This window comes from Culex quinquefasciatus, chromosome 1 (assembly GCF_015732765.1).
Source record: "Culex quinquefasciatus strain JHB chromosome 1, VPISU_Cqui_1.0_pri_paternal, whole genome shotgun sequence".
NCBI lineage: Eukaryota > Metazoa > Arthropoda > Insecta > Diptera > Culicidae > Culex > Culex quinquefasciatus.
Genome location: NC_051861.1, coordinates 125,901,194 through 126,841,083, shown reverse-complemented (window position 1 = coordinate 126,841,083; position 939,890 = coordinate 125,901,194). Strand labels below are relative to the sequence as shown.

Here is a 939,890-nt window from a genome sequence, read left to right as displayed (position 1 = left end):
CCCAATTCCGCTATGAAAGCATTTTTGGCAATTTTCATATGTTAGGTCAGATTTTAAAAATCTGAAAATATTTTTATCGTAAAGATCAGACAATTTTACATAAGAAAGACGATTTGCACTTGATAGTTTGACACATTATGTTGATATAGAATTAAACTAAATAAAAGATTGAAGAATCAATTTTGGGCCAATTTTGTCAAACGCAGAATAAACTGCCTTTACATAATTTTTATTTTATCAACATAAATGTGTCAAGCTATCAAGTACAAATCGTCATTCTATGTAAATTGTGTGATCTTTACGATAAAATATTTTCAGGTACAAATCTGACCTAACATATGAAAATGCTTTTCTGCTTGGAATTAGTAATTGGACCTAGATGATTTTGCGGTGCAAGTGGATATTTTACTGGATTTCTGGGACATTTTCACATAAGTTAAGTGCATTTTGGATGTGCATAAAGCCTCGCTCTAAATACAGACCGATTTTCAAGAAAAAATGTAAAAATGGGGAATTTGGGCAAATGGACCCTTTGCCGTTTCGTGCGGTGGATGAAACCATCACCAATCGATTACCCGGATTTTTTTACATAAGAAACACTATTTTTCATACCAGGGAATCAGCCGCGTTCAATTAAGTCCGATTTTGGGTTCCATTTCGCCCACTGTGCATTGTTTTTATGCAATTTTTTCTTCTTTAATATTCATCCTTAATAAGGGATGTACATTTTTTCTTTCTTTAAATATTTGACAAATGAGTTATTAAATTTTCCCTTCTTTTATTTTAAATTCAACTTTTAGAAGGGAAAATCTCTAAAAACAATACTTTTCGAATATTTGACAATAAACTTCGATTATGAATTTTTTTATAAAATTTATATTTATTTATATAAAATTCAACTTATGGAAGGAAAAGTAAATTTAAAGATTCACATTTTGACACTCTTTAAATGTTTGACTATCGCAATATTTTTATGTTTTTCACCTACCTCTCTTAAAAATAACATTTAATCAACATTTTATTTAGGCAGTTGTCCCTTCTTTAAGATTAGTATTGAATAAATTAAAGAAGGGAAAATTCCATAAACAACTTCATTGCAAAAATTAAACCAACAGAGAAAAAATGTGCAGAAATTATATAAATGTTTAAAGACAACATCTATAAGAGAATTTCCCTTCTTCAAGTTAAATATAAAAAATGATGGGAAAATCGAATAAAAAAACTTAATTGCAAAATATTTAAAGAAAAGCAACATCGACATCCATTCACCCAAAATACAGGATCGAGAGTATAATTCCATCAAAATTTATAGAGAGCTCAATGCTAAACTCGTTAGAATAATGGTACCAACTCACACCTGCAAAACAATTAATTAAATTAATTAATTGAAACAGTAAATCTGCAACAAGAGTCATACATCGAAATCTTACTACTCTTGTGTCACCAAGCTGCTGTGGCCAAGGCAGTTTAGTCATTGAGTTAGTCTATTATTAGTCTCTGGTTCAGTTCCCGTAGAGAACACTTTTCGTTTTGAAGGATGAACTTTTTCTTGAAAATGGACTCGAGGGCATAATTCTCTCGGTCATGTAGAACTGTGTTCTCTGTGTCAGTGAATCTTTCCGCTAGTCTCGTGTCGGATGAGTGCTGCCCAGTTCTGGGGTTTCTTTAGATTAAATTCGAAAAAGAAGGGAAAAATGTGAATTTATTTAGAAATTTCCTTCTTCATGTAAAATTTTGATCAAAAGAAGGAAAATTGCATTATAAAGCTCAATTGTCGATGATTTGAAGAGGTTTCTCATCATGAATTTCATATAAAGAAGGAAAATTTCATTTAAAAATTACTCCTAATTATATTGAAAGGAAAAATCTTAAGCTAACAAGAGATATGTTAATTATTTAATAAAAATATCAAAATTTCATTGAAAAGATTTATTGTGAATTATTCAAAATGGAAAGAATTTACTATTGGGGAAAAATATAGAAATACCTAATTTTTTATAGAAAAAAATGATAATCTCTTAAAGTAATATAAAAAAGGTAAAAAATATACATTTTCATTCGTGAAAATGACAAATAATTAACAAAAAAAAAACAAGCTAGTAATAATCATGCCAAACGTCAATTATGCCAAACGTCCATTATGCCAAACGTCCTTGATGGTTTTTGAACGAATTATGCCAAACGTCCATTATGCCAAATGTCCATTATGCCAAACGTCCCTGATGTCTTGGACCAATTATGCCAAACGTCCATTATGCCAAACGTCCATCTTGAAAACCCGTTATGCCAAATGTCCATTATGCCAAATAGGGTACACCTTTTGCCGAAAGTTCGGCGCGTCGTTTCGAGGCTGGTTTGTCGCGTGTTTTCTCGGGAATACGCGCAATACACGCTTGAGTAAGATAGGTTAGAATTGATTTGAGTATTAATCAAAATTGTTTTCAGCATTGTTTCTAGAATCATGGCCTGCTTAGAATCGGTAGGATCAACGTCGGCCTACTCGATTAGAATTACGAGCAAAGTGGATTCCCTCGATAACGATCGCTAACGAGCGTTCCGTTTTCAAGCCGATTTGCCGTATTCGCTTAAAAATGTTTGACAGAAGAAAAAACGCTCCGACAAAAAAGCGCCTTCTCCAGACATCATTATCCTTTCATCAGCGCGCTGCAAAAATGTTGTTGCGTGCCATCGCTACTTTCCCGAAACCCGAACCTCTTGCCCAACAACGTGCATAAATTTTCCTCCCCGGGAACGAACCCGAAACAAGTGCGGAAAAGTCAGCCTTCTGTGACGCCATCCAAGTTGGCGTCTCGTCACTCGGCTGGCGTGATCATCGTCCCCGAGCCAAGGAAGCCGGAATCCAACCCAGAAGAGCGTGACCGGAATCAGTTATTGACTTATGGCGACGAAGGCCTACTGCGACTGTCATGTTTGCGGAGGTTAGGGTGGCCGAACGATCGAAGCCGGCCACATATGAATTTATCTAAAATCAACAATTTAATTGAATTTTATGGTTCCCGAATTTTACAACGCGGACTGTGTGTGTGTGTGTGTGCGGGGTCCGGCAAAGTATATAGAATCTAGATAAAGCGGAGCGGACACGGAATATACCTTGCTCTTGGGGATGGTCCCGCAGGAGGAAGCAATTGTTGCTTTATCACGTCTTATAAAAATCGGGCTGCCCGGTTTACGACGTTGGGAAGGAGGGACGGGTTTGATTCAGAACCGACAAGACTTGCAGACTTGAAGTTGTCAAATTGCTTCGACGGTGGCGCCACCATCGCACTTCAAACTGACCGTTACCTTTGCAGTTTCACGTCCACTTGTATGTGGCCGGCCCAGCCGTCTGGGGGGTATCGGTTCGAATTTCAGCCCCCGTTGATGGATTGGAGTGGGGCGGTTTGGGTACGATAACGACGCGAGACGTAAGTCGTCGGATGAGTTCAACGTTCTTATTGGATTTGGTCCGTCGTGTCCGGCCGGCTCCTGCGGCCGACCGTTAGAATATGACCATGTTTTCGTGGAGGGATTAAAGGGGAGCGATTAAAAATTTTGACAGCTCAATTGAGGGTTGGTTGCGCGAATTTCGGTGAACCAGTTTTTGACTCAGATTTGATTTGTGGATTAAAAGAATGTTTTTTTTACAAGTTTACTTTTAAATCAATTTGGGTAAACACGATATTTGTTTTGAGCTCAAATTATTCAGAAGTGAATTGTTTCCGATATGCGTGCAGAGAGCTGTCACAATTTTATACTTCAGTAAGTTTACTCAGATTTGAGTTTCTCTGGTTTGACGAAAACTGGTTAAATTATACTCAAACATATTTTTTTTCAAATCATCCTGTTGTGTGTAGCTAAAATTTGGGTATTTTTCACTCATTGAGTTATGAAGGGTAAAATTTACCCGAAATTTGACATTAACCTTCTAATTTAAGTAAAAAATTGTTTTTTACAGTTTTCACATTGTAAATTGACATAATTTATGTCACATCAAAATTAAGCTTCTGAAACGATAAGTTTTTACGCTCTGTCCGCATTAAAGTCACATAAAGTGCAAATTTTATATCGTCCACCGGGATTAGCACTCCTGGGTCCGTGTGAAAAATTAAGCTCCGATACGCGTTCCATTTTGCCTGCGTTTGAGCAAAGTGGCCACAAATCTTCCTCAACGGCTTGCCGCACCTGCGATAATCTGAAATCTCCTGAAAATTTTAAATCTCCCCATTCCACAACAAAAAAAAAATGCGTTCGAAAAGGCTACTTGGATCCAGATCCAACCAGTTTCCGAAATCCAAGTAGTCTGCGTCACGCAGACACACTCACATCGCCTTATCTCGACCACTGCAGAAACTGCAATAAAATAAAGATTTATGCCAGCCGGACCACGGAACCTCTGGGACATCCGGAAGGAGTCTCCTTTCCTCCCGTCCCCCCACCCCCTTATGGCAAACATGGCCTGATAACCAGGGGAAAAAGGATTGTTTGGTTGTTTTTGTTTACCTCTTTTTGTCGCTTTGCAGTCGCTTGTCACTGCGACAAGACCAAGGGAATGATGGAAAGAGAGGAATCACAAATCCGTATAAATAATTCAAGATTTTTCAGGTGTAAACCGAAAACGCGATAAAAAATTCAAGTGGAAGAATAAGGCTTTTAATTGCTTATTGAATTGTCGATGTACAGGACGCCGCACTGTTTAATGATTTTCTGACGTACATTCAATTTTGCAGTCCAAATCCAGTCATTGAATTGGAAAAATAAAATTATTTTTCAAATTTTCTTTTCTTGATTTGTGTGCACCTACGTCGAAGACCAAGATTGTTTACTTTTTGCTCTTTGGTCTGACAGTCTTGGTCTGACACATTTGGTCTGACAGCTTTATCATGGATTTTGGTCTGGTCTAGGCGAGGGATAGGACACAGCACCTTCCTGGACAAGACTTGCTTGGATCCAGAAGTTGGAAACGCACTTCGCAGAAAAATGTATGTTTTTGAAGCGATTTGACAGCTTGACGTTTTGGCGTACAGGCAAATCTAAAATAACTCAAATTTGGTCAAAACTGAACCTACTCAAAAATGGGTAAGAGGGGGCAAATGTCAAATTTGGGCGGATTACACTCAAAATTTAAATCTGACATTTGCTTTATGAACTCATTTCTAAGTAACTTAAGTATTGAATAAAAGTGAGTAATTTTGAATGAGTGTGCAGCGAGGTGCGTAGTCAACTTTGTGCGCAAAAAAACAAACCCAAAAAAAACGCAGCCTGCAGAACAAGTTCGGACCAGTGCACTTTTGAAAGTGCACTTCTGAGGTGACGGGGTCATTAAATTTGGGTACCGAAAAACCGGTGTGTGGCGGTGAAAAAAAATGTGGAGCACGCAAAAAATGTTGGGCGGTGGCCACTTTTTAGTCGGCCGCTAAGCGGATAAGCATAGACCGAAACGGAAGACACGTCACGCCTTGGAGCTGTCAGGTTGACGTCTGTCAAATGATGCAAAAGATGTGTTGAGTTTTTAGGATTCCTCTATGTGCCAAAATGATCGTGAGATCGCATAACAAACGGGTTAATCGCGTTTGTAGCAGCTGACATTTCACTCAATACTGCGCGAGATAAATATGCAAAAATCAATCCTTTTTTTTTGTTTACACGAAAGCCGATATCTTTATTGCTTTATCTATCAGTAATAAGGATATACGTCTAAGCGCCAAATGCCACTTTTAATGGGTTGTCAAAAGTGACGTTTCAATGAAATGTCATTTTATGTTGCAACGCCGTAGGCGTCGCTGGAAACTTGGGCTACTTGATTCGCACCAAAAGTTCATTTTGTGAAAAGACAAGAAGATTGAGGAGGAGTAGGAGGGAGAAGCAGGAAACAATGCGAAAATTTTCGACACACTCAACATAACCTTGAAGCAGTTCGTGTACAGACACGCAGAAACCGCGCATCTTCTGACAGTTGCTCGGCGGAACGGCTGCACGAATTCCGCGGGGAGGAGGAGGAAAAGTTTCGCGAATAGTTTTGGCGGCGAGAGCGAGCGAGACGGGAGAGATTCAAACTTGGCAGACGTCTGACAGTTTGAACCAAATTTGGGCTTCGGTTTGGGCGACGGAATTTCGTTGACAGTTGCGCTAGCGAAATCGCAACCCATCGCCTACTTCGGCCTGCAACTGCCAGCGTAAGTTGATATCCCGGAATGAGGAGCTGGCTGGGCATTCAACGGTCGTTTACTTTTCCTTGAACTCCGAGTCTCGGAATGACCACACCGGGCCAGGTCTGAAACCAGCAACGGTCATTCGCTTGTGCGGCGGCGGCGGCTTTGTTGACTGGTTCTGTGGCATCTAGTAGGCCGTGCATTCTTCAGGAAATGTATGTACAAAGAGAGTGTATGAACCCCGGGACGAGAAGAAGCCTGCCAAGTTCTGCAATGAGGATTGAATGTGCAAGGTAAGTGTGCAGAATGGTGGAACACTTGAATCGCAATGTTACAATGTTGCAACAGGGGAATTTATTAGGTTCAGAATATTGAAATTTAAAGAAAAAGTGTTTAAATTTTAATCAAAATTCATTTATCGCAATTCACAGTGTAGCAAACTGACGTTTGCGAACGCAAGCGATTTTTGACAGCTACACGGCGAAAAAAATACACCAAATTTTGAATTTAATCTACTTTTGCTGCATGGGTGACCAAAATCTGACCAGCATGACGTTCCTCCCAGCGCAGGACCACCAATTTCGTGCCATATAATGAAGCCACTTGAAAGAGCACCAATAACCGCTTGAAAGTGCTGGAACTCCCGGATCGGTAGCGCATGTACGAGGAGGGCCTTAAGGTGAGAGGTACAGTGGCGGCGGTGGCACTTCTCGGTGCTGTTATGCTTTCGAATTATCATTATGATAATAAATAAACAAAATATGAGTAAAAAGAGTGAAAGAGAGAGAGAGAAGCCTGGAATAACAGACCAGCGGATCGGATCGGAATGGACCAGACAGACAGACAAACAAGGAAGGGGAAACCAAGAAGAAAAAGGGAGAGAAAAAAACTTGAACTGAATGAAATATATAGATCATAAACCTTGGGTAAACATATCGCGTGGAAAAGTGGAATCGGTTAAGGGTCCAACCCGGGCGGGTCGTATAATATGTAAGTCATTATAATGCTCTTAGGGCGCTCTTCACTCCAAGTTGCTGTTGTTGTTGTCGTTTTATTATCATTATATTGCCTGGTTGGCTTGTTTATTTTTGCTTCCCGCGAGACGACACGATACGACACGGCGACTGACAGTCGATGATCGCGGAGCAGGCCCTGGAAAAAAAACTGGTGGACGCATCATATCGAACATCGCACAACATCATTCATCCGAGCAGGCCGCGCGGAAGTGGAAGGCCGGCGTTATGGTTGTGTTTGACAGTTTTATGGAGTTTCAAACAATGCGTTAATCGCTGTCAAATTAATAATCGGGGCCCATAATGAAGGCAAACGAGAGGATTTGTGATTTTTTAATGGGTGACAACCGTGGTGACAACAGAAACAAAGCGAGAATTAGGATTTGTTTGATCGGCTGAAGTTATGTGTCAAAATACAACTCACTGTCAATTTGCAATGGGGCATAACGTTGAATGTAATATCTCGTTTGTACCCGATTTTAAAAATGACAACAGTTAGCGGGATTAATTATTTGTCAATAACCAAGGTTACTCCCTTTCTAAAAGTTACCTTACAAATTCGTGTCAAATAAATTATTTTCACTAAATGTCAAAATTGTCAAAATTGTCAAAATTGTCAAAATTGTCAAAATTGTCAAAATTGTCAAAATTGTCAAAATTGTCAAAATTGTCAAAATTGTCAAAATTGTCAAAATTGTCAAAATTGTCAACATTGTCAAAATTGTCAACATTGTCAAAATTGTCAACATTGTCAAAATTGTCAAAATTGTCAAAATTGTCAAAATTGTCAAAATTGTCAAAATTGTCAAAATTGTCAAAATTGTCAAAATTGTCAAAATTGTCAAAATTGTCAAAATTGTCAAAATTGTCAAAATTGACAAAATTGACAAAATTGTCAAAATTGTCAAAATTTTCAAAATTGTCAAAATTATCAAAATTGCCAAAATTGTCGAAATTGTCAAAATTGTCAAAATTGACAAAATTGTCAAAATTGTCAAAATTGTCAAAATTGTCAAATTGTCAAAATTGACAAAATTGACAAAGTTGTCAAAATTTTCAAAATTGTCAAATTGTCAAAGAATTTTCAAAATTGTCAAAATTGACAAAATTGACAAAATTCTCAAAATTGTCAAAATTGCCAAAATTAACAAAATTGACAAAATTGACAAAGTTGTCAAAATTTTCAAAATTGTCAAATTGTCAAAGAATTGTCAAAATTGTCAAAATTGTCAAAATTGTCAAAATTGTCAAAATTGACAAAATTCTCAAAATTGTCAAAATTGTCAAATTGTCAAAATTGACAAAATTGACAAAGTTGTCAAAATTTTCAAAATTGTCAAATTGTCAAAGAATTTTCAAAATTGTCAAAATTGACAAAATTGACAAAATTCTCAAAATTATCAAAATTGCCAAAATTTGCCAAAATTGACAAAATTGACAAAATTGACAAAGTTGTCAAAATTTTCAAAATTGTCAAATTGTCAAAGAATTGTCAAAATTGTCAAAATTGTCAAAATTGACAAAATTCTCAAAATTGTCAAAATTGTCAAAATTGCCGAAATTGTCAAAATTGTCAAAATTGCCAAAATTGTCAAAATTGTCAAAATTGACAAAATTGAAAAAGTAGTCAAAATTTTCAAAATTGTCAAATTGTAAAAGAATTGTCAAAATTGTCAAAGAATTGTCAAAATTGTCAAAATTGTAAAAATTGTCAAAATTGTCAGAATTGTCAGAATTGTCAAAATTGTCAAAATTGTCAAAATTGCCAAAATTGTCAAAATTGTCAAAATTGTCAAAATTGTCAAAATTGTCAAAATTGTCAAAATTGTTAAAATTGTCAAAATTGTCAAAATTGTCAAATTGTCAAAATTGACAAAATTGACAAAATTGACAAAATTGACAAAGTTGTCAAAATTTTCAAAATTGTCAAATTGTCAAAGAATTTTCAAAATTGTCAATATTGACAAAATTGACAAAATTCTCAAAATTGTCAAAATTGCCAAAATTGACAAAATTGACAAAGTTGTCAAAATTTTCAAAATTGTCAAATTGTCAAAGAATTGTCAAAATTGTCAAAATTGACAAAATTGACAAAATTCTCAAAATTGTCAAAATTGTCAAAATTGCCAAAATTGCCAAAATTGTCAAAATTGTCAAAATTGTCAAAATTGTCAAAATTGTCAAAATTGTCAAAATTGTCAAAATTGTCAAAATTGTCAAAATTGTCAAAATTGTCAAAATTGTCAAAATTGTCAAAATTGTCAAAATTGTCAAAATTGTAAAAATTGTAAAAATTGTCAAAATTGTCAAAATTGTCAAAATTGACAAAATTGTCAAAATTGTCAAAATTGTCAAAATTTTCAAAATTGTCAAAATGGTCAAAATTGTCAAAATTGTCAAAATTGTCTAAATTGTCAAAATTGTTAAAATTGTCAAAATTGTCAAAATTGTCAAAATTGTCAAAATTGTCTAAATTTTCAAAATTTGAAAATTGTCAAAATTGTCAAAATTGTCAAAATTGTCAAAATTGTCAAAATTGTCAAAATTGTCAAAATTGTCAAAATTGTCAAAATTGTCAAAATTGTCAAAATTGTCAAAATTGTCAAAATTGTCAAAATTGTCAAAATTGTCAAAATTGTCAAAATTGTCAAAATTGTCAAAATTGTCAAAATTGTCAAAATTGTCAAAATTGTCAAAATTGTCAAAATTGTCAAAATTGTCAAAATTGTCAAAATTGTTAAAATTGTCAAAATTGTCAAAATTGTCAAAATTGTCATAATTGTCAAAATTGTCAACATTGCAAAAGTTTACAAAATAGAAAAAAATACTGATAAAATTGACGAAATTGATAAAATTACAAAATTGACAGAAAATACAAAAATGACAAAAAAAAAACATAATTCTTCTCCAAAAAGGTTCTTTTAAGGAGAAATTTCCAGCAACAACCATCATCACTCGGTCTTGGCCGTGTCACGGCCAAAAGGAGATTATGATTTCCGAGGTTGACAGCTAGAATGGATGTTTTCCTATGGTAATTCCGCTTCACCACACAAATGTTTGACGGGAGAGTGAGACCCTTCTTCGGAGATGTTTTCGTACAAGCTGTTAAACACGGGATTAAATCACCACCAGAACACGAAGAAGTCGATCGTTAACCGCGGCACCTATTTAAGGGTTAATGACTCTGTTTTCAAAAACGAACCGGGAGGGACCCAAGCTGTCATTCCACGAATCATTAGCGCACCCGAAGCCTCTTACCTCTGAAATTTTCATAAATAAATCAAACTGAAAATGACGGTGAGTGCATTAAACGCTCTCCAGACATCTAAATTGGGAAATTATTTAAAAAGCTGCCGCCGCTACGCGGCGCAGCCGTCGCCTTTTAAGGTTATGTCGAGGGCGGGGTGGTCAAACCGCAAATAACGACATAGTTGGCGAGGTCCGATTAAGATTACCGGGCTATAATTGACTGGAAGTGAACCGCGGCACGAACTTTTTTTTTCAGTGTAGTCTGTTAAGGTGAAACTCACTAAAGGACTAGAAACTCGGCGCAAAAGTACTTTCACTTGGCGTGTTGTTATCAAAGTTCCTGGAAGTGAGTGCGCGCCACCGAGCGGAGGAATTGATCAATAAAATTGATTTCCTTGGAAAACCGTTTTCACTCTGACAGCTGGGCTGCATTATTCAGTGGAGTTTTTCTTCGCACCTTTCGCGCCAGCGAAATGTCACCGGGCACGCTAAATTTATTCACCACATTAGCAGCGTTATCATAACGAACATAATCCAAGCAACCGGTGGTCAGCGGTCCCTTAACCCTCAACTGACAGGTCAACGAGAAAAATTCGAAAACATTTGCCAGCAAATGTCACCGAGGTCGGTAATGCACCTGTCAAAGCGCGCGCACCAGACGTCACCTTCCTACGGGATTGACGTTTCAAGGTAAACAAGCCAGGCCCCCATCCGCGTGTTCTGACGTACGTCTGGCGTGCGCGGCCCGCGCACTGTTTACATGAATCTGAAACATGCATTTTTTTTTGCGTTTCCTCCTCCGACCTCTTTCCGCTCGCTCACTCAACTCAGATTGCAAACATCAACAATGATCATAGGTTAGGTTCGCGCAGTAGGCTACGTCGCACGCGATGATGACGGCCGCCGCACGAAATTCCCTTCGCGTAGAGAGCATTTCCTGCGCGAGCCGTCATAGCCTACTGGGTCTTGTGTTTTTGTTTTGAACGCGATTTTTTTTTCTGTTTCGCCTTAAGGTGCAACTCCCTATCGCGAGCGCGCAATTAATTTGCACTCCAAAGTTGATCGTTTCATTAATGTGTATGATCCCCGCCGCAGTCTGCGAGCACCTTCTTGGAAATCCTCTTGGCGCGCAGAATGCGCTGCGATTGAGTAATTCTGCAACGCTGCTGTCACTTGAGCGTCCAAACGTCAAACGGTGGCGCATGCGTCGCTTGGTCATATTTGGAAAAATGACGCAGCGTAAACACCTCAGTTGATGTTTACATTAGGAATCTGTCATTTTTGACACTTTTTCAGCGTCAGCGGACGCTCAAGTGACGTTTCATACATTTTTATTGGGATTTGTTTTTGCTGCACGCTGCGCTCGCTGCAATTACGACGCCGGTCGCACGACTCTGTCAGTTTTATTGTGATGACAAGAGTGGCACGCGGCGGCTACTACGATCGCCGCTAGGATTTCTGGTTTGGTAGATTTTCAACAGGGCGTAACCTTGGATGTAAACAAGCAGCGATCAACCTTAACTGTCACTTGAGCAAGCGGGATAAACTGTTTGTTTACATCCAAGCGCCCTTTTGAAAAGTTAGTACGGACTTGATCAATGAAAAAGTGCAACCGCGTCCGAGTGAATGGAACAATTTTACGGCACCGCGGCGACGACAACTGCAGTTTCATCGCAGCAGGCTAGACGGCGTAACGGTGGTTTGTTGATGTTTTGTTTTTTGCAGCGAATGGGACAATAACAATATCCGCTTAGTAGTACACGGAATCTTGTTGATTGAGGAGAGTTTTTCCCGAGAAGTTTGTGTGACCTAGTGCGGTAAATTTATGCTAAATGAATAAGTAATTCACAAGTTCACGAAAACTGACGTATCCGCCAAGATCAAAACAGCTAGATTTGTTTATACTTTTAACAAAAACTCTTAGAGGAAAACCAGTCAAACAATTTTTGAATGTGGCGTATATGCCATTAAACACAAAAATTGCAAAAAAAAAGAACGTTTCTTATGAGGTAATTTTAAATGTAAACAAACAGTTAACTGTCAAGATATGTTTGCATGTTGCAAAACGACTCATCTGACGTTTTTTGCAAAACGACGCATCCACCGAAAACAAACGCTTCTCAAGCTGTTGTTTTGGTCAAGCAAGGACCACACCGCAGCTTGCGCTCTTATTTTCCCTTAATCGGTAGGCCAGTAGGCCATGAACTCCTTATAGGTTACACCTTTGAAATAATCGGGCCTCGGCAACAACAATTCATCGGAACCTAATGTGTGGCGGTATTATTTGTGTGTCACCGGAATCCCAAGGGCAACACAGGCAACAAAGGGCACACGGAAGAGTTCCAAGGTGGGACAAATTCCGAAGCCAACACCAGAGCAGCCTGCTAAGATCGAACAAAAATAAAAAATAAAAGGGGGAAAACCCCGAATAACCCCTTTTCTTCGTGACTAATGTCCCTTGAACGTGCGAAGAATTGCTCATGGGCACACACATGCTTTTTCCTTAAAATTTGCATATTCAGAAAAGGAAGAAAAAAAAGCAAACTTCCTTGCGGCCAGGATCTTCGGCAAACATAACCCCTCTTTTTTTGTTTGCGTAATTTGCTAGCCAGACGGTCTGATTTAATTTCTTAGGGACGAGTCCTTTTTCTGTACCAGGAAGAAATTTCTGGTTAATTTTATAGCATTGTTCAACAAGAAGAGGAGAGTCCAATCGAAGAGAGTGCGACAGGGGGTTGCTAAGTGAATTTTAACCCCTCAAATGTTATGGATCTACCGGGCGGTAGGTAAACAAAAGAAACGAGCAGGACTCAAAAAAAAAAAAACAACACAGAATTCGGTCTTTGTGCAAAATTTTCCAGGTAAAAAGAAATCGGGAGGGAAAAAAATTAGAATACGCAACAAGACAAGACAGGAAAGCAACAGCAGAAAAACTATTCAAATTCAAATTTTATGTTTTGTTTTGTTCCGATTTCGGAACAACTCGCACGGAGAACTCGAAACGTCGTCGTCGTCTACGCGTATGAAAGGGATAACGACGAGGACGACGCAGATTAGTGTCAGACCCGGGGTGAGTTATGGCCGTTCCGGGTTTGGCCACACCAGATTGAAAGTGGCTCTCTTCTGACAAATTGAAAAAAAGATTAAATTTTGTGCGCAAATTTAAAAAATCCACAAAGCTGGGAAAATAAAACAAAATATCTATTTTGAGAATTTTCAAGCTCGCCTATTTTTTTTTATTTCTGTAAATTTCAAAAGATTTTTTATGATTTTTTTTTTATTCAAAAAAATTAAAAGAATTTTAAATATTTTAAATTTTAAAAATTTTGAAAATTTTAAGAATTTTAAGAATTTTAAGAATTTTAAGAAATTTAAAAATTTTAAGAATTTTAAGAATTTTAAGAATTTTAAGAATTTTAAGAATTTTAAGAATTTTAAGAATTTTAAGAATTTTAAAATTTTAAAATTTTAAGAATTTTAAAATTTTAAAATTTTAAAATTTTAAGAATTTTAAAATTTTAAAATTTTAAAATTTTAAATTTTAAAATTTTAAGAATTTTAAAATTTTAAAATTTTAAAATTTTAAGAATTTTAAAATTTTAAAATTTTAAAATTTTAAGAATTTTAAAATTTTAAAATTTTAAAATTTTAAAATTTTAAGAATTTTAAGAATATTAAGAATTTTAAAATTTTAAAATTTTAAGAATTTTAAGAATTTTAAGAATTTTAAAATTTTAAAATTTTAAAATTTTAAAATTTTAAAATTTTAAAATTTTAAAATTTTAAAATTTTAAGAATTTTAAAATTTTAAAATTTTAAAATTTTAAAATTTTAAAATTTTAAGAATTTTAAAATTTTAAAATTTTAAGAATTTTAAAATTTTAAAATTTTAAAATTTTAAAATTTTAAAATTTTAAATTTTAGAATTTTAAATTTTAAGAATTTTAAAATTTTAAAATTTTAAAATTTTAAAATTTTAAATTTTAAGAATTTTAAGAATTTTAAAATTTTAAAATTTTAAAATTTTAAAATTTTAAAATTTTAAAATTTTAAAATTTTAAGAATTTTAAATTTTAAAATTTAAGAAATTTTAAAATTTTAAGAATTTTAAATTTTAAGAATTTTAAAATTTTAAAATTTTAAATTTTAAAATTTTAAGAATTTAAAATTTTAAAATTTTAAAATTTTAAAATTTTAAAATTTTAAAATTTTAAATTTTAAAATTTTAAAATTTTAAAATTTTAAAATTTTAAAATTTTAAAATTTTAAGAATTTTCAGAATTTTAAATTTTAAATTTTAAAATTTTAAGAATTTTAAAATTTTAAGAATCTTAAGAATTTTAAAATTTTAAAATTTTAAAATTTTAAAATTTTAAGAATTTTAAATTTTAAGAATTTTAAAATTTTAAAATTTTAAGAATTTTGAGAATTTAAAATTTTAAAATTTTAAGAATTTTAAAATTTTAAAATTTTAAAAATTTTAAAATTTTAAGAATTTTAAAATTTTAAAATTTTAAGAATTTTAAAATTTTAAGAATTTTAAAATTTTAAAATTTTAAAATTTTAAAATTTTAAGAATTTTAAAATTTTAAGAATTTTAAAATTTTAAAATTTTAAAATTTTAAAATTTTAAAATTTTAAAATTTTAAAAATTTTAAAATTTTAAAATTTTAAAATTTTAAGAATTTTAAATTTTAAAATTTTAAAATTTTAAAATTTTAAGAATTTTAAAATTTTAAGAATTTTAAAATTTTAAGAATTTTAAATTTTAAGAATTTTAAAATTTTAAAATTTTAAAATTTTAAAATTTTAAAATTTTAAAATTTTAAAAATTTTAAAATTTTAAAATTTTAAGAATTTTAAAATTTTAAAAATTTTAAAATTTTAAAATTTTAAGAATTTTAAAATTTTAAGAATTTTAAAATTTTAAAATTTTAAGAATTTTAAGAATTTTAAATTTTAAGAATTTTAAAATTTTAAGAATTTTAAAATTTTAAAATTTTAAGAATTTTAAAATTTTAAAATTTTAAAATTTTAAAATTTTAAGAATTTTAAAATTTTAAAATTTTAAAATTTTAAAATTTTAAAATTTTAAAATTTTAAAATTTTAAAATTTTAAAATTTTAAAATTTTAAAATTTTAAAATTTTAAAATTTTAAGAATTTTAGGAATTTTAAAATTTTAAGAATTTTAAGAATTTTAGAATTTTAAATTTTAAAATTTTAAATTTTAAATTTTAAAATTTTAAAATTTTAAGAATTTTAAGAATTTTAAAATTTTAAATTTTAAAATTTTAAGAATTTTAAGAATTTTAAAATTTTAAGAATTTTAAAATTTTAAAATTTTAAAATTTTAAAATTTTAAAATTTTAAAATTTTAAAATTTTAAAATTTTAAAATTTTAAAATTTTAAAATTTTAAAATTTTAAAATTTTAAAATTTTAAGAATTTTAAAATTTTAAAATTTTAAATTTTAAAATTTTAAAATTTTAGAATTTTAAATTTTAAAATTTTAAGAATTTTAAAATTTTAAGAATTTTAAAATTTTAAGAATTTTAAGAATATTAGAATTTTAAGAATTTTAAATTTTAAAATTTTAAAATTTTAAAATTTTGAGAATTTTAAGAATTTTAAAATTTTAAATTTTAAGAATTTTAAAATTTTAAAATTTTAAAATTTTAAAATTTTAAAATTTTAAAATTTTAAGAATTTTAAAATTTTAAAATTTTAAAATTTTAAAATTTTAAAATTTTAAAATTTTAAAATTTTAAAATTTTAAAATTTTAAAATTTTAAAATTTTAAGAATTTTAAAATTTTAAAATTTTAAAATTTTAAAATTTTAAGAATTTTAAAATTTTAAAATTTTAAAATTTTAAGAATTTTAAGAATTTTAAATTTTAAGAATTTTAAAATTTTAAATTTTAAAATTTTAAAATTTTAAAATTTTAAAATTTTAAAATTTTAAGAATTTTAAGAATTTTAGAATTTTAAATTTTAAAATTTTAAAATTTTAAGAATTTTAAAATTTTAAGAATTTTAAAATTTTAAAATTTTAAAATTTTAAAATTTTAAGAATTTTAAAATTTTAAAATTTTAAATTTTAAGAATTTTAAAATTTTAAAATTTTAAAATTTTAAAATTTTAAAATTTTAAAATTTTAAAATTTTAAGAATTTTAAAATTTTAAGAATTTTAAAATTTTAAAATTTTAAGAATTTTAAAATTTTAAAATTTTAAGAATTTTAAGAAATTTAAAATTTTAAGAATTTTAAAATTTTTAAAATTTAAATTTTAAGAATTTTAAAATTTTTAAAAAATTTAAAATTTTAAAATTTTAAGAATTTTAAAATTTTAAAATTTTAAGAATTTTAAAATTTTAAAATTTTAAAATTTTAAAATTTTAAAATTTTAAGAATTTTAAAATTTTAAAATTTTAAGAATTTTAAAATTTTAAAATTTTAAAATTTTAAGAATTTTAAAATTTTAAAATTTTAAAATTTTAAAATTTTAAGAATTTTAAAATTTTAAGAATTTTAAAATTTTAAAATTTTAAGAATTTTAAGAATTTTAAGAATTTTAAGAATTTTAAGAATTTTAAGAATTTTAAGAATTTTAAGAATTTTAAGAATTTTAAGAATTTTAAGAATTTTAAGAATTTTAAGAATTTTAAGAATTTTAAGAATTTTTGATAAATTAAACAAATTGTACTGGAAAGGTGATTTGTCATTTCCAACTGTCATTCTTTGCTGTTAGTTGGATAATTTGTTTTAATGTTTTTACGTTGTGCAAGATATTTTCTTTTGGATGTTAACATTCACTGGAGTGAGTGGAATTAACTGTTTTTTTCCCTCCAAAAATTATCGTTTTGAAGAGAAAATATCTTGAACAACACAAATCAATAAAAATCTATTTATTCAACATGCAGCAAAGAGTGACAACCGGAAATGTCAAATCACCTTTCCAGGACATCAAAAAAAACCAGAAAGTGCATTCTTTCCTCGTCATTTCTTTCTCATCAAAGATTGCTTTGACCGCTATTTCACCCAAAAGTCCGAGAACCTCAAAATTCCCGGAAATTGGACATCTATTATCAACACAAAAAAACCAGGACAGGTCACCCCCGCAAGAGGTCAGACCGATTGTTTTGTTTTGTGTTATGTTTTTGTTGTCCGTTTCCGGAGAAAGGTGTCCGGAGCCGCCGGCTTTTGTTTTGACGGGTTTCCACTTTATCGGAAAGCGATTTTGTTTTGCTTGATTTTTCGGGTCTGATCTCTTTTGTTTTTCGAAAAAAGAACCTCCCGCAATCTAGTGCTCGACAGGAAGTAATTTTTAAGGAGTCCGGACATCAAGGTAGGCCGCAACAATCGTGTCATGGGAAGCGGACGTCAGCCGAATGCCGAGGTTAGGTTAGGTGTCATCGCGTTGATTAGACGTCATGGGAAAACGGGAAAAAGATGCGGTTGCTTGGATCTGATTAGATAACGTTTGTTTACATTTCTTATTTTTTCGGGTGAAAGCATTTCTTGGCGTTCTTTTTCCAGAATTTTGGTGCCCAAAAACGGGATTAAGCGAGGAGTAGTTCACACGGCAACCTTGTTGCGAGCGTATCGAGGGTACAAATTTGGTTCATTTTTTTGGAAACTCCCCTCCTTCTTCTGCCCTTGAAATTTGATCCGTTTTCTGAACCCAAAGTGCAGCAAGCCCAGCTGCAACTTCAGCACTTGACACGTCCTCACCAAAGAGAGTGTCTAAATATGGGCGAATTTTGCTTGTTGTGAAAACAAGTGTAATTTACTGCCACCAAGGCCTTCTCAAGCCGAGATTAGGCTAAAATTTCACGAGAACTATGGATTTCGTCTTTTTTAGGGGAATTTTTAGGGTGTCCTTTTGCCTCAGTGTATGCGCGTATTTTGGAGGGATTTGGCGCAGTTACTTGACACTTTTTCGGGCGCAATAAAAAATAAGGGTCGATTTTCGGCAATGTTTACACTGCAGGTGCATTCTGTCACAAGTGCGTTTGTTTAGATTTTTGAAATTTGGCTTCTGAGGCTGCCATCGGATTTTGAGAGGATTTCCAACTCGAATTTAGTAGGATTCACATGATTTGGTTGTTTAATTGTATCAAACAACATGTAACCTTTCTCAGCCCAGATAATCGCGTAATTTGACAGCTCTACATCGGGCAGCATGGTGGCCGACGCGTTGGGCCGTCTGAATTATGGGCGTTGAGAATGATCCATCTGTCAAGGTGATAAAACTTGTGACGACTGTTTCAAAATAGAACAACGAACCCGGGTCGTAAAACCCGGCCCTGCATAACCAACTGTCACAGGGCCGTGTAAACAAACCCTTTCCCCGGTCATGCTTGCTGGTGGTGGCCGCTACCGCATACCAATTCGAACCCATAAAATCTTAAATTTTCTCTAGAAAATAAAAAGCACATCAAAATGCACCCATTTTGACGAGGAAAAAATAAAAACAAAGCGCATTTGACGTTTGTCAGGCGGGGTAGGCGGCGGCCGACCGGTCAAATGTTTAAGCACGGAAAAAAGTGTTTCAGAAATTGACTTTTTTTTCTCTTTTTTTTGTATTTTTGAAATGTTTTGTATTTCTTGTTTACTTTAAGTATTTTTGTAATTTTTGTTCTTTTTGTATTTTTTGTATTTTTTGTAATTTTTGTAATTTTTGTAATTTTTGTAATTTTTGTAATTTTTGTAATTTTTGTAATTTTTGTAATTTTTGTAATTTTTGTAATTTTTGTAGTTTTAGTATTTTTTGTAATTTTTGTAATTTTTGTAATTTTTGTAATTTTTGTAATTTTTGTAATTTTTGTAATTTTTGTTGTTTTTGTAATTTTTGTAATTTTTGTATTTTTTGTAATTTTTGTAATTTTTGAAGTTTTGTAATTTTTGTAATTTTGTAATTTTGTAATTTTGTAATTTTTGTAATTTTGTAATTTTTGTAATTTTGTAATTTTGTAATTTTGTAATTTTTGTTATTTTTGTAATTTTGTAATTTTGTAATTTTGTAATTTTGTAATTTTGTAATTTTGTAATTTTTGTAATTTTTGTAATTTTGTAATTTTGTAATTTTGTAATTTTGTAATTTTGTAATTTTGTAATTTTTGTAATTTTTGTAATTTTTGTAATTTTGTAATTTTTGTAATTTTTAATTTTTTAATTTTTGTCATTTTGTAATTTTTGTAATTTTGTAATTTTTGTAATTTTTGTAATTTTGTAATTTTGTAATTTTGTAATTTTTGTAATTTTTGTAATTTTGTAATTTTATAATTTTTGTAGTTTTGTAATTTTTGTAATTTTTTGTTAATTTTTGTAATTTTTGTAATTTTTGTAATTTTTGTAATTTTTGTAATTTTTGTAATTTTTGTAATTTTTGTAATTTTTGTAATTTTTGTAATTTTTGTAATTTTTGTAATTTTTGTAATTTTTGTAATTTTTTTATTTTTGGTGTTTTTTTGCAATTTTTGTATTTTATTTTTATTTTTGTAATTTTTGCGATTTTTGTATTTTTTGTAATTTTTGTATTTTTTGTAATTTTTGTAATTTTTTTATTTTTGGTGTTTTTTTGCAATTTTTGTATTTTATTTTTATTTTTGTAATTTTTGCGATTTTTGTATTTATTGTTATAATTGTTTTTATTGTAAATTTTGTTTTTTTTTTTTTGTAATTTTTGTTTATATATATTTTTTTGCCCGAAATTTCTCAATTTCTGAAACCCTTTTTCTTTCCGTGTCCAGGGAACGCTGCAACTGCGGCGCGTTTAACGACTCGCTGCCGTGTTGCCTAATCAAGTGAATCGAAATCCGTAAAACGCACTACGCAAAGACACACATTCCACCTCGAAATGTTGATGAAATTAAACAATGCACCGTCGGGCATTTTTAACGACCGCAACCCCTTTTCTGGGACAGATGGAAAAGTTTAAGACTTGCGTTACCTTGCGCGTTACGCGCCGATTCGCCGCGGTCGCAATTTTACCGTGAAACGCGCAATAGCTGTCAAAGTTGCGACGAGAATCCTTGAAGCAAGAAAAGTGTGAGAAAGTTTGTTCGTTAATCCAACAAGAATGAACAGAGAAAAAAAAAGACAATTGGAAAAAGGAACGATTTTTTCATGAATGAACAAGTTTCATCATGCAAAACTATGCTTGAAGATTTTTTTTTGTGTGTGCGTTCTTTCAAGTCCCATCCTTCGAGTTTGCGTCGTTTCTTGGTCGTTTCCCATTGATCGTGAAATTCCAGTTTAGATTTTTTTTGTGCGTTTGCTCCTTTTGCCGAGTATGTGCTCTCCTTTTTTGTTGTTTCCCTCAATTCCTTAATTCTCGGAAGTGTACTGCGCGATTGTTTAGTTTTTTTTTGTTGTTGCTTCTTTCTTTCAGTAAAGTGTGTGAAGATGAGCCGAAACACTCGAGGACGGAATAAAAAATGAGGAAAAAATGGTTGAATTCTTTTCATCTTTTTCCCATGGGCATCATCCTTTTTTTTTTCAAGGAAGAATATGTGCGCAATGCTGTCACATCATTAGCTGTTTTTTTTAGTTTGAGTGAAAAAAAAGGGGAACGAATTTAAAATTTGGAAATGATTAAAAAAATGCGATGAGATCAGAAATTGTCAAATTGATCCTTAAAGCTTAAGTGTTAATTTATCCGAGTGTTTTAAGTCGTAAACATCACAGCTGTCAAAATTACACACTTTAATGAGGTTATACGTTTTAAAGGTTTAGATGCACATTTAAGCAAAGTAGTCCTATATCAAGCAAAACCAACTAGATGGGTCAAAGACGAACTGACGTAAGCAGGAAGGATTGTTTGTTTACACTTCGGTGAAATCATAAAATTTTTCATGAAAAAGTGTAAGTGACAATTTTGCCGAGTGTTTCAAGTTGAACTCAATTCAGCTGTCAAAATTGCACGCTAAAATAAGGTTTGGAACAAGATACACTGTTCAGCACGACAGCGCAATTTAAGGTCAGAAAACCCGCTCATCAAAGCAAGCGGCACTCGTTCAAAAGCCCATAAGACATAGGTAAACACTATCATAGCAACCCGTCGTACAATGAAACAATAACGCATCACAGACTCATATAAAGGTAAACACATTTCCCATGCATTATTAATTTCACCGCCTACTACAACCCGTTATGTAGCCCCGGTTGCTCATCACCCTGCCGTATTTATTATTTTTTTCCGAAAACAAAGTAACACATTGTAGGTGCACATATTTTAACCAAACACTAAATGACAGTTTTGTTCCATAACCTCACTTCCTCTGCGAGCGCTAGAGAAGTAAGGAGAGTGCACGTTTAATGAAAATGATACTCGGTAATTACACGCTTGTCAACGGTGCCGGTGCTGCGTTCCGATATTGATCTGCAGGGGCCAACCCATTCATGAAGAGGCCCTTTTTAGCCCACTTCTTCAAGGAAGACTTGCGCTATTTGCATTTGTTTTTAAGCCCTTTTCTGTTCCTGTCAATCCCAAGAAAAGGAATAAAAATAGATAAATGAAAATGCATTCTTTGATGGGTTTGACAAAAGAAAGGAGAGTATTCTGGGAAGAAAAGGGTTACCGAATCGGAATACCTAATGTCGGCGGACTGGACGCCTACTGTGTGATGATCGCGCGCGTGGGGTTCGTCTTTTTTGTTTGATCTAGAGACCGGAGTGAAAGTGTCAGAAAAGGATCGGGCGGTGAGCAACAGAAGGGCGGGTGCAATGTGACACCTGGATTAATATCGGCGGCGAAGAATGGAGCTTTTGATTGAGTTAGAGGCACTTTACGGTGGGAACTTCCGGGAGATGGTTTGGAAAATTTGAAATGCAAAGGTTTTGTTCGGCGTGTAACGTGAAGTTCAATTTTCTTCCTCTTTGTTGGTTTTTGGAATCTACTTTGGGTCAGGGCAACTTTTGAAGTTAGTACAAAAAAATACAAAAATAAAACTCAAAAATAAAACATTCATCAGCTTTGTTTTCAAACATATATTTAGTAAGGCTTGCCAGCCCCAGTGAATAAAACTTAATTTAACCCACAAAATGCCGAACTCTTTGTCACAGTGTCCTGATGCAAACAACGATCGAGCTCGAGCTGTCACAGCCCTGCGAAGTATGTTGGCTGACATATCGGGCAGTCAGTCAAAAAAAAAACAGCTAGAAGCCACCAGACAAAAAACGTTTGCTAGAAAGAGATAGGAAATCTGATGCAAACAAACTTCCAGCTGTAATGTTAACATACTTTGAATGTGTTGGTAAATTTGTGACTAGAAAGCCTTATAAAGCTTTTGGATATTTGTTTACTATATTTTTAGATACATTCTCAAAATATTACAGTACTTGTTCGGTAACTGGGCGTTGTTTATCTAGCCCAGTGAAAAAACAGATAAACGTCAACAAACTAAAACAAACCGAAATGCTCGAGGGCCAGTGGATCCAAAAGCAAGTCCAACAATCCTGTTTGAGGTTTTATAAAAATTCAAGTCAAAATTACAGTTAAATTGAAAGATGAGCTCTGGTAAAAAATTTAAGCAATCTTTATTTTTACATTTTATACACAAAATTAGATGCATTGGTGGTCCCCTCGTCATTTTTTGTTCAGCCCAGTTAGCGAGCAGCATTCGATTACAGGGCTACGTTTTCAGACTAGTTTCCGAATTAGTACTATTTTTTTATAAATCTAAAAACTAGGCTAAAATAAAAACATTCTTCATTCACCATTAAGGCTCTGGAAGGCATCATCCCCAATCGGCCATTTGGCGGCCATGTTTGTTTTAGAAAAAAACGTTACTTAATCCACCTTTAGGTGGTTGGTGCCTTCCTCATATTCATAAAGTCAATACATTCAGTAAAAATAGCAACATTCCCCCTTAACATGTTTAACAAATCAACTTTATTACTCATTTCTTTTGATATGGTTCGCAGACCATCAATATTTCTGGCTCATCGGCAAGGTCTGATAAAAAAAAAACCTATCCAACGATAGTTCGCATGGAAGATTCAGACAATATTTTTATCACAATATCTGAAATCAAACCTCTAAAAAGTGCATAAATAACACTTAAGTGCCAATAACTTTTAATAGGGTTGTCAGATCCTTGATGTTTTAGGCTCATTTGAAAGGTCTTTCGATTATCTAACTAACGATGGGTCGCATGATAGACCCGGACATCATTTTTACTGAAATATCTGAGATCCGGCCTCCAAAAAGTGTATAAATAACACTTAAGTGCCAATAACTTTTGATAGGATTGTCAGATCCTTGATGTTTTAGGCTCATTTGAAAGGTCTTTCGATTATCTAACTAACGATGGGTCGCATGATGGATCCGGAAATCATTTTTACTGAAATATCTGAGATCCGGCCTCCAAAAAGTGTATAAATAACACTTAAGTGTCAATAACTTTTGATAGGTTTGTCAGATCCTTGATGTTTTAGGCTCATTTGAAAGGTCTTTCGATTATCTAACTAACGATGGGTCGCATGATAGACCCGGACATCATTTTTACTGAAATATCTGAGATCCGGCCTCCAAAAAGTGTATAAATAACACTTAAGTGCCAATAACTTTTGATAGGATTGTCAGATCCTTGATGTTTTAGGCTCATTTGAAAGGTCTTTCGATTATCTAACTAACGATGGGTCGCATGATGGACCCGGACATCATTTTCATTGAAATATCTGAGATCCGGCCTCCAAAAAGTGTATAAATAACACTTAAGTGCTAATAACTTTTGATAGGATTGTCAGATCCTTGATGTTTTAGGCTCATTTGAAAGGTCTTTCGATTATCTAACTAACGATGGGTCGCATGATAGACCCGGACATCATTTTTACTGAAATATCTGAGATCCGGCCTCCAAAAAGTGTATAAATAACACTTAAGTGCCAATAACTTTTAATAGGGTTGTCAGATCCTTGATGTTTTAGGCTCATTTGAAAGGTATTTCGATTATCTAACTAACGATGGGTCGCATGATAGACCCGGACATCATTTTACTGAAATATCTGAGATCCGGCCTCCAAAAGTGTATAAATAACACTTAAGTGTCAATAACTTTTGATAGGATTGTCAGATCCTTGATGTTTTAGGCTCATTTGAAAGGTCTTTCGATTATCTAACTAACGATGGGTCGCATGATGGACCCGGACATCATTGTCATTGAAATATCTGAGATCCGGCCTCCAAAAGTGTATAAATAACACTTAAGTGCTAATAACTTTTGATAGGATTGTCAGATCCTTGATGTTTTAGGCTCATTGGAAAGGTCTTTTTAATACCTTTCTGAAAATGTATAACATGACAGGGTTTCTTACAAAAACCACCCTTTTACAATCTTCCGGACATACGCCAAAATCGTTTTTTAGCATAACTTTTGAAGTACTTTACTAAACTTCATAATTTTCAATAGGGACTTATGGGACCCCAAGACGAATCGAATGAGACCAAAACGGTCCAAATCGGTTAAGCCAGTGCTGAGATAATCGAGTGCATATTTTTGGTGCACAGACCCACATCCCTACACACACACACACACACAGACATTTGCTCAGAATTTGATTCTGAGTCGATAGGTATACGTGAAGGTGGGTCTACGAGGTCAAATTAAGAAGTTCATTTTTCGAGTGATTTTATAGCCTTTCCTCAGTAAGGTGAGGAAGGCAAAAACATTCAAATCTTGATTCAGTATGTTTCAATCAAAAAAAGGTTTTCTTTGTGTTGTTTGTAGAAGCATTTTAAATATAGTGATTATTTTTTCATTTCAATTTACTATTTCTGGACCCTGAATCCAGAACCATCATTGACAGTCATTGCCCCAAAATTGAAGGACACTATCTACCTCCTTAAATTTGTGCCACTTCTGAACCACCAAAATAAATAAAATCACCTTTTGTCGCAGATAGGGCAGCAATGTTGGTAGAATTTGAATAATTCGCAAATGAGCACCAAAATGTTGTAGAGAAATTGGTTGTGACCATTCGAAATATTAGTGCAGTTATTCGAATGTTTCCAGATTCTCCGTTAGACAACGAAGATGCACACGAAGCGAGAGCAACCTCGTGTGCAATGAAATGAGCTAGCTGCGCGTGTGCAAGTGTATATGTATGAGCGCGTCGACTGGAAAAAGAAATCTGCGAAACGCGCACGTTGTGAGAGAAAAAGAGAGAGCGAAAACGACCGAAGACTACGATCGCTGTGGAAGTGGCGTGAGAGTGTAGCTGATGAACTTCGGGATGAACACGCGCGGCGTGGTTGAAATTGAGAGACACACGTAAGTGTGTTTGTGCGCTTGTGGACCGATTGTGTCGGGACTGGCCTTCGGGTTCCGGGGATTCTTCAGTCTGGCGTTTAATGCTGTAGCGAGCGGTTGTGTTTTATGCGGCGGGTGGTGGGACCAGAAACAAACCGAAGTTTCGCTTCCGAGAGTTTAAAAAAAATGAAGACCTGGCCTGAGTTACGACAATGGCGCAGTTGTAAGGATTATTAAAAAGTTTAAGAATTTCTTCAAAAATGTTTGTTTTGATGGTCCCACAAGAAGTGAACGTAGTAACAGTGGAAATAGTGTTGTGATATAATGAGTGCCCCGAAAGGTTGGTTTGGTAAGCAGTTGGAAACCGGTAAGTTGTTTTCGTTACACAAAAGTTTAGGAAGAGACGCCATGTTTAATGGCATTAATTTGTGGCCCGTTGAGTCTCGAGTAGGAACCTCGCAATAGAGAGCGCCAAGGTGGTGCTGTTGAGCGGGCATGTTGATTTAATTTGATTGTTTGTGGCTCGCTGAGTAGGTTGGAGTCGAGTCAGTTAAAGGTTGGGTCGGCAAGGTGTAGTGAGGTTGCACAATCCTGACCTATGTTGGGCCGATGGTGATCAGACATCGTGCCGGGGGTTGTGTTGTCAGGTGGAAGTTGAGTCGACGAGTTATCCTGATGATATGCATTCCTGCTCTATTTCAGGCCGATGATGATTAAATTTCATGCCGAAAAATTGTAATTGGGAAATTGCGTGTGTTTTTTTTTGGCGTAATTTGTTGACATATATATTGTAACTATTTTGTTATGGATTATGGAAACAAAAATGAGAATTGTTGGAAGATTATTCAAGCTATATTGCATATGACACAGCACACAAGAATTTAACTACAGTTATCCTAGTTTAGTAATGAGGCTTTCGTTACAAGCAAGATTTTTCACTGTCTGGTTCAAGAAATTTCTGACGAACAGTATATTGAATTGCGCTGTATTTTTAATTTGAAGTCGAATTGTTTGCGAGCAGTAATTTTTGTGATTTAGCTTTTTGACTACATGTTGTGGCTGATATCGATTCGATATCATGCGTTCAGTGCTAACATAAAAAAATGCGTTTTGTGTGTGAAAATCTTAAGTGAGTCACTACGAAATATAACGGAATACGCTAGGTTTATTAAATGAAATTGCAAGCAAGGTGCAATGGATATAATTGTTGGTACGATACTTAAAAAAAAAAGAAACATGAAGGTAATATTGGATACAAATATAATTAATCGATGCTGGGCAAAGATAATGAAACCGTGGCCACTTAGAAGGAAAATGTTTAAGATGAGCGTTGCTCGTTGGCCACTAAGCATAATTCGTGAGACTAGCGTGACTTGTTGGTCACTTAGAGAAATTGGTGACTAATAAAAAAATTGTGAGACGAGCGTTGCTCGTTGGCCACTTGGAGGAAATTTGTGAGACGAGCGTTGCTCGTTGGCCACTAAGCATGATTTCGTGAGACTAGCATGACTTGTTGGTCACTTAGAGGAAATTGGTGACTAATAAAAAAATGTGAGACGAGCGTTGCTCGTTGGCCACTAGGCCTAATCTCGTGAGACGAGCATTGCTCGTTGGCCACTTGAGGAAACTTGTGAGACGAGCGTTGCTCGTTGGCCATTTGGAGGAAAATGTATGAGACGAGTGTTGCTCGTTGGCTACTGAGAGTGAATCTTGTGAGACGAGCGTTGCTCGTTGGCCACTGAGAGTAAAATTTGTGAGACGAGCGTTGGTCACTAGAAATAATCTCGTGAGACGAGCATTGCTCGTTGGCCACTTGGAAGGGAAATTTGTGAGACAAGCGTTGCTCGTTGGCCACTAAGCATGATTTCGTGAGACTAGCATGACTTGTTGGTCACTTAGATGGAAATTGGTGACTAATAAGAGAAAATTGCGAGACGAGTGTTGCTCGTTGGCCGCTATGCATAATCTCGTGAGACGAGCATTGCTCGTTGGCCACTTGGAAGCAAATTTGTGAGACGAGCGTTGCTCGTTGGCCACTTGGAAGCAAATTTGTGAGACGAGCGTTGCTCGTTGGCCACTAAGCATAATTTCGTGAGACTAGCGTGGCTTGTTGGTCACTTACAGGAAATTGGTGAAAAAAATGTGAGACAAGCGTTGCTCGATGGCCACTAAACATAATCTCGTGAGACGAGCATTGCTCGTTGGCCACTTGGAAGCAAAGTTGTGAAACGAGCGTTGCTCGTTGGCCACTGAGAGTGAAACGCGTTGCTCGTTGATCACTAAAGGCTAGTATGCATATTGGAAGGAACGGGGTCAAGAAACAGCTTTACGAACAGCAGAACAAAGGAGAGGGAACGATTTCTTGGGGCTTTTCTTCAGCCTCTCTGGCTTGCTTTCGCTGCCGCTGCGGCCCATTTGATTGTTTTCTTGACCGGTTCCTTCCGAAGTGCGTATACCGCTTAATAAGGAAAATGTGTGAGACGAGCGTTGTTCGTTGGCATCTTGGAAGGAAATTTGTGAGACGAGTGTTGCTCGACTTATGTTGGAGCTATTGATTGAATTCTAGGGAGAAATTATTATGGAGATTTTGAGTGAGAACATGCGTTGGTTTTGAGAACCTCAGTCAGTTTGGAGCGAAGATCTAAGAAACGGTAGCCTGAAACCCTACACGACTTATGTTGGAGCTATTGATTGAATTCTAGGAGAATTTATTATGGAGATTTTGAGTGAGAACATGCGTTGGTTTGAGAACCTCAGTCAGTTTAGAGCGAAAATTTAAGAAACGGTAGCCTGAAACCCTACACGACTTATGTTGGAGCTATTGATTGAATTCTAGGAGAATTTATTATGGAGATTTTGAGTGAGAACATGCGTTGGTTTTGAGAACCTCAGTCAGTTTGGAGCGAAGATCTAAGAAACGGTAGCCTGAAACCCTACACGACTTATGTTGGAGCTATTGATTGAATTCTAGGGAGAAATTATTATGGAGATTTTGAGTGAGAACATGCGTTGGTTTTGAGAACCTCAGTCAGTTTGGAGCGAAGATCTAAGAAACGGTAGCCTGAAACCCTACACGACTTATGTTGGAGCTATTGATTGAATTCTAGGGAGAATTTATTATGGAGATTTTGAGTGAGAACATGCGTTGGTTTGAGAACCTCAGTCAGTTTAGAGCGAAGATCTAAGAAACGGTAGCCTGAAACCCTACACGACTTATGTTGGAGCTATTGATTGAATTCAAGGGAGAATTTATTATGGAGATTTTGAGTGAGAGCATGCGTTGGTTTGAGAACCTCAGTCAGTTTGGAGCGAAAATTTAAGAAACGGTAGCCTGAAACCCTACACGACTTATGTTGGAGCTATTGATTGAATTCTAGGGAGAAATTATTATGGAGATTTTGAGTGAGAACATGCGTTGGTTTTGAGAACCTCAGTCAGTTTGGAGCGAAGATCTAAGAAACGGTAGCCTGAAACCCTACACGACTTATGTTGGAGCTATTGATTGAATTCTAGGGAGAATTTATTATGGAGATTTTGAGTGAGAACATGCGTTGGTTTGAGAACCTCAGTCAGTTTGGAGCGAAAATTTAAGAAACGGTAGCCTGAAACCCTACACGACTTATGTTGGAGCTATTGATTGAATTCTAGGGAGAAATTATTATGGAGATTTTGAGTGAGAACATGCGTTGGTTTTGAGAACCTCAGTCAGTTTGGAGCGAAGATCTAAGAAACGGTAGCCTGAAACCCTACACGACTTATGTTGGAGCTATTGATTGAATTCTAGGGAGAATTTATTATGGAGATTTTGAGTGAGAACATGCGTTGGTTTGAGAACCTCAGTCAGTTTAGAGCGAAGATCTAAGAAACGGTAGCCTGAAACCCTACACGACTTATGTTGGAGCTATTGATTGAATTCAAGGGAGAATTTATTATGGAGATTTTGAGTGAGCATGCGTTGGTTTGAGAACCTCAGTCAGTTTGGAGCGAAAATTTAAGAAACGGTAGCCTGAAACCCTACACGACTTATGTTGGAGCTATTGATTGAATTCTAGGGAGAAATTATTATGGAGATTTTGAGTGAGAACATGCGTTGGTTTTGAGAACCTCAGTCAGTTTGGAGCGAAGATCTAAGAAACGGTAGCCTGAAACCCTACACGACTTATGTTGGAGCTATTGATTGAATTCTAGGGAGAATTTATTATGGAGATTTTGAGTGAGAACATGCGTTGGTTTGAGAACCTCAGTCAGTTTGGAGCGAAAATTTAAGAAACGGTAGCCTGAAACCCTACACGACTTATGTTGGAGCTATTGATTGAATTCTAGGGAGAAATTATTATGGAGATTTTGAGTGAGAACATGCGTTGGTTTTGAGAACCTCAGTCAGTTTGGAGCGAAGATCTAAGAAACGGTAGCCTGAAACCCTACACGACTTATGTTGGAGCTATTGATTGAATTCTAGGGAGAATTTATTATGGAGATTTTGAGTGAGAGCATGCGTTGGTTTGAGAACCTCAGTCAGTTTGGAGCGAAAATTTAAGAAACGGTAGCCTGAAACCCTACACGACTTATGTTGGAGCTATTGATTGAATTCTAGGGAGAAATTATTATGGAGATTTTGAGTGAGAACATGCGTTGGTTTTGAGAACCTCAGTCAGTTTGGAGCGAAGATCTAAGAAACGGTAGCCTGAAACCCTACACGACTTATGTTGGAGCTATTGATTGAATTCTAGGGAGAATTTATTATGGAGATTTTGAGTGAGAACATGCGTTGGTTTGAGAACCTCAGTCAGTTTAGAGCGAAAATTTAAGAAACGGTAGCCTGAAACCCTACACGACTTATGTTGGAGCTATTAATTGAATTCTAGGGAGAATTTATTATGAAGATTTTGAGTGAGAACATGCGTTGGTTTGAGAACCTCAGTCAGTTTGGAGCGAAAATTTAAGAAACGGTAGCCTGAAACCCTACACGACTTATGTTGGAGCTATTGATTGAATTCTAGGGAGAAATTATTATGGAGATTTTGAGTGAGAACATGCGTTGGTTTTGAGAACCTCAGTCAGTTTGGAGCGAAGATCTAAGAAACGGTAGCCTGAAACCCTACACGACTTATGTTGGAGCTATTGATTGAATTCAAGGGAGAATTTATTATGGAGATTTTGAGTGAGAACATGCGTTGGTTTGAGAACCTCAGTCAGTTTGGAGCGAAAATTTAAGAAACGGTAGCCTGAAACCCTACACGACTTATGTTGGAGCTATTGATTGAATTCTAGGGAGAATTTATTATGGAGATTTTGAGTGAGAACATGCGTTGGTTTTGAGAACCTCAGTCAGTTTGGAGCGAAGATCTAAGAAACGGTAGCCTGAAACCCTACACGACTTATGTTGGAGCTATTGATTGAATTCTAGGGAGAAATTATTATGGAGATTTTGAGTGAGAACATGCGTTGGTTTGAGAACCTCAGTCAGTTTGGAGCGAAGATCTAAGAAACGGTAGCCTGAAACCCTACACGACTTATGTTGGAGCTATTGATTGAATTCTAGGGAGAAATTATTATGGAGATTTTGAGTGAGAACATGCGTTGGTTTTGAGAACCTCAGTCAGTTTGGAGCGAAGATCTAAGAAACGGTAGCCTGAAACCCTACACGACTTATGTTGGAGCTATTGATTGTATTCCAGGGAGAAATTATTATGGAGATTTTGAGTGAGAACATGCGTTGGTTTTGAGAACCTCAGTCAGTTTGGAGCGAAGATCTAAGAAACGGTAGCCTGAAACCCTACACGACTTATGTTGGAGCTATTGATTGAATTCTAGGGAGAATTTATTATGGAGATTTTGAGTGAGAACATGCGTTGGTTTTGAGAACCTCAGTCAGTTTGGAGCAAAGATCTAAGAAACGGTAGCCTGAAACCCTACACGACTTATGTTGGAGCTATTGATTGAATTCTAGGGAGAAATTATTATGGAGATTTTGAGTGAGAACATGCGTTGGTTTTGAGAACCTCAGTCAGTTTGGAGCGAAGATCTAAGAAACGGTAGCCTGAAACCCTACACGACTTATGTTGGAGCTATTGATTGTATTCCAGGGAGAAATTATTATGGAGATTTTGAGTGAGAACATGCGTTGGTTTGAGAACCTCAGTCAGTTTGGAGCGAAAATTTAAGAAACGGTAGCCTGAAACCCTACACGACTTATGTTGGAGCTATTGATTGAATTCTAGGGAGAATTTATTATGGAGATTTTGAGTGAGAACATGCGTTGGTTTTGAGAACCTCAGTCAGTTTGGAGCAAAGATCTAAGAAACGGTAGCCTGAAACCCTACACGACTTATGTTGGAGCTATTGATTGAATTCTAGGGAGAAATTATTATGGAGATTTTGAGTGAGAACATGCGTTGGTTTTGAGAACCTCAGTCAGTTTAGAGCGAAGATCTAAGAAACGGTAGCCTGAAACCCTACACGACTTATGTTGGAGCTATTGATTGAATTCCAGGGAGAAATTATTATGGAGATTTTGAGTGAGAACATGCGTTGGTTTGAGAACCTCAGTCAGTTTGGAGCGAAAATTTAAGAAACGGTAGCCTGAAACCCTACACGACTTATGTTGGAGCTATTGATTGAATTCTAGGAGAAATTATTATGGAGATTTTGAGTGAGAACATGCGTTGGTTTTGAGAACCTCAGTCAGTTTGGAGCGAAGATCTAAGAAACGGTAGCCTGAAACCCTACACGACTTATGTTGGAGCTATTGATTGAGTTCTAGGGTAAATTTATTATAGAAATTATGAGTGAGAACAAGCGTTGGTTTTTAGAACGTCAGTCAGTTTGGAGCTAAGATCTAAGAAACGGTAACCTGAAAACCTACAAGACTTATGTTGAAGAATGATTAAATTTGTAGAAAAAAAAAATATTGCTATACGCAAAGTTTTGAGTTATTTTTTTTTCCTTTATTGAAATTAAAAATTGGTTTGAATTTAGAGTACAGGAGAAGGAAAATGTCGCAGATAGGGCAGCAATGTTGGTAGAATTTGAATAATTCGCAAATGAGCACCAAAATGTTGTAGAGAAATTGGTTGTGACCATTCGAAATATTAGTGCAGTTATTCGAATGTTTCCAGATTCTCCGTTAGACAACGAAGATGCACACGAAGCGAGAGCAACCTCGTGTGCAATGAAATGAGCTAGCTGCGCGTGTGCAAGTGTATATGTATGAGCGCGTCGACTGGAAAAAAGAAATCTGCGAAACGCGCACGTTGTGAGAAAAAGAGAGAGCGAAAACGACCGAAGACTACGATCGCTGTGGAAGTGGCGTGAGAGTGTAGCTGATGAACTTCGGGATGAACACGCGCGGCGTGGTTGAGGGAGAGACACACGTAAGTGTGTTTGTGCGCTTGTGGACCGATTGTGTCGGGACTGGCCTTCGGGTTCGGGGATTCTTCAGTCTGGCGTTTAATGCTGTAGCGAGCGGTTGTGTTTTATGCGGCGGGTGGTGGGACCAGAAACAAACCGAAGTTTCGCTTCCGAGAGTTTAAAAAAAATGAAGACCTGGCCTGAGTTACGACACCTTTTTCCTTATCGGTTCCATTATAAATTTTGCAGTTTTATGAAATTTTTTCCCCTGATTTTTCAGGCTGATTTTGAATGGGGATGAAATATGAAAATAATCAGTTTTTTTTTTAATTTCAGCAAGCACTTTAAAAATATTTTATAAAGAAAAAGTCACCCTGCAATAAATTTTGTTTGGACAAGCTGAGAATTTACGAGCTGTCAAATAAAATACTTTTTGTCATGGAATGCTGCGAACTTAATTTGTCATAATTGATTTATAATTCAATTTTTAATCCTCTTGTGATGGACAAAAAAAGACAATTGACTGAATACTAATATATTAAACAAGGTTGTACAAAGGTTGATTGCACTCAGAAAAATACGCTTTGTGAACAATAATATCAGCAATTTTAGCTTAATTTTAGGATCATATTGCAGTCCAGACTCGATTATCCAAAGTTTCGATTATCCGGAACTGGGGATTCGATATATATGTATTTATTTCTCACTTTTAATATCAAATTCGAGTTCTGTGACCCCGCTTTAGTCAAATTGAAGTGGTTGATTGCGTTTTAAATTATCAAATGCATTTTCAAAATATTAAATCCCCGCCGTCTTGGATGTAAAAATTGCCAAATCTCAGCAACAACTAAAACCCTCTAAAACAGTTTGTGATTTGATTATTTAGTTATTATTTCCGATGACTTCGGATAATCTGAGCTAGACTCTTCATTGCCTCTCTCATTTTACTCAGGCTAAACATACAAATTGGGTCCTAAAATGAAGCTTAGATTGCTGATATTATTGAGTACAGCGATAGAGCTTATTTTTATGAGTACAATGACGTTTTAAGCGACCGCAAAGGATTTAAAATGGATTTTTAATTCAATTTTGAAAATTTATTTCACGGCCCTTCTTGACAGAAAAGGTCCTACTTGACAGTTCGTTCCAAGGAGACCATAGTTGATCCATCGAAAAATGTTGTCTTGCCAATATTTTTTTGCGTTAAAATGAAAAAAGTGATCAGAAATGGTTTTTAATCTTGTTTTTACCGCTGTACATAATTTTTTTATAGGGGTTTAGTAAGGAACAGCGTGCTCCTAATGTTGGCGCGTGCCTCTAATGTTGGCAGGTCAGAAGTTTGACATTCAATTAAGGCTCATTAAAAGCGTTTTCAACTGAAATCGAGTGATAAATAGAAGTGAGCAAGCAAGTTTCTATCAAAAGTTATGCAGAATTAGTTGTTTACATAATTAAAAACGGCAAATTTGATGGATTTAGAAGCGAGTGCTTAACCTGCCAACCATAAGGCCGATGCAAATATTTAAAAAAGTTTTTGTCCCTCGGCCCTGGCTGAGTTCAAGGGGGAACAAGCCATAGTCTTCACATTTAAATGAAAAAAGTGGTTTAAAATGCATTTTACACTAGTTCAGTTGTTTTGCAATCTCTAGTTTTCAAAAAATCTAAGATCTGACAAAAATAAAAATTGTATCGAAAAAAAAAGATGTTGCATCGAAAATTTTCAAAAAAATTTAAGATTTTTTAATAAACCCAAACATGCTAAAAATGATTTTAAACGCAGAAGAATGTATTTTAATTTGATTTTAGCTGGTTGCACTTGAATTTTCATTGAAATTTTGAAGTTTTTTGTAAAAATATTTTTTTTGCCCCCTGATTTTTCGGGCCAATTTTGAAGGGGTGGTGGCAAAAACTTTTAAAAATATTTGTACCAGCCTAAGAGAATTTCCCATACCCAATTTAGAAAAATAATTCAATAAAAAAAATCTCCTTTTCAATTAATCAGCAAAAGCAAAGCAAACGAAAAACAAATTCCAACACTTGTTTTTAACTAACACTAACATTTTTAAAAAATTATCAAATCAAACTAAAACTATAATTAATAAATTTTTAATAACTTAAAATAATCACAATCGCAGCAAGCCCACGTGCATTTCGCGCCTTCTATTTTGATTCCCGACCTTCTTCCCGCGATGCAAATGCAATGCTGTCAGTTTTGTTTCGCCGGCCGGCTTGCTTCGTCTGTATTGGTGTCACCTCGCGCAGCCAAACCGAAGACGACGACACCACCACAACCGCACGCGCACCCACCAGAATCAAAACAAAACAGCGAGCTGTCAGTCGAATGTTGCGTTTGCCGCGTGGTTTGGCCGCGAGTGTTTTTCGGGCGGTGTTTTCTCGGGCCTGTTCCGTCGTCGCGATGGCCACCGGAGGGGAATCCGCGGGTGTGAGTGCTAGTGACCGCCGGAAGAACGAGGGTCCACCGCCGTTGGTGGTGATTCTCGGTTCCACCGGGGTGGGGAAGACGAAACTTTCGATCGAGCTGGCTAGGCGTTTTGATGGGGAAATTATCAGCGCCGACTCGATGCAAGTGAGTACCGAGACGCACGTGGTTGTTTGGTGGTGGTGTTGGTGGTAGGCTGTGAGCGGGTGGGTGGTGAAAGGGAGTTGTTTAGATTGATTTGAATTTTGAACTGAAAAGTGGTGTTTTGATAAAAATAAAATCCAATATTAAATTAATCAGATGAACATGGAAAGTCGGATCGGAGCGCTCTTTGCCGAAAGGCTTTTACGCTAGTAAGTTGACACTTTGGCGACTCTGAGACCGATTCCGGAACACCTGCCGTTTGTTTGGGAAAAGTTACGTTAAATCAAGCTTCGATCACAGGTTGCTAAATAAGCAAACAAGCTAAAATCGTCAAGAAACGAAAACAGACAAGACGAAAGTTGTCGGGTTTGGCTTGTTAAATATAAATGGCGCCTAACATTTCAAAAGGGCACATAACTTTTGTAAACAATAGTGTATCCCTTTCCCTCAAAAGACAGTTTACATAAGGTGTGAAAGGGACACACTCTTGCCTAAAAAAGTTATGTGCCCTAATGAAATGGCAAGCACGAACTATCAAAATATGTACTAGAGATTTACTTTTATAAGATCTTTTTCCAAAAGAAAACTCTAGATCTAGATCGTTTTAAGGCAGGTTACGTCCTTTTGAAAAATTACCTTAGAAATAATGCACGACTTAATATTCAAAACAAACATATTTATCTAGAGCAACATTTGAAAAGGGCGCCTAAGCATTTTTACAGCCAGCACTACTTTGCAAATTCCAAGTCAACAGGTTACTATTTAACAAAACCCGCAGTGCTAAAAGGTAGCTAACAAGGCCAGCTAATGTTAGTTTGATTTACTTTAGTTGCCGCATATATTTTTTTAATGAACCATCGTTGCTCCAAGAATACTTATTTTTAGCTAAGGAATCGAGCCAGGCAGTGACCGTGAATTCCGAAAAATATCTTCTAACCCTTGAATAATTTGTAATATGTTATACAATTTTCAAATAAACCTTACCATCATCTGGGACAAATCGGGAATACAGTCTAAATAGGGATTTTTTTTTCAAAATTATTAAATATTTAAATTTCAATATTTGAATGAAAAAAGTTTAAAGAAATGCACTTTTTTTGCGGTCCAATTTTTTTTGCTAGCATTAGTTTTCAAATATCTAAGTATTGACGAAATTTGCGGTACTGTACATCGGAATTTAACAAAACATTAAAATATTTTAAAACTTGCCCAAACATCTAAAATATGATTATCAACGCAGGAAAATGCATTCCAAAGTAGTGTTTATAGATAAGACCTCATTTTCCATTAAAATTTTTTAGTTAACTGTAAACTATGAAAAATATTTGTATCGGCACTATAATCGATTGGACACAGGACAATGGTCAATATGGAGACTTTAATGTAAAATTGTCTGGAGAATTGATTCCCACTACCGGTTTTCAAAAATGTGACGTTTAGACCACTTAAAAAAAAAAACAGTTTTAGTAAATGATTTTTGTATTTTTTTTGGAGAGATATACCACCTGCATTTTTCGTCAGTCTTTTGGTAATATTTTAGGCTATTTCCTCAAAAATTTTTAACGAACAAAAATCGTGACATCACCTTTAAATTTAAGTTTTAGACTTAAAAATCAAAAAATCTCATATATGTGGCTTGTATTTTTGTTTCAGTGTATTTTTTTCAGAAAGCCTGTCCAATTTCCTACAAGTTTGTCTTCGACCACTTTTTGATACAACGCAACGGCTTCGAGATACAGTAATTTTTAAATTACAAAATACAAAAATATTTAAATACCTTACGCCCTTCTCAAATGTTATTTTCGAGTACTATTGGCTCCATATACACAAAAATGGCTTATATAGGCCTAGGATAATATGTCTACAAAGTTTCATTGAAATCGGAGAGGGTCGGGTACAAAAGTACCAGAAAAAATCCTGATTTGAGCTGGAATTGCTCTATTTTGAAAAATCAGTATTGATTAAATAAATCATAACTCGGTCAAAGATTTTTTGCACAACCTGGAAATTTTTGAAAAGTTGGCATTTAATGTCCTCTAAAATATATCAAATGATTAAAAAAAAATATTTTTTTACCGTGTATCATTTTTTTCAGTGTAGTCCGTATCCATACCTACAACTTTGCCGAAGACACCAAATCGATCCAAAAATTCCTTCACAAGATAAAGATGCATTTTCATGCATCGTTTTTGTGTGGACAGCTTCCAAATTTGTATGGAAAATTATATGGACAAACTAATGATGCAAAATGGCTTCTTTGGGCATACCGAAGGCACCAAAAATGTTTCAGCCGGATTAAAAAAATACAAAAAATTAAAATTCTTAAAAAAGACCGATTTCGTAGAGAATTGTTTAGCTAAAAAAGTCACAAAAATTCATATAATTATTGTAAAACAGGAGTTAGAAAACATTTTAAGCTTTCTTATTAATGCACTTTTTAGAAGTTAAATTTTATGGAAACTTATTTGTTACTTAGATCAGCTAAAATGTAAGTTTACGAGATAATGCTGTCAGAATACTTCCGTCGATTGCTCCTTGCTGACAGCATTTGACTGCCTTAATTTAACTGACAGTGAATTTTCACTAGCTTGGCTGTTATTTCAACCAAGTTTTCAGTAAAGTTTACAGATAAATTAGCTAACTAAAACTAAAAAAAAAACGTCAGAAAGCAGACAAGAGTTTTGGTTATTTTGGTGATTTGCAGCAACATTTTTTTCAAAACATTATCTAAAAAATGCTGGAATAGCTGGAAAATTAGTTGGTTTTACCTAAATTTACCGAAAAAATTGGTTAACTTAGCTTGAATTCGAATTTCTACCCCCAATTTGGAATAACAAACGTTTTTAAACGTTTCCAGGGCAATTTCCTCAACAAATCTTACCTATTCTACCAGCAATTTCCCAGAATCACCTCCGGATCACATCATCCGGACATCCGGACCTTGGTTCGTGCCCCGGTGAAAACGAACCAAATCGAATGGCTAAATGTCTGGCGGTGGCAAATTTTACCACCGTCGTCAATTGACCAAAATCAAATCGATAACCAGCATCGAGCGTACGTGGGAGCTCGGTAAAGCTCACCACCATTAGTTATGGGGCTTTACGAGCTGTGCGAAAAAATGCGCAAATTCCGCACATATGTTGCACATTTCTGAAGGGGGATCGATTCCCACACTGAAATAAAAAGTAACCGCAGATTTCTTAATCAATCAGAACAAAGATTAGTGTTTTTTTTACGTTTTTTTCTAGAAGGAAGTGCGTTCCCGCAGCAAACCCAACAACCCGCACATCTATTTATTATCTTTATGCCCGACGACTCCAGAAGATTTTTGGGTAAACCTAACCTCGTTTCGGTCCCGCTCTCCCATAAGAAGCTCAATTGTTTCCTGTCTCTCAAGAGGGTCCGCTCTCCCTCTCTCCCTACCCTCAAAATTAACTGAAACGAATCTCCCAATCAAGTTCTAATCAAACGTATTAAGCCCAATTTAGCCGGCCGTCCCGCCACCACCACGCACACCCTTCTCCCACCCTCGAGATGCCGCGCCGAAACGTCGACCCGTTTAATTCCGGAACTTGATCGATCTAGGGAAGGCCTTGAGCCCTCTCTTTCTCCACTATCACAGCAGCAGGCCTTGGGAATTTGTTGGCCCAGTACGGCACGACGCCGGGAGGAAAAAAATCATGGCCTGCTGGGAACGCGCGAGGGGTCATCCCGCGATGACGTGACAATTTAGTTTTGCTTTGTTGAACAAATTTGTCTAACTGTTAAACTTTGAATTTGAAAAAGTCAAAATTAACAGAAAAAAACAATCTTCGTGACGTAATTTATTCCAGTCAAGATCGTGACGTTTCGGATTGTGTTTTGTTTTGAGTGTGGATCTCTTTCGTCGTGGGCAAACCAAACCAAATCAACCCCCTCCGCTGAAAATCCCAGATAGATAAGATGACGTCTGCAGGTTTTTGCCGGTCGCGCACCTGTTTCTTGGCTTGTTTTAACCGTTTTTGGGCAGGTTTCTCGTAACGATCTAGGAGGGTTTCTTAATGTTTTTGTGTTGCTTCGTTCTTAGCGTTTCATTTTTTTTTTAAGAGTGAAGTTTTGAAATGCCGTTTCGGGTTTGCGCTCGCTTGATGGGTCTTGCGCCTTACTGCTGTTTTTTGGGACCTGTTTGTAACTTGAGTGCCATATGGTTAGAGTTCTCTGTAGTCATGCTGGAGTTTTTGGTGAAAAAAATCAGATAAGTTTGTGGCGAAACAGGTTGCATTTGCCAAAACTTCCTTTACAATGCAAAAAAATAATTTATTTTTTCCACCAAATTACCAAATTACCAAATCCCAAATTACAAAACAACCAAATTATCAAATTACCAAATAATCAAATAACCAAATTTCCAAATTCCCAAATCACCAAATTACCAAATACCAAATTCCTAAATTACAAAATTTCCAAATAACCAAATAACCAAATAACCAAATTATCAAATTACCAAATAACCAAATTACCAAATAACCAAATTTCCGAATTTCCAAATTACCAAATTACCAAATTACCAAATTACCAAATTACCAAATTACCATATACTAAATGCCCAAATTACCAAATTACCAAATTACCAAATTACCAAATTACCAAATTACCAAATTACCATATACTAAATGCCCAAATTTCCAAATTTCCAAATTACTAAATTTCCGAATTTCCAAATTTCCAAATTTCCAAATTTCCAAATTTCCAAATTTCCAAATTTCCAAATTTCCAATTTTCCAAATTTCCAAATTTCCAAATTTCCAAATTCCTAATTTCCAAATTTCCAAATCCTAAAATTTCCAAATTTCCAAATTCCAAATTTCCAAATTTCCAAATTCCAAATTCCAAATTTTCAAATTCCAAATTCCAAATTCCAAATTTCCAATTTCCAAATTTCCAAATTCCAAATTCCAAATTTCCAAATTCCAATTCCAAATTCCAAATTTCCAAATTTCCAACTCCAAATTCCAAATTCCAATTCCAACTCCAACTCCAAATTCCAATTCCAAATTCCAAATTTCCAAATTTCCAATTTCCAACTCCAAATTTCCAAATTCCTCCAAATTCCAAATTCCAAACTCCAAATTTCCAAATTCCAATTCCAAATTTCCAATTTCCAAATTCCAACTCCCAATTTCCAAATTTCCCTTCAATTCCAAATTTCCAATTCCAATTCCAATTCCAAATTCCAACTCCAAATTCCATTCCAAATCTCCAAATTCCAAATTTCCAAATTCCAAATTCCAAATTTCCAAACCAGGTTTCCAATTTCCAAATTTCCAAATTTCCACCAAATTCCAAATTTCCAAATTTCCAAATTTCCAAATTTCCAAATTTCCAAATTTACAAATTTCCAAATTTCCAAATTTCCAAATTTCCAAATTTCCAAATTTCCAAATTTCCAAATTTCCAGATTTCCAAATTTCCAAATTTTCAAATTTCCAAATTCCCAAATTCCTAAATTACAAAATTACCAAATTACCGAATTACCAAATCACCAAATTACCAAATTACCAAATTACCAAATTACCAGATTCACAAATTACCAAGTTACCAAACTCACAAATTCCCAATTTCTCAAATTTTCAAATTCTCAATTTTCCAAATTCTCAAATAAAAAAAAAATCTGTTTTTTTAATTGAATTTGTTACGATATTCCATTTTGAATTTGCTAACGTAGTCCTACGTCAGATTTAATTTCTTTTTCATATTTAAATTTATAAATTTAATTTTAAAAGTCAAGCAAAAAATTATTTCGTGCGTTTTGAGTAAAGAAAGTTATATTCAAAATATTTTTAAATGATTTCAACGTTATTTGTAACGTAGGACTACTCATTTGATAATTGCTTGTCAGCAATTTCATTCAAATTTTAAATTCTGGTTCTTTTCCTAATCCACTTCAAACTGCCAAATTGCCCAATCTTGAGTCCTGTAATTTTCCCCGAAATTATTGTTTACCCAAAATTAGCCACCCAAAATTCCTCCTCGCAACCTTTCGATTCCGGGTTCCTAGTTTGTTTTAATGAAAGTCACGTTCTGCCGCCACTCTTCGAGTTTCGAAATCATCTAAATTTTCCACTCGTTGTCTTCAAATCTCGTCCATCCGCGCGACCGTTAAGTCGAAGAGTTCCATTCTCGAATGCTAATCAAAGTGGGGCGGTGTCCACGAAACGTTCTTAAGAAGGTGGATTGTTGAAATTCTTGCGGGCTGACGAAGGAGTCCGTCCCCGGTATAGGCCCTCGGAGCATATGATAGGCCAGACCATGGGTCTAGGCAGTAGTAGGCTGTCGGGGCTAATGGACGCGCCCGTAACAAGTACGAGCTATCAATCATCCTGGTGGCGAGTAGCTTTAGGAGGTGGAGGGCAGCGTAGAGCGTGATTTTTTTTAGGTTAGGTTTGTGAAAGGGCAAAAAAAAACAGAAATTTTAGTTGATTTGAACTGTAAATTTATCTCAGCGTAGACACAAAATTAACAAAATTTAGCCAAATTAACAAAGAAACAAAATCTCAAAATTTAAAAATTTTAGACAATTTTGATAATTTTGACAATTTTGAAAATTTTGACAATTTTGACAATTTAGAAAATTTTGTCAATTTTGACAATTTTGACAATTTTGACAATTTTGACAACTTTGACAATTTTGACAATTTTGACAATTTTGATAATTTTGACAATTTTGATAATTTTGACAATTTTGACAATTTTGACAATTTTGACAATTTTGACAATTTTGACAATTTTGACAATTTTGACAATTTTGACAATTTTGACAATTTTGACAATTTTGACAATTTTGACAATTTTGACAATTTTGACAATTTTGACAATTTTGACAATTTTGACAGTTTTGACAATTTTGACAATTTTGACAATTTTGACAATTTTGACAATTTTGACAATTTTGACAATTTTGACAATTTTGACAATTTTCCTAATTTTTCTTATTTCGGATTTTTTGATTTAGTTAAATTTGATATTAAAACGGAAGATTTTCATACGCCCTTTTGAAACCCTTACTCCTTATTTCATATCGCAGACCATCGCTGGACAACCGTTGACGACGAACTCGTCGACGAGATGAAATGATTATAATCACTAGGCTCTGGTGTGTTGTCTGTTTGGATAATGCTTATGACCACACTACCGCTCAAGGCATGGCTAGGATTGCTTCCTAGATAGAGAGAGCCCAGATCGAAGACCAATCGAAGACGGCCATGGCGCGAGGAGGTGGGGTAGGGCTGACAGATAATGACGATGACGAGTTCATAAATTGATTATGGGAAGCGGCGCGCAGCAGGCCGATTTCCAGGAATTTCTCACGTTTCGTGGAACGTTCGTAGGTGGCCGCGCACCGAACTGGAATTCCGTTACGCGGAGCAGGTTGAGGTTGAAATTTTGGAAATGGATGTTTTAATTGATAAAAAAAACTATTTGAAATCGAGACCAACGGGATTCGAACTCGCGTCCTTCCTATTATCAGCACAAAACCTGCGGCTTTACCAACTGAGCTATAGCTGCTTTTTGAACAAGCAAGGATAGAAGGAAAGACGTTAGATAATCAAGCAAAAGCTCAAAATGAACATTTCTAACCTCAATTTCAACGGTTTCATTTCTGGGCCAAGTTTGCGATTTCGGACCCGCGCCTTTTAATAACCCATTATCAACAATGTCTCCCGGATACACATGAATGTGCGCCATGTTTTTTTACCCAGAGTGATAACCGCGCTCGTACCCGCGTACAAGTCGCGCAAATTGATATCGCGTTTTGCCCCCCAGTTTCCCCCCCCTCCCAACAACTACTGCTGATGATGGGCCAATCATCAGTTTTGTCGTTGAGCCTCGACGTTTTGTAAACGATGGAAATGAAGGAAATTAAAAATTAATATCATATTAATAAGGGCCCGGCGGGTTTCATCGGCGTCACTGGTCGAACCTTAAACCACAGATATAGAGACAACTTTAATTCAACTAAAATAAGTTCAAATCTGAAAAAAAGTCTCTCAAATTTGACCAAATTTACCAAATTTTTGAAATTTTTCTTAAAACTAATGTTTGAGTATTTTTTTAAATTTTAGCAAAAAAAAAATATAGGTTCGTCGTCTACGACTCCGTGCTCAACATTGTTTTCCTGTGTGTGGCCTATGGTTCCGGGCAGGAAACCGGCAGACGCCACATCGATCCGATGAATGGTGGCCATTAGCCCACGGTGGTTCCCACGGTAGTCGGGCACAGCTGAATCTAGAATGGGCAGGGAGGCCACCACAATTGGATCCTAATGGGAAATAGAATGGTCGCGGAAAAATTATGAAACCCTTGTTTTCAGACTGATTGGGCGGTTGATAACGATTTTGGTGGGAGAATGACTTTGGTAAGAGATTTAATTTTAACCAAAACGTAGTCCCACGTTATCACAATTGAAATCTAGATATTTTTAGGTTGTTTAACATTTCTTGCCAGCTTATGTCAAAATAATTGTTCTAAAACACAAAAACATAAATAAAAAAATGCCAAAATTGTCAAAATTGTCAAAATTGTCATAATTGTCAAAATTGTCAAAATTGTCAAAATTGACAAAATTGACAAAATTGACAAAATTTTCAAAATTGACAAAATTGACAAAATTTTCAAAATTGACAAAATTTTCAAAATTGACAAAATTGACAAAATTGACAAAATTGTCAAAATTGTCAAAATTGTCAAAATTGTCAAAATTGTTAAATTTGTCAAATTTGCCAAAATTGTCAAAATTGTCAAAATTGTCAAAATTGTCAAAATTGTCAAAATTGTCAAAATTGTCAAAATTGTCAAAATTGCCAAAATTGTCAAAATTGTCAAAATTGTCAAAATTGTCAAAATTGTCAAAATTGTCAAAATTGTCAAAATTGTCAAAATTGTCAAAATTGTCAAAATTGTCAAAATTGTCAAAATTGTCAAAATTGTCAAAATTGTCAAAATTGTCAAAATTGTCAAAATTGTCAACATTGTCAAAATTGTCAAAATTGTCAACATTGTCAAAATTGTCAAATTTGTCAAAATTGTTAAAATTTTCCAAATTGTCAAAATTGTCTAAATTGTCTAAATTTTCAAAATTGTCAAAATTGAATGAAAAATTGCTTGTACTACAAAAAAGCTTCTGTAACCTAAGAGCATCCCTACCGGTACTTTAGGTAGCGTAGTCCTACGTTATTGAAGTTTTTTTGTTAATTTGAAAATAATCACATTTGTTTACAAATTTACCAACCTACTGCTTTGTATTTCTCAACAGAATACAAACATAAATATTAAGGAAAAATCGTATTAAGAAAATAAGGGCGTATCCGCCGGATGTCATCATTTTTTTTAGAAACGCTTAGTTTTCTATTTCCAACTTTTAAAAATGTTGTCTATCTATCTATCAATTTGAAAGAAATTTTAATCAAAATTTTGCCTTTGATTATTTCTTGAAATAAGGGCATCTCTACCAGTACTTCATTTTTTTAACATCCGTTTTGTTTGTTAATTTCAACCAATTAAAAATCAAACTAAAAAAATCCTCATACTTGATCTCAGAACCTAACCTCAAAAATATCAAACGTCAAGCTGAGACCCTCACGTTCGCTCATAAAAATAATTTTCCACTCATAAAAAAAAGACGAAACCCTTTAGAGAACGATTTTCAACAAAAAAAAGGTAGCCCACTAATCAAAGTAGGCGCACGTCCTCTGCGCGATTGAATCAAAAATAGATTAAAACCACGAGAAAGAACCGCATTTTATTAACCATTTCTCACGCTTTAAGGGTCCACCGTCACCGATTTGTGAGACGCTGAGGTGTCGATTAGAGTGACGTCTGGGACTGGGAACACTGGTCGAAATTAAGTTTAATTTCAATGGCGAAGTCGGCTTGATTTTGGGTGATGATTTTTCACAGTGCTTTCGGTGTAAATTACTACCGCGATCGAATTCGGTCCCCGTTCCGCGGGCTATGAATTTGTAATAAAATGGGTAAATATTCTAATCGAAGTTGGCTTCGGTTACCAAGGTGATACCGATCACGTCGTCGTCGTCGTTCTGCGCCATTATTGAGGCGTTCAACTTTATTTTTTCGAAGGGGGCACACGGAACGAGTTTGGAAATATGTTATTTGGATTCCAAAAATGGCCCTATTAAATCTGTGGTGGTGGTCGTTGATTGATTCGATTCTGGGAACCGGGTGTCATGTTTCAAAAAAGTTTGATTCGTTCTTTTTTCTGGTTCTCTTCTTCGCAGGTGTACCGTGGGCTGGACATTGTGACGGCGAAAGCCACCCGGGAGGAGCAGGCCCAGGCCCGGCACCACCTGCTGGACGTGGCCACGCCGGACCAGGCCTTCACGGTGATCCACTTCCGCGAGGCGGCGCTCCCGATTGTATCCTTTTGAGCGCGTAAGGTTAAGGGCATCTCCATCTGCAGATTTTGGGTTGTTTAGCAACGTTGCTAAAAAATTGTCGATTTCTAAAATCATTCATAAAGAGTTTGCAAATAAGTATTTGCCCTTGATCTCCACTGCAAAAATACAAAAACAAAGTTTTTTTCTTTTTCTTCTTCAAAAAGTGACAACGTAGTTCTACGTCAATTATAGTTATTAAAAGATTTAGCAAAAAAAAAAATTTTAAATAAATTTCATCCTCAAGCAGACAGACAACGATAAAGTTTGTAAAAGCTACTTTAAAACCAAGACATCAAAATGCCAAATGACGTAGGTCTACTCAAGTCACCAATTTATTTCAATAAATGGATTTTCCCCAAAATTTCAAAAACTTTCAACAACTCATTACTTCAACCACCTGCAGTGGCTCCAATTCTTCACGGATGGTTGCTCGTGGAATTGGATTTTTGCAACAAAAAAAAATCACCTAATTCTCTATTGTTCCTCCACGTGACCACGTGAGCGTGTGTGTCTGTGTGTGATCCGCTTTAATTTTTAATTTGCGAATTTTTGGCCAAACTCTGGTCCGGTGCGAAATAGGAAACTGTCTGTAAATTCGCGCAAATTTTCGCGCATCATTTAACCAAACACAATCTTCTTCTCGACGCGCGGCGCGAAGGAGGGGAAAATTCGGCGCAACAAGTGAGCGGAACTGAGTTTATTTAGTTTTTTTTTCTTTTGCGAATTTGTATCGCGAACTGCCGGAATTGGTTTTACGCTTCGGTGGGTGGTGATTCACCTGCTTAATTTTGCGAACAATTAAAGAAAATTGGGGAGGGAAAGGGGGGTAGTCCTACGTCATTCTAGCCTCGTTTTTTTTGTAAGTGAGAATTTCGTTTGATTCAATGTTTTTTTTTCGATGTGTACAGATATTTAAAAAATATTTTACAATTTTTTTTATAAGATAATTAAAATTGCAACCTACAAGCACTTAAACACTAAGGTGGAGATGCTCTAAAACATTTTAGATTTACAATGCATAGTAACGATTGAAACTTTAGGGTTGGAACGTACAGAGGAAGTTTTTGATAACATTTTTTCCAACACCATTCTACCGCCGGTAGTAATGCCCTAAAATTACTCAAAATAATCGAGTTGTACCCAGTCTGAACTTATTCTATTGTTTAACTTTAAATTTATTTTTTCTAAGGAAATGCTTGAAAAAGATACTTTTGCACCGTTAAAACTGCACGGTAAAGATGCTCTTAGACGTTCAAATTCACATTTTAGTAGCAGCAATAGAAATTTTAGGGGATTTGCAGAATTTTTACATTTTGTTCTAGCAATATTCTATTTCAGAACCATGAACTACATTTCAAAAGTGAATTTTCAAGATGCATAGCGCTGCTTTTTTTCCATTGGTGGAGATGCCCTTGATTAACTTAAAAGAATATAATCCTTTAATTTTTTTATTGTTATTTTACCTCTTAGATTTGTTTAAAATAAATACTACTGGAGATTATCTTTTCAGTGGTGTATGACAACTTTTACGGACGGCTTGATCACTTCATTGAATCAAGTTTTGTGCAACCGAAATATATTTTTTAGTTGTTTAAAGTTCAATTTCCATTATAAAAATGTATATTTTTCGATACATTTTTGAAATACTGCCCATGTATACATAAATGAGCAAAAGCAGTAAACTGAAAAAATGCAAGGCAAGCTTTTTTTCAAGCTGACACTTAATTTTTTAGACATTTTTTGTTGGCCTTAAAAAAATTGCTACCTGCGGTAGAGATGCCCTTAATCCACTTAAATGAATCAAATTTCATTAAATCATGTGTAGTATTTTTTTAAAATTGGTTGTCCTATAGCAAATTTAACATTCTTTTTTTATTTATCTCGATACATTTCCTGTTCATTTTTACAATTTTGCTGAAAATAGCTCGGAGTCGCAAATTAGACACTTCGGTGGAAATGCTCTAAGATTTCGGAGAAAAAAAAATTTACCAGTTGACCATTTCTGGCCCAAAACCACCCACTATATCAAACTTCTTAAATTTTCTGAAAAGTGATTTTGTATTAAAATAAAACCAATTCAGTAAACCGGTTATTCCAACCGGTTTAATCGTTTCAATCGGTTGTAAATATCTGGCAAAAAATCTAACTTAATATCTAACTTCTTCAAATTTACTGAAAAATGATTTTGTATCAAAATTAAACCAAAATAGCCAGACCGGTTCATCTAACCGGTTTAATCGTTTCAACCGGTTGTAAATTTCTGGCACAAAATGACTTATCCGACAAATGTAACTTTTTCAAATTTCCGGAAAAAGGATTTTGTATTAAAATTAAATCAATTCAGTCAAACCGGTTCATCCAACCGGTTTAATCATTTCAACCGGTTGTAAATTTCTGGCACAAAATGCATCATTCGACATATTTAATTTCTTAAAATTTCCTTAAAATTATTTAGTTTCAAAATTAAACCAATTCAGTCAAACCGGTTCATCCAACCGGTTTAATCGTTCCAACCGGTTGTAAATTTCTGGCACAAAAAGAATCATCCAACAAATGTGGCTTCTTCAAATTTACTGAAAAATGATTTTGTATCAAAATTAAACCAATTCAGTCAAACCGGTTCATCCAACCGGTTTAATCGTTTCAACCGGTTGTAAATTTCTGGCACAAAATTACTTATCTGACAAATGACTTTTTCAAATTTACTGAAAAATGATTTTGTATCAAAATTAAACCAATTCAGTCAAACCGGTTGTAAATTTCTTTCACAAAATGAATCATCCAACAAATGTTACTTCTTCAAATTTCTTTAAAAGTAACTCTATCTCAAAATTGAACCGATTCAGTCAAACCGGTTTAATCGTTTCAACCGGTTGATAATTTTTGCTACAAAACACATTTTTTGGCATATCGAATTTGTTAAAATTTCCTGAAAGGTTATTTTGAAAAAATTTGAACCGGTTCAGCTGAAACGGTTGATTCAACTGGTTCAATTGTTTATCCAGGTGCCGTTACTTGCTCAAAATGATAAATGTAACTTCTTCAAGTTTCTTCAAAAGTAACTCTGTCTCAAAATTGAACCGATTCGACTGAACCGGTTCACCCAACCAGTTTAATAGTTGCATCGGGTGATAGTTTCTGGTACGAAACACATTTTCTGGCATCTCGAACTTCTTAAAATATCCTGAAGAGTTATTTTGTAACAAAATTGAACCGGTTCAGCTGAACCGGCTGATCCAACTGGTTGAATTGTTTTACCGGTAGGATTAAGTTAAACCGGTTCATCGAACCAGATTTGTAGCCATATTGGGTAAACAGTTCTGCAACAAAATACATTTCCGACATGTTAGCTTCTTTAAATACTATGAAATGACATTTTGTAAAAAGTTGAACCGATTTAGTCGAACCGGTTGATCTAACATATTAAATAGTTTAACCGGTTGGCCGTTTCTTGCAGAAAACGTATAATCCGACATATTTAATTTCTTCAAATTTCCAGAAATGTCTTCTTGCTTCAATAAGAAACCACTTCAGCTGAACCGGTTCATCAAACCGGTTCAAAAGTTGTTTAACGATTAAACATTTTTGGTGCAAAATATATCATTCGACATATCCAACTTCTTCAAATTTCTTGAAAAGTCGGTTTGTTTCAAAATTGAACCGGTTCAGTCAAACCGGTTGTGCAACTGGATCAATGGTTGTACCAATTGACCGTTTCTTGCATAAAATGTATAATCTGACTTATCCAACTTCTTCAAATTTCCAGAATTGCCATCTGGTACCAATATTAAACCACTTCATCTGAACCGGTTCATGCAACCGGTTCAATATTTGTACCGAATGAGCATTTCTGGCACAAAATGTATCATCTAACTCTTTTAAATTTCGTGAAAAGTATTTTTGTTGATCATATTGAACATTGTTTGCACAAATTGTTTTGAAGTGTACCAAAAACCGTAAAATTTTGACGAGGTATAAAAACACCATCTCTAGGTGTAAAAACCTAAAGGCCACACGCGACAACGCCCAAAGGTTCAGATGACCCATCGCCGGTGGGTGATCAAACCGGACTGAAATGTGCCCAACCAGTCAGCGCACCGAGCAATAATTCATAAAACTCAAGGCCGCTCGCACCCCACCACCACTGAGTTGGGGAGGGCTCACGCAACGAAACCAAGAGTAAAATATAAATTTATTAGCGTGTGATGCTCCTTAATGCGTTTATGCAAATAAATACCTGAACACACTTTCGAGCAACAACAAGAGGAAGAAGAAAAAGGAACATCTCGTGTACTCACTTTCCTTGAAAAAAATTTCAATTTCATTTAACGCGATTCGTTCCACCTTCCAGAACACGAAGTGCAGCGAAAAAAACAGAAGAGCAGAGAGATCGTTAAACGTCCGCACCTTCAGAACCCCTATTATCGATGCTTCTCCCTTTCTTCAAGGGGTTCTTATGAAATTTGAGAAGAGAAAAAAAAAAACGAAAAACCACTCATAATGTTTGCCAGACCAAATGTATCGTAAAGAACCAATAACACTTCAAATTAAACCATCTTCAGGCCCTACCTGCTGCGATCTCGACTCAACTCGAGAAATAAAGAAAAGAGGGGATATTGCACCGGATCACGCGACCGAGGCCAGAAATGTTCCGGTCCGGAATCGTTCATGAATGAAATGAGCGCCATTTTTGCGGGGTTATTTTCTGTGAAATTTGCCCCAACCCCTCACCCCCGTAATTGGGCTGGGGAAATTTGCGGTATGGCACAGCGTAGAGCTGCTGCGGGAAATGTGGGTTTTAAAAAAATGGCAACCGTGTCATTAAAATGGACACCACGGTAGAGATGCCCTTAAACGTTCTCTTTTAAACATATTTTCTAGTTTCACATTGAACGACATTTGACCAACCTGCGGTGGAGATGCCCTTAAAGGGCATCAAAATTATCAAAATTGTCAAAATTGTCAAAATTGTCAAAATTGTCAAAATTGTCAAAATTGTCAAAATTGTCAAAATTGTCAAAATTGTCAAAATTGTCAAAATTGTCAAAATTGTCAAAATTGTCAAAATTGTCAAAATTGACAAAATTGTCAAAATTGTCAAAATTGTCAAAATTGTCAAAATTGTCAAAATTGTCAAAATTGTCAAAATTGTCAAATTTGTCAAATTTGTAAAAATTGTAAAAATTATCAAAATTGTCAAAATTGTCAAAATTGTCAAAATTGTCAAAATTGTCAAAATTGTCAAAATTGTCAAAATTGTCAAAATTGTCAAAATTGTCAAAATTGTCAAAATTGTCAAAATTGTCAAAATTGTCAAAATTGTCAAAATTGTCAAAATTGTCAAAATTGTCAAAATTGACAAAATTGTCAAAATAGTCAAAATTGTCAAAATTGTCAAAATTGTCAAAATTGTGAAAATGGTCAATGTTGTCAATGTTGTCAAAATTGTCAAAATTGTCAAAATTGTCAAAATTGTCAAAATTGTCAAAATTGTCAAAATTGTCAAAATTGTCAAAATTGTCAAAATTGTCAAAATTGTCAAAATTGTCAAAATTGCCAACATTTTCAAAATTGTCAAAATTGTCAAAATTGTCAAAATTGTCAAAATTGTCAAAATTGTCAAAATTGTCAAAATTGTCAAAATTGTCAAAATTGTCAAAATTGTCACAATTGTCAAAATTGTCAAAATTGTCAAAATTGTCAAAATTGTCAAAATTGTCAAAATTGTCAAAATTGTCAAAATTGTCAAAATTGTCAAAATTGTCAACATTGCCAAAATTGTCAAAATTGTCAAAATTGTCTAAATTGTCAAAATTGTCAAAATTGTCAAAATTGTCAAAATTGTCAAAATTGTCAAAATTGTCAAAATTGTCAAAATTGTCAACATTGTCAACATTGTCAAAATTGTCAAAATTGTCAACATTGTCAACATTGTCAAAATTGTCAAAATTGTCAAAATTGTCAAAATTGTCAAAATTGTCAAAATTGTCAAAATTGTCAAAATTGTCAAAATTGTCAAAATTGTCAAAATTGTCAAAATTGTCAAAATTGTCAAAATTGTCAAAATTGTCAAAATTGTCAAAATTGTCAAAATTGTCAAAATTGTCAAAATTGTCAAAATTGTCAAAATTGTCAAAATTGTCAAAATTGTCAAAATTGGTCAAAATTGGTCAAAATTGTCAAAAATGTCAAAATTGTCAAAATTGTCAAAATTGTCAAAATTGTCAAAATTGTCAAAATTGTCAAAATTGTCAAAATTGTCAAAATTGTCAAAATTGTCAAAATTGTCAAAATTGTCAAAATTGTCAAAATTGTCAAAATTGTCAAAATTGTCAAAATTGTCAAAATTGTCAAAATTGTCAAAATTGTCAAAATTGTCAAAATTGTCAAAATTGTCAAAATTGTCAAAATTGTCAAAATTGTCAAAATTGTCAAAATTGTCAAAATTGTCCAAATTGTCCAAATTGTCCAAATTGTCCAAATTGTCCAAATTGTCCAAATTGTCCAAATTGTCCAAATTGTCAAAATTGTAAAAAATGTAAAAATTGTCAAAATTGTCAAAATTGTCAAAATTGTCAAAATTGTCAAAATTGTCAAAATTGTGAAAGTTGTCAAAATTGTCAAAATTGTCAAAATTGTCAAAATTGTCAAAATTGTCAGAATTGTCAAAATTGTCAAAATTGTCAAAATTGTCAAAATTGCCTTTAATGAGTTCAAAGTTTTTACTTCGACAGTTTTGAAAAAATAATCAACAGCCAAAAAAATTACGTTTCGGGACCACCTTCTACATCAATTTATTATCGTTGCTAAACACCGACGGTGGAGATGCGCTTAACTCACCGTTAAAGCTTAGTTCAAGGTGTCAGTCCTACGTCAATTCAATGTTTTATTCAGATTGCAGATTGCAATGCATTGCTTTATTATCATTTATATATTTATATAATATGAATAATTACAATTTATTCGGGAAGATTTATTTCAAAAAAATGTTCTTTCAACCTTGTCACTCGAAGATTAGTCCAACTTCATTCAAAATGATTAAAAGATATGTTCTGAAATTTTTAAGTCTATTTGTGAACTGTGTTTTGACTATAATGAATTACATCGCAAAACCAAAAATTATGTTCATGAAGCAAACCTGAAACACATTAATAACTTGGGATTACTGGGCATTGAATGAAACAATTTTTACAAACTTTTTTGACTCAAAAAATTAGAAAAAAAATAATCTAAATTTCAAAATCAAAACAAATATTTAATTGACGTGGGACTACTAAACACGTTATTTTCTTTATGTCTTCCAAGTTTGTTATAACAAATTTAAAATTGATAGAAAAAAGTTTTGACCCTTAAAGTGCAAAACATAAACATTATTCATTGCAATAATCTGAAAAAAAATAATATAAAATTGATTCACTGAGCCATGTCTTCTTGCTTTGGCTAGTCCTACGTTATAAGTAAATTTGTTTATGTTTTTCAAGCTTGCTATTAAATCTCTAGCCTATTTATTTTTAAATGAAAATGAAATGCATGTAAAATAGTACCTCAAATTGTCTTTGAAAATGGTACCAAATTATTCAACCATGCTGAATGACGTAGGACTACTCTACAAATGACAAATCTGAAATAAAAATTGAGATGAAATCTGAAATAAAACTTGAAATATCAAAAGAAAATTTTTGCAACGTTAATAAAGTAAACAAATTTGACGATGACGCCATTATTTTTACTAACCTCAAAAATCAAATTATGTGTTGACGTACGACTACCGAAATTCTCAACAATGTCACCTCCGATCAACTTGTAAGCGCCAAAATTTACGACTCTTTCCTCGTTTCAACCACCACAAAAGATTTGCCAAACTCGCAACCAAAGAGAAAAAAAAAAGCCGGCCGGCTTCTCGCGCGTCGGTGCAACGACCTGTCGGTTCGGGATTTTTGAGTCAGCTCCAAAGGAAGCACCAACAAACGCTCCAACTCTCAAACCAAAAGCAAAAAAAAAAAAACGTTGTTGCATTAATTCCGCCAAAAAAGCCTTTTTTTGCGCACAAAGTAAACCAAACAGTCCAAATACTCTCTTCCCGTCTTCACAAATACACTTTCAGGTTATTTTTAGATGTTTAACGTACTTTTTTTTCTCTGGTTGCTTCGTTTCTTCCAAATCATTTGCCTGTATGAGAGAGACGCTCGCAAAAAAAAAAAAAACGTATTGGAAAAATCCAAAAGGAAAGATGCAAAATTGATTGATTACAAAGCTATGCGATTAATTGCGCCGATTTTGGCCGGTGGTTAGTTTTGGGCGCGAAACAAAGCTGGGATCGCAGCAGGCGGAACAACCTGTTCGTTTTGGCTTGATGAAAGCATAAATAAGAATTAATGTAGTTCAAAACTTTTAATATCTTTCAAAACATTCAATCTGGCAGCACTGGCAAATTTAAATTTGATATATTTTTAAGGCTTTTAGGTGACACAAACATTCATTTTACAAAATTTAACGCCGATTTGGATGTTTAAAAGTTTTGTTAATATGACGTAGGACTACACAAGAAAACTGGCAACACTGAAATCAAGACTATCTGTCAAAAAATATATCTAGCACTGGAAACAAGGAAAATTTTGTTTTGCAGTTTTTCATTGCTCCGAGCAATTATTCCAAGATATTTTGAACCTTCTGAAAAAAATACGGTTGAGAATGACGTGGGACTACTCATTACAAAGTGATATTATTTTAAATTTTGTTTTCATTTCTTCAATTGTCTTCAAATTTCTTACCAGTTCCGGCCCCACAAACTTGTCCCCGTGATCTCATGCCGAAATTCGCACAAATTTCGCAGAAGTTCGACCCACAATGGCCCACATTTGGCCGGGGCCACCGTGATCCGAGATTCGTTCCACCGTTCAAAGTAAAAGCAACCAAAAGAAGGAGTTCAACGAATGGGGAATTCCAGAAATATTTCTCCGTGCACTGATCGCCATCAATCGCTGGGAACGAACGTTAAAAAGAAGGCAGAAGAAAAAAACAGAGACACCGAGGGGTGCAAATCAATCTCAGCGATAGAAAAAAGTACACATTCGCGAAAAAAACCGAGTCAAATTCGCAACAGCAAAAAAAAAAGCAAGGTGGAAAAGAACCAAAACAAACAAATCCCCAAGACGGTGTGCAAAGTGAGCTTCGTTTGCATTCCGCGAGAGTGCGCACGTGTGCACACGCGCAGGAATGTCACTTGCGTCACTTGCGCCCGAAAGTTGAGCGCTTTTGTTCTGGGTGGTAATGGGTTTTGATAGTTTGCGGGAAGGAATATGGTGGCAATTGCTTTTGGGGATTTATTTGAACTTCTGGGAATTCAAATTAGCAGAACCTTCGAAAAGTTGTTTGAAGTGGATTAGTGGCAAATATTTTTGTTTAATTTAATCAATTAATTTAAATGTTTAAAACGTTGAATTCAAGTCAAATTTGTAAAAAAAATCAAAAAACTATTTACCGTAGACCTACGTCAATTGCAAAATTATTTGTTACAAAAATTTTAATTTAAGACCATTATTCGGTTTAGTTTTTGAGAAAGTTTGGCCAAGGCTTGAAAGTTGATACATAAAATATAAGTTTTTTTTATGAAAACTTTTAAAATGTCACTCCAACTAACAAAAATATTTTAAGCGTAATCATACGTTATTGTGAAATGATTTGATAACAAAAACCAAGAGTTAATTTATATTTCTAACCTCGACTTTGAAGTGAAATTTTATCAAGTGACGATCCATTTTTTCCCTTATTTCTGAAATGTAATTCTACGTCATTTTTGTGTTGCATTAAAATTACTTGAATTAAGAGCCCCAATTTGATTTTTGTTCCTTGCGAATAGCATTCAGAGAGTATGCATATTAAGAGTTAAACGTTGTCTTACGTCAATGTACTAGTTGTTTGTTTTTCAGATTCTTATTTTTTAGAACAATATTTTAACTAAGGGTCTAAAATAAACCTTTCAGGCAAACAAAATTTCAAAGTTTAATAAATGAAAACATTTTTGATCGTAATTTAAAGAACAATTTAACTTTTTTTTAAATTGACTTAAAATTTAATTCAACGTCAACCATACAATTATTCGTTTATGTTGGTGTGTTAACATTGTTGTAATATTTCTATTTTTCATTATTTTAACATATCGAAAAAAAAATGACACAACATTTTTGGACACAATTTCAGTCCGAACGATTTTCAAAAAAGTTCATTCAAAAAATTTGTACGTCGTCCTACGTCAACTATGCAATGATTCGTTGATGACGAGAGTGACTTTTTAAATAATGATCTCGATGATAAATCATAGCCAGTTGGTTAGAATTAATCAAATGGAAGATCCTACAAATTATACGTCAATCTGGCAATGCTTCAATTATTTTATTTTTATTTTGAAGCTTAAAGTTTTTATTACGATTGAAAAACATTTATAAATTATGCTTTTTTAAGATGGAAGTTGTTCTACGTCATTTTATTATTCTTTTTTTTTCAGATTCTTATATTTTAGGTATAAGATAAATCGTTTTTAAATCAAAAATAAGTCTTTTTAGCATGTTATTTTTAAAATAACTTTTCATCAAAACAAACATATTCAATCCGGCGTTTATCATCAATGATTCGTTGATGACGATAAATTAAATAAAAATAATAATTTAATTTGTATGTCCAGAAAAGATAAACTTCAAAAGTAGTCGTACGTCAATATTGGTATCTTCATTTTCAGATTTATCTGCGTTTAACTTCAAATGCTTAAAATGAATGTAAACTATCTAAGAAAAATTACACAAATTCATCTCGAAAGAATTCTATTCCAAAACTAGACGTAGTTCTACGTCAAACTGAGATTATTTGGTTTCCAATTTAATTCAAGATGCCCATTGTAGCGTTGTTTCGTAACGAATTGTTACTAACAATATTTTTATTAAGTTCTTTTTGATGTAAAATACAAGATTTAACAAAATACTTAGTCCTACGTCAATTTTCGGTTACGTTCTTTTTCGTCAAAACCTAATTAAATTTGTCTTAAAATCAATGTAGAATTTTCATTTCGATCTCGATTAAAAAGCATTCACAAGGCGTATGATTAAGATAAAAAAAACGCAATAAATCACAACTTTTGTCGATAATTAGCAAGTGCAAAAAATCTGAAAGTTTCCTTCCCAAACTTAGGTTAGGTTTAGACCTATCAATTCAAAATCGATCGGTCCTAAAATTATCGTTTCCGATCGTTTTTTTCTCTTCCAGTTCTTTCAAGTCTATCACGGAACCCTTCAACCCGAAAAATTACCATAATTTAGTTTCACACCTTGTGATTTGCGTTCTGCTGATCCAAGCTGGAGCTAAAAAGCGTTCCCGGACGTGGTCTAAATCCTATAGTTTAGTTCAACTAAAAAATGTTTCAAATTTGCGGTAGAAGAGGGCGTTTACGGTTGAGTTTAATCAACTTTTCCAGGAATTGAAATTATCAAAATTTAATTTTTGTTGAACAAGAAGTAGTCCTGCGTCAAAATAAGGGTTTTTTTTTTAAATAAAAATAATGCTCGAACTTCAATGCGTTTCGCTAAAATAATTTTCCATGTATCAGGCTGAAAAAATTGAATTTAAATTATATTTTCACAAAACGTAGTCCTACGTCAATCTGCACACAATTGTCAAATAAATGTCATCTTATGTTAATTTTTTTTTATTTCGATCTTTTTTCGCAATTGAAGTCAGTAAATTTCTAAAAGATCATAAATTTAAAATGACGTTTCGATTCTAAAATTACGTCATCCTCAGGGTTAAGTGTTTCTCTAAAAACCGTTAGAAAGTTTTACTTCGATTGCTTTACAGTCAGAATTAACTCTCAAAAAAACCGTTGACAGGGCCAACCCAATCTCCACAGCAACGCTTCTTATCCCACCTTACACTACACCCTGTGTTCTAAACACGCGCGCGCAGTGCGTTCTCCGAAACAGGTAACAACAGGCAAGAAACGCTCCGATTTCCGCCGACTCACCGCCCCCTCTACGTTTGTCCGTTGGTTGGCCGGATTTTCGGGAATCCAAGAGTGCGCTCGACGCCAAGTGGCCAACTTTGATACTTTGAAAACTTCTCGTTTCAAACGCGCACTCACTCACACAAGATAAATAAATACTCCCGATCGGGCGATCGATCGATCCAAGTAGGCACAGGTGGCAGCACCGTCGCCAACCCGCGAGCCCCTCTCGCAAAGTGGCGTTGAATTTGGACGGTAATCAAATTTGATGAGCTGCCTGCCCTCCTCCCTCGCCACCCTCCCACCGCGAAATTCCCACCTTTTTATGCTCGCTGGAAACGCTGTTCGCTGTTGTTGTGGTTCATGAATGAATGAACTCTTCGCACTGGATGGCCTTGAATTTGGATGATCTCGCGGGCTCGCGTGGAAGAGTTTTTGTTTTGATTTGGGATTGTTTTGACGCAAAAATAAAAAGTAAAGGTGACCGGGGAACTTTAAAACCTGTGCGAAATGGGCTGTTTTCTATTGAAGTTTTAAATGTCATTTGAGGGCAAGGTTGGTAAAAGTAGGGGTGACAAAATCGTTTAAATACTTGTAATCCAAAAAAAATACTGGATTCAAGTAAACACTTTTGATAAAAACCGATTAGGGGGTGAAAATTTTGTCACTAAGCTCCTAAACTCATTGGTAGGAACAGCTCGTTGATCATATTTTTTTCCACCAAAATTTAGTAAGCCTATTTAACCGATTTTGACACAAAATAAGCAATCAAAATGGAAACATTAAAAGCACCTGGTTTCATGGAGGTCGTTTTAAGCCAAGGTATGTAGAAAAAGGTGGGACAAAAACAAATTTATTATTATTATTCCAAGTAGGGGAAATTCTCGTATGTTTGGCAGGTTAAGCACTCGCTCCTAATTCCGTCCAATTTGCTGGTTTTCACTATTTAAACAACTGATTTTGCAAAACTTTTGATAGAAACTTGCTTGCTCACTTCTTATTGAGCTATTTATCACTCGACTTCAGTTTAAAACGCTTTTAATTAGCGTTAATTGACTGTCAAAGTTCTGACCTGCCAACATTAGAGGCACGCTGGAATTAGATGCTGTTCCCCTAATTTACTAGGTTTTAGTCGACGCTGTTAACGTAAAATTGCATGTGCAAACATTCCAAGATTCTTAAGTCCAAGGTGGGAACATTGAGTTAATTTTAGCGTTTATGACGCAAAATAAGCAAGCAAAGTGGCTGCTCCAAAATAACCTCCACTAAACATTAAAATCACCTGATTAAATCAAAATCGAAATGGCTAGGTTGCTAGATAATGGTGGGACAAAACTCGTTAAATCATTTGTATTTCAGAGAATGTGCTGGACTTCAGTCGAAATCGTTGATCAAATAAAATTTAAAAAACAAAACTTCATTTTCATTTTAGCATTCAATCCTTTATTAATTCGAAAGATCATTAAGGTTTATATATCGCCTTCCAGATTCGAAAAGAATCGTCTTAAAAGAGATAAAGGACATTGCAAAGAGAGAAGTTAATATAAAAAGGTGGGACATATCTGTCAAACTGCTTGTCCTTTTTTCCAACCTATATAAGTCAAAATCTCAATTAAAAAATTGTTGAAGGTGTAAATGCCATCAGCAAGGTTCTCAACATATAGGTGGGAACAACTTCCTTCGAAACAAAAAAATCCTGAACCAATTCAGCTTTTCATACGTACAGATTTGCTGTGTTTTTAGATAAGGTTGCTAAAGTAATGCGGGACATAGCGTTCAAAATCCTAGTTATTTTGCAGATTAATTTACAAGGTTCTTGGCTAACAGTTGGGATTTACAAGGTTCTTGGCTAACAGATGGGAACTCGCTTCTTTTCGCAAAAAAAAAATCCCAAATAATTTTCTAGAATTGGACTTAACTTGGTCAATTAAATTACATTGGAGGGAAAGGTTGCTGGATAAAGGTGGAACATAAGCTGTCAAATTACTCATAATTCGTGTATTTTAAAATGTCTCAAAATTGGGAACTTCTTTCTAACTAGTTTCTGTTATGTGCATGGTACTTGACAAAAAGTTAGAAACTCGATTCAGTTATTGTTCGCGCAGAAAATTACATTGTCTTAAAATGAATTATAAAATAAAATTTTAAAGCAAGTTTACTAAGAAAAGGTGGGAAATAAACCGTCAAATTACCTACTCTTTTAGAATTTTAACAGTTATACATTAAAATTTCCTCACAAGCCTGTAAAAGGTATAAATGTCATTATCAAGGTTCTTAATTCAAAGGTGGGAACTAATTGCCTTCCAACGAAGTTTCGACAATTTTTTTTAACAAATTCAGCTTTTTGTCCATGCAAAAGAGCTGTCTCCAATAAGCGAATAAAATGTTTTTAAGTTAGGTTATTTCACTAAGGTGGGACAAAACCTGTCAAAATCATAGTTTTCAAGATAATTTGAAGCTTGTGGTAAAGTCATTTGCAAGCTTCTTGACTCAAAATTAAGAATTATTGTTAACTTTTTCATCAACAAAAAATCTTGAATCAATTTCTTGATTTTGAAAAAATGCACAGAATTGTAATATTCACTTATGATTTTGACATTTTAGAGCGAGGTTACTAAGTAAAGGTAGGACGTAAGAAATCGAATTACGTATTCTTTGAATATTCTAATAGTTATGAATTGAAATTGCAAATAAAACAATGTTAAAGGTGGAAATTTCTTCAGTAAGGTTCCTAAATAAATGGTGGGAACGACTTACTGACATCCGCTCAAATTCCTGAACAATTTTCAACCTGTCGTGCGTACAAGTGAGCTCAACGTATTTATTACATTTTTATTTGAGGTTGTAAAAATTAGTTGGGACAATAGCTGTCAAAATCTTAACTATTAATTCGAAGCTTGTGATAATGTCATTTGCAAGGTTCTCAACTCAAAAATGGGAACTACTTCTGAAATACTCATCGCCAAAAATATCTAACCACTTTCTTGGTCGTGAAAAATTGCACGTAATTTGGTTGTTCACTTTTGAAATGACATTTGATAGCAATATGACTGAGAAAAGGTGGGAAAAAGTTGTCAAACTACCTATCCTTCCAATTTTCTGACAATTTTGAGTCAAAATTAAGAAAAGAATATTTAAATGGTCATCAGCAAAGTTCTTAATAAAAAGGTGGGAACAAATTTTTGGCATCCTCTAAAATTCCTAGCTGCTTTGCAATTAAAAAATTGTAAAGGTGGTAATGTCTTAACCCTTTCATGCCCGAATTTGCAAAAAAATATTTTTTTAGTTAATGATGGGAAAATGATTCTTACGACCATGTGAAAATTATAGGCTAGTTTTGGAAATTTTCATTTTTGGGTCATATATGACCCATCAGCCCTTAAAGGGTTAAGCAAATTTCTTAATTCAAAGGTGGGAACTTAAAATGATTTTTTTTATAGAAAGGTTTTTAAATTAAGGTGAGATGATTTAATTGATTGGAATTGATGATAGAAAAAATCGTCATGTCACTTTCAAGATTCTCAACGCAAAGGTGGGAACAACCCCGCTTCCTAACCACTCTCCGCAAAAATTCCCTCACCAATTTCAGGCGTTTATGACGCCAAGTAATCTGCCATAATGGCGCCTGCCGCTCCAGAGTGGGGCTGCTCTCTCTCTCATTCTCAAGCGTAACGAGCCCGGGCTAGAACTCGTAATCGTGCGCAAATCGCTTCCTGTCTAAATTTCAACGCCAATCTGCTCGCCAATCCCCGGCTCGTTTTTGGACCGCTTTGGCGTTTAACACTTTCCAATTTGAGGATGGTTTCACACGTGTGCGAAATTTTCTCGGAAATTATATCGATCGCTGCTCGTGCAGCTTCCGGGACCGATTATGGCACAGCGCACACCTTGCTCGACGATCGACTCGGGACGAAAATTAGACCGGTTTTGAGTTGGGAAATTGGGCTAAATGAGTTGGGAGAATCGAATTATTTTGAAGACTGTAAAAAAATAAAAAGATATTTTTTTATGGCGATGATTTATGGCAAACTAGTGCTAGTTACGATTTCTGGGCTCAACTGTCAAAATTGCTATAATGACGCCATAATGGCGTATTTTAAAGCTGTCAAACGTCAACATTTTATGGCAACCTTGAGTGACGTGTTGCATGACGTCATAATGACAGTTCGACAAATTAAATTTCACAATCTGCCACAATCTGATTCAGAGCTCAACTGTCAAAGGCCGCCATTATGGCACCACCAGACTCACATCACATTAGTGGCAGGAATTCTTTTAACCACGAACCTTCCGCGAAATTTTATTATTCAACCGCTCTCCATTCCTTCCTCTTTACTCGGATGATTCTTTTTACGACCCAAAGCCGAGTAACCTACTACAACAGTCGTCTCGCGAAACTGGTTCAGAAGAACCTTCCCACCCCATCCCATGCTCCAGAGATCTCCAAAAAAATAAAAGAAAAAGACAACCCAAACCACTTGACAATATTATACGCAGCTCGCATGAAAGAGTAATCTTCCGCCTTTTCGCCACGAGAACCACTTTTTTATTCGCGTTGAAAGAATTCCGCGACGACGCGTCAGGTTTTGTCTTCCCTCACCCCCTTCTTAATCCCACCCTTTTTAGACGTGGTGCCATACGCTTTTGACAGCCGGTGGTTTGTTGTTGCCATGCGACGAAATGAGCGGCTTTCGCGGAATCAAAAGCAAAAAAAAAGAAGAGCAATTAATTGCGCGTGCAGCAAACAGACGCAAAACGGTGGATCGGATCGGGTATCGGATTGCAAAAGTGGTTCGGTTTGACAGCAGGTAGGCAGATTTGTAGGTGGGAAGGAACGGGGTTCGGAATGTTTGGGGGTTAGTTTTGGGAGGTACTTGAAGTTGAAGATTTTGAGGAATGTGCGAACGAGTGCTGCTTCTAGCAAGTTGGCAATGAGTTGACAAGAATGGAAGCGTTCGAAAGCACAAGATAGTTGGAAAAAGGTGGGACAAGCATTAAGTCGTCTTGTTGGAGCATTATTATATTTTTTGAATTAAAATTTAAATCAGATTTAGAACCGTTCAAACCATATGATTCATGTACACCAAGATCGTTCAAAGGTGGGACCATTTTGAATTCTTCTTTATTTTTGTTTAAAAATATCAATTACAAATTTTACGTTGACAGCAGCGTGCTGGCAGTTTTTTCCTGTAATACCAAGATCTATTAACAAAGGTGGGATTTTTTTAACCCGTTTTTTTGAAAGCCAAATTTTTTTTGTCTTAGCCTTGTTAATCAATCTTAGTATTCCATAAATTACCTTTAAAACTGTTTTTCTTAGATTTATAAACTTCCTACTGACAAAGTAAAATTTGTTGTTATAAGAAATCAACTTAATGAAGGCTTTAAACTTTTGTCCCACCTTTGACAATCTATCTTGGCCTTGAGTATGAGAAAGAACAGTGTTTTGTTTAGTTTTTGGTAGGAGTGTGCGAACAAGGTTGGCCATGAATTGACGAGAATGAGAGCATTTGAAAGAGCATTCAAGATTGTTCAACAAAGGTGGGATGAGTTAGTGTGTATTCAGTTAATTGTACTTTTCATCTGTAACATTGAAATTTCTGGTAAAAAAAAATAAAACGAATAGTAACGTTATTAATACAATGCCAAGATCGATTAAACAAGGTGGGATGAAATATTTAAACCTTCGTTTACTGTTTTTAGAAAGCAACAATAACAATTTTCCAATGCACAGATCGCAAAGTAATGTTTGCATTTTATATTGAAAATTATGCAGCTTGGTTTTTGAAAATAAGGGTGTTTAATTTTTTAAAGGCATTCTAAAAAATCTAACAATTTAGGAATATTTTTGGGATTGCTTTACTTCTAGAATGTTGTTGGCATGCCAACCCAAGCAACGCTGTCGAAGTCTCTAAAATTTTATCTCACAACTTACGCCTTGTGTGCAAGCAAATTTAGTAAAATATTAGACAAAATATTAACATAATAAGTTTTTTGAGCGAAGCAATTCAGGGTTAAATTTAAGGGCAAAGTTAAGTTTGGAGCTTTTTAAGAATTCTAAAAATTCATTAAAATGTTTTTTTGCTTGATACACATTTTTCGCATAGAAACCTTAAATATTAAAAAACACACAATTTAACGTTTTGGCTTAGCAAGAAATTTTTAATTGTAAATTAAAGAAAACAAAAAGTTATTTATTAAGATAATTTGATATCCTTAAAAGTGTACAAAATACAGAATTCCACAAAATAAAATTATTTTTTTATTTTGTAATTTCATTTAATTTTTGTAATCTGTAATTTTTATTATAAAGATGTTTATATAATTATATTCATGTTTTATATATTTTTAAACTTGAAAACAAAATATCCCATAAAAAACCTTAAAATGTAAAAAAACATAAAAGCTCTGCGATTTGGCTGAATTTAAAAAATATTGATAAATGAAGAAAAATACCTCAGTTTTTAAAAGCTTATTTAGTAACCTTTAAAGTGTATAAATTAAAATATTAAAATATTTTTGAGTAAAAAAAAATGATAAAAAAATTATTTTTTCCATAAAATATTGCATTGAAAAAAAAATGATCTGCGTTAAGTAAAACGACGGGAAATTTGGACAGGATTGCAAAAAAGTAAATAAAATTTTTAGAATGATAAAAATTTTGGTTTAGATCAAATTTGAAAAATATATTTTCAAAATTTCCTGTGTAAATGTTTTTTCTTAAACGCGTACTCAAATTTTCCCAATTTTAGTAGAGGTGAGAAACGACTGATTTTTTTATTTATTTTTCACAACATAATTCATATTTTTCCACATTTCCTAAATTTGACACTCATATTGAGAATTAGGGAAATTTTTTGATTTTCCACAAAAACTCGAACGTTTTATTAAAATTGGTTTATAATTTCGCATATGTATTGAAAAACTTGAAAATTATTTAAATATTTAAATTTAAACGAATTTTTTTACCGGTCTCAAGATTACTCAATAAAAGGTGGGACGATGCTCTAATGCCGAACGTAGAGCAATAGAAAGATTTATGAAGAAGTGTCAAATGTCGAAAAGACATATCCACAATAAAGTGAAAATTAGGTTTAAATTTTCAGTCATGTCAATTGCAACAAATATTTGGATCAATTTAAAAAGATGGGACAAAACTTTGCTGCCTTGGTTCAGCATTTTTTGAATGATAAAAATTATTGAGTTTGGTTACAACTTATTATATTTTTTCCGCAAGATTAGTCATCAAACGGTGGCTCAAAATGGATTTCAAACAAATCGTAGTTAGATGTTTTTTTTAAATTGATTTAAAATTTTCAAAAAAGCAGCAGGGCAAAGCCAAGATTGATTTTAAAAGGTGAGACAAGATTAGATATCTTTTGATACTATTTTATTAACAACAGCAATTACAAGTTGAGTTATGACTGATGATATTTAGCAGTTTTAAATTTATTTTACCATTCCCAAGATTAATAATGAAAAGGTGGGACGCTGATCAATTGTCAAACCTTAGACGGGAGCTGTTTTTTGCAAACAGAGTCGAACGTTAATTGGAAACATTCTTTTGTGAGAAACATTAAACCCAAGATCAGTCATCAACAGGTGGGACCAAATCATCGCAACGCCTAGAACGATTTATCGCAGGTAACGCGATCTCCCCTCACTCCGATTCGCCGCTCAATCTCGCCCGTTCCCGAAACGGTGTCCGGTAAATGGTTTCTCGCAAATCTTCGCAATGATTAGCAAAAAAACTACTTTTTCTTCTTCTTGCTTCTACAAAAAAAAATCCCTCTTCTCAAATTTCGCCCGTGTGCTCGCTCGCTCGGGACGAGAGAGCTGAGAAAATGCGCGAAAATTAGCCCCAAATTGGGGCCTGTTTAGGCCCCGAACCGACCGAGCGCGATCGCCAAGTTTGAGGTTAGGTTTGACCGTTTGGCTACCGCTAAGTGATCGGGTTGGAAGCTGGCCACCAAGCAAACTGCGGCAGTTAATTTCGGAAGATTCCGGCGATTTTTTCGGAGGGGGGTTTTGGGAAGTGGTGAGGGGGGCAATTACACCCATTAGTGTGTGAATTTTATTAGTTGGATGTGGCCCGGCTCTGATTTTGATAAGATATGACGGAAGATTTGTAGTAATTGTGCTAATTTGTACTAATGTGGGCTGCGCATCAAGATGTACACCTGACTTGGGCGAGAATTGACGCTAACTGATGGTTCCCACCTTGGTTGAGTCACCTTGGCGTTCAATCATTTATAAATCAAACTTTAAGAAATGCGCCAGTGTTTTATCCCGCCTCTCTTCCGCAAGTGCTGCCACCTTTCGTCGACCTGTGAACGCCAGGCACGCAGAAATACCGCCCTAATTACACGCTTGAAATATGGTGACAGAGTGCGCCGCGCGCACCGCTCCAGAAACGGATCAAGTAGGCTGGTTTGGCCATCTTGGATGCTCAACTCGCGATTTGTCAACGTTTTACGTCGAAATTTTTGACAGTTCATCGCCCCCAGTGACCAATCAAATTCCCGTTCAGAAATTGACATTTCGCCCTATTTTAAGCGTCCCGCCTTCAGACCAGGATAATTTCGGAATTTATAATGACAGCGATCGCGAGCACTGGGTTTTACTTGCGATGCGATTCGGTGACACTTTCGAAAAACGGGTCACAGTTTTAAGCTGTGCGCGGGATTGGAAAGCGATCGGCCATAAATTTCACACTTCAATCAACGCGCGCGTCGAGTCGCGGTTGGTCGTGGGAAGAGTGTTGTCAAAATTGGGAGTAATTTCCTCTAAAAAAAGTTTTTCAAAGTTTTGTCCCACCTTTTTGAAGCGATCTTGATATTGCATCAATGAAGAAAGTAATTAAAAGCCCACCTTTTTAACAATCTTGTTTTTTTTTTTTCAAGTATCATCTCAAGCTAGATTTTGTCGCTAATGACAGGAAGTTGGGACAAATTTGACATTTGACACCCCTTGTGTGGCACGCACACTGCAAATTGGCGGCAGTAGGCGAGGTCAGGTTAGGCATTATTGCACTTGGCAGGTTTCTTCTTGTTCTCTAATGCAGAGCGTCATCCTGCTCATTTTTATTTTTTTGGGTGAGAAAACAGCAATACCTCATCCAGGGCAGACGACGCCTGTGCGATGCGGTTGGGCTTTACTGTTAGATGTCACACTTTTTAGTTGTTGCTCGTTAAAAAAATATCTGAACGCTTAAATTGAAGAAAATATTCAATAAACCTTGGAAAGGCGCCTTAAAAAGTTCAACAAAATTTACAAAAATCGAAGCGAGCAAAATGTTCTGAAAAAAAGTTGCTCAAAAGTTGCATAAAAAGTATAAACTCTTTAAAAAAATTTGTAAAGGCGCCTAAAGTTATAAGAAAAATGAAAATCATTTTCATCGATTACAATAGTCTTAAAAACCGTTACCCATCATAAATTTAGTTGTATAATAGAGAAAATCGTTCTGAACTTGGAAGGCGCCTTAAAAAAACACCATACATTTACAAAACTCTAAAAAAAGCAGTTCTAAAAGGCGTTTTCAAATTTGATAAGAAATCTTTAAAAAAAATGCGGTATCACGATGAAGCGCCTTACGAATCGAGTTGAATATACCGAAAAAAACGGTAATCCCCAGGCGCCTTTAGGTTATAAGACAGTTTGTAGTGAAGACCAGCATTTGGAAACTTTATAAATTTTATGAGTAGTCTCAAAAAATAACTGTATCAAAAAGAAGCGCTGTCAAACCAATGTAGTCAAACCAAAAGGCGCCTTAAACAAATGTTTGGCCTTCAACGTCTTCAAGATGACATTACAGATGCCGGAAACTAATATTCAAGACATTTCATTTGAAAATCATAAGAAAAGGCATTTAAAAGTAAAATAAACTTAGGCGCCTTTAGGCATCATTAAAAGTTTGCTCTGAAAACCACTTTTGTGCAACGCTTTAAATTGGATAATAAGTCTGAAAAATTGCTGTTGCAAAAAAAAATGTCAAAAACTCATCAACAAGATTGCGAGAAGGCGCCTTAAAAAACACAATATTCATGACAAATTCGAAGCAAACATAGAAAAATGCCATCAAAATTAGAAAAAAATTAAGGCGCCTTAACCTTTTGAAAAATTGTATTGAAGACCAGTCACTTGCCACACTTGCCAAGAGCTTAAAAATTTCGATGAGTAGTCTAAAAAAATGCCTTTTCATGAAGAAGCGCTGTCAAATCACGGTTTTAAAAAGGCGCCTAAAATATTGAAAAGTTTGTTTACAAAGATTTAAACAGTCTTAGCAGAGTAAAAATTTTAAGAAAAGCATAAATAAGTACAATAAACTAAGGCGCAATTTTTGCTGAGCAGTTTCAATTTTCAGATTTTGATAATTAGTCAAAAAATCGCTGTTGCAAGAAAAAGCAGAAAACTCGCAAATAAACATACAAAAGGTGCCTTTTAAAATGAAAATGCCCTAACCCAATATTCACAAACCCGAAGTAAACGCAGACAAACGGTATCAATTTAACAAAAATCTTAGGTGCCTTAATGCCTTTTAAAAAATTGTATTGAATTGTTCAAAAATTTTGAAGAACCACGGTCTCAAAAACATGCGCCTAAAACATTTTAATAGCAGTAAACTTAGGCGCCTTGATGCTTAAAATTTTATTGAAAATCAAGCGTTGTTAAGTTTGGAAAATTAAAAAAATCTACTTCTCAAGTAGCACAGCGATTCTGTTTGAAGAAACATTTAAAGGCGCCTTCTATAGGCTTTAAACCGTATTGAATCATTAGAGATGTCTTAGAAAACCAAACTTTTAGGCTAAATAAACGTTACAAACGTGAGAAAGGGTCTTCAACGGCACGTCAAACTAAGGCGCCTTTCGGCTTTGCCTAAGTTTGTTTGGGAAATCAGCTCAAGACAGGTTTTTTTCAGATTCAGATCTAAACAATTAAAGTCTCAATAAAATCAAATTTTATGCTTCAAAAAGGCCATTTTACTCAAAAAGCGCCTTTTGGGTTGCTTGTTATGATTCAACTAATCAAAATGTAAATGGAGCTTTTAATAAGTCCGCAAGTATTCTGCTCCTCTTCAGTAATTTCTTCGAGGTGTAAATGCTTTTCGACTTACTGTTGCATGATTCAACCGTTGGCGCCTTTCCTCAGCAAATCAGAACAATTTGAGCATGAATCAAGACGAATTCTCGTTAAAGGCTCCCAAATCGTCTACCAAATTTCAGTTGCCAAATTATCAGAAAGCCACAAGATTGATAGTATGAGGATGAGGATATTAAATTTTTAAAAGAAGCGCCTTTGAGATAACCTTATTCAAAGGCGCCTTTAAATTTAATGATTTGTCTTTAAAAAGTGAATATTTTGCAAGAAAAAGGCGCCTTCAAAAGATTGAATGATCATATTGCAGAAATTTCGAAAGTACTATAAGTATCAGTGTCAGTGTAAACTAGTCGACTTCTGGTTGCCTTCTTTTGGGACTTAAGTCGCCTGCTTTCATCGCCTTCTTCATCATTGACGAATCCATTATTGGTTAACCCCTGCGAATAAGATTTATTGCAGCATATAAATTGTGGAATATTATCTGAAAGTAACAAAATCGCTTACAAAAATAGTAAAGGCGCCTTAGCATTGAAAAAGATTAAAAGGCGCCTGTCAAGTTTGAAAAAATCTTAGTTAACTACCGGTCAAGATAGATTCATACTAACTATAAGAGTATGATCAATTTAGTGAAAAGCGCCTTTAAGATTACCAAAAAAAAAGGCGCCTTTTAGAGTTTCAAAGATCAGTTTGTAGATTTTCGATTTCGAAAGAACGTACGTCAGTTCCATCCCTTTTGATTCCTCTTCCGCAATCTCTCCGGCGTCTCTCCCAACGAGGTCAATCCCCGTAATCGACTTCCGGTCGCCTTCTTCACGGAATTGCGAAACCATTTACACCAAATCCCAGGCAGCATCGTGCGTAACCCTTATCAGCGGGGCTACACGCAACGCTTGCGAAACGGCTCATAGCAGGCTATGAGTTATGACCGCGAAAAAAACGCTCGTGAATGGGACTGGTCGACTTTTGTTTGGTTATGACCGGTTCGTGCGTGTTACTCTCGCGCGGCTACGGTTCTTATCAATTGACGGCAAATACAGCTGCGGCGGCGTCCAAGACGCCTGACCTCGACATCTCAATTCTAGCGCTAGGGCAGGGCGTTCCCCTCCTTCCGAACGACGCGGGCTGGTTGGATGGGCCTAATCTAGGGCAATAAATGAGAATTAGTGGGGCGCTACGCAAAATCAATTGACCGCCGCCATTAAAGTCGCGGTAATTGAGTGAAAATTTCCGCCTTTTACAAAAATTGGTAAGAGTGGGGAACAGTAAAAAGACCTTTTAAGTTTGAAAAGAATGTTGATAGGCGCCTTAAGTGTTTAAAACCTAAAGGCGCCTGCAAAAAATGGTAGGCGCCTTTGTCAAAAAAGATCTAGGAATGCGCAAAATTCCAAAAAAATTAACAAAACGCCTTTTAAATTTGAGTTCTGACTCAATCTTTTAAGGCGCCTTTCTTAAAGTCGCCTGCAACACCTCATCAAGCACACTTTTGACAGCTGCGTTGATCCGATCAAAGCTTAAACTACACGCACGCACTATTGATTGATGATCCCCTCCTCCCAAAGTCAAGGCCTGCTTGGTAACGCGCCGCTCCAGATCTATCCGCCCTCAACTGTCAACGTGTGGTGATGGCATTTCGAAAACCTGGCACGTCGCACGCTAATCCTCTAGCAATGCCCTTCTCCGAACTTGTCTCCAGCAAAGCCGCGTTCCTTATTCCTTTTGAGGTACAGTAAACCCTGGTTGGTTTGACAGCTCTGGTTGGTCAAATGTCAAACTGATTGTTTGTAAACAACGTTTCTCGCTAAAATCATGATCGTTTGTTTTTGTTTTGAGTTGACAGCTTCTTTGCTGTCAAACTATCACCTTCCTACTGTACCGGCCAAGTGCGTGTCGAGAAATAAGAACCTGTCACGATGGTCGTCCACCATCATCCGCCCCCCCTCCCTCCTCCGCAGGAATTCGACGAAAAATCAATAAATTAGCATAATCCATAGAGGGCCCCCGCGGTGATGTCAACGCCCTCTTCGCCTCGCTGGAACTGTCATCCAAGTAAGCGCGTGTGTGTGAATTCGCCGAAAATCAATTAACAACCGATTGCTTGGACGACACAGGAAGAAGAACAAGACAAAAGGGCGTAACACGCGCGGAATGTCAGATTGGCACTTGCGTGCAATGTTTTGCGCGAAATTTGCATGGAATTCTTCGGAAAAGTCATTGTTTACAAACTTTGTTGGCCCTTTTGTTTCGCACATGCGACAAATATGCGTCTATAGTTTCGTGCGTGCGTGCGTGCGTGCGCGAGTGTGTTCCTTATTGGCTCTTCCTGCCGCGGCAGAAAGTAAATAAATCGGCAGATTGCTGGAATTTTTGCGCCAGAACGACGACGACGACACGTCGTAAATTATTGCATAACTGCTTTCTTCCTCTTTCAGTTTTCTTTTGCTTCGAGTTGTTTGACACAGATTTCGGGTGGTTTATTTGACGCAAGTTCAAAAAAGTCAAAGGAATCGAGACTGAAAAAATGTTAATGTTTTTTGTAGATCTTTACTTTTTAAATAAATTTTTATATTTGAATTTTGAGATATCAAAACATTCTGGAAACTTTTTTAAAAGGGCGTAACCTTGTATGTTAAGAAAAAATTGCCTATTTACACTATGATATGATATGATTGTAAAATTGAGTGTAATTTAAATTTTTATAATCGCGCAAAGTTTTCAAAAAGGAGTTCATAGTAGTATTTTTTAACAATTTTCTTTCATAATTCAATGAAATCAATAGAACTAACTAGCACTTTGAATAATTATTGAATAAACTTTAAAAACAATATATAGTCTCAAAAAACAACCCAAATTTGAGAAAAGACAACATCACTTTTGAAATACTTTAAATTTGGTTGCCAACATTTTTGAATCAACAGTTAAAAATATTTGATTTGAAAAGTGAAGTCTTGATTTCCTAAAATGTTGATCAAAAAATGATAAAAGATTTTCTTGAGCTTTTCAATTGCTGAAAATTGTTTGAAAGGATGAAATTACAATTTTAACAGTAGAAAAAATTTCAAAACAGTGAAATAAAAGAAATGAGATATTTATTGCCTAAAAATTTAACAAAACCCTAAAATTGTTATATAATTTTTTGGATGTGTGACAAAAGGTCGAATTCGGAAAAAGTGAAACAAAATTCGGTATTTTTTTTGTTGGAAATAATCAGATTTTTTTTTATTTCTCACAACAATTCCGTATTTTTCTGTGTTCTTTTCCATTCATTCAATAATGAGCAGTTCATTAACAGAATTAGATAAAAATAAAATTTTACCCCTTAAATGCCCACTGATATTATATTTTAACGTTTTAAGTATAAAAATTCAGTTTTGACCAATTCCTTATAATTTTATTTGTTTTATTTTATCGCCATCGTGTTCCCCGGGCAATTTTACATAATAATCAATGTAGACCTCAAACTAAAATGAACTATTGGCGAGATACAGCGATTTTACTGAAAAAAAGTTTGATTTTGCGCTGCACTCTGTCCTATGAAATCAAATCCGAAATAAGTTTCTCACATATAAAAACCGAACTTTGCGGGATTCATCCCTTTTTGTTAAAAAGTACATGGTTCTGAGTGCTGCATAAAATCAAACTTTTTTGAGTAAAAGCGCTTTATCTTGCCAATAGTTCATTTTAGTTTGAGGTCTACATTGATTATGATGTAAAAATGTCCGGGAAACACGATGGTGATAAAATAAAACAAATAAAAATATATGGAATTGGTCAAAACTGAACTTTAATACTTAAAACGTTCAAATATAGTATTAGTGGGCATTAGGGTGGTCCAAATCCGGACTTTTTTGGGGCTACCCCCTGAAATCAAAGATTGACCCATCACTAGGCTAAATTCCAAATTTGAGCTCATTCTGACCACGGGAACCCCTCCCTCCAATCGCTTAAAGTTTGTATGGGAAAAATCGTCAAAATGTATGGAGAAAAGCAACTGTTTTACTTTTTTACCTGTGGAAGGCGCCATAATTATCCGATTCTTACCATTTCTCAAATGTAGAACCTTCATTAAATTTAGAACAACTTTCCCGAAGACACCATATTTTTAGGATTTTTTCCCGCGAAGTTATTAGCGCCCAAAACTGACCCTTTTTGCGCGGACAGCTGTAAGGGGCTACCTAACAACGATGTTTATTTCCAATTCGTACACGCACGTGCTCTCTCTCAGGTTCAAACTCTCTCACGAGCTTGCTCTCCTGCCTGCCCGCCCTACCAACAAGCACGCGCTGTTTCTCTGCTTGAACTTTTGTCGTCGTCGTCGTTTTCGTTTGCTATCCGCTGTGCTGCGTTCTTGACATGTTCATTATAATGTTGAACTAAAATACCAGGTTTGTTTTGATATATAAAATTTAATGTAATATGTGATCAACAAAATATATCATATTATAAGAGCGTGTGAGAGAGAATACAAATTTGATGAATTAGTTCATCCATGAATCGTCATCTGTTCTGATCCAAACCTAATTGAAAACGTTTTGGATTTTAATTTATCTGCTTTTGTTACAAGAAATACCATGCAGTTTTTTTAGATAAAAAAGGAAGGAATTTTCTTTAGATTTTTTTTAAACTGAATCCAAATGAGTATCTTAAAGGAAGGCCGCAACTGCAAGATCTGAAGGTAGTTAACGATTGTGCAGAAAGAGTTGTTTCCTGAATCGAAAAATTTACAGGTAAACTGACAAAAAATGATAAACAGTTGCAATATTTGTTGCAGGTGGTCTAGGAACACAGAAAGAAATTTCCAGAAAGAATAAAAAAATAATTTTAGAGAGTATGAATGAAAATTTGCAGCAATAATTGTAAAATTGCCTTGATTTGTACTAAGTATATTTTTGTTAATGCAAACTACCTAAAGGAACAACATTTATATTACCTGAAGATTTTTTTTAAATAATTGAATCATTATCATGTTTCTTTAGCATATATGAAAAACTGCGTGTAGTGCTTGGAAAAACAAACAAACCCTGTTCTCATGACATTTGCTGTAATTTTTTAATCGAGCCTAAGCTGTCTTTTCTTTAAACTATTTTTTTCAGTGCAGTTTTTTTAAATTTTTGTCATAATTTAAGAATTTATATCCTAAATATATCTCAAAACAATCCAGCTATTTTAGTTGAAAATTACAATAAACATGCCAGAAACGCAGCGCAGCGGATAGCAAACGAAAACGACGACGAGAAAAGTCCAAGCAGAGAAACAGCGCGCGCTTGTTGGTAAACAGGCAGGCAGGCAGGCAAGCAAACTCGTGAGAGAGTTTGAACCTGAGAGAGAGCACGTGCGTGTACGAATTGGAAATAAATAGGGTACGTTATCCATTAGTGGACCCCTTTCCTATAGTGGACCCTCTGAAGGGTTTTTAATGGAAAATTCAATAAAATCACAATTTCAAGCGTGTTGTTGTCTACAAATCTTTTATTTGGCATGTTCAGCATCATTTAGAACAATGTTGACTGACATTGAATTGTCCTTTTCACCAAAATAAGTGTTTTGAGTTCGACATCTGAAATCAGCCATGGCCACTAGCATTTTCACAACAAAACTGCATTTATATTTTATGATTGAATTAACCATCCAATCATTTTTTGACTGATTATTTAACTTCAGCAAGTCGAAGTAATGTAAGTTTAAGGATATTTACTAAAATAAAGCGAAGAAATGCAATTTTCTAGCAAAAATTAGGGGGGTCCAATATAGGACAACGAAAATCCAAACTTTTCCAAAAGTGGACCCCTGTTAATAAAACCTTCAAAAATGATGAATACTGTGTATTCAAGCAAAAGTTTCTCTAAAACATACAATAAATGCTTGTTGTTATCAACCTAAACGCATATTTTTTCAATTATGAGTATAAATATAGCTGTTTTCATGTTAAAAGTACCAATAATGCTGAAGCCGTAAGAATTTATAATTAATCAAAACTATAGTTAATTGTACTTAACTGAGGCACCATAATTGCAGTTTGAAATGATATTTTATAATAATAAATCAATAATGTTCGATAGCTCGTTGTGGTCGCTCCGGATTGGCTGGTCGTTTGGGGAATCGCAGGTCCTTCTGCGGTTCGGGTTGGAGGGTTTGCCGTGGGTTGGCACTAGTGATCGTCGGACCCGTTTGGTGTAGCACAAAAACTCGCGATGTTTAATTGAAACCACACAACTAGTAAAACTAGTACTTTATTTAAAGAGACGTATCACTAATTTAAGTTTTATTAATTCTAGTCAAATAATTTTCCTTTTCGCACTGCTCGTAAGATGGGTCAATTTGGAATGGGGGGAATCATACAATCTTCGGCTTGAAGCCACTTCTTGCCGCGCTAGTCGCTTTTGTTTTAGAACTACAAGAACTTTTCGTTTAGATTTACAATTCGTACAACTCGTTGGTAGCCATGCCCGTCAGCACAAGCTATATGGAAGATGTGATCGGATTGGTCTCCAACATCCTCCCCCCCCCTCTGGAACAGCCGGAGTTCCAGCATTCTCACCTGTCTCCGCCTCCGCCGGATTCTCCACTGGATCCGCGACCGTACTCTCCACCGGCAGGATACAGATCTTCGTTACCGGTCGCTTGATGACACCGTCCGCCGTCTTCAGCGAGACGACTCGAACCACGCCATCGTCCCCCCGGAAACACCTCCAGGATGCGCGCCATCCGCCAGCGTGTCGGTGGTTGATTGTCGTCCCGTATGATCACCAGACTCCCAGGCTTGATCTCCTTCGGCGGCTTCCACCACTTGGTTCTTCCCTGCAGCTGTGTGAGGTACTCCGACCTCCACCGTTTCCAGTAGAGCTGCACACACTGTTGGATCTGCTGCCGATGGTCCAATCGGCCCGTTGCAATGTTGGTCAGGTCCTCCTCGGGTAGCGCTTGCAACGATGTGGTGACCAAAAAGTGCCCTGGGGTCAGGGGCTCCAGGTCATTGGGGTCGTCCGAGAGTTGAGTCAGCGGCCTTGAATTGAGACAACACTCCACTTGGCAGAGAAGCGTCGCCATATCTTCGTACGACACAGCTGTGTCGCCTAGCACCTTCAATAGATGAACTTTCGCCGCCCGTACCGCACTCTCCCAAAGCCCACCAAAATGGGGGGCCCCAGGGGGAATAAAACTCCACTGCATACCGTCGTCCGCACACCACCTCGACACCGCCTCCCGGTGTTCCTTGGATCGCAACAGCTTGAAAAATCCTCCAGTTGATTCCGCGCACCCACGAAATTTGTGCCGTTGTCCGAAAACAGCTTGGCACACTTTCCACGACGCGAAATAAACCGCCGCAACGCTTGGATAAAACACGCCGTCGATAGGTCGGTCACCAACTCCAGATGAACCGCCTTCGTGGAGAAACAGACGAATACTGCCACGTACGCCTTCACTGCTGCCCGTCGGTACCCTGGTCGTACGTAGATCGGTCCAAAATAGTCGACACCAGTTGTAGAAAAGGGTTTGGATGGTACGACTCTTGGTGTTGGTAGTTCAGCCATGAACTGGTGTATGTTTGCTGGCTTGGTCCTGTAGCAAACAATACATTGGTGGCAGACTTCTCTGGCTAGGTTGCGTCCACCAAGTGGCCAAAATCGAAGTCGGATTGTGCTCAGCATTAGTTGTGGTCCAGCGTGCAGAAGATTCAAGTGGTAGTGCCGCATCAACAGCTTGGTCAGCGTGTGACGTGCTGGCAATACGATCGGGTGCTTCACACTCTCACACTCTCCCGAATTCCCAAGTCTACCCCCTACCCTCAAGAGACCATCCCGCGACAGAAATGGATTGTACCATCGCAGGGGCGATGACCGCGAAACACAATCTCGCTTGCCGATTGCCATCAGCTCGCGAGCGAAACACTCCCCTTGCACCAGCTGTAGAATGTAGGTCTCTGCTTGTAGTAGTTCAGCTGAAGTTAACGGTCCAATGTAGCGATCATCCTTAGGGGTTCGTAGGTTGTGTGTACAGCGCTGCCACCAGGCCGTGTGGCGCACCATCTGTGTGTAGGTTGAGTAGTGTGCTATGTACTTGTCGATGAAGCTGGGCTCATCAGCTGTTGTCGCTGCTACCACTTTCCGCCTCTCCTCCTCCAGTCCATCAGCCGTGAAGACTGTCCGCCTCGGCCAGTGATCCATGCTCAGCAGTAACCATTCGCCTTCCCACCACAGCGGCTCGTCCAGTAGGTCCTCTGGTGCCACTCCGCGGGAGATGAGGTCTGCAGGGTTCTTCTTCCCAGAAATATGGTTCCAGTGGCAGTTCTCGGTCAAACGCTGGATCTTAGCAACTCGGTTGGCGACAAACGTTGTCCAGGTCGCCGGAACACCAGCCAGCCAGCGCAAAACTATTTCTGAATCGGTCCAAAAGAAGATTTCAGGAGAGAGATGGCAAAGTTCGAGGGATTCCATGACCTCGACGTACATTTCGGCCGCCAGGGTTGTACCACGGAGCTCAAGTTTTGGAATGCTTTGGGTTTTGAGGGGTGCCACTCTAGATTTGGACATCAGTGGGGCGACAAGGATGTGACCGATCGAATCTTCCGACCTGACGTAGGCAACCGCTCCGAGGGCCTTTTCCGAAGCGTCAGAGAAGAAATGTAGTTGGATTACCACAGCCCCAGGGATTACTACCACACGCTTAATCCGCAATTCGTTCAGTCGGGGAATTTGTTCGTAGAACTTTCTGAACTCTGCTTCGACCCTTGTTGGTAGTGGTGACGTCCATGTCAGTTTGTGACCATTTGCATCCAACAGCGACCAAGAAAGCTGCATCATTATCTTTGCTCGGGTTATCACGGGGCCAATAAAACCAAGGGGATCGAACAAACTAGCAACGATCGAGAAGAGTTTCTGCTTCGTCAGCGGAGTGTCGGGCAAGAGTGGTGCTTTGAACTGGAACCTGAAGACGTCAGTGTGGGGCATCCAAATCAGTCCAAGAGTTTTCACCATGGGATCGGGGTCAAGGTGGATTCCGTCCGCTGATTGGATCGAGAAGTCTTCGTTGGGTAGGCCTTCCAGCACCTCTGGGCAGTTCGACGCAAACTTCCTCAGCTTGAATCCTCCACTGTTCAGCATGTCTTGCAGCTCAACACGTAGTTGTTTGGCGGTGATTGGATCGTCCGCCCCCGTAATCGCATCGTCCATATAGAAGTCTTCCTTCACAGCAGCTGACGCCAGTGGGTAGCGTTCGGCCTCGTCATCAGCTAGCTGCACCAGGGTTCTCGTCGCGAGGAATGGGGCAGGTTTGGTTCCATAGGTTACAGTTGACATTTCGTAGGTTGCCAAGGGTTGGTCTGGGGTTGGGCGCCACAGGATCGACTGGAACCGCCTGTCTTCCGGGCAGACATCCACCTGCCGAAACATTTTTTCAATGTCGGCTACCACCATAATGGGACGGAAACGACTGCGTAGGATGATGGACCGTAGGCTTCGCTGGATGATCGGTCCGGACAGCAGGCAATCGTTGACGGACAGGTTGGTGGATGTTTTGGCTGAAGCGTCGAACACTACTCGGACCCGTGTGGTAGTGCTCGCTTCTCGCACGACTGGGTGGTGAGGGAGGTAGAATCGGTCCACACCATCCTCTTCGGGTGAGACACGCCGCATGTGTCCCAAGGCCTCGTATTCCTCCATAAAGGCCACGTACTGATCGCGCAACGACGAGTCCCGGTTAAGTCGCCGCTCGATCTGGAAAACCTCCGTTCCGCAGTCACCTTGGAATCGCCTAGACTACGGATGAGTTCCTCATTCCTTGGCAGAGAAACTTGGTACCGTCCAGATGGTTGTCTTTGGGTGGTCTTGACAAAATGGTCCTCACATCTGGCTTCATCGGGTGAGTAATTGTTCTCCAAACCAACCTCTTCGTACTCCCAAAACTTCTCGATCAGCTCGTCTAGTCGACTCGAAACAACAGCATCGCACAGGACAGACGTAATAGGGCCATCCACCGGGTATCTGCCTGCGACTACCCATCCAAAAACAGAGTCGACCAAAAGGGTAAATTGTCGCCCAACTGCATGCGACGTCCAGTAACGAAATAATCGAAAAAGTGTTCTGCGCCTAGTACGAGATCAATGGGGTGGGATTCCAGAAACCTTGGGTCTGCTAACTCTATTCCAGCTGGTAGGTTCCAAGCAGAAGTGTTAACAGCAGCCGTAGTAGATTGGGACGAGAGTTTGGGCATAACGTAAACTTCCATGGGTTGGGAAAATTGGGAGTTACGTGACCGGACAGTCACGTTGACCTTAGCTTGGACCTTGGAAGCTATGCCTTGGATGCCTACCACCTGAATTGTGCTCCGAGCCTCCCGGAGCATCAGCTGTTTCCTCATGTGTCTGCTCATCAGATTGCATTCCGCTGCACTATCTAGAAGAGCCCTTGCCTGCACTCGATGACCCTGGTCGTCCTCCAATACAACCATCGCTGTGAGCAATAAAACTCCCGCAGTCGATCCAGTTGCTGTGTTGCAGGTCACGGTGCTAGTGGTTGCCGAGTTAACCACCTTGGTGTTGGTGTCGTCAACAGCTGTTTCCATGGGTGTGTGGGTTGGTTCAGTGGTGGTGGTGTTGGTCATTGGTCTTGGGTCGCTTGACTTCCCCTTGAAGCAAACGAGTGTGTGGTGCTTTCCTCTACAGTTCCTACATGTAAACCTCGATCTGCAGTCCCGAGCTAGGTGATCGCTGCGAAAACAGTTTCGGCACAGTGAGTTAGTCCGCAGTAGGCCGTCTCGTTCCTGCACAGACATCTTGAGAAAGCGTGGGCATGTGTAGAGCAGATGGTTATCCGAACACGCAACACACTTAGGGCCTAATTGGGTAGTGGTTTTACAGCTTCTGACCGTGGAGACCTTCTTGACCGGTTTAGCTGCTACAGTCTCGTTTCTCTGCTCGGCCGGCCGGGTGGGAAGTGACTTTAGAACGCAAACGCGCCGGTGTAGGAAGTCGGTTAAGTCCTTCGCGCTGTCGGTGTCCTTAGGTGCAGAATGTTCCTCCCAACTCCTTCTGGTGGAACTATCCAAGCGCGAGCTGAGCAGGTGCACGAGCAGCAAATCCTTGTACTGCGAGGGTTGGGTTACCTGGTCCAGCGACTTCACGATCCTCTCGAAGGCATCCAACAAATCGGTCAACTCGGATGCGGACTCCTTCCGCAGGACAGGGAGATCAAAAAGAGCCTGAACCTGTTGTCTGTGGAGGGATTTGGTGTTGGAGTATTCTTTGCACAGGAGTTCCCATGCCAACGAGTAGTTAGCCTTCGTGAATCGGACACTTTCAACAATGGTGAGCGGCCTGCCCAACAGCTGACTACGAAGGTAGTGGAATTTTTCGATGTCGGGTAAGTCAGGTTGAAAGTGGATGAGAGAAGTGTACAAGTCGCGAAATGTGTGCCATTCATCGATGTTACCCGTGAACTTGGGGAGTGCGATTTGGGGTAGCTTGACATGGGGGGTGGAACCGGGTAGAGTGTTTTGGTGTGAGAGTGAGGTGGTATTGAGCACAGAATCTTCAGTATTCTCCCGAATCGTGTCCATAAGGAACGACTTGAGTTCAAAGTATTTGTTCTCAAACGTTACCCGATCTTGGACACCAGCAAGTGCTTCAGGGGTGTACTCTTCGTGAGACTCCACTTCTTCTCGGCATTCGTTAATCCGGTCCCAGAGACGGTCGAGCCTCTCCAGTCGCACTTTGACCTCGGTTAGGTTTACTGCTTCGGTCCAGTCCTTCATGAACTGGTAGATGTTGTCGAACGTCGTTTGGTGCCCTTTCATCCGCGTCTGCAGGACTTTCAGCGACGTTTTCGCTTTCGGCGGCATTGTTCCTCGAAAAATGAGACCAAAGTAGCACAACTTGGGGGAGTGAATTTATTGGAGCGCTAATTACCTGCTGGCTCTAGGATTTGAGCCTTGTAAAATCTTTAAAGATGATCCTCGTTCGCAGCAGAGCCAGCGGTCGCTTCGCAACGCATCAGCTGGACCACAGGTGATTCAGTGCCGACCATGTGCTTCGGCCTGAGACAATAGGGCGTCTCGAACACAATGGGATGGGCAATAGTCGATGTGGCACGGCGTTTCAGCAGTTCGGTTCGAACGAATGAACGAATTACGCTCCGTGCACTCGCCACCGACGATGTGGGTGGGATGGTGATCGCGATCAATTAGCAGCCGTGCTAACCGATCCTCAGCCAGTGTGGTGATGAATGGGTTGGGTGTGTCGAGGGTACCTGAGACACAGAGACCACGAGCAGTACTGGATTTTTGGGTGTAAGGTTTTGAAACCGCACTCACCTAGATTTCCATAGGAAATATGCCTTGTAGGATGACTACGCTGAATTTCCTCGAACAGGTGAGCCGTACCGACGCCGTCCAAAATGGCGTTCTCCTTGCCGTTTCGTGAATGGGCTTGGAATTTCACGATGGCGATTTTGGCTCCTTCCGTCCTTCGACCAGACCAATCCGGTTCGAAGGACCAATGTTCGATAGCTCGTTGTGGTCGCTCCGGATTGGCTGGTCGTTTGGGGAATCGCAGGTCCTTCTGCGGTTCGGGTTGGAGGGTTTGCCGTGGGTTGGCACTAGTGATCGTCGGACCCGTTTGGTGTAGCACAAAAACTCGCGATGTTTAATTGAAACCACACAACTAGTAAAACTAGTACTTTATTTAAAGAGACGTATCACTAATTTAAGTTTTATTAATTCTAGTCAAATAATTTTCCTTTTCGCACTGCTCGTAAGATGGGTCAATTTGGAATGGGGGGGAATCATACAATCTTCGGCTTGAAGCCACTTCTTGCCGCGCTAGTCGCTTTTGTTTTAGAACTACAAGAACTTTTCGTTTAGATTTACAATTCGTACAACTCGTTGGTAGCCATGCCCGTCAGCACAAGCTATATGGAAGATGTGATCGGATTGGTCTCCAACAAATAACAAAACATTTTTTTCCAATAAACATGCGTGGTTTTATCAGCAACTGTAAACAATTCTATTGTTTAGTTTCGGTCAACCATTTATGTAATTAATATGGAAAAATTTGCATCAAGATTACTTTTTTAAAATTATTTTTATGTTTACAGTGGTTTTTGAGACGTTTTCTCTGATCTTTTTCGGAAATAAATGTGTTTAAATGTCTGTTTGGTTTTTTGTTGTTTAAAGCCAAATTTGTTAACAAAAAATATTTTTTTATGATGAAAAGTGATCAAAATCCATCTTTTATTCATTATATCTATCATTAGACCTACACCGTGCATCAAAACATCAAATATCGGTTAAATTTGATATAAAAATAACAGTTTGCCTATAGTGGACCCGGGTCCACAATCGGATTATGGACCCGGGTCCACTATAGGAAAAGGGGGTCCACAACAGGCAAAAAAACTTTTTTTTTCAATTGGCTATTTTTCTGCTCAAAAACAAATAACTGATAAAACAAATAGTCAAAATTGTTCAAAAGACTTCAGTTTTCATTGTTTTGTACAAAGGGTTATGAAAAAGTGCTTAAAATAATGAAAATTTGTGAAAAATGTGCTTCGGCTCTACTAGGGGGTCCACTAATGGTTAAAATACCCTATCGTTGTTAGGTAGCCCCTTACAGCTGGCCGCGCAAAAAGGGTCAGTTTTGGGCGCTAATAACTTCGCGGGAAAAAATCCTAAAAATATGGTGTCTTCGGGAAAGTTGTTCTAAATTTAATGAAGGTTCTACATTTGAGAAATGGTAAGAATCGGATAATTATGGCGCCTTCCACAGGTAAAAAAGTAAAACAGTTGCTTTTCTCCATACATTTTGACGATTTTTCCCATACAAACTTTAAGCGATTGGAGGGAGGGGTTCCCGTGGTCAGAATGAGCTCAAATTTGGAATTTAGCCTAGTGATGGGTCAATCTTTGATTTCAGGGAGTAGCCCCAAAAAAGTCCGGATTTGGACCACCCTAGTGGGCATTTAAGGGTTAAAATTTAATTTTTATCTAATTCTTGGGACAATTTTCTATAAAATGCAACCAGTAGAAAGTCGCGACTAACATTTCAAAAGGGCGTAATATTGAAAAAAAATATTGTAAATATTGTTTTCGAAAGGATCGGAAAATTTCACGAATAGTTCATCGCTAAAAAAACCGAACGATTAGTCGCTGAGATAACGACATTAGAAAATTGCGGGTTGTTTGGGTGAGACTTAGAAAACATCAATTTTCCTGTTTTTAAATCTTTGCATGGCAATATCTCAGCAACTAAGGGTCGTATCAACAAAGTTCATTTGATGTCCCCTAAAACATATCTGAAAATAAAAATTTGTTTTTTTTTGCAAATCAAGTTTTAGTGACAAAAAGTAACATTACAAATCAAATCACCAATTTTTTTACCGTGTATATTTATTTTTTTCAATATACATTCCTACAACTTTGCCGAAGACACCAAATCGATCAAAAAATTCCTTCAAAATATACAGATTTTTGAATTTTCATACATCATTTTTGTATGGACAGCTGCCAAATTTGTATGGAAAATTATATGGACAAACTAATGATGCAAACTGGCTTCTTTGGGCATAGCAAAAGCACCAAAAAAGTTTCAGTCGGATTAAAAAATACAAAAAAAAACTAAATAACCGAAATCTCAGAGAATTGCTCAACATTGAAAAAATAGCTCCTCGTTCTTTCTTGACAGAAAGCCTCTTCTTTGACAGCTAGTTTCAAGGTGACCATAGTTGATCCATCGTAAAATGTTGTCTTGTCAATTTCATTTGTAAGGTGATGTTAGCCCTTGCGATGCTTTAAATGACCAATTTAAGAATACATGAAATGTTTTCTTTAATTTTAAATAGAAAGGCCTTTTCGCTGTCCCTCGTATTAAAAAATCACCAATTTTCATTTTTCCCATCACATAATCACACCCCCACGACGCCCCGTCTCTAGGTCAGGATCGACCCAATTTTCTCGAGGTTTCCTCCACCCCAATCAATAACACATTTAATTACCCCCGGGAGGGAGGAGAAGAGGGGAGGGGAGCCCTTTCGGAGGGGGCACACGCACCTTTCCCAAGCAAGAGAGAGGCCTTTTCGCGCGCGTGCTACAGAAATAAACGCACTTTTTTTTTTCCTCTGTTGAGAAACGACGGAGTAGGCTCAGAATCCGGCCAAAAACAAGCCACGAGTAGGCTTTGACTTTTGGGAAGTGGGGGCGCCTCCAGGGGGGAGAGAGGAGGAAAATTGCTTCCTTCTACTTCTTGACATGCTTGGATTTCAAGCAAGGCGTCCATTACTGAAGCATACACACACACGCCGGTACGGATCGAGGAGGCTCATGGCCTACTAGAAGCTAGCAAAAGGTGAGAAGGGTTCCGGACCGTGAAAGGAGGAGGTTGAAAGGGATGAGAGGGAGGGGGGCAGGAAGCTAAAAGGTGCTTATGTAAACATTAGCTTATTGACGGACGCGTTGCGCGCTGGAATTACCCTAAGGTTGGGGAAGGTTCTTCTTTTCTTCTTAACTTTTTTTTATTGTGTTACTACAGCATACGTTGATGATGATAATAACGAGAGGCGCGAGAGAACAGCCATGATGATTATGATTATTTATTCATCTACACGACCGGTATGGGCAGATTGCGGATTGTGAGGATTCCCCCCAAGCGACCCGATGGTAATTTTTAAATTTGAAAGAAGCTGTTCATCTTCTTTCCCATCATGCAAAATTAAATAATATGGCGCAATAACTCAAACTCGTCATTTTGACCATCAAAAATTAAAAAAAAAACTAAAATCCTTCCTTGTCTAACCATGTCTAGGAAAAACTTATTTTGTCAGAACAATATTGATGAAATTTTGAAACCAGCACTTACCTTTGTGTAGAACATATTTTTAAAATATTCCAACTAAACTCAAATTTGCGAATGAACTATGTTCCGTGAATAATAGTTATCATTTTAATTATTCATTAATTGCCCCGTTTCCCTTTTCGATTTGCGTAAAACTTTGTCCTAAGGGGTAACTTTTGTCCCTGATCACGAATCCGGGGTCCGTTTTTTGATATCTCGTGACGGAGGGGCGGTACGGCCCCTTTTATTTTTTTGAACATGCAAAAAAAGAGGTGTTTTTCAAGCATTTGCTGCCTGAAATGAAGATGAGATAGAAATTTGGTGTCAAAAAGATTTTTATGTAAAATGGAACGCCCAATTTGATGGCGTACTCAGAATTCTTTTAAAAAAAACGTATTTTTCATCGAAAAAACACTAAATTATAAAAAAAACTCTGCATTTTCCGCTACTCGATTGCAATTTTTTTTGGAACATGTCATTTTAAGAGAAATTTAATGTACTTTTTGAATCTGAAAAAAAAAATTCGTGTTTTTTTCCAATTTTGCAAGGTTATTTTTTAGAGTGATTTTCAATCTCATCATCGTTTCAGGCAGCAAATTATTGAAAAGCAAATCTTTTTTCGCATGTTTAAAAATAAAAGGGATCGTACCGCCCCTCCGTCACGAGATATCAAAAAACGGACCCCGGATTCGTGATCAGGGACAAAAGTTACCCCTTAGGACAAAGTTTAACGCAAATCAAAGACAGGTTGGGGCAACTTTTCCCGATTTCGTGCGATTTTAAAGTTTATAAAAAGGTTGAGGGATTAGAGATTAAAGGCATGTTGCGATAGTAGTATATTTTTTTAAAGGGAATATTCGCTTTAAAAAATTAAATTGTTTTTTTTTTTTTAATTTCAACTATGCATTTCGGACATGAAAGGGGATCAAATTTCATTAGGGGACGATTTCTTTATTTTTTTTTGAAATTAAAATCGGCCCAAAAAATCTCGGGGACAATTTTTTAAAGCAAACTTCACTTTTGAAATTTCGTCAATATTTTGAAATGATGCAAAATGACTGGGTGGTTGTTAAATGCATCTTCAAACAGTTTTTTTTTATCGAATTGATTTAATTTTTATTTTTTATTTAAATTGCTGAAATCTGAAATTTTATTATTCGCATTTTTAGTATATTTTATGAATTTTTAAATCAATCGTTATTTAAATGCACAAAAAATCCATCTCTTAAGTAAAGAATGTCAAATAAATATGAATATGTTTTGAAACCCATCAGTCTACAATTTCACAAGAATTAAAATATTTTCAATGTGTTCATATTATACAAAAATTATAAGAAGAATGAAATTACTCAAGAACTAATATTTTGTTGCCACCATTTATTTTTATGATCGAATCTTGACCAAAATTAGGGTTTTAATAACTTCGTGATGAAAGAATAAAAATTCTTTCCAATTTCTAAAGAAGCTTCGTTTATTTAGGTATTCTTTTTAGATATTTTGCAATAAAGAAGGCAAATCTTTTTAAAAGCGCTAAAAGAAGGAACTTAAAAAAATTCGTGCTAAAAGAATAAAAATATAATTAAAATTTTATATTATATAAAGAAAAGACTATTTTCCTCAGATTTAAATTCAAAAACAAGCTTGACTTTTGAAAAGGGTTAACAATCGAGATTAAAACTAGGATTAAAGGCATTTTCGGTAAATGAATGTTCTACTAGTTTTTAAACAAGCCAACCTGTTTAAAAAATATTTTTTTAGGGAACCTTTTTTTCAATTTTTTAATTTGGCCGACTTAAATCTGTTTTTAAAAACAAGCATGTTTTTGAATAGAATAAAATCTGGAAAACATGTTGGATAAAAAATAAAAATATTTTCTTATTTTTAAAACAAGCCTTACACAGCAAAAAATCCGATGGTAAAATCGCATGCAAAAGCATGCGCATCACCTTCGTCAAAATAAACACTTAATATTACACACTGCATGTACAATTTTTGCAAATACAAAAAAAAGTTGCCACCGACGGGATACAAACCCAGCACCAACAGTAAGGACTGGCGCCTTAGCCCACTCGGCCATCAGATCGATGAAGAATGGTAAGGATAAACGCATATATGAGCTTGACATTTCGGTCAAGTAGGTTTCCCATACCGATGGGCTACATAATTCAGGGTGTAAAATCACATAGAGTTTCATAAAATAATACAATATTTATTTTACACCCAGGCTTTTTACAGGCAGCTGGAGTACTACTTTTTTAGCTGTGTATATTTGAAAAGGGCAAAAATGAGGGATAAAATGTTGCGATGAAAATAAAATAATTATTAAAGCCATGCAGCAAATTTTTTAAAGGGTCAAAACTTGGTGCAAGACATTTCCCGATGAAATAATAAAAATAAAATCCAATTTCAAAAACAAGCTTAACTTATGCAAAAGTCAACAAATCAATAGAATAAAAATATTTTCCTAGCGAGTTTACGAGCAATTTTTGTATTGTATTACTAGATTACTTGGGGATTGAGAACATTTGCGATGAAAGAATAAATATATTTTCCAACTTTTAAACAAGTTTTTTTTAATAAATGCCGAAAAGTAGGTATCATCTTGGATATTTTTTTATTTTAAAGCTTGCATTTTTTTGAAACTAAGAAATAAAGACAAATTGCGATAAAAGAATATGAATATTTTCTGATTTTCAGAACAAGCATAACTTTTAAAAAGGTAAATATAAGAGAATACTGAAATTTTTTCCTATTTTTCAAAATAGGTTATAATACATAAACAATGAAAAATATTTGAAATGGCCTAATACAAATATATTCCAAATTTAAAACAGGTCAAGGGATAAAAGAAAATATGATATAAGAATAAAACTAATTTTAGACCATGCAAAACGTCAAAGTTGTTAACGATAAAATTATCGAGGCTCGATAAAATAACGATAGATTATCGTCATTTCGATAATTCTATCGGCGATAATCTTATCGCCGATAGTGTACGATAACTCATTTTTTAAATCTTTATAAAAACCATCTTAATTCAACCATATCATGTTATATTTTCAATGCTTTCACTAAGAATATATTTGAAAAAAAAATTAGCAGGGTTGTTCACAAAATACCGTTTTTTGTTTGATTTTTTCGATTCGATTTTTTTCAAAATTTGCAATTTGCGCCAAACAAATCGCCATTTTGTGTGCTCTTTCACGTTTTTAGTAGTTTTTTTGAAAAATACTGAAATTGTCACAATTTACATATTTTTTTATTTTTTCACCTTTAAATTTTTTTTAAATACTAGAATTTTCCCAAAAAAAACGTATTTTTTGAAAATACTCCAATTTTCAAAATTTGGTGAAAATATTAGTTTTCAGCCAAAAACTCTTATAAAGTGAAAAAGCGTAAAATTTTTTGCAAAACATCTAAAGAGGACGTCAATTTGGGATTCAAGAGACATTCGCGCGATACAACACCAAAAATATTCACAGATTTGTGTTCAAAGTGCAGGGAACATTTTGCGATGAAATCATAGAAATATTTGCCTAGGAGCGGCCGTGGCTGACTGGTTACGGTGTTCGCTTTGTAAGCGAATGATCCTGGGTTCGACTCCCATCTGCTCCCAACGAGAAATTATAGGAAATATAAATCTTGAAACTCTGAACACTCGAGTCGGGGTTCGATCCCCCGTCCTTTGGATTGGTAAGCAAAAATGCTAACCACTAGGCCATCGCGACTTGGTTGGTAGGCTATGACTGGAATTAGGAATACTGTTACTGTTACTATATACGCGCTGGGTCCTTGTCCATTTGACAAGGGTTCGGAAGTTCTAAATAACGTTTGAATCCGATTGATGCAAACGTTCTTCAGGGCGGGGCTTGTCGACTCAAGCTGAGGGACCTCGCGCTCGGCTAGCCAGCGTAGAAATGGGTCACCGAAGCTCGGCAGAGCTAAGACCATCCAAATGCCTATGCGAGTTATTTGCATGTATAGAATGCAGATCTGAAAAATACATGGAAACAACTCAATTTGTAAGAAGCGACCGCGTGGTCCCGTTTGGTTGGTTGCACACACACACACAAATCATAGAAATATTTGCCAATTTAAAACAAGCTTAAAATTTGGATAGGTTTAAATTAAAATTAGGAAATGTGATAAATTAAGATCTAAATATTTTCCAATTTTGAAATTTCAAGGAGTCCTGCAAAATGTCTAGAAGGGTCGCTACGAGTTCGCTACAGGTGCCGAGCATCGGGCAGTTTCCTCTTCTTTTACTACTCATCTCGCTGTTGGCTTCTCTTCTTCTAGGAAGTCGTAGAACGCTCCACAAACTCAACTCAAGCGTAAAACGACCATAAGGAAGCCTCATAAATCCGGGTGCGTCGTCGTCGCCGTCGTCCTTCACTGTACGCGATTGTTTAGAAAAAGGGCAACAAAGTAGGCGCGAAGGCGCCTACCTGTCAAACAGGTTGCATCACGAACTCATAGTAGGCGAGTTCGTTCTCATAGGAATTGTCTCACGCCGGTTCCAACTGGAAAGCCCAAAGAATGAGAATCCGTTTTCGGCGATTCCTCTTTCGGCCCGAAATTCTACACCAAGTTTGCGCAATTGCAACCGGACAAAAAATCGCCTTTTTCGCCATATCATTGCGGCGTTTCCCGTAGGAAACGCCAATAAACTTTGCGCGGGAAACGACTCGAACCAAGGTTATTAAAATTTTAAAATATTCGTGTTGCTTTGGATTGGGGTTTTTTTTCGTTAAGACGCGCACACAATTGCATGTGATTCGCGCGCGTAGAATTGCGCTAGTGTGCGTGAGAATCGCAAAATTACGCCGGCTTTTCGTAACCGAGTGCGAGATTAGCAATTCCGATGGGTTTTTTTCTCCGCAATTGCCTTTCTTATTAGAATAGTCGAAATAGGCGTGCGTGTGAATTACACTTGTGTGAGTGAGTGGTGCCGGAAAGATTTTCCACTTCCGCAAACAAATTTCGCACCGCACACACACGGCTACACGATACGAAATGATATTTTCGCGTTTCTTCGTTTTTGCGAAGCAAGCGGCCGATAGAAGTACTTCTTACTGCGCGCCTTTTTCTTTTTTCGGCCGAAAAACCAGTTCTGAACGTGTCCAAACTTGTTCTTGCCTGTCGGGAACGGGCGCGCGTTTGTTGCTGTTGCTACGCAACAGAATCGCTGACGCAGTAGGCAATTTTTTGGGGGTTTTGAGCAATTGACAGGTTGCCGGGGGATGCATTTTCGCCTTAAAACCTTTGTTTTTCGACATTGTTTTCGTCTGACAAATCACCTTTGAGGAATTTGTTTTCGACACAATTGAAGCGGCCAAATAAAAACATTGCCGACGACTTCGTCGTCGTCGTCTTCGTTAGCTTAATGACTTTACCTAATGTTCCTCGGGGTTTTTATCGACTTCGCGAGGCAGTCAAAACATTGAAAGGTTATGTTTTTGTTTTTCATCACCTCTTTTGCGCTCAGATTTCATAATAAGATTATTTTTCTCCAAGCTATTTTGCGATCGCAGCAACCTACGCAAACAAAGGAATTTCCTTAACTTAAAACTAACCTACTAGATCGACCGCTTGCTGGAGCAAAACCGGATGCCGATCGTAGTAGGCGGCACGAACTACTACATCGAGAGCGTCCTGTGGCAGGTTCTGGTCGGGACCGGAATCCACGAGGAACGCACCCGTCGGCGAACAACCTCCTCCTCCTCGTCGCAAGAAGAAGACGCGAAGCGTCCGAAGCTGTCATCGACGTTGGAAGAAAGCGAAAGTGGTGGAAACAGGGAAAGTGCGAAAGAAGATGATGCGAAGAAAGTGGTGGGAAGTGAGAATGAAAGTGGTGAACAAGTGGAGAAGATCGCAGCAAGCGGCGACGACGCCGACGAAGAAGAGTCGGAGCTGGTCGCACGAGTGTTGCCAATGGCAACCGAACAGCTGGAGCAGCTGGAGTCGCCGGTTTTGCACCGCGTGCTGCGACGCGTCGATCCCGTTAGCGCGGACCGGCTACACCCGAACAACAAGCGGAAGATTGTCAGGTGAGTTCTTCGTTGACGTTTGTTAAATGTTATGAAAATCAACCTTGAGGATGACCAGATCGAAACGTCGGCAACTTTCTTTTGTTGTGGTTCTTCAACCAAAAAGCGGCAGAACTTTCTTAAAAGGGCGTATTGAAGGTAGAAAGGGAGCGCGGCACGCCAGCCGCAATAATAATTACAATTGTGCAACTCTGTGAAGGGTGAAAAATTGAAATCATCATCCATCCTTTCGTTTTTCACCGTCACGAAGGGGGTCGGCGCAGTCAAGTGTGGCCGACCTCAGAAAGAAATACAGCACAACATCAACAAAAACAACATGTTACAGGAACAGGTCCAGGAGGTCTAGACTGGCAAATGGGTGCACCAGACTGACTTTGGGCGCAACAGGTGGTTTAGTAGTTGCATAAATTTGTCTGGAAATTTACAAAAATACACCAAAAAAATTACAAAAATTACAAAAATTACAAAAATTACAAAAATTACAAAAATTACAAAAATTACAAAAAATACAAAAATTACAAAAATTACAAAAATTACAAAAATTACAAAAATTACAAAAATTACAAAAATTACAAAAATTACAAAAATTACAAAAATTACAAAAATTACAAAAATTACAAAATTACAAAATTACAAAATTACAAAAATTACAAAAATTACAAAAAACAAAAATTACAAAAATTACAAAATTACAAAATTACAAAAATTATAAAATTACAAAAATTACAAAAATTACAAAATTACAAAATTACAAAATTACAAAAATTACAAAAATTACAAAAATTACAAAAATTACAAAAATTACAAAAATTACAAAAATTACAAAAATTACAAAAATTACAAAAATTACAAAAATTACAAAAATTACAAAAATTACAAAAATTACAAAAAAAACAAAAATTACAAAAATTACAAAAATTACAAAAATTACAAAAATTACAAAAAATACAAAAATTACAAAAATTACAAAAATTACAAAAATTACAAAATTACAAAATTACAAAATTACAAAAATTACAAAAGTTACAAAAATTACAAAATTACAAAATTACAAAATTACAAAATTACAAAAATTACAAAATTACAAAAATTACAAAATTACAAAATTACAAAATTACAAAAATTACAAAATTACAAAATTACAAAATTACAAAAATTACAAAAATTACAAAAATTACAAAAATTACAAAAATTACAAAATTACAAAATTACAAAAATTACAAAATTACAAAATTACAAAATTACAAAAATTACAAAATTACAAAATTACAAAATTACAAAATTACAAAAATTACAAAATTACAAAATTACAAAATTACAAAAATTACAAAATTACAAAATTACAAAAATACAAAAAACAAAATTACAAAATTACAAAATTACAAAAATTACAAAAATTACAAAATTACAAAATTATAAAATTACAAAATTACAAAAATTACAAAATTACAAAAATTACAAAATTACAAAATTACAAAATTACAAAAATAACAAAATTACAAAATTACAAAAATTACAAAATTACAAAATTACAAAAATTACAAAAATTACAAAATTACAAAAATTACAAAATTACAAAATTACAAAATTACAAAATTACAAAATTACAAAAATTACAAAATTACAAAAATACAAAAATACAAAATTACAAAATTACAAAATTACAAAATTACAAAATTACAAAATTACAAAATTACAAAATTACAAAAATTACAAAATTACAAAATTACAAAATTACAAAATTACAAAATTACAAAAATTACAAAATTACAAAATTACAAAATTACAAAATTACAAAAATTACAAAAATTACAAAATTACAAAATTACAAAATTACAAAAATTACAAAATTACAAAATTACAAAAATTACAAAATTACAAAATTACAAAATTACAAAAATTACAAAATTACAAAAATTACAAAATTACAAAATTACAAAATTACAAAATTACAAAATTACAAAATTACAAAATTACAAAATTACAAAAATTACAAAAATTACAAAATTACAAAATTACAAAAATTACAAAAATTACAAAAATTACAAAATTACAAAATTACAAAATTACAAAATTACAAAATTACAAAATTACAAAATTACAAAATTACAAAATTACAAAAATTACAAAAATTACAAAATTACAAAATTACAAAATTACAAAAATTACAAAAATACAAAAATACAAAAATACAAAAATACAAAAATACAAAAATTAAAAATTACAAAATTACAAAAATTACAAAAATTACAAAAATTACAAAATTACAAAAATTACAAAAATTACAAAAATACAAAATTACAAAATTAAAAATTACAAAAATTACAAAATTACAAAAATTACAAAAATACAAAAATACAAAAATACAAAAATACAAAAATTACAAAATTACAAAAATTACAAAATTACAAAAATTACAAAAATTACAAAATTACAAAATTACAAAATTACAAAAATTACAAAAATTACAAAAATTACAAAAATTACAAAATTACAAAAATTACAAAATTACAAAAATTACAAAAATTACAAAATTACAAAATTACAAAATTACAAAAATTACAAAATTACAAAATTACAAAATTACAAAATTACAAAAATTACAAAAATTACAAAATTACAAAAATTACAAAAATTACAAAAATAGAAAAATACAAAAATTACAAAAAATACAAAAATTACAAAAATTACAAAATTACAAAATTACAAAAATTACAAAATTACAAAATTACAAAAATTACAAAATTACAAAATTACAAAATTACAAAATTACAAAAATTACAAAATTACAAAATTACAAAAATTACAAAATTACAAAATTACAAAATTACAAAAATTACAAAATTACAAAATTACAAAATTACAAAATTACAAAATTACAAAATTACAAAATTACAAAAATTACAAAATTACAAAATTACAAAATTACAAAATTACAAAATTACAAAAATTACAAAATTACAAAATTACAAAAATTACAAAATTACAAAAATTACAAAATTACAAAATTACAAAATTACAAAATTACAAAAATTACAAAATTACAAAATTACATAAATTACAAAAATACAAAAATACAAAAATTACAAAAATACAAAAATTACAAAAATACAAAAATTACAAAATTACCAAAATTACAAAATTACAAAAATTACAAAAATTACAAAATTACAAAATTACAAAAATACAAAAATTACAAAATTACAAAATTACAAAATTACAAAATTACAAAATTACAAAAATTACAAAAATTACAAAATTACAAAATTACAAAATTACAAAATTACAAAATTACAAAATTACAAAAAAAAAAATTACAAAATTACAAAATTACAAAAATTACAAAAATTACAAAAATTACAAAAATTACAAAAATTACAAAAATTACAAAAATTACAAAAATTACAAAAATTACAAAAATTACAAAAATTACAAAAATTACAAAAATTACAAAAATTACAAAAATTACAAAAATTACAAAAATTACAAAAATTACAAAAATTACAAAAATTACAAAAAAATCTAAAATTATCATATTATCAATGTGACGTAAACACCGCTAGGCTGAATTTAGTCCTTTTAGGATGTTTATCTAGTTTTTCAGTTTTATGGTTTGAAAATCAACGAAAATGCATTGGAAGTAGAACCCTAACTAGTGATTTTTTTATTATGATGCAAAGTGACGTAAGCGCCTATGAATAGCATGATTTAATTTTGGTCAAGAATCTAGAAGTGATTCGAATGATGTTGAAGCTAAATTTGGTTTGAAACTAATTTTTTGACAAATTTGGATAAAAGAATAGTTTGAAATAAATTGAAGATATTTTTTTTTTTGTAAATTTAAGAAGCTGTCAAATTAAATTTTAATTAATTTGAAACAATTCAGAGACAACATCAAATAAAATGAAAATAAATAATTTTTTAAGCTGAAAGCAATAAAGCATAACTCTGCACCACGACAGCATAAATACTCAGTTAAAAATTATGCGAAACTCGTGCAAGAACTGCACGCTAACCGAAGAAACAGACTTTAATTGCTAGCCAAGGACTCTCTCACTCTCTCTTGAGGAAAAATGGAAAAGTTGGCATGACTACCAAGTTGTGGCAGCTGAAGTTGAGTTGTGAGACTCATCACATGCAAAGCACTTCCTTCCTTCCTGCTGAGGAACTGACCGTGGCTAACTAATGGGGTTCTAAAAGGGTGGGGCACATCAACACAAAAAATAACCTCTTACAATGTTGCAAGCAAAACCAGACGGGAAGATGCGGAGTGCTCCCTAATTAGCAATCAGCACAGTTTTCACGCTCGCAGTTTGCATGCGTTGGTAGTCGGCACATAATTTAATGGGGTCCTAAAGTGTTTGGAAAAAAGAACATTGCGCGCCTCGAAGACTGCATGAATTATGAAAGACTTTTAATTAAAGTTAATCAAGTTTTTAAGGTCTCTGGCTGTCTTCCCTGCGATATGCAACGTAGCGCTTCAAGAGTTGTAGGCAGGCTTGACGCGGATAAAAATTTATATTAATGCCACGGCGGTTAAAAATTTATGCTCATGTGAAACCGATCTCACCGACTTGCTGGACCTTCCTCCTTAACGCCCTCATCATGGTAAAGGTGAGGAGTCGAAGTAGTAGGCTGTGCTCGTGAGTACTTTAGCAACTTTAGAATTCATTTTTAATCACCACTTAAAAATATCAACTTATTTGGGAATACCGTGGAGATTTTCCCTTATCCTCTTAATAAAGTGAAACGTCACACGAAATAACTGCAATAACATGCCAAGATAAGCATATTTTCCGCCAACCCTCTCGAAAAGAATCCTTCTTCTCCACCCTCTCAATAATCATCCCATTAGCAAACCAACACTGCAGTTTGCACACTTAAGTCGGCATCTTTCTTGACGACAACGAAAAACTCACGTCGCATCGCAACGTCAAAAAAAAAGCAAGTCAAAAACTTCCTACCAAGTTCTTTTTTTTTTTGAAATTAAATATGTCTTTATTGAACATTCTTATAATAATTACATTTCTTTTACATGATAAGTGGTATGGCCTAATGCTCTTCATCTTTGTTGTATTTTTCGTTTTATTATTAACTGATCACATTTATTTATTTGCTTCAAATTGTTTTACATTATTGCATTGAATTGAATACATTTGGGTAAAAAGAAAAAAATCACTTTAACAACTAATCCTAACCTAAAACTAAAAAAATAAATCCATTGAAATATTCAAAATCACTAGAACGAGTAAACTACGAACTGTATTTCAAGATGAATGCTCCAAGAGTTCTTACTTGTTCCTGGCGAGTTTTGCAACCACGCAGTGTTGTTGTCATCTCGATGAAAATGTTCAGAAGTTCTTGTGGTGAAAACAGGTCACTACTGCCTTCACCCGTTGATGTTGGTTGGTTTCCCTCGGTTGCTGACTGAAGCCTGGAGGTGTTGTATGCTCTGCAACTCTTTGCCGCTGATTCAACGGCAATGGCTGCAGATTTGGAACCACTCGAGTAGATCCTGCTCCTGGTGACGCCAAAGCAGGAAAATCCACGTCCGTGTATGCTGGTGGTGTTTTGCGACGATTTGGTTGGTGCCTCGTCGTCGCTTGCTGCCGAATTTTTACAAACTCAGCTCGTTTTGGGCAGCTTCGATTCTTGGTAGAATGGTCGCCGCCGCAATTGAAGCATTTCGCTTCGATGTTCTCGTTGATTGTTTCGCAAGCTTGAGTTTTGTGCTCACCTCCGCAGGTTGCACAACGACTCTTGATGAAACAGTTCCTTCCACCATGCCCAAACTGCAAGCAGTTCGAACATTGTGTCACGTCACGGTGCACTGGACGATAACGTTCCCAAGTCACGATGATATTGAAAATTGCCCGAACTGCTTTCAGCTCAGACGGCGTTGTCGATCCTTTCTCGAGATGAACCAGGTACAGTTGATCACGATACTTGATGTCCTTGTTGTGTCTCGTCATCTTGAAGACTTCGATCACGTTCAACTTAAGAGTTTTGAGCTCTTCTTTCAGCACACTCACATCCATGTCGTACAGACCTCGGAGGACCTGTTTCATGGGGCGTTTACCTGGATCGTCATGACTGTAGTATTCGATCTTTGTGTTGTTCAAGAAATCCCGAACGTAGTTGTAATCCTTTCGTGTAGGTAGCAGAATTTTGAGTCCATCAGCACACAAGCGAATGGAAGCTCGTAAAGCACCAGATTTGATAAACCCGGTCAGCCACTTTCGCACCGAATCCGATGACGATGTTTTCACAAAAATGGGTGGCAACTTTTCCCGTCGTTCAAATTCTTCCTTCTCGCTCACGTCCACAGGGAGGGTAGCGAACTGGTTTCCAGACAATTTTTGAGCGTCCTTGCTCAAACTGCCTGGCTTTGCAGGTAGCGCTTCGGCATTCTTTAGCTTCTTCAAATCTGCCGATCCTGCTGGTGAGGACCGCCTCTTTTTCTTGCCCTGAGGCATTTTTGCACTTTTGAAGCACTTTTCAGGAGCTAAAATCCAGGAGTACCTCACTGAATGATGGTCCACAAAGGAATGAACCAAGTTCTTAGTTCTATAGCACCTTAAAAAAATGGCCAAGAATGTCTAGCAAAAGGTGGTCGACGATTTCTTTATTGTTTTCTTGCTCCCTCACACAGACTCTGCGAGAAATTTCATCTGACAAACCACTTTCAAATTCATAACATTTAGCTGCCAGCGCAGTGTTTGCCGTGTTCTTGTTTTGCTCTTTTTGTTGTTGTTGTTATTCTCTCTTTCACTGCATGCAAACTGCACATCAAGTTGCGAACCTGAACAGTGGTTGAAAGTGTCGAAAAATGCGGTCAAAATTGTTGCTTTGCAATTTTTAAATGATTTCCAACGTCTATTTTATGGTTTATCATAACCAGGTAGTGATTTTTGAACACTTTTTCAAATGGGGAAAATAGCTCTGTTGGTTAAGTCGCCGGTACCGAATGTCAATTCTTGTGTTCTGGGTTCGATTCCCGCCCCCAAATATTTTTTTATTCGTAAAGTCGACTTTTGCTTCAATTTTAAATTACTTTTATGGGTTTTCAAGCTCAATCGCGACCTTCACACTGACGACCCAGGTTCGAATCCCGTCGCAAGCAATTTTTTTTTGCGAAAAACTTTTTTTCTCCAACTATCTAACGCGGTGGGGCCATCGCCATCGCATCGCAGACTCCGACGACGCTGGTTCTTCCTCCCCCGCGCTGGGGGGTGAGAAACGAACTAAAAAAAAAACGCCGTTCACTACGCCACCAAAGTCATTTCTCCGGACTTTGAGAAATTCAGCGAGACACCGGTTCTAGCGCTCTTTGGAGTGCAAGCAGCAGCCGGGCAGACGGCGACGATCTTCTTCCATTATTTTTTGCTGGGTGTTTGCTGGATTGAGGAGGGGGTAAAGTGACGTAAGCGACGATTAAAGGTCTCAAAAATTTATTTTTTTTTCAATTAATTTTCTAAAAATTCTAAAATTAAACTTAAATAATTTAAATGAAATAAAAATAAATGAGTTTTATTTATTTTATTTATAAGATTATTTAATGATTTAAAATAGAGTTTCATTAAATATTTTCATTTTTTTTTTAGAAAATTAATGGATTTGAAAAAAAAAAATTAATTTATATCTAAATAAATTATCAAACAAAAAAAAATTATTACAAATAAATCGAATAAATAAAACAAATTCAAACTAGTTTTAATGAAATTCATAATTTATTTTTTAAAAAGAAAAATTACAAAATATTTTTTTAAAATATAAATAAAACTCAAAAACAGAAAAAGTGTTGCTTACGTCACATTTCAGAATCAGAGTCGCGCTTGATATATATATCAAGTGTATATTCCGGAAGAATCTGCTAATGTTTTCTAGTGTTTCTGGTGGAAAGCTTTCGAGAAAGAAAGAGAGGTCTCAGACCGGGGCAGGGTTAATAGCATTTCCCTTTTGTTTCGAGCATATCTTTGCTTTTTTGCAATAAGAGCACACGGAAGGATTTTAGAAAAAGAAGTGCAAAAATAGAATTTAATCAATTAGATCAAAGTCATGACTGAAAAAACTGGTTGAATTTTTCTAAACCTGTAAACCTTTAACTTTTAAACTTTTAAACTTTTAAACTTTTAAACTTTTAAACTTTTAAACTTTTAAACTTTTAAACTTTTAAACTTTTAAACTTTTAAACTTTTAAACTTTTAAACTTTTAAACTTTTAAACTTTTAAACTTTTAAACTTTTAAACTTTTAAACTTTTAAACTTTTAAACTTTTAAACTTTTAAACTTTTAAACTTTTAAACTTTTAAACTTTTAAACTTTTAAACTTTTAAACTTTTAAACTTTTAAACTTTTTTTAAACTTTTAAACTTTTAAACTTTTAAACTTTTAAACTTTTAAACTTTTAAACTTTTAAACTTTTAAACTTTTAAACTTTTAAACTTTTAAACTTTTAAACTTTTAAACTTTTAAACTTTTAAACTTTTAAACTTTTAAACTTTTAAACTTTTAAACTTTTAAACTTTTAAACTTTTAAACTTTTAAACTTTTAAACTTTTAAACTTTTAAACTTAAACTTTTAAACTTTTAAACTTTTAAACTTTTAAACTTTTAAACTTTTAAACTTTTAAACTTTTAAACTTTTAAACTTTTAAACTTTTAAACTTTTAAACTTTTAAACTTTTAAACTTTTAAACTTTTAAACTTTTAAACTTTTAAACTTTTAAACTTTTAAACTTTTAAACTTTTAAACTTTTAAACTTTTAAACTTTTAAACTTTTAAACTTTTAAACTTTTAAACTTTTAAACTTTTTAAACTTTTAAACTTTTAAACTTTTAAACTTTTAAACTTTTAAACTTTTAAACTTTTAAACTTTTAAACTTTTAAACTTTTAAACTTTTAAACTTTTAAACTTTTAAACTTTTAAACTTTTAAACTTTTAAACTTTTAAACTTTTAAACTTTTAAACTTTTAAACTTTTAAACTTTTAAACTTTTAAACTTTTAAACTTTTAAACTTTTAAACTTTTAAACTTTTAAACTTTTAAACTTTTAAACTTTTAAACTTTTAAACTTTTAAACTTTTAAACTTTTAAACTTTTAAACTTTTAAACTTTTAAACTTTTAAACTTTTAAACTTTTAAACTTTTAAACTTTTAAACTTTTAAACTTTTAAACTTTTAAACTTTTAAACTTTTAAACTTTTAAACTTTTAAACTTTTAAACTTTTAAACTTTTAAACTTTTAAACTTTTAAACTTTTAAACTTTTAAACTTTTAAACTTTTAAACTTTTAAACTTTTAAACTTTTAAACTTTTAAACTTTTAAACTTTTAAACTTTTAAACTTTTAAACTTTTAAACTTTTAAACTTTTAAACTTTTAAACTTTTAAACTTTTAAACTTTTAAACTTTTAAACTTTTAAACTTTTAAACTTTTAAACTTTTAAACTTTTAAACTTTTAAACTTTTAAACTTTTAAACTTTTAAACTTTTAAACTTTTAAACTTTTAAACTTTTAAACTTTTAAACTTTTAAACTTTTAAACTTTTAAACTTTTAAACTTTTAAACTTTTAAACTTTTAAACTTTTAAACTTTTAAACTTTTAAACTTTTAAACTTTTAAACTTTTAAACTTTTAAACTTTTAAACTTTTAAACTTTTAAACTTAAACTTTTAAACTTTTAAACTTTTAAACTTTTAAACTTTTAAACTTTTAAACTTTTAAACTTTTAAACTTTTAAACTTTAAACTTTTAAACTTTTAAACTTTTAAACTTTTAAACTTTTAAACTTTTAAACTTTTAAACTTTTAAACTTTTAAACTTTTAAACTTTTAAACTTTTAAACTTTTAAACTTTTAAACTTTTAAACTTTTAAACTTTTAAACTTAAACTTTTTTAAACTTTTAACTTTTAAACTTTTAAACTTTTAAACTTAAACTTTTAAACTTTTAAACTTTTAAACTTTTAAACTTTTAAACTTTTAAACTTTTAAACTTTTAAACTTTTAAACTTTTAAACTTTTAAACTTTTAAACTTTTAAACTTTTAAACTTTTAAACTTTTAAACTTTTAAACTTTTAAACTTTTAAACTTTTAAACTTTTAAACTTTTAAACTTTTAAACTTTTAAACTTTTAAACTTTTAAACTTTTAAACTTTTAAACTTTTAAACTTTTGAACTTTTAAACTTTTAAACTTTTAAACTTTTAAACTTTTTAACTTTTTAACTTTTTAACTTTTTTACTTTTTTACTTTTTTACTTTTTAACTTTCTTTTCTTTTTTTATTTTTCTACCTTTTAACTTTTTCTTTTTTAATTTTCTACATTTTTACTTTTTATCTTTTTTAGTTTTTTTTTCCCTATTTAACTTTTTACCTTTTTAAAGTTTTAATTTTTTAACTTTTTTACTTTTTTATGTTTTACTTTTTCACCTTTTTGCTTTTCAACTTTTTTACTTATTTTTTACTTTTTAACTTTTTATCTTTTTTGTTTTTTTTTTTCTTTTTTACTTTTTATGTTTTATTTTTTGACTTTTAGACTTTTTGGCTCTTTGCATTTTTGACTTTTTTGCGTTTTTACATTTTTACTGTTTAACTGTTTTACTGTTTTACTTTTTCTTTTTTTACTTTTTTACTCTTTTACTTTTTTACTCTTTTCCTTTTTTTGTTTTACTTTTTTTTACATTTTCCTTTTTTACTTTTTTTTACATTTTTACTGTTTTTCTTTTTTGCTTTTTTTACTTTTTTAGGCAGTTGCAAATAATTTTCTAAGTTTATGTCGCTTTTTTTTGCTTTTTTTACTTTTTTAGGCTGTTGCAAATAATTTTCTAAGTTTATGTCGCCACCCTCCCCCCCCCCCCTTTCAAAATTGGCCTGAAAAAAAAATTTGTTTGGGCAAAAAAATTTTTTTTTGAAAAACTTCTACATTTTAATGAAAATTAAAGTTTAACCAACTGAAAACCAGTTAAAATTCATTTTCCCCCGTTTATAATCATATTTAGCATGTGTGAACTCCTTTGAAAACACTTTAAATTTTCATGAAATACCAATGTACAGTCCCACAAAAAAAATTGTTTGGGTAAAAAAAAATTCCGTCAATACCTCGATATTTCTAAAACTAATGATTGGAAAGCAACTGTACGCCTGTAAAAAGCATTTTTAAACACTGTTTTCATCCAAATGTTAAAACCTAGGCTTGTAATTTCAATTTTTATATTTTTTTATTTTTTTGCCCCCCACCCCCTCGACTTTGCTCAGAGCCGAGAGACATAAATTTTGTAAATTATTTGCAACGGCCTTACTGTTTTTACTTTTTTACATTTTTCTTTTTTACTTTTTTACCTTTTTACTTTTTACTGTGCCTTTTTACCTTTTAAATTTTTTTCTTGTTAACCTTTTTACTTTTTCTTTTTTTCTTTACTTTTTATCTTTTCTACTTTTTGACTTTTTGACTTTTTATTTTTTTTACATTTCAACTTTTTTACTTTTAATTTTTTAATTTTTTTTGATTTTTTTTTATTTTTTACTTTTTAACTTTTAATTTTTTACTTTTTTATTTTTTTTCTTTTTACAATATTTTTCTATTTTATTTTTGCTTTTTACTTTTTTTATTATGTTTTCGTATGATTTTTGAATACTTTATTTCAGCTTTTTGTTTTTTTTTATTATGTTTTCGTATAATTATTCTTTTGAATATTTTTTTTTACTTTTTACTTGTTACGTTTTTTATGTTTTTTTTTTTAGTTTTTACTTTTTAGTTATTTTAATTTCCTCCTTCATCGCGCTAATCTTATTGCAAGCAAAAAAAAAATGACAAATTCCCTTCGAACCACCCACAAAGACGTTGTCATTGTCGTCTGCGCGAGACCCACCAAAGCCGCCAAGTAGTAGGCCGTGTGACAATGTTAAGGGAGAACCCAGCCAGCCGTCGTAACAAATATTTATTAATGTCAATCATAATTCCCTTTGCCCCGTCTCACCCCGCCTACTCTTGCAAAGTCTGGGTATTTTTTTTCTTCTCGAGTGTGTGTGTGTGTGTGTTTTGTATGTAAACAGTTAATTACCGGCCGACAGACTGTCTCGCCCTCCTTTGCGTCACTGTCACCAAGCTGTCAAAGAATGTTAAGACAAAGAGGATGAAGAAGCAAAAGCTTTTTTTTTTTGCTTGAAAAGTTTGCGAAACTTGGATTTTCTTAAGAGTTAATACGGTCGTCTACCTTATTCTGATTAGCGTCAAAATATATTATTTTTAAACATTTTTATAGGAGTCTTAAAGATCGATCCAAAAAGAACTTAACAAAAAAATCGAAACAATTAGCTCGCGCTCGGAGCTATAAAGATCGTAGCAAGCCGATATCCATCTGCTGCTTAGTTCGGCTTGGTTCGGCTCGACTCGGCCTACTCCGATTCTTTTCCAAACAAAACGAAATGAAATAATTTAAAAAAAAAAACGAGTTAATTAATCCGTCCGGCTCACCATAAATCAGGGTTCGTCACCTGACCACCATCATTTTCAGTTATATTTTTGAAAAAAAAAACACATTTTTTAAGTTCAATTTTCTTCGTAACACTATTTCCTTCTTTCCTAACTAATTTATTACTGCTTCGTTGATCCCGGTGCAGTTTTAGTTAACGAAAAAGCACTGCTCACCTAATAACACGTTTAGAGCGTTTCTAATTTTTGGATCAGCTCTCGAAATTTTCAAGGGGTCGATTCCGCAACCGTAGTTTTACAACCCGGCAATTAAACACCAATATTTTTTATTTTAACTTTCGGGGGAGCGAACCCCCTAACGGACGCGTGCTGCTCCCGAGCGAAGGGAAGAACAAAGGTGATAAATTAATTAACCTGTTTTATTTTACGTATTTTTTTCCAAGGGAGAGAAATAGGGGTGCTTCTCTGGAGGCGGTGTTTGTTATTGGAGTGGCAAATCATTAATTTTAGATTTTCGGACATGGGCACGGTCGGTGGTCAACCCTATTAAGGTTGTTTTAGAAAGGAAGGTGTAGTGAAAATTGGGCTTTGGGATGTTCGAAAGAAAATTTTATGATTTTTACAAATAAAAAGTAATATAAAGTTCAAACTACTGAACAAAAAAAAGACAAAAAAAAAAACACAAACAAATTCTTGGAACTGATTGCGCATGCGTTTGAAACTTTCAATTTCAAGTTAACCTTGCGCTCAATATTTGCACTGGTTTGTTTTTGCATGTGCACTATTTTTATGTTCGATTTCGTGATAAGACAGAGGCCCACTCTCGCCAGAAAGCTGGAGTTTATTGCAATAGGGTGACCAACTGAATATTTATTAAACCTTGAATAGTTTAAATTTGTCATCAGATTTACAAAGACTTTTACAAAAACAAAGTGACATGATTTATGTCCCAGAACTTCTTTTAAAATTTGAAATTATATTCGAATAAAAATACTTTCTTTTCTTGAATGTCACGTTATAATTAAAATAATTCATATCTGTCTAAATTTAAAATTATTAAAAAATTTTTGGGTTTAATACTATTTAAAAAAAAACAACATTTTTTGAATTAGAACTTATGAGGTATGTGTATGTGACGCTATAACATAAAATTTAAAATTTATTCAAACTTGATTTGAGCACGTTTTTGCCATAAACCCAAAAATGGAATAATTTAAAAATTCACGAGCCCAATAAAAATTTGAAAAAAAAAACGCTTTTGATATTCAGTTCAGTTTTCCATTCAATTTTGTGGGCTGGTCAATGAAAATTCGAAAATCTGTATCTTAAGAAAGAATTGGGATTTGGTGTCTTGGACAAAATTGTAGGATATTACAAGGATTATCAGAAAAAAATTCACTTGAATGAAAAATATGTTGTTTTTTGTCATTTGAAAGTTGAATTCAACAAAATCTTATTTTTATCATATATTTAAGGGAACTAAAAAGTCAGTTCTGACACCAAAAAAATGATTTTTGTAAAAAAAATGATTCTTGAAAACAAAAATAATAAAAATATTATCTGACATAATTTCTAAAAAAAAACAAGTTGGATGCGCAATCAAATTTGCAATTTAAATTGGCTTTACATTTTTTTATAAAAAAAAAAAACAAATTAAAATGGATGGTCTCTCAAATTCAAGCTAACTTTACTCTACAATTTTTGATAAAGTGCACGTTGTTAATTTATAGGCATTCAGAAGTGATTTATCTTTCGAAATATGTACTTTTTTTCAATTTTTTCAATTTATCATCTTATTTTGGTTGACGAGCTTTGTTATGGTTCCTAAACTACTCTAAAATATGCATTTTTTAATTAAATAGACAATCAATCATCCTCATTTATCAACTTCGCGTTAACTCGGAAAATAAGCTTAAGTTTTCAATGTTAAAAATATATTCTCTATAAAAAAATAAATCAAAAATTTTAAAATCAAGATCAAAATTTCAAATCGTTTCAGCCCATTTCAAATGTAACTCTTGATTGCGAAAATTTGAAATTATTTTTAATGAAATGATCAGAAAATTTGACAAAAGTTTATTTTTTTTTCACATTGACAATCGAATCAACAGTTTTCGAGAGATCGCAAGTTTAGAAAATAGTGCTGATTTGATGACAGTGAATTTTCACAAAAAAAATGTATGGGGCTGTATCCTGTCTCAATAACCTGCTTGATGAAATAATAAAAAAATAGTTTGTAAATTTCCTCAGCTTCATGAAACAATTTTCTTCAGGGGTTCGTTTCCTGCAAAAAGTTATTTTCAAAACGGAAATAAAAAAAACGGAACATTGTCGGAAAATGGCGTTTTTAAACACAATTAACTAATAACGGTGAATTTTATTCAAAAAAAAATTAAAAACATTTTCAATTTAAAAAATCCAAAACATTTTTTTTCCTTTCAAAAGTTAAAAACTTCGGTATCAGGTTTTGCACCACCCTAAACCCCTTACGCATAAGCTGCCCTTTTTAAATCTCCTATAAAATACTGAAAATTTGAAAATATGTATTTTGGGAATTCAACTTTTAGTGCAAAAAAGTAAAAAAAATGGTTTTTCCGTTTATTGCATATAATTTTTGAAGTTTATGTCCCTCGACTCTAACCAAAGTCGAGGGGGAGGCATGTTTTCAACATTTTAATGAAAAATGTGTTGAAAAATGCATTATACACCTGTCCAGTCGTTTTGCCAACATTAATTTCCAAAATATCAAAGTATTGACGAAAATTTTAATTCTTTCGAAAAATAAAATTTTTGCGGTGCTGTACATTGGGATTTCACAAAAATTCCAAACATTTTTAAACAAGCCCAAACATGCTAAATATGATTATCAATGCAGAAAAATGCATTTTAGATTGTTTTAAGTTGATTAGACTTCTATTTTCATGGATATTTTGAAGTTTTTTGGGATTTTTTTTTTCTGCCCCCTGATTTTTCACACCAATTTTCTAGGGAAGGGGGGGGGGGGCGACATAAACGGCCTAATCATAACCTAAAAATTCACCGAAAACACCAAAACGAGAAAGTAAACCCTTCCTTAGATACAGATTTTCGAACTCAAATTTTCATAATTTGCAATATGGATAACAAACGAAGCGAATTTGCATACTTTTTCACCTTATTAGATTTTTTTTGAAAATACAAAAAATTGCACAAAATACCGTACTGATTGGAAAGTACTCAAATTTTCAATATATGCAATATGGGTATCAAACGTAGCACAATTTTGGAATGGTTTTCCACTTTATTCAAGTTTTTTTTGGGTAAAGACTAAAATTTTCGTAAAATACCATATTTAAAAAAAAAGTTACTCAAATTTAAAAAAAAAAAAAAATTGCTTTGAGTATGAACTCATATTGAATATTTTGAAAATGTTGAGTACTTAAAAAAACGTTAATTTGTGAAAATTTTAGTATTTTCAAAAAACACTAATATAATAAAAAGCATACAAAATTTTGTGAAAAAATTGTACTTTCCAAAAAAAAATTCTAATAAATTGAAAAAGTATACAAAATTTCAATTCGTTTAATACCCATATCGCAAATTTTGAAAATTTTAGTATTTTCGATAAAATACGGTAATTTGTGAACAATTTTGAGTACATATTTTTCTTTGAAACTTAGGCCGTTGCAGATATTTTTTGAAACTTATGTCCCTCGGCTCTGAACAAAGTTGATTTGGGGAGGAGGGAGGTTGGGGCAAAAAATATAAACATTGAAATTACAAGCCTAGGTATCAACATTTGGATAAAAAAACTTGTTTTCCAATCACTGGTTTTCAAAATATTGTGGTATGGATGGAATTTTTTTTTCGCGAAAAATTAAACATTTCGTCGTACTGTACATTGGCAATTCATGAAAATTAAAAATGTGTTCAAAGGAGTTTAACCATGCTAAATATGATTATACAGCAATTCCATTTGAAAAGAGCCTAAACCGAAAAAAAAAGTTCTCCGATCGGGCTCAAAATTTTAAATTAGACCCGTATTTTTTGTTTGGCCATTAGGGTGACCTACATTGTGCTAGGGTGGTTCGAAAAATAGGCATTTTCGTCATTTTTCGCAAAAAGCACTTTTTTCAAAAAATCATATCTCCGCGACATTTTATCCGATTTTAGCTGTCTTAGACGCAAAAGGTGATAAGTTTGGCTATTTGAGAAAAATAGTAAGAAGTTTCAAAAATCTACCTTAACATTTGAAAAAGTCGTATGAAAACTTAAAATGGCATTTTGACCGTGTCTGGGCCATAGAGCCTATGTCTAAAAATATGTTTTTCGGATTTCTCGGAAATTTTCACATAATGTATCAAAAAATTGGCGATGTTGAACCGTACGTTTCCGAGTTATGATTTTTTGAAAATAAAAACTGAGTTTTTCGACGCGCTTCGCGCAAAAACAGGAAAATGAAGAAATCGGCAAAAAAACAACATTTTTCACTAAAACTGCGATAACTTAAAAAAATCAGCGATGAAAAAAGTGGTTTTTGCGAAAAATGACGAAAATGGCCATTTTTCGAACCACCCTAGCACAATGTATGTAGGTCACCCTAATGGCCAAACAAAAAAATACGGGTCTTATTATTTTGGCCAGGGAACCCCCAGAAAAGTTTTGAGCCCGATCGGAGAACTTTTTTTTCGGTTTAGGCTCTTTTCAAATGGAATTGCTGTATAAATGTAGGAAGATGCATTTTAACTGGTTTTCAGTTGATTAAACTTTAATTTGCATAATTTTTTTTAAGCTTTTCGAAAAAAAAAATTTGTTTGTCCGCTAATATAAAATATTTGCAACGGCCTAACTAGATTTTCAAAAAATATATTCATAATGGAAGCATGAAAATTTAACATGATATGATTGAATTAAGCGATTTTAGAAAAAAATCCAAAATAAGTTATCGTCGATTATAGCCGATAGAATTTTTCAAAACAGCGATATCGTTCCGTCATTTTAGGCTATTTTTTTAATTGATCAGTGTTATTATTTTTTTTTGCGTGGAGCTTTAACTTTACCCGTCCAAACAAAACTGAGCTAATTTCTGGCAGTTATAATTTTTTGACGTATTTGGTAATTATTTGGTGGTTGCTGAAAAAAGTTATAAAATTATTTGTGAAAAATTAGTGTTTCTCCTTGTCACCTGATTAGCCTAAATTTTCCCACTGACGATACCTTGGAAACTTTTGTTTTAAGTTTCAATGTTAACAAACATTGTGAAATTTGTGCTCTAAAATCTCAAAAAAACTTAAATGCTAAAATAAATGTCAAAAATTAATGTTTCAAGCTCATTTCAAATGAGGAGTTCTCTACCAAAACCGGAAATGGATTTTATTTGTATTTTTTGATTTGGTTCAAACTTTGTGGGGGCCTTCCCTATGACCAAATATGCTATTTTGTGTCATTGGTTCACCCATACAAGTCTCCATACAATTTTGGCAGCTGTCCATACAATAAATGGTATGAAAATATTCAAACAGCTGTAACTTTTAAGTGAATTTTCTGATCAATTTGGTGTCTTCGGCAAAGTTGTAGGTATTGTTGAGGACTTTTGAGAAAAAAATAGGTACAGAGAAATAAAATTGCAGATTTTTTAATCAGCTTTTTTTCACTAAAACTCAATTTCCCAAAATACGTATTTTTTGATTTTCGAGATTTTTTGATGTTTTAGGGGACAAAAATCCGCAACTTTTGAGCCATAGAGAAACATGGTCAAAAAATCTGCCGCCGAGTTATAAATTTTTGAAAAAACTGATTTTTGGAAAAAATCGAAATTTCATGCAAAAACAAGTTTGACATTATTTCTGGAGTTTTTTTTCGAAAAGGACCTATAAACCAAATTTTAAATTTTTGCTTTTTGGGTGTTTTTAGAACCGCCTTGAGTCAGGGGTATTCAAAAACACCCAAAAAGCAAAAAAATGAAAATTTGGTTGATAGGACCTTTTCAAAAAAAAAAACTCCAGATTTTTTAATGCAAAATTGAATTTGCAATCGAAAAGTTCCTTAAAGATTTTTTGATAATGGGCTCCGTTTTCAAGATATAGCCACCGAAAGTTTGATTTAAGCGAAATATTTGCAGTTTTTCAATTTTATAAAAATAGTGACCATGAGTGAACATTTCTCATAATATTTTTTTGAGAAGTTCAGAAAATTTGCTATAAAATTGTCTAAGAGGCATTGAAGATTGGACCTCGGGTTCCTGAGAACCGCTTTAAGAAAAAGAAACACGAAAATTGAAGTTTTCTAAGTCTCACCAAAATAACCCACCATTTTCTAATGACCATATCTCAGCAAATAATGGTCCGATTTTCAATTTTAATACATGAAAAAATCGTGAAATTTTTTGATCTTTTCGAAAAAAATATTTTGAAATTTTTTAAATCAAGTCTGGCATTTTAAATGGGCGTAATATTCAATGTTTGGCCCTTTTAAAATGTTAGTCTTGATTTAAAAAATTTCTAAATATTTTTTTCGAAAATATCGGAAAATTTTACGAATGTTTCATGTATTATTATTGATAATTGGGCCATTAGTTGCTGAGATATCGTCATGAGAGAATGGTGGGTTATTTTGGTGAGATTAAGAAAACTTCAATTTTCGTGTTTCTTTTTCTTAAAGCGGCTCTATCTCAGCAACCCGAGGTCCAATCTTCAATGTCTCTTAGACAATTTTATAGCAAATTTTCTGAACTTCAAAAAAAATTTTTTTGGAAATGGTCACTTATGGTCACTATTTAAAAAAATTGAAAAACTGCAAATATTTCGCTAAAATCAAACTTTCGGTGGCTATATCTTGAAAACGGAGCCCTTTATCAAAAAATCTGTAGAGTACTTTTCGATTGCAAATTCAATTTTGCATTAAAAAATAATGTCAAACTTGTTTTTGCATGAAACTTCGATTTTTCCAAAAATCAGTGTTTTTTCAAAAATTCATAACTTGGCGGCAGATTTTTTGACAATGTTTCTCTCTGGCTCAAAAGTTGCGGATTTTTGTCCCCTAAAACATCAAAAAATCTCGAAAATCAAAAAAATACGTATTTTGGTAAATTGAGATTTAGTGAAAAAAAGTTGATAAAAAAATCTGCAAATTTTTTTTCCGTGTACCTATTTTTTTCTCAAAAGTCCTCAACAATACCTACAACTTTGCCCAAAACACCAAATTGATCAGAAAATTCACTCAAAAGTTACAGCTGTTTGAATATTTACATACCATTTTTGTACGGACAGCAGCCGAAATTGTATGGAGACTTGTATGGATGAACCAATCACACAAAGTTTGAGTCAAATCAAAAAATAAAACTGGTCGAAATCGGCCGATTTCGTAGAGAGTTGGTCAAATGTTAGGCTGATCTTGGAAAAAATAGAAAAAAGCATGAAATTTCAAAAGTTCTGTAAAAAGGCAAATTTTTTTTCTGTGTTACTTTCGAACTCGTGAAATAATAATTAAAGGTAAAGAATGTGGACAACTTAGTACAACTTAGTTGGAGTGTAAGTGTCACGCTATAATTACGTTTACGAACAAATGATCACCCTAATGAAATTTGTTTTAGAATCGATTTCCAAAGAACCAAACATTCCATCGATCAATCGATTTAAACGGTATAAAATGTGCTGCAGCCATCAAAGTCCTGCATCAGTAAACGATCTGTGATTAATTAGTGGCAATCGCGATGAAGTTCACATTAGGTTTGACGATTCCAGTTCTGGCTTTGATGACAGTAGTGAGTTGTGAAAATTTCGACCACGAAGATGAACATCGGATGCACTATTTTCAGAATAGGTTAGCCATAAATTTTCTTGAAAATTTTTTGTTCTGATTTTTTTATTTTTTTAACAGCTTGTTCAACATCTTTCAACGCATGAGCAACACCCTGAATCGAAACCAAACGCTGACAGAGGATAGTTCCGGCAACTTGTACATGTTGAACATCGTTAAGAGGTAGTTTGCTGTGCTTTTATTGTTTCAACTAATTTGCCAATATTTAACTCTCGCAGCCTCTCACTGAACGCTCCCACAAGCAATTTAACGTCTTCTGAGCAACACTCTTTGGAACTCCGGATGGCCAAGCTGGAATCGCTAACAACAACTTTGCTCCAAAATCAAAAATCGCTCCAAGATCAACTTGCCATCTTGAAGCAATCGGGAGACACCAGTGGTGACAAAGTGCACCCGCTGGATCCCTGCCAAAGTGCCAACTCCTCCGGGATCGTCCACTTGAAGGATCTGCGCAAAGAGGCGTACTGCGAGATGGACTTCCTCGAAGGTGGTTGGATCGTTTTTCAGCAGCAGGTGAGCTCGGCCCTGAGCTTCAACCTTAACTGGGCCCAGTATCGGCTTGGGTTCGGAACCGTCGGGAAGGACGAGAATTACTGGCTCGGGCTGGAACCGGTGCATCAGATCACAAACAGTGGCGACTACGAGCTGGCGGTGGAGTTTACGTTCGGTGGCAATAAGGGCTTTGCGCGGTATTCGCAGTTTAAGCTTGCTGGAGAAGTGGACAAGTATCGGCTGTTGATTGGCGGATATTCGGGAACTCTGGCCGATGGGTTGAGCAACCGAAACTATGCGAAATTTTCGACCTACGACAGTGACAACGAAAATTACAAGGAAAACTGTGCGAGCTATTGGTCGTCGGGCTGGTGGTTTGACACTTGCAGTGGAGAAAGGTGAGAAATTTTGGACCTAAAGTTGTATTCAAGCTATTAATTATCATTTTTTGCAGTGCCCTGAATTACAAAACGCCGTACTGGTCTCCGATGGGCTATGGAACCTTCAGTAGAATGATGATTCGTCGCAAGAAATGAGATAATAAAATTGTGTGAAAAAAATGTTGGTTTACGAGATCATCTTTAAGGGGAAACTAACTATAATAATTTTCAACCCAAAAAAAAATCAGCAAATTTGGAGGTCAGAGTCAAAAAAAAAAAATTAAAAAAAAACAATAAAAAAAATAAATAAGAAAAATTAAAAAAAAAAAAACAATAAAAAAATAAATAAATAAAATAAATAAAAAAATAAATGAAAAATAACAACAAATATTACAACAGATATCACACCAAATATTAAAAAAAATACAGCAAAAAGTATTAAAAATTACAAAAATTACAAAAATTACAAAAATTACAAAAATTACAAAAATTACAAAAATTACAAAAATTACAAAAATTACAAAAATTACAAAAATTACAAAAATTACAAAAATTACAAAAATTACAAAAATTACAAAAATTACAAAAATTACAAAATTACAAAATTACAAAATTACAAAATTACAAAATTACAAAATTTACAAAAATTACAAAAATTACAAAAATTACAAAAACTACAAAAATTACAAAATTACAAAAATTACAAAATTACAAAATTACAAAATTACAAATGTTACAAAATTACAAAAATTACAAAATTACAAAATTACAAAATTACAAAATTACAAAAATTACAAAAATTACAAAAATTACAAAAATACAAAATTACAAAATTTACAAAATTACAAAAATTACAAAATTACAAAAACTACAAAAATACAAAAATTACAAAAATTACAAAAATTACAAAAATTACAAAACTTTAAAATTTAAAAATTACAAAAATTACAAAAATTACAAAATTACAAAATTACAAAAATTACAAAATTACAAAAATTACAAAATTACAAAATTACAAAATTACAAAATTACAAAATTACAAAAATTACAAAATTACAAAAATTACAAAATTACAAAAATTACAAAAATTACAAAATTACAAAATTACAAAAATTACAAAATTACAAAATTACAAAATTACAAAAATTACAAAATTACAAAATTACAAAATTACAAAATTACAAAATTACAAAATTACAAAATTACAAAATTACAAAATTACAAAATTTCAAAAATTACAAAATTACAAAATTACAAAATTTCAAAAATTACAAAATTACAAAATTACAAAATTACAAAATTACAAAATTACAAAAAAACAAAAATTACAAAATTTACAAAAATTACAAAAATTACAAAATTACAAAAACTACAAAATTACAAAATAACAAAATTACAAAAATTACAAAACTTTAAAAATTACAAAAATTACAAAATTACAAAATTACAAAATTACAAAAATTACAAAATTACAAAATTACAAAATTACAAAATTACAAAAATTACAAAAATTACAAAATTACAAAATTACAAAATTACAAAATTACAAAATTACAAAAATTACAAAATTACAAAATTACAAAATTACAAAAATTACAAAAATTACAAAAATTACAAAAATTACAAAAATTACAAAATTACAAAATTACAAAATTACAAAATTACAAAAATTACAAAAATTACAAAAATTACAAAAATTACAAAAATTTCAAAAAATTACAAAAATTACAAAAATTTCAAAAAATTAAAAAAATTACAAAAAATTACAAAAATTACAAAAATTACAAAAATTACAAAAATTACAAAAATTACAACAATTACAAAAATTACAAAAATTACAAAAATTACAAAAATTACAAAAATTACAAAAATTACAAAAATTATGAAAATTACAAAAATTACAAAAATTACAAAAATTACAAAAATTACAAAAATTACAAAAATTACAAAAATTACAAAAATTACAAAAATTACAAAAATTACAAAAATTACAAAAATTACAAAAAATACAAATAAAAGGTAAAATTGACAATACGACGAATTGCCATGATCTGACAACCGGAAAATAACGAACTACCCTTGCTTGCAAATGACTTGCCCAAAGCTGGTTTGCAACGGAGCATAACGTCAACAAGCCACCTTTTCGCAAGTTTTATTTGCCAACAAAAAGTCATCTCAATCAAACAAGGTTGCACTCTCTCTCTCTCTCCCTTTGTTTTCGCCCACCTTGACTGTGCAGAGTGTAATTCCAAAGGAAAACAATGCATCTGCAGCAGGATTCTGGCCAGCAGTGTTGTTTGCCTGTTTGACACCCATTGTCGGGTCCGGCGGCAAATGTGTTTGTTTACCAGCGCAACATTGTTGACAGTCTTGTTAACAAGCGGTGACCGCTGCTGCGGGTAAGGATACGTCAGTCATGTGAGGGGGTCTCTTCGTAATTGAAGCCCTCCTGACATTGTTGCGGCGATGAGGAAGCTGCGCGATCCAAGATGGCGGCGGCGACAGCTGTCACTTTGCTTGCAAACTCTCGCGCTCGCGTTCTAAAAAAAGCTGACCCGCTTTTCACGCATCCGTCAGCGGCTCGTCAAACTCACCTATTTCTGGGTTCATCACACGGTCCAAAGCGAGTCTTCTTTCTCTAAACATTTTCTGACAGCATCATCATCATTTCCCGGCCCGGAGGTTTGTCTAAACAGACAAAACGCGCGCCCGTCTGTCTTTTTTCGGTCTAGTTCGAGTTCATCGGCACGGGACAAGTAGGCGATCGTGTGTTCAAACAGAACCTGTGCGAAGAAACGCACTCGTCGTCGGCCATCGGTGAAACGCAGTAGGCTGGGCTGGGCAGCAGAAGTCGTCGGGCGACAGTGAAAGCTATTTTTGGCGGTTTGGCAACCGCAAAAGTCAGAAGTTCGACTAAACTAAAAAAAAAGTACTGCGGGGCCGGTTGCCAAGCGGAACGATGCCGCCAGTAACGGATTTTGGCCAGAGTGGAAAAGTACTGGTTCTGGCGGCAACACTTGGCAACTTTCAATTAAGTGGTAGTGGAAAGCTGGCAACACTTGGTGTTTTGCAACATGCAACAATGCCATCTTACTTGCAACACTTGGTAAACTGCAACCCTTGGAAATTTAAAATTATTAGCAATTAGCAAATCTTAAGAAATTTTCAACACTTGGCAACTCTTGGGATCTTGCAACACTTGGAAAATTGCGACTCTTGCAAACTTGGTCAACACTTGGCAACAATCGACAACTTTGCCTTTCTTTCGATAATTTCTCAATTACCTTCCCAAACCCTTCCATAATTCCTCTCGAAACCGCAGAAGGCCATGAGAAACTCCCTTCAGCCATCTTCAGATGAGTCAACCCTTTGGCACCGGATGTCTGCTGCGGCCGCGCGCCTCCTTCGATCGTCAGATCGATCTTACAAAAATGACACTTTAAATGGGTGGACCCTAAGAAAAAAAAAAAACCCAAAAACATAATTAAACCAACTAGCAGTGTAACGGCTTCGTGCCGGGTCTTCACGGTTCCCTTGATCTTCCTGCCAGGGTGGGAGGGAGGAGGTGAGGGGTGCGAGAAAAGTCATTTCCAAGTCGGCACAAAATGAGCTGGAAGTTGTTTGCGGTTGATAAATCACGGAAATTGTGGGCAGGTGAAAACAACCAGCAACAACGAAAAAGAAACGCTGAGATCTTTATGAGAAATGGTGGTTTCCTTCGGGGTTCGTTTCCTGAACATTGGAGAGAGAAGAAGGCTTCGTCCAAAAGAGTTTTACGACAGGAAATTTTTAAAATATTTTCCAACATTACAATTTTTGGTATAAAATGTATAAAAAAATAACGTAATTTTTATGTAAATACTCAAATGTACTCTTACAATATAGGTGAGCAGTTCTCTTAGATTTCGGTCATTCGATTTTATTGTATTTTCTAATCCGACTGAAGCTTTTTTGGTGCCTTCAGTATGCCCAAAGAAGCCATTTCGCATCATTAGATTGTCCATATAATTTTCCATACAAATTTGGTAGCTGTCCATACAAAAATGATGCATGAAAAAAAAATGAATGAAAATGCTAGTATTTAAAATTGAGGTGAAAAGTCATCGTTTGTGATTGGACACTCAATAATATTTTAACACAATTTTTTTTACATGGAAAAGAAATTTGAATAAATATAAATAAAAAAAACTGAAAAAATTATAAAAGGTTAAAAAAATTGGTGATTTTTTTTTTATTTTTTTTTAATAATAATACAAAAATTACAAAAATTACAAAAATTACAAAAAATACAAAAATTACAAAAATTGCAAAAATACGAAAATTACAAAAAATTCAAAAATTTCTACAATGATAAAAACATAATTTTTTAAATGTGTTATTTTTGTCTTTTATTGTTTTTATTTTATTTTCATCGTTCTTGTTTTCTCTTTTTTTTTAAACAATTTGTAATTTTTGAGTTAAAAAAGTTTGGATTAATCCTGTCTTTGCCTGTTCAATTAAACAATTTGACAGTTAAATTTCAGGATTTCTGACAGCCAAGAACCTTCACTGGTCAACGCGTCGCTTCCTTTCCATCACAATTATCTCAAAATTTGAAGAAAACTCCAAACAAACCATAAACAATATGCCAAATTATTAATAATTCATAAGTATTCGAGCAGAACAGCGCAACGTCCGTGCCTGACTTGGCTCCCTTTCCTACTCCCCAGACCGGAAAAGGGCAGTCCCCACCTTTTCTTCCCTGGAAGGTGACTTGATCGAAATCATCTGGACACGAAAACCCCGACTCAACGAATAATTACTTCCACCGAAGTTCTGATCGATTTCGGGCGATAAGAACGCCATCTTTGCTTAGGACAACTTCCAACCGGGCGGGTTCAACGGTTTTGGTCTGTTTTCGGTTCTTCCGAACCGGAACCGAAGTAGGCTGAAATATTTATGGAATTGGTTACTCCGAAGAGGAAAGAAAAAGAAGAAAAGTGAGATTTATGGTCGTCTTGCCTCAGGTGCGGCACCTGAGGGTTAATTAGAGTGCGATGCGTTGCCTGAACAACCATGTCACGAATTTTAAGATTTTGACAGTGCGATAAGAGGAGAACGCACAATTAGTAGAGGTGTGCTAAACTATCGGGGTTTTGGCAAATTGCGCCGCCAGCTTATGTGAGTAAGTTATTAGCGGAGCAGGTCGAAAAAAAAAGAAGTCGCCAAGTATGGCTAATTTGGTGCGTAGTCCGAGCGCCCACTTGGTTGCGAAACGAAACGTTTACGCATTGTATTTGTGGAAATTTGTTACAGCCGTTTAATTAGGGGCCGATTTCAGTAATTTATTGCTGCCTTGAAGATTGTTATCAGTCGATTAGTTTCAAATAATTTGACATAAAATAGGAGAAAAATATCTTTTTCTCTGCCCATTAGTGTAAAAATGTCTCACCTCGATTTTAATCACTTTTGAAATATTCAATCCAAATCTTTTAATTTAATTTCTTATTTTGTATTTTTGTATTTTTGTATTTTTGTATTTTTGTATTTTTGAATTTTTGTATTTTTGTATTTTTGTATTTTTGTATTTTCGTATTTTTGTATTTTTGTATTTTTGTATTTTTGTATTTTTGGCAAAGGTTTAGAAAGTGTTGATGCTCCACACTTTTTAAGAAGATAAGGCAAATTCTCCACGGTATCCCAAAGTGAGTTTCGTTTGGAGTTATGCTTTGTCAAAATTTATTTAATGTCTTATTCCTTCCACACTCAATCAAAACCTAAACAATGCGTAATTTAATACACGTGTTTCCCCTTTGTCCCCCCGATGAACAGGTTTTCCATCTTGCATCTTAATTTGGTACGTTCGATGTGACATATGAGTACCGGCCTTTTCGTCGTCCTTTTATCGCGTTTTGTGTAGTTTTTCAGCGTGCCAAAAAGTGACAGCGAAAACGAAAAAACCTCCCAGACTACTGCGATCAACCCAGGACCGGAAATCGCCCAGACGAGCGCTCGGCAGTCGTGAGCTGCGTTCGATTTCTACTCGAATCGCGAGTAGCCAACCCTCGTTGACAGTTGTGAAACGTCACTGGGTGACGGCTCGAGCCTGCTTGACTGGGATTTCGGTTCAAGGTTTTGACGTACTCAAAGGGTTCTCGGTGGAGAAGCCCTCCTCGAAGGGAGGTCAAAGTGGCGATAATGGCGCTCCAATCGACACTAAAATTGTGCGTATTAACAAAAGGGTTTAAGGTGCGACCGCGGCTCGCACCAATTACCCAAAGGGGCTCCCTCTAAAGCGAACCCAATTGACAGCTCATAAGTGATAGTCGAATAATGGATCAACAAAAAAAGTCAAATCATTTAGCCCAAAATGGGAGACCCTCTAATGATGGGTTTCCTCTCGGCGCTGCTCGTTGAACAGGCTCGTCTCATCTCTCAGGTCGGCACGAAGGCGAAGGCCGTGGCTTGTTAAGTCAACTTACTCAATCGCAACAACAACAACAAAAACGCTTAACATTTAAACCTCAAGTTCAATTCCTTCAAATCAAAGATGGCGGCGGCGGCGAAGCCGCGCAAATTGAAACGTCATGCAAATGAAAAGTGACAGCCCGGAAAATGCCCCCCTCTTCAAATCGCGTAAACAAAGCAGGCTATTGTGGACTGCCCAAGCCTGCCTGGCTGGTGCAATAATAAACCAGGTAGGAACAGCATAATAATTCGAGCAAGGGTGTCGGACCATAATGACGATCTAATTAGCCGCACCACCGCCTACTGTTTTGTTGACAGTGGATAGCGAGAAATGGGAAGGGAAGAGGGAGGGCGGCGCGCACTTAACAGGAGTGACAGGTCGCGGTTTTTGTTTTGTTTTCATTGTTTGGTTTGGGAAAATACGAGAAAGGGGGAACGAATGATGCAACAGGTGGAATAGGGATAGTTGTTTTGATGGTTGATATGATGACGAAATTCTGGAAAGTTAGATCTCGAAATTTGGGTAAGTATTAGCAGCACAAAAACAATGTTGAAATAAAATTTAAAAAAGTTAACTTCCAAATGAATTTAAAAAAAATGTGTCTCTACCTTTTTAAGTTTCTGTATGATGGAAAATCAAAAAGTACCATAAATTTCCCATAAAATGGTATACATCACGATTTTTTACAGTTGATTTACGAATAATGGAACAGATTTTCAATTTTAAAAAATCCCTATGAAACCAAATTTCTATCTGATCACCGTTTTTAGAGCTATGAAATCAATAATAATGTGTCCTAGACCAATTCTCCACCAAAATTGGACATGATTTTTATTTATTTATTTCGCTTTGGTTCAAACTTGGTGGGGTCCTTCCCTATGACCAAAGAAGCCATTTTGTGTCATTGGTTCACCCATACCTAAGGTTCCATTCAATGTTGGCAACTGTCCATACAAAAGTGGTAAGTAAATATTAGAAAATCTGTATCTTTTCAAGAAATTTTCTGATCGGTTTGGTGTCTTCGGCAAAGTTGCAGGTATTATTAAAAAATAGGTACACGGAAAAAATGCCGTTTTTTAAACCAAGATTCCCAAAATCAGTATTTTTTTTATTTTAGAAGACTTAATTTTACTTTTTTTCTAAATTTCATTTATTTTTTATTTTTTGTGTTTTAGATCTCAATATTTTTTCCATTAAGGGGTTACATACATGTATAAAATCACAAAATTTCATATTAAAGACTATTTATTAAATCAACTTAAAAGGTGTATTTTAATCACTCTTGAAAGTTTCATGAATATATTTTATGATAAAGTGAGTTACAGACAATTTAAGCTAAAAATTTTACCATGCTCAAAACGAACTGTCAAACGTTGCGAGCGTTTTTCTCTGAACACCGAGTTGATTTACGGGTGCCACAATATTTCGAGATGGGATCGACCAAATTGGCTGAAATGTGGGGTAAAGACTCGCAACACATATCCCGTGTGCATGACGAAGCCCGATTTTGTCATTTTGCATTTTTTGAAAATGCAGAAATTAAAAACTTTCGATTTTTATATGAAAAACTTAAATTTTTAGATTTTGAGATTTTGAGATTTTTAGATTTTTAGATTTTTAGATTTTTAGATTTTTAGATTTTAAGATTTTAAGATTTTAAGATTTTTAGATTTTTAGATTTTTCGATTTTTAGATTTTTAGATTTTTAGATTTTTAGATTTTTAGATTTTCAGATTTTTAGATTTTTAGATTTTTAGATTTTTAGATTTTTAGATTTTTAGATTTTTAGATTTTTGGATTTTTAGATTTTTAGATTTTAAGATTTTAAGATTTTTAGATTTTTAGATTTTTAGATTTTTAGATCTTAAGATTTTTAGATTTTCAGATTTTTAGATTTTTAAATTTTTAGATTTTTAGATTTTTAGATTTTTGGATTTTGATATTCTTAAATTTTTAGATTTTTTAATTTTTAGATTTATAGATTTTTAGATTTTTAGATTTTTAGATTTTTAGATTTTTAGATTTTTAGATTTTAAGATTTTTAGATTTTTAGATTTTTAGATTTTTAGATTTTTAGATTTTTAGATTTTTAGATTTTTAGATTTTTAGATTTTTAGTTTTTTAGATTTTTAGATTTTTAGATTTTTAGATTTTTAGATTTTTAGATTTTCAGATTTTTGGATTTTTAGATTTTTAGATTTTTAGATTTTTAGATTTTTAGATTTTTAGGTTTTTAGATTTTTAGATTTTTAGATTTTTAGATTTTTAGATTTTTAGATTTTTAGATTTTTAGATTTTTAGATTTTTAGATTCCTAGATTATTAGATTTTTAGATTTTTAGATTTTTAGATTTTTAGATTTTTAGATTTTTAGATTTTTAGATTTTTAGATGTTTAGATTTTTAGATTTTTAGATTTTTAGATTTTTAGATTTTTAGATTTTTAGATTTTTAGATTTTTAGATTTTTAGATTTTTAGATGTTTAGATTTTTAGATTTTTAGATTTTTAGATTTTTAGATTTTTAGATTTTTAGGTTTTTAGATTTTTAGATTTTTAGATTTTTAGATTTTTAGATTTTTAGATTTTCAGATTTTCAGATTTTTAGATTTTTAGATTTTTAGATTTTTAGATTTTTAGATTTTTAGATTCTTAGATTTTTAGAATTTTAGATTTTTGGATATTAAGATTTTTAGAAAATTGGATTTTTAGATTCTTAGATTTTTAGATTTTTAAATTTTGATATTCTTAGATTTTTTGATTTTTTGATTTTTTGATTTTTTGATTTTTAGATTTTTAGATTTTTAGATTTTTAGATTTTTAAATTTTTAGATTTTGATTTTTAGATTTTTCAATTTTATTTAATTTTTAACTTAATTTTTGTTAAATTTTTATTTGAATTTTGAATTTAAGTTTTTATTTATAATTGTTTAAAAATCTTAAAGCCTTAGAGATTTTCAAATTTTCAGATTTTGAATTTTTAAACTAAAATGTGAAAAATTCCCATCAAGTAGGCGTCACGTAACACCACCGGCGCAGGAAACTTGAACCTTGATTTCCCATGGCCTGCTACTACTTCGAAGGGTACTGTAGAGGGCGGTGGCAGCGCGCGGTCACACGTGTGTCAATTATTGTTGTAAATATGGAAATTCGACCGAACGACGACGGCGCTGGTTTCGTCACGATCGATTTCAGATTCAAATCGGCTTCCATGAATGAAGGTTGCTGTTGGGAAATGACGTTTGATTGCTCGCAAATGCATACCAATGTGGAAATTACGAAGGTACGTAACTGTCAAAGGGGGGTGTTCAAAAAGTGTGACGCGCCTCTCGCATCACAAATAATTGAGGTTATCCTCCCAAAGTTAACGATACACTTCCTGCCTACGGAACGTGGAACGTGCGTGCCATGTGCTGATATCGCGGACAGACATAAATCTTCATTCAAGTAAGTAATCGACGCAAAAAAGACCGCGAGAAGCCACAGTATGAGAGGTCACTTTCGGGCCGGAAGAAAGGATCACGACCAGCTGTCAAAACGCGAAAAAAAACAGAAGAAAACATCGCAAACTTAATAACAGAGTAGCGTCGCGAACCGGAAATGGCCAACTTGGACCGAGCCTCCGGATGTCACTCAGCACAGAGACCGTGTCGCCGTGGACAACGGATCTTCGTTGACGCGAGCGGATGTGCAAGGGTCGGTGCACCGATTGTCGCCCCAGAAGCAAACCAACGTGTTGCGCTAGCGATGCACAAGTGCGCAAAACGGAGCTGTGTACCCTTTTCGCGCTCCTCCTCTCTCGCGTTGTTGCAGCCGAAGAAAGTAATACATAATAATCACAGCAGCGTGGCTGCCTGCTACGACGACCACGTTTGACGTTTGGCGGGAAGTGGTCAGTGGCAAGTTCAAGGTTATCAACAAGTGCGCCACTACTCGGCTTTTCTTTTTTTTTTTTTGAGGTTAGAAAGTCGTCGGTCGCCGTAGCAACCGTAGCCAACTGCGATGACGTTTGGGGATGTGGTTCAGTCGGTTTTGTTTTATAAACAGACGAAAACGTGTTAATTTGTGCGCCGGCAATTGAGTGCAACTTTGCAGTCTGAATGGAGCTCGCGTGGGTTTGCATTTTTTTTTTGTTGTAAACAAAGACGCGACTGGTGGTCATAATTCACACAAATAGAACCCGTCTGGGTCAGTGGAGGAAAGCAGGCGAATGCGTTTTTATTTTGCTGACTTGTTTTAGGTTTTTGTTTGGATAAACAATTGACACACGCGATAGGGTGCCAAAGCCTGTAATAGAAGGTTGGAAGGAGTTGAGATTTGCACTTTTTGGGATTACGGTATCGATTTGGTGTTTTCAGCAATGTTTTAGGTATGGATGAGGAAAAAATATTTGATGATTATGATGGCTTGCATGTGAGATGTAATATTTTTTTCATTGAAAGATTTTTATTTATTTTTGACTATGTTTATCAAACAAAAGAAAACATTTAACTTGTAACACAACTAGGCCAATGCAAATCCAATATTCTGAGATTCCACAAAAAGTGTCCACGGGGTTTTTGGATGGTCCCTTGTCCCATTTTTTCAAACATAAGTAGTTCTTCATAAACAGCCGACTTCTCAAATATTTTTTTTATTTTTAAAACTGTTGTATTCTTTCACTTTTTTAAAAAAAAAAAACGACTACTATTTTTTTCCAAACAACCTTTTTTAACTGTCGTAATGCTTTTGTAATATTTTTAAATCGAATATTTCTCCAAAAAAAAATTACTTTCAAGATATTTTTTGAAGTTTTCTGTGAGGTTTCTCACTCTTGTCTAAATATTTTTGTGAGTTTTTCCATTCTTTCAAATATGAGTCGTTCTTAAAAAAAAAAAGTTCGACTTCTCATAGTAGTTTATGCAACAAGTTGCAAAAAGAAGATTTTTTTAAAGAACTTTTCAGCATTTATTTTGAAAAGTGTAACTATTCGATGCTGTTATTTTTGGTATATGAAAGTAGGCTTTTTCGTCGTTCAAAAATGACAAGTAAAGTAAGTAGTTTCACGACGGAATTGCAAAAAGTTTTTTTAAAGTTTTTATTTTATTTTTAAAAACCTGTTCTTGACTGTTGTAATATTTTTGTGATATTTCATTCATTCTTTCAAACGTGAGCAATTTTTCTAAAATATTTTGAAAGTTTTTATTTTTTTTTATCAAAAAAAAATGTTGAAATATCTTAGTGACTTTTCCATTCTTTCAAATATAAACAGTTAGGAAAAAAAGTCTCCCTTCCTAAATATTGTTGCAAGATTTCTTTTCCATGAGTCTCTTCTAAATAAAAAAAATATGAATATTTTTTAAGACCCACACCAAAAGTGTCTTATTGTAAAAAAAATATTAATAAAAATCGACTTTTTTCCTTCCTGCATTTTGTCCATTCGACCTTTTGGCATTTGACCTTATGTGACTTTTTCATATTTTTACAAATTTTTAAAAAGATTTTTTGAACTACAGACGAAAAAGTTTTAGAAAATTACTGTTTCCATGAATTCATTTATACACCCAAACGGTGGTTGCATCATTTTGCTACAAATCTGCACGGAAGTGCAGTCATGCCCCGGTTAGGCACGGCCTAGTGCTTAACTGAAGCACATTTGCTATAATCGTGTGAAAAATCATACTAATATATAAAAAAAAAGTAAAGTGTTTTGGAATCGGGATGATCTCAGCTATCGATTGCACTTATGATTGCATGAAAATTTCACAAAAATACATATTTTTCTCGTATTTGCAATGTTTTTCGAAAAAATACTCAAAATTATTCTTATTCCAATATGGGTATCAAATGATCGGAATTTTTCATGAATTTTGAGTGTAATATTTTTTTTATTTAATATACTAAAGTTTTTCACAAAACTACGTATTTTTGAAAAAAAAACTAAATTTTTAGTTTTTAGTATGAGTATAAAACGATCAAGATTTTTTCATACATTTCGAAAGTTATAAGACACATTTCTGAAAATACTATTTTTTTTACAAAAACAAGTATTTTTATTTTTTTAATACTCAAAATTTCATTTTGCCACAATATCGGTATAAAATGACCGTTTGTTTTTAGTGTATTTCGAATGTAATAACAACATTTTTTTGAAAATACTAAAAAAATCACAAAACTGCGTATTTTCGAAAAAAAATAAAATTTCAGTTTTTTCAATATGGATTTTAAATGATTGGGATTTTTGCAAAAAATTCTAATATAGCATAATTTTGTTGAAAATACTCAAAATTTTCACAAAATTACGTATTTTCGAAAAAAAAATCAATATTTCAGTTTTTCAGAATATGGGTATCAAATGATCGAGATAATTTAACGATTTTTTTTTAAAATACTCAAAATTTTCACAAAACTACGTATTCAGCAATTCCTCATGAAAACAGCATAGAAAAAACAAAAGTGCTCGGATCGGGCTCACAATTTTTCTGGGGGTTCCCTGGCCGAAATAATTAGACCAGTATTTTTTTTTTGTTTGGCCATTAGGGTGACCTACGCCTACATGTCTGGGTACCAAAATTTTCGTAATCAAAAGACGCAACTTTTTGGTACCCAGACATGTATAGGTAATTGCAGAAATTTTAAAGTTATCGCAGTTTTAGTGAAAAAAGTTGATTTTTTGCCGATTTCGTCATTTTCCGTTTTTGCGTGTGGCGCGTCGAAAACCACGGATTTTATTTTCAAAAAATCATATTTCGGAATCCTGTTAATGAACTCCTCCAATTTTTAAGTGTTTTACGTAAAAATGTCCGGGGAATCCGATAAAAATATTTCCAGACATAGGCTCTTTGGTCCAGACACCGTCAAAACGGCATTTTAAAGTTTCATACGCCCTTTGCATATGTTAGGCTGAGTTTTTGAAACTTCTTGTTATTTTTCTTTGAAATGCCAACTCATCACCTTTCATTTGCGTATAAGACAATTGAAATTGTTTAAAATGGCGAGGAGTTATAATTTTTCGAAAAAGTGGTTTTTGCTAAAATCGACGAAAATGGTCATTTTTCACTTTTAACACGGCGTAGGTCACCCTAATGGCCAAACAAAAAAATACGTACGTAAAAAAAACTTAAATTTTGAGTATTTTTTTCAAAAATACGCAGTTTTGTGAAATTTTTGTGAAAACTTCGGATAATCGAAGGTGGCAATTTGGGAAGCATAACCTTAACTACTCTTAAAGCAGCGCTTGAAACGCTTCCAGGTCATCATCGATGTGATATTTTGTTCTATTATTCAAGTTCCAACTGAACTTCAATGACGTGCTATCCCAATACGAAAAAAAAATCCACTTTCGATGAAGATGTTGAGTTTTTTCCACAAGATCCGAACGAACATCCAGAAGGTCAGAAGAACCAACAGTTTCCACCTAATCGCGGCCATCGTTGAAGGACAAAAAAAGCGTTTTTGCCTTCCTCACTTTACTGAGGAAAGGCTATAAAATCACTCGAAAAACGAACTTTTTAGTTAGAACTCCTAGACCTACCTTCATTTGTACATATCGACTCAGAATCACCAGCTGAGCAAATGTCTGTGTGTTTGGCTGTATGTAGACATGTGTACCAAATCAATGTCACTGGAATATCTCGTCACAGACTTAACCGATTTTAGCCGGAATGGTTTTAATCGATCCGTCTTAACGTTTCCTAAGTTGCTATTTAAATTCATGCAATTTTATCTTGTATTTAAAAAGTTATGTTAAAAAAACTGTTTCATATAAAATTAAAATTATGGTAAAAAGGGTGGTTGTTTCATGAAACCCTCACATGTTATATATTTTTAGATAGCATATGAGAATACCTTTCTTGTGGATTAAGAATTTTCAAGATCTGACTTACCTATCTAAAATTACAGGCAGTTTAAAAAATGGTCTGAATTCACATAACCTCAAATGGTCCCGTCTGATCGCCATGAAAAAAGCCTCGTAGAAGGATGCCATTTTCCTGAAAGGCGGTGTCTGTATAATCGTCACAAAAGTCTGTAAGAAGTCTATTTTTTTACTCGTCACTTATTTTTATTAGGACCTCTTAGGTGCTGCGATCACGTAAGGGGAGATCCATAAACCATGTGGACACTTTAGGGGATTGTAATCACTCTATAAATGAGAGGAAGGCACCAACCACCTAAAGGTGGATAAAGTAACGTTTTTTTTGTTGTTGCTGCCACGTGTATTCTAAATTGCAGTAACTCTGATGAAACCCTCCAACTGGAGCGCACACGCGCCCCACTCGGTATGAGCGATTCAGCCAAGGGTCATGGTTTGCTGCGATTGGCACGTGTGGCAAACCATCAACATTCGTCCTTCCGCGATGAACTCGATCAGCTCGAAACTGCTGGTTCTTCTGACCTTCGGATGTTCCTTCGGGTCTTCGGGGAGACACTCGGATACGCTGGACTACGTCGTGTCGATCGTGCTGGAACTGGCCAAATCAGAGCGCGGAGTTCCGAACTGTGTGTTCTACGATGAAAATATTGCATCGTTTCACGATGGATTTTTGGGACAAGTTTTGCGGGATGAAAGGTTGGAATTTGTGACCAAGACGGTGTTTAGGAGATCGAATTTTTCGGTTGAGAAGGTTACGTTGCTCGCCGAACCAATGGTGGTCATCATTCAGGAAGGTTTGTGGTATGGATTTTCTCGAAATCTCCTGCGGAAGTTTAGGCCAAGTACCAAAGTGATAGTGACGTATTTCTATGAAGTAGGACTGGCAAGCAGTTTGTTGTGTTTGACAAATCTTTCGTTCTACAATACGGTTTACATTAGTGGTTTCAATCTCTCGGTTACTGTTGGAGACATTGTATCCAGTAAGCACTTGGACTATCGGCCACCTCCAAAGGAGCTGTTTAGAACAACGCCAAGACGTAACTTGGCTGGACGTCCAATCACTTTTATCACAATAAACAATTCAGTAGAAAGGTTTAAGTTACTCCTTGAATGGCTTGAAGAAGCGGCACTCTTCATGAACACCACGACTCTACAATCGTACCATCTCTGTAAAAAGGGCAATGCACATGAAAAAAGTGATTGTTTTTACCGTCATTTTTATGCTGAAAATGTGGATCTGGATCTGTTCTCGATTCGCATTTTGCCATATTATGACGATCAGTTTCAGTTCTTGTACACAAACATACAATTTGACGTAGGACTACTCGTGCCGAGGTTTCCATTAAGCTACTTTCAATTGTTCACGATGCCGTTCAGCTGGGAAATTTGGACTCTTCTTTTGGTTCTTTTCATGCTGGTTGAAGTGTTGCATTTGACTTGGCCAGCAGTTTACAAAAATGAACCAATTCTGACGGTCATTTGCGGGTTCGAAAGGTACGATCTTCACAAAGCTGGACGTTGGGAAAAAATGGTCCTCCTTTCCATGATCGTTCTGACGTTCTTCGCAATCAACGCCTATGAAACAATTCTGATTTCGATGATGACCAGCAAACCGGCGGCTAAAGAAATCAGAACCTTGGCAGATTTTCACGAATCGGGCATCGAAATCAAAAGCGATCGCCAGATAAACCGGCTCGTTGATCAAATTGGCTTTGCAAAATCGTACGACAACTTCTCAGAACAAGGATTGGACATGGCTTACAAAATGGACCTGGAACATGCCTACGTTTTCAGGAGAGACATTGAGCGGGAAATTCTGCCAAGGTACTACGACTCAGCGAACCGTATGTTCCGATACAAGTGCCTGGAACAATCGCTTGGACGATATCCCCAAATTTTGATAACCAAGAAACGAACCCCGCTGATGGATGCGTTCGCTTACACGCTAAACTGCTTGATCGAGGGTGGAATCTACCACTTTTGGGCCAACACGCTAGCAAATCTAGTAACGAAAGTTAATAACCTCGCGGAATTTGACCTGGAAGTGCTGCACTTTTCGGATCTTGCACCAGCTTTGCTGGCGTGGTTGGTTGGAAACGTTGCAGGTGGCGCCATTTTCTGGATTGAGAAATTGCACTGTAAAATTTCCCTGAAAATGTCTGCCCTCAAGCGGAGGTAAATAAGCTGGATAAATGCTGTAAGTTGGTTAAGCTTGTTTTTCGCAATTATATATAAGCATACAAAAAACTTGCAAAAAACGCTCCGACGGGGTCATAGACGGCCGGATTCCGGGGTGGGTGGTACGGGGACACTTGTCCAACGTCGGTGCACACGTCCGCTGGCATGGTGTCTCGATTTGCCCCGACGGGGCTCGACGGACCGTTTTTTGCCATATCACTCGCGGGTCGACTGTTGAGCGACGCGCTGCTTTCTCGTACCTATAGGGAAGTCAAGTTTGGCGATGAGCTCGTCGATGGGCGTATATGAAAATTCAATCACCGAACCGGGAACGCCGTACGCCGGTCTGCGGAGAGCGGTGCGCACTCGGAGATGCATGCACGTATCTACCACCGAGAGCTGGGCATCGGCGTACGAGAGGACAAAGAACATGGCCTGGTAGCAAAATTGCACTGTGAACGGACGTGGAGGATAAATCCCGAAATAACCATCAGTACTTTACTCGTGGGTTAAATTTCCCAAAAAAATCACCCTTCAAAAAAAAGTGTCGATACCGAGACTCGAACCCGAGACCTTTCGCATATTGGACTGCGTCTTTGCCGTTTCGGCCACCACAGTGATGGGATGAACTGTTTTAATGAACGAATGAACACGATTTGTTGTTGTTGTAGCGCGAGAGGTCTTTACTCTCGGCAAATAGTTCTTTCCTCTCGTTTCTTTTCGAAAGGACTATCCGCATGGACTTTAACTTTGGGTGTATGGTTTAAAAAATGGCCAAAATGATAAAAAATAAATAAAATGACAAAAATAACTAAAAAATGCTTACAAATGTTTGGTTGATGGTGTGAGTGTGATAATAGTATATAAAAAATTGCCATCAACTTCAATACATGTGGTGTAATTTTGATAAATCTGATAGTATCACTTCTGCCCACAAAATTGCCAGCTCGAATACACGTGACAGCCACAAAGCGCTTCACTCGTCCTTCGACGATGACCTCAACCGGGTGGAAATTGTTGGTTCTTCTGAAAGTTAATAACCTCGCCGAATTCAACCTGGAAGTGCTGTACTTTTCGGATCTTGCACCAGCTTTGCTGGCGTGGTCGGTTGGAAACGTTGCAGGTGGCGTCCTGAAAATGTCCGCACTCAAGCGGAGGTTAGCGAATGTCGGAGCAAAACGAAGACAAAGACAAAGCTAACAAAAATACACGGAAAAATGACTGAATCAGCTTTTGAAAAATAATTTCTTAATAATTAAATAAAAATTAGTTTGTTTCAGTTTTGTTACCCGTAATTTCAAAATCAAATCAATCAAAACGTAGCCCCACGCCATCGGCATGTAAACAAACCCTGCGCACCCCAAAAAAACACTCAAATTGGGTAAAAGATGCCGCCAAAGTACTCTAAATAGGGTACAGAAAGAGAGAGAGAGAGAGAGAGAGAGAGAGAGAGAGAGAGAGAGAGAGAGAGAGAGAGAGAGCAGATCGTCTGCTAGTCTTCTTCCTCCTAATCAGATTGGCAAATAAAATAAGAAGAAGAACGAACGAATTAGATTCCGCGGCGAGGAGAGAAACTGCCACATTGTGTGAGAAGAGGTCGGGGTCGGTTCGCACAAATTTTTATCAAGAGTCAAGGACAGACACATAATTTAGAACACAATGTAGGCGCATATTTGAATGCGCAAGTAGGCCGTGCGCGGACTTGAGAGAAGAAGAAGAGCGTGCTTCCGAGTAGGAAAAAAAAGCGGTCGTTTTGTTGATTATGGGAAGCCAATTTCGAGGGCGCTGGTTCAGCAATTTCGAATTCTAACGGAGTGTCACACTAAATGGATTTGCACTGTTCGTCGTAGTATGTCATGAAAGGTTTTTTTTCTGGTAGCTTTATTGGAAGGAAGCAATCTTTCCAGGAACGAACGACGTTGTGGACCCAAGTGGACTTATATTTATTTTTTATTTTTTTAATTTTTTGTCACAACTTATTTTTAAAGTGGACTTACATTCTTGAATGTGAACTTGCTTTTTTCTTGTTAAAGGTTCTTAAAAAAAACTGCAAAAAGATCCGGGATCGCCATTTCTAGACCGGCAGCTCACAGCAAAAAAAAATCGATGGTAAAATTGCATGCACCGCATGTAAATTTTTAGTGAACACAAAAAAAAGTTGCATCCGACGGGATGCAAACCCAGCACCAACAGAAGGGACTGCCGCCTTAGCCCGCTCGGTCATCGGACCATCAGAATTGAAAGGCTAAACAGGTAGGTTTCCCATACTGATGGGCTACATATTTCACGGTGTAATATTACATGATTCTTCGTACAATAAGGCATTTTTTTTATTATTAATGCAGAAATTTTCTGATTATTTTCATGTTGCACAGTTGTGTTCAAATCCATTTTTTGCCAAGTTAACGTTGATTTTTATCAGATTTTTTCAACTGCTGATTTTCTTGATTTGACGTGGGACTACGCTCCTGCCATTTTTATTTTTGAATCGTTTCAAATCATTGAGTTTGATGTAGAACGCTCTAGCTTTCATCTGTGGAATTCCTTTCTTAAGCTTGGATACTACCAAGATTGGGCATCAAAACTACCTGCCACACTTTAAAGACCTTAAATCCAAAATGTAAACATAGTCGATGAATTTTACTTGACTAACTGTGATTCATTTTGGTGTTGATTTCAAAGCAGATTTGTTTTCTTTTGCAGACATCAAATCCATTTTGTGCACACATAGCGATTTTTTCAACTGCTGATTTTTCTTGATTTGACGTGGGACAACGCTCTTGCCATTTTTATTTTTGAATCGTTTCAAATCATTGAGTTTGATTTTGAGCGCTCGCATTCTAGCTTTCACTTGTGAAATTCCTTTCTTAAGCTTAGATACTACCAAGATCGTCTTGAGTATCATCAGTTCAACTCCGAACATGGTTAAACTGGCAACACTGCCAACCAGGTACGCCAGCCAAGCCGGGGCAAGATCCGAAAAGTTCAAAACATTCTCAAAACTGGCACTTTTACGCACCGCCTTAAAACGCTTCAGCGTGTCTTCCCAAAAGTGGTAGATTCCACTTTCGATGCAGCAGTTTAGCGTGTACGAGAACGCATCCATGAGCGGGGTTCGCGGTTTGGTCACTCTTATTAGCGGAGATTGCCCAAGCGATTGGTCCATCATGCCGTACCGATTCATCCGGTGGACCGGATCGTAGTACAGCGGAAGAACTTTCCAAGCCTCGTTCCGATTGCAAACGTAAGCATGTTGCTGGTCCATTTCCAAAGCCATACTGAAAGATTTTGCCGACTCGTTGTCGAACGTTCTGGCGAAGGTGTTGCCCAGACCGATGACGAGGTTCATCGAATCGTCGACCTTTACTTTGATGCCAGATTGGTGGAAATCTGCCAAAGTTTGGATCTCTTTCGAGGCCGGTCTTCTGGTCATCATCGAAACTAGCTTCGTTTCGTAGGCGTGTATTGCGAAGAATGTCAGCACAACCATAGCCAGGAGAATCATCTTTTCCCAGCGTCCAGCTTTGTGAAGAGCGAACTTTTCGTACCCACAGATAACCATCAAAATGGGTTCGTTTGTGAAAACTGCCGGCAAAGCCAAGTGTAACGCTTCCATCAGCATGAACAGGACAACCAGCGTGATCCAAACTTGCCAGCTGAACGGCAGTGTAACCAGCTGAAGAACTGTCAACGGATACCTTGGCACGAGTAGTCCCACGTCAATTTGTAGGTTTGTGTAGAAATTGTCAAAACGTTCGATGCCATCAGGCAAAATGCGAAGCACGGAAAGATTGATGTCAATGTTGTTATCATAAAAATATTTTAGAAAATACGTTGTACTGTCGTAGGAATTGTCGCGATCACATGGAACGCTGGATTCCAAAGCTGTTGTGTTCAGAAATGACGCCGTCATCTCAAGCCATTTGAAAAGCGCTAATAGGACTGTAACAACGCTATCGCTCGCGACAAATGTGATTGGTTTCCCATGCATGTTACGTCTGGATGTAGGTTTGAAGAGATCGCTCGGAGGGGGTCGGTAGTTGAGATGTACGTTTTCCTCAATATCACCTAATGTAACTTTGTTGTTTAATCCATTAATAAAAACTGTATTGTAAAATGAGAGAACCTTCAAAAACTTCAAACTGCTCACCAGTCCTGCTTCATAGAAATACGTCACAATAACTCTAGTGCTTGGCTTAAACTTCCACAGGAGATCTCGAGAAAACTCATACCACAAACCTTCCTGAATGATGACCACCGTTGGTTCTGCGTGCAACGTAACATTCTCAACTGAATAATTCGTTCTCCTAAACACCGTCTTGGTCACAAACTTCAACCGTGGATCCCTCAAAAGCTTTTCCAGGAATCCATCTTTGTTCGATACATTTGATTCCTTATAGAACACACAGTTCGGAACTCCGGACTCAGCTTTGGCCAACTCCAGCACGATCGACACGACGTAGTCCAGCGTTTCGGAGATTATCCCACAACATCCGAACGAACATCCCAGGGTCAGAAGAACCAACAATTTCCACCCGGTTGAGGTCATCGTCGAAGGACAAATGAAGCGCTTTGAGGCTGCCACGTGGATTCGAGCTGGCAATTTTGTGGGCAGAAGTGATACTATCAGATTTATCCAAATTACTCCACATGTATTGATGTTGATGGCAATTTGTATTATTATCACACTCACACCAACAGCTCTCCGCAGACCGGCGTACGGCGTTCCCGGTTCGGTGATTGAATTTTCATATACGCCCATCGACGACCTCATCACCAAACTTGACTTCCCTATAGGTACGAGAAAGCAGCGCGTCGCTCAACAGTCGACCCGCGAGTGATATGGCAAAATACAGTCCGTCGAGCCCCGTCGGGGCAAATCGGGGCACCATGCCAGCGGACGTGTGCAATGACGTTGGACAAGTGTCCCCGCACCACCCAACCCGGAATCTGGCCGTCTATGGCCCCTTCGGGGCGGGGTGTAGCCTTTTTTTTGTATGTTTATATATAATTGCGAGAAACAAGCTTAACCAACTTACAGCATTTATCCAGCTGATAATTTAGAAAAAATATACTAACTTTTTGCTAGATTTCCGACTGTTACTTACATCCGCTTCAGTGCGGACATTTTCAGGGAAATTTTACCGTGCAACATTTCAATGCAAAAGATGGCGCCACCTGCAACGTTTCCAACCAACCACGCCAGCAAAGCTGGTGCAAGATCCGAAAAGTACAGCACGCTCAGGTCAAATTCCGCAAGATGGTTACCTTTCGTTACTAGATTTGCTAGCGTGTTGTCCCAAAAGTGGTAGATTCCACCCTCGATTAAGCAGTTTAGCGTGTAAGCGAACGCATCCATCAGCGGGGATCGTGTCTTGGTTATCAAAATTTGAGGATATCGTCCAAGCGATAGGTCCAGGCACTTGTATCGGTACATTCGATTCGCTGGGTCGTAGTACCTCGGTAGAATATTCTTTCCAAGGTCTCTCCTGTAAATGTAAGCATGTTTCTGGTCCATATCATGAGCCATGTCCAATCCTTGTTCCGAGACGTTGTTGTACGATTTCGCAAAGCAGCCAATTTGATCAACGAGCATGTTTATCTGACGATCGCTTTTGATTTTGATGCCCGATTCGTGAAAATCAGCCAAGGTTTTGATTTCTTTAGCCGCCGGTTTGCTGGTCATCATCGAAATCAGAATTGTTTCATAGGCGTTGATGGCGAAGAACGTCAGAACGATCATGGAAAGGAGGACCATTTTTTCCCAACGTCCAGCTTTGTGGAGATCGTACCTTTCGAACCCACAAATGACCGTCAGAATTGGTTCATTTTTGTAAACTGCTGGCCAAGTCAAATGCAACACTTCAACCAGCATGAAAAGAATCAACAGAAGAGTCCAAATTTCCCAGCTGAACGGCATCGTGAACAATTGAAAGTAGCTTAATGGAAACCTCGGCACGAGTAGTCCTACGTCAAATTGTAAATTTGTTTTCAAATACTGAAACCGATTGTCATAAAATGGCAAAACTCGAATCGAGTACAGATTGATGTCTACTTTTTCAACCGAAAAGTGTATGTAAAAACATTCAATTTGGTTTACTTCATTGCCCTTTTCGCAGAGATGGTACGATTGAAGAACTGTGGTGTTCATGAAGAGTGCCGCTTCTCCAAGCCATTCAAGCAGTAACTTAAACCTTTCTACTGAATTGTTTATTGTGATAAAAGTGATTGGACGTCCAGCCAAGTTACGTCTTGGTGTTGTTCTAAACAGCTCCTTTGGAGGTGGCCGATAGTCCAAGTGCTTACTGGATACAATGTCTCCAATAATAACCGAGAGATTGAAACCACTAACGTAAACCGTATTGTAGAACGAAAGATTTGTCAAACACAACAAACTGCTCGTCAGTCCTACTTCATAGAAATACGTCACTATCACTTTGGTACTTGGCCTAAACTTCTGCAAGAGGTCTCGGGAAAATTCATACCACAAACCTTCCTGAATGATGACCACCATTGGTTCGACCGGCAACGTAACGTTCTCGATTGAAGAAATCCATCTCCTTATCACCGTCTTGGTCACAAATTTCAACCTTGCATCCCGCAAAACTTGTCCCAAAAATCCTTCGTGAAACGATGCATTATTTTCTTCGTAGAACACACAGTTCGGAACTCCGCGCTCTGCTTTGGCCAGTTCCAGCACGATCGACACGACGTAGTCCAGCGTATCCGAGTGTCTCCCCGAAGACCCGAAGGAACATCCGAAGGTCAGAAGAACCAGCAGTTTCCATCCGATCGTTTCCATCGCTGAAGGACGAATGTTGATGGTTTGCGACACGTGCCAATCGCAGCAAACCATGACCCTGGCTGAATCGCTCACGCACGTGTCAAATTTATGTATGGTACTGCAATGTAATTCAGTTCCGAATAACATGTTTGCTGAAAGCTTTCGAAATGGACCATGAATATGCATACGTTTTCAATCGTATCGAAATTCTCCCTTTGTACTACGATCCGGTCAACCGGGTAAACCGCTACGGCTTGATGGACCAATCTCTCGGACAACATCCGGTCAAAAAGCTGAACTATTTGGTCCTCTCCCCGGTTTTTGGCGTTGGAAGTGTTGCCAGTGTTACTATCCTTAAGTATCAACCTTTCAGAAAACAGTCCGACAAACAATCCCGACAATTACGAGCACCTACGAGCTTTTAAAACTACACACAAACGTAGCCCCACGTCAAATCAATAAGATTCAGCAACTAAAGAATTCATGATCTTTTCTATAAAATCGGATTTCAAATTACGTATTTTTTACTAGGACGAAATTTTGTCTATCGACTTATTAATAAGCCAATTTGTTTCCATACTAACATGGAAGTTTCCATACAAAAGTGCCATGAAAACGTACGAGACCCGTAACAGGAGAAGGGATTTTATGATCGATTTGGTGTGTTTGGCAAAGTTATAGGTAGAGCGTCCGGAACGGAATCGACGTAACACCTTATAATGTGGCCCTCTTAAACCTTGCGGTTTCGTCAACGGATCCACAGGCGTGTATCTTTCTTTTTGCGACAAGACTCCGCCTCCCGGGTCTCCTTAGTGTGAAGGTATGGCACGGGGAGAGGGCACCGAATACCTATATTTACACTAAGAATTTTTTGCGTCCGCCTCGGGATTCGATCCGGCGACCTCTGGATTGTGAGTCCAGTGCGCGGTCCGATTGATCCACACAGGCAGACTAGAGGTAGAGCGTCCGATTCCCCGGAAATCTTGGGAATCTGATTAAGATTATGCAAGTAAAGTGTATAGAAGCGACTTCAATGGTTAAAATAAGTGTGGAGATCAATTAACAGTTTGACTGCATGTCAAAAATCATACAACTACAAGAAAAAATTGTTTAGAAAGTAAATAAAATCAATCCATACTCCACAATCATAAAAAAGGTTGCCTCTGTGACAAATTGGAGATTGTTTTGCTTCAAACAATATCTAATCTATATTTTCAAATATTTGGAGCGAGTTTTAATTTTATGTTCGCATTTTTTTAGCAGCTCTCAAACAAAACAAGTTATTTTTTCAATGTATTTTCGTTGGCTTTATTATACCACATGGGTTTCAGGTTTATAATTATATAAACACAAATCATGATTTAAATAATCATACGATAAATTATCAACATTCAATGATAAGTCTTACATTTCACATGTGCTCCATAATTATTTTACTTCAAATTGAAATTTCTTAAATACTAGGTATTAAACGAGTAGAAGTAATTCTTCTTGCTCAAAACTATTTGACAAATTAAACGATGCTGTATTGATTTTCGTTTGATCACTAAACGTAAAAAAACTCAATTTTATTTTTGCAGTATCTGGAGTTTTTGCCTTCCTCACTTTATTGAGGAAAGGCTATAAAATCACTCGAAAAACGAACTTTTTAGTTAGACCTCCTAGACCTACCTTCATTTGTACATATCGACTCAGAATTATCAGCTGAGCAAATGTCTGTGTGTTTGGCTGTATGTAGTCATGTGTACCAAATCAATGTCACTGGAATATCTCGTCACAGGCTCAACCGATTTTGGCCGGAATGGTTTTAATCGATCCGTCTTAACGTCCCCTAAGTTGCTATTTAAATTCATGCAGTTTTATCTTGTATTTAAAAAGTTATGTTAAAAAAACTGTTTCATATTAAATTAAAATTATGGTAAAAAGGGTGGTTTTTTCATGAAACCCTCACATGTTATATATTTTTAGAAAGCATACGAGAAGACCTTTCTTGTGGATTGAGAATTTTCAAGATCTGACTTACTTATCTAAAATTACAAGCAGTTTAAAAAATGGTCTGAATTTACATAACCTCAAATGGTCTTGTCAGATCGCCACGTAAAAAGCCTTGTAGAGGGATGCCATTTTCCTGAAAGGCGGTTTCTGTATAATCTTGACAAAAAGTCTGTAGGAAGTAATTTTTTTTTTACTCGTCACTTATTTTTATTAGGACCTCTTAGGTGCTGCGATCACTTTAGGGGAGATCCATAAGCCATGTGGACACTTTAGGGGATTGTAATCACTCTATAAATGAGAGGAAGGCACCAACCACCTAAAGGTGGATTAAGTAACGTTTTTAATGAAAAAGGTCCAATAAAACGAATTTCCAGTTTTTGCTTTTGGGTGATTTTGAAACCGCCTTGAGTCAGGGGTATTAAAAACACCCAAAAAGCAAAAACTGAAAATTTGGTTTATTGTACTTTTTCAAAATAAAAATTCCAGATATATAATTTTTAGATGAAATTGCACCAATAATTCTTTAAAAAGTTTATCTAAATTGTGAGAGCATGATTTATTTTCAACAGCTTCAGAAATTAATATTATCATAAATAAATTTTGATATAAAAATTACTGATAATCTGATTGATTCTATATGAATTGAACAACTAAATCATGTTGATTGTCTTAATTTATTTATTTTTTTCAGAATATAAAAAAAATGATTTTTAAAAAAGTTAAGAAAATGTTAACTTCCGCTTGAATTTCGGGAATACCCGTGAAATCTACAAATTTTCCGGGAAACGGAAATAAAATTCTGGAAATTCCGGTTTTTTTTTCCAAGGGTGGGAAATTGGATACTCTAGTCATGAGTAAAGTTATGTTTTAAAATCTAAAATCTAAAATCTAAAATCTAAAATCTAAAATCTAAAATCTAAAATCTAAAATCTAAAATCTAAAATCTAAAATCTAAAATCTAAAATCTAAAATCTAAAATCTAAAATCTAAAATCTAAAATCTAAAATCTAAAATCTAAAATCTAAAATCTAAAATCTAAAATCTAAAATCTAAAATCTAAAATCTAAAATCTAAAATCTAAAATCTAAAATCTAAAATCTAAAATCTAAAATCTAAAATCTAAAATCTAAAATCTAAAATCTAAAATCTAAAATCTAAAATCTAAAATCTAAAATCTAAAATCTAAAATCTAAAATCTAAAATCTAAAATCTAAAATCTAAAATCTAAAATCTAAAATCTAAAATCTAAAATCTAAAATCTAAAATCTAAAATCTAAAATCTAAAATCTAAAATCTAAAATCTAAAATCTAAAATCTAAAATCTAAAATCTAAAATCTAAAATCTAAAATCTAAAATCTAAAATCTAAAATCTAAAATCTAAAATCTAAAATCTAAAATCTAAAATCTAAAATCTAAAATCTAAAATCTAAAATCTAAAATCTAAAATCTAAAATCTAAAATCTAAAATCTAAAATCTAAAATCTAAAATCTAAAATCTAAAATCTAAAATCTAAAATCTAAAATCTAAAATCTAAAATCTAAAATCTAAAATCTAAAATCTAAAATCTAAAATCTAAAATCTAAAATCTAAAATCTAAAATCTAAAATCTAAAATCTAAAATCTAAAATCTAAAATCTAAAATCTAAAATCTAAAATCTAAAATCTAAAATCTAAAATCTAAAATCTAAAATCTAAAATCTAAAATCTAAAATCTAAAATCTAAAATCTAAAATCTAAAATCTAAAATCTAAAATCTAAAATCTAAAATCTAAAATCTAAAATCTAAAATCTAAAATCTAAAATCTAAAATCTAAAATCTAAAATCTAAAATCTAAAATCTAAAATCTAAAATCTAAAATCTAAAATCTAAAATCTAAAATCTAAAATCTAAAATCTAAAATCTAAAATCTAAAATCTAAAATCTAAAATCTAAAATCTAAAATCTAAAATCTAAAATCTAAAATCTAAAATCTAAAATCTAAAATCTAAAATCTAAAATCTAAAATCTAAAATCTAAAATCTAAAATCTAAAATCTAAAATCTAAAATCTAAAATCTAAAATCTAAAATCTAAAATCTAAAATCTAAAATCTAAAATCTAAAATCTAAAATCTAAAATCTAAAATCTAAAATCTAAAATCTAAAATCTAAAATCTAAAATCTAAAATCTAAAATCTAAAATCTAAAATCTAAAATCTAAAATCTAAAATCTAAAATCTAAAATCTAAAATCTAAAATCTAAAATCTAAAATCTAAAATCTAAAATCTAAAATCTAAAATCTAAAATCTAAAATCTAAAATCTAAAATCTAAAATCTAAAATCTAAAATCTAAAATCTAAAATCTAAAATCTAAAATCTAAAATCTAAAATCTAAAATCTAAAATCTAAAATCTAAAATCTAAAATCTAAAATCTAAAATCTAAAATCTAAAATCTAAAATCTAAAATCTAAAATCTAAAATCTAAAATCTAAAATCTAAAATCTAAAATCTAAAATCTAAAATCTAAAATCTAAAATCTAAAATCTAAAATCTAAAATCTAAAATCTAAAATCTAAAATCTAAAATCTAAAATCTAAAATCTAAAATCTAAAATCTAAAATCTAAAATCTAAAATCTAAAATCTAAAATCTAAAATCTAAAATCTAAAATCTAAAATCTAAAATCTAAAATCTAAAATCTAAAATCTAAAATCTAAAATCTAAAATCTAAAATCTAAAATCTAAAATCTAAAATCTAAAATCTAAAATCTAAAATCTAAAATCTAAAATCTAAAATCTAAAATCTAAAATCTAAAATCTAAAATCTAAAATCTAAAATCTAAAATCTAAAATCTAAAATCTAAAATCTAAAATCTAAAATCTAAAATCTAAAATCTAAAATCTAAAATCTAAAATCTAAAATCTAAAATCTAAAATCTAAAATCTAAAATCTAAAATCTAAAATCTAAAATCTAAAATCTAAAATCTAAAATCTAAAATCTAAAATCTAAAATCTAAAATCTAAAATCTAAAATCTAAAATCTAAAATCTAAAATCTAAAATCTAAAATCTAAAATCTAAAATCTAAAATCTAAAATCTAAAATCTAAAATCTAAAATCTAAAATCTAAAATCTAAAATCTAAAATCTAAAATCTAAAATCTAAAATCTAAAATCTAAAATCTAAAATCTAAAATCTAAAATCTAAAATCTAAAATCTAAAATCTAAAATCTAAAATCTAAAATCTAAAATCTAAAATCTAAAATCTAAAATCTAAAATCTAAAATCTAAAATCTAAAATCTAAAATCTAAAATCTAAAATCTAAAATCTAAAATCTAAAATCTAAAATCTAAAATCTAAAATCTAAAATCTAAAATCTAAAATCTAAAATCTAAAATCTAAAATCTAAAATCTAAAATCTAAAATCTAAAATCTAAAATCTAAAATCTAAAATCTAAAATCTAAAATCTAAAATCTAAAATCTAAAATCTAAAATCTAAAATCTAAAATCTAAAATCTAAAATCTAAAATCTAAAATCTAAAATCTAAAATCTAAAATCTAAAATCTAAAATCTAAAATCTAAAATCTAAAATCTAAAATCTAAAATCTAAAATCTAAAATCTAAAATCTAAAATCTAAAATCTAAAATCTAAAATCTAAAATCTAAAATCTAAAATCTAAAATCTAAAATCTAAAATCTAAAATCTAAAATCTAAAATCTAAAATCTAAAATCTAAAATCTAAAATCTAAAATCTAAAATCTAAAATCTAAAATCTAAAATCTAAAATCTAAAATCTAAAATCTAAAATCTAAAATCTAAAATCTAAAATCTAAAATCTAAAATCTAAAATCTAAAATCTAAAATCTAAAATCTAAAATCTAAAATCTAAAATCTAAAATCTAAAATCTAAAATCTAAAATCTAAAATCTAAAATCTAAAATCTAAAATCTAAAATCTAAAATCTAAAATCTAAAATCTAAAATCTAACATCTAAAATCTAAAATCTAAAATCTAAAATCTAAAATCTAAAATCTAAAATCTAAAATCTAAAATCTAAAATCTAAAATCTAAAATCCAAAATCTAAAATCTAAAATCTAAAATCTAAAATTTAAAATCTAAAATCTAAAATCTAAAATCTAAAATCTAAAATCTAAAATCTAAAATCTAAAATCTAAAATCTAAAATCTAAAATCTAAAATCTAAAATCTAAAATCTAAAATCTAAAATCTAAAATCTAAAATCTAAAATCTAAAATCTAAAATCTAAAATCTAAAATCTAAAATCTAAAATCTAAAATCTAAAATCTAAAATCTAAAATCTAAAATCTAAAATCTAAAATCTAAAATCTAAAATCTAAAATCTAAAATCTAAAATCTAAAATCTAAAATCTAAAATCTAAAATCTAAAATCTAAAATCTAAAATCTAAAATCTAAAATCTAAAATCTAAAATCTAAAATTTAAAATCTAAAATCTAAAATCTAAAATCTAAAATTTAACATCTAAAATCTAAAATCTAAAATCTAAAATCTAAAATCTAAAATCTAAAATCTAAAATCTAAAATCTAAAATCTAAAATCTAAAATCTAAAATCTAAAATCTAAAATCTAAAATCTAAAATCTAAAATCTAAAATCTAAAATCTAAAATCTAAAATCTAAAATCTAAAATCTAAAATCTAAAATCTAAAATCTAAAATCTAAAATCTAAAATCTAAAATCTAAAATCTAAAATATAAAATATAAAATCTAAAATCTAAAATCTAAAATCTAAAATCTAAAATCTAAAATCTAAAATGTAAAATCTAAAATCTAAAATCTAAAATCTAAAATCTAAAATCTAAAATCTAAAATCTAAAATCTAAAATCTAAAATCTAAAATCTAAAATCTAAAATCTAAAATCTAAAATCTAAAATCTAAAATCTAAAATCTAAAATCTAAAATCTAAAATCTAAAATCTAAAATCTAAAATCTAAAATCTAAAATCTAAAATCTAAAATCTAAAATCTAAAATCTAAAATCTAAAATCTAAAATCTAAAATCTAAAATCTAAAATCTAAAATCTAAAATCTAAAATCTAAAATCTAAAATCTAAAATCTAAAATCTAAAATCTAAAATCTAAAATCCAAAATCTAAAATCTAAAATCTAAAATCTAAAATCTAAAATCTAAAATCTAAAATCTAAAATCTAAAATCTAAAATCTAAAATCTAAAATCTAAAATCTAAAATCTAAAATCTAAAATCTAAAATCTAAAATCTAAAATCTAAAATCTAAAATCTAAAATCTAAAATCTAAAATCTAAAATCTAAAATCTAAAATCTAAAATCTAAAATCTAAAATCTAAAATCTAAAATCTAAAATCTAAAATCTAAAATCTAAAATCTAAAATCTAAAATCTAAAATCTAAAATCTAAAATCCAAAATCTAAAATCTAAAATCTAAAATCTAAAATCTAAAATCTAAAATCTAAAATCTAAAATCTAAAATCTAAAATCTAAAATCTAAAATCTAAAATCTAAAATCTAAAATCTAAAATCTAAAATCTAAAATCTAAAATCTAAAATCTAAAATCTAAAATCTAAAATCTAAAATCTAAAATCTAAAATCTAAAATCTAAAATCTAAAATCTAAAATCTAAAATCTAAAATCTAAAATCTAAAATCTAAAATCTAAAATCTAAAATCTAAAATCTAAAATCTAAAATCTAAAATCTAAAATCTAAAATCTAAAATCTAAAATCTAAAATCTAAAATCTAAAATCTAAAATCTAAAATCTAAAATCTAAAATCTAAAATCTAAAATCTAAAATCTAAAATCTAAAATCTAAAATCTAAAATCTAAAATCTAAAATCTAAAATCTAAAATCTAAAATCTAAAATCTAAAATCCAAAATCTAAAATCTAAAATCTAAAATCTAAAATCTAAAATCTAAAATCTAAAATCTAAAATCTAAAATCTAAAATCTAAAATCTAAAATCTAAAATCTAAAATCTAAAATCTAAAATCTAAAATCTAAAATCTAAAATCTAAAATCTAAAATCTAAAATCTAAAATCTAAAATCTAAAATCTAAAATCTAAAATCTAAAATCTAAAATCTAAAATCTAAAATCTAAAATCTAAAATCTAAAATCTAAAATCTAAAATCTAAAATCTAAAATCTAAAATCTAAAATCTAAAATCTAAAATCTAAAATCTAAAATCTAAAATCTAAAATCTAAAATCTAAAATCTAAAATCCAAAATCTAAAATCTAAAATCTAAAATCTAAAATCTAAAATCTAAAATCTAAAATCTAAAATCTAAAATCTAAAATCTAAAATCTAAAATCTAAAATCTAAAATCTAAAATCTAAAATCTAAAATCTAAAATCTAAAATCTAAAATCTAAAATCTAAAATCTAAAATCTAAAATCTAAAATCTAAAATCTAAAATCTAAAATCTAAAATCTAAAATCTAAAATCTAAAATCTAAAATCTAAAATCTAAAATCTAAAATCTAAAATCTAAAATCTAAAATCTAAAATCTAAAATCTAAAATCTAAAATCTAAAATCTAAAATCTAAAATCTAAAATCTAAAATCTAAAATCTAAAATCTAAAATCTAAAATCTAAAATCTAAAATCTAAAATCTAAAATCTAAAATCTAAAATCTAAAATCTAAAATCTAAAATCTAAAATCTAAAATCTAAAATCTGCTTGGTTAGGTTCTAAGTGATTCTTTCCTCTTGTTCGAAATGTTTTTTTAAACTCCAAACCACTGAAATAATTAAAAGACCAATGAACTTAATTTTGTCTTTCTCTTATTTTATTACAGGTACGTTTTTCGAACTTAAAAAAATGCGAGAGTGCTCATTTAACAAGGTACGTGAAAACACAGTGAGAAAAGTCAGAGTAAAAGTTGTACGAGGGTAGAGGCTGGGTGCTAGCCGAATTGATAACGCCAAAGTTCCGCTTGTCGCTTGTCACGGGTTCAAATCCCACTAATGTCGCGTTAGTTCAATTTTTAATTTGGGTCACAAAACCTTGGCAATTTATGAAAGGCCAATGCTAATAATCATGCGAAAAATGTAAGCAAATTTTGCTGATTTGTCTAGAAAAGATTCAGTTGAGATTCAAATTATAGGTTTGAAAACATCTCGTTTTCACCACAAAACCTTTTAATATTTTTTTTGCCCAAAAAACGCACAATCCTTACCCCTTATTTTGTTTGACAAATGCGTTTCGCTAAAGTTCCATCTCCGGCGATAATTACACGTCGTCGCAAAAATTCGCAATATCTGAGCTCGAGTTCGCACAAAAAAAAAATGGGTTCCCGTCTAGTCTGGGTCGCGCACGTTTTTCTTCCGCGGCGTCTGGGTCAACGGATTTCAGGTAGAAAACGCGCCATCAAAGGCGGCGCTGAGAAATCGACTTTGACAGCGACGGCGGCGGCGGTTATTGCGAATTTGGTTTTAAAGTGCGCGCTCGCAAATCCTTCGAAGAAGGTCGGCGCGCGATTTGCGAAAACTTTTCCAGACTGTTTTTTTTTTTGGTCTTCTTAGGTTGCATATTATCTATTACAAATGAAGATAGGGGTTTGTGTCTAGCCAATAAAGAGCGTCATGAATCACTTTTTTTTTGTTGTTGCCGTTCAAACTTGACGTTTTTGGGACTTTAAGATTTCTACTGCGGGTTGCACCCAAATTATAGAGTCGCGGTCCGCGAAATTCGACCAGTTAAAAAAACCAAACCCTAACCTAGCAACGAGCGAGTGGCCGACCTCCGCCGAAAAAAAAGAGCGTCTGGAGGCCATAAATTACGAGCTGAGTCGCGCTATCAACCTATGCTAATTTTCTAAAGCAGTTAACCGATAACCGTCACACACACACCCGAAACTATTCCGGTTTTAGATCAAATGTCGTCTGGCCACCCGGCAACGGAAAAGGCCAACCAAATATAGTTTACATAAAATATATTTCGTTTATTACGAGCTAATTTCGGCGCGCAGATAAGCTGGCAGCACTGCCACCCTGCTCTGGTGCCTTAAGACCGCTTTGGCTGATAAGAGGCACACTTGTCAAGTGTCAGCGCCTGCTGCGCGTTGGATCACCCTTCTAATCGATCCTCTTGAAAAAAACAAAAAAGAAGAGGATAGTTTGCGCCACCAATTAACGATTCACGCGGGACGCGACAAAGTTGTCTAATTGCGCGCACCTGTTCGATTGTTCACCACCTTTGCTGGTGGTTTGCAATCAATCACCAGAAGCAGGGGTGTAATTTTAGTTTTTTTTAATGCTATAAAATAAGGAAAATATCGTAAATAAATATTCTAAAATTATAGATCAACACAACTATTTGAATGGTGAAAAAGAATAATTTCAAATTACATTTTGGAAGCATCTTAAAAATTTCAAATTTCTCTTTAATTTAAACGAAGCGTTTGTTAAGGTATGTCCACGCAGCCTTCCTCACCTGTAGATTCTGTGAAATTTGTTCCGTTCTCAGAATTCTCTCTTTGGTAAAAGTAATGCAGTAGGGCTGGCCGCCTTGATTTTTGAATTATTAGATTAGATTAGATTATATAAAATTAGATTCAACAAGATTTGACGGGACTAGATTAGATTATATTAGATAAGATTAGAAAAACTGGCCACACTGCCGACTGAATCTTGACTTTTATAGCTTAATAGATGGCATTGAAATTGCATTTTATAGATTTTTGTTGTCATCTTAAGCACATTCAGTTTTATCATAATTAATATTTCGTGCAATTTTTTTCGTGAAAAAGTGAAATAAAAAAAAAATATTTAAAATTTAATAGTTTACTGTCTATCTTTAATTTTTCACATTAATACCTACAATTTCGCCGAAGACACCATATCGATCAGGAAACTCACTTGAAGATACAGATTTTTTTTGATTGATTTAAATGCATAACAAAGTATGATTAGATTCCAAAAAATATGACGATTTTTAGAAACAACATAGTGATGCGATTCAATTTCTTTTTTTTTTTTTGTTCAAATGTTGATGATGAGAATTTCTGACATAATTTTCTGTTTCAGCCAAAATATCAACCATAAATTTGAATTTGAAAAAAATAGCGAAAATATCTCAATATTTTTCAAGTAATCTGGCATCACTTGCTTTATGAAAACTTCATTGCAAAAAAACAGTTAAATTTTGGAATGTTGAAAATTTGGTAGCTTGAATATAACCTCTTTTTTGAGTAATATTACTAAGAAATATGTAAAAATGTGAACCTCATTTTTTGATGTAATATTACACATTTTTTGCTACAACATCGCTCACCATTTCCTGATGCATATTACCATAATTTTTTTCTGTGTTGTGTAAAATTTAGAGATTTCATTATTTTTTATTTAAATGTCATCTTAGTAGTTTTTTGTGCATCGGTTAGGATAACATTTTGTTAAAAAAATTGAGTTTAATATAAATATTGCAGATCTGGCAACACTGGCTGGAAGCATAAAAACATAAGTTTCATAATTTTATACATCGTTACATACGACTTCAAGGAACATTCACGATAGTTAAAAAATAATGACCTGGCAACCCTGCTGGTGCAATTCAAAAAGACTATTTTCAATTGCTATGATTTTTCCAGGCGTGAATATTGTAATTTTAGGAAAAATATTTTTGCAACTGTATAGAAAAACACAAATAATACAATGGAATTCCAAGTTAAAAATTTAAAAAAATTGGCAGGGTTGCCAACTTGCCGGAATAATAAAAAAAATACCGATGCTTGAATCGACGCTCAATTAAATAAATACTTATGCAATTTTATTTTATGCAAATGTATGAATTGAAAATTGTAACACATTTTTGCCCATTGCTTCTAAAAGTATCTCAATGTTACCATAGTAACTGAAGGTCTGGCAACCCTGTTATAGTTTTGGGGCCCTTAAGTGTTTTGAACGAAAATTTTACACGTGAAATGTTGAGGAATTTTATGCAATTTTTTTCCGAAAGTATTTGTAGTGCTTCGTTAGATTAGAATTTAACATAAAATATTTTGTCCTGGCAACACTGTCAAATGTTTTTTTAACTTCAGTTGAGTTAACTCAACTGACTGGTTGAAGAAAAAATGACTGAAAGAAAATATTTTCAGTAATTTTCAGATGTACCGAAAATTTAACAGTACACAAGAACAAAACAAAGAAGAAAAGAAAAACATACAAAATCTTGAAGAAAAGATGGTCTGGCAACTCTGCCGTAAATTGAAATTTAATTGATTTTATTTTTTTAATTAAAATGCTTTCAAAAGCTTTTCTAACATTGTTCGCCTTTTTAAAATTTTCTTGACACAATAAATAACAAATTTATTTATTTTTATTCAACACTTTATGTAGTTTTTTTTAATATAAATCGATATTTGGCAATTTCCATGCTCCGCAAGAAATTTATTTGAAGATTGTTACGATGAGTGAATATTATAGAATATCTGGCAACCCTGGCCTAAATATATATGCTCTTTGGTTAAATGTTTGAAATTTTCGAGACTGAATGTGGATAAGAATCAATTTTGGAATCAGCTTTTTAAATCTCGCTAGATTTTCATTTGAACTACCTATACGATGAGACCTGGCAACACTGCCATTAGCTATGGAAATTTCCACCAACAAAAAATCATTATAATATTAACTGAAGATCTGGCAGCTCTGCCTTAAGAATTGATCACTTAAATAAAATTAATGTTTTTTTTAAACAAAAATGACATCCAACACTTTTTATTACTTAAGAAAAAAATCATCGCAAAATCCTTTTATTTTTTTTTTAATGTAGATTTGGCAACCCTGTTGGAAATTATTTGCATTTAGTTGAAATTTGAAGTAACCGCAACCTCAATTGTTTCTAATTCTACAAACTACATCCCTTCACCATTGGACCAAAAATAATTCAAATTCCACACCCGTTTCTGGTTTTTGATGCTGTCAGGCAATAGTTTTTCGCCGTGCCGTACCATTACGACGACTATTACAGAACCCGGGCGGCGAGAGAATCTAGAATTGCGCGGCCAGGGTCATCGCCCTTTGGCCGGGGGATGTCCTTGAAAAACTCCGCAGAACTATCTATTTGGCCGCGCTCGAATAAAGAGATAGCACCAACGACACCAAACCAAAAAAAAAATGCTAATCGAAATCCATTATCAGTGCTAGTTTTCGGACCGGACTATCAAAATTCTTCGGCGCTGTTGTCAATTAAATTAGCTTGCTGCGAACGAATCAAAGATGGCGCTGTGACGTGTTGGGGAAGCGCGCGCGCGCGCTCGTGTCAAAACTTGTCAAAGCTGGCTGCGGTTGGGAAATTTTCCTGATTAAAAGTGCGTATTTGAATGTCAAATCAGCGGGTTCGAACCAGATTGCTTGGATGCTTTGAAAAATATCAACCCTGTGACATTCCAACAACAATTCAAAAGAAACTATAAATCTGGAGTTTTTTTTGAAAAGGTCCAATAAACCAAATTTTCAGTTTTTGCTTTTTGGGTGTTTTTGAAACCGCCTTGAGTCAGGGGTATTAAAAAACACCAAAAAAGCAAAAACTGAAAATTTGGTTTATTGGACCTTTTCAAAAAAACTCCAGAAATCACCTTAAATTGTCCTGTCGTTTTTTTTCCTTCCTCTTTTTATTTTAGTCCTGGAAAGAGAACCCTATCCTTCAATTGCAACAACCAAAAAAGGTAGTCAAAACTCAATGTACTAGAAAGTGCTTAATGCGTTTTAGTTTGGCCATAAAAATGTGTAATTCCAGCGATAAAATTATCATAAAAATGACTACCCTTCCGCAAAAGTGTTTTTTTTTTTTCGTTCTGTTTGTTATTGCTTTGCTAGTTTCGACTGATTTTATGGGATCGTTTTATTTCAGTGTTTTTGTGCTGTTGTGCAGTGACAGGTGTACGAAAACAGCTTAATTTTACGTACTTTTTGCGTTGGCAGTTGCAGTTTGATGGTGATTAGAGAGCAGCAAAAAATATAAATTTGTGCAAACAAGTTGTAATGTTTTTCGATATAGATATTCGATTAAAAAATACCAAAATAACAAAATTCAAAAATTGAGAAAATTAATAAAATTAACAAAATAAACAAAATTAACAAATTGACATAATTAGCAAAATTAACAAAATTAACAAAATTAACAAAATAAACAAAATTAACAAAATAACCGGAATTAACAGAACTAACAAAATCAACAAAATTAACAAAATTAACAAAATTAACAAAATTAACAAAATTAACAAAATTAACAAAATTAACAAAATTAACAAAATCAACAAAATTAACAAAATTTACAAAATTTACAAAATTTACAATATTTACAAAATTTACAAAATTTACAAAATTTACAAAATTTACAAAATTTACAAAATTTACAAAATTAACAAAATTAACAAAATTAACAAAATTAACAAAATTTACAAAATTTACAAAATTAACAAAATAAACAAAATTAACAAAATTAACAAAATTAACAAAATTAACAAAATTAACAAAATTAACAAAATCAACAAAATTAACAAAATTAACAAAATCAACAAAATTAACAAAATTAACAAAATTAACAAAATTTACTGAATTTACAAAATAACCAGAATTTACAGAATTAACAAAATTAACAAAATTATCAAAAAAAAATTTACAGAATTAACAAAATTAACAAAATTAACAAAATTAGCAAAATTAACAAAATAAACAAAATCAACAAAATTAACAAAATAAACAGAATTAACAGAATTAACAAAATTAACAAAATTATCAAAATTTACAAAATTTGCAAAATTTACAAAATTTACAAAATTTACAAAATTTACAAAATTTACAAAATTTACAAAATTTACAAAATTTACAAAATTTACAAAATTTACAAATTTTACAAAATCTACAAAATTTACAAAATTTACAAAATTTTCAAAATTTACAAAATTTACAAAATTTACAAAATTTACAAAATTTACAAAATTTACAAAATTTACAAAATTTACAAAATTTACAAAATTTACAAAATTTACAAAATTTACAAAATTTACAAAATTTACAAAATTTACAAAATTTACAAAATTTACAAAATTTACAAAATTTACAAAATTTACAAAATTTACAAAATTTACAAAATTTACAAAATTTACAAAATTTACAAAATTTACAAAATTAACAAAATTAACAAAATTAACAAAATTAACAAAATTATAAAATTTACAAAATTTACAAAATTTACAAAATTTACAAAATTAACAAAATTAACAAAATTAACAAAATTAACAAAATTAACAAAATTAACAAAATTAACAAAATTAACAAAATTAACAAAATTAACAAAATTAATAAAATTAACAAAATTAACAAAATTAACAAAATTAACAAAATTAACAAAATTAACAAAATTAACAAAATTAACAAAATTAACAAAATTAACAAAATTAACAAAATTAACAAAATTAACAAAATTAACAAAATTAACAAAATTAACAAAATTAACAAAATTAACAAAATTAACAAAATTAACAAAATTAACAAAATTAACAAAATTAACAAAATTAACAAAATTAACAAAATTAACAAAATTAACAAAATTAACAAAATTAACAACATTAACAAAATTTACAAAATTTACAAAATTAACAAAATAAACAAAATTAACAAAATTAACAAAATTAACAAAATTAACAAAATTAACAAAATTAACAAAATTAACAAAATTAACAAAATTAACAAAATTAACAAAATTAACAAAATTAACAAAATTAACAAAATTAACAAAATTAACAAAATTAACAAAATTAACAAAATTAACAAAATTAACAAAATTGACAAAAATGACAAAAATGACAAAAATGACAAAAATGACAAAAATGACAAAAATGACAAAAATGACAAAAATGACAAAAATGACAAAAATGACAAAAATGACAAAAATGACAAAAATGACAAAAATGACAAAAATGACAAAAATGACAAAAATGACAAAAATGACAAAAATGACAAAAATGACAAAAATGACAAAAATGACAAAAATTACAAAAATTACAAAAATGACAAAAATGACAAAAATGACACAATTGACAAAATTGACAAAAAATGACAAAATGACAAAATGACAAAAATGACCAAAATGACCAAAATGATCAAAATGACCAAAATGACCAAAATGACCAAAATGACCAAAATGACCAAAATGACCAAAATGACCAAAATGACCAAAATGACAAAAATGACAAAAATGACAAAAATGACAAAAATGACCAAAATTACAAAAATGACAAAAATGACCAAAATGACAAAAATGACCAAAATGACCAAAATGACCATAATGACCAAAATGACCAAAATGACCAAAATGACCAAAATGACCAAAATGACCAAAATGACCAAAATGACAAAAGTGACAAAGTTACAAAAATGACCAAAATGACAAAAGTGACAAAAATGACAAAAATGACCAAAATTACCAAAATTACCATATTACAGAAATTATCAAAATTACCAAAATTGCCAAAATCACCAAAATTACCAAAATTACCAAAATTACCAAATTACCAAAATGACCAAAAAGACCAAAATGGTAAAAATTACATAAATTACCAAAATGATCTTTAAAAGAAAAATCTGAGATGAGTTTTAGGTATCCATAATTATAATTTTTTTTTTCAAAAACATTTTATTTGCAACAAAAAAACCCAGACAGATTCCGCCACAGCTTACTCCGTCTCGAGGCCGTGGGAAAATTATAAAAAATACCCACTTTGCTCTTTCATTGTCGCAATTTTACGTAGTCTTTTTTTTTGTTTTCTTTTTTTTTTTTGCTGCTCCTAGTGTCTTCCAAGACGCTTTCAAACAAAATATTTCACTCGATTTTTTTTTTTCTGGTTGTTGTTTCGTTTTTCATCCGCAAGATGCGACGCGTCTTATTTACATTTTAATTTATACTCTTCATATGTTTTCGGATGTTGTTCCGTTTGTCGAGACATTTGTTTCTCTTTTTTTTTTTGCACTCTCTGAATGCACTAATTAAGTTTTTTTTCTGCCTTTTCGCATTCATTCTGAATCCTCGCGACGCGACCCAAGCAGGCTGTGAAAAATTCTTCCTTGGTTAATGCTTGGCAACCACCGCGCGAGACACTGTCACTTTGACGTTAAGTAATTTCCGTTCTCAGCCGCGATTGCGTCACGTTACGTCTGTATTTGCCCAACACATTGTGTGTTTCCAAGCGCTCGCAAAGTTGACTCGTTTTTGTTTACCGTGTGTGTGTGTGTGCGTGTGGATGCTGCGGAATTTCGCCCGTACACGTCAAACTTTGCTTGGGCAAGTTTGAGATTTTTTTTTCGGTTTGAACTTCCTAACGACTAGCGTTACTCGCTAATTGTACGTCTCATAAAAGAGTGGTCTGTGAATGGTGTGAAATGAGCGCGGGGAGAAAAATCATCTTTCAAATCGGATGTCAATATTTGCGTCCCAACTTTAGCTGGAAACACTATTTGATGGCTTTTTGGACCGGTCAGAGATTCGCGCGTGGGATCGCCGGGGAATTACCGCCTGTTTGCTCACTGTTTTGGCTGGGTCAACAGTCATAAAAGTGTAATTGGTTGCCTTCTCGGTGCTGGGAATTGTAACCTTTACGACCGGAAATCGGTAACGCTCGTTTGAAGTGTAAATCACTGTTTGTTGTGTTGCCCTTGAACGAAATTGTTTAATTTTAACGGCTTTGTAATTTTGTTTCATCAATTTAAACAAGGGCGTCTATAGGAGAAGAGTTTTCGCTATTCGTCACCAGAGGCGCTTCAATTACTCTGATTTACGGACATCCCGCTGGTGACGAGTTGCGGGACCGCATAGACGCCCTTGGTCATATTCAGAGGCGTGTCTTGGTTCGCCAACAAGCTTTCTTCTACGGTCATAAATCATCAACTTATGTCGCCTGTCCAAAATTCAAACTCTTAAATCCCACCTTGGAAAATAAAAACATATCACGCTGAGAATCGGTAATCAAAACAAAACGCACCAAAAACATCGAGAGAAAAAAAAGAACGCGTTACGCCAAAAACAGTTAAAAGACCCTGAAAAAGGTGCGTGAAGCCATCCATTCAGAACAAAAAAAAAAAGACCAAAATTGGGATGAAAGAGTGAGAAAGAGTAAACATGAGGTTGTCGAAAAAGAATAAAAGAGATGCGTAGGCTTCATCATAACATCATCGCGCCTCGCCACCATCAGAATATTCCATAATAAACAAAGCAACCTGTGTGCGTCTTCCGCGGTGAGTTTCTTTTTTTTGTTCTCCCGACGAAAACGAAGTTGGCCATAAACATGTTAGTTTTTTTTTGTTGTTCTCAAGCCGTTTATCTCGCGCTCCGCTTTTCCATAATGGACCTTTTCACTTTTTATTTTACTTTAAATTCAGTTTATTTTCTGAACCCAGAGCAAGACCACTTTTCGCTGGAATTCTTCTTCCAAGACAAACAGAAAAAAAGTGCGTAGGTTGCCACCACTAACACAGATTCTTCTAAATCCAACTCCGTCAGGCAAAACCATTAAAGGCCGACGACATCATCAACAGTGACGAATTAGACGAAATTTTGTGTTGGTCCCCCCCCCCTTTAACTAAAGAAGGAGACACATCGCAGATGGCCCTGACTTGAGCGGCGTGGGCAGCGACTAACTAAACTGAAGGTCCCACCTTTTTTAATTAATCGCGGTAGGCGTTGATTGCGGTTTGTTTTTTTTTTTTTAAGTTAGGCTAGCAAACATTTCAAACAAAGATCATTTTTGTAATTTTTGTCTTTTTGTCATTTTTGTCATTTTTGTCATTTTTGTCATTTTTGTCATTTTTGTCATTTTTGTCATTTTTGTCATTTTTGTCATTTTTGTCATTTTTGTCATTTTTGTCATTTTTATCATTTTTGTCATTTTTGTCATTTTTGTCATTTTGTCATTTTGTCATTTTGTCATTTTTGTCATTTTGTCATTTTGTCATTTTTGTCATTTTTGTCATTTTGTCATTTTTGTCATTTTGTCATTTTTGTCATTTTTGTCATTTTGTCATTTTTGTCATATTTGTCATTTTGTCATTTTTGTCATTTTGTCATTTTGTCATTTTTGTCATTTTTGTCATTTTTGTCATTTTTGTCCTTTGTGTCATTTTTGTCATTTTGTCATTTTTGTCATTTTTGTCATTTTGTCATTTTTGTCATTTTGTCATTTTGTCATTTTTGTCATTTTGTCATTTTTGTCATTTTTGTCATTTTTGTCATTTTGTCATTTTGTCATTTTTGTCATTTTTGTCATTTTTGTTATTTTTGTCATTTTGTCATTTTGTCATTTTTGTCATTTTGTCATTTTGTCATTTTGTCATTTTTGTCATTTTTGTCATTTTGTCATTTTGTCATTTTTGTCATTTTTGTCATTTTTGTCATTTTGTATTTTTGTAATTTTGTAATTTTGTCATTTTGTAATTTTGTAATTTTGTAATTTTATAATTTTTGTAATTTTGTAATTTTGTAATTTTGTAATTTTGTAATTTCTGTAATTTTGTAATTTTGTAATTTTGTAATTTTGTAATTTTGTAATTTTGTAATTTTGTAATTTTGTAATTTTTGTAATTTTGTAATTTTGTAATTTTGTAATTTTGTAATTTTGTAATTTTGTATTTTTGTAATTTTTGTAATTTTTGTAATTTTTGTAATTTTTGTCATTTTTGTCATTTTTGTCATTTTTGTCATTTTTGTCATTTTTGTTATTTTTGTCATTTTTGTCATTTTTGTCATTTTTGTCATTTTTGTCATTTTTGTCATTTTTGCCTTTTTTGTCATTTTTGGAGCTTGAGATTTCAAAAGTGTGTCCCATTACGCACCTCAGTATCAAGGAACGTTGAAAAACGAATTCGAGCAAGGGCGTCTATGTCAAAGTTTGATTCTTTTTAGGAAGTTGAAAACTTAAAGATTAAACTGCATTATTTTTTTTGTTCATTGGGAAATTTATCCCTGGCAGCATTGCCACACTTGCATTTAGCATTGTTTGGATTTGCTAAAATTAATCAATTCTGAGGATATTGCACCTTGACCGTGATGCCAAAACGATTATTACTTTTTTTTCTTTAAATTTACATGCCATAGTGAGGCCCAAAAAGTATTATTAGGGTGTTTTCGAAGATAGAATGAAATTTTTCAAAAAATCAAAATTATGGATGAAGTTATGTGACAGTGTTGCCAGTTAGAAGGTTATTTTATTATTTTCTTAAAATGCAAAGCAAGTTCTACGATAATGGGCTTAATTGTAACTCAAAACTAGTAAAACTAAAAAACAACAACATAATTATCATTAGTCAGTGTTGCCACGTTTTTTTTTGTGTTTAATTAAAAAGACAGAGTCAAATGCATCCCCCAAAACCGTCAAAATCATTAACCTCGTCTGGACGTCAAACGGAATATAAATGACCACTAATGTTGTGCAAACTTTTTAAACGCTCGCCATCAAAGTGCATTTTCTAGTCCGTGTCCATTTTGTTTTGTTTTTTTGTTTAATTATCCTAAACAGTGATGATTTTTTTGCGTTTCTCGTTTTTGTTGCACCCGCTAAAAAACCCAATTTCAGACGTTTTTTTCAGACCTCAAAACTCTTTCGGTTTTTTGTTTGTTCGCCGCCGCCGCCACAATTTTTAAAATATATATTTTGACATTTGCCATTAAGCCTTTGAAGAGTAAGCAAACGAAGAAGAAATCGCCCCCCGAAAAAGGCGAATGCTAGACTCGTCGTCGTTTTTCTGTCGGACTAATCGAATTAATTTAGCCGGTTTTTTTTTCTTCTGCTGCTCGCGTCATGAATAATAATTTCACCATTCAGACGGGTTTTATTGCCCTGTTAACTATACCTTTATGCACACTATTTATCATGCCACGGGGCTCGAACCCAGTAGGCCTTCCGCAACCAGAAGAAGAAGGGTCGCTTGGCAACCGTCGTCGAGAGATGAGACGCAAAGTTACGCAACGGAAGTGCCCCTCCCCCTCGCCACCCAAAAATGAAACGCCACTGGCCACACTGTCATAAATTCAGCCAAAGTGCTCTTCGATTGAGCACTCGCACATTTTAAATTCATATCATAAAAAAATAAAATTCCCAATAAATCACACTCACTTTTTGTCCCGGGGCCTGCTGCTGCTGCTGCGTCTTCCGGTTTTTGTCCCGGCCCCTTGGCCCCCATCCATACGTGATAAAGTTTTTCGATTTGCGCGTACCGGAGAGTGAGTCAACGAAGTAAGAGCACAGACAAGTAGACGCTAATCATCTTCAATCATCATTTTAACGGTCAATTTGAATAATCGGAAACTCACCACGACAATCATGAATTCACCACAGCTCATTTACTGTTCTTTGACAGCTGCTTGAAAAACTTTTTCACCACTAGATGACACTAGTGATACGTAAACAAATTAAATTTCCTTAAAAATATTCAATAATTTCCATCTATTTGTCTGTGGTAAACAAGAGTGGGACGGAAAAAAGGAAGACACGTCCGGAAGGAGCTCGCGCAATACCTTCGATTTTCAATTATTATTATTTTTTCGCTTTCAACCACGGCATTCGCGGAACTGTCTAAATCAAAGTAGGCACGGAACCCACATTATCTACCTCTCTCTCGCTTATTTTTATTTGCGAAATCGGAAGAAGTTTGTCAAATGGGTTGGAAAGCGCCACCACCGCCTCCATGAGAAGGAAGCAATAAAAATTAAAATTACTGCAAGAACTATTGCGAGTTGTGATAAGTTACAAATTTTGCAGTGTTGCCGGAAATTGAATTTCGTTCAATCTTCATTTTGACCATAAAAATTATCAAATATATGCATTTTTTGGCAACACTGTCGCTTTGTGCATTTTAATTGCAAGTAAGGATTTGTATGAAATTATGACAATCTAGAAAGAGATCTTAATTAAATTGTTACAATTTTTTTAAATTTCTATTAATTTAAAAACAAGTTTTCTGGCAACACTTTCTCAGTTTTTAAAACTTTGATCGAAAACCGGAACAATTCAAAAAGTATAAAATATATAAATTGTCAAAGTATAAAACAAATAAACAATTAAACAATTAAACAATTAAACAATTAAACAATTAAACAATTAAACAATTAAACAATTAAACAATTAAACAATTAAACAATTAAACAATTAAACAATTAAACAATTAAACAATTAAACAATTAAACAATTAAACAATTAAACAATTAAACAATTAAACAATTAAACAATTAAACAATTAAACAATTAAACAATTAAACAATTAAACAATTAAACAATTAAACAATTAAACAATTAAACAATTAAACAATTAAACAATTTAACAATTAAACAACTTAACAAAGTAAGATTTGACAATAACAAAAAAAATAGCGAACAAAAAACTTATTGCGATACTAAACATCGAAAATTTTTCAAAAATTCAAAAGATGTTTAAATCAACCCAAACATCAGGGGTGTGCTTATGGGTAGATTTGAAAAGATGACATCTACCCAGCTGTTTGCTCTAATTTTTTTATGTTTATAAGGAAAAATATTCAAGTTTAACAGGCGAAAAGTTTGGGTTGGTGTGGTTAGGTCGGCCAAAACGGTTCGCGAATTGGGATGCGTTTTTTCGGTGAAATTTAAAAGTTACTGCCGCAAAAAGTGTTTTAATCGTCGCGAGTGTATTATTTGTGTGGAAATAAGTTGGAGTTTGTCCAATTTCCCAAGTAGAAAAGTAGATTTTCGTGGAAATAAATTTGGTTGACGAACGACTTCAAGATGGCTACTTGAGTTTGAAACGGCAGCAAAAGCGAAGAGTTTTAATGTGTGTGTGGCACGGAGATTCAGTGTTGGTGCGTCCCAAGTCTGCCACTCGGTGTTTGGGTGGTGTGTGTGCGTCGTTTTGGGCACCTTGCTTTCGGTTTAGGTGGCCTTCCGGTGGCATTATATTGAGTGGTCGCTGCCGCACAACCGGCCCGGAAGTGCTCACTTTGGTGCAAAGATGACACGTTCCAGTCTCCTTCGGTTTTTGGAGAACCGAGAAAGCGGAGCTGCATGGAATGTGCTGGTGCCCTAACGGCCGAAATGCTGGCCACGAAGAGGAGAAAGTGGTCAGGTTATCAGCGGGAACCGTCATATTTCTTGAATCCGGTGAGTCCGTTCTTTGTTGGATGTGTGTGTATGATTTTGAATGCCAATAGTGTGCGTGAGTTTTGTTGCGAGAGGGAGTAGGAGTGTTTGTGCTCATTTGGCGATAACCCTGCATCGGTGTTGGTGACTTCACCAGTAGAGAGTGGACACATACGGGAGTAGAAAAAGCGCTCTTTCGGCGGACAAGTTGCGTGGCGTGTGATGGGGGCAACAACGAAGCGTAGATGAGGGAATGTGTTCTTCTCGGTAGAGGCTCTCGAGCAGCGGTGGGGTCAAATTTTTAGTATCGGTTCGCGCGTTCCTTTTGTGCTCTTTTTGTGCGAGTCAGTGTGCTTGAGTGTTTGAATATGTGTGTAAGATGGAGAGGTTGAGAGAGTGATTGTAAGAGATCGAAAGAAAGACAATTCTGCAGTGTTGCCAGACGAACAGACGAAAGTTCACGATAAGCTTCCGTATTTATTTATTTATTTTTCTCGATTTTGGTACACTGTATGTTCCGCGGATCAGGGTAAATCAACTTTTTATTTTTGCTGCGTAAACGCGTTCTTTTATCATATAACATAGATGCGGTAGTTGATATTTTGATTTGTACGCATCGCGAGACCGAATTTGTCGGTACAATATCTAATCATTTATAAGCAGGAAATGCGCCAAATCATTTAACTTAAAGTTGTATTTAGTTGGATCTGATACTGTAGAAATCCCATTTTGTTTTTGGTTCAATCTTTCCACAGCCGGCTGTCTAAGAAAGAACTTTTAGTGTCGTCGACGGAATACGAGTTCGAAATAATATGATTCTCGTTTCAATCATATCAAAACAATAATAATTTCACCTGACTCTCAAAACTAAACTTAATATCATTTAACTCAAAAGCAAAATACACGATGTTTTTGTGATATGATATTTCTTAAATGTATTCAAAAGTATTTAGGTAAGAAAGTATTTTGGATTTTATTGGTGTCATAGGTGGTATGTAAGCGTTTGTATGAATGAGTTCGTTTAATGTTTATCAATTTATTTTCCAGGTTTTTCGAATTGAGTCAATTTTTGTTGGTGGGGCAGCGCGCACGCCTTGCAGGATTATTCGTGTTTCGTGCGTCATTTTTTCTTTCAGTGATTTTTTTGTGCTTTAATTAAGATTACATTAATTGTCAATGGGTCTCGTGGCGCAGGGTAGCGGCTTCGGCTGCCGATCCCGATGATGCTATGAGACGCGGGTTCGATTCCCGCCTTATCCACTGAGCTTCTATCGGATGGTGAAGTAAAACGTCGGTCCCGGTTTCTCCTGTCTCGTCAGAGGCGCTGGAGCAGAAATCCCACGTTAGAGGAAGGCCATGCCCCGGGGGGCGTAGTGCCAATAGTTTCGTTTTTTAATTGTTTTGTGATTTTAAAAGCCCTTCCTATATCATCGTTGATCAGAAGGCACGGCGTCGGGTAAATTGTGCATAAATTTTCAAATAATGTATTAAATTTTCACGGTGCAAAAGACATTTGTATAGAATCGGTTTATTTTCATAAGTCCTTCTTTTATCATCGTTGATCGGAAGGCACGCCACCGGTTTAGTTCGTGTCAGTTATTGTTTTAATTTCATCACAATCGTTTACGCGATGTAGTATTTCTCCTACACGATTGCCAAGCTCTTCTTGTAGCTTCGTAACTCATCAGTTATCGGTCGCTATTCTTATAATTATTCAAAACTTGAAATCGTCTATGATCCACTCGAACTAAACATTTTACGAGGAGTTTAATATCTTACCTGCTAAATACATTTTTTGTGGTTTTATCTTTCCACAGCCGGCTGCCTAAGATAATCCATCTAATCGTAAATAAATCACAAATAAACGGGAATAGTCTCAACAGCAGCATCCGATTGCTTGCCTTGGGAATAATACATCACCCCATTAAACAAAACTTATCGATTATTTGGGTCACATCATCATCTTCTATGATGAATCCTGACCATTACCCTTCCCTACTAACAAAATCCCAAGTAGAAGTAGTTTTCCGGTACACGCGGGGGTGTGGATATCGTATAGAACCCACCCTTGGTAGCAGCCTGTGCTAACTAACATTCCCGTCCCATCCCCTCGAGATCTACAAACTGACATGGCGGGCGCCGTTGGTGGCCAACGACTGTTACCTTTCTGCAGCAGTTCTAGTTTTGATGATCTTGATGTTTTATCTTTTCAGCGCATTCATGCATGCTGTTGATAAGAGAAACATCACCAGATCGTTGAAGCGTATGATCGGTTGTGCTGACAGGTTATTACGGTCCTGTTCAGCAACGGAGAAGGACAACCATGGGTGGTCTCTCATGCTCATGCTCATGCTCATAAGGAAAAATATTCAAGTTTAACATTATTTTTGACCAAAATAGGGCTTTAATCAAGTTTCACCAATTTCTTGGCTCAATTTTGAAGCGCCCTTTAGTTTTTTTCGAGTCATTTTCACTTTTTCTGAAAAGTCAACCGAACATTTCAGTGTCCCGGTGAAGTGCTGTCGCAGTTAGTCGCAAAGTCGCCAAGTCGAGGATCGATTTTTTTTTTTGAAGATTTGACTGGAGGCGCCCCTACGACTTAAAAAAAATGTATTAAAATTCTCAATATGAAAGTTTGACTAGAGGCGCCCTTTCGACCTTAAAAAAATGTATTAAAATTCTCAATATGAAAATTTGACTGAAGGCGCCCTTTCGACTTTGAAAAAAAAAGTATTTATTCTCAATATTAAAATTTGACTAGAAGCGCCCCTACGGCTTGAAAATATGTATTAAAATTCCAATATGAAAATTTGACTAAAGGCGCCCTTTAGACCTTGAAAAAAAAAGTATTTAAATTCTCAATATGAAAATTTGACTGGAGGCGCCCTTTCGACTCAAAAAATTGTATACAAATTCTCAATATACAAATTTGACTGGAGGCGCCCCTACGACTTAAAAAAATGTATTTAAATTCTCAATATGAAAATTTTACTAGAAGCGCCCCTACGGCTTGAAAATATGTATTAAAATTCTCAACATGAAAATTTGACCTTTCGACCTTAAATAATAATACATTTTGTATTAAAATTCTCAATATGAAAATTTGACTGGAAGCGCCCTTGCGACCTTAAAAAAATGTATTAAAATTCTCAATATGAAAATTTGACTGGAGGCGCCCCTACGACTTAAAAAATTGTATACAAATTCTTAATGTGAAAATTTGACTGGAGGCGCCCCTACTACTTAAAAAAATGTATGAAAATTCTCAATATGAAAATTTGACTGAAGGCGCCCTTTTGACCTTAAAAAAATGTATTAAAATTCTCAATATGAAAATTTGACTAGAGGCGCCCCTACGACTTGAAAATATGTATTAAAATTCCAATATGTAAATTTGACTAAAGGCGCCCTTTCGACTAAAAAAAATGTATACAAATTCTTAATATACAAATATGACTGGACTGCCTACGACTTAAAAAAATATTTTTAAATGTATTCAAATTCTCAATATACAAATTTGACTGGAGCCGCCCCTACGACTTAAAAAAATGTATAAAAATTCTCAATATGAAAATTTGATTGAAGGTGCCCTTTTGACCTTAAAAAAATGTATTAAAATTCTCAATATGAAAATTTGACTAGAAGCGCCCCTACGACTTGAAAATATGTATTAAAATTCCAATATGAAAATTTGACTAAAGGCGCCCTTTCGACCTTGAAAAAAAAGTATTAAAATTCTCAATATGAAAATTTGACTAGAAGCGCCCCTACGGCTTGAAAATATGTATTAAAATTCTCAATACACTCAAACCCCGATGGTTTGACACCAACTGTTGTCAAACGAACGGGGTCACTTTTTAGTTTGACACCCCTTTTACACGGTGTTCACACACACTACCAAACATTTGTTTTGATAGTGTTCGTGAGCGCCGTGTAAAAAGTGACAGTTCGTCACTTTTTAGTTTGACTTTGACCAACCAACGGGGTACAAACTAAAAAAGTGTCAAACGAAAAAGTGACCAACCACCGGGGGTTGAGTGTATGAAAATTTGACTGAAGGCGCCCTCTCGACCTTAAAAAAATGTATTAAAATTCTCAATATGAAAATTTGACTGGAGGCGCCCTTTCGACTAAAAAAATTGTATACAAATTCTTAATGTGAAAATTTTACTGGAGGCGCCCCTACGACTTAAAAAAATGTATTAAAATTCTCAATATGAAAATTTGACTGGAGGCGCCCTTTTGACTAAAAAAAATGTATACAAATTCTCAATATACAAATTTGAATGGAGGCGCCATTTTGGCCTAAAAAAAATGTATTAAAATTCTTAATATGAAAATTTGACTGTAGGCGCCCTTTCGACTAAAAAAATTGTATCCAGGTTTTTAAGCGAAAATGAACGCCCGAAATGTCAAAATCACGCAGTAGCACCAACATTAGACAAAAAATGTGGCTGTCATGCCATGGCACAATTTTTTCGCAATGTTGGTACCACTGCGCGATTTTGACAATTCGGGCGTTCACCACTCGAACGCCATTTTCGCTTAAAAAGCTGGATACAAATTCTCAATATACAAATTTGACTCGAGGCGCCCCTACGACTTAAAAAATGTATTAAAATTCTTAATATGAAAATTTGACTAGGGGCGCCACTACGACTTACAAAAACATATTAAAATTCTCAATATGAAAATTTGACTGGAGGCGTCCTTTCGACTAAAAAAAATGTATACAAATTCTCAATATACAAATTAGACTGGAGGCGCCCCTACGACTTAAAAAAAATTATTAAGATTCTCAATATGAAAATTTGACTGAAGGCGCCCTTTCGACCTTAAAAAATGTATTAAAATTCTCAATATGAAAATTTGACTAGAGGCGCCCCTTCGACATAAAAAAAATGTATTAAAATTCTCAATATGAAAATTTGACTGAAAGCGCCCTTTTGACCTTAAAAAATGTATTAAAATTCTCAATATGAAAATTTGACTGGAGGCGCCCTTTTGACTAAAAAAATTGTATACAAATTCTCAATATACAAATTTGACTGGAGGCGCCCTACGACTTAAAAAAATGTATTCAAATTCTCATTATGAAAAGTTGACTAGAGGCGCCCCTTCGACATAAAAAAAATGTATTAAAATTCTCAATATGAAAATTTGACTGAAAGCGCCCTTTCGACCTTAAAAAATGTATTAAAATTCTCAATATGAAAATTTTACTGGAGGCGCCCTTTCGACTAAAAAAATTGTATACAAATTCTCAGTATACAAATTTGACTGGAGGCGCCCCTACGACTTGAAAATATGTATTAAAATTCCAATATGAAAATTTGACTGAAGGCGCCCTTTCGACCTTGAAAAAAAAGTATTTAAATTCTCAATATGAAAATTTTACTAGAAGCGCCCCTACGGCTTGAAAATATGTATTAAAATTCTCAACATGAAAATTTGACTGAAGGCGCCCTTTCGACCTTAAAAAAACGTATTAAAATTCTCAATATGAAAATTTGACTAGAAGCGCCCCTACGGCTTGAAAATATGTATTAAAATTCTCAATATGAAAATTTTACTGAAGGCGCCCTTTCGACCTTAAAAAAAATGTATTAAAATTCTCAATATTAAAATTTGACTGGAGGCGCCCTTTCGACTAAAAAAATTGTATACAAATTCTCAATATACAAATTTGACTGGAGGCGCCCCTACGACTTAAAAAAATGGATAAAAATTCTTAATATGAAAATTTGACTGAAGGCGCCCTTTTGACCTTACAAAAATGTATTAAAATTCTCAATATGAAAATTTGACTAGAGGCGCCCCTACGACTTGAAAATATGTATTAAAATTCCAATATGAAAATTTGACTAGAGGCGCCCTTATGGCAGAAAAAAAAATTTAGAAACATGCTAAAAATGATTTTAAACACAGGGAAATGTATTTGCACTTAAATTTCTATTGCAATTTTGAAATCTTTTTGAAATTTTTTTTGGCCTCCTGTTTTTTCGGGCCACCTTTGAAGAGGGGGAACGCTCCCAAAGCTGCAAAAAAAAACTAAATATTTAAACAAAATAAAAAAAAAGAAAATTCAACAACAAAAAAAAACATTTTGAAGCATTGTGATTTCGTCATGAATTGATTTATTCTTGATTCACGAGTTAATGAATTCCAGTTCACGATTTTAGTAATCTTAAAGATAAAAAAAAAACAATGTGAAGTTGACAAATTTCTTCATCGAAACTAGTGACTTTTGGAATCATTGATAAACGAATTGAGTCAGGTTGATCTAATCATTGAGGTAAGAATATGACAAAAATATTAAAAACTATAGAGAATAACTTCTGAGTTTTGAAGCACAAATTAGATCTAAATTTCAACCTGTAGAAATTTTCAAAAAGGCGACCCATGCATAATCCGCGGCTTGCGCGGACCGATCTCAAATGCCGTAAATTGTACAATGTTTATTAAAACGACTTTGCTCATCCGAGATAGAGGCAGTAAAAATCCTTTCGCCGATTGTAATTGGAATGAGCGTGGGTGGGTGGGCAAAAGAACAAAACCACAAACGCTACAGCAGCGCCATCTTGAACGAGTAGTTAAGGGTTCTAACCCTTGGCCTGGGGCGTTGGCTTTGGTAATTTTCGCGGCTCATCTACCTTGAAGTGATTTGTTTACCAAATTAACCATGCGGACATTGACAGCATAGTAGGCGGCTGGTCAGCCAAGGGTCACCCGAATTACCCATCTTCCCTTGGCGTGTGTGTTTTACGACCCAATAGATTTTTTTTGAAAAAGACCGCCGCCTTCGTCTCCACCGTTACGATCGTAGTTGGCGGTGATTTTTACGAGCACAAACTCTCGTTGCGGCGGCGTTAACCAGCCTACTATTACAACTTGGCTGGCAACACTTCCTCACCTTCTTCCTCTCCGCCGTAAGAATTTCTCCCTTGCCCAAGTTTGCTCAATTTCATTGACGTGCTTTCTTCATCTTCTTCACGAAATCGCAGTTGGCGCTGGGTTCGCGATTATGACAGTGCTGCCAGACGGCCGACCTGTCAAAACGGCAAGATGTCGTCTGAGTCGCGCCGGCGAGAAAGTTATTCGCGACCGACATATAAATTTAATTAGTGCTGAAAGGCGATAATGTTTATTTTTGACGGACCCCCAGACGGTGGCGATTCCGAACTTTGTGCCATGTTAACATCGCGGATTAATGACGGAGGAGGAGTGGGAATATAAAAGCAGACCGCGAACGAGTGTTGGGAACCGGATTTTTTGTCTTGTTCCGACGGGATTTAATCGGCACTTGTCCCGGAGGGACGCAGACAGTGACAAGAGGTCAAAGACTTTGTCACTTGAAATCTGATTTTAAGATTAGAGCAAACTTGGGTCTTGCCAAATTGATAAACAAAACTTTACTAGACACAGTGTTGCCAGAAACAGGGCGAATTCTGGTTAAAAACATTGTCGTCAAAATCTTATTCCGGATGGATTCAAGTTTTTAGTCAATTTGAGCGTTTGGTACGGTATGTCCACGCATCCTTCCTTCCCTGTAGATGCTGTGAAATGTGATCCGTTCACAGAATCCTCTCTACGGCAAACACAACGTAGGATGGCTGGCCACTTTAATTTTGTATTACTTTTTTATCGGTATTGACAAGAAAAGAACTTGTAAATTTGTAAATTTGTAAATTTGTAAATTTGTAAATTTGTAAATTTGTAAATTTGTAAATTTGTAAATTTGTAAATTTGTAAATTTGTAAATTTGTAAATTTGTAAATTTGTAAATTTGTAAATTTGTAAATTTGTAAATTTGTAAATTTGTAAATTTGTAAATTTGTAAATTTGTAAATTTGTAAATTTGTAAATTTGTAAATTTGTAAATTTGTAAATTTGTAAATTTGTAAATTTGTAAATTTGTAAATTTGTAAATTTGTAAATTTGTAAATTTGTAAATTTGTAAATTTGTAAATTTGTAAATTTGTAAATTTGTAAATTTGTAAATTTGTAAATTTGTAAATTTGTAAATTTGTAAATTTGTAAATTTGTAAATTTGTAAATTTGTAAATTTGTAAATTTGTAAATTTGTAAATTTGTAAATTTGTAAATTTGTAAATTTGTAAATTTGTAAATTTGTAAATTTGTAAATTTGTAAATTTGTAAATTTGTAAATTTGTAAATTTGTAAATTTGTAAATTTGTAAATTTGTAAATTTGTAAATTTGTAAATTTGTAAATTTGTAAATTTGTAAATTTGTAAATTTGTAAATTTGTAAATTTGTAAATTTGTAAATTTGTAAATTTGTAAATTTGTAAATTTGTAAATTTGTAAATTTGTAAATTTGTAAATTTGTAAATTTGTAAATTTGTAAATTTGTAAATTTGTAAATTTGTAAATTTGTAAATTTGTAAATTTGTAAATTTGTAAATTTGTAAATTTGTAAATTTGTAAATTTGTAAATTTGTAAATTTGTAAATTTGTAAATTTGTAAATTTGTAAATTTGTAAATTTGTAAATTTGTAAATTTGTAAATTTGTAAATTTGTAAATTTGTAAATTTGTAAATTTGTAAATTTGTAAATTTGTAAATTTGTAAATTTGTAAATTTGTAAATTTGTAAATTTGTAAATTTGTAAATTTGTAAATTTGTAAATTTGTAAATTTGTAAATTTGTAAATTTGTAAATTTGTAAATTTGTAAATTTGTAAATTTGTAAATTTGTAAATTTGTAAATTTGTAAATTTGTAAATTTGTAAATTGTAAATTTGTAAATTTGTAAATTTGTAAATTTGTAAATTTGTAAATTTGTAAATTTGTAAATTTGTAAATTTGTAAATTTGTAAATTTGTAAATTTGTAAATTTGTAAATTTGTAAATTTGTAAATTTGTAAATTTGTAAATTTGTAAATTTGTAAATTTGTAAATTTGTAAATTTGTAAATTTGTAAATTTGTAAATTTGTAAATTTGTAAATTTGTAAATTTGTAAATTTGTAAATTTGTAAATTTGTAAATTTGTAAATTTGTAAATTTGTAAATTTGTAAATTTGTAAATTTGTAAATTTGTAAATTTGTAAATTTGTAAATTTGTAAATTTGTAAATTTGTAAATTTGTAAATTTGTAAATTTGTAAATTTGTAAATTTGTAAATTTGTAAATTTGTAAATTTGTAAATTTGTAAATTTGTAAATTTGTAAATTTGTAAATTTGTAAATTTGTAAATTTGTAATTTGTAAATTTGTAAATTTGTAAATTTGTAAATTTGTAAATTTGTAAATTTGTAAATTTGTAAATTTGTAAATTTGTAAATTTGTAAATTTGTAAATTTGTAAATTTGTAAATTTGTAAATTTGTAAATTTGTAAATTTGTAAATTTGTAAATTTGTAAATTTGTAAATTTGTAAATTTGTAAATTTGTAAATTTGTAAATTTGTAAATTTGTAAATTTGTAAATTTGTAAATTTGTAAATTTGTAAATTTGTAAATTTGTAAATTTGTAAATTTGTAAATTTGTAAATTTGTAAATTTGTAAATTTGTAAATTTGTAAATTTGTAAATTTGTAAATTTGTAAATTTGTAAATTTGTAAATTTGTAAATTTGTAAATTTGTAAATTTGTAAATTTGTAAATTTGTAAATTTGTAAATTTGTAAATTTGTAAATTTGTAAATTTGTAAATTTGTAAATTTGTAAATTTGTAAATTTGTAAATTTGTAAATTTGTAAATTTGTAAATTTGTAAATTTGTAAATTTGTAAATTTGTAAATTTGTAAATTTGTAAATTTGTAAATTTGTAAATTTGTAATTTGTAAATTTGTAAATTGTAAATTTGTAAATTTGTAAATTTGTAAATTTGTAAATTTGTAAATTTGTAAATTTGTAAATTTGTAAATTTGTAAATTTGTAAATTTGTAAATTTGTAAATTTGTAAATTTGTAAATTTGTAAATTTGTAAATTTGTAAATTTGTAAATTTGTAAATTTGTAAATTTGTAAATTTGTAAATTTGTAAATTTGTAAATTTGTAAATTTGTAAATTTGTAAATTTGTAAATTTGTAAATTTGTAAATTTGTAAATTTGTAAATTTGTAAATTTGTAAATTTGTAAATTTGTAAATTTGTAAATTTGTAAATTTGTAAATTTGTAAATTTGTAAATTTGTAAATTTGTAAATTTGTAAATTTGTAAATTTGTAAATTTGTAAATTTGTAAATTTGTAAATTTGTAAATTTGTAAATTTGTAAATTTGTAATTTGTAAATTGTAAATTTGTAAATTTGTAAATTTGTAAATTTGTAAATTTGTAAATTTGTAAATTTGTAAATTTGTAAATTTGTAAATTTGTAAATTTGTAAATTTGTAAATTTGTAAATTTGTAAATTTGTAAATTTGTAAATTTGTAAATTTGTAAATTTGTAAATTTGTAAATTTGTAAATTTGTAAATTTGTAAATTTGTAAATTTGTAAATTTGTAAATTTGTAAATTTGTAAATTTGTAAATTTGTAAATTTGTAAATTTGTAAATTTGTAAATTTGTAAATTTGTAAATTTGTAAATTTGTAAATTTGTAAATTTGTAAATTTGTAAATTTGTAAATTTGTAAATTTGTAAATTTGTAAATTTGTAAATTTGTAAATTTGTAAATTTGTAAATTTGTAAATTTGTAAATTTATAAATTTGTAAATTTGTAATTGCGTTTTTCATCGATTTTAGTTTTATTTTGATTGTTAGGCCAGTGTTGCCAAAGTAATAAATTTAGAATTTTATCATTTTTCAATCCCCAAATAAACTGTATCATTTGACGATCCACTTATTCCGCCAAACTCAACTCTCTTGCAGTATTGTTGACGGTAAAATTAGAGTCTCGAACCCACAGCTGAGAAGTTTACATTTCTTCTACTTTCGTTTGCTCGAGAAACTCCCCCCAAAACTATTTCGGTCCGTCGCCGTCCAACATCCATCTTCCGAGACCGGCAATACAAACTGTCAAACTGAGCACCCGTCAGAGTAGGCTTGGCCGTCGTGTCTTATTTTGAGTGATAAGAAAGTGAGTGAGTTTCCATTGTTGGGGGGTTTGTGTTTGTTTACACCGCCGCGCACTACCGGACAAATTTAAACCAAGTCGAGGCTTTTTCTCGTTAGCGTGTCTTCTTCTTCTGTTTTGAGTCGTTTTTACTCGTTTTTTGACAATGATACCACACGGATTACTGGCTTTCTACACGCGTGTAAACATTTAGTGACGAGAGCGAGAGAGAGAGAGATCGATGAACTCGGCCCCAAATGACAACACGCGCGCGGCTTATTTACACACGAGTGCGAGGTTTGTGACAGTTGGTTTCGTAACCCGGCTGGCAGCACTGTCATTGCGCGTAGCTTAGCAACAGCCAGAGTCAACCAGGCCTACTTCGCTCCATCTGTCATGGCGTCGCGGCGCGACATTTGTGGTTGGATATCGCGCTGGTATAAAACAAGATTAGATTATCCGACGTATAAATTTTTTGTTGTCTTTTTCACAAGAAGAAGAAGAAGAGAACAAAAAATCGCCGAAGCTAACAGCAGATATTCATCAGGCGCGTTTCTTATTATGGTTTCGCGCCTAAACGATCGGCAATAAATTAGACGCCATTTTGACACTAAACTAGATCGTCCACTCTTCTTACTCTCTTGGGAGTGAGTGTGAAACGAATTAAAAAGCATTGCGACATTTGTACGCAACATTGTGGCAACATTGTTTCGAGAGCGAGTTTGATCAGCCTTGAACCCGCCGCCAAGCGGTCAAGCACTTAATTAGAAGCAGATCATTGCCATTCGGGAAGTTTGTGCACGCGCAGATAAGCATCTTTTACGATCAAGTAATTGGGGCCCTTTTGACAAGAAGAAAAACCCAAAAAAACCAAAAATAAATAATTCAATTCCGTTTGTTTGGAACACTTTAACGCTCCACGGACAACACTACCCATAAATCATAGCAGGCCCAGGCGTAATATTTCCGGCCATTAATGTCACTCGGACTGCTTCGATTGGAGGTTAGGCCCTTTTGGAAAACGTAACCTTTTCTCGAGCGGACTTGATCGATGATTACCGGCGAGATAAGATCTACACCGCTTCTTCGAAGGTTCTCGCGCGATCGCGCGCGCGGTGAAGGGCTCAATTTCGATAGAATTGATCACAAATTAGCACTTTATGGCTTCCTCTTTGGTTGTGAGGTTTGACAAGTGGCGTTGTTGCCAGTGATGGATTTCACAATAGGGATCAACAAAGCTAGAGTTTAATCTTTAAGTATTGATCTTCTTATAAACATTCTTACTTTGGCATAGACGCCCTTGCTTGAATATAACAAAATCTTCAGATCTCAAGTTCCTAATAGACAGTCTTGCTCAAATTCATTTTTCGTTAGCGATGCCAAGGAAATTTGTACTGAAGCTCTGAAAATTCAGACTTAGACATAGACGACCTTGCTCAAATTCGGTTTCCGGGTAGATTTCACAAAAAAATACAAAAATTACAAAAATTACAACAATTACAAAAAATACTAAATTTACAAAAAAACAAAAATTACAAAAATTACATAAAATTACAAAGATTACAAAAATTACAAAAAATACAAAAATTACAAAAATTACAAAAATTACTAAAATTACAAAAATTACAAAAATTACAAAAATTACAAAAATTACAAAAATTACAAAAACTACAAAAATTACAAAAAATACAAAAATTACAAAAATTACAAAAAATACAAAAATTACAAAAATTACAAAAATTACAAAAATTACAAAATTACAAAATTACAAAATTACAAAATTACAAAAGTTACAAAAATTACAAAATTACAAAAATTACAAAAATACAAAAATTACAAAAATTTAAAAATTACAAAATTACAAAATTAAAAAATTGCAAAATTACAAAAATTACAAAATTACAAACATTACAAAAATTACAAAATTACAAAAATTACAAAAATTACAAAAATTACAAAAATTACAAAAATTACAAAAAATACAAAAATTACAAAAAATACAAAAATTACAAAAATTACAAAAATTACAAAAATTACAAAAAATACAAAAGTTACAAAAATTACAAAAATTACAAAAAATACAAAAATTACAAAAATTTAAAAAATTACAAAAATAACAAAAATTACAAAAATTGCAAAAATTACAAAAATTACAAAAATTACAAAAATTACAAAAATTACAAACATTACAAAAATTACAAAAATTACAAAAATTACAAAAATTACAAAAATTACAAAAATTACAAAGATTACAAAAATTACAAAAATTACAACTATTACAAAAATTACAGAAATTTTAAAAATCACAGAAATTACAAAATGTATAAAAATTACATAAATTACAAAAATCGCTTCGTTTACTAAATTACAAAAAAAACAAACAAACAAACAAACAAAGTACAAATACGACAAAAGTGACAAAAATTACAAATATTAAAAAAATAACAAAAATTGCAAAAAAAATACAAAAATTACAAAAAAATACAAAAATTACAAAAAATACAAAATTTACAAAAAATACAATAATTACAAAATTACAAAAATCACTAAAATAACAAAAAAAAATCAAAATCACAAAAAAATACAAATGAACGTAATCTGCTTTAATCTTCCATCATGGAAAATAAAGAAACGACATCGAACTAAATTGAACAAGATATTTCCAAGCAATTCTTCGAATTGCTCGTTTGCTCACGGCCTTTCAACAACGCTCTAAAATTTCAAGGGTTTTCGACCCTGCCCAAGCCAGATAGCCGACTGTCAAAACGCGAGGTGGCACCAGATGTCTAATTGACCGGCCAGGCGGCCGGCCCAAACCCGGAACGGGTAAGCTGGCAAAGTGCTCCGAAGCAATTAGCGTAGGCGTATTAATCTTTCCCCGGCTGAGAGCATAACTACATCACGAACTGCGTCGAACGGCAAAAGGTTTGAACTAAATTAGGAACTTAGCGCTAACCTTTTAGTGACCAAATGTCAAAAAAGGTACCTTTTCAACGCACTGAGGTTTGTTCTAACGTTTCGCGTCCCAGCAGGCGAGTTCAGCAGAGTTCAACCAGAAATAAAAGCCTGGAACATTCGCCGCCTACTTAAATCTTTGCTTCCGTTAAAGTTTATAACTTTTCACGCGAAAAAAGTAAACAATCCTGCTCCGGTCGCTCCAATTTGTCGCACTTTTCCTGGGAAATCCATCACGCGTTTGACAAGATGCTTTTGACAGCTTTGGGGGGGGGGGGAGCGCGACGACGAGGGGTGCGACACTGTGTCCACCACACTGGACGCCACCTTCCGTAACCACCAGACAGACACCGTCGCCGCGGCGGACATTTCGGGGGAGGCAGGCCAGAACCAGCCAGAAATGTCGCTAAAAATAGCGTCCGCGTCGGACGATCTTGGGGCTGATGACATTCGTGTCGCGTCGTGCTGCCCCTCGCCCTCCCGATTGAGCTGTCATGTAGAATTTGTCATAGCCTGCTGCTGCTGCTGCTGCGGCCTGAGTGCTAGAGGAGATATCTTCCCAATTAGGTGCGAGTTAAAGGGAAAGTACACACACTCGTGAAGTTCGTTCTTACGCAATCACGCGCCGACTTTGCGGCAAAGAACTGTCAAAACGAGGGGTCGAACTTCATGCAACCCATAAATGAAGTTCGATTGATAGGGCGATGTGTGCAGTACTTGGCAAGTCGTCGGAAAAACAAAGCAGGAAATTTATTACCAGCGACGTTTATTGGCAGTAAAAGCGAGTAAAACTTGTTCGGTGTCTTCTTCCCGGGGGTCGAACCCCTCGGTGCGCCCAGCTGCGTCGATTTCCCGGTATTGATTCCGAAGCTCTGGTCAGGCCGGGGCGCAGTCACGTCCATGACGTAATTTGATTTAATGCGAATAACCGCAGTTCATCGCCAACCGCAAACTTGTAATGTTTACTGGCCCAAAACCCCATTTGCGAGCTGTCAGTCATCCGGAAGGGCGTAGAACGTAGAGTGTGCGCCCCCTCGGCACTGACAGTTCTGTGGGGAAAAGGTGAAATTGTTTATTTTCCGAATTCTTGGAAGCGATCCAGTTAAACTAGTGCAGTGTGGCCAGTTTTCAAACTGTTTGACAGCTGCGCAAAAACCAGTGCTGCCAGTTTCACCAAATTGCATTCCCAAATGAGATATGCGCACAGCAATGCTCCCTTTCGTCAATCTTAATTACAATCATTTCGAATCCAGCCGTTGATTACTTTTCGGCTAATCAAATGTGTTTAGTTTTTTGTTTCCCCTCCCGTTGGCACCGCAACCTGTCAGTCTGCATCAGTGACCAACCCCTCGAAAAGGCAAAAGCAACAAAAAAAGTTCGCCCGAGGGCCCCGACGACGGCTAGGCATGGCCCTCTTGGACCCCGTCTGTCAGCCGAGCGAGGGCACCTTTGTTTATTGTTGTTTTGCGCGGCCAAATTCCGATCTTGACGACGACTCGGACAAATCAACGCCGCCTCCGTCTGGCCGCTGTCTGGCCGCGGCGGCATGTCAAACGAGATGGCTCCCTCCCCTGAAATTAGCTGGTTCTGCTGGATCTGTCAGATGGGACCGATATCAGGTAGCGCGCGCGCGATGAGTGGTCGAAAAAGTGAGGTTAGGGCTTTGAATAGAGTTTGCCAACGCGATTTCCAGGAAGAAATTGGAGTCTTTTTTATGCAAAATAGGATGGAATCATGAATGTTTAATGGTTGGATTAGCAAATAAATGGAATTTCTAAGGAAAAGTATCATATTTTGGACTTGTGTATTGTCCTCTGTCAAAAGTGACAGATCGATTTGTTGAAAAAGCACAAATAAAAAAACGACATTGAGTTTCTAAATATATTTTTTTATGTTGAATTTCTACGGTATTTGTTGCAAAAATGTAAATCATAAGAAAATTAAGACTTTTCAACTGTGTTTTTGAAATTATTTAAGTTGGCGAATTAAAACAATAAGATTTTTTTTAAACTACCATTTTTTAAAGAATTATTTTTTTTTTTGATTTGAATTATTTAAGAATTTTGAAATTTTTGTATATTTTAAGAATTTTATAAAATTTAAAATTTTTTAGTATTTTTAAAAATTTAGGAATTTCAAGAATTTTAATTTTGCAAGGATTTTAAGCATTTTTTGAATTTCAAGAATTTTAAGAATGTTAAGAATTTTAAGAATGTAAAAAATGTTAAGAATTTTAAGAATTTTAAGAATTTTAAGAAATTTTTAAATTTTAAGAATTTTAAGAATTTTAAGAATTTTAAGAATTTTAAGAATTTTAAGAATTTTAAGAATTTTAAGAATTTTAAGAATTTTAAGAATTTTAAGAATTTTAAGAATTTTAAGAATTTTAAGAATTTTAAGAATTTTAAGAATTTTAAAATTTTAAGAATTTTAAGAATTTTAAGAATTTTAAGAATTTTAAAATTTTAAGAATTTTAAGAATTTTAAGAATTTTAAAATTTTAAGAATTTTAAGAATTTTAAGAATTTTAAGAATTTTAAGAATTTTAAGAATTTTAAGAATTTTAAGAATTTTAAGAATTTTAAGAATTTTAAGAATTTTAAGAATTTTAAGAATTTTAAAATTTTAAAATTTTAAGAATTTTAAGAATTTTAAGAATTTTAAGAATTTTAAGAATTTTAAGAATTTTAAGAATTTTAAGAATTTTAAGAATTTTAAGAATTTTAAGAATTTTAAGAATTTTAAGAATTTTAAGAATTTTAAGAATTTTAAGAATTTTAAAATTTTAAAATTTTAAGAATTTTAAGAATTTTAAGAATTTTAAGAATTTTAAAATTTTAAGAATTTTAAGAATTTTAAGAATTTTAAGAATTTTAAGAATTTTAAGAATTTTAAGAATTTTAAGAATTTTAAAATTTTAAGAATTTTAAGAATTTTAAGAATTTTAAGAATTTTAAGAATTTTAAGAATTTTAAGAATTTTAAGAATTTTAAGAATTTTAAGAATTTTAAGAATTTTAAGAATTTTAAGAATTTTAAGAATTTTAAGAATTTTAAGAATTTTAAGAATTTTAAGAATTTTAAGAATTTTAAGAATTTTAAGAATTTTAAGAATTTTAAGAATTTTAAGAATTTTAAAATTTTAAGAATTTTAAAATTTTAAGAATTTTAAGAATTTTAAGAATTTTAAGAATTTTAAAATTTTAAGAATTTTAAAATTTTAAGAATTTTAAGAATTTTAAAATTTTAAGAATTTTAAAATTTTAAGAATTTTAAAATTTTAAGAATTTTAAGAATTTTAAGAATTTTAAGAATTTTAAGAATTTTAAAAATTTTAAGAATTTTAAGAATTTTAAGAATTTTAAGAATTTTAAGAATTTTAAGAATTTTAAGAATGTTAAGAATTTTAAGAATTTTAAGAATTTTAAGAATTTTAAAAATTTTAAGAATTTTAAGAATTTTAAGAATTTTAAAATTTTAAGAATTTTAAGAATTTTAAGAATTTTAAGAATTTTAAGAATTTTAAAATTTTAAGAATTTTAAGAATTTTAAGAATTTTAAGAATTTTAAGAATTTTAAGAATTTTAAGAATTTTAAGAATTTTAAGAATTTTAAGAATTTTAAGAATTTTAAGAATTTTAAGAATTTTAAGAATTTTAAAATTTTAAGAATTTTAAGAATTTTAAGAATTTTAAGAATTTTAAGAATTTTAAGAATTTTAAGAATTTTAAGAATTTTAAGAATTTTAGAATTTTAAGAATTTTAAGAATTTTAAGAATTTTAAGAATTTTAAGAATTTTAAGAATTTTAAGAATTTTAAATTTTAAGAATTTTAAGAATTTTAAGAATTTTAAGAATTTTAAGAATTTTAAGAATTTTAAGAATTTTAAGAATTTTAAGAATTTTAAGAATTTTAAGAATTTTAAGAATTTTAAGAATTTTAAGAATTTTAAGAATTTTAAGAATTTTAAGAATTTTAAGAATTTTAAGAATTTTAAGAATTTTAAGAATTTTAAGAATTTTAAGAATTTTAAGAATTTTAAGAATTTTAAGAATTTTAAGAATTTTAAGAATTTTAAGAATTTTAAATTTTAAGAATTTTAAGAATTTTAAGAATTTTAAGAATTTTAAGAATTTTAAGAATTTTAAGAATTTTAAGAATTTTAAGAATTTTAAGAATTTTAAGAATTTTAAGAATTTTAAGAATTTTAAGAATTTTAAGAATTTTAAGAATTTTAAGAATTTTAAGAATTTTAAGAATTTTAAGAATTTTAAGAATTTTAAGAATTTTAAGAATTTTAAGAATTTTAAGAATTTTAAGAATTTTAAGAATTTTAAGAATTTTAAGAATTTTAAAGAATTTTAAGAATTTTAAGAATTTTAAGAATTTTAAGAATTTTAAGAATTTTAAGAATTTTAAGAATTTTAAGAATTTTAAGAATTTTAAGAATTTTAAAATTTTAAGAATTTTAAGAATTTTAAGAATTTTAAGAATTTTAAGAATTTTAAGAATTTTAAGAATTTTAAGAATTTTAAGAATTTTAAGAATTTTAAGAATTTTAAGAATTTTAAGAATTTTAAGAATTTTAAGAATTTTAAGAATTTTAAGAATTTTAAAATTTTAAGAATTTTAAGAATTTTAAGAATTTTAAAATTTTAAGAATTTTAAGAATTTTAAGAATTTTAAGAATTTTAAGAATTTTAAGAATTTTAAGAATTTTAAGAATTTTAAGAATTTTAAGAATTTTAAGAATTTTAAGAATTTTAAGAATTTTAAGAATTTTAAGAATTTTAAGAATTTTAAGAATTTTAAGAATTTTAAGAATTTTAAGAATTTTAAGAATTTTAAGAATTTTAAGAATTTTAAGAATTTTAAGAATTTTAAGAATTTTAAGAATTTTAAGAATTTTAAGAATTTTAAGAATTTTAAGAATTTTAAGAATTTTAAGAATTTTAAGAATTTTAAGAATTTTAAGAATTTTAAAATTTTAAGAATTTTAGAATTTTAAGAATTTTAAGAATTTTAAGAATTTTAAGAATTTTAAGAATTTTAAGAATTTTAAGAATTTTAAGAATTTTAAGAATTTTAAGAATTTTAAGAATTTTAAGAATTTTAAGAATTTTAAGAATTTTAAGAATTTTAAGAATTTTAAGAATTTTAAGAATTTTAAGAATTTTAAGAATTTTAAGAATTTTAAGAATTTTAAGAATTTTAAGAATTTTAAGAATTTTAAAATTTTAAGAATTTTAAGAATTTTAAGAATTTTAAGAATTTTAAGAATTTTAAGAATTTTAAGAATTTTAAGAATTTTAAGAATTTTAAGAATTTTAAGAATTTTAAGAATTTTAAAAATTTTAAGAATTTTAAGAATTTTAAGAATTTTAAGAATTTTAAGAATTTTAAGAATTTTAAGAATTTTAAGAATTTTAAGAATTTTAAGAATTTTAAGAATTTTAAGAATTTTAAGAATTTTAAAAATTTTAAGAATTTTAAGAATTTTAACAATTTTAACAATTTTAACAATTTTAACAATTTTAAGAATTTTAAGAATTTTAAAAATTTTAAGAATTTTAAGAATTTTAAGAATTTTAAAAAATTTAAGAATTTTAAGAATTTTAAAAATTTTAAGAATTTTAAGAATTTTAAGAATTTTAAGAATTTTAAGAACTTTAAGAATTTTAAGAATTTTAAGAATTTTAAGAATTTTAAGAATTTTAAGAATTTTAAGAATTTTAAGAATTTTAAGAATTTTAAGAATTTTAATTTTTTTTAGTTTTGTATGTTTTGTATGCACTGTGATATGTTTTTTTTCTGTGATGGTTTTGGGAAAATATATTTTAAATTTTGAATGAAGGAGTTCTTCTCAAGATGGTGAACAAACGGCAAATTGAAACATTTCCGAAACACAGAAAATCTCCCAACCTCAATTATCTAAACCATCTGATCGCGCACTCGTCGTCGTCGTTTTTGGATCGCCAAAAATACCACTCTTTCTAGGTCAACCGTCGTCGGTGTACCGGCAGGCATTCCCGGATGACGCCCGTCGGACCCCGCGTGAGCCATTAGACATTGTTTCTTCTTCATTTTTGTTTTGTCATCATCCCCTGTGTTTGTGAGTTTATTATTTTTGTTGACGAAAAACAAATCACAGCAGCAGTGGCGGTCAAAGAGCAGAGGGCGGGCAACACTGCTGCTGTGCTCCCATTTCCCGCAAACCGGCAACAAATTTTGACAGATGGACTTTTATTTTGAAAGTAACAATAAATAAAGCTTGCAGTCACAGTCTGGTGACGGGTTAGAATGTAAACAAAGGGTTTCGAAAGGGTCAATCTTTAAGATTGTTGACAACACTGACCATTTTGACGTTTATGAAAAAGGCAGTGTTGCCAATTGATTTCTTATATCGAAATACTCCGATGGACCCTTTTGAAAAAAGGAAACTTTCGGCGCTCGGTGACCTAATTTGGGGTCAGCAAGTGACATTCCCGATGGTGTCATGTTTCGTCTGGTCTCTCAAGTGCAACAGCAGTAGTAGGCGATGATCGAAAACTGCGGAAGCCGAAATTTTGCACCATTTTTTGTGTGTGTTAGTGTACGGTGTGGGAGGCTGTGTGACTCTTTCACTAATCGCAGTAGGCGAGCGCAGTTATACGAGCATCAATAAATCACTTCTCTCTCTGGCGAGTCTGGTGCGTTGCACCCACGCAGCCATTTTTTTCGGTCACATTTTCAAATTTTTCGCACCAATTTTTTCCCACCGTGACCTTCAGACGGGTCTGGCCGGCGAATATTACGACAGATTTATCAAGTGGGCATTTCTTGAGGGTGTTTTTTAAATTTAGAACTCGGATCCAAGTTGGCCCCCCTCTGGCGACTGTCACCATGACAACCGATCGCGTCATTTTGCGATTAGTGGAATGATTTAAGATTGCGGAAGCGCGACAAAAAAAAACGACGTTCCAGCTAGTCGCCAATAGATGGCGCAATTCTGACAGCTGTCAAACGAGCAAAAAAAGGGCTCGCGCAAACCTCGGCGATCCACGGTGTAATTTGACACAATACAAACTAATGTCAGCTTGTCGTAAATAAATCGTCACTTTATTACCATGGCGATGCCGCCGCGAGAGGGCGATCTTAGTAGGCGCGTTCTGTTTTCTAGAGCGTTCGTTTAGTAATTTACGCAAACATAACGATCGGTCGGTTTAGCAGTTTGGCAATCGCTTTCCCCTCTGCCTATGAAGCAGAAAAAGAGGGGGAGGAATGTGCTGAAATAAATATGGCGCGCTGTGACGATAGTTTCATGCGGAACTAATTGTGACACTTGTAACGCGAGCGCTGTGAACTTGGATTTTTGTGTGACAAATGGAGGAGTGATTTATCCTCGGTGTTGTTTGGAGTGCGACAACTTGCTCTTGAAAGTTAATGAGTTGGATCGGCCGCGGCTGATGAGTCAACCTTCTTTTCGAAAAAAAAGTGTTGTTTGAAAAGATTGATCAGAAACATTCGAAAAACTGTGTATTGTTTCAAAATTTGCATCGAAAAATCAATTGATACATCTAGAATTTTTTTGTAAAGGGCCTATAAGCTATTGTATTTTGTATGTTTAAAACTCTATACATGATATAATAATATGAAATTAGCATGCACACATCCCACAAAATGGGATATTTTATTTTTAAACTTTGTCGTAAAAACATAGTTCTAAGTTATTTCTAAATAGAAATTGGTGTAGGGCTAAGATTTTAAACGTGATTTTTTTAAATACACAAATTTTGAAGAATGATTCAAATTCTGCGATGCTTTTTTATTATGCATAACATTTTAATATTTTTTTTATAATTTACGTACTTTTCACATATTTAAATCGTAGAACATAAATGAAATAAAATATATGTGGTTTTTTTTATAAATATATTTTAAGCTTTTATTCATAAAATGTAGTCCTACGATATTTGTTTATAAATATTTAGCATTGTTATACAATCTACTTGACTAACTCAAACTCAAAAATGGTATATATTTCAAGAAACAAAGCAATCTAAGCTTCATTTGAATCTGTTTCAATAAATTTTAACGTAGAGTCACATAAAAATATTTTAAAATTTCAAATTTTTAAAACTGATCCGTTAGTTTTTTTAAATTGAAATCGCTGAGAAAATATACATATTAGAAACATATTTTGTCAATTGACACAAATTTTAATTTTTTCATAGATTTTTCAAAATGTTTCAAATAATTCAATTTAAAAAGAACATAGCACTAAAAAATTTCGTTGATTTTATGACCAACTCAAACTTAGAGAAAAAAAAACAATTCAATATTTAGCATAAATTTTAATTGCTAATTTTTTAAATTAATATGTGTATGAAATAATATTTTGTCGAATGCGCATTTTATTCAACGCAAACGTAGTCCTACGTTATTAATTAAGAAATATGATCAGTTCTCTACGGAATCGGTCTTTTTTCTTCAATTTTAATTTTTGTATTTTTTAATCCGGCTGAAACTTTTTTGGTGCCTTCGGTATGCCCAAAGAAGCCATTTTTCACCATTAGTTTTTCAATATAATTTTCCATACAAATTTGGCAGCTGTCCATACAAAAATGATATGTGAAAATTCAAAAATCTGTATCTTTTGAAGGAATTTTTGGATCGATTTGGTGTCTTCTGCAAAGTTGTAGGTATGGATATGGACTACACTGAAAAAAAAATGATAAACGGTAATTTTTTTTTGTGATTTTTATTTAACTTTTTGTCACGGTGCACTTTTCTAAAATTTCACTAAAGTAAGTTTTGATTGCAAATTCAATTTTACATCGAAAAATGAAATTGAAAAATTTTTGCGACCAACATTTCGATTTTTTGAAAAAAATTGTATTGATTCAAAAATTCATAACTTGGTCAAAGATTTTTTGCCCATCCTGGAAATTTCTGATAAGTTGGCATTTTATGTACTCTAAACTATATCAAAAAAAAAAAATTAAAACAAGTGTTTTTTTGCAAATCAAGTTTTAGTGACAAAAGTTAAAAAAAAAATCACCAAAAATTTTTTTACCTTGTATCATTTATTTTTCAGTATAGTCCATATCCATACCTACTACTTTGCCGAAGACACCAGATTTTTGAATATTCACATATCATTTTTGTATGGACAGCTGCCAAATTTGTATGGAAAATTATATGGACAAACTAATGATGCAAAATGGCTTCTTTGGGCATACCGAAGGCACCAAAAAAGTTTCAGCCGGATTAAAAAATACAGAAAAAATCGAATGACCGAAATCTCAGAGAATTGCTCATATTCAGTATTATCATGGAATCTATGTGACCAATTGTAACTTGAAAGTTTTATAAAAATTATATCAATCAAGGGGATCGTGCCTAAACCACGTGGCCTTAAAATTTGATATTTTCCAATATTATAATAACGTAGTTTTGCTTTATCCAATAGAACATATTTTTTTTCGATTGATGCTTTCAAAACTATTAAAATTCGGGAACTGTGGATTTTCAAAGTTTTTTTTTTATAATTCACAGGGTTAATTAATTTTTAATTATTTTTCTAAAAAAATGCTAAAATTTTCCTGATAGCTTAAATTTGAACATGTAACTTGTGCAAGAAATTTCTATTCATTTAACTTCTCATTAAAAAATTAAAAATTTATATGACAAAACTTGAAAGTTAACGTAGGACTTCGCTTTTCGAAAAAAAAAACAAAGAATCAAATTATCTTGAATTTTTTTTTTCGTTCGAATTGAATTCAAACCATTTTTGTGCACATCGTAGTTTTACGTTTACTTTTATTTTAATAATATTCGAATGCCTATTTTTTTCGTTTTTTTGTAAAAAAAAAACCTTTTTGAATTGAAAACAACTGCAAGTTTACTTGGATTTCAAGAAAATACGAATCAAAATATTGTCGAACTATTTTCTTGAACTATGTTTCAAATCCTGGCTAACATGAAAATTTATACTTTTATCAATTATTATAAATTATATATTGTTGAAATTTGCCTTAAGCAGGTAACAAAGCAATACGTTGAAAATCCGTTTTAAAGAACATTTTTTCAGCAACATTCAATCGCTCTAACATTTACGCGACTCCAAGCTCGCCAACCTCTCCTCTCTTTTGAGGTTATGTGGCAGGGAATGAATTTTTAATCAAATTTTTCACTTTCTTTTGTTCTTCTGGCAGCCCAGCCAGGGTTCCTTTCTTTGTGTCTGGTCAGGTGCATCGCCTTCCAAACAAGACTGTTCACCCCCTTGGACATATCCGCAAAAAGTAAACAATGATTTCACTGAATATTTACATTTCGCTCTTCTTCTTTATTTATTCCAGGTAATAATTTGCACACTCCTTCTTGGCACGGTGACTTCACAAATCAGGCCCCGCGGAAGCTCATCAATCATGGCCGGTGGTGGCCGCGGCCTGCTGCAACTTGACTTCTCGAAAACAAAAACAAAGATGGCAACGCTACTCTTCCTGTGTCATCCGTTCGGCAGTGCCTTCTTGATCGCCACCTTCTTGGTGCATGGTTTGCTGCGATCACGCGTGCATCCGGCTTTCTTCCGAGAGGATGTTCAGCAGGGTTGAACTCGCTTGGTGATGGCAACACTGATAAACGTCAAAATTGCTTCGGTTTGAGGTTAGGTTCCAGCTCATAAACGTCATTTGCTCAACCCAATTAGGGGGGGTTCGACCCTGCTGCCAGTTTTTTTTTTCTGTGATGCGATCGCAAAGCAGAGCCCAGAACAATTAATCGTACATAAATTCAATGTATGAAATCGTTGCGCCCAGCGTCTTCAAGCCCCCCCCCCAGCTCTTTAATGGCGTCGTAAAAGGAGTGCAAATGTGATTATTATTGTTTCAACTCCCAGCCCAGCCCAGCTTGATTTCGCGTGAACTACCGAGCAGATCATGCTCCACTCCCGGGCTGGTCAAAGTAGGCGGTCGTTGGTCGGAGGTAATTAAAATTTAATAAATATTTCATTAGGTGTTTCTTTATTTTAATTTAATAAACGCAATTACCTCTTCACCGCGTTGGACCTGAGTTAGCCACTGGTTTCCGAGAATTTCAATTTATTTGTGGTTAGTCGAAGTAGTTAAATTGTTCCGCAAATAGTTTGGAGTTTGTGCTGGCAGCACTGTAAATTTTTGAAATTTATATTTTATGTTTTAAATTTGCTAAACATTCTGGGAGCACTGATTTTTTCAATGTTACTTAAATGTTTTTGTTTATAATTTATTTATTTTTCAAAGTTATTTTTTTGACCTGTGCTAAAAGTTGGCAACACTGCGAAAATTCAAACTGAAATTATTCAGTATTCTTAGATTGTTGGCAAATGCTGTTTAAAGTTTTGTTTATTTTGTTATTGCTTAGCAAAATATCTTTAAAAAAATGGTTAATTATTGACGTAGAACTACGCAATAATTTGCGTGTCATTTTCTGTGTAATTTATTAAAATTTTAGTTTTAATAATAAGCCAAACACTGTTTAACAAACTGCGTTAATTATTTCAAATTTCTTAATTGTTCTTGCAAGTATATTTTGATTATTAAGGTTCGGATTTTCTCTGGCAACACTGGGAGTTATCAGCATCACAATTGTACCGATCACCGTCGACTGCAAATTGTGATTGATTAGCTAATTGAAACACCTTTTTTTCTTTTTTCAATTTTTTTGATAAACTCCAGGAAGCACTCCCAGTTTTGATAACCGAGTTATGCAATTGAGATAGCGAAAACCAAAAAAACTGTTGCACAATTTTGGCACAATCTTATCACCTTGACTAACATTCAAAAATGGCTGATTTTTTTTTTTTTTTTTTTTCAAGGGGACATTATACTGCGCTTTGACGTTGGACTACGCTGTTTACAAGTTATTCGAAAGCATTTGGAAATTTACAGCAAAGCAATTTTTCTTCCATCTAACCGTGATTTCTGCAAAACTTCCAATCGCTTGATAGCGCTTGACATTCCCCGCCGAGGCGTCACCGGCCGCGATGACAATCAAAGATGGCGGCGACGCGCCTTCGGCGCCCGATAAGCCAGTCTGTAAAATCCCCACAGAACGCTCTTTCTGCAAAGCAGTTACGGAATTCAATGCATTTCTAGTTTACATAAATTTGTTGTAAATTTGTTTACCAACTCCAGCCTGCTTCCGCTTTCGACAGATCAAACAGCAAACAATTTCGAGCGAGCGAGCGCGCTCGCGTTAGCAAAGCCGACTTTGATCGATTTCCTGGAAGCGAAGCGTAGTCACTCGGAAACTTTATGAATGAAGTATTGTTCATCTCGGCGAAATGTGCGACGGGTGCGCGTGCGTGACCATGATTACCGCACGCGCCATAAACGTCATCTTTGTCGTCTGTGCTGTCAAAAATCGTTTGTCGCGACGACACCTCGCCCCTCAAACCCCCGTCCATTTTTTGTGGTCAGTTTTTCATTCCCTTTTTGACAGATTGTTATTGTTATCGTCGCGCTTAGAAAAAAAAGACCCTTTTGCGCGCCGTCTCCTGTCATGCATATAAATGACAGCCACCGGTCGGTCGGTGGTTCCTGGTTGGTTTCGATTCGTTAACCATGGCCTGCTTGGACCCAACAAAATTTCGACCAAATGTTTGGCGATGAATAAAAAACGAGCGCAGATTTGATAATTGATTTGCGCATGAGTGAGTCGCGCGCGGCCAGACATAACCTCAACAACAACAAAAAAACCTCAAATGAATCCGAAATTTTCGAAGGGAGGAGGTGCCGCCTAGAATTATGAATGAAAAATGTAAATTAAAACCTTTTTTCTTTCAATTGATGGGGCCGGCGCTGGCCTAATTTGGTCATTATTTTTCAGTTAGTGGCTGTGCGGTTAACGCGGTCCGGTCCAAGTGTGCCATGACCGCGTGTGTGTCGACAGCTCTAGAGCTGTCAAAAGGGTTGTCACTGGCGGCGGAGCGACAGCTTGTGCACTGTCATTGTCACTGCTGCTAATTTTGCGATCCAGTGATTTCTAGGGCAGATTTTGGGGCCGGATGTGACAGATTGAAAAGCAGTTTTAGGTTAGAATTAATGGCGATGCGGGATTTTTTTTTTTGCGGGCCAGGGAATTAGTTTCGATGACATTAAATTACTCTTTTACTAGGTTTATCCAATAATAACAACAATAAAAAATAAAACTAGATTATAGAGAAGATAACCTGCAAAATAAGACGTAGTTCTACGTTATGAATTTGATATGATTATTATGTTAATCTCTCAGGTATTTTTCCAAGCTTTACAAAAAGGATTCCTAAAAACATTTTTTGCAGTGATGCCAGCGTATTTACAGACAAAGAAAATTTCCAGTATAGATTTATTATTATAAGAATAATTCAGTGTTGCATGTGCTATTTAATTAAAATGGTATATTTTTAAATGGAAAATACAAATACATTGCTAGAAAAAGATTTTCTTTGAATTGAAGTTTTTCAGTGCTATTAAACAAAATTTATTCTGATAAAATGAAGAAAAACAATTTAAAAATGACTTTTTTATGTTTTAAAAAGAATAATTTAAGTTACAGCTTATTTAGTGGTTGTTGGACCTGCCCAATACAAATATAATTGTGTTATTGTTTATTTTATTTGAAACACGTTTTTACATGAATAAAAGACAGCATTTTCAATACAAAATACCTTAATACAGTCATGCCTCGGTTTTGCACCGCATATAGGGGATGCTAAACCGAGGCGTGCATAACTGAAGCACAGATCTTATGATTTTTTGGCTATATGAGAGACATGTAAAAAAACATCCAAACTTTTAAAAAATGTAGTGTTTTAGAATCGGGATGATGTCGGCATCCATTGCAATTATAATTACATGAAAATTTTCACAAAGGTACGTATTTTTCCTGTATTTCAAAAATGCAGTTTTCTTCTCGAAAAAAATCTCAAGATCATTTTTTTTGCATTATGGGTATAAATGATCGGGATTTTTTCATACATTAAAAAAAAAATAACACACATTTTTGAAAATACTCATTTTTTCCAAAACTACGAATTTTCGAAAAATATTAAAAATTTCAGTTATTTGCAATATGTTTATCAAATGATCGAGATTATTTTATACATTTTGAAAATAGTTACACAAATTTTTGAAAATAATCAAATTCTCATAAAATATCGTATTTTTGAAAATACTTTTTTCAGTTTTTTTACAATATGGATATCAAATAATCAGGATCTTTTCAAACATTTCGAAAAAAATAACACACATTTTTGAAAATACTATTTTTTTCCAAAACTACTGAAAAAAATTCAAAATTTCAATTATTTGCAATATGTCTATCAAATGACGAGATTATACATTTCGAAAAAAGTTACATAAACTTTTGAAAATACTCAAAATTCTCAGAAAACAACTTAGTTTTGAAAATACTTTTTTCAGTTTTATTTTTAAATATGCGTATCAAATGATCGGGATTTTTTCATACATTTCAAAAAAAAATAACCCACATTTTTGAAAATACTCATTTTTTTCAAAACTACTGAAAAATATTCAAAATTTAGTTATTTGCAATATGTTTATCAATTGACGAGATTATACATTTCAAAAAAAGTTACATAAACTTTTGAAAATATTCAAAATTCTCAGAAAACAACTTAGTTTTGAAAATATTTTTTCAGTTTTTTTACAATATGCGTATCAAATGATCGGTATCTTTTCATACATTTCGAATGGAACTACACAAACTTTTGAAAATACTCAAAATTTGCCTAATGAAAAAAAAAATAAAATTTTTAGTATTTTTGCAAAAATATGTAGATTTGTGAAAATTGTGAGAATTAAAAAAAAAGTTTCATTACTTTCAAAATTTATGCAAAAATCCCGATCATTTGATACCCATATTGTGAAAACAGAAATTTTCAGTTTTTTCGAAAACACGTAGTTTTGTGAAATTTTGAGTATTTTCAAAAAAAATGTAAAATACTGATGTTTGAGTATTTTTTAAAAAATGTGAGTTTTGTTCAAATTTTGAGTATTTTCCAAAATGTGGAGTACTTTTTCGAAAATACGTAGCTATATGAGAAATTTTGAGTATTTTCAAAAAATTGTGTTATAACTTTCGAAATGTATGGAAAAAGCCTGATCAATTGCTACCCATATTGTAAATATCTGAAATTTGGAGTACTTTTTCGAAAATACGTAGTTTTAGGAAAATTTTGAGTATTTTAAAAAATGTTATTACTTTCGAAATGTATGAAAAATTCCCGATCATTTCATATCCATTTTGAAATACCAATAATTTAGAGTATATTTTCGAGAAACATAACATTTTCAAAACACAGGAAAAATACGTATTTTTTTGCAAAAAAAAATCATATAATTATAACTGCAATTGATAGCTGATTCTAAAGCACTATAATTTTGAAAAGTTTGGAAGATTTTTCATAGAATTATATTCAATGTCTCCCATATATCCAAAATCACATAAGCTATGTGCTTCAGTTAAGCACAAAACCGGGGCATGACTGTACTATATTTTTAGGTCTGGTTTCAACTTGAAAAAAATATTGAATTTTATTTAAATTTATTCAATTTTACTCAACTTTCTTTGAGTCAATTAATAATTTATTTAATTTTATTTTATAATGGTTTGAACTTGCTCGTAACCCTGAAAGATTTCGAAAATAAATAACAATTTAACCAAGAAAAAAATAAGTCTGTGATTTCAGAATTTTTATTATGACATTAAGTCATAGCAAATTCTACTTCAAGGATTTTACGGAAAGAAAGGTACACGGAAAAAAACGTTTTTTTAATATAATTTGTATCTCGAAAAGTTATATTCCCATTTTTTTTTTTGGTAAAAGATATCTTTTAAGCCATAGTGCGTGTTGGTGCGAAATCTTGTTTATGATTTTTTTGGAAAAAATCGTGGCTTTTTGGAAACTTTGAAAAATCTGGACAAAAACAAACATAAAAATAACGTTTTGAAGCAAAGTTAGGAGCGAACAAAATCTGAAAGAACTTTATTTTTGTTGATAAAATTTTCCGTTTTCAAGTTAAAGCAACTTTAAGATTCGTACATTCCGATTTTTATAAGGTAATGAGTTCTAACAAAAGTAAGAAGTTTATAATTTGGTTTAACATATGAAAAAAGGAAAATTATCTATTTGTTTCACCTTTTCAAAAGATAAAGTTGGTTTTTAATCTCTGAAATTATATTCATTGTTAAGATCAAAAAATTGAAATAAGTAAATTTTTGAATATTGAATGTTGGAACAATAGTTTCCGAGATTACAGGCTAATTAGAAGGCACTTAGATTAATTCATTTGCATTGATTAGAATTGAGTCCGTTTCGCGGTGCCTGTCCGTCGGGACGCATTTTTTTTTCGCGTTCCGGTTTCGGCGATCGTCGTCGGTGTGTATTTCGGGTGAGTGCGTGCGTGTGTGTGTGAAGGTGCGGCTAGCTCTGGTTGTCACGATGACAGCAGAGCTGAGCCAGTCCGTTTCGCGGTGCCTGTCCGTCGGGACGCATTTTTTTTCGCGTTCCGGTTTCGTCGATCGTCGTCAGTGTGTTTTTCTCGTTAGTGATGTATTTGATACACATCACAGCCGGGTTTCTTTGTTCTATGATTTGTAATTGTTTTACGGGAAGATTCGTTTTAAATTGCGTTAGCCAAATATAAATTATCATTCAATTCGACTATTCGTTTTTCGCGAATCGTGGCGACAAATCTTGTTTCAACGTGATTGTTCAAGTCCTTCAGATAACATCATAACTTATCAGTCATTTATTGGTCGCTCATATTATAATAATTTAAAAGTATAAATAGTCTCAGGTCAACTCTACGTAAATATGTAACGCTGAGTTTAATATTTCACCTTTTAAACACACATAATTTTGATTCTATCTTTCCACAGCCGGCTGTCTAAGATTGAATCATTTATGCTAAACTCAACACCAAATAACCGGGAATGGTCTCATCCGCATTGTTTGCCTTGAGAATACATAATACATCACCTTATTTAACGAAATTCATTGATTATTGGGCCACATCATCATCCTCTATGATGAATCCTGGCCATTACCCTTTCCCACTAACAAAATCCCAAGTAGAAGTAGTTTTCCGGCACACGCGGGGTGTGGATATCGTATAGAACCCACCCTTGGTAGCAGCCTGTGCTAACTAACATTCCCGTCCCATCCCCTCGAGATCTACAAACTGACATGGCGGGCGCCGTTGGTGGCCAACGACTGTTTCCTGTTCGCACCGACTCTAGTTTTGATGATCGTGATGTTTTATCTTTTCAGCGCATTCATGCATGCTGTTGATAAGGGAAACATCATTTGATCGTTGAAGCGTGTGACCGGTTGTGCTGATGGGATATTACGGTCCTGTTCAGCAACGGAGAAGGACAACCATGGGTGGTCTCTCATGCTCATGCTCATGCTCATTTGCATTGATTAGAATTCTTTGTAAGGATCTAGCTCAGAGACTAACTGCTCGATTTTCAAACTTCTAGAGAGGAGCTATTAATTATCTGTTAGAGGTGTGCTCTTAACAAAAAATATGCAAAAAAATTAAAATAATTCAATTTTTTTAAACAAATAGTAGCTTTAACTTGAAAACGGTTTTGAAAATGATTTTTAATATTGATTTTGTCCAGTTTTTTTATATTTTCCAAAAAAAACATGTTTTTTCCAGAAAATCATATCTCTTAAACAAGATTTTTCCGTAACGCACTGTGGCTATTTTTATAATCCAATTTCTTGTGATAAAAAGATAAACAAAAAGTCGTTTTTTCCGTGTGCCTATTTTTTTATAAGTCTTAATCATTACCTACAACTTTGACGAAGACACCAAATCGATCAGAAACCCGTCTCAAAATACAGAATTTCATGTACAGTTCAGACTCGATTATCCAAAGTTTCGATCATCCGAATCACGAAAAAAATTACCGTATTTTGCCATTTTCTTATTTTAACATAAAATTTGAGTTCTACGACCCCATTTTAGTCAAATTTGAGTTGTTGATTATCTATTAAAAACTAAAATGCATTTTTTCAAAATTGCATCACCGCCATTTTGGCCGCCATCTTGGATTGAAAAATTCATAATCATTTTAGCAACGAAAACGACAACGAAAAAAAAATCCAAGGGTTCGGATAATCGAAAAAAAATGTGGTATTGAAACCAAAAAAAAATATTTCGTTTAAATTTATATTTTTTATCGAATATTACCGTTTTTGGTTTCTATCTAAAAAAAAAACTAATAGTTTGAATTTTTTGCAAACATTGTAAAATTTACTTACTTTTAGTTGATTTTGTGATTTTTTTTTATGTTCATTTTAATAATAAGCTATAACAAGTTTTTCTTGAATTTTATTTAACCCTCGAGTTCATTAATTTTCTTTAGGGACCATCCATAAACCACGTGGACACTTTTTTGTGAATCTGTACCCCCCCCCCTTGTAGACAATTGTCCATACAAAAAAACTTTTTTGTATAGATCGTGGACAATCGCCATACCCCCTCGCCTAAAGTGTCCACGTGGTTTATGGATGGTCCCTTAGTTAATACCTTATGATGAGAAAGATGAGAAATCCCAATAATAATGAGTCTGAAAAAACACATTAATGTTCCTAAAAATCGCGAAAAAAAATGCAAAATCGAGTTTTATTTATGTTACTTTTTCTTCAATTTAACTCAACTGGATCACATGAAATTCCTCCCTTTTTTAAATAATGTTTTCATTTTATTTTTCTTAAAATCTACAATTTCTAAAGAAATCCCAATAATAATGTGTCTGAAAAACATTAGGGATCGTTCTTTTATTACGTAACGCAAAAATTTGGATTTTGGACCCCCTCCTACCCCCCGTAACAAAATTTCCATTCAAATAAAAAAATGTATGGAGCTCAACACGGCCGCCGACAACACCCCTTCCCCCTCCATCTGCTTAACGTAATAAAAGAACGCTCCCTTAAAATAAATTAGTGTTCCTTAAAAACGCTAATGATATTGCTCATTCACACCGGTAAGCACCTGTCCAAACGCAATTAATTAGCTCGGCCGGCTAAATGCAATTCCATCACGTAATAATATAAAAAAAAACAGCAATCACGAGAAAATCAAGTGCAGCCCGCCGGCCGGCCGGCATCTTTTTATTTTTGTTTTGCTCTCCTTATTTCAAGTCTAGCCGCCGCCGTCGTCGTGCATCGCTAGTGCAACAACCCCTCTTGACGTTTTTTTTCATTTTCTTCCTCCGATCGTAGCAGGCTAATGGAATTACACCAACAAAAAATGCACCACCCCCGCACAAAAAAAAATTAAAACAAAAACAAACACCAATGCACTTCCCCTTAACCCGCTGCACACAATCCAATTAGTCGAGCAAGAAGAAACGAAGAACGCAAATAAAAACAAACAAACCAATCAACCCCTCAAAGTAGGCCGCAAAACGTCAGTTGCAATTTTTCGGCAGTCAGAGTGGGTGCATCCAAGCAGGCTGCGGTGATGACTCGACTGCAGGCCGGCCGGCGAAGGAATAAAATTGTGTAAAAATAAAATTTATGAATGAAAATACGCGCGTCGTCGCCGCCGCCGCCGCCTGCTTGGACGGGGGGAGCAATCAGAGTTTGCTCGGGGGAGGGGGTGAGCGGTGAGGAGTCCGAGTCTAGCCCGATGAATGCGCTGCAAAAAAGCATTTTTCGAGAGTGGGGTTTGAAAGTGGCGTAATTTTCTGAAATTTTTAAGCAAAATAATTTTTTTAAAATAAATTTAACACTTTTTAAATTTTATCCAAGAGAAATTGTGAGACGATTTCAAAATTCACCAAATTCGGTGAGGAGTGAGAGAGGGAGGGAACGGTGTCTCGAGAGTGCAACAGACGAAAATATGGCGAGCGCGCGCTCGTGCATTCAGAATGCGGAATCACGCGAGTGTGGGAGAATCGCGAACCGGTGAGAAGCAAGATGTGAAAGGGAGGGTGAGAGGTGAGAAGTGAGGAGGTGAGAGGAACCACATCGCACAAAGTGCATTCGCATTTCGTGTGTTGTATGGCTGAGAATGTTTAGCTGTTTGGGGGGGGTGGTAATCGGAAAAGTGGCTTATGCGACATTTTAAAAACAGTTTTTTAAATTTAAAAAAAAAAAAACGAAAAAAAGAAAAGTGAATCTACCGAGGGCCCAAGCTTCATAACAGTATATCGAGAGCTTCGAGCTCATATAAAGTATTGAGATTCGATTTTCTAATTATTTTTTTTCGAGCTCGGAACTGACTTGCAAGCTCGGAAATGAGCTTCGAGCTCTGGAATGAGCTTCTTTCTTTGAAAAGAGCTTCTAGTTTAGAAATTAACTCAGCACATCGAAATGAGCATCAAGCTCAGAAACGAGCATCGATTTTCAAAATGAGCTTCTAGCTCGGGGATGAGCTTCTTCCTCTGTAATGAGCTTATAGTTGGGAAATGAGTTTATAGTTGGGATATGAGCTCAGGACATCGAATGCGCCTCGAGCTCGGAAACGAGCTTCGATTTTGAAAATGAGCTCGTGCTCGGGGAAATGAGCTTTACACTCAGAAATGAGCCACTAGTTGGAAAATAGGCTTAGAGCATGAAAATGAGCCTCGAGCTGAGGAATGAGCTTCGAGCTCGCAGCTGATCTTCGATTTTGAAAATGAGCTTCAAACTCGGAAATGAGCTTCTAGTTGGAAAATAAGCTCGGAAATGAGCATCGATTTTGAAAATGAGCTCGAGCTCGGGTATGAGCTTCTTCCTCAGTAATGAGCTTATAGCTGGGAATTGAACTTTTAGTTGAGAAATGAGATCAGGACATCGAATGAGTCTCGAGCTCGGAAACGAGCTTTGATTTTGAAAATGAGTGTCGAGCTCGGGGATGAGCTTATAGTTGGGAAATGAGTTTATAGATGAGCTCAAGACATGGAATGAGCCTCGAGCTCGGAAACGAGCTTCGATTTTGAAAATAAGCTCGTGCTCGGGGAAATGAGCTTTACACTCAGAAATGAGCCACTAGTTGGAAAATAGGCTTAGAGCATGGAAATGAGCCTCGAGCTGAGGAATGATCTTCGAGCTCGCAACTGATCTTCGATTTTGAAAATGAGCTTCAAACTCGGAAATGAGCTTCTAGTTGGAAAATAAGCTCGGAAATGAGCATCGATTTTGAAAATGAGCTCGAGCTCGGGTATGAGCTTCTTCCTCAGTAATGAGCTTATAGCTGGGAATTGAACTTTTAGTTGAGAAATGAGATCAGGACATCGAATGAGTCTCGAGCTCGGAAACGAGCTTTGATTTTGAAAATGAGTGTCGAGCTCGGGGATGAGCTTATAGTTGGGAAATGAGTTTATAGATGAGCTCAAGACATGGAATGAGCCTCGAGCTCGGAAACGAGCTTCGATTTTGAAAATGAGCTCGTGCTCGGGGAAATGAGCTTTACACTCAGAAATGAGCCACTTGTTGGAAAATAGGCTTAGAGCATGGAAATGAGCCTCGAGCTGAGGAATAAGCTTCGAGCTCGCAACTGATCTTCGATTTTGAAAATGAGCTTCAAACTCGGAAATGAGCTTCTAGTTGGAAAATAAGCTCGGAAATGAGCATCGATTTTGAAAATGAGCTCGAGCTCGGGTATGAGCTTCTTCCTCAGTAATGAGCTTATAGCTGGGAATTGAACTTTTAGTTGAGAAATGAGATCAGGACATCGAATGAGTCTCGAGCTCGGAAACGAGCTTTGATTTTGAAAATGAGTGTCGAGCTCGGGGATGAGCTTATAGTTGGGAAATGAGTTTATAGATGAGCTCAAGACATGGAATGAGCCTCGAGCTCGGAAACGAGCTTCGATTTTGAAAATGAGCTCGTGCTCGGGGAAATGAGCTTTACACTCAGAAATGAGCCACTAGTTGGAAAATAGGCTTAGAGCATGAAAATGAGCCTCGAGCTGAGGAATGAGCTTCGAGCTCGCAACTGATCTTCGATTTTAACAATTTGCTTCGAACTGAGAAATGAGGTTCTTCCTCAGAAATAAGCTTCTAGTTTAGAAATGAGCTAAGAACATCGAAATGAGCCTCGAGCTCGGAACTGAGCTTCGATTTTGAAAATGAGCTCAAACTCCGAAATGAACTTTATCCTCAGAAATGAGCTTCTAGTCGGAAATAACCTTAGAATATGGAAATGAGCCACGAGCTCGGAAATGAGCTTCAAACTCGGAAATGAGCTTTAATTTTGTAAATGAGCTTTGAACTCAGAAATGAGCTTCTTGCTGAGAAATTGGCTTCTTGTTTTGAAATGAGCCTAGAACATATAAATGAGCTTCGAGCTCGGAAATGAGCTTCGACCTCGGAAATGAGCTTCAATTTTGAAAATGAGCTTTGAGCTCGAAAATAGCTTTGAGCTCGAAAAAAGCTTTGAGCTCGAGATTGAGTTTTGAGCTCTGCAATGAGTTTCGAGTTAGGAAATGAGCTTTGAACATCGAAATCGGCCTCGAGCTCTGAAATGAACATCGAGCTCGGAAATGAGCTGACATGGAAGACATGGAAAAAAGCCTCGAGTTTGAGAACGAGCATCGCACTCGGAAATTAGCAAAAATTTGAAAATGAGCTTTGAGCTCGAAAATAAGTTTAAAGTTTGGAAATGAGCTTAGAACATCAAAATCAGTCTCGAGCTCGAGACCGAACTTCGAGCTCGGAAATAAGCGTCTAGTTGGGAAATGAGCTTCAAACTCGGAAATAAGCTTCTAGTTTGGAAGTGAGCTCACAATAAGAAAAGAGCCTCGAGCTCGGGAAAGAGCATCGAGCTCGGAAATGTGTTTCGCTTATGGAAATTATCTTTGAGCTCGTGAATGAGCTTGAGCTCGAAAATGAGCTTTGAGCTCGGGAATGAGCTTTGAGCTCCGGAATGACCTTCGATTTTGAATATAATCTTCAAACTCGGAAATGAGCTGTATCCTCAGAAATGAGCTCCTCGTTCGAAAATAAGCTCAGGATATAGAAATGAGCCACGAGGTCGTAAATGAGCTTCAAGCTCCAAATTGAGCTTCTAGTTGGGAAATGAGCTTCGAACTCGGAAAAGTGATTTTGGAAATGAGCTTTTTCCTGAAAAATTGGCTTCTAGTTCGGAAATGAGCTTTAAACATCAAAATCAGCCTCGAGCTCGGGAATGAACTTTGAGCTCGGAAATGAGCTTCTAGTTTGGAAGTAAGCTCAAAACATGGAAAAGATTCGCGAGCTCGGGAAAGAACTTCGCTTTTGGAAACAAACTTTGAGCTCGAAAAAAGCTTTGCGCTTGGAAATGAGAATTGAGCTCGGGAATGAGTTTTAAGCACGGCGATGAGCTTTGAGCTCCGAAATGAGCATCGGGCTTGGAAATGGCCTCTGAGCTCGGAGCTTAAAAATGAACTATGAGATAGGAAATGAGCATCCAGTTTGAAAATTATTTTTGATTTTTGAAACAAGTTCTGAAACGAGTTTTGAAACTGAGCAACAAGCTCGTAAATGAGCTTCTTGCTCGGAAATGAGCTTCAAGCTTGAAAATGTGCATCAAAGTCAAAAATGAGCTTCGAGTTTCGAAACGAGCCTCAAACTTATAAATCAGCTTCGAATGTGTTAATGAGCCTTAACCCTGAAAATGAGCATCGAACTAGGAAATGAGCATCAAGCTCGGAAATGAGCTGCGAGCTAAAGAGTGAGCTTCAAGCTCGAAAATGAGTTTCAAGCTCAGAAGTGAGTACCAAGCTCGGAAATGAACTCAGAATACTGAATGCAGCTTTTATTTTATTTTTATTTTTAATCTTTTTTAAAATATCATTCAAATGAGCCACTTTTGTGCCCAACCGGTCCAAGTGCACCGACCAGTGCAACTCGCGGTGCGGAAAACCGCGAAGAAGAAGCCCCGACTGTGAAGTTCGAGTAGAATGACTGAATTATGATGGCATGCCGGCCGGCCGGCCGGCACAAAACCGCACAAGTTGGCGGTGCCGGGTTCGTTGACAGCTTTAGCGGGGATGCGCTCATCGGTTGCTTCGATTTGACAAGCTTTTTTTTGAAATTGCTGATTTTTTTTTAAAGAGACACGTTCGTCTTCTTTAAAAATTAAGGCCACCATATTTGCATTATTTATTTACGTCTGAGTTTCGCTAAGCTTGGTTCGGAGAAATTACTTATTTATATTCGATAAAGATCCTTCCTAGAGCGTCCAATTTCCCGTCCCGGGAAAAAATTTCCCGGGAATTCCCGGGATTTCCCGAAAAAAAATATTTCCCGTTTCCCGGGAAATTTGTAAATTTCCCGGGAATTCCCGAAATTCAAGCGGAAATATACATTTTCTTAAATTTGTGAAACTGTTTTTTTTAAATGCTCTGAAAAAAAAATAAATGAACAAACTCAACATGATTTTGTTCAATTTAATGTATTGTTTGGTTTATATATAATTAATCAGATTATCAGAAATTATGTTATCAGAATAATTTCTGATAATATTTATTTTTGAAGCAACTGGGAATAGATCTTGCTTTATAAGTATTAAATTATAACAATTAGGTAAGCTTAACAGATTGATGTTATTTTATCAAAACAAATTAATATTGAGATATTTTACGTTTGTGTTTACCATGATCAAATTAGATGAAAATCGAATTTGTGCAAAAAGAATTAATTCATTTGGTTGAATACCTAGTACTGAAGAAATTACAATTTGAAGTAAAAGAATTATGGAGCACTGGTGCAACTACAGGTCGTCGCCATCGTGCTAACTTGTCGTACGTGCATTTTGGGCCAAATTGAGTTAAGAACGCCATTTTGTGCAGCTCACAATGCCTCACCTTTTGACCTTCACAGATCCCCAAAATTCGATTTCAATCCTGAGATATTCAACAAAAACCGAAAAAACTCCGCGCATTTTTGTCACTTTACATATGAAAGTAGTTTCAATCTTGTCGTGCTATCTTGTCACTCCATGGAAATTGATGTAAATGCGACAAAAGACCAAAGGGATTTCGGGCCAGGAAAGTCAGGATGCGTTTGTCGCACGTATAAGCTAGACTACCGTAAACATTTGTAATTAAAACTCGGGACTCCAGCAACCAACTTCAACCAAACTTTGGGACAATGCACAGAATGGTGAGCCAAACAAAACGTGATTGTTATTGTTTACATTCGTTTTTGAATATTCAAGGTCAAACATTAAAACGCGTTTTTCTCGGAACGTCAAAATGGCGGTTGCGACAAGATAGCACGACGACGTCGAGGTGTTAGAGGGTTAAATGTGAAAAAATTGAAGACTTTTTGTGGAATGATGTTAATTCATCGTATAATTTAAATCATATTGCATATTAATACAAAAAAAAATCATTGAAAAATTACTTTCTATTGTTTGTTCTCCAGAATTGCAAAAATATCTTCAAAGCTTGCTTCAAATATTTGAAAATTGGGTTTTTTGGAGTAAAACCAACACTAAAAAGCTTTACCATTTGTTCAAGAGCTGAAACCAGTATTTTTCATGAAAAAGATAATTTCTGCATGTTTTTTTTCTCAATTCAATAAAATGATCACAGTGGCAAATTTAAAATTTCTCACCAAAAAATACCAAAATACATTTTCTTGTAGTTGAATGATTTTTTACATGCAGTCAAGCTGTTAATTGATCTTCACACTTTTTTAAACCATTGATGTTGATGTCCTATACAATTCTGTTGCATAATATTAATCAAAACCAAGATCATAACAATTTTTACTAAATTTAAAATTTCCCGGGAATTCCCGGGATTTCCCGGGAAATTGACTGAAAATTTCCCGTTTCCCGGGAAATTTGTAACTCCGGGAAATTGGACGCTCTAATCCTTCCCCGAAGTCAAGTGAAATTTTCGGTGTTTTCCTGCTACTGCTGTTTCGTCCGACATATCCATGCTGCTCTTGTTTCAGATCTAAACCTTTTCGGATCATAGATACTTTTTCATAATTTCGCTTTCGGCCAGCGAGTATTGGATTTGAAACAAAATTTGTATTTGCAATAATAGTACAACACTTTTAACTAAATTTTTATCACAAAATACGACAAATTGACGTCATACTAAACCGTAACGGGGAACCACTCAAGATTGCAAATCAAACATGCATCTAGTAGTCTAAGCGCCATTTGCATTCCTATTCCCAAAGTGAACTTTGCTCGATTGTTACTCACAGCGCCAGTTTGTCAGCACCAACTATTCTCGTAACAGGAATTTCCCGTCACTATGACTCTGTAGAGCTCTCGAGTCCGCACAAACCGGATTTGAATATTAATTCTGCGATTTTCCAATAAAGTATGTTCTTACTGTAATTGAATATTGTGCGTGTTTTTTTTTTTTCTCCTCCGAGAAAGGGAAAATAAATTCACCCTAGAAGAAGAAAATCCGCCTCGCACGAGCTGAGAATATAAAAATAGTTTAATTTAAATATGGCTTTTCTTCTAGAAGTTGTTGCCCACGACAGCGGATTGTTTAGATTTTACTCTGGGAAAAAGAGGGGGAAATGGGAAGAGCAATTGAATTCCGGACATAGCTCGACTTATAGTTGACACGGCCATTAATACGACCCCCTCACCCCGCTTTGCGTACAGCTTTCCGTGAAAAACTATCGTTTTGTGTAGAGCAAAGAGAAAAATACGCACACGTTAAAACAGTTTGCGGCAAATGAAGCGATAAATTTCCCCTCCCTCCCAGGAGCGAGCAGGGCTGTGGAAATAAAAGCAGCGGAACGTGATCTCTGGGCGTCCCCCGCCATCATCCCCTTTCATTTGATATCGTTTTGGGGGACAGTTCCTGACGAGCATCGCCAAGTTTTGACACTTGGTTTTGTTTTGGTTCGAACTGGGAAAAAAGTGACACTTTTCGGTCAATCTTTATTTTTTTTTTAATTTGGTTTTCTTTCAACAAATTTTGCGCTGAAATCTAAACCAATGTTTTGTCATTCTGGTCATGTCTATGACATAGCTTCTGAAATCTTTTTTATTTATTTTTTCAAATTTGATGTCAAGATTTTGTCGGCAACACAAATTTGAATGGAAGTTGTTATCTTCCTTCCTGCAGAATTGTTGCAAAAATATTATTATTTATATAATGGATATTTTTAACTGCAGAAGTTTATAAAATTTAATTATGGAACAAAAATCGAGAAAAGAATTCAAATTTTAAAGCAAAACATTTTTTATGAATTCATTGATATGTAGCTAATTTTGGATTGAAGCATAGCTGTCCTAAGGTATAACGCAAAAATTTGAAATGGTCTTAAAACGAAAAACATCACAGATTCTAGTACAAAACACTTTTCTATTTTTTATCACATTCTTTTTAAATATTGGACTTATATGAAAATCTAACCATTTAAAAAAAGTTATTTTTAATTATGTAAAGAAAATTAACATAAATAGTTTTTTTTCATACAAGATACCATACAAATTTGCGGGGGCTGGTCATGAAAAAAATAAAATTTCAAAAGGGACCATCGCAGTAACTCAGTTCGGGGGGAGGGGGTTGGAAACCGTGTTACGCGCCATACAAAGTTTTTTTTTTTTAATTTGTATGGACATTATGTTACGAGGGGGGAGGGGGTCTAAAAATCCGATTTTTTTGCGTTACGTAATAAAAGAACGCTCCCTTAGGATTTAAAAAATAGGTAGGGTAGAGTAGTCATCAATGAGACACGGGGAACAATGATAAAATGGCTCTCACAAGTCGTAGTTTCAACCAATCAGGCTCATATTTGGAGGAAAGGTGTGTCTACGGGATACACGTCTGCCATATTAGTGGATTTGGTTATGGACGCTCCCTTGAAAAGTTATTCATAAATGTTTGATTCTGGGGTGTAAAAGTAAATTATCGACAAAAAATACTTTTTCGCTCGTAGGCTGCCATTTACACCAAAACTAATATTTCTTCAAATTTCTTTCGACGTTCCATAGGGATTGAGTTGGGCTACAATGTCCTTTCATTAGATTTGACCAAAATTTAGAATATACCCAGAATCCAGGGCTGTCTCATTGTTCCCCCACTCATGTTAGCCAATGGGTAACAATGAGACACTTTGATTTTTCTTCATTAAACATTTCAAAATCCATGTAAATCTTTCAAAACATGAATTGAAAGTGATTTTTGGCATATTTATAGAATCTTAACTTTATTTAACCAGACATACAAAGTTATTTGGTATAAATATATGGATTTTACAAAATTTAAATACTTTTTAGTATAACTTTTGTTAATTAAAGTTTCATGTTGGCAAAATTGCTCTAAAATGTTCAAGGTAAGTCACCAGTAATGGAACAATACAAAAACATGATGTTTTACTAGAAAAGTATTGACTTTCGTAGAGTGTCTCATTGTTCCTGCCAAGTGCGTCTACAATGAGACAGTTGAATAACTCTGGCTGTAGATGTCGTATCGATCTCATACTTTGGTCAATGTTTGAACACACTAAAAGAAAGAAAATGCAACAAAAAGCTCATTAAAACATGCTGATTAAAAAATTTGAAAAATCGTTGAAAGTTGAAAACCAAAAGTGTCTCATTGATGACTACCCTACCCTACACGGAAAATATCCCGATATTAAATTTAATTTATTGTCGCTAAAAAAATACTAAAATAGGTCTTTTTTATTTTTGAAATTTTTCGATATTCTTTAGGAAACTAAAAGTAACAGGGTAATTCTCCGCCAACTCACACAGCAGTTGCCCCGACCCCTCTTCGATTTGCGTGAAACTTTGTCCTAAGGGGTAACTTTTGTCCCTGATCACGAATCCGAGGTCCGTTTTTTGATATCTCGTGACGGAGGGGCGGTACGACCCCTTCCATTTTGAACATGTGAAAAAGAGGTGTTTTTCAATAATTTGCAGTCTGAAACGGTGATGAGATAGAAATTTGGTGTCAAAGGGACTTTTGTGTAAAATTAGACGCCCGATTTGATGGCGTACTCAGAATTCCGAATAAACGTATTTTCATCGAAAAAACACTAAAAAGTTTTAAAATTCTCCCATTTTCCGTTACTCGACTGTAAAATTTTGGAACATGTCATTTTATGGGAAATTTAATGTACTTTTCGAATCTATATTGTCCCAGAAGGGTCATTTTTTCATTTAGAACAAAATTTTTCATTTTAAAATTTCGTGTTTTTTCTAACTTTGCAGGGTTATTTTTTAGAGTGTAACAATGTTCTACAAAGTTGTAGAGCAGACAATTACAAAATTTTTGATATATAGACATAAGGGGTTTGCTTACAAACATCACGAGTTATCGCGATTTTACGAAAAAAAGTTTTGAAAAAGTTGGTCGTCATCGATCATGGCCATTCATGGTCATCCGCGAAAGACACGGACGACGAAACAAAGAGAAACGCAAAAAGTAACTTTTTCAAAACTTTTTTTCGTAAAATCGCGATAACTCGTGATGTTTATAAGCAAACCCCTTATATCTATATATCAAAATTTTTGTAATTGTCTGTTCTACAACTTTGTAGAACATTGTTACACTCTAAAAAATAACCCTGCAAAGTTAGAAAAAACACGAAATTTTAAAATGAAAAATTTTGTTCTAAATGAAAAAATGACCCTTCTGGGACAATGTAGATTCGAAAAGTACATTAAATTTCCCATAAAATGACATGTTCCAAAATTTTTTACAGTCGAGTAACGGAAAATGGGAGAATTTTTAAAACTTTTTTAATGTTTTTTTCGATGAAAAATACGTTTTTTCGGAATTCTGAGTACACCATCAAATCGGGCGTCTAATTTTACATAAAAGTCGCTTTGACACCAAATTTCTATCTCATCACCGTTTCAGGCTGCAAATTATTGAAAAACACCTCTTTTTTCACATGTTCAAAAATGGAAGGGGTCGTACCGCCCCTCCGTCACGAGATATCAAAAAACGGACCTCGGTTTCGTGATCAGGGACAAAAGTTACCCCTTAGGACAAAGTTTCACGCAAATCGAAGAGGGGTCGGGGCAACTTTTCCCGATTTTGTGTGAGTTGGTAGAGAATTACCCAACACTTTTCAAAAAAAAATTGATTTAAACGATTTATTGACAAAATACATGAAAATTCGACTTAAAATTTCACTCAATGGGTGTTTTTCGAAATTGCAAAAAATGCTGTATGGAACTTGTTGCAAAACTTGATTTTTTCAGCACTCGTCGTATTTATCCAACTCGGTGAACCTCGTTGGATAAATGTACGACTCGTGCTGAAAAAATTCTCTTTTTGCAACTTGTTGCATAAACTACTATTTTATTTGTACACACACTGAGTGAAATTTCATGTCAAATTTTCAAGTATTTTGTCAATAAATCGCTTAAATCAATTTTTTTTTGAAAAGTGTTACTTTTTGCAATTCCGTCGTGAAACTACTTACTTTTCCTGTCATTCTTGAACGACGAAACAGCCTACTTTTCTGTACCAAAAATTACAGAATCGAATAGTAACCCATTTCAAAACAAATGCTGAAAAGTTCTACTTTTCAGCACTGAAATGAGTGCTGAAAAGTTGAACTTTTCAGCACTTGTTAGGAAAAGTTATACTTTTCAACATTTTTTTGATTTGAACGATTCATTGACTCAATGCATGGACATTTGTCCTATAATTTTGTCCAAAGGGTGTTTTTCGGAATTGCAAACAACGTTGTATGGAACTCGTTGCAAAACTTGATTTTTCATCACTCGTCGTATTTATCTAACTCGGTAAACCTCGTTAGATAAATGTACGACTCGTGCTGAAAAAATCCTCTTTTTGCAACTTGTTGCATAAACTACTATTTCGAAACAAGTGCTGAAAAGTTCAACTTTTCAGCACCCATTTCAGTGCTGAAAAGTAGAACTTTTCAGCATTTATTTTGAAAAGTGTTGCTATTCGATTCTGTTATTTTTGTCACAGAAAAGTAGGCTATTTCGTCGTTCAAGAATGACAGGAAAAGTAAGTAGTTTCACGACGGAATTGCAAAAAAGAATTCTTTAGCGCTAGAGTTGCGCTAGGATGTTTCAAAATCTGATACCGGAAATCTGGTTTTTTATGATATTTTTTGTAAAAAAATAATCTAAAATATTGTAAAATATTGTTTTTAAATCATAGGCATTTTCAGGTACATTTTTAGAAAATATTTCAGTTTTTATCAATTTTGAACCGCTAGAAAAATTTTTTTTTGAAGAGATGAGATTTTTTTTGCATATTTTCACTTTTTTTACTGTTTTTCTTATCGTGCTGCGGGTTGCTTAGGTACCGCCACCCATTTTTTCTTTTTTTTTTGAAAATTGAGTTTTTCTCAGTGTCACCTAATTTTTTAACTCGCGATATTTTGCATTGGTTCGATTGTCAATGTTAAAAAATTAAACCTTTGCATTTTTTTTTTTGTTATTTTCAATTTTTTTTTAATTTTAGTATCAAGTATAACCTTTTAAAAGGTGTCTATAATTACTTATTTCAGACTTTTGAAATGTTGGTCCAAAGGCAATCTCTTACCAACCAGTTCTGCTGTCAACACAGTTAAAGAGTAAAAATCTATTTGAAAAATTTCATTTAAAAAAGCCTCCAATAGAAAACTGTGCAATTTATGAAAAAATATTTGACACGCACTAAAAGGTAAAAAGTACAATATTTGTGATTTAATGGATTGTCATGAGAATCTTTAAATATTGCGATAGTTTATTAAAAATTGCGTTATTTCAAATTAAAATAATTCATGTGTTTCAGAAAAATCACGGTACTTCATGAAAACAATTTTTTTATATAAATGCACAAGAAATTCAAAAAATCTTCAAAAATTGAACACAGTTTTCTTTTTTGGTGAAAAAAAAAATTTTTAGAACTTTAAGGTTGTGAAAATCTTTGGAAACCCCATTCAAAATTTTGCGTCGTTTAACGTCCATATAAATTACAAAATAATGATAAAAAACATGATACTTTGAGAAAAAAGATTTTTTTTGTTATAAAAATAGCTATAATGTTTTGAAACACAATTTAAAATAATGAAATGAATTAAAATTTGATACCCACTTTTCAAATTTAATGTTAATTTTAGTATTTTCAAAATACGGAATCAAAAAATTAGGTTTCCTCCAAAAACTTAAATTTTATGGAAATCTGTTCAAAATTTGGCGTCTTTTGATAACCTTGTTTTGAAAATCGTTTTTTTTAACAAAAAAAAACACGGGAAAGTTGTTCAAGCGAATTACATTCTTATAAAATATTTTGTTCTCGCTTTTCATTTACGTAGATATTTTTATTATTTTTTTCAATTTAAATCACCCGAACAGCACGTTTTTAAATATTTTTCACTCCAACTTGGTCGGTTTAAGTGAAAATTAATTCGTGACCGCAGTGTTTCACGAAATAATAAAAACCCAACAATAAGACCAGCCCCCCCTCTTCTCACTGACAGCTGATGAAGGGGTGTGGCCGCGCGAAGGCGCGGGGGATCGTCTTCATGATCATTCGGCGTAGTTTCGAAGTTTCTAGACACCAACAGAATGGCTCTGCTCTATCGCGGTGACGAGATGGCAACAATAAAATCCAAACGCAACCGCTTACTACGCGATGCTGCGACGTTATTTATAGGGTGACAGATTGACGCCCGTGCTGCGACACTTTTAAGTCGAATCTGCTGCGTCATACGAGGGCTTTGACCTTTGAATGTGTTGGTCCCGTTCGAGGGCCGCCCCGAAGGTTTATTGGCTGTGATAAATGCGCGAGTCAATTTGGAAGGAATTTCGATAACATAGACCCTTTCGGAAGAACCAACTGTCAACAGAGCGTTGACAGTTTGCAAAGGGTCTAGTCCAACGCAGACCGGTTCGCAATTAAGGCTCAGTCCCCTTAAGCTGTTGCAGAACTGACCGATCTTATCGTTTTCATAGGTCACAGCCTGCTGAGACGATCTAAAGTGAAACTTTTCGCACATAAATAACAATAAAATTTCACAGATTTTATTGCAGTCAGCGAGAGAAGGTGAGTCCCACGGGGATTTCCGAACCTTACCTAAGTCCAGTCAAGTGGGGGGGGGGATCGCAGCTTAATGGCTTGTAACGATCAGTTTGTTATTCTCTTATTTGATGAGAGGAGGGAGATCGTGATGCAGATTTGCACCGGTGATATTCCGATGAAGTTGCATTCCGTGCTGGGTGGAGGGTGTAAATTAGGCGGGTAAATACCAATTGCTTTCGTAGTTGGCGGCTGAGAACCGGTTTCGTTAGGTGACAGCTGAGTTTCAGCGATTGTCGATAAATTGGCACTTTGTTGCAAATTCCAGCTGATTGTGAGTTGTTGTATTCTTTGAATATTTCAATTTGATAAATTTATCAAGTTTAATTAAGAAAAAAACCCGAAAACGATAAAAACGATAACTTCATTTAAACAGCTTCTATATGCTTTCCTTCCAACGAAACTCAACCAAAGTTACGCAACTTTTTCTTCTTGCCAAGTCCCTTTTGTGATGACGCAACTGGTTACAAACCCGGAGCTCATTTGTCTTCTTTCTCGCCGAATTTGCATGCACAAATCGTCAAAGTACCTCGGCGGAACGACCTCCGGTAGGGAAGAGAGATGCCAAAATCGACGGAAGGAAGCCAGGAAGGAAAATGAGTCGTCTTCAAAGTCCCGGAATAGAACGGCCGCTTCTTCTTCGTCATCATTTTTGTTTAGCGTCATGTTTACGCCCTTTTGAGAAATGACTAATCGACTCCGGAGAGAGAGCACAAATATGTGCACACTTTCTGGGCGAAAAGGGCAAAACGAACGTTACGCAACGCTGACGGTGGTGGCGCCCACCTCCCCATCGCAACTACTTCCAGGAAGTCGGTGGCAAAAGAGGAGTAGGCGTTGATGACGACTTTTTCCCAGCAACTTGTGGTGAAGCTGCAGCTACTCACGCCGTCGTCGTCGTAGTTGGCCTTGGAAAAATTGTTCGCTTTTCCTGCGGTGTGGGGTTTCCACACCTTTAGGACTTTAGTCTTAGTAGGCGGCATGGAAAAGCAGGACAATAAAAATCGATTTTCCGGCTTCGAATGACGTAAGTCGGGATCGGGTGGAGAGTTGCAAGCTTGGAAGGATTTATTGTAAGGTTGTTTTTCTATGGCAGCGCAACTGTCATTTATTGAAATTTTAATTTAACGATTAAAAATTAATTTGTCATTTTTGTCATTTTTGTCATTTTTGTCATTTTTGTCATTTTTGTCATTTTTGTCATTTTTGTCATTTTTGTCATTTTTGTCATTTTTGTCATTTTTGTCATTTTTGTCATTTTTGTCATTTTTGTCATTTTTGTCATTTTTGTCATTTTTGTCATTTTTGTCATTTTTGTCATTTTTGTCATTTTTGTCATTTTTGTCATTTTTGTCATTTTTGTCATTTTTGTCATTTTTGTCATTTTTGTCATTTTTGTCATTTTTGTCATTTTTGTCATTTTTGTCATTTTTGTCATTTTTGTCATTTTTGTCATTTTTGTCATTTTTGTCATTTTTGCCATTTTTGCCATTTTTGTCATTTTTGTCATTTTTGTCATTTTGGTCATTTTTGTCATTTTTGTCATTTTTGTCATTTTTGTCATTTTGGTCATTTTGGTCATTTAGGTCATTTAGGTCATTTAGGTCATTTAGGTCATTTAGGTCATTTAGGTCATTTAGGTCATGTAGGTCATTAAGGTCATTTAGGTCATTTAGATCATTTAGGTCATTTAGGTCATTTTGGTCATTTTTGTCATTTTTGTCATTTTGGTCATTTTTGTCATTTTTGTCATTTTTGTCATTTTTGTCATTTTTGTCATTTTTGTCATTTTTGTCATTTTTGTCATTTTTGTCATTTTTGTCATTTTTGTCATTTTTGTCATTTTTGTCATTTTTGTCATTTTTGTCATTTTTGTCATTTTTGTCATTTTTGTCATTTTTGTCATTTTTGTCATTTTTGTCATTTTTGTCATTTTTGTCATTTTTGTCATTTAGGTCATTTCTCGGGTTAGTTTTCAAAAAGCCGTAAGAGCCATTGGTAAACAAAGTCCTTTTAACATCGGTATTCGACCTACTTATGAAAAATTAATATCAAAAACGCTCGAGATTGTTCATCTACACGTCCTTCAAGTGCCCCAAATTAAAAATAAATGAAATTTTGCCTCATTTTCGAGAAAAAGGAAAATTAGTGTAAGAGGTCACGGTGGATCTTACGGCTTTTTGAAAACTCACCCGAGATTTAGGTTATTTAGATCATTTAGGTCATTTAGGTCATTTAGGTCATTTAGGTCATTTAGGTCATTTAGGTCATTTAGGTCATTTAGGTCATGTAGGTCATTTAGGTCATTTAAGTCATAACTTCCGATAACACATTTTCAATCGTTAAATTTAAATTTCAATAAATGACAGTTGCGCTGTCATAGAAAAACAACGGATGTTTCGAAATGTGAGGCTAGAAATTGCTTAATTTTTTGTAAATTTTATAAGTTTTCAAGTTTACATACGCTGATTGCTTCTTAGCAAACCAATCCTTAAAAGCAAACCGAAAAAAAACTATAGAGAATCATTTAGGCCATCGATTATTTAAATAGGTAAGAGTCCAAAAAAGTTATTTTGTTTTGTAATTATTTTTTTTAATGTTTAGTTTCACTGGAAATATTATTTTTATGTTTACTCATACAATTTGCAATAATAACACTCAGATATTAACATATTTTGTATTCTTTTCAGAGCAATTAAAGAATTAAATAGATTGTGTTTTTTAAATGTTTTTTTTTCGATTTTTTAATTTTTTCCGTGTTCAAGAGGAGGTCATTTTGCTTCTCTTGTTTAATGTTTTTCTTGTTCCATTTTTAGTATTTTCCACGGTTGTTAATCGATAGAATTATCGTCGATAATATTATCGTCTAACGATAACGATAATGTCTATCGTTATCGTTATTTCGATAATTCTATCGACGATAATCTTATCGCTGATAACGGATGACAGCTCATTTTTTTTTAATTTCTTTGGGTGCGACTTGTACAACATTAATTTTCCTGTTTTTAAACCTTTGCATTGCAATATCTCAGCAACTAAAGGTCGTATCAACAAAGTCCGAAAAAGCAAAATATAGAGAGATTTTCAAAAATATTTTTTCCAAAAGTGTGCAAACATGTGCACTACTTTAAAAAAAATGAAAAAAAGCGACAATTTTCAAAAAAGTTACCTAAAAATGGATTTATCTTGAAAACGGTGCACTTTATCAAAATTTCACTAAAGTACTTTTTGATTGCAAATTTGATTTTACATCGAAAAATGAAGTTGAAGTTTTTTTGCGACCAATATTTCGATTTTTTGAAAAAATCAGTAATATTTAAAAAAATCATAACTCGGTCAAAGATTTTTTGCACAACCTGGAAATTTCTGAAAAGTTGGCATTTTATGTCCTCTAAAACATATCAAAAAATAAAAAAAATTAAAAATAGTGTTTTTTTGCAAATCAAGTTTTAGTGATAAAAAGTTAAATAAAAAAATCACCAATTTTTTTTACAGTGTATCATTTTTTTTCAGAGTAGTCTGTATCCATACCTACAACTTTGCCGAAGACACCAAATCGATCAAAAAATTCCTTCAAAAGATACAGATTTTTGAATTTTCATACATCATTTTTGTATGGACAGCTGCCAAATTTGTATGGAAAATTTTATGGACAAACTAATGATGCAAAATGGCTTCTTTAGGCATACCGAAGGCACCAAAAAAGTTTCAGTCGGATTAAAAAATACAAAAAAAAAATCGAATGACCGAAATCCTAGAGAACTGCTCACATACTAGATATTATTTCTATTGAATGAAAAAAAGTGTTTAAACTGCATTTTACACCTGATCAGTTGTTTTGCAATCATTAGTTTTTAAAAAAACCAAGTTATGAATAGATTTTTTTGTTTGCTGTACATCGGAATTCCACAAAAATTGAAAATAATTTTGATCGATCCCAGACATGCTAAATATGATTTTAACGGTACACATCAACCATAGCTTTTGCACCCAGATTTCTGTTCCAGACATTTTAGTATCTTCAAAACTACGGGATCTATCGATATAATTTTTTATTCATCCCCTAAATTACTGTCTTCATAGTTATATACAACAAAGTTTGACTATTTTTACAATCAGATTCTTGCTGAATTGGGTCCGTAAGTTTGACAATTTTGGAATAAGAAGAAAACAACTTCTTTGGTTGCTGTGCAGCCTTAAACGTAGGAAAATGCATTTCTAATTGTTTTCAGTTGGTTAGACTTATATTTCCTTTCAAATTTTGAAGTTTCTTGAAAAAAAAATTTGCCCCGGTTTTTCGAACCAATTTTGAAGGGAGGGGGGAGGGGGCGACAAAAACTTTTAAAAATATTTCCAACGGCCTAATACTCAAATTTACACAAAATTACAGTATTTTCTCTAAAATACTATTTTTTAATGATTCGCAATATCGGTATCAAACAATTCGAAATTTTGCATGCATTTTTACTGTTTTAGAGTATTTTGAATTAAATACCAATTTTTTTTCAAATTTCGAGATAAATATGAAAATTTGAGTATTTTCTAGAAAATGCGGTATTTTGTGAAAATTTTATCACTTCGTTCAAAAAACTCTAAAACAGTTAAAATACATGCAAAATTTCGAATCGTTTTATACCCATATTGCGAATTATACAAATTTTAGTATTTTTGAGAAAATACGGTATTTTGTGAAAATTTGAGCATTTCATTAAAAAAAAACTCTAAAACAATTAAAAAACATGCAAAATTTCGAATCGTTTGATGCCCATATTGCAGATTACACTAAAACCCCGATGGTTTGACACAAACTGTTGTCAAACGAACGGGGTCACTTTTTAGTTTGATGCAAAATTTCGAATCGTTTGATACCCATATTGCAAATTATAAAAATTTGAGTACTTTAAAAAAATACGGTATTTTGTGATTATTTTTGTGTTTAAACTTTGAAACTTACCATATTATCAAAAAATATTTACTAAGAGGAAGCTTGAAAATTCAACATAATTTGGACGATTTTAATCAATTTTAGAAATATATTAAACATAAGTTATCGTCCGTTATTGTCGGTAAAATTATCTTATCGCCGATTTTTTGCAATTCCGCAAAACGCTTTTTGAATTGAATTTAATGTCAAAATGTGTTAAGTAAATTCATCGTTCAAATCAAAAACATATTGAAAAATGTTACATTTCAATACAAGTGCTGAAAAGTAGATTTATTTTTGTGGTAATAATTTTCCATTCTGTTATTTTTGGTTGGTTCCTTTGTTCAAATTTTATGCCCTTTAGATTTCCCCAGAATCTCCCACGCAAAATTTTACACCCAAATCAATTAAACATTTTGTAACACACGGCGTAACGTTACAAATGCCCCGCGTCATTCCCCGAAAAAAAAAAACAAAAAACATTTCAAACCTCAGTCGCGACTTGCCGAACGTTGCGATCCCCAATATCATCTGTCACGGCCTGCTTTGATCGTCGCGATCGTCATCACACACACGCACACAATTTCGCTTCCGTCACTCCCGTTTCGTAAACACACAGAGAGCCGACGGCTCCCCGGGGGGTGACGTCCAACAAGCCGAAGCGACGTCTGGTGGGCAAAAAATAAACTACAAAATAAAAGAATGCGTCCATTTTTTTCGATCGGTTTCTATCTCAATATCTAATTTATTTACAATTTATTTATACATAATCTAATATGCGAAACCGACTGCCTTGGCAAGCAGCCTGCTTCGACGATCCTGGACGACGACGACGACGACGAAGTCAATCAGCCAACTTGGCTGCTGGGCAAGGCAGTTGGTTTGTAAGGTTCAAGACCTGAAAAAGACGGAATAATATGGAAATCTTCCAACCTTCTTTGCACAAGCTTGAGCTTAAGGACCGCGGACTGGTTCGCGAGGTGGCGTGTAATAAATAAATTAGCGTTGAAAGCGGAGAAGGCTTTCGATATCTGCCCGGAGGGTCCGACGATGGTCACACACACACACGAAGGCGCGGGGGGTCGCCCCTTTTTGCGTAATCGGTCCCGCGCCGCGACCTTATCGCGGTCCACAAATCGCGAATCGAAAATGCCACCCAATCATAACTTGTGGAAACGAGTTTTCACTAGTTTTGCGGAAGCCTACTGCGATCCCTTCCCCTAATGTCGACCCGAAATCAGCTGATGTCGACCCTGCCGCGCTAATCCATTTCGGTTTGAATTAGCATTAATTGAGTTTCGAGTTTCGGCCGCCGATGGCGCAGCAGCTGTGGTGCGCCCTTTGGAAATGTCGGCTGGACCAAATTTGACAGTTTGAGTTGTGCGACCCACCTGCCGCTCCGAGAGTTATCGACCTTTGCTGAGTTACAACCAGAAATCGCCGAAGGTCGACTGCCCCATCAAGAAGTTATTGACCGTTACATCGATCCCAGCAGGCTGCTTGGATTGATTCTCACGTAGTTTCACCGCCGCCGAAAACTTTGCCTTGTTCCGCATAAATTAACCCGCCATGGCCAACTCCGCCATAACTCTCAATTTGTCACAACGTCCACTCGAATAAATCAACGCGACGCGATGTAACGCGAATGCTAGATCTACCGAAACGTCAACGCTATCGCGTTACAGCGCAGCTGTCAAAAGCGCAAACGTCCAATTTGGTCGAGGTCCCAAAAACCGCAAACACCGATTTCACGGCCTACCGAGCAACGCGGTGCCGATTTCGGTTTCGGTGGCTTATCGGCCATCTTGGACACTCATTGACGGCGGAAGCCCGAGATTAAATCGGCAACAACTTATGCTTCTGGGCAAGTTTCGGCTAATGGCTCAATTAGTGCCTTTGTAGTGCGCGCCCGGGCTAGGGGCTCAAGGTTTGGGGCCTAATCCGCGCGCGCGCTCTCTTCTGGCATCAATGAACAGAAGCATAAATTGAGATAAGACATGGCGGTGATATATTGGTCGGGGCTTGCGCGGAGTAGTGCCCGACCCTGCGCGTCGAGTTATGAGACCCAATTTATCATAATTAGGTTTGCTGGGTCAGTGCCCAGGGCTGGGTTCTGCAATTAAATTTAGCAGTTAAAGTCACTCATTTGGCGCAACGCTGCCTTGGGCTGTCAAAAGTATTAAATTGCGTACTAAAGTTGGGTTAAAGTCGCTCCAATTAAGTTCTACAAAGCCTAAGACGCATTACCAACTTTATTAGCAATTCAATTTATAAAAAAGTGTGTCAAAATTTAGTGCTCATCCAGCATTTATTTGTGCCCATAAGCTCGGAATTTGTGCCCTTAAGGATTCCCTTCAAATTACGTCACACAATGTAACACTCAAGTCAGTTTTTTGTGTGATTTCAAAAAATGTGTCAAAATTTAGTGCTCATTCAGCGTTAAATTGTGCCCATCAGGATTCTATTCAAGCTGCCCTCAAAAGTTCTACTTTCAAGATTTTTTGTTAAAGCGCTTGACATGACGCCATATTTAGAATGTGTTAAAATTAAGTGTTCACAAATTCTGTACTTAAAGGTAAAACATAAGTTATTTTTTGCCTTTAAATTCAGAATTTGTGCCCTGAAGGATTCCAATAAAAATATCTTCCAAGTTTCTCTATTCAAGCCTAAAAATTTCGTAATTTTTGAAGTTTGTTAATATTGAGTGCTCATTTATCATTTTGTTGCGCCTTTTAGTTCAAAATGGGTGCCCTTAAGGATTCCATTCAAATTACAGTATAAAATTATATATACAAGACATTTACTAAAAACTTCACTTTCACATGTAATCATTTTCAAGGTGTAAAAAATAGTGCTCATTTAGTTCTATTTTGTGCCCTAATGTTAAGAATTTGTGCCTACATGACAAAATTATTTTTTCTAGTATCTTAAAAAAATGTACTGTCACATATCCCATTCAAGAATATATATCAAAATTTGGTGCCCATTTATAGCTTTTTTGTGTCCTGGTGGATTCCACACATATTTTCTTACAAAAAAAATTAACATGACACCATTTAAAAAATCAAAATTTTGTGCTCATTTAAAGCTATTTTGTGCCCTTTAATTCAGAATTTGTGCTCTTTAGGATTCCATATAAACCCTCCTACAAGATTTTATGTTCAAGTCAGTTTACATAAAAAAAACAAATTGAGTACTTTCACATGTCACAATTTTGAACAGAGCTGCTTCAATTTTTACGATCATTATTTTCGCCAAAAAACATTTAATGTTGAGCTCATTTGATACAATTTTGTGCCCCAATACTCAGATATTGTGCCCTTAATGTTTCTCTGCGATCCATCAACTATTTTTGAAAGAAATCTACGTTTGCTAGTTTAGTTTCCACTTATCGCCAGTTTGAATAAAAGAGCTCCATTTTGGTGCCCATTTTGGTACTATTTGGTGCCCTTATTGTCAGATTTAGCGCCCTTATGATTTCCTCTCAATCTTCCAAATATTTATTCGTAAAATTACGGCGCTCTTTTACCAAAATAATCAATTATTGATTATTTTTAATAAAAAGCGTTGCATTTTGAGCTCACATGGTACAGTTTTGTGCCCTTTTACTCAGATTTAATGCCCTTAATATTTCTTTGTTTTCTTGTACTTTTTTAAAGAGTCAAAGTTCGTTACTTCAGTTTTCACTCATCGCCAGTTTGAATAAAGGTAAAAACTCTACAATGTTGTGCCCATTTGATACTATTTAGTGCCCTTTTGTGAGATTTAGTGCCTTTAGGATTCCCTTTCAACCTCCCAGATATCTGTTGAAAAAAATGTCGGTGCTTTAGTTTTCATAATAAATTATTTTCGATTAAAAAAATCACGAAAAACCCGTTGTTAAGTTGTGTGCCCAAATTCTCAAATTTAGGAGCCTTGCTGTACCATTTATACAGTTTTTGTGGCCTCCTTGTGCCCTCCTTGTTCCTTGTAATATGCCAAATATTTTTCTTAGCATCAAAACTCTCTGCTTAATATTTTAAAAGCCGCCAATTTGATTCAAAAAACGCATATCTTTTGTGCCCATCTAGAACTATTTAGTGCCCTTTTTGTTAGTTTTTAAAAATATTTGTTGAAAGATTATTGAAATTATTTGTTTGATAAAAATCCGGTGGTTTTGTTTTATTAGACATTATTTTTAATAATAATTCTCTAATTAAGTGCCCTTAAACTTTTCCTGTGATTTTTTTTAATTTTGTTTTCATTTTGGTCAAAATTGTGCCGTCCTCATTCTTAGATTTCCATACAATTTCCTAAATATTTGTTTGGTAAAATGTCAGTGCTTTATCTTCCAAATGGCATTATTTTGAATATAAAAAAATGCTTAAATTTTGTGCTCACATTGTGCCCGTATTCTCAGATTTTGTGCCCCAGCGGTTCCTTGTTATTTAAGAATCAAAATTCGTTGCTTTGGTTTGCACATGTTGCCAATTTGAATATAAAAGCGCATATTTTGTGTGCCCCTTTGGTACTAATTTGTGCCCTTACTGACCAATCAAGTGCAATTAAGATTTCCTAACAATATCCCTACTGTTTGTCTGATTAAATATCGTTGTTTTAGTTTTCATAAGTTATTATTATTAATAAAACAATTTGAAAATTTTGGGATCATTTGATAATATTTTGTGCTCAAATTCTAAGATTTAGTACTTTTGATTTTTGTGCACATTTGGTACTGTTTGGTGCCCCAATTGTCAGATTTAGTGCCCTTAAGATTCCCTTACAAAACTTTTTATATTTGTTTTGTCGAATTTCGGTGCTTTAATGTGCTTAAGTTATTGTTGATTTGCTCATTGCTTATATGTTGTAATTTGTGACCTTTTTCTCAGATTGAATGCCCTCATTTTTATTGCACATTTGGTACTATTTTGTATCCATGACAGATTTTGCAATAGTTTTCAAAGTCATTAGTTTTAATTTAAAATAAACGTGATTTTTTGGGCCCATTTGGTACAATGATGTGCCCTTATTGTCAAATTCAGTGCCCTTAATATTTTCTCAAATCTTCAAAAAAATGTTTGGTAAAATTTCGGTGTTTTATTTTTCTATAAGTCATTGTTTTAAACAATAAATGTGGGCACAAATACACTGTTTGAGCCTTAATTTTCTGATCTTGTGCCCTTAAGTTTTCCTTGAGATCTATCAAACCATTTTTTTAGGAAACTAAATTTATTGCTTTAGTTTCACAAGCCATTGAGTTGATTTAAACCCGCTTACCGTTTGTGCCCATTTGATACTATTTCGTGCCCTTATCCTTACATTATGTGCCCTTATCATTCGATTTTTGTGCTCTTTGCTTGGAAAAAAAAATTTTGTTCAATTTGTATAGGTCTGTGCCCTAATTCCCAAGTCACCATTTCAAGTTAATACATTTTTAATTGTGTGCTCTTTCAGTACTAGTTTGTGACCTGTTTCCAAATTTTGTGCTCTTAGAAATTCTCTACAGTTGCCCCATTTGGGTAATTAAAAACTCAGTTCTGCGGTTGAAATTTCAGATTTTGTGTTGACATGAACTTCAAAAAGCATTTATAACTACCTCGTTTGAAAAACAAATGTCAAAATTAAGTGCTCATGTGCTAGCAATTTGTGCCCACATTTTCAGATTTTGTGCTCTTAACCGTTTGTTACGAACTATCAAACATGTTCAGGGCTCAAATTTCGACCCTTTAGTTTGCTCAAATGTCAATTTCAAGTGTGCCCAAATTTAGTGCTCATTTCGTGCCTTTTAGTGCCACAATGATCAGAATTAGTGCTGTCGATGTTTTATTCGCAATCTTCCAAGACACTTTCTGGTCAAGCTCAAACCCAACTCCCACCTATCGCTGTTGCCAGGCCAGCAAACGCAGCAACGCCTACTTCGCAGCTGTCAACTCGTTACGGTCATCGGCCTCGCAAATCTCACCTGTGCCGCGGCGCTCTTGACGTCCACGTAACAAAACCGAAAAAAATCAATTTCTCACCCAGGTCCATCAATTTTTCGTGCAGGTCTGTTTCCAAGCACGGGTCGTCCCGCCGTTATCACGCTCGTGGACGCCCGTCAATTTCGCAAAAATTTACACCTAAACGCTAAGCGGGCGCCATCTTGCGTCTGATAAGGTGTGCGGCGACTATTTCTAGACCATATCAACCGGGGCAATATCTGCGTGTGCGCGCACTTGTGCCCCAAGTCGGCAAGTGGGCACCAGATATTTTTAAATTAGCGACTGACCTACTTTCGGCCCCGACAATCATATGTCGCTGATGGTGTTTTTTTGCACAGTCGACATAGTCGACGTTCAATCTCTCTGATGTCATTATCGCGCGCGGGAGTAGTCACCGGTCGTAGTAGGCCGCGCAGCATCATCTGACCGCAACCAAACTGTCAATCATCGTCGAGGGAGTCGCTCTAGACTAATCCGGCGTGAAATGAAAACGAAAGTCAAAGGATAGAAAAGCAAAAAGTGTCGCCTCATTATTGCATCATTAATTTTGTCCCGTGACCGACATTGTCCGGACATGACAACGGCGGCATGATCTGAGGAGCTGTCAAATGATGTTTTGACAGCTCTGTTTGGGGGGGTTTCAGGCCTCGTTAGGTCCTAATTGGGAGGGTAGGGCGCGAAAAAGTGCACGATTGACAGATGGCTGCGTTCTTTGTTTTGTTTACAGTTTTTATTTTGGAGGAGTTCTTAACCGCTTCGTGGTCTTCTTGTCGTGGTCGTAGTGCTGGGTCGCTTCGTCGTCGTCGTAACCGGATCATCGTCTACGACGGTTCCCAGCGAATTCCGCGAGGTGTCCCGGGGAATGCACTCGAACACGACGTGGGCAGCCCGCTCGCAAGGATCCCGGTACCGAGCCCAGATGCTGGCCACGCAGTCCCGTAACTCGCGCTGGAAGATTTCCTCCGTGTCGCCGTAACCGCCGCACTGGATGTACGTTCGGTGCGCGTCCGGACCGTTCTTGTCCGAGTACAGACCCTCCCGGATCAGCAGACACCGGAGCAGGCAGCGAGCCTTTGGAGGATACTGGAAGAGGACGGCCCGGTAGTCCGCGAGTTCCTCCTCGGATATCTTCAAGATCTGGGCGCACTGCTCGAGGTTGCTCCGCAAGCGGAGCTTCGGCATGTGCAGGATTTGCGGAGCTGTCGGCTCCAGGTGACCATAGTTCTCCAAGTAACATCTCTTCGAGACGGAAGATCGACAGCAGAAGTCGTCCCGCGGACCCGTTCCCCGCTGAATGCAGTTCACGGTCCGGTTGTAGTAATCGTAATCGTCACAGTTCGGTCGGTAATGGCGTCCGTAACGGGCCTGCAACACCCCGTACTCGTCGTTCCAGCTGCGCAGAACCAGCTGTTCGCAGTAGGCTGCGCAATCGTGGTCCGACCCCAGATACCGCCCACACTCGAACTCCGCCTGTCGGACGCTTTTGAACGCGGCATTGTGGTCAGACCCTTGGGTAACCCCGCAGGCTACCAGCAAAACCAACAATACCCGCATTGTTCTGCAGACTACCCTCCGGGATCACCTCCGGATCGTTTTTATACCCCCAAGTCCGGACGTGCCCAATCAGCTCCACGGCACGCAGCCCAATTGGGCACGTTGCTATCTGCATCGCTTCGGAAGGTAAACAAAACCAAGTAGGCTATGAACAAGTGCCCAACTGTCAACGCTGCACGGAAAGAAACGAGCTGTTTGATTACGCTTGTTTGACAAAACGATTCCCGAACCGGGAATCAATCATCATTTAAGGCTTAGCGCGTACACACTTCCGGGTAAACACAGTTCAGGTTATCTAATTGAGCTCATTCCCCCCTCCCCCTCCCGTTCATCGGACTTCCAACCATTGGAGATACCATTTTATTAGCTTTGTTCTGCGCAATCATCGAACGCTAGATTGGTATTTAATACTTTGATATTTGACTGACGGCGGCCCTCTTCATCCAGGCAGGCCAGGTGCGTGAAGGACCCCACGCTCACCCTTAGCTCACCAAGAGCTAACCGCAACCTCGAGTGCGCAGTTCGACAAAGGAGAACAGGATCGTGAGATCGCACCACAGCCTACTTCGCGTCAAATTATAGGCCCCCTTCGTCGTTCGGGCACCGCGGTTCAAGGGGCCAACCGCACTGACATAACCTAACAATTATCGATCAATAGACGGCCTACCCTTAAAGACTCTTCGGCGGAACATTAAAATATATTTCACGCATCGTAATCGGGCAATTTGGACAAGGACAGCGAGCGTAGATCTCTTTTTTTTTGCTTCTTTTTAGAGAGGTCGAGGATGGAACTGAGACTGAGACTGTGGAAGTTGCCACCGAAAAAGAGCCTTCGCGCGGTTAGCAATTCAATTTTGGTCTGTTCATCGCGGGGCTTGTTTGTTCGTCGGGGTGCGTAAAGATCGGGCCGGCCGGCGAACAAAGAGGATGAAGAAGAAGCCGACCGGGCACGGAGGGAATTTCAATGAGGTTAGGTTCGAAGTTTGTTATCGAGACTTCTAGAATGGTGATTCTATCAAATTGTTTGATGTTATCGTTGTCATTGACTTCGAGCCATGTCAAAATGCGTTTGACGTTTTAAAACAAGGTCTACAACGCTAAAGGTAAGCAACTGTCAAACGCAGTGTTGGATTCGCTTGCTTGCAAACCCTGCTTATTTAAAATCAAATTTCTCTTCAACTATCAAAATTTCCCGCTTAATTTCCAAAATATCCACTCAATGCTAAATGGTTGGCAAGTTTCGCGCCGTGCCAAAATCAGACGGGGGCTCCATTGTTCGCGCACAAACCAAACCAAACGGTAAGAGCCTGCGTTAAGCGCTATTGATCACAAAGGACCATAGCCAGCCAGCAGAAGCAATCGTTTGTCGTGATTGGTCATTTAAGGGTAGACCTCGGTTTGGCTTTCAACGCACCTCACACACGCAGTGTAGAGATGGTAGGGGTTTGCAGTTGTAAATTGGAAAAAATAATGCAAATATAAAATACATAAATTAAATACAAAAATTAAATACAAAAATTAAAAACAAAAATTGAATACAAAAATGCAAAAAACTCAAGAGAGAAAAAATACAAAAATACCAAAATACACAAAAAACTAAAATACTAAAATACCAAAATACCAAAATACCAAAATACCAAAATACCAAAATACCAAAATACCAAAAATACCAAAATACCAAAATACCAATATACCTAAATACCTAAATACCAAAATACCTAAATACCAAAATACCAAAATACTAAAATACCAAAATACCAAAATACCAAAATACCAAAATACAAAAATATCAAAATATCAAAATACCAAAATACCAAAATACCAAAATACCAAAATACCAAAATACCAAAATACCAAAATACCAAAATAACTAAATACCAAAATACCAAAATACCAAAATATCAAAATACCAAAATACCAAAATACCAAAATACCAAAATACCAAAATACCAAAATACCATAATACCATAATACCAAAATACCAAAATACCAAAATATCATAATACCAAAATATCAAAATACCAAAAAACCAAAATACCAAAATACCAAAATACCAAAATACCAAAATACAAAAATATCAAAATATCAAAATACCAAAATACCAAAATACCAAAATACCAAAATACCAAAATAACTAAATACCAAAATACCAAAATAACTAAATACCAAAATACCAAAATACCATAATACCATAATACCAAAATACCAAAATACCAAAATACCATAATACCAAAATATCAAAATACCAAAAAACCAAAATACCAAAATACCAAAATACCAAAATACCAAAATACCAAATACCAAAATACCATAATACCAAAATACCAAAATACCAAAATACCAAAATACCAAAATACCAAAATACCATAATACCAAAATATCAAAATACCAAAAAACCAAAATACCAAAATACCAAAATACCAAATACCAAAATACCAAAATACCAAAAAACCAAAATACCAAAATACCAAAATACCAAAATACCAAAATACCAAAATACCAAAATACCAAATACCAAAATACCAAAATACCAAAATACCAAAATACCAACATAACAAAAGATTGTTTTGTTCCAAGTTTCAACATTCAAAAACGTAAAAAAATCCTAATTCCTGAAGGGACCATCGTGGAAACTTTTTTGAAATTTCGGATCTTAAAAAAAGTATAAATTCTAAAATTCGAAAAAATATTTCAAGCAACATCCAGAAGTTGAAACAAATAACAACAACATAACAAACATAACAATAACCAGATTTTTTAAAATTCAAAAATTATCAAAATTTTCATATTATGTTTCGCTCTGAAAAAAAAAACAAAAATTTATAAAAAAAATCTAAATTTAGAAAAAAAACAAAATTCTAAATTTGAAAGAAATTGCAATTGAGCTCTAAAATTCTAAAAATAAATTCGAAAATTCCACAAATCTCTTTATTCAACATACGGAAATTCAGAATTAAAAAAACAATCAAAAATGTTTACGTGCCAGAATTTTCACATTCAAATAAGCATAAATTTTAGAATGCAAAAATTGTAAAATTCATAATATTTTTATTTTAAGAGTACAAAAATTATACAATTTCAAAAATCAAAATTATAAAAAAGCAACATTTTAAAATTCGAAAACAAATCATTCTTAGGTTCTAGAATACTAAAATTTCAAAAATATGAATCCTAAAACTCGAAAGGTGTTTTCATAAATCAAAAGTCCTCATTTGAAAATTTTGGCATTTTTAAATTTGGTTTATGAATTTTCAAACAAATTTAAAAATCATAGCTTAAAGCTTTGAAAAATCAAAAAATGCAAAAAAATACGAAATTCTTAATTTAAAAACTTTAAAAAAATTATAAATTCGAAACTGACAATATATATTTAAAAAAAAATTACAAATTCAGAAATACAACAATTTAAAAATAAAATCTGTAGATTCAAGAATTTTAAACTATAAAAAGAAATGCAATTGAAGAATTTAAAAATTCATAAATTTTTAACTTGAAAATTCACAAAATAGTCTGAAATTTCAAATTTTTATTTAAAAACTAAATATAAAATTAGTAAAAATAAAATAATAAAAAAATTAAAAGGCCGGAATAAAAAAGATATAAGTTCTTAGCTCTAAAATAAATAAAAAATTAAATTCTATAATAAATAAAATTCTATGATCTCAAAAAATATAGATTTTACAATTTAGAATTTAGGAATTAAGTAAAAATGGAAAAATTCCAAATTTGAATTCTTGAAATCTTGGAATTTTTAAATTCGAACATTTTCAAATTATTATACGAATTTGAAAATCATATCTTGAAGCTTTTCTAAAATTCAAAAATGCTGATAAAAACAAAATTCTTAATTTATAAACATTGAAATTCCAAAACTCAGAATATAAACATAAGAAATTTAAGAAATTCAAAAATTTAACAATTTTAAAATAAAAAATTGTAGTTTCCAGAATTTCAAACTTCAAAAATCAATGTATTGCATAATTGCAGAATTCAAGAATTCATGCATTTTTTACTTGAAAAAATGTTACAAAAAAAATCTGAAACTTTAAAGTTTAATTTTATAACATAATATTACATCAAAAAAAATTTATAATAAAAAATTTAAAATGCCGAAATAAAAAAATCTGAAGTTCTAAAACTCTAAAATGAAAAAAATCAAAAATCTTTAAACATATAAATTTGAAAATTAAAAAATCTAATAACTCAAAAATAAAAACATAAATGTTCCAATTTGAAGAATCTTGAAGCTGAAAAAAAAATAAAAAATGTAAAAAACAAAACCAAAACAACACAGATCAAATAAGTCGTCCAAAAATTCAAAATATTTAAGACCAAGAGATTAAAAACTAAAATATTGAAAGATCGAAAGATCAACTACCAAAAGACCAAATGATACAAACATTTCAAATCACCCTACCACCTCTAAACTGCGTGTACCTTACCCGCGCACATATTGAGACATTCGGCCGGTCAATTGACAGCCAAAGCCACAATACAGGACAGAGCTGACGGACAGACGGACAAACGGATGGACACCACTTATGACCCTGATTTCGCCAGCCAGCCAGCCAGTACGTGCGTGTGTCTTTCTGTTGTAACGATCAGCCGTTTTTAACCCCCACTGTCTCTCTCGCTACCATTTTTTTTTTCACACGGATTACGACTTTTGTCTGGGGGGTGGTCACGGGAAGATGGTGGCGGGGGCGCAGAGCCCCAATAAAATACGAAACAATTGAAACAAAAAACCTAACAGCTTACCGATCGGAATACGGATTAGCTGCCCCCGAACATAGACAAGTGGGTTCGGACAAGTTGGAAGTTACGTTTGGGCGTTTGAATGCTAAATTTTTCGTTAAATGCTTATATAGTGCTGATTTAAATTCGATATAATGCTATTTAAGTGTTGTTCTAGTGCTTGTTTTGATATTTTAATGGAATTTCCGTTTATTTCTTCAAATTAATTTCTATTTTTGGTCTAAAGCTATTCTAGTGCCATTCTCCGTCCACTTGTCTCTGGTCCAACCCAGGTGAAACCGCTCTTTAGCGCAAAAAGCCCACCATTTAGTGGTGGCACTCGTGTAAAGTGCGTGCGTGCGTGTGTGTGCGTTACGCGCGTGTGTTACATTGAGTTTTTTCCTCTTTTTCTTCTGCTTCATTGGCCGACGTCAGGTCGAGAGAGTGGGTCCATGTCTGGCCTGATGTCTGACCAGCAAAAAAAAAAGGTTGCGTGAAGATTTCCTTTATTGTTTCGTCGTCGTCGTCGTCTCTAGCGGATTTCGCACCCTCGAAAACCCCTCGTCAAGTCGCCTTAGCAACACGATCCGCGACGACGCACTCTTGGACGTGACTGCCGATAGGCCTACTGCGATCAGTCGCGGAGGCCGTTTTGGTTTTGAGAGACGTTGCAGACTTGGGTTGATTGTGGCGATTGTCTGATTTTAATTGATTTGAGATTATCATTTTTTTAGAAATTCGATATTTTTTCGCCACGAACTGTCAAAATTGGTTTTCGAGGGGAGGTAATTCGATACCAATCAATTGCTGAATAACCTCTCTTGTCAGGGTCTCTGCCTCGGTCTGTCTTATCGCGGGCACGCAGATTAGGGAGTTCAAGAAAGGCGCTCCCTCACGATGACCGAGGGGCGGCTCGCTTATCTAACTGGGTTATCTGCGCGACACCATCAGGAAAAACCAACAAAAGTTATTTAATTTAAAGCCTTCGAAGAAGGAAAAAAAATGGAATTTCGGTGTTTTATGATGACAATTGTTCTGCTCACCGGTCGTCAGCGACTTTCAACCACTTTTTACGGCGACAGCCGAGGGGTCCACACGCACCAAACACGCAAGATAAGGCGCCTTATCGGGACCCGCTGAATGACAACAAAATGCATTTTTGTTCCTCATCCTCAAAAAAAATGTTGATGTTTACAGTGGAAGATAAGAACTCCGCGTTGCGTCATTTCAATTTCGGAAAATGATTGACTTATCTCAAACCCAAGCGAGATGCGTGACCAACCGGGCAAGATTTACGGCACATCCGGCGCCCCCTCGGTTTTTTGTTGACACTTGTTTCGAAATCCCAGTAGGCCCTGATTTGGACGGGGGCGCCTTTTGACCCGCGATTGTGGCGCGTCAGCCTTCGATTTGACAGCTGATGAGGAGTCTTTTTATTCGGGCCGTTAATCGCAGCAGTCGGCGTTGAACTCCTCAAGGCTCTTTTGCGTGGCGGGGCTTTGTTATCAAATCCTGAACAGAATTTGACGATGGACGGGGAATAGCGAATCTAAACAAATCAATTGATTGTAAAAGTACAACTCACCGTCGCGCGTCAGGTTCCGACAGTGTAATCACGAGCTTTTTGCGTTCTTTTTCTAGGGTGGCATTGTCTCTATCTTCGAGCTGTCAAAATTTTTAAATTTAATTTGAAAAATCTTAAAAACAAATCTAAAAATCTAAAAATCTAAAAATCTAAAAATCTAAAAATCTAAAAATCTAAAAATCTAAAAATCTAAAAATCTAAAAAACTAAAAATCTAAAATCTAAAAATCTAAAAATCTAAAAATCTAAAAATCTAAAAATCTAGAAATCTAAAAATCTAAAAATCTAAAAGTCTAAAAATCTAAAAATCTAAAAATCTAAAAATCTAAAAATCTAAAAATCTAAAAATCTAAAAATCTAAAAATCTAAAAATCTAAAAATCTAAAAATCTAAAAATCTAAAAATCTAAAAATCTAAAAATCTAAAATCTAAAAATCTAAAAATCTAAAAATCTAAAAATCTAAAAATCTAAAAATCTAAAAATCTAAAAATTTAAAAATCTGAAAATCTAAAAATCTAAAAATCTAAAAATCTAAAAATCTAAAAATCTAAAAATCTAAAAATCTAAAAATCTAAAAATCTAAGAATCTAAAAATCTAAAACTCTAAAAATCTAAAAATCTAAGAATCTAAAAATCTAAAAATCTAAAAATCTAAAAATCTAAAAATCTAAAAATCTAAAAATCTAAAAATCTAAAATCTAAAAATCTAAAAATCTAAAAATCTAAAAATCTAAAAATCTAAAAATCTAAAAATCTAAAATCTAAAAATCTAAAAATCTAAAAATCTAAAAATCTAAAAATCTAAAATCTAAAAATCTAAAAATCTAAAAATCTAAAAATCTAAAAATCTAAAAATCTAAAAATCTAAAAATCTAAAAATCTAAAAATCTAAAAATCTAAAAATCTAAAAATCTAAAAATCTAAAAATCTAAAAATCTAAAAATCTAAAAATCTAAAAATCTAAAAATCTGAAAATCTAAAAATCTAAAAATCTAAAAATCTAAAAACCTAAAAATCTAAAAATCTAAAAATTTAAAAATCTAAAAATCTAAATATCTAAAAATCTAAAAATCTAAAAATCTAAATATCTAAAAATCTAAAAATCTATAAATCTAAAAATCTAAAAATCTAAAAATCTAAAAATCTAAAAATCTAAAAATCTAAAAATCTAAAAATCTAAAAATCTAAAAATCTAAAAATCTAAAAATCTAAAAATCTAAAAATCTAAAAATCTAAAAATCTAAAATTCTAAAAATCTAAAAATCAGAAAAAAAAATAAATGAAATAATTTGACCTTTTGACATTTTATCATTTTGACATTTTGACATTTTGACATTTTGACATTTTGACATTTTGACATTTTGACATTTTGACATTTTGACATTTTGACATTTTGACATTTTGACATTTTGACATTTTGACATTTTGACATTTTGACATTTTGACATTTGACATTTTGACATTTTGACATTTTGACATTTTGACATTTTGACATTTTGACATTTTGACATTTTGACATTTTGACATTTTGACATTTTGACATTTTGACATTTTGACATTTTGACATTTTGACATTTTGACATTTTGACATTTTGACATTTGACATTTGACATTTTGACATTTTGACATTTGACATTTTGACATTTGACATTTGACATTTTGACATTTTGACATTTTGACATTTGACATTTTGACATTTTGACATTTTGACATTTTGACATTTTGACATTTTGACATTTTGACATTTTGACATTTTGACATTTTGACATTTTGACATTTTGACATTTTGACATTTTGACATTTTGACATTTTGACATTTTGACATTTTGACATTTTGACATTTTGACATTTTGACATTTTGACATTTTGACATTTTAACACTTTGACATTTTGACATTTTGACATTTTAACACTTTGACATTTTGACATTTTGCCAATTTTCCTTGAATTTTTAAAAATTTGAGCAAGTTAGGGAGCGTTCTTTTATTACGTAACGCAGTAGGGAAGGAGGGGGGTTCGGAGGCCGTGTTACGCTCCATACAAAATTTTTAAAATTTGTATGGAAATTTTGTTACGGGGCGGGAGGGGGTCTAAAAGTCCGATTTTTCGCGTTACGTATTAAAAGAACGCTCCCTTATAAGTTAAAGAAAAAATGTAACAGAGTCGAAATCCACACCTCTTACCCTTGGTCTTTCAATTATCGCCCCCGAAAAGAAGGTGCCGTAAACGTCCAGGAATCATCCTAGTAGCCAAGGCCATCACGAAGAGCTGCGCAACTCAAAACGCCTTATCGCAGTCAGAGCCTACTAGGCGTCGCCAACAGGGCGGCCTCCTGCTTAATTACGCAAGATTTGGCAAACGAAATAAGCGAAATAAGACCTACGCGAAACGTGACCTTCGCGCGCCTTCTTGATCAAAACGCCACCTTTGTTTTACGCTAGCTGTCAAAAATCCCGCCACCTGGTGGCGAAAGGGTTAAATTTTGCGCGGCCCCAAACGCGGAAGAACAATCGGTGCGAATTTGGTGTATTATTTGCACGATAAGATAACGCAATTTTAGACAGCGAGCGTGTTGCGGCGCGCGTGAAACAGGGAAGACATTTTTGCACTGTAAATTGTGATGATAAGAAAGTCCACCCGAGTTGCGCGTGCTTACCGAAATTAAAGATCCTTATCGGAGCCCGGCAGGTTTAAGGCCGGCCCGCGCCCCTCTGGCGGCGGCGATGACACCGCTGACGAGAAATGTCACTTTGTGGTGAAATTTTGATGATTACCGGGTGGAACGTGTGCGTCTGACAGCTGTCAAAATTAAATTAGGTTTATCTTTGAACAATTTAATTTGAAATTTTTGGTCTACCACAAAATTGTCTAAAAATTAAAAATCAACAATATTTGACACTAAGACCAAGATTTGTCAATGCAAGGTTGAGATGATCCCTCTTTTTGGCTACACTTTAAGTAAACCTTGATTTTTTGACAGTTTGTTCAAGGTTTATCTGCGCAAGGTTGAGTTAATTGAATGAGAAAAACTTTTTTTCAACTTTTTTTAACAGCCAAGATTTGTCATCAAAACGTTTGTTTTTATTTGTTTAAGTGTTGCCAGCCTACGATCATCATTTCCAGGTAAAGCTATGGAAAGAAAAAAGTTCAACCTAATAATTCGTCTTGATTCATTCCACTTAAAAGAAGGGTTCTCACCTCGAGCTGCTCCGCAGGAAGGTGAACCCATAAACCAGAACGTGCCCGACATGTTTATTTACAACTGTCAAACAAAGACGCGCTCTGTGTTTGAAAAGTGTAATTAAAAATTTCAGCTGATTTATGGAACCCACTCGCGTCGCGTCCACAAATCCGCTGATCTTGCTCCCCTTTCCCGTTCCCGTCCCGTCTGGGCTTTGTTTGGCTGTCAAAAAAGGGAAAACTCGACTCTACGCGTAGGTCTTCCCCTGCTGGAGAACCTCTTTCATTCATAATTCCATCCAAGTAGGCGCGGGAGCACTAAAGTCAACAGAAGCAGGTTCGGTTCGTGCAGGAATTTTGAAGTCGCGAACGCACAGCCTACTCTGATCTGTCAAACGAGTCGCGTTGCCACACGCACCGTGTAATCATCGCGTTGATCGCCACGATGATGCGATGATCGCGCGTTTTCCTTTTCTCTCATTCTTTTTGACAAGAAGATCTAATTTCTGCGCAGTTGACACCGCCGATTAGCGAATCTGTGCAGATTTTCTAAGCTGACAGCTTAGCAGTGTTGCCAAAAACCGTACACGCACACCGCTTTGGTGGCAGGGAACCTGTTTGGCAAAAAAATCAAACAAATTATTCAATCACACACCAGTACCAGTAGCGCGAGTTTACAACAACAGCGACACGGCGAATCGCGCCGAAAACTATACAGTAAATTGTGTGTAATCGTGTGTGCGATATTATGTGCCTTTGGTCTAAAAAATTCTCAAGGCTACCGCCGACCTGCCGGTTATTGCTCCTGCCGCGGTGCCATTTTTTTATTTGTTCTTCTTCCGCCTTCTCGCCGACTTCTTCGTCTTCTTCCCTCTATACTGCGCACTTTGAAATCGCTCGACGAAAAGTTCTTAAATCCAAGCCGGCCGGTCAAAGTTTTGCGCAATCGCCGTGTCGTCATAGCCATGACTTACAGCTGTCAGTGCGCGGCGCGCAGCGGTGATGAGTCATGACAGTTCTCCAGCGCGCCAATGTTATTAAACGGTGGTGTCAATTAGATCTAGTGAACATAAGGCCTACTGCGATCGCCAATAAAATATATTTCAGCTAATTGGTCGGCTCAGCTAACACGGTTCGGTGGGTTTTGAGGAACAGCTCAATCGCGCAAAAGGTGTCGATTCACCCTCGCTCTGGTAGCGATTCTGGAGGTTCTAGTCACGACCCGCGGGGTCCGTCCCCTCGAACATGGATGTTGCGACCTTGCGAATCACTCAGGATCTCCTCCTCTATTTATAGACACAAATGGGAACCGAGCTGAGGAATTTTATGTCAATTACTTATTACCAATCAGAGCACAAATTCAGAGAAGTTAAAAAACCTTTCATTTCAGCAAAAATCAACATATATAACCAGAGCACAAATTCATGGAAGCCGAAAAATCGGTAATTTAGGTATAAATCAAGATATATATTCGATTTCAAGTCGATTGCTCTTCATAGGCATGAGCACAAATTCGAAAAAGTTGACAAATCTTTAATTTAGGTCCAAATCGAGATATATTTTCAATTTCAAGTCGATTGTTCAACTCAAGCCAGAGCACAAATTCATAGAAGATGAAAAATTATTTGTTTTGATTAAAATCATAACATATTTTCAATATAAGTCGATTTTCCAGTCACCAGCCTGAGCACAAATTCATAGACGTTGAAAATTCGTTAATTTAACTCAGAATCGAAGCAGATTTTCAATTTCAAGCCGATTGTTCTTCAACAGCATGAGCACAAATTCGATGATGTTGAAAAATCTTTATTAAGATCCAAATCAAGATATATTTTTATTTTCAAGTTGATTTGACAATCACCAACCTGAGCACAAATTCATAGAAGTTGAAAATTCATTGATTTAGGTCAAAATCAAAGCAGATTCTCATTGCTCTTCACCAGCAAGAGCACAAATTCGATTAAGTTGAAAAATGTTTAATTTAGGTCCAAATCAAGATATATTTTCAATTTCAAGTCGATTGGCCAATCACCAGCCTTAGCACAAATTCATAGAATTTGAACATTCATTAATTTGGGTCAAAATCAAAATCTTCTTTAAATTTCAAGTCGATTACTCAACACCAGCAAGAGCACAAATTAGATGAAGTTGAAAAATCTTTAATTTAGGTCCAGATCAAGATTTATTTTTAATTTCAGGTCGATTGCTCTTCACCAGCCAGAGCATAAATTCATAGAAGTTGAGAAATTGATAGTTTTGATGAAAAACAAAACATATCTTCAATGTCATGCCGATTTGCCAATCACCAGCCTAAGCACAAATTCAAAGAATTTAAAAATTCGTTAATTTAGCTCAGAATCAAAGCAGGTTTTCAATTTCTTCACCAGCAAGAGCACAAATTCGATGAAGTTGAAAACTCATTTTTTATTAGTGTTTGGAGGACCACATTTTTCTCTAAATCTCGACCACAAAAAAAATCCGAAACGACTCCAAAGTGGTTCACAACAAATGGTTCAAGTTGTCAAAAATTGTAGTCCGATGCAGTATTTTTCGACACCTATTCAGCATTCCTTTAAAAAAAAAAAAAAAAAAAGTTGACTAAACAGTACAAATTGCAATATTTTTACAAATTTAGGATGCTGCAAACAAATGTAAAAAATGTCAAAATGCAAACAGCTGTGAAAATCAATCGAAGAGAACATTTCCAAAGGGCCTAACCGCAACTAATTCTAGTTTCCGCCGAAAAACGTCAAATTTACTCGCCGTTACCAAATTAGTGACTAATTACCGCAGGAATGCCGTTTATGTATCATCCCGCAAATTTCAGGGAATTTCCGGCCGGACCAGTTCGGTCCACAAATGTGCCACCTCATCTCTGCCAGGGCGCAAAAGGAGAGCCATAAAAAAACGGGACCAAAATACCAATCTCCTCCAACAAGAGCGGGTGCCCTTTTTAGCATAGCGTCCCCAGACATTGCTTACTCTTTCGCTGGTGGTTGGTGTTATTAGTGCTTCGCTTAGCAACATTCCACGGGTTTCCGATTGTGTCTAGACCTGTTTGAACATGTTTCAATTCTCCCTTTCACACACGAGCGGGCGGCGACGCCCGGCTAGGTCCGTCCAAGTCGCCTTAAGCTCCCCTCTCACCCTCGAGATTGAGAGAGAGAGAGAGAGAAATGTCAGCCGTGGTGAACGTGGCGCTTTTCGCCCTTTGCGTCGGTAATTAGCCAACCCAAAGTAGGCCCTGATCGGGCGCCTTCTCGCTGGCGCGATCTGTCAAATCAAAACAAAGCAGGCTGCGTGTGGGCGCCTAAACTGCGACCAATTTTTGTTGTGGTAAACAACAATATTATTGTTGGCGATTTCTCCACCCGAAAAACTTTGTTTAGAACGTGCGACCAAGAGATACGGCGCAAATGAGAGCCCCCCGACGTCCCGAACCGCAAAAAAATGGCGCCTCAACTTGCCTATTTTTCGGGACGACGAGTCATTGTGGCCACCTTGAACCCACCACCACAAACTCTTTTCACGGGATCGCCGCGCGTACAAATTTATTCACACAAAAGCGGCCGAAATTTTCATTCAGCGAAAAGAAACGAACGAAATGAAAAAAAAACGCTCAGATTCATTGCAAGTTGCTGTGTGTTAACATTTTAATTTTATTGCTCAATAAGAATCACGCGAGCTCCACCAATACAAACGCACGCGCGCGCGATCGGTGGGGGCCTAAACGATGCGTCATCATCGCAGTAGACTTTGTCTGTATTGGTGACTGTATTGCTACGCCGCGCTTTTTTCCCGCCAAAACCGAACGCGTCACGTCGGCCATGTTTAAGTCGCCGCTCTCCGAGAGTCGAAAAGTCGCTCTCAATCAAAGCTGGCTGCGTCCTGCGCTCGCTCGAGACCGGTTTCATTCATGAGCGCAGTCCACGTTTGCAGAAATTTATTGATCATAGTGTGCGGTGCGGCGAGCTGATCTGTGTTTGTGTGTACTTACAAGCGAACACGGGAGAATAATAAAACATGAATAAAAAAAATGGTTTATGGTCTTCACCTTAACGAACGCGCATACTCGACTCAACGAGCGTCGACTCGTTCAACTTAAGCGATTTAAATTCCTATGCTGGAGTGGAAAAAAAAACAAGCTAACCAAGAACAGACCGACCAAGAAGCAACGTAAACAAATTTCGCTTCCTACACCGTAGTAGGCGAGCTTCCCACTAATCTAGTAGCCCTCCGAGTTGTTTTCCGGTTTCATGCTTTTCGGGAAGAACCCCAATCTTACACGGAGAAAAATCCGTTTCAATTTTGTTACAACATTCCTTTACACCTTGACTTGAAAAAAAATCTTATGAACCATTAAAATCAAATAAATAAAAAATGGAGTGAACTAAATAAAAAAAACAAGACCATAGAATTTTTAAAAATTTGAGACCTACAATTCCAAACATCACAATATTTTAAAATCTTAAAAAAAAAACATAAAATATAAAAATAAATCTGAAAAGCACTGCATCTCAAAATCTAACAATCTAAAAAAATCTGAAAGTTCCAAAAAATAATTCAGAGATCTAAAAACTAAATGTAACACTAAAAAAAAACTTCAAAACCTCAAAATACCTCTCAAAACCTTAAAAAAATGTACAATCCAAGAAACCCAAAAAAAAGGGTTTTGATAAAAAAAAAATAAAAATCTGAAAACTATACGTCGTAACAGCCGTCTCGACCTCCGATACTCATTTGATTTTTTTTTCTAAAACCAATTTTCATTATTTTTTAGTAAAGAGCATTTGGAGGACGTGCAGATGAACAATTAAAAAAACTAAAAATCTAAAAATCTAAAAATCCGAAAATCTAAAAATCTAAAAATTTAAAAATCTAAAAATCTAAAAATCTAAAAATCTAAAAATCTAAAAATCTAAAAATTTCAAAATCTAAAAATCTAAATATCTAAAAATCTAAAAATCTAAAAATCTAAAAATTTAAAAATCTAAAAATCTAAAAATCTCAAGATTTAAAAATCTAAAAATCTTAAAATCTTAAAATCAAAATATCTAAAAATCTAAAAATCCAAAAATCCAAAAATCTAAAAATCTAAAAATCTAAAAATCTAAAAATCTGAATATCTAGAAAATTTAAAAATTTAAAAATCTTAATTAAAAACATAACAATCTTAAAATCTGCAAATTTTAAAATCTTAAAATATAATAATCATTCCAAAATTTCTACAAAACCTTAAGAAATCCTCTATGAAAATGCAAAGATCTATAAAATCGGAGATCTAAGCCTTAAGCCTTTAAAAAAATCATTTAGGACTGAAAATCCAAACATCTTAAAAATCTAAGATATTAAACATTTTGAACATCTTTTAAAATCAAAAAGTAAATAAAAATATTTATAAAAATCCTAAAAATTTCACTTATAAAACTCTAAAATCTTGGAAGCCTACAACATTTGAAATCTTAAAATCACAAAATCTAAATGTCGAAAATTCTAAATCTGCGAAACTACAAATTAAAGAATCTTAGTTTCTTAAAATCCAACAATTCTACAAATCTTAAAATCCTATAAAAGAGTACAGCGATCTAAAAATCCCAAAATATGGAAATCTTAAAAACAAAAAACATTAAAATAAAAAAAATGGGGACAAAAGACTATCTAAATCCAAAAAAAAAATTCTTGGATATCTAAAAAATTACACGTTATTTTTTTCTGAATATCTATTAAAAAAACTTAGATATTAAAAAAAACTAAAGATCTAAATTTTAAAATAAACAAATCAAAATAACACAGAAAATATAAAAATCAAAAATTATCGAAATCTAAATAATTAAAATTCCACAAATCTAGAAATCTTTAAACATAAAAATCCAAAAATCAGCTAATTATATAAAAAAAAACATAAATATAAAAAAATTAAAACAAATCTTTAAATCTAAAAAAAAACTCTAAAATCTAAAATACTTTGTAACATAAAAATTAAAAAAACTGAAGACATTATTACAATACGATCATATTTCATGATAACAACATTCAAAAATTATTTTTATATTTATATATGCTTGGTGTGAACTTTTCACCATGAACATGTTCATGACTAAATCTAAGTGAAAACATGAACATATGTTCACGAAATTCGGAACAGTTATTTCTCCGTGTAGTTAGACCGCCAAACTTTGACGAACGTGCCTAAGACCCACGGCCTACTATCGCGCTCCGCTGGATATAAATGAGAGCGTTTCTTTCCCCTCAACGCCTCAACCAAGATGAAACTCCCGTCCAAGCTAGCCTTTCTCATCACTTTCACCCTCGCCGTTTCGGGCGAGTTCCCAAACCACAAGGTCGTCCTCAAGTCCCTCCAGGAGGTGGAATTTGAGTGTAAACAATACCTCCGGATACCGGCGGACGCCGAAGGCGACTGCGAACCCCGCTGCGAGCAGATCCTGCTCCGAGTGTGGACCGACTGTCACGGCTTTCGCAGCGTCCCCTTCGGCCGCCACTTCCACCCAGACCAGGCCGATGGGGACTTCCTGAACCGCACCCAGCTCTGCCTGGACGCGGCCCTGGAAGACGTGCTCGAGGAGGAGGTCTGCTGTCAAAGTTCGCTCGCGTGGCAGTGCTACCGCGATCAGTACGGTAACCCGCGGCACGTGCCGCAGCTGGCACCGATGCCGGACATCCTCGTGCGGAGTACCGTCGAAGACTGCGCCCGCCTTCTCCAGATCAACGACCTTGAGCTGACGCTGTACGCGCTGACGCGCTTTGACGTGAACGACCGGTCGCACCGCCTACTGCGCTGCATCGTGATCCGGCAGGGACTGTACGGGGACGTCGAGGGGCCGAATGTGGACCGGATGTACGTGCAGGGCGGTGGGGAAGAGATTGACGAGAACAGTTTTAGGGAGAACGCTCGCGAGTGCGTCGAATATCTACGTCGTGAATGTCACGACAACAGCACGTTGGCCACCCGAATCGTAAATAACTGCTTCCCACCTGGATCCGGCCCTGGAACGGTCGCGCTGGTCAACACTGTCTTTCCGGTAGTGAGTTCCCTGATAGGTTCCGTCCACGATCTAGTCCGCACCCTAAGAAATCTCGATCCGTTGCTGAAACCGTTGGTTCCAGTCCTAGCCGGGCCACATTACGCTCTGAACCCTGAAATTCACAATAACCTGCTCGACCTTCAAGTCGAGTCACTCATCCCCTAATTCGGTTAAATATATTCAGAATAAAGCATTTGTTGTTACTCAAGTAGGCGTTGACTTTTTATCGCTGGTTGCGTGCGCACCGCCAACTTTGTTTACTTCCGCAGCCAAATCTGTGTTGACGTGCGTAAGCACGTACGCGACCCGGAATCAGCACGGAACGATTCGACACTTTACAGCTATAAATTGGTGTCCTGTGTAACAGGTTCTGCAGTCCTCATCATGGAGTTTCTCCAAGGCTTCCTAGTTGTCCTCCTCCTGGTCGGCTTGTCCGCCGGAGCCTCTCCGGATCACAAGATCGTCCTGAAAACGCTACAGCAAGCGGAGTACGAGTGCAAGCAAATCCTGCGGGTACCTTCCAGCGAAGAAGCGCCATGCGAGCCCCGCTGCGAGGAGATTCTGCTCCGAACCTGGACCGACTGCAACGGTCTCGGCAGCATCCCGTACGGGCGGCACTTCCAGCCGGATCCCACCGATTCGGACTTCATAAACCGTACGCAGCACTGTCTGGACTCGGCCCTGGCGGGCGTTCCCGGCCACGATGTCTGCTGCCAGGGCCGGATCGCGTTCCAGTGCTACCGCGATCAGTACGGCAATCCGGTCCGGGTTCCGCAGCTCGCGCCCATGTCGGATATTCTGGTGCGGAGTACCATTGAGGACTGCGCAAGGTTGCTCCAGATCGACGATCTGGAACTGATGCTCTACGGGCTGACCCACTTTGACATGTCTGCCAAGTCGCGCAGCCTGCTGCGTTGCATCGTGATCCGGCAGGGTCTGTACAGCGACGAGCACGGTCCGGATCTGGACCGGATGTTCGTCCAGTGCGGCGGTTACGACATCGACGAGCAGGTCTTCCGTGAGAATGCTGAGTACTGCATTGAGAGCTTGCGCTCGCAGTGTCTGGACAATGCTACGTTGGCTACCCGTATCACGAATTACTGCTTCCCACCCGGAGTCGGTCCCGGAACGATCCCCCTGATCGGAACGGTTCTTCCAACGGTGGGATCTCTGGTTGGTGGCGTCCTCGGAACCGTGCGTGGGTTGAAGATTTTGGATTCGCTGCTGAAACCGCTGGCACCACTGCTCATCGGTCTGCCGTACTCGCTGAATCCAGGCCTCCAGAAGAACCTGCTGGATCTGGTGGACGACCCGCACGCGCTTGCCGCAGCTATCGCTGCGCTGGAGAAGGGACCTCTGGATCCTAAAATTGCTGCTTTAGGATAAGATCTCACTTGGTTGATTTGAATAAAAGCCTGTTTACAGCAAGCGTTGAAACGTTATCGTCCATGCGTGAGCACCGCCGCCTTTGTTCCTTCCGCTGTCAAATCATTGTTTACGTGCGTGGCACGTCCAACCCCCGAAAATCTACTCGACATTTTTTGGTTAAATAGGTGTCCTGCGCCGCAGGCGTTCCAGTCTTAACAATGGAACTGCTTCAAACATTCCTGCTCATCTTCTGCGTCGGCTGTTCCGCCGGAACCTCTCCGGATCACAAAATCGTGCTGAAATCGCTTCAGCAAGCGGAGCTCGAATGTAAACAGTACCTGCGAGCCGCTCCCACCGAGGAGGCACCCTGCGAACCGCGCTGCGAACAGATCCTGCTCCGGTCGTGGACGGACTGTCGCGGGCTCGGCAGCATCCCGTACGGGCGGCACTTCCGGCCGGATCCCACCGACGTGGACTACATCAACCGTACGCAGCTGTGCGTGGACGCAGCCATGCAGGGCGCAACCGACGTCTGCTGTCAGGGACGGGTCGTGTACCAGTGCTACCGGGAGCAGTACGGCAATTCGGCCGGAACTCCGCAACTCGCGCCCATGTCGGATATTCTGATCCGGAGCACGATCGAAGATTGTGCGAAGTTGTTGCAGGTCGAAAGCTTGGAACTGATGCTGTACGGGTTGACACGATTCGACCTTTCGGAGAAAGCACGCAGCCTGATGCGGTGCGTCGTGATCCGACAAGGTCTGTACAGTGACGAGTTCGGGCCGGATCTGGACCGGATGTACGTTCAGTACGGTGGTTACGACGTCGAACAGAAGGTCTTCGCGGCGAATGCCCAATCCTGCGTTGACTGGCTTCGCGGTCAGTGTCTGGACAACGCCACGCTGGCCATCCGGATCGTGACCCAATGCTTCCCACCCGGAAGCGGTCCGGACACACTGATCATCCCTCAGACGGTCCTGCCGTTGGTGGGAACGCTCGTAGATGGCGTTCTCGGAACCATGCGCGGGCTCAAGGTGTTGGACGCGGTGTTGAAGCCGCTGGCACCACTGCTCATCGGCGTTCCGTACTCGCTGAATGCGCCCCTACAGAAGGCGCTGCTGAACCTGCTGGTCGATCCTCGAGGTTTTGCCCGGGCGATCGTAGCGCTGGAAAAGCCCCCGCTGAAGGATAAAATTGATGCCATTCGCTAGTTTGTCAATAAACCAGTTTAAAAACAAGCACTGCCAGTTTTTCCTCCGAACGCAGCCCAATTTTTGACAGTTGAACAACAATTCAATGTTTTCTTTTCATCTTCGTTTCTTCCAGGGCGCTCGAGGTGCTGCGGCAGGACGGTCAACCGCTGAGCCGGATCTTGGCGGAGCAGCGCGGCCAAGCCGGTGGAAGCCGGCTGGGCGGTCCGCTGCGGTACCGTAACGTGGTCATCTTCTGGCTGCGCTGCGAGCAGGTAAGTTCCGACAAAACTAGTTTGAGGACCCACCACCGGGCGGAGTCGATCAAATCGAGTAGAAGAAAGTCAATTAGCGTTTGTTGTGACATTTATGGCGCAGATTGAAATGTCAACCTTCCGGGCCATCTCAATCCAGAATCATTCCAGGTCGTTTGGGCAAACTGGTTTTGCGAAGAAAAAAAAGCGTCACAATCGAAGCACTCCGTGACAGGTTTGGCGAAAGAAAACATTTTGAAAGTTGTTTTCAAATGGGGGCCGCCCTCGGCCTGCTTCGATTTGACTACCCTCCTCTGGTCGACATCTTTCTCCCCGGGGAAGGACAACTTTTACCGCGTAAAGTCGTTTTTTGTAAGTTTGACATTTTGGCTGCACTTGAAGAAACTGCACCAGCGTGTACCGCTTATTTTTTTTGACAGCTGATTGATGCACGCCAATAAATCGCTACCTCAATTTCAAAACAAAAACAAAGCAACTTTTTCTTGGGCGCAAGGTTTTGCATAACAAGGTGAACCAGTAAGGTCCAGTTTTCGGGCGTGTCGGGTGTGAAATTTGATAACAAAACAAAAAAAAACACGAACATCGAGAAACGAGGTTGTTGCCAGCCGAAAATCGAGTCCCGCGGGGCATTTTTTTTTTTTGTTGGTCTGTCCACGTCCGAGTCGCGTTATCAATCCGGCTGGACCACTTTTGCGCCAGCGTTTGAGTGAAAGGAGTCGGGCGAGTGACATTTCGCCGTTTCTCAGGTGATCCCATTGCGGGCGACCAGGCGTGAAATGCATATTTTTCGATTATTCCGATGGAAATAATTGGCACCGCACGGAGAAACATTTGCGTAACAAACACGCGTGCATTGCGATTTGAAAGTTCGTCATACCTCTTCACACAAACCTAACTTAGTCACGCGACCAACAAAAACGGGACCGCTTGTTGAGTGTGGGTTTTCCGGACTAATAAAAGTGAAATTAATCTCGCCATAAGTCGCGGAGCAGCAGCGGAGCGTACGTGAAAGCTAACGTTGAACGATTTAAGGAACCGCTGTAATATCCCATAGGTATATGCACAGATCCAAGCAACCCACGAACCGACCCGGGAGTGTGGCAGTGCACTGAGAACTGAGTTTGTAATGTTGTGCGGGGATTAGCATTTGGAAATGGTCTAATTTCAAAGAAATCGTCAAAATGATTTAATAAAATATTCTTAAATGCCAATTTTTTCAGTTTTTTTTTAGGTTAAAACAGTAAAATTTAATTAGGTTTGAAATTGGACAACCAGTTGCACTAAAAAAATCGGAAGTGTTTCAAATATCACTTTTCAGCAATTCTCCACGAAAACTGGAAATTGATTGCATCCGTATTTTATTTTTATTTGAATAACATTTAATTTGCAGAGGGCTTTAAGAGGGCTTCCCCATGACCAAAGAAGCCATTTTGGCTAATTAGTTTACCCCTTACAAGTCTCAATACAATTTTGGCAGCTAACCATACAACAATTGGTATGTAAATATGTTTTGAAAATAGTTGTATGTATTGGTTAGGACCATTCAGAACAAAAAAGTTGCACCTGAAAAATAAGGTTTGTTAACTTTTTATCACGCAAAATTGAATTGCCAAAACCCGTATTTTTTTTATTTTCCAAGTATTTTTGTTTTATGTTTTGGAGACCAAAAAGGGCGTCTTTTGAGCCATAAAGAAGTTTGAGAGGAAAAAATCGCCGAGAAATAATTTTTTTGAAGAAAAAATATTTAAAAAAAATCAATTTGCGAGTAAAAAATCAACACGATTAAAATAATTAAAACTTTCAAGAAAGAGTACTAAACAATTTTCAGTGCACAATATAGAGTTATATCCAATTTTAGTTCGATTTTTGAAAAAATAATACATTTTTCATTTAAGCAACTCTCTACCAAAACCGGAAATGGATTTTAATTATGTTCCGCCGAGTTATGATTTTTTTTCAAACAGTGATTTTTGGAAAAAATCGAAATTTTATTCAAAAAAAAAATGACCTCAATCTTTTATGTAAAATTGAATTTGCAATCGAAAAGTACTTTGACAGATTTTTTGATAAAGATCTCCGTTTTCAAGATATAGCCACCGAAAGTTTGATTTTAACGAAATATTTGCAGTTTTTCGTTTTTTTTTAAACAGTGATTTTTTTTAAGAGTTCAGAAAATTTGCTATGAAATTGTCTAAGAGATATTGAAGATTGGTCCTCTGGTTGCTGAGATACAGCTGCTTAAAGAAAAAGAAACATGAAAATTGAAGTTTTGTAAGTCTTACCCCTCATTAGCTAATTGTACGATTTTCAATGTTAAAACATGAAACATTCGTGAAACTTTCCGATCTTTTCGAAAACAATATTTTGATTTTTTTTATCAAGTCTAACATTTTAAAAGGGCAAAACTTCAAAATTACGTCCTTTTGAAATGTTAGTTCTTGATTGTATGGGTGAACCAATAACACAAAATAGCTTCTTTGGTCATGGGGAAGGCCCTCACAAAGTTTGAGCCAAATAAAAAAATACAAAAAAAAAATAAAAATGGTCGAAATCGCCCGATTTGCGTAGAGAATTGCTCATTTAAAAAAACATAAATTTCTGAAAGTATTTAGTCGGAAATCTGACAAAAATTCTTATAAAATCTTCTAAGAAACATTCAAGATTGGTAATTTCGTTCATGAGAAATAGCCCCTCTAACACAAAAAAAAATATTGTAGGTTTCACCCAAAAAGCACTCAATATTCAAATGCCGATATTTCTGAAAATAATGGTTGGATTTTCTATGACAATAAATGAAACATTTGTGAAACTTTTCATTCTCTTCTAAAAAAAATTAAAAAAAAGCAAGACTGACATTTCAGAAATTCTTGCTATTGAATTTTGCTTTCCATTTGAAATGTAAGTTTTGAATTTATTATTTTCTGGATATTTTTTTCACAGAGAATATTTCATGCATGATATTTAGATGTATGGATTTACGAAAAATAATTCTGGAGTGTTACAAAGCGTACGAGTCCCTTATTTTATTAAAACAAAATTAAGAGAAAAATAGTTGGAGTTAGTCAAGTTTTGTTGTTTGCTTGAGTTTTACCTATTTTAAATTCGACCTTTTGTCTTTCGACCTTGTTGATCGACCTTTTTTAATTTGACGTTTTTCAAGTTCGAATACAGCCCGAGTTGACCCTGAAAAAAATACATTATTCAAAATGTTGGCAAAATGACCTAGAACAAGGCAATTTCCCAACCTTGATTTTTGAAAAGATTTTTGGCAAATTTTTAGATCCGAAATTCCAGTTCGGATGATCGAATACTCGGATATCGAATCGCGATTTTATTTTAGCGTTGGGCTTAAATATGACTCCGAAAATGGGGTAGAGCGTTTAAAAAATGGCGGTGATGAAATATTGACGCATTTGGTAATGTTTCAACCAAATAAATTTGACTAATTTGATGTTAAGAGTTGATGTGTATCAAACCCTATTTGAGTCGTTGCTGTAACGTTGACAGTGCATTGTAAGTCAACGCCTTAAGCTGTCAGGAAGTAGTAGTTATACCAACGTTAACAATTGTAAAACTACCTTATAAAAGCGCCCTGCGCTAGTAGTTCGTCCTCTTTCGTCAACGGACTCTGGACGAGTCGGATTAACCAAGAAGTCGTCGGAAATACAAGTCTGGTAAAGTATTTCATACAAAGTGTCTTTTATTCCCTCGTATCACAATACAGCAAGAGTGAGAAAATAAAAAAAAAAACACGAAAATTGTTGTTTACCTATTATTTGAATATCTGAAGTTTCAAAGAAACCTTTAAAAAATCGAGTTTCGAATAGTCTAGTCTGGATCTGCAATATTATTAATTTTTGAAACCATCAATTATTTGTGTCGCGAAAATAATATGTTTTGCTCAGGCATGGTCATGACTTCTACCGGTTTTAGCCCTTTTTGTTCTAAATTTAAGTCAATTTTTGTTATAATTTTTGACAATAAAACAATTATTGATAACAAACTAGCAACACTGTCAAAAGAACAGTGTAAAAAAGTTTAAAAAATATGAACAAAAAAATTAAAAAAAAAACATCAATTTTTGAATATTTTGATAGCATTTCTGTTTGAACAGCTGCCAAAATAATATTATGATTTGTAGGGACGTCTAAACATACAGTTTAAATTAAAAAAAAATCGTTGTTTCAGGGAATCCAAAAGTTTCTTTTTACAGCTGTGTAACAATTTACTTAGGTCGATTGTGTGTTTCATATTTCTAATGGGTAATTCTCCGCCAACAGCAGTTGCCCCGACCTCTCTTCGATTTGCGTAAAACTTTATCCTTAGAAAAGATCCTTTATCCTTAAAAAAGAGATGTTTTTCAATAATTTGCAGCCTGAAACGGTGATGAGATAGAAATTTGGTGTCAAAGGGACTTTTATGTAAAATTAGACGCCCGATTTGATGGCGTACTCAGAATTCCGAGAAAAACGTATTTTTCATCGAAAAAAACACTAAACAAGTTTTGAAAACTCTGCCATTTTTCGTTGCTAGACTGTAAAAGTTTTTGGAACATGTAATTTATAAGAAATTTAATGGACTTTTCGAATCTACATTGACCCAGAAGGGTCATTTTTTCATTTAGAACAAAGTATTTCATTTTAATTTTTTTTCTAACTTTGCAGGGTTATTTTTTAGAGTGTAACAATGTTCTACAAAATTGCAGAACAGACAATTACGAACATTTTTGATGTATCAACAGCTTATAAAAATCACGGAAAAACAGAATCGACGTAACACCTTATAATGTGGCCCTCTTAAACTTTGCGGTTTCGTCAACGGATCCACAGGCGTGTATCGTTCTTTTTGCGACAAGACTCCGCCTCCCGGGTCTCCTAAGTGTGAAGGTATGGCACGGGGAGAGGGCACCGAATACCTATATTTACACTTAGAATTTTTTGCGTCCGCCTCGGGATTCGAACCGGCGACCTCTGGATTGTGAGTCCAGTGCGCGGTTCGATTGATCCACACAGGCAGACACGAGTTATCGCGATATTACGAAAAAAAGTTTGAGTTGGTCGAGAATTACCCTAATATATTTTCTTTTAAAAATCAATGAAATGAAACTAAAAACACAAGACGCAATTTTTTAGTTCAAAAAAAAAACAAAATAAATTTCAATTCTATTCCATTTCCAAATGTTACCTCCCATCCCATTTACCCCACTGACTGACTGCTGCCGCTGCCTGACTGTCACACGACCCGGCGCGTCACAGCCTCCTACGCTGCCGGTGAATCTCGTTTAAACGACGACACTGGCGATGACGACTAGATCTGTCGTCTACGCGATGCATTGCACTTTTCCTCAAAAGGAAGGGGGCAAGAAAGGGCGGCGCATTTCCGACTGCAAAACTGAATGAATTTTGTTCCGAAAATGTGTGGGCGACGACGGCGGCGTGTGAGTAATTGGTAAATAGTGGCTTGACTGTAGCTTGAATGATTCATTCATGAAAAAATAAAGCCGCCGGCAGAAAAACTATTGAAACCGTTTCGTGCAGCGTGTTGTGTAGTACTACCAAAGTACAACCGCCTCCTATGATGGCAATAGTGTGGACGCCCCCGCGCCAAGTTTTAAATTGTTCATGAATGGGATGAAAAAGAAGAAAAAAAAAACAACAACATCATTGAATCAACGCGATTTCCACCTCCGCACAATCGACAATCAGCTGGAGCTTGAAGAGACGAATGAGGAAAAAAGGTCATTGTTTTCTGCTTTGAGGTTAAGCGTCGTATGGCCCTGCAACAAAGCATGCGACCGGACCTGAACCTACGACAACATCGCGCGCAGTAGGCTGCGATGCGACTCCACCTTTGACAGACAGGGTGAGGACTCGGGATTAAAAACACTTTTTTTATTACTTTATTCTGTAACTATTTGCGATGAATCATCATTCTGCTGTAAATTCCATTAGCGGTGTTTTCCGTGTATGTGAATCTAAACCAGTAAGGTCCAACGCCGAAGTTGGGAGCACTGCAAAGAAAATTGAAAGAATATCAAAATCAATAAATTGTCATAGAAAAGTTGGTAAAATTCCATTTCCAGCCATTTCACAAACAGTGGCCAGAAGAAAAAATAAAAAAGGGCAGGTGTTTATGTTCCAGACATGACCAATATGACAAAGAGCATTGTTTCTGACAACTGATAGCCGAATAATGATTTTCGAACAGTTGGGCTACGTTATCGAGCAACTTACCACAGCCGATCGCATGTGTTAAACCACCAGCCACCATCCCAGTAATTCTCACACTCCGGACTATAGTTTCTCCTATCGTAAGTCGAAAAAGGCATACTATTCGATGTTCCTAATGCATCGCCTGCACTTCCCGAGTAACCTCCGACCGTGAGCCGGTACTTGTCGCCTTCGCCAGCGACCTTAAACTGAGAATATCTCGCATATCCGTACTTTTCATTTTTATCCTTCAACTCAATGACCAGCTCGTACTCGTCACTATTCGTGATCTGATGCAGGGCCTCGAGGCCGAGCCAGAATTCCGTGTCGCTCCCAACGGTGCCAAATCCAGTACGGTACTTGTCCCAGCCTTGGTTGAAGATCAGCTGAGATCTGTCTTCCTTGATGATTCGCTGCTGAAACACCAGCCAGCCACCACCAAAAGTCGTCATTTCACAGTAAACAGTTCGATTCAGAGGGACAGCTTTGAACAATCCCGATGTGGTGGCCGTTTTGCATGGATCCAATTCGAACTTCTCCGGGACAGTTTCAACGTTTGATGTTGAGACACTGATGCCTTCTACCATCGGTTTTTGGTTCTGCTGCAGAATAGATTCCAATTTGGTAATTCTTTCGAAAAGCCTGCGAAAGGTTAGGATAATTTTTTACTGCCCTTTTTTAAAGTTTTGAAAACATACTCGGAAATGTTGGCAACGATATTTGGTGTCAAATCAGCAGATTTCGCCTCAGCCACCTCCTCCGAACCATTATCATTTGAATCGATGTTAAAAGAAACTTGCAGCGATAGACTGTTGAATTAAATAAAAATCAATTTAAAACACTTAACAGCATGCTTTACCTAGGAAAATCCTACTTTTTAATTACGTATAGATTTTTGCCAGATCCATCCTCCGTCTTTGTTTTGTTTCTATTCAGAGCACTTCCAAGTCGGTCAAAAATCTTGAACAGGCTGATGAATAGTGTTAAAAATTAAATTTAAACAATTTCCACTTTTTTTTCCAAATTTCAACATGCCTGTTCATTTGCTGTTCACTGAGGTGATTTCCTTGCGTTTCCATCAAACACATCAATAAAACCGCAAAAATTGCAAACTTCATCGTTACTTCACGAAATTTATAAAACCGTCTGCTCTAACAAGTCAACAAACTATGACTGCTAGCTTCAAAAATAATTTATGCGCACTTTATACTCGCCAAATTTTGATAACAAAATTATCATCATTCAACGAAGTCTAAACAAAGGTCAAAGTGGTCGCATTTGTTTTTGATCAAATTTCTACATCCTGAAATTTTCAACCCAAAATCATTCCCAAACAAATCAAACAGCGTGGAATCCTTTTTATTTATTTGGCTTATTTTCCCGTAATTGATAAAATTATACCAATGCACAGTGGGCGAAATGGAACCCAAAATCGGACTTAATTGAACGCGGCTGGTTCTCTGGTATGAATAATAGTGTTTCTTATGTAAAAAAATCCGAGGAATCGATTGGTGATGGTTTCATCCACCGCACGAAACGGCAAAGGGTCCATTTTGCCCCAATTCCCCATTTTTTTACATTTTTTCTTGAAAATCGGTCTATATTTAGAGCGGAGGCTTTATGCGGCCTTCCAAAATGCACTTAACTTATGTGAAAATGTCCCAGGAATCCAGTAAAAATAACCACGTGCACCGCAAAAATCATCTAGGGTCCATTTAACCCCAATTCCGCTATAAAAGCATTTTTGGCCATTTTCAAATGTTAGGTCAGATTTTAAAAATCTGAAAATATTTTTATCGTAAAGATCAGACAATTTTACATAAGAATGACGATTTGCACTTGATAGTTTGACACATTTATGTTGATAAAAATAAAATGTATGTGAAAGGCAGTTTATTCTGCGTTGGGGAAAATTGGCCCAAAAGTTATTCTTCAATCTTTTTATTTAGTTTAATTTCTATATCAACATAAATGTTACAAACTTTCAAGTGCAAATCGTCATTCTTATGTAAAATTGTCTGATCTTTACGATAAAAATATTTTCAGATTTTTAAAATCTGACCTAACATTTGAAAACGGCCAAAAATGCTTTTATAGCGGAATTGGGGTTAAATGGACCCTAGATGATTTTTGCGGTGCAAGTGGTTATTTTACTGGATTCCTGGGACATTTTCACATAAATTAAGTGCATTTTGGAAGGCCGCATAAAGCCTCCGCTCTAAATACAGACCGATTTTCAAGAAAAAATGTTAAAAAATGGGGAATTTGGGCAAAATGGACCCTTTGCCGTTTCGTGCGGTGGATGAAACCATCACCAATCGATTCCCTGGATTTTTTACATTAGAAACAGTTTTATTCATACCAGGGAACCAGCCGCGTTCAATTAAGTCCGATTTTGGGTTCCATTTTGCCCACTGTGCAATGTTTTGCTGGAAAAACTGGTATAAAAACAAAGCATCAAAATTAATCCAAAATCTAAAACGAAAATTAACGGAATATAAGAAATCTTGGAGATCTTTAAATTTTGTAACAAAATTTAAATTAAAAAAAATTACAATTCTCTAATATTACAAAGCCACATTTTAGTTTTTCAGTTTTTTAGTTTTTTATTTTATTTTTTATTTTTAGTTTTTAAGTTTTTTAATTTTTTTTTTTGTTTTTGTTTTTTAACTGTTTTAGTTTTTTATTTTTTTAGTTTTTTAAGCTTATTTTTTTATTTTTTTAGTTTTCTAGTTATTTTAGTTTTTTAGTTTTTTAGTTTTTTAGTTTTTTAGTGTTTTAGTTTATTTTTTTAATTTTTTAGTTTTTTAGTTTTTTAGTTTTTTAGTTTTTAGTTTTTAGTTTTTAGTTTTTAGTTTTTAGTTTTTAGTTTTTAGTTTTTAGTTTTTAGTTTTTAGTTTTTAGTTTTTAGTTTTTAGTTTTTAGTTTTTAAGTTTTTAGTTTTTAGTTTTTAGTTTTTAGTTTTTAGTTTTTAGTTTTTAGTTTTTAGTTTTTAGTTTTTAGTTTTTAGTTTTTAGTTTTTAGTTTTTAGTTTTTAGTTTTTAGTTTTTAGTTTTTAGTTTTTAGTTTTTAGTTTTTAGTTTTTAGTTTTTAGTTTTTAGTTTTTAGTTTTTAGTTTTTAGTTTTTAGTTTTTAGTTTTTAGTTTTTAGTTTTTAGTTTTTAGTTTTTAGTTTTTTAGTTTTTTAGTTTTTTGGTTTTTTAGTTTTTATTTTTTTTGTTTTTTTGTTTTTTTTTTTTTTGTTATATACATCTTATTACTTATTACTACTTAAAACCAAGCACCTATTTGCGACGAATCATCATTCTAATGTGAGCTAAATAATTTTGATGATGACGGTCGGCGAAATTATGCCAATATGGTCAACCACCACCAAGATCGCCGTTTTCATTTTTGCCATTTTTGTAATTTTTGTAATTTTTGTAATTTTTGTAATTTTTGTAATTTTTGTAATTTTTGTAATTTTTGTAATTTTTGTAATTTTTGTAATTTTTGTAATTTTTGTAATTTTTGTAATTTTTGTAATTTTTGTAATTTTTGTAATTTTTGTAATTTTGTAATTTTTGTAATTTTTGTTATTTTTGTAATTTTTGTAATTTTGTAATTTTGTAATTTTATAATTTTGTAATTTTGTAATTTTGTAATTTTGTAATTTTGTAATTTTGTAATTTTGTAATTTTGTAATTTTGTAATTTTTGTAATTTTGTAATTTTGTAATTTTGTAATTTTGTAATTTTGTAATTTTGTAATTTTGTAATTTTTGTAATTTTTGTAATTTTGTAATTTTGTAATTTTGTAATTTTGTAATTTTTGTAATTTTGTAATTTTGTAATTTTTGTAATTTTGTAATTTTGTAATTTTTGTAATTTTGTAATTTTGTAATTTTGTAATTTTGTAATTTTGTAATTTTGTAATTTTTGTAATTTTGTAATTTTGTCATTTTGTAATTTTGTAATTTTATAATTTTTGTAATTTTGTAATTTTGTAATTTTTGTCTTTTGTGTCATTTTTGTAATTTTGTAATTTTGTAATTTTTGTAATTTTGTAATTTTGTAATTTTGTAATTTTGTAATTTTTGTAATTTTGTAATTTTGTAATTTTTGTAATTTTGTAATTTTGTAATTTTTGTAATTTTGTAATTTTTGTAATTTTGTAATTTTGTAATTTTGTAATTTTTGTAATTTTGTAATTTTGTAATTTTGTAATTTTTGTAATTTTGTAATTTTTGTAATTTTGTAATTTTGTAATTTTTGTCATTTTGTAATTTTTGTCATTTTGTCATTTTTGTCATTTTGTCATTTTGTCATTTTGTCATTTTGTCATTTTGTCATTTTGTCATTTTGTCATTTTTGTCATTTTTGTCATTTTTGTCATTTTTGTCATTTTTGTCATTTTTGTCATTTTTGTCATTTTTGTAATTTTTGTCATTTTTGTCATTTTTGTCATTTTTGTCATTTTTGTCATTTTTGTCATTTTTGTCATTTTTGTCATTTTTGTCATTTTTGTCATTTTTGTCATTTTTGTCATTTTTGTCATTTTTGTCATTTTTGTCATTTTTGTCATTTTTGTCATTTTTGTCATTTTTGTCATTTTTGTCAAAATTATTTCTTTTTCTTGCTATGGAGTCGTCACCGTGTAGCACCGTTACTGACAGCTGTCAAAATTGATTACCGTCGCGGCACTTTCATGCACGCCGCGCCCACTGTTCTAATCCAAGTTGGCCTGTACGTAGCACGAATGCACTGGCAAGCTGCAGTGTGTCACTGTGTCATGGCGGCGACTTGCCGACTTGGACGATGATTGGCCCCTCGTGCGTGACTACAAAAGATAAACAGTTGCAATTTTCTGCACAACAACAACAAAAAGAGTGAATGAATAACCGACGGCGGCTGATGGCGCGGGAAACCTAATCAGACGCAATCACGTGGCTTGCTGCTGGTGCGTTGGGTCTGACAAAAAAAGCAATATGGCCGCCAAGCGGAAATTGCACAACGCTTCTAGTTGGTCAAATTGACCGGTTTGAAGCACTTTTTGTAGCATTTCCGGCGTGCTCACTCTTGTAGAGTGAGTCGCGCAAGTTTCAAGCAATATCATCAAGAGTTCGACGAGAACGAACGGTTCAAAAACTCCAATTGAACATCACCTGTACTTTCCCCATGAGCTCAATTGAAGCATTAAACACGGTTGGAGATCTATTCTGCGGTTTTGTGGTCCGTCGCGAAAGCGAAAGCCCTTTTAGTCATTGATCGTGGGATGACCTTCGTCTCCTTTCTTTTTTTCCAGGAAACCCTGAACGCCCGACTGAACTCCCGGGTGGACTCGATGGTCGCGCAAGGCCTACTGGCGGAGATCCGTCAGTTCTACGAGCGCTTCGTGAAGCCGTACGAGTGAGTTGTGTCAACCATCTCTGTTAATCGCCTACTACGATCTTAAATATTTATTTTTTTCGTCAAGTGACAACGACTTCCACCGTGGAATTCTGCAGAGCATCGGCTTCAAGGAGTTTGTGCGGTATCTGGAAAAGTACGACCGCGACCACGACCGGCTCATCGAGGAGGCCATGGCCACCACCGGTGAAGGCGTGGCCAACCCTCCGGAAGGTCTGCCGCTGCTCCGCAGCTGTCTGGACAACCTGAAGCTGGTGACGCAACGCTACTCTAAGAAGCAGCTCAAGTGGATCAACCATCGCTTCCTGGTGGACGGCCCTCGGGAGGTGAGTCGTAAAGTTTTACGATGGAGAGAAAGAGGGAATCGGAAACAGCTGGTGCACACACCCCTCGTTTTGGCTTTCACTTCTGCACGTCACGTGTCCCTCGTTTCATCAATAAAATTATCTTGTTAGCGTCTAATGAATAATTAAATCACTCAAATTTGAAGATTTTTTTATATTGTGAAGCGATTGGGAACCGCGTGACAGCTGGGTTAGAGCGGGGGGAAATGTCCCTTGTGGCGCATTTTTCGGCACGATACCCTATAATTTACCAATTTTAAAGCGTGTTCATAATGGCTCCGGTATCGATTTGGCACTCAATTTGGGTTGAGGAATTATTCAGCTGAAAACACACGAGGGGGACGTAGTGTAAGATATATTTATTCAAGTATTTATTACATTCTCGAATTATGTATTAAGAATTGAAAAGCTACGAGTGTAATCCCCCTAGGAATTCATCTGAATCAGATTCTCACCACCATTTTGAAGGCGGAAAGTGTTTCTACTCCCCTTTTTAAAATGAATAAGAGAAAATCTCCACGGTATCCCCAAATATGTTTTTTATTTCTTTAGTTAAATTTTCCAGCAAAAGGAATCATTTTAAAGCAAGAACAAAGCATGTTTATTTTATATAAAAATTTCGAAATTTTCAAAAAGTATTCTAAATTTGTTTATTAAAACACAATTGTTTATTTATAAATAAAAAAATATTGAAAAAAATTAGCAATTTCTTTGAATAAACTGAAAAAATATCGTTAGGAAATCTTGATAAAATTTTCAAAAAATCCTATCTGCATAGCATGCATGATCTGCATGTTTTGGAAATTTACGCTAGAAATAATTATAATAATTTAAAAAAACATAACTTGTTCAAGTGCAAACTACATTACAGCGTTTCCACGTCAGACTATATAAATAATTCATCGGATTTAGGTACAATTATTATACTTGGAGTAGCACGGTTTTCCTTATTTTATGTGGATGAAAGAAATTGAAAGTCAATCAAGTTGGGCGTAAAAAAAAACAAAATTTTATAACGAAAGTCTTATGAAAACAAAATTTGATAAATTCTAACTAAAAATTCAAATTTTAGAGATGATTGTTTATTTAATCTGATATGCATTTTCTGTTTATTTTAATTTGTATATTTTACACATTAAATTTTTTTTTCTTCAAAAACACAACTTGATGCGTCAACAAAAATATCGGCATAATTTTGTTTGATTCATAATATAATTGTTAGCATTTTATGTTATTTACATTGTGTCTTGATTTCTTTTTTTTTTTTCAAGAATAAAGCCTTTTTGAAAAAGAACGCCATGTTTGAATCATTGTTTCGTATAAAACATGATCGGAGAAAAGATTTGAAAAAAAAAATATCTTAGCAAGATATGTTTTCTTTTACAAATTTCATATAGCTTCAAGTTTGAAGATTCCAGCTTTTGCCGAAAAAGGAATTTCCAGTTAACAAGCAATTATATTCTTATATTTTTTTTATTGAAGTTTTTTGAGCATGTTTTCTTTTGACTGCTTGGAATGTTTGAATTGTTTAAAAAATTGGGTTGGAAAAGTACACAAAGTTTGATGATTTTTTTATTTAAAAATCAAAGATTGAATAATAAAAAAACTGAGCTTGATGAATCTCAAACTAAGAAACTAAGAATCTATTTAGAAGCTTGAGACTTAAAAATGAATATCGAATCGATTTTTTGAGCCATTACTTCATGAAATCTTAGTTGAAACAAAAAAAAGTTTTGGTTGATTTTAAAACGTCAAATTTAGTCGTGCAACCGGATATTTTCTTCACAATTTTCCGGAAAACTTCGAGAATATTAAAAATTATAAAACTGTTGGATATTGTTCCGAAAATTGAATTGGATTGAACCAATGAATGATTTTTTACCAGGTCTGATTTTTTTTTAAATTTTTTTTTGTGGATATTCCTGGAATTTCCTAGATTTTTTTCTCGGGAATCTCTTATTAAAAATAAATACAAAAAAATATTTAGAAAATGTAAACTTCCCAAATTTGTAAATTTCTCGGGAAACCAAAAATAAAAAAGATACGGACATTTTCGGTATTTTTTTCCGGGACGCTCTAGTTAAAATTAATCACAAAAAAGTTGAACAAAATGCATACATCCGCTTTTATGGCGGAAAATTTGTAAATTTCCCGGGAAACTGACAATATGATTTACGGGAATATGCGGTATTTTTTCCGGAGACGTTCTAGTTAAAATTAATTACAAAAAATGTTTAAGGAAATGTATACTAGGGTGGTCCAAATCCGGACTTTTTTGGGGCTACCCCCTGAAATCAAAGATTGACCCATCACTAGGCTAAATTCCAAATTTGAGCTCATTCTGACCACGGGAACCCCTCCCTCCAATCGCTTAAAGTTTGTATGGGAAAAATCGTCAAAATGTATGGAGAAAAGCAACTGTTTTACTTTTTTACCTGTGGAAGGCGCCATAATTATCCGATTCTTACCATTTCTAAAATGTAGAACCTTCATTACATTTAGGACAACTTTCCCGAAGACACAATATTTTTAGGATTTTTTTCCCGCGAAGTTATTAGCGCCCAAAACTGGCCATTTTTGCGCGGCCAGCTGTAAGGGGCTACCTAACAACGATGTTTATTTCCAATTCGTACACGCACGTGCTCTCTCTCAGGTTCAAACTCTCTCAAGAGCTTGCTCGCCTGCCTGCCTGCCTGCCTGTTTACCAACAAGCGCGCGCTGTTTCTCTGCTTGGACTTTTGTCGTCGTCGTCGTTTTCGTTTGCTATCCGCTGCGCTGCTTTTCTGGCATGTTTATTATAATTTTCAACTAAAATAGCAGGATTGTTTTGAGATATATTTAGCATATAATTTCTTAAATTATGTCAAAAATAAAAAAAACTGCTCTGAAAAAAATAGTTTAAAGAAAAGACAGCTTAGGCTCAATTAAAACAATACAGCAAATGTCATGAGAACAGGGTTTGTTTGTTTTTCCAAGCACTCACGCAGTTTTTCGTATATGCTAAAGAAACATGATAATGATTCAATTATTTGAAAAAAATCTTCAGGTAATACAAATGTTGTTCCTTTAGGTAGTTTGCTTTAACAAAAATATACTTTAGTACAAATCAGAACAAATCAAGGCAATTTTACAATTATTGCTGCAAATTTTCATTCATACTCTCTAAAATTATTTTTTATTCTTTCTGGAAATTTCTTTCTGTGTTCCTAGACCACCTGCAACAAATATTGCAACTGTTTATCATTTTTTGTCAGTTTACCTGTAAATTTTTCGTTTCAGGAAACATCTCTTTCTGCACAATCGTTAACAACCTTCAGATCTTGCAGTTGCGGCCTTCCTTTAAGATACTCTTTTGGATTCAGTTTTTAAAAAAATCTAAAGAAAATTCCTTCCTTTTTTATCTAAAAAAAACTTCATGGTATTTCTTGTAAAAAAGCAAAGCAATCCACTTTAACGACCCCCGGGCTCTTGTTGCAAGTTTCTGCTCATTTCTAGGCGTCCGAAGGATTTGTGTGGTGAGTCACCCAAATCCTCTTTTACGCAAATGAACCGACGTTTTACTTCCCCATCCGATAGAAGGCATGGTACTTCTTGTAACAAAAGCAGATAAATTAAAATCCAAAACGTTTGCAATTAGGTTTGGATCAGAACAGATGACGATTCATGGATGAACTAATTCATCAAATTTGTATTCTCTCTCACACGATCTTATAATATGATATCTATTGTTGTGTTTTTTTTCGTTTTGTTGTTCACATATAACATTTGATTTTATATCTCAATACAAACAAACTATTTTTGTTGAAAATTATAATTGACATGCCAGGAACGCAGCGTAGCAGATAGCAAACGGAAACGACGACGACGACAAAAGTCCAAGCAGAGAAACAGCGCGCGCTTGTTGGTAAACAGGCAGGCAGGCAGGCAGGCAGGCGAGCAAGCTCGTGAGAGAGTTTGAACCTGAGAGAGAGCACGTGCGTGTACGAATTGGAAATAAACATCGTTGTTAGGTAGCCCCTTACAGCTGGCCGCGCAAAAATGGCCAGTTTTGGGCGCTAATAACTTCGCGGGAAAAAATCCTAAAAATATGGTGTCTTCGGGAAAGTTGTTCAAAATTTAATGAAGGTTCTACATTTGAGAAATGGTAAGAATCGGGTAATTATGTCATCTTCCACAGGTAAAAAAGTAAAACAGTTGCTTTTCTCCATACATTTTGACGATTTTTCCCATACAAACTTTAAGCGATTGGAGGGAGGGGTTCCCGTGGTCAGAATGAGCTCAAATTTGGAATTTAGCCTAGTGATGGGTCAATCTTTGATTTCAGGGGGTAGCCCCAAAAAAGTCCGGATTTGGACCACCCTAATGTATACCTCCACTGTTATTGCGGAAAATTTGAAAATTTCCCGGGAAACTGAAAATATTTTTTTACGGGAATTTTCAGTATTTCTCCCCGAGACGAAAATTAATTTCAAAACAGTTTAAGAAAAGTATACGAGCAATTCTCTACGAAATCGGTCTTTTTTCTTCAATTTTAATTTTTGTATTTTTTAATCCGGCTGAAACTTTTTTGGTGCCTTCGGTATGCCCAAAGAAGCCATTTTGCATCATTAGTTTGTCCATATAATTTTCCATACAAATTCGGCAGCTGTCCATACAAAAATGATGTATGAAAATTCAAAAATCTGTATCTTTTGAAGGAATTTTTGATCGATTTGGTGTCTTCGGCAAAGTTGTAGGTATGGATACGGACTACACTGGAAAAAATAATACACGGTAAAAAAATTTGGTGATTTTTTATTTAACTTTTATCACTAAAACTTGATTTACAAAAAACACTATTTTTAATTTTTTTATTTTTGATATGTTTTAGAAGACATAAAATGCCAACTTTTCAGAAATTTCCAGGTTGTGCAAAAATCACTGACCGAGTTATGAATTTTTAATCAATACTGATTTTTCAAAAAATCGAAATTTTGGTCGTAAAATTTTTCAACTTCATTTTCGATGTAAAATCAAATTTGCAATCAAAAGTACTTTACTAAAATTTTGATAAAGTGCACCGTTTTCAAGTTATAGCCATATTTAAGTGACTTTTTGAAAATAGTCGCAGTTTTCATTTTTAAATTAGTGCACATGTTTGCCCAGTTTTGAAAAAATATTTTTGAAAAGCTGAGAAAATTCTCTATATTTTGCTTATTCGGACTATGTTGATACGACCTTTAGTTGCTGAGATATTGCAATGCAAAGGTTTAAAAACAGGAAAATTGATGTTTTCTAAGTTTCACCCAAACAACCCACCATTTTCTATCGTCAATATCTCAGCAACTAATGGTCCGATTTTCAATGTTAATATATGAAACAATTGTGAAATTTTCCGATCTTTTCGAAAAAATATTTTGGAATTTTCAAATCAAGACAAACATTTTAAAAGGGCGTAATATTGAATGTTTGGCCTTTGTGAAATGTTAGTCTTGATTTGAAAATTCCAAAATATTTTTCGAAGAGATCGGAAAATTTCACAAATGTTTCATATATTAACATTGAAAATCGGACCATTAGTTGCTGAGATATTGACGATAGAAAATGGTGGGTTGTTTGGGTGAAACTTAGAAAACATCAATTTTCCTGTTTTTAAACCTTTGCATTGCAATATCTCAGCAACTAAAGGTCGTATCAACATAGTCGAATAAGCAAAATATAGAGAATTTTCTCAGCTTTTCAAAATATTTTTCAAAACTGGGCAAACATGTGCACTAATTTAAAAATGAAAACTGCGACTATTTTCAAAAAGTCACTTAAATATGGCTATAACTTGAAAACGGTGCACTTTATCAAAATTTCAGTAAAGTACTTTTTGATTGCAAATTTGATTTTACATCGAAAAATGAAGTTGAAAATTTTACGACAAAATTTCGATTTTTGAAAAATCAGTATTGATTAAAAATTCATAACTCGGTCAGTGAAACACAACCTGAAATTTCTGAAAAGTTGGCATTTATGCCTTCTAAAACATATCAAAAATAAAAAAATTAAAAATAGTGTTTTTGTAAATCAAGTTTTAGTGATAAAAGTTAAATAAAAATCACCAAATTTTACCGTATTATTTTTTCCAGTGTAGTCCGTATCCATACCTACAACTTTGCCGAAGACACCAAATCGATCAAAAATTCCTTCAAAAGATACAGATTTTGAATTTTCATACATCATTTTGTATGGACAGCTGCCGAATTTGTATGGAAAATTATATGGACAAACTAATGATGCAAAATGGCTTCTTTGGGCATACCGAAGGCACCAAAAAAGTTTCAGTCGGATTAAAAAATACAAAAAAAATCGAATGACCGAAATCCTAGAGAACTGCTCATACATCCTTTTTTATTGCGAAAAATTTGTAAATTTTCTGGGAAAAAGAATTTTTTATTACGGAAATTCCCGAAAATTTTCCGGATTTTTTCCCGAGACACCCTACTTAAAATAAATTTTCAAAAAAAAGTTTAAGAAAATTATTCTTTCTTTCTGAAAAATTTCCCGCAATTAAATTTGTGAATTTTCCGGGAAAAAGATTTTTTTATTACGGAAATTTCCGAAAATTTTCCGGATTTTTTCCCGGGACGCCCAAGTTAAAATAAATTTTCGAAAAAAAAAGTTTAAGAAAATTATTTTTCCTTTTTTATTGCGGAAAATTTGTAAACTTCCTTTTAATTGCGGAAAATTTGTAAATTTCCCGGGAAACTGAAACATTTCCCGAAATTAAATTTGTAAATTTTCCGGGAAAAAGAATTTTTTATTACGCAAATTCCCGAAAATTTTCCGGATTTTTTCCCGGGACGCCCTAGTTAAAATAAATTTTCAAAAAAAAGTTTAAGAAAATTATTTTTCCTTTTTTATTGCGGAAAATTTGTGAATTTCCCGAGACGAAAATTAACTTCAAAAAAGTTTATGATAAGTAAACTTCCTTTTTTATTGCGGAAAATTTGTAAATTTCCCGGGAAACTGAAACATTTCCCGAAATTAAATTTGTAAATTTTCCGGGAACAAGAATTTTTTATTACGGAAATTCCCGAAAATTTTCCGGATTTTTTCCCGGGACACCCTAGCTAAAACAAATTTTCAAAAAAAAAGTTTAAGAAAATTATTCTTCTATATTGTGGAAAATTTGTAAATTTCCTAGGAAACTGAAAATTTGTTCGCAATTAAATTTGTAAATTTTTCGGGAAAAAGATTTTTTTATTACGGAAATTCCCGAAAATTTTCCGGATTTTTTTCCGGGACGCTCAAGTTAAAATAAATTTTCAAAAAAAAGTTTAAGAAAATTATTCTTCCTTTTTATTGCGAAAAATTTGTAAATTTCCCAAGAAACTGAAAAATTTCCCGCAATGAAATTTGTAAATTTTCCGGGAAAAATAATTTTTTATTACGTTTAAGTTTAAGAAGTTTAAGAAAGTTTAAGAAAATTATTCTTCCTTTTTTATTGCTGAAAATTTGTAAATTTTCCGGGAAACTGAAACATTTCTCGCAATTAAATTTGTAAATTTTCCGGGAAAAAAAATTATTACGGAAATTCCCGAAAATTTTCAGATTTTTTTCGGGACGCCCTAGCTAAAATAAATTACAAAAAAGTTTAAGAAAATTTATACATCCGCTTTTATTGCAGAAAAAATATGGATTTCCCGGGATTTTTTTTTCATAACAAAAAAAATTAAAAAAAAATGTATGCTTTCACTTGTATTGCGGAAAATTTGTAAACTTCCCGGGAAACTGAAAAAAATCATTTACGGGAATTCCCGGGAATTTTCCGGATTAATTTCCCGGGACGCTCTAGATAAAAAAAATACAATTGCTAAATTTTACATTTTCTAAATAAAGCCAATATCCGGATAAAAAAGTTTAAAAACAATGAACATGAGTTTCGAAAAATTGTCATATTTGTAAAAAAAAAAAGAATTTAAAGCAAGGTTTAAAGACAAACTCGCTCTTTTCTTCCATCTTCTTTCCCACCAGGTCCCCCCGATCTACGCGCTGGACACGACGGACGTGTCCCGCTGGGACGAGATCGTTTCCGGTCCGGCCGTGCGCCTGATCGAGGCGCACCTTGCCGGAACCAACGAGTCCAATCTGAGCACCATCCTGGCGCCCCTTCCCAAACACGCCAGCCCGCGGGCCGGCCTCAACGAGGAAACGTCATTCCACTGTGACATCTGTCAGCGCACCATAGTAGGCGAGTACCAGTGGGCGGACCACCTGAAATCGAACCGCCACAAAAAGTGCCTCCAGAGTAAGCACAAGAAGGAGAAGGTGGGCTGTTGATCTTTTATTGAGGTTAGTTTTAATAGACGTTTTGACAGGTGTCAAAACATTTGGGATTGTGACATTTGTGCCGAAACTCCTTGACGCTGCTCGATAGTACAGGTTTATTGTTCTTTAATGGTTTTTGATTTACACGTTAAAACAAATGTGCCAACATAAATAGTACACCGATTACTTTCTATTAAGGTTGTAAACAAAAAACTTAACGGAAAACAAAGTTTTCTCTCACCGCCTGCTTCGATTGCTTAACATAACCTAACTTGCTGGCTGACTTTAACTTCATTAATGCTTGCTTTCGTTTATTTGTTCTTTTAGTTGTTGTGGTAAACCCAAACAATATCACGCTTTTTTTGACACCTAATAACTGTCACTTTTGTTTTCACAACGTCAAGATGATAACTTTGCGGTGTGAAGAAATTTGAAAGATGTCGGTTCCCACCTTTTTGTAACCACTAAATGTCGTCAACAAGATTCTTAATCTTCCTCCCTTCCTTCCCACTCCTAATGTTGGCATTGTTGTGTAAATAATGGCTGTCTGTTACATGATTACATGTGTTCTTTTGATTTCCCCTCTCCCAGCTTCTGTGTCTAATCGCCAATTTTACAACACTTTCGCTTGTGCGCTCGCGCTATTTGTTTACATATTAGTTTGACTCTTCCCCCCTTCGCTCCTTCTCATCCTCTTTCAATTCTTCCCCATTGTTCGGTGTAGAGTATAGGTGTGTAATAGTAACTAGTTAATTGTCATTGTTTTGTTTTTGCGCTCTCTCTCGCTCTCTGCTTTTCTCCCACGATTTGACTAATTATTGTTTTGTTTTTTTTTTCATTGTTTGCGCGGGCTCGCCTCAAGTGGCGCCCGCAACTGTCAGTTTTGTTTTGATTAATATTTCCCTCCGATAAATCAGTTGTAGTTAAGGGTGTAAACACACTTACACACATTGTTATTGTCACGCGTTAGTTTGCTCGCTAAATGCAAGCCGGCTGGTTTGGTTTTGTTTACAACTTTGTTTTCCTTTTGCTGATGGCGTTGACGTTTTGTTCGATGAAACTTAACGAATGAGAAAATCTGTGTGATACTTGTATGTTTACGTCAAACTTGTGAAAGTTTTCACATCAAGTCGATGCAAATAATTTAAATCTTGTTAGTAAGATTCAATGTGAGATGTAAGATTCAATTTCAAAAACAAAATTTGATTAAAAAAAAGAAAATCTGTTGCATACAATTTAAATATAACAAGGTTTGCTAAATATTAATTTAAAAACAATTTTCTTAAAATAAAAAAGCTTAACTTGCTACATTCTTATTGAAAACCAAATTTGTTGATAAAACATTGCTTGTTGATAAAAAATTAAAAAGAACAGAGTTTGTTAAAACAATCAAAAAACATAATTTGCTCAATAAAAAAAATCCGGTTGAAAAAAACGAAAAATATACATCAAAATCAAAAAGATCATAGTTTGCTAAATTTAATATTCAAGCAAATTTTGTTCAATTGTTCAATATTTCAAATAAAAATACATAGTTTTTTGAACTTTTTTATTTTATTTATTTGCGTTTAAGGACCTTGACTTAACATAACTCAATAGTCATTCGGGTCCGAATCTTTTTGAGCTTAACTATTTAAAAAACAAAGCTTGCTAAATTTTAATTTAAAAACAATTTTTAAATAAAAAAAAACAAATTAAAGCTACAGTTTGTTAATTCCAAATTAAATATAAAAATTGTTGAATAAAAACTAAGCTTTTTGATAACAATTTAAAACGAACATTGTTTAATAAATTTTAATCCAATGACGTATTTTGTTCAATGAAAAAAAAACTGTTGAAAAAAAAAAACTAAGAAAAAAGAAGGTTTCCTCAATTTAAATTCAGCAATATTTTTAAAATTTAAAAAAAAACTAGGCTTGCGGAAAAAAATAAACAAACAAAACTTGTTAAATTCTAAAAAAAACAGAAATTTAAAAGGAAATTGCCTTTTGGTAGAGGGGCGTCTTGCAAATGCCGATGCTAAATAAATTAAAAGGAACTAGGTTTGCTAAATTTTGATTTTAAAACTAAATTTGTTCAATTTTTAAAAAACATTTTTTTTAAATAATGCTATTAAAAATAACAAATTTTGCTAAATTTTAGAAAAAAAATTAAAAAAACTAAACTTGCTGAACAGAATAAAAATCTTTGTTAAATTGGGTCCTAAATCCCTGTGACCATTTTTATGGACAACGGTAAAAAGCACGATAGAAAACCATTTCTGATCACTTTTTTTTTATTTGAATGCAAAAAATAAATAAATTTTAAATTCTTTGCCGTCATACAAAGGGTCATTGTACTCAGGAAAATTAGCTTTGTCGTTGTGAACAACAATACCCCCAATTTAAGCTTCTAAGCTAGCACCCAATTCAAACAAAAAAAAGCTTAAAAAGCTAATCAAAGCTTGTTGATAATTTTTTTAAAAGAACAGAGTTTGCAAAATTTTAATTAAAAAACATAATTTGTTCATTCAAAAAACAAAACTTATTGAAAAAAACAAAAGAAAACAAAAAACAAAAATTGCTAAATTTTAATTGCAAACATTTTTTAAAAATGAAAATCTAAACCAGCTGAATAAAAAATAAGGTTTGCTAAATTTAAATAACAAAATTAAATTTGCTTAGTTGAAAAAAAAACAGAGCTTATTAATCAAAACTAAAAAAAGAACTCAGTTTGCTAAATTTGAATTTTTAAAACAAAATTTGTTCAATTCTTCTATTTGTTTAAAAAAACAAAACTTTGTGATTAAAACTAGTTTAAAAAAATAAAGTTTGCTAGATTTTAATTTAACAACATTTTTTCTAAGAAAAAAAAACAAAGTTTGGCTAAATTCAAATAAAATACAAAATTTATTAAATAAAATAAAGTTTTTTATGACAATTTAAAATTAACAGAATTTGCTAAATTGTAATTTAATAACATTATTTGTTTAATAAAAAATCTGTTGAAAAAAAAACTAAGAAAAAACAAAGTTTGTTCAATTATAATTTAAAACATTTTTTAGTAAAAAAAAAACTAGACTTACTCAACAAAAAATGGTTAGTTGAAAAAAACAAAGCTTATTGATCAAAATTTAAAGAAGAACTCAGTTTGCTAAATTTTAGTTTTAAAAACAAAATTTGTTCAATTCTTCTATTTGTTAAAAAAAAATACAAAACTTTGTTATTAAAACTAGTTTAAAAAATAAAGTTTGCTATATTTTAATTTAACATTTTTTTTCTAGGAAAATAAAACAAAATTTGGCTAAATTCAAATTAAATACAAGTTTTTTTATGACAATTTTAAACGAGCAGAGTTTGCTAAATTTTAATTTAATAACATTATTTGTTCAATAAAAAACCTGTTAAAAAAAAACTAAGAAAAAACAAACGTGGTTCAATTATAATTTAAAACATTTTTTATAAAAAAATTAGACTTACTCAACAAAAAAAGGTTTGTTAAATTCTAATTAAGAAAAAAAAATTAAAAGAACTGAGTTTACTAAATTTTAATTTAGAAACAAAATTTGTTCAATAAAAAATACAACACTTGTTGAATAAAACTATTAATAATAACAAAGTTTGCTGAATTTATGCACTTTTTTTATGAAAATAAAGCTAAACTTGCTGAATAAAATAAAAACTAAGGTTTGCCAATTTCAGATTTGAGACAAAAAAAAATAATTTTAATATTTAAACATTTTTAAAATGAAAAGCTTATCTGGTAAACTATATAAAAAACATGGTTTGCTAAATTCTAATAAATAACAAAATTTGTTAAATTACAAAATAAAGTTAAAATTAAAAATCAAAGAGAACGGAGTTTAATAAATGTTGATGTAAAATCAAAATTTGTTGAATTAAACTGTTTAGAAAACAAAGTTTGTTAAATTTAATATAGAAAAACAACTGAACAAAATAAGGTTTACTCAATTCAAATTAAATTCGAAATTTGATAACAAAACTGGCTGATCATAATTTAAAAATAACAAAGTTTGCCAAATTTAAATTCAAAAACCAACTTTGTTAAGCTATAATGACGGAAAAAATAGAAAGCAAAACTTGTAAAAACAATACGTAAATAAAACAAAACTTGTTAAATTAAAACAATAAAATATATTTTTTATAGTTTAAATTAAATTAATGCTAATATTTTTAATGAGATTCAAAGTTGACTACCGATACGAAAGTGCGATGAAGTTAACAATCTTGACATAACCTATAATTTTGCGACATAATCACGAGCAATGCGTTGGGAAAGTAATCCGATTAACACCGCCGCAGCAAGCCGCGAACCAAAACGTCAACCAGAAATCCCGTTGCTTAACAACTAGGTAGTAAGCAGGCAACTTCCTTTTCGTTTCCATCTCTTTCACGCGCAAACACACACACACATGTAACACAGTCGGTATAGTAGAGAAGAGAGTACTTAACAAGATATTATGCACTAACGTAAAAATTACTGTAATCAAAAATGCCAGCGGCCAACAATCACGATAATCACAGAAGAAGAAAAAGTGCGCGACAGCTTGGCAGACGGACGGTGGTGCAGGTTTCACGTAACGAACTTTTAACTATAAATTAACAATTAGCGTTAAAACCGAGATCGGTGGTCAAAGTTGGCGCCGGATGGTGCCGATATGGTGCAAATTCAAACTCTTCCCAGGTTGTTTGGCAACGATTAAGGGGGGTTAAAACAGCCACGTTTGTTCGAGTAACATCTAATATTTGCGTTAATTCTAAGGTTTTTTTTGTTAATGGTAAATGTATATTTTTTTACAGTTTTATATTGCCCTTTTCGGTCGGTCAACCCTTAAAATGTACTGTAAATACGTATCGGTGCCACAACTAGATATTCTGGTAAGATTTTGCAGTGTGCAAACAACTTTTGTTTTTTTTTTTTCTCGCAGTCACAGCTTTTGCTCGGGTCTCAAAACAATACGGCGAATGGTTGATTTCGGTTTAAAATGACTTCCTGGTGCGAACACGGTATACTTGGATGATTTGTTTTGACTGGTGTAGCCTACTTGGATCGGGCCGGGAAACCTAAACTCGCGCCAGTCAAAGTTTTCTACACTATATAATATAGGTAAATTCCTATTGTAGTTCTATGGTATTGTGTGTTTTCCTTTGTATAATCGTCGAGAGAGCTGCATTGATTTACGTGTGGTTTTTACTCTTCCGCATCAACGGGTTTTAATGATATGAGAGGGGCACTTTGCAAGTTTAACCCGTCCGGTATAAATAACTATTTGCTTTAAGGTAAGTATATATATTGTATAATTCTTGTTGTTTTCCTCACGATAGATTATTAGTTTTTTTTATAGTCTTGTTGTTGTTTTTTTTTTAATGTCACTTTTAATATTACCGATCAAAACTACGACCAACATTTACAAGGTTTTTTCCCTTTTATTGGAATGTGTTTATTGTTTTGTTATTCTCACTTAACGACGCTTATTAGTGACCTTAACTATAGTTGCTGTTTGTTTTCACTTTTATTTACGTGCGCTTCTGTGTCGTGCTTTTGCTTAACAGTTCGTTTCTAAAATTAAAATCAATTTGTTTTTTTTTTAATGTAGTTTCAAATTAATAGGACAATAATAGTCCTAAATGAGTTAATCTTTTTGAACGTATAAATAACTTTGACAGCTCGTTCTGACAGCTGAATTGAATGTTTGGTAAATTTATGAACAAAAAACGTGGACTGTCAAATTAAACTTCAACAGCTCTTGTTTACCTTCCCGTCATAATTTGAATATGTTTTGTTTACTTTCCTCCCCTAACTAACCCCTTTCCTTATTGTCATCTGTCACTCTTCGTTTTCCTGTCCCCCTCGCCCTCCCACCTTACTCTTCCTCCTCGTCCAGCGGCTGCTCCCTCGTTCCGTAAGTCGGACAGCAAAGCCCCTCCGACCCATCCGGCCGGATGCAAAACAGCGAAATCTCAATATCCGTCGGCTCGTGCGGCACAATCCCGTGCGAGTCCCGCAGTTCCGCCGACGGGAACCAGGCCGGTTCCGTATCCTCAATTATGTTAATGCCACATAACCTAGAAAAAAATCAACAGTAGGAGCCGCCCTCTGTTTTGACAGCTGCGAGTTGCTGCTACTCACCGACAGATGGCCACGCCGGGAATCCACAGGATGGACACGCAAACGAGCAGAATCGCGACCACCACGCACCAGTGAGGCCACTCGAGGTTGTCCGTGTTGCCGGTCAGCGGGTTCCAGCCCGGATAGCTGCTTCCCTCGGAGGCCAGCTCGATAAAGGACGCCACCAGGATCGTCAGCATGGCAATGGGGGAGATGTACTTCCAGCACAGCATCCAGTAGAGATGGGGTCGCGAACCGGTCATCAGCTCGATGTCGTCGGCGAACCTGAAAGAGGAACATTTAACCCAGAAATAAGTCTTTTGGTTTGAGTGGTTTGGTTGTTTTTGCAAAGTAAACAAACAGCTGTCAATTTTGAGACACTTCCATCACAGATAAACATATGATAGCTAATGACAAAAAATACAAAAAAAATCACAAAAATTACAAAAATAATGAAAATTGTCAAAATTGTCAAAATTGTAAAAATTGTAAAAATTGTCAAAATTGTAAAAAATGTCAAAATTGTCAAAATTGTCAAAATTGTCAAAATTGTCAAAATTGTCAAAATTGTCAAAATTGTCAAAATTGTCAAAATTTTCAAAATTGTCAAAATTGTCAAAATTGTCAAAATTGACAAAATTGTCAAAATCGTCAAAATTGTCAAAATTGTCAAAATTGTCAAAATTGTCAAAATTGTCAAAATTGTCAAAATTGTCAAAATTGACAAAATTGACAAAATTGTCAAAATTGTCAAAATTGTCAAAATTGTCAAAATTGTCAAAATTGTCAAAATTGTCAAAATCGTCAAAATTGTCAAAATTGTCAAAATTGTCAAAATTGCCAAAATTGTCAAAATTGTCAAAATTGTCAAAATTGTCAAAATTGTCAAAATTGTCAAAATTGTCAAAATTGACAAAATTGACAAAATTGACAAAATTGTCAAAAATTGTCAAAATTGTCAAAATTGTCAAAATTGTCAAAATTGTCAAAATTGTCAAAATTGTCAAAATTGTCAAAATTGTCAAAATTGCCAAAATTGTCAAAATTGTCAAAATTGTCAAAATTGTCAAAATTGTCAAAATTGTCAAAATTGTCAAAATTGTCAAAATTGTCAAAATTGTCAAAATTGTCAAAATTGTCAAAATTGTCAAAATTGTCAAAATTGTCATAATTGTCAAAATTGTCAAAATTGTCAAAATTGTCAAAATTGCCAAAATTGTCAAAATTGTCAAAATTGTCAAAATTGTCAAAATTGTCAAAATTGTCAAAATTGTCAAAATTGCCAAAATTGTCAAAATTGTCAAAATTGTCAAAATTGTCAAAATTGTCAAAATTGTCAAAATTGTCAAAATTGACAAAATTGACAAAATTGACAAAATTGTCAAAATTGTCAAAATTGTCAAAATTGTCAAAATTGTCAAAATTGTCAAAATTGTCAAAATTGTCAAAATTGTCAAAATTGTCAAAATTGTCAAAATTGTCAAAATTGTCAAAATTGTCATAATTGTCAAAATTGTCAAAATTGTCAAAATTGTCAAAATTGCCAAAATTGTCAAAATTGTCAAAATTGTCAAAATTGTCAAAATTGTCAAAATTGTCAAAATTGTCAAAATTGTCAAAATTGTCAAAATTGCCAAAAGTGTACTTTTATGTATATTTTGGGTAATAAATTTTACCTAAAATTTATTCCAATCCTACCTCTTAATCCCGTAAATATAGCTAACCCCGATGCACTCAAAGAACGCTATGATCAGCAGCGTGTAACTTCCGGCGAAGCTGTCCATCAGCTGGAAGATGTAACTTCCAGCGCCGTTCGCAAAGCACATCGACAGAATGCTGCACGACAGGCAGAGACCCTAAAAGAAAAGCGTATTAGTACGTACGATCACCCATAACCTTGAAGGGTTACTTACCCCCGTGATGACCTCCTTGGGCACGTTCGGAAAGAGCTTCATGTCCACGAGCGAGGTGGTCACGCCCTCGAGCGTCCCAAACTGCGAATCGATGCCGAGCGTGAACAGCATCAGGAAGAACAGGACGGCCCACAGCTGGGCCGCCGGAAACTGGTTGATCGCCTCGGTGAAGATGATGAACGCCAGACCGGTTCCGGAGGCACTCTGTCGTTAAGATTAGGGTTAGTAAGGTGGAGATCACAAGCTACGATCGAAAATCTACTAAGAAAAAGGTAGCTACTAAGCGAGAGGATTGAAGCGATCGCGGAAGAAAGTGAGGTTAGCTCTTGGTTATAGGACAGAACAACAAACCGGTTGGCAACAACATTGAACACGACTACACGATCGACGATCAAGAGGAGGAGGGGCTTTACGTTTTCGAGTTCCTTCTGAAGATCGCAAACGGGGAGGTCGGCTTCGGCCGTCTTGTTCAGCGCCATCAGCGCGGTTCGTTCCTCCACGCACGAGTCGAAGATCGAGTGGGCCTGAAAAGGAGTACGCGATCAGTTGGGATCTTCACTAGCTCGACGATCTTACCTTGAATCCGATCACGGAAAAGACCACCACTCCGGCGAACATGCTGGTGCTGCAGTTCGTGAAGGACACCACCAGCGCGTCCCGGTAGCAGTTGTTGTTGGCCGGATTGTACGAGCTGAACGCGATCAGTCCGCCGAAGGCCAGCCCCAGCGAGAAGAAGATCTGCGTGCCGGCCTCCAGCCACACCACCGGCTCCAGGATCGACTCCCAGCGCGGTGTAAAGAGGTGCATTACGCCGTCCGAGGCACCTGCAAAGTGTTGAAGATCATGATTTATCGCAGGTTACGAGAGGGCTAACTTCACTCACCCTTCAGCGTAATCCCGCGGAAGAAGAAGATGATCAGCACCACGTACGGGAAGATCGCCGTAATGTACACAATCTTGCTGGACTCCGTGATGCCCTGGACCATGCACATGTACACCAGGAACCAGGCCGTGATCAGCGCGATCGCCACGTTGTAGTTGATATCCTCCGGCTCGTTCACGCTCGGCGACGCCTTCAACGTCTCCCTGTACCAGTAGTACTTGGTCGGCGACGACACCACGCACTCCGGCTCAATGTCGTAGGTAAAGTTCTTGTACAACCGCTTCGGGCACTCGGCCCACGGCAGCGGCGACTCGACGCTGTGCACCAGGTAGATCAGGCACCACGCGATGATCGTGTTGTAGTACAGCGCCACAATGTAGCTCACAAAGGCGGACGAAATGCCGATCCCCCCGAGATACGGGGACACCTGGTGCCACACCCCGATCGCGCCCTTCCGCAGCCGTTGGCCGATCGCCAGCTCCAGGTAGAAGATCGGAATGCCCTGCAGCAGCAGCATCACAAAGTACGGCACCAGAAAGGCTCCGCCGCCATTTTTCTGCGCCAGATACGGGAAGCGCCACACGTTGCCGAGGCCGACGGCGTAACTAAGGGGAGAAAGGATATTTGATGACATGGGAACCGGTATCCGGAACATCTGGTGTGACCACCATACTGAAGGCGATTTCAGGTCTAATTTAAACATAACCGAAACCAAAACAATAATCCGCCACCTTACCCTATGGTCGCCAACAGGAACGTCCACTTGCTGTCCCAGGCTTCCCGATCATCCTCGGGCCTTTCCGCCGCGGCCTGCTCGGCCGCCACAATCTGCTCGTGCACGGACATTTGCGCTGCCAACTTTCCCCCAGCTCCCTTCGGTCCCGTCGGTGGCGCCGACGCCGGCCCCATGTCCAGGTCCAAAATCCGTGCCATCGGTGGGTCATCGTCCGAAATGAAGGCCTGGTTGGTGGCCCCGTAGGCCACGCTCCGGCCCCCACCCGGTCCGCCACTGCCATTTTCCGCCCGCACCAGTCGACTTCGGAGTTCCTTTGTTCGAAATCAAAACAAAAACAAAACAACAGAGAAACGTCAAATTTTGTCAACAAAAACAATGATTTATTTATGCGTTCATTTGGTATGCGTCACGGGCCACTTGCTGAAATGTCCCGGCCTCGGGTGGACCACCGCGGCCCGCTCCAGCGGCCTCCAAGCGAACCGTCCAACGGTGCCGGTGGAAGTGCGCGGGACTCCGCCCGACGGCCACTCCGGGGAAATGTTCAGCTCGGCCAGTCGGGACAAATTGTCCACCGGGCGGCGTCCGTAACCGGTGGATTCGTAGACGGCGGAAATCCGGCTTCGGGTTGCGTCCTGGAGGGCGTGCACTTCGTGCCACTGGGCGCGGTCGGACAGACGTGCTCGACGGGCGGCCTCCATCCGTTCCCGGCACCAGCGGTCCGCCTGGAAGAAGGTCGGCTGGTGCTGGGGCATTTTTGACGGGGAAGTGAGATGAGTTTGCTCTCGGAATGTGGAGCGGAGAAATGTCAAGGGGGATTCGGAGAGCGAAGCCTGCTGCGTTTTTCGTTGTTTTATATCTTATTTACGATTAGTTATTTAATAATTATCAATTCTCGCTAACTTTATCAAAAGGTCCTATGTACATAGGAAACCCGTGGCGCATTGGTTGTTTTGTAACCTAGAGTTATTGATTTCTAGAGCTTTTTTTTAATCAAAAAAAATATTTTTGTTAGAACATTTTTTTGTATTATTTGTAATTTTTGTATTTTTTTTGTAATTTTTGTATTTTGTGTTTTTGTAATTTTTGTTATTTTTGATATTTTTGTAATTTTTGTAATTTTTGTAATTTTTGTAATTTTTGTAATTTTTGTAATTTTTGTAATTTTTGTAATTTTTGTAATTTTTGTAATTTTTGTAATTTTTGTAATTTTTGTAATTTTGTAATTTTGTAATTTTGTAATTTTTGTAATTTTTGTAATTTTTGTAATTTTGTAATTTTTGTAATTTTTGTAATTTTGTAATTTTGTATTTTTGTAATTTTGTAATTTTGTAATTTTTGTAATTTTGTAATTTTTGTAATCTTTGTAATTTTTGTAACTTTTGTAATTTTTGTAATTTTGTAATTTTGTAATTTTGTAATTTTGTAATTTTGTAATTTTTGTAATTTTGTAATTTTTGTAATTTTGTAATTTTTGTAATTTTGTAATTTTTGTAATTTTTGTAATTTTTGTAATTTTTGTAATTTTTGTAATTTTTGTAATTTTTGTAATTATTGTAATTTTTGTAATTTTTGTAATGTTTGTAGTTTTTGATTTTTGTAATTTTTGTAATTTTTGTATTTTTTGTCATTTTTGTCATTTTTGTCATCTTTGTCATTTTTGTCATTTTTGTCATTTTTGTCATTTTTGTCATTTTTGTCATTTTTGTCATTTTTGTCATTTTTGTAATTTTTGTAATTTTTGTCATTTTTGTCATTTTTGTCATTTTTGTCATTTTGTCATTTTGTCATTTTTGTCATTTTTGTCATTTTTGTCATTTTGTCATTTTTGTCATCTTTGTCATTTTTGTCATTTTTGTCATTTTTGTCATTTTGTCATTTTTGTCATTTTTGTCATTTTTGTCATTTTTGTCATTTTTGTAATTTTGTCATTTTGTCATTTTTGTCATTTTGTCATTTTTGTCATTTTTGTCATTTTTGTCATTTTTGTCATTTTGTTTTTGTCATTTTTGTCATTTTTGTCATTTTCTCATTTTTCTCATTTTTGTCATTTTTGTCATTTTGTCATTTTTGTCATTTTTGTCATTTTTGTCATTTTTGTCATTTTTGTCATTTTGTCATTTTTGTCATTTTGTCATTTTTGTCATTTTGTCATTTTTGTCATTTTTGTCATTTTGTCATTTTGTCATTTTTGTCATTTTTGTCATTTTTGTCATTTTTGTCATTTTGTCATTTTGTCATTTTTGTCATTTTTGTCATTTTGTCATTTTTGTCATTTTTGTCATTTTGTCATTTTTGTCATTTTGTCATTTTTGTCATTTTGTCATTTTTGTCATTTTGTCATTTTTGTCATTTTTGTCATTTTGTCATTTTTGTCATTTTTGTCATTTTTGTCATTTTTGTCATTTTGTCATTTTTGTCATTTTTGTCATTTTGTCATTTTTGTCATTTTTGTCATTTTTGTCATTTTTGTCATTTTGTCATTTTGTCATTTTTGTCATTTTGTCATTTTGTCATTTTTGTCATTTTGTCATTTTTGTCATTTTTGTCATTTTTGTCATTTTTGTCATTTTTGTCATTTTGTCATTTTTGTCATTTTTGTCATTTTTGTCATTTTTGTCATTTTTGTCATTTTTGTCATTTTTGTCATTTTTGTCATTTTTGTCATTTTTGTCATTTTTGTCATTTTTGTCATTTTTGTCATTTTTGTCATTTTGTCATTTTTGTCATTTTGTCATTTTTGTCATTTTGTCATTTTTGTCATTTTTGTCATTTTGTCATTTTTGTCATTTTTGTCATTTTGTCATTTTTGTCATTTTGTCATTTTTGTCATTTTTGTCATTTTTGTCATTTTTGTCATTTTGTCATTTTGTCATTTTTGTCATTTTGTCATTTTTGTCATTTTTGTCATTTTTGTCATTTTTGTCATTTTGTCATTTTTGTCATTTTGTCATTTTTGTCATTTTGTCATTTTTGTCATTTTTGTCATTTTTGTCATTTTTGTCATTTTTGTCATTTTTGTCATTTTTGTCATTTTGTCATTTTTGTCATTTTTGTCATTTTTCATTTTCATTTTTGTCATTTTGTCATTTTTGTCATTTTTGTCATTTTTGTCATTTTTGTCATTTTGTCATTTTTGTCATTTTTGTCATTTTTGTCATTTTTGTCATTTTTGTCATTTTTGTCATTTTTGTCATTTTTGTCATTTTTGTCATTTTGTCATTTTTGTCATTTTTGTCATTTTGTCATTTTGTCATTTTTGTCATTTTTGTCATTTTGTCATTTTTGTCATTTTGTCATTTTTGTCATTTTTGTCATTTTGTCATTTTGTCATTTTTGTCATTTTTGTCATTTTTGTCATTTTTGTCATTTTTGTCATTTTTGTCATTTTGTCATTTTGTCATTTTTGTCATTTTTGTCATTTTGTCATTTTGTCATTTTGTCATTTTTGTCATTTTTGTCATTTTTTCATTTTTGTCATTTTTGTCATTTTGTCATTTTGTCATTTTTGTCATTTTTGTCATTTTTGTCATTTTTGTCATTTTGTCATTTTGTCATTTTTGTCATTTTTGTCATTTTTGTCATTTTTGTCATTTTTGTCATTTTTGTCATTTTGTCATTTTTGTCATTTTTGTCATTTTGTCATTTTTGTCATTTTTGTCATTTTTGTCATTTTTGTCATTTTTGTCATTTTTTTGTCATTTTGTCATTTTTGTTTTTGTCATTTTTGTCATTTTTGTCATTTTTGTCATTTTTGTCATTTTTGTCATTTTGTCATTTTTGTCATTTTTGTCATTTTGTCATTTTGTCATTTTTGTCATTTTGTCATTTTTGTCATTTTTGTCATTTTGTCATTTTTGTCATTTTTGTCATTTTGTCATTTTGTCATTTTTGTCATTTTTGTCATTTTTGTCATTTTTGTCATTTTGTCATTTTGTCATTTTTGTCATTTTGTCATTTTTGTCATTTTGTCATTTTTGTCATTTTTGTCATTTTTGTCATTTTTGTCATTTTTGTCATTTTTGTCATTTTTGTCATTTTTGTCATTTTGTCATTTTGTCATTTTTGTCATTTTGTCATTTTTGTCATTTTTGTCATTTTGTCATTTTTGTCATTTTGTCATTTTTGTCATTTTGTCATTTTGTCATTTTTGTCATTTTTGTCATTTTTGTCATTTTGTCATTTTTGTCATTTTTGTCATTTTTGTCATTTTTGTCATTTTGTCATTTTTGTCATTTTTGTCATTTTGTCATTTTTGTCATTTTTGTCATTTTGTCATTTTTGTCATTTTGTCATTTTTGTCATTTTTGTCATTTTTGTCATTTTTGTCATTTTGTCATTTTTGTCATTTTTGTCATTTTTGTCATTTTGTCATTTTTGTCATTTTGTCATTTTTGTCATTTTTGTCATTTTTGTCATTTTTGTCATTTTTGTCATTTTTGTCATTTTGTCATTTTTGTCATTTTTGTCATTTTGTCATTTTTGTCATTTTTGTCATTTTTGTCATTTTGTCATTTTGTCATTTTTGTCATTTTGTCATTTTTGTCATTTTGTCATTTTTGTCATTTTGTCATTTTTGTCATTTTTGTCATTTTGTCATTTTGTCATTTTTGTCATTTTTGTCATTTTGTCATTTTTGTCATTTTGTCATTTTTGTCATTTTTGTCATTTTTGTCATTTTTGTCATTTTTGTCATTTTTGTCATTTTGTCATTTTTGTCATTTTTGTCATTTTTGTCATTTTGTCATTTTTGTCATTTTGTCATTTTGTCATTTTTGTCATTTTTGTCATTTTTGTCATTTTGTCATTTTTGTCATTTTTGTCATTTTTGTCATTTTTGTCATTTTGTCATTTTTGTCATTTTTGTCATTTTGTCATTTTTGTCATTTTGTCATTTTTGTCATTTTTGTCATTTTTGTCATTTTGTCATTTTTGTCATTTTTGTCATTTTGTCATTTTTGTCATTTTTGTCATTTTTGTCATTTTGTCATTTTGTCATTTTTGTCATTTTGTCATTTTGTCATTTTTGTCATTTTGTCATTTTTGTCATTTTGTCATTTTTGTCATTTTTGTCATTTTTGTCATTTTGTCATTTTTGTCATTTTGTCATTTTTGTCATTTTGTCATTTTGTCATTTTTGTCATTTTGTCATTTTTGTCATTTTTGTCATTTTGTCATTTTGTCATTTTTGTCATTTTGTCATTTTTGTCATTTTTGTCATTTTTGTCATTTTGTCATTTTGTCATTTTTGTCATTTTTGTCATTTTTGTCATTTTTGTCATTTTGTCATTTTTGTCATTTTTGTCATTTTTGTCATTTTTGTCATTTTTGTCATTTTGTCATTTTTGTCATTTTGTCATTTTGTCATTTTGTCATTTTTGTCATTTTTGTCATTTTTGTCATTTTGTCATTTTTGTCATTTTGTCATTTTTGTCATTTTTGTCATTTTGTCATTTTGTCATTTTTGTCATTTTTGTCATTTTTGTCATTTTTGTCATTTTTGTCATTTTGTCATTTTTGTCATTTTTGTCATTTTTGTCATTTTTGTCATTTTTGTCATTTTGTCATTTTTGTCATTTTTGTCATTTTTGTCATTTTGTCATTTTTGTCATTTTTGTCATTTTTGTCATTTTTGTCATTTTTGTCATTTTTGTCATTTTGTCATTTTGTCATTTTTGTCATTTTTGTCATTTTTGTCATTTTTGTCATTTTTGTCATTTTTGTCATTTTTGTCATTTTTGTCATTTTTGTCATTTTTGTCATTTTTGTCATTTTGTCATTTTTGTCATTTTTGTCATTTTTGTCATTTTTGTCATTTTTGTCATTTTTGTCATTTTGTCATTTTTGTCATTTTTGTCATTTTGTCATTTTGTCATTTTTGTCATTTTTGTCATTTTGTCATTTTTGTCATTTTGTCATTTTTGTCATTTTTGTCATTTTTGTCATTTTTGTCATTTTTGTCATTTTGTCATTTTTGTCATTTTGTCATTTTTGTCATTTTTGTCATTTTTGTCATTTTTGTCATTTTTGTCATTTTTGTCATTTTGTCATTTTTGTCATTTTTGTCATTTTTGTCATTTTGTCATTTTTGTCATTTTTGTCATTTTTGTCATTTTGTCATTTTTGTCATTTTTGTCATTTTTGTCATTTTTGTCATTTTTGTCATTTTTGTCATTTTGTCATTTTTGTCATTTTTGTCATTTTTGTCATTTTTGTCATTTTTGTCATTTTTGTCATTTTGTCATTTTTGTCATTTTTGTCATTTTGTCATTTTTGTCATTTTGTCATTTTTGTCATTTTTGTCATTTTTGTCATTTTTGTCATTTTTGTCATTTTTGTCATTTTTGTCATTTTTGTCATTTTGTCATTTTGTCATTTTGTCATTTTTGTCATTTTTGTCATTTTTGTCATTTTGTCATTTTTGTCATTTTTGTCATTTTTGTCATTTTTGTCATTTTTGTCATTTTTGTCATTTTGTCATTTTTGTCATTTTTGTCATTTTGTCATTTTTGTCATTTTTGTCATTTTTGTCATTTTTGTCATTTTTGTCATTTTTGTCATTTTGTCATTTTTGTCATTTTGTCATTTTTGTCATTTTTGTCATTTTTGTCATTTTTGTCATTTTGTCATTTTTGTCATTTTTGTCATTTTTGTCATTTTGTCATTTTTGTCATTTTTGTCATTTTTGTCATTTTTGTCATTTTTGTCATTTTTGTCATTTTTGTCATTTTTGTCATTTTTGTCATTTTTGTCATTTTTGTCATTTTTGTCATTTTTGTCATTTTGTCATTTTTGTCATTTTTGTCATTTTTGTCATTTTTGTCATTTTTGTCATTTTGTCATTTTTGTCATTTTTGTCATTTTTGTCATTTTTGTCATTTTGTCATTTTTGTCATTTTTGTCATTTTTGTCATTTTTGTCATTTTGTCATTTTTGTCATTTTTGTCATTTTTGTCATTTTTGTCATTTTTGTCATTTTGTCATTTTGTCATTTTTGTCATTTTTGTCATTTTTGTCATTTTTGTCATTTTTGTCATTTTTGTCATTTTGTCATTTTTGTCATTTTTGTCATTTTGTCATTTTGTCATTTTTGTCATTTTTGTCATTTTGTCATTTTTGTCATTTTTGTCATTTTTGTCATTTTGTCATTTTGTCATTTTTGTCATTTTTGTCATTTTTGTCATTTTTGTCATTTTGTCATTTTGTCATTTTTGTCATTTTTGTCATTTTTGTCATTTTTGTCATTTTTGTCATTTTTGTCATTTTTGTCATTTTTGTCATTTTTGTCATTTTTGTCATTTTTGTCATTTTTGTCATTTTTGTCATTTTTGTCATTTTTGTCATTTTTGTCATTTTTGTCATTTTTGTCATTTTTGTCATTTTTGTCATTTTGTCATTTTTGTCATTTTGTCATTTTGTCATTTTGTCATTTTTGTCATTTTTGTCATTTTTGTCATTTTTGTCATTTTTGTCATTTTTGTCATTTTTGTCATTTTTGTCATTTTGTCATTTTTGTCATTTTTGTCATTTTGTCATTTTTGTCATTTTTGTCATTTTTGTCATTTTTGTCATTTTTGTCATTTTTGTCATTTTTGTCATTTTTGTCATTTTTGTCATTTTTGTCATTTTTGTCATTTTGTCATTTTTGTCATTTTGTCATTTTTGTCATTTTTGTCATTTTTGTCATTTTTGTCATTTTTGTCATTTTTGTCATTTTTGTCATTTTTGTCATTTTTGTCATTTTTGTCATTTTTGTCATTTTGTCATTTTTGTCATTTTTGTCATTTTTGTCATTTTTGTCATTTTTGTCATTTTTGTCATTTTTGTCATTTTTGTCATTTTTGTCATTTTTGTCATTTTTGTCATTTTTGTCATTTTTGTCATTTTTGTCATTTTTGTCATTTTTGTCATTTTTGTCATCTTTGTCATTTTTGTCATTTTTGTCATTTTTGTCATTTTTGTCATTTTTGTCATTTTTGTCATTTTTGTCATTTTTGTCATTTTGTCATTTTTGTCATTTTTGTCATTTTTGTCATTTTTGTCATTTTTGTCATTTTTGTCATTTTTGTCATTTTTGTCATTTTTGTCATTTTTGTCATTTTTGTCATTTTTGTCATTTTTGTCATTTTTGTCATTTTTGTCATTTTTGTCATTTTTGTCATTTTTGTCATTTTTGTCATTTTTGTCTTTTTTGGCATTTTAGATTTTCGTTTTATAGTTGAGTTTTTTTTAGTTGCTTTTACACATTTTTTAATTTATTGTGAGTATTTTCATTTCCATTTTTGCTGTTAGTTTTGAAATTACTATCCAAAACCTCATTATTTTTATTTGACTAAATGTATGGCTTTTTTTCTTTTCTGGTAGTAAAACCAAAATGAAGCATTTATTTTGGTGTAAAAAAAATTAAAGATTCCTTTTAAATTAAAAAAAATGACCATTCTCGTGACGCACACCTAATATTTCCAAAATTCATGTATTTTTGATAAATCTCAAGCTATACTAACCCTTAGCTCTAGCTCATCCAAGCTGCGCACCGTCGCCTGCTGGATCAAATCGCGCGAGCTTTGTCTACGAAATAAATGCGCCGTGTTGGCCATGTTTTTTTGTTTGTAAGATGACGGGAAGTTTGCAGAGATTTAGGCTAAAAACTCTTTCGTCTGTTGCTGTTTTGATGTGAAGGTGGTGGCTGGTGCTCACGTGCACAAACTTCGGTGTGTGTGGGTGATTTTTGTAACTTTTTTTTTGGTTGTGATTTTTTTTTCGCAGGCAGGCAGGCAGGAATGGATTTGTTTTGAAACAACTCTTTTTACGGGATTTTATGGTAAACACACACACTCAAACAAAACACTCATAACACACGGATTGGTTGGTGCTAGTGGTACTCTCTTTTTGTTAGTGCTTTTTTGGTGGTAGGTGCTAACGGTGGTGCTCATTGAGTGCTGATGTCATCTTGTTTTGAAATCTTTTACACTATTATTGAAACGTTTGAAATTTGATTATTTTGTTGTGCTTGGTGCTAGTGATTCGATAGCTGGTGCTGCCGGTGCAAATGTGCTAGTGAGTCAAAGTTTAAAAAACACCATGCGTCTCCATGGTAATGTCAGTTCAACCCCAAACGAACCCCCTTCTCAATCGCAGTCAGGTCAAGTCAAGTCAAGTCAGAGGGTGCTATGATCCCACTTTACAAGACGAAATGGCTGGGTGTTTATTTATTCACTTTCCTCCCTGTTATCTCCTTTTTGAATATCTTTCCATTCAACAGATGGGGAGCGGCGCTACAAAGTGGCAACATTGCCGAAGGATCAACGAACCTTCTTCAGTGGGAACGGAAAAGCTCCTAAATTGATTCAATTGGATCTGCGCCATTCTTTGCAACCAAGAGGGGTCCACATCCGGTTGTCACCATCAACGATGGAGACAACAAAACAAGACAAAAAATAAAAAGAACCTTGACAGGATTTAAAAGCCATCCAATTAATCAGAACGTCAACATCCGGTGGAAGACTTTCTTCCCTCGTCGAAAAAAGAAAAAAAAACACCTAAGTAGCCCGTGTGCGGTTCTGAATTTGATGGTTTTTCCACCCTCCCCACCAAGATATGATGGTCATGGCCAGCTGTGATGAAAGCTCGGATGTTGCCCCAAAAGTGCGTAAATCACGCCGCTCACGGCACAGCCCGTGAAATTGCCTTAGACGACTTGGGTGGCTCCTGAATTTTATGACACTCGTTGCGACCCGATGGAATTGTTTCTGATATGCTATGAATTTTAAAATACTGCAGAAATTCTGCAAAATTGTCCAAATTGTCAAAGATTAATAAAATTTAGAAAATTATCATGATTTTGAAATTTAACAAAATTTAGAAAGCTAAAGAAAATATGAAAATTAACAGATTTTAAAAAAACTTACAAAATTTAGAAAATAAACAAAATTTAAAAAAATCCTAATTAAAAAAAAAGTTGGAATAATTGAAAAAAAAGGTAAAAAAATTACAAAATTTAGAAACCTAACAAAATTTTAAAAATTAACAGATTTTAGAAAATAAACAAAATTTAGAAAATAAAAAATTAACAAAATTTAGAAAATTTGCATAATTTAAAAAATATCAAATTTCAAAAAAATCAAAAATTTCAAAATAAAAAAAAAGTTAGAACAATTACAAAAAATGGCAAAATTACCACTATTACAAAATTAAAAAGGTGAATTTTTTTTTTGAAAATTAGCACACATTTTTTTTTAAATTTAACAAAATTTAGAAAACTTAGGAAAATATAAAAATTACCAGATTTAGAAAATTAACATTTCCAAACAACAGAATTTAGAAAATTATCAAAATTAGCAAATAAAAAATTAAAAAAAAAGAAAAATAAACAAAATTTGAAAAAAAAAATCTTAATTTTAAAAATTAAAAAAAAAGTATGAAAAATTACAAAAATTGGCAAAATTAACACAATTGTCAAAATTTACTAAATTTAAAAGGTTAACAATTTTTTTAAAATTAACCAGATTTTAAAAATTAACATCATTTAGAAAATTTTGAAAATCAACAAAATTTTGAAAATTTACATCATTAAGAAAATTAACATCATGTAAAAAATTAGAAAATTTCCAAAATTTAAAAAAAAATCAAAATTTAAAACAAAAAAGTTAGAACAATTACAAAAAATGGCAAAATTACGACAATTTTCAAAATTTAGAAAATTTAAAAGGTTAACAAAGTTTTTAATTAACGAGATTTTGAAATTTAACCAAATTTAGAAAACATAGGAAAAAATAAAAATGACCAGATTTAGAAAATTAACATCATTTAGAAAATTCGGAAAATTAACAGAATATAGAAAAATAACGAAATTAGAAAATGAACAAAATTTAAAAAATTTGGAAAAATAACAAAATTTGAAAAAAAAATCAAAGTAAAAAAAATATGAAAAATAACAAAAGTTGGCAAAATTATCACAATTGTCAAAATTTACTAAATTTAAAAGGTTATTAAAATTTAAAAAATTAACGAGATTTTAAAATTTAACAAAATTTAGAAAACTAAGGAAATTATAAAAATTAACAAAATTTAGCAAATTTACAAAATAAGAAAATTTACTAAACTTAGATTATTTGGAAAATTTACAAAATTTACAAAATATTTTTTTTTCTAGATTAAATAAATATTCAAAGCTGGAAAAATTACAAAAATTGGCAAAATTATCACAATTGTAAAAATTTAGAAAATTTGCAAAATTTTGAAATTCATCAAAATTTAGAAAACTAAAGATAATATAAAAATTCACTAATTTTAGAAAATTAACAAAATTTAGGAAATAAGCAAAATTAAAAAAATTAACATAATTTAGAAAATTTGGAAAATTTACTAAATTCAAAAAAAAAATACAAAGCTTTCTAAAATTGATAAATATAAAAAGTTGGAAAAATTGCAAAAAATGGCAAAATTATCACAATTGTTAAAAATTACAAAAAAAAAACAGAAAATTTACAAGATTAAGAAATTTAAAAAAAAAATCAGCAAAACTAACGAAATTTCAAAAAAATCACAGATTATAGAATATTAAAATTAACAAAATTTAGCAAATTAACAAAATTAAAAAATAAACAATATTAAGAAAATTTGGAAAATTATCAAAATTTAAAAAAAAAAACACAAAATTTTCAAAATTAAAAATTAAGTTGGAAAAATTACAAAAATTGGCAAGATAATCACAATTCTCAAAATTTAGAAGGTTAACAAGATTTAGAAAAATGACATGACTTTAAAATTCAACAAAATTTAAAAAACTTAAGAAAATATAAAAATTAACAGATTTTAGAAAATTTACAAAATTTAGAAAATTAACAAAATTTAGAAAATTAATATCATTTAAACAATTTGCAAAATTAACAAAATTTAAAAATACATTTTTTTTAAATTAAAAAAAATACAAGGATGGAAAAATTGCAAAAATTGGCAAAATTATCACAATAATCAATATTTTAAAAATTAAAAAAAAATCAGAAAATTAACAAGATTTTGAAATTAAACGAAATTTAGAAAACTGAAGAAAATAAATAAATTGACAGATTTTAGAAAATTTAAAAAAAAAAATAGAACATAAACAATTTTTTTTAAATTAAAATAATTTAAAAATTTGGACAATTAACAAAATTAAAAAAAAAAACAAAGTTTTCTAAATTTAAATAAAAAAGTTGAAAAAATTGCAAAAAGTTTGCAAAAGTTATCAAAATGATCAATTATCAAAATTAACAAAATTAAAAAAAATCAGAAAATTAACAAGATTTTGAAACTAAACAAAATGAAGAAAACTAACAAAATTTCTAAAATGAACAGATTTTAGAAAATTAACAAAATTTTAAAAAATAACAAGATTTAGAAAATTAACAAAATTTAAAAAATAAACAAAATTAGAAAATTTGCAAAATTTAGATAATTTTGAAAATTAGAAAATTATCAACATTAAGAAAATTAACGTTATTTAGAAAATTAACAAAATTTAAAAATTAGCAAAATTTAGAAAATTACCAAATTAAGAAAATCAAAATTTAGAAAATTTCCCAGATTTATAAAATTTACAAAATTTAGAAAACAAATAAAATTTAAAAAATAAGCAAAATTTAGGAAATTTTTCAAATTTTAAAACAAAATATAGAAAATAAGGAAAATTTGAAAAATTTACAAAATTTTACAAAATCACATTTTTTGATATTTAAAGAATTTTAAAAAAGTTTACAAAATTGGAAAACTTGTCAAAATTGGCAGAATTTACAAAATTAAAAAAAAAAAACAGAATATTAACAAGATTTTGCAAATTAACTAAAAAAAATTTACAAGATTTAAAAAATTAACAAAATTTAGACACTAAGGCCGTTGCAAATATTTTTCCAAGTTTTATAACAAAGTTTGTTAACAAAATTATGAAAATTAACAAATTTATGAAAAATAACAAATTTAAGAAAATTAACAAAATTAACAAAATTAATAAAATTAACAATATTTAGAAAATAAACATAATTAGTAAAATTTACAAAATTTATAAAATTAACATAATTTAGAAAATAAACAAAATTTTGAAAATTATCAAAATTTATAAAATTAACAAAATTTACAAAATTTAGAAAATAAAAAAAATATTTAGGAAATTACCAAAAATTAGAAAATTTGGAAAATTTACACAGTTTCAAAAAAAATCAAACCATCCACATTAACGACCCCCGGGTCTTTTGTGGTCTCTATTGCAAGTTTCTGCTCGAACCTAGGAGTCCGAAGGCTTGAATGGGGAGAGCACCCAAACCTCTTTTTACTCCAAGGAACCTTCCACCCCAGTGTTTGAACTGACGACCTTCGGATTGCGAGTCCAACCGCCGCCAGCGATTCCACCGGAGTAGGCTTGGTTTGGTGTGTTGTTTGTACTTATGGCATGGAGACAACTCCTACACCTGGAATGACTTAACGGCCTAACAACCAAGGCCGGGACCGACATTTTACTTCCTCATCCGATGGAAGTAGGCAGCAGATGGGAATCGAACTCAGAATCATCCGCTTACAAAGCGGACAGCGTAACCATTCGGCCACGCACTGCGCACTACACAGTTTACAAATTATAAACTGTCCAATTTTTGTGTAAGTTACAAAAAATCCTGATTTTTCTTACCTGTTAAAATCATCAAAATTGTTTTAGCGGCGTTTTATTATTCAAAAAATGTCTCTTCTTTCACAAATCTCAAATTTTACAAAATTTAAATCGCTTAAATAGTTTACTTCAAAAATCAGTTTATTTATCAAAATTGTCAATATTAATAAAACTGTCAAAATCTAAAATTGTTTAAAAATATATTCAGTAAATTGTATTAATTGAGCTGAGACAATTTTAGGTAAACTATCTTATTTGACAGTTCCAGCAATTTCATTTTTGGTATTAAAAATAATTGTGAAAGTTGGAAATGTTCTAAAAATAGTTTGGTACAAATATTCTAAATTCTAGAACAGAAAGAAATTCATGAAAATAGGTTGCTGAAGTTTGTATTTTATTGCGCCAAAATGCAAGCAAAAAAACGTTCCCGATATTTACGCAAACAGTGGAAAGCCATTTTTTTTTCATCTGTCAAACTATTTTTGTGTCTATAACTCATAAAGCACATTTCCGAACATAATAATTTTCAATAGGGACACACGGGGGACGCAATTGGACCGAATGTATTGAGATATTAGATATAATATCATTTTTACTTCTGTACTCAGATTCATTTTTTTTTTTTTCATAAATGTAGGTTCAGGAGGTGAATTGAAAAAATAATAATCGAGTGATTCCCTGAGTGAAGAAGACAAACCCCCATTTTCTTGGATCGCTACAAGTCCATTCTTTGTAATTTATCGTCCACACATTTTCATTCCCACTCTCTCTCTTTTCTGGTCTTTTCCTTTTCTTTTGTCATCCCCACCATTATTCCATCCCTGTCCTGCTTCTGAGGGTCATTATTTGTCTCGTCGCTTTCGTCGTCGGGGGTGTTGGAAGAACTTTGCGGGACAAACAAAAATCAATACTCGCGATTGACGGGGGACGAGTTATAAATAAAACGAATAAATTTAAACAGTTGAGTTGCATTGTTAAAAATAGAAATTAAAGCAAACCCCCAAAAACGTCAAAATCCCAACCGATTACCAACCCCAATCGAGAGTTCTTTGAGGGAGGAGGACCGCCTACTACGATGGAGAAACTAGCCACTTGCTTGCTTTCTTTAATCACACAATTTCACGCCAATTTTCCTCAATCCTCAATCATCGGACGGCTACTGCTGTGATATATCTTTCCTCTGGATGTTTTCCGCGCGAATCTCTGCGTGCGCTTCTGCCCCCGAAATTATGTAACACTCGTAGCACCAGAATTTCCCAGCAGCACAGAACTTTTCGTTTCGTTTTTTCGATCCGCGCCCACTCAATTTTAAGTTTTCACACCAATTTTCCGACTCGTTTTCAACGCGCAACAATTTTCCCTCGAAAAAATAAAAACCCGAAAAACTACTGGAAGAACTTGAAGTTTTCGACGATCGCAGCAAGCCACTACTACTCTGTGGTGTGTGGGGGAAAAACTCGCCTACGACATTTTCTCGACACGACGGAAAAGCTCTCACTGACAGTCCAAGCAGGAGGGCCAAGCAGTCTGGGTGGCTCCTCTGTCATTCGATGACACTTTGAATGAATTTCGAATATTGTGAGTGAATGAATTTAGCTTCTTCCTCGCACGTTGCGCCACAGTAGGCTCTGATGTTTCAGAATGGCTCCAGCCAGCAGCAGAAGACAACAGGTTCTTGTTCAAAGAGAGAGAGAATGAGCGAACTGGTCTGCGTGTTGTGAGGGTTGCCTACTGTTTGGCGTTTGTGTGTTGTTTTCTCTCCCCCTTTGAAAGCATGGCCAACTCTGGTGCTTTAATTGAGGGGGAGGGAAAGCTCTCTCTCTCTGTCTCTGCGAGGGCAAATCATCTGGGTGGGTGACTTTCGATCAAGAGCTTTTGAAGGGAAAACTTCAACGGGGGTGCGTTTAGTAGAGGATTTCTGGATTAGTTTGTGTTTGGAAGTATTTTGCTAGATTTTAGAATTTATTTTTGTTGGGCATGAGTAAGATGAACCAAATTTTTGTTTGCAAATCACAAATTATTCCGAATCAGCTGCTTTGGATTTATTCTTCCGAATACAGATGTATTAAAATAATTGAATCTACTCTTTTTTTATTCAGACTTTTTATCGATTTTTTTTTGTATTTTTAATCCCGCTGAAATTTCTTTGGTGCCTTTGGTGTGCCCAAAGAAGCTATTTTGCACCATTAATTTGTCCATATAATTTTACATACAAATTTGGCAGCTGTCCATAAAAAAATGATGTATGAAAGTTCAAAAATCTGTAACTTTTGAAGGATTTTTTGATCGATTTGGTGTATTCGGCAAAGTTGTAGGTTGTAGGGATTATGGGTTGCAGGATTGAATATGTAATAAATTATTAAATGAGTATTTATTATAACATTGATATAAATCATAAATAATAGTTAAGAGCGCAACAAAAAGTGCGCACCTTCATGAATATTGCCTTGTTAGCTGATTGCGGATGGAGTGCGAGAGCGCGCTAGCGAGCTGCGAGAGAGAACAACAAGCGAGAAAACAACGAGATTCGCGCGGCTGGCGAAAGAGAGAATGAAGATTGTCAAATCAGTTTTGTGGTTAATTTCTGTGGAATAAGACGTGTTGTTTGTTAATTGCAAAATATCTGTGTTTTTATTATAAAAGAAAGTCCCCGATCACGACAATGGCACAGTCCGGTAAGTCGAACCATTTGATTCATGAAAGATCATTTGTTTTGCTTGAATTGTTGTGTTGTGAAATCCAACAGTTTTGTTTACCTGCCAGGATGCAGGTCCAAAGTTTCGCTTTGTTGTTTTGCCTGTGTTTTGAAACAGGTAGATGTTTGCTTGAACTTGTTATTTGAAATTGATAAAAGGCATAAAACTATCTGCGATAATTGACGGTCTTGAATTTAATGAATGATTTGCTTGTTGTTGTGATATTGGGAATGAATGTTTTGTTTTGAAGTAGTAAGTTTGGCTTTTCGTTGTGATAATTGAAAACCAATGTTTTATTCTAAGTTAATGGTGGAATTTGAAGGCAAATAATTTGCTCGAAATTTGATTGTTTTTGTTCAATCACATTTTTGCTTTAGATTTGATTGTTGTTGTTTTGATTGACGACCAATGTTTTGTTTTAATTTGATGCAATGTTTAATTGTTGTTGTGGAAATTGAACTCCAATGTTTTGTTACGAATTAGACTTCAATTTTTTTTCTTATTTTTGTGATTGATGAAAATCAATATTTTGTTTATAATTTGACAAAAGATTTGACAAGATTGTGGAAATTGAAAATCAATATTTCTTTTTGAATTTGATGGAGGATTAGTTTGCGATTGAAGGTAGATAATTTGTTTTTAATTTAGTTGTTGTATTGGTAATTGAAATCAAATTTGTTGTTTGAATTTTATAGTTGTTATTATAATTGACGACCAATGTTTTGTTTTGAATTTGATGCAAAATTTGATTGTTATGGATTGTTGTTATTATTGATGATATATGCTTGTTGTGGCAATAACTTGATGCAAAGTCCAATAAAATCACAAATTACAAAATTTACAGGTTTAATTTTGATTGAAAGAGTTGATTGTTGATGAGGGAATTAAAGACCAATGTTTTGTTATGATAAGATGACAAATTTGCTTATTTTTGCGAAAATGAAAACCAATATTTTGTTTCGATTAAGATACGAGGTTTGATTGATATTGTGGTAATCGAAAACCAGTTATTACTTTGAATATGATGATAGATTTGCTTTTTGTTGTGGCAATCGAAGGCCAAGATTTGTTTTCAGAATTTGAGTTTTGTTATTATAGAAAGGTATTTTTTTCGGTTTTAAATTTCATGCAATATTTGATTGTGGTTTTATGATGGGCAATTTTGAGTTTTAAATTTGACGCAATATTTGATTGTTCATATGGTAATTGATGACCAATGTTTTGTTTTGAAGTTGATGCTAAATTTGATTATTAATTTTATGGTTAATGAAAAAATGTATAGTTCTCATTTGAATGAAGATTTGATTGTTGTTATTATTGACGATAAATTTTTTGATGTGAATTTGATGCAATATTAGATTGTTGCTTGATGCTGTGGAAATTGAAAATTATCGTTTTAGAAATCTAATGAAAATTTTATAGATTTATGCAGAAATTGACAATCAATGTTTTGCTTTGAAATTTGATTTGAGCAACGTTTTTTGCCGTTATAATTGATTAGTCATAGTTAATTTTGAAGTCTCTTCTGTGTTGGAGCCTGACAGACCTCTGCGATGGTAGTCAGAAAAAAGTCTCCTCTGTGTTGGAGCCTGACAGACCTCTGCGATGGTAGTCAGAAAAAAGTCTCCTCTGTGTTGGAGCCTGACAGACCTCTGCGATGGTAGTCAGAAAAAAGTCTCCTCTGTGTTGGAGCCTGACAGACCTCTGCGATGGTAGTCAGAAAAAGTCTCCTCTGTGTTGGAGCCTGACAGACCTCTGCGATGGTAGTCAGAAAAAGTCTCCTCTGTGTTGGAGCCTGACAGACCTCTGCGATGGTAGTCAGAAAAAAGTCTCCTCTGTGTTGGAGCCTGACAGACCTCTGCGATGGTAGTCAGAAAAAAGTCTCCTCTGTGTTGGAGCCTGACAGACCTCTGCGATGGTAGTCAGAAAAAAGTCTCCTCTGTGTTGGAGCCTGACAGACCTCTGCGATGGTAGTCAGAAAAAGTCTCCTCTGTGTTGGAGCCTGACAGACCTCTGCGATGGTAGTCAGAAAAAGTCTCCTCTGTGTTGGAGCCTGACAGACCTCTGCGATGGTAGTCAGAAAAAAGTCTCCTCTGTGTTGGAGCCTGACAGACCTCTGCGATGGTAGTCAGAAAAAGTCTCCTCTGTGTTGGAGCCTGACAGACCTCTGCAATGGTAGTCAGAAAAAAGTCTCCTCTGTGTTGGAGCCTGACAGACCTCTGCGATGGTAGTCAGAAAAAAGTCTCCTCTGTGTTGGAGCCTGACAGACCTCTGCGATGGTAGTCAGAAAAAAGTCTCCTCTGTGTTGGAGCCTGACAGACCTCTGCGATGGTAGTCAGAAAAAAGTCTCCTCTGTGTTGGAGCCTGACAGACCTCTGCGATGGTAGTCAGAAAAAGTCTCCTCTGTGTTGGAGCCTGACAGACCTCTGCGATGGTAGTCAGAAAAAGTCTCCTCTGTGTTGGAGCCTGACAGACCTCTGCGATGGTAGTCAGAAAAAAGTCTCCTCTGTGTTGGAGCCTGACAGACCTCTGCGATGGTAGTCAGAAAAAGTCTCCTCTGTGTTGGAGCCTGACAGACCTCTGCAATGGTAGTCAGAAAAAAGTCTCCTCTGTGTTGGAGCCTGACAGACCTCTGCGATGGTAGTCAGAAAAAAGTCTCCTCTGTGTTGGAGCCTGACAGACCTCTGCGATGGTAGTCAGAAAAAAGTCTCCTCTGTGTTGGAGCCTGACAGACCTCTGCGATGGTAGTCAGAAAAAGTCTCCTCTGTGTTGGAGCCTGACAGACCTCTGCGATGGTAGTCAGAAAAAAGTCTCCTCTGTGTTGGAGCCTGACAGACCTCTGCGATGGTAGTCAGAAAAAGTCTCCTCTGTGTTGGAGCCTGACAGACCTCTGCGATGGTAGTCAGAAAAAAGTCTCCTCTGTGTTGGAGCCTGACAGACCTCTGCGATGGTAGTCAGAAAAAGTCTCCTCTGTGTTGGAGCCTGACAGACCTCTGCAATGGTAGTCAGAAAAAGTCTCCTCTGTGTTGGAGCCTGACAGACCTCTGCGATGGTAGTCAGAAAAAGTCTCCTCTGTGTTGGAGCCTGACAGACCTCTGCGATGGTAGTCAGAAAAAAGTCTCCTCTGTGTTGGAGCCTGACAGACCTCTGCGATGGTAGTCAGAAAAAAGTCTCCTCTGTGTTGGAGCCTGACAGACCTCTGCGATGGTAGTCAGAAAAAGTCTCCTCTGTGTTGGAGCCTGACAGACTTCTGCGATGGTAGTCAGAAAAAAGTCTCCTCTGTGTTGGAGCCTGACAGACCTCTGCGATGGTAGTCAGAAAAAAGTCTCCTCTGTGTTGGAGCCTGACAGACCTCTGCGATGGTAGTCAGAAAAAAGTCTCCTCTGTGTTGGAGCCTGACAGACCTCTGCGATGGTAGTCAGAAAAAAGTCTCCTCTGTGTTGGAGCCTGACAGACCTCTGCGATGGTAGTCAGAAAAAAGTCTCCTCTGTGTTGGAGCCTGACAGACCTCTGCGATGGTAGTCAGAAAAAAGTCTCCTCTGTGTTGGAGCCTGACAGACCTCTGCGATGGTAGTCAGAAAAAGTCTCCTCTGTGTTGGAGCCTGACAGACCTCTGCAATGGTAGTCAGAAAAAAGTCTCCTCTGTGTTGGAGCCTGACAGACCTCTGCGATGGTAGTCAGAAAAAAGTCTCCTCTGTGTTGGAGCCTGACAGACCTCTGCGATGGTAGTCAGAAAAAAGTCTCCTCTGTGTTGGAGCCTGACAGACCTCTGCGATGGTAGTCAGAAAAAAGTCTCCTCTGTGTTGGAGCCTGACAGACCTCTGCGATGGTAGTCAGAAAAAGTCTCCTCTGTGTTGGAGCCTGACAGACCTCTGCGATGGTAGTCAGAAAAAGTCTCCTCTGTGTTGGAGCCTGACAGACCTCTGCGATGGTAGTCAGAAAAAAGTCTCCTCTGTGTTGGAGCCTGACAGACCTCTGCGATGGTAGTCAGAAAAAGTCTCCTCTGTGTTGGAGCCTGACAGACCTCTGCAATGGTAGTCAGAAAAAGTCTCCTCTGTGTTGGAGCCTGACAGACCTCTGCGATGGTAGTCAGAAAAAGTCTCCTCTGTGTTGGAGCCTGACAGACCTCTGCGATGGTAGTCAGAAAAAAGTCTCCTCTGTGTTGGAGCCTGACAGACCTCTGCGATGGTAGTCAGAAAAAAGTCTCCTCTGTGTTGGAGCCTGACAGACCTCTGCGATGGTAGTCAGAAAAAGTCTCCTCTGTGTTGGAGCCTGACAGACTTCTGCGATGGTAGTCAGAAAAAAGTCTCCTCTGTGTTGGATCCTGACAGACTTCTGCGATGGTAGTCAGAAAAAAGTCTTCTCTGTGTTAGAGCCTGACAGACAGACCTCTGTGATGGTAGTCAGATTAAAAAAATGAATAATCTGTGCTGGAGTTCTTTGCAAAAGCAGTCAGATAACAATCTCCTCGATAAAGGAACCCGACAGACTTTTGCGATGATTTTTTTAAATAACTTCGCAGAAGGAGCCTTATGGATTTTAGAAATATATTGTTCAGCAAATCTTTTCATTCAATTAAGGACCGTCTTTAACATCACAAAAGAAATTGACATAAGAAAATGAATAAATAAATTTAAATGTGAAAGTGAGCACTTTTTGGTATCCACAAATAAAGCAATATGTATTTTGGCGTTATGTCTGTGAACTACCTAAAAAATGATTTTAAATTCATCGAATAGGACTAAAACGGTTGTCACTTTATCTAACACTGGAGTGTCCTCTCTTGAAAGATAAACCTCTAAATTGAAAGACGTTAATGATTAAGTATTCCATATTGATAGTAGTTATGGTTAATTGTTACTTAAATCGATTTACTCAGCTGTGATACAAAAGTTGCTTGAAACCCAACATTATTTCACAGGGAAGTAAAAATTTAAGTAATCGTTAACATGAACATTACATTATTAGTTAAAAAAGGTAAAATAATTCACTTAATAATTAATTTGATGCATTTTTAAATAATAAATAAAGGAATGATCAATCATCAGAAATTCTTAAAATATAATTTAAAGTGTGAGAGCGTTGCGTCACAAGAGAAAATAATACAAATATTTAAATATTAATTTTGAATTCTCGATTAAATTTTCAAAAGGCCCTATCTGCATAGGAAACCTATGAGGGATAGGTTGTTTTGAAAATTTAATCTAGAATTTAGAAGTATGAGTGACAATTTGAGCAACGAAAAAAACATAATTTTAAAAAAACTAGGAAATATTTATATTTATTATATTAATTTTTATTTTTCAATGCAATATCTGTGATTTGTATCAAAATAGTTCAAAATCATTCATTAATTTCGATAGAAATTATATTTTAACAATGTATCATTTTATTGAGTTAATAAAACACTTTCAGAATTTTAGTAAAGTAAATATATCAAAATTAAATTAAAAGAAACATTATTTTAAAATAAATTATAGACACTTTGGGGTTCTTTAATCGATTGTACTTAATTATGAAACCAAACATTTTCAAATTACATAACAGGAGTTTATCAGCAAAGAAAAAGTTAAAATTTTAAATAAGAAAAGAAACCATTGACAGGGATCGTAAAGATCGTGATTATAAAAAATAAGTTTCTGTGAACAATCTACTCAAGTAATATATCAAAGTTGCTTGGAACCCATTTTACATTACGAGAAAAATAAAACCAAATATTTAAAAATAAAACATTAAAAAAATCTTTCAGCTGTTTTTAGGTAAGCAAGATACGTTTTGAAGGAATTTATGGTTAGGATATTGTCTCCACCGTGTTGGAGCCTGACAGACCTCTGCGGTGGTAGTTTGAAAAATGTTTCGCCTGAGCTGGAACCCTTTGAGAAAGTAGTCAGATTGCAATCTATACATCTATGCATTACAAGAATAATTGAACAAAATATTTTTTTTGTTGTTATCTGATAAGCACAGTAAATTTTGAAGGTATTTATAAATAAAATGACCTTAAACATTGTTTGGATCATGATTAAATGTAACATTAAATAATCTAATCTACGGTAATATCAAAAGTGCTTGAATCCATTCCTTTAGCTACTTTAAATACAATTTGAAGAGAAAATTAATTTGACATATAATAGAAATCGAATATAGTGGAACGGCATTTATTTCAATTTATATATTTTATTTTTATTGCAACAATTTACCACATGATTTTGTTTTATTCATTAGAATAATATTTTCTGAACTATGTTTTGTTTCAAGATAAACAAAAATATTATTAAGTAGACACAACAGAGAAAAAAACTATTCGGTAAAAACTATCGTTTGTTTGGTTAAAAGATCGCGTAAGTGAATATTAATAGAAAGTTCAAAATTTTTAATATAAAAGTTGAAAAATCTTGATACTACCATGCATTTACAGAACAAAATCGTTAAATCGGTAAAAAAAAATTAAGAAAGCTTTTGTGGCAAGAATAAACAACATTTGATTTTATTTTTTTATAAAAAAATGTATTTTGTGCAGCAAAGCACATTTTGAGCATTAATTGAATTATTTATCTTATTTTTGCAATTTGCTTCATTTATTGAGATTGCTTTTTAAGAAATCATCCTAAACTGAAATACGGACTATTTTTTATTTTATGAAAGTGTACCGGTACTGATGAAAACAAATTCTTTAAAAATATTACTGATTTTGCATTTTAGTAATTTTTGCCATGATTTATTAACAGTTTCAAAATTAGTTAAAATGCGGTAATTTTTGATACAATGTTAAGCGGTGTGTGTACATCAGAAGGAACCGGTCAAGAAAAAAATCAAATGGGCAGCAGTAGAAGCGAAAGCAAGCCAGATAGGGTGAAGAAAAGCCCCAAGAAAACGCTCCCTCTCCTTTGTTCTGCTGTTCGTAAAGCCTTCCTTTCCTTCCGATTTCCATATTAGCCTTTATATAAAAAAAAAAAGTTGTTTGTTTTAGCTGTACAGCTTGGTTGGGAATAAATTACAGAAAAGTACAGATAAAAATATTGAAAATGAGGAAGGAATAAGCTTGCTTGTAGATCCATTTTGGGTGTTTTTGGGTATTAATTACAAACATATACTTTTCGTCTCGACTGCATTTAATATTAAAATCAGTTTATGTTTAACTTCAAGTCCCGTCTGGTGGATCAATCGGACGTGGCACTGGGCTGATCGATTTGAACTCCGTGGCGGGCGCACATAAATTCAAAGTGTAAATTTGAGTAAAAACAATATCTGTGCCTGTCATAGTTTTTGTTTCAGATTTTTTTTAAAATAAATTAAATATATTACCACATTGGATATATTTTTAGAAATATTTATTCTTTGTTTTATATGGTACACATGAATTTAAAACTTTAAAAACGCCAGGATTATGCTTCATTTGTTATTTAAGTCAGCAACATGTTAGATTTTTGAATTTAGAACACATTGTTTTATATTTCATATTCACAAAATGAGCATGAGCATGAGCATGAGAGACCACCCATGGTTGTCCTTCTCCGTTGCTGAACAGGACCGTAATAACCTGTCAGCACAACCGATCATACGCTTCAACGATCTGGTGATGTTTCTCTTATCAACAGCATGCATGAATGCGCTGAAAAGATAAAACATCAAGATCATCAAAACTAGAACTGCTGCAGAAAGGTAACAGTCGTTGGCCACCAACGGCGCCCGCCATGTCAGTTTGTAGATCTCGAGGGGATGGGACGGGAATGTTAGTTAGCACAGGCTGCTACCAAGGGTGGGTTCTATACGATATCCACACCCCCGCGTGTACCGGAAAACTACTTCTACTTGGGATTTTGTTAGTAGGGAAGGGTAATGGTCAGGATTCATCATAGAAGATGATGATGTGACCCAAATAATCGATAAGTTTTGTTTAATGGGGTGATGTATTATTCCCAAGGCAAGCAATCGGATGCTGCTGTTGAGACTATTCCCGTTTATTTGTGATTTATTTACGATTAGATGGATTATCTTAGGCAGCCGGCTGTGGAAAGATAAAACCACAAAAAATGTATTTAGCAGGTAAGATATTAAACTCCTCGTAAAATGTTTAGTTCGAGTGGATCATAGACGATTTCAAGTTTTGAATAATTATAAGAATAGCGACCGATAACTGATGAGTTACGAAGCTACAAGAAGAGCTTGGCAATCGTGTAGGAGAAATACTACATCGCGTAAACGATTGTGATGAAATTAAAACAATAACTGACACGAACTAAACCGGTGGCGTGCCTTCCGATCAACGATGATAAAAGAAGGACTTATGAAAATAAACCGATTCTATACAAATGTCTTTTGCACCGTGAAAATTTAATACATTATTTGAAAATTTATGCACAATTTACCCGACGCCGTGCCTTCTGATCAACGATGATATAGGAAGGGCTTTTAAAATCACAAAACAATTAAAAAACGAAACTATTGGCACTACGCCCCCCGGGGCATGGCCTTCCTCTAACGTGGGATTTCTGCTCCAGCGCCTCTGACGAGACAGGAGAAACCGGGACCGACGTTTTACTTCACCATCCGATAGAAGCTCAGTGGATAAGGCGGGAATCGAACCCGCGTCTCATAGCATCATCGGGATCGGCAGCCGAAGCCGCTACCCCTGCGCCACGAGACCCATTGACAATTAATGTAATCTTAATTAAAGCACAAAAAAAATCACTGAAAGAAAAAAAAAATGACGCACGAAACACGAATAATCCTGCAAGGCGTGCGCGCTGCCCCACCAACAAAAATTGACTCAATTCGAAAAACCTGGAAAATAAATTGATAAACATTAAACGAACTCATTCATACAAACGCTTACATACCACCTATGACACCAATAAAATCCAAAATACTTTCTTACCTAAATACTTTTGAATACATTTAAGAAATATCATATCACAAAAACATCGTGTATTTTGCTTTTGAGTTAAATGATATTAAGTTTAGTTTTGAGAGTCAGGTGAAATTATTATTGTTTTGATATGATTGAAACGAGAATCATATTATTTCGAACTCGTATTCCGTCGACGACACTAAAAGTTCTTTCTTAGACAGCCGGCTGTGGAAAGATTGAACCAAAAACAAAATGGGATTTCTACAGTATCAGATCCAACTAAATACAACTTTAAGTTAAATGATTTGGCGCATTTCCTGCTTATAAATGATTAGATATTGTACCGACAAATTCGGTCTCGCGATGCGTACAAATCAAAATATCAACTACCGCATCTATGTTATATGATAAAAGAACGCGTTTACGCAGCAAAAATAAAAAAGTTGATTTACCCTGATCCGCGGAACATACAGTGTACCAAAATCGAGAAAAAATAAATAAATAAATACGGAAGCTTATCGTGAACTTTCGTCTGTTCGTCTGGCAACACTGCAGAATTGTCTTTCTTTCGATCTCTTACAATCACTCTCTCAACCTCTCCATCTTACACACATATTCAAACACTCAAGCACACTGACTCGCACAAAAAGAGCACAAAAGGAACGCGCGAACCGATACTAAAAATTTGACCCCACCGCTGCTCGAGAGCCTCTACCGAGAAGAACACATTCCCTCATCTACGCTTCGTTGTTGCCCCCATCACACGCCACGCAACTTGTCCGCCGAAAGAGCGCTTTTCTACTCCCGTATGTGTCCACTCTCTACTGGTGAAGTCACCAACACCGATGCAGGGTTATCGCCAAATGAGCACAAACACTCCTACTCCCTCTCGCAACAAAACTCACGCACACTATTGGCATTCAAAATCATACACACACATCCAACAAAGAACGGACTCACCGGATTCAAGAAATATGACGGTTCCCGCTGATAACCTGACCACTTTCTCCTCTTCGTGGCCAGCATTTCGGCCGTTAGGGCACCAGCACATTCCATGCAGCTCCGCTTTCTCGGTTCTCCAAAAACCGAAGGAGACTGGAACGTGTCATCTTTGCACCAAAGTGAGCACTTCCGGGCCGGTTGTGCGGCAGCGACCACTCAATATAATGCCACCGGAAGGCCACCTAAACCGAAAGCAAGGTGCCCAAAACGACGCACACACACCACCCAAACACCGAGTGGCAGACTTGGGACGCACCAACACTGAATCTCCGTGCCACACACACATTAAAACTCTTCGCTTTTGCTGCCGTTTCAAACTCAAGTAGCCATCTTGAAGTCGTTCGTCAACCAAATTTATTTCCACGAAAATCTACTTTTCTACTTGGGAAATTGGACAAACTCCAACTTATTTCCACACAAATAATACACTCGCGACGATTAAAACACTTTTTGCGGCAGTAACTTTTAAATTTCACCGAAAAAACGCATCCCAATTCGCGAACCGTTTTGGCCGACCTAACCACACCAACCCAAACTTTTCGCCTCTTTATATTTCATATTCACAAAATGATAATAAAGAAAAATAATTTGATTCCATTTAATACGAAATGTTTAAAAAAAAATGCTTTTGAATTTGAATTATTATTTTTTTAAATCGTGTTGTGTTGTTTCAGCAATGTTTGTAAAATTTGCTTTTTAATTTTAAATTACATAAAATTTAAAGAAAATCAGGTAAACAATCACTAATCTCGTATTGCATAAAAAAATTGATAAACCTGCGTTTATTTGAGAAATATTTGTGGTTTTTGTTTTTCTCCTCGTTTTTTTTCTTTTTCTTATATTTTCAGGTGTTTTAAATTTTCAACCTCATCAGTGCATTCCATTTTCTACAACTCCTGCGATCGGATGTCAGTCTCTTGGACAACATAGATGAAACATTTCGAAGACTGCGCTTTCGTATTTAGATCAGCATGAAAACAAAGTCGAGGAATCCGACGAAAATCTTTTAGGAAATAAAAAAAAAACATTGATTAATTTAGCATTCATGCAATTTTTCTGTTAGGAATTATGATTGATATTCGTCATCTTGAGAGTAGAAAAGAGGGAGAATGTAGGGATTATGGGTTGCAGGATTGAATATGTAATAAATTATTAAATGAGTATTTATTATAACATTGATATAAATCATAAATAATAGTTAAGAGCGCAACAAAAAGTGCGCACCTTCATGAATATTGCCTTGTTAGCTGATTGCGGATGGAGTGCGAGAGCGCGCTAGCGAGCTGCGAGAGAGAACAACAAGCGAGAAAACAACGAGATTCGCGCGGCTGGCGAAAGAGAGAATGAAGATTGTCAAATCAGTTTTGTGGTTAATTTCTGTGGAATAAGACGTGTTGTTTGTTAATTGCAAAATATCTGTGTTTTTATTATAAAAGAAAGTCCCCGATCACGACATAGGTATCTAATCTAATCTAATCTAATCTAATACAAACGTAGCCAGTCCGATGAAAGCATGCTGGAAAGTCTTGTGATTAGATTACGCCGCAAGCACTTTTCTTGTCAATATTAATAATTGAAGTACATCCGAGAACACCCGAAAATGTATTACAAAAATTAAAGCGGCCAGCCCTACTACGTTGTGTTTACCGCAGAGAGGATTCTGAGAACGGATCACATTTCAGAGAATCTACAGGGGAGGAAGGATGCGTGGACATACCGTACCAAACGCTCCGATTTATGATTGCATGTTTTGTATGGTGTGTCTAGTGTGCGGTTAAACAATAATATATAATACAAATATAATATAAAATAGAATATAATGTAATTGGAAAGTCCTCACCAAGTTCCTCGATGATGCTGCTTTTCCTATTTGAGTCGTTCCTCTCTAGACTCAAAGATAAGATGAAGCGACGTTTCCAGTGCTATCTTGCGTCACCGGAAAATTAGCGCAACAGCTACACCCTTCGATCACGCTAATTTCGCTATTTTTCACGTTTTTCAACCCGTTTCGTATACACCGTCGTCCAATCAACCAAACCAAATTTCCAAAACTATTATTACACTCATCTCCCCTAAACAGCAGAAGTCTGCCACGAATACAAAAAAGTCTGCAAATCGACGGTAAACACACTGGTCAAAGTGACGCTTGTGACGTTCGTTCGTTTTGACATTTTGGCTCTTTTTTCCGCACACGTTCCCAGAATCAAGATGGGACGGGAAAATTACGAAACCGAATGATCGGTGCAGTACAAAAACCAAGAACATATTTGGACACATTCTAAACAACAACGAAACGCCTTTTTTTAACTCATGCAAATTTCCAGCCTGCGGTGTCATCGTCCAACCAAATATGCACTCCGTATTCGGCAAAGTTGTAGGTATGGATAAGAACTACACTGAAAAAAATTATACAAGGTCAAAAATTTGTTGGTGATTTTTAAGAGCGAGTTTTCACCAATGTGTAACAGGTCGTATCGATGTGCTCCGATTTGGATGAAACTTTCAGCGTTTGTATGTCTATACATGAGATGAACTCATGCCAAATATGAGCCCTTTACGACAAAGGGAAGTAGGGTAAAACGGGCTTTGAAGTTTGAGGCCCAAAACACATGAAAAATCTTAAAATTGCTCGAAATTCCGTAAAACTTCAACAATTTCCTCTCTCTCTCTTTTGCATTCGAAAGGTCTTTTGAAGCACTTCAAAATGTGTCATAGACATCCAGGATTGGTTTAACTTTTTCTCATAGGTTTTGCAAATTACTGTTAAATTGGATTTTTTTAAAACCTTAATATCTTTTTGCAACAGCCTCCAACACCCATACTCCCATAGGTCAAAAGTTAGGAAATTTCATGGACTATACGCATACGGTAATAACTTTTTGGCCAATCGCTGTAAGTTTGAAGTATTGGAGTTGCAAATTTGATTTGAAAAATAACTAAATAAAACATTTTTTAAAAAGGAAAAAGATCTTATTGCTTATTGCGAGATAAAATCACGTTTCTCCATTGCTGTGAATGACAGGAGATTATTGCCGCCTAACTACCGCAGTGTAAAAATCAGCAAGTTGAACTGAAATTCTGCGTTGATTTGGCTGTCAATTTGATTTGTTTTGAATATTTTCCAAAAAGTCAGCTGAAAACTCAAGGCAACCTTTGACAACAGCCAAAAATTTGTTCTGCGGTTGTCATGCGGCTGTCATGCGACCATTATCTTGCGGTCGTATCACCCCTGACTGAAAAGTCCGTCGGACGTCCGTCGTTTGTCGTCCGTGCATTCGTACGACGTCGCACAACAATGTCGTGCGACTGTCGCGCAAATGTCATACGTTTTTGCACCAAAATGTCGTATTTGTCGTGCGATCGATAATCGAAAATGTACGACATTGTCGTACGACATTCGACCGACGTCGCACGGTTTTGTTATTTAGGATGTCGTGCCATTGTCGTGTGCTGTCAATTCTAATTTTTAGGTTATGTTGCAGTTAAAAACATGTGGTTTTGTTTTTATTTATTTTTTTTATTCAGACGCACAAAATTTCACAATAATATTAGCTTTTTCACTCAATTAAACTTTCGGATCGCAGATTCTTCTCAAAATTCCTTGATTTTCCTTGACCGCAGCTTCGGGCTTGGATTGGTGTTCTCCTGGCAGCATTTTGGTGCTGGACTTTTGATCCCCGACGAGCTGATCAAAGTTGTACAGGGATGCGAAGACAATCTTGGATCTCCGACGAATTGATCGTCGAATTGATGGCCACCGGAGTACGAGACAATGTGGGTTTGTGGAGTATGCGTACGAAACAACGTGGCTGCTTCCGTGGGTTCTACGGATGCAACGCGGGACCACACGTGGACGGCAGGATCTGATTGGAATACGTTTGTTGCCTGAAAAAAAGATGCGTCAATCATAAATTGGCAAGCATTTATAATTAAAATTCAGATTTGAATAATAATAACATGAAAATTTCAAGATACTAAATTTCAAAAAAAATCCTCAAAAATAAAAATTGCATGACTTTTTAAAAGTTTAAACATCTATAAAAAAATAATAATGAATGTATCTTAAAATTTTAAAATGCATAAAACGTGTTTGAAAATTTTAAGAAATTTAAAAATGCTAAAAAAAATAATGTTCTTATGCTTGAATTTCAAGATTTCAATTTTTTTGAAATTCAAAATTCTTTGAAATAGTTTATGAACCGTCATCAGAGGAGACATTCTGTCATCAGGGGTGAGATTGGGTCAAACAAAAATGCTGAAATTTGTATGACCCAATCTCGCACCCCACACTCAATGGAACTATATAACTTTAATTTTTTAGGATTACAGAATGTTAAAATTTTAGAAAATATCAAATGTTACGAATTTTCAAAATATTCTAAAATTCTTAAAGTTAACAAATATCAAAACATAAAAAATGTAATAAAAATAATCTAATCAAAAATTTCAAAATTCTAAAATTCTAAAATTTCAAAAATCTAAAATTCTAAAATTCTAAAATTCTAAAATTCTAAAATTCTAAGATTCTAAAATTCTAAAATTCTAAAATTCTAAAATTCTAAGATTCTAAAATTCTAAAAAACTAAAATTCTAAAATTCTAAAATTCTAAAATTCTAAAATTCTAAAATTTTAAAGTTCTAAAATTCTAAAATTCTAAAATTCTAAAATTCTAAAATTCTAAAATTCTAAAATTCTAAAATTCTTAAGTTCTAAAATTCTTTAACCTTAAAATTCTGAAATCCATAAATCATCCAATGCAGTTCACGTAATTTAAAATTCTTAATATTTGACAGACCAAATTTCAAAAAAATTAACATTGTATAAACCTTAAAATACTGCAAAAGTTAATAGTTCTTAGAGTTATTCAAAGATTTCTGGAGTTTTAAGAAGTCTTAGAATTTTTAGGATTCTAGAATTTTTAGACTTTTGAAATTGCTAATTTTATAATTAATAGAGTTTTTCGAATTTTTAAAATTTTAGAAATTCAAAATATAAAGCTATAAAAAAATTTGATTGTTATTTTATTTTTGAATTTTTTGAATTTCAAACTCATAATATTTAGAATTTTGGATTTTGTTTTTATTTCAAGTATTTTAGGAATATAAGAATTTTAATTATGTTAAAATTTTACAATTAAAGTAATTTAGAATTAAAGAATTTCAGTATTTGAGGTTTTTTTTTTCAATTGCAAAATTTAAATATTTTAGATTTTCAGATTTTTAAAGGGAAATGTTTTGAGAACTTTAAGATTTCGAAAATTTTATGAATTATTAGATTCTATAATTTAAGAATATTAAAAATTTACACAATTCCATGAAGTAATAATTTTTCGATTGAATTACGATGTAAAACACAGCTGAAAGGAACACCAAAACACTGTTGTGAACCTAAATGATCTCACTGTAACTTGATTATTTACAAATATAACAGAATTGAATTAAATTGAACACTATTCCATGAATTTAAAGAAATTTTTACTCTTCGAATTCTTGCATTCTATAATTCTGAAATACTAGAGTTTTAAAATTGAGAATGAAAAACTTTAGAATTTTACAGTTTTAGTGTTTAAGATTTTTAAATTCTGGTAATTTAGATTTTTCTTTGGTTTGGAATTATTGGGTAAAAACGTGGATTAGATAACAATTTTGATGTTTTGAGGTTTTGAATTTAATACAATTTCACACAAACACACACTTCGTTTCTAAAACATGACTCACCAGTTTCATCAGGTATGTGCCCCAACCTCCCGCGGAAAGTAAAACACCAACCGCTACCTCGATCGCAAACCGGTTCCTTCCCATCTCGTCTTCCGCCACGAAGACCGAAATCTGGAATAGAAGATACTTTGATTCGGTCACTCGCGCACCCCGGCCGGAACATTTCGGCAGCAAAATATCACAATCTAGAATTAAACTTACCTATTATCCGTCGAAAATCGTCCAAAATCTTCGAAGCTCGTAAACCAAATCCCAAAAGGAACGACAGCTGGTTCGATTCGGTTGCAATCAAGTCCGAACAAGACACGGAACAAGATCAACTGAAGAGAACTGTCAAACTATTTGCGTCGACGAAAATCGTGACGTCCCTGTTTGAAAAATGTCGCACGTCGTACGAGTTGTCGCACGGTTTTGATTTTACCGTTTCGATATCGATTGGTCGAAAGGACGACAAACGTACGACAAACACTCGACATGCCCGACGTTGTTTTTTCCATCGATTTACCTTCAATTCGACGTCGATTATCGTCGACGCAAACAGTTTGACAGTTCTCTTCAGTTGAACTTGTTCGGACTTGATTGCAACCGAGTCGAACAAATTGTTGTTGGTTTTAGGCTTTGGGAGGATTTTGGCCAGTTTAAAGGTAAGTTGTGTTCTAGATTGAATTTTTTCTGCCGGAAAGTTCCGGCCGGAGTGGGCGACAACCGAATCAAATTGTCTTGTATTCCAGATTGCGGTCTTCGTGGCGGTATAGGAGGAAGAGGAGGACGGGAAATATGGATTACTCGGCGAGCCATTCCGGAAGACGGGACGGGAAGGAACCAGTTTGCGATCGAGGAAGCCGTTAGTGTTTGGTGTTTTACTTTCCGCGGGAGGTTGCCTCCATATCTAATGGAACTGGTGAGTCATGTTTTAGAAACGATGGAGGAGGTGTGCTGGGAGTGCGATTGGATGATCGAAATTAAAAATTAGATGAACATCAGAAATTCTTAACTTTTTAATCCAATAATGCTTAAAAAAACTTCAACGCTGATTTGATTTGATAATTGTAAAATTAAATTATAAAGTTTTTTATTCTTAATTTAAAATTCTAGCATTCCAGAACTTAAGAATGCAAGAAATTGAAAATTCTTAATTCATTTAATTTCTTGATATTGTGCAAATTGTTAATATTCTTGAATTATACAATTCATTAATTTAAAATTCTCAAAGTCTTCAAATATTAAAAAAAATGAACTCTAAAATATGAAAATTTTAAAATTGACAATAATTTAAATATTAAAATTCCCTAATTCTTAAATACAAAATTTTTCAATTCATAAATACTAAAAATCTAACATTATAAAGTTCATAAATTCCCAAAACGTTAGTCGCGCGAGTTGAAATTTTGAATTCTAAAAATTATATGTTCTAAAATTCCAAAATTGTAAATTCTAAAAATGCTAAAATTCAAATAATTTATATTTTTAAATAAAAATTATCAAAAATTCTATTTGTTATAAATTCTACGCATTTTAAAAATAAGTAAGTTTCTTAAAATTCTAAAAATTAAAAAAATCTCTTTTTTTTGCACATCTTAAATTTTTGATAATTTTAAATAAAACAAATTTCAAAAATTCTAAAAATTTAAAAAAATAAAAAAAAAATACAGAAATTTTACAAAATATATTTTTTAAATTTTAAAAATGTTCAAGTTTTTATTTCTTTTAAATATTTTAAACTTTTAAAAATTCTTTTAAAAAAATCTAAAAAATCTTAAATTTTAAAATTGGAAAAATTTAAAATCTATTAACTTTTGAAATTTTTTTTGGTCTAATGAAAAATAGGAGTTAAAAATATCACGAATTGAAGTAAATGATTTTGGTATTGAGGTACTCTCCAATTTTAATATTCAGAAAATTAGAATTTTCGAATTTTCGAATTTTCGAATTTTCGAATTTTAGAATTTTAGAATTTTGGAATTTTGGAATTTTAGAATTTTCGAATTTTAGAATTTTAGAATTTTGGAATTTTGGAATTTTAGAATTTTCGAATTTTCGAATTTTAGAATTTTAGAATTTTAGAATTTTAGAATTTTAGAATTTTAGAATTTTAGAATTTTAGAATTTTAGAATTTTAGAATTTTGGAATTTTAGAATTTTGGAATTTTAGAATTTTGGAATTTTAGAATTTTAGAATTTTAGAATTAGGAGGAATTTTAGAATTTTAGAATTTTAGAATTAGGAGGAATTTTAGAATTTCAGAATTTTAGAATTTTAGAATTTTAGAATTTTAGAATTTTAGAATTTCAGAATTTTAGAATTTTAGAATTTTAGAATTTTAGAATTTTGGAATTTTAGAATTTTAGAATACTAGAATTTTAGAATTTTAGAATTTTGGAATTTTAGAATTTTAGAATTTTAGAATTTTAGAATTTTAGAATTTTAGAATTTTAGAATTTTAGAATTTTAGAATTTTAGAATTTTAGAATTTTAGAATTTTAGAATTTTAGAATTTTAGAATTTTAGAATTTTGGAATTTTAGAATTTTGGAATTTTAGAATTTTGGAATTTTAGAATTTTAGAATTTTAGAATTAGGAGGAATTTTAGAATTTTAGAATTTTAGAATTAGGAGGAATTTTAGAATTTCAGAATTTTAGAATTTTAGAATTTTAGAATTTTAGAATTTTAGAATTTCAGAATTTTAGAATTTTAGAATTTTAGAATTTTGGAATTTTAGAATTTTAGAATACTAGAATTTTAGAATTTTAGAATTTTGGAATTTTAGAATTTTAGAATTTTAGAATTTTAGAATTTTAGAATTTTAGAATTTTAGAATTTTAGAATTTTAGAATTTCAGAATTTTAGAATTTTAGAATTTTAGAATTTTGGAATTTTAGAATTTTAGAATACTAGAATTTTAGAATTTTAGAATTTTGGAATTTTAGAATTTTAGAATTTTAGAATTTTAGAATTTTAGAATTTTAGAATTTTAGAATTTTAGAATTTTAGAATTTTAGAATTTTAGAATTTTAGAATTTTAGAATTTTAGAATTTTAGAATTTTAGAATTTTAGAATTTTAGAATTTTAGAATTTTAGAATTTTTGAATTTTTGAATTTTAGAATTTTAGAATTTTAGAATTTTAGAATTTGATGATGAGATGATGATGCTGAAATTTGTAAACGTTTGATCATTAAATATTTTTAGAATTCTCAAATTTGGTACAATTTTTAAATAATAATAATATTGTCGGATTTTTTAATTATTTGCAGTAATTTGAGTTTTATACGTTTTTAAATTTAAATTTTTAAGATGTCTTCAATTAGAATTCTTTTTAAAAAAAACCAATTGATGCGCCATGGGTTTTCTATGTACATAGGACATTTTGTAAAAGTAAGCGAGAATAAATAAATTTAGTTTTTCTTTTATAGTTACAAAATATTTGAATATTACATATTTGAAATTGTATTGTTTTGAAATTTTATTATTATTATTATTGAATTCTGAATTTAATTTAGAAAATTCTTGCCAATTGTTGATTGATGTTATATTTTTTCAGGCAACAAACATATTCTGATCTGATCCTGCCGGAAACCATGCGTCCCCGTGTGGTCCCGCGTGGCTTCCGTAGAACCCAAGGAAGCTGCCTCTCGTACTCCGGTAAACATCAATCCGTCGGAGGTTCAAGATCGTCGCCAAGGTGTCGCATCCGGGTTTTGATCAGCGCGTCGAGGAGCAAAAGTCCAACACGGCCAAGATGCTGCCACGGCCGCCTCCAACATCAAGCCGGAAGCTGCGGTCAAGGCAAATCCCGAAGGAAGCAAAGTTGGAGAAGAATCGGCGATCCGCAAGTGAAATTAAGTGAACAAGTAAATATTTTTGTGAAATTTTGACAGTTGAAATAAAAAAAACAATAAAAACAAAACAACAGTTTTTTTCAACTGCAACATAACCTAAAAATCCGAACTGACAGCACACGACAATAGCACGACATTCTAAATAACAAAACCGTGCGACGTCGGTCGAATGTCGTACGACAATGTCGTACAATTTCGATCATCGATCGCACGACAAATACGACATTTTGGTGCAAAAACGTATGACGTTCGCGCGAAAGTCGCACGACATTGTCGAGCGACGTCGTACAATTGCACGGACGACAAACGACAGACGTCTGACGGACTTTTCAGTCAGGGGTCGAATTGAAAGAAAATCGATGGAAAAAACAATGTCGGGCATGTCGAGTGTTTGGCGTACGTTTGTCGTCCTTTCGACCAATCGATATCGAAACGGTAAAATCAAAACCGTGCGACAACTCGTACGACGTGCGACATTTTTCAAACAGGGACCGCGCGTGGACTCTAATTATAAACGCCCGCAGTAATATTTACCCTGTGATCAATACGTCAAATGCTGTATCAAGTAGGCGAAAACCTGTTTTACCCCTAATCCAACAAATTGTTAAAAAATATTTTAATTCATTCTAAACGGCATTTTTCCCAATCAAATTTACAACTCCCATACTTCTAACTAACGTGAAATTTTCCGAGGATTCCGAATATGACAAAATTGAGACCAAAAAGTGCCGCTATGGAAGCCTACAGGGCAAGAACTAATGTTGTAAAAAGTTTGTTATAGAAAAATCGAAAAACTATGAGAAAAACTGCGTTTGGCCAAAAAGTTATTACCGTAGGCTTATAGTCCATGAAATTCCCTAACTTTTGACCAATAGGAGTATGGTTGTTGGAGGCTGTTGCAAAAAGATATTAAGGTTTTAAAAAAATCCATTTTTAACAGTAATTTGCAAAAGCTATAAGAAAAAGTCAAACCAATCCTGGATGTCTATGGCACATTTTAAAGTGCTTTCGAATGCATCTAAGAGAGTTGGAATTGATGGAATTTTACGAAAATGCAAACAATTTTAAGATTTTTTTATGTTTTTTGGACCTCAAACTTAAATGTCCGTTTTACCCAACTTCCCTTTGTCGTAGAGGGCTCATATTTGGTATGAGTTCATCTCATGTATAGACAAACAAACGCTAAAAGTTTCATCCAAATCGGAGCACCTCGATACGACCTCTAGAACAAACCGAGCAATATTTACAAATACTTCCTCTTAAGTCAAGTGAGATACAAATGTAGCGTGACGGGACAACATCGTACAATGTGATCCTTTTGATTTTTATATACAAAAGTGAAGAACTCTGCTCTTCTAGTAAGTTTTTGGAAAAAAAAAAAACAATTTCTACAGTTGTTTCTAAAATGAAAAACAAAGATTTTGCTTCCTGGATCACCCAATTTCGTCAAATTTTGTTTATTTGACAGGTACTTCATTTCGTGACGGGACAACGCAGATATTTTGCAAAAGAGGGTTTTGCTCGCGTTGTCCCGTCACGAAATGAAGCAGTCTTGAAAATCTCTACTGACCGGCCAACTTTAACTAATTTGGGGTCGCTGAGCTCGAACATGACTCCTAGAATATTCCAAAATACTCAGGGAATGTGCAATCCAATATGGCAAAGCTAAAAAATGGAATTGCATTCCATGAGTACTTTAGAATATTATAAGGCTTATATTCGAGTTCAGCATCCCCAAATTAATTATATTTGACCTGTTGACTGCCTGTTACATTTCTGTAAAAAAAAAACCAATATTCTAGGTTCGCCATCTTGGCCGCCATCTTGAATTTCACATTTTCCGCATACTTTGAAGTATTCAAGAGGTCGTATCCGAGTTCAGCGATCCAAAATTAGTTAAATTTGACTAGTTGATTGAACTTAAAAATCCTTTTATGGTATTTTTTCCGCCATATTAGACGCCATGTTGAATATCTCGCTTCTCTTTGAGACCCAGGAAATCAACAGGCAAATTCGGATTCAGGAGGGTCGATTTAGTCTAGATTGATCAAAAACTGGCCTGTTACACGATTTGCTTCTAGACACGAGAAATGAGCACCTTTTTTTTCAACGCAAACTTGCGTCAGTCGTAACTCTGGTTCCTTTTGACCAATTTGCGATTTCTAATAAGCATTTTAAAGGGTTTTTCGAGTACGAAGGGAATCCAAAATATGATGCAAATCCGATTTCACGAACCTTTGCAAACTAAACAATTGTAATTTTTCGTGACGGTGAAATTTTGATAAAGTGCACCATTAATTTTTTTTAAATTAATGCCCATATTTGCCCACCTTTGAAAAAAAATATTTTTGAAAAGCTGAGAAAATTCTCTATATTTTGCTTATTGGAACTTTGTTGATACGACCCTTCGTTGCTGAGATATTGCCATGCAAAATTTAAAAACAGAAAAATCGATATTTCAGCAACTAATGGTCCGATTTTCAATGAAATATTCGTGAAATTTTCCGATTTTTTCGAACACAATATTTTCATATGTTTTTTTAAATCAAGACTAACAATTCAAAAGGGCGTAATATTGAATGTTTGGCCCGTGTTGTTGAATTTTTTGAATTTTCAGATATCATTTTTGACAGCTGCCAAATTTGTATGGAAATTTGTTTGAACAAATTTATTATGCAAAATGGCTTCTTTGGGCTTACCCTGGGTGCTGGTTCGCAAAACGGCCTCAACTTTGAACTGTCAATGTGGAACCAATTTACTGTTCGCCAAAAGTAGAGAGTATTGTTATCGATCATTAAAAACTGTTTTTTTTTTTTGCAAGCATGGAAAATTTGTGGCTTTTGGGGATCTAGAGTTGAAGTTAAGAAATCTAAGAAATTTGAGGCGAGATCGTCATTTTTACATCTAAGCATACATTTTGTCGATTTTTCCCATACAAACTTTACCTTCGAGTATAAAAAAGGGTAAATGTGGAGTCAAGTTTTGAGGCAAAGTCTCATATTTTGGGCACCCTAATGCAGGCTGATCCGAGGGCTGATCTGCTAACAAATGCAGGCAAACAAACAAAGTAGGCAAACTGTCAAAAAGTTTGTTCGCTTGTCATAGTCTGATACCTCCTTTAAAGATACTTTTTTTTTTTATTCACAAATGTAACCAATCAACTTTTTTTTTTGTTTTAATTTCAGAATCAACATTTGACGAGCGAGAGCATATCCAGCAGACCTTCATCGAATCGCTATTCGAATGTGACTTTCAAGCATCTTTGAAATCGTGAGAAACCAAAATTTAAAAGAATAAAAAGTGTATCAGAAACGGTGTGATAACAAAATGAATAAAAGATAAAAGTTACGTGTTTTGTTTGTTTTTATTAGACAATCCTTTATTTAAATATCGCACATTACTATCTAACGACCTAAACCTAGTGCAAGCTCTTTGAGTTTTCTTGTTGTATCATCCTTTATTTGAGTTTATTTTTGCTTCTTGATGAGTAAATTGGCAGTATTGGTTACTTTATTGGCTTCTATTGTGTCTTTCGTGTTATGGCAGTGTGTGTTAGATATCATCTGTAAATCGCTTTCCCCCTCATTCAGTCTCTGTATCACAAACAAATGCTAAACCTAACGCGGCATGAAAGGATGCTTTGAATAAAACTAAATTTCACTAAAACTAAAAAGAATTATTTTTCTCCTAGCAAAAAAAATGACAAAACTAACAAAAAAGCATTAATTCGGTGGCAACTGCACCTCCCCCAGCTTGCTCAAGTTGAGCAAACTTCTCCGATGCCTGGGGGATGCCGCAGGCATCGCCTGCCCCGCGCTCTGCCACCCGTTCGCGCCAAGATTCACGTGCGATCGGCTCGCGGGAAAGAAGCTGCTGCTCCGCTCAAACGACGCACCTCCCGCCTCGAACAACCCCCGTTCGCCAAACAGATTCCGGCGGGGCGATGGCGGCGGAACGGCTGGGAGGGTCAACGTTTGGTTGAGTCGCGCCGACACGCCGACGGGTTCGGAGAAGAGCGAGACGCGATCGAGGTCGATCGCGGGCATGGCGGCCGGTTCTTCCGGGGTGGGACGGCGCGTCATCGGGGCCGACTCGAAGCCGGAGCTTTGCGAGGAGGTGCGGGAGAGGAAGGGGTTGTTGTTGTTGTTGCTGGGGTGGGGTTCGGGGTCTTTGGACGGGGATTGCCAGTAGCCGCCGGCGATCCAGGACTCGGACGGGGTCGCGGTGAACTGGGGCGGGGAGATGGTTGAGGTGCGCTGGCGGAGGATGGAGGAAGCGGAGGAGGCGAAGCTTTCGTTGAGCTGGTCGACGTGGTGGGTGGCGAAGGGGTTGTTGACCATGGTGGGGTAGTCCTTGCGGGTGGTGGACATGCGGCCGCTGATGCTGAGCCGGTCGATGTCGTCGAAGGCTTCGCGGTCGTCCTCGGCGAGGAGGAGCTGGGTGGATTGGTTGATGGCGTTCATGGAGAAGCCGGTGAGCCGGCTGGAGGTGGTTCCGGGGAAGGCCGTGGTGAAGTTGTCGACGGAGAAGGAGGGGGCTTTGAGGAGGGAACCGAAGCCGGTTTGGTGGCTGGCGTAGGATTTTACGGAGGGGGCTGGTGGTGGGATTAGGGACGAGTCTTGATGGTGCATTGCGTAGACGCTGGCCATGGAGCCGCCGTAGTGAGAGCGCGGAGAGGTCGCGAAGGAGTCGAGCTCCAGGAAGGGTCGCATTGTGGACGCGGTTAGGACGGAGGGGCTGATCGATTTGGTTGTGTTTATGGAGCGGATCGAGTGGTCGATTCCTTTGTGCGAGCAGCGTGACGATTCTTGAGGAGGAATGGTTGAGGTTTCGTCCAGCTCGGACTGCGCCAACGATTCGTCCCCTTTCTGCTGCGAGTAGATCTTGTGGAAGCTTGAGTTGACGTTGTCTGTGGGGTCGATCCGGGGTTCCGTTTGCCCGACGCAACTCAACGCGGTCAGCAGGGCGATTGACGACAGGAACAGTTCTACCGTGGCCATCGTGGTTCCCTTGGTCAGTAGGAGTGTCGCTCCGGCTTCCGTTCGCAGGATCATCTCCAAAGCTCCGCAGCAAATCAGCACGATCAGTTTGACCTTCGGCACGCGAGACCGCACAGCAATAAGCATTCCAGCGAGCGAGATCAATGCCAAATTAGACAGGGCGTTCTGCTGACCATCGATGAGTTCCTCAACCTTGGCGGACGCCACCAGCATCTCCTCCAGCAAACTATCCGGGACTTCAGCCCTTCTGTAAGAACCGAACTTCTCCTGAATCACATTCCGAGCGCTCTCCAACTGGTCCAACCCATCCACCACAACCGGATGCTTCAGCGTGGCATTCCACTGGTCCACCAGCGTGTCCTTCATCGCCACCGCGTAAGAAACCACAATCAACGCCACATTCGCCACCACCGTTCCAAACACCGCCTCCAACCGATCCCGGCTCAACTCCATCCCCACTCCCCTCTCCCAAAGCCGCATCCCCAACAGCAAAATAATCCCCCCCAAGCAAACATTCCCCACCGTCCTCCTCTTCCGCAACCCATCCCGCTTCCCGTTCACCTCCATGTGCAAATCCAACACCTTCAACCCGCGGTTCCCGATCTGGGCCAGCTTCGCCCCCAGCACATTCCGCTTCACATCGTTCAGCGTCCGCTTCACAACCCGCTCGCACCGCCCACACAACTTGTACGCCTGCTCCAGCTGCCGCTGGTACTCCTCGACCTCCGCGTCGTAATTCTCCTCCACCTCCGGCACGAACGACGCCAGCTGGTGAATCTTCAGCTCCTGGTTCCGGTTGCACCCGAAGCACAACCCGTTCTGCGCCGGAAGGCGCGCCCGCCCCCCGATCATCTTGTCGTCGTCGGTGGCGTTCGAGCGCGGACGCGCCTCCCGGTACTGCTCCGGAATCTCGCGGTTGTAATCGCCGTCCTGCAAAAGCACTAAGTCAGTAAAAAAAAAGCTAAAATTCAAAGCAAAATCTCACCTCATTGAATCCGTTGTACTGCGTACAACTGGGACAGTGCCAGCAGTTGCCGCTGGCGTACGGCACGGAGGTGTCCGTGTTGCAGAACCAGCAGTTGACGCGCAGCGGAAAGCGTTTTCTAAAATTGAAAAAAAAAAAAACAAAAGTGTTAATTTCCGTCACAGAAGCCCTTTTCACCCCGCAGTCCCCAGCTCTAAAATGTCGATGCCGCCTTCGATTGGTGCACTTTTTGACAACCCCCTCACAAACTTGCAGGTACAGAATAAGCAAGGTTATGTTTACCTTTTTGGATTAGCTGAAAACAGGTTTTCAACTGCAAATTTCAAAGATATTCGCAATTTTCAAAAATAACCCTCTTACTTACCTCACGCTGAAAAACAGATTGACGAGAGCGATGGCGGCGACGAAGCCGAGGGCCAGCACCGGCACCACCATTCCGGTGACCAGCTCGAGCGAGTTCATTGTTTGTGTGGGAAGCACTGCAAATATTTCACCACCGTTCGCACATTTGGCAGTTTCGAGTTTTCGCGCACGAAATTATCACGGATTTTTCCGATTTTTCCAAACTTATTCTTCGGCGGAGCAAAACGCGCGTTCTGCTGCGATTTTTGCTCTTTTTGACCTTTTCGCGTGCGGCAAACGGCTGTCACTTTGACACTTGACGGCAAGGTTACTGTAAGGTTACTGTCTTACAGTAACCTTGACTTGACGGAGGGAGATAGCAGTACTGCCAGCGGTTGCGGTTGCAGATCTTTTGGATACGTGGCGCAGACATTATGATTGAATTCAACGACGGCGACATTTCAAATAGCGTCATGGTGATACTAACCATGCGATTTGAGGGATTTGAGAAAGAATTTGAATCTGCCTTCTGAATCGAGCAAAACTGGGATGGGATAAACAAAGAGATAAAAAACCTATTGTCAAACTAATGGTACGTTCGTTTGAACAGCCAGTGCGGCACTGAGTGCCACACTCGTCGGTGTTCAAACGAACATTCTTTTTCAGTGTGCATGGAACTCGCATGAAACTGAAAAAATATCGAGTGCGGCACTAGAGTTTCAGTTCCAAGATGGCGGCGAAACTCGTGCGGAACTAGCGCGAGTTTCTTCAAACAAACACTTTGACAGCTCTGAGTGCGGCACTCAGTGCGGAACTAGCCCTCAAACGAACGTACCATAAGCCGCTTTCAACATGGCCGCTTCTGTCAACCTCAACCAGTCCTTTCTTATGAGGAGAAAATGAGAAATATTGTAATTTGAGTTGAAAAAAATAAAAAAAAATTAAATCAATTTCACAAATGATTGTGAATTGCATTAAAACATTGATTATTATATTAATTGACTTATCAGAATTTTCATTTTAAAAAACAATACATTTCATGAATTGACTATTCTTTTGCCCATTTAAAACCATTGTTATTTTTTTGCGCGTTACATAGAAATGTCATCTAAACTGAACAATATTAAACCTGTGCTTCCCATGAAATTAAAATGTGGCGTGAAGAAACAACATCGTAGAACTGGATTTAAAAAGCATACAAAAATAATGGCCACAGTTTAGCCTATTTGATTTTTTCGCACTTTTTTATTTCAACACATTGCCACAAATTGAAAAGCAAATGGTACAAATTTGAATTTTTGCCAGCCATTTCTTTCGATTCTGACACCTTAGGACGTGCGACATATGGAATGTTAACTTTCTTTTTTCTTTGCCGTTGAATTCAACGTGCTCCTCTTTGGGGAACTGGGAAAGATTTATTTACTTTCTTTGCGTAGCGGGACAACGACAGGAGCAGATCTAAGAAAAAAACTCCCCTCCCATTTAATGACTTGAAGGGTTTTTAGGATTTTTTTTAGATCGAAGTAAGAAAACGCATTTAAATCGTATTGCATTTTTCACATCTAAATAAAAATTAAAAATCCTTCATATAAAAAAACACATTGAAAATTAAAGAAGTGAACATTTTTTGACTCATCTTTGATTTGCCAACCATTTCAAGTAGTTTGTATCCGGCAGCTCCTTTTGAACGGATCCACCGTAAAACGATGGAACATACACTCAGGATTCTCCACCCACGTCCAACCGCAAATTTTAACAGCCAAATTCAAAAAAAAAATCTGCGAGGAAAAACTAAACAACATTTCAACCAAAGAAAAAGTCATCCGCATGCTTGAGCACTGAGTTGAAAAACATCATCAAGAAAATTTGAATTGTCAAGCTATCTGAATCACAGATTGCTTGATATTTGTTTTCGAACACGAATTTTCTTGCAAAAAAAAACAGAAGAAGAATACAAACGTAAACACTCAAAAAGAAGACTCTATCCAGCCGTCCCGTCCCAGGTGGTGAACTCCAATAGAGTAATCTACGTGCGTATGTATTGCGTGTACGTACACGAAAAAAAAAGTGAGGTTAAATTTTGTCCGGCCAGCAAAATCAAATGGTGCGCTAGTGTGTGTACGCGAAACGTCATAAAGCTCTATATCAGTGTCTTGAGTTTGTTTATCTTTAGCTCTTTGGTCTGACAGGAGGATTGGCAGCCAAACCCACTTTGATAGTTTTGATCTAACACCTTTCTGCTGGATTTTGGCAGCCACACCCCCTTGGTTTTTCTCAGATGCACTTTTTTGAACATGGAAAAATATGCGTAAAACGGCAGTTAAATGTCGCAAAAAATTCGAATTATTTTAATTATTTTTGCTGGACAAGATTGTTAAATTTTGCTTTGATTGAAATTCAAAAAATATAGTAAAACAGCATTTTTTTTGTGTCAAAGATTTTTTTATAGTTTATTAAAGAATAATATTTAATGAAGCATAAAAAGTAGTTTCTGTGATTTTAACATACGATTTTCAGAGTTATTTTAACATTTTTTACGTTCCGCGAAATTTGCGTAAAAATTGTTGCTTTGAAATTGAGGTCCCCGTGAAATTTACAATTTTCGAGCGTGAAAATTTACTAAGCCTTATTACAATTTTTTTAAATCTGATTTTTGTAGGAGATATTTTAATTCTGAAATCCTTTAGAAATCTTAACTTCTTGGCAAATAAGGCTGGTACAAATTTTATTTAAAGTTTTTGTCCCCCCCCCTTCCCCCCCCCCTTCAGAGTTGGCGAGAAAAATCAGGGAGCAACATTTTTTTTTCAATAAACTTCAATATTTTTATGAAAATTTAAGTGCAATTAGTTAAAATCAATTTAAAATGAATTCCCCTGCATTTAGAATCATTTTTAGCATGTTTGGGTTGATTTAAAAATCTCTTGAATTTTTGAAAATTTTCTGTGTCTACTATCGCTAAAGTTTTTTTTCGCAAAAATTTTTGTTTTCGTCAAATTTTAAATTTTTTGAAAACTTTTATTGCAAAACAACTGAACTAGTGAAAAATACATTTTAAAATACTTTTTCCATGCAAATGTTGAAACTATGGCATGTTATTTTAATATTTATATTTTTTTTATTTTTTTGCCTTCGGGTTTTAGACGCATTTTTTATTTTTAACACGCACACACAAGAAGACAATAATCAGAAAAGCCCTTATCATGATACAGGTTCTCATATACATTTTAACATTCCCTTTTTTTATTACCAACCCGTTAAGTTGTTTGAAAAATTGGCTTCTTTTTAACGTAGAGAATGTAGGAACAACGTTGCATCGACGACGTTGCATCCGATAAAAATGAAGAAAAGTTTATTTGCGAAAAAAAAAATCGAGTGTCTTATAATTTGCGATGGATCATCATCCTGCTGTAATATTTGCCCATTTTATTCCAATGTGGTGAGAGGGCATTTAGAACGCTAAACAATAGAGTGAGAAAAAAAGAAAATATCACACATTCGCCGCAATTGCTCAAGTTCTAATTAATCACCTGTTTCCACAATGATTAAACCACCAGCCACCAGTCCAGACATCCTTTGCACAGTTGTCCTCGTAGTTGTCGTTGTCACTGTCGAAGGTCGTAAATTGCATATGATTGGCCTCTTGGTTTAATCCATCGCCAGCAGTTCCCGAGTAATCCCCAACCGCAAGCCGGTACTTGTCACTTTCGCTGGCAACGTGAATTCGTGAATATCGTGCAAATGCGTAGTTTTTATCGTTGACATCCTTCACCTCAACAACCAGTTCATAATCTCCACTTTTTGTAAGCTGATGAATGGGCTCGAGGCCAAGCCAGAATTCCGTGTCTTTCCCAACGGTGCCAAATCCCGCCCGGTATTCCGTCCAACTGCGATTAAAGGATTCTTCGTCGTAGTAGTAACTTCGCTGCTGAAGCACCATCCAACCGCCGCCAAATTTCGTATTCATTTCGCAGTAAACATCTCGATTTGATTGCTCGATTTTGAACACACCGGACGAGCTGGCCGATTGGCAAGGATCCTCCGGGACCGCCTTCTCAAGGTCTCTGTGGAGGAGGAAATGTACTCGAAAATTTGGTTCCAGCACCACAAATTTTACTTATCCAACCTTGCACAGGTCACCGTCAGCAAACTTGTTGCTAGAATCGAAAAAACTAAAAAAATTCTCTTCATCGTTACTCTACAGACTGCTTCCTAATCACTCTGCACTAGTTGTGCGCAAAACATCAACTGAGCGCATAGCTCGTTAAACTTCCTGATAAAGGAAGCGATGCTTGCCAATCTGTTTAATTAACGAAAAATGGACCGAATTTAAATAAGAAAACATTGATAACACTGAACGCATTTCATTTCTATTTCTAAAAAGAGAAAACGTTGATAACAGCTCTAAGGCTTTCTAGGCCCAGTGCAAAAAATATAATTTAACCCAAAAATTACGAACTCCTCGTCACAGTGCCCTGATGCAAACAATGGTCGAGCTGTAGCTGTCACAGTCCTGTTAGGTATGTTGGTTGACATATCGGGCGGTCAGTCAAAAAAACCAGCTAGAAGTCGCCTGACAAAAAAAATTGATAGAAAGAGATAGAAGATTTGATGCAAACAAACGTCCAGCTGCCATGTAAACATACTTTGAGTGTGTTAGTGAATTTCTGACTAGAAAGCCTTCTAGAGAGCTTCCAAATTCACATGGTCCTAACCAAATAACATTGTGCATTTTCGCTATGAGTAGCACATAAAAAATGTCAATAACAACCTGAAATTAAATATTCAAGGCTGCATTTCAAAATATTTAATAAAAACTAAATTTTAATCACATCATTGAAAATCACTCGAAAATTTTCGATTTTATATTAAAATTGATTTAATATTTAAAAATAATGTAAAATAAATTTCGACCTTATTTTTAAATGTTTTCAACAAATCATATTTTCCCACAGAACTGGCAACACTGCCAATTGAAGTCAACTCAATCGGAATTTTGAAACGGAATTCAAATTCGTTTACGAATTCCGTTTCAGTTCACAACAACCGGTTCCGTGTTTGTATCGGTTCTGGCGTTTGAAACGATTCGAACTGAATTCCGTTTCAGAATAGGGTCCTAAAGCCCTATGTAAATTTTTATGTACAACGGTAAGAAACACGACTATTTCCGATCACGTTTTTTTTTTCATTTTAACGCAAACAAATAAATTGACAACACGATTGATCAACTGTCAACTTGGAACATGCTGTCAAGAAGGTTCATGAAGTTAATTTTTCAAAATTGATTTAAAAACCCATATTTGCTCGATTTGTACCTCCGTTTGACAGTTCTCGTGCTTCGATTGGTACTTTTGGTTTGAGATGTCCGTTCTCTAATGAGCTGCCGGCTCTTTAGGAAAGAGGACAATTTTTTTGCTTTGTTTTTCTTTGTTGGGGCATCAAAGCGAATTTTTAGATTTATAAAAAAATAAATGTTTAAGATGATTAAAAATAAATCTAAAGATGCAAAGGTTTTCATAGAAATCGAAAAAAAGGGGAGGACCTTATTTGGCATAATGGAAATTTGTCATAACGCAATTGCGTTGGAAAACTGAACATTAATAATGCTAGAAACTGGTAATGTTTCGAGTTATTTTAAAACTTACATGAAAATATTGCAAAATAAGGAAAGATTTGAGCTCGGATTTTAGCGAATTTTTAAAAATATCTGCCCACTTAAGAGGCAAGAGTGAGCGAACAGTTTGTTTTGCTTTTTCCCTCTCTCTCTCACTCACTCTTCAATCGTTACCAGAATCGTGTTGCCAGTTTTATAAAAAAAAATCTGGAAGGTGTTACCAGTCGTGGCTTTAAATCGGCACTATAGCAGCTTTTGACTGTGCTGTTAAATAAGTGCTGATTCGCATCAACCAATGCTCTTGAATGGCTAATCAGCAATAGAGGTGAAAATTTACTGCTGATTTGTGACTTTTGTTAGTGCTGGATGGTTACTTGGGTATTCTCTCGACCCTGTGTTTTGGTTTTAGGGGAGTGTAGATTTAGCTTTTCTTTAAATATTTTGCAATTTTTTATGCAATTTTCCCCCAATTTTTCAAAGAAAGGCAAAATGTACATATCTTTTTTAGCAGTGATGGAAAAGTCGCAAAAAAAAATCCTTTTCGCTTGCGAACTTTCTTCGTCCGCGAAAGAGAGAGGAAGCGAATCGCGCAAAGGAAATCGCTCCCAAACTTCTCGAGTAAAGTCGATCAGTTGATGATTTTTGGTGATTTTCCTTGCTGGAACCACTCAAAATTATTTATTTCGTTTTGTTTACACACATTGCCCATCTACAAAAAGTGACAGATCATTTTTTGACGCCGAATAATCAATTTGAGTTTTAATTTTTTTTTTAGATTCCTTTTCAGGGTTACCAGGTCAAAATTTTAAAAATCTGGCAAAGTATTGATTATAAATCTGAAAAAATCTGCCAGACGAAAATCTAACATTTCTGAACGGTGAATGGGAGAGGGGATATGAATTAATTCAAAAGTTTTTAGAATTTAGATGGTTTAACTGATTTTATATTCTACAAAATGATGCATTTATATTTTCTTTTAAGAAAATCACAATCTATTTTTTGTTTTTCAATAAAATTCGTTAATTTTAGATTAAAAGTTGTACAAAATCTGGCAAAATTTATCAATATCTGGCACAGAGAAGGGTGAATCTTTATTCTGGCTGACACTTGAAAAATCTGGCATTTCCAAGTTTATCTGGCAACCCTGTTCCTTTTGCCGATCTTTCGTGCGCGAGAGAGGAGAGCCATGTTCCCTTCTGATTTTTTCGATTTTTGCTCTTGATGAGCGTCAAATAATTTTCTTTTGATGCTGATTCTTCCATCGCCGTTTTTTTGTTTTAGAAAAGAAGGGAAAAAGCATAACATCCTTATTGCAAAATATTTAAAGGAGGGCAAAACTTGCATAACTTTCTTGGGCTGAATTTGAATTAAAAGAATGAAAAGTTGAACACAAAAAATAGTTATAGTTATTTTAAAACAAGAAAAATGTTTAGAGACTTTTCTTTTATTTTTTTCAATAAATTTATGAAAAATTGAGATACATTCAAAAAAGAGGAAAAACACATCTTCTGGGGAAAAATGACAGAGATACTTGACCTCTTAAAAAAAATATCATCTTTAAAAGTAAAATGACCTGTTGAAAAAAAAGAAAAAAAAACTATAATTGATTATTCTTTAAAAATAAATACTAATTAAACAAAACAAAAAGAGCTAATAATAATTATGTCAAACGTCCTTCTGGAAAACCTGTTATAAGTTTAGCTTTAGAAATTCCAAAAGTAATATTGTAATTAGGCAAAAAACCAAATCATTGAGCCGACATCATTGATTGAGAAATGAGAAAAAATGTGTTTAACTGTTTATCATTTTTATTGCATTCGCCTACAACTCAATTCTCATTAATAAACACTCTGTTCACGGGCTCCAACTTGCTCAGAAATCCGTTGTAGAACTCCTGCCCGCTCATCACTTTCTTCCCACCGATGGACAGCTGCTCGACGCACACCATGTTCCCGTCCCCACATCGAACCCTCAACCGTTTACTTTTCCGACAAAATCGAATTTCTCCCGGCACGAAATCCTCCTCTCCGCCACCAACCTCACCCTCACCGTCACAGCTCACCCGGAAGATCTTAACCAGCTCCGCGCCCAACCTCGTCGTCAGCGGTCGATACGAGTACAGCGCCCGGAACCGATCGTAAACCTCCCGCGCGCCCATCCCAGCCCACCGAATGTCCGCAAATTGTGGCACAATTTTCGGCGCATAAGTCGCTTCCCCGTCGTCCTGCGTGCGCAAGCACCGGTAGTACCGATCCAGATTCTCCACGCAGTGGAGCAACGCGGCCGCCCCCACATTCGCAAGCTGACCGTGCAGTTCCGGCATCAGCGTGTGCGGTCCGATGGGCACGTGCCGCTGGGCCAGGATTTCCCCCACGTCAAAGTGCCGCGGCCGGATGCGCATGATGGTCACGCCCGTTTCCGCGTGGCCTGCGGCAATGGCGTGCACGATGGGAGCGGCTCCGCGCAGCTTCGGAAGGAGGCTCGCGTGGACGTTGAGCATTCCTCTGGAAGGTTTGAGTTTGTAATTACTAATTTTGAGGAGAAATGTTAATAACTTACAATCGAAAGGACGAAATCAGCGCCTCCGGAATCAAATGTCCAAACGAAACGACCACACCGAGATCAAAGTTCCGGTGAACTTCTGGTCCAGTTTGCTGAAGGGGCCAATCGTGCAGCCGGAGGTTTTCGCCGTCGGCAAACCGCTTCAGCGGATTTTTGGTTGCTTTGAATGAAGTCACCACCTCCAGAGAGGTAACGGTTCCGTTGGATTTGCTGTTTTTATGAAAATTTTCTTAATTAAAATAACTAGAAAATTAAGAAATGCAAAGACTCACAAACTGTCGTTAAGAATCCGCAAACTGGGCAGTGAGAAGTTATCCGTTCCGAAAAACAGAACCCTCAAGCGGCTATTATCACGAGGAGAGTTACAGTAAAATCGCCCACAAGAAAGCGACACTTTTCTTCGATATTCAAACACGTTTCGGCACATATTCTGTAGGATTTTCATTAAAATATTCTAATTCAAAAATTTAACAGCAGCCGCCGGAAAGATTGTGCAAACAAAACAGCTGATTTTGGGGCATAATCAAAACAAACGAGCGCGGCTCTTGAAAAAATGACCCGGTAAAAGACGTCGCGACGCCTGCTGTCAAAGTGACGCTTCAGAGAATTAGGGATGCCCACTTGATTATTTTTGTTTTTTTTTTTGTAATTGTAATTTCTAGAGTTTTTTTTTATTAGGTCCTATAAACATATGAAAGACAATAGTTCTCGCAATAGTTTATTGGTCCTTTTCAAAAAAATCTGAATATGTTGTTGTATTGGTTACGATAGCCTGTTTTTGACAGTTCGCTCCATAAGAAATACATTGTAGAAAAAAGCAAAAACTGCTCGAATGGAAATGCTCCATTATTGCAGCAATAATCGCAATTTTAAAATTAAGAAGCAATTTTTCCAGCATCCTAGATATAAGTTTGGATGCCATTCAATTACTCGAATATTTAGATTCAAGTAGAAATCTAGACAAAGAGACCACCAAGACCATGGTTTTCAAGGGTATCTTCTAGTTTTCAGCTTAAATTTTTTAATTCCGCTATATATTTTTAATATCTTGACAGAAAGGATTTTTTCTACTACTTGCAGACTTCATCAGTGTTCTGTTCTCGACTATTAAAAATATATAGCGGAATTAAAAGGAACAACTCGTCTCTTTGTATTCATAGTAATGCATTCTGCTAAAACGCTCAACCAAACCACAATTTATTTTTTTATCGAATAATTTATAATGTGAAATAACTTATAAAATCACAAGATTCTTTAAAAAAAACACTTTGCATCTAAATTTTGGAAAAGAGCGAAAGAGCCGTTCAAAAGAGCGGCTCTTTTTAATGAGCAAGCGAAAATGAGCGGCTCCTAAAAAAGAGCGGTTTTGCCCACCTCCAGTACATATAAACTGTAAAAACTTGACGATCAGTTTTCATAATCTGTGTAGTTACTTTATTGATTAAAATTTTACAAATATTATCTGTGTAATTTTTTTCGTGATACACATATTGCTTCTCAAAAAATTGCACAGGTTTGACAGCCAACGGCTGATTTGTGTACAAAGCTTTTACACAGATTATGTGTATTCCCAGTTTTAGGTAATCTGTGTCAAATTTACACATATCTGGGAAAATTTGGATTTGCGTGGCAGGCAGAGATTGCATCCCGTGATTTCTAATGCGATGGCAAATTGTCGACTAGAAAGCCTAATCGAGCTGTAAAATTTGCAACATGGAGTTATACTTTTCGTTCAGCTTCTGTGAAGTTTGCCATGGCACTTCGGAAAGAATAACTCTCACATTTAATTTCTTGATAGGGCCGATTAAGGTCTGATCCTCAAGATGATTAGACCTACATCGGGCCAACAATTCTTGCTGTGGTGTGACAGGCACTTACACTTACTCTGTTCTTTTCTGAGTTCTGACATCAAACTTGAGGATGCCGATATATCCGACAATTATGGTAAATAAAATTGTTAATGAAAAATAAGCTAAAAGGCTAAATCCAGAGTGACCACTTAAAGCCCATTTTTCAAATTCCCGACTTTTCCAGAATGCTCAAATAATAGGCATTTCTTACCTAAAGAAAAAAAAACATAACGCTTTCTATAAGAAAAGTCAATACTAATCACCGCGAGAAAAAATTCTAAATGAATTTAAAAAAAATCCAGCTACAGGCAATTTTTGTAAATACAGAAACGTTCAGTTTCTCAAATAAAAAATACTTCAAAAATGAAAATTCATTATTATGAAGAAACGTAGAAAAGAAACAACAAGTCATTGAAATATAATCGAAAGATCAACAATACTTATAACTTCCATGTTATTTTTTAAATTGGCAAACGTATACTTTTTGATATTTCGTTTCAACTGGAAATGACAAACAGTTAAGATAACTGAACTTAAAATTTCGTTTCTATTTATAAACAAACATTTTCTAAACATAATTGCTGTTATTATTCTTTCTAAGGATTTAGAAAAATGCCAAGGAATTCATAAAAAAATGTTTTTGCCAAGTTTTTTAATCAATCTTAATTTATCTAGAGGCCAGTATTAATTTAACTCTTTTTTTTTCAAAGAAAATTCAGTTTGATATGATTTGTGTTTTCCCACTCATTTTAAACAAAACATTTGAATAGCCAATTTTTTAAACAATTTTGCAAAAAACTATTTTTTTCAATTTCAATATTTTCTTCATGGTTTAAAAACGTAAAAAAGTTTTACAATTTTGGATTTTATTCGATATTTAAGTTTTCTGAAAAAGGAAAATCAAGCTTTATTTATAGTAGGTAATTTTTCCATACTCTCAAAAAAAGTTCAAGGGAAATATTTGCAAAAAAAAAACATATCATAAATTACCTAATGAATTAAAAATATTTACAAAAAAAAAAAACATTGCCAAACTCAAGTTGTCATTACTCTAAGCTAGCCATTAGGCTCTATTTTTATATTATTTTTTCATTAACTTTACCTCTTAATTGATAATACATTAATGAATAAAGATCATTGGATTCATAAAAAAAAAAACATCAGGATAATCTGTGTCAAAGGCATCCAATATTCCAATATTAAGAGTTTGAATGTCTTAAACAGCTTTTCCATACTCAAATATATCGAAATAGTGGAAAGAATCATATATTTAAAGCAAGTTACTAAAGCAGAATTCAGTGTATTCAATTGGAAAATTGTACAAACAAAAAAAAAACAAAATTATTCTAGAGTTGAAAAATAAATTTTAAATAGGTATGCCTAGAACTCCCGACTTTTTGACAAATTGAAATTTCCGACTTTTTCCCGATTTTTTGCGGATTTTGGCGAATTTTCGACTTTTCCGACTTGTGTGGCCACCCTGTAAATCCCAATTTTGAAATCCAGCCATTTTTGTCGGTGGATACGACAGTCAAAAAAACCAGCTAGAAGTCGCTGACAAAAAAAAAACTTTTGCTAGAAAGGGATAGCAAATTTGATGCGAACAAATTTGTCATGTAAACATACATTGAATTTGTTGGTAAATTTCTGACCAGAAAGCCTTATAAAGCGGCAGGCAGAGAATTTGGTGCAAATTTTGCAATTAAAAATAATGTGCTTGCTTAATTTAATTCTAAGACTTTTAGTTGATATTTTTTAATCAATTCGAATAAATGAAAAAAGTGAAAATATGATGCCTGAGAGCAGTTCTCTAGGATTTCGGTCATTCGATTTTTTTTTTGTATTTTTTAATCCGGCTGAAACTTTTTTGGTGCCTTCGGTATGCCCAAAGAAGCCATTTTGCATCATTAGTTTGTCCATATAATTTTCCATACAAATTTGGCAGCTGTCCATACAAAAATGATGTATGAAAAATCAAAAATCTGTATCTTTTGAAGGAATTTTTTGATCGATTTGGTGTCTTCGGCAAAGTTGTAGGTATGGATATGAACTACACTGGAAAATAATAATACACGGTAAAAAAAATTTGGTGATTTTTTTATATAACTTTTTATCACTAAAACTTGATTTACAAAAAAACACTATTTTTAATTTTTTTTTATTTTTTGATATGTTTTAGAGGACATAAAATGCCAACTTTTCAGAAATTTCCAGGTTGTGCAAAAAATCATTGACCGAGTTATGAATTTTTTTATCAATACTGATTTTTTCAAAAAATCAAAATTTTGGTCGTAAAAATTTTTTAACTTCATTTTTCGATGTAAAATCAAATTTGCAATCAAAAAGTACTTCAGTGAAATTTTGATAAAGTGCACCGTTTTCAAGTTATGGCCATATTTAAGTTACTTTTTTGAAAATATTCGCAGTTTTTCATTTTTTTAAATTAGTGCACATGTTTGCTCAGTTTTGACATTTTTTTTTGAAAAGCTGAAAAAATTCCCTATATTTTGCTTCTTCGGACTATGTTGATACGACCCTTAGTTGCTGAGAAATTGCCATGCAAAGGTTTAAAAACAGGAAAATTGATGTTTTCTAAGTCTCACCCAAACAACCCACCATTTTCTAATGTAGATATCTCAGCAACTAATGGTCCGATTTACAATGTTAATATATGAAACATTCCTGAAATTTTCCGATCTTTTCGAAAAATTTTTTTAAATCAAGACTAACATATCAAAAGGGCGTAATATTGAATGTTTGGTCTTTTTGAAATGTTAGTCTTGATTTGAAAATTTTGAAAATATTTTTTTCGAAAAGATCGGAAAATTTCACAAATGTTTCATGCATTCACATTGAAAATCGGACCATTAGTTGCTGAGATATTGACGATAGAAAATTGTGGGTTGTATGGGTGAGACTTAAAAAACATCAATTTTTCTGTTTTTAAACCTATGCATTGCAATATCTCAGCAACTAAAGGTCGTATCAACAAAGTCCGAAGAAGCAAAATATAGAGAATTTTCTCAGCTTTTCAAAAATATTTTTTTCCAAACTGGGCAAATATGTGCACTAATTTAAAAAAATGAAAAACTGCGACTATTTTCAAAAAAGTCACTTAAATATGGCTATAACTTGAAAACGGTGCACTTTATCAAAATTTCACTAAAGTACTTTTTGATTGCAAATTTGATTTTACATCGAAAAATGAAGTTAAAAAATTTTTACGACCAAAATTTTGATTTTTTGAAAAAATCAGTATTGATAAAAAAATTAATAACTCGGTCAATAATTTTTTGCACAACCTGGAAATTTCTGAAAAGTTGGCATTTTATGTCCTCTAAAACATATCAAAAAATAAAAAAAATTAAAAATAGTGTTTTTTGCAAATCAAATTTTAGTGATAAAAAGTTAAATAAAAAAATCACCAATTTTTTTTAACCGTGTATCATTTTTTTCCAGTGTAGTCCATATCCATACCTACAACTTTGCCGAAGACACCAAATCGATCAAAAAATTTCTTCAAATGGTACAGATTTTTGAATTTTCATACATCATTTTTGTATGGACATCTGCCAAATTTGTATGGAAAATTATATGGACAAACTAATGATGCAAAATGGCTTCTTTGGGCATACCGAAGGCACCAAAAAAGTTTCAGTCGGATTAAAAAATACAAAAATTAAAATTGAAGAAAAAAGACCGATTTCGTAGAGAATTGCTCCTGAGTAAGATTGTTTTAGCCAGTTTTGAGTGATTTTGGATGCGATTGTGGCAAAGGGTACGAATTTGTATCGGCCAGGCACACCGCGTCAGGTTGGCCGCAAAGATGTTTCGTTGACTGATAGTGTGGGCTTGACTCTGGGAGAGTGTCATCAAAATTATCTAAACTCACATTGTTTTATTTATTTGCAAAATATACGTTTTATTTCTAACATAATTGTATTCGCGTGATCGTCAAATAGTGAACGGTACAAGATTATTGTTTTGTCTTTTATTTTAGAAATACACTTGATTCTTTTTTTTAATATATATTGAATTGTTTTACAATTTAAGGCAACCATTTTTTCCAGGGAGTCGTCAAAACAATAATTTCTTGCGGGAAAATAATAATGTGTATATCTATAATTGCTTTACTTAATGTTTAAATCCTAGGGCGCTTAAGGTACAACAACGGGGAGTGGTGTGTTTGTGAGTGAGTGTGTTTATCATTTTTTTCATTGTTGTTACTTTCTCTTAAACGTAATAGTACAAAGTCTGTTGCACCGATTTTGGAACAGCAAAATGGAAAAAAATATTGTTGGTAAGAAAGGAATTCTAAACTGTCTTTTTCATCATTCTTCCAATAAATACACATTTGGCGGTAAATTGCGGTCAACTAATCTTACATAAAGTGGAATTTTGTCGCTTGTGTTAAAATGAGTTTGCGAGCTTTTGTTAAATGGTTACGGTGTAAAAAAATGTACTAAATCTGGGACTTTTTAAAAGAGTTTAACCGGAATGACTTACCATCGAACCAAAGCAAAACAAAAAAAAATCGCAGTGAATCAGTTCTGTTAGTTGTGTTTGTTGTTTTAGGGGACTTTTTTTTAAGGGAAAAACATTATTGGGACGGGGGACGATGATTCGCTAGCTACTCTTGCTAAAAGGGGCCTAAAGATAGATGCACTCCATCAGCTGCTTGCCGACAATGCCACTGTAACGGGAAGACAAGGAGGACAAGGAGGGCAAAATCATCCACTGTAAGTACACAAGAACACCGCGCACGCAAATTACGCACGGTGGGAGCATGGGTTAGATATCACGCGGCAAAAAAACAACAACAACAACAAGTAGAAGTCTTAGCTTATAGTAAGGTAAAGAAAGGAAAAGAAAAGCAAAGCTGAGTTTATTAGTAAAAAAAATGGGAGAGGGAAGCGATAGAACTTTGTGGTGAATTTAAAATAGGGTAGATGTCCCTATTTTGACTACTATTCCAAGAGAGCACTGATTTAGTTTTTTTTCGTAATTTCTTGACAAACTGTTTTTATGTTATGTGATTTTTTTGTTTTGTGAATTTTTCTGCATGAATATTTTGAATTTTTTTTCGAGGTATATTTTCTTATTCTAAAATTCTAAAATTCTCTTTTTTTAAGTTAAAAAAAAAATTAAAAAAAAGGTTAAATTTATGTCCCACTGAAAATGTGAAGAATTGAAAAAAAAATCTTGATTTAATTTAGACAAAACAAAGTACCAGTGCCAATTTTGAACCAAATCGGTTTTAAGAGCTATGCTAGACTGCCCAAAAACGCATAGATTTTATTTCTATTTTTGTGTTATTCGGACCCAATTAGGACCTAGTTTACGGCAAACTCGCAAAATACCGTATTTTTCGAAAATAATCTGATTTTCAAAATTTGCAATATGGGTATCAAACGAAGCGAAATTTGTTTTTTTTTCCAATTTTAGAATTATCTAAAAAAATACGATATTTTGTGAAAATTTTAGTATTTAAAAAACTCTAATAAAGTGATAAAAGCATACAAAATTTTGCTTTTTTTGATACCCATATTGCATATTTAGAAAATTTGATTATTTTCGAAAAAATACGGAATTTGTGAAAATTTTAGTATTAAAAAAACTCTAATAAATTTAAAATCATACCAAATTTCAATTCGTTTGATATCCATATTGCAAATTTTGAAAATTTATGTATTTCCGAAAAAAATACGGTATTTTGTGAAAATTTTAGTATTTAAAAAAACTCTAATCAGGTAAAAAAGCATACACAATTTCACTTCGTTTGATACCCTTATTGCATATTGTATTTTCGAAAAAAAAACTCTTATAAAGTGAAAAAGAATACAAAATTTCGCTTATGATATTTTGTGAAAATTTTAGTATTTTACAAAAAAAAAACTTGAATAAAGTAAAAAAATAAAAACAAACAAAATTTCGCTTCGTTTGATACCCATATTGCAAATTAAGAAAATTTGAGTATTTTCGAAAAAATACGGTATTTTTTGAGTAATTTTGCGTACATATTTATACTTTGAAAAAAAAAACTTACTAAATTTTCAAAAAATATATTCTTAGTGAAGGATTGAGAGTTTAACCATATCATGTTGTACTAATCGATTTAAGACAGATTTAAAAAACGAGTAACGATAACGAAAGCGATAGATTATCGTTATCGTCGGGACGTTACGTTAAAAACCAAGATTATTTATTTTTTACTCTTTGGTCTGACAGTCTTGGTCTGACGTTTTTGGTCTGACAGCTTTATCATGGATTTTGGTCTGGACAAGGCGAGGGATAGGACACAGGTCCCTCTTGAAAAAATCCAGAAAAAAATCATTGTTAGATTGAACTATTTTAAATAAGAAGAATTGAACAATTTAAGGAATGAAAATTAAAAATTAAAAATATGAAAAGAGCTAAAAAACACAGCTGAAAAATGAAAGTTAAGATTTTAAGAATTGAATAAAATTAAAAAAAAGAGATTGAAATATCGAAAACACACATTTTTTTAAATTGTCAAAAACAACATATTCATTTTTTTTTTTTGCCTTTTTGTGTGTTTTTGAACACCCCTGACTCAATGCGGATTCAAAAACACTCAAAAAAAAACTCCAGAATTGATGGTTTAGAAAAAATTGTCATTTTTTGAATACCTTTATTTTTGCATTGGTCTTAAATTTTCATAAATTATAGAGCTATCATTTTGCAATGCAGGTGGTGTTCATTTAAACTTGTTTTTGACCCCAAGAGATTTTTCTGATAATTGCGGACTCTGAGCAGAAACTTGCAATAGATGATTCTTTTTTGTATGATTGAGTCTCAACATGAATACCCTCATTTTCTCATTAAAAATCACCACAAAATTGCGAAAGTTGAAGGAAATAACTGCCACCTCAAAACAACACACAAAAAGCCTCACCTCTTGGTCGGATGGTTGATCGCGACGCCGCCCTTGGTCTGGTACGGATTCTGCAGTATCCGCGGCTGGCACTCCATCACCTTCAGCAGCAAACTGTCCAGATAGTCCTCCAGCTCCTTGACCTTCTGCTTCTGGTACTGCACTTCGCTCTCGAGGTTGTGCGCGATCCGCATCATGTCCTCGCGCGTCTTGCCCTCGTACTTGGCCGCAATCTCCGGCGACACCTCCGTGACCAGTTTGCTCTGGCGGACCACCCCCGAAAGGGTCGGCATGTCGTTCTCGCCGCCGATGATGATGCGCTCGTTTCCGGCGTGCAGATTGCCGTGGTGCTTGCTGGTGCCGTTCAGTTTGGTCTTGGACGAGGACAGATTCTCCATCGATTCCGCCCGGTGGTCCTTGATAAAGTGCTTCAACTTCTTCGTGAACGACGAACTGCTGTGCTCCTTTTCGAGCTTTGGGGACGGTTGGTTGATCGAACGGCGACTTCCGCTGGAGCCGTTGTCCAGGATCAGCTTGTCGTTGACCTTGGCGACGTCCTGCGAGCCTACCCGAGGCAGTGGTCGCGGTTTGTCCGCCGCTTCTTCAGATTTGTTCTTTTCCGCCAGGGTTGGCGAGGTGGGTGCGGTGACGGAGGTCGGCGCCGGTACCATCGGTTCTTTAGGGACCTTCCTCCCCAGCACCTGCTGCTGATCCTCTTCTTCCTCCTGCTGGACGGACAACATCACCCGGGAACTCTCCCACGAACGTCGCTTCAACGAGTCGGTACTTCCAATCTCCAAGTGCTTCCCGTACAGCTTCTGTTCCCACTCGTCCCGCGGAACGCCGCCCTCTTCCGACTCGGAAAGCAACCTCGGAGGTTTGGACGGTGCCGACGCCACCCCCGAGGCCGGAAGCGTCATCGATTTGTGTTTCCTCGTTTCGTCCGGCGTCGACGACGTCGATTGAGTGGCCGACTTTGGCAAATGCTGAAACTGCTGCTGGGCTTGAGCTTGCGCTTGGGCATGCCGATTGATGTTCAACGAACTCCCCGAACTCTTGTGCGACAGATTGTCAAACACAAACTCGTCCTCGTCTTCACTGATCACGCCCGGATCGGCATCTCCAAACGTCTGCCGGGACTGGCGCGAGGTCAACCCGCTCGGCGTCCCAATGCTCGAGTAACTTCCCGTAAACGAAGACCCATCATCCCCCAACCCTTCAACCCCCCCGCTGTCCTTGTTCTTCTTCTTCCCGATCCCACTGATGTGAACCTTCGACCCCAGCGACTTGGCAAACTTCTTCAGCCCTTTCCGCTTCTCGATCGCCCCGATGCTCAGCAACGACCCGCCAACATTGGACGCCAAATTACTGATCGAGCTCTTGTTCTTCTCCTTCTTGCTCAGATCCGTCAGCGAGCCGGCCTTCACGGTGAACGCAATCCGGACCTCCAGCTCGCCCCGCTCCTTGGCCGCCTTCTTCTCCTTGCCGGGTTTACTCTGGAGTGGGAACCAGCGCGACCGGGGCCGCTCGTACACGTCCATCTCGCTGAGCGGAAGCACGACCTGGCCCAGGAACTCGTCGATGCCGAGCGAGTTGTGGTGGAGCGCGGTCAGGACCAGCTCGGCCCGGTTGCCGTGGGTGGGGATTTGACTGGAAGGAAATGGAAAATATACGATTAAAACTTAAATAAAGACAAAAGATACATTTTAAAATATAACAAAATTGATTTTATTTGTATTTTGTTTGACCTAAGATGCGATTTTGTGTCATTGGTTCACCCATACAAGTCTCCGTCTCCATACAATTTTGGCAGCTGTCCATACAAAAATCTGTATCTTGTGTAGGAATTGTCGGATCGATTTGATGTCTTCGTCAAAGTTGTGATTGTCGCCAAGTTATGATTAAAAAAAAAATAATTGTGTTTTTGGCAGGGTTGCGAATAAGCGAGCGAGCTAAAACCCGTGCTCGCTCATTCATGAGCATGAGGACTGATCAGGTAGCTCGTGCTCGCTCATGCTCATCGCATGCGCTCGCGTATTGTTGATGAATCTCGCACAGGCCAATTGGATTGCCACTTTTGAAGCTCATTTCATATTCCGGAGATAATTTCATCACAAAAAAGGGACATGTACTCATCTAATATTGTCAGCTTAGTATTTTTTTTTTTTCAGAGTTTTATAATTAAATATACAAGTTTTTATTAAATTCCCGATCAATGAAAAATTGCTGATTTGCATTCAAGACACGCTTGCTTAGAATTCCAGACACTCTTTTTAGCTTCTTATTTTAACTTTCATAATTAGACTAAACTTTCAAGGAACTGCATTTTAGGTCTTAAAGCTGTTAACAAGAAGACAATAGATTTTTTTTTATATTAAAACATAATTTTACTTGTGGCCAGACTCATTTCTCATCTATTTATTTATTTGAAATAGACTCCTTTAAATAAGATAGTTTATTGAAATTCATCTAAGACACAGATTTGACATTTATTATGCTAAAATATTTAATAATAATTTATTAAACAAGATGATGTGCCCACACTTCAAAACGTTAACGATTAAAAAAAATGATATAATGTATTTCCAAGAAAGCATTTTTGTGTTCCTTAAAGATACTTTTGATTTTAATTAAACAGTTGAACTTTACGTGTTACTCTTTTATCAACTTTATTTTTATAAATCGGATCATTTCTTCAGATAACGATGATAATCCTAATTTTCATCTAAACTTTGACTCCTAAACAAGCTTCAAAACAAAAATTATAAAAAAATATCTTCACCCAATATCATTAAGATTAGCCTATTCCAGCCTCCATTAAAAAAAAATCAACAAAAAAGCTCTGCTGATATTTTTTTTTAATAGTATACCCGTTAGAAAAAAAAACCGCTCATTTTGCTCAATGAGCAAAAAATGAGCGCGAGCGCGAGCGATGAGCATTTTCGCTCATAAAATTTATGAGCAAACATGAGCAGAAGCAAACGAAAGCAAGCTCGCGTAGCGCTCCTCCTCACGAATGAGCGAAAAAAGCTCGCTCATGAGCGGATGAGCGCTCAAAATCGTAACAGGACATAATCCTCACCAAAAAAAATTGCAATTTGAGAATGCAGTAAAAATTAGAAATGAGTATTTATTATAAGATTAGGTCCACTCCCGTACCCGCAGAATTGCAACAAAAAAAAAAGGTGTTCAAAAATTTAATTTACGAGCCACGGTTTTAACGTTTGAATGAAAAAAGTGTGTAAAAATGCATTATAATACTTAAGGATTGACGACAATTTATTTATTTTTTCGCAAAAAAAAGTTTTTGCGGTGCTGTACATTGGAATTTTATTTAAAAAATCTAAATATTTTCAATCCAGCTAAAACATGCTAAATATTATTGTTTTAGATTCATAAGAATTCATAAATAAATGTTTTGAACGCAGAAAAAAGTGCGCACCTTTACAAATACTGCCTTGTTTCCGCATTGAGCCCAAGAGCACGCTAGTTTGAGAGAGAGAGAACAATGAGCGAGAAAATAACGAGAAGCGCGCGCGGCTGGCGAAAGAGAGAATGAAGCTGTTCAAATCAGTTTGGTGGTTTATATGTGTGGAATAAAATACGTGTTGTTTGTTCATTGCAAAATATCTGTGTTTTTTTATGAAAGAAAGTCCCCTGATCTCGACGAAAATACTTTAGTTTTTTTTTTTCTTTGTAAAATGCATAATTTTCATCATAAGGACATTTGGCTGCTGCGGTACATACTTGCAAAGGATACAAATTGAATTGAATTTTTCCAAGTGTCATCCAATAAACCTTTATTTTTCAGTTTTTAGCTCGGCATCCGTACCTCCGATTTTTAATGTCAAAAGACGAAACATTTCTTAAATTTTCGGATCATTCGAGACTTCTTAAGACATTAAAAAATTTAGCCTCATTTGAAAATCTTGAAAATATGTTTAAAAGATGAATGAGGAAAGATGGGCACTATTTAAAAGAAATCAAAAGTATTCAAATTTGTCATTACTGAAGCTTAAAATCACTTTAACTTTACAATGATGCATTTTATAAAAAAAAAATCGACACTTTTTTAATTGAAAATTATTCTACTTCTACTTTCAAAATCAGGAAGTTTAAAACGTCGCATGACTAGGTAAAGTGGCCAGGCCTACTGCGTTGCATTAAGCGCAGTAACGAATTCTGTGAGCGAATATTTTTTCAAAGAATCGACCGGAAAGGCTAGATACGTAGACATACCGTAATCAATTGTTGTGTCGTATGTACGTAAGTCGAGCACACAATTATATTTTCAGGTGCGAAAAAGAAAAGGATTGAGACGTGAGAAAATTTAGTAAAATGAAGTTTCTAATTTTTTTTTCTGCTCACTAGCATTCTTTTTCAACTGACGAGTGACGATATTTCGGCGAATTTCGTCAAATTTTCTGCAATTTCATAAAACTTATATTATAACCTTAAATTTTATGTGTACACTCATTTTTTTATATTTTTAAAATTGCGGGAAATTTTCCTGAAAGCAAAAACAGTTTCCATTTAAAGCCCTTTTTGATTTTTTGTTCGTAAATTAAAACCAATCGTCTTTGTTAACACATGGCTTTTGAGTCTTTTTGAAATCTAGTTGAAGATAAAAAAAATGTGGGAATTTATGAATAGATTTTTTGGCAAAGACGCATGGATTTATTGTTATTAGTGTTACCTTCTAACATGTTGTGGCATGGTTTTTATCGAAGTTGGCAAAAGTTTTAAACTAAGAATTGTTGTGATGTTTATTGCATTAGTTATTGATGATATTTTCAATAGATTTTAGTTTATTTGCCTGTGGCTAATGAGTTTAGGTAGACAGTTAAAAACAACAAATCGCTTCTACCTTTCATTTCGAGGTTTTACGTAGTCGTAGAAGTAAATATCTACCAAAAAGAGAACCCACCATTCCTCCCCTTTACCTGTATTTAGGTAGATATAATTTCGGAGGTAGAATAACCTTGTTTTAAACTATAAAGAGAAATGCTTCTGTCAAAATACTACTCAGTTTAAAATTTTAGTTCATAAATTGTAGAGGACTTAACAGATTTACTTTAAGGCAGTCATTATCTATTTCTTGAAGAAGCTTGATCACATCACTTTTCTAAAACTTCAGACAATGTCACCGATACTGGATGTGCTGCAGTCGATTGGAGCATTTTTCTGCATTTGTCCTAGTAAATCAGCACCATCATCAAGCAAGAGCGTCGCCACGGACGTAGAAAGTCACGAAGTACGCAGATTAAATCCAGCACCACAAGATGAAACCTGCGTGCAGGGAATGTCGACTCTTGGCGACTCCACTGTGCAAACAATTTTGACTGCAAACTTTGAGTTGAGTTGTGTCGAGCCAAATCTCACCGAATCAAACGAGACTCCGATCCTGCAACAAGATTCGATGGATAAAAATATACCGAAGGTGCGAGAAGAATCAAATTGTGACGATTCGGTTTCAGTGGATATTTCCGAGAACCAATACATGGTAATACATTCGTGGAATTGTTTGAAGGTGGAGCTAAAGGTGCAATCAATCAGCAGGAAGAACAATTAAACAAGTTGATGTCTCTGAAAGAAAGACTAGCAGCTAAAGTTTAGATTTGGATTTAAAAATTATGTTCGATCTGAAATAAACACAAATGTGAATATTTACTAAAACAAATCGAGAAATTAAAAAGAGAGATGTGAGCCGGTATCATGGAGTGAAATTGCGCAGCCGTCATGGAAAACTTCAAAGCAACTTGGCACAAAGTTTAAATCCATGTTGCGCTTTTATATTTCTCGATACATTTTTTACTGATCTTTCATTGGACTGTCCCAAATAATGTTCAACTTTGTAAAAAATATATGATTTAAAAAAAAAACGTCATTAATAATTCATTTTCTAGAATTAAAAGTGATAAAATGCACCGTTTCCAGTGTTAAGTTTTTTTTTTTTTTGAGAAAGTGACTTTTTATTAACACAATCTTGACCAACCATCTTTTTTCAACTTTGCCCAACACACCAAATCGATCAGAAAAGTCATTCTCATAGTGGTCACTCAAGTCGGAAAATCGGGAAAAATTGTAAATCGCAAAAATCCACAAAAAATCGGGAATTTAAGATTTAAGATAAACAAGTCGGGAATAACTAGAAATATCAAGCAAACAGGTTTGAAAAATATTTTCTAGCTTCTGAATAATTTGCTTTTTTGTCCTTTTGGTCGGAAAAACTTATAACTATCAAATAAAGTCCAAAAGGAAATCGTTTTAACCCTTTCTGGCTTGAATTCTCAAAAAAAAAATCTTTTTTTTAATTGAATGATGGGAAAATGATTCTTTTGACCATCCGAAAAGTATAGGCTAGTTTTGGAAATTTCAATATTTGGGTCATATATGACCCATCAGGCCTGAAAGGGTTAAATGAAAACATGAAATTTCGGTTGAGTTTTTGAAAATCTGCAAAAATATTCAAATCGTAAAAATGACAAATTGCTCCGAGAAATTTTTATTCAGGCTGTTTTCAAAATGTTCATAGAATGTGTGTTTTTTTTTTTTTTTTTTTTAGCATAAAATGAGGGGAAAAGCATAAATTCTTATTGAACTGGATTTTTCTTCTAAAAAAAACACGCACGCAATATTGTACAATTCGCGTTTAAATCTCAAAAATTCCGACAGATGGCGCAAAGCATCGAAGAATGACGATTCAAATTTTCGCTGTTCGGTTACATAGGAATGCAAACTTAAAATTGAATTTACAGCTCTTAGAACAACTTTTGAGAAAAAATACAAGTAGTACGAGTGTAAACTTTTTGCCCTCTATAAATTAACACAATATTTTTTTTTTAATAATATTGTTTAAAATGATAGAGCATCAAAAGATAACAAAGTATCAGCTCGATTTTTTGCTCAAAAGTTGTTTTGAACGCTGGAATTTAACAAAACAGAATTCGCAAACATAACCTCAAAGGGCGGAAATTTCAATCGACATTCTTCGCTCTGTTCTGCTATTCAACACTAGATGTCGCATGTCTTTTTGCTCTTGAACGGCAATTGACAACTGCATAAATAAACATTGATTTTTAAAATTAAATATCAAAATCTAAAACATATTTTCACAGAAATATCTAGACATTTCGGCCCTTTTGAACATTAAATTTTTCACAAAACAAATAAACCTTGGACGACCCCTAGGGGAGTGTCCATAACAAAAGTTACTTTAAAGGTATTGGGGTCCTTTTCGACCCCAAACTTTAAAAAATCGTCAAAAAACCCGTTTTTGACCAATTCCGGTTCTTTTGGTCACAAATGAAAGCTTAGAACGTCCCCTTTCCGAAACCGTCCTGAAAAACCGGATTTGGTCTCTGTGGCCACCGGGAATCGCCTACAACCGAAAAAAGGTTTTATTGAGACCCCAAATGTGACGACCTGTATCTCCGGCAAATTTCAACCAATCAGGATGCTCCGGATTGCATTCGACCTGTACTTTGACCACAAATATTAATATCACGGCCAGGTGACCTACCGGTTCCGGAAATCCGGAACATCCGAAAAGTTAACATTTTACTGTTTTTCACGAATAAGTGATACCAATACTCTCATGATAGTTGAAATTGATCCATAAAACTTACTAAAAACACAATACACGATTTCCAGAACCACTCTGGAGTGTTAATGGCCACTTCCGGGTAACCTGGAACCCGGATACCCGATGAACGGCCAATTTGATTTTTTTGTTGAAAACCCATCATGTTGCATATCAAACATCATGAAATTGAAAGATATGTCCATCTTTGATAATGCCGTTAATCGCTGAGCCATCCTGGCCAATCTGGAACCGGTTACCGGTGGCGCCTTGGGGACACTTCCGGAATATGAGATAAACCCTATCATCCGACATATCAAACTTTATGAAATTGAAAGATATGTCCATCTACGGTCATGCCGTTGTTCGCTGGATTTTTGACGATTTTTTAAAGTTTGGGATCGAAAAGGATCCCAATACCTTATGTGTGATTTTTTTAATACCAAGGGAAAGTTAATCTTTTAAAGAGCAATAAGTGTTACCATGTTTTAAGAGTTGTTTTGGATTTTTTTAATCTTTTGCACAACATTTTTTTTTCCAGTTTAACCCTTTCAAGCCTGAATTTAAAAAAAAATGGGTTGATTATGGGAAAATGATTCTTATGACCATACAAAAATTATAGGCAACTTTTGAAAATTTTCAATTTTGGGTCATATATGACCCATCACGCCTGAAAGGGTTAAGCCGTTGCAAATATATTTTGAAGTTGTTATATACCTATTTTCCATTTGTTTTGTAATCATTTGTTTCCAAAATATGAAAATACATATTGACAAAACATTTTTTTTTTGCGAAAAAAATTTTTTTTGCGGTGCCTGTACATTGGAACTTTATGAAAATCTAATTATTTTTGAACGAGCCCAAACATGCTAAATATGATAATTAATGCAGAAATGCAGTTTGCTCTCTGAATCAAAATTAGGAGTGTTTCCTTTTTAAAAGTATTTTTTTACCAATTTGGTGTTACATTTATTTTATTTTTTTCAGAAATTGTCAATAGTTTGGTGTTTATTTTATTTATTTGGAAATTTTTGTTTTTTGATATATTTTTTTTTAATTTTTGTTTAGGTAGTTGTAATTGTTAATTCATTGATTTCTGACAGTTTCAACCTTCTTGGTCATACGCTACCTTATTTTTTTGTAAGAGATGAGGTTCTAGAACAGTCGGGAATTCGAAAATGCCGGAATCATTCTTAACATATCGATATCTAGTATTTTGTAAAAACAGCTGCCGAAATTGTTGGATGGTTTTATATGAAAGAACTAGAGTTGTTGCAATGAAATATCACAAAATGGTTTAAACGGCCAGGCCTACTACGTAAAGTTTACCGCAGAGATGATTCTGTTCTGAATGGCTTCAGTGTGTTTAAACTAAAGCTTTAAAAAAATTAAACACTCAACTAAAACAAAGATTCCTGAACTCACAGTTCGCACTCCTCGTGCCAGTCGACCGCTTCCGGGGCTTTCTCCTTGACCGACGTCTGGTACTTCTCCTTGCCGAGGGCGATGATGACGAAGCAGTTGTTGGTGCCATGCTTGCCCTTGATCAGGAGTCCTTTCGCCCGTTGGACTATTGTGTTTGTTGTTTTAAATCCGGAAGGAAATGGTCACATGTAAAGAGAGAAGAAAAAAAGGGGAAAAAGCATAAGTGAATGTTACGAAATACGGCGATTCCGCCGTTAATTGCTGACGTGAGTCATTAAAATTTATTAAACGAACAAAATATGAGAAGAGCTCCCTCTCAGCTCAACCTCACGATGAGAGATGGTAATGAATGAATCAAGCCAAACAAAATGTAAGAGAGATAAGTTTTTGCTTCCGTTTCTGCATTTTCGCAGAGCAACAAGCAACAGGTTGCACTTTGATCCGCAAGCGATTACAAATTCGAGCCAAACATTTCATTAGGGCACAAAACCAAAAACCGCGATTCGAGAAAATCGCTTGCAAAAAGTGGACAACTTGTTTCAATTCCTATTTAAAAAAGAAGCTTGACTGATGGTATTTTTACAAATGATACGATAAAACACATCATTATCCTCAACTCTGCTTAAATGCTTCTTGATATTTGTTGATTTTCGCAATAAAACTCATAATTTAAAAAAAATCGTTATTGGGCCCTTTTAACTTTCCAACTGTTGTTCATAATGGGCCCTTTCTAAATGCAATTTCGAAGAGAGCTGAAAGGGCACTAAAGCGCTGTCACCTGATTGCTGTTTTGAATGATGTTTACGGGCCCTTTTGTCTAGTTAGAAATAATGAGGAATTCAGTAGAAATTCTGAATATTGGTGAAGTTTTGTGATTGAATAGTGTAGATAAGGTATGTGAAACATAAAAATTCTTCAAAAGTGTACTGAACAGCAGCCGCGGGACCGTATTAAATATTGTTTTTGACGAAATCCTTGGTGAAAAGTAAACCAAACTTTTTTTTGAAGTGAATTAGTGTTAAGAATGTATGAAAAGTTCACTTTATAACATAGAAAGTTCCTTAACCACGAAAAACTAACGAAAAAGAAAAGGGCCCAATTGAACTTTTTTTTCTGGTTTGGAGTGAACATGGTTATGTGCCCTTTTGTGTTTTTGATTTTTTCAATAGGAAATTGTTTGTTATCAATCTGATTCTTCGAGGGCATGTAGGGAGTGTACTAATGAATGGAATAGTGGAATAATCCCGAATGTTTACGTTTTGGTTTTGTGCCCTAATGAAATGTTTTGCTCGAATTTGCCAGCACAGCAGCAACAGCAGTAGGCGTTGGAATTTGGAACGTCAAACGAAAATGAAAGTATTTTCAACAAATCGTTCGACGGGGGGTACGAAGGAACAGAGAGAAAGAAGAACAAGCTTTCCGTTTTGGTCAGTCGGTGACTAATGGGTACCCTGATAAATATAAGGTGGGAAAATCCCCTTAATTTGACCAGTTTGCTGGGGTAATTTATTGTACATTGTTATTACAAATCAATGGAATCTTCTCGCATGTCCTAGTTTTTGAGAAAAAACTTTTTTTTATTCAAGTCATTCGACTCAGATTCAACTGGAAAATTGAGCAAAAACAACATCCCATTGGCTTATCGCGCCAAGATGATAACACATCTTGATTGCAAAAAGTGCCCCAGAGACCACAATCAATGTATGTAAAACACTTCAAATTACACTCACACATACACACTGAAACAACCCTCCTGTTTAAATCTCTTCGCAACTGCTACCGACCGCACCCCGCAAGAGATTGTAATTAAAGCTGCGAAAGAAAAACTTTAATTAAAGGTGGAAATTTCCCATCTCCCAAAAAAAAACCTCAAACAAAAGAAGCAGCATAATCTTCAAAGGTCTTTCTGCGCCGTGCCGGCAAGGGTCATCAAAGAAGGCCAAGTGAAAATTTTCAGCCCAAAACAAACACTCGAAAAAAAGCGGCGGCCTTCTGTTTTTATTTATTTTTTTTTTTTTTTTGTGATGGAAAAGTCAATGCCTACTTTATAATGCTTCCTCCTCTGTCTCTCATTGAAATGGGAGATTCAAGTCCAAAAAGGTTCATGTTTGACTTGGTAATCAGTCACAGAGCCTACTAGTTAACGCATTTTTCCCAACGGATTAGGGCGTGAGCTTCAAACTTGTTGACGCCAGAAATCTTCTTTGTGGCCATCTGTTTACTGTCTTTGATGAACCTTGGATGTAAACAGATTTGCGGCTGGTGAGGGGCTTATGCGATGCACTCTCCAATAAAATTATTTAATTTATTTAATTAACTTTATGTTGGAATACCATCCAGATTTGCGTTAATTATAGAGCAATTCCATCTCAAATCAGGAATTTTTCTGGTACTTTTGCACCCGACCCTACCCGATTTCAATGAAACTTTGTAGACATGTTATCCTAGGCCTAGATAAGCCATTTTTGTGTAGGGGAAGGTGGGGCAAGACGACCATATGGGGCAAGAGGAACAATCGCTCGTACGGCCGTAATTTTTACAATATTGATTATTTCCAGTATGAGGAATTGTTGCTAGCATTGCAATCAACTGATTCTACTAACACATAACTACCAAACCGACGTAAACGCCACGGGACATAAGATTTAATGAAGTTTTTTCAAAACCTTTGTTTTCTTATAATATTTGGAAAGTACAAAATAAGGCTTAGGGTTCGTTTTAAGGCTCATTTTATCAAACTGCTATTTTTCCTAGATCAGTAGTGTCCCTACTAATGATTTCCACCTATTATAAAGTATGATTTAACTTTTGGTTATTTTTGTTGAGAGCTTTTAAAAAATCTTGTTTAGGTGGGGCAAGTGTACCATATGGATTTTTAGTATGGAAAAAAATACGAATCGCTGCAACAACATATTTTATTGAGAAATAAATACATAACAGTATTTAAAAATTGATAAACAATTGTAAAAAAAAATTGTCCATGCAAAATACAGTGATATTATGAAAACTTCCTTTTTTTCATCAAAGCAATATTTTTTTTCGTGAAAACGATCTAATTTTAAGCAAAATATTATGATTTGATCTAAAAATGAAAGAAACGTTTCAAATACAATCTAATCTGATGTATCCAAGTGATAACAGTTCAATCGTTAGCAAATTAACATGTTGTTTCATGCATTGTTCCTCTTGCCCCAACGGGTTGTTCATCTTGCCCCACTAGTTGAGTAGAACGTACGGAAAATCAAAATTTTTAAAATCAATTTTTTACATAAAAAAACAGGATTTTTTAAAAACTCATTCTATCAAATTCTTAGTCAAGACCTGGAATAAGATGATTATTAAAGAATCCGACAGATTTTTAACGTTTTTGATGGGTTTTAGCGAGCATTTCCTTAGCTTGTTACACTTGCCCCACTTTCCCCTATATGGAGCCATTTTCACTCGAAAATGACATTTGTAAGGGGGTAAGTTATTTAGATACTTTTGTATTCTGTAATTTACAAATGACTGTATCTCGAAGCTGTTGCACCGTACCAAAAAGTAGTCAAAGACAAACTTGTAGGAAATTGGACGGGCTTTCTGAAAAAAAAAAATACACTGAAAGAAAAATACAGGCCACTTCTATGGGATTTTTAAATTTTTATGTTTAAAAGTTAAATTTTAAGGTGAAGTCACGATTTTTTTTTCGTTTAAATTTTTTGAGGAAATAGCCTAAAAGGTTACAAAAAGACTCGCGAATAATGCAAAATGGTATGTCTCTCCTAAAAAAATAAAAAATAAATCATTTACTAAAACTGTTTTTTTTTTTGAAAAGTGGTCTAAACGTCAAAATTTTCAAAATATTGGGAATCGATTTTCCAGACAATTTTACATAAAAGTCTCCATATTGACAATTGTCCTAAGTCCAATCCTTGCGAAGATACAGCGGTTTTGAAAATTAAAATGTTAAAAAATAGTTTTTTTGCAATTCCGTCGTGAAACTACTTACTTTTCCTGTCATTCTTAAACGACGAAATAGCCTACATTTCTGTACCAAAAATAACAGAATCGAATAGCAACACTTTTCAAAATAAATGCTGAAAAGTTCTACTTTTCAGCACTCAAATGGGTGCTGAAAAGTTGAAGTTTTCAGCACTTCTTTCGAAAAGTATTTGATTTGATTTTTTTTCGAAAAGTAACACTTTTCAACATTTTTTTTTATTTAAACGATTTATTGACAAAATACATGAAAATTTGACAAAAAATTTCACTCAGTGTGTGTTTTTTGGAATTGCAAAAAAAAATGTATGGAACTCGTTGCAAAACTTGATTTTTTCAGCACTCTTCGTATTTATCCAACTCGGTGAACCTCGTTGGATAAATGTACGACTCGTGCTGAAAAAATCCTCTTTTTGCAACTTGTTGCATAAACTACTATTTTGGTGGTTTTTGGCAGTTTCTATGTGACAGACTTGATTTTTCAGTCTCGAAAATATTTTTACCGGAAAGCTCGTCCAATTTCCCATAAGTTTGCCTTTGACAGCTTTTCAATTTGACTCGTTTTAATATTTACGTAAGATGATTTACTATCCAGATTTCTACCACACTGAAAAAAATATTCTGTTTTCAGTTATGAGCAATGTAATTCAGCTTATATCTGTAAGCCCTTGCTTCCAATTTAAAAGCTGTGAAAAGCAAACTTATGGGAAATTGGACGAGCTTTCCGGTAAAAATATTTTCGAGACTGAACAATCAAGTCTGTCATATAGAAAATGCCAAAAACCACCAAAAAAGCTATTTTTTCAACATTTTTTTTTTAAACCGCTGTATCTTCGCAAGGATTGGACTTAGGACAATTGTCAATATGGAGACTTTTATATAATGTCTGGAAAATCGATTCCCAATATCGGCTTTTGAAAATTTACGTTTAGACGTTTAGACCACTTTAATGATAAATGATTTTTTTTTATTTTTTTAGGAGAGACATACCATCCTGCATTTTTCGTGAGTCTTTTTGTAACCTTTTAGGCAATTCTGAACGAGAAAAAAACGTGACTTCACCTTAAAATTTAACTTTTAAACATAAAAATTTAAAAATCCCATAGAAGTTGCGTGTATTTTTCTTTCAGTGTATTTTTTTTTAAGAAAGCCCGTCCAATTTCCTACAAGTTTGTCTTTGACCACTTTTTGATACGATGCAACGGCTTTGAGTTACAGTAATTTTTAAATTACAAAATACAAAAATATTTAAATTACTTACGCTCTTCTCAAATATCATTTTCGAGTACAATTGGCTCCATATACACAAAAATGGCTTATATAGGCCTAGGATAACATGTCTACAAAGTTTCCTTGAAATCGGAGAGGGTCGGGTACAAAAGTACCAGAAAAATTCCTGATTTGAGATGGAATTTCTCTATAGTTAAAATTGTGGAAATTACATTAAATTTTAGTTAGATTTTAGTTATTCTCATTTTTTGACATTTGGCTCAATAGTAATTTCTAAGAAGGTTCGGTGTTCTACGAAAAACTTAGCTTCTCTTGTTTTCTGATTGTTTTTCTTTGATATTTTAATAATTTTTATTTGAATTTATCACAGCCTCAATCTCATTCAAAACCTTTTGCCTACCGGTCTATTTTGACGAGCTGTCACTTTTTACACGGCGCTCACGCACACTATCAAAAAAAAAGTTTGGTAGTGTGTGTGAACTCCGTGTAAAAGGGGTGTCAAACTAAAAACTGACCCCGATCGTTTGACAACAGTTGGTGTCAAACCATCGGGTTTGAGTGTACTCTTAAAAATATTTTGAAAGCCATTTTCCGCCCAAAATAAAATTTGCATTGAAAAGGAGGTATTTTAATTATGTTTTTTTTTCGATAAAAAGTGTTTGTTGGTTTTTTGAAATTGTGTCCATGTAGGGGAAATCTACCCATTTTAATCCTAATAAGCGGTCGTGTTTGAATGATGCTGGATAATCTAGAGTCTCCCTTGAATTTTACTAAAACCAAGTACACCAACGAACCAACGTTTTTGTGAACATTTCTGTTTATTTTCACTTTCACTAAAAGTTATTCTATTTCTTTACCAAGCATTTAACAAAAAAAAAATCCCAAGGGTATTCTCATCGAGGCGAATGCATTGGGCCACGCCCATTTTTCTAATATCGGCTTAGTTCTTTTTTCTTCCAACACTCTGTCGAGTGTTGCCATTTGCGCTGACAGTTCAAACGAACACTCACGAAAAGTGGCATTTATAGGGAAAGTTTCCTGGCATCGCTGGCTGTGCTGCTGGTGGTGTTGACGGCCAGCCTTTTGCCTTCGTCTCTCGCTCGGTTTTCTTCAGCCTTCGATTGGAATGCAAAGTGAAAATTGAAACGTCAAACGACTTGGCGCGTTTGTTTTTTTTATGGCGCTTGCTAATTTATTACATTTTTCGGGATTATTCTTCAAGTGAGTACCTTACTAATGATCAAAAGAACATGTTGCCGGTAGTTGGAAGCAATTTCATATCTTAAGCGCCGTGAAAAAGTAAGCGAAAGTGAAAAGTTAATTTTGGCGATATTCATTAAGCGTTTGAGGGTTTCTCGTGTGTGCCAACAAAATGATGAGAAGTGGTCACGCAAAATACAAATTATGATCAAAAGTGCATTAAATGTGATCTTTTTGGCCAGTAAGTGGCATACATTTGAGTGCTTACTCGAGGCGGTGCTGTTGCTGGTAAGTTTATAGCCCAAATAGTATTTTTGGAGCTTTAATCGAGCATCAAACTTTCCATATGACGAAGATAGGTGTTTGATTGGAAAGGGTAGATTTCCCCTAAGTCCGATTCTGAAAAAAAAATCCAGAAGGCTAAGTAATTTTACTTTTTAAGACTTTGAAATTTGGACCAACAACAAAACAGAGTATTTTAAAAAAATAAAAAAAAAATAAATTTTACGAATGTTGCTTCAAATTTAACTTTAAAAAAAGGGGCAACCGATAGTATTTTATAAAAATATAAATTTTCATAGAAAAACCCTCATAACCCTCAGATTAGTTGAGTTATTTTTTCTGTTTATTTTGTTTCAAAATATTGCAGACATTTTGCCAAGAAAATACAGACATCGCCTTTTAAGAAAATGGCAACCATTCATGGCGAACTTTGATGTTAGGTTGAAAATCACCTTTTTTGTAGTCGTCTAAATAGTTTTTTATTTTTATCATAGCTCTTAAACAACTAAATGAACAATTACAATTTTCAGTACCAAGCTGTGGGACCCGAAACTGGACCGAGTAGGCTCCGGAGAATATTCGTTTAGACATTTTTGATTAACATCTCCACACACGCACAGAAATTTGCTCAGAATTTGACTCGGAGTCGATAAGTATACATAAATGAAAGTTCAATTAAAAAGTTTATTTTATGAGTGATTTTATAGTAATTATTATTTTTGATACAGTTAAGACTCGATCATCCGAAGCCTCGATTATCCGAAGTTTCGATTATCCGATGGTTTGTTTGAGACTTCAAAAAATCAAATCACGATCAAACATTTTTTTTTCTTACATTTAACATCAAATTCAAGTTCCGCGACCTCATTTTAATCAAAATTGAATAGTTGATTGCCTGTAAAATAAAAAAGTGATTTTTGTCAAAATTACATCGCCGTCATTTTGGCTACCATCTTGAATTTAAAAAAAAATCTAAATTACTTTAGTGTAGTTTCTTGGTCATACTAAAGCACAATCAAAGATAAAACAAATTTCGTGATTCGATTATCCGAAGTTTTGATCATTCGAAGTGGAATTTTGCCAAGGCCTTCGGATAATCATGCCTGGACTGTATCATGAACAGGAAACTACATGACACTTTAGTTAGTATAATAATTTCAAGAGTTACTAAACTTTAGCTTTTTTGTGATTCATTTTGTTATTTTTCTGAAGGTTACGCTTGAAATTTTTTTCATGCTTTAATTCCATTTTGCACTTACAAACCCGTATTGCTTCAAAAACTGTCATACAACACGGAGAAAAAAGAGTTCTCAAAATCGTGAACAAGCGTTCATGAAAATGGGAACCTCGAACAAAGTGTTAAAATCCCGTGGTACGATTTTGAAAAACGTACCATGATATTTGAACACTTTGTTCGTGGTTCCCATTTTCATGAACGCTTGTTCACGATTTGGGAACATTTCTTTATCCGTGAATGGTTGCTATAATGTTGTAGTCTTTTTGTCAAAAAATGCATAAAAACGCTCAATAAAGATGGAATTATGAATAGTATAAAAAAACGATATCGATTCGAAAATTATAATCCCTAGCAATCTCATTTATGTCGTCCAACTCCAAGCGTTTCAACTTTCCCCTTTTTTGCACTTATTTCCATGTTCTCTCTCTCACACACACATTTTATACTTGCAAATTTCACGTGACACATTTGTGTTCCTCTGTTTCTGCTATTTTCCCTTGGTTTGGTACGTCCAACTTCGTCGTTGGACTATCTATTCTGTCGCAAGCCCAACCAAATTTCACTGCAAATCGACAATTCGCCTAAACCAGCAGCCTATCTCTCACGTTTAGCCTGATTTCGTTGTTTTCAATTTTGCCTTTCTTAAATTCACCAGCGAAAGCATTCCAAACCATTTCACCTTAACAAGTGACGTTTTTGCAGCAGCAGTGGCGTGCACTTTTGGGCGAATTAATATTTCGAGTGCGACAGTCCGTGTAACTTGGCAGGCCTTGAAAATTTCCGGAAAAAAATGGCGCACCCCAATTAGTACGCTTCTCGTTTACCATAATTGGCACGAAATTTGAGCGAGTTTGTTTAGTCTACTTTCGGATTTTTATCATAAGTAATCGGTTTGAAGATGGAAAGGCGTAGCAAGATGGCTGTCAAATTTGCCCAAATTTATCGCTAAATTTCAAATCTCTCAGAGATTCAATCAAAGCAAGATAAAGTTCCAACGTGCTCACTGGTCACGAAGCGGGTTGCAAAATCGGGAACCGTTTCGACGACGCGGTTCGCGCAATTTCCAGCCCCAAAAACGCCAGGTGACGCCAAACAATGGCCGCCATATTGGAACGGTTTCGATTTCATTTGACGTGCTTTTTCGACTGACCGATTGCATGACTGTCAGATTTCCAATAATGGTTGGCGGGGGGTGTCGATGTAAATTTTTGGTTTGCCTGGCTCTCTTCACGCAGACAATTTATGTCGTGGGTGGATCCGGTCTCGTCGCCGGCGGAGAAATGCCGTCCGCGCAATAAACAATTGTGCGCGTAAAGTGAAAGTGTTTATTATTTGGGCGAGGTATTTTGTTTCAGTGCGGTGTGTCACGGTGGGAAAGAGAGGAACATTACGTCGTGTTGTTATTATTGTTTTTTTTTTTTTTTGGTGATCATGGCAAATGGCACTTTCGCGTTCGCTGGTCGTGGTCGTATTAAGATCAAAATATCGGAACTAATCGCTTTTTGGTTAACGGTGCAGCTTCCGACGAAATTGACACGGAGAGATTTATAACTTTCTTCAATCCTCCACGAAGCCAGAAATGGATTTTGTATCGATTTAGTGTCTTTAGAAAAGTTGTACGTTATGAACTGGGTATTTCGGAATAAAATAGTTGCACTCTAAAAAAAGGTCGCTGCTTTGAATTATATTTTTTTTCTACAAAAAAAAATGTTACACAAAACTGTTTTTTTTACATTTAGCTCATTTGAAATGTTATACTTGATGTCCAGTTCCATGTAGTTATGAACAAAAAACACACATTTCATAAATTCCTCACATTATTCACAGCAGTCAGATAACAGTCTAGTCGTAGTAGGCACTGTCATTTCCTCATCGCCGTTATCGTTTGCGTCTTCGTGACTCACTAACCTGTGAAACTATGGAGATATGAATACGCCCTCTCCGTTGATTTATTATTTTTCCAGACGACTTAGAATTACGTAGAATAATACATTTGGTAGGTTCAAATTTCTTTTCAAAGTGAAGAATTAATGGAAATTTTAAAAAATAGTCATCCTTCAACAATTAAGTCTGAAAATTAAAGAAATAAATTTTCAACAAAAATCCACACTTGTTCATTTGCAAATGTTGCAATCGAAGCCAAACTGTTGCTTCCCCATTCAAAATCAGCGAAGCTGAGCTGCAACTGTTCGTGGCATGACTGAGAATGGCCACCGGCACTACATCACTACATCTCCCCTCCCCTTCTCATTGACCGGTACAGTGCAACAGACGCTCATCACTTGGATGCACGCTCATGGGGTAAATAAAAAGCCGTACAGAAAAAAAAATAATGCAAACACACACCTCTCTTGCTACTATTTTTAATGCATTTGTTTGGCACAGACAATTGAAATTTGAATTTTGTTACAAAAAAAAACTAAACTTTACCCACATTTTGGTCAGTTGCAGTTGAGCGTACAACTGTCACTTTCCGAAAAAAAATCTTATCAATTTTCCAATCGACCATTGAAATTTGACACTTTAAAGTTGTAAAAGTTTCGCACCCCGTTGTCTGTTTCCAGTGAGTGCAATTTGTCCGGGTGTGGGTGAATAACATCATCATCGTCGTCGGCATCGTGAAATCATCTGAGGCTCAAGTTTCATAGCGAATAGACGCGGACGGGGAAAAAAAAAATGCAAATTCAAGCGCAAATTGTGAGAGGCACTTGACGCGTCAAGTTACCGCGCAAAATTTAAACAACCCAACGTCAAGGTGATGAATGAAGTAAAAATAATTGTAATCAACGCTCTTGCAGCTCATGAGACCGCCGTACTAGGGTGTTTGGGAAGTCCGGCGAAGTTGGAAGTTTCAGCTTGGTTAATTTCTAAACTTATCTTATGATGAATTTCACTCAATTTACATTGAATTCTGAATGAAATTTGCCTAAATCTGCAATTTGCCCCAATTACTCATTTCTGGGTAGGTTTGGTTTTGAAGAAATTTGAGCTGATTGAAGCATATTTTAAGGCAACTTTAAAACTTTTTGCATAAAGTTGCTTAGTTCGAAAATAGATTTTACGCACTTGTTTCCCATTTAAAGGAGGTATTCGGCTATGCCAAACGAACAAACAAATTTGCACTTTTTGACAATTTGCTTTGTTTGCGAGTTGGCAAACCGAAACTGTCAAACACGAAAAAGTGCGAGTTTGTTTGTTTGTCATAGTCTAATACCTCCTTAAGTACGTTTAATTCGCAATTTAACAGTCAAAATCCACATCTTCTTACTGTTCCATCGCATCGCTTCGGTTTTTGTGTCTGTTTATCGGCCTATCCCAGGAAAACTTTAATTTTATTTATTTTTATTTTTCCCCTCCCTTCGCCCGTACGCTGGAGCGAAACATTGACCATCGTCGGGTGAAATCGTAACGGTACCGCAATTGCTGGAGTTACTGCTGCTGACTCCACAAAAGCAGCTCTCCCGCGTCCATTAATTGGTGCTCGATCCTCTAGCCCTGTGAACCGAACTGCACTGAGCATGATCAGCTCAGACGGATTGAGTTGGGTGGGGCACTCTGCTTGTTGGAAATACCTTGCGAGAAACATTCTTCGTAAAGGTCAATTGGTGTGGTGACCAATTTAGTTCCGTTTTGTTTTAGCATTTTTCAACTGAAACACCCTAACTGCTCGATCTTCTGGAAAAGTCTACCCCAAAAAACGTCAGAATTGCACGTTTAATCAAACCACCTCAAACAGAAAACAATGTTGTAGACACAGTTAAGAATTTGTTTGATTGCAAGCCAAGCCTATATATCGCATCGTGGAAGGGTCAAAGAAACCACCATCATCGCTCATTACACACGCAGTTGGCCTTGAAAACACACACACTCATCGCGCGATGCGCAATGCAGAACAATACCTGTTTGTTGTGTAGGTATAAACGCTAATTCTATTTACAAAACTCATCAAAGTGTGCGGGACGCGATTCCCTCCGTGCTGCGAGTTCGTTGACGTTGCTTATAGGGAGGGGGAGGTGGGTGTGAAAAATGGTTGTCATAGCCGTCTGTGATAAAGCAACCGTATCAAAAGTCAAACTTGGCTTGCTTGCTTGCGTCAATTAAAGAGAGAGAGACGTTAGTCAGATTGTTTGTTTGGTTTGAGAAACAGGAAGAAGTCGATTTTGCTAACTAAAACAATTTAATTTGTTTAATTTTTTTTCTTAGTTTTAAATTCCCTCTTCTAGGGCGTCCAATTTTCCCGGGTTTTGAATTTCCCGGGAAACGGGAAAAATATTTTTGGAATCCCGGGAATTCCCGGATCCCGGGAAATTTTTAAATCAGTAATAAAATCTATGTTTCATTATATTTGTTATGTTTTCAAGCTTAAAATCATTGAATTAGCTTAATAATATCAAATGGTTATAATCCTCACTTCAATCTAAACAAAGACGACAGTTTTAAAATAGCCTAAAAGATTTTTATTTTGTCTTTGTGGTGTTTAGGATTTTATATCAACTACTATTTTTAATTCCAGTATGATTAATCATTTTTTTATTTGCGAATCAAATTACATAATTCTTTTTTTTTTTTGAAAAGGTCCAATAAGCTTTTGTTTTCCATATGTTTATAGGACCTATTCAAAAAAACTTTGGAATTCTTTCATATTTTTTTTTCTTTTATATATATTTTATATGACATGACTAAAACAGCTAGAAAACAAACAACGACAATAAATAAAATGATACCAGTCAATGTAAAATTTTAGATAAGTTTTGAATTCATTGTTTTATATAAAACATATTTTACAAATTATCTTCAAGCTACTACCGCCAACCGAGGGAAAATCAGAACTACAGTCTAAATAGGTACAGGAGATTTTAGAGCAATACATTTGGAAGTATAAATTGTTTTGTTCTGTTACTGTTTCAACCGAAGTAATCCAAAACGTCATGCAAATATTTTTTGCTTTAATAGCTGTATTTATTCGTTACATTTGTACGTATTTGCCCTGGATGCCGGTGTTTGATTATAAATAATTTGATATGAGATTGTTTTTTTTAATTTAAAATCGAAAATATACGTAAATATATCCAGTTTTTCAAAAAAATAAAATATTAGAGAAAAATGTAAAGCACTAGGCATTTTGCGGACCTGGTAATTCAAATTATAATATTTTTTCCTTAAATGCCAATTTAATGCTGAGATTTGCTGAATACAAATTTTAATTCATTTTATTGTTCTACTATTTTCACAACCAAATCTGAATTTCCAGACCAAAATATGATTTTTTTTTTTCAATTTCGGGAATTCCCGGGACAAATTATAGAAAATCCCGGGATTCGGGAATTCCCGGTTTAGGAAAAATCCCGGGATTTTCGTCCCGGGAATTCCCGCGATGGACGCACTACCCTCTTCTGAATTTTTATCTTGCTTTTTAGGTTACCAAAAATATTTTTTCAATAGACTGGTTTTTATTTAAAAAACATTGACTGCGTAATTCATGTCAATCTTATGCATTTTTTTAAATACTGTTAAATTTAAAAAAACATTTTTCAATGTCCGTAATTCAACTTTTTTTGTATTTTTTATTAGCATGAAAGTCGATTTTCCATACAAGGAACCAGATACAATTTTGCGAGCTGGTGACGGGCATTTGAATATTCGAAAATATTTATCTTACGAATGGATTTTCTGATCGATTTGGTGTCTTCGGAAAAGTTGCAGGTGACAAAATAGGCACATGTAAAAAAATCCAATTTTTATATGTGACTGTTGTCACTAAAATAAAAATCAAATTTTATTTAAAGTTTTTGTCACCTCCCCTTCAAAGTTGGCCCGAAAAATCAGGGCCCAAAAAAATTTTTTTAAATCTTTTTAGTTTCAATGGAAATTTATGTGCAATCAGCTGAAATCAATTTAAAATGTATTCCTTTTCGTCTAGTATCATTTTCAGCATGATTGGGTTGATTTAAAAACACCTGAATTTTTGAAAATTTTCGATGTTCACTATCGCGAATTTTTTTTTTTCGTTAAAATTTTTGCTTTCGTCAAAACTTACATTTTTTGAAAACTAATGTTTGAAAAACAACTGAACTAGTGTAAAATGCATTTTAAAACACTTTTTGCATTCAGATGTTAAGACTATAGCTTGTTATTTCAATTTTTATATTTTTTATTTGTTTGCCCTCCCCTCGACCCCGACCAGAGTCGAGGGACCAATACTTTGAAAAATATTTGCATCGACCTAAGTAGGCAGGGGTGCCTACATTGCCAGATTTTTTGAGTGGCAATTGGAAAAAAATAATTTTCTATTTCTTCCTCACTTTGTTAAATTAATGTATTTTGTTTATTTTGTGAAGCTATAATGTATAAAAAGTGAAAATACACCTTTTTTCAACACAAAATTGCTTATTACTTTGAGAAAAGTGGCCTGCCAGGTTTTTTTTCAGTTTTTTTGCCAGATTTTGTTCTGCTCAGACCTGGTAACCCTGTAAGTAGGGGACTTAAAAAGGCCTTTTTTGTGCTAAAGTTTAGGATTCAACATCTGTTTCTGGAGATATAACATTTATTTAAATGCAAATTTTGGAAACAAAAGGCAAACATAATTTAATGATTAAAACAAATTAGCAGTCAAAAATTATTTGATATGCATATTGTTTGAAGTTTTTTTTTTTTTTTTTTGCATTTTTTGCTGAAATTTTTCGTAATATGTTCAGTTTTTTGCAATTAAAAAAAAATAACAAAAAAAAAAGCACGAAAGCAAAAATATTTCCCGCATTTTCTTTTGTGCTTTGTTAATCGGACTGCTGGTTGCTGAGATAAAGCCTCTTCAAGCCTACATTTTTGAATAATAGATTTCTCAGTATCATCTAAAGAAGAAACTCGCACTTTTGTTTGTCAAATGTATGCAGGCTGACGTTTCTGCAAACAAATACAGGCAACAAAACACAGCAGGCAAACTGTAAAAAAATGCGAGATTGTTGGTTTGTCATAGTCTTATACCGTCTTAAGCCCTCATTAAGCAACTCGCGGTATCTCGGAAAGTATTGGCTCGATTTTCATTGGCAAATGATGATTTTTTTTTTTTGAAATTTTCGGCTCTTTTTTAGATTTTTAAAGGTTTACTCTTGAATCTGAAATTTCGAAATCAATGAAAATAATTTTGAAAGTTCTAGTCCGGCATTTAGAAATATCAAAAAAATAGTGTTTTAGCTTTTTCAAAGTGTCACTCTTCATTCTGAAATTTCGTAATTATGTTTATTTTCAATTCAATTCATTTTATTTACCGAAATAACAATTTTACAACTTGTGTGAATGGCTGGTTCATAGAGATTTGGTGTTCCTTGCAACTATTTCCTTTTCATTAACCGCTTGGTAACAGAAGGTTCTTCAAATGCAGTTAAACAAAAACTAGGGAAAATTTGGCCAAAAAACCTAGTGAGATCGAAACTTGGGGAAATTATGTTTATAGAGAAATACTGAAAATTCAAAAAGTTTTATTTTTTTAAATTGAAAATTGAACTAATTGTTTTATGTAACCAATAAAAAAGCAAGTTTTCTGCATTCTTGGTTTTCAAAGAGTCATTAATTCAACTGAAAACTCTTTTGGAATCATGTATGCAACCGTAATAATTTGTAATTTTGCTTAAAATTGAGGAAGACACCAACCACATAGATGGTCTAAGTAAGTTTTTAGAGTCAGGTCTGCTTTTGTAATCTATTTGAACTAGTTTCAAGATGGATTGCCCTAGAAGTGAATGCACTCAGTAAAATTGTCTCAAAATACTAAGCTCTCCACAAACAAGAACGCATTCCAAGAAGTAAATCGCTTGCAAAACTGGGCCAACTTCCAGCAACGATCATCGCCGGAGGACGGACGATGCAGCCGCGTGCAAATTTTTCCACGTGATGAATGTTGGTATAAATAGCTAAGCACTGCCCACCGTACACTTTCAGCACCTGCAGGTAGTAGAGTGTGGAGTAGAGTTGTTCCAGGGCACGCATCGTTGCGGCCGATGATGAGAAAAACTCGTTCATCATTATTATGGTTCGTGGTTTGCTAGTCACTCCTCCGTTGAGTTTAGTCGGTTGGACTTGTTGGTGTGAAAGGAGGCAGATTCGCCCCATTAGTGTGGGGGACCAATTTGGACGGGGAGGAGGAAAAATTACCATACTTCAGTGGCCAATTAGGCAGATGGACACTTGAAACTTCAGGTGGAAAGTCCGGTGAACCAAAGTCTACTTTCAAAATTGTTTTTTTTTTCAGCAAAGGTTACCGACCAAAAGCACTCTGCACTCTATCGATTAATTCGTGCGAAACCCTGGCAGAACTAATTTGAACTCAGACGATTTTTTTTTCACTCTTTATTTCGTTTACTAAAACTGACCACTACCAGACTAGCATAGTAGTTGTCGGTGGCAATTTGCAACATGAAACCCACCGACAAAGAAGAACAACGAACAGCAAAAAAAAGTGTGTCGGTATCACATTCCTTTGCGCTTCAGAGTCCGGCGTTGGTGCAAGTCGGTCCCACTAAATAATAATGTACTTTGCTACTACTGGTCGTCAAGCACCTTAGAGCAGCATGGAGGAGGAGGAGGCCATTACAATCGGTCAACCGGTGCGAACCAAAACTTCTTTTAATGGTCGAGAACCTCGAACGTTCACTTTTGCTTTTTTGTTGCGACTTGCTCAACGCAGAAAATTTGTTGCCATTAGAGTAATCTTCTGGGTTGGTTTTGTGCAAATTTAATAGGTTCACATCAGTTGATTATTTTTTTCGTCAATTATAATGGTTTTCTAGAAAACAGTCCATTCCACTGTCCATTAAATTTTCTAGAAGAATTTTATAAAATTTTTAAACTTTGATCACAAAAATTGTAAACCTGTTTCGTCTGAGCCCATATTTTTTTATTGAAAGCAAATTTTGTCTTAAGATTCATTTCATTAAATTTTTGAACTGAAGGTGTAACAAAATCGGATGGTTTCTGTAGAATTCTAAGTTGATTGCTGTTCGATCAAAGTAGCCCGTTGTTCCATAATTGAATCATTGTTTACATTCTTTGGACGACAGTTCTGTAGTGAAACTGAGTAGTTTTTTGCTCTAAATCAAAAGAAATTTAATTTATTTCTCACCTGTGACCTGAATGTGCGTCGGACTCCACATCTTGCTCGTGGTCAATAAAAATCAGCAGCTCAGCGCGTTTCGCAAGATCTTCGCCGAGACCTTCTCTTCACCTCCGCGGCACTTCCTTCGCGTAGCAGCTCCGCAACTTCCGGCAAGTGATCCTCACCCCCCAAGAGACAACACACCTTGTTGCATCAAACACACCTGAGCCAAGCACTTTTTACTCTTTTTTTCTGCGCGCTCTCTTCCGTCTTCAGCGAATTTCCACGTTCAGCGATTTTCACCGCGCTGCTGCTGCTGGCTGAGCCTCCTAGAGAAGCCAATGGCCAACCATTCGAGACCCGTTCCCGTTCGCTTTGCGCTTAGCGCCGCATTCTGATGGCCTCCACCGCCAGAAGTGGACACATCATCACAAAATCAGATTTTCAGCCTTCGGCGAAGATTAGGGACAGAGATGACTCACAGCTTTACTGCGCGTCACGGAACAGAGAAAAATCACGACACTCACACACGGTGAAAGGTTACACAAATGAAACAGTTAAAACCAATGCAAAAAGTAAATAATCACGGGACACACGGAGGAATTTGCGAGAAAAAAAAAATAATTTGGTGAACCCAACCGCGAACGAACGACGACGTATGATCGGGGTGAAGTGACAAAGCGAACTGAGGAAAATGAATCAAGCAAAAGAAGTGACAGTTCGTTGAGTGCAGGGTTGGGCACGAAACTGAGCATTTTGTCAGCTGTCAGAAAATGGCCCAGTAAAGAAGTTGTGCACGCTAATTTGAACTTATACCAACGTCGAGGTTATTTTTACTTATTGAACTTTTTTATATTTTTTATGAGATTTTCTTGAATGTCTTGAGTTTTTTTTAAAGGGCACAACTGTGATATTAGTTTTTAAGACAAATATAGATCTAGGGTTTTTTCTCAAAATTTATTTTCCCTAAAAGAGCACTCAGCTAGCAAAATCTAAACTAAGAAACATGTACCCTCCCTGTAAAGGCTTTTTAATTGGGTACTAAAGCCCTATGTCAATTTTTATGTACAACGGTAAAAAGCACGATTAAAAACCATTTCTGATCACTTTTTTTCATTTTAATGCAATTTTTTTTTTTTTTTGACAAGACAACATTTTTTCTATGGATCAACTATGGTCCCCTTGGAACGAGCTGTCAAGTAGGAACTTTTCTGTCAAGAAGGACCGCGAGGATAATTTTTCAAAATTGATTTAAAAATCCATTTTAAACTCATTGTGGTCGTACAAAGGGTCATTGTACTCAGAAAAATAAGCTTTATCGCTGGAAACAACAATATCAGCAATCTAAGCTTCATTTTAGGACCCAATTGATCTGTTGAAAGGTTCTCCAAATCTCTGAATTGCAAATGTTACATTATGGAGCAGAACTGTTAAATTCTAATAAAAACACAATTGAATTGAAAAATTGAATAATAATTTTAAAGTTAAATTTTAAATACAGTCCAAAGCGAGGTACAAACTCGATTATCCAAAATTCAAGGTCATCAGATAATCGAGACTGAATGTTTGAAATTTATGTAGGAACTGTGATCTTTATAGGAAAAGTAAAAATTCAATTGGACGTTAGATTAAGAAACATAAACATAGGTTTTTTATTGTATGTACTTAACTTAACAGTGAGTCGCTACTGGCAATTGTGGTTAGCAATTAAGAATAATTCAGAAGAGTGAAATTAATAGTTGTTTTTACCATTTTTATTTAATAGGACACAATTTATTTCTCAACTCGTCACGCCACTCGCCCCCTCTACTTCACGGGCACAAACTGAATCAGTCGCTTGATCCGCCGCAGCAACGCCTCGATGAATCCCTTGTCGGAGGCGCGCGCATGGTCCTGCGCCGTCGCCAGCAGCTGCTTGCAGAACGTCTCGTTAAACACCGCAATCAAGGACTTTTTCAGCGTGGCCACGTCCTCGGCGGTGATCTTCCAGCCGACCTCCGTCTGGGCCGACAGGTAGTCTGTAAGATGGAAACGTTAGAAGTTTGAACTGTATACGAGTAGAAATCGAACACTCACTATCCGCTCCGTACGAAACGTTGTTAAAGTGCAGCGTGCTGACGGGGATGGCGCGCAGCATGAAAAAGTCCAGATGGGCCCACAACAGGTAGAGGCAGTGCTCCGTGATGAAGACGCAGCGTTTCAGTTCCTCCTGCTTGCTGGACAGCCGCTCCGTCAGGTTGTTGTGCTGGATTTGGACTGAAAGGCAAAATCAGGGTTAGTGAAAACTAGCGTGGTGATTATTGCATTCGATCTTAATATTTCGATCGTAATTTCTCAATCTACCCTCGACAAATTACGACCGACGATCGAGAAAACCTCGATATGGGTTCGAAACTTGTTTTCAAAGCTTTTAAAATTGATGATTGATAAAAAAAAATTTAACGAAAAATCAAAAGATTAAAAAAAATCATAAATTTCAGTAAATGCAAAAGTTAAAAAAAAAATTGAAAATTGAAAAATTTCAAAAAATTTCAAAAATTTCAAAAACCTAATTTTTTTAAATTTCAAAAATTCAAAATTTTAAAAATTTCAAAAATAAAAAAAAAATAATAGTTTCAAAAATTTTAAAATTTCAACACATTTCAAAAAATTAAAAAAAAATCAAAAAATTTAAAAGTATCAAAAAATTTAAAATTTTCAAAAAAAATCAAAAATTTCATTTTTTATGATTTTTTTTAATTTCAAAAATTTCAAAAACTTTAAAAAATTCATAAATTTTATAATTGTCATAAATTTCATTATTTTCAAAAATTTCAAAAATTTCATAAATTTTATAAATTTCATGAATTTCATAAATTTCATGAATTTCATAAATTTCATAAATTTCATGAATTTCATAAATTTCATGAATTTCATAAATTTCATAAATTTCATAAATTTCATAAATTTCATAAATTTCATAAATTTCATAAATTTCATAAATTTCATAAATTTCATAAATTTCATAAATTTCATAAATTTCATAAATTTCATAAATTTCATAAATTTCATAAATTTCATAAATTTCATAAATTTCATAAATTTCATAAATTTCATAAATTTCATAAATTTTATAAATTTCATAAATTTCATAAATTTCATAAATTTCATAAATTTCATAAATTTCATAAATTTCATAAATTTCATAAATTTCATAAATTTCACAAATTCCATAAATTTCATAAATTTCATAAATTTTATAAATTTCATGAATTTCATAAATTTAATAAATTAAATAAATTTCATAAATTTCAAATTTCAAAAAATTAAAAAAAAAATCAAAAAATTTTAAAGTATCAAAAAATTTAAAATTTTCAAAAAATTTCAAAATTTTCAAAAAAATTCAAAAATTTCATTTTTTTAATGATTTTTTTTAATTTCAAAAATTTCAAAAACTTTAAAAAATTCATAAATTTTATAATTGTCATAAATTTCATTATTTTCAAAAATTTCATAAATTTTATAAATTTCATGAATTTCATAAATTTCATAAATTTCATTATTTTCAAAAATTTCATAAATTTCATAAATTTTATAAATTTCATGAATTTTATAAATTTCATGAATTTCATAAATTTCATAAATTTCATAAATTTCAAAAATTTCATAAATTTCATAAATTTCATAAATTTCATAAATTTCATAAATTTCATAAAATTCATAAATTTCATAAATTTCATAAATTTCATAAATTTCATAAATTTCATAAATTTCATAAATTTCATAAATTTCATAAATTTCATAAATTTCATAAATTTTATAAATTTCATAAATTTCATAAATTTCATAAATTTCATAAATTTCATAAATTTCATAAATTTGAAAAAAATTATTAAATTTATAAAATTTAAAAATATATAAAATTTAAAAAATGTATAAAATTTATAAAATTGAAAAAAGGCCGTTGCAAGAATTTTTGAAGTTTATGTCCCTCTCTCTAATTTTCTTTAAATTTCAAAAAATTCAAAAAGTTCAAAATTTTAAAAATTTCAAAATATTAAGAAAAAATAATCTCAAAAATTTTTAAAATTTCAAAAAATTTCAGTTTTTAAAATATTCATGTATCGGAGAGACTTTATTTCGCCGAAAAAAAGCCTTTTTTAAGATTTTTAAAAACCTTAAGGGGCAAAAAAATATAAAAATTAAAAAAAAAACGAGCCATGGCTCAACATTTGAATGAAAAAGTGTTTTGAAGTGCTTTTTACACCTGCCCAGTTGTTTTGTAATCATAAGTTTTCAAAATATTCATGAATTGGAGAGATTTTTATTTCGCCGAAAAAAAACCTTTTGGCGGTGTTGTTGTACATTTCATTCCACAGAAATTGAAAATATTTTTGATCAATCCCAGACATGCTGAATATGATTTTAAACGCAGGAAAATGCATTTCTAATTTTTTGCAGTTAGTTTGACTTCTAATTCTTTTAAAATTTTGAAGTTTATTGAAAAATTTTTTTTTTGTCCGATGATTTTTCAAACAGATTTTGAGCGGGAGGCGACAAAAACTTTGAAAAATATTTGCAACGGCCCAATTCGCAATTTCGCAATTTTCAGTGTAAGAACGGGCCTTGACCGATCTTATGCACTAGGTTCCCGACGAACACGCACTGCCCTTACACCTACATCTCACCCTTGCTCTGAGTCAGTACGAGCAGCACGCTAGAACACGCTTTGAGTGTTCGTGCCAGGCATGCACACCTTCTTTTCCGGTTACGCATTTTAACTCGGCCGGGGGTGGTACATTACGTAGGGTTTGATGTAAGTATAAGCGCCTAACCATTTATAGTGTGCCTATCAACGTTCATTAAAGCAACAACTGTTTTATTTTTAGTTTGAATTCAAAAACTTATTGTTATTTACATTTGTATTGTTTTCTCCTGAAATCTTCCCTATTGTTGATCTGTTGCTATTTCTTCTGTCGCGGTGTTTTGTTACAATTTTTGGTCCTAAGCATGTTATAAAAGTTTACCAAAAGTACAATAGTAATATTTGTGTTAATTATTTGATCATTCCAAAAATTGAGCAAGGGCTCAAACCTCACTTGTTTTTAAAGAAAAGGGTAAAGATTGAAAACAATGGACAGTGAAAGAAATATACTATTTGAAGAATCAATAATAAAAGAAAGATATTTATGTATGAAGTAAGAAATTAACAATAGTTAATCAATAGAGGTAACAAACAAGCTTAGATTGTATTAGGGCAATGTATAGGGCAGATGAAAAATTATTCAAATAAATAAATAAAGAAAAGGCACATGCAGAAAGTATGTTACAGCAGCATCAATTGGTAAAATAGAGTGAAAAAGCGTTGAGAAATAAAAGAATCAAATGAGTAAAATCGAAATCAGGAGGAGTAAACAGAAGCCGCGTTAGAAAATCAGTGAAATAAAATAAACAGAAGATAGGTGGTACATGAAATGGAAAGAAGAGAAACCCCGTTGTGCGATGTTTCAGGTACATCCACAGCAGTTGACTCAACATACTGCGAATCAAAACAATACCGTCTACAATCACAAATTACTTCCCTTTCCCACATTATCGCGCCCCTTTCTTTTAGCCGTCTCGACTTTGACCCGCGGTGGTCAAAGGTTTACGATCCGTTTCCACAGGCCACCAGCTAGGTCATCATGAAAACCAAGCCAACGTAGAGGTAAGAAAATAGGACACTTGCAAGGAACCAGAGCTATACTGTCTTGATCAAGTATGATCTAACAGGACTACGGACGTAGTCAGTGACGCTCCTTCCAGGATGTTCCTCGCCTGAGTGTCAACTGAAGAGGTACCTATCATCAGCATCATTCGCACTTGGCCTGCAAAATTTTTAAGTTTATTGAAAAAATATTTTTTTTGTCCGATGATTTTTCAAAAAAGATTTTGAGCGGGGGGCGACATAAACTTTGAAAAATATTAGCAACGGCCAAATTGCAAAAAAATCTAAAATTTTCTAAGTTTCCTAATTTTTTTTAAATTTCTTAGATTTTTAAAATTTTAACAATTTCTAAAAATTTAAAAAAAAATTAACATTTCTAAAATTTTGAAAATTTCAAAAATTTCAAAAGTTCCAAAAAAATCAAAAATTTCAAAAAATTTAAAAATTTTAAAAATTTCTTAAATTTTAAAAATTTCCAAGATTTTAAAAATTTCCAAAAATTCAAAAATTTAAAAAAAAATCAAAAATTTCAAGATTTTAAAAATTTCTAAAATTTTTAAAAGTTTTAAAATTTGTAAAAATTTTAAAAATTTCAACAAAAACATAAAAATTCTAGAAAAATCTATTTTTTTTAAATATTAAAAATAAAAAAAAATCAAAAATTTTAAGAGATTAAAAAAAATTAAAATTTCAGAAATATTATAACTGAGAAAATTTCGAAGTTTTTTTTAAATATTTTAAATTGTTTAAAACAATTTTTTTAAGTATTCCGTTTAAATAAAAAAAAAATCAAAAAAAAAATGGTATTACAAATTACGATCTTGATTTCTCGATCCATGATCGAGATTTCTCAACAGTAAAATTATGATCGTAATTTCTCGACTCACGATCGAGATTTGTCGATGGTAATTCGTAATCTTACTATCGCGAAATCTCGATCGTGAGTCGAGAAATAACGATCCAATGCAATAATCACCACGTAGCAGATCGAACTCACCATTCGTGTCCAAGCTCAAGCTGGGCAGCGAGTTCCGCTGTCTCAGCATACTCTCCAGCGACAACCGCTCGCGGTTGTAATACTCGACGGAATGCTTCAGCTGGACGACGACAATGTTCAAGCTGTGGCTGGCGGTCTCGCCCTGACCCTGATGGCTCTCGCCGATCTGCGGCGAAAAGAGCACGCTGATGGTGCGGTGATCGACGGCGTGGTTCGAGATGCTGTTGCGCGCGTACAACGCCAGGTTGGCGGCGATCTGCAGGATGTAGCGCAGGTGGGCGGACCGTTCGCGTTCCGTTGAGTGGGTTAGGATGGTTTGGTTGAGCTCTTTGAGGGTCTGCTCGGAGAGGGTGAATCGGGGGAGGAGCGTCAGCATGAGCTTCTGGAGTCGATGGAGGTGGGCGCGGAGATCCTGGTTGGCGTTCGGGGTGATGAGGTTGTAGATTTCCTGGTTGGCGGCGCGGGCGATCAGACTGGTGATGCCGGCGAGTTCTTGAAGGAGGCCGAGGTCGAGGAAGGGGGTGCCGGCGCGGAGGACGATCTCGATGGTGTCTCCGTGGGACAGGAGGAAGTGGATGATTTGGGTGACGGCGGAGTGGTTCTCCTGGCCGAGGGTTGACAGGATGACGTCGCAGAGGTTGAGGGCCGGGAAGAGGATCTGGCGGTAACGAGCGTCGATCGGCGGGATGAAGGACGACGAGGGTTGACTGTGGGATGAGTAGGTGACCACTTGGAAGTCTGGATGGAGGTCGAAGACCTTCATGCCGGCCAGCACGCTGAGAGCCTTCTCTTCGAGGAGTAGTTCAGCGCCGATGTGCGATCCTCCGATTCGACTCAACATGGCCAGTTTCGACTCGTACACGTACAGCGCCTTCATGTTCTCCGGCTGTTTGTCCAAAATCCGGCACAACCTCCCGTCACTCTTGAGCAGGCTGTCGATGAGGTGCGCCAAATAGCCGCGCTTCGAAATGAACTGAATCACGCTGGCCAGCGAGTCCATATCCAGCAGCATGTCGATACAGGACAGCGCCAGCATCTTGCAGATGTCGTGTCCTCCGGTGCAGTCGTGGCACAGAATGTCAATCAGTTTGTCCCCAAACGACTGGAAGATTTCGATGACCATCTCGATCTGGGCGTGCGACTCGTCCGAAGTTCCGTGCGTCGTCCCGTCAAGCGCCTTGCCCAAACTCTTGTCCAACCGCGACACGTAGAACTCATCCCTCGGTGAGACTCCACCCCCGTCCGCTTGCTCCTTCTCACTCTGGTCGCGATTCCCCTTCACGATGTGCATGTAATTCAGCAGCGCCGCGTACAAATTGATCCGCAACTTCTGCGACCCCACCCCACTGATCAATATCCACTCCAATATGTTCTGCAAAATGTACCTCAAGCTCAGCGTGTTCGTCTTCGGCGAAAACATACCCCCAACCTGTCCGCTGAAGCTCCCAGCCACGAGAGATGCACCCTGCACCCCCTCCTGCCCACTATTCTTCAGCGAGTAGCAATGCCTCAAATTCACCATCAACAGCAGCACCGACGACGACGCCAAATTCGCCAACTCCGGCATCGTCTGGTTCGGCACGACCTTCCCCAGCACCGCCTGCACAATCTCCACCAACAACCCCTTCTTCACATCCAACGACACAAACATCGCCGGCGTCACACTGAACAACACCTCCGTCACCTGGCCCCACGCCTCCAAGAACCGCACCGTCGACGCGCACAAATTCCGCTGACTGTTGACCTGCAGCGCGTACACCAAGATACTCTCAATCTCCGCCAGTATGTGCGCCCTCTGACCCGCCGCGATCGTCGTCTGCACCGAGTTCAACTCGTCCTTCAGCACGTCGTGCATCCGCTTAATATCCACCAACTTCAAACCCCCCGCCACCGCCAACTCACAGCTCTGGAACAGCCCCGCCAGCACCGCATTGTCAAAGTAGTCCCACTTGGGCTTCTCCAGCGACTTGATCTCAAAGTTTAAACAGTCCAGCAGCTGACAGAGCAGTAGCTTCGCCGACTCCGCTGCCGACGACGCCGACTTGGGCGCGTCTCCCCCCACCATTGAAGCCGACAGCATGCTCCCGTTGAAGGTCGTACTGTACTGGTGGTGCTGGGACATCTCGTCGATCTGATTCTGCTGCTGATTGTCTCGATCGCGCTGCACCACCCCCAGCAGGATCTTGCATAGGTTCCCGAACTGTGACACCTAAACAACAAAAATGGAAATAAATATTATTATTTTTGTTTGATTGAGTGAAGGAGCCATTACCAGGGTTGTTACGGAAAAGACGAGAAAAAATCCGCGCCAGATCCGCGCCGACCCCAAAACCCAATCCGCGCGAAATCCGCGCCATATAAAAAAACCGCGACAAACATAGAAGAGAGTAACATAATGAATGCAATTTTAAACGAAAAAAGAATAATACAGAAGGCATTTGGATCAAAACCGTTGATCAGTTGTGGATTCATATCCCACCTGTACCAAATGGAACCTTTTTTGTCATTTCTGAAACAATATTAGCATTTTTTGCAACACTTTAAATATCGTTGCTTTAAAAACGAGTTCAGAAAAAAAATTAAATTCGAAGATTTGAAAAAAAACTAAAACCATAAAATAAATCACCAAATTATAAAATCTAGGGATTAAGTACTTGATAATTCTCGCCAAAACTTTACTCTGGAAAATCGAAACACGAAATTTCTATTATTTTCTTCTCTAAATTTTTCTAATCTAAAATATGACTCCAAAAATGATCCGAACTAAGAAAATGGCAAAAAAATAATATAATAATTTAAAAATTTAATGATTTAATAATTAAATAATTAAATAATTTAATAATTCAATAATTTAATAATTTAATAATTTAATAATTTAATAATTTAATAATTTAATAATTTAATAATTTAATAATTTAATAATTAAATAATTTAATAATTAAATAATTAAATAATTAAATAATTTAATAATTTAATAATTTAATAATTTAATAATTTAATAATTTAATAATTTAATAATTTAATAATTTAATAATTTAATAATTTAATAATTTAATAATTTAATAATTTAATAATTTAATAATTTAATAATTTAATAATTTAATAATTTAATAATTTAATAATTTAATAATTTAATAATTTAATAATTTAATAATTTAATAATTTAATAATTTAATAATTTAATAATTTAATAATTTAATAATTTAATAATTTAATAATTTAATAATTTAATAATTTAATAATTTAATAATTTAATAATTTAATAATTTAATAATTTCATAATTTAATAATTTAATAATTTAATAATTTAATAATTCAATAATTTAATAATTTAATAATTTAATAATTTTTATAATTTAACAATTTAATAATTTAATAATTTAATAATTTAATAATTAAAAAATTTAAAAATTAAAAAATTTAATAATTTAATAATTTAATAATTTAATAATTTAATAATTTAATAATCAAATAATTTAAAAATTTAATAATTTGATAACTTAAGAACTTTCTTAAAAAACTAAAATTAACAAAAAATCAATGGTAATATTTTCGTAATTTTTCAATTTAATAATTCGTTTTTTTACGTTTTTTTTTTGAGTCTGTAATGTTTTGACAATTTCAAATAATGAATTCTATTTTTTTTATTATTTGAATATGTAAATTCTGAAATTTCAAATTGTTGAATTCCAGATTTCTTATTTTTTTTTTTAATTTTAGCATTACATTTCGCTTTTAGACGGAGATTTTAGCAGATTTCTAAGTGGATTTCGTCATGTTGTGATAATTGGGAGAAGAATCAATTCTACCTGAATCAGAGTGGCAACAATTTTTTATTTTTTCAATAAATCAAAAAATTAAAAATTTAAATTTTTATAATTTAAAAAAATTGGAAAATCTACAAAGTTTCATAGCCAAAAATTTTTAAAATTCTGTAATTTTTGGTTGGTATTTTTTTAAATTGTTAAGCAGATGTTTTAAAAATAATGAGTTGTAATGTTATGTTAAATTTATATAACAAATCTCAATACAATAAAAAAAATCGCTCCTTGAAGATTATTTCAAAGTTTCGTATTAAGAAAAAATAACAATCAATAATTTTTAGAAGAAAATTTTCTTCATTAACAACTTCTTAGAAATTGATGTTTTCGCACTCAACGAAAAGATTGAATTTATTTTATTCGTAATAATATTTTTCTTTGTAATTTGAAAGAAATTCTATCGTTCTCAATGATTTTGTTTATCAAAATTGCTATCCGCGCGAAATCCGCGCCAGAGCAAAATTAGCCAGCAAATCCGCGCCAGATCCGCGCGATACGCGCCATCCGCGCCATCCGCGCGATCCGCGCCGTCCGTAACAACCCTGCATTACACTACCGCAAACAAAAAAACGGCAAACTCGCAAACAAGACAAAATGTATACAGGCTGACGTTTGTACAAACAAATCCAGGCAAACAAACAAAGTGGCAAACTGTCAAAAGGTGCGAGTTTGCTCGTTTGTTTGCGGTAGTGTAATGGCTCCTTGATTCGACGGTTGTTCGGTTTTTGATTTTTTTTTTATTCAAATATTTTTTAACATTGATGAAAGTTATTGTAAAATGTGGCAATCGCATAAATGAATCAAATGTTGTATTAATCATAAAGGCTGAATTAATTTTTCATGATTTTTTCCTCAAATATACCAAAAAGCTCTTTTGAAAAGTTGATTTAAATAAGATTTAATTGATTGAAAACGCTTCATATGTGTTTATTGTTGATAGAACAATCTATTAGAGTTATATTACAGCATAATTACAATATTTTTCTTTAAAAAAATGATCAGTCATTCGATTTTTTTTCCAAAAAATCCACAAAGAGCATTTTTAAGGTCAATATTTTGGTCAAACAAGAAGAAAAGTAATGTTTAAACACTTTTACATTATATTTTTTGAAATTTTCAAAATCTCCGAATTTAAAAAAAAAAAATTTTCAAAACTTTTGAAATTTTTGAAATTTTTTGAAATTTTTAATTTTTTTTTGTAATTCTGGAGTTTTTTTTTTTTAAAAAGTCCATTATACCAAAATTTCAATTTAGAGTGCACCCCTGACTCAAGGCGGTTTCAAAAACACTCTAAAAGAAAAAACTAGACATTTGATTAATTGGTCCCTTAAAAAAAAAAAAAAAAACTTCAGAATTGTTGAAATTGTTGAATTTTTTTTTAAATTTTTGAAATTGTTGAAATTTTTTTAATTTTTAATGTTGAAATTTCAACAATTACAAATCACCACGCATTATGATCGCTAGCGAAATTGCCACACTTTGCAATACCACTTTTCTGAAAATGTCTGATTTTTCATTATAAACGCATTTTGTCCCTTAAAACTGCTCAGACTGTATGGCGAAAAAAATAGTCGTCGAATTCTTCAATTGAGATCATTCGATCGTAATTTCTCGATCTATACCTTCGAAAAATTACGACCGACGATCGAGAAAATTTCGATATGGGCTCAAAGCTTGTTTTCAAAACATTTAAAAATTAATAATTTTCAGTAATTTTTGTTTTTTTTACATTTCAGAAATTTCAAAAATTCGCAATTCGCAATTTTCAGTGTAAGAACGGGCCTTGACCGATCTTATGCACTAGGTTCCCGACGAACACGCACTGCCCTTACACCTACCCTTGCTCTGAGTCAGTACGAGCAGCACGCTAGAACACGCTTTGAGTGTTCGTGCCAAAAATATTAAAAAATTCAAAAAGTTTAGTAGTTTATTTTTTTTTATTTCAGAATTTTCAACAATTTAAAAAAATAAAAATTTCAAAAGCTTTCAAAATTTTAAAAGATTCAAACATTTTAAAAACTTTAAAATTTTTAAAGAATTACAAATTTCAAAAACTTCTAAAAATTTTTTTTAATATTTTAAAAAATTTGCAAATTTTACATATTTTTTTTTAATTCAAAAATTTTAATAATTTCAAAATTTAGATTTTTTAGAAAAATTCAAAAGTTTAAAAAAGTCAAATTTGAAAAATTCCAAAATTTTTAGAAATTTTAAAAATTACAAAACATTTGAAAATTTCACAAATTTCAATAATTTCAAAAATTTTAAAAAAATTTAAAATTCAATTTTTTAAAAATAAAAATCAAAAAATCAAATTATTCGCTCTACAGCATTGCCTTGGCGTTCCCGATTACGGGATTCCTACTCGAAACAAGGTGTCCGAAGTAGAGGGTGACGACTCTCGAGATTTTCAATTTCCCGGGAATCGAGAGTTGAGTTCTGCCATTTCCCGGGAATTCCCGGGACCCGGGATTTTTTTCAACTAGCCAATAGTGTCAATAACTTAAAAAGAAAAGTAAAAAAACGTTTCTTTTTAATGAATTCAGATACAATTAATTCATACTAATCCAATTAAATGTAAATTTGAGTAACCTCATTGTTTTAAGGAAAATTTTCTTCATTTAAATTTTTTACCTCATTCCACAAATACAAAATCGTTTCTTGAGCCTTTTTGGGACTCGAAATTGCAGTTTAAACACCCAACCGGCGGTCGCATGATTTTGATGCATGGCAGCATGAAAGTATATCAGAATCTGCATGAAAACTGTCCTCATGCATTTTTTGCGATATAGGGGTATGACATTTTTGCCCGTTACCAACAATTATCGACATTACCGACGGCAGATTGATTGTATTGCAGAAAAAAAACCTTAACAGAACGAGGATTGAACCATCAACTTCTAGGTTGCTGATCCGACACGCTACCACCGCGCCATGGACGCTTGATGAATAGTGAGAGACAGAGCGCGAACATAATGTTCTCTCTAGATTGTTGCTCGGGGACGCGCCAGCATTCTATGTGTTGGTGAGAACTGCAGATCGCTGACGTGTTTACACGCGGGCAAAAATGATCTATGGGCTTGCTGCAAAAAATGTAATAAAATATAACATTTTCTGCAGCAAATTCACTGTTGCAGATTTTGAGATATATTTTTCGTTTGGGTGAAATGTTTACGAATCTTCATTCGCACATTCGCTTCATTCGAGTGATTTTTCAAAAGTTGTGGTTGGACTTATTATTAGATTTTATGAAATTAAAAATATAACTAATATATAATTTTCCATTTTTGCAATATGGCATTTTTCCAATATGATAAATAACGACACAAAGTAAAAACTTTAAGTTGATTTTTTCCTTCTTAAGATCAACTGTAAATGTTCACAATTAGTGGACACTAACTTTACAAATAATGCCTGATTTTTATTCCCAACATAAATATAATTTAATATGCAAAACACAAAATTACTTATTGACATCAAAAAAGGGAACTACCTCGATACAGCGAAATTGGCTTACCAAGAATTAAAAAAACAAGTTTATGAGTTTTTCTATACTTGATAGAGGATATGGAAATCAAACTTATCTTGAAAAGGGTTTCCTTCATATTCATATATATTTCATTCCTGGTGTGTTACTGCTAAGAATGTTTCAAGGTAAATTTTGGGGTCCACATTTTTTGGTTACTCTCAATAATTGAGAGTCCAAAAACTATAATTATTATAGTTTTTGGAATTTTTTAAAAGTTTAAATTTACACTTTTAGAAAAAGTAAATTAGAGAAGCATTGGTTTATTCAAATTTGAGAATCGAACATTGAACATCCAATATTCTAACAATTTTGAATTTTTCAAATGTTTTTTCTGATTAAATTTTTAATTTTGGGTCGATATTTGTAAGTAAAAAATTTCCCGGGAGTCTCGACCAAATTTCCCGGGAATCGAGAGGTCCAAAAATGGCCGATTTCCCGGGAATTCCCGCTCGTCACCCTCTAGTCCGAAGGCTTGATTGTTGAGGCAATTGCAAACCTCTTTTTACACCTAAGCTTCCATCCACCCCGGGATTCGACCTGACGACCTTTGGATTGTGAGTCCAACTGCCTACCAGCGACTCCACCGAGGCAGGACCCAGCGAGACGACTCCTACACCTGGACTGAGCTATCGACCTAGCCTCTAGGTTAGACCGGGGCCAACATTTACTTCCCTTCCGACGGAAGGTGTGATCAGACAAATCTCGTCTCAAAATTTGCCACCGGGACCTTCTGGGATCGAACCCAGGCCGACTGGGTGAGAGGCAATCACGCTTACCCCTACACCACGGTTCCCGGCATAGTGAAAAAAAACTTAAATTTAAAGTAAGTTACTAGAGTAAAAAATGAGTGAATTCAATTTGAAAATTGTACAAAATATTACAAAATTATTCAAGAGTTAAAAAATAATTTTCAAAAAAGTATGCTCAGAATTCCCGACTTTTCCCCACTTTTGACAAAAAATCATAATTTTCCCGACTTTTTCCCGATTTTTAGCGGATTTTGGCGAATTCCCGACTTTTTCCCGATTTCCCGACTTGAGTGGCCACCCAGCAAATTTTAATTTTTTTTAAATTAAAAAAATTTAAGATTTCAAATTTTTTTTAGAAAAATTCAAAAATTTAAAAAAATCAAATTTCAAAAACTTTAAAATCTTTAGAAATTTTAAAAATAAAAAAAAATAGAATTTCGAAGATTAGAAAAATTTCATTTTTTTTAATTAAAAAAATTAAAATTAAAAAAAAACATTTGAAAATTTCACAAATTTCACTTATTTCATTTTTTTTAATATTAAAAATTTAAAAAATTTCGAGATTCTTCTTTAGTTTTAAAAAATTTGAAAATTCTAGAAATTTATAAAATTTTGAAAATTAAAAAAATACAAACTTTAAAAAAATAAATATTGATTTTTTTATCATTCCAAAAACTTTTTTAAATTAAAAAAAAAAAAAGAATCAATGACGATAGCTGTAACATATCCATAAAACAGGTGGAGAGTGGACTTATTTGTCCTATGTCCATTTAAACCATGGTAACCATTCAATTTCCATATTTATTTTTAAGTTGAATATTTTGTTTCTGTTTTTTTTAAATCAAATATTTTTGTTCGTTTGTTCTTGACTTTTTTATTTGGATTTTCTTTAAAAATTTTAAATTAGGAAAAATTATAGCTTTTTTTCAAATTTCTTATTTTTTTCAAATAAAAAAAAATATTGCTTTTTTAATTTTTTGAATCTTTTATTTTTTTAAATTTTAGAATTAAAAAAAAATAAGTTTTAAAATATTTTAAATTTGGTTTTTTTTTTATTTTTTTAAATAAAAAAAATATTCAAAAAAAATGGTATTGCAAATTACGACCGTTATTTCGTGCTTGCCATTTCATTAGGGCACATAACTTTTTTAACCTAGAGTGTGTCCCTTTCACACCTTTTGTAATCTGTCATTTGGAGCCTATCATTTCAAAAGGGCACATAACTTTTGTAAACAATAGTTTAAAGGGACACACTCTTGTCTAAAAAAGTTATGTGCCCTAATGAAATGGCAAGCACGATTTGAGTGAAAGGGATACACAATTGTTTACAAAAGTTATGTGCCCTTTTGAAATGTTATGCTCCATTTCTCAATCCACGATCGAGATTTCTTAACAGTAAAATTACGATCGTAATTTCTCGAGGATAATGTAATCTAACTATCGAGAAATGACGATCGAATGCAATAATCACCACGAGTGTACAAGCTGGACCTTTCCACGACGCCTTATGGAATGTTAACATTAAGAATCCGTTTTGTAAATGCGGCCCCGATGCTCTTCATGCGTCATGGAAAAAAAATTACTTTTACTTGTATGGGTGAACTTAAGATACAAAACTGCTACTTTTGCCCAAGGAAAGGCCCCTGAAAAGTTTGAGCCAAATAAAAAAAAAATTGCACGAAATCGACCAATTTCGTAGAGAATTGCTCACCTGACTCTTATCGGACGTTAGCTTCAGCTCGATCGCGACGCACTTCAGCAGGCCCGTCATCTGGTTCAACACGTGCGGGCTTGCGACGTTCGCGAACGGCAGACCCTGGATGTGACGACACAGAAAGTCATTGCAGCTGCGCAGGAAGCGCAGAATGACCTCCGAAGTGCGACTGTTGTAGCACAGGGTGTAAAGCAACGCGTACGCGTTCTCTACGAGGCGTTCATGGGCGGGGGCGAGCGACTTGCCGGATTTGGACTGCTCGAGCGCGCCGTCCAGCAGCGTGATCAGCGATTTGGCGCAGTTGCTGGGGAAGTTGAGGACGCCCGGTTGCTGCAAGTTCGTCAATCGAAGTTCTTTGTTCAGCTCGAACCCAAGCAGGTAGTGCGCCAAGTTCGGCGTCGCCTGCTGCGGCAAGCAATCCGCCAGCAACGCCACGATCGCCTCCTTGATCAACAACTCCACGCTCGATCCGCCGCCAGCCCCCGAAAACTCGTCCAGCTCGTCGTCCTGCTGCTGGAACTCGCTGACCCGCTCGCTCTCCAAGCACTCCACGAACCCCTGCCGGATCTCGTTCGTGATGCGCTCGTTCTGCGTAAATAGTCCCAAGATCTGCTGGTTCACGTTCGGCTGGCGCATGATCGCCGCGAGGATCCGGATCGCGACGAGTGCGTTCTCCGGCAGCCACGAGCTGTACGTGACGAAGCGCGTTACGTTGAGCATGTGGTCGGCCTTGCCGGAGCGGGGGTTCAACCCGAGCAGCAGCTTGTTGGCGCCGGCCAGCAGGATCGAGCAGTTGGAGGTGAAGTGCGCGTTGAAGAAGTCTTCCTGGGTTTCGAGGGCGCGTTCGAGGATTTGGAGGGCGTAGAGGGAGGTCGCTTCCAGGTGCTTCCGGCCGGGGAAGGGCGTGTAGCTGTCGAACAGGGTGCAGGATTCGTCGATGATGTGCAGGAGGAGACGGAGGAAGTCGGACTTGGTGTTGACCTGGAGCAGGATGTGGAAGCCGGGCGGGGAGTTTTCCTCGCGGACGGCGGTTGGCGAGGGGAAGTCTGGCGGGGAGGGGGTGTAGTTCCGGACGAAGGCGTGGAGTAGCTGGAGACACTTTTCTGCGATTTGCCACTTCTCGGCGGGGTTTTTGTAGTTGCGGTTGTAGAAGCGCAAGAAGACGGCGTCGATGATGAAGGTGACGTACGGGTCGAGGCCGGGTTTGCGGGGACCGGCGCCGATGCCCTTGGGGATGGCAGTCTCGCAAAGGGTGTAGAGGAGGTCCAGTATGCCGAGGGTCAGTGGGTAGGTTTCGTTGCGGCTTTCGATCTCCTCCAGCTCGGACTCGATGCCGCGGTTGACGAAGGTGCTTGTGGTGGGGATGGTCGCGATGACCTGGGACGCCTCCAGGTTGTTCCACAGTTGGAGGGCGGTTTCTTTGGATTTGCCGAGAGCGGCCAGCGTTTGGACGAGTTCGGCTTTCAGGGCGATCGGGACGGAGCAGCTGATGAGGCCGAGCAGGACGTGGAGTGGCGCCCAGTTCGGGTGTTCGCAGAGCGCAACACGTGCCACTTCGTCGTAGGTGGCCACGGCACGGATCACCAGCAGGACCGCTTGCAATCCGGCAATCTCCTGCGGGTTGATGTTCCTGCTCAAGGCGCGACTGCGGTAAACCGTCTCGGAACCGGGGTTCTGCTCCTGGCGTAGATTCTGGTAGTACCGGAACAGCGAGTTGAAGAAGTGGTCCCACGAGATGGTCGCAGCCGCGCCTCCAATGCCACCTCCGCTTCCCTGCTTCAGCAGATTGAACGCATTCCGAGCGGATTGCGGCGAACTGGACAGGCCGGCGAGCATCTTCAGATACGGAATGAACAGAATCGGCGGCAGCAACTCTCCGGCCAGCCGGATGAACTTGAACAGGCACACGGAGCGGGACGATGCGCGCTGGTAGTTGGCGGCCACTTCCATCGGTCCCCAGTACTCGAGGGACAACGAGAGGTGCATCGGATCGTTGGCGTACAGTTTCCCCACGGACAGAAGCAACGCTTCAAAGTTCCGACAGAGGTTCGCAGGAGGATCCAGGCCCTCCTGCTGGAAGGCTTGCACGGTTCTCGCCGTCTCATCCGCCCTCGCACGGAGTTCCGTCACCTTGGAGTGCATCAACTCGATGAAATCCGTGAAGAGGACGTGCATACGTCGGTAGTAAAACTCCGTCCGGAACAACACTTCATTCTCCAGCAGCGTGTAATGGATAAAGTCAAACACCCGTCCCTGAATAGCCGCGTCCACCAGCAGTTCATCCTGGTCGATGATCCGGGCCGTGTTCGAGTACATATTCTGCGGAGCCAATCTCAGCGTCGCAATCGCCAACCCGAACGTAAACAACGAAACCGACCGCAGTCCTTCGCACTCCCAGCTCGCCGACAGCGTCTCCATGACCGTCTCAATAAACTCCCCATCCCTCACCATCGGCAACCGCTTCACCACGTCCTCTCCATCCTCCCGCCGCTGAATCACGCTCATATCCAGCGCGTACATCAACGCCATCTGCAGCGCCAACGTAACATTGTCAATCCCCCCCGAACTCACCGTCGACTTGTACTTGGCCAAATGACGAATCAACTTCACCGTCGTGCCCTTCGGCAGTCCACACTGAGCCGCCCAATTAAACAAACAGGTCGCCAACAAAACCCGAATCTCCTCAAACAAATCCAACACCTGCCGGTGATGCTTCGGCGGTCCCAACGCCCGATTCGTCGTCAGCACGTCCAACTCCTTCGTCACGTCCAGCTCCCCCAGCAAATCCACAATCTTGTCCAGCAACCCATCCGCCACCAACCCGTCCGTATAAGCCGTAATCAGCTGCGTAATCTCCTGCGGCGCGTCCGTACACCAACTCACCCCCGCCCGCGCCTGAAACAGCTCCTTCAACGACGCCACCAGCGACTTCCGCCCATCATAGTACAGCAACACCGCCACCAACCCCCGCGGCAACCCCGGATGGTTCGGCATCTGCTGCTGCGCCGTACACAACAACTCCAGCACGATCAACTCATTCAAATCATACATATCCGACAAAATCACGCTCTCATCCACCAAGTCCTTCGACAGAATCGTATGTCCAAACTCCGGCAACGTAATTCCCTCGGTTATCCCCTGCCGAATTGCCTCCCGACTCTTGCCATTCTTGGGCGGATTCCGCAACAAAGTGCTAAAGTTCTGCTTGTGCTTCCGCAGCAGCGCGTCCAAGCTGGCCACATTCTGCTCCTGCTGTTGGCCGGCGGCCGGTGTCACCAGGAAGCTCTCGATGCTGTTGAACAGATGCTTGAACGGCGTCCACATATCGTCCGGAGTGGCTGCGGCGGAGGGAAAATCCGAAGTTAGTAAACATAACCTTACTCGTTTTAGGGGGTTTCTAATGACGGCTAGTTTATCGCACGAAATACACGTACCTTCCGACATTTTTGCTAAATTTCAATGAATCGACTATCAGGAAAACAATTTGATACCGTTTTTGTGCAGTTTTCGCGAATTTTCAAGTTGAAATTGGCGGCTTTTTTCACCTGCCGAAGACGCACTTCTGCCTGCCTGTCTGCGCGAAAACGACTCGGACACTTTTAAAAGTTGTTGCCGGAATTTGACAGTTCTCGGTTTGTAAACTTGATGGGAGATGTGACCCACATTAACTCAGTGCGGACGTTATGCATCGGCGGCCGTTACTGATCGTGTGGTCCGCCCTAGAACCGCCCTGGCGGACCGAGGGCGGGCCGCCTGGGCGGTTGAAATTTGACATTTGAAATTTTTCAATTTCGTCCGCCCTCCATCCGCCTTGGCGTGCCATGGGCGCATCGCCTGGGCGGTTCAAACTGATCGCTGAAATGTTTCAATATCGTTCGCCCCTCAATCGCCGCGGCGAGCCAAAGGCTGATTGCCGTGGCGGTTTGCATCTGAAGGAATTTATTTCGAATTTGACATTTCAGTCAGTTTTCAACGAGCTTCGGTGGGTGTTGTTATTTAATCGGCGGCTGCTGATTTTCGTTGTTAAGTTTGTGTTGGGAGAAGTGTTGTGTTGTTTAGATTGTTAACTTATGTAAACAAACAGTTGAAAGTGCGTTTGAAATAGTGATTGAAGGTTGTTTTGCAAGAATAATCGTTATTGTTGGTGTAATTTATGTGACACCCCTTATAAATATTGTTGGCAGATGTGCAATCATTTGGAATACTTAGAATTTGATATGTTTCATTGTTGTTATGATTTGATTTATTCTTTTTTGTATGTTTGTATGGAAATTTGGTGTACATTTTGGTAAAAAGTATATCTTTCCCAAGGAAACCTCTTGAAGAGTATCGAGGTGGCATTTACAAAGCGGATTTTGTGCCAATGTTTACTCAATTAATGTTAATGTTTCTTTGTGTGAATGTTAACACTCCAAAGGTTGCGGGTTCAGTGCCAGCAGTGGAGGCAATTACCCAGTCAAATCAATCCGAATTCTGAAACGGAATCTAATTAGAATCGTATACAAATTCCGTTTCAAACGCAACAACCGGTTCCGTGTTCGAACCGGTTGTTGCGTTTGAAACGGAATTTGTATACGATTCTAATTAGATTCCGTTTCAGAATTCGGATTGATTTGACTGGGTAGTGGTGCAGAAGCGATTTTTGTCTTTCTTTTGTTTGACGTTTTTTAGGTGTGCATGATGCAGGACGTGGGTAGGAAGTAATTTCAATTATTTTCAATCATCAGTTCAGCGGTAACAATATCATTTAAAATTGTGTTTAATTTTTTTTCAGCTTCCTGGATCATTTATAAATGAACTGCTTATATGTATTTATCTATTCTTCATTTGATTTATTTTAATGTTTATATCATTCCTATTCCTTGTCCTTTTTTCTACCATTCCTCCATGCCATATGTGATTAAATTTCATGAACTAACGACAGTTACTGAAATAGCAATGGAACCGTCTGAAGAATTTTTCTTTAAAATATATTTATCTTTCTTCCAGCTTCCGGGAATCTTCTTCAATTTTAATGCCTACATTTATCTATTCACTAGATGATTTATTTAAATGTTTATATCCTTCCTTATCCTATTCCTTTTCTTTCAGCAATGGAACCATCTGGAGCATTTGTCTTTTTAATTATAGTTGTTTGTTTTGCAGCTTCCCGGAATCATCTTTAAAATTACTGCTTATTTGTATTTATCTTTTCACTGTAAGATTTATTTTTATATTCATATCTACCATTCCCCCATACAATATATGATCAAATTGAATGACAAGAAAGAACATGGGGTGTAATCTACTAGGATACTTTCTTCGGATTAGCTGCGCTTGTGTTTGATTATATTAGAGTATGAATTGTTAACATTCAATACGTTGCATGTTTATATGTAAGTACCAATAATACATGAACATTTTAAATAATTATGTTTTTAAGAATTATTTAAAGAATTATTTTTATTTGCAGGAAATGGAAAATCTTCGCAACAAGTTTGCTTATCAATATATTATTTTGTTTCTTTATTTTTTTCATCATTTCACCTCAGTGAACTAACAACGCACGTAAGATGTATGGAGAAGAAAATTATTTTGAAAATTATGTTTTTTTCATATTTTTGTTTTATTTCTAAATTTCAGCACACAAGAATCTACAAAGATCTGCATTTCTTGTATATAAGGCACTTTGTGTTTTTTTTCAGTTTTAGATGAACTTGAAAAAACACTATCAGAATCCTGAAGGAACCTGAACGGGTATTCTGCTTGGGCGGATGAAATATGTGGGTAATTCTCCGCCAACTCACACAGCAGTTGCCCCGACCCTCTTCGATTTGCGTGAAACTTTGTCCTAAGGGTAACTTTTGTCCCTGATCACGAATCCGAGGTCCGTTTTCGATATCTCGTGACGGAGGGCGGGACCCCTTCCATTTTGAACATGCGAAAAGAGGTGTTTTTCAATAATTTGCAGCCTGAAACGGTGGTGAGATAGAAATTTGGTGTCAAAGGGACTTTTATGTAAAATTAGACGCCCGATTTGATGGCGTACTCAGAATTCGAAAAAACGTATTTTCATCGAAAAAACACTAAAAAGTTTTAAAAATTCTCCCATTTTCCGTTACTCGACTGTTTTTGGAACATTTCATTTTATGGGAAATTTAATGTACTTTTCGAATCTACATTGACCCAGAAGGGTCATTTTTTCATTTAGAACAAAATTTTTCATTTTAAAATTTCGTGTTTTTTCTAACTTTGCAGGGTTATTTTTTAGAGTGTAACAATGTTCTACAAAGTTGTAGAGCAGAAAATTACAAAAATTTTGATATATAGACATAAGGAGTTTCCTTATAAACATCACGAGTTATCACGATTTTACGAAAAAAAGTTTTGAAAAAGTTGGTCGTCATCGATCGCGACAGACACGGACGACGAAACAAAGAGAAACGCAAAAAGTAACTTTTTCAAAACTTTTTTTCGTAAAATCGCGATTACTCGTGATGTTTATAAGGAAACCCCTTATGTCTATATATTAACATTTTTGTAATTGTCTGCTCTACAACTTTGTAGAACATTGTTATACTCTAAAAAATAACCCTGCAAAGTTAGAAAAAACACGAAATTTTAAAATGAAAATTTTTGTTCTAAATGAAAAAATGACCCTTCTGGGTCAATGTAGATTCGAAAAGTACATTAAATTTCCCATAAAATGACATGTTCCAAAATTTTTACAGTCGAGTAACGGAAAATGGGAGAATTTTAAAACTTTTTAGTGTTTTTCGATGAAAATACGTTTTTTGAATTCTGAGTACGCCATCAAATCGGGCGTCTAATTTTACATAAAAGTCCCTTTGACACCAAATTTCTATCTCATCACCGTTTCAGGCTGCAAATTATTGAAAACACCTCTTTTTCGCATGTTCAAAATGGAAGGGTCGTACGGCCCTCCGTCACGAGATATCGAAAACGGACCTCGGATTCGTGATCAGGGACAAAAGTTACCCTTAGGACAAAGTTTCACGCAAATCGAAGAGGGTCGGGCAACTTTTCCCGATTTCGTGTGAGTTGGTAGAGAATTACCCATGTATGAATGGCGAATCGAGGGCGGGCCAAGGCGTTTGGGGCATTTTGGGCGGATGAACTTTATATAGGGGGCGGATCGGGGGCGACCCGCTGGCGGATCATCTTACAGGGGCGGCTGTACCGTATATGAAAGGCGGGTCGAGGGCGAGCCAAGGCGGTTGGGGCTTTTTGGGCGGATGAACTTTATATAGGGGGCGGATCGGGGGCGACCCGCTGGCGGATCATCTTACAGGGGCGGACGAACCGTATATGAAAGGCGGGTCGAGGGCGAGCCACGGCGGTTGGGGCTTTTTAGGCGGATGAACTTTCTATGGGAGGCGTATCGAGGGCGACCCGCTGGCGGACCAACCTACAGGGGCGGCCGAACCGTATATGAGAGGCGCATCAAGGGCGAGCCAAGGCGGTTGGGGCTTTTTGGGCGGATGCATTTTATATGGGGGGCGTATCAAGGGCGACCCGCTGGCGGACCAACCTACAGGGGCGGCTGAACCGTATATGAGAGGCGTATCAAGGGCGAGCCAAGGCGGTTGGGGCTTTTTGGGCGGATGAATTTTATATGGGGGGCGTATCAAGGGCGACCCGCTGGCGGACCAACCTACAGGGGCGGCTGAACCGTATATGAGAGGCGTATCAAGGGCGAGCCAAGGCGGTTGGGGCTTTTTGGGCGGATGAATTTTATATGGGGGGCGTATCAAAGGCGACCCGCTGGCGAACCAACCTACAGGGGCGGCTGTACCGTATATGAAAGGCGCATCAAGGGCGAGCCAAGGCGGTTGGGGCTTTTTAGGCGGATGAACTTTCTATGGGAGGCGTATCGAGGGCGACCTGCTGGCGGACCATCCTATAGGGGCGGTTGAACCATACAAAACGGCGTATGTGGGGCGGATGAACGGCGGGTGAAACATTTCAAGGCAAACCTGGGCGACCCCGGGGCGAGTCGCTGGCGGACCAACGTCACGATAAAAAAACTGATCGTGCGCCAAATTGTTGCAAATTTTATCCGCCAGCGGGTCGCCCGTGGTCCGCCAAATCAATCGCTGGCGGATCGCCAGAGCGGTTTGGCGGTCCGCCAGCGGACCGCCGGCGGGCTGCCCAGTCAATGTGGGGAGACGTGCAGTGTGGTGTACGTTTAATTGCTTTTAGCCAAAATTGGATCGTACATGAATATCACTCAACTTTGAGTTTAAGCTTAATTTTGTGATATCAACGTGTGTTAAATTTTGTCAGCCAGCAAAATCAAATGGTAGTTCGCCCCTGGGTGATGAATAGAGAGAATGCGTAACACGATTTTCGAATGATCCCACTTTGTTTACATCTAAAAGGAGGAGGCTGTTCAAGCACAAGCATGACTTACTTCTTACTGGTAAATGAGCTGTTTGATAATCATGTATGCATGTGTTTTATTTATTTATATTTATTTTTGCTGGAAATTGGGTACTAAAGCCCTATGTCAATTTTTATGTACAACGGTAAAAAACACGATTAGAAACCATTTCTGATCACTTTTTTTCATCTTAATGCAAAAAAATATTGACAAGACAACATTTTTTCGATGGATCAACTATGGTCCCCAAATGGTCCCCTTAGAACGAGCTGTCAAGTAGGAACTTTTCTGTTAAGAAGGACCTCGAGGTTATTTTTTCCAAATTGATTTGAAAATCAATTTTAAACTCTTTGTGGTCGTACAAAGGGTCATTGTACTCAGAAAAATAAGCTTTATCGCTATAAACAATAATATCAGCAATCTAAGCATCATTTTAGGACCCAATTGGGTGTGTTTTCAAATTTCGATCGGTTAGAAGATGCTTTTTTATGGGTGACGAAGTCCTGCGGCGAGAGTGTCATTCTGCGATGTCGCAGATAAATTCCTTGGCTGATTTGGGAATGCAGCTCTTCCTGGCCCAGCGAAAACATCGCTAATTCTAGCAAAGCTGATCCAACAAACTGAGAAGATTTTCACTTAACCAGTAGGATTTCAACCGGAATCAAACAGTTAAGACAGCTTCTAGTTGGTTACAACCGCATCGACTCCATAAACAATTTTCATTCATAATTATAAAAAATAAGATTTCGTCTTCAACTTTCATAAAAATTCTTGAGTTCAACTTCAGTTTCTCAAAAGCCACAAATGTTTCATTCCAGCAAAAAAAAAACATTTTTTAATGATCGATAACAATACTTTCTACTTTTGGCAAACAGTAAATTGGTTCCACTTTGACAGTTCAAAATTGAGGCCGTTTTGCGAACCACTATTCAGCACCCAGGTTCGGCCCTGCCCGTAAATTTAGGGAAGTACCGTTAAATGCCGCAAAATTTGAAGAATTTAATTGAATTGATAAATCGCTACTCAGTGCATTCAAGCCTTATTTTATTAATTCAAAAATTTTAAATGATTTTTAACAAGCATTTTTAAGGCAGTTTACAATTAAAAAGAATTTCATATCAGATTTATAACTTTTTTTAAGACATTGTTCATTAGAATATTCAACAAAATGAAGATAGTTTATTTATTCAACAAAATTCCAAACAGATTTTAATAGAACACAAATCAACACTTCTTTGAAAGAAAACGATTTCATTTATTTTGAATATAAGTTATGTGTTTTAAAGGCTAGTATGCTGATCGGAAGGAAAGGGGTCAACAAACAGCTTTACGAACAGCAGAACAAAGAAGAGGGAACGATTTCTTGGGGCTTTTCTTCACCCTCTCTGGCTTGCTTACACTGCCACTGTTGCCCATTTGAAATTTTTCTTGACCGATTCTTTCCGAAGTGCGTATACCGCTTAAATCAATTGATTAGTAAACTAATACATATTGAAATCATATTTGCAACCATTTTGCAATACATTACATATTTTTTTATTGTAAAAACTGCTTTTTATTAAGTTTTGCCTGAACTTTATTATAATACTATAATTTCCATATTGCCGAAATGAAGGATAGCAAAAAAAAAACTTGAATGAAATTATTTTAATAATTTTAATAATGAATTTTGATGAATCAGGGAATCATTTTAGAGGTATTTAAACAAATTAATTTTATAAATACTCAATAAAAATTTATCAGCTGAATCATACATTCATGACTTTTTTTATTAGGTGCTAACAAACAAATGTTAACATTAAATGTATCCCTTTCAGATCTTATTTCATTTAATTTATTTCACCGCCTCCATCTAAGAAAAATGTCAGTGTTCATTGACACTCAAAAAATCTTTCACCACATAGTTACATGAAAATTCCTGTGGCAGCCAATTTTTGTCCCAAAACAATGTTTTGCATGAGTCATGCAACTCTTCTTGATTTTCACGCAGCATACACTCATACAACTAAATGTCACGTGAAATTCATGCTTGAAAATTTGGAGGCGTGGCTTGAAGTCAGCTGCTTGTTGGTTTTCATGATAATCATGCAACACCCGCATGGAAACTGGTATGGAAAAAATCCATACACCTTTTCAAGCAACGTTGTGGTGAAATTGATAGTGTAAGTTGGTATGGTTGGGTAGTGCATGAAATTCCTGTCTGAAAATTTCTAGCTGGGCGTGCAAGTCTCCCTCCAGCCGGTCAGTTTGCTGCTGATTCTCATCAAATGAACATCGTTTCGGTCGACATCGAAGTAAGCGGGATACACTCAATGTTTACATTATTTTGTAGAACCTGATAAAAAATTTCTAGAATTCAACTGACGGAAATTCCTCGAAATTTCCCAATATTAATCCAATACTCCTTTTCTTTCAAATAAATAATTTATGTCAGGGGGTTTTATTTTATATCTGGAACTACTGCTAACTTTATAGACACTTTCTGTTAATAATTTTGCTGAAAGAATACATTTTTATGATTATTTTGAGCAGTTTTAAGAGTACCGTGAAATTGTCATGAAATTTCAATGTTTTGTAATTGGCATGCCGCGTAATTTCGATTTGCCGTGAAAAATCACTAGCCCTACAAATGAACAATAGTCGTTTCATTTACCGCCAAAATAACAAAAAATACTGCTTTTAAATTCTAAATTAAAATATAAAACAAATAAAAACAATCTGAAATGCAGACATTAAAAAATTATACACTTCGAAACATTAAGAAATTTATAAAAATAATAAATTCTAAAATTCAAGAATTTCAAGATTTTAAACATTATAAATTCAAAAACAAATTAAGCTTTTAAGGTTAAAAATTCAAAAGTAAAATTGGAAAATTCTAAAATTAAGAAATTGCTATTTCTATTAAATTCAACAATTAAAGCATTTAAAATATAAAATGAATTTAAAAAACTGGAACTTGAAAATTCTGAAATCTATATCTAATTCTAATAATCTAAAATTCTAAAATTTGAAAATTCTAACATTTAGAAATTGTAAAAAATTTAAATTCAACATGACAAAAAAACAAAAATATAAAAAAAGTGAAACTATATATTTTTTCTAACAAAACAACATCAACATTTCAGAAATTTTAAAGAATTTGCAAATTTAAAAAATAGCTCAATACCGAGGGGGACGTCACTTCGCGATAACACACTAAAACGCACAAAAACGAGCTCGAAAAGCATCAACGCTACTCATCGTGCCGAGTTTTCACCTAACGTCACCTTAAAGCAAGTTATCGCAAGTTAAAGCGCGTTAAAGCGAGTTAAAGCGACCAGCGTCTGCTCGACTTTTGAACCAGGGAAATCTATCTTGCAACCTTGCCGTCGAGCAGTTTTTGGTCATGTTTGGCAACTCGGTATTTGTTTTGGTTTTTTTCAAGCAGTTTTGACAGAAAGAAAAAAAAACAAAGCAAAAATTGCGATTTTTTGTCAACGACCGGAAAAGTTTGCTCCGAGGTGATCGCCCGGCTGTCCTCGTTTGTGGGGGCCATGGCGATCGGCAATCTGGTCAAGAGCACACCCGGTACGAAGGGAATGGACAAGATTCTGATTCTGGGCGACGATTTTGAAGGCGGTCGGCGTGGACATGAGTCGCTTCCAGGACGACGAGGTTGGCGATGGAATGGCTTCCGTGACGGTGTTGGTGTCAGAGTTGCTGAGCGAGGCGGAAAAGTTGCTCGAGCAAAAATTTCACCCTCAAACGAGTGCGGCCAAGCAGGCGGCACGTTCGGCGCTGTTTGCCACCACGGCGTCGCTCAGCTCGAAGATTCTGTCCCAGCAAATCTATTTGCCGGCTATTGCTTGGAGGATTCGTTCCTGGACGAGGGTTTCCTGTTGGACAAGAAGACCGTTGTGCAAAAGCCGAAACGCAAAGATCTTGATCGCCAACACGCCGATGGACACGGACAAGATCAAGGTTTTTGGATCGAGTAAGAAGATGAACGATGGTGAAGATTGCCGAGCTGGAGGTCGCCGAGAAGGAGAAGATGAAGGACCAGGACCAGGCTCGTCTCGGTCGTTGCGATCTGTTTGAAAGTTTGCATCGATGTGATCGCCCGTTCCAACATCCGTAGGACACGGTACCGGAATATCTAGCAAGGAGGCAAGTTGCTGCCCAACAGCAACTTCGCCCCAAAGTGATAAGCAAACTGCACGTCAGCAGAGAGGAATTTGGAGGAGATTTCGGTGGAATTCGAGGAGGAGAAAAAGTTCATGGGTAAGTTTTTTTTTTATCCGGCGAGTTTAAGTTTTTATTTTTTTTATTTGTTGGTAGATTCCATCGATCGGTGTCAGCGCAATCGACATCCTGCTAGGCATTGGCATTTTAGTGCGACTCGCAGCAAAACTGTCCGGCGCGTCCTACCTGAGTTATAGGATACGCTGCAGCTGGAGAATCTAAAATTTAAGGTGCTTCTGTCGGCCGCTGACGAGAATCTGGAAAAGCTCAGCAGCAACTCATCCGGGAAGAGCCGACGTATGCGGTATGCGGTGCGGAAAAGTAAAAGGTAAGCCTGTTGCTGAACGAGCATTTCGATCGAAAGTGCATACAGATTTTTTAAATATTTTTGTTTTAGACGTTTGTTGTTGTTGAACACTGGGCCAGACCAGAACACTAGATATATTCTCGCTGCATCAGAGAGTGCATCGGCCGCCAAGGACACACTAAACCAGCTGGGCAGTATTCCGTGGAAGATCAACAGCGAAGTGATGGCGTTGTTCATCAGAGCAGCATCTCCATGCTGGACCTTTCTTGCCCTCCCTCCGCGCAGTGAATTGACCGGTTACGATTGGTTCATCCTGATGCGCAAGAAGATGACCCACTGGCGCAAAGCTCACCTGATTCCCCCGCACCTGAACCACTCTACCACAATCTGTACCGCAGCCTCCTTAGTTCGGTATGATTTTGTACACATAATTGAATAAAATCCTGTTTTTTTTTCTGTTGATACTGTTTATTTTACTTTGGGCTAAATATGAGCACCCACACGTCTTCATCAGGTTGTACAGGTAGATCTTCGTTTTACTCCTTGCGTGATCCACCGCCGCGACGGTTCCGACGGCTGATCTGTTCCACCGGTTTTGCCCTCCGCAGGTTCATCGTCGTACAGCTCCGTTAGCAGGCTCTTCGCACCAACACCGGCCCCGGAACACGCCCGTTTTCATTAACGTTCCGTCCGGAAGTTGCATTCTTTGAAGCCAGGCCGCTGGTGACCCTCTCGATCAGCACAACGCGGCAAGAATCTTGTTTTCTCCTAGAGCGCCACCGTTTTTTGACCATCATCCGTCCGGTGACAGAGAAAAATCTGGCAAAACAAACTGCTCGACTGATTTGACAACGAGAACTGTCATTTGCTCTTGACAGTTCTCGCTGTCAAAAAAATCGAGCAGTGTGATGCAAGAACGCAAGAAAAGGCAAGCCAAAAAGCAAGTTATCGCGGTTAACGCGCGTTAAAGCAAGTTAAAGCGGAAAGGTGAAAGTGAACGCTGCAAAGGTTTGAAAAGGAAGCTTTATCGCTCGGTTAGCGCGGAAGTGACATCCCCCTCGCTCAATACAAAAGAAATTCAAAAAAATAAATTTATAGATTCGAAAATTCAAGACTTAAAAAATTGTAATTTCAAATTATTTAAACATTTAAAGTTCAAACATACAAAAAATAAATAAAAAGAGTATTTAAAACTTTTAGAATCCAAAAAAATAGAAAGGGCATGTATTTACATCGTGCACTAAATGTTGGCATATCAGCACTTTGATGTTTAAGCTTTTAAAAAACGTTTTCAACCCATATCGAGTCTTAAATAGCTTAATGGGAAGTGAGCATGCCAGTTTCTAGCTAAACATGTGCAAAACAATTAGTTTGAACAGTAAGAAACTGTAATGTTCAATAATTTAGAAATACCGATAAAAAAAGGTATTAAAAAATGCATTTGCAAAACAATTAGTTCAAGCAGTGAGAAACTGCAATTTGAACGGAGTTAGGATCGGGTTAGGCTTGGGGTTAAGGCTGCCAAACAAACGAAAATTTCCGATAAAAAAATCGGAGAAATGTTCAAACCAATAGATTTTGAAAGAATTTAAAATTAAAGCAAAATAACATTCAGAATTCATACTTTAGAATTTTCAAAAACAAAAGATTAAAAAAATAAGAAATCAAAAATTAAAAAAAAAAACAAAATTTTTCAAACTCAAAAATTTGAAAAGTTAATTAAATTGAGGTAAAATGTTTTGGGTACAAAAAGCTCTTCTGAAAATATTTTTGACGTGTACAAAAAGCTCTTTTGACAGCTTGAAACGTCAAAACGTTTATCGCAGAATCCCGTGTGTGTGGCGTGCAAAAAGAATCACAAGCTGCGATTTGCAATCAAATCGAAAGTTTAGAAAACACTTTCTTTTCGCGGTAACAAATTCTTTCCACCACTTGAAAATGGCGCTCCACTTTGCCCTTCGCGCGTCCTGTCGCAACTCGGGTAAGTCATCCGGATCACGCCACCCCGCAGCCGACGATCCCAAATGTTGTCAAACAGCGCTGCGTTACATAATGGCAAAAATTCACTCCTCTTCCAGCTCCGATCTTCGTGTCCCTGCTGAACGGTTCCGCCAGGACTGCCGCCGCTCCGACGGGCATCGCTTCCGCTTCCCGAGCCCTGCTGGCCAAGCCAGCGACCGTCGCCACCACCTCGCTGAGACAGTTTGCCGTGAGTGCGGCGCGTCGTTCCGCGGCCGGCGGAAGCCACATCGCGCTGTGGAACGCCGAGCGGGCGCTTTCGGTTGGCCTGCTGGGGGTCATCCCGGTGGGACTGATGTTCCCGTCGCAGGTCGGTGACGCCCTGATCGCCATCAGCGTCGTGATGCATCAGCATTGGTAAGAGAGTGAATTTTGAGTAGGGTTTGACGGAGGTTGATGCCAGTTTGTGCTTTTCCGCAGGGGTCTGGAGGCCATCGTGACCGATTACGTGCGGCCAATCTTGTTCGGAACGCTGGTGCCCAAGCTGGCCCACGGACTGCTGCTGCTTGTTTCTGCTGCCACCCTCGGAGGTCTGTTCTACTTCATCCACAATGATATCGGAATCGCCAACACCATCCGGAAGATCTGGTCCACCAAGCCGAAGGCTTAAGCCGTGATTGAACAGCTTTAAATTATTTCTTAGCAGCTAAGCAGAAAGAAGGGAATCGTTCGGATGAGGAGACGCTACATACACACAAGAAGTGATCACGATCTTGAGTCGCCGAGCGAAAGCAAATTTGAATAACAAAGTTATGTCTCTTATTTCAAAGTAAATACATTACTGTATCGAGTCGAAAGATGCGAATGCCGTAGATAAATAATCTCTAAATCCGTTGTCCATGCTTCCTTCGGAACTCTATAGGCGTCTGGGGTCATCTCGATAAGCTTCTTCTTATTTACAGAACTAGACCTTTGCTGAGCAGTCTATTTTAGGTCGTTGTCGTCGCTTCCGGTGCGATCCGTGTGCTGTGGAATATCCGCAGCGCTTCCCACTGCTTGCTGCCGAGCAGGACGTGCGGTCGGCACTCGCGCATGTGTTGCACGGCCCGTTCCGGGCTCCAGCCGTTGCGCTGCGAGGAAAGGTTTCCAGAGTTAGGATCTTGCGTTGCTCGATCGTCTTCAAGGTGGCGTCGTTGCTCTGCAGATTTTACTGACTACTCATCACTCAGGGTCGGCACAAAACCGTCGGTTTACCTAGTTACTTGGATAACTGTGGAAAATCTCCCCCCAAACTTACCATCATCAAGTAGCACCCGACCAGCGTGGCACTCCTCGTCCTGCCGGCCTTACAGTGAACGTACACCGTCCCAACTCGATCTCCCGGTGCCTTTTGCTCTCCTTCCACCGCCGGCAGCCCCGCTATGCTCTTGTCCTGCGGAAGAAACCCGTTGATGAACCTCACCCCGGTCCACAGTTTGTCCTGGCAGGGCGCCTCAAAGATGTCCGTCGTGGCCAGCTGCAGGAACTCAACGTCTAGCTTCGCCCACCGATCCTTGTTGTTCGAGAACGCCCACAGCTCGTAGTCCTCGTTCATCGACACGACCGCCTTGATGTTTTCCTGTTTGATCATCTCCGGCGCAAACGACCGGAACGGCAGCGCCCCCAAGATCATGTTCTCGTCGATCCGATCGTACCAGTTCCGTTTGGTCACTTTCTCCATAAACACGTTGTAGAACAACGTCGGGTAGAAGGAAACGCGAGCGAACATGGCCTGCGGAAGAATAAATTATCAAAGAGATTCCTTCACAAAACCTGTTTTCTATGCGCGGGGAGGATCCACCTGACATTGAATCACACACAGAGGCTACTACGACCACACGATGACACTTACCTGGCGTTGTGGTTGCTGCTCTTCGTCAAAATTGTGTGTGATTTTTACAAATTTCACAACAGAGAGTGAACCAAAACCCAAAAAGACAAACAATTAGTTACAGGAAAACAAAATCAAACTGCAAAAGTTCTACAAAAAACAAGTGACGAACCCGAAAATTTCGAGATTTCTAATGGACAAACACTGGCCGAGACTGACACGAGACAACACACGAACACAAAAACACGCAAAAGAGAGAAAGAAGTGAAAGTTTACTCTACCGTCATCCTGAGCGAACTGAGCAGGCGGTTCGGCGATCGTCGGCTGGAAGTGTTGTGAGAGATCGTACGATCGGACAACGTGCGCGCGGGTGCTCTCTCTTTTGCTGGAATTTCCTCTCACCCTTTGGCGAGCTGGAACGATTGCAAGCAACTCGTCTGTTGAAGTTGAATCTGTGGTGTGTTTTTAAAGGGCTACCTGAAACCCGCCTGCTTCGTTGTGTTGTTATTTGAGCAAAAAATTTCGTGGACGAATCCTAAAATGGAACAAATTGTTAAAATTATATACTTTTCAGAGCGTTGATTTACCTACGTCAAGCTAACACCAAAATCAACCCAATTTATCAACCAAAAACATCAACTAAAAAATCCACCCCCAAAAAAATGCACCGACTGTAGTCTCATAATCACTGTTTACGGCCATTCAGAATTCCGCAGCATGAATGACATAACAAAAGCACAGCCCTGATGTGACGAACGACTGTCAAACCTGCGTGCCACACGCAAAGCCGACATTAGTCTTTTAGGACTTAAAATTAGGCTTTATCGAACCTAACCGTGTTAAGTCTTTTTAAGCCTAATGATGGGTTAGTCTTTAAAAGACTAGTTTCGTTTTAGTACGAAAAAGCCTAAATTTTAGGCTTTATGTTATCGTCAAAAAGCCTAAATTTTAGTCTTTTTCGAGAATGCGAGGGGATCAGAGCGGACATAATCCAAGATGGCGGAACTTGATTAAGACTTATTTTTAGGCCTAAAAAGACTTATTTATAGGTTTAAAAGACTAATTTTAAGGCTTTTGCAGGAAATGGGAGGGGTCAAAGCGGACATAATCCAAGATGGCGGAACTAGATTAAGACTTATTTTTAGGCTTTAAAAGACTTATTTATAGGTTTAAAAGACTAATTTTTAGGCTTTTGCAGGAAATGGGAGTGGTCAAAGCGGACAAAATCAAAGATGGCGGAACTTGATTAAGACTTATTTTTAGGCCTAAAAAGACTTATTTATAGGTTTAAAAGACTAATTTTTAGGCTTTTGCAGGAAATGGGAGCGGTCAAAGCGGACATAATCCAAGATGGCGGAACTAGATTAAGACTTATTTTTAGGCTTTAAAAGACTTATTTATAGGTTTAAAAGACTAATTTTTAGGCATTTGCAGGAAATGGGAGTGGTCAAAGCGGACAAAATCAAAGATGGCGGAACTTGATTAAGACTTATTTTTAGGCCTAAAAAGACTTATTTATAGGTTTAAAAGACTAATTTTTAGGCTTTTGCAGGAAATGGGAGTGATCAAAGCGGATATAATCCAAGATGGCGGAACTAGATTAAGACTTATTTTTAGGCTTTAAAAGACTTATTTATAGGTTTAAAAGACTAATTTTTAGGCTTTTGCAGGAAATGGGAGTGGTCAAAGCGGACAAAATCAAAGATGGCGGAACTTGATTAAGACTTATTTTTAGGCCTAAAAAGACTTATTTATAGGTTTAAAAGACTAATTTTTAGGCTTTTGCAGGAAATGGGAGTGGTCAAAGCGGATATAATCCAAGATGACGGAATACTTATTTTATGCCTGAAAAGGCAGGGGATCAAAAAAGCAAGAATAAACAGTAGAAAATAAAAAAATAATATATATTATAGAAATATTTATAAAAACGTTTTTATTCGGTAATTCGGTAGTTTCGGAATACGACAGATTCACGGATGCGTTCAGCTTTTACCTGAAAATAAAAAAAATCAATATTTTGAAGATGAGTTGCGAGAGTTTGATAGTTATTTAAAAATTGGGTGATTTCATTTAAGAGTTTATCACAGAATTTAAGAATTTAAGAATTAAGAATTAAGAATTTAAGAATTTAAGAATTTAAGAATTTAAGAATTTAAGAATTTAAGAATTTAAGAATTTAAGAATTTAAGAATTTAAGAATTTAAGAATTTAAGAATTTAAGAATTTAAGAATTTAAGAATTTAAGAATTTAAGAATTTAAGAATTTAAGAATTTAAGAATTTAAGAATTTAAGAATTTAAAAATTTAAGAATCTAAGAATTTAAGAATTTAAGAATTTAAGAATTTAAGAATTTAAGAATTAAAGAAGTTAAGAATTTAAGAATTTAAAAATTTAAGAATTTAAGAATTTAAGAATTTAAGAATTTAAGAATTTAAGAATTTAAGAATTCAAGAATTTAAGAATTTAAGAATTTAAGAATTTAAGAATTTAAGAATTTAAGAATTTAAGGATTTAAGAATTTAAGAATTTAAGAATTTAAGAATTTAAGAATTTAAAAATTTAAGAATTTAAGAATTTAAGAATTTAAGAATTTAAGAAGTTAAGAATTTAAGAATTTAAAAATTTAAGAATTTAAGAATTTAAGAATTTAAGAATTTAAGAATTTAAGAATTTAAGAATTTAAGAATTTAAGAATTTAAGAATTTAAGAATTTAAGAATTTAAGAATTTAAGAATTTAAGAATTTAAGAATTTAAGAATTTAAGAATTTAAGAATTTAAGAATCTAAGAATTTAAGAATTTAAGAATTTAAGAATTTAAGAATTTAAGAATTTAAGAATTTAAGAATTTAAGAATTTAAGAATTTAAGAATTTAAGAAGTTAAGAATTTAAGAATTTAAAAATTTAAGAATTTAAGAATTTAAGAATTTAAGAATTTAAGAATTTAAGAATTTAAGAATTTAAGAATTTAAGAATTTAAGAATTTAAGAATTTCAGAATTTCAGAATTCAAGAATTTAAGAATTTAAGAATTTAAGAATTTAAGAATTTAAGAATTTAAGAATTTAAGAATTTAAAAATTTAAGAATTTAAGAATTTAAGGATTTAAGGATTTAAGAATTTTAGAATTTAAGAATTTAAGAATTTAAAAATTTAAGAATTTAAGAATTTAAGAATTTAAGAATTTAAGAATTTAAGAATTTAAGAATTTAAGAATTTAAGAATTTAAGAATTTAAGAATTTAAGAATTTAAGAATTTAAGAATTTAAGAATTTAAGAATTTAAGAATTTAAGAATTTAAGAATTTAAGAATTTAAGAATTTAAAAATTTAAGAATTTAAGAATTTAAGAATTTAAGAATTTAAGAATTTAATTATTTAAGAATTTAAGAATTTAAGAATTTAAGAATTTAAGAATTTAAGAATTTAAGAATTTAAGAATTTAAGAATTTAAGAATTTAAGAATTTAAGAATTTAAGAATTTAAGAATTTAAGAATTTAAGAATTTAAGAATTTAAGAATCTAAGAATTTAAGAATTTAAGAATTTAAGAATTTAAGAATTTAAGAATTTAAGAATTTAAGAATTTAAGAATTTAAGAATTTAAGAATTTAAGAATTTAAGAATTTAAGAATTTAAGAATTTAAGAATTTAAGAATTTAAGAATTTAAGAATTTAAGAATTTAAGAATTTAAGAATTTAAGAATTTAAGAATTTAAGAATTTAAGAATTTAAGAATTTAAGAATTTAAGAATTTAAGAATTTAAGAATTTAAGAATTTAAGAATTTAAGAATTTAAGAATTTAAGAATTTAAGAATTTAAGAATTTAAGAATTTAAGAATTTAAGAATTTAAGAATTTAAATTTAAGAATTTAAGAATTTAAGAATTTAAGAATTTAAGAATTTAAGAATTTAAGAATTTAAGAATTTAAGAATTTAAGAATTTAAGAATTTAAGAATTTAAGAATTTAAGAATTTAAGAATTTAAGAATTTAAGAATTTAAAATTTAAGAATTTAAGAATTTAAGAATTTAAGAATTTAAGAATTTAAGAATTTAAGAATTTAAGAATTTAAGAATTTAAGAATTTAAGAATTTAAGAATTTAAGAATTTAAGAATTTAAGAATTTAAGAATTTAAGAATTTAAGAATTTAAGAATTTAAGAATTTAAGAATTTAAGAATTTAAGAATTTAAGAATTTAAAAATTTAAGAATTTAAGAATTTCAGAATTTTAGAATTTTAGAATTTTAGAATTTTAGAATTTTAGAGTTTTAGAGTTTTAGAGTTTTAGAGTTTTAGAATTTAAGAATTTAAGAATTTAAGAATTTAAGAATTTCAGATTTCAGAATTTTAGAATTTTAGAATTTTAGAATTTTAGAATTTTAGAATTTTAGAATTTTAGAATTTTAGAATTTTAGAATTTTAGAATTTTAGAATTTTAGAATTTTAGAATTTTAGAATTTTAGAATTTTAGAATTTAAGAATTTAAGAATTTTAGAATTTTAGAATTTAAGAATTTTAGAATTTTAGAGTTTTAGAGTTTTAGAATTTAAGAATTTAAGAATTTAAGAATTTAAGAATTTAAGAATTTAAGAATTTAAGAATTTAAGAATTTTAGAGTTTTAGAGTTTTAGAATTTAAGAATTTAAGAATTTAAGAATTTAAGAATTTAAGAATTTAAGAATTTAAGAATTTAAGAATTTAAGAATTTAAGAATTTAAGAATTTAAGAATTTAAGAATTTAAGAATTTAAGAATTTAAGAATTTAAGAATTTAAGAATTTAAGAATTTAAGAATTTAAGAATTTAAGAATTTAAGAATATAAGAATTTAAGAATTTAAGAATTTAAGAATTTAAGAATTTAAGAATTTAAGAATTTAAGAATTTAAGAATTTAAGAATTTAAGAATTTAAGAATTTAAGAATTTAAGAATTTAAGAATTTAAGAATTTAAGAATTTAAAAATTTAAGAATTTAAGAACTTCAGAATTTTAGAATTTTAGAATTTTAGAGTTTTAGAGTTTTAGAGTTTTAGAGTTTTAGAGTTTTAGAATTTAAGAATTTAAGAATTTAAGAATTTAAGAATTTTAGAATTTCAGATTTCAGAATTTTAGAATTTTAGAATTTTAGAATTTTAGAATTTTAGAATTTTAGAATTTTAGAATTTTAGAATTTTAGAATTTTAGAATTTTAGAATTTAAGAATTTAAGAATTTTAGAATTTTAGAATTTAAGAATTTTAGAATTTTAGAGTTTTAGAGTTTTAGAATTTAAGAATTTAAGAATTTAAGAATTTTAGAATTTAAGAATTTAAGAATTTAAGAATTTAAGAATTTTAGAGTTTTAGAGTTTTAGAATTTAAGAATTTAAGAATTTAAGAATTTAAGAATTTAAGAATTTAAGAATTTAAGAATTTAAGAATTTAAGAATTTAAGAATTTAAGAATTTAAGAATTTAAGAATTTAAGAATTTAAGAATTTAAGAATTTAAGAATTTAAGAATTTAAGAATTTAAGAATTTTAGAATTTTAGAATTTTAGAATTTTAGAATTTTAGAATTTAAGAATTTAAGAATTTAAGAATTTCAGAATTTCAGAATTTCAGAATTTTAGAATTTTAGAATTTTAGAATTTTAGAATTTTAAGAATTTTAGAATTTTAGAATTTTAGAATTTTAGAATTTTAGAATTTTAGAATTTTAGAATTTTAGAATTTTAGAATTTTAGAATTTTAGAGTTTTAGAGTTTTAGAGTTTTAGAGTTTTAGAATTCAAGAATTTAAGAATTTAAGAATTTCTGAATTTTAGAATTTTAGAATTTTAGAGTTTTAGAGTTTTAGAATTTTAGAGTTTTAGAGTTTTAGAATTTAAGAATTTAAGAATTTAAGAATTTAAGAATTAAGGAATTTAAGAATTTTAGAATTTTAGAATTTAAGAATTTTAGAATTTCTAGCAAAACAATGCAAAAGGACCGTTGTGGGATTGTAAACAAAGAGTGCATCTTGCTAACGTTAGAGGATGTTTACATCTCACAACGGCCCTTTTGCATTGTTTTGCTAGATTTTAGAATTTTAGAATTTAAGAACTTTTGAATTATTAAATTATTAAATTATTGAATTTTTGAAATTTGAAATTTTAGAATTTTAAAATTTTAAATTTTTCTAATTTTTGAATGTTTGAATTTTTAAATTTTTAAATTCTTATTCTTTAGAATTTTTGATTTTTAGAATTTTAGAATTTTGGATTTTTTGAATTTTTGAATATTTTTAACACACACCAACACACGCAAATTTTCAAAATTGCGTCCTATTTTTTCCACTTGCAGTCCAAAACATTTACTTCGGCCGCGGCAAAGTAAAGAAACACTTCGAAACACCGCTTCAAACCCCCGCTAGAACTCCACCTGCATCTTTCCGTGGTCCACTCCGACGGATTTACTAACCGAAGCTCCTCCCGTCTTCCGTCAAGAACACGGCGCGATCACGTCGAGTTGAGTATGCATCCCGTCCGCCTTTTCCTCTTCCACTCGCCGCTGGACCACTAACAGCATCTTCCCGCGGACCACTCCGGCGGATTGACAAACCTCCTCCCGTCTTCCGTCATGAAAAAGGCGCAAGGCGTCCCTTTCTACCGCACACACAAGCAATCCGAAAAAAAACTCCGATTCGGCATTTCTCACTCCGGCCGGAACCTTCCATCAAAAAACGGCACCTCAACATACCTAGTTAGCCAAAATCCTCCTGGCTAGGTTGCCACTTTCCGTCGTTTACCGCACTCAAAATTCACCTCCTCCAGCAGGCAACGATGCGCCACGGCGGATTAAGCCGGGTGTTGAATTCAACTCCCGGGAATCCAACACCCGGCTTTTAATCCACCTCCTCTTCCTCCTTTACTGGTGGACCGCTATCCACCGCGGAAACACTTTTCCGCTAGCTCGTTTACCTGGACCGGTTCTTCCGGCAGATAAGGCACCACAACTTACCTTGCACCTGGCCAACCTGGTCGAATTCCTCCCGCACTCCAACACGCACCAACAACAACCGACCTGGATCAAAAAATTCTGATTTGACATGTCAAATCGTGAACCAAAGTTTATAGTACAGAAAAGCCTTAAATTTAGTCTTTTTCTAAGTTTTGCACTAAGTTCTAAAAAAAGCCTAAAATTTAGGCCCAAAAAAAGACTAATTTTTAGGCCTTTTTCTGACAATACTGACCGAACTTCAAAAAAGGCTAAAAATAAGTCTTTAAAGACTAATGCCGGTTTTCCGTGCAAAAGCTTTCATTCTTGTATACACGCTTGTGATGGTTTATTAAAATTTAAGCTGTTAAATTGCACGTTCTTCAATCATTATTTTCCCAGTACAGAGCTCTAGACGATTCGTTAATTTCAATTCCATTTATTTATTCGGATGAGTAATAATAATTAAAAATAATTTTATTTTTATTTATTTTTTCACATCAAAAATTCTAAACGTTTGAAACAAGAAATCGAAATTTTAAATATCAAAATAAAAAAAACAAATTCCTCAATTCTTTAACTCTTAAATTCTCAAATTCCTAAATTCTCAAATTCTTAAATTCTCAAATTTCTAAATTATCAAATTATTCAATTCTTAAATTCCTAAATCCTTAAATTCATAAATTCTCAAATTATTAAATTCTTAACTTCTTAAATTCCTCAATTCTCAATTTCCTAAATTCTCAAATTATTCTTATTCTATATAATTCTTAAATTCCTAAATTCTTGAATTTTTAAATTATTAAATTCTAAAATTCTTAAATTCTTAATTTTTTTATTCTTAGCTTCTTAAATTCCTTAATTCTCAAATTCATAAATTCTCAAATTCTTAAATTCTCAAATTCCTAAATTATCAAATTATTCAATTCTTAAATTCTTAAATCCTTAAATTCATAAATTCTCAAATTATTAAATTCTTAACTTCTTAAATTCCTCAATTCTCAATTTCCTAAATTCTCAAATTATTCAATTCTTTAATTCTTAAATCCTTAAATTGTTAAATTCTTAAATTCTTAGATTCTTAAATTCTTAAATTCTTATTTTTTTTAATTCTTAAGGTCTTAACTTCTTAAATTCCTAAATTCTCAAATTATTCAATTATTATATTCTTAAATTCTTAAACTCGTAAATATATAATTCATATCATATTCATATATTCTAAAAATCTTCAATTCCTAAATTGTTAAGTTTTCCAACTCCTTAAATCATCTAAATTTTTTTAATTCATTAATTCTCTAATTCTTTAGTGCTTCAATTCTAAAATTATTAAATCTTAAAATAACAAATAATCACAATTTTTAAGCATTTTTGGAGTCACATATCGAAGGTTTAAAAAGCTGAGCTTTTCGTTTTGGAGAGTACGTCCAATACTAGCTGTATTTTTATTGAATCTGTTAATTTAAATTGCTTGAAATTTTTGAATTGTTATTTCTTGAATTTTTGCCTTTTAGCGCTTTTAGCTTCCTTAATTCTCTGATTTTTTTTTTTTAATTTTTAAATACAGTCCAGACCCTCTTTTCCGGGAGAGATCCGGAAAAAATCCGGCAACAATCTGTATTGATTTGACGTTTGCTGAGGGTGCCGAAAAGTTTGGTTATGTCCTGCTTGCAAAAGACAATACTCTCAAACACCAAAGGTTTGACACCAACTGTTGTCAAACGAACGGGGCACTCTTTAGTTTTACACCCACACTACCAAACGTTTGTTTTGATAGTGTGCGTGGGCGCCGTGTAAAAAGTGACAGTTCGTCACTTTTTAGTTTGACTTTGACCCAAGGCTGTATATCTCGCGATCTTGCTTTGCATTAGTGTGAGTGCATGACTCCGTGCCACTAAAACCAAAACAATAACAAACGAACAATGGACCGTGCCAGGAAAACCAAAACATAAACAATGTCAGTGTCAGTGGAGTGAGAGAGTCAGAGATAACGATTTTGACAACCGCACTACTACACACTCAATCGCGAGTACCTTAGGTAGAAAGCCATGACTTTGACCAGCCAACGGTGTCTAAAAAAGTGTCAAACGAAAAAGACACCCAATAATTCAAGCAAAACAATGTAAAAGGCCCTAAGTCGAAAATGTAAACAAACCACATTTTCTCTGCAAACGATGCTTAGTGTCTTAATCTATCGCAACATATCGAAAAAAGTATTAAAAGTTCGATTTTTGTATGAAAAAAAAATATATTTTCCAAAAGGCCAATGTCAATGATACCTTGTTTGTTTTTAAAATCCTGATAGACCTGTGCTGCTAAGGTCCAATGTGGAAACTGGGTTGTTTTGTTTTGGAATCGTGTTAGTCCCAGGGACAAACACGATGTTGTTTGCAAACAAAAACGAAACCAAGATTGGTCTTTTGCTTCAAAACTTCAATTTTAGCTGAAAATTTTAAAAATCGGGCATTTCTAGTCAATTTCTTCCCCTCAAGACTTGTGTCATCAAGATTCTATTGATGTTGGTAATGCCTTTTCACCCTTGCAATCAATCAATCAATAAATCGTTCTGATTTTGGTTCAGTTTGGTTTTGTTTTGTCTTAACCGATATTTTATGTTTTATTTCCAGAAGCAGCTCAAATGATGCTGGACGCTTCACTAGCCACCGTTTATGAGTTTATGACGAGAAGGAAGAAGCCTCGGAATGGCAACCGGGGCGCCCTGCTGTACGACAAGGACGACGACAAGCTAAACGAAATGCTGGATCACAAGCTGGCCGAAGATCGTACCCGGAAGCATCGTGAAAAGGACGCCAAGGAGGAACGCGAGCAACGTCGGCGACCAAGTTCAAGAACTTTTTCTTTGACGAACCGGAAACTTCGTCGGAGAAGAAGAGCTCTGCCAGTCGGGACAGAACATCCGACATCAAGAAGCCAAAGTTGGACAAGGATCAAGATCAGGAAGAAGATGAAGAGCGGAAGCGAAAGCCGGTGACGTACAAGTCAATAAACGATTTGTTTGAAATGGTGGTGCTCGTGATTAGCGGTACTCAAAATCCGGAACAGGCCAACCTACACAGAATAAAATATGTAAATTTACACAGCACGTAATTACTGTTTCTTATGTAAACTCACTCAATGTAATGTTGAAATATGATGGAAAGAGTAAAAAGTCATGGAAATTACTCCAATGTAAATCTAAATCTAATGTAAATCATGAATCTAATGGAAACGTTGAGCATGGAAACTCAAATCTGATGAATTTCTACCCGTGTTCGGCTTCCTGTAAATTCCTATTTAATGTAAATCATATATCCAATGTATTTCTGCCAAACGTTGACTTCAAAACTACCCGAACTAAAAATAGTAATATTTGGTTCTCTTTCTATCGCTCTCATATTTCGCTTGCCCACTGCCTGAGCCTCGACCTGAACAAGTTGATGCTTTAGCCGCTCGTTTATAAAATGCGAAGATGGCTCAGTCGGCAGCGGGTAGCAGCAGTAACACCGAACATCCTACCCGGCGTCCGTTCGATTCCAGTCCAGCATTATTCCACTTGACCGTCGACGAGAAAGCATCCCCTACCTGTGAAACAACTTTTTAAAATCAGAATTTCCTTTTGCTGCCCGCTTCAATCATTTTAAAATAGAACATAGGCCACACCCTTTTCCTACTGCATTCCAAGTGGAGCTTCTCATTCCCATTGGCCAATCAGAATTAGTTGATTTGAACTAATGTAAATTCCAAAAGTAATGTAAATTCCAAAACTAATGTAAATTTTCAAAACTAATGTAAATTTCCAATGAATCTAATGTAAATTTCCAATGAACATAATGTAAATATACATCATTTATCATGATACCTTTTGGTACATGATAAATAATGTAAATTTACAGGAATATTTTTTTCTGTGTACGGAATCAGGCGCTGGCCATGGGAGTTCGCCCTCTATTCGGACGATGCGGAGCGCTCGGACTCGGCGGATGAAATCGTGGACGAAGCGCGCCGGCCAAAACAGGATCCGCTCAAACGGGGTTGTCCGGTGAAAGATCCCTCTCCCCGTAAGGGAACGGTCGAGGAAGCAATGGCGCATTACGATCTGGACGATGTGGCGATCGTGGAGGACGCGGAACAGCCACCGACGTACGAATTGTCCGGTTCGGACACGGAGAAGGAAATCGAGTGGGTCAAGCAGAAGCAGCGTGAGCAGACCAAGAATAGGAGTGAGGTGTACGATAAGAGTACGGAGGAGGAAGAGGGAAGAATAGTGAGGAGAAGGAGAAGCAGTTGGACTTTTTTGAGCGGAAACGGTTCCTGCTGGATGACGACGTGGGTGCCGTGGATGTGATCAAGCTGGAGCGGCTAAAAACTTTAGTTGCCGGTACAATTGACCAAAACTGAATGATCAAGGCGAGCCAATCTTGGTTTAGCAAGCACCTGGAGTAGTTTTTTTTTACAAAATTGATCCTCGTGCTGAAGACTTTCGATTCAGAATTGCCGGACATGCCAACGGTCACAGATCAGCCGATTGAACTTTCTCAAGAAAGCTTGCCGTTTTGAAGAGCTTGCTCAAATACGTGAGTGAGCCGAACTAGCAATTTTGAAGAATCTTTTATTGATCATTGATGCGGTCCTAAATAAAGCAGTTTATATAGCAATAACTAAAATTGTTTATTTATTTATTTAGAAAAAGCTAGGAATCTCCGATCCACTGTTCCGGTTTACGGCTGTCCAGGTTGAAACCCTTAAGCAGACATGCCTGCTTGCTATCCGGCCGCATAACTGACGAATGCTTCCCGTCGTTGTTCCGGCAGACATTGCTAAACTTCAACTCAAACGTGACCATCACCGACGAATCGACGAGCTTGTCTAAATATTTCAAGCACTCAGCAAAATCCATTTGGAACGGAACTAAATCTACTTCTGGTTCCCTTGAGTCCACGACCGGTTCCTGCTTCTTGCAAACACCTGTTCATTGTTCGTTCTTCCCCGCTGTCTTTGGACATGGTTCCAGACAGTTTGTTATTGGCATCACCGATCAACCACTCGAATGTTTTATTCAGGTGGAACTCTTCCGCGACGTACTTTGGTTACTGGAACAGCAGGGTAGCGTTTTCGTGATAATCAAATATTCAACAAAAGTGCGGGGCGTAGTTTTATAGTTTTACTCATATAAACTAAACCAATCAACTGAAAAATTTGATTTTATTTTATTCAGAAATCCCGTTCACATTTGTTATATTCATTACGAAAAATCCCTATCCCAATAATACGACACGTTTTCGACCGAAACGCGTTCTGAAGGAATCTCCCGTTGGTGTGCACCAAGACGGTCAAGCAATTTCCCCACGTAATCATGACCAAAAACTCTTCGAACGCGGTACTTCCCTCGAAGCTTGGTTTCCAGCTAAGTCATCTTCTGGGGTCGTTCCGGCTTCAAAAATCACTCTGGCTGGTGGTAAACTTCGTTGAACAGCTCGGCCTGCGTGGTGTAGTCCTAGATGACGAAGATGAACGGATGGTTGCAGTGAAACATGGCTGGATCGTCAGGTCGCGACGATCGAAAGCTGAACTCGACTGTCGCGGATGCCACCGTCGCGCCCTCCTCGTTGACGGTGATCTTGAACTTTACCAGCATTTCGCCGACCTGGACTTTCTTCGAGAAGCCGGAGAAGTTGGCCGAATTTTCGAACAGCTTGCCCATGCCTCGGCCCAGTACGGTCTTCATGTCGACGGGACGCGGAAATAATGCCCTTGTTATTGCCCCGCAGAGGATGTTCGGCGACGAGGTGAGGCGGGCAAGGAGTTTGTCAGTGCGTTGGATTCGGTGGGGGGTAGCAACACGAACATCGAAACGCGGGACGCTTCGTCCTGGCCTCCCCTCCCCGTTGTAGGGCAGCTCCAGGATGTGGCAGCCGTGCTTCTCGTTGGCGGCTGGTGGAGGGACGAACCGGTTAGGTATTTGACAGCACAGTTGTTGATTTTATATTACTCACCATGGTTGAAGGTTCCCTCGACGTGCATCATGTCGACAAACTCCTGGCGCTCGTTCGAAACGTAAAAGATCTCCTTCTTGGTCTCCTCGGGCTTGAATTTGCTCTGATAGGTTCCCTACAAACGATCGTTTCAATTAGCCACTGTAACTCAATCAAAGTTATTCAAACCCACCTTGAAGTAGGCAGCATTGGCGATCGCCAGCTTTGTGTTCTTCGTGATCGATCCCGGAATCAGCAGGTCCGTAATCTCCCCGTGCGTCGTGTTCTCCACCCAGTTGTTAATGTACAGCCGCTGCGATTCCGGATCATTCTCAAAGTCCAGCTTCTCAATCTCCTCGAAGAACTTGTCCTCCATGCACTCCTTGACCGGAATCTGCTTCTCGAAGAACAGCTTATCAACGGACACAAACTAAATCTCGTCCGCCTTGTTCTGCCCGAACCGCATCGCCAGAGCCTTCTTCCCCACATTGTAAGCCTGCCACACTACCGATTTGTAAATAATTAAAAAAAAATACGTAAAACGAGAAAAAAATTACTTTGGTGCAAAAGACCTAACACGAAATCTCAATTTGTTCTGGTTTGGCCTGCAAGGCCAAAAAACAAAAGCACAACAAAAACAAATCCTGAAGTTGTGTTTGGCCGTTTGACATAGGGCCCAAATGGAAAATGAAACTCGCCAATGTTTACAAAGGCGATAAAACGCAAAGGGCTTAATCGATCCCGCATGTTGTTAACTTTTTTAAGAGGCCTATGTAATTTTATCATCAATTTTACAGCAATAATGAAATGTTTTCAGAAAATTGAATACGGGGGAACATAACAATACTAGTTTTGCGTTTTTTATATGATTAATATTCATAGTCAGCCAAATAAGTTTAAAATAGGAATTGAACTCGGAATTGAAAAACTAACCGCAGACTTCATCCTCGTTTTTCTCAATGTTTTGAAAAATGACAACGGCCGTTTTACAATGTTTTGCTTGAATTTTGCTGTGTGTAAATAATTGAATAAATTTTCGAAAACGTGCATTATTTTGACAGACCAATGATTTTGTTTTAGGACCTTTGGGTGCTTTGAAGACCAGTTTTGGTCGCATCAAAAACAAGATCGACCTCGTTTTCCGCTCCGACTTAAATTTCCGGTAAGAGAACCAACGATTTTGAAGTACAAATTGAAAGAACCCGCGCGGGAAACCATGTCCACCTGGTCCAACCTGCCCGCGCCCCTGCTGGAACCCATCCTGCGGCGACTTTCGTTCCGCGACAAACTGTCCTGCTCGCTGGTGTGCCGCCGCTGGAACCAAACCGTGTTCGCCGCCGTTCTCTCCCAGTCCGCACGGTTGCGGCTGGTCCGCTGGAACCGGGCCGCGGCCAGCTACGAACTGCTGGACAAGCAGGTGCTGCTGGCGAACAAGCGCTGCTATCGGAACGTGGAGCTGGGTTGGGGGGATGGTCGGGAGGGGTTGGACGGATTGGTGCTGCTGGTGCACATGTTGCCGCGGTACGCGTTGCGGAGTTTGACGGTGAATGCCACGCCGGATGGGGGGTTGGTGGAGTTTTTTGGGCGGTGCAAGGAGGTTTTGGCCGGGTTGACGGAGCTGACTGTGAGGATTAGCGGGCCGAGGAGGCCGTACCAGGCGAGGGATGAGCTGATGTTTGAATGGTGTCACGTGGTCATTCCGGGGTTGCAGGCGCTTTGGTGGGTCGATACGGTGGTTGGAGGGATTGGGCACGTCCGGCCAACGTTTGCGATTGAGGCGCCGAAGTTGTCGTTTGTGAAGATTCAGACGTCCCGCTGGTTGTCGTTTTGCGTGCTGAACCTTAACTGGAGCAATTCGATCGGGAGGTTGGAGTTGGACATTCCGAACAAGATTTGGCGCAATTTGGGTGTGAACCGGTTCGACCAGCTGGAGGTGCTGCATTTTGCGGATGTTTCTGCTGAAACGTTCGATTTGCACCTTGAAACGCCTAGATTTAGGGTGGAATTGCTGGCCAAGATGACGAACCTGCGCTACGTTCACATTAGTTCCGTCAAGGACGCGCTTTTTAGAGACGTTTGCCGGGTTTGCACCAAGTTGTACTCGATGAAGCTGTGCGGATTTACGATTTCGTACAAATCCTTGCCCCATTTGGACATGCTGCAACGACTGCAGAATCTAACGCTGACGGACGGGGTCATCCAGTGCCAGAACTGGAGTCCGGTGCCGTTGAGAGCCGGGTGGATGTTGAGTCTTGGAATGGCTCAGATTAAGGAGTGGACTAAAGGGTTGGCCAACTGTGGCAAGACGCCACAAGAAGTGGAGAATGTCATCACCGGCTGTTTCGCCAGATATTCCCGGCTGGTTCCGGTCTAATGTAAATGTGTACAACTGAGTTGTAGTAATTTGAATTCTTTCCTCTGAAAAATAAAAATCATGCTATGAAAGTCACTTCGATCGTTTAATTAACGCTTAAATATATTCAGAAATCCAGTCTTAAATCCGGCTTAACCGACCAAACCCACCCTTAACCTCTACTGCGTCTGTTCCATCGATTCGTCCTCCTCGTCCTCATCCTCGTCATTGCCACCGTACGCGGCCATGTGCTGCTTCACATAAACAACCGTCGGCTTCCCCATCAGCTTGCAGATCGATTCCAGAATGTCCTTCTTGCTCAACTCGTGGTCGGCTCGTGCGCCCCAGCTGAAAAAGAACCGATCGTCGTTCATCCCTTCGACGACCTGCTTCGAGCGCACCAAATATGCCTGCTTCACGAACGTCTCCGTGATCAGCCGTTGCGCGTTCCCGAAGAACCGGTGCTCCTCGCCGTTCGTCGGAATGTTCAGCTTCTCAAGAAAATCGTACAACCCCTGCTCCGGCACGTTCCCATTCTTCATAAAAATGTACCCCAGCACCAAATACAGCAGCGTGTACTTCTGCCGAAAGTCCTCGCTCAGATCCAGCACCGACCCGGACGCCAACTTCGACACCAGCAAGAACGTCTTGTTCCGTTCCGTCTCCACCAGCTTGTACCCATAAACGTCCTCCAATTCCGCAATCACCTGCGGCAGGATCTTCGGCAGCACGCGACCGTTCCCGGCCAACGCATTCTTCACCACGTCGGTCTTCTTGATCGGGTGCTTGTTGACGGACAGATTCAGCACCACCCGCACCGTGTTCACGACATATTCGTCAAAATCCGGATCGGCCTGCGTTGCGCCCTGCGTCTGGGTTGATTCGCCGAACGACCGGTTTCGCTGCGTTTGACGCGAGCCGGACGGCTGCGAGAGGGACACCGTTGTGCGAGGCATGATGATCGTTCTTCCGTTGCTAATTCCGACGAAAGCTGGTTCCAGAAGTCTGCTGTACCACTTTTCGCGCCGCCGTCAGTTATTTGTTTGGATTTGCGACACGTGCGCACTGCTCACATCTCTCAACTGGCAGTCGGAAAAGGCCTTTTCGAGCCAGTTGACGTTTTCAAAAGATCGCGAGCTCATTTTTGGATGGAGATTTTTTGCATGACGTAGGACTACTTCATAACTGCACATGACACTGAAAATTCTAGAGTTTTTTTTTATTAATAGGTCCTATCGAGAAATTAAAAGCACAACATGTAGTTAAACTTTCTGTCAAGCTTCTGTGAAGTTCACCACATGTCTCAAACGTATCCAAATTTTTTTTTTTTAATGTCCAATGAGCAACTCTCTACGAAATCGGCCGGTTTCGACCATTTTTATTTTTTGTATTTTTTTTATTTGTATCCAGGTTTTTAAGCGAAGATGGCGCTCGAATGGTGAACGCCCGAAATGTCAAAATCGCGCAGTAGCACCAACATTAGAAAAAAATATGGCTGTCATGCCATGGCACACTTGATCCGTAATGTTGGTACCACTGCGTGATTTTGACATTTCGGGCGTTCACCATTCGAACGCCATCTTCGCTTAAAAACCTCGATATCATTGGTTCACTCATACAAGTCTCCATACAATTTTGGCTGCTGTCCATACAAAAATGGTATGTAAATATTAAAACAGCTGTAACTTTTGAGTGATTTTTCTGACCAATTTGGTGTCTTCGGCAAAGTTGTAGGTATTGTTGAGGACTTTTGAAAAAATAGGTACACGGAAAAAAATTGCAGATTTTTCAATCAACTTCTTTTTCACTAAAACTCAATTTCCCAAAATACGTATTTTTTGATTTTCGAGATTTTTTGATATGTTTTAGAGGACAAAAAGCCGCAACTTTTGAGTCATAGAGAAACATGGTCAAAAAATCTGCCGCCGAGTTATAAATTTTTGAAAAAACAGTGATTTTTGGAAAAAAGGTGCAGGTGGTTATGTTACACATGACCAGTATGACAAAGAACTTTGCAAGATGGTTGTTGAAATTTTCGATTACATTGTCTGGTCCAAATTTCCCAAGATTCACTAGATTCATAATTACCATAAAGTTTGATACCCATATTGCCCCTACTCTTATGGTTCGGCAAATGTCCCCCCATCGGAACATCCCCGGGGCCTCCGGCCACTTCGGATTGTGGCCACTTCTGCAGAAATGTCAAATTTCATATCTAGTATCAAAAATCATATAGTTTGATACCCATATTGCCCCAACTCTTACGGTCCGACAAATGTCCCCACATCGGAACATCCGCGGGGCCTCCGGCCACTCCGGATTGTGGCCACTACTGCCGAAATGTCAAATTTCATATCCAGTATCAAAAAGCATAATGTTTAATACCCATATTGCCCTAACTCTTACGGTCCAGTAAATGTCCCCCCATCGGAACATCCGCGGGGCCTCCGGCCACTCCGGATTGGGCCACTACTGCCGAAATGTCAAATTTCATATCCAGTATCAAAAACCATGAAGTTTGATACCCATATTGCCCTAACTCTTACGGTCCAGCAAATGTCCCCCCATCGGAACATCCGCGGGGCCTCCGGCCACTCCGGATTGTGGCCACTACTGCCGGAATGTCAAATTTCATGTCCAGTATCAAAAACCATAAAGTTTGATACCCATATTGCCCCAACTCTTACGGTCCGGCAAATGTCCCCCCATCGGAACATCCGCGGGGCCTCCGGCCACTCCGGATTGTGGCCACTACTGCCAAAATGTCAAATTTCATGTCCAGTATCAAAAACCATAAAGTTTGATACCCATATTGCCCCAACTCTTACGGTCCAGCAAATGTCCCCCCATCGGAACATCCGCGGGGCCTCCGGCCACTCTGGATTGTGGCCACTGCTGCCAAAATGTCAAATTTCATGTCCGGTATCAAAAACCATAAAGTTTGATACCCATATTGCCCCAACTCTTACGGTCCGGCAAATGTCCCCCATCGGAACATCCGCGGGGCCTCCGGCCACTCCAGTTCAGGTGGTGGCCAGTTCCAATGATCGACTCCCGCGACTGGCATGTCTTAGCTGGTCCTTGCCTCCAAGCCATCTGCTCCCGGACCTCCAGGCCGTCTGCTACCGGGCCACCAGGCCATCTGCTTCTGATGTGTTCTCGTCGACGTCCAGCAATAGAATGAATTTTCGGGACCGACCGAGCCTAGTTTTGTTGGCTCGTCGACGATCCGAAAATTATGAGGTGGAGTGGGGGTGATTTTAGATACATCAATCTCACGTCTCTCGATTGACTGATTGGGAAACTTTCGCTCATCCAACCAGCGTGCACCAAAAAGAGGGGAAATTTGCCGAGAGGGGAATTCGTCACGTAACGTTTTCGCTTCGCGAAAATTTTGGATTGACACCACGTATAGAAACCTTAGGACAAAGTTCTTTGTCAAAATCGACGTTTCATGCAAAAACAAGTTTGACATTATTTTTTAATGCAAAATTGAATTTGCAATCGAAAAGTTCTTTACAGATTTTTTGATAAAGGGCTCCGTTTTCAAGATATAGCCACCGACAGTTTGATTTTAGCGAAATATTTGCAGTTTTTCAATTTTTTAAAATAGTGACCATAAGTGACCATTTCTAAAAATATTTTTTTTTGAAGTTCAGAAAATTTGCTATAAAATTGGCTAAGAGACATTGAAGATTGGACCTCGGGTTGCTGAGATAGAGCCGCTTTAAGAAAAAGAAGCACGAAAATTGAAGTTTTCTTAATCTCACCAAAAAACCCACCATTTTCTAATGACGATAACGTCATGATTCGAATTCCCGGACGCTTCGAAACCCGGACACTTCATCTTGTTTTATCAATCATTTGGATATAAGTTCGCATTATGAATGTCAAAACTGTGTTATTTAATGAATTCCACCATCAACTTTCAATTAAAGTTTGCTAGAACGCTGTAGTCAATGCCAAAACAATTAAAAACAATAAAATTATAAGTTTACCAAAAATGCGAAACATTTCACTTGAAATATTTCATAGGCGTTCGAAGCACCAGGAAGGCAAAGCAGAAATTTATATTTTCGATTTCCTTAAATTCTAGCAAATTTTCATATAAACTATCGATTGTTTTAATGTTAACAGCTTATTTAAGGCCTAAAGAATGCCATTCACTAACATTTCAGTCCAAATTTGTGCGATTCATAAGTAAAATCGAGTGTCCGGAATTCGAAGCAAAAGTGTCCGGATTTCAAAATAGCTTTTATCAGTGTCCGGAATTCGAAGCACAACAAGTCATTTTAATTTTAAAATTCTAATGAAAAATTGTTAGAAAACACCTATTTTGCATGCATTTTCTTGAAACTGACTGTTTATACTACGTCCTGATGATATTTCTACATTTCCAACTTATTACATGATTTTTTGCCAGCTATAACAAAAATGATATGCTACTAAGTGTCCGGATTTCGAATCATGACGTTATCTCAGCAAGTAATGGTCCGATTACCAATGTTATTGCATGAAACATTCGTGAAAATTTCCGATGTTTTTGAAAAAAACATTTTGAAAATTTTTAAATCAAGACTAACAATTTCAAAGGAACAAACATTAAATATTACGCTCATTTAAAATGCTAGTCTTGATTCACCGAATTTACGGTGAGATATTATGTTTTATAAAATATTTTTTAAGATCGATCCACCTAAAAGGCCAGATCAATTTATAAAATCATCCCAATAATCAAAAACTTAAAAATTTTGAAAAACGCGATTTTTACCGATAGATTATTTTCATATTTATAGATTCTGTTTCAGGCCGGTAAAACACAACTTTCTACGTATAAATCTCCGATGGGGTTTCTCGGTTTATAATATTTCGTTCCAGCCACGCCGTGGCTCACCAATTATTGAAATCTTTGCGTCTATCTTCTTTTAAGCTTAAAATTATGATCCTTATCTGCCGATTTGTTACTGCTGTAGCTTGAAAATTCTGAACATCATATAAATGTTCCAGTTCAGTGGCACTGGAAAAAAAATTAAAAAAAAAAACATCAAAAAGTACAAAACTGAATTCAGAAAACAATGGTATTCAAGGACGTATTAAACTACGGCAAACAAACTCGCAAACAAACAAACTTTTTCACAGTGTGGCAGTTTGCCTGCTATGTTTGTTTGCAGAAACGTCAGCCTGCAAGTTTGCTGCAAACAAATTTGTAAGTTTGGCAAACTGTTAAACACAAAAATGTGCGAGTTTGTTTGTTTGCCACAGTCTAATGCCTCCCTTACTTGCTTACTCAAGCTTAAATAACCATTGCCGTCCAAATAATGTTTACAACGCTGTAATGTAAACTATCGTCTCGCTGATTCACGCTTTCCACAGCAATCATATCTCTATCAGTAATTGAATGCCAATCAAGCTTTGTTTACACATTGTTCACGCTCATTGACACGATCACTTATCCCGCGCGCCTCTCTCTATCCCCAAAATTCTCTTCTCTCACCTTTCTTCATTCTTCTCTGTTTTCCTTCTCTCCCTTTGCACGCTCTCTCACGCGATGCGATCCAGTAGATCCAGAATCTCCTGCCTGGTTGGGAGCTAAACGCTCCTACGATCAGTCCACCAGCAAACTTCTCCGCGATCGGTCGTCCTTGTTCCGTGCGTTCTTTCGCAGTACCAACTCTCGATCGTTCGGACGGGATTTCTAGCCTTGTCACCCCATATAGAGACATATTCCAGTGCGTGTGTACGTGCCCCTGCCCAGTATGGTGTCCTTTCCGGAGCAGTGACTTCCTGCCAGCAGTAGACAGAACAGAGAAGTGCGTATCCGATCGCTTTCCGGCAACAGGGGGGCCATCTGTTCCGGTCTGCAAAGACCGGCGGTGACTCAATTGCGGACGAACGCGAAGCCATCAGTTGCGAATGCGTTTCGGGCGTTGTGCTATTTTGTGTCGCCTTATTTCATATTATTTTTATATTAAATATATATATAACGCTTTTGCGCGGTGCGGGAGCAAAAGTCGAAAAACGACCGCCGCCGGAAAACCGTGCAGAAAAAAAGGTTCGCCTTCACGTCTGGAAGACACACGGAGAGCGGTTACCACCATGGCCAGCGGCAGTTAGTCGGCGGCGCGCGCACTAACGAGATGTGGTGCGCGCGAGGGAAGTGTCAAGTCAAGAAGAGTCGGGGAAAGACCAGCAGAGAAAGAGGAAGATTGGGTTGGGATGGGAGTGTGTGCAAAAAAGCAACATGAAAACGACCATTCAATGGGTGCAGGGACGTACTCGAGGCGAGCGTTGGAAGCGCTCTGCAGTGTGGCGTTGAGCCGGACCTGGAGTCCTAGTCACTGCATGGCGGAAGAAAGTCTGCGGCGGCAGCGCGGGTTTGGCCCGGCTTGTTTGCTCCGTTTTTATGAATGCGTGAAAAACAGGCAACGAAACGATGTGCAAACATTAAACGGCAACGGAGAAGAACTTACTAGGAAGAATCGAGGGGTGAAGTTTATAGGGAAATGACGAATGTGGAAAGATCAGGGACCGCAACGCACGTGTAGTCATGATCAGTTTTTCTTTCGACGCCTTGAGAAGGATTTTAAATAAATCGAAACAATAAGTCCTAAATTGGGCCCTTGCGGTCCCGGAAAGTGCGAATGCGACGAGAGAGCGTCAGAAAACACCAACAATTAAACACTTGAGAGGATTAACTCCAATTTTTGAGGGGTCCCGAGACGCTGAACTCTCTCACGCTGCCTGCACTCTTTTCCGCTGATCGATTTAAAGGAGAGCCAGGCAGAAACGAGGAGAGAAACAAGAACATTGGTGCAGTGAGAAAGCAAAAAAAAGGAGGAAGGGAATAAGCTGACGAACTGACCATTATAATTAGTTAAATGAAATTAAAAAGGAAGTGAATAATTAAGATTGATGATCACGTTCGGGGTGAGCGCAGCGAGCGTCGTGTCCTGTGTGCTCGCGTTTGTAAGCTGACAGTTAGTTGTCAAATTAAGAACCTTGCGAGAAGTAGGCGAACCCGTGCGCTCTCCAGTCAAGAACCTTCGGTTTCGGCACTAGTCCAAGTCGCCGACGAGCGCGATACAACATCGCCTACTCACATTTCCATATTAAGAACATTCGTACCAGGCGAGCATGATCGTACAGCGGGCAGAATGTTTGGATCGCTGTACGAAGGTTCTTGATCGAGCCAACTTTGCATTTGCGTTTATGTTTGGCTGTTTGGGCTCGCCTCTCCCTCTCCTTCTCTCGTTCGCTGCTTTATGATTGCATTATTATGGCTGGCTGGTGTTTATAAACGACTCATGATCCTCGCGCTCTCTGTTGGTTGATCGCGCGAGGATCACTTGGAGCCAAGAGAGAAGCCGTTTAGCACGTTGCTGCTCGCGTCGGAAGCGTTAAAACCATTGTGTGATTTAATGGAGCAAGATTAAATCACACTCGTTAAGGTGTTGTTAAATCGCTTTCGATTTAAACGTGAAATTGATGCGTGTTCTGCTGCTGCGCGCCGCCAAAGATCGTACCTGGTCGATAAATATGATGAATGGTTCATTATTATGCTGCGATCGTCGTCGTTCTCGCCTTGGCGAGTTGCCAGACGATGGGCGTGTTGCACGTTTGCAGACTGAACGTTCGCTGGTCACCGTACCGCACCGAATGCATCCCGTTGCAACTTTGTTGCCATGTTCTCGATCGTGCTTGAATCGCTTTTTATCGCGTAATTAATTTTTGGTCTCTTTCGGGATCTCGATAGGTTCATCGGCGGGCTGATTTGGACCTTTTTTGGGGGCGCACAAGAACACGACAAGTGACGATGGCCAGACGTGACTTGCTCGCAAATGTGGTCAAATACTTGTCGGTGCTGGTGTTGTTGGCGGCGGTGAGCCAAGTTTGCACGCGACAGGATCACTACTACTACCAGGAACCGTACGATGACGATCTTTCGCTGTGGATCAACGAGCAGCAGGTCAAGATCTTCAGCGGGGTCGCGATGAAGATCTACGCAATAGACAATGGTCGCGTTTCGCCGCACATCCGGGATCCGATGTTCAGCCACTACCTGCCGATCATTCCGTCGGAGGTCAGCTGTGTAAACTTCACGTGGCGATCCGGCTCCAAGAAGTACCATTACAACTTTGACCGGCTGATGTCCGAGGATGAATCGGTCCTTAAGCCACCGACCATTTCGATCAAAACCAGCGGACGGGTCCCGAAGAATGCCAAGGGTAAGTGAAGACCGCAGGTCGACCCTATCAATCCCCTTAACCCGATTCTCGCTTCAGAGTTTAGTGTGGCATTGCCTTGCTCCGGCAACGTGTCCGGAATCGCAGTTTTCAGCATCGGCCTGCTGATTCAGAGTCGCAAGGGCAAACCCGTCCCCGGGACTCCCCTGCGAATCAAACTGCGTAAGGAATGTGCACATAGAGGTGTGTATAGATCTTCTACTCTCTCTGCGCCAGGTAGTGTATGCCTTTTTATTACTTAAAATATTAATCCTCTCTCTCTCTATCTATCTCTGCCTCATTCTATCCCCTTCGCTATCGCCCTTTTCGATCTGTTAGTTCCAAAAATTTTGGCTGACACAAATATCTCTCCTTAAGCTTTGTTTTGCGCATCCCCGCCAAATTCTAGAAGAAAGTTAAGCTTAGCGAGAACCATTGGTTTTGGGTAGTAGCAGATGCTACTTTTTTTACGAACTCAGTCGCTCCCTTTTCCTGCGCGCGCAAGTCTCGTTCACTCACGATTCTCTCTTGCGCTCTCGTGAGAGAGTAAACGAGTGTCCAATTAGCGTTCAGCCGATTGTTACTCGCATCAAGCGATTTTGATTGTCGATTGAGATGTTGAATGATTTGAGCTTGACCCTTTTTAGTTATTTCAATATCGGTAAATCCCATGCTTTTTGAGAATGGCCGCTTCTAGTTTGCTTGTAATGTTTTTTTCCCTAAGAAAAATGTAGAACGCTTCATTTGATAGAATTGGCTTGTTGAATCCATTCATACGAAACAGCATTTCACAACAACAAAATTAAGTCAAGTTACCTTTTTTCGGCCAACAAAGTGTAACGAAATGCTGCCCTTTAGTATGAAAGTTGAATAAATCGCATGGACTAAACATATATTCACCCAAACCTACCAAGAACAGAATCCAACCACACAAAAAAGAACTAGTCGATCCGTTTCTTTTCCTCCCCGCTCCGTCCCAATCCCAAAAATCCCAACCCCCCCATCAAAAAACATCTAAAACCCCGTACGAAAAAACCATTTTGAATTACCACCGCCGACCGTTGAAGGACCCGACCCGGAGTGTGACAAAAAGTGCGCCAACCGGGGCGTCTGCAACGAGGACAAGATCTGCGTTTGCCCCGAAGGGTACATGGGCCAGTACTGCCAGACGGCGCTTTGCTACCCGCAGTGTATGAACGGAGGCAATTGTACCGCCCCGGGGAACTGTTCCTGCCCGCTCGGATACCAGGGACGGCACTGCGAGGGTGGTGAGTTGATGATTACATAGCTCGACATTTTCTGCAGTTGATGTCAGTAAAGGCTTTAGTTTCGCCAAGGGCTTCCCTAACCAACTCCAATCGACAGCATTTTATTTTAATTAATAAAATTGACACAACAACACACACATAACACCACAAGAACCAGTCGTTTACAAGCAGAAAACAAAAAATTAAAGCAAGTTCTTAAAAATGTAATAAAACTACAAACGAACGACTACATTAAATGTTCATTTTAATAATTATTCATTTTTATTCACGTACAACGAAAGAATCAACAAAACATAACAACACTTTAAAATGCCAGATCACATCTTTGCGCTGTCACGGCATCAACCAATGACAGCTATGCTGCAACTGGAGAGCCCAGCGGAGCGCAGACTACACGAACGGACTGCGCTTTATTTACTGTCAAAATTCCCAGTCACGACGTTCTAGCAGGATTCTAGTCGAGTTCTTACAGAGCTGGATATTCTTACAGCATTCCAGCAGAAATGTTCCACTGTTCTAGCAGAATTCTGGCAGAACCAGTTCTGATAGAATATTTCGTGAGTTAAAGCGTTTACTGACATCAACTACAAAATTGTTGAGTTGTGTTATCGATTGGGGCTTATCAAATGCTGAATATCTGTCGTAAATTTTAGGAATTTGCTCGGAAAAGTGCCTCAACGGAGGCAAGTGCATCCAAAAGGACAAGTGCGAGTGCACCAAGGGGTACTACGGATTGCGCTGTGAATTTTGTAGGAAAATATCGTACGCAGTGACGTAGGACTACGTCGTTTAATAATTTTTTTTTTTTTGCAGCAAAATGCGTGATCCCGTGTCTGCACGAGGGAAAATGCAAGGGGGTCAACAAGTGCCGCTGCAAACCGGGCCTCAGCGGGGACCACTGCCAGATTGGGCGCCGCCAGCGTTCCACGTGCAAGAGACCGTGCAAACACGGCACGTGCATGCCGGACCACACGTGCACCTGCTTCGACGGGTGGTTCGGGAAGCTTTGCAATCGGCGTAAGTTTGAAAGACTTGCAAAAAAAAAATCTAGCACCATTTAATAAATTAAAATTTTGCAGGAGAGAAAAAGAAGCGCAACGGTGCAAAAGTACCCAGAGGATAGAGTCAAGCTGTTCCTGGAATTGCACAGCATCTGCAGAACATCACTGTTTCTATTGCCGCTCGGCTTTCGTCGCTTTCGTATATAGTTTTCAACTAGGGCTTCTTCTTTTTCGTTCCATCTTGTTTCTTTCCTAACGCCCCTCCCCCCACAGAGAGATTGGGAGAATAAATCCACATGTGTATTTTGTTGTGATAAATAAACGAAAATTTATAGTTTCTCAGTATTAACCAAACATAAATATTGAAAACCTTATTGCCTACACTCGTTCGGCTATTTTTATCGCCGTCTTGCAGCCAAACTTGATCACGTCGGTGAGTGCCTTGTAGAAGGGCGCCTGCTCGGCTCCCTCTTCCAGCCCAATGTCGTGATGCTCTTGCTCCTCGTTCCGGAAGCGCGTCACAATTTCCAGCAGTTCGTGGTCCTTAAACTTCGGGTCGTCCATCATTTGGCGCAGCTGGTCGTTGTAGTGTTCGACAATGACCGATTCCACCGCAACAGTGCACGCCATGGCGGCCTTTTCGCCGAGGAGGGCCGTTCCGGCTCCGAGCGCAAAGCCGGCCAAGTTCCAGAAGGGCAACAGGGCCGTTGGGCGGGCGCGGTACTTGACCATCAACCGGTCAAATTCGGCCTTGTGGACCTTTTCCTGTTCCCACATGTGCTCGATCGTTTTGCCTGCCTTGGTGTGACCTTTTGTGATATTTTGGGGTTGAAAAATTTAAAAAGACGTCAATCTAGATAAAAATCATGTTGAAATATGCTCTAAACAGAGCAAACATAAAATTGTTGGTAAAATAACTTGAGTCAGATCTTGGGTGTGATCTCTCGAAAAATTAAAAAAAAGAGTAAAAATAACCAATGATCATAATTTTTAAACCCCAAAAATAAAAAGTAGCACAACAAATAAATCAAATTTTCATTGAAATCGGCTAACATAAACTTTTTATGAATTCTTGTAAAATGAAACAACTAAAAATTTAAACAAAAAAAAAAATCTCATGCGAATCAATACGTTTTTACAAGTCATAAAAAAAAAGTTAATAAAGTTTTGCCTTCCTCACCTCAATGAGGAAAATGAACTTCTTTAATCGACCTCTTAGACCCCCCTTCACGTATACCTATCGACTCAGAATCAAATTTTGAACAAATGTATGTGCGTGTGTATGTCTGTAAGTCCGTGCACCGAAAAATATGCACACGATTATCTCCGGACTGGTTTTACCGATTTGGACCGTTTTGGTCTCATAAGATCCGTCTTGGGGTCCCACAAGACCCTAGTTAATATTATGAAGTTTAGAAAAGTACTTCAAAAGTTATGCTAAAAAACGATTTTAGCTAAACTTCGCAAGATTGTGAAAAGGGTGGTTTATGTCAGAAAACCCGTCATGCTATATATTGTTAGAAAGGTATTTGAACGCGTTCAAAAGAATGAAGATCTGACAACCCCATCAAATGTTATGAGCACTTAAGTGTTACTTTTACACTTTTTTAAGGCCCGATCTCAAATATTTTGATGTAAAAGTTGTCCGGATCTACCATGCCACCCATCGTTGGATATGTATTCAAAAGACCTTTCCAATAAGCCCAAAAGATTGAAGATCTGACAACCCTATCAAAAGTTGTAAGTTCTTTAGTGTTTTTAAAACACTTTTTTTGAGGCCGGATCTCAGATATTTTGATAAAATTTAGTGTTATTTAAACACTTTCTTGAGACTGTGTAGTGTATTAACTTTAAGAATGCGAGGAAGGCACCAACCACCTAAAGGTGGATTAAGCAACGTTTTTTCAAGTAAAATCAAGAATTTTCAGCAACTAAAACGCATTATCACGCGTTGATTATCACATTCAGCATGTAAGGACTCGTTTAAACATATTTTGGGGTGTTTTTTTGTGTAAAATTACATTGTAGAGGTACCGCAACATGTTTTTATTTCGCAGAAAAAATATCGATACCTACTTAAATATCATGAAAAACTATAAACCGAAATTCGAAAAAAATAAAAATCCTTTCTAACACTTTCTTTTGCAATGTTGTGGGGCAAAAATATGTTTAACCGTTATATTTACTGGGATATGATTTTTTGAAAAACAAAAAGTTTTCGGGAAAATCTTCAAAAACGTAATTTTTTGGACCACCCTATTTCGGGAAAGACCAAACAAAACAATATGGGTCTAACATTTATTTTAATCTGTTGTTTTTTTTTTCATACTTTATCCAACTCCCACTCAAAAATAACCTAACAAAAAAAAATTTAAAAATATTTTTTTGATTTTTTTTAATCGAAAAATATTTTTTTTGTAAGTCATTTTCTACTTATCATTTTTACTTTCCATTTTTTGGAAATCGCCTCCAAAAATTCACAAGTAATAAATCCACGTAGTCCCACGTCAAATACAATTTTATAACCCCTCTGCCTACGACCTTTTGAAAACGAGTCACATGTCACAAACAAAAAATTCTCCAAAAATTTAAATGAAAATGACCAAACTCACCCAGCACCGCCAGCTGGCCCTTGTAGATCTGGTTGGCACCGAGCTCGCCGGCGTGGTCCACCCGGATAATCCGGTCGATCATCTCCGGGCAGCGCTTGGTGCCGGTTCCAGCACTGAGGTGAAGTCCTCGCGAGCAAATCGTCTGGCGCAGCATCGTGCTGGAAGGAACAAACGCAGTTATGTAATGGAATGATAAAGATATAAATTAATTTATACCAAGAATATTATCAGAAATTATAAATTTAATACTTTAAACAATAATAATTACCGAATTGCGTGATTCTTCAAGAAGTTTAACAAACTTGCGAAATGTTTTGCACTCAAAAACAAACAAACCAATGTCGACTAGCATCTCCCTTTTGCGAAAAGGCCTTTTCGTCACCGCCCGCTGAACTGTCAGTTGCAACTCATTTTTTGAGTAAACTCCAGCGAACGTGTACAACATAAACAAGCTGCCTCCCAAACTGAGTGTGTTTTGTTTGCTCGAGGAAACGTGAAAAATGGCTTCTCCGTTGGAAAATTTGGAAAATCACCTGGAAATGTTTATCGAAAACGTGCGCCAGATCCGGATCATCGTGAGCGACTTCCAGCCGCAGGGCCAGAACGTGCTGAACCAGAAAATGTGAGTGTTTTTGGTATGATTTTGCACGAATATTAATGCGAATCTTCCCCTCCCCGCAGACAATCGCTGGTGACCGGGCTGCAGGAGATCGACAAGCTGAAGAACCAGGTCGATGTGAACGTGCCGCTGGAGGTGTTTGACTACATCGACCAGGGCCGGAATCCGCAGCTGTACACGAAGGATTGTATTGATAAGGCGCTGACGAAGAACGAGGAGGTCAAGGGGAAGATTGACGCGTACCGGAAGTTTAAGAGCAACCTGCTGTCGGAGCTGAGCGATACGTTCCCCGGTGAGATCGGCAAGTACAAGGCGATCCGGGGGGATGAGTAGGAGAAGGGTTTGAGGAGAGGGTGGTGGGACAGCTTTCTTTTACTGAAGTGGGATAAAATATAAAAATTATGCTTAATTATTTTAGCTATTTTTTTAGGTAGAACATTGAGAAAGTCCTTTAGTTTTAAACGATTAAAAGGTTGTCACCTTCAGAACATTTTTAATCTTTTTTATTGTGCTAGTTGATGAAACACTTGTTCACGTTACATTTTGCAATAGTTCTTATTTTTTTATCTTTTTTATGTTTCTTATCAGTTTTGCATTTACTTTTCAAGCAATCAACGAAGACCTTCCAGTATTTTATTGTAATTATGGCTTAATTGTTTATGACGAACGGTATCATAGTTTTCGTGTAAATAATTTAGGACTTCCCTCTCGACACCAGACCATGAATTAGACCTAACTAAAGCTTTTCGTTCAACCCATCCTTATATACGGCCCTACCCCTCCGACAACACGCTCCTCTCCAAGCTGAAATCGTACTCCATGGCGTGCGACCGACCCGCCTTCCCGATGAATGCCATTATCTCGTTAACCTGGTACTGCGTAATTTCCTGCCCGTTGTCCTTGGCGAGCTCCGGCGAAAGTTTGAACGGCACCCCGCTCAGGTATGGCACCCGTTCCTCACTCTTTTGACGCGCCACCGGAGTGGCCGGCGTGGACGACGGTCGCGACGCACCGCCCACCATCGGGCTGCCCGGAATCGCCGGATAGATGCTGCTGCTGCCATTGCCAAAGTGGGAAGGTGACCCTCCGTCTGTGATCGGGGAAGATCCTTGTCTGCGCTCGATAAAGATGAAGTCGTCCTCCTTGGGGGCCGGCGGAACGGGGCCCGGGATGGCCGGTTCCGCTGGGGTGTGGTCCGGGCTGTGTTTCTTGCTCTTGAAGAAGGAGAACATTGTTTTGAGGAATTTTACACTTTTTTTGCGACGCGTTCTGGTTGTTTATGTTTGCCAAAGGATTCTGACAGGTTTGTGTGTGGGAGGGATTTCGAAGGGGTGAGTCATTCCGAGGGGTTCACCAATGTAATTACACTTTTCTTGCGTGTAATAAGGTCAACTGCTGCAGAGCAGCCCAAGAAAGCTACACGCACGTTCACAATTACTACAACCTACTCAGAAATTAATAAATTTTTGTCAGATCGAGTGTCAGATTTGAGTAAATTGGTTACTAAAGCCCTATGTAAATTTTTATGTACAACGGTAAAAAACACGAAGGAGCTTTTCTGTCAAGAAGGACCGCGAGGATAATTTTTCAAAATTGATTTAAAAATCCATTTTAAACTCTTTGTGGTCGTACAAAGGGTCATTGTACTCAGAAAAATAAGCTTTATCGCTGTAAACAATAATATCAGAAATCTAAGCTTCATTTTAGGACCCAATTATATTTAAAACTACCCCAGTCACGAAATATTCTAGCAGAGATGGTTTTATCAGAATCCTGCTAGAACGGTGAAACATTGCTGCTAGAATGCTGTAAGAATATCCAGCTCTGTAAGAACTCTGCTAGAATCCTGCTAGAACGTCGTGACTGGGACGCACGAGCTCGGAGCAGGCGCTGACTGCCTTATCCTGAGTGAAGTGATAGAAGTGTGGAGGATGTTGTTTCCGGTTAAATTTCCGCCACAAGGCTTGCTGCGATGATTAATGCAAGACGAGGCCTTCTGTTCCACAATGGTTTGATGATGTCTGGTTTGTGGCGGTGGAGACTTATTTTGAAAATCATCACCCTTTTCCTCGTTGGCTGATCATACATTCATGAATCTCACTTGCGCCATACCACAGCCACATACTGAAAGAGAACGATCTTCATCACCGATAGGAAAAATTGTGATGCATTTTAAGAAGGTTGCGGGTGGTTTGAGTGGAGTAGTTCTGAAATGCTAGCTAAATTACCGAATTGACCAAAAAGTATATAACTAAATTGACCAAAGAATCTAGAATTTACTAAACGACCAAAACAAACAAAATTACTAAATCGATCAAAATTACTGAATTGACCAAAATTATTAAATCGACTGAAATGACTAAAAAGACCAAATCGACCAAAAAGGACCAAATCGACTGAAATTACCAAAATAAGCAAATTGCCAAATCGATCAAAATGACAATATTGACCAAATCGGTAAAAATGAACAAAATGGCCAAAATATCAAAAAAGCCCAAAATGACCAATTCGATCAAAATGGTCAAAACTACCAAAATGACCAAATCGTAAAAAAAAAATCCAAATCGACAAAAACAAAATATCCAAAATAACCAAAATGACAAAATCGACCAAAATTACCAAATCGGAAAAAAGGCAAATTCGCCCAAATTACCAAATCGACCAAAATGGCCAAAACGACCAAATCGGCCAAAATTGAAAATTCGACCAAAATGGCCAAAACGGTCAAATCGACCAAAACGACTAAAATTACCAAAACGATCAGAATGGCCAAAATGACAAAATCTGCCAAAATGATCAATTCGACCAAATCGACCAAAATGGCTAAAAAGATCAAAATGACCAATTCGAAAAAAAATACCAAACCGACTAAAATTACCAATATAAGCAAATTGCCAAATCGACCAAAATGACAATATTGACCGTATCGATAAAAATGAACCAAATGACCAAAATATCCAAAAAGGGCAAAATGACCAAATCGACCAAAATTGCCAAATCGGAAAAAAGGCAAATTCGACCAAAATTATAAAATCGAGCAAAATGACCAAAATTGCCAAAACGACCAAAATGGCAAATTCGACCAAAACTACCAAATGGCCAAAACGATCAAATCGACCAAAACGACTAAAATTTCCAAAACGATCAGAATTGCCAAAATGACCAAATCGGCCAAAATGGCGCCAATTCGACCAAAATGGTCAAATCGACCAAAATGGCTAAAACGATCAAAATTACCAAATCGGCCAAAATGGCCAATTCGACCAAATCGGCCAATATGGCCAAAACGACCAAAATGACTTAGGCAATTTCCGTGAAATTCTAAGATTTTCTGAAATCAATGCATAAAGTTAACAAATCTAACAAATATGGTACCGTAAACCGGGGTGACTTTGATAGGATTTCAATTTGATTTTGGAATATTTTCCAACAGGTAAGGTTTTTCTCAAGATTATTATTTTTAAAACATGTACTGGGGTAGGCCACACAAAGTCCATGCACTATTTTGGAAAAAAAAAGTTTTTGCAATGGTGTTTAGAAAAATAGTTACGTTAAAAATTCTTAGTTTAAATTTCGGGGTGACTTTGATAGTCATAGTTTTTCTCGTTAAAATCATACTTAAGATGTTCAAATTTTATTTGTACGTTAAATATATCATCACTAAAGTAGTTGATAAAGTTTTTAGAAAAAAAATCAATATTTATACTTAGTTAACTAAGTTTATAAGCTTTTTAGCAAAAAACATATCAATTTTGAGTAAAATTGTAAAAAAGTCGGAACTTTGCCTGAAATTTGTTAGAACAAGTTTTGTTTATAAAATTATCGATTTATATTGCATTTTATACTGAATTCAAAGCACGAATCACAAGTTTTCACATTTTACATGAAATTTGTTCAACTGAAATTGCCTATAAATTTGGATTTTTTTTTTAATTGTGTTCCAAAAACACACATTATTTATTATTTACAAACTTATTTAACCTTCTCCTAGTGGAAAATTGTCCAAAGAATCCGAAAATGCATTCCGTTTTCCGATTCGAAATCATGTTCATTGAGAAAATCAAGACACTTTGAGAAGTTTAAAATAATAACTTTCATCAACATTTTTTAAATTATAATTAACTAACAATTTAAACTTCTCTAAATTTTATGAAAACTTCTTCTTGAGGTACTTTGAACACTTCTCTACCACGGTCAGTATGATTCTAAACAATTCCGTACGTATTTAATTGTACTCTTCATTTTGCGGAAGAATCTCAAACCTATCAAAGTCACCCCGGCTATCAAAGTCACCCCGTTTTACGGTATCGACATTTGTTTTAAGTGAGGTTTTAAGTGTAAATTTGATGTAAAATTTAATAGAATTGTTACAACATTTAAAAAGAAACGAATGCTTTTACCTGATTGGGTCCTAAAATTAATCTTGTGGTGCTATTGTTCACAGCAATAGAGTTTATTTTTCTGAGTACAATGACCCTTTGTACGACCACAAAGGATTTAGGAGGGATTTTTAAATCAATTTCAAAAAACTAACTTCGCGGATCCTTCTTGACAGATCGTTCCAAGGAGATGATGATTGATGCATCGAAAAAATGTTGTCCTGTAATTTTTTTTATATTAAAATGAAAAAAGCGATCGGAAATGGTTTTTTATCGTGTTTTTTACCGTTTTACATAAAAATTTACATAGGGCTTAACGACCCTATTTAAGCTTCATCAAGGGCCCAATAGGCCCTATGCCCCTAATGCCCTATGCAATTTTTTATGTACAACGGTAAAAAAAACACGATTTAAAACCATTTGTGATCAAAAAAATAAATTGACACGACAACAATTTTTTTCGATGGATCAACTGTGGTTTCTTTGGAACGAGCTGTCAAGTATTCAGGACCTTTTCTGTCAAGAATAGCCGCGAAGTAAATGTTTTAAAGTTGATTTATCGAGTTGTCCGTAATTTTAATTTTACGCTTCAAGAGCCTCGCAAAGGAACGCGACGGCGAACAACGATAAAGCATATTTTTCTGAGTTCCTTTTGTACATTGCTCGAGAGACCCATTTTAGATTGTTTGATTGCCCAGTGAGAATTTTGGCTCGAGCCTCGAGATGATTTCCAGAGTTTTTTTTGAAAAGGACCAATAAACTATTGTCTTTCATATGTTTATAGGACCTAATCAAAAAAAACTCTAGATTTTTGAGCAAAGATTCACGTTCAGTTGACCTAATTTCTAAACCCCCTTTTCAAATAATCCCACCGTAATCCAACCATCGTGCCACCCCTCGCGTCAAACGTCAAAATTTCAGTTTTGCGCGCAACTTTACCTTTATTTACGTTTTTCCTGTCCGCGTATCAGCCGCGGTCGTCGTTTTCCATGAACATTCCTGTCCGGTGGAACCGCTGTTACAAAACGCGACGATGCCCGAGTACCTGATCAATGGCATCCCGGTCAACTTTCCGTTCGAGCCGTACCAGGTCCAGCGGGACTACATGGCCCGGGTGATCGAGTGTCTGCAGAACAGCAGCAACGGGGTGCTGGAATCGCCCACGGGAACCGGCAAGACGCTGAGCCTGCTGTGCTCGTCGCTGGCCTGGATCCTGCACAAGAAGGCCCAGGTGCAGGCGAGCCAGCGGACCAATGTGAGCGAGCTGAAGGAGTTTGAGTTCGAGAAGAAGAAGATGGGCGGGGGAGGTGGTGGGCCGAAGCCGGAAATGGACAAGCTGCTGGACGAGCTGAACGAGAACAGTGGGAAGGAGGGTGGGAGGTGGGGCGTTCCGAAGATTATCTACGCGTCGAGGACGCACTCGCAGCTGACGCAGGCGATGCAGGAGATGAAGAACACGAGTTACGGATTTATGAGGGCGGTTATTTTGGGTTCGCGCGATCAGCTGTGTATCCATCCGGAGGTGGCGAAAGAGGAGGGGAACGCGGTCAAGACGAATCTGTGCAAGGCGAAGATTCAGGCGAGGGCGTGTTCGTTTTATAGCCGGGTGGAGGCGTGTAAGGAGCGGCCGGAGATAACCGGGAGTACGATCATGGACATTGAGGATTTGGTGCGGGTCAGCACGAAGCTGAAGGCGTGTCCGTTTTTTATGTCGAAGGAGTTGATTGAGAACGCGGATGTGCTGTTTATGCCGTACAATTATCTGCTGGATCCGAAGGCGAGGAAGGCGAATAATTTGGAGCTGGCGAATACGATTATTATTCTGGACGAGGCCCATAACGTTGACAAAATGTGCGAGGAATCGGCTTCGATGCAGATCAGGTCGTCGGATATTGCGCTGTGCATTGACGATGTGACGAGTATAATGAAGGTGATGGATAATACGGTGGCGATTCCGGAGGATGACGACGCGAAGAAGGATTTTACGATCGATGATTTGGCGCTGCTGAAGGAAATGTTGCTTTCGCTGGAGAAGACGGTGGACGAGATTCCGGTGATGTTCTCGCAGGGCGGGAGCACGCAGCCGGGGACGTACATTTTTGAGATTTTCGAGAAGGCGAATGTAATTTGCATCTTTTGGATGGAATTTGACTAGATTTCTAACGATTTGCTTCTAAATTTCAGATCAAGGAAGGAAATTATCACATAATCGCACAACTCCTCGAGAACATCATTCAGTACATTGCGACAATCACGGAGAAGAACAATTTTGTCCGCCGAGGAGGTGGCCTGCAGATCCTAGCGGAATCGTTGTCCATCATGTTCGCCGGAAGTGGCCCCCAGTACCGGGAGTCGATCGACAAGTGCTACAAGTGCCACATTGATATCGAGGAGCAGAAAAAGGTCCGCGGGAACACGAAGCAAGCGGACGGTTGGACCGCGACCAAGCAGCTTGTGCCGTCGGTGAAGGCGAACGCGAAGGTGATCAACTTTTGGTGCTTCAACCCGGGCTTCGGGATGCGGCAGCTGCTGGGACGGAACGCGCGGAGTATCATTTTGACGAGTGGAACGCTAGCACCGTTGAAGCCGCTGATCAGCGAGCTGGACATTCCGATTGCGGTCAAGCTGGAGAATCCGCACATTATCGACGGGAGTCAGGTGTGCGTGAAGATTGTCGGGCAGGGCCCGGACAAGGAGAGTCTGAACTCGAGCTACGGCAATCGGGACAATCCAAAGTACATTTCAAGTTTGGGGCGAACGATACTGTCGTTTTGTCCGATCATCCCGGGGGGATTGCTGGTGTTCTTTCCGTCGTACCCGCTGCTCAACAAGTGCCAGGAAGCGTGGCAGGAGACCGGGATCTGGGCGCAGATCAGCCGGACGAAGCCGATATTCGTGGAACCAAGGGGAAAGGACCAGTTTTTGAACACCATGACGGAGTACTACGCGAAGATCAACGATCCGGACGGGAAGGGCGCCGTCTTCATGGCCGTCTGTCGGGGAAAGGTCTCGGAAGGGTTGGACTTTGCCGATATGAATGGCCGCGCTTGCATCATCACCGGACTGCCCTTTCCACCGTTGAAGGACGCCCGCGTAATCCTCAAGAAGCGCTACCTGCAGGAGGTTCGAACGCGCGAAAACGAAATCATCTCCGGCGACGAGTGGTACTCGCTGGAGGCGGCCCGCGCCGTCAACCAGGCCATCGGTCGCGTCATCCGCCACAAAAACGATTACGGTGCGATCCTGCTCTGCGACAACCGCTTCCACAACCCCCGCCAGAAGGCGCAACTCTCCTCGTGGATCCAGAAACATCTCAACACTGCCCAGCACCCAACCTTCGGTCCAATCGTCCGCGAACTGTCCCAGTTCTTCCGAAACGCCGAGAAAACCCTGCCCCAGGCGAAACTCACCCGCAGTTTGGCCCCGCTCGGCCCCGAACCCCCGATCGCCCTCGTCCCCGACTCCACCAGCCTCCTCGTGTCCGGCGAGACGAAAAAGAAGCTCGACGACATCAAGAACAACTTCATCAAGATCGAAAACTCGAACGCCGTGACGGCGTTCAAGCTGTCCGACTACCAGCACGCGCACCGCTCGGACGCGACCGCCGCGTCCGGCAAGGACTTCCTCAGCCGACTCAACACCCAGGTGCGGACGATCGACTTCAACGACATGTCGTCAGCCGGACCGTCCTCGCAAGCGGGACTGGTCGCGATTCACAAGCGCGAGCGGTCCAACGAGTCGACGATGGTAACGCAGCAGAAGAAGCGCAAGGTGGTGCTGATTCCGCAGGAGACGATCTCGCTGGATGATTCGCTCGAGGTTCTGGAAGTCAAACCGGAACGGCAAGCGCCGGAGGATCGCGTTGAGCTGTTGAAGGTCATCAAGTCGTCGATCGTGCCGGCGCAGTACAAGCGGTTCCTGGTGGTGCTGACCGGCTACCGGAACGATCGTGACTTTGGGACCATGATGGGCGGGATGGTGGAGATATTCAATCGGCCCGAGTTGTACTATTTGCTGAAGGGTGAGATTTGATGAAAATGTTTGTTAAGGTTTGAGAGTAACAAGTTTTTCTTTTCAGCAATGCGACGGTTTTTAAGCAACGAGCATGGAATTCAGTTCGACGAGCGAATCCGGACAATCTGTGGATGAAGCGGGTTCGAGCTTTGAAATCGATTGTGATATTGTTGCATTCTTATTGTTAGCACTGCCAGTGACTCTTAATGTTATTAAAGTTTTGCTATCTCCTGATTTTCTAAAAAAAAAAACGTTTCTTTTATTTTGTGGAATGAAAAAAAAAAAAAAATAACAAAATTAAAGCGCAGTCGCTTCCTTGAAAAACAATCCCGCGTTTTTTTCCAAAACATGTGCCTCCAACCACGCGTGTGCCAAACTCATGCAATCCTGATCCCGCGGCAAAATATGCGCATTCCTTGCTCGACGTCGTGACGAAAAACAAACATTACCGCGCGCGACAGCAACAGACCGGCGCCGTGGCCGAGCTCTCCTTTGCACCGAATCCGGAAAAGTCCTCCCAAATTCAATGCTAAAGAAACATTTTTCCAATTTACACATTTTTGCTTGTTTATTTTTAACAATTAAGAGCTGAAAAAACTTATTTCAAATAGGTTTAAAAACTTGAACACTCGAAAGGCGTAGTTCCACGTTATCAACCACAGAATTCAAACAGGGAAAGGGAGCGTTCTTTTATTACGTAACGCAGTAGGGGGGGAGGGGGGGTCGGAGGCCGTGTTACGCTCCATACACAATTTTTGAAATTTGTATGGAAATTTTGTTACGAGGGGGGGGGGGCTAAAAGTCCGATTTTTCGCGTTACGTAATAAAAGAACGCTCCCAAAGAACGCGTTCTCGCCGCTTGCTGTGAAAGTGCAACACGTTTGTGAAAACATCAAACGTCATGCAACCCCTAATCGCAGCAAGCAACACGTGGCACAAAACCACCCACTCTGTAGCAGGCATGGCTTCCTGCGCGGTGGAAATTTCTTCTGACGCCGCGAATGTTACCCACTCCCTGTCAACCACAATAATATTTTTCCGGAAGAAATAGTTTTTCCCGAACAAAAGAAAGAATAAAACAAGTTGGCAACAAGATTCTCCGGAACCCAACACCGGAAATGACCGGATGTGCGGCACCAGGAAAACAAAGTTATTTATAGTGCAAGTGTGCGCACCCCCTCCAGTGTCATTTGTGGGTGTTTGACTGAAGGGGGGTGAATTCGTGGGAAGAAGGAAGTCGAAAATGGTATGCGCTCCTGGTAGGGAAAGGATGTTGAAGGTTTTTTGATTGACAAAATCGCGTTTCCTGTTTTCGTTTTTCGCCTGCGCGAAGAAAAACAGCTGCTGGCATTGCGAGGAAAAGTTCGGAAAGCTTAGTCACGGAATATTCTAGTAGGGCTTTTTCTGCCAGAATCCTGCAAGAACGGTTGAACATTTTTGCTAGAATGCTGTAAGAATATCCAGCTCTGTAAGAGCTCTGCTAGAATCCTGCTAGAACGTCGTGTTTAGGGCGCCAAGTTTGTAGCTCTTAACCTACTCGAGATATAAGCCATTTTTTTTTGCAAAAATGGTCCAAAAAAGCGTTTTTTTTTTGGTGATTATATGGAAATTACATTGTTCATGCTTAAAATTATGACACACATGAGCAATTCTCTACCAAAACCGGAAATGGATTTTATTTGTATTTTTTGATTTAGCTCAAACTTTGTGGGGGCCTTCCCTATACACAAATATGCTATTTTGTGTCATTGGTTCACCCATACAAGTCTCCATACAATTTTGGCAGCTGTCCATACAAAAATGGTATGTAAATATTCAAACAGCTGTAACTTTTGAGTGAATTTTTTGATCAATTTGGTGTCTTCGGCAAAGTTGTAGGTATTGTTGAGGGCTTTTGAGAAAAAAAAAGGTACACGGAAAAAAATTTGTGGATTTTTTTATCAACTTTTTTTGCACTAAAACTCAATTTCCCAAAATACGTATTTTTTGATTTTCGAGATTTTTTGATATGTTTTAGGGGACAAAATCCGCAACTTTTGAGCCATAGAGAAACATGGTCAAAAAATCTGCCGCCGAGTTATGAATTTTTTAAAAAATAGTGATTTTTGGAAAAAATCGAAGTTTTATGCAAAAACAAGTTTGACATTATTTTTTAATGCAAAATTGAATTTGCAATCGAAAAGTACTTTACATATTTTTTGATTAAGGGCTCCGTTTTCTAGATATAGCCACCGAAAGTTTGATTTTAGCGAAATATTTGCATTTTTTCAATTTTTTAAAATAGTGACCATGAGTGACCATTTCTAAAAATATATTTTTTGAAAAGTTCAGAAAATTTGCTATAAAATTGTCTAAGAGACATTGAAGATTGGACATCGGGTTGCTGAGATACAGCGGCTTAAAGAAAAAGAAACACGAAAATTGAAGTTTTCTAAGTCTCACCCAAACAGCCCACCATTTTCTAATGACGATATCTCAGCAATTAATGGTCCGATTTTCAATGTTAAAACATGAAACAATCGTGAAATTTTCCGATCTCTTCGAAAAAAATATTTTGAAAATTTTAAAATCAAGACTAACATTTTAAAAGGGCCAAACATTGAATATTACGCCCATTTAAAATGCTAGTCTTGATTTAAAAATTTTCATAATATTTTTTTCGAAGAGATCGGAAAATTTCACGAATGTTTCATATATTAACATTGAAAATCGGACCATTAGTTGTTGAGATATCGTCATTAGAAAATGGTGGGCTGTTTGGGTGAGACTTAGAAAACTTCAATTTTCGTGTTTCTTTTTCTTTAAGCCGCTGTATCTCAGCAACCCGATGTCCAATCTTCAATGTCTCTTAGACAATTTTATAGCAAATTTTCTGAACATTTCAAAAAATATATTTTTAGAAATGGTCACTTATGGTCACTATTTTTAAAAATTGAAAAACTGCAAATATTTCGCTAAAATCAAACTTTCGGTGGCTATATCTAGAAAACGGAGCCCTTTATCAAAAAATATGTAAAGTACTTTTCGATTGTAAATTCAATTTTGTATTAAAAAATAATGTCAAACTTGTTTTTGCATGAAACTTCGATTTTTTCGAAAAATCACTATTTTTTCAAAAAATCATAACTCGGCGGCAGATTTTTTGACCATGTTTCTCTATGGCTCAAAAGTTGCGGATTTTTGTCCCCTAAAACATATCAAAAAATCTCGAAAATCAAAAAATACGTATTTGGGGAAATTGAGTTTTAGTGAAAAAAAAGTTGATAAAAAATCTGCAATTTTTTTTCCGTGTACCTATTTTTTCTCAAAAGTCCTCAACAATACCTACAACTTTGCCGAAGACACCAAATTGATCAAAAATTCACTCAAAAGTTACAGCTGTTTGAATATTTACATACCATTTTTGTATGGACAGCTGCCAAAATTGTATGGAGATTTGTATGGGTGAACCAATGACACAAAATAGCATATTTGGTCATAGGGAAGGCCCCCACAAAGTTTGAGTCAAATAAAAAAATACAAAAAATAAAAATGGTCGAAATCGGCCGATTTCGTAGAGAGTTGCTCACATTCTAAAATTATGAATAAAAACATGTCTAGCCCAAAAATAATGTAAGTTAAAAATTAAAATAATTGTTCGTATTTAAAATTAAGTATTTCCTTTTATATTTGGTCACTTTAGAAAGGTTGTCGTAATTTTTCATATACATAGTATTTTCCATAAAAATCGATCAATTCACCGATTTTCAACTCGTATTCAATATGATTTCGATTAACATTCATAAATAAATTGCTTAAAAACCATCAAATTTTGAATTGAAATATCTAAAAATAGACATCGATAGACACGGAGATATTTTCAGTAAATGTAGTTGAAAGTGTGTACTTTAAAATGCATTGTTCGGTTTGGCGCTAAAAAGCGCCATTTTGAAAACATAGCAACTTGAAAATAGGCTCAAAATCATTTAAAAATGGTTATAACTCCTCAATAAAGGCTCAACACATTTTGCTGTCTTCGGCAAAGATGTGTAATTTTATGTTATAAACAACTCTTCAGAACATAGTAGGCCGCTAAAATGCTAACATTTTGAGTTATCACCAAAAAAGCGCTTTTTTGGACCATTTTTGCAAAAATGGCGTACATCTCGAGTAGATTAAGAGCTACAAATTTGGCGCCTTCGACAAACTTCCACGAAATTTTCTCTTCTACAACTTTGCCGAAGACACCAAAGCCCTACAACGTCATCCAACAAAGTTAGTTTTTGGTTAACACCCTGGAAGGTCGTCACCCTGTATGTCAATAACTTCAAAAGATAGCCATTATCAAGTACAACAACTCTTCCCAAGACACCATTTGGCTAGGACGTCAAATTAAGGAGTTATCAATTTATTCCACTTAATTTTGCCATTCCCAACACTGTGCAACGGGGTACAAACTAAAAAAGTGTCAAAATGAAAAAGTGACCAACCACCGGGGGTTGAGTGTAGTTGTTTGCCTATTACATGATAAAATGCATTTTTCAATATTTCGTCACCGCCTTATTGGCCGCCATCTTGGAATTAAAAATTATAAATCACTTTAGCGTAGTTTACTGCCGTTCTACGCATAATTGTCCCATGTCATTTTTGGACGATTATTACTTTTTATCATTTTTAAGTTTAGTTTTACGTATACTTTCAGAAAAACACACATCTTTTTACCTGCAAGATGATTACAAATAAGGGTGATCAAATGTTAACTGGGGTGATTAGGGACATATAGGGCGAATAGGGCCCCACGGGACAATTATGCGTAGATGAACAGAAATCGGTCGAAAAATTTCAATCGCATTTTTCTCAGTTGCCCTTTTTTGAACATGGGACAATTATGCTTAGAACGGCAGTTTAGGAGTCATACTTAAACTCAACAATCAGAAATTTGACAACAAAAAAAAAACATATTTTTCTCGTAATTCGATTATCCGAAGTGAAATTTTTTCGAGGCCTTGACAACAGAATTTCCCAAACAAAAATATTGTTGAACGATCTCAAATATGCTAAATACGATTTTAAACGCAGGAAAATGCTTTCAAATTATTTTCAGTTTATTAGACTTTGTTTTCCATTAAAATTTTCAATGTTTTTTGAAAAAAAATTTCCCCCTGATTTGTCGGACCGATTTTGAAGGGGGTGACATAAACTTCAAAAAATATTTGCAACGGCCTAAGTTTCAAGGCATAAATTCTGAAAAAAAAAATCACAAAATACCGCATTTCTTTAAAGCACTCAAATTTACATAATTTGCAATATGGGTATCAAACGAAACGAAGTTTGGTATACTTTTTTACTGTTCAAGTATTTTTGAAATTAAATGCTCTAGTTTACACATTAAATACTAATTTTTTCACAAAATACCTTTTTTGAAAATATGTACTAAAATTTTTATAATTTGCAAAATGGACATCAAACGATTTGAAATTTAACCAGCATGTTCACTGTGTTGGATTTTTGTAAATAAAATACCCAAACTTTCACAAAATACCGTATTATTTTTCAAAGTAACTTAAATTTCCGTAATTTCCAATATGGGTATACGAAGCAAAATTTTGTATGTTTTTTCACCTTTATTAGCATTTTTTATGGTTACTACAATTTTTACAAAATACCATATTTTTCGAAAATACTCAAATTTTCATAATTTGCAATATGGGTATCAACCGAGGCGAAATTTTGTATGCATTTTCACTGTTTTAGAGATTTTTTTTTAAAATATAATAAAATTTCACAAAATACCGCATTTTTTTCGAAAATTCTTCAATTTCCATAATTTGCAATATGGTTATCAAAGGAATTAAAATTTTGCATGCATTTTTACTGCTTTAGGCTTTTTAGAATGAAATACCGTCAACTGGGGCAAATCGGGACTACAGTCTGCTATAAAAAAATTTAAACAGTGATAATGCATACCAAAATTTCGCCTCGTTTGATATCCATATTGCAAATTATGAAAATTTGAGTATTTCCAAAAAAAAAGTTATTTTGTAAAATTTTTAGTGTTTTTTTTTTAAATACGGCATTTTGTGAAAACCAGAGCATTTAATTCCTAAAATACTAGAACAAACAAAAAGCAACCAAATTTCACTTCGTGATGCCCATGATATTTTGTAATTTTTTTAGCATTTGAAACCTGGGTGATGAATAGAGCTAATGCGTATCGTGATTTTCGAATGATCCCACTTTGTTTACACCTACAAAGTAGCAAGCTGTTCAAGCGCAAGCATGACTTTTTTCTTACTGGTAAATGAGCTGTTTTATAATCAGTAGTTTGTGTTTCATTTTGGTTGGAAAATTGTGTGTGTTTTCAAGTTTGGAACGGTTAGAAGAGGTTTTTACGGATCACGAAAAACTGCGGCGAGATGCGATGTCACTGATAAATTCCCTGGCCGATTTTGGAATCCTACAGCCCCAGCCCAGATTAAGACAGCTTCTGGATGGATAAAACCGTATCTACTCCATAAACAACTTCAATTCATAATTATAAAAAAAACGATCTCACCTTCAACCTTTTAAAGATTTCTTGAATTCAGCTCCAAGTCCACATTCTTGAAAAAAAAAAAAGATAAAAACCTTTTTTTAATGATCGATAACAGTACTCTCTGCTTTTGGCGAACAGTAAATTGGTTCCACTTTGACAGTTCAAAATTGAGGCCGTTTTGCGAACCACTATTCAGCACCCAGTTTGAAACAAACAAAAAACTAATCGAATGCATCAAAAATTTAACAGGATATTAATGGATTGAATCAATTAAAAAAAGGTTTTAAAGATGAGTTATCGCCGATAGAATTATAGAAATAACGATAACAATAACCATTGTCGCAATCGTTAGACGATAAAATCATCGACGATAATTCTATCGATTAACAACCTTGGCTGCGACAGGACCTGGCGAGTAAGTGAAAATAAGTTCCTAATTTCAACGGATATTTCTTTTCTTTGTTTTAACAGCAGGTAGATAAAAAAAATGCAAACTTTCTGTTTCCTCATTTTTATATTGTTAATAAATTTACATTTAAACAAATACAATTAAGTTATACAGCATTATTTACCTCCTTAAATCTATTGTTTCTCCCCAACCCCCTCGTTTTTTTTCTTCGGGGGCCTTTTATTTGCATTCTACCAGAATCGAAACACGTGGCCTCCAGAAAAAAAAATATGGAGGGAGGGGAAGAAACTAATAGCACTAAATACTCATTCTCGCTGCTGCTGCTATCATTAGTAATCAATTTGATTGATTTCGGGTCCTTACAGCTTACGCACTACATTTGCATCTCGTTTCTCTTTCTTTTTTTCAATGTAGATGTGTGTGTGTGTGGGTGTGTTTGTGTTTTGTGTTGTTTGCTAATTTTAATTTTACTATTTTACGCTCTCTTTCTCACGTTCGCTCGCTATCGCTCTCTCGCTTGCTACCTTACTAATTCATTTGCCCTAGTCTACTGTGGTTTTTCTTCTTCTTCACTTTTTTTTGCTCAGTGGTTGTTGTTTTTTTGTTCAAGGGGGGGGTGTCAAATTGCAAAGTTTTTTTTCCGTGTTTTCTTCCCATTATCCACCTTTTTTTGTTTTACATACGCGGTTTGTATATAGATAATTTTACCTTTTCAATAAAAGAGACATTTCACTAAACACTAAATACTTGTTTTATCTCATTTGCTCAGAGTTTTGTTGGTTGGTTTGTTTTAAATTAATTTACTTTTAAATTTGTATATTTTTTATTTTTCTCACATCCATTATTATAACTAGAAGTTGTTTGTTTTGTTTTTGTTTAAATGTAGGTTTTTTCTTTCCTGCTTCTCTGCGGTCAGACGATCCTCTTACTTGCTTTCATATATATATAATTATATAAATTGTAATATTTTGGATTCATTTGCCTTTCCTTTTTCCGTGATTTCCCTCTCTAATCTACTTCCGTCCTATTTTTTTTCTCTCGGTGTATGATTTTTGTGTTGCTGTTTTGATGAAAGTTGCACGTGTGAAGGAAAGTAAGAACAACATTAGATGAGTGTGTTTATTTGCTACCGTGTACTTATGTGGCTTTGTTGCTGTGTGTGCAGAAATCATGTGCAAACCTGTTTACACACTCTCTCTCTCGGAAAAACACGATCAAACAAGTCACCATCAATCAATGTTTATCATCGGCTTTTGCTTTGCTTTTGCTTTGTTAAAGGGTAGTTGTAAACAACGAACGTGAAGAGACCATCAAGAGTTGTTGTTAAAAATTGCAGTGCGGGTGTGTGAATTTGTGTGCACGTGAAAATTACCGTGGGATTTTTTTTCGTGGCGGGGGTGGGGACGCGTGGTTCGTCGTGGCCGCGTGACGACGACGCTTTAGATCTTTTGGCGCTTGACCGGCGTCGGCACGGTTTCGTACTCGTCGCTGTCGTACTCGACCTGGTCGTCCTCCTCGTACACTTCCCCGCCCGCGTACGAGCTGTACTGGTGCTGGTAGGACGCTGGAGAAGGAGAAAAGATAAGACGAGAAACGGTGTTTTATTTAGAGAATATTATTTAAAAAAAAGTCAGCAGAAATGATCATAAAAATAGTTGTAGTGATTTTGAAAACTGCTTAAAATAACAACCAAAAATTATATACCACATCCACCCACTGACACCAGAGCTCGGGTGGCATATCGTCGAATAATTCGCACTTAAAATATGGAGTTTTGTAAGTCCATTGTTAGAAAAAATCAGAGTTCTAGAGTTTTTTTGAATGGGTCCTCTAAACATATGAAAGACATTAGTTTATAGAAACTTAAAAAAAACTCAAGATTTAAACTACAAACTTTTAAAGTATTTTTTCATGGCCACTACGAAGTTTATTCAAACTGTCCAATAAATGGCATTGTAGCTTAGGAGGCACGTCGACGGGAATTCAAAAGATTTTTTAGATTCAGAGGTTTATTTTTGACAGTCAAATGATTCTATTAAAAAAAAAGCGTTTTTGAAATTGGATGTTTTAGATTATTATAGTTCAAACTTCGCGATTGAAGAATTCTGGAGTTTATAGAATTAGTTATATGATGATTCAAAAATCAATGAATAAAAAAAAGTAGAATTGAAGAATTTTATTTAGTAACTGAAAATATAATAATTTCTTTTTTTTATAAAAAAAACAATTTTAGAATTTCAAAATCCTAGAGTAAAGGAGCTATTAGACTATGACAAACAAACTCGCAGACAAACAAACAAGTTGTCAGTTTGGCTTTGTTTGTTTGCCTGCATTTGTTGGCAGAAACGTCACCCTGCATACATTTGGTGGTTTTGTTTAAGAGTTTGTTCATTTGCCATAGTCTAATAGCTCCTTCAGGGTTTATTCATAAACCATGCACTCCTATGGTGTCAAACTCCTGAGTGTTTTGACAGCTGGCGAGAGTGAGTGGTGCATTCGCTAAGAGCGTGAGATACTGGTACAAGGTTGGACGTGGCGCTCAATAAAATAATTTATTTTTATTTGTTAAATACAGGATTTAAGCTGATAACGAATTAAAATTTAAGAAATCATATATTTAAGAATAATAAAATGCCACGAATAAAAAAATTTGAGGTATTGAGGAATATTTTTCGGAATTAAAGAATTAAAGGTACCCAAGCATTAATTGTAATAATTTAAAACCAAGGAATTGAGCAAAATTAAGGAACTTTAGAATTCAGTCATTGAGCAATTTATACTTGAAGAATTTAAAATCAGGATAATTTTAGTGGAGAAGGTTTTAGAAATCTGAAAGAATTTTAAAAAGTTTTAAATTTTGGAACTTCAAAATCTTAGTAATTTTGAATTTCAGAGTATCTTGAAAACTCTGAAATTCAAAATTTCTCAAATTCTGGAGTACTCAATTTTAAATAATATAGAAAGTTTTTGATTTGATTGAGAAAGTATTTTACAGTGTAAGAAGTTCAGAATTAAAAAAAAAGATTTTCAGAGTTAATAAAATTTTAGCATTTTTTTAAGGGACCATCCATACACCACGTGGAACTTTTTTTGCCCCTCCCCCCCGCCACCCTCGTGGACAATTGTTCAAAATCTTTTTTTTTTATTGGATTGTGGACAATCGCAACCCTTCTCATTTTTTTTAAAGTGTATACTTGGTTTATGGATGGCCCTTAAAAATATTGATTACATCTCTTAAATTTTGAATTTTGGAATTTAATTTTTCGTTATTGTTTTTCTTTTGTTTTCAAGAAATTAATCAATTAATTATTTTGAATTTAAAAATTTTAAAATTATTTACAGAAGAATTCAAATTGATGCGATTTTGAGAATTAAATCATTTAATAATCAGTTAAGTTATTTAAAATTTCAAAATTTTGTAATTCAAGATTCCCAGAGTTTGAATAGTTATTAATTTTTATATTTTTTAGTTTAAAATTGTACTACATATTTTAAAATTTGATTTTCTGCATTGATTTTATATAAAGTTTTTAGAAACATTTGATTTAAGAAATTTCCATTAGCACAGCAAACAATTCTGCGATTTTTTAAATTTTCATTTTAGAATCCAATATTTAAAAAAATAATTTTGAAAATTAGGAATTAAAAAAATCCAGAATAAAAAAAATAAACGACGAATTTGTGAAATTTTGAATTTCAGAATTCTTATTCAAGTTTTTTTTTATTTTATTTTTTTTAATTTGTGTAGGACCTGATAGTTTAAGATTTTTTGCTTAATATTTACGATAAAAATTCAGGAATCTAAGAATCTCGTGAATCCGCTTTTTAAATTTTTAAAGTCTTTGAAATGTAAAAAATGTAGAATTTTATTGGTTAAAAAAAAAAAGAATTCTGGCGTTTTTTATAAACCATTTGATTTTTGCTGTTTGGGTATTTTTGAAATCGCCTGTTTTGTGTTATTAAAAACACAAAAAAGTGAAAATCTGGAGTTTTTTTTTTAAAAACCTAAGAAACCAAATTTTCAGTTTTTGCTTTTTGGGTGTTTTTTAATATCCCTGACTCAAGGCTGTTTCAAAAACACCCAAAAAGCAAAAACTGGAAATTTGGTTTATTGAACCTTTAAATAAAAAAAAAACTCCAGAAATAATAATTAGGTTTATTGGACCTTTTTTTTTAAATAAAACTCCAAATTTTTTTTTTTTCAATTTGCAATTCAAGTATTTAAGAACATGATTAAGAATTTTAAGGTATTCACTAGAATCACATTTTGATATTCTTAAATGATTTTCTTATTTTAAAATCTTACAATTTCAGACTTTTAGCTAAAATATCAGTGACGGAAGAATCTTCATCAAAAGATTTTCTTTTGACATTGACTATGGGATAAATTAGAAAGAAAAAATATCTCTCCTCTCTCAAGCACGAATTATCGGTAAAAAGAAACTCAAAAAATCAATCTCAGGATTACCAAGTTGATTTCCAATTTCAATTTTTTAGCAAAAAATCAATTTTGAGACTGTCAGTCACAATTTGTCGAAGATTGATCACGATCGAGAAAGCTCGACACTCACCATCATGATTACTCGAACCGTAGCTCACGTTCACGCCGCTATTGTTTGCGCTCTGGTTCTGCTGCTGGTGCTGTTGCGATCCAGGCGAACCCGGCGCCGACAGCAACAGCTCATCGTTGATCGGTGAACCCTCGCGCGAGTTGTCCATGTAGCTGGGCGAAACCGGCGCCGACCGGGGCATCCCAAAGGGCGTCCGGAAGCACTGCGAACCCCGCTGGCGTCGCTTCCGGTAGCTCTGGTCGATCAGCTTCAGCTCGCTGGACGGATCTATCCGCCAGAAGCTGCCCTTGCCCGGCTCGTCCTGGGACCGCGGCACCTTGATAAAGTATCTGGTTTGGGGGAAAGTGAGGGTTAGGATTGCTCTAGAAGTGGAAGCAATGACGTTCCCGAACTCACCGGTTCAAGCTGAGATTGTGGCGGATCGAGTTCTGCCAGCCCTTGTTGGCACCGGTCCGGTAGTAGGGATAGTTCTTCGATATGAACGAGTAGATGCCGGACAGCGTGAGTTGCTTTTCCGGTGAGGCCGAGATGGCTTGCACGATCAGCTGGGCGTAGCTGTACGGCGGTTTGTCACCGTCGGCGCCGCCGGCCGTCGACTGAGATGCGGGTGCTTGGAATTCCTGCTGCAAATGCCAAAAAAGAACTTGGTCAATAGCTCAACTCTACCACGATAGAACATCTCTGCTACTTACGGAGTAGTTATTGTTGTTGCTACTATGACTATTGTGACTATACTGCGGGAACTCGTGGGTCGTGTTCTGCCGGGGACTCGTCGGACAGCTGTTGGCCGCACTGATGGTCCCCGTCGGCGACGGATACCCGCTACCGCCCACGTGCACATCCCGCAGGGCACCCGGATGGTGACCCCGGATTTCCACGGCCAAATTCGGATTGCCGCCGGACGTCGCCTGTTCCGGGATGGAGATCTTGAGCGGCGAGTAGACCACATTCGGCGACGGAGGTGACTTTTGACCGCCGCCTCCTCCTCCTCCTGCGGAACTGAGATTGCCTCCGGCTGCGGCGATGGCCGCGGCTGCTGCCGCCACGCTGCCCACCGTGCCGGTGCCCACCTTGATGGGCGTGTGCTGGTTCAGGTCGATCGAGATGCCCCCGTTGTTGGCCTGGTCGATCAGGTTCTCGAACTGGATCTTGATATTTGTACTGGGAAAGCGGATGCTACAGCTGGAATGAAAAGAGAGAGAGGAATTGATTGAAAACAGTCCTTTTCATAGCACCGCAGCTTTGAGGGCACGTCGAAGATTGTTTAGCTTGGCAGTGTTTCCAGATTATCAAAATGATTTTTTTTTTATTTCCGTCACATTATATTTTAAGAAATCAAGATTTCACTATACGTGTAATTTTCACATTCAATAAATTCGTTTGAAATCAATACCAAACAAAAGTGTTGCCAGATTTTGAAAAATCACAATATAAAAAAAAGTTGTATAAATAATTTCTAAAATAGTAAAGCCTTTTGCCAGGAAAGCCGTAAGAATTTAGTTCAAGACTAATAGGAATAGGAATTTGCAATACTATCCGAAGTTGTATAGATAGATAATTTTAGTAATAATAGTCCAAGATTGTTAACGATAATTCTATCGTTATCGTCATTTCGATAATTCTATTGTCAATAATGGACTATAATTCATTTTCTAAATAATTCTTAAATCTTCTTAATTCAACAATCTCCAGTTATATTTTCAATGTTTTTACTAAGAATATATTTTTTTGAAAATATATTTCAAAGTATAAATTTTAGTTTTTTTTTGAAAAGGTCCTATAAGTTATTGTCTTTTAATTTATTTATTTATTTATTGTCTTTCATATGTTTATAGAACCCTTTAAAAAAAACTATAAATACTTAAAATTGTTCACAAAATACCGTATTTTTCAAAAGTATTAAAATTTTAATAATTTGCAATATGGGTACCAACGCGTAGAAAAATATTTGGTAGAATCAGCTTGTACGAGGTTTGATTCAACAAACGTTTTGTTGAATATAATCAACGCCGATTTTGCGTTGAAACAAACCTTGATTTTTTCAATTCCACAAAAATCTTTTGTTGTTTTGAAAAAGTTTCTTTGACGTTTAGCGTTGATTCAACAAAATCTTGATTTTGAAATCAACAAAACGTTTTGTTGATTCAAATATGCCTTATTTTTCTGCGTGAAGCAAACAAAGCGAAGTTTTGTATGCGTTTTCAATTTATTAAAGTTTTTTTTTGTGAAAACTAAAATTTTCACAAAATACCGCATTTTCTACAAAGTACTCAAATTTCCAAATGTTGCTAAATGGGTATCAAACGAAGCGAAATTTAGCAAGCTTTTTAACTTTTTTGTAGTATTTTTTTTTTGGAAACACTAAAATTTTTACAAAATAGCGTATTTAAAAAAAACTCATTTTTTGCAAATTATGTGAAAATTTTAGTTTTTAATAAAAGAAACTCTTGAAAAAGTGAAAACGTAAACCAAATTTCGCCTCGTTTGATAGCAATTTTGCTAATTTTGAAAAGTTGAGTATTTTCGAAAAAATACGGTATTTTGGGAAAATATCAGTATTTTTCTAAAAAACTAGAAAAAAGAGAAAAGGCATATTGCAAATTTTGAAAATTTGTGTATTTTTGAAAAAACGGTATTTTGTGAAAATTTTATTAATTTTCAAAAAAAAACTAATAATTTGAAAATGCCTAGCAATTTTTGCTTCGTTTGATACCCATATTGCAAATTTAAATTTTAATATTTTCGAAAAAAAGGAATTTTGTGAACAATTTTGAGTATTTATACTTTCAAACTAGCACATTTAAACAAAATCTTTGTGAAAGCATTGAATAAATCACATAACATGGTTGAATTATGACGATTTTAGAAAGATTTAAAAATGAGTAATCGTCTATTATCGGCGATAATATTATCGTTTAGAATTATCGAAATGACGATAACGATAACCATTGTCGTTATCGCTAAAAATTATACTATCGACGATAATGTTATCGATTAACAACCTTGCTATGAAAAAGTAAGCGAGATTTGAAACTTTAATCAATAAATAAATCAATAAATAAATCAATAAATCTTGAAAATATATATATATTTTTTTAGAATCCAAGAAATTCTGAAATAAAATTAAAGTTTACATAGATTTCCGATTTTAAAACTTTGTAGTTTCCTTTGAAATTTATTAATTTAAAGTTATGAAAAATTACATTTTTAAAGTGTTGTCTGTTTTGCTCTCAATTTTCCAACGACGACATTTTAGAAACTATTGATTTTTTTATACATATTAAAATTCTGTGAATATTTTTTTGACAAGAGGAAATTTTGTTTGCGCTTCTAATCCAGTGCCCGCTGACCGGCAGCAAAATTATGGAAAAATATAATTTGTAAAATATTTATAATTGACTTGAATTTTTAGTTGACTCTAACGAAATTTAAGATTTTTGAAATTTATAATATTTTTTTTACGTCGTTTGAACCAATTTCTTAGATTCTGAAAATTAAACAAAAAACACTAATTTTCAAGATTTTAGATTCTTTAATCCTTATCGCTAATATTTCAGTGAAAATTCTGAAATTGACAGATTCGAAAAAAAGAAAGTTCGAAATGTTTTAACTTTGAATTCAAAAATCTAAGATTTCTTAAAACTGAAAATCATAAAATTCTTAAAAGTATGATTTTTAGTCTAAAAAATATTTTTTTTAAATTCCAAACTTTGGATTTCGAAATTGCTCAGATTGTTTGCCTCCATTTAATTTAATTTCAGATTTCTAAAATTTCTCTAATTTCTAATTTCCAGAATGCTAACAAACCATCATCAGGGGTGACATTATGACTGGAGGTAAGATTGGGTCATACAAAAATGGCGAAATTTGTATGACCCAATCTTATTCCCCAGACCCAATGTCACCCCTGATGGCGGTATTGAAAATTTTGAATACGAAATAAAAACAAAAAAAAATCGATTTATTTTTAATCAAATTCTAATTTAATTATTGAAAAAAAATATCAAATTCGAATACAATTTTTTTAAATGTTATAATTTTGGAAATTAGGAATCAGGGAAATTTTTTAAATCTAAAATTCAAAAAAAATTAGACCAAAGATCTGAGCGATTTTGAAACTTTAAAAGAATTTGATGGTTTTTACTGCCGTTCTACGCATAATTGTCCCATGTCAGTTTTTGACGATTTTGACTTTATGCCATTTTTAAGTTAAGTCTAATGTGTACTTTAAGAAAAACACATAAAATCTGATACTTTGTTCGGAAACTCATCAAAAACAACACCAAGTCTGTTTGTCCCATCGTTGAACTTTTTTTTTTTTTTTTTTTTTGGGAGGGTGATCCAGCCGCACATCGTTGATGTCGAAACCTCTAAACTGGGCCCTCGTCCTGTCACGTCCGTCAGTAGTCTTGTCGTACATTACAACTAGAATCAGATCTGCCAATGAATTAGTACACTTCGACCAAATAAACACTGACGCTGTATGGATCTGACTCTAGAATAAATGCACAGTTGTGTGTTATTCATAAGTCCAAAATGTTCAATTATTCATATAAGTCCTAATATTCATTTGCGGATAACTACCTAACTTGAATTGAATACAAGATTTAAAGCATCCTATCCGAAAGCTACTCTTATCTCAAATCCCCGACATTTTAATTATTAACCAAAAAAAAACGTTTCTTTTAAAACCTGTCTGGCTTCTTTAAGAAAAAAAACAAAAAAAAAAAAATTACAGTTGATATTTTACAAGTCGTGAATTGAAAAAGAGACGACCATTTGTTCGTCAGAATTCCAGTAGATCCTCGATTCGCAACAATGGTCGATACAATCATAATCCGACAACCGTTAGTTCAACAGATCAACGAATTTAGTCCGATATCATTTCACTATTGATTGATCGAGACTCTATGAAAATTTTGACAAATTAGAATGGTTAGAATGAAAATCACCGATTCTGATAGAATTACTAAATTCACTGTTACTAATTTTGTCCCTAAATAACTAAAGGCAAAGTATAAAAAGTTGATATTTATAGTTAAAATCCTAAATTCTACAAACACTATTTTTTTAAACCCGCATCCTAACCTGACACCCACATTAAGATAGGGAAAAATCACATATGTAGCGGTTCATTGTACAAATGTGATATTTCCACTATCAGAGAACCTCCTTGTCTCGATGACAGCTTACCGGCCATCGATTAAGCCCTGAGACTACGCCAAAGTGGGTTCTCGCAGCATGAAGTGGTGTCCATGTGTAAAAATGGAAGCTTCAGCAATATACTGAACACTTCGATTTTAATTCCACATCGAATCAAATCATACTCTTTGCCAAACAAGCATCAAACCTATGAAACTCATTATGACAAAGCCCAGGGAAGTCTGTTTGTCCCATCGTTGAACTTCTACGCATAATTGTCCCACCAAGTATTTTCTTACACGGAATCATTAGTTTTACTAAGCATTATGCCTTGTTTACCTGTTATATAGCAAGAGGATCACAAAAAAAGGTGATAAACTGCTAACTGGGGTGATTAGGGACACATAGGGCGAATAGGAACCCACGGGACAATTATGCGTAGAAACACAGAAATCGGTCGAAAAATTTCAATCGCGTTTTTCTCAGTTGCACTTTTTTGAACATGGGACAATTATGCGTAGAACGGCAGTTTAGTTAAAAGAAATCTTCTATTTTTTAAATAAAATTTAAAAAAATTGCTGGTTCAAATGATTTTTTTGATTATCAATATTTTAGTATCTAACAATTTCAGATTTTTTCCTTAAATATTAGCGATTAAGATTAAGGCATCGAAAATCTTGAAAATTCGTTTTCTTTTTTTCAGAATCTAAGAAATTATTACCCGTTTGCTCGAAATTTTCAAACGATGATGTTTTAGAAAGTATTGATTTTAAGATTATGCTTTTGTAAATAGTTTGATGTGTGGAAATTTTGTGTGCGCTCCTAATCCAGTGCCCGCTGGCCGGTAGCGAAAATATGGGAAAGTATAATTTGTATTCGGCTTGGAATATGCTGATACATCTTATCTAAGTTCCTGGGATTAGGCACTATCCCCAAATTACGTGCAGACAACTGATACCAGCAGGGTTGCCAGATAGTTATTATTTACGAATAATGAATAATTTGAAAAGTTTGACTTTACTGGAACTAATTCGGCCTTTTCATTCCGTTTCAAATGATTAAATTAGTCTTCTTGTGTTATTTCGAGCATTTCCCTAACACGGACGTCAGAATCGAGGTACCCCCCAATAAGGCGACTACAACTTGAAGTGTTTTTTTTTCAAATTTCTGAAGCAGATACATCCAGGTAAGTACAACGTTCTGTCAAAGCTGTCACTGTCACTTCTGTCAAAATAAAAATAAATCCCGCGCAACGAAATCATCCCTGTTTGCGATGCTTTCCTTCCGCAGCCCATAGAATACTTACACCTTTGGCAACTTGTACGGCTCGGCGCACTTCCGGTGGAACACGTTGTCGATGAAGACGCCGTTCTTGCTCAGACAGAACAGATTGAAGTCGTCGTTCATGTCGTGCTGGATGATAAAGTGCTTCCGCGACACGAAGCTGTTCTTGCCGACGTGAAAGTCCACCTGCGACTTGGACGAGTTCCGGCCGACCTCGATGATGTCCTCGCTGATGAGCAGCATGTTGTCCTTGCTGATGAGCCGGCCGATAAAGTTGTGAAAGTTGGCCGTGTTGGCGGCGGCTGAGGCTGCGGCGGAGGACGCCGTTACGACCGCCGGGGCACCCATCTTGCCGCCGCCGCCGTTGCTCAGCTGCTGCTTGGTCGTCGTCGTCGTCGAGGCAGGTGGGAGGGGCGGCGAAGGGGACGAAACCGGGGATGACCTCTGCGAGGATAACCGCTGGTTCTGGTTCTGCTGCTGGCCATTCTTGTTGGACAGGTTCTGCTGCTGCTGCTGGTACAGGGCGGCGATAATACTTTGCTCTTGCTGCTCGATCGAGTCCTGTTCGACGGAACTGACCACGTCGGACACTCCGGACTTGATGACCACCTTCACGTCCTCGGACATCATCTCGGAAGTTCCGTTGTTGCTCTTTTTGCTGCTGCTGCTACCACCACTGCTAGACACATAATCACTTCCGGCCTTCAACGTGCCATTGTTCTCTCCACCAGCCTTGTACTTCAAGGACGAGCTGCTGGAACCGGTCGTGCTTCCGACGGTCGCCGACTGGTGCTCCGGCTTGTGGATTCCGACGACGATCTCCTTGGCGGTGGCGATGGGCTGTGGCATATGAAACTTGGTGGTGGTCGTCGTCGTTCCGCTGGACATAACTGGCCGAAGCTTTGAGTTTTGGGTTAAAATGTCTGGATTTAGCTTGAGATTTAATTTCCGCCTAATCCGCCCGTTTGCATGTTCTGAAAATGAGACAAGAAGAGAGAAAAAAACAAACACTTAATTAATCAACAATTATCGAATACTGGTTACGTAATCGCTTGTTTACAATCAACATTCACTGATGTGTAATAAACCGCCTGCCCTCGGAGCAGAGACTTGGCGACCCAATATCACACAAAACAACAACACTCACAACTGAGTATACAAAAGAGTGAGGGAAAGGGTTCGTTCGAGACCGGTTCAGGTTTGCTCTCGTTTTAAAGAACTCTTTCTCTCGCTCTCTCGTAATCTGTCTGCATGCAATACTGTGTGTGTGTCACTGTACTTGATGTATGAATGTTTGATTTGTGTTGTTACAGTCCGATTTGCATTCACAATTTGTGGACTCTGCGCGTTCTGGGCGGCAGGGTTTCTAAAGATCTCCAAAACAAACATAAAATACATTAAAAAGACTTTCTATTAAAATAAAAAAGAGTAAACGACATTCATTGGCAGTGTTGCCAGATTTTCAGAAAGTCTTTCAAACACCTATTTAGATATCTAGAAAACCATCAAAGTCAAAATGTCGGGCTGAAATTTTCCGATCTTTTCGGAAAAAAATATTTTCAAAATTTTTAAACCAAGACTAACATTTCAAAAGGGCCAAACATTCAATATTACGCCCATTTTAAATGATAGTCTTGGTTTAAAAATTTTGAAAATATTTTTTTCGAAAAGATCGGAAAATTTCACGGATGTTTCATATTTTAACATTGAAAACCGGACCATTAGTTGCTGAGATATCGACATTAGAAAATGGTGTGTTGTTTGGGTGGGACTTAGAAAACATCAATTTTCCAACTAAGGGTTGTATTAACAAAATTAAAAAATGTAAAATATAGAGAGTTTTCTCAGCTTTTTAAAAATATTTTTTTCAAAAGTGGGCACTAATTTAAAAAAATGAAAAATTTCGACTATTTTCAAAAAAGTCACCTAAAAATGGATTAAACTTGAAAACGGTGCACTTTATCAAAATTTCACTGAAGTACTTTTTGATTGCAAATTTAATTTTACATCAAAAAATGAAGTTGAAAAATTTTTGCGATCGATTTTTCGATTTTTTGAAAAAAATAGTATTGATTCAAAAATTCATAACTCGCTCAAAGAATTTTTGCACAACCTGAAAATTTCTGAAAAGTTGGCATTTAATGTCCTCTAAAACATTTAAAAAAAAAAAATAGTGTTTTTTTTGCAAATCAAGTTTTAGTGACAAAAAAAAATACAGATTTTTGAATTTTCATACATCATTTTTGTATGGACAGCTGCCAAATTTGTATGGAAAATTTTATGGACAAACTAATGATGCAAAATGGCTTCTTTGGGCATACCGAAGGCACCAAAAAAGTTTCAGTCGGATTAAAAAATACAAAAAAATAAAATTTAATAAAAAAGACCGATTTCGTAGAGAATTGCTCAACTGGGAATAATGAAATATTTTGCGTAAAAAAATCGTAATTTTACATCAGAAATTGGTTTCAGTTTCTGTTGAATTTAACATTTCTAGCAAATTATTTCAGGTAAAACTACAATAAAAAGTTATATTCAACCAACAACATTTTCAACCTTTCAAAATTTAACTTTTATTACTGTTTTATTTCTTATGCAACACAATTCAATTAATCTTACAGCTCAAAAAATGACAATTTTCGTCATCTAAAACTTTTTTTTTGTTTTTGGTTAAGATGTTATATACAAAATGTTCATTTGACGTTTTCTAAATTGTTTAAACAATCCAGTTTAATTTACAAAAATAAATACTTCAGAAAATCTTTAATAAGGGAAAAAAAAGTATGTTTAACAGTGTAAAAACTCGGTTCTATTTCCATATCAAGAGTTTTTTTTTTAAAAGGTCCTATAAGCTATTGTCTTTGATATGTTTATAGGACCTATTCAAAAAAAAAAAAAAACTCCATGTCAAACAGGAAGTCTCCAAATCGAAATTACTCCGATTTGGCTCAAATTTGGAGTGGGGTTTCTTTGGCCAAAATAAGTAGACCCGTATTTTTTTGTTTGGTGATTAGGGTGCTCCTATTCAAAATAGGGTGGTCCAAAAAATTGCATTTTTCGTCGATTATCGTACCAAAAGTTGCGTCTTTCAATTACGAAAATTTTGGTAACCAAACATGTACAGGTCATTGCTGAATTTTTCGTGTTAGTTTTAGTGAAAAAAGTTTATTTTTACCCGTTTTCGTCATTTTTACGTGTTTTGGACGGCGCGTCGAAAAATCTAGTTTTAATGTTCAAAAAATCATATCTCCGAATCGTGTTCGCATTTAATTTTTTTTTCAGATATGAGCTCTTTGGTCCCGACACCTTCAAATCAGCAAATGAAGTTTTCATAGGATCTTATCAAATATTCAGCTAGTTTTTTAGAACCTCCACATATTTTTCCTTAGAAGCCTAACTTATACCCTTTCTTTTGAAACGTGACCCTCTTAAATTGGTTCAGCCGATCCGGAGATATGATTTTTAGAAAAAAATATTCTTTTTTGAAAATCGACAAAAAACAAAATTTTTTGGACCACCCTATTTCAGATAGAAGCATACTAATCGCAAAAAAGGGTCTAAATCTGAGCCAAAGAAACCCCACTCAAAATTTAAGCCAAGCCGAAGCACTTTTGATTTGGAGACTTCCTGTTTGACGTGGAATGGTTGTAATAGGAGATTTTAAAATTTGAACATTCTAGGAAGAATTTTTCTTGAACATTTTCGAAATCCAATTTTTTTTGCGCTATGTAGATCGGAAATTCACAAACATTCAAAGTATTTTTTATCGAGCCCAAACATGCTAAATATAATTTTCAATGCAGGAAAATGCATTTCGTATTATTTTCTGTTGATTTTTTTTTTCATTAAAAATTCGAAGTTATTATAATTTTATAAATTTTTATACGAATACGAAATTTTGAGGTCAAAACCGTATGTAAACCTTTATGTTCTTAGGTCTCGTGTCAGAGTTGCCAGATCTTGAATTGGGTCCTAAAATGATGCTTAAATATGAGATATTATTGCTCACAACGTTAATGCTTATTTTTCTTAGTAAAATCATCCTTTGTACGACCGTAAATGATTTAAAATGGATTTTTAAATCAATTTTGAAAAATTAACTTCGCGGTCCTTCTTGACAGATTAGGTCCTACTTGTTAGCCCGTTCCAAGGGGACCATAGTTGATCCATCGAAAAAAATGTTGTCTTGTGAATTTATTGTTTTTGAATTAGAATGGAAAAAAGTGATCAGAAATAGTTTTTAATCGTGTTTTTAACCGTTGTACATAAAAAATTTCAAATGGATTTAGGATCCTATTTTTAAAACTCTTTGGATTAAAAAAGTTAGATAAAAAAGAGGTTCAGAACAACATTTTTTTTTAAATATTGGTTAGGTCCATAAAGCTTATGGAAGATTGTCAGATCTGTAATAATTTTCACAAAATGGAAGAAAAAAACTTACTGTTTATGAACGATTTTCTCTATTGAATAAAGACATAATCCACTTAAGTGTATAGAGCTTTAGCAAGAGTTGCCAGAATTTCAACTTTTTTATCTTTTTTAAAAAATTGTTTGTTATAGATACGTTTTTTAAAGAAAAAAACAAAACTTCAAAATCATAAACTAAAATTCATGCTCTCTTTTAAACAGTAGAATAAAAAAAAGAACAATAAAACAATATTTAAAAAGTATAAAAAATAATAAAAAAAACAATAAAAAAAACAAGTCATTAGGAAAAGCCCCCTCTTACAAAAAAAAAACTTTTCCACCGCTAAACGAAGGAAAAACGTGTTGTTTATCAGTTGACGAGGGCGCCCCCCAACTTAAACACATTCGTTTCGCTGTATTGGTGCCGCGGACATCCGCCGGGGCCTCATTCCACGACGGTATTGGTACTGTCGCCACCATACCAACAAGCAGAGAGAGAGAGAGAGAGAGAGAGAGAGAGAGAGAGAGGGCAAGAGAAAAAACAAGCCGCGAGACTCTGACTTTGCTCAATCGATTCTGAACAACAACAAAAACAACAACAACAAACAGCCCTCAATAATCTATGCCGAACACAAACACACACATACAGACATTTACACCGTACATACACACTGTACTTGATGATGGCAAAACGGTTCAATAAAATAAACATTTCGTTTAGCTTTGCCTCTTGCCGAAGGGGATTTTTTCACTGGGTACTTGCGAAAAGATAAAATTCAGTGTGATTTTCCATATTGGAATAAACTTTCCAACAAGAAATTGTGTCAACAAAAGACAAAAACACAACAAGCTTTGAGGTTAGAATTTTGACAGTTCGCGCTAAACTGTTTACACTTTGTTGCGAAAATGACGTCACGGTTATGCAAAGCACCAACCAAAACAATGCACACTCGTTTCTTCCTCTTTTTCGTTCCCACGTCAAAACACTTGCATCACGCAGAAGAAGAAATAAAAAAAATGCAAGACAATACACAAAACACATTGCCTAACCTCACTCACTCGTTCGCCGACAGAAAGCAAGAAGTAATCCTCAATGTTTATCTTTGTTGTTCCCCTCTCCGGCGCGAGCTACTGTCACAATCTGCCTCTATTTTGGGTAACTTGCTTGGCCTACTACTGCACCGACTGGGCTGTTGAACAGTTGAAAAATGCGCGTTCTTGCTTCTGCAGCAGGTCGATGCGAACTGAGCACTGAAATAGAGGGAAAAATCACATGCACCAGACACGGACACGCAGACCAAACCACCAGCGTGCCAGTTGGTGCAAAAGCAAAACCAACAACAACAACAAAAACAAAAGCAACACACGGAGGAAAATAAACACGACTCTATTGCTGGGTTGGGGTTTTGTTTTGGTGTATGAGCGAAAAGAGTTAGGTTATGAAAAGCTTCACACTTTAATAAATTGTGAACATTGAACTTAGAAAAAATATGAAAAAAATATTCTTGAAACATCATTTGCATATTTTGGACGATTCCATCAAAGCTTAAAACACCCTCAAAACATCATTAATTCTTTACATGTGGCGATATTGGCTGATGCACGAAATGATTTGTTTACCTTTTCTTTTTTGGTATCCTTCACAAACGTCAAACCTAACAAAATTGTTGCCAGATAGAGGTGGGCAAAACTGCTCTTTAAAATGAGCCGCTCCTTTGAACGGCTTTTTCGCTCTTTTTAATTTTTTTTTGTTGAAAAGACTATTTTAAAGAATTGTGTTTTTTTATTTTTTTTATTAGACTTTTGTACAAAAAGCTAAACACGAGAAGATTCGCTTGATGGATGGGAAAAGCACCCAAACCTAAATTTAGAATTTTGGAGATTACTTTTGCTGTTCATTTTACAAAATTGCCTTTATTTGAGAAAATGTTCTGCGTACACTTTTCTACATTCAAAAGTCTATAAATGCCAAAGTCGAATCGAACAAAAGGAGTTAGGATAAGGTTATTTAGTAGTTTTTCGGCAAAATTTTCCTAGTGAAGCATTTTGAAATGCTCAAATTTGTTCTCCGGATCAGTTGTACAATGAAAGTTTTTTTTTTATTTTGTTTAAAAAATCATCACTTTTGAAGTGATGTAAGTACATGACAAAGTTCACCGTGTACATACTTCTGACAATTTGAATATGTGAGTCATGGTTCGTTCGCTCTTTTCAGTGAACCGGCTCTTTGAGCGGCTCGCTCTTTTTTGTCCACCTTTACTGCCGATTTTTTTCCGGGAGAGATCCGGAAAGAAAAGTTCAAGAAATGTTTGAAAAGTGATATATTTTAATAACAGGGCTGCCAGTTTTTTTTTTAATTCGTCGTAAGAGACTTTAAAAAACCTATCTAAACAGAAAGAAAAATTCGGTAGTAATATTTATGTAAATTAATTTTAATTTGAAAATCTAACCAAATTTTACTAAAGTAAGGATATTTTTAGAAAGGGTTGTGAGATCTTCAAGAAGCCATTACACTACCGCAAACAAACAAACTCGGACTTTTTTTTGTGTTTGACAGTTTGCCAAATTCGCAAACTTGTTTGCGGCAAACTCGCAATCAAGGCAAAATGTATGCAGGCTGACGTTTTTACAAACCAAACCAGGCAAACAAACAAAGCAGGCAAATTGGCAAAAAGTGCTAGTTTGTTTGGTTGTTTGCCGTAGTGTAAAAGCTCCTTTAGTAAGGGTGGACAAATCATTTTGCACTCATTTCTTTTATTTGGATTCATAACATCCAGCAATAAAAATATGTTTCACGTAAGTGCTACTAACATTAGGCAGTGCTGCCAGATCATCAAACTTAAATAATTGAGTAGGCATTTTTGACCGATTTCATGTCTTCGGTAAAGTTGTTAGTTAAGATTAAAGACCATGAAAAAAAAAATCTAAACATAATTACTTGCCTTCATCCATAATATTGAAAAATTGGCAACCCTGTCTCAAGTTATGACCACATAAGAGATATTTTTGTATTTTTTAAGCCGGGTCTCACTTATCTGTATGAAAAACTATTTCCAGATCAATCATCCGACCTATCGATAAATAGGTTAACCAAAGGCCTTGAAAGCGATTCCAAAATATTGAAGATCGGGCAGCCCTGTCTCATGTTATGACCACTTAAGTAATATTTATGAATAAATATATTTTTTAGGCGAATCGTATTATTGTTATGAAAGGTATGTACAGATCAATCATCAAACCTATTGTGGGATAGCTTACTTCAAAACCTTCATAACGAGTCTAAAATATTGTAGATCTGGCAACCCTGTCTCAAGTTATGACCATTTAAGTCAGAGGTGATCAAAGTTTTTGAAGGCCTGGCCAAATTTGAAGCTCGAATGAGCTTGAGGGCCAAATTTACGAAATAGGTTATTTAAAAAAATAATTAACGTAATTTTAATTTAAAAGTCTAGCAAATACATCTATGAGTTGATTTTTTTTGATTAATGTAATCTTTAAAAAAAATCGCTTATTGAAAATAATAGAAAACAGAAAATGGCATTTTCTAATGGTATTGTTGATTTTTTGTTTAAGGTATCTGAAAAACAAATAGCTAAATGTACTTGTGTTTTCAATTAAATTTAAACTTTTTTATTTGAAAAAATGTGACATGTAATCTGAACAATTTAGGTAACGGCGTAATTTTATCTATAAATTAAGTGTGACTGATGAAAAATTGTTGAGAGCCAAAACTTCAACATTTTAATGAAAAAAAAAATTAAGAAATAGTTTTAAGCGGATGTAATGGTAAATTGCAATCATTATTTAAAAAAAATAAAATAAATAAAATTCGACAAAAAAAGCATAAATAATCCTAAACATGCTCGAAAGATTCTAAACAAAAAGGAAAGCATTTTTAATAGAATTCAGATTGCTCCTAAATTTCCTTTGAATTTTTTGCAATTTTTTGAAAAAATATTTTGCCCCTGATTTTTCGACACAATTTTCAATTATGGTGGAGGGGAGGGTTGGTCGAAAAAAGCTTTGTAAAATGTTTGCAACAGGCTTATTCCTCCAATGTCAACATTTTATCTGCCTGAAACAGATGGTAGTCAATCAGATTCGTTATCCAACTGTCATGGGTTGGAATCCCGAGGGAAGGTTTCTAAGTGCAAATTTAGTTTTACGATCAGTTTATAAAAGGGTTCTTATGACTTTCAAATTAATGTATTTTCACAATTTTTACCTAAGTCTAATTTGAATGTTTTATAAATATTTCCAAAAATGTTTCATGAAAGTTTTGACGATATTAAGTAGTTTCACTCACATTATAACGTGTGAAATTGTTTTGATTATTAAGATTTTTGAACAAAATATATGTGTCCTAAAATGGGATCAAAATATCGATAATTTATTAGCTTTTACTTACAAAAAATAAAAAAAGCATAAACAAGTTTCAAATAAACTTTAATTTTGAATAAGTCAACGGGCCATTTTACATAATCATTCAAAATAGGTCCACAGGCCTCAAATAATCACCTCGCAGGCCACGTTTGGCCCGCGGGCCATACATTGAGCACCCCTGATTGTAGTGATATTTATGTAATATTTTGATGCCGGATCTTTTGGCTGTACAGTCGACTCTCTGGCTGTCGATCTTCTTGATATCAATATTGCTCCATCTGTCAACTAATTTTTTAGTCCCTTCAAAAGCATGCTTTGATTTTTGCGTTGTATAATTTGATACCTCCCGCTTGGTCCTTTCAATATCGACACAGAGAGAGTTCACTGTAGTTGGTTTTGTACCAACAATAATGTTTGACCCATTTTTGACAAGGAGTGAGAAAGGCGTCAAGCTAAATCAAGGCATAAAATTGAGATTGAGATGTCAAAAATCTGAAATTTTGTTGAAGTGCACCTTTACGTTTAATAAGAAGAGAGTTCTAAAATCTAAGAAAAAATTGTGTAGAAATAAAAAAAAACAGAAAAATAATTAATAATTAAAATATTAAAACAAAAAGTTGGAATGTTTAGAAAAACACCAAGTTGCTACAAACAACTCAATGAAGCCCCACTGCATAGCATTGTAGTTCGGATGGCACGTCGTCGATTTGTAAAAACACACTTTGAAATAGGCTTGAAAAATCATATAATTTCAATATTTTTCAAGAAGAAAAAAAATCTTCAAATGCGCTTTTGAAATTTTGTGTTTTTTCATTTTTTTTTTTTTTGTAAAAAAAAAGTACATTAGTGTAAACACTTTGGCAAGCCACGCTTCCCAAAGTGTTTACACTAAGCCCTGCCCAAGTTTGTTCCAATTTGAAACTGACTCGGCATAACTTACATTTTTATTCCATTTTTCCCTGCTGCAACATTGTAGCAAACTTTTCCAATAAAATGCGCTCCCTACAACCCTTCCCCTACCCTCCCTCCATTAATTTTGCAAAGAAATTTGCAAGAAAAATGTGCTGCTACCATGATTGGTATTGGTGTTATTTATTTTCGTTTTGTCAACACACCCCGTTGTCGTCGTCGCCGTCCCAGCGGCTACTTGGATGATTGTCACAACAACAACAACTACACCGAAGGAAATCTTGGGACTGAGCAAAATTAACAACAAGACCCTCATCGTTTCCATCGGCTGAAACCGGCTCTCGTGTGTCTATTTGTGTGTGTGTGTGTTTTCATACATTTTTGCGCAAAACTCGGCTCGCTGCGCTGATAAGAAGAAAACGGAAAGAAAATAATAATAAAAACACCGATGCATATGCTGGCTGGCCTGTCAACATTCCAACCGTACACACAGGACAGAATCTCACCCGTTTCCTATCAGAGTGTGAGCAAGAAAAAAAAGAAGATTGTGCAAAAATGAAAGAGAGCGAAAAGAACTTGCTCGCGACTCGCGCGCGCGACTGCTTGGATGAGAGCAAGAAATGTTTGCAAATTTTATTTGCGTGTGATTGCTATTTTTAGCGTTTTGTTGTTTTTTTTTTTCGACGTGTTGATTTGTTACAGTGTGCGCGCCGGTTGATACGCGTTGCGCGCTTGGGGAAGTGTTGATTTTACGAGGTTTCATTAATTTCAACTTTAGTAAAAAAAAATGATTTCAAGCAATGTAAATAATCACAAAATCTTCAACAAAAACCCAAAAATTTCCATAATTTCAACATTTTTTTTCTACAAACAAACACGTGCTCTCAATATCGTCTGTTCAAACATCACCACTACCACACCAACACAACGCCTCCTTTTACCGTGCACAGATTTATTGGACCTGCTGCTGTCTATTCTATTACGGCCCTGCCGCCGACTCAGGTTAGTAATGTAAACAAACGAATGTTTTCTGGTTGGCAGCGCGCACTCTCCGGAGATAACTATCCAAGTTGGCTATGAACAAAAAGTAGGTGCAAGCAAAAGTGACTTTGTGACCGCAATATATTTTCCTGCCTTTAAAGCCTGGAACACCGGATTGTCCGCAACGGTTCGTCGTTCTTGCATACAACCCCGAAATTGCATGCAAAGTCTCCATGCAAACTTTGGAGGAAAAAGCCGTTGGGCACTGTTAAAAAAAACAATGTGCACTTCAAGCTTCCCTTCGAATTAAGCATGCGCAGAAATTTGGTTGGTCGGAGTCATCGGTATCTAAGAAAGTATTTTCTGATCGCATTGGTGTCTTCGGCAAAACTGTAGGTTATGATCAAATAGGTACACGAAAAAAAAAACTCCGCATTTTTAGTTCACGTATTTTCTTAAGTTCTGGAGTTTTTTTTAAAGGTCCAATAAACCAAATTTTCAGTTTTTGCTTCTTGGGTGTTTTTTAATACCCTGACTCAAGGCGGTAGGGCGTAGGTAATTTAAATATTTTTGTATTTTGTAATTTAAACCGTATCAAAAAGTGGTCAAAGAAAAACTTGTAGGAAATAGGACGGGCGCTCTGAAAAAAAATACACTGAAAGAAAAATACACGTCACATCCATGAGATTTTTAAATTTAAAAGTTTCAAAGTTAAATTTGAAGGTGATGAAGGTGATTTGCTTTCGTTCAAAATTATTGAGGAAGTAGCCTAAAATGTTACAAAAAGACTCACGAAAAATGCAAGATGGTTTATCTCTCCTAAAAAATACAAAAATCATTTACTTAAACTGTTTTTTTTTTTAAGTGATCTAAACGTCCAAATTTTCAAAAACCGATAGTGGAAAACGATTCCTCAGACAATTTTACATAAAAGTCTCCATATTGATTATTTCCCTATGTCCAATCCTGAAGATACAGCGGTTTTGAAAATAAAAATGTTGAAAAAATAGGTTTTTTGATAATTTTTTTGCGATTTCTAAAAGACAGATTTGATTTTTTAGTCTCGAAAATATTTTTACCGGAAAGCTTGTCCAATTTTCTATAAGTTTGCCTTTGAAATAACATTGCATTTTCAATCCCCAAAAGCAAATTTAATACTACAATTTGATGTAATTTCAATGTCATTCCCGATAGGAACGGTTCATCCAAAAGACCGGAGTTTAAAAAAGAACCGCGGTTCTTTTTTTGTGAGACATGGTTCGCTTGCTCTATTTTGTGAACCGGCTCTTTGAGCGGCTCGCTCTTTTTTGCCCACATCTAAATGTAAAACCTGGTTAAGAATTATCGTTTTTTTTTTAATTTCAAACATTTTGAAGTTTCATTGATACATGTAGAAAAACACAAAATTTCATATTACAGAAAATTTATTTTCAATCTCTTAAGACATATTCCGTGTGCATGAAGAAGCAACATTTTGGAATTTTGCATTTAAAAATATCAAAAACTAGCTTTTTTTAAATGAAAAAAGAAAATCATTTTTATCTTTTTTTAAATATACATTTTGAAAATCGGCCTTCGTCAAACACAACACGGAAAAGAGTTCTATCCAGTATTTAACAATTCAAATTAGCTGGCATCAAATTGGTGAAACAGTGATTTTTTTTGGTTGAATCAGCTAAAATAACAGCTAAAACCTAAGGTTCAACAATTTTTTGGAGGTGTGTTATCAAATATAATATTGGAGGACAAAAGAGAAGCTGTTCAATATATCAAAAATATATGGATTCCATATTAATTGTTGAACATTCAAAAACTCTGCCCCTTTCAAACTATTTTATTTAGAAAAAAATGTAATATTTTTTATTGAATTTATTTATTTATGAAATGACGAAAATGGCCAACAAATACTTGAAATTTGCAAAAAAAAAAATCACTTAAAACTTTCATTGATAAAAACTTGGAAAATCAATTGTAAACTATTCAGAATCAAGGTTGGTAATCGATTTCTTTTAATTTAAAAATATCACAAAATTCCGTATACAGGCCAGACTCAATTATCCGAAGACCTCGGAAAATTTCGAATTCGAATCTTTGGATAATCGAACCACGAAAATATTTTTTTTTTCTTTTTTTTATGGTCGAGCTTAGGTATGACCGTAGGAAACTACTCTAAAATTATTTATATTTTTAAAATCTAAGATGGTGGCCAAAATGGTGAAGACAACAGATTTAAAAATGCCTTTTTTAATTTAAAAGGTAATCAAACATTTAAATTTGACTAAAATAAGTTCGCAGAACTCGAATTAGATGTTGAAAGTAAGAAAATAAAAATAAAAACATGAACAAAACATTTTGTTTGGTGTCATGATTCGATTATCCGAAGTCCTGTACAAATTTCGGATAATCGAGGCTTCGGATAATCGAGTCTGGACTGTATTTTGAAATTTTTAAAATTTTCATAATTCGCAATACGAGTACCAAACGAAGCTCAATTTTTGTATGCTTTTTTACTTATAATAGAGATTTTTTTTTTGTAAAATACTAAAAAAATTACAAAAAAACGTACTTTTTCGAAAGATTTAAAATTTTCATAATTTTCAATATTATATGGGTACTATCCGAATTTCGTTTATTGTTTTTTCATTTTTTTACTTTTATCATCAAATTCGAGTTCTGCAACCCCTTTTAGTTAAATTTGAATTGTTGAATGCCTATTAAAATAAGAAAATGTATTTATTCAAAATTTTATCAAGACAACGAAAACTTTTTTCTTGATTTTTTGAAGTGAAATTTTGCTATGGCCTTCTTATAATCGAGTCGGGACTGTATTGGAAAAAAGGCACTTTTAAATTTAATATTCAATCAACCGTTTAAATTTAGCAAAAATGAGGTCACAGAACTAGAATTTGATGTTAAAATGATAAAGACAAAAATTTTATAAAAAAAAAAGATTTTTTAATAAACTCAAACATGCTAAAAATTTTGCATTGATATCACTTGATTGCAAATTTGGATTTGAAATTTCCTTTTCTCTTTTGACCATTTTTCGATAAGCTAGCAGAGAAATCTATTTCCTTAGTATATGTGCTTGAAAGGCAAAAATTTTTGTTTTCGAATTCGTGGCATAATAAAGCTTATTGAAAAGTTATTTAAATTAGGTTTATTTTTTAAAAACTTCTTTTACTCAATAAATATAAAACCGCAAAACGCACCGCACGCCGTCCAACATCCGTCCCACAACAACACGTTTTATTTTTGCGCAGTAACAATACTGCTAGTGAGAACGAGTCGTTGCGCACATCATCACCGCCAACAATACAAACACACGACAGGGCGAGTCAAAATTACGTCGTCGTTCGTCAATTCCTCAAAGTAGTAGAAGTAGATAGATTAGAACGAAGACAACAAAAAAGCTGTCACGGGGGCTCGACGACGACGAAGACAATGTCCAAAATAGAACACAGAAAAAACATCATGAGCAAGTCGTGTGTGAAGTGGAGAGTTTCAAAATATTTTTATTTTTTTTTATTTTTAAAATTTAGCCGGTGCGACCTCACAAATACACTGATACAAATGAGCACGGATTTGTTCAAGGACGAGTCGTATTTTTTTTTCTGGGGTTGCGATTCTAAGATAAGGAAATTTCTTTTAATTTGATATTATTAGTTTTTTTTTTCTAAATTTCTAAACCAAAATAGGGATCTTTTACCCTATTTCGCTAATCCAATATTGTACCCTTTTTTGCTGCTGGCCGGGGAAGTAAAACCGGCCTTCTTATGACACAACTCCTCCAGAAGGGGTTTATTTTTTGCCAAGAAATTTAAAACTTGAAGAAAAAAATAAACTCGTCACATGGAAAGGCCTTCATGTCGTGTGTCGCTTCGTGCAAAAGAAGGAGCGCAGTGCTGGCCGGCGGCGGCGGCAGCCGAGCTAAAAAACTGAAAACGTGACTTGGGTCATATCATCATACACACTCACAACTGAATCTAGTTGATTGTTGTTTTTCGTTGCCCTGTTGTTGATGTTGGTTTGACGGCAGCCGGTTTGTTTTGCTGCTTTTTGTTCCAGTCGCTCTATTTCTGCCTGGCTTTTGTTATGTGGGTATGAAGAAGCATTTTAGTACTTTGGCTAGATTGGTTGAATTTTCAGCAAAAACGTCAAAATTTAGTTGATTAATAGTATCTTTCATTGAACGTTGAGATTTCAACCACTTTGAGGGCGTTCTTTTATTAAGTAACGCAAAATATATTTTTTTACCCCCTCCCCCCCTCTCGTAACTAAATTTCCAAATAATTTTCAAAAAAAAAAAATGTTTGAAACGTGAATTTTTATTTAAAACAATAATGCTGCCAAAATTGTTATTCAATCCAGATTGGCATGCAATTAACCCTACACGCGTGTTCAAAATCATTCAGTTTTCGTCAAACCCGAACCTTCTCATAAATGATTAAATGGGGCATCTGTCAGATTTTAGTGAATCACTAAGATCTGGGTAAATATCACTCAGTTTTCATTGAATTCTGAGTAAAATTCACTCAAATCTTAAAGATGCCCAATTTACTTATTTCTGAGTAGGTACAGTTTAGCCGAAAACTGAGAGATTTTGATCGTACGTGCACAGATAAAATTCCGATAAAACTTGGCCGGAAAATGGCATTTTTTCTAATTATTTTTTGATAGCTGGAAAATCCGCCTTACTGTATCTAATGTTTATGCCTTGCACGAAAACACGCTTGTGACAGCTGAGTAAGTCAGCATTTTGGGAAAATTATTTCCAAACGAGGTCTTCTGCAGAGTTGTAGGTGACGCGGAGAACAATTCTGAAAAAATAGTAAGGCCGTTGCAAATATTTTCAAAGTAAATGTTTATTTTAAAAATATTTGCAACGGCCCCCTCTAAAACTTTTTTTTTGTAAACTTGGTGTTTATGCCAAAAGTTAAATTTCCAAAACCGGTACTTTTTTAACCATTTTAATGTTTTAAGCAGGGCTGCGGAGTTGGGTCATATTTCAAACGCCTCCGACTCCGACTCCGGCTTTCTCAGATTAGCTGACTCTGACTCCGACTCCGGCCTACCAACTCTAGCCGACTCCGACTCCACTTGTTTTTAAACGTTTCAAAAGTTATTTAACTATTATTAGTTAATTATTATTAAAGCATTGATAAATCGGATTACTTAAATACTCTCTAAGCGTCATGTTTTTCTCAAAAAATAAGTTAAGTAAAAGTAAAATAAAGTAAATAAACGGAAAAAAATTTCTAGGCAACAAGTTTCATACGTTATGGAAACAGAAATCAAAAACTATCTTCAGTTTTAGAGGCATTTTGAGAAGAACAGTTTTGTAAGTAAATTTGAATTTACTTGCATAACCTCAAATTTTTTTCAAAGCTAATAAATTTAAATATTAAATTGTTATTTTTGAATGAATAACTAAAAAAAATCTGGCTTTAATGATCTATTGAACATTAAAATTCAATTTGCTCACTTTCAGGCTGACATTTGTAAGAAGCACAGTGACATGCACCTTGTTTTTTAAATGACAATTTTAAACGAAACTTTTTGTTTGTTTTTTTTTTGTTAAAACGTACATGGACATCACGCCATGGCTGAAGGTGATTATTATAGCAAATCAATGTATCTAAACAAATTCTTCGTGGAAAGGACGCTTAAGATGTCCTTTTCAAATATCTATTACATTGAAAATATTTTACCCTGGAATTTTTTTATTTATATTAAAATTAAAATTTTATATACTTTAAAAAGGAGGTGCACGATACTTCGTGAATCTTCACCTAAAACGAAGCTTTAAGGATGATCTAGCGCCTCCATCAAAATATATGAAAAAAACTTAAAATATAATAAAAAACAAATATCCACAAGTAAAATATTTTCTGGGTCACAAATATTTAATTTTTTTAAGGTACATTGATTTGCAATGATTATCACCTTCCGTCATATTCGCGTAAGACATACAGTATGAGAAAATTCGTACCAGTTGATAATATTTTTATTCTGTGTTTTTTTTTTTTTTATTTATAATATTTGAAAAATAAATTAAAATCCTATATTTTGCTCCATACATTTTTTTATTAGTTCATTTTTGTACTGAATTCTTGAGATTTGTTCAACGATAATTTGCAACGATATCAAAATAGTTTACCTAAAATCAACATCAACAATCAATGATTATTTCAAATTTGTTGCAACTTCTTTTGACATTTTTTGTTGGTTTATTTTTTTTTAAATGCAACACTTTGGTTTTCTTGTACTCACTAATAAACAAAATGCGCATGTTGAGTTCCAAGTAAGAGATTATTATTATCGTTGATTATTTGTTACAAAAGTTAAACCGTCAGTGACCCTTTTTCGATCTGCAAAAACAGTGATTACTATTTATAATCTTTTTATGTACCTCGTATTTTTTTTCCTAAAAAATGATTTAACTTAAAAACTCTAAGGGTGCCTACAGAGTGGACGCTACAAGCGATGCTACAAGCGATGCTACAAGCGACGCGACTAATTTGATAGACCAAGCGACTATACGCGACAACGCGCGACTGGATTTTTGCCCCAGAGTGGACGCGACTAGAAGCGACTCCAAGCAACGCGACTGAAAGAAGCAATTTCGATGCAAACATAATATCTTTTGATGTTAAATGCAGTATTTGTTGTGCTCTAGTTCCAGAAATGGTTCTCCGAAATAATTTGATGGCCACTGGCCACTCCAGAACCGATACTGAATGTCCCCCGGGGAACCACCGAAGAGGCCAATATCTGATCAGAGCAAAACCTGTCATTATTGGAATCTTTTTTTTTTCATTTTGGAAGGACATCTCAGACATGGACAACCTAAATAATTGAATAGCCACTGGCCACTTTGGAACCGGTTCTGAATGTCCCCCAGGGAACCACTGATATGACCAGTATCTGATCAGAGCAAAACCTGTCAAAATTGGTATTGAAATTCTTTATTTTAGAAGAACATCTCAGAAAAAAAATATTTTGGAAGTACATTCAGAAAATTTAGATTGACCTGGCCACTCCGGAACCGGTTCTGAAACACATAAATTTAGAAATTCAAAAATACAAATACAGAGCAAATGTTTGCTAACTGAAACGAATTCGAATTAAAAAGCACTCAAACGTTATAACCAGTTGTCAAACTGGCTTTGACATTTCAACCCCATTGTTCGACGATATCCGAGCACGTTGTTTTGCTTTTTAATTATCCGCACAATCCGTACTATCCGGATATTTGTAACAAAACATAGGGACCATCCACAAACCACGTGGACACTTTTCTGGAAATCTCAACCACCCCCTAGGTGTCCACGTGGTTTGTGGATGGCCCCATAATAGTTTTGGAGATTTTGCCTAATATTTTTTACTTTAATCATTATCTGGGGTGGATATGGTAGAGCACCCAGAAATCGCCATGCTCCAGTATTCACCCACTTACAGAGTTTAAACTGTGTTTAACTAACTTATACAATTTTTGGATAGAATGCAGGTACTTAGCCGGGTCCGGTGGCGCAGTGGTAAGCGTGGTAGCCTCTCACCCCAGTATGGCCTGGGTTCAATCCCAGACGGACCCGGTGGCATTTTTCGAGACGAGATTTACCTAATCACGCCTTCTATCGGATGGGGAAGTAAAACGTCGGTCCATTAGCGTAAAAGAGGTTTTGAGTGACTCACCACACATAACCTTCGGACGCCTAGAAATGAGTAGAAACTTGCAACAGAGCCCACAAAAGACCCGGGGGTCGTCAAAGTGGATTGCTTTTTTTGCAGGTACTTATTTATTGATTTCCAACACTTGTCAAACCTGAACTAATTAATTTATTCATGAAACTGGTAGAGGGGTAATTTATGAAACTTGTTTTATGCAAAAATTGATATTTTATATCGAACTAACACAGCGTTGCTCAGTGGGTCAAAGTATCTCGAAAAGATTTTACAGACTTTTAAAATTTTATTTACTCCACTTAAAATTTTTGCTTTGAAGGCATAGTCTACCTTATTTTTAAATATTTTTTTTTAATTTTTAAATTTATAAATAAAAAAAATAAAAAAAATATTAAAAGAGGAGTAAAATAATCAAAAGCTTAAAATTTTCAAAAAGTTATAGGTTTAGAACATAAAAATTAAAATTTTTATCAATGATATACAAGAATTAAAAAAACGAAGAAATTATAATTTCAAAAAAAATTAACTTTTAAAATCAATAATTAAAAAAAAATTAAGTACATTCAAATAATAAGAAATCTCAACGTTTCGTACTCCGTAGTTAATTTAAGAATTTAAGAATTTAAGAATTTAAGAATTTAAGAATTTAAGAATTTAAGAATTTAAGAATTTAAGAATTTAAGAATTTAAGAATTTAAGAATTTAAGAATTTAAGAATTTAAGAATTTAAGAATTTAAGAATTTAAGAATTTAAGAATTTAAGAATTTAAGAATTTAAGAATTTAAGAATTTAAGAATTTAAGAATTTAAGAATTTAAGAATTTAAGAATTTAAGAATTTAAGAATTTAAGAATTTAAGAATTTAAGAATTTGAGAATTTAAGAATTTAAGAATTTAAGAATTTAAGAATTTAAGAATTTAAGAATTTCAGAATTTAAGAATTTAAGAATTTCAAATGTTTAGATTTTTAAAATTTCAGGTTTTAAAATTCTGTAGAATTTTAGATTGATGATCTCGATGATGATCTGTTTTCCTTGAGAATTAGTGACGGCTTCACCTGGATTGCTTACTACATTACCATATTAGTCCTACATTTTTACCAATGAATCAAGATTTTGCATTGTGTCCAATGTCCATACAAAAATGTTTTCAAAATACAAATTCAAAAGACGCTTACTGAAAAGTGTTCTGATCGATACGATTTCTTTGACAAAGTTATGCAGTCCAGCCTCGATTATCCGAAGGTTTCTATGGGACTTTGGGGTTCTATGTGGACTTCCGATAATCGTATCAAATTTTTGTTTTGTTTTTTTTTTGTATTTTGTTACTTTGAACAAATTTAAGTTCTGCAACTCCATTTTATTAAAATTCAAATGGTTGATTGTCATCCAAGTACATTTTCCTTATGAACGCCATGGACCATTTCCGAGATGTCCTTCCAAAATGAAGAATTTTGATACCAATATTGACTGGTTTTGCTCTATCTGGCCACTTCGGTGGTTCCGGAGTGGCCAGTGGCCACCAAATTATTTTGGTGGACCATGTCTGAGATGTCCTTCCAAAATGAAGAATTTCGATACCAATATTGACTGGTTTTGCTTTGATCAGATATTGGCCACTTCGGTGGTTCCCCGGAGGACATTCAGAACCGGTTCCGGAGTGGCCAGTGGCCACCAAATTATTTCGGTGGACCCTTTCTGAGATGCCCTTCCAATATGAAGAATTTTGATACCAACATTGACTAGTTTTCTTCTGATCAGATATTGGCCACTTCGGTGGTTCCCCGGAGGACATTTAGAACCGGTTCCGGAGTGGCCAGTGGCCACCAAATTATTTTGGTGGACCATTTCTGAGATGTCCTTCCAAAATGAAGAATTTCGATACCAATATTGACTGGTTTTGCTTTGATCAGATATTGGCCACTTCGGTGGTTCCCCGGAGGACATTCAGAACCGGTTCCGGAGTGGCCAGTGGCCACCAAATTATTTCGGTGGACCCTTTCTGAGATGCCCTTCCAATATGAAGAATTTTGATACCAACATTGACTAGTTTTCTTCTGATCAGATATTGGCCACTTCGGTGGTTCCCCGGAGGACATTTAGAACCGGTTCCGGAGTGGCCAGTGGCCACCAAATTATTTTGGTGGACCATTTCTGAGATGTCCTTCCAAAATGAAGAATTTCGATACCAATATTGACTGGTTTTGCTTTGATCAGATATTGGCCACTTCGGTGGTTCCCCGGAGGACATTCAGAACCGGTTCCGGAGTGGCCAGTGGCCACCAAATTATTTCGGTGGACCCTTTCTGAGATGCCCTTCCAATATGAAGAATTTTGATACCAACATTGACTAGTTTTCTTCTGATCAGATATTGGCCACTTCGGTGGTTCCCCGGAGGACATTTAGAACCGGTTCCGGAGTGGCCACCAAATTATTTTGGTGGACCATTTCTGAGATGTCCTTCCAAAATGAAGAATTTCGATACCAATATTGACCGGTTTTGCTTTTATCAGGTATTGGCCACTTCGGTGGTTCCTCGGAGGACATTCAGAACCGGTTCCGGAGTGGCCAATGACCACCAAATTATTTCGGTGGACCCTTTCTGAGATGCCCTTTCCAATATGAAGAATTTTGATTTTTTTATTTTTTATTTTTTATTTACAATTTAAAATTCATTTCGAACCATTTTGCAATTTTTTAATTAAATGTACTTTATTTATTGCATTAAACAATTCTTCTGCTCATTATGTTCGAAATTTTGAATAGCGAAAAGCTGAACAAAACATCAGAATCAATTAAAATCGCTTGATTTGCAAGCGACTGACCTCGGTTTGCACAGGTCGGTCGCGCGACCAATTTGACAGTTGCTTGTTCGTCGCTTGTAGCGCAGCGAAAAATCGCTTCTACTCTGAATAGGCGAGCGATTTCTGCTGGCCGCAAATGAGTCGCGCGTAGTCGCTTCGCCTGTCAAATTAGTCGCGTCGCTTGTAGCGTCGCTTGCAGCGTCCACTCTGTAAGGGCCCTAAGACATTCGCTATCGGGGTAAAAGATGACTTTGTGTGTACTTTTTTCAGAAATAATTGGATGAAATGTGGTCAAATTTGAATTGAAAGGGAACATAAATATAGTCTGACTGCATAACCAATATTTTTTTTTGAATTATGATACTACATACTTGGTTAAGAGGTTATCATTTAGTGATTATAGTGTAATAACACAATTAGAGCTTTTCAATCACAATAAAAAGCTTCAAATATATAATGGCATCTGATAAATCAATTAAAAATATAAATTGTTTTGTAAATTATGCTGTTATATAGGAAATACTGAACAATAAAAAAAAACATATTTTTTGTTGAATTTAAGATAACTCCGGCTCCGACTCCGACTCCGGGTTATCATAAATCTTCGGCTCCGACTCCGACTCCGGGTTATCATAAATCTTCGGCTCCGACTCCGACTCCGACTCCAGCTCATAAAATTTAGCCGACTCCGGCTCCGACTCCAGCTGTCGAGTTTTGACGACTCCGACTCCGACTCCAGGTCCCCAAAAAGACCCGACTCCACCGACTCCGGCTCCGACTCCGACTCCACAGCCCTGGTTTTAAGGTTTGAAAAAGCCAACTTTTGAGCCACAGAGAAGCTTAAAAAAATGTCAGAGAAAGGATTTTAAGAATAATATGATTTTCAAAACTGTTCAAAATACAATCTGATTTTGTTCTCGAAAAAAAAAAATGTTTCTAAAGTCGAAAGATTTTATTTTATTTTTACACATTACATTTGTTTTTTTTTTAATAAAGTTTTCTATCTATAGAAACTTCAGGTTTAAAAAAAAGAAACTTCAGGGCAAAAAAAAATATAAATATTAAAATAACTTGCCATAGTTTCAACATTTGCATGGAAAAAGTGTTTTAAAATGTATTTTACACTAGTTCAGTTGTTTTGCAATAATAGTTTTCAAAAAATGTAAAATTTGACGAAAACAAAAACTTTAGCGAAAAAGAAACTTTAGCGATAGTAGACATCGAAAATTTTCAAAATTTCAAAAGATTTTTAAATCCACCCAAACATGCAAAAAATGATTCTAAACGCAGGGGAATTCATTTTAAATTTACTTAAATTGTCATCAAAATATTGAAGTTTTTTGAAAAAAATATTTTTTTGTCCCCTGATTTTTCGGGCACAAAAACTTTAAATAAAATTTGTACCAGCCTAACAAAAAATGTGACCGTTTAGCGCAATTTTAACACAAATTTGAAAATCATGCTGGTCTGGGTAATTCGTAAATGTCGGAAATAATTTTAAAAAAATATTTAAACTTAACATTCTCGGCTATTATTTTTATTGAGGTAAAAATCAACCTTAATTTAAGAAATTCTCTACGAAAAAGGTATTGGTGAGGACTATTGAGAAAAATAGGCACACAAAAAAAATATTTGCGATTTTTTAGTTACCCTTTTTTCACAAAAACTAAATTTCCCAAAATAAGTATTTTTTTTTTTTTGATTTTAGAGATTTTTTGATATGTTTTAGGGGATAAAAACTCGCAACTTTTTGAGCCAAAGATAAGTATAGTAAAAAAATCTGACGCCCAGCTATAATTTTTTGAAAAAATAGTGATTTACTTTACAGTTTTTTTATAAAGCCCCGTTTTCAAGATATAGCCATATATAGATTTTAGCGAAATATTTGCAGTTTTTCGATTTTTAAAAATAGCGACCATGAGTAACCATTTCCGAAAAAAAATTTGAGGGGTTCAGAAAATTTGCTATAGAATTGTCTAAGAGACATTGAAGATTGGACCTCTGGTTGCCAAGATACAGTGGCTTAAAAAAAAGAAAATTGAAGTTTTCTAAGTCTCACCTAAACCAAGGTATGTATGTTAGATAAGGTAAGGCGAGAATTTCCAGCTGTCAAAATAGAAACTCGGATTTTATATGGAGATTTTGAGAAAAGTGAAAATTTTACCATTTTTCGTGCAAATTTTACCGGATTTTTTTCTTGTAGAGTTATTAAGCATACCAAACTAAACCGAAAACCGCGTTTAGCTGAATTTATTTTTTTTGAAAAAAAAATATGTGTTTTGAACGCGTATTTCTATACAGTTTGGCATGCTTAATCACCCCACAGAAAAAAATCCGGTGAAATTTGCTCGGAAAATTGTCAAATTTTCACTTTTCTGAAAATTTCCATATAAAATCCGGGTTTCGTGCTAACTATTTTGACAGCTTGAAAACCCGCCTTACCTTACTAATCTGCATACCTTGCACCTAAACAACCCACAATTTTCTAATGTCGATAAATCAGCACCTAATGGTCCGATTTTCAATATTAAAACATAAAACATTCGTGAAAGTAAACGATCTTTTCGAAAACAATTTTTTTTAAACCAAGACTAACATTTTGAAAGGGCCAAACATTCAATATTATGCCCAAAAAAATATATAACGGGAAATTTTCATTCCGTGTATTTTTTCAAAGTATCGAATGAGTCATACATAAATGCACAAATTTGTATAACTTAATCTCACCTCCCAGACCCAATGAAACCCCTGATGACCAATACCTACAACTTTGTCGAATTGATGTCTTCGACAATCAGAAAAAATCTTCAAAAGAAACAGACTTTCGAATATTTAAGTATTATTTTTGTATGGACTGTTGCCAATATTGTACAGAGATTTGTATGGGTGAACAAATGACACAAAATGACTTCTTTGGTTATAAGAAATGCCCCCATTTTTTTTGGTAAGTAAAAAAAAATCAGACTAAGAATCCTCCTGACCAATTAAGGGCATTTAAAAATAATAGTTTAAACTTTTATTTGAAATTGGTAATGTTGCTATTTAGGAACAAATGCTTGCATGTTTTGTATGGACAATGTATATATAATTAATTTTGAAGACATTATTATCTATTCATCAAAATGCAACAGAATCAAGCAAAAATTTACTTTTATCAAAACAATATTTTGATAATAGAGAATTGGCATCATTTGCAATTTACTTTGATTTGAGTTTTAATTCAATATTTATAAACAATGCGAACATAATAAGAAAAAAATTGTTTAAAATGTGCAACAACTTTCCAGAAACATTTTAACTGATGCTCAATCCTAAAGCAAACTTTTGAAAATTTTCTAAGCCAATATTTTTTTAAATATTCTAACCCTACAAACTTTCCTTTGAACAATGCTTCAACAATTTGCATTAAAGATTCAGTCAGACTGACCAAAAGTCAGTATTTAAAACGTGAACCCAAGATTGCATCACGATCGCGACGCGACAGGTGCGGCCGGCCTCGTGGGAAGTGAAAGAGAACCTACTAAAATAGCCAGACACTAGGTCCCTCCCCTCCACCCTTCTTACCCCGCCCTCTTTCACAGACAACCACCGGTAACAACCACAATTATGCTTTTCTGTGTGCCAGGCCAGCCAAGTCGACGTGGAGCTGGTGGTATTGGTGGTGGCACCGATTTCATGTGCGAATAAAATATAAAGTGCGCAAAATTATGTAAGCGTGTAAAAGAGCGATAAAGAAAAACACGACGACGACGACGACGACGAAAACATGGGCAAAATTTGCAAAAGACCGGTTGGGGAACGTGAACCCTGCTGTTGGTCTCTGAGAGGAGGCCCCACAGCGAGTGAAAGAAAGACTCTTTTTTTTGTGTCTTCTTGCTGTTGGCTATTTACATTGCCGGTTGGGTGGCAACAGTAGCCACTTTTCTTCGGTTCTGCGATGGTTTTTGTAAGCAGACGGTACGGCAAATGTTGAAAGAAAATTCAATGAAGAATTCAATCAAGAAAAAAAATCATGTCAGAACACGATAACTTCATAGCATCACAGCTCGGGTGGCACGTCGACGAATACTAGAAATTTCGCAAAGTAAGAACCAAGGCGTGTTTAGTCTTGAGCTCTGTTGCAGTTTGACATCGGTTTTGGAAGAATTGTATAATCCAAGCACCTTCTTGGCATCGTTCCTGTGGTGGCACCGTCGGAAAACTACTAATGACATTGTTAAAACAGCTAAAATATTGCTAGTTTTTTTGAGAAACCGTAAAATTTCAATTAGCCTTCCACACATTCCGCAACCGCACATAAATCTAGATTACTTTTTCAAAACCACCAATGCGCCATGGGTTTCCTATGTACATAGGACCTTTTGAAAAAGTAAGCGAGAAATCTCGATTTAATCGACCTTAATTCGAAACGCCACACTTCCTTCTTCCAACTCAACTCTTTTTCATTAGCAAAAGTGTGTGTGTGTGTGTGAGTGTGCAAACAATTTAATTGTTTGTATGTTTATTTCCCCCCGAAAAAAAAACCGCGTGTAATTTTCGCCTCGACATCCAAACCAAAAGGCCGGGCGGCAGGCCCAATCGCGAATCCGACGACGGTGAAGCCAGTAGGCGGCGGTGAAGGCCAAAGGGAGGCGCACCTAGCAACAGTCCGTCGACAGACGATCGGGGAGCAACCAACGAAAGCAGGTTTCATGTTTATAAATCGGCCGCGGAGAAGAAGTGGAGAAAGAAGACGCGAGAAACAACAACAACAGTACAAAACACACCACGCTGACTGAATAAGCTCGCAGCGGCTTTGCCGGTGTTGGTGGAACGCGGCACCGAACTACACTCACACAAAAGTACCGAGAAAAATAAAAACACACCAAGTTGGCGATTGGATAAATACATTCTTCCGACGCGAACCCCCGACAAAAACAACAACAAAAACAATTAAAGGTACTCTTCATGACTAGAAGCGCGAAAGAGGTGGAGAGGGGAAAGGAACGTCAGCGCAATAACATCAAAGTGTGCATTTGTATGAGTGTTTTAGACGGCCTCAACCAGAGTGAGAGAGAGCGCGCAAAAATGGTATGCGGGATGGTGTACTAAACACTCTTAAAATATCATCAAGTAAACACGAAAAGTGCCGAGTTTATCTGTTTCTCAGATATTCTCTTCGCTGTGCCGCGACTCGTGATGATGGTGCCCCGCTTAGCAGAAAGCACGTGGATTTGGGTTGGACTTGGTTATTTCTCTGAAACCCTATGAAACATTCAATATATTTATAACAATGAGGCATTTTACAAAACTATTTTTGATCACTTTTGACGTTACATAGCGTCTTACTGAAAAATACTTGGAGATGTATCGATTTCGATATTTACTAAATTAACAGAAATTATGTTATCCAAAGCCATTCTGGTTATGTCTGCTACTTTGACCTGTTATTAACTTTATTTTTCACGCAGAATATCAACAATTAAAATGTCAAGCTTTAGGCAAATAATCATATATGTAAGCCAGCGAAACAATAAATCGGTACGGTATGTCCACGCATCCTTCTTGCTCTCTTGGTTTCCGAAAAGATAAATATTTATATTCCAATCTGACACCACTGGTTCCTAATTTGGACCCATATCGGTTAGCCATGGAGTGAAACTTTCGCAGCTGTCGTAGTAAACTACAAAACAAATGGACAGAACGTTGTTATCAAACTTGTTTTAATTACTATTTTCTCGCAAAAGGTAAAATTCTTTTAAAAAAACGCGTTCTTATTATGTTGTTGATATGTGCGCAATTCTCTGATTTTGGCCATCCGATATTTGAAGAAGCAATTTTGCATCATCAGTTTGTCCACATCCTTTTCCTTACAATTTTGGCTACTGTCCATACAAAAATCGTATTTTTTTTTTATTGATTTGGTGTTTTCAGAAGGTTGTATGCATATTGGACTACAGAAAAAAATGATACACGGACAAAAGGATGATTTTTAAAATCACTTATAGTCACTAAAATTTTTTTTCGGGAAAACCTTTTTTATCTTGTGTTTTTTTTTTTAATTTCATTTAGGGGGGAACATAAATGTTCAATGTATTTTTCAATTTACATACTCAGTGAAATTTTGATAAACTGTTCCGTTTTCAATGTTTAAAAAAAGTGCCCATCTGGGGCGCCGACTCTGGGGGGGGGGCACGGTACTTTTTGCCCCCCTTAAAATTAGGCAGGGGGGGCAGCCCATACATTGTGCCCCCCCCAGATATTTTGGAAGAAAAATATTCTTATTTTAAATATTACAAAAAAAAAATCACAGGAATAATTGAAAATAATATTTAAAACTGAATTGGAATTGGATAGAATTCTTGTAAGCAATCTGTAAAATAGTTCAAAAACATTTGTTGTTTTCTAAATCGACAACGTTTCATCTATACTACTGCGCTCTCTTATGCAAACTAGGAAGGAAAACCAGCAAGCTTAGTATACAAGAGCAAACTTACGCAAACTCTTGCCAAAACAATCATCAAGTTTTCAGACGCAACATTCTGCGATTTGCCATTGTAGATCAGGATTTAGCGAAAATGAACTGAAACACTTTTCAAAATGGTCATTTGATGACAGCTTTATATTTAAAAAAGTGCTGATAAATTCGATATTTTTTTGAGTAATTTTAGGTAATTTTTTTCTTGATTTCATTTGATTTCATTTTATTAAAAACCGTATGTGTATCTTTTTGGTTATTCGTAAATTCTTAAATTCTTAAATTATTAAATTATTAAATTCTTAAATTCTTAAATTCTTAAATTCTTAAATTATTAAATAATTAAATTCTTAAATTCTTAAATTCTTAAATTCTTAAATTCTTAAATTCTTAAATTCTTAAATTCTTAAATTCTTAAATTCTTAAATTTTTAATCTCTTAAATTCTTAAATTCTTAAATTCTTAAATTCTTAAATTCTTAAATTCTTGAATTCTTAAATTCTTAAATTCTTAAATTCTTAAATTCTTAAATTCTTAAATTCTTAAATTCTTAAATTCTTAAATTCTTAAATTCTTAAATTCTTAAATTCTTAAATTCTTAACAAATAAATTGATGTTAAATTTTAGATTTTTTTAAACATTGATTGTTATTTCCAAATTTCTGATTTTTTAAATTTCTGAATTTCAACTTTTGATTTCTTAACATTTTTAAGCCATGAGTTTTTTTCAACCCTAGGGTTTGTTATAAAATTTAAAATTTTGGAATATTTATTTTTTTCTGTTATTTTTTTCTAAATTGCAGATTTGAAAAAAATGTTGTTTTTTTAATGTGTATTTTCCAATTTCTAAAGTTCTAATTTTTTGCTTTTTACTTTTGTTTTCATTTTTAAAATATTTGTGTTGTTGAATTTTAAATACCTGATCATTTTTATTATTGACTGTTACTTCTGAAAAATAAGTGAGAATATGCCAATTAGAAGGAATTCGCCTTCCAAACATATAAAAAATTCCCCCAATAAACATTCTCAATCACGTTTTAATAAATTATCTTTTTCAAGAAAAAAAAATGGATTCCGGATGAAAAAAACTCTTATCACATCGTAATATTCAAATTGGTAAAATTCGTGATATACAATAAACTTAAACATCAAATCGCCACTCTCACCTAACGATTTCGGAAAAAACCGAGCCCCCCCCCAACATTATGGACTAGTCGGCGCCTCTGGTGCCCATGTTAGCCCATTTTTTTAAAAAAAAAGATCTGTGACCTTTGGATGCTGAGATATGGCTATGGAAAACATAGATACAATTTTGGAAAAATATTTTTTTCCGTGTTGCCTAATTTGTTCACCGATCGAAAGGAAAAGAAGAATGAAAAAATATCATTTTCCTTTTTTTTTATCTTTGTATGGCCATATATCAGTAACCAATAGCCTTTTTCAAAAAGAGCAATTCTCTGAGATTTCGGTCATTCGATATTTTTTGTATTTTTTAATCCAGCTGAAACTTTTTTGGTGCCTTCGGTATGCCCAAAGAAGCCATTTTGCATCATTAGTTTGTCCATATAATTTTCCATACAAATTTGGCAGCTGTTCATACAAAAACGATATGTGAAAATTCAAAAATCTGTATCTTTTGAAGGAATTTTTTGATCGATTTGGTGTCTTCGGCAAAGTTGTAGGTATGGATATGGACTACACTGAAAAAAAAAAATTATGCACGGTTAAATAAAAATTGGTGATTTTTAATTTAAGTTTTTGTCACTTAAACTTGATTTGCAAAAAACACTATTTATATTTTTTTTTATTTTTTTATATGTTTTAGAGGACATAAAATGCCAACTTTTCAGAAATTTCCAAAATGAGCAAAAAATCTTTGACCGAGTTATGATTTGTTGAATCAATACAGATTTTTTTCAAAAAATCTAATATTGGTCGCACAAATTTTTCAACTTCATTTTTCGATGTAAAATCGAATTTGCAATCAAAAAGTACTTAAGTGAATTTTTGATAAAGTGCACCGTTTTCAAGTTATAACCCTTTTTAGGTAACTTTTTTGAAAATAGTCGCAGTTTTTCATTTTTTTAAATTTGTGCCCATGTTTGCCCACCTTTGAAAAAAATATTTTTGAAAAGCTGAGAAAATTCTCTATATTTCTCTAACAAAGTTCAATGTTGATACGACCCATAGTTGCTGAGATATTGCCAGGCAAAGGTTAAAAAACAGAAAAATTGATGTTTTCTAAGTCTCACTCTAACAACCCACCATTTTCTAACGTCGAAATCTCAGCAACTAATGGTCCGATTTACAATGTTAAAACATGAAACATTCGTAAAATTTTCCGATTTTTTGGCGAAAAAAATATTTTCATAATTTTAAATCAAGACTAACATTTCAAAAAGACCAAACATTCAATATTACGCAATTTTGATATGTTAGTCTTGGTTTAAAAATTTTTGAAAATATTTTTTTCGAAAAGATCGGAAAATTTCACGAATGTTTCATATTTTAATATTGTAAATCGGACCATTAGCTGCTGAGATATCGACGTTAGAAAATGGTGGGTTGTTAGAGTAAGACTTAGAAAACATCAATTTTCCTGTTTTTTAACCTTTGCATGGCAATATCTCAGCAACTATGGGTCGTATCAACAAAGTTCAATAAAGCAAAATGTAGAGATTATTCTCAGCTTTTCAAAAATATTTTTTTCAAAGGTGGGCAAACATGGACACTAATTGAAAAAATGAAAAACTGCAACTATTTTCAAAAAAGTTACCTAAAAATGGCCTTAACTTGAAAACAATGCACTTTATCAAAATTTCACTAAAGTACATTTTGATTGCAAATTTGATTTTACATCGATTCGATTTTTTGAAAAAAACAGTATTGATTCAAAAATTCATAACTCGGTCAAAGATTTTTTGCACAACCTGGAAATTTCTGAAAAGTTGGCAATTGATGTCCTCTAAAACATATCAAAAAATTAAAAAAATTAAAATTGCGTTTTTTTTTTTGCAAATCAAGTTTTAGTGACAAAGAATGAAATAAAAAATCACCAAAAAATTTTTTACCATGTATGATTTTTTTTTTCAGTGTAGTCCATATTCTTACCTACAACTTTGCCGAAGACACCAAAACGATCAAAAAAAATCCTTCAAAAGATACAGATATTTTTGATTCGTTTTTGTATGGCCAGCTGCCAAATTCGTATGGAAAATTATATGGACAAACTAATGATGCAAAATGGCTTCTTTGGGCATACCGGAGGCACCAAAAAAGTTTCAGTCGTATTAAAAAATACAAAAAAAATCAAATGACCGAAATCTGAGAGAACTGCTCATATATACAGATTTTTGACCCACGAAATCAAATAAAAAATGTGTAAAATGTGAGCCTGATGAATATTCACCAAAAAACTGATGAAAATTCATCATTTTCAATCATTTTTTGACACAAAATTTTTCGCCATTTCCTGATGAATATTACCATATTTTTTTTTTCTGTGTAGCCAGTGCCCTCAGGAGTAATAACAATGATCTTTGTAAAAATGGTCATGTTTTTAACATAACAACCGTAACTTCACGCAGAAAAATAAGGCATATTTGAATCAACAAAACGTTTTGTTGATTTGAAAATCATTTTTTTTTTGTTGAATCAACGCTAAACGTCAAAGCAGCTTTTTCGAAACAACAAAAGACTTTTGTGGAATTGAAAAAATCAAGGTTTGTTTCAACGCAAAATCGGCGTTGATTATATTCAACAAAAATTTTCTTGATTCAAACCTCGTACAGGCTGATTCTACAAAACATTTTTCTGCGTGTTTTTTTTTCAAGGTATTTTTTTAAGACTGTCAATTTAAATTTCTTAAAAATGTCTAACAATACCAAAATTGAAAATAATTTAGATAGAGCTAAACAACCTACAGGGCACCAAATCGCACACAATTTTGCAAACTTCACCCACATGCATTCTCACGACACAGATATGAGCAACGAGCAGTGTAGTCATATTTTACCCAGTTTTCATCCAAACAAACACGCACATCCACCACGAACCAAGCATGAGCTTGATTGTTGTTGCTGTTGTCGGATATTGTGCAGCGTGCGAAGAAGAGGTGCTGCTCCCGGACCACTTTTACACACAATATCCGTCGCTGGCGCGCGCACAGAGACACACAGAGCGATACGACGGTGCCGAGATGAGTGTTGTTGTATATATTTTATTTGTTTATCACCAGAACCAGCACCAGGCCCGGCGGAACACAAAATGGACCCCGTCGGCGTTAAGCCTTTACTTGTGGTGGTGCAGAGAGGTTGTGGGACCCGAGCGAGCTATTGTTTATTTTGTAAACAGCCAACATCGAAAGGGGGCCCCAATGCGTAGCGCTAGCTTAATTAGTTGGTAAAAACATTGAAAACTGGTGATTTTCTTTGCAAAAATCAAGTAAAACGCGTGTCCAACATAAATTTAGCACCTCTTCTCCACTTTTCATCACTTGTCGCCGTCAATCAATTATAATTAATAGGGGTTTTCCTCGTTACTCACCCAGAGGCGCTCCACCAAAGTTGTTTTTCCTTCACCGAAATTGCAAGGACTTTCCAAAATGTCCTTCCCGCAACACTTTTCCGCACAGTTCCTTCAAAAATACACCAGAATCTTCCTCTTCACGGGGTGGAAAACAGCCAACGAAGTACACACCGCGCACCGCACCGAATCGAATCGACCAGGCCAAAGATCGATACCAGGCAGAGAGCAGCTCTTCGGAGCAAGTCGTGGTAGTCGTTGTTGTTTTGTTCTTCGCTCTCTCTCGCGCGCGCTCTTCTCTCCCGTTTTCCGCACCACACCAACAAGCACACAGTATGCCTTGTTTTATTTGGATGTTTTTCTCGGCGAAATTTTCCCGCACCAGGCAACCGCGAAAAGTAGGCTGTTTTTCCTTCTTTTTTCACAGGGGGATGAGTTCTTTCTCTACTACACTGCTAGCGCTTCGAATGTTTGTGTGTGACGATGATGATGGTTGGTCCTATTTTTGTTTTGTTTATGTTGTTTTTTTCTTCTCCCAAATCCAACTATATTTTTTCTTCCTTCACTTTTCTTCTGCTTCGCAGACTTTGACTGTGGATGGAGAAAAAACAGGCCATTAGACGCAAACATCCAATAAGCTTCTGGTGTTGTGGAAAATCTAGTAGGCTGTGTGCTGGGACGACGATAGGACAAGGACCTGCTCATTTGGTGCAAGGATCCAAGCCAACTTTGTTTGTGTTTGTTTCAAACTATACACAAATTTTTCCAAAAACGGAAATTTGCTGCATTGTTTTTACCTATTTTGTGAAAACTTACGAAGATAGCTGTTTTGTTTTTTTAAACCGGCCAGCCCCATTCCGTAAAGTTTGTCGTAAAGATGAGTCGTTGAAAAGGTTTTGAATTTGATAATAATAATGCAACTGCTGAATCTAAACGGTTTATTATTTTTTATTTTAGTTGCAACATCCGGAATCCCATTATTCTTGAATGAACATTTTACGGAGTGTAAGTTTTACCTGGAAAATACGTTTTCCCGAAAGTATGGACATGTAAATTATCGAGTTATTTTCATTTCTTTTTTTTAATGTGATAATATTTTGAAATGAGTAGCTAAAAGGCTATCAAAAACTCAAACTTGACTAAAATGGGGTAACAGAGCTCAGAATCAATGTATATATTTTTTTTCAATAAACCAAAGGTCAAGTTTTTGCTTTTTGGGTGTTTTTGAAACCGACTTGAGGCAGGGGTATTGAAAAACACCCAAAAAGCAAAAACTGAAAATTTGGTTTATTGGACCTTTTTTTCAAGAAATAAAAAAAATTAAGAAAAAATGTTATCCGAAGTCCCATAAAAACTTTCAGATAATCGAAACATCGTACAATCGAGTCTGGACTGTACCATAAATTCTTTTTTTTTCTAATTTTTGATATTTTGTTTAGGGGACAAAACCAAAAATTTTGAGCCATAGCCATAGTTTGGTCAAAAAATTTGCCGCCGGGCAATTTTTTGAAAAATAGAAATTTTAGTCAAATTTTTTTTTTCAAATTTGCAATAAAAGATTTTTTTTACAGATTTTTTGATAAAGTGCACCATTTTCAAGATATAGCCACTTTAAGTTTTATTTTAGGTGAAAATTCTCGTTTATCATTTTTATTTAATATTGTCCTCGAATGATTGTGCATGCCTTAAAATATTCCTTTCGAAATTTTCAGAAAATTTCCAATAAACTTGGTTAAGAGAGATATTGAAGATTTGACCTCTGGATGCTGAAAAACAGCGAAAACGAAACAAAAAAATGAAGAATCGACGCGCGAGAATCCGCGAGAAAGTGATAGAAGATTCTGGAATTCATTAAAAAAGTGTCGCGTGGTGGCCTTGGGAGTTTGACCCTCAGTCGTGTGGTGTTCGTGGGGGGGATCGGCTAAAGAACCGACGCGCGAGAATCCGCGAGAAAGTGATAAAAGATTCTTGAATTTATTGATAGAAGGCTTCGCGTCGTCGTGTATATATTTTCTTTCTGTTGTTGAGCCGGTTGTTCGCGGTCCGGACTGGGTAAATTCGTGGGGAAGTTTGTTGCAAAGAAGTCATGCGCGAAGAATTTTATTAAATCGATTGAAACAGTTCGGTGTACCAGCACTATTTGAGGTTTACATGATAACGAATAATACGTTGCTAAAAATTTAATTTTGTTTTGAAAGCCCATCCCTTAGCATCGTGGCTCGGATGGCACGACGACGGATCTATTTTAAATTGTACGTTACCGAATAATGCGTTAATTCAAATTTCATTTCGTGTTGAAAGCCCATCCCAAAGCATCGTTGCTCGGATGGCACGCCAGCGGTAAAAAGTAAAAATATACGCGAATGATAAGTCCTTCTCATAACGTCGTAGCTCAGAAGGCAACGATTATGGTTCACAGTTCACATTCTGGTCATATCATCTACCAAGATGAATCCTGACCTTCCCTTTCCTTCCCCTACTAACACAATTCCCCCACTTCCCGTTATGCTTGAAGGAGATGCTGTGGATTCAACGGTCTCATGCGGTGTCAACAGGTATAGAGCGACAAACTCTGTGTCTGATGAGTCTGCAACTTCAACTATCGGACTAACATTCCTACCTTTGTTGAACTGCATCTCCTTGGGGGGGCGCCGGTATTGACTTAAAGCAGAGATCTTCAGGGGTTATACAGTGAGGATGATTAGCTCCCACTACTCATCTGTTGGTTCATTGTGTAACTTCAGCTGATCCGTCAATAACGGAGTAGCAGCTCATTGGCAGTCAACCATGCTCATGCTCAATCTCGAACCCCGCAAAAATTTGTGAACTTTTTCTTCTAAAACCATGTTTTGGAACACGAAAAAATGACTTTCCCCGAATATATCAATGAAATAAACAGTTATATAGTTGATAACAGATGTGTTAATATATATTCAACATTTTTTATTGATTTTTGACAGACTTTCTTGCAAAATAGTCAAAATTTCTATCTTTTTCTAAATTTACAGTTTTCTCATAGAAAAATCAAACAAATATTGGAAAGTTGTACACCAAATTGCTGGAAATGATTTTTCTCATCCCAATCCGGCATAAGTTTTATAAAAATGTTGATTATGAAGGAAAAAAACATGTTTTTTTTTTTTAATCATAGGTTTACGCTCTTTGTTCATAACTGGCGACTTGTGTTTTTTAGATTTGCGACAAATTCTCTATAAAAACATTCCCACATTTCATAATACCAATATCTCAACAATTTTCTTAAGAGAATAAATAATTAAATTAATAGCTGAAAAAGTTGAACCGCAGAGAGCAACACGGATGCCAGATGCACAGATTTGTATGTGTTTAACAGACATTTTTAGAGATGCACTGACTTTAAAAAACTACATTAAATCAATATTTTCTAAAAAGAAAACAGTCGGAACTTGTTGGTCTTCAAATGATTAAAAATGCAATTTCTGATGGATTTCCATCACTGTAAGTTGATATATTCGAATTTTAGACATACACAGACTTTTTTTCACAGACATTTTAAAATATTATGTGGCATCCCTGGAGAACAAGTTGTGGCGCTATAACCATGGCAAATAGGTTCCAGGGCATCTGTGCAATTACAATGTCCCATCCCAGAGAATCCCGGAGCACCAAAACTTCATAGCATGACGGTTCCGCACGATATATCTGGAGCAACATTTGAAAGGGGCGGTACGACATTGCTCTTACGGCCTTTCATTACACGCGTTTAAATGGGACGAAAGGTCGTAAGAGCAATGTCGTACCGCCCCTTTCAAATGTTGCTCTGGATATTGCCTAAACGAACAGGAACGTGAGCGGGGGATCCCCACGTTTCTTCCTCCCACGTAGATTACGAACTGCATTGCTGTTTGAACATTTATGCTCAAACTCAATCCACTTCAACGAATCATCTTTGCGGTTAACTTTACGCAGTTGGCCTGGCCGTTTATAAAAAAAAAACGATGTTGGAAGTAATCGCCTCGACATCCTTCAGGATGCTTTCGGAAGATGACTGCGCTAAGGTTAGATTAGAGCAGAGTAGATTAGGTTTAAATTAAAGCTAACAAATTTTCCCCTGTTTATTTTATTTTTTTTTGATGATCTGAACAATTAAAAATTAAGGATCTGAAAAATAAAAGATTTCAGTATAGCAAAACAAAATCTCTATGATTTTCTATTCTCGTAAAAATTTACCCTTCAATTAGGTACAACAAAAAAAAACATTTCTGGGAAACGTGATAGGAAAAAAACGACCATATCTGGAATTTTTTTTAAAAGGTCCAGTAAACCAATTTTTTAGTTTTTGCTTTTTGGGTGTTTTTTAATACCCCAGACTCAAGGCGGTTTCAAAAACACCCAAAAGGCAAAAACTGAAAATTTGGTTCATTGGACCTTATAAAAAATACTCCAGATATTTTCAATAATATTTTTTTTTTTTTATTCCAATAGTAGTGCAATCTTGAAAATAAAAAAAAAACTACTAAATAAGAAATTTAAGTTTACAGTTAACTGAAAAAAAATCAGGATTTTTCTCGGTGCAGTTCTTATTATAACCTGGGAGGGAGAAGCGAAGAGGACTTCTTATTCTTATTCATTTTCTTGTTGTTGTTTTTGTTTTTTGTGCAAGATAATTTCTCTTCCCATATAAATTTCCAGTCAGTCGTCATCTGCCTTTCTTGACAATTCAAATTTTCTTGCAGCACATTTCAAAACAGTGCTCAAGATCGTGCATGACTCATGTGATGCAATTTTCTCTGCCAATTTTTTTTTATTCATAACATATTTTTTTAAGGTCTTCTTCCGTGCGGAGACTAGAGACCCTAAATAGGGAGACTGGTCTAAGCTTGCTAAATCGATCTGGCAACGTATGTTTTGAGCTTGGCAACACTGATAAGTTTTGCTGGGCGTAAAGGCAAATGCTCGTTTGGATACGTCAAACTCGCGACTGTTTGGGTACGTCAAATTCACTTCGTCCAGTCTCCTTATTTAGGATCTCTAGAGGAGACCAGGTTAGGACCGGGAATCATGAAAGTTACATAAAAATTAATGATAAATTTGTTTTCAAATAAATGACAGCAACATGAAACCGATCCCTTTTAATTGATCTGAGTAGGTCTTGCTGAGTTTCAACTGGATGCTGAACTCGTTGAAGATCCTCCTCAGCTCAGCCGAACTGCAGAGTACCGCCTTGCCTTGTTCCTTCGTGACTCCACAGGCGTGGGGCGGGGTTAGTATTTTCTTTGCTGCTTCCTGCTTGTGGAGAGCGATCCTTCTGTTTTTAATCCGGAACCACGCCCGACAGCGGAGGAACTACGTCGGTCTGAACGCCGGTACTGCCGAACTTTGTTTTCCATCTTTTCAATTCTGGTTGCAATCAGTTTTCGTGTGACAGCCGGAGACAGTGGTTGTTTTTTCTGCTGTTTTCGTGGCGCGGCAAAGTGCTTACGGATGGAGGTGGAAGAATCCTCCGACGGGGACGAGTTTCGTTCCGTAAACGGAACGGGGAAGCAGAGGAAGACCAGGGACGGAGCCGTTGTCGTTAATGGCCCAGAGGAGAATCTTCTCAACAACAACAAATTCAGCCCGCTGGCGGAGAACAACAACAACAATAACAATGGTAACCCAGCCGGAAAAGAAAGCGTCCCACCGGTTCCAGTGGCTAAGAAACCACATCCTCTGGTGGTAAAGAATACGAGCTACTCCAAGCTGAGGAATGTACTGTTGTCGTGCACAACCAAGCCAACTTACAAGATGACTCCGTTTGGGATCAAATTGCACTTGATTGCGAACAAAGTGGAGATCTACACCCACGAGAAACGAAGCGAGCGGCAACTCCGCGTTGTCGTCACCGGCTTCACCTGAATACGTCAAGAAGAACCTCAAGGAATCGCACAACTTGGATGCTGTGGAGGTGCACGCCATCAAGAGAAAGGGAGAGTTCGCCTCGTCAGAGGAAACCCCGTACATTGTTACGTTCCCCAAGGGGTACACCAACTTGAAGCAGCTGAGTGAGATCAAGCGCTTGAGGAGATTTCACATCCGGTGGGAGGCCTACCGGAACAAGCGACCGAACGTGACCCAGTGCAGGAACTGCTTGCAGATGGGTCATGGACCCAGGATCTGTCACCTCAAGGGGAGGTGCAACAACAGTGGGGGTCCCCACAAGACGGAAGAGTGCGAAGTCCAGGAAGCCCAGCCAAAGCGGTGTGCCAACTGCTCTGGAGCCCACGAAGCTACGGACCGCAGCTACCCCAAGCGTGCGGAATTCATACAGCGGCGACAGCAGGCGTCGAAACCAAAACCGCCGGCAAGGAAGGCGGAGAAGCAGAGCCCAGCAGTTCCAGCGTTCACGCCGGCGGAGTTCCCTCCGCCGCCGGGCGCAGTTCCGGACGGAAAATCAAAGGATCGTCCTCGACCTGCAGGAAGCAGCAAAGGAAGCAGTGGCTCACGAGACGGTGGAGCCATGGAGGAGGAAGCCGGGGAGGTGCTCTACAGTTCGGCTGAGCTGTGGGGCATTTTCTCCGAATACACCGGCAGGTTCAAGACCTGCAGGACCCGCTTGGACCAAGTAACTCTCGTCAGTTACATGATCTCCAAGTATGGAATTTAAGGAGTTGTTTTTGTTTTTTTATTATATATTGTTTTTACCGATCCTCGGTCTCAACCTGGTCACAGCACCTAAAAGGACCTAATAAAAATAACTTAAGAAAAAAAAATTCTGGTTGCAATAAAATGCAAAACCCGAGCTGTGGAAGAAGTTAAGTGAATTCGCTGTGACGTGATCATTCTTCCGAGATGCCGGTTTTGCAGAGTGATTTTTTTGAAAAACGGTGGCTTACGAAAACGGTTCCGCTTCCTATCTATCCGTGTTAACCTCCAGCTCGCCGTTTTTCCCCTCTTTGTTCGCATTTTCGCCCAGTCACTTCCCTCAAAGCTCAGGTTCTACTGAAGGAACGATTTATATATTGTAACACATTGACTACTACTACTACTACTACTAATACTACTACCAACTTAATAAGTCTTAGTTTAAGCACATGTATGTATGACATGTTTGATTTATGGTCATAAGGAAATATATCTCATTAAAATATATTTTAAACTGAATTTTAATAAAAATTAGCAAAAAAAAAATAAACAAACGTTTATTACATATTTTTGGCCTCTTTGGCAATTAATGAACGGTCTACGTCCAAAAATACATTTACAAATTAAAATACTTTTTTAAATTTATTTTCCTTCAAATACAATACTGCTCCAACCAAATAAGAACAGTAACAAAAAATGAAGGCGGCTCTCACTGACAGTTTGCAAGTGGCTGACACTGACAACTAGGTGTATTCTTCTCCGCCCGACTCAGATTATAACCTACAACCTTGCCAAAGAAACCGAATCAATCAGAAAATCTCCTCTCAAGATACAGATTTTATAATATCCACCTGTTCATTTTGCTTCTTTTGTCAAAGGGGTTGGCAAATTTTCCCCCAACAAAAAACTGCTTTAATTTATTTTTTTCTAAAAAACCCATAGAAAATAAAAATTATAATCGAATGTCTACGAGAGAATCCTGAAATGATTTCTAAGAATTAGAATTTAATATTTTATTTTTTTACAAGATAGACCACAATTAAATTTTATCAAATAATTTGATTTGAGAATTCATTTCCAGAGATTATTTTAGGGCCCTATAAACAATAGCTTATAGGACCTTTAAAAAAACTGGGTTTAAACATCCGGTTCCAACTGTGAAACAAGGGGCTGGAAACTCTAATATTACTTAGGAATACTTAGTATACTAACGATATTCCAGTATACTTGTTAGTATACTAACCGAAAAACAATAAACTGTTAGTATATTAAGATACTCTCAGTATATTGGTAAGTATACTGGCGATATGTAAAGGAAATAATAAGTATACTAACATTTATTTTGATATACTGGTTAACATAATAATTGTAGCTCTAAGAGTTTCCAACCCCTTGCTGTGAAATAAATATCGCTTACTTTTTCAAAAGGTCTTATTCTGGAGTTTTTTTTTTTAAAGGACCAATAAACCAAATTTTCAGTTTTTGCTTTTTGGGTGTTTTTCAATACCCCTGATTCAAGGCGGTTCTAAAAACACCCAAAAAGCAAAAACTGGAAATTTGGTTTATTGGCCCTTTTCAAAAAAAACTCCAGTTATGTACATAGAAAACCCATTGCGCATTGGTGGTTTTGAAAAAGTAATCCAGAATTAAGGTTATATTTTTTACAAAAACCAGCAACCCTGCCCCCTCCTGTTCCGCACCCAATGTTTGTGTTTACATTTTTGCTCACGCGCACACTCGCAACCCTTCGTCAGCATTTTTGTTTCTCCGTGCATGTGATTGTTGTGTGGGCTTGCGTGACACTCCACCACACCAACACAATCGCAGTGGGCCGTGCTTTGCCGCCGCAAGCTTGTACTTGTGTGGGAAAAAATCAATGTAAATTTTTGATATTATTTTTTTTCTTTTATTTTTCCCATATTTGCGCTCAACAATAAGACAGGGGGAGGGGGGATGCGTTGTTTTCCGGTTCGGAACACCGGCCGCGGTGGCCACTTCCGGTTGGAGGGGGTCGTGCACTTACCTCGGGGGAAGCAAGTTCCGGCTGCTTTTTGCAACGCAATTCACTGAATTTAGCCACTGTTCTTCTCAACTCACGAGTTTTAATCAAAAATTCACTGCTTTCTGCTGCACAATAAAAACACTGCGACTGAAAATAAAAGCCACTCTTCTTCCAAGCGCACTCTTTTGCTCGCGGCGACTTCACTCACCTTCCAAACCTCGTTGTTTGTCGACGGACGACTGAAGAAAATGTTTTGTTGATTTTAGATGCGCGACGGCCGCCGAGCTTTCTTTCGCGAGCAAGAGCCGCCGTGCAGGGCTGGGAAAAAACGCAACTTTGGAAAGCTTTCGGGCGGCTGGTGCGTTTTTTGTGGATGGCGTTTGAAATGACAGTTGGCAATGTTGTTGTTGGAAAGATTGGTAATTTTAAATCAAACGCTAGAGGAATCGAGCTGTCAAATCGCAACATGGAGTTAAACTTTCTGTGCAGTTGCTGTGAAGCTTACCAAGGCTTTTCAAAAAGTTTAACTCCATGTTGCACGCACACACTCTCACTTTTAATTTCTCGATAGAGTTATCTAAGTGCGCATGTATTGCGTGTACGTACACGAAAAAGATTGAGGTTAAATTTTGTACCCTCCAGCAAATCAAATGGCGTGCTAGTGTGCGTGAGATCGGGCTTAGAAAACTCTATTGATTGTGTCACGTTCCCCAGAAAACCAATCCCCATAAAAGTTTCTTTCTCGAAAAATATTAGGAATTGATGCAAATAAGGCTTTCTAGGCCCAGTGAAAAAAAATATAATTCAACTCAAAAATGACGAACTCCTCGTCACAGTGTCCTGATGCAAACAATGATCGAGCTGTAGCTGTCACAGCCCTGCGAAGTATGTTGGCTGACATATCGGACAGTCAGTCAAATAAACCAGCTAGAAGTCGCTTGACAAAAAAAAATTGCTAGAAAGAGATAGGAAACCTGATGCAAACAAAAGTCCAGCTGTCATGTAAACATACTTTGAATGTGTTGGTAAATTTCTGACTAGAAAGCCTTATATTAGATTTTTTGGAATTTCTTAGAAACTATAAAAATTGGACTAAGTAATTTTATCCATGCCAAGAAATTTTCCATTCTCAACAATTCTTGAGAAAATAACAGAAAATGACATATTGGACTTTTGGCATATTGCTCATTTTGCATTTGATTTAAATTTTCATCAAAAAATATTATTAGAATCGCTTTAAAGAAGGCATTCTAAATTTGTTTCAAGGTGACAAAAATTGCATTTTCCTGTTTTTCGAGAGGAAAACTCTGTTGACTCACAATAACTGCTGACTTAAAGGGGAAAATCTCGTATATTTGGCAGGTTAAGCACTCGCTCCTAACTCCATCCAATTTGCTGATTTTCACTATTTAAACAACTAATTTAGCAAAACTTTTGATAGAAACTTGTTTGCTCACTTCTTATTGAGGTATTTATCACTAGATTTCAGTTGAAAACGCTTTTAATTAGCTTTAATTGAATGTCAAAGTTCTGACCTGCCAACATTAGAGGCACGCTGGAATTAGATGCTGTTCCCCTAATAACTGATTAAGTATTCCTTCTTTTAAGAAGGTCTGCTGACACAAGTTGAATTTCACCTTCTTTAAAAAAGGGAAAACTGTCTTGACTTGTGATAATTGCTATCAGAAGTTGAATTTTCGCTTTAAAGTTTTTTTCTTCTTTTTTTTCTTGTTTCCATAACGATAAACTCACAAAAAATTTAAAAAGTTGTGTAGGGGAAATGAACCAATTTTAAACCTAATAAGCGGTCGTGTTTGAATGATGCTGGATAATCTGGAGTGTTCCTTGAAATTTACTAACACCAAGTATGTACACCAACAAGTAGAGCAACTTTTTGTGAACATTTCTATTTATTTTCACTTTTTCAAGTTTTGCTATTCCTTTTACAAGCATTAAAAACAATATTTCTCAAATGCATTCTAATCAGTCGAGTGCATTGGGCCACGCCCATTTTCCTATTTTCAGCTTAGTTCTTTTTTTCTTCCAGCGCTCTTTTGGGTTTGCTTAGTGCTGCCAAAATTGATGAAATTTTAAGCGAACACTCACGAAAAGTTGCATTTATAGAGAAAATTTCCTGGCAGCACTTGCTCACTCCAACAGGCGCTGCTGGAGGTGTTGATGGCCACCCTTTGTTCTTTATTTGCCTTCGCTTCTCGCTCGGTTTTCTTCATCCTTCGATTGGAATAGGTCGTGAGTTCAATTTGTTGGGTGGTGACGCGCGGTCAATTATGTGGCATTGTGTGTGAAAAGAAAAGAATTTTATTTCGTGTTTCATCCTGGTTGGCTTGCCCACAAGCAGAAAAAAATCAGTTCAATTTGTTGGGTGTCAATTATGTGGCATTGTGTGTGAAAAGAAAAGAATTTTATTTCGTGTTTCATCCTGGTTGGCTTGAAGCAGAAGAAAATCAGTTCAATTTGTTGGGTGGTGACGCGCGGTCAATTATGTGGCATTGTGTGTGAAAAGAAAAGAATTTTATTTCGTGTTTCATCCTGATTGGCTTGCTCAAGTCCTTCCTACATCATCGTTGATCGGGAGGCACGACGTCGTGTGAATTGTTGCATTAAAATAAGTTTAAGTATTACTGTAAATGACTGTAAAAAGTCCTTCCTAAATCATCAATGTCGTCTGGGTAATCGTGATGAAAAATTACATTTATTCAGTATTTAAATACCTGTGCGCGAGTGTTTTGGTGTGCTAATTAGAAAGACCTTCCCATAGCATCGTTGCTCGGAAGGCTCGCCGACGGGTTTGTTATGAAAGTCCTCCCCATAGCATCGTAGCTCGGGAGGCATCGAAAAGCCAATACCTTATCCTACTAACCCAAAAAAATCACGTGATGCTTGAAGGAGATGCTGTGGATTCAACGGTCTCAAGCGGTATCAACAAGTATATAGCGAAAAACTATGTGCTTGATGAGTCTGCAACTTCAACTATCGGACTAACATTCCTCCCTTTTGTTGAACTGCAGGCTTCTTGGGAGGGCGCCGGTATTGACTAATAAAGTCGGGGTCTTCAGGGGTTAAACAGTGAACGGATGGTTGGCTCCCACTGATCATTTTTGATTCATTGTTTAACTTCAGCTGATCTGTCAATAACGGAGTAGCAGCTCATTGGCAGTCAACCATGCTCATGCTCATGCTCATGCTCCTTCGATTGGAATAGGTCGTCAAAATTGAAACGTCAAAAGACTTGGCGCGTTTGTTTTTTTATGGCGCTTGCTAATTATTTACATGTTTCGGGATTATTTTTCAAGTGAGTGACTAATTTGCAAAGGAACATGTTGCCGGTAGTTTGATGCAATTTTATATCTTAAGCGCTTTGAAATCGTTAGCGCAAGTGAAAAGATGTTGATGACGACTTTCGTTTAGCAGTTAACCTCTGATCATGCGTGTGGATGTGTGTGCCACCAAAATGATGAGAAATGGTCTCGCAAAATAGAAATTACGATCAAAAGTGCATTAAATTTGATCTTTTTGTCCTGTAAGTGACATACATTTGCGTGCTTACTCGAGGCGGTGCTGTTGCTGGTAAGTATATAGCCTAAATAGTATTTTTGGAGCTTTAATCGAGCATCAAACTCTTCATATGACGAAGATAGGTGTTTGATTAGAAAGGGTATATTTCCCCTAAGTGGTCCTGATTTTATCCCTAACTTAAAGAAGGGAAAATTAAACTCGTTTTAGCAGTTTTCACAAGGCTATAATTTTTCCCTTCCTTAAAGAAAGGAACACTCTCCGCTCCCTTTTAAAGGTAAAATTCAACTTGTGTCAGTCAGAAGAGTTTTCCCTTCTTTTAAGAAGGGAAAACTTTCTAGCCTTGTAATAACTGCTGAAACAAGTTAGCGTGGTGATTATTGCACTAGGGCGTAATATTTCAATCCATATTATCACGATCGAGATTTCTCGATCTAAATATTACGATCGTAATTTGTCAATTATAAGTAAAAAAACAAAGCTTCAAAAATGTCATGAATCAATAGTAGTTTATGCAACTAGTTGCAAAAAGAAGATTTTTTCAGCACGAGTCGTACATTTATCCAACAAGGTTCACTGAGTTCCCCAGGAACATTTATCCTGGTGATTATTAATATTTTGCCAAAATTTTGAAAATTTCCAATATTTCCAAAAATTCAAAAAATTCAAAATTTTCCGAACAAATCAAAATATTAAAAATATTCAAAATTTCTATAATTTACAGAATTTCTAAAATTAAAAAAAAAAAACAGAAAAGTAGGCTTTTTCATCGTTCAAGAATGACAGGAAAAGTAAGTAGTTTCACGACGGAACTGCAAAAAGTAGAGGTGGGCAAAAAAAGAGCGAGCCGCTCAAAGAGCCGGTTCTATGAAAAGAGCGAACGAACCGTGGCTCACAAAAAAAGAACCGCGGTTCTTTTTTATACTCCGGTTTAAGATGGCATGATTTTTGTTGTGAATATAATTTATTGAATTTCCGAAAAAAAAATTGTATTAAACTGAATTGAATTGAAAAGGCATTTTCAAATATTTCAAAGCTTATAAAAATTAATCCCAAAAATTAATGATTTTCAAAACAAAACAAAATACTTTCATTGTACAACTGATTGTACATTATAGTTTTACCGGAAAACAAATTTGAGCATTTCAAATTGCAGAATTTGTAAAATATTACAAAAAATCAACTGAATAGTTTAGAGATTTTGGAAAATATATATCCTTTTGTCCGATTAAACATTAGTGTTTATAGAAAAGAGATCATACCAAGACCTATGGTTTTGGAGGGCATCTACTCGTTTTAATTTTTATTTTTTGCCAATCAAATAATTTATAAAAGTCCAATGTAAAATAACTTATAAAATCACACGATTCTTTTAAAAAAAACCCAACTTTTCATCCAAATTTTGAAAAAGAGCGAATGAACCGTTCAAAAGAGCGGCTCTTTTTAATGAGCGAACGAAAATAAGCGGCTCAAAAAAAAAGCGATTTTGCCCACCAAAAAGCCATTTTTAAAATTCTCAAAAAATTTCAAAATTCAAAAAATCAAAAAAAAAAAAAAAATAAAATAAAAAATAAAAAAAGAAATGAAATTTAAAAAATATGAAATTTATACTTTTTGGTTTTTTGAAATTTTTTGAAATTCTGTAAATTATAGAAATTTTGAATATTTTGGAAATTTTGATTTTTTTTGAAAATTTTGAAGTTCTAGATTTTTTGGAAATATTGGAAATTTTGAAAATTTTGGAAAAATAATAATAATCACCACGATAAATATTTCTGAGGAACGGTACATTCTAAGGAATGGATTTCAGGGGAACGTGACTCAATTGTACTGTACAAAATATTTATAAACGGGACCAATAATAAAAAATAATATTGACATATTAACGCAGGAAAATTGATATTTGATTGTTTTCAGCTTGGTTTTCAGCAATATGTACTTTAACCAAGATTACCACATTTGTTTCCTTTGAAAGTAAAAAGTTTCTTGAAAAAAAAAATGTTTTTTTTTTTTGATGTCCCATGATTTAAAATACATATAACTAAAAAAGGGCCTATTGCTTGGCATAAGACATGAATATCATTGAAAAGTGGGTTAATTAAGGTAAATAGGCTTTATTTAAAAAAAAAGTATAACAAAGGCCTAAATGTGCCCAATTTGCTGAACAAATTAAATTTGCTTTGGACTAATTTAAGAAAACAAAAAAATATCCAGTTGAAAAAAAATGCATTAAAAAAAACAAAATACTTTTAAAAATTCAAAACAAAGTGTCGAGGTTTACTGATTTAGATAATTACAAGTGCAGGACAAATCGACTTAAAAAACGAATTGTGTACAACATTTTGTGATTCTATCCCATTCCACGGAATTCCATTCCCCCAAAAATCTTTTCCTAAGAATGGTCCCTTCCTCAGAAACCCGTTCCCCAGAATGACCCATTTCCCAGAAAAGTTCATTCATTACGTAATTTACTATTTATTTCAAAAAGTGATCAGTTTTAAAGTGTAAAGTGTTAAGATTTTGCATTTTATGATTACTACTGATAAAAGTAGATTTTTTTTTGTTTTGTTCAAGGTCCTTAATATTTCAGGGGAATGGGCCTTCCTGGGGAGTGGTAGTCTGGGGGAAAAGGATAGAACCACTTTTTTTTTTGCAAATTGAAAAACGAAACACAATTTGAATACGATTTTTCACGAAAACAACATGTACTTGGTGGTTGATTAACTTTCAACCATCCCAGAACATTATTTTTAAGATGGGAAGATGCTCTTTTGCAAAAAAAAGTCTCACAAAAATACATAAAAAAATGTGTAAACAGGTTTAAGGTTAAAACTAAACTGAAAAAAATTGGAAACCAATTGGGAAAATTATCCCTAAATCTTTAGAGTATTTGGGCTTCCAGTCAAGAGAAATATATATAACAAAATTCTGCTTTCAACTTAAACTTGGCGGATGGATTTAAATGAAAAATCGTCTCATTTGTAAAAAATCTATAGAAATTTATGCCAATGTTTTGTAGATTTGTTTTGTAACAACCTTTTTAAATAAACATAATCAATCTTATCGTTACCATGTTAACCCATTTTCTGTAAAAAAGACTTAGTCATAAATCAGCCCTTATGAAAACCCTATTCGATAAAGAAGAAAAATAATACCAAACAAGCAACAAATCCGGTGATTTACCAGAAACGACCCCGCACGCGTTGGCCTCCAGAGTACAGGATAAAATCCTAACCTCAAACTGCCACGCAGTCCTCCAATCGCAACTCGCTAACCGCAATATATTTTGCATAAAATTATTCCATTATAAGCCGAATGTGAAGATGTTGTTGACATAGCCAGCAGCAGCAGCTCCCGCGCCGTGGTCCGGAAATGATCTGCATTCCATCGGAACCGTTGGACAAGACGCCAATTGGCCGCCAAACGGCAAGTGTGCAAACCGCAAATACGAGGCAAACACGCGCGGATGAGTCATCCCCCCATGCGGTAGTCTCGGTTTGGATAAGAGTTACATAAAAACCGCAAGCTTCGAAAAGTCGCGAGCGTCTGCTTTGAATTTGTAACAGGTCAAACTTTCCCAAGTGTTGATGGCGCTTTTGTTTTAAGGTTAGATTGATGGAAAATCAAGTTCATAACTTTATTCTCAAGATGACCTCCTGTGGCTATGTACGTGTTCAAAGAAAGCCACTCTGAATACTCATAAATGGGTAAACACCTAAAGAGAAAGAGAGCAAGAGGTAGCAGCACCCAAATTAAGGGCAGAGAAGATGACTCATCGCAGGTTTTATCTTTCCACAGCATCACTGAATGGGCTCTCTCCAGGGTCCGTAACGAATCGCAAGGTAATTACAGGGTTTGAGGAGGCTTTTCTTTGGAATTTTACAAAATTTTTGACCAATAACGTCACTTAAGAACCGCCAACCGGAAACTGCCAATCAAAGTCAATTACCAAAGTAGGCTTCTCGTTCCTCCCAAACCACCTGTATGCAAAGCTCGTCTGATATTTTGTTTACCCGCAAGGCAGCCGGTTTCCAAACTATGAGGTCATCACCATCAGCGCTCACTTTTCCGAGAATTGGCAACTGCACGTGCTCGCACGCGGTCCGCCATAAAAACCGCGCGCTTGACGTCATCACTGCTCGACCCCTCTCAACACAACACAACGCTCAGCGAACGGTACTAAATCATGTTTGTACGAATGAACGAGGTGTGTGTGTGAGGGAAAGTTTTGATGTGGCGTTGCTTTTCTTTTCGCAGAATGTCAATGCAATTGACAGAATTACAAAACAGGTAATTTTGTCACATTGCTCGAGATCGCAAACAGGCGATTTCTAGCTGACTTGTTTGACAGATTGACAGAGAGAGAGAGTACTTACCTTCGCGCTGGAACGTCGCCTACTTCGAACACTTCACCGCAGTCGGTCTCTGGTATCCGAGGGGGGGTATATCGTTTCTGACGTCCGTGATTGGGAGATTTAGTCATGTCAATCAAGTTTGCGACCCTGCTAGGTGGCTCGACGCCAACTTTCAAACTGGACATTTAGCGTATCGATGTGATTGCGCAACGTTTGCGTCATTTAGGCAGAGCAAAAGGAACACGTTTCTCGTGGTTTCGCGAAGTGGTGGTGCGCGCATTTCGCCTCATTTTTATCGGCAAATTAAGCAGAAAGAGTGATTTCTGGACGCATCAACCCGCCAATGGTGCAGCAGGGTTTGTGGACCGGGTGAATTGTGCAGTGTGGGGACATGAATGAAGATCTCGCGCGATGATAATAAACAACAAAACGGATGGCAATGGTGCTGGTAACGTTGCAATGAAAACGTCAAAATAGTCGAATGAAAAGCGCTATACTTGGGTTTGTTGGTATTGGTGCGATCGTGGCGTCGGTGGTCGGTTGTAGTTGTGACAACCTGGTCTGTGGATGTTTTCCTTTCCTGCGGTGCTGTTCGCACGCGGAGTATATGGCCTACACAGGAGGCAAACGTGAAAACCGATGACTCATAGTCTATAAACTGGTCCCCTGGTTGGGCATATGTGTATATTTGTGTTTGGACAACCGTAAATGGGACGGTGAAATTCTTGGAAATTTCGAGACCTTCCACAGTGAGTTTGTGCAGGTTCTTGGCTGGATGGTAGCTTCTCAACCCGGAACAGGTGCCTCTTTTGGTTTGGTTAGTTTTGTTTGAACTTTCCCAAAATCGGGGAAATCCTGCTGAGTGCGTTCATTGAGACAATTTGTGCAACCGTGTCGTGAACATTCACCAATACAGAAAGCTGTTTGATAACAAGTGCTCCAGACGCGTCTTATCGTGTGTTTGAGACTGATCCGTTGCTCCAAGGATTATCTTGGTAGCTTCTTCGAGTGTCTTGCGAAATCCGTTTCGCCGTCGTCGTCAACCCCGAAACCAGTATTTCGCGTTTACGTGTGGGCGTCCACGTATTCTCACACACCCGCGAACCGTGCGAGTCCCCCCTCCTCCAACTTGAGAATACACACTAGTAGTGGTAACCATGAAGTCCGACTTGTCGAATGTCGTCCCGCCGAAATCGGACGAGAGTTCCGTTTCGTCCGGTAGCGCGAGCAACAGCAACAGCACGGCAGTGGTAACCGGCGGGGAAGATTCGAGCGGTCATCACGTCATCGCGAGTCAACCGTCGACGTCATCGATTGGCGCGGGACTGCTGTTGGCAGCGGCGGCGGCAGCAGCTGCGGGAACCACCGTTGGAGGACTGCTGGACGTTGGGAGTGTGGCGGCAGCGGCAGCCGGACTTGCAGGGCTAGGAGTTCCCCAGCCGGCACATCAAGCGAGCAACATTGTCATTACGAGGGCGGTAAGTTGAGCTGGAAATACATTAAAATTCGTTATTTTAGACATTCAAACACAAAAATACGATAACAAAAATTGAATTTGACAGGACCAAACATTCGTATTGTCACAATATTTACTTGTTTAACAGTGGTAGCGGTGAAGCCACCACCACTACTGTCGAAAAAGGTAAATATTGTTCTCGGGTTACTAGACGAATATCAGCTGTCAATTGTCTTGTGCAAGCAGAACATAACCAAACTTTTCGGCACCCTCAGCAAACGTCAAGATATTTTTACATGGCGGCTGGGGGTTTGTTTGCCTCAGATTTGCTATCTCTTTCCAGCAATAGATTTTTTTTGTCATGCGACTTCTAGCTGGTTTGTTTGACTGACCGCCCGATATTTCAGACAACACATAGAGGTTTCTACGTGCGCATGTATTGCGTGTACGTACACGAAAAAGATTGAGGTTAAATTTTGTTCGGCCGCAAAATCAGATGGTGCGCTAGTGTGCGTACGCAAAACGTCATAAAGCTCTATTCCGCATGGACTCTGACAGCTCGAGCTCGATCATTGTTTGCATCAGGACACTGTGACGAGGAGTTCGTCACATTTGGGTTAAATTATATTAAAGTCTCATTTTCATTTCTACACGTTCATTCAAAATCACTCAGTTTCGTAAATTTTGGGTGAATTTTACTTTGCTTTCGTTGAATTTTGAGTGAAATTCACATAAATCTCATGATTGACCTCAAAACACATCTCTGAGTAAGACAGGCATTTGAAAAACTGAATGATTTAAAAGTAGCGTGTATTGTGTAAAATTTTAAAGGATCGCAAAGTAAAAATTCTTACATGCTTAACTAATTCTTGTCGTCTAAGCTACTCATTGAGATTGAAGGCAATAATCAGAAGCCTCGATTTGATCGCGACAACCTTCCCCCCAATGATCGCTTCGCTCGCGGCGCAGGAAATCATCAATTCATCACACGATCTCGATCGAAACCCCCCCCCCCCCCCCTTCCTCTTCTTCGCGCAAAAGAATCTCTGAAATGCGCACAAACAAACAAGTAGACCTCGATGCACAAAACGCTCATCACTTATGCCTTAATATTGCAACACAAGTTGACAAGTTGTGCAAATTTCCAAAATGAATGCACCTTTTTCATACCCCCGCTTGTAATCGTCACCTTGTGTCATAATTGAAGTCTGGGCAACGCTTACATTTACGTCCGCTAGATAGCGCTTCACCTTGGATGCTCTGCATCCAAGCAGGCAGTGACGATTAGAAAAAATATATATATATTCGAGATTCATGGATTCTACATTACTATTCTACGGAGGCAAAGTGTCTGATGATAGGAGAAGTTGGCCGAATTTGGAGTGCAAGTTGACAACATTTCCAGTAAAAATAGGTTAAACTTCTTTGTTACAATCTCTTTATTAATCATCTCGTCAAAATTGATAAAGCTTTTGTTTGATCAATGAATAAACCAGTGAAAATGCCGACCTGTGTCAACAATCGGCCACATTCCCCTAGAGTGAGGGGTGGGAAGTAAACCATTTAATTGCCTGTCGACGACGACGACGACGGTTCTTTATTGTGCCGATAATGCACATTCCTGGGTCGTTCCGATATCCATACATTCATATGTATAAATGGACATTGTACACACACAGTGTTGCGCGAGAGAATAGGTGCATTCCACATTGAAGTTTTCATTCCTTGCTTCTCGAGATTGATTATGGGGTCCCTCAGTGTTTATGTCATTTGGAAGAAGGAAAAAACACAGTGGACTTGATTATCTTGCAATATCTGCGTCACAGACAATCGGATCAGAGTCTAAGAAAAAAAAAACTTTGATCAAAGCCAAGCCAGAATTTGATTGAATTCAATTAAGCGTGTTAAAACGTCAGATGCCTTTTAAAACACGACCTGTCAAATTGAATTCTAACTGACCGTTATTTTGGCATTATCAAAAAAAAAAAGTTCATGTCTGTTTGTCTGTTCCGGTGACCTCCTCCGTCCCGAGAGAGTCACGTGTTACGACCATGCTGGTCAACGTCGTCAAAGTCCAAGTCGCTGTTTAAAAATTGAAAATCTTTGTACGGCAAGGAAGGATATAAGACAAAGCATTTTTTGTCTGTTCCGTTCCCGTAAAATGTACGTATACAGCAGAAGAGGCAAAAGCTCTTTGTGTGTTTATATGGCTTTGGTTTTATCGCTCGAGTCGGCTGACTTTGTATTTATTTGACGGACCCAGATTTTTTTACTTTTCTGGCCGTTATGTATCGATTTGGGTTTCGTTGTTTTTGTTATCTTTTAGATGTTTTGTTTTATTTAATTTGACAAAACTTCAAAAAGATAAAAATATCTAGAAATCTAAAAATCTAAAAATCTAAAAATCTAAAAATCTAAAAATCTAAAAATCTAAAAATCTAAAAATCTAAAAATCTAAAAATCTAAAAATCTAAAAATCTAAAAATCTAAAAATCTAAAAATCTAAAAATCTAAAAATCTAAAAATCTAAAAATCTAAAAATCTAAAAATCTAAAAATCTAAAAATCTAAAAATCTAAAAATCTAAAAATCTAAAAATCTAAAAATCTAAAAATCTAAAAATCTAAAAATCTAAAAATCTAAAAATCTAAAAATCTAAAAATCTAAAAATCTAAAAATCTAAAAATCTAAAAATCTAAAAATCTAAAAATCTAAAAATCTAAAAATCTAAAAATCTAAAAATCTAAAAATCTAAAAATCTAAAAATCTAAAAATCTAAAAATCTAAAAATCTAAAAATCTAAAAATCTAAAAATCTAAAAATCTAAAAATCTAAAAATCTAAAAATCTAAAAATCTAAAAATCTAAAAATCAAAAAAATCAAAAAATCTAAAAATCTGAAAATCTACGAATCTACAAAAGACTCGATTATCCGAAGGCCTAGGCGAAATTCAACTTTGGATAATCGAGTTGTCTTATTTGTGATTGTCGAGTTCAAATATGATCCCAATACTATTGTAAATTTTATTTAGATTTTTTTTAATCCAAGATCACAATACAGTCTAGACTCGATTACCAGAAACCTCGATTATCCAAAGTTTAGATTATCTGAAGGTTTGAACAACTTCGGATAATCAAATCAAGATTTTTTTTTCGTTTCTTTCTATTTTCTTACTAAAAAATAATATTCGAGTTCCCCATTTAAAAATTAAAAAAAGCATATTTCAATATTTCATCCGCTATTTGGCCGCCATCTCGGATTTAAAAATTCTAAATTACTTTAGAGTAGTTTAGGGGTCATACTTAAGCTCAACAATAAAAAATAAGGTAATAAGGATTCGATTATCCGAAGTGAAATTTTGCCAAGGCCTTCGAATAAACGAGTCTGGACTGTATAGCACTTATGAAATCCTGAGAAAATACTTTTGGTATGCTAAGAGGAAATAACCACTCATCTTTTCAAATGAGGTTGCTGAACCCGAATTTAATGCTGAGAACAAGATAATGCAAAAATACAAATATATGTATGTAGTTCGATATTCGCTTATATACATGTGCTAAAAATTATTCAAATTTTAAATTCTGAAAATCTAAGAATCGCAAAATCAAAAATCAAGAAAAATATTAACAAAGCAAGGCTAAGAGAAAGGGAAATTATTTGAATCTTATTTTAACCACAAATTTGTTTCAAAATGAAAAATATCACAAAAATACACAAGTTATTTTTAATTGCAATACAATTTAAAAAATCATTACCAAAAATTCTAACGTTTGCTAGATTGTTTATTTTGATACGATTGGTATTCAACGCACTAAAAAAATCATATCATCATATTTTACTTCTTTATTTCATTGAACATTCAAAAAAAACTAAAACCGCGTTGTTCTAGGTACACCCGAAACCTTTTTGCGTCGTTTTCCTCTACCTCAAATTTCGTAAACAAACACCATTCCGAGTCCGAGCAGCAGCAATTTCACAACAAATTACGCCTCTTTCAGTAGGTAGCCTCTTCTTCCTCAGTGGCAGTGCACTTGTTCACGGGGGCCAACATGTTTGAACATGGCTAGACACGAGGGAACGAGAGAGAGAGTGAAAATCCCAATCCAAGTAGGCACATGGCCTAGGCACGTTGTTGTTTTCGTTTGCTGCTCTTTTTGGTGCAGCTTATCGAACACCTATCTCTCACTCAGTTTTGAGAGCGTTTTACTCTCGCTCTCTTGAGAGAGCGAAATTTGATTTGTGCTCTCTTTTTTTTCTCGAGAGCGCGTGATTTTGCAAATTTGTTCGCTCTCTCGCTCTGTCATGAAATTTTCAACCAATCGAGCGCGAGAGATGACGTCATTTGAGATATTTCTCTTGTTTCCGTTTTTTTAAGGCGATATTTTTTTTCGTACGGCAGATGCGAAAAATTTCATACGGTCGCGACGCGCGCGCTAAATTCAGGGCAAATAACTCAAGTGAGAGGGGGGCTTAAGTCGCTCGCGATTTCCAAGAACTGACGCATGACGCATAAGCCGCGCGCGCACGTTTTGTGAATGAAAACGTTGACGCGTAAAAACCCAAACCTGCAAGGTGTACCGGCTTAAGCTTAAGCCGTCTTTCTCAGAGTAGTTTTTCAGTGCGTTTCTCGTGTTTGTTTACAACACGCGGCACGAAAGTGGATGAGAGACAACTGAGAAGGGGAATTTTCAGCACGACGACGAAGGGCACACGCAGCCAGGTAATCGTGGGCAAGGTGAATTGGTTTATGGAGATCCGGGTTGGACTGTGGCAGGTGAGGGTTAATTGCCTTTGGGCCGGCCAGGCTCGGCGCTAAACTGTGGCGTTTAAGTGGCTTTTGCGCATTATCCGACGGGCCAGCAGAGTCGGTCGGCCACTGCTGGAATTGTGTTAATTTGTTGTCAACGGAGTAATTGCGAGGCAGGTAATGTACGAATTCAGACCACAGTTAAAGAATAGTTGAAGCTTGAAGGTTCTAAGTGATTTTTAACACTTGGAGTATTCAAATATTCGAAAAAAAAATCAAAAATATAGTTGATAGTTACTAGTTTGATAATTATTAGATCGAATAAAATTAATTAAATTGAGTTCATAATATAATTTTAATTTTAAATTTGAAAATGTTTTTTTTTCACACAAAGAATTGTTTATATATTGCTTTTGTATCAGAATAATTTGATTCGTCAATAATAATGTGATTTTATGTGTAGGAAAAAGATGTAGATTTTTTTTTATTATTACTTTCGTACAAAAGGTTTTTTTTAACAAAAGCCGAACGTTTTTATTTTCAGCAGATAAAATTTCTTTATGTATTTTTTTACAATTTTGAGATAAGTGATGAACAAAAAAGGCCAATGCAATTCTCGTTGAATGTCAAGATGCAAAAAAATAATTTTTGCTGAAAATTTTAAATTTGATTGATAAAACTTGTCGATTGTAATTTATTGTATAACGGTTATTTTTAGGTTTTTAATGAAGTGGCCCACTTTTAACCTTTTACAAATATTTAAAATCGGGACCGCAGATTTTATGATACTTTTATTTTCAAAATTGGGAAATTCTGGGTAAAAATTTAGCTTTTTTAATAACACACTTTTTTTTGCATCCTAAAGTCCTGCTTACAAAATTGTGTTGACCAAAAAAAAAATAACACCATTTACGACCTTAATGTTCAATTTATTAAAATTGAATGTTTTACTAGACTATTTGTATTGATATTAAAGCAATAAATACATTTTAGAGCTTTTTTTTCAATATCATTCATTTAAATTGTTTAAAGGATGTTTTTGCATATTTATTTTTAAAATTTTAATTTTGAGTATATTTTAAAGTTTTTGCCAACCCACTGCCTGAAAAATCAGGGGTTCGAAAAAATATTTAAAAAAAAACATCAATGGAAAGTTATGTGTAATCAGCTGAAATAAATTTCAAATGCATTTCCCTGCGTTTAGAATCATTTTTAGCATGTTTGGGTTTATTAAAAAAATCCATTGAACTCAATCCAGTACCGCAAAAAATTTTTTTTTTCGCTAAGATTTTTGTTTCCGTCAAATCTTGCATTTTTTGAAAACTAATGATTGCAAAATAACTGAACTAGTGAAAAATGCATTGTAAAATACTTTTTTTTTCATTCAAATGTTGAGAGCATGGCTTGTTTTTTTTTAATTTTTCATATTTTTGCCAGTAGGCGGCCTATGATCTGAAAATTTTGCAAAAATCAATTTTTCGCCCATTTTTTTATCTTTCAAAAGCATTGTAAAGTAGAACTTCAAAAATTTTAGAAAATTTTAGGGCTGGAAGCTTTACCTGTTTTATGTGACATTGCCAATGTTTTTTTTAAATGACAGTTTTTCAGTATTTTTTGTATTGTTTTAGACTATGCCTCTACGCATTTTTCTACAATTTTAATGACAATGGTCATTCTATAGCCGAAAATGTGAAAAACAAGCAAAAAAAAAAGTTAAAAAAGTGGTTGTGAACAAATAAAAAAAGACTAAAAAGGCAAGCGATAGGGAAATACTAAATACCGTAAAACGGGGTGACTTTGATAGCCGGGGTGACTTTGATAGGTTTGAGATTTTTCCGGAAAATGAAGAGTACAACTTAAATACGTACGGAATGGTATTGAATCATACTGACCGTGGTAGAGAAGTGTTCAAAGTACCTCAAGAAAAACTTGTCATAAAATTTTGAAAAGTTTAAAAAGTTAGTTGACTATAATTAAGAAAATGTTGATGAAAAACATTATTTAAATCTTCTCAAAGTGTCATTTTTTTCTTAACGAACATAATTTTGAATCGGAAAACGGAATGCATTTTCGGATTCTTTGGACAATTTTCCACTAGGAAAAGGTTGAATAAGTTTGTAAATAATAAATATTATGTGTTTTTGAAACATAAATAAATAAAAATCTCTTGTTTCTTAGGAATTTTCAGCTGAACAAATTTCATATAAAATGTGAAAACTTATGATTTTTGCTTCTATTTTTGCTTAAATGCAATATTAATCGATAATTTTATAAACATATCAAGTTTTAACGAATTTCAGGCAAAATTCTGACTTTTAAACAATTATACCTAAAATTTATATGTATTTTGTTAAAAAGCTTATAAACTTAGTTAACTAAATATAAACATTGATTTTTTCCTAGAAAACTAAATTAGCAACCTTAGTAATGTTACATTTGACGTAAAAGTAAAGTTTGAACACCTTAAATCTGATTTTAACAAGAAAAACTATGACTATCAAAGTCACCCCGGAATTCAAAATAAGAATTTTCAACGTAACTATTTTTTAAAACACTATTGAATTTTTTTTTCAAAAATGGTATATGGACCATGTGTGGGCTACCCCAGTACATGTTTTAAAATTAATAATCTCAAGACAAGCCTTACCAATTGGAAAATATTTCAAAAATAAATTGAAATCCTATCAAAGTCACCCCGGTTTACGGTACCAATAAAAACAAGCATAAACTTAACATAAAAAATGCGAATAAAAATACTTAAAATTAAACAAGAGAACCAAAACATGAGAAGTAAAGTTTTTCGTATAACAGAAGTTGCTAAAAAAATCCAAAAAAATAAAAAAAATAAAGTAAACAAAAGATTTAAAAAATTGGGCATTAGAAGGTTAATGATTATGAAATAAGATTGGGAACAGTGTTGCCATTTTTTTTCTTCAAGTGATTAGAAACGTTGACTTAATTTTAATGAAACATCAAATAGATCTTTTTTTTTAAAGAGTGTACCATTTACAAGTTAAAGCCACCAATTAGTGAAAATGAAAAAGAAAAAATCTGAATTTTTGTAATAAATTTTCTTCATAAAACCTTCAAATTAGACTTCAGTTGCCTCTGCGAGAAAAAATATCAGGAATTCATCCAATTTCCAGATTAACATATCTCAACAAGTTTTGAATCGATTTTCAATGTAGTTCTTCGATAATGTTCAACAAGGAGAAGAAAAAAATCAAAATTTGAAGAGGACACAAACACATTTAGGGTTTTGCAAAATACAATGCAAAATAATTTTGAAAAAAAAAAAACTTATGTTCAGTCTGTTTGTCTGTAATAAAGTTAAAAAATCTTCAACAGAAGATATCTCAACACAGATTAACAGATCAAATATTCGCAAACAAAATCCAATTTTCGTTTCCATTTACACAAAGTGCCCTCAATTACGCCGAAAAAACCCCAAATTTGTGACACCCGTCATAAATATCCAGGTCGAGTCAAGGACCTCCCCGTTGACATTTTCCCCAGATTGACTAATTGATTACGGAAGGCCTAAATTTCGTCGTTCCGGTACCGTCGTCCACCCATCAATCGGTCGGACCTGTCGTTGTCGTCGCCGGGGCAAGATAAGCCATCTTGGCGCTTCCGAGGGTGGCGCCACCACTCGTCACCAGACGGAAATTGAGTTGACAGAGAGAGAGGGAACAAAAGAAAAGGGAAAGGACGTTTCACGCAGTGCCCAAATGCAAACAAGCACAATTATGGCCCAAAATAAAGGGGGCCATAAAAGGATGGGCTCAAGGGGCGTGCAGGACCAGGAGGAAGGTCGACGACAGCTTGGCAGGTCGAAATGGGGTTAATACGGTCAGTGCTATTAGCGTGCCGAGGGGGGTGCCCACAAACCGGGGACCTGTCCTCTCGGCAATAATATTATGGCACACGAAGGAAATGGATTGGCTGGAAATTGTGTAAGAGTTTGTTTTTGATGTTGTTTTGATTTTTCAAAATTATTGGCAGCCCTGATTTTGACAGTTGTGGAACAAAACTGCCGAGGGGCTCGACACTTCTAAACAAGTTCTTTCCTAAATGCAAAATCCACGTCCCTCCCGAACGACCCCTCGAAGGTCCACGCCGGCCGGTTTCCCTAGCGGGCGCTGTATCGATCCTTTTGTCGCGCCACCGACATCGCACGATATGTTGAGGAGTGTCCCCTCGTCGTCGGAGTCCATCCGCCGGCGGGGTGTGCGCGCACCACAGACACTTGGCACCAGTTGACGCCTGGCTGGAAGGGAAAATCAATAAAAGAATCTCTCCTGAGGCGCGCGCTCTCGCACTTTCGTTCTTTCTCTCTCTTTTTGTCTATTTGATATAAACCACGCGATAGTAATTTTCCACCATCACTATTTTGAGGGGACAAAGGCGACGACGTTGACCTGCCCCTCGGTTGACCAGGGAGTACGAGGCACGAGGTTATGGTGAGGGGTCAATTGAAGCTTTGAGTGTTGAAATGTTTTGCATTTTTCAGTAGGGAACGGGAAATACAAGATTTGTTTCTGTTGAATCGTTCAAATAATTAGATTTGAGATAGTTTTCTGTCTGTCAATCTGTGGTATTTTTGACAGCTTTTTTTTTCTAAACAATACACGCTCAATAAAATTTGAACTTATTTACATCGGGTTGAATTGTTTTTTGCTGAACTGTCAAACTGACAGTTTCAAAATTACACTCACGTAAAAAACTACCCACTTTGATTTTCTAACCTTCCAAACCGGCGTCAGTTCTCCCCGGAATTGTTGACCACTTTCGTCCCAGCAATTGGTCAACGCAGTCAATAATTCCCGGTAAAATCGAGGCATGCCATGCTCGCACCTTTCCCCCGTTATCAATAAATTTCATTCTGTGGCAAAAATAAACAAACTGTCGCGCCGACATACTGCGATTTGCAACATTTGCCGTTGCAACACTTTCACAGCGCACCAAATTCCAAGAAAAGCTCGACTTTCCGCAGAAAGTGGCGTAAACAACGGGGCCGCCTGAGAATTTCAAGTGTGTGAGGTTCGATTAATTTTTTGTTGTTGTTGTTTGTTTGACTATCTTATCGCCGGAAATGAAGCAAACTCTGGCGGAGTGTTGGCTGATAAGCGGAGTAATTCTGGCCGGGGTTGATGGATTACGATAAACAGTTATTTTTGCGACATTCGTTTTATGTGTTTGAAACTAAAATGAATGCTTGCGTCATTTGAAAGAGATAAAACTGGTTTTGTTATCATAGATTTGGTAATATCTGGAGTTTTTTTTTTAAAAGGTCCAATAAACCAAATTTCCAGTTTTTGCTTTTTGGGTGTTTTTAAAACCGCCTTGAGTCAGAGGTACTTAAAAACACCCAAAAAGCAAAAACTGAAATTTTGGTTTATTGGACCTTTTCAAAAAAAACTCCAGATATTTACTTTTTAGATAGATAGATTTTGTCTTTTTCTAGTTTCTTAACAAAAAAAACGTAAAAATATAACAGAATTGAGGTCTAAAATGACACAATCCGAGCATAATATTTATCTTTTTGGCAAGTGACGGCACCACAATTCCTGTCAAAAAAGGTAAATGATGGCAACCCTATTCCGATGAAAGCAAAATGACAACAGTCAACATTAGCACGGTTGTCAAATGAGAGCCCACAACAAAAGCACCAGCTGTCAAATGGTAGCCCATAACAAATCATTGTTTGGGTTTTTGATTTTAAAATTTTTCGCAATTTTAACGATAAATTCCTGAAAAAAAACAAGTGAATTGTGTTGCTGATGGCAAATTTTATCATATTCTTATAGATTCCATCCCAATATTGGCTGAAAATTCAGTTCGAAAAAAGTGATTTTTCTGTTACCCTTTTTTTGCCTTTTTTCTTTTGGATGATCAGATTACTAATTGGAACGTTCAAATGTAAACATCGGTTTGACAACATTCGAAGAAATGAGTTAGGGAATTCTCATAAGTTTGGTAGTTTTATATGCACGTGTAAAACACTAAAAAACCCATAACCTAAAGAAAAACCATCAGTCAGCCCAAGTGACGCAAGAAATTAACTCTGGTTATGATAAGCTGGAATGACGTTAGTGGAATTCGATACAGAGAGAACGTGTGGGCAAAAGAACTTATGTGGGAGTTTTGATGAAAATGAGACCAACAGTTAAATTTAAATGATGATCGACTTTATACAATTGGGCCCTAAAATGAAGCTTAGATTGCTGATATTATTTTTTAACAGCGATAAAGCTTATTTTTCTGAGTACAATGACCCTTTGTACGACCACAAAAAGTTTAAAATTGATTTTTAAGTCAATTTTGAAAAATTAACCTCGCGGTCCTTCTTGTCAGAAAAGCTCCTACTTGACAGCTCGTTCCAAGGGGACCATAGTTGATCCATCGAAAAAATGTTGACAGCTTGACAGCGGTGCACGGTTACTCAAATCTACTTACTATTTCATGCAAAAAAGTTAAACTGAAGATAAATTGAAGAGGAAAACCCATTTTTTTAACATTTCAACTAATAAAATCGTTGAAGCTTCCCAGAAGTAACCACTTCCAAGAACCGTCACCAGATTGAAAGATTAATATAAATTGTATACTTTCACCCCTGCTCCTCCTCCTCACAATCTTCCTCATACTAGACATCTCCCTGACCTTTCCCAACAAAAGGCACATCCCACGCGAACCAGTTTCCATTTTCCGGGAAAATTCTCTGCCCCTGAATTGCGACTGCCCGCGGTAGCGTGGCGCACATGTGCCAAAAACGGCAACCTTTGGCAAACCGGTAAATACACTACCGCAGTGACGGAAACCGGCACGTGCTCCCGCGACGTGGCCCTTTTGGTGCGGCTCTTGCAGCATCTTGCGCAGTGCAAATTTGACAGCAAGCTTACCTCTATCACAGTAAGCCTTGCGCTTCAAGGTAAACAAACGCCGAAGGTGGGCAATTGTCAAACGCAGCTTTAAAAACAATTAGCAAGCGCTTCCTAACGCATTCCAAATTGCCAATAACTCCCGGCAGACCCAAAACAGACAGAAAGACAAGGGGGACGGGAAGCCGGCGGAGCCGGCGACGACGGGTTCAAGTAGAGCGCAAATAAATAGCTGATCATCTCATCGATATTTCTTGGAAATTGAGAATTTGGTCGGGTGTGCGCGACACATAGTGCCCAATCGTGCCGTCTCGCTTTTTGAGAGCGAATCGTGCACGGGTTGAAACAGGAAGGAACACGTTTGCGAGTTGAGGGAGTTGGGGAGTTCGGGGGGGTCGCTGCACAGAAAGATCTGGGCTTGGGAATCCCCAACTTTTAATTGTGTGGGGGCCGCCGCCGTCTGGTATCGCATAGCGAGAGAGGGAGAGCGAGAGCGAGAGCGAGTGCGGAAAATGAGAGCGAGAGAGGAGAATGCGAGAGAGCAAAGCGGCGAGCGATATAAAACCAAAGCAATGATGACGCATACCTTCAGTCAAAGTTGAAGTCGCGTACCGAACAGGTCCTGGACCAAGAGTGAGAGAGCACGCCGGTTCAAGGTGGAGAAACATAAAGGTGTTGTTTCATTATCAAAGCAAGCTGTTATTAAGACTGTGAAGTGCCGTGCAGTGGCGCAAGAACTTGTGCGAATTTTTGGATATTACCGGAAGAAACTGGACAACCTTGTTGCAGCCCGGGTCGACTAGACAACTTGTCGGCTGTGGTAGTGCGTGACGGAAGAATCAAGGGGGTGTAATTAGTGAGGTGTGTGTGTTTGATTGCCGTGTGGTCAACCGGGCAAATCGACTTCGTGGAGCCGGATCCGGAGGAATACCAAGCCGTCCAGATGACGCGGGACGATAACGTGCTGTTGAACGACGTCTACTTCACCTCGTACAACATGAACCATCACCAACCGCTGACACCGTTGACCCCAATCAGTAAAATTGTAAGTGTCCCGCGGACCTCCTCTAACCTAAGAACTCTGGACGACCTTGTCGACCCAGATATCCCCCTACTTATACATTGTAATTCGTGCCCGTAATTGAACCCAACGGAGGAAAGTCTTCTCACTGGGTGGTGGCGACGGCGGTCAAGCCGCCGAAGGAACCGCTCCCCGCGGGGACACGCCAAATGGCGTGAGTGCCGCCATATGTACATGTGCACCGCGTCGAATATAAACCATGACATCAGCGCGCGCCCATTGTTGAGCGAAAAATTATATTGAAGTTAACGAGTCTCGCGCTCGCGCGGGTATCGTCGCGATTTGCGCTGCTTTGTATCGTCGCAATTCCCGGCGGACATTGTGTTTGTACTGATAAGATAAAGCCATTACTTTTTTTTTGCGCTGCAAAATCCGTCCATCACACGCTCTAACCCTACTTTGAGGACCCTGAACATCCCTACAGAGCTCCCCGATCGAAGCAGGCCGATGCAGTTGTAAGATCCAGTTGGCAAGGTCACGCGCGATCGTAGTAGGCGCGCGCGCTGATGCAATATCCGACGATGACGGCTGTGTCGCATCGCCTACTGTCGTTCTTTGACAGTTTGTCCACGAAAAGCGCAAAAGGGCTGGAGAACAAACAATTCCGGTTCGCGGCGGTAACCGAGGCTGATGGAAGTCGCTGCGATTGAAATGTTCAGCACTGTTAGAGCGATGACATCGCGTTTGACAGGTGTTGTTGATGGAGAATATGTACAAAGCGTTGCAAACTCTTTTTTTTAAGCCAAACACTGACTAAATTATGTAGTCCGTTGCCATTCCGGTCATGTCTACGACATAACAACTTTGACTTTTTGGCGAAACATTTTCACAAAATGTATAAACGATATTTCCACATGTTTGGCAGGTTAAGTCCATCCAAATCATCGGCAAATTTATACTGGGTTGACATTTGCCAAAAAAATCGTTTATGTCACTCCTTGCAAATTGTTCGCTGACATAAATTACTCGGTCCTTCTGGTTATGTCTACCATACAACAACTTGGATTTTACTGTTTACTTTTTTTCAAGAAATTCAATTTAACTTACCAAAAATTCCAATGAATAGGAATTTTCCAGCAAACATCAAAACAACAAATTCCTTTACCCCCCCAAAACTGGTTTCGCGCGAGACAATACGCGAACCCTCCAAGGTAAACAAACCAACCCAAACCAGTCAACGGCGCACACAAACGACGCACCACGCGCTCATGTTTTGACGAGTTGTTTACGTTTCGATTTCTGTGTCAAACTAGCTTGCCGCGCAAGGCCTACTGCGCGCAAATTTCGACTTTTATCGCCTTAATGAGATGGGCGAACACAAAAAACGTTCAAAACAACAACAACAACAACCGGATACGCGACAGTCCGACAGACGTGCCGATTGTCACAGACAATGACACCAACTTTGTAGTCGAGACGCGCGCGCATTATCCCCTTAAGCCGCTCTTTGTCAAACAAAGCGCGAGGCCTGGAAACAAGGACACCAAGTCGTCGCTTTCTCCAGACGCGATAATATCGCGCGAAAACAAACAAGATAATCGCGCGAGAAAATGGAGGGCATTACGCCCTCCTCAACTGTCAAATTGGGCACACCCCGTGCGGAAGGTCACGCACAGGGCGAAACGTCAAAGATCTTTCGAGAATCGCAGTAACCCATTTATCCTTTTATACGCGGCGGCGAACTCACGACACGACACGATGGAGCCATAAAGTCCACCGCTGCACCGCATTTGCACGGACGCGCTTCTATTTACTTGTGGTGGAAACGTCAGGTACGTCGTTGTCTCTATGTACTGCTGCCATAAAGGCGACGGCGACACACGTTTTATATCGTTTTTGGCGGCGACGTGGAAGTCGGAGACCCCGCGCAAGACCAAAAAGTTGGAGTGCACCGCAAAAGGCACACAAAGTGTGCCATGAAATTGCGAAAATTTTAGTGTGTTTGCTTAAATTTTATTGCGCGCACAGCGCGAAGAGTGCTCGTCAAAGCAGGCGGCGACGGAACATGTTAGATCCTGTCGGCGTCGTCGCCGCCGCCAACTGCGCCCTCTAAACTGTCAATATTTATGGAGTTGGAGTTGGTGTCGCCCCCCTCGAAGACATTACGGACTTTGGACCGAGGGGGTGGCCACCCGCCGAAAAGTCTTGCGAGAACAACTCTATTGTTGTTGTTGTCGTTTGGTGGGTCCCAAATTAGCAAACTGTCGCTAAAAGGCGCACGTGTTCGACTTTCAGTTTGCTAATTGCTTCAAGGCGACTGGAACGTGGCACACAAAGCGCGCACTGACCACCACCATCCCCGTTACGGTACGGTACCCCCCGATTGGTCGCAACTTTCAATAAGGAAACGTCAGTGCGGTGAACCGTTTGGCGCACCAACATGGCGGCAAACGGCTTCCTTTGTTCGCCCTGCGGGATTAGAGCAGGAACAACACTTGCAAACGTTTTCGAATAAGCGTGTACATAAATAATTAATACCCATTGAAAGATTATTCTCCAGCCGGCTGCACCGCTTATACTGCGACGGGGTACGACAACCTACACAGCAAAACCAAACTGATGATGCAGTTGGTGCACGTAGCAGGCGCTGCCGCTGTCATTATTGGTTGGTTTGTTCTGGCTGTTATTGAATTTATTGCCAGCAGCTGAGCTGCGAATTATTTCGCAAGCGCAACAAGGAAACGGAGTAGGCTATCCGCGAAGAACGCTGGAAGAGTTGAACTTCCGACGACCAACGCGACGACGCGACAAAGCAGGCGATGGGCGATGCTTTGACAGATGGGACTTCGAAGAAGTGTGTTCGTTACCGGACCTTTGTTCGCCAGTAAATCTAATTAAACGTCTTTTGAAGAGGCACCAGCATTAATCGTGGATCGTATACGGGTTGCTTTGATTAATTATGAACGTAAATGCATTCCAGATTATGCTTTTGTAGTGTCGAACCCCTTGTTTGTCGCGCTACTTTGACATTTACACTGTTGACGGAATCGGGTCAAAACGTATTTATTTAAACTTGCATAATTTCTCTCCGGAAATCGCACCACTCTATCAAATAATTAACCCGCAATCAATCTCGACAGCTGGCGATAGACTTCCTCGGCTGACCTAACCATAAAAAATAATCAAAACACTCCTGTCACTGGCACACGCTCAGATGAAAATACTAACTTTTTTTCCTGCATCGCGCCAAACTCAGAGTTACGTGGGATTTCGCGCAGTTATGAATCATAAGTTGCGCTACTTGTTTATCAACAGAGCTTTCGTGGAATTGGCAAACTGATAACGAGAGGGCGCAAATGGCGCGAGATAAGGGCGCGCGCTACTGTCCCCTTCACTTGGTCGACGTCGTCGGGCGACTTATTTGTGACGGTCGCCTTATCGCGTTTGTTTGACGTGACGAGAGGGAAATCGCTTGATTTTTTTTTGTACTTGGAGTAAGGATTTTGTAGCACATTATATTTTTTTTGCACTTTATTTATAACAAATTTTATCATAATTCTTGTTGTACGCACATCTAAAACTACCCAGAATTCTCAAAACTGATTTTACCCAGAAATGTGTTTTAGAGGCAACTATCAGATTTGAAAAAATTTCGCCCAAATCTTAAATTGGGTCCTAAAATGAAGCTTAGATTGCTGATATTATTGTTTACAACGATAAAGCTTATTTTTCTTAGTGCAATGACCCTTTGTACGGCCACAAAGAGTTTAAAATGGATTTTTGAATCAATTTTGAAAAGTTAACCTCGCGGTCCTTCTTGACAGAAAAGCTCCTACTTGACAGCTCGTTCCAAGGGGACCATAGTTGATCCATCGAAAAAATGTTGTCTTGTCAAATTTTTTTTTGCATTGAAATGGAAAAAAGTGATCAGAAATCGTTTTTTATCGTGTTCATTACCGTTGTACATAAAAATTGACATAGGGCTTTAGTACCCAATTTGACCGCGAAACTTCTTTCTCAAGTTCGATCTAGCAAAAATCTGAATAATTTCGGATTAGGGTGTAAACATTAGTGCCAGGGGCGTTTCAAGGGGCGTCCCCCTGAAATGTTATCGCCCAAATGTTCCCCGATAAAATTGTGGTAATTCAACGATGACGGAAAAACCCAAATCACGGTACGTCCCCGTGTTCTCCACTCGATACAAAACTGTTCTGTCGAGCTCGCTCTAGTCGGCCTTCTGGCACTCATTTTAGTGCGGCGCAGTCGATGGCGATAACGACGACGCAAAAAGAAAAAAAAATCCACCATCAAACAACGCCATAATAATACATCGTGCACACACCAACCAACTCGAAACGACACGTATCACACAGTCACTGCGGGACGTCATCCAGCTGCTGGGTCGAAGTCTGTCTGACCGGCGGCTTTATCGCTGGGGAAAAAATGCAGCAAATGTCCGGCGAATGCGCTAATCGGAAGCGCCCCTGCGGCGCCAGCAAACGCCCTCCCATTTTCGAAAATCATTCAAATCTGTCAAATTTGCACGCTTAATTAACATTCAGCGTGCACATACGTCACTTTTAACCCACCAGAAACGGATGCCGGTGTGCAAAAGGTCGAATCTGAAAACCTTGAACGCACGCAGTAGGCCACCGCGCGCTGATTTAATTAGCGGGTTCTGCGCCCCCCCTAGCGGTCGAAAACGGAAGCTCCGCCAGAAACGTCTCACGTGGAGTGTGTAAACAAACAGATCGCTGTCAGATTTTTCAACCCAAAAAATTTATTTAACCATCGTTTTTCAAACCTCTAACACAGTAGGCGACGGTGGGGAAATTTCTCTGACCAGCTTGTCTTGGTCCTCTCAAATTCGGAGAACGGATTTGGCACGTACTCAATATCGGGAAAACCCCAAAAAACGCTTGTGTCTGTGTTTGTGTGTGTATGTTACGCATCGTCGCACATGCCGCTGGTTTGTCTCGTCTTGCCGAGGTCACCGGCGCGTGGAACCGGCACCAGCGATGAGTTAATTTATTTTTGGGGGGGAAACCCGCGTAGCGAAACATTTGAGCGATTTCCGAGAATTAGGAGCTCGGTGTGTGTTGTTGTTGTTTTTGAAGGCATTGACATTGAAAAAGTGCAAAGAATTTTGAATTGTTAAAAGCAATTCAACAGAAAAGCTAGAAAAAATCATTAACGATTAATGAGCGTGTTTGATCGAACCTACTCAAAAATGAGTAAAAAGGGCAAATGAAACATTTGATTAAATTTCACTTAGAATGCAAAATTATTCAAAATCTGACAGTTACATTTACTCACTTCTGAGTAGGTTTAGATTTGACAAATGTAGCTAAAATCTGTGATTTTTAGCTTAACCCAAACCAGCGTGTAAATGTCAAATCTAAAAACAAATTTTCAAAACTTTTATTTCAAACTGGGAGCACTGCCATCCAATTGACGGCAAGATTTATGGCGGTAATTTTCACCACCCAAGTATTTCAACAAACACAACAAAAAATCAAGTGAGATTGCAACTTGCTAAAATAAAAACGAATGCTCTCTTCTCGCAAAAAGCGAAAGATCCTCGCACGGTGTGCGCAAATGTCTTGCATATGTTTCGAAATCTCGCGAGGAATGTATGTTTTTTTTCGCATATCTCTTCGCCGCGCCACTAATTCGGCGAAATTTATTTACAAACAAACGTTTTTTTGTTTATTTTAGACATTACCCGCGATTTCTCTATCTCTCACACGTCGTGCTTCTTCACAATACAGGTTCACCTCAGAGTAGAGAGCACGACCGATCACGGTTGGTTCTATTTTTAACAGATTTCCCTCGAAACTGTCACGACTACACTTAGCCGTGCAAAAAATCGGCGAATCTTCCGAGAGAAAATCGCTCCTTGGGGGCGAAAATTTCGCCCGCGAAAATTTTGCGCTCGTTCTCGCTCAGTTACGAAAACGATCCCAAACGTGCCGCGCCGCGTGCCCTGTCCTTGCCGAAGGAGGAGGCAAATTCCTTGGCCTGGCCTGCTTGCGAACCAAAATCCGCGCGGGAATCTTTGGGCACTTTTTAGAATTTATTAGCCAAACTTTCGAACGAACGACTACAATCGTAATCAAAGCCGTAGATTTCAAGTCCGGAGAAAAAAAAAAGTCGAACCAAATCCGGATTCGTGACATCAGAAAAAACCTCACGAAACTGCTAGAAAGAGAGAATTAGAAAACACGAAAAACGAAAACCAACCGTATTGTGAGTGCGTTGACAACAATTGGACGAGGAGCGAGCGAACGAGCGCGCTTCCTAGTTGTTGAACACTTTGCGCAAAGTCGAACCAACCTTAAAAAGTGACGTAATCGCGTTAGTGCCCAAATCTGCCAACTAGTCTGAAGAAAATAATTGGCTTTAGAGAACACGACGACGAAAACGACGACTAAGACAACCTCGCTCAAGTGACAATAAATCGTGCGAGAGTGTCTAGCTTCATCTAGCGCAAATTAGAGTGTAATACTTTGACAGATGGTCACCTGTTCCGGTAGCGCTGTGCCCACCTTGATCCCAAATAAACGTTTCGCAAATTTGCATTTTTTTTGAAGAGATTACAAAATTAGTGCAATAAAAGTGAGAAGGGGCAAAGATCAGCGAATCGAATCATGATTAAAAATAAAATCCTAACTAACCGACGACGACGACGACGGATTGAACTCAGGTTGAACGGAGAGAATACACAAACACACACACACACTCACGTGCACGTTACACGAAACAACAACGCGTTCTAATCTCGTCGGGTGAGCAATTCGATCGGGTGAGCAACAGGGCGATGTCCGTGGATGTAAACAAAACATTCATGTTGCCATTTTTATTGACACTTTGACAGCTTAACGAGTACACGTTTATTGCAAGTTGGGCGGCCACATTTCTAAGGCTTCCCTCAAGGTTGACATTTGTGGGCACGTGGTTCGCCGCTCGGCGTTACGCACTCCCGGAACATGTGACTTCTAGAGGTGCTTGTGTTGCAAGCAGGAACTATTGACACACCTATTGTCGATTATTTCCAGCGACGACACCTCTCGACAGCAAATAAACCAAACCCAAACGAACCTAGTTTATCAGTGAACACATCGATACCTTTATTAGTATAATTAGTGCACGATGGATGCCTGTGAGATTGCCAACTTCCTGGCCAAGGAACTTTTCATGAACCAGGTTGACCGAACCATAACCTAACTCAACGCCAACTAGATCCTAACCGCCATCTTTCTCCTTCTCCCCCTTTGCAGTTCGCCTCCTTCGATGGTATCCACAGTGGCGTCCCCACTAAGACGACCCCCACCCTGACGCCGACCACGCTCAAGAACATCGAGCAGACGTTCCTGGAGCTGTCCAACGACACCGCCCAGAACATTCCGTGCCAGGCCGGCTTCGTGCCGCCGCCGTTCCAGTTCGAGGACCACAGCCAGGACGACCGCTGCGACAACAGCCGCGAATCGATGAGCTCCGGCTCGAACAGCTCCTGGCAGGTGACGCCTCCGCCCATCATTTCCGAAGACCTGGACTCCAAGTCTTCGTCCACGTCGATGGAAACGGCGACGCCGCAGCGCCGCGGCGGATTGGCCACCGTCGTACAAGCGGGCGGACAAATCACGACGACCCCACAGCAAACGCCCGGCAAGACCTCACGCCGCAACATGGGCGGTCGCCGTCCGGCCAAGGGCAACAACCTGAGCCCCGAGGAGGAGGAGAAACGCCGCGTGCGTCGCGAGCGCAACAAGATGGCCGCCGCACGGTGCCGGCGGCGGCGCGAGGACCACACCAACGAGCTCGTGGACGAGACGGACGGTCTGGAGAAGCGCAAGCAGGCCCTCCAGGATGAGATCAAACAGCTGCAGCAGGAGAAGGAGGATTTGGAGTTTCTGCTCAACTCGCACCGCGAGCATTGCCGGCTGCAGGGCCGTCGCAGCCCGCTGGAGCGAAAACCGGTGGCGCTGGTCCAGCAGCCGCAACAGCAGCAGCAGCAGCTGGTGCAGCAGATTGTGCGCCAGCAGCAACCCGTCACCGACCTGCGCATCGTTCACCCCATCAGGGTTAAGGAAGAACCGGAAGACCTGGCGGACCAACCGCCGGCCAAGAGGTGAGTTGCGAACAGTGACAACTGACGTGACCGGATTCTTTTTGAGACCAAATTTGACTGATCGCTATTGTCTTTTGCAAGCAGAAAATAACCAAACTTTTCGGCACCCTCAGCAAACTTCAAATCAATACAAATTGCTGCCGGATCTTTTTCCGGATCTCTCCGGGGGAAGAAATCCATTGTACAAATCCCCAATTTCTCTCCGGTTTCTTTCAAGTTTCTTGTTTCTCTTTTTCAATCCTTCAGTATTACACTTTGAGACCCCTTTTTTAAGACAACAACGACTAAAAATCGTTCACCACTTTTCACGCCTACTTTGACTGTTGTTTGTTGATGTCAACTGAAGTTTTACGATGCACGACAAACTATAATCAATCAAATTTCGTTACTTTACTCACCTTTGACGTTTGACAGCTGACTGAAATGCACTGAAAAAAATCAATCAGTCAATTTCTTAACAATCGTCTAACAAACCTTACCCACCTTCCTTCCAGAACCAAACTGATCCTGTCGAACGCGCTGGGCGACAGTCTGGACACGCCAACGCCCACCACGATCGCGCCGGTCCTCACCAGCGTGAACCTCCCGCCGCGCCAGCTGATGCTCCCGAGCGGGCTCGTCACGCCGACGGCTTCCACGAGCAGCGTTGCCGCGGCCGGACGTCCGGCCCGGCCGGATAGCCTGCCGGTGCGGACCGGAACCACCTTCCCGCTGCTGAACATGCGCAACATCGTGCCGCTGGACGCCGGCGTCGGCATCTCGACCCCGTCCAGCGGGCTGTTCAACTTTGACAGCCTGATGGACGGCGGAACCGGCCTGACGCCGATCGCCGCCCCCATTTCGCTGCAGTCGAACCGCGGCCCGCTGGATCTCATCACGCCGACCAGCACGGAACCGTCCAAGCTGTGCAGCCTGTGAGACGAGGAGGAAGAGGAGCAATGGAGAAGCAATTGTTTTGTTGTTTTAAGGATAGAATGAATGCGGAGAGAGCGCGTGGTCAACAATGGCGTTGTGATTTAATTATAAAACTACAGTTTTTTTGTGACACGGAATATTAAGAGCCAGATTGTCTGCGAGAGTTCGAGAGGTCGCCATTTAGAGTAGTCATTAAGATGTTTAGCGAACGCAATTTATGTTTTTCATTATTTTTTATGTTTATTGTTTAATCCCACCCTTCGATTTCAAAAGTTTAGTTCGAATTCACTAATCCTCCAGAGCAGTGTATATTTATTGTCCTCCCTCTACGGTTAGTTGTAGAATTTATCTGTAGTTAAGCCAAAATAAAGATGTAAACATTTCTTACGCAAGCAACTTTTACGTTTTGTGCCTTTTCTAAATCGAGCAACCCTTATCTCACTATCCCTGATTAAACTATTGATAACCCAAACATTGAGTAACCTTAAGAATATTTTATCGCTTTTCAGAGAAAAAGAATAAAAAAAAACAACCACCCGCAAGCTTTACAAGTAGCCATTAGCCTTAAACAAAAAACTAGTTACGTTTACACACAGCGAAAGAGCGAGACGAAAACAGTATGCGAATAACCAGTTAACGAGAAAGAGAGAGAATAGAAGTGCATCGCAGTCATTTATTTTTCGATTACCAAGTATTTAGAACGAAGAAGAAGCAGACAAAGCAACGCTCAAATCGAGAATGATAAACAGAGAGAAAAAGGAAGCAAGTGAAAACGAAGCAGCCGGAAGTCGCGTCCAGGAAAGTCCCAAGATTGACAGGAGCGGAAGAATGTGTGTGTGTGCGCGAATGAGCAGAGATAATTGTGCGAAACAAAGAAAGTGGAAAGATAGCAAACACAGCAACCGGAAAGAAATGTATTTACAAGTTTATTTTTATTTTATCTACAAGCGGAAGGTTCCGAAAATGGCAAATGCCGTTGGCGTGTATTCTTCATTTTTTAAAGAAAATAACAATAAATATTACGGAAGAAAGCAAAAAGGGAAGCAAAGTTCGAAACGCTAGCAGTTAGAGCGCGCGCGCACACGCACGTTTACGATTACTTATCGCTAAGTATGAAACTCGATGAAAGCCATAAATACAATTGATACCAAATAGCTGCAAAAATAAACATCAACTGTGTTTTGTGTTACGGTAGAAACAGAAAGAAACGTCATGAAATAAACTCATTTTCAATTCAGAGTTAAAATTCAAATGGGTAGAGCAAAATAGTCGTGTTGAATTTGACAGTTTACATCAAACACGCTAACGTGACTTTGCCGTTAATTACACGTATAATCTATATCACTCAATTTTCGTCCAAACCAAACCTGCTCAGAAGTGAGTAAAAGGTCAAATGTCAGATTTGGGTGGAATCCTCTCAGATCTCCCACTTGGCCCCATTTACTCATTTTTGAGTAGGTTTGTTTTTAATGAAAATTGAGTGATTTGAAGGATGATGTTGTCATTTTTTCCTTATTTTTTATTCGGAAAATTAATTTTAAGAAGGTTTTATGCTTTCTTTCGTTTCTATCCCCATAAATGAATTTCAGTTTGTTTTTCTTTTCTCAATTCGATATTTTCGGATTTTACATTTATTATACATTAAAAATTATCATCTCTTTCTACTTCTCCTGCTTCACCATCGTTCGCTCGCTCGCTCATCTCAATATGGTCGTTCCTCTATTTTTTTCTAATCTTCAAAAGCTTCGGAAACGGAAAGTACGAAAAAACTGAAAGACTATCTCATTGCATCCACCCCTTAAATACAGACGCGACAGAGACCAAGAGTAGATTTGTTTTCCACGCTGGTAACTTTGAGTTAAACTTGTTTGCTTTTGCTTGTTTCTTCTTACACGACTGATAAACACCGATTTCGAAATTCCGCCCGTTTCGCGCCTCTTTCTTACGTTAAATTTCGTCCAACGTTGTGGAATTTTGCAAATTAGGCCAGAACCGCCCTCGGAACCGCGAAACTCGCGGAATTTCCGCCCTCCCCCACCAAAAATGATCGTCTTCGACAAACTGACAGTGGGATCGATCGACCTTTTGACACACAAAAATACGAAATTTCGACGCGTTCATAAGTTTCATAAGTTTTTTGTTTTGCTCTCTGTGGGTGTGTGTATTTTGGTCTAATTCCACCTCACTCGACTGTCGCTTGTCTCTTTCGCCAAGAGCTTTGGTTTTTTGGTCATTCACACTACTTGTATTTGTTTAATTATACTTTTTTTCTGTGTTGCTTTTAGAGACTTTCTTCATTTGCCTGTTCTGCTATGTTTCTCTTAGTCGTTACAAATATCCAAATATTACAAAAAAGAGTTCTCTATCGATTCGATTACCACTTCAAATTTACTTGATTTTACTTTCTTTAATTACTTTTACTGTTTTTTAATATAAAAAGGCAATGTTTTTTTTTATCTTCTTCTACCATCTGTGCTATTTTTGTTTACTTTAGTTTAGTTACATCCGTAGGTCGAACGCTTCAGCTAAATAAGATGTATTTTTTTTTGTTACTATTGGCGCACGCACAACAGCTGGAGCAAATTCGGCTGCAAATGCTCTCTCTGACGCTAAATAATGTATGATTTCTTCTCTTTGCAATGTGAATTTACTTTCGGTTTAGACTTGTTTTCTTCTTCATAAGGTGGGAGCTTTGACAAATTCGGGAGAAAATACATCAACTGTATTGTGTACTGGAGACGGAGATTGTGCGCGATCTAGCAAAGTCTTGAAAACAGTTTATTTTGAAACGTTTCAAACGAAAACCTACTCCGGAATGAGTGACAAGTGAAATGTCAGAATTGAGTGATAATTACTCAACATAAATAGGGGAGAATGTTCCCCAGATATATATAATTTATAATTTAAACTTAATCTGACATTTGGCTTTAGCCGTAGAAAGCGTAATTTTGATGAAATCTGACCTTACTCAATAATGAGTAAAGAGCCAAAAGTCTAATTTTGAGTGCGGGTTGCGAACTCATGAAACATTTTATTTTAGCTGCAATTTCAATGCTGCATTTCTAAATCCAACTCGGTTTCAAATAAAATGTCAGGTTTGAGTAATAACAACTCAAAAAAGTAGAGTGAAATTTAGCTAAACTTAAGTGAAGTTTACCTTAATTTTACTAATGACATAAAACTGAATCAGGAGCATGTATGTAGATTAGATAAGGTAAGGCGAGAATTTCCAGCTGTCAAAATAGTTAACACGAAACCCGGATTTTATATGGAGAATTTCAGAAAAGTAAAATTGTGACCATTTTCCGGACAAATTTCACCGGATTTTTTCTGTGTGGTTATTAAGCATGCCAAACTGAACCGAAAAACGTGTTTGGTTGAATTTATTTTTTTGAAAAAATATTTGTGTTTTAAAAGCATATTTCGGTTAAGTTTGGCATGCTTAACAATCCCACAGAAAAAAAAAAACTGGTGAAACTTGCCCGAAAAATAGCCTAATTTTCACTTTTCTGAAATTCTCCTTATAAAACCCGGGTTTCGAGCTAACTAACTATTTTGACAGCTTGAAAACCCGCCTTACCTTACTAATCTACAAACCTTGATTCAGAAGGCAATTTTGAAGTAATCCGATCTTACTCTATAATAACAACTCATTTTTGAGTACGTTTAATCGCAACAAAATTCTAGGGTTTATTATTTTTCGCAAACAGTGACATAAAGGAGCGTTCTTTTATAGCGTAACGCAAAAAAAAATATGACCTTCTCTCCCTCTCAAAATCTTAAAAAACTGCGTTACGTAATAAAAAAACACTCCCTAATCAAATTTTTCAGCACCCCCAGCAAACGTTAAACCAGTACAAAGTTGCTGCCGGATCTTTTTTGGATTTATTCCGGAAACAAATTGGTTTGGTTTGACGTTTGTGGAGGGTTCCAAATATGTCAACAAATCACTTAGTGACAATGAATCAGTGAATGTGGCAATCTATCAAATGACAGTTCAATTGACATTAATTGACAACCACTCTAAAACTGCCAAATTAACTATTCGGCATACACTCAGCAAACGTCAAACCAGTACAATCTTGCTGAAGGATCTATTTCGGAAGAGATCCGGCGATAAACTTTGTACGAGTTTGGCATTTAGGTTTTACGCCGACTCGATTTGGAGGTTAGAAGAAGTGCACTGTTTACATGGACTTAGCACAGATCGATGCGGTCGTCGATTTTGTTCGGAAAAATTCGTCGACAATCGACGAAGATCATGTAAACAGTGCACACGAGCTCAAATGACGTCACGGTGTAAAACCTATATGTAGAAAGTGACATTTGGTTACGTCAATATTGGCTAAAGCATTCTGAAACATTTCAAAATAACCGCAGGAACGTTAAAAGCAACAACACAAACAAAAAATCCGCTAATCCAACGTTTCGGCCTACATTGGAACCTTCGCCAGGGTGCACTCGTCACGTAACTTTTTGTTTTCTAAATTAGGCGAAAATTTCGCCCCTAAGTGGAAAAAATCGGTTGGCGGAAGCGATGGGAAAAGGTTGCTTTTCATCTGGATTGACTTGATCGCTAGAGAGTGAGAGCGGGAGAGACATATTAAACAACTATTTGATTTTTCGGTTTCGATTGGTTTTACACTGGGAGCATGCGGGCATTTCTTTTTTTTTTTGTGTGTGCGGGTTTGACTTTTAAATTCTATTAAGGTGCAGTTAGTTTCAATAAATTTCTCACTATCTATGTTGTGTTTTTTTTGTTTACTCTTCTCTTTTCTTTTGGTAATTCATGCCTATCTACAGACTTTTGTTTAAATCGACCGAGCTTTTTCACCCAGCTGCTTTTCCAAGGGGAAACACGGAGAAATATACTTGTGTAGGTACGAATGGCGGAGTTTGGTTTCAAATCTGCGCGGTTTTTTGATGTTTTACTTGTATTTTACGAGTAATTTGTTTTTTTTTTTTTTAATTAGGAAAAAGTCTCTAAATTCGTATAATTCATTAGTTAAAGCTAATACAAGATGATGACAAATGCCCTTGCGAAAGGAGCGAAAAAATCTTACTCTTCACAAACCCTGTTTTTCAATTTCCTTTTCCGCACGCTCAAGTTCCGAGTTCCTTCCGCTTTTTTTTCCTCGTATTTTTGACTTAGTCGGAATGTTTCTTTAAGTAACATTCCAATTTTAAATCCAAAAAATAAAATTACGCTGGCGACGATCCGACGTCATTCTCCTTCCTTCCCCAACTTACGACAGACAGGGACAAACACACATTCACACGCAGACAATGACAAACGGTTCCGATACGTACCCATTTCCGTTCCGGGATTTCCTCTTTTTCCAAACAAAGTTCACTTACAATCAAACAACAACAACATCTTCCGCCTAGTTCCGTTCTGCTCCATGTCCATCGTCGTCGTCGTCGTCGTCGTCGCCGGTTTCGCTTACTCAATCGAGCTGGATTTTTTTGGCGCCCAGCTTCATCGGACCACTACTTCCGGGGCCACCCGCTCCGGCCCCACCCGGTCCACCCGCACTTCGGGCCGCCCTCCGAGCCTCAAGTTCGCGCTGCCTTTGCTGTTTCTTCTCTTCACGCTTCCGCCGGGCCTCGTCCAGCTTGGAGTTTCCTGTTTTGGAAGGATAATCGTTGGTCATTGGCAAGGATCACATTTTAGAAATCGGACAAACAAACGTAAATCTCTTTGACAATCCATTAAACAGAAAAAATTAAGCTGTCAACTTGAATGATTCTAAACTCACCACGGCAAATTTAATTCACCACACGCGTTTGACAGTTCTAAGTGTGGTACACGCGTTCAAAACTAGATGGCTCTAGTGATTTACGATTGTTTGTCTTTTCAAACTAAACTTCCATTCCTTTATTTAAACAAGAAACTCATTTAAAGTACAATAGAGAACCCAGAGACACAACGCCAGGAATACGATTCTACCAAAAAACCTCGCTCACCCTCTCGAGACTAGATGGATGACAAAATTTTGATGATTCTCTACTATAAATTTGTGCACCAAAGAAATCGGACAAACTGAACTAAACTAAACAAGTCAGCAAAAAGAAGCGAATTTCCAAAAACGAACAAAAACGAGACCAAACAAGAAGAAGAACTCACGGTCTTGGTCGCTGTTTTCGACGTCGCCGGCTTCACCGTCCGGGGCATTTCGGTTCACTTCATCGCGGCGTGCTTCTTCAAAAAGTGTCCCCTCCGATGGAGACTACTAGTAATGCTGTCTGTGCTCGCGACCGCGTGGGAATTTTGTTTTTTCGGGTTTCAATTGGAAAGAAGACAAGACAGGACACAGACAAACAGACAGACAGACATTCAGAAAGGGTAAAACAGACCGTGTTGGGAGGGCACAAACGAACGAAACAACCTAAACGGGTGACTTCCAAAGAAGCGGTTACAAAATCCAAGATAACGAAAGAATGACGGCCAATTGATTGGAGGGCTCATGATGAAATGGAAATGACGAAAACAAAATGGCTAAGAAAAGAGAAATTATCACAAACCTGTGCTCGGCTCGTCGATCGGTTCAAAATCGCCATCGGCCCAGCCGTCCCCGCCCGCGTTGCTCCAGTTCGAGTTGGAGTTGTTGATCATGATGTTGGTCATGTTCTTCAGCGCTAGCATTTTGCTGGGACTACTGTGCGGCACCCCCATGGGCGTCGTGGACGTCACCACCGGTGGCGGCGCCGGCGACGACGACGTGCTGTTGTTGTGGTGGTGATTCGGGAGATTGTTGTTGGCATTGTTGTTGGAACTGGGCAGGTAGGGCACAACCGTGGCACCGGAGGACGTGGACGCACTCGTGGTCGTCGACGATGGCACGCCGGACGAGGACTGACGCTGATGCTGCTGGTTGCGAACCAGTTCATCCTCTTCCTTTTCGTCGAGCGCTTCGTTCTAAAAATAATTCCACCAGTTAAACCATCTTACTCCACTAGAAAATTAAACAGAACTGTACCGGATCTTCCTCCAAACTACCCCAGTCCTCGTTGTCCCAACCGTCTCGCGTGTCATTCGCCGTGCTGACGATGTTGAGACTTGTGGTAAGCGGGTTCGACGTGCCGGCCATTGGACTGCTCGGGTCCTGTGATGTCTACAAAAAAAAAGATTCATCAACTTTTAAGTCTGAACTATCAGAACCATTGCGATTTGTTGAAACGTGTAAGCTTTTTTACGGAAAAATCTGTTTTACTACAGAGCAACGTGTCGGCATCTCAGCAATCTTTACGTTTCAGTTGATTACCGTCACTGCTTCTTCACGTTTCAAATTGACAGCGTCTCTGCTCTTTTAAGGTTTCAATTTATCAGCATATATGCTTCTTTACGTTTCAATTTGTCAGCGTCATAGCATCTTAACGTTTAAATTTGTCAGCGTATCTACTTCTTTACGTTTCAATATGTGAGCGTCTCTGCTACTTTACGTTTCAATTGTCAGCGTCTCTGCTTCTTTACGTTTCAATTTGTCAGCGTCTCTGCTTCTTTACGTTTCAATTTGTCAGCGTCTCTGCTTCTTTACGTTTCAGTTTGTCAGCGTCTCTGCTTTTTTAAGTTTCAATTTTTCAGCGTATCTGCTTCATTACGTGTCAATTTGACAGCGTCTCAGCTTCCTTACGTTTTAAATTGTCAGCGTCTTTGCTTCTTTACGTTTCAATTTGTCAGCGTCTCTGCTTTTATACGTTTTAATTTGTCAGCGTATCTGCTTCTCTACGTTTCAATTTTTAAGCGTCTCAGCTTCTTCACGTTGAATTTGTCAGCGTCTCTGCTTCTTTATGTTTCAATTTGTCAGCGTCTCTGCTTCTTTACGTTTCAATTTGTCAGCGTCTCTGCTTCTTGACGTTTCAATTTGTCAACGGCTCTGCTTCTTTACGTTTCAATTTGACAGCGTCTTTGCCTCTTTACGTGTCGATTTGTCAGCGTCTCTGCCTCTTTACGCTTCCATTTGTCAGCGTCTCTGCTTCTTTACGTTTCATGTAATCAGCGTCCCTGCTTGTTTACCTTTCTATTGATCAGCGTATCTGCTTCTATACGTTTCAATTTTTCAGCGTATCTGCTTCTTTACTTTTTGAATTTACCAGCATCTCTACTTCTTTACGTTTCAATTTGTATCTGTCTCTGCTTCTTAACGTTTCAATTTGTCAGCGTCTCTGCTTCTTTAAGTATTAAATTTACCAGCATCCCTGCTTCTTTACGCTTCTATTTGTCAGCGTCTCTGCTTCTTTACGTTTCAATTTGTCAGCGTCTCTGCTTCTTTAAATTTCAATTTGTCAGCGTAACTGCTTCTTTACGTTGTGATTTGTCGGCGTCTCTGCTTCTTTACGTTTCAATTTGTCAGCGTCTATGCTTCTTTACGCTTCCATTTGTCAGCGTATCTGCTTCTTTACGATTCAATTTGTCAGCGTCTCTGCTTCTTTACATTTCAATTTGTCAGCGTCTCTGCTTTTTTACGCTTCCATTTGTCAGCGACTCTGCTTCTTTACGTTTCAATTTATCAGCGTCTCAGCTTCTTTACGTTTCAATTTGTCAGCATCTCTGCTTCTTTACGTTTCGATTTGTCAGCGTCTCTGCTTCTCTACGTTTCAATTTTTAAGCGTCTCTGCTTCTTTAACGTTTCAATTTGCAGCCTCTTTGCTTCATTGCGTTTCAATTTGTCAACGGCTCTGCTTTTTTACGTTTGAATTTTCAGCATCTCTGCTTCTTTACGTTTCAATTTGTCAGCGTCTCTGCTTCCTTACGTTTTAAATTGTCAGCGTCTCAGCTTCTTTACGTTTCAGTTTGTCAGCGTCTCTGCTCCTTTACATTTCAATTTGTCAGCGTTTCTGCTTAGCTCTCCACGTTTCAACCCAATCCCACCGCTATACTCACGTCCATATCGCCCCAGTTCTCGTGGTCCCAGTTGTCCGGTCCGTAGTCGCTCGCAGACGCCGACGTGTCCGCGCTCTCGTGCTCCAGCGACGTCATCGACGTGACGCTGCTCGTTGTCGTCGAGATGCTGCTGCTCGAGGGTTGTTCTGAAAGACGGTCCAGAGCGAAGATTAGTGAAGGGGATTCTTGGCGTTCTGCTGGGGTTTCGGTTGTGACAACTAAACGGCAGCGACTACCAGCTACAAAAACGAGCTACATCGAACGCAAGGTTTGAAAACTTCTAGGCGGGTTTCTCTTAGAGTTTTGGGGAGTTGTCAGTGTGTGTGTGCCAACGTGTGGTGTGTGTGGAAAGGAAAATTAGAGATAAAAAGTGACGTCCTAGCGTACGCCTACATACCCAGCGAAGCAGGTTTACTCAAATTTTTACCAGTTAGGGGTGGCCGTGGCCGCGCCGTATCGCTCTGGCTGCGGTAGAACTTGGCGGTGACGGCCGTCACGGCCCAGCCGGCCCACGTGGCCGCCGCATTGCCCAGCGACGGAGTCGCCGTGTGAACGTCGGCCTCTGTGGAAAGATCAAGAATTTAAACTCAGCGTTTCGTCAGGCATACTAGCTTTCCACTTACCCATGCTCTCGCGCAGGCTCGGATCCTCGCTGACCTTCTCCAGCTTGCCGAGGAAGCCCCGTATCGTTTTGAAGGCCGGATCGCGTACCGTCTTCTCGGGGTCTGCGGTCAGTGGACAGAGCGCCGGCAGGATGCGGTTCGCGACCTCCGCCAGCAGGAAGTACTGCTGGGTGGCGGCCAGTGCCAGAATGCCAGCGACCCGTGCCGGCGGGAACGGATCTCGCATGGCTCGGATGAACGCCGAAACGAGGACCCGTTGTCGAACCTGAAAGTAGGAGATCGCTTTCAGATTTTGAAGCGAATCCATGAGGGCAAGAAGACTTACCTGCGGATGCAAGTGTGGTGCGATCTTCCCCAAACAGACGGTCGTATTGGTGCGGATTCCACCCTGGTCGTCCCGTGATTGTAACCGTGCAAAGTGTCGCAGAACCTCAACGTTCAAGTTGTTGTAGTTTAGCTTTGGCGCTAGGTGAATGATTGACTAAAAAAATCAACAGATATCGAAGTGATCTAAAATTCTCGACTATTCCAAGCTACCAACCTTAACAGTTTGTTCCCGAATCGTTGGATTGGTGTCCAGAAAGCCGTGGGCTATCTGCGGAAAGATCTGATCGTTGACGACGCCCGTCTGGAGGTGCCCGATGAACAGTTCCAGCTGCTGTAGGAGTCGCGATCGCGTTACGCGATCGGTCGATGCGAACAGCTTCACGACGCACGGAACTATTCGCTTCTGGTACTCGACCTCGTCCAGTAATCGACCGAGCTAGAGGAACGAGAGAGTGATGGATCAAATTCGTTTCAGATATCAACGAAGAAGCTACAAACCTTGAACATTGGAGCTAGCACCGCAGAGCCCGCGTCTCCGTACTCGTAGGCCGTGATGAGTTGGGGAAGAATTTTGTTCCTGAAACAAAGACGAAATTGTATTCCTGCTCCAAGCAAGGGGCTGGAAACTCTAATATTACTTAAGAATACTGAGTATACTAACGATATTCCAGTTTACTTGTTAGTATACTTACCGAACAGCAATAAACTGTTAGTATATTAAGATACTCTCAGTATATTGGTAAGTATACTGGCGACTGGAAGGAAATAATAAGTATACTAACATATATTTTGATATACTGGTTAACAAAATAATTATAGATCTAAGAGTTTCCAACCCCTTGGCTCCAAGCTGATTCTAGAAGCAAAACTCACTTGCACACATTATCCGGAAAGTTGTCCAACTGGGGCGTCAGCGCGCTGAAAAATCGATTCTTCTCGGCCTTGTCCTTGATCTGGATCTCCTCCAGAAACAGCAACGTATCCACGAGGTCATTCTTGAAGAATCCACCCGGCTTGCGGCACTTGGTAATCACATCGGCCGGATTGGGACGATTGGCCGGCGAGGCCCCGACCAGCTCGCAGTACAGCGGAGCCAACGACTTGGGAACCCCAGCCAGATCCTTCAGGTTTCCTCGGGCACGCAGCGGCCCGTTGAACGACTCCCAAACCAGACAGCCCAGCCCCCACATGTCGGTCGAGCACTTGGTCACCGACTTTAGCTTGGCCTGGTCGTTCTTCTCGGGCGGGTCGTAAATCTCCAACGCCGGGGGAATTTTGATCGGTGGCGCCGCTCCGGACGCATCCGTCGAGGACACGTACTCCAGGCTGCCGAGCTTCCACTCGCCGCTGGCGTTGACGAACACGGACCAAACGGAGACGTTGTTGTGGCGCAGGTTGCCATCGTTGTTGAGGAAGGACAGGGCGCGCTGGCAATTGGAAGAGGGAGAAAGGTGTTGTGTTTGTATTTTAGGATTATCAATTTTCAAATATAAATTTCCAATCTAGATGTGGTGAGTTCGATTCTTGTACCAGGATGGCGAAGAATTCCTCCAGTACTATCTTACTTTATTGTTTTATAGATACACTCAAACCCCGATGGTTTGACACCAACTGTTGTCAAACGAACGAGGTCACTTTTTAGTTTGACACCCCATTTACATGGAGTTCACACACACTACCAAACGAAAGCAGAAAAATATTATGTAGAATCAGCCTGTACGAGTTTTGAATCAACAAAATTTTTGTTGAATATAATCAACGCCGATTTTGCGTTGAAACAAACCTTGATTTTCTCAAATCCACAAAAATCTTTTATTGTTTTGAAAAAGTTGCTTTGACGTTTAGCGTTGATTCAACAAAATCTTGATTTTCAATTCAACAAAACGTTTTGTTGATTCAAATATACCTTATTTTTTGCGTGCGTTTGTTTCGATAGTGTGCGTGAGCACCGTGTGAAAAGTGACAGCTTGTCACTTTTAGTTTGACTTTGACCAACCAACAAACTAATCTGGGTGAATAACACTCAGTTTTCGTGGATTTCTGAGTGAAATTCGCTCAAATCTGACAGATGCCCTCTTTACTCATTTCTGAGTAGGTTCGGTTTTGACGAAAACTGAGTGATTTTGAACGTGCGCGTAGAAAGCCTTATTAAGAATAAAATGGAATTTAAGAACTATTCATGGCTCGATGTTATAAATTTGAATGAAATTGACTTTCGAAGCTCCTTTCTGAACATCTTTGGACAGGAACTTAAAAGACCAATAGATAAGTTATAATGTCAGATGATCTGGTAACAAAGTCAAAAGATAGCAATTCTTAAATGGAACATCTTGATCTTTTAATGGATTTAAATGCTATACATTTGAGTCGTTGGTCAGATTAAAAAAATAATATAATTAAAAAAATAATATATATAAAATTTTACGGTCTGGCAACACTGTCAAGCGATATCAAAACTTCAGAGGAATCAATGTCTCTTTTCAAGGTCGGATGTAAAAACACCTTTTTTTGCATTGTTGGAATGATATTTAAAAGACTCAACCAACAGTAAATATTTTGTTTCTGGCAACACTTTAATCAAAACAATGATTTAAAATGGAAGTCAAGTTTTGATAAATCGCAATAAATCATTTTTTTTCTTTTTCAATTGTAGCATATTTCCAACCACTTTCTAGGAACATCCCAGCCTCTTTCCACCACATTAAGATGGCCCGCACAATTTCCCGGAACCGTCTTCGCACACCCACCCGCCCACACGCAAATGGGAGGAAAGCTGTTCGTTTTTCCCCGTCAGTCTTTACTTTCCACAACACGAGCCAACGCAAAAAGCGCAACAATATTGACGATGAAAATTGTTATAATTAATTAAATTATTAGCTCTTCCTCGCTCTGGGATCGTCGGAGTCGTCACTCGTCGGTCCATGCTGTGGTGATAGTTCTGGGAGTTTTGAAAGACACAATTTCCCTTCCAGAATAGAATAAAGAGATTTTTTTTTCAAATGCAGCAGCGCTCCATTCACATATGTTTGCCTTTTCCATTGACGGGGAGGATGTCCTCGGGAAAATGGAGGGGGGGCATCCGGTTGGTGGGTTGCAATGGGAGCAGGGGCAATGTATAGTGCACACACACCTCCCCACAGCTCATGTGTGCATCCTCTTTCTCCTTGTTTTAATAGAGCGGGGTACGTCCTCCACCTTGACCCCGTTCTTTCGTGCTTACCGTGATCTGGAAGATGCCCCAGGCCAGGTACAGCTCCCGCTGGTGGCCCTCGGCACCGAGCGAGTGTGCCCCCAGCGGTTCCACCTGTTCCGTGGCCACGTACAGCACCTTGTCCGTTTCGAGGCTGTCCAGAAACTGGAGGATGCTCGGATGGCGCAGTGTTTTCAGCCGCTTGACCGCCGCCTTGGCCAGCTCCAGCTTCACGTCGGTCCCGTTCCGGATGTCGTAAACAAACACGGACACCTCGGCGTCCACTCCGGCCGCCGCCGACCCTTTCCGCTTGCCCCGGTGCAGCGACCAGATGCTACGCGAATCGAACTGCGCCACGGGCTCGCCAATCTCGTACGGAAAGTCCTTGGCCGAGTCCCGGGAGAAGAAGGACCACATCCTTCTTCACCACCCGTCGCGGAACGCGAGAGAAGAAAAAAAAAACAGGAAAATCGAAAATCCACTCCCCGCGTCCACACAGGCTCCGAAATCACAACAAAGCACCTCTCCGGACCGCAATCCGTGTTTTCACGGGTTTCGCGAACTTTTCAAAATCGATTTTGAGGGGCCCAAACCGAGCAGGGCCGAAATTTTTTCGCTTTGCTGACGCAGATTCACACACAATTTTCTGACTGCTGCTCGTTGGAACTGAACTGGTGATGGAACTTTTCCTTCTTGTCCAGACTGAGGGCCAGCGGCCAGAGCGAGCGAGACGGCCGAACGTCAGCCTTTGACAGTCCGGGGGTGGGGTTTGGAAAGGGCATAAAACAGAATTAGTTGAAAAACAGCCAAAAGTGTTGCTGAGAAATGTTAATAATTATTAATAATGGAGCACCCGCAGTCGAGCAGTTTTTGACAGTTCGCTCCATAAGAAATACATTGTAGAAAAAAGCAAAAACTGCTCGAATGGAAGTGCTCCATTATTGTTTTTTGCAAGCAGTAACATAACCAAACTTTTCGGTATCCTCAGCCAACGTCGAATTCTAGATATTTTTTTTTTGAAAGGGTCCTATAAACACATGAAACACAATAGCTTTTTCCTTATGAGAGAGCTGTCATTTCTTCCACTTGAAACCGGTACTCCACTCTGATTTACGAAAATTAGAGAAATCTGTCACCGCGATCTTTGCGCTCCGACTGCACTGTTGCTCAATCGTACACATTCTGCACGCGATCACGCGATTTTGTCTTGTGTTTTCCGTGTTTTCGCGTTAGCTGTCAAACACACTGTGTGTTACACTCTAAACTTTGTTCAGTCAAACAAACTTGACTCCTCCTCGAGGAAGATCCTGACCAAACCCAAACTAAGTTCATATTTTTTTTTTGTTTTTAAACAGAATGTTAACATTCAACTAAAAATTTAAAAAAAATATATAAAATTTCTTGAAAACTCCAACATTTCTGTTCCCCATTCCCCCTTCAGAAACCTCACCATTCACCAACAGCTGAGCGCGCAACATGACAGAACTGTCACTCGCACACTCACACCACCAAACCCTTGTTCGCGTCTGTGTGTTGCATTCGATGTTTACATTCCAACACGGAGAAAAACCTTTCCAACCCGCACACACACACGCACACGGCCGTCGTGTGGACGGAACGAGGGGGAAGGCCAAAAAGAGGTTTTCTGTTCAGTTCGCTGGTGGCCATCGTCTCGTCGAGGGAGGTGGAAAATTCTGTGTGGTTGGTTAATCGCGTTTGTGTTCAAGGCTTCGGGTTTTCTCTTCGTGTGGTCACTTCCGGGAATAGCACGCCTAGTGGTTCCCGCCCGAGCGCAGGTTCCGGAACGGTCCCCAGGTAGGTGGACCTTTCTTCCCGTAGAAAATGGTTGAAGCAATACCAACTTCTTTGTGTTTCTTCCCCTTCGTGGTCGACGTCTTCGACGTCAAATTGCGCGCATTTCCTGTCCGGAATCCGGAAGGGGGAAGAGGAGTCCTGAACCCGTCGGGATCATTGAACCTTGAGGGGTGAAAGTTTTGTCCTGGGAAGACGTCACCAAATGTCATGAACTTCTCGCTGGGGAAAATAAAACTGGATTTTCTGGTTGCCAAGCCAATCTTTGATCAATTTGAGCCGTCAAGTTCCAAGAAAATGTCAAACATTGATTTTCCTCTGGACCGTCAGCCTACTCTGATCCCGTGGAAATTTTCAGCGCCCCAAATTGGGAGTGATTCACCCCGAAGTGTCAGACCAGCTGGCCCCGCACAGCTTGCTGTGTCATTTTCCCTTTTTTTTCAACATAATCATCAGCTGAAACTGCAGCGACGTAAAAGAGGAGCGTGGGGGGCATCATAGCAGGCCATTACATACATTTCCTCCCATTGTGGCAGCATAGAGCTATCTAAGCCTCATCTCACGCACACTAGCTTACCATTTGTTTTTGCTGTCGGGTACAAATTAGGTTTTACACCGTGACGTCATTTGACAGCTCGCGTGCACTGTTTACATAGACTTGGTCGTGTTCGAAACGAAAAGTGCGGGGTATTTTTTTTTATTCAAAGTCGGTCGAAATTGCAAAGCTAAGCGGTATGTATATTGCTAGTGAATTTATTTGCAAGATTTTAAGTTTTTTTTAATAATTTGCAGGAAACCGAAGGCGAAGTGGGCGGCAAACTTGTTTACATGACCTGCTCGCTGAACCCGAACGAAAACGAATCCGTGCTGCTGGCGGAGATGGTCGAGCAATGCCTCGTTCCGACGCTCAAGCAAAGCCCTGGGAACCGACCACCAAGGACATGCAAATCCCGGAAAACTACCGCACCGTCTTCCGACCGCTTATGCTCCAGCTCCAGCTCCCGAGGACTTAGTCAAGTTCAACCGATTCAACCTCGCCCTCCTCCACCAACAAAACACCGGCAGATTCTTCATCGTCCTGTTTGAAAGAAAAAGAAGCTGCTCTCGGAGGATTTCCATCAAAAACCGGATTGACCGTACTTCGGTTGCTGGTCAACTACAGTCTAGCGGACCATGTCGTCAGGGTTGTTACGGAGAAGCCGAAAACAAAATCCGCGCGAACTCCGCGCCACATAAAAAAAATACACAGAGTTTCATATTTTTTTTTCTGTGATAAAAAAAAAGTTTAAGAACAAAAATTAAACACATTCTACTTTTAAGAGCTCCGTCGGAAGGAATGCAAAAATCACAAACGTGTAAATAAAGTTCCAGAGTTTTTTTGAAAAGGTCCTATAAGCTATTGTTTTTCATATGTTAATAGGACCTATTAAAAAAAACTCTAGAGTTGTATACAAATCAATACAATTTTAAAATCATGAAACGCAACAAATTTATTTTCGCTCGGAATAAAAATCCATAACAATATTTTTTGCAAAAAAAAAGAAATCCAAAATAGAAATTAAAACATTAAATTAAATTTAGCAACCTTGAATAAATATTAAAATAAATAAAATTAAATTACAAAAAATGTAAACAGGTTAAAACAATATAAAATATATGATTTTGAGAATCTTAAAAGTTTATAAGGCCGATGCAAATATTTTTAAAAGTTTTTGTCCCTCGGCTCTGGCCGGAATGGAGGGGGGGCAAAAAAATATTTAAATAACATGCCATACTTTCAACATTTGCATGGAAAAAGTGTTTTAAAATGTATTTTACACTAGTTCAGTTGTTTTGCAATAAAACTTTTCAAAAAATGTAAAATTTGACGAAAACAAAAATTTTAGCGAAAAAAAAAACTTTAGCGATAGTAGACATCGAAAATTTTCAAAAAATCAAAAGATTTTTAAAGCAACCCAAACATGCTAAAAATGATTCTAAACGCAGGGAAATTCATTTTAAATTGATTTTAACTAATTGCACTTAAATTTTCATAAAAATATTGAAGTTTTTGAAAAATATTTTTTGCTCCTGATTTTTCGGGCCAACTTTGGGGGAAACAATACAATTTGTATCAGACTAAATCTGTTTAAAAAATTAAATACAGTTCGTACCCGATGATACTCACCAAAGAGTCACTCAAAAATCGAAACACGAAGCTTGTATTATTTTCTTCTCAAAAATTTTCTAACCTGAAATATGACTCAAAAGTTATTAGTTTTTCTGTAATCTAAGTTGGTGAAAAAATGGAAGCATTTAAGAATTGTACATTTTTTGATTTTTGGTATGTCCACAATTTAAGAACTCTGCAGTTCTTTTTTTCAATAGGTTGAACTTAAGAATTAAGGAATTAAGAAATCAAGAAATTACTGAATTAAAGAACTAAGAATTGTAAATATTTAATAATATAAGAATTCAAGGATTTAAGAAATTAAGCATTTAAACAATTAAGCGTTTAAAACATGTTAACATTTGAGAAATAGGGAATTATTAATTTTTTGTTGACTTGATTGTTTTTAATTTTCATTTGTTTAGAATTTTTAATTTTTGACTTTATAAATTCTTGCATTTAATTTGAATATTTTCTTTATTTTTTTCTTAAATTTTTGGAGTCTTGAATGTAGATTTTTTTAACTTATGAATTTAAGAAATGTAGGGTATTTTTTATTTTTTGTATATTTAAAAAATGAAATTTTTAAGTTTTTGGATAAAAAAAACATTTAAAATTAAAAAAGTTTTGAATTTTGGAGTTTCTGAATTTTTGAATACTAGAGCTTTTTTTTTGTTATGATCTATTATTTTTTAACCCAAGAATGTTAAGATTTAGAAAACAAAATTGTACGTGTTAAAACCTATAAAAATTTAAAAGCGGAGAGGCAGCTTCAGTTCAATCAAGCTCATATTTGGGATTTGAGCACAGCACGCCCACCCAAACAAGCTCACATTCTAATGTATATATCTTCGGGAAACGTTTGAAATATGATTCACAAGATTAAAAATGGGATGTATAAAGCAAACAATAAATATGGTTAAAAAGTTATCAAAACACAAAAGAAATTATTTTTTAAAATCAGTAAGCAGATGTTTAAAAATGAGTTGAGTGTAGTAATAAATTTAATTGAGAAATCCTCAACATCACATAAAAAATTTCCTCTTGCTGATTTTTTCGACGTTTCTTATTAAGAAAATACTAACAAATATTTGCGGAAGAAAATTCTAGATTTTATTTGAAGGTCCTATATGCTATTGTTTTTCATATGTTCCTAGGACCTAATAAAAAAACTCTTGAATTTAATTTTATTTCATTAAAAACTTCTAAGAAATCGAAGCCTTATCCTAATTCCTGGTACGAGTTTGGACCAAGGACAAACTGTCCTTTTCCGTCAGGCCCACGTCAAGAATCGCCTACGAGGAGGATAATAGTTCCGCACCGCAAACGGATCCGCCGATACTCCGACACACATCTGCACAGTTCCAACTCCTTCCTCGCCCAGCCCTTCGATTTCCGGCGGCTTCTCCGGATCGTTTTTAAACAGCATCAAGTCGTCCTTTAAAATACGCGTCCTCCATCCTGCGCCGATACATCCGTTCACAATCTGGAGACCCTCCTGGGCCAGTAAATGTTCTTCTTTTTGTCTTCGCGGCACCGAGTCAGGAGGTTGAGCGGGTTGCGGTGGTAGCGTTTTAGCTTCTTTTGGGGTGGTTCCGCTACGCAGGCCTTCGACGGCGGTTTTGATGGAAATCCTCCGAGAGCAGCTTCTTTTCTTTCAAACAGGACGATGAAGAATCTGCCGGTGTTTTGTTGGTGGAGGAGGGCGAGGTTGAATCGGTTGAACTTGACTAAGTCCTCGGGAGCTGGAGCTGGAGCATAAGCGGTCGGAAGACGGTGCGGTAGTTTTCCGGGATTTGCATGTCCTTGGTGGTCGGTTCCCAGGGCTTTGCTTGAGCGTCGGAACGAGGCATTGCTCGACCATCTCCGCCAGCAGCACGGATTCGTTTTCGTTCGGGTTCAGCGAGCAGGTCATGTAAACAAGTTTGCCGCCCACTTCGCCTTCGGTTTCCTGCAAATTATTAAAAAAAACTTAAAATCTTGCAAATAAATTCACTAGCAATATACATACCGCTTAGCTTTGCAATTTCGACCGACTTTGAATAAAAAAAAATACCCCGCACTTTTCGTTTCGAACACGACCAAGTCTATGTAAACAGTGCACGCGAGCTGTCAAACAGAATAACACGATTGAGGTTAGCCGCGACGGCGTAAAACCTAATTTTAACCTAAAAACCCTTCGTGTACAAACACGCAATACATGCGCACGTAGATAACTCTATAGGAGACCAGCATAAAAAAACAACAACTCAACGACGACAACAAAGTCTCTTGCTCAAACATTACATAATTACATGTGTGTGAGTGTTGTTTTGTAACGAAAAAAACGCACAAAGAAAATGAAGCGAACAAAAACTACTAAAATGTTGAAAGAAAAGGAAAGGAGGGGGATAGCACGATCAAGAAGTGTTGGATAAAAACAGAAAAGAAGGGGTGGAAGAAAAGAGAAAGAAAGACACTCAGAAAAAAAAAGAAATCAAAGTAGGCTAGAAAAAGGAAAACATTAACTTTGTGTTAATTTTGGCTAATGCCAAACGTCTTTTTTTTCCTCTTCTTTGAGTGCATTGCATTATTTGGGCAGACAGCTTGCTTCGTGCTACGAATACCAGAAAAAGGTGGACTGTCTGTGTAATGTGAGAAACAGCAACAAAGAAGTCAATTTGTAAACACACGAGCACACACACACAAATAAAACGAAACGAAAACGCATCGAGTTGAACTCAAATGTGAGGATGGCACGGAGAGAACTTTTATGCTAAGAACACGCAGAACGCTGTGCCAGTTCGATTTTTCCATCAGCTGTCAGTCGAACAATCTGCAGGGGTTGCTTTGTTCAATGGTTGATGACTGGCAGGCTATGATGACAGGCGCAAAATGTTGCGTTTGCGTCAAGGCCTGACGTACAATCTTGTCACAACGTTCTGAAAGAACTAAAAAAACTGGAAATTTTACCAGCATTCTGGCAGGAACGATTCAAGCTTGATGCTGACTGCATTTTTCCCGACTGGGTTTTAACGTGACAGCGTTTTGTTTTCGTTTTGACACTCTGAAGAGAAGTTACTAGTTTTATGATTAAAGTAACTTCCATCATAGTTTTTGCAGTGGGCTTCATCTTTAAATCGCTTAAAAGTTTCTTTTTAAGGCCATTTCCTAATCTACAGTTTTGCCTTTTCCACTTTCAGAAAACTTCTCTCTTTCCCCGTGAAGGCCAGTAGCACGGCAGCGGCGCAACCACGTCGAACTTCGGCGCGGACGGTGAGCACGTGGGTGGACGCGAAGCCGTAAAAGCAGAAGCAGGTGCCCCGGCAGCAGGGCAATCGGGATCGCCGCCCAAAACGGCAGATTGTGAACGGCTTTGCAAACACTCGTCGGACGTCAGCGCGAAAACCAACAACAAACGGCCACCGGACGAGAACAGCGAGCACCGCCGGGAACGCAGCATGTCGTCCAGTTGTTGCGGGACAAAGAAGCAAAAGCTCAACGGGAACTACTCGGCGAACGGGCACTGCTCGGGCGAGGGGGGCAGCAACGGAACCGCCATGAACGGCCACAACGGGTACCTGACCAATGGTCACGGGAACGACGTGGGCCACTCGTCGATGGGCGCCCAGATGCCGGAGATGTGCTTCTACTGCTTCGAGGTGCTGTACCGGGAGCTGAACAACCTGGAGGAACCTCGTACTCCGTCCTTCACCAACGATCCATTGTAAGAGGGGTGATGTTTGCTTAAAGGTCGACGCTGTTCTAACATGTTTTCTTCAACAGCCCATTGTTTGTTACCTGGAAAATTGGGAAGGACCGGCGTTTGCGCGGATGTATCGGAACATTCAGCGCAATGCGTCTTCACTCAGGTACTTGGACACAATTTCTGCTCTTAAACTCTAACTTACACAGAATTCATCTCCGGGCAGGTCTTCGAGAATACGCAATAACAAGTGCTTTAAAGGACTCGCGCTTCTCGCCGATCACGCGGGACGAGATCCAAAGACTGACCGTGTCGGTGTCGATCCTGCAGGGCTTCGAGGAGGCCCGCGGCTACCTGGACTGGACACTGGGCACGCACGGCATCCGGATAGAGTTCTACAACGAACGGGGCTCGAAGCGGACCGCGACCTACCTGCCGCAGGTCGCCACCGAGCAGGGTGAGTGTGCGGAGCGATGTGCCGTTTGTATCTTTCCAGGATGGCTTCTGTCGGAATCCTGGGCGCTTACGCAGCTGGATAAACTTGCCGCTAGAACGTATGGTAAAATTTTGCAGGTCTCTGGATGCGGAAACCATAACATCTGCTGGAATTTCTTGGTACGGTAATGTTCCCGAATCCGGCAAAAAGTGACAAGCTTTTGCAGGAATGCTGCTGGAGACACTTGATACAACATGACAGTTTGCGGGAGTACTTGATACAGAAATGTTCCAGAATCTGGCAAATGTGACAAGCTTTTGCAGGAATGCTGCTGGAGATACTTGATGCAACAAGACAGTTTCCGGGAGTACTTGATACAGAAATGACAAGCTTTTGCAGGAATGCTGCTGGAGATACTTGATACAACAAGACAGTTTCCGGGAGTACTTGATACAACAATGTTCCAGAATCTGTCAAAATGTGCAAGCTTCTGCAGGTATGCTGCTGGAGATACTTGATACAACAAGACAGTTTCCGGGAGTACTTGATACAGAAAATTTCCAGAATCTGGCAAAATGTGCAGGCTTCTGCAGAAATGCTGCAGGATTTACTTGATACAATGAGGTTGATGATTTGAAAAATGGTAAATTCTATTTGAATACGGTTCGGTAATGGTTGCATTATGTTGTACAACTAGGTTTGGAAAAAGTTTTAACATTTTTTGTGCAAACGTTCAAGAATCGGATATCCCTGTCACTAGACCGTATGGAATACCGCAAGCTAAGACCCCGCCCTCTTCCGCAGGCTGGGACCAAACGCAAACGATCGACTCGCTGCTGCGCAAGGGCGGCTACCGGGCCGCCATCACGCCGGAGACGCGTCGCTCGATCAAGCTGACGCGCTACACGTCCCAGGAGTGCCACATGACGTACGGGGAGTACCGCGACCTGGTGGAGGGCCGTGGCGTCTCGGGACAATCGCAGTACAACGTGCCCGGTAAAGTGCAATGCTAACAACACGTCTTTTATCTGCCTCCACCACGACCTCCGCCGCAACATCAACAACAACAACAACAACAGCTACATCACTACCAGCAGCCGTTGCAAAGTCTGCAACCGTCGCCTATCTGTCACCAGCAGCCGATGGCATGGAGCGGAACTCCGGCCACCGGTGGTGCTGGTGGATCGTTCTCCTCTTCCTCGTCCTTGTGCTCGTCCTCATCGTCCTCGCCTTTGTCCTTGCCGTCGTACTCGCCGCCAGGGATGATCCCCCACCACCATCAATCCTATCAGCCCAGTTTCCATCCCCCGTTCCAGTTCCATCCGGTTCCGCCGCAGGCCCCGTTCCTTCCGCCACCGGCAGCAGCTCCCCAGCAACCCCGATCCCGCTATTTTCACTAAACCGCCGCAGCAGCAGGCGGTGTGATTCAGGCAGATAAAAAGATACCAAAACACAGACACACAGTTCTAATAATACCTAAATATATAAATATACGAGGAGAGGAAGAGCGGTGGCCACCTGCATGACGAAAGTGTCCACCCGGACGGCTTGCTAGGGCACCGACGAGGTAGATTACGGAAGCAACAAATGAAAGCGGTAACTAAATGTTCATTAATCTAAAAAGAAATACTAACTAAATAGTACTAATAACATATATTGCGATGATAGCAAGAAGAGAAATAATATTTTAAATTAACAGAAGAGATAAAATACAAACACTTTTTGAATCGAGTTTGGCGTGACGTTTACGAAATCAATAAATAAAACTCACTAAAACAGTTTGTAGTCTAGAAAGCGTCTAGTACTTCAATAAAAACAAAAAAAATCTATAAAATCGACTTAAAGTTTCAATGCAATCAACACTTGAATTGTTTGCATCGATTCCTCTAAAAAAAATCCAAATTTAAGTATTCGTGACAGAAGCAAAACAGTAGAGAGAGAGAAAAACAAATTTTTTCGTGTACGCGTTCTTAAGCATTAATCTTAAGTGATAAGAGAAACGATTTGTTGCCGAAACCATCGGTTGCGCGAATCGCGTTAAGGAGCCATTACACTACCGCAAACAAAATCGCATTTTACGTGTTTGACAGTTTGCCAAACTCGCAAACAAGGCAAAATGTATGCAGGCTGCCGTTTGTACAAACAAATCCAAGCAAGCAAACAAAGTAGGCAAACTGTCAAAAAGTGCGAGTTTGTTTGTTTGTTTTCCGTAGTGTAATAGCTCCTTTACTTTCTTCATCGTCGTCATTCAACCACAACCTCCACCACCGTCGTGTTTTGTTCCCGCGATGAAAAGGCCGCGCTTATTTTTTTTCCCCATTCCCCCGCGCAATCCGACGAAAGAGACGGTCCAGCATTCGGTGCCAAACTCAACCAGCCCCCATCGAATCTGCACGATTTCTGTTGTACTTAAGCCATCGAATAATCTGCATTTTTTTCAACTTGAAATGTTTCATGTTGACAAACACCGCTCAACCTAACCTTCGGTTATCTTGGCAGAATTTGACACCTGTCAAATGAAATATTTCAAGCGCACACGCTAACGCAAAATCCATCAACTGTCAGTGCAACAAACAACCGAAAAGCATCGATTTGAAACCCTTCATCGCGTGGAACTCCTTAGCAAGAAGATACTCTGCGCGTCGCGCAGAAAACGTTTTGCAATTAGTGATCTTATTATTTTCCCCCGCTGTTAGTGATTGGAACTATTGAACAACAAATCTCATAAATTTAGTTAGACACCCGAGGAAAATTATTATGCGGTAAAATAAATGCTTTAAAACAGAATAGTTCAACAACACGAATTATAATCGCAGCTGAATGTGAGGGAAAACGGAGAGCAAATTAGAGGAGTAGATTAAAAAGCGAACAATACGAAGAATTATTGAAAAAAAAAACACATTTATAAGAACGTGAAAGCAAATGAAAAACAATTTAAAAATTCTATTAGAAACGCGCAGTGCACGGTGGGAGAGCTAGTGTGCTGCGTTTTAAGGCCAGCCGTTTTACAATTATAACAACAGAACAAAAAAAAACTATTATCTAAATGTTACAGTTCAATTCGATCACATTCGTTCTCGAGTAAGCTTGAAAATTCCGTTTCGCCTTTAAAATTTTGGATAAAAACACGTCACAAAGAGTCGTCTTGTATGGTAAAAACACAGAAATGAAGAATATATTTTTAGGGAAGAATTTTAACGCCGTTTTTCGCCAGTCTTTAGAATTTTTTTGTTTTTAACCGCCCCTTTTTAGACGAAATTGTTCCACTAAAGAAATAAGTTTGTTCATTTTTTAAATCTAGATTGATTTTTTTTAATTCACTACAAAGAATTACCCCGTTAATTAAATGTTTTTCATATCAGAGAGCGAAAAAAATATATATTTACCTTAGAGTCGTAAACAAAACAAAAAAAAAAACTAATGTTCAATGAAGTTTCACGAAGCGCTCGCATTTTTATTCGATGGAACTCAAAGAAAGTCCCTTGGGAACCGCGATGCCGAAGTCACACGTAAACAGCGTGACTCTGCATAACAAAATTTATACGATCTCCCGGTTTGGTATGGTAATTGTGTGCGGAAAACCGGTTCGAAGTTTTACAAAGGGGTGGGTGGGTACTGTTGTCAACCTCTCTCACTGATGCGAGGGAGGACGGACTTTGTTGTTGTTTGGAGTGCATACCACGCGATTTGAGTGGACTTTTGCACCCCTTGGAAAACATTGGCGTTTGAAGCTTTATTTTAATGTTTCAAATATAACAACAATTTTGAATAAAAGCTTCTCGTAATTTTTGTGATTTTTAATTTTGTATTTTTTCGATTTGGAAGCCAATGCAACCATTGGTTTCTCAAAACAAGTCTCCATACAAACTTGGGTGCTTTCCATACAAAAGTGAAATGAAAACTTTCAAAACCTCGTATCTTTAGAAGAGATTGAGTTGTTATCTTGGGCAAAGTTGTAGGTTATGATTAGAGCTCTGCAGAAAATAAGCATTTTGATAGTTTAAAATTTTCAAAATATTGTTTTCGAAAGAGATTGGAAAATTTCACGAATCGACATTAGAAATTGAAGGGATGTCAAACATTAAAACCACTAAGTCGTAACAGCCTTCCCAGAAACCCGATAACTCTCACTCAAAACCCAAAAGGACCTCCGCAGAAGGCTGTCACGGCCTAATTATAAAACCTACATAGGAGTTCAAGGCTTTACAACTGAATCCTAACCGAGATCCTAACATCATCCTCAAAGCCTTGATAAAACCTTTGTTAAAACCTAGTCATGAGTTAAGGAAAAATGACATTTCATACGTCTTCAAACGTCTTATGCCAAATAGGTTTTATTTTGGCAAAACATAAGTCTTTGTCTTGCCAAATGATAAAATGGAGATGGTTTACAAAAATGGCGGTGAAAAATAATAGATATTGGAGGTAAGCAAAATAATTTTAAAACTTATTTCTCGCAATTTGTGGCTCGAATTCAGCTGCGGTTGAAATTTTATTGATAAATGTTGGGGAGATAGAGCCAAAAAAATCAAATTGCTTCATAAAAAATCATTGTTTTGTAATCTTAGTTTTTAATGTTGAAAATATTTTATTCCAGTTCTTTGAAAAAAAAAATGTTAAAATTATTTTGAAACATTTATCGCTATATTAACTTTATCAAAAATTCAGCGTAAAAGAGTGTTTTCTTCAAATTTAAATCAAATTTCTCAGTTCTCTCAATAACATTCAATCAGAACACGCGTTTAGCGCCATATTTATGCACTGCTAATTAGGTTTTACACCGTGACGTCATTTGACAGCTCGTGTGCACTGTTTACATGGTCTTCGTCGATTGTCGACGAATTTCCGCGAACAAAATCGACGACCGCATCGAGCTGTGCTAAGTCCATGTAAACAGTTCACTCCTTCTAACCTCCAAATCGAGTCGGCGTAAAACCTAATTGGTCGCGTTAAAAGCTTTTTCAGGAGCTTGTGGTTTTAAGCAGGGGGATGCTAAAGGCCGCCATCTTGGGTGATTGAGATTAATAACGCGCGCAAACTGCGCACAGTGAAAACAAAAATATTTCTTTTATTAATAATTCAATTTTTGTTTTAAGAATTACTGTAGTAAAAGTCAAATTACACAGTAGTTAAGTTACGTTTCATGTGATAAAAGTACAACTTTAAATGAGGTCATCGGCCCGATGTGTGCTTAATAATCCCAACTTTAGTAGTTAATTTTGCAAATAAATTGATAAAAATCACCTCACAAATATACGCTAACTTTTAAACGTACATTGCGGTAAAATTTTAAATAAAAACAATAATTACTTTATTTCCATTTTAATTACTTTATTTCCATTTTATGCCTGCAGTTTTTGTACTTTTTTTTACAGTGCGCAGTTGCTTTGTTTTGGTTCCGTAACGAACAGCTGTTCTTTTGTGCTGGCGCCGAAGTTGACAGTTCCCTTTTGTTCTGGTGCCGAAGTTGACACTGTCAACTTGACAGCTTGTGTTGGCTACGGGCGAGCTGCCTGTAGTGAAATATATATGTCGCCCCCCTGGTTTTAAGTGAGCTTTTTGCATGCCTAATGGCACTTGACAGCTAAAATACCCTTGGTTTTAAAGAAGCATGCGATAAAACCGTTTGTCATGACATTGCCATTGGGTTTTCAAGACTCTCTTAAAACTTACCTAAAACCTTATTGAAAGCCATTTAACTTTTATTGTTACAAGGCTTTATGTCCGATGCATAACCCCTGTTAGAACCTATTAATTATAGGTCTTGCTTATTGGTTGCGGTGAATGCCCAGATAAAACTATTAAGCAATCAAGATGCTACCATAAAACCTTAATAAAACTAGGTGGTGGCTAGTTGGTTTAAAAATGTTGCTTGGGTGTTTGGGTGAGACTTAAAAAACTTAAATTTTCCTGATTCTTTTTCTTTAAGCCTCTGTTTCTCAGCAACCAGAGGTCCCATCTTCAATGTCTTTTAGACAAATGTATAGCAAATCTTCTGCAATACCGTCATCAGGGGTGACATTGGGTCTTGGGTCATACAAATGTCGACATTTCTGTATGACTAAATCCCCCCCCCCCCCCCAAATTCAATGTCACCCCTGATGACGGTATTTAAAAAAATATTTTTAGAAATGGTCGCTTATGCTCACTATTTTTTTTAAATCGAAAAAAAAAAACTGCAAATATTTCGCTAAAATCAAACTTTTAGTGGCTATATCTTAAAAACGGAGCCCTTTATCAAAAAGTCTATAAAGTACTTTTCGATTGCAAATCCAATTTTACATAAAAAAAATTAGGTCAAAATTCTGTTTGAGTGAAATTTCGATTTGGGTAATTCTCTACCAACTCACACGAAATCGGGAAAAGTTGCCCCGACCCCTCTTCGATTTACGTGAAACTTTGTCCTAAGGGGTAACTTTTGTCCCTGATCACGAATCCGAGGTCTGTTTTTTGATATCTCGCGACGGAGGGGCGGTACGACCCCTTCCATTTTTGAACATGCGAAAAAAGAGGTGTTTTTCAATAATTTCCAGCCTGAAACGGTGATGAGATAGAAATTTGGTGTCAAAGGGACTTTTATGTAAAATTAGACGCCCAATTTGATGGCGTACTCAGAATTCGAAAAACGTATTTTCATCGAAAAAACACTAAAAAGTTTAAAAATTCTCCCATTTTCCGTTACTCGACTGTAAAATTTTGGAACATGTCATTTTATGGGAAATTTAATGTTCTATTCGAATCTACATTGACCCAGAAGGGTCATTTTTTCATTTAGAACAAAATTTTTCATTTTAAAATTTCGTGTTTTTCTAACTTTGCAGGGTTATTTTTTAGAGTGTAACAATGTTCTACAAAGTTGTAGAGCAGACAATTACAAAAATTTTGATATATAGACATAAGGGGTTTGCTTATAAACATCACGAGTTATCGCGATTTTACGAAAAAAAGTTTTGAAAAAGTTGGTCGTCATCGATCATGGCCGTTCATGGTCACCCGCGACAGACACGGACGACGAAACAAAGAGAAACGCCAAAAGTAACTTTTTCAAAACTTTTTTTCGTAAAATCGCGATAACTCGTGATGTTTATAAGCAAACCCCTTATGTCTATATATCAAAATTTTTGTAATTGTCTGCTCTACAACTTTGTAGAACATTGTTACACTCTAAAAAATAACGAAATTGTAAAATGAAAATTTTTGTTCTAAATGAAAAAATGACCCTTCTGGGTCAATGTAGATTCGAAAAGTACATTAAATTTCCCATAAAATGACATGTTCCAAATTTTTTTACAGTCGAGTAACGGAAAATGAGAGAATTTTTAAAACTTTTTTAGTGTTTTTTTCGCTCAAAAATACGTTTATTCGGAATTCTGAGTATGCCATCAAATCGGGCGTCTAATTTTACATAAAAGTCCCTTTGACACCAAATTTCTATCTCATCACCGTTTCAGGCTGCAAATTATTGAAAAACACCTCTTTTTTCGCATGTTCAAAAATCGTACCGCCCCTCCGTCACGAGATATCAAAAAACGGACCTCGGATTCGTGATCAGGGACAAAAGTTACCCCTTAGGACAAAGTTTCACGCAAATCGAAGAGGGGTCGGAGCAACTGCTGTGTGAGTTGGCGGAGAATTACCCATTTTTTTTTTCAAAAATCACTATTTTTGAAAAATTCATCACTCGGCGATACATTTTTTTTACCATACTTCTCTATGGCTCAAAAATTGAGGGTTTTGTCCCCTAAAACAAAACAAAAATCTCGAAAATCAAAAAAATCTTGAAAATAAAGTTTTTGTGAAAAATCGACAATTTTTTACCGTATATCTATTTTTTCCCAATAGTCCTAGACAATACCTACAACTTTGCCGAAGAGACCAAATTAACCAAAAAATTTCCAGAATTTCAAAATCACGCCTAGCATTTAAAAAGGGGTGAAAGAATAAGTTTAAGATGTTATGAAATGTTAGGCGTGATTTAGAAATTCAAAAAAAAGTTTTATAGGCTGAAAAAATATCACAAAGCTTTCGATTTTGACATTGGAAATCGGATGAAAAATTTCCAAAATATCATCGATTGAAAAATGAGGGCTTCATTAGCACTTAGAAATATATTTGATCTTAATTTTCGTTCTTGGAAAGGTAATAACTCAGTTACCAAACGTCGGATTCACAATGTCATAACAGTAATTTTCTGATCGATTTGAGGACTTGGGCAAAGTTGAAGGTTATGATTGTAACTTTTCAGGAAAAAAAGTTATACGGATTTGTTTAGTTCGTTTTTGACCAATAAGTTTGTAGGATGGACGATGGTGCGAAATCTGGTACCGGAATAAGGAATAAGGCTCTCTAGGCAGAAATTTAGCAACACATTCAAAGTATGTTTACATTACACCTGGTGGTTTGTTTGCATCAGGTTTCCTATCTCTTTCTAGCAAAAGTTTCTTGTCAGGCGACTTATAGCTGGTTTTTTTTTGACTGACCGCACGATATGTCAGCCAACATACTACGCAGGGCTGTGACAGCTCGCGAGCTCGGTCATTGTTTGCATCAGGAGACACTGTGACGAGAAGTTCGTCATTCTTGGGTTATATTATATTTTTTCACTGAACCTAGATTGATTGATTGATTGATGAAACGTAAAAAAAAGTTCACTCTTGAAAAATGACATTTAAATGCATAAGCAAATTTGCCATCGAATATGATTTTTTTTAAGTCACCGTTTTAAAGTTATGAAAAATTTTCAGCTAATTGTTTTAACTATGTTTTTTTTTAATTTATAAATTGTTTATGTAGGAGTGCAATTTTTTTGGAATAAAATTGATCCAACTGCTGTTTGCTAAGATAAAGCCTCGGATAAAGCCTCTTTGAGTTTGAAATTAGTGAAAAGTAATTTGCGCTTATTTTTTTATTTTTGCAAGTTTCTGCTCGAACCTAGGAGTCCGAAAGCATGAATGGAAAGAGCACCCAAACAATTTTTTTACTCTAAGGTAGCTTCCACCTCAGGATTTGAACTGACGACCTTTAAATTAAAGTTTTTGAACCTATAATTTGAGAACAATGCAATTTATTTAAAAAAAAAAATGCTCCATTGACTTGTCACAAGTTTATTGTGTAATGAAATATTCCATTTTAAACTGACAAAAAGTTGGAAAATATTGGTTTGCATCAATATCTATCTTCTTCTATATACATAAAAAATTTCGACGGCTTTGTTCGAACGCGAATCAATTTAACACGGAACGTCGGATCGAGTTGCTCTTTGTTGCGTTGGGTTCGTATAAGTCCAAGGAAGGTTCTTACGCCAAAAAGCTACAACTTTGGCCACTCTGGAACCGATTCTGGGAAATCTGTAGATCGTATGGGAAAAGTTATGTAAAATCAAATTTTGATCACAGGAGGCTGAGTAAGCAACAAAGTTAAAAACGTCAACAAGCGAAAAAGGCAGAACGAAGTTTGTCGGGTAAGGCTTGTTAAACATAAAAATAATAAAAATATTTAATCAATGTTAGGTGAGAAAATTTATTCGATAAACGATTTTTCTGACGTACGGACTTCTATTTTGAAAGAATAATAAAAATAAAACAAGTTTAAAGGAATTTAAGATGAGTCATGATATTTAAACAATGATTACATAAACTTAAATATCGCTTACGTTTTCAAAGGTTCTTATGTACACAGGAAACCCATGCCTCATTGATTGTTTTGAAAAAAGTAATCTAGAATTTAAGAGGTTCGAAAACATTCGTCAATGCACTAAACAAATTTCATTTATATTTGCGTCAAACTTTTCTACCATCATCCGGTTTGCAAATTACAACAATAAATATTGTTGTTTTCAACAATCACTTGCTTTTCACCCAAGAAATAGAGAGATCAATCACCAAATTTCAGTCATTTCCAGGAATTTTCAACTCCTTAAAAGCTCCTTTCTCTCATTTTTCTCTTCTTTCTCTCTCTCTCTGATCTCACCCAAATTCAGTCGTCATCCGCCACGAGCTTTTTCAACGCCTACTCCTTCTCCCTCTCCCCCACCCACCGTCCCCAGCTTAACCCTCAGCTCACCACCACCACCACCCTCACTCCCTCAGCAAAACGTCGTCGCACAAGTCGCGCAAAACAACAACAACTGACCGATCCGATCCGAACCCTGAAATTCCAGGCTTTCGAGGCTTTATAAAAGGCCCGGCTCCGCCGCCGGAGCCGATCAGTTTGACACTGTCAACCGTCGGCGAAACAACAACTAACCCTGAAAAAGTGACTCAAGTGAGACCGAAATTTTTGGAAAATTGTGTGTAATTTTGTGTGTGATTCTTACGTAATTAAGCTCAGGATTAAAATGCTAGCAGCGTTCTCGTGCAGCCGAGAAGTGGTCGTTGGATGCGTTGCAGAAGTGAAATAAGGTGAATTTCGATATTAAACTATTTGAAAAGTGAGGAAAAGACATTTTTAAAGTGACATAAACTGTTAACGGAACTCTTTAGTGAGCAAAAACTGTGAAAACTTGGCTTAAGCCCGTTCAAACACTCAGATTTTCGTTGAATTTTGTAACCCGCGGAACCGAACCTCAACAACAGCCCCGGTTGGTGACTATGAAAGATCTGCAGGAACTCCAGGCTCTCCATCTGAAATCAACTCGCAACCTGGTAAAGCTCGGCGCTTGTGGCGGTGCTCCTGCGAATCGCTCGAAATGGAACGTCCCCGTGTCTGAGTTTGCCCAGCTGACGCACAACCCGATCCGTGCCATCGTCGAGGGGCTGAAAATCGTCCCCAACCCGGAGAAGCCGCTGATTGCGCTGTCGATTGGTGAGTTTGACAATTTGTTACCTTCAGCAGTAGGAAACCTTGATCTGCCAACGCGATTCTCCGTAAAGTCTTGCGTAACATTCTCGAAAGGCCAAGGCGAGCCCAAGCACCTGTCAAGAACCTTGAGTTTGTTCTTGCAGTCAGTTGGTCAACCGGGCGAGGTTGTTCACCACGCGTTCCCGTCGTACTGAAAACCAGTCGCAATCTTCAAACCTGTCCAAACGAGGTTCAGAAAAAAAGCTCATTCTGTAAAATTCCCAAACCCGGTTCCTCCTCCTCGCGTCACCCACACTAATTTGCCCTGTCAGAACGTCCAAAAACCAGTTGCGGCTGACGCCAGCCAGCAGTGCCTCCCTCGATTTGGCCGGGCCAATCGAAGTAGGCTGCTGCGATGGCAACGGTCGAAAAAATGTTCGAAAAAACAACCAAACCGGTCGAGGTCGGGCCTTAAGACGCATAAATATGAATACACATTTATTCGAGAGATATCAATAGAGTGCGTTCGAGCTCGGCCTCAGCCGAACTGGTGTGTAAACGGCAGATTTCTGGAATTGTCGAGATAGTTCGGGTTGAAGGTGGTTGACTTAGTTGCAGGTTTTAGTATTTTACTTTGTTTTGCTTGAATTTGGTGACAGGTAATGAGTTTGACAGCTGCAACTCCAAACACAAACAAGGTAAACCCCTTTAAGGTAAGAAAGTGTCAAATGAATCAATGTTTTAGATTTGTAAAGGTGACAAAAATCAAGAAAAAAACAAATAAAGCCCACTTGCTGCTAACCCAAAACAAAACAAACCGCAATGGAAAAGTACCAGAAACGCGGTCTGTACACAGAACATATGATTCAAATGCGTTCGTAGCGCAAGAGAGGTAACCTGCAGGTCCGTAAACCGGTTCCGGTTTGGCGAGCTTCGCAGGAGAAAACACTTTCCCACTGTTGTTTGCTTGTTTGACGCAGCTGTTGCAGTGTTGCTTTGACAGAAGTTTTGTACCAAATTTTGTTATTTTATAAAAAAAAAGTAGAAATTCTAACCTAAAATGTAATAATACAACTTTTCTGTTGAAAAATAGTGCAACGACCAAGGCAACGACCTATTTTGATCAGTTTCGAGAACTTTAACGAATCTGATCGCGGGGTTGTGGGTTGCCTAGACAACTCGACCGAGTCCCAACAACGTGAAACGTCAAAAAACCGCATAAATTAGTGTTTGTCTCCAAGCGTGCGCGCGCTTGCGATCGCAGCAGGCTCGTCACAAACAGGTTGGATTAGCATTTGGAAATGTGTTATTGTGAGGCTACTTTTTTTTTCTCGACGCATTTTGTAACGACACGTGCCATTTTTTTGTGGTCGTAAAATTTTGGCGAGCTGTCATTTGGCGTAAAAAAAACAAGCCCCAGAGGTCAATTCCGAGGTGGATTTCGGCCTTTTTCTTAACGGTTGATCGATGATATTGCCGTCTGGATGGGCGATTAACCCTTAGCTTAATTTTGAACAAAATAATCTTTAGCTGACTTTTCAAAATTCCATCGTCTGCGCCAAAGGTTAGGTGGCTGCGGCGCAGAACGAACCGGTATTCCGACCATAGCTGACGGGCCACAGGCTGACTGGTCCCGAAGGTTCAAACGAGTTTTCAAGTGGGATTTCGATGATGGGGCGCATTTTTGGAGACGAACCTGCTGGATCGTCTTCGCTTGCGTTTTGAAGTTTGCCAACTTAGTTTTTTTTTGCGGCTAAGCAAATATTTTTAGAATGAAAATATTGAAAAGATTAGTTTTGTTTGAATGTTTATAATCTTATTCTTTTTCAGATTGAATTCGAGTCCAGAGAATCCAAATAGAGCTTAACGACTCACTTATAAAAATGAGACGATTCAAATAAGATTTTCAGATGATTCGATTGAAAAACATTTCGCATCAGAAGTCATGCAAATTTACATTTATTTGAGTCTAGAAAAGAAGGATGCCAATTACTGACATTCGTAACACATTTGCGTCAATAAAAATTACTACTTTTTCACCCCCATAATACGACAAAAAAAAACTCTTTTTTTCTGCAAATCTATCGCGACGTCAAAACACGGTGAAAACATGTTTACTCCACCAAATCGCTAAGCTAATTTGCATTTATGACCCGCGTCTGCTGAACTCTCAACATCCTTCTCTCGATCGTCCGCGTCTCCGTCATCACAAATCTTGTTTGTTGTTGTTGACCAGCTTTCAGCCTCACCATTCCGTCCGTCTCCTTGGAAACCGCCACCTCCTTTTGGAGGCTCAACTTTGAAGCGCGCGCGCGTGTGACCACAAGATGTCGTCACCCTGGCAACACAACGCCGTTGATTGGTCGCTTGTTCGGCGAGCCCTTTTGCCCAAGCTAACCTCAAAATAGCCAAACGCCCCCCGAAAAAAAAAAACTGTCACAAAGTAGGCTGGTGCGAAAAGATAAAAAAAATAGGTTCGTCGGCTGAGGAAAAAGGCTCGTTGAAGTCCCTCTCTCTCTCTCTCTCTCTTTTTCGCTACTTGAAAGGGATGGAGACGGAAGGTTGTCAAAACGGGATTGTTTTTTTTTTTGCGAGAGAGTGAGCTTTTTGAGAGAAGATTGCTTCTCTTGCCCACTCTCGCTGTTTGTTTTGTTTTCGTTTTGACGTATCGTGCGTTTCCACGTTGGTCGTGAACTTTAATGGGCTTCTTAAAGGTTTTGTTTTTTTTCGGAATTTCAAATTAAAAGATATTTAAAGTTTTTTCAAGCATAAAATTTATCAATTTTACAAGCTTCCGTCACTCCTCCATGTTGGCAACAATCCAGTCCATCTGCCGTGACACATTGACGTACACCGACGGTCCCCCGGAGCAGCCCGGAAGTCCGTACGCGATCACGCCAAACTGCACGAACCGGACCGTGCCGCGGAGCGCAACCGGATAGCCGAGCGGGCCGCCGTCGTCTCCGACGCAGGTGTGGACGGCGCTCGGTGACGGATCACTCCATCTTCTTCCCGTGGCCGGATCCGGATATCTGAGATAGTTGACGTAGTGCCGGTCGCATTCCGCCACGCTGGCAGCCCCGATGGTGGCCACCTGCAGCGTACGCGACTTGTGAAAAGCAAACAAGTAGTTGTACCCACCCCAGCCGGTGATGACGTACTGGTCGAGCTTTTGCCGTCGAAGGTCCGGGGTCACCGGCAGGCAGATGGGTTGAATGTGTTCTGTAAAGGGGGGGATTCGGTTTAATGCGTTTTTTTAAATCAATTGAACTTAAATTTACCTTCGTAGATAACATCGGTTTTGAGTCTTATCAAGGCAATATTGTTTCTGTAACAAATATTGCTATCATCCTTATTGTGTACAATGAATTCAACGTAGTAATCCCGAAACGGAGGAGCACAATCGGATTCGTCGTTTACGTTGCAATCCACGTCCTGGCCAATGGTGTGATCTCCCAGTCGCACAAATTCACTATTGATTGATTTAATAAAAAAAATCTTATTTTCCAACAAGAGTTTGTTTTGATCATTTCATAGCCAACATTCTATTCTAAATTAGAACGGGTGTACCCCATTTGGCAGAATGGACATTTGGCATAACGGGTTTCCAAGAAGGACGTTTGGCATAATGGACACAGTTCTAGATGACTGAGAGAATTATGCCCTCGAGTCCATTTCAAGAAAAAGTTTATCCTTCAAAATAAAAAGTGTTGTCTACGGGAATTGAACCAGGGACCTTTAATAGAATAACTCAATAACTAAACTGCCTTGGCCACAACAGCTTGGTGACACAAGAGTAGTCAGATATCGATGTATGACCCATGTTGAATATTTACTGTTTTAATTAATAAATGAAATTAATTGTTTTGCATATTTCGATTTTACTTTTCTTTAAATATTTTGCAATTTAGTTTTTTATGAAATTTTCCCATATTTTTTATATACAACTTAAGAAGGGATATTCTGTTATAGATGTTCTCTTTAAACATTTCTATCATTTTTGCACATTTTTTCTCTGTTGCTTTATTTTTTGCAATAAAGTTGTTTATGCAATTTTCCCTTCTTGTATTTATTCAAAACTAATCTTAAAGAAGGGACAATTGTTTTAAAAAATATTAATTGCTAATTAAATTGATTTTTTGAATAGAGGTAGATGAAATACATAAAAATAATGCGATTGTCAAACATTTGAAGAGTGACAATATGTGAATCTTTAAAGAGACTTTTCCTTCTATAAGTTGAATTTTATATAAAAGAAGGGAAAATTTCATAATCAAACTCAATTGTCAATTATTCAAAACGTGTTTGTTTTTAGAGATTTTTCCTTCTAAAAGTTGGATTTAAATATTTAAAATAAAAGAAGGGAAAACTTCATAACAACTCATTTGCCAAATATTTAAAGAAAGAAAAATGTACATCCCTTATGAAGGTTGAATATTAAAGAAGGAAAAATTGGGTCCTAAAATGAAGCTTAAATTTGTGATATTATTGTTCACAACGATAAAGCTTATTTTTCAGAGTACAATGACCTTTTGTACGACCGCAAAGGATTTAAAATGGATTTTTAAGCAATTTTGTAAAAATTTACCTCGCGGTACTTTTTGACAGAAAAGTTCCTACTTGACAGCTCTTTCCAAGGGTTGATCCATTGAAAAAAAATTTTTTACCGTTGTACATAAAAATTTACATAGGGCTTTAGGACCCTATTGCATAAAAAACAATAATTGCAAAATATTGAAAAAAAAAAACAAAAACTGCACATCTTTTGAGAGATTTTAACTTCTTTTAGTTTTAAAATAAAAGAAGAGAAAATTGCTTTAAAAATATTAATTGCATTTCTTTAAAAAAGAGCAAAATGTACATACATTCTTCAGGTTGAATTCAAAAAAGGAATGAAAAGGGAAAATAGTATAAAATCTTTATTGCAAAATATTTAAAGACTGGCAAAACTTACATCTCTTTGTAAGTTGAATTTAAAATAAAAGAAGGAAAAATTTAATACAAAAAATCAGCTGCAAAGTCTTTCAAAAGGAGAATAATCTTAATATTATATAGACATTTCTAAAAAAATTAAATAGATTCATGAAAAAATGTATTTAAAGCTTTATTAAGAAATATTCCAAAAAGGGGAAAAATTACATCTATTGAATGAAAATAGATACTTGATTTCTTGAAAATAAAAATCATCTTTTAATGTAAAATTATCTGTTTAGAAAATAGAAAAAAGCTACAAATTATTATTCTTTACAAAAAATAAATACTAATTTAACAAAACAAAAAAAGCTAGCAATAATTATACCAAACGTCCATTATGCCAAATGTCCATTATGCCAAACGTCCTTCTTGAAAACCCGTTATGCCAAATGTCCATTATGCCAAATGGGGTACACCCGATGATGCCGTGCCACTGAAAAAATCTGACATAGCAAATTCACATGTTTTTTCACGTGAGCTTCTCGAAAAATGAACAAGATAATTCAGCATGCTTTTCCTTTGACCCTAACATGATTTACATGCCACATGGATGTTATAATCATTTGAAACCAGCTGATTGCTAGCAAAAATACTTTCATTCTTTTATCGCATGGTGTTCACGTTAGATTCAAGTGAATTTCTCTTGGATTGGCCCCACCAGTCTTTTCCCTAGATAGTGAAGTGGAAACCACGTTAAAACTGTATGTTTTGAATTTGAAAGTCAAGTGTCGATTTTTTTCGGAAATTCATTAAGCAAGATGGCGAGAAGGAGAAAGGCACGTTCGGAGCTCGTCCCGAGGCCCACAAGTTTTAATTGGTTAAAATTAGGATTTTATCATGAGGAATCGTTTTTGGTCACGGTAAGCACTTTGATTATTATAAAATATTGCTAAGCTGAAAAGTTGTTCTATTTTTATTTTCTTAGGAAACCGAGTAAAAAGTGGTGTGCAGTGGACCGAATTTGTATTAAACTTCGAGTGCGCTCAGTGTCCAAAGAGCCCTCAAAGAAAAATCCGGCGATCGATCAATCGATGTGGCAATGTAAGAGAATTCTTGGTAGATTTCTTGGTGTTTTTTTTTTTTGTGTAATTGCGACCTGGCCGGATTTGCCGAGATGTGCTTATTTTGTTTCAGTTATTTTAAATTAAATTAAATGTGATAAAGAAATATATTTTTCGAAAATGATTGTTGGTTTTGTTCGATATTTTACCTGCGGGATTTTTTTGGCGTGCTATCCATTTCATATTCAAAAGAATTTCACGTGCTAATCATGTGTGGTGACATGTGAATCTCACGTGGGTTTTCATTTCATTTCTATGAGAATTTCACATGAATTTATCGGTTCTCGGAATGAAATATTTCTATGTGATTTACACATGACATTCACATGCGAAGTCGAATGTGGTAAATTGGGTCCTAAAATGAAGCTTAGATTGCTGATATTATTGTTTACAGCGATAAAGCTTATTTTTCTGAGTACAATAACCCTTTGTACGACCACAAAGAGTTAAAAATTGATTTTTAAATCAATTTTGAAAAATTAACCTCGCGGTCCTTCTTGACAGAAAAGCTTCTACTTGACAGCTCGTTCCAAGGGGACCATAGTTGATCCATCGAAAAAATGTTGTCTTGTCAAAAAAAAATTTTGCGTTAAAATGAAAAAATAGTGATCAGAAATGGATTTTAATCGTGTTTTTTACCGTTGTACATAAAAATTGGTATAGGGCTTTAGTACCCAATTGGGTACTAAAGCCCTATGTCAACTTTTATGTACAACGCAAAAAAAAAACACGAATAAAACCATTTCTGATCAATTTTTTTCATGTAATGCAAAATTTTTTTTGACAAGACAACATTTTTTCGATGGATTAAGTATGGTTCCCTTGGAACGAGCTGTCAAGTAGGAGCTTTTCTGTCAAGAAGGACCGCGAGGTTAATTTTTCAAAATTAATTTAAAAATCCATTTTAAACTCTTTGTGGTCGTACAAAGGCTCATTGTACTTAGAAAAATAAGCTTTATCGCTGTAAACAATAATATCAGCAATCTAAGCTTCATTTTAGGACCCAATTCATGTGTAAAACATGTGACATTACTGTGTGCCTTTCTTTCAGTGTGTCAGCGCATAGATGTGATCTGACAGTTTTCGTGAGTTGCGCGTATCCACCGACAGATGGCAAGTTGACCTCGGCGGAGTCCACCCATTAAAAACGCAACTCAAAATTTGCATGGGAAACTTTTTTTCGTGACGGCTTTCGCGGCACGCTCCCTCTAACTGTTCGAGACTAATATTTAAACGTGGCGTATCTTTAAACAAGTTTTTCAAGAAAATGATTCCAGAATGCTTATTTTGTCGTTTTAAACCGAAACAAGACAAAAACTATATTAATTTAAACTATTCGCCATTTTCAAATGTTTGGCTAGACGATAGCAAAGGCCGCCATCTTAGGCCCACTGGGCCCACAAAAAGCGGTACGCTCAGTTTGTATGGGAGCTGTCAACATGCTCCCGGGCTGGATCTGTCACTTTAAAGTGTTGTTATGTTTTGTCGCACTCTGGAGGTGACACAAACCGAACCGAGTGGAAAATGCTCTCAAAGCTTACTGATTTATTTCACGGGATCATTTCCCGATTTTCTAAATTCATAGTTATTTATTTTTTCTTACGGTAGGTTGTTGAACGAGGTGCACCTTCGCGCCGTTAGCACGTAACGCTTGTTGATGAGCGAACCGGCGCAGATAAATTTGACCTTATCGACGTCCTTCAATCGATTCGCCAAGAACGCCATCCACGGATACGCAAACAAAGGTGCCGTTTTCCCATTGGTGATTCGGTTCTGGAGGAAACTTCCACAGTGCCGAGGCAGCAAGTTCCGATAGCTTTTGGTTGGGTCAAACTCCCGTCCGTCTTTCACGATGATTTCTTCTATCAAATACGGCAATTTTGTAACACTACTGATCCACATCATGGAGTCGTACAAGATCGTTAGCCCTACGAAGCTGTCCGTTCGACAGTGATTATTGGTCGATTGTGGCGTGAAGGACACAACAGCGGCAACGTGCCAAACTCCCCGTAACTCCACGTACAATCCGTTCCCACTGTCTTTCTGGCAAAGGTCGGTCCCGTTGGCAGATCCAGCGCAAAACAATGAATTCCCTCTAAACACACGATCATGATCGAAACAATCCAACAATAGTGGAATTCTCAGTGTGGAGCTCTTCAACACAGCTTCACGGTCATCCCAGGTTTGACCCCATCCGACGGTCGTTCCAAAAGGCCACGTGAATGTCATTCGATTATCGATGCCCTCCAACTGGTAGATGCACGCGGGTTGGACGTAGTCAGTGAACACCACCCTGGAGCTTAACTCGAGCAGTGTTACCAGGAACCGACCGTCCGCATGCTTCCGGTACACTTGATGAATCCGGCTGACCCAGCGATGCTGGCCGGTGTTCAGGCTTGGCGCGTTCAAATTGAAGACTCCCAGTCGGATGAAAAGGTTTTGGATATCTGGTAGATTTCCATCCCCGTCCAAAATGCACAAACCAGCGGTCAGAACAAACTTTGCACTAACAAGTGTCCCACCGCAGACGAACACGAATGTTAGGCGGGGCCTGCGCTGATAGATGGCCGCGTGCCACGGCCACTGGCCGGGATAAGTGGCACCGTTTTCGCTGGAGATCTCCTGAGAGGAGTTCACCTTACGGATGCCACATTCGTAAGATTCACTAATATGAACAGATGATAATACAAAAATGAGAAAAAATAGGACAAATTTGCCCATTTGCGAGAAGTTTGGAACCGATCGCGACGACTGTTTCCCCTCGACTGACGTTAGGCTTTAAACGTTGCTCGGCTTATCTTCCTCAATAGATTAGAACACAAAACGTTCACAGCTGCGACAGTGCCACGCTAATCGGTTATGTAGTAATCAAACGAGCTAGATTTCCCAGCAGCTTTTAGTCATGGCTTCAGTCATGAAAATCTGTTGTAAGTTTGGTCACCTGTTCCAAAACAAGTAATTTATTCTCGCATTTATTAGCAAACGCTATCGAAAAACTCATCCGCATTGACACAATTGACGTTTCCACATGTTCCAGTCGCCAAACACAATAGAAAACCGAAAACAAAGTCTCCTAAAATTAAGCTTACATTGCTTATATTATTGTTCACAACGATTAAGCATATTTCTCTGAGTAAAATGACCCTTTGTACGACCACAAAGAGTCAAAAATCAATTTTGAAAAATTAACCTCGCGGCTCTTCTTGGCAGAAAAGTTCCTACTTGACAGCTCTTTCCAAGGGGACCATAGTGGATCCGTCGAAAAAAATGTTGTCTTGTCAACTTTTTTTTTGCTTTAAAATAACGAAAAAAGAGGTCAGAAATAGTTTTTACCATTGTATAAATATTTACATACTTGTTTACATAAGGCTTTAGGACCCTATTCGTGTGCACAAGCATCGACCGACATTGGCAATATGGCGTCGTTTGTTTACCGACATGAGAATTTTAGATATGGGGGAAATATACCCTTTCTAATCAAACACCTATCTATTTAGGCTATAAACTTACCAGCAACAGCACCGCCTCAAGTAAGCACGCAAATTTATGCCACTAACTGGCCAAAAAGATCAAATTTAATGCACTTTTGATCATAATTTCTATTTTGCGAGACCATTTCTCATCGTTTTGGTGGCACACATATCCACACGCAAGATCAGAATTTAACTGCTTAACGAAAGTCGCCATCAATATCTTTTCACTTGCGCTAACGTTTTCAAAGCGCTTAAGATATAAAATTGCTTCCAACTACCGGCAACATGTTCTTTTGCGCATTAGTTAGTCACTCACTTGAAAAATAATCCCGAAATATGTAAATAATTAGCAAGCGCCATCGAAAAAACCAAACGCGACAAGTCTTTTGACGTTTGAATTTTGACGACCCATTCCAATCGAAGGCTGAAGAAAGAAAACAGAGCGAGAAGCGAAGGCAAATAAAGAACAAAGGGTGGCCACCAGCAGCGCCTGTTGGACTGAGCCAGTGATGCCAGGAAACTTTCTCTATAAATGATACTTTTCGTTAGTGTTCGCTTAAAATTTTATCAATTTTGGCAGCACTAAGCAGACCCAAAAGGGCGCTGGAAGAAGAAAGAACTAAGCTGAAAATAGGAAAATGGGCGTGGCCCAAAACATTCTCGTTTGATTAGAATATATTTGGGATTTTTTTTAATGCTTGTAAAAGGAATAGAATAACTTTTAGTAAAAGTGAAAATAAACAGAAATGTCTACAAAAAGTTGCTCTACGCGTTAGTGTACTTGGTTTTAGTAAATTTCAAGGAATACTCCAGATTATTCAGCATCATTCAAACACGACCGCTGATTAGGCTTAAAATGAGTATATTTCCCCTATATTTTATTCAATGGGCCTAGAAAGCATTATAACTGGTAAAGAAAAGAGACTTTTATTTTAAAATCAGTTTTCTAAATCTAAAAAAAATAGATTTCGATCAAATTCAGATCAGATTTTAGATTCAGACTTTTTGCCTTCCTCACCTTACTGAGGAAAGGCTATAAAATCACTCGAAAAGCGAAGTTCTTAATTTGACCTCCTAGACCCACCTTCATGTATACATATCGACTCAGAATCAAATTTTGAGCAAATGTCTGTGTGTGTGGTGGGATGTTGATCGAAATAATTTGCACTGGATTATCTCGGCACTGGCTGAACTGATTTGGTCCGTTTTGGTCTCATTCGATCCGTCTTGGGGTCTCATAAGTCGCTATTGAAAATTATAAAGTTTAGTTAAGTACTTCAAAAGTTATGCTAAAAAAACGATTTAAACAAAGATCCGGAAGATTGTAAAAAGGGTGGTTTTTGTAAGAAATCCCATCATGTTGTACATTTTTAAAAAGGTATTCAAAAGACCTTTTCAACGAGTTTGAAAGATTGAAGATCTGACAACCCTATCAAAAATTATACGCACATAAGAGCCCTGAATTATAAAGATCTGACTACCCAGTCTGACGGTATGAATAATGAATCAAGTTGATAGAACACTGAAAGGTCCACCCTTTTGTATCTATTTTGGATAGCATTACCCTCTAAATGTGAGGAAGGCACCAACCACCTAAGGGTGGATTAAGTAACGTTTTTTTAATCAATTGATTTCATCAATCTAGTTTTTCTTGTTGCTAGTTACTCCCATCCGGTTGGAATTGGCCGGAAATCCCCCAAACTAAGAGGTCTCGCCGTGGTAGTCTGCCCGACGCCCTCCTCAACCTCCTCCTCCTCCTCTTCCTGTGTGGGCGCCTCTCCCGGTGCACTATCGGCCGTGTCCTCCGGCCGCGTCTCGTTACTCCACACCACGCCCTCGATCCAGTCCAGGTAGGCCGTTACGCGGGAGTAGACGATGGTATACTGAAGAACCGAGTCCAGCGGTGGGTAAATCCGCCGCGTCACCCCAACCTGCGTAAACATGCAACTGCGCGTGTTGACCGTCTGCAGCGGACCGCCGACGATACCGGCCCAGGTGAAGCTCGATTCCGTCTCGACATTGGTGCACAGATCTTCCGGGTGGATCTCTTTGAACGCTCGGAAAGGTGATTGGATGGTTCGGTTGCACTTGCCGTTCGACATCACCTTGCTGTCGACGCTTTCGAAGAAATCGTTCGGAGCAACAATACGACCGTCCTCTACGCTCGCTCCGGTGTACCCGTTCAGGAGTAGCGTGTCGTACAGATTCTCGGTAGCCTCGTTGGCCAAGCATGCCGGCAGCAGCCCACTGCTGAACACGAGCGGTGCTTCCAGCTCGAGCAACATCACATGATGGCGGAGCGTTCTGGAGTCGTAGTTTGGGTTGGTGATCTCCTGGAGCACCCGCCGGTCCGGTTGATTGCCAACGCGTACCCTCAGCTCGTCCCAGTCCACTCGCAACTCGTACATGCTGGATGGACACGAAAGATAGTGTTCAAAATTAGTTCGGTTACCGGTTACCTTCTGGCACTCACTCGTATAAGCTTGGCGCCCTGGTCAGCACAAACTTCTCGCTGATGATGGTTCCGCTCGAGATGTGCCGCTGGTTCCGGTCGATGATGGCCACCGTGTGGGGAGATCTCGCGTTCAGGCACACGCCGTTGTTGCGCTTACGCGCGATTTTACTGTACTCCTGGCATTCTAGGAAACGTAAACAGAAAAAAATAACTAAAATGTAAACAAAATCCGATTGTTCTGAAATGAGCGTGTAGCTCGACAGGCCATCTTGGATGGGAATGACAGGTGAGCGAAGCGATGGCAAAAATTCGTACTCACTCAACTCACTGATCCGCTTCGGAACGATATCTTCCTTTTTGACGGCTTCCCCTGTCAAGCCTTTGATCCACTCGAAGTAGCTGGACACCTTGCTGAACACCACGAATCTCTGGGTATCGCATTCTTTAGAATCCTTTGCTCCGGCAAACGAAGTTATCCCGCGAAGTTCCCAGCGATCACCGGCCAGCAGGTACATTCCTCCGCCGCTGTCACCCTGGCAAACGCTCGTCCCGTTCCGGTCACTGGCGCAGAACATCGTCGGCGCGACGAACTTTCCAAACAGTTCCGGATCGTCCTGGACGCACACCGTATTGTTGACCACCGGCATTTGAGTCGTTTTCAGCTCCGTCGATAGGTTGCCAGTCTCCGTGATGCCCCAACCGGCGACCCAACCCCGTCGATCTATCAAATCTTCCCCCTGAGCCACACGCGACCCCACCAGGCATATCGGAATGACCAACTCCGAGAACTGAACCACACTGGACAGCACCAGCAGGGCAATGTCGTTCCGATTCGTGCTAAACTCCGGATGTACGACGATTTCGCTCACGTTCTTCACCTGTACCTGCTCCGGCAAATCATCCAGACTATGCTGCCCCAGGTGAATCCTAATCCGCTCCACTTCAATTGTTATGTTCTTGTTCTTCGACTTGTTCGGTCTATTCTTGCCCCTCACGACACAGTGGGCCGAGGTCAGGACGTGGCGCTGGTCGATCAACGATCCGCCGCACGCGTACTTCTCCCCGTGGTACATGGCCACGTGCCACGGCCACTGGCCCAGCTCGGCGGTGCGTCCATGGTGGATCAGCTGGGACCCGAACCGCTTCCGGATGCCGCACCGGAACAGCGCGTTCGTGGCGGCACTGAAGCTGCCCTCGTCGGCCAGGATGACCTGCTGAGCTGAGAAGATCGCGGACGCGATCAGCCAGAATTTTACGCTCATCGCGGATGGAGCGCTCAACCGAAACTGGCTTGGGGGACCGGGTTATCAGCATGGGACTCGTCGAGTTCGGTTTATATTTAAATTTTGAGATAACGCGAGATGGGATTCCCCAGCATATATACATAGTATGGATTGAGAGAGACGAATTCGGAATTCAAATTGTTTACTTCTGTGATTAAATGCAGTTAAGGATGTTGCGTATGTGTGTGTGTGTGTGTGTGTGTGTGTGTGTGTGTGTGTGTGTGTGTGTGTGTGCAACCAACTAAACGGGGCCACGCGGCCGCTTCTTACAAATTGAGTTGTTTCCATGTATTTTAAATTTATATTCTATACATGCAAATAACTCGCATAGGCATTTGGAAAGTGTTAGCTCTGCCGAGCTTCGGTGACTCATTTCTACGCTGGCTAGCCGAGCGCGAGGTACCTCAGCTTTTATCGACAAGCCCCGCCCTGAAGAACGTTTGCATCAATCGGATTCAAACGTTATTTAGAACTTCCGGATCTTTGTCAAATGGACAAAAACCCAGCACGTATTTAGTAAGCAGATTTTTTAGTTTATGTTTTTTGGACGGATCTCACCAAATTTCAGCTGACTTCCTCTAAAGATGTAGTTCTCCAACATAACCAGCTCCTCCTACCCTTCCTCTTTGTCGTTTGATGGAAATCATATAAAAAACCAGATTTCACACACAGCAATGGAGGAAACACCACGAAAGTCCGCTTCTAAGTGTTACAGTGAAGTTTCTTCTTAACTAGCTCGTGTATACAAAAAAAAACAACGCAGAATTGGTAACCAGAAAACAGTTCTTCTCATTCCTCGTGTTCCTCTTCTTGGCGCGTTTTCATCACTTTCTTCTTTTCTTCATGAGCCCCAAAAAATCTTCCGATTCTTCAACTTCACGACTTCTCCCGGGCGTTTAACGCCACGGTCACCAGATCTGATCTAGCTACCGCACCCCTCATGTCCCTCAGAACTTCTCGTTGGTACATAATAAAACTACATTTTAAAAATTATATTATCAAATTAAGCAAAAAAGAAAACAATCAACAAATCCTCCACATTTTCTTTTTTCCTCTATCTTGTCAAAACCACAAATTCAATGAGCATTTAGAGGCATAAATTGGCAGAGTTCCTCGTTCAAGCGGTTTACGCACTTCGGAAGGAACCGGTCAAGAAAAAAATCAAATGGACAGCAGCGGCAGCGCAAGCAAGTCAGAGAGGGTGAAGAAAAGCCCCAAGAAATCGCTCCCTCTCCTTTGTTCTGCCATTCGTAAATCTGTTTCTTGACCCCTTTCCTTCCGATCTGCATACTAGCCTTCACCAATGTGCCCGTAATGCTTAATGTTCCTTATGATTTTTGAAACAAAATAAATAAAAATATACACACGCGCAGCGACTTTTTAACTTTGACGCCACGAAACACCAATATAAAACGTGTAAAACAAATGTAAAAATCACGATCACTCGTTTGACAATTCATGGCCTATCTACAATCACTTAGCTTAGAAAATTTCACTTAGCTTAGGAATTTGAATCAATGGAAATGAATCTGAGTTTCTACAATGGAAAAGTAATCAAATTAGAAACTGACGTTTGGTTTGGAAAATTTCAAAATCTACGGTAAATTGACGTTTCCATATCAAAGGTAAACAAACAACTGCATAGCAACGTATATCAGCCCAGCAAGTTTTCTAAGTTGATTGTGGATGACGAACGTAAGTTGCAGACTTTCCTAAGTAACTACTTTACTTAGATGTTCTAAGCTAAGTGATTGTAGATAGGCCATCAGCCCTGAAGAAACGTAGCACTCGCGTACCGCTGTGATCAATCTATGGCTCTGCGTACCGCTATCAACAAACTGGCTTGCTTTTCCTGTCATGGCAACCAAAACATTCATCACAAGCCAACATTATTTTCGCAATTTTCTACGCATATCACTTAATTTCTACTTGAATGTGACTTTTCCTTGCTAGCAAAACTTCTTCTTCAACAGATCCTGCAATTTTTTATGCAATCCAAAGCAAAATTCACCACCAATTCAATTAAAAATTCGGAGCACACTTCACAACAAACTTGTTGCCACCACAGACCTTCTTCCATCCTCAATATGGACAAGGATTCTGGTTCACCGGAAAAGTCCAATAGGAACACCGATTATATCTGGAGCAACATTTGAAAGGGGCGGTACGACATTGCTCTTACGGCCTTTGATTACACGCGTTTAAATGGGACGAAAGGCCGTAAGAGCAATGTCGTACCGCCCCTTTCAAATGTTGCTCCAGATATGTCCGAAATACGAAGCAATTTATCTAACTAGAATCCAAACACAAACCCAAGACTCCAACCAATCCCTGCAGTTAAGGATGTTGCGCATAATCTCGAAATAAAGTAAATCTTGTCAGCTGCGTCATCAGCACGCTAAATAGAAAAAGGTGTACGAATTTATTAACCCTGAGGTTTGTGACTGCAGTGTAAAAACGAGGCAACTTTTCTTTAAAATCATATGAACATTCCAGAAAACTATTTAGAGAACAAATGATTGACCTGCTACGCGCCGGGCATTGCTAAGGTCGCTGTCCACCACACAAATCTGATCGCTGACAAACCGGTTCTTCTTCAAACAAAACAGCTAAGCTTTCCCAACGAACGAAACTTTTTTGACCGGCTGATTATGGTTGCCCTGGCAATTCATTCCCCTTTTGGAAACGTGATCGCAGCAAGCTTGCAGTATTTTTTGTTGGACAGTGACAGATTTGAGTGACATTTTCGAAATAAGCGTGTAAACAGACAAGCGCAGTGACTTTTTTGTGAATTTAAGCAAAAAAAAAATCACTTGCAAAAGCCACGGTTTGCGAAATTCGTTTGCAATCAATATTTACTTTTAAAGTTTGCAATCAATATTTACTTTTAAAGTACGACTACAAAGAATTTAAAATGGATTTTTAAATCAATTTTGAAAAATTAGCCTCACGGTCCTTCTTGACAGGAAAGTTCCTACTTGACAGCTCGTTCCAGGGCCCCGGCGATGGCCTGTTATAAGCTACCGAACAACATTGGCAATATGGCGTCGTTTGTTTACCAACATAAGATTATTTGTGGACGAACCAAAAAAAATATTTTTTTTGTGAAATTTTCTATAACCGTTGTGTACTACTTCTGAAGTGATACAAAATAAACAAAATTTCGTTAAATTCTAGAACAGAAAAAAATATATTAAATTTCTTGAATTTATATCGCTTCCATCGCGATTCTAAGCAAGATTACGCAACAAATCATCGTGCATTTAGTTTATCTTTAGTTTCTAAACCGTGTTGCTTTAGATTGTTGTTTAAATTTTGAAATTAACCATAAATTAAGATAAGTTGCAAATTTCCCAACTTCAGCCTTGTGCAACAATTTCCATGTCACCCGTGCGGGAAACCGATAATGGGGTAATTCATGCGTTCCAGACTGTCAAAATTCCAAAACGTCACGCGAATCTTGGGTTCGCCGCTTTTGTTCCTGTATGACGTTTCGAGTAGAGACCCTATTAAGGATCTCTAGTTTCGAGGCGAGGCCCTGGCTCGTTCCAAGGGGACCATAGTTGATCCATCGAAAAAATGTGGTCTTGTCATTATATTTTTTTTTTGCATTAAAATGAAAAAAGTGATCAGAAATTGTTTTTGATCGTGTTTTTACCGTTGCACATAAAAATTGACATAGGGCTTTAGTACCCAATTGAACGATGCTTAGATGGAACCGGTATTTTGGCAATCCAATCAAGTCCGAGAAGTTACAAACTGGTTTCAATCAAATGGACAAATAAATTGTAAGTCTGCTAACAGCCAGTCGAAAATAAAATTGATGTTCGTTTATTTATATTTTACTCGGTTTATTTGATTTGTAGGATGGAATTGTTTTTTTATTTAATTTAAAAAAGTTTGTTTAATTAACGACGATGACGAACGCAATATTTGAAAAATTATACATTCAAATCAAATATGGTTTTAGAACTAAATCGTAATAAAACCGATTAAAACAGTAAAATAACTGTTATTGTTCGCCGCTTTCCAAACTTAATTTGCATTCTACACTCCGTCACTAACCAACCTCGTTTATTTTTGTTGTTGCTTTTATTACTGTTGTTGACGCTGTCTCCTTGGAAACCGCCCTAATCTAGTGCGCGCGTTCAAACATGTCGTCAGCGCCTGTCGCGTCACAAACTTATCGCAGCACGCGCTGATTGGCCGACCGGGTGGACGAGCCGCCACTCGCGAACCAATCACGAATGCGACAACCATCGGACGAGCCCCGCGCTCCGCCAGACGAGCGCGCAAAACGATTACAAAACAAAACAAAAATCAGCGTGGTTTAAAAATGGAGCGACGGCGATTTAAACTCGTTTTGAGAGAGCGAAAAAAAACCGGGTTCGTCGCCAAAGCTCGATGGAGTCTCCTGTTGACAGTGTTGCTAGGGAAGCAACCGGTTGCTTTCGGTGAGAGGGAGCTTTTATGTCGATGTGCTCACTCTCTCGTTTTGTTTGTTGGGGGGGGGGGGAGTAAAGTATGCGGCGTCTCCATGACTTTTGATTGCTGAGAGCTTGCGGGAGATAGTGCAGCGACGAACCTCTTTGTAATAATGGCAATATGTTTAATATTATTTATTTTTTTCCCTCAATTTTTTTTGCATCAAGAATTTTGTTATTGTTTTTTCAACCGTTTCGAGACTTTTGTGCGCGCAATTGTTTACGCTCAATGAGAAGTTATTAGGTTGGCTCAGAATTTGCATTCCAATCATGACTGAGGCAATTGAAACTGGTTTTCGAGCAGGACCTCAACTCAGCAATGGTAATGGGTAAACAGTAAACAGTTCTGAAGCGATAGTGACTTGTGGAAAATTACCACAGAATTAATGATTTTGATTTGTTTTCCATGTCTTCCCCAGGTGACCCAACAACGTTCGGCAACCTCAAGCCCGCCCCGCAGGTCATCGAAGCGATCCGCAAGGTGGTCAAGGAGGGCTCCAAGAACGGATACGGCCCGAGCAACGGATTTCCGGAGGCACGCCAGGCGGTAGCCGAGTACGTCGCGCACCAGGGCCCAGTTTCGGCCAACGATGTCATCCTGTGCAGCGGCTGCAGCTGTGCGCTAGACCTGTGCATTTCGGTGCTGGCCGGTCCCGGCCAGAACATTCTGATCCCCAAGCCGGGCTTCTCGATCTACAAGACGCTCGCGGAGGGCTTCGGCGTCGAGTGCCGCTACTATGATCTGATCCCGGAACGCAACTGGGAGGTGGACCTGGACCAGCTGGAATCGCTGATCGATGCCAACACGGCCACGATCGTGGTGACGAATCCGAGCAACCCGTGCGGTTCCGTCTTCAGCCGGGAACATTTGGAGGCGATTCTGGACATTGCCGAGCGGCACTTTGTTCCGATCATCGCGGACGAAATCTACGAGCACTTTGTCTTCCCCGGCCAGGAGTTCCACTCGGTGAGCTCGCTGTCGCGCAAGGTTCCGGTGCTGTCCTGCGGTGGGCTGACCAAGCGCTTCCTGGTGCCGGGATGGCGCATGGGATGGATCGTCATCCACGATCGGGATAACGTGCTGCAGGGAGTTCGCAAGGGGTTGGCCAACCTGTCGTCCAGAATCCTGGGCGCCAACACGCTGGTCCAGGGCGCCCTGCCGGAAATACTGAGAAACACTCCGCAGAGCTTCTACGACGATCTGGTTGCAACGCTGCACGTAAGTATTTCCCCAAAATGACCCACACCACAGTCCACACCACCCCCCTTAACCGCGCCAATTCCAATTCCAGCGCCACGCCGAGCTGGCCTTCAAATCGGTCAAGCACATCCGCGGGCTGCGTCCGGTCATGCCCGGCGGGGCCATGTACATGATGATCGGCATCGACATCGGCCGCTTCCCGGAGTACGAGACGGACCTCGAGTTTGTGCAGGCGCTCGTGGCCGAGCAGAGCGTGTTCTGTCTGCCGGGGGCCTGCTTCGAGTATCCGAACTACATGCGCATCGTGCTGACCGTGCCGGAGGACATGGTGGCCGAGGCGTGCCGGCGTTTGGCCGAGTTCTGCGAGAAGCACTACAAGGTGGACCAGGGCGAGCTGGAGGAGCGCCAGAACGGGCTGCTGGCCGAGATGGACCAGATGGACTGAGGTTCTTGAGTGTGTGTTTTTTTCTCTCATTTTTTGACGCAACACTTTTATCTTCGCTCTCTCTCTCAGGCAAATTTTACATTTTTTATACTGTTCATTTATCATAACTTTATCTGAAATATATATTTTTTGAAAAAATAAATATACCAATATACACCACTACAAATGCAAATCAATCTGTTGATAAATGATAAGTATCACTGCCCAAAAAGGTCAACCTGAAAATAAAATTATGTTGGTACAATTTGAAACATAATTTCTAGTTTTTAGTACTCGATTCTCAGATATACTGAAGCGTTCCTTTATTACGCAACGCAAAAAAAGATTTTTTGTTGTGATTTTGGTCATTTTGGTCATTTCGGTCATGTTGGTCATTTCGATCATTTTGTTCGTTTGTGTCATTTTGGCCAATTTGGTTGTTTTGATCAATTTCGTAATTTAGGTTATTTTGGTCATTTTGGTCATTTAGATCATTTTGGTCATTTTAGCAATTTTGGTAATTTTGGTAATTTTGGTCATTTTGGTCATTTTGGCCTTTTGATTATTTTGGTCATTTTAGTCATTTTAGTCATTTTTGTAATTTCGGTAATTTTGGTAATTTTGATAATTTTGGTCATTTCGGTAATTTTGATAATTTTGGTCATTTTGGTAATTTTGGTAATTTTGGTCATTTTAGCCAATTTGGTCGTTTTGATAATTTTGGTGGCCATTTTGGTCATTTTTGTCATTTTAGTCATTTTGGTCATTTCGGTTTTTTGAGTTATTCTGGTTATTTTGACCATTTTGGTCATTTTGATCATTTTTGTCATTTTAGCCATTTTGGTCATTTTGGTCATTTTGTTTATTTTAGTCATTTTGGTCATTTCGGTAATTTTGGTAATTTTGGTAATTTTGATCATTTTTGTCATTTTTGTCATTTTGGTTATTTTGGCCATTTCGGTCATTTTGGTAATTTTGGTCATTTTTGTCATATTTTGGTCATTTCGGTAATTTTGGTAATTTTGATCATTTTTGTCATTTTTGTCATTTTGGTCATTTTGTCCATTTCGGTCATTTTGGTAATTTTTGTCATTTTTGTCATATTGGCCAGTTTGGTCATTTGGGTCATTTTAGTCATATTGGTAATTTTGGTTATTTTGGCAATTTCGGTAATTTTGGTAATTTTGGTAATTTTAGCCAATTTGGTCGTTTTGATCATTTTTCCCATTTTGGCCGATTTGGTCATTTTAGCCATTTTGGTTATTTTGGTCATTTTTGACTTTTGTTTTCATTTCGGTCATTTTTGTCGTTTCGTCCATTTGGATCATTTTTGTCATTTTGGTAATTTTGGTTATTTTGGTCGTTTCGGTCATTTCGGTAATTTTGATAATTTTGGTAATTTTGGTAATTTTGGCCATTTCGGTAATTTTGGTTATTTTGGTAATTTTGATCATTGTGGTAATTTTGGTCATTTTGGTAATTTTAGCCAATTTGGCCGATTTTATCATTTTTGCCATTTTGGTTATTTTGGTTATTTTGGTCATTTTCATCATTTTGGTCATTTTGATCATTTTGGTCATTTTTGTCTTTTGTTTTCATTTTGGTCATTTTTGTCATTTCGTCCATTTTGATCATTTTGGTCATTTTGGTTATTTTGGTCATTTTGGCCATTTCGATCATTTTAATCATTTCGATCATTTTTGCTATTTTGGCCATTTTGGCCAATTTGGTTGTTTTGATCATTTTGGTAATTTTGGCCATTTCGGTCATTTTGGAAATTTTGGCCAGTTTGGTCATTTTGGTCACTTGGGTCATTTTTGTCATTTTGGTCATTTTTGCAATTTTTGTCATTTTGGCCATTTGGGTAATTTTTGACATTTTTGTCATTTACGTAATTTTGGCATTTTTGCCAATTTGGTCTTTTTGGTCGTTTTGATCATTTTGGTCATTTTTGTCGAGTGTCCAGTTTTGAAGACATTTTCAGAAGAATAGTCTGGTAAGTACAATTGTATTTATTTAATTAACCTTAAATTTTCATTAAATTAAATTCATTAAATTTATTAAAAGCTAAAATATTCAATTGTTGCGGAAAGTCAAAACTCGGGAAAATTGGACGCTCTAGCCAAAATGACCAAAATTACCAAAATTACAAAAATGATCAAAATGGACAATATTACAAAAATAATCAAAACGACCAAATTGGCCAAAATGGCAAAAATGACCAAACTTACGAAAATAACAAAAATGACCAAAACTACCAAAATGACCAAAGTGACAAAAATTACAAAAAATACCAAAATGGTCAAAATAACCAGAATGACCCAAATGACCAAAATGGCAAAAATGACCGAAATGAAAAAATCTTGTTGTCGATATTGAAGGGACCGTCGAGAGCGGGAGTTATGAAATTATAGAACGAAAAATCAAAGCAATCTATTTGAAGGGACTGAAAAATTTATTGACAGCTGAATACGCGGTTCGAAAATTTTGAAAAAATGTTCGTGTTGTTGTGTTCTTCGAATGAACGATAGTGCTAGAGCTCGGTACGGTTGTGGTTGCAGATTTTATGATGACCTGTAACATCCGACGGAGTCATCAATTGCGGTTGACATCTTCAAGCTACAACGCCCTTATCGTTTTGGTCAAGTCCAATGCGACTGTAATCGGTGCCGGTTTGACGGATGATTCTGCTTTTCGGGTGAGAAACTTCCAATTGGAAATATGGAGCAGCCGTAGCTGACTGGTTACGGTGTTCGCTTTGTAAACGAATGATCCTGGGTTCGATTCCCATCTGCTCCAAACGAGAAAGTTCAGGAAATATGAATTTTTGAAACACTAAACATGAATAAAAAATCAAAGTCGGGGTTCGATCCCCCGTCCTTTGGATTAGTAGAATTAGGAATACTATTACTACAAACTATATACGTGCTGGGTCTTTGTCCATTTGACAAGGACTCGGAAGTTCTAAATAACGTTTGAATCCGATTGAAGCAAACGTTCTTTAGAGCGGGGCTTGTCGATTCAAGCTGAGGTACCTCGCGCACGGCTAGCCTGCGTAGAAATGGGTCACCGAAGCTCGGCAGAGCTAACACTTGCCAAATGCCTATGCGAGTTATTTGCATGTATGGAATGTATTATCTAAAATACATGGAAACAACTCAATTTGTAAGAAGTGACCGCGTGGTCCCGTTTGGTTGGTTGCACACACACACACACACTGAAAAATTTATTGACAGCTGAAGCAATATTGATGTCGAGAAGATCGACAGGCAGAGAGTCCACTGTAATCCTATTTATTAATATTTTCGAAATAATAGTTAGGGGAAATATACCCATTTTAATCACACTAAGCCGTTCGACCAATTCTCATCACTTTTGCCGTTTTCCGCTATTAAATCAACATTTTCAGATGTATCAACAATGAAGAGTTGCTTGCTCACTTTTATTTGAGCTATTTATTACTTTGGAACAGTCAAAGTGCTGATAGGCTGATAATAGAAATAGGCTGAAAAAAGGTATAGTTCCCCTAACTAACGTTTGAATCATTTAAAAAATATGTGGAGTCGAAGTCGGAGTCGGCTAATCTCAGACAGCCGGAGTCGGAGTCGCTTGAATTATGACTTGACTCCGCAGCCCTGCTCCAAGGTTTCGGAAAACATCGAAATGCACAGGTCTCATCTTGGGCTCAAAGACCTCTTCTGTTGGTGCCTCTCCCGTACCATCCACAGCAACGTGTTCCGGAACCGTCTCGTTACCCCAAACCACGTGCTCAATCCAGTCCAGGTAGGCCGTAACGCGAGAGTACACGTTCGTATACGGCTCAGCAGTTTCAAACCGCGCTGGATAGATAAGCCGCATGACCCCAACCAGCGTGTACATGCAACTGCGAGTGTTGACCGTCTGCAACGGACCCCCGACGATGCCAGCCCAGGTGAAGGTCGCTTCTGTTTGGAAGCTAGTGCACAGATCTTCCGGGTTGGCCGCAGTGTACCCCCGAAGCGAGTCGCGGATCCTCCGGCTGCACTGTTCGTTCGAAATTACCTTGTTGTCCAGGTTCTCGTAAAAATCATTGTCGGCATAAACAGGGTGTGGCTTGCCTTTAAAAAAATAGTAGTTCGAACCGGTGTACCCGTTCAGGAGCAGGGTGTCGAACAGATTTTCGGTGGCCTCGTTGGCCAAACATGCCGGCAGCAGCCCACTCGTGAAAAAAAGCTGCTTTTCCAACTCGAGCAGCATAATGTGGTGCCGGAGCGTCTTCGCGTCATAGCCAGGGCTGTGAACTTCGCGAAGCACCTTCCGGTCCGGCTGGTTGCCAATGCGCACCCACAGTGCATCCCACTCGACGTCCATCTCGTACATCCTGAAGGAAAGGTTTCGAATCAATGCTGGGAGAACGGTGACAGTGAAAAATACTCACTCAAACAGGCTTGGCGCTTTGGTCAGCACAAACTTTTCGCTGATGATGCTGCCGCTCGAAATGTGCTGCTGCAGCCGGTCGATTATGGCCACCGTGTGGGGAGATCTCGCGTTGGAGCACACTCCGTTGTTGCGCTTTCGCGCAAATTTGCTGTACTGCAGGCATTCTGAGAAAAAAAAATGGTACAAAAGCTCATAAATGTTTGCTGTTATGAGTACGCCAACATAAGCGTGTGGTTTGGTTGCTATGGTCATTGTCTTTTGCAAGCAGAACATAACCAAACTTTCCGCACCCTCAGCAAACGTCAAATCAATACAAATTGCTGCCGGATCTTTTCCGGATCTCTCCCGGAAAATATTCGCTAGCAATTTTGTATGGTTTGACGTTTGCGGAGGGCACTAAAAATAGGTAAACAAATCACTTCGTGCATCAGCCAATGATGATAGGCATATTTGTGACAGTACTCACTCAACTCACTGATCCGCTTCGGAACGATATCTTCCTTTTTGACAGCGTCCCCCGTCAATCCTTTGATCCACTCGTAGTAGCTGGACACCTTGCTGAACACCACGTATCTCTGGGTGTCACATCCCCCGCCATCCGTCACCCCGGCGAACGAAGTTATCCCGCGAAGTTCCCAGCGATCTCCGGCCAGCAGGTACATTCCTCCGCCGCTGTCACCCTGGCAGACGCTCGTCCCGTTCCGATCGCTGGCGCAGAACATCTTCGGCGATATGAACCTTCCAAACAAAAGAGGATCGTTCTGGACGCACTCCGTATTGTTGACCACCGGCATCTGGACCGTTTTCAACACCGTCGACAGGTGTCCCGTCTCCGTGATGCCCCACCCGGCGACCCAACCTCGCCGATCCACCAAATCTTCCTCCTGAGCCGCTCGCGATCCCACCAGGCATATCGGAATGACAAACTCCGAGAACTGTACCACACTGGACAGTACGAGCAGGGCGATGTCGTTCCGATTCGGGCTAAACTCCGGATGTACGACGATTTCGCTCACGTTCTTGACCTGTTCCGGTTCCGGGAGCTCATCCAGGTGGCGCTGCCCCAGGTGAATCCTCACCCGCTCCGCATCAATAGCTACCTTCTTCCTCGGCTGACCCCTGGATCTCCTCGGTCCGGACTCGTCCCGCGTGACGCAGTGGGCCGCGGTCAGCACGTGGCGCTGGTCGATCAACGTGCCGCCACACTTGTACTTCTCCCCGTGGTACAGCGCCACGTGCCACGGCCACTGGCCCAGCTCGGCCGTGCGTCCATGGTGCACCAGCTGGGCACCGAACCGCTTCCGGATGCCGCACCGGAACAGGGCGTTCGTGGCGGCACCGAAGCTGCCCTCGTCAGCCAGGATGGCCTGCTGCGCTGCGAAGATCGCGGACGCGATCAGCCAAAATTTTGCGCTCATCCGAAACTGTCTTGCGTTGGGTTTGAAAAGGGGGTTATCAACACGAGCTGATAACGGATTAGTCATGTTTGGTGATTCGACGGGAGCAGGTCGAAAGATGGCGGTCTATATTTTGGAAGTGTGTACTTCTCCCCGTGGTACAGCGCCACGTGCCACGGCCACTGGCCCAGCTCGGCCGTGCGTCCATGGTGCACCAGCTGGGCACCGAACCGCTTCCGGATGCCGCACCGGAACAGGGCGTTCGTGGCGGCACCGAAGCTGCCCTCGTCAGCCAGGATGGCCTGCTGCGCTGCGAAGATCGCGGACGCGATCAGCCAAAATTTTGCGCTCAACCGAAACTGTCTTGCGTTGGGTTTGAAAAGGGGGTTATCAACACGAGCTGATAACGGATTAGTCATGTTTGGTGATTCGACGGGAGCAGGTCGAAAGATGGCGGTCTATATTTTGGAAGTGTGTATTTTTCTGCTGATGGTGTTTTACGGTGAGGCAACGGTTTGTGGCGTTCCGAGAATCAACTCTTCCCTGCTGAGCTCCAACGAGGAAGGTGGAACCTATCCCGGGCAGTGGCCGTGGCACGTGGCCATTTACCAGAGGCCTAAAAACCAATCATTCCTAGCTTATAAAGCAGGAGGAACGCTTATCACCTCGACGTTTGTGCTGACCGCCGGTGTCTGCCGTTTGTCAGAGGTTGATCGTCACTACATGTATCCTTCAGCACACTACATCCGCGTTGGAATACATAATCTAAACGTTCTGAGCTTGGGCACTGGCCAGTATCGAAGTGTTGAACGGTTTCATTTTCCCTATCATTGGAACAAAATGAAGGCAGTTATGATAACCCTGGTCGAATTACGCCGCGAAGTACAGTTTAATGATCTGGTTCAGCCAGTTTGCATTTTTTACAACCAGGTATCTTCTCGAATCAAGTCTGGAACGGTTGTCGGATGGGGTCCGACCAAGAACGATCATGAAACGGTGCAGATAAGCCGCCAGCTCAGCGTACATGACGACGATTGTTTGAAGCTAGGCGGCCCCTACAACGCAATCAGAAATATTTCACTATTCTGCGTAGGATCACCAAACGGAACTGATGTTTGTAAAGGTGACGAAGGAAATGGCATTTTCGTACAGATAAGAGGAATTTGGTACGTAACGGGAATGATATCTCACATTCCTCAAGCAGAAACGACAGATCAATGTCGAACGGATGGTTACGCAGGTGTAACCAAGATTTTCAGCTTCCTTAAGTGGATCAGTAGTACTACCAATCTAACAGGCCTAGCGAATGAAACCCCCGTCGTAAATGGCACGCAGGTGGATCCAACGCAACAATATCAAAATCTTTTGCCTCGTCAGTGCGGAAGTTTCATCTGGGATGGAGTTATCAAGGGTCAAACCGCCCCACTTTTTGCGTATCCGTGGATGGCCCTGCTGGCTCGCCGAGACCTTCTGTCGAGGGATGCAATCGAATATGTTTGTGACGTATCGCTGATCAGCAACCGTTACGTACTAACGAACTCTCGATGCACTGCTGTGAAGGAACCACCGTAAGAACCTTCTTTAAAACCAACGACCATCAGAGTTTTATAATTTTTTAACCTTCTGCAGTGAACTTGTTCGACTGGGAGAGCACACCATGGGTCAGGACATCGATTGCAACGCAAACGACGACACCGACTGTGCTCCTCCTGTTAGAGATTATCCAATACAATTTATCGTAACGCATCAGAACGAACACATGGGCGACAGCATCGCCTTGGTTCGACTCAACCAAGATGTCACGTTCGAAGGTACACCTTAAAAATGTCGATGCCACACCTTAACCCTAAAAAAATCTAATCCCACACAGACCACATCCAACCCATCTGCCTTCCGGTGACCCCGGAACTGCGTGCGCTCCAGCTGGACCAGTTCATCGTCACCGGTTGGGGCTCGTCCGCCGGAACCCTGCGGCAGGCCACGCTCGAATTCACGACCTCGTGCGACGACGACGCCCGCGAAGGGTCCCCAGTGGGTTACCCCGTTCGGCACCGCGGTGGTGTCCGGTTCGTGCAGTTTGGGGTGATGACTGGCTGTGAGCGGGGACTGCCGGTGTACGCCAACGTGTCGCGCCTCATGGACTGGATCGTCGTCAATACGGATGAAAACAACACGAAACCAGCGCCGCCAAAGCCGGAACGTGTTGGCATTCTCTGCTGCAAGCAGGGGCTGAACGTCGCGGAAAATCAGTGATGTGCACGCTGCGACCAAGCTGTCAATCAAGTTCCCCGTTAAGGAATCGAAAAGTGAAAAAAAATGTGAGCTGTCATGGTAAACTTCACAGAAACCCTCCTTCAAATAATGATTGCATAGGAAACGCATATCCGAAAGAAATCAAAATTTTACTCCAATAATTCATGTCTTTTCTGTTTTACGATTTTTTGACAGCCCAAGTGTCACGAACGAGAGAGCCGAGCACCACCACCATCGCTCTCAAAAGCTCTCTCTCTCTCCCCCACTCACAAAGCTTGCCATGCAGTGGATCCGTTGCAAAGGCCGATTGTCATTTTTTTTGCTTGTCAATTTTCGCGATCACGACGCGGGAGAGACTTGAACGAGCTTGAGGCGACGAATCGTCCGTATTCCTATTTTTGCAAATCGACGGTTCTTTGTATTTTTTTCTTTTTTTTATTTATTTGGATTAAACTTTGTGCATGCATTCTCTATGTAAAAAGATATCGCATTATTTTACATTTTTTTCCACTCAACTCTCCATACAATGCACAGTGGTCCAGAACGCAAAATTAAGTGGAAAATGGATTTTCCAAAAAATGGTGAAGTTTTGGAGCTTTGGTGTCTTCAGACGAGTTGTTGCAAATAGAAAGGGGCAACTTTTGATTTGGTTGAAAATTAGGGTGGTTCACGATTAGGGTGATTCTCAAAATCTAACATTTCAGGAATATTTTTGGGATTTTTTTCATCTTCTAGAAAGTTGTTAGACTTGCCAATTCATGCAACTTTGTCGAAGACACCAAAATTTTATCTCGTAATCTACGCCTTCTACGACCAAATTTATATAAAGCATCTGAGCAAACCTTCAAAAATCCGTTTTTTGAACGTGGCAATTCAGGGTTAAGTTTTAGAGAAAAGTGATGACCTTTAACTTTTAGAACTCTAAAAAACGAACATTTTTCTTATTTGACATGTCAATTTGGACTTAAGGGTCAAAAGTTACAGCCATTTTAAGGTAAAAAAGATGCAAATTTAAAACTTAAGTATCTCGAAAAGGCGCAAGCCTAATTTGAAGCACCAGGTTGCATTTGAAAGAGGAGATCCAGCACTACAAACCCTGAAAAAATCTCAGGGGTGTTTTTCGAAATATCTTCATTTGAAAAAGTCTAATTTTCAAGGGAAAACCATATGGGACCACCATAACGAAATTCGAAAAATTTCCAAATATATGTTTTTCCATGTAGTTTTGCCCGCTGAATCTAAATCTGTCCTTAGAATTGAGTCAAATTGTCAACAAATCAATTTTTGATCATATTTTGGGTTTCCATGTAAAATTATCATTTAAACCCAAAATATGACCAAAAATCGATTTTTCGACACTTTGGCTCAATTCTGAGAGAAGATTCAGATTCAGCGGGCAAAATTACATGGAAAAACATATATTAGGAAAATTTTCGAATTTCGTTAGGGAGGTCCCATATAGTTTTCCCTTGAAAATTAGGCTTTTTCAAATGGAGATATCTCGAGTTTAAAAAGAAAAAAAAAAAAAAGAAAAACACCCCTGAGATTTTTTCACCGTTTGTAGTGCTGGATCTCTTCTTTCAGATGCAACCTGGTGCTTCAAATTTGGTTTGCGCCTTTTCGAGATACTTAAGTTTTAAATTTGCATCTTTTCTACCTTAAAATGACTGTAACTTTTGACCCTTAGGTCCAAATTGACATGTCAAATAAGAAAAATGTTTGTTTTTTAGAGTTCTAAAAGTGCCCCAAACATTACTTTTCTCTAAAACTCAACCCTGAATTGCCACGTTCAAGAAACGGATTTTTGAAGGTTTGCTCTGATGCTTTCTTTAAATTTGGTCGTAGAAGGCGTAGATTACGAGATAAAATTTTGATGTCTTCGACAAAGTTGCATGAAATGGCAAGCCTGACAACTTTCTAGAAGACGAAAAAATTCCCAAAAATATTCCTGAAAGGTTAGATTTTGAAAATCACCTTAATCGTGAACCACCCTAATTTTCAACCAAATCAAAAGTTGCCCCTTTCTATTTGCAACAACTCGTCTGAAGACACCAAAGCTCCAAAACTTCACCATTTTTTGGAAAATCCATTTTCCACTTAATTTTGCGTTCTGGATTACTGTGCAATGTTGCTAGTTGGTCTGGCTGAATTTTCAAAAATCTAATCTTGAGATGATTTGGTATTTGGTAAATAGAAACTCAAATTTTGAAATGCTGCACTGTGGAGTTATATTTTGACTGTTAAAAAAAAAACTGGAAAAAACGCTTTGAATAAAAATTTAAAATGCATCATTTTCAAATTATAGCCATTTTAATCCTAATTTATGTTAAAAAAATATTTTTTCAAAAAAGATAGCCAGGACAAGAAAACAAAAATCTTAGGTAAGGCCCCTCTTGGCTCAATTTTGAACCAAATCAATTAAGATCGCTTTTGAAAGTTAAAGTTTCCATGTAAATTTTTGAAAAATGGTGGTGTTAATTGTGTGGAAATTTGGTTAATATTTGCTCTACAATTTTGTCCAAAAGTGCAAAATGATCCGAGTTGATCCTGAAACTTTAACGTTCGCATTATGCTACATTTAAAAATTTTGAAAACATGTTTTTTTTCAGAAAGTTCGAAAATTTTACAAGTGTTTGTTTGTTTTAGTGTTGCGATTTGAGCGCTCATCTGCTCATGAGCGAGCATTTTTCGCTCATTCGCTCACGTTTGCTCCTGCTCATGTTTGCTCATAAATTTCATGAGCGAAAATGCTCATCGCTCGCGCTCATTTTTTGCCCATTGAGTGGTCTTTTTTACCTGTAACGGGTATACAATAATAACTTTTTTTTTTCAGCAGAGCCTTAAAAACATGTTTTGAAGCTTCATTAGAAGTCAGAGTTTAGATGAGAAATTAGAATTATCATCGTTATTTGAATTAATAATCATATTTATAAAACTAAAGTTGATAACACGTGAAGGGCAACTTTTTATTTAAACTGAAAAGTATCTTTAAGGAAAACAACAATGTTTTCTTGGTAGTATATTACGTCATTCTTTTTTTGGCATAATAAATGTCAAATCTGAGTCTTAGATGAATTTCGATAAACCATCTTATTTATAGAAGTCTATTCCAAATAAATTCATAAATAAAAGAGAAATGAGCCTGCCCACAAGAAAATTTATGTTTCAATATAAAACAAAAATCGATTGCCTTCCTGTCGGCTTATTTAAGACCTAAAAATTTCATTCCTTGAAAGTTTAGTCTAAATATGAAAGTTAAAATTATAAGCTAAAAAGAGGGTATGGAATTTGGTCCTAAAATTAAGCTTAAATTTGTGATATTATTGTAAGAGTTTAAAATGGATTTTTAAATCAATTTGAAAAATTAACCTCGCGGTCCTTCTTGACAGAAAAGTTCCTACTTGACAGCTCGTTCCAAGGGGACCATAGTTGATCCATCGAAAAAATGTTGTCTTGTCATTTTTTTTTTACATTAAAATGAAAAAAAGTAATCAGAAATGGTTTCTTGATCCTGTTTTTTACCGTTGTACATAAAAATTGACATAGGGCTTTAGTACCCAATTCTAAGCAAATGTGTCTTGATTGCAAGTCAGCCATTCTTGAACGATAATTTAATTCAAAATAGAATATTGTATCATAAAACTCTGAAAAAAAACTAAGCTGACGAGGCGAGCGCATGCGATGAGCATGAGCTAGCACGAGCTACCTGATAAGCCCTCATGCTCATGAATGAGCGTGCACGGCTTTTAGCTCGTTTGTTTTATTGATAATCGGCTATCGATGTTTGAGAAATAAAAGCTTTATTTGATGAATTTTAAAAAACTGTCCACGTGGTTTATGGACGCCACATGACAAGTTTACGCTGTCTCGATTCCTGATCTCAGTTTGAAAAGTGTAATGAAAAGTTAAAGCGGCCAGGCCTACTGCGTTGCATTAAGCGCAGAGACGGATTCTGTGAACGGATCACATTTGAAAGAATCGACAATCGAAAGGCTGGATGCGTGGACATACCGTATAAAAGCTCCGAATCAGGAGTGGTCTTGCATGAAGAAGTATAAACGTCAATAAATTCGTCAAGTTTTCGTTTTTTTCAGGCACATTTTTTAAATGTTTCTGCCTTTCGATTTTAAATCGAATAGAAATATTCAAAACAAAAATTGTAATTGATTGAAGCAACTCCGGAAATGTTGTTTCAGCTTGAGTTTGCGTTTAATGGAAAGTTCTTTCAATAAATTTATATAAACAACAGCTTCCGAACTTTCAAACATTATAACTCAACAAACTATTCCCCCCGCACGGTCCTTAAATCTTCCCCCGGAAGTTCCCCCAGTAAATGGCCAACGGCAGCATGGCATCACTCTGCAGCAGACTAGAATCAGTCAAGTGGAAGTTCACCCTCCTCAGCCGTTCCAGAAACCTCCCGGTCGTCACCGCCGGCAGAAACACCGGCCTCGCCTCCTTCGGCACCGACCCCCACAGCGCCCTCGCCTTCTCCAGGTGCTGGTTGGCCAACCCAGCCAGCTGGAAGACCACCTCTTCCACGCCCTTATCGTCGCGCTTATTCCTCAGAACCCGCTCCTGACTGACCCCGTGGGCGATCAGCAGCTCCTGCGGCACCGGGACCACGTTCCGTCGCTCCTGGCGCGGAATCGACCTCAGCAAATTCACAATTCCCTGCGCCTTCCCCAGGTGGGACGCGGCGTGGTCCGCGTGCACGTTCCGCACCCCGTGAACCTCCAGCAGCAGGTACAGCACACTCGAAACCGAGTGTTCCGCGTACTCCTCCAGCTGCTTGGTGGTCACAAAGCGCAGGTTCGCGTTCAGACGGGACGAAATGAGCCGCTGGAAGTACCGCTTCGTGAGCTTGGCGGCGTCGATGGCGACCTTGAGCTCCTGAACTACGGGCTGTTCGGGCACGTGGTCCGGGTTGTCGCTCCGGTGGAGGCGCCCGATTGTGTCCTCCCAGAACTTGAGCCGCATCTGGCCGATCTTGTCGTCGGACACGGTTCCGGTGATGCGGGCGATTTCGACGTTGAACGCGCGGATGGCGAGCGCGTGGCGACGTTCTGGATTTTTGAGGAGCAGCGTGCACAGGAAGTTTTCCTTGTCGTACTGTCTGAAGGTTTGGTGGGGGGAAGTTGAAGTTTTAATTCATAAAAGTGTACATTAATGACACTTACCTAACAAGATTTAGGCAGTAATTTTGTGCCACCTTTTCGGTGGGAGCCGTGGATGAATTTCGCAGGTAAGCAACATTTTTCGAAAAAAGATAATTTACATTTTGCAACACTTTAATGTTTCTATGATACATTTTTGATAAAATTTATTAATTTAAACCTAGTTTTGTTGCAACAAATCGTAAAACTCATGCAAAAGTATTGTTTATGTTTTGATTCTGGTATTTCACCGAACAGCTGACACTTGACAGCCCTTCGGAAACGTCAACCAACTCGTTGCGCTCCCGAAAGTTGTGCGTCGCTAGCGCGTCCGGCTTCAAGTTGTACAAGTGTCACCTAAATTTCAGTGGAATTACCATAGACCATAAACGTGTATCGTTGTTTAAGAACGGAAAACACAAAGATGAAAATGAATAACATAAATCACTTGAAAAACAAACATGTAAAACGACACAAATGACGCAATAAAATCAAAATTAAACTGGTAACAGTGATTGAACTTAAATTACATCCCAAACGAACCCCTCGTTCGTGAAGGCGGTAAAATGTCAACACACGGCCGAGTGAGAGTGTGTGCGTGCGTGCATTCCTTCACGCACACTCGCAGTGGGCGTTTTGCACTGGTGTGCGGCGGCCCCACAAAAATTTGCATCGGTTTTCTTCATTCCTTTGCAGATGTGTTTACTTTTCATCGTCCAAAAGGGTTGTGGTGCACAAGGCAAAGGTTGCTGCGTTGTGTCGATTATTTTGTTTTAAGGTGAAAGTAAGTTGAATTTTGTGGAAATTTCAGTTCAGTGGGGCTTTCTTGCTTTAGAATTAATGCAATTTGGTGAAGTTGACTTGATTTGCATAATTTTTCATTGAGGAAAAATCTTAAAATTTTCCACGCCCGTCAATCAATATCGCGGAACCGCATTAGCGCCATATTTGATGATTTAAATGGAATTTTTCACCTGCGCTTTTCCGGTTCGTTCCAGCTTGGCTAGTATGTTCTAAGGGGGATGGATCTTTCGGAGGCAATGAAAATCGCGCTGGCCAAGAGCCATTCGGCGCAGGCTGCAAACGGGGCAAGTGCCTCGGGCGCTGGAGGTGGCACAAGTGACCCGTCGGCGGGCGCCGGGTATGTTACGGAAAAGTTGTACATGCTGCTGCAGTTGTACCTCCAGAACAAGGGCTGGAGTCCTTCGGTAGAGCTGCTGCAGTGTTTCGCCGAGCTGAAGGACACTCCGGTTTTGCCGAGTGCGGCCTACCTGCAGGTTCTTGCCAGTCGGGTGGCGTTGGATGCCCAGGGGAGGTTGGTCCTGCGAGATTCCGGCAAGATTATTCTCCCTTACGAACACTTTGCCAACGCGGTCATGCTGAAGCACATGAGTGGACCACATGGTCTTCATTTGAGCGTGGACGCTACATGTCGGGCGGTGATGGACTCGTACACCATTGGACGGGAGAACCTGGGCATGGAGAAGGAGTTTATCGTGGAAGTAGTTCAGTCTTGTCCTAGTCCGGCCTGTCGGTACTACAAGGGACAAATCGGCGTAGGACCTTTTATTGATCAATCATTCAACCCTACTGGTCACATCAATCCGGACTACCTGGCCCACCTACAACAGCTGGGTCAGTCCGGTCTGGACATTGGCGCCGTAGACAAGTCCCAGGTCAAGATGTCGTCCAAGACGACCGCTGCTCAGCAGCAAATTACGGCTGCCATCATCCAACAGCAGAACCGTGCAATGGCCCAACAATCGCTGGAAAAGTTCGGCACCCTGTCAAACCTCGAGAAGCAACGTGTCCTCCAACAACTCGACAAAAAGCACTACGAGGTCGCTCAAAGTGCGGCCAGCTTGCCCCCACAACTGGTCCCCTCGGGTAGTTCCTCCCAGAGCAACGTGGTCGTCAACGCCCAGGTCCAACAACCCCAGCAACCGCAGATCATCGACGTCAGCCGCGCCCAACAGCAGACTCCCTCTCCTCACATCAACCAACAGTCAATCCAGCAACAGCAACAACAACAACAACAGCTGGCCCACCTCAATCAACCCCCGCTCCAGGCCATCAACATGGACACCGGCTACAAGCTGTCCGACTACATGCGCGGCGCCGTCGACCCCATGGAGAACGCCTCCAACAACTGCAGCAAGGAGCTGCTGGCGCTGCACAACGGGGCCTGGGCGCAGGACCGCGGCGACGGGCTCGCCATCAGCCAGGACAAGATCATCCGGGCGTTCAGCGAGCTGATGCGCAACATTGCCCGCATGAAGACGTTCGTCCGGCCGAGCATGTGCAAACCGTACGGCAAGCAGTCCGAAAGTCTGCAGAAAAGTGAGTGTAAACAAACAGCTGTCACTTTCGGTGTCCCATTTCTTATGGGGTTTTTCTTCTCTTTCCAGCGCTGTTCGACACGGTTCAGCTGGTGCAGTCGCTGCGCAGCTGTCTCCCGGCGCCGCACATCCCGGTGACCTCGTGGAAGAGCGAAACGCACCTCGGTCCGAATGGAACCGGCGGTGGCAGCGGCGGTACCGAGCAGGTTTAAGCTGGAGGAGCTATTACACTAAGGCAAACACGTTTCTGCAAACAATTGCAGGCAAACAAACAGAGCAAACTGTCTAAACTGTCAAAAAGTTTGTTTGTTTGCGAGTTTGTTCGTTTATCGTAGTCTAATACGTCCTTCACTCCTCTTACTGAATGCATTTAGATTATTTTTTTTCGGTTTGTTCCTTTGCGGTGCCAAGTGTCGCACCGTTTCCCGAAAGTTAACTATTATTTTATGAATGTGATAATTTTCTCAGCTCGATTGCAATCACACAACGTACTAAAAAGATTTAAAGAAATGTGAAAACAAGCACTAGTATTGATAAGCATCATAATTATCTTTTTTTAAGGTAAAGCGTACTTTTTAAACCATGACACATTAGATAAGCAAGTTTGGCACTAACAGTGTTTTTTTGGCTCAACAAGGAAAACAACTAGAAAAACAGTGGCAATAAAGCTGTGATAAGACACACACAAAAAAAGTAAAGGAAAGCAAAAACATCGAGAAGAAGCACCATTTCATAAATGGCATAAATTTGAAGCGAATTTAAATTAACAAATATTTATTTCAAGCAACTTTAGGCACCAGAAAAAAAATGTTAACAGCTTAGTTAAATTAAAAATTGAATTTGAGTAGCAAAATTCAAAATTACTAACGAAATCGAACGGTGACATTACTACAGTATTTTATAATAATGATAAGCAAAACAATTAACTTAACCAGTAATCATAGTAAAACTAATCAGCACACTTTTTGCTCATTGAACTCGCAGAAATAGATTGTATTGATTTTTTTTTTAAACTCTAGATTCGGATTGTCACTAAGAGCTACGTTAAACAACGTATAAAATATTACCGTGCAATAAACACTCAAAACACAAATGCATGTAAGTTTTAAGAGGAAATTTCAATATGTCAACAAAACACTCTTTTTTCGTATGCTTGTCGAATTCAATAAAATATGATTGATATGAAGAAAAAAAAAACACGTATTTATTGTTTAATCAAATTCGATAAACAAGAAGTTTAAACTTTTTAGGCGTGCCATGCTGTCAAACACTGAATTGCCAATGTACGCTTAAAAAGTTTCTCCTGATTACAGGCGAGATAACTCTCGCTCATAGTTTTACCAGTGGGTTATATGTTTTTTTAGTCCAAATGAAAATGCGATTTTATTTATGAGATTCAATCAATGGTCATGGCACTCAAAATGACCACAACCAGATCCGGATGAGAGTCAACAAAAGCTTTCCAATCCGTCGATTGCATCAACTTGATGTTATCGCAGATGAATCGAACCGCCTGCTTTTTCAGCTCCTCTGCGTGATACAAATCAGCCAGCGCCAGTGTTTTGAGAACCGTTTCCTGCGTAATATGGTCAATAAGATGTCTCTCGCACATCTTCCTCAGCCTGTCCAGCGCGTACTTGTCGGCGGCGGCCAGTAGCTCGTGGGCCATCCGCTCCAGTCCCATCACTTTGCCGACGTAGATGAAGCGAAGCACTTCCTCGAACACATCCGGTTCGATGTCCTCGATCACGATACGGTTCAGCGCCGACTCTTGCATTCCACTCTGGAACATGGCCGCAAACACGGGACTTCGAACCGAGAGAATCGCCCTTTGGGCGTAGAACTTCTTCTGGTCAACGTGGATCGTTACATCGCTGAGTTGCTCATTTGAGAGCAGACTTGCGTAGTTCTCCAACACCTCGGAAATCTTTGGCACAGAATACTCAATTATTGAGAACTTCAACCGAAATGTGACCTTTTCGAGACAATAAAAGTGAAAATAATTTTCTCTGCTCACAAGGATCGGTCCAAACTGCAAACCGGATTTTGTTTTACCAAAGCTTTTATATTTTCCATCATTGTCGTGGTACACACCTGGCTCCAACTCTACGCAAGCCTCCAACTGAGCATTGCAGGCATCGATCACCGTTGTTATCTTAACGGCATGTCTCTTGACGAACCGGTTGTGGTGCAGCACTTGGTCGGATTCCGTCACCTCCAGAATGTAGTGCCAAGCCACCTCGTAGTCGCTGCCGTGCGCGGAATATCCGTGAAACACATCCGACGGCAGCTGCTCGCCCTGCTCACAGTCAAACGGTGCGATTTCCCACCGGTTGTGAAACACCGTCGACGTGCAGTCCGTCTTGCAGATTAGCTCCATCCTTGGACACTTTGTAAAGTTGACTTGTTTTCCGTTTTCAACGAAAAGGATCAATCAAAACAAGATCATGCGCCGAAACGGGAAAAGGAAGTCGTTAAATCTTCTTCAGAAATAAACATTTCTTTGAAACAAATTCGCAACCCTGGAATGATGATCCAGCTAATTAGATTCACTCAATTTGAGCGTGTACGGTGTGCCGTTTAACGAAATTGCACGCTCGCGATCAAGCTGGCTAACTTTTCATGCGGTAATTTTGACACATTTTTAAGCAGATCCCATAGAGCTATCTAAGCCCGATCTCACGCACACTAGCTTACCATTTGTTTTTGCTGGCGGGTACAAATTTTAACCTAAAAACCCTTCGTGTACAAACACGCAATACATGCGCACGTAGATAACTCTATTGACAGTGTAGGCGGTATGAATCCGATCTGTCAATTTGCAATCAAAGCAGTTCGGTAAAATCGGTTTGTTTTTGTTTACTTTTTTTTTTAAATACTCACACGTGTGACAGTGGTTCTTCTCAGCGAAATTAATTTATTTTCATTATTTTAGATTTAGTAGACCCAGCACCCAAAAAAATGAGTGCAGAAGAACCGGTCCCAGCCACCGCGACGGAACCGTCCACGCCAGATCTGGTAACGTCCAGTGAAAACCCGCCCATGTCCAAGCGGCAGCTCAAGAAGCAGCTTAAAATGCAAAAGTGGGAGGAAACCAAAAAGCTGAAACGGGCCAAGGAGAGGGAAAAGATGCGCGCCCGGAAGCTGGAAGCGATCAAGGCCGGCCTGCCCACCCGCACCGGCCCCAGCCGGAAGGAACTCAAGCGCAACAAGGTCGACTACAGCCGGGCGGACATTTCCGTCGTGGTCGATCTCAGCTTCGACGAGATGATGATCGACAAGGACGTAGCCAAGTGCGTCAAGCAGCTGCTGCGGATCTACACGATGAACCGGCGGTCGGAGCGACCGATTCCGCTGCACTTTACCGGAATCCGCGAGGGCGGGGCGGTGGAGCGGCACCTGAAGCGGAACGACGGCTACCAGCACTGGGACGTGCAGTTCAGTGCGGGCGCGTTCGTGGACCTGTTCGACCGGGAGCGGTTGGTCTATCTGACGAGCGAATCGGACAATGTGTTGGACGTGCTGGAGAAGGATCACGTGTACGTGATTGGGGGCCTGGTGGACCACAATCAGTACAAGGGACACTGTCATACGCTGGCGGACCGGCTTGGAATTCGGCACGCCCGGTTGCCGCTGAGTGAGCACGTGGTCATCAAGACCAGGACCATCCTGACGATCAATCAAGGTTTCTTTGGCCTGTGTTGAATGTTTATCAAGCGATTAATAATTCTAATTTAAATTTTCAGTCTTTGAAATTCTGATGAAGGTCCAGCTGGGGAAGAAGTGGCAGGAAACGCTGCTGGAGGTGCTTCCCATGAGGAAGGGTGCCAAGGCAAGGGAACCATCGGACGAGGGTGGAACTGGGTCCGATCAAGAGAGCGCGATGGACGAGGCCAAAAGTGAGGATGCGGAAAGTGGAGTTGTTGAAGAGAAAAGTTCTAAAGATGAGGAGGTTAAAAATAGCTAGTATGGAATAAATAAACTTGTTTATTTAACTTAACGGAAAATCATTTTAGTTGACCTTTTTGAGATGAGAGAATGCAGATGAAGCCATCGTTTGTAGGCAGCGCCGTACCTAGGGGTTGGCGCAGTTGGCGACCGCCAAGGGCGCCGAAATCGATGATAGTACAAAATTTTCATGTCAGTTATAACATTCTCATTAGGTATTTGCAACAGAATGGGTGCCAAATTATAAAGTAAAACTATAAATAACTAGATAATTTGGTTTGAAATATAAAAAAAATATGATTTGGGTGCGTTAAAATCAATTATATGAATATTTCTACCGAAGTGTTTTTGAAAATTTATTTTTTTATCAAAGAAGGGGCGCTCAAGTGGCAGAAAGTTCAAGGAGTTCTTAAAGAGCTTCTCAAAATGAATACATCATTAAAGTTTGGAACATTGTATAAAGAATTTTAAGCAATACCTTCCAGACTACAACAATTTACAATTATATGTTATTTTAATTTGGATGTAAATCACAATCAGCCAAAAATGATGGTCATATTTCGAGCTTCTTTGAAATTGGAATTATTTTTACATTTTAGGCCATTGCACATATTTTTCAAAGTTTATGTCGCCCCCAGCTTTACGAACAGCAGAACAAAGGAAAGGGAGCGTTTTTTTGGGCTCTTATTCACCCTCTCTGGCTTGCTTTCGCTGCCGCTGCTGCCCATTTGAAATTTTTCTTGACCGATTCCTTCCGAAGTGCATACACCGCTTTTAAATGCAAATTCGTGCATTGAAATTTGCCTACGCTTTTTTCAAAATACTAGTGTTTTGAAATAGGAAAACTGCTTTAAATTTTCACTAATAAGACCAACATTATTTTTTCAAGAAAAAAATATTTTTCAGAGCACACAAAATGATCTAAACATCACTTTTTTTGTTTGAAAACATTGATATAAGGCTTTCTAGTCAGAAATTTACCAATACATTCATAGTATGTTTACATTACAGCTGGACAATAGAGCTATCTAAGCCCGATCTCACACACACTAGCGCACCATTTGTTTTGCTGGCTGGTACAAAATTTAACCTCACTTTTTTTCGTGTACGTACACGCAATACATGCGCACGTAGATAACTCTATTGTTTGCATCAGGTTTCCTATCTCTTTCTAGCAAAAGTTTTTTGTCAGGCCACTTCTAGTTGGTTTTTTTGACTGACTGCCCGATATGACAGCCAACATACTTCGCAGGGCTGTGACAGCTACAGCTCGATCATTGTTTGCATCAGGACACTGTGACGAGAAGTTCGTCATTTTTGGGTTAAATTATATTTTTTTCACTGGGCCTAGAAAGCCTTATAGCTTTGCTTAAAAAAATAATTTTCTGAAACATAAAATTTAATATCACGAATTAAAAATATACCGATCAAAAAAATCAATGCAAAATATAATTATAAATATAAAATTATGATAAATATTCTCAAGCCTCGTATGGGCGAATCACTTAAAATGAATAAAAATTTCTTATCTTGATATTTTTGCCCAAATATTAAAATAAGTTTCATCATGAATTGCGCTGGATTTTGAATGATCTTTAATTCATTTTGACGAAATATGGTTCTGCCGCTGCATGTTGAAAAATTATACTTCGATGCCGGTTTGCTCTTTTGTACTAAGCTTGCTGGGATTCCTATCTAGATAAAACAAAAGAGGACACGGGCATCGACTAATTATTTTTTTATTTTGAAGAAAGATTTTTTTCTTTTTTTCTAATTGCACCAAAATGAAATCCAAAGCCAAATCAACTAATTATTTTACGAATCCGGTAAAGTTCCTTGCTTTTACAATAAATTTAATACTAGATCAGATTTATACAGGCTTAGGAAAAAATATCAAATTTGCCAACAAATTAAAGCAACATTTATAGTTCAATTCAGTGCATTTATCTGAAAAATAAATTAATTTAAAAAAAACAAAACCTAGCTTTCATTATCGTGTTATGAAATCTGAGAAAGATTCAGCCAACGCAATTCCCACAATGAATTTTCAAATCAACCTGTCTAATATTATTTAAAAATCAAACATAAAAATTAATAAATAACTGTGTTTCTGAATTTAACCATATTAAGGTCTCCAATTGCAATTATAAAATCAAAACTCATTGAAGCAATCATTGAAAATTAACCTCAATTTCGAATTTCTTGTAAATTTGGGAGGGGCGCCAAATTGATGCTTCGCCAAGGGCGCCGTGGACCCAAGGTACGGCTCTGTTTGTAGGAATTGGCAGTGGCCAAACCCGTCTTTAGTGTGGAATTACAACGTTTGAGGACTGGAATCCGGATGAATCGCGAAAACACATTGTTTACTTCAGCGTACACTCAAACCCCGATGGTTTGACACCAATTGTTGTCAAACGAACGGGGTCACTTTTTAGTTTGACACCCCTTTTACACGGAGCTCACGCACACTACTGAACGTTTGTTTGACAGTTCGTCACTTTTTAGTTTGACTTTGACCAACCAACGGGGTACAAACTAAAAAAGTGACCAACCACCGGAGGTTGAGTGTAGTTTTATTCTAACTTACAAGAAAGCGTGTTATGGGAGAAAACTTTTCTCTTCTGTTGTTCAGCGCAACAGCGCCCTTCTGCAACGTCTGTAGTCAATACGTTCTACCCAGTCACGTCGTTCTAGCAGAATTCTCACAGAGCTGAATAATCTTACAGCATTCTAGCAGAAATCCTCCACCGTTCTAGCAGGATTCTGGGAGAACCAGCTCTACTAGAATATTTAAAAAAAAGATAAACTTGTAGGCTACGTGGTTATGCACGAGCCCTTTAGGAACAATTCTGATATTGAGTGAACACGCACGTTTAAAATCACTCAGTTTTCGTCAAAACCAATCCTACTCAGATATGGGTAAAGGGGGCATCTGTCACATTTGAGTGAATTTCACTCAGATCTGGGTGAATATCACTCAGTTTTCGTGGAATTCTGAGTGAAATTCACTCAAATCTGACAGATGCCCCCTTAACTTATTTCTGAGTAGGTTCTGTTTTGACGAAAACGGAGTGATTTTGAACGTGCGTGTATACACATAAAATTTATGGTACGTTCGATTGAAGAGCCGGTACCCCACTCAATTTTTGCAATTTTGGTTCAATTCCAGAGTTTTTTTTAAAGGACCAATAAACTATTGTCTTTCATATGTTTACAGGACCTAATAAAAAAAACGAACTTAATCCACCTATGTGGTTGATGCCTTCCTCACTTTTTACCAACAATGGGTAATATGAGTGGCAGTGCGTGGCCGAATGGTTACGCTGTCCGCTTTGTAAGCGGATGATTCTGGGTTCGATTCCCATCTGCTGCAACCTTCCATCGGATGAGGAAGTAAAATGTCGGTCCCGGCCTTGGTTGTTAGGCCGTTAAGTCATTCCAGGTGTAGGAGTTGTCTCCATGCCATAAGTACAAACAACACACCGAACCAAGCCTACTCCGGTGGAATCGCTGGCGGCGGTTGGACTCGCAATCCAAAGGTCGTCAGTTCAAACACTGGGGTGGAAGGTTCCTTGGAGTAGAAAGAGGTTTGGGTGCTCTCCCCATTCAAGCCTTCGGACTCCTAGGTTCGAGCAGAAACTTGCAATAGAGACCACAAAAGACCCGGTGGTCGTTAATGTGGATGGTTTGTTTTTTTTTTTTTTTTGGGTAATATGAGTGGTTTGGACACATATTTCAGCTATTTTTTTTTTTGAATCCAGAAAAAAAACGTACACACATATAACTTAAGTAATCATAACTCGAGACAAGGTTTCCAGATCTTCAATGTTTTGGACTCGTTGGAAAGTTTTTTCGATTACCTCTCCAACGATGGGTCGGATGATGGATCCGGACATAGTTTTCATGCATATAAGTGAGATCCGGATAAATGTGGAAACACATTTTTATATATAACTTTTGAACTACTTATCGAAACTTCAAACAATTCAATAGCAATGTATGGGACCCTAAACCAAGTTGAATGCAACCGGTTTGATCAAAATCGGTCCAGCCAGTGCTGAGAAAACTTGGCAAGAATTTTGAACACATACATACACACACACACACACACACACACACACACACACACACACACACACACACACACACACACACACACACACACACACACACACACACACACACACACACACACACACACACACACACACACACACACACACACACACACACACACACACACACACACACACATTTGTTCAGTTTTCGATTCTGAGTCGATAGGTATACATATTGAACACCATTAAATTTGTTAGTGTTTTTGTTAGTGTGCGTGGAACTCGCATGACACTGAAAAAAATCTACACACAAAAAAAATTTCCGAATGTTACATAATTTATGATGTAACACTTAAAACATTTAAATTTAAATGCAATTTGATGAAAATAAGCAACAAATTATACGTAAAAACATGATTTTACGTGTGATTCAACCGTTTACGTCGAATCTCAAGTTTACATCAACTGAGTTTACATGTGATTAATTTTTTCCGTGGCGAGTAAATTCACATATTTTTTTCTGTGTATAGTTCGGCACTGGAGTAATGGAGTTTCAAAAAAAAACTTTGACAGCTCAGAGTGTGGCAGTAAGTGCGAAACTGGTCCTCAACCGAACGTACCATTAATATACGCGCCATTTGTGGTGTTGACAAAATACAAAAAAAAAAACAAAGAGAGAAACATCCTTCAGTCAGTTTGTGTTCAACTACGATAATGGCCAAGTGATGTCTACGGTGGAGCAAACCTGCATTACGGAATCTAAATCGACAGTTTTTCACAATCTGTGGAAAATTCAACCATTTAACATAGCAGAGAGCAAGAAATGGCAATCGGAAGTGTTTTACGGATATTCATCACACAGCATTGGATGGGAGGTGGCTTGGCATTACGTCCTCAAGAGAGATGGCCCATTAACTTACAACAAAGGACGCTATTCAACGGATTTTTTCACTCTTTCGACTGTAACGGATTTCTGCAGTGCTTCTTTCAATGCTGAAGTAGAGTTGGGCAACGAAAACATAATTTCTGGACCCACCAAAGCCGGTATGGCACTCGGGCTGAAGATTGTAAACAACAAAACAATTGATAAATATCTTGAAAACAATACGCTCACACTGCGCTTGAAATTCGCGCTAATCGAGGATTCAATACCACAGGATTCCCAACTGGTGGCCAACTACACAAGCCTTCTATCCAACGAGGAGCTCAGCGATGTCACGATCCAGGTAGGACCGGAAAAGTTCTTCGCCCAAAAGGCGATCCTCTCGGTTCGAAGCCCCGTGTTTGCGGCCATGTTCCAAAGTGGAATGCAAGAGTCCACGCTGAACCGCCTCATCGTCGAAGACATCGAACCGGACGTGTTCAAGGAAATGCTTCGCTTTGTCTACGTCGGCAAAGTCGAACGGCTGAGAGAGATGCCCCACGAGCTGCTGGCCGCCGCCGACAAGTACGCCCTGGACCAGCTGCGGAAGATCTGCGAAACTCATCTGCTGGGCCATATCAACAAGGAAACGGTGCTCAAAACTCTGGCGCTGGCAGATGCGTATCACGCCGAGGAGCTGAAGAAGCAGTCGATACAGTTTGTGTGTACGAACATCAAGTCGATGCAGGGTACCGACTGGAAGGACTACAACTGCGCCCATCCGGACCTGGTGGCGGCCATTTTGGGCGCAATGACTATCGGTTGAGTTTTCATGATTTGCAGCGGCAATAAAGATTTTCTACCATTTCTTATTGATTTATTTTGATTCGATACGAGCTCCATACCCACTGCTAAAGCTATGAGCAAAAGCAAATTCAACTAAAAAGCGAGTCCTTTCGCGATAGCGTGTACGCTTACTGTAAACAAACCAAACAAACAGAGCTGTCAGTTGTTGTCGGTACACGCTAAAGCGAAAATACCCGTTTTCCGGTATGTTTTAGCCAATCAAAGGAATTTCTTTTCGGTTCTACGACGAGTAACGAGACGACCCCCTCCTCGGGATTACCATTTTTACTAAGTTTCATTATTAGTGATTTTACTCTTCACATTGTTTTTTTTGTTTACGTCACAATAATCGTTACGGGTATACAGAGTATAATAAAACGTATCACACATAGTTTATCAATAAATATTTTTTTTAAGTTGATCCATCACGCACACGCACTGGTCGAACATTTTCCTTACCAACTACCAACTTTACTTGTTCGAGCACCCTCCGAACAATCAACTTTAATTGTTTTAAATGTGTTTTTGTTTTTCAAAATTTTAGCGGCGATTCGCAAAAGTTAACGACCCCTTGCAAAAGGACTGTTTGGGGACTAGAACTAGAGCCACTTTTGTTCACACGAGTGATTCTGAATTTCTAGTTTGCTTCATGCATGCTTGGTTTCGTCGGAGCCACCTCGCGGCGAAATTTGCAAACCTCAGTTTGACAGTTCGTTGCACGCTTAATCGGCAGGACCGAAATTTTAGATCTAAGCCTTTTTTTAGGTGTAAATTTTGACGTCTACGGTTTGAAACAGGGGTGGGGAAAGCGACTAAATCTAACACATTTGCTAACATTCTCGGTTGGAAGGACCTTTCGGGGTGGGGCGAGCGTCGGATTTTTTTTAATATACACACTTATTTACAAGAAGCATTTTCAATGTGGTGGTGAGCTGGTATCGCTGGGCAGTTTCTGCCAGAAAATTTAAATTTTCGAAAATCACAGATTGAATAAAGGGTTGAGTGATTTTTTTAAAGGTATGGAAATTTTATAAATTTGCATTATTTGTCAGAGATATTTTCAGCGGACCATCCGAATAGCCGAATTCGCTGGTTTCAAAGAAAGTTTTTTAAAAACATAATTGTATCTGAAAGCAGTGTGTTCAGAAATACCTTGCTCTCTGGGCGTCTTACACGTTGTTCAGCTCGTCCGGGTTCAGCATCTCAAAGTCACTGTCGCCGTCCTCGTCGGTGGAATCGTCCCCGGCCGCGTACGACCGCCGACTTCCGCCGGCCAAGGACGAAACCGTCATGCGGTTCGGCGGCTGTTGCCTCGTGCCGTAGCCGTGACTAGAAGCGGGACCCGGCTGGGATTGGCTCATCGCGGAAGCACTGGCCGCCGCCGACACGGCCGTCGTGAGGTAGCTCAGCAGGTTCCCGCTGGTCAGCAGGTTTCCGGCCAACGTCGCAAGCTGGTCCTGCTGCTGAGGACGAACCTGCTCGGGCTGGTGCTGGTGGTGGGACTTCCGCTTGACCACGCCCCTGTCCGGGACGTCGTCGAAGCTCAACCCCCGCGAGATGCTGTCGTCCGAGTCGGAGGAAGTGTTCGCGTTAAAGTGGCTACTCTTAAACCTAATCTCGCCGGAAGCTTCCGGCGCAACCGGAACCATGGCCTTGCCCTGCTGGGGCTCACTGCCCAGCAACAGCTCGTCACTGCTGGACGAGGAGCGGTCCTCTTCCGCTTCCTCCAGCTCCTTAATACTGTTCTGGGGCATCAGCAGGTCCGAGTAGGTGTCGTCGTCGTCATCCTCTTCCACACCCGGGCGCTCGCTAACCGTGGCACTGTCCGGTTTGTACACCGCACTGACGTCCGCGTCCTCGCCGACCTGCTTCAGCAGGCTGGCGTTCGCTTCCGTGATCTCCGGCAGAAACTCCTCCACCTCCTGGTCCAGCAGGCATGCCGAAGGAACTGCGAATAAAAAGTTTGAAAATTGTTAAAACTGGTCTAAAATATCCTAAAATGATCAACTGCCAACAAGTGTGCAACACTTTGACGGTTTGTTGCACGATTAAATGAGGTTACTCAAAATAATTAGATTTTTATTTTTTACTCAATCAGCTGAAAAAAATTGCAGTTTTATCCAACGATCGATCCATCCACTAAAAGCAGTGAGTACTAAATAAAGTGAATGGCATTAATCAAAGACACCCGATCGCGCGTCCAAACACAAATACACTCTAAACTCGAGTTGCCCAAAACGACCAATCCATTCACACCACCCCAAAACCGCCGTCGCTCGCGCGCTTGTTGTTTGTATACAAACAAAACCGCCGTGGGCCCGCGCGCCAGTGAAAGTTCAAGGACAACAAGCGCTTGCCGAAGGAAGTTAGTCCAACCGTTGAAGCCAAGTTGTGCTTGCTGTCTCACTCTATCAAAGTAGCACGTTTTCAGGACGGACGGACGCTCGTCATTAGTGCGATCTACTTGACTTGGTGGTGAATCATCCCCCGCGGTCTTGTAGAATCGCGTGAGCTTTTGCTTTGTGTGTTATCCGCTGACGTTACGTAAAGCTGTCAGACGATTGTCACCACCACCACAAAGCTGACAGCTCGGTGGGGCTTCTTGGTGTCGAAGAGGTCATTTTGAGTGGATTAAAACTTGTGTTAATAAAGATTCTGGTGTTTTCTGTTGATTTGTCAATTTTCAACCAAACTGTCAAACTGTCAATTTTTCATCTGTCAACCAGTCAATCTGTCAACTGACAAGCTGTTAAATAAGTCATCCTCAACAAACATCAAACCATATAAACAAGGGAAGTTTCTCTTCTAGAACATCCAACTCAATAAACCCAAAAGTAAAAGTAGGATTTTCTTCCATGCTTTTTTGACATAAAACTATTTTGCTACGTCTTTGCTACACTGTTAATAAGGAATTAGCCATTTTTGCTTTATATTTTCATTTATATTCATATTTTGACCCTACACAAAGATTGAAAATTTAATTTATGTCAACAAGGTTATGTCACTGCTTGCAAAAGTCAATAGAAGATTCCAGATTTTTGCATGATCAAAAACACGATTACGCAAACATTTGTTTACAATTTCGTAATTGCAACCCTTCCTGTCCAGATAAACGAGCAAAGTTAGTCCAGCACTTGCTGCGATTAGATAAAACTGACCATCAATACGCCAAATGTGGGTCACGCTGCGAATTTCACAACAAAACGCGCAGCGCAGCAAGCCGATATGTCACGCCACAGGTTCTAAGCAAACAACAACAACAATGCAGCAAAACAAATGGCGCTGCGCATTCTGCGCGTCTGTCGGAAAATCCGCGCGTTCCCATCACGACGACGACGACGACGCAAACGGATGGCATCGGATTACTGCACACACACGCGATAAAGAGGCATTCCGCGAAAATGAGCGCAGACTTGTAAACAACAAACAACGCCCGCATGCGTCATCATCGCTTTCCAACGCCTACTGGGGCGCGCTTGCACGTGGTAAACTCATCAAAAGAGGATTGATTTTCGATGCGATTGTCAGAACTATTTGAGCTAGGACAGGTTAAACGTGTATCTGTCACAAAAGTCGCCATTATGGCAAATCTGTCAAATTCGGCTTACATTTTTAACTGCGCAGAACTTATTTAGAAGTCATAACTGCGAATCCAAATAGTAAACAAAAGCGCTATAAAAAAAGACGCAAACGATGGCAATAAAAATAGACTTGATAGAAACGACCTTGGCCGCGAGCGGTTTTGGAAGCTTAGAATGGATGGGGTCAAGCGCGGACACGAGTGAGGTTACGGGCGGAAGTTTCAATGGGAGGCTCGCCGACCGCGTCTGTGGTGGGAACGTACACGCACGTTCGGCGCGATAAGAAACGCTTCTCAAGCAATTGAAATTGTTTACATCGCTGAGTGGCGTGATGATAAGAGCTTGCTATAAAAAGAAACATTGTATTTGCTAGTTTTTTTTTTTCATCGGCGAAGCTTGTTTGAGTTTGAGTGCAAGAAATCACTAAGTTACAATATGCGTGTTAAATTTTGACAGTCGTAGCATGTCATCCAGCTACCTGTCAAAGGTGCACGCCTAAGAAATGTTGCTCAAATAAGGCAAATTTCTTCAAGCATTAATCCAAAACAGGAAGCAGTTTTCCCAACTATTCCGACCATGAATTCGCACAAAAATCCCACCACTTAATGGCACGGTCGGTCTTTGTTACCCCGCGCCGCAGTCTTGACGAGAACCACGTGGTTTTCTGACAGCAAATCAAAAACAACAACAACAATCGCACTTTGTTAAGCCCCCGCGCGGAAGCGTTTGCCGTTTGTTTTGTATCATTCAAGGGGGAGGCAAAACCTTCGAAAGAATGAGTTATTAGCTTATTTATCGAGCTCTTTCTTAGTGCGCGCTCGGCTCAACCGGTTTGCGCTTGCTGCGATTTGCAAACACAGCGAAAGTAAACAACCCCCTTCTCTAACAAACAGTATGGCATCATCATCTTCGAGAAAAAAACGGGAGATAAAAAAAAACGTTAGCGACCGCAAATCTCGAGGACGACCTGTTTTGCTTTCTCTTCGCACTTCTAGTGCAACTATTTGCAGCAAACAAGCTAGCCCTAGTACTGCGAACTACCCCGCGTTAGAACGCCAAGGACCGGCTGACCTTGATCGGTTTATCTAACTGTCAACGGAGCGCGCGACTTTACCCTAACCTCAAAGTCGCCATTATGGCACACTTGTGTCAAGTCACGGTCGGTAGTCGAGCCCCCTTCGTTTTCGCGGGCGCTCGGCGTATATAAACATGAGACCACCCCGTATAAAATGCAAAAAAAGAGAGAGAAATAAACAACTCCGCAAGGGGTTGCGGTGGCCATTGACGTCGAGTCGTGCGTTGTCAGCGGAACATGTGAGCAAGTGTCTATTTTTTTTTCTTCGTGCCAAACATTGGTGGCGCGATAAGTTCAAGACGCGGCGGAAGTTGAAGAGTAATTCAACTAAGAAGACATATTTTGTTTTGATGTTATGAACTTTTTGACATGTCACCGTTAACTGTCAAAATGCATTGGACATCCGTTAAATCTGACCAAAGAATTGACTTTATCGAGTAATTGTCTCAATATTATGGCAACCTTACACGCACATCAAAAATTACTCACAACTTTTCAATACAGAATATCCGCTAATTCGAACGTAGTCGAATTAAAAAACACTCAAACGTCAAAATCAGTTATCTAACTTAAAATTTAACAAACTTAAAATAAGATTTTATTTCTTTTTTATTCTTGAAATTCTTTTTAAAACTCTAAAAATTCTATTTTTTTTATTTTAAAAACTCTAAAAATTCTAAAGTTCTAAAAATTCTTAAAATTCCCAAAATTCTTAAAATTTTTAAAAAATTTCAAATTCTTGAAATTCTTAAAATTCTTAAAATTCTTAAAATTCTTAAAATTCTTAAAAAATTTAAATTCTTTAAAATTCTTGAAATTCTTAAAATTTTAAAAATTCTTAAAATTTTTAAAATTCTTAAAATTCTTAAAATTCTTATAATTCTTAAAATTCTTAAAATTCTTAAAATTCTTAAAATTCTTAAAATTCTTAAAATTCTTAAAATTCTTAAAATTCTTAAAATTCTTAAAATTCTTAAAATTCTTAAAATTCTTAAAATTTTTAAAATTCTTAAAATTCTTAAAATTCTTAAAATTCTTAAAATTCTTAAAATTCTTAAAATTCTTAAAATTCTTAAAATTCTTAAAATTCTTAAAATTCTTAAAATTCTTAAATATCTTAAAATTCTTAAAATTATTAAAATTATTAAAATTATCAAAATTATTAAAATTATTAAAATTATTAAAGTTATTAAAGTTATTAAAATTATTAAAATTATTAAAATTATTAAAATTATTAAAATTATTAAAATTATTAAAATTATTAAAATTATTAAAATTATTAAAATTATTAAAATTATTAAAATTATTAAAATTATTAAAATTATTAAAATTATTAAAATTATTAAAATTATTAAAATTATTAAAATTATTAAAATTATTAAAATTATTAAAATTATTAAAATAATTAAAATTATTAAAATTATTAAAATTATTAAAATTATTAAAATTATTAAAATTTTTAAAATTATTAAAATTATTAAAATAATTAAAATTATTAAAATTATAAAAAATATTAAATTTATTTAAATTCTTAAAATTCTTAAAATTCTTAAAATTCTTAAATTCCTAAAATTTTTAAAATTCTTAAAATTCTTAAAAATTATAAAATTCTAAAAAATTCTTGAAATTCTTAAAATTCTTAAAATTCTTAAAATTCCTAAAATTCTTAAAATTCTTAAAATTCTTAAAATTCTTAAAATTCTTAAAATTCTTAAAATTCTTAAAATTTTTAAAATTCTTAAAATTCATTAAATTCTTAAAATTCTTAAAATTCTTAAAATTCTTAAAATTCTCAAAATTCTTAAAATTCTTAAAATTCTTAAAATTCTTAAAATTCTTAAAATTTTAAAATTTTAAAATTCTTAAAATTCTTAAAATTTTAAAATTCTTAAAATTCTTAAAATTCTTAAAATTCTTAAAATTCTTAAAATTCTTAAAATTCCTAAAATTCTTAAAATTCTTAAAATTCTTAAAATTCTTAAAATTTTAAAATTCTTAAAATTCTTAAAATTCTTAAAATTTTAAAATTTTAAAATTCTTAAAATTCTTAAAATTCTTAAAATTTTAAAATTCTTAAAATTCTTAAAATTCTTAAAATTTTAAAATTCTTAAAATTCTTAAAATTTTAAAATTTTAAAATTCTTAAAATTCTTAAAATTCTTAAAATTCTTAAAATTCTTAAAATTCTTAAAATTCTTAAAATTCTTAAAATTCTTAAAATTCTTAAAATTCTTAAAATTCTTAAAATTCTTAAAATTCTTAAAATTCTTGAAATTCTTAAAATTTTTAAAAATTTTAAAATTCATAAAATTCTTAAAATTCTTAAAAATTTCAAAAATTCTTAAAATTCTTTAAAAATTTAAAATTCTTAAAATTCTTAAATTTCTTAAATTTCTTAAAATTCTTAAAATTCTTAAAATTTTTAAAATTTTTAAAATTCTTAAATTTTTTAAATTTATTAAAATTCTTAAAATTCTTAAAATTCTCAATATTCTTAAAATTTTTAAAAATTTTAAAATTCTTAAAATTCATAAAATTCTTAAAATTAAAAAAAATCAAAAAAATAAAAAAAATCTAAAGTTCTTAAAAAAATTAAAATATTTTTTTTTATTGTCAACATTTTTGAAATTCTAAAAAAAATTAATTCTGTAGAGTTTTCTGTATTCTTAAAACTCTTAATTTGAATATTTCTTGAAAAAATTTGAATTCTAAATTTTTTTAATATCTTGAAATGCTTATTTTTTTAATATGTATCTTAAAATGTTGAAATTTTTTAAACATCTTGAAATGCTTAATTTTTTAAATATCTTGATAAAATTTAAAAATATTTCTTTTTTATTAAAATTAAAGTTTAAAATTTTAAAGAAGATTCTTAAAATTATTATATCTTTTATTGTAAATTTTATTTTTTTTCAACATTTTAAAAATAAAATTAACAAAATAAATATTAATTAAATTTTTAAGAAATTAAGAATTTTAATGGATTAAGAGTATTGAATTTTTTAGGAATATAAAAAATAAGGATTTTAATATATTTAGGGAATTTCAAGGAATTTATAAGAATTTTAAGGCGTTTGAAGGGATTTTAAGAATTGTGGTTTGACAGGGTGTTCACAATTATATTTTTTTTAATTTAAAGAAGTTTAAGAACTTTAAAATAAAAAAATATGAAGATTTTTTTAAATTATATTTTTTTAAAGAATTTAAGAGTTTTAAAATTTTTATCAATTCTATTTTTTTAAGAATTTTAAGTTTTAAGAATGTCACTAGGGGTGAGATTGAGTCTTGGGTCCGGGGGTTGAGATTTATAATAGTTTAAAGAATTTAAATGAAAAAAATATAATAATTTTCAAACATTTTAAAAATTCTGAAATTTTGAACATTTTTTTAAATATTACACCCAAAGGAAAAATATATCTCAAAATCTGCAACATTGGATTTGCTGCAGAAAATGTCATATTTTATAACATTTTTTGCAGCAAGCCAGTAGATCATTTTTGCCCGCGTGTAAACATGTCAGCGATCTGCAGTTCTCACCAACACATATAAAGCTGGCCCGTCCCCGAGCAACACTCCAAAGAGGAGCATATGTTGGTGCTCTTTCACTCACTTTTCATCAAGCGTCCATGGCGCGGTGGTAGCGTGTCGGATCAATAACCAAGAAGTTGGTGGTTCAATCCTCGTTCTGCTAAGTTTTTTTTTTTGTGAAATACAACCAAAAAGCCGTCGGTAATGTCGATAATTGTCGGTAACGGGCAAAAATGTCATACTCCTATATCGCAAAAAATGCATGAGGACAGATTTCATGCAGATTCTGATATACTTTCATGCCGCCATGCATCACAATCATGCGACTGCCAGTTGGGTGTAGGTCTTTTGTTTTTGTACATTTTTGTTTCTGAATAGATCTGATCACATGGAATAAAAAAAGTTTATAGCAACTATTAAGTTCAATTCAATACTTGTCCAATCAAGCCATCGTCACCAGTCAATATAATTTATGTCAGCTCAGCTGAGCGAGGGCCCGTCGAAGGTCGCGCCACTTAAGTCGACCAGCTTAAGGCACTACGGCGCGCGCGCTCGTTTGGCAAATTTATGGAAATCGTAATCGAAACTGGAAGCAGCCAACCAACTTTGCCATAATGGCGGCGGCGGTTGTCACTGACACAGAAACTCCGCTGCTTACCTGGTTCACGATCGGCAACGATCTTGATGTCGTACTTGGTCGAGATCACAATGGACAGCACGAGCAGGGTCACGACGATGTACGGCGCGGAAACCACGTGCCCGATGACGGCCACCAGCACCAGCAGGCCGGAAATGAGCGCACAGAACAGACCCGGCCGGGCAGCTCGCAGCTCCAGGGCGCGGCGGGCCCCGTTGCGCAGCTTTTCCTCAAACAGGGGCGAAATCTGCAGCCGGAGGTGGGCGTACTGGCGGGCCCAGAACACGGCCAGCGCCGAGCAGAAGAAAAGCCCCAGCGGCCGGAAGTTGAACCTGCGCGAAAACAACAAAACTTGAACGAAACGCACATCTTTTGCTATAAAATTTGACAGCGCGCGTTTGCACTGAAACAAAACGACACCCCACATGCACCGCAACTTCACCACGTACCACATTATTGTTCCGGACACGACGGAAACCAGGGCGGCGTACGCCCCGGTCGCTTTGGTCACTTTAAACATGGCCTCGCGTACCCGCTCCAATATGGCGGCCGTTCGTCAAACACTTTGCACCTTAAAGTATCAATCAAACTAGCACAAGCAAGGGTTTAAGGTGGAGCGTTTTTTGTTTTGTTTTGAAATCACTCGATTTTTTCTGTCTTCTTCAGATTCCCGCGCGGAACCGTTTTTTTTCGCGACCCGACCACGTTCACATTCACTTTCGTTTTGAGTCGGTCCGAGTCGGTTGTTTGTTTGGCCAGCTGGTGGCGATTGACGCCGCGTGGCGGCGCTGCTGTTCTCTCCCTCTCGCGCGGGGTACGCGCGCTCTCTCGTTATCTAGCCGTCGCCTCCTGTGAACGTAGAGGAAAAAAAACACGTTAAAAATGAGAATGAAATATTTTTTTCAATTTAAAGAAAAAGAGCGGCACAAGCGGGTGGCAAGGGTTAACTCGAGAGGGTTTGTTTTTGTTGTTGTTCGCTTCGGCAAGGTAGTGTTCTAGTTTTTCCCAGGAAAGTGGGAAAATTGGAACGTTCCGACGCCACGTTGGTACGCAATTAGGGAAAATTGTGGTGTGACACGGGGCGAGATGAAGACGTCTTTGCGGGAGCTGGTTTTTACGTTTTTCTTGTTTTTGTTGAGTCGTCTAACGCGCAATGCGTGGGACGTGGATTATGTGTGTTTGGCTTAAGTCATGCGCTACACCGGCGGGGAATGCTTTTGCGTCGGTGAGTTTTGAGTTGGGCAAAAAATATCCCAAAATTAGGTCAATTTCAAAACAAATGAGTTCTTTATTTAAAAAAAAAATCAGCAGTTCCATTCAAGCGTGCAACATTTTGACAGTTACACCCACACTGATAAAAGAAGCATCAAATATTCCAAAAAATCAGGCCAATGCATTTTTCATGAACAATTTCGCTGCACCGCGTATAAAATTAAAGTGCAGGGAATTTTTACGGTTTCAACTCGGAACCACCGCAGACAGGATAATAAAAAGCACGTGCAGGGTCACGTCTCCGTCAATTTTGCCCATCAAAATAAAAAAAAAACGGGACAACAACGACGGGGCACTCGACATTTCCCGGTCATGGACGAACCAATTATTGCGCTCCGGTATTGGATTAATTTCGAAATGTTTGTTTTTTCCCCCCATATTTTTAACTCTCTTTCTCTGGATGAATTCGGTTAAGGTTTCACCGTTTGCAATGAACTCAATTACTTCGAGGATAATCAACAAAAAACGAAACAAATTGCGGTTTTTATTAGTTAAAGCATTGATCACTTCCAGCTATCGTCGTCACCGCAAATGGGTGATGGATTTGGGCCAAAAAGTCAATTTTGAAATTTTCGCGTACTCATCTCCACGCAAACAAACTGCGCGGGCGTTTAAATTTAGAAAATTTGTTGCGCGCAAATCGCTTCCTACTAGCGCAGCGCTCGTCCTCTGGGCATAGCCTACTGTGACGGTTTTGAGACAGTCGGATGTACAGTGTACATAAACAACTACTTGAACTTCTCGAAGATGTGACGCAGTTTTTCGACAAACCGGCCCCTTTTTCTGGTACTCAGTTCAAACATTTGACTTCTGTAATATATTACTTCGCAATTCACAAAATTATTTACTAAAAAGGATAAACTCTTTTTTACTCGTTTGCTTATAATTGAATAAAAAAACATTCATCTTTTTTTCAGTGTATCGAGACAGAGCAATGCTTTTCGAGTAAAAGAAGAGTTTTGAAGCAGACATGGTGCAGCTTGCCAAAACAAATAAGGGCAATTTGACAGGAGTTTATGAATTGAACAAAATAAAAAAAAAGATTGAGACTCGCGAAAACAAATAAAAAATCAGGCAAATGTTTCAAAAATAACCTTTTTTCCAAAATAGTAGTTTATGCAACAAGTTGCAACCTCGTTGGATAAATGTACGACCCGTGCTGAAAAAAACAAGTTTTGCAGCGAGTTCCATACAACATTTTTTGCAATTCCGAAAATCACCCATTGAGTGAAATTTTAAGTCAAATTTTCATGTATTTGTCAATAAATCGTTTAAATCAAAAAATGTTGAAAAGTGTTAAGTTTCAAAACAAGTGCTGAAAAGTTCAACTTTTCAGCACCCATTTCAGTGCTGAAAAGTAGAACTTTTCAGCATTTATTTTGAAAAGTGTTGCTATTCGATTCTGTTATTTTTGGTACAGAAAAGTAGGCTTTTTCGTCGTTCAAGAATGACAGGAAAAGTAAGTAGTTTCACGACGGAATTGCAAAATAGTAGTTTATGCAACAAGTTGCAAAAAGAGGATTTTTTCAGCACGAGTCGTACATTTATCCAACGAGGTTCACCGAGTTGGATAAATACGAAGAGTGCTGAAAAAATCAAGTTTTGCAACAAGTTCCATACAACATTTTTTGCAATTCCAAAAAACACACACTGAGTGAAATTTTATGTCAAATTTTCATATATTTTGTCAATAAATCGTTTAAATCAAAAAAATGATGAAAAGTGTTATTTTTCGAAACAAGTGCTGAAAAGTTCAACTTTTCAGCACCCATTTGAGTGCTGAAAAGTAGAACTTTTCAGCATTTATTTTGAAAAGTGTTGCTATTCGATTCTGTTATTTTTGGTACAGAAAAGTAGGCTATTTCGTCGTTCAAGAATGACAGGAAAAGTAAGTAGTTTCACGACAGAATTGCAAAAAGGATATTTTACACACTGATAAAAACAAATAATTTCTGAGATATTTTAGATTAGATTCTATCCAAAGTTAGGGGAAAGTGGGGCAAGTGTAACAAGCTAAGGAAATGATCGTTGTAACCCATTAAAAACGTTAAAAATCTGTCGGATTATATAATAATCATCTTATTCCGGGTCTTGACTAAGACTTTGATAGAACAAGTTTTCAAAAAAATCCTGTTTTTAATGCAACCAAATGATTTTTAATTTTTTTATTTTCCGTATGTTCTACTCAACTAGTGGGGCAAGACGAACAACCCGTTGGGGCAAGAGGAACAATGCATGAAAAAACATGTTAATTTGCTGACAATTGAACTGTTATCACTTAGATACAGTATGTAAAAAAAGTATTTACACCCCTCAGACACTATGCACATTTTGTGATGAAACATGTAAACAATTTAATGTTGACAGAAACCTAGTACTACGTTTTGTTCAGAAACTCATGCCGAACATTTTGCTGCAAAAAGCTCATGAAAAGATGTTTTCTATAAAAAGTTATATAACAAATACTATAACAAAAATAAAAAAGGTGCAAAAAAAGTTTGTACACCTTTCGAAAAATTAACATAAATAAAGTTATTTATTGACAAATCACCATAAATCCAGTTTCTCAACTCCAAATAGGCATCCTTGACTGATTAAAAAAATAATTTGGATTGAATATAAAGTTTACTTATTACTTAGTATAAAAGTTTATAAAACTCTGGAAATTCTATATAAAACTTATCTAAACTTAATTTTGCACATTTTAAATTTAACTAAATGTCAATATATTACCATAGAATTGCTAAATAAACATTGTGGAGTGGGTTTAACACCGTTTTGGGGGTCTTTGTATCGCTAGAATAGATTTTTCGTTGGAATTTCGTACCAACCCGGAAATACGTCGTCGGTAAATCCGCCGGCATCCGAACCGGTCCACAATTCACAAGTTAACCTATGTGGCATCGAAAAGAGCATACAATTTCCGATCTTTTGATACCCAGACATCTAGGTTTTCTATAAAACCCACGTTTTTAAATACCTAGGCAAAAACGTTGTTATGGTTTCGTTTGAGCAACCTGCCAAAAATATATGGAATTTCGTAATTTTTGTTCTCGTGGATCAAACTTACTTTTTGCCCAGGTATTTAAAAACGTGGGTTTTATAGAAAACCTAGATGTCTGGGTATCAAAAGATCGGAAATTTTATGCTCTTTTCGATGCCACATAGGTTAACTTGTGAATTGTGGACCGGTTCGGATGCCGGCGGATTTACCGACGACGTATTTCCGGGTTGGTACGAAATTCCAACGAAAAATCTATTCTAGCGATACAAAGACCCCCAAAACGGTGTTATACCCACTCCACAATGTTTATTTAGCAATTCTATGGTAATATATTGACATTTAGTTAAATTTAAAGTTTGCATAATTAAGTTTAGATAAGTTTTATATAGAATTTCCAGAGTTATATAAACATTTATACTAAGTAATTAGTAAACTTTATATTCAATCCAAATTATTTTTTTAATCAGTCAAGGATGCTTATTTGGAGTTGAGAGACTGGATTTATGGTGATTTGTCAATAAATAACTTTATTTATGTTAATTTTTCGAAAGGTGTACAAACTTTTTTTGCACCTTTTTTATTTTTGTTATAGTATTTGTTATATAACTTTTTATAGAAAACATCTTTTCATGAGCTTTTTGCAGCAAAATGTTTGGCATGAGTTTCTGAACAAAACGTAGTACTAGGTTTATGTCAACATTGAATTGTTTACATGTTTCATCACAAAATGTGCATAATGCCCAAGGGGTGTAAATACTTTTTTTACATACTGTACATCAGATTAGGATGTATTTGAAACGTTTCTTTCATTTTTAGATTAAAGAATATTATTTTACTAAAAATTTGATCGTTTTTACGAAAAAGATTATTACTTAGATGAAAAAAAGGAAATTTTCATAATATCACTATATTTTGTATGGACATTTTTTTAAACAATTGTTTATCAGTTATTAAGTACGTTTATGTATTTACTTCCCAATAAAATATGTTGTTGCAGCAATTCGTATTTTTTTCCATACTAAAAATCCATATGGTACACTTGCCCCACCTGAACAATTTTTTATAAAAGCTCTTAACAAATATAACCAAAAGTTAAATCATACTTTATAATAGGTGCAAGTCATTGGTAGGGACACTACTGATCTAGGAATATTGCATTTTGATAAAATGAGCCTTAAAACGAACCCAAAGTCTTATTTTGTACTTTCCAAATGTTATAAGAAAATAAAGGTTTGTAAAAAAAACTTCATTAAATCTTATGCTCCGTGGAGTTTACGTCGTTTTGGCGGTTATGTGGTAGTAGAATCAGCTAATTGCATTGCTAGCAACATTTCCTCATACTGGAAATAATCAAAATTGTAAAAATTACGGCCGTACGAGCGATTGTTCTTCTTTCCCCACCTTCCCCTACGTCTTAATAAGGCCGATGCAAATATTTAAAAAAGTTTTTGTCCCTCGGCCCAGGCCGAGGTCAAGGGGGTGCAAAAATAAAAATATAAAAATTTAAATAACAAGCCATAGTCTTCACATTTAAATGAAAAAAGTGTTTTAAAATGCATTTTACACTAGTTCAGTTGTTTTGCAATCATTAGTTTTAAAAAAATCTAAGATCTGACAAAAACAAAAATTGAGTCGAAAAAAAAAGATTTTGCATCGAAAATTTTCAAAAAATCTTAAGATTTTTAATAAACCCAAACATGCTAAAAATTATTTTAAACGCAGGAGAATGTATTTCAATTTGATTTCAGCTGGTTGCACTTGAATTTTCATTGAAATTTTGAAGTTTATTGTAAAAATATTTTTTTTGCCCCCTGATTTTTCGGGCCAATTTGGGGGGGGGGGGGGTTACATTAATTGAAAAAAAATTATGGAGCGTAACACGGCATTCGAACCCCTCCCCCCCCCTCCTGATTGCGTTACGGTATAAAAGAACGCTCTCTTAAATCTACGGTTCGGTGACATTTTAAGAATTTTAAGATTATTTTAATAAACTTAAAAATTAAAAAAAAAACCTTAGGGAATTTAAAAATTCTCAAGATTCGAAGATTGTCAAAAAATTTAACAATTTTAAGAAAAAGGATAATTTAAACATTTTAATAAATTCACAGAATTTAAAACATTTAAGGAATTTAAAAAAAAATATATATAATAAAGGGCTTTAAAGAAATTTTAAGAATAAAAACAATTTGTATTATTTAAAAAAAAATTTAAAAAGCTACTAAATTTCTTTTTGTTTAAAAAAAGAATTTGAGGATTTTCTAAAGAATTAAAAGCATAAAGAATTTGAAAATCTTGAAAACAAAATAATCAAAGAATTTAACAATTGTAAAGTATTAAGGAATAAAAAAAAAAACTAAAATCAACAAAATTGTACAAAAAAATAAAAAAAAACACAAGAAATTTAAAGATTTGCATAAACAATTATAAAAATTGGAAGGAGTGTCTAAAATTTTAAAAAGAAATCTACTTGGCACATGGATGGCCCCTTTCAAAAATGTAAACATAAAATAATACAGATTTTAAGGAAATGTTTTTTCTTGGAATTAAATAACTAAAAAAATTTAAAAACTTAAAAAACAAAAATTTACAGAATTTAAATAATGTAAAAAAATACGAGATAAAACGATTTAAAGAATTAAAACAATATTTCAACGAAATAAAAAAAAATGTTAAAAATATGAAAATTTAAAGAATTAATTAAAAAAATATTTCAACAAAATTTGAAAAAACTGGAAGAAAAATCTAAGAATCAACAAAAATAAAAACAGACTTTTTTAAACGTGAAGAACTTTAAGAATTTAAAGACAGTGTTTCAAGAATTTAATGAACTCAATGAATTCAAAGAATTCAATAGTTCTTTTGAGAAGTTCTACAAGCTATTCTGATTCATATGTTTATAGGATAATAGAACAAAAAAAAAAAACTCTGGAATTAAAAGAATTTATTGACAACAAAATTTCAAAAATTTAAGAAATAAAAAAAACATTATTTTATTGAGAGTCTAAACAAATGAAACACGATTAAGGATTTAAACAAATTTAATAACACAATAACAGAATTTAAGTAATAAAAAAATCAACAATTTAAAGAAATAAATATTTAACCCGTGTTTTAGGAATATCTATAAAAAATAACACTATTGTACAAAACTATAAAAAAAAACAATATTTATTTTTTTAAAAGCACTGATAAAGAATTAAAAATTCTAATAATTTAGCAATTATCATATTTTTTTAAAAATTAACTCATAATTTTAAAAAAATGGTCTTTATTCGAAATTTTAAAAAAGGAACTTTTTTTTAATAACTTCAACATTAAAAATACAATTTGAAGAACTTGAACAATTAGAAAAATTTATAATTTCAACTGAATTAAAAAAAAAAAACGTGGAATTAAAAAATAAAGATTATAAATAATATTTAAATATTATTTTAAATTGGAAGTATTTTAAGAATTTCATATACTTTGTGAATAGAATTTATTTGTTCAGATTTTTTTTATATTTTGTAAATTGTAAATAAAATTTTGAAAATAAATAGAATTTGAAAACAGTAATAATTTTATGAACGATGCATGCTAAGTTTCCAAGCAATTCTAAAATTAATTAATTTTATAATTAAGACCTTAAAGGTGCACAGCAGCGAAGGAAGTTGTCTTATTATTCCAAAATTGTCATACTTACGGACCCAATCCTACAACAACGGGATTGTAAAATTAATCAAACTTTGTTGTCAATTACTTTGTGGACAGTACTTTAGGGGATGAATGAAAAGTCATATCGATATTTCCTGTAGTTTTGAAGATACTAAAACGTCTGTTACAAAAATCTGGGTGCAAAAGCTCTTGTTGATGTGCACCGTTAAGGGATTTGAAGAGTTAAGAAATTGTTAAGAACTAAAAAAATTAAAATCAATACTTTTTGTAACAATAAAAAATATTAAGTTAGTGAGATTTTTTTAAAGAATGTTAAGTTAATGTACCGTCCATTTTTGCATAAATGCCCTAAATACATTTTTTTCATTTGAGCAGTTCTCTCAGATTTCGATCATTCGATTTTTTTTGTATTTTTTAATCCGACTGAAACTTTTTTGGTGCCTTCGGTATGTACAAAGAAGCCATTTTGCATCATTTATAATTTTCCATACAAATTTGGCAGCTGGCCATACAAAAATGATGTGTGAAAATTAAAAAATCTGAATCCTTTGAAGGAATTTTTTGATCGATTTGGTGTCTTCGGCAAAGTTGTAGGTATGGATATGGACTACACTGAAAAAAATTGATACAAGGTAAAAACATTTTTGGTGATTTTTAATTTCACTTTTTGTCACTAAAAGTTGATTTGCAAAAAAAACACTATTTTTTATTTTTTTGATATGTTTTAGAGGACATCAAATGCCAACTTTTCAGAAATTTCCAGGTTGTGCAAAAAATCTTTGAGCGAGTGATAAATTTTTAAATCAAAACTGATTTTTTGAAAAAATCGAAAAATTGGTCGAAAAATTTTTTAACTTCATTTTTCGATGTAAAATCAAATTTGCAATCAATAAGTACTTTAGTGAAATTTTGATAAAGTGCACCGTTTTCAAGTTAAATCCATTTTCAGGAGACTTTTTTGAAAATAGTCGCAGTTTTTCATTTTTTTAAATTAGTGCACAGTGCTGAGAAGAATTCTCTATAATTTGCATTTTTGGACTTTGTTGATACGACCCTTAGTTGCTGAGATATTGCCATGCAAAGGTTAAAAAACAGGAAAATTGATGTTTTCTAAGTCTCACCCAAACAACCAACCATTTTCTAACGTCGATATCTTAGCAACTAATGGTCCGATTTTCAATGTTAAAATATAAAACATTCGTGAAATTTTCCGATCTTTTCGAAAAAAATATTTTCATACATTTTTTAATTGAAATTATGTAGGTTTGAACCAGAATTCTTTTATTTCCTGCCATTTTTTTAGTTTACTCAACTAATTTTTCCTTAAAATCAACCATATTTTATGCAAAATCGTCGTATTTTTGGATCTTTTCGAAAAAAATATTTAATTTTTTTTCAAACTAAGACTAACATTTCAAAAGGGCCAAACATTCAATATTACGCCCTTTTAAAATGTTAGTCTTGGTTCAAAAAAATTGAAAATATTTTTTTTCGAAAAGATCGAAAAATACGACGATTTTGCATAAAATATGGTTGATTTTAAGGAAAAAATAGTTGAGTAAGCTAAAAATGGCAGGAAATAAAAGAATTCTGGTTCAAACCTACATTATTTTAATTAAAAAATGTATTCTTTAGATATATTTTCACAATCACAATTTTGCAACTGATTTCGTTTTCAAAAACTAAATCGATCAGGTAAAAGTAAACACAGCAATTGCCAGCTGGCCCGTGGCCCAAATCCCGCTAAATTATAGTAGGTACAAAGTAACGACGCACTAAATTTTGCTCTGCATTTCGCAGATGTCGTCTTTGCTCTGCTCGAGACCTGCACGTTGTACGGGGAATGACTAAGAATTATTTTCAAATGGCCTCAAAAACAGGAAAACGAGTGTCGTCGAACCTTCTCGGTTGTCTAGCTGCAAACGCGACAACAATTGACGCGCGTCACTTTCGTGTCCTGTTGGGGGGTCCCAGTGAGGAATGCTTTACTTGTTTACGTTTATCTCTCTCTTTAGAATCATTATTATTACTATCAGAACCAGTTTAATTAATCCACTTTCTCTCAATAATGTCAAACCCGCTTCCATCTGCCGTCACTGAAATAAATCTCGCGCGCCAGGACAACTTATTTTAAGACTGACTGACGGAAAAAATGCAGAAAAAGGCCTAAATTTAGATCGGCCGCGACCGGATGCGCGCGAGAATCAATCTCACGTGCCTCCCCGCCGAGGTTGTGAATGAAAATAAATTGAAAAACGTGGCAGGAGTGCTTGTTTGGATGATGATCATACCGGCAATGCAAAAGATGTCGTTTTCTAGCTCAGCGTGTAGGGACAATTGGATTTCGTTGAAATGTCACAAAGAGAGCGTCCAAGTCGGCGTTGACGAAACACGGAAATGCCACTTATCGAGCTTGACATTTGCATTTTTTAGAATTTTGCGAGTATAAATAAAGGAAACGCCATAATGGCGAATGCCATAAATTTTTCAGCGCCAAATTTGACAGTTTACGTGGCCCTTTGTTGTTACCAAGGCAGTTCAAGGTCAATCAACATTGAGGTAACGTAAACCCGCCTAACCATCTGTCAAACGAATCAAATGGTCCGATCAAACGTTCAAATTTGCTGAAAGAATCACTGTTTACATAACGACAACAAACCGCCGCCAAACCAGCTTGCTTCCTCGCTATAATTGTAAACCTTCTAGTCGCTAATCTCAACAAAAACGATTCCCGTTACATCATCCGATGGCAAATGGGTGCAATCACGATTAGATCACCAGCACCAGCACCGGGCAGACAGGACAGACACCGAGACTGTGTGATTACTACAGACTACACATTATTTTCACGATGAAAGTGAAATTGCCAGCCGGCCAGCTCTACCTTCACCGAGAGACAGTGGCGCGACTCTTCCTTTTCCCAGCTGTAATTAGATTCGTCCCAACGAGATTCACCTCCACTCTGAACTGAACCGAAATAGTGCAAAGTGAGGTGGAAAGTTTCGCTATAATTTACTTATCGCTTTGACAGTTTAGTACCTTTAAGTTGATTGACATTGAACGGCCTTGATCCATTCAAGGTGTATCAACATTGAGGTATGTTAAACTGGAACTCACTAACTGTCAAACCTAAAAAAAGGTCAACACAAAATCAGCACTGCAAAAATAAGTCCTTGTTGTATATTTTCATGAGCTTTCAATGTGGCAAAACAAAGCAAGCGGGGGGTGCTCCACCTGAGTAATTACAGTTCAAACACACCACACCATGACGCCATCGCGCCACGCCGGTTGGGGAAGAAACGCAAAAGTGAAACCCGCCATTATGGCAACAAAGCGAAAATGAAACGTCACTTTGGGGTTTGTTTATAGCAGTTGGGGGACTAACCTGAGTAATATTGTGCACTTTTGTAACAAACTTGCTATAAAAAATCACAATCTAACCTCAAAATCGACAAAAAAAAATCACTCAAAATGTTCTATTCAGCTCAGCTGACCGGGTTCGCGAATTACGATAAACTAAACCATCCTCGGCGGAGCGGCAGCTGACTCCGGCGCAGAAACGCTCAACAGTGAGGCAAATTTAACCTCTCCTATACACGAGAGAAGAGTAAGGTATAGCGCACATGGTGCGATACTTCGTCGTCGTCGTCTGGTTCTGGCACTCTGGTGTACCGGCGTGTGACTCTGCGGTGGCAGTAGAAGCTTATTTAAAGCTATTTAGCGATAGGGGAGGGCGGCTAGTTTTGAGGTTGGAAAAAAAAAACTCAATTTTATAGCACAAGAAAGACCCGCTATAAAACGTGTTGTGGTTTGAATCAAATCTAAATTTCAAACCTAATCTTATTGGCCAGCCCCACTGCGTCAAGTTAACCGTTAAGACGATTCCTTGAAATGACTTAATTTCGAGCGAGCTGTTAGAAAGCCGACCAACCCTCCCCTAAACCCCGGTCGCGAAGTGAGGTTCAGTGTATCGCAAATAGTGCACAACCGAGCGCACACTACACCGTGCCACGAAACGTGCAAACTCTTGAGAGTATGATTTGCGAGTTCGAGTTAGTCGGTTAGGTGAAGGATGACCATGAATGAGTGGAACCTGCCAGTGCCTGGAAGTTTAGAACGGTGCGAGAATTTTTAAAAGCTAGAAGGTTAGACGAGAGAAGGGGGCCCCACCGAAAAAAAAACTGGTTTATTCTGCGTCGCAGCCTGCTAGATTTGGGTGTACTTAAGGATGGGTTGATATCTAGCCCGAATTGGATACTTATTTTTCAAGCTTCGCGCATTGTCTCGCGCGATTTAACATTCGCTGTATAATTTATATCAATAGTGGATACCGGAAGACGAGCTCCAGCAGGGTGAGCAAGTTTTTTTTGTGTTGTTGTTGTTGTGGTTTCTGAGCTTTGTTATTGCTATATCTCTAATTTGTTGGCCTCGCTGGCGTTGGCCAAATCGTGGGTTCAAATGGTTGGAAATATGCTCCGAAGATTCAACTCAGCGTGACTGCTCGGGAAATAAAAGGCTTTTGAAAGGTGAAGGAATCATCAAATTGAAAATAATTTATTTATTCAGCAGGCTCCGTTGTTTCGGTAATGTTTTAAATAAAGAAACTGCATGTAATTCCATCGTGCACCTTCTGTTGGCATATCAGCAATAAAACAATCAATTACAATATCTTAAAGACATTTTAACCTGAAATCGAACAATAAATAGCTCAGTAAGGCAGTAAGCAAGCAAGTTTCCATAAAAAGATCAACAAAATACAAAATGAACTATATTAACAAAACCTTTAAAATTATGTTTACTTATCAAAAAAGTCTTTCTTTGAGTTATTCATCTACAACAAATAAGTATATCTTAACACTTGAAATATATTTTATTTTTTAAATAAATTTGGGTTAGAAATTCACTAGAGGTGATAAAAGTTCAAAATAAATGTAACGATCAAGGTTGATAATCGATAACAGACGATAACTTATATTTCTTAAATTGAAAAAAAAACCAACCAAATTCTGTTGAATTTTCAAGCTTCCTCTTAGTAAATATTTTTTTGATAATGTGGTAAATTTCAACGTATAAATTACTAAAAAATCACAAAATACCGTATTTTTTTGTAAGTAATGTTTTTATAATTCGCATGATGGGTTTAGAGGTTTTAGAGTTTTTTATGAAATACAGTCCAGACTCGATTACCTACCCGAAGGCATCGGAAAAATTTCACTTCGGATAATCAAAACTTCGGATAATCGAAACACGGAAAAAAAATCGTTGTCTAATTTTTGATTGTCGAGCTTAGTTACCCCTAAACTACCCATAAAGATTTTTTTAATTTTAAATCCAAGATGGCGGCCAAACTGGCGGTGATGCAATGTTGAAAAAAATCATTTTATTTTTAACAGGCAATCAGCAACTCAAATTTGACTAAAATGGGTTCGTAGAACTCAAATTTTATGTTAAAAACAAGAAAATGAAAAAATACGAGAACAAAATTTTCGGATAATCGATGCTTCGAATAATCGAGTCTGGACTGCACTCAAATTTTCACAAAATGCCGTTTTTTTGAAAGAACTAAATTTTTTATGATTTGTAATATGGGTATCAAACGAAGTGAAATTTTACCTGCTTTTTCATTCAAAAAACTCTAAAACAGTTAAAATACATGCAAAATTTCAAATCGTTTAATACCGATATTGCGAATTATAAAAATTTCAGTATTTTAGAGAAAATACGGTATTATGTGAAAATTTTAGTGCAAAATTTTAAATCGTTTGATACCCATATTGTGAATTAGAAAAATTTGAGTATTTTCGAGAAAATACGGTATTTTTTGAAAATTTGAGTATTTCATTCAAAAAACTCTGAAACAGTTAAAATACATGCAAAATTTCGAATCGCTTGATACCCATATTGCGAATTATAAAAAAATAGTATTTTCGAGAAAATACGGTATTTTGTGAAAATTTAGGTATTTCATTCAAAAACTCTGAGACAGTTAAAATACATGCAAAATTTCCAATCGTTTGATACCCATATTACGAATTATAAAAATTTGAGTATTTTCGAGAAAATACGGTGTTTTGTGAAAATTTAGGTATTTCATTCTAAAAACTCTAAAACAGTGAAAATGCATGCAAAATATTGAATCGTTTGATACCCATATTGAAATTATAAAACTTTGAGAGCTTTAAAAAATACGGTATTTTGTTATTTTTTTTTTTTTTGTATTTATTCTTTGAAACTTACCATATTATCAAAAAAAAAACTTAGAGGAAGCTTGAACATTCAACATAATTTGGTTAGTTTTAGTCAATTTTAGAAATATTAAACAAGATAGAATTATCGGAATAACGATAACGATAGATTATCGTTATCGTCTCGAAGATAACGATAAAACTGTCGTTATCGAACCTCGATAATTTTTATCGTAACAACCTTGGCAACGATATTTTTTTACCAGTTCACTGTTGTCGTCAGTGTCGAGTAGTTCAAGCATAAAATTAAAAAAATGAAAATTTGTTTTATTTTTCTAGTTCAATTTATGGCTTCGCAATCGAGCAAGGCTAAAACTTTTTGAAAAGTTACAAAAGAATTTATAGTGAATCGAATTATAAGTGCAATGCACAATTTGTTGATAAAACTAAATTATTCTATCAATTTAGTTATTTTTAATCATTTGCTTTCATTATATTTCAGATTATCTCGTTAAAAAAAAAACAAAATTAGATCATCACCGCCATTTAGGCCGTCATCTTGGATTAAAAGTTCTTAATAATTTTAGAGTAGTTTAGGGGTCACACTTACACACTTACATTTTTTTTACCGAATTCGGTCGTTGAAAATTCGGTAAAGTTTAGGTCGGTAAACTGAATAAAATGATACCAAATTTCGGTTGTACGATGAACAATAATGATCTTTATTACTGAATTTCGGTAATTTTTTTTACCAAATTCGATAATTTTCAGCTTACCGAATTGTTCAGCAGCTGAAAATTCGGTAAAATTTACCAAAATTTATATTTTCTAATGTATGTTAAACTTGTGAATTTTGTTAATTTTTATTTACATTGCTTTTTGTGCATATTTTGATATTTTTTTATAATGTTGTAAACCTTGCCACATTTGTTATTTAAAAACTCTTGCGGATTCAGCAGATTTTGAAAAACAATAAAAAATAAAAATATTGAAATAACAAGCCATAGTTTCAACAATTGCATTGAAAAAGTGTTTTAAAATGCATTTTACACTAGTTCAGTTGTTTTGCAATCATTACTTTTGAAAAAAAACATGTAAAATTGCAAATTGGGAATGCAATTTAAATTGATTTCAACTGATTGCAAAAATTTTTTTTTGGCCCAGCTTTGAAGGGCTGGGGTGCTAAAACTTTTAATAAAATTTGTACCAGCATCGAACCACAAAAAACATATTTTTTTCGTTGTCTTATTTTTGATTGTCGAGCTAAAGTATGGTTTAGATTTTTTAAATCCAAGATGGCGGCCAAAATGGCGGTGCTAAAAAATATAGAAAAAAATATTTTTTTAATTTAAAAGGCAATCAAATAATAAAAATTTGACTAAAATGAGGTTTCAGATCGCAAATTTGATGTTAAAAGTAAGAAATAAAAAAAATATGAAAAAAACTTTTTTTTTTGTCATGATTTGATTATCTGAAATCCCATACAAACATTCAGATAATCGAAACTTCGGATAATCAAAACTTCGGATAGTCGAGTCTGGACAGTCTAATCTACCCAAGTAACCATCCAGCACTAAAACATGGTCACTGTCCAGCACTGAAAGCGCATTTACAGCTGTGAGTAAAAGCTGAGAATCTTTGAAAACAGCACTAACAGCTACTTCAGTGCTGAATAATGACCGAGTTTGGACTTTACTCGGCTGTTTTAGTGCTGGCCCCTACTGTTGTTGTCCACCCCTGCAGAAAATGTCAAAAAAAATGAGAGACGAAAATATTGCTCTCCCTCCTCCTTCTGCACGCTCCTCTCCATTCTATTTTGGTATTGCTTTTGTTTCTGCTTTATCGACTCAGCTGACCGTGTCGGAAATTCTATTTTTAGTTGGTAGATGTGATGTCACATGTTGGAAATTGCTGCCGTAGATTGATGATTCCTGCGCCCGTGCCACCACGCCTAAATTAGAGGTGTAGCATTCAATTAAACTTTTGCAGCATTGGATCAATCGAGCTATCAATATTGGCTGTAAATGAATGACGATTCACCACTTCGGAAAAGTTTCACTTCTGATTTTACTTCATTTTTCTTTGTATAAATAAAAAAAACATAAACAGTAAATTTTACTATCATTTATTACACTACAATAGATACGATTCGATCGTCACTACCGTGGTCACTACATCCCAATCCTGTGCTGGGTCCCAGGAACTCCACGAACGTTACACACCTGAAATCGGCTTCGCAAATCCAGAATCTCCAGCCTTGAAATCGCACCATTCCTGTTTGGCCTATAAATTCGTGAACTACGGAATGGCCGCAGTAAAGCTGGAACATCTTTTAGCACCCATTTCCTGAAAGAATTCATTGAATTGTTATGCTCAAATAATCGAAATTAAGACAGTTTTATACTTACGAGAATGAAGCAAGTCCGCTTGCACTTTTCGCTCTGTTTATTTTTTATGCCATGAGGAAGCGAGACACAAACATCTTGTTTTTTATATTCTCACACTCTCTCTTTCACTCTTCTCTCATAATGATAAAAGAGTTGCCAGTTTGGTGAAATACAGCTTGGCAGTGTTGCTAGTGGTGGCACTAAACCAGCAATTAGTCAGCATTGCATAGTGCAGTTGAATACGTGCAGATTTGCACTAGCAACTGCTGTTTTGTGACTGATTAGCAATGGAATGCCAAACTACTGCTGATTTATGACTTTTTTTAGTGCTGGATGGTTACTTGGGTAATCTAATCTAATAAGACCCTAGCGCAGCCAATCTTTCGAAGGGATCCTGGAGAGTGCCTTAGGTTAGATGACTCCTAGCACTCTTCTTGTCATTTATTAACATTTGTAGTGCGCCATTGCATTGAAATGCATTGAAACATCACAAGCGTTAAAGCGGCCAGGCCTACTGCGCAAAGCCGTATCGCAGAGATGACTCGTAATTGGGTTGAGTTTGAGCACTGAGTGTTCGAACAACAACACAATTCTGAATCGACAGGGGAGGAAGAAGCGTGGGGACACACCACCATACGCTCCGAGATTTGGTTGTATTCGTTGGGAGCACCATGCTAAGAAGGTTTGGTACTCCGGGACCCTCTGGGATGGGACATTGTATTTCCACGAATGCCCTGGACACTATTTGCCGTGGTTAAAGCGCCACAACTCGCTCGGATAGTCGAGTCTGGACAGTACACAAAAAAAACAATGCAAATTTAATGCATTCACAAAGTTACATATAATTTAAAAAAAAATACCACAATCGATTATTACATTTTCAATGTATGACAGATACTCTAGTACCTCACACAATCGAAAGGGGGTGGAGTCAAAATCGACAAGGCGTGGCTTACTGTGATATTTCACCCATTCAAACTAGCTTAGCTGTGGTATTATTGTGTAATTAACATTTACAACAACAGTCTCGCCGGTGGTGGCGGGTCAAGGACCTTTCGACGATGCTGCCCTCATGCTAACAAACGGAGATAGATGGAACCATCCAGCATCGATTTTTTCAAGGCCACACCAAAATTTTCCTCTTTTCTTTTTTGTTGTTTAGCGACGCAATAATCAGGTAGGTAGTATCATTTTGAAATCACACATTATGAATGAATCATTAATAGATTTTACAACTTACCCCCGTTCTCCAAGTCGTCTGCTACCAATTTGTTCGTTTGTTTTTTGTGGGATGAGTACAAGCGCCCAATACACAACACGATAAAAGAGCTTCTGCTTTGTTTACACCTTTCCGACCTGACGGCAGATGCTTTCCCGAATTCACCTGTTCCGTGTTGTTTCGGTTTTAATACTCGTTTAACCGATATCAGAAACGAAGGGTCGTTAATCCTTTACTACAGCACAACTCGCCTACTTCGATCGAAGCCAATGTCCTTGGATCTTTTCGAAAAAAAAACCGTGAACCAAAGCTCGTCTTTTGCAGGGTGGAACGTGGGGCGGGACGTCCAACTTGGTACGATGGTGTGCGTTTTTTGCTCCACACCACTGCAGCTCACAACAACAACAAACACTTGGGAGAAGGAAAAAAAATTGGGGTGGCGACGGCGCCACCTCGAAACGGGCCACAACTTTCACTCCCAATCCGAATTCGCAACAACAAAAACACAGCAATCTAAAACCGGAAGTATCCTGATCCCGTCGTCGCGGATTTATCGATTAACACTTCATGCCACCACCGACTCGAGCGCTGCAACTGTGTTGATATCCAAGACACACGGTGTGGTGCACCGTCCGAAAATATCTACAGCGTAATTTCCGATAGGAGCGCTTCCGGGCGGCCGGAAGTGGGCAGCACCGACCGAGAAGATGGCCCAAGCTGCACCGTGCACGGTAGCGTTACACCTTTTTCGTTGTAAATTTCACGTGAGGGAGGAAAAAAAAGAAAAAAATCGCAAAGCACACTGCGATTTTTTCTCGGGCTGTTTTGTTGTTATTTTGCAACCACACTCGCCAAAAGTCGATGACAGACTGGAGGCAGGGAGAGAGAGCGAACAACAAAAATCGGGGAGAAAGAGCCGGTGAACTGAGCGAAAGTTGTTGCGAGCGCGAGAGAGGGTGAATTTGTAAGCTCGCGCGTGAACTCGTGTGATTCATGGCATGAACATTTATTCGTTCTGTTTGCCGAGGAAGACACGTGATTTTTTTTTGTGAATTTCAAGACTTTTAGATAAGGTTCAATGAGCAAATCTAAAGGTTTATTTGAAACATTAGAAATTCGATAAACAGTAAAACAAATGGTTGACCTTCTCTGTGTCGATATCAAAGGGAACGTCGATAGAGGGAGGTTTTAGTTTAGAGAACGAACGAACGAATCTATAGAAACAAGAAGGTTAAAAAATATTAATTTGGAAGGTGCAAATATTGGCAGAGTGAATATTACCTCTATTATGATGTAATTTTACATCAATTCAGACTGAAATAAAAAAAGTGACAAATAAACACATTTCTATATCTGGAGTTTTTTTTTAAAAAAAAAGGTCCAATAAATCAAATTTTTAGTTTTTGCTTTTTGAGTGTCTTTAATACCCCTGACTCAAGGCGGTTTCAAAAACACTCAAAAAACAAAAACTGAAAATTTGGTTTATTGGACCTTTTCAAAATAAAAAAGGCAAATTTACTGGAACCCAAAAAGTGATAAAAAAAATACTAAAATCTTGCTCGGCTCACTCGAGGACGGAATACAAATTTAATAAAAACGCAAGAAATGTCGATAGGCGTTTTTCAAAAATGGACTAACAAAAAAATCTTAAAACTGGAGCCTTAGTCTTAGACGATGAAAATTGCTAGAAGTTCAAATATTTAAAAATTACAAAAAAGGCCAAAATAGCGATACGACAAAATTTAAAGATGTCGAATATCAAAATGTCAAAAAATCGACAGAAATCAGAAAGGTAAAAAGGTAAGGTAGGTCGCTCAAAAGACAAGGCATGAAATTCAAAAAAGGCCAAAATTGCGATTTAGCAAAACCTCATTTAACTCGAATTAAAAATTGCACTAAAATCGCCTTAAATTTAAAAAAATGCCAAAAATCTAAAAAAAAAAATAGATCTTTGAAAATGTTGAAAAAATTGTTATAAAAATAGCGTCGTGCTCATTCGAGGTTATCGAAAAAAAAATAGTTTGAGTGGAATTCAAAAAACCGCGATGAGCTCGCATTATCTTAAACAAAATACACAAAATGCTGATTTTGTCGTGATTTAACAAAAAACTGACAAGAATTTGAACTGAGCTCGTTCGAAAACAATACACGAAATTAAAAAATCGCACTGAACTCGCGAGAGATCAATGCAAGTGTTTAAAAAACTTCAAAAATTTCGATTTGAATGCAATTTAAAGTTGACATAAAAAAATCGTCAAAAATTATTCTGAATTTCAATTTAATTCAAAAACATTCAAAAATTCTAAAACTATGAATAAAAAACTCAAAAACCATGACTTGTTAGAATTTGGACTGTCCGTTTTGTAATCCAATCATAAGGTTTACCTTTTTGACAGCTTATTAGCTGCCAAAAAAAGTGTAAATATTATTACCGCAATACATGACGAATAGCCGTTGGAGTGAAATGAAATCATAAAAAGACAGTTTTTGTTGTTAAGTTGTTTGATTTTGGAACAAAACAATTTCGTAAAATTCTAAAATATCACTTACGGAGATATTAGACTACGGCAAACAAACTCACACTTTTTGAAAGTTTGTCTGCTTTGTTTGTTTGCAAAAATGCCAACCCGCAAACATTTTGCCTTGTTTGCGAGTTTGCCGCAAACTGACAAACACGAAAAAGTGCGAGTTTGTTTGTTTGGCATAATCTAATGCCTCCTTTAATAAAAATAACATTGAGACCTTGTAAACTGAAGGAATTTCGGATCCGGAGGACAGAAGCTCATGGTAAAACGCATCGTTCACTGTTTTATATCGGCAATGAAATTTATATTCACTGAACATTTTTCATCATTTTATTGATCCTTCAATCGCTTTCAATTTATTTTCGCTACACCACGAGTTTTTTTTTTTTTCGTTTTGCATTTTCCACGTTTTTATTTCTTGTTTTTTTTTGCTTTGTTTTGCTTGTGTTATTATTTTTCACTTCATGTTTTTTTTCTTCTTTTCTTTTCTTTCCTTTCATCTTCGCTCTAGTCTTAGGCATTTTTATTTAGTTTTTGTTCTCCTATTACAAACACAATATATATAAAATTATTAGTTTTTTTCCTACTTACAACAAAATTTGTTACTCTTGCTTTCTTTGCTTCACTTGCGGGGGTGTGTGTGTGTGTGTTTATATGTGTAAGTTGTGTTTTTGTTTATAATAGTGTTGCTGTATGCAGTTGTGTACGAAGATGGTGAGTGAGTGAGAGAGTTTCTCTCTGTGAGTGTATCTCGCTCTCTGCGTCGTTCCCTCTCTTGAACCACTTCCTACACAAAAAAGACACCGAATTTCTTCAATCACTTTTCTCCCATTGTTCTCCGCTTCGCTTCGCTTTCCGCTCTCGCTAACCAGCTGTGCCAGCTCCATCTCTCGGTAAAAATGAGAGACGATGCTCAAAACAATTAAAAAATACACATTATGCGTCATCTCGTTTGTTTTTTTATTTCTTTATATTTTAAATAAGAGAAGAAAGGGGCTGGAAACTAAATATGGTACACAATATTTTTAGAAGGGGGAAGAGTTGTGTAGTAATCAAAATTTCTTCCATTTAATTATTCTTTATTCCGTTTTTTTTCTGCAAACCACAGGGAAAGTGATATGGGCACTTTAGAAAAGACAATTTGTTGTAACTTTTTTTTACGTTTCGTTTTCTTTGTTTTAAATTGCAGCTTTTTGCACAGCTGCTTGTTTTTTTTTTTAATAAATATGTTAATTGAATATATAACGATATCTATCACTTTCCCGCGCGACCACGACCAATTGTGCTCTGCTCCGTTCTCATTTAATTTTTTCGTGTTTCATTGTGTTTATTCTTATTAATTCTTTTCTTTTCACCAAAGTTTCGACCGTTGAACAAACAAACAAAAAAGGTATGTTGGCTGAGATTTCCGATAGTGTTTTGGGTTCATTGGTTTGGATGTGTGTGTTTGTGTTTGAGTGTGTGAGAATATGAGTGGTTGGCCTTTCGTTTCAAATTTTGTTTCTTTTCGAATACACCTTTTGCTAACAGCTATTTTTTTAAGAGTGTTTGTGTGTTTTTCTTTTTGTTGTATTTGCAGTAATAATTGATTATTTTTTAGGTTTTTTTTCTCTTCTGTTTCACCGCAAGAGTTGTTTTGTTTATGCTTTTTATTCTTTTCCACTGTCACTATAGTAGGATTTTCACATGTGTATGTATTGTATGTGTGTGTGGGAGTGTTTTTCTTTACTCTTGTTTCTGCATGTTTTTTTTTCTTTATTATAAATTACTTATAAGTCTTTGGTTTGTCACTTACACTCTTACAATTTTCTTTTCTTGTGTTTTTTTTTGTTTTCGTTACTTTCAATTTTCTTTTATTTATTACTTTGAATGATTTTTTGTTTAAACTCTACCACTTGTTCCATGCTTTACGTTATTTTTTGTTTACTTAACATTTTTTTCTTTTGTTTACTTTCTTAACGTTATTGTTTTCAGCACAGTGGATGAAACTGACAGAAGATTAGGACAAATATGACGGTTGGAGGGGGAAGGAACCTCATAGGTTACTGTGGTAAGTGACTTTTGGGACCTAAATTCTTGTGTATTTTTTGTTGTTTAGTATGAGTAAAGGTGAGTAGTTTTTTGTTTTGTTTTCATTGTTTCAAACAGGGGGGGAAAGGCTCGTTACTGTGTTGCTTATCGTTCCTATGAGTTATTTTTATCTTGTTCTCTCTCTTGCGTGTGTTCGCTCGCTCGCTCGCTCTGCTGTTGCTGCTATTTCTATCGAATCCTTCAACTGACGTAACCCGTTGTTGGATTTTAGTTTTTTTTTGTTTTACTCTTACATTGTTTCCTCCATTCTTATTACGAGTTATTTGCGTATATATATATTATCATATAATTTACAAAAAAGCACTTTTGTTTTCTTGTTTCATATGTTTCACTACTGCTTTTTGCCGCCCTCACCTTTAGTTCAAATTCCTTCGCGCACGTTTCCACGCCCAGCATGCTGCTGCAAGTAGTTTTATCAATCTTTTTTTGATTGTATGTGTTTGTGGTTTTATTTAATGTAATATTTTTTTCAATAGTATTCTCCCCACCCACTCTCTCCCTCTCTCTCGGATTGACTTTCTTCTCAATATGCTACAAAGTTCAGTTTTGGCAAAAGCTGCAACGTAAAACGAAAAAATAAAGCGCGCTGTTTTTTTTTAAGAAACAAAATTAAGAGAACATCTCTCTCAACCATAATCAAGAATTGACATGTTTTATTGAATTTTTAATGCAATTTCCTCAAATCGCATTTCTATCTTTAGAGTGAGTGTGTGTGATTTGTTAAATTTCCTAAACTATATTCGGTGTTTTGAGTTTTCAATAAAAACTAGTGATATTGACTTGGCTTCATTTTGGATATATTTGTTTCACAATCCGGCCTCTTTTGCGAACCTTTGAATTTTTGCAACATGTTGAAATTTAAAAAAGAGAGCGATTTTCACTGAGCTCTCACCTTGAGAGAAAAAAAAGAAAGATATGAATTATTTTTTTAAATTTTGGATTTCATAAATTTCCAATTTTTCGTTTCCAGCATGTTAAAAAAATGAAGTTCTTAAAAAAAATTTGTAATCTGGGAATTAAAAACTCTCAGTATTTGCTGATTTTTCTTGCTCCAGAATTTTAAAATTTTAGCACTTAAAAATTTTATGGTTTAATTTTATATTTTAAAATTGTTTTTAATTTTACATTTTAAGAATTGTTTGTCTTTAAATTATGGAATAAAGAAAATATGAGTTGAATCTTGGAATTAATTGTTTTTTATGTATGAATTTAAGAATTTAGGAATTTAAGGTTTTTGTAAAATTTGAAAAATTAAATTTTTTAAAATGTAAAAATTTTAAAATTGACGAATTTAAAAATTTGTGTCCAGCATATTACAAAATTTAAGTTCAATGAATAATCATGAATAAATCTAGGAAATAAAAAAAAATACAGTACATATTTGCTGATTTTTCTTGATCCAGAATTTTAAATTTTATTGTTTTAAAATTTTATTATTTTATTTTTTTTAAGTTTTTATCAAGGTTTTTATTGATTTTTTTTAAAGAATTGCTCATCTTTAAATTTTTAAACCCATGGAATAAAAAAAATAAGTGTTATTTTGAATTTTGGATTTTTTTTATGTATTTAATGAGTTTAAGAATTTTGGAATTTAAGGTTTTTGAGAAATGAGAGAATTACAGATTTTAAAAATTGAAGAATTTAAGAATTTCGAAATTGAAGAATTAAAAAAATTGTTTCCAGCATTTAAAAAAAAATAAGTGCATGAATAAGTTATTAAAAAAATAAATATAGGAAATAAAAAAACACAGTATATGCTGATTTTTCTTGCTCCGGAATTTTACATTTATTGTTTAAAAATTTTATTGCTTTAAAATTTTATTGTTTAAATTTTTTTTAAGTTTTTATTGATTTTTTTTAAAGAAATGTTCATCTTTAAATTTGAAAACCATGGAATAAAAAAAATAAGAGTAATTTTGAATTTTGGAATTTATTATTTTTTTATGTATATAATGAACATAAGAATTTTGGAATTTAAGGTTTCTGAGAAATTTGAGAATTAAAATTTTAAAAAATTTATGAATTTAAGAATTCCAAAATTGACGAAATTAAAAATTTGTTTCCAGCATATTAAAAAAATTAAGTTCATGAATAAGTTATTTAAAAAAATTAAATCTAGGAATTAAAAAATCTCAGTATAAACTTCTTGCTCCGGAATTTTAAAATTTTAGCATTTACAAATTTTATTGTTTGATTTTTGAATGGCTTTAAACTTTTTTTTAATTGTTAAAGCCGTTGCAAATATTTTTCAAACATACATCTAATGAATTTAAGGTTTTTGAGAAATTTGAGAATTAAAGATTTTAAGAATTTAATAATTTGTTTCCAGTATGTTAAAAAAAATAGTTCATGAATAATTTAAAAAAATTGAAATATATGAATTAAAAAATCACAGTATTAGCTTCTTGCTACGGAATTTTAAAATTTTAGCATTTACAAATTTCATTGTTTTAAAATGTTATTGTTTTATTTTTGAAATGGTTCATTTTTTTAGAATTGTTTAGGCCGTTGCAAATATTTTTCAAACTTAGATGTATACATGAATTTCAGAATTTAGGAATTTAAGGTTTTTGAGAAATTTTAGAAATGAAGATTTCAAAAAATTAAAAATTTGAGAATTTAAGAATTTTAAAGTTGAATAGTTTTGGATTTTTTTTTAAAGGGCCAATAAACCAATTTTTTAAGTTTATGCTTTTTGGGTGTTTTTTAATACCCCTGACTTAAGGTGGTTTAAAAAAAAACCCAAAAAGCAAAAACTGGAAATTTGGTTTATCGGACCTTTTTGAAAACAAATTTCAGTTTTAAAAAATTTAAGAATCAATAAATTTAAGAACTCAAGAGCAAAGAAAGCCAAAAATATCGAAATTGAAAAAAAAAAAAACAGAATTTAGGAATTTAAGATTTCAAGAATGTGACATTATGGGATTTTAATCATTTAAAAATGCTGGAATTTTAGAATTAAATTGAAGAAACTTAAACCAAAATATATAATTTGGAAATTTTGATTTCAGGAATTTATGAACTTCATGTTTTTTCTGATTTTTTTTTTTGTTTTAAGAGATTAAAAGTTGAGTTTTTGAATAAAAATGCTTTAAACTGGATATTTCAGACCACCTGGCAATTTTTGATTGCAATTTTCAAAAATGATCTTCATTGATCAACAAATTTCTATAAAAAAAGAAAATGCAAAATTCAAAGGTGCCGCATCAGAGGTTCCGGGATACCGAAAATAATACTAGCAAAAAGACCTTCACGTTGATCCCATCTTTATTTATTTAAAAAAAACATGATATTTTGAAGAAAAAAAAAGTTTCTCTTCTCTGATATTGACGCGCTCGCAAGCGATATGGTTGGTTGGCACACGCATTCGTAAACGGCTCCGAGTGTCGAGAAAAAAAAATTATGTTCGAGTCGTTTTTGAAATCTTTGCATGTTTGAGTTCCATCGACACTCGTTTTTTTTTCTTTCTTCGTTTTACTAATTTTAAACTGGGGAGCAGTTTATTGATAATTTTAGTTTTTTTCTCTAAATGATAATAACTGACAACAAATAAAGCAAACAAACAGAAAGAAAAGAAAAATAAAAGCGTTCAAATTTAACAGGACACTACTACGAAATAAACAATATCATAAGTATTTTAAACTGTACCGTGAGAATTTTGCTTGTTTCGACAAAACAGTGGAATCATTTTGCAGTGTTTGATTTGCTCCGAACGTCGCTCACAAGCCGTGCCAGAGCGCATTCGCTCTCTTCTCTCTTGCTCTTCACAACAATCGCAACGAAAAAAGAGAGCGAAGACGATTCAATCGACACTGAGCGAGTGAAAAACTCTCATTGGACCGAAAAACAGCTCTTTCGCAAAAAATATACGTAACAATGAAGAACAAAAAACTCAAAAACATACACGAAAAGCAGGACTCTGCGCGAAACATAAATTCTCAAAATTGAGAAGCAATTCGAAATTTGATCTCTTTTAAAAAGAATGCGACGGAAATAAAAACAAACGAAGAAAAAACACAAATTTGTTGTACAGTGAAAACAAGATTGCCCTAAACAAAATATTTATCTACAGTGTGAATAATGCCCACCGGAATGCGTTCGTTTTTGGGAACGCGGCAAGGAAATCGGTCCTTCCATCGTTTCTTTCCACCTTTTTTTCCCCCGTTGATCGGAATCAAATTGAGAACCTCTCAAGTCAGACACCGGAGCTTCGTCGAGTAAATGGAATCATTTTATTGGTTATATTTTCAGGAAAAAAAATAAACAAAACACATTTCTAGGTTCCCAATCGAGTTCTCGAGCTTTGGAGTTGAGAACTCCGGAAAAAAAATCTCCGGAATAGAATCGCATGGAAGAAGGATCGTAAAGCAGTAAAACGGAACGAAACTATTAGTAAAGAACCTCCCTTCACTTCCGCTAGAGGCACAGGCCGTCTCATTCTCTCTTTCTACATTTGTAACCCCGCTCTAATCGCTCTCGATCATGTCATCGTCCTCGTCGTCGTCATCGTCGTCGGACACGTACATCGCGTCCTCGGTGGGATCGTTGTCCGCCTTGCCGGCGGGGCGTCTCCGGCCAACGCGGGTGCTGCTGTACCGGGACGCGCACTTCCGGTTGCTTCGCCGGGCGTGGTGGTTTATTGCTTTGGTGTCGGTGCCGGTGCTGCCGTCAAAACAGTCCTCGTCGTCTCCTACCTCTCCTCCTGCTACCGTGGCGCCGACGAACGACGCGGCCGACGTGGCATCGGTGATATCACATTCCTCCTCGATCAGCGCCTCCGGGTCAAACTCCGGCGGCTTCAGCAGCTCGATCTTCTCCGCCGGGGTGCGCTTCTTCCGGAACTCGTACACCAGCGGGAAGATGTGCTCGATGGCGCTCTGCACGAACGCGACGCTGGCCGCTGGAAATGGGATAGGGAAAAAGGTGGTCAGAAAATCTGTATTCTAGATTTATGGTTGGTAGCGATCAGAAATCTCGAATTAGAACCCAGGGCAGATATTGGTAGCATCCCGGGACTACCACTCCATAATTCAAGGTAAATGATTTACAGGATCAAAACATCCATAACAATCAATGCAAAATTTAGTGAATTAATAACTTAGATTTATATTGGTAGTAAAAATATATCTAGATGGTAACCAGGATTTGTATTGGTAGCAATCTGGATAATTATCCACAACAAAGAATGCAAAGTGTAACGGATTTATGTATTAGATTTGTATTGGTAACCAGAAAAAACTGCCGTTATTAGAAGCTTTGATGACTAAATTTAAACTACAATGGTAACCAAGATTTGTATAGGTAGCAAAATAAATCAATGCGTAGTGGATTTGCCTAGATTTGAGTTGGTAGCCAGCAAAACTACCCTTAAAATATAAACTAAAAAATAAGACAATCCAGTATGGTAGCCAGGATTTGCGTTGGGAGCAATCACAGCAATTGGTAGTATGCAAAGTGTAGTGAATTGTTATTGGGTAACCAGCAAAACTACAATCCCGAATGTAAACCAGGATTTGCATTGGTAGCAACCACTACATTCACAGCAAACAATGCAAAGTGTAGTGAATTTTGATTAGGTTGCAGGCTTCCTAAAACTAACCTTAGAATAAGGACATTTCAATTAAAAAAACAATCCAGAATGATAACCAAGATTCGTATAGGTAGCAATCAGGAGTATCCTGATCCATCCACAAAAAAATATGCAAAATTAATTGATTCATAAAGTAAATTTGTATTGGTAGCCATTTAAACTAACTTTAGAATAAGAAAATTGCAATAAAAAAAATCCAGAATTAAAACCAGGATTTGTATTGGTAGCAATCAATACATTCACAGCAAACAATGCAAATTGTAGTGAATTTGTATTTGGTAGCCAGCAAAACAACCCTTAGAATTAGGAAATTTCAATAAAAAACCATCCAGAATGGTAACTAGGATTCGTATTGGTAGCAATCAGAAGTATCCTGATCAATAAAAAAATGAAAAGTGAAATGATTTATAACATAGATTTTTATTGGTAGCCATTAAAACTAACATTAGAATAAAGCAACTTTAATGAAAAGACAATCCAGAATGACAACCAGGATTTGCATTGGTAGCAATCAATACATTCACAGCAATCAAAGAAGTGTAGTAAAATTTAATTGGGTAGCAAGCAAAACTAAACTTTAAATAAGGAAATTTCAATCAAAAAACAATTCTGAATGGTAACTAGGAATTTCATTGGTAGCAATCAGGATACTCATCCACAAAAAAAAAACAATGCAAAGTGAAATGATTTATAACATAGATTTGTATTGGTAGCCAATAAAACGAACCTTAGAATAAAGCAAACTAATAAAAATACAATCTCCAGAATGGTAACCAGCATTCGAATTCGTGAAAAAGTGTAGTGGATTTAAACCTATTTTTGAATTGGTAGCCATTAGAAAAATTATCCACAAAAACATTGCAAAGTGAAGTGGATTTATAACCTAGATTACCTTTGGTAGCCAGCAAAACAAGCTTTACAATAATAAAAAAAATAAAAAAATAAAAACCTGCATGGTAACCGGGATTTGCATTGGTAGCAATCAGGATGCTCATCCACAAAAAAATGCAAAGTAAAATGATTTATAGCATAGATTTGTATTGAATTGGTAGCAATCAGGAAAAAGTGTAGTGGATTTGAAACCTATTTTTGCCTTGGTAGCTTTTAGAAAAATCATCCACAAAAACATTGCAAAGTGTAGTGAATATATAACATATATTACCGTTGGTAGGCAACAAAACTAGCTTTACTATAATAATATATTAATAAAAAGAAAATCCTGCATGGTAACCAAGATAAGCATTGGTAGCAACCAGAAAAATCATGCACTGAAATCAATGCAATGAGCTCAAATCATTTTTTTTGTGGGTTTGTAAACTAGATTTATTTTGGTAGCCTGCAAAACTAGCCTAGGAATCGTGAATCTTTAATAAAAATTCAATCCAGAATGGTAACCTAAATTTTTGTTGGTAGCTAGCCATGACCATTCAAATAATGAATGCGAAACAAAAATGGTAGCCCAGATACATAATTTTATCAGTGAAGGAACAAGAAACCGAAATATCAAATTCTGTAGCAGTTGGTAACCAACTAGGAAAGCTACATTAAAAGAACTAGCTACTAATTTTACAAGAATATCTGATTCAATACGATATATTTATCAGAGTTGTGGGTACAGACCCAAGGGGTCAAGGGCCAATGTATTAACAGGAAGAAAAAAACCCGTAATGGTTACCAATACAACGCATTTAAACCATAGGAAAAATAAATGAAAAAGAGCACTGGGAATTTATTGTTGGCGCCATGACGCGGTAAACCATCCGGATTTAAATTGGTAGCAAACCATGGAATAAATTCATGGCTACCATTTTTGATATTAGTAACAGAATGCCTAGTTTGAATTTGGTAACGGACCACGAATCACGATATGGAGACTAGAGTAATGAAAAAAATCCAGTAACCATTGGGTTTGTAATCGGGAACGAAGCATACAACAGGGAACAGTACTAAAGAAGTTGTATAACAACGGTTACCAAATTCTACTTTTCACTAAATCTAGCAAAATAATGACAAAAAGATTATCTAACTAAGAAAGCTGCTTGAAAAGAGTTGATTATTAATTTTAAAACACGTAGTAAATCTGCTTCCAAATTTAAAAAAAAACGCGGTAGAAAAACAGAAATTGGCGATCAGGCTTCAAATCGGTAGCAAACAACGCGACGATTATTAGATGAGAGTCATGAAAGGAGGAAAACAAATTCCAGAACTTTACCAGGTTGTTATTGGTAGCGATTGATGGGAGTGACAGGTGAATTTACAATGGTCACCATCACACCCCATCTAAACCAATATATTTTAATGGGTAGCAAACAGTTAAAGGCATATCGATGGCTACCAGCTTTGAAATTGTTAACGAACTAAACGGAACACACGAGTAGGACGATCACTTGGTTTGAATTTGGTAGCGAACCAAAAAAGGTAACTAAAGTAATGAAAAAGAATCCAAACGGCTACCAGGCTTGAAACTGTCTAAAATAACCGTTAAGGTTGAAAAGGTCATGAAGGTTACCAAATTTTATGTTGGTAGCCAACCAAAACGACTCTTAGAGAAGTGGCAAAGGACCTGGGCGAATGAAAAAGGGTTTCCCACTTTGGTAGTGGTAGTGGTCTACTCACCCGTCACCGTGATGCTCCCGGTCGAGAAGATCTTCAGCGTGGCCTTCGGGTTGTACAGCTTGTACGTGACGCCCGGGTGCAGCTCCGGCTCGTAACTGGCGTCCTTCTTGTACTTTTCGCTAAAGTTGACGATCATAATGCCCCAGGGCATGCTGCACGTACCGAGCACGTTCACGATCCGGAAGTTCCGAAACCGCACGTTGAAGCCGAGCTTCTGAAGGCACCGCGAGTAGCGCCGGGCCGCCACCTTCGCCTAAAACAAGAAGAAAACCCGATTTGGTGAGTGTTTTTGGGACGCTTTTGGGGGGATTGAGTCTTACCGAATCCTCGGACGTGGCCCCGGTGCAGGTGATTTTCCCCGACGACCAGATCGACGCGGTCGTGTACGGGCGGCGCAGCTTCATCGTGACCATGCCGTTCTCGCGCCGAAACTCCACGTTGAAGCCCTTCTGGGCGATGTCGCGCAGGTTCAGATGGCAGCGGACGCTGAACGAGCACACCACGTTGTTGATGACGATGTCAATCTCCGGCTCGGGCTCCTCGTCCTTGCACTCGACCGGCTCGACGGCGGTCTTGTCGTCGTCCTCGGTGGCAGTGGCAGTGGCGGGTGTTTGTTGATTCGCCAGACGTGAGTCGCCGTCGGAGGGTTCCGACTTGACGGCGTCGCCGCCGGAGGTCGCACTGTTGGCAGTCTGGCTCTCGGGAACAGTCTGTTGTTGGTGATGGTGGTGGTGGTGTTTGGACGCCGCCGCCGCTGCCGGATGGGTGGTCCCGTTGGCGTACACTAAGGAACTAGCGTTACTTACTAGATGTGGCAGGTGGTGGTGATGAGGTGAGGCCATCGCAAAGGACGAGCTGCTATTGCTGATGGTGGTGGCCGCCGACGTCGAGCGGTTGAAGATTGAGTTCACGTCGACGTAGGCATTGTGGAACTGACTCTGGATGGACGTGGTCGGGTTCGCGACGGTCGTGCTGCTGCCACCAAACGCCAAATGGTGATTGCTCTGGAGATGGTTGATGAACTGGCTGTTGAAGCTGGCCGCCGTGGTGACCGGCACGGTTTGCTGGTGGATCAGCGGCTGCTGGTGGATGAGCGTGGTGCTGCCGGCCGGGCTCAGCATCGTCATCGTTTCGTGGGGCAGCAACATCCGGGAGGCCACCGAACCGCCGGATGCCACGGTCGCGACCGCCGGATTTGTCGTTGCGCTGTCGTCGGTGCCATTCACGACCACCACGTTGTTTGCTCCATTGGTCAGATTTTTCATAAAACTCTTCTGCTGTAACAGAGTAGCCATACTACTCTGGTTACTGCAATACATAAATTGCGTTCGTTACGTTCTCACTCACAACACACGCTAGCCACTTGGTCAGAGTTCTTCTTGTTCCCTTCTTGTTGGTTGGTTGGTTGGTCACTAAGTCACACACACACACTTGGGGGGCTCTGTTTAGATTGGTCTCATCTGGTTACTATCTTCGGATGGCCAGACTAGCCCTAGCAAGTACACACTCTGAAAAAGAACGGAAGAAAAAGAAGGAAAACATTAGTACCAATAAACACAACTGAGCTATTGAAATATTTCTAGTTTGCGAACAATCAGTTGCATCTTTTGAAAAGTAAACACTAGAACCAGGCGACAACAACCAGGCAGTCCTAGCAGTACGCGCAAAATGTAAACAAAGAAAACACTTGGCGCTAGTGATTGCTCTTCCGGGATACATAAGTGGTCCTCAATCAAAAGGTTTAAAAAGTTCTAAAAGTTTAAGGTCAAAACGACAACAAGCGAGTTATTTCGACAAAGTTGTCCCACCTCCCAAGGTCCGTCCCGCCACCATGTGACGACTCCTCTTCTTGTTATCACACCAAACGTAATCTAACGACGAAATCGACCTTGCCCAAGCCGTCGCCACCGGAGCTTTTGGTCAAGCCCTTATCAAAAAGGCATTTTGGGGGGGAGAGAGCGAGGGATGCACTTTTTAAACTTGGATTGTCCCACTTTTTGGTTGGTTTGCCGCTGGTTGTGGAGCGATTCAATTCTCCATTTTTGACAATTGTTCAAAAATCAGAATGGGATACAGAACACGCTACAGAGACTCGTCAACGAAAGTAGGGCACTGTTTTTTTTTTTGTCGGAGTCAAACCCACAAAGAAAGGATCCCCCGCAGCCAAGTTTGCCGAAGAAAACGAAACCCTTCGCAACGCAGACAACACACGACATGGGTGGTCGTGGGAAGGGTCACGTTGGTAATTATGACCCATTTGCCAGTTGTTTGGGAACCACAATTGAAACAATTTTGTTTATTGAACCAGTAAAAAAAAAACTCTAGATTTCAAGTTTGTCGCAGTGTAATACTTAATAATTTAATAGTGTAATAATTTAATAGTTGTCAATCTAAAGCAGGTATTACACTATGACAAACAAACAAACCCGCACAGTTTGACAGTTTGCCAATTTGTCTGCGTTGTTTGTTCGCCAACATTTGTTTGCAGAAACGTCAGTTTGCCTGTTTTGTTTGCAGAAACCCAGGGTGGCCACTCAAGTCGGAAAAGTCGGGAAATCGCCTAAATCCACGAAAAATCGGGAAAAGTAGAGGATTTTTTTTTGAAAAGGTCCAATAAACCAAATTTTCAGTTTTTGCTTTTTGGGTGATTTTTAATACCCCTGACTCAAGGCGGTTTCAAACACACCCAAAAAGTAAAAACTGGAAATTTGGTTTATTGGACCTTTAATATTTTCTAACTATTGAATAATTTTGAAATATTTTGTACACCTTTGAAATTTATTTCATTCAATTCGTCTTCAGCAAATTTCGGGTTCCTTTCACTGTTTCAATCTATATGAGAATGAAATGACTAAGGCAATGAAAATCTTAATAAATATTGAATGATTATTTTGGGATACATTTGACCCAATTTTTATAATATTTTCTTATGAATCAAATTTTTTTTATTTGTTTTAGACTATGTTTATCAAACAAAATGTAACATCTAGCTGTAAACAACAACAAGCCAATATGAAAAAGAGTTTAATTTTGACGGTTATCAGCGTAAAGTTGATTTATTTTGCCCCATTACTTGAATATTGAAAAAAAAAACAAATCCAACTACAGATTGGCTACAGTTTTTATTTTAAGTAAAGATTTTTAAATGTTAAAGTAAATTCATTTAGTCATTTCAAATACTGTTTCCAGATGGGTAATTCTCCGCCAACTCACACAGAAGTTGCCCCGACCCCTCTTCAATTGGGTCCTAAAATGAAGCTTAGATTGCTGATATTATTGTTTACAGCGATGAAGCTTATTGTTCTGAGTACAATGACCATTCGTACGACCACAAAGAGTTTAAAATGGATTTTTAAATCAATTTTGAAAAATTAACCTCACGGTCCTTCTTGACAGAAAAGCTCCTACTTGACAGCTCGTTCCAAGGGGACCATAGTTGATCCATCGAAAAAATGTTGTCTTGTCAATATTTTTTTTTATTAAAATGAAAAAAAAAAGTGATCAGAAATCTAGTCAGAAATGGTTTTTTATCGTGTTTTTACCGTTGTACATAAAAATTTACATAGGGCTTTAGTACCCAATTTGCGTGAAACTTTGTCCTAAGGGATAACTTTTGTCCCTGATCACGAATCCGAGGTCCGTTTTTTAATATATAGATAAAATAAAGAGGTCTTTTTCAATAATTTGCAGCCTAAAACGGTGTTGAGATAGAAATTTGGTGTCTAAGGGACTTTTATGTAAAATTAGACGCCCGATTTGATGACGTACTCAGAATTCCGAAAAAAAACGTATTTTTCATCGAAAAAACACTAAAATTTTTTTAAAAAATCTTCCTTTTTCCGTTACTGGACTGTAAATTTTTTTTGAGCATGTTATTTTAAGGGAAATTTAATGTACTTTACGACCCAGAAGGGTAATTTTTTCATTTAGAACAAAAATTTTCATTCTAAAGTTTCATGTTTTTAACTTTGCAGGGTTATTTTTTAGAGTGCAACAATGTTCTACAAAGTTGTAGAGCAGACAATTACAAAAATTTTGATATACATACATAAGGGGTTTGCTCATAAACATCACGCGTTATAGCAATTTTACAAAAAAAAAGTTTTGAAAAAGTTACACTTTGCGTTTCTCTTTGTTTCGTCGTCCGTGTCTGTCGCGGATGACCATGAACGGCCATGATCAACGACGACCAAAATTTTCATTTTTTTTTTTCGTTAAATCGCGATATTTCGTGATGCAAACCCCTTATGTTACATATCAATTTTTTTCTCTGCTCTACAACTTTGTAGAAAATTGTTACACTCTAAAAAATAACCTTGCAAAGTTAAAAAAAACACGAAATTTTAAAATGAAAAATTTTGTTCTAAATGAAAAAAATACCCGTCTGGGTCAATGTAGATTCGTGAAGTACAGTAAATTTCCCTAAAAATGACATGCTCCAAAAAAAATTTACAGTCGAGTAACGGAAAATGGCAGAGTTTTTAAAACTTTTTTCGATGAAAAATACGTTTTTTCATAATTCTGAGTACGCCATCATATCGGGCGTCTAATTTTACATAAAAGCACCTTTGACACCAAATATCTATCTCATCACTGTTTTAGGCTGCAAATTATTGAAAAACACCTCCTTTTCGCATGCTCAAAAATGAAATGGGTCGTACAGCCCCTCCGTCTACGCTCCGAATGTATTTAAAAATCTTCACATTGCAAACAAGGCTGGTAAAAATTTTAATCAAAATTGCTGAAGTTTTACGTCTTTTTCCGTTTTGTGTTCTCAAAATTTGTAAACAGTTTTAAAAGCCTTCATTTTATAAAAAAAATATTAAAAAACGTTATACAATTTTTTCTAAATAGCATGTTAAAGACTACAAATTAAATTAAAATTTGTTTTGGCTTGAATAAATTAAAAAGAATTTGCTTGAGTTATTACAAATAAGTTTAAAGAACCATTCTAAAAACATTCATATAAAATAAGTGGTAAAATATTTCATTGGCAAAAAGTTTAAACATTTAAATACTGACACATTGAAACATTGAAAATCAGACCGTTAGTTGCTAAGATATCGACATTGAAAAATGGTGAGCTGTTTGGGTGAGACTTAGAAAACATCAATTTTCCTGTTTTTAAACCTTTGCATTGCAATATCTCAGCAACTAAAGGTCGTATTAACAAAGTCCGAAGAAGCAAAATATAGAGAATTTTCTCAGCTTTTCAAAAATATTTTTTTTAAAAGTGGGCAAACATGTGCACTAATTTTAAAAAATGAAAAACTGCGACTATTTTCAAAAAAGTCACTTAAATATGGATTTAACGTGAAAACGGTGCACTTTATCAAAATTTCACTAAAGTACTTTTTGATTGCAAATTTGATTTTACATCGAAAAATGAAGTTAAAAATTTTTTGCGACCAAAATTTCGATTTTTTGAGAAAAGCAGTATTGATTAAAAAATTCATAACTCGGTCAATGATTTTTTGCACAACCTGGAAATTTCTGAAAAGTTGGCATTTTATGTCCTCTAAAACATATAAAAAAAATAAAAAAAATTAAAAATAGTGTTTTTTTGCAAATCAAAAAAGTTAAATAAAAAAATCACCAAATTTTTTTACCGTGTATCATTTTTTTCAGTGTAGTCCGTATCCATACCTACAACTTTGCCGAAGACACCAAATCGATCGAAAAATTCCTTCAAAAGATACAGATTTTCGAATTCTCATACATCATTTTTGTATGGACAACTGCCAATTTTGTATGGAAAATTATATGGACAAACTAATGATGCTAAAAGGCTTTTTTGGGCATACGGAAGGCACTAAAAAAGTTTCAGTCGGATTAAAAAATACAAAAATTAAAATTGAAGAAAAAAGACCGATTTCGTAGAAAATTGCTCTATTGTCATCATAATTTTCATTGCCAGTTGAAACGAAGCTTCAAAAAAAAAAAACTTTATGTTTGATAATTTAAAATTAAACATTGAACTAATCGTTATGCTTTCGGCTATTTTTCAAAGACTGATGTTTTATGTTTTTACCCTGAATCAAAATGATGGTCCCATTTTTGAAGTGAAGTTTTAAGGAATTTATAATTGAAATTCAAGTTTTTTTTTACTAAAACAGTCAATGTTTTTTTTACATTTTGTCCGATGGTTGATATTGACTTTTCATAAAGAGTGTTTGATTTGAAATCATTCTTCAGATAAGAAATACATATTTTTCGAGGTCTGGAAAAGTAGGGAAAACGTCGGGAATTTGAAAATGGGAATTGAGTGGTCACCCTGAGAAACGTCATCCTGCACACATTTTGCTTTGTTTGCGACTTTGTTTGTTAGTTTGTCATAGTCTAATACGTCCTTGAGTTGTTATCGAGTTTGGAAAAGTGTCAAACGCGAAAAAGTTTGTTTGTTTTTTTTGTCATAGTCTAATACCTGCTTTAAGGCTAGTATGGAGATCGGAAGGAAAGGGGTCAAGAAACAGATTTACGAACAGCAGAACAAGCGAGAGGGAGCGTTTTCTTGGGGCTTTTCTTCACCCTCTCTGGCTTGCTTTCGCTGCCGCTGCTGCCCATTTGAAATTTTTCTTGACCGGTTCCTTCCGATGTGCGTATACCGCTTTAGTGAGAATCCACCCTCAGGTTGCTCAAACCAAAACAACCTAAAATAATCAAGGAATCAAGGAGAGCAATAAACAAGGTTAGTTATCTGTCAAGTCACACACTAAAAAAAGCTCACGCAACGTCCAACAACTGCCAAAATACCCGCTTTAGCGTACGAAAGAACCCAAAATCTGCACCTGAGATACTTTCTTGGAGGTTGGACGTCTCGTGCCGGTGGGAGTCGTCTCCTTGTTAATATTATTATTTTCGCAAAATCCAAAAGGTGGTGTACAAAGGAGAAAGGGCGACAACGTCAACTCGTCTGCGGAATACAACCCCCCTCCAAGTGGGTAGATCAGACTCTACTCGCATTTTTTTTTTTGTGCACAGTTGAGGCAGGTTTGGGTTCGAGACGAGGTCTGGGAGAAAAGTCTCTTTCTCTAATCAGAGCAAGCGATGACAGTCTAGTCAGCTGCTGCTGGGTAGTCGCGTAGGAGAGACGAGGAGCAAAGAAGAAGACGACGACTGGTTCAACCTTCTAATATGCACAGTCTTGCGATTCAACGGTGGGAAGCAACGAAAATAAATAATATATTGAGAAAGAGCAGACCACGCAAGCCATCGCCGCCATCGCTCTGGTAGGTTTTGGAGAAATTTGTTCGTCGTAAAAAAAAAGAAATTAAAAAACTCTCGTCGTCGGTGCAAGAAAACGAGGCAAGGAAGAAGGACCAGAAAAAATGAAAGAGTGTAGACACAAAGAACCAAACCAGCTGGTCCTGTTCCATACCGAGAGCGCGAAAGAGGGTGGAAATTTGCAATAAGGGGGTAACAAAAAGTTTGTTTTCTTTCTTTCTTTTTCGCCCTGGACCTGGTGGATTCGGAGCAGAGTTTTTCGGGTGATGACTTTGGAGTGATATCAGCTGGAATGGACTCTCGTTTAGGTTTCGTTTTGGTCAGTGGGTTTGTTGAACTTAATGAATTAGACAGACTCCAGAAGACATTCTTCCCTACGAAAATTATATATTTTAGTCTACAAAGATTGACAGCACGTTTAGCAGAGCGTCTGACGTTTTATCATAAAATGTATTAGTGAGATCTAAATGCCTTCTAAAAATCTTCCAAATGACTTATTAAGCTTTCAATGTACCGATAATCTCGCGAAAGAGAAGAAGGGCTCGGTATCTTTTAAAATTATTTTCCCGATGAAGGTGGTATTCCACTGCGGGATTAGAAGAAATCCCAAGTTTGGAGCTGATTGGACCATCCCTCTATTCAGTAAAATCGCTGTTTCTCGCCAAAAGTCCATTTTAGTTTGAGGTTTACATTGATTATAATGTAAAATTGTCCGGATAACACGATGGTGACGAAATAAAAAAAAAAAACATAAGCAATTTAACAAAAGTGAATTTTTAAACTTAAGACGTTAAAATATAATATTAGGGGGCATTCAAGGGTTGAAATTTTATTTTTTTATCGAATTCCTTGGAAAATTTTCTATAAAACGATGCAAAATATAGAGGAATGGTCCAATCAACTCCAAACTTGGGATTTCTGATAACTATCGATCGATGAACGTTCTCTCCAAGTTTGGTCCAAATCGGTGAAAGTCGAGGCCAAAACTGTACCAAGTTGACCTGGAATGACCCGTGTAAACCTTTTATAAACACAAAAAAATTGCAACCGACGGGATAAAAACCCAGCACCAACAGTAAGGACTGGCGCCTTAGCCCGTTCGGCCATCAGACCGATGAAATGCTGTAAGGATAAACGCATATATGAGCGTAATATTTCGGTCAAGTTGGTATATTCAGGGTGTACTATTATATAAAATTTCATAAAATTAGTCAAAATTTATTTTACTTCCAGGCCTTTTACACGCAGCTGGATTACTACTTTTTTGCTGTGTAGGTTTTATCAGTTTAGATATTCAGGTTACTGAAGGAGGTCAAATTAAAATATTGGTATACGGCATGTCAAACAACTCCATGAAATTCTGAATTATTTTTTGAAAAAAGGACCAAAAACCATTTTTTTTTGCTATCTGGGTGTTTAAAACTGTCTTGAGTCAGGGGTATTCAAAAACACTGAACAAGCCAAAAACAGGGTGACCACTCAAATCCCATTTTGAAAGTATCGACTTTTTCCCGACTTTTCCAGAACCTCAAATAATGGGCATTTCTTATCTAAAGAATGATTTTAGACAAAAAAAAAACTCTTTGTAAAAAGTCAAGTTCAACCATCAAAAAATCTAAATGAATTAAAAAAGTAAAAGTATTTACAATTTTCTTGATAAAAAAATTTAACAGCAAATTGCTTTATAAAAGCTTAAAAAATGGAAGCACTAATTATTTTGATTCAAATTAGAAACATAAACTATTAGTCTTTGAAAAATAACCGAAAGCTTAAAAACATTTATAATTTCAATATTTATTTTTAAAATGGCCAAAAGTATAGTTTTTGATACTTCGTTTCAACTGGAAATGACAAAATGTTAAAGATAACTGAATTTAAAATTTGATTCTTAATTCTAAAACATGATTGCTGTTATTATTCTTTTAATAAATTTAGAAAATAACAAAGAATTTGTAAAATTTTTTTAATTAAGTTTACTTTTAAATTGTGTTATTGAATTCTTGAATGTTGATTAATCTAGTTGTCAGTATTTAACTGCTTTAAATTTGTTTTTCAATGAAAACAAAAACAGTTTGACAGGATTCTAGGTTTTAACACTTATTTATAAAATGTTTTGAAAGAAGAAATTCTTTAAACATATTTGCAAGAACTTAACCCAAAATTGGTTGAATTGTTTTTTTTTTCGCAAATTCATTATTTTTTCATGTTTTTTAAATGTAAAAAAAGTATTTATTTTTTTTTTCTAATAAAAGTGAGCAAGCAACTCTCCATTGTTGATACATCTGAAAATGTTGATTTAATAGCGGGAAAAGGGAAAAAGTGATGAGAATTGGTCGAATGGCTTAGAGTGATTAAAATTGGTATATTTCCATTAAGTTACTAAAGAAGAATTGAGTGAATTTAATTTGAAAATTATCTAATCTAATCTAATCAAATCTAATCTAACACAAACACAGCCTGGCCGATGAAAGCATGCTGGAAAGTCTTGTGATAAGATTACGCCCCAAGCACTTTTCTTGTCAATATTAATAATTGCAATACATCCGAGATCACCCGAAAATGTAATACAAAAATTAAAGCGGCCAGCCCTCCTGCGTTGTGTTTACCACAAAGAGGATTCTGTGAACGGATCACATTCCACAGAATCTACAGGGGAGGAAGGATGCGTGGACATACCGTACCATGAATTTAATTTGAAAATTGTACAAAATTTAAGAAAATTATTCAAGAATTAGATTTTTTCTTTCAAGCAGGTATGCTTGGGATTCCCGACTTTCTGACAAAAAATCACGAATTCCTGACTTTTATTCCGATTTTGGCGGATTTTAGCGAATTCCCGACTTGAGTGGTCACCCTGCGAAAATAATGAAAAATGGAGTTTGACTCTTTTTATAAAAAAAAAAAAAACTACAGGATTGGACCACATCGGAAAATCTAAAAACGATATTAAGTACACTGGAAGTCCGTGCTCTCTAAAACTAGTCAACAGTCAATTGGATCATTTTTGGCCACTCCGAAAACAGTTCAATGATCAAGGGTAAACAAACAGTCATACCTAGTTGTTCCTGAACTGGTGTGAGCAGTATATCTAGGTTTTTTTTTTTAAGTTCCTATAAACATATGAAAGACAATTGCTTATAGGAGCTTTTCAAAAAAACAACTCTAGATATGTTTTGCAGAAATATTTTACTTGAAATAAAACTGTTAAAATAGCCCGAAAATTAGTTGGACCAACCAAATATAATTTAACTCAAAAAAATGACGAACTCCTCGTCACAGTGTCCTGATGTAAACAATGATCGAGCTCGAGCTGTCACAGTCCCTGCGAAATATGTTGACTGACATATCGGGCAGACAGTCATATAAACTAGCTAGATGTCGCACGACAAAACAATGCTAGAAAGAGAAAGCAGATCTGATGCAAACAAACCCACATACTTTGAATGTGTTGGTAAATGTCTCACTAGAAAGCCTTAATTTAAAAAGGAATTCAAGATAATTTTCACAATAAATCTTCATTCTGTACTTGATCAAGAAATAAACTCTTTCAGCGCCCCTAACAAACAAAAAGCTAAAACCAAGACAACTCAATCAACACTGATGCGATGCCTCCAGTCTGAAAACCCTAATGAGAAATTAATTTAGCTGAGCCGGGTTGAGCTGATCGCTTCAAGATTGACGTTTCTTCTGCAAACTGCATCCAATGCCTGACCAACAACAACAACAACACACTTTTTAGAGCGATAATCGCACAAAATCAGACAAAAACATCCACAAGAAACGAATCACCCAAGAAACACAGAATGATTACTTGCACCACCGTCGTCGTCACTCATCGATATATCTGCGTGCGAGAAGAGAATGAGTAAAGTGATGTAGGTGTTCGTTTCTTGTTCGTTCTGTTCTGTTCCGAGGAGGTTCATAATAACAAAAACACACCATCACAACCGAGCTGCACCCAAACTTGGAACGTCATCGAATTTTGCCACAAGACCTAGATTCGAACCAGAGCTCTTCAGTTGAAAGACAATCACGTTACCTTAGAACCGAAAGCGTGTAAAAAGAGAAGATAGACAAATCGCAAACGTGTATTAGTGAGAGAATGCATCAGCACAGCAACAGCTGTCACTCAGCGTGTTTGGTGATTGATTGTCACAGAGCTTTGATTTGGGTGTAAGTTGACGACGTCGGTGTTCGACACAGCGCCATGTGATTCATTTTTAGGTCGTCGTTCTTCGCCGTTCGATGAAAATGGAACGCGACAAGCGAAAATCCAGACCCTCGTCGACTCTTTCGTTTCGCTGAGAGAGATTGTTCTACGTGTGTGTGTGTGCTGGTTAAAAGTTCTAAGATTGGGACCGTCTGGCAAGAATCGGCGGTCGTTGTCGTCGTCTGACGACACGCGTGTGTTGTGTTTGTTGACCTGCCTGCCTGCCAGGGAGGGTAGCACACAGGATCTTTGGCGGAAGGATCAACAACCGCGAAGCACCCAACGCATAGCTGTTCTTTGGTCGGTATTCTTCGAACAAAATAAATCGAAAAAAAACGAAATCTTCAACATCGACACAGTCTGGTCTGGGCTGACACGGCGGGACAGGAAGAGAGAAAAGCACCCAAAAAAAAAAGAAGAAACGAATCGAAGGTATCCCAAAAGATGGAACGCATCTGAGTTGTCGGACGAACCAGGACGAGCAGCTGTGACTCCTTTTTTGAATCTTCATCATGCGCGCACACATGGCAGCACGAGGAACACGACGACACGACGAGGACGAAGTCTGTTTCGATTTTTTGAACAAAGCAGACTCAGGCCAGCAGAGAGGACATCAAACGATAACAGACAATAACAAAACCAACGGACGGGGCAAGGTGCTTCTACTACAAGAGGACGAGTCACAAGTAATTACTGACCCCACCATGTGTTTGTGTCGTCGGTGCGATTTGGTCGGTCGAAACCGGAACGCCAGGTGTCCTTGAGTCTTTGTTTTGGGCAATTGCAAACAAAAAGGCCACCAAATTTGATGCACTCCGATTACTGGTAAAAGCATTTCTAAAGCAAGTCGAGGCTAAGTCAAACTGCTCCGACCAAACAAGGATGATTAAATTTTCCTGAAAGGGCTTTCAAAAAATTATCCGCTGCACTCGGGTGCAATTACAGGTTGTCTGGAAAGCAGCGCTCGCCAGCTTGGCCTTCCTTAATCATGTTGAGGTGAATTTAATCAAGGTTCGATGGAAGCCGAGCAACATGAAGCCAAAGCATCGCTACACCTACAATAAAAAAAATCGTGGTAATATTACATCAGGGAATGTTGACAGATTTGGTGTAGAAAATATGTAAATTTACATCTTTTTATGTGTAATTTTACATATTCCACGTAAAATTTAAGAAAAATTGCACAAAAGAAGTAACCTTGAAGGTAAATACGCACCGTAATCTGCGCACACTCAATGTAAACTTCCACTAATGGATTATGTCCTTTTGAATTCTTTGATTTGAATACTTATCAGTATCATTAATTTTTTTTGCATGAAAAAAAAAATCAAATCAATGTACTCCACTTTAAATTCAATTATCTATTTGAAATTTTTTGATTTTGAATCCTCAATATTGAGTTTGATTTAATTTTTTTTAATATTGTTTTCGAAAAGATCGGTAAATTTCACGAATGTTTCATATTTTAACATTGAAAATCAGACCATTATTTGCTGAGATATCGACATTAGAAAATGGTAAGTTGTTTGGGTGAGACTTAGAAAATATCAATTTTCCTGTTTTTAAACCTTTGCATGGCATATCACAGCAACTAAGGGTCGTATCAACAAAGTTCAAATCAGAAAATATAGAGAATTATCTCAGCTCTTCAAAAATATGTTTTTCAAAAGTGGGCAAACATGTGCACTAATGAATAATAAATGAATTTGAAATTTTTTGCCGATATTTCGATTTTTCGAAAAAACAGTATTGATTTAAAAATTCATAACTCGGTCAAAGATTTTTCGCACATTCTGGAAATTTCTAAAAAGTTGGCATTTGATGTCCCCTAATAAAACATATTAATAAATAAAAAAAATGTGTTTTTTGCCAATCAAGTTTTAGCGACAAAAAATCCAGGGTGACCACTCAAATCCCATTTTCAAATTCTCGACTTTTTCCCGACTTTTCTGAATCTCAAATTATAGGCATCCAAATGAACAAAATATTAACAAAATAAAACTATTGACAATTTTCGTAAAAACAGAAATTTAACAACAAATTCATAAAAAAAACCTTTTAAAATGGAAGTACTCATTCTTTTAATTCATATTAGAAACATTAACAATTAGTCAATTAGTTTATTTTCAAATTGGCAAAAGTATAGTTTTTGATACTTCGTTTCAACTGGAAATGTCAAATAGTTAAAGAAAACTGAATTTTAAATTTTATTCTTTATCATGATTGTAATTATTCTTTCAAAGAATTCAAAAAATATCTAGGAATACGTAAAAAATGTTATTAACTAAGCTTCCTTTTCAATTTTGTTATTGATTTTTTATTAATGTTGATTTATATAGCTGTCAGTATTTACGTGCCTTAATTTTTTTTTTTAAAGAAAAAAAAACAGTTTGATAAGATTCTATGTTTTACCCCTTATTTTATGTGAAATGATTGAAAGAACAAATTCTTTAGACATATTTAAAATAACTTATACCAACATTTGTTGGATTTTTTTTACAAATTCAATATTTTTCCATGTTTTCAAAACGTAAAAAAATATTATTTTTTTTCATTCAGAACGAACAACGAATAAATTTTTTCACTATTGATGTTTTCTGATAACTGAAAATCAAGCTTTATCTAGAGAACTTTACTCATACTCAGATAAAAGTTCAAGGGAATCATACGAAAAAAAAAAACAATTGAAATGACTTAATGAATATAGTTTAACAATTAAAAATATTCCATGAAAAAACAAGTTGGAATCTTTTTTTTAAATATTCAATCAATGTGATAAAATTAAACAGAATCATACGTTTATGCTAGCCTTAATCGTTAAAATTAGGCTCAAATTTTATTGCGCCTTGCAGCAATTTCTAGAGTTTTGTGTCAATCGTGCTAGGCCTAGATTTTTTCATCACACTGCATGGCAAGCCTGAGAAATGTCAACTTTGCGCACTTTGCACCTCAGTAGAGTGCTGCGGGAAAATTTTCATCACAGTTGGCAAACTGATTTTCCATCACACCATCAAAACAAAACAAGTGTAATGCATCAACTTCTGACCTTAATCTAGTCATCAAGCTGTGGTAGCCGAGGCAGTACGTTAATGAGATGGGCTGTTAAAGGTTCCTGGATCGATTCTTGGAACTTTTGAGTTTTTTTTACAGGTTATTTTTTTTCTAATGAGCTCGAAGGCATAATTCTATCGGCCACCTCGAGATGTGTTCGCTGAGACCGTAAACGGTCCCATGAATTAGCGATAAATTTAACAGAGTTCTAGTTAAAACCAATGCATCGTATACGAAAGAAGTCATTACATTTTTTAGAAAAAAAAAACAGTTATTACCTTATCGTTGCTTGAACCGAAAGAACATATAAAAAAAAGACTTTATTTGAAAAGATTACATGTATTAAATGACATTGGTACATCGGACAAGCTAAAGGGTAGCGAAGGGTAACAAATCATCCTCTCCATCGGTGAAACTCCGAGCATTCGTCCATCTCGTATTGATCGTTTTGATCGGTAGCGTGAATCCCGGGCAGCTTCCCTCCGCCGCTGTCTGTTGCCTCCCCATATGAAGACCGTAGAGGACGATAACCCTCAGGCCACTGACCTTCATCGCCATGAAGGGGCCCCTCTCGGCAGCGCAGGATCAGCAGGTACTGAAGACGCCTGTCCGCAACGTAGCCAGCAAGGCCCGCTGGTTGTCCACCATCCGTCCGGCAAAAAGTCAAAAATCCATCGTAAGCCTCCGCAACACCGCTGCATTCCGACACCGGAGACCACGATTCCGGAACAAGCTTTCGTCCCTTGAATCACTTAGCCGGTCTGTGAAACTTTCACTGGGCTGGGGCTGCGAGCCCAATTTCTGAATTTCCAAAAATAAATAAATAAACATAAACAGCCTGCTATAGCAACGGATATCTTCGTCATCACTGTGAAGAAAAATCACTGTGATGGAAAAATACTGTGATGAAAATAATTGCGCAACACTCTAGTAAAGTGCAAAATGCGCAATATATTAGTTTTTCATCAACTTTTTGTTGTTTTAAGTTAAAGTAAGAAAAAGAGGTAAATTTTGATAAACAAAAATAAATACAAAAAAAAAACTTATTTTATATTTGGGATTCCCAACTTTCTGACAAAAAAATCACAAATTCCCGACTTTTCCCCGATATTGGCGGATTTTGGCGAATTCCCGACTTTTTCCCGATTTCCCGACTTGAGTGGCCACCCTGCAAAAAGTTAAATAAAAAATCACCAAATTTGTTTTTTACGTGTATAATTTTTTTCCATACCTACAACATCATGCTCATGCATCATTTTTGTATGGACAGCTGCCAAATTTGTATGGAAAATCATATGGACAAACTTATCATGCAAAATGGCTTCTCTGGTTTTAAAAATACAAAAAAAAATCGATTGACCGAAATCTGAGAGAATTGTTCATATTCCACATACTATTTTTGAAAAATAGCAAAAAGTAAGTAACCTTTGAGGTAAATGAGCACCTTAATCTGTTCAAACTCAATGTAACCATCCACTAGTTTACGTCTTTTTGAATTGTTTGATTTGAATAGGGATCATCCATAAACCACGTGGGCACTTTGGGGGTAAGCGGTTGTCCACGCTCCATACAAAAAAGTTTTTTTTTGTATGAACAATTGTCCACAAGAGGGGGGGGGTTTAAAATTCCAAAAAAGTGTCCACGTGGTTTGTGGATGGTCCCATACTTCTCAGTACAACGTGCCACGTTGACAGGTGAATATTATGATAGGATTACTAGACAAATACCTTCAATTTTGCAGAAATCATTTCGAATTGCTTGTCTCAAAAGGTGTACGTGTGGGTAGGTATACAAATGTATAGCCTTTCCCCTGTTAGAACGGCAAAAAACCTCCAATCCAAGTCCCGTTTTCTGTGCAAAACAAAAGCCGCACCTTACCGGCACACTGCCACAATAACAATAATCATAACAACAGAAAACAATTAAAACCATCCCTCCCCACCTACCACAACCTCCAAAAAGTTGAGGGGCTCACCCCGCGCCGTCCATTTTTGGAAGTGCGCTTCCTGTGTTGGTTGGCTGGTGCTCTTTGATCGATCGTCCACCGATGATCGGCAAACGTGCGCGGAATTCTTGAAACGAGCCGAGCCGAGAACTCCTCCTTAACCCTTGAAGAGACTGATTCCTCTTGGAATGTAAAAATAATTCATCTTGACCAATAACGGCGCCTTTCTAGTCAGATTCTAGATCTCGAATTTCGTCATTTGATTGCTTGATATCAAACATTTGACGCCCAAGGGTTCGGAATCGGAAGCGCCCCGACGAAAGTTTTAACCCCATTCACATCCTCCCTTCGCAACTCAGTGGTCGCTCAAACTAATCGTTCTGAACCTGAACCGCCGCCGCGCGTACGAACCTGGAATGATTAAGCACAACAATGGCTGATGCAAACCAACACCGTCCCGCGACTGCTTCTTATTCAACGCAAAGTGTTCAAAGTCGGTGGCTGCTTCCGGTAGTTGCGCCCGAAAGGTCAGCTGTTGACTCAACAGTTTTTAAGGGATTCCTCGTTCCATCAGGGAAAGGTGTGTGGGAACTGGCTCGCCGACCACCTTCAAATTCTTCGAGGAGAACGTTTGTGTACTCTCTCTCTGTCTCTCTTTCATTGATTCGCATTTTATTGGAAAGCTAGACGGAGAAGAAGAGCTAACCTCACTTTTCACACACCCGGGCGGCTAATGTGGGTATGAGTTATTGAAGGTATGAAGAAGGTAATGATTGCTGGAGAGCGTGTTAGGAAGTGCTGGCTGCTCGTCGAAAAATGAAAATAAAGGTCAATGGACGCACTCTTGATTCTTGAGTGGCCGCCTGCCCGCGTGAATAAGTTTTAAACGGTCGAGCGGGCTTGTGTAAGCGGATTGCGATGAGCCTCGTGTCGTGTGGCCAGGACCCCGCGTAAGGGCTTAAACGGGGAGTCGAGAGTGTGACTAATTAAACTTAGATTGGATTCCGCCCGAGTTGGTTTTAACGGTTCAATTCGGGGGAATCTTCACCACGGTTGATGGAGAGATAATTTCCCCGAGAATAGCAACCAAATATTGATCCATCTCGTAGATTCCAAATGACGCAGATAATAGAGCGCGGTTGTATTTAAATTTATAGCATCAACTTCCCGGCGATCTCCCGGCTGCAGCATGCTGAAGCAGCGAGAGGCTAAACTCTCAGCAATTCGCACTTCTGCCTGTACGCGGTTGACACAGATTCACGTCAGCCCGACCTCTCACGTAATACATAATTGGAAGTTCTGGAAGTTTTACGTCATTTGTATGTACACCGCATTTGCGCGTGCGACTTCCGCTACGACATCGCTTAGAACTGCACACGGTTGTCAAAAGATGTTCAAAATAAGGTGATATAAAAGCGGAATAGAGGAGAAAAGCAACTCGCGACAAAATTTTGAGGCTAGGAATTTTGACAGGTATGATTTTTATAAAGTATTCGCCTCCTTTTCTCTCCCACAGAAAACTGGGGACAATGTAGCTGTCAAAATAGGCCAAACTGTTAAAGTCACTCACAAAATGAACTTTGAGTGATATGAGTTCATTTCTGACGTCACGATTTTCACCTCTATAGAGGAGAAAATCGTGACGTCAGAAATGAACTCAAATCACTCAAAGTTCATTTTGTGAGTGACTTTAACATTTTGGCCTAGTTTGACAGCTACCTCGTTCCCAGGTTTTCTGTGGGAGAGAAAAGGAGGCGAATACTTTATGAAAATCATACCTGTCAAAATTCCTAGCCTCAAAATTTTGTCGCGAGTTGCTTTTCTCCTCTATTGTTCAAAACTGATGAGTTCCATCATTATTGTTCACTACGCCTCACATTCGTCGATGAAAGCGGTATTGTAGTACGAGAAACTTGGTTTCTTTTGACATTTTGACAATTCCAAATATTGCTAAATATAAATACCGCAAAAGCTAGGTTGGTGCCAAAAGTCAATTCAACGCATGGCTTTCTGCCAAAGATACTCGCGATTGAGAGTGTAGTGGTGCGTTTGTAAAAATCGCTATCCCTGACTCTGTCACTCCGATGGAAGCTGACTTTGTTTATGTTTTGGTTTTCCTGGCACAGTCCATTGTTCATTTGTTTTTGCTTTGGTTTTCGTAGCACAGAGTGATGCACTCACACTAAAGCAAACCAAGATCGCGAGTATCTTATAGAGCCTTGAATTCAACGAATCTTATTTGTTATAGAGGATTTGCAGCAAAGCTGAAAGACACATGTCGCCACCTATGAACAAATAGCGTAAACCTATGATTTTTTTTTAATGAGTTTTTTCCTTCATAATCAACATTTTTATAAAAGTTATGCCGGATTCGGATGAGAAAAATTATTTCCAATAATTTGGTGTACAACTTTCCAATACTTGTTTGATTTTTCTATGAGAAAACTGTAAATTTAGAAAAAGATAGTAATTTGGGCTATTTGGCAAGAAGGTCTGTCAAAAATCAATAAAAATTGTTGAATATATGTTAACACATCTGTTATCAATTACATAACTGTTTATTTCATTGATATATACGGGGAAACTCGTTTTTTCGTGTTCCAAAACATGTTTTTTAAAGAAAAAGGTCACAAATTTTTGTGCACCCAAAAAATGATGTTCATTATTTTAAAGCAAAAATATTTTCTCGTCTTTTGCAACCAGTTTCATTAAGATTGATGCAGGGAAGCATGAGAAATAAGCGATTTTGTTCTTCAATTCAGCAGAAAGGAATATGATTTTTGGCAAGTAACCTCATTTTGGCGCCACCTACATTTGAAACACAGTCGCGCTGCATAACCTCAATTCGCGATTAAAAGCTCAAAAATTCCGACAGATGGCGCAAAGCATCGAAGAATGACGATTCAAATTTTCGCTGTTCGGTTACATAGAAATGCAAACATAAAATTGAATTTACAGCTCCTAGAACAACTTTAGAGAAAAAATTCAAGAAGTATGAGTGTAAACTTTTTGCTCTCTATAAATTAACGCAATAAAAAAAATTGAAAAAAAAATTTTTTTTGAAAAAAATATATTGTTTAAAATGATAGGGCATCAAAAGTTAACAAAGTATCAGCTTGAATTTTTGCTCAAAAATTGTTTTGAACGCTGGAATTTAACAAAACAGAATTCGCATACATAACCTTAAAGGGCGGAAATTTCAATCGACATTCTTCGCTCTGTTCTGCTACTCAACACGCATGTCGTTTGGCTCTTGAACGGCAATTGAGAGATTCGACAGAAACGTGCACGCATCCTGGTGGCGAGTAGAAACACTACGCAACGATGTTCGGAATGACAGCGTGCTTGGAAATATTATTTTTTTTTGCAGTTTTTGATTTTTATTTCCTTCAAATATTTTATAACGTCGATGAAAGTTATTGTTAAGTGTGGCAATCGCATAAACGAATCGAATGATGTATAAATCATAGGGGCTGAGTTAATTTTTCATGTTTTTTCCTCAAATTTAACAAAAAGATCTTTTGAAAAATTGATTTAAATAAGATTTATTTGATTGATAATGCTCCTTATGTGTGTATTATTGATAGAACAAACTATAAGAGTCATATTACAGCATAATTACAATAATTTTCTTAAAAAATTGCTAGTTATTCGAATTTTTCCAAAAATTTCCAAAAAATCACCAAAATGCATTTTTGAGGTCAATATTTTGGTCAAACGAGAAGAAAAGTAAAGTTCAAACACTTTTACATAACATTTCATCATTACTTTTAACTTTTGCAACATTAAACTCAAGTTATCCAAAATATCGATCATCTTTTTAGAAAAATCGTTTAAATAAAATACCAGTCACAATTAATCACTACAAATTACCACGCATTATGATCGTTAGCGAAATTGCCACACTTTGCAATACCCCACTTTTCTGAAAATGCTTGATTTTTCATTATAAACGCGATTTTTTCCAAAAAACTGCTCAAACTGTATGGGGGCTGTCATTCCGAACACCGCTGGAACAACAGCGAACCTAGCGGAAAAAACGTCGTCGAATTCTTCAATTGTATACATAGCTTGCATTCGTCTACACCCTTACCAAAAATCATGATTTTCTGAGTTCAATATCCCACTTTTCATAAGATTTTTTGAGTTCAGGTACTACTACCATAAAAATGGTTATATGGGTTGAACTGATGTCTCATTTCAAGCAAAACGATTTATTTGTTCTATCCTGCTTACGTCAGTTGATGTTTACATTAGGGACGAGAAGGATAGACACTTCGACATTAGGAAGATTACATTGTTTTGCTAGATTTACTCATTTCTGAGTAGGTTCGTTTTCGACGAAAACTGAGTGATTTTGAACGTGCGTGTGGGCAAATGGATTGCTGCACTGTCAAAAATGGTAAATATTATGTTCGGATTACTAGACGATATTCGAAGTATCCACGCGCGAGAGCGTGTTGGATTGTTTACAAATTTGGACCGGCAGTCATTCCACGTGCTGGAATTTCAGCCAATCCCAGTCCTGATGAGGGGGATCCGAACTGAAACTGCAAAATCAGCTGCTTATCGATCAAAATCAAAACAAAACGCGCTCCTCTCGAAACGTCAAAAAGCTACTTGTCACAAGACCATCACGACGAAATGTCATTCAATGTCAAAGTCTCTTGTGAGTGGAAACACACAAAAAATAACACGATTTTTTGCACACTTTTGCGCAATCAAAAATGTCGTTTTTTTTAACGCAAGCGAGGTGTGAATCAACGTCGCGCCGTCCATTCCCAGAACGTTCAGTCATCCAGAGCTTCGCGGGATATCGGATTCCGCACTTGAATGTTGATGATCTATGCTGAAAGTGATGATGATTTCATGCCGCTGCTGCTGGTTACAATTGGAAGCTCCAATTTCCAACTGCGGCTCCGGCATAATTTGGTCCGGTTGTCCTTTTTCGCTAAAAAATTACGGTCGTTTTGCTAGGGTAAAATCTACACACGGTCAACTTCCAGTTCCGATGCCCACAATTGCAACTTCCGGTGGAGTTCCACAGTTGGCCTCGTTACCCTACATATTTATACATATTCGCTCTATCCTGTGTGTTACAAGCACAACAATCACACACAAGTGATACAAAATTGCCGGTCGCCGCGCCGCCAGTCAAGCAAAATGTGCCATAATGTATACCACACACCACACAATATGACAACGGAGAGCAGAAGAGGGAGAGCAGCCCGCTGGAGAGCTGTGAAGTGAAACAAAACACTCCGTCGTCGTGTGTTTCAACTTCCGTTCATAAAAAAAAAGTAAAAAAAAAAAGAATCGTCGGACGTTCAGAATCGAGACCGGACTCGCTGCTGGTTTCAGCTTTCAGCATGTTGATGATGGTATAATAAATTTGCCTGCTATCTCCACCTATTATGGATCAGAACTTACTCTCATTTTCGGAGGATATTTGCATGAGTTGAACTAACACATCCACAACACCTTTTCATCGGTACGAGAGAGAGGGAGAGGAAGAATCAGAGAACGCGGGCGAGAAAAGTTGAGAAAATTTCGTGCATTCAAAAACAGTGCGCAGCTTCATTATGCGCCGTGTTCCAGATTTATCCGAATATCTGGGATGTAAATTGGACGACACGCATCGTTATGGAACGTTCTACCAGGCACATAAAAGCTGATGATTGCTAATTGACGATACTATGGGAGGAGGAAATTTTCAGCCGAAAGAACTGCTAGTGCAAACTCGACTACACCAGATAACATTTTGTAAACGCATTTCCAATTAATGATAAAGCAATCACGTGCACTTTGATTTTCTTTCTCAAATTTAGCGTGGGGCGTAACCAGACTGAAGCTCAGTTTGAGATACCGTGCAAATTTTCCCTTATCCCCTTAAAAAGGCGGAGCATCACCGTATTCTAGCTTCCAAATCTCATTCCTTGGAATGATTTTTCGAAATTTGCTTAGAACGTAACCCAGACCATTTTCCTCTAAAAAAAAAGAAAAAAAAAACAAAGACTGGTTCCAGGAGAAGCTTGGTTGGGGATACAGTCCAGAGTCGATTATCCGAAGTTCGATTATCCGAAGGTTTGTATGGGACTTCGAATAATCGAATGACGAACAGAAAAAAAACTTTTTTTTTCTTTTTCTTGATTTAAACATCAAATTCGAGTTCTGCGACCCCATTTTAGTTAAATTTTAATATTTGATTGCCTAATAAATAATAAAATGCATTTTTTTTCAATATTTCGTCACCGCCATATTGGCCACCATCTTGGATTTAAAAATTCTAAATCACTTTAACGTAGTTTAGAGGACAAAAATTAGACAACTAAAAATTTTTACATAGGACTATGTCTCTACTTACTATATTGGGGGGCCAGTTCAGAAATTCGATCCAAAGCGTCACTTTTAAGCGTTAAAAAAGGGGACATTTTGAACGCTTATATCTTTTTTCCTTGTGAATCAATACAGACGGTTGGACCACCAATCGAAAGAGGAGGACTTCAGCTATTGTTTAACTACATAGATAGTTTGACTAAACATAGTTAAAGCACTTAAAACATGCAATCAAAATGAGTAATTTTTCAGTACAAATCGGACAGATGACCAATCAGAGCGAGCGTATGCATTCGAGACCGCGCCCCTTTGTGCCGTTCTCCGGCTCTGCCGCTATTTAAGCAGAAAATTTCGCAAAAGCAAGTCACTTTGGAACGAGCACTCGAACTGTGCACGTCGGGCCGGCGCGGAGCAGCAGCAGCAGCGGCCAATAGAAGAAGAGGACCAGCAACCAAAAGGAAGAACCACCGGCAGCAGAAGGAGGAAATTCAAGCGAAGCGGACGGCGTGGAAGTCGCTATGATGCGGCGGTTCTCATGAAAAATGGCCAATTCGACAGTGGTGAAAAAAAAGCTGGAGTGGCCGGTGCCCACGAAGAAGGTTCCCCCGGGGCCTGGGGGGACATTTACAGAAATATACGAGTTGTGGCAATATGGGTATCAAAATTCATGGTTTTTGATACTGAACATAATAATGGCCATTTTGACAGTAGTGGCCACAACCAGGAGTGGCCGATGCCCTCAAAGAAGGTTCCCCCGGGGCCTGGGGGGACATTTACAGAAACATACGAGTTGTGGCAATATTGGTATCAAAATTCATGGTTTTTGATACTGAACATAATAATGGCCATTTCGACAGTAGTGGCCACAACCTGGAGTGGCCGGTGCCCTCAAAGAAGGTTCCCCCGGGGCCCGGGGGAACTTTTACAGAAACATACGAGTTGTGGCAATATGGGTATCAAAATTCATGGTTTTTGATACTGAACATGAAAATTTACATTCCGACAGTAGTGGCCACAACCTTGAGTGGCCGGTGATCTCAAAGCAGGTTCCCCCGGGGCCCAGAGGGTCTTTTACAGAACCATACGAGTTGTGGCAATATGGGTATCAAAATTCATGGTTTTTGATACTGAACATGAAAATTGACATTTCGACCGTAGTGGCCACAACCTGGAGTTGCCGGTGCCCTCATGGAAGGTTCACCTTGGGAGAACATTTATGACAATTTTGCCGACAAATCTATGAAACAAAATAAAATAATCTTATTCCAGATTTCACTAGCAATCCAACAACACATTCAAATTGTTTGGTCCTATGTCTTTCGGTTATGTCTCTGACATACCATCTTGAACTTTTTTTTCGTGATTTAATTATCCGATGATTCGATTATCCGAAGAGAAATTTTTCCGAGCCCTTCGGATAATCGAGTCTGGACTGTACCGTGGAAAGTTTCCCTTATCCCCATAAAAAGGTGAAGCATCTAAACTTTCGTTCTATCTTAAAAAAATCCTTGAAATGACGTGAATTTTTACTTGCGTAAATAATTTTTTTTGAGGACCGAAATGCTCAAAAGTTTGTCTTATCTTGGACGATTTATTCTCAATCAGCGCTCATGTTATTTTTTGTTTAAATTTGATAACTAAAAAAATTTCTTACAAATTATTTTATATATATTTTTTTTTGGGCAAGATTATTCAGCACAACAATGTGCTTATTTTTTTTAATTTTTATGGTTTACCCCCCAGTAGGTGAAGTTCAACTTTGTTTAGCGAAAAAAAGTCCGGGATACGCCCTAAGCATGAGTTACGATCATTGTCGTAGAAAGTTTAAAGATTTTTTTTTTCTTAGGGCAAAAAAACGATTATTCCAAGCTAATCTAACCCTAGCACATCCATCCTTTCGGAAGTATTCACGAGCATCAGAGGCGTCGCGTCCACCTGTTCAACCTGTTCATAGGACAGGTGATCATTTTGATTTCGTTCTGAAGTAGAAATTAAAATATGTTCATCAAAATAATTGAACGAACACGCCAAATCTTCATGGAACCATGAAATAGCCAAGCGCATTCGTATCATAGAGCTTCAATGAAAATTCTCCCAAGCAGCCGCCAACCTGTCCGAATTTCTCCATGCACGAGTTCCCATATAACGCATCCAAAAATACACAGAAAGACCCCCCTATTTGTACACGCTGGACGGTATGAATGTGGTAGTTCAGGGTGTGCATGAAAGCTTTTGCACAGTCGACATAAAAGCGCGCGAGCCGAGACACGAGCAGGGAGAGAGCAAAATCTGGAGTTTTTCTCTCTCTCTCTTTGAACTTTGCTCTCTCCCTGCTCGCAACTCGGCTCGCGCGCTTTTATGTCGACTATGCAAAAGCTTTCATGCACACCCTGAACTACCACATTCATACCGTCCAGCGTGTACAAATAGAGGAGTCTTTCTGTGTATTTTTGGATGCGTTGTATGGGAACTCGTGCATGGAGAAATACGAACAGGTTGGCGGCTGCTTGGGAGAATTTTCAGTGCGCGTTAGATTTTCATTGAGAGCTTTATGGATACGAATGCGCTTGGCTGTTCTATGATTCTAAGACGATTTGGCGTGTTCGCTCAAATATTTTTGTAAAACTTTTTTAATTGTTGTAAATAGTAGAACGGCATGTTGCTTCCAAAAAGCGTTTTTAACTGAAATAAAGTAATAAATAGCTCAGTTAAAAGTGAGCAAGCACGTTCATCGACAGATTTGCAAAATAATTTGGAAGAAAATAGAACAAAATCTTTAACCTACCAAGCATACAATAATTTCCTTTACATGTTGTTTGTCCAAAAACAAACAAATCAAAATAAAACTGTCGTAATAATGTGTACTTGGTTTGAATTATTGAGTTTTGATCGTTTAAATTTTTTTGGGAAAATTTTATAAAGTGATGTTTTTTATTTAATTTTTTGTAGATTTTCATAATTTTCATCGATATTAATTTTTTCCCTCTAGATTTTAAGGAAACTTTTGAAGAGAAACGTAAAATACAATGTTTATGGCCTAATTGTTTTGGAATGGTCAACATCCGGAATGTTTGCTTAGTGAGAATTGAGAATAATGAATTTTTTTTTTGCTCTAATCTAATCCAATGGAACATAAGAGAAGTCATTCTAAAGAAAACTCCAGAGAAAAACTTATGGTTGGATTACGCCTCAAGTTTTGATTTAGTTTTTATTACAGGAAACTACAATGTAAAAAGCATTTCAATTTTACACTTCTTGAACAATAATAATTGCTGTAATTTGAAAGAGTTACTATTTCAATAAAAATCATGTGATCAACAGTTCTCACAACAATATAGCTCATCATCTAATTTTTTTTATTATGTATAAAAGATATTTTTTAAATATGATTGAGCTAAAAAACTTGAAAATTACTAAAAAGATTGTTTGAACAGGTAAACATTTTGGCCACGCGTCGCCTCTGACGAGCATGTTGGGGCGCTTACTTCCAGCGGCCAGGCCTACTGCGTAAAGATAACTGCAAAGATGATTCGTTGAAGTGGATTGAGTTCGAGCGCAAATGTTCAAACAGAACTACATTTTTAAATTAACAGGGGAGGAAGAAACTTGGCGATTCTCTGCAAGGAATTACTTATCCTTCAAAATACATATTTTATGAAAAATTTACAAAAGAAAAATTAAGATTTTTTTTACCGCGAGCCGTACGTTTAACTAACAAGGTCGAAAGTGGAAAGGACAAAACGTCGAAAAGATCAAAGGTCAAAAGTTTTTTTTCATTTTTGTTTTGGCAAAAATAAATCAGACAAAGCAGTTAGATTTTTTTATAGAGCTTCTCATGTTAGAAAGAATGAAAAAACAAAAAAAAATATGAGAATAAAAAACAGGTTGTTTTTGAAATCGAAAAAAATTTAGATGTCACCTTGTTTTTTAAATAACGCTCATGCTTGAAAGATTAAAAAAAAACTCACAAAACATCAATATCATCAAGAATGGTTTATTTTTAAAGAATGAAAAATCTCTCAACATATTTTAAAAAGTCAGACTTTTTTTAAGAACTGCTCATTTTTCAAATAAACTATATTATTTTAACAAATAATGGGAATAGCAAAACTCCCAAAAACAGTTTGGAAGTTTGTTTATTTATTTGAAAGAATTTCTCATTATTAAAAGAATAAATAAACTCAGAGGAAAAAAATCAGATTTGATTGTAAGAAAATATAAAATTTAGAAGTTTGTGATTATCAACGACCTTTTGTCGCACATCCATGTTCAATATTTTTCAAAAATCATGCTTAAAAGCAGCTTAAACCGAAAAAATATATTTGGATACCCATAGGGCAGTCTTTTTTTATTATGCTGAAATTAAGCAAAGTATTTTTAAATTTTTATCAACAAAAATTTTAGTTAACGATTGTGTAGTTTAAATTTTACGGAGTTCTCAATTAATTGATATTTTTACATTGACAGATGATTTACTGGAATTCAAATCAAAAGTCTTGTCAAAACAACTGAAATCTTCTTCTAAATATTGCATGTGTCCAAAAAAAACTAACATCACCTCCGTCAAAAAAGACAAAAATAAAAGTTGCAACCGACGGGATTCAAACCCAGCACCAACAGTACGGACTGGCGCCTTAGCCCGCTCGGCCATCGGACCGATGAAGAATCGAAAGGATAAACGTATATACAAAAAACGTCAAGTAGGTTTCCCATATTGATTGGCTACATATTTCAGGGTGTAATATTACATAGAATTTCATAAAATAATGCAAAATTTATTTTACATTCTGGTCTTTTACACGCAGCTGGATTACTTCTTTTTTTTGCTGTGTTGAAGGACTTCACCAAACTTAATGATTCTCTAAAGAGTCTTTTGGGACTACAAAACGGATCTAATGGCTCTGATCCGGACAAAATCGATCAAGTCAGCTCGGGGAAAACCGAGTTGAAAAAAAAATACACAAATTTGGTCACAATTTTCTTTATAAATTGATAAGTATACGTGAAGGTGAGTCTTTATATACGTTTATTTTTCGAAATTTTGTATAACCTTTCCTAAGGGAGGTGAATTGGTAAAAATAGAGAAATGCTGAATTGACGATTTTCTAGTAGATCTTACATATTTCGAATAATCAAGTCTGGAAACTATTTTTTTTTTGAGATTTTTTAAATTTTTAATTTTAAACTCTACTTTTAACTGGATGAATTCTTCACAAGCAGATCGACAAACTTCGTTTTGATCACGACAAGTTTAGTCGCGCTCGCTTCAAAGTCGACCTTGATCCTTGCGCAGCCAACGACGGACACGAAGAAGTTCAGAAAAGGGTGATAATTGTACTAATATTTCACAGCAGCGCTCGAGATATTAAAAATAGTCTTGTCTCTTGACCAATCTCTGGGAGGTTCTTTTGAAAAACACACTACATCTGCTCCATCCAAATACCGATAAAGTTCTCCAAATTCCCACGATCCCCGATCGAACGACCAACCAACTCCGCGTCTACAACCGCCTCAAGGTGTGGCCAAGTGCAAACACACCAAGTGCGCTGCTCCAGCTACTTGACTTTACTTATCACACACACTCGTGACGACGACGACACCCCAAAACTATGGCGCTATGACGCGGAGTCTTCCAATGACGTAAGACGTCAACGCACACATGACGCGACGAGATCTGCTCTCGGACGGGGGCTGACCTTCGCGCGGGGGTTCGCGCACGTTCAACTCTCTGTCTTTAATTGAGTTATCAGCATAGGTTCCCAATCAACACGACGACTTCGATGCAGCAGCTGCTTTCATTCGTTCAAGTCCAGAATCGGGTCACACAGGTTCGGGTTTCGATTTTTTGGACAACAAAGACCTCGCCGCTCATTCTGCGCTGCGACCGAGCTACCGGTCAAAAATAGCTTCGACGACCTCGGGGCGGCACTGCACCACCAACTGTTGTTGGATTTTTGTCATCCTCCTACTCTACTCCCATTTTTTTGTGTGTTGAGATTCGGAGAACGTGTGGTACCAGTACTTGAAACGTGAAAATCCGAGCAACTCTGGAACCGCTTCTCCGACGGCGGTGATTCACTGGCAGGTCCGGAAGATCGATGACGGTCGCCGACGATGCATAGCTGAATGCGGACACTGGACAGCCCTGACACCTAAATCCCAAAGATGGCGCTGCCGGTTGAGTGCGGTGTGCACGACCGGCTCTGAGAATCGGCAAAAAAAAAGAAGCAGTGCCTCTTCTCCTTCGCCGATCTCCGCGTCCGACGTTCCTGTAATTAACTGTATTTCACTTTTATTTTATTACAACACACCGAAACTGCTCTCTCAACTACTTTTGCTGCTCTTTTTGATTGGAAAAACTGCTCTCTCACTGCTCTCTTTCCCCGCCGAGTGCGAGTTGTTGTTGGTGGTCTGTTTTTCCCAGCGGACGTTCGCTGTTGCGTTGGGATTAAGCCGCACAACCACCGTGCACACTCACACACACACTCTCTCTCCCGTACACATCAGCTGTAGGTGCTGGTGTAGTTTGCACGCGCGCGTTAGTTTCCACACACACGAGTGTGTTTGTGCGTGCGAGAGTGATTAATTTAAATGGCCCAGTTTTTCGGGGGACGTCGCGGTGAGATGTGGTGTGGTGCCCTACTGGATGCGGGGCAAGACCGTTGCAATGGGACAAGGTCCTTGGTGAATCATCCGCGGTTTGCCTAATTTGGCTTTGCCGTGCAGTCTGAGTGACGAAAGCTGTTGCAATTCGGAATATCCAAAATTCTCGGTTCTGTTCCGTTTTACACACTAACCGCACCGGATTGATCTTTTCGAATACTTGGCTTGCCGTAGAGTTGCGTCAGCTTGTGGTTCATCCTTCTCCATTCGTTGTTCTCACGCACTTCGCCAAAGATCGTCCTAGGCACAAGCCGTTCAAAAACCTCAAGGTTTTTGCGCGTCCATCCGCCAGGAAAGGATACCAAACCTTAAGGTATTGTGGAGTCCATAGTAGGCACGATTACCGGTGATGATCCGCTTCATAACACCTCCAAGCCCATTGTTGTAACAGAGGCCGGAGCTACCTTCACCTTGTCCTTAGGCGATTCGATCGGGTCAGACATCGCACCCAAGAGCTGATTTCACCATTTTGATCAGCTTCCCGGAAGGGTCGTTCCTGTACATGATCTTCCATAGCTCTTCGCGATCGATCGGGATCTGGTACTCGCGACTTTTTTGGAGGATTTGGCGTAGCAAAAAGATTTGGTCCGTCTTCGAGTTCTGCTCCACAAAACCGTCTTGGTACGTCCCATCGAAATCTTTTGCACGCTCCGACATACCACAGATGATCTGAGACAGCGCTTTGTAAGCTACGTTGAAAATAGTGATGGCTCAGTATTTCTCACGTTCCAACTTGTCCGCCTTCTTGTAGATCGGGCATATTACTCCCTCTTTCCACTTCTCCGGTAGCTGTTCTGTGTTCCAGATCTTGACTATCAGCTGGTGCAGACCGTTTATGTGCTCGTCCGTCAAGATGCCTCCGTCTATATCCAAGCACATTTCGGCCCGCGGCACGAAGCCGTTCCCGGATTGACTGAGTTTCTTGTAGAACTTACGCGTTCCGTTGGAGCGATACAGCTGTTCCTGGCACTCCAACGCTTCCAAGCGGCACTTCTTATCCCGGAAGAGATGGGTTTGCTGTCATCGCAACTGTTTGAACGACTCCTTGTTTCCACGGGAGGTGTTATGCAGCTTGGAGTTTCCGCGCGTACTGGGTAGCGACCTCGTGGTCCTTGCTTCGCTGCAGATTATAGCGCTGCGAAGGGCGGCTGTACCGGATCTTGTTGACTTTGAAAGGTCCGAGTCGATGTTTGCGCCATAGTCGATTTGCGTATTGTTTGATGATCTCCAGGTTTACTTGTAGAGGAGGCTGTGCTGGAAGAAGGTACTACGTATGGTCATGTTTCGAGAGGTACCGAAATCGATAAGTCGTAGGCCGTCTCATTCGTTCGCATACATACAGACCATACCAATCAGCTTAGAACACCATACGCGGTGCCCGTGCTGTATCAAGAAGGTTGTGCTCGGTTCTGGGCTGCAGCTCGCCAAGTTGTAGATCCGCCTCGATTCAATTTCCCCATCGTGCACGCTGTGCTCCTGCTCTGCGGTCTGTGCCGCCATCCGGGTCCACCAAAGCGTCCCGACTCTCGCTAGGGTGACGATGGTCGGTTCTCCCAGCAGCGCGTGCAGTTCGTGGTTTATGCGCCTTCGCCACTCGTTTTGAGCTGTACGGACTCTACCGTAGATGGTTCGCAAAACTCCAAGGGCTTGTTCGTCCTCTGACCACAGCGTCCAGTCTGAGTCAGCTTCGTGGCGCGATGCACTCGATCAGATGTCAAGGTTTTCCGTAATCCAAAGTAGGTGCTATTTGCAGAGTGGATACGAGTCCGGATCTCTAAGCTGGTGTCGTTGTCGGACGTTACCAGCGATCCTAAGTACACGAATTCGCTCACCCCCTCCAGCGCATCGCCATCCACAGCTAAAGGGGTGAGACTTGGGGGGCCAACGTCCTTTAAGCTTCTTCCTTTCATGTATTTCGTCTTCGTCGTATTCATGACCAATCCAATTCGTCTTGCTTGCGTCTTCAAGGCGGTGTAAACCATTTTCACCGTCTCTAGGTCTATAATATCAATGTCGTCCGCATAAGCAAAAAGTCGGACTGTCCTGTTGCATATCGTGCCTGCTTGAAGATCCACTCCTCGCACAACTCCCTCAAGTCCGACGTTAACACTTAAACGCTCGGGTAGTCATTTGACCCCTATTTTTTTCTTAAAAATCTCATAACTTTTGGTAGAATTGACCAAATTGGATGCTTCCGGTTGCAAAAGATCCAGATTTGTCTATATTTTGAACTGTCAGATGGGGGACAAATATGGTCCACTTTTACCGGAGATAGATTCCGTTACCTCGACCCTCCTATTTGAGTTTTGTCAATAGAACAAAACCATTGCACAGAAAAATGCCGGAAATGATGCAAAACTTCAAGGCATCATTCTAATACATCATCCTGCATAGACACATGGCATGGCCAAGACCTTCGGGCACCGAAACAGGTTCCAACCGAAAACGGTTCACTGAGCTGATGTCGATTGGTGCCCAGATGGAACCGGTTCCAGTGCCCCGTATGACTTAACCATGTCAATTATTTTTGCTGGATGATGTATTAGAAGGATGCCTTGAAGTTTTGCATCATTTCCGGCATTTTTCTGTGCAATGGTTTTTGTTCTATTGACCAAAACTCCAAATAGGAGGGTCGAGGTACCCCAACGGAATCCGGAATATCTCCGGTAAAAGTGGACCATATTTGTCCCCCATCTGACAGTTCAAAATATAGACAAATCTGGATCTTTTGCAACCGGAAGCATCCAATTTGGTCAATTCTACCAAAAGTTATGAGATTTTTAAGAAAAAAATAGGGGTCAAATGACTACCCGAGCGTTTGAGTGTTAACCCTCTCCCGCCCATGGTTACTCCAGAGCACCAAAACTTTGAACTCAAATATATCGGAACTGACACAACTTTTCATGGTGCTTTAAGTTGCAGGTGTTCATGTAGAATGTATACTAACATCTTCCCAAATTTTATCAAATTTGGTTAAGCACCAGCAAAGTTACAGTGTGAAATGTAAACAAAAATGGGCCAATTTTAGGGAAATAAATAAGACTTGTTTTCGAAAGCCCGTAAAAATTACCAAACACAAAATTTTCTCAAATAAAAAATGTTTTGCTATCATTTGAGCCTTGGACAAGAACCCCTGTGAATAACATAGTGAGTTTGGACCGGTTTTAAGTGCTTTTAAAGCTTTTTCATTTGGTGCACCAGAGCACCACCTAGGCATATGAGCAACTAAATATTCAGGAGCACTTTTTTCTAAATTACAGAAAAAGCTTAATTTTATCAAAACAAAAGTTTATAAACGTTTTGACTATTCATAAACAAGAAAAAACATTGTTATTAGACCGATAGTTTTATTATTTTCCTCATTTTTCATGAAAATGGTTGTCTGTGGGTTTTGAATGAGCCAATCAAAGAAACCTGAAAATGCAGAGATTTTAGAATTTGTAGTTAATACTTCAGAAATATGGTCTTACAGCAAAGAATAAGTAGTTTTTAACACATTTCGAAGCGTTTTCAAACAAATGAACCAATAGATTTGAAGAAAACGAGATTTTGTGGTTTAAAAAAAAGTTGCTCATCTTCCTGATGGTGCTCTGGTGCACCACTTCAAATTCTACTTTTTTGCCCCAATTCGATGTTTGTGGGTCAAAGTAAAGTATTTCCTGCATTATTGTACCAAAATTAAGCCATTTACTATTTTTACGATAAGCAAACAGCTCTGGGCGTTAGAGGGTTAAACAGGACATTGGATAAGCCGTCACAGCTTGTCGTAACCCTTGGTGCGATTGGAAGGGATCCGTTAGCTCCCCTTCTACTCGCACGTGACACATCACACGATCCAAGGTAGCTTTGATCAGCCGAGGCAGATTATCCGGGAATCCGCTCTCGTGCATAGCTTGCCATAGCTGCTCGCGGTCGACTTTATCGTACGCTGCCTTGAAATCGATGAAGATGTGATGTGTGGGCACGTTGTACTCACGGCATTTCTCGAGGATCTGTCGGAGACAAAATATCTGGTCCGTGGCGAAGCGCGGGCCGGTGAAGCCCGCTAGGTAGGGCCCCACGAACCTCCTTGCATGGGGTGACAGCTGACGGCAGAGGATCTGGGAAAGGATTTTGTAGGCCGCGTTGATAGGCGTGATGCCACGGTAGTTGCCGCAGTCCAGCTTATCGCCCTTTTTGTAGGTGGGGCACACGACACCATCCATCCATTCATCTGGTAGCTTCTCCTCCTCCCAGATCTTGGAGATCACATAGTGAAGCGCCCTCGCCAGTTTCTCTCCTCCATATTTGAAGAGTTCACCGGGTAACCGATCTTTACCGGCGGCCCTGCCTGATCTCCTTCTTCACCGTCTCCAGATCAGGTGCCGGGAACTGTTGATTAGCAGCGTGCGGTCCAAGTTGGGCTCCAAAGCCTCCTCCCGGCCAATTTGAGCGTTTAAGTCGCCGATTTCGATCTTGAAGTCGTGTTTAGGACACTGCCTGTACTCGCGGTCAAGAAGCTCGTAGAAAGCGTCCTTTTCAACGATTCTCTACCGGCACATTCTGGCCACCAACATGGTAAAAGGTGTCCCAAGCTCCAGTGTGTAATTGCGGTGATCCTTCCCCTTTCAGCGCACCTCCTCGAAACAGCGTCGAGACCGCAGTTCGTTAGAAAGATTGCGGGTACTTCCAGCGTAGTTGAGAGACTTACAGTTCCACGTTCCGAGTTTGCAATCTCTGGATCTCCGAAAGTCGGTTCGACGATTGGATGTGCTCGCATCCTGAACGTCAAACGCTTTATTTTTCTGAGAAACTTTTTATCGTTTTGCTCGTTTTGTTTTGATTTATCCGATCATATTCATTTTTGACAGTTGCGGCACCACCCCTACTGTCAAAAAATGTAAATATTATGATCGGGTTACTAGACGAATTACGGTCCTGTTCAGCACCAGAGGGGCAACCAGGGGGGATCTTTTGAGCTCCATTAATGTATAGAATTGAACACCAAAATAAGCGCTTCCCAAGCACGGACGTGAACTTCAAGCACCTTTGTTAGTTTGCTGCAACATGAAGTTTTCCACAGATATTGCGCTTCCCAAACACGGACGTGAACTTCAAGTACCTTTGTTAGTGTGCTGCAGCATGAAGTTTTCCGCAGATATTGCGCTTCCCAAACACGGACGTGAACTTCAACTACCTTTGTTAGTTTGCTGCAGCTTGAAGTTTTCCGCAGATATTGCGCTTCCCAAACACGGACGTGAACTTCAAGTACATCGGATGTATACAATTCGGGCTTGCCATTTCATTAGGGCACATATTTTTTTTAACCAGGAGTGTGTCATTTTCACACCTTTTGTAAACTGCCATTTGAGTGAAAGGGATATACTATTGTTTACAAAAGTTATGTGCCCTTTTGAAATGTTAGGCTCCAATTATGAAGGAGCACTATTGTTTACCAAACTAAACTGACATGAACTACGTTTTTCAACGCCATCCCGGTTATGTCACGGCAAAACTACTTTGACTTTTGGAAAAAAAAATGGGCATTTTAGAATCGCATCAATTTTCCAATAAATCGCCCCTCTTCCTCGCAGACAAAACGGTACTCGCGGGGGCACGTTGCCGCTCGTTCCAGCGGAGGAGGAACTGATAGACGAACGCACACACACTCACGCTCAACAAAGAGAGAAAAACACGTCAAAAAAGGGAAGGAAAAATCTCCAAATTCCGATCGCGCTAGTCGGAGACGACTTTGTGCTCCGTGTCGCGCGAGCGGCACGTTTAAGATCTCGAATTTTCCCTTTTTTTTCCAAGTGGCGTAATTTCGGACCGATCCCTAGCGCGCACCCACAGTGTCTCGGACCGAAAACGGAACTTCCCAGGGAAATTCCCGAATTTTTGGCCGTCTGAATCACGATGAATCTCCTGAAGCTGTGTGTGTGTTTTGAGGGGCAATGAGGGACACAACACTCACCTCTCCGGAACTGGTTCTCGCGCTGCTGAGGAACTTTTAAGGCAACTTCCGGAACAATTTCGGGGGGGACCTCTTTTTGTTGTTGTTGTTGGATTTGCTGCTATTTTTCCCCTTTGAGGAAAATATCGCGCACACTATCTCTCTCACACACACACGCGCACACAGCAGCAGCAGTGGCAAAGGCAGCACAGCACACACTCTTTTTGCTTTCTGCCAAATGAAGCAAAAATTAACCTCGGCCCGCAACTTCGCAGCAGAACGGAATTGATTTTCGCCTTGTTTAAAACTTTAAACCTTTTTTCTTCCCCGAACTTTTGACTTTTCCTTTCTTCAGACTGGACGCGCAGGCAGGACCTTTCCGCGCGGGTTGCTTCGATTTCTGTGACGGGAGTCGCGAGGTGTTATCGCGCACCACACTCCAACACACGCACGCACACGGACCCCACTTCCGGGCAAGGCACCAAAAATCCACCGTGGACAACCCGTGGAATCAGACCCCGGAATTCCCGTTCCGCGGCCACCCGGACACGTTCCTCCCCTTTCCTTCGCTTCCTTGCTAACCCAACCCCTTGCTTCTTCCGCAGCAAAGTAGGCCTTGCGCGACGGAACGCGACGACGACGGTGACGGATCTTTTCGGTTCCAGCGGAGCGGACACGCACACGCACGCTCTGGGGGTTCTTGGCCTTCGAATTTTCTTCTTCTGGGATCTTCAGGGGGAAAAACCAGCGCACACACAGAGCATGAAGACGAAGAGAGCACTGCACTGAGGGGTTAAAAACTACGTCCTACTCGGCCATTTTTGAAAAAACGAATGAAAAGGAAAAATCGCTCGCACACACAGGTCGACCAGCTTGCTGCGATCGCAACTGGGGGCTCTGCTGTCAGCAGACCAGGGCATGACAGCCCAGCAAAAACGACTTTTGAGAAAGGCGAGTGTCAAGGTGGGTGTAGCGAGGAAGGTTAGCGCGCAGATTTACCCTGACGGCGGAAGAGTGGCCAACATCGGGCTGATAGGTGGTGAAAATCGGGCCGACGTTGAGAAGATTTATGTGACGGGGACGGAACGTCAAATGCGCGTGAAGCAAAAATTTGGCGTGAACGAGGGGTTGTTTGCGGTGGAGAATGGTTACACGGGCAACCAAAACCATCCATACACGCAAAAAAATCAATGTGGTTTGAATCAAAAAAATATTTTGTTGTTTTGACTTGACGATTTTTTGTTAAAATAACCCTCAAAACCGATCGAAACAACTCAAAATTTTGAGTTGAAATTACTTGCTGTATTTTGTCAAACTCCTTTGGAAATAACAACAAAAATTTTGATTTGATTCAACCCACAACGGCGTTGAATCAACTTGACTGTGTTTTTGATTTCAATGAAAATTATTGTGGTTTACACGTGCCCCCTTTCTGTCAAAATGTTGACATTTTCTCAGTGGGCTGATCGATTTTTTTTCCGTTCCGTGCGGCGAGGTTATACAAATGGATCCGTGGCCTGTTTATCTGAGCGATTCGCGGAAAACGAAAAGGTTGTGCTCGAGATTCGGGTTGATTTCCAAGCCACCCAGAATCAGGTCGACTAAAACCTGACAATTGAGATACCAAAGCTGCCACCACCAGAAGTTCCTCAGCGTGCATTGCAAGATGGAGAACCAACCCAGATTTATCGGAATTCCCCAAGATCTTAATCTTCGACGGGACATGCTTGGTAAGCGCCTTAGAATTCTACCAAAATGTCTCTCTCTGACGCTTTTTCCATCCTTACAGACCTCTGCGGAAAACAGAACCACGATCCGGAAGCCAGTGCCAACATGGCCGCTCAACACGGGGAGACAAAATTGTCGGTTCACTCAGAAGCGGCGGTGTCAACGACGGTTCCAGAACAGCAAAATGGCTCACGGTCTTACGGTCCAAATTTGCTGCAACACTTGAAGGAACAGATGGAAATTATTTGAAATTTTCAATAAATAAAAAAATTAAACATCAATAAAATACAATTTTTATTCCAATTCAACATTTTGTTGATTCAATTCAATGACTAACCTTAGTTTGATAAAAATCTTGAGTTGTTTCCACAACGAAACCAACGTTGATTCAACAAAATTCTGATTTGAATGCGCTTTCTGTCAAATTTTGGTCAACAAAAGTGAGGGTTGATTCAACAAAAAAGCTGCTTTGAAACAACGAAATGTATCGATTTGAAACAACAAAATTGGAGAGTTGATTCAATGCAAAAATTTTGTTGATTATATTCAACAAAATATTTTGTTGAATCAAACCTCATACAGGCTGATTCTACAAAATATTTTTCTGCGTGTATTTGTCGAAATTGAAAAAAGTCAGGCATGAACTGGGTAATGTTAACACAATTTTCTTGCAATGTTATTCCGCGGTCCTGAAAATGTTCGGTTTTGTCGAAATCACCGTAACCAAAAATCATAGTACTATTGTTAATTTGATTGCGGTTAACCGCGGCGGATTTCCTTAAAATAATTCGAACTGTCAAAAATCCACCAAAGCATCTACCACATTGATCACACAAAAAACTGTGGTAGAAAAGTATCCACCGGTAGATCCTTTGGTGGATTTTTGACAGTTCGAATTATTCCAAGAAAATCCACCGCGGTTAACCAAATCAAATAAACAAAAGTACTCATGATTTTGATGAAAACTCTGCAGAGTTCAATATCCCACTTTTCATACGAATTTTTCAGTTCAACCCATGTAACCATTTTTATTAATAAACTGAACTCAACAAATCATATGAAAAAGTGGGATATTGAACTCAGAAAATCATGATTTCAAAATCACTCAGTTTTCGTCTAAAGCGGTATACGCACATCGGAAGGAACCGGTCAAGAAAAAAATCTAATGGGCAGCAGCGGCAGCAAAAGCAAGCCAGAGAGGGTGAAGAAAGGCCCCAAGAAAACACTCCATCTCCTTTGTTCTGCTGTTCGTAAAGCTGTTTCTTGACCCCTTTCATTCCGATCTCCATACTTGCCTTAATGGGCAAATTCACTCAATCTCAAATTGTATTATTTTGGGTGAGGTTTTTGGACGATTCTATGACAATTTCCGGAATTCCATTTCCCGGAATGGACGTTTTCCGGAATGGACATTATCCGGAATGGACGTTTTCCGGAATGGACGTTATCCGGAATGGACAGTATCCGGAATGGACGTTATCCGGAATGAAATTTCCCGGAATGGACGTTTCCCGGAATGGACATTTCCCGAATTTTTTTTATATTACCTGATATGAGAATGAATGGAATCTTGCCTACTCACTTACTTGTGGTTAAGAATTACTTAGTTTGTACTCCGTTGGTTTTGACAACAATATGAATATAAATACATGAATGATAAAAAGAAAGTGAAATGTTCGGACATGAACAATAGAAGCAAGTGTTGACTATTGAAACAATACTTTATCAACCACCACGAGATGTAACAATGTAGATCGATAGATATTAGATGTTTTTACATTCTTTCAATTCTTTCATTTTTTCCTTTCTTTTGTTAATCATTTGACTTATGTGACTAAATTCTACCATATTTTACTATAAAGCAGAATGATTATTTTCAAAGAAGGAAAACCTCAAGAAAATAAAAAGCTTTTCAGAAAATCAATGTGTAATGTGTCCAGTCAAGAAAATAAATAGCTTGAGTGTATTTTTAAAGAATGAAAACCTCAAGGAAAAATACATTATACATTGATTTTCTGAAAAGCTTTTTTATCTTGAGATTTTCCTTCTTTAAAAATACACGTTCTTTCATCAAAGTAATGGGATTTTATGTAAGATTTATCCCTTCTTTTGTTAATTCTACTAAATTTCAACTAGTTTTTGTTAAGGAACTCTGCACTATAAAGAAGAATGTGTTTTTTTTTTAAAGAAGGGAAATCCTCTAGAAAAAAAAGCTTTCAGAAAATCAATGCATAATGTATATTTTCTTGAGGTTTTCCCTTCTTTAAAAATACACGATCTTTAATCGATGTGATGGAATTTCGTGTAAGGGATTTCCCTTCTTGTGTTAAATCAGTTGACTTTTGTGACTAAATTCTACCAAATTTTATTATTAAGCAGAATGTTTATTTTCAAAGAAGGGAAAACCTCTAGTAAATAAACAGCTATTCAGAAAATCAATTTTTAATGTGTACTTCCTTGAGGTTTTTCATTCTTTAAAAATACACTCAAGCTATAAATTTTCTTGGGGTTTTCCCTTCTTTGAAAATAATCACCCTGCTTTATAGTAAAATTTGGTAGAATTTGGTCACAATAGTGACCTGATTTACACAAGAAGGGAAATCTCTTACACGAAATTCCATCACATCGATTAAAGATCGTGCTTTGACGTTGATTCAACAAAAATTATGATTTTCAAATCAACAAAACGTTTTGTTGATTCAAATATGCCTTATTTTTCTGCGTGTGTATTTATATTCATATTGTTGTCAAAACCAACGGAGTACAAACTAAATAATTCTTAACCACAAGTAAGTGAGTAGGCAAGATTCCATTCATTCTCATATCAGGTAAAATAAAAAAAAATTCCGGGAAATGTCCATTCCGGGAAACGTCCATTCCGGGAAATTTCATTCCGGATAACGTCCATTCCGGATACTGTCCATTCCGGATAACGTCCATTCCGGAAAACGTCCATTCCGGATAATGTCCATTCCGGAAAACGTCCATTCCGGGAAATGGAATTCCGGAAATTGTCATAGAATCTTTGGACAAAACATGAAATTTTGTAGGGGAAATATACCCTTTCTAATCGAACACCTATCTTCGTCATATGAAGAGTTTGATGCTTGATTAAAGCTCCAAAAATACTAATTAGGCTATAAACTTACCAGCAACAGCACCGCCTCGAGTAAGCACGCAAATGTATGCCACTTACTGGCCAAAAAGACCAAATTTAATGCACTTTTGATCATAATTTCTATTTTGCGAGACCATTTCTCATCATTTTGGTGGCACACACATTCACACGCAAGATGATAAGTTAACTGCTAAACGAAAGTCGCCATCAATATCTTTTCACTTGCGCTAACGATTTCAAGCGCTTAAGCTATAAAATTGCTTTCAACTACCGGCAACATGTTCTTTTGCGCATTAGTTAGTCGTTCACTTGAAAAATAATCCCGAAACATGTAAATAATTAGCAAGCGCCATCAAAAAAACAAACGCGCCAAGTCTTTTGACGTTTGAATTTTGACGACCAATTCCAATCGAAGGCTGAAGAAAACCGAGCGAGAAGCGAAGGCAAATAAAGAACAAAAGGTGCCCACCAACACAACCAGCAGCGCCTGTTGGAGTGAGCCAGTGATGCCAGGAAACTTTCTCTGTAAATGCTACTTTTCGTGGGTGTTCGCCTAAAATGTCATCAATTTTGGCAGCACTAAGCAGATACAAAAGAGCGCTGGAAGAAAAAAGAACTAAGCTCACGCAGAAAAATGTTTTGTAGAATCAACCTGTACGAGGTTTGAATCAACAAAATGTTTGTTGAATATAATCAACGCCGATTTTGCGTTGAAACAAACCTTGATTTTCTCAATTTCACAAAAGTCTTTTGTTGTTTTGAAAGAGCTGCTTTGACGTTTAGCGTTGCTTCAACAAAAATCAGCTGAAAATAGGAAAATGGGCGTGGCCCAATGCACTCGACTGATTAGAATGCAATTGGGAAATATTTTTTTAAATGCTTGTAAAAGAAAAAGCATAACTTTTAATAAAAGTGAAAATAAACAGAAATGTTCACAAAAAGTTACTATACTCGTTGGCGTGCTCGTTGGTGTACTTGGTTTTGGTAAATTTCAAGGAACACTCCAGATTATCCAGCATCATTCAAACACGGCGCTTATTAGGCTTAAAATGGGTAGATTTCCCTTACGTCATAAAAAAAAACGAACGATTCCATGTTTTATTTTTATTCAGTTCAAAACGTTATTATCATTGATCAAATCAAGCTTAAAAAGACAAATCAAATATCAGCATTCGAAAATGCATCAGAAATTAACTGATTCTAGAGCGCAAACGGCGGAATAAAATCGAGCTTCATTCGGGTGTGGCCAAGATTTCGGCCACCAAATCCGGTCTGGCGCTGCAAAATTCCTCCCAGTTTGGAATCTGCCTCAAATTGCGGTTGAGAAAGTGAAGCGTCTTCGCCTTCAGCTTCTCGGCCCGGTACATATCGGCAAACTCCAACGTTTTGGTGGCGGCATTCACCGTAATTCGCGTGAGCAGCTCGTTCTCACAGATCACCTTCAACCTGGCCAGATCGTACTTTTCGGCGACCTCTAACAGCTCGTACGCCATTTGCGGCAATCCTTCGACCTTGTCCGTGTAAATAAAGCGAAGCACCTCCTCAAAGACCTGCGGATCCATGTTGGGGATGACGATCTCGTTCCGTTGGGCCTCCCGCATGTCGTGCTGGAACATGGCCGCAAACACCGTACTTCGGGCCACCAGAACGGCTTTGTGAGCATGGAATGTGCGCCGGCCAACTTTTACCGTGATGTCGGATAGCTGGCTGCTCGACAGCAACTTTCCAAAGCTTTCCGCCAATTCGGATGGAGGCACTTTTGGTGCGTGGATGAAATTGTAAGACAAATCACCTTTCAAGACATTTTTGCTGAATGAAACTTTGAATGCTAGAGCTAGCGATCCATCATTGGAAAGGTTTTGGAAAACGGTGGAGTGATCGAACGTGAATATGGCTTGACCATTAATGCACCATCTAAAAGCTATCATCGGCCCGATAAGTTCAATTCCAGCAACGATATCCCGTTCTCCAGTCTCGATTTGATACCACACCTTAACATTTTCCTTATCCGGTTCTACAAAGTAGCTCCATGTCACGAGGTCGCCATCGCAGTTTGTGCCGGAAAATACGATCGATTTAATGCTTGCATCTTGAATAGTGACGAATTTTTCGATTGTCCATTTGTTTATGTAGGTTTTCGATTTTTGAATGGTGCGACAAGCTTGCTCAGGTTCAGCTGAAAAAAATATTTGAGAAAAATATTGTTAGTACCTAGAGTGTGATGAGGAATTGAAACAAAGTAATGTTTTACAAAATCATTATTGTTCTTCGGATTTATCCAGCTGTTTAAGCGAAAATGGCGTTCGAATTGTGAACGCCCGAAATGTCAAAATAGTAATAGTAATAGTAATTTTATTTGGCAACGATATCCTGTTAGTTAGACTTTTTATCAGGGCAAGGACGGAAAATCACGCAGTGGTACCAAAATTACGAAAAAAGTGTGCCATGGCATGAAAGCCACATTTTTTTTTTCTAATGTTGGTACTACTGCGCGATTTTGACATTTCGGACGTTCAACATTCGAACGCCATCTTAGCTTAAAAACCTGGATACACCCCCTAGAATTGATCCTTTCAACCTTACCCTTTAGGAACCTTGGACGTATGATTTTGTAGCAAATAAACAAAATCCCGGCACAGCAAGCCACTCCACCTGTCCACTTTATTGTACGAAATGAACTGAATCCATTTGAGCTTACTAACGGATGTACGATTGGTCGCTCCCACGGTAGCACCAATCTTGTAAAATTATCATAATCGTAAGAACTTTCCATTGGTATTACGCGCACAAAATAAAGCAATAACAAGTGCAACGTTTAAGATTCAACGGTTTCAACGAGATTAGCTATAGAACAGGACTCGTGCATGAATAACGTAACGCACAAAATTCTACCTCCAAAAAGACACACACCCACAAACGTGCACGTATCAAAACATCGCCCTTCAGAATCATTTCGTCGTTTGATTTACAGTCTACACTCAAAATAAGAATAACCCTTAACAAGGATACTTTCTATCCTTTTTTCAACTTTACCCGTCGTCACCCTTTTGAAAGGGTACGAGGGCGAAACCCTTCAAAAGGGTAGGGTACGTTATCCATTAGTGGACCCCTTTCCTATAGTGGACCCTCTGAAGGGTTTTTGATGAAAAATTCAATAAAACCAAAATTTTAAGCGTGTTGTTGTCTACAAATCTTTTATTTGGCATGTTCAGCATCATTTAGAACAATGTTGACTGACATTGAATTGTCCTTTTCACCAAAATAAGTGTTTTGAGTTCGACATCTGAAATCAGCCATGGCCACTAGCATTTTCACAACAAAACTGCATTTATATTTTATGATTGAATTTACCATCCAATCATTTTTGACTGATTATTTAACTTCATGATATTTTATAATAATAAATCATATCATATGATATTTTATAATAATAAATCAATAAATAACAAAACTTTTTTTTTATAAACTGTAAACAAATTGATTGTTTAGTTTCGGTCAACCATTTATGTAATTAATATGTAAAAATTAGCATCAAAATTACTTTTTTTAATAATTTTTATTTTTAAAGTAGTTTTTGAAACGTTTTCTCTGATCTTTTTCGGAAATAAATGTGTTTAAATGTCTGTTAGGTGTTTTCGTTGTTTAAAGCCAAATTTGTTAACAAAACATGTTTGCTTATGATGAAAAGTGAGCAAAATCCATCTTTTATTCTTTATATCTATCATTAGACCTACACCATACATCAAAACATCAAAAATCGGTTGAATTTGGTATAAAAATAACAGTTTGCCCGTTTGCCTATAGTGGACCCGGGTCCACAATCGGATTATGGACCCGGGTCCACTATAGGAAAAGGGGGTCCATAACAAGGCAAAAAAAAAACTTTTTTTCAAATGGCTATTTTTCTGCTCAAAAACATTAACTGATGAAACAAATAGTCAAAATTGTTCAAAAGACTTCAGATTTCATTGTTTTGTACAAAGGGTTATGAAAAAGTGCTTAAAATATTGACAATTTGTGAAAAATGTGCTTCGGCTCTACTAGGGGGCCAACAAATTGGCATACTATTCTCGATACTATTGCTAATTTGTCACGCAACAGCATTTACAAATGCGATTCAGCACATATATTCAACTGCACTGTCCAAAGCTGATTAAGTGCAACCGCTAGCAACACTGTCATGCTGGTTCTATCAAACTGGCAACATTGTTCTCATTCTGAGAGGAGAGTGAAAGAGAGAGTGCAAGAAAACAACAACCTTCTCACTTTTACGTATCTCCCCAAAAACATCAACGACGATTGAAGGCTAGCAACTCAAAATCGTTTTCATCCCGGTTTTCATCATCCTCGTAAGTATTTCACAAGTATTTTTATATTACCTACTAAATAAAAATAATACTATACAGCTAACATGAACGAGAGCCACTTTACCTTCTTGCTGGACCGCAACAATGAGCCGCTGGCAGATATGGCGTTTTTTTGTTCTGCTGGTGGGCCGGATTCCCCCGCCAAACTAAGCGGGCGGAGGACAATTTATTTATTTATCGTCAAGCCAGTTCAAGGCCAGTTGTAGTTGTAAGGATTATATAATATTATGAATAAAACAACAAAATCTTTCGAACCTAATCAAAAACTGTTTTCTTCAGTGCCCTTTTCAACGGGGTGAAACAGTTAACCGAAGTTGCTTGGCATTCGTCTGGCACAAAGTGGCTGCATATGTTTCTATAAAAACCAGCTTGGTAAGCTATCTTCAATTTAGGACAGAAGGCACGGGCGCAGGAATCAACAGCAACGGCAATTTCTATCATCTGGCTGGCTGCCTTCACATCCCAAACGCATCATTTTCAATCAAAAAATCGACTTCGCATACTCGGTCAGCTGAGTCGGTAATGTAGTAAAATAGACAAACCAAAATAGAATGCGTAGAGGAGAGGAGAGGAAAGCAGAGAAAGAAAGTCATAATTTTGCCTCTCTCACTTTTTTTGACATTTACTGCAGGGGTAGGCACCAACAGTAGGGGCCAGCACTTAACCGGCCGAGTAAGGTCTAAACTCGGTCATTGTATAGCACTGAAGTAGCTGTTAGGGCTGATCTCAAATCATCTTAGCTTTTACTCGCAGCTGTAAAAGCGCTTTCAGTGCTGAACAGTGACCATGTTTTAGTGCTGGATGGTTACTTGGGAGAGTAACACAAGAAAAGGGTGGATAAGCATTTTGACAGCTGAAACTATTTGGCAAATTCCGTTACCTTTTCACAAAAATCGAAATGTAAAATAATAGCTGGCCTTCTCAGCTACCTTTTAACACTGCGGGTTTTGTTAAATACAGAGAAACCTTTTTTTACGCGGTGACGTTACGCTTTTTGTTTCGTAGATTTCTCTTAAACCATACAATATTTTAAGCTTCAAAAGGCGTTTTGTAGATCTGAACAAACCCTACAAATTGCTTTTAAAAGATTGCAAAATTATGCGTCGTTCCAGAGAAATCGACAAATAAGTAAAACGTAACGCAACGCGTAAAAATAGGTTTTACTGTAGTGGAATTTGCAAAATAGTTCGTTCGTGCAGTTGCCGCATTCGTTTGGGCAACCAAGAGGGGATGATGACTGAACCAAACTTAATAACAAAAAAAAAAAAAGAGCTGCAAGCTCGGATTTCTTTCTATTTGGCTGTGATTTTAATTTGTTCGGTTCAAATTGAAATGACATTATTTTTTATTCGTGAAAAAGTGACCCAAATTCCTCCGTGCGTCAGTCAATTTCCGTTGTGTTCACTTTAAGTGCCTTAGGGTGGTTCCCTCTGGCAATTTCGTCCAATACTTCAGCCACTAAGTCCGGCTTGGCGCTGCAAAACTCTTTCCAGTTGGGAATCTCGCTCAGATTTCTAGCGATAAATTGAAGCGTCCGCGCCTTCAGCTCGTCCGCCCGGTACAAATCGGCAAACTCCAACGTTTTGGTGGCGGATTTCGCCGTAATTCCGGCGAGCAGTTCGATCTCGCAGAGGACCTTCAAACGGGTCAGATCGTACTTTTCGGCGGCCTCCAGCAGCTCGTACGCCATCCCGGGCAGACGTTCAACACTGTCCGTGTAAATGTAGCGAAGCACCTCTTCAAACACGTCCGCGTCCATGTCGGGAATCGTTATCTGGTTCTGCTGGGCCTCCTGCATGTCGTGCTGGAACATGGCCGCAAACACCTTGCTGCGGGCAATGAACACGACTTTGTGGGCGTGGAATGTGCGCTGGCCAACTTTTACCGTGATGTCACTGGACTGGTTGCTCGACAGTAGATCGGCGTAGTCCTTGGCCAAAGTGGACTGTGGAGGTTCCTTGAAGGAGATCGACTTCTCGTACGAGCATCCTTCGAGAACATTCTTGGTAAACGTGACCTTGAAACGGAGCGTCAGTGAACCGGTCCAGTAAGAACAGAGCTCCAAAAGTTTAGAGCGTGGAAACTGGAATGTTCCTTTCGAGATGGCACCGAAAAACTTTTCTGTTATTCCTTCAATCGTAATCTCAACGTCTTGGGCTTTATTTTCAGACTCGCATTGTATTTTAATTGATGCCCAATGTCCACCGTTATAGCCCGGATTCAGCATGTAACTCCATGCCACATATTCACCATCGCAGGTTGTTCCGGAAAATACAACCGATTTCAAACTGCTATCCCTAATTGTGTCAAATTTTCTGATTGTCCATGTATTTGTGTATGTTTTTGATTTTTGAACGGTACGGCAAGTTTGTTCATCTGAAAAAAAAAAACAATGTTATCCAGAACTAAAGGCTAAGACACAGACTTTAAACTAATTGTAGTAGATCCGTGATAGATTTTCTTGAAATAATTCGTTGGCATCGTCGTTGGTCAAAAATCTACCAATTCAGCATTTGGTGTGTGTGTGTGTGTGTGTGTGTGTGTGTGGTCCAATCCAATACCCGCTAACCGGTAGCGAAATTATGGGAAAGTATAATTTGTATCAGACTGTGTATATGCCGAATGCTGATACAGCTTATCTCAGTCCCGGGTATTAGGTGGTGACAGCCCTCGCGCTGCTTCCAACGACCCATTTCAGAATGACAGAGCTCCTTGCGGTCCAATTCCGAGGTCGCTGGGCATTGTTCGGCCCCGCCTAAACAAAGAAGCAAGCATCTGAAGGAAACTTGATCTATATTTAGACTTCCAATCCCCTCAGGCAAATCAGGGATCAGCGCGTATTTAATATGAGAAGATAACATGTTTCAACACTACGGATCTTTTCACTGCTAGAGTGTAAACCTTCTGATGGCCGACTGCTTAGCGTCCCTGACCACCAATCCTAAGGCGTGAGTTCGAATCCCGCGTGGTTCATTTTCGTTTTTGTTCATATTCAAATTCCTGATTCCAAATTTCAAAGGTACCGACCGGGATTTGATCCCTGAACCTTCTGCTTGGGAGACAGAAGCCGTAACCATTAAGCCACGGAGCCGGTTCAATCTACCAATTCAGCATTTGGTCACCCAAAAAGCTGTGGTAAAAAAGTATTTACCGCGAATGATTTTTGACAAAAAAAATCATTTTAACAATACAACTAGTCCAGTCTATGGTCAATACTGTCAAAACAGCCATTTTTATTACCAGTATCAAAAACCATGAATATTGATACCCATATTGCCCCAAATCGTATGGTTCGGTAAATGTCCCCCAGGAGAACCTTGGGTTGACGTTTCCAGATTTTTTTTAATAGGTCCTATAAACATTAGACAACAGCTTATAGGACCTTTAAAAAAAACTAACTTAATCCACCTATGGGGTTGGAGCCTTCCTCACTCATTATCAACAATGGCTGATATGATTGGGTTGTACACAAATTTCATCTATTTTTAGATCCGGAATAATTAAAGTACATAAATATCAGATCATCAATGTTATAGACTCGTTGGAAAGGTCTTTTGATAATCCAACCAACGATGGGTCGGATGATGGATCCGGACCTAGTTTACATACATTTAAGTGAGATCCGGCTTCGAAAAAGTACATCAAGATCACTTAAGTGGACATATCTCGAGACAGGGTTGCCAGATCTTCAATGTTTTGGACTCGTTGGAAAGGTCTTTTGATAACCTAACCAACGATGGGTTGGATGATGGATCCGGACATAGTTTACATACATTTAAGTGAGATCCGGATATATGTGGAAACACATTTTTATACATAACTTTTGAACTACTTAGCGAAACTTCAATGTGTATAAAACTCGATCTATGGGACCCTAAACCAAGTCGAATGCAACAGGTTCGGGTCAAATCTGTTCAGCCAGTGCCGAGAAACATGAGCTAGTTTGTTGGTCACACATACACACAGACATTTGTTCAATTTTCGATTCTGAGTCGATATGTATATTTACATGAAAGTGGGTCTACGACGTTTTTATACAAAGTTCATTTTTTGAGCAAGATTATAGCCTTACCTCAGTGAGGAAGGCAAAACTCTAGATTTACAATATCCTACCAAATTGATCCCAACCCTAGTCCCAACCCCAGTGCCCCAAATCATTTCGGTATTCCGGATAGCGTCCTGGCCTTGGTCCTGGCAATTTGCACAAGGAAAGAACTCCTTCAGTTAGCAATAAAATTATCAACGGAATCGACTAATCGACTAAAAGTCTAATCGACACTAAATCCTCCAGGGGCTATCGGTAAGCTTAGGTAGTTTTGCACGGCATGTTGCTGCTTCCACGCAACTGAAAACTGTTGCGTTGCAGACATCATCTCTGCTTGGGACGAAAGATTCAAGTACCTAAGATGCCACGCCAAGGCATACGGAAATATTGGAATGACACCGCAGATAGAACTTTAAGACAAAGGCTGCAGATATCCTACAATGATTCTGCAAGTACCGGAATAGACATAATATCGCATATTATCTTAAATCTTACCACTCAAGAATATTTTTACAAGCTTGTATCCAAAATAAACAAAAGCAGCACTGTAAGCAGACAATTCAAGAAAATGAAAAAATGGGGCAGTCATTCTAACAAAAATTAAATCACATAAATCCGTTCTTCCGACATTAAATTATCAAAACAATCCACGTTCACAACAAGTGCGCGCCCACAAACGTCAAACCACACCGCGGGCTCGCCCCTTCAGAATTGCGTTTTTGTTTTGAAACGCGCAGTTTGGGAAAATTTCTCCGCGGCCGCCATCAGGAGCTGGTTATTTTTCGCAAACTTTTTCCGCACCGTAGGGTGAAAACCGCGTAAAACCAGAGCGGCCTTCCGGGTGGCACACGCGTTCCCGTTCCCGCTGCTCGGTAAGTTGGAGGTGGCCACTTTCGGACCAAACCGCTTCCTCCCCCAAAGTGACTCATCGTCTTTTTCGCCTGCTGCCATTGTGTGTGTGTGTGTGTGTGGGAGGTAGTTTGAGGAGAAAGGTGCGGGTGAAGGAGATTTTTCGCACCACCTTTTCGCAAACAAATACACACACACAAATGGTTGCGAAAAGAGAAAGGAGATGACGACGCTTTGGGGTGCGTTCGGATGTTGCGTGACGCGTGTTGTAAGATTAGGTTGGAACGGACGCGTTGCGTAGTTTCTGGATGGGAGTTTTGGGCGTAAAGTGACAGCTCGATTTGTTTAGATTTGGAACACGGAATTTTCCGTGAAATCTAGATTTTGGGGAGAGGGAAATCGGGAAGCTGAAGAACAACAAAGCAAGGGTGGGGGAAACAAGTCAAAGTAGTTTTGCCGTAGACATAACCGGAAAGAAAGCTGTGAAGTTCCAGGACCGCCGCCGCGATTGCCTCGTCGCACCGTCCGCTGGATGCGTTGTGCTGTTCGCTGTGCTGCAGGACGACGAGGGGCCGAAGGACGACCATGAGCAGTCAGAGTCACAAGATGGCCGGACCGCATCCCCTGTCAGCCCTGACCGCCGCCTGTAACGCATCATCGGTGACGAAGGCCGGAATCGCCGGCTGCGAGGAGATTGAACTGACCGGACGGTTCAGCGAGCAAATGGCCCAGCTGTGCATGTCGTACGACTACTCGGACGTGACGTTCATCGTCGAGGACGAGAAGCTGCCGGCGCACCGGGTTATTCTGGCCGCGCGCAGCGAGTACTTCCGGGCGCTGCTGTACGGTGGCCTGTCGGAGTCGACCCAGCACGAGATTCACCTGAAGATTCCGCTGAAGGCGTTCAAAGCCTTGCTAAAGTACATCTACTCCGGCAGCATGTCGCTCTCGCAGATGAAGGAGGAGAACATTTTGGACACGCTCGGGTTGGCCAACCAGTACGGGTTTACGGATCTGGAGATGGCCATTTCCGACTACCTGCGACAGGTTTTGTCGCTGAACAATGTATGTGCGATTTTGGACGCGGCCAAGCTGTTCGGACTGGAAGGCCTGACGAATGTCTGTCACTCGTTTCTCGATCGTAACGCTGGTGAAATCCTGCAACACGAGACGTTCCGAACGCTGTCCGAGGACTCGATCTGCAGCCTTCTGCTGCGTGATTCCTTCTTCGCGCCTGAGGTGCAGATCTTCCAGGCCGTGTACGACTGGTGCAAGTGCAACGCAGACGGGAGGAGCGTCGACAACGTCGTATCCAAGGTTCGCTTTTCGCTGATGACACTGGAGCAGCTGCTGGGCGTGGTTCGACCGTCGGGAATCCTCGATCCGGACCATCTGCTGGACGCGATCGCGGAAAAGACGGCCTCGACGCAGCTGCCCTATCGTGGAGCGCTGTGGCCCGAGGAGAACGTCGCGTGCAACAAGTTCAGCTCGAAGACGATCCAGGGCGAACTACGGTCGGCCTTGCTCGACGGCGATACGCTGTCCTACGACATGGAGAAGGGCTACACGCGACACTCGATCAGTGACAACGGCGACTCGCAAGGGATCATCGTCGAGCTGGGCAAGATGTTCATCATCAACCACGTTCGGGTGTTGCTGTGGGATCGCGATACGCGTTCCTACTCGTACTACGTGGAGGTCTCCGTCAACCAAACCAGCTGGGAACGCGTTGTTGATCATTCGGATTACTACTGCCGGTCGTGGCAATATCTGTACTTCCCTTCGCGGGCCGTTCGCTACATTCGCCTGGTCGGGACGCACAACACCGTCAACAAGGTGTTCCACGTGGTCGCACTCGAGGCCATGTTCACCGAAAAGGTAGTTCCCGTCGTCAACGGAATCGTGGCTCCCAACTTCAACGTGGCCACGGTCGACAAGAGCGCGACCGTCGTCGAGGGCGTCAGCCGCACACGGAACGTCCTGCTCAACGGCGACGTCAAGAACTACGACTGGGACTCGGGCTACACGTGCCACCAGCTCGGCAGCGGAGTCATCCTGGTGCAGCTCGGCCAACCCTACTGGATCAACTCGCTGCGGCTGCTGCTGTGGGACTGCGACGACCGCTCGTACAGCTTCTACATCGAGACGTCGACCAACCTCAAACAGTGGGACATGGTCGTGGACAAGCGGAACGATCTGCTCAAGTCCTGGCAGCACTTTACCTTCGACCCGAAGGTCGTCGTGTACATCAAGATCGTCGGCACGCACAACACCGCCAACGAGGTACGACCCAACTTAAATTCTAGAAACCCAATCAACCCTTTAAACGATGTCTCTCCCTTCCGACAGATCTTCCACTGCGTCCACTTCGAGTGCCCCTCGCAGGATCCCAAGTACGTCAAGTCCGGCGAGACGCTGTCGATTGCGTTGGCCGTTGCGCAGGCGTCCGGAGCGGCCGGCTCGACCGTGGCGGCTCCGGTCGCGTTGGCTTCCGCATTGGCGGACGCCGGCGAACCCCAGCCGAGCACCAGCCGCGAGAGTACCGTGAGCACGCGGGAACTGGTGGATTAGGAGTGAACTGACAAGTGCGTGCGTGTGTGTACAGATTTATATTTATTTATGGCTTTGCTGAAGTGCTTATTACAGTTTTGTTTTTATTCAAAAAAAGGAAGAAATAAATCAACGTTGAACGAATTCCGTCAATTGCAGCTCGCCACCTTCTTCATAATTTCCGCGACCAAATCCGGGTTTTCGCGGCGAAACTCCTCCCAGTTGGAAACCGCCTTCAAATTGCGGGCAAGAAATTCGATCGCCCTAGCCTTAAGTTCCTTGGCTCGGTGCAAGTCAGCAAAGAGCAGCGTCTTCGTAGCCGTTGCCGCCGTGATGCCCTCAAACAGCTGGATCTCGCACATCACCTTCAACCTGGCCAGGTCGTACTTGTCGGCGGCCGCAAGCAGTTCGTGGACCAACTGCGGCAGTCCCTGGACCTTGTCCGTGTAGATGAAGCGCAGGACCTCCTCGAACACCTTCGGCTCCACATCCGTAATGGTGATCTCGTTCCGCTGGGACTCCTTCATGTCGTGCTGGAACATGGCCGCGAACACCGTGCTACGGGCCACCAGGATGGCCTTGTGGGCACGGAAGCTTTGCTGACCAACGGTAATGGTCAGGTCGGTGAACTGTTTGGTCACAAGCATTTTGGCAAAGTTATCCGCCAGACTGGACAGCGGAAGTTCTGGCAGTGGAGTGTGCTTCATGGCAAGACAATGTGTCGAAACAGGAGTGAGAAATGTCACTTTGAAGCGTAGCATGAGGGAGCCATCCGACGATAGCGATTTAGCAATATCGCAGAAATGCAACGCCCAAACAAACAATTTGTTTGGTTGTCCAAGCAATCCGGATTCAGCTCCCCTCGTAAGCCTTGGAAAATTCTCAATAATTATCTGACAATTCTGCTTGATGCCTTGCTCCTTCGATAGCAAGTATATATTGCCAGACTCGTATGCTGGTGCGTACTCGTAGCTCCAAGTCAGCCGCTTGCCAGAAATGTCAGTCGTGCCGGAAAATTCGGATGATTGAATTTTCTCGTTTTTAACTCGACGGAAATCCTCAATGAACCACGTGTTGTAGTAGTCTTTTGTTTTGACAATCGTTCGGCACAAGGTTTCCTCCATTTTGATGTGGAATCGTCTGGAATGTAAAAAAATATATGATTCTGTTTCGAATTATGTTTAGGAAGTTTTTTTTCCTGATTTTCTATAATAATTTACATTTATGCAAATAAAAACACGTGTTGAACGGAGCTCACACAATCGAACCGATTGCTTCGATTACTTTCGTCAAGTTTGAAGTTTCGAAAATTTTCAGGTTTTCACGCACACACCCTTACCAAAAATCATGATTTTTTGAGTTCCAAATCCCACTTTTCATACGAATTTTTCAGTTCAACCCATATAACCATTTTTATGGTTGTAGTGTAGTGCACTCAAACTCATTTTTTTTGTCAACAGCAGACCTACTCAGAAACGAGTAAATAAAATTGACACATTTCTGAGTAGGCTGCCTATTAGTAAATTCATTTCAGCCAGATCCCCAGCCCGAAACTTGATTCTATGACAATTTCTGGAATCCCATTCCCCGGAAAGAACGTTTTCCAGAATGGACGTTATCCGGAATGAACATTCCCCGGAATACCAATACCTGGTATTTCTCACCAATTATCTAGACTAATCCAATCGAACACAAGCGCAGCCAGTCCGAAGAAAGCATCCAGGAAGAACTTATGGTTAGATTACGCCTCAAGTTCTTTCTTGTCATTATTAATGATTGCAGTACCACAGTGCCTGTGGTCCTATTTTCAATATAAAAAAAATTAAACATTCGTAAAATTTTGCGATCTATTCGAAAACAAATATGTTTAAAATTTTGGAATCAATATAATCTAATTTTAGGGTTTGGCCGGGACCAACATTTACTTCCCCATCCGGCGGAAGGCGTGATCAAAAAAATCTCGTCTCGAAACATGCAACCGAGACCGACTGGGACCGAACCCTGGCAATTTAAGCACTTAAAAATAATAAAAAAAAACGTTGCTTAATCCACCTATAGGTGGTTGGTGCCTTCCTCACATTTAGAGCGTAATGCTATCCAAAATAGATACAAAAGGGCGGACCTTTCAGTGTTCTATGATTCATTATTCATACCATCAGATTGGGTAGTCAGATCTTCATAATTCAGGGCTCTTATGTGCTTATAACTTTTGATAGGGTTATCAGATCTTCGATCTTTTGAACTCGCTGAAAATGTCTTTTAATTACCTATCCAACGACAAGTTCTAAATAGATCCGGACAACGTTTTTGTCAAAATATCTGAGATCCGGCGGAGATTCATAAATAACACTTAAGTGCTTATAACTTTTGATAGGATTGTCAGATCTGCAGTCTCTTGAACTCGTTAGAAAGGTCTTTTGATTACCTATCCAACGACAAGTCGCACAAGAGATCCGGACAAAGTTTTCATCGAAATATATGAGATTCGGCCTCTAAAAAGTTCATAAATAACACTTAGGTGCTTATAACTTTTGATAGGGTTGCCAGATTTACAATCTCTTGAACTCGTTGGAAAGGTTTTTTGATTACCTATCTAACGACAGGTCGCATGATAGATCCGGACAACGTTTTCATCGAAATATATGAGATCCGGCATCAAAAAGTTCATAAATAACACTTAAGTGCTTATAACTTTTGATAGGGTTGTCAGATCTGCAATTTCTTGAACTCATTGGAAAGGTTTCGAATACCTTTCTAAAAATGTATAACATGACGGGGTTTCTTACAAAAACCACCCTTTTTAAAATCTTCCGGACCTTTGTTAAAATCGTTTTTTAAGCATAACTTTTGAAGTACTTAACTAAACTTTATAATTTTCAATAGCGACTTATTGGACTCCAAGACTGATCAAATGAGACCAAAACGGTCCAAATCGGTTCAGCCAGTGCCGAGATAATCCAGTGCAAATTTTTTTGATCAACATCCCACCACACACACAGACATTTGCTCAGAATTTGATTTGAGGTCTAGGAAGTCTAAATAATAATTTCGTTTTTCGAGTGATTTTATAGCAAGTTTTATAGCCTTTCCTCAGTAAGGTGAGGAAGGCAAAACGTTACTTAATCCACCTTTAGGTGGTTGGTGCCTTCCTCATATTCATAAAGTCAATACATTCAGTAAAAATAGCAATTTTCCTCTTAACTTGTTGAAAAAATCAACTTTATTACTTATTTCTTTTGATAGGATTCGCAGACCTTCAATATTTCTGGCTTATCGGCAAGGTCTGATAAAAAACCTATCCAACGATAGTTCACATGCAAGATTCAGACAATATTTCTATCACAATATCTGAAATCCGGCCTCCAAAAAGTGTATAATAAATAACATTTAAGTGCTAATAACTTTTGATAGGGTAGTCAGATCCTTGATGTTTTAGGCTCATTTGAAAGATCTTTCGATTATCTAACTAACGATGGGTCGCATGATGGACCCGGACATCATTTTTATTAAAATATCTGAGAACCGGCCTTCAAAAAGTGTATAAATAACACTTAAGTGCTAATAACTTTTGATAGGGTTGTCAGATGTTTTGGGCTCATTGGAAAGGTCTTTTCACCTTTCTGAAAATGTATAACATGATTTGTTTTCTTACAAAAACTACCCTTTTTGCAATCTTCCGGACATATGCCAAAATCATTATTTTAGCATAAATTTTAAAGTACTTAACTAAACTTTCTGAGTTTAAATAGAGACCTATGGGACCCCAAGACGGATCGAATGAGACTAATACGGTCAAAATCCGTTCATCCAGTCCGGAGATAATCGAGTGACATTTTTTTTTTTGTCCACCCACCTACACACATCCACACAGACATTTGCTCAGAACATGATTCTGAGTCGATATGTATACGTGAAGGTGGGTCTACGAAGTCAAATTAATAAGTTAATTTTTCGAGTGATTTTATAGCCTTTCCTCAGTAAGGTAAATCCAAGAAATTTTGATTTGAGTTATTGCAAATATGTTTAAAGAATTTGTCTCTGGTAATGTGGTGGTAAAAATGGAACCTAATCAAACTGATTTTTTCATTGAAAAAAATAAATAATTAAACAGTTAAATACTGACAACAAGACGAATAAACATTGATTCAAAAATTCAATATCAAAATATTAAATATTAATATTAAACGAATTCTTTGATTTTTCAAAGATTATTTTTTTATGTTTCTACTTTGAATCAAAATTGAAGTATTTTTTTTTTGGAAATTTGTTGTTAAGTTTCTGTATTTTTTCAAAAAAATGGCATCAGACTTTATTTAAATTAAATCAGATTTTTGTTTTTGATTGTTGATATTTACTTTTTAATAAAGAGTTTTTTTTTTAAATCATTTTTAAGATAAGAAATGGCTATTATTTAAGTTTCTGAAAAAGCCTGGAATTAAAAAAAAAGGAATTAAGTGGTCACCCTGGGAAAGAAAACAGTCATGTTTTTATGTATTTTTAGAAAAAGTATTTGAAAGACCTTTCCGATGATCCCAAAAGATTGAAGATCTGACAGACCCATCAAAAGTTATGAGCACTTAGGTGTATTGTGATACACTTTCTTATGGCCGAATATAAGTTTTTTTTTTATCAAAAGCTTCCAAAATCGGGTCCGATTTTTTGGAATAAGTTAGTTTTAAAAAGTAACTTTGAGTTATCGTCAGTTATCGTGGATAAAGATCGATCCTTTTACAATTACTGTTAGTATTTATAAAGCGTGATTTTCCGTCAATATTGAATATTTCGGATTTCCAAAGTAAAACAACAAAATCATTCATACAACTTGTTCTTATTTTCAATCAACGCGCAACAAAGCTTAAAAGTTCTTCGCAATCGGATGCTCGAAGCAGTAGCCCTTCTGCCGGAACAGGTACCGCGCCATCCCGTCGTAATTCGCATCGTTCGTCACAAACTGTCCCTGCTCGAGGTCCTTGGCAAGCCGGTGCACGCGTTCGCTGGCCTCCCGACAGAACGTGTTCGCCAGCTGAATCTCGTGGTCGGCGTGCTTTAGGCCGATGCAGTACGAGCGCGAGGCCCGGCTGGCGGTGGCCACCATGGCGTACAGCAGAACGGCCACGTCCGCCACCCGCACCAGCTCGATGTGGCGCTGGATGATTTCGGTGCCGTGCCGGGACAGGGCGCACTCGACGGCCAGTTTGAGCCGCACGACGGAGAACTCGATCCAGTGGGCTGCGGCGTCCAGGGACGGATGGAGGAAGTGCTCCAGGTTGCAGAACTGCTTCGGCGTGTCGATCGTGTTCTTCTCGAAGAGGCGGGAGATGACGTGGGACGGGTTCATGGCCGGGTTGCGATCTTTGCGGATCGTTTCGTGGGTTGAGGAGCCGGCGTGCTGTAGACCGGCGAGGGCCACGTAGAACTTGATGGAATCTAGTGTTTCTCCGTTGCCGAAGAACTGCAGGGAATCGCGGAGAAGTTGTTCGAATGTTGACCCTTGCACGAGCGCTTGTGGTCCGACGAACTTGAGCGGGAGCAGCGCCAACTGGAGGAGTCGTTCGCCGGTGAAGATCTTCGTGATGGCCGCCTCCATTTCGGCGTCCTGGCCATCGAAGTCGTCCAGCAGTCCGGTCGTCATGTAGATCATGCTTTCGGCCGCGTAAATGGCCGCACTGGCCTTGGCCAACTCTTCGCGGATGTTTTCAATGTCCATCAGGTGGCCACCGCCGGTTTTGGTTTCGATGCAGTACTTGGTCAGTTGGTTGAGGAACTTTTTCATCTGCTGAACTCCCAGCACGGACGTTTGAACGCGGGTTGACTTGAGTAGTTCGACCAGCACCTGGCTTCCGTTGCCCTCGGTACCAATGATGTGGGCGTTCGAGACCTCCACGTTCTTGAAGCTGACCGAAACCTGCTTAACTCCGTTCAATCCAAGTGTCTCGTCCGCCTCGCTCCTCTTAACCCCGTTGGCATTGGCATCCACCAGGAACGCCGTAATGGTCGTGTCCAGTTCGTTCATCTGCTCGACCGGCTTCGTCGAGGCCAGCACCAGCAACCACAGGGCCCGGTCCCCGTCTAGCACAAACGACTTCTCCCCGTTCAACAACCAACCCTGATTCGTCGCTCCAAGCGTGGCCACCGTCCCAAACATGGTCCCCCCGGTCGGCGCTTCCCGCTCAAACAATGCCGCACTAACCGTACTCTCCCCGCCACTCAACTCCCCCAACAATCGCTCCTTAACCCCCTCCGAACCAAACCGCGTCACCAGCTGGACAATCGCATTGTGCTGACCGGCCACCAACCCCAACCCCAAATCCCTCCCCCCAATAACCTCGTTAAAATACGCCAACTCCGTCTCGATCAACGCCCTCCCCCCGAAATTCAACGGCGACTGCAGCGCAAACACGCCCAAACCTCCCAACGCCCTCCCCCCATCCTCAAACGGTTCCCGCTCACCCACGCAACGCGCCTGCTCGTCCCGGTTCAGCGATTCCGGATACACCAGCAGATCCGTGTCCACCACCCCCACGAACATGTTCTTCATCAGCGGTCCGCGCTTCTCCAGCCGCTGGTGCTGCGGCTTCGTGTTGATCCGGATTTCATCCGACGACCCGTCGTAATCCTGGTCCTGCTGCTGCTGCGACGGAACGGTTGATTTGGGACGGAAGTTTGCGGAAAGCGCCGCACGGCAATGGTGAAGTAGCCGCGGGAGCGTGCCGCCACTACGGGCAAGGGACAGCATTCTCGACGGGGGCACGGGAATCACGGAATCGGCGGCGATTTGAAGTTGGATTTTGTTACGCAAAACATGCACAAGACCGGCGGAGCAGAATGCAAAATCAAAACAAACACGCAGAACTGTCAGAACTGCGGAAAGTCGCTTCAGAAACGTTCATTTGTGTTGAAATCCTGAAATTTATCCAATCTTGGCGATTGTCTGAAAACGTAATTTAGAGTAGGTCCATGCAGTCAGTCTAAAAAAACGAAAAAACAGCTATGAGAGAGAGCTGCATGATTAACAACTTCTGCGAGAAAGAGAAAGCAAATATTTCATGCAAACAAACCAACTTCTGTGGCACCTCGTGGTTTGGATGTATCGGTAAATTTAAGAATAGACAAATTAAAAAAATCAAAAATCTTCTTTAAGAAGAATTCGATACTTTCTAATATTTCCAACAAAATAATAAAAAAAAAATCAAGCTAAACGAACTGGTTAACGAACGTTTTAATGAGTTTCAAAACATTAAAAAAATTAAAGAAAGCGAATATTGTAACTTCTTCTTTTTTATTCTTAAATTTTTTGTGTAAAATGGTTAAAAACACGGTTAAAAAATATATTATCACTTCCACGGTTTTTTTTTCTAAAGGTCCTTTAAACTATTGTGTTTCATATGTTTATAGGACCCTTTTTCTAGAAAAAAAAAACACTCTAAACTTATTTAAAAAAAAACATCTAAATTAAAAAAAATAAAGTTTTAATAATTCTAAATAATAGTAAGTCTAGAAATTACAAAATACTAAATATTCTGAAAAAAATAAAAAAAATTAAAGATCTCTAAAAATAAAATGAATACATTATAATATATCTGAAAAATTAATTAAATTCAAAATAATAAAATTCTTAAAATTGCTAAAATGTGAAACTCGTATAAAAATCGCTAAAAATTAAAAAAAAAGTTTATTTATAGCAAAACATTAAGAAAAAATCCTAAATTAAAAGATGGTAAAATTCAAAAAAAACTATAAACATGTTTTAAAATTCTAAATCATATTTTTTTTAAATCGAATCAAATCTTTAAAAAATCATAACCGTTGTATCAGTTAAAGTTGTTCACTTTTAGTGCTAGTATGGAGATCGGTAGGAAAGGGGTCAAGAAACAGCTTTACGAACAGCAGAACAAAGGAGAGGGAGCGTTTTCTTGGGGCTTTTCTTCACCCTCTCTGGCTTGCTTTCGCTGCCGCTGCTGCCCATTTGATTTTTTTTTCTTGACTGGTTCCTTCCGATGTGCGTATACCGCTTTATTTAAAAAAAACTGCTAAATTTAAAAAAAAAACATATGAGTTCCAATAATTCTAAATAAAAGTATAAGTCTAGAAATTTCAATCAATCTTTAAAATTCTAAAAATTCTCAAAATACTAAAATTTCTGAAAAAATAAGATTTCTAAAAATAAAATAAAAACCTCAAATAAAAAGACCTTTTAATTTTTTTTAAACATTATAATATATCTGAAAAATTGCCAAAGTTAATTAAATTCAAAGTAATAAAATTCTTGAAATTGCTAAAATGTGAAACTCGTATTAAAATCGCTAAAAATTAAAAAAAAAAGTTTATTTATAGCAAATTATATCCATCAAAAAATCTATAAAAATGTGATTACCTTAACTGAAAAAATTCAAACAAACATAAAAAAAAAATCCTAAATTAAAAGATGGTAAAATTAAAAAAAAAAAAAAACAAACTATAAACATGTTTTAAAATTCTAAATCATATTTTTTTTAATGAAAATAAATCTTAATAATTCTATGAATTTTCAATCCTCAAAATTTCTGAAAAAAATAAAATAATAAGGTTTTTAAAAAATAAAAACTCACATTTTTATAACTTTCTAGTCTTTATAATACACTGACACCCCGTTGGTATGACACCAATTGTTGTCTAACGAACGGGGTCACTTTTTAGTTTGACACCCTCGTTTGGTTTGATGGTAAATGTGAGTCCCGTGTTAGTTTGACTTTTTCAAACCATGGTTGCAACGGGATACAAACTAAAAAGTTTCAAACGAAAAAGTTTCCAACCACAGGGGGTCGAGTGTAAATCTTATAACAGCCAAAGTTATTTAAAATCTAAAGTTTTAAAAATTCTTGAGGTGCAAAAAAATCAAAAAACTCGCATAAAAGTCGCTAGAAATACAAAAATTGTTTAATTGGGTACTAAAGCCCTATGTCAATTTTTATGTACAACGGTAAAAAACACGATCAAAAACCATTTCTAATCACTTTTTTTCATTTTAAAGCAAAAAAAAAATAATGACAAGACAACAATTTTTCGATGGATCAACTATGGTCCCCTTGGAACGAGCTGTCAAGTAGGAACTTTTCTGTCAAGAAGGAACGCGAGGTAAATTTTTCAAATTTGATTTGAAAATCCATTTTAAACTCTTTGTGGTCGTACAAAGGGTCATTTTACTCAGAAAAATAAGCTTTATCGCTGTAAACAATAATATCAGCAATCTAGGCTTCATTTTAGGACCCAATTGTCACAAATTTATATACAAAACACTAAAAAATTGTTAACCTTTCCTGAAAATTAGAAAAGATAAAACCAATGAACATATTTTTTTTTAAATAATGAATTTAAAAAATAAAAAAAATCTAAACCGCTGTATCAGTTAAAGTAGTTTACTTTTAACATGAAAAGAAGTATAAATAACATCACATACTACAGCAGGGATGACCAAAGTATGGCCCGCGGGATTTTTTGTGGCCCGTGGACCCATTTTGTAAAATGGCCCGTTGACCATTTGTAGTGAGTTATTATTTTTCAAAATTAAATTTTATTTAACACTTTTTTATTCTATTTGTTTTGCTATTATGGATTTAGCTCGTAGCTGGATTTTCTGGTATCTTCTCACGGTCATTGGAAACGGTCGTGGATAGACCTAGGGGTTCCCAGTTGGAGTGAAAAAAATCAATTTATAGAAAAATTATGGATTAAAATTTTGCAACATCAGGAATAATTGTTTGAACCGAGGTTAGGAACTGATCGTACAATAACGAGAATGTTAAAAAAATAACAGAAATTTCAAAATACTAATACTTTTTATCTATATTTTAAATAAAAATAATGTATTTTTTTTAAATAAACTTTTTTGTGCGTTTGGCCCGCAAGCTCTTTTGAGCATAAAATTTTGCCCGGCATCCAAAAACTTTGAGCACCCCTGTAACTACAGTGACAATTTTTGACAAAAATGTACTGTGACTGCATTATTTTTATTTTAAATTCAAAACCAAATCAAATTATTCAAATTGAACTTCTGAAAAAAAGGGCTTTTTAAAATAGATATAAATCATATGTTTTTTATTTGTAAACTCTGAAATCCGTTAAAAAATTGAATCCTTTTTTTAAATTCTGTTTTTTTTTAAATTCTTGAAATTAAAAAAAAATTAAATATCGCAAAAAAAAACATTTTGGTTATAAAAATGTAGAAATTTGTTAAACTTAACAGAAAATTAAAAAACTCAAATTATTGAACAAAAAAAGAACTCTTAAATTTAAAAGAACCTCAAAATTCTAAAACGTTAGCGTTGTTTTCTTTAGAATTTTTAAATTAATTAAAATGTTTTATTCAGGAATTAAAAAGCAGATTTTTGAAAGTTTGTAACAATATCCTAATTTTATTTAAATTTCCAATGCATTATTTTTTTTATTGTTGTGCTTTCTTAAAAATGTTGAAGTTTTTGTGATTTTTAATTATTTTTTTAATTTAAAAAATCTCAATTTTTTAAGGCGAAATTGTCTAAAAAAGCATAAAAAAACCAGTGAAGTTTAAAACAATTTCGTTCAAGATTTCTTTAAATAAATTTTGAACCAGTTTTTTCTGAAGTTTTTAAAAATTGCTTTTTTTTAAACACAAAAAAAGATTATGTAAATTTTGAGTAGAAATATTTATTATTTGATTTTAATCGTCCATTTCCTCACACAACCCGATCCTACCTCACTCTCCGAGCAGCATCTTGAGCGCCTCCAGTGCCGGACTGGGTTCGCCCTGGGCCGCGCCACTTCCGGCCATCAAATCCAGCACCGTCGTGGCCGTTGCCGTCGCCGTCGCCGACGCAGACTTTCGCTTTTTCGCCTTGGCGCGGTGCTTTTTGGCCAGTGTCGCCGCCGAGTCCGTCCCGCCACCCGCCGTCGCCGTCGTCGATCCGAGCGCCCTGTCCATGGCGGTGGGCACGCGCCGGAAGTCAAAGTCCTGGTCGACGCGGGCCACGATGTTGAGGCGGTGCTCCTCGCTGGTGACGTAAAGGTCTTCCGGCTTGTGGTGCACGTTGTGGGCGTCGAAGGCTTTTTTCGTACAGAACATGGAATCGCAGGTCGAGCACTTGAGCAGATCTTCCGGGATGGCGCACCGCTCCTCGTACGGGTGGTGGTCTTCGATGTGTTTGAGGAGGTTGAATTTAAGCATGTATTCCGACCCGCACAGGTGGCAATAGTAAATGGAGATTATTTCGCCGGCCTGGTTGAGGCGGACCTTTTTCGACGGCGTCGGCACGAACGGATGGGCCATCATGCGCTTCTCCAGGTTGTGGGCGGTTCGGACGTGGAGCTCGAGCGCGTCCTGCGCGCTGAAGGCGGTGCCGCAGAAGCCACAGCTAAAGTCCTGCCGGGGATCCTGGAAAGAACAACGGGGATGTGTCGTTAGTCATCCTGAAATCCCTACAAAATTCCATCCCTCACCTCCTCCACCGTCTCCCCCTTGTGCTCCAGCGCCTGGTGCTGCTCGAGGGCCACCCTCAGCGGGAACAACCGGCCACAGAGCTTGCAAAAGTAGTTTTTCGCCTCGTAATTGTGCTTCCGGTATTTGTGCTCGATCGCCTTCGACATCGTCGTGAACGTCTCCGGGCACCACTCGCACTCAATCAGCACGAGCGCGGACCGTTCCGGATTCTTCCCCGTAACCTGCGTCGATCCATGCTTGAGAAAGTGCACCCGCAGCTTCCCGTGGCAGTCGAACCGGCTCTGGCAGAAGGTGCACACGAACATCTTCTTGGCGGCCACCGCGGGTGGTTCCACTTTTTTCGCCGGTTCCGGTGGTTTCGCTCGGAACTTGGGCGGTCCCTTTAGCAGTTTGATCTTTTTCAGTATCCGCTTTTCGCCGTTTTGCTCCAGAACGATCGAGTTGGGAGGGGCTGGCTGGTTGGGGATTTTGTTTGAGGGCGCGGCTTGCGCCGAAGATGTAGAACTCGCGGAAATGTTGGACATTTTGTGAGGAATTGCGGAATTTTTTTTCGGCGATTGAAGTGAACGAAAAGAACCGTAAACAACTTTTTTTCTTTCTTGTTTTGGCTGTTTTGGCAAAAGAGTCGACCGAGAACTGTCACGCTGACAGTGTTTGGTCGATTTTTGCTAGGGGTGCGTTTAGTAAACAGGCGAGCGAAATGATTTTTAATCAAGCGGGCGAAATAAAAGGCTGAGATCAAGCTGAGATAATCGGGTCCTAAAGCTTTTTTAAAACAAAAATCATGATCCGGAGAATTGGGTACTAAAGCTCTATGTAAATTTTTATGTACAACGGTATTGCACACTTTGCACCAAATTCTCCACCCTTGCAAATCATAACTGCACACCAAATATTTGCACACTTGAAATCCTACCCCTTCTCCCCCCCGCTCGCCTAGAGTGGTGCGTGTCTCGACTGAGCTTTGTTGCTTTCGAACACCTTAGAACAGTTTCGAACTAGGGTGTGTGTCTTTGACAGTTTTTTTCTGCTGTAGTTTGAGGTGTGCACTTTTGTATAGAGCTTTCCACAAGTTGCACGATTGTCTAAAAATCGCTGCAATCTGCAATAAAAAACACGATTAAAAACCATTTCTGATCACTTTTTTTTTTCATTTTAACGCAATTTTTTTTTTGACGAGACAACATTTTTTCGATGGATCAACTATGGTCCCCTTGGAACGAGCTGTCAAGTAGGAGCTTTTCTGTCAAGAAGGACCGCGAGGTTAATTTTTCCAAATTGATTTAAAAATCAATTTTAAACTCTTTGTGGTCGTACAAAGGGTCATTGTACTCAGAAAAATAAGCTTTATCGCTGTTAACAATAATATCAGCAATCTAAGCTTCATTTTAGGACCCAATTGGGTACTAAAGCCCCATGTCAACTTTTATGTACAACGGTAAAAAACACGATTAGAAACCATTTCTGACCACTTTTTTTTTCATTTTAACGCAAAAAAAAATATTGACAAGACAACATTTTTTCGATGGATCAACTATGGTCCCCTTGGAATTTGTTTGGTTTATTTATTTCCGTTTTCTATCTTAAAGTTACCTCCTTAACCTGATAAAAAGTTGTAAACTAACAGGCTGTCGTCACCGAGGGGAATGTCACTCCGCGATAACACACTAAAACGCACAAAAACGAACTCGAAAAGCATCAACGCTACTCATCGTGCCGAGTTTTCACATAACGCCACTTTAAAGCAAGTTATCGCAAGTTAACGCGCGTTAAAGCGAGTTAAAGCGAATAGCGTCTGCTCGACTTTTGAACCATGGAAATTTATCTTGCAACCTTGCCGTCGAGCAGTTTTTGGTCATGTTTGGCAACTCGGTATTTGTTTTTGTTTTTTCAAGCAGTTTTGACAGAAAGAAAAATACATAGCAAAAATTTAGTTTTTTTTTTTTGTCAACGGCCGGAAAAGTTTGCTCCGGTGTGAACGCCGGCTCTACTATTCACAGAGCAGGGCGCACGTTTTGCCAACCGGAAAAGTTAACCGGTGTGATCGACGGCTCTAGCACCAAGAGCTTAAAATGACTGACGGAGAATCCTGGCGCAAACTCTAGGAGGAGAAAAGTTTCCGGGTAATGTTTTTTTAGCAGTGCGATTAAGATATTTTGTGATTCTTATTGTTGTTTTTGTAGGCAAATAACCGACGAGCTTGTCTGTAAATTAGCCTAGACTGGGGCCATCACAGTGCCGGGCCCCGCTGACCGCTGAATGGCGCACCACATCATGTACGCTGCATTATCAGCTATCTATCTCCAGCTTCCGTCCTGATTGTGATCTTCCCCCAGCGAATCGCCAAAACGTTTGCCGAGGAGGAGGAGGGCGAAATCGCCCGGCTGTTCTCGTTTGTGGGGGCCATCGGCGACCTGATAAAGAGCACACTCGGCCCGAAGGGAATGGACATGGGCATAATTCAGGTGACGCACGGCCGCAGCGCCGGCCAGGTTGACGTCACCATCGACGGGACGACGATTCTGAAGGCGGTCTACGTAGACAATCCGGCGGCGAAGACCCTCGTGGACATGAGTCGCTTCCAAGACGACGAGGTTGGCGATGGAACGACTGCCGTGACTGTGTTGGCGTCGGAGTTACTGCGCGAGCCGGAAAAACTGATCGAGCAAAAGTTGCACCCGCAGACGATCATCGCCGGATGGAGAGCGGCCACGCAGGCGGCACGTTTGGCGTCCCAGCAAAAGGAGTACTTTGCCAAGCTGGTCGTCGATGCCGTGATGCGGTTGAAGTGAACCGAGGAATTGACCGCGAGTCAGCGCATAAAGAGGTTTCTTCGAGGATTCGTTCTTGGACGAAGATTTCCTGCTGGACAAGGAGCCCGGTGTGCACCAGTCGAAGCGCATCGAGAACGCAAAGATCTTAATCGCCAGCACGCCGATGGATACTGGATGGATGGATTATTGGATCGAGCATGAGGAAATGCTGATGGCCTGTGCTGTATTCAAACTGGCCGCGGAAACGTCCGGTAAGGAATCGATGGCCATGGAAGCATTCGGTCGCGCTCTGCTCCAGCTGCCGACGACGATCGCCGACAACAAAGGGTACGATTTCGTTTGTAACGCTCAGCTATTTAAACGAAGAATATCTGATGCGGCAAAAGATCAGTGACGACGATGAGCGCAGCATAATCGGAGGACGCGAAACGGACCCCGAAAGCATTGAAACACTGGATGAGGAAGAAGTGAACGTGGATATAGAATGCCTTCCGGAAAAACGATCGGCACAAGCTGGAGGCGCAACACATCAAGGATTGCAATGAGTTGAATAAAAAGGGCGCCATGGAATTCTGAAAGGACAATTTGGATTAAATCGAGAAGAATAAATAAAAACAATTAAATTATTAAAAATTTTCCTTATTTAATTCACAATTTTCATTGCTGTATAAATATATAAAAAAATAGGATAAAAATATAAATATGATTAAATGATTAATTTCACGATTTTCTCTCCTTACACATCCCAACCGGAAGCTGCTAACTCGCTGAAGCCGGATCAGTAAGTTTTCAGCCAGGTTTGAGATGGCGTTGGATGCTGTTTTGAGTGGGTATCGTTCGACCTTGTAGAAGAGTTGATTGTGTTTTGGAGTATCGTCCTGGTCCACTTTTCTTTCCTTGAACTTGTTGACCCGCAGCACGGAATTGTCTCACTTGGATTGACGTGTCACTTGGGCAACAGGAGCTTATCGAAGAATGCATCCGCGTATGGTCCATCATCACGTTGTACGAGGAACACATCAAATCCCCGCTGTTCGGATAAAAGTAAAGCGTCCCTTCCCTTCTGGATGTTGCCTGACCCGCGTTTCACACGACACGTGCTCTCCGCCTTCTTCGCGCTCCGCCACCAATGAAACTTGCTTCTTGACCTTCCAGTGCTTATCGATGGAACCATTCCGGGGTCCATCACGACGTTGCACCGGGTGCAAACCAACTTCCCCGAAACGGCATCGACGTCGAGATCGACGTGGTTCGTGTCTTCTTCGGCGATTGGTCGTGTTAACGGTGGTTTTGGCGATTTTTTTTCTGGTACTTAACCTTTAGATGGAAGGTTGAAGATGGGGAAAAAGAAGGTTCTTCCTCCTCCTCGTGGTCATCGCAGTTTTCCGGCGACGGGATCCGGTCTAGAATTCCGATGGCAGACGATCGGTTCCAGCAAAACAAACTGCTCGATTAATTTGACAACGAGAACTGTCATATGCGTTTGACAGTTCTCGCTGTCAAAAAAATCGAGCAGTCTGATGGTCACAAATAAACAATCAATTACAATAACAATTATAAAAATTCAATTTATTCAAATTTTAATAAAATCAAGAATTTAAATTTGAAAAATCAAGAATTGCTATGATTTTTTTTAAATTTAAAGAATTTTGAAGAATTTAAATCCAGAAATAAAGAATTTGAAAACTTTTAAATTTTCTAAAGAGTTTTGGAATTGAAAAAAATAAGATTCTGATGCCTCTAAAATGCATTCTTTTTTATCTTGAATTTTTAAAATTTTAGATTCAAAAATAATATTTAGTTTAACCAACTTTAAAAATCACAACGCAAACAAAATAAAAAAAAATCTTTTCAGATTTATCAAAAAATTTCGGAATTTTGAGAATTTGAAGAATTAAAAAATATAATGGAAGGGAGAATTTTATATCAGCATTAAAAATTTAAAGTTTGTATAACTTGAATATTTTATGTTTTATTCGTTTTTAGAGTTTATAGACATAAAAATAGAGTTTATAAAATTTAAGAGTTATTTTTTTTAAGAATTTGAAAACAACTAGTATAATAAACAAATAAAACGAATAAAAATGTCAATCTCTTTAGAATTTTTAAAGAACTTGAAAAACTTGAATTACTGTCTGTCTTGTCCTGTCTTGTCTGTGATTGAATAGTTTATTATTTTATTTATTTATTTTTAGTTTTAGACATAAAAAAAGAATAAATAAAATTTTAATAGTATATTTTTGTAGAATTTCAAAACATATTATTTTACGAAATATAAAAAATTAAAAATGATTTTTTATCTTTAATTTTTTTGTCAATTTTGTGAAGAATTCAAAGAGGGGGGGGGGAGGAATAAAAACAACAAGCCATTTTACTCCAGTTGAGTTGCAATCATTAATTTTCGAAAAATGTAAAATTTTACGAAAACAGAAAAAAATCAGCAAACAAAAATCTTTTTGCGGTACAGAACATTGAACATTTTCAAATTTTTAAAAGATTTTTGAAGACCAATCATGCTAAAATTGATTCTAAACACAAAGGAATCCATTTTGAATTGATTTCAGCTGATTGCACTCGAATTTCTAATGATATTCAGAAAAATATATGTTTTGCCCTCTGATTTTTCGGGCCGGTTTTGTAGAGGGGGAGCGTTTTAATTTAAAAAAACGTTACTTTAAACCACCTCAGTGATTGGTGCCTTCCTCCTAAAATCAATTGAAAAAGCTTTGTGATTGTATTCAATTGCGCCTGAATACATGCAAACAAAATGCTATAAGAGCGTTACATACGTTTCTGCCATAAAAGCCTTAACATGAAGAAAGCTTGGGCTAACGAGGCTAATCCCATAAAGCTTAGCTTAGGCTGAGGCAGTAGCTTGATCTTTTGCAATTGGGTCCTAAAATGAAGCTTAGATTGCACTGAAAGAAAGGCTCACAGCTATATCACATGTTTCACACGTGAATCCGCCCCATACGACTTCACATGTGAATGTCATGTGCAAATCAAAAAAATCTGTGTCATTCTCGAAGTAGGATTACGTGCTCAAAATCGAACTCCGTTCCGAGGGCCTCATCAACTCCATGTTTCGGATGCGCTTCCAGGATCGGGAACTCCCCGTTCAGGCACTTAACTTTCCAGCCGGGAAACGTCGACCACCCTTCCCGAATCAATGGCCAACTTCTCGAAGACTTCCTGATTGAGGCCGGAAACGTGACCATCGTGTTACACTACTGTCGCGCGTCGAAGCCTCCATCCGGAACCGTCCAGCCTGGGGTATTCGGAAGTGACCGGTTACGTACCGTATGAAGCAGAAGCTAGTGAGTGTTTTTAAATAAATGTAAAAAACCAAGCACATTTTTCTGAAATTATCCCTGTAGTGCTAAATGTTGTGTATTTTTGCCATAAAAGGTTTCTTTTCCAATTAAAAGTAAATTTTTTTTACCAATACAACGATTTTGTTCCATAAATGCATGGTAGTATCAAAAACTTTCCAACTTTTAAATTGAAAAGTTTGAACTTTCTACGAATATTCACCAACGCGAACTTTTAATCCAGCGAACGATCTTTTTAAATTTAGAGTAATTTTTCTTTGTTTGTAATACTGGATAATATTCAATACTAGAGACTTTTTTTAAATGGTCCTAGAAACTATTGTCATTCATATATGTTCATAGGACCTATTTTTTAAAAAAAAACTGTAGAATATTATTAAGAGGCAGTATTTGTAAATATTGCTCGGTTTGTTCTAGAGGTCGTATCGACGTGCTCCGATTTGGATGAAACTTTCAGCGTTTGTTTGTCTATATATGAGATGAACTCATGCCAAATATGAGCCCTCTTCGACAAAGGGAAGTGGGGTAAAACGGGCTTTGAAGTTTGAGGTCCAAAAAACCTAAAAAATCTTAAAATTGCTCGCATTTCCGTAAAACTTTATCAATTCCAACTCTCTTAGATGCATTCGGAAGGTCTTTTGAAGCACTTCAAAATGTGCTATAGACATCCAGGATTGAATCGACTTTTTCTCTTAGCTTTTGCAAATTACTGTCAAAAATGGATTTTTTTAAAACCTTAATATCTTTTTCCAACAGCCTCCAACACCCCTACTCCCATAGGTCAAAAGATAGGTAATTACATGGACTATAAGCCTACGGTGTTAACTTTTTGGCCAATCGCAGTTTTTCTCATAGTTTTTCGATTTTTCTAGAACAAACATTTTACAACGTTAGTTTTTGCCCTGTAGGCCGCCATAGCGGCACTTTTTGGTCTCAATTTTGTCATATTCGGAATCCTAGGACAATTTCACGTAAGTTAGAAGTATTGGAGTTGTAAACTGGATTTAAAAAATAATTAAATAAAACATTTTTGAAAAAAGAATTGGATCATATTTACCCTATGATCAATACGTCAAATGCTGTATCAAGTAGGCGAAAACCTGTTTTACCCCTAATCCAACAAATTGTTAAAAAATATTTTAATTCATTCTAAATGGCAATTTTTCCAATCAAATTTACTACTCCAATACTGCTAACTTACGTGAAATTGTCCGAGGATTCCGAATATGACAAAATTGGGACCAAAAAGTGCCGCTATGGCGGCCTACAGGGCAAAAACTAACGTTGTAAAATGTTTGTTCTAGAAAAATCGAAAAACTATGAGAAAAACTGCGATTGGCCAAAAAGTTAACACCGTAGGCTTATAGTCCATGTAATTACCTATCTTTTGACCTATGGGAGTAGGGGTGTTGGAGGCTGTTGGAAAAGATATTAAGGTTTTAAAAATCCATTTTTGACAGTAATTTGCAAAAGCTAAGAGAAAAGTCGATTTAATCCTGGATGTCTATAGCACATTTTGAAGTGCTTCAAAAGACCTTCCGAATGCATCTAAGAGAGTTGGAATTGATAAAGTTTTACGGAAATGCGAGCAATTTTAAGATTTTTTAGGTTTTTTGGACCTCAAACTTCAAAGCCCGTTTTACCCCACTTCCCTTTGTCATAGAGGGCTCATATTTGGCATGAGTTCATCTCATATATAGACAAACAAACGCTGAAAGTTTCATACAAATCGGAGCACCTCGATACGACCTGTTACACATTGGTGAAAAACTCGCTCTTAAATACAACAATTTTAGAATGTATACAAATTTACAGTAAAAAGTCTAACATTTTAGTAAATTGCTTCTATTTTAAGCTTTTAAACGCTTTTCTATAGACGCTTTTAAATCTGATTTATCGTCATCATTTGCGGTAATTTTTTTTCTGTGCTCAAAAAATTGCATACCTTCAGGCCAATCGGGTACTAAAGCCCTATGTCAATTTTTATGTACAACGGTAAAAATCACAATTAAAAACCATTTCTGATAACTTTTTTTCATTTTAACGCAAAAAAAAATTGACAAGACAACATTTTTTCGATGGATCAACTATGGTCCCCTTGAAACGAGCTGTCAAGTAGGACTTTTTCTGACAAGAAGGACCGTGTAGTTAATTTTAAAAAAATGAATTAAAAATCCATTTTAAATCCTTTGCGGTCGTTCAAAGGGTACAATACTCAGAAAAATAAGCTTTATCGTTGTGAACAATAATCGAGAAATTAAAAAGAGAGATGTGAGCCGGTAACATGGAGTGAAACTTTCGCAGCTGTCATGGTAAACTTCACAGCAGCTTGACAGAAAGTTTAACTCCATGTTGCACTTTTAATTTCTCGATATCCCAAAATTAAGCTTAATTTTAGGACCCAATTCCAACTTCTTTCCTGTGCGCAAACCCCCCCGGTCGCATTTCGCCCGCCACCTGTCAAACGCTCTTTCAGCTTTCAACGCCGTCAGGTTGGCAAAACTGGCCTCGGAGGACGTGACGTCACGACGGGCTCTTTTCCATCTTGGTTTCACGAAACACAAGATCTAACTCCGCATCGGCAGCCGTCGAAAATGGTCAACAAGAAGGTAAATAGTGGTCCGCGGGGACCGAAACCGAGTCGGAACGAAGCGCCCGCGCCCGGCGGAACCGGTGGTGTGGGGAGCTGTGGGGGCTTCCTGTGGGAAAGTGGCCAAAAACGGCGGAAAAACAGTTGGATTTCGAGCGAGTGTGTGGAACTTGCGAGTGTGTTTGACAGCAACGGCAGTAGGCGGGGTGACAGTTGCAAACAACGATGTTTTGACTGCGGTGTGTTTCTGGGCAAACGGATTTGCGGAATCCGGTTCCGGTGTGCTGTGGGGCGCGGATGTTCCGATCGGTGATTTTCTTCGATTCGACTGCGGGATTCTAATGTGTGAGCATTTCTTGGTCTCGAATCATTTTAGCCAACCAAGAAGAAGGTCGCCGGCAAGAAGGTGGCCGCGGCCCCGCTCGCCGTCAAGAAGGTCGAGGTTAAGAAGGTGGTCAACCCGCTGTTCGAGAAGCGCACCAAGAACTACGGAATCGGTGAGTACAGTGTGGGTCGGCGAAACGAGCCCCGGAAGTGCAACTGTGAGGAGGGTTTTGTTTGCAAGTCAAACGTGCTTCTCCGTGCCCCCTTTGGGAACGTCACGTTTGTGTTGTTTTGGAGGGCCAATCGGGGTAAAATGAGTTTTTGTTTAAAATCTGGATATTTTTTAAGAAATGGTAAAAACTTTATCAAAGTTTTTTTTTAAACAATCTATTCTTGGTTTTTTTTTTATTTTTAGATGATTGAAATGATAACAATTAGGGGAAATATATGTATTCTAATCAAACACCTATCTTCGCCATATGGAGAGTTTGTTGCTCGATTAAAGCTTCAAAAATTGTGTTTTCACTGTAATATACCAACCAAACGATCATAGACGAGTAAGCACGCAGTCTGGTAAATGTTTCAGACCCAAAAGTAAGCTAGTTTAACTAAAATTAGCGAAAAACATGATTTTGATCGATTTTTCCTTTGTCTGGAAAGCATCGATTAGGCAGGTTTGAAAATAACTTTTGATCGCTTAAGCACAGTCTTTTGGAACACATCATTTTGTTTTCATTATTTCTCACTTATTTTAACACACTTCACAACTTTTTTCGACGCTAACGTCTACAGAATCATTTCCACATTTACACTGAAATATCTTTTTTCATGAAAATGTTAGTTTTTAGTAAGAAAATTCACTTTAAAAAATATTCAAAAACACCAGCTGCAATTGTATTTTCATCGAACTTCGGCATTCTTTCAAGCTGACACAAACACTAACATATTTGCAGTGTTGCCAAACGAGAACACATTTTTTTTCTTGTTTTTCTATGACTCCTAAATCTTTTCCTCCCATGCAACCCAAGTTTGCCACGAATCTGGCAACTCATGCGTCATTTTCAACTTGAAAACTGATTAGACCCTTTGTAAAATTGGTTGACAGTTCAGCAGTGTCAACATTGTGAAAATTGTCGTGGCGTGTTGTTTTTTTTATTTCTGGTGAGTTAAAAAAAGGTAATTTTGCAGCAAATAATAATTTTTTTAAATCTTTTGTTTCAGAACCCAAAGAAATCCCTCCGGATTTGTCCATTCCGGGCTGTGAAAGCAACCAGGACAACAATCCTCGTCAGCGTTGTTTATTCCAAGCAACTCTACCACTTGACCTCCGGAATAACAAAAAACAACCAGTGACTGCCGGCCCACATGACGACATCGGCGCTTTGGAGGAGAACGCGACGTTCCTCGAGAACAATCCGCTTGGAGGCGGCCTCGGACCAGCATACTCCACCAGCTGAATCAGCAAAGTGAGTGCATTCGTTGCACCGGAGGGGAACAAGACGTTCCTCGAGAAAAACCCACCCGGAGGCGGCCCCAGTGCCTACGCCACTAGCAGAACCAGCAGCATGCGTGCATTCGCTGCACCGGAGGACAACGCGATGTTTCTCGAGACCAACCCGCCCGGAGGCGGTCCCGGATCCTACGCCACTAACAGAACCAGCAACTAAGTGCATTGCTGCACCGGGGTTGAAACTGGTGTTCCTTAAGACTAACCCGCCTGGAGGCGGCCCCAGAACCTACACCACCAGCAGAATCAGAATCAACTTCGTAAAGCCGATGATTTCGCGAAAAAAAAAATACTTGGTGGGACAATTTTGCGTAGAATTAAAACGATTTAACAGACTTGATGTTGGTTTTAATGGGTTTGCGAATAAAGTACTAGATTTTATCTCTTTTTCTTTAAGTATACGTTGAACTAAACATAAAAATGCCAAAAACTCAAAATTGTCAGAAAATTACATGACACAATTATGACAGTTAACTCCCAAGCACTTATAAAATAATAAAATTTTGTACAGGATATTCAATCTTTTCTTGAACATGGGTATTAAGGTGTTATTTTCGAACAAGTGGTTGGAACGATTCATTCATTGTTTTAAGTGCTGCGGCTGTGTCCGACTTCAGCTGTTCAAAAAGATCGGAATCCTTCGATATGGACCTTTTGAATTGATTTTCTGAATATTCGCTGTTATAGTATGTATTTGGATATATTTTCATGCTCTTTTTGTTATATGTATTAAATTGCAATAAAATCTAGTAAGTTTTGTCCCTATTTAGCCCAGATTGCAGTTCTATTAAAATTACGCTGCTTGATTTTGAAAAAAATACAGCGTTTATTATTTCCAAAATAACGGTCATTTTGAAAACAAATTTTAAAACTGTCTCAGTTTTCACAGGCCCTTTGCAATTCGAGATTAGAGCTTTCATGCAGATTTTCTTTGTAGTGGTGCTCAAAAGGCGTTGATTAGAATAGGTATCTGGGAGTGATTATAATAGGCTGATTAGGCTGAATATACAAATTTGATGAAGTGAAATAAAAATGATTTTAAAAATAGATTAAATAACTGCAGTTCATATTATTTTATATTAAAATGTTGAGGAAGAGTTGCTCTTTCCAATAAACATAGAAACTTGATGATTTAATTGAGAATAGCTGAGAAATTCTTAAAGAAATCAAGAGTCGCCGCTAAATAGGCTGAAAATAGGCATAATTCCCCTATGATTTTTAGAAATGGATTGAAAACAAAATCCAAAAAAGTGTTAATCTACGAGAAAAGGTTTAAGGACGAGTGGTCGAATGCCCAAAATGTCGAAGGAAACAGGTTGAAAAATGAGCATAAAGTTGTAAAGCAGTCTATCCTGCTCACGCCAGTGAATGTTTACATTGAACATAAGCGGGATAGACTGCTTGTTTCCAAATCCACTTTGGCTCATTTACATTGTTGAGCTTAAAAAAGTTCAAAAGGTTTGTTATTTTATTGTAATATTTGAGTTTTTTTTATTTTCTCAGTTTATATAAAAAAAAAATAAAAAAAAATGTAAATTTAAACATTGATCCATAAGACCTTTTGTCGATCATTCTTCTGTTCGACCTTTTTTGAATTCAATCTTTTGTCTCTTGGCCTTTTCTCCATTCCATCATCAGTTTATTAAAAATTTTGTCACTTTGAACATTTTTTTTTTACATTCGATCTTTTGTCATTTTTTTTTTGTTTATTCGGCCTTTTGTTCACTTGAACTTTTGGCAATTTAATGTTTTGTCCGTTCGATTACTTTTTCTTAATATCCGCTTTTTATTGTTTCAATTTTCAATAGTGTTTTTATTAGAATTTAACTGTTCTGCTCCAGGATGTTACATTTGCAATTCAGAGATTTGGAGAACCTTTCAACTGAGATCAATTCATAAGCCTTTGCAGGGAGGATACATATTTCTACGTTTAGATTTTGCTAACTGGGTGTTCTTTTAGGGAAAATGTTTTTTGAGAAAAAACCCTAGATCTATGTTTGGCTTAAAAACTAATATCACAGTTGTTGGCGGAGGAGTGCTTCGATGAGCGGATTCGTTGACATTCCACACGAAGTCCTGAAGGTTCTCGTTGCCCTTTCAATGCTTGCGTCGACGGTGTCGACGCCGGCCAGCTTGTGTAGGTCGTCGGTCGGGTACCACGGGTCCAGGTTGTGCACCATCTTGAGCAGCTTATTCTGCTTCACCTGGAGTCGCTTACGGTGCGATTTGGCGCAGTTGCCCCAGACCGCAGCAGCGTAGGTCAGCATTGGACGGATGATGCACTTGACCACTAGCGACTTGTTCTTGATGCTCAGCTTCGACCGCCGATTCAGCAGGGAGTAGAGCGCTTTGGTGGACCGATCCACCTTCCCGATGATGTAGTTCACGTGCTTGTCGTACTTTAGCTTCTTGTCATGCACCACTCCCAGGTACGTGACTTCGTCGTCCCACGTTGCAGGCTGGCCGTTGACGCTGATCGATCTGCGGGGAAGGTGCCGAGCAGCACGCCTCCTGGTGAAGAAGATGGACTGGGTTTTCCCAGCGTTCAGCTTGATGCGCCACTTCCGCTGAAACTCCTCGAGGTTGTTCTGTGCCGCTTGTAGGTGGGTGACGACGATCTTCGGGTCCTTGTCCGATGCCAAGTATGCAGTGTCATCCGCAAAGAATGCGTACGACACTCCATCGATCATCGGCACGTCGGAGGTGAGGATGTTGTAGAGAGTCGGGCTCAGCACTGATCCTTGGGGCACGCCGAAGGGGATGTTGTGGACGGAAGAACGCTCGCCATTCACCGTCACCGTAAACGACCGATTTGTCAGGAACGACTCGACGATCTTGACCAGGAACGGCTGGAGGTTCGAGCGGAAGAGCTTGTAGACCACGGCGTCCTGCCACACGGAGTCGTAGGCCTTTTCGACGTCGAGAAGGATCATGCCGGTCGACTTCCCGCCAGGAAACCGCGCTTCACCATCTCCGAGATACGGGCGAGTTGGTGCACCGTTGAGTGCCCCGGCTTGAAGCCGAACTGCTCGTGTGGAATGAGTTGCTCCGTCTCCAGGTGACGGTTTATCCGGACGAGGATCACCCGTTCCAGGAGTTTGCTCAGGCTGCTCAAAAGGCTGATCGGGCGGTAGTTACCTGGATTGGTTATATCCTTGTTCGCCTTTGGGATGGCGATCACACTCGCGTGTTTCCAGCCGGCCGGAAAGTAGCCCAAGGCCAGGCAAGCGTTGAAGATTTTGGTCAGGACGACCAACCCTTTTCTTGGCAGCTGCTTGAGGCACGTATTCCGGATTCCGTCTTGCCCAGGAGACTTCCGGTTTTTGAGCGTGCGGATGATCGCCTTGACCTCTTTCGGCTTGACAAGGGCGGCCGGAGGCACGGGAGGAGTTGTCGCTCGGATGTGGCCAAGCGCGTTCTCCACAGCAGCCGATGTTTCGGGATCACCTGGTTGCTCGTTGTTGTGGGCAGCGGCGAATGCACTAGCGAGCGCTTCGGCTTTCGCTGAAGGGCTCGCTACGAGGTCTCCGTTGACGTTCAGCGGAGGACTGTACTTGACCGTGTTCCGGAGGTTGCGGGTGAGCTTCCAGAACTTGTTGCTGCCGTTGTCCAGCGTCCTTAGTAAGGAGCCAAAGTTTTTGTAGCGGTGTTCGGCGCTTTTGGTGCTGATGACGTTGTTCAGGTGGGTCACCACCGCTCCGATGAGCGGGTCATGTCTTCGGATGAACTGCCTACGCCGTACGTTCCTCAGCCGGATTAGCAGCTTCAGCTCGTCGGGAATGTCTTTCTTCTGAGGTAGGATCCTACGTGAAGGGACAGCGGATTCCTCAGCTGCTTTGAGGATGGCGGTGAACTTGTCGATGGCGTCGTCGATTTTCTCCGAGCGATCCAAATCGTTGATCCAGCTTGCGTTAAGGTCGACCTCCCGCTCGATCGAGCGAGCAAACGTACTCCAGTTCGCTCTGTCGAAGCATCGGACGAGTCTTCCAGCCGGGGCGACTGGAACGTCAGCGTCGATCGTAAAAGTGACTGGCAGATGGTCCGACGACAGTTCGACGTGCGTTATCGGCTTCGACATCTGCACTAGGTTGTTTGAGATGACCAGGTCCAACGTGGAAGGCCTCCCTCGTCCAGCGGGGCAGCGGGTGGGAGTATCCGGAGCGTGTATGTAGATGTCCTTGGACTCGTACTCTTGGTGCAAGATTTGTCCTGCTTTGTTGGCCCTGGCACAGTTCCACATCCTATGTCGCGCGTTCAGGTCACCCACCAGGAAGACTGACCCATCGATGCTGCTGAGCTGCCGTATTTCGCGTCGGAACTGACAAAGCGTTGCCCTGCGGGTCGAGCCAGGGTAGTAAACAGCAACGATGTTCACTGGTGCGGGATCCACATTGATCGTGACCCCAACGGACTCGATTGCCCGGGTCGAAGTTTCGAGCTTGGAGTACTTTATCCCGTTACGCACCAGCAGTGCAACTCCTCCCCCTCGAGCAGCATCCGGTGAGTTACGGTCCGCGCGAACAATGGTGTAGCTTTCGTGGTACACCGAGTTGTTGAGCTTTTTATTGTTTCTTCGATCATTCGTTCGTTCGATTTTTTATAAACTCAATTGGAACTTTAGTACATTCGACCTCTTGTTTATTCGACCTTTTGTTCATCCGAACCCTTTTTTTAATTTGAATTGTAGTTTATATAACCTTTTGTCAAGTTAAATGACCATTAAATTTTAACCTTTTGTCCAATCGATCTTTTATCATTTTCGATCCTTCGATTTAATAATAAAAAAAAAACTTTTGCAAATTTGAACTATTGTAAATTCGACCAATCGTCAGTTCGATCATTTGTTTGTTTTATAATTTGAAAACTTTTTCATTTAAACTTTTGTCAATATAAGCATTGGTTCATTCGACCTTTTGTCAAGGATTTTTTCATTTCGACTTTTACATTTTTTAACCCTTGATCTTTTTTTCCATTTCATTTGAGGTTAAGTCCATTCGACCTGTTCAACCATTTTTTCCGTTTAACCTTTTTCCGTTCGATCTTTTGTCTTATTTGAACTTTAGTACATTCGAACATCAGGCATTTTTTTCATTTGCGCTTTTTTTCATTCGACTTTTTTACTATTTCAACCTCAATATTTAACTTTTGTACATTCGACCTTTTGTTTATCGGATATTTTCTCGGGATAGTTTTCAAAAGGTCACAAGCTAAACAAAGCTGTTTTTTTATCGGTTCTCGATCAATCTGAAAAAAAAAAATGTTATTTGTCAATTTCATTTTTTTTTTTTTAATTCGACTCTCTTACCATATTCACTTATGTCAATTTAAACTTGTGTACATTCGACCTTTTGTACATTCGACCTCTTGTTTGAAAAACAATGTTTCATTAGGGTGGCAAGATTTTTTCTTAAATTCTTTAGAGATTGGAAAAAAATAAGTAACTGTTCCAATTTTGAGCTGAATCGGTTAAGGGTTAAGAGTCGCTTTTTTACGTTGAAGTTTGTATGGGAAAATTCGAAAAAATGTGTGAGGAAAAGCAAAAATTCCGAAATTTCGCCAAAAGGTCTTTGTCGAAGACCGCAAAACGATCCGAGTTAAACCTGAAGAGGTATTAACGATTTAAAGATGACGTTTTTGTATGAAAAGATTTTTTCACCAACTTCAACGATAAAAAGCTTAACCCCCTAATTCTAAATCACTTTAGTTTAAATATAAAATAAAATTAACGATAACGATAATCTATCGTCGATAATGGACGATAACTCATTTTTAAAATATTTCTAAAATCGATTAATTTAACCATATCATGCTAAATTTTCAATGCTTTCACTAAGAATATATTTTTGAAAATCTTGTAAGTTTCATGTTAAAATACGTACTCAAAATTGTTCACAAAATACCGTATTTTTTTCGAAAATACCCAAACTTTCATAATCTTGTGGTTTGGTTGAGCGTTTCATAATCTGCAAAATGGGTTTCAAACGAAGCAAAATTTTGCTTTGTCACTTTATTAGAGTATTTTTTTTTAAATACTAAAATTTTCACAAATTGTCGTATTTTTTTCGAAAATACTCCAATTTTCATGATATGCAATATAGGTATCAAACAAAGCGAAATTTTTAATGCTTTTTCACTTTATTTAAGCTTTTTTTTTGTAAAATATACAAATTTTCATAAATTACCGTAATTCTCGAAAATACTCAAAGTTTCAAAAATTGTATCAAACAAAGAGACATTTTGTTTGCTTTTACACATTATCAGATTTTTTTTTGTAAAATACTAAAATTTTCTCAAAATACCGTATTTTTTTCGTAAATTCTTTTTTTTTACATGTGCAATATGGGTATCGAACGACGCAAAATTGTGTATGATGTTTGAGAATTTGAATGTATGTAAATTAAAAAATTTACAATTAAAAAAATTAAAAAAAAAAAAACTTATAAAAAACAAAGCATACATAATTTCGCTTCGTTTAATACCCATATTGCAAATTATAAAAATTTGAGTACTTTCGAAAACACAGTCCAAACTCGATTATCCGAAGTTTGGATTATCCGAAGGTTTGTATGGGACTTCGGATAATCGAATCCCGAACAAAAAAAAGTTGTTTTCGCATTTTTTTCACTTTCTTGTTTTTTTTTATGTAAAATTTTAGTTCTCTGACCCCATTTTAGTCAAATTTGAGTTGTTTATTGCCTATTTAAAACAATGCATTTTTCAACATTGCACCATCGCCATTTTGGCCGCCATCTTGGATTTAAAAATTCAAAATCATTTTAGCGTAGTTTAGGGGTCATATCTAAGCTAGACAATAAAAAAATAGACAACGTGAAAACATTTTTTTTCGTGATTCGATTATCCGAAGTTTCGATTATGCGAAGTGAAATTTTTCCGAGGCCTTCGGATAATCGAGTCTGGACTGTGTACGGTATTTTGTGAAAATTTAAGTATTTTTTAAAAAATACTTAAATAAAGCGAAAAAACATACAACATTTCGCTTCGTTTGATACGCACATTGCGAGTTATGAAAATTTGAGTATTTTCGAAAAATACGGTATTTTGTGAACAATTTTGAGCACTAATTTATATTTTAAAACTTACAACATTTTCTAAAAATATATTCTTATTGAAAGGATTGAGAATTCAACATAATATAGTTGAATTAAACTATTTTAGAAAGATTTAAAAAATGAGTTATCGTCCATTATCGACGATGAGATCATCGACTAACAACCTTGTTTTTTTTTTTCGAAGAGAGAGAAAAAGGAGGCCTAAACATCTCAAATTTTGTGTAACGTGATTAAAGAAGAGGAGCAAACGTGGCCGAATGTTTACGATGTTCGCTTCGTAAGCAAAGTGTCCTTGATTCGATTCCCACCTGCTCCCGAAAAAAAAGTATTGGACTCGTTGAATTCTGAAATGGTACAAAAGCATGAGCTCACACGGTGGGGTTCGATCCCCCGTCCTTTAGATTGGTAAGCGAAATGCTTACCACAAGATCCTAGAGGTTTGTGAGTTTAGAAGGAACTAGGCTGATATAGAATCAGACCATCCAATTTCCCAAAAAAAAAAGTCCAACTCCGAGCGAACCTTACCTGAGGGCACCGTGGAGATTTTCCCTTATCCTGTTGAAAAAGTCGAGCATCAACTATTCTCAAAATGTGAGTTCCAAATGATGATAAGAATTTCTTCAACTGAAGAGCAACTTGCTCTCTTGAAGAAAATCCCTTCACGTTGACTTTTTTGTCTGATGGAACTCTCGTTAGAATTGAAATTTTCTTGCTGTTTTAAAGAAATCGAGTCTAATAAACTTATTTTTTTCCTAACCTTCCAGGCCAGAATGTGCAGCCCAAGCGCGACCTGTCCCGGTTCGTGCGCTGGCCCAAGTACATCCGCATCCAGCGCCACAAGGCGGTGCTGCAGAAGCGCCTCAAGATCCCGCCGCCAATCAACCAGTTCTCGCAGGCTCTGGACAAGCACACCGCCCAGCAGCTGTTCAAGCTGCTCGAGAAGTACCGCCCGGAGAACCCGATCGCCAAGATCCAGCGCCTGAAGGCCAAGGCCGAGGCGAAGGCCGCCGGCAAGGAGGCCCCCCCGGCCAAGAAGACGAACCAGCTGCGCCAGGGTGCCAACACCGTGGTCAAGCTAGTCGAGCAGAAGAAGGCCCAGCTCGTGGTCATCTCGCACGACGTCGACCCCATTGAGGTGAGTCTCGGCATTCCTCAAGTCTTGTCGTGTTGGTTCCAAGTGATGATAAGAATTTCTTCAACTGAAGCGAGCACGCTCGCTCCTGAAGATACCCCTTTCACGTTGACTTTATTTGTCTGATGGAACCAACGAAGACACGTAAGACACGTTCTTGCTCCAGATTCGATTCTAACACCTTCCAATTCTAACAGCTGGTCATCTACCTGCCGGCCCTGTGCCGCAAGATGGGCATCCCGTACTGCATCATCAAGGGCAAGTCCCGGCTCGGAACGCTGGTGTACCGCAAGACGTGCACGTGCGTCGCGCTCACCCAGGTCGACAACTCGGACCGCGCCAACCTCGGCAAGCTGGTCGAGACGATCAAGACCAACTTCAACGACCGGTACGAGGAGATCCGCAAGCACTGGGGCGGTGGCCTCCTCGGCCCCAAGAGTATGGCCCGCATCGCCAAGATCGAGAAGGCGAAGGCGCGCGAGCTGACGCAGAAGACGGCGTAAGCTGCTGCGCGTGGGGTTTACTCTTAAAAATCTTGTATGTGTAAGGATTCTTTCGGTTCCAGAGAGAAGAACGCGTGCGCGGAGAGAAAGAGAGAAAAAATAAACACTGAAAAACAGTACACGTTAAGCTTAGTTTATTCCGTTTTATTTGGAACTTGAGCTTCTTTTCCATTTAAGCCGTATAGAATATCACAAAAACTACAAATGTTTTTTTTTCAGGTAATGTCGATCACTCGATTTCCGTTGAAAAAACGCTTTTTAAGAGTACAGCTCTTTGAACGTCAAAATGATGATATGGCAACATTACAGACACTGTTCCCGAGGAAGACCACCAGAAATCCCGATGCGAGACGCGTTATCTCAACTAGACCTTGATGTTCTCTATCCGATCTATCAGTTCCTCTCAGATTCCAAAATGTCTATTTAGTTTTCTTCCAAATAGTTTTCCCTCAGTTAGTATAACTCGCCTTCCCACAAAGCCGTCGTTTCTGGTTTGCACCGGAAGCAAAGCAAGATCGCCCCAGCAGCTGGACACCGAGTTGCGGCAAAACGCAAAGGCCAGCAGAGCCAACCAAGACCCCTACACAATCCCCCTTCCCTTCCCACGCCTTGTCTTTAACATCAATCCCTTCCCTACTAACCCCGAGTAGGCCGCGGGTAATCGGCTCCCCTCCCACTAACATTTACACACAAGATCCTCTGTAATTAATAAGTCAAATGTAATTACAAAAGCCGACTCGGTCCTAACCAAGTCCCAGTACCGAAAAGGACCTAATATGAAAAAAAAAAACAGACACGATGGAATCAGATGCAGCTTTCTTGAGCTGCAAACAAAATAACAAAGAGAGGTAATGTTCCGTTCTCGATGCATAATGCGTAAATAGTCGTTTAGTGTAGTCATGGAGCGAGGGTTGCACCTGTCAAATCTGCGACTATCGAGAAATTAAAAGTGCAACTTTCTGTCAAGCTTCTGTGAAGTATTCCATGACAGCTGTGAAAGTTTCACTCCACGTTACCGGCTCACATCTCTCTATTTAATTTCTCGATATGTTTTGATAGAGCAACGCTCCTCACAACCACTTAGTTCTGCGTTTACATCACCATTTGACGCCATAGAAACCCAATCTTTTTGGGAATTTTTAAAAAGTCGTCTTATTTTGTCTAACTTTTAGTGGATCAATTTAATGGCGACTATAAACAACAGCTTGCGAGTTTCGTTCATCAGCTTGACGGAAACAGACGTGTTTGCGTACGGTCTGAAGGCATCGCCAATGCGTGCCTTGACGTGTTTGACGGATGGAGGTGGAGGAGTCCTCCGAAGCTGATGCTTTTCATCACACCCCCGGGAATCGGAAGCGGAGAAGAAAAAAAGGTGGAGCGGAATCTGCTCAACAACAAACTTAAGTTCAGCCCGCTAGCGGAAAACAACAACAATGCCAGCCCAGCAGGAGGAGGGGACGCCCCGGTGGTTCCAGCATCCGGCCAGTCGGCAGGTAAACAAAAGCAACCTCCTTTGGTGGTGAAGAACACCACGGAAGAACACCAAGCTGCGATAGTTCGATCCGATTTACAAACTAACCCGATTTGGAACCAAGGTGACCTGCTTCTCTGGCAAAGATAGACAGGCTGAAGAGCGAACTCAAGCTGGACGCGCTGAAGGTGCATGTCATCAAGCGGAAGGTAAAGTCCACCGTGGACGAAACTCTGTACATTGCGGTCTTCCCAAGGGATACACTAATCTGAAGAACCGCCAAAGAGTCAAAGCGGTGTACCAACTGTGAGGGTACCCACAAGACGGACGAGTGCAATGTCCAAGATTTCATCCGGCGGCGACAGCAGGCGTCTAGCAGTTCCGGCGTCACGCCGACGGAGTTCCCTCCGCTGCCGGGCGGAGTTCCGGACGAAAAATTGAAGGATCCGTAGGCAGCAACAAAGGAACCTCCCGAGACGGTGGAGCCACGGATGAGGAAGCTGGGGAGGTGCTCTACAGTTCGGCTGAGCTGTGGGGTATTTTCTCCGCATACATCGGCAGGTTTAGGACCTGCAAAACTCCGCTTGGACCAAACCGATCCTCGGTCCTAACCGGGTCCCAGCACCTAAGGTGACCTAATAAAAAATAAGTTAAATAAGAAAAAAAAACCTTCATGTTCTCTATCCGATCTATCAGTTTCTATTTTGATCTTTGCGTAACAAAGGACCCAATCACAATCACTTGGACCCAATAAAAATAAGTAAGCGAATAAATAAAAAGACGAGCTTTAAGATGCCCTGAAAGTCTGATGCGTTGCTAAAGAAACGCTGCTTTCAACCATTTTGATCTAGGTTTTAAAAATTTCTATTATCTCTGAAAGCCGCGTTCTGGCTCTTATATAACGGTTTTTTAGAAAGTTGCTTAGACTGTATCAATGTGAACGTCTCGAGCGACTTTTCATAATTAATTCAAGCTTAGAGGAATATATCGGAGAAATACTTAAAACTTTTTCAAGGGGAAGACAACAATCTAGACATCAATCTATTTCTAGGAAAAGTGATCCAGACTCCCAAATGCTCGGTACTAACATCAATTTAATAATTATATGCACCAACATGACCTAAATGTATCAGCAGATGTCGGTGGTACCATATATGTATATAGACCTCGATCTTATTTCTTGTAAAGTTATGAAAATCATCATTTATCAATGATTACCGATCAAGAGTGAGTGACACTTTTTAGTTTGTACCCCGTTGGTTTGACAAAGTCAAACTAAAAAGTGACGAACTGTGATTGTGGTGTCAAACTAAACAGTGACCCCTTTCGTTTGAAAACAGTTGGTGTCAAACCAACGGGGTTTGAGTTTACTATATTTTATAAATTTTGAGACATATTCGATTTAGAACAAAAAACCCTTCAGCGCCTTCAAGAAGGGTACAACCGACGACGTACAACCATAGATTAACTACTAATTATCAATTGGTCGATATCGAGAAATAACCCATGTGAGTTGGTTTACAAAGAGTGTACCCTGCTCACTCCTCTTCAAAATCGGCAAAATGTATTTTTTGATTTGGTTTAACATTTGTGGGGGCCTTCCCTAGTTATTTTGTGTCATTGGTTCACCCATACAAGTCTCCATACAATTTTGGCAGCTGTCCATACAAAAAAGGTACGTAAATATTCAAACAGCTGTAACTTTTTAATGAATTTTCTGATCAATTTGGTGTCTTCGGCAAAGTTGTAGGTATTGTTGAGGACTATTGAGGAAAAAAATAGGTACACGGATTTTTTGCCGATTTTTTGATTGGCTTTTTTTTCACTAAAACTCAATTTTTAAAATACGTATTTTTTGTTTTTCGAGATTTGTTTTATATGTTTTAGGGGCCAAAACCCGCAACTTTTGAGCCATAGAGAAGTATGGTCAAAAAATCAGCCGCCGAGTTATGATTTTTTGAAAAAAATAGTTATTTTTGGAAAAAAAAAATCGAAATTTTACTCATAAACAAATTTTGACCTATTTTTTTAAATGCAAAATTGAATTTGCAATCGAAAACTACTTCATGTAGGGATTATGGGTTGCAGGATTGAATATGTAATAAATTATTAAATCAGTATGTATTATAAGATTGATATAATTCATAAATTTAATAAAAGTTTAGAGCGCAGCAAAAAGTGCGCACCTTCATGAATATTGCCTTGTTAGCTGATTGCGGATTGAGTGCGAGAGCGCGCTAGCGAGCTGCGAGAGAGAACAACAAGCGAGAAAAAACAAGGAGATGCGCGCGGCCGGCGAAAGAGAGAATGAAGATTGTCAAATCCAAATCAGTTTTGTGGTTAATTTGTGTGGAATAAGACTAGAATGTGTTGTTTGTTAATTGCAAAATATCTGTTTTTATTATAAAAGAAAGTCCCCGATCACGACACTTCACAGATTTTTTGATGAAAGGCTCCGTTTTCAAGATATAGCCACCGTATGTTTGATTTTAGTGAAATATTTGCAGTTTTTCGATTTTTAAAAATTGTAATGATGAGTGACCGTTTCTGAACATATTTTTTTTGAAGGTTCAGGAAATTTGATATAAAATTGTCTAAGAGTCATTGAAGATTGGACCTCTGGTTGCTGAGATACAGCGGCTTTAAGAAAAAGCAACAGGAAAATTTAAGTTTTCTAAGTCTCACAAAACCCACCATTTTCTAATGTCGATATCTCAGCAATCAATGGTCCAATTTTCAATGTTAAAACATGAAACATTCGTAAAATTGTCCGATCTTTTCGTAAACAATATTGATCCTTGCACTGTAACTTGGATTTGGCCCGCACTTTTCTCTCGCACTTTTGACAGCAAAATTTCCAAAAACTAGGCAACCAGCAGTTGTTTATTTACATTTCCAGTCGCAGTTTCCACCAAACTGGACATTCGCACTTTAAAATTGCGTTTGACAGGAGAGCAACATCGGCTCGCTTTGATCATTTTTTGAGAAAATTAAAATTTCCCAAGCCAGTTTGACAAGTCGCAATAGTGCGATCGATAGCAATAATTTAGTGCGAAGTCCAAGTTAGTGAGAATTGCGCAATATTTTTAATTTTTTTGAATCAAGACAAATATTTCAAATTGTCGTAATATTGAATGTTTGATTTTAAAAGAAAATTAACAAAAAAGTATCAAAATCGAGACATTTAGTATGGGAGCTGTCAAATCTCTCACCATCAAAAAGCAGCGTTGAGCTTTCGCTGGATTTGTCTATTCTGGTATGGGTCATTCAGGGTTGCGAATGAGCGAGCGAGCCAGAATCCGTGCTCGCTCATTCATGAGCATGAGGACTTAACAGGTAGCTCGTGCTCGCTCATGCTCATCGCATGCGCTCGCGCTCGATGAGCGCTCATCAGCAAATCAGGTAGATTTTTAGTATTGTTGATGAATCTGGCACAGGCCAATTGGATTGCCACTTTTGAAGATAATTTCATCGCGAAAAAGGAACATGAACTCATCAAAGTTGCATTGGTAATTTAATTTTGGTTAACCGCGGTAAATTTTCATGAAATCATACGTTGGCGTCGAACTATCAAACATTGATCGCGGTGGATTGCGGAGGATACTTTTCTACCACAGTTTTTTTGTGTGATCAATGTGGTAATGGTAAATGCTTTGGTGGATTTTTGTTAATTCGAAATATTTCAATCTAATCTAATCTAATCTAACACAGACGCAGCCAGTCCGATGAAAGCATGCTGGAAAGTCTTGTGATAAGATTACGACCCAAGCACTTTTCTTGTCAATATTAATAATTGCAGTACATCCGAGAACACCCGAAAATGTATTGCAAAAATTAAAGCGGCCAGCCCTACTGCGTTGTGTTTACCGCAGAGAGGATTCTGAGAACGGATCACATTTCAAAGAATCTACAGGGGAGGAAGGATGCGTGGACATACCGTACCAAACGCTCCTATTTATGATTGTATTCTGTTTTGTAGGGTGTATCTAGTGTGCTATTATTAAATAATATATAATGCAAATATGATAAATAATAAAATTTCATGTAATTGGAAAGTCCTCACCAAGATCCTTAAAGTTGCTGCTCTTCCAATTCGAGTTGAGTCAAGTCTCAAGAGAGGGAGACTCAAAAAGATGAAGCGACGTTTGCAACACTGTACAGCGACACCGGGCAATCAGCGTAACACCTACACACTTTGATCACTAGTTCACTTTTTCTCACTCTTTTCCATTTTTTGCGGAACATTTGTCGTCTTCCTATGAAAACCCTTTTCTCCGGAAACCATCGCTGCCTAAACGACCGATCAACTGCCAGCGTTTTCTGAGTTGCACGACAAACTCACAAGTATTGGGTGATGTTTTCACGGAGAAACAATTTCCAAAACTCCGATACTTCATCGATACCGACACTGTTTCCTTTTTGAGCGAGGGGGTGTAGTTAAACTAAATCCACAGTTGGCCCAACTAGTTGAACACCTCTTCAGGAAGCTTTCTCCGTCTCATCACGACTAAACAACAAAGCAGCTCAGATCTCACTCCTAGTTTGAATTCAAAAACTAATTGTTATTTTACTGTGTATTGTTTTCTCCTTAAGTATTTCCTAGTGTTGAGTCGTGTTTATATGTTGCTATTTCTTCTGTCGCGGTCTTTTGTTAATTCGAAATATTTCAAGAAAATTTACCGCGGTTAACCAAAATCAAATTAGTAATGCAACTTTAATGTTGTCAGCCTATATTTTTTTCAGAGTTTGATAATTTAGAAAACTAGTTTTGATTAAATTCCCGATAAATGAAAAATGGCTGCCTCGCAATTAAGGTGTCTTAATTTGCTAAGAATCCCAGACACTCTTTTTAGCTTATTTCACTTTCAAATTTAGAGTAAACTGTCAAGGAACGGAATTTTTAGGTCTTAAATAAGCTGTAAATAGGATGGTCATCGATTTTTTTTTTAATATTAAAACATGTTTTTACTTGTGAGCACTCATTTATTTATTTGGATCGACTCCAGCATATAAATACAGGGATGCCACATTTGAAGATTTTCGAGCACAGGCTCAATGCTCAAACGTATTGTTTTGCCATGTTATTCGATGATTTTTAATTAAATAAATTACTCACGAAAAAGATAACAATGTGTTCAGCCAGGGGCTGACTTCGAATTCCCTACGTTGTGTCTTCAATTGATCCAGGCGCGTAGAATCTTTCAAATAAAAGAATAAAACAACTCGTTTGTGTGGCTGCTGAGCCAACCGTCTCGGACGGTGGTCAGAGCGCGAAGAGGCAGAATATAAGTTTATTGTTCTCGAAAAGGTACAGAAGTAAACACATGGAACGGACACAAATACCGTCTTGCACGAACACAATGTTTTGCTTCTTTTGCCAAAAGCAGATTTGTAAAATATGTGTTTGCCATCAAGTTAAACTCATTTGCGTTTTTGTGATGTGCCCGAAAATCTTCAAAATCTGGCATGCCTGTATAAATAAGATAATTGATGTGAAAATTATCTAAGACACATATTTGACATTTATTGCATGCTAAATTATTTACAAATAATTGACTAAACAAGATGAGGTGCCCAGGAATAAAAACATTATTTACTAAACGTATTACCAAGAAAACATATTATTAAATAGTTCACTTTCACGTGTCACTCTATCATCAACTTTTTTTTATTAATCGAATTATTTCTACACAGTAAAAAAAAGTGTACATTTGGATGGTGTGATTTGGTAAGGTTGAATATTACCTCTTGAATGTTATAATTTTACCTCGATTTAGACTGAAAAAGTTGCATTACACCAGAAAACAGGTAAAATTACACATTTTCAGAAGTAAAATTACGCATTTTTATAACATAAAAAACGTACTTCCCAGATGTAATATTTGTATGGTTTTTTACTGTGTACAGATCTTAATGTAACACCTAAACCCCTTAACTCTGACTCCAAAACAAGTTTCAAAACAGAAAATATGACAAATAACTTCATCCAATATTATTAAGATTAGCCTATTCAAGCCTCCATTTAAAAAAACAACCTCGAAGCTCTGCTGAAAAAAAAAGTTATTATCGTTTACCCGTTACAGGTAAAAAAATACCGCTCATTTTGCTCAATGAGCAAAAATGAGCGCGAGCGCGAGCAATGAGCATTTTCGCTCATAAAATAAATGAGCAAACACGAGCACGAGCAAACGTGAGCTAGCTCGCGTCGCACTTCTCCTCACGAATGAGTGAAAAATGCTCGCTCATGAGCGGATGAGCGCTCAAAATCGCAACACTGGGGTCATTTGACAGGGCTGCCACCACCGAATAAGGCTTTCTAGGCCCAGTGAAAAAAATATAATTTAACTCAAAAATGATGAACTTCTCGTCACAGTGTCCTGATGCAAACAATGATCGAGCTCGAGCTGTCACAGCCCTGCGAAGTATGTTGGCTGACATATCGGGCGGTCAGTCAAAAAAACCAGCTAGAAGTCGCCTGACAAAAAACATTTGATAGAAAGAGATAGGAAACCTGATGCAAACAATCGTCCAGCTGTAATGTAAACATACTTTGAATGTATTGGTAAATTTCTGACTAGAAAGCCTTATACCCGGACTGCCACCACCGAATATACTTTCCCATAATTTCGCTGTCGGCCAGCGGTTATTAGATTTGACCAGCGATTCTCAACGGAGGTACCGGGCCTACTTGATTTACATGGCAGGGGGTACCGGCCTAGAAGAAGGTTGAGAATCACTGGATAAGACCACACACATACTCAGGGAGTTTGGTAGGAACGAAAGTCCCCAGTATTTCGTTTACAAAAATCTCGAGATTTTCCGAACAACATTGAATATTCCACCCTAATCCTGAGTTCACCTCCAAACACCCCTCGTTTTGTTTTTCGCCCGCTCTCCCAGTTCATCCGAGTTTCATTCGGTTCACTCGATTCATTCACTTGCAAAGGTGTTGTTGTTTTCGTCTTGGCCGCTGCGAGCTGCGAGCGACGACGACGGCCAGGCCTACTTCGCTTCAGTCTTCTTCAACTGCCGTTCGAGGAGGGGTCGCGACTTTTCTCCTGTCGCCGCGCGCGTGTCCGTCATTCCGTCTAAGTAGGTTCGATTTGGACCCAAATTTTCCTGTTTTTAGACTGTCACCGCGGGGGATTGTGCTACTATTTCTGACCAGGCGTTGTTTTGTTGTTGAAGAATCGAACCGCTCCTGTCAGACGACGCGGGGTTGTTCGGGGGCCATTGTGTGTGGGTGTGGTGCGCGGGGGTGGACAAGACCCCCACCCCAAAACAGAAGAAGGTGCACGGGGCAGCCAGGGGGACCTCCCATAATTATACACAAAAAACCATAACAAGAAGAGTTACGAGAGAGTTGGTCTCGTCAGCAATTTGCCAGAAATCGCCTCCCTAAAACGTTCGACGAAGTCGCGGAAATCAATCCGAGCAGGCCAAGTCCCGAGTGTTTTTAGTCCGAGTTGCTAAGTGAGCGAAATTAGTCAGAGTGTTGAGGGAAGAAGGAAAAAAAATGGCAGAGGAAAAAAGGCCAACTTGGATTGCCGATGCTGAGAAGTTGGAGTTGCTGAAGATGAAGGCGACGACGACGACGTCGGTGTGAAAGTGGTCCCACTGCGGGGAGCTGGAACGCGCGGTGTGCCGTGTAAGTGGAACAATTCGATTCATTCCAGACAGCAGCCGCTGCGACGAGGTTTCTCAAAACGAAGCAGGCCAGACAAGCCCCCACGAACTCGGTGGAGTCGGCCCTTTTTCGAGGGTTGTGTGGGGCGGGCAAGGCAAGACCTACTGGGGTGCCCTACGTGGCGATTTTTTGGGATTTTAGTTGTAATAATAATTACTATTTTGTTTTAAACAAAGTTTAACTTAAAAAAACGAAACAAAAATGAAATCTTGCTCAGGTTGGCGAACGTCATCACTTGCTCTTTCGATGAGATCGTTTTTAGAAAACCGGTTTTGTGTTCAGAGCAAAGACCACTGAAAAGGGGAGAAACATAGGAATCAACTTGATTCTAGGGTTTGCTTTTTAAAGTTTGGCCTCCTTGGATGAAATCAAACATCAACTTCTTCAGATCATCGCAAAAAGGTTTTTAAATGTTTTCCCCTAAATTTGCAGCACAATATCGCACATTTGTTTCCATTGTGCAATAATCCTCCCCCGCGCTAAAAAAACATAAATCTGATGCAGCAGCACTGATGATGCACATCTCTCTCTGTGTTATATATAATATGTTGGATACTGCTGAATCTTTTGCTTGCTCTCCGGAGCTTGCATTTCGCTATTATTCACAGCGCGGCGAAGCTCAGCCTAGAGTCAGGGTGTCGTCGACGAGGAAGACCGAGATCTTCTTTCACCGCGAGAGCTTATGTAAACTCTTTGCATTTTAATTGGTGCCAGGCAGCGAATCGAGTGAATTGAGTCAGTCGGTCTGTGTGTGTGTGTGTGTGGTATCATTAACAGATGAATTATCACACTTGCTTGCAGATGCAACATCGATTTTGATTGTCGAGTTTATTTTTTCAAGCTCTTCTTGGGGAAAAAATGTTGCATTAAAAAGTGTTGTCGACTGTGTTATCAGTTTGTAAGACCCTTCTTGTGAATTTCCCTGGGCTTTGTCATAATGAGTGTCATAGGTTTGATGCTTGTTTGGCAAAGAGTATGATTTGATTCGATGTGGAATTAAAATCGAAGTGTTCAGTATATTGCTGAAGCTTCCATTTTTACACATGGACACCACTTCATGCTGCGAGAACCCACTTTGGCGTAGTCTCAGGGCTTAATCGATGGCCGGTAAGCTGTCATCGAGACAAGGAGGTTCTCTGATAGTGGAAATATCACATTTGTACAATGAACCGCTACATATGTGAGTTTTCCCTATCTTAATGTGGGTGTCAGGTTAGGATGCGGGTTTAAAAAAATAGTGATTGTAGAATTTAACTATAAATATCAACTTTTTATACTTTGCCTTTAGTTATTTACACGGAGAAAAAAGAGTTCCCAAAATCGTGAACAAGCGTTCATGAAATTGGGAACCACGAACAAAGTGTTCCAATTACATGGTACGATTTTCAAAAACGTACCATGGAATTTGAACACTTTGTTCGTGGTTCTCAGTTTCATGAACGCTTGTTCACGATTTTGGGAACTCTTTTTTTCTCCGTGTAGGGACAAAATTAGTAACAGTGAATTTAGTAATTCAATCAGAATCGGTGATTTTCATTCAAGTAGTATAAAAACCATTCTGATTTGTCAAAATTTCCATAGAGTCTCGATCAATCAATAGTGAAATGATATCGGACTAAATTCGTTGATCTGTTGAACTAACGGTTGTCGGATTATGATTGTATCGACCATTGTTGCGAATCGAGGATCTACTGGAATTCTGACGAACAAATGGTCGTCTCTTTTTCAATTCACGACTTGTAAAATATCAACTGTTATTTTTTGTTTTTAAAAAGAAGCCAGACAGGTTTTAAAAGAAACGTTTTTTTGGTTAATAATTAAAATGTCGGGGATTTGAGATAAGAGTAGCTTTCGGATAGGTTGCTTTAAATCTTGTATTCAATTCAAGTTAGGTAGTTATCCGCAAATGAATATTTGGACTTATATGAATAATTGAACATTTTGGACTTATGAATAACACACAACTGTGCATTTATTCTAGGGTCAGATCCATACAGCGTCAGTGTTTATTTGGTCGAAGTGTACTAATTCATTGGCAGATCTGATTCTAGTTGTAATGTACGACAAGACTACTGACGGACGTGACAGGACGAGGGCCCAGTTTAGAGGTTTCGACATCAACGATGTGCGGCTGGATCACCCTCCCAAAAAAAAAAAAAAAAAAAAAAGTAAGACCCTTCTTGTGAATTTGATTAAACGATAAGGGTGGCAATTGCGTTTTTTTATGATCGTGAAAATCAATAATCGCACATGGTTTACTACTTATTCTGAAGTGCTCTTTCTTCAAAGTAGAGCTGATGAGAAATTAGTGAAGATAACAATCATTTTGATAATACAGTCCAAACTCGATTAGTTGAAGGCCACTGCAAAATTTCTAATCGAATAATCAAGTCCCGAATATTTTTTTTTTTTGTTATCCTAATTTTGGTTTTTGAGCTCAAACATGATCCCAAAATTCTCCAAAAATATCTGTAATTCAGGCGGCCAATTGGCCATCAATCTGGCCGTAGATTGTCATATCATTCAATTTGATGAAGTTTGATATGTCGGATGATAAGGTATCCCAATTAGACACCGGTAACCGGTTCCGGAGGTAGGCCAGGATGGGTCAGAGAACAACGGCTTGACCTTAGATTAGGCCGTTCTTCAGGCATCCGGGAACCGGTTCCAGGTTAACCGGAACAGGTCCATTATAATCCAAAGTAGTTCTGGCAATCGTGTACTGTATTTTTTGTTTGATGGATCAATATCCACTATCAAACTGGTTCCCCAGGTCGGTTTCAGACATCCTAAGCCTTGATTTAAATCCAAAAGAACGAGATTTGGTAATTTTCAGCCCCCTGGCACCACTGTTAATGCCTAGAACGTTTGGCAGTCACCAAAACCTCGAAGAGCCCACGCATTAGTATGTGTGAAGAGCCCACCATAAACAATGCATTGGATAGAGTTTGAGCATTAGTATGTGTGAAGAGCCCATCATAAACAAAGCTTTGGATGAAGTAGTATTGGCGTCTTTTGATTGTTTACATAAAAATAGGGAAATGGCGCGCTTAATCGAAAAATAATAATTTTTTGATAACATTATAACAAAATTTGATTCAAGCGGTCACGCGAGTGGTCCTGTGTATCTTGGGCATATTTCCGGACGTTTATCGTGTGTGTATGAGGCCGGAAACCAAGGGGCTCTTGAATCGGCCATCTTGCTGGTGCAACCGGAGAAGCAGAGTAAAATTTTACCTCTTCCGAAAACCGGAATCGACCGGGAAAATTGGGGACCGAGGATCGACAATTATTCACCCCCCACTTTGTTTATTTTTCAAAATCTGACAGTAGACACCTTCGTTTTCTTCTTTGTTTTCTTGGTGTTCGTCATCGAATATTTTGGTTTCATAAACATGGCGGCAGTGACAGAGGGCTGGTAATTTTTCACGATTTCTTAAAGTTTGTGGTCGAAAGTGTCCCCAATTCGTCTAGTAGGGGAAACATACCCATTTTAAGCCTAATAAGCGGTCGTGTTTGAATGATGCTGGATAATCTGGAGTGTTCCTTGAAAGTCACTAAAACCAAGTACACCAACGAGTTCTGTTTATTTTTACAAGCATTTGAAAAAAATATTTCCCATTCCGGCTCCGTGGCTTAATGGTTACGGCTTCTGCCTCACACGCAGAAGGTTCAGGGATCAAATCCCGGCCGGTACCTTTGAAATTTGGAATCAGGAATATGAACTTTGAATATGTACAAAAAAGAAAATGAATCAGGTGGGATTCGAACTCACACCTCTGGATTGGTGGTCTGGGACGTGTTGAAACATGTTATCTTCTCATATTAAATACGCGCTGATCCCTGATTTGCCTGACGGGATTGGAAGTCTAAATATAGATCGAGTTTCCTTCAGATGCTTGCTTCTATGTTTAGGCGTGGCCGAACAATGCCCAGCGACCTCGGAATTGGACCGCAAGGAGCTCTGTCATTCTGAAACGGGTCGTTGGAAGCAGCGCGAGGGCTATCACCACCTAATACCCGGGACTGAGATAAGTTGTATTAGCATTCGGCATATACAAAGTCTGATACAAACTATTCTTTCCCATAATTTCGCTACCGGTTAGCGGGTATTGGATTGGACCACACACACCACACACACACACATTTGAAAAAAATATTTCCCAAATGCATTCTAATCAGTCGAGTGAATTGGGCCACGCCCATTTTCCTATTTTCAGAATAGTTTTTTTTTTCTTCCAGCGCTCTTTTGGGTCTGCTTAGTGCTGCCAAAATTGATGAAATTTTAAGCGAACGCTCACGAAAAGTAGCATTTATAGAGAAAATTTCCTGGCATCACATGCTCACTCCAACAGGTGGTGTTGGTGGCCACCCTTTGTTCTTTTTTGCCTTCGCTTCTCGCTCGGTTTTCTTCAGCCTTCGATTGGAATGGGTCGTCAAAATTGAAACGTCGAAAGACTTGGCGCGTTTGTTTTTTTGATGGCGCTTGCTAATTGTTTACATGTTTCGGGATTATTTTTCAAGTGAGTGACTACCTAATGGGCAAAAGAACATGTTGCCGGTAGTTGGAAGCTGGGAGGGAGAAGCGAAGAGGTCTTCTTATTCTTATTCATTTTCTTGTTGTTGTTTTTGTTTTTTGTGCAAGATAATTTCTCTTCCCATTTAAATTTCCAGTCAGTCGTCATCTGCCCTTCTTGACAAAACAAATTTTCTTGCAGCTCATTCCAAAATAGTGCTCAAGATCGTACATGACTCATGTGATGCAACTTTCTCCGCGATTTTTTTTTTATTCATAACTTATTTTTATTTGGTCCTCTTCGGTGCCGAGACGAGGGTAGGACCGGAAATCATGAATGTGACATAAAAACTAATGAAAATATTTTTTTCAACTAATGACAGCAAGGGTCATTTCACATCATACTTGCAGGACATCAAACCACAGAGTAACACAGAGCGAGCAGTCCGAAGAAATGTCATTTTATGTTTTGGCTCAATAAGGCGTGCGATGTACCTGCGATGTACCACAAAGTGGAACCAAAAATCAAATGGCAGTAGTGACTCTGTCTTATTCTGTGATGAAACCGATCACTTTTAATTGATCTGGGTGGGTTTGCTGCTTTTCAACTGGGTGCTGAACTCGTTGAAGATCCTACACAGCTCAGCCGAACTGTAGAGTACCTCCTTGCCTTGTTCCTTCGTGACTCCACAGGCGTGAGGGGCCAGTATTTTGTTTGCTGCTTCCTGCTTGTCGAAGGCGATCCTTCTGTTTTTCCGGAACCGAACCCGACAGCGGACGAAACTACGCCGCCGTGAGTGCCGGTACTGCCGGACTTAGTTTTCTGTCATTTTACTTTCTGGTTGCAATAAAATGCAAAACCCGAAGTGAATTCGCTGTGACACGATCATTTTTCCGAGATGCCGGCTTTGCAGAGCGATTGTTTGAAAAACGGTGGTTTATGTTAAATTGAACGATCTTAATTTTTAGGCAAATTTTACCTACGATGATTTTTTTTCCATAAAAAAAAGAAACGTTCCGCTATTCATGTCAACCTCCAGCTCGCCGTTTTTTCCCGCTTTGTTCCTATTTTCATCCAGAGATTTTTCTTCACTTCCTCCACAGCTCTGGTTGTACTGAACGATTTATATATTTAAATACATTGACTAACTACTACTAACTTAATAAGTCTTAGTTTAAGCACATGTATGATTTATGGTCATTGATTGATTTATGGTCATATTGGAAATATATCTCATGAATACATGTTTTAAACTAAATCTTATCAAAAATAAGCAAAAATTGAAAAATAAATAAAGTTAATTATTTTATTTTAGCCTGAATTGTCTCAGTCCGAAAAAACATTTGCAAATTTAAAAACTTTTTTAAACTTATTTTCCTAACAAATACAATACTGCTCTAACCAAATAAAAACAGTAACAAAAATTGAAGGCGGCTCTCACTGACAGTTCGCAAGTGGCTGACACTGACAACTAGGTGTATTCTTCTCCGCCCGACTCAGGTTTGAAGCAAGTTTATATCTCAAGCGCTTTGAAAACGTTAGCGCAAGTGAAAAGATATTGATGGCGACTTTCGTTAAGCAGTTAACCTCTCATCTTGCGCGTGGATGTGTGAGCCACCAAAATGACGAGAAATGGTCTCACAAAATAGAAATTATGATCAAAAGTGCATTTAATTTGATCTTTTTGGTCAGCAAATGGCATAAATTTGCGTGCTTACTTGAGGCGATGCTGTTGTTGGTAAGTTTATAGCCTAAATAGTATTTTTGGAGCTTTAATCGAGTATCAAACTCTTTATATGACGAAGATAGGTGTTTGATTAGAAAGGGTATATTTCCCCTAATCCGAGCAAAATATTTACCTTTTTGACATCAGAATCGGTGTGGTTTCACTGAATGGCCACACCGACCCAAGTGTTAAAAAGCTAAATGTTTTGATCGGATTACTAGACGAATATGTTTATATTAGCTTTTGTGTCGTTAAATGTTTATTTTATTCCATAAGATTTAATGTAAAAAAATACAGTGATAGAGGTGGGCAAACCCGGTCTTTTTCGGAGCCGCTCATTTTCGCTCGCTCATTAAAATGAGCTGCTCCTTTGAACGGTTCTTTCGCTCTTTTTCAAAAAATGTATGAAAAGAATGGTGTGATTTTTTAGGATTTTTAATTTAACTTTTAAAAAATATATGAAAAAAACTAAAGACGAGATAATTCGCGTGAAAACCATACAATTAAACAAATCCTGATATTTAATTTTATTGTATTTTGATCGATAAATTCTATAAATCCAAAAGTTTTATCGGGCAAAATGATTTCATTTATTTTTTTTCTAGAATCGTGTGAGCTTTTGGTAAAATTTTCCAAGCTAAGTATTTTGAATTCCACAAGTTTGTGTTCGGGTAACAATTTGATGTACCTTTATGATCAGTTGTGTGATGAAAAGTTTTTTATTTTGTTTTTGAAAATCATTCACTTTTAGAGTATTTTGGGTTAGAAAACTTATCGAGCTGTCAAATCTGCAACATGGAGTTAAACTTTCTGTGAAGTTGCTGTGAAGTTTTCCATAGCACTTCGAAAAGTTTAACTCCATGTTGCACGCACACACTCTCACTTTTAATTTCTCGATATGTTCAAATATTGTCATATAAAATGCTATTTAGAGTCCTTCAATGAATATTGATGAGAAAGTTACATTTTTCCATCCTGAAAAGGTTCCTTTAAAAAAAAAACCGGTGTTCAAGAAAGAACCGCGGTTCTTTTGTTTGTGAGCCATGGCTCGTTCGCTCTTTTTTGTGAACCGGCTCTTTGAGCGGCTCGCTCTTTTTTTGCCACCTCTACGAGTCAATACTCGATTAATAATTTCACTTCTCAAATATGTCCTCAAAAATGCTCTAAAGTTATGCCTAGAGTTTTGCCTTCCTCACTCAAATGATCTTTTTATAAAAAGCTCGGAGACCCACATTCATGTATACATATCGACTCAGAATCGAAAACTGAACAAATGTCTGTCTGTGTGTATGTATGTGTGTGTGACCAAAATTGTTACTCAGTTTTCTCAGCACTGGCTTAACCGATTTTGATAAAACCGGTCTCATTCGACTTGGTTTATGGTCCAATACCGTGCTATTGAATTGTTTGAAGTTTCGATAAGTAGTTCAAAAGTTATGTATAAAAATGTGTTTTCAAATATATCCAGATGCAAGAAAAGTGACAAAAAAACAACTCAAATAGCAATATGTTATACATCGTTGGTTGGGTAATCAAAAAACCCTCCCAACAATTTCAAAACATTGAAGATGACCACTTAAGTGACATTTATGTACTTTTTTTTAGGTCGGATCTCAAACTTAAATGTATGTCAACCATTTCCAGATTCATCACCCGACCCATTGTTGTTTAGGTAATTGAACAACCTTTCCAACAAGTCCAAAACATTGAAGATCTGACAACCAGCGTTGCCACATGTACAGCTATTTTTGGCACAGACCAAACACTCAAACTAATTATTTTTACAGTTAAAATACACTTGAGTAGTTTTTGTAAACTGCCCTAAAAAGATAAACATTTTTTGCATCTTTTTACTTGTTTAGTTTTTGATAAACATTATTTTCTTTAAAGTTATACTTGATTGAGTGTTTGGTCTTGTGTGTGTGTGTGCAACCAACCAAACGGGACCACGCGGTCGCTTCTTACAAATTGAGTTGTTTCCATGTATTTTTAGATCTACATTCTATACATGCAAATAACTCGCATAGGCATTTGAAAGGTGTTAGCTCTGCTGAGCTTCAGTGACCCATTTCTACGCTGGCTAGCCGAGCGCGAGGTACTTCAGCTTTATCGACAAGCCCCGCCCTGAAGAACGTTTGGACCAATCGGATTCAAACGTTATTTAGAACTTCCGAACCCTTGTCAAATGGACAAGGATCCAGCACGTATATAGTTGATAGTAACAGTATTCCTAATTCCAGTCAGAGCTCACCAAGTCGCGATGGCCTAGTGGTTAGCATTTTTGCTTACCAATCCAAAGGACGGGGGATCGAACCCCGACTCGAGCGACTTTGATTTTTCGTTCATGTTAAGAGTTTCTAGATTTATACTTCCTATAGTTTCTCGTTGGGAGCAGATGGGAATCGAACCCAGGACCATTCGCTTACAAAGCGAACACCGTAACCAGTCAGCCACGGCCGCTCCCTACTTGATTGAGTGTTTGGTCTGTGCCAAAAATATCTGTACGTGTGGCAAGCCTGCTGGCAACCCTGTCTCAAGTTATGACCACTTAAGTGTCATTTATGTACTTTTATGATCTCACTTAAATGTATGTACACCATGTCCGGATTTATCATCCAACCCATCGCTGCTAAAATAATCGAAAACCCTCTCCAATGTGTCTAAAAGTTTGAAGATCTGGCAACCCTGGCTAAGGAAATTACCACTTAAGTAATATTCTTGTACTTTTTGTTTCCGAATCTAAGAAATGGAGAAATTTGTGTCCCTAACCCATCATATCAGCCATTGTTAATAAGAAGTGAGGAAGGCATCAACCACATCGGTGGATTATGTTAGTTTTTTTGAATAGGTCCTATAAACATATGAAATTGATTAGTGCGCTGACCACGGGGACGCGTTGTCTTGTTTTTGCATGCTCATTTTCATTTCTTTTGTGTCGCTGTTTGTGTGCTTGGGTGAGTGGTTATTATAATTAAACAATGACATCATTAGTGCGCTGACCACGGGGACGCGCTGTCTTGTTTTTGCATGCTAATTTTCATTTCTTTTGTGCCGCTGTTTGTGTGCTTGGGTGCTTGGTTATTATATATAGGTGAAGAGATTTTATTAAATGATCATTATATTGCATTATTATATTTATTTGATTATAACCACACTATATTTTACACTTAACACATCATACAAAACACATATGAAACTGTAAACAGGAGCGTTTGGTACGGTATGTCCACACATCCTTCTTCCCCTGTAGATTCTGTGAAATGTGATCCGTTCTCAGAATCCTCTCTGCGGTAAACACAACGTAGTAGGGCTGGCCGCTTTAATTTTTGCAATACATTTTCGGGTGTTCTCGGATGTACTGCAATTATTAATAATGACAAGAAAAGTGCTTGGGGCGTAATCTAATCACAAGACTTTCCAGCATGCTTTCATCGGACTGGCTGCGTTTGTGTTAGATTAGATTAGATTAGATAGGTCCTATAAACATATGAAACACAATAGCTTATAGGACCTTTTAAAAAAACTCACCCTTTTAAAAATCTACACCCAGAACTGGGCATCGGCATACGAGAGGATAAAAAGCACGGTTCGGTAGTAAAATGGTACTGTGTGCGGACGGAGAGGATAAATCCCGAAATTAACGAGAGTACTTTACTCATGGGTTCATTTTCCAAAAAAAATCCTCCATAAAAAAAAGTACCGGTACCGAGACTCGAACCCAAGACCTTCGGCTTATTGAACCGTGCCTTTGCCGTATGGGCCACCATGGTTCGGTGACTAAGTGGCGATCATTTGTCCATATAAGCCACTCAATAGGATGAACTGTTTCAATGAACGAATGAACACGCGAGAGGTCTTTACTCACGCAAAATAGTACTTTCCTCACGTTTCTTTTCGGAAGGACTATCCCCTCGGTCTTTATGTTTGGGTGTAAATTTTGAATTTTCAAATTCAAGATGGCGGCTAAAATGGCGATAATAAATGTTTGAGAAAATGCATTTTTCAATGTAACAGACAAAAACCACTCAAATTTGACTATAGTCGACTCTCTGGTTGTCAATACTGCTCCATCTATCGATGAATTTGCAGGGACGTAAATTTTGTTTACGCCAATGGATTTTACGTCAAAAAATCTTCAAATTTGCATAAATTAAAGTTAATTTTAGTTAACTATCCACGCTCAAAAATCGCCGTTTTTTTTGGGAAGGTATTAAAAATGGAAGGGATTTGGAAGAAAATAAGAGATTCTATCATATTTTGGCAGTATCAATAGCTGTGCCAAATTTGAGCAGGATCGGAGAAGGTAATTTTCAAATTTGCATTTTTTTCGTGCACACTTTAGATGAAATGACTTTACTATTTTTTCAAGAGAAAAGTCAGAGGTCATTTTCATAGAAATTTTCAATATCCAACCTAGAAAAGATGTATTATTTTTATTTGAATTTTCTTACCTTCAAAAATTACTTTCAGCTGCTAAATCTCAACTTTTCGACAAATAATCAAATTAAAAAATCGCGACAATAAAGTAACGTGAAAGTTTTTAAAATTTAAACAAGGGTTTTGGACCATATTTTAGCAAAAAAAAATCTATTTTGTCCCCCAACACCATCATAAACGAATCTCTGTCTCCCATTTTTCACTCCTCTTAGCTCATTCGTCGGTGTATCGTCCTCCTTCTCGCGGAGTAGTAAAATCGATTCCATATGTCTGGTTGGGCCAAATTGGCCTTCCGGCTAGAGTTTCGGTATTCGCTTCCGAGAATTTCTCTACTCTTTTTTAACTATTGTTTTTTTTTTGCTCCTACTTCCCTCCAGGTTTAAAAACCGCGAACGAGCGTACTTAAACTAGAACCAAGTTGTTTTCGGAATCCAGGCAGCGCAATCGAAGCAGTCGTCAGTGATATCATTGCTCAGATAGTGCGCCGAGTGAACGTCGCGATTAGTAATCCAGTCGAAGCAACCGCAGCAAAGTTTGTTTGAGACCTGGAACACGTTTCCTGTTCGAAGACGACAACGACGTCATCGCAGTTGGCGGGCGGCGTGACCAGTTCAAACGCAAGTGACACCACGCACGCAAGCGAATAGCCATTGCTGAGTCGAAGAAGCGGAAGAAGCGGTGTTTGGGAATTTGCATTTTCGGTTCCGTTCTGGTTGTGTTTGACGGCGGGGGCCCAGACAGGAACGGTTCCGCGTCGGTGAAAGTGCTGAAAGTGTGTGTGTGTGCGATTTGTTTACGAAAACATGCTTCGATAGTCGAAAATCGAAGAGTTGGGAAGAGGTTTTTTGTTCGGTTTTTCGAAGGAAAATTGTGTCTGAAAAGGAAGCAAGATGAGTGTGTTCAGTGATTTCCAGCGGATGTGGGTCCAGCGGTTCCCGCAGAGTTCGCTGTCGGACGCGTGGGAGCAGGACGTGCGGGCTAGTTTGGCCCGCCACAAGCAAAAGATCACCGAACTGACGAAGGAGCTCGAGCAGGAAACGCTGTACGTGGAGTACCTGGAGCGGCTGCTGGGCGACGTGGAAAAGTACCGCGATGCCGGCGGAGATCCGTCGACGCTGTTCGAGGCCAACACGACGGCGGCCGTCTTGGGCAAGGACGAGGACAAGGAGAAGGACGGGGGAGCGGTGGATGAGGTGAGTGTGCTTTCGTCAAAATTACCCGCAAATGACTCCGGAATCAGATAAGAACCCGAGTATCCAATTAGAGATAACTCCAATCTTGCTGTCCGTACGGCGCGCGATAATCACACCAGGGGGGTTGACTACCGTTATGGCAAGACCTTGATCCGGACCAAATCCGTACCCCGACTGTTACATACTTATGGATTTATTGCGGCTTTGCTTTTCAAGTTGTGTTGCTGGTTGTTGTTGTTGCTATTTATAGTCGGGCGGAGAATCCCCCGGGAAGGGTGCAACTAACTGGGAAACGTCCAGAACCGACCTGCCGTGTTGAGGAATACGGGGGTAAAAGAGAATGAGAGTTTTACAGGTGTACCCTGACTCCCGGTTCTCTTTTTTGTTGACCTTCTTTTATGTTGTAGCAGGTCCTTCGTTGTGGGACGAAGGCCGGTATTCAGGAGAGGTATCTTTAATTGATTCTTTGTGACTTTTTAAAGTTTTTTTTTCGATTCACGGACATCGTTCATATTTTTGAGTAATTTTCGAACCAAATATAATGAATTAAAAACATAACAAACATATTTAAAATTAAAAAAATATAAAAATAACAAAAATTACAAAAAATACAAAAGAACATGTGACAAAGTTGTCAAAATTGTCAAATTTGTCAAAATTGTCAAAATTATCAAAATTGTCAAAATTGTCAAAATTGTCAAAATTGTCAAAATTGTCAAAATTGTCAAAATTGTCAAAATTGTCAAATTTGTCAAAATTGTCAAAATTGTCAAAATTGTCAAAATTGTCAAAATTGTCAAAATTGTCAAAATTGTCAAAATTGTCAAAATTGTCAAAATTGTCAAAATTGTCAAAATTGTCAAAATTGTCAAAATTGTCAAAATTGTCAAAATTGTCAAAATTTTCAAAATTTTCAAAATTTTCAAAATTTTCAAAATTTTCAAAATTTTCAGAATTGTCAAAATTGTCAAAATTGTCAAAATTTTCAAAATGGTCAAAATGGTCAAAATTGTCAAAATTGTCAAAATTGTCAAAATTGTCAAAATTGTCAAAATTGTCAAAATTGTCAAAATTGTCAAAATTGTCAAAATTGTTAAAATTGTCAAATTTGTCAAATTTGTCAAATTTGTCAAATTTGTCAAATTTGTCAAATTTGTCAAATTTATCAAAATTGTCAAAATTTTCAAAATTGTCAAAATTTTCAAAATTGTCAAAATTGTCGAAATTGTCGAAATTGTCAAAATTGTCAAAATTGTCAAAATTGTCAAAATTGTCAAAATTGTCAAAATTGTCAAAATTGTCAAAATTGTCCAAATTGTCAAAATTGTCAAAATTGTCAAAATTGTCAAAATTTACAAAATTTACAAAAATTACAAAATTACAAAAATTACAAAAAATACAAAAATTACAAAAAATACAAAATGACCAAAATTTACAAAATGACCAAAATGACCAAAATGACCAAAATGACAAAAATGACAAAAATGACAAAAATGGCAAAAATGACAAAAATGACAAAAATGACAAAAATGACAAAAATGACAAAAATGACAAAAAAGACAAAATGATCAAAATGACAAAAATGACCAAAATGACCAAAATGACAAAAAAGACAAAATGATCAAAATGACAAAAATGACCAAAATGACCAAAATGACCAAAATGACCAAAATGACTTAAATGACCAAAATGACCTAAATGACCAAAATGACCAAAGTGATCAAAATGATCAAAATGACCAAAATGACCAAAATGACCAAAATGACCAAACTGACCAAAATGATCCAAATGATCCAAATGATCAAAATGACCAAAATGACCAAAATGACCAAAATTACCAAAATTACCAAAATTACCAAAATTACCAAAATTACCAAAATTGACAATGTTGTAATTTTTTTTTTCAAAATTTACAAAAATTACAAGTAATACAAAAATGGGCAATAATGCAAAAAAAAAAACACAAAAATACAAACGACTAAAATCAAATTGCCGATTACCAGCAAGAATTGCGCGTTGAATGCGCCAACTGCGATGGAAGACACACGATGAATTTCCGTGGTAGACCCACTGGGAAATAGATAAAAAAATGCTCAATCAAATCAATTTGCCTATCAAATGATTATTGGCGCTTAAATTGATTATTCTCTTACTTTTTGTCTAATATTTTAAAAATTAGCCAGAAATTTATAGTTCAATCTGTTCTTCCACAAAAAAAAAAATAAATAAATAAATAAAATAAAAACGCAAGTCTTCCCTTCCAACTTTTCGCGTGTAAAGCTCGGATCATCGCCGTCTCTATAAAAGGTTTTTATGGTTTTATGGCTTCCTTTGCTGCCTCTATTTTTTTGTTGCTTCTTACGCCCGTAACGGTTCCCGTGTAGCACAGATTTCTGCCTGTTTTGTTCTGGATCGGTAACGCCGATGATGACGACGATGGCGGTGGTCTCACCTCGTGGAGCGATTTGCGGTGCTATCTTTAGTTATGTACTTTGTTGGCGGTAAATATTTATCCTAAAGTTACTACCGGAAGCGGATTACGATCGATTGGCTGATAAAATCGAAGAGGATTGGCTTCCTAGTGGTTCTACGACCCTTCAACTTGCATGCAAGTACGAGGAAAAAAAGCGACATGACACTGAGCAAAAACAGAGTGCTGGACTATTACTCAATCCGTCGCAACTGCCTTACTTCCTAGTAAACAGTCCAAGACCGACATGCTCATGCTCAGCTGCTGCTGCTGCCCACACGATCTCCATTTTGCCATTCAGACAGTCAGTCAGTGTGTCTGGGTCTCCTCCTCGAGTAACTATAGTATAATAGCTTGCCAGCCGGGCTTAGTTCGTATTATAGAAAGTTGTTTCACAACTTCTTACGGGCGCGAAGCGATATTGTGTGAGTCTGAATGCAAAAGGCAACGAAAACTGCGAAAATGTGCAACTCCTGGAGTAGGCAATTACGTGGAAAGGGGGTTAAAGGGTAAAATTGACTGGAATTTTTTTAAATTCTTAAAATTCTTAACATTCTTCAAATTTTTCAAATTTATAAAATTCATAAAATTCTTAAAATTCATAAAACTCATAAAATTCCTAAAATTTATAAAATTCATAAAATTTATAAAATTCATAAAATTCATAAAATTGATAAAATTTATAAAATTCATGAAATTCATAAAATTCATAAAATTCATAAAATTCATAAAATTCTTAAAATTCTTAAAATTTTTAACATTCTTAACATTCTTAAAATTCTTAAAATTCTTAAAATTCTTTAAATTCTTTAAATTCTTTAAATTCTTTAAATTCTTTAAATTCTTTAAATTCTTTAAATTCTTTAAATTCTTTAAATTCTTTAAATTCTTTAAATTCTTTAAATTCTTTAAATTCTTTAAATTCTTTAAATTCTTTAAATTCTTTAAATTCTTTAAATTCTTTAAATTCTTTAAATTCTTAAAATTCTTAAAATTCTTTAAATTCTTTAAATTCTTAAAATTCTTAAAATTCTTAAAATTCTTAAAATTCTTAAAATTCTTAAAATTCTTAAAATTCTTAAAATTCTTAGAATTCTTAAAATTCTTAAAATTCTTAAAATTCTTAAAATTCTTAAAATTCTTAAAATTCTTAAAATTCTTAAAATTCTTAAAATTTTTAAAATTCTTAAAATTTTTAAAATTCTTAAAATTCTTAAAATTCTTGAGAAAAATTAAAATTCATAAAATTCTTTAAATTTTTAAAATCATAAAATCCTTAAAATTCTTAAAATTCTTAAAATTCTTAAAATTCTTAAAATTCTTAAAATTCTTAAAATTCTTGAAATTCTTAAAATTCTTAAAATTCTTAAAATTCTTAAAATTCTTAAAATTCTTAAAATTCTTGAAATTCTTAAAATTCTTAAAATTCTTAAAATTCTTAAAATTCTTAAAATTCTTAAAATTCTTAAAATTCTTAAAATTCTTAAAATTCTTAAAATTCTTAAAATTCTTAAAATTCTTAAAATTCTTAAAATTCTTAAAATTCTTAAAATTCTTAAAATTCTTAAAATTCTTAAAATTCTTAAAATTCTTAAAATTCTTAAAATTCTTAAAATTCTTAAAATTCTTAAAATTCTTAAAATTCTTAAAATTCTTAAAATTCTTAAAATTCTTAAAATTCTTAAAATTCTTAGAATTCTTAAAATTCTTAAAATTCTTAAAATTCTTAAAATTCTTAAAATTCTTAAAATTCTTAAAATTTTTAAAATTCTTAAAATTTTTAAAATTCTTAAAATTCTTAAAATTCTTGAGAAAAATTAAAATTCATAAAATTCTTTAAATTTTTAAAATCATAAAATCCTTAAAATTCTTAAAATTCTTAAAATTCTTAAAATTCTTAAAATTCTTAAAATTCTTAAAATTCTTAAAATTCTTAAAATTCTTGAAATTCTTAAAATTCTTAAAATTCTTAAAATTTTTAAAACTCTTAAAATTCTTAAAATTCTTAAAATTCTTAAAATTCTTAAAATTCTTAAAATTCTTAAAATTCTTAAAATTCTTAAAATTCTTAAAATTCTTAAAATTCTTAAAATTCTTAAAATTCTTAAAATTCTTAAAATTCTTAAAATTCTTGAAATTCTTAAAATTCTTAAAATTCTTAAAATTCTTAAAATTCTTAAAATTCTTAAAATTCTTAAAATTCTTAAAATTCTTAAAATTCTTAAAATTCTTAAAATTCTTAAAATTCTTAAAATTCTTAAAATTCTTAAAATTCTTAAAATTCTTAAAATTCTTAAAATTCTTAAAATTCTTAAAGTTCTTAAAATTCTTAAAACTTTTAAAATTCTTAAAATTCAAAATTTTTAAACCAAGACTAACATTTTAAAAGGGCGTAATATGGAATGTTTGGCCCTTTTGAAATGTTAGTCTTGATTTGAAATTTTTGAAAATATTGTTTTCGAAAAGATCGGAAAATTTCACAAATGTTTAATATATTAACATTGAAAATCGGACCATTAGTTGCTGAGATATCGACATTAGAAAATGGTAGGTTGTTTGGGTGAGACTTAGAAAACATCAAATTTCCTGTTTTTAAACCTTTGCATTGCAATATCTCTGCAACTAAAGATCGTATCAACAAAGTCCGAAGAAGTAAAATATAGAGAATTTTCTCAGCTTTTCAAAAACATTTTTTCCAAAAGTGTGCAAACATGTGCACTAATTTAAAAAAAATAAAAACTGCGACTATTTCCAAAAATGTCACCTAAATATGGATTTAACTTGAAAACGGTGCACTTTATCAAAATTTTACTAAAGTACTTTTCGATTGCAAATTTGATTTTACATCGAAAAATGAAGTTGAAAAATTTTTGCGACCAATATTTCGATTTTTTGAAAATATCAGTATTGATCAAAAAATTCATAACTCGTTCAATGATTTTTTGCACAACCTGAAAATTTCTGAAAAGTTGGCATTTTATGTCCTCTAAAACATATCAAAAAATAAAAAAAATCAAAAATAGTGTTTTTTTGCAAATCAAGTTTTAGTGATAAAAAGTTAAATAAAGAAATCACCAAAAAAAATTTACCGTGTATCATTTTTTTCAGTGTAGCTGTATTCATACCTACAACTTTGCCCAAGACACCAAATCGATCAAAAAATTCCTTCAAAAGATACAGATTTTTGAATTTTCACATATCATTTTTGTATGGACAGCTGCCAAATTTGTATGGAAAATTATATGGACAAACTAATGATGCAAAATGGCTTCTTTGGGCATACCGAAGGCACCAAAAAAGTTTCAGTCGGATTAAAAAATACAAAAATTAAAATTGAAGAAAAAAGACCGATGTCGTAGAGAATTGCTATATTATTAAAACTTAAAAAGTTTATAAAATTCTTCAAACCTTTCTTTTTTTTTAATTTCTTAAATTCTTTAAATTCTACAAATTTTGTAATGTCCTAAATTCAAATCTAATTAAAAATAAATATAAAAACTCGTTGATTTCTATAATTTTAAAAAATGATTAGAGCTTAAACAATATTTTTGAGTCACAAAAATTGAATTATTGCTTCTAAATTAGAACAAGATCTCATTTTGCCCCATTCTCCTCACACACATACCTTGAACCATTTTTGCAACCATTCCAGCTGTGCTCTTCAGACTTGAGCACAGTTACTAACATTAAGCTACTGCACTTTTCTGCTCATAGCCTACTACACCACCACCACCACCAACAACAACGACGGTTTCGCCTTGACTAAAAGTGTACACTTTGCCCTAACTTCTTCTTCTTCTTCGCCGCCATGTTCTTCTTGCAAGCCCCAAAGCATGAAGGGTACACCGAATATGAGGTAACAATTACCGCTTCTAAAGACACGATTTTTAAGGTTGTGTGTACAATGAAGATGACGACGACGAAGAAGAAGTTGAGCCACCGTGAAAATGTCAACAGCATTGCCATCGTCGTCGTTCAGTGGGCCTATGAACTCAGTTTTGGGTTGGCCTCTTGTGACGGGACAGAGGCAAGCAAACGGAAAACACAAACTTCACTGCGACAGTGGCAACGATTTTCCACTTGTCTTGTTTAATGTTTTGAAGTGTCTTATGTTTTTTTTTTGTTGTTTTTTCTTTTTATATGTAGTTTTAATTTATATTATCTGTCGCTATTTTATTGAAATTTCCATTTTAAAACATTAAAAATATTACTCTACCGAAGTCAGTGTTTTAGCTGGTCTCAAAATGTGCGTTTCTCCATCGTCATATTAGGTCTATTCCCGTACTTGCAGAATTGCAGAATTTCTGCAGGATCTGCAGAATTCTGCAGCCAGCATAAGTAACTTTTTTGCAGCACGTTCCCGTACTTTTCAGCTCGCTCTCTTCATCTCTCTCTTTTGCAGAAGTTCTGCAAGGAGAGAAGCGGCAAAACTTTTGCCTGGGAAGCGCGTTCCAGTACTTTTTCTGCAATATTGTACACAGTTGAGTGGATTTACTCAAATTGGGTATTAAAGTTTTTAAATTATTTCAAAATATAAAAAAATGGTTGCCAAAAAAGTAATTGTAACAAGTTTGCCTCTAGAAAAGGGAAATAATTTTTTTATACAGCACAACATTTTATGAAAAAAATCAAGGATGTATTATTTATTAAGTAACTAGAAATTAATTATGCTTGGTAGAAATTATACATTAGAAACAACTCAAAAATTTTACATTAGGTAAACAATTTTACAAATGAGAGTGGCAGGTACGTTTAATAAATATGATTAAAAAAAAAAAGGACAAACAAAGGTTTAATACAGAAGGGACCAAAAATACATGTTTTAATAGCAGAATGTTTGAAAGATTATTCAGCATAACATAAATAAATTATGACTGGATGTCACATGAGAGAACAACGGTGACGCAGCGAAATTGGCAAATTAAAAAAAAATTAATCACAAACTCAATTTTAAAACACATAAATCCATAATTAAACATATAACTAATATTTTCAAATTGAGAAACTTTTAAAAACATAAATCAGATATTTGAGAATTTTAAAAATGCAAATAATTCAGAAAAATAAGAAAATAATAAATCACAAATTCAAAGTTTATAAATTCAAATAAGGCCGATGCAAATATTTAAAAAAGTTTTTGTCCCTCGACCCTGGCCGAGGTCAAGGGGGCAAAAATAAAAATATAAAAATTTAAATAACAAGCCATAATCTTCACATTTAAATGAAAAAAGTGTTTTAAAATGCATTTTACACTAGTTCAGTTGTTTTGCAATCATTAGTTTTAAAAAAATCTAAGATCTGACAAAAACAAAAATTGTATCGAAAAAAAACATTTCGCATCGAAAATTTTCAAAAAATCTTAAGATTTTTTAATAAACCCAAACATGCTAAAAATGATTTTACACGCAGGAGAATGTATTTTAATTTGATTTCAGCTGGTTGCCAGGTTGGTTGGGGGTGACAAAAACATTTAAAAATATTTGAACCAGCCTAATTAAAAACAATTTTTTTTGTTCTTTGTCCTCTATCTTAACCTATACCCTAACTGGCTCAATCGGCCTTGCCATCACGGAGCCGTGCGTCTATTTATAGATCTCGAGATCTATTGTTCTTGTTCATGATGGATGATGATGATCTCCAGGGGGGTCTTCTTGGAAGAGTCTTCCTTCCTTCCTTCACGCGTTGTGGTGTGGTTGGTTGGTCATTTTCCCGTCCTGTTTGCACTCAACCACCACTATCTGGTTCTAGCGGGGGGAGCGGCGTGCGTGTGTGTTTTGGTAATTAATTACCGGGGTTCTGGTGCTCCCAGAGGGAGCAAGGGGGTCTAGTTGCCACCGAAAAATCGGTGACGAGGTGACTGGGCGGGATTCGATCCCTGATCGTCTGCTTGGAAGGCAGATCGCTTAACCATCAGGCTAAGTACCCGGACTAAAACTAAATATTTCAAAATGATTAAAATTTCAAAAGTCTTAATTTTGAAAATTCTAAATAAATATAATAAAGGTCGAAAAAAATCGAAGTAAAAAACAAAAAATTGAATATTTATGAGTGCAGAACACCAAAAATTCAAAAGCTATAGATAAATTTGAAAAAAAAAATTTAACAATTTCTGTCAATAAAAAAATTTAAAACAATAATATAAATAAAATTGAAACAGTCATAATTTCCAATCTATAAATCGTCTAAATTTGTGTTTCTAACATAAAATATGACTCCAAAAAATGTGTATTTTTTATGATTCAAGATGGCGAAGAAATTAAGAATTTAATAATTTAAGAATTTAGGAATTTAAGAATTAAAAAATTTAAAAATTTAAGAATTTTAGAGTTTCAGAATTTTAATTTCGACAAAATAACATCATTTTTTTTTGGTTCATATACAAATTGGTAGCGCCGTTAAAGGTACAATTTATGATTTGCCAATTAAATTTACCTATTGTTTTAACACACATATTGAATATCTTCAAAATCAATTTATGATCAAAAATAATTCCTAAATAAATATTTATTTGAAATTATTAAATTCAAAAGAAATATGTCTTTTAAAAGTTTTTAAAAACTATTTGTTTTTAAAGTACATTTATTGTTGGGGTACTAGCCGTGCTGTAACACTATGGCTTAAGTTTTGTCAGGTAAAAATAATAACGCTAAAAAAATCGCTTTATCATTTAAATGAATGAACTAAGCCTGAAATCGTTAACATAAAAATCGTTCTCAATAAAACCAGACATAAAAAACTACCCCAAAATCATTTATTATTACAACTAATAATAAAATCTGGAGTTGTTTTTTAAAGGGACCAATAAACCAAATTTTCAGTTTTTGCTTTTTGGGTGTTTTTTAATATCCCTGACTCAAGGCGGTTTCAAAAACACCCAAAAAGCAAAAACTGGAAATTTGGTTTATTGGACCTTTTCAAAAAAACTCCAGAAATGCTTGACTTACAAATTTTATGTAAGCGTGTACTCGACATCCATCGCACCAAATTGCAGTAACTTTTCAACAAGAAAGAGAAGAGAGAGCTTGCAGAAAAGTACGGGAACGGTTTTGCTGCAACTTCTACCTCTCTCATTGCAGAAGTTCTGCCTGAGAGAAAAGTTACTTTTGTTGCAGAAAAGTACGGGAACGCTCTGCTGCCGTTTTTGTGCAGAATTGCAGAATTCTGCAGTACGGGAATAGACCTATTGGCTTCTCCCTTGGGGAGGATCCCACCCTCGCCCCCTCCACCCACCTCCCAACACACTAAGAGCGAACATAATACCATATTGTGGAGAGAATAAAGCGCCCGTCTGTTCTTGGAGTTTTCATCCATCGACGAGAGCAGACATTCGAATAGTTTCTGTTTGTGTTTATACGGTTTGTTTGCGCGCACCAAGTTAATGCTGGAGTGTTGGACTTTGGTTGGTTGAAGTTTTCGGGTTGAATCACGGCCGTCGTCGTCGGGGTGGTGTCATGTTCCTCTCAGTTTTTTTTCGCTAAGTAGAATGAAGCACTTGTGGAGCAGCACACTTTACAAATTAAATGTCTGTCTTCGATATTTGCTGGGATATCTTGAGAAGTAGAAAATCGCGATATGAGTTGCAGGTTGTATTGAGTGCCTACTTGTTTTTATTTGATTCATGGGTTTTTTTTTTATCCAAATGTAAATATTTTATGAATCTGACTTTAAGTCAGTTTGGATAATATCCAAACGAACAATATTTACAAAAAGGTCCAAAAATGTTTATTAATCTCAATGAATCAGTTATTTTGTACTCGATTGTTTGATTTCGCATTTTTGCTCGTTTCTTGTGTCAGTGGTAACAAGTGATAATACAAAAAATACCAAAAATGTCAAAAATACCAAAAAATCAAAAATACCAAAAATTCCAAAAATACAAAAAATATCAAAAATACCAAAAATATAAAAAATACTGAAAATACCGAAAATATCAAAAATACTAAAAACAACAGTTATACCAAAAAATTCCAAAAACATAAAAACCAAAAATTGGCAATTCTACCCAAAAAGAAAAAAAAAATCTAAAATCAAGTTTTGCAACGAGTTCCATACAACATTTTTTGCAATTCCGAAAAACACCCATTGAGTGAATTTCAAGTAAAATTTTCTTGTATTTTATCAATAAATCGTCTAAATCCAAAAAATATTTAAAAGTGTTACTTTTCGAAACAAGTGCTAAAAAGTGTTGCTTTTCGATTCTTTTATTTTTGGTACAGAAAAGAAGGCTATTTCGTCGTTCAAGAATGACAGAAAAAGTAAGTAGTTTCACGACGGAATTGCAAAAATTTAATTTTTGTATTTTTTTTATTTTGATGAAACCTTTTCTATGACTCAAGGAGATAATATCTAATCTGATATTATTTTGCATCATTAGTTCGTCCATACAAGTCTCCATACAATTTTGACAGATGTCCATATATAAAGGCTATTAAAATGGATTTTCTGATCAATTTGGTGTCTTCGGCAAAGTTAGGATTTCTCAGAAAAAGTAACTACACTCTAGCAAAAATTACCCGTTTTTATATTCGACTTTCCACACCAAATATTAATTTTAAATAGCCGCAACATTCGAGCCATAGAGAAGTATGGCAAGTATGACTTATGTTTTTTTGGAAAATGGTTTTTTTTAGGAAAAAATAGACATTTTAGTAAAAAAAATACTTCAGTTTTTAAGGCTCTGAAAGGCATCATTCCCAACCGGCCATTTGGCAGCCATCTTTATTTTAGAAAAAAAAAAACATTCAAATCTTTATTTAGAGTGTATCAATCAAAAAACGGGTTTCTTTGTGTTGTTTGTAGAATGTCCATTATGACCATAATTGTCCATTTCTGAAAATATTTTTTTGGAAAGGTTCAGAAAATTTTACATGAAATTGTTTTAAAATACATGAAAAAAATACAAGAAAAAGAAATTATAAAATTGATGTTTTTTCAGTCCAATTATCAATGCTGAAAAATTAAACGTTTGTGAAATTTAAAAAAATATTTTGAAAAATTTGGAATCAAGACTAACATTTTAAATGGGCTTAATATTTAATGTTTGGCAAGGAGGATTTTTTAGTCCATACTTCTCTATGACTCAAAAGGTGTGGTTTTTTGCCCCTTAAAAATATCTGGAGTTTTTTTTAAGAAGATCCAATAAACCAAATTTTCAGTTTTTTGCTTTTTGGGCTTTTTTTAACACTCCTGACGGTTCCAAAAACACCCAAAAAGCAAAAACTGGAAATTTGGTTTATTGGACCTTTTAAAAAAACTCCAGGTATACAAAAATCTAAAATTTTAAAATACTAGACACCCAATCGATCAGAGAATTCCTTCAAAAGTTACAGATTTTTGAATATTTACCTATCGTTTTTGTATGGACTGCTTCCAAAATCGTATGGAGCCTTTTACACCAAATGGCTTCTTTTGGAAGTACCTCACAAAGTGCGAACCAAATCAAAAATATAAATAAAATCAATTTCATATTTTGAAGAATAACATAAGCAGTGATGCCAGTTATTCGGAAAAACATAATTTTGAAATTTATATTAAAAAGTGTGAAAAAAAGTGAAAAAAAAATCGTCGAAAAACTTATTTAGTTTTATTTTTAAGATGTAAAATCAATATTTCAATAAAAAAGTACTTCACATAAAATTGGATATCGTGCACCATTTTCTTGATAGAGCCACTAAAAATGAATTGCGTTTTAAGTGACGATAACTCAGCAAATCAAGCAAAACAATGTAATTAGGCCAATGTAGAAGTGTAAACAAAAAGTCTATCCCTCTCCCGTCAGTTGATGTTTAACTTAGGAGCGAGCAGGATAGGCTATTTGTTTACACTTCAAAATTGACCCAATTACATTGTTTTGCTAGAAATATGCATCCGATTTTCAATATTTAAAAAAAATTAAGCTATCGTAAAATTGAGAATCGGATCGGCATCTGCAGAAAAAAATATTTTCAATATTTTTAAATCAATCCTAACGTTACACAGAAAAAAAAATAAATTATGGTACTATTACATCTGGGAAGGGGTAAATTTTTTATATCAGAAAAAATGTGTAATTTTACCTCTGAAAATGTGTAATTTCACCACTTTTCTGGTTTAATGTCACTTTTCAGTCTGAATTGAGGTAAAATTACATCATAAAAGAGGTAATATCCAACCTTCCGTAATTACAGCTTCAAATTTTACAAAAAAAAATTACTGTGTACATATGGTAAAAAAACGAAAGGTAATACGTTATCTGTGGATGGCGCCTAAGGTTAATGCCTGCTAAGGCCAATGAAAATTTTATTTCACGTTTTTTCCAAAAAGTGAGGGGGCAAAAAACATTACTAAAACTGAAATTTTCATTGCACAACAAAAAAAAATTAATGTAAAATTACATCTGGAAAGGGGTACATCTTTTTTTTCTGGTGTAATGTCGCATTTTCAGTCTAAATTGAGGTAAAATTACATCATAAAAGAGGTAATATTTAACCTTTTAAAATTACACCTTCCAAATCTACACTTTTTTTTTTGCTGTGTGGAATAACTTGTAAAATCGACTGTAAAAATCTGAGCACATTGTTTAACGGTTATTTATGCTTTTTAAATCTCTTTAAAAAAATGAATGACGGGTCCGCAGATCGATACAAAACGTAAAATTTTAAAATAAAAAATATTTCTAGAATAACAAAATTACTACTCAGGCCTTATGGGTCATATATGACCCAAAAATTAAAATTTCAAAACTAGCCTATAATTTTCCCATGGGCGTATGTATCATTTTCCCATAATTAAATTATTTTTTTTTCAATGTTCAGGCTTAAAGCATTTTGTGATACTTTTTGTTTCAAAATTTTAAAAAATCAAGCCTAATTTTTTTAGTTTTTAAGTACATACACAAAGAAAATTCATTGTTAAACTTATAAACATGTGTGTTGGATATAATATGAATAAATAAAATACAAATTTTCCCACAGTGCCAACTGGGCTGCGTTCACCATAAACCTTCTTTATCGACCGCACATTTTTCTATGCATTACGTCGCATTTCGGCTGGAAAGCTCTAGGCTGGATTTAAACTGACAGCAAAAAAAGACAGCCGGATTATGAAGACCGTTGAGGGAGGTAGGAGGTGGGAGGACATGTGATATTTACCGATGGTATCATCCAACCCCGGGAAATAAATAAACACACCAACAAACATTATCTATCTCTTTCTCTCTCACGTGTATGAACGCGAACTCACGGGCAGCGTCAACCTTCTAGTAACGGGGTGTATTTTTTTTATCTTATCAGCACCAGTACAGACGACTCTACAGGGTGGTTCATTCTTCGCCAAGTACCTTTACCTTCAAAGTTGTTCATGAGTTCTCTGAGTCAGCCCTTGAGGCGGGCTCCTCTCCAAAATAAAGGCCTCAACTGATTATATTGTAACATTCGTGCAAGCCTACCTTGGGTTAGTTGATGAAGCACGGCGGCGGCGGCCAAAGACAAACAGGAAGTTTCATTCTCCTCGAGGCATGCAAATAATGTTGGCACTTTGGGGGTGGTGGGGAAGAACTGTCGGGCCGTTTTTCTGAGCGAGGGGAACTTTAATTACTATATATGAGACTCATTCTTGAACGTTGAGGAGATTTTGGGGGGGTTGAAGGATGCAAAACCATTTGCCTCGGGCTTAAAACTGAAAACACAGAGGAGAAGATTAAACATTTTGATACAAAAAGGCTGCTGCTGCATCGAGTCCCCGACAATCATTCATCACACGCTAATCTCATTAAACCGTTTTCGTTGCGGATCATTAGGGACGGCAGTTGTCGTGAGGGGGCTAAAATTGCAAACCCCTTTTTTGGTGAGAGGGTGTAGATTTTAATAGGGGTAAACACGAAGGAAACACTTTAAAACGGACTTTGTTCTCTGTCACCTTGATATTTTAAACATCAAAAGTGATGATTTTCTACTAAATATCTTCAAACACCTAAAATAGAGGGAAAAATAAATATTTTAAAATGATTTCCCTCTCACAAAAATCAATACAATCTGTTTTGGTTGCGTTCAACATAAGCTGTTGTATTTTGTGAATGGGTATTGTATTGTAGCGCCGTGTTCTTATCAACAACTTCCTGGTTGGTGGTGGTTGTGGTGGTAACTACAAGAAAATAAGGGGGGAGGAAAAAGTAAGGGGAAGCTTTTTCATTGTTTTCCATTTTGAGCTGCTCTCCTATCGGCGACAGGACCAGGAGTTGTGGTGAAATTGGCACGTTTTAGGTAACTTGAGTGGATTGTTTTGGTTGAAAAGAATTGTAGCGTTTTCTTGTTTATTTTTAATAGAGACATTCTTAACAAAAACCCAATTAAATAACACAGTAAAAAGTCATGGTAATATTACATCTGGGAAGAGGTACATCTTTGAAGTTAGAAAAATGTGTAATTTTACCTCTGAAAATGTGTAGTTTTATAACTTTTCTGATGTAATGCCACTTTTTCAGTCTAAATCTAGGTAAAATTACAACATTAAAGAGGTAATATTCCAACTATCAAAATTACACCTTTAAAAGTTACACTATTCTTACTGTGTAAATTGTGTTTTATTTCCTAAAAAAAATGAAGGCTTTTCAATCTGTAATAAAAATAAATATTCTCTAAAATTATCATGTTTGGACTTTAAAGATTGGACAAATAGTTGATGAGATAACAAATCTTCTTATTGTTTTCCAATTTCTTAGATTTTTTCTGTTTACTTTATCGAGGATACTTTTAATCCTCTTTTTCAATGTTATACTACACAGAAAAAAAAAATCATGGTAATATTACATCTGGGAAGGGGTACATCTTTTATGTCAGAAAAAAGGTGTAATTTTACCTCTGGAAATGTGTAATTTTACCACTTTTCTGGTGTAATGTCACTTTTTCAGTCTAAATTGAGGTAAAATTACATCACAAAAGAGGTAATATTCAACCTTCCATAATTACAGCTTCCAAATTTACATTATTTTTTTCAATTGTAATTGTGTAGCAATTCCCCGCGAAAATAGCATGATTCGAAAAAAAAGTTCTCCGATCGGGCTCAATTTTATCGCAGTTTTAGTGAAAAAAGTCGATTTTTTCCCGTTTTCGTCATTTTCCCATTTTTGCGCGTGGCGCGTCGAAAAACTCAGTTTTTATTTTCAAAAAATCGTATCTCAGAGTATCGAAAACATAACTTCACCATTTTTTGATATGTTATGTGAAATTTTCCGAGGAATCCGATAAAAATATTTTCAGACATATCCTTTTTGGTCCCGAGATCTTCAAAACAGCATTTTAAGTTTTCATACGACCTTTTCATATGTTAAGCTAGATTTTTGAAACTTCTTACTATTAGTAGACACCAATGCTATGCTATGCTATGCTATGCTATTTTTGAAACTTCTTACTATTTTTCTTAAATAGCCATACTAATCACCTTTCTTTTGCGTCTAAAACAGCTAAAATCGGATGAAATGGCGCAGAGATACGATTTTTTGAAAAAAGTGGTTTTTGAGAAAATCGACGAAAATTGCCAATTTTAGGACCACCCTAACACGGCGTAGGTCACCCTAATGGCCAAACGAAAAAATACGGGTCTAATTATTTCGGCCAAGGAACTCCAAGAAAAATTTTGAGCCCGATCGGAGAACTTTTTTTTTCGAACCATGCTGTTTTCGTGGGCAAAGCATTGTTAAATTTAAAAATCTTCTGATGAAAAATATTTTGAAAAATTTCGAAATATGCAACACAAGTTTTGGCCATTTTAAAATGTTATGCCTGAATTTAAAATTTTAAAAATATTTTTATTTGAAAAAAATGAAAATTTTACAAGCTTTTCATTTTTTAACATCGGACCAAAATTGCCTAGATATTATCAGGAAAAAGATAAGGCTAATTGGAAAACACATTTTTTCCAGTTTCAATTCTTTGCAAATGCTAATATCTAAGCGTTATCTGTACGATTTAAAAAATCAAAAATAATAATTTTTAGCTGGTTTGTTTTGTTCATACGTTGCTCAAAAGTTCCTTTTTTTATTAAAAAAAAAAAAAAAAAATCAGCCTTATCATAAAATATAAAAATTAAAATTTCATGGGATCGATTGATTTTGTAAAGCTCAATATTGACGTTATGTTCTGTTTTTTTACCGTTGAATTAGTTCTTACCATAAGCTAAAACATTCATAATTCTTTTGTCTTATTTAAAATCAAAGAGTATTTCTCAATCTTTCCTCGAAAAGAACTAACCGGTTTAAGATGCAACTTTTTTTTATCAAACTTGTAATACTTAATTTTTTTAAACCGAATGCACTTTTTTGAGATTTACTTCCTTTTTTAAAACACACATTTAAATTTCAAAAGGGCCAAATCTTGCGATTTAAAGCCTTTTGAAATGTTAGTTCATTTTTCCTAATTTCAATTTTTGGCATATATCTCTGATCTACAATGACCAAACAAAAAAATTGTAAAGAAACTATTTTAAAAAATAAAAAAAACAGATTTTCTGAAAGTTTCAATCATTTTACCATTTTGAAAACGGTTTATTTTCATCAAAAATTCTAAGAAGAACTTTTTTTTTATTCCAAATTCACTTTTACATCCAAAAATGATTGTTCGATTTTATTCGGAGAAATTTTGAATTCTTTCCTACACCCGGTACTGAGCATCGCCATACGGGAGGATAATGAGCACGGTTCTGTAGTAAAAAGGTACTGTGAACGGACGGAGAGGATGAATTTCGAAATATCCGAGGGTATTATCCTCACGGGGTTCATTTTCCAAAAAGTTCACCAAACAAAAAATAACGGCATATCGAGCCGCGCCTTTACCGTATCGGCCATCATGGTTCGATGACTGTTGTCCAAATAAGACACTCATTCGAGTGAACTGTTTCAGTGAACGAATGAACACGATTTGTTGTAAGCGTGAGAGGTCTATACTCTTGCAAAATAGTATTTTCCTCTTGTTTCAATTCGGAGAGACTATCCGCTTTGTCTTTAACTGTGGGATCTTTTTTCAAATACATAATTTAGGCAAAACTTCCGTCATACCATTAAGCTCATTTTTTTTGTAAAAAAAAAGAATATGGAAGGGGGTTTATTTGATACAAACTTAACAAAAACAAAATGTCATTTTTTTCTGTATTGTTTCCGAAAAGTCATAATCAAGGGTCCTGATTTTCGGCTCAAACATCAGAAATCACTTACTCATCGCCGAATGAATCTTTGCCATTCGCGAGCGAACACGACCCGCTAGCTGCCAGCGACTCAGAGAGGAAGAAACATACAAAAACGTCTTCTTTGAATCGCTAATAACTCATCAGGGTTAACTCGGATCAATTTGCAGTCTTTGACAAAGTTGTTTGTCTTGTAATTTTACATGACGATGATCCGACACATTTAACGCCACCTTTTTTTTGGAACTTTAAAATTTTTGCTTTTCCTTAGGCCGATGCAAATATTTAAAAAAGTTTTTGTCCTCGGCCCTGGCCGAGGTCAAGGGGGCAAAAATATAAAAATTTAAATAACAAGCCATAGTCTTCACATTTAAATGAAAAAGTGTTTTAAAATGCATTTTACACTAGTTCAGTTGTTTTGCAATCATTAGTTTTCAAAAAATCTAAGATCTGACAAAAACAAAAATTGTATCGAAAAAAAAGATTTTGCATCGAAAATTTTCAAAAAATCTTAAGATTTTTTAAAACGCAGAAGAATGTATTTTAGTTTAATTTCAGCTGGTTGCACTTGAATTTTCATTGAAATTTTGAAGTTTATTGTAAAAATATATTTTTTGCCCCCTGATTTTTCGGGCCAATTTTGAAGGGGGTGACAAAAACTTTTAAAAATATTTGTACCAGCCTTATACATTTTTGCAGATTTTCCCATAAAAACATTAACGATAAAAAGCGACCCTTTACCCAGTTGGGATTTTTTTTGTCACCCTAACATACAGCCATAGTCTGACAGGACTTTTTCTCTGAGACTAGTTTTTTTTTTCAAGCTGAATCCGAATTCTCGTTCTAATTTCTTTCAAACTGCCCTAAATTTAAGCTAAGACATTTGTAGCAAGTGATCCCATTTTTTTCAAGGGTTCTAGTATTCGTTTTTAAGTGATGGAATTTTTCAGGAATTCCGGAAGCACTGCTCAAAGATATCGATCTATTTTGTAACTTATCAACGATACAATTCACGAAATTTGAAATCTCTTAAATTTGTTCAATTTTGTAATTGTTGGCAACACTGCCAAATGAGTCGCAAAAAAAACTGTCAACTACCCGTCGGAGCATGTCACGATACTCGGGCTCGGTGATGATGATATGTGTGTGAATAGTTTCCCCAGCTGATAAAAAACAAAAAGCTGCGCGCCCCAACACGCCACACTCGTGTGGCTGGCTGCAATTCCGGTACAGGTTTGTAGTGGTAGGTAGTTACCGGGTTGTAAAATGAGATATAAAAAAAACAGAGAGTGCAGTTACAACTTCCACATACCGTGATGTGTCAACTTGCTTGCAGTTAGTTTAGTCGTGTGGAAACAGGGTTGCCAGATTTTTAGATTTTTAAAGTGGATAATTTTTGAAGAGTTTTAGTTTGGCACGATTTTGAGATGTTTTAGCTGGCAGCACTGACACACTTGTTCAAGCTTCAAGTGACTCTCTCTCTCTTTCTGGTTTCTCAGCCGCGTGCTAATATCGCGGTATCGCGCGAGGTGATATCGCACCCAGCATGTACTTACACTTGATTGCACTCACACACAGAGCCACAAACTGTGTGTGAACTCTTCAAATGCCGCTGACTGGACGATATGAGTTATGCTTGTTAAGGTGCTACCACCCCGCACAATACACAAAGTTGTACACAGAGAGTTGAGAGGAAATAATAATGAAAAAAATTGGTCCGCGCGGTGCGATATCTCGCCGTTGAGTTCAGCTGTGGTGGTGGTGGCGGTCGTGTAGACAAGACTTCATTGATCGTGTACACACATTCCTTGCTATACGGCCTTTTCGTTGGGGCTATTGCACAAAAATAACCCCCTCGCGTGGACGGACCCCTCCCCTACTCCTGTTGGGGTTGACCCACACCAATGAATCGACGCGCTCTCTCTTCAATACGTGGTCGTCGTCGTATGTGCATCCGCCGTTCGATTTCAGTCAGTCGAGTTTCAACCTGCTACCGGCGTCGCGTGCGTCGTCGCGTCTTCACCGAGAGTGTCTTTGTCGAGGTATCCCCTTCGCGGGTCTACGGGAGCTTCCGGGAAGGTCGGCGGGACCTCGGGTAACCTTCAGTGCGTGCGAAATCGCTGGAGCTATGCTAAGGCTGCTTTCGGTGGACCTTTTCCGCGTATCGTAGAGGTGAAAGTGCTCCAGGAAGAAGTCTGTGTGTTTTCGGTCGTGGTGACTCAGGAACGACCTTGCCCGAATCCAATTAGTATTAAGCAGTTCAAATGTGATTTTGTCGCTGGATTTTTTTCGGGGCCGTCCCAAGTGACGTGTTACGACCTGGTTGCATAAATTTGAAAACAGAAAGAAAAACACCTCTGCGCGGAAAAGGCAGCTGTAATTACCGACCACAACCTGGGGCCAAAGACACACAAACACAGCGGCGGGCAAGAAGCACATGTGAGAGTTGTGAATCAACGCGCGTGTGTGTCTGTATGTGAAGAAGAAGACGAAGAAGCGCTCACCAGACCCCTAAAAAAAGGCCTTAGAAATGGCCAAGTTTCGAATTACCTGTGGCTTGTGAAGAAGACTTGGAAGTTTTGTCGGCTTTCCGAAGAGCTGTTATGAAAGCGCCGCCGTCGACCAGTTGTGGTGAAGAAAATCCGAGGAAAATTTGACGCTGGGAAGCTTTCGAAAGAGATTTCGGTGCCGCGGGAAGACCCAGATTCGACGGTCCACTGGACTGGAGATTTTCAATTGATAACATCTCTCGCAAGGTTGAGGTTAACGTGTTACACCAACACTTAGCTGCGTTCGAGTCATCGTGTCGCCGCACATAGATATGCACCGTAACCACCGTGCAACGGGGACTAATTAGCACCTTTGCGATGAGCGGTCCGAACGTCGTGGACGTGGATAATAGCTTGGAACGGCTTTACTGTACTGAACTTGGAAGGAGTTATTGCGAAGGGGTTCAGCTTCGTATAACCTTGGGTTGATCGAGATTTTCTTTGAGTTAGATGCTTTTTGATAATAAGTAGGGAAATCTTAAAATTTACGAAAGAGTTTTGAATCTCCACAGCAAGAAATTTAGTTGATATTAATACTTTATCATTAATCGGAAAGGTCTTTGAAATGGTCACAAAACTGAGTTTAAGAGTCCTTTGAAAACCTTTCCAATGGTATTTCCAGACGACATTTGAATCCAAATTGACGACAAACAACCCTGAAATTCCCGAAAATATATCTGCTATGTTCTCACAGTTTTTTAAAAGGTTGCGAGATTTATACAATGTTTGAAATTCCAATCTGAAAATATTATGGGAAAATCTGAAAATATTATGAAAACTTGATAATGATATTTTTTTTGGTAGAAGTTTTCGGCACTCAAATTAGAGCTACAGTGATCTTTTCAGCACTGTTACAAAAAGTTGCAAAAAAAAAGTTTTTCTTACAAAAAAATCTTTTTTGCAATTCCGTCGTGAAACTACTTACCTTTCCTGTCATTCTTGAACGACGAAATAGCCTACTTTTCTGTACCAAAAATAACAGAATCGAATAGCAACACTTTTCAAAATAAATGCTGAAAAGTTCTACTTTTCAGCACTCAAATGGGTGCTGAAAAGCTGAACTTTTCAGCACTTGTTTCGAAAAGTAACACTTCTCAACATTTTTTTGATTTAAACGATTTATGGACAAAATACATGAAAATTCGACTTAAAATTTCACTCAATGGGTGTTTTTCGAAATTGCAAAAAATGTTGTATGGAACTCGGTGCAAAACTTGTTTTTTCAGCACTCGTCGTATTTATCCAACTCGGTGAACCTCGTTGGATAAATGTACGACTCGTGCTGAAAAACCTCTTTTTGCAACTTGTTGCATAAACTACTATTAGGAAACGCTTTTAACTTTTCAAGATCAACTTGAGGACACGGAAAAAAATCCCCTTGTTACAACAATGATTTTAACCCTCTAAAACCCCCAGCTCCGCATCTAGACTTAAAATTTTAGAAAATTTTAGTGTTTTAAGTTTGACTAGTTTGTGACTTTACCAATGTTTAAAAAATAATAGTTGTTTAGGGGTCACCTTTGGCTGTGTTTTTAACTAACATTTCCAATATTTTAAGTAAAAAGAAGTATGCAGTAATTTTTGTAGTGTCCCAGACTATGCCTCTACGCATTTTACAATTTAAATGATAATGGTGCCGTTCTAGAGCAGAAAATGTGAAAAACAAACAAAAAATTGAAAAAGTGACTGTAACAACACAGAAAAAAATCTGATGGTAAAATCGCATCAAAAAGCATGCACATCACCTTTGTGAAAAAAAACGCTTAAAATTACATCCATGAATGTACACCCAGAAATGTGTAATATTACACAAAGCCCATTTTTGGGCCAGGGATAGATATCGAATTGGTTTCTACCTAGAAATGTCATTTCAAACATAAACAAACGAAATATTTATTCTCAATCTGATTTATTGCGGATAATTTTCTCTTAAACACTTGAACTTTGTGTCGTTCCGAATCATTTGATCGGCTTACAGAGTGAAGTTCGAGTGTTGGCGATGCGCTGTCTTTCCCGGCGGCCAGCTTGGACATCCGTTTGTACGGGTTTCTTGTTGCTGGTACAATTTTGCCCAAACGACCGCAATCACATCTAAATACAACTGAGAGCAATTTGCAATCGCGATCCGTAACCGATGATGCACTGCAGCACGACCGGATCGACGCACTCAATGCTGGCCGCCCAACTCGCGAAGGATTTGCTGCTGCTGCTTGCCCAGAATGCTTTTTGGGGCCATCAAAGGCAGCTGGGAGTGAATGTTTGCTTCTGTTCGGCGAAGTACTTGTGGATGACGCCGAACTCGAAAACACCATTTCCCATTCCAGATTTTGATGGATGAATCGAGATCCGTGCTGATCCTGGGAAAAAAAGAAAAAAAAAACAAAACGATTTGGATGAAAAACTTGAACACTTCGCAGATCACGCAGCAAAAGTTTCAGGTCACGTTTGTTCTGGGAGTCCTCTAGCAGCAGATACCGTCCCGAGGGTCAATTTCACTTACATTCACAGTCGCGGCTGCATGCTGCATCACTGAATCTTACAATCTCTTCGCTATGCCGGCCAGCATCACGCTGTAAATCATCATCTGCAGCACCAGGTTTTTCTTGATCACGTTGCCCACCTCACCGAGGTAGCCCACCTCACCGAGTTGCACGAGATGGCTTCGAAAAAGGTCTCTTCGACGGCAACCGCTCGCCGCCGGTCAGGATGATCATCGTGCCCTCCTGGTCTGGTTCTTGGAGCTTTCAATCTGGGGGTTTGGCCGTAACAAAAGAAATAAGTTATAATCCGGGTTGCGCGAGGTCCCCGTTTTAAGCTTACTTGTGCTTCCTGGTACCGGCCTTCTTTGAAGATGATCTTTTCAGCAATGTCCTGCGACGTTCTTGGTCGACGCCGGTCATCTCGGGGCGTAGATTGGCCGACATGATTCCACAGTTACCGAACTCCGGCTCCGGTTCTAGGTTCTTGACGATGCCGTCGCACATGATGCCGAGCCCGAAGAAGCCAAACTTTATATTTGAGGCCTGAATGTTGCGCAACTGCAGCGTGTTCGACACGCTCGCATGTCGATTTCGAGCGTGGCAGGATGCGCCACCGTTACGGAGGTGTGGAAGGGCACCGGCGAGACGATTTCCAGATCCAGCGTCGACACGTTGTCGGAATCGTTTAGTTTTCGTTTGCGCTTCGGCGATGGCTTGTTCGCAATGTCCTCGATGGCTTTGGCTTTGGGCGTCGAAGCGACCTACAACAACATCCAGGATTAAAAATTTCTGTTAACATCGGCCTCACAAAATTTAAACATAAAACAAATCACAGCAAAACAAAGCACATTACCTGGGTTCAATTTGATGGCTGTGAGACACGTACTTTCTTCTTGGAGGCAGACTTTTTTTGCAATGTCCCGCGCGTATGAGTATGGCTCAAGCAGGAATTCGTCCCAGTACTGGGTACTGGATGGCCTACGAAGACAGGGAGAACCGTCCTCGTCGTATGGCCGTTTCCAGCGCACTCTGGGTCGTCGTGTTGTTAACGCTCTCGTCCTCCTTGCCGTCCTCACTCTTGTCGTTTCCCGCAGTTTGTTTACCTCGAGGTCCGTTTCGGGTCGGTTGTCCAGTTCACCCGTTAACAGATGCGCAGCGTTCTCCGAGTTGGCGATAAAGTCCTCTCTGGTGGACCGCTTCCTTGAAGCCGGTCGACTTGCACGACGACACCAGCTTCTCCTTGAACTCGTGGTGCGGATTGATCTGGGTTTCTTCGATCTAGGCGCTGCGTGTAGCAAGCAGAACAAAATTGTAAATCTCGACTCAGTGGTACGAGGAAGAGCGAAGGGAAGTACTTACTTGATGTCGATGCCAAAGAAGAAGATGTACCGCACCGGAAGGTTCTTTTTGATGGCGAACATCCTTAACGGCAGCTCTTGGCCACAGAACTTGTTATTTTTTCGTCACTTTGCTCAGCACCACTAAAATTTGGTTAGCATTGTTTTGATTTGATTGCGGATGGTGAAAAAATTTGACAGCTTAACTTGAGGAAACACGCATATGCGATATTACTTAAAAATGTTGTTAATATTACACAATTTGGGCGTAATTGGTGTTAGGCAAAAAGACGAAATGTGTTCTATGAAAACTATGTAATATTACATAAAATTCTCTACACAAACCATTATTACACGCAGGCGTTTTACTACATTTTTTGCTGTGAACATGACAAAATTAGAAAGGCCAAATGTAATGATAGGAGGTGGTAGAATAGGCCAAATACTACCAAAAACAAACATAAACTAATCAAGATAAATACAAATTAAAGTACAGAAAATAAAACAAGAAAAACATAAAACAAGAGAAGTAAAGTATTACGTAGATTAAAAGTTGCTCAAAATAGCCTCCTAAACACGGAAAAAATAAAAAAAAATCGAAAAAATGGGCAGTAGAGGGTTGAAAACGTCCGTCATGCATATTCAATGCATGCCAACAAAAGTTGGTACTTTAGTTCCTCTAATATAATATAACTAAATCGAAAAAATCGAAGAGAAGCAATTCTCTACGAAATGAGCCTTTTTTCAAATTTTAAATTTTGTATTTTTTAATATGGTTGAAACATTTTGGGTGCCTTCCGTAAGGCCAAAGAAGCTATTTTTCGGGTTTTACAAAAATGATTATAAAAATTCAAAATCTTAGCCCTAAACAACAATGGCTGATTTTTTTAAATCGCTTTTTGACACAAAACATTGACTTGAAAAAAAATTTTTTTAGATGCGTTCTAGGGGCCATCTCTTCAAAAAAAAAAAAAAAAAGAATAGTCAAATAGGCAATTTTGAACAAAAAAAATTTTTTTTCGAAAAAATAGTGATTTTCCAAAAAAAAAGCTGAAAAAAGGTAAAAAAATACAAAATTTTTATGTAATTATAATTTTAAATCATTTTTGTGCACCGTTTTCCCGTAAAATCAATTTTACAGTAACGTTTTTGAAAAAGGCTCAATTGGATTTTTTTTAAATAGTTTGCCCAGTAAAAAAAATATTTTCGAAAGGCTGAGAAAATTCTCTAAATTTTACTTTTTGAAATGCAAAGAGAAAAAACAGGGAAAAATGATTTTTATATTAATTAGCCTTCGTTTTTTGATAACCGATATCTCGAAAACAAATGGTCTGAGAATTGGAGAAACCAAAAACTTTCTACCCTCTTAAAAAATAATTGAAATTTTAATATCCAGCTTTAGAAAATGTCAAAAATCAGAGTTATATAAAGTTAAAAAAAGTTAGAGAATTTTCTCAGCTCTACAAAAGTAATTGTTATCAAAATGGTCAAACACTCTTTTTTACAATAAGAAAAATCAAATTTTCCAAAAAAGTTGCCTAAATATGTCTATAATTTGAAAATGGTGCACTTTTTCACAATGCCACTACAATACTGTTTGATTGCAAATTAGAACTCATTTTTTTCTTTTTTTTTCAGAAAAATCAGGTATTTTTAAAAATTATATCTTGTTTAAAGGCTTTTTTGGAACTTTATGAAAAGATGGCATTTTATGTCCCCAAAAAACATATAAAATTGCGCTTTTTGGAAATAAATTTTAGTGACAAAAAGTGAGCAAAAAGCACTTTTTTCGGTGTTGTAATGAGGGCTCAAAGTTGGTCAAAATCGATTTTTTTTTAATAAAAAGCGAAATAAAAAAAAATGGGGAATCTTCTTCTGTGTAGTATGCTTTTTTTCTGAAAAATCTGATTCAGAACCAACGACTTCGTCGAAAACACCAAATTGATAAAAAATACCTTCTCCAGAACGGGTTTTTGAACGTTTTCATCGTACTTTTGTAGGGACAGCTCTCAAGTTTGTATGGACACCAAAAGTTCATGGTTTTTTTTTCAGAAAATGTTACTTATTTTTCAGATCATAAGTCCAAAATAAAAATAGTCGAAAGTTTCCGCCGCGTATAAAAATAAATAAATAAAATTTGTATTGGCCTAATATGCTGGTCAGTTACAAACCTAAAACATGGAAAGGCGTTAAATTCCTCATATCAACATCAACATTCCAATCTGATCGTGAATCCCTTCGAGTGACCTTCCCAACCAAATTTTAATGTGTTATACACGCTTAAAAACGAAAAAAAGGTCCATCAAAAGAGTTTCTTCTTCAACAGCTTAGTTCGTTGTAGAAAGCAGAACTAACATCTAGAAAAGGCTTATTTGAAAATAGAAGCTATAATGTTTGTCCTATTTTTTTTTTAAATTTATAACATTAATGTTAAATGTGTCCTCCCTTTAAAAAATTTCCTACTGCTATTTCCATCAGTGACTTTATCCACCTGTTCATACCACCATACTTGAGTGTAAACTGGTGTGATGGAAACAGGGAGAAAAAAAACACCGTTATCAGTTTGGCTTACCTGGAACCTGCTGGAAACAAAACTTCGTCATTCGCCCCACCAGAGCAAAGGTGTTGTTTTTGTGCGGGAGATTTAGGCTTCGGTTTATCGATTTTATTTAACGCGAGATAACGAAAGAAGGGGGGCGAGATTCTTGAAATTTTTCCTTCTAAAACTCGTTTTGGCCATTACGACGGTTGTTGACCTTGACTCTGGGGAAATTAAATCGAAAAGAAGAGGTCTCCTAAATGCCCCATTGGTGTGGTTATTAAATGGTCAATTCGATTGACACCGGGTGCCTGTTATTATTCATCACACTCTTGAATGGGCAAACAGGCAAAACAAAGAAGAAGGTATTTGTGAGTCTTTCTAACGATTTCGCAGCGCATGTATTGGTTCGTGCCAAGTGCAGTCTACTGTGTGTAATTGATATTCACACTGGTGTGTTGGTGCCCCTCTGAAGAAGATTGTTATGTATGACGATGCACATCACCTTTAAGGCGCAAACTGGAGACCGTGTGACAACTTGAACTAAGACGAAGAAGAAAAACTTGGCCCCGCGTGCAAAGTGTAATCAAACTCAATTGAGCGAGAAAATTGAGCTTTTTGTGAGCGCGTGTGTGTGTTGGTGAGAGGTGATTTCAGCTCAGTCAATTGTTCGAATTCGCATTGTGTTCGTGACGAGCACAAAAGGAAAACAAAAGGAAGAATAGGAAGAATGAAGATGTGATTAGATTGGCACTTTTATTTTTGCAGACTGATTTGTTTGCGTTTTTTTTGTGTGTACGATTCATTCAATTATTACTAACACTGTTGCAGCTTTCCTTAATACTTGTGTAGAGAAAAGAGAGAAATATAAACCAACGTCGAATCAAGATAACAAAAACAGTGTAGAGTAGAGTTGTGGAGAGATAAAGTGACGTAGATCAGCTGTTGTTGACGCGCGGGTCGTCGTGACTTGGCAGCCGCAACATGAAGACGTCCAAAACGATATCGGTCTCGGATAAGATCAAGATTTGGACTTCCCGGGTAAGATTAGCTTAATTTTGTCGTCATTGTTAAGTTAGGAGTGAAACACAAAAACGAAAACGAAAAAAATTAAAAATACAGAAAAACAAAAATACAAAAAAGACCAAAATTACCAAAATATCCAAAATGGCCTGTTCGGGCCGGCACGTTGGCCCCACGGAAAACGGCGGAATACTCACGGGTGGACTGTAACTGGATTGTTCGAACTGGCCGTGGGTGTGGTAAAAAAGTAAACGCACTCGGATTTAGCACTACAAAAAATTAATTAAAAACTACGTGTTCTAATTAAAAACTACGTGTTCTCGCTACCGAGGGTGAAAAAAGACTGTGTTCGCAAAATGGCGGTTTTTTCACTCGTCCTCTTCGTCGTCGTCTTTCGTCGTTGTTCGTCGCGCCGTTGTGCGGCCGTAGCGTTGCGCAGGGTTGTGTTTGATCGCAGGAAGCTGTTGCGGCTGGCGATCAGGGTTGCTATCTTGTGGTGAAAAATCGTAGTAGTCGTGGTTGTGAAGTGTTGCCAGTCCAACTGACACTTCGTAGATCCAACATGGCCAAAATGGTCAAAATGATCAAAATGGTCAAAATGATCAAAATGGTCAAAATGACCAAAATAATCTAAATGACCAAAATGGCCAAAAAGTCCAAAATTACCAAAATTACCATAATTACCAAAATTACCAAAATTACCAAAATTACCAAAATTACCAAAATTACCAAAATTACCAAAATTACCAAAATTACCAAAATTACCAAAATTACCAAAATTACCAAAATTACCAAAATTACCAAAATTACCAAAATTACCAAAATTACCAAAATGACCAAAATGATCAAAAGGACCAAAATGACCAAAATGACCAAAATTACCAAAATGACCAAAATGGCTAAAATGACTAAAATGGTTTAAATGACCAAAATGGTCTAAATTATCAAAATGATCAAAATGGCCAAAATGGCCAAAAGACCAAAATAATCAAAAAGGCCAAAATGACAAAAATGACCAAAATGGCCAAAAGACCAAAAAGACCAAAATTATTGAAAAGGCCAAAATGACCTGAATGACCAAAATTACCAAAATGGCCAAAATAATCAAAGGGTCAAAATTACTAAAATGACCAATATGGCCAAAATACCAAATTAATCAAAATGACCAAAACTGACCAAAATGGCGAAATTGACCAAAATGACTAAAACGACCAAAATGACCGAAATTACCAAAATACAAAAATTACTGAAATGACCAAAATGTCCAAAATGACCAAAACGACCAAAATGACCAAATGACCATAAGACCAAAATGACCAACGTGAATAAAATGACCAAAATTACCAAAATTACTAAAATTACCAAAATTAAATAAATGACAAAAATGTCCAAAACGTTAAAAATGACAAAAATTAAAAAAAAAACAAAATGACAAAAATTTAAAAAAAAAAACAAAATGACAAAAAATACAAAAATGACAAAAATAACCAAATGACCAAACAACCAATGACCAAAAATGGGCAAAATGATCAAAATGGCCAAAACGATCAAAATGATTAAATGACCAAAGGACCAAAATGACTGAAATGTCCAAAACGGCAAAAATGACATAAATGACCAAAATGTAAATGTCAAAAATGGCAAAAATTACAAACATTACAAAAATTAAAAACATTACAAAAATTACAAAAATTACAAAAATACAAAATTAACAAAAATTACAAAAAATGACAAAAATTACAAAAATTACAAAAATTACAAAAATTACAAAAATTACAAAAATTACAAAAATTACAAAAATTACAAAAATTACAAAAATTACAAAAATTACAAAAATTACAAAAATTACAACAATTACAAAAATTACAAAAATTACAAAAATTATAAAAAATACAAAAATTACAAAAATTACAAAAATTACTAAAATTACTAAAATTACTAAAATTACTTTACTTTATTCAACTCCAACTTCATCAAAATGTCAAAAACGGTAAAAATGACAAAAATGACAAAAATGACAAAAATGACAAAAATGACAAAAATGACAAAAATGACAAAAATGACAAAAATGACAAAAATTACAATAATTACAAAAATTACAAAAATTACAAAAAATACAAAAATTACAAAAATTACAAAAATTACAAAAAATACAAAAATTACAAAAATTACAAAATTACAAAATTACAAAATTACAAAATTACAAAATTACAAAATTACAAAATTACAAAATTACAAAAATTACAAAATTACAAAATTACAAAAATTACAAAAATTACAAAAATTACAAAATTACAAAAATTACAAAATTACAAAATTACAAAATTACAAAATTACAAAATTACAAAATTGCAAAATTACAAAAATTACAAAAATTACAAAAATTACAAAAATTACAAAAATTACAAAAATTACAAAAATTACAAAAATTACAAAAATTACAAAAATTACAAAAATTACAAAAATTACAAAAATTACAAAAATTACAAAAATTACAAAAAATACCAAAAATACAAAAAATACAAAAATTACAAAAATTACAGAAATTAGGGGAACTATACCCTTTTTCAGCCCATTTCTATTATCGGCCTATCAGCACTTTGATCACAAATTACAGCTTTCATAAAGTGTTTTTGACTGTTCCAAAGTAATAAATAGCTCAAATAAAAGTGAGCAAGCAACTCTCCATTGTTGATACATCTGAATATGTTGATTTAATAGCGGAAAACGGCAAAAGTGATGAGAATTGGTCGAACGGCTTAGAGTGATTAAAATGGGTATATTTCCCCTACAAAAATTACAAAAAATACAAAAATTACAAAAATTACAAAAATTACAAAAATTACAAAAATTACAAAAATTACAAGAATTACAAAAATTACAAAAATTACAAAAATTACAAAAATTACAAAAATTACAAAAAATACCAAAAATACCAAAAATACAAAAAATACAAAAATTACAGAAATTACAAAAATTACAAAAATTACAAAAATTATAAAAATTACAAAAAATACAAAAATGACAAAAATTACAAAAATAACATAAATTACAGAAATATACAAAAATAAAAAAAAATACAAAATTTACAAAAAATGCTGTCAATTTCGGTTCATAAAATTACAATTAGGCAATGGATTTTAAAATTAGTGAATTTTTTTAACTTCTTCAAAAGAATCAATTATTTTCTAGGCTTAGATTAAGTCTTAAGTCTTAAGTATGGTTTGTAAAAAAAATCTGTTTTTATTCAACTCGAACTTCATCACGTTCAATATCGTCTTACGACTTAATCCTTTCAATTCAAATCATCCAAGTATCAACCATCAGTATAACTTCTTTTCAAAGTTGTTCTTTGGAAAGCGATTTCTCGCATCGTTAAATCTACTGCAAACTGCACAACCAGCAAACTTACACGGACCACATGTGTGGCGTGTGCTGGATTTGCTGCTAATGAAATACTCAGTATGCACAATCGAAACTTTGAAATGTTCTACCACTTCCTGTCGTCGTCGTCGTCGACTTTGTCGGAAATATCTATTTCAACACAGGTACAGGCACTTCTTGGTACCTACTTACTTGGCCGACAGACAGACAGACAAAGTTTTCCCCGATAAGGAACACAAGAAGGTACACAACTTGCCGTAAACTTTTCCTACTAACCGTCAGCAGCAACCAAAAGAAGGTGTGTGTTTCCAAGCAAACATTAATGTACCGTGTATAATGACACTTTTGGCGGTGAAGCGCCATTAGCGCAGCTTCCCCAGGTGGGTCTGCTGGGCGTGCAACAATTTCAGCGGAAATGAGATGCTCCAGCACCTTGGAAAATGAGGACACGCTCATCTCGGAGAGAGAAGTTGCACAAAAGTGCATCTCAGAAATTGAGAAGTGGTGTTTTCATGAGCCTTTGAAGGTAGTTTCTTTGTTGATTACCTTTGTCTGAGTTGCTGTTCTCAGAGGGCTTGAAAAAAAGTGTATTTCACAATTTTCTCAAAAGAGCGTTTATTACGGTATGTCCACGCATCCTTCCTCTTCTGTGGATTCTGTAAAATGCTATCCGTTTAAAGAATCCTCTCTGCGGCTAATAACGCAGTAGGACTGGCCTGTTTATTTTTGTTAGATAAAAATCGATTTGATTGTACCAATTATCGTCTGTTTTCGATCCAGCCAAAAATTGATCTAAAATAGGAAGGAGAGGACAGAATCTGTCACAATTTACAATGCGCATTATCATGACTCACTAACCTCGATTTCCTCTTACGAAAAAAAAGACTGCAGCGTCCTCATCTCTGCCGCGTAATCATATTAACCGATTTCCGGGAAGATCTCGCTCATCGTTTCAACGACTGGAAAAACGTTTGAAAATGTCTTGCAAAATTTAGTTTCAGCTGGAAAGTTCCTTCCTAGTTGCTTGTCAAAAGATTCGCTAGGGAAAAAATGTCGATTCTCGCGCAAAGATGATCTTCTCTCCCCTCATGCGAATCGACATAATGGGAAAATGTAATAAAGAGAAAAAAAAAATCAGCAAAGTAAAGTAAAAACCCATACACAATAAATAAATCCCGGCTGGGCGAGCAATATTGAGCGTAACCGTTAAGAGGCTGGAAAACAAACAAACTCACAGTCAGTCAGCAGTGGAGGAGTCATCGCGAAAAAGGGGGGCAGTTTGCTGCTGCACTCTCTCACTTTGGGAACTAAATCTGGTCGACCCCGCGACGACGACGACGACGACGATAATGGCGACGAGATGACTCTGTTGAAGGGAAATTTAGCTGGAAACACTGTAAAAAAGTACTAAAACTCCAAATTTGTCACATTTTCACAATCGTCTTGTAGTAAAATCACGATTTTTTAAAAAAAAAAGTGATGAATGGTTCAGTTGGTTCGCGCGCGCCCTTCCAATCCGCGCATCTCGGCCTGAATCCCGTCGAAACTTTTCATTAAAACTTTTTTTTTTTAACAGTGTCAACCGCCAGTATAAATCCCCCCGTTTCAGTTCCGTTCGTTAAAACAATGCGAATCACCCCCTCGCACAACAATGAATTGTGTGGCAAGTGTAGGGGTGGGACACTACGATTTGCGCTAGAAAGAGACATCGACTCGCGATCCCTCTTTTTAGCAGCAGCATCCGCGGGGGAATATTAATGCTCCACGGCGTCGACCCCCTCGAATAAACAACAAAAAAAAACATTGAAATCCCCCTTGCGCTCGCGAGTTAGCCTCAATTTTCGCGTTGAAACAATCGCTAATTTTATTTCCCTTTCATCGTCGTTGCGAGGGAGAGGTCCCAAAACATCGGTCGTAAAAAGTGACTTTTTAGGATTTTTTTCTAGCTTAAAATGGTGTGGATTTCTGAGCACATTCGCACATTTTGCGCGTTGAAAGTGCGGCTTTTATTTGTTACTCTTTTTTTATTGGGCTGAATTGAAATTCAATTGTCGTGCGATGCAAACCTTGAGAAATTTAAGACTTTTTTAAGTGTTTCCATGGAAATTTGCCATAATTCGTTCAAAATTAGATATTGCTTTGCAAACAATAACATTAAAGTTTAATTTTATAAATATTTTTGTATATCGTTCCTCACCTATATTGTTTTTCTTTAATTTGAACATATAGTTCATACAAAATCTGTAAATTCAAAAAATTCAGCAAAAAAGAAAATAATCGCGAAACTCATTAAATAATCGTCATACACCTCACCTTGTTTCTCTCTCACACAACTTGCAGAGAGCCTGCCGAGGTGCGGTATTTGGGCCACAACCTCGGTACTCAGCCGACCGCGCGGGCCGATTTTAAGATTAATCATCGCTGCGAGATAACAATCGACGTGCAGGTACTAAACTCCAAACGTAGGTCGTTGCTGTGTTGTGCACGGTCATGTACGTGTGAATGCCACTAATAGGTGCGTTGTGCAGATAAAACTTTGACGCCCTTGGCGGGGATGGAGGAGATATTTTGTGCGAAAAATTTCTCTCTAAAATCAATTCTAAAAAAAAATCTGACGGTTAAAAATATTTTCAAGACCACAGAAATAGAATAAAAATCAAATTCAAACCCTTTTCAAATGTTAAACCCGGGAGTCGGCACGGTAATTAGCTCAGTATCGCCACATTTCTGTGGTGATGAGAAAACCCCCACTTTACAGTTCAACGTAGGTAAAACACACAAACACACACCGGAAAGTAAACAAACAATAATATTGGAAAAAGTTTCGGTTTTTGCTTTGTGAAACTACGCACTGAACTGTGCACCACCGACGACTGCTCGAACTAGTAGGGTGTGACCGATCGACCGGTGAGGTTGTTGTGAAGGATTGTTCATTTTGGTAGAAAAACAAGTTTCGAGTATTGCTCTTTTCTGTTTGTCTTTAATTTGTGATGACATGAGCAATTGTTATGAAATCTGATCGTGAATTTGTTTTTAAATTCTTACATTAGAAAAAAAACCTTCTAAATTTGTAAGCAAGTATATCATTGCTACAGTTATGGTGAAATTTAAAAAAAAGGTTATTTTTCCATAATTTTGAGTCTTTTTTCCGCTCCTAAAAACATGAAATCTAATTACATATAAATTTATTAAATTTAAAAGAAATTTGAGAAATCTTTTTTAATTAAAAATTTATCAAACAATTTCTGCGTATTTGGAGCAATTTTAATTCGAAAATGACATTTGAGAAGGGCGTAAGTAATTGACATATTTTTGTATTTCATTAGTTCTCTATGATTTCGCAACCTCATTTTTTGATCTGCATGAAACATTGTCCAAAAATGTAATTTTTCCAGGGCTGGTCATACAAAATGGTTGTATGAATGTATGAAATTCTCTATCTTGAGAAGGTCGATCGATTTGGTGTCATGGGGCAACGTTGTAGGTAATGATTAGGCTAAGTGATTTTTCACGCTCGAAAATTGCCAATTTCACGGGGAGCTTGATTTCAAACCATCAAATTTCACGGAAATTTCGAGGAACGTGAAAAACGTTAAAATAACTCTGAAAATCTAATGTTAAAATTGCGGAAACTACTTGTTATGATTTTGATCTATATATATATTTTTTAAAACGAAATAAAACTAATCCTCTAGAACCATTAAAAAATATATCACAATTTAATTATTCAGTCAACTTTAACAAGTTTTGGTTAAAAAAAGCCTAAGTTGTAAAAAAATATAAACTTTTTCTTTTTGGTAAGAGAATAACTGCAATCAAATGATTGATAATATTTATCATGCTTGTCATAAGTTGATGATTCCGAAAAAACGTTTTGACTGATTTTGTCAACATTATATAAGTATTCACTTCTCAGTAAATGTGGTAACATTTTTTTGTTAATGTATGTTTTGTCAACAGCTCTTCAAATATTTTATATCACGCTTTTAATTTGATACTAATGAAATGTATTTAATAAGCATTTATCATGTTGTTATTTCAAAGAATACATTTGAGAAAATTGATTAATTTCACGGGATTTCACGGAAATCTTCAAATTTCACGAATTTCACGCTGTCCGCGAAATCGTGAAAATTCACTAACCCTTAGTTATGATTAAGATTTTCAGAAAAAAATAGGTACACGGAAAAAAAGTTTCCTTTATTTTATTTCGACTTTTTATGCTCAAAAGAGGTATTTTTGAATTTTCGATTTGTTACATAAGTATTAGGGGACAAAAAAAGACAACTTTTGAACCATAGTGGCGATGGTGCAAAATCTGGTTGAGAATTAAAAAATAGTGTTCCGAGATAGATCAGAAAATTTCACAAAAGTTTTTTTTTTCAATCCACATAAAAAAAATAATTAAAAAACATGTTGTGGGAATTCCATTTTTAGTCAAATTATAAAAAAAAATCAAATAATAAAAAAAGTATTATTTCCGTGCATCTTTTTTCTGAAAAATCCTAATCAACCTAAAACTTTGCTCAAGCCACCAAATCGATCAGAAAATCCCTTCTCAAGGTACAGCATTGCGAAATCCTAAAGAACCACTCAGGTGTTTTTTTGTTGTTGTAGTACACTGAAATAAAAGTACACGCTATATCTTTTTTTTAAATCTATTTTTTAAGAAAGAAATAGCGTGTAATTATTGGAAATTGAACGAGTTTTCTAATAATAACATTTTCGAGACTGAAAATCAAGTAAAGCGTTCAATTTCCCGGGATTATCCCGGGAATTCCAGGGAAATTTTAAATTTATTGAAAATTGTTATGTTCTTGGCTTAAATTAATATTCTGCATCAAGATGCATATAACAGCAACTCTTATGATTAAAATAAGTGTTAAGATCAATTAACCCTCTAGAACCCAACACCGCCTTTAGATGGGCTTCGATTTAAAAAATCGCCAAAAATCAATTTTTCAACCAATTTTTGATCTTTAAAAAGCATTGGAAAGAAGAATTCTTGAAATTTCAGAAAATTTTTGGGTTGGAAATTTTACTTGTTTTATGTGACTTTACCAATGTTTTAAAAAATGAAATTTTTTTAGGAGTCAACTTTGGCTGTGTTTTTTACTAACATTTCATATATTTTAAGTAAAAAGAAGTATGCTGTAATTTTTGTAGTGTCCCAGACTATGCCTCTACGTATTTATTTACAATTTAAATGATAATGGTGCCATTTTATAGCAGAAAATGTGAAAAACAAGCTAAAAACGAAAAAGTGGCTATAAAACATGAAAAAATCAGAAAGGCAAAATGTAATGATAGGAGGTGGTAGAATAGGCCAAATACTACCAAAAACAAACATAAACTAAACAAGATAAATGCAAATTAAAATACTAAAAATGAAACAAGAAAAACATAAAACAAGAGATGTAAGGTTTTTCGTAGAACAAAAGTTGCTCAAAATGACCTCCTGAACAAGAGAAAATAAAAAAATTCGAAAAAAAATTTGGCCAGTAGAGGGTTAATAGCTTGACTGCTTGTAAAAAATCACACAACTACAAGTAAATGTATATTTCTTCATATTTTATAATATCAAATCATATAATAAATCAAAAGATGGTCTTAATTTTTTTTAAACAAATCATACTGGTTTCAGCTCTTGAATTTCAATTATTTTAATGTTGCACCAGTGCTCCATAATTATTTTACTTTAAATTGTAATTTCTTGAATAGTAGGTATTAAACGAATTGAAGTAATGCTTCTTGCTGAAACCCATTTGAAATATTTAATGATACAACATAATTCAATTTTCATCTCATTTCATCATGGTAAAAAAACGTACAAAAAATCAATTTTGTTTAAAGTTTATTTTCATTAAGCTAGATCTGTTACAAAATGCAACATTAATATTCAATCAAATAATTTTTAATTCAAAATTTTCTGATCATTTGTTTATTTTTTAAAATAAAAACTGAACAATAAATGGAATTGAACACAATTTTGTTAAGATTCTTCATTTATTTATTTTACAAAATTGGTTCCAAAAAGTTGAGAATATGAATACTTCCGCTTGAATTTGAGAATTCCCGGGAAACGGGAAATATTTTTTTACGAGAAATCCCTTGAATTCTCGGGACGGGAATAAGGAGGCTCTCTTCCATATAGAAATGGCGATAAAGCACAAGAAAACAAATCCCTGTTAATTAAACTTTTTTTTACTGTGATATCTTTACAGGACTTTTATATGAATATTAATACTTTAACGTAAAATTGCGTAAATCCATTCGTTTAGACCACTTAAACGAATAATTTCAATTAATTGTTTTTTTTTTTTTTTTTGGGAGAGGCTATTTCCACAAAAAAGTGAGAGTAAAAAATCGTGGGCTCATCACTAAAATTTACATATCAATATTAAAATAATCCCATAGAAATATCGTGTATTTTCATTTCAGTGTTTTGTTTTTTTCCTTTTTTCTTTTTGCCAATTCTTTAGAAAAATGCATAAACAGTTAACTAAAGATCGGAAGATTTTTTAAGCTCTATTTTTTTCGGGGAAATACATTTGAAGTGGGGAGCATTGGCCTAATTTAAAGTTTCTTTTCCTATTTCATTTTCAATTAGGTATCTTGTTCATGTTTAATATGTTATTCTAATAAATTTGTTGTCGAATATTACGTTTCTACTATCGCTACCTTTTGATTTGTTTTATGATTTTGTATGCATTGAAAAATGGTTTATAAAAATATTCACACTTTTTTTTGTTTTGCTGGTTCTACTCATAAGACACAGCCTTTTTTTACAAAAAGGCTCTCTCGAAAAATAAATAAGCAGGCAAAAAAGAGATCCACATTTTCCGTTGCAGGCACGACGTGGTGGTCCACTCTTCACGCGGAACACTTTCCGGAATGTTTGCCCGTCGTCGGTCGACATTTCCGCCATGTTATTTGCTGCGGACAAACAACAAACCGCGCTCGCCCGGCAGACTTAATAAGAAACTAATTATCAAACTTGTGATTAGTACTTGCACCGTACTCCCCCTCCTTCTTTGGTTTCTGGTGTGATTAAAAAAGTGCTGCCCAACCATCCGCGAGTTGCGAGTTTATTTACCTTCACTTTGACGTTTTTTCTCTCTCTCATTAAATTGCTCTCGTTTGTATTTTAAATGTCCAAGTGGCGATTTATTTACTCACTTTTTCGACCAATTGTTATTTGATTTATTAGGTTGCAGCAGGGGCAGGTCGGAAAAACCACCATCAACCCCTCTCGCGATGTAGTCATTAGCGGTCGTTAGAAATTGTGTACCGATTTTAAACGCGGTGAATTGAACGAAATCGAAAGTTTTTCCTCAATCAGACAAACGAAAAAAATCTCACCAGACGAAAAACAAACTGAAATTCACGGACACACCCTCAAACAAGACAACAAAAATAAAGCTGAAAGAAGCGAGAGTGAGATTCATATTTTTCGATTTTTATGCTTTTCCTTTCCTCTCAAAAAAAAAAGTTTGGCGCATAAAAATTCGATGAACGGGCAAACCCCCCAAAATGTGATGATGAACAGCCGGCGCGAAATGAATGAATGAATGAGAGAAAAACCGATTTTCGCTTTTTGATTATTTCATCTCAAAAGAGGGAGTTTACTCACTGTGTAACTGAACTAGATTATGGTTTTCGGCGCTGTTGGTGTTGTTGTGAAGAGACAAGTGAAAACGAAATACGGTGCGTTGGTAATTATTTAAATTTAGATCGGGCTTGGCGTTTTGGAAGGAAAAACGCACCGTTGAAAGGGAAAGTGGCGATGATTTTTATTCATGCTTTTATTTTATGCTAAATTTTATGTTTTGGGTTAAAAATCAATCGATTATCAAAATACAAAATTCTCACCAAAGAATTTTATTCTTATTTTTATCTCCTGAGTAATGTTATGGGAAATTTTCAAATCAAGACTAACATTTTAAAAGGGCCAAACATTGAATATTACGTCCATTTAAAATGCTAGTCTTGATTTAAAAAATTTCAAAATATTTTTTACGAAAAGATCGGAAAATTTCACGAATTTTTCATGTATCAAAATTGAAAATCGGATCATTATTACTGAGATATGGTCATTAGAAAATGGTGGGTTGTTTTGGTGAGATTAAGAAAACTTCAATTTTCGTGTTTCTTTTTTTAAAAGCGGCTCTATCTCAGCAACCAGAGGTCCAATCTTCAATGTCTCTTAAACAATTTTATAGCAAATAGTTTAGAAACGGTCACTCATGGTCACTATTTTTAAAAATTGAAAAACTGCAAATATTTCGCTAAAATCAAACATTCGGTGGCTATATCTTGAAAATGGAGCCCTTTATCAAACAATCTGTAAAGTACTTTTCGATTGCAAATTCAATTTTGCATTAAAAATAATGTCAAGCTTGTTTTGCATGAAACTTCGATTCTTTCCAAAAATCACTATTTTTCAAAAATTCATAACTCGGCTGCAGCTTTTTTGACCATGTTTCTCTATGGCTCAAAAGTTGCGGATTTTTGTCCCCTAAAACATATCAAAAAAAATTTTACATGTTTTAGGGGACAAAAATCTCGAAAATCAAAAAATAAGTATTTTGGAAAATTGAGTTTTAGTAAAAAAAAAAGTTGATATTTTTTTTTTTCCGTGTACCTATTTTTTTCTCAAAAGTCCTCAACAATACCTACAACTTTGCCGAAGACACCAAATTGATCAGAAAATTCACTCAAAAGTTACAGCTGTTTGAATATTCACATACCATTTTTGTATGGACAGCAGCCAAAATTGTATGGAGACTTGTACGAGTGAACCAATGACGCAAAAAAGCTTATTTGGTCATAGGGAAGGCCCCGACAAAGTTTGAGCCAAATCAAAAAATACAAATAAAACCCATTTCCGGTTTTGGTAGAGAATTGCTCAGTTTCTGTAAATGATTTTCGTATTTTTTTAGGTGAGTTGCTCCATCCTGCATTTTTCGTTAGTCTTTTTCTGCCCACCATTGAAAAAACGACTAATATCCACTTTTGGCAAAAACGAGATATTAACACCAGGTGGTAGAGGATGTTCCAACGCATCTTCTGGAACTTGAATTTCACTGAAATAGTGTTTAGACTTGGCTGCCGATGCGAAAAACCAAACGGCTAGTATGCCACTCTTATGGGAAATTGCCTTGACAGAGATTTTGTGACAAACACTAAAACGCGTTTTTCTCGGAATACTTGATTTGGCATAATAGCCGAATTTTCAAATATGGACAGTTTTGTAACATCTCAGACTATTTTCACAAAAAAACGAACGAAAAAATATCGTGAGCTCACCTTCAAATTTGACTTTTTAACTTAAAAATAAAATAATCTCATAAAAGTGGCGTGTATTTTTATATCAGTGTATTTTCGTGGAAAGCCCGTCGAAATTCCTACAAGTTTGCATTTGACCACTTTTTGATACGATGCAATGCCTTCGAGATACAGAAATATTTATCGAGTGAAACTAGCTCCATATACACAAAAATGGCTTATATAAGCGAAGGATAACATGTCTACAAAGTTTCATTGAAATCGGAGAGGGTCCGGTACAACCGATGCCCTATTTGTTAATTTCATTCCTCTTCTGTAGTTTTTTAACAAAATTTATTGAAATTCAAAGCATACTAATCAAACTCCTCTCTCCTCCTCCGCAGAACCAAATCATCAAGGCCGCTGCCGCTGCCCACCACGACAAAGGAACCAACGGCACGGCCGCCGAAGACGATGGCACCGCCGACTCCACCAAAGACCCGGTCGCCCTCCGTCGGGACGCGCACCACAAGGACAGCGCCCTGAACCAGTGCATCAATGAGCTCACCTCCAACCTGCACCAGCGCCGGTGCGTCAGCAGCAGCGACGTTCCTGCGCCAACCCCAACCTCGCCCACCTCCAAGTCCTCCACCTCATCCCCGACGTCCACGATGACCAGCGGAGGAGCAGGCGGTCAGGTCGTCAACAGCAGCAGCCAACCGGACTCGGAGAGTGAACAATCGAGCAGCAGATCGCGAAGATCCAGCCAAAGTGAAGCGCTCCTGTCGTCCCCGAGCCACTTTGTGACCGTCATCGAGGTGAAGGAATCTTCCGAGAAGACTCCCCAGGAGCAGGACCAGCCGCAATCGGCGGCGACCAAACGGAACTCGGTCGCGCCAGCACTGCCCGCAAAGAGTAGCAGCGTAACTGCCGGTGACAGTTGTAACAACAACAATTCTTCCCCGGCGGCGGCGGTTGCGCCGCTCCCGGTGGCCGCAAATCCCCGGCCCAACAGCTACGAAAACGTCCTCATCAACACGAACCGGGGCAGCTGCGAGAACCTCAACAATAACAGTGTCGTCCACGGTGGGCACGTGATTCATCAGCAGAACAACAACTCGGAGCACAGTACGTTCCTGGATAATAATGGGAGTGGTGGAGGCCAAGGGGTGGCCAAGTACCCGAAACCGTCGGCACCGCCCATGACGATGGGGTCGTCGATTGCGGACCGGACCTCGCAGCTCATCGGAAGCGGCGGCGGCGGCGCGCAGGATCTCAAGAAGAAGGTGCCACCACGGTGAGTACTGATGTTTGAAATGAATAATCAGCCGTCACTGGGGATTTGTCACTTGACTGAAGATGCGGGAAGGTTTTCTTTCGATTTAAATGCAAAATCACGGAGGGTGGCTGCACCACGGACTAATGTTTATTCAAATTGTGCTTTCGTGGCGAGGACGAGAGCATTGATTTGACTGCGGTGAAAATTGATGATAGATGTCGATGATTCGGAAATTCTAAGAAAAAAAACTTTAACATTTAAAGTTTTTTACATTTATATAAAATTTTGAAAACACAAATTAACACTATTGTCATAAAAAAATAATAAACTACTTGTATAAACATAACATTTCTCGGGTGAGTTTTCAAAAAGCCGTAAGAGCCACCGTGACCTCTGACACTAATGTTCGTTTTTCTCGAAAATAAAACAAAATTTCATTTATTTTTAGTTTGGGGCACTTGAAGGACATGTACATGAACAATCTTGAGCATTTTTGATTATGGTTTTTCGTAAGTTGGTCGAGTACCGATGCAAAAAGGACTTTGTTTACCAATGGCTCTTACGGCTTTTTGAAAACTAATCCGAGATTTGTTCGATTTTTAAAGAATCAATGCCTTCCGAGTATCACTGCTACGGCATGTATTTTGACAAACCCCAATTCAGTCCTTACTGTTTTGTGTTTATGTCTAAATTCAGTACAATTTTTGCAATTTTTTGATTTTTTTTTAGTTTAAAAATCAAATATAACCCACTAAGGTTTCGTCGACGTGCCTTCCGAGCATCGGTGTAATGAAAAGGGGATCTTCGAACAGTTTGTAATGCATTTTTTTATAACAAAACGTAGCACTCAGAGAAAATTATGCATCCGCATGGAGCTGGTGATCTTAGTGGGTTGCAGACTGGATTTCGTCATGTATATGATTGTCCAGTATTAGGTCCCAAAAAAGGCGATGATGAGAAAAATTTTGGGCTCATTCACTCGGATTTCGATAGGTTTTTGCCCCAAAAATAAAATAAAAATATAAAAATTGGAATTACAAGCCACATTTGAATGAAAAAAAAAAATGTTTAAAAATGCATTTTACATCTGCCCAGTTGTTTTGCAATCATTAGTTTTCAAAATATCTAAGTTTATTTAAAAAAAAATCATTGTTTGCGAAAAATACATTGGAATTTCATAAAAAATTTTTTTTTTTAAACAAGCCTATGGAAATTTTTGACATAAACTTTAAAACATATTTGCAATGGCCTAAGTTTCAAAGCATGAATACTAGAAAAATATGAAAATACCGTTTTTTTTTATTTGCAAGTATTAAAACGAAGCGAAGTTTTGTACGCTTTTTCACTATTCAATTTTTTTCACTCAAATGCTCCAGTTTGTACAAAATACCGATTTTTCAATCTAAAATTTTCACAAATACCGTATTTTTTTTAAGTACTCAAATTTACAATATTTGCAATATGGGTATCACACGAAGCGAAATTTGGTATGCATTTTCACTGTTTTAGATTTTTTTATGAAATACTAAAATTTTCACAAAATACCGTATTTTTTTAAAATACTCATTTTTTTATAATTTCCAATTTGAGTATCAAACGATTTGAAATTTTGCATGCATTTTCACTGTTTTAGAGTTTTTGAATAAAATACTCAAATTTTCAGAAAATACCATTTTTTATATTCTCATTGTTATCCGAGCATTCGTTGGTGAAGGTTGTCTGAATCAACATGACTCGTCGCGTCCCGGCGCAAAACGCCGGCAATATTGCCCTACCTGCGGCTCAAGCAGGGAAAAAAGTGGGAATTTCCAAAAGGAAGGTTGAGGCCTCAACTGATGGCCAAAAACCGGGAATTTCCAAAAGGAAGGTGCTTTTGGAAGTGACATCAAACAGCAAAAAGACGAAAAAGAGCGACGGTACTGTACCGATGGATGAGGAGGAGGAGAACTCTTCATCGCACGAGGAGCAGCTTTTGAAGAACAACAAGTTTGCTGGACTGCCTGACGAGGACCAGGTAGCGGAAGCAAAGGAGAATGAAGTGAAACAGCGAAAGGAGAAACTGCCTCCTTTTTATGTGCGGCAATCAGCAGCAACGATCGACTTTCGAGCGGGGCTGGTTGAACTCATCAAGTCTGGGAAAGTCCTAGGCAACATTCGTCTGTGTCAGGACGGATTTAAGGTGCTGGTGCAATCCAGGCAGCATTATCAACTGGTCAAGGATTACTTGACCGAAAACGAGGCGGAGTACTTTACCCATGATGTCGCCATGGATAAGCCGTACAAAATCGTCGTCAGAGGTCTGTACGACATGCCAGTGGAGGAATTAGCTGCCGAGCTAAAAGTTTTGAAACTGGATGTGTTGGCCGTGCACAAAATGAGCCGACGCAACAAAGACATCAAGTACCGTGACCAGCTCTACCTGCTGCATTTGGCTAAGGGATCGACGACGCTTCCTGAGCTGAAGGCAATTCGAGCGGTTTTCAACATTATCGTGTCGTGGGAGCGATACCGACCAGTGCATCGTGACGTCACACAATGCTTCAACTGCCTGGGCTTCGGGCACGGAGGTAAGAACTGCCACCTGAAGCGTCGTTGCGCCAAATGTGGTACCGATGCGCACATCACATCCCAGTGCATCCAAGATTCGCTGGTGAAGTGCCTCAACTGCAACGGTGAGCACTCGTCAACCGACCGAAAGTGCCCCAAGAGAGCTGAGTTCGTGAAAATTCGGCAGCAAGCATCGACGAAGAATCAGCCTCAGCGTCGTAGAACTCCTCCAGCCCTGGTGGAGCAAAATTTCCACCTCTTCAACCGCGACGCCAGGTCCCGAACTTGGCACCGTTGCCGTTGGATCCCAGGAAGAGAGCTGAGATGAATCATCCACGGCCGGGTTCCAGCCAGGAGCCGAGACCGCCACCACCGGGCTTCAGCCAGGAGCCAAGACCAACCCAAGAACCAGCAGTTGAGGAAAATGGTAATGATCTTTACACCTCAACCGAACTCCTCAATATTTTCAAACAGATGTCCGCTGCACTGCGTGGATGCAAAACCAAGACCCAGCAGATTGAAGTGCTGACCTCGTTCGTCATCCAGTATGGATCGTAGGTCCCTCAAGCTGCTGAATTGGAACGCTTGCTCCATTAGGAGGAAGAACTTAGAGCTGGTGGATTTTCTTCGCGAGAAGGAGATCGACGTAGCTGCCATCACGGAAACTCATCTGAAGCCCGGTGAAAAAGTTTATCTGCAAAACTACAAGATCGCGACGCAGCTCGATAGGACCACCTCTGGAGGAGGAGGTGTGCTTGTCGCTGTTCATCGTGATCTCAAGCCACGCCGGCTGCCACACTTTAAGCTGGACATCATCGAGGCCGTTGGAGTGGAAATTCCCACTTCGGTTGGCCCAGTACTCTTCATTGCTGCATACTGCCCACGTCAGGTGAATGCCAGAGATGGTTCAGCAGCAAAACTGAAGAGCGATATCCAGAAGCTGACACGGCGGAGCGCAAAGTACATCATCGCTGGTGACCTCAACGCGAAGCATGAAGTTTGGGGCAACAGCAGGAGGAATCGGAACGGAGTGATTCTGCACAACGATCTGCAAAACGGATACTACAACGTTGTGAGTCCGGATCGTCCAACGAGGGTGGCTCGGTCTGGGAATCACTCAATCATCGACTTCTTCATTACCAATATGGCTGAGAACGTGGCTCATCCTGAGGTGTTTGAAGAGTTGAGTTCTGATCACTATCCGGTGGTTGTGGAGGTTGGAGCTTCCGTTACTCCGCAGCGGCAACCAACCCGGAAAGATTACCACAACGTTGACTGGCAGCAGTTTCAGCAAGTGGTAGACAGCAACATCGACTATGATCAACACCCGGAAACTTCTGCTGATATTGATCGTTCGCTGGAGGTGATCCAGCAGGCTATCAACCAAGCAGAGGCTGCCAACGTTCGGGAGGTTCCTGTTAATTTTAAGGTAACTGATATTGACGTAGATACTAAACACTTGATTAGACTTAGGAATGTTTATAGGAGACAATATCAACGGACTGGGGACTATGACAAAAGATTTCAGTTAACAATTTGAACAAAATCATACAAGACCGACTTGACAATATCAGAAATCAAGAATTTTCAAAACATGTAAGCCAGCTTGGGAATTATTCAAAACCATTTTGGAAACTTTCAAAAGTTCTTAAAAACAAACCAAAGCCTATTCCTCCTCTTATTGTTGAGGATTCTCGTTTGATTACATCCGAGGAAAAGGCAAATGCACTTGGGCTTCATTTTGTTAGTTCTCATAATCTTGGCGCTTCCATGACCAGCCGTAAAGAAACATCAGTTGCCAATAGTATTTCAACAATTAATAACTCTACCTTTGAATTTCCTGCAGATTCCCATGTTTCTGGTGAGGAAGTCAAAGTTGCAGTTAAACAAATGAAAAATATGAAAGCTCCAGGCTTTGATAACATTTTAATCTAGTGTTGAAAAACAGAGTGATCAGTTCTTTCAACATCTAGCCAATATTTTCAATAAATGTTTGCAACTTGGTTACTTCCCCACCAATTGGAAACTGGGCAAAGTCATACCAATTTTGAAGCCAAAAAGATCCAACATCGCCAACAAGTTATCGTCCCATTAGTCTTTTGAGTAGTCTGTCCAAACTCTTTGAGAAGGTCATCTATTCAAGGCTTTTGGATTTTACCAACGATAATAATATAATTTTGAATGAGCAGTTTGGCTTCCGAAAGGGACATAATACTGCTCATCAGCTTACGAGAGTAACTAAAATCATCAAGCAGAACAAGCTTGAGTCTAAATCAACTGCTATGGCTTTGTTGGATGTTGAGAAGGCTTTTGACAATGTTTGGCATGATGGTTTGATACATAAACTGTATTTATACGGTTTTCCAATGTATCTTATCAAAATTATCCAGCACTATCTTTCGGAGAGATCGTTCAGGTTTTTCTGAATGGGATTGCTTCTGGATTATTCAACATTGATGCTGGGGTTCCCAAGGAAGTATTCTTGGCCCACTTCTGTACAATATTTTTACATCTGATTTGCCTACTCTTCCTGGTAATGGTGTGTTGTCACTTTTGCTGATGACACTGCCGTTATTTATAAGGGTAAAATAACCAGATATTTAGTTGGCCGTCTTCAGAAGGGTCTTGACGTTCTTTCCGAATACTTTGGCGACTGGAAAATTCGCATAAATGCAGCCAAAACTCAAACCATCATTTTTCCACTTTCCAAATCGGCCAGATTTGCCCCAAAGGATGATGTTTTGATAAAAATGAATGATGTTTCGATACCCTGGTCAAAGGAAGTTGTATATTTAGGTCTCATACTTGACTCGAAACTATTGTTTCGGCAGCATGTAGATAAAATATTGAACAAGTGCAGCATTCTCATCAGGTGTTTGTATCCTTTAATTAACAGAAAATCAAAGCTATCTTTGAAAAATAAGCTAGCAGTTTACAAACAAATAATTTACCCCGTTATTGAGTATGCAGTACCTGTTTGGGAGTGTTGCGCTAGAACTCATAAATTGAAGCTCCAGCGTGTCCAAAACAAGGTACTCAAAATGGTTTTGAATGTTCCTGGCTGGACAAGATCAAGTGAGGTTCATGAATTAGCAGAAGTAAAAATGTTGGATCAGAAGATTCAAGAAAAATGTTTGAAATTCAGGGAAAAATGTGCTATATCTGAATACCCCTTGATTCAAGGATTGGTTTAGTTTATGGTAAGATAAAGTTAGTTTTAGGTTAGGTTATGTTTTCTTAATTTTTTTCCTCATTGTACCTAGTGTTACAAAAATGATAAATCATATACTTTTAAAGTTAAGAAAATGAACAGTGTTTAAATCACGAAAAGCAAACTAAAGCTGAAGAGCCACAGCTGACCACTTATAATGTAAACCAAATGTAATTATTATAAGAAAGATTCAATAAAGTATATTTAATTCAAATTCCATTTTTTATTGCAAATTATTAAAATTTTAGTATTTTGTACGCTTTTTCACTATTCAATTTTTTTCACTTAAATGCTCCAGTTTGTACAAAATACCGTTTTTTCAATCTAAAATTTTCACAAATACCGTTTTTTTAAGTACTCAAATTTACAATATTTGCAATATGGGTATCACACGAAGCGAAATTTGGTATTCATTTTCACTGTTTTAGATTTTTTTAATGAAATACTAAAATTTTCACAAAATACCGTATTTTTTTAAAATACTCATTTTTTTAAAATACTCATTTTTTTATAATTTCCAATTTGAGTATCAAACGATTTGAAATTGAAATTTTCGAAAAAAAATACGGTATTCGGTACGCTTTTTCACTTTTCTATTTTTTGAAATAGTTTTTATTAAATGCTAAAACGGTTTTTTTTTATCAAATACGAAAATTTTCCCAAAATACCGTATTTTTTCGAAAATACTCAAATTTTCGTTATTTGCAACATGGGTATCAAACGAAGCGAAATTTGGTATGCATTTTCACTGTTTTAGAGTTTTTTTATGTAATACTAAAATTCTCACAAAATACCGTGTTTTTTAAAATACTCATTTTTTATAATTTTTAATATGCGTATCGAACGATTTGAAATTTTGCATGCATTTTCACTGTTTTAGAGTTTTTGAATAAAATACTCAAATTTTCACTAAATACCGTTTTTTAACCCCTATTTCAAATTATGAAAATTTGAGTGTTTTCGTAAAAATACGGTACTTTGTGAACATTTTAGTATTTAACAAAAAAAAACCCTAATAAAAGTTAAAAAGCATACCAAATTTTGCTTTGTTTGATACTCATTGAGTATTTTTTTTCTAAATATACGGTATTTTGTGAAAACAAGAGCATTCACTTCCAAAATTACTAGAACATTGAAAATACATACCAAATATCGCTAAAATTATGTTAAAACTTGCAAATTATGTAAATTCCAGTACTTTCAAAAATAAACTATTTATACTTAACCATATTATCAAAAAATAAGAATAAAAAAAGAAAGCTTTGAAAAATCAACATAATTTGGTTGGATTAAGTCAACTTTAGAAATATATGAATAATAATATATCGTTCGTTATCGTCGATCAAAATATCGCCGATAGAGTTATCGGGATAACGATAACGATAGATTAAAGCAAAGTTTAATGAAATTCAAAGAGGCAACTGCTACATGAGTTGATGAACGATGACTCTTATTGAAATACTTGCTCTCCGCCCAGATTTTTAAATTTGTTTTTTTTTGGGAAATTCTACTGATAGACGATGCCTTCCGAGCTATCATGATGGGAACACAAAAAATAATTATTTTTTCGGTTAACAATAACCTTCAAAGTGTATTTTTGAAAATATTTTTTTAAGAAGATAAAAATTTCGTTTGGCTATATAAAGCAAATAAAGCTGCCTCTGTAAATTCGTCGAGGTGCCTTACAAGTTACGGTGTTGTGAAAATTGCATTTTGATTGCTTTCAATATTTAAAAATGCTAATAATAAATAATATTTTTGTGGAATTTCACATTTTTTTTCTAAATAGGATTTTTTTATATTCAAAAGTATAAGTAACTTAAATTAAAACATATTTTTTTCCTGAAAACCCAATTATATGTTCACCAACAAACACATCCTGACCCAGTTTCGCGCACGTCCAGTTTTAGTCACCGGGCACCACACACATCAGGGTCAACCTCTGAAACCTGTTTCCAAAATTCCGCGCGCCATGAATCATTCAATCTGCCCCCCCGGTGGACCAGAAGATAACACAGTCGTTTTGTCAACAACGACTTGAGCGCTCCAGACTCCAGACGAAAGAGAAAACGCGAAAATTAAATGATTGTCAAAAAAGAGGAGAAGCAAAACGAAAACAGGTCTCAACCTTGCGTTTCTGGACACTTTTTGCCACGCCATGAAGCAGTCTGGGAGAGCCTCCAAAACCGGTCACGTGACGGGGTTTTTACAATTTGCGATTTTTTTTTCGTTCATGACAGAACAACTACGGAGGCTAGTTAAGGTGACATGTGCATCGACATTTCAGTTAAGGTGCCACTTTTATTCCCACCTTTTTCCACGATACCTTTTTCACCCCCCAAAAAAAATCAACAGAATGAAAATTGTGTCGCGTCCATGGCGACACGTGGGTCACAACATGGCCAGTTCTTCAATTGCAGAGAGCTGAATTAAGGGGGTGGTCACCTCGGCTGTGCACTACCTACGACGTTATGCAATCTCTCTGGAGGCTCTGACCTGCGACTATGTTCTCCGTGGATTAAATATTCATGAAATGTTAGTCGAGTTGGACGCCACCTGGATTCAGGTTTGCCTTTGTGTCCCGTCATGAATCTGATTCCTAATTAGAAAACTGTTTGTTGAGGCACGAGGTGGACTGTGCAAATCTGCACTGACAAGGCTTGAATTATCTAGTCTGGTAGATTAAATCTTCAACTTTGTGTCACCTCCAATCTTGATTTGTAAATCGAATTACTCTCAGATCTGTAAATTTAAGTAAATTTGAATAATTTACGTTTTTTTGGTTACAGCGTAACATGCTCACACAATTTATAAATAAGTTATACACATAATTTAAAAAATATAGAGTTAAGGAGGTATTAGACTATGACAAACAAACAAACTGGCACTTTTGACAATTTGGCTTTGTTTGCGAAAAAAATGCAAAAAATGCGACTTTATTTGTTTGTCATAGTCTAATACCTCCTTAACATTACAGAACCAAACTAGTTAAAATTCATTTTCTCTCGCGTTCGAATTTCCGATCACGAACTTTGAAACCTGTGCCGTGAGCAACCTATAACAAGCCGCCCCTGAAGAGTGCTTGAGAGAAAGTGATATTACTCGTTCGCGGGTGGTGGTGATACTGACCTTAAAAAAACCTCGGTTGCCGTTGGTACTAGTACAACATGATGTATTAGCATGCAAATAAAGTAGAAATCGCTGTGTGAACGCATCGTATCGCAATCGTAAATTCACGCCGTTTGCAAGACCGGCTTCTGGTGGTGAAAAGGTCGCTGAACTGGGCGAAATCGTCACGTTGAATTTCCGATAAAAAGGTGCCGGGTTCTGTGAAAATTCAAATTTTTCAAACCAATTTCCACCGGAAGTGCCCCCTCGCTCTAATCACCTTCTTTTCGTCGATCAATTACCGGGGTTTCCTAAGACTTTGAGACACTGCACAGTGGGCGAAATGGAACCCAAAATCGGACTTAATTGAACGCGGCTGGTTCCCTGGTATGAAAAATAGTGTTTCTTATGTAAAAAAATCCGGGTAATCGATTGGTGATGGTTTCATCCACCGCACGGCAAAGGGTCCATTTTGCCCAAATTCCCATTTTTTCTTGAAAATCGGTCTATATTTAGAGCGGAGGCTTTATATCCAAAATGCACTTAACTTATGTGAAAATGTCCCAGAAATCCAGTAAAATATCCACTTGCACCGCAAAAATCATCTAGGGTCCAATTAACCCCAATTCCGCTATGAAAGCATTTTTGGCAATTTTCATATGTTAGGTCAGATTTTAAAATCTGAAAATATTTTTATCGTAAAGATCAGACAATTTTACATAAGAAAGACGATTTGCACTTGATAGTTTGACACATTTATGTTGATATAGAAATTAAACTAAATAAAAAGATTGAAGAATCAATTTTGGGCCAATTTTGTCAAACGCAGAATAAACTGCCTTTTACATAATTTTTATTTTTATCAACATAAATGTGTCAAACTATCAAGTGCAAATCGTCATTCTTATGTAAAATTGTGTGATCTTTACGATAAAAATATTTTCAGATTTTTAAAATCTGACCTAACATATGAAAATGGCCAAAAATGCTTTTATAGCGGAATTGGGGTTAATTGACCCTAGATGATTTTTGCGGTGCAAGTGGATATTTTTACTGGATTTCTGGGACATTTTCACATAAGTTAAGTGCATTTTGATGGCCGCATAAAGCCTCCGCTCTAAATACAGACCGATTTTCAAGAAAAAATGTAAAAAATGGGGAATTTGGGCAAAATGGACCCTTTGCCGTTTCGTGCGGTGGATGAAACCATCACCAATCGATTACCCGGATTTTTTTACATAAGAAACACTATTTTTCATACCAGGGAATCAGCCGCGTTCAATTAAGTCCGATTTTGGGTTCCATTTCGCCCACTGTGCACTGGCGGAACTGATTCGTAGAGTACAATTTCCGACACGCGTCGCCACCCTCGAGGAGTCTCGTTGGACGGGAAATAACTGTTTCAATCTGTGCCTATTAGGTGCAATTCTTGAGTAAGACCAACCCCAAACTGATGCTAAAAATGTGCGGCATGAGAGCAAAAATCTGTCGATAAATCGATTAATTATGCAGTGTGCATCGCTTCTGGTGGAGTCGAGGAACTTCCCCTGTTGAGGAGGTAGGGTGAAGGAACCTATTTTTGACAGTTCTTTGACGGCAATGTTCAAAAATTTTCATCTTATTGTTTAAAAAAAAAACGTCTGAAATTGACATGAACTTTTTTATGAATTACAATTTTAGAATTAGCGTGACATTTTCACGCAAAAATATTTAAATTTTGGCATTATTCGAAATTTTGGCCAAAATAAAATAAATTTTGACTTATGTTGAGTAGAATTTTCTCAAAATTGGCTCTCTAGATTCACGGAGAAAAAATAGTTCCGAAAATCTAGAACAAGCGTTCATGAATATTCATGAATATCAAATTCATGAGTTCATGAGTGTTCATGAGATTTAAACACTTTGTTAGTGGTTCCCAATTTCATGAACGCTAGTTCAAGATTTTTGGAACTCCTTTTTCTCCGTGTTAATCCAGAAAATCGACTTCATTCTGGACTCGATCCCTCTACCCTAACAGTAGAGTCTGGTCGCCACTGCACTTGTCCTCATTTCACCCTCGTGATTCTTTCCACCCCCTCCAATTTATCAGCTCCTAGACGCAAGAGGGCACAATATCTGGCGGAATCGATTCCCGAGTTCGGAGCCAACAAGGCAGGGGGGACGAGAAAAACCGCTGCTGGAATCGTTCTGAAGGGAGGAAAGGGAAAGAGGGGGAAGAATATCACACTTCCGTTGGCAATAAATAGTGTGTACACGCTAAAGTTCATTTTTTTACCCACCCTAAATGGACTCGTTGCGATCTGAAAGTGTTTTTTTTTTGCGTGAAGAATCACTCATAAATCTTGTGTGTACATTTTTCTCAGTGTCTTATTTTTTGACATTTGTCTTCGAGGGGTGCGACAATCTCAACAAATAATACAAAATTAATTGTACTTTAAAAATTATTTAATTTACCTCGAGCTCGCTTTTTTTCCTTCAAGTGTTCAGGGTTGCCAGACTTTCAAATTGAAGTTAACTTAAAATTATTTTAAATATTTGTCATACAATAAAAAAAGAAGTTCAAGGACTGTCATATCTAACTGTGTGTGTGTGTGTGTGCAACCAACCAAACGGGACCACGCGGTCGCTTCTTACAAATTGAGTTGTTTCCATGTATTTTTAGCTCTCATTCTATACATGCAAATAACTCGCATAGGCATTTGAAAGGTGTTAGCTCTGCCGAGCTTCGGTGACCCATTTCTACACTGGCTAGCCGAGCGCGAGGTACTTCAGCTTTGTCGACAAGCCCCGCCCTGAAGAACGTTTGGACCAATCGGATTCAAACGTTATTTAGAACTTCCGAACCCTTGTCAAATGGACAAGGACCCAGCGCGTATATAGTTGATAGTAAGTAACAGTATTCCTAATTCCAATCATAGCTCACCAAGTCGCGATGGCCTAGTGGTTAGTATTTTTGCTTACCAATCCAAAGGACGGGGCATCGAACCCCGACTCGAGCGACTTTGATTTTTGTTCATGTTCAGAGTTTCAAGATTAATATTTCCTATACTTTCTCGTTGGGAGCAGATGGGAATCGAACCCAGAACCATTCGCTTACAAAGCAAACACCGTAACCAGTCAGCCACGGCCGCTCCTTCAAGGACTGTCATATCTAACTATTCTAAAAAGAACACAAAGGTAATTTTAATCCTACACAGTAAAAAAAAAATCATGGTAAAATTTCATCTAAAAAGGAGGCTTTGATAGTCTAGTTTTCACAGCGGCGAGTTGGCCGTGCGGGATGGGGCGCGGACTTAGTAAGCTAGATATAACTATCGCCGGTTTGATATTTTTTTGGGATTACATATATTTTTTCCTAGCATCTGCCAGATGTAAATTTACACATTATTAGAGGTAAAATTAAAGCTTTTTTCTGACGTAAAATATGTACTCCTTTTTAGATGAAATTTTACCATGATTTTTTTAACTGTGTAGTTGACGAAATTTAACCTTGAAAATATTAATTAGGTGTGCGTAACATTGAACAGGGTTGCCAGTTATTGTTAACAAAAGAAATTTTAAAAAATATTATAAATAATTGGACATCTTGAAAAAAAAAAAATCAGATTGCAACGAGTTCACTCCCGTTGCACATCCTGTACAGCAATTTTTTTTCTCCTCCCTCTTACTTTTTGCCGAGGGGGTTGATTCCCGAGTTATGTCGTCGTCCAACAGACAGACAGACCAGCGAGGGTTGGTCGCAAAAAAAGTGACGTGATTCTCCACCATCAAACCAGTGGCACTTGACTGCCCTCGATAGAAGGGAAGCTGCTGACAATACACTCAAAAATGTTTGAAAAATTTTGAAGAAAAAAATCTGTCTCCACCGAGCATTGGTACCGAGCTCTTTAATTGACAGACTTGCTCTCTACCACAATTCCACGATACCTTGACATTTTCTGTCAGAACTCCCTCGTTTGGGTGTAGCCAGTCGTTGTTGCAAAAAAGGGATGTTCTTCATCACCCCAACTCATTGTCATCGGCTAGCGGCTCCCTGAAGGTATGCAACCCATCACCGCCGCCGCCGCCGCAGGAACTCTCTCTCGAACTGGAGCGGAAACCGCGGAGTTCGGAGACCGGTAATCGATTTTAACACAACACGAGTCCCGTCGGTTGACATTACGTCGTCGGTTGTTCGGAGTTTTTTTCATCGAAATGGACAATACCCTCGAGGGATGGCGAAACATGGCATGCTTTGTTGGAGGACAGAGTTCAAATTAAGGTTTTTTTCGCTGTGAAAGTGACTGGCCCCTCGGGTTGGATGATCGGGAGTTCCAAGAAATTGATACTTAATTTCGCTAGTAACGCAATTTCAGGGAGCGAGTGGATGTTATTATTCATTCTTGGTGCGGAAATTCTAGGAATCTTTCGTGAACGATGATGGGAATTCCGAGCGACAGTAATAATGAAATTGTGTGGGGGTTGACAATTGATGGTGAGTTGTTTATTCTTGAAGAACTAGAATCTATCTGTTCGAGAATTTAGCGAAAGTCATTTTAGAGGGCAAGATATAAAAATTAATTATGAGTTTTTGCATTGCAAGATTGAATTAGTGTTCCTTTTCCTTTTTAAAATGTTTATAAATGTTTAATTTAGGTAATGAAAAATTATGGAAGATTTAAAATAAATAATTAAGACTTAAAATGTTATTTCAACTCAAAGTGCCTCCTCTTCATCTCGAAAGAAGCAGCACGTCACGATTAATTACGGAACCGGTTGTGTCACACCAGGTTGATTAATTGGGTCGGACCCGCGCAAATGAGGTGGAAAATGAGGCAGGTCGGAACCCATGGTCCGAAAACGGGACCAAATTAATGGTCATTTGCTGCTGCGCGGAAATTGCGATTGACGATAAAAAAGTTTTTCCTGCGAAGAAAAACAGGATGCTTAAACGTGTGGCCAAGGCCGTTGACCACCGCGCGTTCGGTGCCACTATCTGGTGTGACCTAAAAATGGGGCTCTTTTTCCGCAGCGCAGAGCTTGAAGAAAACCGCAAAAACTTGTTTTTCTCCGGCCGCGGTTGGAACTGGTTCCTCTGACATATACGGGGCCTGCTGCTGCTGCACCATGAATTCGTTATGATGGTGCAACGATCGTTGCAGTGCACAACTCCCTCTGGAAGTGGTGTGCAAGCACTGGAAAAAAGTTTGTGATTTGTTTTGGGCGCAAAAAAAAGTTTGCCTTCGGGAATCGAACCCGGAACAGCGGGGAGGGGTGACGCGCTTACCAACTAAGCCATCAACGCAATTCTGGGAACAAGCGCTTAGACGACACTACCTTTCCTATAGTGTTATCAGACCTAATTTAAGGTGTGAACTGGATAAGCAGGCCACTTTCCGGACCGGATTGCGGTACTGTTAAAGGAGGAATTTCTTCCGGCAAGTTTTGCAACCATCTTGTTACGGTTGATCGTCACTGGAGCGTTACTAAAGCGCAGCCGCCGCCGATTACGTTGCAGTTCGAATAGTTTTGTTTTGGTTTGTTGTTTTTTTTTGTATTTCTTTATGCAACTTGAGCTTCATAGATTGAAACAAAACCGAAGCAGGTTCCAGACCATAACTCACGGTTCGATGTGGCGCGGCGAACGCAATTTTTCTCGCTGAATTTCATTTCAGTCCCTTGAGCCGCAGTCTATTTGGCTTGCAGAGCACGCACCATGACCGCTCTTATGGTTATGGGCTTTGTTGTTTCTGGTTGCATTACATAGATTCCGTTAGACCTGCTGTGGCCCTCTGTCGAGAGTTGTACACGGAAAAAAGTATTCCGAAAAAATCTAAAATTAAAAAAAAATGCAGCAACACAAAACACAAAAATGGCAAAAATTAAAAAAAAACACAAAAATACTAAAATTACTAAAATAACCAAAAAAAAAAAAAATAAAAAAAAATACAAAATTACTAAAATTACAAAACATACTAAAATTAATAAAATTACTAAAATTACTAAAATTACTAAAATTACTAAAATTACTAAATTACTTAAATTACTAAAATTACTAAAATTACTAAAATTACTAAAATTACTAAAATTACTCAAATTACTAAAATTACTTAAACTACCAATATAACTAAAATCACTAAAATTAGTAAAATTAGTAAAATTATTAAAATTATTAAAATTACTAAAATTACTAAAATTACTAAAATTACTAAAATTACTAAAATTACTAAAATTACTAAAGTAACTAAAATTACTAAAATTTCTAAAATTACTAAAATTACTACAATTACTAAAATTTCTAAAATTTCTAAAATTTCTAAAATTACTAAAATTACTAAAATTACTAAAATTACTAAAATTACTAAAATTACTAACATTACTAAAATTACTAAAATTACTAAAATTACTAAAATTACTAAAATTACTAAAATACCTAAAATTACTAAAATTACTAAAATTACTAAAGTAACTAAAATTATTAAAATTACTAAAATTTCTAAAATTACTAAAATTACTACAATTACTAAAATTTCTAAAATTTCTAAAATTTCTAAAATTACTAAAATTACTAAAATTACTAAAATTACTAAAATTACTAAAATTACTAAAATTACTAAAATTACTAAAATTACTAAAATTACTAAAATTACTAAAATTACTAAAATTACTAAAATTACTAAAATTACTAAAATTACTTAAATTACTAAAATTACTAAAATTACTAAAATTACTAAAATTACTAAAATTACTAAAATTACAAAAATTACAAAAATTACAAAAATTACAAAAATTACAAAAATTACAAAAAATGACTAAAATCACTAAAATTACTAAAATTACTAAAGTTACTTAAATTACTTTAATTACTTAAATTACTTAAAATTACTAAAATTACTAAAATTACTAAAAAAAAACCTAAAATACCTAAAATTACAAAAATTACAAACATTACAAAAAATACAAAAATTACAAAAAATACAAAAATTTCAAAAATTACAAAAATTAAAATACTAAAATAATAAAATACTAAAATACTAAAATACTAAAATACTAAAATACTAAAATACTAAAATACTAAAATACTAAAATACTAAAATACTAAAATACTAAAATACTAAAATACTAAAATACTAAAATACTAAAATACTAAAATACTAAACTACTAAAATACTAAAATACTAAAATACTAAAATACTAAAATACTAAAATACTAAAATACTAAAATACTAAAATACTAAAATACTAAAATACTAAAATACTAAAATACTAAAATACTAAAATACTAAAATACTAAAATACTAAAGTACCAAAATACTAAAATACTAAAATACTAAATTTAAAAAATCTTATTATTCACGAATTCATGAATCAAAATTCATGATTTTCGAGATACGTTTTTTTTTCGTGCAGAGAAACTGCCCTGCGAAGGGTGAGATTCCAGCTGATACGCGTGGTGGCGAATAACGTGACGCTTGAGGAATTAATTACGGTCAGCTATGTGCATAAATTTTCTGCCCACTGGCCCCCCGAGAGATGTCGCGTACTGGAGAAAGGGGCCAATTGGGGTCAAGTAAGGGCGTGAAGCGAGATTTTATGGTTACGATATGCTGAATGAATGTGAAACCATTTTCAAAGTGAACATTTTTAGAAATTTTGTTTTAAATTTTTGGTAAATTTCCAAAAACAATACTTTTTATGCTCAAAGTGCCCCAATTTCCCTTTCATATTCGACCTAAACCATGTCGAACGACGCCCAAGCTGCCGTAATGAGTTAACCTTTACGACCAATCAGACCAATGCGAATTGAAAGGTTATGTATCCCTTCAGAAACGCACGCACTCCAGACCAAGTGTTGCAAGTTGTTTACACTTAGCTTTTTTTTTATAGCATTCACCATTATGGCGACAAGCTCAAATCTAACAACAGCAAAAACAAGTGAGTTTGCAAGTCGAAAAAAAGTGTAGCATGTTGGCGCCAATCGAATCAAGCAACGATTCAATTTACGCCATAATTGCATAATTTCGTAGCATCACTTTTGCGGCACCATCCGTGCGGCGTTTAATTTACTTACATCGATCAAACGGCTTCATCTCGAGTGTTTCGATTTTTATTGTTCGTAAATTGCTGCTTTTACGCACATTTATTTTTTATATCTGGGTCACATTTGCGCCCCTAGCAGTAAATGACGACGTAACGCGTCCGCCATTATGGCGAACTGTCACTTTTTTATAGCAACGCGCAGCGCGTTGCAAAAACAAAACGCGATTTAAAGTGAAACAAGGTGCGAAAAGATTATCCCCCCCTTAGTCTGTGTGCTTGTAATCCCATAATTTCATCAGTGTAGAGTTGTTTTTTCTGTTGATGTTGTTGTTTTTGTTGCGGTTCGTGAAATACAACCTCCCATCAGCAGCAAAGTGGAATTGAAGTTGGTGTTGCATAAAATGTCTTTTCTCCTGTTTTTACCTCATTTTTTTCAAATTAAGGGATGTTCAAAAACTGCGCAGCGAAAACAATGTTTTCTTTCCGAGCGTTACGTAATTTGTGGATACCAAGTTTTTTTCCTAGTCTCACTTAAAAATAATGCTCAAAATATGACTCTTTTCCAAGAGTGACAAGAAGTTCGGGAAGAAAAACCCGCACTCACGATGAGTGAGTCACACTGGCAAGTGTGTGATGTGTTACGTGAGATGGTGTCGCGTCATCGTCAATGTGACGGGGGTAAAATGAAAACAAAAACATGTCAACTTGGCAGCAACGTTTCCTTTGGCTGCGAAGAATAGGTCCAGTCAGCCGAACGAGACACCATTTTTGTGGTGCACTCTTGTGCGACTATTAAAAAAAATATTTTGCATTCTTCAAGAAAAAGTACCCTATGAGAAATCTGCATTATTATTGCCTGTCGGACCGACATCAACAACCTAATGGCTTGATGTAGAGCCAACTAAAGCAATGCAAATGATTTAAATTGTAAACAAAGATTGCATCATGCTCGTTCTAATCTTTTAAAGTGACAGCTGTTTGTTTACATCACAAAAGCTTACACGTTGCCACAGAAAGGCTCAATTCTGAGTTAAAAGAGAAGGTTTCTATTTTTTTAAGTAAATCCGTTCAATACCTGATTGATGATTCAACAAAAATCAAGTTTATTCACCACTCTCCATCGCGAAAGTCGACTCTTTTTTTCTACAGCTCGGTGAAATCGAACGCTCGACCTTGATTTATAGTTTTGTCGTTTGTTTTTTTATCGTCCTCGTCGTGCAGATTCGCGACTTGAATTGACGATCCAACCTGCCACGCACAGTCCCTGCACGCCGCCGCCGGTTCCGGCAGGTCTCACTCTCCTGTGTATTTCACTTGAAAGATCAAGGTCGATGACGGGGCTCGAACCGGTAACTGCCACCACGACGTCAGAAACACGCAGCATTTAAGTGGCTCGCTCTCTATCAAGTCACTGTCAGCGAACCGAGCTTTTGAACAATTTTAAGCGAAAATATGTAGGCATTTTTGACGAGAACTTTTTAATTTTGACAGTTTGTGCGTGACGCAAGCGTCAAACGAATGCACATTAGCTGTGGTGAATTTAAAATTGAGTGGTGAATTTTTGATTTTTCAATTTGACCGTTAAATTTATTATTGATAAAATTGAAAAGATTAGTTGTTCTGTTTGTTTGTTGAAAAGTCACTCCAACTGACGGTACACACACCGATTTAGCAGTATGTTTACGGTGTCGTGCAGGAAATTTGCGGACGTCAACGGTTAATTAACGACTCAACGAGCCATTCGCAGAGCTCGAGGGGCTCAAAGTAAGAGCGAGTCTAAACTAAATTAACGACGACGACGACGTCACCACTCTATTACATTTTACATACGCGTTCAAGTGGCGTCTCGTGTGTCGACAGCAGCAGCAGCCACAACAACTATATCGTTTGCCGAGGAGAAATGCATCCATGATTTATGGACTCACTCAGAAATCTGTAGAAACGAATTTTTCATTCACTTTTCATTTTTTTTTGTGGTTGACTTTTTAACGATCAATTTGAACAAACTGAAACTCACCGCGAAAATTATATATTCACCACAACTCATAAAAATGTCTGGAACCCAATCAAACGGTTTTCCGCATGACGGGTTCATTCCGCTTCGAATTCCGCTTCGAAAATTGTTTCGAATTTTTCTAAACGGAATCTCCGGTTGGACTCCGTTTAGATTCCGTTTGAGTCATTTTGGTACATTAGCGACACCTGCTGGTGTACGGCCGAACTTCGGTGACATTTCGCCGCGTTTTGCCGAAGCGGTTTTTCTTTTATTGTGTGAGTGTGGCCTGCTGAAGCAAATGTCAAACGTGCGTCAAAGTAGGTCAAAGTGTGCGCTAGAAAATTTCGTCGAAGCCCACGCGGAGGAAATCGTCTTGCAAAAGCACGCCAAGTTCGTACCTACTTTTTCGCGTTTTTGTACATTTAGACCATTTTGCCGGACCGGCAGGTAAAGTTGAAGTTGGACTGGATTAATCTGGAGTTTTCTTTCTTTTTTAGAGACACAAGAGCGGCTTCCGGTGTGAGCCGGCTGGATGTGCTCGATCCGCTGCATTTAATGTCCGTTCCGGACCACATTGTCAACAGTATTTACTCTATGCAGGATGGTCCCGGGGCCTGGAGCGCGAACTTATGCAATAATTCAAAGCTCCAGCACCCTGGACATCCTAAATCCGCTGTAGTTCTATTTTGGTAATTTTTGGGGTTAGAATTTTCGAGTGAAGGAATGTTATTAACATTATTTTTGCCCTTTTGCAGAACGAAGTCAATCCAGCCAGGAGGGAAGAATGAACTACGTTACCCCGGAACTTTTGCAGCACATTCTATCGGTGCTGTCGCACGGCAAGCTTCGTGAATTCGGACTCGACGTACGCGCGCTTTGTGCAGCAGCTGTGCCGGGACTTTTCGCAGGAGCGAGTACCGGTGGTTCTAGTGCCGTTACTCTACCCGGAGGACTAGGAAGTTTCGGTCGAAGCGGTCATAGCCAACTCCCAGTCGCTGCGGTCGCCCGTAATGGACACTGCCTGGGGCAGTCTGGTGATGGAAATCGGCTACACGTTTACGGCCTCGCTGGAGGACTGCAAGAACCACCTGCCGAGGGTTGGCGGCAGGAAAAACACGGCGCAGGATGTGGCCAAGATTATTTCGTAGATGTGCTTGACGCACGCGTCGCTTTCAGCAGCAACAACCGCCACCGGGAGTGCTGCGTCAGCATCGAGACATGAAAGCACCCTTTATCGCTTCTGCGCTGGGGAGTCAGATCTTCCCGAGACCTTCTGTTGAATCACTTGCCGGTGGACCTTTGAACAGTCCGTTCCCGTTGCTGTCGATTCCGCCGACTGGAACCGTTGGAAACATTGGCCGTCTGCCGCAAACACCAACCGGAGACTAGCTGAACATGGCTGGTGCAGAACACGCGAGTTTCCCCGAGATCGGAAGTCGAGCAGTTTCCAAAAAGGTTGAAGATGAAGCCAACAGCTACTTCCAGCGAATCTACAGCCATCCGCAGCAAAACAACCTGTCGAGGTTAGGTGGAATGGGCGAACCGCCACCACGTACACCGACATTACGATGTTGGTGGCCCTCGGCGATGATCTGTCGCGGCTTGATCAGCGTGCCATCATCGACGGAGTGGCCGCGATCCAGCGACCTGACAAAAGTTTCATTTGTGTACTGTGCCGCGGCCGACTGTGCCATGCAGAACGACTGGAGACGCGTCGAATTGGAAGTGTCTGCCTGTGTCGCAGTACATACCACATTCCGGATTGCTGGTTGCGGAGGGTGTCTTCTTTCGCCGTCTCACGTGGTGAGTTGCGATCAAATTCTTCCGATTGGTGTCAAGTCCTCGACGTCAAAACAACTTCCGTTGGAGGAGCAGCCGGAACTGACTCTGGTCTTGAGATGACTTGCCAACTTGTTTGTTTCTCCATCCCCAATGATGATGTGATTTTTTTTTATTTTACTCCATATCAAACATAGGAAAATACTGGATCTCTTGAAGCCGTCACCGGGTGAAGAAGACGTCCAGGTTAAGCCTCTTTTACGACCCCACAGACCACCGGAGGTTGGCCGAATCCCGGTCTTGGGGTGTAAAGATAAACCGCACAAATTACCAATTTAACAGACGATTTTCGTCAAGTAATAAAAATGCGCGCGATCAGTTTTCAATCAATCAACAGAATAATTTATTCCCTTCACATGACAACTCCAGGTAAACAAGGTTGCGCTGTCAACGACAGTCGAGGCTCGGCATTGGGGCCGAGTTCGAGTCCAGCGGCGAATGCACAGTGGGCACATTCACATTTCCAGTCGTCACAATATCCCCCCACTTAATATAGGACGTACAGGTCGGACCACTGCGTCGATCTTCACCTGAAGACCAGCATGGCACCTGTACCGACGAGGGCACGTCCACTTCCTGCCGATGTGGACTGCTGGGGTGACATTGATGTGGATGAAGTAAACACTGGGCCAACGGAAAGCTGCGTCGGAGGATGTCCCATGACACCGCTCGTCGTTAATTGCGCCAAACTTCCCGGTTGAAGCAAAGCCTCCCGACGTCGGAGGTGCTGCACACGACTTCAGTTTCGTCAAGCTCCATGGTTCCAGCCAGATGACTACGAGCATTGCTGGCAACACTGCTGCATCCGGTCCGGGATCCCAGTCAGTCCGACGGAATATGCGGATAGCGCGCGGTCGTTTCCGGACAATAAACGTCTCATAGCCGACACAATTCCTGACCGCACCTGGCTCGCTGCTTCCTTTCACGCACACCAGCTCGAGTGGTGGATTCTTCCAACAGCGTGAAGTCTTTCGATCGGTTGGCTCGTTCGCTTGAGCCGATGATGATGGCGGAGGCTCGAATTCCAACTTCGTTCGAATGCGCTCGAATCTTGCTTCTGCTGGCGGAGCACCACCCACAACATGCTCGTTTGGGATGCTTCCGAACGCCTTCAGATCGGCATTCAGCGCTTGAGTGTTGGTGTTCCTCCCCGTCTGAAGAATCACTTTCCGGCACAGGCCCTTGACGTCATCAAGGCAACCAAAAGTGCACTGCGGTCCAGCCAGCGTCGACTGCGTCAGCTGCTGCGACGTACCCAGCGAAACTATCGCTCCGGGTGGTTGGGACAGGTTCTCGTAATCGCCTCCCAGGTCAAGAATCCACTCCAGTCCAGCCAGCACAGGAGCAGCTGATTTTGTGCTCTGGAACTCCAATGTTCCGATCGTTGCCGGCACCGAGTTCTTGAAATCCGCCTTGAGGGCATCCGCGGCCGTTCCTGGCCCAAATGTAGATGGGTTCACCAGCTGACAACCGGTGTTGAGCGTTGTTTCGGTCGATGACGTGGCCAGATGCTCCACGCAATGTCCACTTACACCGAAACTAACCTCAATTTCTTTGTTGTTGTTCTCCTCGTGGCGCGCTCGATCGCCATCGCGAGTCTCCCGGTTTTGTTCCGCCGCGGTCAGCGCCGCCAAGATGTCCCGCACTAGGTGTCCTTGCTGCTGCATGAAGTCCAGCTGCTGCTGGTGCATTTCTGCCAGCTGGCGTTGAACCACCTCTTGCTCACGTCGGAACAACTCCGCTACATAACCTCGCTGCTGAACAAACCACTCGATGTACTGCGCCGCCTGTGGAGAACTCTGGAGGAGCGACTCGATCTGGAACTGTTGCTGCTGACCGGTTGCCAACGGTGCTTCTTGCTGTCCGTCCACCCTCAGCTCCGCGCCGACGCCAACGACGACTTTTCCCGGATCACCTTCCATCTCGCCGTGTGCTGCCTCCTCCTTCGCGGGTTCAACTTTTGCCGGTTGAAAATTCGGCCAAAAGTCACCGTCTCGTCGCCACTTTTACGACCCCACAGACCACCGGAGGTTGGCCGAATCCCGGTCTTGGGGTGTAAAGATAAACCGCACAAATTACCAATTTAACAGACGATTTTCGTCAAGTAATAAAAATGCGCGCGATCAGTTTTCAATCAATCAACAGAATAATTTATTCCCTTCACATGACAACTCCAGGTAAACAAGGTTGCGCTGTCAACGACAGTCGAGGCTCGGCATTGGGGCCGAGTTCGAGTCCAGCGGCGAATGCACAGTGGGCACATTCACATTTCCAGTCGTCACAATAGCCTCGATGCGGTTACGGGGGAAATGACGAACTGAAGCGGCGTCGCGGGCAGATCCGGAAGAAAAGGAGAGGCAAACTGCCGAAAGCAACAGCTCCAACGGTATTATTAGCAGAGTTCCGGAGTGGCTTTCGATGCCTCGCCGACAGTGGCCGAGGAGATGGATGGCGTGACGGTCGAGAAGGTGCAGACGAATGAGAGAACATGACCAACGTCTGGCGGCAGTTCTTCGTGCTGGAGGAGCAGAAGCGATTTTGACGCCGGAGGCGGTGCTGAAATCTTTGGGGCACGTGAACCGGTTTGCCGATTTGGTGGTGAAGGACGTCAAGAATGGGAATTGCTTCCGGTTGGATCAGCTGATCAAGGACCACTTGGAGAAGCTGGCATCGGCGAAGGACGCAACGAAGGAGCTGAAGGACGAGTGCGAGGACGCTCAGAGAATCTTCGCCAACTTCAAGCGCTTGCCAGAGTTCAGCTAGGGAAAGCTGCCGTTTGCCTCCGCCCAGATTGGCTTCCGGCAAGCGGGACGGCGTGGACCAGCGAAAGAACGGTGGACGAGAGCTATCCGAGCGGATAATGGTCAAGGCAGGAAAATTTCACCTCTAGTGGAAGTCACCTTGCTCGACGGATTCCGCGATCTTCGTTGCATGTATCCGGAGATTTGGTCCGCAGTTCAGCAACGTCGACGCGGCCTACAGACTTCAGCGGTGCGATTCCTCAGAAGTACTGTCTGGACCATTAGTGTAATATATTGTGAAACTTACAAATTTTAGTAATTAAAAAATGGGGATTCATGGTGGGGTGTGTTTTTCTTGATATGTTATTTAAATATTAATAAAAATTGCCTAACTAGGCAAAAACAGTTGAATCATTGTTGAATTTTAATCTAATTAAAACAAAAAGAAAATCAGAAAGAAAAAAAACAAGAAGAAGAAGCAGCTGTCAAAGCTTACCCGTTCATTCCGTTTCGATTCCGTTTGAATTCCGCTTAAACCGATTTGCGGCGAAAATTCAAACGGAACCGGTTGTTGCGTTTGAAACGGAATGCGTTTTAGAATCTAAAACGAACACTGTTTAGAATTCGAATCGAACTTTTTTCGCTCAAGCGGAATTCTAAACGGAATTCAAACGGAACGCGCTGAGTGGGAAAAGCTGTCAAACCCATGGAAATGAACTGTGGTGAATTTAAAATTGTCGTGGTGAGTTTCCATTCATTCAAATTCACCGTTAAATAGTTGATTGCTGGATTTAAAAAAGTTGTACGTCTGTTTGTTTGCCGAAAAAGTCACTCAACTGTGCCATAAATTTCATCTGATAGACCTTTAAATCAATTTATATTCCCACCTGGGCAAAAAGTCAACCAATTCAGTGCAGAGGCGACCCCCCCTCAATCACTTTCGCTCTCAACTTCCGAGTAAATTTCCCTACCCCCTCCTCCGAGATCGCCATTATTACGATTCGCTCATAAATCCAATTCCAAATCTCATCCGGACGCGAGGGAAGAGGTGGTGAGAGTGGCAACTTCCTGCCACACTTGAATTTCCGGCCACTCCAACGGGTTTCAGGACTCAGGATTCTCTGAATCTCGCTTAAAAAAAAAATTAAAAAAAAATAGAAGCGACAACAAGTCTGCGGTGCGTGCTCTGTGGTTTTTGTCAACCTCCGGAAGGAGGGCGAAAAAACCGGCGTCACCCCAGCTAGGCTTCAAATTACCTACCCCCATGTCCGGCGTTTATTCAAAAAACCGAACCACGGTTGCAGGTGCTTTTTTCTGCAGTTTATAAACTGAGTATCTGCGGGACGAGGGGTTGAGCGATAAAAATGTGCACCAAATATTTATGGAGCGTTGCGTGCGAAGCACGGAGGGAAATTTGTGATGAGAGTTCTATTCAGAACTCATTTAAAATTTTGCAATCAAAAATATAACGGTCAATTTGAATGAAACTCACCACGGCGGTTTCGAATTCACCACGCTTTTGACAGTTGACAGTTGACAGAAGCACACTTTTTTTGTCTGTCATTTGACGCTAATTTGTGATTCTTACAAAGTTCAGTATAAAATTGAACCAACATTGCAACCCCTTTCTCGCTAACTTTCACCGTGCACTCGCCATGCACCCTCGCGCACCAAAATCCAAACACAAAGGCACGCAGGGTGTGAGTGTTCAGTATCGTTCGTGACAGAGATAAAAACAGACACTCTCCCTAACTAAGTACCTAGTGTGTGTGTTCATGCGTGTGTGTTGACCCTAACAATAATCGTTTATTTGAAGTACTTTGCAGCTCGTATTTCAACCACGGTGATGATGTCATAACCAGAACTTTTTATTTATTACCCTATCAAAGTTATCTGATTTCAACTTGTCCAAGCCATGATTTCTAAATTCATCCATCAACAATTTGACGACCAAAAAAAAAACTCACCACGCGAGTTTTGAATTCACCACAGCTCCTTTTCACACCTTTGACATTTGTTTGAAACTGTCGATTTGATTTATTTGTCTATTTGTCTGTGGTTCCTCAAAACAAAAATCGTCAAACATTCTGACGTGAAACACGCACTGAGACAGCTTCATTCAAAGCTTCATTCTACTCGAGAGTGACAGCGCCTCGTGAAGGAAGGAATTTGGTAGTTACGTTTTTAACCAACCAACCTGCAAATGCAACTCACTTCTGCATTTGACGGGGAGGCACAGAACGACGGAACGCACGTCAATCCAAGCAAGCGCCAAAACAACATATCAAAGGAAAGCGCGAGAAGGCATAACAAATAAATATAAACACACACACTTTTTTGTTTGAAATGTGGCATTTCTGGACGTGAAGTTGGTTCATATGAGATGTGAGGCTAGCATAACTTTTGAGAGGGAATGGCTTTGTTAATTTTTTTTAAAAAATACTTTAAATTAAAAAAATACTTTTTTCTGTGAGGATTTATTGTGCAATAAGCCCATTTGAAAAGTAATTCTAGAAGAGGGGAAAGAATGTCTGAAGAGTTGTTACGGCTTGAGTCTAGACGCCCCCAATCGGGTGCATAAAACGTATGCATAAAGTGCAATATGCATTTAACGTCAGTGTTATTGTTGCAAAAATAAGCGCCTCACGCTGCAGTCTTGTGTAAGAGTATGAAAGGCTGGTAATTTGGAGAGATTTTTAGAATTTTTTTGCTACAAGGATTTTGTAAACAAAAAGTTTTCCGAAATGAGAGAGCAAGCATTGAAAATATTATTTCGAAAAATAAACGTTCAAATTAAACTTGAATTCATTGCAAAGATCTGTAACAAATCAATTTGTTGAATTCCAACTAAAAATCAACTTATTTCTAGAAAACTACTTTTCAATTTTGATTTAGATAGAAAACTTAAAAATCAACCTGTACACAATATATAAAAACTTGACAATACATAAAATTTTATTTTTCAAATTTAAAAAAAAAAAACCTAAATATCTAGAAATTTGGGTAAAAATACGATTTTGTCGTTTTCTTTTTAATTTTGTGGGTGTTGCTATTTTATTTCTAAAATATAATGTTGATTAATCGAAAAAAAAACGAAGTTGATTAATCGAAAAAAAAACGAAGTTGATTAATCGAGTTGTCAGTATTTTAATAATGTATTTTTTTTGTAGAATTTAAATTCCAGATAAATAAGAAAATATGCTTTACCTCTCTGTTCATGTTTTTTTGGAGAGAAAAACTCTTAAAATATTTTATAACAGTTGACATGACAATAACATTATTTTTTTGGACTTTTTTGTGAAGATAAAGTCCAGGGTGGCCACTCAAGTCGGGAAATCGGAAATGTCGGGAATTCGCCAATATCCGCCAAAAATCGAGAAAAAGTTGGGAATTTATGATTTTTTGTCGAAAAATCGGGAATAGTCGGGAATTTCAAGCATACTTGTTTGAAAATTATTTTTCAACTCTTGAATAATAATGTAATATTTTGTATAATTTTCAAACTGAATTCACTCAATTCTGCTTTAGTAGCTTACTTTAAATTTATGGTTCTTTTCACTATTGGGTAATTCTCTACCAACTCACACGAAATCGGGAAAAGTTGCCCCGACCCCTCTTCGATTTGCGTGAAACTTTGTCCTAAGGGGTAACTTTTGTCCCTGATCACGAATCCGAGGTCCGTTTTTTGATATCTCGTGACGGAGGGGCGGTACGACCCCTTCCATTTTTGAACATGCGAAAAAAGAGGTGCAATAATTTGCAGCCTGAAACGGTGATGAGATAGAAATTTGGTGTCAAAGGGACTTTTATGTAAAATTAGACGCCCGATTTGATGGCGTACTCAGAATTCCGAAAAAACGTATTTTCATCGAAAAAACACATTCTCCCATTTTCCGTTACTCGACTGTAAAAATTTGAAACATGTCATTTTATGGGAAATTTAATGTACTTTCGAATCTACATTGTCCCAGAAGGGTCATTTTTCATTTAGAACAAAATTTTTCATTTTAAAATTTCGTGTTTTTCTAACTTTGCAGGGTTATTTTTAGAGTGTAACAATGTTCTACAAAGTTGTAGAGCAGACAATTACAAAAATTTGATATATAGACATAAGGGGTTTGCTTATAAACATCACAAGTTATCGCGATTTTACGAAAAAAAGTTTTGAAAAAGTTACTTTTTGCGTTTCTCTTTGTTTCGTCGTCCGTGTCTGTCGCGGGTGACCATGAACGGCCATGATCGATGACGACCAACTTTTTTAAAACTTTTTTTCGTAAAATCGTGATAACTTGTGATGTTTATAAGCAAAACCCTTATGTATATATATTAAAATTTTTGTAATTGTCTGCTCTACAACTTTGTAGAACATTGTTACACTCTAAAAAATAACCCTGCAAAGTTAGAAAAACACGAAATTTTAAAATGAAAAATTTTGTTCTAAATGAAAAATGACCCTTCTGGGACAATGTAGATTCGAAAAGTACATTAAATTTCCCATAAAATGACATGTTCCAAAATTTTTACAGTCGAGTAACGGAAAATGGGAGAATTTTTAAAACTTTTTAGTGTTTTTTCGATGAAAATACGTTTTTTCGAATTCTGAGTACGCCATCAAATCGGGCGTCTAATTTTACATAAAAGTCCCTTTGACACCAAATTTCTATCTCATCACCGTTTCAGGCTGCAAATTATTGAAAAACACCTCTTTTTCGCATGTTCAAAATGGAAGGGGTCGTACCGCCCTCCGTCACGAGATATCAAAAAACGGATCTCGGATTCGTGATCAGGGACAAAAGTTACCCCTTAGGACAAAGTTTCACGCAAATCGAAGAGGGGTCGGGGCAACTGCTGTGTGAGTTGGCGGAGAATTACCCTATTTCAATATATTTAAGTATGGAAAAGCTGTTTGAGACATTCAAAATCTTGGTAAATATTAGATATTTTGACACAGATTTTCATAATATTTTTATGAATCAAATTATCTCTATTAATTTTTGTATATCAAACAAAAGGGTAAAGTTAATGCAGGGTTGTTACGGACGGCGCGGATCGCGCGGATGGCGCGTTTCGCGCGGATAGCGCGGATTTGGCGCGGATTTGCTGGCTTAATTTGCTCAGGCGCGGATTTCGCGCGGATGACAATTTTGATAAATAAAATAATTAACTTTCAAGTTATAAAGAAAATTATTATCAGGAATTACTGTAATTTTTTTAAGTGCAAAAACTTCAATTTCTTAGAAGTTGTTACTGAAACAAAATGGATTTTTTCCGGAAATGTTTGTTTGTAATTTTTTAATATGAAGCGTCGAAATAATCTACAAGAAGAGATAATTTTTGTTAAAGATTTTTTAAATAAATTTATTCTTACACTCAACTCATTATTAACATCTGATACGGGTTCTAAATATTCCATCTCTTATGAGTTTCAGGTTATGTTTTATCAACAATATGTATTGTTTATTTTATACTGGATACATTTTGATTCAGCCCTCTGTCACGACGGCCATGTTTATGAAACCTAAATGTTCGACGCAAACATGAAGACAACAAAGAAGATGAAGAACGCATTTGCTGTCAAAATTTGAAAATTAACAAACCGCATGGTAAAAAAATGCTTAATTTCATAATGTTGAAATGATTTCCATTAGAAAATAACGACACGGGACGGATTTCCAAACACTAGTGTATTTCAAGCTTTTCTATAGATATTCGGATTACACAAAAAAAAAAAAATTTTTTTTGGGGGTGCTCTGGTGGACGTATTGTGGTCAAATCCCAAATATGAGCAATATTGGACGGAACAGAAGCTGGCTTTCCGCCTTTGATTTTAGTTAGGATTTAACCCGTAGAAAGGTTTTTTTTAATTTATTTGAAAAAATAAAAAGATCTAAATATTCAAATATGAAAGCTCTAACATTCAAAATTAAAAGTTCAGAAGTTCTAAAATTCTTTTTTTTTAATTTTTATAGTTGTTAAATCCAAAAATTGAAAAATTCTGAATTTTAAATAGCCAACAATAAAAAATCTAAATTTCTAAATAAAAAAAATCCAAAAAATCAGGAATTCAAAATATTTAAAAATCAAAATAAATCCTCCAAATTTACAAATTTTGAAAATTGATAATAAAAACAATCAATGGAACAAAAACTTATAAATTCCCAAATAAAGTTCTTAAATTCTTAAATTCTTAAATTCTTAAATTCTTAAATTCTTAAATTCTTAAATTCTTAAATTCTTAAATTCTTAAATTCTTAAATTCTTAAATTCTTAAATTCTTAAATTCTTAAATTCTTAAATTCTTAAATTCTTAAATTCTTAAATTCTTAAATTCTTAAATTCTTAAATTCTTAAATTCTTAAATTCTTAAATTCTTAAATTCTTAAATTCTTAAATTCTTAAATTCTTAAATTCTTAAATTCTTAAATTCTTAAATTCTTAAATTCTTAAATTCTTAAATTCTTAAATTCTTAAATTCTTAAATTTAAATTCTTAAATTCTTAAATTCATAAATTCTTAAATTCTTAAATTCTTAAATTCATAAATTTTAAATTCTTAAATTCTTAAATTCTTAAATTCTTAAATTCTTAAATCTTAAATTCTTAAATTCTTAAATTCTTAAATTCTTAAATTCTTAAATTCTTAAATTCTTAAATTCTTAAATTCTTAAATTCTTAAATTCTTAAATTCTTAAATTCTTAAATTCTTAAACTCTTAAATTCTTAAATTCTTAAATTCTTAAATTCTTAAATTCTTAAATTCTTAAATTCTTAAATTTTTAAATTCTTAAATTTTTAAATTCTTAAATTCTTAAATTCTTAAATTCTTAAATTCTTAAATTCTTAAATTCTTAAATTCTTAAATTCTTAAATTCTTAAATTCTTAAATTCTTTAAATTCTTAAATTCTTAAATTCTTAAATTCTTAAATTATTAAATTCTTAAATTCTTAAATTCTTAAATTCTTAAATTCTTAAATTCTTAAATTCTTAAATTCTTAAATTCTTAAATTCTCAAACTCTGGATCTTAATAAAAAGAACCGCTACAAATGCTACCATTTTTGTCACCATCATAGATTACAGAAAGTCTGATAATTTTGGAGCATTTTTTAAGTAATATTTTAGGATTGAGAATTTTTTAGAAGAATATAATACAAATTTCGTGTCGAGCACAAACTGCATGTTATTTATCTAATCCTTAGATTTATGAATTTTCAAATCTTAAATTTTTTTCAATTTATTGATTTTTTAAATTTAAATTTTCAAATCCCTATTTGAATTTCTTTTTTGCTAAATTTATTGTTATGGCTTTTCTCTCTGGTTTAATTCATCCTAGCAAAAATAAATTTGATCATATAATTTTCAGCGTTTTAACATTCTGGGTCTTGAGATTAAGATAAAGCTATTCTGGATTTTAAATTCTATTTATTGAATACAACATAATTTTAACGTTTGTGGTTTTTGCGTTCCTTCCGACGGAACCCTTAATCATAAAACGATTTTAATTTTTGTTCTCAAATACTTTCATAAAAATTAAATTGTTGTGAAACTCTGTTGTATATTTGTCGCGCAAAATTATTTTTCTTATTATGGCGCGGATTTCGCGCGGATTGGGTTTTTGGGACGGCGCGGATTTGGCGCGGATTTTTTTTCGACTTCTCCGTAACAACCCTGTTAATGAAAAACTAATAAAAAAAGCCTAATGGTCAGCTTAGAGTTATGATTATATTTCATTTTGTCGCATAGATTGTATATTTGAAAACAGATTCCAACTTGAGTTTGACAATGTTTTTTTTTGTTAGTTGTTTTAATAATATAATATTTTTAATTGTTTAACTAAATTTGTTCAGTAATATAAAATATATTTTTTCCAGATGTTTCAATTGAACTTTTTTAGTGACTATTGGTAAATCACCTACTATAGATAAAGCTTGATTTCACGTTTTCGGAAAACTTAAATATCGAATAAAATCCAAAATTTAAAAACTTTTTTAAGTTTTGAAAACATTATAAAAATATTGAAATTGCAAATAAATTAATCCAAGAAATTTTGAGTTATTGAAAAATTATTTAGAAAATTTGTCTCTTCAAACATGTTGCTTGAAATAAGTGGGATAACATTAAATCATATCAAACTGAATTTTTATCGAAAAAAAAACAGTTGAATACTGACCACTAGATAAATTCAATATCAAAAATTACAAAAAAAAAATATAAATCCTTTGAAAGAATAATAACACCAATTTTTATAATGTTTTAATCGTTCTTTGCGGTTGAATCGAAGTATCAAAAACTATACGTTTGCCAATTTAAAAAATAACATGGAAGATTATTTTGCAAAGACTAATTTTTTGTGTTTCTACTGTGAATCATTATAATAAATTTCCATTTTTCTGTGTTTACAAAAAATGCCAATAATTGGATATTCTTTACTTTTCTTATAGTGAGTTTTTTGTTTGAAATTTAGATAAGAAATGTCTATTATTTGAGCTTCTGGAAAAGTCGGGAAAAAGTCGGGAATTTGAAAATGGGATTTGATAGGTAAAGTTTTTCCGATCAATGAAAAACAAGCTTTATCCACATTTTTTATCCATTTTTTAATGTTAATTTAATGGTTTTCCAATTTTCCAATACATTTAAAAAACATTTGTTGAAAGATATTACAAAATTATTCAACGGCTAGAAAATATTTTTCGAACAATTCTGGAGTTTTTGCCTTCCTCACCTTACTGAGGAAAGGCTATAAAATCACTCGAAAAATGAACTTCCTAATTCGACCTCGTAGACCCACCTTCACGTAAACCTATCGACTCAGAATCATGTTCTGAGCAAATGTCTGTGTGGATGTGTGTAGGTGGGTGGACAAAAAAATTGTCACTCGATTATCTCCGGACTGGATGAACGGATTTTGACCGTATTGATCTCATTCGATCCGTCTTGGGGTCCCATAGGTCTCTATTTAAAATCAGCAAGTTTAGTTAAGTACTTCAAAAGTTATGCTTAAAAACCGTTTTTGGCGTATGTCCGGAAGATTGTAAAAAGGGTGGTTTTTGCAAGAAACCCTATCATGTTATACATTTTTAGAAAGGTACTAAAAAGACCTTTCCAATGAGCCCAAAACATTGAAGATCTGACAACCCTATCAAAAGTTATTAGCACTTAAGTGTTATTTATACACTTTTTGGAGGCCGGATCTCAGATATTTCAGTAAAAATTATGTCCGGCTCCATCATGCGACCCATCGTTAGTTAGATAATTCAAATGAGCCTAAAACATCAGGGATTTGACAACCCTATCAAAAGTTATAAGCACTTAAGTGTTATTTATATACTTTCTGGAGGCCGGATCTGAGATATTGTGATAAAAATATTGTCTGAATCTTCAATGTGAACTTTCGTTGGATAGGTTTTTTTATCAGACCTTGCCGATGAGCCAGAAAATTGAAGGTATGCGAACCCTATCAAAAGAAATCAGTAATAAAATTGATTTGTTAAACATGTTAAGGGAATGTTGCTATTTTTACTGAATGTATTGACTTTATGAATGTGAGGAAGGCACCAACCACCTAAAGGTGGATTAAGTATCGTTTTTTTTAAAAAGGTTCAAAAAAACAAATTTTCAGTTTTTACTTTTTGGGTGTTTTTTGAAACCGCCTTGAGTAAGGGGTATTGAAAAACACCCAAAAAGCATAAACTAAAAATTTGGTTTATTGGACCTTTAAAAAAAAAAACTCCAGAATTATGCGAAAAAATCACAAATTCGATTTTTCGCGGATTTTGGCGAATTCTCGACTCTCTCCATTTCCCCACTTGAGTGGCCACCCTGAATTAGCGCCATTGAATTCATGTATGTTGTTTTGTATACAAACATTCTACGTCTACCAACAATGACTTTCCTTATTTCAGTTTTTATTTTGGATGAAACTTTGTCCATGCATTCCCTAAGTGACTATGTCAAAACAGTAATTTTACAAGTCTATACTGCCGTTCTACGCATAATTGTCCCATGTTCAAAAAAGTGCAACTGAGAAAAACGCGATTGAAATTTTTCGACCGATTTCTGTGTTTCTACGCATAATTGTCCCGTGGGTTCCTATTCGCCCTATGTGTCCCTAATCGCCCCAGTTAGCAGTTTATCACCCTTATTTGTGATCCTCTTGCTATACAACAGATAAACAAGGCATAATGCTTAGTAAAACTAATGATTCCGTGTAAGAAAATACTTGGTGGGACAATTATGCGTAGAAGTTCAACGATGGGACAAACAGACCTGGTGTTGTTTTTGATGAGTGTCCGAACAAAGTACCAGATTTTATGTGTTTCTCTTAAAGCACACATCAGACTAAACTTAAAAATGGCATAAAGTCAAAATCGTCAAAAACTGACATGGGACAATTATGCGTAGAACGGCAGTATATGAAGCTCCATATAATTTTGGGGGCTGGTCATATAAAATGGGTATGAAATGTGTATGAAATTCTGTACTTTGAGAAGGGATTTTCCAATCGATTAAGTATCTTCGGCAAAGTTGTTGGTTATAATTAGGACTTTTCGGATAAAATAGGTAGGGTAAATAAACCCATTTTAATCACACTAAGCCGTTCGACCCATTCTCATCACTTTTGCCGTTTTCCGCTATTAAATCAACATTTTCAGATGTATCAACAATGGAGAGTTGCTTGCTCACTTTTATTTGAGCTATTTATTACAGTGTTTCTCAACCGGTGCGGAATTCCCCCCTGGGGGGGAATTTGGCCATTCTAGGGGGGAATGAGGGTTCAATAGAAATTCAATGCCATGTTTTTTTCCCAAAAAAATAGTTATTAAAGTTTCAATTTCTGTGTATTTTGACATTTCTTAAAACAATAAAATTATTTTTTTAAATATTTCTGAGGTATTTGTATTTTTTGGACTCAAGCAGATTTTTTTGTGAGAGATTTGTTGGTTTCTGTGAGATTTTTGTACACTTTTTAACAAGAATGTTTTATTAAATAATTGGCAGTTGACAAAAAGTTTTTCAAATATTATTTAAGTTTGTTTGAATTCTTCACATTTTTTAGAGTAATCTGTCTTTTGCCGCAGATAATTATTAATTTTATTCAATATTTGTACATATTTTATAATTGTATTTTTTTATTGTAATTCAAACGAAAAGAAGCTCAGAATAGTGGCTTTTCATTTTTTTTAAATTAAAATAAAACGTTTTCAAATACCTTCTATAGATTTTTTTTGTTATGAAAACTGTAATCTTTTTGCAAACCTAAAAAAATAATTATGTTTGTGCATTGATACCAGTAAATTGAAAATAAGGGGGAGGGGGGGGGGGGGGGGGGAAATGAAGTTCTTGAAAATCAGTCAAGGGGGGAATGGATCGCAAAAGGTTGAGAAACACTGATTTATTACTTTGGAACAGTCAAAAACACTTTATGAAAGCTGTAATTCATGATCAAAGTGCTGATAGGCCGATAATAGAAATAGGCTGAAAAAGGGTATAGTTCCCCTACATGGAGAAAATAAATCCATTTTTTTTCTTTTTATCACTCAAAGTTGAATTCCCAAAAAACTTTTTTTTAAATTTTGTGAATGTTCATTTAGGTTTTTTTTTAAATTGATGTTTGTTAAATGGTTTAGCAGTCCAAGAGTCAATTCTTAAATTTTTTTTGAGGAAGACTCTTTAATTGGTAGTGACCAGAGATACAAATAAGTCTAAAATCACGGAAGTTAGACGTATGGTTAGTGCCACAATTTGCGCACTTGACACGTGAAACTTCCACCCTTTTCTTCCATGGAAATTTTCTTTGTCTGCATTTATTTGTTAAGCTGGAAATAGTCAAATCTAGAGTTTTTTTTTTTAATGAAAAGGTCCTAAAAACAAAATTTTCTATTTTTGCTTTTTGGGTGTTTTTAGAACCGGTATTATTTTTGGGTATTCAAAAACACCCAAAAAGCAAAAAGTGAAAATTTTGTTTATAGGACCTTTTTTAAAAAAAACTCAAGAAATACAGTGGACTCTCTCGGGAGCGGTAGTTATCAAAATGAAGAAAAAATAGTTCAGCTCCTGCCAAATTCGCTACCAGCATAATAGTATGAAGAGGATGAGTTACCTTCAATCAGCTTCTGTAAGCCGATACGGTTGAAGATTTGCCTCTCCCATTTGAGTCATCATCAACACGCAATTCAACACCAAACGAACGACTCCTAGTGCAGTAGCATTATCTTTTTTTCGCCAAACACACTCACTCACACGTGATGCTGCCCCGGTATTGATTGCATTTCATTGAATTTAATTAAGCTAATTGCGGCTGAGCAGTAGAAGAAGTGAGTAGTTAAACAACAAAACGGGCTTTCTTTTGCGCTCTACAGCAAATGATTGAACAATTTAAAGTTTTCGCTCTCTTTATTCGTGCTTCAAATATTGGGTTTTTTTTTGTTGGTTACAATCACTTAATATACGTAAAGAAAAAGAAAAATATTGACGCGCTCTCTTATCGGCGCTTATCGGTTGAATCTCTTCTGCTGTCGCGCCCGGTACACGTCGTTGACGGGTGGTGCCGCCGCGATGGCACCCTCCTCGTCGCTGTCGTCTCCGCCGGGGGCCATTCGGCGCCGCTTGAGGCCACCCTCGCCCGAGTAGGTGCTATCGTCCACGATCCAGTGGACGGCCTTGGCCAGGTCGAACAGCTTGATGCCGTTGTCGCCACCGCCGGAGTGCGGCGTCAGGGGGATGTCCGGCAGCATGATCCGGCTGAAGACGTCGGCGAGCTTATCGATCGACACGAACGGGCCGTGGAAGCAGATGGGCGGTGGGAGGATCGAGCAGAGGGCGGCCAGGGCCGGGGGTTGCGGGAAGCAGCCACCGTCGAGTGGGTGCTCGCCGGGGTAGGCGTTGGGTTTGGGCTTGTACGGGATCATTTGGGCGAAATCGGGGCGTGGGAGCTGGTGGGGTTGTTCGGGGGCGTCTGCTGGGGTTGCGGCTGGGAGTTTGTTCGAGAGAGGGTTGAGGATGCCGTCGGTTTCGGTGTAACCGATGGATTTGAGCTCGGCCGAGGAGCACGGGTACAGGTTGAGGAATTTGTACCGGTCGACGAGTTGGGCCGTTTCTTTGCCCTCGAATTCTTTCAGCTTTTCGAGGACGGCCGAGCGACGTCGTTCGACCTTGACGATACTGGACAGGTCACCGATGTTGGATTCGAACTCGAGAAAGCGGTTCCACACTTCGACGGAGAGTTGCGGCGTGAGGCCACCGGACGAGAGGACGCGCTCGAACAGGACCCGGGTGTTGTTGTCCTCGTTCAGGTGGGACAGATAGTCGATGTAGCACATGACGTACTCGGGACTGCCGCCGAATCGCTTGAGGCCAAGCTCGAAGATCCGGAACGCGATGTCTTTGTCCTTGGTGCAGTAATACTCCATCAGGGCAGCGGCCACAAAGACGTGGTACGTTGATCGGATGTCCTCGCGAGCCTTCTTGAAGATGGCTCTCGCCGAGATGATTCCTTCGGCGCGCCTCGCAAACTTCATGTACTGAATGTAGGCCAGCGTTGGGTCAATGTCCGATATGGACAAATACTTGTTGTACATCTGGTGCACCTTGTCGTACTTGAGGCGACCTTCCTCGAAGTCTGCGTACGCAAAGTACAGCAGAGCGTTCCGGCTGAGGACGCTGTTGATTGCCCGCTCCAGAATGTTCGCAGCCTCATCGGCAAACACCTTGGCCGCATTCAAGTCGCCCTTGTCGATCAGCTGCTTCGAGCTCTGGTCCAAATACTGCGCGGCCTGGTGCCACACAGCCGGATGATGCGTCATCACCAGCAGACACTGTTCCGTGGCAAACATGACACGCCGCGTGACCAACGCCGTGTCCTCACTCCTCAACGGGTTCGATCGCTCAAAGTTCACATACTTCTTCCACAGTTCGACCTGCTTCAGCTCCTCCTTCGTCGCCGTTGGCGGAACCGCCGGCAAATTCCTATTAAGCCCCTTCGTCACAATCTCCAGCTCCTTCGCAACCCGCCGTGCATTCATGTAATCCCTCGACCGCTCCAGACTCATCTTCTCCGAAATTATCGGATTAATGTTCTGCTCAAACATGATATACTCCTTCCACAAGTGCTCAATCCCAATGATCGGCGTAATGACCGCCCGCTGGTACACCTTCCGCACCGCCGTAATCTTCTGGTTCTCCGCGTAACTCCCGATCGCCTCCACACTCTTCAAAAACGAAATGTAATCCTGCCAAATCGTGTACGAGTGCAGATCCATGCCGATCTTCTCCAGCGCAAAGTCGTACGCCTGGGCCAGCTTCTCCTTGTGCGTACTCAACCCGGCCTTCGTCTCCTTCACGTACGTCAAGTAAAGCTTCCACAGGTCAATGTTCAAAATCTTCACCAAGCACCGCTGGAACAGCTTCTCCACCCGCTCATAATTCCGATACTTCATCTCCTGCTCGATGTAAATCTTCCAGTACCGTGCCGTCGTCGGAAACACACTCACCAGCGACTCGTACAGCGACCGCACCTCGTTAATGTTCCGGCTTTGGCCCTCCCGGATCAGCACCGACCACGATTCCACGTCGTACGGGCGCACCTCCACGGTCTGCTGGGCGCGCACCAGCCGCTCGTGGCCCCACTCGATGTCAAACTTGAGCTGGTCCTTAAACTGTGCCATTTTGTCCACCCCGAAAGATACCACCTTTGAGTTTTGCACCGCACCGAAAAAATAAACTAAAATGCCAAGTGGCCACTCCGGCAGCGGCGGCGATTTTTTTACGTCTGCTTGCTTGCTTTGACAGCTCACGCTCAGGCAGCGGGCGAAACCGTGTTCACGCGAATGAATCACTTGGCCGCGAGTTTGACAGTGCGTTTGCCATTTTGTGCTTTCGAACGAAACAACACCCTGTGGCGAGAGTTCATTTTTACAACACGGGAGAGAGAATGAATGGGTAGGGTAAGGTGGCAGCTGATGAACGACTTTAAAGAAATTTGTTAAGAAATTTATGTAATCATTTTTTTAAAAGAATTTTGTTATTTCATTATTCTTATCATTACAATAGGGAGCAGTTCTCTCAGATTTCGGTCATTCGATTTTTTTTTTGTATTTTCTAATCCGAATGAAACTTTTTTGGTGCCTTCGGTATGCCCAAAGAAACCATTTTGGCAGCTGTCCATACAAAAATGATGTATGAAAATTCAAAAATCTGTATCTTTTGAAGGATTTTTTTTATCGATTTGGTGTCTTGGGCAAAGTTGTAGGATATGGACAACACTGAAAAAAATGATACACGGTAAAAAAAATTTGGAGATTTTTTAATTAACTTTTTGGAGATTTTTTATTTAACTTTTTGTCACTAAAACTTGATTTGCAAAAAAAAAAAACACTGTTTTTATTTTTTTTGTTTTAGAGGACATCAAATGCCAACTTTTCAGAAATTTCCAGGTTGTGCAAAAAATCTTTGACCGAGTTATGATTTTTTAACCAATACTGATTTTTTCAAAAAAAATTGAAATATAGGTCGCAAAAATTATTTAACTTCCTTTTTCGATGTAAAATCAAATTGGGTAATTCTCTACCAACTCACCAACTTCGATTTTCGTGAAACTTTGCTCTAAGGGGTGATTTTGGTCCCTGATCACGAATCCGAGGTCCATTTTTCGATATCTCGTGACGGTGGGGCGGTACGTCCCTTTCATTTTTCTGGTTTTTTTACTAAGACACGTTTTTCAGTGATTTGTAGCTCACAACCGTGACGAGATAGAAATTTGGTGTCAAAGGGACTTTTGTGTAAAATTAGACGCTCGATTTGATGACGTACTCCAAATTCCGAAAAAACGTATTTTTCATCAAAAAAAGTTAAAAAATAATTTTAAAATCGCTGCCATTTCCCGTTACCCAACTGTCAAAAATCATGAGACATGTCATTTGATGGGAAATTTAATGTACTTTTCGAATCTGAAATAACCCAGAAGGGTATTTTTTTCATTTCGAACATATTTTTTTTAATTTAAGATTACGTGTTTTTTTTCTAACTTTGCAGGGTTACATTTTAGAGTGTAACAATGTTCTACAAAATTGTAGAAAAAAATGATTTATAGACATATTGGAATTTTACGAAAAAGTTTTTTGAAAAAGTTATGATTTTGACCATTTTTGACCAGTTTTTCGAATTTTTAACCCCAAAAACTCAATCGTGTGCTTTTGAAAGAATTTTTTTTTCGGAAAGTTCAGCTAATTTTGCATAAGAATGACCCCTTGGACGTTTGTTGTGGCTTGTGCACTGCTTGTATGTGGGTTTTTTTTTTCGAAAATAAAAAAAAACAAACGGATACACTCACTAATCACAAAAATATTTGTTTTGAAAAAAATCTGATTCTCGCAATGCACGAGTCCCACAACCCATCGATTTTCAAAATTTTTAAACCAACACTAATATTTTAAAAGGGCGTAATATAAAATATTTGGCCCTCATGCTCAAAAACGAGGTCCTCGTGGCGCGGTGGTTAGCGGCTTCGGCTGCCGATCCCTAAGTTGCTATGGGGCGCGGGTTCGATTCCCGCCTTATCCTCCTGGCCTTCTATCGGATGGGGAAGTAAAACGTCGGTCCATTTGCGTAAAAGAGGTTTTGGGTGACTCACCACACATAACCTTTCGGACGCCTAGAAATGAGCAGAAACTTGCAAAAAAGCCCACATAAGGACCCGGGGGTCGTGAAAGTGGATTGCTCCAACAGCTTATGGCGCTTGAAACAAAACTTTAGATTTCGGATAATGTTTTTTTTTTATTTATTGACAAGATGACATTTTTTGATGGATCAACTATGGGAACAGCTGTCAATGAAGAGACTTCCTGTCAAGAAAAGCCACGTGCAGCTCATTTTCGAGAATCTATTCAAACCCTTTGTGATCATACAAAGTGAAATTTCGCTTGAATCGTAATGGAGCACCGGATTCGAGTGGTAGAAATGACAGTTCTCCCATAAGGAATATATTGTAGAAAAAAGCAAAAACTGCTCGAATGGAAATGCTCCATTAATCTACATTTCTACATTTTCTTTTTTTTAAGTGTTTTTAAACCTCCTTGAGAAAAAAGCAAAAATTTAACATTTTGTTTATAGGACATTTTTTACAAAAAAAATACTTAAATTTATTTTTTTAAATAAATTGCAGTGCAGTTGAATTCCTTTTTTAATTGCGACTTAGTAATCTATTGCCTTAGAGTTTAGGACGGTGCAGAATCAAGTAATAATTTAATTTTAAAATACGTTCAAACAATAAAATTTGCTTTGTTTTTTTTTCTTTTTTTGATGAGGTGCACCGTTTTTAAGCATTTTATGGATTTTTTTTTTCTAAAAATTGACTTTTTTGCTACTTAAAAATGCTATTTGTTGGAAAAGTATCCCTGCTAAAAATATTTGCTAAAGGCTGAAAAAATGGCTACATTTTTACTTGTAGGCTTTGTTGGTTGGACTGCTGGTTGGTTTGTTGCTCTCTCTTTAAGTTAAGTCTTCCAATAAGACACTATTTTTCAAACGATGATATATCTCGGGATCTATTGAATCAAATTTCAATGAAAAAAAATGAACTTTTGTGGAATTTTCTGTTAATTACATTGAACTAATTTAAAAATCTCAAGATCAAGGCTTTTGTTTCAATAATATAAACACGTTTTTAAATGTTGGCTTGAATAATTTATTTTATTGAATTGATAGAAAATTTCAGGAACGTTAGATTTTTTAATATTGAAAATCAATTACAATTGCTTCTGAGAAACTCTCAAAACTGGGGTCTTATTTGGTGACACTGAAAAAAAAGCACTGCAATTTTTTTTATTCATGAAATATTTTTAAACTGCAAAAAAAAAAATCCAAATTAACATTTTTTTAGTTTTTCAGTTTAATAGTTTCTTCGTGGTTTCGCAATTGCAATTTTATTTTTGCTTTTTTTTATCAGTTCCTTGATTTTGTTAAATGAGATATTTTTTTTCTGATTATATTTTTTTTTTATTAAATATTTTGAATCTAAACAGTGGATCTTTCGGCTCCCCTCCCACTAACATTTACACACAAGATCATCTATAATTCCTCTTAGCATTAAGAACAATGTAATTACAAAAGCCGACTCGGTCTTAACCAGGTCCCAGTACCGAAAAGGACCTAATAAAAATAACTTTTAAAAAAAAATCAGCGAATCATGAAAAAGAAGACAAAAGTTATATTTTTATTTTCCTGGTTTTTTTTTCTTTTGAACTGCAGTTCTTCGATATGTTTGAATATTTAATATTGATATTAGTTTTGCAAATTCCTACGAGTTTTTGTATTCTTTTAAAACACCACAGATTTAGAATCAATACGAAAAGTAATTGCGCTTAAAAAACTAGCTTAATAATTGGGAACAATATACATAGTAAAAATTGTGTAATTTTTACCTCAATTAAGACTGAAAAAAAATTAAGACAAAAAAACACCCAGAAAAGTGGTAAAATGACACATTTTCCGAAGTAAAATTACACTTACACTGTGTAATAAAAGAAAATTAAGCTAAATTTAACGACTCAATTGAAGTTAAATAAAAAATCTCGCTAGCAGAGCGTAGTTTCGATCTACGGACCTCTGGGTTATGGGCCCAGCACGCTTCCACTGCGCCACTCTGCTGCTTCTTTAGTCTCATTGATTTAGCTCAAACTGTTTAGTTCGTTTACCTGGTAATATTCAACAGTTCAGCGAGATTTTTTCCAGTTAGTTGGTGTCTCACTTGTTCAAAGGCTAATAAGCAACCAGAAAATGAAACTGTGGTGATTTTGAGTTCAAAGACTACCGTGAAGCAGAGTGGCGCAGTGGAAGCGTGCTGGGCCCATAACCCAGAGGTCCGAAGATCGAAACTACGCTCTGCTAGTGAGGGTCATTCGTATGACTTTATTTTTTAACGATTCGAGTGGCCTTCCATCAAATTAAAAAGGAAGGTGTGTCGAACACCTGCCGGCAAAGGAAAACGGAATGGAATTTCTGTTTTACGGTCTGTTGTCGTCCGTACGTTTTTAGTGTTTGAGGTTGGTACACGAAATTTCTGCTGGTATAGTGAGGCAAGTGAGTGGCGCGTGAATAAATTAACCCAGTGCAGTTCTATTAAATAGCCGTCCTCGGTCCTGGTTGACGAAGGGGTTGGTTGTTCCGGGCGGACACTATCACTCTCGCTTTACCCCCCTAGTTTTGAATAGTTTAACAAAAAGGGGGACGAGAGTCGAGTTGATTAAATTTGCTTTTGAGTAGAGGAATCACGTTGACAGGAATTTAAATAATTTGAAAAATAGCAATCTAATTGCTTGAACAAAACATTTGATGATAAATTACCTTTTTTTTCAAATGACACACTGAAAATCAACAAAGCTGTGTTTTGAAACATTTTTTTTAACAGTGCCCAAAATAGCAGATGGACATTGACTGGTACGACAAAATTTACAGCTGACACCATCAAAAGGGTTCCACCAAATGTTGATTGAAACGTGTAGAATTTTAATGGATGCAAATTTGTTCCTGATTACTGCTCCACAAAGGCCCCGGGACCACTTTAGTTTAAATGAAAAGGGGGGAATAAATTTGAAAATTTGTGGAAAATTGGAATTCACCCTTCAAGGTTGAAATATATTATACAATTAGGTTTACATATCGAAGGAATGTTATAATTTTATGCTTGATGAAAACAGTTCTAATAAGAGTCTGGTTTACTTTGAACTGACAGCTAGTACTACATTTATCGACATTACCGATTTTAAGAGCATCTCCATTGTTGAGGAGCAAAATGTGTAAAAAAATTAGAAGAGTGGAAATGCCCTAACTGTCAAACAATTTAGAGCGTCTCCACCGAGCAAGATTAAATGGGGATCAAAAATTGTTATCAATCTTAAATGTATCAATATTCGTCAATAAATCCAAACTATGTCACCAAGGCTTGAGGTGTGCAAATATTGACGCAAGAATTTGAATTAAATATACTTTATTGAATCTTTCTTATAATAATTACATTTGGTTTACATAATAAGTGGTCAGCTGTGGCTCTTCAGCTTTAGTTTGCTTTTCGTGATTTAAACACTGTTTATTTTCAAAACTTTAAAAGTATATGATTTATCATTTTTGTAACACTAGGTACAATGAGGAAAAAAAAAATGTCAAGAAAACATAACCTAACCTAAAACTAACTTAAACTTACCATAAACTAAACCAATCCTTGAATCAAGGGGTATTCAGAAATAGCACATTTTTCCCTGAATTTCAAACATTTCTCTTGAATCTTCTGATCCAACGTTTTTACTTCTGCTAATTCATGAACCTCACTTGATCTTGTCCAGCCAGGAACATTCAAAACCATTTTGAGTACCTTGTTTTGGACACGCTGGAGCTTCAATTTATGAGTTCTAGCGCAACACTCCCAAACAGGTACTGCATACTCAATAACGGGGTAAATTATTTGTTTGTAAACTGCTAACTTATTTTTCAAAGAAAGCTTTGATTTTCTGTTAATTAAAGGATACAAACACCTGATGAGAATGCTGCACTTGTTCAATATTTTGTCTACATGCTGCCGAAACAAAAGTTTCGAGTCAAGTATGAGACCTAAATAGACAACTTCCTTTGACCAGGGTATCGAAACATCATTCATTTTAATCAAAACATCATCCTTTGGGGCAAATCTGGCCGATTTGGAAAGTGGAAAAATGATGGTTTGAGTTTTGGCTGCATTAATGCGAATTTTCCAGTCGCCAAAGTATTCGGAAAGAACGTCAAGACCCTTCTGAAGACGGCCAACTAAATATCTGGTTATTTTACCCTTATAAATAACGGCAGTGTCATCAGCAAAAAGTGACAACACACCATTACCAGGAAGAGTAGGCAAATCAGATGTAAAAATATTGTACAGAAGTGGGCCAAGAATACTTCCTTGGGGAACCCCAGCATCAATGTTGAATAATCCAGAAGCAATCCCATTCAGAAAAACCCTGAACGATCTCTCCGAAAGATAGTGCTGGATAATTTTGATAAGATACATTGGAAAACCGTATAAATACAGTTTATGTATCAAACCATCATGCCAAACATTGTCAAAAGCCTTCTCAACATCCAACAAAGCCATAGCAGTTGATTTAGACTCAAGCTTGTTCTGCTTGATGATTTTAGTTACTCTCGTAAGCTGATGAGCAGTATTATGTCCCTTTCGGAAGCCAAACTGCTCATTCAAAATTATATTATTATCGTTGGTAAAATCCAAAAGCCTTGAATAGATGACCTTCTCAAAGAGTTTGGACAGACTACTCAAAAGACTAATGGGACGATAACTTGTTGGCGATGTTGGATCTTTTGAGGCTTCAAAATTGGTATGACTTTGCCCAGCTTCCAATTGGTAGGGAAGTAACCAAGTTGCAAACATTTATTGAAAATATTGGCTAGATGTTGAAAGAACTGATCACTCTGTTTTTTCAACACCAGATTAAAATGTTATCAAAGCCAGGAGCTTTCATATTTTTCATTTGTTTACTGCAACTTTGACTTCCTCACCAGAAACATGGGAATCTGCAGGAAATTCAAAGGTAGAGTTATTAATTGTTGAAATACTATTGGCAACTGATGTTTCTTTACGGCTGGTCATGGAAGCGCCAAGATTATGAGAACTAACAAAATGAAGCCCAAGTGCATTTGCCTTTTCCTCGGATGTAATCAAAGGAGAATCCTCAACAATAAGAGGAGGAATAGGCTTTGGTTTGTTTTTAAGAACTTTTGAAAGTTTCCAAAATGGTTTTGAATAATTCCCAAGCTGGCTTACATGTTTTGAAAATTCTTGATTTCTGATATTGTCAAGTCGGTCTTGTATGATTTTGTTCAAATTGTTCACTGAAATCTTTTGTCATAGTCCCCAGTCCGTTGATATTGTCTCCTATAAACATTCCTAAGTCTAATCAAGTGTTTAGTATCTACGTCAATATCAGTTACCTTAAAATTAACAGGAACCTCCCGAACGTTGGCAGCCTCTGCTTGGTTGATAGCCTGCTGGATCACCTCCAGCGAACGATCAATATCGGCAGAAGTTTCCGGGTGTTGATCATAGTCGATGTTGCTGTCTACCACTTGCTGAAACTGCTGCCAGTCAACGTTGTGGTAATCTTTCCGGGTTGGTTGCCGCTGCGGAGTAACGGAAGCTCCAACCTCCACAACCACCGGATAGTGATCAGAACTCAACTCTTCAAACACCTCAGGATGAGCCACGTTCTCAGCCATATTGGTAATGAAGAAGTCGATGATTGAGTGATTCCCAGACCGAGCCACCCTCGTTGGACGAGTAACCGTTTGCAGATCGTTGTGCAGAATCACTCCGTTCCGATTCCTCCTGCTGTTGCCCCAAACTTCATGCTTCGCGTTGAGGTCACCAGCGATGATGTACTTTGCGCTCCGCCGTGTCAGCTTCTGGATATCGCTCTTCAGTTTTGCTGCTGAACCATCTCTGGCATTCACCTGACGTGGGCAGTATGCAGCAATGAAGAGTACTGGGCCAACCGAAGTGGGAATTTCCACCCCAACGGCCTCGATGATGTCCAGCTTAAAGTGTGGCAGCCGGCGTGGCTTGAGATCACGATGAACAGCGACAAGCACACCTCCTCCTCCAGAGGTGGTCCTGTCGAGCTGCGTCGCGATCTTGTAGTTTTGCAGATAAACTTTTTCACCGGGCTTCAGATGAGTTTCCGTGATGGCAGCTACGTCGATCTCCTTCTCGCGAAGAAAATCCACCAGCTCTAAATTCTTCCTCCTAATGGAGCAAGCGTTCCAATTCAGCAGCTTGAGGGACCTACGATCCATACTGGATGACGAACGAGGTCAGCACTTCAATCTGCTGGGTCTTGGTTTTGCATCCACGCAGTGCAGCGGACATCTGTTTGAAAATATTGAGGAGTTCGGTTGAGGTGTAAAGATCATTACCATTTTCCTCAACTGCTGGTTCTTGGGTTGGTCTTGGCTCCTGGCTGAAGCCCGGTGGTGGCGGTCTCGGCTCCTGGCTGGAACCCGGCCGTGGATGATTCATCTCAGCTCTCTTCCTGGGATCCAACGGCAACGGTGCCAAGTTCGGGACCTGGCGTCGCGGTTGAAGAGGTGGGAAATTTTGCTCCACCAGGGCTGGAGGAGTTCTACGACGCTGAGGCTGATTCTTCGTCGATGCTTGCTGCCGAATTTTCACGAACTCAGCTCTCTTGGGGCACTTTCGGTCGGTTGACGAGTGCTCACCGTTGCAGTTGAGGCACTTCACCAGCGAATCTTGGATGCACTGGGATGTGATGTGCGCATCAGTACCACATTTGGCGCAACGACGCTTCAGGTGGCAGTTCTTACCTCCGTGCCCGAAGCCCAGGCAGTTGAAGCATTGTGTGACGTCACGATGCACTGGTCGGTATCGCTCCCACGACACGATAATGTTGAAAACCGCTCGGATTGCCTTCAGCTCAGGAAGCGTCGTCGATCCCTTAGCCAAATGCAGCAGGTAGAGCTGGTCACGGTACTTGATGTCTTTGTTGCGTCGGCTCATTTTGTGCACGGCCAACACATCCAGTTTCAAAACTTTTAGCTCGGCAGCTAATTCCTCCACTGGCATGTCGTACAGACCTCTGACGACGATTTTGTACGGCTTATCCATGACGACATCATGGGTAAAGTACTCCGCCTCGTTTTCGGTCAAGTAATCCTTGACCAGTTGATAGTGCTGCCTGGATTGCACCAGCACCTTAAATCCGTCCTGACACAGACGAATGTTGCCTTGGACTTTCCCAGACTTGATGAGTTCAACAAGCCCCGCACGAAAGTCGATCGTTGCTGCTGATTGCCTCACATAAAGGAGGCAGTTTCTCCTTTCGCTGTTTCACTTCATTCTCCTTTGCTTCCGCTACCTGGTCCTCGTCAGGCAGTCCAGCAAACTTGTTGTTCTTCAATAGCTGCTCCTCGTGCGACGAAGAGTTCTCCTCCTCCTCATCCATCGGTACAGTACCGTCGCTCTTTTTCGTCTTTTTGCTGTTCGATGTCACTTCCAAAAGCACCTTCCTTTTGGAAATCCCCGGTTTTTGGCCATCAGTTGAGGCCTCAACCTTCCTTTTGGAAATTCCCACTTTTTTGCCTGCTTGAGCCGCAGGTAGGGCAATATTGCCGGCGTTTTGCGCCGGGACGCGACGAGTCATGTTGATTCAGACAACCTTCACCAACGAATGCTCGGATAACAATGAATTGACGCAAGATCTTTTCAAGTCACCCCCGGAGTCCAGGCGTATTTGACAAACATTGCAATCAATCACTCACCCGATGCTCAACTCAAACCCAATTGCTGCTCCAGAATGAGTAAGAGAAGGGGAGTCTTGCTGTGTAGAACCGAGCAGACCCATATATATTTTCATGTACGCAAACACTATCCAAGCGCATCCAGAATGAAGAAGGGACGGGAAAATCAATATTTGACTAACGAAATGGTTGTTCAACACAATCAGTTCATTTGCCCTAATTCTTGGGATTCTTCCACGCGAGAGCGCGCGTGGTGCATTTCTCTGCCGCATTTCGATAGTCGAATCGACACGCAGTTTGTCTCAATTGCTTGATGGAAATGATTCTGTCGTTAAAAAGATTGAAAACAATTGATTTCGATTAGAAAGATTTGTCTACCAGTTGGAGAAAACTAGAGATTTGTAACGCTATAACTATTCAATGGATTACTATGAAACTAGTAATCGATTGAAGTATTAGTTGACAGGTTGACAGTTTGACAGAACGTACTTACCAGTTTGACAGCTCACCTCAGCATTCACTTACCTTGAAAATTTCGCACTTTTCCAAAGTCGCTCTCGGAGGTACCTCGATTCCGACGTCCGGAGTTGGGAAGTCCAAAGTGAAAATTTCTTCAACATAATTCAAAATCTTCAAGTCTCCACCACTCGGATTCAACCAGTGATGAAAATCGATAAAAGCCAGACGATATTTGTCATGCCGCGTGTGACAGGCATATTAAACCGCCAAGTCGAGGACACGGGACAAGGGGAAGTCTAAAGTGGTGGCCGCCGTCATATCTCTGTGGAGAGAGTGGAAAACTTTTTTCCTGCCCCATCATCACACCCGGAAAAGGATCTGTTATCACATCGCATACATCTTTCTTCCTCGGACACATCGGCCACATCTGGCTGGGACGCCGCCATCCAAAATGGTGAAATTTGCCAGCCAATCAGTACGGTTCGTTGAGCGCTCCAATTTTTGCCATTATCAGCAAATTGATTTTTCATCTCGCAACTTTTCTATCCCATATGTTTTTTTTTGCGAGATTTTGCTCAAGTTTAGTTGAAAATTAGCCGTTTATGATTTAACCCTATCCAGCGACCGCCATTATGGCGAAAAGTCTTAAACGTCAAACCGCGAAACGTCAATTTTTCATCTGACAGATACCCCTTAAGGCGTTGCAGTGTCCTCTTAATGAAGCAAAGGTGCAAAACAGGATTGTCAGGAGGGCGCGAGCGCAATCCGGTTTGGAGAACCACCATAACTGGTTCACAGCTCGTCGTTCAGGAGAGCAGTAGGCCACGACGACGACGAAGATCGGCGGCGTTCACTCAACCGCGTCTGAGGCTAATGAAACGGTTCGCGTGGCCTTTTTTTGCGTCTCTAAGCGGCTTAAAGGTGGCGACGCAATCATTGGCAAGATGATAATTGCAGTTCGCGCGCGCGGTTCTTTTGTTTTCGCCGGCATTTTTTTTGTTGTTACCAGCGAAAGAAACGCGAAACGTTACGTAACGGATCGTGGGTTTGTTGTTGGTTCCTCTTTTTCGAACATGGATTTGCTGCCCTTTAAGCAGTTCAATGGATTACTACTAAACTAGTAATCGATTGAAATATTTGACAAATTGACAGTTGACAGATTGACAGAGAATACTTACCAGTTTGACAGCTTCATAACAAACACTTACCTTTTGAATTTTGCACTTTGCCCAGATTATTCTCGGAGGTACCTCAACTTTGACGTCCGCAGTTGGGAAGTACAACGTGTCTCCAAACCAGTCAGTTAGTCGTAAACGGATATTTTTTCCAAATAGCTTGTCCGTTTCTAACTTCCAACGTTTTGTTTTGATAAATCTGGACAAATCCTACTCATACAAAAGACGATTGCAATCTCAAAATCATCGGATTATCCAACCCACTAGCATGTAATTACGATTAACAGTACACGCCCACTAGCGCTGCGAGCGTGTTGTACCACCAATATCCCGTTCTGCAGCACGATAAAAACGCATCTGCCTGGGGCATTTAATATTTATGGCCGATTCCCCGGACTCTCCTGGACCGGAACGGCGGGCCCGCAGTCTTAGAGACATGAATAAAAGATTCGCAAAAAGCACGTGACGCGAGAAAGGGGGGGTGGGGGGCATTAAATACTCCAACCAAACCATCCTTTCAAGTTACAGTGTTCTGAAACTGGTGAAGCACCACACACTCCAGAAGCTTCATAGAAGAAGGAAAAAAGCTTGTTTGATGAGCATTATCATCCTGTTCGCTCCTCTGAATGGAAGCCCATTAGTGGGCGGGAGGTGTAGTACCTTTTGATAAACAGAGCCAGCGCCATTTTGCGTCGTGGTGAAGGTGAAGGTCATTCCTACCGGCTAGACGGGCGATGTCATTACTCTTCCCCTTCTCTGCCAACTAAGAGGCGAGTCTCTCGAAACTGAAACCTGAGCTGTGCGCATATTCGGTGTTTGATACCGAATGATTTGCAGCATCTCCTGGCAGTCTCGATGAAGAAAGGAACGTAATTTCATGCATAATTCAGTCAAATCGAAGGAAATTTGGCACGGAGGTAAAGATTTACTGTGAAATCTTTACTCTCAGTTTTTAAACAATACAATGGATTACTAGTAAACAGACTAGTAATCGATTGAATGTTAGTTTGACAGTTGACAGATTGACAGAACGTACTTACCAGTTTGACAGCTGCTCAGCACTCACTTACCTTGAAAATTTCGCACTTTTTCAACTTATTCACGGAGGTACCTCGATTCCGACGTCCGTAGTTGGGAAGCTCAAAATCAAAATAAATAGCTTGTATCAACTTTTTATTCGAAATGCAGGATTTTTGCAATGTTTTCAAAGTACATCTCCCTCCATGCCCTCACAAATCCCTAGACGCCACACTCAAATTTGGCCAATGACGCTCCAAGTGGTTGGGGGGCCACCCCGTGTCACGACAAAGATAAAGCACGCGTCAACGCGTCCCTTTGTTCGGTGCGTCCTCTCGGGAAGCATCATTTTAATAAGATGAAGTGACGACGGATGATTGAGTTACGAATGTCAGGCGCCTCAAGCGCCGCGTAGGTGTGCTGGCCACGTAACTCCCCCACAGCTTTGAGAATTACGCGTCTAAGCGCGCGCGCGCTCAACATTAAAGCTCCGCTCCTCAACGCCAAGGCCACGCTCCAAAAATAAGTCCGTAATTATCCACTTTTACTATCAATTAACCCACACGAACGCCGGCAACTCTCGGTGCACGGTACTTAAGCTCCCACATTGCACGGCTCCTATAAAGTTTTACTTTTTCGAGCTGCTGCCACATCCCGCTTCGACTCTGGTTCGCCATATATGCATGCATAATTACGACGGCGTTCCCCCCCCCCCCATATTCTCCACAAACATCGCCGATTGACCTAGTTGTGCGGCGTGCGCACTCGGGGCTCGTAATTTGGTTTTCGTTTTCACCCATTATGCGCCGAAAAACGCACTCACTTTCTTTAAAGTTGCGCTGTTTTGTTTTGGTTCGGGTGGTTTTACGACCCTTGTGGTCGCTTTACCGCCAAATCGGTCGTTATTGCCCTTCTTTGACGGGCGTCTGCCAAGCAGGGTTGTTTTGCGGCAGTCGCCATAAAACAACCTTGATTGAGGAGTTTTTCAATGGATTACTACCAAACAGACTAGTAATCGATTGAATACTAAGTTGACAGATTGACAGTTTGACAGAACGTACTTACCAGTTTGACAGCCAGCTCAGCATTCACTTACCTTGAACAATTTCGCACTTTTCCGAAGTTGTTTCAGGGGGTACCTCGATTCCGACGTCCGTGGTTGGGAAGTGCAAAAATGCGAAACCGTCTCGGCTATGCATCGCCAAGTCAGTTGGTCAGTGGAAATATGGGTCAGCGTCGATTTATGTTAATTTGGCCATAAATTAAACCGAGACACGCGAGCGCTCGTAAAAGCCAACGAGCCGTAGGGCGAGTCTTTCACGAAACGAAAAAAAGTAACGAATTCCTTTTCTCTCTACTTGCAGACCACCACCCAAGTACCCGCGCCGAGCGGCCCCGGTCGAACCTCCGGTCATTCCGGCCGCGGCCATGCAGAACCTGCGCCGGGACCAGCAGCAGCAGTCCTCGGACGGGACGCCGGACAGCTCGCTGGAGCGAAACCTCAAGCCGTCGGAGATCTACCGGCAAAAGTCGTCGGACTCGTTGGACGTGAAGCTGCGCAGCTCGCGGACTGCTTCCGAGCTGGCCGAGGAGTTTGCGGGGCGGCCTCGGCTGCCCAAGTCGGACAGCTTAAAGTCCAAGTCCAGTACGGACAGTCCGACGGGATCGCTCGGTAAGAACGTGGGCGCTTCGCCGACGGGAAGCTTGGGCAAGTTGGCGCATACGGCTGGCAGTAGTGACAGTCCGACGGGGAGTTTGGGGAAGAAGGAGAGCAGTCTGCAGTCGGTTGGATCCAGGGAATCGCTGGCGTCGACTGGTGGAGGAGGCGGAATGAGAGCCATTTCGGAAAGGGTAAGTGATGCAAGGTTTCAAGACTTCAGAACTCTAATAGGTCACTCTTTGCAGATAAAGAGCTACGAGTCGATCTCATCGATCAGTTCGGACAGTATGCGCGAGGGAACGGGTGGAAGCAGCAGCGGGGCGCAGGTGGCCGAGCAGGAGCACTACTACGACACGGTTCCGCTGGAGAACGGGGAAGGGGACTACGTGTACATCCAGGCGGGCGGTACCGGGTCCACGTCGAGTCGGGACGACATTTCGACGGCCGGAAGCACGCTTCCGCTGCCGGCGTCCCATCCGCGCAGTCACAACAGCAGCCAGACCAGCGTCCAGCTGGAGCCAGAATCTCCGGGACGAAGTTCCAACTACGTCAACATTGACTATTTCATACAGTGAGTTGAGGTTATGAAGTTGGAGGTTACAGGGAAGCCTAACCGGGAGTTAATCTTTGTTTCGCAGCAGCCAAAATCACGAGAACCGGAGCAGCTCAATCGACAGTGACGGCGAAGCGGACGGAGGCCCACCGGTGCTACTGCGTGCAATCTCCAACGAGACCGATTCCGGCCAGGCCGGACACGGTATCTTCCGAAAGATTTCCGTGAGTTTTAATTACCTTCTTATCTCTTTCAAAATAAATTCTAATCCTATCTTGTCCGTAGAATGCCAACCGCAACACAATCATCCGGCACATTGTGACCAGTATTATCACCAGCGAGACATTGTACGTCGAGTGTCTGAACAAGATGAAGCAATACATGAAGGCGATCCGGGCCACCCTGACCACGTCGCAACCTGTGATATCTGAAGAGGAGTTTCAGACGATATTTTTTAAGATCGAGGAGCTGCACGAGGTTCACTCGGAGTTTTTGGGCGAGCTGAAGGTGAAGCTGGGTCCACTTCCGGAGGGGGACGATCTGTGCGTCGGCGAGGTGTTCCGCCGGCTGGCCGCGCACATCCACCTGTACGGAGCGTTCCTGCACAACTACGGGCGAGCGATCGACACCGTCAAGAAGTGCAGCACCCAGAGCCAACAGTTCAAGGAGATCGTCTCCAACATAGTGTTTAAGAACCAGAACGAACAGTCGCTGTCGCTGGAGGAACTGCTGCACAAGCCGGTGGCCCGCGTCCAGAAGAACGCCCTCGTGCTGGAAGATTTGCTCAACCAAACACCGGAACAGCACCCGGACTACCACCCGCTGCGGCAGGCCACCAAAACAATCCGGAACTTCCTGTCGGAGTTCAACGTAGTGCAGACCAAATCCATGTTTCCGGTAAGTCTTAGTAAATCACTTGTCAGAACTCCTAAACTCAATCCACTGACTTCCAGAGTGACGACAAGGCGCTCCGCCGGCTGGTCAAAAACTCCTTTATTGTCGAGCTGGCCGACGGCCACCGGAAGCTGCGCCACCTGTTCCTGTTCAACGACGTGATCGCGTGCGCCAAGTACAAGGCGGCCGGCCGCGACCGCAACGGGTTCGAGTTCGAGCTCAAGTGGTTCATCCCGCTGCGGGACATCCTGATCTGCGAGGAGAGCGCCAACGATCCCAAAGAAACGAGCCCGATCAACATCGTGCACCTCAAGTCGCAGGCGTGCACCGTGCGCGACCAGATCATGCTGGACGAGAAGGACGAGCGGAAGGCACGGTCGAGCGGGTCCCGCGCCGGGGACAAGCACCGCAAAAAGCTGGCCGACCTGGAAGCGCAGCTGGTACTGGCTTCGCCGAATCTGGTGTTCAAGATCGGCAACAAGGCGACCTCGAAGACGATGACGTTCTTCCTGAGCTCGGACTTTGAGCGGACGCAGTGGATCGAGTCGATACTGACGCTGCAGGTGAGTCAATGGATTACTAGCAAACAGGGTAGTAATCGATTGCATGCTGATTTGACAGTTGACAGATTGACAGAACGTACTTACCAGTTTGACAGCTCACCTCAGCATTCACTTACCTTGAAAATTTCGCACTTTTCCAAAATTGCTCTCGGGGGTACCTCACTTCCGACGTCCGCAGTTGGGAAACGCACCTAACCTTGTTCAACCCTTCCGCAGCAATCGTGCAACCTGCCGGGGCAGACGCCGGTGCAGATCTACGACCTGCAGGCGTGGATCACCGCCTGCCAGGCGCTCATCAAGACCGAGATGGGCTCCTACCTGATGCGGAACGCGCGCGACGAGAGCCTGCTCGTGGGCGATCTGCACCTGACGATCCAGGGCCTGGCCGGGTTCGAGCAGCCGTGCGATCTGTTCATCTGCGTCGAGATCGACTCGTACGGGCACTACTTCCGGAAGGCCAAGACGAAGCTGGTGTGCCGCAGCGCGTCGCCCTGCTGGAACGAGTCGTTCGTGCTGGAGCTGGAGGGCAGCCAGAATCTGCGGGTACTGCTGTACCAGGACGACGTGCAGCGCCCGATTTTGCGGGCGAAGCAGATTCTGAAGGTGAGTTGGTTTGGGATTTCTGAGGTGATGATCGCTAAACGTTTTTCTTACAGCTGAGTCGCCAATGGCTCCAGGAGGCGCCCATCACCAAAGTACTGCGGTTATCGGAGACCCTCTCGCTGAACACCGTGATTCGGTTCGTGCCGGGTGAGGTCACGCTGAGGCGGGTTCCGACGTCCAAGCCGGGAGCGCTCTTCGGGGCCAAGTTGGCACAAGTTATCAAGTATGCACTTCCAATCTGTAGCATTGAGGTTACGTCTAACCAACCGTCTTTTATTTCAGACGCGAGAAGCGTGACATTCCATTCATCGTGAGCGCCTGCGTCCGGGAGGTCGAGCGTCGCGGAATGGCCGAGGTGGGCATCTACCGGGTGTCCGGCTCGGCGTCGGACGTGGCCAAGCTGAAAAAGTCGTTCGAGACGAACGCGTACGAGGCGGAGCAGCTGCTCAAGGAGGTGGACATCCACTCGGTGACGGGCATCCTCAAGTCGTACCTGCGCGATCTGCCGGAGGCGCTCTTCACCGACCAGTATTACCCGAAGTTCTTCGAGACGTTCAACCGGCACTCGAACCTGAACGAGGCGTCCCGCATCGAGGCGCTGCAGAAGATCTTCGCGGAGCTGCCGCAGCCCAACAAGGCCACCATCCATCTGCTGCTGGACCACCTGATGAGGTGAGTGTTTCTGGGCGCTGACGGTTGAAGCTTTTCGGCCCAGCTCAACGAATCGTCTCTGCGGTAAACTTTACGCGGTGGGCCTGGCCGCTTAAGCTTTCGTTAGTCTTTGACTAAATGATTTCAAGACGAACGTTTGACCCGAGAAACATTGATTCGTTTGAAATGACAAAATTGTCAAAATTGTCAAAGTTGTCAAAATTGTCTAAATTGTCAAAATTGTCAAAATTGTCAAAATTGTCAAAATTGTCAATATTGTCAAAATTGTCAAAATTGTCAAAATTGTCAAAACTGTCAAAATTGTCAAAATTGTCAAAATTGTTAAAATTATCGAAATTGTCAAAGTTGTCAAAATTGTCAAAATTGTCAAAATGACAAAAATGACAAAAATGACAAAATTGTCAAAATTGTCAAAATTGTCAAAATTGTCAAAATTGTCAAAATTGTCAAAATTTTCAAAATTTTCAAAATTTTCGAAATTTCATAATTTTCAAAATTTTTAATTTTTTTCAAAATTGTCAAAAAATTCAAAATGACAAAAATGACAAAATTGTCAAAAAAGTCAAAATGACAAAAATGATAAAATTGTCAAAATTTTCAAAATTGTCAAAATTTTCAAAATTTTCAAAATTTTCAAAATTTTCAAAATTTTCAAAATTTTCAAAATTTTCAAAATTTTAAAAATTTTCAAAATTGTCAAAATTGTCCAAATTGTCAAAATTGTCAAAATTTTCAAAATTGTCAAAATTGTCAAAATTGTCAAAATTTTCAGAATTTTCAAAATTTTCAAAATTTTCGAAATTTCATAATTTTCAAAATTTTCAAAATTTTCAGAATTTTCAAAATTGTCAAAAAAGTCAAAATGACAAAAATGACAAAATTGTCAAAAAAGTCAAAATGACAAATATGATAAAATTGTCAAAATTGTCAAAATTGACAAAATTGACAAAATTGACAAAATTGACAAAATTGACAAAATTGACAAAATTGTTAAAATTGTCAAAATTGACAAAATTGTCAAAATTGACAAAATTGACAAAATTGGGTCCTAAAATGAAGCTTATGTTGCTGATAGTATTGTTTACAGCGATAAAGCTTATTTTTCTGAATACAATGACACTTTGTACGACCACAATAAGTTTAAAATGGATTTTTAAATCAATTTTTAAAAATTAACCTAGCGGTCCTTCTTGACAGAAAAGCTCCTGCTTGACAGCTCGTTCCAAGGGGATCATAGTTGATCCATCGAAAAAATGTTGTCTAGTCAAATTTATTTTTTTTGCGTTAAAATGAAAAAAAAAGTTATCAGAAATGGTTTTTAATAGTGTTTTTTACCGTTGTACATAAAAATTTACATAGGGCTTTAGTACCCAATTGTCAAAATTGTCAAAAATGTCAAAAATGTCAAAAATGTCAAAAATGTCAAAAATGTCAAAAATGTCAAAAATGTCAAAAATGTCAAAAATGTCAAAAATGTCAAAAATGTCAAAAATGTCAAAAATGTCAAAAATGTCAAAAATGTCAAAAATGTCAAAAATTGCAAAAATTGCAAAAAATGCAAAAATGGCAAAAATGTCAAAAATGTCAATAATGTCAATAATGTCAATAATGGCAATAATGTCAATAATGTCAATTAGGTCAAAAATGTCAAAAATGTCAAAAATGCCAAAAGACATATTTCAAATTTTCTGAAATATTTCAAGTTGATTGAAATATTTCAATGTGATTGAAATATTTCAAACTCTTGAAATGTTTCAAAAAACTTGAAAAAATTAAAATTACTTGCAATTTTCAATGAACTTTTTTTGCAAACAATAATGTCATTTTCCAACGACAAATTCCAGGGTCCACCAGCAGGAGATCGAGAACAAGATGTCGCTGCACAACCTGGCGATGGTGTTTGGGCCGACGCTGCTCCGGCCGGGCCCGACGGCCAGCAAGCAGAAGGACCTGCTCGAGTCGAGCACGGCGGACGTGATGACGCAGGCCGGCATCCTGTACAGCTTCCTGCAGGCGCGACTGAAGTAAGTGTGGTGGGTGAAATATTTCCAAATTTCAAATTCCAATCAACAACAACAACAACAACACTGCTGCTGACAGATAGAACAGGAATAATAAGATGGGGTTTTTTTTGGGAAGGAGGAAAGGACCCTACGATATATTTCTATATTACGTATTACTGAGTAGTATTTATTACAACAACAAATACGTGTGTCGTATTGATGGAAACGAGGCAGACTTTCGTTCCGCAAAACGGAATTATGAAACAAAAGACAGCTACGCGATTTTTTCCTTAGATTGTCAGTCACACAGTTTTACCCAGATCGATAGAGATATGTGTGGGTGTGTTGCTAAATTTATTAACGTTAGCAAATTTATATTTTACGTGTAAAGAACCAACTTTAGTTAAAGATAAATTTCCTTTTGTATCAATCTCTCGTTTTAAGTGCTGAAAGCAAAGCTAGTTTTACGAGCGCGTGTTTGTGTTGAGCCACCTCTCCTATGCAATCCCTAGAGGAAATCCTTTTGGGGGCGATTTATATCTTTATACTTTGGTGATCGAACGCCAAAACTTAGTCATTTCTCGCCGCGCCTGGTTTCGTCACACGTTTACGTTTACATTGTGTACATTTTTGCGCTTCCCCACCTCTTTCCACGTGTATATATTTCTTTGCTTGATTTGTTTACGCTTAGTTTTTAGTAGAGTGAAGAAAATTTAAGTCATGTTCGACTGGCCTTCCAGATTGTGGTCGCGTGTGTTATTTGAATTTAACATAAACAGAAAAATCAAGAATGTTTTCGAATGATATGAAAGGGATTACAAGCAAGCTACAGTACATTCGCATTAAAGTATATCGTTACACTGCATATTAATATATAACAAAAAAGTAAACACATGTGTATTCATTATTGCAATTTATTATACAATTTGAGTTACTGTGTAAAACGATCCTTGATTTTTTTCGAGAAAAAAAAGCGTTAGTCAGAAAACCCCGAATCCAACCGCAACTTTTAGAGACTTAGCGAGGTCAATACAATCAAGTATCTTCTACAACATACATATTAAACCAAACCGCCAAAATACGCCGAACGAGACGCATATACAACAACAACTCCCATTTGCAGCTTATTGGATACAATCTTTATACGGTATAAACAAAATGATAGTAGTGATAATAAAGGGACTGTTTCGACCGCGTGAGAACATCTCCAGTTACAGCGATATTGATATTTTCTCCGCCAAGAAATTAAAAATTGAACTTCACCCAAAAAAAACACAAACACGTATATAAACTGAAAAACACATTTCGCTAGTAGGCGACGACAGCTGAATTTATCTTGTAGGATTTTTCCCTTCAAATATTGAAAAACTGAATAAAAACCAACAATCTTTCGTATTGTGAATTTAAGCGGCGTGCGGCGTGCGTTAGCCCAGTAGAAATGCGAAAGAAAGCCCTTGTTCAACGTAGAATGGATTGCTGGCAAACAGGCTAGTAATCGATTGCGTGTGGTTTTGACAGTTGACAAAATGTACTTACCAGTTTGATGACACCGAATCAGCTTCTTACCTTTTTCAAATTTTGTTAATATTCTTCTTGGGGTTACCTCGACTTTGACGTCCGTAGTTGGGAAGTCTTTTTCTTAAATCGTACTTAAACGCAGGTGAGCAATTCTGTACCAAACTAGAAATGAATTTTATTTGTATTTTTTGATTTAGCTCAAACTTTGTCGAGGCCTTCCCTATGACAAAGATGCTATTTTGTGTTATTGGTTCGCCCATACAAGTTTCCATGCAATTTTGGCGGCTGTCCCTACAAAAATGGTTTGTAAATATTCGAAAATCTGTAACTTTTTAATGATTTTGCTGATCAATTTGGTGTCTTCGGCAAAGATGTAAAAAAAGCTAATCTAAAGCTAAAATTCTGCCGCAGAGTTATGTTTTTTTGAAAAATAGTATTTTTTGAAAAAAAAATCTATATTTTATACATTTAATTTATTTGAGCTATAATTTTTTAATGTAAAATTAAATTTGCAATCAAAAAGTGCTCAACATTTTTTTTTGATAGAGGGCCCCGTTTTCAAAATATAGCAACCGAAATTGTGATTTTAGCGAAATATTTGCAGTCCATTTCTAAAAGTATTTTTTTTTTTTGAAAAGTTCGGAAAATTTGCTATAAAATTGTCTAAGAGACATTGAAGATTGGACCTCTGGTGGCTGAGATACAGCGGCTTAAACAAAAAGAAACACGAAAATTGAAGTTTTCTAAGTCTCACCCAAACAGCCAACCATTTTCTAATGACGATATCTCAGCAACTAATGGTCCGATTTTCAATGTTAAAACATGAAACATTGAACAAAATGAAATGTTAGTCTTGATTTCCTGTTTCTTTTTTCTTTAAGCCGCTGTATCTCAGCAATCAAAAGCCGACTCGGTCCTAACCAGGTCCCAGCACCGAAAAGGACCTAATAACAATAATTTTATGAGAAAAAAAAAACTTTTCAAAAACAAAATTTTGCAGAAATCACACTTTCGGTGGCTATATCTTGAAAACGGGGCCCTTAATAAAAAAAACTGCAAAGTACTTTTCGATTGCAAATTGTTACAGATTTAGAATATTTTGTTTATGAACAGGAGCGAACGAATGACAAAAAAAGCAACCACAAAGTTTAAGCAAAAAAAAAAACAAACAAAAAAATGGTCGAAATTGGCCGATTTTGTAGAGAATTGCTCAAGTGTTTCAATTGAGACGATCAATGGATTACTACTAAACAGGCTAGTAATTGAGGGAAATTTGACAGGTGAGAACATGGACAATGGATTACTATTAATCTAGTAACCGATTGCTTATGCATTTGACAGTTGACAGATTGACTGAATTTACTTACCAGTTTGACAGCATTGCTGCAGCTAATTACCTTGAAAATTTTGCACTTTTTCAAATCAGTTAGTTGAGGTACCTCGACTTTGACGTCCGTAGTTGGGAAGCTCATTTCTCAAATCGATAAAATAATACAAGTGTTTCAACAAATAACAACCCGTTACACCTTGACCACCGCCTTCCCCGTGTTACCCCCCTTCAGCATGTCCATAAATGCCTGCGGAACCTGCTCGAACCCTTCGGTGACCGTTTCCTGCCACTGTAGCTTCCCGTCCCGGATCCACCGCAGGTTCGCCTCGATGCCCTCCATCCAGCGGTTGTTCCAGCGCCACACCAGAAAGCCCTCCATGCGCAGCTGCTTGAACACCATCTGGCGCAGCGGATCCGTTACCTTCTCGATCGCGGTGTTGTAGTTGGAGATCGTGCCGCAAACCGCTATCCGCCCGTACACGTTCATCTGCTTGATGACGGCTTCCGAGATCGGTCCACCCACGTTGTCAAAGTAGCAATCGATGCCCTTGGGCGCGGCCTTCTTCAGCTCACCGTAAACGTTGGCCGTTTTGTAGTTGATGACCTCGTCAAAGCCCAACTCCTTGAGCCACGCGCATTTCGCGTCCGACCCGGCAATTCCGACCACGCGACACCCCTTGATCTTGCCGATCTGACCAACGTGACTTCCGACGGCTCCGGCCGCCCCACTCACCACAACCGTCTCTCCCTCCTTCGGAGCGCACAGCTCCGACAGTCCAAAGTACGCCGTATTCCCGGGCATTCCGAGCACTCCAAGGCCCAAACTAGTCGGCAGTGACCCAAAGTCCGGCAGAACGTACGGAAGATCCGTCTTCAGCTTGGCCGGATTGCATACGGTGTGCGTTCGCCAGCCAAACTGGCCAAAGATGGTGGAGCCCACCGGGAAGGCCGCATTCCGGCTGTCCAGCACGGTTCCGACCTGGCCGCCGATCATCGGAGTTCCCTCCGGGTAGGCCATCATGTACGGGCGCATGTACGGATCGACGCTGATGTAGTCGGCCCGGGCCAGGAAGTCGCCATCCTCGAGCGCGGGAAGATCTTCCCGCTCGAGTCGGAAGTTTTGCTGCGTCGGCTCGCCCTTGAAGACCTTGGCGTAGATCCAGCTTTGGGCGGTTACAGCGGAAGAGGATGATCCGTAGAAGCGGTGGATGTTTCCTGCGGGGGGTTGATCAAGTCGTAACGATTGGCGGGTGCAGTTTAATCCAACTTACTTAGCAAACTCATCTCGAACAGTGTGTTAAGTAATGCCTCCAGAGGATGTGATTTAGCAGAAAAGTGACAGAAATTACGTTATCATTTGGTGATGACGAACGAAGTTCGCCGTGCTGAGTGGGACGCGATATTCTACTACACAACTCTAGTAGTAAACATTGCTGAAGTCACCGGTAGAGGTGGGAGAGAAGAGAGATAAGCTGACAATGTGGAAGATCGCATAAGTGGCGCAAGCGCCATTACAGTTTAAATTCTGTCACAAGTCTGCAAATTTGCAATGAATGTTTTAGGACACAAATGATGAAGTGTTTGAACAGTTGCGGCAATCGATACCTCACGACTTATCTTATCTCCGAAGGTTGATTTTCCGCAAGGTCATGCTGGTTTGATTCACCCAAGTCTTATAAACTGGCGCATTTACGCTCGGGCACCAGTTCCACAAACCCACCATGGTCGTCACATCGCTCAACTGGCTGTACGCCAAAAAGTTCGAAGGAGAACCCACCCCGGCCAACTTCCGGCTCGTCGAGGAGGAACTCCCACCCCTGCAGGATGGCCAGTTCCTCGCGCAAGCGACCTTCCTCAGCGTGGACCCCTACATGCGACCCTACATGAGGTCCTACCCGGAGGGAACGCTGATGATCGGTGGACAGGTCGCCACGGTGCTGGAAAGCCGCAATCCCGCGTTCCCGGTAGGAGCGTCCGTCTTTGGACAGTTTGGCTGGCGAACGCACACGGTTTGCGACCCGAGCAAGGACACCAGCGGCAAGCCGTACGTTCTGCCGGACTTTGGGTCACTGCCGGCGAGTTTGGCGCTCGGAGTGCTCGGGATGCCTGGGAATACGGCGTACTTTGGCCTGTTGGAGCTGTGCGCTCCGAAGGAGGGGGAGACGGTTGTGGTTAGTGGGGCGGCCGGAGCGGTTGGAAGTATCGTGGGGCAGATCGCCAAGATCAAGGGGTGTCGCGTGGTCGGGATTGCCGGCTCGGATGACAAGTGCAAGTGGCTCAAAGAGTTGGGCTTTGACGAGGTCATCAACTACAAGACGGCGAACGTGAAGGAAGAACTGCAGCGAGCGGCTCCGAAGGGCGTTGATTGCTACTTTGACAACGTAGGCGGGGTCATCACGGAAGCGGTTATGCGACTGATGAACACTTTTGGACGGATTGCGGTTTGTGGGACCATATCGAATTACAACGGCGTACCGATACAGGTGCAGGATCCGCAGACGGACTTTGTTTTTAAGCAGTTGAGGATGGAAGGATTCATCGTATCGAGGTGGGTTAACCGATGGACGGAGGGAATCATGGCCAATTTGGGATGGATTCGGGAGGGGAAGCTACAGTGGCAGGAAACGGTCAGCGAGGGATTCAAGAGCATGCCGCAAGCGTTCATGGACATGCTGAAGGGAGGTAACACTGGCAAGGCGGTGGTTAAAGTGTAACGGGTTCTAAATAAAAAGATTAGTCGAAAAAATGCGTTTGGTTTTTTGACTTCCCAACTACGGACGTCAGAGTCGAGGAACCCCCAAGAAAAACTGCTGTGAATTTGAGTGTTCCAAAAGGTAAGTAGCTGCTTGGATGCGGTCAAACTGGTAAGTACATTCTGTCAATCTGTCAACTGTCAAGGTTCCTATGATCCATATCGAAAATAGTGTCAGGGTAGCTTTGGAAATTTTCTCAATCTTCTATTGAAAAAAAAAAAATCAATTCGAGTTTTAGGGAAAGATTTACTATGGATTTAGTTATGATTACAAGAGAAGTAAAAACTATACATTACACCAATTAATGTTGAGAATTACGAAGAAGTTTTGCGGGCGAAAATTGTCCACCAACGATTATTTTCCTCAAACATTCACCGCTGGACAATCCCCTCCCCCTAATTTGAACCGCTCCCGGAGTGTCCTCTTCGGAGCAAACCCGCCTGTGGGTTAGCGTAGGTTTAGAGCTTGCTCGTCATACAAAAGACAAAAAACGCTTTTAGACAGCCCCGGGAGTCGATTCCACGCGGATTAGAGCGGCGCTCGGCAGGACCTCCTACCGAACGCTTTACCGCGCTCATCCGCCCCCGGGGATCGTGCAATCCCGCAGGGTCATCATCCGGCCGATTGGCCTTTGGCGCGGGCCTCCCGGTGGTCCGGGTGGACCACCGCCGCCGCCGCCACCTCGGCGGGAGCTACCGCTGGACGCGGCGTCCCCGGAACCGCTCGGCTTCAGATCGCCGAACAGCGTTTTGAAGCTGCGTGGAGAGAGAAAGCGTCAATTCCGGGCTCGGTTCCCAGCTAAAATCTCCAAAATACTTACAACATCACAAAGAAGTTGAAGAATCCGGTAATCAGTCCCAGGAGGCGCTGGACGCCCCACGGTTGGGACTGATGGACGGTTCCGTCTGTTGGACAATTAAAATCGAGGTCAGTTGATTCTTCTAGAAATCTCACGCAAGCTAAACACTTACCCCTTGCGACGTACACCATTGTTGTTGCGGGGTTCTTACAGCTGGTCCGTGGTCATTGCAGTCCGGTCCGGCCAATCGTATGGTCAACCGTGGTTTGAGGAGAGAATCGACTAAAAATCCTTTTGTTCCGTGCGTTCTAGTTTTTTTTTCTTCCAATGTTGACGAATCTTGCCCAAAATGCACGTCACTGTTCGATGACAGCTAGTCGCGAACTGTCATCGTGACGTGTTTTTGTTGTTGTTTTTGTATTTGCGCTAGGAACGGCGTGGAAGTGAACTCAGTTGAGCTTTTGTCGTAAATTAGAAGGGGTGCTCAGGGCTTGAAAACGGTCTTAGTTTTATTTACTTGGATCGACGATTTAATTAGCATTGCCATTTAATGATTTTGGCATTAAGATCGGTTTTTGAAATTTGATTTTTTACTGTTTTTTTTTCTATAAAGTCAAGAATTCTCGTAGGTTTTCGGAATGTCTGAATTTTAGACTCATGAAAATCATGGGAGAGTTGTAAAATTTTGGGTATTTCATAATTTTAGAAGTTCATTAATTTAGAACTTTAACTTTTTTTAGATTTTTTTAAGATTAAGAATGGATTTTTTTGGTTTTTTAACTTAATTTGAATTATATAATCATAAAATAATAGAATATAAAAATTTTATGATTTTGGAATTTCTTATATTTTTAATTTAAGATTTGTTGAGTTGTAGAATTTTTTAATCAACAGTTTTAAAATTCTAAATCTAAAGAAATTTGAAACCTAAAAATCTTAGGATTCAAGAAGTGTAGAATTTTCAGAATTCATTTTTTTAAAGAATTTTAAGAATGTTAAGAATGTTCAGATATTTAAAAAAATTAAGAATTTTAAGACAGTTAAGAATATTTCTTAAGAATGTTATGAATTTTTAGAATATTAAGAATATAAAGAATGTTAAGATTTTTTTTAGGAATGTTAAGAATTTTAAGAATGTTAAGAATATTAAGAATTTTAAGAATTTTAAGAATGCTAAGAATATTAAGAATTGTAAGAATTTTAAGAATTTTAAGAACTTTAAGAATTTTAAAAAATTTAAGAATTTTAAGAATTTTAAGAATTTTAAAACTTTAAAGAATTTTAAGAATTTTAAGAATTTTAAGAATTTTAAGAATTTTAAGAATTTTAAGAATTTGAAGAATTTGAAGAATTTGAAGAATTTTAAGAATTTTAAGAATTTTAAGAATTTTAAGAATTTTAAGAATTTTAAAATTTTAAAATTTTAAAATTTTAAAATTTTAAAATTTTAAAATTTTAAAATTTTAAGAATTTTAAGAATTTTAAAATTTTAAGAATTTTAAAATTTTAAGAATTTTAAGAATTTTAAGAATTTTAAGAATTTTAAAATTTTAAAATTTTAAAATTTTAAAATTTTAAGAATTTTAAAATTTTAAAATTTTAAGAATTTTAAAATTTTAAAATTTTAAGAATTTTAAGAATTTTAAGAATTTTAAGAATTTTAAAATTTTAAGAATTTTAAAATTTTAAAATTTTAAAATTTTAAAATTTTAAGAATTTTAAAATTTTAAAATTTTAAGAATTTTAAAATTTTAAAATTTTAAGAATTTGAAGAATTTGAAGAATTTGAAGAATTTGAAGAATTTGAAGAATTTGAAGAATTTGAAGAATTTGAAGAATTTGAAGAATTTGAAGAATTTGAAGAATTTTAAGAATTTTAAAATTTTAAAATTTTAAGAATTTTAAAATTTTAAGAATTTTAAAATTTTAAAATTTTAGGAATTTTAAAATTTTAGGAATTTTAAGAATTTTAAGAATTTTAAGAATTTTAAGAATTTTAAAAATTTTAAGAATTTTAAAATTTCAAGAATTTTAAAATTTTATAAATTTTAAGAATTTTAAGAATTTTAAAATTTTAAGAATTTTAAAATTTTAAGAATATTAAGAATTTTAAAATTTTAAAATTTTAAAATTTTAAGAATTTTAAGAATTTTAAAATTTTAAAATTTTAAAATTTAAAATTTTAAGAATTTTAAAATTTTAAAAATTTTAGGAATTTTAAAATTTTAAGAATTTTAAGAATTTTAAGAATTTGAAGAATTTGAAGAATTTGAAGAATTTGAAGAATTTGAAGAATTTGAAGAATTTGAAGAATTTGAAGAATTTGAAGAATTTGAAGAATTTGAAGAATTTGAAGAATTTGAAGAATTTGAAGAATTTGAAGAATTTGAAGAATTTGAAGAATTTGAAGAATTTGAAGAATTTGAAGAATTTGAAGAATTTGAAGAATTTGAAGAATTTGAAGAATTTGAAGAATTTGAAGAATTTGAAGAATTTGAAGAATTTGAAGAATTTGAAGAATTTGAAGAATTTGAAGAATTTGAAGAATTTGAAGAATTTGTAGAATTTGAAGAATTTGAAGAATTTGTAGAATTTGTAGAATTTTAAGAATTATAAGAATTTTAAGAATTTTAAGAATTTTAAGAATTTTAAGAATTTTAAGAATTTTAAGAATTTTAAGAATTTTAAGAATTTTAAGAATTTTAAGAATTTTAAGAATTTTAAGAATTTTAAGAATTTTAAAATTTTAAAATTTTAAAATTTTAAGAATTTTAGGAATTTTAAAATTTTAAAATTTTAAGAATTTTAAGAATTTTAAAATTTTAAAATTTTAAGAATTTTAAAATTTTAAGAATTTTAAGAATTTTAAGAATTTTAAGAATTTTAAGAATTTTAAGAATTTTAAGAATTTTAAGAATTTTAAGAGTTTTAAGAATTTTAAGAATTATAAGAATTTGAAGAATTTGAAGAATTTGAAGAATTTGAAGAATTTGAAGAATTTGAAGAATTTTAAGAATTTTAAGAATTTTAAGAATTTTAAGAATTTTAAGAATTTTAAGAATTTTAAGAATTTTAAGAATTTTAAGAATTTTAAGAATTCTAAAAATATTAAGAATTTTAACAATTAAAATTTTTAAAAGAATTTTAAGAATTTTAGAATTTTAGAATTGTAAGAATTTTAATTTTTTTCAAGAATTTTAAGAATTTTAAGAATTTTAAGAATTTTAAGAATTTTAAGAATTTTAAGAATTTTAAAAATTTTAAGAATTTTAAATTTTAAAATTTTAAAATTTTAAAATTTTAAAATTTTAAGAATTTTAAGAATTTTAAGAATTTTAGAATTTTAGAATTTTTAGAATTTTTAGAATTTTTAGAATTTTTAGAATTTTTAGAATTTTTAGAATTTTTAGAATTTTTAGAATTTTTAGAATTTTTAGAATTTTTAGAATTTTAAGAATTTTAAGAATTTTAAGCATTTTAAGAATTGCAAGAATTTTTTTAGAATTTGTTCTTTTGTAAACTATTATATAAGATATTTCTATCAGGGTGTGAAAAGAGAACATTGCGAAAACTTTACAAAAACAAAACATTTATTTATCCTCATAAAATGGCACCGATCGCACGAGCTCGTTCTCGTCGCTGCTGCACAGGCCGTCGTAGTAGGGACTCGTTCCGCGGGCACACCGCTCCGCCGCGGCTGCTCCCTTCCGGTACACCGGCTGGCCGTAGATGTTGGTCAGCGAGTAGTTGCACGCGTACAGCACCACCTTGAAGGTGAACCCGGACAGCTTTTGGGGGTAGATGACAAGCGCGCAGCCAATCTCCGTCGTCCGGTCGCTCATCATCTGGGTGAAGTGACCGATGGTGGCGCTGCGGGTTGGGGAAGATTGAGGTTAGAAATTGTTTACGGAGACTTCCGGAAGCGAAAAAAATTTACTTTGGTGTATTCTCAAACTCGTCCATCACGGCTTGGCTGGCGTCCTTGTACTCGTTGAACCACAGCGTGGTTAGTTTTTCCAGCACGTCGAAGATGTTGTCGTCCAGTGGGTAGTAACCGAAGGCCAGATTCTGACCGGCTTGTCGGTACTCTTCCGTGTTGCGACACTCGTCGTGTTTGAACTTGCAGCTTTTGACGTTCAATTCGGCCAGCTTGGCCAGTTCGTCGTTCCAGACCTTGAGGAATAAAAAATAATAATAGTTCCCACCTTTTTGCATCAACCTTGATCTTCAAACGTCAAACACCCAAGATCGACGTAAAAAGGGTGGGAAACTCACCACACTCGTCATCCGCGAAGCGGGCTCGAACCCTTCCAGCGATCCGTTCGCAAGCTGGTTCCGGGCTTCGTTGTGCAGATGGATGAGAAACGCCCTCATCTGGGCGTCCAGCTTGAACAGTGTCCGTCCGGTAGGGCAATCCTCCGCAAACGATCCGTCATGGCCGCAGGCCACGTGCTTTTTCTGCACCAGTCGACCAAACTGGTCATACTGCAGGCACAGATCCTCTCGGCAATACGCGTCGTAGACGCTGTTTTCACCGCTCGAAAGCTCGGTGGTTGTCACGGAATCGTCCTCTTCCCGCGGGCGTTCCGTCGTGGTGATGGACTCGGTTGGCGGTAGCAGGTCATCGGGTTGCGTTGTGGTACTTTCCTCAGCCGTAAAAATTTCGTACTCGTAAAGCTCGCCGTAATCGTAGCTGGCTGTGGCAGTTCCCTGCGCGATGATCGCAGCAAGCCAAAGGAAGATCATCAGTTGCTGGGGTGACGACTTGTAATTGGCGGCATCGGTATCTGGAATGGCGATCGATGCAACAATTGATCAATCGGTTTAAAGTTCAAACAAGAACGCTAGACAATAAAACAAGGAAGCTGATCCTGACCCCTTTCATGAGAAGTCAGGGGGAAAAAGCCTTTGAAGGTCGATTCTCACTTTTCCCGCGTCGAGGGGTGGTGCGCCGCGCCTACTGTGAGATCGCGAGAAGATCTTCTTTTTGTGCGGCTTTGAAAGTAAACAGCCCGATGGTAAACAAAACCTCGTGAGCAAAGCTAATTATTTGTTGGCGTTGCCTGCTTGGATTCGCGAACATGTGAGTGAACTCCGCTGCGCGGCGCTAATCTTTAAGGAGGTGTTAGGTTGTTAAACCGTTTTTTTATTGGTTTTGAAGTGACTTTTTTGTTGTTGCATAATCGCTGTTTTATGATTAATTAGCCGTACATGACGTCGGAGAACGGGTTTCGGAGGCACATTTATCAAGTTCTTGGGAAGGCTTTTTATGTTGTCTGGATCAAGACATCACTGTCAAACTTTTTTTTGTAATTTTTCTGTTTTATTTTAAGTCTTTGATTTCTTTTTTTGACTCACTAAATTTAGAGTTTTTTTGTTTCTAAATCTTAGTTTCCAGTTTTTGGCAACATGAGGTATATTTGGTTGTTGCCAAAACAGTGCCGTTGAAAGAACAGTGTTTAGTAAAATCCATAATGATTCGATAACACATTAATAAAAAAATCCTCCAAATGCTTAAGGAGACTGCAAATATTTTTTTAAAGGTATTGCCAAAAATCGGTAAGAAAATTTTGCGAAAATCGGAGGCACACAAAATCAGTTGTTAACAAAACGGAATGACACTTTATTTGATTTTTTTGCAAGAAAAACTTTTAACATTCTTGATCCTTGTTTTTTTGCTTTTTTGTGTTTTTATTGAAATAAGTCCATTACAAATTTTATTTCAGGTTTTGGTCAAAAGTTCAAAAAATGCCCAAAAAAATCAAGGAACAAATAAATAATTACTGCTGAAAATTAAAACTGCCATAACCCTTGTTAATTTTTTTGCTTTTTTCAAGTAGGACACTTTTAGATTTTGTTTTTGAAAATTTTGAATATTTTAGTCATAAAAACCAGATCGTTAAACATCCTCGAAACTTTAACATTTAAAAATTAGTAAAACTTTAAAACGTTATTCTTTATTTTGTAAAGGTTTTTGTTTAACCTTTCCATTCTCAGCAAGGCATTTCAGCATGTAAAAAAATGTACTGACATTGATAGGATTTCAATTTGTTTTTAGAATATTTTCCAACAGGTAAGGTTTTTCTCAAGATTATTATTTTTAAACATGTATTAGGGTAGACCACACAAGGTCCATACACCATTTAAAAAAATTATAAATATTGCTTAAAAAAATAGTTGCGTTAAAATGTCTTATTTTGAATTCCGGGGTGACTTAGGGAAAATATACCATCAGCCTATTTCTATTATCGGCCTATCACCACTTTGATCATGAACTACAGTTTTCATGAAGTGTTTTTGACTGTTCCAAGCTAATAAATAGCTCAAATAAAAGTGAGCAAGCAAGTCTCCATTGTTGATGTATATAAAAATGATGATTTAATAGTGGAAAACAGCAAAAGTGATGAGAATCGGTCGAATGGTTAAGGCTGTTTAGAGTGATTAAAATGGGTATGTTTCCCCTAGATAAGTTATAGTTTTTCTTGTTAAAATCAGATTTAAAGTGTTAAAATTTTATTTTTACGTGAAATGTACCATCGATATGGTTGCTGATAAAGATTCAAGAAAATAATATCAATGTTTATAAGTTTTTTTTTACAAAATACATATAAATTTTAGGTAAAAATAAAATTTGTTAAAACTAGTTTTGTTTATAAAATTATCGAATAATATTGCAATTCAAACTAAATTCGAAGCACAAATCAAAAGTTTTTTCTAAAATTATATTTCAAAAACACATAATATTTCTTCTCCTAGTGGAAAATTGTCCAAATAATCCGAAAATGCATTCCGTTTTCCGATTCGAAATCATGATCATTGAGAAAATTATGACACTTTGAGAAGATTAAAATAATGCAACATTTTCTTAATTATAGTTAACTAAATTTTTAAACTTTTCAAAATTTTATGAAAACTTTTTCTTGAAGTACTTGGAACACTTCTCTACCATGGTCAGTATGGTTCCATACCATTATAAATCTGTACTTCTTCTTCTAAAACCTATCAAAGTCACCCCGTTTTAAAAAAGATACTCTAAGAAATGCACTGAATTTATCTTTAAAAAAGGCAAGCAAAATTGTACGTTTTCAATATTTTTGAAAAAATAAAAAAAAAATCATTAAGTGGGTTCAAGTCTGCGTTCCAAAAATTAAAAAGATTAAAAAATACCGAAATTTTGATAGAAAAAAACTTTACAATCGATTGTAAATAATAAGATTGATTTACCGTTGAATATCAAATAGCGTTCTTCAAAGCCAAAAAAAATAATGAAAACAGCAATATTCGGAATAAAATAAGTATTTTTTTATGAATTCATAGAATTCTAGATCAATTTTACAAAACTGCCAATCGTCATTGGTTTCCTATGCCTATCCTTTAGAAAATTTAATTTAGAATTGAAAAAAATTATCCTTTTTTATGCTTTTCGCTTCAAAACTGAAAAAAAGATTTTTTTTTTCAGTGACAACAGCCTTTGTTTTTTGGCAGATTAAAAAATTACCTTCGCAAATCTGTTAATATTTTCTTTTGTTTTTTTTTCGTTGTCCGAAAATGTTGAAATAAAAAATATCTTTAAAGGCTTAGATTCTAGTTATACAGTATGTAAAAAAAGTATTTACACCCCTTCGGCACTATTCACATATTGTGATAAAACATGTAAACAAATTAAATTTTGACAGAAACCTAGTACTACGTTTTGTTCAGAAACTTATGCCAGACATTTTGCCAGACAGGTGCAAAAAAAGTTTGTACACCTTTCAAAAAATTAACACAAATAAAGTTATTTGTTGACAATTCACCATAAATCCTGTCTACGAATTCCAAATAGGCATCCTTGACTGATTAAAAAAATAATTTAGATTGAATATAAAGTTTACTAATCACTTAGTATAAAAGTTTATATAACTCTGGAAATTCAATATAAAACTTATCTAAACTTAATTTTGAAAACTTTTGATTCATCTAAATGTCAATATATTACCATAGAATTGCTAAATAAACATTTTGGAGTGGGTATAACACCGTTTTGGGGGTCTTTGTATCGCTAGAATAGATTTTTCGTTTGAATTTCGTACCAACCCGGAATTACGTCGTCGGAAAATCCGCCGGCATCCGAACCGGTCCACAATTCAAAAGTCAACCTGTGTGGCATCGGAAAGGGCATTAAGTTTTCTATCTTTTGATACCCATTATAGAAAACCTAGATAAAACCCACGTTTTTAAATACTTGGGCAAAAAGTATGTTTGATCCTCGAGAACAAAAATTACGAAAGTTCATACATTTTTGGCAGGTTGCTCAAACGAAACCATAACCACCTTTTTGCCTAGGTATTTAAAAACGTGGGTTTTATAGAAAACCTAGATTATTTGCAAATTTTTCATTTTTGGACCACAAATCGGAAAAAAGTTGTAAAACCTTAGGAAAATATATTTATAATATAATATTTTATAATTTCATAGATATTTTCGGCATATTTTCGGTAGTACCATAACTGTAATAATGTAAAAAGCATTTTGTGATCATTTTTCAGTTTGTGATACTTTTTGCTTTGGAATGTTGAAGGTTGGGCTTGAAAATTGAAATTTAGTTTTTTTGACCAATGCCGAGGGGCAAAAACATTAAATCAAATTTGTACCAGCCAAATATCAAATCAATAAAATTAATAAATAATAAAATAACTATTAAAATAAAATTTATGAATTGCCTCATGATCTATTGAACAAAATTGAAAAGGATGACAAAACTATGTTTTGTGTAATAGACTTAAGACATAAAATAAAAATATTGAATGAATTTAAATATGTATAAAAACGTTACAAAAGTCGTACAATGTTTATTTAAGCGTAGTTTAGAAAATTAACAACATTTAAATCTTAAATTAATTTACATTGATTTTTTCTATATTTATTTATTAGTGTTAAAAAAATTATGAATAAAAACAACTTACTCATTTTCAGTCTACTATTATGCACTTGCTGTCAGTAAATCTCACTTTCCACTTTAAACTTCGTCACAAAATCCTCTCGAGGCGCCGGCTGCTATGTTTTTTTTTCTTCCACTCTCACTGCTGCTATGTTCGATTCCAGCAAAACAAACTCAGCACTCGCGACAAACTAAACAAAACGGCCGATCTCCCATCAATCACCTTTGCTTGCGAATCCCGCCAACGATTCCCACCATCTGACCATCCCGTCCGATCCAAGCAGGCTCTTTATATCCCCCAACAGCTCAGCACTCGGAACACTCAGAATCAGAACCCATCCCTTTTCGTCACAAACGGCTACTACGATCAGCATGGTGTCGACTTGGGGGTGAACAGAAAAAAAAACGCGACGCCACACCACACAAACCCCTTGACTTGTTAAGACGTTGCCTTCACGCTGCGTTGAGCTTTAAAAATAGTTTTTCAACATTTCTGTTTTGATCGCCCGGTTTGTTACAGAAAACACCCAAATTAGCTGGAACAAAAAAATATGCAAATTAGTTCTTTGGACATGACTAAACGATAATTAAGCACACTTTATCATCACAGTGTTGAGGGACGCAAAATTAACGCAAAACAATCAATTTAACGCGTTTCTGGCATGTCCGACAGACCGCTCAATCTAGTCATCCATGGGGACTTGAACGGGTTCGTCGCTTTTCGGGGCTGAAGTCTCCTGCTTTGAGGAGCAGCCTCATGGCCTACCAAGGTTAATTAGCTCTTGGCAAGTGGCCCCGAAAAAAAAGCGCTTCACGTTGTTTTGTGAATTTGCGGCCATTAAAAGTCACGTGTTGATGCTTGAAAATCGTGAGAACGCCAGCATCCTTTTCCCAACCCCATCTGATATTGTAAAGAAGGGAATCCTATAATCCAGCCGAGGGGTCGAGCAGTGATAAAAACAAGTCGAATTACAAGCCCAACCTCAGCCACCTTGGAAAACCACAGAAAATTGATTACTCGCCTGGAAGGGGTGGCCAATTAGTACCGGCTTAAAAGGCTCATTATAAACGTTAAAACTATACACTTACCGCACATTGGTACTACAATAATCCCGCAACATTGCTATCAGCGGAGGCATCTCTCGGATTGGGCGCGTGAGTGCTCAGTTAATTTTTCTATTAAGGCAGTGGAATTTGCATGGCGGGATATTTTCTGGACGCTGCTGCTTGGAGAATCGATTTAACACACCTACTTTTTCAGTTTCACGCGATCGCCGTGTCGCTTAGCTTCATTGATGCAACTCTGTGGTCAGACTTTCACACGTGGACGGCATGGGAATTGCGGCGAAATATTCCACACACTGGCTGGGATGACTGGGCGGGTGGGTGCAGCGCAGTTTGCTGGTTGGGTGAAGATATTTACTTGTTTATTTTTAAAGAGGAATTGATGATCATCACGTTTCAGAAAAAAAAACTGACATCTAACTCTAGATTTATTTTTTAACTAAACAATTTAAAATGCTTTTGATTTGGATGAGAATTTCAGAGTACTTCTCTATGAACAAAAAGATGGGCAAAATTCATTTGGCAATGCCACCATTTTTGAAATCGTCGTAAAAGAGTCGAAAAGAACTTTGCCTTGATTTTAAAGCAAACAGGGGGAATTCCCATATATTTGGCAGGTTAAGGATTCATTTTCAATTGTCGATTGATTTTTTTTCTAAACCTTATGAAAATTTGGTTGCTCACTTCTTACTAAGCTGTTTATTACAGCCCAGACTCGATTATCCGAAGTTTCTATTATCCCAAGTTCGATTTTCCAAAGGTTTCCAAAGGATCCGGCGAAATGTCACTCTCAGGATTCCAATCGAACTGTCAAATCGGGGTTCCAATCGAGCAACAAGATCATGCTAGAACAAGGTTGGAAGCAATTTAAAATAATTTTGGCAAAAAAACGAGACTTATAACAATCACAAGTATTGTAAAACTGTCGTTGATAATAATCTGGTAGTTTTTGTTATGTTTGTGCTTGTTCGGTACCAACCTTATATTTGAATGGCTTTGGGTGTTTGAAATTTCTCCCAGGACATTTCATTTCCCTATGTAGGTCCCTAATATCTTAAAGTGATTAATTGCTTGTTACATTATCAAACGCAATTTCTAAATAATTGAACACCTTCATTTTGCACGCCATTTTAGATTTTAAATTTTCAAATCGCTTCAGAAAAAATAATAACATTCCCAACTTGTTATTGAACAGATCATATGAGAGAGTAAGACAATATCAACTTAAAATATGGAATATGGAAAATTATTCAATCATTGATCGCGTTATTCATGTGATATTCCAACATTAAAAAAAATCAACAGTCATAACCTTATTTGGTATTATTTTTTTATGATTGAATTTTACTATACTGCCGTTCTACGCATAATTGTCCCTTGTCAGTTTTGGTCGATTCTGACTTTTTGACATTTTTAAGTTTAATTTGATGTATAATTTAAGAAAAACCAATAAAATCTAGTACTTTGTTAGGAAACTCATCAAAAACAACACCAAGTCTGTTTGTCCCATCGTTGAACTTCTACGCATAATTGTCCCACTAGGGGAGATGGGGGTAAGACGGCCACCCTAAGGGAGAAGTCTAATGAACAATTCTGTACGAAATCGGTCTTTTTTCTTCAATTTTAATTTTTGTATTTTTTATCCCGGCTGAAACTTTTTTGGTGCCTTCGGTATGCCCAAAGAAGTCATTTTGCATCATTAGTTTGTCCATTTTTGAATTTTCATACAGATTTTTGTATGAAAATTCAAAAATCTGTATCTTTTGAAGGATTTTTTTGATCGATTTGGTGTCTTCGGCAAAGTTGTAGGTATGGATATGGACCACACTGAAAAAATGATACGCCGTAAAATTTTTTTTGATGATTTTTAATTTCACTTTTTGTCACTAAAACATTTGCAAAAAAAACTTTTTTTAATTTTTTTTTTATTTTTTGATGTGTTTTAGAGGACTCAGAATGCCAACTTTCCAGAATTTTTGATAAAGTGCACCGTTTTCAAGTTATAGACATTTTTAGTTAACTTTTTTAAAAATAGTCGCAGTTTTTCAATTTTAAAATTAGAGCCCATGTTTGCCCACCTCCGAAAAAAAATATTTTTGAAAAGCTGAGAAAATTCTCTATATTTTGCTTTATTGAACTTTGTTGATACGACCCTTAGTTGCTGAGATATTGCCATGCAAGTGTTTAAAAACTGAAAATTGATGATTTCTACAAGTTTTCTAAGTCTCACCCACCAAAAATAATAAAAAAAATAAAAATAGTGTTTTTTTGCAAATCAAGTATTAGTGACAAAAAGTGAAATTAAAAATCACCAACAAAAATTTTATCGTGTATCATATTTTTTTTTCAGTGTACTGCCGCTCCAATCTAGTCCGTCCCATATGTATTTTTGTCAAAAATGAGATAAACTTCACAAAAGTCTTGTTTTTACATATTATTTTAGCCTATCGTATAAACAAGGTATGTTTGTTCTAAAAATTCCAAAATAAATATGACTTTCGTGCTGTCCCATATGAGCAATTCTCTACGAAATCGGTCTTTTTTCTTCAATTTTAATTTTTGTATTTTTTAATCCGGCTGAAACTTTTTTGGTGCCTTCGGTATGCCCAAAGAAGCCATTTTGCATCATTAGTTTGTCCATATAATTTTCCATACAAATTCGGCAGCTGTCCATACAAAAATGATGTATGAAAATTCAAAAATCTGTATCTTTTGAAGGAATTTTTGATCGATTTGGTGTCTTCGGCAAAGTTGTAGGTATGGATACGGATTACACTGGAAAAATAATACACGGTAAAAAAATTTGGTGATTTTTTATTTAACTTTTATCACTAAAACTTGATTTACAAAAACACTATTTTTAATTTTTTTATTTTTGATATGTTTTAGAAGACATAAAATGCCAACTTTTCAGAAATTTCCAGGTTGTGCAAAAATCACTGACCGAGTTATGAATTTTTTAATCAATACTGATTTTTCAAAAATCGAAATTTTGGTCGTAAAATTTTTCAACTTCATTTTTCGATGTAAAATCAAATTTGCAATCAAAAAGTACTTTACTGAAATTTTGATAAAGTGCACCGTTTTCAAGTTATAGCCATATTTAAGTGACTTTTTTGAAAATAGTCGCAGTTTTTCATTTTTTTAAATTAGTGCACATGTTTGCCCAGTTTTGAAAAAAATATTTTTGAAAAGCTGAGAAAATTCTCTATATTTTGCTTATTTGGACTTTGTTGATACGACCTTTAGTTGCTGAGATATTGCAATGCAAAGGTTTAAAAACAGGAAAATTGATGTTTTCTAAGTTTCACCCAAACAACCCACCATTTTCTATCGTCAATATCTCAGCAACTAATGGTCCGATTTTCAATGTTAATATATGAAACAATTGTGAAATTTTCCGATCTTTTCGAAAAAAATATTTTTGGAATTTTCAAATCAAGACAAACATTTTAAAAGGGCGTAATATTGAATGTTTGGCCTTTGTAAATATTACAAAAAAAATCACAGAAATAATTGAAAATAATATTTAAAACTGAATTGGAATTGGATAGAATTCTTGTAAGCGAATCTGTAAAATAGCTCAAAAAAATTGTTGTTTTCGAAATCGGTGAATTTTTTTGAACAAAATCGTTGACAATTTTCTAGATTTAGATGCAATTTATTTCTAAATCGACAACGTTTCATCTATACTACTGCGCTCTCTTATGCTAACTAGGTAGGAAAACCAGCAAGCTTAGTACAAGAGCAAACTTACGCAAACTCTTGCCAAAACAATCATTAAGTTTTCAGACGCAACATTCTGCGATTTGCCATTGTAGATCAGGATTTAGCGAAAATGAACTGAAACACTTTTCAAAATGGTCATTTATTGACAGCTTTACATTTAAAAAAATGCTGATAAATTCGATATTTTTTTGAGTAATTTTAAGTATTTTTTTTCTTGAATTCATTTTAAAAAATTGCAAATTTTTGGTCGTATCAAATTGTCATGAAGCTTTTTTGATTTTATTTAAAACCGTTCGTGTATCTTTTTGGTTGTTCTCAAATTCTTAAATTTTAAAATCTTAAATTCTTAAATTCTTAAATGCTTAAATGCTTAAATTCTTAAATTCTTAAATTCTTAAATTCTTAAATTCTTAAATTCTTAAATTCTTAAATTCTTAAATTCTTAAATTCTTAAATTCTTAAATTCTTAAATTCTTAAATTCTTAAATTCTTAAATTCTTAAATTCTTAAATTCTTAAATTCTTAAATTCTTAAATTCTTAAATTCTTAAATTCTTAAATTCTTAAATTCTTAAATTCTTAAATACTTAAATTCTTTAATTCTTAAATTCTTAAATTCTTAAATTCTTAAATTCTTAAATTCTTAAATTCTTAAATTCTTAAATTCTTAAATTCTTAAATTCTTAAATTCTTAAATTCTTAAATTCTTAAATTCTTAAATTCTTAAATTCTTAAATTCTTTAATTCTTAAATTCTTAAATTCTTAAATTCTTAAATTCTTAAATTCTTAAATTCTTAAATTCTTAAATTCTTACATTCTTAAATTCTTAAATTTTTAAATTCTTAAATTCTTAAATTCTTAAATTCTTAAATTCTTAAATTCTTAAATTCTTAAATTCTTAAATTCTTAAATTCTTAAATTCTTAAATTCTTAAATTCTTAAATTCTTAAATTCTTAAATTCTTAAATTCTTAAATTCTTAAATTCTTAAATTCTTAAATTCTTAAATTTTTTAATTCTTTAATTCTTTAATTCTTTAATTATTTAATTCTTTAATTCTTTAATTATTTAATTCTTTAATTCTTTAATTCTTTAATTCTTTAATTCTTTAATTCTTTAATTCTTTAATTCTTTAATTCTTTAATTCTTTAATTCTTTAATTCTTTAATTCTTTAATTCTTTAATTCTTTAATTCTTTAATTCTTTAATTCTTTAATTCTTTAATTCTTTAGATCTTTAATTCTTTAATTCTTTAATTCTTTAATTCTTTAATTCTTTAATTCTTTAATTCTTTAATTCTTTAATTCTTTAATTCTTTAATTCTTTAATTCTTTAATTCTTTAATTCTTTAATTCTTTAATTCTTTAATTCTTTAATTCTTTAATTCTTTAATTCTTTAATTCTTTAATTCTTTAATTCTTTAATTCTTTAATTCTTTAATTCTTTAATTCTTTAATTCTTTAATTCTTTAATTCTTTAATTCTTTAATTCTTTAATTCTTTAATTCTTTAATTCTTTAATTCTTTAATTCTTTAATTCTTTAATTCTTTAATTCTTTAATTCTTTAATTTTTATATTCTTATATTCTTATTTTCATAAATTCTTAAATTCTTAAATTCTTAAATTCTTAAATACTTAAATTCTTTAATTCTTAAATTCTTAAATTCTTAAATTCTTAAATTCTTAAATTCTTAAATTCTTAAATTCTTAAATTCTTAAATTCTTAAATTCTTAAATTCTTAAATTCTTAAATTCTTAAATTCTTAAATTCTTAAATTCTTAAATTCTTAAATTTTTTAATCCTTTAATTCTTTAATTCTTTAATTATTTAATTCTTTTATTCTTTAATTATTTAATTCTTTAATTCTTTAATTCTTTAATTCTTTAATTCTTTAATTCTTTAATTCTTTAATTCTTTAATTCTTTAATTCTTTAATTCTTTAATTCTTTAATTCTTTAATTCTTTAATTCTTTAATTCTTTAATTCTTTAATTCTTTAATTCTTTAATTCTTTAATTCTTTAGATCTTTAATTCTTTAATTCTTTAATTCTTTAATTCTTTAATTCTTTAATTCTTTAATTCTTTAATTCTTTAATTCTTTAATTCTTTAATTCTTTAATTCTTTAATTCTTTAATTCTTTAATTCTTTAATTCTTTAATTCTTTAATTCTTTAATTCTTTAATTCTTTAATTCTTTAATTCTTTAATTCTTTAATTCTTTAATTTTTATATTCTTATATTCTTATTTTCATAAATTCTTAAATTCTTAACGGTGCACATCAACCAGAGCTTTTGCACCAAGATTTTGGTTACAGATATTTTAGTATTTTCGAAACTAGGGAAACAATCGTTATATCTTTTTATTCATTCCCTAAAGTAATGTCTACTAAGCGATTTACAACAAAATTTATTTTTACAATCAGATTGTTGCAGGATTGGGTCCATAAGTTTGTCAATTTTGGAATAAAAAGACAACAACGTCCTTGGTTGCTGTGCACCCTTAAATTCTTAAATTTAATAAATTAGTGTTTTATTTTCTATTTTTTTAAACATTGAATTTGATTGTAATTTCCAAATTTCTGTTTTTTTTATTTCTGAATTTCTACTTTTGATTTCTTAAAATGTTTAAGCCATGAGTTTTTTTAACCCTAGAGTTTTTAAAAACTTTTTTTTAAATTTTGAAATATTGAATTTGGTATATTGCTGAATTGAAAAATTGTTGTTTTTTTAATGTGTATTTTCCAATTTCTCAAGTTCTAAATTTTTGCTTTTTACTTTTGTATTCATTTTTAGAATATTTGTTGAATTTTAAAATATCTGATTATTTTTATTATTGACTGTTACTTCTGGAAAATAATTGCGAAATATGCCAATTAGAAGGAATTCGCCTTCTAAACATATTAAAAAAACTCCCCCAATCAACATTCTCAATCATGTTTTAATAAATTATCTTTTTCAAAGAAAAAAAGATGGATTCCGGATGAAAAAAAATCGTATCACATCGTAATATTCAAATTGGTAAAATTCGTGATATACAATAAACTTAAACATCAAATCGCCACTCTCACCTAACGATTTCGGAAAATAACCGTGCCCCCCCCCCCCAACATTTTGGACTAGTCGGCGCCTCTGGCCCTTCTCAAATGTCATTTTTGAGTACAATTGGCTCCATGTACAAAAAAAATGGCTTATATAGGCCTAGGATAACATCTCTAAAAAGTTTTATTGAAATCGGAGAGGGTCGGATACAAAAGTACCAGAAAAATTTCTGATTTGAGATGGAATTGCTCTATTGCGTCCTATTGAAACCCTCGGAAGAAATATGCTTGAGTTTGCAATGTTCTGAACAGAAAAAATGCATTGAAATTTAATAGTAATTACCCCTTTTGCCACCTTTTAAAGCAAAATTATGCATCAAAACATCGTGCCTCAGGCTTGTCGCTAATTTTAAAACATTTTTGTTCCAAAATTTTTGTTTTAATGATGAAAATTAGCATAAAATCAAAATTAGTCGCATATTTACCAACTTGAAATGTGTTGAACAATTTCCACTTTATCCGTGAGGGAAACCGATAATGGGGCAATTGGGTCCTAAAATGAAGCTTAAGTTTGTGACATTATAATTATTGTTTACAATGATAAAGTTTATTTTCTGAGTAAAATGACCCTTTGTTCGACCGCAAAGGATTTAAAATGGATTTTTAAATCAATTTAAAAAAAAAAATAACATCACGGCCCTTCTTGACAGAAAAGGTCCTACTTGACAGCTCGTTCCAAGGGGATTTTAAGGGACTGGGAAAAACTGTCTACTAGTGTGATCCGTTTTGCAAAAAAAACGGATTGATCTAAACATTTGGTGGTCGATTTTAGAAAAAAAAAAAAAAAATAACAAAAATGGGTCGATGGCCGAAATTTGAGCCAGCTCAGGAATTCATCTACCTAGGGGTTTTCAATTTTGGACCTTCTATGAAAATCGATATTTTTTTTCGAGTTTTCAAACTTCAGAGTAGGCGTCTTTGGTGGTCAAAATATAGCCTTGGTGAAAATTTTAGCGAAATCGTGCCGGTTTTGAAAGACAATTCCGAAAATACGGAAAATATTGCATAATATTTACTGCATAAATAATCCGTTTAATTTCAATGAGTTGTTTAAACCGCGATACAATTCTGAATCTACAGATGGAAGAAAACAGTACTTAAAAGTTTGAGTTTGTTACATTAGAATAAAAAAAACCTAAGAGCTTATTTTTTTTTTCTACGAAATGCTATGAAATTGATTTTGGTCTTGACAGTTTCACAACTCATTAAAACACACTTCATTTTTTCATCAATTTTATTTCTTTTTTTCATTTTTAGTTAACAGCTCATTGATTTTTCATTTGTTTGTATGTGTTTTCTTTTTAAAGTTTTCTTGATTTTCACTGTGTTTTTCAAACAATTTCGCACCATTCGCCCTTTCGTCTGTCCCGTCCGTTTGCGTTTGCGTTTGCGTCTGCCTCTAACTGGTCCAAAAAGGTATATATTTTGTTTTACTTCTTTTCATATATTCGTTTCTTTTTTCTAATCGGCTTGCGATGGACGAATGCGCAGTACTTTTCACACCAAGAAAAAAACAAAGAAAACAGTTTTTTTGTTTTACTTTTTCGCGACACAAATGTGCCGCACAAATTGTAGGTTTGTTTTTAAAACAACACATCTTTTAGACAAAGATCGTTTCACAGTTATGTTTTTTTTTCTTTTGTTTCACCAAGTCGTTATCAATTGTGTGTTTCTTAGTAAAATTTCGGCTCCTTACCGAAGAGTCGTGCCCTCTTCTTCTATATCTTTTTTGTTTTCTCTCTTTCTTACGTCGTTACATTTAATATATAGGTATTTTTTCTTCTTTTGTTTTTCCTCTTCTGTGTATAAGTAAAAATGGTTTCCTCTTAAATTAATTCTCTTTCCTCTTTCGTTTCTAAATGTACAATTACTGTGTTTATCAATAGGGTTTTCTCCTTTTCTCTCTTGTTTTTCTTCTAAGTGTTTCTGCTTAACTTAACTTAAAGTTTTTTTCTTTTTCCATCAGTATTTTAAGGTTACTTTACAACTACACAAATTGTGTTTTTTTTTGTTTACTTTTATTTCGTTTTCGGTAATCATTTTCAAAAAACAGAAAACAGACAAAGCTTTGAAAAGTTGTGATTTTTGTTTTATTTGCCCACACACACACACGCTCACGCGCGCTTGTCACCACGCCGCCATTTTTGTGTTTACAAAAGTGTTTTCGTGACCAACAATGCGTTTTTTCTTTTCTTTTCTTACTTTCTCTCTGTACAAATATAAAGAAATACAACAAACATTTCAATAGAATTAAGTGTGTGTGTGTTTTTTTTTCTCTCATTTCCAATTTCTCTAAGCCTACTAACAGAAGCGGCGCATGACTCCGCCCCCTTTTTCCCCCGAGCCCTCTCTCGTTGCATAGACCTTTCAGACCAGCCTACTTTGTTGACAGCGAGGGGAAAATAGGTGCTTGACGGCGATTCAATTCTCTTGCTTCCCAAAAAACAATCGGCGGCTACGAGTGTTGTGGTTGTTGTGGTTCGCGTCCTCGCTAGGCTAGCCACCGGCGACGGCGCACCGTCGACGACCCCTCGCGCATGGCAACAAATGATGACAATTTTGGCTCCTCCTCCTCCTCCCCCGGCGTTTGAACCGCTCAATCGTTCTTCTGCTGGCAGTAGAGCTCCTTGAGCGACTTGAGCTCCTCGATGAGCGCCTTGTTCTGGTTCTCCAGCACGGCCACTCGGTTCTCCAGGCACTTGATGTACTCCTTCTTCTTGCGCCGGCACTCCCGTGCCGCCTCCCGGTTCTTCTGCAGGCGCATCTCCCGCTTCCGGCTCTGGTCCTCGAGCTGCACGTTGCCGCCCATGACTGCGTTGGGGAAGAGATCTGGGCGTTGGTTTTTTTTTGTTTGGTGGCGCGGGTTTGCGGTCGTGTTCGTGTTGGTTTGTTTGTGTGTGTGTGTGTGTGTTACGTGCGATTGTTTTGTTTGGTTTCCAAGCAACAACAACACCAGAAGTAAATGTGTAAACAAAGCGTGCAGAAACGAAAGGGAGTGGGACGGAACGGGGGTTGGGAGGGGATGTTAGGATTGGGATTTGAAAGGGTGGATTTTGGAAAGAAAAAAGAAAAAAAGAGAAAACAAAACTAATCAATATCTACTTCGTTACCATAGAAACGCATAAGAGAGGGTGTGGTTGTGTACAACTGGATCGAAAGCCTACTTCTAGTTATTAGAGAAAAATAAAGGTAATCAAGAGTGTAGTCTACTGAGATTTCAAACAGTTCAAGCAATATTTTAGTATTATGTATAAAGATCAATTTGACGTCAAGAAAAAAAAACAAAGAAGGGAGTTTAGTTTGGAAACTTTCCGATTAGGAAAATCAAGTGCTTTTTTCTCGCTCAGATTTAAATATTTTTGTCTTCAAAAGAAATACTCAAGTGGTTAGATTGATATTCGTTTAATCGACACAAAATGATAGTTTTTTGAAAAATGTCTCATTTGACTGTAAACTGGGCTTTTTATCATTCCTAAATTTGAATCAACATATTTAATGTTTTTTTATGGTTGGTTGGATTTTGAAAAATAAAAAAAATTAGCCCTTTTGATACGTTACGTTAAAGAAATTTAAATAAAGATCGACCCCTGCAATATTGTCCAAAAGCAAAGAAAATTTGCTACAATTTTCATTTTAAGACTCAGTTGGTCCGAAAACTTGTTTGCTGAGATAAAGCATCTGAATGTTTTAGTACAGTCCAGACTCGATTATCCGAAGTTTCGATTATCCGAAGGTTTGTATGGGACGTCGGATAATCGAAACACGAAAAAAAAAAATGTTTTCGTATTTTTTGATTTTCTTATTTGTAACATCAAAATCGAGTTCTGCGACCCTTTTTTAGTCAAATTTGAATAGTTGTTCAAATATTAAATTATAAAATGCATTTTTTCAATACAGTCCAGACTCGATTATCCGAAGGCCTTAGCAAAATTTCACTTCGGATAATCGAAACTTCGGATAATCGAATCACGACAAAGTTTTTTTTGCTGTATTATTTTTTATTTTTGACCCTTAAACTGCTCTAAAGTGATTTAGAATTTTAAAATCCAAGATGGCGGCCAAAATGGCGATGATGAAATATTGAAAAAATGCACAAGAAAATAAAAAAATACGATTTTTTTTTGTTCGTGATTCGATAATCCAAAGTCCCATACAAACCTTCGGATAATCGAATCTGGACTGTAGTTGATCGCCGCCATCTAGGATTTACAAATACTATATCACTTTTAGGGGTCAAACTTCAGCTCGACAATGAAATATAAGACAATGATTTTTTTTTTGTGATTCGATTATTCGAAGTGAAATTTTGCCAAGGCCTTCGGATAATCCTGTCTGGACTGTATTGTGAAAAACAAGTTTTTCTGATTGTTGCCTAATTTGTCCTCATTTTTAAACTGACGATATGTCGCAAATTTGGTTTGATTTTGAATGTAAAAAAATTAAGCTTGTGTAACTTTTTCTGTAATTCTGTAATTTCGGAATACATTCGTCCGGCTTCAGCTGAAGATTCATGCTGTCCCATGTTACATGTTCGAGTGTAGACCTACGGAAAACCTTGCCGCGAGGAGAGGTGAGTGAGAAGTACACGAACCACCTACGACATAATTCCTCGGGTGGCCCAGGTCAACTCGAAGTTACCCCAGGCACCCCCAGTGCAGGACACATTGGGGGTAGAAAGCGGATAGATATTTCAGTGAATACAATAATTATGACAATATAGTTTCATATAATCCTTATTCCTTGATCTTACCTTTTGACACTATCAAACCTAGCAATATTACTATTGCATCTTACCATTCCCTTTTGATAGTGTCAACTCCAAACCTTCATCCATTGTGCAATTAAAACATAATTTCCGCTATATTCTTCATGCGGAATCGTCGTCTACTTTCTTCGCCTTATTATCACTGAACCACGGCGCGATATTGTTCTCACATTTTTTTAGCTTCAACGACCGATTGTTATTCACGCACTTATAAAAATACTTGTTCTGTTTCGCGGCTTTGTCAAAAATACACGTGTGTTGGCTGACACAATGACTTTTTTGGTCATCGTATGCTCGCAAGGTACATGAAAGAGAAAAAGAGAAAAAAAAATGGGATAAGTACAATGTAAAATAAAATCGAACATTGAATAACAGACTACCACAGAAAAAAAGAATAAAGAAACCTTATTTTGCAAGTTTATAAGAAAACAACTGAAGTTGTGAAATATGGGACAGGACAAACAAACTAGAATAGTTATTATATATAATAAAACATATTGAACGTACCTTTAATCATATTAATAACAGTTATGCCCAAATTTCTTACCAATTTTTTCAGAAGTTACATTTTTACAACAATGTATTGCGATTCCAAGATTGAAGAATAGAGTACTTAAAGTTTGTGAAGTAAGGGACAAGTTATAGCAATAGCAAAAAATAGATAGATAGATTTTACTAAATTTTATCTTAAAATAATAGGAAAAATCTAGCTTGTTTTGAAAATAGCCAATGCACCAATTGCAAACATACAGCATTTCACGTTCACACCATATGGAGTAAGTGTGATAAACTATATGTCCACATTCGGCGCATCACCTTTTTCAAAATACAGGAAATGATAGAAGGAAGACCCCATTTTGTATAGTGGAAGATTTCTGCTACACCTTGGATTCGGACCAGACATTTTGTCTTTCTCCACTCCCCTCCGACACTCCTCAGTTAAGCTTGTGTAACTTTTTAAATAAGAAAATTTAACGCGAGAGCAATTCCAGCTCAAATCAGGCATTTTTCTGGTACTTTTGTACCCGACCCTCTCCGATTTCAATTGTCTGGAAAATCGATTCCCACTAAAGGTTTTCAAAAATTTTGACGTTTAGACCACTTTTCAAAAAAACAGTTGTAGTAAATAATTTTTGTATTTTTCAGGAGAGACATATCATCCTGCATTTTTCGTCAGTCTTTTGGTAACATTTTAGGCTATTTCCTCAAAAATTTTGAACGTAAAAAAATCGTGACATCACCTTTAAATTTAAGTTTTAGACTTAAAAATCAAAAAATCTCATAGATGAGACGTGTATTTTTGTTTCAGTGTATTTTTTTCAGAAAGCCCGTCCAACTTCCTACAAGTTTGTCTTTGACCACTTTCCGATACGACGCAACGGCTTCGAGATACAGTAATTTTTAAATTACAAAATACAAAAATATTTAAATACCTTACGCCCTTCTCAAATGTTATTTTCATACACACAAAAATGGCTTATATAGGCCTAGGATAACATATCTACAAAGTTTCATTGAAATCGGAGAGGGTCGGGTACAAAAGTACTCGAAAAATTCCTGATTTGAGCTGGAATTGCTCGCAAGTTTATTTTTTTGACATTTAGAATCAAATCAAATTTCTGAGATATCGTTTTCACTACACTAAAACATTAAGAGGCTTCATCTCAGCACGCAGTTATCGCTTTTTTAATTTTTTCAAAACAAATAAATAAAAAAAGACAAAAACATTAAATTACAAGCTATACTTTCAACATCTGAATGAATAAAAAAAACAAGTACTAACATTTTTTTTTATGAAAACAAAACTTTTTGCTGTACTGTAAATTGGAGTTTCACAAAAATTCTAAATATTTTCAAACAAGCCCCTTGCTGAATAGGTTTTTGATTACAGGAAAAGGCTGTTAAAAGTTTGTACAAATTTAATTTCCATTATTTCTATTTATTTTTTTAAAGATTTTTTTTAGATGTTTTAGAGTTTTAAACCTTTTAAATATATTTGCTAAGTTTTTGATTCTCATTTTAAACACCGAAATGTTTTGACAAGCTGTAATTGGATTTCTTCGGTAAATGATTAATCAAAAAAGATTTTATGAATTCCAAATCAGCTATTTCTCATTATTTTATCAGGAATTATTGTTAATTGATTTTTCTAAACTATTTTTTAGTTCGTAATTTCATTTAACTTTTCATTATTTGGAGCAAATTGCATTAATCATAGTTTAAATACTGGATAATTTTTTAAACTACAAAATTGTAGACTTAGATTTATTGATGCTACTTTTTTTACCCTGAGCTCACGAATATCAAAACAAACGTTTGGTAGTGTGTGTGAGCTCCGTGTAAAGAGGGTGCCAAACTAAAAGGTGACCCCCCATCGGGGCTTCAGCGTATTTGGCAAAGTTCTTTTTTTATATTTACTGAATTTATATTTGAATTCGCTTTATTTAGTAATGAGAGGAATCTGTATTGCTCAACATAAGTTTATTTAAATTGGATCAATGTTAAAAATGCAGCTTTTTCTCCTATGATAATTTCTAAATTTGCTCATTGATGTTTATTGTTTCTTAAAATGTTGTTAAATTTCATTGTTCAACAAAAACTTTTCAAAATATTTGTACCTTACTTGATATTTGATGTTTTGAAAGTTCCGAGAACGTCGGTATAGAGTCTGGAATTTAGATATGGGCCTTAAGTGGTCAGGCTGAATTGATTGAGGCAAAATTACATCAAAATAGGGGTAATATTACATTAACCAGTTTCTAATCATGAAAAAAACTGTGTACGTAACTTAAATTAAGTGTAAATCATGTTTATAGAACTTATAAAATTCGTCAAAATTCGTTTCACAGAATGGACATTTTACCAAATAGAGCAGTTACTTATAAAATTTATGAGAGTAATTTTTTGATTGATTGAAAAAAAAAATAGATTTATGATATGTTTTATATTCTTTTTTTATAATTTTATTAAAGATTAAATTTGTTTATGTTTGATAGGATTCATCCATCAAATAAAAAAATGGGCTTCCAAAGTTAAAAAAAATCCAAAAACAATTTTTTTTGGGCTGCATATAGCTTTGCATAAATTGTATTTACTGACCTTATTTCTCTTTGAAAAAATAATAAATTAAAAAAAATTCATAGCTGATCCTTAATAAAAATCTGGGTTAAACAGAACTTTAATGATAGAGTGCCAAAAAAATGTATAATTTTTTTTATCACTGCTTAATTTTTTAAATTAACTGCTCATGTTTAACTGAATGCAAAATCACAAAGGAATGTTTAAAAAAAAATGCGTAACCTTACAAAAAATATATTTTATGCCGAATAATATTTTTAAGAACTTTAAACCTTAACCGATTTGGCTCAAAATTGTCACAGTTGCTTATTTTTACCTGACGAATGGTGCCAGGGGTTATCCCAGATGACGTTTTTTATTTGTCACCCTAATGTTCCATCATCAAATAATAATAACAAAATTGTATGGTTTTTCAATTTCCTAAACGTCATCTTAAATTTTTACTTTTAAAATTAAAAATTTGATTAATACATTTATAATGTACTGTTAGAAAATAGACAAAATAAGGGATTTCTAATCAAAAATTTACTGTTTTTTGCTAAAAATATGTTGAGTACAATTTTTGTTTGCATGGTTAAAGAACTTGTTGAGCGGTTGGAAACACTGTTTTCTATATCAAAAAATATTTGTATTCACATTACATTTTTTTTTAACGTGGATTCTGAGATTTGCTTGCTGGGCCGATTTCATCGAAAATCGGCTTGATGTCGTGCAGTCATAGTTAACCCTCTACTGCCCAAATTTTTTTTTCGAAAATTTTTATTTTTCCCTTGTTTGTTATACGTTATACGAAAAACTTTACTTCTCTTGTTTTATGTTTTTCTTGTTTCATTTTTCGTATTTTAATTTGCATTAATCTTGTTTAGTTTTTGTTTGTTTTTGGTAGTATTTGGTCTATTCTACCACCTTCTATCATTACATTTTGCCTATCTAATTTTTTCATGTTTTTAAAGTCACTTTTTCATTTTTTTGCTTGTTTTTCACATTTTCTGCTATAAAATGACACCATTATTATTTAAATTTAAAAAAAAATGCATAGAGGCATAGTCTGGGACACTGCAAAAATTACGGCATACTTCTTTTTACTTAAAGTATAGGAAATGTTAGTAAAAAACACAGCCAAAGTTGACCCCTAAAAAAATTACATTTTTAAAAACATTGGCAAAGTCACATAAAACAAGTAAAACTTCCAACCCATAAACTTTCTAAAATTTTAAGAGTTCTTCTTTCCAATGCTTTTTAAAGATCAAAAATTGGTAAAAAAATTGATTTTTGGCGATTTTTTAAATCGAAGCCCGTCTAAAGGCGGGGTTGGGTTGTAGAGGGTTAACTGCGACTGAGAGTGACAGCTGTTTGTTTACAAGCTGCTTAAAAAAACTCATTTAGGGGTCAAAAAGCACATCTAGGTTTTTCAGAAAGCTTATGTTTGAATAGTTTGTATTTTTTTTAGCGAGAAAAAAGGCACTTGTAAAATTCTGAATTTTGCAAAGAGATAAAACAAAAAAAAAACACGAAACGTGTAACGTTACGGCGACGCGAGGGGGTGGGTGGGGAGAACGCTCTCTGAACCATACTTACGAGGTACGTAAATTTGACCATCCTGGGCCTGGGTATATTGCACTACGCCACCGCCGCTCGCTGCTATCGCATGCAGTCCTGGGCCATCGCCTTGGGCGTTCGCTGTTGTTGTGGAGTTTTGTGGGGGGCGGGGGAAAAACGGAAAAGGAAACGGAACGCAGCCGATGTTACGGTAACGGAATAAGAGGAATTTGCGGTCAGACCATTTTGCGAGACAAAATTGTGGGGTTTGGGGATTTGTTTTGTTTTTTTTTGGGAAGGAAATTTTAATTTCAGGTGATTTTGGAACGATTTTTAGGTTTGCATAGCGATACATGATGGCGATGGGTGGTCGTTTGTTTAATTTGTTATTTTTTTTTGTTACAAAATTTTTAACGAGAAGAAATGGTGCGTGAGCATGATGAAGTGATGATTTTGTTTTACGATTTGTTGGTTCATTGTGAATGGTCAAATTTTCGATATTTTTTTTTATAAAATAATAGCGAAGTATGCGTTTTAACGAGAGAAAATATAAAATTCAAACTAAAAATATTCAAAGAATTATTTTAGAGAAGCTGTTGTTAATTAAAGAAAATCATGCAATAAATAGATCAAACTGCTACGTGCTTTAAAAATCATTTCTACCGCTACATTGTCAATTGGTCAATTCTCGTACTTGCAAACGTGACAGTTTCTCAAGCCAAAAATGAATCGCTCTCTCACTTGAGCGAAAACACAATGAGAGAGCGACACAAAAAAAGAGAGAGAGCGCGCGCGTCAAATGAGCGAAACGCGATTCTGACGGAGAGAGCGAACATTTCGCATTCTCTGCAGAAACTTTGTATGTCTGCAAGAACGAGATTTGACCATTTGCAAAGTTTATTTAGTAAAGAGCTACGTTTTAGCTATGAGCAATACTGGCTAGTTAAAAATGCGTGTGTTTGTTTGTTTTTTTATGTTATAAAAATGGTAGTAATAATAAAAAATCGGGACCCCGGCAGATTCTTTGAGAACGGTACAGGTTTTGAACGGAATGCAACAGAAGAAAAGGAACGAAAACAAAACAGAAAAAATAAACAAAAAAAAGTTAGCAAGAGACGAGAAAAAAATCCTCTCTACAACCGTTACCGAGTTACGATTTCTACTCTACGCAGTTTTGAACAAACTCTAATTTTGAGAGAGGAAAAGCTCGAAAAGTCATGCAGAAATCAAAACAAAAAATAATAAAAACGAAAAAAAAAATGACAGGACTGATGAACAAATGGAAATGACTTGATGCGATTTTAAGGGAAAGGGGGGAAACTTTTGGAAAGGGAGAAAACTTAAAAGGGAGAAAAGAACGAAAAACAAAAAAAACCGAACAACCAAAGAAACATACCAATTTCTGCTCCGCCGAGGTCGCTCAGAATCTTACGATAGGATGGTCGCCGGGTTAGTAAATCTCTTCGTTTCTTGGGCGAGGACTCGTCGTCCGACATCGTGTCGTCGCTGTTGGTGTCGGTCATGATGCCACTGCCACCGCTGCCGATGTGGGGCTCGGGTTTGATCTGTGTGTGTGGGGGGGCGCAGCAGATCAAGCGGTTTGTTTTTTTCCTCTTTTAAATGAGTATTTTTCCCGATCAAACAGACGTGAAGTTTGGTCTTTCGAAATTAAGTTGAAAATTAGAATTGTTTGAACCCATTTTTCCATATTCCAAAATGAGTGTGTAGATCAAAGTGATAGAAATTTCCATACAAAAATGGTATGTAAAAATTCCAAAAATCTGTTTTTTTTTGAAAAAAAAATTTGGTTGATTTGGTGATACGAAAAAAAATGCTACAGATAAAAATGCTGGCAGATTTTTTTAATCACTTTTTGCCACCAGGAATTTAAAAAAAAAACACTATTTAAAAAAAAAACATTTTTTGATAATGCCATCATTATCAATCTTTGACCAAGTTATATTTTTTGTTAAAAAATATTGTGATTTAAAAAAAAAGGTAGTTGAAATTACGAGCCATGGTTTAAGCATTTTAATGAAAAAAGTGTTTTAAAATGCATTATTCACCTGTCCCAAAATATCTAAGTATTTTTTGCGGTTTTTTTTTGCGGTGCTGTACTTTGGAATTTCATAAAAATTCAAAACATTTTTAAACAAGCCCAAACATGCTAAATATGATTATCAATGCAGCAAAATGCATTTTAAATTGTTTTCAGCTGATTAGACTTCTATTTTCATGGAAATTTTGGAGTTTTTAGGAAATTTTTTTTGCCCCTTGTTTTTCAGACCATCAACTTTGAAAAATATTTGCATCGGCCTTATTAAAAATAGTCTTATGTTTGCCCAATTTAGAAAAAAATATTTTTGAGGAGCTGCACAATCTGCTTTTTTTTAATTTTGTTTATACGGCCTTTGTTTTCTGAAATATGGCCATGAAAAGATAAAAAAACAGGAAAAAAATAGATTTTCTCAGTGTTGGCCAATTTGCCCTCGTTTTTTGGTCTAATCTCGGGAACTAATTGTCCAATTTTCAATGTTCCAGAAACGATTTTTTTTTTATATTTTTGATCTTTTCAATGAAAAATATTTCGAAATTTTAGAATCAAAAATAACTTTTTCAAGAAGGTAAGATTATAAAATTTTGAAATAGTTTTTATTGAAGGAGCAGAAAATTTCACAAAATAATATTTTTTTAGCGTTGAAAAATTCACAACACTGAGAAACCATCATTTTAAGTATTTTTTTTAAATCTTCGCATGACCTTAGCAACTAAATGCAGTATTAAAAAGATATAAAAAAGCAAAATGTAGAGAATTCAGCTTTTCTATTAAATATGAGCACTATTTAAAAAAATTTAAAAGCTGCGATTTTTTTCAAAAAAATTACATAAAAATGGCTACAACTTAAAAATGGTAAATTTCTGCAAAATTTCACTTTTTGATTGCAACTTTGATTTTATATTAAAATAAAGTAAAAAAATGTTTTCCCTTTTTTTAATTTTTTTTCATATCTTTTGAAAAAAAAAATCATGACTTAGTCAATGATTTTTTTCCCTTTTGTGAATTTTCGTAAAAGATGGCATTTTATGTACCCTTGCAAAAAGTTTATTTTTAAATTAATTTTGTAATGAGAAAAAGTGATTTAAAAACTTGCCTAGTTTTTTTCCGTGTATCATTCTGTCGGTGTATTCCTCATCCAAACCTAGAAGTTTGCCGAAGACACCAAATCAATCAAAAAATCCTTCAAAAGATACATTTTTGTATTGACTGATTTGGCAGCAGGATGGTTGGAAACGAAATGATGATTAAAAAAATGAAAAAGGCTCATTTCGTAGAATTTTGCTCAGGAGATTTTAATGTATTCACAAAAACCCATTTTTAAAATACTGAGCATTTCATTATTTGCAATCTTTAAAATTTTGTTTAAAATTTAGTGTTATGAAAATCCATTGAAAGTTTTGTTTCGTTTGATACCCATTATGCATAAAAAATACGTTCTTTTTAAACATTTGAGTATTTAACATCAAGCAGTTTAATATTAATCAAATATATTTGAAATTTAGCATCTTTTGATACACTAACTGCAAATAATAAAAAAAAAAATGAATTTTTAAAGAACGTTAATTTTTGAAATTTATAAACACTTAATTTGTGAAAATCCACTGATTTTTTTCAAAGTGATGCCCACTTGTTGATCATGAAAATTTGTCCGTTTCAAGAAAAATCTATATTTTGTAAATATTTGAGTATTCTACAAGAAAAAATATTAAGAAGAACTGTTAGAAAAATCACATTTTGGAAAATTTTAATATAAATACGGAAATTTAGAATATTTCGAGTATTAATTGCAAATAATAGTTTTGAAAAACGACAATTTTTGAAAATTTTAAACGCTAATTTTGTGAAAATTAATTGTTTTTTTTTTCAAAGTGATGTCAACTTTGCTGATCATGAAAATTTGACTTGTTTTAAAAATACGATATTTTGTAAATATTTGAGTATTCTACAAAAAAAAAAGAATTATTTAAAATTCCCATTTGCAAAATTTCGATATTCGGTTACCGTGCTGATTCTATTTTACAAATATTTTTAAACTGGTTAGACTTGATTCAAGTTTTATATTTTTGAAACATTAGGACAGGCCGGTTATTTCTATACCTTTAAAATATTTGAGTACTCTACAAAAAAAATATTGGAAAGAATTGTAAAAAAATCACATTTTGGAAAATTTAAATATAAATACGGAAATTTAGAATACTTCAAGAACTAATTGCAAATAATAAAATAATAGTTTTGAGAAAACGACAGTATCTGAATATTATAAACACAAATTTTATGAAAATCTATTGAAATTTTTAGAAGTGATGCCAACTATGCTGATCATGAAAATTTGTCTGTTTTAAAAAAATCTATAATTTGTAAATATTTGAGTATCTTAGAAAAAAATATTGGGAAGAATTATTGAAAAATCACATTTTGCTAAATTTTAACATAAATACAGATATTTGGAATATTTTGAGTACTAATTGCAAAAAATAAAAAAAAAGTTTTGAAAAAACGACAATTTCTGAAAATTATAAACACTATTTTTGTGAAAATCCATTGAAATTTTAAAAGTGATGCCAGCATTGCTGATCATGAAAATTCGTCTGTTTAAAAAAAAATATATGGTTTGTAAATATTTAAGTATTCTACAGAAAAAATATTGGGAAGAATAATTTAAAAATCCCATTTAGCAAAATATAAATATAAATACGGAACTTTGGAATTTTCCAGTACTAATTGAAAATAAAAAAATAGTTTCGAAAAAACGATAATTTTTGAAAATTATAAACACTAATTTTGTGAAAATCCACTGAATTTTGCAGAGCATAAAAATTTGCCTTTTTTAATTTATATTTTGTAAATATTTGAGTATCTTACAAAAACAATATCCCATTTTGTAAATAAATAAATACGGAACTTTGGAAGTTTTCGAGTACCGGGCTGATTTTATTTAACAAATATTTCTCAACTGGTTAGACTTGTTCCTAGGTTTATATTTTTGAAACATGAGGATAGGCCGTTTTTTTATTGTACTTTAAAAATAAAAATATAAATAAATAAAAAATAAAAATATTGTTTTAATGATATTATTAAGATAATGTTTTGCACACATAACGCATAATTTTTTTAATTATTTTAATTGAAATAATAAAAAAGTGTTAGAAATTATAATCTCAAATTCAGCTTCCACAAAAACCTGAAAAGCTCTAAAAGTCAGGTTTTAATTAAATAAATTTGTTTCCTTAAGTTAATTTTAATGTCTTATGAAAATGAAAGTTATTCCCGATAAAAGAATTGTTTATCAAAAACGACGACGAAAATATTATCGTTATCGTTAACGATCCGATGCTGATTCAATTAAGACCTAGCTTCACGTCTGTTTGCCCGATGCGTCTGTGGTCCTCTTATAACCCTCAAACCTTCTTTGTTTTGTCCATCCCCAAAGTGTCAAAAATATAAAAATAAAGACAACGCGTCGACTCACCTGGATGGCCTGCAAACTGCCCTGCGTGGTGTGAATGACTGAGCTGGGTTTGTTACACACTAATAATACGCCTCGGGGTAACGCGGGCATCTGGCCGGCCGCGGTCTGTATCACCGACTGCTGGTTTTGCTGTATGACGGATTGTGCCTAAAACGGTTGAAATGTGGTCAGAGACATCTAGTGGAGAATAACGGTATCAACTTGCATGGAGGGGAAGAAAACCTGCACGCAAGTTTGATGTCGCAGTATAGCGCCATCTATTGGTAAAAGCGTTACAAGAGTTCAAATCTCGCTAAAAGTTCATCGATCCAATTTTCAAAGTGGAAGTGTAACACTTAAATGAATGACATGGCACAAAACAAAACCCCAAAGTAGACGGAAGATCGCGCCAAAAATCTGGAAAAACCACCATTAAATCGAACAAGTCCGTAAAGTGGCGAAGAAAGAAAGGAAAAAAATAGAGAAAGAGAAAAGCGCCAATAAACTCTCCGATCACAAGTGATTGCTCATCGGAAACGTCTGGATTGAAAAGTGTGTATCTTTTTCATTTGCATGAACAGAGTCACACACACACTCACACCTACAATGATTTTCTAAACCTTCCGCGATTAGAATCAATTAGAGGCAAGCTGTTAAAACATGGATTGCTGTGATGGCAAAAATTGGGCAAAAATCGCTCTAATTACTTTTTTTACGATTCAAATCCACTCTATCGAGCTACAATCGAGAAAAGGTGAGCAAATTTGCTGGAAATTCCAAACTTATCATTTTGCGAAGAGCCAGATAACAACTTAGAAAATGTGGCCGAAAACAAACCGTCCGATAAATATGTGTAAATAAACACAGTAGTAGAAGCTGAAGTAAAAATATGCAAAACGTTTTCCGATCGCGATTCTTCCGAGTGTTTTTTTGCTTTTCAGCTTCTCACTCTTCTCTTGCGCACTCAGCTGAACAGTCTCGAGTGACTGACGTCATTCGGTGATATTTATCATTTGGTGAAACTGGATAAACTTGATGCCAAATGACGAAAACGACGACGACGACGGCGGCGGTACCTTCCATATTTTTTTCTTCTACCACGAGATCGAATGACGAATGCTAGAGAGAGCTGCTAATTTGGTGCTAGGACGATGCTGTTGTATGGAAGAAAGACGGAAACTGGACGGTTTTTGAGGGTAATTTGGCAACTCAGATCAAGACTCTATCATATAAACCCAAAATGTGACAAAAAATCCATATTATGACAATTTGGCTAAATTCTGAGATTCAGTTTAACAAGTTTCGTTTTTCGTTAGGGTGGTTCCATTTAAATAGCATCTTTTTTAATTTAAAATGGCCGTAACTTTTGACACTCAAGTTCAAATCGACTTGTCAAAATATAAAAATGCTCGTTTTTTCAGAGCTCTAAAAGAGCCTCGAAATGCTACGTTAAAAAACTGATTTTTGAAGGTTTACCAGATGCTAAATTTGGTCGTTTAAGAGATAAAGTTGCTTGGATTGGCAGTCCCAACAACTTTCTAGAAGATAACAAAATTCCCAAAAATATTCATGAAAAGTTAGATTTTTGAAAACACTCTTATCGCAAACCATCCTAATTTTCAACCAAGCCAAAAGTTGCCCCTTTCTACCTTTTTTTTAGCAAATCTTTTTTAATACACCAAAACTCTAAAACACGGAAAATCCTTTTTCCTCTTAAGAGCGAGTCCACGAGCAAAGCATACCCATCTCGCATCGACCTCACCAATCTGCCTGAAATTTTCAGGGGTTGTTTGTACATATAAAACTAGCAACTAACATCTTGGGAGACCCCTTAGATCCCATTTTCTGGTGATAATTTTATCATATTCGTGTTCCTGAGACAATTTTACAATAGAAACATGCACAAAAATGTTTATTTTCATCCATTCTAACCCTTTAAAAAATAAAAGTTAAAAAAAAATTAAGAAGCTGCCTTTTTTCTGGTGTCATCTAGTATCCTTGATTTTTTTTAACTTTCTTTTTTAAAGGGTTAAAATGGATAAAAATAACAACTTTTATACATGTTTCTTATGTGAAATTGTCTCAGGAACACGAATATGATAAAATTATCACCAGAAAATGGGATCTAAGGGGTCCCCCGAGCAAAAATTTACAACCAAAAAAATTACTAAAAGTAAAAGTGTCTATTTAATATGTTAAACTGCCTTACCCAAAGCGTTCTCAGTTTCAGATGGTAGTCCCAGATGTCCCCTACAAGCTGCAGGTCGAAGCGAGTTGATATCTGGATGGAACACTTTTTTATTTGAGTTTGAAAATTATGCTATTTTTTTCACTAAAATGCCAATAACTCCTTTAGATTTAACCAATTGGGACGCTCTACCCTGCATTTTGCTGCATTTTTTAAGCCCTTTCAGATGCATTTTGAATTTTTAAATTAGTTTGAATTTTGCCAAAGTTATAGCCTTTTTAAGATTTTTGTCGTTTTTGAACCTTCAAACTTTGTGTCCCGATTTGCCCCACTTCCCGTTGACCTAGAGTGCTCATATTTTGGCAAGATGCTAGTTTTATATGTACAAACAACTCCTGAAAATTTCAGGCAGATTGGTGAGGTCCAAACGACGTCCCATACAAAGGGGTATGCCCTGTTCGTGGACTCGCTCTTAATCTTGCGATCTGAACCATTGTGCATTGCAACCAAACATTATATAATTTTTTTCAAAAGAAAAAAGCTGCCGCCACTGCCGCTTAAAAAGCAGACAAACGTCAAAAATTAAAAACAAAACAAAATAACCGAGGGGTCATAGGATGCAACAATGAAGTGTAATAAATAAAACTTTTTTTTTAGTTTTTGTGAAATTTCAAGTCATAATTTTAAAAATTGTCTCTGAACACAAATTATTTTTTTTATTTTCAGTTTTTAGCCGAAGCTCCGGATAATTAAATCACGATTATTTTTTGAATGAAATGAACTCATTCTCATTCTGTTAATTAGGATGTTAACTGCTTCCAATTCAATTTTCATCGAATTTGGGCAAGTCTGTAAAAAATGGCGGTGAAAAATATGGCTTTTTATAATATTTCAAATCTTAATTGTGGCTCGTTTTTTTCGAAAGATGATTTGGTTTGAGCATAAAAGTCTTTCAAAATGTCGCATTAAATTCAAGTTATAATAATTATTTTGCTATACAAGACTGTTAAATTTTGTTTTGATTTGGTTTGAAGAAGAAGAAGAAGAAATCTTTTGGGGCGTTATAAATCGAATACAAAAAAATACAAAAAATGAGCATGCGCTTGACCGTTAATTTACCATTAGGGTGGTTCAAAAAATTGCCCAACGATTTCTCACGAAAACAGCAGGGCCTGTTTGGGCCCAAAATTGAAATGGGGTTCCATGGTCAAAATGATTTAACCGTATATTTTTGTGTTTTCCATTAGGGTGGTTAAAAAAAATTTCGTTGATTTTCGCAAAAAATAAATTTGTAAAAATACATAACTCCACGTCATCTCAACAGATTTTTGCCCTATTCGTCGGAAATGAAAGATGATTAGTTAGACTTTTAAGGAAAAAAACTTTGAAGTTTCAAAAATCTAGACTAAATTTGGAAAAGATCGTAAGAATACTAAAAATGCTGTTTTCAAGCTCCCGGCTCCTAAGTTTGGACATATTTTTTCGGATTCCTCAGAACTTTTCCAAATCTAAAAATGGTAGAGCTATAAAAAATATAAATATTAAAATAACGAGCCATAGTTTCAACATTTACATGGAAAAAGTGTTTTAACATGCATTTTACACTAGTTCAGTTGTTTTGCAATCATTAGTTTTCAAAAAATGTAAGATTTGACGAATACAAAAATTTAAGCGAAAAAAAAACTTTTTGCGATAATACTCAAAATTTTCACAAAACTATGTATTTTCGAAAAAAAAAATACTCTGGATTTCAGTTTTTTACAATATGGGAATCAAACGATCGGAATTTAGTCATACATTTCGAATGTAATAAAAAACATTTTTTGAAAATACTCAAAATTTTCACAAACTACGTATTTTCGAAAAAATACTCAAAATTTCAGTTTTTCACAATATGGGTATCAAATCAAATGATCGTTTCCATACATCACGAATGTAAAGACATTTTTTTGGAAATTTTCACAAAAATACGTATTTTTTTTAAAAACACTCAAGTTTTTCAATATATGGATATTAAGCGATGGGAATGTTTTCATACATTTCGAAAGTTATAATACAACCTTTTGAAAATACTCAAAATTTCCACAAAACTACGTATTTTTGAAAAAAAACTCAAAATTTCATTTCTTACAATATTGCTATCAAACGATCGGGATTTATTCATATATTTCAAATGTAATAACAATTTTTTTTAAATACTAAAAAAATCACAAAAAAAAAACTGAAAATTTGAGTATTTTTAAGAAGATACGTAGTTTTGTGAAAATTTTGGGTATTTTAAAAAAATGTTGGTTTAACATTCGAAATGTATGACAAAATTCCGATCATTTGAGTATTTTTTTTCGAAAATACGTAGTTTTGTATAGAAATTTTAATTTTCAAAAAATGTTGTCATTACATTCGAAATGTATGAAAAAATTCCGCTCATTTCATATCCATATCGTAAAAAACTGAAATTTTAAGTATATTTTTCAAAAATACGTAGTTTTGTGAAAATTTCGAGTATGTTCAAAAATTATTGTCTTTACATTGTAGTACAACTTATTTATTGAAAATTATGAGTATTTTCAATAAATAAGTTGTACTACATTCGAAATGTATGAAAAAACCCATATTGCAGTATCAATTATTTTAAGGTTTTTTTTAGAGAAAAAAATGACATTTTCAAAATACAGGAAAAATACGTATTTTTGTGGAATGTTCATGTATTTAAAATTGCAGCTGCCATCATCCCGATTTCAAAACACTATAATTTTTTTATGTTTGCATGATTTTCCATAGACAATGTCTCCCATATAGCCAAAATCCCATAAGCTCTGTGCTTCAGTTATGCACGCTTCGGTTTTGCATCCCCCATATGCGGTGCTAAACCGAGGCATGACTGTATGTCTAAATAAAAAAAGAAGAAGAAAGGTCGATTTGCGTAAACGTAGGGAATTTCTTATGTCAAAACTTTTCCAGTTTTCGAGAGGATCAAATCCTAGGGCAGCGAATAATCAGGAAGGTTAATACTGCCAGAAATAAATGAATTAACAACTCAGACAAAATTTAGAACATACATATACGTAAATTTCTTACCCCATTCAAACCACCTCGCAAAGTACCCCTCGAACCACGAGAAAAATGGCGCGAATCAAAACACTCGCCCGATCACACTCACTGGAGAAGCAAGCGGCGAAAAGAACGCACGCAACTATGACACACTCTAAAACTAAACAAGACAAATATATTCCCGCGTCTACAACACCACAACGAGGCACTACATCACCACAGTCACTTCTATCAGCAAACAACAGCGCGCGAGGAAAGACCGACCGGCATCGGGGTAATGATTTTTGATGACATCATCCGTGGACGCCACCGCCGCAGTCACAGTAGGCGCTGCTGTCGCGAAGCTTACGTAGGTCTCTCCAATCGAAGTGATTTCAAGAGCTGGGCGCGGGAGTGAGCGAGAGAGAGGGATGGAATAAATACGACGCAGCATTTTTATCAAAAATATGTGTGCAGGAAAATGAAATGAAGAAAGAAAGAAACGGCCAGGCCAGACCAGATGATGTGTCAGGCAGGCCCCCACTTGGAAGGTTTCTGAAGGGGGGTTCGAGGGAAGAGGACGGTGTGGCAGCGCCGCCAACTGTGGGGACAGATTGAGTCATGCAAGCCAAGTCGGGTCAAAATTTCAACTTGATTGGTTTGATTGGGTTTTGCGTAAATGGCTTTGAGCCAGAGGTTCCAAAAACATTCAAATATTTTGACAGTTCAAAAAGGTTTGCTAGCCCCAGTGCAAAAAGTACGGTGGAAGTCAATTTACCTCAAAGATAGCTGTCATTTTGAGCTAAATCATTCTCCGCCATGCTTTTTCCAGTGCGTCTAGCGTATTTGACCACCCCTGAGGCCACTCACCTGTACACTGCCCGAGGTATGCGATGCCGGTAGAATTTGTACAATGTTCGCGGCCGCCGCCGCCGATTCACTCGAGCTGGGCCCGGTCGAACTGCTGGAGCTGCTGCCGTTGGGGGGACCCCGTGACACCGGATGGCCCGGCGGTCCGCCGGAACTGCTGCTGCTGTTGTTGTGTGGATCCTGGGACTGGTTCATCTGGTCACCGAGCGGGCCGCCGCCCGTTCCGTTCTCCTCGACCATCGCCGCGTTCTCCATCGCTTCCTGTTTGAGCTGCCACAGCCCTCGGCCGGAGTTGCTCGCCAGTTTCGAAATTTTGCCGGCCGTTTCGAAACGACTGGAAGGGGGAAGAGGAGGGTGGTGTTGGTGGAGAATGCGCGAGGTTCCGCGGAACTGGTCACACAGCCGTCGGAAGGGAGGGTGGTGGCGTCCGTCACCACTACACGGCTATTGGTCTCGTTTCTGGAAGGAAAGAGAAAACATGTTGTGTAAGAAGAAGAGTAAAAAGCTCAAGATGTACGAATGCAAATAATGTTATCTTTCGACGAGACTTCTGGATTCGATAAGAGGTGGGGCTGTATTGATAAGAAGCGAAATCTGTGGAAAAATCCACCGAATAAACGTGCCTCGATGCGGCAGATTTGGTTGTACTGACTGCAGCCATCATGGTGACCAGCTGTCACTTAGGTTGTTTGCCATAATGGCGGATGCCATAAAACAAAACAAACAAACATCTTCAGATCAAAACACAGCGTTTTCTTGGAAAAACCTAATCGATTTTTAAGGAATCAATTTCCATCTGGGAAAAACGATCCATCGCATGGTATCATCACGCAATTGTCGGTCCACGAGCAACAGCTTGCTTGGATACGGGAGGTATGTAATCTATCTTAGAATTCATCTCTTTTTTCGTCAAAGGGAATTTGTGTCACCTTTAAGGAATTCTTGGCCGGGTGGAGGGAGCAAAGAAGGCGGCGTGTTTTCGTGGAATTTGGTATTAACATTGCAAAAGGGTTTCTAAAGATTTAAAATCCTTTGTTGATATTTTATAGAAGTTTGAAACGGTTACGTTATTGCTTTAAACTTTTTTTGGACGAACATTTCTGGAGTTTTTTTAAAAAGGTCCAATAAACCAAATTTTCAATTTTTGTTTTTTGTGTGTTTTTTAATACCCCTGACTCAAGGCGGTTTCAAAAACACCCAAAAATTTGGTTTATTGGACCTTTTAAAAAAAACTCCAGATTTATACTATACAAACATGTGTCAAACATGAGAATGTGTGTGTTTTTTTTGTCGAAAAAATAAAAATCTTACTTTCCAAGACTAAACATCCGCAAAAATATTTCTTTCAAAGAAATCTGAAAACTTTCTTGGAAAAATTGAATATAACAGTCCAGACTTGTTTATTACGATTTTTTTTTCTTTGTCTTATTTTTGAATGTCGAGCTTAAGTATGACCCCCAAACTATGCTAATGTGATCTAGATTTTTTAAATCTAAGATGGCGGCCAAAATGGCGGCGATCAACTATTGAAAAAATGCATTTTGTAATTTAATAGGTAAACAACTATTCAAATTGGACTAAAATAGGGTCGAAGAATTCGATTTTAATGTTAAAAAAAAGAAAATAAAAAATAAGAAAAATATTTGTTTTGCTCGTGATTCGATTATTCGAAGTCCCATAAAAACCTTTGGATAATCGAAACTTCGGATAATCGAGTTTGGACTGTGCTCTTCTTGTTTATGACAACACAGTGACTAAAGTAAAATAAATAGAAAATCGTTTTTTTTTTCAAGTGTCGACCAAACAGCAATTTATTTTCAAATCACAATATTTTAGAAACTAATAGTTCGATTTAGTGTTGAAAATAAAACATTCATAAAGTTTTCTGCCTTCTCGACAAAATATAAACAATTGAAGAGGAGTTTGATGTTGAATATTACGCCCTTTGCAAAAGTTGCTGTCAAAGAAGAAGTTTTCGTTTAAAAACAACTTGCAAAACTAAAATTGTTCAAAATTTTATTAAATAAAAATGGTTTGAGCTTGTTCAAAATTGCATTGCGCATAGCAAATTAAGCCATTTTGCATCATTAAACAAGCTAGATATTGGAAGTTATTTTTTGTCCACCATATCTATGGCAACGATTCTTTCTAGTTATTTTGCTAAATAAATCTAGATAAAATTTTCATTAAAGATAGCTCAAAATAAATTTACTCTGGAATTGATCTCTTTTTTAGTCGCAAAACAATAATAATCCAAATTTGTATGGAAAAAGTAACTTAAAATCATATTTTAATATCAACTAAACTTCGAAATATTTTTTAATAAAAGATAAAAAAGTATAGCAAAATGCATAAATATAGTTATGCTACGTTAGAAAAATTTAAATAATTCATGAAATTTATTTTTAGGTTCGTTTTTTTATTTTGGCCCCAAATTCTAATTGTTTAAAAAGATTCAAAAGTTTTTTTTAATAAAAAGTTACAAATAAACGTTAAACTAATAGTTAACAATCGATTTTTTTAAAAGTTTGTTCAATATAAAATATATCTTTAGAATTGTTTTTTATGCACAGATTCTTTTGCGGAAATTTTGAAGGAGAAGAAATAACATTTTCATTGGCCTCATCATGTTTGAAAAAAAAAAATACAGGGTAGCCACTTATATCCCAGAATTTTAAATAATAGGCATTTTTAACCTAAGGAATGATTGCAAATCAAAAACTGTCTATAAAATGGCAATATCAACCACCTAAAAAAATCCTCCAAAAAGAAAACTTCTATTTAAAAATAATTACACAAAGCATAAAATTTCAAGATTCATTATCAAAAATTGCCAACATAAATATACATCATCATCCAACATTTTGTTTGCAAGAAAGGGCAAAAAGTTAAAAATAAGTCAGTTAATTTTTTTTCTTAATTTATTTTTTTTAACCAAACATGCAATAACAATTATTACTTTTACAACAAAATAAATATCTAGGATTTTTTTTAAACTACATACGGATTTATCTAGTCCCATTTTAAATTTAATAGATTTTGATGCTCTGTATTCAATTGTTGATTTATAAAGTGCAATGGTATTCAATTGTTGATTTATAAAGTGCAATGGTATTCAATTGTTGTTTTATAAAGTTGTAAGTATTTTCATTTTATTTATTTTTTTATTTCAAAAGGTAAGTATGCTAGATAATTTTTCTATAAATTTATTTTGTCATTTTTGTAGCCTAATTCTTTTAAGGAAAACATATTTTCTATTTATCACGAAAACGATGGAATTGGTCCTAAAGTTTTTTTTCCAATACATAAATGAAAATCATGCTTAATCTACGGGTACAGGAATCAAAATTCAAACAATGTAATGCTTAAATAAATTTCACTTTACAAATTTTACAACGGAAAGACGATTTCCCAGCTATACTTGGAATTTTTTTCAAAAATATTAGAAATGCAATGAATCAGAAGATTAACTTTAAATTAGTCATAATTATTGAAGTTATTGAATGAGCTGTTTTTTCTAATTGGGTTTGCAAAAGCTTGGTTGCTATTGCTGTTACCTACCTATTTATTTAAATAAACATAAAATTTTAATTCTTAAAACATATATTGAAAATCAGCGTTAAATGCATGCCCATCATCATCAGCCAATATGTGTTAGAAGTTTAATGTTTAAAGGCTATTTTGCAATCTTTAATAGATTAAATTATTGGTATAAATCTTAAGATTTATGTTTGGTGCTCATAAAGTTTTTTTTAATGGTCATATAAGCTTTGGGAATTTTTTTTAAAAGGACCTTTCCACATAAAACTTTGAAATTGAACGAAATTTTGTTAAAAAATATTTAATGTATTCAAGAGTTAGGCAACATTTTCCAAAATGATTGCTCGAATTTTTTTTGTGACTTTCCTTTGAATTCCTGACTTTTACCATTTTTTGCGAATTTTGACGAATTATCGACATTATCCCGATTTCCCGACTTTAGTGGCCACCCTGGAAATTTTTTGTCCTCAGATTTAGAAAAAAAAGAAGCAGGACCAAAGCAGGCCAAAAAATTTAAGAATATTTTTAAAAAATCGAGTACTTTTTTAAACCTACCGAACTAGAATTTATTTTTTCTAATTTTCATGAAATCATAAAACGTCCCTTTCAAATATTACCCCCCCAATTTTCCAGAGCCGGTTGTTTTCCACGCGCGCTCTCTTTCTTTCTTCATTTTCTTACCTCCCCCTCCCCATCTCCTCTCTCGCTTGGAGGGTGGTGGCCACACGCGATAATGGGTGGTAACGGTTGTCAAAGTAACGCTGTGCGCCCGCTCCACTTTTCCTCCCATCGACCTTGAGCGCACTGGAGATGCATGAATCAGAGGGGGTGGCGGGGATGTTTGAAAAGTAGAAGTTGGTAGAGAGATGGGGAAAGTGGGTGGTTTTGAAGTCATCATCCCATCATCAGCATTCACAGGATCACAACAATGTCCTAGCGCGCCTACTTTGACGGTGTGTGTGTGAGGGAGGCATGAAAATCAAAACATTGGATTGTGTCAACTTCAAGACCCCCCTCCCTCCTACGTTAACAATATGGCCGGTTCCCTTTGCCAGCCGGAAAATCCTTACACAAGGACACTTTCCCAGTACTCGCAGGTCGTCTCGCTCTAGCACACTGGAAAATGGTGTAATTTTCCACTGTTTTTCCCAAAAAAAAACGACTTTCGTGGAAAGAGAGCAAACTGGAGTGAAAGAGAGAGAGAGCGCCAAACCATCTGGGACCGACATTTGGTAGAGAGAGAGGGGACACGTGGGGTGTGATGGGTAAATAACCTTGAAATTATCCAGGAATTAAGGTGTTGGCAGCCTGCAGGCCCTGTAACCGGGCGCGCACAGCCGGAGAGAAACAGAATACTCTGCGCGCTGTTGTTGTAATTGTATGTGTGTGTGTGTTTGTGTGCGCGTGGAGGTTTTCACACAGAGGAAAGCTTGTTTTCATGCGATCATCGATATAATGGGCATGATTCATCCAAATAACAACCAGTTTGTGCGGTTTCGACGGTCGGGAAGACTTCGATGGCACTCAAAGTAGGCACTGGTGATGGCGGGAAGGAACAGTAACAGTAGTTGCTGCCGATGTTAGAGTTTTTTTTCTTTGTTGGTTAACCTGCCTCTACTATGACCAAGGTTGTCATGTGATGGGGGTTTTCCCGATTTCCCGAGGGATTGATCGTGGAACACATTTTCATGTTGCTTTTTAGGAGACCTTTTTTATTGGAATTGGAAAAGGAATTTACCCTAGGGCCATTAGAGCTGTAAAGGCAAAATTTGTTTTGAAACTTGCTGTTTTTTGATCTGGCAAAAATAATTTCTTTTTATCATTATTTATTTTTGCAAATATGTACATATTATTGTTATTCTTCTTGTCTTAAGGGGTAACATACATGTAAATCGGCAAACATGTCAGAGGTTGGTATGGGCACACACTAATACTTATCAAAATTCTGTTTTCAGGGCATGAAAATATACATTTTCATCTGTTAACAAAACAAATTTGAAGACAGTTGCTTGTAGCAATGCCGAGATATAGCAATTTCAAGTTAGCAGTTAAAAAACGGGTGCCACGATATCTCAACACTGCCTTGACCAAATCGGCTCAAAATTTTAGTTAAGACTAATTAAACCGGTCCCGTGTGCATGACGAAGGCCAATTTTCAAAATGTTTATTTTAAAAAAGATAAAAATATTTTTTTTTTGGTTTTTCATATTAAAAATCGTTAGTTTTCTATTTTTGTATTTTTTTAAAAAGCAAAATTAGAAAATCGGGCTTCGTCATGCACACGGGATATGTCTTTGAGAGTCTTCACCTCAAATTTCAGTCAATTTGGACCATCCCATCTCGAGATATCGTGGCACCCGTAAATCAACTCTGTGTTTAGAGAAAAACGTTCAGAAAGTTTGACAGTTTGCTTTACGCACAGCAATTTTTTTAGGTTAAATCGTCTCTTACTCAGTTTAACCATGAAATATCTTCGTGAAACTTTTAGGAGTGATTGAATATCATCTTTTAAGTGGATTTAATAAAATTTCTGCAATATGAAATTTTGTGATTTTCTACATGTATGTAACCCCTTAACTCATGAACTTCAACCATTGAATTTGTCTGCTTGGCGTTTTTTCTTCTTCTAATTTTCAATGATTTTTGGATGTAGATCATGCTTAAAAAATCAAAGCTTTAACAAACAAGTTACAATGAATTTCGATCAGCCGTAACCTACACAGCAAAAAATCCGATGGTTATGCTTTTTTTGTACACGTTTTCTCATGGAATATTACATACTTCTGCTCATAAAGGTGATGTACTTTTGCATGCGATTTTACACAAATTTTTTTTACCATGTAGTACTTAAAAAACTACAAAATTTACGATTTAACAATAATATATTATATATATAGTATGATGAAAATAGAAAAAAAATGTTGTTCTCTCTTATGTTTGCTATATAAAAATATAAAAAAGGTAGCTAATTTGATTTAAATCCATTTAAAAAAACAGTCCATAATAACAGAGTTGTTCCATGTAAATTTTTAATAAAATGAGGAAAACACTTAAACGCATTTATACTTATTTTTTTTAAACGCATTTATACTTATTTTTTCCATGCCATATAAGCCAGCCAAATTTCGAATAAAATCTAAACTTTTTTTTCCAAATTTCTAACGAATTCTTTTATATTAATTTTTGTTTGCAGCAAAGTTTTTTTTTCAGCGGCGGAAAAATTAGCTTCGTACGAATTGAACACCATAAGTTTCAGATATTTTTGTCGGTCGATTTGACATGAAAAACGTTATGAATCCAAAGGACAAGGGGTCGAATCTGCTTGTTTTTCTCGAAACTTTATGAAAAAAGAATATTTTGGTTAGAATAACTCCAAAATAAGCAAATTTCAAATGGTACAATTTTGCACTAATTGATATTTAAATATAATTAAATTTAAAAAAAAACCTAGCCTGGTATTAAAAATTGTTTGCAGTTGTTTTATTTTTTAAGGTGACACAAATAAATAAAATGCAATACAGTCCAGACTCGATTATCCGAAGGCCTTGCCAAAATCTCACTTCGGATAATCGAAACACGAAAAAAAAAATTTGTTTCGTTGTCTTATTTTTGATTGTTGAGCTTTAGGATGACCCCTTGGCTACTCTAAAGTAATTTAGAATTTTTAAATCCAAGATGGCGCCCAATATGGCAGTAATGAAATATAAAAAAAGCATTTTTTAATTTATTAGGCAATCAACCATTCAAATTTAAATAAAATGGGGTCGTAGAACACGAATTTGATGTTAAAAGTAAGGAAATAAAAAATGCGATTTTTAATTTGTTCGTGATTCGATTATCCGAAATCCCATACAAACCTTTGGATAACCGAACTTCAGATAATCGAGTCTGGACTGTATTAAAAAAACAAAAAATATCATGCCTAATCGTATCAAGTTTAAAAATTTCCCCAAAAAATGAAAGTTTAAAAAATTATTATCGCTATGAAAATTTCAAGTTTTGGTGAAAAAACTAGTAAACTTTTTAGAATACATTGTTGAACGACAGTTTTTTTTCGTTTTTGATCAAACCATTTTACAAATTTTAAATTTTGGTACCATTGACCGGGAAAAGACGTAAAACTTTGTAAAAAAGTAAATTTATAGATTGATTGATATTTTGCATATTTGTGCAAGAAGCATAGCAGTATAAAGCATTTTGTGATATGTTATGCTTGTTATTTTTGAAAATTTGGTCTAAAATTTGAAATTTAGTTTTTATTTACCTCGACCTGAGCTGAGGGACACAAACTTTTGATAAAATATGTAAGCTCCAGCTCTGATGAATTTGCTGCATGATCACAAAATAACTTTAAAATTGTGATCATGCAGCAGCTTAAAATAAAAGTTTTCAGGATAAAATTTTGACAGGTCTCGTGAATTGTTTACATTTTCCACGTAAATACACAAATATTGTCCGTGACGCTGGAAACCACATTTGGCTGATTTACGAAGTGATTTGTTTACATTTTTTCGACTCCTTCCTCAAACGTCAAACCATACAAATTCGATGCTTGCCAAGGGGTCAGACACTCCTAATGGACTAATTGAAGGGAAACTGAGTAAAGTTGATATATTTACTATTTGAGCTTGCTAATTCTTCAATTTTATTTGTTCTTGTTTCGTTGATTCAACAAAAAGAAATCGTCCGGAAGTTTCAACAACCTGGAAGTCCTCTGTAGTGGGAATAGGACTGATATGAACTTCTGAACATCGCACACCCACCTAAACAGCCCCACAAACGGAGGCAGGATGCGAAATTGAGATAAATGTTGCCATCATAACATAATACACCTAATCGTCCCCGTAGATAACCGTACGAAACGAAACAGACAGCTAGGAACGGAACAGCGCTGCGGTCACGCGTGCGACGACCAGGGGCACTCGTGATAGCGCCATATTTATCACCGCGCGCGACCAACATTAGATCTGACAGCGATACCAATTAATTTGGCTGCCGTCCTGAATGTTATGGTCGACCGTCGTCGCCTAGCATGCCATGCTTGCCGTACTTCCATCAACTCTACTCTTTTTTTTGGGCTACTGCGACGGATCAAAACACAGTTCCAGGGCTTACTACGAGGTACCTTCTTCTTGACAGCCGTCGCCGTAGCAGCTTCCGATGCACACACAAAACTCCTAACCAAAACATCCACTTCACGGGACACTTGTAGCAGCGAGACTCTCTCAGTCACAGCTCATAACGCAGCTTCCGGGAAGTCACGGTCACGGCGAGATTCGTTCGCGACCCCACCGGGAGACACTATCCGCCAAAATATGGTCCGCGGATTTGGGTGCGCGAAGGGCAGTAAAAAGATTTTTTCCTGGCCTTTTTGGACCAAAAAAAGGTTTACAAAAATTACATACCTCTTACGTATACTGCTCCGTCACACACTACGATCTACCCAAAAAAAAAAAAGTTACTTCTTCTCGCAATAAGTACACACGTCAACAATTTTCACCACCACACAGCCGCACTTCGGTTGGTCTCACTCTGGCGCACGCATCACTCGCGCACATACACGGCACGCGCCAGAACGGGACGGGTATCGCGCGCCCCTCGTCGTCGTCGTCGTCACACAAACTCTCCAACTCCTGCGTGTATTGGTGTAGTGGCCGAGGGGTCTACGTAACCAGGTCCTGCTTCTTCTTCCTCCTTCTCGTTTTTTTCCCCCGTAACCCCACACTATCACCTCCCCCGTCACACTTCAAAAGTGGTGTACCCCTCGCGCGTTGACAGAGCAGGCCCTGCCACAAGAACCGAAAAAAAAGACCGCCACCGAACTGTCGCGCGCGCTACAAAACGCCAAGTGTCACAACAACACACTCACTACTGAAGAATCCGCGCGGCGACGACAACAACAACAGCAACAACGTCAAGTCCACGGGAAGTAGCAGAGGCAGCAGAAACTACGGAGGAGTTCGTCATGATCGTCGTAGGCCCAGCGCGAGCACCCAAACGAAACTAAAGAGATTGTTTTTGACAGTACGGGCGAACGTCATCGCAGCGAGCGCGCTCAGCAGGCATCGTCGAGTCGTCGTCGTCGTCAGCTACTGCTGGGAGAGAGTGAGAATGAGAGAGAGAGAGCGAGAGTAAACAAGGGTGTGTTGGTGTACGACTACTTTGGTGCGCAAAAATGTGGAAAACGTCGGCTCAAGGGGGTGACCAATCGGGGATTGGACGTGGCTGGGATATCAAGCTTAGAAGATTGAGGTGAGTATTGACATAAAACAACGCATGACAGACTTATTTTTCTTTCAGGATGACACTACGAGTAGGTTTCGAGTGGAATACAATCAAAATATTCTGCTTGATGTAAGTACAATCTGTCACCTGTCAATTTTCTGTCATCTGTTAAAACGACGACTGTCAGTCACACCCCTGGCCCGTCGTCGTCGTCGTGTTTTCCCCAGTCACAACACACAATTAACATGTAGCGGTATGTGCCTACGTAGAGTCTACACTGCCCAAAACGCGAAGAGAATCATACGTCGACGACGATGCCCACTTGGCGATTCGTTCGAGCAGCATAAAACGGAACGACGACGACGACGCGTCAGTGTGTCTGTGACGCTGTACGTGCCTCGTTTGTCAGTGTGCGTACAGAGGCACAGCTAGGGAGGGTATACGTAATCAGGGGTGACGTCATCCCGGCCAGGCTGCAAGAGAACCGTGTCTCATTACCATAAAATGGAAACTCTTTACCGTCGTCGTCGTCGACGTCGGAAAATGTCTGTCAAGTGTCCCTCCCCTCCCCCACTGACAGTTGCCGAAATCGTAGCAGGCTACGTTGGTCGCGAGTAGTGCGCCGACTACTACGACGACGACTATGATGAACACAAGCAGGAAGCATGATGAGCTCCTCCTCGCCTGCTCCGCTAAAGGGCATCAATTGACATTGAAAAGTGTGTATTTTTAAAGCGGCGACGACGTGAATTACGTCATCAAAAACGTCGAGAGCGCGCGCGGGGTGAGATTTGATCTTGAATCTTCCTGCTCATCAACACACCGCGCTCCGCGCACGGTCCTAGGGCATTTACGTAAAACGCGCCAACTGGTCCCCGCTTCCGTGTAGACTCGTCAAGTCTCGCATCAGCGTTGACGGCACAGCTCAAATCAATCGCCGCAAAACAATTTCAATCGATTAGCAATACAAAGTAGTCTCCGCCGAGTGCGGTGTTTTCAAATTGGAAATTCTACACCCGACCGGACTACTTTGGTTTTCAAAATATCGACCAGGGGACTGCCACAGCAGACCCAGCTCTCCGAGCTGTCAACTGTCAATCTTCCACGGGCAGCGCGTGATCATACCTTGCGGGGTTTCACCGAGTTCAACTTGAGTAATCTCCACATGACACTTGCACCCACAACATCGATTCGCGAAAACTGCGGCGCGGTGAATCACAATACCCGTTCACACACACAGATCACAACAATAACATTGCTGGTGCGACCAGCGCGTTTAGGTCGAAACTGTTCGGCGAACACGAGCTGAACGCTCACGTAGTGAGCACGCGGATGACGTAATGTTTATGTTATTTTTAAAACTTTTTCGCTCGTTCTTCACCTTGCACGCAAGCAGTTCTATAGTAGGCGCCCTTCTTTATGGCGCGTCTCTAGCTATAAAAATGTCCTCCAATTTCAACGCCCGCCGCGGCATCGCGTAAATTTCTTCACGCTGAACAGCTGAACGCATAAAAACTCAAGCATCATTTATCCGTCAGCGTGATGTCATACATTTTAGAATTATTGCGTTTTGGCTGGTTTGGACGAGGGGGCGGGAGTGTGGGGGAGGGAGGGCGCACCAATACCTAGTGCCACGACACGTTGGTATGGGTGCGAGTGCGAAACGTGCGACTGAAATGGCAGCAGTGTGGTGTGAAGTGAAACGCGGTTTGACAGTTCGACGCGTTGTGTCTTACCCCTCGGTTTGTGGTGAGCGCGAGGACTGTCAAGCCCTTTGGGGACTGGGAGTGAGATTTTTTTTAAAATGAATGTTGATAAATGCATAGAATATAGAATCAAATTTTTCAAAATTACATCAAATCATTGAATCTCGTCAAGGTATATAGATAAGATAAAGTAAGACGGGTTTGCGTGCTGTCAAAAATTAATCAGCAGAAAAATCGGATTTTATACGAAAATTTTCAGAACAGTAAAAATTTTACCATTTTCCGGACAAATTTCACCGAATTTATTTCTATAAGGTTGAGTTGCATGCCAAACTGGATCGAAAAACGATTTTAAAACAACAATGTTAAAAAAAAACAAAATCATAAAAAAATCTATATTCATGTCTTTTGTTAGTTTTTTTGACGATTTTTTTTGAACAAAAATTCAGTATCCAGTCCATACCTACTCGATTATCTGAAACCCCGATTATTTCAAGATTTGATTACTCGAAATTCGATCTGCCGAAGGTTTGTTTAAAGACTTGCGATTATTGAATAATATGTTTCTTTTAATTTTTATTATTGAAGTTAAATTTGTATTGTAATTAGCAGCAATTTCATATGAAAGTTAAAATAAAAAAAAAATTAACCCAACGTAAATCAAGAAGTACCTTGGCGCAGATAATTTAAGAATAAGACTTATTTTTTATTTCACCACTCTGGTCCTATCCGATATGAATTAATTAAAAAAAATAAAAATAAATAATTTTCGAAAAAAACCACAACTTCTTTTCGTTTTAACCGATTTTAACTCTCCTGGATGTAAATCAAAGGCTATTAGGATTTAAATTGGGATTTAAATAGTCTGACAATCTAAAAATCTAGCATAACATAGGAAAAGGTCGTATGAAACTTTTTTTTTCTTTTTTTATGCCTTTTGGCCACGGTAAATTAAGCTTTATATACTCAAAAAATGGATAATTTAATCTACAGTATTCCAAAAACCACTTTTCAAAAATAATCGCGCACACAAACGAAAAATTAATTTCCCATAATCTATTCTTTTGAGGGGAACCAACGATTTCGTTATGAAATTTTTGACGTCTAACATGTATTGGTTGTCGGTTTTAAAAATACACCCATTTTACTTAAAAGTTATTTTTAAATTTGTTTTTGTTTACGCACGCAATTATTTTCAACAAATGTAACTCAGAATGCTGATTAATTTCGAAAATTCTAATTTTTGATACCACCTAATATCGACCACCCTAGTGGCGAAATGAAATTACATAGGCAATGATCCTGTCAAATTTGACTGAAATAAAGTCTCAACACTTGAATTTAATGTTAAAACTAAGAAAAAAAAAAATAATAAAAAAAAATTGTTCATGATTCGATTATCCGAAGTCCCATACAAACCTTCGGATAATCGAAATTTTGGATAATCAAAACTTCGGATAGTCAAAACTTCGGATAATCGAGTCTGGACTGTAGTTACATTTAAAAAAAATATGATTGATTTTTTCCTTTATTACACAAAACAAAATTCCCAATTAACCATTTAAAAATCATTTTTGGGTAACTCTTACATAAGCAAAAATGCCGTCTTTTGAGTTATGACACAAGATTAGAGCCAGTAGCGTGCCCAGCTCCTCGAGGAAGGTGGGGCAATTATATGGACGTTTAGAAAATTTCGTCGTTTATGGACGCCCCCTAACTAAAATTAGAATAAAACTCTGAGGATGGTGGGGCAGTTGCCCCATGTTGCCCCACCCTGTGCACGCTAGTGATTAGAGCGTCCAAGTTCCCGTCCCGGGAAAAAAAATCCCCCGAAAAAACATATTTCCCGTTTCTAAATCACTAAATTTCCCGGGAATTCCCGAAATTCAAGCGGAAGTGAACATTTTCTTAACTTTCTGGTACATTTTTTAAACTTTTAAAAAATAATCAGAATAAAAAAACATATTTTAATAAATTCAATTAACTGTTCTTATTGAACAAATCAGTTCGTCTAAAAATTTCATGTCAAGATTTTTTTTCAGATGATAATAATTTCTGAAGCATTCACAACTAGGTATATAATTTGTTACGATATTATGAATAAACTAACGATATTAAAAATAAACTATTAAAATTTTGGTAAGCTTTTAAGCAAAAATTCTTGTTATATCATTTGAAAATAAGGTATGTAACTCTTCCCGCCAAGATCAAAATTGATTTTTTTTATGTTTTGTTTCCCATGACCAAATTGGAAAAAATGTCTCAAAGAGGATTTTTGCTAGAAGAATTAGGTTAATTTGTTTAAAAGTGTTCTAGAAATTACAGTCAAAAGTTAAAAATTTATAGAGCACTAGAGCTACCAAGGGCGTAAAATATAAATCTGAAACTACTAAACAACTTTTTTTTTCTATGAAAATTCTTTTAACCGAAGTCTTTTATTAGGCCGAATCATTAAAAAATCATTAAAAAACTACTTCAAAAAGTGTAAACATATTTCAAATATTCGCTCCAAACATTTGAAAACTGTGAGTTATAATTACACAAAAATGGTATTTCGAGTGAATAGCAGATTTTTATGGTAAATTCAATGCTTATATGACACATTCCGCCGTGACGTTGCAACGCTTTGACTTTTCTTTTTTCAGTATTTCGGCTGTAACTCAAAAATTACATTGAAAAGGTACATATGTTATTACAGATTCGGAAAGTACATTAAATTTCCTATAAGAAACGATGTTGCAACATTATTTTAAGCGAATATTCTATTTTTGAGAGGGGGATATGTAGCGTGACGTTGCAACGCGTGACTTTTTCTCAATCCTGACCCAATTCATGTTTCGCCATTAACTCTGCTCTGTTAAACGGAAAATTTGGAGTTCTTCTTCCATTTTTAGTGTAAAATTGGCCAACAAATCGAATGCAATCATTAGTTTTTCGAAAAAATTAAACCTCGATTTTTGAAGACCGCTTACATTTCGTGACGTTGCAACGCTCTGTTTTTGAAAACAGGGTTTTCGTTGCGTTGCAACGTCACGAAATTATAGTTTCAAAATAAATCATAGTTTTTGTTAGGCTGAACAACTGTAGGTGAAGATTTGATTATAAGACATTAATAAACAGTACAAGGACATGTGAATTGATTGGCCTGCCCATGTTAGACCCCCTATTCTGCTTTCACAGTTGCAGTACGATTTACGAAGTTTTCCAAAGGGTTTTCAAAATATTTTTTTGTATTATTCCATTATCACGAAGGAAACCCCCCTCTCGCATCCTCTATCCATGTAACGGGACGTCCATGCATTACGTAACGGCGCAATATCAAGGGGGAGGGAGGAGGGTTCGAGGATTTATACAAAAAAAGTGTATCGGAAATGTATTTCCAGGGGGTGGAGGGGTTGTTACGTAATGCAAGAACGCTCCCTTAATATTTTAATGGTTTTGGGCAACTTACAAAACACGTGGAAGTTTTAGAAGGGAGGTGAGGAGCTTCAAGTTTTCAGGAGGGCTTATTTTGAATTTATAAATAAAGTGCCCATATCGTTTGTTCATGGCCCCTAAGGGGTGATCTGCAAACTACGTAACTTATTATGTTGACTTTTGTGCTTTTAAAATTAAATTTGAGGAAATAATATAACTGTTTAACTGCGCAACATAACATTTTTAATTGTGAAAAACAAAACGTTGCATACAACTCATTTAAGTAAGGGTTCGTCCAACAACAGAGTGACAAAAGTTTGTGAAAAAAAAAATCGAATCACGTGATTGTTTATTGTTTAATGAATTTCACTGTAATTTGACTTACATAAGGGTGTGGGAAAAAAAATCATTGCGTTGTATTAGAATGAACCCTCACATAAATCAGTTTATCATAAAGGGGCCATCCAGTAACCACGTGATTACTTTTTTGAAAGTTTTAGAATTTTTCCCCTTTGTGAACATCGGTCTATTCTGATTTGTTCAACAAGTTTCATAAATTACTTTTTTTTCGAGTTGCATCAAACTTAAATGACGGAATTTGTGAATGACCCATGTACAATTCTTCTGTAAATATGCTCGGAAACATTATATAACAAATATATAATATTTAGTACCCTTTTATCTTCAACAACCAACTACGCATACACCTTTTTTGCCATGTGACCAATATGATTTAAAATTTCGTGACGTTGCAACGCAAACTTAAACCTGTTGTAACTTTGGATCTAGACAACCAATTAAGTCGCTCTAGATTGCATTTGAAAGCTCTTTCCAAGTACAAAGAGCATCCGAAATATCAAAATGATTGAATGTTTAGTTTTTGTTGACATATACAAATGTCCCTTTTTCGTGACGTTGCAACGCAATAAAATGGTAAACTTACACTAGTTTGAAAAAATACTTAACTTAAGATAAACTGCAAACCCATGACATTTCCGTTTAGTACAACTAAAAACCTACAAAATGCAATCAAAAGAATATTTTTTGGATTTTATTTCGCTGAAAACCTGGAGTTTTTAGAAAAATGGTTTAATACGATGATTTTATCACGAATTGATGCATAACCTAACCAACTTGTACAAAATGATATTCAAATGATCAATTAATGAAAACCATGATTTTTGAAGCTTCAAGTAGTCTAGAATCGAGGAAAAATATCCAAATAGCTCATACACGCTTTTCAAAATTTCATCCTAAGGTGTACATTGCCGGAGAATGTGTCATATATATATATATATTCATAAGATTAATCCAGTAAGATTTGTTCTGAATAAAATATTTGGCAGAAAAAACATTGTAATCCGAGCATTCGTTGGTGAAGGTTGTCTGAATCAACATGACTCGTCGCGTCCCGGCGCAAAACGCCGGCAATATTGCCCTACCTGCGGCTCAAGCAGGCAAAAAAGTGGGAATTTCCAAAAGGAAGGTTGAGGCCTCAACTGATGGCCAAAAACCGGGGATTTCCAAGAGGAAGGTGCTTTTGGAAGTGACATCGAACAGCAAAAAGACGAAAAAGAGCGACGGTACTGTACCGATGGATGAGGAGGAGGAGAACTCTTCGTCGCACGAGGAGCAGCTATTGAAGAACAACAAGTTTGCTGGACTGCCTGACGAGGACCAGGTAGCGGAAGCAAAGGAGAATGAAGTGAAACAGCGAAAGGAGAAACTGCCTCCTTTTTATGTGCGGCAATCAGCAGCAACGATCGACTTTCGAGCGGGGCTGGTTGAACTCATCAAGTCTGGGAAAGTCCTAGGCAACATTCGTCTGTGTCAGGACGGATTTAAGGTGCTGGTGCAATCCAGGCAGCACTATCAACTGGTCAAGGATTACTTGACCGAAAACGAGGCGGAGTACTTTACCCATGATGTCGTCATGGATAAGCCGTTCAAAATCGTCGTCAGAGGTCTGTACGACATGCCAGTGGAGGAATTAACTGCCGAGCTAAAAGTTTTAAAACTGGATGTGTTGGCCGTGCACAAAATGAGCCGACGCAACAAAGACATCAAGTACCGTGACCAGCTCTACCTGCTGCATTTGGCTAAGGGATCGACGACGCTTCCTGAGCTGAAGGCAATCCGAGCGGTTTTCAACATTATCGTGTCGTGGGAGCGATACCGACCAGTGCATCGTGACGTCACACTGCCACCTGAAGCGTCGTTGCGCCAAATGTGGTACCGATGCGCACATCACATCCCAGTGCATCCAAGATTCGCTGGTGAAGTGCCTCAACTACAACGGTGAGCACTCGTCAACCGACCGAAAGTGCCCCAAGAGAGCTGAGTTCGTGAAAATTCGGCAGCAAGCATCGACGAAGAATCAGCCTCAGCGTCGTAGAACTCCTCCAGCCCTGGTGGAGCAAAATTTTCCACCTCTTCAACCGCGACGCCAGGTCCCGAACTTGGCACCGTTACCGTTGGATCCCAGGAAGAGAGCTGAGATGAATCATCCACGGCCGGGTTCCAGCCAGGAGCCGAGACCGCCACCACCGGGCTTCAGCCAGGAGCCAAGACCAACCCAAGAACCAGCAGTTGAGGAAAATGGTAATGATCTTTACACCTCAACCGAACTCCTCAATATTTTCAAACAGATGTCCGCTGCACTGCGTGGATGCAAAACCAAGACCCAGCAGATTGAAGTGCTGACCTCGTTCGTCATCCAGTATGGATCGTAGGTCCCTCAAGCTGCTGAATTGGAACGCTTGCTCCATTAGGAGGAAGAATTTAGAGCTGGTGGATTTTCTTCGCGAGAAGGAGATCGACGTAGCTGCCATCACGGAAACTCATCTGAAGCCCGGTGAAAAAGTTCATCTGCAAAACTACAAGATCGCGACGCAGCTCGACAGGACCGCCTGTGGAGGAGGAGGTGTGCTTGTCGCTGTTCATCGTGATCTGGAGCTTCCGTTACTCCGCAGCGGCAACCAACCCGGAAAGATTACCACAACGTTGACTGGCAGCAGTTTCAGCAAGTGGTAGACAGCAACATCGACTATGATCAACACCCGGAAACTTCTGCTGATATTGATCGTTCGCTGGAGGTGATCCAGCAGGCTATCAACCAAGCAGAGGCTGCCAACGTTCGGGAGGTTCCTGTTAATTTTAAGGTAACTGATATTGACGTAGATACTAAACACTTGATTAGACTTAGGAATGTTTATAGGAGACAATATCAACGGACTGGGGACTATGACAAAAAGATTTCAGTGAACAATTTGAACAAAATCATACAAGACCGACTTGACAATATCAGAAATCAAGAATTTTCAAAACATGTAAGCCAGCTTGGAAATTATTCAAAACCATTTTGGAAACTTTCAAAAGTTCTTAAAAACAAACCAAAGCCTATTCCTCCTCTTATTGTTGAGGATTCTCATTTGATTACATCCGAGGAAAAGGCAAATGCACTTGGGCTTCATTTTGTTAGTTCACATAATCTTGGCGCTTCCATGACCAGCCGTAAAGAAACATCAGTTGCCAATAGTATTTCAACAATCAATGACTCTATCTTTGAATTTCCTGCAGATTCCCATGTTTCTGGTGAGGAAGTCAAAGTTGCAGTAAAACAAATGAAAAATATGAAAGCTCCAGGCTTTGATAACATTTTTAATCTAGTGTTGAAAAAACAGAGTGATCAGTTCTTTTAACATCTAGCCAATATTTTCAATAAATGTTTGCAACTTGGTTACTTCCCCACCAATTGGAAACTGGGCAAAGTCATACCAATTTTGAAGCCTCAAAAAGATCCAACATCGCCAACAAGTTATCGTCCCATTAGTCTTTTGAGTAGTCTGTCCAAACTCTTTGAGAAGGTCATCTATTCAAGGCTTTTGGATTTTACCAACGATAATAATATAATTTTGAACGAACAGTTTGGCTTCCGAAAGGGACATAATACTGCTCATCAGCTTACGAGAGTAACTAAAGTAATCAAGCAGAACAAGCTTGAGTCTAAATCAACTGCTATGGCTTTGTTGGATGTTGAGAAGGCTTTTGACAATGTTTGGCATGATGGTTTGATACATAAACTGTATTTATACGGTTTTCCAATGTATCTTATCAAAATTATCCAGCACTATCTTTCGGAGAGATCGTTCAAGGTTTTTCTGAATGGGATTGCTTCTGGATTATTCAACATTGATGCTGGGGTTCCCAAGGAAGTATTCTTGGCCCACTTCTGTACAATATTTTTACATCTGATTTGCCTACTCTTCCTGGTAATGGTGTGTTGTCACTTTTTGCTGATGACACTGCCGTTATTTATAAGGGTAAAATAACCAGATATTTAGTTGGCCGTCTTCAGAAGGGTCTTGACGTTCTTTCCGAATACTTTGGCGACTGGAAAATTCGCATAAATGCAGCCAAAACTCAAACCATCATTTTTCCACTTTCCAAATCGGCCCGATTTGTCCCAAAGGATGATGTTTTGATAAAAATGAATGATGTTTCGATACCCTGGTCAAAGGAAGTTGTCTACTTAGGTCTCATACTTGACTCGAAACTTTTGTTTCGGCATCATGTAGACAAAATATTGAACAAGTGCAGCATTCTCATCAGGTGCTTGTACCCTTTAATAAACAGAAAATCAAAGCTTTCTTTGAAAAATAAGTTAGCAGTATACAAACAAATAATTTACCCCGTTATTGAGTATGCAGTACCTGTTTGGGAGTGTTGCGCTAGAACTCATAAATTGAAGCTCCAGCGTGTCCAAAACAAGGTACTCAAAATGGTTTTGAATGTTCCTGGCTGGACAAGATCAAGTGAGGTTCATGAATTAGCAGAAGTAAAAATGTTGGATCAGAAGATTCAAGAAAAATGTTTGAAATTCAGGGAAAAATGTGCTATATCTGAATACCCCTTGATTCAAGGATTGGTTTAGTTTATGGTAAGATTAAGTTAGTTTTAGGTTAGGTTATGTTTTCTTAAATTTATTTATTTTTTTCCTCATTGTACCTAGTGTTACAAAAATGATAAATCATATACTTTTTAAGTTATGAAAATGAACAGTGTTTAAATCACGAAAAGCAAACTAAAGCTGAAGAGCCACAGCTGACCACTTATTATGTAAACCAAATGTAATTATTATAAGAAAGATTCAATAAAGTATATTTAATTCAAAAAAAAAAAAATGGCAGAAAAAACATATACCTGGCTACTTCTTATGAATACAAAATACTAATCATTATATTTTGATATTTTGAACGAACGAATTTAGAAAATTTATATATATTCCTGAAATTGTATGTTTTTTTTTTTACAACCAGCCAAGGCATTAAGTGAACCTTCCACTTACTTTGACCATGAGAGTTGCGATTTAATACTATTTTGTTGCAAAATATTGACCAAAACCAGGATCAGAACAATTTTTGATAAATTTAGAATTTCTCGGGAATTCCCGGAAAATTTGTTGAAAATTTCCCGTTTCCCGGGAATTTTGTAACCCCGGGAAATTTGACGCTCTACACAAGATGGATAACACTACTTAAGCAAGGCTGCCCATTTTTGGAGAATACATGATTTATGGAAAACGTTGATAAAAAAATTGATTTAATTATTAGATGTAAAATCAATAAAAATAGTAGTTTATGCACCAAGTTGCGAAAAGAAGATTTCCAGATGTTTTTTGAAAAGGTCTTATGAGCTTTTGTCTTTCATATGTTTATAGGACCTATTCAAATAAAACTCTAGATTTTTTCAAATAAAAAGTGGGGGGAAAAATCATGTTTTGCAACGAGCTGAAGACAACATTTTTTGCAATCCCCGGACACTTTTCACAATAACACAGTAACACTTTTCAAAATAAATGCACTGAAATGGAGGCTGAAAGGTTGAACTGTTCAGCACTTGGTTTGAAAAGTAATACTTTTCAACATTTTTTTTCAACAATATTTTGATTTAAAAAATACATGAACATTTTACTCATAATTCCACTCAAAGGGTGTTTTTTCCGAATTGCAAAAAAACGTTGTATGGAACTCGTTGCAAAACTTGATTTTTTCATCACTCGCCATATTTATCCAGCTCGGTGAAACGCGTTGGATAAATGTAGGATTCGTGCTGAAAAAATCCTATTTTTGTAACTTGTTGCTTAAACTACTATTTCAGTCAGTACTGTTATTTTTGACGATAAAAAGACAAGAACAATGAAGTACACAGAAAAAAATTCTTTGGTAAAATCGCATGCAAAAGCATAGGGACGTGGCGTTACATCGTGCTGCCATCTAGTTATTTTAAGTGCAAGAGTGTAAAAGTGCTGAGTCATCGTCTAAAAATAAACGTCCTATCTCGCCCAACAAAATGAAGTCGATAAAGTAGTCGGTTTCGATGAGAAAAAGTGGAAAACGTGGTCTAAAAATAGTGACGCCATCCCTCTATGCACTTCACCTTCGTCAAAAAAGACACTTAATATTACACACTGCATGTAAAATTTTTGCAAACACTAAAAAAAGTTACAACCGATGGGATTCAACCCAGCACCAACAGTAAGGGCTGTCGCCTTATCCCGCTCGGCCATCAGAACGATGAAGAACGGTTGAGATAAACGCATATATGAGCTTGACTTTTTGATCAAGTAGGTTTCCCTACATATTTCTGAATCTAATAGGGGGATGGCGTCGCTATTTTTAGACCACGTTTTCCACTTTTTCTCATCGAAACCGACTACTTTATCGACTTCATTTTGCTGGCCGAGATAGGACGCCGTCTATTTTTAGACGATGACTCAGCACTTTTCCACTCTTGCACTAAAAAAAACCAGATGGCAGCACGATGTAACGCCACGTCCCTATGTTACATAAAATTTGATTAAATCATGCAAAATTTATTTTACACCCAGGCCTTTTTGAAATTTTGCGATGAAAGGTCTGAGAAACCAAATTTTTATTTTAACTTAATTGAATGTTAGTTGAACGATTTAGTCACACTCAAAAAACAGAAAATAAAAAAGCATTTGGATTATGATAAGAATGAAGGCTTTCTCATTACTTTCGCTCAAGCAACTTCACCATTCCCACCAGCTATTATTCTCTGCTAAACATCTCTATTGCATAATTCTGTTAAATTTCTACCCTCGCGGTTTCAATGGTTACCAAATAACGTGTTTTTTTTTGTTCCAAATCACACCTCTCTCAACACCGCCCAGAGCATCTCCTTCATTATATACTTTGTTTTTTTTTTTGCCCCGAGCGCGTCCCTTCTCGCTTCTCTGTGTAGACCAGCTTTCAAACAGAAAATAAAATAATAAATATTATAACTTACGCACAAATATCATCTCATAGATGGTGGTGGTGGTTGGTTGGTGGAGGTTGAGGTGGTGGGAAAGGACGAGAATTGGTTAAATATTCTGTTATGAAATAAAAATTGGACCACGTGGGGCGTCGACGATGACGCCACCACCCGGAATAAATCCAAATCGGATTAGCTCGAAAGAGGGGGAATTTTTGTGGGGGGGAAATCACTAACGACTAGAAACTTAAGCAAGAAAACAAAAGGGGTTAAAACGCGAACATCCTTAATTCTGCTCACCGCCGGACGGTTCGTCCCGGTGGCGATGGTGACCGTGGTGATGACCGGCCGCGGCGTGGCCCGCGCCGGCATGCCCACCCTTCTGCTCGCTGTGATGGTTGTCGTACGTGAGGATCGCCCCGGCGTGGTTCGGCTTAAGCTCGTGCGGGTGGATGTTGATCTTCTGCTTGATCTCGTGACCGTAGTTGCGCGACACTTCGTCGTCCGCCTCGTCCGGCGCGATGATCAGCGCACCGTGCGGACCACGCTCCAGGTGGTGGTGGTCGTCCAGCATCCGCTCGCCGGCCACGTGGTGGTGGTGCTTCGGGTGTTCTTGGGATTCAAGCGATTCTTGCGACTGCGGGTGGTGATTGAGGATGTCAAACTGGTGCTTTAGAAGGCGTTCGTGGTCGCGCTGTTCCGGGGTCATCGGCTTCGGGTGGAACTCCGGGTCTTCCTCGACCTCCAGCTCGGCGCGGAGCTTCTCAAAGTCCAGGATGGAGTTCTCCGACTGCAGCGACTCCATCAAATCGTCCCAGTTGCGATCGCTCGAACCCTTGATCAGCTTGATCATCTCGATCAGCTGTTCGCGATCGTGCTTGGAGTTCGTCTCCTCGATGCTCTTCAACAGCGTGGTGATCTTCTGGTGTAGCAACTTCTTCACGTTATCCGTCCGACTGTTGTGCTCGTAATGGTTCAGCTGGTGCTGCTGAAGGTAGGTCGTCCCGTGACCTCCACTCTGGTGGGCGTGAACCGGCGAATGCTGCACCGTCTCGGTATCGTTCTCACTGTACGGCACAACCTCCAGCATCTCCGGGATGTCGTTCTGGATGAGTGAGGCCGTCGTGGACGGAACCTGCGTCACCTGGAAGTGCTGCTGCTGCTGGTGATCCTGGTGCTGATGGTGATGCTTTTTGTGCGTTTGCTTCTCGCAAGCCGTGCACGAGCAGTTCTTGATGATCTGGACGCGCTTCACCAGGATCGTCGGTTTGCTCTCGTCGTCGCTGCCTCCGTTGGCACTCGCGCCCTCCGAACAGTCCAGCGTGACCTAAAATGATCCTCACATTACTCTCTTAACCGTTACAGCGGGGGGAATCTACTCACATGATGCCACGACGTCTCCGACGGCTGGCAGCTGTCGCAGTACGGCCCGATCACCTCGCCCGGATCCGACGGTTCAGTGTGCGGAATCGAGTAGCTGAAGCACGCCCCGACGCACACGTTATTCTCAATCGTGACCTGCTTGCAGCCCGGGTTGCTGATGACCTGGCTGATGTTCTGCATCGAGCACCACGAGTGCTTGTCCGGGTACAGGACGATGTTGTGGACCTTCGATTTTCATTTTAAAGAGTGTTATTAAGATTGTTTTTTTTTTGCATTTAAAAAGGCTACCAACCTTGTGCTCCCGATTTCCGCGGGACAGTCCAACTAACACAAAAAAGCTTAAAATATGGTATAAATTGCTCATTTTCATTTGGTAGAACCTGAAATTGAAAAAAAAAGTTTTGATTTTAAAACACACACTTCCATAAATGAGAATGCCATATTCGAAGAACAACTGCCAGCGATTCAAATCGAGCCTGAAAGAGAAGATCAACAAATGAACAAAAAAGAACAAGGGTTCGTCGCGCAAACAATCGCTCAAGTCTCTTGACAACACGTGGTTCTGTGCGCGTGGTTCCACACGTTGTCTCGTACAACTCAACGCATGCTTCTCCATAGAATAATGGTAGAATATCAGCTGAAAAGAGTTGACTGTGACAACACACGGCGGGCATAATATCAGAGCAATTGACCGATCGATGAATTTGTTTTGTGTACCGCGCTCAAATTCTGCATCGAGTTGTGGAGAGTAAATAACGCGTATGAGTGAGTTTGTTTGAACGAGGTGCGTTCACTTTGGCTTGGCTGGCGCAATGAGCAGCGGCCGATACATTCAAGGATCGTGTGTAGTAATAGAATAAATTTGTACTTTTCCAGAATGATGCGCAAGTGATCGGTAAGATACAAGATGAAAATATTTTTTTTGGAAACTATCCTAAAAATAGAAAACTTCATGACATCAGTCTAAGGAAAATCAACTGATTAAGTATAATCGTTTTTGCTTTTAAATTAAAAAATGCATTTTTCCAATATCTGGAGTTTTTTTAAAGGTTTTTGCTTTTTGGGTGTTTTTCAATACCCCAAGGCGGTTTCAAAACACCCAAAAAGCAAAAACTGGAAATTTTTTTTATTGGACCTTTTCAGAAAACAAATTCCAGGTTTGTTATCACCGCCATCTTGAATTAAAAATTATAAAACACTTTAGAGCAAAATTATCGTCGATAATATTATCGTCTGACGATAACGATAATGGTCATCGTTATCGTCGGGACTATAACGATAATCTATCGTTATCGTTATTTCGATAATTCTAAGAATATAATTTTTGAAAATGTAGTAAGTTGCAAAGTTTAAATATGTATTCAAAATTGTTCATAAAATACCGTATTTTTTTCGAAAATACTGTTACGTTTCCCCTTGGAGCCGGTTACGAAAAATTGTCATTTTTAGAAACTAATAGCTTTTCAGCAAAAAATCTTTAAAATATGGTGTCTTCGGGAAATTTGTTCTAAATTTAATGCAGGTCCTACATCTGAGAATTGATAGAGATTGGACGACTGCTGCACCCTCCACAGGTAACAAACTGAAACAGTTGCTTTTTCCATACATTTTCACGACTTGAAGCGATTAGAGGGAGGGGTTCCCGTGGTCAGAATGAGCTCAAATTTGGAATTTAGCCTTGTGATGGGTCAGTCTTTGATTTCAGGGGGGTAGCCCCAAAAAAGCGCGGATTTGGACCACCCTAATGGGTTTCGAACGAATTGAAAGTTTGTATGCTTTTTCAATTTATTAGACATTTTTAAATAAAATGAAAAAGCATGCAAAAATTTCGCTTCGTTTGATACCCATATTGCAAAATATGAAAATTTAAGTACTTTCGAAAAAATACGGTGTTTTGTGAAAATTTCAGTATTTTACAAAAAAAACTTAATTAATGTAAAAAAAACAAAATTTCGATTCATTTGAAACTCATATTGCATATTTTAAAAATTTAAGAATTGTAGTATTTTTAGCAAAAAAAAAAAAAAAAATAATGTGAAAAAGCAAACCAAATTTCGTTTCGTATCCAACCCATATTGCATTTTTCTAAATTTGAATATTTTTGAAAAATAATACAATATTTTGAAAACAAAAATAGTTATAACAAAAAAACTCTAATAAAGAGAAAAAGCATACAAAATTTTGCTTGATTTCCTTTGATACCCATATTGCAAATTATGAAATTTTGAATGCTTTCGAAAAAATACGGTATTTTGTGAATAATGTTGAGTACATATTTTACATTGAACCTTACTACATTTTCAAATAAATATATTCTTAGCAAATGCATTGAAAATTTATTATTGAATTAAGTTGATTTTAAAAAGATTAAAAAAAATGAGATATCGTCCATTATCGCCGATAGAGTTATCGAAATAACGATAAAGATAGATTAAATACAAAAATGAACTATCAAAGTTGCGCCGGTCGAAAAACCAATTTTCAAAGCAACTTTTTTTTTCAGCACAGTTGAAAAAAAATTACGAAAAAGAGTACAAGGAAATTGTGTGTCGCAGCCCAGTACATGTTTAAAAAATATAAATCAATTCTAACCGTTTGAATAACTCTTGAATAACCCTTCTTGCGGTACTCAAATATTTCACAAAAAATCGTATTTATTTGAAAATACACAAATTTTAATTTTTGCAATATGTGTATCGAACGACGTGATTTTATGTGAAAAATGGATAGCAAACGACGCAAAATTTATTTTAGATTTCAATGCGTACTAACATTTTCACAAAATTATATTTATTAAAACGTCTAAATTTGCAAAATGGGATGAATTTCACGTAAAAATTCTAAATTTCGCTTAGTTTGAAATGGCAAATTATGGACATTTAAAAAAAAAGAAAAAAAAAGGCAACACGGTCGATCAACAATTTAGAAGAAAAATGAAGTTAGTCTAAATCATCAGACATTTTTGACGAGAGGAAATGTCTCGAAAAGTCTTGTTGCAAAAACAGGATGGCACTGCACACAGTAAAAAAAATCATGGTAATTTTACATCTAGAAGGAGTACATCTATTATGTCAGAAAAAATGTGCAAATTTTACCTCTCTTCTGGTGTAATGTTACTTTTTCAGTCTAAATTGACCTTCCAAACCTTCCAACATTAAACCTTTCAAATTTACACAATATTTTACTGTTTATTTAAAAAAAAGTATTTGACACCAAAAATCTATAGTTGTGAAAATTACAAAAAAAAACGTTTTTTTTTCGAATACGGTATTTTGTGAAAATTATAGAGTGCTCTTAAACTTCTAGCGCAACTAAATAACAAAAAAATGCTTTTAGTGATAGCTTGAAAAAATTGTGAGAAGATTTTGTTCGAATAAGTTCATTTAAAGAAGTTAGTGTAAATAAATGTGTATCGAATTTCGTTAAGGTCGTTGTTGTTATCGTTATCGCCATACGATAAAAATACGATATCGTTCAACTACGATGTGAGGTGGGTCATATTTCGTTTTAAAATTTCGTTTCGTTTTAAAATTACGTGTTTATTTGTAGCTTTGCATGAGTTTTTTTAGAGTGTAATAATGTTCTTCAAATTTGCGGAGCAGACAAAAAAACTTTCAAAAAAATGTTTAAAATACGATTTTGAAACAAAAACTATACAAATAAACGGGTAACTCTCTACCAACTCAAAGGATATCAGGAAAAATTGCCCCGACCCCTCTTCGATTTGCGTGAAACTTTGTCCTGAGGGGTAACTTTTGTCCCTGATGACGAATCTGAGGTTCGTTTTTTGATATCTCGTGACGGAGGGGCGGTACGACCCCTTCAATTTTCGAACATGCGGAAAAAGAGGTGTTTTTCAATAATTTGCAGCCTGAAACGGTGATGAGATAGACATTTGGTGTCAGCGGGGTTTTTATGTAAAATTAGACGCCCGATTTGAAGGCGTACTCAGAATTCCGAAAAAACGAATTTTTCATCGAAAAAAAACACTAAAAAAGTTTTAAAAACTCTCCCATTTTCCGTTACTTGGCTGTAAATTTTTTTAGCACATGTCATTTTATGGAAAATTTTGTGTTCTTTTCGAATCTTTATTGACCCAGAAAAGTCATTTTTTTCATTTAGAACAAAAAAAAAAATCATTTTAAAATTTCGTGTTTTTTTCTAATTCTGCAGGGTAATTTTTCAGAGTGTAGCAATGTTCTACAAAGTTGTAGAACAGACAATTACAAAAATTTTGATACACATACATAAGGGGTTTGCATATAAACATCACGACTTATCGCGATTTTACAAAAAAAAAGTTTTGAAAAAAATCTTTTTGTGTTTCTCTTTGTTTCGTCGCCCGTGTCTGTCGCGGGCAGTATTGCGATTTTGAGCGCTCATCCGCTCATGAGCGAGCATTTTTCGCTCATTCGTGAGGAGGAGCGCGACGCGAGCTAGCTCACGTTTGCTCGTGCTCGTGTTTGCTCATCTATTTTATGAGCGAAAATGCTCATTGCTCGCGCTCGCGCTCATTTTTGCTCATTGAGCAAAATGAGCGGTATTTTTTTACCTGTAACGGGTAAACGATAATAACTTTTTTTCAGCAGAGCTTCGAGGTTGTTTTTTTTAATGGAGGCATGAAAAGGCTAATCTTAATAATATTGGATGAAGTTATTTGTCATATCTTTTTGTTTTGAAACTTGTTTTGGAGTCAGAGTTAAGGGGTTAAGGTGTTACATAAAGATCTGTACACAGTAAAAAAAAAACCATAGAAATATTACATCTGGGAAGTACGTCTTTTATGTTAGAAAAATGCTTAATTTTACTTCTGAAAATGTGTAATTTTGCCACTTTTCTGGTGTAATGCAACTTTTTCAGTCTAAATCGAGGTAAAATTATAACATTCAAGAGGTAATATTCATCCTTACAAAATTACAACTTCCAAATGTACACTTTTTTACAGTGTAAAAATAATTCGATTAATAAAAAAAAAGTTGATAATAGAGTGAAAGTGTACTATTTAATAAAGCTGAAAAGTATCTTTTAAGGAATACAAATATGTTTTCTTGGTAAAACGTTTAGTCATGTTTTAATTCCTGGGCACCTCATCTTGTTTAGTCAATTATTTGTATTTATATGCTGGAGTCGATCCAAATAAATAAATGAGAAATGAGCGTGCTCACAAGTAAAAACATGTTTTAATATAAAAAAATTGATTACCATCCTATTTACAGCTTATTTAAGACCTAAAAATTCCATTCCTTGACAGTTAACTCTAAATTTGAAAGAGAAATAAGCTAAAAAGAGTGTCTGGGATTCTTAGCAAATTAAGACACTTTACTTGCGTGTCAGCCATTTTTCATTTATCGGGAAATTAATCAAAACTAGTTTTCTAAATTATCAAACTCTGAAAAAAATATATAGGCTGACAACATTTAAGTTTCATAAATTAACCATTACCACATTGATTACACAAAAAACTGGGGTAGAAAAGTATCCACCGCGATCAATTTTTGACAGTTCGACGCCAACGAATAATTTGATGAATTTACCGCGGTTAACCAAAATTAAATTACCAATGCAACTTTGATGAGTTCATGTCCCTTTTTCGCGATGAAATTATCTTCAAAAGTGGCAATCCAACTGGCCTGTGCCAGATTCATAAACAATACTAAAAATCTACCTGATTTGCTGATGAGCGCTCATTGAGCGCGAGCGCATGCGTTGAGCATGAGCGAGCACGAGCTACCTGTTAAGTCCTCATGCTCATGAATGAGCGAGCACGGATTCTGGCTCGCTCGTTCAATCGCAACCCTGGTCGCGGGTGACGATGAACGGCCATGATCAACGACGACCAACATTTTCAAAACTTTTTTTTTCGTAAAATCGCAATAACTCGTGATGTTTATTAGCAAACCCCTTATGTATGTGTAACATTTTTTTTGTAATTGTCTGATCTACAACTTCTAAACGGCACTCAGCTTGTTCCACATGGCATTTTCGTTTAAAGTAATGCTATGCTTGTTGCCAGGCAAAAACCTCTTGTTTTTGGCATGAATAATGTGTAAAAAACATTGGTTCGTTCGGAAAAAACGATTTAGCGATATTTTCATGGTAATGTTCTCTTAAGCTCTTTAAAAGAACTTCTTAAAAGCTCTTTGAGTGCGCTTAAAGGTTCTTACGCTATATCTCACTTGGTGTTCAAAATTAATTCTCAGGGTCTTCGGAAGCCTTAAAGATTAGCGTAATTAGTGTACTCTAATCACTGGCACAGCATGCTGAGCATCATCTATGCGAAATGCCAAACAAGTTCTTCTAAAAGAGGAGTCAGAGCGGATGCATGTCTGCATAAAATGACATGTGCCAAAAAAGCTTACAGCCGAGTAACGGAAAATGGGAGAGTTTATAAAACTTTTTTAGTGTTTTTTTTTTCGATGAAAACGTTTTTTTTTCGGAATTCTGTCCCTTTGACACCAAATTTCTATCACATCACCGTTTTAAGGCTGCGAATAATTGAAAAACACCTCTTTTTTCGCATGTTCAAAAATGGATTCGTGATCAGGGACAAAAGTTACCCCTTAGGACAAAGTTTCACGCACACATCGAAGAGGGGTCGGAGCAACTGCTGTGTGAGTTGGCGGAGAATTACCCAAACACTTTTCTATCGATTTACCATACGAATTTGAACTTGTTGCATTTCGGTTGCCAATGATTTTTGAGTTAAATATTTTTTTCGTCGTCACAAAAGCACTATTTTATATAACAAATTTAAATAGTGAAACGGTAATTTTAACACCAAGTGTACCAAGTAATGCATGTATGAAAAGATACTTTTGATTTTGATTACTTTTTACAAAATCAAAAACAGGATTTATATTATTAAATCTTTAAATTTGCAGGAAGTTTTTCAAACTGACCACGATTCATGACTCTTAACAACCCAACACCCGGCCTCCTCTTACCTGAGGTCCGGTCCTATCCGCTCCGGTCCGTTTCGTACCCTGTCACGGGTCGTTACAACGATATGACTGAAGCCGAGAGACCTGACCAACCGCCACAACTAGGTGGTGGGCAGGTATAGTAATAATTGCATATGAAGTGTGTCCCCTCGTCCGCGCGCGCACTCGTGTGTGTGTGTGTGTGTGTATGTGTGTTTGTACGTGTGACGACTGATTGCACTTAGACTCTCAACCCCCTTACTGCCTTATGCGCCTTAACTTAAACTTCAACTCAGGCGCGCGCGTACTTGAAGCACTGCTGGAAGAAGTTAAGCAAATATCTCCCAGGACTGGACGTTGGCCAGCACTTAGTTTGGCTTTAGCAACTCCAACTTGTCGTCGTCGTCGTCGTCGCCGCCGTCGTTTCAGGAATGTGGAAAAGTTGTTTGCATTTCGCGTCTAATTACAATACGCAAACACACAATCTTCAAGTTTTGGTTTGTTTTTAGTAAGGGAGGGGAAAATCTTCTTAAAACACTTTTTAAAACACTCACACTCTGTTTCCGATGTGGTCGCGACACTTTCGAGAACCGCTTTTAAGGTGGCTGATGATGACGCGACTGAGGCGAGTTGGCTTAGTTTAAGTTTAGCGCGGCAGGTTGATCTTTTTTTCACGCGCAAAACCCGCAGAAATCTGATAGCACACGACTTTAACGCTCGGCTTTAGCCGTGGCTGTTAATCAACTAGTTTTTTTTCGTTCGTTCGTTTGAAACTTGGGTAGATACTGCGCGGTGTGTTTAAATGGCGTTTGAAAATAAAAAAAAAAAAAAATTAGTTTAGCTGAATTTCCTACAAATTATTTACACAGAAAGCAGATAGCGCAAAAATGACTATTTCAATAAAAATAATAATATTTTTTTGAAACACCGTCCTCACACACAAAGGTGTTGGCTCCAGCCCACCACACCACCTGGTGGTGGTGGTGGTGTGGTGGTACAGCTGGAAGCTGGTAAGGGAGGCAGGCAGGTTCGCTGCTAGTTTGCAAATCTCCGTTGCTTGACAAGACACCGCTCCCCCCCCCCGAGCCACAACCATCTGATATTCCCGTCCAGAACCAGCAGCAGCGCCGTCGTGTGAATAGAAACCTCACACATAAGGAGGATATAATATGGCAGGAGGGAGAAGGAGGTTCATTATATGCAAAAATTAAAATCTTTTAACACCGTCTCCGTTGGTTGGTTGGAGAGCGACGCGTTCAAGTCACCCAAGTCGGCCAGCAGCAGCGTCCGTCCAGCTGCTGGAAGGTGGTGCTGCGAAACGCTTTTGTGAGCGTGGGGATTTTGCTTGAAAATTGTGGCTGGGTTCTTGTATTTTTTACAGACACAGCTGATTAAAAAAATATTTTTTTTTTCATATTCTTAACAGGATTTTTCAACCCCAATCAAAAAAGTATTTTTCCTTAATTTTGGAATTCATTTATATAATTTTTTGGTCTATAAAAAATAACTATGCTAGTTTGATTACAACTCAGAATTTGGCCTTTTTTTATTTTCGCTGATACCCAGTTAACTCAATCCGAATTAGAAACGGAATCTAATTAGAATCTGAAACAAATTCCGTTTCAAACGCAACAACCGGTTCCGTGTTCGAACCGGTTGTTGCGTTTGAAACGGAATTTGTGTACGATTCTAATTAGATTCCGTTTCAGAATTCGGATTGATTTGACTGGGTAGTATTAGGCCTATTTTACAACAACTTGTATCTTTAGAGCATTTTTTTTCATCAATTGAATGCTCTTTTGAAATATAAATATATTTTCAATTGAAAACATGATTTTGAAGAAAATCGAAAAGATAACGCCTAATGCTAATGCAAATTCTAAAAAAGAAGGTAAAAAACTAACATCCCTCCACAGCCAACTTTTATTACACCCAAAGTTAAAGAACGAGAGGATTGTCCTCTCGAAAAGAAACGTGAGGAAAGTGCTATTTTGCGAGAGTATAGTCCTCTCGCGTGTTCATTCGTTCATTGGAACAGTTCATCCTATTGAGTGGCTTATATGGACACATGACCGCCACTTTGTCACCGAACCGCGATGGCCCATACGGCAAAGGCACGGTTCAATATGCCGAAGGTCTTGGGTTCGAGTCTCGGTACCGGTACTTTTTTTTGATAGATGAACTTTTTTTGAAAATGAACTCATGAGTAAAGTACTCTCGGTAATTTCGGGATTTATCCTCTTAGTCCGCACACAGTACCATTTTACTACCGAATCGTGCTATTTATCCTCTCGTATGCCGATGTCCAGTTCTGGGTGATAAGAAACAGTGTTTAGGACAGGGGTGCTCAAAGTTTTTGGAGACCGGGCCAAATTTGAAACTCAAATGAGCTTGCGGGCCAAATAGTTATTAAAAAATTTAAATTACTTTATTTTAATTTACATGATTTAATTTCTGTTATTTAAAAAAAATCAATGTAAAATAATAATATTTCGAAAATGGTGACATCACATGTTGAACAATTTATCGAAAGGTGTAATTTTATCTATAAGTTAAGTGAGGCTAATGAAAAATCGTTAAGAGCCAGAATTTCACCATTTCAATGAAAAAAAGTTTTAAGCTTCCGTATAGTTTAACTGCAATCATTATTTTCAACAAAAAAATACACCCAAAGTTAAAGAACGAGGGGATAGTCACGAAAAGAAACGTGAGGAAAGTGCTATATTGCGAGAGTATAGTCCTCTCGCGTGTTCATTCGTTCATTGGAACAGTTTATCCTATGAGTGGCTTATATGGACAAACGACCGCCACTTAGTCACCGAACCATGGTGGCCCATACGGCAAAGGCACGGTTCAATAAGCCGAAGGTCTTGGGTTTGAGTCTCGGTACCGGTACTTTATTTTTTTGATAGATGAACTTTTTTGGAGAATGAACCATGAGTAAAGTACTCTCGGTAATTTCGAGATTTATCCTCTCCGTCCGCACACAGTACCATATTACTACCGAATCGTGCTCTTTATCCTCTCGTATGCCGATGCCCAGTTCTGGGTGTAAGGTTCGACAAAAAAAACATTTTTGAGAAAAAAATATTTATTTATTTCATCGAAAATTCACTAACATTCAAATTATTTTTAAAAAAACCCAAACATGCTCAAATGATTCTAAATGCAAAGCTGATTGCATTTAAATTTAATTTATTTTTTGAAATTTTGATTTTTTTTGAAAATATATTTTTGCTCCTGGGTTTTTGAGCCATTTTTTTTAATAATGGGGGAGGGGTGGGTTGATCGACAAAAGCTTTGTAAAATATTTGCAACAAACTTGATACTCCGGTTTCCACATTTTTCATTATGACTTGCAAATTAATGAAGAAATGGTAGTTTATGCAACAAGTCGAGAAAGAGGATTTTTTCAGCACGAGTCGTACATTTATCCAACGAGGTTCACCGAGTTGGATAAATACGACGAGTGCTGAAAAAATCAAGTTTTGCAACGAGTCCCATACAACATTTTTTGGAATTTCGAAAAACACACATTGAGTGAAATTTTAAGTCGAATTATCATGTATTTTGTCAATAAATCGTTTAAATCAAAAAAATGTTGAAAAGTGTTACTTTTCGAAACAAGTGCTGAAAAGTTCAACTTTTCAGCACTCATTTCAGTGCTGAAAAGTAGAACTTTTCAGCATTTATTTTGAAAAGTGTTGCTATTCGATTCTGTTATTTTTGGTACAGAAAAGTAGGCTATTTCGTCGTTCAAGAATGACAGGAAAAGTAAGTAGTTTCACGACGGAATTGCAAAAACTAATATTTTTACAACTATTACAGAATTCAACCTAAGTCAAACTTGAACTTTTTTTTAATTTCCAAAAATGTTTGATGAAAGTTTTGACGATATTTGCTAGTTTCACGCACATTGAAACGTGTGAAATTGTTTAAATTATAAATTGTTTGAACAAATTATTTGTATCCAAAAGTGGGGATCAAAATATTGATGAATCATAAGTTTTTAATAACATAAATTAAAAAGATTAGCATATAAAAGTTTGAAATAATCCTTAATTTTGAAAAAGTATAAAATCACTTTACAAGTGGTCAACGGGCCATTTTACATGATCATTTAAAATGGGTCCGCGGGCCACAAAATATCACGTCGCGGGCCACGTTTGGCCCGCGGGCCGTACTTTAGTCACCCCTGGTTTAGGAGATCATTTAAAAATACTTTAATTTCTTCAAGAAAAAACTACTCAGCTCGTTGATATTTTCTTTTTTTAATTTTTAGTATTTTGTGTGTGTTTGTATCCACATGCAATATCAGGTCTATTTTAAATCAGGGTGGCCACTCAAATCCTATTTTCGAACTCACGCCTTTTTTCTCAACAATAAAAGGTAACTTATTTTAAAAAGTTATTTCTTACTCAAAAAAAAAAAGTTTTTATCGCGTTTTTTTCTATTTTGTTAGTTTTAGCAAAAAATAAAAATAGCGTTCAAAAGACTTTTTTACACCGTAGCAAATATTTTTTGAAGTTTATATAACTTTTCGTTTATATTGCCTCTGGTCGAGCATTATCATTAATTTTAAAAAATCTTATTTTGAGGAAAAAATACATACAATTTTACGAAAAGTCAAAATATGTTTTACTGGTTCAATTAGGTTAAAAAAAATTGTAAACAAATGCATTACAAAATGCATTACGAATTGTTTTCAGTAAATTTTCATTGAATTATTGAAGTTTGGAAAAATGCCTGATTTTCCACTCAATATTGAAGGAAGGACGAAATAAACTATGAAAAATATTTGCAACGGCCTTATTTTGATGAACCAAGTCGAACATACAATTAAATAAATTCTAGCGATAAGCAAAAAACGGAAATCTTTGACAAATCCATATCATCATAATCACTAAATATATATATCAAAAATTAAAATTACTGAAAGAGCCATTTCCTGACAGGCTCGGCAAAGTCAGTTTTCCTTCAAAGATGGAACTGATTACTGGGACTCCTGACCGGTAGGTTATAGGTTTTTACGAGCGGCGTACAAAATTTCCAATGCAGAGGTTGTGAGTTCGATTCTCGTTTCGGGAAGATGATAAACAATAATAAAATAAAAAAGTTTGTTAATTTCAAATTTGTTTTAAATAGTGTGCGTTTGGTACGGTATGCCCACGCATCCTTCCTCCCCTGTAGACTCTGTGAAATGTGATCCGTTCACAGAATCCTCTCTGCGGTAAACACAACGCAGTAGGGCTGGCCGCTTTAATTTTTGTATTACATTTGCGAGTGTTATCGGATGTACTGCAATTATTAATAATGACAAGAAAAGTGCTTGGGGTGTAATCTAATCACAAGATTTTCCAGCATGCTTTCATCGGACTGGCTGCGTTTGTGTTAGATTTTTAACAAATTTGAATCTAATCTAATCATTAGATTCAAATTTGTTAAAAATAGTTATCGAAAATTTCTAGATAAAGTCCTCAAAGCGACTAAAGAAAAAATGATTTAAAAAAATATCATGAAATGGAAAATATGTTTCTCTTTCTGAAATTTCCAACTTTTCTTCGATTTTTCACAATTTTTTGGCCAATCCATTAATTTTACCCGTCTTTCCTGATTCCACGGCCGGATTTCCGGGCCACCTCGTATTTTACATACAATCTGTTACTTGCGAGACATTTGTTTTTTTATCGATTTTACGAAAAAAATGAAAGATTTACCACCTTAAAAAATAGAGGAAAATTGAAATTTTCACAGCAAAAAAGTAGTTATCCAGCTGCATGTGAAGAGTCCGGGTGTAAAATAAATGTTACATTATTTTATTCAAATGTTATATTTAATCGAGAAATATGTAGCGCATCAGTATGAGAAACTTACTTGACTGAAATGTCAAGGTCATATACACAGAAAAAAAAATGATTACGAATTTTATTTACGTCATTTATGCGTAACACTTTTGCATGTCATTAAACATTGAGATTTAAATTAAATTTGATGTAAATTTGCACCAAATCTATGTAAAACATAATTTTGGATGTGATTCAGTCAGTTACATCAACTCTCAACTTGAAATCAACTGAGTTTACATGTGATTCAATGTAAACTCAGTTGGTTTCAAGTGTCGAGTGAATTATCACTTTTTTTTCTGTGACGTTTGTCGTTACATCTCATGCTGTGCACAGCAAAAAAAAAGCAGTACTCCAGCTGCGTGTAAAAGGCCTGGGCGTAAAATAAATTTTGCATTATTTTATGAAATTCTACGTAATATTACACCCTGAAATATGTAGCTCATCAGTATGGGAAACCTACTTGACCGGAATTTCAAGCTTATATATGCGTTTATCCTTTCCACTCTTAATCGGTCTGATAGCCGAGCAGGCTAAGGCGCCAGTCTTTAATGATGGTGCTGGATTTGAATCTCGTCGGTTGCATCTCTTTTTTTATGTGTTACCCAAAAATTGTACATGCAGTGTTTAATATTAAATGTCTTTTTTGACGAAGGTGATGTGCATGCTTTTGCATGCGATTTTACCATCGGATGTTTTGCTGTGTGTGCGATACTAGGGGAACTATACCTTTTTTCAGCCTATTTCTATTATCGGCCTATCAGCACATTGATAATGAATTACAGCCTTCATAAAGTGTTTTTGACCGTTCAAAAAAAAGTGGGCAACTCTCCATTGTTCATTGTTGTGATACATCTGAAAATGTTGATTTGATAGCGGAAAACGGCAAAAGTGATGAGCATTGGTCGAACGGCTTAGAGTGATTAAAACGGGTATATTTCCCCTAAGTGACTTTTCTCACAAAGGTGAAAAGCATCGGATTTTTTTCCTTGTACACATCAATTTTTCTAACCCTGCGGGATTTAAACCGAGCACACACAGAAAAGGCGGAGCCAGTATGGCTACCGTCATGACCCCTACAAAACCCTTTCAACAGAATAAAGTTTCATTGAAAAAACCGGAGAAATTGCAAAATCCGTAAAAAATCACTCTGACGGTGTGCTGAAACTTGATTTTAAAGAGTAGCGAAGGAATTTGGATTTTGAGTAGAAAACATTTTGTGATGAAAAACAAGTTAAAAAGAGCACACGATTTTAGACCAAACTTCATCAATAAGGCCGTTGCAAATATTTTTCAAAGTTTATGTCGCCCCCCCCCCCTCAAAATCAGCCCGAAAAATCAGGGGAGAATATTTTTTCAAAAAACTTCAAAATTTAAATGAAAATATTTAGAATTTTTGTAAAATTCCGTTGTACAGCACCGCGAAATGTTTTTTTTTTTCAGACAACAGAAAATTATCGTTAATACTTAAATATTTTGTAAACTAATAATTGCAAAACATTTGGACAAGTGTATTATGCATTTTGAAAACTTTTTCCATTGAAATGTTAAAATTAAGGCTTGTTATTTCAATTTTTATATATATTTTTTTTTATTTTTTGACCAGAGACGAGGGACATAAACTTCGAAAAATATTTGCAACGGCCTAACTCAAAAGTGATGAAATTGCATATGCGACATTTATGCGAACAGGGGCAGTATAGAACCTTTTAAAATAAAACTCTAGAGATCAGCTGAGCTTGTTTTGACAAGGGTTGGCTAACTAGAAGACAACCATACCATGTGGCTTTTATGCCAAATCAAGTAGTCCGGGAAAACGCTTTTGTTCGTACACGACACGTACACGTAGTTTTCGTCACCAAATCTTCGTCAAGACAATTTCCGATTAGTGTTGGAGCCATTTGGTTTTCACAGTCAAAGCTAAACACTTTTTTTTACAAAAATATCCAGAGCCAAAAATATATATTTTCACAAAAGTGGAAAATAGCCATTCTTTCAATTATGGACAGCATGGAAGATAAATGGTTTCTCAAATTACCAATCTAATGTTCTTCTATAAAGCAGAAAAAAAAGGAATAAATAAATCCCTATCACGCAACAATTATTTCTCTTCGCCCCAAAACACCTCACCAGCTACCCTCCTCCTCCCCCTCTTCCTCACAGAGTCAAGAATCCGCGCAGAGATTTGCAACAACCCACACGTCGCCTGATCAACGCGCTTCGTGGATGCTGCGTGGAGTCCAAGGAGGAGGAGGAGGTGGGCGTGTATAGAAGAGTGTGCAAAAGACAAGAGCCAAGAGCCGACTCAAACCGGAGCGGGAGCCGTGAGAGAGAGCGAGCGAGCGAGAATAGCAAAGCTCCAGCAACCAACAACAACAACAACACCAACAACAAAGCAACCCGCGCGCGGTGACAGAGAATCGAAAAGCGATATCACTACCTCTCCCCTCTTGCGTCTTGCCCCAACTGGAAACCACCTCTGCCAAAGGTGTCCACAACCACTAATACAGACGCTCACACGTTGACCGCTCGCAACACACCGCAGTCCATGCAAAGCGTGTGTACGACCGACCACTTCTCCCTGTCCGTGTCTCCGCGTTGTCATCGTTGACCACCCTACGTTCCCCGCTGAACCTCTTGTCCTGACCGCGCTCGCGGGTGCTTTGCCAAAGTGGTCGTGTCTATTTTAGGAAATTATCCCTTACTTTGCGCAAAACCCGATCCTCAGCTAATGACCTGGCCCCGGTTGCTGGCCAGTTCAGCGCCGTGGCAAGCCGGCGCCGCCAACCGTTACGGTCCAGCTGTTCCATGTCCTGCCGATTACGCGCCCATACGGCACAGCTGGCTTGCTGATCTCATCGCTTCCGCGTCGTATCTTCTTCCCTTATCTCTCTCCATCGATTCTTGCAGGAGTTGTTCTTCGGGCATGGCACACTTTGGTTTCTTCTGATTCTGGTCACACTCACCCGTTTCAAACATCGGATGTTCTCCCCCTCCCAGAGTTCCAAAGTCGTGACTCCTGTGCACTAGATTTCCTCCCCTTTGATGTCGTCGCCTCCTTCGATTTCACAAATTTTCTCTTCTACGCGAACTTCCTTGATTGCTTCGTCACACCGTCCGACGATGTCGTCGTCGTCGTCGTGCTGATGATATCCTTTGTACCTGTGTGTTGCCGTGTACTTCGCGCGCGCGCTCTCAACACACGACTCGTTCGCCGCCGACTACGATCGAGACTGGTGGCGGCGGCGGCGTCGAGCTCGGACTAAGTGACTGACTGACTAATTACGCAAAATAATAAAACAGCCAAAGAGACAGAGCGAGAGGGAGAGGGAGCGACCGCAACGGTTGACAAAACTAAAAAAAAGCGGGTTCGTGCCCTCTCTGTCGGGCAGCTCTCCTGGGACGATGATGTCGCGCAAATATATCGGCATGTTCATAAACACGGATTCTTTAGCCTTAGTTCGCGGGATGCTGAGAAGATCTCTCGCTCTTTGGGTGCGGGTTTCTCTCGCGCTCTCTTTCGGCGATCGTGGTGCGATCGTGCGGAGATTCGCGAAAGCAGCGCGAGGATCGTTTTATTTAATTTTTTTCGTTGGCAGGTTCGAGCTTGGAAGTGACTTTGTGATCGAGCGCGCGGTGGTCGGTTGAATTTCAGTTGGAGAAATATTAAGATTATCAGTAAATCGTTTTTGAATCAATGTTGGAAAATTCTACACATTAAATAAAAAGACAAAATTAGTTTTTTTTAAATTCAAAATATTTTTTATATTTTGAAACGCTTTTTTCCAAAACATGTAAGGATAAAGTCTCAGAAAAACTTGTAACCCATTTTTGTTTTTTTAAATTTTTTCTTTTGTTCAGGAGATTATTTTCAACTACTTTTGTTTTAGGAAAAAAACATTACTTCTTCAGTTTTATGTTTTCCTTCTCTTGTACACTCGAACCCCAATGGTTTGACACCAACTGTTGTCAAACGAACGGGGTTACTTTTTAGTTTGACACTTCTTTTACACGGAGTTCACACGCACTACCAAACGTTTGTTTTGATAGTGTGCGTGAGCGCCGTGTAAAAAGTGACAGTTCGTCACTTTTTAGTTTGACTTTGACCAACCAGCGGGGTACAAACTAAAAAAGTGTCAAACGAAAAAGTGACCAACCACCGGGGGTTGAGTGTATTAATCTAGCTTAGTTTTTGTTTTGATTGGTAGTGTCAGGCCTAGAAACACGGCCAATGTTTTTCAACACATTTTTAAAACCACAGAATCATCATCGCCTGTCAAGAAACAGGGTTGGGTCTTAGGGGGACGTCTGAACAGACTGAAAATTGGCAAATCATAAAAAATGAAGGAAATATTCTTTGTCAATGTTTTTGGTTCGTTTCCGACATGAGGTCAAAATTTAAATTTTTTAGGAAAAGTCTAGATTCATCTTTTATATAATTGCTTCATAAAATTATGTTTTAAAGTTTTTTTCCCATATAAATTCATTCAAATATACATTTTATTCAATGTCCAATCACAGGCTGTAATTTCTGAGCTCGATTTCAACGATCAACAAAGTCATTCTTTGGCAATTAAATGATTTCTACTGTAGGAAAAATTTTTGAAAATTTTATCTCAAGTTTTTTTTTCTCTTGAAATTTTCACAAAAAAAAACAGAGATTTTCAAACATGTCTAAACAATTTATAGGAATTTAAAGAATCACGTATGTTTTGCATTTAAAAACCATACATTTATTGATAAATTTATTGATATAATGATATTTAGTTTTTAGATTTTTGTTAAGCGACCAATTTGCAATGTTGTTGATATAAAATGTTGTGAAAAGCAACAAAATTAAAATTTAAAATTGGAGTGTTTCATTATTACAGCAAAAAACGTAGAATGAACTTTTCAAAAACTGATATTCTAATCAGCAAAATTGAAAAAAAAATCAGAAATTCTTAAATTCTATAATTCTTAAATCTAAAAAATATAATTCTGAAATCCACGAAATTTCAAATTATGAACTTCTGAAAATACAAAAATGATAAACCACTGAAATTCTACAAATTTAATAAATATTCTTAAACGAACTTATTAATGAGAAAGTGATTTTTTTTAATTTTTACATTCTTAAAATAGAAAATTTTCAGATTTAATTTTTTTAATTCTTGATTTCTTTAATTATTAAAAAATAGTGTAATTTAATTTATTTCATAGCCATTTTTTTAATTTGCTGATTTTTTTTTATTTTTTTCTTTTTTTCGGAATTTGTGGAATTTAATGAATCTTTTTTTGTCGAAATTTTTCGAATTTCTTAATTTCCTTAACTTTATTAATTCAGAATGCTTTTGAGTTTTTCGTTAGTTGGAATTCCTGGATTATTTAAAGTTCACAATTTTCAGAATTATTTTTTTTTAATTTCGAATTCTTCATATATATAATTTATTAATTTCATAATCATTTTAATTTTTAAAATTGCTAAAAATTCTTGAATTTTTAATATTCTTTTTTTGTAATTTTCTTGAATTTTGTGAATCTTTTGTTTTTGATATAAATTTTTTAATTCCCGAAATTTATGAATTCACAATGTTTTTGAATTTTCCGTTGGTTGGAATTTCTGGATTATATGAAGTTCATAATATTCAGATCTTTTATTCTTAATTTTTTTTATTCCTATAAAGTACTAACATTTATTATGTTTTTTCAGCCTATAAAATTTTCGAATTTCTTAAATTTCTCGTTTTTTTAATTTTTTTTTTGATTCTATGAATCTTTTTTTTAAAATATTTTTAGAATTTCTTAATTATATGAATTGTTTGAATTCGCAATGCTTTTGAATTTTTCGTTGTTTGGAATTCCTGGCTTATATGGAGTCCATAAATTTCTTGAATGTTTTGAAAAAAAAAATGGTACGTAAATATTCAAACAGCTGTAACTTTTGAGTGAATTTTCTGATCAATTTGGTGTATTCGGCAAAGTTGTAGGTATTGTTGAGGACTTTCGAGAAAAAAATAGGTACACGGATTTTTTTTTTAAATTTTTTAAATCAACTTTTCTTTTCACAAAACTCAATTTCCCAAAATACGTATTTTTTTACTTTCGAGATTTTTTGAAATGTTTTAGGGGACAAAAAACCGCAACTTTTGAGCCATAGAGAAACATGGTCAAAAAATCTGCCGCCGAGTTATGATTTTTTGAAAAAATAGAGATTTTTGGAAAAAATCGAAATTTCATACAAAAACAAATTTGACGTTATATTTTAAATGCAAAATTGAATTTGAAATCGAAAACTACTTTACAGATTTTTTGATTAAGTGCTCCATTTTCAAGATATAGCCACCGAAAGTTTGATTTTAGCGAAATATTTGCAGTTTTTCGATTTTTTAAAATAGTGACCATGAGTGACAATTTCTGAAAGTTTTTTTTTTTGAAAAGTTTTGAAAATTTGCTATAAAATTGTCTAAGAGACAATGAAGATTGCAACTCGGGTTGCTGAGATACAGCCAGATATTTTTTTTTGGCTATATCTTGAAAACGGAGCACTTTATCAAAAAAATCTGTTAAGTAGTTTTCGATTGCTAATTCAATTTTGCATTAAAAAATTACGTCAAATTTGTTTTTGCATAAAATTTCAATTTTTTCCAAAAATCACTATTTTTTCAAAAAATCATAACTCGGCGGCAGATTTTTTGATCATGTTTCTCTATGGCTCAAAAATTTTGTGGATTTTTGTCCGCTAAAACATTTCAAAAGAAAATCAAAAAATACGTATTTTGGGAAATTGAGTTTTTGTGAAAAAAAAAAAATGATTAAAAAATTTGCAATTTTTTTTTCCGTGTACCTATTTTTTTTCTCAATTGTCCTCAACAATACCTACAACTTTTCCAAATACTCCAAATTGATCAGACAATTCACTCAAAAGTTACAGCTGTTTGAATATTTACATACCATTTTTGTATGGACAAGAGCTAAAATTTTATGGAGACTTGTAAGGGTGAACCAATGACACAAAATAGCTTATTTGGTCATAGGGAAGGCCCCCACAAAGTTTGATCCAAATCCAAAAATACAAATAAAATCAATTTCCGGTTTTGGTAGAGAATTGCTCCTATATATTTTTTTCATTATTAATGAAAAGTAAATTTCGAGATTTTTTATTTTATTGGAATTCTTAAAAAGTTATGATTTTTAGTGTTTTCCGACTATTTTTGTTACCAAATTTTGAAATTAATTAATTACTTAATTTGCTGATTATTTTTATTTACTTTTTTTCTGGAGTTCTTTCAGTTTTTCAGAATTTATAAAATTTATTAAATTTGTTTGAATTTGAATTTGTTGAATGACTCGAACATCCTAAATGTCTTCATTTTCTCAAACTTCTTGATTTTTTTAAATTTCTTTAATTTCCTGAATTTCTTGAAATTTTCTAATACTTTAAATTCCTGTATTTTTTTAGTTTCTCGCATTATTTAATTTATTGTATGTTTTGAATTTCTAAAATTTCCTGAATTTCTCGAGCTTCTTGAAATTCTCGAAGTTCCTGAAATTCTTAACTTTTTTTAATGACTAGATTTTTTTAATATCTTAAAGTTCGCATATTTCCAATCCAATTATTCGCTGTACAGCATTGCCTTGGCGTTCTCGATTGCGAGATTCCTACTCGAAACTAGGTGTACGAAGGCTTGATTTTGAGGCAATTGCAAACCTCTTTTTACACCTAAGCTTCCATCCACCCCGGGATTCGAACTGACGACCTTTGGATTGTGAGTCCAACTGCCTACCAGCGACTCCACCGAGGCAGGACCCAGGGAGTCGACTCCTACACCTGGAATGAGCTATCGACCTAACCTCTAGGTTAGACCAGGGCCAACATTTACTTCCCCATCCGACGGAAGGCGTGATCAGACAAATCTCGTCTCAAAATTTGCCACCGGGACCTTCTGGGATCGAACCCAGGCCGACTGGGTGAGAGGCAATCACGCTTGCCCCTACACCACGGTCCCGGATATAAAATTTTGAATTTAAAATAAAAACGAAACTATTGGCACTACGCCCCCCGGGGCATGGCCTTCCTCTAACGTGGGATTTCTGCTCCAGCGCCTCTGACGAGACAGGAGAAACCGGGACCGACGTTTTACTTCACCATCCGATAGAAGCTCAGTGGATAAGGCGGGAATCGAACCCGCGTCTCATAGCATCATCGGGATCGGCAGCCGAAGCCGCTACCCCTGCGCCACGAAACCCATGAATTTAAAATAGTTTTTATAAATTAGGTGCTAAAATTAAGCTTAAATTTGTGATATTATTGTTCATTACGATAAAGCTTATTCGGCAAAGAATTCAAAATGGATTTCTTCTTGACAAAAAAGGTCCTACTTGACAGCTCGTTCCAAGGGGACCATAGTTGGGCCATCGGGAAAATGTTGTCTAGTCAATTGTTTTTTTTTCGTTAAAATGAAACACCGTTGTCTATAAAAATTAAAACAGGTATTTTTAACTTTATTAATTCTTTTAAGAACTTTTAAATTTTTCTTTACTTTTATCACATATTGTTGCCATAACCCTAGTTGAAAAAATCATCATCATAGCATCGTTGATCCGTCCATACATGTTTTAACAAGCTATTTAAAAGAAATCGATTGAAAAAACAGTTGCCAAGTTAATTATCCAATTACAATATTTTTTATGTTGAAAAAAGGTTATGTTTTATGAATGTTATATCTCTTCACATTTTTTTTATTGAATTATATTGCACAATTCTCACTAACTTGGACTTCGCACTAAATTATTGCTATCGATCGCACTATTGCGACTTGTCAAACTGGCTTGGGAAATTTTAATTTTCTCAAAAAATGATTAAAGCGAGCCGATGTTGCTCACCTGTTAATCGCAATTTTAAAATGGAAATGTCCAGTTTGGTGGAAACTGTGACTGGAAATGTAAATAAACAACTGCTGGTTGCCTAGTTTTTGAAAAAAAAAAATTGTCAAAAGTGCGAGAGAAAAGTGCGGGCCAAATCCAAGTTACAGTGCAAGGATCAATAAATCGAATAATATTTACAGTGGTCAAAAATGCATACAAAGAAAAATGAAATGAAACAAGTTTGGATCTTTTAAAATACAACTATTTAAACCTAACACAATTAACAACGTGCTACTATTTGGATGTTTTTTCCTTTCCGGCAGCCTCAAAAACATCAAACTTTGAAAAATGTTTTGCCAAATAAGTTTCCGATACGCGCGGTATATAAAATTATTCATTTTATTTTCCCATTATACTTCACATCCAAAACTCGATCGAGCTGCTTGTAGCCACCACATCGATAGGTGCAAAATTTAAATTTTAAATTAGCAGGTTTCACGCGCAGCTGAAAACACCGCACCAAGTCTCCGTCGATGATCGATACTAATCTCCCCGCGTTCGCTCGAATGTGTATCAAATTACGCGGACACGCACACACGAAACCAAGCAACATGTGTTAATTAATGTCGCCGATATCGGTTGTGAGAAGCCTATCGGCGAACAAGAATTTTTCGCGCACCAACATGCGCATTTTGCGATTAAGTGCGCGCCCCAGAAAAATCATCGCCGCGGCAGGCAGGTTCGCCTTGCCAAAGTTGTTGATATTTTGCGTAAACAGTCGCTTCAGTTGGGGCGGTTTCGAAGGGGAGAGTGGACCTATTTTCGACCTATGGAAGGTTTGTTTTAGACCTAGTTTGTCGCTGTTTTTGACCTACAGTTTACAGATTTCAGAAATTTATAGCATTTGTAATAGTAAAGAATAGCTCAAAATTTATTCTCAGAATATTCCTTCTAGGTCGAAAATAGGATCGATTCTACCCAAACCCTAAATCGCAAAGCTCAGCCCCGCAAGAATCGAACGATCCAAGGTGGCTGCGCGCGGTTGGAAATTTGCATTTACTGCATAAAGCGCTGTTTTCCAGTTTTGACTGCGCGACGTCATCGCGTCGACTCTCCTCTGCGGATTAACAATGAATGAATGAATGGACGACGACGACGACGAAAACAGGCTTGAAAATGGCGACCTTTTTTCTGAATGAAACTTTCCAGACCTTGTGTGGGCGTCCGCGGGCACCATCATCCAGCAGTAAAAGCATGATAACCGGTCAGGCAAAGTTCAATCTTGAAGAGGCCTGAACGAAAAACGTGCTGCGAAATTCATTGATAAAGTTGGTGAGATTTAAGTATGATAAAACTATCTATTTTGGTTTGCTGAGTCATCCCTGGTTAGGATAAAGCAAATTTTGACATTTGTTGCCATAATGGCGAATGCTATAAAAGTGGCTTTTCAAAATTTTATTCTTACAATTTATGTCGCAAACATTTTTTACAGTAAATATTAATAAAAACAGACCTTTCTTCAAACAAACGATCGTGAGTTGCACACAAGCTCTCAACTTTGAAACCAGCTTACAACAAACTTGCGTGCAATCCCCAATATGGCGCGCAAAATCAAATCCGGCGACCACGTGACTTGGTTCTGCTCGGACGAGCCGCGCATGTTTCGCGCGAGATAACGTCAACGGTTGTGAACTGTGTCAGGCTTTGCTGCAAAAAATCGCACAAAAAAGAACTGACTTCTTTATCATTTTGGGCAGACGCCAAATTGTCCGGGCGATTGTTTACAAACAAAAAGTTTCAAGTGGCCTCACACCATTGTGTTCTCATCATAGCAAGTGCGAGAAAAGAATAAAAAGAATGTTACAGAGTGGAAAATTTTATGCTTTCACGAAGAAAGCTTGCTTGGGGTTATCGGTGAAATTTTTAATGCAGGTCACGAGCAGCAGCAGTCCAAATTTGGAGCGTTTCGGCATCGTAACAGCTGTATTGCGTGTTTGCTGTATCAGTGTTACTATGCAAAAATGTGCAATCGAAGTTCAGTGGTCAGTAGGGTGCCCATAATATGGGACTTTTTCTCAAAACCTCACTCCACAAGCTGAATATTGATCCTTGAGCTATTTTATGACCAAATATGAGAAAATTGGTCAACATTTACCTATTGATACTAAAAGGTGGAGTTTGTATGGGAAAATCGAAAAAATGTATGGAAAACCCCATTTTCTTACGGTTTGGTCTGCTTACTTTCATCCAAATATTCCCATAAGTGAAATTCTTATTGAAAATTTAATGCTTTACAACTTTGTAGAACAAACAAAAGCTGTAAAACTCGATCCTGAAAAGTTATTAGCGATATCAAAATTTAATTTTTGTACGAAAATCATTTTTTGACCAACTTTAAGCTCGGGTATCAATGGGTTAATCTCAACCAATTTTGCTCAAAACTTGCACAGATGCTTAAAATAAGCCAAAAATCGTTTTCCGCTTGTGGAGCAGGGGGTCTTTTTTTCTGGGCACCCTAATGGTCAGGTTGTTGCTGTAAAAAAGAAGAAATTGATGCTTTCAAAAACTTGCATATGCTTATCTGTTTTATATAAAATTAATTGAAAAAAAAAATTAATTGAAAAAAAAAATTAATCGTTCCAAAAAATTTAAGGACTATTTTACCAACATGACACCAAAAACAACATTAATTTGAAGTGATTTTTTAAGAGACGTTAATAATAAATTAGTAATTAGTTCATTAATTCCAAGTCAGGATTTCCCATGAAAAGAAAATTCTTCACGAAATCCTATCGTTACATTAATCAACTGTGGTGGTGTCATTTTGACTTATTTTTTTTTAATTTAAAATTTTTTGAATTTTTTAATGCTAAGTTTTAAAATCTATAATTTTTAAAATATTGAAATTTCGATTTTTTTTTATTTTTATATTTATTTATTTTTTTAATTTTTGATCTTTTTACACACTTAGATTTTTTTTACCGATTTCGTTAAACGATTTTTCAACTGCTGAACGTTTGGTAAACGTTGGTAAAATTTTACCGAAATTTGGTAAGGAAGTTCATTATTTTACATCTTACTACCGATTTTCGGTAAAGTTTTGTTCATTTTGACAGATGGTTTACCGATCTAAACTTTATTCCGATCTTTCAACTACCAAATTGGGTAAAAAAATCTATGTGAAAAAATTTGTAATTATTAAATTTTCAAATTCTGGAATTTTTTGAGTACATATTTGTATTTTAGAATTTTGAAATCTCTATTTTTAGAAATCATGTTTTTTTTTATTTTTGGAGCCATAAATATTTTTATTTATAATTTCTTATTTTTTGAAGTAACGAAGTAAAAAAATAAATACCCGAATTTCATATGATTTTCAATTTGTGATTTTCTTAAAAAAAAAAATTGGTTTTGAATTCTTAAAACCTAAAATTTTGATTTTGTTTAGTATTCGTATTTAAAATTATTTGATATTTTAATTTTTTGCCAAAATTTCATGATTTATGATATTTTTTTATTTCAGAAATTTGTTTTTTGTGTGTTTTGAAATAGGTGTTTGCATCATAGATTTATTTTTAAGTTAATTTTTGGAGCTGTTGAGTTTTTTTTTAATTTTCAATCTAAAAAATATGTTTTTAAGGCAATGTACTTTTATTTATTTTTTCATTTTAAATTTCAAAATTTTAGATTTTTTGTCGAATTGTCGATGTTGTTAACTTTTAAATTCTTCGATTTTTGAATTTTAGAAATTTTCAAACGATCGCATTTTTGTATATTTGTATTTAAGAATTTTTGAATCTCTGTTTATTTAAAAATAAGATTATTTAAAATTATTTTTAGCTTTGAATATTCTTGTTTTGCAATTTTAGAATTTATGAAGTAACAAAATAAAAAATTGAATTTTTGCACGTTTTTTTATTTCAGTTCATCATTTGGAATATTCGAATTTAAAATTTCTTTATTCCAAATTTAAATTTAAATTGTTTTGGTAGACGTATTTAAAATGATTTGAATCTTTTTTATTAATTCCGATTTTTGTAATCGACTTTCTTAATTTCTGAAGTTCTGAAGCAAGATATCAAGCATTTATGCCAGAATTTCATGATTTATGTTTTAATTTTTCATTTCAGAAATCGTGAGAGAGTGTGTTTTTATTTTTTTTTAAATTGTATTTAGAAATACCAAAATATTTGATTTTTTTATATATCTCATATTTTAAAAAATTATGTAATTTTCTGAGCTTTTTTTTACTAAGAATTTCATATTTTTGGAATTTTAGAAGAATTTAATTTATTAAGCATGGAATATTTTCATTTTAGGATTTTAAAATTTCCTAATTTCTGAACTTCTTGGTATTATTGCCAGAAAAAAATATTCAAATCAATATTTTTATTATTTACAAAATTATTAAAGCTTTTTTCCAGTCGCATATAAAAAAACAAATCCAAGTTTTTTTTCATTTTATTTTTTATCAAAACAGTTTGCAAACAAGCACCGAGCGACTTTTTCAGCTACGTACCGCTTAAGAGAAATCTTTTCGTGACCAGGCCTGCAAAATGTTTCCAACCCAGCGTACACATGAAGCAAACCAAAATGTCAGTTCACTGCTAGCATGTGACTGTAAACCAGGGGTGTCCAACCTGCCCTGCGGGCCAGATTTGATTTTTCTGAAGCTGTGGCGGGCCGGAACTATGTTTAATAAAAGTCAACAATTCTTTTTTCATCAAACGATTTTTATCAAGTTATTTGAAAGTAAAAAAATAAACAAGTATTGCAAATAAGATTCATAAATCTTGATTATAAGAAAGATAAACAAAGATATATTTAAAAAAATATATATTATATTTTTTATATTTGTTTTTGTTTAAAATTGTATTGTAATTATAGTTCAACTTCCTCAACACACCAATATATAAAAAAATCAATAAGACATGCTAAAATTTATTCAATTAAAATGTGTATCCAAATCTTCTTTACAAAAAAAACCTTTTGAGCAGTGATTTTTATTTTCACTTTAAATAATTCGCGTTTTCAAGCTTTTATTTTAACCAAAACTTTAACAATGTAAAGTTGTTCTGAAAAATACACTATTTTTTTGCTTATTCATTTATTCAAAAATAAATTTTAATCAAGTTCCTCAAAAAATTAAAATTTCAATTCGAAGTAAGATCAGAAAAAAATATTTAGTGTCTTTTTGTAAATTTTTAGACAACAATCTAATTTTTCATATATTTTACAAAATGGATAATTTTGTTTTCTTGCTCAGTTTATCAGTTTGATAATTGATTCTGAAAATATCAATAAAAAAATAAAAAGAATTAAATTACAACATAAAAAATTTATGAATTTCAAACTAAAATTGAAAAAGTACAAAGGCAAAATTTAAAAAAAAAAAAAACATTGAAATAGCAACATTTTATTGCAAAAACAACAAAAAGTTCCCATTTATTTTTTTAATGTGCAAAAATTTTATGTGAATCTTATTTCTTTATTTTGAAAAAAATATTATTTAATGTAATATTTTGTTGAAAAGCCGTCGCGGGCCGGATAAAATGGCTTCACGGGCCGGATCCGGCCCGCGGGCCGGACGTTGGGCAGGCCTGCTGTAAGCCTACTGTGTCAGTTCAACCACTGCCGCCTGACTCGTGCCGCTCGGCTGCTGGAGAATGAGAGACGTGAAAAAATGAGCTACACTCACTCAATTCGTGTCGTATGACTGACTCGTAAAATCCTCTTCAAACACTATTTTGACTATTTTTATACAATTGAATGGTTCTAGACTGTGCAAAACACTTAAAACAACCATAACTTATATTCAAAATTACATTTCCACGCATAAATTCCAACTTTTTGTGTAAAAACTTGTTTCTTTATGTGTGTGTGTGTGTGTGTAGAACGTCAAATGAGCGTTTCTCGACGACTGCCTCGCATTGCAGCTGCTCAGTGAGCTAGGGCACTCACGACTGAGTCGGGTTTGTTTATGTCACGGTTTTGCGGTTCAGTGAATGGATCTGAAAAAATCGTGTATGCGTCGCCGATTTTCTCGTCAGGACCCCTGACATTTTCAGCTCTGTTCGTGACCCTTTATTTGACCGTTTCTTTGAGCGTTTGTTTTATATGGAGTTTTGCTTTCCCTCCGAGCTTCGTACTAGCCTTACATCAAAATTCTTTAAAAAAAACCACAATGTAAAATATCTGTTGTTAAAAATTTTAAGTTCAAAACTTTAAAAAACCAAAAGAAAAATCTATTTGGAATCCACAAAAAAGCATTTGTAAATAGAATATACAACTTTTTTTTTCAAACAAACTGTCGCATAGCAACATAATTAACGAATACATACAAATATTAAAATTATAATTTGAAATGAACTTAAAAAAATTGGGGGGAGGTGTCCACGTGCTTCCATCCCGCCAGTCCATATGTATAGCCTTAGTGTTGTGTTTGCTGTATTTGATATTTTGTGAACCACACCGTATGCTGTACTCGACAGATATGGACTGGTTCCCGGCCGGGCTGATGGGTCTCGCAGCTGGCTAGTTGAACGTACCTGTTAGAACATCAAATCATGATGTTTTATCCTTTTGTTTCCTTAGTAACAGGAGAATAGTTAGTTCAGCAAGGGAAGCAACAGTTTGATCCGTTCAGCTGTTGAAGCAATTGCTTTCGATTCAAACTTGTGCTGAACATTCTTGGACTACCTAGACTACTGATCAAAGGAAACAAACACGAGGGTACAAAGGGATAAGCTCCCCCGGATGGGGCTAAATTGTGGAACGCTCCCAGTGAGTTTTACTGAGCTGCTTTGGACATTTTAGGTAATAGTAGTATGAAAATAATTAAAGCTCGGTATTAATTCACTGGGAGGTCGTGTGCAAATTCCCGTGCTTGTGAAGTTCTGTTTCTGTGTCACTGTTGTGTTAGCTTGTAACATGTTCGACATGACACTAATAACCAGCAGTGATTAGTTATGCGGAAATTTCCAAGTACGGGAACACGACGAAAATCAGACGACCCGAAGAAATAGTGAAAGTGATAGTGAAAGCAAAATAAATAAAGTGTCTATAAAGAATCATGAAGTGAAAATATTATTATAATTATTTATATTTAATATGATATTACACTTTACATCTGAGTTGAAACTCACTATCAGAATCTAATGTTTTCTTGTGTTCTCTTTTGTTCTTTTCGTTTCAAACTGAATGCGCGAGCTTGCTGTTCACGGCTAGATGTCCAACCGAGAGAACTCCAAGGTCGCAGGGAAGTATTAATTAGTATCGCCTTTTTATGTTTGATCCTTTTGTTAATACAAATTCCTTTGCAGATACAAACCACTTTAAAAGTATGCCTCTTGGCCTGCTTTGATCTTTTGCTTATTCTATCCGCTTTCTACCCCCAATGTGTCCTGCACGGAGAACCTGGGGTAGCTTATGGTTGACCTGGGGAGCCCGAGGAATTATGCCGTATGCCGTGCTCACCTATCCTCGCGGCAAGGTCTTCCGTAGGTTTACACCCGAACATGCGACGTGGGACTGCATGAATCTTCAGCTGCTGCCGGAAGGGTGTATTCCGAAATTACCGAATTACCGAATTTGAAATGAACTTAAAAAAATTAATATTTGTTAGCCAAAGGCGTTGGTGAATTTGTGATCATTCAATTTTGCCGTTAAATAAATGATTGATGGATTTCGAAAAGATTTATGTTGTTTGTCTGTGGATTAGGTCATCAAAAATAGAAGCACTGAATTTGAAACAGAATATACGCATTTATTTTTCTTTAACTGATCAATACTCTGCATAATATATGCAATTTTTTACATTAAACTTATTCTAAAGTGCTTATTTGAAACTCTTTAAAACTAATTAATTAATTAAACTTAATCGCCTTCGACCCACGCCGACTGACCTTCTTCAGCAAGATATTCCCCGTCGGCGCCCCAAACTTCTCCGTCAACCTGTACACCGGATACCCGCGGATAAAGCTCGCGTGCACCACTCCCCGCAGCTTCCGATCCATGTACGGATTGGCCTTGTTCTGAAACTCAATAATGTCCCTCGTCACCGTGAAGGTGTCCTCCGGATCCCACACGCAAATGTCCCCGTCGTAACCGACCTCCAGCCGCCCCTTGACCGAATCCAGTCCGCACATTTTGGCCGGTTCCGTGCAGAGAAGCCGCACGAGGTCCGGGATTTGCAGCCCGTACCGCTGACAGTTGGTCCAGAAGAGCGGGAGGCCGAACTGGACGGACGAGATGCCGCCCCAAGCTTTGAGGAAGTCACCGCGGTTCTTGCTGCCGGACGTGAGCAGCTTCATGCCGGGGGTGCTCGGCGAGTGGTCCGACACGACCATGTTGATGTCGCCGTCGCAGACGGCTTGCCATAGGAGGTCTTGGTTGGAGCGGGCTCGGATCGGGGGGCAGCACTTGTACTCGGTGTGCGCATCGGGGATGTCCTCGGCGGCGATTGAGAGATAGTGGTGGCAGGTTTCTACCGTGAGCCGTGCTCCGTTGGCGCGGGCCGTCCGGATTGAGGGAAGGGCGCGGGCCGCGGACAGGTGCACGATGTGACAGGGGACGTCGTACTGCTGGGACAGCTTGGCGACCAGGTCGATCGCTTCGGCTTCCATCTGGTCCGGTCGGGATTGGAGGAAGGTTTGGTACTTTTTGGGGTTCACGTCTGGAGCGTGGTCCTGGTGACCTTTGCATTCGACCTCGGCGTGGAACTAAAGGTAAAAGAAATTGATTAGCATTGAAGAATCGCTGCGTCACCCCCTTCAAAATCAACTCACCGCCAACACCGACCCCGTTCCCTCCATCTTCCGCAGCGCCACGTGCAGATCGCTCTCGCTGACGTGTCCAAACTCGTCCACCCCGCTGGGACACAAAAAGCACTTGAACCCCACAACCCCGGCGTAGATCATCTCGCGCAGCTCGTCCGCATTGCCCGGAACGACCCCGCCCCAGAACGCCACATCGACAAAGATCTTCCCGCGGGCCGCGTTCACCTTCGTTCTCAGATTGGCCATCGTCGTCGTCGGCGGAATCGAGTTCAGCGGCATGTCGCAGATCGTGGTGAACCCTCCGGCGGCCGCCGCCTTCGTGGCCGTGTAGAAACCCTCCCACTCGGTCCGTCCCGGTTCGTTGATGTGCACGTGCGAATCGATCAGCCCCGGCATCACGACCAGATCGCCAAAGTCGTACATCTGCAAACCGAAAGGAACAATTTAGGCTCTAGAGACGCAATTAGGGCTCGTTTACGGCTGGCGCCGTCGCTAAGGAGACTCTGTTTACTTCTGGCTCTACGTCACCGGGCAGGTTATCTTATCACGCGGAGGCTTGCCTCCGCTCGCAGGGGGGGTCAACTCGACGACGAGGACGAAAACAACGACGAAGAACTCGTGTGCGTAGTTTAATTGGTTTAATGAACTTGTTGTCAGTCAGTGGGTTATCGCGAATTTTTTTTTTGTTTCGTGTTCAAATTTGAGAGTGGGAGAATTGCGTCCGTTATCATTTTTACGACAGTCCGCAGGCTTGTTGGATTTATGGTGTCTAATCTTCAGCTGACGGGAGAAATTGCCGAAAAATAACAGTTTTCTTTTGAACTTTTTTTTGTTGCTGTAATGACCGAGATAAGCACGAGTGAGTGCAGCAGGTCAGGTGTCTCGACGACCGAGTTGTGGTGAGAGATGTTTTATGGTGTTTGTTGGAGATTGCGCTGGGACAGCTATTTTTGAAATATTATTGTGACGCAGAACAAATAGTTGTTTTTGGGCTATTTTGAGCGAAATTTCTCGGGTCAAATAGATAGGGAAAATAAAACTTTCCATTACGCATAATGCACAGACAAAGAGACAGAAGTAATTTTCAAAATCCAACATTCTACAATTTATTAGCAAATTTGAATTACCGGAAACTCATCACGACAATGTTTATTTTTTTCAGGAGATAACATCTGATTGTCTATGGTAAGAAAATTATTAGCTGTCATATTTTCATAAATTTTTTACAGTTAAACTCACCACTAGTTTTAAACACTTTTGTTAGACAAATCACAGACAACAAGATATGAATCTTTAAAAACAAATATATCAACCAGAAATCAAACGGTCAATTTGAACGATTAAAACTCACCACAACAATAATGAATTCACCACAGCTTATTTAATTTAATTTCATTTATTTTTTGGTACCTCTGCCTGAGTCATGGTGAGAGCGTCTAATTTCCCGTCCCGGGAAAAAAAATCCCGGGATTTCCCGGAAAAAATATTTCCCGAAAATTCCCGGGAATTCCCGAAATTCAAGCAGAAGTATATGCTTTCCTAACTTCTTGGCACATTTTTTTTAAGTTGCAAAAAATAACAATTAAAAAACTCAATTTTATTTGATTCAATTCAATTTACTGTTGTTATTGAACTTATCAGTTCGTCTGAACTTTTCAAATCAATTTTATGGTTTTGGAACATGGATTCACTTTACTCGCTGTCCAAACACTGTGATTATAAAAATAATACGTAACAAAAAGTACTAATGATTATTTTTTGATATTTTGTACGAATTGAAAGACAGTCTATCAGCAATTCCCCACGAAAACAGCATGATTCGAAAAAAAAGTTCTCCGATCGGGCTCAAAATTTTTCTGGGGGATCCTTGGCCGAAATAATTAGAACCGTTTTTTTTTTTATTGGCCGTTAGGGTGACCTACGCCGTGTTAGGGTGGTTCGAAAAATGGCAATTTTCGTCGATTTTCGCAAAAACCATTTTTTTCAAAAAAAAAACATATCTTTGCGCCATTTCATCCGATTTTAGCTGTCCTAGACGCAAAAGAAAGGTGATTAGTTTGGCTATTTGGGAAAAATAGTAAGAAGTTTCAAAAATCTAGCTTAACATTTGAAAAGGTTGAATGAAAACATAAAATGCTGTTTTGAAGGTCTCGGGACAAAAGAGCATATGTCTGAAAATATTTTTATCGGATTCCTCGAAAAATTTCACATAACATATCAAAAAATGGTGAAGTTATGTTTTCGATACTCTGAGATACGATTTTTTGAAAATATAAACTGGGTTTTTCGACGCGCCACGCGCAAAAATGGAAAAAAATGACGAAAACGGGAAAAAATCGACTTTTTTCACTAAAACTGCGATAACTTCAAAATTTCAGCGATGACCTATACATGTGAGGGTACCAAAATTTTCGTAATTTTCCCGCCGTTTTCGTCGTTTTCCCATTTTTGCGCGTGGCGCGTCGAAAAATCCAGTTTTTATTTTCAAAAAATCGTACCTCAGAGTATTGAAAACATAACTTCACCATTTTTTGATATGTTATGTGAAATTTTCCGAGGAATCCGATAAAAATATTTTCAGACATAGGCTCTTTGGTCCCGAGACCTTCAAAACAGCATTTTAAGTATTTATACGACCTTTTCAAATGTTAAGCTAGATTTTTGAAACTTCTTACTATTTTTCCCAAATAGCCAAACTAATCACCTTTCTTTTGCGTCTAGGAAAACTAAAATCGCATGAAACTTTTTTTTTCGAATTATGCTGTTTTCGTGGGGAATTGCTGCTATAAATTGAGAAATTTATCATATTTGCTTTCTTTCATTTTTTTTGTTTAACAATCGGTTAAGGCATTAATTGACTCTCGCACTTATTTTGAACTATTTTGAACAATTTTGTTGAAGAATAATAACCAAGATCTGAACAATTTTCAATAAATTTAAAATTTCCCGGAATTCCCGGGAAATTTGCTAGAAAAATCTCGTTTCCCGGGAATTTTGTAACCCCGAGAAATTGGAGCTCTAGTCATGGTCTTTTCCAAGCCCTATTTTTTAAAATGGCAGTAAGTATCACATCATTTTTAGTGTAATACAAGCGCCGAAAAAAAAAAATGCAAGATATCTAAGAATTAAAAAATATTATTAGTGTTCCAAAGTCTGTGGTCCGAAAATTCTAAATTTCAATTTGATTTAAATTTTTCCATTTGAAAAAAAAACATTTTCTAATGTATTGTAATGTTTTCAGTCGACTGAACAAGTTTTTATTTATGCACATTTGTATTTAATTTTTAATTTAATTTTTGACCTCTTGTGAAAAAAAAATCAATGGAATACAAATTGATTTTTCTTTTAAACAAAAATATTTACGTTAATCTATATAAAGCTGTTTATTTTTATTATTTTTTTCAATGAACAGGTTTGAAAAAAATGTGGTTCATTTTTGTTCTAAAGCAATTGCAAATATAAATATTGAACAAACTTTTAGTATAGAGCAATTCCAGCTAAAATCAGGAATTTTTCTGGTACTTTTGTACCCGACCCTATCCGATTTCAATAAAACTTTGTAGACATGTTATCCTGGGCCTATATAAGCCATTTTTGTGTATATGGAGCCAATAGTACTCGAAAATAACATTTGAGAAGGGCGTAAGGTATTTAAATATTTTTGTATTTTGAAATTTAAAAATTACTGTATCTCGAAGCCGTTGCGTCGTATCAAAAAGTGGCCAAAGACAAACTTGTAGGAAATTGGACGGGCTTTCTGAAAAAATACACTGAAACAAAAATACACGCCACACCTATGAGATTTTTTGATTTTTAAGTCTAAAACTTAAATTTAAAGGTGATGTAACGATTTTTTTTCGTTCAAATTTGTTGAGGAAATAGCCTTAAATATAACCCTTCTCAAATGTTATTTTCGAGAATTATTGGCTCCATATACACAAAAATGGCTTATATAGGCCCAGGATAACATGTCTACAAAGTTTCATTGAAATCGGAGAGGGTCGGGTACAAAAGTACCAGCAAAATTCCTGATTTGAGCTGGAATTGCTCTATTATACACTTAAAAAAAATCTCAAAAAGTCATGGTCATATAATATTCTCAATTTTTTTATTGTTAACAAAATTTGCAATTTTTAAGGAATTTAAAAACAGGGATATTATCAAATTATTAACTTACATCGACCTCATTCTCGATCATGTAATCCTGAACTTCCTTCGGTGTGTCGAAAATCTTCGAAACTTTTCCATCGATTCCAGAAACCAAAATTCCACCGGCAAACAGTTCCGGACGTTGGTCCGAGTTCAGGAAGATCCGATTGCTCACGTACAGTGTATCCATGGTTTGTTATATTTTTCCGTAAATGTCTCTTTGTTTCAAGTATTTTCACTCCACAACAAAATTAAACTTTTTTTTTCAAATTGAAAAGTATTCCACTCGACGTCCAGCACTGTACTGAAGCGTCCTGCCCCAACTGGACCGACTCTTATAGGCGAAAATCCCGCAGGAATCGAGCGATCCTCGGAGAGAGTTCTTGTTATCAGTACTGCACGAGAGAGCGAACAAGAGGTGTCGTGCGTTCACACGGCTTAGTAAGTGTGTGTATTAAGTAATTCCGAGGCTTGGCTTTGGGCCAACAATGACGAGTGCAGCGGCAGCTACTATCAATTTGACCAGGTCGGAAAAAAAAATTCCACAGTTTGTGGAGTGATTTTGGGAAATTGGTGTTTGGTGATCCATTTAGACTTACGAGTCATTGTCCTTTCCGCGTTATAAAACTGATTGACGGAGATTCTGTTAAGCAGTTTGCGTGCTAATTCAGTTTAAACACGGAGAAAAAAGAGCTCCCAATATCGTGAACAAGCGTTCATGAAACCACGAACAAAGTGTTCAAATTTCATGAACGCTCGTTCACGATTTTTGGGAACGGATTTTTCTCCGTGTAGGCAGGAACTGACGTGCGCAAGTCTGTATCTTCTCCTTAAAAGCATTCTATTGTCGCTGTGCCGAAACTTCTTCGTCTTCCATCAAGGTCCAAGAAAGTGCTTTCGCTATCTGAAGTCGCCAAACACAGCCATAAACGAATTGTGATAAGACTTCTTTTTTTGGTGCAACTTTACAACCCCTTTGGGCGTCGTCGCGCCATCTTCCGAAATAGTCATTTTTTGCTGTTCTGCTCAAATTTGAAGTGCAGTCTAATTTGGGGATGTTTGGGAGGGGGAAATGATATGTCTGATATCAGAAAATTTGTGCTGAATAACGTATTTAATCATTGCAGCGCCGGGACGCGCAACATCTACCGGCACTTTGGTAAACATCAGTCAAGTCCGGTGAGATGCTGAAATATCACCCCGCGGTTATATGGATCTCCGGCTACGGCGACAACAATCGTGGCACGCGTCGTGACGCATGTAAGATCTCGTAAGATAACGAAGACTGGCGTCAACGTTGTCCACAATTTTTTTTATTTTTAGATAAAAAATAAGGATTTTTTTAAATATTAAATATTTTTAAAAAAAATTAAATATTTAAAAATTTTGAAAAATGTAAATTTTTCAAAAATTTTAATTTTTTTAAAATAATGAAAATTTTGAAAAATAGATTTAAAAAAAAAGATTCTTTTTTTAAATTTAATTAAAAAAAATATTTTTTAGAGTTTTAAGAATTGTAAGAATTTTAAGTATTATAAGAATCTACAGAATCTTAAGAATCTTAAGAATTTTATTTTTTTTAAAGAATTTTAAGAATTGTAAGAATTTAAAGTTCTTAAGAATTTTAAGAATTTTTAAAATTTTATGAATTTTACAAATTTTATGAATTTTAAGAGTTTTAAGAATTTTAAGAATTTTAAGAATTTTAAGAATTTTAAGAATTTTAAGAATTTTAAGAATTTTAAGAATTTTAAGAATTTTAAGAATTTTAAGAATTTTAAGAATTTTAAGAATTTTAAGAATTTTAAAAAAATTAAGAATTTTAAAAATTTTAAGAATTTTAAGAATTTTAAGAATTTTAAAAATTTAAAGAATTCAAAGAATTTAAAGAATTTTAAGAATTTTAAGAATTTTAAGAACTTTAAGAATTTTAAGAATTTTAAAAAATTTAAGAATTTTAAGAATTTTAAGAATTTTAAGAATTTCAAGAATTTTAAGAATTTTAAGAATTTTAAGAATTTTAAAAATTTTAAAAATTTTAAGAATTTTAAGAATTTTAAGAATTTTTAGAATTTTTAGAATTTTAGAATTTTAGAATTTTAAAATTTTAAGAATTTTAGAATTTTTAAAATTTTAAATTTTAGAATTTTTAGAATTTTAGAATTTTAAGAATTTTAAGAATTTTAAGAATTTTAAGAATTTTAAGAATTTTAAGAATTTTAAGAATTTTAAGAATTTTAAGAATTTTAAGAATTTTAAGAATTTTAAGAATTTTAAGAATTTTAAGAATTTTAAGAATTTTAAGAATTTTAAGAATTTTAAGAATTTTAAGAATTTTAAGAATTTTAAAAATTTTAAGAATTTTAATTTTTGAAATTTTTTAGGAATTTTAAAAATTTTAAGAATTTTAAGAATTTTAAGAATTTTAAGAGTTTTAAGAATATTAAGAATTTAAAGAATTTAAAGAATTTAAAGAATTTAAAGAATTTAAAGAATTTAAAGAATTTAAAGAATTTAAAGAATTTAAAGAATTCAAAGAATTTAAAGAATTTAAAGAATTTAAGGAATTTTAGAAATTTAAAGAAATTTAAGAATTTTAAGAATATTAAAAATTTTAAGAATTATTTTTTTTAAAGAATTTTAAGGGTTTCCAAAGGATTTGAGTTTAAAACCTTAAAATTACTTCTCCCTTTCAGCTGGTGGTTCACAACCTGTCTGGGGGAGATTACTCCCAAACTCTGCCCCAAAAATCCAAACAGACCAGACGTCTGCCATTTTGCCCCTTGGGGAGTGCGTTGATAACAACGCAGCTTGCAGATTTGGTGAAAATTATTCTGGTCAAGGTTAGTCCGTTGTCAATCATGGCTTCGGATCATGCTCGTGAATCACACGCCGCATAATCCTAGACACAGCAGCTGCTGCTGTTATCTCCCTACATGAATGACTTAATCCGGTTAAATCTCGTTTAACGTGCGAAGAGTTCAGCAATTGCGGAGGCGCGAACGAATCAAACGGTCCGAGAGTTTAGAATTGGAAAAGAATATTCCAGGACCAATTGTGTGATGGTAGTGAATAGTGCGAATATGTTGGTACAGATTTGATGGTAATATAACAGACCATACCAAACTCTACATTTTTTTTTTGGAAAATAATTCGCTCTTATATTACCTGAAAAATATTATAACATTCTAGCAACGCCATCTTGGATATCACTTTGAAACCTTGTTGAATATGGAGCCTTCACATTATATTGGGATGTGTTGGAACTGGTGACGCCGTCTATCATTTTCAAAGAAAACACTCTCTCTTAAGGGGTTACATACATGTAGAAAATCACAAAATTTCATGTTTCAGAAAATTTATTCAATCCACTTAAAATGTGATTTTCAATCACTCCTGAAAGTTTCATGAAGATATTCCATGATTAAACTGAGTAAGAGACGATTTACGCTCAAAATTTTGCCATGCGCAAAGCGAACTGTCAAACTTTGTGAGCGTTTTTCTCTAAACGCCGAGATGATTTACGGGGGTCACGATATCTCAAGATGGGATGGACCAAATTGGCTCAAATTTGAGGTGAAGACTTACAAGACATACTCCGTGTGCATGACGAAGCCCGATTTTGAAATGTTGCCTTTAAAAAAAAATACATAAATTAAAAACTGACATTTTTTTATATGAAAAACACAGAAATATTTTTTTGATTTTTTTTCAAATAAACTTTTTGAAAATTGGGCTTCGTCATGCACACAGGACCAGTTTAATGAGGCTTCACCAAAAATTTGAGCCGATTTGGTCAAAGCAGTGTGGAGATATCGTGGCACCCGTTTTTTGAAACTGCTGACTTCAAATAGCTATATCTCGGCAATTATACAACCAAATGTCTTCAAATTTATTTTGATGATAGTTGATAATATATATTTTAATTCCCTTAAAACAGATTAAAAAAAAAGTTTAAGTGTGTGCTCAAAACAACCTCTGAAATTTTTGCCGATTTACATGTATGTAACCCCTTACATACTTAGAACAATCGGAAAGATCCGACTTCAACAACAACTTGCATATCCGGAGTTTTTTTTTTTTTTTTTGAAACGGTTCAATAAACCAAATTTCCAGTTTTTGCTTTGAAAAAGCTTTGGGTGTTTTTGAAACCGCCTTGAGTCAGGGGTAGGTGGCTCATTTTATCAAAATGCTATTTTTCCTAGATCAGTAGTGTCCCTACTAATGACTTGCACCTATTATAAAGTATGATTTAACTTTTGATTATTTTTGTTGAGCGCTTTTAAAAAATCATGTTCAGGAGGAAAAAAAACGGATTGCTGTAACAACATATTTTATTGGGAAATAAATACATAAAAGTACTAAAAAACTGATAAACAATTGATAAAAAAATTGTCCACACAAAATAAATTGATATTATGAAAATTTTCTATTTATCATCTAAGTATTTTTTTTTTTTTTGTTAAAAATCATCAAATTTATAGTTAAACATAATTATTTAATCTAAAAATGAAAGAAACGTTTCAAATACATTCTAATCTGATACATCTAAGTGATAACAGTTCAATTGTTAGCAAATTAACATGTTGTTTCATGCATTGTTCCTCTTGCCCCAACGGGTTGTTCGTCTTGCCCCACTAGTTGAGTAGAACGTACGGAAAATCAAAAAAAAAAAAATAAATCAATTTTTTACATTAAAAACAGGATTTAAAAAAAAACTTGTTCTATCAAAGTCTTAGTCAAGACCTGGAATAAGATGATTATAAAAAAAATCCGACCGATTTTTTTACGTTTTAATGGGTTATAACGAGCATTTCCTTAGCTTGTTACATTTGCCCCACTTTCCCCTATTGGACCTTTACAAAAAAAGCAATTCTCTACGAAATCGGTATTTTTTTATTAATTTTATTTCTTGTATTTATTATCCGGCTGAAACTTTTTTGGTGCCTTCTAGAGGTGGGCAAAAAAAGAGCGAACCGCTCAAAGAGCCGGTTCACTGAAAAGAGCGGCTCTCAAAAAAAGAACCGCGGTTATTTTTTATACTTCGGTCTTTTGGAAGAACCGTTTCAAGATGGCATGATTTTTGTTATAAATATAATTTATTGAATTTCCCAAAAATAGTAGAATTTTTTATTGAGAATTGCAAATGCAATTTTAAATATTTCAATGCTTATAAAAATTAATCACAAAAGTAAATGATTTTCAAAACGAACTGGAAAAAACTTTTCACAACTGCTTGTATATTAAAGTAATACCGGAATACAAACCTGAGCATTTCAAATTGCATAAGTTGTAAAATATTAGCAAAAATCTACTGAATAGTTAACAGATTTTGGAAAAAATAATTCCTTTTTTCCGATTAAACTGTAGCGTTTATAGGCTTTATCGATTTAATCAGAATGTAAAAAAGAGGTCACAGAATATTTTCTCCAAATAAAATAAGTTCTATTCTTGCAGAAATAAACGCAATTTTAAAAGTTTGGATGCCAATCAATTACTCGAATGTTTAGGTTCGAGGAGAAATTTTGACTTAGAGACCACCAAGATCTATGGCTTTCAAGGGAATCTTCTCGCTTTGAGTTTTTTTTATCAAATAATTTATAAAAGTCCAATGTGAAATAACTTATAAACTCACATGATTTAAAAAAAAAAAACCTTTTCATCCAAATTTTGAAAAATAGCGAAAGAGCCGTTCAAAAGAGCGGCTCTTTTTAATGAGTGAACGAAAATGAGCGGCTCCTAAAAAAGAGCGGTTTTGCCCACCTCTAGTGCCTTCGATATGCCGAAAGAAGCCATTTTGCATCATTAGTTTGTCCCCATTAATTATCCATACAAATTTGGCAGCTGTCCATACAAAAATGATATATGAAAATTCAAAAATCTGTATCTTTTGAAGAAATTTTTGATCGATTTGGTGTCTTCGGCAAAGTTTTAGGTATGGATAAAGACTACACTGAAAAAAATTATACACGATAAAAAAATGTTTTGTGATTTTTTATCACACTTTTTAAGACTAAAATTTTACTTGCAAAAAAACGTTATTTTTATTTATTTTTTTCATTTTCTGATATTTTTTAGGTGCCAACTATTCAGAAATTTTCAGAATGGGCAAAAAATCTTCGACCTAGTTATGAACTTTTGATTTAAAAAAAAAAACCAAATACTGGTCGCAAAAATTTTTCAACTTCATTTGTCGATGTAAAATCAAATTTTCAATCAAAAAGTAAAGTAGTAATATAGCCATATTTAGGTAAAGTTTTTAAAAATATTCTCAGTTATTCCTTTTCTAGAACTAGGGCCCATGTTTGCCCACTTATGAAAAAAATATTTTTGAAAACCTGAGAAAATTTTTCAAGTTTTGCTCTTTTGAACTTTGTTGATACGCCATGCAAAGGTTTAAAAAAAGGAAATTTGATGTTTTGCAAGTCTCACCCAAACAACCCACCATTTTCTAATGTCGATATCTCAGCAACTAATGTTCAGATTTTCAATGTTAAAATATGAAACATTCGTGAAATTTTCCGATCTTTTCGAACACAATGATTTCAAAAATTTTAAATCATGACTAACAATTCAAAAGGGCATAATATAGGATATTTTGCCCTTTTGAAATGTTAGGCAATTAAAAATAGTGTTTTTTGCAAATCAAGTTTTAGTCTCAAAAAGTGTAATTAAAAATCACAAAAGGGGAATTGATTTGCTTTCTTTCAATTCGCTTTGCAGATCAC

The 939,890-nt window shown here is 36.5% G+C and overlaps 50 protein-coding genes, 1 long non-coding RNA gene, 1 other non-coding gene and 2 pseudogenes across 93 annotated transcripts; 20 read left to right on the top strand and 34 right to left on the bottom strand.

Moving 5' to 3' along the window:
- Nucleotides 1-35,327: 35,327 nt before the first annotated feature.
- LOC6035167 (tRNA dimethylallyltransferase) lies at nt 35,328-306,135 on the top strand. 2 transcript variants are annotated; one of them, XM_038249649.1, is made up of 8 exons: nt 35,328-35,606; nt 45,878-46,015; nt 90,523-90,989; nt 237,084-237,222; nt 248,714-248,817; nt 248,885-249,143; nt 257,163-257,456; nt 306,021-306,135. In XM_038249649.1, the coding sequence occupies exons 1-8, from the start codon at nt 35,361-35,363 to the stop codon at nt 306,099-306,101; spliced, it is 1,728 nt and encodes a 575-aa protein (XP_038105577.1). In that variant the 5' UTR covers nt 35,328-35,360; the 3' UTR covers nt 306,102-306,135. The 2 variants fall into 2 exon arrangements, with proteins under 2 accessions (XP_038105577.1, XP_038105579.1); XM_038249651.1 differs by having other exon boundaries at nt 35,329-35,606; nt 257,163-257,480; nt 306,021-306,100.
- LOC6052987 (angiopoietin-related protein 6) lies at nt 111,076-112,273 on the top strand. Its single transcript, XM_038249652.1, has 4 exons — nt 111,076-111,224; nt 111,282-111,383; nt 111,440-112,111; nt 112,168-112,273. Exons 1-4 carry the CDS (start codon nt 111,115-111,117, stop codon nt 112,247-112,249), a joined length of 966 nt encoding a protein of 321 aa, XP_038105580.1. The 5' UTR covers nt 111,076-111,114; the 3' UTR covers nt 112,250-112,273.
- Nucleotides 243,132-244,590, bottom strand: LOC6052997 (fibrinogen-like protein A). Its single transcript, XM_038249653.1, has 4 exons — nt 244,306-244,590; nt 244,130-244,240; nt 243,456-244,073; nt 243,132-243,232 (listed from the first exon to the last, which is right to left on the bottom strand). Exons 3-4 carry the CDS (start codon nt 244,016-244,018, stop codon nt 243,133-243,135), a joined length of 663 nt encoding a protein of 220 aa, XP_038105581.1. The 5' UTR covers nt 244,019-244,073; nt 244,130-244,240; nt 244,306-244,590; the 3' UTR covers nt 243,132.
- LOC6035090 (sodium-dependent neutral amino acid transporter B(0)AT3) lies at nt 262,353-282,390 on the bottom strand. Of its 5 annotated transcripts, none has more exons than XM_038249646.1 (10): nt 281,763-282,390; nt 275,598-276,180; nt 267,097-267,407; nt 266,361-266,965; nt 266,054-266,301; nt 265,891-266,001; nt 265,478-265,681; nt 265,263-265,420; nt 263,586-263,849; nt 262,353-263,521 (listed from the first exon to the last, which is right to left on the bottom strand). In XM_038249646.1, exons 2-10 carry the CDS (start codon nt 275,688-275,690, stop codon nt 263,320-263,322), a joined length of 2,196 nt encoding a protein of 731 aa, XP_038105574.1. In that variant the 5' UTR covers nt 275,691-276,180; nt 281,763-282,390; the 3' UTR covers nt 262,353-263,319. The 5 variants fall into 5 exon arrangements, with proteins under 5 accessions (XP_038105574.1, XP_038105572.1, XP_038105573.1 ...); XM_038249644.1 differs by having other exon boundaries at nt 275,598-276,147; XM_038249645.1 differs by having other exon boundaries at nt 275,598-276,130.
- Nucleotides 296,775-299,329, bottom strand: LOC119765547. Its single transcript, XM_038249654.1, has 3 exons — nt 299,198-299,329; nt 298,997-299,107; nt 296,775-297,163 (listed from the first exon to the last, which is right to left on the bottom strand). The coding sequence occupies exons 2-3, from the start codon at nt 299,078-299,080 to the stop codon at nt 296,870-296,872; spliced, it is 378 nt and encodes a 125-aa protein (XP_038105582.1). The 5' UTR covers nt 299,081-299,107; nt 299,198-299,329; the 3' UTR covers nt 296,775-296,869.
- A 49-nt stretch (nt 306,136-306,184) lies between the features above and the next one.
- LOC6035092 lies at nt 306,185-309,447 on the bottom strand. Its single transcript, XM_001845272.2, has 3 exons — nt 309,185-309,447; nt 308,821-308,938; nt 306,185-308,765 (listed from the first exon to the last, which is right to left on the bottom strand). Exons 1-3 carry the CDS (start codon nt 309,280-309,282, stop codon nt 306,558-306,560), a joined length of 2,424 nt encoding a protein of 807 aa, XP_001845324.2. The 5' UTR covers nt 309,283-309,447; the 3' UTR covers nt 306,185-306,557.
- Nucleotides 309,448-312,441: 2,994 nt separating this feature from the next.
- On the bottom strand, nt 312,442-313,461 carry LOC6035091 (fibrinogen-like protein 1). The gene is made up of 3 exons (XM_038267066.1): nt 313,286-313,461; nt 312,690-313,223; nt 312,442-312,618 (listed from the first exon to the last, which is right to left on the bottom strand). The coding sequence occupies exons 1-3, from the start codon at nt 313,348-313,350 to the stop codon at nt 312,540-312,542; spliced, it is 678 nt and encodes a 225-aa protein (XP_038122994.1). The 5' UTR covers nt 313,351-313,461; the 3' UTR covers nt 312,442-312,539.
- A 3,098-nt stretch (nt 313,462-316,559) lies between these two features.
- Nucleotides 316,560-317,842, bottom strand: LOC6035087 (methionyl-tRNA formyltransferase, mitochondrial). The gene is made up of 3 exons (XM_001845274.2): nt 317,608-317,842; nt 317,333-317,545; nt 316,560-317,277 (listed from the first exon to the last, which is right to left on the bottom strand). Exons 1-3 carry the CDS (start codon nt 317,778-317,780, stop codon nt 316,602-316,604), a joined length of 1,062 nt encoding a protein of 353 aa, XP_001845326.2. The 5' UTR covers nt 317,781-317,842; the 3' UTR covers nt 316,560-316,601.
- Nucleotides 317,843-323,200: 5,358 nt separating this feature from the next.
- LOC6035088 (rab11 family-interacting protein 5) lies at nt 323,201-352,793 on the bottom strand. Of its 2 annotated transcripts, none has more exons than XM_038266742.1 (4): nt 352,130-352,793; nt 335,088-335,232; nt 326,102-327,730; nt 323,201-323,878 (listed from the first exon to the last, which is right to left on the bottom strand). In XM_038266742.1, the coding sequence occupies exons 1-4, from the start codon at nt 352,158-352,160 to the stop codon at nt 323,836-323,838; spliced, it is 1,848 nt and encodes a 615-aa protein (XP_038122670.1). In that variant the 5' UTR covers nt 352,161-352,793; the 3' UTR covers nt 323,201-323,835. The 2 variants fall into 2 exon arrangements, with proteins under 2 accessions (XP_038122670.1, XP_038122671.1); XM_038266743.1 differs by having other exon boundaries at nt 323,201-323,922; nt 352,130-352,792.
- A 964-nt stretch (nt 352,794-353,757) lies between these two features.
- On the bottom strand, nt 353,758-372,198 carry LOC6035089 (nuclear pore complex protein Nup205). Its single transcript, XM_038254016.1, has 5 exons — nt 372,033-372,198; nt 368,596-371,936; nt 358,786-360,994; nt 354,179-354,358; nt 353,758-354,120 (listed from the first exon to the last, which is right to left on the bottom strand). Exons 1-5 carry the CDS (start codon nt 372,040-372,042, stop codon nt 353,909-353,911), a joined length of 5,952 nt encoding a protein of 1,983 aa, XP_038109944.1. The 5' UTR covers nt 372,043-372,198; the 3' UTR covers nt 353,758-353,908.
- Nucleotides 372,199-381,413: 9,215 nt separating this feature from the next.
- On the top strand, nt 381,414-381,951 carry LOC119771140. The gene is made up of 2 exons (XM_038266554.1): nt 381,414-381,533; nt 381,603-381,951. Exons 1-2 carry the CDS (start codon nt 381,505-381,507, stop codon nt 381,949-381,951), a joined length of 378 nt encoding a protein of 125 aa, XP_038122482.1. The 5' UTR covers nt 381,414-381,504.
- Nucleotides 381,952-383,315: 1,364 nt separating this feature from the next.
- LOC6035093 (succinate dehydrogenase [ubiquinone] cytochrome b small subunit, mitochondrial) lies at nt 383,316-384,336 on the top strand. Its single transcript, XM_001845277.2, has 3 exons — nt 383,316-383,493; nt 383,591-383,888; nt 383,952-384,336. The coding sequence occupies exons 1-3, from the start codon at nt 383,451-383,453 to the stop codon at nt 384,139-384,141; spliced, it is 531 nt and encodes a 176-aa protein (XP_001845329.2). The 5' UTR covers nt 383,316-383,450; the 3' UTR covers nt 384,142-384,336.
- LOC6035094 (phosphatidylglycerophosphatase and protein-tyrosine phosphatase 1) lies at nt 384,234-386,094 on the bottom strand. 4 transcript variants are annotated; one of them, XM_038248259.1, is made up of 6 exons: nt 385,933-386,094; nt 385,819-385,876; nt 385,623-385,754; nt 385,363-385,377; nt 384,769-385,242; nt 384,234-384,601 (listed from the first exon to the last, which is right to left on the bottom strand). In XM_038248259.1, the coding sequence occupies exons 3-6, from the start codon at nt 385,626-385,628 to the stop codon at nt 384,461-384,463; spliced, it is 636 nt and encodes a 211-aa protein (XP_038104187.1). In that variant the 5' UTR covers nt 385,629-385,754; nt 385,819-385,876; nt 385,933-386,094; the 3' UTR covers nt 384,234-384,460. The 4 variants fall into 4 exon arrangements, with proteins under 4 accessions (XP_038104187.1, XP_038104186.1, XP_038104188.1 ...); XM_038248258.1 differs by having other exon boundaries at nt 385,623-385,876; XM_038248260.1 differs by lacking the exon at nt 385,363-385,377 and having other exon boundaries at nt 385,623-385,876.
- Nucleotides 386,095-394,570: 8,476 nt separating this feature from the next.
- Nucleotides 394,571-395,489, top strand: LOC119765383. Of its 2 annotated transcripts, none has more exons than XM_038249132.1 (2): nt 394,571-394,811; nt 394,920-395,489. In XM_038249132.1, the coding sequence occupies exon 2, from the start codon at nt 394,928-394,930 to the stop codon at nt 395,279-395,281; it is 354 nt and encodes a 117-aa protein (XP_038105060.1). In that variant the 5' UTR covers nt 394,571-394,811; nt 394,920-394,927; the 3' UTR covers nt 395,282-395,489. The 2 variants fall into 2 exon arrangements, with proteins under 2 accessions (XP_038105060.1, XP_038105059.1); XM_038249131.1 differs by having other exon boundaries at nt 394,582-394,811; nt 394,917-395,489.
- A 1,983-nt stretch (nt 395,490-397,472) lies between these two features.
- LOC6035096 lies at nt 397,473-398,811 on the bottom strand (annotated as a pseudogene).
- Nucleotides 398,812-400,703: 1,892 nt separating this feature from the next.
- LOC6035097 (non-structural maintenance of chromosomes element 3 homolog) lies at nt 400,704-401,651 on the bottom strand. The gene has a single exon (XM_001845281.2). It carries the CDS (start codon nt 401,568-401,570, stop codon nt 400,794-400,796), a length of 777 nt encoding a protein of 258 aa, XP_001845333.2. The 5' UTR covers nt 401,571-401,651; the 3' UTR covers nt 400,704-400,793.
- Nucleotides 401,652-406,206: 4,555 nt separating this feature from the next.
- On the top strand, nt 406,207-411,459 carry LOC6035098 (protein shifted). 2 transcript variants are annotated; one of them, XM_001845282.2, is made up of 7 exons: nt 406,207-406,424; nt 408,368-408,839; nt 408,897-409,040; nt 409,904-410,104; nt 410,758-410,853; nt 410,918-411,121; nt 411,184-411,459. In XM_001845282.2, exons 2-7 carry the CDS (start codon nt 408,428-408,430, stop codon nt 411,225-411,227), a joined length of 1,101 nt encoding a protein of 366 aa, XP_001845334.2. In that variant the 5' UTR covers nt 406,207-406,424; nt 408,368-408,427; the 3' UTR covers nt 411,228-411,459. The 2 variants fall into 2 exon arrangements, with proteins under 2 accessions (XP_001845334.2, XP_038109730.1); XM_038253802.1 differs by having other exon boundaries at nt 408,897-409,073.
- Nucleotides 411,409-414,122, bottom strand: LOC6035099 (5-demethoxyubiquinone hydroxylase, mitochondrial). The gene is made up of 3 exons (XM_001845283.2): nt 413,986-414,122; nt 413,718-413,875; nt 411,409-411,914 (listed from the first exon to the last, which is right to left on the bottom strand). Exons 2-3 carry the CDS (start codon nt 413,869-413,871, stop codon nt 411,484-411,486), a joined length of 585 nt encoding a protein of 194 aa, XP_001845335.2. The 5' UTR covers nt 413,872-413,875; nt 413,986-414,122; the 3' UTR covers nt 411,409-411,483.
- A 15-nt stretch (nt 414,123-414,137) lies between these two features.
- Nucleotides 414,138-414,748, top strand: LOC6035100 (mediator of RNA polymerase II transcription subunit 10). The gene is made up of 2 exons (XM_001845284.2): nt 414,138-414,339; nt 414,399-414,748. The coding sequence occupies exons 1-2, from the start codon at nt 414,218-414,220 to the stop codon at nt 414,667-414,669; spliced, it is 393 nt and encodes a 130-aa protein (XP_001845336.1). The 5' UTR covers nt 414,138-414,217; the 3' UTR covers nt 414,670-414,748.
- Nucleotides 414,749-414,817: 69 nt separating this feature from the next.
- LOC6035101 lies at nt 414,818-415,659 on the bottom strand. The gene has a single exon (XM_001845285.2). The coding sequence runs from the start codon at nt 415,566-415,568 to the stop codon at nt 415,110-415,112; it is 459 nt and encodes a 152-aa protein (XP_001845337.1). The 5' UTR covers nt 415,569-415,659; the 3' UTR covers nt 414,818-415,109.
- Nucleotides 415,660-419,657: 3,998 nt separating this feature from the next.
- Nucleotides 419,658-422,958, top strand: LOC6035102 (regulator of telomere elongation helicase 1 homolog). Its single transcript, XM_001845286.2, has 3 exons — nt 419,658-420,837; nt 420,900-422,736; nt 422,794-422,958. Exons 1-3 carry the CDS (start codon nt 419,749-419,751, stop codon nt 422,862-422,864), a joined length of 2,997 nt encoding a protein of 998 aa, XP_001845338.2. The 5' UTR covers nt 419,658-419,748; the 3' UTR covers nt 422,865-422,958.
- Nucleotides 422,959-429,738: 6,780 nt separating this feature from the next.
- Nucleotides 429,739-481,667, bottom strand: LOC6035103 (forkhead box protein K1). 5 transcript variants are annotated; one of them, XM_038251390.1, is made up of 7 exons: nt 481,426-481,667; nt 472,821-473,390; nt 440,672-441,623; nt 434,916-435,405; nt 434,620-434,846; nt 434,224-434,552; nt 429,739-431,216 (listed from the first exon to the last, which is right to left on the bottom strand). In XM_038251390.1, exons 3-7 carry the CDS (start codon nt 441,535-441,537, stop codon nt 431,092-431,094), a joined length of 2,037 nt encoding a protein of 678 aa, XP_038107318.1. In that variant the 5' UTR covers nt 441,538-441,623; nt 472,821-473,390; nt 481,426-481,667; the 3' UTR covers nt 429,739-431,091. The 5 variants fall into 5 exon arrangements, with proteins under 5 accessions (XP_038107318.1, XP_001845339.1, XP_038107332.1 ...); XM_001845287.2 differs by having other exon boundaries at nt 434,620-434,843; XM_038251404.1 differs by lacking the exon at nt 472,821-473,390.
- Nucleotides 481,668-489,501: 7,834 nt separating this feature from the next.
- On the top strand, nt 489,502-513,611 carry LOC6035104 (transcription factor kayak). Of its 8 annotated transcripts, none has more exons than XM_038266966.1 (4): nt 509,326-509,646; nt 510,456-510,603; nt 510,678-511,528; nt 512,023-513,611. In XM_038266966.1, exons 2-4 carry the CDS (start codon nt 510,550-510,552, stop codon nt 512,444-512,446), a joined length of 1,329 nt encoding a protein of 442 aa, XP_038122894.1. In that variant the 5' UTR covers nt 509,326-509,646; nt 510,456-510,549; the 3' UTR covers nt 512,447-513,611. The 8 variants fall into 8 exon arrangements, with proteins under 8 accessions (XP_038122870.1, XP_038122875.1, XP_038122894.1 ...); XM_038266972.1 differs by having other exon boundaries at nt 509,326-509,650; XM_038266963.1 differs by having other exon boundaries at nt 509,326-509,741.
- Nucleotides 513,612-514,036: 425 nt separating this feature from the next.
- On the bottom strand, nt 514,037-526,195 carry LOC6035105 (N-terminal kinase-like protein). Of its 3 annotated transcripts, XR_005276829.1 has the most exons (12): nt 525,498-526,195; nt 523,151-523,704; nt 522,776-522,854; nt 522,492-522,713; nt 522,276-522,431; nt 521,951-522,215; nt 521,725-521,889; nt 521,328-521,473; nt 519,424-519,558; nt 518,969-519,362; nt 518,571-518,689; nt 517,931-518,069 (listed from the first exon to the last, which is right to left on the bottom strand). XR_005276829.1 is itself a non-coding variant. In XM_038249759.1 (11 exons), exons 1-11 carry the CDS (start codon nt 525,882-525,884, stop codon nt 517,891-517,893), a joined length of 2,682 nt encoding a protein of 893 aa, XP_038105687.1. In that variant the 5' UTR covers nt 525,885-526,194; the 3' UTR covers nt 514,037-517,890. The 3 variants fall into 3 exon arrangements, 2 of the variants coding, with proteins under 2 accessions (XP_038105687.1, XP_038105688.1); XM_038249759.1 differs by lacking the exon at nt 518,571-518,689 and having other exon boundaries at nt 514,037-518,069; nt 525,498-526,194; XM_038249760.1 differs by lacking the exon at nt 518,571-518,689 and having other exon boundaries at nt 514,037-518,069; nt 521,755-521,889; nt 525,498-526,194.
- Nucleotides 526,196-527,080: 885 nt separating this feature from the next.
- Nucleotides 527,081-535,281, top strand: LOC6035107 (uncharacterized protein CG5902). The gene is made up of 5 exons (XM_001845291.2): nt 527,081-527,282; nt 532,611-533,134; nt 533,194-533,279; nt 533,340-533,570; nt 534,354-535,281. The coding sequence occupies exons 2-5, from the start codon at nt 532,869-532,871 to the stop codon at nt 534,560-534,562; spliced, it is 792 nt and encodes a 263-aa protein (XP_001845343.2). The 5' UTR covers nt 527,081-527,282; nt 532,611-532,868; the 3' UTR covers nt 534,563-535,281.
- An 8,467-nt stretch (nt 535,282-543,748) lies between these two features.
- LOC6035111 (tyrosine aminotransferase) lies at nt 543,749-563,870 on the top strand. Its single transcript, XM_038257089.1, has 3 exons — nt 543,749-544,352; nt 562,478-563,277; nt 563,351-563,870. The coding sequence occupies exons 1-3, from the start codon at nt 544,139-544,141 to the stop codon at nt 563,702-563,704; spliced, it is 1,368 nt and encodes a 455-aa protein (XP_038113017.1). The 5' UTR covers nt 543,749-544,138; the 3' UTR covers nt 563,705-563,870.
- On the bottom strand, nt 546,277-553,491 carry LOC6035109 (transmembrane protease serine 4). The gene is made up of 3 exons (XM_038257083.1): nt 551,967-553,491; nt 547,610-547,800; nt 546,277-547,550 (listed from the first exon to the last, which is right to left on the bottom strand). Exons 1-3 carry the CDS (start codon nt 553,082-553,084, stop codon nt 547,126-547,128), a joined length of 1,734 nt encoding a protein of 577 aa, XP_038113011.1. The 5' UTR covers nt 553,085-553,491; the 3' UTR covers nt 546,277-547,125.
- Nucleotides 555,422-569,620, bottom strand: LOC6035110 (serine protease 53). The gene is made up of 4 exons (XM_038257075.1): nt 568,722-569,620; nt 556,611-556,763; nt 556,310-556,475; nt 555,422-556,245 (listed from the first exon to the last, which is right to left on the bottom strand). The coding sequence occupies exons 1-4, from the start codon at nt 569,584-569,586 to the stop codon at nt 555,498-555,500; spliced, it is 1,932 nt and encodes a 643-aa protein (XP_038113003.1). The 5' UTR covers nt 569,587-569,620; the 3' UTR covers nt 555,422-555,497.
- Nucleotides 569,621-569,949: 329 nt separating this feature from the next.
- Nucleotides 569,950-571,863, top strand: LOC6035113. The gene is made up of 3 exons (XM_038266553.1): nt 569,950-571,067; nt 571,129-571,310; nt 571,370-571,863. The coding sequence occupies exons 1-3, from the start codon at nt 569,950-569,952 to the stop codon at nt 571,750-571,752; spliced, it is 1,683 nt and encodes a 560-aa protein (XP_038122481.1). The 3' UTR covers nt 571,753-571,863.
- A 4,142-nt stretch (nt 571,864-576,005) lies between these two features.
- On the bottom strand, nt 576,006-577,156 carry LOC6035120 (NADH dehydrogenase (ubiquinone) complex I, assembly factor 6 homolog). Its single transcript, XM_038249601.1, has 2 exons — nt 576,933-577,156; nt 576,006-576,868 (listed from the first exon to the last, which is right to left on the bottom strand). Exons 1-2 carry the CDS (start codon nt 577,061-577,063, stop codon nt 576,055-576,057), a joined length of 945 nt encoding a protein of 314 aa, XP_038105529.1. The 5' UTR covers nt 577,064-577,156; the 3' UTR covers nt 576,006-576,054.
- A 166-nt stretch (nt 577,157-577,322) lies between these two features.
- LOC6035115 lies at nt 577,323-580,155 on the top strand. The gene is made up of 3 exons (XM_001845299.2): nt 577,323-577,692; nt 577,907-579,248; nt 579,317-580,155. Exons 2-3 carry the CDS (start codon nt 577,931-577,933, stop codon nt 579,457-579,459), a joined length of 1,461 nt encoding a protein of 486 aa, XP_001845351.2. The 5' UTR covers nt 577,323-577,692; nt 577,907-577,930; the 3' UTR covers nt 579,460-580,155.
- A 488-nt stretch (nt 580,156-580,643) lies between these two features.
- LOC119771139 (speckle-type POZ protein-like) lies at nt 580,644-581,627 on the bottom strand. The gene is made up of 2 exons (XM_038266552.1): nt 581,265-581,627; nt 580,644-581,174 (listed from the first exon to the last, which is right to left on the bottom strand). Exons 1-2 carry the CDS (start codon nt 581,625-581,627, stop codon nt 580,644-580,646), a joined length of 894 nt encoding a protein of 297 aa, XP_038122480.1.
- Nucleotides 581,628-582,103: 476 nt separating this feature from the next.
- On the top strand, nt 582,104-583,254 carry LOC6035122 (tRNA methyltransferase 10 homolog A). The gene is made up of 2 exons (XM_001845306.2): nt 582,104-582,932; nt 582,994-583,254. Exons 1-2 carry the CDS (start codon nt 582,209-582,211, stop codon nt 583,212-583,214), a joined length of 945 nt encoding a protein of 314 aa, XP_001845358.2. The 5' UTR covers nt 582,104-582,208; the 3' UTR covers nt 583,215-583,254.
- A 4,578-nt stretch (nt 583,255-587,832) lies between these two features.
- On the top strand, nt 587,833-588,991 carry LOC119771208 (speckle-type POZ protein B-like). Its single transcript, XM_038266907.1, has 2 exons — nt 587,833-587,840; nt 587,945-588,991. The coding sequence occupies exon 2, from the start codon at nt 587,979-587,981 to the stop codon at nt 588,939-588,941; it is 963 nt and encodes a 320-aa protein (XP_038122835.1). The 5' UTR covers nt 587,833-587,840; nt 587,945-587,978; the 3' UTR covers nt 588,942-588,991.
- A 239-nt stretch (nt 588,992-589,230) lies between these two features.
- LOC6035125 lies at nt 589,231-616,365 on the bottom strand. 2 transcript variants are annotated; one of them, XM_038260466.1, is made up of 4 exons: nt 615,525-616,365; nt 598,232-598,631; nt 597,804-598,114; nt 589,231-590,909 (listed from the first exon to the last, which is right to left on the bottom strand). In XM_038260466.1, exons 2-4 carry the CDS (start codon nt 598,300-598,302, stop codon nt 590,131-590,133), a joined length of 1,161 nt encoding a protein of 386 aa, XP_038116394.1. In that variant the 5' UTR covers nt 598,303-598,631; nt 615,525-616,365; the 3' UTR covers nt 589,231-590,130. The 2 variants fall into 2 exon arrangements, with proteins under 2 accessions (XP_038116394.1, XP_038116401.1); XM_038260473.1 differs by lacking the exon at nt 615,525-616,365 and adding an exon at nt 609,098-609,234.
- LOC119768881 lies at nt 591,360-594,192 on the bottom strand. The gene is made up of 2 exons (XR_005278281.1): nt 592,120-594,192; nt 591,360-592,061 (listed from the first exon to the last, which is right to left on the bottom strand). It is a non-coding gene; the product is annotated as an uncharacterized LOC119768881 (long non-coding RNA).
- A 7,963-nt stretch (nt 616,366-624,328) lies between the features above and the next one.
- Nucleotides 624,329-664,596, bottom strand: LOC6035127 (TATA-box-binding protein). The gene is made up of 4 exons (XM_038261909.1): nt 663,708-664,596; nt 628,646-629,833; nt 628,326-628,578; nt 624,329-625,019 (listed from the first exon to the last, which is right to left on the bottom strand). The coding sequence occupies exons 2-4, from the start codon at nt 629,642-629,644 to the stop codon at nt 624,586-624,588; spliced, it is 1,686 nt and encodes a 561-aa protein (XP_038117837.1). The 5' UTR covers nt 629,645-629,833; nt 663,708-664,596; the 3' UTR covers nt 624,329-624,585.
- A 5,030-nt stretch (nt 664,597-669,626) lies between these two features.
- On the bottom strand, nt 669,627-671,399 carry LOC119765594 (speckle-type POZ protein-like). The gene is made up of 2 exons (XM_038249821.1): nt 671,116-671,399; nt 669,627-670,708 (listed from the first exon to the last, which is right to left on the bottom strand). Exons 1-2 carry the CDS (start codon nt 671,303-671,305, stop codon nt 669,765-669,767), a joined length of 1,134 nt encoding a protein of 377 aa, XP_038105749.1. The 5' UTR covers nt 671,306-671,399; the 3' UTR covers nt 669,627-669,764.
- Nucleotides 671,400-674,211: 2,812 nt separating this feature from the next.
- LOC119767802 (protein roadkill-like) lies at nt 674,212-677,667 on the bottom strand. Its single transcript, XM_038257341.1, has 2 exons — nt 677,440-677,667; nt 674,212-675,275 (listed from the first exon to the last, which is right to left on the bottom strand). Exons 1-2 carry the CDS (start codon nt 677,531-677,533, stop codon nt 674,281-674,283), a joined length of 1,089 nt encoding a protein of 362 aa, XP_038113269.1. The 5' UTR covers nt 677,534-677,667; the 3' UTR covers nt 674,212-674,280.
- Nucleotides 677,668-677,676: 9 nt separating this feature from the next.
- On the top strand, nt 677,677-680,499 carry LOC6035131 (BTB/POZ domain-containing protein 9). Of its 5 annotated transcripts, none has more exons than XM_038257315.1 (3): nt 677,677-677,816; nt 678,256-680,076; nt 680,143-680,499. In XM_038257315.1, exons 2-3 carry the CDS (start codon nt 678,379-678,381, stop codon nt 680,362-680,364), a joined length of 1,920 nt encoding a protein of 639 aa, XP_038113243.1. In that variant the 5' UTR covers nt 677,677-677,816; nt 678,256-678,378; the 3' UTR covers nt 680,365-680,499. The 5 variants fall into 5 exon arrangements, with proteins under 5 accessions (XP_038113243.1, XP_038113239.1, XP_001845366.2 ...); XM_038257311.1 differs by having other exon boundaries at nt 677,679-677,816; nt 678,143-680,076; XM_001845314.2 differs by having other exon boundaries at nt 677,683-677,816; nt 678,282-680,076.
- On the bottom strand, nt 680,469-681,691 carry LOC6035132 (speckle-type POZ protein). The gene is made up of 2 exons (XM_038257346.1): nt 681,564-681,691; nt 680,469-681,483 (listed from the first exon to the last, which is right to left on the bottom strand). Exon 2 carries the CDS (start codon nt 681,465-681,467, stop codon nt 680,493-680,495), a length of 975 nt encoding a protein of 324 aa, XP_038113274.1. The 5' UTR covers nt 681,468-681,483; nt 681,564-681,691; the 3' UTR covers nt 680,469-680,492.
- A 3,461-nt stretch (nt 681,692-685,152) lies between these two features.
- On the bottom strand, nt 685,153-687,201 carry LOC6035133 (complex I assembly factor ACAD9, mitochondrial). The gene has a single exon (XM_001845316.2). The coding sequence runs from the start codon at nt 687,077-687,079 to the stop codon at nt 685,199-685,201; it is 1,881 nt and encodes a 626-aa protein (XP_001845368.2). The 5' UTR covers nt 687,080-687,201; the 3' UTR covers nt 685,153-685,198.
- Nucleotides 687,202-690,985: 3,784 nt separating this feature from the next.
- LOC6035134 (zinc finger protein 354A) lies at nt 690,986-692,409 on the bottom strand. The gene is made up of 2 exons (XM_038249503.1): nt 691,795-692,409; nt 690,986-691,729 (listed from the first exon to the last, which is right to left on the bottom strand). The coding sequence occupies exons 1-2, from the start codon at nt 692,317-692,319 to the stop codon at nt 691,055-691,057; spliced, it is 1,200 nt and encodes a 399-aa protein (XP_038105431.1). The 5' UTR covers nt 692,320-692,409; the 3' UTR covers nt 690,986-691,054.
- A 1,689-nt stretch (nt 692,410-694,098) lies between these two features.
- LOC6036803 lies at nt 694,099-694,963 on the top strand (annotated as a pseudogene).
- A 5,419-nt stretch (nt 694,964-700,382) lies between these two features.
- Nucleotides 700,383-711,159, top strand: LOC6035135 (60S ribosomal protein L7a). Its single transcript, XM_038253453.1, has 4 exons — nt 700,383-700,510; nt 700,868-700,988; nt 710,157-710,527; nt 710,722-711,159. The coding sequence occupies exons 1-4, from the start codon at nt 700,496-700,498 to the stop codon at nt 711,025-711,027; spliced, it is 813 nt and encodes a 270-aa protein (XP_038109381.1). The 5' UTR covers nt 700,383-700,495; the 3' UTR covers nt 711,028-711,159.
- Nucleotides 711,160-719,503: 8,344 nt separating this feature from the next.
- On the top strand, nt 719,504-832,295 carry LOC6035139 (active breakpoint cluster region-related protein). Of its 8 annotated transcripts, none has more exons than XM_038248159.1 (12): nt 719,504-720,146; nt 731,243-732,058; nt 772,665-773,557; nt 825,305-825,791; nt 825,846-826,171; nt 826,242-826,377; nt 826,439-827,050; nt 827,107-827,610; nt 827,827-828,213; nt 828,267-828,436; nt 828,496-828,885; nt 830,730-832,295. In XM_038248159.1, exons 2-12 carry the CDS (start codon nt 731,756-731,758, stop codon nt 830,911-830,913), a joined length of 4,392 nt encoding a protein of 1,463 aa, XP_038104087.1. In that variant the 5' UTR covers nt 719,504-720,146; nt 731,243-731,755; the 3' UTR covers nt 830,914-832,295. The 8 variants fall into 8 exon arrangements, with proteins under 8 accessions (XP_038104087.1, XP_038104086.1, XP_038104092.1 ...); XM_038248158.1 differs by having other exon boundaries at nt 719,505-720,146; nt 826,239-826,377; XM_038248164.1 differs by lacking the exons at nt 719,504-720,146; nt 731,243-732,058 and adding exons at nt 751,611-751,723; nt 759,418-759,627 and having other exon boundaries at nt 826,239-826,377.
- LOC6035137 (protein suppressor of forked) lies at nt 809,373-811,788 on the bottom strand. The gene has a single exon (XM_038248167.1). It carries the CDS (start codon nt 811,659-811,661, stop codon nt 809,490-809,492), a length of 2,172 nt encoding a protein of 723 aa, XP_038104095.1. The 5' UTR covers nt 811,662-811,788; the 3' UTR covers nt 809,373-809,489.
- On the bottom strand, nt 815,569-815,640 carry Trnam-cau. Its single transcript has one exon. It is a non-coding gene; the product is annotated as a tRNA-Met (tRNA).
- Nucleotides 832,296-833,900: 1,605 nt separating the features above from the next.
- On the bottom strand, nt 833,901-835,175 carry LOC6035140 (prostaglandin reductase 1). Its single transcript, XM_001845322.2, has 2 exons — nt 835,008-835,175; nt 833,901-834,951 (listed from the first exon to the last, which is right to left on the bottom strand). Exons 1-2 carry the CDS (start codon nt 835,018-835,020, stop codon nt 833,927-833,929), a joined length of 1,038 nt encoding a protein of 345 aa, XP_001845374.2. The 5' UTR covers nt 835,021-835,175; the 3' UTR covers nt 833,901-833,926.
- Nucleotides 835,176-835,420: 245 nt separating this feature from the next.
- LOC6035141 (prostaglandin reductase 1) lies at nt 835,421-836,482 on the top strand. The gene has a single exon (XM_001845323.2). It carries the CDS (start codon nt 835,458-835,460, stop codon nt 836,448-836,450), a length of 993 nt encoding a protein of 330 aa, XP_001845375.2. The 5' UTR covers nt 835,421-835,457; the 3' UTR covers nt 836,451-836,482.
- A 231-nt stretch (nt 836,483-836,713) lies between these two features.
- Nucleotides 836,714-837,682, bottom strand: LOC6035142 (glycine-rich selenoprotein). The gene is made up of 3 exons (XM_001845324.2): nt 837,461-837,682; nt 837,310-837,394; nt 836,714-837,244 (listed from the first exon to the last, which is right to left on the bottom strand). Exons 1-3 carry the CDS (start codon nt 837,477-837,479, stop codon nt 837,064-837,066), a joined length of 285 nt encoding a protein of 94 aa, XP_001845376.1. The 5' UTR covers nt 837,480-837,682; the 3' UTR covers nt 836,714-837,063.
- A 3,175-nt stretch (nt 837,683-840,857) lies between these two features.
- Nucleotides 840,858-886,351, bottom strand: LOC6035143. 4 transcript variants are annotated; one of them, XM_038251673.1, is made up of 9 exons: nt 885,968-886,351; nt 884,118-884,709; nt 884,023-884,056; nt 875,078-875,536; nt 869,011-869,157; nt 864,879-865,047; nt 841,564-842,075; nt 841,226-841,461; nt 840,858-841,158 (listed from the first exon to the last, which is right to left on the bottom strand). In XM_038251673.1, exons 4-9 carry the CDS (start codon nt 875,330-875,332, stop codon nt 840,879-840,881), a joined length of 1,599 nt encoding a protein of 532 aa, XP_038107601.1. In that variant the 5' UTR covers nt 875,333-875,536; nt 884,023-884,056; nt 884,118-884,709; nt 885,968-886,351; the 3' UTR covers nt 840,858-840,878. The 4 variants fall into 4 exon arrangements, with proteins under 4 accessions (XP_038107601.1, XP_038107592.1, XP_038107610.1 ...); XM_038251664.1 differs by having other exon boundaries at nt 884,023-884,709; XM_038251682.1 differs by lacking the exons at nt 884,023-884,056; nt 884,118-884,709.
- Nucleotides 886,352-897,036: 10,685 nt separating this feature from the next.
- Nucleotides 897,037-914,657, bottom strand: LOC6035145. 3 transcript variants are annotated; one of them, XM_038248584.1, is made up of 4 exons: nt 914,356-914,657; nt 898,919-899,006; nt 898,627-898,851; nt 897,037-898,570 (listed from the first exon to the last, which is right to left on the bottom strand). In XM_038248584.1, exons 2-4 carry the CDS (start codon nt 898,994-898,996, stop codon nt 897,530-897,532), a joined length of 1,344 nt encoding a protein of 447 aa, XP_038104512.1. In that variant the 5' UTR covers nt 898,997-899,006; nt 914,356-914,657; the 3' UTR covers nt 897,037-897,529. The 3 variants fall into 3 exon arrangements, with proteins under 3 accessions (XP_038104512.1, XP_038104513.1, XP_038104514.1); XM_038248585.1 differs by lacking the exon at nt 914,356-914,657 and adding an exon at nt 906,101-906,295; XM_038248586.1 differs by lacking the exon at nt 914,356-914,657 and adding an exon at nt 905,571-905,659.
- Nucleotides 914,658-927,980: 13,323 nt separating this feature from the next.
- On the bottom strand, nt 927,981-933,459 carry LOC6035147 (allantoinase). Its single transcript, XM_001845328.2, has 3 exons — nt 933,191-933,459; nt 929,023-929,436; nt 927,981-928,956 (listed from the first exon to the last, which is right to left on the bottom strand). The coding sequence occupies exons 1-3, from the start codon at nt 933,350-933,352 to the stop codon at nt 928,102-928,104; spliced, it is 1,431 nt and encodes a 476-aa protein (XP_001845380.2). The 5' UTR covers nt 933,353-933,459; the 3' UTR covers nt 927,981-928,101.
- Nucleotides 933,460-939,890: the final 6,431 nt, after the last annotated feature.

Excerpts from the sequence above, each read along its gene's own strand:
- LOC6035167 (XM_038249649.1), top strand. The coding sequence starts at position 35,361 with ATGTTGCGTTTGCCGCGTGGTTTGGCCGCGAGTGTTTTTCGGGCGGTG. Across the intron at positions 90,990-237,083 it reads AACAAGCGGAAGATTGTCAG|GGCGCTCGAGGTGCTGCGGC; the intron begins GTGAGTTCTTCG and ends CGTTTCTTCCAG. Across the intron at positions 257,457-306,020 it reads GTAAGCACAAGAAGGAGAAG|AATCAACATTTGACGAGCGA; the intron begins GTGGGCTGTTGA and ends TTTTAATTTCAG.
- LOC6052987 (XM_038249652.1), top strand. The coding sequence starts at position 111,115 with ATGAAGTTCACATTAGGTTTGACGATTCCAGTTCTGGCTTTGATGACA. Across the intron at positions 111,225-111,281 it reads ATGCACTATTTTCAGAATAG|CTTGTTCAACATCTTTCAAC; the intron begins GTTAGCCATAAA and ends TTTTTTTAACAG. Across the intron at positions 111,384-111,439 it reads ATGTTGAACATCGTTAAGAG|CCTCTCACTGAACGCTCCCA; the intron begins GTAGTTTGCTGT and ends TAACTCTCGCAG.
- LOC6052997 (XM_038249653.1), bottom strand. The coding sequence starts at position 244,018 with ATGGTAGAAGGCATCAGTGTCTCAACATCAAACGTTGAAACTGTCCCG. Across the intron at positions 243,233-243,455 it reads AACACATGCGATCGGCTGTG|TGCTCCCAACTTCGGCGTTG; the intron begins GTAAGTTGCTCG and ends TTTTCTTTGCAG.
- LOC6035090 (XM_038249646.1), bottom strand. The coding sequence starts at position 275,690 with ATGGCCAACACGGCGCATTTATTTCGTAGACAAAGCTCGCGCGATTTG. Across the intron at positions 265,682-265,890 it reads TTCAGAAGGAACTCGAAAAC|AGTGCCTCCGGAACCGGTCT; the intron begins GTAAAGCCCCTC and ends TCTTAACGACAG. Across the intron at positions 265,421-265,477 it reads CCAAGGAGGTCATCACGGGG|GGTCTCTGCCTGTCGTGCAG; the intron begins GTAAGTAACCCT and ends CTTTTCTTTTAG.
- LOC119765547 (XM_038249654.1), bottom strand. The coding sequence starts at position 299,080 with ATGGGAAGGAACCGGTTTGCGATCGAGGTAGCGGTTGGTGTTTTACTT. Across the intron at positions 297,164-298,996 it reads GCACATACCTGATGAAACTG|GCAACAAACGTATTCCAATC; the intron begins GTGAGTCATGTT and ends TCTTTTTTTCAG.
- LOC6035092 (XM_001845272.2), bottom strand. The coding sequence starts at position 309,282 with ATGAACTCGCTCGAGCTGGTCACCGGAATGGTGGTGCCGGTGCTGGCC. Across the intron at positions 308,939-309,184 it reads AATCTGTTTTTCAGCGTGAG|AAAACGCTTTCCGCTGCGCG; the intron begins GTAAGTAAGAGG and ends TTTCAATTTTAG. Across the intron at positions 308,766-308,820 it reads AGTACAACGGATTCAATGAG|GACGGCGATTACAACCGCGA; the intron begins GTGAGATTTTGC and ends GTGCTTTTGCAG.
- LOC6035091 (XM_038267066.1), bottom strand. The coding sequence starts at position 313,350 with ATGAAGAGAATTTTTTTAGTTTTTTCGATTCTAGCAACAAGTTTGCTG. Across the intron at positions 313,224-313,285 it reads CTGACGGTGACCTGTGCAAG|AGACCTTGAGAAGGCGGTCC; the intron begins GTTGGATAAGTA and ends CCTCCTCCACAG. Across the intron at positions 312,619-312,689 it reads TTTAATCATTGTGGAAACAG|CGTTCTAAATGCCCTCTCAC; the intron begins GTGATTAATTAG and ends TCTATTGTTTAG.
- LOC6035087 (XM_001845274.2), bottom strand. The coding sequence starts at position 317,780 with ATGAAAATCCTACAGAATATGTGCCGAAACGTGTTTGAATATCGAAGA. Across the intron at positions 317,546-317,607 it reads CGGATTCTTAACGACAGTTT|CAAATCCAACGGAACCGTTA; the intron begins GTGAGTCTTTGC and ends TCATAAAAACAG. Across the intron at positions 317,278-317,332 it reads CTGATTTCGTCCTTTCGATT|AGGAATGCTCAACGTCCACG; the intron begins GTAAGTTATTAA and ends CAAACCTTCCAG.
- LOC6035088 (XM_038266742.1), bottom strand. The coding sequence starts at position 352,160 with ATGTGGAGTCCGACGCACATTCAGGTCACAG. Across the intron at positions 335,233-352,129 it reads GACGCACATTCAGGTCACAG|TCCAACGGGCGAAAGGACTC; the intron begins GTGAGAAATAAA and ends CAAACACAATAG. Across the intron at positions 327,731-335,087 it reads TGGCACGAGGAGTGCGAACT|TCAAATCCCCACCCACGGCA; the intron begins GTGAGTTCAGGA and ends ATTTCCTTCCAG.
- LOC6035089 (XM_038254016.1), bottom strand. Across the intron at positions 360,995-368,595 it reads TAACGTCCGATAAGAGTCAG|GTGTCACAGTTCGGGAACCT; the intron begins GTGAGCAATTCT and ends TTTGTTGTTTAG. Across the intron at positions 354,121-354,178 it reads CGTTTCGTACGGAGCGGATA|ACTACCTGTCGGCCCAGACG; the intron begins GTGAGTGTTCGA and ends TCCATCTTACAG.
- LOC119771140 (XM_038266554.1), top strand. The coding sequence starts at position 381,505 with ATGCGGTATGCGGTGCGGAAAAGTAAAAG. Across the intron at positions 381,534-381,602 it reads GCGGTGCGGAAAAGTAAAAG|ACGTTTGTTGTTGTTGAACA; the intron begins GTAAGCCTGTTG and ends TTTTTGTTTTAG.
- LOC6035093 (XM_001845277.2), top strand. The coding sequence starts at position 383,451 with ATGGCGCTCCACTTTGCCCTTCGCGCGTCCTGTCGCAACTCGG. Across the intron at positions 383,494-383,590 it reads CGCGTCCTGTCGCAACTCGG|CTCCGATCTTCGTGTCCCTG; the intron begins GTAAGTCATCCG and ends CTCCTCTTCCAG. Across the intron at positions 383,889-383,951 it reads GTCGTGATGCATCAGCATTG|GGGTCTGGAGGCCATCGTGA; the intron begins GTAAGAGAGTGA and ends GCTTTTCCGCAG.
- LOC6035094 (XM_038248258.1), bottom strand. Across the intron at positions 384,602-384,768 it reads TCGGGTGCTACTTGATGATG|CGCAACGGCTGGAGCCCGGA; the intron begins GTAAGTTTGGGG and ends CTTTCCTCGCAG.
- LOC119765383 (XM_038249132.1), top strand. The coding sequence starts at position 394,928 with ATGATGCTGGACGCTTCACTAGCCACCGTTTATGAGTTTATGACGAGA.
- LOC6035097 (XM_001845281.2), bottom strand. The coding sequence starts at position 401,570 with ATGCCTCGCACAACGGTGTCCCTCTCGCAGCCGTCCGGCTCGCGTCAA.
- LOC6035098 (XM_038253802.1), top strand. The coding sequence starts at position 408,428 with ATGGCCAGACGTGACTTGCTCGCAAATGTGGTCAAATACTTGTCGGTG. Across the intron at positions 410,105-410,757 it reads GGGACGGCACTGCGAGGGTG|GAATTTGCTCGGAAAAGTGC; the intron begins GTGAGTTGATGA and ends CGTAAATTTTAG. Across the intron at positions 411,122-411,183 it reads CGGGAAGCTTTGCAATCGGC|GAGAGAAAAAGAAGCGCAAC; the intron begins GTAAGTTTGAAA and ends AAAATTTTGCAG.
- LOC6035099 (XM_001845283.2), bottom strand. The coding sequence starts at position 413,871 with ATGCTGCGCCAGACGATTTGCTCGCGAGGACTTCACCTCAGTGCTGGA. Across the intron at positions 411,915-413,717 it reads GGGCCAGCTGGCGGTGCTGG|GTCACACCAAGGCAGGCAAA; the intron begins GTGAGTTTGGTC and ends ATATCACAAAAG.
- LOC6035100 (XM_001845284.2), top strand. The coding sequence starts at position 414,218 with ATGGCTTCTCCGTTGGAAAATTTGGAAAATCACCTGGAAATGTTTATC. Across the intron at positions 414,340-414,398 it reads AACGTGCTGAACCAGAAAAT|ACAATCGCTGGTGACCGGGC; the intron begins GTGAGTGTTTTT and ends CCCTCCCCGCAG.
- LOC6035101 (XM_001845285.2), bottom strand. The coding sequence starts at position 415,568 with ATGTTCTCCTTCTTCAAGAGCAAGAAACACAGCCCGGACCACACCCCA.
- LOC6035102 (XM_001845286.2), top strand. The coding sequence starts at position 419,749 with ATGCCCGAGTACCTGATCAATGGCATCCCGGTCAACTTTCCGTTCGAG. Across the intron at positions 420,838-420,899 it reads AGATTTTCGAGAAGGCGAAT|ATCAAGGAAGGAAATTATCA; the intron begins GTAATTTGCATC and ends TCTAAATTTCAG. Across the intron at positions 422,737-422,793 it reads GTTGTACTATTTGCTGAAGG|CAATGCGACGGTTTTTAAGC; the intron begins GTGAGATTTGAT and ends TTTTCTTTTCAG.
- LOC6035103 (XM_038251390.1), bottom strand. The coding sequence starts at position 441,537 with ATGTCCAGCGGAACGACGACGACCACCACCAAGTTTCATATGCCACAG. Across the intron at positions 434,553-434,619 it reads CACAATCTCAGCTTGAACCG|ATACTTTATCAAGGTGCCGC; the intron begins GTGAGTTCGGGA and ends CCCCCAAACCAG. Across the intron at positions 431,217-434,223 it reads CGGTTCGAGTAATCATGATG|CGTCCTACCAGCACCAGTAC; the intron begins GTGAGTGTCGAG and ends CTCCTTCTCCAG.
- LOC6035104 (XM_038266942.1), top strand. The coding sequence starts at position 490,451 with ATGAAGTCCGACTTGTCGAATGTCGTCCCGCCGAAATCGGACGAGAGT. Across the intron at positions 490,772-510,677 it reads ACATTGTCATTACGAGGGCG|TTCGCCTCCTTCGATGGTAT; the intron begins GTAAGTTGAGCT and ends CCCCCTTTGCAG. Across the intron at positions 511,529-512,022 it reads GACCAACCGCCGGCCAAGAG|AACCAAACTGATCCTGTCGA; the intron begins GTGAGTTGCGAA and ends CCTTCCTTCCAG.
- LOC6035105 (XM_038249759.1), bottom strand. The coding sequence starts at position 525,884 with ATGTGGTCCTTCTTCTCCCGGGACTCGGCCAAGGACTTTCCGTACGAG. Across the intron at positions 522,432-522,491 it reads TTCGGGAACAAACTGTTAAG|TCAATCATTCACCTAGCGCC; the intron begins GTTGGTAGCTTG and ends TGATTTTTTTAG. Across the intron at positions 521,890-521,950 it reads GAGCCTGCGCGAGAGCATGG|AGGCCGACGTTCACACGGCG; the intron begins GTAAGTGGAAAG and ends ATCTTTCCACAG.
- LOC6035107 (XM_001845291.2), top strand. The coding sequence starts at position 532,869 with ATGTCGTCCAGTTGTTGCGGGACAAAGAAGCAAAAGCTCAACGGGAAC. Across the intron at positions 533,280-533,339 it reads CGCAATGCGTCTTCACTCAG|GTCTTCGAGAATACGCAATA; the intron begins GTACTTGGACAC and ends ATCTCCGGGCAG. Across the intron at positions 533,571-534,353 it reads GCAGGTCGCCACCGAGCAGG|GCTGGGACCAAACGCAAACG; the intron begins GTGAGTGTGCGG and ends CCTCTTCCGCAG.
- LOC6035111 (XM_038257089.1), top strand. The coding sequence starts at position 544,139 with ATGAAAGATCTGCAGGAACTCCAGGCTCTCCATCTGAAATCAACTCGC. Across the intron at positions 544,353-562,477 it reads GCTGATTGCGCTGTCGATTG|GTGACCCAACAACGTTCGGC; the intron begins GTGAGTTTGACA and ends TGTCTTCCCCAG. Across the intron at positions 563,278-563,350 it reads ATCTGGTTGCAACGCTGCAC|CGCCACGCCGAGCTGGCCTT; the intron begins GTAAGTATTTCC and ends TTCCAATTCCAG.
- LOC6035109 (XM_038257083.1), bottom strand. The coding sequence starts at position 553,084 with ATGGGCAAATTTGTCCTATTTTTTCTCATTTTTGTATTATCATCTGTT. Across the intron at positions 547,801-551,966 it reads ACCTCGTTCAACAACCTACC|TGAATTTGTGCGACTGGGAG; the intron begins GTAAGAAAAAAT and ends ATCAATCAATAG. Across the intron at positions 547,551-547,609 it reads AACCGATGTTATCTACGAAG|AACACATTCAACCCATCTGC; the intron begins GTAAATTTAAGT and ends CCCCCTTTACAG.
- LOC6035110 (XM_038257075.1), bottom strand. The coding sequence starts at position 569,586 with ATGACTAATCCGTTATCAGCTCGTGTTGATAACCCCCTTTTCAAACCC. Across the intron at positions 556,764-568,721 it reads CTGGGAACTTCGCGGGATAA|CTTCGTTTGCCGGAGCAAAG; the intron begins CTTCGTTCGCCG and ends TTCGCGGGATAA. Across the intron at positions 556,246-556,309 it reads AGGGCGCCAAGCTTATACGA|CATGTACGAGTTGCGAGTGG; the intron begins GTGAGTGCCAGA and ends GTGTCCATCCAG.
- LOC6035113 (XM_038266553.1), top strand. The coding sequence starts at position 569,950 with ATGGCGGTCTATATTTTGGAAGTGTGTATTTTTCTGCTGATGGTGTTT. Across the intron at positions 571,068-571,128 it reads ACTGCTGTGAAGGAACCACC|TGAACTTGTTCGACTGGGAG; the intron begins GTAAGAACCTTC and ends AACCTTCTGCAG. Across the intron at positions 571,311-571,369 it reads CCAAGATGTCACGTTCGAAG|ACCACATCCAACCCATCTGC; the intron begins GTACACCTTAAA and ends AATCCCACACAG.
- LOC6035120 (XM_038249601.1), bottom strand. The coding sequence starts at position 577,063 with ATGTATCATAGAAACATTAAAGTGTTGCAAAATGTAAATTATCTTTTT. Across the intron at positions 576,869-576,932 it reads TACTGCCTAAATCTTGTTAG|ACAGTACGACAAGGAAAACT; the intron begins GTAAGTGTCATT and ends CCAAACCTTCAG.
- LOC6035115 (XM_001845299.2), top strand. The coding sequence starts at position 577,931 with ATGGATCTTTCGGAGGCAATGAAAATCGCGCTGGCCAAGAGCCATTCG. Across the intron at positions 579,249-579,316 it reads GTCCGAAAGTCTGCAGAAAA|CGCTGTTCGACACGGTTCAG; the intron begins GTGAGTGTAAAC and ends TTCTCTTTCCAG.
- LOC119771139 (XM_038266552.1), bottom strand. The coding sequence starts at position 581,627 with ATGGAGCTAATCTGCAAGACGGACTGCACGTCGACGGTGTTTCACAAC. Across the intron at positions 581,175-581,264 it reads TGCAGTTTGGACCGATCCTT|ATTTCCGAGGTGTTGGAGAA; the intron begins GTGAGCAGAGAA and ends TCTGTGCCAAAG.
- LOC6035122 (XM_001845306.2), top strand. The coding sequence starts at position 582,209 with ATGAGTGCAGAAGAACCGGTCCCAGCCACCGCGACGGAACCGTCCACG. Across the intron at positions 582,933-582,993 it reads CATCCTGACGATCAATCAAG|TCTTTGAAATTCTGATGAAG; the intron begins GTTTCTTTGGCC and ends TTAAATTTTCAG.
- LOC119771208 (XM_038266907.1), top strand. The coding sequence starts at position 587,979 with ATGTCTACGGTGGAGCAAACCTGCATTACGGAATCTAAATCGACAGTT.
- LOC6035125 (XM_038260466.1), bottom strand. The coding sequence starts at position 598,302 with ATGTTTAAAGTGACCAAAGCGACCGGGGCGTACGCCGCCCTGGTTTCC. Across the intron at positions 598,115-598,231 it reads GTGTCCGGAACAATAATGTG|GTTCAACTTCCGGCCGCTGG; the intron begins GTACGTGGTGAA and ends GTTTTCGCGCAG. Across the intron at positions 590,910-597,803 it reads CGTTGCCGATCGTGAACCAG|TTCCTTCGGCATGCCTGCTG; the intron begins GTAAGCAGCGGA and ends TTTTATTCGCAG.
- LOC6035127 (XM_038261909.1), bottom strand. The coding sequence starts at position 629,644 with ATGTATTGCAGTAACCAGAGTAGTATGGCTACTCTGTTACAGCAGAAG. Across the intron at positions 628,579-628,645 it reads GGGCCACGTCCGAGGATTCG|GCGAAGGTGGCGGCCCGGCG; the intron begins GTAAGACTCAAT and ends TTCTTGTTTTAG. Across the intron at positions 625,020-628,325 it reads CGGGAGCATCACGGTGACGG|CGGCCAGCGTCGCGTTCGTG; the intron begins GTGAGTAGACCA and ends TCCCATTTCCAG.
- LOC119765594 (XM_038249821.1), bottom strand. The coding sequence starts at position 671,305 with ATGGAAAGTTCTTACGATTATGATAATTTTACAAGATTGGTGCTACCG. Across the intron at positions 670,709-671,115 it reads ACGTCCAAGGTTCCTAAAGG|CTGAACCTGAGCAAGCTTGT; the intron begins GTAAGGTTGAAA and ends TATTTTTTTCAG.
- LOC119767802 (XM_038257341.1), bottom strand. The coding sequence starts at position 677,533 with ATGACTGCCCCATTTTTTCATTTTCTTGAATTGTCTGCTTACAGTGCT. Across the intron at positions 675,276-677,439 it reads TGTAAAAATATTCTTGAGTG|ATGAACAAACTTGCCGTACC; the intron begins GTAAGATTTAAG and ends TTTTTTTTTCAG.
- LOC6035131 (XM_038257315.1), top strand. The coding sequence starts at position 678,379 with ATGAGCAGTCAGAGTCACAAGATGGCCGGACCGCATCCCCTGTCAGCC. Across the intron at positions 680,077-680,142 it reads CGCACAACACCGCCAACGAG|ATCTTCCACTGCGTCCACTT; the intron begins GTACGACCCAAC and ends CCCTTCCGACAG.
- LOC6035132 (XM_038257346.1), bottom strand. The coding sequence starts at position 681,467 with ATGGAGGAAACCTTGTGCCGAACGATTGTCAAAACAAAAGACTACTAC.
- LOC6035133 (XM_001845316.2), bottom strand. The coding sequence starts at position 687,079 with ATGCTGTCCCTTGCCCGTAGTGGCGGCACGCTCCCGCGGCTACTTCAC.
- LOC6035134 (XM_038249503.1), bottom strand. The coding sequence starts at position 692,319 with ATGTCCAACATTTCCGCGAGTTCTACATCTTCGGCGCAAGCCGCGCCC. Across the intron at positions 691,730-691,794 it reads AGGGGGAGACGGTGGAGGAG|GATCCCCGGCAGGACTTTAG; the intron begins GTGAGGGATGGA and ends TGTTCTTTCCAG.
- LOC6035135 (XM_038253453.1), top strand. Across the intron at positions 700,989-710,156 it reads CACCAAGAACTACGGAATCG|GCCAGAATGTGCAGCCCAAG; the intron begins GTGAGTACAGTG and ends CTAACCTTCCAG. Across the intron at positions 710,528-710,721 it reads ACGACGTCGACCCCATTGAG|CTGGTCATCTACCTGCCGGC; the intron begins GTGAGTCTCGGC and ends CAATTCTAACAG.
- LOC6035139 (XM_038248158.1), top strand. The coding sequence starts at position 731,756 with ATGAGTGTGTTCAGTGATTTCCAGCGGATGTGGGTCCAGCGGTTCCCG. Across the intron at positions 825,792-825,845 it reads TGAGAGCCATTTCGGAAAGG|ATAAAGAGCTACGAGTCGAT; the intron begins GTAAGTGATGCA and ends CACTCTTTGCAG. Across the intron at positions 827,611-827,826 it reads AGTCGATACTGACGCTGCAG|CAATCGTGCAACCTGCCGGG; the intron begins GTGAGTCAATGG and ends ACCCTTCCGCAG.
- LOC6035137 (XM_038248167.1), bottom strand. The coding sequence starts at position 811,661 with ATGGCACAGTTTAAGGACCAGCTCAAGTTTGACATCGAGTGGGGCCAC.
- LOC6035141 (XM_001845323.2), top strand. The coding sequence starts at position 835,458 with ATGGTCGTCACATCGCTCAACTGGCTGTACGCCAAAAAGTTCGAAGGA.
- LOC6035142 (XM_001845324.2), bottom strand. Across the intron at positions 837,245-837,309 it reads TTCAACTTCTTTGTGATGTT|CTTCAAAACGCTGTTCGGCG; the intron begins GTAAGTATTTTG and ends CTCTCCACGCAG.
- LOC6035143 (XM_038251664.1), bottom strand. The coding sequence starts at position 875,332 with ATGGAGAACGCGGCGATGGTCGAGGAGAACGGAACGGGCGGCGGCCCG. Across the intron at positions 869,158-875,077 it reads ATACCTCGGGCAGTGTACAG|GCACAATCCGTCATACAGCA; the intron begins GTGAGTGGCCTC and ends CAACCGTTTTAG. Across the intron at positions 841,159-841,225 it reads GAGTTTGAGAATACACCAAA|CGCCACCATCGGTCACTTCA; the intron begins GTAAATTTTTTT and ends CCCAACCCGCAG.
- LOC6035145 (XM_038248584.1), bottom strand. The coding sequence starts at position 898,996 with ATGAAAATGAGCAATTTATACCATATTTTAAGCTTTTTTGTGTTAGTT. Across the intron at positions 898,852-898,918 it reads GCGGAAATCGGGAGCACAAG|GTCCACAACATCGTCCTGTA; the intron begins GTTGGTAGCCTT and ends TGAAAATCGAAG. Across the intron at positions 898,571-898,626 it reads CGGAGACGTCGTGGCATCAT|GTCACGCTGGACTGTTCGGA; the intron begins GTGAGTAGATTC and ends GGATCATTTTAG.
- LOC6035147 (XM_001845328.2), bottom strand. The coding sequence starts at position 933,352 with ATGGATACACTGTACGTGAGCAATCGGATCTTCCTGAACTCGGACCAA. Across the intron at positions 929,437-933,190 it reads TGATCGAGAATGAGGTCGAT|ATGTACGACTTTGGCGATCT; the intron begins GTAAGTTAATAA and ends TTCGGTTTGCAG. Across the intron at positions 928,957-929,022 it reads GAACGGGGTCGGTGTTGGCG|TTCCACGCCGAGGTCGAATG; the intron begins GTGAGTTGATTT and ends TTTTACCTTTAG.